Source organism: Phyllobates terribilis, unplaced genomic scaffold, assembly GCF_046119375.1.
Source record: "Phyllobates terribilis strain yellow unplaced genomic scaffold, ASM4611937v1 Scaffold_3__8_contigs__length_932513732, whole genome shotgun sequence".
Lineage (NCBI taxonomy): Eukaryota > Metazoa > Chordata > Amphibia > Anura > Dendrobatidae > Phyllobates > Phyllobates terribilis.
The window spans coordinates 664158317-665245768 of record NW_027362763.1 but is presented as its reverse complement, the minus strand read 5'-3'; the positions used below and the strand labels follow the sequence as shown (position 1 = coordinate 665245768).

The window sequence follows — 1087452 nt, the reverse complement described above, 5'->3', positions numbered from 1 at the left end:
AGAGCAGCATAATGTAGGGTTAGAGGCACTGATTCCAGTAATGTGTCACTTACTGGGCTGCTTAGTGTTGTTTTGATAAAATCATTGATTTGTCAGAAGGTAATTATCACTAGATGACTAGTAAGTTCTATAGGACCCCACCCCCATCACTGATCAGTAGATTTCTGTGTACACTGAGCATGGGCAGAAAGCTGCCAATCAGTGGTGTGGGCGGGGCTATACAGAGCGCAGCATTCAGAGAGCTGCTAGATCTGCAGCAGATAAAACGGTGATTTTCTCAAAATGACAACAAGCAGCTGAAAAAGTGACACATCGCTGGAATCAGGGTAGCTGCCCCTATATTGTGCTGCTCTCAGATGAGGCAGCACAATTAATATTGTGCCAAATTAATTTCCCGTGAACTATCACATGATCTATCACAGGGGTTCATGTGACATGTCACGTGATAAATCAGGTGTGTGTGGGGGGGGGGGCCCGCGCCTTCTAAACTGCCCGGGGCCCTGGCTACTCTTAATCCACCCCTGGGTGTGCATATGTCCATATTTGCGGTCCTTAAAAAACGGACCACATACTGACATTAAAAATGGACATGTGAAGAAGGTCTAAACTAGTTTTTGATCTAATTGATGTGTTTTTGCCTATAATCTTCCTGGATTGGACACAAAATAACAACCACAATGCAATCTGCATGGTCAATATGTTTCCATCACTATTCCAACCAGGGATTAGATTTGGAGTCTCTCAATGGAGACATTGACTGTTATCTGGGCAGAAGCTTCTGATTCCAAATCGATCTATTACATATCTATCTATTATATACTGTATCTATCTATTATCTATCTATTATCTATCTGACGCGCCCCTGGGCCTGCTGTGTCGCGCAGCGTCTCGCGCACGGGGGCTTACCCGGAACCGGATCAGATGAGGGTTGTAGTCTCCGAGTGGCAGGGACCCGGTCCGTGCCCAGGGAGTCAGACTCAGTGTGTGGCAGTCTTGATAGATGTTATTTGAGTGTCGACTACGCCACCCGTTGATTTGCAGCTATGGAGCTGCCGCTGCAGGGCAGACCGCTGAGGCCGGTGTAGAATTGTGCAGCGTGATAGTATAACCCCCAACGGGAGGGGTATGGCCTCAGGGCAGCCGACGTGGAAGATGGGGGTAGCAGGAACCACTCAGAGACGGTGCGGTGTAATTCAGGGTCTTTACTGGTAACAACGATAGACCCTCCCGGAGTACTTGCTAGCGAACGGGGCCTGGTCAGTCCTTGAGCAGATGGGATCTCCCCTGGCCAGGCGGAGTTGTAGGCCTCCCAAACTGACTGTACTCTTCTGGCTACCTTGCTAGAAGCGGATATAAGTAGCCCACGTCCCTGAGTGTACTGTGTGGTGCTCACCGGTATGGCCGGTGACTCGGGGCCTTCTATTGGCTTCCGCTCCACGATGGCGGTGCTGGTCCCACACGTGTGACCGTGCCTTCGGGTTTCTGGGCCTGAGGACCTGAAATCCTCTGCCGGTCGGCTTCTGCTGCTGGGTAGGAGTTAGTCCCCACAGCCTCGGACGCCGGGTCCGGTAAGAAAGCTTCTCAGTCAGGGCGAGCTCTGCAGCTGCCAACCCCTGACTCGTAGTAGTATTGCTCCCACTGAGCTCCAGCTGTTTCTTCCTATGACTGTCTCTTGTCTCTACTCTCCTTGACTCCTAACCCTGCTTCAGCCCCGGGTTTATATAGGGGAAGTTCTTCCCCTCCCAAGACTGGGCAGGAGGTGTGGCATGCACAGGATCCCTGACCAAGAGACCTCCCACCTGCTCTCAGACGTAATATCTCTATTACTGTGGCAACCAGACCCCTGGGGTGTCACATTCCCCCCTAGTGAAATTTAGTACTCCGGGACTAAACATATTTTAGAAAAAACATAACAAGGTATAAACAATAATAGTACAATAAGAAAAACATATAAAGATGGTCACGGCGTGTCCGCAACCGGGTGCAGTTTTGAAAAGCAAGGTGTCCATTTCACCAAAACAGGGAGACGTAACCAGGTAGGAGTCTGTCCTACCCCGAGTCCTTAACAGTCTTTAGTCCGTCCTGGGTTACGCTCCAACTATGTACAAGGATTCCCGGTAAATCCACCAAGGACTCCTACAAATAACTAGAAACACAAAATTATACACAAGCAACAATACACAGGTAAACATAAATAAAACAATTTATACACTTCAAATCCTCCACCGTGCGGGTAACTGGCCTCTAGTGGCCCTAGTGGACCTACGGAGCTGACTGCCTAGCCCTGAACTACAGGGTGTAGGAGCTGTCAAGGGTAAACTGGGCAGCTGTCTACCAGCTCTTTGGCTCACTAGGGATATGGCAGGCTCACTGCAAGCAGAGGGTTGATCCTCCTGGTCTGCGGGTGTGGGGTCTTCTGCCTCCTGGACCGGCTGTTCTTCCAGCTCTACCTGTTGCTCCATAGGTGCTTGGTATGCTGGTTGGAGGAAGGTGAGTACGGGTACCACAACTGCACCATTGACTTGAGTCCAAGACCGAGGGAAGTCCCCGAGCACAGTACTAACCATATCTTCACTTTCCTCTACGGGTCGATGGTCTTCTTGTTCCTCTTCAGGGTTCCTCAGTTGTTCGGGACACTTCTTCAGGTGGTCCCGGGATACAATAGCTGTGGTTTCCCCTCCGTCTTTACTGATGGTACAAACCTTCGGGTTCTCGTGGCTTGAGGGCAGTACGGTGTACGGGTCCTTTTCCCACTGGTCGTCCAACTTGTGGAGCCGTCTCTTCCTCTTCAAGACCTGCTCTCCGGGTACCAGGGGAACAGCGGGAGCATACTGGTTGTAAGTTTTCTCTTGTCTTTCCCTAGCCTGACAGAGACTTCGCTCCACGCTCTCCTGTACTCTCCGGTACTGCTGCTGCCTCTCCGTGTCCCAGTCTGTTTCTGGTGAAGTGTCCTCGGGTGTCAGGACTCCCATTTCCAGGTCAACAGGTAACTTACCAGGTCTTGCCCTCATTAGGTAAGCCGGGGTACAGTTGGTGGAACCTACCGGGATGTGGTTGTATAGGTCCACCAGATCGGGCAACTTCTCAGGCCACAGACTGCGTTCTTCCAGGGGCAACGTTTTTAAAAGATCCATTACCACCTGGTTCATTTTCTCACAAAGTCCATTAGTTTGCGGATGGTAGGGTGTCGTCCTTATCTTCCGGCAGCCATACAGATTGCAGAATTCCTGGAAGACCTCCGCTTCAAAGGCAGGTCCCTGGTCCGTCAGCACTTGATCCGGGTACCCGTGTGGACGGCAAAAGTGCTGCTGGAAGGCTCTAGCTGCTGTTTGAGCCGTTAAGTCCTTGACGGGGACGACAACCAAGAACCGGGAGTAATGATCCACGATGGTTAACGCGTAGACGTAGCCACTTCTGCTTGGGGTCAGTTTTACATGATCCAAGGCTACCATTTCCAACGGTTGCCGGGTGACGATGGACTGCAGGGGAGTCTTCTGGCTGGCACGGTCCTTCCTTCTCAGGTTGCACGGGCCACAGTCTCTGCACCACTTCTCAATGGTTCCCCTCATGCCTACCCAGTGGAATCGCTCGCGCAGCAGGAACTCCAGCTTCTTCCACCCGAAGTGTCCAGCTCCGTCGTGGTATGCCTCCATCACCATGGCTGCGTCTCTTCGTGGCACCACTACTTGCCAGAGTAGTTCATGCGTCCGGGAGTTAACCATTCTGCGGCAGAACTTCCCCTTGTAAAGGAACAGTCGACTCTTCTCTGCCCATAGTTGTTTGGCTTCCTCCGGAGCGTCTGGTTCAAGGCAAGCCTCCGGGCGAGTCAGCATCTCCTTCACCAGTCGGACGGCAGGGTCGCTGTCTTGCGTTTCCGCCCAGTTGTAGTGAGGTAAGGGGTTCAACGTAGCAGCCTGCTTACTCCTTACCCGGTGGGAATACTGGATAGTCCCATGACGGTGGAACGCAGGGAGTTCAACTTCTTCCAGTCCCTCCGGATCTTCTCCTTCGTCCGGCAGGTTGGGCATCCTGGACAGGGCATCCGCGTTGGTATTGGAGCGTCCGGCCCGGTATTTGATTGTGAACTCGTAGTTGGACAGACGGGCCATCCACCTCTGCTCCAGGGCACCGAGTCTTGCCGTGTCCAGGTGTGTCAACGGGTTGTTATCCGTGTACACGGTGAACCGGGAAGAAGCGAGGTAATGCTTAAAGCGCTCGGTGACTGCCCATACTACGGCCAGGAACTCTAGCTTAAATGAGCTGTAATTCTCGGGGTTCCTTTCGGTGGGTCGCAGTTTTCGGCTGGCGTAGGCGATTACTCGTTCCTTCCCCTGCTGGATCTGGGACAGTACGGCTCCTAGCCCGATGTTACTGGCGTCGGTGTAGAGGATAAAGGGCTGGCTATAATCCGGGTACGCCAGGATTTCGTCCCCCATGAGGGCCATCTTCAGCTGGCGGAAGGACTCATCTTCCAGCTCCTCCCATTTGAAGGGCGGCTTCTGGTTCTTGGCCTTCCGGGACTGGCCTATCAGGAGGTCCTGCATAGGTGCTGCCTTTTTGGTGAAACCGGGAATAAACCTTCGGTAGTAGCCTACCAACCCGAGGAACTGCCGCACTTCTTTTACGCTGGAGGGGCTTGGCCATTCCTTAATTGCGGTGATCTTATCAGTGTCGGGAGCCACTCCGTCAGCGCTCACCACGTGTCCCAGGTACTGCACCTTTGGTTTCAGGAGGTGACACTTGGAGGGTTTCACCTTTAGGCCGTAACTCGCCAGAGCTTCGAACACTTCCGCCAGGTGTTTCAGGTGGTCCTCATACGTCTTGGAATATACGATGACATCGTCCAGGTACAACAAGACCGTCTCGAAGTTTCTGTGGCCCAGACAACACTCCATTAGTCGTTGGAAGGTTCCTGGTGCGTTGCAGAGTCCGAACGGCATGCAGGTGAACTCGCTAAGTCCCATCGGGGCGGTGAATGCGGTCTTCTCCTGGTCCGCCTCTGCTACAGGAACCTGCCAGTACCCGCTAGTGAGATCCAAGGTAGAGAAGAAGTTAGCAGATCTTAAAGCAGCCAATGACTCCTCTATCCTTGGTAAGGGGTACGCATCCTTGTGTGTGATACGGTTGATTTTCCGGTAATCTACACACATCCTCATGGTGTTGTCTTTTTTTCTGACTAAGACTAGTGGAGCTGCCCAGGGGCTACAGCTATCCCTGATCACCCCAGCCTCCTTCATGTCTCTAAGCATCCCCTTGGCGTGTTGGTAGTGGGCAGGGGGTACGGGTCGATACCTCTCTTTTATAGGAGGATGGTCTCCCGTGGGGATGTGGTGTTCTACCCCCTTGACTCGCCCGAAGTCTAACGGGTGTTTACTGAACACTCTCTCGTACTCTTGAACCACCCGATAGACTCCTTGTTTCTGGTGTGCGGGAGTGGAGTCAGTACCCAGATGTAGTTGCTGACACCAGTCCTCCATGTTTTTCTTAGAGCCGTTACCTTCCTCCGGGTGAGATGGAGGCAAGGGTTCCACAGATTGTATAGAATTTTGGTTAATGGTATATAATTTAGCTAGCGTGGCATACCGGGGCAGATACACTTCCCTCTCCCCGATATTTATTATGCGAACGGGCACCCTTCCATGGCGTACATCAACCACCCCCCGTGCTGTCAAAATGGTGGGCCTACTGTCCGAGTAAACTGGTTCTACCATTGCCTGGTAATCCCTACCTCTCAGACCAATAGCTGCCCGGCACCAAATCATCATTTCACTTTTTGGGGGCATGGCAATAGGAAAAGGGTCATATATTCTTACGCTACCAATCTCACCGCCGGAGAGTTCCACCTGTTGCCGTCGCATCAGTGCCCGGATCTCTTTCTGGAGCACCCGCTGCTCGCCGGAGCTGGCGTTCTTGGCAACCTGCTGTAAAAGGAAAATCACCTCTGCAAGACAATTTTCAATTACATTAGTTCCTAGAGTTATTTTTGGGTGACTCTCATGTTTGTCAATATCTACAATGATCAGTCCCTGTGCTGCCAGTTCGACTCTACCGATTTTGATGGTCACCTCTTTAAATCCGATCTGTGGCACGGGCTGGCCATTGCTGGCGATGATACTCAAGTCGTCGTCAGGGTAGCGGGTAATATCCGAGTCATTCCAGTACTGCTTAAAGAGCACGTACGGGATGGTGGTGACCTGTGACCCGGTGTCCAGTAGGGCACTCATGGGAATGCCATCCAGTACCACAGGCAAGACTGGACGTCCTCCCACATATCTGTCGCGCCAGTTCGATGGGCCTGGTGATCTTTTTCCTGGGGGTTGGCCCTCTACCCCAGGTTGTGCCCGTTTAAAGAACAGTACCTTGCCATATGTCCGGGTTGATTGCAGCGGCGGCAGATGGGTCGTCCGTCCTCGCTGTATCGGTCACTGGGTCTTCCTCTGGCCGGTGGGGTCCTCCTTGGTCGACGCCACGGGATGTCCTCCGGTCCGGATGCCAGCTGGATCTTCCCTGGGGTGGAAACCTGTAAAGACTGCACAGTTCGGGTTAGCGCAGCAACGCTCTTAGCTAGCTCTTGGACCTGATGGTGTAGATCTGGAGCCGGGTCATTGTCCAAAGCCTGCGCATCAGCTCCCACAGGCCCTGCCGACAAGGGCGCCGCCTCCTGGTGGTAAGTAATAGCTGGGCGCCTGTGGGTCATAACGCCACCCGGTGCCGGTTCTCGGAGCACCCGGATGGCTCTGTCCTTGAACTGTGCAAAGCCCAGATGGGGATCCTGTAAGGCCATCGCCCGCAACTGAGTTCGGTGGGCATTACAATACAGTCCCTCTATAAATTGTTTGGTCAACAGCCTGTCCTCGTTTCCCACTCCATCAGGGTCGGTCTGCTTAATGGCCCTCAGGGCCTCTTGTAGGTTTAGTGCATAGTCCCTTATACTCTCATGCGCTCGCTGCTTGCACCCGTAGAATCTAAGCTTAATCTCGGCTGAGGTGCGGGTATCAAAGGTATCCTTCAGCCGGGTTAGTATCCCTGCGACAGTCTTCCTCCCAGGTGGCCAGGATTTTACTTCCCTTTTGGCTGCCCCGGTTAATTGGGCCACCAGGATGCTCACTTTTTGCTCTTCTGTGAGGGGGTACACCTGGAAGAGGCTATCCAGCTTTTCTCTAAAGTCATGCAGGGTATGTGACTCCCCTGAGTACTGGGGTAGCCAAGCGGCTCCCGGGATATAGGGCATGGTGAAGGGCATAACTGCAGCAGCGGTGGCGCTGGCGGGGGTTGAGGCAGTGAAGTTCTCCTCCGTATCCGACATCTTCCTCCCCCCTAGTGGACCGTGGCCTACCTTGCGATGATCCTGTTCCGTAGGCCGCGGCTCCGCAGTAGATCGTCAGGGTTGAGGACCTTCCGTCGCGCTCCGGTGACGTCGGCGTCTGCTGGGCTCCTTCCAGGACCTTACGCAACGTCCGGACGTGAGGCGGGGCTTCAGTTCTCGCGCGCTTTCGAAGTCCACGCCCCTCTTCTTCCCGCGCGGCGTCCTCAAGATGGCGTCCAATGGCGGGAAAACTCCACGGATGGCGGGAAGAAGGCCGAAGATGGCGCCGGATGGCGGGAAAACTTCGCGGATGGCGGGAAGAAGGCAGAAGATGGCGCCGGATGGCGGGAAACCTCACCACTGGTAAGTTTGAACAGTCTTTGCTTTTCAGGCACGCAGTACCCGGTGGTTGCGGGCACGAAATCCTGCCGACTACGCCAAAGTTGACGCGCCCCTGGGCCTGCTGTGTCGCGCAGCGTCTCGCGCACGGGGGCTTACCCGGAACCGGATCAGATGAGGGTTGTAGTCTCCGAGTGGCGGGGACCCAGTCCGTGCCCAGGGAGTCAGACTCAGTGTGTGGCAGTCTTGATAGATGTTATTTGAGTGTCGACTACGCCACCCGTTGATTTGCAGCTATGGAGCTGCCGCTGCAGGGCAGACCGCTGAGGCCGGTGTAGAATTGTGCAGCGTGATAGTATAACCCCCAACGGGAGGGGTATGGCCTCAGGGCAGCCGACGTGGAAGATGGGGGTAGCAGGAACCACTCAGAGACGGTGCGGTGTAATTCAGGGTCTTTACTGGTAACAACGATAGACCCTCCCGGAGTACTTGCTAGCGAACGGGGCCTGGTCAGTCCTTGAACAGATGGGATCTCCCCTGGCCAGGCGGAGTTGTAGGCCTCCCAAACTGACTGTACTCTTCTGGCTACCTTGCTAGAAGCGGATATAAGTAGCCCACGTCCCTGAGTGTACTGTGTGGTGCTCACCTGTATGGCCGGTGACTCGGGGCCTTCTATTGGCTTCCGCTCCACGATGGCGGTGCTGGTCCCACACGTGTGACCGTGCCTTCGGGTTTCTGGGCCTGAGGACCTGAAATCCCCTGCCGGTCGGCTTCTGCTGCTGGGTAGGAGTTAGTCCCCACAGCCTCGGACGCCGGGTCCGGTAAGAAAGCTTCTCAGTCAGGGCGAGCTCTGCAGCTGCCAGCCCCTGACTCGTAGTAGTATTGCTCCCACTGAGCTCCAGCTGTTTCTTCCTATGACTGTCTCTTGTCTCTACTCTCCTTGACTCCTAACCCTGCTTCAGCCCCGGGTTTATATAGGGGAAGTTCTTCCCCTCCCAAGACTGGGCAGGAGGTGTGGCATGCACAGGATCCCTGACCAAAGGACCTCCCACCTGCTCTCAGACGTAATATCTCTATTACTGTGGCAACCAGACCCCTGGGGTGTCACATATCTATTATATACTGTATCTATCTATTATCTATCTATTATCTATCTATTATATACTGTATCTATCTATTATCTATCTATTATCTATCATCTATCTATCTATCTATCTATTATCTATCTATTATCTATCATCTATCTATCTATTATCAATCTAGTATCTATCTATCTATCTATTATATACTGTATCTATCTATTATCTATCTATTATATACTGTATCTATCTATTATCTATCTATTATCTATCATCTATCTATCTATCTATTATCTATCTATTATCTATCTATTATCTATCTATCTATTATCTATCTATCTATTATCTATCTATTATCTATCTATTATCTATCATCTATCTATTATCTATCTATTATCTATCTATTATCTATCATCTATCTATCTATCTATTATCTATCATCTATCTATCATCTATCTATTATCTATCTATTATCTATCTATCATCTATCATCTATCTATTATCTATCTATTATCTATCTATTATCTATCTATTATCTATCATCTATCTATTATCTATCTATTATCTATCTATTATCTATCTATCTATCTATCTATCTAGCTATTATCTATCTATCATCTATCTATCTATTATCTATCTATCTATTATCTATCTATTATCTATCTATCTATTATCTATTGTCTATCTATTATCTATCTATTATCTATCTATCTATTATCTATCTGTCATCTATCTATCTATCTATCTATTATCTATCTTCCAATGCAGTCCATCCAATGTATTGGTCCTTATCCGGCGCTGCTGGTTGCAGTGATGGAGACGTCCCTTTATCAGTCTGTACACGGCTCTATACGCAATGACTGAGGAGGGTCTTTTCTAGACTCAGCGTCCTATACTGACTCCAGCAGTGCAACTTTCACGGTCGCTCCATTGTTGATCTGTTTCTTGCTGTTTCCTTTTTTTTCTGCATCTTGAAAGCCCCCGAACTATAATTCCGCCAAGTATCCAGCATCGTCTTTAGTATTATTTCTTTACTATTATTTCTTATTACATAGATGAATACAACCATTGATCTTTTGTTCTTTGGTTCCTTTTGGTGGAATTATGAGAATTTTTGACATATATATTATAAAAACTTTTGGTTTCTTTGTTTTTTTTCTCAACCAATTCAGCAGTTTAAGCATTTTTTAGAATCAGAGTCATACAATGTAGATTCCATGGGTAACTGTGAAATCTGTAGCAAACACTCAGAATTTATAATAGTATAAGAAATTTACATCTTTTTAAGTGTTTCCAGGGTAAATTATTGGAGGATGAAGGGAGCAAATGACCCAAAGTCTCCACCAAGCCCTTCACGGGGGATTTCTAGAATAATTACGAGTCTCTGATGCTTGTTTTGAGCAAAACCTAAGATCTCATATACACAGCAGATTCCATATGGTTCTATACTACTGAGCCCTGTGCTTTGTGCCTCCCACCATATGGTGCTATGTGCCGTGCCATATTGCTGGTATATTCTCATCTAAAAGCTTTGCTTCTATGAGAGGGGAACCAACGAGTCCTTCATTACTTTTTCCTCTTGACTTGTCATATTGGAAGATGATTAGCAAAAGATGACTAGTTATGAAAAAAAAGACAAAATATGAATTTTGGATACTCTTTTAGGAGATGTGTATGCTACATGTGTCTATATGTGGCCACCCTGTGGTTGTGATGTGAATTTCTGCCTTTAAGGAATTTACTAGCATTGCCCCTATATAACTTGTATTCTTCACTTGATTTTTTACCTCTGCAGGCATTGTCTTTAATTTTTAGCTGTCTCTGAGCTAGTGAGTAGAGATTAGTTGCTTTCATACACAGCACACACAGGCATTAGGGATTCCTGATCTCCTGTCACTATTTAGTACATATTAGAAGCATAAAGGACACTACGCCGTAGTACTGAACAGTGTAACTGTGGATCCAGCTCTGCAGTGAGATGTGACACCTAACGGAGGGCAGCAGCATGGAGGACATCACACATCTCTTCTGGGCAATGTAGCTGTAAATCCAGCTCTGGTTGAGATAAAATAGGGAGCAGCAGCTTGGAGGACATTATGCAGTAGTATTGAGCAGTGTAACTTTGAATCCAGCTTTGAATTGAATAAAACATTTAATAAAAACAGCAACATGAAATATTTTATACAGCACTGCAAGTCTAGCTATGGGGTGAAATAGAGTTATATGAAAAAGTTTGGGCACCCCTATTAATCTTAAGCTTAATGTTCTATAAAAATTGGTGTTTTTGCAGCAGCTATTTCAGTTTGATCTATGTAATAACTGTTGGACACAGTAATGTTTCTGCCTTGAAATGAGGTTTATTGTACTAACAGAAAATGTGCAATCTGCATTCAAACAAAATTTGACAGGTGCATAAGTATGGGCACCCTTATCCTTTTCTTGTTTTAAATACTCCTACCTACTTTTCACTGACTTACTAAAGCACTTTTTTTGGTTTTGTAACCTCATTGAGCTTTGAACTTTATAGCCAGGTGTATGCAATCATGAGAAAAGCTACTTAAAGTGGCCACTTGCAAGTTGTTCTCCTATTTGAATCTCCTCTGAAGAGTGGCATCATGGGCTCCTCAAAACAACTGTCAAATGATCTTAAAACAAAGATTATTCAACATAGTTGTTCAGGGGAAGGATACAAAAAGCTGTCTCAGAGATTTAACCTGTCAGTTTCCACTGTGAGGAACATAGTAAGGAAATGGAAGAACACAGGGACAGTTCTTGTTAAGGCCAGAAGTGGCAGGTCAAGAAAAACATCAGAAAGGCAGAGAAGAAGAATGGTGAGATCAGTCAAGAACAATCCTCAGACCACCTCCAGAGAGCTGCAGCATCAACTTGCTGCAGATGGTGTCACTGTGCATCGGTCAACTATACAACGCACTTTGCACAAGGAGAAGCTGTATGGGAGAGTGATGCGAAAGAAGCCATTTCTGCAAGCACGCCACAAACAGAGTCGGCTGAGGTATGCAAAAGTACATTTGGAGAAGCCAATTTCTTTTTGGAAGAAGGTCCTGTGGACTGATGAAACCAAGATTGAGTTGTTTGGTCATACAAAAAGGCGTTATGCATGGCGGCAAAAAAACACAGCATTCCAAGAAAAACACTTGCTACCCACAGTAAAATTTGGTGGAGGTTCCATCATGCTTTGGGGCTGTGTGGCCAATGCCGGCACTGGGAATCTTGTTAAAGTTGAGGGACACATGGATTCCACTCAGTATCAGCAGATTCTTGACAATAATGTTCAAGAATCAGTGACAAAGTTGAAGTTACGCAGGGGATGGATCTTTCAGCAAGACAATGATCCAAAACACCGCTACAAATCTACTCAGGCATTCATGCAGAGGAACAATTACAATGTTCTGGAATGGCCATCCCAGTCCCCAGACCTGAATATCATTGAACATCTGTGGGATCATTTGAAGAGGGCTGTCCATGCTCGGCGACCATCAAACTTAACTGAACTGGAATTGTTTTGTAAAGAGGAATGGTCAAAAATACCTTCATCCAGGATCCAGGAACTCATTAAACGCTACAGGAAGCGACTAGAGGCTGTTATTTTTGCAAAAGGAGGATCTACTAAATATTAATGTCACTTTTCTGGTGAGGTGCCCATACTTATGCACCTGTCAAATTTTGTTTGAATGCAGATTGCACATTTTCTGTTAGTACAATAAACCTCATTTCAAGGCAGAAACATTACTGTGTCCAACAGTTATTACATATATCAAACTGAAATAGCTGTTGCAAAAACACCAATTTTTATAAAACATTAAGCTTTAGATTAATAGGGGTGCCCAAACTTTTTCATATAACTGTATAATACTTCCTAGAGCAGCAGCATAACAGAGGACATTATGCAACTGTACTGGGCATTGTAGCTGTAAATCCAACACTGAGGTAAGATAAACACTTAATACAATTATGGAGGACATTATACCACAATACTGAGCAGTGCAGCTGTGAATCCAGCACTAGAGTGTGATAAACATTTATTAAAAAAGCATCATCAGGATCTGTGTGTGTCTCTGTCTTCCTTGTTATTCCATCCTCCTCTCTTCACAATTTTCATGGAAAAACGGTAAACTAATCCTTCAGTTTACTGGCAGCTAGTCTTGCCTTGAACACAATAGGTTGGAAAAGTTTTTCAGAGTCATGAGTTCAAGTGGCGGGGGAGAAGAAGTGACTCATAAATGGAGAAAGAAGCAGATTTCTCTGATAATATATATTAATTTTTTTTCTTTTTTTCCCCTAGACCAGACCTGGGCAAAATGCATTCTCCAGCCCTCTGGCTTTTCCAATCAGACCTGAGGACCAAGACAGCCGAAGGGCTGAAAACACTGGCCACCGGACCACACCATGCCTTACACTGCCTGATATCACCATTGTCTGCATCCTCCATACATTGGGTGGAGGAGAGGACCACCTCCTCCTTACACCAATCAGTCTGTGTGACTGAGACAGTGGAAGCGATGACGTCATCACATCCACTGCATATAGGAGAGGCTGTGTGGGGGCTCAAATTGTAGACAGGAGGCCATGTGGGGGCTCATACTTTATAGAGGGGGACTATGTGAGAGCTCACATTCTATACAGGGGGCTATGTGAAGGTTTCTACTGTATATAGGAGGCTATGTGGGGGCTCATGCGGTATAAGCAGGGGTTTGGTGGGGGATCACTGTATATTGGGGGCTACGCGGGGGGCTCATACTGTAGTATGGTTACTGTTTGAGTACTTGTACTGTATATAGAGAGGCTATATGAAGTCTCCGACTGTAAATAGGGGGAATGTGTGTGGGCTCATACTGTATGTAGGGGTCTGTTTGGAGGCTCATACTGGCCATAGAGGGGCAATATGGGGGCTTATACTGTATATAGAGGGACAGTTTGGGGGCTCATACTGTCCAGAGAGGGGCTATATTGGAGCTTATACTGTACATAGGGGGACTGTTTGGGGATCATACTGTATATAGAGGAGCTATGTGGAGACTCATACTGTATATAGGGGACTTTTGGGGGTTCATACTGAATGTAGGGGGCTGTGTGGGAGCTCATACTCTATATAGTGGCTATGTGTGGATATATACTGATTATAGAAGGTTATGTGGGGGCTCATACTGTTTATAGGAAGGCTGTGTGTGGGCTCATACGGTATATAGGGGGGTGTCAGCATGTTTAATTCTGCACAACAATAAGTGATACAATTAATATTAATATAACATAATAATTATAATTAATATATTTTATAATTAATATTGAGCAGAATTAATTTCAGCCTATTGTTCGGCCTCCACAGCAGTCAAGGCCTCTCATGTGGCCCCTCGGGGAAAATGAATTGCCCACCCCCTGGCCTAGACTATTGATTTATGCAATGTTTATTGAAATGACAGCGAACATTTAAAGAATAACCGTGTTTTTAAAATTTTCGGTAAGCAAGAAAATAAGCTACTTTGTAATATATGTCATTAGAGTATTCGGCGTCCTTCTTCTCCTGGACTGATCTTTCACTCTCAAACTCCTGGGGAAAATCTGTAAAATCTGTATTCAGTGATGACGGATTTTAAATTAGTTAGAGAGGAGATGACGGTTGGTTGCTTTTTAAAATCCTCATGAGAAATGGGAGGAACTAGAGGCAGACAAGGATATTCTGCTGCAAGTTCTCCTCAAAAGTTAAACTTCTCCATATTACTATGGGAGGAACTAGAGGCAGAAATGGGAGGAACTAGAAATGGGAGGAACTAGAGGCAGACAAGGATATTCTGCTGCAAGTTCTCCTCAAAAGTTAAACTTCTCCATATTACTATGGGAGGAACTAGAGGCAGAAATGGGAGGAACTAGAAATGGGAGGAACTAGAGGCAGACAAGGATATTCTGCTGCAAGTTCTCCTCAAAAGTTAAACTTCTCCATATTACTACATGAGCACCAACTGCCATCTCCTATCTCAGTAATGGGAAAAATCTTTACTGAAGACACATTTTACCTGTGAACTGAGTTATATTAGGAAGGAATAATCACACCAGGGGGAGAAATAAAGCAGACTTCTCTGACAAAATATATTACCAAGTTTCTTATTTTCACATGTGCTATCGATTTAGGAAAGGAAAACAAAAATGATGGCTACGCTTTAAAGTTCAGAACCTATTTAGTGTGCCGGCTAGAAGGGTGGATATACTTTCTCACAGTACTAACTCTCTATATTCAGTTGGTTCGCTGCAGATATTTAATACATTTGTGAGACATTTTCAGAGCTTTATAGTCTGACTGATGCCGTCTTTAAACTGTCTAAATATTGAGCGACGAGACACGCGGATGAAATTGCTGCAGTAAAAACATTATTTTCTTCTCAACAGGGAAACAATTAGAGAAATTTGTTCTCCCAATAGACAAAAAAAAAAAAAAATTTATTGTGGCTTCTGCATATTCAAGGAAAAAGCTGATCTAATATTACTTCTCCTGGTCACGACAATGAGAACATTCGATAATAATTTCCTTCCAGGATGAGTTTACACGGGTTTATCTGATGTGGCTCCTGGAGATATCGATACGTATTATGGTGCACTCATAGCTATTAGATTATATATTCAGTAGAGATGACCCCGTCTTTTTTTAAGTTCAGATTCACCCACTTCATTAAGCTTTTCTCCAAAAAAATTCAATTTGAGGCAGATTGATTTCACCACGTATCAAAAGTTTTGGCAAAAGCCTCCAATAGCCCCGAAAAGAAGTTTGTAACACTCGGAGGTCTCCTAGGACTGTATCCAATTACTTTCAAGCTCTTTAGTGTGCAATTTTACTCGTCAGAGAGGAAGAGAACTAGTACTCTATCCGAAAAATCAATATCGACTCTCTAACGAGCCTTGTCACATGACTTAGGATAAAAGCCAAACCCAGAATCTCAATTTGCAGACACTGTGTTTCGGGGTACTGCCCCTCATCAGAGCAAAGTGTGAGATCTGGTTTGGTCGGGTGAGAGGCGCCTGACCGGGATCCAAGGGGTAACGTTTCTCCTTGCGGAGAGTGATATGAAGCCCTTTAATGAAAACATTGCCTTAGTAATGTCAAAGTGACCTCAACATATAAGGCTGTGGGTAAATGGTTAGTAACTAGTGTTGATCGAGCACTGAAATGCTCAAGTGCTCGGTACTCGAATCGAGCCCGTCAGATGCTCAGATGTGCTCAACTCAAGTAGCGAGCATGGAAGTGAATTGCAATCTGGAGCTTTTTTCCGAAGGAAAAATATTCTCTCTCTCTCGAGCATCCGGCTCAGATAATTCAAAAAATCTTCTTACAGGGACCCGAGCACTCGAGCACCACGAGATACTCGGCACTGCTCGGTTCTTGATCAAGTATCGAGCAATGCCGAGGACGCTCACCTATCACTATTAGTAACCGTTCTTCACTGTTTATTCAGTGTTTTATGGCTTCCTTTCTATTTTATTGGCTGTGACGTCTTCTCACTATTCAGATTCACCACAATATGGCTGCTGAATTCCCTGCTTATCGTTTTATACAGGCTATGATAGGCCCTTCTGTTTGGCTGCTCTAGACCATGTGATATGATAGTGGGAAGGCATTATGTTGAAGCTCATATGGTCACTCGTGAGGTCAAGAGAGCATTCTCTGGCAGATGGAATATTTTTGCAATGTGTAAATTGGCAGTGGATATTTTAGGTGATTCATGCAACTATAGTCACAAACACTTTGAATTTGACAAGGTCAGGAAATTGGATCAAATTGATTTGCTGATCTTTAATAAAAGCACCATAAGTAAATGTGTTCTATGGGATTAGAGAACAAGTCCCTATAGTAAGGAACTGCGTTTCTTCTGCCCAGTGGATGTTACCAGTAGCTCAGCCCCACTGAGGTTCATTCTACTTTAGGGAGTGGTTTCATTGCAAACCCTTGAAGATTGATCACTATTTCTAGACCATTTTGCGTCCTTCATCTTTGAAGGACTGTTCTAGGGTCAGAACCATTTCAGTATAAGACTGGTCATGAGTTAGTTAGGGGGGGGGCAGATCAGGCTCAATGATTGGTCAATGTCAAATCATTGTCATGTCAAGTCAATGAAAAATTTAGGAAAATTCAGTGTCGGAGATGGGTCAGTGATAGTGTTTGGTCAATGTGAAGACAATGTAAGGTCAGTATTAGGTTATTCTCTGAGTTCGGGCAACGTTAGTCATGGGTTAGCATCATGACAAAATGGAGTCACAGTTAGAGTCAATGATAGGTCAGTAAGGAGTATCAGTATTGGGTCAACTGCAAGGCCATGGGTCAGTAAGAGTCATGGCAGTCTCAGGGGATTCTCAATGTCAAGTTATTATAAAGATGATCAGGGCCCCTTGGGATGTTGAGGTTGGATCAGCCTCAGTGGTGCATCAAGGTCAATGTAACTTTGATATTAGGTCAAGTTGAATTAGTTTCAGTGGTGGGTCAAGGTCAAGTCAATGTGACTGATTGGTAGGTAGATTTCCAGTAAATGTAGGATTGGTCTTCTTTCGGTGCTACGTCAATCTTATTGTTGGGTCAATTTCATATCATTGTGTTTGCACGTCGTTGGGTCAGTGTGAATGTGACGCCTCTACTCGGAAGCCCTTTGTTTACCCTGGGAGATGGGGGACTCGGAGTCGGGTCCTATGATGGAGAGATGGGGTGCAGCTGTGGCCCGGACCCGCTCCGTGCTCAGGGCCGTCACATTAAAAAGGATGGTGTGGGCTTGTCTGGGCTGAGTGGCTGATTTACGACTACGCCACCTGTGGCACCTGGTGAAGGCCACCAGCGCCACTGCAGTCCGCTGAGGCATGATGTTATGGCGGCTGTCATTGTTACTACTCCCCACAGGCGGAGCAAGGCCTCAGGGCAGAAGGACAGGATGGAGGGGGAGTAGTAGTAGAGGAGAACGGGCGCCGCGTCGTGCGGTGTAGCGCAGAATAAACAGTCCAGAGGCCATAGGGGTGAACTTCCAAGGCTTTACTCACATAGGAGATGGCAGAAGGAAGGCAACTCCCTGCTCCCCGCGGAGTCCTGCGGTCACCAGGGACGGGGTCCGACAACCTCCGAGCAAGTCCAGCGTTCGGTCGGGACCCTGCACCAGAGTGTTCCTGAACTACAGACCGAATCCTTTCCTGTCCGTGTGTGTAGATAGGCCTGGTCTCCCTCTGAACTCCTCTCAGAAAAAGGGCACGGGCGGAAGCTCCGCTCCTTCCGATACCCGGTGGGATCCTCAGGGCCTACCGGGCTTCCCCGACCAGGACATGAGGTAGCAAGGTCGGGTGACGGGGGCCGGTACCCCTCTTGCAGCCGGACTGCCTCTGAATATATCAGCATGGCGAGGAGAGGTGGCGTACACCGCTCCGTCTGCATCCTCCCTGGGATCCATTTGCTGCGGAGCTACACTCTTAAGCTCCGGGCCTTCTTGGTCGTGATCCTTGGCCGGGTTGAGACATTCCTCGTCTGCAACCTTCCCCTTGTCCCAAGGCCAGGGTACAAGGGCTGTGTCCCCATCCCCTGCAGGTCCACACAGGATCCACGCTGAGGGTAGGAGATCACAGTGCATGACAGCCAGTAACCTTGACTCACAAGGACAGTCAAAGAACTAAACTTCAAGGACCAAAAACCAAGATGGCTTTGTATTAAATATGAAATTTACAGTGTCACTAAATTGTGAGTCCTCCACCCTCACCCACTAACTGGTTCCCCTAACTCTTGGTTCCCCCAGTCTCCCTGTAACAAGGAGGGCAGCACCTAGTGCATTATAGTCCCCTCTGGTGGAGAAATGTGGTGTTGGATGTGAAGGAAGGGTCCCGATCATCACACTGTTCTTACCTCAGAGGAGGAACACTACACTCCATTAGAGAAGTGCAGCATCCCTGTGGCGGTCGAACCCTCAGGGGCGCCACATGAACATCAAGTCAACATCAGATGTTTCACGTGTAGGAAAGAGTAGATGAAGCACCACTCCTGCTTGTTAGTTATTGGGTAAAGGGAGCAAATTCAGGGGGAACTGACCCCTGCTCATCCAAAGCTCATGTCATGAAGATGTAGAATGAACAAGTTTTTATTCTGGATACTTTTACCCCAAAACATTTTATTTTTGTTGTTCCTGATATAAAAAACAAAAGTGTCAATTTTGTTTGAAGACGCAGAACCCAGCAAAGATGTGCCAATGATTATGTTCCCTTTGAGGTGAACCTGAAGGCATGGCATGTCCATCTGTGAGTGTTATGGCGTCAGATGTTAGTCATAGTCAAGTTAGGTCAGTGTCAGGGTCTGATCTGTATCAGAGGTGGATCAAAGTAAAGTTAATGTAATGTTGTGATTACGTCATAGTTGGAGTCAAATCATCCTTAGTGGTGAACCAATGTCAAATCAATGAAAAGATCGCGTTAGGTTAACGTCAGGTCAATGCCCGATAATTGGTTGATGTCGCATTAAGTCAAAATCATTAAAGTAAATATAAGGTGAGTATTGGCTTAGTGTAACGTCAGACTTAATGGTTGGTTGATGTCAACCTAATGTGAGGTTGGTGGAAGGTCAGCGTATAATGGATGTTTGGTCAGTGTAAGGGTCAAGTCATCCTCAGATGTTGTGTGTTATTACTATAAGGTGTAATATTAGGCTTATGTCAGAGAGTCTGATTTTTCTCAGTGGTGAAAGTCAAGTCAATGTGCAGAAAGATTGAAAATAGTCCAAAATTGGAGTGGAGCAAGCCTCAGCATTGGGTCAATGTCAAGTCAACATAAAGTCAGTGTTAGGTCATTGTCCGATCCGGCTCAATGGTTGGTTGATATCAAGGTATCGTAATGCTTGTGTTAGGTCAGAGCTGGGAACATGTCAGCTTCAATGGCGGGTAAGAATCAAGTGAATGTCAGGTCTTTAGTCAATGTAAAGTCATCGACAAGGGTTGTCCAATATCAAGTTTAATGTAAAAATGATTTTAGGTGAAGTTAATATTGGAGTCAAATCAACCCCAGAGTAATATTGGTGTTTGGTCAATCCAATTTAAAGTATTTTGGAGAAAAAAAACGTGGATTTCCTCTCTGCTGATGAAATTATGAAGGTCCAGGATCCACAGAACTTTATTAATTGCGGTTTTATTGTCAAAGTGTTTCGTGTCTTCTTACTCAGCACATAACCACAGCGTTTGGTCAGTGTCGGTATAAGTTCAGCCTTAGCGTTGGGTCAATATCGAGGGGCATGAGGGTGGCTGCCTCTGACAGCGCTATAATGGTGCATTACAACTGTAATGCATGTAAGCTAATGTGCATATGTGTGTGTGGAGGTAAAAAGCAAAAAAAAAATAAAACTTTTTATTTTTAAAATTTTAGCAAAAGTCAGGAGACACTTAGGAGGTGAAAGCACAAACTACAATTACATTATTATTTTCTCCAAATTACAATCTTGAACCAGTGGACGGGACTCACAGGCTGGGGAACGAAAAACAGTTGCCTTGCCCTGAGCCCTAGCGACCCATACGCCAGTGCTATGAGCCGGAATAAATGGTCATCGGCACAAAACCAAAAATATACATTATTTTTAAACAGAATGCGTTCCGGCATCTTCACATCTAACATTGAGGATATTTTAATGAAATAAAAATTACACCTAATGAAAAAATCGTCAAGAAAGATCCAAACTGACAATTATCACTGAACACAAGAGAATCATTCTGGATTTACAAATTACAGACATTATCTCCGGATGTTCTCACTGATATCACTGAAGGCGTCTGATTTACTGCCACATTCATAATATCTGACCTTCACATGTAACTAAACACCACCATCATAAGGAATCCTGGCGTCCACCATTTATATAGAAATACAACATATATTTAACTTTTTCCTATTTGCTATTCCCCATTTCACCACTTTAAGACCTGACAATATTTTCTTTTAATTTTTTATATATATTTATATAAATATATATATATATACAGTACAGACCAAAAGTTTGGACACACCTTCTCATTTAAAGATTTTTCTGTATTTTCATGACTATGAAAATTGTACATTCACACTGAAGGCATCAAAACTATGAATTAACACATGTAGAATTATATACTTAACAAAAAAGTGTGAAACCACTGAAAATATGTCTTATATTCTAGGTTCTTCAAAGTAGCCACCTTTTGCTTTGATGACTGCTTTGCACACTCCTGGCATTCTCTTGATGAGCTTCAAGAGGTAGTCACCGGAAATGGTCTTCCAACCATCTTGAAGGAGTTCCCAGAGATGCTTAGCACTTGTTGGCCCTTTTGCCTTCACTCTGCGGTCCAGCTCACCCCAAACCATCTCGATTGGGTTCAGGTCTGGTGACTGTGGAGGCCAGGTCATCTGGCGTAGCACCCCATCACTCTCCCTCTTGGTCAAATAGCCCTTACACAGCCTGGAGGTGTGTTTGGGGTCATTGTCCTGTTGAAAAATAAATGATGGTCCAACTAAACGCAAACCGGATGGAATAGCATGCCGCTGCAAGATGCTGTGGTAGCCATGCTGGTTCAGTATGCCTTCAATTTTCAATAAATCCCCAACAGTGTCACCAGCAAGCCCCCCCCACACCATCACACCTCCTCCTCCATGCTTCACGGTGGGAACCAGGCATGTAGAGTCCATCCGTTCACCTTTTCTGCGTCGCACCAAGACACGGTGGTTGGAACCAAAGATCTCAAATTTGGACTCATCAGACCAAAGCACAGATTTCCACTGGTCTAATGTCCATTCCTTGTGTTCTTTAGCCCAAACAAGTCTCTTCTGCTTGTTGCCTGTCCTTAGCAGTGGTTTCCTAGCAGCTATTTTACCATGAAGGCCTGCTGCACAAAGTCTCCTCTTAACAGTTGTTGTAGAGATGTGTCTGCTGCTAGAACTCTGTGTGGCATTGACCTGGTCTCTAATCTGAGCTGCTGTTAACCTGCGATTTCTGAGGCTGGTGACTCAGATAAACTTATCCTCAGAAGCAGAGGTGACTCTTGGTCTTCCTTTCCTGGGGGGGTCCTCATGTGAGCCAGTTTCTTTGTAGCGCTTGATGATTTTTGCAACTGCACTTGGGGACACTTTCAAAGTTTGCCCAATTTTTCGGACTGACTGACCTTCATTTCATAAAGTAATGATGGCCACTCGTTTTTCTTTACTTAGCTGCTTTTTTCTTGCCGTAATACAAATTCTAACAGTCTATTCAGTAGGACTATCAGCTGTGTATCCACCAGACTTCTGCACAACACAACTGATGGTCCCAACCCCATTTATAAGGCAAGAAATCCCACTTATTAAACCCGACAGGGCACACCTGTGAAGGGAAAACCATTTCCGGTGACTACCTCTTGAAGCTCATCAAGAGAATGCCAAGAGTGTGCAAAGCAGTCATCAAAGCAAAAGGTGGCTACTTTGAAGAACCTAGAATATAAGACATATTTTCAGCTGTTTCACACTTTTTTTGTTAAGTATATAATTCCACATATGGTAATTCATAGTTTTGATGCCTTCAGTGTGAATGTACAATTTTCAAAGTCATGAAAATACAGAAAAATCTTTAAATGAGAAGGTGTGTCCAAACTTTTGGTCTGTACTGTATATAGTTTTGAATGATATTCATTTTACCATATATTGTACTGATATTTTTTTTTATTTTAGAAAATAAATAAAAAAATTCTGAGTGTTGTGTAAAAAGTTGTGTCACTAATTTTTGAGATCCATAACTTTTTTTATGTTTCCGATAATGGAACTGCATGAGGGCCTGATTTTTGCGTGTTGAGCGTTAGTTTTTATTGATAACATTTTTGGGTGCACACAAGATTTTGATTCCTCTTTATTGCAATTTTTTAGGGGGGGAAATGCAATGACTGAAAAAGTGCAATTCTGGTATTTCTATTTTTTTTTTACTTTTCTGTATTTGTGTTTTGCTTTTTTTGTGTTTAACGTTTGGGTTACGTTTTATATTTTGATTGATCGGTCATTTATGCACAGGATGAAACCAGATACGTTTATATTTTTAATTTCTTGATTTTTGAATGGGAAAAACAATTTACAATTTTTACGGGGGACTTGAACCTTCAATTATTTGTTCGCTTATACTATATATTGAAAGACCAAATTGCAGTATGTAGTGTAACTGATGTTCTCCCATGAAGTTCAGCCTACAGCTTGGCTTCACAGAAGGACAAAGATAGCAGCCATCCTGTCCTTCAGCATATTGTCCTCTGGCTGCCGTGGTGGTGAGCCATTAGTTTTCTACAATTGCGTTCTCATACCATGAGTCCTTTTGGCCATGACACATCATAGCTGCCATTAATTAGTAGAAATATTTAGAAATAACAGGTTATTTTCAATATTCATGCTGAACTGCCATTTAATTATTTCCCACTATATTCCAACAGGAATGTTTCTCTTTTCCCTTTTTTGTTGCCCGCATCATTTTCAGGCATGAGTCGTTGATCTCAGCCTTTCCGTCTTCTGATCTGTCAGTTCTTTTGGTGAGGAACCAAATACGGACCAAATACTGATAGTGGGACCATGGCCTAAGGAGCTTGTTGGATCAGCCCTGTGCAGTCCAATAGCTCATCATAATGTACAAGTCCACCTGCTTTGGAGGTAGATGTGGCCCCCTTACTGCTTAGGACCCTGTGTGGCTGCACAAGTTGCACCAATGGCATGTCCAATCGTGGTCAGTGTTTTGGCAAGGTCAGCCACAGTGTAAACTGGGTTTTGGGTCGCATGGCAGCAGATCAGCCTTAGTGTTGGGTCAATGTAAGGTAGGTATTGGATCAATATTGGAGTCAGGTCAGTTTCAGTGTAAAGTCGGTGTTGGGTTAGTGTTAGGGTTGTGGCAGCGATCAGTGTATGGTTTGGTTTGGGTCAGTATTAGGGGTGAGGTTAGCTTCAGTGTGAAGTCAGTGTTTGGTTAGTTTCATTGTTGGGTCAGCCTCAGTGTAAGGTTGGGGTTTGGTCATTGTTAGGGGCGAGTTTAGCTTCAGTGTAAAGTCGTTGTTGGGTTAGTTTCATTGTTGGGTCAGCCTCAGTGTGAGGTAGGGGTTGGGTTAGTGTTAGGGGGTGAGTTTAGCTTCAGTGTAAAGTCGGTGTTGGGTTTGTGTCAGGGTATGGTAAGCCTCAATGTAAGGTGGATGTTGAGTCATTGTGGTGGTTAGCTCAACCACATTTGGTTTAGTATAAGATGAATATTGAGTCAGTGTCGCTGGCAGGTCATCCTTAGTGTTGGGTCAATGCCAAGTCAATGTAAGGGCGGTGTTAGATCAGTGTGGGGATGAGGTCAGTCTCAGTATAAGGTTGGTTTTTGGTCAGCTTTGGGGTGTAAAATTGGTGTTAGGGTGAAGTCAGCCTTTGTGTAAAGTTGTGTTGGGGTCAGTGTTGCAGTCAGGTCAGCATTGGATCAATGCCAAGTCAATGTAAAGTTGCTGTTGAATTAGTGTGAGGGTCAGGTTAGTCTCAGTATATTTCTTAGGCACCAGTCCTGGATCCGAACTTTGCTTCCCTCACCCTGTTCCCTTAGATTTTGCTGTGCTTCACATCAGGCTTTACTGATTGCTCGGCGTGACTCTCTGTGAGCTTCCACCTAATCCTTAAAAGGCTCACCAAGAAACACACCTGCGTCTTGTTAGTAAACACTTCAGTGTTGATAGACTCTGGCTTGCTTTATACACCTTGACCAGCCCGTCTGTCCTGCCTTCAGTTTCCAGAGTCTCGCCTACCAGCCTGTGGTCTCCTGGATGTCTCAAACCTACCTGTGGTTTCCTGCTTTCCGCCTATCGGCCTGCAGCCTCCTGGATGTCTCCTGCCTGCCTGTGGTTTCCAGAATTACGCCTGCCCGTCGGTGATTTCCTGGACTCTTTCCGCTTGTCTGCAGCTTCAGGCATCCAGCCTACTTGCCTTCAATCGCCTGGATATCTCCTGCCTGCCAGCGGCTTCCTGCCTCCTGCCTACCTGCGGTCTCCTGGACATCTCTCACTTGCCTGCGGTTTCCAGCATTCTGACTGCCTGTCTCCAGTTCTCTGGACATCTCTTGTCTACCTGCGGTTTCCAGTACCTCAGCTATCCGCCCAACCTATCTGCTGCACCGATGCATGTGGCCATGTGCCACCCAGACTTTGGGCTTGAAGGATCCAACTCACCCAGTATCGTTGTTGTTGGATCAGTGTAAGGATAAAGTCAGCCTCAATGTAAAGGCTCTCACACACATTAGATAAAAGTCATGTGAACCTGCAGAACCAGATTTTGGTGTGATATGCACACCATTGGGAGGCCAAAATTCACATCTAATGAGTATGGGGGCCTTCCAAGATAAGTTATTAGGGGATATGTGGTTGGAATTCAGTTGCTCGATTCTTTTGTTCGGTGGGAAGATATGCCACCCTAGAAAATTGTGTCAGTGACTTTCTCATGGAACATAAAGGAGCAGTCGACAGGTCCGATTGTTCTTGTTTATAGGGGAGTTGGGAGTGATTGATAGATGTCAGAAGAGCAATTGTGATGGCTATCTATTGTGTATGGAGAGCTTCAGCTGAGTGTTGGGTCAGTGTGAGGGTGTTGGGTCAGCTCCTTTGATCGGTCAATGTCAGGAGTTGATCACAGATATTACTGTGGGTCATGAATAAATTCTCTAACAATCCAGAACCTGGTCAGTCCTGATCATGCTGGATTATGGAATCAGAAACTTGTTACTTTATGTCAGTATTTAAATAAAAAAACTTGAGAATCCAATTGGCCAATGTTGCTGGTGCCGTGGTGTCTGATTGTCAGGGATCACCACAGGGACAACACCGGGGAGGTCACGCAATATTTTGCCGTTGCCGTCATGCTGTCAGTATTTCATCCAGAATCGCGAGCACACGATCCAGATTACTCGCTGCATAGGTATCAGCAAGCGACCAGTGAGCGTATGGCGTCACACCTCTGGGTTCCAATACGTGTTTACGCCCTTCGTACGGTCACTGTCAGCTTCACGATAGCCCGATTATTACTATTATTTGCTGCCACCACCGGCCGAGTTTGAAATATAATACAGGCCTGGCAGGACGCCTGCGTTTTGGTAACGTATATGGCTTCGGGGAAGGGAACGATTACAGGACAAAAGAAACAGAACTATTACATTTTATATTTAATACAAAAGGGAGGCAGTGTTTAAGAAAAATTTATACAAGGATGTTACTAAGGACACATTAAAATACATAAGCAGTTCCACAAATAAAACAGGATAAAAGAAAAAGCTTACATTATAAAGACCGCTGCAACGATTCAATATAGGTGGAGGGGAGACGCTTCGTTTACTGTTATCGAACAGGGTCCTCCGCTATGATAGACATATACTCCCGGACAAAGAACACGGCTTCAGTCTCAACAAACTATTTTATGCTGAAGGGAGAGACCCCCCCTGTGATGATATCACAGGGGCTGGGCTCCACCCTTCAGACTTGTATTAAAAACCTGTTTTTTGGGATAACTCATCGTGCATTGATCCCAGAAGCCCAAAAGTGATATAATATTTTCTATTATGATTTTACCTTCATCTAGAGACCACACATCGCATAGTTGCAGTCTGCTCTATGTAGCATTTTTTCAGCGCTAGAAAAATATCCCTATCATCCCTAGCTGGTCCTACCTCTAAAAATATGGGTCCTGTTATCATTGGAATTATGAAACTTCAGTTAGTCCATATTTCATATCGGAGTCGAAGTGTCCATAAACTTCTTTTTGAAGCTCGGGAAACCAGCTTTCCCAGTTACACGCAAATTATGGCAATCCTGCGTTTTAATCACCCCCTGCATCTTCCAGGGACAAGAGTCTCACATTCTAAGTAGCTTGTAACACTTCTTGGCTGGCATTTGTTTGTGTAAGCTATTTTGGCTGTGGGTGATAATTTACAGGAAGACACTGTAGATTGTCATCTCTGGACTAATACTACAGGAGAGGGCTTGGGAGAAGTGGCTAATATTCTGTTAATATTTTCCTGACATTAATATTTCCCTGACACTGTTAAATAGTGTGAATGAATCATCCGGCACGTCCATCTGTATCGCTGGATTAGAGCTCACGCAGATTCCTACAGATGATTTCATTGACAGTTTCACCAAATGAGTAACGTGCAGATTACGGAGCACGGTTACAGGAAATATTAATATTTTTAATGTAGGATTTCTCTAATTTATGACAATCGGTTGAATTGAAGGTTAATTAACAGATTTTGTATTTACACAGTGTAATCCACCAGCACCGGCAGAGGCTTTCCCCAATATTAATTATTGTAGAAATGAAGGTCATGGCTGGTGCAGCATCTCATCCCGCACACTGCAGGTGTAACAGAAGCATCCCAGCCCATGTAAATGAGAATTATTGTACAAAACGGAGGAGAATTATCAACAGGAATCAGCAGAAATTGCAAAAAAAGTTACAAAACTGACTTGTACAATATTTATTATGTGTTTTAGGTACTTTCTGCACCTTGAGTGACTTAGAAAAGCGAGACGTGGCTTGATGTCTGAAGGGGGGCCACAGCCCCAGATACATACTTTTTTTGTGTAGTACATATCGGGGGCTGTGGCCCCCTCAAGAGCTCAGCATGTTTATCCACCCATCATTCCCACATAAGGTTTTAATTGCAAGCTACACCCCATTCACATGAGGCTGGTTTGGCACATAGAGTGGTAGGACAGTTAGTGGTTAGGGACCAGCCATATTAAAAGGTCACCTTGACGTGGTTGGAGGCTTTTGCACTCTTTGATCAAAAAATGCTTACTAAGTACCTTTATGTTTTTAACATTTTGCACCAGTATTGGAGTTCATGTATTCTTTAGTCGCAGTGTGGTGACGCTTTGTGTATATATTAAGGAACTATTGTTTGCATCAACGTCACAAGGAAGATATAAACAGAACACAAAACAAAGAGGTGATACAATACAGTACAGAGAGGAGCTACACACATACCTACAAGACGTAACAGTTAACACTGCGCAATCTGCTGTCCATTAAAGATATTTCCTTAAAGTACTAAAGCTCTTTCCTTCCGGTAGCTGGGCTTTCAGTGGCAGCTGGGCATCTTTAGAATGCTATTAACCTGCAGGTTAATAGCTTTTGTTCCCATAAAGCATGAGCCTGCAGCTGTTGTATACTCCAATGGAATGCATGTATGCAGTTGGCAAAATGCCGTTGCTCTGTCGCAAAATTGTCATTTAGACTCCATACGGGTGAAAGGATACATGACGGGTCAGGATGTCGCCTGCTACATCTGTCGCCAGACTATTGCATGGGTAACATGCCCATCCACTGATCATTGATCTTTATCAACCTGACCCTAAGAATGAAGCTGCTGCAGAACTGCTTTAGGGTGCTGCACCCCACATGACCGGTGTAGGGACTGGAGCAGGAAGATCCGAAGAGCGAAGAATGAGCGAAGGGAGCGAGCGGAGGACCCAGTAGGGTGCAGTGGCTGGAGGACCGTGATCATAAGCTTTTTTTTTTTTTTTTTTAACCCTTGTTCACCCCTCAGTTTATCATGTTTTGAGGTCTGTAGAGACTTCAGAGTATAATAAATGTCTTTTTTCACAGCAATTTCAAATCGGACCAAATCACATTTGCAGGCCGATTCGAGCGAAGAAATTAGAATTAGAAATTTGCTCATCTCTAGTGCCCTGCTCTCATTGCCAAAAATACAGCGACCCGAGTAAAGTAAATGTGAATAAAGGCTAGCAAACTTTTAATGGGGATTTTTTATTTTTTTAAGTTTTAATGGGTTTGTTCTCTAAATTTACTGGGGTTTTTTTTTTTTCATTTTTTTTAGCTTTTTTATTATTATGTTAAGTGACTCGGGTTATTGTTCTGTTTTTTTTAATTTGCATACAATTACTATAAGGCAAATTCCAAAAATAGCTGATTATCTTATTACAGATGTGTTCCACCGAAAGGAAGATGATATTAGCGTCATAAACTTCTACGTGTAGATTAATGTAACACCAGGTCGGTACAACAGCGCTACGATAGGAAGGCTTTATCCCAGTGTTATGTGTCACTCGAGTCTTTAGTCCCTTAGCGACAGTTTCACGTTTCACAGATGATATTAAAATGTAACAAGACTGCGGGGCGATTTAGGATTTTATTATCTTCTGCAATTAAAAATGTATTAGCTGTGGTATATTTTTGGAATGCTCGGAATATTTCGGTAAAAAATATAAGTTTTTGCACTCAAAATTAGCAGTATGGACTGAGTGGTGAAAAAGTATTCACACCCCATTTTTTTGCATTATTTTAATAACCCCTTTTATTGCATATGTGCCCCACTAAATAGTACCTGTCAGATCAGAATGAGTTGTTATATATATGTATATACTGTATGTATATATATATATATATATTTTTTTTTTTTCTTTATATACAGTTATATGAAAAAGTTTGGGCACCCCTATTAATTTTAAGCTTAATGTTTTATAAAAATTGGTGTTTTTGCAGCAGCTATTTCAGTTTGATATATGTAATAACTGTTGGACACACTAATGTTTCTGCCCTGAAATGAGGTTTATTGTACTAACAGAAAATGTGCAATCTGCATTCAAACAAAATTTGACAGGTGCATAAGTATGGGCACCTCACCAGAAAAGTGACATTAATATTTATAAGATCCTCCTTTTGCCTCTAGTCGCTTCCTGTAGCTTTTAATGAGTTCCTGGATCCTGGATGAAGGGATTTTTGACCATTCCTCTTTACAAAACAATTCCAGTTCAGTTAAGTTTGATGGTCGCCGAGCATGGACAGCCCTCTTCAAATGACCCCACAGATGTTCAATGATATTCAGGTCTGGGGACTGGGATGGCCATTCCAGAACATTGTAATTGTTCCTCTGCATGAATGCCTGAGTAGATTTGGAGCGGTGTTTTGGATCATTGTCTTGCTGAAAGATCCATCCCCTGCGTAACTTCAACTTTATCACTGATTCTTGAACATTATTGTCAAGAATCTGCTGATACTGAGTGGAATCCATGCGTCCCTCAACTTTAACAAGATTCCCGGTGCCGTCATTGGCCACACAGCCCCAAAGCATGATGGAACCTCCACCAAATTTTACTGTGGGTAGCAAGTGTTTTTCTTGGAATGCTGTGTTTTTTTGCCGCCATGCATAACGCCTTTTTGTATGACCAAACAACTCAATCTTGGTTTCATCAGTCCACAGGACCTTCTTCCAAAAAGAAATTGGCTTCTCCAAATGTGCTTTTGCATACCTCAGCCGACTCTGCTTCTTTCGCATCACTCTCCCATACAGCTTCTCCTTGTGCAAAGTGCGTTGTATAGTTGACCGATGCACAGTGACACCATCTGCAGCAAGTTGATGCTGCAGCTCTCTGGAGGTGGTCTGAGGATTGTCCTTGACTGATCTCACCATTCTTCTTCTCTGCCTTTCTGATGTTTTTCTTGACCTGCCACTTCTGGCCTTAACAAGAACTGTCCCTGTGTTCTTCCATTTCCTTACTATGTTCCTCACAGTGGAAACTGACAGGTTAAATCTCTGAGACAGCTTTTTGTATCCTTCCCCTGAACAACTATGTTGAATAATCTTTGTTTTCAGATCATTTGACAGTTGTTTTGAGGAGCCCATGATGCCACTCTTCAGAGGAGATTCAAACAAGAGAACAACTTGCAAGTGGCCACTTTAAGTAGCTTTTCTCATGATTGCATACACCTGGCTATGAAGTTCAAAGCTCAATGAGGTTACAAAACCAAAAAAAGTGCTTTAGTAAGTCAGTAAAAAGTAGGTAGGAGTATTTAAAACAAGAAAATGATACGGGTGCCCATACTTATGCACCTGTCAAATTTTGTTTGAATCCAGATTGTACATTTTCTGTTAGTACAATAAACCTCATTTCAAGGCAGAAACATTACTGTGTCCAACAGTTATTACATAGATCAAACAGAAATAGCTGTTGCAAAAACACCAATTTTAAGAAAACATTAAGCTTAAGATTAATAGGGGTGCCCAAGCTTTTTCATATAACTGTATATATTGCATCTTTCACCAGTTTTGTATCTACTTTTAATTTTCAGCTCTCTCTGAGCTAGTGGATAGAGAATAACTACATGACTGCAATAAAGTCTCCCATAGATTGCACACACAGACATGAGGGATTCCAAATCTTCTGTCTTTATGCAGCACATGTTCAAAGGCAGCAGCAGCAGCACAGAGGACATTAAACAGCAGTACTCAGCAGTGTAGCTGTAAATCACTTACTGGAAAGTAACCAAAACATGGAAAACATTAAACAGCAGTACTGAGCAGCATAGATGTAAATCCAGGATTTTGGTGAGATAAAACACTTACTAGAAAGTAGCCGAAGCATGGAGGAGAATAAACAGCAGTACTGAGCAGCATAGTTATAAATCCAGGATTTTGGCGACATAAAACACTTACTAGAAAATAACCAAAGCATGGAACACATTAAACATTAGTACTGCTCAGTATAGAAGTAAATACAAAATTGTGGTGAAATAAAACACTTACTAGAAAGTAGCTGAAGCATGGAATACATTAAACAGCAGTACTGAGCAGAATAGCTGTAAATACAAGATTGTGGTGAGAAAAAATACTTACTAGAAACTAGCTAAAGCGTAGTAGACATTAAAAAGCAGCACTGAGTAGTGTAACTGTAAATCCAGGAATGTGGTGAGAGAAAACACTTACTTAAAAGTAGTCAAAGCATGGAGGAGAATAAACAGCAGTACTGAGCAGTGTAGCTGTAAATCCGGATTGTGGTGAGATAAAACACTTACTAGAAAGTAGCTATGTAGTTTCTATGTTACTAGAAAGTAGGAAGTAAATCCAGCTCTGGAGTGAGATGAAACATTTAATCAAAATCAGCAGCACTGTATCTGTGTGCTTCTTTTCCTCTGCCTCTCTCTCTCTCTGCTCCATTTTCTCATCTCTACATAGACTTCCATGGACAGCCGTAATCTGATTCCTCAGTGAGCTAGCAGTCTGTTTTGAGCAGGACTGATTTTTAGCAGTTTTTTTAAATGATGAGTTCAGTTCCCCAATATTACCGTCATACACTGACCAAATAATAGTGCAATTTGTACCCAAATAATAATGTCACACAGTTCCGCAATATTACCGCCATACACTGCCCAAATAATATTGCTTTTCACCCTACTAAATAACAGGGATAAATAATACTTAAATAATAGCCTCAAGCAGTGCTCAAACAATACTGCGATACCCTGACCAACATCAGAGAAATAACATTTCTAACTTATAATAGCATCATACAGTACTCTAATAATACCGCCATATTCTGACTAAATGATAAAGCTACAACGTACTTAAGTAATAACTCCATGCAGTGTTCTGAGCACTGCACACGTCCTATACAATTCTAAGATAATGCCGCCATATGGCGCCTGATAACTGTATCTCTAGATGAATCTGCTTTCTAAGACAACCTAATCCTCAGCAAGGCACCTTTTGACTCGTCTTAATGCAAGAAATTAAGATTTCGCAGGAGAAGGTCTGAGAATATTTCCTAATATCCAGTGACTATCTCCGGTGACCACGTGCTCGCGAGTCTGGTTAAGTATGATCTGATGAAGGTTATCCTGGGAGAGATAATTCTGCTGAAGTAATAACACTGACTAAGGGGGGCAATACATCAGAAGAGGAGCTCCGCAGCCCCTCGAAAGTCCTCAGCTCCGGAGAGATCAAACACATCCCGATCCTCACTTCATATCATTGGTGACATCTAATCAGGTTTAATATCTGAGTCTTCGGTGGAGGAGATAACTTCCCTTGATATACAGACCACCGTAAAAATTCCCCCTGTCTATTATGTGGATTTAGAAGTGTTTGCTTTGCTCACGGCGCTCCAGACTCGGGATTAACTGCATATTATTAAATGTCCTATTTATACTGTCACTGGGGTTTATCTACACTATTTAACCCAACATATCCTGCACTGAATATAGAGGGGATGACGCTACTATATTAAGACTTGTATGTGGCAATTTGGAGTATAAGAATATTTCAAATCTTCATTATTTTCCCTCATTGTCCTACCATCCACCAAGAATACAGTCTCAAGGTGGTGGTGGCCATGGCCTTCACCACCTTGAGACTTTGAGAACTTACTACCACCCATCTGTCCTAAGTAGGTTTTCTCTAAATCACCACTTGCAGACACTATTTATATGCTCATTACTAGGATCTTTCTCTCTAAAGAAATCCAGGTCTGCTGAGAAGAGGTGGACATGCATACATGTGGCCCTCTCTTGTGAAGTATGGCTTGGACGTCTTCATAATCGCCATTTATCGCACTGGAGAAGGCATGGAGCATACACCTCCATGGTTTTTGTCCTGTAGCCTTAACTACTCTTAAATGGACTTTATGGTTTCAACAAATTTTGCACAAACCAATGGTACATGCAAATAAAATCAAGTCTGTAATATAACTTATCAGAAAATTCTGCTTCTTTATCCACTTATGAGCCACTTCTTCCTTCCCTCCTACCTTCTAAACTCATCATTCAGTCTGAAAAAAGGTTCAAGACTGATTGTCAGCACAGTGAGAGGGGGAGAGAGGTGTGAGGATTAGAGTGAGAAAACAAGCAGAGGCAGAAACAGAAGAAACAGGCAGAAACAAGCAGAGGCAGAAACAGAAGAAACAGGCAGAAACAGAAGAAACAGGCAGAAACAAGCAGAGGCAGAAACAGAAGAAACAGGCAGAAACAAGCAGAGGCGGAAACAGGCAGATTGTGCTGAAGTTAGTGAGCAATTTATCTCAGCCCAGAGCTGGATTCCCAGCTTTACTGCTCAGTACTGCTGTATAATGTCCTCCATGCTGCTGCTGCTTCTGCACATGTGAAACACAGAGACAGGAGAGCAGGAATCCCTCGTGTGTGTGTGGTGTGTATGGAAGACATTATAGCAGCTAGTCTGCACTCACTAGCTCAGAGAGAACTAAAAATCAGACATAGATCCTGCAGATAGGGAAAATGGTGAAAAATTGAGGATACAAGTCATATAATGGCCAGAAGTAGTGTTATTCCTCATGTACAGACAATTCAGAGAAGTCACCTGAAATGGTAGTTACTTTAATCCAGCCTTGCTGAGCTCCTATTGCTCCACTTTATGGCCATCATGTTGCACCCCAAAGATGTTCTATAGTTTGCCACATTTTTGTGTAATATTTGGGTGATTTAGTGTCTGAGAGAAGATGCTACAAATATTGTGTTTGTACAATATTAATGTATAATATGGCAATGTATGCATGCCTCCAATAAAAGTGTCCCTCCAAGACTAGCTTCCTACACAGTTCTTACTAAAGCAATTGGTAGTATCGCCAGGGTCAAAGTCTTACACATTGTGACATACAGAAGTAGTGCTGTTGCTTCAAAAGCATCCAGCAACTGTTACAAATAACACAAGCACAGGAGACAGGAAGTGTTGTACTCCAGAAGCATCCAACAACTATAGGGGTTAACACAGTCACAGGAGAAGGAGAGTGTTTAGCAGAACGCCAGGGGGATTGTGGGGAAATTGTTATTGTAGTCTGGCTGAAGCCAAAGAGAAAGCTGGTGTGTTATCTGGATCTGACAGAAGGCAACTGAACAGGATTCAGATCAGAAGAGAAACTAAACAGGTCAGACATAACTCCCTGAACTAACAGTGAAGAGTATTATCTGGCAGGAAGATAAAGGCCTGGAAGGAATTGTGTCACAGGGATCATCTCCCTCATCCAACCCTCCCCCCTCCATCTCCATGCAGGATAAAGAATGCTGTGTACTATTGTGTCCTTGTGAAGGAAAAGCTAGTGGTTGTGTATGCATAGAAGTGTGCTGCTACGAGATCTAATCTATGCTGAATTATGCTACTGAAGAGACTGTAATACTGTGAAGAAACTACTGTATTGTTACTGGAGCCGGTTGCTCAAGAAGCTCAGACTGTACTGTAATGAAGATTGTGCTGTAAAATCCCTGAATTGCACTGGCCGTTCTTCAGATTAAATTCTACTGTTAAACTGTTGAAAAAGACTTTTGTCAGATGAGTCTGGTCAGCAATTGAATCTATCGTGTGACTGAGAGAAGCTGCAGCACATGGTCTATGATTGATCACCCTGAGTAACGGTTCCCCTAGGATTCCAAAGAATTCATGGAACCCATCTCGCCCCTATCTGAACCTAGCGGCGTGCGTGTAACAACATCGCAACCATATTAGCACTTTTCTGGGCTGATGTCTCTCTCGTAACCCCATCAAACTCAGAGGGAAAGGACACTTTTCAGGAATGATAGCATGTTCAGTCCACATCTCTTCAGCGGTAATCTGCACAGGGTTCATCAAGTGTTTCCTTCCCTCAGCAAGACTATCCCAGGTAACTATGCAAAAGCGAAACAATTCATTCTGTCCAATCATATCTGGCCCAAATCTTGCTAGACAATACCACAGTGGCGCACTATGCAATGTCTTGTCCCTTTGGCCTCCAGCCCACCAGGTCTTTTGTAATAAGCTAATTTGTCCTTCAGTCTACCAACGTGCCCAATAAGCAGACTATGTCAGCCTCCAACCCATTGACGTTCCTCAAAGTGCAAGCTGCTTTGAGCTCAATAATTACCCTCCATCTTTTCTTTTCTGACCTCCTCACTTCCCGCATTGCAAAGTCACAAATATTCACATTACCCATACAGAATCACTGGGCAGGATCTCACTTCTTACAGTTCCGTAGGGAATATTTATGTAGCGCAGTTTAGCAGCGCCAGCACCTCTCTCCGATCGTCTCTGAGATTATAACCACTTATGGTCCTCACACCGAGCTGCAGGTTTATTGCTGGGATGGTTTAATATCTATTTTTATGCTTTTCTGGAAAGTAACATTTCCCCTTTAGTAAACTTTCCTGAAGACCTCGGAGCATAAAAAACAACTAAAAAGAAGAAACAACTTCATGCTCATCGTCCGCATTCCTACAATCCTTGTACCGTTGTTCTCGCCCTTATTGCTCTTTGATTCAGTCAATTATTCCGCAGCTTATTAAGGAAAGTAATCAGTTTTTCCAACGACTTCGCAATATGGAAAGTAATTCTGCAAACAACAATTTAAATACCGTTCGCCATCTCTATTCAATTGCAAAATATCATCTCCGGTACAGTCGCGTCTCGTCTAAGCGCCGGGCGATTTAGCACCCGAAGAAAATTGTTTTGATTACAAAGTATCTCATGTCAAGTTAACACGTCAGATGTGGGTTTTTTTTTTCCTACAGGACAAATTGGTGACAAAAAGATAGGAATATATACAGTATGTTTTCAACAAACGTTTGTCAGACGGTCCATCTACGTTTGTAAGGTTCAATCAAAGACTTGGGTGCCAAAGAGGCTCGTGCTACGGAATCACTGACATGAAGGTGACCCATTCCAGAGTGATCCTGTTACCATTTTAAAGGATGGTAAGAATCTGAAAAAAAAGGATGTGGTTGTCAGGATCTGTCAGAGTCAAGTAGCTGCTGTAAAGGACCTGGTATTTATCATGCTCACGAAACCCTTTGTCTTCGTTCCAAGCCACCGGCCATCATAAATACTTTTGTGTTATATAATAAATCACATGATTATAGGGGGTCTTGGAGGTGGATAAGCTGAAAGGACAACTTTTTTTTCTGCTGATTGTTTCTTTAAATAATCATGGGCATCCCCCCCCCCCAAAAAAAAAAAATTAAACAATTCAATGTAAGAAACTTTGTAAAATATCAGAGAAACCTGCTTCTTTCTACACTTATGAGCCACTTCTTCTGCACTTGCCTCCCGAACACATTGTTCACTCTGAAAAACTGTTAAAATCTATCTTGGTCAAAACAAGAGAAATCACCACTAGCTAACTGAGGGATCAGATTACAGCTATCAATTGGAGTCTATCAAGAAGGAAGGAAGAGAGACTGAAAGAGAGAAAGGGAAAGATAGACACAGACCCTACTGCTATGTAGTAAGTGTTTCATCTCACACCAGATCTGGATTCACAGCTACGCTGTTCTATGCAGCTGAATAGGCTTCTATGCTCTTTTTCTTTCTAGTGTTTTGCCAGAGCTGAATTCACAGATACACTGCTCAGTAATGCTGTAAAATGCTGTAAAATGTTTCTCATGCTATTGCTCCTCCTGAACATTTGCTACTTAGAGACAGGAGAGGAGGAATCCATTATGTCTGTGTATAATTAGTAGACATCATAGCAGCTAGTCTCCGCCAACTCCACCCGTCGTCTTTGTTCTCTCCAGACCTCAGAGCATAATAAACTTAATATGTAAAAAATAAATCCTCATAATCACCTCACCACTCTCAGGCCCCCTCCGCTCCTCCTCGCCATCTGTCTGGTCCTCATCGCATCTTCTGATCCCCCTACTCACGATGAAAAATCCGAGCAAGTGACGGGATGAAGAAGATGTGACGGGGACTGGACAGGTGACAGTGAGGTGTGGAGAGACCAGAGCGGTGAGCGGTGAGAGTTTTTTTTAACATTTTTAACCTTTTGATGGCCATTTACAGTTCAGCAGCCACCATTTTCTAAATTTTCTTGGAAGCTAATTACAAAAAAAAAAATCAGCATTTTGCAGATTTTTTTTGTAAAATTCAAGTACAGTCATGGCCAAAAGTTTTGAGAATGACACCAAAATGATATTTTCCCATGATCTGCTGGCCTCTGGTTTTTATTAGTGTTTGTCTGATGTTTATATCACATACAGAAATATAATTGCAATCATATTATGAGTAGCAATAGGTTATATTGACAGTTAGAATGAGTTAATGCAGCAAGTCAATATTTGCAGTGTTGCCCCTTCTTCTTCAAGACCTCTGTAATTCTCCCTGGCATGCTCTCAATCAACTTTTGGACCAAATCCTGACTGATAGCAGTCCATTCTTGCATAATCAATGCTTGCATTTTGCCAGAATTTGTTGGTTTTTGTTTGTCCACCCGTCTCTTGATGATTGACCACAAGTTCTCAATGGGATTTAGATCTGGGGAGTTTCCAGGCCATGGACCCAAAATCTCTATGTTTTGTTCCATGAGCCATTCAGTTATCACCCTTGCTTTATGGCAAGGTGCTCCATCATGCTGGAAAAGGCATTGTTGGGCGCCAAACTCCTCTTGGACGGTTGGGAGAAGTTGCTCTTGGAGGACATTCTGGTACCATTCTTTATTCATGGCTGTGTTTTTAGGCAAGACTGTGAGTGAGCCGATTCCCTTGGCTGAGAAGCAACCCCACACATGAATGGTTTCAGGATGCTTTACAGTTGGCATGAGACAAGACTGGTGGTAGCGTTCACCTCTTCTTCTCCGAATAAGCTGTTTTCCAGATGTCTCAAACAATCGAAAAGGGGATTCATCAGAGAAAATGACTTTGCCCCAGTCCTCAGCAGTCCACTCCCTGTACCTTTTGCAGAATATCAGTCGGTCCCTGATGTTTTTTCTGGAGAGAAGTGACTTCTTTGCTGCCCTCCTTGAAACCAGCCCTTGCTCAAAGAGTCTCCGCCTCACAGTGCGTGCAGAAGCACTCACACCAGCCTGCTGCCATTCCTGAGCAAGCTCGGCACTGCTGGTAGTCCGATCCCGCAGCTGAAACAGTTTTAAGATACGGTCCTGGCGCTTGCTGGTTTTTCTTGGGTGCCCTGGAGCCTTTTTGACAACAATGGAAGCTCTCTCCTTGAAGTTCTTGATGATGCGATAGATTGTTGACTGAGGTGCAATCTTTGTAGCTGCGATACTCTTCCCTGTTAGGCCATTTTTGTGTAGTGCAATGATGGCTGCACGTGTTTCTTTAGAGATAACCATGGTTAACTGAAGAGAAACAATGATACCAAGAACCAGCCTCCTTTTAAAGTGTCCAGTGATGTCATTCTTACTTAATCATGACTGATTGATCGCCAGCCCTGTCCTCATCAACACCCACACCTGTGTTAATGGATCAATCACTAAAACGATGTTAGCAGCTCCTTTTAAGGCAGGACTACAATGATGTTGAAATGTGTTTTGGGGGTTAAAGTTCATTTTCTGGGCAAATATTGACTTTGCAAGTACAGTAATTGCTGTTAAGCTGATCACTCTTTGACATTCAGGAGTATATGCAAATTGCCATTCCAAAAAATGAAGCAGTAAACTTTGGAAAAATTACTATTTGTCTCATTCTCAATACTTTTGGCCATGACTGTAGAGCTTGATTCCATTCGAATGTACAGTGGGTACGGAAAGTATTCAGACCCCTTTCAATTTTTCACTGTTTGTTTCATTGCAGCCATTTGGTAAATTCTAAAAAGTTCATTTTTTTTGCTCATTAAAGTCCACTCTGCACCCCATCCTGACTGAAAAAAAAAACAGAAATGTGGAAATTTTTGCAAATTTATTAAAAAAGTAAAACTGAAATATCACATGGGTCTTCTTGGGAATAATGCAACAAATTTTTCACACCTGGATTTGGGGATCCTCTGCCGTTCTTCCTTGCAGATCCTCTCCAGTTCCAGTTTGGGCATCGTTTTACCCTCACCACCCTTCCTCCATCCCTGGTAAGCAACTCGGCAGACACTGTTATATCAATCGGGAGGCCGCTATGTGTACACAGCTCTGTGTTTATAGCTTAGCGTTTCACATGCAATTTGTCTATCTCCGGTTCAGTCTCTGACTCCACCGCTTTTGCACTGTGCCCCCTTTCTATTAAAATTTGAGGCCACTGTGTTTTTACAAAATGGCCATTAATGTATTTATATTAGTCACCCACGACCATGTGAGGTGCATCTGGCCACAGGGCATATTGCAATAGTCAAATGGAGACAATGAACCCACTTTTCTGATATGGTGTTCTTCTTTTTGTATCACTTAGCGCCTGCATTTTACCATACTCTGTTCCCGGTATTAACCCTCATACATGTATATTTCTGTATATTCTGTGTTGCATCCACTTTGTATGCTGTCTTTATAACATTCTTAGTGACATATTCTAATAAAATGAATTTATATATTTCTACCAGTTTATCTGTCTCTTCCTCTGATTTATTTCTATGTTCTTTGGACAGTTAGTGGTTAAAAAAAAGGGGGGGTGTCCACTGCCCATAGTGGGTAAGTGATCCATCCATTTATGCTTATGTTTTTTATGGCTATGCATAGTTGTTTAACCCTTTTTGAGCTAGTACAGCCATAAGTCTTCTTGGGAATGATGCAACAAGTTTTTCACACCTGGATTTGGGGATCCTCGGCCATTCTTCCTTGCAGATACTCTCCAGTTCCGTCAGGTTGGATGGTGAACGTTGGTGGACAGCCATTTTCAGGTCTCTCCAGAGATGCTCAATGGGGTTTAGTTCAGGGCTCTGGCTGGGCCAGTCAAGAATTGTCACAGAGTTGTTCTGAAGCCACTCCTTTGCTATTTTAGCTGTGTGCTTAGGGTCATTGTCTTGTTGGAAGGTGAACCTTCGGCAAAGACTGAGGTCCACAGCACTCTGGAAGAGGTTTTCATCCAGGATATCTCTGTACTTGGCCGCATTCATGTTTCCTTCAATTGCAACCAGTCGTCCTGTCCCTGCAGCTGAAAAACACCCCCATATCATGATGCTGCCACCACCATGTTTCACTGTTGGGATTGTATTGGGCAGGTGATGAGCAGTGCCTGGTTTTCACCACACATACCTCTTAGAATTATCACCAAAAAGTTCTATCTTCCTCTCATCAGACCAGAGAATCTTATTTCTCATAGTCTGGGAGTAGTGTTGAGCAGGCACTAAAATGCTCAGGTGCTTGAAGCTCGGGACGACCTCGTCGTGATACTCGGGTGCTCGACCCGAGCAACGAGCCCAATGTTAGTCTATGGGAGACCCGAGCATTTTTGCGGCGGCACCCCTCTGGCAGTCTTTTAAAAGCCTAACAAGTGCCCGAAACGATAGTGACAGTGCTCAAATGACATGGGGATCGCCCTAGGAAGCATTTATGACCCCAGGTCACTGCTGTCAACAACGTGGTCAGAGGTATTAAGCCACTTTTAAACCAGGGGAGGAGTCCTGAGGAGATAATTTGCATATTCCCAGTGCATTTTGGGGTAAGTGAAGAGTCTCCGCGAGCTCAAAGAACACTGGATTTTGGCTGTTGGAGCTGAAAAGAGGACATCGGTAAACCAGGGGAGGAGTCCTGAGGAGATAATTTGCATATTCCCACTGCATTTTGGGGTAAGTGAAGAGTCTCCGCGAACTCAAAGAACACTGGATTTTGGCTGTTGGAGCTGAAAAGAGGACATCGGTAAACCAGGGGAGGAGTCCTGAGGAGATAATTTGCATATTCCCACTGCATTTTGGGGTAAGTGAAGAGTCTCCGCGAGCTCAAAGAACACTGGATTTTGGCTGTTGGAGCTGAAAAGAGGACATCGGTAAACCAGGGGAGGAGTCCTGAGGAGATAATTTGCATATTCCCACTGCATTTTGGGGTAAGTGAAGAGTCTCCGCGAGCTCAAAGAACACTGGATTTTGGCTGTTGGAGCTGAAAAGAGGACATCGGTAAACCAGGGGAGGAGTCCTGAGGAGATAATTTGCATATTCCCACTGCATTTTGGGGTAAGTGAAGAGTCTCCGCGAGCTCAAAGAACACTGGATTTTGGCTGTTGGAGCTGAAAAGAGGACATCGGTAAACCAGGGGAGGAGTCCTGAGGAGATAATTTGCATATTCCCACTGCATTTTGGGGTAAGTGAAGAGTCTCCGCGAGCTCAAAGAACACTGGATTTTGGCTGTTGGAGCTGAAAAGAGGACATCGGCGCGCGCATTTTGAAGCTTTTTTTTTTTTTTTAAGCTTTTTTCACTGTTTTCAGAACATTAACAGTAAGAACATGGAAGAGTCCAGGAGCCATTTGGTGAGCTGCATATCCTGCTACATGTTCACAGACTTGCCAGTGGAAAAGCCAAACTTCACATGCCAGAAATGCAAGCTTGTGTCCCTGTTGGAGGAAAAGTTGCGAAATCTAGAAGAGAGGTTAACTACCTTGAAAATCATTAAGGAAGGTGAAGAGTTCTTAGACAGAGCAGAATTATCTCTTCATGATTCAGAAAGAGAAGAAATTCGAACTGCACCTGACGAAACAGAGGAATGGAAGCCTGTGACCCACAGAAGCAGGAGGACCGAGAGGCAGTCAGCACCCATACTGCTCAGGAACCAGTACCAGGCTCTCACGCAGGAGAACCATGAAGAAATACAGCAAAATAAGACTTTGCCAGCAATGAATAACCTTGTAAGCCCTCAGAATCCTCCTGGATGGAGAAAGAAGAATGTTGTGAAGAAAAAACGGAGAGTGGTGGTCATGGGGGATTCCCTGTTAAGAGGAACAGAGGCCGCTATCTGCAGACCAGACATAACCTCAAGAGAAATGTGCTGTCTTCCAGGAGCAAAAATTAAAGATGTGTCTGACAGGATATCAAGACTCTTCAGACCTACAGATCACTACCCATTCCTGCTAATACATGTGGGGACAAATGACACCGCAAGAAAGGACCTGGAAACCATCTGCAGTGACTTTGAAGACTTAGGCAAGAAAGTGAAAGAATTGGGAGCGCAGGTGGTCTTCTCATCCATCATCCCAGTGGATGGCCATGGAACAATGAGGTGGAATAAGATTCTACAGGTGAACAACTGGCTACGTCGATGGTGCCGTCAACAAGGATTTGGATTTCTGGATCACGGGATGAATTACCTATACGATGGACTACTTGCTAGAGATGGGGTGCACCTTACGAAGACTGGAAAACATGTATTTGGAAGTCGCCTTGCTGCACTCATCAGGAGAGCTTTAAACTAGAACAATGTGGGAAGGGAAGCAAAAGGCCAGAAAAAGCCATACAGCTGACAAATACTATTGAGATCTCTGCTACTGGAAGTGGAAAGGAAGAACAAAGACAAAACAATTTAAATAATAAAAATATGGGAGGAAGAGAAACCAATCACAAACTAAAATGTTTTTATACAAATGCACAAAGCATGGGCAACAAACAAGGAGAATTGGAACTACTAACGCAGGAAAAGGAATATGATGTTATTGGAATCACTGAAACTTGGTGGGACGATACACATGATTGGAATAAAAGGCTAAAAGGATACAACTTATTTGCAAGAAACAGACTTGATAAACGAGGAGGAGGTGTCGCATTGTATGTTAGAAAAGCGTATATCTGCACAGAGATTGAAGCTTCAGAGACTGGGAGTTCTGTGGAAACTGTTTGGGTAAGAATACAAGGAGAGAACAACGGAAAGGACACCATTGTAGGCATTTACTACAGGCCACCTGGGCAAGCTGAAGATATGGATGAACTCTTTATGTATCAAATGACCAAGTTCTCCAAAAAATATGATGTAGTGGTCATGGGAGATTTCAACTATCCAGACATTTGTTGGGAATCTCTCTCAAGTAAAACTAACAGGTCAAGCAAATTCTTATCCTCTCTTGCTGACAACTTTATCTTCCAAAAGGTAGGGGAGAAAACAAGGGGATCTGCTACTTTGGATCTAATCCTTATAAACAGGGAGGAAATGGTTGAGGAGGTAAAGGTGGCTGGGACGCTAGGAGGCAGCGATCATGTGATTATAGAATTTTGGATAACTAGAGGAGGAAGACATGTGAAGACTCAAACTTCAAGGTTAGATTTTAGAAAGGCAGATTTTAAGAGACTCAGAAAGAGAATAGGAGGGATCCAATGGCTGGATGTCCTTAAGGACAAAAATGTCCAGGAAGGATGGGAAATTTTTAAAAATGAGATTCTCAAAGCACAATCGTTAACAATCCCGAAAAGTAGGAAGAATGGGAAGCATTTAAGGAAACCAGGATGGATGAACACAGAACTTAAACACATGCTAAAAAGAAAGAAAGAAATGTTTATTAAATGGAAAGAGGGAGGCATATCTAAAGAAGATTATAATGCAGTCTGCAGATCCTGCAGGGCACGTATCAGGTTAGCTAAAGCTGACAATGAATTAAGGCTTGCAAGAGATGTCAAAAGCAATAAAAAAGGATTTTGGGGGTATGTCAAAAGTAAAAGAAAAGTCAAAGATGCTATAGGATTTTTACAGGATGAAAATGGAGAAATGGTAAGAGAGGATGTTGAGAAGGCCGAACTTTTTAATTCCTATTTTGCATCTGTTTTCTCTCAGAAAGAAAATGTAACATCAACTGATCTTCACTGTCCTTTTAGAGGAATAGAGGAATCCAAGTTATCTGTAAACAGAAAGATTGTGAGGGAATATTTAGCTAACATAAATGAGTTCAAGTCTCCAGGTCCAGATGAATTACACCCCAGAGTACTGAAGGAGATCATAGAAGAAATTTTAGAACCACTCTCCATAATCTTTGAAAATTCTTGGAGAACAGGAGAAGTCCCAGAAGACTGGAGAAGAGCAAATGTTGTTCCTATCTTCAAAAAGGGGAAGAAGGTGGACCCAGGGAACTATAGGCCGGTGAGTCTGACTTCTATACCAGGAAAGATCTTTGAACAAATTATTAAACAACATGTATGTAAGTACATGGATAAGAATGAAGTGATTAACCAGAGTCAGCATGGGTTTGTAACTAACAAGTCATGTCAGACTAACTTAATTTCCTTCTATGACAGAATCACTGACTGGGTGGATCAGGGAAATGCTGTAGATATAGTATATCTTGACTTCAGCAAAGCATTTGACAAAGTATCTCACACCATCCTTATTGAAAAAATGACCAAGTATGCAATGGACCAGGCAACTGTTAGGTGGATTCATAACTGGCTTAGTGATCGGACTCAAAGGGTGGTTGTAAATGGCTTCACATCCAGCTGGATGAATGTCTCAAGTGGGGTACCACAGGGCTCCGTCCTGGGACCTGTATTGTTCAACATCTTTATCAATGATTTAGATGAAGGAATTGAGGGTAAACTGATTAAATTTGCTGATGACACAAAGCTAGGAGGGATAGCTAATACTAGAGAAGAGAGAGAGAGGATTCAAAAAGACCTAAATAAACTGGAGCAGTGGGCAGCAACCAACAGAATGGTTTTTAACAGGGAAAAATGCAAAGTACTACATCTGGGCAATAAAAATGAAAAAAGCATATACAGAATGGGAGGAATAGAGCTAAGCAACAGTACATGTGAAAAAGACTTAGGTATACTAATAGATCATAGACTGAACATGAGTCAACAGTGTGATGCAGCAGCAAAAAAGGCAAATACAATTCTGGGATGTATTAACAGAAGCATACAGTCTAGATCACGTGAAGTCATTATCGGTCTTTACTCCTCTTTGGTCAGACCTCATCTGGAATACTGTGTACAGTTTTGGGCACCACATTTTAAAAAAGACATAGACAAACTGGAGCAAGTTCAGAGAAGAGCGACCAGAATGGTGACTGGTCTGCAAACCATGTCCTATGAGGAACGGTTGCAGGATTTGGGAATGTTTAGCTTGCAAAAAAGAAGACTGAGAGGAGACTTAATAGCTGTCTACAAATATGTCAAGGGCTGTCACATTGTAGAAGGATCATCTTTATTCTCATTTGCACAAGGAAAGACTAGAAGCAATGGGATGAAACTAAATGGGAGGAGACACAGATTAGATATTAGAAAAAACTTTTTGACAGTTAGGGTGATTAATGAGTGGAACAGGCTGCCACGAGAGGTGGTGAGTTCCCCTTCAATGGACGTCTTCAAACAGAGGCTGGACAGACATCTGTCTGAGATGATTTAGTGAATCCTGCTTTGAGCAGGGGGTTGGACCAGATGACCCAGGAGGTCCCTTCCAACTCTACCATTCTATGATTCTATGATTCTAAGGGCTCACAATAAAAAGTTCAAAAACGAAACTGAAACTGCTTTCCCGTGAAATATGTTAAGGAAGTTCCTTTCCAGGGTAAAGACTTGTATATAAGGTAAAATAAATAACCCCCCAAAAAAATACTCCTCCACACCTTGGGTTATGTTCACAAGTAGCATTTTTTATGCGTTTTTGCACTTTTGTATTGCTTTCAACCGTGACAAATGCATTCACCAGGAAATGTAATTTTAACATTTTACAACCTTATCTGGCCATGTGCTGTGTGACACATGCATACAGTGCTGAAAATACATGGGAACAGCATGGGGAAGACCCCTTGAAACATCTCTGACACCCAGGTCACTGCCTAAAAGTGTGCCCATCAGAAGTCATCCTTGCCGCATCAGAAGATGCAGACTTGCAACTATCCCCATGCAAGTTCTTGTCCCAGGGCAGTGTTCAATTGTACCTCCCCCATTCCTTGCAATACAAGCCCAAATATGCAGCCAACCACCCACCCACCCCCAGGCTGCAATACCATACTGCTTGCTTGCATTTGAAATTGGGCCTTTTAGGCATGTGGAGGCGGAATCTGGCAACCACGTCATGGCTGCGTTGGCGGCCTGGAATCCTTACTCAGTCCCCAGCCGCCGGGCGGCCGGGTGTCCACACTCGGTCCCCAGCCGCCAGAGGGCGGCCGGGTGTCCATACTCGGTCCCCAGCCGCCCCGCGGCCGGGTGTCCACATACGGTCCCCAGCCGCCCCTATTTCTCCTGTCAACTTCCCCCCACACACTTTTCTTAGCCCGACCTGCTTTAGGGCAGCATTGGACGAGCCCACCAGAGAACCAGACTCCTCCGGTGGGCCCTGGCTTCTCCATCAGGGGAGTTGAGAGTGCCAAGGTGAGGAGCATGATAATGATGATAGAAGTTAGCATCTGCTTTGTTTTCTTGGAATGCAAGCGCATGTATGTAGTAGCGGCTAGGCCTGAGGTGGTCAGCGTTTTGGTGCATATCCTACCTCCTCCGAGGATTGCTGGATGTTTTCCTGCTACTATCCCAGTTCTATGACTCCCGTTAAAACAAAGCTTCAGGTGATAAATGATGGATGAGGTAGTGGCAAAGGAGAAAGAGCAGGAGGATCAGGGACCATTCACATCAATATCAGGCCTTAACTAAACCTTTTTTTCCATTTATAGCAACTGGGTCTCCTGTACACTGTTGGCCTAAGCAGTGAATGGAAGGCTTTCCAAAAATTATGAGGAACTGCAATGCCCCTTCAAACAGACGTGGATTACAGCTTACTAAAAACCTTCTACTCATTATTGGGGAGTGGGTCTCCCTTAGTTTTCGCCTCTTCATTGAAAAGCAAAAGCTGACTAAAATTAGGAGGAAATGCAATGCCCGTTGGAAGAGTCGTGGAGGTTAGAGGTAATTAAAAACAACATTTCAATGCCCCTTGGAAGAGCTGTGGAGGTCAGAGTGGCTTAAGAAGACGCTTTTAATGCCCTTTGAAGAGACGTGGAGGTCACAGTAGCTTAACAAGACGGTTTTAATGCCCCTCGGAAAAGACGTGGAGGTCCCAGTAGCTTAACAAGACGGTTTGAATGCCCCTTGGAAGAGACGTGGAGGTCACAGTAGCTTAACGAGACGATTTTAATGCCCCTCAGAAGAGACGTGGAGGTCCTAGTAGCTTAACAAGACGCTTTTAATGCCCCTCAGAAGAGACATGGAGGTCCCAGTAGCTTAACAAGACGCTATTAATGCCCCTCGGAAAAGTGGTGGAGGTCACAGTAGCTTAACAAGACACTTTTAATGCCCCTCAGAAGAGACGTGGAGGTCCCAGTAGCTTAACAAGACGCTTTTAATGCCCCTCAGAAGAGACGTGGAGGTCCCAGTAGCTTAACAAGACGGCTTTGATGCACCTCGGAAAAGTGGTGGAGGTCCCAGTAGCGTAACAAGATGCTTTTAATGCCCTTAAGAAGAGATGTGGAGGTCCCAGTAGCTTAACAAGACGCTTTTAATGCCCCTCGGAAAAGTGGTGGAGGTCCCAGTAGATTAACAAGACACTTTTTATGCCCATCAGAAGAGACGTGGAGGTCCCAGTAGCTTAACAGACGTTTTTAATGCCCCTCAGAAGAGACGTGGAGGTCCCAGTAGCTTAACAAGACGCTTTTAATGCCCCTCGGAAAAGTGGTGGAGGTCCCAGTAGCTTAGCAAGACGCTTTTAATGCCCCTCAGAAGAGACGTGGAGGTCCCAGTAGCTTAACAAGACTCTTTTAATACCCCTCAGAAGAAACGTGGAGGTCCCAGTAGCTTAACAAGACGCTTTTAATGCCCCTCGGAAAAGTGGTGGAGGTCACAGTAGCTTAACAAGACGCTTTTAATGCCCCTCAGAAGAGACGTGGAGGTCCCATTAGCTTAACAAGATGCTTTTAATGCCCCTCAGAAGAGACGTGGAGGTCCCAGTAGCTTTACAAGACGCTTTTAATGCCCCTCGGAAAAGTGGTGGAGGTCCCAGTAGCTTAACAAGACACTTTTTATGCCCCTCAGAAGAGACGTAGAGGTCCCAGTAGCTTAACAAGACGCTTTTAATGCCCCTCAGAAGCGACGTGGAGGTCCCAGTAGCTTAACAAGACGCTTGTAATGCCCCTCGGAAAAGTGGTGGAGGTCCCAGTAGCTTAGCAAGACGCTATTAATGCCCCTCAGAAGAGACGTGGAGGTGCCAATAGCTTAACAAGACGCTTTTAATGCCCCTCAGAAGAGACGTGGAGGTCACAGTAGCTTAACAAGTAAACAATGGTGCAGCGGTCTCAGGGAGCGCCAAAGGAATACTGGACAATTTAATAGATGGCAACCGACTTTTATTCTTCCTCCAATACCACTGCCACAACGCGTTTCAACGGTCTAAGCCATCTTCATCAGGTGACCCTGAATATCAGTTTCTCTGAAATTACCATACACGAGGTGACTTCAACTCAAACAACGGGTGGCTCTGGGTCAATGGCTCAATTGGAAGATACGGAAATTCCAATTGGAGATTCTCCCAGTGAAACATACATTTTAGAATTGGACACCAATACAGATAAAATTGAAAAAAATATAGATCAGAACACTGAAATATGGACACAGGAAATAATAATAAACGAAAAGGAAAATAGTAATATGAAAAACACGGGTGAAAATGAGTATATAGATAGTTTCGCTGGTATTACGGTCGGGGGTCAATTGGAAATTTTACCTGCAATCACAGAGACATCAAATTTAAATATGTATGCACCTCAAAAGGAAAGAAATTCCAATGAAGGTAACTTACCAAAATCTATTATCCAAACAAACCTAAAAGACTCAAAAATCACTCAATTTTTTCGGGTGGCCCCAGGGCGACACCCCAAAAGAAAAAGAGAACAAGAGGGTGTAGAGGCAGTGGAAGAACTAGAAGAAGAGAACCCCACGGCACAGAGCACCAGTCTGAGAAAGACGAAATCAGGTTAAACCCAATAAGCATGATACAAATAGGGAAACCTGATGATCAGGATAGTGGTATATATAACTTATCGAGCTATACACTTACTAATGATGAACGCTCCCTTCTTAGTAAGGGGCTCTCATTTTGTCCCACAGCAGAAATAGATACATTCTCGCTTTACCTTGACTTTAATGAGTTTTTTAGGAAACTCACTGTACAAAGACATTTTTTACTTGAAGAAAAAAATGGTAAAAATGTTAAGAGAAAACCCCCCCATGATGAACAAGAGACAGAAAAGGATAGAACCACAATAGATGAAATGATACATGTAGACATCAAACACCCAAATAAAAAATTTTATCCTCTACACCATAAGGGGTCACATATTGAGGCATTCCAACAATTAATATTAAAGGAAGTAAGATCAATTCCCCGCATGAAAATGAGAGATAATTTGAAAAAAGAAGAGAGAGCAGCCATTGAATCTATAAGAGAAAATAATGATATTATCATTCGTAATGCAGATAAGGGAGGAGGAATTGTCCTTATGGATAGATCTTGGTATGTGGAAGAGGGCATGAGAATATTGAGTGATACGGAATTTTATGAGAAGTTGGAGGATGATCCTAATATCAGTATCTTTATAAAGTATAATCTTCTAATTAAGAAAGCTTATGAAAAGGGAATACTCAATAAAAAAGAAAAGAACTTTTTAGATATTGCACAATATAGAATACCTTTTTTCTATTTTCTGCCCAAACTGCATAAAGATCCAAAAAATCCTCCTGGACGCCCAATAATATCAGGGATCCAATCCATTACAAGTAATCTATCGCATTATGTAGATTTATTTTTGCAGACATATGTTCTGAGATTAACATCATATCTAAAGGACTCGTCACAATTAATTAAAGAATTAAGGGCTCTACCACCCATGGAGGGATGCGTTTTTCTCTCTCTGGATGTAGTGGCCCTCTACAATAATATTTCACATACATTGGGAATAAAGGTCATCAAAGAGGTTTTAACTGGAGACACTAATATGCCTATAGACCAAAGAGAATTCATTCTGAACGCAATAGCGTTCATATTGGAGAACAATGTGTTTTCCTTTGAGGATGGATTATATAAACAGATCAAGGGCTGCGCGATGGGGACGAGATTCGCACCAAGCTATGCTAACCTTTTTATGGGTGCGGTGTAATGCGTCCTCATCGCGCAGCCAGGATCATCCACGAGTGGAGTACTTTTCTATAGGCGCTTTATAGATGATTTATTCATTATATGGCATGGATCAATGGAGGAGGCATTGAGCTTTGCGGACAAACTAAATCACAATGATTGGGGGTTAAAATTCACGGCCACAGCATCATCCACTTCTCTCCAATTCTTGGATCTATGGGGGCAGTTCGACCACCTGGGGAGAATATTCACATCCACGTTTTTTAAACCAGTAGATGTGAATAGCTACCTCAAATTCAACAGTGGACACCTTCCCGGATGGATCAAAAATGTGCCTTATGGGCAGTATTGGAGAGTCAGGAAAAATTGTACTCTGGATTCTGACTTTAAGGTGGAATCCAAGATTCTCAAAAAGAGATTTTTGGAAAAAGGCTATCCAAAAAAACTTTTAAAAGATGCATATAAAAGAACATGCACTCTATCACAGGACTCGTGCTTGGACAGAAGGGAGAATCCGGATAGGGCTTCTGTAAGGACAGAGGAAAAGACAAAGTGGAGTTTAATTACTACATTTTGCCAATCCAGGTCAGTAGTACGGGAGTTATTACAGAAACATTGGTTTATTTTAAAAGGTGACCCCATTCTCTCCAAAAGTATTCCAGAGAAACCACATATTATCTTCAGGAAGAATAGAAGTTTAAAAACCTTGCTTGCTCCCAGCAACACGAATAGAAAAAAGAAAAAAATAAGGGATGTGACGACTAATCCTAACACAGGAGGCTGCTTCACATGCAATACACCTAAATGTATGTGTTGTGGCGTTATAATCAATAATGCAAAAACCTTTAAATCTAATACCACTAATGAGGTTTTCCAGATCAAACAGAGATTAACATGCCAATCCACCTATGTAGTGTACCTGCTGGAATGCCATTGTGGCTTGCAATACATCGGCCGGACAATTCAGACGGCCCATGCCCGATGAAATAAACATAGATCTAATATAAGGGCAGGATATCAATTACATAGTGTCTCCAGACACTATGCAAACCATCACCACAAAGACCCGAGTAAGATGAAAATAACCATTATTGACCACATTGTGGATAATGGACCAGAACGATTGAGTACACTTATAAAGAAAGAAAGTTTTTGGATATACAAAATGGGCACTTTGTACCCTGAGGGTTTGAACCTTACGATTGAAAACACATCAAACCATTAAATCTGAGAAGGTTTAATGTTGTCCCTCTCATATCTTTCCCGGGTTGTCATCAGCCGTTTAATGATGGCTTGCGGGGCTACCTGCACAGGATTAAAGGTATGGTATGACGTAGCATAGCAGGAGATTTGCTTGCCCTTTCGGGCTGGTATTTAGTTCATTTTTCCTATTGTCGTCAGTTACTTAGTTTACTGGAAGCATAGGTTCCGATCATGATAATGGATAGCATTGGGTTTTATGAGTTTTATAATAGTAGTGGGCAATTGTACAAGGTTATTTTCGGCTATTTTATATGAAAGTGTACTGTCTCTTTAAGAAACTTAACTTTTGAATTGGGGGTTGGTAATCGTAGTATAGCATTGTCAGGACACTCTGGTAAGGTTCCCAGGGTGTTTTTAAACATTTATGGGGTTTATAATCGCAGTGGGTAATGGTACAAGGTTATTTACGGCCATTTTATATGAAAGTGTACTGTCTCTTTAAGAAATTCAACTTTTGAATTGGGGGCTGGAAACTGCAGTATAGCATTGTCAGGACACTCTGGTAAGGTTCCCAGGGTGTTTTTAAACATTTATGGGGTTTATAATCGCAGTGGGTAATGGTACAAGGTTATTTTCGGCCATTTTATATGAAAGTGTACTGTCTCTTTAAGAAATTCAACTTTTGAATTGGGGGCTGGAAACTGCAGTATAGCACTGTCAAGACACCCCAAGAAGGTCCCCAGGATGATTTTAATAATTTTTAATAGTTTGTAATAAATATATTTAAAAAAAAAAAATTTTTTTTTAAACACAAATAGGAAGTTTTTACTAAGAACTGTGATTTTAAGAAGAAGAATAAAAGTCGGTTGCCATCTATTAAATTGTCCAGTATTCCTTTGGCGCTCCCTGAGACCGCTGCACCATTGTTTACTTGTGAAATATCTCCATACGGAGCCAAAGCGGCAGGAGCAGCCTGGTCTATTTGGATGTTTGAGGACCTGCGGTTATCCAGCCACCGGGTTAAACTACTGAGGACCTGCGGTGACATAGTATCTGGTCCAGCAGGATCGTGTGACCACTTGAGGAGCACGGAGTTGCGAGGCAAACACCGACAGGACGGTACTACAAATAGAGGTGACCCGGAGCCTCATTAATCACACGCTTAATCTTGGTTGTGTAGACGTACACAACCATCACAGGTGAGTGTACTGGCACTTTTTAAATTAATTAAATTTTGAGTCTACATATGCGCCCTTTCTTTTCTTTTCACAGTAGCTTAACAAGACGCTTTTAATGCCCCTCGGAAAAGTGGTGGAGGTCCAAGTAGCTTAACAAGACGCTTTTAATGCCCCTCAGAAGAGACGTGGAGGTCCCAGTAACTGAACAAGACGCTTTTTATGCCCCTCAGAAGAGACGTGGAGGTCCCAGTAGCTTAACAAGATGCTTTTAATGCCCCTCGGAAAAGTGGTGGAGGTCACAGTAGCTTAACAAGACGCTTTTAATGCCCCTCAGAAGAGTCGTGGAGGTCCCAGTAACTTAACAAGACGCTTTTTATGCCCCTCAGAAGAGACGTGGAGGTCCCAGTAGCTTAACAAGACGGCTTTAATGCACCTCGGAAAAGTGGTGGAGGTCCCAGTAGCGTAACAAGATGCTTTTAATGCCCTTAAGAAGTGACGTGGAGGTCCCAGTAGCTTAACAAGACGCTTTTAATGCCCCTCGGAAAAGTGGTGGAGGTCCCAGTAGCTTAACAAGACACTTTTTATGACCCTCAGAAGAGACGTAGAGGTCCCAGTAGCTTAGCAAGACGCTTTTAATGCCCCTCAGAAGAGACGTGGAGGTCCCAGTAGCTTAACAAGACGCTTGTAATGCCCCTCGGAAAAGTGGTGGAGGTCCCAGTAGCTTAGCAAGACGCTTTTAATGCCCCTCAGAAGAGATGTGGAGGTGCCAATAGCTTAACAAGACGCTTTTAATGCCCCTCAGAAGAGACGTGGAGGTCACAGTAGCTTAACAAGACGCTTTTAATGCCCCTCGGAAAAGTGGTGGTGGTCCAAGTAGCTTAACAAGATGCTTTTAATGCCCCTCAGAAAAGAGGTGGAGGTCCCAGTAGCTTAACAAGACGCTTTTAATGCCCCTCAGAAGAGACGTGGAGGTCCCAGTAACTTAACAAGACGCTTTTTATGCCCCTCAGAAGAGACGTGGAGGTCCCAGTAGCTTAACAAGATGCTTTTAATGCCCCTCGGAAAAGTGGTGGAGGTCACAGTAGCTTAACAAGACGCTTTTAATGCTCCTCAGAAGAGACGTGGAGGTCCCAGTAACTTAACAAGACGCTTTTTATGCCCCTCAGAAGAGACGTGGAGGTCCCAGTAGCTTAACAAGATGCTTTTAATGCCCCTCGGAAAAGTGGTGGAGGTCACAGTAGCTTAACAAGACGCTTTTAATGCTCCTCAGAAGAGACGTGGAGGTCCCAGTAACTTAACAAGACGCTTTTTATGCCCCTCAGAAGAGACGTGGAGGTCCCAGTAGCTTAACAAGATGGCTTTAATGCACCTCGGAAAAGTGGTGGAGGTCCCAGTAGCGTAACAAGATGCTTTTAATGCCCTTAAGAAGAGACGTGGAGGTCCCAGTAGCTTAACAAGACGCTTTTAATGCCCCTCGGAAAAGTGGTGGAGGTCCCAGTAGATTAACAAGACACTTTTTATGCCCATCAGAAGAGACGTGGAGGTCCCAGTAGCTTAACAGACATTTTTAATGCCCCTCGGAAAAGTGGTGGAGGTCCCAGTAGATTAACAAGACACTTTTTATGCCCATCAGAAGAGACGTGGAGGTCCCAGTAGCTTAACAAGACGCTTTTAATGCCCCTCGGAAAAGTGGTGGAGGTCCCAGTAGCTTAGCAAGACGCTTTTAATGCCCCTCAGAAGAGACGTGGAGGTCCCAGTAGCTTAACAAGACGCTTTTAATACCCCTCAGAAGAATCGTGGAGGTCCCAGTAGCTTAACAAGATGCTTTTAATGCCCCTCGGAAAAGTGGTGGCGGTCACAGTAGCTTAACAAGACGCTTTTAATGCCCCTCAGAAGAGACGTGGAGGTCCCAGTAGCTTAACAAGACGCTTTTAATGCCCCTCAGAAGAGACGTGGAGGTCCCAGTAGCTTTACAAGACGCTTTTAATGCCCCTCGGAAAAGTGGTGGAGGTCCCAGTAGCTTAGCAAGACACTTTTTATGCCCCTCAGAAGAGACGTAGAGGTCCCAGTAGCTTAAAAAGACGCTTTTAATGCCCCTCAGAAGAGACGTGGAGGTCCCAGTAGCTTAACAAGACGCTTGTAATGCCCCTCGGAAAAGTGGTGGAGGTCCCAGTAGCTTAGCAAGACGCTTTTAATGCCCCTCAGAAGAGACGTGGAGGTGCCAATAGCTTAACAAGACGCTTTTAATGCCCCTCAGAAGAGACGTGGAGGTCACAGTAGCTTAACAAGACGCTTTTAATGCCCCTCGGAAAAGTGGTGGAGGTCCAAGTAGCTTAACAAGACGCTTTTAATGCCCTTCAGAAGAGAGGTGGAGGTCCCAGTAGCTTAACAAGACGCTTTTAATGCCCCTCGGAAAAGTGGTGGAGGTCCAAGTAGCTTAACAAGACGCTTTTAATGCCCCTCAGAAGAGACGTGGAGGTCCCAGTAACTTAACAAGACGCTTTTTATGCCCCTCAGAAGAGACGTGGAGGTCCCAGTAGCTTAACAAGATGCTTTTAATGCCCCTCGGAAAAGTGGTGGAGGTCACAGTAGCTTAACAAGATGCTTTTAATGCCCCTCGGAAAAGTGGTGGAGGTCGCAGTAGCTTAACAAGACGCTTTTAATGCCCCTCGGAAAAGTGGTGGAGGTCGCAGTAGCTTAACAAGATGCTTTTAATGCCCCTTACAAGAGCCATACAGTACAGCATCTTAAAAACATTATTCCCATTATTGGGGAGTGTGTCTCCCATAGTATTTGCTTATGCCTTCCAAGCAAAAGCTGCCAAAAATTAGGACGGAGGAACTTGCAATGCCCTTACAAGAGCCATGCAGTACAGCATATTACAAACATTATTCCCATTATTGGGTAGTGGGTCTCCCATAGTATTTGGTTATGCCTTCCAAGCAAAAGCTGCCAAAAATTAGGATGGAGGAACTTGCAATACCCCTTACAAGAGCCATGCTGTACAGCATATTACAAACATTATTCCCATGAATGGGGAGTGGGTCTCCCATAGTATTTGCTTATGCCTTCCAATCAAAAGCTGCCAAAAATTAGTACGGAGGAACTTGCAATGCATCTTACAAGAGCCATACAGTACAGCATCTTAAAAATATTATTCCCATTATTGGGGAGTGGGTCTCCCACAGTCTTTGCTTATGCCTTCCAAGCAAAAGCTGACAAAAATAAGGACGGAGGAACTTTCAATAATGGCAACACGGACCACAGTCACCTTGGTGGTATAGTGGTGGTGGAGGCTGAGGATAAGGAGAAGAAAATAAAACAGCCGAAATGAGGAAGCGTATACCCATGTGTGGGTGTGAAGCGGTGCATGGGAATACACCTCCCGAAAAAAGACAGTGGATTTGACTTTATGTTACTCTGCTGTCATTTGGTGGTGATGAGAAGTCTGGCCCAATCCTGCCCTTGTTCATTTTGATAAGGGTCAGCTTGTCAGCATTGTCAGTTGACAGGCGAGTGCGCTTATCAGTTATAATTCCCCCAGCGGCACTAAAAACACGCCCCGATAACACGCTAGCAGCAGGGCAGGCCAGGACCTCCAAGGCGTACAGAGCGAGTTCATTCCAAGTGTCCAGCTTGGATACCCAATAATTAAAAGGCACAGAGGAATCACGGAGGACGCTGGTACGGTCGGCAAGGTACTCCCTCACCATCTTTTGAAACTTTCCACTCCTTGTGAGAGTACCCCGAGCCTCAAGGCCTGTAAGCTGGGCGCGGGTCTCAGAAAACTGTCCCAGAACGTTGACAATGTTCCCCTGCCTCTGCTGGATTCGAGTTGCCTCTCTCTCGCTTGTACGCCTTGGTTGGTCAACGAACTGTGACCTCTGCCGCTAGCGTGCTCAGATGGGAACTTTTTTAAGAGTTCTGCAGCAAGGGCCTTCTGGTACTGCCCCATTTTTGTAGACCTCTCCACTACAGGAATAAGAGAGTGAAAGTTCTCCTTGTAGTGGGGGTCTAAAAGTGTCACCAACCAGTAATGACTGTCACCCAGCATTTTGACAACGCGAGGGTCACGGTTAAGGCAGCTTAACATAAAGTCAGCCATGCGTGCCAGACAGGTACCGGGCAAGACTTCCGGTTCCTCACCAAGATGACAACTGACCTCCTCCTCCTCCTCCTCCTCCTCCCCCCTGTCCTCAGGCCACCCACGCTGAACCAACGGTATGACAGTTGTACAGGTACTACCATCTACAGCGCATGATACAAGCTCCTGTTCTTCCTCCTCCTCCTCCTCCTCCCCCTCATTGTCCCCCAATGCACGTTGGGATGAGATGAGGCTGGGCTGTGTGTAATCGACCGCTACGGCTTCTTGATCCATCTCATCATACTCTGGCTGCAATGCCTCCTCTTTAATTCCCTGCAGAGAACGTTGCAAAAGACAGACAAGTGGAATGCTGACGCTAATGATGGCGTCATCGCCACTCACCATCTGGGTGGACTCCTCAAAGTTTGTCAAGATGGTACAGATGTCAGACATCCAGGTCCACTCCTGAGGTCTTATGTGTGGAGTCTGACCTGAATATCGACAGCCTTGTTGCAGCTGGTACTCCACAACTGCTCTCTTCTGCTCACAAATCCTTTGCAACATGTGGAGGGTAGAGTTCCAAAGTGTGGGGACATCACACACCAGTCGGTGTGACGGAAGCTGCAAACCCTGCTGCAACACAGCAAGGGCGGCGGAAGCTGTAGCCGACTTGCGAAAATGAGCTGACAGGCGGCGTACTTTGACGAGCAGATCTGGCAACTCGGGGTACAATTTAAGAAACCGCTGAACCACGAGGTTAAGCACATGAGCCAGGCATGGTATGTGTGTGATTTCGCCTCGCCTCAGAGCCGCCACCAGGTTACAGCCATTGTCACACACGACCATGCCGGGATGTAGGTTCAGCGGTCTCAGCCACAGATCTGCCTGCTCTTTCACAGCTGTCCACAACTCACAAGCAGTGTGAGGTTTCTCACCTAAGCTTAGGAGTTTCAGCACAGCCTGTTGCCCTCTTGGCGGAGACAGTACTGCATTGCTTTCAGCTTGTAACTGATGTGGTGATATCTGAGATGGAGGCTGATCATGAGGAGGAGGAGGATGATGCGCAGGAGCTGTACACTGTGGGGGCAACTCTGACTGACATAGGGCCCGCAATCCTCGGTGTGGGGAGGATGTGTTCCGTCCCAAGGTCCGACTGGGTCCCGGCTTCCACTATGTTTACCCAGTGTGCCGCCAGGGAGATGTACCGTCCCTGGCCACAAGCACTTGTCCACGTGTCCGTTGTCAGGTGGACTCTCCCAGTAACTGCGTTGTTGAGGGCACGGCAGATGTTTTGGGACACATGTATAGTGCGGAGATGGCACACCGGGCAAAATAGTGTCGGCTGGGGACCGAGTACCGAGGGACGGCCACTGCCATAAGGTTGAGGAAGGATTCCGTCTCCACCAGCCTAAAAGGCAGCATTTCCAATGCAAGCAGTCGTGAAATGTGCGAATTTAGGACTGTGGCCTGTGGGGCGTTAGCTGCGAATTTCCACTTTCGTTCAAAGGTCTGGGATATGGACAATTGAACGCTGCGGTAGGACGTGGACGTGGACGTTGATGCTGTTTCTTGAGAAACTGCCATAACAAGTGAAGACTGAGAGGAAGGGGCATCTTTGCATGCAGTATGGACAGGGGATTGCCTTGCACACACAACAGGGGGTTCTATTGCACGCACAACAGTGGAAGAAGCAGTGGTGACACCCGCTGACACTGGTCGTGGACCCTGGGGTTCGCCTCACAAAGTCAGGTGCTTTGCTGCCATGTGCCTGATCATGCTGATGGTGGTCAGGCTGGTAGTTTTGTCACCCCTGCTGATGCTGGCATGGCAGGTGGTACAAATGGCCTTTTTGGGGTTATCAGCTGAGACTTTAAAAAAATTCCAGACTCTGGAAGACCTACCGCTTGTACTGGCAATGTCCCTCGTGTTGGTGTTACGGGGAACGGTTGCCCGCCTTCTGTCTGCGGCCACCACACTGCTTCTTCCTGCCTGTTGGGGTACTCTGCCTCCCTCACCCTGTGTGCTGCTGGCCTCACTCTGCATGTCCTCCTGCCACGTTGGGTCAGTTACTAGATCATCCACCACCTCCTCCTCTTCCACTTGCGCACCACGATCCTCCTCCTCACTTCCTGGCAATTGTGTCTCGTCATCGTCCTCCTCTTGTGACAAATTGCCAGTGTCGACTTCCTGTGGCCGTGGCTGTTTAAATATTTGGGCATCGCTACATGGGATCTCCTCTTCCACCACTTCAAGCGGAGCAGGCGAGGGGCACAAATCTGGAAATGGACCAGTGAACAGCTCTTCAGGGTGTCCAAGTATGGGATCAGTTGCTGTCTGACGACACTCGGCATGGTGGGAGGAAGGAGCATCAGGGTGAGGAGGAGTATGCGGTTGAGACTCACGGCTACTAAGAGTCGACCGTGTGGAAGACAGGCTGGAGGTAGTGGTGCCCAGGTAACTGGAAGTATTATCTGCTATCCAATTAATAACCTGTTCACACTGATCAGTTCACAATACTGGTGTTGTAGTGTGCTTCCCTAGTAATTCGGTCAAGAAGTGGGAGCGAGAAGATGTGGCTGTTGGTTGTGGCACATTTTCAACTTGGCCACGGCCACGTCCTCTGCACGCACCATCACCAGAACGTCTACTTCCACGTCCCTTACCACGCGCCTTGCCCATTGTAAAGGAAGTAAAATAGCTTACACTCGCACTACCAATGGAAAAAGGGTAATAAAAAGTAGATTAGAACCGTGGAAGAGGAAAACCACAGTTCTGTTTCTCTGGCCTACACCCGACTCTTTTAAACAATCTGAACAATCAGGGAGAAAATATTACTGTTTTTATTTACGTAAAAAATACCAAAACCTGAATAATAGAGATTTCTTACCGTGGAACAGCAAAACCACAGATATAATTTACTGGTGTATGTATACCAGACTTTTTTAAATATATATATTTGCGGCTGAACAGTGAGCGACACACTCAAACTGTTTTTTTTAGATACAAATGGCCCAAAAGTGGATAATACAGAGGTTTGAACCGTGGAACTGCAAAACCACACTTGTATTTCTCGAGCCTACACCAGACTATTTTCAACAGATATATTTGTGTCTGAACAATCAGGAGACACTATTATTTATTTTTTACAGCCAAAAATTGCGAAAAGCAGGATAATACAGAGATTTGACCCGTGGAACTGCAAAACCACACTTGTATTTCTCGGGCCTACACCAGACTATTTTCAACAGATATATTTGTGTCTGAACTATCAGGAGACACTATTTATTTTTTACGGCAAAAAATGCCAAAAGCAGGATAATAGAGATTTTTTACCGTGGAACAGCAAACCACAGTTATAATTTACTGGTGTATACCAGACTTTTTAAAATATATATATATATTTGCGGCTGAACAGTGAGCGACACACTCAAACTGTTTTTTTTAGATACAAATGGCCCAAAAGTGGATAATACAGAGGTTTGAACCGTGGAACTGCAAAACCACACCTCAACAGATATATTTGTGTCTGAAAAATCAGGGAGACACTATTATTTTTTTTTTTACAGCAAAAAATGCCAAGAGCAGGATAATAGAGATTTTTTACCGTGGAACAGCAAAAGCACACTTCTGTCTCTCGGGCCTACACCAAACTATTTTCAACAGATATACTGTATTTGTGTCTGAAAAATCAGGGAGACACTATTATTTTTTTTTTTACGGCAAAAAATGCCAAAAACAGGATAATAGAGATTTTTTACCGTGGAACAGCAAAACCACAGTTATAATTTACTGGTGTATACCAGACTTTTTTAAATATATATACAGTACAGACCAAAAGTTTGGACACACCTTCTCATTTAAAGATTTTTCTGTATTTTCATGACTTTGAAAATTGTACATTCACACTGAAGGCATCAAAACTATGAATTAACACATGTGGAATTATATACTTAACAAAAAAGCGTGAAACAACTGAAAATATGTCTTATATTCTATGTTCTTCAAAGTAGCCACCTTTTGCATTGATGACTGCTTTGCACACTCTTGGCATTCTCTTGATGAGCTTCAAGAGGTAGTCACCGGAAATGGTTTTCTCTTCACAGGTGTGCCCTGTCAGGTTTAATAAGTGGGATTTCTTACCTTATAAATGGGGTTGGGACCATCAGTAGTGTTGTGCAGAAGTCTGGTGGATACACAGCTGATAGTCCTACTGAATAGATTGTTAGAATTTGTATTATGGCAAGAAAAAAGTAAAGAAAAACGAGTGGCCATCATTACTTTAAGAAATGAAGGTCAGTCAGTGCGAAAAATTGGGCAAACTTTGAAAGTGTCCCCAAGTGCAGTTGCAAAAACTATCAAGCGCTACAAAGAAACTGACTCACATGAGGACCGCCCCAGGAAAGGAAGATCAAGAGTCACCTCTGCTTCTGAGGATAAGTTTATCCGAGTCACTAGCCTCAGAAATCGCAGGTTAACAGCAGCTCAGATTAGAGACCAGGTCAATGTCACACAGAGTTCTAGCAGCAGACACATCTCTACAACAACTGTTAAGAGGAGACTTTGTGCAGCAGGCCTTCATGGTAAAATAGCTGCTAGGAAACCACTGCTAAGGACAAGCAACAAGCAGAAGAGACTTATTTGGGCTAAAGAACACAAGGAATGGACATTAGACCAGTGGAAATCTGTGCTTTGGTCTGATGAGTCCAAATTTGAGATCTTTGGTTCCAACCACCGTGTCTTTGTGCGACGCAGAAAAGGTGAACGGATGGACTCTACATGCCTGGTTCCCACCGTGAAGCATGGAGGAGGAGGTGTGATGGTGTGGGGGGGCTTTGCTGGTGACACTGTTGGGGATTTATTCAAAATTGAAGGCATACTGAACCAGCATGGCTACCACAGCATCTTGCAGCGGCATGCTATTCCATCCGGTTTGCATTTAGTTAGACCATCATTTATTTTTCAACAGGACAATGACCCCAAACACACCTCCAGGCTGTGTAAGGGCTATTTGACCAAGTAGGAGAGTGATGGGGGGCTACGCCAGATGACCTGGCCTCCACAGTCACCAGACCTGAACCCAATCGAGATGGTTTGGGGTGAGCTGGACCGCAGAGTGAAGGCAAAAGGGCCAACAAGTGCTAAGCATCTCTGGGAACTCCTTCAAGATTGTTGGAAGACCATTTCCAGTGACTACCTCTTGAAGCTCATCAAGAGAATGCCAAGAGTGTGCAAAGCAGTCATCAAAGCAAAAGGTGGCTACTGTGAAGAACCTAGAATATAAGACATATTGTCAGTTGTTTCACACTTTTTTATTAAGTATATAATTCCACATGTGTTAATTCATAGTTTTGATGCCTTCAGTGTGAATGTACAATTTTCAAAATTCATGAAAATACAGAAAAATCTTTAAATGACAAGGTGTGTCCAAACTTTTGGTCTGTACTGTATTTGCGGCTGAACAGTGAGCGACACACTCAAACTGTTATTTTTAGATACAAATGGCCCATAGAACTGCAAAACCACACTTCTATTTCTGTGGCCTATACCAGACTATTTTCAACAGATATATTTGTATCTGAAAAATCAGAGACGCACTTTTTTTTTCGGGGAGGGGGGGGGGGGGCACCAAAAGTTTAATAAGACGGGTATTTGTACAGTGTGAAGGAGGAAAAAAAAAGAGGATTTTGATGAAGAAAAAAAAAGGATTTTTCCTGGCCCCCGAGACCTGGAGCTAAGTCCAGCAATTTCAGCAACAGGAGCACACAATACTGTAATGCAGCGTTTGCTGGTATAACCACTGTGTCTCCTATACAGCCTGCCTGCCTGGTATCTGGGATGGATATTAGTCCTGAAAAGGACTGTTTGTTTGTTCTGGCAGCCTTTACAGACCCTACACTAACTATTTCGCAGGATATCTCTCCCTAAATCAGCAGCGCTGTCCCTACACTGTCTGATCCGGAGCGACTGTGTCCAAGATGGCGGCGCCCGGTTTTAAATACTCAAGGTGACGCTGTGCGGCCAGCCAATCACTGTAGTGCCCACAAACAACATGGCTGCGGCATTACAGTGACTGGCTGGCAATCCCTGCATGTTCATTGGCTCTGTAAAGAGCGCCAAACATGCATGGCGGAGACCCGAGCTCCCGCCCGAGGAACCCGGAAATGCTCGGTGCTCGCCGAACATCCCGAGTAGCGAGATGCTCGGGCGAGTACCGAGCAGTGTCGAGCATGCTCGCTCAACACTATCTGGGAGTCCTTCATTTGTTTTTGAGCAAACTCTATGCAGGCTTTTATATGTCTTGCACTGAGGAGAGGCTTCCGTCAGGCCACTCTGCCATAAAGGCCCGACTGGTGGAGGGCTGCAGTGATAGTTGACTTGATTGAACTTTCTCCCATCTCCCTACTGCATCTCTGGAGCTCAGCCACAGTGATCTTGGGGCTCTTCTTTACCTCTCTCATCAAGGCTCTTCTCCCATGATTGCTCAGTTTGGCTGGACGGCCAGGTCTAGGAAGACTTCTGGTGGTCCCAAACTTATTCCATTTAAGGATTATGAAGGCCACTGTGCTTTTAGGAACCTTGAGTAATGCAGAAATTATTTTGTAACCTTGGCCAGATCTGAGCCTTGCCACAATTCTGTCTCTGAGCTCCTTGGGTAGTTCCTTTGAGCTTATGATTCTCATTTGGTCTGACATGCACTGTGAGCTGTGAAGACTTATATAGACAGGTGTGTGTGTAGCATCGGCGTTTCTGCCCCCTGCCACCTCCCCGCTCCCCGCGTGGCGTCCTCCTGCGCTCCTCTTCCTGCTGCTGCCGGCGCACGCAGCTTCCCGGCACTGTGCTTAGGGCGCGCGCGCTCCCTCTCTCTTTAAGGGGCCACGCGCGCCGTCCTAAGGAGTCCCCGGCCAATAGCCGAGGATCCTCTCATATATAAGGCACCTCCTCCAAAATGGAGGTGCCCGAGCAAAAGTTGATGCACAGCATACTTACCTCTGCTTCAGCCCTCAGGTCCAGTTGCCAGCCTGACTACTGTTCCAGTCCGCCAGTCTGACTACTCTCCAGCCCGACAGTCTGCCTTCCGTTATACCCGCCAGTCTGTCTATGGGCAAGTCCGCCTGCTTACCAGGAAGCACCTGCCAGTTACCTGCCTGCTACCTGCCGTACCTGCTAGCCCGCTCACCTGGGAGCACTCGCCTGTTACCTGCCTGTTACCTGATAGCCTACCTGGAGGCTCCTGCTGTCACTTGCCGTGACCACCCGCCTGCTAACCTAGAGGCTTCAGCCTGCTTGGCCGCCACTTGCCGTAGCCTACCTGGAGGCTCCTGCTGTCACTCGCCGTGACCTCCTGTCTGTTACCTAGAGACTTCAACCTGCTCTGCCGTCACGTGCCGTGACCTCCTGTCAACTATCCAGAGACTTCTGCCTGCCTGTTGTGTCCATCCGCTATACCGGTCAGTCCCAGTCTGCTGACCCGTGGGAGCCACCTGCTCTCTTACAAGGTCGTCCCCAGAGTAGCACCTGGTCCCTCTGCTCCGTCCCTCCCTGGTCACGGAGTCGTTAGCCGCCGTACGATCAGGGTCGGTCTGAGTTGATACTTAGTCACGCCCCTCTGGGTCCCTCCTTGCACCGCGGCACAGAGGTTCCACCTCCCGGACCCGTAACAGTGTGCCTTTCCAAATCAAGTCCTATCAGTTTAATTAAACACAGCTGGACTCCAATAAAGGAGTAGAACCATCTCAAGGAGGATCACAAGGAAATGGACAGCATGTGACTTAAATATGAGTGTCTGAGCAAAGGGTCTGAATACTTATGACCATGTGATATTTCAGTTTTTCTTTTTAAATAAATTTGCAAAAATTTCTACATTTCTGTTTTTTTCAGTCAAGATGGGGTGCAGAGTGGACTTTAATGAGAAAAAAAATGAATTTTTTAGAATTTACCAAATGGCTGCAATGAAACAAAGAGTGAAAAATGTAAAGGGGTCTGAACACTTTCCGTACCCACTGAACTTACTCATTTCTAATATCGATATCACAGCATCTTGTAAACCACAAACCAAACGTAACATTTCTAAGCTATTACCACCAGATTTCCCTGCTCGATGCGAGTGTCTGTCTGATCTCCTCCTCTGCCTCATTTTGCATGTAGATGGATCCGGTAATATCTGTTAAAATATAATCAGCCCTCTTCATTATCGCTTTACTTATAATCCTTAAAAGCTAAATTGTGCTAACATTAAGGCTCTTGTTCCAAAATCTGTTTCATTGTTACTAAATTCATTGTTATGCATTAGTGCCCGGGCCATGAAGGTGTCGATGTATCTGTGATATCTGTCTTCCATGGAAATGTGCTAATAGGTGCAGAATATAAAGGCAAATCCACACCTCTAGAGGGGGGGGTAAAAAAATATAAAAATATTATGCTCTCATTGCTCCTTCCTGGTGACGCGCCCCCGGTGCAGTGGGGTACTCGGCAGCCGGGCCTATGGATGCTGGTGGGGGATATCACGGTGGCTTGCCCGGTCCATGGCCCAGGGCGGTCAACAAAAAGAAAGGGGTTTGGGGTTTTTATGGGGTTTTGGAATAGTTCACGACGCCACCTGTGGTGCCTTGTAAGGTCTACCAGCGCTGCAACAGTCCTCTGAGGCAGATGTTAGGGCAGCTTATGATGGAACGGCTCCCCACAGGTGGAGCGGGCCTCAGGGCAGCGTGGGGAAATGGATGGTGGTACAGGTGAGAGACGGCCAGGACGGTTCAGGAAGAAATGACAGACACTCATACGGGGGTTCGCTTCGGTATCTTTACTGGTGTAGATGCAGGTATGGTCCAGGGTACTCGGTACGCAGGGTGCACTTCTGGACTCTCCCCAGTGAGCGGGTATAGGGCCTCCTGATCCATTGCATTAACTTGCTAAGCTTCTGACCTGCCTGGAGCTAGGCCTGGCTTAATTACTGTCTCTCTCCCTCTTGCACCTGCTGACCTGGTGGTATGGCCTTCTCTTGGAGATCACACTCCCTGGTCGCTGGGGCCTCCGTGCAGGGCCGGCGTCAGCACCCGGCGCACCCGGGCAAATGCCGGGGCTCTGAGCAGGCAGAGGGGCCCACTGGCGGTCGCGCACCCCGCTGGGCTATGGGCGGAGGAGAGCGGTGTCAGCGCCCGCCCTTCTCCGCCGCTTGCTCAGGGCCCCGGCAGCCCGATACTTACCTCTCCCCGTGCCTCCGCAGATCCGCTGTCTTCCTACTCTGCGCTCCCTGTGACGTCTCAGGTCAGAGGGCGCGGTGACGTCTTTACACCGCGCCCTCCCTTGAGCCGTCACAGGGAGCGCTGAGCGGGACAACGCCGACAACGCTGGAGTTCGGACCCGAGCAGCGGGCAGCGGGCAGCAGGCAGCAGGTGAGGAGAAGGGAGGTGAGTATTTGATTTTTTTTTTTTAATGTATGGAGGCATGGGGCAGTATAAAGAGGGGAGGGGGGGCATCCTGCATGGGGCAGTATAAAGAGGGGAGGGGGGGCATCCTGCTTGGGGCATTATAAAGAGGAGGGGTGACAGCCTGCATGGGGCATTATAAAGAGAGGGGGGGACATCCTGCATGGGGCATTATAAAGAGGAGGGGTGACATCCTGCATGGGGCATTATAAAGAGAGGGGGGGACATCCTGCATGGGGCATTATAAAGAGAGGGGGGGTGACATCCTGCATGGGGCATTATAAAGAGAGGGGGGGACATCCTGCATGGGGCATTATAAAGAGAGGGGGGGTGACATCCTGCATGGGGCATTATAAAGAGAGGGGGGGACATCCTGCATGGGGCATTATAAAGAGAGGGGGGGACATCCTGCATGGGGCATTATAAAGAGGGGGGGAGCATCCTGCATGGGGCATTATAAAGAGAGGGGGGGACATCCTGCATGGGGCATTATAAAGAGAGGGGGGGGCATCCTGCATGGGGCATTATAAAGAGAGGAGGGGACATCCTGCATGGGGCATTATAAAGAGAGGGGGGGCATCCTGCATGGGGCATTATAAAGAGAGGGATGATGACATCCTGCATGGGGCATTATAAAGAGAGGTGGGGACATCCTGCATGGGGCATTATAAAGAGGGGGGGGACATCCTGCATGGGGCATTATAAAGAGAGGGGGGGACATCCTGCATGGGGCATTATAAAGAGGGGGGGGCATCCTGCATGGGGCATTATAAAGAGAGGGGGGGACATCCTGCATGGGGCATTATAAAGAGGGGGGGTGACATCCTGCATAGGGGATTATAAGGAGGGGAACAGCCTGCATGGGGCATTATAAAGGGGGGGGGGCAGCCTGCATAGTGCATTATGTGGGGGGGGGACAGCCTGCATGGAGCATTAAAAGGGGGGGGGCTGTATGGGGCATTATGTGGGGGGTAACAGCCTGCATGGAGCATTATAAGGGGGGGGGGACAGCCTGTATGGGGCATTATGTGGGGGGTAACAGCCTGCATGCAGCATTATTTGGGGGCCAGTATCCTGTATGGAGCATTATAAGGGGACCGGTATCCTGTATGGAGCATTATAAGGGGACCGGTATCCTGTATGGAGCGTTATATGGGGGCCAGTATCCTGTATGGAGTTTTATAAGGGGACCAGTATCCTGTATGGAGCGTTATATGGGGGCCAGTATCCTGTATGGAGCTTTATAAGGGGACCAGTATCCTGTATGGAGCGTTATATGGGGGCCAGTATTCTGTATGGAGCCTTATATGGGGGCCAATATTCCGTATGGAGCCTTATATGGGGGCCAGTATTCCGTATGGAGCCTTATATGGGGGCCAGTATTCCGTATGGAGCCTTATTTGGGGGCCAGTATTCCGTATGGAGCCTTATATGGGGGCCAGTATTCCGTATGGGGCCTTATATGGGGGCCAGTATTCCGTATGGGGCCTTATATGGGGGCCAGTATTCCGTATGGAGCCTTATATGGGGGCCAGTATTCCGTATGGAGCCTTATATGGGGGTCAGTATTCCGCATGGAGCCTTATATGTGGGCCAGTATTCCGTATGGGGCCTTATATGGGGGCCAGTATTCCGTATGGGGCCTTATATGGGGGCCAGTATTCCGTATGGAGCCTTATATGGGGGCCAGTATTCCGTATGGAGCCTTATATGGGGGTCAGTAATCCGCATGGAGCCTTATATGGGGGCCAGTATTCCGTATGGGGCCTTATATGGGGGCCAGTATTCCGTATGGAGCCTTATATGGGGGCCAGTATTCCGTATGGAGCCTTATATGGGGGCCAGTATTCCGTATGGAGCCTTGTATGGGGGCCAGTATTCCGTATGGGGCCTTATATGGTGGCCAGTATTCCGTATGAAGCGTTATATGGGGGCCAGTATTCCGTATGGGGCCTTATATGGGGGCCAGTATTCCGTATGGAGACTTATATGGGGGCCAGTATTCCGTATGGAGCCTTATATGGGGGCCAGTATTCTGTATGGAGCCTTATATTGGGGCCAGTATTCCGTATGGGGCCTTATATGGGGGCCAGTATTCCGTATGAAGCGTTATATGGGGGCCAGTATTCCATATGGAGCCTTATATGGGGGCCAGTATTCTGTGTGGAGCGATTCACCGGTTTCTGAGCTATTGTAGAATTTACAATAGATATCACTCATGTAATGTAAGAAGTGAAATCTTTGCATTGTACTATATATATATATATATATATATATATATATTTCTCCGCCGTATCTCTGCATCATGAATCGTGGTATGTGTTAAAGGGGCCCACTGAGACTCTTTCGCCCGGGGCCCAGAAAAACCTGGAGCCAGCCCTGCCTCCGTGACTCCTAGCCCTGGTACGGTAGTCAGCGTTGGTCGACCTGGGACTTGTAGTGGTCCCTACTGGGTATAAAGGGACCCTGTAGACGTGGACCCGTTGTCCGGTGTATAGTTCGGAGTGAGCCAGGTACGCTCCTCTGCCCCCACGTTGCTTCTTCTCCCCTCTCACCTTCGGCCACACTCGGGGCCCTCACTAGGCTTCAACTCGTGCTGTAGGCCTTGGCTCGCCTAAGCACAGCAGCCAGCATGCTGCGTCTTCACTGGTCTAAGTGCCAGCACACTCTCTGACTACCTAACTCCACCCTCCAGTATATATATCCCTAATGGGGCTCCCTCTGGTGGTCTGAGGTGGTAGGGTGGAGGTGTGTGAATATGTGAGGGCCTATTGTGGAGAAGTCCATCCATGCACCCTACTGGGTTCTGTGGCACCTGTGCGCAGCAGGGCGCCACACTGGTACCTTCCTTCCTCTAAATCCAGTCTTCTCTTCCATCTTCACTATTCAGTTCTTTGGTTCTGACTGCATTGCAATCACCGTCATGAAATGCATTGTCCTACAACGTCATGACGTCACTTGAGGCATAGTCAGTGCCGGAGGCGCCAAGGATTGAAGACGGAAGAGAATACAGGAGCTGGAAAGAGAATGCGAGCCAACAGAGGAGTGGGCATGGAGCTGAGGCTCCAGGACAGTGGAGGGTTGACTAAAGTATAATGTTTTCTTACTTTTTTTTAAATTCCTTCTTGGTCCTAAAAATAATTAAGAAAAAAAAATCGCCAAAAATCGATTCCTTCAGCCTCGTTACACAGCCTCCACATACATGATAAATGATTAAATTGGTTTAAAAAAAAAAAGTTGCAAATTGGTCACGAATATAAAACTTTACATTTTTCCCTCCAACACCTAGCGCTAGTTAAATATTTTTTTTTTTTTTTTTATAGTAATAATCATGTAAAGATCCGAGCCGGTAATTGTCCTCATTTTCCGATTCTGCTGATAACAAACTATATTTTTATTGTCTTTTTTTTTCTTTTTTCGCAATGTGCTAAAATTTGCTAGGAATTGTAAAACGAGTTATTTTTTTTTTTCTTTCTCTCCTGCTCATGTAAGACCCCATCTGTTCTGGAGCAGACTGTGTGTGTGTGAGTAAGTGTATTAAGCCATATATACAGGAAATTCGTAAAGCTGAGTAATAAAAAAGGCTGGAAAGGAATCAGCAGCCTGAGAACTGTCACTTATTATATCAGCTTCTGGCTCCGGCGGCCGCGGGTTCCGGTATTAATGTAACGCAGTGGAGGCATCATCTCAACCACTGTGCATTGATTTACTAACCTGAGGCAACATAGAAATTAAATTGCAGACCCGAGTATGACAATTGAAATTCTAAATTGAAAAGAAGTCGGTGTGCAGCGCGTGACTCCAGCCACCGGGTCAACGACGGCTCCGTTGCCACGAGTAAGACCGTGGGAGTCGACCGGATTTTTAATGAAGCGGTCACCTTTAATCCAGAGGACAATGATCTGCATTTTCTGCATTGCTAGAAAGTCTGACTCAGAAGAGCAATGGAATTTTGTATATTTTTGTCAATATTTCTAGATAGGATTGGGCATGTTGAAACTGAAAAATGCCTGACCTTTTTTTTTATTCTTTGTTTGCACTCCACCATACACTAATGGTGATGATGAACCAAGCAACCAAAATTCAAAGTTTGAACAAATTTGGCCAAGAAATTAAATTCGCATTCTTTTCTGCAAATTGAATGTCCATCATTATGTTCTTAGATCTCTCCAGACCCCACAGAATAATAAATATGTGTTAAAAAAATTATACACGTACCCAACCCTCACCTGTTCCACCTTACAGCCCCAATGTGGTCCAGTTGTCTTCTACACTGTGGTCACTACTGCAGTCTTTACTGGAGTCTACTGATACCCGACAACTTTGCCATCTACTGCACTGCCTAGGTGACAATGTCTTGAAGGTGCAAGAGAGGCCAAAGAATACCTGCTGAAGACCACACCAGAGACTGAAGTAGATAGACGAGGCATGGGTGAGAATTATTATTTTTATTTTTTTTTATTTCTTCCCAGTCCTTTTAATTCCAACAAAATGGGTGCATTTTGCTGGATTTGCACAAATCGAAGAGCAAAAAATTCAGATCTTGACTAGTGGTGAGCGAGCATACTTGCAAGTACTCGGTACTCGCCCGAGCATCTGAGTACTCGAGATGCTCGTAGCTCACTGAGTACTTGCGAGATGCTCGGGCGGATGCTCGGGTCCTCTCTTTAGAGAGCCAATGAGCATGCAGGGATTGCCAGGCAGTCACTGTAATGCCGTAGCCATGTTGGTTGTGGGCATTACAGTGATTGGCTGGCCACACAGCGTCATCAGGTCTATATCTGACCTGGCGCCGCCATGCTCGTCACAGTCACTCTGTAATCAGACAGTGTAGGGAGAGCTGCTGCTGAGCTAGGGAAAGATTTGGTTGTGTATTAGGTAGTGTAGGCTTATGCTGGAGGGACAGCATTGAGCAGACAGCAGATGGTGCTGTGATAACTGTGACAGTTTGTTGACATATACAATATGTATGGAGCTCTTCTCTATAACGTGCTGTATGAGCTCTCAGGTTTTTGTGCAGATAATGGTTGTTTTATGTCTTGAAGATGCTGATGATTCCACTGAAAGCAGAAATCTGCAACAGTTTTGACACAATCAAAGAGTTTCTCTATAACCTGACTCATGAGGACCAGCAGAAGTCAGCCTTCATCTGATGCTGATTCGGGATTGGGTCTCTCATCATTGAGGTTCTATTAAGGCGAGTGGTTACTGATGATGTCACATAACGCTGAGCCTATGATGTCACTAGGAGTAGACATAAAGAAGATCTGGGCAATGGGAGGGCGGATAAACGTATCACAGTCCACACAGTACCCCATTGATGAATGGTGTCTAACCAGTCCTCCATGCGGGGAGTTTATCAGGTTACTCTTGACAGTCATTTGATAGATCCCATCTCATGAGTGCTGCTCCTGTGTAACTGAGTACAGATGTAGCAGAGCTGAGTTCATAAAGTGTCAATATCTATAAATGTCTCCTCGGAAGAATATCCTAAACCTCCAACGTGACAGCTGCATATCACAATTATATACTTTGTTGTTGCTAGATCATCATCACGAATTCATGGACATAATATCTGTGAATAAAACTGCACAATTATGTCGAGTCATTCTCACCGTAGTTATATATGTAGATATGTAATAATTAGTCAAGGGTAAGCACTAAAATGCTCGGGTCGAGCACATTGGAATACTCGGGTGCTCGACCCGAGCAACAAGCCCAATGTAAGTCTATGGGAAACTTGAGCATTTTTCAGGCGGCACCCCCCGGCAGTCTGCAGAGGGCCTAAAAATTGCCCAAATCGATGGGAACCATGCTCAAATGACATGGGGACAGAATGGGGAAGACCCCTGGAAGCATTTCTGACCCCCAGGTCACTGCTATCAACAACGTGGTCAGAGTATTATGCCACTTTTACGGACTCACAATAAAACATACAAAACCAAAATGGATTTTCCTGGGAAATATGCTAAGGAACATCCTTTCCAGGGTAATGACTTGTATATAAAGCAAAATAAATAACCAAAACCCAAAATACTCCTCCACACCTTGGGCTATGTTCACACGTAGAGTTTTTGCACTATTGCATTGCTTTCAACCAAGACAAATGCATTCACAGTGATTTTAACATTTTACAACCTTATCTGGCCATGTGCTGTGTGACACATCATCAGACACATGCATACAGTGCTGAAAAGGCATGGGAACAGCATGGGGAAGACCCCTGGAAGCATCTCTGACTCCCAGGTCACTGCCTAAAATTGTGCCCATCATAAGTGATCCTTGGCGCATGCGAAGATGCCTCCCGCCATGCACCTGTCGTTGCAGACTTGCAACAATCACCGTCCACGTCCTTGTCCCAGTGCAGCGTTCAGTTGTCCCTACCCCATTCCTTGGAATGCAAGCGCAAGTATGCAGCCACCCACCCACCCACAGGCTGCAATACTATACTGCCAAATTTTCACAGCTGCTTGCACTTGAAATGTGGCCTTTTAGGCTCGTGGAGGCGGAAGCTGTCCACAACCTTATGGCGGTGGCGACAGGGTGTCCATACTCGGTTCCCAGCCGCCACTATTTCTCCCGGTATCGTCTCCACCTTCCACAAGCACGGGTCCCACAACATTACCTGTGCCCTCCCCAGTGCACTTAGGTGGGAAGTACTGTCTAATCACAAACACGTGGACAGGTGAATGTGGCCAGGGATGGTACAGAGCCAGTCCACATTAAAAATGCAGCCATAGAGTGTCCGGGAACCTTCCCAAACACATTTCTTAGAATCTTCTGGTGTGCCCAGACTTCTCCATCAGGAGAGTTCATGATAGTGCTAACTTTTCAGCTGCTATGGGGCTCTTGAGCGGGGGAGAAAGGTAAGCGTTCAGACTCAAATCCTCTAGTGGGCCCAATGTTTTTCAGTCTGACACTGCTTCTCAGTGAGAGTTGTATTTCATCACAGCCATATTCTTTAGATCGGTGAAAGGACTGGCATAGAGGGAAACCATATCTACTCTTCCTGTCATTTCTCCATCACCAGGTTCCGCCCATTGTCACACACGACCATGCCTGGCTGTATGTTCAGCGGTGAGAGCCACAGATCAAGCTGCTATGTTACAGCTTTCAACAACTCTGCAGCGCTGGGCGGTTTGCCACCTAAGCATTAAGCATGTTACCTTCAGCACAGCTTGTTGTCGCTTGTCCAAGGCAGTGCTGCAGTTCTTTCAGCTTATGACTGATGTGGTCATTTCGGAGATGGAGGCCGAACTAGAGGAGGAGGTGCAAGAGCTTAACAATGTGATTACATTGAGGTTACATAGGCGAGTCTGATTTTTATACTAAACAAAGATCCTACTGTGTCTTTATTTATTTATTTATTTTTTTACTTAATTTTTTAAGACAAATGCATTCACCGGGAAATGTAATTTTAATATTTTACTACCTTATCTGGCCACGTGGTGTGTGACACATCATCAGACACGTCCTATTTCATTTACAATGGAGGGACTCTGAAAGTCACAAAGCCTATTTTTATAGGGTCATCAGATGGCCCTTACTATTCTTAAAGGGTCAGCAGTCGACCCTCGCTATTGTTAGAGAGCCGTCAGCCGGCTATGCTTTGTTGTTCCCATTATTAACGAGTGGGTCTCCTATACTGTTATTGCGTATGCAGTGACTGCAAGGGCTGCCAAAAATTTGGATGCAACCCAATACCCCTTTGAAGAGACATAAAAGAGGGTCTCATTAAAAAAAATGTTCTCATTATAAAGGAGCGGGTCTCCTATAGTGGTAATTCCCATGCTGTGACTGCAATGGATGCCAAAATTTGTGAAAAACCCCACTAACAATTTAAAGACACATAGAGCAGGGCCACAGTAACGACATGTTCCCATTAGAAAGGAGAGGGTTTGCTATACCGTTAAAGAGTATGCAGTGAAAGCAACGGTTGCCAAAAATTTGGAGGAACTCCAATGCCCCTTGCAAGAGACGTAGATATGTACTGTACTTGATATGGTACATATGGTGGTAATATGGTGATTAAGGATGAGGATGAGGAGAAGGAGGAGGACAAGAGCAAATGCACAAAATCAGGAATCGTATACCCTTGTCTGGGTGTGAAGATAGAGGTGCATTGGAATAGAGTTAGACCTCCCCAAAAAAGACACTGTATTTGAGTTTATGTTACACTGCTATCATTCGGTGGTGTTGAGAAGTCTGGTCTAATCCAGCCCTTTTTCATTTTTATAAGAGTCAGCCTGTCAGCATTTTCAGTTGACAGGCGGCTGTGCCTATCGGCTATAATTTCACCGGCGGCACTAAAAACCCGCTCTGATAAAACGCTAGCGGCACGGCAGGCCAGAACCTCCAAGGCGTAGACAGCCAGGTCATGCCACGTGTCCAGCTTGGATACCCAATAATTATAAGGCACAGAGGAATCACGGAGGACGTTGGTACGGTCGGCAAGGTACTCCCTCACCATCTTCCGAAACTTTGCACTCCTTGGAAGAGTACCCCGTGCCTCAGGGCCTGTGCGATGGGAGGGTCTGAGAAAACTGTCCCAGAACTTTGACAGTGTTCTGCCTCTGCGGGATTGCATTTGTGGCTCCCTCGCCTGTACTCTTTGGTTGTCCAACGAACTGTAATTTCTGCCAGCATTTTCAGATGGGAATTTTCTTAACAATTCCACAACAAGGGTCTTCTTGTACTACACCATTTTATTAGGCCTGTCCTACAAGGGAATAAGAGACATAAAGTTCTCCCTGTAGCGTGGGTATAGAAGCATCACCAACCAGTAATGACTGTCACCCAAAATTTGGACAACACGAGGGTCACGGGAAAGGAGGCGTAACATAAACTCAGCCATGTGTGCCAGACTGCAAAGAGGCCAGACTTTCGTGTCCTCACAAGGAGGACGACTGATCATGCTCTCCTCCTCATCCTCCTCCTCTTACACCTCCTCCCTGTCATCAGGCCATCCACGCTGAACAGATGGTATGATATTTGTGCAGGTAGTACCGTCTATAGCGCAGGAAACAAGCTCCTGTTCTTCCTCCTCCTCCTCTTCCTCATTGTCACCCAATCCACATTGGGATGAGATGAGGCTGGGCTGTGTGTAATCACCCTGTATGGTTCCTTGCTCCATCTCATCATGCTCCGCCTGCAATGCATCCTCTTTAATGGAGAGCAGAGAGTGTTTCAGAAGACAGAGAAGCGGGATGGTGACCCTAATTATGGCGTCATCGCCGCTCAACATCTTGGTGGAGTCCTCAAAGTTTTGGAGGATGGTATAGATGTCTGACATCCATGTCCACTCCTGAGGTCTTATGTGTGGAGTCTGACCTGAATACCGATGGCCTTGTTGATGATGGTAGTCAACAACTGCCCTCTTCTGCTCACAAATCCTTCCCAACATCTGCAATGTAGAGTTCCAACGCGTGGGGACATCTCAGATCAGTCGATGAGCTGGAAGCTGCAAAAATCACGGCAAGGGTGGCGGAAGTTGTAGCTAAATTTATAAAACTGGCACACAGGCGGCGTACTTTGACAAGCAGATCCAGCAGATCCGGGTAGATTTTGAGAAACCACTGAACCACGAGGTTAAGCACATGAGCCAGGCATGGTACGTGTGTGAGCTCGCCTCTCCTCAGAGTCGCCACCAGATTCTGGCCATTGTCACACACGACCATGCCTGGTTGTAGGGTCAGCGGTGTCAGCCACAGATCTGCCTGCTCTTTCAGAGCTGTCCACAACTCTTCAGCGTTGTGTGGTTTGTCAGCTAAGCATATTAGATTCAGCACAGCCTGTTACCGCGTGGCCGAGGCAGTGCTGCAGTGCTTCCAGTTTGCGACGGATGTGGTCATTTCAGAGATGGAGGCTGAAGAGTAGGAGGAGAAGGAGGAGGTACAGGAGCTGTAGACTGATTAACCCAGGGCCTGCAATCCTCGGCGTCGGGAGGACGTGTTCTTACCCAAGGTCTGACTGGGTCCCATCAGCGAGATGTACCATCCCTGCCCATAAGCACTTGTCCACGTGTCCGTGGTTAGGTGGACTTTCCCAGTAACTGCGTTGTTGAGGGCATGTCTAATATTGTTGACACGTGCTCGTGTAATGCGGGGACAGCACACCGGGAGAAATAGTGGCCGCTGGGGACCGAGTACCGAGGGACGGCTGTTGCCATCAGGTTGTGGAAAGCTTCCGTCTCCACGAGCCTAAAAGGCATCATTTGGAACACAAGCATTTGCGAAATGTGTGAATTTAGTAGTGCGGCCTGTGGGGTGTTGGCTGCGTATTTGCACTTACGTTCCAAGCACTGGAGTAGGGACACCTGAACGCTGCGCTGGGACAAGGACGTGGACGTATTTGCTGATGCTGCCACTTGAGAGTGTGCAACGACAGGTGCAGGGTGGGAGGCATCTTGGCATACGCCATGGACAGGGGATTGGCATGCACGCACAAGATTGGAAGAAGCAGTGGTGTCACCCGCAGACACTGTTGCTGGACCCTGGGGTTCGATCCACTTAGTCGGGTGCTTTGCTGCCACGTGCCTGATCATGCTGGTGGTGGTCAGGCTGGTAGTTTTGCCACCCCTGCTGATGCTGGCCTGGCAGGGGGTGCAAATTGCCTTTTTAGGCTTATCTGCACAGTCTTTAAAAAATAACCAGACTCGGAAAGACCTAACAGTTGTACTGGCAACTTCCTTCAATGTTGGCGTTACGAGGAATGGTTTCGAGCCTTGTGTCTGCGGCCACCACACTGCTTCTTCCTGCCTGTTGTAATGCTATGCCTCCCTCCCCCTGTGTGCTGCTGTACTCACTTTGTGTGTCCCCATGCCAGGTTGGATCAGTTACTATATCATCCACCACCTCATCTTCCACTTCCACACCCTGGTCCTCCTCCTGACTTTCTGGCAATTGTGTTTCATCATCATCATCCACCTCTTGCGACAGTAATTGCACTTTACCACTGTCACCTTCGTGTGACCGTGGCTGCTCCAATATTTGGACATCGCTACATGCTATCTCCTCTTGACTTGCTTGAAGGTGGCCGGGCAGGAGGACCAAATCTACAAATGGAAAAGTGAACAGCTCTTCTGAGTGTCCAAGTGTGGAATCAGTCATCTTCGGGCACTCGGTATGGTGGGAGGAAGGAGGATCAGGGTGAGGAATATTCGGTCCAGACTCACGGCTACTGAGACTTGACCGTGTGGAAGACAGGGTGGAGGTGGTGTTGGCTAAGTGACTGGAGGCATTATCTGCTATCCAACCAACAACCTTTTCATACTGCTCTGTGTTCAATAGTGGTGTGCTGCAGTCCCCTAGTAATTGGGACAGGAAAGTCGAGCGACAAGATGTGGGTGTTTGTTGTGGCAAAATTTCACCTTGCCCATGGCCACGTCCTCGGCCTCTGCATGCACCATCACGTCCACTTCCCCGTTCCTTGCCATGCACCTTGCCCATTTTAAATGGAAGACAATATTTTCCACATTCACAAGAAATGGCTGATTTTGGAACGCAGTTTTATGTGATATATTTGACAGAGAACCACGATTTTAAATAGCAGGCCTGTAATTTACAAATATTATTCTACACGGAGACCTAGTGTGAATAGCTTCACCGACACACTGCAACGGAATGAAAATGGAAGAAATGTATGAATTTTGAAGTCTTTTCGGTGATATGTCTGACAGAGAACCATGGCTTTAAATTGTGCGCCTGTAATTTACTAATATTATTCTACACAGAGACCTAGTGTGGATAGCTTCACCGACACACTGCAACGAAATGAAAATGGAAGAAATGTATGATTTTAGAAGTCTTTTCAGTGATATTTCTGACAGAGAACCACGGCTTTAAATGGTAGGCGTGTAATTTACTAATATTATTCTACACGGAGACCTAGTGTGAATAGCTTCACTGACACACTGCAACAGAATGGAAAAGGAGGCCAATATTTTCCACGTTCAGTTCAAATTTCTGGATTTTTATTCTGCAGTGAGAACAAGCAAATGGAGCAGAAAAATGGTGCACTCTGGGTTGCTTTTTAAGCAAATAACCAGGTTTAAGATAAAAAAAAATAATTGCCCTGCACCTGATATCTCGGGCTATGTCTAGAAATATCTGTAATTACTACAGCAGCAGCAGACAGGACGTTCAATAGACCCTCTTGTGCTGTATTATATACTGCAGTCTGCCACATACACTGCCTGCCTGCCTAGCTCTGATATATACAGTATATATACACTGCTCAAAAAAATAAAGGGAACACTTAAACAACAGAATATAACTCCAAGTACATCAAACTTCTGTGAAATCAAACTGTCCACTTAGGAAGCAACACTGATTGACAATCAATTTCACATGCTGTTGTGCAAATGGAATAAACAATAGATGGAAATTATTGGCAATTATCAAGACACCCTCAATAAAGGAGTGGTTCTGCAGGTGGGGAGCACAGACCACATCTCAGTACCAATGCTTTCTGGCTGATGTTTTGGTCACTTTTGAATGTTAGTTGTGCTTTCACACTCGTGGTAGCATGAGACAAATTCTACAACCCACAGAAGTTGATCAGGTAGTGCAGCTCATCCAGGATGGCACATCAATGCGAGCTGTGGCAAGAAGGTTTGCTGTGTCTGTCAGCGTAGTGTCCAGAGGCTGAAGGCGCTACCAGGAGACAGGCCAGCACACCAGGAGACGTGGAGGGGGCCGTAGGAGGGCAACAACCCAGCAGCAGGACCGCTACCTCCGCCTTTGTGCAAGGAGGAACAGGAGGAGCACTGCCAGAGCCCTGAAAAATCACCTCCAGCAGGCCACAAATGTGCATGTGTCTGCACAAACGGTTAGAAACCGACTCCATGAGGGTGGTATGAGGGCTCGACGTCCACAGATGGGGGTTGTGCTCACAGCCCAACACCATGCAGGACGCTTGGCATTTGCCACAGAACACCAGGATCGGCAAAGTAGCCACTGGCGCCCTGTGCTCTTCATAGATGAAAGCAGGTTCACACTGAGCACATGTGACAGACGTGACAAAGTCTGGAGACGCCGTGGAGAGCGATCTGCTGCCTGCAACATCCTTCAGCATGACCGGTTTGGCAGTGGGTCAGTAATGGTGTGGGGTGGCATTTCTTTGGAGGGCCGCACAGCCCTCCATGTGCTCGCCAGAGGTAGCCTGACTGCCATTAGGTACCGAGATGAGATCCTCAGACCCCTTGTGAGACCATATGCTGGTGCGGTTGGCCCTGGGTTCCTCCTAATACAGGACAATGCCAGACCTCATGTGGCTTTAGTGTGTCAGCAGTTCCTGCAAGATGAAGGCATTGAAGCTATGGACTGGCCCACCCGTTCCCCAGACCTGAATCCGATTGAGCACATCTGGGACATCATGTCTCGCTCCATCCACCAACGTCACGTTGCACCACAGACTGTCCAGGAGTTGGCGGATGCTTTAGTCCAGGTCTGGGAGGAGATCCCACAGGAGACCATCCGCAACCTCATCAGGAGCATGCCCAGGCGTTGTAGGGAGGTCATACAGGCACGTGGAGGCCACACACAATACTGAGCCTCATCAGGAGCATGCCCAGGCGTTGAAGGGAGGTCATACAGGCACGTAGAGGCTACACACAATACTGAGACTCATCAGGAGCATGCCCAGGCGTTGAAGGGAGGTCATACAGGCACGTGGAGGCCACACACAATACTCAGCCTCATCAGGAGCATGCCCAGGCGTTGTAGGGAGGTCATACAGGCACGTGGAGGCCACACACAATACTGAGCCTCATCAGGAGCATGCCCAGGCGTTGAAGGGAGGTCATACAGGCACGTGGAGGCCACACACAATACTCAGCCTCATCAGGAGCATGCCCAGGCGTTGTAGGGAGGTCATACAGGCACGTGGAGGCCACACACAATACTCAGCCTCATCAGGAGCATGCCCAGGCGTTGTAGGGAGGTCATACAGGCACGTGGAGGCCACACACAATACTGAGCCTCATTTTGACTTGTTTTAAGGACATTACATCAAAGTTGGATCAGCCTGTAGTGTGTTTTTCCAATTTAATTTTGGGGGTCACTCCAAATCCAGGCCTCCATTGGTTAATAAATGTGATTTCCATTGATGATTTTTGTGTGATTTTGTTGTCAGCACATTCAACTTTGTACAGAACAAAGTATTCAATGAGAATATTTCATTCATTCATTATTATTATTATTATAGCACCATTTATTCCATGGCACTTTACATGTGAAAAAGAGGTATACATACAAGAACAATTACAATAATCTTGAGCACAATGTGACAGCGACTGGTACAGGAGGAGCGAGGACCCTGCCCGCGAGGGCTCACAGTCTACAAGGGATGGGTGAGGATACAGCAGGTGAGGGTAGAGCTGGTTGTGCAGCAGTATGGTGGATCAGTGGTTACTGCAGGTTGTAGGCTTGTCGGAAGAGGTGGGTCTTCAGGTTCCTTTTGAAGGTTTCCACGGTAGGCGAGAGTCTGAGTAGGGGGGAAGCACGGGAGAAATCTTGTATGCGATTGTGGGAGGAGGAGATAAGAGGGGAGTAGAGAAGGAGATCTTGTGAGGATCGTAGATTGCGTGCGGGTATGTAACGGGAGACTAGGTCAGAGATATATGGAGGAGATAGGTTGTGAATGGCTTTGTATGCCATGGTTAGGGTTTTGAACTGGAGTCTCTGAGCAATGGGGAGCAGTGAAGAGATTGACAGAGAGGAGAGGCCGGAGAATAGCGGGGGGACAGGTGGATTAGTCGGGCAGCAGAGTTTAGGATAGATTGGAGGGGTGCAAGAGTGTTGGAAGGGAGGCCACACAGCAGGAGGTTGCAGTAGTCAAGGCGGGAGATGATGAGGGCATGCACTAGTGTTTTTGCAGATTCATGGTTGAGGAATGTGCGGATCCGGGAGATATTTTTGAGTTGGAGTCAGCAGGAAGTGGAAAGGGCTTGGATATGTGATTTGAAGGAGAGTTCAGAGTCCAGGGTTACTCCAAGCCAGTGAGCTTGAGGGACTAGGGAGACTGGACAGCCATTGACATTGATAGATAGGTCAGTTGGGGGGGGTGAATGAGATGGTGGAAAGATGATGAATTCTGTTTTGTCCATGTTAAGTTTTAGAAATCTAGCAGAGAAGAAGGATGAAATAGCAGACAGACATTGCGGGATTTTGGTTAGTAAGAAGGTGATATCGGGTCCAGAGAGGTAGATCTGTGTGTCATCAGCATAGAGGTGATACTGAAAGCTGTGAGACTCTATGAGCTGTCCCAGACCGAAGGTGTAGATGGAGAAGAGCAGGGGTCCTAGAACTGAACCTTGGGGGACACCGACAGATAGGGGGTGAGATGAGGAGGTGGTGTGTGAGTGGGAGACACTGAATGTCCGGTCAGTTAGGTATGAGGAGATCCAGGATAGGGCCAAGTCTGTGATGCCGAGAGATGAGAGAGTTTGTAGTAAGAGGGAATGGTCCACTGTGTCGAAGGCAGATGACAGGTCTAGGAGGAGGAGGACAGAGTAGTGTCGCTTAGATTTGGTGGTTAGTAGGTCATTGGTGACTTTAGTCAGTGCAGTTTCAGTAGAATGGTGCGGTCAGAAACCAGATTGTAGGCGGTCGAAGAGGGAGCAGGAGGAGAGGTGGGAGGACAGTTCAGAATGGACGTGTTGTTCCAGTAGTTTTGAGGCATAGGGGAGAAGTGATATGGGGCGATAGCTAGTCAGAGAGGATGGGTCAAGGGAGGGCTTTTTGAGGATGGGTGTGATTGAGGCATGTTTGAAGCATGAGGGGAAGACACCAGTTGTTAGTAACAGGTTGAAGAGGTGGGCTAGGGCTGGGATGAAGGTAGTGGTAAGGTTTGGGATGAGGTGGGACGGGATTGGGTCAAGTTTACAGGTGGTGAGGTGTGATTTGGAGAGCAAAGAGGAAAGTTGATCTTCCCTAATGGTGGAGAAGGTGGTTTTGGAGGAGGAGGGTTGAGTAGGTGTGCGGGGGGGGGCTGTGGGGGCTTTAGGCAAAAGCTTTGTCTGATGGTGTCAATCTTCTGCTTGAAGAATGAGGCAAAGTCTTCAGATCTAGGATGTGTTATTTGAGTGTTCCCTTTATTTTTTGGAGCAGTATATATATATATATATATATATATATATATATATATATATATATATACAGTACAGACCAAAAGTTTGGACACACCTTCTCATTTAAAGATGTTTCTGTATTTTCATGACTATGAAAATCGTACATTCACACTTTGACAGTACATTCACTACTACCTCTTGAAGCTCATCAAGAGAATGCCAAGAGTGTGCAAAGCAGTCATCAAAGCAAAAGGTGGCTACTTTGAAGAACCTAGAATATAAGACATATTTTCAGCTGTTTCACACTTTTTTGTTAAGTCTATAATTCCACATGTGGTAATTCATAGTTTTGATGCCTTCAGTGTGAATGTACAATTTTCAAAGTCATGAAAATACAGAAAAATCTTTAAATGAGAAGGTGTGTCCAAACTTTTGGTCTGTACTATATATATATAAATATATATATATATATATATATATATATATATATATATGTTGTGGTACACCTATACTATGAACAAGCAAATCTCTCCCTAGCTCAGCAGCAACTCTCCCTACACTGTCTGATTCGGAGTGACTGTGACGAGCACAGAGGTGCCCGGTCTGATATAGACCTGATGACGCTGTGCGGCCAGCCAATCACTGTAATGCCACAACCAACATGGCTGCAGCATTACAGTGCATGGCAGGCAATCCCTGCATGTTCATTGGTCTCTAAAGAGCGCCAAACATGCAGGGAGGGGACCCGAGTTCCCGCCCGAGCAACCCCAGAAATAATCACCGAGCGCTGAGCTCGTCGAGCACAGTGATGCTCGGGTGAGTACCGAGCAGTGGCGAGAGCGTTCGCTCATCACTAGTAATGATTGCATATATGTATGTACGGTACCTACAGTATATGTTGTAAGGTGGCTGGCGGACACATAGTGGATGGAAGATATGTATCACAGAGGTGGTTGTCCTATGTGGTATAAACCTGGAGTAATGCTCTAGTACACATAGTAGTAAAAGGTGTTAATCAGCCATGACAGGGCTGGGTTTTAATTTGAGCAGTTGAAGAGTTGGGAGAGACGGCTGCTCACCAAATCTCCACCCCTGGGTGTGGTTCACATTGTAAAATGGCACTTGTGTGTCTCACACATGGTTTTGTGTAAAGAGGTTACAGATCTCCTGGATTGGGTGCCTTTTGCTAAAGGACTAAGAAGCAGGACGGCAAATCAAGTGTGTGATCCCTCATTATTTTATGGACTGTTTACTTTATGTTACACTTTATGCCAGATAAGGGCTGTACTTAAGTTTACTGTAATGCGGTTTATGAAGAGTGAAACCAGTCGGACTTTAAATAGAAACGGTTCCTGTGATACCTCAGATCGCTCCTAAGTGAGTAGCATTGTGTATGTGCAGGATACGTGCTGTATGCTAATCATGTTATATGTAAACAATGTATGGTTATATTATACAACTACATAAGATATATACATTGTTTATATGTAGGAAAAATTCTATGAAAAAGCAAATGTATCAGGCACATGATAACATATAAAATAAGTATACAAACAAGTTATCATTATAGCCTGTATTGAAAGCCAAGTGCAAAATGAAATCTTATCATGTATCTCTGTATACAGGGAGCTCCCCCTAGTGGTGACTGCAGACAGGATCTTATCATGTATCTCTGTATACAGGGAGCTCCTCCTAATGGTGGCTGCAGACAGAATCTTATCCTGTATCTCTGTATACAGGGAGCTCCCCCTAGTGGTGGCTGCAGACAGGATATTATCATGTATCTCTGTATACAGGGAGCTCCCCCTAGCGGTGGCTGCAGACAGAATCTTATCATGTATCTCTGTATACAGGGAGCTCCCCCTAGCGGTGGCTGCAGACAGAATCTTATCATGTATCTCTGTATACAGGGAGCTCCTCCTAGTGGTGACTGCAGACAGAATCTTATCATGTATCTCTGTATACAGGGAGCTCCCCCTAGCGGTGGCTGCAGACAGAATCTTATCATGTATCTCTGTATACAGCGAGCTCCCCCTAGTGCAGGCTGCAGATAGGATCTTATCATGTACTGTATCGCTGTATACCGGGAGCTCCCCCTAGTGGTGGCTGCAGACAGAATGTTATCATGTATCTCTGTATACAGGGAGCTCCCCCTGGTGGTGGCTGCAGACAGAATCTTTACATTTTATCAATGGGGTAGTCTTGTGTAGAAAACATCTTCTTAATGCCCTTTTGTGCATTTGTGTGTCTCTTTTAGCTTTATAGGACTGGAATTGTCCCATTAATGTTTATTGGGTTTAACCTTGTGTGTTTTCTCCCGAGACAATAGATGACCAGGACTCATTGTCCAAGAAAGCGATTCCCTGAACTCAATAGAGAATGTTTAAAGTCCGAAAGAGTTAAATGAAAAGTTCAGCTCCGCTACTTCAGGATGTCTCAACACTTCCATCCCTAATAAACCATAAGAAATAGAAAATAAATCTTCAAGATTGAAGGAGAGTTCTGCACAAACTTGAGGCTCTCTTAATCAGCTGTCACCGTTTCCATGTTCTGCGCTGTCGCTTGGACGTCTCCAGTCTCTTCACACTTTTCAGAATTATTCTGTAATCAATTTCCTTCAGAAGCAGAATAGAGAGAATTTTATAGAATTTCTCCTCAATGCTTTTATTATTGGAGGAGACGGTGGTTATTTACAGAAGGAACATCCAATAACGCCTGCGTGTATGAGGATTATTGGAGCATGGTAGCATCAGTGCTGCATTATAAGAGCTTAGTGATGGTTTGTCCGGGGGAACTAATATATTATATACAATGTTTCAAGGATAGAATAAAGGCCGCGGTGATGGACAGGGGATATATCAAAGGCCATTTCATTGTTCTGATGCCTCTAATATAAAAAAAAGAATATCTTCTTAAAATTTCCTATTTGTTAAGAGGTCAACTGGTGAGGTGGATTCTCTAAGCTGTATGACATGTTAAGCAGCACGGACCAGAGGCGCTGGTACAGCGGAGCAGAACTTTCTGGATGGCTCGTGGAACAGCAAAGAACAGTACAGCTAGATATGCAGGATGGCTGATGGATAAGTGAAGTAGGAAAAAGTTGTAGCAGTGCCTAATCTGTGGACTACACTGGAACAGCCGAGTAGAAGATGTGGAAGTACCGGAATAGCTGAGATGAGTTGGTTATTTGACTTTGTGGAGATGGTAATATCAGAATAACAAAGATGAGTTCGCTATCAGATACCTTGTTGTAGCTGAGTTGAAAATATGAACAACATAACATCAGAAGTAAAAGGACTAAGCTTTGTATTAATAGCTGGCTGCAGTATGGCAGACTGCAGCAGGTGAATTGATAATTAGACTTCAGTTTTGAGCCGAAGCAAGTGGGTAGTAATGTACAGGCAAACATGATAGCAGAGTACTATGCCACCTCAATACTCGGGATGCAACATGCAGTTGCCTTATCCAAAAGAATTGGATTATTGCACCAGAGCTGCTTGCCAGGTCACAACAGTAACCTGGTATAGATTAGCACAGAGGGAGCAGGCCATTGGAGAAGAGAGCAAAGCCCAGCTCAGGAGCCAGAACAGGTGGGTAAAACTTTAGACCATAGGAGAAGGGAGCAAAGCCACATTGCAGGAGCTGGTACAGTTGAGTAAAATTATAGAACATAGGAGAAGGGAGCAAAGCCCATCACAGGAGCCAAGACAGGTGAATAAAATTATAGGCAATAGGAGAAGGAAGCAAAGCCCATCACAGGAGCTAAGACAGGTGAATAAAATTATAGGCCATAGGAGAAGGAAGCAAAGCCCATCACAGGAGCTAAGACAGGTGAATAAAATTAAAGGCCATAGGAGAAGGAAGCAAAGCCCATCACAGTAGCTGGGATAGGTGAGTAAAACTATAAGCCATAGGAGAAGTGAGCAAAACCCATCACAGGAGCCAAGACAGGTGAATAAAATTATAGGCCATAGGAGAAGGGAGCAAAGCCCATCACAGTAGCTGGGATAGGTGAGTAAAACTATAAGCCATAGGAGAAGTGAGCAAAACCCATCACAGGAGCCAAGACAGGTGAATAAAATTATAGGCCATAGGAGAAGGGAGCAAAGCCCATCACAGTAGCTGGGATAGGTGAGTAAAACTATAAGCCATAAGAGAAGTGAGCAAAACCCATCACAGGAGCCAAGACAGTTGAGTAAAATTATAGAACATAGGAGAAGGGAGCAAAGCCCATCACAGGAGCCAAGACAGGTGAATAAAATTATAAGCCATAGAAGAAGGGAGCAAAGTTCATCACAGTAGCTAGGGATAGGTGAGTAAAACTATAAGCCATAGGTGAAATGAGGAAAACCCATCACAGGAGCCAAGACAGGTGAATAATATAATAGGCCATAGGAGAAGGGAGCAAAGCCCATCACAGTAGCTGGGATAGGTGAGTAAAACTATAAGCCACAAGAGAAGTTAGCAAAACCCATCGCAGGAGCCGGGACAGGTGAGTAAACCTATAGGCCATAGGAGAAGAGAGCAAACCCCTTTGAAGTAGCCGAGACAGATGAGTAAAAGTATAAGCCGTAGGAGAAGGGAGCAAAGCCCATCGCAGGAGCCGGGACAGGTGAGTAAAAGTATAGGCCATAGGAGAGGGGAGCAAAGCCCATCACAGTAGCTGGGACAGGTGAGTAAACCTATAGGTCATAGGAGAAAAGAGCAAAGTCCATCATAGGAGTCGAGACAAGTGAGTTAAAGTATAGGCCATAGAAGAGAGCAAAGCCCATCGCAGGAGCTGGGACAGGTGAGTAAAATTATAGGTCATAGGAGAAGGGAGCAAAGCCCATCACAGGAGCTGGAACAGGTGAGTAAATCTATCACTTTGTGCAAACTGCTCTTTTACAATCCTATATGTTTCCATCGATACCACAAAACCTGTGTAGTCTGATCTGGTTCTTCCCCTAATTCTTTCAAGTAAATAAATTGTAGTTTAGAAAAAAGAAGATGGGTACCTAAATTTTCCCTTTCTCATCAGTTTTTGGCTGTCTTCATCAGCCCTTTAGACTTTTGTGGAACTTGAAAACACCTAAGGAGATGAATTGGAATATAAGTTGATGTGCATGCAGCATATAAGTGCATGTTCAGACTGGCCACTAAACAGACAAAACCAAAGATAAAAACATAAAAAGCATATACCATACATTAAATAAATAAACAGCAATAGTGCATGAAAATAATATAGGGTGCTTAGTTAACATAACTTTGATAAAAAAAAAAATGAAAAAGCCATCCCACCACGTCAAGGTGACCCTATTAGGGACAGTCCCAACCTCTAATATTATAACCTTACCATATGTCAAGTGACATACATGGATTGAGCCCGGATAATAGGCATCCAGGCATAGGGAACTACATGAATGTAATGTCCAGCTCAAAGAAAAGGGAGGCCACTCCTTTATTGGCACAGAATGCAAATAAACTGAAATGAAAACACCTGAAGAGATGAACTGTAATATAAGTTGTTGTGAATGAAGCACCCTATATAGGGTCACCATGACGTGGTGAGATGGCTTGTTCATTTTTTTTATCAAAATTTTGTTAACTAAGAACCCTATATTATTTTCATGCACTATCGCTGTTTATTTACTGCAGGGTATTTCCTTTTTATGTTTTCATATGGAACTTGACTGCCGTTCACCTCCTTGTAGTTGTGTGGTGAGAAGTAATATGGGGTTTGTACCCCTATTCTAATGACTGCAGTCATGGGACTCCTAGAAAAACAGTACAAGGAGAAGGTACAACAGGATATTTTAGGTCTTGGTCAAACATCACTCTGCAAAGCACATAGCACATTAGACCTGGAGAGGCCATGGATAGACCTACTGCCTTTGCAGGCGGTACAACACCACGAAGACCTGAGTACTGCCACTTAAAATAATTTTAATATTCAACTCCTGAAGGTAGACCCATGTGACAGTTTGGAGGTAAGATTTATTTTTTGCTCCATATTTACCCATCGTCAAGGTGACCTCCATGTGGGTCAATCCTTATTTTTCAGTTTCAGGGTCCATTATGAAGTCCTACTATTTCTCTTCTGGTTGGTAGAAGTTGTCTTCAACCTTCGGATTTTAAGTGATTGCAAAAGTTTATCTCCCGCTATGCCATGAGGGGGAGGAGATGTTGGGACATGGTAGGAGTCGTCATTTTGTAAAGTCATAGGTTGAGGAACATTGGTCTACAGCAATGAGACAGTTAATATCACTCAATAGAAGCTGCTCCACAGACTGCTTCTTACAGGAAATACGATATCGGAGGAAGAAGAAGGAAAGAGAATTATTTATGTGCGTTCAGGCGATGGGTGAAAAATCTTGCTCTCATTTTCTGATTGTTATAAGAAGCTCCATCCACATGTCACATCCAATCCGCACTACTACGCACATATAAAACACACAGGAGGCGGCCATGTTCATAGCAGGAAATATATGTTAAAGAGGATTTGTCGTACTTAACAAACACTTCATGTGAGCAAAGCAGAAGATAACAGAACGGAGATGGAAACCAACAACATCACTAAGCTGGGAAATTTCTACAAGCATCATACCGCAATACAGTGCATGCATATGTGGAGAAACATGACGGCATTCAAGGTGTACAGTTATAAAATATCAAGACACTGTGGAAATGTTACAATATTCAAGTTTTTATTCTGCACTTCATTCACAGCAGTAATATTAGTTATATTCTAAGGGCAGTATTATAGTAGTTATATTCATGTACATAGGAGCAGTATTATAGTAGTTATATACATGTACATAGGAGCAGTATTATAGTAGTTATATTCTTGTACATAGGAGCAGCATTATAGTAGTTATATTCTTGTACATAAGAGCAGTATTATAGTAGTTATATACATGTACATAGGAGCAGTATTATAGTAGTTATATTCTTATACATAGGAGCAGTATTATAGTAGTTATATTCTTGTACATAGGGGCAGTATTATAGTAGTTATATTCTTGTACATAGGGGCAGTATTATAGTAGTTATATTCTTGTACATAGGGGGCAGTATTATAGTAATTATATTCTTTTCCATAGGAGCAGTATTATAGTAGTTATATTCTTGTACATAGGAGCAGTATTATAGTAATTATATTCTTTTCCATAGGAGCAGTATTATAGTAGTTATATTCTTGTACATAGGAGCAGTATTATAGTAATTATATTCTTGTACATAGGGGCAGTATTATAGTAGTTATATTTCTGTACATAGGGGGCAGTATTATAGTAGTTATATTCTTGTACATAGTAGCAGTATTATAGTAGTTATATTCTTGTACATAGGGGCAGTATTATAGTAGTTATATTCTTGTACATAGGGGGCAGTATTATAGTAGTTATATTCTTGTACATAGGAGCAGTATTATAGTAGTTATATTCTTGTACATAGGGGCAGTATTATAGTAGTTATATTCTTGTACATAGTAGCAGTATTATAGTAGTTATATTCTTGTACATAGGGGCAGTATTATAGTAGTTATATTCTTGTACATAGGGGGCAGTATTATAGTAGTTATATTCTTGTACATAGGAGTAGTATTATAGTAGTTATATTCTTGTACATAGGGGGCAGTATTATAGTAGTTATATTCCTGTACATACAGTACAGACCAATAGTTTGGACACATCTTGTCATTTAAAGATTTTTCTGTATTTTCATGACTATGAAAATTGTACATTCACACTGAAGGCATCAAAACTATGAATTACCACATGTGGAATTATATACTTAACAAAAAAGTGTGAAACAACTGAAAATATGTCTTATATTCTAGGTTCTTCACAGTAGCCACCTTTTGCTTTGATGACTGCTTTGCACACTCTTGGCATTCTCTTGATGAGCTTCACGAGGTAGTCACCGGAAATGGTCTTCCAACAATCTTGAAGGAGTTCCCAGAGACGCTTAGCACTTGTTGGCCCTTTTGCCTTCACTCTGCGGTCCAGCTCACCCCAAACCATCTCGATTGGGTTCAGGTCTGGTGACTGTGGAGGCCAGGTCATCTGGCGTAGCCCCCAATCACTCTCCTTCTTGGTCAAATAGCCCTTACACAGCCTGGAGGTGTGTTTGGGGTCATTGTCCTGTTGAAAAATAAATCATGGTCCAACTAAACGTAAACTGGATGGAATAGCATGCCGCTGCAAGATGCTGTGGTAGCCATGCTGGTTCAGTATGCCTTCAATTTTGAATAAATCCCCAACAGTGTCACCAGCAAAGCCCCCCCACACCATCACACCTCCTCCTCCATGCTTCACGGTGGGAACCAGGCATGTAGAGTCCATCCGTTCACCTTTTCTGCGTCGCACAAAGACACGGTGGTTGGAACCAAAGATCTCAAATTTGGACTCATCAGACCAAAGCACAGATTTCCACTGGTCTAATGTCCATTCCTTGTGTTCTTTAGCCCAAAAAAGTCTCTTCTGCTTGTTGCCTGTCCTTCGCAGTGGTTTCCTAGCAGCTATTTTACCAAGAAGGCCTGCTGCACAAAGTCTCCTCTTAACAGTTGTTGTAGAGATGTGTCTGCTGCTAGAACTCTGTGTGGCATTGACCTGGTCTCTAATCTGAGCTGCTGTTAACCTGCGATTTCTGAGGCTGGTGACTCGGATAAACTTATCCTCAGAAGCAGAGGTGACTCTTGGTCTTCCTTTCCTGGGGCTGTCCTCATGTGAGCCAGTTTCTTTGTAGCGCTTGATGGTTTTTGCAACTGCACTTGGGGACACATTCAAAGTTTGCCCAATTTTTCGGACTGACTGACCTTCATTTCTTAAAGTAATGATGGCCACTCGTTTTTCTTTACTTAGCTGCTTTTTTCTTGCCATAATACAAATTCTAACAGTCTATTCAGTAGGACTATCAGCTGTGTATCCACCTGACTTCTGCACAACACAACTGATGGTCCCAACCCCATTTATAAGGCAAGAAATCCCACTTATTAAACCTGACAGGGCACACCTGTGAAGTGAAAACCATTTCCGGTGACTACCTCTTGAAGCTCATCAAGAGAATGCCAAGAGTGTGCAAAGCAGTCATCAAAGCAAAAGGTGGCTACTTTGAAGAACCTAGAATATAAGACATATTTTCAGTTGTTTCACACTTTTTTGTTAAGTATATAATTCCACATGTGGTAATTCATAGTTTTGATGCCTTCAGTGTGAATGTACAATTTTCATAGTCATGAAAATACAGAAAAATCTTTAAATGATAAGGTGTGTCCAAACTTTTGGTCTGTACTGTAGGTGGCAGTATTATAGTAGTTATATTCTTGTACATACTGTAGGGGCAGTATTATAGTAGTTATATTCTTGTACATTGGAACAGTATTATAGTAGTTATATTCTTGTACATAGGGGGCAGTATTATAGTAGTTATATTCTTGTACATAGGGGCATTATTATAGTAGTTATATTCTTGTACATAGGTGGCAGTATTATAATAGTTATATTCTTGTAGATAGGGGCAGTATTATAGTAGTTATTGTAACACCCCTGGCAGCGTGCTGGCATGGCTTACCACCTCCCACCACGCTAGACCGCCATCTTACCTATCAGTCCTGGCTGCACACTTTGCTCCAGTACCTGCTGTGTGCATGTCTCTTATCTGATTGCTTAGGGCGGCGACGTGGTTATTGCCTGTTTCTTATAGTTACTGTGTGCACACTCCTAATGCGTCCCCAGCCTATTGCTGTGAGTCACTGGATACTTAAACCCCCTCCACCCAGTAGGAGGTGCCTGAGCAACACTTTCTTTCAGTGTGTTCTGTGCAACTGAGTTGCCAGGTCCTGTCCTGTATCTTGTCTGTTTCCCCCACCCTGGGGACTGAGTAACCAGGCCTGTTACCTGTATCTGTGACTTCTAGTCTGTTCCGCCACCCTGGGGGCTGTATTCCAAGGCCCGTTATCGGTATCTGTGACTTCTAGTCTGTTTCCGCCACCCTGGGGGCTGAGTTCCCAGGCTCGTTCCTGTATCTTGTTCCAGGTTCAGTTCCTGTATGAACTGTGTCCTAGCCCGTTACCTGTTTGTCTCTATGTCCGTACCTGCCCTTTTCCTGCAGTGTCTGAACCTGCACCTAACTCCAACTTGTTGTCACTGTACTTCTGTTTGTGAGTTTTGTGTCCACTCGCTACTTTGATGTAAGTACCTTGTGTGTATCTGGTTCTGCTTGTCCCATTTCCCTGCCTCCATATCTACCTCCTGTGTTCTAACTATCTTCCTGTATTTTCCAGTCTGCTCCATGTGAACAGAGCCCTGTCCTGTCTGCCTGCACCTTCTGCTCTGCGGTTTCACTCTGCTCTGCTTGTCCACCGCACCTGCGGTTTTGCTCTCCTCTGCTTGTCCACCGCACCTGCGGTTTCGCTCTGCTCTATTTGTCCACCGCATATGCGGTTTCGCTCTGCTCTGTTTGTCCACCGCATATGCGGTTTCGCTCTGCTCTGTTTGTCCACCGCATATGCGGTTTCGCTCTGCTCTGCTTGTTCACCGCACCTGCGGTTTCGCTCTGCTCTGCTTGTCCACCGCATCTGCGGTTTCATTCTGCTCTGCTTGTTCACCGCACCTGCGGTTTCGCTCTGCATTGTTTTTTCACCGCACTTGCGGTTTTGCTCTGCTCTGCTTGTCCACTGCACCTGCGGTTTCGCTCTGCTTGTCCACCTCACCTGCGGTTTCGCTCTGCTCTGCTTGTCCACCGCACCTGCGGTTTCGCTCCGCTTTGCTTGTCCACCGCACCTGCGGTTTCGCTCTGCTCTGCTTGTCCACCGCACCTGCGGTTTTGCTTTGCTCTGCTTGTCCACCGCACCTGCGGTTTTGCTCTGCTCTGCTTGTCCACCGCTCCTGCGGTTTCGCTCTGCTCTGCTTGTCCACCGCACCTGCGGTTTCGCTCTGCTCTGCTTGTCCACCGCACCTGCGGTTTTGCTCCACTTTGCTTGTCCACCGCACCTGCGGTTTCGCTCCGCTCTGTTTGTCGACCGCACCTGCGGTTTCGCTCTGCTCTGCTTGTTCACCGCACATGCGGTTTCGCTCTGCTCTGCTTGTCCACCGTACCTGTGGTTTCGCTCTGCTCTGCTTGTCCACTGCACCTGCGGTTTCGTTCTGCTTGTCCACCGCACCTGCGGTTTTGCTCTGGTCTGCTTGTCCACCGCACCTGCGCTTTCGCTTTGCTCGGCGCGGTACTGCTCTGCTAGTCCACCGCATCTGCAGTTTCGCTCTGCTCTGCTTGTCCACCGCATCTGCGGTTTCGCTCTGCTCGTCCACCGCATCTGTGGTTTCACTCTGCTCTGCTTGTTCACCGCACCTGCGGTTTCGCTCTGCTCTGCTTGGCCACCGCATCTACGGTTTCACTCTGCTCTGCTTGTTCACTGCACCAGCGGTTTCGCTCTGCATTGCTTGTTCACAGCACCTGCGGTTTCGCTCTGCTCTGCTTGTCCGCCGCACCTGCGGTTTCGCTCTGCTTGTCAACCGCACATGTGGTTTTGCTCTGCTCTGCTTGTCCACCGCACCTGCGGTTTCGCTCCGTTTGTCCACCGCACCTGCGGTTTCGCTCCGCTCTGCTTGTCCACTGCACCTGCGGTTTCGCTGTGCTCTGCTTGTCCACCGCACCTGCGGTTTCGCTGTGCTCTGCTTGTCCATCGCACCTGCGGTTTCGCTGTGCTCTGCTTGTCCACTGCACCTGCGGTTTCGCTCTGCTCTGCTTGTCCACCGCACCTGCGGTTTTGCTATGCTCTGCTTGTCCACCGCACCTGCGGTTTCGCTCTGCTCGGCGCGGTACTGCTCTGCTAGTCCACCGCATCTGCAGTTTCACTCTCCTCTGCTTGTCCACCGCATCTGCGGTTTCGCTCTGCTCTGCTTGTTCACTGCACCTGCGGTTTCGCTCTGCTCTGCTTGTCCACCGCATCTACGGTTTCACTCTGCTCTGCTTGTTCACCGCACCAGCGGTTTCGCTCTGAATTGCTTGTTCACCGCACCTGCGGTTTCGCTCTGCTCTGCTTGTCCGCCGCACCTGCGGTTTCGCTCTGCTTGTCCACCGCACATGCGGTTTCGCTCTGCTCTGCTTGTCCACCGCACCTGCGGTTTCGCTCCGCTTGTCCACCGCACCAGCGGTTTCACTCTGCTCTGCTTGTCCACCGCACCTGCGGTTTCGATCTGCTCTGCTCCGCTTGTCCTCCGCGCCTGCGGTTCTGCTCTGCAAGTCCATCGCACCCGCGGCTCTGTTCCTGTATCCCAGTCTGTACTGGTCCCTATCCAGCCTGCGTTCCTACCTGCCAGTATCGGCCAGTCTGCATACCAGCCGTGCCTGCCAGCACCCGCCTGTCTGCATACCAGCCATGCCTGCCAGTACCCGCCTGTCTGGATACCAGCCGTGCCTGCCAGTACCCACCCGTCTGCATACCGCATTCCCCGGTGTGGGTCAACAGATGTGACTGGGGTCTGACCTGGAGTAGCACCTGGTCCCTCTGCTCGGTTCCTCCCTGGTTCATGGAGTCGACTGAGCCGCCGTGCGACCTTGGTCGGACCGAGTTGACACTTAGTCACGCCCCTCCAGGCACTCCTCAGTTCATGGTCCAGTGGGATCACTAACCACGCTCACGCCAGTCAGTCCGGGCGTGTGCGTAACAGTTATATTCTTGTACATAGGGGGCAGTATTATAGTAGTTATATTCCTGTACATGGGGCAGTATTATAGTAGTTATATTCTTGTACATAGGGGGCAGTATATTATAACATATATTTCTATAGTATTATAGTAGTTATATTCTTGTACATAGGAGCAGTATTATAGTAGTTATATATTCTTGTACATAGGGGCAGTATTATAGTAGTTATATTCTTGTACATAGGAGCAGTATTATAGTAGTTATATTCTTGTACATAGGGGCAGTATTATAGTAGTTATATTCTTGTACATAGGGGGCAGTATTATAGTAGTTATATTCTTGTACATAGGAGCAGTATTATAGTAGTTATATTCTTGTACATAGGGGCAGTATTATAGTAGTTATATTCTTGTACATAGGAGGCAGTATTATAGTAGTTATATTCTTGTACATAGGAGCAGTATTATAGTAGTTATATTCTTGTACATAGGGGGCAGTATTATAGTAGTTATATTCTTGTACATAGGAGCAGTATTATAGTAGTTATATTCTTGTACATAGGAGGCAGTATTATAGTAGTTATATTCTTGTACATAGGAGCAGTATTATAGTAGTTATATTCTTGTACATAGGAGCAGTATTATAGTAGTTATATTCTTGTACATAGGGGGCAGTATTATAGTAGTTATATTCTTGTACATAGGAGCAGTATTATAGTAGTTATATTCTTGTACATAGGAGCAGTATTATAGTAGTTATATTCTTGTACATAGGAGGCAGTATTATAGTAGTTATATTCTTGTACATAGGAGCAGTATTATAGTAGTTATATTCTTGTACATAGGGGGCAGTATTATAGTAGTTATATTCTTGTACATAGGAGCAGTATTATAGTAGTTATATTCTTGTACATAGGAGGCAGTATTATAGTAGTTATATTCTTGTACATAGGAGCAGTATTATAGTAGTTATATTCTTGTACATAGGGGCAGTATTAGAGTAGTTATATTCTTGTATATAGGAGCATTATTATAGTAGTTCTGTTCTTGTACAAAGGGGCGGTAATATATTAGAAATTGTCTATTATGTAGGAGTAGTATGTCATTATATTTTTATAAAGCAGTGTTAGCGCTACGTATCAGAGTATTTATTCCCGCCATTTATTACTTATTAAAGTCAATTATAAGTTTTGGAGCTATTTATTGTTTTTTTTTAGCATGAGTTTCCTAAATCTTCTGACAGTTTTTGTCTTTGCTATGTTGGATCAGTCACACTATCGGAGTCTTTGCCATCAGACAAGGTGATGACAAATTGTTAAAAATGAATTGTAAAACGTTTGGATGCTTTTAACAATGTGATTTTTTTTTTTTTTCCGGTGTTCTATTGATATGAGTAATGTTCCTTACACCGAAGCAGAGACTAAATTGATGTCTGTAAATGGAACAAAGTTGCATTTCATATTTAACTGTTTCTTTTGAGAATGCAGAAGGCTTCCCTGCCTATCTCTACAGAGTCTGAGCTCTGCTGCATCTGTCTCTTTCCAGTGTATCATTTTCCTTTTTATTTATTATTTATTAGTAATAATAATATTAGTATTTTGGTAGGTCTATTGTTGGATTGCTGTGTACATATATTTTGCATTACTTGTCATTAACTAAGCAGACTATCAGTCCTGTGTCTTGCTTTTTATGGATGCTGCAGAGTTAACAGTCACATTTACAATATTTTTATATTCTGATTGTGTTTTGATTTCTCATTAGTGTTGCCTACAGGTCACCTTATACCCGTAGTGTATACTTGTGATAATACTGCCCATAGTCAAGTCCACATTAGCTACAAGACTCTGGAGGTCTAGTACCTGGGGCGGTGGATTACTGGTGTCAGCGCCAAGATCAAGATTTAAAAGCGAAAAATAAAAAACTAGTAAAAAATGTGTCCGAAAGTATGCAACTCGCAGCGGTGCCAGAGGATCCTGACGATGAGCGGTGCGCATGCCGTAAGGATTTAGCAGTCTGCAGTCACACAGAGTGACTGCAAACTTTTTAGCAGAAGACTGGACAACCCCTTTAAATGTTTAATAGTGCTATTGCTTGCATGCATATAATCAGTACAGTGGTATGGACTGCAGTTTGGTTATGGCTGGTAACAATAACTTCAACTCCCAGTGTTTCTCAACCATTGTTAAAGACATACTGGGAGTTGCAGTTTCAAGCGATACAGTTATATATGCTGAGTGCTGACATTACACTACAAGTAATCACTGTACTATGCTTAGTGTTATATTCATATACTTATGGTAGTTCTGTAGTCATGTACTAATCGTTATTCTTGGGATGTAGTCATGTACTGCTGGTAATTCTGGTGCTGTACTTATATACTGATGGTGGTTCTGGTGATCGAGCTGTGTACTGATGGTGGTTCTAGTAATTGTTAGAACCTTGCTGTTAGGTTTTTTTTCCTTTGCTGGTCACATGACCTTGTTGGCCTATTTTATCCTGCTCCGCCCTTCTGGCTTTGCTGGACTTCATTGTATATCTACTTTCTAGCTAGCCTGTGCTCTGTATCTATCTCTGTTAGTTTGCTTGGTCTACGGACCTCTATGTTCTATCTATTTTGTTTGTTCGTCTGTCTGCTACTATTTCTGTTAGGAGGTGTCCCATATTCCTTCCAGTCCTTAGTACTTGTAGGGATTCCCTCCCCACATCTATAGGTCTTCGTACAGACTAGATTAGGACTTTAGCAGGTCTGATCGCAGGATCAGGTTCCCTGTTACATCGTAGGGATTCAGCTGAGTCCTATAGTAGGGACAGATCTCCTCTCTTTCCTTAGCTTTGGTAGCAGAACATAACAGTAAGTCCAGCCTGCAAATTCTCTAAGGAAAGATTTTTTTTGTTCCATCATGGTGTCGGTTCAGGATTTGGCTAAACACCTGCAGGGACTCTCTCTGGAAGTGGCCGAGCTCCGTCAGCACGTGAGTAACTGTCCTGGAGCATATTTCTTGGAGCCTAAGGTATGTTTGCCGGATTTATTTTTTGGTGAACATCGAGAATTTTTTTCATTTAAAAATGCTTGCTTATTGTATTTTCGTTTGAGACCCAAGTCCTCTGGGGATGAATCCCAGCGCGTAGGGTTCATAATGTCACTTTTGCGCAAAGAGCCTCAGGAGTGGGCCTTTTATTTGCAACCTAGTGATACATGCTTCAGATCAGTGGATAGTTTTTTTTCTGCTTTAGGACTATTATATGATGATCCTGACCGTGTGGCATCAGCTGAGACTGAGTTGAGACGTTTAAAGCAAGGATCAGGTAATGTGGAAAAATATTGTACTCATTTTCGTCGTTGGTCCACTCAAACAGGGTGGAACGATTCTGCTCTGAAAAGTCTATTTCTTGCTGGGCTCAGTGAAAGGGTTAAAGACCTGCTAATTGCTTATCCTACACCTGAGGATTTGCAACAGGCTATGCAATTAGCTATACGGGTGGATAGAAGACTGCGTGCTAGGGTTAATGAGAGCAAATCCTCTGCTATGTCAGTTTCTGGTTATGATAATGTGTGTACTAACAGTGGTGAACCGATGGAGATTGGATCGGTGGCACCTCGCTCTCAAGAAAAAGACCGTCGTTTTTTGGAAGGCTTGTGTTTCTATTGCGGAAAATCTGGTCATTTGATTAAAGGCTGTGAGCTTCGTATGAAGAAAGAAAAAAAAATGGTCAGTCACGCCCGTATTGCCTGTTTAAATTCCAAGGGTATATTTTTAGCTGCTTCCACGATTGCTCAGGAAAAATTAATGGAATTTCGGGTGTTTGTTGATTGCGGGTCTACTCTGAATGTAATTGATGGGGGATTCGTGGAAAAACTCAATTTAAAACCTGAACCTTTATCATCCCCCATTGCTGTGGTTTCTGTGGATGGCTCCCCTTTGAAGAATATTACTCTCAAGGTCAGTGAATTTCCTCTCACTATTAATGGTGTTCACCATGAGAAATTGGATTTGGTAGTGTTGAATAACTTGCCTTCTCCAGTAATATTGGGTTTGCCCTGGTTAAAATTTCACAATCCTGTACTGGATTGGTCTACCAGTGAAATTAAATCCTGGAGCCATAAATGTTATGACAAGTGTTGTAACGGGCGTATTGCAGCTTTGGATAGGGGAGAATTGCCTGTTCCTATTCAGGATTTTTGGAGAGTTTTTTCTGAGAAAGAATCGCAGGTTTTGCCGCCCCATAGAGACTATGATTGCTCTATTGAATTTGTCCCTGGAGCGACTCTTCCTAAAAGTCGTTTATTTAACCTTACTATTCCTGAGAGGAAGGCTTTGGAGGAATACATACAGACAAGTTTGGCCGCCGGTCACATTAGGCCCTCTAAGTCTCCTGTGGCGGTTGGATTTTTTTTTGTAAAAAAAAAGGACGGCGGTTTACGTCCTTGTCTAGATTTTCGTGAGATTAACAAAATTACGGTACGCAATCCTTACCCACTGCCATTGATTCCTGATCTGTTTAACCAGTTATTGGGGGCCAAGTGGTTCTCTAAAATTGACCTTAAGGGGGCATACAATCTGTTGCGCATGAAGGAGGGTGATGAATGGAAGACTGCTTTTAACACTCCTGTGGGTCATTTTGAGAATCTGGTTATGCCTTTTGGTCTTACTAATGCTCCTGCATTTTTTCAGAATCTGATTAATGACATCCTTAGACCTTTGATCGGTAAAAATGTGGTTGTGTATTTGGATGACATTTTGATTTATTCGCCAGATCTGGAGTCTCATTGGCGGAGCGTGCGTGAGGTATTACAGTTATTAATGGACAATTCGCTTTTTGCTAAGCTGGAGAAATGTGAGTTCGCTGTACAGAGAATTAGTTTTTTGGGCTACATTATCTCCAGCAAAGGTTTTGAGATGGATCCGGTTAAGGTTCAGGCTGTGCAGGAATGGCCTAGGCCTATTGGTTTGAAATCGATACAGAGGTTTTTGGGTTTCGCCAATTACTATAGAAAATTCATAAAAAATTTTTCTAGTATTGTCAAACCTCTGACTGATCTCACCAGGAAAGGTGCTGATGCGGTTCAGTGGTCTTCTGAGGCCATTGAAGCTTTTGTGTATCTCAAGGAGAGGTTCACCTCTGCTCCCATCCTTATGCAGCCTGATGTTACTAGGCCGTTTTTGGTTGAGGTTGATGCTTCCTCTGTGGGGGTTGGCGCAGTATTGTCTCAGGATAACGGGGATGGATTACATCCCTGTGCCTTTTTTTCAAAAAAATTTTCGGAGACTGAATTGAATTACGATGTTGGTAATCGGGAATTATTGGCTATTAAACTCGCATTTGAACACTGGCGCCACTTCTTGGAAGGTGCGGAATTTCCCGTTCAGGTTCTTACGGATCATAAAAATCTGATATATCTTGATGCTGCCAAGCGCCTGAATGCCCGTCAGGCTAGGTGGGCACTGTTTTTCTCGCGGTTTAATTTCTCCGTTACTTACATCCCTGGAACTAAGAATGTTAAGGCGGATGCCTTGTCTCGCAGTTTTTCTCCCATAGTCGGTGCTGAGAAAGAGGAAAACATTTTACAAGAAGGTGTTGTGATAGCTGCTTTAGACTCCGTTTTGGAAGATGAGATTCTTAAAGCTCAGGAGAATGCCCCATCTAACACTCCTCATGGGAGGTTGTTTGTGCCTGGGACCTTTAGGAGAGATTTGTTTGTTGAGTGTCACGAATCTCGGTTGGCAGGTCATCCCGGAATCTCTGAGACCAAGAGACTGGTGGGTCGCAGTTTTTGGTGGCCTGGATGGCAGAAGGAAGTCATTAAGTGGGTGCGCCAATGTACTATATGACGCGCCCCCTGGGCCATATTCTTTAGTGGGAATATCCGGAGCCGGATCAGATGGGGGTTGTAGTCTTCCGAGTGGCTGTGACCCGGTCCGTGCCCAGGGTGTCAAACTCAGTTGTATGTGGCAGTCCTACAGATGTTATTAAGTTCTTAATGTCGACTACGCCACCCGTTGTATTGCGGTCACTATGGCCGCCGCTGCAGCAGGGTCCGCTGAGGCTGATGGTGTAGGTGCAGCTTTTGATGGTATAACCCCCAACGGGTGGGGTATAGCCTCAGGGGGTCAGGTGCAGAGGATGGGGGTTGTGGTGGTGCAGCGTAGATGTAAAATGAAGACAGAGTCGGGTTGTGCAGTTTAGGGTATTTACTCACTGCTGATGTTCCGGTCACTCCAGCTTCAAGTGACCACCCGAGCCGTGCTGCGTCCACCAGGTCCTGGATCCAGCCAACCCCCAAACAAGTCCGGAGCGTGACCCTGAGCTCTCCTTCTGTCCTTTCCTCTGGCCGTCCCCACTAGTGATCCACCCAGGTCCAGCTCCCTCGGGCCTTCTGTTGGGAGACCCTTGGCCTTGGGTTCCCTGACCCTCCACGTGGTATGCCTTCGGGGTGGATGTGGTGGGTGGCCGTGGCAGACACTGCCCACGGCCTCCGGTCTCTGGCTAGGGTGTGCTTTTGCCCCCACCAGCTTGGGATCCGGTACCCTTTTGCCAACTCTTCACCCGCTGATGGACTTTGGGTTCTCAGAGTTCCTTTTCTGTTTCCCCCTCTGGGTCTTTCTGGCTTTCTCTTCTCTCTCTCTGGGGCTTCTCTGCTCCTCTTCCTCCGACTTCTCTGCAAAGACTCACAGGCTGACTGACTGTGGCTGACTGACTGACCCTGTTCTTTGATGGTGCCCACCTTATATACACCCTCTATGTGTGAGCTCAGGCAACCAGCACCCAATGAGCTCCTATCTTTACCCAGGCTGCTCCCCCTATCTGCCCCTACACTACTGGGATGTACCACCCCCCTCCCACTCCAGCCAGGAACAGACTCGGTCGTACCTGCACATTTCTAAGTGGGAGTACCGTCGGCCTGCTCCTCGGAAATGGGATGTGTGTAGTGCATGCAGCCTACCGAGCTCAGATCCACACTCCATCCTTACCCGGGAGTGGAATATCACACCTCTGGGTTGAGGTGCAATACCCCTGTAGCAGCCGAATCCTCAGGGTGCTACATTCCCCCCTGGTAAATCACAGCACGTCCTCGGGCTGTAAGACATAAACAACACCAAAACATACAAATTTTTTTCATATCAACAACATCGTATAAACATATAAAATAACATACATTAGCAGCAAAACATTCTTTCTTATAAAACATTCTCGTCGCTTCTGGCTCCTCCTCCGGTCACTGTGCAACGTGTGACCGGGTAAAGTGCGACAGTCTTTGGAACTCGTGGCTTTCCTATAAAACCAGTAGGGGGCGCTTTAGGACGCGCAACTATTTACAAGGGATATGGCCGCTCTCAGTCCTCGGCCAGGTATTTAGGAAAGGGATGACCGCTCTCAGTCCTCGGTCAGTGGGATTTAAGGAAATACGGGTAACAGTTCACACTTGCTGGTCCCAACGGGGACTATATTAGCAACAGTTCACTGTGCCCCTACGGGCAACTATATACAGCTTGTACTCTGCTGTACTTAACGACGGCGTCCTCCTGCTCTTTCTTTGTGGTTACCTCTAACTCTAGTTTCAGACCCGTCCGGGTCCTCTTGTTCTTCCTCCTCACACCGCAGCTCTTCCTCCGTCAGGCGATGTACATGGAGGGCGTAGGGTCCTTTGGCACACTTGTGCCGGGTGAAGGTGACCTCGTCCCCGATGTAAAGGTCACGACCTCTGTGTCCCTCCGGTAGGTGGGACTCAACGTCTCTCCTGGTCACGAAGACGTCGCCTAGGGTGCGGTGGTCTCGGATGAAGCCCCACCCATGCTGCATGTTAAACTTTATCACAGTCCCGGTGGTGCGGGGACTATGCGCTGCACGGGGGTCTCTCCTGGCCCGGCTCTTCTGCTCCGCGCTCCTTATTTGAGCTTGCTGTTCCCGGACCCGCCTCTCTCTCCGCTCCCTCTCAAAGTCCTCGAGCTGTTGGCGGCAGCACTCAGCACGCTCCGCTGCAGCTGCCCGAGTCTCTTGAGTGAACCCCATGAGATCTTCTCCGGTGGGGTCCCACTCAAACTGCGCTTCTGCTAGCGGGGGCGAGATCCTCTTTACGGGCTTTGGAGCCGGGATCAGGGGTTCATCCAGGGGTCTCTCTCTCCGGAGTCGGGGATGGTGGAACTCCGGTGGCCATATAAATGGCTGCCCATCCGGGCACGTGTGCTGGGCGTACAGGTCCTCTCCCAGATGCGGCACTCTTGGTCTTATGGGCGCGGTTGTGTTAGCGCCCGGGTTGCCCGGGCCTTGCGGCCAGGCCTGGGGTATCTGGAAGGTAAAGGGCACCGTAAGGACGGCGGCGCCCTGGGCTACTTGGCCCTGCGACCAGGCCGGGGGCTCCGCGGAGGTAGGGGGCGCTGTTGGTATTGCGGCGCCCGGGGGTACTAGGCCTTGCGACCAGGCTGGTGGTACTTCCTGCTTGGTCACGCTCGGGGTCGAGGCGTATGACGTCACAGGGGTCGCGGCTCCCGTTTGAGGCCTAGTCTGCGGCGGTGACGTTGCAGCGACGGGCACGGCAGGATAGACTTCGGGCTCTGCGACGGGGAGCTGGGGCAGGTACGCGGTTTCCCGGTTTGGGGTATAGACGTCCCCTTTACCTGCCTCCACTCGTTCGGCTCCCTTCTCGGCGCCGTCTCCGGCCTTCAATCCTCCCGCGCCATCCTCAGAGGCGGTCTGTTTCCTCGTCTCGGGTGGCGTGCTCCGCTGACAGGTCTCGGTCTGCTGGGCCATCTCACGGCTCCACTCCGCCAACGTCTCTCGCTGCACCCGGGCCATCCTCCTTGCGAGGCCCCCCAGAGCGGTCTGTGCACACTCCCGGTCTCGGGGGAGCTGTGCTAGGACCTCCACTAGTCCTAGTGGGGTCGTTGTTTCCAGCAGGCTCCTGACCAACGGGTCGGTGCTGCTCTGCTCTCCTACTGTTGTCTCCAGCAGGCTCCTGGCCAACGGGCCGGTGCTGCTCTGCTTTCTCGCCATCTACGGGTAAGCTCCTCCGATATTCTTCTCCAGGCCTCTTGCCTCCGGGTGCGCTCGCTCTAGACTGCTCCAGGCGACACCCATCTTTGTTCTCTCCTTTCGTCTCCTCCCACCTCGAGGGCGGTCCCGGGGCCACTTGGTGACTGTCAGCTCCAGGGGCTGTTCTTTCACGCTGACAGACACCTCTAGCATCACAGTCTCTGTTGGTGGGGGCGGTTTCCACTTTTGGCGCCATTTTCGGTCCTGGCCCACGATGGGAGGTGGCCTCTCGCCACCCTCTGGCACGCCCATAATGGCGTCCGCTCTTCCAAGGCGGGAAACCTTTGGAAATGGTGGGAATCGCTTCCCAGCGGCGGGAAACTCTGCAGATGGCGGGAAAACGCTGTTAATGGCGGACAACCGTCTGGAATCGACCTGTGATGGGGTCCGATGGCGGGGACCCTCCGGAACCGGCAGGAGACTTCTTTTTGAGGTAAACTTGCACTTTTCTTCAGGCACGCAGTACCCGGTTGTTGTGGGCACGTAATCCTGCCGACTACGCCAAAGTTGACGCGCCCCCTGGGCCATATTCTTTAGTGGGAATATCCGGAGCCGGATCAGATGGGGGTTGTAGTCTTCCGAGTGGCTGTGACCCGGTCCGTGCCCAGGGTGTCAAACTCAGTTGTATGTGGCAGTCCTACAGATGTTATTAAGTTCTTAATGTCGACTACGCCACCCGTTGTATTGCGGTCACTATGGCCGCCGCTGCAGCAGGGTCCGCTGAGGCTGATGGTGTAGGTGCAGCTTTTGATGGTATAACCCCCAACGGGTGGGGTATAGCCTCAGGGGGTCAGGTGCAGAGGATGGGGGTTGTGGTGGTGCAGCGTAGATGTAAAATGAAGACAGAGTCGGGTTGTGCAGTTTAGGGTATTTACTCACTGCTGATGTTCCGGTCACTCCAGCTTCAAGTGACCACCCGAGCCGTGCTGCGTCCACCAGGTCCTGGATCCAGCCAACCCCCAAACAAGTCCGGAGCGTGACCCTGAGCTCTCCTTCTGTCCTTTCCTCTGGCCGTCCCCACTAGTGATCCACCCAGGTCCAGCTCCCTCGGGCCTTCTGTTGGGAGACCCTTGGCCTTGGGTTCCCTGACCCTCCACGTGGTATGCCTTCGGGGTGGATGTGGTGGGTGGCCGTGGCAGACACTGCCCACGGCCTCCGGTCTCTGGCTAGGGTGTGCTTTTGCCCCCACCAGCTTGGGATCCGATACCCTTTTGCCAACTCTTCACCCGCTGATGGACTTTGGGTTCTCAGAGTTCCTTTTCTGTTTCCCCCTCTGGGTCTTTCTGGCTTTCTCCTCTCTCTCTCTCTGGGGCTTCTCTGCTCCTCTTCCTCCGACTTCTCTGCAAAGACTCACAGGCTGACTGACTGTGGCTGACTGACTGACCCTGTTCTTTGATGGTGCCCACCTTATATACACCCTCTATGTGTGAGCTCAGGCGACCAGCACCCAATGAGCTCCTATCTTTACCCAGGCTGCTCCCCCTATCTGCCCCTACACTACTGGGATGTACCACCCCCCTCCCACTCCAGCCAGGAACAGACTCGGTCGTACCTGCACATTTCTAAGTGGGAGTACCGTCGGCCTGCTCCTCGGAAATGGGATGTGTGTAGTGCATGCAGCCTACCGAGCTCAGATCCACACTCCATCCTTACCCGGGAGTGGAATATCACACCTCTGGGTTGAGGTGCAATACCCCTGTAGCAGCCGAATCCTCAGGGTGCTACACTATATGTGCTAGATCTAAGTCCTCACATACTCCTGCTGCGGGGTTGCTTTGTCCTTTGGAGGTCCCCAGTGCTCCTTGGACACATTTGGCTATGGACTTTATAACTGACCTTCCCCCCTCTGAGGGTTTTACTGTCATCTGGGTGGTCGTGGACCGTTTTAGCAAGATGTGTCACTTGGTTCCCTTCGTCAAACTGCCCTGCGCTAAAACTCTCGCTAAGACCTTTGTCAAAGAAATTGTCAGACTTCATGGCGTTCCTACTGACATTGTTTCTGATAGGGGTCCTCAGTTCGTGGCTCGTTTTTGGCGTGCCTTTTGTGACAGGTTGGGAATTCATTTGTCGTTTTCGTCCGGATATCATCCTGAATCTAATGGCCAGACAGAAAGGAAAAACCAGGATGTTGAGCAGTTCTTGCGTTGTTTTGTGGCAGACAATCAAGAGGGGTGGTCTGAGTTTCTGCCACTTGCCGAATTTGCTCTGAACAATCATACATCTTCTTCTGCTGGTTGTTCGCCTTTTTTTTGTTGTTCTGGGAGACATCCGTCGTTTGGGTCGTTCTCCAAGTTGGGATCTGCCGTGCCTGAGGAGGAGAATTTTTCCGGTGATTTGGAAAGAGTTTGGACGGATGTGCGTGGTAATCTTCAGGAGGCCAACAGAAAATCTAAAGACTACTTTGATAGGAAACGACAGGAGGTTTTGTTCGCTGTTGGTGACATGGTTTGGTTGTCCTCTAGGAATCTGCGGTTGAGGATTCCTTCTAAGAAATTGGGTCCCAAGTTTGTAGGGCCCTTTAAGGTGCTTCAGGTTGTCAACCAATCTGCTGTTAGGTTGGAGGTTCCTACCTCCTGGAGAATTAATCCGGTCTTTCATGTCTCTCTGTTAAAAAAAGCTGTTGTGTCGGATGGTGACGCCTCTGCCTCTGTTCCTCCGGTGGTGGAGGACGGGGAATATGAAATTTCTCGCATCCTTGACTCTAGACGGTATAGAGGTAGTTTGCAGTATCTTGTGGCCTGGAAAGGTTTCGGACCCGAGGATAACTCTTGGGTGAGGTCAGATGATGTTTCCGCGTCCAGACTTATCAGAGCGTTTCACAGGAGATTTCCTGATAAGCCTGGTCCTAGGGGATCCGGAGGATCCTCTTAGAAGGGGGGGTACTGTTAGAACCTTGCTGTTAGGTTTTTTTTCCTTTGCTGGTCACATGACCTTGTTGGCCTATTTTATCCTGCTCCGCCCTTCTGGCTTTGCTGGACTTCATTGTATATCTACTTTCTAGCTAGCCTGTGCTCTGTATCTATCTCTGTTAGTTTGCTTGGTCTACGGACCTCTATGTTCTATCTATTTTGTTTGTTCGTCTGTCTGCTACTATTTCTGTTAGGAGGTGTCCCATATTCCTTCCAGTCCTTAGTACTTGTAGGGATTCCCTCCCCACATCTATAGGTCTTCGTACAGACTAGATTAGGACTTTAGCAGGTCTGATCGCAGGATCAGGTTCCCTGTTACATCGTAGGGATTCAGCTGAGTCCTATAGTAGGGACAGATCTCCTCTCTTTCCTTAGCTTTGGTAGCAGAACATAACAGTAATGAATTTATGTATTGATGGTAGTCCTGTTCTGATGGTGATTGTGGTGATATGCTCATGTTACGATGGTGGTTCTGTTGTTGCATTCCTGTACTAATGATGATTCTAGTAATGTATTCATGTATTGACAGTGATTCTGATTATGTACTTATGTACTGTTGATGGTTCTGTTGATGTATTCATGTACTTATGATGGTTCTGGTGATGTATTCATGTACTGATGGTGGTTCTAGTAATAAAGTAATGTACTGATGGCCATTCTGGTGATGTAAAAGTGTACAGTACAGACCAAAAGTTTGGACACACCTTGTCATTTAAAGATTTTTCTGTATTTTTATGACTATGAAAATTGTACATTCACACTGAAGGCATCAAAGCTATGAATTAACACATGTGGAATTATATACTTAACAAAAAAGTGTGAAACAACTGAAAATATGTCTTATATTCTAGGTTCTTCAAAGTAGCCACCTTTTGCTTTGATGACTGCTTTGCACACTCTTGGCAACCAATAATGACTGTCACACAAAATTTGGACAACGTGAGGGTCACGGGAAAGGCAGCGTAACATAAACTCAGCCATGTGTGCCAGACTGCAAAGAGGCAAGACTTCCATGTACTCACCAAGAGGATGACTGACCATGCTCTCCTCCTCATCCTCCTCCTCTTCCTCCTCCTCCCTGTCCTCAGGCCATCACGCTGAACAGACCGTATGACAGTTGTGCAGGTAGTACCATCTATAGTGCAGGAAACTAGCTCCTGTTCTTCCTCCTCCTCCTCTTCCTCATTATCACCCAATCCACGTTGGGATGAGATGAGGATGGGCTGTGTGTAATCACCCTGTATGGTTCCTTGCTCCATCTCATCGTGCTCCGCCTACAATGCATCCTCTTTGATTGTGAGCAGAGAGCATTTCAGAAGACAGAGAAGCGGGATGGTGACGCTAATTATGGCGTCATCGCCTCTCACCATCTTGGTGGAGTCCTCAAAGTTTTGGAGGATGGTACAGATGTGTGACATCCATGTCCACTCCTGAGGTCTGAACTGAATACCGACGGCCTTGTTGATGCTGATAGTCAACAATTGCCCTCTTCTGCTCACAAATCCTTCCCAATATCTGCAGTGTAGAGTTCCAACGCGTGGGGACATCACACACCAGTCGGTGAGCCGGAAGCTGCAAATGCTGCTGAAGCATGGCAAGGGCGGCGGAAGCTGTAGGTGACTTTCTAAAATGGGTACACAGGCAGCGTACTTTGAAAAGCAGATCCGGCAGATCCGGGTAGGTTTTGAGAAACCGCTGAACCATGAGGTTAAGCACACGGGCCAGGCATGGTACGTGTGTGAGCTTGCCTCGCCTCAAAGCTGCCACCAGGTTCCGGCCATTGTCACACACGACCATGCCTGGCTGTAGGTTCAGCGGTGTGAGCCACGGATCTGCTTGCTCTTTCAGAGCTGTCCACAACTCTTCAGCATTGTGAGGTTTGTCACCTAAGCATATTAGCTTCAGCACAGCCTGTTGCCACTTGGCCGAGGCAGTGCTGCAGTGCTTCCAGTGTAACATCCCTGGCGGCTAGCTTGCATAGTGCACCACCTCCCACCATGCAAGACCGCAATCTTACCCATCAGTCCAGCCTGCAAACCTTGCTCCAGTTCATGCTGTGTGCATGTCTCTTGTCTGATTGCTTAGGGCGGCGGCCCGGTTACTTCCTGATTATTATAGCTGCAGTGGGCGCACTCCTAATGCATCCCCAGCCTATTTCTGTGAATCACTGGATAGTTAAACCCCCTCCACCCAGAAGGAGGTGCCTGAGCAACACTAACTATCAGTGTGCTCTTTGCCTCTGAGTTGCCAGGTCCTGTTCTGCATCTTGTCTGTTTCTGCCACCCTGGGGGCCGCATACCCAGGCCTGTTACCTGTATCTGTGACTTCTAGTCAGTTTCCGCAACTTTGGGGTCTGTATACCCAGGCCTGTTACCTGTGACTTCTAGTCTTTTTCTGCCTTCCTGGGGGCTGAGTACCCAGGCTCGTTCCTGTATCTCGTTGCAGTGTCAGTTCCTGTCTGAACTGTCTCCTAGCCTGTTACCTGTTTGTCTCTATGTCCGTACCTTCCCTTTTCCTGCAGTGTCTGAACATGCACCTAACTCCAACTCGTTGTCTCTGTACTTCTGTTTGTGAGTTTAGTGTCCACTCGCTACTTCATTGTAAGTACCTTGTGTGTATCTGGTTCTGCTTGTCCCTTTTCCCTTCCTCCGTATCTACCTCCTGTGTTCTAACCATCTTCCTGTATTTTCCAGTCTGTTCCATGTGAACAGAGCCCTGTCCTCTCTGCCTGCACCTTCAGCCCTGTTCTGCTCTGCTTACTCACCGCGCCAGCGGTTTCTCTCTGCTCTGCCTTGCCCACCGCTCCGGCGGTTCCTCTCTGCTCTGCCTTGTCCACCGCACCTGCGGTTTCGCTCTGCTCTGCTTGCTCACCACACCAGCGGTTTCGCTCTGCTCTACCTTGTCCACCGCTCCGGCGGTTCCTCTCTGCTCTGCCTTGTCCACCGCTCTGACGGTTTCGCTCTGCTCTGCCTTGTCCACTGCACCTGCGGTTTCGCTCTGCTCTGCTTGCTCACCGCAGCAGCGGTTCCTCTCTGCTCTGCCTTGTCCACCGCTCCTGTGGTTTCGCTCTGCTCTGCTTGCTCACCGCACCAGCGGTTCCTCTCTGCTCTGCCTTGTCCACCGCTCCGGCGGTTCCTCTCTGCTCTGCCTTGTCCACCGCTCCGGCAGTTTCGCTCTGCTCTGCCTTGTCCACCGCACCTGCGGTTTCGCTCTGCTCTGCTTGCTCACCGCACCAGCGGTTTCGCTCTGCTCTGCCTTGTCCACCGCTCCGGCGGTTCCGCTTTACTCTGCTTGTCTACTGCATCTGCGGCTCTGTTCCTGTATCCCAGTCTGTACTGGACCCAATCCAGCCTGCGTTCCATCCTGCTAGTACCTCCCTGTCTGCACGCCAGCCGTGCCTGCCAGTACCTCCCTGTCTGCACTCCAGCCATGCTTGCCAGTACCCACCTGTCTGCATACCAGCCGTGCTTGCCAGTACCCACCTGTCTGCATACCAGCCGTGCTTGCCAGTACCCACCTGTCGGAATACCAGCCGTGCTTACCAGTACCCACCTGTCTGCATACCAGCCGTGCCTGCCAATACTCACCTGTCTGTATGCCAGCCTAACCTGCCTGTTCCTGCATTCCTTGGTGTGGGTCAACAGCCGTGTCCGGGGTCTGACCTGGAGTAGCACCTGGTCCCTCTGCTCGGTTCCTCCTTGGTGCACGGAGTCGACTGAGCCGCCGTGCGACCTTGGACGGATTGGGTTGATACTTAGTTTCTCCCTCCAGGCACTCCTCGGTTCATGGTACAGTGGGATCACTAATCACGCACACGCCAGTCAGTCCGGGCGTGTGCATAACATCCAGCTTGTGACTGATGTGGTCATTTCGGAAATGGAGGCTGAAGAGGAGGAGGAGCATAAGGTGCAGGAGCTGTAGAACGTGGGGGCAACCCTAATTGGCCTAGGGCCCGCAATCCTCGGCGTTGGGAAGACGTGTTCCATCCCAAGGTCCGACTGGGTCCCGGCTTCCACTACTTTAACCCAGTGTGCCGTTAGCGAGATGTACCGTCCCTGCCCACAAGCACTTGTCCACTCGTCCGTGGTTATGTGGACTTTCCCAGTAACTACATTGTTGAGGGCACGGCTAATGTTGTGGGACACGTGCTTGTGTAATGCGGGGACAGCACACAGGGAGAAATAGTGGCGGCTGGGGACCGAGTATCGAGAGACGGCCGCTGCCATCAGGTTGCAGAAAGCTTCCGTCTCCACGAGCCTAAAAGGCAACATTTCGAGCGCAAGCATTCGCGAAATGTGTCAATTTAGTAGTGTGGCCTGTGGGGCATTAGCTGCGTATTTGCACTTGTGTTCCAAGGACTGGGGTAGGGCAACTGAATGCTGTGCTGGGACAAGGACGTGGAAGTTCTTGCTGATAGTGCTAGTTGAGAGGGTTCAACAACAGGTGCAGGGTGGGAGGCATCTTGGCATGTGCCATGGACAGGGGATTGGCGTGCACACACAACAGCGGAACAAGCAGTGGTATCACCCACAGACACTGTTACTGGACCCTGGGGTTCAGCCCACTTTGTCAGGTCCTTTGCTGCCATGTGCCTGATCATGCTGGTGGTGGTCAGGCCGTTAGTTTTGCTACCCCTGCTGATGCTGGCCTGGCAGGTGGTGCAAATGGCCTTTTTGGGGTTATCTGCAGAGTCTTTAAAAAACAACCGGACTCGCACGACCTAACAGTTGTACTGGCAACTTTTTTTGTGCTGGTTTTTCGGGGAATGGTTGCCTGCCTTCTGTCTGCGGCCACCACACTGCTTCTTCCTGCCTGTTGGGGTGCTCTGCCTCCCTCCCCCTGTGTGCTGCTGTCCTTGCTCTGCATGTCCTCCTGCCAGGTTGGCTCAGTTACTATATCATCCACCACCTCGTCTCCCACTTCCGCACCCTGGTCCTCCTCCTGACTTTCTGGCAATTGTGTCGCATCATCATCCACCTCTTGTGACACTTTCCCACCGTCACCTTCGTGTGACCGTGGCTGCTCAAATATTTGGGCATCTCTACATGCGATCTCCTCTTACCCCGCTTCAAGTGGACCGGGCGAGAGGCCAGAATCTATAAATGGAAAAGTGAACAGCTCTTCAGAGTGTCCAAGTGTGGGATCAGTTGTCTCCGTGCATTCAGCATACTGGGAGGAAGGAGGATCAGGGTGAGGAATATGCGGTCCAGACTCACGGCTACTGAGACTTGACCGTGTGGAAGACAAGGTGGTGGTGGTGGCTAAGTGACTGGAAGCATTATCCGCTATCCAACCAATAACCTTTTCACACTGCTCTGGGTTCAATAGTTGTGTTCTGCGGTCCCCTTTTAATTGGGACAGGAAGGTCTAGCGACAAGAAGTGCGTGTTTGTTGTTGCACAATTTCAGCTAGCCCACGGCCTCGGCCTCGCTCTCTCCATGCACCGTCATCACCATCACGTCCACTTCCCTGTCTCTTGCCACGCGCCTTGCCCATTTTAAATGGAGGACAATATTTCCACGTTCACTACAAATGTCTGGATTTGAACCGCAGTGATATGTGATCCGTGTGACGGAAAACCACAGTTTTAAATAGCTGGCCTGTAGGTTACTATTTTTCACAGCGACCTTGTGTCAATAACTTCACTGACACACTGCAACAAAATTTAAATGGAGGCCAGAAATGGCTGAATTTGGAGCACACTTATATGTGATACTTGTGACGGAAAACCACAGTTTTAAAGAAGTTGTCCGGTACGTTTTTAAAATTGCCCAATGTATTCAGCATGTGGGCATAAGTATATTTGTAAATACCTTGTGTTGCTGATAATGCCTGTGAGCGGCGCTATCGTTGGCCGCTCACAGGCATCATGTGACCCCTCGCTAACATCACGACAAGTGAGGCGTGACTCAGCGCTGAATCCCTGCGGTGGCTGATGGGTTGTGGGCAAGGTTATTCCCCGTGTCACACCCAGCATCCACCGCGCGCTTTCCCAATGAATGGGGAGAGGGAGAGCGCACGGTGGATGCCTGGTGTGGTGCAGTGGAATAACCCCACCCAGAACCCAGCAGCCACCGGTGGAACGTGGAAGAGGGACCCTCGGCTACAGCCTGGACTTGTCGTGACGTCAGCGGATTTCAGCGCCGGCTGCAGCCGGGGGTCACGTGATGCCTGTGAACGGCCAGTGATAGCGCCACTCACAGGCATTAAGGTATTTACAGAGATACTTAAGCCCACATGCTGAATACATTGGGCAACTTAAAAAAAAGTACCAGACAGCCCCTTTAAATAGCTGGCCTGTAGGTTACTATTTTTCACAGCGACCTTGTGTCAATAACTTCACCGACACACTGCAACAAAATTTAAATGGAGGACAATATTTTCCACGTTCACTACAAATTTCTGGATTTTTAACACTGTAATATGGAAAGGTTCTGGCTGTATTCTGCAGTGCCAACAAGCAAATGGAGCAAAAAAATGGTGTTCTCTGGACTGCTTTTTAAGCAAATAACCAGGATTAAGATAAAAAAAAATCTTCCCTGACCCCTGATATCTGGGGCTATGTCTACAAATATCTGTAAGAACAGCAGCAGCAGGAACGCACTATGGACCCTCTTGCACTACATGCACTGCAGTCTGCCACGTACTCTGCCTGCCTGCCTAACTCCTGCTATCACCACTGATTATATGCAGCTGGATTAGTCCTCAGAAGGACTGTTAGTTCAGATGGATATTATAGATAAATGTTGTGGTACACCTATACTAACTATAAACAAGCAAATCTCTCCCTAGCTCAGCAGCAACTCTCCCTACACTGCCTGATTCCGGAGTGACTGTGACGAGCATGGCGGCGCCTGGTCTGATAGAGACCTGATGACGCTGCCAATCACTGTAATGCCACAACCAACATGGCCATGGCATTACAGTGAGTGGCAGGCAATCCCTGCAAGTTCATTGGCTCTCTAAAGAGCGCCAAACATGCAGGGAGGAGACCCGAGTTCCCGCCCGAGCAACCAGGAAATACTCGCCAAGTGCCAAGCTTGTTGAGCACATTGATGCTCGGGCGAGTAGCGAGCAGCGGTGAGCACGTTCGCGCTTCAGTAGTTGTAATCTTTAAATATTAAACTTGATGCTAGATCATTATATGGTAAGTGTGATGGACTGAAAATACTGCTGCCTGAATGCAGTACCGGTATTTTATGTCAGCCAGTCAAGTATCTGAATAAAGCCCCCATCTGCTGTAGACATTAGTATGATCATTCGGCAGCTATGACTATAAAGGTGCACTCGCGTTGCCCAGCGCTCCTATGTTCTCTGTGAGAGAGCCAATGCAAGATATCTCAGCTAGAGGATTATCTCATAAAGAAATCGGAAATCTCGCATCCTTATTACTCCCAAAAATCATCAGTCAACTTTAGTCTAATGTGTACGCGGGCCTAAACTACTATGTAAATGATATCTGCACTCTTGAGGCTTGTGCCCATAATGTATTTTAGACATCTGCGAACCCCTCAAGTTTTTCAGGCAGAACTTTTTTAACTCCTTGGCGTCTTTGGAAACCTGAAACTGTTAAAATAAACACATATATATATATATAATATATAAATTATCATTTTTTAAGTGCTTTTTTCAGGCAGGTTACAGAGCGGATCCACTTGAAAAAGACAACGTGTGCAAATTCCTATAGTCTGACTTACCAGGTATATCCCTGCCGAAGCACCAAATGACAAACTGAGCTCTGCTGTGCTAATAATGTTGTCTGTGCTCTGCTGTGCTAATAATGATATCTGCATGGTTGTGACTGGTTCTGATGGGATCAGAACTTTGTGTTTTTAATATATTTTCTCAATTCTACTGCATTAAAAGTTCCATTCCATGAGACTCGCAGATTCCGGAGACAGATACCACATTGCTGACTGATTATAATCACACATTCCATTTATTTATTCCTCTTGGCTTTTCATTTTCATTATTTTTTTTTTCTATTCTCCTACTTTTCCATAATTTTTGCAAGTCTTTTTTTTTTATTTGCAATTTATACCTTGTAATTGATCATCCAAATCTTCCTGGTGTATGCAACTGAAAATATTTTTCAATTATTTATGTAAGAGTGTGTCAGGGACAATCGTGCTCTTTTTCCTCTCTAATAAAGCGGGTGTGCTTTTGTGTATTAAAAATGTATTTTAAGTACATAGAATAATATGGGCACTAATGTGAACAAATCGATGTTGGTAATGTGAATGATATAATGTGAACAATTTTATAGAATGTTTTTAAATACTAGTTATAAGGAACTCATAATATGTTAATGTATTATATATAGGGAGAGTATAAGGGTAAGGGATTAGGACATAGGTATAGAAATAGGATAAAGCGGTAGATATGGATAAGGAAAGGGAGAGTGCAGAGGAGGGCACAATAGATACAGGAAGTAGATAGGCACAGGAAAGGAACAGTTAAGTGTTAGGGAACAGCCCCAATTTGGGAGGGGAAGGGTTAGTTAAAAAGAGGAATACTTCCTATTTAGTGTTAGATTAAATGAAAAGTGTAGATAGCAGAAGTTCAAGGCCAGAGGGCTGGAGAGAGCACGGAAGATTACGGACAGTGTGGGCAGCATAAGCATGGCTGCAACAAAGCTCAGTGGACCTTCCTGGGCCTACAGCCTGAGCTAGGCATGGAGGAGCTTGCCTTATTCTCACCCCACAAGGGGAAGCCAAATGGAAAACCACATATGGAAGTTGGGACGGGATTCATGGGAGCTGCTGAGACGGCTGGAGTATCCCAGGGACCAGAGATGCCAGCGAGGAGAAGGATAGCTCAGGCTGAAAATACCGTAATGACGACATTAATGTGCTGTAACAACAATTGTACTTGGACTACTCAGTAGTTTGAAAGGAACAAAGTGTCTTGTGTTGACTGTTCGGCTATTCCACGATCAGAGGCAACACGTGATGGCTGCAGCTGAAGAGCGACCACCGAGCGACTGCAGCGTTCTCATTCCATCTGAGCCCCCCAACAGATTGAGAAGGCTGTTTTATAGTTTAAAGACTGAAAGAAGACACAAATCCATCAAGTTCAACCTATAACCTAGAATGTTGGTCCAGAGGAAGCAAAAACTCCATGAGGCAGATGCTAATTGCCACATATTGGGGGGGGGGGATTCTCGATTTTACATATGGCACTCAGACTTGGATCAACTAGAACAATTTCAAGTCACAGAATCTAGTAACAATAAACTGTAATATTATTTTTTTTTTCAAGAAATGCATCTAGGCCCTCCTGGAAAAAAATTTTGTGAATTGACAATTACAACATAACGTGGCAGAGAGTTCCATAGTCTCACTGCTTTTACAGTAAGGAATCCATAATCTCAAAGCTCGAAGACTAAAGAATCCATAATCTTACTTCTTATACAGTAAATAATCCATAATCTTACTGCTCATACAGTTAAAAATCAATAGCCTCACTGCTCACACAGTAAAGAATCCATAATCTCAAAGGTCGAAGACTAAAGAATCCATAATCCCACTGCTTGTACATTAAAGAATTGCTGTCTATGATGCTGTTAAATCTTCTTTCCTCTAGACATAGAAAATGCCTTCTTGTAAGAGTCGCAGACCAAGGTGTAAAAAGATCATTATACAGATCACTGTACTGTCCCTTTATATGTTTGTACATTGTAATAAGACCACCTCTAAGCCTTGGCCTCTCTTCTCTGACCCCAAATTGTTCCCAGTATCTAAGTGTGGCCGCACTAGTGACTTGTATAGAGGAAAACTATGTTCTCGTCATGAGCATCTCTGCCTCTTTCAATGCATCCTGTTATTTTATTGGCCTTGGCAGCAGCTGCCTGACACTGGCCACTAATGTGGAGTTTGCCATTCACCAATATAGTGAAGTCTTTTTCAGTGACAGTTTTGCCCAGTGTTTTACAGTTTAGTACATAATAATTATACATTTTATTTCCTGTGCCCAATTGCATTACCTTACATTTATCTACGTTACACTTTAATCGTCATTTCTAAGCCTAAGCCTCCAGCTTATATAAATTCCTCTGTAATATTAAATCATCCTCCTCTATGTTGATTTCCCTGCAGAATTTTTGATCTGCAAATATTGTAATTCTACTCGGTATTCCCCATGTAAGGTCATTAATAAATATATTAAAACTAAGAGGGCCCAATACTGACCCCTGTAGTAACACACTGTCAACTGTGAGAAAAATCCAAGTGTGTTCCATTAATAACCAACCATAGTTTCCTATCACTGTGCCAATTGTTAACCCAATTACACAGGTTGATGTTGGGTCATGAGGCTATTCTTATTGAGATACTCCAGGATAGCATCTATTAGAAAACTCTCAAAGATGGAGAATTTCTGGTCTCCTTGATCATGTTATTTGACATGGGATTTTCTTGTGTAAATACAGTAGAGATCAAGGTGTTTAGTAGATCGGCCGTTCCCTCAACCTCTTCCATCATTTCTCCCTGATTACTTTTGAGGGGTCCGACACTATCATTTTTGAGCTTCTCACTGTGACACCCCCCCCCACAGTCCAGTAGGGGACACATGTGCGAGAGCGTAGGACTAGCACACCTCAAAGAGTTAAGTACTGGTCTGTTCCAATGCAAAATATACAGAAAACCTCTAATCTAGCAGAATACCGAATCCTCATATGGGGCAAAAGGCGCTTTCGATGTCACTGCTGCCCTCATCCACCTTAAAGCTGCATCATTAAACCCAAGGACTTTGATCTTCGACAGAGGAGTGGAAGAGAATTGGAGGAGGAAAAGTGCAAAGTAAAAGATATTAAAGAGTCCGGGTATTCCAGGACCATGGAAAGCTGGGTGGCCCCCCCATATGGGTTCTGTAATGATGCTCATTAGTGAATGCCCCCGAATAGAAAGCGATCAGACTTCACCGCAGGGAACAACTCAAGAGACCCTTCGCGACTAATCATTTCCCTTATACTGGCATCAATTTTGTCTTCGTTCCCCACCCTCCATGTCCGCCCCCCACCCCCTCTCCTCCAGCGCCTTCCATAGATCTTCCATGTCCTGGACGCAGAAAAGGGGGGACGTTACGCCTTATTCTCCTCCTCTCCCGAAAATCCCGAACCCAAGTGACATGCAAGCCTATGACAAATGTTGAGTGTTGATCTGCGGATTTGGCATGTCAGCCGGTGTCTACACAGGCTTAAGTTTCTATTATTATGCCAAGGATTATCAGGACAGTGCCCGGCCACAGAATTACAGAGCCAATCTGCTTTACCACCGCGCTCGCCCCTTCGTTTTCCACCTAAATTCCTCTTTGCATCCTTTCTCTTTCTCATTTCTGGGTTGGATTTTTCTGTTTTTCGCTCTGGTTCTAGGAGCTGAATGCACCTGGGCGCCGGGATATTTGCAATCCCTGAATTATTGCAAGAGAGAGAGAGAAAGAGAGAAATCCCTCCCAGGCTGCTGGAATCTTTCTTTCTTCTCGCCTTTCCCAAGCTGTGGAAGGCTCTGCCATCTACAGCACTCAGAGGGGATCTGAGCACATCGCTTCTTCTTCTTCTCCAGCCCATCTTTGGCTCGGTGTGTTTGCATCTATCTCTGCTCCATCCAGGGGTGACACTGGCAGAGAACCTCAGTGCCCGCCATGCAGGAGGCATCTCTAAGACCCGTCTGAAGGAACCTCTCTATATTTCTGGTGGTGGTTTCTCCAAAAATCTGGAAGCAAGTGTCTGACGAGCTGTATGCTCCGCAGCTTGGAGTCCTAGGGATTCGCTCACGTTCCTTGCTCTTCGCCGGATCTGCCGTCGTTGCTGCTGGTTTTGCAATTTCTTCCTGATTTTTTTATTTTTTTTTTTCATCTTTTTATTTTTTTTATTTTTATTTTTATTAATTTCGGATTCGAGAACTGGATTGTATAACGGCTGCTGCTCTCCTATAGGATGCATGGCATGTAAATAGCCTGGATTTGCCTCTACACAAGGATATATGTCACTTCTCAAAGGTAAGAAGAGCTTCTTCCCATTCCTACCTGGAGATAAGTGAAGTTTGCATTGTGCATTTCTGCCTTTTTACATGGAGAAGGGGGGGATTCTAGTGGACCCCCTTGTTCCTTGGTGCTCACCTGGAGGGTTTATTGTGCATTGGCAAAAAAGGGTTGTCTTCAGGTTGATACAAGGTTGGGGACAAGGATCCTTAGGATTTGCTCAATGGTAGAGATAAAGGTGAAGACGGTTCTGGCTATTAACCCTCTAATGGCTATAGAGGGGTCTATTGTGAGTGGTACCTGTGGAGGGAGGCAGGAGCTGGCATGTAACCAAAACCAAGCTGTGAGTACATATGGGGGGGGGGGGTCCAATAAAATCTGCTGGAGGTGTCATACCGGAGACCTTAAGATCTGCACATTTAATGAAAGTGCCGTGGTCACTACTCATATATTGCATTATTATACCACCGCTGTGATGGTTTATGTCATATTTCACTTGTTTGATTATTTGTAGATTATTTTAGAATATGCTTTTATGCTTTGTGATCTAATATTGAAGAACAAACCGAAAATAGAAGATTTTTTTTCTTTTCAGTTTTCCTATTTCGGGGATTAATTCCAAAAAAAACCTGCACCTTACCGGATTTACCTTCCGTAGATAGTGACTATTTAACGATGGGCTAGCTGTCCAATGCAAGGGGGGGGGGCTGTAACCTGGAAGGGTTAATGACAGCTGCGCAGGGATCCAGAAAGGGGTTAATCATTTTGGATGCGGCAAAATAAGGGGAAAGTGGGGCAGAGATATTCACAGTCGGGGCAGGGTCCTCAGCTGCTGGAGCCGGCGGGGGTCTCTGGGTAGTTTGTTGGGTTGCAGGAGCTGACTAGTCCTCGCCTGGCTGTCTGATAGGAGGGGAAGAAGGGGGGGAAATGGGGTGCAGAGAGCCAAGAAGGGGATCTACTGATGCTGAATGCTGTAAACAGGTAAAAGAGGGTGGTCAGTGGCTCAAGGCAGAGCGTTCTGGACATTGCAGCCTGCCAGAAGGCAAAATCTACGGAGGATGTACAGCACAGAGAGAGTCACGACCCTTGCAAGATCATATGCACCAACTAACTAATGCATATAATATATATATTTTTGCATTGCATCAGCCCTTCACATTCCTGCACCCGGACATGCTCCGATCCCACACATGCACGCTGCACCCGGACATGCTCCGATCCCACACATGCACGCTGCACCCATGTCTGATCAGTATGCACTGCGCACTCCCTCTCTGTCATCCCTGTACCATTAATGGGACATGTTGGCTGAACTCAGAGATCTCTGCCATCACTGGTGTAAACTGGGAGTTAATGGTTTTATTGGAGCTCAGTGATGGCTGTGTGCAGACAGGAGCTGATTCCTGAAGTGAAGCAGCTGAAACAATGTTGCATTTGTTGCAGTGTCTGAGCCTGTGTGATACAAGTGTGATACTTCTGGATACAATGCTGCTGTCTGTTATTATGATAATAAATGAGGATATTCTAATAAACAGAGTAAAGATTTAATTCCCCCCCCCCCCTCCATTGTCTGGAGCCTCATCTGAAGACCCTAATAATGAGTGCAGCCCCTCACTGAGGAGGGATGAGCTGCTCTGTGCAGACTCCTGGAGTGGAGCATGCTCAGGTGCTGTGCAGGCTGCATTATATTACTATGAAGGGGAATTGGTATTTAAGCAATTGGCCAACATACTCAGGTCCCCATAACACCAGTGTATATGAGGCTTCTAGTTTTTGGATATAATATTGATATACATTGTATCTCGGTTGTTCATATTTCTGCTTTTGGTTAATGTGGGACTACAACCCCCAGCAGATAACAATATTTGCTCTATGATGACCCACCCAAATTCAACAAGTTTGCATTTCCCTGCTGGAGCCATTGCTTGCTTTGGTGGCTGTGCAGCCGTCGTCCTCCCGCCATACATTAGGTCTCGCTTGGATTTGTGTAGCAGGTTATTTGCAGAGATAGCAGCCTGGCAATCACACACCGACACAGTATATATTAATGTTCACCTGATCATCCTCCTCACTGACGCCCCCTAGTGACTTATGTTAGATTGCAGTCTGGGGGGATGAAATGGAAACAAATGTTCAGGAAATGCCGTGGATGGAAGCCGACTGGTTTATACATTTATTAATTGAGATAATAAAATGAGATCAGATCATGATTAAACAAAGATGGCAGGTCATGGGCGTTATTATAGGAAACGGTGCCCACCTCTGCGGGGAGAACAGCCCCCACTCATCTGGGAAGACGTTCCTCCAGATTGTGGATCCCGGCTGTGGGATTCTGGATTATTTGGTCACAAGTTCCAAGGAATCGATTACTCTGATGTAAGGATTGTGCAAGACCCTCCGAGACAGCATCATAAGACCACGAGGGCTGGACTGCTCGGGATAAGGACACACTCATAAAGGATAGATAGATAGATAGATAGATAGATAGATAGATAGATAGATAGATAGATAGATTCCCTCTTCACCTAACAGTCCAGAAGAGGGTGCTGTCATTCTGGGCCCATCTCTGATCTCTTCCAGGACTTTGTTTCCATAGAGGAGGACCAACTCTACCTTCTAGGTGGAGATTGACTTTGCATGCAAAGAGGGGAATGTGACATGCCATGGACTTCTATACCCCCACCTTGTACAGTGACTTGCAAAAGTATTCATCCCCTTGTTCGTTCATGTAAAGAACACGTCTACAACTGTGAACATTTGTGTTCTTTTTTGTGAAGCAAACAACAAATAGGACAAAATAACTGAAAATTTCAATGTGCATAACTATTCACCCCCCTAAAGTCAGTACTTTGTTGAGCCTCATTTTGCGGCAATTACAGCTGCAAGTCGCTTTGGATAAGTCTCTATGATCTTTCCACATCTGGCCATTGAGATTTTTGTCCATTCCTCAAGGTAAAACTGCTCCAGCTCCTTCACGTTAGATGGTTTCCTCTGGTGAACAGCGATCTTCACGTCTGACCACAGAAACTCCATTGAATTAAGGTCTGGGCTATGACTCAGCCTCTCCAGAACATTTACATGTTTCCCCTTAAACCACTCGAGTGTTGCTTTGGCAGTATGCTTTGGGTCATTGTCTTGTTGAAAGGTGAACCTCCGTCCCAGTCTCAAATCACTGACAGACTGAAATAGGTTTTCCTCAAGAATATCCCTGTATTTCGCACGATTCATCTTTCCCTCGACTTAGACTATTTTCCCTGTCCCTGCTGCCGAAAAACATCCCCACAGCATGATGCTTCCACCACCATGTTTCACTGTGGGGATGGTGTTCTTGGGGTGATGAGCTGTGTTGGTTTTGCACCAGACATAGCATTTACCTTGATGGCCAAAAAGTTCAATTTTGGTCTCGTGTGACCACAGCACCTTCCTCCAAACATTTGGGGAGTCGCCCAGCCTTACAATTGTTGTGTGTAAGTGAAGGCTTTTTTCTGCCCACTCTTCCATAAAGGCCACCTCTATGGAGTGTACAGCTTATTGTGGTCATATGGACAGACACTCCAGTCTCTGATTAGGAATTCTGCAGCTCCTTCAGGGTTACTTTTTAATGCCCTCCTTGCCCGGGCTGAGATTTTTGGTGAGCGTCCTCTCTTGTCAGATTTGTTGTGGTTCCATGTTCTTTTCATTCAATGATAATGGAATTGATGGTGCTCCGGGAATCATCAGAGATTGGGAGATTGTTTTTTAACCCAACCCTGACTTGTTCTTCTCAACAACTTTGTCCCTGACTTGTTTGGAGATCTCCTTGATCTTCATGGTGTTGTTTGAAGATCTCCTTGGTCTTCATGGTGGTGTTTGGAGATCTCCTTGGTCTTCATGGTGTTTGGAGATCTCCTTGGTCTTCATGGTATTGTTTGGAGATCTCCTTGGTCTTCTTGTTGTTTTTTGGAGATCTCCTTGGTCTTCATGGTGTTGTTTGGAGATCTCCTTGGTCCTCATGGTGTTTGGTGAGTGGTGTCTCTTGTTAACGGTGGTGAAGTCTCTGTGGCCGTTCAGAAAAGGTAAAGTCTATATAGTGACAGACATGTGACATTAGATTACACACAGGTGGACGCCTTGTCACTAAGCATGAGATTAATGAAGGGAATTGCTTGCACCAGAAATTTTTAGGGGCTTCATAACAAAAGGGGTGAATACATATGCACATGCCAATTGTTATTTAATCCTATAAATTTAATTCATGCCTAGACTTTTCTTTCTTCACTTCACCAAGTTAGACTATTTAGTGCTGATGCATCACACACAATTTGGATTACATAAATATTTACGCACAGGTAATGTAACAAAATAGGTAAAAAGCCAAAAGAGGTGAATACTTTTGCAAGACACTGTATGTTCCCTTATCCCTGCCTCCCTACCCATCATTCCCACAGTCTCTACCCCTATTCCCTACTGTACATGAGCTTTAACAAAACTAATGTGTATTTGGTCCTGCCAATAAAGCTTCTTTGGATTTGAGATAAAAGATAGATGATAATAGATAGATAATCGATAATAGATAATAGATAGATAGATAATAGATAGATAGATAATAGATAGATAATAGATAGATGATGGATAGATAGATAATAGATAGATAATAGATAGATAATAGATAGATAGATAGATAATAGATAGATAATAGATAGATAATAGATAGATAATAGATAGATGATAGATAGATAGATAATAGATAGATAGATAGATAATAGATGATAGATAATAGATAGATAATAGACAGATAATAGATAGATAGATAATAGATAGATGATAGATAATAGATAGATAATAGATAATAGATAGATAATAGATAGATAATAGATAGATAATAGATAGATAGATAGATAATAGATAGATAGATGATAGATAATAGATAGATAATAGATAGATGATAGATAGATAGATAATAGATAGATAGATAGATAATAGATGATAGATAATAGATAGATAATAGACAGATAATAGATAGATAGATAATAGATAGATGATAGATAATAGATAGATAATAGATAATAGATAGATAATAGATAGATAATAGATAGATTGATAGATAATAGATAGATAATAGATAGATAGATAATAGATAGATAATATATAGATCGATAGATAATAGATAGATAATAGATAGATGATAGATAATAGATGATAGATAATAGATAGATAGATAATAGATAGATGATAGATAATAGATAATCAATAATAGATAGATGATAGACAGATAATAGATAGATGATAGATAGATAATAGATAATAGATAGATGATAGATAATAGATAGATGATAGATAATAGATAGATAATAGATAGATGATAGATAATAGATAGATGATAGATAGAGAGATAGATAGATAGATAATAGATAGATAATAGATAGATAATAGATAGATGATAGATGATAGATAGATAATAGATAGATAATAGGTGATAGATAATAGATAGATAATAGATGATAGATAGATAATAGATAGATAATAGATAGATGATAGATAACAGATAGATGATAGATAGATGATAGATAATCAATAATAGATAATACACATATAATAGAGTGATGATAGATAGATAATAGATAGATGATAGATAATAGATAGATTATAGATAATAGATAGATAGATAATTGATAGATGATAGATAGATAATAGATGATAGATAGATAATAGATAGATAATAGATAGATGATAGATGATAGATAGATAATAGATAGATAATTGATAATAGATAGATGATAGATAGATAATAGATAGATAATTGATAATAGATAGATGATAGATAGATAATAGATAGATAATAGATAGATGATAGATGATAGATAGATAATAGATAGATAATAGATGATAGATATCAGTTGGGGTTGATTGATTGTATGACTGATCAATGAATGAGAAGATAGATAGATAGATAGATGGGTGGAGACAGACTGGAGAGAGATAAGGTACAGCGGTGGTCCCATGAAGCCCCTCATTCCTGACCCTCCTGTCTTGTGTCCTTGTATTCCTGACGTGCCGCTTTCTCCAGTAGACGCAGGAGCGGACGCAGACGAGGTCCCTGTGCAGGAACAGTATTGGGGCCCTTTGGAGGCCAATATCTCCTCATCATGCACAGGTCCTCCGCTTTGGAGGTGATGTGGCCCCTGACCTCCTGGGCCCCCGTGCGGCTGCACGAGTTGCACCAATGACATGTCCGCCCCGAGTAGATGACGAGGAGGAGTATCAGTAAATGGATTTGTGGGGAGGAGGAAGGGCTGATGTGTGAAGGACACGGGAGGAGCCATTTCATCATAAATCCTTCTTTCTATTTGTCAGAAACATTTATCTTCATTGAATAATGCTGTAAATTAAGGATCCAACTGAAACTGACATTGTTTCCTTAGTTTCTGCGGCTGAACAGGCTGGTGACATCCAGACTGATTGTAAAGGGATCAGAGATGTGACATATGAGATGGTGGAGGATCACCGCCCAGTATGGCTGCATATAACCAGCAGGGGAATATTACTGGAGGGAGGTGGATAACAATTATATGACACAATGTAACAGATACCGCAATTCAGCAGAGTGCACTATAATGTATCGCATTGTGTAAGACCATGCCGGATATACGATACATGGCAATTCCAATATAGTTTATTGTAGTAATATTACTTGCAATACCATCTTTCACCACAGATTCTAACAGCTTTTTCTTTAGATTCCAATTAAACAGCGCCCCCATCACTAATTGTATTGCTATAGACTGTAATTAAAATATTATTTTAAAATAAATTATAGCAAAATACTTTACTGTTATTGTCAGGAAAACAACACTTGGTCAGACCTTGCAGCTCTCTGGCGCCCCCTTATCCTGCTGGTCAAACACGGTATTGACCGAGGATAAGCACGGGTGCAGCAGCTCTAATTTATGTCGACTATTGCGGCACGTGATGTGACAGGACGTATATATACCATCAGTTCCTTCCAGGAACGTATACATACCTCCGACCAGCCAGCCTCAAACCACAATATCACATAAATACTGGTATACTGCCACCACCGATCGCTTAACAGGTGGATCGGGTAACGTGAATTAGCGGGTGAGGAACGTGTTTGCTCGACATAGGACAAGAAGAACGAAGCTGGTAAATAATAATGATTTACTCCCGAAAGTGGGCAGTGTTTACAAAAGATATACAAGATATTATAAAAGAGACAATTTACATATATGCATAAAACAGTTATTAAAATAAAAGGGATAAGTAATAGCAAAACCTGCTTCACAAGGTGATGGTCTCAGATTCTGTGGGGGGGACGGCTCCCCTGAAATTAGATGTGATTCTTCCACGCAGCGAGGAGGCCATGCGTCTGACGTCCCGGAGAAGAATGACTTAAAATGGCCATTCTGGTTTTTAGTAAAGGGGCCAAAGCCTTAGGAGACACCCATGGTGTTTACCTCACATGGGGGCTCGGCTTTGTGAACCCACCCAGCTGCAGAAGAACTAAAAATCCTTCAGATTTCATATCTTGGTGTGGGGGGGTCCCACATCCAAGATGGAGACATCGTGTTTGCCGTCACCAATATTCATGAGGATGGATATCAAATATGAAATCTCTATGATGCTCAGAAGCTCAGAACCCATTTCCCGGGCTTCCGGTGGTCTCCTAGTCACGAAAACAACACCATCACAATTGGAAAAAGGTGAACATCTCAAAAATGTGGTCCCTGTGTTTGTGACAGTCATGTGAATTATTAAAATCAACATTACATGTTTGTACAGCTAAACAATAGGATTGGAGGGAAAAATCCAGGGTATACCAGTATGCTTGCTCTGGGCTGAGGCTTTATGACGCTCATAAAAATTCCTGATGTGGGGGGAAAGCACTGAGTTCTATGTCTTAGAAATGGACAGGGGGTGGAAATTTAGGACATCTCTCATTTTTAAAACTCGGACAAAAATATATTTTGCCTGACAGTTATTAATTAAAAACACATTGAAAACAGCAACATAAACCCACATGTGAACTTTTAAACATGTCTGTTAGTTATATGTATAATTTAATCCTGATAGTAATCTCAGCTGCTGGGGTCAATGCGTTAGAATCGTAATTATTTGCATTCAGAGTCTGAAATCCAGTTCTAACCAAGTCCTGTTCACACAATTAAATCGAGTCTAGACAATCTACTGTGATACAAACAACCTGCCCCCCCCAGTCTGATACATTCTAACTGCACTGATACATTGTAACAAACTCAGGATGGGAGAGAGATTTGTGCCAAGTGTGTGTTTAGGAGAAATTCTAGACCTTTTGCAAATGCAACAAACCCTCAGCCTTGAGAAAGTTCTAAGATGGCAATAATGTAACCATTCACTGCCAGCAAGCAGAGATCTTGATCTCTTGCAATATTTGATTCCAGAAGATTCTCTCCTACCCCCGCCTTCTGTCATCATTCTGTCTTCTGATTGGCTATTATCACTCTGCTGTCATTTGATTGGCTGTAGGATATTCTCTAAGCTCCTTTTCCTACTTTTACATACTTTATAACAAACTTTTTGCTGTATTCATCTTTCGAGGGACTTGATTGGCTACTGATTGTCCCAGTACACCCCAGTTCTTCCACTACTCTCCTTCTGCTTCTATAATCTTATTTGCTCCTTTCCTTCCTTAAATATACTTTACTCCTGCTCTGATCTAATTGGCTACAGGTTGTCATGCTTCTCCCTAGCTCCTCCCAGTGATCATCCCTGCAATATGATTGGCTATAAAGTGTTTCAACCACACTCCTATTGACAAAGAATACGCCCCTGAGGAGCTCGCTTGCAAAATAAAGCTCATTTGCAGGAAAAGTATAAAAAAAAAAAAATCAGTATTCCTTTGAGTTTTCAGCCTCTTATTCCAGGCTAGCGCTCTGCCATAGTTGTTCACATCCTCCTTTATCTTTAATGTTTTAGTTAATTACAATTCTTCCATTTTTGAAGTTTTTTTCTTGGTTATTATTAGCCGGGCATTGTGCGGGATGTACTCAGCGGAGCGTGCACTAATGTGGGCCAGCACGCAGCATTGTTCTCCGGAATATCACGGGTTCCCATGTGACTCCCGTGTAGCAGCCTCGAAGCTGCATCTCGCCACCTGTCACAACATGGGTCACCGACGCCAGCTCCATCACGGCTATAGATCATTCCAAGAGGATTCAGAAAAAAAATACGTGACGTCCTGAAAATACCAGCAAGATGCAAGAGGCTAAAAATATCTGCACATTGTTCTTGTGGCTGAAGGTCGTTCCCGTAAAGGAAAAGTGTCCGGAAAATATCAAAGCTTCGTAATCATAACTATGGAAAATAAAGAGATTGCAACCCAAAAAGATAAATGTCCAATTGTTAATAAAAGACCCCTTTAAGCTCTGAGATATATTCAGACCCCAGAATATAATAAATGAAAAATAAAAAAATAAAAAATAAAAAAATTACAATCTCTTCACCCCACACCTGTCCTGGTGCTTCAGTTCCCCGCCCTCTCCTCCTCCACTGGCATCATTTTTCTCTATTGTCTTCAATCTTCTTTGTTCTTTCGTGCCTCCCACCCTCATTTGGCCTCATGTAACGTGATGGTAGAACTGGAGGTCTGGTCATCACTGGAGGTGCCAAAGCGTCAAGATGGAGAAGACCCAAGCTGGAGGGAGGAAGCGAGCCAGCGGAGGAGTGGGCGGGTGGCTGCAGCACCAGGACAAGTGAGGGAGCATAGAGTATAATAGTTTTTTAATCCATTTGTAACCCTAAAAAGATTTGAGCAAAATGGCGGCCAGTTAGCCTCCGATTTTCTTGATTCAAGCGAAAATTTGGGTTTAACAAATTTGAAATTTAAAGCAAATTTGATTAAACTCAAATCGATTCATCATTTGCTATTTATCATTCTCGCATTTCTCTGTGCACACGACGCCTATATCTCTCTACATTCCAAGATTCCTAATACGTGAACTAAATGCCACGATTACAGTAAAGACTGACACACTAAGGTAAGAATAGGAAAGTGAATGGGTTTAGGGTTTTCTTGCAAAACCAATTTAATGGAGAGAAAGTGTCTAGGGTGTGCCAGGTATGACAGACAGTCACTCTGGATCCGGCTGTAGAAGGGCACTGTGCTTGGCATTGCAGACGCCTTCTTGATCCTCTCATCTCTGTAGTATAGTTATATCCTTCTTCCTTTAGGGCCCAGCATCGACCTCCACCTTCTGCTGTTGATTGACACACCCTTGCTTGGTAATTAAAAACTCTCAGTTTCTCCAGAGAGTCGCCGGTGATAATTCTATGTACCTCTGTGCAGACTTGGAGTGCTGGCAGTCGGCTAGTCTCGTCTTTGGTGCCCTTGGAGGACAGTTGGTGTTATCTCTCTGGTGTCTGCTCAAGCTAAGTTTATCCCCTTTGTTTGTTTACCTTGTTTTCTTTAGTTTATAGTGGGGCCTGACCAGTGCTCACCCTGTCCCCTCCCTATCTAGTGCCAAGCTCTAGGGACATTCAGAGATTAGGTTCCTGCTCAGCGATAGATGCAGAACCTATATAGGGACGATAGGGTAGGCAGGGTGATATTAGATCTGCCTAGGGGTCTCCACTCCCCCTTTCTCTAGTGTTTGTGTTCCCTTCCTCCTCTTCCCATCGTTGTACACTTATTCCTTCCCTCGTCTTGCATGACAGAAAGCCTTCTCCTTTCCTACTCCGAAGCTGCTATATGTCTATCAAATTAGGTTTTTACTTGCAATTCCCTCCTTGACCATTGGGTGTGCTATTACAAAGCTCAAAGCCCCTTTTCCATGTGTGTAAAGTGCATTACTAATGGTTGAAATGAGTACTGCAACTACATATTTTATAAACCTGATTGTCTCCATTATTTTGATTGAATAAGTCTAAGAAACAATAACATTTTAGTGAAGAAATGGCCAAATTCATAAATAAATCTCGAATTTATAAAAGAAGTCCCAGTCCTTACTGACTTGCTCACTTCTTACCTTTTCTCTAGGAAGGAAAAGGCTTTTAGCGTTTTCCTTTTTCTCCCGCGGTCGGCAATTAGATTATGTATTTCTGGGTGGATAATGTATCATGTTTTATTAATGGGCTGAGAGATAGAACTTGTTGTAGTTGGCGATCTATTGGGATTCTATGAGGGGGCACGACTAACCGTTACCGGCTAACAAGCTTTGATGAATCGCCTGTGTATAGTGCCGTAACTCTGTGTCACCGCAGGAGGAATAGTAACGTGCTGGGCTTATGTTATAGCAGGAAACATTCTGGATGGCACCACACATCGGCCCCGATTCATCTGGATTGGCGCTTTGTACGGCATTCTAAATGGAGCGCGCACGGGAGTAAAGAGGCGCCAAATTCTTGAAGTGTTGGGAATTTGGTGCATCTTTCCGAAGTCTATTTCTTCCGTAATTTACATCATTTTTGCGGTGTAAATTATGATAAATTTGTCAGGCACCCTTGACCAGGTTTCCTCTTTGAGAAACTCTGCCCAATTTTCAAAAAAGTAAGCAGAGTTGGCCGGGACTGGCGTAAAAATGCTGAATTTTTGGCCAACTATGAGTTACGCAAAAAAAAAAAAATTGTCACCTTTTAAATAGTGTTTTATGCCAAAAATTTTTTCGAAATCTGTTTAATGAATGGAGACTAATGTAGGTCTTCCCTCCTCCCAAAAATAGTTGCAATGTGCAAATTTGGAGTAATTTTATGAACGCCTCAAATTTTTGTAACAATTATGTAACAGAACATGGAGACTTTTTGGTACTAAAATGTTGAATAAAAAAAGTAAAGGCAACAATAAAGAGATTTGTTTTCATTTTGCTCAAAATTCATGAACCCCCGTGCTCCATGTTAGAGAATTTGGCACTAAAAACATCAACGAATGCCACAAAACAAAAGAAAAATTACTTTAAAAAATAACACAGAAATGATGAATTGGGCCACAGATGTTTCATTTTATCACCATTTTTTTATACATTTATAAAGGAGAACGCTCTTATTTCTATTCTGAAACAATAAGGCTGTGATCACACCAGGCGTTTTTGCAGTTTTTTTTCACTGCATTTTTTTTTATGCAAAAAAGAACCTGTGTTTTGTAATAACAGTAAAAACCTGTGAGATCTCTGACATCTCCTGCACTATCTTGTTTTTTTCTCCTGATTTTGAGAACTGCAGCTGTTCTGAAATCGGCAGCTTCAATTATTTCAGCATTTTTGCAGCATTTTATAACCCAAAGAAAACAATGAGAAAGTGCAAAAATGCTGCAACAAAATGCAGCAAACAGGATTTTTGCTGTGTTCTTGGTGACTTTATTAAACATGTACTGTACAAAAAACACACGCATAATCCGCACCAAAAATGCTGCAAAAACGCAGCAAAACCTGTATTTTGAATGCAGCGTTTTTACGCAAAGAAAGCAGATTTTGTCAGCAGAAAAACAAACGTGTGTGAACTTAGCCTAATCCTGTACACAGCTAGACAGGTTCCATGAATTCTTTGGAATCCTGGGGGAACCGTTACTCAAGGCGACCATAGACCATGTGCTGCAGCTTCTCTCAGGCACACAGGGGTATTGACCCTCAGGCACAGACACGTAGGTTGTTTCACTTGCTGACCAGACACACTTGACAAGAGTCCTCATAAACGGTAGAACAGTAGCATTTAATAAGAAGCCGCACAGCCAGTGCAAGTTAAGTCTTATGAGCAACAGGCTCCAGTGACAAACAGTACAGTTTCCTTAGCAGCACAGCAGTTCACTATCTTCCCAGTAGTACAGGACAGCACAGTTCTAATGCAAAGGCACATTAATGAACACAGCATTCTTTACAGCACAGTGAGATGGAGGAGGGGGGGTTTGCTGAGGGAGATGATCCCTGTGACACCATTTCTTCCAGTCCTTATCTTTCTGCCTGACAATACTCTGCACTGCTAGTTCAGGAACTCTACCTGACCTGTGCTTAGCTTCACTCCTGACTTGAATCCATTTCACTTGCAGGGGCGCTTCTGTGAGATACAGAACACACACACCACCTTTCTCTTCAGCTCCAGCCAGACAGTAAACAACTTCCCCACAATCCCCCTGGGGCTCTGCTACAAACACTCCTCTTCTCCTGTGACTGTGTTAACTCCTCTAGTTGCTGGATGCTTTTAAAGCACCAGCACTGCTTCTGCATGTCACAGTATCCACTCCTCAGCAGGGGGCGCTGTATGCAGGACTCCTCAGCAGGGGGCGCTGTGCGCAGGACTCCTCAGTAGGGGACGCTGTGTGCAGGACTCCTCAGCTGGGAGCGCTGTGTGCAGGACTCCTCAGCAGGCGGCACTGTGTGCAGGACTGCTCAAGCAGGGGGCGCTGTGTGCAGGACTCCTCAGCAGGCGGCACTGTGTGCAGGACTCCTCAGCTGGGAGCGCTGTGTGCAGGACTTCTCAGCAGGGGGCGCTGTGTGCAGGACTCCTCGGCAGGAGGCGCTGTGTGCAGGACTCCTCGGCAGGGGGCGCTGTGTTCAGGACTCCTCAGCAGGGGGCGCTGTGTGCAGGACTCCTCAGCAGAGGGCGCTGTGTGCAGGACTCCTCAGCAGGGGGCGCTGTGTGCAGGACTCCTCCGCAGAGGGCGCTGTGTGCAGGACTCCTCAGCAGAGGGCGCTGTGTGCAGGACTCCTCAGCAGGGGGCGCTGTGTGCAGGACTCCTCCGCAGAGGGTGCTGTGTGCAGGACTCCTCAGCAGGCAGCGCTGTGTGCAGGACTCCTCAGCAGAGGGCGCTGTGTGCAGGACTCCTCAGCAGGGGGCGCTGTGTACAGGACTCCTCAGCAGGGGGCGCTGTGTGCAGGACTCCTCAGCAGGGGGCGCTGTGTGTAGGACTCCTCAGCAGGGGGCGCTGTGTACAGGACTCCTCAGCAGGGGGCGTTGTGTGCAGGATTCCTGCCTCTGAATGGAACACTGACAGTAAGCAGAGATCTGGAAAATTAAGAGTTGAAACTCAGAGTATATCAGAAATGTACAGAACTTTATTTTTCCAATCTTTAAACATTTTTGTAAACAATACCAGAAAGTTCTGTAACTCTGTCCGAGGTCAGCAGATATCTGCGGTGTCATATACCGTGCATACAGTATATATTTTTCGTTTTCTGGTTATTTCTCTCTATATGTGAGCCCGGTAAATCCATCTCCTGATAAACAATAGAGCAGCTGTCAGACGAGGTTACAGATCAATTGTCAGTGATGAATCGGCTCCGCCAGACAAACGCTGCGATATATCGTTACTTCACATATATGACAATTACGTCTGCACTCAGAGAGATTTATTGGACAAGGATCGGAGTTTTCTTAGAATTTGATGAGTCGGAGCCTTATTTTATACCTTGAGGTGGTAGATTACAAAGCAGATATTTCTTAAGTTCTGTTCACATCTGTGCAGAGACCGGAAGGGCAGAGACCGGAAGCGCAGAGACCGGAGGCGCATAGACCGGAAGCGCAGACACCGGAAGCGCAGAGACCGGAGGTGCAGAGACCGGAAGCGCAGAGACCGGAGGCGCAGAGACCGGAAGCGCAGAGACCGGAAGCGCAGAGACTGGAGGCGCAGAGAGGGGCTCTGAATAAAGGGGCAGAACACATCTGAGTGGACCGTAACCGTGCTTACAGCTATGGGGACACCCAGTAATTATAGAGGGCATAGTGGGCACCTCAGCAGACAACATAGTTATAGGAAAAATGGAAGTGGGTCACCTGATCACCCAAAATCAACACTTGACACTGGGATATGTTGTTTCCATATAGAGAGTCAGAAAAACTGAAAAAAATGAATATATGAAAGGAGATGGAGGAGGGAGATGCAGCTGCAGCTCCTCTCAGTGAGACTCATGCACTCAGAGCACTGCTAGATCTGCAGCAGATAAAACTGACTGTATCAAAGCTGCAGCAAGCAGCTTAGTAAGTGACACATCACTGGAATCAGGTTCTCCGCCCCTACATCATGCTGCTCTTAGATGGTGTAACAAAATCCTGGTGACAGATTCCCTTTTAAAGGCATCATAGGAATTTGGCAAATTGCATTTTAAATTACAAAGTTTAGCTTTCATTTTTATTTTTTTTCTGGATGAAAAATGTGAGATTTCACCTTTGTGCGCAGAAGATGCAGACAATGAACATATTCAGAGTTTTCCCTAATTTGTGTTCATTTTCTACATCGCAAAAAACATAGCCTTGAATTTTGTCTTTAAAAATCAGAGGGATCATCTGCTGCTGCGTCACCGCTGCTACATGCGGATGAATGGAAACATAATGGTATTTTCCTGATTGAATTTTAATGGAAAGCGAATGTGAACTTTCTGCACAGACGCCCACCGCCATTTACATAAGGACAATGGAACGATGCGAGTGGAGTACACGGCGGATCAATACAGCGGGAAGAAGGAGATTCTGACAATTCCTACACAAAGTAGTAGAAAGTTTTTTTTTCTATAACCTGCAACTAATTTACAGGATTTCAACAAATTCAGAGCTTTAATATAAAAAATCCTTCAGAAACATTTCTGTCTCCCCCCAATAGACAGTAAATTCACTGATTATATCTAGTAACGTTTTCACTGTTACATATCATTACCGTCCACTAGAGATCTAATCTGCACAGATTCCAATCTCTTCTCTCCAGATCCCAGAGCATAATAGATATAGGAGGTAATAAAAACATATAATTCTCACCTTATTAATTACTTGTAAAACAAAAACTGCAATGGGGTCCGATCAACAATGTTAATGTCGTCCGATGTGCAGAGGTTCTTTTTATCCACCAAAGCTGTTCTCCTGCACTGCACCTCTAATGGCTGCTCTCTTATTCTGCCCCCTCTGTGGCTTCTTCTCATGTATGACTTCCATAACTGCTTCATTGCTCTGTCCCCCCTTATTGCTACTACCCTGCTCCATATGACTACTCTCCTGCTCTCTCCTCTATGGCTTCTCTCCTGCTCTCTCTTCTATGGCTTCTCTCCTGCTCTCTCTTCTATGGCTTCTCTCCTGCTCTCTCCTCTATGGCTTCTCTCCTGCTCTTTCCTCTGTGACTACTCTCCTTCTCTCTCCTCTAAGGTTTCTCTCCTGCTCTCTCCTTTATGACATCTCTCCTGCTCTCTCCTCTATGACTTCTCTCCTGTTCTCCTCTATGGTTTCTCTCCTCCTCTCTCCTCTATGGCTTCTCTCCTGCTCTCTCTTCTATGGCTTCTCTCCAGCTCTCTCCTCTATGGATTCCCTATCCTCTATGGCTTCTCTCCTGCTCTCTCCTCTATGGCTTCTCTCTTGTTCTCTCCTCTATGGATTCTCTATCCTCTATGGCTACTCTCCTGCTCTCTTCTCTATGGCTTCTCTCCTGCTCTCTTCTCTATGGCTTCTCTCCTGCTCTCTCCTCTATGGCTTCTCTCCTGCTCTCTCCTCTATGGCTTCTCTCCTGCTCTCTCCTCTATGGCTTCTCTCCTGCTCTCTCCTCTATGGCTTCTCTCCTGCTCTCTTCTCTATGGCTTCTCTCCTGCTCTCTCCTCTATGGCTTCTCTCCTGCTCTCTCCTCTATGGCTTCTCTCTTGTTCTCTCCTCTATGGCTTCTCTATCCTTTATGGCTTCTCTCCTGCTCTCTCCTCTATGGCTTCTTTCTTGTTCTCTCCTGTATGGATTCTCTATCCTCTATGGCTTCTCGCCTGCTCTCTCGTCTATGGCTTCTCTCCTGCTCTCTCCTCTATGGCTTCTCTCTTGTTCTCTCCTCTATGGCTTCTCTATCCTCTATGGCTTCTCTCCTGCTCTCTTCTCTATGGCTTCTCTCCTGCTCTCTCCTCTATGGCTTCTCTCCTGCTCTCTCCTCTATGGCTTCTCTCCTGCTCTCTCCTCTATGGCTTCTCTCTTGTTCTCTCCTCTATGGCTTCTCTATCCTCTATGGCTTCTCTCCTGCTCTCTCCTCTATGGCTTCTCTCCTGTTCTCTCCTCTATGGCTTCTCTCCTGCTCTCTCCTCTATGGCTTCTCTCCTGCTCTATCCTCTATAGCTTCTCTCCTGCTCTCTCCTCTATGGCTTCTTTCTTGTTCTCTACTCTATGGATTCTCTATCCTTTATGGCTTCTCGCCTCTTCTCTCGTCTATGGCTTCTCTCCTGCTCTCTCCTCTATGGCTTCTTTCTTGTTCTCTCCTCTATGGCTTCTCTATCCTCTATGGCTTCTCTCCTGCTCTCTCCTCTATGGCTTCTTTCTTGTTCTCTCCTCTATGGATTCTCTATCCTCTATGGCTTCTCTCCTGCTCTCTCCTCTATGGCTTCTCTCCTGCTCTCTCCTCTATGGCTTCTCTCCTGCTCTCTCCTCTATGGCTTCTCTCTTGTTCTCTACTCTATGGCTTCTCTATCCTCTATGGCTTCTCTCCTGCTCTCTTCTCTATGGCTTCTCTCCTGCTCTCTCCCCTATGGCTTCTCTCCTGCTCTTTGCTCTATGACTACTCTCCTGCTCTCTCTTCTATGGTTTCTCTCCTGCTCTCTCCTGTATGACTTCTCTCCTGCTCTCTCATCTACGGTTTCTCTCCTGCTCTCTCCTGTATGGTTTCTATCCTACTCTCTCCTCTATGGCTTCTCTATACTCTATGGCTTCTCTCCTGCTCTCTTCTCTATGGCTTCTCTCCTGCTCTCTCCTGTATGACTTCCCTCCTGCTCTCTCTTCCATGACTTCTCTCCTGCTCTGTACTTTATGGCTTCTCTCCTGTCCTCGTCTATGGCTTCTCTCCTGCCCTCTCCTCTATGGCTTCTCTCCTGCTCTCTCCTCTATGACTTCTCTCCTGCTCTCTCCTCTATGGCTTCTCTCCTCCTCTCTCCTTTATGACTTCTCTCCTGCTCTCTCCTCTATGACTTCTCTCCTGCTCTCTCCTCTATGGCTTCTCTCCTGCTCTCTCCTCTATGGCTTCTCTCCTGCTCTCTCCTCTATGACTTCTCTCCTGCTCTCTCCTCTATGGCTTCTCTCCTCCTCTCTCCTTTATGACTTCTCTCCTGCTCTCTCCTCTATGGCTTCTCTCCTGCTCTCTCCTCTATGGCTTCTCTCCTGCTCTCTCCTCTATGGCTTCTCTCCTGTCTATGGCTTCTCTCCTGTTCTCTCCTCTATGGCTTCTCTCCTGCTCTCTCCTCTGTGACTTCTCTCCTGCTCTCTCCCCTATGGCTTCTCTCCTGTTCTCTCCTCTATGGCTTCTCTCCTGCTCTCTCCTCTATGGCTTCTCTCCTCCTCTCTCCTTTATGACTTCTCTCCTGCTCTCTCCTCTATGACTTCTCTCCTGCTCTCTCCTCTATGGCTTCTCTCCTACTCTCTCCTCTATGGCTTCTCTCCTGCTCTCTCCTCTATGGCTTCTCTCCTGCTCTCTCCTCTATGGTTTCTCTTCTGCTCTCTCCTCTGTGACTTCTCTCCTGCTCTCTCTTCTATGGGTTCTCTCCTGCTCTCTCCTCTATGGCTTCTCTCCTACTCTCTCCTCTATGGCTTCTCTCCTGCTCTCTCCTCTATGGCTTCTCTCCTACTCTCTCCTCTATGGATTCTCTCCTGCTCTCTCCTCTATGGCTTCTCTCCTGCTCTCTCCTCTATGGTTTCTCTTCTACTCTCTCCTCTATGGCTTCTCTTCTGCTCTCTCCTCTGTGACTTCTCTCCTGCTCTCTCCTCTATGGCTTCTCCCCTGCTCTCTCTTCTAGGGCTTCTCTCCTGCTCTCTCCTCTGTGACTACTCCCCTGCTCTCTCTTCTATGGCTTCTCTCCTGCTCTCTCCTCTGTGACTACTCCCCTGCTCTCTCCTCTACGGCTTCTCTCCTGCTCTCTCCTCTATGGCTTCTCTCCTGCTCTCTCCTCTATGCTTTCTCTCCTGCACTCTCCTCTATGGCTTCTCTCCTGCTCTCTCTTCTATGGCTTCTCTCCTGCTCTCTCCTCTATGACTTCTCTCCTGCTCTCTCTTCTATGGCTTCTCTCCTGCTCTCTCCTCTATGGCTTCTCTCCTGCTCTCTCCTCTATGCTTTCTCTCCTGCTCTCTCCTCTACGGCTTCTCTCCTGCTCTCTCCTCTATGGCTTCTCTCCTGCTCTCTCTTCTGTGGCTTCTCTTATGCACTCTCCTCTATGGCTTTTCTCCTGCTCTCTCCTCTATGCTTTCTCTCCTGCTCTCTCCTCTATGGCTTCTCTCCTGCTCTCTCCTCTATGGCTTCTCTCCTGCTCTCTCTTCTATGGCTTCTCTCCTACTCTCACCTCTATGGCTTCTCTCCTGCTCTCTCCTTTATGGCTTCTCTCCTGCTCTCTCTTCTATGGCTTCTCTCCTACTCTCTCCTCTGTGACTTCTCTTCTGCTCTCTTCTCTATGGCTTCTCTCCTGCTCTCTCCCCTATGGCTTCTCTCCTGCTCTTTGCTCTATGACTACTCTCCTGCTCTCTCTTCTATGGTTTCTCTCCTGCTCTCTCCTGTATGACTTCTCTCCTGCTCTCTCATCTATGGTTTCTCTCCTGCTCTCTCCTGTATGGTTTCTCTCCTACTCTCTCCTCTATGGCTTCTCTATACTCTATGGCTTCTCTCCTGCTCTCTTCTCTATGGCTTCTCTCCTGCTCTCTCCCCTATGACTTCTCTCCTGCTCTTTCCTCTCTGACTACTTTCCTGCTCTCTCTTCTTTGGCTTCTCTCCTGCTCTCTCCTGTATGACTTCTCTCCTGCTCTCTCTTCCATGACTTCTCTCCTGCTCTTTACTTTATGGCTTCTCTCCTGTCCTCGTCTATGGCTTCTCTCCTGCCCTCTCCTCTATGGCTTCTCTCCTGCTCTCTCCTTTATGACTTCTCTCCTGCTCTCTCCTCTATGGCTTCTCTCCTCCTCTCTCCTTTATGACTTCTCTCCTGCTCTCTCCTCTTTGACTTCTCTCCTATTCTCCTCTATGGCTTCTCTCCTCCTCTCTCCTCTATGGCTTCTCTCCTCCTCTCTCCTCTATGACTTCTCTCCTGCTCTCTCCCTTCTCTCCTGTTCTCCTCTATGGTTTCTCTCCTCCTCTCTCCTCTATGGCTTCTCTCCTTCTCTCTCCTCTATGGCTTCTCTCCTGCTCTCTTCTGTATGGTTTCTCTCCTCCACTCTCCTCTATGGCTTCTCTCCTCTCTCCTCTATGGCTTCTTTCCTGCTCTCTCCTCTATGGCTACTCTCCTCTTCTCTCGTCTATGGCTTCTCTCCTTCTCTCTCCTCTATGGCTTTTCTCCTGCTCTCTCCTCTATGGTTTCTCTCCTGCTTTTTCCTCTGTGACTACTCTCCTTCTCTCTCCTCTACGGTTTCTCTCCTGCTCTCTCCTATATGACATCTCTCCTGCTCTCTCCTCTATGACTACTCTCCTGTTCTCCTCTATGGTTTCTCTCCTCCTCTCTCCTCTGTGACTTCTCTCCTGCTCTCTCCCCTATGGCTTCTCTCCTGTTCTCTCCTCTATGGCTTCTCTCCTGCTCTCTCCTCTGTGTCTTCTCTCCTGCTCTCTCCTCTATGGCTTCTCTCCTACTCTCTCCTCTATGGCTTCTCTCCTGCTCTCTCCTCTATGGCTTCTCTCCTGCTCTCTCCTCTATGGTTTCTCTCCTGCTCTCTCTTCTGTGACTTCTCTCCTGCTCTCTCCTCTGTGACTACTCCCCTGCTCTCTCTTCTATGGCTTCTCTCCTGCTCTCTCCTCTGTGACTACTCCCCTGCTCTCTCCTCTACGGCTTCTCTCCTGCTCTCTCCTCTATGGCTTCTCTCCTGCTCTCTCCTCTATGCTTTCTCTCCTGCTCTCTCCTCTATGGCTTCTCTCCTGCTCTCTCTTCTATGGCTTCTCTCCTGCTCTCTCCTCTATGACTTCTCTCCTGCTCTCTCTTCTATGGCTTTTGTCCTGCTCTCTCCTCTATGGCTTCTCTCCTGGTCTCTCCTCTATGCTTTCTCTCCTGCTCTCTCCTCTACGGCTTCTCTCCTGCTCTCTCCTCTATGGCTTCTGTCCTGCTCTCTCCTCTATGCTTTCTCTCCTGCTCTCTCCTCTATGGTTTCTCTCCTGCTCTCTCTTCTATGGCTTCTCTTATGCTCTCTCCTCTATGGCTTCTCTCCTGCTCTATCCTCTATGCTTTCTCTCCTGCTCTCTCCTCTATGGCTTCTCTCCTGTTCTCTCCTCTATGGCTTCTCTCCTGCTCTCTTCTCTGTGTCTTCTCTCCTGCTCTCTCCTCTATGGCTTCTCTCCTACTCTCTCCTCTATGGCTTCTCTCCTGCTCTCTCCTCTATGGCTTCTCTCCTGCTCTCTCCTCTATGGTTTCTCTCCTGCTCTCTCTTCTGTGGCTTCTCTCCTGCTCTCTCCTCTGTGACTACTCCCCTGCTCTCTCTTCTATGGCTTCTCTCCTGCTCTCTCCTCTGTAACTACTCCCCTGCTCTCTCCTCTATGGCTTCTCTCCTGCTCTCTCCTCTATGGCTTCTCTCCTGCTCTCTCCTCTATGCTTTCTCTCCTGCTCTCTCCTCTATGGCTTCTCTCCTGCTCTCTCTTCTATGGCTTCTCTCCTGCTCTCTCCTCTATGACTTCTCTCCTGCTCTCTCCTCTATGCTTTCTCTCCTGCTCTCTCCTCTACGGCTTCTCTCCTGCTCTCTCCTCTATGGCTTCTCTCCTGCTCTCTCCTCTATGCTTTCTCTCCTGCTCTCTCCTCTATGGTTTCTCTCCTGCTCTCTCTTCTATGGCTTCTCTTATGCTCTCTCCTCTATGGCTTCTCTCCTGCTCTCTCCTCTATGGTTTCTCTCCTGCTCTCTCCTCTATGGCTTCTCTCCTGCTCTCTCCTCTATGGCTTCTCTCCTGCTCTCTCTTCTATGGCTTCTCTCCTACTCTCACCTCTATGGCTTCTCTCCTGCTCTCTCCTTTATGGCTTCTCTCCTGCTCTCTCTTCTATGGCTTCTCTCCTACTCTCTCCTCTGTGACTTCTCTTCTGCTCTCTTCTCTATGGCTTCTCTCCTGCTCTCTCCCCTATGGCTTCTCTCCTGCTCTTTGCTCTATGACTACTCTCCTGCTCTCTCTTCTATGGTTTCTCTCCTGCTCTCTCCTGTATGACTTCTCTCCTGCTCTGTCATCTATGGTTTCTCTCCTGCTCTCTCCTGTATGGTTTCTCTCCTACTCTCTCCTCTATGGCTTCTCTATACTCTATGGCTTCTCTCCTGCTCTCTTCTCTATGGCTTCTCTCCTGCTCTCTCCCCTATGACTTCTCTCCTGCTCTTTCCTCTCTGACTACTTTCCTGCTCTCTCTTCTTTGGCTTCTCTCCTGCTCTCTCCTGTATGACTTCTCTCCTGCTCTCTCTTCCATGACTTCTCTCCTGCTCTTTACTTTATGGCTTCTCTCCTGTCCTCGTCTATGGCTTCTGTCCTGCCCTCTCCTCTATGGCTTCTCTCCTGCTCTCTCCTTTATGACTTCTCTCCTGCTCTCTCCTCTATGGCTTCTCTCCTCCTCTCTCCTTTATGACTTCTCTCCTGCTCTCTCCTCTATGACTTCTCTCCTATTCTCCTCTATGGCTTCTCTCCTCCTCTCTCCTCTATGGCTTCTCTCCTCCTCTCTCCTCTATGACTTCTCTCCTGCTCTCTCCCTTCTCTCCTGTTCTCCTCTATGGTTTCTCTCCTCCTCTCTCCTCTATGGCTTCTCTCCTTCTCTCTCCTCTATGGCTTCTCTCCTGCTCTCTTCTGTATGGTTTCTCTCCTCCTCTCTCCTCTATGGCTTCTCTCCTCTCTCCTCTATGGCTTCTTTCCTGCTCTCTCCTCTATGGCTACTCTCCTCTTCTCTCGTCTATGGCTTCTCTCCTTCTCTCTCCTCTATGGCTTTTCTCCTGCTCTCTCCTCTATGGTTTCTCTCCTGCTTTTTCCTCTGTGACTACTCTCCTTCTCTCTCCTCTACGGTTTCTCTCCTGCTCTCTCCTTTATGACATCTCTCCTGCTCTCTACTCTATGACTACTCTCCTGTTCTCCTCTATGGTTTCTCTCCTCCTCTCTCCTCTGTGACTTCTCTCCTGCTCTCTCCCCTATGGCTTCTCTCCTGTTCTCTCCTCTATGGCTTCTCTCCTGCTCTCTCCTCTGTGTCTTCTCTCCTGCTCTCTCCTCTATGGCTTCTCTCCTACTCTCTCCTCTATGGCTTCTCTCCTGCTCTCTCCTCTATGGCTTCTCTCCTGCTCTCTCCTCTATGGTTTCTCTCCTGCTCTCTCTTCTGTGACTTCTCTCCTGCTCTCTCCTCTGTGACTACTCCCCTGCTCTCTCTTCTATGGCTTCTCTCCTGCTCTCTCCTCTGTGACTACTCCCCTGCTCTCTCCTCTACGGCTTCTCTCCTGCTCTCTCCTCTATGGCTTCTCTCCTGCTCTCTCCTCTATGCTTTCTCTCCTGCTCTCTCCTCTATGGCTTCTCTCCTGCTCTCTCTTCTATGGCTTCTCTCCTGCTCTCTCCTCTATGACTTCTCTCCTGCTCTCTCTTCTATGGCTTTTCTCCTGCTCTCTCCTCTATGGCTTCTCTCCTGGTCTCTCCTCTATGCTTTCTCTCCTGCTCTCTCCTCTACGGCTTCTCTCCTGCTCTCTCCTCTATGGCTTCTCTCCTGCTCTCTCCTCTATGCTTTCTCTCCTGCTCTCTCCTCTATGGTTTCTCTCCTGCTCTCTCTTCTATGGCTTCTCTTATGCTCTCTCCTCTATGGCTTCTCTCCTGCTCTCTCCTCTATGCTTTCTCTCCTGCTCTCTCCTCTATGGCTTCTCTCCTGTTCTCTCCTCTATGGCTTCTCTCCTGCTCTCTCCTCTGTGTCTTCTCTCCTGCTCTCTCCTCTATGGCTTCTCTCCTACTCTCTCCTCTATGGCTTCTCTCCTGCTCTCTCCTCTATGGCTTCTCTCCTGCTCTCTCCTCTATGGTTTCTCTCCTGCTCTCTCTTCTGTGGCTTCTCTCCTGCTCTCTCCTCTGTGACTACTCCCCTGCTCTCTCTTCTATGGCTTCTCTCCTGCTCTCTCCTCTGTAACTACTCCCCTGCTCTCTCCTCTACGGCTTCTCTCCTGCTCTCTCCTCTATGGCTTCTCTCCTGCTCTCTCCTCTATGCTTTCTCTCCTGCTCTCTCCTCTATGGCTTCTCTCCTGCTCTCTCTTCTATGGCTTCTCTCCTGCTCTCTCCTCTATGACTTCTCTCCTGCTCTCTCCTCTATGCTTTCTCTCCTGCTCTCTCCTCTACGGCTTCTCTCCTGCTCTCTCCTCTATGGCTTCTCTCCTGCTCTCTCCTCTATGCTTTCTCTCCTGCTCTCTCCTCTATGGTTTCTCTCCTGCTCTCTCTTCTATGGCTTCTCTTATGCTCTCTCCTCTATGGCTTCTCTCCTGCTCTCTCCTCTATGCTTTCTCTCCTGCTCTCTCCTCTATGGCTTCTCTCCTGCTCTCTCCTCTATGGCTTCTCTCCTGCTCTCTCTTCTATGGCTTCTCTCCTACTCTCACCTCTATGGCTTCTCTCCTGCTCTCTCCTTTAAGGCTTCTCTCCTGCTCTCTCTTCTATGGCTTCTCTCCTACTCTCTCCTCTGTGACTTCTCTTCTGCTCTCTTCTCTATGGCTTCTCTCCTGCTCTCTCCCCTATGGCTTCTCTCCTGCTCTTTGCTCTATGACTACTCTCCTGCTCTCTCTTCTATGGTTTCTCTCCTGCTCTCTCCTGTATGACTTCTCTCCTGCTCTCTCATCTATGGTTTCTCTCCTGCTCTCTCCTGTATGGTTTCTCTCCTACTCTCTCCTCTATGGCTTCTCTATACTCTATGGCTTCTCTCCTGCTCTCTTCTCTATGGCTTCTCTCCTGCTCTCTCCCCTATGACTTCTCTCCTGCTCTTTCCTCTCTGACTACTTTCCTGCTCTCTCTTCTTTGGCTTCTCTCCTGCTCTCTCCTGTATGACTTCTCTCCTGCTCTCTCTTCCATGACTTCTCTCCTGCTCTTTACTTTATGGCTTCTCTCCTGTCCTCGTCTATGGCTTCTGTCCTGCCCTCTCCTCTATGGCTTCTCTCCTGCTCTCTCCTTTATGACTTCTCTCCTGCTCTCTCCTCTATGACTTCTCTCCTATTCTCCTCTATGGCTTCTCTCCTCCTCTCTCCTCTATGGCTTCTCTCCTCCTCTCTCCTCTATGACTTCTCTCCTGCTCTCTCCCTTCTCTCCTGTTCTCCTCTATGGTTTCTCTCCTCCTCTCTCCTCTATGGCTTCTCTCCTTCTCTCTCCTCTATGGCTTCTCTCCTGCTCTCTTCTGTATGGTTTCTCTCCTCCTCTCTCCTCTATGGCTTCTCTCCTCTCTCCTCTATGGCTTCTTTCCTGCTCTCTCGTCTATGGCTTCTCTCCTTCTCTCTCCTCTATGGCTTTTCTCCTGCTCTCTCCTCTATGGTTTCTCTCCTGCTTTTTCCTCTGTGACTACTCTCCTTCTCTCTCCTCTACGGTTTCTCTCCTGCTCTCTCCTTTATGACATCTCTCCTGCTCTCTCCTCTATGACTTCTCTCCTGTTCTCCTCTATGGTTTCTCTCCTCCTCTCTCCTCTGTGACTTCTCTCCTGCTCTCTCCCATATAGCTTCTCTCCTGTTCTCTCCTCTATGGCTTCTCTCCTGCTCTCTCCTCTGTGACTTCTCTCCTACTCTCTCCTCTATGGCTTCTCTCCTGCTCTCTCCTCTATGGCTTCTCTCCTGCTCTCTCCTCTATGGTTTCTCTCCTGCTCTCTCCTCTGTGACTTCTCTCCTGCTCTCTCTTCTATGGCTTCTCTCCTGCTCTCTCCTCTGTGACTACTCCCCTGCTCTCTCTTCTATGGCTTCTCTCCTGCTCTCTCCTCTATGGCTACTCTCCTGTTCTTTCGTCTATGGCTTCTCTCCTTCTCTCTCCTCTATGGCTTCTCTCCTGCTCTCTCCTCTGTTACTACTCCCCTGCTCTCTCCTCTATGGCTTCTCTCCTGCTCTCTCCTTTATGACTTCTCTCCTGCTCTCTCCTCTATGACTTCTCTCCTGTTCTCCTCTATTGTTTCTCTCCTCCTCTCTCCTTTATGGTTTCTCTCCTCCTCTCTCCTCTATGGCTTCTCTCCTGTCTATGGCTTCTCTCCTGTTCTCTCCTCTATGGCTTCTCTCCTGCTCTCTCCTCGGTGTCTTCTCTCCTGCTCTCTCCCCTATGGCTTCTCTCCTGTTCTCTCCTCTATGGCTTCTCTCCTGCTCTCTCCTCTGTGACTTCTCTCCTGCTCTCTCCTCTATGGCTTCTCTCCTACTCTCTCCTCTATGGCTTCTCTCCTGCTCTCTCCTCTATGGCTTCTCTCCTGCTCTCTCCTCTATGGTTTCTCTTCTGCTCTCTCCTCTGTGACTTCTCTCCTGCTCTCTCTTCTATGGCTTCTCTCCTGCTCTCTCCTCTATGGCTTCTCTCCTACTCTCTCCTCTATGGCTTCTCTCCTGCTCTCTCCTTTATGGCTTCTCTCCTACTATCTCCTCTATGGCTTCTCTCCTGCTCTCTCCTCTATGGCTTCTCTCCTGCTCTCTCCTCTATGGTTTCTCTTCTGCTCTCTCTTCTGTGACTTCTCTCCTGCTCTCTCCTCTATGGCTTCTCTCCTGCTCTCTCCTCTATGGCTTCTCTCCTGTCTATGGCTTCTCTCCTGTTCTCTCCTCTATGGCTTCTCTCCTGCTCTCTCCTCTGTGACTTCTCTCCTGCTCTCTCCCCTATGGCTTCTCCCCTGTTCTCTCCTCTATGGCTTCTCTCCTGCTCTCTCCTCTGTGACTTCTCTCCTGCTCTCTCCTCTATGGCTTCTCTCCTACTCTCTCCTCTATGGCTTCTCTCCTGCTCTCTCCTCTGTGGCTTCTCTCCTGCTCTCTCTTCTGTGACTTCTCTCCTGCTCTCTCTTCTATGGCTTCTCTCCTGCTCTCTCCTCTATGGCTTCTCTCCTCCTCTCTCCGCTATGGCTTCTCTCCTGCTCTCTCCTCTGTGACTTCTCTCCTGCTCTCTCCTCTATGGCTTCTCTCCTGCTCTCTCCTCTATGGCTTCTCTCCTGTCTATGGCTTCTCTCCTGTTCTCTCCTCTATGGCTTCTCTCCTGCTCTCTCCTCTGTGACTTCTCTCCTGCTCTCTCCCCTATGGCTTCTCTCCTGTTCTCTCCTCTATGGCTTCTCTCCTGCTCTCTCCTCTGTGACTTCTCTCCTGCTCTCTCCTCTATGGCTTCTCTCCTACTCTCTCCTCTATGGCTTCTCTCCTGCTCTCTCCTCTGTGGCTTCTCTCCTGCTCTCTCTTCTGTGACTTCTCTCCTGCTCTCTCTTCTATGGCTTCTCTCCTGCTCTCTCCTCTATGGCTTCTCTCCTCCTCTCTCCTCTATGGCTTCTCTCCTGCTCTCTCCTCTATGGCTTTTCTCCTGCTCTCTCCTCTATGGCTTCTCTCCTGCTCTCTCCTCTATGGCTTCTCGCCTGCTCTCTCTTCTATGGCTACTCCCCTGCTCTCTCCTCTACGGCTTCTCTCCTGCTCTCTCCTCTATGCTTTCTCTCCTGCTCTCTCCTCTGTGACTTCTCTCCTGCTCTCTCCTCTACGGCTTCTCTCCTGCTCTCTCCTCTATGCTTTCTCTCCTGCTCTCTCCTCTATGTCTTCTCTCCTACTCTCTCCTCTATGGCTTCTCTCCTGCTCTCTCCTCTATGGCTTCTCTCCTGCTCTCTCCTCTATGGCTTCTCTCCTGCTCTCTCCTCTATGGCTTCTCTCCTACTCTCTCCTCTGTGGCTTCTCTCCTGCTCTCTCTTCTGTGACTTCTCTCCTGCTCTCTCTTCTATGGCTTCTCTCCTGCTCTCTCCTCTATGGCTTCTCTCCTCCTCTCTCCTCTATGGCTTCTCTCCTGCTCTCTCCTCTATGGCTTTTCTCCTGCTCTCTCCTCTATGGCTTCTCTCCTCCTCTCTCCTCTATGCTTTCTCTCCTGCTCTCTCCTCTGTGACTTCTCTCCTGCTCTCTCCTCTACGGCTTCTCTCCTGCTCTCTCCTCTATGCTTTCTCTCCTGTTCTCTCCTCTATGGCTTCTCTCCTGCTCTCTCCTCTGTGACTTCTCTCCTGCTCTCTCCCCTATGGCTTCTCTCCTGTTCTCTCCTCTATGGCTTCTCTCCTACTCTCTCCTCTATGGCTTCTCTCCTGCTCTCTCCTCTGTGGCTTCTCTCCTGCTCTCTCTTCTGTGACTTCTCTCATGCTCTCTCTTCTATGGCTTCTCTCCTGCTCTCTCCTCTATGGCTTCTCTCCTCCTCTCTCCTCTATGGCTTCTCTCCTGCTCTCTCCTCTATGGGTTTTCTCCTGCTCTCTCCTCTATGGCTTCTCTCCTGCTCTCTCCTCTATGGCTTCTCGCCTGCTCTCTCTTCTATGGCTACTCCCCTGCTCTCTCCTCTACGGCTTCTCTCCTGCTCTCTCCTCTATGCTTTCTCTCCTGCTCTCTCCTCTGTGACTTCTCTCCTGCTCTCTCCTCTACGGCTTCTCTCCTGCTCTCTCCTCTGTGACTACTCCCCTGCTCTCTCCTCTATGGCTTCTCTCCTACTCTCTCCTCTGTGGCTTCTCTCCTGCTCTCTCTTCTGTGACTTCTCTCCTGCTCTCTCTTCTATGGCTTCTCTCTTGCTCTCTCCTCTATGGCTTCTCTCCTCCTCTCTCCTCTATGGCTTCTCTCCTGCTCTCTCCTCTATGGCTTTTCTCCTGCTCTCTCCTCTATGGCTTCTCTCCTCCTCTCTCCTCTATGCTTTCTCTCCTGCTCTCTCCTCTGTGACTTCTCTCCTGCTCTCTCCTCTATGCTTTCTCTCCTGCTCTCTCTTCTGTGACTTCTCTCCTGCTCTCTCTTCTCTGGCTTCTCTCCTGCTCTCTCCTCTATGGCTTCTCTCCTCCTCTCTCCTCTGTGACTTCTCTCCTGCTCTCTCCTCTACGGCTTCTCTCCTGCTCTCTCCTCTGTGACTTCTCTCCTGCTCTCTCCTCTACGGCTTCTCTCCTGCTCTCTCCTCTATGCTTTCTCTCCTGCTCTCTCCTCTGTGACTTCTCTCCTGCTCTCTCCTCTATGGCTTCTCTCCTCCTCTCTCCTCTATGCTTTCTCTCCTGCTCTCTCCTCTGTGACTTCTCTCCTGCTCTCTCCTCTATGGCTTCTCTCCTCCTCTCTCCTCTATGGCTTCTCTCCTGCTCTCTCCTCTATGGCTTTTCTCCTGCTCTCTCCTCTATGGTTTCTCTCCTCCTCTCTCCTCTATGCTTTCTCTCCTGCTCTCTCTTCTGTGACTTCTCTCCTGCTCTCTCTTCTATGGCTTCTCTCCTGCTCTCTCCTCTATGGTTTCTCTCCTCCTCTCTCCTCTATGCTTTCTCTCCTGCTCTCTCCTCTATGGCTTCTCTCCTGCTCTCTCCTCTATGGCTTCTCTCCTCCTCTCTCCTCTGTGACTTCTCTCCTGCTCTCTCCTCTGTGACTTCTCTCCTGCTCTCTCCTCTATGCTTTCTCTCCTGCTCTCTCCTCTGTGACTTCTCTCCTGCTCTCTCCTCTACGGCTTCTCTCCTGCTTTCTCCTCTATGCTTTCTCTCCTGCTCTCTCCTCTGTGACTTCTCTCCTGCTCTCTCCTCTATGCTTTCTCTCCTGCTCTCTCTTCTGTGACTTCTCTCCTGCTCTCTCTTCTATGGCTTCTCTCCTGCTCTCTCCTCTATGGCTTTTCTCCTGCTCTCTCCTCTTTGGCTTCTCTCCTCCTCTCTCCTCTATGCTTTCTCTCCTGCTCTCTCTTCTGTGACTTCTCTCCTGCTCTCTCTTCTATGGCTTCTCTCCTGCTCTCTCCTCTATGGCTTCTCTCCTCCTCTCTCCTCTATGCTTTCTCTCCTGCTCTCTCTTCTGTGACTTCTCTCCTGCTCTCTCCTCTATGGCTTCTCTCCTGCTCTCTCCTCTATGGCTTCTCTCCTGCTCTCTCCTCTATGACTTTTCTCCTGCTCTCTCCTCTATGGCTTCTCTCCTCCTCTCTCCTCTGTGACTTCTCTCCTGCTCTCTCCTCTGTGACTTCTCTCCTGCTCTCTCCTCTATGCTTTCTCTCCTGCTCTCTCCTCTGTGACTTCTCTCCTGCTCTCTCCTCTACGGCTTCTCTCCTGCTTTCTCCTCTATGCTTTCTCTCCTGCTCTCTCCTCTGTGACTTCTCTCCTGCTCTCTCCTCTACGGCTTCTCTCCTGCTTTCTCCTCTATGCTTTCTCTCCTGCTCTCTCTTCTGTGACTTCTCTCCTGCTCTCTCTTCTATGGCTTCTCTCCTGCTCTCTCCTCTATGGCTTTTCTCCTGCTCTCTCCTCTTTGGCTTCTCTCCTCCTCTCTCCTCTATGCTTTCTCTCCTGCTCTCTCTTCTGTGACTTCTCTCCTGCTCTCTCTTCTATGGCTTCTCTCCTGCTCTCTCCTCTATGGCTTCTCTCCTCCTCTCTCCTCTATGCTTTCTCTCCTGCTCTCTCTTCTGTGACTTCTCTCCTGCTCTCTCCTCTATGGCTTCTCTCCTGCTCTCTCCTCTATGACTTTTCTCCTGCTCTCTCCTCTATGGCTTCTCTCCTGCTCTCTTCTCTATGGCTTCTCTCCTGCTCTCTCCTCTATGGCTTTTCTCCTGCTCTCTCCTCTATGGCTTCTCTCCTCCTCTCTCCTCTATGCTTTCTCTCCTGCTCTCTCTTCTGTGACTTCTCTCCTGCTCTCTCTTCTATGGCTTCTCTCCTGCTCTCTCCTCTATGGCTTCTCTCCTGCTCTCTTCTCTATGGCTTCTCTCCTGCTCTCTCCTCTATGGCTTTTCTCCTGCTCTCTCCTCTATGGCTTCTCTCCTCCTCTCTCCTCTATGCTTTCTCTCCTGCTCTCTCTTCTGTGACTTCTCTCCTGCTCTCTCCTCTATGGCTTCTCTCCTGCTCTCTCCTCTATGGCTTCTCTCCTGCTCTCTCCTCTATGACTTTTCTCCTGCTCTCTCCTCTATGGCTTCTCTCCTGCTCTCTCCTCTATGCTTTCTCTCCTGCTCTCTCCTCTATGGCTTCTCTCCTCCTCTCTCCTCTGTGACTTCTCTCCTGCTCTTTCCTCTATGGCTTCTCTCCTGCTCTCTCCTCTATGGCTTCTCTCCTCCTCTCTCCTCTATGGCTTCTCTCCTGCTCTCTCCTCTATGGCTTCTCTCCTCCTCTCTCCTCTATGCTTTCTCTCCTGCTCTCTCCTCTATGGCTTCTCTCCTGCTCTCTCCTCTATGCTTTCTCTCCTGCTCTCTCCTCTATGGCTTCTCTCCTCCTCTCTCCTCTGTGACTTCTCTCCTGCTCTTTCCTCTATGGCTTCTCTCCTGCTCTCTCCTCTATGGCTTCTCTCCTCCTCTCTCCTCTATGGCTTCTCTCCTGCTCTCTCCTCTATGGCTTCTCTCCTCCTCTCTCCTCTATGGCTTCTCTCCTGCTCTCTCCCCTATGGCTTTTCTCCTGCTCTCTCCTCTGTGGCTTCTCTCCTGCTCTCTCCTCTGTGACTTCTCTCCTGCTCTCTCCTCTGTGTCTTATCCCTTGCTCTCTACCTCCTATGGATACTCTTCTGCTTCGCACCCCTATAGTTGTGGTTCCTCTGTGCCCCCCCTATGGTTACACTTTTCCTCCGTACCCCTGTATCCTTGGCCCTTTTTCTTGTTTTGAGTTCATGTAACCGGCCCTGATATACAGGAGACGACACAGAGAATCAATCTGAAATTTCACCATCCCGTTCTGCTCTGTGAGTTTTCTCAAAGGTCATTGTCAAGACTGAATGAAGTCTGGGCCTGTGGATTTCTGACGTAGAGGACGATACGAGAGCTGAGGAATCGGCAGGGATTATGATATCTGGAGCGGCTGCGGTGTTTGTGGCCATCAGGCAATTTCTATACAACATAACACTAGAAAAATTGAGTTCTGACCGACCCTACAATACATTTGATGGGTGGTGTTCTGCAAACTGGGCCTGACAAGTGCACAAGGTGTATACTGTGTGCAAAGACTATATACCTCCAGTCAGTATCCGGTCTATCAGGCCTCTATTGCTCCCTGTTATCAGACACTTCAGACTGGTGAAAGCACTAAAAAGTGACAAAAAAATGAATATAAAGGATTGAATAATACTGGGGCACTGTGCTTGCGGTGTGCCGGGATGTTTCTACTGGCGGATGTCATGTTGATAAATGTAGGGCAGACTAAAAATAATACGAGGCTGAATCCGGTGAAGTGGGGGAAGATCTCAAACAGCCACACCAAGAAAGGTTATGATTGACAGAATGCGAAAACAATAAAAATGTTACTTGTATTGAGACTTTGATGACTTTCTACAATGTTTAAAAGGTCCGGTTGTGACTGATGCTGGAATAAAGCAGTAGATGCGCAATGAAAGTGTTTTTCCTCTTCAGATCTTCTTGACTCATCTTCTTTTTTTAATGTTGGAAATGTTGGTTTGCAATAGGAAAGAAAGTTGCAAGTGACATTGCAAACACTGATGATATTAGTTCGACCTTCCTATGGTTTTATCATATTTATTATGGCTTGGTTTTTTCCGTCAATGTTTGATTGCTGTGACCCCCACTGACCGCTAGAACAAAGTGTCAATAATTCTGAGTTGTTTTTGAAGGCAGCCTGATCGGCCATTAACTACAATGATTTGCTTCAGTGGCTTAACGCTAATGGCAGCAGGGCACGTGGCCGCTATGGGGCCCGTAAGTCTGGGGGGCACGGTGCCAATGGCAGCACTGCCCCCCCCCCCCATTCCACCTAGTATCGCACTTTTAACTGTATCGGCATCCTGCATGCCGATGGTGATAAAGTTGAAGCAATGATGGATGAGGGAGCTGATGCTCCCTTCTGCATCATTTCTCCCTCTGCGACTGATATCTCAGCATAACGGGTACGATGACGTCCCTACAATACACTGCTGTGCCGAGCAGTGCAGAGCTGCAGCAAACATACTGAGGAGACCAGAGCAATGGGGGAATGGGGAGAAGTGAATAATTGTTTATTTTTTATGTGGGGACTATTATACTGTTCGGAGGGCTATGTAGGGGCTATTATACTGTTTGGAGAGCTATATGGGGCCATTATACAGTGTGGATGATTGTGTGGGGTCCATTATACTGTGTGGGGGCCATTATACTGTTTGGAGAACTAGTGGGGGCCATTATACAGTGTGGATGATTGTGTGGGGGCCATCATACTGTGTGGAGGCCATTTTACTGTTTGGAGAACTATTGATGGCCATTATACAGTGAGGATGATTGTGTGGGGTCCATCATACTGTGTGGAGGCCATTATACTGTTTGGAGAACTATTTATGGCCATTATACAGTGTGGATGATTGTGTGGGGTCCATCATACTGTGTGGAGGCCATTATACTGTTTGGAGGGCTAGTTGGGGCCATTATACAGTGTGGAGCTTTGTGTGGGGTTCATCATACTGTGTGGGGGCCATTATACCGTTTGGAGGGCTAGTGGGGGCCATTATACAGTGTGGAGCTTTGTGTGGGGTTCATCATACTGTGTGGGGGCCATTATACCATTTGGAGGGCTAGTGGGGGCCATTATACAGTGTGGAGCTTTGTGTGGGGTCCTTCGTAATGTGTGGGGGCCATTATACTGTTTAGAGAACTAGTGGGGGCCATTATACAGTATGGATGATTGTGTGGGAACCATCATATTGTGTGGAGAGCTGTGTTGGGAGTCATAATTGGGGCATCATACTGTGTTGGGGTCACCATACTTTGCTGAGTGGGAACAGTAGGGTCATCATACCGTGCATCTGGAGGGAACTGTGTAGAAATTCACTGTGATGGTATTATACTCTGATGGTCCATTTAGAACTTTTGCTATGGTGCCCCATGATTACTATTATTACTATTTAAGCCCCATATTTGTTTCCAAAAAAGAGTTGACCAACCCACTTGTTTTCTTTTTTCTTTCCTATATTTCCACCATGACTTGGATTTTCCATCAATGTTTGATTGCTGTGACCACCATCGATCCCCAGAGCAATGCATCAGTTCTGCTGATCTCTTTTTTGAAGGCTAGATGATTGACCATCGACCACGATGAGTGGTTCCAAAATCATTTGAGCAGAATTGACACTTGGTTATTCTTTCTTTTCCCGTACTTCCCATAATATCTGATTGCTATGACCCTCAACGATCATAAGTGCAAAGTGTCAGTTCTGCTCAACTATCTTTGGACGCCTCCCAGGGGTTCAGCAGAATTGAAAGTCTTGTGGTCAGTGGGGGTCAAAGCAATCAGATATTGGTGGAAAATCCAAGCGATAGTGGAAATATGGAATATCCATGCCCTGGAACCCTATGAATTTTTGATATATTTGCGATATCACTTACGTCTTTCTTTCCCATTGTCATCCAACATTTGTAACATTGGGATCACATGTGAAAGAAGGTAATGCCGCCATTTCCCTGAGAATTACAGTGTGAAATCTGGACTGAAATGCATTCAATCCTAATAGAAGTGGAATCTGGTATAATCCCCATAGACTGATCCCAGGATTATCTTCTGCAAGACAAAAAGACTGAAGGAGTCTTTATTAGTCCCTTGTAGCCCCCGTGGTGTGTTGTATAGCAGATGCCGGCGCCCCATGGTGCTGGCAGAGTGCAGCCTCCAGCACTCCTGGTGATAGGACTAATACTGATCACAAACTGTAATGAGGTAAACAATGATTGCGGCCGCCCGCCGTAGATTTGATACTTAATGGATACAACAGCTGCAAAGACTAATTCCACATGGTGTCAATTATATGCAAAGTTCATAATATAAAAATACAAAAGTCACAGAAAGATCCAAGAACATCAATATACCCCCCCCCCAAAAAAGAAAAAAATATTGGTGCACACATTAAAGGGATGATCTTTTAGGACTATTGGACAACTAGGATGGGAGTCACCTCCTTTATACCTTCTCTATCACCTATCTATCTATATATACTGTACATGTATATATATATAAATTGTGTTTCTTGTTCCTCCTTTTTGGCTTTCTACATTCCTTCTTGATTTCTGTTTTTTTTCTTGTTTATTCATTTTTCTAGTATATTCTTCTCCATCTTTTTCCATTTTTACTTTCCTTTTAATTTGTATGTCCCATCTTCTTTTCCATCATCTCCTTCGTCTTCTCTCTTTACTTATTCTTTTTCTTTTTAGTTTTTTTCCCTTTCTCCTTTTTCCTTATTTCTTTTATTCCTCATATACTTTTCTCTTTTTTTCTTATATCCTCCCTCACCTCTTTCTTTCTCTCTTTCTTCCTCTCTCTCTCTTTCCTTCCTTTCCTGTTTCCTTATGTTTCTTTTTCCTCCTAATTCATTTTCGTCTTCTCTTCTTTTGTGTTCTCTCTTTTGCTTCTTCTCCCATTTGGTTGTTTCCTAGAATTCTCTTAATTTTTTTTTTTAAGTTCCACTTTATTTTTTCCTTTTCTAATGTATCTTCTTTCTCATTCTCTCTCTTCTTTTCCCTCTTATTTTCATTAATATTTTCCACTTCCGTGTTCTTATTATTCCTCTTCTACTACTCTGTCCTTCTCTTTCTGTTTTCTATTTTTGCTTCTATTTCCTTCCTTTTCTTCATCATTCTTTCTTTCTTTTTTTCCTTTTTCCTTTTTTCCCTTCTTTCTTTCATTCATTTATTCCTTCCATTCTCTGCTCTCCTTCCTTCCATGATTTCTCTCTCTATTTTTCCTTTCTCTCTCCATTCTTCCTTCCACTCTTTCTTCCTCTCTACTTTTCCTTCCATCCTTCCTTCCTCCATTCCTTCTTTCCTCCCTTTAATTTTCCATCCTCACTCTATTTTTCCCTTCCTTCCTCCCTTTCATTCCTTAGTTCCATTCTCTCTGTATTTTCCTTTCTCTCCATTCTTCCTTCCACTCTCTCTTCCTCTCTACTTTTCCTTCCATCCTTCCTTCCTTCTTCCCTCTAATTTTCCACCCTCACTCTATTTTTCTCTTCCTTCCTCCCTTTCATTCCTTAGTTCCATTCTCTCTGTATTTTTCCCTTCCATCCATCCATCCTTCCTTCCTTCCTTCCTTTCTCCATTCCTTCCTTTAACCCTCTAATCTTCCATCCTCACTCTATTTTTACCTTCCTTCCTCAGTTCTATTCTCTCTCTTCTTCCACTCCCTAGTCTTGCTTCCACTCTCTAGTTTTCCTTCCTCTTCCTCTCTTTCTTTCGCTACCATTCTTCTTTCTTTTTCCTTCTTGACAAACATTTTTCATCATTGCTTTGATAAAAGTGATAAAAACGTGGGACAATGAGTACTTTTTATACTTCCTCTTTTCTTCTCCTTTTTTCTTCTTTTTCTTTTTCCATTCCTTCCTTCCTCACTTTTGTTCCCTCCTCTTTCTTCTCTCTTTTTCCACTCTCTGTTCTTCCTTCCACTTTCTCTCCTTCCTTCCTTCCTCCCTACTTTTTCTGCTTCCTCTTTTCTTCTCCTTTTCTCTTCTTCTTTTTCTCCTTTTTCCATTCCTTCCTTCCTCACTTTTGTTCCCTCCTCTTTCTTCTCTCTTTTTCCACTCTCTGTTCTTCCTTCCACTTTCTCTCCTTCCTTCCTCCCTACTTTTTCTGCTTCCTCTTTTCTTCTCCTTTTCTCTTCTTCTTTTTCCATTCCTTCCTTCCTCACTTTTGTTCCTTCCTCTTTCTTCTCTCTTTTTCCACTCTCTGTTCTTCCTTCCACTTTCTCTCCTTCCTTCCTTCCTCCCTACTTTTTCTGCTTCCTCTTTTCTTCTCCTTTTCTCTTCTCCTTTTTCCATTCCTTCCTTCCTCACTTTTGTTCCTTCCTCTTTCTTCTCTCTTTTTCCACTCTCTATTCTTCCTTCCACTTTCTCTCCTTCCTTCCTTCCTCCCTACTTTTTCTGCTTCCTCTTTTCTTCTCCTTTTCTCTTCTTCTTTTTCTCCTTTTTCCATTCCTTCCTTCCTCACTTTTGTTCCCTCCTCTTTCTTCTCTCTTTTTCCACTCTCTATTCTTCCTTCCACTTTCTCTCCTTCCTTCCTTCCTCCCTACTTTTTCTGCTTCCTCTTTTCTTCTCCTTTTCTCTTCTCCTTTTTCCATTCCTTCCTTCCTCACTTTTGTTCCTTCCTCTTTCTTCTCTCTTTTTCCACTCTCTGTTCTTCCTTCCACTTTCTCTCCTTCCTTCCTTCCTCCCTACTTTTTCTGCTTCCTCTTTTCTTCTCCTTTTCTCTTCTTCTTTTTCTCCCTTTCCTCCTTCCTCCTGCCTTTGTCTGCATCATTTTCCCCTTTCTCTTCTTCCATCTACACATAATGAAGTCTCTTATTTGTTCCCCTCGCCTTATAGTCGGAGTAATCTGGGGGCGGATCGCTCGGTCGCCGCAGTGATGATCATACAGGACCTACACATATAGGACAGCGGACACTTGGAGGATTTTGGTGTATATTATATAGCGCCCCCTCTCTGCTCTCCGCCTGTCGCCGTGTCTTACATTCTGCACGGATGTGCGCGCAGACATTGTGTGCAGTGATGTATGCAGCAAACATGACCGCTGTCACTGCAGCAACCTGTGAAGTCTAAGCAGGCGGCTTTGCCGGCGGCGTCTTCTGTCACCGGGAGCAGGACAACCAGCCAGCGCCATTTATTTATATCTAATGTTCTACCGTTCAATCTTAAATTCAACTTTGAGGGATCACGGAGAGGATTTTGGCATGTCGGCCTCCTAAAATCAATACTTCATTTAACTCCCGTGTCTGCGGAGTCGCTTCATCAACAGTTTTTGCAGGTTGTTTATTATGAGGTTTTCAATTGGAAAATCACAAAATATGAAGATTGGACAAAAAATAAAAATAAAAAATAAAAAAAATAGAAATAAAATGATAGAATAATACAGAAATAGTCTTCGGTCTGCTTTATTGTCGGGCCTTGTTGTCCCCGAGTGGGTGGTAGAAGATAGGAGGTGGATGGGAAGGGCTGGAGAAAGCTGGCGATGTGCTCTAATTTCAAGCCTTTTATTGTCTCCTATAAACATTTTATTATTTGGGACGGAGATTTTCATACTGTGTATTTTATGCTACATGTGATAAGCTAGATAATGTCAGGAGCTGTGCTATAATTTTATGTGCATTGGTCACTAATTTCATTAGAATCAGCCCAATATTCAATTGTCTCTGACTTAGTGGTTGGAAACTAGCCTGTATGGTGTCTCCCATACACAGCACACACAGATAGGAGGGATTCCTGCTCTCCTGTCTCTATGTAACACATGGTCAGCAGTACTGAGCAGTGTAGCTGTCAATCCAGCACCAAATGAGATAAACAGCTACTCAAAATCAGCAGCTTTAATAGCTGTATACCCAAGTAAGTGAGCAGTGTTGCTGTGAATCTAGCTCTGGATGATATGAACACTAGCTAGAAGTAGCAGCATAGAGGATATTTTACAGCACACCTGTGGAGTGTAGCTGTGAATCCAGCACTGTGGTGGGAAAAAAAACACTTACTGAAAACGTGAGCTGCATGAATGACATTACATAGTAGTACTGAGCACTGTAGCTGTGAACAAAGCTCTGGGATGAGATAAACATGTCTATGTGTGTCCCCTCCTCTCTCATTCTCTTCCTTCCCTCTTCTATCTTCAACCCTCTACATAGATTTCTATGGGTAGTTGTAATCTGATCTCTCAGTTAGCTGACACTGCCTATTGCTTGAGTAAAAGAGGAAGTGTTGAGTTTAGAAAGCGGAGGTTGAGGGTGTAAAAGAAGTGGCTCATAAGTGGAGAAAGGAACATATTTGTCAGTCTGATAAGAAATGTTGCAAAGTTTCTTACGTTCAGTTGTAGTTTTGAGTTATGTAAACTTTTGCTGAATTGTCAGTGACCATTCAAACAAGCCCCTCGCGGCTCAGGTAATGGGTGGTGAGTTTACATCTGTATAGGAGCCATTGAAAGTGTCAGTTCCCGAGTCCATTGCAGAAAGAAGCGCTATTTCCTCCATCAAAAGGACGGCGAGATCAGGAGAATGTGTCAGACTCCGTCACGTCAGTAGGGTCCAGGTGCCAATAGTATCTTATGGACGAATGGTGAACAATGGATCTATCAGAGTATTTTGGCTTCTGTAATGCAAAGCCACAAAGCAGGTGAGAACAAGCCAGTTTTGGATCATCATAATGAAAAAATTGGGATAAAGTTAAAGTTTCCATCTTAATCCCCCCACCCCCACCTTGTACTGTATATAATAATATCAAATCATTGTTTTATTTATATAGCGCCAACATATTCCGCAGCGCTTTACAATTCAGACAATTTACAGACATTATTATCACTGTCCCCATTGGGGCTCACAATCTAGATTCCCTATCAGTATGTCTTTGGATTGCGGGAGGAAACCCACGCAAACACGGGGAGAACATACAAACTTCTTGCAGATGTTGTCCTTGGTGGGATCACATGTACAGCCTATTGTGTAGCTAGATTCGCAGCAACACTGCTCACTTACTTGGGTATACAGTTGTTAAAGCTGCTGATTTTGAGAAGGTGTTTTATCTCATTTGGTGCTGGATTGACAGCTACACTGCTCAGTACTGCTGACCATGTGTTACATAGAGACAGGAGAGCAGGAATCCCATCATGTCACCTATGATGACACTGTCGGGCCTATAACACTTATTAATTGGTTCTTGTTTAGATCCCAGCTGTTCTCTAGGGGTCAATGTGGCAGAATTCCCTGTGATCAGATTATTCGAGGGAAGCCTTTCTTACCACGTGGATACTGTACCTAAAATGGACAGTTCCTTGAAGGACAAGATCTGAATTAGCATAACCCTTTCATGGATCCCATTATAGAGAATTATCAAGGGGGTGTCTCTTCAGTATCAGTTGGAGCACACGGTGACCATAAAAAGTGTCTCTGGAGTACCCACCAGGGTGACCATAAAGATTGTCTCTCTCTGGAGGACCCACCAGGGTGACCATAAAGATTGTCTCTCTCTAGAGGACCTACCATGGTGACCATAAAGATTGTCTCTTTCTGGAGGACCTACCATGGTGACCATAAAGATTGTCTCTTTCTGGAGGTCCCACCATGGTGACCATAAAGATTGTCTCTCTCTGGAGGACCCACCATGGTGACCATAAAGATTGTCTCTCTCTGGAGGACCCACCATGATGACCATAAAGATTGTCTCTCTCTAGGGACCTACCATGGTGACCATAAAGATTGTTCCTCTCTGGAGGTCCCACCTTGGTGACCATAAAGATTGTCTCTCTCTGGAGGTCCCACCATGGTGACCATAAAGATTGTCTCTCTCTGGAGGACCCACCATGGTGACCATAAAGATTTTCTCTCTCTAGGGACCTACCATGGTGACCATAAAGATTGTCTCTCTCTGGAGGTCCCACCTTGGTGACCATAAAGATTGTCTCTCTCTGGAGGACCCACCATGGTGACCATAAAGATTGTCTTTCTCTGGAGGACCTACCATGGAGACCATAAACATTGTCTCTCTCTGGAGGACCTACCATGGTGATCATAAAGATTGTCTCTCTCTGGAGGACGCACCATGGTGACCATAAATATTGTCTCTCTCTGCAGGACCTACCATGGTGACCATAAAGATTGTCTCTCTCTGGAGGACCCACCATGGTGACCATAAAGATTGTCTCTCTCTGGAGGACCCACCATGGTGACCATAAAAAGTGTCTCTGGAGGACCCACCATGGAGACCATAAAGATTGTCTCTCTCTGGAGGACCTACCATGGAGACCATAAAGATTGTCTCTCTCTGGAGGACCCACCGTGAATATCTCTTACATGGACTAACTACTGAACAGTGCAATACTTAATTTGACCTGTGGTGGCGCTGCTGGGGAATTTAACACTTGCTGATAGATGATCTCTTAAGATCACAGCTGATCTGAGCAATGTGATACCTCGTTATTAGCTCTTAAAAAAAAAACATGGGGGTTATAAAATGGAAAACCCCTTTAAGAGCAGGAAACAAATCAGTATATTCATTATCCTTCTTAATTCATCTTCCTTTTCTAAAGATAAGTTACAAAACGAGCTGCGATTAAGCTACAACTAAAAAATAAATAAATAATAAATCGGAATTAATTTCATCCGTTCGTACAAAGTCGCCACCAAAGACGGAGATTTTGGAAAACCATTGACTTTGTTGCTGATGTAAACGCTCGCCGTCACGAAAACAGTAATTAGCTCGACACAAAAGTCCGACGTCTAAAAATTACACGATTTTTTCACATTTTTTCCCACATGACTGGATACTTCTTTGTGATTTCCTCTTGTACAGTATAATAATAACAATTTTATGTCGAGTGATTATTTCCTTTTTTTTTTTTTTTTCACTTCATTAAAATCTCACCTGCGGCTACGAAGAATTTAACAACGACGAGAAAAAAAAAAAAAAAAAAAAAAAAAAATTTCTCCCGTTAAAATTAAAAAGTTATTATGTGCGAGGAAAGGAGAAAGCGTCTGTGAGCAAATCTAAGAGTAATTGCTACTTGTAAAAGAAAATATAATTACCGCTGGAAAGATTTACCATACTTATGAACACTCGACTGAAAAAGTGCAACAAGCTGGTAATAGAAAAAAAAAGGGAAACCGCTGAAGTTTTCATGGATTTTATCATGTTACAATGTGATACTTGGATCGTGGCACGTGGGGGGGCGATTTACTGCGCAAAAATTCACTGGAAATTGGGCGGAAAGTGCAGCTACATGTCATGGATTAGACTTGAGAATCGATCATTACACTTCTCGTTGTCACTTGACCACCAGGGATGTTACTTTTAGTAAAACCCCCTTTTCTAAATATTTCCCAAACCCTACAAAAAGGGTCAAAAATACTTTTTTTTTAGGTTTTATACCATCCCTGGTGGTCAAGTGATCGGGAGGAATGTAATGATAGCTAGTCAAGTTGTCCAGGTTAATGGAAGACTTAATAGTAACCTCCCTGCTGGGCCAGGGAAGCAAAGCTGTTACTAATAACATCCCTGGTGGTCTAGAGTAGTGAGGAGGGTCATTTATCTCCTCTAGTTTTGAAGTTCAATTAAATAATTCAAGGTGGCTTCCTTAGTGGGTAAGGGAGGAAAAGGTGTTAATAATAACATCCCTGGTGGTCTAGAATATTGAGGAAGGTAATGACAACATTTCTAATTGTTAAGACTAATGACACAATAATAATAATCTGGTTATCCAGGTTATTGAAAAACCTAATGGTAGACTAAGGAACCAAAGCTGTGTATAATAACATCCCTGGTGGTCTAGAGTAGTGAGGAGGGTCATTTATCTCCTCTAGTTTTGAAGTTCAATTAAATAATTCAAGGTGGCTTCCTTAGTGGGTAAGGGAGGAAAAGGTGTTAATAATAACATCCCTGGTGGTCTAGAATATTGAGGAAGGTAATGACAACATCTCTAATTGTTAAGACTAATGACACAAGAATAATAATCTGGTTATCCAGGTTATTGAAAAACCTAATGGTGGACTAAGGAACCAAAGCTGTGTATTATAACATCCCTGGTGGTCTAGAGTAGTGAGGAGGGTCATTTATCTCCTCTAGTTTTGAAGTTCAATTAAATAATTCAAGGTGGCTTCCTTAGTGGGTAAGGGAGGAAAAGGTGTTAATAATAACATCCCTGGTGGTCTAGAATATTGAGGAAGGTAATGACAACATTTCTAATTGTTAAGACTAATGACACAATAATAATAATCTGGTTATCCAGGTTATTGAAAAACCTAATGGTGGACTAAGGAACCAAAGCTGTGTATTATAACATCCCTGGTGGTCTAGAGTAGTGAGGAGGGTCATTTATCTCCTCTAGTTTTGAAGTTCAATTAAATAATTAAAGGTGGCTTCCTTAGTGGGTGAGGGAGGAAATGGTGTTAATAATAACATCCCTGGTGGTCTAGAATATTGAGGAAGGTAATGACAACATCTCTAATTGTTAAGACTAATGACACAAGAATAATAATCTGGTTATCCAGGTTATTGAAAAACCTAATGGTGGACTAAGGAACCAAAGCTGTGTATTATAACATCCCTGGTGGTCTAGAGTAGTGAGGAGGGTCATTTATCTCCTCTAGTTTTGAAGTTCAATTAAATAATTCAAGGTGGCTTCCTTAGTGGGTGAGGGAGGAAAAGGTGTTAATAATAACATCCCTGGTGGTCTAGAATATTGAGGAAGGTAATGACAACATTTCTAATTGTTAAGACTAATGACACAAGAATAATAATCTGGTTATCCAGGTTATTGAAAAACCTAATGGTGGACTAAGGAACCAAAGCTGTGTATAATAACTTCCCTGGTGGTCCTGAGTATTGAGGATGGTAATGACTACATCTCTAGATGTTATAGATAATGAAACAATAATAATATCTCTGGGTTATCCAGGTTATTGAAAGACCTAAGGGTACTCTCCCTGGTGGGCTAAGGAAACAAAGCTGTTTATAATAACATCCCTGGTGGTCTAGAGTAATGGAAAGGCTAATGGTGGCATTCCTAGCTTTTGAGAATTATTAATGACTTAATGGTAATCTTCCTAGGGGGGTGGGCAGGTAAGCAAAGATTTAATGGTTATGTGGCACCCCTGCGGGTCCAGTCGCCACAGAGGTACTGCATGTCAACCAGAGTTGTGGTACCCCACCCTCGGGTAAGGAGGGAGCACTATCCGGGACCCACACACCCACTTCCAACACCACATCACTCCAGTAGGGAAGGGCGAGATTGCTCCCGAGGGAGAGCACAGTTTCTGTCTCTGTCTGGAGGAGGGAACTAGGTAGAGGAGGTGGGTGGAGGAAGTAGTTTTGGGGAGCACACAAGGAAGGACTGAAGGTAGAGGGGACCACGTAGAGTGACAGTTAGTGACGTGGGTCACATGACAGACAATATAAAAAGACAAGTAGAAACATCTAGAAGGGCCCAGTGAGTGAGGACCGTTGAAGTAGGGTCCAGACAGAGGGGCCCAGTAGGAGAGAGAACGAGAGGAGCGAGGGAGTCAGAGAAGGGCTACAGAGACAGAGAAGGGATCCTAGGGGCACGGGAAGTGTGGAGTCCACCCGTGCCCCTTGCATTCACGCCGACCGTAGTCGGGAGAAGGGATCAGGTCGCAGTAGCGGACCGGCCCCAGACTAGTGGAGGACTGCAAGACTCAGCTAGCAAACCGGAGGCTGCGGTATCTCTAAGTGCCGTAGCCAAAACCACACACATTTGCGGAAAAGGTGGCCAAATAGGAACAAGGGGACAGAGAGGATGTCGCCCGACAAGGCCCGCGGCCACTGGCTCGCAGGGCAGGAGGGCGAGAGCCAGCGCAGAGAGACCACCCGGGAAGGTACACAAGAAGGGGGTCCCGATCAAGTGCACCCAAGTTATCTGAGAGTTGGCTGGATCACTTCCCCGGAGCACACAGGACTCGGTGAGCTGTTATAACCTGCTGACAGTTGTAACCTGGAACATTATAAGAACTGTGAGTAAAAACTTGAAGACTGCACCCCGCTGTGTCCTTGACTTAATTGCTGCGTCACCTGCCTTGCACTACACCAACAACTAAGCTGCCTCTTTAACTGCTCTGAGGCCTAGCTCTACCCGTGGAGAGCTGAACCAACTCTGCTGCGTCACCAACGGCCCCAGTGGATCTGCACCGCAGCGGCGGCCACCTAGAGCCGCATACCACGGGTGGCGTCACGAAACTTTATCCCCAAAACTTTATTACCCTCTGTTATTGACCGCTCGGAGCCACAGACTGGGTCACGCCACCATGACTATCCTAAAAGAATCAACCGGCCCGGCGCCGAGTACTCCACGGCCGCGTCAGTAACAATCCTGGTGGTCTAGAGTAGCGAGAAGGTTAATGATAGCATCTCTGTCTAGGTAATGAAGACTTGATGGTAATCTTCCTGGTGAGCTAGGGATGCAATGGCTTTAATACCAACATTCCTGGTGGGCTAGAGTATTTCAGATGTTAATGGTAACTTCTTTGATGGCTTTTAGAGGATGACTCCTCACTTCATAATTGGTGGCACTTGACCTCCGGCACTGGGACCAGTTCAGCAGTTTCTTACCCATAAGGGTCATGTACCACTATTTTCTGGGTAAAAGCTACATAGTTGCAGTCGGACGAGAAGTATCTGCCAAGTGAAACACATATCTCTCTCTTTACGTCTTCTCCTTCCGATTCAGGCACAGTCCAGGTGGTTAGGGGCTGGGAGAGTTGACACTAGGAGGGAATTAATGGCGTCTTAGAGTTTACACAATGGAAGTTCAAAACTATATTAAGGTAGTGGGGTCACAGGACCATTGTGATAGAAGTGCGTGGCCTAATCTCTACTCTGCTCCATCGCTAATCCTCTGTGTAACCAATGGTGGTCTGCAGCCTTGACCAAGAGCCTTTATTCAAAGTGATGGAAGAAACAGATGGTCCATAGACATCAGGTGTTGACCAGTTCAACACTCTGCCAGTGCTACATTGTATCCACAGAAAAACTGAGCCCCATGGATGAGTAGACTGGATTTCATGGGTTCCTCGGTAATGGGACACCCCCACATTGGGGTCATTAATAGAAAAAATTACAAAAATGGAAATTAAATTGACAACATAACCATTAGACAATGTAGTTAAACCAAGTACTTCACACCCTATTGCTAAATCCTACAGTCTTGTGTATATGGCCCCTTAAAGAAGCACTCCTCCTCCTCCTCTTCCTCCTCCTACTCTTCCTGTTACTCTTCATCCTCCTCTTCCTCCTCCTCCTCCTCCCATTAACATTTTTATCCTCTTAATATATTGCAGTCATCACATTATACAGCGCTGTGCACTTACTATTGCTCATTTTGCCTTTCTACCCAGATAATTCTTCTCTTTTCTCTATGTAGAAACTGGAAGTCTATTTTCCCTGCGTGAGTCATCACCTCTTCAACTCCTGACCCAGCTCTTCCCTTTTGCAGTGACTGATAACTCATGCAGGGAAAAGAGGCTTCTACATAGAGCTTAGAAGGATTCAGCTAGGCCATTTATTATCATGTCATCGATCTAACGGAAAAGAGAAGAATTATCTGGTAGAAAGGCAAAATGAGCAATTGTAAGTACACAGGGCTCTATAATGTGATGACTGCAAAATATAAAGAGGATACAATTTTTGATGGGAGGAGAAGGAGTGATTCTTTAAAGAAGAGACCAGTTTGGACCCCCATTTTCACATCCATCCTATTGGCGGAGAGCCTCTTGTTTAGGATCCAGCAGGGGGCAGCTCTTGCTGTGATTGGAGTATAAGAACTCATTTCCCTCCAGAGGAGTAATTCCATAGGATTTGCTCTAGCGCTGCCATGTAATGAATCCCGGCTCTGCTCCGGACTCGGCCAACACTTCACGGCTTCTTGAATCTGATTGTACAGTTCCTGGTGAGATGTTTTGCTACATGTTAAGTTTGCACACCCTGTCCTTGTCGATCGATTTCCCCGGTCCGGCTGTGCCTAGAATAATAACTCTGGTATCGTCACATTGTTTCCTATAGGTGTTGAATATTAAGTCTCGGCCCCTGACAGTGGGAAAACGGGGGGCAGCACAATGCAGTTTTGTCTGGGGATCATTGATATGTACGGTGCGTCTTGCAGCTTCATCTGCAGGATGCGCCTTTAGGTCTCGGTATAGATCTGCGTGAATGAATTACTGAGCAGGTGTCTATGAGATATCAGTCAATGTGCAGAGGCACAGGGGGCTCGCCTGGCAAATCGCAGAATGAGGGGGGGAAGCACAGCGCTGAACTCATAGAGGTGAGGATGCCTGTCAAGTGCACGGTGAAAAATCTGCAATATGAAATTTAACATAAAACGTGAAAAATATTTGACAAGTAAACTGTGGCTTAAAGGACTGTTCACAGCCGCTCGGAGGCTGCTGTCCCTGGTAATGAGACAATCATTGGGGGCTCTCCCTTCCCTGACCCCAGTGATCTGTCGTTATCATACCATCTCTGGTTATTAAATGGAGACGCCCCAGGACCACTGAAAGTCAGAAGAGAATGCCCTTGTCTGCTCCTGACAGCTGTACTGCTTCCCTCTTCATGTCTCGCTGCCTCTTTGGCAGTCAACTCCTTAGTTATATGCAGGTTCCCGACCATATATTCCGACCTCCTTTTCACCATCTTCTCAGTCTCAGGTCTCCCACCTCTTTTCCAAGGGCAAATTTTCCTCCTAAAAATTGCACAGACCTTCAGCACCCAGATCTACAACCCTACGTGGTTAATCCGCACTCCCATTTTCACCATTTTTCCCCTCTGCATGCTCTATCTCTGATTTTCAGTTGTTTGGTGACATACTGGGTAGATAAAATCTTCTATGATGTCTCCCATGCACAGCACGCATAGACGTGAGGGATTCCTGCCCTCCTTTCTCTATATAGAATGTGTTGAAAAACAGCAACAGGCATTGAAGATATTATATAGAGCAGTGTGGCTGTGAATCCAGCACTGGGTTGAGATAAAACACTTACTAGAAGCAGCAGGATGGTTGATTTAATACAGCAGTAGTGGTGGTGTCAATTATAGCTTCGGGGTAAGATAAAACAGCAGCGGCAGCATTGAGAACATTATACGACAGTACTGAACAGTGTACATGTGAATCCAGCTAAATGGGGTTGAGATAAAACATTTACTGAAAAGCAGCAGGATGGTTGATTTAATACAGCAGTAGTGGTGGTGTCAATTATATCTCTGGGGTGAGATAAAACAGCAGCTGCAGCATTAAGGATTTTATACGACAGTACTAAACAGTGTACATGTGAATCCAGCTAAAAGGGTTGAGATAAAACATTTACTAAAAGCAGCAGGATGGATGATTTAATACAGCAGTAGTGGTGGTGTCAATTATAGCTTCGGGGTAAGATAAAACAGCAGCGGCAGCATTGAGAACATTATACGACAGTACTGAACAGTGTACATGTGAATCCAGCACCAATGGGGTTGAGATAAAACATTTACTGAAAATCAGCAGGATGGATGATTTAATACAGCTGTAGTGGTGGTGGTGTCAATTATATCTCTGGGGTGAGATAAAACAGCAGCGGCAGCATTAAGGATTTTATATGACAGTACTGAACAGTGTACATGTGAATCCAGCTCAAAGGTTTGAGACAAAACATTTACTGAAAAGCAGCAGCAGCTGGAAGCTGGATATTATACAGAAGTACTGGACAATGTAGCGCTGAGTACAATTCTGGGGGTGAGATCAAGTGCTTACGAAAAAGCAGCACATAAGACATTATACAGCAGTCCCTGACCTGTGGCTTGGGAGCCACATGTGGCTTGTGGGCCCATGGTGTTTGGTTCGTGGCTGTCTGCCAACTTGATGCATTAGCACCTGGTCTAGCAAACAGCTATGATGAGAAGGTCTCCAGATGGTGATTATTGTGATTAGCCCCTCCAGAATCAGAGCAGATCTGGATGCGCATATACTGGCCTTGGGGGGTGGAGAGATAATTTAAGTATGGTAAGATGGAGAGTGGATGATACTGCCAGATACAGGAGGCGCTTGAAACTGAATGCAATAAAATTGTGGCAATGCTTTGTGCAAATGGGTCTGGATGTGGCTCGCAATACTCTCTATAGCTGAATGTGGCTCGCATGGTAAGAAGAACGTTCGAGCACCACTGTTATACAGCATTACTGAGCAGTGTAGTTGTGAATCCAACTCTGGGTTGAGATAGACCCTTAGAAATAAGCAGTATCATCTATCTCTATGTTTATCACTCTGCTCCCCTGCCCTCTCCATAGACTCCAATAGGCAGCTTTAGTCTGATCCATCATTAAGCTGGCAGTCCGTCTTGTAGATGTTAGCATTCTATCAGGGAGAGTGATGAGTTCAAGAGGCAGGAGAAGAGAAAAAATGTCTCATCAATGGGGGGAAAAAGCAGATTTTTCTGGTATGTTCTATCACACAGGTTCTTTTCCGATACGTTTCACATATAGATATATATTTCGAGCCATTTCAGCCTCTTTACCTGGGAAAAGACTGAAGCCCTGAGGATCACTGCGTCCTGTGTCATCGCACTCACTAATATTTGTTGCTCGTTCCGGCTGAATATTTGCATGTGATGGGTGATAAAACGAATCCCCATGAAAACGTTGCGTCCTCATTGTATCGGCAGCTAAGTCTATTCTTCATGCTGATCGTTATGTGCGATTGTGCAACATCAAATATGCATTATGTCCAATGAGCCCTGTCTGACGGCGTCGGCACGTCCGCCCAGCTCCACATATGTCGTCTCATTAGACTCAGTGTAATCACAAATCATTTTGTCGCCTGAAGAACATTTGTCACCCGCTGGTTGTATCAGTAGAGGCTTCCTGCACAGGCAAGTTACTAATACGCTTTGTCTGTCAATTCCTCATCATTTTCAAGATCACTGCTGACTTTTATGAATGAAAATTCATTGCATATAGATTCAGAGAATGAAAACCCTCCTGGATTAATACAAGCTGTCATATACGGACACGTACATGGATAATGGTTCGTACTTGTACAATCGTATGCGTACATATGCGCATACAGTATATACGACTTTTATACTTGCACAGATGCCCATGGGCACACAGACGAATAAAAGCCTCAATATCAGACAGATATGCTCACGTCAACCCTTGCTACACATTGGCGTTCACGCATCCGCCCAGGCACTTGTGCATTTTAGGTGCGCACGGAAACACTCACACGTGTACAAAACGCGCAAGGTAAACTAAACATATACAAATGTTCATATGGGGGAAAATACCTCTATACATATTTGTACATGTGTGATACATTTGCATAAACTAACTTTTCAAACGCAGTGCTGAAAGTGCACTCCTAAATGCGCCCAAATATAAACACGGCACATTTATGAACAAACATAGAAATGTTCAAATAACCAACGCACAAATACTGAGCTGTTACACACTATCTGTAATGTTTATTCAGTGATGTATAGCATCTCTCCCTTTCTCTATTGCTGAGCTGTGACGTCCTATTACCATCCCGAGTCACCTTATACTGGCTGCCTCATTCCCTGCCTCGGCTTTTATACAGACTATCATAATATCTTCTAATAGGGTAGGCTTCCCCATGTGATCCTTCAGTGGCCGTGTATGTGACTATGTGCATGTATGTATATTGTTGTATGCACCCACATACAGACTGCGCCTTCCTAAACATACAAAGAAATTCATCCAAGAGAAGTCTTGACTTGTTTTTCTAACCTTCCCATGCGACAAACACTCTGCGACCGGCTCTTGTGTCGGCTCCGCATACAGTAATTGTGGATTATTGGATTCCCCTTCCTCCGGGACTTGTTGGACAGCACATTGTGGCTTCATCGCTCATTCTCTCCAGTCAGTAAATACTTTTCAGATTTCTGGAACTGAATTCCGAAAGTGAAACATTTCCCATACATAAACCATTACCTGATACAGTGACCTCTATTCTGGAGCAAGGAGAAAAGGAGAAGAGTAAAGAAAGGAGCAACAATGTATCCTGTGCGCTGCACCGCGTGACCCAGAGAAAGGTCAGAGAGTTACATAGTGGAGGTAGCAAAGTCCTCCCAGCAGCATAGGACATGCCAGGAACATCTGTGGGGGTAAAACTAGAAGCCATAATAGTCTGAAGCATCTTGATTTATTTATATATTTTAGGGTGATTTTCCCTTTACCCCTTTGGCACATATGGACATAACTGTACGTCTGTGTCAGTGTCCACGTGTATGGATAATGCTCAGTGTTATGAAGTCGCCACCTAACTCTAAGGCGAAGTTCCCATGATAAGTTTTTGATGCATTTTTTAACACTGCATATATTCGCTGCCCAAAAAACGCAGTGTCTTACAGTTCCAGGAAAGTGGATGGGATTTATATAAATCTCCTGCCCACCGTGCTTTATGGTATGCAGTGTAAACTGAAAAGGGTGTGTGTTTATAATCTTCAACACGTCAATTTTTCACTTGCGGGTACAATGAGTTTTATTTGCAGGCTTTAACCCATAGAATTGCACTAGATATGATAAATTTGCAGGTAAAAAAATGGATGTATTCAGCACATGACTGTATCAATAAAGTTTTGGTCAAAGCCAAACACCAAGAAGTATCAAACACAAAGCTGCGTTATTTAAAACAGACTGCAGTAGCAAAAATGTGATAAAAATGCATGTAAAAAAAGCCAGTAACTTAATTTACCTAATAGACGCAGAGTATCGCAATATACAGAACAAATCACTGTCTATTGTGAAGGAATACAGCACCAGAACTGCCATTAGTGCATGAATGCATTACCACAACTACTATTAGTACATGCATACATCACCAGGATCACCATCAGTACATGCATGCATCAACAGAACCACCATAAGTACATGAATACATCACCTGAACTACCATCAGTACATGCATACATCACTAGAACCTCCATCAGTACAGAAATATATAATCAGAACCACCATTATTACATGAATACAGCACCAGAACCACCATCAGTACATGAATATATCACCATACCAACTATCAGTAAATGAATACATCACTAGAACCACCATCAGTACTTGAATTCAGCACCAAAACCACCATCAGTACATATAAAAATCATCAATCTTAGTACAGTGATCAATTGCAATGTCACATTAGCACCCACAATATACATTGGTTTCCAATGAACTTACAACTTCCAGTATGTCTTTAACAATCTTAAGAAGATATTAAGAGTTGGTGTAACCAGCCATGATCATCCTGAAGACCATAAAGGAACCACAGCACTGATGAGACGTAGCTAGTATCACAAGTAAATATTTACATCCAGGTAACTTATAGGTGACATATTTTTTGATTAGGGTTGTTCTTCTTATCTTCTCCATTTTGTTCAGACCCCTTAATAACTTTTCATGTCTGCAGCCCGTCTCTGCAGACTTCCCTCTTTTCTGGTCTTCTGCAGCACATCCCAACATGGTGCCCTTAAAAATAACAGCGTGATTTTAATGCTCCTGAATAAAAAATATCTGGCCTTTGTTATGACCTTGAATAAATAATTTCCCCTTGCTGTGCTCCCCTCATAAAATATGACCCCCACACTCTCCCTCTTATGGTATATGACTTCCACACTGTCCTCTCTTATAAAATATTGCCTTCACATCATCCGTCTTTACGAACTATAAGACACCATCATCTCTTATGATCTATAAGAGCCACATTTTATTAACACACCTGTGCATCCCTATAATAATGATCTCCCATTGTGCCTCCCTATAAAAATGCTCCATAGCCTCCCATATGCAGTATGATGGCCAAAACAGTCCCCCATACACAGTATGATGCCCCTACACCCCCCCATACATAGTAGGAAGACTCCCACAGCTCCCAATACACAGTATAATGCCTCCACAGATTCCACATTATGATGCCCCATAGCCCTTTTTACACTGTGTAAGGTCCCTGACAGCTCCATATGCACAGTATGATGGCTCAACAATTTCATACATCGCATAATGCCCCCTAAACTCCCTATATACAATATGATAGCCCCATAGACCCTATTTATAGTATAATACCCTATAGCCCCTTATGCAAAATATGATGTCCCCTACTATATACACTATAATCTTCCCATAATCCCCTATATACAGTATGATGGCTGCACATCTCCCTATATACAGTGTGATAGCCCCCACTGCTCCCCTATACACAGTAAAATGCCCCCATTGCATTTACAGTATGATGGCCCCACAGTACAAACCGCCCATATGATGCTGCCTAATTAAAATAAATTAAAAAAAAAACGTACTGATACTCAAGAAATCCTGTTTCTCCATCCTCCGCAGCCGCAGTCTCCTCTTTCGGCTTTTCTTGCAATTCTTGAGTGGCATGATGCAATGACATCAACGCGTCAACTGACGTCCCCTACATTGCATCAGCCTTCAACAGGGCGCAGGCCGGAAGTAGCCTGTAGCCTGCCAGAGTAAGTGGCCGATCGGGGAGCCGCAGGGCTCTCTACTCTGCCACAGCTGTTAACAGTATTGGCGTCCTGAGACTGCCGACACTGTTAAATGTGCTACAGGCCAATATCGTCTTTGGCTGGACCGGCCCTTCTCCCATGGTGCGGCAAAGTGTCACCTCCTTAGAGTCAGTCCAGACTGCCGACTGAGGAAGATGCTCATCGCACAAGTACCCCTAAGTGGTAACCAACAGCCGGATTTGGTTGGCATGTATTGGTCTAATAATGGACTAGTACAACAAGAAAGTGTTCAAAGAAAGCAAAATTAGGACAAAGGGTATTAAATGGCCTCCTTGTTTGTAGTGTGTGAAGGATACATTTTTTTTTATTAAGGTGCTGTCACTGCAGTACATCTTAGATCAATGAATTCTCAGTTACACTGACTCTGAAGCTCCAGCACCTCCCTATCACTTGAATATTGGCTTATTATTCACAGACTGAATAAATCACTTCCATTTTTAATGTGATTCACTAGTGCAATAGTACAGCGCAATGCAATTTTGGCCTTTTTCTATTCCTATGTGAAATGAGCTGTGCGCAATGACCTACTACCCCTACACCATAAAAACATAAAGCGGCGCTGTATGGCTGGCCCCCATCTTTTATACTGGCTGTGATAGCTAGCCCATGTGATGTTATAGCTGCAGGGAATTATGGGAAAGCCAACGCGGCCAAGTGTTCAGCACTATGTGAAATGGGTATTTTCTTTCTTTCTGATCTTCGAGCATTGAATCACAAATAGTTGGAATTTGCCTGGACTAAACAATTTGACGCGAAGTTGATTCTCAACGGAACTATCCACTCATCCCTGGTTATTTATTTTTGACATTTTTGGCCATGTTCTGCTTTTTGGTGATTCACATTCTCAGCGCATTGAATATTTTTTTCGCCTTTTCCCGCTCGCCTCGCGATGGATATTTACATTTTAATTGCTTCTCCTTTGATACCGCTGATTGATGCGCAGTAAATACCCGCTCCTTACATCTACATATGAGGTTTCGTATGTCGTCCGGCGTTCAGGAAATACATTTGTTTTTGAAAAAAAAAAAAAGAAGAAAATAATTAGCAGAAACTTACATCAACACATACGACCGGCATTAACCTTCAAAACTTCAAGTGTCAGGTGGCAGCCATTTTAATCAGGCGTTGGTGTGATAATCGGAGGATGAAGACGAAGCCTAATGAGACGCCAGAACTCACGTCTTATAATTATCATGTTAATGAATAAATAGCCGCATCATGAAATGATCGCCCGTGTGCAACGTGAGACGTCTTATTATCAGCCTGCTCTTAAAGGGCTACACACAGTAAACTTGGTATTTGAGTTACTTATGGAAGCAGAAATAACATCTTCTGGGCACTAAGGCAAAACCTTTAAGGGACCCATCTACCATGTGGCATTTAAGATACCGGTGTCAACCTATGTGGCCCTTTAGACATCAGGGCCAAGGTCCATTTACTACAGCACATCCCAACTTCCAATAGATCCAGTAAGTCCTTAAAGTGGGTTTTCTCCTTTTTTTCAGCAGCACATTGCTCCTCTGTCTCTCAGCTTCCTGGATACCAGGTGTGGTGCGCTCCTAAAGATATGCAGTTTAGAAGAAACTATGACCTCCTATGAGGTCCATCTTTGGGAGTACCTAGATGGATGTGATGAGAGCCTTCAGGCAGGAGTCTTAGATGGGAATCCTATCAGTGTGGAGTGTGCACACTGTGAGGATCACACTTTGTACTGCAGTCCCAGTGCCATTTGCAAACTTGTGGTTGCGTGCGGACAGTTTTTCCTTTCATTTCTCAATGCCGGAACTGTAAAACAGCAAAATTGTAACAGTGTGTGTTATACACTGTCAGGATCCCCCGTTAGTCTCTCTGCTCTATTATATATCTGGCCCATAAATCCCATTGAGTAACTCCAGAAGACAAAACTGATACATTGTGACATACCCAGTGTACAATGTGAGGGGAATGACAACAAACTGCTCAATTTGGTATTTTTCAATCCCTGCATCATGTAGCGTACGTCATAAAAACCCAATAGTCATTAGAGTGGAGCGAATATTTTAAAATTCAAATTTTGCCCATTCACAATTTTTTTCAAAAAGATTAGATTCTCAGTAGATCAATTTGCCACGTATCAAGAGTACTTCGAAACCTCCAATTGCTCTGAAAAATATGTTTGGCGCATTTCTCTTTCCTTCACGCACTGATCTTCTACACTGCTATGCTGTCACACACTACCTGTGATGTTTATTCAGTGTTTTTTTTTGGCTTTCTATCCTCATCTGTATTGCTTATTATCCAGATTCACCCTACAAAACGGCTGCTGCATTCCTTTCCTTTCCTTTTATACTGGCTATGATAGTTTCTCCTGATTGGCTAGGCTAAACCATGTGATGTGATCTTGCAAGTAGAGTTGAGCGGAGCCGTGGCAGTTTGGGTTCTGGCACTCGACCCGAAAATTTATTCCAAAGTTTTATTCGGGTACCAGAACTGTTACCTGAACTTGAACCAGAACCCAAACTCCTTTGAAAACAATGGGGACCTGCTCTTTTGAACCCCAAATTTTTTTTTCTCTCTCTGCAGTGGACTTCCCCAAGAACTCCGTACATTGCAACGGACATCCTGGGAAAGTCTGTGTTCGGCGTTTAGCACAGGACAATAACTGTCCGGTAAGAACGCTGAACTTCGGGGCGACTCATCCCTATTTTTATTTTTCGCTTGTATACCAGAGCGCTGTACAGGTACAGGCATCATCCTCGCTGTCCCCATCGGGTCTCACATTCTAATTTTCCTGTAAATCTTTGGAGTGTATGAGGGAACTGGAAATTCCAGAGGAAACCCACGTAAACACAGGGAAAATATCTAAACTCCTTGCAGATGTTGTCCTTGGATGGTTTCGAACCCAGGAGCCCAGCGCTGCAATGCTTCAATGTTGTCCCTAAATATAGAGGCGGCAGCCATTTTTTGGTGATTCGCAACTTCTTCAAATTCCCAAAAATTTCACCAAAAAAATCAATTTACACCTCTAATAATAATAGATTTAATCTACATACTGTATAAACCTTGAGTAGATAGATACAGAATATGGACAACCGGAGGTCTCACCAGCCCAAGAATTCCAACCGCTGAACTTTTTCCCTTATAATAAAAATAATTTAAGAATCTATTCGAGAAATATGGATCTGTAATCGGAAATATGAGCGAAATCAGCCCAAAGCCACAAACCTACTTCTTACAGTGGAACAACATTGACAAGTCGAGCGATGCTTATTATTGGCTGAATCTATGGATAATTAAAGGATAATTTTACTCGCAACTTCTATGTAACTGTTTCTCAGATTTCCATGTCCCCCGGTAATAATCCAACGCCATATTGTCAGCAAATATAATCCTATTAGCTCTGAAAGCTGTTAATTAACTCACTGCAGTTCAGTGACACCTATAAAAATCTCCAAGACTCGCTGCGCATCCGCACAGGACCTCAGCTAAAAAAAAAAGTAAGGCAAATTCTACAATTTTACCAAAATTTTATACCTAAAATTAAAGTTAAACCTAGAAATCTGGTACATTTGGTTATGAGTAAAAAGGATTGTTTTCAGTATTTTGGAAGCGAGGGAGATTAAAAAAAATAAATAAATCTATGAAATTAAAAAAAAATGAGCCTTACATATGTTTGTCGATTTTTACATATCTATACTTAAATTTCTCTTTCTTTTTTTTTTTATTAGGTCATCTTTATTTAAAATTAATTAATATTTTGAATTAATTTCTGTATTTTTAATTCATTCATTCTATCATTTGTGGAAAGAAATTAAGTTTCAGGCAGAATTCTCACTTGACAACTCCTTTATTTCGAGGGTTGAAAGTGAAAAAAACTAAATGCAAACTCGCCAAACCATCCTTCTTTCCTGTCCAGGTCCCCCATCAGTCTCTGAGCTTCTTCTTTCATCAGGGAAAGGCATGTGACTTTCTGCAGCCTGTGATTGATTGCAGTGGTCACAAGTCCATCCCACCGGACCATGATGTTCTAGCCACAGTGGTGATGCACTGATTACTGCTGCTGACAGTGTTCAGCTGCAGCGGTCACCATTAGATGAAGATGTTCTGAGTTAGCAGGAAACCTGGGCAGATCCAGGAGATGAGTGATGGGGAATTAGTAGATTAATTATTTGTTCCCCCTAATTTCTGCATCATAAATTTTTACGCAAAATTGATTCTTCGAATACTTTGAAATTCCGTCTTTTATTTATTTTTTTTTTGGAATTTTTTGGGAATTTTTTGATTGTTGTTGTCTTAAATGATATTTATGTTTTTGCATTTATCATCCCTTATCTACCGTTTTCCTTCCCCACCCGCGGGTGACATTTCAAGGCCATGTTTCCGTGTGTAGCGTAAATGTTACATTGTTTCTCTGCAGAAATTCCGCGGATGTCATCTCATGAAAACTCACATCCACTGTTCTATTAAGGCCACGCTCTCATGTGCATAAGCGCTGCTTCTTCTCTCTAAGGCTATGTTCACACATTCTGTTTTTTTTCTGCAGCAAAACCTGATCTCTTGCCAGGAGGTTTATTCAGGATTTTTCTTGCGTTTTTGCTGCGTTTTTTTCACGATCCTGTTGTCTCTTTATACAAGTACATAAAGTGCAGTGAAAAAAAAAAATCGCATTCTGGCTTTGGCACAAAAAACGCTGAAAAACCTGAATTTTTGGTGCATTTTTTCATTTTTTTTTCATCACCCATTACTTCCAATGGGTAAAAAAAATGCTAAAAAAAACGCTGAAAGCAGTGACATGCTCTATTTTGCAAAAAAAAAAACATGCAAAGCACAAAAAACTGAACAAAAAAACCCCAAGATGTGTGAACATAGCCTAAAATGCTACTATGTTTTTTACATGCACTTTTTGGCTTCCCATAGAAGCCAATAGAGAAAAATTAACAACTCCACAGTGTCCTTAGATGCACAATGGATGAGTTTTCATGAAATCACCGCCACTTTGTTTGCACTTTTGAAATGCATTATTCACAATATTCACGTTTCTGTTGCGTTTTTCCCTCCTTTTGGTGTGTTTTTGGTGCAAATTTAAAACAACGTTTCTTAATGCATTTTTTTTAAGTGCAAAAATTTGGGGATTTTGCAACCTAAAAATGCAACTGCATTTTTTTTTTAAATGTGTTTTTTTTTTTCAGTCTCTCAATAAAAGCCTACAATGGGCGTGAGTTTTCTGGAAGTCATCTACGTTGCTTGAATTGTGAAATGGAGCAGATTTTCTGACAAATAAAAAATGCAAAATAAAAAATACTATGTAACAACATAAAAAAAAAAAGTGGAAAACGCAGCAAAAATGCAATAATCAGAGCAGGTTTGCAATTTTTGCGCCTGCAAAAAAGAAGCGACGTAAAAAAAAAAAAAAAAAAATGAGAGGAAAAAAGTGGCTTTTTTTTGGCAATTGGAAAGATGGAGAAATATGTTAATTAATATTAGCTGACACTTAACGGAACATGAGCTGTTCATTGGCTGCAAACAATGATTAGTGCTATATTTTCTAAGCTTGCAATGAAATGTGGCCGGGGAAATTAGAAAAGAAGCAAATAGTTTTCCCCACTGATGTTCAATACAGGAAAACGTCATTGATATCAGGCTTTAATTAATAATAACAAGCAATTATTCAGGAAAGTGCATCCTGGTGGTTGGGAACATGAGGGGAGGGCAGCGAGACATTAGCTAGGAACGACTACAAGTAAACAGTAAAAAAAACAATCAATATCATCAATATCCAGCTCATAAGCAATGGAATCTATTCAACGAGACCACCCCGGTGATAATGATAATAAATACTAATTATATTTACCAGCCAGAAATTTATAGACTGAAATCCACAGTCATCCTGGAATATATCTGTATAAATACTGAAAGTGACTGACACATGGAGCGACATTATCACAACTGTATCAATAGACAAAGAGGAAATCTCTATTAATGCTATTGGGAGATCAATAAAACATATTTATAAAAGCTATACAGATTTCTAACACCTGAAAAACAGAATATTGTAAAAGTAGTATAGTAGTTATATTCTTGTACATAGGTGGCAGTATTATAGTAGTTATATTCTTGTACATAGGGAGCAGTATTATAGTAGTTATATTCTTGTACATAGGAGGCAGTATTATAGTAGTTATATTCATGTACATAGGAGCAGTATTATAGTAGTTATATTCTTGTACATAGGGGCAGTATTATAGTAGTTATATTCTTGTACATAGAGGCAGTATTATAGTAGTTATATTCTTGTACATAGGGGCAGTATTATAGTAGTTATATTCTTGTACATAGGGAGCAGTATTATAGTAGTTATATTCATGTACATAGGGGCAGTATTATAGTAGTTATATTCTTGTACATAGGGGGCAGTATTATAGTAGTTATATTCTTGTACATAGGGGCAGTATTATAGTAGTTATATTCTTGTACATAAGGGGCAGTATTATAGTAGTTATATTCTTGTACATAGGGAGCAGTATTATAGTAGTTATATTCATGTACATAATGTACATAGGAGCAGTATTATAGTAGTTATATTCTTGTACATAGAGGCAGTATTATAGTAGTTATATTCTTGTACATAGGGGCAGTATTATAGTAGTTATATTCTTGTACATAGGGGGCAGTATTATAGTAGTTATATTCATGTACATAGGAGCAGTATTATAGTAGTTATATTCTTGTACATAGGAGCAGTATTATAGTAGTTATATTCTTGTACATAGAGGCAGTATTATAGTAGTTATATTCTTGTACATAGGGGCAGTATTATAGTAGTTATATTCTTGTACATAGGGAGCAGTATTATAGTAGTTATATTCATGTACATAGGGGCAGTATTATAGTAGTTATATTCTTGTACATAGGGGGCAGTATTATAGTAGTTATATTCTTGTACATAGGGAGCAGTATTATAGTAGTTATATTCATGTACATAGGAGCAGTATTATAGTAGTTATATTCTTATACATAGGGACAGTATTATAGTAGTTATATTCTTGTACATAGGAGCAGTATTATAGTAGTTATATTCTAGTACATAGGAGCAGTATTATAGTAGTTATATTCTTGTACATGGGGGCAGTATTATAGTAGTTATATTCTTGTACATAGGAGCAGTATTATAGTAGTTATATTCTTCTACATAGGAGCAGTGTTATAGTAGTTATATTCTTATACATAGGGGACAGTATTATAGTAGTTATATTCTTGTACATAGGAGCAGTATTATAGTAGTTATATTCTTGTACATTGGGGCAGTATTATAGTAGTTATATTCTTGTACATAGGGGACAGTATTATAGTAGTTCTATTCTTGTACATGGGGGCTGTATTATAGTAGTTATATTCTTGTACATAGGGGCAGTATTATAGTAGTTATATTCTTGTACATAGGGGCAGTATTATAGTAGTTATATTCTTGTACATAGGGGCAGTATTATAGTAGTTATATTCTTGTACATAGGAGCAGTATTATAGTAGTTACATTCTTGTATATAGAGGCAGTATTATAGTAGTTATATTCTTGTACATAGGGGCAGTATTATAGTAGTTATATTCTTGTACATAGGGGCAGTATTATAGTAGTTATATTCTTGTACATAGGAGCAGTATTATAGTAGTTATATTCTTGTACATAGGAGCAGTATTATAGTAGTTATATTCTTATACATAGGGACAGTATTATAGTAGTTATATTCTTGTACATAGGAGCAGTATTATAGTAGAATCATAGAATCATAGAATGGCAGAGTTGGAAGGGACCTCCTGGGTCATCTGGTCCAACCCCCTGCTCAAAGCAGGATTCACTAGATCATCTCAGACAGATGTCTGTCCAGCCTCTGTTTGAAGACGTCCATTGAAGGGGAACTCACCACCTCTCGTGGCCGCCTGTTCCACTCATTAATCACCCTAACTGTCAAAAAGTTTTTTCTAATATCTAATCTGTGTCTCCTCCCATTTAGTTTCATCCCGTTGCTTCTAGTCTTTCCCTGTGCAAATGAGAATAAAGATGATCCTTCTACAATGTGACAGCCCTTGACATATTTGTAGACAGCTATTAAGTCTCCTCTCAGTCTTCTTTTTTGCAAGCTAAACATTCCCAAATCCTGCAACCGTTCCTCATAGGACATGGTTTGCAGACCAGTCACCATTCTGGTCGCTCTTCTCTGAACTTGCTCCAGTTTGTCTATGTCTTTTTTAAAATGTGGTGCCCAAAACTGTACACAGTATTCCAGATGAGGTCTGACCAAAGAGGAGTAAAGACCGATAATGACTTCACGTGATCTAGACTGTATGCTTCTGTTAATACATCCCAGAATTGTATTTGCCTTTTTTGCTGCTGCATCACACTGTTGACTCATGTTCAGTCTATGATCTATTAGTATACCTAAGTCTTTTTCACATGTACTGTTGCTTAGCTCTATTCCTCCCATTCTGTATATGCTTTTTTTATTTTTATTGCCCAGATGTAGTACTTTGCATTTTTCCCTGTTAAAAACCATTCTGTTGGTTGCTGCCCACTGCTCCAGTTTATTTAGGTCTTTTTGAATCCTCTCTCTCTCTTCTCTAGTATTAGCTATCCCTCCTAGCTTTGTGTCATCAGCAAATTTAATCAGTTTACCCTCAATTCCTTCATCTAAATCATTGATGAAGATGTTGAACAATACAGGTCCCAGGACAGAGCCCTGTGGTATCCCACTTGAGACATTCATCCAGCTGGATGTGAAGCCATTTACAACCACCCTTTGAGTCCGATCACTAAGCCAGTTATGAATCCACCTAACAGTTGCCTGGTCCATTGCATACTTGGTCATTTTTTCAATAAGGATGGTGTGAGATACTTTGTCAAATGCTTTGCTGAAGTCAAGATATACTATATCTACAGCATTTCCCTGATCCACCCAGTCAGTGATTCTGTCATAGAAGGAAATTAAGTTAGTCTGACATGACTTGTTAGTTACAAACCCATGCTGACTCTGGTTAATCACTTCATTCTTATCCAGGTACTTACATACATGATGTTTAATAATTTGTTCAAAGATCTTTCCTGGTATAGAAGTCAGACTCACCGGCCTATAGTTCCCTGGGTCCACCTTCTTCCCCTTTTTGAAGATAGGAACAACATTTGCTCTTCTCCAGTCTTCTGGGACTTCTCCTGTTCTCCAAGAATTTTCAAAGATTATGGAGAGTGGTTCTAAAATTTCTTCTACGATCTCCTTCAGTACTCTGGGGTGTAATTCATCTGGACCTGGAGACTTGAACTCATTTATGTTAGCTAAATATTCCCTCACAATCTTTCTGTTTACAGATAACTTGGATTCCTCTATTCCTTTAAAAGGACAGTGAAGATCAGTTGATGTTACATTTTCTTTCTGAGAGAAAACAGATGCAAAATAGGAATTAAAAAGTTCGGCCTTCTCAACATCCTCTCTTACCATTTCTCCATTTTCATCCTGTAAAAATCCTATAGCATCTTTGACTTTTCTTTTACTTTTGACATACCCCCAAAATCCTTTTTTATTGCTTTTGACATCTCTTGCAAGCCTTAATTCATTGTCAGCTTTAGCTAACCTGATACGTGCCCTGCAGGATCTGCAGACTGCATTATAATCTTCTTTAGATATGCCTCCCTCTTTCCATTTAATAAACATTTCTTTCTTTCTTTTTAGCATGTGTTTAAGTTCTGTGTTCATCCATCCTGGTTTCCTTAAATGCTTCCCATTCTTTCTACTTTTCGGGATTGTTAACGATTGTGCTTTGAGAATCTCATTTTTAAAAATTTCCCATCCTTCCTAGACATTTTTGTCCTTAAGGACATCCAGCCATTGGATCCCTCCTATTCTCTTTCTGAGTCTCTTAAAATCTGCCTTTCTAAAATCGAACCTTGAAGTTTGAGTCTTCACATGTCTTCCTCCTCTAGTTATCCAAAATTCTATAATAGCATGATCGCTGCCTCCTAGGGTCCCAGCCACCTTTACCTCCTCAACCATTTCCTCCCTGTTTATAAGGATTAGATCCAAAGTAGCAGATCCCCTTGTTTTCTCCCCTACCTTTTGGAAGATAAAGTTGTCAGCAAGAGAGGATAAGAATTTGCTTGACCTGTTAGTTTTACTTGAGAGAGATTCCCAACAAATGTCTGGATAGTTGAAATCTCCCATGACCACTACGTCATATTTTTTGGAGAACTTGGTCATTTGATACATAAAGAGTTCATCCATATCTTCAGCTTGCCCAGGTGGCCTGTAGTAAATGCCTACAATGGTGTCCTTTCCGTTGTTCTCTCCTTGTATTCTTACCCAAACAGTTTCCACAGAACTCCCAGTCTCTGAAGCTTCAATCTCTGTGCAGATATTCGCTTTTCTAACATACAATGTGACACCTCCTCCTCGTTTATCAAGTCTGTTTCTTGCAAATAAGTTGTATCCTTTTAGCCTTTTATTCCAATCATGTGTATCGTCCCACCAAGTTTCAGTGATTCCAATGACATCATATTCCTTTTCCTGCATTAGTAGTTCCAATTCTCCTTGTTTGTTGCCCATGCTTTGTGCATTTGTATAAAAACATTTTAGTTTGTGATTGGTTTCTCTTCCTCCCATATTTTTATCATTTAAATTGTTTTGTCTTTGTTCTTCCTTTCCACTTCCAGTAGCAGAGATCTCAATAGTATTTGTCAGCTGTATGGCTTTTTCTGGCCTTTTGCTTCCCTTCCCACATTGTTCTAGTATAAAGCTCTCCTGATGAGTGTAGCAAGGCGACTTCCAAATACATGTTTTCCAGTCTTCGTAAGGTGCACCCCATCTCTAGCAAGTAGTCCATCGTATAGGTAATTCATTCCGTGATCCAGAAATCCAAATCCTTGTTGACGGCACCATTGACGTAGCCAGTTGTTCACCTGTAGAATCTTATTCCACCTCATTGTTCCATGGCCATCCACTGGGAGGATGGATGAGAAGACCACCTGCGCTCCCAATTCTTTCACTTTCTTGCCTAAGTCTTCAAAGTCACTGCAGATGGTTTCCAGGTCCTTTCTTGCGGTGTCATTTGTCCCCACATGTATTAGCAGGAATGGGTAGTGATCTGTAGGTCTGAAGAGTCTTGATATCCTGTCAGACACATCTTTAATTTTGGTCCAGGAAGACAGCACATTTCTCTTGAGGTTATGTCTGGTCTGCAGATAGCGGCCTCTGTTCCTCTTAACAGGGAATCCCCCATGACCAACACTCTCCGTTTTTTCTTCACAACATTCTTCTTTCTCCATCCAGGAGGATTCTGAGGGCTTACAAGGTTATTCATTGCTGGCAAAGTCTTATTTTGCTGTATTTCTTCATGGTTCTCCTGCGTGAGAGCCTGGTACTGGTTCCTGAGCAGTATGGGTGCTGACTGCCTCTCGATCCTCCTGCTTCTGTGGGTCACAGGCTTCCATTCCTCTGTTTCGTCAGGTGCAGTTCGAATTTCTTCTCTTTCTGAATCATGAAGAGATAATTCTGCTCTGTCTAAGAACTCTTCACCTTCCTTAATGATTTTCAAGGTAGTTAACCTAGTAGTTATATTCTAGTACATAGGAGCAGTATTATAGTAGTTATATTCTTGTACATAGGAGCAGTATTATAGTAGTTATATTCTTGTACATGGGGGCAGTATTATAGTAGTTATATTCTTGTACATAGGAGCAGTATTATAGTAGTTATATTCTTGTACATGGGGGCAGTATTATAGTAGTTATATTCTTGTACATAGGGGCAGTATTATAGTGGTTATATTCTTGTACATAGGAGCAGTATTATAGTAGTTATATTCTTGTACATGGGGGCAGTATTATAGTAGTTATATTCTTGTACATAGGAGCAGTATTATAGTAGTTATATTCTTGTACATGGGGGCAGTATTATAGTAGTTATATTCTTGTACATAGGAGCAGTATTATAGTAGTTATATTCTTCTACATAGGAGCAGTGTTATAGTAGTTATATTCTTGTACATAGGAGCAGTATTATAGTAGTTATATTCTTGTACATGGGGACAGTATTATAGTAGTTATATTCTTGTACATAGGAGCAGTATTATAGTAGTTATATTCTTGTACATTGGGGCAGTATTATAGTAGTTATATTCTTTTACATAGGGGACAGTATTATAGTAGTTATATTCTTGTACATAGGGGACAGTATTATAGTAGTTCTATTCTTGTACATGGGGGCAGTATTATAGTAGTTATATTCTTGTACATAGGGGCAGTATTATAGTACTTATATTCTTGTACATAGGGGCAGTATTATAGTAGTTATATTCTTGTACATAGGGGCAGTATTATAGTAGTTATATTCTTGTACATAGGAGCAGTATTATAGTAGTTATATTCTTGTACATAGGAGCAGTATAATAGTAGTTATATTCTTATACATAGGGGCAGTATTATAGTAGTTATATTCTTGTACATAGGAGCAGTATTATAGTACTTATATTCTTAGACATAGGGGGCAGTATTATAGTAGTTATATTCTAGTACATTGGAGCAGTATTATAGTAGTTATATTCTTGTACATAGGAGCAGTATTATAGTAGTTATATTCTTATACATAGGGGCAGTATTATAGTAGTTATATTCTTGTACATAGGAGTAGTATTATAGTAGTTATATTCTTGTACATAGGAGCAGTATTATAGTAGCTATATTCTTGTATATAGGGTCAGTATTATAGTTGTTATATTCTTGCACATAGGGGGCAGTATTATAGTAGTTATATTCTTGTACATAGGGGGCAGTATTATAGCAGTTATATTCTTGTACATAGGAGCAGTGTTATAGTGGTTATACAGTTATATGAAAAAGTTTGGGCACCCCTATTAATCTTAAGCTTAATGATTTATAAAAATTGATGTTTTTGCAACAGCTATTTCAGTTTGATATATGTAATAACTGTTGGACACAGTAATGTTTCTGCCTTGAAATGAGGTTTATTGTACTAACAGAAACTGTGTAATCTGCATGCAAACAAAATTTGACAGGTGCATAAGTATGGGCACCTCACCAGAAAAGTGACATTAATATTTAGTAGATCCTCCTTTCGCAAAAATAACAGCCTCTAGTCGCTTCCTGTAGCTTTTAATGATTTCCTGGTTCCGGGATGAAGGTATTTTTGACCATTCCTCTTTACAAAACAATTCCAGTTCAATTAAGTTTGATGGTCGCCGAGCATGGACAGCCCTCTTCAAATGATCCCACAGATGTTCAATGATATTCAGGTCTGGGGACTGGGATGGCCATTCCAGAACATTGTAATTGTTCCTCTGCATGAATGCCTGAGTAGATTTGGAGCGGTGTTTTGGATCATTGTCTTGCTGAAAGATCCATCCCCTGCGTAACTTCAACTTTGTCACTGATTCTTGAACATTATTGTCATGAATCTGCTGATTCTGAGTGAAATCCATGCGTCCCTCAACTTTAACAAGATTCCCGGTGCCGGCATTGGCCACACAGCCCCAAAGCATGATGGAACCTCCACCAAATTGTACTGTGGGTAGCAAGCGTTTTTCTTGGAATGCTGTGTTTTTTTGCCGCCATGCATAACGCCTTTTTGTATGACCAAACAACTCAATCTTGGTTTCATCAGTCCACAGGACCTTCTTCCAAAAAGAAATTGGCTTCTCCAAATGTGCTTTTGCATACCTCAGCCGACTCTGTTTGTGGCGTGCTTGCAGAAACGGCTTCTTTCGCATCACTCTCCCATACAGCTTCTCCTTGTTTTGTATAGTTGACCGATGCACAGTGACACCATCTGCAGCAAGTTGATGCTGCAGCTCTCTGGAGGTGCTCTGAGGATTGTCCTTGACTGATCTCACCATTCTTCTTCTCTACCTTTCTGATGTTTTTCTTGGCCTGCCACTTCTGGCCTTAACAAGAACTGTCCCTGTGTTCTTCCATTTCCTTACTATGTTCCTCACAGTGGAAACTGACAGGTTAAGACTCTGAGACAGCTTTTTATATCCTTCCCCTGAACAACTATGTTGAATAATCTTTGTTTTCAGATCTTATGACTAGTGTTGAGCCACCCCCGTAGTGTTCGAGTTCGGTTCGGTTCGTCGAACACCCGTGTGTTCGCCGAACTGTTCGTCGAACTGTTCGTCGAACACCTTCGAACACCGTTAAAACCAATGGCAGGCAAACAAAAACACATAGAAACACATAGAAAACACCTTCAAAGGTGTCCAAAAGCTGACAAACTGCTCAGAAGACACAACTAACACATGGAAAAGTGACAAGTACATATAGTCATGCGAAAAGAAAAGAGGTGGAGGAGTAAAAGGAGGGGGAGACACAGATATAGGCATGTCATGCCCTTCTAAAATCCAAAAAGTGAGAAGCCGAGACGGCCAGTCCGCTCCTGCCCGTGCCACCTCCGTGTCGCCGGGTTTGTGCCAGAGCCGCGGTGAACCCTGACGGCCAGCCCCCCTCTCCCAATACTGGTGCCTGTCCGCTGGTGGGTCGAGAGAGCCCCCCTGTGGTGGAGGCAGCTCTAAGCTTTTTAATTTAAATTGTCCCTCTAATTTGAATGAATACACTTTAAATCCATTTACAAGGATCTATTGGAGGGCAAGTCTCATGCCAGCAGCCGCGTAATTCCAGCTCCAGTAGCGTCCACTAAAGCTGCTGCAGTTAAAAAGCTTTTATAAGGATCGAGCTCGGCTGTCCACCGCAAGGCATCCTAGTGCCAGTCCCAGCCCCTATGCCTTGGGGTGAATCCTGATGCTCTTCACTAAGTATCCCGTGGTCCCGAAGCATTTCCTTTGAAAAAATTAAGTGTCCAAACTACAGGTGGTGTAGCTTGCTTAACAGCCGGGATAATCCGCTGACTAGCAGACACTGCTACTAGGCACAAAGTATTTCCTGGGCTAGATGCAGTTAAAAATTTGTAAGTAGATACTCTCGTTGGATGCTGAGAAAGCATTCCATAGAGTCTCCTGGCACGCCATATATGATTCTCTTAAAAAGCTTGGGGTAGGGGTCTAGGGGACCCTTTTATAGCCAAAATCACGGCCCTGTATCACAATACGTCACCTAGGCTGAAGATAAATGGAACTGTAGCACCGAGGGCTCGGTTGCTACAGACGTATTGCACCTCACCCAGAGGTGTGATATCTCACTCTCAGATAAGGATGGAGTGTGGATCAGGACCCGACACCTGCATGCATTACACCACATTGCCGTGGGGCAGGGCGACCAATATGCCCCTGAGATGGGCACGACAGTCCCTGTCCCTGGCTGGAGTGGGGGGAGGGAACACTGAGGAAGGGGAACCCTGCAGTGCAGGAGCAGGGAGGAAGCAGTTCCTGGGTGCATTGAGAAGGGAGTATAAAAGGTGGGCACCATCTTAGTTCAGTGCAGAGAAGTCTGAGCAGAAGTGGCAGGGAGCAGGGGCTCTGCATGAGCTCTGCTCCGGAGGCGGGCCTAGTAACAGAGGCCCAGGCCTGCAAGAGGGAGAAGGAAGGAAGAGGAGCGGAGAAGGCTCCAGGAACGAGGAATGAAGGGATCCCAGGGGTGCGGACGGGCGAGTCGCCACCGCACGCCCGAATCCACCTGCGTGGAGGGGTCAGGCCAAAGGGGGAGACCGGTCCCCGAACTAGTGGAGGCAGGAAACGACCCTCAGCTAGAAACCGGAGGCTCTGACATTTTATGTGGTGCAGCCCCTTGCTCCACCCGCTAGGAAGGCACCACATAGGGTCAGGGAAACTGGCGCCAAGTTTACCAAGAGGAGGCCCGAGGCAGCCGGACAGAAGTGTTGGTAAGAAAGGCCAGACAAAGGACACACAAAGGGGGTCCTGTGAAGCGCTCCAAAGTTATCTGGGAGTTGTCTGAGCCCCTCACCTGGTGAGCACAGTACGACGTGGGCAGCCGTTACCTGCAGACGTGGTCTGGATAATAAGAACTGTGAGTAAAGGCCCTGAACTGCATCACTGACTCCGTGTCGTTACTGCTGCTGCCCTGCACCATCACCCCCATCCTCCGCATACACTGCCCTGAGGCTATACTCCTCCCGTGGGGAGTTATGCTACGCTCTGCTGCACCCACAACACCAGCCTCAGCGGTCTGCCCTGTAGCGGCGGTTCACTCTGACCGCAATCCACGGGTGGCGTAGTCGGACATTTAAACATCAAAACCACATAAATAGTTCCGCCACTGGTTTGACCGCCCTGAGCCATGGAACCGGATCGCCGCCACGAAGACTACAACCACCAGCATCCACCAAAAAGGGTCCGGCTCCGGGTGTCCCAAGGCCCAGGGGGTGCGTCAGAACATTTTCATCACCTTTCACAATCACCAATGGGACAAGGCAGGGATGTCCTCTGTCCCCTCTCTTATACATCCTAGTGACGGAGCACGTGCTCTCATCAATTCGCCATAACCCCAATATTAGGTGGATTGAGGTGGGAGGCACCGAGTACAAGTGCTCTCTATTTGCTGATGATGTCCTAGTATATATCACTCAATCACATATATCCATCCATGCTGTTATGGCTGAAATAGATCACTTTGTTACATGGTAAAATTTTAAAATCAATGCAGCGAAGTCTGAGGCCCTCGATGTCTCCCTCCCTAAATCCATATAGGATTCCATCCAGTCCAACTTTCCCTTTGCCTGGCCCTCACAGGGTATCAAATACTTAGGAATTCCTATTCATAGAGACCTCTCCCATCTATGTTATCTTAATTTTGGGCCCTTTATTGAACAATTCCATACAGACCACGGTTGGCAAGTTAGAACTGTAAGATTCACTACGTGAACCACTGGTGTTTTGTGGAAAAGCACATGTACACCGCGTTCCAAATTATTATGCAAAAAGTGTTTAGGAGTGATAAGGGAAGAATTTGTTTGTTTGTCAGTTAAACTCATTGATGGTGATGTGTGTCAGGGCTCTTTATATCACTGTAAGCAATTGCAGACACCTGTGCTAATTAGTTTGGCAGGTGTGTCCAATGAAAGGCAAGACTACTTAAGAAGGCTGTCTCACATTATTAAGCAGCCTACATTTTCTGCCAAAATGGGAAAGAAAAAGGATGTGTCGGCTGCTGAGAAGCAACAAATTGTGGAGTGTTTAGGTCAAGGCATGACTACAATCAACATTGTGCGATGATCAGGATGAAGTGTCTTGGCAATCAAGAAGTATGTAGCTGATTCACAGTACACACGTGTGCGTGCTGATAAGGGCAAATTGAGGACTCTTTCCTACAGGCAATTACGTCAGGTTGAAACAGCAGCGGCAAAAAAGCCTTGTCATAGCAGCAGACAAGTTTTTGAAGCTGCTTGTGCCTCCAACGTCCCCCGAACAACAAGATGCAGGGTCCTTCAGAGGTTTGCAGCTGTGCATATGCCATCCTGTCGACCTCCTCTATCCACTTCACACAAGCAGAAACGGCTCCAGTGGGCCAAACATTACATGAAGACTGATTTCAAAACTGTTTTGTTCACGGATGAGTGCCGTGCAGCGCTCGATGGTCCAGATGAATGGAGTGGAGGATGGCTGGTTGATGGACACCCCACGCAAACACGGCTACAGCGCCAACAAGGAGGAGGTGGAGTAATGTTTTGGGCTGGAATCATGGGGAGAGAGATTGTCGGCCCCTTTAGGATCCCTGAAGGCGCTAAAGATGAACTCCATAATGTATGTGGATTTTCTCAAACAGCACTTCCTGCCATGGTTCAAGAAGAAGAACCGTGTATTTCACAGCAAGATCATTTTTCTGCATGATAATGCACCATCTCATGCTGCACATAAAACATCTGCATCTCTGGCTGATATGGGCATAAAAGGGGACAAACTTATGGTGTGACCCCCATGCTCCCCTGACCTCTACCCCATTCAGAACCTTTGGAGCATCATTAAAAGGAGTGTCTATGATGGCGGGAGGCAGTTCACATCTAAGCAACAGCTCTGGGAGGGTATTCTGTCCTCATGCAAAACAATTGAAGCAGAAACCATCCAAAACCTGACAAATTCAATGGACGAGAGAGTTCAGAAGCTCCTTTCGAACAAGGGGTCCTATGTGAAAATGTAACATCACCTAGAATAAAGTTTTGAGTTGAAAACTGTTTGATTTCAGTTTCTAACAACCTGCTAATGCTTATAATTTAAAAAATGACCATTTTTTTGGTCTTTATTAAAATGAAAAGGTTGATCGAAAAGTTTGGGGGATCTAAGAGTGTGGCAACCCAGTAGTCATGATTACTTCGAATTCTGACAATATGAGGGTCATGCTGCAGGTAATGCAGCAAGAAGGCACTTATGTGTCTTGCGCATCTCGGAGCCCCAAAATTATTTTCCGGGCTAGATGCAGCTAAAAATTATTTTTAATTTTAAATCTGGTGAAGCTTATTATAGATGGCCTAATAGGATCAGTGCTGCACACTGCTACAAAGCCCAAATTATTTTCCAGTCAAGATACAGATAAACATGATTAGTAATTTGAAAGCTTAAAACGGTTGGTAGGGTGATTTTAACCAATCATCAAGCTTTTACTCTCCCCAGGATGACACAGGGGTAGAAAAGTCGTTTCGGATCCATGATTTGTTCATCTTTATGAACGTGAGTCTGTCTACATTATCAGTGGAGAGCCGCGTGCGCTTATCTGTCAGCACACCACCAGCAGCGCTGAACACACGTTCAGACAGAACGCTGGCTGCGGGGCATGACAAGATCTCCAAGGCGTAAGTGGCTAGCTCCGGCCATTTATCCAGATTGGAAGCCCAAAAAGAGCAAGGGTCCAGTGACACAGTCGTGGCTTCAATGTTTACTTGGAGATACTCCTGTACCATCGTCTCTAGGCGTTGACTATGTGTCAGACTTCTTGTCTCCTGTGGCCTTGCAAAGGATGGGCTAAAAAAGTGGTGAAATGATTCCGCAAAATTGATGTTACCAGCAGATACTGTGGTTCTGTTACGGTTTGAGTGCTGAACACTTGACGGTCCCACGGTTGGCAAGTTGGAACTGTGAGATTCACTACGTGCACCACTGGTATTTTGTGGAAAAGCACATGTAAGATTCTGCAACAGTCTCTGCTGATACTCCTGCATGCGTGCATCCCTTTCTATGGCAGGAATAATTTCTGCAAATTTACTTTTGTACCGGGGATCTAACAGTGTGGCAACCCAGTAGTCAGGATTATTTCTAATTCTCACAATTCGAGGGTCATGTTGCAGGTAGTGCAGCAAGAAGGCACTCATGTGTGTTGCGCATCCAGGAGCACCAAGTCCCTGTTGTGTTGGTGGCGAGGTAACAATCATGCTTCCTTCCTCTGTCCTCTCCCCCCAACCTCGCACAACAGAAATGTGATCAAGGTCTCCCTCATCTGATGAGTCTTCCATCAGTTCGTCCTCCACTTCTTCCTGGGCTCCTGCACCTTCCTCACTAGTTTGGCTGCTACCATGCGCCCTGGTAAAACCATCTCCCCCACCCTCACATGCCTGCTGCCTTGGTGCTGCCGACCGTCTGGACCTTGCAGATGTTAGCCCTTCCGCATACAACTCCTCCTCCTCTACTTCCTCCACCTCCTCTTGTGCCACCACCTGACTCCGAATTCTGTTTAACATGTGCTCCAGCATGTAAATCACCGGAATAGTCATGCTGATAATGGCATCATCAGCACTAAACATCTTCGTCGCCATTTCAAAACTGTGCAGAAGGGTGCATAGGTCCCTGATCTGAGACCACTCCTCCAGCGTGATTTGCCCCACCTCTGAATCTCGTTGGCCCAGGCTATACGTCAGAACGTATTGCACCAGGGCTTGTCGGTGCTGCCACAGTCGCTGCAACATGTGCAGAGTTGAATTCCACCGGGTAGGCACATCGCATTTTAGCCGGTGAAGTGGCAGGCCCAACGACTTCTGTAGAGATGTAAGTCGCTGAGCTGCGGGATGCGAACGGCGGAAGTGAGCACACAGCGACCGTGCCCTCTGCAGAAGGCCATCTAGTCTGGGATAGTGGGCTAAAAATTGCTGGACAACCAGGTTCAACACGTGAGCCATACAAGGCACGTGTGTGACATTGCCCCGGCGAAGGGCCGCACCCAGGTTTGCAGCATTGTCGCACACGGCCTTCCCTGGTTTCAGGTCCAGTGGAGACAACCATTCATGAAATTGGTTCTCCAGAGCTGACCACAACTCCTCAGCTGTGTGACTCACATTTCCCAGACATTTCAATGTAAAAACCGCCTGATGACGTTGAGCCCTACTGCCAGCATAGTAAGGAGGTGTGCAGGATCCCTTCTGCGCAGTTAGAAAGCTTGTGGCATGACCAGACAGGCTTTGGGTGCAGGTGGAAGACCGAGAGGAGGTTGAGGAGGCAGAAGCAGTGGAGGAACTTTGACATAAAGAGGATTGACGCACAACTCGTGGGGACGGCAAGACTTGGACAGCAGCCCCTTGTCCTGCTGTCACCATAGTTACCCAGTGCCCAGTCAGCGACATGTAACGCCCCTGTCCATGCCTACTCGTCCAAGTGTCTGTGGTGAAATGCACCCTGTCACACACAGAGTTTCTCAAAGAAGCGGTGATGTTGTGTGCGACATGCTGGTGGAGCGCAGGCACACCTTTCTTTGAGAAGTAGTGCCGACTGGGCATCTGGTACTGGGGCACTGCGACGGACATAAGGTCTCGAAAATCCTCTGTGTCCACCAGGCGGAAAGGCAGCATTTCTGTAGCCAAGAGCTTGCAGATGGTGAAATTCAACCTCTTAGCTTTCTCATGGCTAGGAGGAAATGGTCTTTTACTTGTCCACATCTGAGGGACCGAGGGCTGGCTATTGTGCTTAGACGGGGTTGATAAGGGTGTCCCCGGCAAACTGCCGGTCTGTGAGGAAGATGCAGGCGGACATGTTAGGTTGCCTTGATCCAAAGGTGGTGCTATCGATGTCGGACAGCGCTCAAGACCAGCTGGTGTTACCACCTCCAAAGAAAATGATGACCTGCCAATCACGCTGGCTGTTGCGGGTAAAGAGGTGGCAGGTCTGCGCCCCAAAACAGGTGTGACTGCTGTCCCCCCAGTCACAGAGGATGAAGAGGCCGCGGATGCACAAGATATGGCAGACGGTGGTTGGCCCGGCCGGCTAGGCCGCATTGTAGCACACTGAGCTTCCCACTGCAACTTATGCTTCATGTCCATGTGCCGGTTCATGCATGAAGTACTCAAACTATGTATTTTTTGGCCTCTACTTAGCTTTTGCTGACAAATGTTACAGATAACACGAGTTGGGTCATCTTTATCGATCTGAAAAAATGCCCAGGCTATGCAAGGCTTAGCACCCATGCGACCTGAAGAGCCACCACGACTTGTGGTGAGAGGCAGAGTTGTGTTTGAGGATGCAGTTGTTGACGTGCTTCCAGTACTACGTCTCTGTCCAGGAAGGCGCAACCTGACCTCGTCGTCACTAGCATCTTCCTCCACCTCCTCTGCTGACCTCATCTCTTGGCTGACTGTGGGTTGACAGTAAGTGGGATCTCCGACCTCATCATCATCACCCTGTGCGTTATCACACCCGTCGTCCTCAGAGCCAACCTGTTCCTGCCCTGACAAAAAACTAAAGTTGTCGCTCCAATCAGGTATTTGAGTCTTATCATCGTCTTCCTCATTGTCTCCACCAACAGGAGTTACAGTTTGGGAATGAGGGTCTACATTATGGTCAGAACCTTCTGCGTCTGGTCCTGGATCCGACTCATAAAGATTCTGGGCATCAGTGCAGATCATTTCCTCGTCTGGATTCACAGAAGCGCTGGAGTCGACCTCTGATTCCCAGGCTATAGTATGAGTAAACAGCTCTGCAGACTCAACCATCTGTTCTACCTCATACTCAGACGGGCAGCTGGAGATTTGGGAGCTGTGAGGAAGCAAGTGCGATTTGGGTGACACCTTTGAGGACTGGAGTATTTGTGATGTTGAAGTTGATGTGGAGGAGAGCCCACTTAAAGGAGCACTTGATATCCGTTGAAGCACCTGCTGTTTTTGTGCCTCATCTGGAATTTGTAGCGATTGGCGTGGCCGTAAGAAAGGGATCTTATCACATTGTCCGCTAAAAGAAGTAGACATTTTAGTTTGGCTGGAAGATGGTCTTTCTTCTGCAGATGTTACTGTTGCTTTAACACCTACCCCACGGACACAACCTTTTTTCCCCTTCCCAACACGCCTATTCCCCTTTCCACCAGCAGCAGGCCTTTTTCCACTCATTTTGGTGGTTAACTAATTCACAACTCTGGAGTTGTTTGCACAAAAAAACAATGGATGGTAACCGAGCAGAGCTGAGTGGCCAAACTGTGGTATTAGGCCAAAACTATTGGCTGGGTTAGATGCAGAAAAAAATTATTTTGAATTTGCAACCTGATGGAGGTCAGTATAGATGGACTAATAGAGAAAGTCCCACACACTGCTAGAAGCCCAAATATTTTTTCAGAGGTACTGTAGATGCAGATAAAAATTATTTTTAATTTGCAACCTGATGGAGGTCAGTATAGATGGACTAATAGACCAAGTCCCACACACTGCTAGAAGCCCAAATATTTTTTCAGAGCTAGATGCAGAAGAAAAATATTTTTAATTTGCAACCTGATGGAGGTCAGTATAGATGGACTAATAGACCAAGTCCCACACACTGCTAGAAGCCCAAATATTTTTTCAGAGCTAGATGCAGATAAAAATTATTTTTAATTTGCAACCTGATGGAGGTCAGTATAGATGGACTAATAGACCAAGTCCCACACACTGCTAGAAGCCCAAATATTTTTTCAGAGCTAGATGCAGATAAAAATTATTTTTAATTTGCAACCTGATGGAGGTCAGTATAGATGGACTAATAGAACAAGTCCCACACACTGCTAGAAGCCCAAATATTTTTTCAGAGGTACTGTAGATGCAGATAAAAATTATTTTTAATTTGCAACCTGATGGAGGTCAGTATACATGGACTAATAGACCAAGTCCCACACACTGCTAGAAGCCCAAATATTTTTTCAGAGCTAGATGCAGAAAAAAATTATTTTTAATTTGCAACCTGATGGAGGTCAGTATAGATGGACTAATAGACCAAGTCCCACACACTGCTAGAAGCCCAAATAGTTTTTCAGAGCTAGATGCAGAAAAAAATTATTTTTAATTTGCAACCTGATGGAGGTCAGTATAGATGGACTAATAGACCAAGTCCCACACACTGCTAGAAGCCCAAATAGTTTTTCAGAGCTAGATGCAGAAAAAAATTATTTTTAATTTGCAACCTGATGGAGGTCAGTATAGATGGACTAATAGACCAAGTCCCACACACTGCTAGAAGCCCAAATATTTTTTCAGAGCTAGATGCAGAAAAAAATTATTTTTAATTTGCAACCTGATGGAGGTCAGTATAGATGGACTAATAGACCAAGTCCCACACACCGCTAGAAGCCCAACTATTTTTTCAGAGCTAGATGCAGAAAAAAATTATATTCAATTTGCAACCTGATGGAGGTCAGTATAGATGGACTAATAGACCAAGTCCCACACACTGCTAGAAGCCCAAATATTTTTTCAGAGCTAGATGCAGAAAAAAAATATTTTTAATTTGCAACCTGATGGAGGTCAGTATAGATGGACTAATAGACCAAGTCCCACACACTGCTAGAAACCCAAATATTTTTTCAGAGCTAGATGAAGAAAAAAATTATTTTTAATTTGCAACCTGATGGAGGTCAGTATAGATGGACTAATAGACCAAGTCCCACACACTGCTAGAAGCCCAAATATTTTTTCAGAGCTAGATGCAGAAAAAAATTATTTTTAATTTGCAACCTGATGGAGGTCAGTATAGATGGACTAATAGACCAAGTCCCACACACCGCTAGAAGCCCAAATATTTTTTCAGAGCTAGATGCAGAAAAAAATTATTTTTAATTTGCAACCTGATGGAGGTCAGTATAGATGGACTAATAGACCAAGTCCCACACACTGCTAGAAGCCCAAATATTTTTTCAGAGCTAGATGCAGAAAAAAATTATTTTTAATTTGCAACCTGATGGAGGTCAGTATAGATGGACTAATAGACCAAGTCCCACACACCGCTAGAAGCCCAACTATTTTTTCAGAGCTAGATGCAGAAAAAAATTATATTCAATTTGCAACCTGATGGAGGTCAGTATAGATGGACTAATAGACCAAGTCCCACACACTGCTAGAAGCCCAAATATTTTTTCAGAGCTAGATGCAGAAAAAAAATATTTTTAATTTGCAACCTGATGGAGGTCAGTATAGATGGACTAATAGACCAAGTCCCACACACTGCTAGAAACCCAAATATTTTTTCAGAGCTAGATGAAGAAAAAAATTATTTTTAATTTGCAACCTGATGGAGGTCAGTATAGATGGACTAATAGACCAAGTCCCACACACTGCTAGAAGCCCAAATATTTTTTCAGAGCTAGATGCAGAAAAAAATTATTTTTAATTTGCAACCTGATGGAGGTCAGTATAGATGGACTAATAGACCAAGTCCCACACACCGCTAGAAGCCCAAATATTTTTTCAGAGCTAGATGCAGAAAAAAATTATTTTTAATTTGCAACCTGATGGAGGTCAGTATAGATGGACTAATAGACCAAGTCCGACACACTGCTAGAAGCCCAAATATTTTTTCAGAGCTAGATGCAGAAAAAAATTATTTTTAATTTGCAACCTGATGGAGGTCAGTATAGATGGACTAATAGACCAAGTCCCACACACCGCTAGAAGCCCAACTATTTTTTCAGAGCTAGATGCAGAAAAAAATTATATTCAATTTGCAACCTGCTGGAGGTCAGTATAGAAGGACTAATAGAACAAGTCCCACACACTGCTAGAAGCCCAAATATTTTTTCAGAGCTAAATGAAGAAAAAAATTATTTTTAATTTGCAACCTGATGGAGGTCAGTATAGATGGACTAATAGAGAAAGTCCCACACACTGCTAGAAGCCCAAATATTTTTTCAGAGCTAGATGCAGAAAAAAATTATATTCAGTTTGCAACCTGATGGAGGTCAGTATAGATGGACTAATAGAGAAAGACCCACACACTGCTAGAAGCCCAAATATTTTTTCAGAGCTAGATGCAGAAAAAAATTATTTTTAATTTGCAACCTGATGGAGGTCAGTATAGATGGACTAATAGACCAAGTCCCACACACTGCTAGAAGCCCAAATATTTTTTCAGAGCTAGATGCAGAAAAAAATTATTTTTAATTTGCAACCTGATGGAGGTCAGTATAGATGGACTAATAGACCAAGTCCCACACACCGCTAGAAGCCCAACTATTTTTTCAGAGCTAGATGCAGAAAAAAATTATATTCAATTTGCAACCTGATGGAGGTCAGTATAGATGGACTAATAGACCAAGTCCCACACACTGCTAGAAGCCCAAATATTTTTTCAGAGCTAGATGCAGAAAAAAAATATTTTTAATTTGCAACCTGATGGAGGTCAGTATAGATGGACTAATAGACCAAGTCCCACACACTGCTAGAAACCCAAATATTTTTTCAGAGCTAGATGAAGAAAAAAATTATTTTTAATTTGCAACCTGATGGAGGTCAGTATAGATGGACTAATAGACCAAGTCCCACACACTGCTAGAAGCCCAAATATTTTTTCAGAGCTAGATGCAGAAAAAAATTATTTTTAATTTGCAACCTGATGGAGGTCAGTATAGATGGACTAATAGACCAAGTCCCACACACCGCTAGAAGCCCAAATATTTTTTCAGAGCTAGATGCAGAAAAAAATTATTTTTAATTTGCAACCTGATGGAGGTCAGTATAGATGGACTAATAGACCAAGTCCGACACACTGCTAGAAGCCCAAATATTTTTTCAGAGCTAGATGCAGAAAAAAATTATTTTTAATTTGCAACCTGATGGAGGTCAGTATAGATGGACTAATAGACCAAGTCCCACACACCGCTAGAAGCCCAACTATTTTTTCAGAGCTAGATGCAGAAAAAAATTATATTCAATTTGCAACCTGCTGGAGGTCAGTATAGAAGGACTAATAGAACAAGTCCCACACACTGCTAGAAGCCCAAATATTTTTTCAGAGCTAAATGAAGAAAAAAATTATTTTTAATTTGCAACCTGATGGAGGTCAGTATAGATGGACTAATAGAGAAAGTCCCACACACTGCTAGAAGCCCAAATATTTTTTCAGAGCTAGATGCAGAAAAAAATTATATTCAGTTTGCAACCTGATGGAGGTCAGTATAGATGGACTAATAGAATGATGCTATGCCCAAAAGATTTTACTTCACTAGGTGCAGTAAAAAAATTGGTATTCTATACACAGGTGGTATATCTTGCAACACAGATAGGCTACTCCACTGACTAACACACTCTGCAATAGGCCAAAAAGGATTAGCTTTGCTAGATTCAGCCAAATGCTGTGAAAAAAACTTGCACAGCACTGGCACAGATCTGCCTGGCAAAAACTGATAGGAACTGATGTAACCTAGTCCTGAAAAGGACTCCAATTACAATTAGTCTTTACTCCCACAACCTATCTATTTAAGAGCACAGACCTCCCTGATAAAAGTCGTAGGAAATGCTGTAACCTAGTCCTTAAAAGGACTGCAATCACAACTATTCCCTACTCCCAAGCTATCTGTATATTTGTGCGAAAATTGGCTTGAAATGAACAAGGTATAGCGCACACAGCAACAGCGGTGCCGTCTAACACGCAGCTGCAGCAGTGAGAAAATGGTGGCGACGGGGAAAATGGCTTGGTCTTATAGGGCAAGGACATGTGACATACACTGCCAATCACACATGCCCTTGCTTGTGTGAAAAAAAGCACTTCGCTCCGTGTGTGCGCTGCTGATAGGCTGACAGATTGCACCTCCCCACTGCAAATGCGGGAAAGAGAAAAAAAAATGGAGATCTTCATTGTTCCTGCAGAGATCCATCCCCTGCCCCTCCCCCCGCCCCGCTGTACACTCAAACTGCGTATTAACATTAATTTTCATCATTACTGAGAAAAAATCCAGTTATGATTTTGGTGCACGAACAGTTATCGAACATAACCTCGAACAGCCGAATTTTTCTCAAATTGTTCGTGTTCGCCGTCCGGCTCGAACACCGCCCAAAACAGCTCGAATTTGAGATTGGCGAACAGTTCGAGTAGAACAACGCTCATCTCTACTTATGACAGTTGTTTTGAGGAGCCCATGATGCCACTCTTCAGAGGAGATTCAAACAGGAGAACAACTTGCAAGTGGCCACTTTAAGTAGCTTTTCTCATGATTGCAAACACCTGGCTATGAAGTTCAAAGCTCAATGAGGTTACAAAACCAAAAAAAGTGCTTTAGTAAGTCAGTAAAAAGTAGGTAGGAGTATTTAAAACAAGAAAATGATACGGGTGCCCATACTTATGCACCTGTCAAATTTTGTTTGAATCCAGATTGTACATTTTCTGTTAGTACAATAAACCTCATTTCAAGGCAGAAACATTACTGTGTCCAACAGTTATTACATATATCAAACTGAAATAGCTGTTGCAAAAACACCAATTTTTGTAAAACATTAAGCTTAAGATTAATAGGGGTGCCCAAACTTTTTCATATAACTGTATTCTTGTACATAGGGGGCAGTATTATAGTAGTTATATTCTTGTACATTGGACCAGTATTATAGTAGATATATTCTTGTACATAGGAGCAGTATTATAGTAGTTATATTCTTGTACATAGGGGGCAGTATTATAGTAGTTATATTCTTGTACATAGGACCAGTATTATAGTAGTTATATTCTTGTGTATAGGGGCAGTATTATAGTAGTTATATTCTTGTACATAGGAGCAGTATTATAGTAGTTATATTCTTGTGTTTAGGAGCAGTATTATAGTAGTTATATTCTTGTACATAGGAGCAGTATTATAGTAGTTATATTCTTGTACATAGGGGGCAGTATTATAGTAGTTATATTCTTGTACATAGTGGCAGTATTATAGTAGTTATATTCTTGTACATAGGAGCAGTATTATAGTAGTTATATTCTTGTACATAGGGGGCAGTATTATAGTAGTTATATTCTTGTACATAGTGGCAGTATTATAGTAGTTATATTCTTGTACATAGGAGGCAGTAATATAGTAGTCATGTTCTTATACATAGGAGCAGTATTATAGTAGTTATATTCTTGTACATAGGAGCAGTATTATAGTAGTTATATTCTTGTACATAGGGAGCAGTATTATAGTAGTTATATTCTTGTACATAGGGGGAAGTATTATAGTAGTTATATTCTTGTACATAGGAGCAGTATTATAGTAGTTATATTCTTGTACATAAGGAGCAGTATTATAGTAGTTATATTCTTGTACATAGGGGGCAGTATTATAGTAGTTATATTCTTGTACATAGGAGCAGTATTATAGTAGTTATATTCTTGTACATAGGGGGAAGTATTATAGTAGTTATATTCTTGTACATAGGAGCAGTATTATAGTAGTTATATTCTTGTACATAAGGAGCAGTATTATAGTAGTTATATTCTTGTACATAGGGGGCAGTATTATAGTAGTTATATTCTTGTCCATAGGGGCAGTATTATAGTAGTTATATTCTTGTACATAGGGGCAGTATTATAGTAGTTATATTCTTGTACATAGGAGCAGTATTATAGTAGTTATATTCTTGTACATAGGGGGCAGTATTATAGTAGTTATATTCTTGTACATAGGGGGCAGTATTATAGTAGTTATATTCTTGTACATAGGGGGCAGTATTATAGTAGTTATATTCTTGTCCATAGGAGCTGCATTATAGCAGTTATATTCTTGAGTGTCCCGTGTGGTATTATAGTTATTGTAGCCTTGTACATAGAAGATTCTTTTATATTAGTTATATACTGTAGTCTTAACCATTTGAGGCAAAGTTATCGAAGTTCTTTGAAACTTTTTTAATGATCCCGGCAGATGATAGAGGGATGTTAATATCCATATAAGCTATTGTATATAATGTCTTCATTACACAATTCAATGATGATGACTGCGCTATTGATGCTCATGTGAATTTTTCTGAATGAAGGACATTTCTCGTCGATAAGTTGATGATAAGTGCATAAAATGTCTCTGTAATAAAAGTTCTGCATAGCTAACGTCCGCCTAGATCAGTAAGAACAAACTGCTTGAAAGGTTAAGTGGATTTGTTCAGAACTCATAATAGTTCATTCGTTCATCGTCTCCATATGTTCATCTTTTTCTGCCCCAGGACGACTATGGACGATCTGTTAAGAGATGTCGGCGCATTCATCTGCTACCAAACCCTCGTTGTAATACTCAACGTTAGCTTTATGAGGTCATATTTTGTAGAAGGATAATAATAAATGCACTTTATAGTCATCGCTTAGTATCCGGTAGTAGCGGCGTAATAGAGATACAATAACTACAGGTTAAGCTGCTGTAATGATGATGGTGATCAGTGTAATGGTGGCGATGAAGCTCGGAGCAGTAATCAATAATATCACCTGTTGGAGAAGCAGCCGGACGTCTTATGGAGATGGTTTTCCTTCATTTCCCTGGATACTTTCTGCAAGAACTTGGCTGAAAACTTTCTCTGCTCAGATACAAACTGAATCCGTATTGTGTTTTTTATAAATTAACGGAACCCAGAGAATTACAACAGCTTGCAAGAGGATTTGTGCAAATTAAGGAAGGAGAACATGTGAGTATTGCGGCAGTAAAAACATCATTTTATTAAGTACAAATTACATGATAAGACGTATCACAAAACTTCATATAAATCAGATGGGAGGTATAAGGTGCAGGGTGTCTAACCGACCAGGGATACAGCTTAAACGCTGGTTTCAGAGATGTGTGGCAGTGTTTATAAGTCAGTGAAGGTGTTGATAGTACAGCATCATTAAGTAAATCAAGATGTAGAGCCCTCTGATCCAAAGGGTATCCCTGGTGTGCAAGTGGTGGTAAAACAGACGCGCCTCGACGCGCGTTTCATCTGCCTTCTTCAAGAGACGCGTCTTCAAGGCAGACGAAACGCGCGTCGAGGCGCGTCTGTTTTACCACCACTTGCACACCAGGGATCCCCTTTGGATCAGAGGGCTCCACATCTTGATTTACTTTGGTGAGTGGCAGCGCTGGGAGTGGGAGAATAGGGAAGGGAATCTTCCACATGCCCTTGTCCATTTGGCTACAGGGAATTTTCCTGTTAATGATTCTGTACTATCAACGCCCTCACTGACATATAAACACTGCCACACATCTCTGAAACCAGAGTTTATGCTGTATCCCTGGTCTGTTAGACACCCTGCACATTATATCTCCCATCTGATTTATGTGAAGTTTTGTGATATGTCTTATCATGTAATTTGTACTTAATAAAATGTTTTTACTGCCGCAGTACTCACATGTTCTCCTTCCTTTATCTATACAATGTTTGAGTAGGCTACAACCGATCCATGTCCTGGCATCCTTAACCAGGTATCATGGTTCATCTGGTAGACTGAGGTGGCCTTTTTTTTGTTCATAAATTACTTAAAATGCCTGAAAACATTAGAGAAATCGCAGAACATTGCATCAGTCAGTGAAAGCTCCCATGACCTTGGACTCGGCTGTTAATGCTTCTCTATAATGCCAAGAAGCTATCACATCACTTAGCAAAGCAAAAGCCAATCAGGAGGGGAATGCAAAGCCTGTATAAAAGCCAAGGAAGGGAATGCAGCAGCCATACTGTAATGAATCTGGATAGTGAGAGTACGTCGCAGATCACAGCTTAGCCATTGAGAGGGAGAGAAAGACATAAAACACTGAAGAAACTGTCCTGATAGCGTGTGACAGCACAGTAGTGAAGAAGAATATAGACAATATAGATATAATTGACGGAGAAAGATGGGAGTTTCAAAGTTTTTCAGTGCAATTTGAGCTTTCAATTAACAGCGAGTTAATTTTCCCTGCATCAAATTTCTTGCCAAATTCGACAAAGCTGGTTTATTTTAATTTTAAAATCTTTGCCATTCTCTAATAGTTTGATGGACTTGTTACATTGTATCAATCTAGATTAAAACCTGAAAGAATTCACGGCACACTTGTTTTGCATGATTCCAGGTGTCCAAACAATATTGTTGTCCACTACTTTTACATTGACGCCCTTTCCTTAGGATAAGGCAACAATGTATGTTCGGCCGGGGTTCAAGACCCGCCATCCCCCGCCGATCAGATGTTATCGGTGCCCGCCGCGGCGTCCACCGGCCGGAAGTACCCACTTGCGGAGCTTGGCCATCTTGTGCATTTACAGAAAATGTAATAATGATAATGGAAAAGTTGAAATAATAATATAAGGTTTCAAGTCTCCCTGGTCACTTACCCCAAAGTGCTGTTGCCTTGTATGTCAGGAGAGGCTTTTAATGAGTGTCACCATTTGTTAAAGGGAAACACAGGATTTACAAATATTTTTTTTTAAACAGTAACAACTAGAATTTGCAGAAAGTTTTATACACAAGTATTGCTGAGCACTATTGATCTCATCTGTAGCTCCTCCGCGCGCTTCCCATATAGTATACGCTTGCATAAATTCAATAAGAAAGTTTGGTCGGGTATCAGAAACCGAAAATTCCATGTTTCTGCTCATCCCTACTGAGCAGTGTAGCTGTCATTCCAGCACTGGAGTGAAATAAAACACCCACCAGAAATCAGTAGCATAAAATATATTATACAGCAGTCTGGTCAGAAAAAGAGGGAAATGCAGCACTGGACTGAGATAAAACACTTTCTAAGAAGCAGCAGCAGGGATCTGTGAGAGTCCGTGTCCCTCTCTCGCTCTGCCTCTTTTTCCTCCACTTTCCTCCTTTTTTCATAAACTTCAATTGACAGCTGTAATCTGAAGCCTCAGTAAAGTGTTCATAATTTCTTGACCAAATAAACATATCATCCTAAATAGAGATATATAACAAACTTTCTTATATCCACTTGTTCTATACGTTAGTCCAAAGTTCAGTTTGGGTACCTGAACACTCTTACTCATTCTCTTTCCTGCCATTTTCTAATGTTTTATCTAATCCCAGAGCTGAATACACAGTTACCCTGCTCAGTACTCCAATATGTCTTCCTTGCAGCTGCTCCTTTTGAACATGTGTGACTATATACAGTACTATAATGACTCCTATACCCAGCACACAGACATGACGGATTTTCACTCATATATATGAGCGAGAATCCCTCATCTCTGTGCGTGCTGTGTATAGGAGACATCATAGCAGCTCATCTCCACTCGCTACCTCAGAAAGAACTGAAAATGAGAGATTGAGGCTGCAGAAGGGAAAGCTGGTGATATAATGTAAGATACACATCATATAATGGCCAGAAATTGTGTTATTTCTCATGACAGCTTATTCTGAGAAGTCAGCTGAAATGACAGGTATTACGCTGCTCATTCATCTAATTTCTATCTAATTATTATTATTATTTGATAGTTTGGGATATTTTCGGATCACAGAACGCGCGTTAAGGCGTCCATGTCTGATATGAGCCTTGTCGCGTTTTATTGTGTTCCCCATCAGACTCCGTCCAACCTACTTTATTCTGCGGAGATCATTATTTTGCAATCTGTACATGGCATATTTTGTTATTTGATGGTCCGGGGTTTGAAAGCTTTTTGTCCTGCATTGTACATGATTCCCCTAAATGTGATTCTCAGCTGCTTGCTGACCTGCTGCTCCCTTTCATAAATTGTTCTGCTGACTGAATGCTATTTCTGATCCCAAAGTCCAATTAAAGTGATTTTTTTTTTTAAGCCTTACCCCGGCTTAGTGCAGATATTGAGATACAGACGGCTGGCGCAGCGCGGGCTGCTTTCCATTACAAATGACAATTGGTGTGACATTGTAACCTTCAGTGCTGGTTACCGCAATTGTTCACATCCATGAAGTCCCCGGAGACGACGGCTACAATCTCTTCCTTCTTAAGTCCAATGTTCACAATTTACAGAACACGGTCATGTTCACAGACGCATGAAGAATTACCAAGTTACTTTTATTTTTAATCAAAGATTATGAAACAAACAAAAATTAGGAACCAATGAACTCATCAAACATCACCATATTTTAACTTTTTTTGTTTTACATGATTATGCCTTGTTTGATTTCATTTTAATGTTTTGTTGAGCAACAGCGCCACTTCTGTCGTCAGGCTGTTTGTGGCATTGCAGCTCATCCCAATTTTTTTTTTAAAGGGATACCTGCAATATCCGCCACAGCCTGCAACCAAAATTAGCCTTACATAGAGCAAAGTGCAGCTGCGCAGGCGTATCATCCACATCAATCAAGCCGAGGGGACGTCAGGTTTAAGGATTGAGGAGGTGCAAAAAAAGACAGAAGAATGAAAGGTATTTTTTTGGCATCTGCAGGGGAAGTCGTGGGCTTAGATCGATGGACTGCAGTAAGGGAGCAGTTAAAGGTGATGACTTCAGTTTATATTGGGAAAACATGGTGACAAGATTCCCTTTAAAAATGGCGCATAACTTTTATTAAAGGGCCCAAAAAACAAAAATAAACCAAAATATCAAAGCAAAACAGATGCTAACGTTCCCCAATAACGTCCGGTACAAACATCTTGGACTTCATTGGTAGTTTGATCACTTTGCAGGGGGGTTAGGTCACCTTTAGTTTTAGGAGTGTTGGACTTATCATTGGTAGATTAATAGCTTTTTATGGAATTAAGTTACTATTAGTTTTTGTTGTGTTATTTTTGCCAAAAATTATTGGTTTCAAAATCAAAAGTGTCATTTACCAGAAATAATAAAAGCTCCGGCTGGAGAAATAAGGTCAACGGATCCAAAGAGATTTGAGTGAAATGAAGCCACATGACGCCTCTGCGGTGCGGCTCACGTCCTGCGGCAACGCTCAGAAGGCAGCTCATTGTAACGTGCGGCTCCACAATAGTGCAGCCCGTGTTTTTATGCTCCATTTCCATTCATCTTGAGTTATTTTTAGCTATCGGCCACCAAGTCTTCAGATTTCAGAAATACACGGCATATTTTATTCATTGGAAATTTAGCGTTAAGTTCAATTTATTCTTGTGTGCGCTGAGTTTACTTGACGTTAAATCCAGGGAGACACATAAGGAAAAAAATATGCAAATTCCTTCATTAAGTAAATGTTTTTTTTTTCCTCTAATTACATATTTCTAAATGACTTTTTTCTCTCGTGTGTTTCCAGTCATTTCTTGATTTTCCATCCATCACCATTTCTTATATTTATTTTATGTCTCATTTCCTCTCGAAATTAAAGAGATGATTTTTTCTAAAATTAATTTTAATCGTATCAGTTTAATCTTCTCGTATTCCCTTTATATTCATTACTTTGGAGCGTTGTGGTAGACCACCTCCTTCTGGAATTTTTTTTTTTTTCTGGAGTCTAGAGAAACCGATAGGAATTGTGGCAACGCAGTGATCTGTCAGCGCTCGTCAGGATAGGGGATAACGTCTGATCGCTGGGGGATACCAATGAGCAAAGCGATACAAGGCGAACTGAACTCACTTCCTAGAATCTAAACTTTTTGTGATTCCCTTTCACCATTCTAGCAAAACGTTGACCGGAAGTCATATTGGTGTGTTCTAAAATGGCAGGAAAAGAAGAAATAAAAAAGTTTATAATCCCCTCGCCCTCACTTGTCCCGCCAGGCGCTCCACTCCGGCATCTTCGGCACAACCGGCACTGACTAGTAGGGATGAGCAGACCTGTGGAAGTTTGGGTTCTGGTAACCGACCCGAACTTTATTCCAAAGTTTGGTTCAGGAAACAGAACTGTAGCCAGACTTGAACTTGAACCCGAAACTCATTGAAAACAATGAAGACCTGAATTGGGAAGAAAAAAAAAAACTCTCTCTCTCTCTCTCTGCAACAAACTTCCCCCAAAACTCCGAACATTGCAACAAACTTCCATGGAAAGTCCGTGTTCGGCGTTCAGCACTGGACACTAACTGTCCAGTACGAACACCGAACTTTTAAGTTAAGGTTCGCTCATCTCTACTGTCTAGTCATCATGACGTTCATCTAGTCAGCGCGTTAAGACGGAGACGGAATGAAGACCAGTACTGGAGTCTACTGTGCGGCATATACATACTGTATATCTACATTATTTTACATTTTTAATCTACTTTTATTATGCTTCAGACACTGGAAAGATCTTAAAGCAAGATAAGAACATGTTATTACAAGTTAAAAATTCATGGTCGAATTTGAGCTAATATTCTAAAGTTGAGCTATGGCAGATGTGTTCATGATGAGCAGCATTGTTGAGCAAACGTGCTCGAATAACGTGCTATCTGAGCATGCTCGTGTATTATTTGAGTATCTTCGGCGTGCTCTGCTAGTATGTTTGTCTCTCTGCGGCTGTATGTTTTGCTTCAGTATACAGACGCAACACATGTGGGGATTGCCTAACTGTTGCGATACTGGCGTAGTACTGCTGGAATCCAGTGGCCGAAGGAACACGAGCAGGAACAGCAAGCGGTAGAAGAAGTTCTTGGAGTCAGCAAAGGAGTTGTAGGAAACAGTCGGATAGGTGAGAACAGTCTGGGTAAGACAGTCCAGGACCAGGAGACTGGAACTAGACTAAACAGCTAGACACAATACTCAAGCTATGAGTGAGAGATCCATGCAGCTTTAAGTAGGTCCAGAGAGGAAACAAGATAGATTCCACAGGTTCAGAATCTGCCATCTTAGTAAGGGGAAATTGCAGAGCACAGCATCAGCCTCCAGTGGTAAGGAGTGGGATTGCAGCACAATTATTACGGTGAACAATACCAGCCACTAGTGGTCAAACTGTAGAAGGACAACAGGAATCCTGACACTAACAAACAGACAATCCCCGCATGTGTTGCATCTGTCTACCGCCACAAAACATGCAGCTGCAGGGAGACAAACATATTAGCAGAGCACACCGAAGATACTCAAATAACAACGGAGCATGCTCAGATAGCACGTTATCCGACCACGTTCTCTCAACATTAAAGAGCCGTGATCCTATTGTTCAGATCCCAACTAATCTTGAAAAAAAAAGACTCTGAAGTGCCCTGTTTTGGATAGAATGATCTTATGCGCATAGGACGATGACTGCTCATGTCAACCACATGAAGCGATGGTGGTGCATTTTTGTCTTTGGGACTACTAGACATAGCCCATACGGCACTCGCCCATCCCCAGCCTTCTCATAGACGATGCATAGAGCGGTGATGCGCATGCGCGGCCATCACTCCATGCAATTTGGGCAGTTTAAAGTTGGGATTAGTGGGGGGTTAAAGGGTGAATGAAGAGGCTCCAGCAATCACAAAATTCTCATCTATCATTTGGATAGGTGACAACTTACTCAGCTGGGACAACTCATTTATAGCATTTTCTGAGACTGGAAGAAAATGGACTAAACAGAGGAAAAATCCACTGGATAAATCCACTGCTACTTCAATGGTCCACATTGGTCTTGTTGTACTTTGCTGCAGGAATTACGTCCTCGTCTACAAACACATGGTTGACTATTCCAGCCAATCCCTGGTCTCGTTGTGTACATCACTTAAAGGGGTTTTCCATTACTCGGACAACCCCTTGTTAATTATCTTTTTCCTCCACATAAAATAACAACTGCCTGTACTCACCTCTGGTGCCGGCACCGTTCCAGGGTCTTCCAGGGCTCGCATCATGTTGGTATATCCATCAGCGGGTGCTTTGCTCTCACTTTCTTCAGATGTAACTGAAATCCAGAACAAGTCAGAAAGCAGTAGCAACTCTCGCTTTTTCCGGATGTCAGTTTTTGTCCAGAAAAAGAGAGTGAAATGGTCACTGATTGGTGGCTTAGCATGTGAAATAAAAAAGTTGCCAAAAGCCCTGGGAGACCCAACATCGACGTTGGTAGAATGGCGCCGGCACCATAGGTGCTGTTATTATTTTACGTAGGGAAAATTTAGCAAAGAGAAGGAGTTGTCTGAGTAATGGACAAGCCCTTTAAGACAGAGCAAGGTAAACAGAGACCAGAGGGGAGCACCGGAGTGGTGGCTTAAGAGCAGCAGTAGATTTTGTTTATAGGGTATTTTATGTTATTTATTCAATTTTATTTTGACCTCAAAACCCATTTAAAGTTTGGGGGCTAAAAGGAAAAAAGTTGAAAACCTGCAAAAATTCCAAACCTGGGAAAAGTAGCTTCACGGCGGATGGAGACCATCGCTCTACAGTGTAATCAGGGGCATGAAATAGTCTCTTAAAACCGAGGTCTCTTTCACGTCTGCGCAGAGCAGAGTCTTTTATACGTTCTGGGATAACTTCCAGCCGGTGATACGGCCAATATTAAAGTCATAAAAATAATGTCTGCTTCTCCTGCTGATTATCGGTGATGATTGAGTTACAATAACCCTGGAGAACGCTCTGTAATCGTAAAAAGGGCTTATTGCCTCCTGCATTAAGCCCGTGTCACAAAATAAAGTTTTAAAGCCAATAAAGACGACCAACTTTTTTGGATTTGTCCAGTTAAATCGTACCAGCCCTAAACTGAAAGGATACAACTTAAAGGGCAACTCCACATACAAGCGATCCGCTTTGTAAATAATTGGTATCATGGAGGAGTTCCGATCGTTTCTCTATTGTTACATATGTGACGCACATTCCTGAAGAAGAGTGTCCTATGATGGCAACCACTCGTAAGAATGAAACTGATCTGGAAATCAACTGATTGCTACCAAGCTTCTCTAACTCAGGTTGAAGATATTATCTCAGGATGTCCTATCAGGGTTTTTTTTGTCCAGTAGAGACCTCCCCTGAAGAATACTACCATAAGAACCAATCTATAAGAGTCCTCCCGCCCTGGAGGACCATGCTTGTCTTTTAGAGATAAGCAAGACGAGGGGGAAAATCCAAATTGGCTCAATTTTTTTTGCAATTCACCTTGCGCGAATCCAGCATAATAGTAGCCCCTAATTTATTGTAGTATAGAGGACTGGAAAGAAGGTTAAAGAAAATCTTCTACCTACCACAGCTCAGCCTTTCCATGCCTGCCCTGACACCACCATTCCTCCAATAAGGTCTTCTGTCTTCTGTCTGTCTTTGTTCCAGGACTTCCGGCCACTTCTGGTGTCTGGTTCACGAAACCTCATGCCGTCACGTCGAATACGACTATGCCAATGCACTATGCTCCAGAGCTGCACTCATTATTCAGCTAGTTGCTCTTGGAAGCAGTCAGCAATCTTATTGACAGGCAATGCCAAAAGTCCATCGATTACTTTGGGGCAGATACCAAATAAAAATGGAGGTGAATGTTTGCTGCAGAGCCAGGAGCTCAGACAAGGTGAAAGGAAACATCCCTGCTCCTTGAATGCTACGAATGGCCTCAGCAACTAGGACCTTTAATTATTTATATTAAAGCCCATTAACCTCCAAACATCGTTAATTATACTGGACTAATCGAGACAAAAATTTCTCCTAATTGACACAGATGACATCAAATCATTTTGGTGTTTTTGCTTTAATTGCTACTTTCACAATATAAAAATCATCTTGTTACGTATGATAAATATCAGAGGAGCGTCCATTATTCACAGCAATTATTTTCAGAATGTTCTAGATTTCTTGCCAGAACGTTTTCATTAGCGAAAGTTAGAGGACAATATGGCAGAGTGGGAGGCCGTGCCGTCACATCTAAAGCCGGAAAAAGAGAGTAAGTGTTACATGTGATTCTCCGCCGTCATGTATACAGAAGATACCCAGGTTATACCAGCTGTACATATATAATTATATACAGGAGATGCCCAGGTTATACCAGCTGTACATATATAATTATATACAGGAGATGCCCAGGTTATAAGAGCTGTTCATATATAATTATATACAGGAGATGCCCAGGTTATACCAGCTGTACATATATAATTATATACAGGAGATACCCAGGTTATACCAGCTGTACATATATAATTATATACAGGAGATGCCCAGGTTATACGAGCTGTTCATATATAATTATATACAGGAGATGCCCAGGTTATACCAGCTGTACATATATAATTATATACAGGAGATGCCCAGGTTATACCAGCTGTACATATATAATTATATACAGGAGATGCCCAGGTTATACCAGCTGTACATATATAATTATATATAGGAGATGCCCAGGTTATACCAGCTGCACATATATAATTATATACAGGAGATGCCCAGGTTATACCAGCTGTACATGTATAATTATATACAGGAGATGCCCAGGTTATACCAGCTGTACATATATAATTATATACAGGAGATGCCCAGGTTATACCAGCTGTACATATATAATTATATACAGGAGATGCCCAGGTTATACCAGCTGCACATATATAATTATATATAGGAGATGCCCAGGTTATACCAGCTGCACATATATAATTATATACAGGAGATGCCCAGGTTATACCAGCTGTACATATATAATTATATACAGGACATGCCCAGGTTATACCAGCTGTACATGTATAATTATATACAGGAGACTCCCAGGTTATACCAGCTGTATATATATAATTATATACAGGAGACTCCCAGGTTATACCAGCTGTACATATATAATTATATACAGGGGATGTCCAGGTTATACCAGCTGTACATATATAATTATATACAGGAGAAGCCCAGGTTAGACCAGCTGTACATATATAATTATATACAGGAGATGCCCAGGTTATACCAGCTGTACATATATAATTATATACAGGAGATGCCCAGGTTATACCAGCTGTACATATATAATTATATACAGGAGATGCCCAGGTTATACCAGCTGTACATATATAATTATATACAGGAGAAGCCCAGGTTAGACCAGCTGTACATATATAATTATATACAGGAGAAGCCCAGGTTATACCAGCTGTACATATATAATTATATACAGGAACGCCCAGGTTCTAGCAGTTGGTTAGCCGCTCTGTAGTGAGGCGCTGTGGACGTGGTTGGTAGCTGTATGTGCAGAGGACTCGTTCTCACGGAGGATGGTCTCTTGGTCGTCAGCTTTGGAGGCGCAGATTCCTGGCTGGAAACAAACAAGTCGTGTGTGTTCTGCAGCCGGGGAGCAGAGATTAATGAGCCAATGAGTTTGTGTACAGCAGCAATCTGTTAATGCTGCGGAGTCTCCATAAGAGCAAGAACCATGAATAATATAAAATTACTCCGGATTTTTGCCTCCCGCTGATAGAAATGATCCCGCACCTTTACAGTAATGGGGTCCTGGAGGAATTTTAATATATTTTCCACATAAACATAATAGAAAATGAAGGTTAATGCCGACCTCTTGAATCTGTAAGGAGAAGCAATTCTTCTTGGTTATTTTCGTGTCCAGCTGACGGCCCGGTGGTCAGCCCATAATTTCTCTTAATGTGTGAATGGTAATGAGGATCTGGGCTGTCAAACCTCTAGTGCATGAGAGTTACAGCAAAATCCACCAAAATCAACTCCTTTCATCCAGGAGCCATCATCCAGGATGAGCGCGGTTGGTGATTGTCTACTCCCCACCATTTTCAGGACCCTTGGGCTACGTCTCCCCCTCATCTTTGCTAAGTTTGTCTTTCCTCTGGGGGAGGACAGTCTACCAAGTATCCAAGCACCCATCAACAAGAGTTGGTGTCCTTACTATAAACCCTATAGGAGAGATCAAATAAGTACTTTGGTGGACACACTTTCCTCTTTTCCTAGGAAGGTACGACAACGCCTTTGGCCATAAACGAACTTCTTCAGGTCGTCACTTCCCTTTTTTTTGAGGAACAGTTAGGAACAAAGGGGCATCTTGAAATTCCTGGTGCATAATGCAAAATTGGTCAGATTATCCCCATCTACCATGTGCCATGGAGTGGGCTTTTGATCCCCTTAGACACCAGACACCAGTTACGACAGATACAGCTCCACCAGACTATAGCTACTCTCATAGTTGGGGTCATTTTAATAGCAGGTGCAGGTGTTGATGGAGCTATACGTCAGGTTCAGGGTACACTTAGCCTAAATCTCATCTTCTGGACGGGGGCCCCTAAGATGACTCAAATTTGATACATGACATCTAGTTGATGGGGACCCTATTACAGATTGTGGCCCCTTCATCTCACGTTACGGCCCATGGTCATCTTTTCTGAGATGAAGAATGTTTACTTGAGTTCCTTCCCATCTTTCTAATATCTTCTAAAACGCATGAACAAGTTTACTCATTTACGAGAGGAAGAGGAGACGATTATTGGCCGCTCTGGATGTTCCACTTCATAGTAATCTAATACACTCGTCCCTTTCCTAATGCCAAATCCATTTTTCATGACTTAACCGGCTATGGATTTTCTCATTAACGCAATTTTACTTTTAATTTGATGCAGACAGATTCCTTTTATAATGTGCCTTTTTAGCAGCAGTGAATCAAAGCTTCTTCTACGGCGAGGGCATGAATAATACAATGGCTGCGCCGCTACAATTGGTGTCTGGCCTGGCAAATTTAGGACTTTTGAGTCAAATCACTTTCACAACTGTGGGCATCAATAATTACTGAGAAGAACTTTACAGAGGGCAGTAGAGGAACAAAAACAGAGGAAATGGCTTTTTTGGGGGGTTTCAGCTCGGAAGAGTTCACGCTCGGACTCTCTTCCAAGAATGAGAACGTCCTTCGTCTGTAATTCGAGACGATTAGCCCATTGAGTGCATCGTAAATCATGAACTATCAAGGAGTCGTAGGTTCCACTTTCCAGCTATGAAATTGGAATCTTCTCATTTCTTTATGGGTTTGGGGGAGTTCTCATAGTGTTCTTGATATCTCTCGAATATTTAGGTTAATTGGTGCCATTCAGTAGAAATATGGTAATAATGTTTTTGCACATCTAGAGTTACAAGTTGTTGTGCTTTTTCCTCTTGGGTTTGTGACATGTGAAGCTAAGGAGGTTGCTTGCGGTTTAGAAGCAATAAGCTCTGCTATCTGTGCTAGGACGAATGGACCACCAATGTTTGTCAAAAGTTACATAAGCCTAAGCCAATAAAGGAGAACTGAACTTTAGATAAATATAGAAGTGACCGTTCTTGGTAACTTGTAAATTAAACATAAGTCTCACCCATGGAGCTGGCCCTTGAAAATTGTAGATAGTACAACTGTTATAGACTCACCTGGTGAGGTACATTCTCAGGTTGAAGCTATAGGTCAGATCAGGGTGAACAGCATGGACTTCAGGAGATGATGCAACAAAAATGGAAAGCATGTGGATAAGCAAGGACCAAGTCAACAGGGTATTAAAGACAGCAGATGGGCAAGTGAAGCTGGAAGCAGTAGATGTAGCTGAAGGGCTGCTATATATACAGAAATGTACAATAGTTCAATGGTTGACTACAGGAATAGAAGAGATGTATATGCAATCAGGAACTTTCAGCAGTTAAATGGTTAATCTCAGGAATAGTAGAGATGTATATGCAATCAGAAACTTGCAGCAGTTAAATGGTTGATGACAGGAATAGTAGAGATTTATATGCAATCAAGAATGTGCACCAGTTAAATGGTTGACTATAGGAATAGTAGAGATGTTTATGCAATCAAGGACTTGCAGCAGTTAAATGGTTGACCATAGGAATAGTAGAGATGTATATGCAATGAAGAACTTGCAGCAGTTAAATGATTGACCACAGAAATAGTATTGATGTATATACAGTCAGAAACTTGCAGCAGTTAAATGGCTGAACACAGGAATGGTAGAGATGTATATGCAATCAGGACTGTCCGGTACGAACGCCAAACTGCTCATCCCTACCCCTTACACTAAATCCCAACCAATTTTTGGAAATATGATGGGGCCAATGTAAAAAAAACAAAACATCAACAATCATACCAATTTTTGCACAACTGTGGGTCGTCAGAAAACAGACGTAAAGCCAATAAATTCAATCCATTGAGTGTGGCAGGTGGGATGCCCAAGAAAATAATAAGATCGCTTATTTCCTTAAAAACATCTAATTCAGGAACACAAAATGGGAAATGTATCATGAGGGGAATTTTTGAAGTCACTTCCTTTTGCGTCTGCCTTACAAAGTGTCCCAAAATGTGTCAGAGAACTTGTGCAATACGAATTATAAATTCCCCATATCATACCGTAAAATACCACCATATCATGACCAATAAAGAGAGCGGTGGAGGGTTCTAGATGGTGGGGACCATGAGCATTTGTCCTCTTTTGCCCTTCCTATATTCTGGCACTGGGTGCACTTTGGGGTCATGGATGGTCCCAGACAAAAAGTTAACAGCTTTGCTGGATATTGTACCGGTCACAGGTTCTGGTTTTCTTGCCTGCAGAGATTTATTATTGACTTTCATCAGTTCCAGATCCTTGATAAATGCTCTTTTGCGGAGTTGTTATAACTATTCATGCAACGTTTAATAGACTTTTTTAGTAATGGGGGAAACTGTCCTTTAGGGTCAAAATAAAATACTGGAGTGAGAAAAAACGAAAATCTTGACTCTATTCCCTTCTAAGCACCTAAGTAATAGGAATCCGACGGGTAAATACACGAGATCTGCAGAAGTTAATAGCTGCACTGCGCCAATAATAAATCTGGTCCTAAACCATCACGAAACATACGGAGAGCAAATGGATATCACTCACTCCCGACACTTATGATCTTTGCACATATTGTCGCTGCGGCTGACCTGCATACCAATGCTCCTGACCACAGCAAGAAGTCACCTTACTGCCTGCTAGATAAAAAATCACTTCTCTTCTACTTTACTTCTACTATCCAAACTACCACTAAGCTTTGTAGTTTTCTTTTTCGTAGGATTATACCCTTAAATTATCTATACATTAAAAAAAAAACATAAAATATATAAAAATATCCTCCTCCTCCTCCTGGAAACATTGTATCTTAAGTCGGAAGTTATTTTGTATAGTACTATTAAATAGTTGTTAAAAAGTTTAAAAATAAAACTGTATTTTAATAAAAATGTCTACGCTCGGGTGCATGTCTTTTCTAAAAAAAAAAAGATATTTATGATACTTTCTCGCATAAAAAGTCATATGCTATATGAACCACCATGATTCGCAACTTTTAAAACTTTCACCGCCGCTCACACAACTTTTCTCTTTTTTTGCAGAAGGGGGCAACTTGATACTTTTGCTATAATTTAAACCAAAAAAGTGCATAAATGATCGTAAACATCTATGGATGATGTCAAATTACTGTCTGGGACCCCCGCACAGTAAGCAATGCCTCAGATGTATCAAAAGCCATGCGTGAAATGTAGGCGAAGAGCTGGGACCAATGACAGTGGGTTATATTGTAGGGTAGGCTTATTTCACAAACAAAATCCCAAAACATAAATAATATTAAAAAAAAAAGATAGAAAAAGATTATTTAACTAAAAACATATTAAATAAATGGCTACTTGTGTAAAATCTCTTCTTAAAAAAAATAGTAAATAGTAAAATGAGCCCCACTGGTTTCAGGATACGAATGGTAACAACAAATTTAAGATACTGTGCCCGATTCATTAAGACTGGTGCTTTGTACTCCGATCTTAAAGGGGTTGTCTACTTTCTGCAAAGTGTACCCCAAACTGAATAATATATCTAAAATAATAAATTCAGCAGGTAATCACCCTCCCTGGGTCCAGCTGTCACGCCAGGTGTGAGTGTAATACAGGGGGGAAAGGTAAAGGGAGCCCAGACACTAGGGAAAAAGGAAGTGGTGACCTCCTAAACTGGACTAGCGTTGCCCTGTCTTCCCCTGCCGTCCCTTTACAGCCTCCGCAGCAGTCTCCAATCACATGCCTCGCCCTACTATCTCTGGCGTAAGGTTATAGCTGGGGGTGGAAGGAGATGAGCACTAGTCGACCTCCGCTAGCACTCTAAAGACAAAAGGGGAAGACAACACAGGGGGAATAACAACTTAGCTTTAGAAGAAACTCCAACAGGGCACATGGCCTCAAGACTCCAAAGAGGACTTGATGCTACTTCAGCCAAGTTCCAAGTAGGAATGAGTATAACCGGCGACGCTCACCTAGACACACCAGGTATATATACACCCAGGCTAGAGGGAGGTAGTTGGTGGTTCCTAAAGACAACCTCCTATCTAGGAAGCTGTCTGCAATGCCAAACATGGAGATCTCCTACAGGCCACTGCAGGGTGACTGTCTGTCACCTCCGACACACCCGTGACACCAGCACTTGCTGCCTGTCATTACTCAATTCCCAGTGTTTTGGTTGAAGCGGTGACATCTCGTCAACAGCGCACGACAATGCTCTAGCCAGAACGGAGCTCAGCAGCATGTGCTGTTAAACCCAGTACTGCCGTTGAGCTCTGTGATTGGCTCTAATGGTGACACACATTGTTGATATGTCATCACCACTGCAGCCAAACGACTGGCACCGGAGCAGCATCAAGAGACGGCGTTGGAACCAGAGAGGTGCAGATGCAGAATTTGTTATTTTAGGCATTTTACACAGTCCTGAAAGTGGGCAATCCCTTTAACGATGCTGTTTGAGATGTGTTAAATTCATTAAGTAGCGAACATCTTTTAACGAATTAATGTCCAATGGAATAATGGATGCACCAACGCGTTTCGGACTATATGTTGTTAATAAGCCATGATCTGAACTGTGCATCTATGGGATCAATGTTTCCAGTTTTTATGAACATGTTATAATAAAGCTTTGTGGATTTTATCTAGTAGAGCTGTGATTTGGACTTCCATTCTTCTGGTGGACATTACTTGCCCCAGCCAAAAGCAAGGAAACTAAGCTGACTTGGTGAGACATTTTTTTTTCTTTCGGAATTCTCGATGACTACTTAGTTGCATCTAACAATCGGCCAAAAATGTCACTCCAGTAATTGACATCACTCAAACGAAATTTTGATGAGTTTGTTGCTTGGGTTTCGCCGCTCCCTGTTCCTCTCCGGCTCTGCCCAATTTGGCAAATCTGTCCATCAGTAACATAAAAACTCCAAAGTCATTAAATGTTGAGTTGCACAAAATTCTACTGACATTACACGGAGTTTTACGGGCAGAATTCTGGCAGGAACATCTTGATGCCTTGGGCGCAAAGTATCTGAATTTTCCTCCGCTTCAAACATGTATCTAAACGCAGCGAAGAAGAAATGTTTGTAAACCGGGGCGTGATTTGTGGAAGTAATTTTCCGGTTGCGGCGATGTTCATGGTGAAGCTAATATATCATATAGCAGTTACTACAATTGCTAAAATGACGTTATTAAAGCAGCATTTCAGCAAAACTCCGGGCGAAGCGAAAAATAAGAAATAGATTCTGCTCAGTTCTATTATCAGATGAAAATGAAAGAAACCGGGAAAGAATGGAAAGAATGTGAATGCTGCACACAAGAAAGTGGGAGAGATGCTGCAAATACCCGAATATATATTCTCTGTAGTTAGCTTTACATATACAGCTGCATCTCACTAAATTAGAATATCATTGAAAAGTAAATTTATTTCAGTTCTTCAATGCAAAAAGTGAAACTCCTATATTATATAGAGTCATTACACACAGAGGGATCTATTATATAGAGTCATTACACACAGAGTGATCTATTATATAGAGTCATTACACACAGAGGGATCTATTATATAGAGTCATTACACACAGAGGGATCTATTATATAGAGTCATTACACACAGAGGGATCTATTATATAGAGTCATTACACACAGAGGGATCTATTATATAGAGTCATTACACACAGAGGGATCTATTATATAGAGTCATTACACACAGAGGGATCTATTATATAGAGTAATTACACACAGAGGGATCTATTATATAGAGTCATCACACACAGAGGGATCTATTATATAGAGTCATTACACACAGAGGGATCTATTATATAGAGTCATTACACACAGAGGGATCTATTATATATAGTTATTACACACAGAGGGATCTATTATATAGAGTCATTACACATAGAGGGATCTATTATATAGAGTCATCACACAGAGGGATTTATTATATAGAGTCATTACACACAGAGGGATTTATTATATAGAGTCATTACACACAGAGGGATCTATTATATAGAGTCATTACACACAGAGGGATCTATTATATAGAGTCATTACACACAGAGCGATCTATTATATACAGTCATTACACACAGAGGGATCTATTATATAGAGTCATTACACACAGAGGGATCTATTATATAGAGTCATTACACACAGAGGGATCTATTATATAGAGTCATTACACACAGAGGGATCTATTATATAGAGTCATTACACACAGAGGGATCTATTATATAGAGTCATTACACACAGAGGGATCTATTATATAGAGTCATTACACACAGAGGGATCTATTATATAGAGTCATTACACACAGAGTGATCTATTATATAGAGTCATTACACGCAGAGGGATCTATTATATAGAGTCATTACACGCAGAGGGATCTATTATATAGAGTCATTACACACAGAGGGATCTATTATATAGAGTCATTACACACAGAGGGATCTATTATATAGAGTCATTACACACAGAGGGATCTATTATATAGAGTCATTAGACACAGAGGGATCTATTATATAGAGTCATTACACACAGAGTGATCTATTATATAGAGTCATTACACACAGAGAGATCTATTATATAGGGTCATTACACACAGAGTGATCTATTATATAGAGTCATTACACACAGAGTGATCTATTATATAGTGTCATTATACACAGAGTGATCTATTATATAGAGTCATTACACACAGAGTGATCTATTATATAGAGTCATTACACACAGAGAGATCTATTATATAGGGTCATTACACACAGAGTGATCTATTATATAGAGTCATTACACACAGAGTGATCTATTATATAGTGTCATTACACACAGAGTGATCTATTATATAGAGTCATTACACACAGAGTGATCTATTATATAGAGTCATTACACACAGAGGGATCTATTATATAGAGTCATTACACACAGAGGGATCTATTATATAGAGTCATTACACACAGAGGGATCTATTATATAGAGTCATTACACACAGAGGGATCTATTATATAGAGTCATTACACGCAGAGGGATCTATTATATAGAGTCATTACACACAGGGATCTATTATATAGAGTCATTACACACAGAGGGATCTATTATATAGAGTCATTACACACAGAGGGATCTATTATATAGAGTCATTACACACAGAGGGATCTATTATATAGAGACATTACACACAGAGGGATCTATTATATAGAGTCATTACACACAGAGGGATCTATTTCACGTATTTATTTCTGTTAATGATGATGATTATGGCTTACAGCCAATGAAAACACAAAAGTCATTATCTCAGTAAATTAGAGTAATTAACAAAAAAACACCTGAAAATGCTTCCTAAGCATTTAAAACGGTCCCTTAGTCTGTTTCAGTAGGCTCCACAATCATGGGGAAGACTGCTGACTTGACAGATGTCCAGAAAGCAGTCACTGACACGCTGCACAAGGAGGGTAAACCACAATAGGTCATTGCTAAAGAAGCTGGCTGTTCACACAGTGCTGTATCCAAGCAGATTAATGGAAAGTTTAGTGGAAGGAAAAATTGTGGTAGAAAAAGGTGCACAATTCAACCGGGATAACCGCAGCCTGGAAAGGATTGTCAAGAAAAGTCCATTCAAACACTCTACGGAAGAGAGGACTCTGCCCATAAGAGCTTGCATTTTTCCACCAATTAGAGGAAGGAGGGGTTCACATACTTTGGGTTATGAGACCATTTGTGATGATATAATCTCTTATATTGACAGGCTAAGACCGACCACCGGACACCAGACCAACCACACCGTACTTACTTTTTGGGCAGCATAAACCCCGTCATTGGTCGGAGCTCGCAGTGTCAGTTGACTTTGTTGTATCACAGCTTTAATATTACATGGAAACCAGTAAAAAGCCATGTCATCGCTGTGATCTAAATATTGTATGATACCCGGTGGAAGTCTCATTACACATGTACCATGTCCTGCCTGTGTCACATAAATATTACATCTATTATCTCACATCAAACGCCCGGCTCCATCTGCGCGCTATTGATGTCTCCCCGGACGCGCCACCGGATTAAATATATGCAAAGAAGTAAAATGACAAAAAATATGATTTTACTGAATCTATGAAAGCAAATGATTAATTTCCCCTTCATTGATATTAATAATGGGGTAGTCCTAAATAAGAAAGTGCCCCCCCTAGTGGCGGCTGTGAGCCGAGGATTCAGAGCTCTAAAAAAACTGGAGATGAATGAATCGATTTAATGAGAATTGAATTCATAAAAAAAAAAAATCTGATTCTCCAGGCTCCGATTTTTTTTTTGCGTTTCGATTCTCGTAAATATCCGACCACCATTTTTCTGGAATTTTTTTCTTTAGGGTCAAGCAGAGTATAAAAATAATAAGATGTGATACTCGCCTCGCTCTTACCTTACCATCCGGTCATTCACTGTCTCTCTCCTGTCTCCCAGCACTCACTGGAGAGAAAGAGAAAATGAACAGTTCTCTAAAATAAATAATTAACCTGAAAAACATGCATTACACTGTTCTCTTTCCCTGATACAGTAATCTTCCTCACTGCTGTGCTGTCACACACTTATGAGTATACAGATTATTTATTGCTGTGCTGTCACACACTGTCCGTACAGTCACTTCAGTGTTTTATGCCTTTCTTTCCCTATCACTATGGCTAAGCTGTGAGCTGTGACGTCCTCTTACTGTCCAGATTCACCATAAAGTGGTTGCTGCATTCCCTGCTACAGCTTTTATGCAGGCTATTATAGTTTCTCCTGATTTGCTATGCTATATCATGTGAGGTGATATGAGATTTCTCAGACCGATGCAATCTTCTGCAACGGGTAAAACGGTGGTGGCCTATTTAGGTGATTTGTGCAAAAACAAATAGCAAATTTTTTTGAACTTTGCCAAGTTTAGCAAACTCCCCAATATTTGACTTGCATTTGATCGGCTTTGAATCTATTTGCTCGTCTGTACAAAAAAATGCAATAATAACCTTTTAGCGATTATGATAAATTTCATTTAGAAAAGTTTACCCTTCTCATCAATTCTCCTCATCATCCAGCGGCTAAAAACGAGTCCTCGAAAAAGAGACTTGACCCAATGGGAATTTGAATCTGAATTTGGCACAAACAGAATAGATGGAGTTTTTATGCTCTTCTCGGCTTCATTATTGCAGGATATTAGGATTGTGTTATGCACCAGATGGGATCGGCACCGATAATACCCAGCACAACATTTCAGAGAAAACAGGCTTTGAAATCCGCCAGCTTTTGAGCATTGTTTGGCATCGCGTTGTCGAGGCTTCCCCCCCCCGCTTAACAGTTGTTCTTGTTTTCTTAACACGATGATGAACGATCATTAATGTTTCTGCTTTATTCTCAACATCTTTAAATCATTCGCTCGGCTCTTGACTTATTGGAGACTTCATTCACTTCTGTACGTTGGCGTCTGATCGGTAATGGTGGACCACGAATTGTGATGTTTGACGGCAATTTACAGGAACGTCCAGATGAAATGTGAACTAAAATATCTTGAAAAGAGAACATCGTTGATAAAATAAATGTCTTTGTAGCAGTCAAAGATTTATTTTAATACCAGACCCCTGCTGAAGAAGAGAGATTCCTACCTGGACCCGCTCCACCAACATCTGCTTTTGTTACCAGGTGCCCCTTATTGACTCTCCCGATGGTGGGACGGATGGAGGAGATGTGATATCTAATATCACTGCATGTTGCAGGCGCTGTCCAACTAGGGATACTGTTGTGGCTTGGACTTGTGGAACCTTTCAGGCAAGGAGAATGGGTATGTGGTGTCCAGCAGCTGAGAAGGTGTAATCAGCTCCATGTTGTGGCCAATGGGTCAGTACCACACCTTACTTAACCTCCAAGCATACTGCTGGGAGTCGCCAGTTGTTGTTTTTTGGTTACTTAAATATCTTTTGTGATATTTCTGCTGATACTCTGACTCTGTCTGTTCAGTAATCATTCTGGATTAAAGGGGTTGTCCAGTCCAAATCGATAAGTCTGCAGTCAATCTGTGTCACTCTGTTTGGACCAGACAACCCCTTTAACTGATCCACTTTTGACGGATCTCCTGGTATCTGACCCAAGCTATTTCTTTGAACTACGATTCGGCCCCTGGTTCTGTCCCCCCCCAATTACTGACCCAGAAAGTTGGACGACTCTTGCCTCAGGCTCGAATTTACGGCAAGTAGCCACTCCGTGGACTCAACCCAGGGTGCCCCGTTGTACATCCAAATCTCTGTGTAAGAGTTAATGGTTGAAGGCTACACAAAGTTAGCCAAATCTTACTGAGGAGGTCTTGTTGAGCTGAGGACCTTATACTTTATTTTTTGATGAGCTCTATTTTGTCAGTTTTTGAAGCACTTATAGAAATAAATGATGAGACTCGCGAGGCATGGGTGGCTTCTTTCCCGACAGCCCCAAGGGCATCTATTTTCTGGAGAAATTGTTTTGCCAATAGAATGGATTCCCCCCAAAATCACTGTAAACTTGGATCAATCATGGAGTAAATCGAGAGATCTGCTTATAATGAATGTACACGTATTATTATAGACGCTGTCGGTCGTAGCTTTGTGACCACTCCGGGGGTTTAGAGTTGAAAACAAAACACAAAAATACAATCTCTTCGATGTAGAATTCAGCCAAAGACCGAGGGGCGGACAACAAAGGGAGACATATATCCAATATTAATCCACTCCCTGAGAAGTTCTTAAGGATTCTGTTCTGCATGGAGTCGTCCTTCCCTCTGTTATTATTTATCTCTACGCTCTTTGTACATCATTACCTCTTTCATCGTTATGAGCTACAGAAGCATCCAAGGTTTTTTATTTATTTTTTTTGCTTTTGTATTTATTTTATTTTATTTTATTTTATTTTTTTTTTTCTTATTCATGGCAAGACATTTCAGGAAATAAAACGAAGATTATATGAACCCGTCCCCATCAGGACATCAGCCTTATTAAGTGGATGAGAATGACAAATTATTGGGATAACCAAAACTCCCACGACGCCTCCTTGTTCTGCTATAAAGGACACATCGCAGAAGTAAAGTGATGGAAGGAGAATTGGAATAATAAATAATAATAATAATAATAATGATATTAAAAATAAATTCACCAGTAAATGGGAAATTCGAGTTGAAATAAATAAATAAATAAATAAATAAATATAGAATTTTGGGAAATTTGATTTGAAAAAATAATTTTGTGTTACTCTGTTGAGAGATGTTTATGCTGTTTGTGTCTGTGTGTGTTGCCCCCCAGTGGTTGTGATGTGCACTGCAGTCCAGAGTTTTGTTAGCATAATGGGATTATGTATAGAAATGGTATTGTGATTAATGGGAAAAAAATAAGGGTGGACTCATCTGTAATACTCTGAGTATCCACTATAAGAAGAATGAGTGCCTGGAAAAATCAGCTCAGGAGCGAGACCCTTAGATTAAACGGTTAGATTTGTGAGGGGACATACACCACATTATTAATGACTTGTCTTTAGGATTTGTCATTATTACTAGATCGGTGTGAGTTTTTCTTCCCTTGTCCCCATTACTTAGCTATTTGCAGGTCCCAAGGCCACTGGAAGTACACAGACCTAGAACATCACAGCGCCGTACACTGTGTAGTGGCCATTCTTGGGTAATGCAGCTCAACTCCTATTAAAGTGCATGGAAGTTAAGCTGCAGTACAGAGAACGGCCACAACGCAGTGTACGGTGCCGTGGAGTCCTAGCTCCATACTTTTGCAGGACTTGGTAACAGTCAATAGATGGGGTATCGGGTGCTGAACGATCAACGATCTGATATTACCTGTCCTAAAGATAGTAGAAAAGCAAAAGAAATATCTGCTTAGGTCAAAACCCTTGTTTATTTTTTATGATTTCTGTTCAAGGAATAGTATTAATATTATAGCCCTGGGACAACCCCTTTAATGTCCATTGGGAGTTGTAAACATCCATTGTCAGAGCTCCACCTAGTGGAAGCTTCATCAAGCTCAAAGTCATTTATTTCCTGCATTAAGGTCAAATCAAACTACCTACAGTATTATGTATCTCCGAGAATTGTCTGCAAACACAGACATGAGAAATTCCTGCTCTCCTGTCTCTATATGTTCAGAATAATGAAACAAATACCAGGAACATTATAGTAAGTAAATAGCAGGCCATAATAGACCCTAACAGAATGTATAGGCAAAAAGTATATAACAATGCTACTCCTTGATATATGAGGATAAAAGAGAAAAGAATGGAGCTTTTAAAGGCTAAAAACATCTTTATCTATGCAACAGATTAAAATACATTATATACATATACATATATATATATATATATATATATATATATATATATATATATATATATATATATATATATATAAAATTGACAGACAGATAACAAGAACAAAAGGGGGAGTCACTAGCAGAAAGTTTATATACCACTGTGGTGATTAAATTCCCTCACAAAAACAACCTACCAGACATCAAAATTGGACCAGAATTTTTTTTTTTGCTAATTCTTACCCATTCTGCTAAGGGATCCCAGAAAACACACAAAGACATCCCCAACGCGCGTTTCACTTATTGTGTCATTGCTTTCTCAAGAAGAGACTATATAAAAAAAAGATGCCCTGCAGGACATTATAACCCCTTGAATCTAATCACATGGCTACTGGCCAGCCAATGGAATCGGACTGTTGGCACATGCGCAGATCGCTGCGTGCGCCCCTCATCCGTCCTGAGCCATCAAGCTGGCAATGCACATATCGTGGAGGGAAGATACACTGCCAAGGCTTCTGGACATCATGAAGGAGATTATACAGCAGTGCTGAGCAGGGTAGCTGTGAATCCAGCTCTGGAGTGAGATAAAACACTTACTATAAAGTAGATGAACCAGTTGTGCTTGTTTTTCTAACTCTACAAAGACATAGTAATTTGATCCATCAGTGGGGTGGCAGAATCATGAGCAGGATGGATTTTTGCAGTAGTTCAAAGTGATTGATGAGTTGAGATCATTGAGGGAAGGAGAAGAAGTGGCTCATAAGTGGAGAAAGTAGCAGATTTCTCTGATAAGATACATTACAAATCTTCTTATATTCTCTTGTTCTATTGATTTATGCAAAGTCTGATAAAGTGACCGTGTAGATGGAGAAGTGCGGAGTAATGTATGAGTGTACCAACAGAAATGAGGCCGACTCTGTGTGAGACGCTCCCGATCCCTCGTGATCACTATCGTGTTGCCTCATTGCGGATTTCGCACTAAACATGTGATATTTTATCTAATAACAGAAGAATTGAGGATATTAGCGGCGTTCGTTCTCCGCGGCTGAAATGTGCAATCAATACAAATTGCATCTAGTGTCTTGTATTTCAATTTTTACCAGACTGCCGGGCAGGAATCTGTAATCCACCCCTGGAGGTTCCTTATTATCCTTTTCTCAAGGGGTCCTGGTTTCTGCCCATTATATAGAATACATGACCCGGACTCGTGAGGCTGCGGCTGTGCTAATGGTGAGGAGTTAGGTCACATTCGGAGGTGATCAGATGACACCACAAAGAAATAAAGTAAAGCTGTGCCGCCATTTACGGTGAGCTAAAGGAATACTCAAAGTAGTCAATTCTAGTCTGTTGCTCACGGGCAAATGTGTAAAAACCCTTTTAAAAACTCAATTTAAAGGGATCTTTACAGATTATTCAGTATTAAAACAATAAGGTCTATGCCTCACCTCCTCCCCCCCGGGCATCAGCTGCCAGTTCTATCATTCTGCCTGTGTGTCTGAGTATCAGAGCTCAGGTTTCAGAGACCGGAGCAGCAGGGGAGTCGGTAAAGGTGAGTCCTTTTCTTTTTCTTTGTTAGCAATGAGCGTAGGTCATCATAGAGTGTGGGGAGCTTTGGGGGCACATTAACTGTATGTGGAGGTGAACAAACTTTGTGGGGCTAATATACTGTGTGGAGGGTTGTGTGGGGGTCATTAAACTGTGACGAGCTGTGTGGGGGCCTTCATACTGTGTTGGGAGTCACAATGGGCCTTCATACTGTGTTGGGGGTCATGTTGGGCCTGCATACTATGTTGGGGATCATGGTGGGCCTTCATACTGTGTTGGGGGTCATGGTGGGCCTTCATACTGTGTTGGGGGTCATGGTGGGCTTTCATACTGTGTTTGGGATCATGGTGGGCTTTCAAACTGTGTTGGGGATCATGGTGGGCCTTCATACTGTGTTGGAGGTCACTGTAGGCCTTCATACTGTGTTGGGGGTCACTGTGGGCCTTCATACTGTGTTGGGGATCACAGTGGGCCTTCATACTATGTTGGGGGTCACTGTGGGCCTTCATACTGTGTTGGGGGTCACTGTGGGCCTTCATACTGTGTTGGGGGTCACTGTGGGCCTTCATATTGTGTTGGGGGTAACTGTGGGCTTCATACTGTGTTGGGGGTCACTGTGGGCCTTCATACTCTGTTGGGGGTCACTGTGGGCCTTCATACTGTGTTGGGGGTCACTGTGGGCCTTCATACTGTGTTGGAGGTCACTGTGGGCCTTCATACTGTGTTGGGGGTCACTGTGGGCCTTCATACTGTGTTGACGATCACTGTGGGCCTTCATACTGTGTTGGGGTCACTGTAGGCCTTCATACTGTGTTGGGGTCACTGTAGGCCTTCATACTGTGTTGGGGGTCACTGTGGGCCTTCATACTGTGTTGGGGGTCACTGTGGGCCTTCATACTGTGTTGGAGGTCACTGTGGGCCTTCATACTGTGTTGGAGGTCACTGTGGGCTTTCATACTGTGTTGGGGGTCACTGTGGGCCTTCGTACTGTGTTGGGGGTCACTGTAGGCCTTCATACTGTGTTGGGGGTCATGGTGGGCCTTCATACTGTGTTGGGGGTCATGGTGGGCCTTCATACTGTGTTGGGGGTCATGGTGGGCTTTCATACTGTGTTTGGGATCATGGTGGGCTTTCAAACTGTGTTGGGGATCATGGTGGGCCTTCATACTGTGTTGGAGGTCACTGTGGGCCTTCATACTGTGTTGGGGGTCACTGTGGGCCTTCATACTGTGTTGGAGATCACAGTGGGCCTTCATACTATGTTGGGGGTCACTGTGGGCCTTCATACTGTGTTGGGGGTCACTGTGGGCCTTCATACTGTGTTGGGGGTCACTGTGGGCCTTCATACTGTGTTGGGGGTCACTGTGGGCCTTCATACTGTGTTGGGGGTCACTGTGGGCCTTCATACTGTGTTGGGGGTCACTGTGGGCCTTCATACTGTGTTGGGGGTCACTGTGGGCCTTCATACTGTGTTGGAGGTCACTGTGGGCCTTCATACTGTGTTGGGGGTCACTGTGGGCCTTCATACTGTGTTGACGGTCACTGTGGGCCTTCATACTGTGTTGGGGTCACTGTAGGCCTTCATACTGTGTTGGGGTCACTGTAGGCCTTCATACTGTGTTGGGGGTCACTGTGGGCCTTCATACTGTGTTGGGGGTCACTGTGGGCCTTCATACTGTGTTGGAGGTCACTGTGGGCCTTCATACTGTGTTGGAGGTCACTGTGGGCTTTCATACTGTGTTGGGGGTCACTGTGGGCCTTCGTACTGTGTTGGGGGTCACTGTAGGCCTTCATACTGTGTTGGGGGTCATGGTGGGCCTTCATACTGTGTTGGGGGTCACTGTGGGCCTTCATACTATGTTGGGGGTCACTGTGGGCCTTCATACTGTGTTGGGGGTCACTGTGGGCCTTCATACTGTGTTGGGGGAACTGTGGGACATCATTGTGTTGGTTGCACTGTGGGAGCATCATACTTTACGGGGGCATGGAAAAGGTGGATACTGTGGGGGACATTAGACTGAGCATGTGGCGGTTATGGTGGGGGAAATCACTGAGGTGTATTACACTGTGTATTACACTGTTAATACCATACGTTTAGGTGGCCGTGAAAAGTTATTGAAGTGGTGGAGGACTAAGGGTATTCAATAAGAGAAAAATTACTTTTGTAAGTGGCACAATATATGTCCCTCGCTCTTTGGAAAGTTGGGACATAAGTCCTTCCATGATTTTGAAAACCAAAGTCATGAGTTTGAGCAAATATTAGTATAAGTGCTGCGTGTTGGTGCATGTTCACACTGCGACCACCAACAAACAAAACCTAAGATAACAATATGAGCAAATACCCTGTCGTAAGTAAATAATTAGTAATAGTACATGGAAATAACTTATGGGACTTAGTTGACACTATTTTGACTAAAAAAAGGATAAAAGCCGTCGCACCGTGACAAGGGTACATCCCCCCTTTTCTGGACTGTGCATGTGTTTATATAGCTTTCCACGGGCCGGTGTCTGAGCAGTCGGGCCGGGGTCCTACTCTGCCCCATCTATTGAGGCCGGCTGGCAAATAGAAAAATAAATCACTATAGGATCATCCCGATTGGGTAAACCTTGTCACGGTGGGATTGATTTGATGCTTTTTTGGTAGCGGCCCTGTAGACGTTGCACTTTGTATTATTTATATTATCTGGAAGGCGGCTCCTTATGCACATGGGTTAATGACTGACTGCTACTTCTGCACCCCCTCCTCCACAAAGCAGCTGAAACCCTCATCATTTTCCAAAAACTTTCTTAGGTCTCTCCTAGAATACTATCATCCAAGGGGTAATGTTTCTCCTTGCGGAGAGTGACATGTTAAGCATGCCAAGTTGAGGAGACATTTTAAGCCACAATGCTACTCTGGGAAATATACAAATAGTCTCTTCAGAGAGGAAGAGAACTAGAACTCTAGTGCCACCTATAGCATATTTCCCAGAGAAGCATTGCGGCTTAAAAAAGTTTCCTCACCTTGGCATGCTTAACATGTCACTCTCTGCAAGGAGACCGATTTGACGCCTCTCATCCAGCCAAACCAGAACTGACACTTTGCACTGATGAGGGGCAGTACCCCGAAACACAGTGTCTGCAAATTGAGTTTCTGGTTCTGGCTTTTATCCTAAGTCATGTGACAAGGCTCGTTAAAGGGTCACTATTGACTTTTAGGATTGCTACTTCCTGTAGGTGGCGCTAGAGTTCTAGGTCTCTTCCTCCTAGAATACAAAGTATTTATTGGAATCCTTTTCTTAGTTTAATTTTGAAATCTATGTGTCCCTATAATGTCTTCTTCATTACTGATCATTTCCTTTCCTTTTCCTTTTTGGCATTTAAAACTTCAGTCCTGTGTAATATTTTAGCCGAGGACGCCATTAGAATAAGGTCAGGAACCAGTGACATAGAGCTCACAGCTTTGTGCCCTGGAAGCACAATATTTTATTTCCAAAAAGTATATCACTTACCCGTATCACTCCCGGGCCGGCCAGAGCGCGGCCGTAAATCTTACACCAATGCTCCTTCTCTTGTAGGGTGAACATAATATAAAGCTGCCAGTGTTTACAGTCAACTCGCCATAAAAAAATCTACGTGCTGCTGTTCGGAGCATCTATAGACTCTGCTTGTAAAACACCTACGGAGCGTTACTATTCCGTTCCCATCTCTTCATCTTATTGACGAAGTGTCAGCTATACTCTAAGCACATAAACCTATGTAAAGGAGCAGGAGTGACGTCATCTAGAAAAAAGAATGAAACATTTATAGAAAAAAGTACACAACCTTATACAATTTTCTTTACTCAAATAGGATACAAATTTTGTTTTCAATAATTTGTTAATATTCCTTGATAGGGTTTAAAGCTATTTTCATGATACAGAATTTAAAATTCCCAGTGCTGACATAACATTACATGACAAAGTTGTGTCTGCAGCCACCACTAGGGGGAGCTCCCTGTATACAGAGGTACATGATAAGATCCTGACTGCAGCCACCACTAGGGGGAGCTCCCTGTATACAGAGGTACATGATAAGATCCTGACTGCAGCCACCACTAGGGGGAGCTCCCTGTATACATAGATACATGATAATATTCTGTCTGCCGTCACCACTAGGGGGAGCTCCCTGTATACAGAGATACATGATAAGATTCTGTCTGCAGCTACCACTAGGGGGAGCATCGTGTATACAGAGATACATGATAAGATTCTGTCTGCAGCCACCACTAGGGGGAGCTCCCTGTATACATAGATACATGATAAGATTCTGTCTGCCGTCACCACTAAGGGGAGCTCCCTGTATACAGAGATACATGATAAGATTCTGTCTGCAGCTACCACTAGGGGGAGCATCCTGTATACAGAGATACATGATAAGATCCTGACTGCAGCCACCACTAGGGGGAGCTCCCTGTATACATAGATACATGATAAGATTCTGTCTGCCGTCACCACTAGGGGGAGCTCCCTGTATACAGAGATACATGATAAGATTCTGTCGGTGCTACCACTAGGGGGAGCATCGTGTATACAGAGATACATGATAAGATTCTGTCTGCAGCCACCACTAGGGGGAGCATCGTGTATACAGAGATACATGATAAGATTCTGTCTGCAGCCACCACTAGGGGGAGCTCCCTGTATACATAGATACATGATAAGATTCTGTCTGCCGTCACCACTAGGGGGAGCTCCCTGTATACAGAGATACATGATAAGATTCTGTCTGCAGCTACCACTAGGGGGAGCATCCTGTATACAGAGATACATGATAAGATCCTGACTGCAGCCACCACTAGGGGGAGCTCCCTGTATACATAGATACATGATAGGATTCTGTCGGTGCTACCACTAGGGGGAGCATCGTGTATACAGAGATACATGATAAGATTCTGTCTGCAGCCACTTCTAGGGGGAGCTCCCTGTATACATAGATACATGATAAGATTCTGTCTGCCGTCACCACTAGGGGGAGCTCCCTGTATACAGAGATACATGACAAGATTCTGTCTGCAGCTACCACTAGGGGGAGCATCCTGTATACAGAGATACATGATAAGATTCTGTCTGCAGCTACCACTAGGGGGAGCTCCCTGTATACAGAGATACATAATAAGATTCTGTCTGCAGCCACCATTAGGGGGAGCTCCCTGTATATAGAGATACATGATAACATCTTGTCTGCAGCCACCACTAGGGGGAGCTCCCTGTATACAGAGATACATGATAAGATCCTGCCTGCAGCCACCACTAGGGGGAGCTCCCTGTATACAGGGACACATGATAAGATTCTGCCTGCAGCCACCACTAGGGGGAGCTCCCTGTATACAGGGACACATGATAAGATTCTGTCTGCAGCCACCACTAGGGGGAGCTCCCTGTATACAGAGATACAGGATAAGATTCTGTCTGCAGCCACCACTAGGGGGAGCTCCCTGTATACAGAGATACAGGATAAGATTCTGTCTGCAGCCACCACTAGGGGGAGCTCTCTGTATAGAGATACAGGATAAAATCCTGTCTGCAGTCACCACTAGGGGGAGCTCACTGTAAATAGGGAAATTATTATGTATCAGGAAATGAGGAGCTGTTCCTTTACCTTCACCAGTGACTCTGTAGCAGTTGCTTGATTTACATCTCTGGCAGCTTCGCCAATGTGAGTAACTGATAAAATATTCAACATTATAAGCAAAGAATTTTAGAAAATGGGACATTTTTCCAGTATCGCTGGTTATCGGGGAGGTTTCTCTCTCTGTACAAAGAATGACAACCATAAAATGATTTCTTCGTGTTACATTTGAGGCAGATTTTGCTTTCTATGAAAATGGGGGTCACGGTTTATAAAACAACCAGAATGGGCGCAGTATGTAGGAATAGAAACAAGACAAATCCCATGCGCCCCCTACATGCACCCACTGCCTTAAAAGGCCACATTCCTTTAGGATAAAAATGTATAATTCTGGTTTTGAAATTGCTGGAGTCACCATAAAGCTGGGGGGGGGGGGGCATTGACATGACAGTCCCTTGCTGTGAGTTGGCATTCACATCTGCTCATCAGCCTAAAAAAGTTGTGGTCTCCATGTCTGATCAGATTAATACTGTGGGGGGCAGTGCCCCGAGCCCCTGAGGGTCACATATAGTTCAGGCAGGGTGTAAGTGTTCAGGGATGCGATAAAGATACAGAATAACACAAGTCAGCAGATTCCGAGCCGCGATGAGACTCTGTGCTTTCTTCTTCTAGAAGAGTGTAAGATAATTCTGCTGAGCTTTGAGTAAGTTGTAATATTATGTAGTCACTGGATCGTTTATCCTCTACATTATCTACGCTGTACATTATATATTACAATTATGTAATATCGCTGAGGTGTATGTACATGATATGAATAGGAAATACCCCACCTCTTATCCCCTGCTGGTTACAGCTCTCTCTATGTATGTGCAGCTCTATCTGACTCTAGCACAGCGAACAATCCCAGCACAACAGCCGTTATAGCAGCTAGATTTCACTTATTCAATGTGTATGACCAAATTCTCAAATTTTCTTTTTGACATCCATGACAAGTCTTTACCTACCCTAACCTTAGCGCTAACTTTTGAGTGTTGGAATGTTTCTGTTATGGAGAAAAAAAATGTGGTAGAATTGAAGTCTTCCAAAAATTTAGTTTGTTTTCTCTTTTTTTTTTTGCTATTGTCATGATGACACTTTTTTTTTCCCACCATGTAGACATGAAGGTTGCAAGACAGTCCTTGTAAGCCGCAGTAGTGCCACAACCATCATATGACCATCGTCACTGAGGGCCTCTAACTTTCAGTTATTGCAGGCAGAACAAAACCGGTTCATTTTCTTTAATATTTCTGTTACATATTCATTACTTACTGTCCTTCTGCTTTCAGTTGGCAGCTTTCTACTCCATGTATGATTTTAGTCCATGCCCAACTTCCCTGACCCAATAAGGTCAGCACTAGAGATGAATAATTCTGCCAATATTCAATTTGCAAAATTTGCTCAAATTTGGTCAAAAAAATTGGTATGTCTTGAATTTATAAAATTGTTGGTAAAAGCCATTTATTATGCTCCAAAGTCTCTTAAGTGGTTAAGATATAATAAACATTATACACATCTCGACCCTCACCTATCCTCATGCCACAGCTCTCTGCCTGTTCTTCCGTTGACTCGCTTCCTCCCTTTTTGACACCTCTGGCACTCACAAGGCCTCATGCAATGTCAGGATGCCATTTGAGACCTTGTCAGTGCTGGAGTTGCCCAAAAATGAATACAGAATACAGACTGGAGTCAGAGGGAGGAAGCATGCCAGGAGAGGATGATAGAGGAAGCATGCCAGGAGAGGACCGAGGGAGGAGGCATGCCAGGAGAGGACTGAGGGAGGAAGCATGCCAGGAGAGGATGAGGGAGGATGCATGCCAGGAGAGGACCGAGGGAGGAAGCATGCCAGGGGAGGACCGAGGGAGGAAGCATGCCAGGAGAGGACCGAGGGAGGAAGCATGGCAGGAGAGGACCGAGGGAGGAAGCATGCCAGGAGAGGAGCAAGGGAGGAAGCATGCAAGGAGAGGACTGAAGGAGGAAGCATACCAAGAGATGACCAAGGGAGGAGGCATGCCAGGAGATGACCGAGGGAGGAAACATGCCAAGAGTGCATGAGAGTGGAAGCATGCCAGGAGATGACCGAGGGAGGAAGCGTGCCAAAAGAGGATTGAGGGAGGAAGCATGCCAGGAGATGGCTGAGGGTGGAAGCATGCCAAGAGAGGACCGAGGGAGGAAGCATACCAAGAGAGGATGAGGGTGGAAGCATGCCAGGAGATGACCGAGGGAGGAAGCATGTGACTCGCCCCCTGGGCCGTGGGGCACGCGGATCCGGGCGATAGGGGAACGATGGGGGTAGTAGTGGCGGCCAGGTCCCGCGGCTCAGGGTGGTCAGACCAATGGTAGTCTGCTACGTGCTTCAGATAATGTCCGACTACGCCACCCGTGGATTGCGGTTATTAGGAACCGCCGCTGCAAGGCAGTCCGCTGGGGCTGATGATGAATGCAGCTGGGATGGTGTGACTCCCCATGGGAAGAGTGCGGCCCCAGGGCAGTGTAGTGGATGGTGGGAGTGATGGTGGTGAGAGTCCCAGTACCGGTAGTGCTGGAGGCGCGAAGGAGCACACAGACAACAAGTTACAGTCCAGGGTCTTTACTCACAGTTCATTTGTTCCGGGTCACTTCTGTCAGCAGTGACCGTCCGAGCCGTGCTGCGTCCACCAGGTGTGGGGCTCGGTCAACTCCCAGGCAGTTCAGGAGCATGGCACAGGACCCCCTTTAATCCTTTCTCTGGCCTGCCTCACCAGTGACCCACTTTTGTCCAGCTGCCGCAGACTTGTGCGGTTAAACGTGGGCCCCGTCCTCCGCTGTCCTATATGGTGCCTTCCTAGCAGGTTTGATGAGGTGTCCCACCAATAGATGATCACGACGACCGGTCTTTGGCTGAGGGTAGTTTCTCCTCCACCAACTTGGGATTCGGTACCCTTAATCTGCCTGACCCTGCACCCTGGATTCTCGTGGGTTCTTAGGGTCCCTTTCACCTTCTTGTTCCTGAGCCCTTCTGTTTCTCTGTCTCTCCTTCTCTTTCTCTGTTCCTTTCTGTTCCTTTCTCGTGGAGCTGGGATGAGACTTAATCACAGCTCCCTTTCACCTCCTCTCTCTCTCCCTCGGCCTCTCTCTAGGCCCGCTCCTGAGTGGAGCTCCTACAGAGCCTCCACACCCGGTCTTCTCCTCTGACTGAACGAACTTCTCTTCTCTCAGAGCTAAGATGGTGCCCACCTTTTATACCTCCCTCTGACCATGAGCACAGGTGACCAGCAACCAATGGGCTCCTTCCTACGCTCAGGAACCAACCCCTATCTGCCCCTACAGCACTGGGTGTTCCACCCCCCTCCCCACTCCAGGCAGGGACATAGTCGGTCGTGCCTGCACTTCTGTCTAGTGGGAGCACCGTTGAGCTGTCCCTCGGAAATGGGATGTGTGTGCTGTATGCAGCTAACTGAGCCCTGGTCCATACTCCATCCTTACCTGGGAGTGGAATATCACACCTCTGGCCTGAGGTGCAATACCCCTGTAGCGGCCGAACCCTCGGGGCGCTACACATGCAAAGAGAGGACCGATGGAGGAAGCATGTCAGGAGATGACTGAGGGAGGAAGCATGCCAGGAGAGGACCGAGGGAGGAAGCATGCCAGGAGAGGACCAAGGGAGGAAGCATGCCAGGAGAGGACTGAAGGAGGAAGTATGCCAGGAGAGGACCAAGGGAGGAAGCATGCCAGGAGATGACAGCAGGAGGAAGCATGCCAGGAGATGACCAAGGGAGGAAGCATACCAAGAGATGACCAAGGGAGGAAGCATGCCAGGAGATGACCAAGGGAGGAAACATGCCAAGAGTGGATGAGGGTGGAAGCATGCCAGGAGATGACCGAGGGAGGAAGCATGCAAAGAGAGGACCGATGGAGGAAGCATGTCAGGTGATGACTGAGGGAGGAAGCATACCAGGAGAGGATGAGGGATGAAGCATGCCAGGAGAGGATGAGGGAGGAAGCATGCCAAAAGTGGATTGAGGGAGGAAGCATGCCAGGAGATGGCTGAGGGTGGAAGCATGCCAAGAGAGGACCGAGGGAGGAAGCATACCAAGAGAGGATGAGGGTGGAAGCATGCCAGGAGATGACCGAGGGAGGAAGCATGCAAAGAGAGGACCGATGGAGGAAGCATGTCAGGTGATGACTGAGGGAGGAAGCATACCAGGAGAGGATGAGGGATGAAGCATGCCAGGAGAGGATGAGGGAGGAAGCATGTCAGGAGAGGATGAGGGAGGAAGCATACCAGGAGAGGATGAAGGAGGAAGCATACCAGGAGAGGATGAGGGAGGAAGCATGTCAGGAGAGGATGAGGGAGGAAGCATACCAGGAGAGGATGAAGGAGGAAGCATACCAGGAGAGGATGAGGGAGGAAGCATACCAGGAGAGGATGAGGGAGGAAGCATGTCAGGAGAGGATGAGGGAGGAAGCATGCCAAGAGAGGACCGAGGGAGGAAGCATACCAGGAGAGGATGAGTTGAGAAGCATACCAGGAGATGACAGCGGGAGGAAGCATGCCAGGAGATGACCTAGGAAGGAAGCATGCCAAGAGAGGACTGGGTATGGATCTGCTGTGCCAGGACATATGATGATTGAGCCAAATAGATTGTTTTTTGTATGTTTTAACTCCTTTGCAGCCTTAATAAAAATCAAGCAAACTGGGGGACAGCAGGCCAATATTTTGTTTGATTGGAGTGAATAAATGTAATTTTTTTTTGTGCAGCTCCAAGCGAGTCGATTCGCTCATCCTTAGTCCTAAAAGTATGAATTTTCTCAACAAACATCCAGTCCATTTTTTCGCCTCAGCCAGAATCAAACTGGGGGAAAATTTGGGGGTCAAAAATAGACATTTTTGAAAACAATAACCAAAAAACAATTCTGAAATTAGAGAAATGAGAGGTTCCATCTCCCAAACTCGTAGCTAATGCAGTCATTCATCCCTCTCCATTTTCCCCTTTATTCTATGAATAGCCTGTAAATAGCATGTAAATTGCTTTAGGTTCCCCGGCTTGACCGTGGTTCGGAGCCGGATGATGCGGCATAAATAATAACAATGATTAGAATGATGACAATTACCAGATAAGAACAACTCGAGCAGAAAGTGGCTGATTTCATTGCGCCCTTAATGATTAATGATCCCATTTGTTTTCTGTCAAAAGTCTTCAATCACTGGTCACAAACAAAGGGATAATTCTATTGTTCCAGTGTCCGCTCCCATATCCGCAATGTTTCATATCATTAAGGGAAAAACAGATCCAATTTAAGGCCCCATCGGCCCCTTGACTCATCAAAGTGAGCGCCTTCTCCAGTCGACTTCACAGGGAGCCGCTTGTAAGTCGTTTGTACTTATCATCATTAAAATAGTTAAAAGAGCCCAGGAAATCGCTGGACCCAAAACTGTCAAATTAATTTTCTTTTAAGAGTTTCTTGAGGAGTGAAACATAAGTAGAAAGTTGCAAACACTAATTAATAAGAAAATACTGATATTTGTATTGTACTGTACCTAATGCTTACCTTGCCGGCAGCTGAGGGGGGGAGGGGCCAAGGGCGTGATTGACAGGTCTGCGGAACGGCATGTGCATCATAATACAAGAATCTCTCTCATCTCTATCATCCATTTAATTATCTATTTATCTATCTATATATCTATCTATCTGGTAGTGGCTTAACTAGAGATTGATATGCCCCGGTGCAGAATTTGGACCTGGGTCCCCACTTGCATGTTGGTCAGATTTATTGGCCCTTGTAGCATTCTAAATCCTATAAAGACATACGTGTTTGTCCCCCCCATGCAATAATGTTCTCCGTCCTGGCTCCTTCTTGTAATAATCTCTCCCCCAGTAATAATGTCTCCATCCTGGGTCCCATGCTAAAACATTTCCAACCTTCCTGGTATATTGTCCCCCATCCTAGTATAATGTATTCATTCTAGTATAATGTTGTCAACCTGCTATAATGCCCCCATCCTGGCATAATATCTCCATCCTAGTATAATGCCCCCATCCTGGCATAATATCCCCATCCTAGTATAATGTACCCATCCTGGTATAATGTAATGTCCCCCATCCTAGAATAATATCCCCATCCTGGTATAATGTCCCCCATCATAGTATAACATTCCCATCCTGGTATAATGTCCCCATCCTGGTATAATACACCCATGCTGGTACAATGTTCCCCATTCTGGTAAAATATCCCTCATCCTGATATAATGTCTCCCATCCTAGTATTATATCCCCATCCTGGTATTATATCCCCATCCTTGTATTATGTCCCCATCCTGGTATTATCCCCCATCCTGGTATAATATCTCCATCCTGGTATAATGTCCCCCATTCTGGTATAATTTCCCCCATTCTGGTATAATGTCCTCATCCAGACATGATATCCCTAACCTGGTATAATGTCCCCCATCCTGGTATAATATCTCTATCCTGGTATAATGTCCCCCATCCTGGTATAATGTCCCCCATTCTGGTATAATGTCCTCATCCAGACATGATATCCCCAACCTGGTATAATGTCCCCCATTTTAGTATCATTTTTCCCATTCGTGTATAATTCTCTCATTCTGGTATAATGTTCCCATCCTGGTATTATATCCTCATCTTGGTATTATGTCCCTCATTCTGGTAAAATGTCCCCATCCTGGTATAATATCCCCCATCATCGTATAATATCCCCATCCTAGTCTAATGTCCCCATCCTGGTATAATGTCCCCCATCATAGTATAATGTCTTCATCCTGGTATAATGTTCCCCATCATAGTATAATATCCCCATCCTGGTATAATGTCCTCATCCTGGTATAATCGCTCTATAATGGTATACTGTAATGTTCCCCATTCTGGTATAATGTCTCCATCCTGTTATATGTCTCCCATCCTGGTATATATTACTTCCATTCTGCTATAATGTCCGTCATTCTGGTATAATGTCCCCCATTCTAGAATAATGTCCCCCATTCTGGTATATATGTCCCCCATCCTGGTACAATGTCCCCATCCTGGTATAATGTCCCCATCCTGGTATAATATCCCCCATCTTGATATAATGTCCTCCATTCTGGTATAAAGTCCCCCATCCTGGTATAAAGTCCCCCATCCTAATAAAATGTCCCCCATTCTGGTATAATGTAATGTCCCCTATTCTAGAATAATATCCCCATCCTGGTTTAATGTGAGTTATTCTAGGATGTGTTAGGAGCGATTCATGGGCGAGATTTAATATGTTGGAGACCACCTCATTAGCTCTGAACATGGTGGTTTTAGGTTACTTTTTGCAACGTTTCCAATATAACACTCCTGGAAGAAAACAAAATCAAGTGACTGTGATGCAGCCGCTGCTCGTGCACCAGGTGGCGAGGGACAGTTTTACCCTATTGCTGCCCCTTTGCATTCACCCCTGACACCTGACAATATGTTTTTATTATTTTTGTAAAACTCTGTGTAATGCACGCGCCCGGACTGACTAGCGTGAGTGTGTATATGTAGTGATTCCACTGGACCGTACCAGAGAGTGAATGCCTGGAGGGGCGTAACTAAGTATCCACCCGATCCAACCAAGGTCGCACGACGGCATACGACGCCAGTGCACCAAGGAGGAACCGAGCAGAGGGACCAGGTGCTACTCCAGGTCAGACCCCGGACACGGCTATTGACTCACACCGGGGAATACAGGAACAGGCAAGTTAGGCTGGCACACAGACGGGTGGATGCTGGCAAGCACGACTGGTATGCAAACAGGGAGGTACTGACAGGTACGGCAGGTTGGAGCACAGAGTGGAGAGGTCCCAGTACAGACTGGGACTCGGGAACAGAACCGCAAATGCGGTGGACAAACACAGCAGAGTGAGGCCGCCCGTAGCGGTGAGCAAGAGCAGAGCAAGACGAGACCACCTGGAGCGGTGAGCAAAGGGTCAGAGCAGAGCGAGACTGCCGGAGCAGTGAGCAAAGGGTCAGAGCAGAGCGAGACTGCCGGAGCAGTGAGCAAAGGGTCAGAGCAGAGCGAGACTGCCGGAGCAGTGAGCAAAGGGTCAGAGCAGAGCGAGACTGCCGGAGCAGTGAGCAAAGGGTCAGAGCAGAGCGAGACTGCCGGAGCAGTGAGCAAAGGGTCAGAGCAGAGCGAGACTGCCGGAGCAGTGAGCAAAGGGTCAGAGCAGAGCGAGACCGCCTGGAGCGGTGAGCAAAGGGTCAGAGCAGAGCGAGACCGCCTGGAGCGGTGAGCAAAGGCAGAGCAGGCAAGAACCGCTGGAGCGGTGAGCAAGGCAGAGCAGGCAAGAACCGCCGGAGCGGTGAGCAAGGCAGAGCAGGCAAGAACCGCCGGAGCGGTGAACAAGGCAGAGCAGGCAGAAACCGCCGGAGCGGCGAGCAAGGCAGGGCAGAGGGGACAGGGATCTGTTCACACGGAAGACAGGAAGGGAAAGGCAGAACCAGATACCCACAGGGTACTTGCAGTGAAGTAGCGAGTGGACCACAAACTCACAAACGGAAGTACAGTGACAACGAGCAGGAGTTGGGTACGAGTTCAGACTCTGCAGAAAAAGGGAAGATATAGGCGTAGAGAAAAACGGGAAACAGGCTGGAAGATAGTTAGGGCAGGAACAGACACTGGGAAAAGACACAGACAACAGATCTAGGTATGCGGCCCCTAGAGGGCAGAAGGAACAGGCTAAGAGCGTGTTCACACGGGCCTGGAAATACCGCCTCCAGGAAAGGCAGAAAGACTGCTGGCTAGAGTACACAGACAGGACACAGTTCAGACACGGGAACTGATACCGCAAGGCAGGAAACATACACAGGACCTGGCACATCAGTGTCTAGCAGCAACTGACAGAACAAGATGCTCAGGCATGGATTCCAAGGAGGAGCTGGTTTAAATACCAGGTGACAGACAGCAATAGGCTGAGGACGCATTAGGGGTGTGTCTGCAGCAGCTACAAGAAACAGGAAGCTCAGCGGGCGTTGCCCTAAGCAGCCAGAGCAGAGCAAAGCAGACAGTATGGAAAGAAGCCAGAGTGGCAGTCTGGACTGGAAATCAAGTGCGCGCTCTTGCACAGTGGGAGATGGACCACTATGCAAGGACGCCGTCAGGTATGTTACACTCTGCCCATCTTATCAATCAACAGTTTGGTTTTCACTTGAACAGTTCTGTGCTGTAATACCAGGCACAACCACAGGACAATGGTGGCGCTGTTACTTAGAAAAAATAAATAAAAGAAACTGTTTATACAAATCTCATCAAAAATCTTTCCGTTTCTTATATCTTCATGTGTTTGTTACAGCTGCCGTTCTTTATAATGTCGCTACCATTATACATGTGTGCGACCTGATATTTCCTTGGATGGCTTCCCCTCCACACAACATTGCTTAATTGTAGTGCACTTAAGAAAAAGAAAAAAGGATTTTCTAAGCTTCCATCAGAAAGGATAAGACATGGAAAATGCAGTGCAGTCTCCGGAGGTTATTACGCTGTTAGTCATGAAATCTCTCAGCGGGAAGCAGCCGGCCCGAATGTTGTCGAGATTTAGCACTTTTTTATTTTCGTGACTCTTTCTGTACTAATTGCATTTCTGGACTGCTAATTTTTTTCCCATGACTTTTGGCAATGGTTGTGATTCCCCGGATGCAGATTCTCTAGAATAACATGTGATCCATCTCATCTTCTCGCTGGAGAACTGGTCCAATAACAGCTGCTGCTCTGCTCGAAGCAATCCGAATCTGTCCTAGATGACAGGGGTCTGCCCGGATCTGTCCGAGATGACAGGCGTCTAGTGATGGGCGAACACTAAAATACTCGGGTGCTCGGGTCGAGCACATTGGAATATTCGGGTACTCGACCCGAGCAAAGAGCCCAATGTAAGTCTATGGGAAACTCCAGCATTTTTCAGGCGGCTCCCCCCGGCAGTCTGCAGAGGGTCTAAAAATTGCCCAAATCGATGGGAACAGTGCTCAAATGACATTGGAACAGCATGGGGATGACCCCTGGAAGCATTTCTGACTCCCAGGTCACTGCTGTCAACAACGTTGTCAGAGGTATTACGCCACTTTTACAGACTCACAATAAAACAAAAACGAAACCAAAATGGATTTTCCTGGGAAAAATTTCATGGAACATCTTTTCCAGGGTAATGACTTGTATATAAGGCAAAATAAATAACCAAAAACAAAAATACTCCTCCACACCTTGGGCTATGTTCACACTTAGCGTTTTTGATGCGTTTTTGTACTTTTTTATTGCTTTCAACTGTCACAAATGCATTCACCAGGAAATGTCATTTTAACATTTTACAACCTTATCTGGCCAATTGGTATGTGAGATATCATTAGACACATCGTATTTCATTTATGAAGGAGAGACTCTGAAAGTCACAAAGCCTATTTTTATAGGACCATCAGGCAGCCTTTACTATTCTTAAAGGGCCAGCAGTCGGCCCTCACTATTCTTAGAGAGCCATCAGCCGGCTATGTTTTATTGTTCCCATTACTAAAGAGTGGGTCTCCTATACTGTTATTGCGTATGCTGTGAGAAGCAGGGTTGCCCAAAATTTTGACGCACCCCAATACCACTTTGAAAATTTGGACGCACCCTAATACCCATTTGAAGAGACTTAGAGGAGGGCCTCCTGAAAACAATGTTCCATTATTAGGAAGTAGGTCTCCCATTGTGTTTGCCTTGCAGTGAATGCAAGGGTTGCCAAAAAATTGGAGGCACTCCAATGCCCCTTGGAAGAGACGTGGAGGTCAGAGGACCGCCTGAAAACAATGTTCCCATAATTTTAGGAAATGTGTCTCCCATAGTGTTGGCCTATGCAGTGAATGCAAGGGCTGCCAAAAATTGGGAGGCACTCCAATGCCCCTTGGAAGAGACGTGGAGGAAGGCCTCATAAAACATGTTCCCATTAGAAAGGAGCGGGTCTCCTATACTTGTAATGCCCATGCACTAAGTGTATGGGCTGACAAACCTTTACCCCTGGGGGGTATACATGAACATATTGTATAAAAAAATTTTTTTACGGGCATCATAAACACTCTTTAAAAAATTATGTGGGTGTTGCATCACGGACCACAGTCACCCTGGTGATATGGTCATGAAGGATGAGGATGAGGAGAAGGAGGACAAGAGCAAATAGCCAAAATCAGGAAGCATATACACATGTGTGGGTGTGAAGAGGTGCATGGGAATACACCTCCCAAAAAAAGACACTGGATTTGAGTTTATGTTACACTGCTATCATTCGGTGGTGTTGAGAAGTCTGGCCCAATCCAACCCTTGTTCATTTTTATAAGAGTCAGCCTGTCAGCATTTTCAGTTGACAGGCGGATGCGCTTATCAGTTATAATTCCATCAGCGGCACTAAAAACCCGCTCTGATAAAACGCTAGCAGCAGGGCAGGCCAGGACCTCCAAGGCGTAGAGAGCCAGTTCATTCCACGTATCCAGCTTGGATACCCAATAATTATAAGGCACAGAGTAATCACGGAGGATGTTGGTATGGTCGGCAAGGTACTCCCTCAGCATCTTCCCAAATTTTGCACTCCTTGTGAGAGTACCCTACGCCTCAGGGCCTGTGCGATGGGAGGGGCTGAGGAAACTGTCCCAGAACTTTGACAGTGTTCCCCTGCCTCTGCTGAATTGAAGTTGTGTCTCTCTCGCCTGTACTCCTTGGTTGTCCAACGAACTGTGACCTCTGCTGCCAGCCTTTTCAGATGGGAATTTTTTTAATAGTTCCGCAACGAGGGCCTTCTGGTACTGCCCCATTTTTGTAGACCTGTCCGCCTCAGGAATAAGAGATATAAAGTTCTCCTTGTAGCGTGGATCTAGAAGTGTCACCAACCAGTAATGACTGTCACCCAAAATTTTGAGAACGCGAGGGTCATGGGAAAGGCAGCGTAACATAAACTCAGCCATGCGTGCCAGACTACTAACAGGCAAGACTTCCGTGTCCTCAACAAGAGGATGACTAACCATGCTCTCCTCCTCTCTGTCCTCTGGCCATCCACGCTGAACAGACGGTATGACAGTTGTGCAGGTAGTACCGTCTATAGTGCATGAACCAACTCCTGTCCTTCCTCCTCCTCCTCCTCTTCCTCATTGTCACCCAATCCACATTGGGATGAGATGAGACTGGACTGTGTGTAATCACCCTGTATGGTTCCTTGCTCCATCTCATCGTGCTCCACCTGCAATGTGCATCCTCTTTGATTGTGAGCATTTCAGAAGACAGAGAAGCGGGATGGTGATGCTAATTATGGCGACATTGCCGCTCGCCATCTTGGTGGAGTCCTCAAAGTTTTGGAGGATGGTACATATGTCTGACATCCATGTCCAATCCTGAGGTCTTATGTGTGGAGTCTGTACTGAATACCGACGGCCTTGTTGATGCTGGTACTCAACAACTGCCCTCTTCTGCTCACAAATCCTTCCCAACATCTGCATTGTAGAGTTCCAACGCGTGGGGACATCACACACCAGTCTGTGAGCCGGAAGCTGCAAACACTGCTGAAAGACGGCAAGGGCAGCAGAAGTTGTAGGTGACTTTCTAAAATGGGCACACAGGCGGCGTTCTTTAACAAGCAGATCCAGCTGCTCCAGGTAGGATTTGAGAACCGCTGAACCACGAGGTTAAGCACATGGGCTAGGCATGGTACGTGTGTGAGCTCACCTCACCTCAGAGCCGCCACCAGGTTCCGGCCATTGTCACACATGATCATGCCTGGCTGTAGGTTCAGCGGTGTGAGCCACAGATCTGCCTGCTCTTTCAGAGCTGTCCACAACTCTTCAGCATTGTGCGGTTTGTCACCTAGCTTTAGCTATTAGCTTCAGCACAGCCTGTTGCCTCTTGGCCGAGGCATTGTTGCAGTGCCTCCAGCTTGTGACTGATGTGGTCATTTCGGAGATGGAGGCTGAAGAGGAGGTGGAGGTTGAGGAGGATGAGGTGTAGGAGCTGTAGACTATGGGGGCAACCCTGATTGACCTAGGGCCCGCAATCCTTGGTGTCAGGAGGATATGTTCCGTCCCAAGGTCCAACTGGGTCCCGGCTTCCACTATGTTAACCCAGTGTGCCGTCAGCGAGATGTACCATCCCTGCCCACAAGCACTTGTCCACATGCCCGTGGTTAGGTGGACTTTCCCGGTAACTGCGTTGTTGAGGGCACGGCTAATGTTTTGGGACATGTGCTCGTGTAATGAGGGGACGGCACACCGGGAGAAATAGTGGCGGCTGGGGACCGAGTACCGAGGGACGGTCGCCACTATAAGGTTGCGGAATGCTTCCATCTCCACGAGCCTAAAAGGCAACATTTCGAGCGCAAGCAGTCGTGAAATGCGGGAATTTAGTAGTGTGGCCTGTAGGGCGTTGACTGCATATTTGCGCTTGCATTCTAAGGACTGGAGTATGGACAACTGAATGGGACAAGGACGTGGACTTGCTTCCTGATGCTGCTACTTAGAGTGTGCAACGACAGGTGCAGGGCTGGAGGCATCTTCACATGCACCATGGAAAGGGGATTGGCTTGCATGCACAACAGCGGAAGAAGCAATGTTGCCACCCGCAGACACTGTTCCTGGATCCTGGGGTTCGGCCCACAAAGTCGGGTGCTTTGCTGCCATGATCATGCCTGATCATGCTGGTGGTGGTCAGGCTGCTAATTTTGCCACCCCTGCTGATGCTGGCCTGGCAGGTGGTGCAAATGGCCTTTTTGGGGTTATTGGCAGAGTCTTTAAAAAACAACCAGACTCGGGAAGACATAACAGATTCACTGGCAACTTACTTCGTGTTGGTGTTACGGGGAACGGTTGCCTGTCTTCTGTCTGTGGCCACCACACTGCTTCTTCCTGCCTGTTGGGATGCTCTGCCTCCCTTCCCCTGTGTGCTGCTGTCCTCACTCTGCATGTCCTCCTGCCAGGTTGGCTCAGTTACTATATCATCCACCACCTCGTCTTCCACTTCCGCACCCTGGTCCTCCTCCTGACTTTCTGACAATTGTGTCTCATCATCGTCCACCTCTTGTGACACTTTCCCACCGTCGCCTTCGTGTGACTGTGGCTGCTCAAATATTTGGGCATCGCTACATGCGATCTCCTCTTACCCCGCTTCAAGTGGACCGGGCGAGAGGCCCGAATCTTTAAATGGAAAAGTGAACAGCTCTTCAGAGTATCTAAGTGTGGGATCAGTTGTCTCTGGGCACTCGGCATGGTGGGAGGAAGGAGGATGAGGGTGAGGAATATGCAGTCCAGACTCACTGCTACTGAGACTTGACCGTGTGGAAGACAGGGTGGTGGTGGTGGTGGCTAAGTGACTGGAAGCATTTTCTGCTATCCAACCGAAAACCTTTTGACACTGCTCTGTGTTCAATAGTGGTGTGCTGCAGTCCCCTAGGAATTGGGACAGGAAGGTCGAGCAAGATGTCGGTGTTTGTTGTGGCACAATTTCAGCTTGCCCACGGCGTCGGCCTCTGCATGCTCTATCACCATCACGTCCAGTTCCCCGTCCCTTGCCACGCTCCTTGCCCATTTTAAATGGAGGACAATATCTTCCATGCTCACTACAAATGGCTGAATTTGGAGCGAAGTTATATCTAATCCATGCAGGGGCGGACCTACCGCCCGTGCAGCCGGTTCATTGAACGGGGGCCCTCGAGGGAGAGGGGGCCCCTCCAGCTGGGCCGACATCAGGGCATGACTGCCCTGACTCCAGCATGGGGCCCGGCCGGTCAGGGCCCCCTCGGAGCCCCGTTGGGGCCCCCCTCTTGTGCGTCTCCTCATGGGGCCCCCCCGCCGTCACATGACCGGAGATTTCCCTGCGCTCAGCATGGGCCCTTCCGCGTCCTCTGACTGTGACGTCTCAGGTCAGAGGGCGCGGTGATATGTTTACACCGCGCGCGATCTCTCCTAAGTTGTCACAGCGCGTAGACGCGGGCGATGCTGGAGTCCAGATCAGCATCAGGTGAGAAGTGAGGTGAGTATTTGATTTTTTTTTTTTATATATGGGGGCATGGGGCATTATATGGTGGGGGGAGAGTGGGTGTGACATCCTGCATGGGACATTATATGGTGGGGGGAGAGTGGGTGTGACATCCTGCATGGGGCATTATATGGGGGGTGACATCCTGCATGGGGCATTATATGGGGGGGTGACATCCTGCATGGGGCATTATATGGTGGGGGGAGAGTGGGTGTGACATCCTGCATGGAGCATTATATGGGGGGGGTGGTGTGACATCCTGCATGGGGCATTATATGGGGGGGTGACATCCTGCATGGGGCATTATATGGTGGGGGGAGAGTGGGTGTGACATCCTGCATGGGGCATTATATGGGGGGGTGGTGTGACATCCTGCATGGGGCATTATATGGGGGGGTGACATCCTGCATGGGGCATTATATGGTGGGGGGAGAGTGGGTGTGACATCCTGCATGGGGCATTATATGGGGTGGTGGTGTGACATCCTGCATGGGTCATTATATGGGGGGGGGTGACATCCTGCATGGGGCATTATATGGGGGGGTGGTGTGACATCCTGCATGGGGCATTATATGGGGGGGTGACATCCTGCATGGGGCATGTTATGGTGGGGGGAGAGTGGGTGTGACATCCTGCATGGGGCATTATATGGGGGGGTGACATCCTGCATGGGGCATTATATGGGGGGGTGACATCCTGCATGGGGCATTATATGGGGGGAGAGGTGACATCCTGCATGGGGCATTATAAGGGAGGGGGGGTGACATCCTGCATGGGGCATTATATGGGGGGGGGTGTGACATACTGCATGGAGCATTATATGGGGGGGTGACATACTGCATGGGGCATTATAAGAGGGGAAGGGGGAAGTGACGTCCTGCATGGGGCATTATAAGGGATGGGGTGTGACATCCTGCATGGGGCATAAGAGGGGGAGGGGGGACATCCTGCATGGGGCATTATATGGGGGAGGGGGGAATTGACATCCTGCATGGGGGAATTATATGGGGGTGGGGGTGTGTGACATCCTGCATGGGGCATTATAAGAGGGGAAGGGGGGAAGTGACATCCTGCATGGGGCATTATAAGGGAGGGGGGGTGTGACATCCTGCATGGGGCATTATAAGAGGGGGAGGAGGGAATTGACATCCTGCATGGGGCATTATATGGGGGTGGGGGGGAGTGTGACATCCTGCATGGGGCATTATAAGAGGGGAAGGGGGGAAGTGACATCCTGCATGGGGCATTATAAGAGGGGAAGGGGGGAAGTGACATCCTGCATGGGGCATTATAAGGGAGGGGGGGCGTGACATCCTGCATGGGGCATTATAAGGGGGAAACAGCCTGCATGGAGCGTGACATGGGGGGCCAATATTCTGTATGGAGTGTTATATGGGGTTCAGTATTCTGTATGGAGCGTTATATCGGGGACAGTATCCTGTATGGAGCATTATAAGGGGGTCAGTATCCTGTATGGAGCATTATATGGGGACCAGTATCCTGTATGGAGCATTATAAGGGGGTCAGTATCCTGTATGGAGTATTATATGGTGCCCATAATACAGTATGGAGGACTATACTGTCCGGTCTGCACTGTGCGCTGTGAGGATTCGCCGGTTTCTGAGCTATTATAGAATTTACAATAGATATCACTCGTGTAATGGGGCATTATAAGGGGGGTGTCATCCTGCATGGGGCATTATAAGGGGGGAACAGCCTGCATGGAGCGTTATATGGGGGCCAATATTCTGTATGGAGCTTTATATGGGGGTCAGTATTCTGTATGGAGCATTATATGGAGGACAGTATTCTGTATGGAGCGTTATATGGGGGTCAGTATCCTGTATGCAGTGTTATATGGGGACCAGTATCCTGTATGGAGCGTTATATGGGGACCAGTATCCTGTATGCAGTGTTATATGGGGACCAGTATCCTGTATGGAGCGTTATATGGGGGCCAGTATCCTGTATGCAGTGTTATATGGGGACCAGTATCCTGTATGGAGCATTATATGGGGACCAGTATCCTGTATGGAGCGTTATATGGGGACCAGTATCCTGTATGCAGTGTTATATGGGGACCAGTATCCTGTATGTAGCATTATAAGGGGGTCAGTATCCTGTATGGAGCATTATATGGGGCCCATAATACTGTATGGAGGACTATACTGTCCGGTCTGCACTGTGCGCTGTGAGGATTCGCCGGTTCTGAGATATTGTAGAATTTACAATAGATATCGCTCATGTCATGTAGTAAGTGAAATCTTTGCATTGTACTATATATATATATTTCTCTGCGGTATCTGTGCATCATGAATCGTGGAATGTGTTAAAGGGGCCACTGAGACTCTGTCGCCCACAAAAACCTGGAGCCGGCCCTGGGGGTAAGTATAACAAGTTTTATTTTTTTAAAATACAATTAATTAACTAGGAGTGGGGGGAATCAGAGATGCACGGGGGGATGAGAGATGCATGGGGGGGGGGCCTTCATGCCCCCTATGAAGGGCAGGGGGGGGGGCCCAAAAAATTCTTGCACAGGGGCCCACTACAGTCTGTGTCTGCCCCTGAATCCATGTGATGGTGAGGCCACAGTTTTAAATACCTGGCCTGTAGGTAACTATTTTGAAGAGCAAACCAGTGTCGAAAACTTTGCTGACACACGGAAAAAAAATTAGAATGGAGGCCAGAAATTACAGTATTTTCAGTGCAATTGTATGTGATCTGTGTGACGGACAAACCACAGTTTTAAATAGCTGGATTTTTAGCGCTGTATAATGGAAAGGACCTGGCTGTATTCTGCAGTGCCAAGAAGCAAATGGTGTTCTCTGGATTGCTTTTTAAGCAAATAATGAGGATTAAGATCCAAAGAAAAGTATTCCTGGCCCCTGAGACCTGGACCTTTGTATAGAAATATCTAACAGCAGCAGAAGGCAGAATTTGAATGGAGTCTCTTGTGCTATATGCACTGCAGTCTGCTATATACCCTGCCTGCCTGCCTATATACACTGCCTGCCTGATATCTCTGCAGATGGATTAGTCCTCAGTGTAATGTACTTGTTTTCTCCCTACACTACCTAATACGCAACCAAATCTCTCCCTAGCTCAGCAGCAGCTCTCCCTACACTGTCTGAACTGGAGAGACTGTGACGAGCATGGTGGCGCCAGGTCTGATATAGACCTGATGACGCTGTGTGGCCAGCCAATCACTGTAATGCCCACAACAAACATGGCTACAGCATTACAATGAGTGGCAGGCAATCCCTGCTTGATGATTGGCGCTCTAAAGAGCGCCAAACATGCAGGGAGGAGACCCGAGCATCTGCCCGAGCATCTCGCAAGTACTCAGAGAGCTCCGAGCATCTCGAGTACTGAGATGCTCGGGTGAGTACCGAGTACTTGTGAGTATGGTTGCTCATCACTACAGGCATCTGCCCGGATCTGTCCTAGATAGCAGGCGTCTGCCCGGATCTGTCATAGATGGCAGGCGTCTGCCCGGATCTGTCCTAGATGGCAGTGGCAGGTGTCTGCCTGGATCTGTCCTAGATTGCAGGCGTCTGCCCAGATCTGTCCTAGATGACAGGCGCCTGCCCAGATCTGTCCTAGATGATAGGCGTCTGCCCGGATCTGTCTTAGATGATAGGCGTCTGCCCGGATCTGTCCTATATGGCAGTCGTCTGCCCGGATCTGTCCTAGATGGCAGGCGTCTGCCCGGATCTGTCCTAGATGGCAGGCGTCTGCCCGGGTCTGTCCTAGATAGCAGGCATCTGCCCGAATCTGTCCTATATGGCAATCGTCTGCCCGGATCTGTCCTAGATGGCAGGCGTCTGCCCGGATCTGTCCTAGATGGCAGGCGTCTGCCCGGATCTGTCCTAGATGGCAGGCGTCTGCTCGGATCTGTCCTAGATGGCAGGCGTCTGCTCGGATCTGTCCTAGATGGCAGGCGTCTGCTCGGATCTGTCCTAGATTACAGGCGTCTGCCCGGATCTGTCCTAGATGGCAGGCGTCTGCCCGGATCTGTCCTAGATGATAGGCATCTGCCCGGATCTGTCCTAAATGATAGGCATCTGCCCGGATCTGTCCTAGATGGCAGGCGTCTGCCCGGATCTGTCCTAGATGATAGGCGTCTGCCCGGATCTGTCCTAGATGGCAGGCGTCTGCCCGGATCTGTCCTAGATGGCAGGCGTCTGCCCGGATCTGTCCTAGATGGCAGGCGTCTGCCCGGATCTGTCCTAGATGGCAGGCGTCTGTGTAGCACCCTGAGGATTCGGCTGCTACAGGGGTATTACACCTCAAGCCAGAGGTGTGATATTCCACTCCCGGGTAAGGATGGAGTGTGGACCTGAGCTCGGTAGGCTGCATGCACTACACACATCCCATTTCCGAGGAGCAGGCCGACGGTACTCCCACTTAGAAATGTGCAGGTACGACCGAGTCTGTTCCTGGCTGGAGTGGGAGGGGGGTGGTACATCCCAAGTAGTGTAGGGGCAGATAGGGGGAGCAGCCTGGGTAAAGTTAGGAGCTCATTGGGTGCTGGTCACCTGAGCTCACACATAGAGGGAGTATATAAGGTGGGCACCATCAAAGATCAGGGTCAGTCTTTGCAGAGGAGTCAGTCTGCCACAGTCGGTCAGTCTGTCAGAGTAAGAAGCAGAGGTCCAGATGAGCCTGCAGAGAGAGAGAGGAGCAGAGAAGGAAAGACCCAGAGGGGGACAAAGAGAGGACTCTGAGAACCCAAATTCAATCCCCGGGTGAAGAGTCGGCAATAGGGTACCGGATCCCAAACTGGTGGGGGCAAAAGCACACCCTAGCCAGAGACCGGAGGCCGTGGGCAGCGTCTGCCACGGCCACCCACCACATCCACCCCGAAGGCAAACCACGTGGAGGGTCAGGGAACCCAAGGCCAAGGGTCTCCCAACAGAAGGCCCGAGGGAGCTGGACCTAGGTGGATCACTAGTGGGGACGGCCAGAGGAAAGGACAGAAGGAGAGCTCAGGGTCACGCTCCGGACTTGTTTGGGGGTTTGCTGAATCCAGGACCTGGTGGACGCAGCACGGCTCGGGTGGTCACTTGAAGCTGGAGTGACCGGAACATCAGCAGTGAGTAAATACCTTAAACTGCACAACCCGACTCTGTCTTCATTTAACATCTATGCTGCACTACCACAACCCCCATCCTCTGCACCTGACCCCCTGAGGCTATACCCCACCCGTTGGGGGTTATACTACCAAAAGCTGCACCAACACCATCAGCCTCAGCGGACCCTGCTGCAGCGGCGGCCATAGTGACCGCAATACAACGGGTGGCGTAGTCGACATTAAGAACTTAATAACATCTGTAGGACTGCCACATACAACTGAGCTTGACACCCTGGGCACGGACCGGGTCACAGCCACTCGGAAGACTACAACTCCCATCTGATCCGGCTCCGGATATTCCCCTAAAGAATATGGCCCAGGGGGCGCGTCATCTGCACGGATCTGTCCTTGATGGCAGGCGTCTGCCCGGATCTGTCCTAGATGGCAGGCGTCTGCCCGGATCTGTCCTAGATGGCAGGCGTCTGCCCGGATCTCACCTAGATGGCAGGCGTCTGCCCGGATCTGTCCTAGATGGCAGGCGTCTGCCCGGATCTGTCCTAGATGGCAGGCGTCTGCCCGGATCTGTCCTAGATAGCAGGCATCTGCCCGGATCTGTCCTATATGGCAATCGTCTGCCCGGATCTGTCCTAGATGGCAGGCGTCTGCCCGGATCTGTCCTAGATGGCAGGCGTCTGCCCGGATCTGTCCTAGATGGCAGGCGTCTGCTCGGATCTGTCCTAGATTGCAGGCGTCTGCTCGGATCTGTCCTAGATGATAGGCATCTGCCCGGATCTGTCCTAGATTACAGGCGTCTGCCCGGATCTGTCCTAGATGGCAGGCGTCTGCCCGGATCTGTCCTAGATGATAGGCATCTGCCCGGATCTGTCCTAGATGGCAGGCGTCTGCCCGGATCTGTCCTAGATGGCAGGCATCTGCCCGGATCTGTCCTAGATGATAGGCATCTGCCCGGATCTCACCTAGATGGCAGGCGTCCTCCCGGATCTGTCCTTGATGGCAGGCGTCTGCCCGGATCTGTCCTAGATGGCAGGCGTCTGCCCGGATCTGTCCTAGATGGCAGGCGTCTGCCCGGATCTGTCCTAGATGGCAGGCGTCTGCCCGGATATGTCCTAGATGGCAGGCGTCTGCCCGGATATGTCCTAGATGGCAGGCGTCTGCCCGGATATGTCCTAGATGGCAGGCGTCTGCCCGGATATGTCCTAGATGGCAGGCGTCTGCCCGGATCTGTCCTAGATGGCAGGCGTCTGCCCGGATATGTCCTAGATGGCAGGCGTCTGCCCGGATATGTCCTAGATGGCAGGCGTCTGCCCGGATCTGTCCTAGATGGCAGGCGTCTGCCCGGATATGTCCTAGATGGCAGGCGTCTGCCCGGATATGTCCTAGATGGCAGGCGTCTGCCCGGATCTGTCCTAGATGGCAGGCGTCTGCCCGGATCTGTCCTAGATAGCAGGCATCTGCCCGGATCTGTCCTATATGGCAATCGTCTGCCCGGATCTGTCCTAGATGGCAGGCGTCTGCCCGGATCTGTCCTAGATGGCAGGCGTCTGCCCGGATCTGTCCTAGATGGCAGGCGTCTGCTCGGATCTGTCCTAGATTGCAGGCGTCTGCTCGGATCTGTCCTAGATGATAGGCATCTGCCCGGATCTGTCCTAGATTACAGGCGTCTGCCCGGATCTGTCCTAGATGGCAGGCGTCTGCCCGGATCTGTCCTAGATGATAGGCATCTGCCCGGATCTGTCCTAGATGGCAGGCGTCTGCCCGGATCTGTCCTAGATAGCAGGCATCTGCCCGGATCTGTCCTAGATGATAGGCATCTGCCCGGATCTCACCTAGATGGCAGGCGTCCTCCCGGATCTGTCCTTGATGGCAGGCGTCTGCCCGGATCTGTCCTAGATGGCAGGCGTCTGCCCGGATATGTCCTAGATGGCAGGCGTCTGCCCGGATCTGTCCTAGATGGCAGGCGTCTGCCCGGATATGTCCTAGATGGCAGGCGTCTGCCTGGATCTGGCCACTGACTTAGTTTTGCTGCAGAAAGTTTTGAACCTTGGTGAGCCCCTAGTTTGTGGCCATTTACTAAGGCACTGGTGATTCCCGGAAGTAATTTTCCTCCGAATTGCCACAATATAATATAAAATACAATGAAACCTTTAGTAAATGTCAGGAAAAATTGGATTTCCAGATAATTTTTCTAGCTGGCCAATATAAAACTTAGTCTAATTTATGGGGGCTAGGTGTTTTTTTTTTTTGAGAAATTGAACTGTGAATTTCCTTTCATGGATGCGTAACTCCCATATGAGACAATTCAGACCGAGATAGGGAAGAGAATGTCAACATTTCAGCCTTCATTATCCCATATGGATGACATATGGCTCTGTAATAGGACATTTGCACACTGGGAAAAGGCCAGTGAAGCAATTTGTCACAGGTTTGCTCTCAATATTTTTATATTACTTATTATTTGATTGTCAGTTTCGTTGCAGAAGTGATGCCCCTACAGCCAATAGATAGCTCCAATCACAGACCAGACATCTGCTTAAAGGCGACTTGTCACTTGCCATAAATATGTAATTATTTTTACTAGGGGTAAAAGCCGCTGTTCTCCTGAATCCGACGATGTTTTTCTTTTGTTCCTGCCCCTCTCCATTCCTGAGATATGGTCCCTTCTCTCCTGTATGTAAATCTATCCTTTTACCTAAGGGGGCGTGGTTATCAACTTTTCAATGTAGCGATCTTCTTAGGAACCACGCCCACTTTGTAACAAGACTAGATTTATCTATAAAAAAGAAGGAGTCATATCTCAGGAATGGTAAGGCGCAGGAACTAAAAACATACCACGCCGGATTCAAGAGAACAGCGGCATTTACATCAGGTCCAAAAAATTACATATTTACGCAAGTAAAAAGTCCCCTTTAAGGTCTATATCCGGGACACTAAACTCTCTTATGTGGTTTAGTTATATGATTGCTAATGCGATGTCCTTGGAGCAGCTTGGGGGGATTCTCTTACACTCCATAAGGAGACCTGCTGAATATGGATTATGGTAATGCTCCATGGGGAAAAAAATGACTGACCCTATAACGAGCCCTGCAACATGACCAAGGATATTAGCCAAGTCAGACACTCCTATGCAGGCAGCAGTTTGAGGAGTATTTACCCCTCACCTCAACTGGCTTTGGTCGACAGAATGAGATGCAATTGGTGCAACTTTATGGGAGAAGGGCTGACATCTCTTAAGGAGACCAATTAAATGGATGGCTTTAGTTTTCTTTCCTTCCAGGATTGATCTAATTTGCATGTTTTATCCTCGAAGCATAAACATGACACTGCGGTTTAAGTTGCAAATGTGTCCCAAATACATAAAGGACATGCAACATTTTATATCTGATCAGTCTAGACTATTCCAGATCATCCTTATACTCTTGCAGAGTCCTAAACGCAGGCAGGACGTACTAGAGGTCCATGTAAAGGTTTGCCATTTTGGCATAAACCATATAAAAAAACCAGCGTCATTTCTGCAGAATGCTCCGTCATGTGGCAACGTCCGTCATGGTTTCTTTTCAATTCCACTTTTGTCATTGTTACATCCATCAACAGAGTAAAATACCAAGAAAAAAAAAACTTCGGAAACTCTTTTTTTCTGAAATTCAGACCATAGTCCTTCTTCTGCCATGTGAGAACCTAACCCCGGGACTGTAGGGACGGCGTCCTCACCGATGAACCAGTATTATATCTGATGTCTTTAGTTCTGATTCCCTTACATGGTGGTCTGCACAAATACGTCTCATTGTCTAGAAAGTCTATGCCCACCACCCAATTTGCTGGATAGACCCAGACTAGTTACTGGTCTGATGACTTGTATAAAGCCTGTAGACGATCAGAGGTCTCGAAAACCCCTCGATATCATCTCTCAGACTTTGATTTCCCAGTTACTGACAATGTCAGCACACAATGGGGAGAAGGATGATTGCCCTGTGTCTGGTGGTATCGTGAACCACAAAAACAAAGAGTGAGCGGAATGATCAATTCCCACCGAGGAAGAACCGAGGAAAAGCTCAAAGTGCTATCAATTCACAAACCAAATAGATCTCGGCGGGGGATCATTGCACAGTCACACACCAGGTGCCTGCACAGAGGAAAATATGCTTGGGTTGTGCAGATTATGGCTTTTCTCCACCATACCCTGTCTTTTTGCTTTGTATTAAGCAATTTCCCTTCATCATCTTCTATAGTAATTTGTAAGCGGCATGGTTTTCACAATTGGGGCTTCACAACCTGACGCCCAGGTCTCCAGCACTATTACAGCTCTGTGGGTATGGAGAAGCCATGTTCTCCTGTAACTATTGGATTCTCTTACCGTCCAAATGTGTAGCAAAAGAGTAACCCCAAAACTGAGAGTTAAAGGGGTTTGTCCTTTATTGGGAGAACCCCAGTGTAAAAAAAAAATAACATACCCACTTCTGAAACCATTGCCATTCCGGCGATGGTGGCACCAGGTCTCGTCATGCTCGTGGGACATTGTTATGCGACGTGAGCACTTCAGTCAGGTGCTGTTGATGGGCTGCAGCGCTCACACCTCTCCCGGATGTCCAAATTCCATCCGAGGGAAGCAGCATGAGCACCAGGAGACCCCGCACCGACATCCGGGGAATGGTGACCCTGAAAAAGGGGAGTGTATGTTATTTTTATTTTACACTGAGGAACTCAAAATTTAAGAAGGTGTTGTCACAGTAGTGGACAACCCCTTTAAGTACAAGGAAGTTCAACCAGTAAGGGTTTCTTTAAAGAAGTTTTTCATTTTCATACCCCCCATTAAGAAAATAATAGACAGGTTGTCCTCTATATAGGACCCTCAGTGAAGAAAGTGGTTGGAAAGATTGTCTCTCTCTCTGGAGGACCTGACCTGTCCTGCGTTACACAGACAACCTACTCATGTAAATGGGCACTGTGTAATACTTCATAACACCACTGGGTGTGCTGCAGGGAAGCAGAATACTTACTGCTAGGTCTCCTCCCAGATTACAGATGATCATTGCTAGGTCTCCTCCCAGATTACCGATGATCATTGCTAGGTCTCCTCCCAGATTACAGATGATCATTGCTAGGTCTCCTCCCAGATTACAGATGATCATTGCTAGGTCTCCTCCCAGATTACAGATGATCATTGCTAGGTCTCCTCCCAGATTACAGATGATCATTGCTAGGTCTCCTCCCAGATTACAGATGATCATTACTAGATCTCCTCCCAGATTACAGATGATCATTGCTAGGTCTCCTCCCAGATTACAGATGATCATTGCTAGGTCTCCTCCCAGATTACAGATGATCATTGCTAGGTCTCCTCCCAGATTACAGATGATCATTGCTAGGTCTCCTCCCAGATTACAGATGATCATTGCTAGGTCTCCTCCCAGATTACAGATGATCATTGAGGGTCCCAGCAGGAGGACACTTCATGATCAGCTCAAGTTATGGGGAGTTTTCAACCAAGTAGAGATTTTCAAGGCAGAGAACCCTGATAAAATCCAAAATAGAGGCTAATATGCCAATGTGGTGGCTTTAATTACCTAATGATCAGTCGAGAGCAGCAGAAGTGACCACTTTATATTTTAGGAACTTCAATGAACCTTAATTTTTTCTGGTACCCCCACTATATGTTAGGGGGGGTTGTCCCAAGATTGTGAGATATTCCCTACCTATATGATAGGAGAACACTGTCTAATTCCTGGGTGTCTGACCATTGCTGATCCCTCTGATGCCTCTTTAATTCACTTTTGTATAGGTGAGCCACTCTTCATCCAACAAGCATCATCATATCCGCGGCTACTACATCTGGGCATAATTCAATAATACATGTGAATATGTATTCAATATGTTCAGTATTATCTTAGAGGAGAGTCACAGTGTGTAGTTTTTTTTTTTGAGCCCATAAATGTTCACAAACCTCTTTAATTACCTAAATAAATCCATCCTCATAAAGAGAATAGAGGCAGGAGGGAGAGGAGGGAGATGCAGCTGCAGCATCTGTGGCTGTGAGACTGCATGATAGATCTGTATAATTGCATTATATGCACTTTTTCCATTGAAGAAGGGTCTGCAAATAAATAATACCCCACTTTGTCTTGTATTAATGCTGCACATATCATTATGAACCGGCGGGGGACTGATACAGTAAGTCAAACGTCTGTTCCTAAGGTCAAACATCACATAATGGAAATATTGGAGCAATGTGACATCAGTCCTCCTCGGCCTCCACTTTGTCAGATCTGGCTTCAGTGCATTCTTTGAATTTCCGCCAGCTTGGGGGCTCACAGCCGCCATTGGCCCCCGGAATTTAGGGGGAAACCAAGAATAATGGTGCCTTCGTTATAATGGGAATTGTGGAGCAAATCAAGGCGTCTGCCCAGCATCAGGCCTCTGAAGTCTTCTGCTAGGAGGGACTGATCGCCTCTCTACATGGAAGGGATTCATGAAAAGGGGGAACCTGCTGACGAGAGCTTGACCCGGTAATGATGGCGGCCCGCCGACTGCTCCAGAACACATTTCAATCCTAATCAGACGACGCGTGAGATAAAACACACACATGAAAGAGCTCAGCCGTCGACTCGGTAAAGTAGTGGGCAATGAAGTAGACCTACATTAACCCCTTGAAGACTCAACTATTCACTATAATTCACAACATATCTTTATTGCGTCTCCCGTTACGTGAGTTAACAATAAGATAATTTCATCGCACCCCCAAAATTCTTTTCAAGCAGATTCACTTACGGTAAATAAGATTTGGTACGAATCAAAAGTAGCCCCCCCAAAAAAGACATTCATTATGCTCTGAGTTCTCTTCAGACTCCAAAGAAAATTAAATAGATGGTCAAAAAGGGGTTAAAAATAATAAATGATTATTACGCCCCAGACCTGTTCCGCCCCTGCAGTTCCCCGCCTGGTCCTCCACTTTTGCCAAGTCTTTGATCTTCTCATCTTCAGTCTTCTGTCCGGGATCTTCCGTCACTGACTATGTGGTTACGTGGCGCACTATGCACATTAATGATAGCGTGGGTCGGTACGTGTGATTAATTTGTGTCTCTCGCCACGTGACCACAGTCAGCAGAGAAAGATCTTGGACAGACCCAACAGCATTGACTTAACTTGAAGCTCACGGGCCCCAATGCAACAGCTCCAATGGGGCCCCTAATTATTGCAAATCTTTAACAGTAATGGTCTTTTCATACCGGCCATAAGGACTTTTTGGGCCCCTTAGGCCCCAGGGCCCGGGTACGATTGCAACCCCTGCACCTATTGTAGTTACACCCCTGCTCAACAGTATAAAGAATCAGGACAGGCAATGGCAATGCCAAGGACGGCAGTGAGAAGACAATGGCACTTTCTTCTTTTCAGCGCCACAATGGATCAGAGTCTTCTATCATGGCTGTTGTAATGGATCAGAGTCTTCTAGCATGACTGTTGTAATGGATCAGAGTCTTCTCCTATCATGGCTGTTGTAATGGATCAGAGTCTTCTCCTATCATGGCTGGTGTAATGGTTCAGAGTCTTCTCCTATCATGCCTGTTGTAATGGATCAGAGTCTTCTCCTATCATGGCTGTTGTAATGGATCAGAGTCTTCTCCTATCATGGCTGGTGTAATGGATCAGAGTCTTCTCCTATCATGCCTGTTGTAATGGATCAGAGTCTTCTCCTATCATGGCTGTTGTAATGGATCAGAGTCTTCTCCTATCATGGCTGTTGTAATGGATCAGAGTCTTCTCCTATCATGGCTGTTGTAATGGATCAGAGTCTTCTATCGTGGCTGTTATAATGGATCACAGTCTTCTCCTATCATGGCTGTTGTAATGGATCAGCGTCTTCTCCTATCATGGCTGTTGTAATGGATCAGAGTCTTCTCCCATCATGGCTGTTGTAATGGATCAGAGTCTTCTCCCATCATGGCTGTTGTAATGGATCAGAGTCTTCTCCTATAATGGCTGTTGTAATGTATCAGAGTCTTCTCCTATCATGGCTGTTGTAATGGATCAGAGTCTTCTCTTATCATGGCTGTTGTAATGGATCAGAGTCTTCTCCTATCATGGCTGTTATAATGGATCAGAGTCTTCTCCTATCATGGCTGTTGTAATGGATCAGAGTCTTCTATCATGGCTGTTGTAATGGATCAGAGTCTTCTCTCATGGCTGTTATAATGGATCAGAGTCTTCTCCTACATTGGCTGTTGTAATGGATCAGAGTCTTCTCCTATCATGGCTGTTGTAATGGATCAGAGTATTCTCCTATCATGGCTGTTGTAATGGATCAGAGTCTTCTCCTGTCATGGCTGTTGTAATGGATCAGAGTCTTCTATCGTGGCTGTTATAATGGATCACAGTCTTCTCCTATCATTGCTGTTGCAATGGATCAGAGTCTTCTATCGTGGCTGTTATAATGGATCACAGTCTTCTCCTATCATTGCTGTTGCAATGGATCAGAGTCTTCTATCGTGGCTGTTATAATGGATCACAGTCTTCTCCTATCATGGCTGTTGTAATGGATCAGAGTCTTCTCCCATCATGGCTGTTGTAATGGATCAGAGTCTTCTCCTATTATGGCTGTTGTAATGGATCAGAGTCTTCTCCTATAATGGCTGTTGTAATGGATCAGAGTCTTCTCCTATCATGGCTGTTGTAATGGATCAGAGTCTTCTCCTATCATGGCTGTTGTAATGGATTAGAGTCTTCTCCTATCATGGCTGTTGTAATGGATCAGAGTCTTCTCCTATCACAGCTGTTGTAACTGGATGATGACTATGAATCACAGGTGTTTAGTGTTATGTACAGGGAAGCACAGAACAATAGGTTTGGGCCCCTGTCCACCATTCTGTCCACAGTAAGGGAAGGGTAGGGTATGGTCTTACTGACAGTTTCCATAAAAGTATATAACAAACACAAAGCACAGTAAACTCCTCGTGGTTGTTTGTTCTTGGATCTGAGGACCGGCCATTATGATTTACTTCTGGACACGTATCATCTGTTCTGCTTTTATGAAAAAAAACAAACCAAGAACCCTTAAAATAGCTCCACGTCCCACCTCCTATTTGGTGGGAAATAAATCAGGGCGTCCCGGGAGGAGTTATATTATGTAGAACAATGTATCAATTGCTCACAATCTTATCATGTAGCGAAGGAGTCAGCGCATTTCGAAACTTCTGTCATTTGTCACGATGCTCTTCTCTGCTGCAGCCTACATCTCACATTACTTCCGGTTATCCTCAACCGGAATAATGAGAAACGTAGAGATGACCGTCATGTACAACCTCCGCGATAACCAGGGGCCCTCCTTGGGATTGTGGTGGTGTTCCCAATGTTTCGGCCATCCAGAGTATCGGTGATAATTTACCAACTTGGTGCAAACCTCTGCGCCTTTCATGCTTAGTAGACCCCCTTGATGTAATGCATCGTAATAATGTTGCAGGGGCTTACTAATCACAAGAAGAGCTGAAGATGCTGCAGGTAGTAGTGGTTTGCACTGCTCTGTCCCAATGTGGTTACTGGACCAGGGTCCTGCAAATAATTTATTTGCAATTCTAGTGGCGTCCTTATGTGACAAAGAGGCATTTGTGCCCTGTATGAACCCTGTTCAGACTGCAAATGCTATCACTTGCGATAGGGAGGAGCAGACTGAGAGAAACTGTGGGACAGAGTTCTCTCTACTTAGCGTGTTATCTTTATCACAGTGCTGGATTTACAGCTACACTTCTCAGTATTGCTGTATAATGTCCTCCATGCTGCTGCTGCTTTCTAGTAGGTGTTTATCTCATTCAAGAACTACACATCTATGCTGCTCAGTACTGTTGTATAATTTTCTCCATGCTGCTATACTAAGTGTTATATCTCAGCCCGGTGCTGGATTCACATCTAAACTGCTGAATACTGTTATATAATTTCCTCCATATTGCTTTCTAGTAAGTGTTTTATCTCAACCCAGTGCTGGATTCTCTGCTACGCTCCTCAGTATTGCTGTATAATGTCCGGCATGCTGCTGCTGCTTTCTAGTAGGTGTTTATCTCATCCCAAAGCTACACATCTACACTGCTCAGTGCTGTTGTATAATTTCCTCCACATTACTGTCTGGTAAGTGTTTTATCTCAACCCAGTGCTGGATTCACATCTACACTGCTCAGTATTGCTGTATAATTTCCTCCATGCTATTTTCTAGTAAACGTTTTTCTCATCCCTGAGCTAAGTTCACATTTACACTGCTCAGTACTGTTATATAATGTCCTCCATATTGCTTTCTAGTGACTGTTTTATCTCAAGCCAATGCTGGATTCACATCTACACTTCTCAGTACTGCTTTATAATTTCCTTCATGTTGATTTCTAGTAAGTGTTTTATCTCAACCCATTGCTTGATTCACATCTACACTGCTCAGTACTGTTGTATAATTTCTTCCCTGTTGCTTTTTAGTAATGGTTTTATCTCAACTCAGTGCTGGATTCATATCTATACTGTTTAGTACGGTTGTATAGTTCCTTCCATGTTGCTTTCTAGTAAGTGTTTTTTCTCAACCCAGTGCTGGATTCCCTGTTATGCTACTCAGTATTTCTGTATAATGTCTGGCATGCTGCTGCTTTCTAGTAGGTGTTTATCTCATCCCAGAGCTACACATCTACACTACTCAGTATTGTTGTATAATTTCCTCCACATTGCTTTCTGGTAAGTGTTTATCTCAATCCAGTGCTGGATTCACATCTACACTGCTCAGTACAGTTGTATAATTTCTACCAAATTGCTTTCTAGTAAGTGTTTTATCTGAAACCAATGCTGGAATCACATCTACATTGCACAGTACTGTTGTATAATTTCCTCTATGTTGCTTTCTAGTAACCATTTATCTTATCCCAGAGCTGGATTCACATTTATACTGCTCCGTACTGTTATATAATTTCCTCGATGTTGCTTTTTAGTAAGTGTTTTATCTCAACCCAAAGCTGGATTCACATTTACACTGCTCAGGACTGTTGTATAATTTCCTTCATGTTGCTTTCTAATAAGCTTTTTTTATCTCAACCGAGTACTGGATTCACATATACACTGCTCAGTACTGTTGTATAATTTTTTCCTTGTTGCCTTCAAGTAAGTGTTTTATTTAAAACCAGTGCTGGATTCCCTGCTACATGACTCAGTATTGTGGTATAATGTCCTTGGTGCTGCTTTAGAACATGTGCTACATAAAGACAAGAGAGCAGGAGTCCCTCACATCAGTGTGTCATGCAATTGGGAGACATCATAGCCCTTAGTCACAACCCACCAGCTCAGAAACAACTGAAAATTAGTGATAGAGCCTGTAGAAAGGAAAACTTGTGCAAAATGTAGGATACAAGGTTACTTATATATCAGCCAGTGAGGTACCTTTTAATTAATTGTCTTTTGTAATATGTAACAATCCCTGAACACAAAGTATCTGATTCCTTTGTGTAAAGCAGAAGGACGCTATTAACAACCACAAACACTTTGCCGATTTTACACAACCAGTCACCTCCCTCTCCTATTAGAACCAAGAAAAAATGGAAAAATAAATGAATCTGTCAGAATTATTGATTGGAAGATTGGTGGATACGAAATAAATAAAAATACTAACATTTGCTCCCTTTCAATAAAAAAGAATGTGACACTGCTACAAGGTGTCAAACCGAAGGTACAAATCTGTAACAATCGTCTCCTTCCGAGCAGTGAAAGATTGCCTGAAACTATAAACTTCATCTGTAGAACAAGGAGCTGCTTTATGGGAAAATCAATAATTGCCCATTATATTCTCTGATTGTTTTCACGAAAGCGCGGCTTTAACTTTCCAGTCTTGTAATAAAGTCAGAAATAGTTGAAGGATGTTTCAAAACAAGTCATTTCTGTTAATAATGGCCAAAAGCAATATGGAAATGTCGAGGAATCCAACTTTGGTTACACGAAAGGATGAAAGGATACGGAAGCCCTTAATTAAAGGGACTCCACTTCCTAAGTCATCATCATAGGAGGCGGATGTGCAGTACCCTGCCTCGGCCACTAGGAGAATATGGAGCAGTTCACTGACAGCTGATCTGCTGGGGTGACGAGTGTCAGACCCCATCCGATCAGCCATTGATGACTTATCCAATTGATAGGTCATCAATATGAAAAGCAGCGGACAACCACTTTAATAATGTTCAAATGACCTCAACATATCTGGCTGTGGGTAAACAGATGGCAAATTGTTTTCCACCTGCTGTGCTGTCACACACTATCTGTAATGTTTACTCAGTGCTCCGTTGCTTTCTCTTCTCGTTTGTCGGCTGTGACGTCCTCTCCCTATCCAGATTCATCTCATATTGGCATCTGCATTCCTTGCCTGAGCTTTTATACAGGAAATGATAGACTCTTCTGATTGGCTACACTGTAACATGTGATAGCTGCAAAATATTATGGCAAAATCCTACCGGTCTCGAAAAAAGGTTCATGTGATCCTTCTCTGACTGGCACAATCTTCTGCAACGTGTAGAATGGCGCTGGCTATTTTAGGCAATTTGCACAAAGCAAATCACAAATTGTTCCGTTTCACCAGGTTCAGTGAATTTCTAAAAATATGAGAAGTTTGTTTTGTTCATCTCTAATTGTGTATTTTTCCTGTTCCCCTGTCTGACCAGGGGTTTTGACCTTCCTAAAATAGGAGTAAGTCTTAGGAAGAAAGGAGCGAGACCTAATGACGTATCTTTAGACTGTATTGTCTAAGTTTGCGCTATCTTACAAAAGGACAGCTTTTAATAAACTTGCCCCAATGTGCACAATTATGGGATTAAAAGCAAAAGCAAAAATACAAGGTCAGCCTAAAACATGCTTCACCATTACTCCTCCTAAGGGGTCTGGGACTTCATTAAAGGGGTTTACAAAGTTGCCTATCCAGCAGTTAATGTTATAATGTCACTTTTGACATAAGTTCAATTATATCTGCAACTATAGTAACTTTTTTCTCTATTACAAAAGACACAATATACAGAAGTAGTTAAACGACATCCACAGCAAGGAGTATGGATTTTCTCCTTTAGATGTTGCATGCACAGGTCTCTTGTTCATTTTTTTTATTTTTTTTTTTTTTGCACAAAGGATTTTTAGTATATTATTTTGTGGATACTATTGTGACACTTTTCTAAGAAACAAGCTACAGTAATGAAGGTGTCAGGGGCATGACGCCATACACTGTCACCATTACTTATCCATAATAAGAAATCTCATTCTGTCTTCACCAACCTGCTGTGTTTACATCAAACTAGTGATCAAGAAAGGAGAAAAAAAAGACAGAAGTGATAATAATCTGCAAAAACACAATGAACAGCGATTTCATATTCTTTGTACGCCAGGAGGGTTACTCATTGATTCCACTGCTGAGTAATGCATGGTATGTGCACCGTCCATAGAAAAAATAAACTCACTATAATCATACTGCTCCTATATAATACTAATCTTATAATACTGCCCCTGTGTACAAGAATATACAGTAACTACTATAATACTGCTCCTATGTACAAGAATATAACTACTATAATACTGCTCCTATGTACACGAATATAACTACTATAATACTGCCCCTATGTACAAGAATATAACTACTATAATACTGCTCCTATGTACAAGAATATAACTACTATAATACTGCTCCTATGTACAAGAATATAACTACTATAATACTGCCCCCTATGTACAAGAATATAACTACTATAATACTGCTCCTATGTACAAGAATATAACTACTATAATACTGCTCCTATGTACAATAATATAACTACTATAATACTGCTCCTATGTACAAGAATATAACTACTATAATACTGCCCCTATGTACAAGAATATAACTACTATAATACTGCCCCTATGTACAAGAATATAACTACTATAATACTGCCCCTATGTACAAGAATATAACTACTATAATACTGCCCCTATGTACAAGAATATAACTACTATAATACTGCCCCTATGTACAAGAATATATCTACTATAATACTGCCCCTATGTACAAGAATATAACTACTATAATACTGCCCCTATGTACAAGAATATAACTACTATAATACTGCTCCTATGTACAATAATATAACTACTATAATACTGCCCCTATGTACAAGAATATAACTACTATAATACTGCTCCTATGTACAATAATATAACTACTATAATACTGCCCCTATGTACAAGAATATAACTACTATAATACTGCCCCTATGTACAAGAATATAACTACTATAATACTGCCCCCTATGTACAAGAATATATCTACTATAATACTGCCCTCTATGTACAAGAATATATCTACTATAATACTGCTCCTATGTACAAGAATATAACTACTATAATACTGCCCCTATGTACAAGAATATAACTACTATAATACTGCTCCTACGTACAAGAATATAACTACTATAATAATGCCCTCTATGTACAAGAATATAACTACTATAATACTGCTCCTATGTACAAGAATATTACTATTATAATACTGCCCTCTATGTACAAGAATATATCTACTATAATACTGCTCCTATGTACAAGAATATAACTACTATAATACTGCCCCTATGTACAAGAATATAACTACTATAATACTGCTCCTACGTACAAGAATATAACTACTATAATAATGCCCTCTATGTACAAGAATATAACTACTATAATACTGCTCCTATGTACAAGAATATAACTAGGATAATACTGCCCCCTATGTACAAGAATATAACTACTATAAAACTGCCCCCTATGTACAAGAATATAACTATTATAACACTGCTCCTATGTAGAAGTATATAACTAGTATAATACTGCCCCCTGAGTACAAGAATATAACTACTATAATACTGCTCCCTATGTACAAGAATATAACTACTATAATACTGCTCCTATGTACAAGAATATAACTACTATAATACTGCTCCTATGTACAAGAATATAACTACTATAATACTGCTCCTATGTACAAGAATATAACTACTATAATACTGCCCCCTATGTACAAGAATATAACTACTATAATACTGCTCCTATGTACAAGAATATAACTACTATAATACTGCTCCTATGTACAATAATATAACTACTATAATACTGCTCCTATGTACAAGAATATAACTACTATAATACTGCCCCTATGTACAAGAATATAACTACTATAATACTGCCCCTATGTACAAGAATATAACTACTATAATACTGCCCCTATGTACAAGAATATAACTACTATAATACTGCCCCTATGTACAAGAATATAACTACTATAATACTGCCCCTATGTACAAGAATATATCTACTATAATACTGCCCCTATGTACAAGAATATAACTACTATAATACTGCCCCTATGTACAAGAATATAACTACTATAATACTGCTCCTATGTACAATAATATAACTACTATAATACTGCCCCTATGTACAAGAATATAACTACTATAATACTGCTCCTATGTACAATAATATAACTACTATAATACTGCCCATATGTACAAGAATATAACTACTATAATACTGCCCCTATGTACAAGAATATAACTACTATAATACTGCCCCTATGTACAAGAATATAACTACTATAATACTGCCCCCTATGTACAAGAATATATCTACTATAATACTGCCCTCTATGTACAAGAATATATCTACTATAATACTGCTCCTATGTACAAGAATATAACTACTATAATACTGCCCCTATGTACAAGAATATAACTACTATAATACTGCTCCTACGTACAAGAATATAACTACTATAATAATGCCCTCTATGTACAAGAATATAACTACTATAATACTGCTCCTATGTACAAGAATATTACTATTATAATACTGCCCTCTATGTACAAGAATATATCTACTATAATACTGCTCCTATGTACAAGAATATAACTACTATAATACTGCCCCTATGTACAAGAATATAACTACTATAATACTGCTCCTACGTACAAGAATATAACTACTATAATAATGCCCTCTATGTACAAGAATATAACTACTATAATACTGCTCCTATGTACAAGAATATAACTAGGATAATACTGCCCCCTATGTACAAGAATATAACTACTATAAAACTGCCCCCTATGTACAAGAATATAACTATTATAACACTGCTCCTATGTAGAAGTATATAACTAGTATAATACTGCCCCCTGAGTACAAGAATATAACTACTATAATACTGCTCCCTATGTACAAGAATATAACTACTATAATACTGCTCCTATGTACAAGAATATAACTACTATAACACTGCTCCTATGTAAAAGAATATAACTACTATAATACTGCCTCCATGTACAAGAATATAACTACTATAATTCTGCCCCCTATGTACAAGAATATAACTATTATGTAACATACCTGGCGGCGTCCTTGCATAGTGGTCCATCTCCCACTGTGCAAGAGCGCGCACTTGATCTCCTGTCCAGAATGTCTCTCTGGCTTCCCTCCATGCTGTCTGTTTGTGTCTGTTTCTGCTGCTTAAGGGCGGCGCCCGATCACTTCCTGCTTTTTGTACCTGCTGTGGGTCACACCCCTTGTGCGTCCTCAGCCTATTGATGTCTGTCAACTGGTATATAACCCAGCTGCGGCAATCAACCCCTGCCTGAGCATAGTGTTTCATTCAGTGTGTGCTTGCACTCTGAAGGTGCCAGGTCCCGTTCTTTGTCTCCTGCCTTGCGGTATCAGTTCCCGTGTCTGAACTGAGTCCTGTCTATGTCTCCTGCCTTGCGGTATCAGTTCCCGTGTCTGTACTGTGTCCTATCTGTGTACCTTAACCTGCAGTCTGTACTCGTTCCTTGCCTGTTCGTTCCGCCTTCCTGGAGGCTGTATTTCCAGGCCAGTCTGAACACGCTCCTTGCCTGTTCGTCCTGCCTCTCTGGGGGCCGTATTCCCAGACCCGCTCCTGTATCCCGCTGCAGTGTCGGTCTCCTCCGTACACGCAGTTCCAGTCTGAACTCTCTCCTATCTTTTATCTGTTTTTTCTCTATGTCCGTTCCATTCCTTTTTCTGCAGAGTCTGAACTCGTACCTAACTCCTGCTCGTTGTCACTGTACTTCCGTTTGTGAGTTTGTGGTCCACTCGCTACTTCTCTGCAAGTACCCTGTGGGTATCTGGTTCTGCCTTTCCCTTCTAGTCTGTTCCGTGTGAACAGAGCCCTGTTCCCACCGCGTCTGCGGTTTTCGCTTTGCTCAGCTCTGTCCGCCGCGTCTGCGGTTTTCGCTTTGCTCAGCTCTGTCCGCCGCGTCTGCGGTTTTCGCTTTGCTCAGCTCTGTCCGCCGCGTCTGCGGTTTTCGATTTGCTCTGCTCTGTCCGCCGCGTCTGCGGTTTTCGCTTTGCTCTGCTCTGTCCGCCCCGCGTTGGCGGTTTTCGCTTTGCTCAGCTCTGTCCGCCGCGTCTGCGGTTTTCGCTTTGTTCAGCTCTGTCCGCCGCGTCTGCGGTTTTCGCTTTGCTCAGCTCTGTCCGCCGCGTCTGCGGTTTTCGCTTTGCTCAGCTCTGTCCGCCGCGTCTGCGGTTTTCGCTTTGCTCAGCTCTGTCCGCCGCTTCTGCGGTTTTCGCTTTGCTCAGCTCTGTCCGCCGCGTCTGCAGTTTTCGCTTTGCTCAGCTCTGTCCGCCGCGTCTGCGGTTTTCGCTTTGCTCAGCTCTGTCCGCCGCGTCTGCGGTTTTCGCTTTGCTCAGCTCTGTCCGCCGCGTCTGCGGTTTTCGCTTTGCTCAGCTCTGTCCGCCGCGTCTGCGGTTTTCGCTTTGCTCAGCTCTGTCCGCCGCGTCTGCGGTTTTCGCTTTGCTCAGCTCTGTCCGCCGCGTCTGCGGTTTTCGCTTTGCTCAGCTCTGTCCGCCGCGTCTGCGGTTTTCGCTTTGCTCAGCTCTGTCCGCCGCGTCTGCGGTTTTCGCTTTGCTCAGCTCTGTCCGCCGCGTCTGCGGTTTTCGCTTTGCTCAGCTCTGTCCGCCGCGTCTGCGGTTTTCGCTTTGCTCAGCTCTGTCTACCGCGTCTGCGGTTTCGAATTTGTCTCCCAGTCTGTCCTGGACCCTACCCAGCCTGTGCTCTAGTCTGCCTGTTCCTGTATTCCCCGGTGTGGGTCAACAGCCGTGTCCGGAGTCTGACCTGGAGTAGACCCTGGCTCCTCTGCTCGGTTCCTCCCTGGTGCACTGGCGTCGTATGCCGTCGTGCGACCTTGGTCGGATCGGGCAGATACTTAGTTACGCCCCTCCAGGCACTCTCCGGTTCATGGCACAGTGGAATCACTACATAAACACGCACACGCCAGTCAGTCCGGGCGTGTGCATTACATATTATAACACTGATCCTATGTAGAAGTATATAACTACTATAATACTGCCCCCTGAGTACAAGAATATAACTACTATAATACTGCTCCTATGTACAAGAATATAACTACTATAACACTGCTCCTATGTAAAAGAATATAACCACTATAATACTGCCCCTACGTACAAGAATATAACTACTATAATACTGCCCCTATGTACAAGAATATAACTACTATAATACTGCTCCTATGTACAAGAATATAACTAGGATAATACTGCCCCCTATGTACAAGAATATAACTACTATAATACTGCTCCTATGTACAAGAATATAACTAGGATAATACTGCCCTCTATGTACAAGAATATAACTACTATAATACTGCTCCTATGTACAAGAATATAACTAGGATAATACTGCCCTCTATGTTCAAGAATATAACTAGTATAACACTGCTCCTATGTACAAGTATAAAACTAGTATAATACTGCCCCATATGTACAAGAATATAACTATTATAACACTGCTCCTATGTAGAAGTATATAACTAGTATAATACTGCCCCCTGAGTACAAGAATATAACTACTATAATACTGCTCCTATGTACAAGAATATAACTACTATAACACTGCTCCTATGTAAAAGAATATAACTATTATAATACTGCCCCCTATGTACAAGAATATAACTATTATAACACTGATCCTATGTAGAAGTATATAACTAGTATAATACTGCCCGCTGTGTACAAGAATATAACTACTATAACACTGCTCCTATGTACAAGAATATATCTACTATAATACTGCCCCCTATGTACAAGAATATAACCACTATAATACTGCCTCTATGTACAAGAATATAACTACTATAATACTGCCCCTATGATCAAGAATATAACTACTATAATACTGTTCCTATGTACAAGAATATAACTACTATAATACTGTTCCTATGTACAAGAATATAACTACTATAATACTGCCCCCTATGTACAAGAATATAACTACTATAATACTGCTCCTATGTACAAGAATATAACTTCTATAATACTGCCCCCTATGTACAAGAATATAACTACTATAATTCTGCCCCCTATGTACAAGAATATAACTACTATAATACTGCCCCTATGTACAAGAATATAACTACTATAAAACTGCCCATATGATCAAGAATATAACTACTATAATACTGTTCCTATGTACAAGAATATAACTACTATAATACTGTTCCTATGTACAAGAATATAACTACTATAATACTGCCCCCTATGTACAAGAATATAACTACTATAATACTGCTCCTATGTACGAGATATAACTACTATAATACTGCCCTTATGTACAAGAATATAACTACTATAATTCTGCCCCTTATGTACAAGAATATAACTACTATAATACTGCCCCTATGATCAAGAATATAACTACTATAATACTGCCTCTATGTACAAGAATATAGCTACTATAATTCTGCCCCCTATGTACAAGAATATAACTACTATAATACTGCCCCTATGATCAAGAATATAACTACTATAATACTGTTCTTATGTACAAGAATATAACTACTATAATACTGCCCCTATGTACAAGAATATAACTACTATAATACTGCCCCTTATGTGCAAGAATATAACTACTATAATACTGCTCCTATGTACAAAAATATAACTACTATAATACTGCTCCTATGTACAAGATTATAACTAATACAATGCTGCTCCTATGTACAAGAATATAAATAGTATAATACCGCCCCCTATGTACAAGAATATAACTACTATAATATTGCTCCAATGTACAAGAAAATAACTACTATAATACTGCCCCTATGTACAGGAATATAACTACTATAATACTACCCCTATGCATAAGAATGTAACTACTATAGTACTTCTCCTATGTACAAGAATATAACTGCTATAATACTGCCCTCAATGTACAAGAATATAACTAGTACAATACTGCCCCTATGTACAAGAATATAACAACTATAATTCTGCCCTCTATGTACAAGAATATAACTACTATAATACTGCCCCTATGTACAAAAATATAACTACTATAATACTGCCCTCTATGTACAAGAATAAAATTACTATAAAACTGCCCTCTATGTACAAGAATATAACTACTATAATACTGCTCCTATGTGCAGGAATATAACTATTATAATACTGCCCCTATGTACAAGAATATAACTACTATAATACTGCTCCTATGTACAAGAATATAACTACTATAATACTGCCCCCTATGTACAAGAATATAACTACTATAATACTGCCCCCTATGTACAAGAATATAACTACTATAATACTGCTCCTATGTACAATAATATAACTACTATAATACTGCCCCCTATGTACAAGAATATAACTACTATAATACTGCTCCTATACACAAGAATATAACTACTATAATACTGCCACCTATGTATAAGAATATAACTACTATAATACTACCCCTATGTACAAGAATATAACTACTATAATGCTGCTCCTATGTACAACAATATAACGACTATAATATTTCTCCTATGTACAAGAATATAACTACTATAATACTTCTCCTATGTACAAGAATATAGCTACTATAATACTGCCCTTATGTACAAGAATACAACTAGTATAATACTGCCCCCTATGTACAAGAATATAACTACTATAATACTGCTCCTATGTACAAGAATATAGCTACTATAATACTGCCCCTATGTACAAGAATATAACTACTATAATACTGCTCCTATGTACAAGAATATAGCTACTATAATACTGCCCCTATGTACAAGAATATAACTACTATAATACTGCTCCTATGTACAAGAATATAACTACTATAATACTGCCCCTATGTACAAGAATATAACTACTATAATACTGCTCCTATGTACAAGAATATAACTACTATAATACTGCCCCTATGTACAAGAATATAACTACTATAATACTGCTCCTATATACAAGAATATAACTACTATAATACTGCCCCCTGTGTACAAGAATATAACTACTATTATACTACCCCTATGTACAAGAATATAACTACTATAATACTGCTCCTATGTACAAGAATATAACTACTATAATACTGCTCCTATGTACAAGAAAATAACTACTATAATACTGCTCCTATGTACAAGAATATAACTACTATAATACTGCCCCCTATGTATAAGAATATAACTACTATAATACTACCCCTATGTACAAGAATATAACTAATATAATACTGCTCCTATGTACAAGAATATAACTACTATAATACTGCTCCTATGTACTAGAATATGACTACTATATTACTGCCCCTATGTACAAGAATATAACTACTATAATACTGCCCCTATGTACAAGAATATAACTACTATAATACTGCCCCTATGTACAAGAATATAACTACTGTCATACTGCTCCTATGTACAAGAATATAACTACTATAATACTGCCCCTATGTACAAGAATATAACTACTGTCATACTGCTCCTATGTACAAGAATATAACTACTATAATACTACCCCCTGTGTACAAAAATAAAACTACTATAATTCTGCTCCCTATGTACCAGAATAAAACTACTATAATACTGTTCCTTTGTACAAGAATATAACTACTGTATTACTGTTCTTATGTACAAGAAAATAACTACTATAATACTACTCGCTATATACAAGAATATAACTACTATAATACTGTTCCTATGTACAAGAATATAACTACTATAATTCTGTTCCTATGTACAAGAATATAACTACTAAAATACTGTTCCTAGGTACAAGAATATAACTACTATAATACTACTCCCTACATACAAGTATATAACTACTATAATACTGTTCCTATGTAAAAGAATATAACTACTATAATACTACTCCCTATATACAAGAATATAACTACTATAATACTGTTCCTATGTACAAGAGTATAACTACTATAATACTGCCCCTATGTACAAGAATATAACTAGTATAATACTGCCCATATGTACAAGTATATAGCTACTATAATACTGCCCCTATGTACAAGAATATAACTTCTATAATACTGCCCCCTATGTACAAGAATATAACTACTATAATACTGCCCCCTATGTACAAGAATATAACTACTATAATACTGCTCCCTATGTACAAGAATATAACTACTATAATACTGCTACCTATGTACAAGAATATAACTACTATAATACTGCCCCTATGTACAAGAATATAACTACTATAATACTGCTCCCTATGTACAAGAATATAACTACTATAATACTGCTCCCTATGTACAAGAATATAACTACTATAATACTGCCCTCTATGTACAAGAATATAACTACTATAATACTGCCCCTATGTACAAGAATATAACTACTATAATACTGCTCCCTATGTACAAGAATATAACTACTATAATACTGTCCCTATGTACAAGAATATAACTACTAGAATACTGCCCCTATGTACAAGAAAATAACTACTATAATACTGCTCCTGTGTAGTGTTGAGCCACCCCCGTAGTGTTCGAGTTCGGTTCGGTTCGTCGAACACCTTCGAACACCGTTAAAACCAATGGCAGGCAAACAAAAACACATAGAAACACATAGAAAACACCTTCAAAGGTGTCCAAAAGCTGACAAACTGCTCAGAAGACACAACTAACACATGGAAAAGTGACAAGTACATATAGTCATGAGAAAAGAAAAGAGGTGGAGGAGTAAAAGGAGGGGGAGACACAGATATAGGCATGTCATGCCCTTCTAAAATCCAAAAAGTGAGAAGCCGACACGTTCAGTCCGCTCCTGCCCGTGCCTCCTCCGTGTCGCCTGGTTTGTGCCAGAGCCGCGGTGAACCCTGACGGCCAGCCCCCCTCTCCCAATACTGGTGCCTGTCCGCTCGTGGGTCGAGCGAGCCCCCCTGTGGTGGAGGCAGCTCTAAGCTTTTTTATTTAAATTGTCTCTCTAATTTGAATGAATACACTTTAAATCCATTTACAAGGATCTATTGGAGGGCAAGTCTCATGCCAGCAGCCGCGTAATTCCAGCTCCAGTAGCGTCCACTAAAGCTGCTGCAGTTAAAAAGCTTTTATAAGGATCGAGCTCGGCTGTCCACCGCAAGGCATCCTACTGCCAGTCCCAGCCCCTATGCCTTGGGGTGCCTCCTGATGCTCTTCACTAAGTATCCCATGGTCCCGAAGCATTTCCTTTGAAAAAATTAAGTGTCAAAACTACAGGTGGTGTAGCTTGCTTAACAGCCGGGATAATCCGCTCACTAGCAGACCCTGCTACTAGGCACAAAGTATTTCCTGGACTAGATGCAGTTAAAAATTTGTAATTAGATACTCTCGTTGGATGCTGAGAAAGCATTCCATAGAGTCTCCTGGCACGCCATATATGATTCTCTTAAAAAGCTTGGGGTAGGGGTCTAGGGGACCCTTTTATAGCCAAAATCACGGCCCTGTATCACAATACGTCACCTAGGCTGAAGATAAATGGAACTGTAGCACCGAGGGCTCGGTTGCTACAGACGTATTGCACCTCACCCAGAGGTGTGATATCTCACTCTCAGGTAAGGATGTAGTGTGGATCAGGACCCGACACCTGCATGCATTACACCACATTTCCGTGGGGCAGGGCGACCAATATGCCCCTGAGATGGGCACGACAGTCCCTGTCCCTGGCTGGAGTGGGGGGAGGGAACACTGAGGAACGGGAACCCTGTAGTGCAGGAGCAGGGAGGAAGCAGTTCCTGGGTGCATTGAGAAGGGAGTATAAAAGGTGGGCACCATCTTAGTTCAGTGCAGAGAAGTCTGAGCAGAAGTGGCAGGGAGCAGGGGCTCTGCATGAGCTCTGCTCCGGAGGCGGGCCTAGTAACAGAGGCCCAGGCCTGGAAGAGGGAGAAGGAAGGAAGAGGAGCGGAGAAGGCTCCAGGAACGAGGAACGAAGGGATCCCAGGGGTGCGGACGGGCGAGTCGCCACCGCACGCCCGAATCCACCTGCGTGGAGGGGTCAGGCCAAAGGGGGAGACCGGTCCCCGAAACTAGTGGAGGCAGGAAACGACCCTCAGCTAGAAACAGGAGGCTGTGACATTTTATGTGGCGCAGCCCCTCGCTACACCCGCTAGGAAGGCACCACATAGGGTCAGGGAAACTGGCGCCAAGTTTACCAAGAGGAGGCCCGAGGCAGCCGGACAGAAGGGTTGGTAAGAAAGGCCAGACAAAGGACACACAAAGGGGGTCCTGTGAAGCGCTCCAAAGTTATCTGGGAGTTGTCTGAGCCCCTCACCTGGTGAGCACAGTACGACGTGGGCAGCCGTTACCTGCAGACGTGGTCTGGATAATAGGAACTGTGAGTAAAGGCCCTGGACTGCATCACTGACTCCGTGTCGTTACTGCTGCTGCCCTGCACCATCACCCACATCCTCCGCATTCACTGCCCTGAGGCTATACTCCTCCCGTGGGGAGTTATGCTACGCTCTGCTGCACCCACAACACCAGCCTTAGCGGTCTGCCCTGTAGCGGCGGTTCACTCTGACCGCAATCCACGGGTGGCGTAGTCGGACATTTAAACATCAAAACCACATAAATAGTTCCGCCACTGGTTTGACCGCCCTGAGCCACGGAACCGGGTTGCCGCCACGGAGACTACAACCACCAGCATCCACCAAAAAGGGTCCGGCTCCGGGTGTCCCAAGGCCCAGGGGGCGCGTCAGAACATTTTCATCACCTTTCACAATCACCAATGGGACAAGGCAGGGATGTTCTCTGTCCCCTCTCTTATACATCCTAGTGACGGAGCACCTGCTCTCATCAATTCGCCATAACCCCAATATTAGGTGGATTGAGGTGGGAGGCACCGAGTACAAGTGCTCTCTATTTGCTGATGATGTCCTAGTATATATCACTCAATCACATATATCCATCCATGCTGTTATGGCTGAAATAGATCACTTTGTTACATGGTCAAATTTTAAAATCAATGCAGCGAAGTCTGAGGCCCTCGATGTCTCCCTCCCCAAATCCATATAGGATTCCATCCAGTCCAACTTTCCCTTTGCCTGGCCCTCACAGGGTATCAAATACTTAGGAATTCCTATTCATAGAGACCTCTCCCATCTATGTTATCTTAATTTTGGGCCCTTTATTGAACAACTCCATACAGACCACGGTTGGCAAGTTAGAACTGTGAGATTCACTACGTGAACCACTGGTGTTTTGTGGAAAAGCACATGTACACTGTGTTCCAAATTATTATGCAAAAAGTGTTTAGGAGTGATAAGGGAAGAATTTGTTTGTTTGTCAGTTAAACTCATTGTGTGTCAGGGCTCTTTATATCACTGTAAGCAATTGCAGACACCTGTGCTAATTAGTTTGGCAGGTGTGTCCAATGAAAGGCAAGACTACTTAAGAAGGCTGTCTCACATTATTAAGCAGCCTACATTTTCTGCCAAAATGGGAAAGAAAAAGGATGTGTCGGCTGCTGAGAAGCAACAAATTGTGGAGTGTTTAGGTCAAGGCATGACTACAATCAACATTGTGCGATGATCAGGATGAAGTGTCTTGGCAATCAAGAAGTATGTAGCTGATTCACAGTACACACGTGTGCGTGCTGATAAGGGCAAATTGAGGACTCTTTCCTACAGGCAATTATGTCAGGTTAAAAGAGCAGCGGCAAAAAAGCCTTGTCATAGCAGCAGACAAGTTTTTGAAGCTGCTGGTGCCTCCAACGTCCCACCGAACAACAAGATGCAGGGTCCTTCAGAGGTTTGCAGCTGTGCATATGCCATCCTGTCGACCTCCTCTATCCACTTCACACAAGCAGAAACGGCTCCAGTGGGCCAAACATTACATGAAGACTGATTTCAAAACTGTTTTGTTCACGGATGAGTGCCGTGCAGCGCTCGATGGTCCAGATGGATGGAGTGGAGGATGGCTGGTTGATGGACACCCCACGCAAACACGGCTACAGCGCCAACAAGGAGGAGGTGGAGTAATGTTTTGGGCTGGAATCATGGGGAGAGAGATTGTCGGCCCCTTTAGGATCCCTGAAGGCGCTAAAGATGAACTGCATAATGTATGTGGATTTTCTCAAACAGCACTTCCTGCCATGGTTCAAGAAGAAGAACCGTGTATTTCACAGCAAGATCATTTTTTTGCATGATAATGCACCATCTCATGCTGCACATAAAACATCTGCATCTCTGGCTGATATGGGCATAAAAGGGGACAAACTTATGGTGTGACCCCCATGCTCCCCTGACCTCTACCCCATTCAGAACCTCTGGAGCATCATCAAAAGGAGTGTCTATGATGGCGGGAGGCAGTTCACATCTAAGCAACAGCTCTGGGAGGGTATTCTGTCCTCATGCAAAACAATTGAAGCAGAAACCATCCAAAACCTGACAAATTCAATGGACGAGAGAGTTCAGAAGCTCCTTTCGAACAAGGGGTCCTATGTGAAAATGTAACATCATCTAGAATAAAGTTTTGAGTTGAAAACTGTTTGATTTCAGTTTCTAACAACCTGCTAATGCTTATAATTTAAAAAATGACCATTTTTTTGGTCTTTATTAAAATGAAAAGGTTGATCGAAAAGTTTTGGGGATCTAAGAGTGTGGCAACCCAGTAGTCATGATTACTTCGAATTCTGACAATATGAGGGTCATGTTGCAGGTAGTGCAGCAAGAAGGCACTTATGTGTCTTGCGCATCTCGGAGCCCCAAAATTATTTTCCGGGCTAGATGCAGCTAAAAATTATTATTAATTTTAAATCTGGTGGAGCTTAGTATAGATGGCCTAATAGGATCAGTGCTGCACACTGCTACAAAGCCCAAATTATTTTCCAGCCAAGATACAGATAAACATGATTAGTAATTTTAAATCTGGTGGAGCTTATTATAGATGGTGTAAGGCAGCGCTCGTCATCATACTGGGGGTAACTCGCTTCGCTGCGTCAATCAATGCACACGTGCAATGTCTTTACGTTTTTCACACAGTGTTGCAGTTTATTATGGCACTTCATAAACCGCTGTTCACACACAGTTCATCTTAGTCCGCCACCGGCAGGTTTACACACATAAACAATTCATGAGCCAAGTGGCACACCGGCCCACTTGCTCCAGGTTACAGCTTACGGCAAGGTAATAAAGTAGCAATGTTCATATCACAATGTCCATATAGCACCGGGTATTACCTTTGCCGGGTATAGCTGTCTCAGTCCGTTACTCTGCCACCACTGTGGCTCTGCGGCTTCCCAGGTAGGGGTCTCCAGCCGTCGTTCCCTCAAAGGCCACTGACATCCACACAGGATCCAGGCTCTGCCTTCCAGGACTCTTACTCAAGCCGGCTCTCCCTCAAAGGCCACTGACATCCGCACAGGATCCAGGCTCGACCTTTCAGGTACCAGGCTTCACTTCAAAGCCGCTGCCTTCCAAGGCCACTAGCATCCGCACAGGATCTAGTCTTTGCCTTCAGGCTGCCAGGCTTCACGGTATCACGGTATCCCACACACATGGGGAACAGGCCTCACGCCTCTCACACCGAACACACCTGTCTCAAATTAAGCAGGTTTATATATGCTGTGCACAGACAGCCTCATACTGACAGGACCTTGCTGATGTCACAGTCATGTGATCAGTCAGCTGTGTGTATAGGTCCTGTGTGCTGTCCCAGTCATGTATACAGAGCTTTACTGTGCATGCAGGACCTGGGTGATGTCACAGTCATGTGACCAGTCAGATAAAGGGGAAGGTACATGGTCCAGTAAGCACATCCTGGACCATTTACAGTAATGCTAGCAACCTGCTGCATTACATATCCCCCCTCTCTGTTCAAACTTGTGGGGTTGAACACATAATATACACAATAACATTATAACCCCCAGCTCACATATAGACCATGAACTTTACAATTGTGCTACTCAGCCCCTGGAACCTTAGTCAATGACATTAGCCTATTCCTTAGGGACCTACCATTTGTCACTGTCACTGACTTTGTCAGGTCACCTTTCCGGGTCGTAACTTTGTCAGGTCTCCCCCGCTCCCAGCGGTCAATCAAAACCCTGTCAGATCTTCCCCGCTCCCAGCGGTCAATACAGCAGCGCAACTCGCATGCCCCGGTATCTAAGGTCCGGTTCGACTCCGTACTGTCCCGTCCTCTATTGGGTCGTTTGTATGGGCTGCTCAAACCGGAGTTACTGGAGGTCTCACTACCTCTAAACCCACGCCCACTACTCTCAGGACATCCTAAAAGGTCCCTAACTTCAGCTGTAGCTGTTCTGTTATTTAGGCGGCCCTTTCTCTGTCGGGTCTCACTATTTCTAGACGGCTTCCATCTTCTGCTGCTCAGATGATGCTGTCTATCTACTCGCAGTCTAGCGAGATTCAATTGTTCTACCTCCTGCAGGCAGGTCACTCGGTACTCAATCAGCATGCGTATATATTCTAGGCTTTCTTCTGTTCCTACAGCGGAAAAGGACACCATGCCGTCTTTGTCTGGTATCCAGTCCTGTTGATCACGTGGACTGCTTATTTTCACCACACCAGACTTCTTGACCATCATCTGCATGGCTCGACCGCTTCTCCCAATGAGCTTTCTCACCAGAACATGAGGCACCCGGATGACCTCTTCACGCATACTGTGAGCTTTTCTCCTAAGCTCCAGTTGTCTAACGGCTTGTTCCGTCTTCAACCGGAGAAACCGCTTCGTGCGAACACATCGCCAGTGCATGTCACTTAGGATAGCCACCCTCTTCACTGTGACTTTGGTCGTGGACAGGACCACCAGCTGTTTAGTTTCTGAGGTCAAGTAGACCTTACAGGCTCCCACAGCCTTCTTAAACTCTTCATGCACGGACTCACGGGTGCATTCTTCCCTCAAGTCCTCGGGTACTTCTACGAGGCACTTGTACCGAGACGTTTCGGTCTCACCAGTGGTTTCCAGACGATCAACCAGCTCAGGTTTCAGGAACAACTGACTTCCAGCTTCTTCACCCTGGATGCTTCCCCTGAGCTGACTCACAGCTACCCCTTCACAACTTTTCGTCTTGACCACCTCCACTTCACCTTTATCTTCCAACACCATACTTTTAGCTCTCCTCAGGTCCTCCTTCTCAGGGTCTAAGGGAGTAAGTGCAACTTGTTTGCCTTTTCCCTTCTCCAAGGAGACCTCGTTCACCATGTGACACTTTGCTAGGCGACCTTTGAGCTCTAAAACTTCTCCTTCCAGCTCAGTTACTCGCCTCTCAGCGGCCCGTCTCTGAAGCTCTTCCTGCTTCAACTGCTCTTCCAGCAGCAGAGCTCTCTCAGACCTCTCCGTCTCCAATGTGCCCACTCGGCTCTCAATAGCCAGTCTCTCACGCTTCTCTTGCGTCCACTGGGTTTGTAGCAACTCCTTGAGCTCCCTGATCTCGGCTCTTACTTCCACCGAATCATCCAAGCTCGCATCACTCGAGGAGGTATCTGCTTCACACCTCCCCTCACCAGCGGCCAACTCCTGGCCCTGGTCTGTGGATTCTCCGACAGACTCCTCCATCTTTTTCCGCTCAGCTTCCATCTTGCTGACTGTTTCTTTAAGGTACGTCTCCGCCTTCTGGAGAGCATCACAGGACATCTGTAGCTCCTTCACCTGAGCTTCCAGATCTAGGGTCTTTCCCCGGAGACCATCATTCTCCTCACGGGTGTCTTGCAGAGTGGTCTCATCCGCTTGGTGCACTTGCTCTGCACCCACCTTATCCTCCTCTAGTTTCTCCTTCACCTTGAGGAGATCCTCATAATCTCTCTTACTCTGTTGCAGTTCCCTACTGCGTTCACCACACACCTTCTTGGAGTCACACAGCTCCTGGTTGAGCTGTTTGCGCAGTCGTTCTAGGATTTGTTCGCGTCCAGAAACACCATTCTGCCGCGCCTCCTTCTCAAGCTTCAACTGCAAAACCTCTTCCTGGATTTTGCGGCGGTCCTCCTTAATTGCGTAGAACATTTCCTTCCACTGGTTAATTTCCTCGTTGCTTCCCTTTAGATCTCGCTGTAAGTCCTTCACAAGCTGGAGTATTTTCTGCTGTACAGACTCCAGGTTCAGCTGGTCTGAGGACAAGTTCCCCAGGTTTCCACATAATTGCTGCCCATCACTCTGACCCTGCTGGCCGATAGGTTCCAGCTCTTGGTCACGACTGGCCGCCTCCCCTTCCAGGGCTGTCAGATCCTTCTGACTCGGTACCGTACCGGAGGTTGCTACTGGCAACGTCACCTCCTCTTCTACCTCTAATGGAGGATCCACACTTGAAGCAAAGGCACACAGTACTACCCTCTCTTTATTTTTATTTTCAGCCAAGTCTACAGGAGCAACCTTTTTGTGGCCCTTGCGCCGTCTACGAGATGGGGACTCTCTCACCACGTCTAGCCCCTCCTGACTGAACTCACTTTTTACTTTCATAGTGTCACAGTCAGCTACGGGGTCTGTGTCACTACCCATGGTGTTGTGGACTAACAGGTCACCTCCACTTTGACGTCACCCCCTTCTACTGGAGTTACCCCGTTATCAACGGTCACATTGTCATTTTTAGGAGGCACCAACCCACCACCAGTAACAATTTTCAGTTTTCTACACTCCACACTCTTGTGAAAATCCGCCCCTTTTTTAGACTCCGCCCCCTTTTTAACAACCACACCGGCAGGGTAATTTTTACACAAAAAATCTGCAGTAGTCTTAGGACTCAGTTCACAACATCTCTTACCACCTCCCCGGGCACTCTGGGACAACACTGGCGCCCCCGGAGAGTCCATAGAATGGTCCACTGCAGCCATTCCATATGGTGCCCACAGCTCCTGCGGTTCCTGCACCATGTCCAGAAAAAGTTTCCCAAATACCTGCTCCGGTCCCAACCGGTCCTTCAACCGCTCAATAGCTCCAGACAGATCTGCTGCTTTGCTCACAGCCATCGCGGTACACTGTTCACACTAGCACTTCATCGTTCTCCCGGAAAAATTTTCGTGGCCCCACCAAGCCACCGCAAAACCGGATTTGAGTGCGATGAGAATCTTTGCAACCCCGCCGAGTTGCCGCAAGATGCTTTATACTTCGTGAGCCCCGCCGAGCCACAGCAAACCAGGTTTGAGTGCGACGCCAATCTTCGCAACCCCGCCGAGTTGCCGCAAGATGCTTTATCCACACTCGTCGTCCTGTGCCGTTGCCCCTAGCAACCGGGGTTGTCGTTGCCACTAGCAACCGGGCTGCCGTTGCCCGCATTCTCCACCATATGTAAGGCAGCGCTCGTCATCATACTGGGGGTAACTCGCTTCGCTGCGTCAATCAATGCACACGTGCAATGTCTTTACGTTTTTCACACAGTGTTGCAGTTTATTATGGCACTTCATAAACCGCTGTTCACACACAGTTCATCTTAGTCCGCCACCGGCAGGTTTACACACATAAACAATTCATGAGCCAAGTGGCACACCGGCCCACTTGCTCCAGGTTACAGCTTACGGCAAGGTAATAAAGTAGCAATGTTCATATCACAATGTCCATATAGCACCGGGTATTACCTTTGCCGGGTATAGCTGTCTCAGTCCGTTACTCTGCCACCACTGTGGCTCTGCGGCTTCCCAGGTAGGGGTCTCCAGCCGTCGTTCCCTCAAAGGCCACTGACATCCACACAGGATCCAGGCTCTGCCTTCCAGGACTCTTACTCAAGCCGGCTCTCCCTCAAAGGCCACTGACATCCGCACAGGATCCAGGCTCGACCTTTCAGGTACCAGGCTTCACTTCAAAGCCGCTGCCTTCCAAGGCCACTAGCATCCGCACAGGATCTAGTCTTTGCCTTCAGGCTGCCAGGCTTCACGGTATCACGGTATCCCACACACATGGGGAACAGGCCTCACGCCTCTCACACCGAACACACCTGTCTCAAATTAAGCAGGTTTATATATGCTGTGCACAGACAGCCTCATACTGACAGGACCTTGCTGATGTCACAGTCATGTATACAGAGCTTTACTGTGCATGCAGGACCTGGGTGATGTCACAGTCATGTGACCAGTCAGATAAAGGGGAAGGTACATGGTCCAGTAAGCACATCCTGGACCATTTACAGTAATGCTAGCAACCTGCTGCATTACAATGGCCTAATAGAATCAGTGCTGCACACTGCTACAAAGCCCAAATTATTTTCCAGCCAAGATACAGATAAACATGATTAGTAATTTTAAATCTGGTGGAGCTTATTATAGATGGCCTAATAGAATCAGTGCTGCACACTGCTACAAAGCCCAAATTATTTTCCAGCCAAGATACAGATAAACATGATTAGTAATTTGAAAGCTTAAAACGGTTGGTAGGGTGATTTTAACCAATCATCAAGCTTTTACTCTCCCCAGGATGACACAGGGGTAGAAAAGTCGTTTCGGATCCATGATTTGTTCATCTTTATGAACGTGAGTCTGTCTACATTATCAGTGGAGAGCCGCGTGCGCTTATCTGTCAGCACACCACCAGCAGCGCTGAACACACGTTCAGACAGAACGCTGGCTGCGGGGCATGACAAGATCTCCAAGGCGTAAGTGGCTAGCTCCGGCCATTTATCCAGATTGGAAGCCCAAAAAGAGCAAGGGTCCAGTGACACAGTCATGGCTTCAATGTTTACTTGGAGATACTCCTGTACCATCGTCTCTAGGCGTTGACTATGTGTCAGACTTCTTGTCTCCTGTGGCCTTGCAAAGGATGGGCTAAAAAAGTGGTGAAATGATTCCGCAAAATTGATGTTACCAGCAGATACTGTGGTTCTGTTACGGTTTGAGTGCTGAACACTTGACGGTCCCACGGTTGGCAAGTTGGAACTGTGAGATTCACTACGTGCACCACTGGTATTTTGTGGAAAAGCACATGTAAGATTCTGCAACAGTCTCTGCTGATACTCCTGCATGCGTGCATCCCTTTCTATGGCAGGAATAATTTCTGCAAATTTACTTTTGTACCGGGGATCTAACAGTGTGGCAACCCAGTAGTCAGGATTATTTCTAATTCTCACAATTCGAGGGTCATGTTGCAGGTAGTGCAGCAAGAAGGCACTCATGTGTGTTGCGCATCCAGGAGCACCAAGTCCCTGTTGTGTTGGTGGCGAGGTAACAATCATGCTTCCTTCCTCTGTCCTCTCCCCCCAACCTCGCACAACAGAAATGTGATCAAGGTCTCCCTCATCTGATGAGTCTTCCATCAGTTCGTCCTCCACTTCTTCCTGGGCTCCTGCACCTTCCTCACTAGTTTGGCTGCTACCATGCGCCCTGGTAAAACCATCTCCCCCACCCTCACATGCCTGCCGCCTTGGTGCTGCCGACCGTCTGGACCTTGCAGATGTTAGCCCTTCCGCATACAACTCCTCCTCCTCTACTTCCTCCACCTCCTCTTGTGCCACCACCTGACTCCGAATTCTGTTTAACATGTGCTCCAGCATGTAAATCACCGGAATAGTCATGCTGATAATGGCATCGTCAGCACTAAACATCTTCGTCGCCATTTCAAAACTGTGCAGAAGGGTGCATAGGTCCCTGATCTGAGACCACTCCTCCAGCGTGATTTGCCCCACCTCTGGATCTCGTTGGCCCAGGCTATACGTCAGAACGTATTGCACCAGGGCTTGTCGGTGCTGCCACAGTCGCTGCAACATGTGCAGAGTTGAATTCCACCGGGTAGGCACATCGCATTTTAGCCGGTGAAGTGGCAGGCCCAACGACTTCTGTAGAGATGTAAGTCGCTGAGCTGCGGGATGCGAACGGCGAAAGTGAGCACACAGCGACCGTGCCCTCTGCAGAAGGCCATCTAGTCTGGGATAGTGGGCTAAAAATTGCTGGACAACCAGGTTCAACACGTGAGCCATACAAGGCACGTGTGTGACATTGCCCCGGCGAAGGGCCGCACCCAGGTTTGCAGCATTGTCGCACACGGCCTTCCCTGGTTTCAGGTCCAGTGGAGACAACCATTCATGAAATTGGTTCTCCAGAGCTGACCACAACTCCTCAGCTGTGTGACTCACATTTCCCAGACATTTCAAAGTAAAAACCACCTGATGACGTTGAGCCCTACTGCCAGCATAGTAAGGAGGTGTGCAGGATCCCTTCTGCGCAGTTAGAAAGCTTGTGGCATGACCAGACAGGCTTTGGGAGACCGAGAGGAGGTTGAGGAGGCAGAAGCAGTGGAGGAACTTTGACATAAAGAGGATTGACGCACAACTCGTGGGGACGGCAAGACTTGGACAGCAGCCCCTTGTCCTGCTGTCACCATAGTTACCCAGTGCCCAGTCAGCGACATGTAACGCCCCTGTCCATGCCTACTCGTCCAAGTGTCTGTGGTGAAATGCACCCTGTCACACACAGAGTTTCTCAAAGAAGCGGTGATGTTGTGTGCGACATGCTGGTGGAGCGCAGGCACACCTTTCTTTGAGAAGTAGTGCCGACTGGGCATCTGGTACTGGGGCACTGCGACGGACATAAGGTCTCGAAAATCCTCTGTGTCCACCAGGCGGAAAGGCTGCATTTCTGTAGCCAAGAGCTTGCAGATGGTGAAATTCAACCTCTTAGCTTTCTCATGGCTAGGAGGAAATGGTCTTTTACTTGTCCACATCTGAGGGACCGAGGGCTGGCTATTGTGCTTAGACGGGGTTGATAAGGGTGTCCCCGGCAAACTGCCGGTCTGTGAGGAAGATGCAGGCGGACATGTTAGGTTGCCTTGATCCAAAGGTGGTGCTATCGATGTCGGACAGCGCTCAACACCAGCTGGTGTTACCACCTCCAAAGAAAATGATGACCTGCCAATCACGCTGGCTGTTGCGGGTAAAGAGGTGGCAGGTCTGCGCCCCAAAACAGGTGTGGCTGCTGTCCCCCCAGTCACAGAGGATGAAGAGGCCGCGGATGCACAAGATATGGCAGACGGTGGTTGGCCCGGCCGGCTAAGCCGCATTGTAGCACACTGAGCTTCCCACTGCAACTTATGCTTCATGTCCATGTGCCGGTTCATACATGAAGTACTCAAACTATGTATTTTTTGGCCTCTACTTAGCTTTTGCTGACAAATGTTACAGATAACACGAGTTGGGTCATCTTTATCGATCTGAAAAAATGCCCAGGCTATGCAAGGCTTAGCACCCATGCGACCTGAAGAGCCACCACGACTTGTGGTGAGAGGCAGAGTTGTGTTTGAGGATGCAGTTGTTGACGTGCTTCCAGTACTACGTCTCTGTCCAGGAAGGCGCAACCTGACCTCGTCGTCACTAGCATCTTCCTCCACCTCCTCTGCTGACCTCATCTCTTGGCTGACTGTGGGTTGACAGTAAGTGGGATCTCCGACCTCATCATCATCACCCTGTGCGTTATCACACCCGTCGTCCTCAGAGCCAACCTGTTCCTGCCCTGACAAAAAACTAAAGTTGTCGCTCCAATCAGGTATTTGAGTCTTATCATCGTCTTCCTCATTGTCTCCACCAACAGGAGTTACAGTTTGGGAATGAGGGTCTACATTATGGTCAGAACCTTCTGCGTCTGGTCCTGGATCCGACTCATAAAGATTCTGGGCATCAGTGCAGATCATTTCCTCGTCTGGATTCACAGAAGCGCTGGAGTCGACCTCTGATTCCCAGGCTATAGTATGAGTAAACAGCTCTGCAGACTCAACCATCTGTTCTACCTCATACTCAGACGGGCAGCTGGAGATTTGGGAGCTGTGAGGAAGCAAGTGCGATTTGGGTGACACCTTTGAGGACTGGAGTATTTGTGATGTTGAAGTTGATGTGGAGGAGAGCCCACTTAAAGGAGCACTTGATATCCGTTGAAGCACCTGCTGTTTTTGTGCCTCATCTGGAATTTGTAGCGATTGGCGTGGCCGTAAGAAAGGGATCTTATCACATTATCCGCTAAAAGAAGTAGACATTTTAGTTTGGCTGGAAGATGGTCTTTCTTCTGCACCTACCCCACGGACACAACCTTTTTTCCCCTTCCCAACACGCCTATTCCCCTTTCCACCAGCAGCAGGCCTTTTTCCACTCATTTTGGTGGTTAACTAATTCACAACTCTGGAGTTGTTTGCACAAAAAAACAATGGATGGTAACCGAGCGGAGCTGAGTGGCCAAACTGTGGTATTAGGCCAAAACTATTGGCTGGGTTAGATGCAGAAAAAAATTATATTCAATTTGCAACCTGATGGAGGTCAGTATAGATGGACTAATACAACAAGTCCCACACACAGCTAGAAGCCCAAATATTTTTTCAGAGGTACTGTAGATGCAGATACAAATTATTTTTAATTTGCAACCTGATGGAGGTCAGTATAGATGGACTAATAGAGAAAGTCCGACACACTGTTAGAAGCCCAAATATTTTTTCAGAGGTACTGTAGATGCAGACAAAAAATTATTTTGAATTTGCAACCTGATGGAGGTCAGTATAGATGGACTAATAGAACAAGTCCCACACACAGCTACAAGCCCAATATTTTTTCAGAGGTAGATGCAGAAAAGAATTATATTCAGTTTGCAACCTGATGGAGGTCTGTATAGATGGATTAATAGAACAAGTCCCACACACAGCTACAAGCCCAATATTTTTTCAGAGGTAGATGCAGAAAAAAAATATATTCAGTTTGCAACCTGATGGAGGTCAGTATAGATGTTCTAATAGAACAAGTCCCACACACTGCTAGAAGCCCAATATTTTTTCAGAGGTAGATGCAGAAAAAAATATATTCAGTTTGCAACCTGATGGAGGTCAGTATAGATGGACTAATAGAGAAAGACCCACACACTGCTAGAAGGCCAAATATTTTTTCAGAGGTAGATGCAGAAAAAAATTATATTCAGTTTGCAACCTGATGGAGGTCAGTATAGATGGACTAATAGAACAAGTCCGACACACAGCTAGAAGCCCAATATTTTTTCAGAGGTAGATGCAGAAAAAAATATATTCAGTTTGCAACCTGATGGAGGTCAGTATAGATGGACTAATAGAGAAAGTCCCACACACTGCTAGAAGGCCAAATATTTTTTCAGAGCTAGATGCAGAAAAAAATATATTCAGTTTGCAACCTGATGGAGGTCTGTATAGATGGATTAATAGAACAAGGTGCAGTAAAAAAATTGGTATTCTATACACAGGTGGTATGTCTTGCAACACAGATAGGCTACTCCACTGACTAACACACTCTGCAATAGGCCAAAAGGATTAGCTTTGCTAGATTCAGACAAATGCTGTGAAAAAAACTTGCACAGCACTGGCACAGACCTGCCTGGCAAAAACTGATAGGAACTGATGTAACCTAGTCCTGAAAAGGACTGCAATTACAATTAGTCTTTACTCCCACAACCTATCTATTTAAGAGCACAGACCTGCCTGATAAAAGTCGTAGGAAATGCTGTAACCTAGTCCTTAAAAGGACTGCAATCACAACTATTCCCTACTCCCAAGCTATCTGTAGATTTGTGCGAAAATTGGCTTGAAATGAACAAGGTATAGCGCACACAGCAACAGCGGTGCCGTCTAACACGCAGCTGCAGCAGTGAGAAAATGGTGGCGACGGGGAAAATGGCTTGGTCTTATAGGGCAAGGACATGTGACATACACTGCCAATGACACATGCCCTTGCTTGTGTGAAAAAAAGCACTTCGCTCCGTGTGTGCGCTGCTGATAGGCTGACAGACTGCACCTCCCCACTGTAAATGCGGGAAAGAGAAAAAAAAATGGAGATCTTCATTGTTCCTGCAGAGATCCATCCCCTGCCCCTCCCCCCGCCCCGCTGTACACTCAAACTGCGTATTAACATTAATTTTCATCATTACTGAGAAAAAATCCAGTTATGATTTTGGTGCACGAACAGTTATCGAACATAACCTCGAACAGCCGAATTTTTATCAAATTGTTCGTGTTCGCCGAACGGCTCGAACACCGCCCAAAACAGCTCGAATTTGAGATTGGCGAACAATTCGAGTCGAACAACGCTCATCTCTACTCCTGTGTACAAGAATATAACTACTATAAAACTACTCCCTATATACAAGAATATAACTAATATAATACTTTTCCTATGTACAAGAATATAACTACTATTATACTGCCCCTATGTACAAGAATATAACTACTATAATACTGCCCCTATGTACAAGAATATAACTACTATAATACTGCCCCCTATGTACAAGAATATACCTACTATAATACTGCCCCTATGTACAAGAATATAACTACTATAATACTGTTCCTATGTACAAGAATATAACTACTATAATACTTCCCCTATGTACAAGAATATGACTACTATAATACTGCCCCTATGTACAAGAATATAACTACTATAATACTGCCCCCTATGTACAAGAATATAACTACTATAATACTGCTCCTATGTAGTAGAATATGACAACTATAATACTGCCCCTATGTTCAAGAATATAGCTGCTATAATACTGCTCCTATGTACGAGAATATAACTACTATAATACTGCCCCTATGTACAAGAATATAACTACTATAATACTATCCCTATGTACAAGAATATAACTACTATAATACTGCCCCTATGTACAAGAATATAACTACTATAATACTGCCCCTTATGTTCAAGAATATAACTGCTATAATACTGCTCCTATGTACGAGAATATAACTACTATAATATTGCTCCTATCTACAAGAATATAACTACTATAATACTATCCCTATGTACAAGAATATAACTACTATAATACTGCCCCTATGTACAAGAATATAACTACTATAATACTGCCCCCTATGTACAGGAATATAACTACTATAATACTGCTGTTATGTACACGAATATAACTACTATAATACTCTCTGATTGTTTAATACTAAAGTTCATTGATATAGAATAAAGTACGGTAGGTCAGAGACATTTTAGTCGTTTGACTGATATTTGCTTATCTAATATATATAATTGTCTTATCTCGTCTGTCTGTCCTTCTGTCCAGGAAATCCCGCGTTGCTGATTGGTCCTGCCGCGGCCAATCAGCGACGCGGGATTTCAGAACAAAATGGCGTCCGTTAGCGGCTCATCTGCCGCATGAAGGGCAGCGGCGATGCCGCCGGCCGTGACTAATCAGCGATATTGGCGCCAAATTTACACACTCACCCTCACACGCTCACCCTCACACGCACACGCACAGACGCTCACACTCTCACCCTCACACCCTCACCCGCTCACGCTCACACTGTCACCCTCACACGCTCATCCTCACACGCTCACCCTCATGCGCTCACCCGCTCACCCTCACATGCTCACGACCACACGCTCACCCTCACCCGCTCACCCTCACATGCTCACCCCCACACACTCACCCTGTCACGCTCACCCTCATCCTCACACGGTCGCCCTCACATGCTCATCCTCACCCTCAGACGCTCACCCTCACATGCTCACCCTCACCCTCAAACGCTCACCCTCAGACGCTCACCCTCAGACGCTCATCCTCAGACGCTCACCATCAGATGCTCACCCTCAAACTCTCACCCTCACACGCTCCCACGCTCACCCTCACATGCTCCCACGCTCACCCTCACACGCACACTCTCACACCCTCGCCCTCACCCGCACACGCTCACCCTCACACGCTCACCCTCACCCGCTCACCCTCACACGCACACCCTCACACCCTCTCCCTCACACGCACACCCTCACACGGTCACCCGCACATGTTCACACGCTCACACACAAACCTCGACATGCACACACTCACCCTCACACGCACACCCTCACCCGCTCACCCTCACACACTCACATGCTCACCCTCACTCTCACCCTCACACGCTCACCGTCACACGCTCACCCTCACTTGCTCACCCTCACACACTCACCCTTACACCCTCACACGCTCACACTCACCCTCACACGCTCACCCTCACACGCTCACCCTCACTTGCTCACCCTCACACGCTCACCCTCACATGATCACGCTCACCCTCAACCGCTCACCCTCAACCGCTCACCCACTCACCCTCACCCGCTCATGCTCACCCTCACACGCTCACCCTCACACGCTCACCCTCACACTCACCCTCACACGCTCACCCTCACACGCTCACCCTCACACTCACCCTCACACGCTCACATGCTCACACCCTCACACGCTTACCCTCACACCCTCACCCTCCTCACCCTCACACCCTCACACTCTCACCCTCACACACTCCCATGCTCACCCTCACACACTCCCACGCTCACCCTCACATGCTCACCCTCACACGCACACCCGCACACGCTCACACTCACACCCTCACACGCTCATCCTCACACGCTCACCCTCACACGCTCACCCTCACACGTACACCCTCACACACTCACGCTCACCCTCACATGCTCACCTTCACACCCTCACACGGTCACCCTCACATGCTCACACGCTCACCCTCACACGCACACCTCCACACGCACACGCTCATCCTCACACGCACACCGTCACCCGCTCACCCTCACACGCTCACCCTCACATGCTCACCCTCACACGCTCACCCGCTCACACTGTGCTAGCCGGTCAACTCCCTCACACGCTCACCCGCTCACCCTGTGCTAGCCGGTCATCATCCGGCTGCTCACAGCAGAAGTACCCCGACTGGCGGCCTCGCTCCCCGGTCCTCCAAAATTCATTAGGGGCCCCGGGGGGATACATTGAGGGGTTAATTTAAAGTAGTGCACAACCCATTTAAATACTGCTTCGCTGATTAGTCGCGCCCAATCCGCCACATACATATTCTAGAATACCCGATGCATTAGAATCGGGCCACCATCTAGTGTAATATATATAATCATCTTATCCCGTCTGTCTGTCCGTCCAGGAAATCCCGCGTCGCTGATTGGTCCGACCGCGACTAATCAGCGACGCGGGATTTCAGAACAAGATGGCGGCCGTTAATGGCTCATCTGCCGCACGGAGGTCAGTGGTGAAGCAGCCGGGAGATGAGCGGCGCTAGCCGGTCATCTCCCGGCTGCTCGCAGCAGAAGTACCCCGACCGGCGGCCTAGGCGGCGCCGCTCCCCGGTCCTCCCTTCACACTTGCCGTCGGGAGATCAGCGGCCCTAGCCGCTGATCTCCAGATGGTAGCTGCATGGAGGTCAGCGGCGATGCAGCCGGGAGATGACTGGCGCTAGCTGGTCATCTCCTGGCTGCTCGCAGCGGAAGTACCCGCACAGGCAGCGCTGCTCCCCGGTCCTCACTAACACGGTTCGCTGATTGGCGAGTATTGGCGATATTGGTGCCAAATTTTAAAGAGCGCGCGGTGGATGCCGGGTGTGACACGATGGGGGATAACCCCGCCCACAGCCCGTCATTCACCATGGTACGCGGAACAGGAGACCCCTGGCTGCAGCCGCAAATAATCGTTATGTAAGCGGAAGTAAGAGGCGGCTGCAGCCGGGGGAATTACGTGCTGGCTGTGCGTGGTCAGCGATGTTGTCACAAGCAGGATTGACAACATTATGTAATTACAAAATTCATTAGGGGCCCCGGGGGGATACATTGGAGGGTTAATTTAAAGTAGTGCACAACCCATTTAAACACCGCTCTGCTGATTGCGCCCGGTCGGCCGCATACATATTCTAGAATACCCGATGCGTTAGAATCGGGCCACCATCTAGTACCGTATATAATTATAATGTATATTATAATATTTTTCTTTCTGAAGCTTCAATAATTTTTAGAATGATAATGTTATATTTGGTGTTACAGTTTTACACTTCTTTAGTGGACGTCTTTTTCTCCATTTTTTGTGTGTCCCTTTCAGACCCGGAGTTGGAGATATCTGTTTTCCTTGCTAAATCCTCTTTTGGCCGCTGGTAATTTTCGAGCTGTGTTGACCATTGTGATAACCCACTTCAACCATATTGTTCTTGTGATCGCGGGGCTTCAGTTTATCACTGTGTTACACACAGGCGGTTTATCTCCACAACGTTGTACCTTTGGGCAGGATGAGTGGAAACCATGGAAGAAAGTCCAATTTTCCAGGTGACATTGCCAACTTTTGTTTCCTCTAATGGTTATTCATTGATTTAGTTAACAATCCCATTGGTATTTAAAACATCAAAAAATCCCAACATTTTGTTCTGTGTTGGTCTCTTTCCAAAGTTCTTACTGATGGAAGGGTGAAGTAACGTAATTTAAGGATGGCAGAAATTCCTAAGCCATCATTTTCTTTCAGCCGGTCCTTGAAGTTCTTGTGGAGCACATGAATGGGAGTAGGTGGATGTTCTATAGAAATCATCAGCTTCAAACCCAACCTCTAGAACTCTTAAACTATGTTCACACATGTTGAGTTTTTCAACGTTTTTGATTTTTATGCAGATTTTCAGCTGCGTTTTGCAGTACCAGCAAAGTCTATGAGAAACCAGAATTCTCTGTTCACACATCTTGTTTTTTTTGTTGTTGCATATTTTGTGCCTTGGTTGGGTTTTTGGAAAATAGAGCATGTTGTAGCTTCGGCAGAGACGCCGATCCCCTTACCGCCGCGGTCCCGGTCTGGCATCCTCCGGCTCCCCTGCTGCATCTGCCCGGGGTGTACGCACCACGGGCAGTTCCCCGGGCACTGTACTTAGGGAGCGCCCGTGTGCTCGCTCCCTCTTAAAGGGGCCGTGCGTTCCATCCTAAAGAGTCCCCGGCCAATGGCCGGAGGACTGCTCCTATATAAGGCACCTCCTCCAAAATGGAGGTGCCTGTGCAAGGTTGTTGTTTGTGTGCTAACACTCTCCTCAGCCCTCTGGTTCCAGTGGCCGCCAGCCTGCCTATCAGCCGTGCCCGCCAGCCTGTCTATCAGCCGTGCCCGCCAGCCTGTCTATCAGCCGTGCCTGCCAGCCTATCTATCAGCCGTGCCTGCCAGCCTATCTATCAGCCGTGCCCGCCTGCCTGTCTATCAGCCGTGCCTGCCAGCCTATCAGCCATGCCTGCCATCCTGTCTATCAGTCGTGCCCGCCTGCCTGTCTATCAGCCATGCCCGCCAGCCTGCCTATCAGTCGTGCCCGCCGGCCTGTCTATCAGCCGTGCCCTCCTGCCTGTCTATCAGCTGTGCCCGCCAACTTGTCTACCCACATCACCTGCCTGTCTACCAGCCGTGCTCATCTGCTGTGCCTGTCGGATTCGGCCATCAGTCCCGTGGGAGTCGCCTGCTCTCACACAAGGTTGGTCCCAGAGGGGCACCTGGTTCACCTTCCTGGTCCCTCCTTGGCTCACGGAGTTGACTAAGCCACCGTGTGGCCAGGGTCGGTCCGGACTGGCACTTACGTCCCTCTGGTACCTCCTTGCATCTCAGCACAGATGTTCCACCTGGACTCATAACACATGTCACTTCTCTCAGCGTTTTTGCAGTGTTTTTCACCCATTGGAAGTAATTTATTTTTGTGATTCTTGTCTTGGTCACTGAGATGGTTGCTTTGTACTGGGAGAGTTTAATTAAATTAGTGATGTGTACAGTGTAAACATTAGCTGAGCTACTCATGAGATTGAACAGTGAGCTGTGAAATTGAACAATGCCTGAGCATGCAACTGAATGGCAGACCCCATAGTGTGAAAGTAAATAGTGTCATACAAACTCAATGCATTGCCAGTGTGTAAACTATTCCTGAACAATTCACCTCTCCCATTTTGCCAAAACCAGAATGAGATTTTTTTTCACTGAACTTTATGTGCAAAAATGTAAGATTTTCCCCAATTTGGCAAAACTACCGGATGCCACAGAAACCTCCCGGAAAGCAATACTTTATGAATGTTTTGTCATGCCGAGATGGGGCTTGATCCCACTCAGTGCCGAATTGTAGACACACATGAGGAAGGTTGGACGTGTCAGTGGGTATGGCCTATAAAAGAACGTATGACGGATCATGATCCGATAGCATGTTGGAGAAGGAGTTACTGGAGAGAGAAAAGTGAGCTGTATTAAGATCTCCTGACTTAAGGCCAGGTTCCCATGATGCATATGTAGCACCCTGAGGACTCGGCTGCTACAGGGGTATTGCACCTCAAACCAGAGGTGTGGTATTCCACTCCCGGGTAAGGATGGAGTGTGGGACTGAGCTTAGTAGGCTGCATGCACTACATACATCCCATTTCCGGGGGACAGAACTACGGTACTCCCACCAAGTAAATGTGCAGGTACGACAGCGTCTGTCCCTGGCTGGAGTGGGAGGGGGGGTGGAACATCCCAGTAGTGTAGGGGCAGATAGGGGGAGTACTCTGGGTAAAGCTAGGAGCCCATTGGGTGCTGGTCACCTGGGCTCACACATAGAGGGAGTATATAAGGTGGGCACCAACTAGAAATAGGGTCGAGTTCAGCCTGAGGAGAAGCTGAAGGAGAGTTCAGCCAGGAGGGCTGACAAGGAGCTGTGGCTCCGGCTGGGCCCAGCTCCAGGGCCAGGCCTGAAGCAGAGAGGAAGGAAGGCCCAGAGGCATAAGACCAAGAGGGAACCCTGAGATCCCACGAGTGAGCTAAAAAGGGTGAAGGGTTGGCAGAAGAGGGCACCGGATCCCAAGCTGGCGGAGGCAAAAGTAACCCTTAACCAGGAACCGGAGGTCGTGGTCAAGTTTTACCACGACCCTCACCACATCCACCAGGAAGGTACACCAAGAGTAGGGTCAGGAAAGCCAGAGAAGGTTTTACCATAGAAGGCCCAAGGGAACCGGACAAAGGTGGATCCCTGGTGGGGACGGCCAGGAGAAAGAGAGTGAGAGGGAAGCTCAGGACCACGCTCCGGAACTGCCTGGGGGTTAGCCGAGTCCCGCTCCTGGTGGATGCAGCACGGCTCGGGTGGTCACTCAAGGCCAGAGTGACTGAAGGAACACCTGTGAGTAAAAACCCTGAAACTGCATCTCACGTCTCTGACTCTCCTTTCTGCACTATCACTACCCCCATCATCCGCACCAGCTGCCCTGAGGCCATACCCCTCCCGTTGGGGGTTATACCACCATTGCTGCACACATACTACCGGCCTCAGCGGACTGTTCTGCAGCGGCGGCCTTGTGACCGCAAATCAACGGGTGGCGTAGTCGACACAGAAACAACATCTACCAAGACTGCCACACACTTAGTTTGACACCCTGGGCACGGACCGGGTCACCGCCACAGGGACTACTACCCCCATCCAGATCCGGCTCCGGGTATCCCTTGAACATGGCCCAGGGGGCGCGTCAACTTTGGCGTAGTCGGCAGGATAACGTGCCCGCAACTACCGGGTACTGCGTGCCTGAAGAAAAGTTCATATTTACCGTAAGAAGAAGTCTCCCGCCAATTCCGGAGGGTCCCCGCCATCGGACGCCATCACGGGTCGTTTCCCGCTGGTTGCCCGCCATCTGCAGCTTTTTCCCGCCATCCACGGAGTTTCCCGCCACTGGGAGACGATTCCCGCCATCTGAGACGATTTCCCGCCCTGGCAGAGCGGACGCCATTATGGGCGTGCCAGAGGGTGGCAAGAGGCCACCTCCCATCGTGGGCCAGGTCCAGGAATGGCGCCAAAAGCGGAAACCGCCCCCACCAGCAGAGACTGCAATGATTGAGATGTCCGTCAGCGTGGGGGGTCTGCCCCTGGAACTGACAATCACCAAGTTGCCCCAGGACCGCCCTCAGTATGGGCGGATCAAGAACAAAAGAGAGAGGATGGGTGCAGCCTGGAAGAGTCTGGAGAGGTCGCACCCGGAGATGGAGGGAGAGTCAGGCAGCACCGACCCTGTGGTCAGGAGCCTGTTGCAAGCCACCACCCCACAAGACCTGGTGGAGATCCTGGCACAGCTCCCCCGAGACCGGGAGCGTGCACAGACCGCGCTGGAGGGCCTCGCACGGAGGATGGCCCAGGTGCAGCAAGAAACGCTGACTGAGTGGAGTAGGGAGATGGTCCAGCAGGCTGGAACCCGCCAGCGGAGCACGCCACCCGAGACGAGGAGTCTGACCGCCTCTGAGGATGGTGCAGGAGGAATGAAGGCCGGAGACGACGCCGTGGAAGGAGCTGAAGAGATGGAGGCAGGTAAAGGGGACGTCACTACCCCAAACCTAGAAACCGTGAGCCTGCCCCAGCTCCCCGTCGCAGAGCCCAAAATTCCCCCTACCGTGCCCGTCGCTGCACCGCCACCGCTCCAGACTAGGCCTCAAGCAGGAGCCGCGGCCACGCCCCCTGTGACGTCACGCGCCTCAACCCCGAGCGCGGCCAAGCAGGAGACGCCTCCGGCCTGGTCGCAGGGCCGAGTACCCCCGGGCGCCGCAGTTCCAACAGAGCCCTCTACCTCCACCAAGTCACTGGCCTGGTCGCAGGGCCGAGTGCCCCCGGGCGCCGCCGTCTCCACAGTGCCCTTTACCTTTAGAGCGCCACCGGCCTGGTCGCAAGGCCTGGTGAATCCGGGCGCCGCTACTACCATCGCGCCCTCAACCTCCACCGTGCTACCCTTGGGTGAAGACCTGTTCGCCCAGCACACTTGCCCGGATGGGCAGCCCTTTGAGTGGCCACCGGAGTACCTCCATCCCCGACTCCGGAAGGAAAGGCCTCTGTGTGAGCCCCTGATTCCGGCTCCGGCGCCCGCCAAGATCACCTCGCTCCCGTTGGAGGAGGCCCAATTCGAATGGGACCCCACCGGAGAAAACCTCATTGGGTTCACCCACGAGACCCGGGCGGCCGCAGCCCAGCGAGCAGAGTGCTGCCGGCAACAGCTGGAGGTCTTCGACCGGGAACGGCGAGAAAGGCGGGTCCGCGAGGAGCGGCTGCAAGTACAGAGTGCGGAACAGAAAAGCCGGACCAGACGAAACCCCCGTGCAGCCCATGGTCCCCGCGCCACCGGGACCGTAATCAAGTTTCAACTGCAGCACGGTTGGGGTTTTATCCGGGACCACAGAACCCCCGGCGACGTCTTTGTCACCCGCAGGGACGTCGAGAGCCATCTGCCGGAGGGACACAGAGGACGTGATCTGTACCTGGGTGATGAGGTCACCTTCACCCGGCATCAATGTGCCAAAGGTCCATATGCTCTCCATGTGCACAGATTGACTGAGGAGGAGCTGCGGTTTGAGGAAGGTCAAGAGGACCCGGACGGGTTTGAAGATTACCCTCAAGAAGGAGCAGGAGGATGCCGTTAATAAAGTACGGTACAGTGAAGCTGTAAATAGTTACCCGTAAGGGTACAAGAACTGTTACCAGTAAAGTATAGTCCCCGTTGGGACCAGCAAACTGTTACCCGTGTGTCCCTATCCCTTAACAGGCTGAGGACTGTGAACAGCCATTCCTTATCCCCACTGGCCGAGGACTGAGAGCGGCCACCCTGTAAATAGTTGCGCTTCTTAAGGCGCCCCCTACCGGTTTTATAAGGAACTGTTTTTGTACTGTTGCACTTTTACCTGGTCACAAGTGCACAGTGGCCAGAAACTCAAGAACATTTTATATAAAAGAGTTTTATATGGAAAAGTTATATTGAAAATTTTATGCTGCTAGAGTAATAATATGTCTAATGTGCCAAAAGAGTTCCGGTGGCATTTGTCAGATGTTTTATTATGACTAAGGAAAATGTTTTATATGTTGGTGTATGTTTTAAAAAAAAAAAAAAAATTTGTATGTTTTATATTGTTTTGCTTTTTTACAGCCCGAGGACGTGCTGTGATTTACCAGGGGGGAATGTAGCACCCTGAGGACTCGGCTGCTACAGGGGTATTGCACCTCAAACCAGAGGTGTGGTATTCCACTCCCGGGTAAGGATGGAGTGTGGGACTGAGCTTAGTAGGCTGCATGTACTACATACATCCCATTTCCGGGGGACAGAACTACGGTACTCCCACCAAGTAAATGTGCAGGTACGACAGCGTCTGTCCCTGGCTGGAGTGGGAGGGGGGGTGGAACATCCCAGTAGTGTAGGGGCAGATAGGGGGAGTACTCTGGGTAAAGCTAGGAGCCCATTGGGTGCTGATCACCTGGGCTCACACATAGAGGGAGTATATAAGGTGGGCACCAACTAGAAATAGGGTCGAGTTCAGCCTGAGGAGAAGCTGAAGGAGAGTTCAGCCAGGAGGGCTGACAAGGAGCTGTGGCTCCGGCTGGGCCCAGCTCCAGGGCCAGGCCTGAAGCAGAGAGGAAGGAAGGCCCAGAGGCATAAGACCAAGAGGGAACCCTGAGATCCCACGAGTGAGCTAAAAAGGGTGAAGGGTTGGCAGAAGAGGGCACCGGATCCCAAGCTGGCGGAGGCAAAAGTAACCCTTAACCAGGAACCGGAGGTCGTGGTCAAGTTTTGCCACGACCCTCACCACATCCACCAGGAAGGTACACCAAGAGTAGGGTCAGGAAAGCCAGAGAAGGTTTTACCATAGAAGGCCCAAGGGAACCGGACAAAGGTGGATCCCTGGTGGGGACGGCCAGGAGAAAGAGAGTGAGAGGGAAGCTCAGGACCACGCTCCGGAACTGCCTGGGGGTTAGCCGAGTCCCGCACCTGGTGGATGCAGCACGGCTCGGGTGGTCACTCAAGGCCAGAGTGACTGAAGGAACACCTGTGAGTAAAAACCCTGAAACTGCATCTCACGTCTCTGACTCTCCTTTCTGCACTATCACTACCCCCATCATCCGCACCAGCTGCCCTGAGGCCATACCCCTCCCGTTGGGGGTTATACCACCATTGCTGCACACATACTACCGGCCTCAGCGGACTGTTCTGCAGCGGCGGCCTTGTGACCGCAAATCAACGGGTGGCGTAGTCGACACAGAAACAACATCTACCAAGACTGCCACACACTTAGTTTGACACCCTGGGCACGGACCGGGTCACCGCCACAGGGACTACTACCCCCATCCAGATCCGGCTCCGGGTATCCCTTGAACATGGCCCAGGGGGCGCGTCACATACATAGTCCACAATGCCCAGACAGACCTCGGGTCTCCAGACTCAAGCTTACACCATCTAAGACATAAGTCTGCAAGCTGGACCAGTCTACCCATTGTGGTCCATTTACAGTCCATGTCATATGCCTGTCTGAACCTGACCTTACCCTTTACAACTTAGTTTATGGACAGTAAGAGGCTGGCATTCTGTCCTAGTCCAGATCCAAAGAGGAAAATAGGCAAATTTCCCATCCAAAATTTGATTTTATTTTCTTACAAACCTATAAAGCTAATTTCTATGATTTTCATTGGCTGAGCAAAACATTAAAACTGTAATATACCCTACAGACATGCCGTTTCTTTTTTTTCTTTTTTTTCTCTTGCCTTGGGACATATCCCAAGATGAGCGACACAAAATGACCAGCTTTAAAAAAACAACAAAAACATAAATTTGCGATACTCTGTTGGGAGATGTTTATACTGTTTCTGCTTGTATCTATTCGTATCCACCCAGTGGATGTTCTGGGAATTGCAGGCTGTTGCTCATATTTTGTATCAGGATTGTGAAAAATTGCAGTCCTTCAACTAATTTATAGGAAGGTAAGAGTGAACGCACCTGGATGTAGATGCTATAAACTCTGCGCCCCGCAGCAGGTACATGAGGGATGCCAGTTTGGGTATCACATCTTTATGGGACCAATGAATCAATATTGTTAATAAGTTCTGCATTTTGCTCCTTCTTATTGTAGAATGGGCATTGCTCAGTTCAGAAATAGAAGAACATATTAAAGTTTTCACCATTTTTACCAACCGACACATGAACTACGTGGTGGAAACTTTAAAGTGAGGCAAAGCAATGATATGAAATTGAGGTCAATTCATTGTTATTACCCTGAGAACATCGTGATCTGGAAGAAGCAGATGGGCTAAATCCACCATCAGAGACATTTTCTAGAACTTTCTATAATGGGCCATTTGTAAAAAAAAATATGTAACCCAACTACGTGAAAATATACTGCAATTTTGCCAAATCTTCTAACACTCATTCTCCTTAGGAAGATAATAAGGAAGTGGCAGTAATGTCACTCGCTAATTATCTGGATTATACAATGTCACGATGATCCAAACCTAAGAATCTCTCAGCGGTGCCCCAGATATAAAGACCACGTGGTCTGTAGTTAGGGGGGGGAGCGGAGGCAGCAATCACAGCTAGTCGTGGTTACCTCATACCGCCAATATTATAAATGGTGCACAGCGGTGCATCGGGACGAGTTACAGGTTTTGCCTGTAACTCTTTCCCACTGCACCCAATATATGTTTTTTATTCTGTCACTTTTTCTTCCTCTTTTTTTTTTTTTACATTTTATATAAGGATTTATTTTTAGCGGGACGACTTGTAGTTTTAAAGGACACCATTCATTTAACCATAAAATGGACAGAATAATGGAAACAAAAATTGCAACAGCGGTGAAATAGCACAAATGTTGTCACCGTGTATTTTTATGCCTAAATGATTCCAAAAAAAACTTTTGTTGTTTTTCTTTTGAAGACTTTGAATTTTGATACATGATAAAAATAAACTTTTGAAACTTTTATTATAAAAGCGTCTTACTCTGGAACATCTTTTCCACGCCTGCCTAAGACTTTTGCACAATACTGTGTATCCATTCGCAGCGTCCTGTCCTTTACTGATCTGTATCACGGACATGAAACCCATCGACTGATCTGATAAGCCATGGAGTTCCCCATACAGAATCCCTCCAGGAACCTTTGTTGCCTGCAGATCTCATAGGACACTGTACACACAGGATGACCTGCAGATCCAATGTTTCATTCCGGATGGAAAATGCAGGCTATGGCAAGAAAACCTCAGAGCAAATGATGTGTGTTTTGTTTTTTTTGTCTATGTTTTGATGCATTTCTTTCATGCCATTTTGAAGCGAAAGAAAAGAAATGCACCATGTGAATGAGATCATAGGAATCGCATTCATTGCTATTACTGACTGTCTTTTTTCCACATTTGTGCAGAAAATCCATTGCATTTTAACAGTTCAAGCAAAGTGGATCTGATTTTATGAAAACTCTGCCCTCTGTGCGGTTTAAGACGCTGCATTAAAAGATGCCTGGAAAATGCATAAAACGTAGGGATGAGCGGACACGTGGAAGTTCGAGTTTGTTGGGTTCAAGCAAATTTTATTCCAAAGTTTAGTTTGGGTACCAAAACTTGACCCAAACGTGAACGAGAACCTGAACCCAATAGAAATCAATTGGGACCTGAACTTTGGAGCTGGAAATTTTCTCTCTATCTCCTCCCCGGACTCCCAAACTGTAAAACGGAGAAGTCTGTGTTCGGAGTTCAGCATCGGTATGAACCCCGAACCACTCATATTCTAGGGATGAGGAAGTTCGAGTTCTATTACACTTTCCAGACTTTTTTTCAAAGTTTAGTTCGGGTACCAGAACCAAAACCCATTGAAAACAATGGAGACCTGAACTTGGAAACTGGAAAAATTCTCTCTCTTTCCCCGGAACGCCGAACATTGCAACGAACCTCCAGGAGAAGTCCGTGTTCGGCATTTAGCACCGGACACTAATTGTCCGGTACGAACGCCAAACTTTTAACTTCAGGTTCAGTCAACTCTACTCATCTCAAATAAAATGCTCTACATGATAACAATGTGACCAAATCCCATTTTTTTCAACTTTCTTTTGCCTCCAATTAAAAATCTTCTCCGTTTTTGGTGTTAGGCAAAGTTGGGAAAATTTATTAGAGTAAAATTGAATTCTTACAAAAAAAATTCTCCAAAATGTAGATTTTTTTTTGTCATTTGCTTTGCAGGATGTGGGTATTTTCCCCATTATTCAAAATGGGTGAGTGGCAAGAAACGCATAAAAAACGTACAATGATCCCCAAAGCCTGGGAAGCAAGTCCGTCTCTGCTACATCTGGATCTGTGCAGTGGCTACATGCCGTGATTGCAGTCCACAGAATTTTACATCTGATGCTTAAAAAGAACATTGAGTGGAGAGATAATGCCATTTGCTTTGACATTTCACCTGTATAAACAGCGTCGCGTTCCGACCATCAGGGACACAATCTCTCATTTTGTAACTATCCAGAAAGATTTCATTGCAAAAAGTGCAAACAGAGGCGAGCGGTGAGGAACGTGAGCGAAACTAATGTCAGAAAATATCAGAAATATAATTAAGATGCACCTGGACGCCTCCGCCCGCCATTGATTACAACACCGCGGGGTTCACGTATGAAGAGCGCTCCCGGGGATTACACCGCCACAGAGCGCTGCACCCGAGGTGTATTCATAGCAAAGTCTCAGCGAGGAAAAAAATCCAATCTGAAATCTAATTTCAATTTTCTAACCTGAAACTCAGAAGTGTCAGGGATTAACATTAAAGATGTATTAAAGGGGACGGGACGGATTCTCTACAGACTGAGCCATTTGTATGAAATCATGTCATATCTCAACTAGAGGGCGCTGTTGTCCCCTGTGGGCTGGAGGCTAAAAAAAAGAGAGACCGACCCGCCTGACTCCTGAGATACAGTCACTGTGCTTTGTCCTGAAGAAGAAGTGTGAAACTTCTCAAAGCGCGTTGACATATAAACCGCACTTAATCTACATGAGTCTCTGACTTCATCCAGTCTCCCTCCGTCCAGGCAGCGAAGAACTTAACCCATTCTTCTCCAATATTGACATCATGGGATTTTTATTTGCTCCTGCCGATCAGATGATGTAGGACTCCTCCGCCAGACACGTGTGTCCCCTGAAGTGACCAATAAAGGCGAAACACTGTATAGGATTATATAAATGAGTGCCTTATATATACCAGGTCACTCAGAGAGGGGCTGATGATGGGAGTAATGACAGAACAAAACCCCTTTATGATGTCCGTGTACCATGATACACTCTGTATGGCCGGAGGAATATAGCTACCTTTAGTAATATTGCACCAGAACAGTAATGAAGCTTCAGTGTCTTCTGGTCTTTCGCGTCCGCCTTTACTCTGCGTCGCTGCTTCCTGTGCCCTTTGAAACATTCATTATGACATTGTGATGCAAGGATACCACAAGATGTATCGTCTGAGGTCTACTCACCTCAGGAAGCACTGGTGCAGAGGAAGGAAGGTGTGGAAAAGGAAGTCACCTGCCAGGAACACCAGAGGGAGCCATAGTAAACTGACAGAGGACCGGCAGGAAGAAGCAGTACATGGCCAGCACAGTCATGACAGTCTGGTAGGCGTTTCTTGCCTGCAATGGTGACGGGTTTCCACTACACCTGTCTCTTGATCCCTTCTTCCTTCTATCTTTCTCCGCTAACAATATATTACCAGTGTGACAGGGTCACTGGTGTTATATGTGAGGGGAGGTATGTGTCACTATGGCTGCTAGACTGTGTGAACTGAACCTACAGCTTTTCCCCAGCATCTTATATGTTGGAGGGTTTAATCACCATTTTGATGGGAGTGCTTTGGTGTGAATGACATAGAGATCGAGTGGGAAGTCATTCACCCTACCTCCCCTCAGGGTGTGGCTGAGGAATGTTAAATGTTAAGTCACTATCTTTTTTTCTCTATTCTGGTCTGGAGATTGAAGTCTCCAGGCTGTGTGTGGTGAAGCCAGAGAGCAAACACCGAAGCACTGGTGTTTGGTGGGACTTCACTGTGCTACCCAGAGCGGGCGAAGCCTCGCTCTCTTATTGACTCTCTTATAATTTATCTTTTTTTTCCCATTATCCCGGAGAGGACTTGTTTATTTTTGTGGAACGCTGCTGGAGTCTATGCCATATAATAAACTAGCAGGGAGGTAACCCGAAATGTGTGTCCTGTGTCTGCCTCTGTGAGAGCCGAGCAAGTCGCTTTACCACACCAGATACCTTAGGGTTTATTTCCTGTGTTGTGTTCATTCTACTCTCAGGATTGCTCTTTGATACAATGTAACATGTTAGACGTGTGTCCTGTGTCTGCCTCTGTGAGAGCCGAGCAAGTCGCTTTACCACACCAGATACCTTAGGGTTTATTTCCTGTGTTGTGTTCATTCTACTCTCAGGATTGCTCTTTGATACAATGTAACATGTTAGACGTGTGTCCTGTGTCTGCCTCTGTGAGAGCCGAGCAAGTCGCTTTACCACACCAGATACCTGAGGGTTTATTTCCTGTGTTGTGTTCATTCTACTCTCAAGATTGCTCTTTGATTCAATGTAACATGTTAGACGTGTGTCCTGTGTCTGCCTCTGTGAGAGCCGAGCAAGTCGCTTTACCACACCAGATACCTTAGGGTTTATTTCCTGTGTTGTGTTCATTCTACTCTCAGGATTGCTCTTTGATACAATGTAACATGTTACTGTAAATATATTATTCTTTACACCTCGTTTTTTGCCCTTTTTTTTTTCTTTAATTCCGCTCTCGTTTATTCCTCGCAGTATCCGGTCATCGGCGCACAATATATAGAAAGAACCTGCAAAGGACGTAAGTCTAATGGATGATTATTTTCCAGAATAAACTGTCATGACGATCCGTGTTGTCTTTTGCTCTGTGTCACGGAACAGAGAATATCAGATTGTATCTCGGTAGAAGGAAGGGACGTTCTCCTCCAGAATCTTTTCTCTCTGTTCATTTGCCCTTTTGCGAAAATCAGTTTTCATGTTAGAGCGCGCTCATCGCTCTGTCACTACGGGTAGATCATCCTGGCACAAAGGTCAGCCATCATCTTGTTTTATTCTTTCCCCACCGCACTGGAGAAATAGCTATTTGTGCCCCTGACCTTGTCAGATATTGATTTATTGTATGAAGAAGTCATGAATCTGGGGGAGAAAAAAAGAAGTGAATGTTGTTATTTTACCTTGTAATAAACACAGGGATAGAGAAGAGGAATAAATAAGAGGGCGCTCGGCGCGGACACGGATCCCCGCACACCCGCCGCTGCTACAGTCACAGATTCGCATGGTTCAGTCATTGGTCATTCTGTTGTCCATGCGTCTGTGATGGACAGATGGTGCAGAGCTGATATATGGTTGTAGACCCTCTACTGTACAGACTCATAAGGGGGGTGAGAGACAACACAAAAGCCATAAGTGAATCTCCAAAAATTCCTTTCAGGAAGAATTGACTTGGTTCAAATACATTTGCTCCAACTGCAATGTGCACAGATTGATTATGCTCCAAGGTCCTGACAGACCCCATTGGATAAAAAGCGGACAGCTGGGAAGGGGTTAAAAATAATAGGCAATTGCACTCACCTGCTGTATGCCATCATCTATCCTCCCGCCAGGTTTTCAAGTACTGCGGTCTTCTCGTCTCCTGTAATTCAGACATTTTTCTGTGCCAATTTGCCCACTTCTATGGGTATTTCCAACTTGGCAAGTTGTCACCTATCACAGGAACACGGAGACCCCCAGCGATCACAAGAATGGGGCACTGAAATGACCGGGCGGCCGCTCATGATGTACAACCTGGCCATTCATTGTCTGTGGGACCACCAGAGATATTGGAGCGCTGAACTGAATAGTCCCATAGTCGACGGAGTTCACATCAGCAGCCACCGCTCCATTCTAATAGGGAATTTTAAAACAATTTTCATGGGGTCAATGGGGATCGCGGTAGTTGGACCCCACCAATCTACAAGTTATTATGTATAACGTGGATAACCCTTTCAGTTCCCTTTGGCACAGACATAGTGACAATTGAAGACCAACTTTAAAAAAAAATATATGAGAAACTGAGCCCACAGTAAAGAAGGCAGACGCCCACTGTGTTATACAGCAGACGTCTACCTGTAACAACCTGTGCGTGGACTTAATAGGAGACTGAGATTTTCAATATATACTGAAATAGTGTGGTATATAGTATAAGAGATGAAATGTTTGCTACTTCAAGTATCCTAAAAGAAGGTAAAAAAATATAAAAAAAAGTTTTAAAAAATATATAAAAGTTTAAATTGACCATTTAAAAAAAATAAAGAAATAATAGTAATAATAAAAAAAAAAAAATTGTTATCATCATGTCCAAAAGAGTCTGATCTATCGTTATGTCAAATGATTTTAATCGCCCGTTAAATGGCAAAAAGAAAAAAAACAGTTGACAACCAAGAACGGCAGTTTTTCATTCTCTGCATTACCCACAAAAATGTACAATAAACATAGAGAAAAATGTCGTATGTATGCCAAAAATATCAATAAAAATGTGAGCTCTGTGCGCAAAAAAAATAAGACCCCACACTGCTCCATTGATGGAAAAGTTAAAATAAACTATAGGTGGCAGAATATGGTGGCACAAAGAAAAATGTTTGTTTTTACAAAGTTTTTAATTTCTCTTAGCCCACTAAAATACAGGGTGGGCCATTTATATGGATACACCTACATTAAATGGGAATGGTTGGTGATATCAACTTCCTGTTTGTTTCACATTAGTATATGGGAGGGGGAAAACTTTTCCAGATGGGTGGTGACCATGGCGGCCATTTTGAAGTCGTCCATTTTGGATCCAACTTTATTTTTTTCAAGGGGAAGAGGGTCATGTGACACATCAAACCTATTGAGAATTTCACAAGAAAAACAATGGTGTGCTTGGTTTTAACGGAACTTTATTCTTTCATGAGTTTTTTATGAGTTTATGACCACTTATAAAATGTGTTCAAAGTTCTGTCCATTGTGTTGGATTGTCAATGCCGCCCTCTTCTCCCACTCTTGAGACACTGATGGCGACACCGCAGAAGAAATGCTAGCACATTAGATGGTTAAGTCATTGAAAAGTACAACTCGTTCTGCAAACCATGAGCCCTCTTATGGCTATGATGATGGGAAAATAACAAAGTTATGACTTTTAGAAGAAGGGGAGAAAAAAAATGGAAGCTTGAAAAAATGGAAATTTTTCTCTCCTTAAGGGGTTAAATGTGCGCATTCTTGTCTGAAAATAATTTTTTAGCAATTTTTTTTATTAAATATTTGCACAGTTTCACTTCTGCAGCCTTTCCGTATCGCAGTATATAGAGGATTGCAGACGATAATTTGTGGTTTGTCATAAGTCAAAGATGAAGGGAGCAACTCGTTATTTGCTTTTGCCCCTATTTTTTGTTTGTTTAGTTTTTTTTTTTCTCTTTTAAGACTTTCTGTTTTGTGCTAAATTCTTCTCTGTTTTTTTTTTACTTGTTTGCCTGTTTTGTTTTTTTATTTCTATTCGCTTTTTTTAAATCTAAATATTTATTGTTTTTAACTTTTTTTAGAAAGCGGCATAATTTTTGCTCATACGTGCTTCTGTCCCCATCCGAAGGGATTATTTTTGTAGAAAAATGTACACAAATATTGACGTTAGATGCAACATTTTAAGGGATCATGTGACTTTTTCCTCTAAAAAAAAAAGTGCCAATAAAGGAAAAAAGAACATTTTTTTGATTTTGTACCAAATGGACCCGCTTGTACTATTTTGAAAAATTTTTGTCAAAAATTAGAATGCGAACGCCACGAGGCCAAAAAATGTGACTTAAAAAAACCCCTAATAATTATGAATTGAGCCCAACATGTTTGTATGACAATTTCAGCTCTGCCATACATAGGTCTGTACATTTTACGCACCCGCTTTAGTTCCTTTTTCTGAGATGGGAAGAGATGATGGCAAAACTTTTCTTTTCCAAACAAACAAGTTGTCACAGCGATCACAGAACCTTAGAGCGTGACGACCGGCCGGACGCTGTGATCCAATCTGTCGGGATATGTTTGTGAGAATTATTTGTAAGCTTGTAAGGGAAGAGGAAAAGTGGGTAACAAAGACAAATATGATGATATTTCATATAAACTAATATTCAGACATACAAATATGTTTAATTTTAATATTTTACATACTTGCAACACCCTGCCTGACCACACGGAGCGCTGTAGGGAGGAATTATGACTATATGCAGCCCACATTGCACAGCATAATATTCGATAGCTCCACCTAGTGGCCAATAAATGTAGAATATTGTTACAATGTATTCAGCGTCATAAAGCGACAAGTTGTGTTATCAATGTTCTCCCCTTAACCTCTTCACCTCCAAGCTTGTTTTTACCTTCCTGAGCAGGCCAAATTTTACAATTCTGACCACTGTCGCTTTATGCGATATTATTGTATCCCATTGATTCTGAGATTGTTTTTTCTTGACATATCATACTTCATGATAGTGGTAAATTTAGGCCGATATTTTTTTTGCCTTTATTTATAAAAATATCTGAAAATTGCCGAAAAAATGTGAAAATTTTACAATTTTCAAACTTTTAATTTGTATGCCCTTAAACCAGAGAGATATAGCACACAAAATAGTTAATAAACAACATTTCCCACATGTCTACTTTACAGCAGAATCATTTTTTAAATATAATTTATTTTTGTTAGGAAGTTATACAGGTTAAAATTTTATCAGCAATTTCTCATTTTTTCCAACAAAATTTGCAAAATATATATATTTTTTTTAGGGACCACATCACATTTGAAGTGACTTTGAGAGGCCTATATGACAGAAAATATGCAAAAGTGACACCATTCTAAAAACTGCATCCCTAAAAGTGCTCAAAACCACATTAAAAAGGTTTATTAACCCTTTAGGTGCTTCACAGGAGAAAGTGGACCATGCAGTTTGTTATGCAATTTCTCCTGAGTACACAGATGCCCCATATGTGGGGGAAAACTACTATTTGGGCGCATGGCAGGGCTCAGAAGGGAAGGAGCACTGTTTGATTTTTGGAACGCAAAATTGGATTGAATAGATAATAGACACCACGTCGCATTTGGAGAGCTCCTGATGTGTCTAAACAGTGGAAACCCCCACAATTGACCCTATTTTGGAAACTAGACCCCTCAAGGAACTTATCTAGTGGTGTGGTGAGCACCTTGAACCCACAGGTGCCTGCATGATCGCCATGATGTAAATTTACATAATTTTGCGGGAACCCCTTTCCAACCGTTACGTAAACTTACGTCAAATGTCGTAAAGGGGTTAAATAATAATAATTCAGATTACATATATAAATCTCACAAAAAAACAGAACGATAAAATAATTTTCTGCATAATACATCTAAACAATGCAGTCATACGGTTACCAAATAAATTATATTATCGCAATCCTGCTACTGAAGAAAACCCACTTTACCAAGAATAATACTACCAACAATACCAGACAAAAGGATAAATAATACCGCCACAAAATGTCTACATAATACCACTACATAGTGATTAATACCATCAAACAGATCACTAACAAAACACACTGTCCTAAGATCAATATGACCACCATACAGTGACCATATGACGGTTATACACATGAGCTCTGTAGACGGTATTAGTGTATACAGCGCAAGTAAAATAAATGTGCAATCATACAGTAGTAATATTGCCCCCTTACAGTACTAATGCCCCACTTTGTGGGCCCCTGCATTACTAAAGTCCTACCTATATTGCCCCATACTTTAACAATGTCTCCCTATATGGCCCCTATACCTTACCAATGTTCCACAATGTGACCCCTATACACTAACAACGTCCATCTGTGTTGCCCCTATACATTATTAATGTCACACTATGTGACCACCTTACATTAACAATGTCTCGATATGTGGCCAACACACATACATCATTTCGTCCTATGTTACCCTCACAGAATAATATTTCCCCCTTATTCCACTATATAGGCTCCATACGTTACAAATAACATCCCCTATAGAAGTAATACCAGTACTCCAATAATTGTGCCCCACAGTCGTCCTCATCACACTGAAGACTAAAAAAATAAGCACGATCTCTCACCTGTCCCCATTCCCACGACAAACGGCTCCGTATGCCTCCTTCTCCCTGGTAAAGCAATGCAACGGGATGATGTCATTGCGCTGTCTGCATCGGGATGCAACGTCCTCTACAGCTACAGGAATCTGATAGTCCGCTGACCTGTGTAGGTGTCTTGGGGCTCGAAATCAGTGACTCTGCTCCGCAATAGTTTTCAACTGAATATTTGTCTGAGGAAGCTCATCCAGATGAAAAAAAGCTCTGGCCACTAACGGGCTCCCCACCTGTCCGAACCCAGCCGTAGTTACAACCCCTCAGCAGTCCGTGGGCTGTAAAAGATGGAGTGAAAGCCCACCGACACATTGGAAAAAATAAGTAAATCCCAACAGTTTAGACCAACATTTTTTTGTGTCTGATGGTAGCAATCTTGACAATCTCTAACAGATGATCTAGTGTGGAGGAGCAGAAAGATTGAGAATTTTGGATTCCAATAGTTAATATTTTTGTAGAAGGCAGATGGGTCTAGATCGGTGTTTCCCTAACTCCAGTGCTCACGGCCCCCAACAGGTCATGTTGTCAGGATTTCTATCGTGTTGCACAGGTGAGAGAATTCATGATACCTTGACGATACTTCCAGAGGAGTCTGTAGGAGGAAGACAGAGGAGTCTAGAGGAGACAAAGGAGTCTGGAAGAGGGAGACAAAGGAGACTAGAGGAGACAAAGGAGTCTGGAGGAGGTAGACAAAGGAGTCTAGAGGAGACAAAGGAGTCTGGAGGAGGGAGACAAAGGAGTCTAGAGGAGACAAAGGAGTCTGGAGGAGGGAGACAAAGGAGGCGAGAGGAGACAAAGGAGTCTGGAAGAGGGAGACAAAGGAGTCTAGAGGAGACAAAGGAGTCTGGAGGAGGGAGACAAAGGAGTCTAGAGGAGACAAAGGAGTCTGGAGGAGGAAGACAAAGGAGACTAGAGGAGACAAAGGAGTCTGGAGGAGGAAGACAAAGGAGTCTAGAGGAGACAAAGGAGTCTGGAGGAGGAAGACAAAGGAGTCTAGAGGAGACAAAGGAGTCTGGAGGAGGAAGACAAAGGAGTCTAGAGGAGGAAGACAAAGGAGTCTAGAGGAGACAAAGGAGGAAGACAAAGGAGTCTAGAGGAGACAAAGGAGTCTGGAGGAGGAAGACAACGGAGTCTAGAAGAGACAAAGGAGTCTGGAGGAGGAAGACAAAGGAGTCTAGAGGAGACAAAGCAGTCTGGAGGAGGAAGACAAAGGAGTCTGGGGGAGGAAGACAGAGAAGTCTGAAGGAGGAAGACAGAGGATTCTGGAGGAGGCAAAGGAGTTGGAGAACAGCTGTGTCTGGATGAGACAGAGGAGTCTGAAGGAGACAGAGTAGTCAGAAAGGGAACAGAAATGTCTGGAGAAGGATAGAGGAGTCTGGAGGAGGACAGAAGAGTCTGGACGGGGAAGATGGGAATGGAGGGGAGAGAGGAGTATGGAGGAGTACAAAGGAGACTGTGGAGGGAAACAGAGGTCTGAGGAGAGGGAGAGAGGAATCAGTAGGAGACAGATGTGTCTTTAGGAGACAGAGAAGTCGGGAAGGGACAGAGGAGTCTGAACATGGACAGAGGTGACTGGAGGTGATAAAGGAGTGTGCAGGAAGATATAGGAGAATGTAGGAGACAGAGGAGTCTGGAGGTAGAACAGAATACTTAGAAGGGGAACAGAGGAGTCTGGACAAGACAAAGGTCTTGAGGAGGACTGAACATGACAGAGGAGTCTGGAGGGGAATGAGGAGTCTGGTAAAGGATAAAAGACTCTGAAGGGGGACATAGGGATCTGGAGGGGATAGAGGGATCTGGAGGGGATAGAGGGGTCTGGTGGGGACAGAGGAGTATGGATCGTGACACAAAGGAGGTAAGGCAAACAGATAGATAGATGACAGATGAAAATCATAACACAATTATGGAAAGGAAATGTTTGTTGTGTTACTTCTCTCCATCTGACAATGAGATGTTTAATTTTCTGGTAATAACGTTACATCCTCCTGTGGGAAAACAACACCAACTCTTAGATTAATTTGCTAACGTCTTGAGAGTGGTATTTCATCTGCGATTGAGATGATTTCGCTCCATTCTCCTTTCAATACGATAAATCTTCCTCGATTTACAATGATGATGTTCACTGCACAAGAGGGAAAAATCTATCTATAGACTCCAACCCAAATCCACAGCAGGTGACAGGAGCTGGCCAATGTGCTGACAGCCTAACACCTTCTGTGTCTGACAAGCCACTATTATTCTATTACACCAGACCAAATCTAAAACCTCCATCATCCTAACAATGAAAGCAATGCTGCAGCCTGTCTCATACATGACCGTTTATCCACCAATGACACAAGATCGCCAGTATCGCAGATCTGCTCCCCGGCTTCACTCACTACACTGCAGCCCGGTACAAATCAAGTGACGTACAGCCATGAATAAATCAATCACCAGCGATCAGATAGTTCTCATTCCAGCACAATAACTGGAGTTGGAATATCTATTTATAGACTCGCGGTCATTAAATACCAATTATGTCTAAATGGGAAAATATTTGTTTTGGAGCCATATTCTGGTGTTGATAAAATATCATTATTTCCATTACTTGTCATCCATGCATGTAACCCATTGACTATCTGCCTGGCCGGGCGTAGGTTGATATGGTCACGTCATAAGGGTACCTTTTATTTGATGACCCAAGAATTATGTATTATTGGGTAAAGGATACAGTATAATGTGTTATGGAGCAGGACGAGATGCGGACATTGCTGATACATTGTAACAAGAGTCACCCGGGCGTTCACATGATGTATCATGAGTTACCAGACTAGTCCATCATCTATGGCTCCATAGTCCAGTTCTGATGCTCATGTGTTGGCAATTCTGGCTGTGGACAGGGATCTGCCTGGGCATGCTCACAAGAGGGCGACCACAGATGGGGATACCCACCATACACCAGGAACACCCGAATAGACCCAGTGTATACTGGGAACACCACACAAGACCTGCCTTATACTGGGAACAACACACAACATTTGATGTGCACCAGTAACACCCCATAAGACATGTCCATTTACCAGGAATACCCCAAATGGCATATATTATACTGGTAAGACCAACTGTATGCTGAGAACACACCAGAAGACCTGACATATTCCAGAAAACCCACATGACCTGCCATATACAAGGAATACCACACAAGGAGTGCTGTATACCAAACACCACACAAGACTGGTAAAATACCAGAAGAACTGTATGGGAACAATGTATACTGGGAACACCCAACAAGACCCCTGTATACAGGGAATATCCCAGAAGAACTAATGTATACTGAGAACACCCAACAAGACCCCTGTATACATGGAACATCTCAGAAGAACCAATGTATACTGAGAACACCCAACAAGACCTCTGTATACATGGAACATCTCAGAAGAACCATGTATACTGAGAACACCCAACAAGACCTCTGTATACAGGGAGCATCCTAGAAGAACCAATGTATACTGAGAACACCCAACAAGACCTCTGTATACAGGGAACATCCTAGAAGAACCAATGTATGCTGAGAACACCCAACAAGACCCCTGTATACAGGGAACATCCTAGAAGAACCAATGTATACTGAGAACACCCAACAAGACCCCTGTATACAGGGAACATCCCAGAAGAACCAATGTATACTGGGAAAATCCAACAATTCCCCTGTATACAGGGAACATCATAGAAGAACCAATGTATACTGGGAACACCCAACAAGGACCATGTATACAGAGAACATCCCAGAAGATCAAATGTATACTGGGAACAACAAAGAAGACCCTTGTATACAGGGAATATCCTAGAAGAACCAATGTATACTGGGAACACCCAACAAGACCACCATATACAGGGAACATCCCAGAAGACCCAATGTATAATGGGAACACCCAACAAGACCCCTATATACAGGGAACATCCCAGAAGAACCAATGTATACTGAGAACACCCAACAAGACCCCTGTATACAGGGAACATCCCAGAAGAACCAATGTATACTGAGAACACCCAACAAGACCCCTGTATACAGGGAACATCCCAGAAGAACCAATTTATAATGGAAACACCCAACAAGATCTGCCATATACCTGGAACAACCCACAAATCTGGTAGACCAGTTACACCCCAAAAGACTCCTCAATATAACAGTAACACCCCACATGATTACTCTGTATAGTGGGAACATCCCACAAAACCTGCAATATAGAATATATTTTAACTCGTGTTTAAAGGAAACTCACTCATTATATTCTTTGTCAGGCAGAAGAAAAACAGAAGGCGGCGCTCACCACTGATTAAAGCAAAATCAACTGCATTTCTTACCCGTATTCTTAGGATGTAACAGCTTTTTTGCATGTGGTTTCGCCTCCTCCAGGCTGTAATCATTATGAGGACTTTTGTTTTGGATTTCTTAGATTCTTTACATGTATCAATAGCGAGCTGTGTGTTATGTAGGGATTTTATACAGAAATATACAACACCTCCAATAACATGTGACTCATTAGTAGTAACATCAGTGTTTTGTTGTAAGTGGTTTTTATGTTCTTGAACAGTCATGAAACTCTTTTCCCATAATGTGTACTAGAGATCAAAGAATTGATTGAACGCAAAATTAATTCATTTAGAATTTTTAATAATGCCCTAAACTTCGCAAATTCAAATAATTTGCCATTAAGTTTTGTGCGAATAACCAAAAAGGTCCACAGACCTTATACACATCGCAAGATTGCATCAACCACAGAAGACTCGTGTGACCTCAAGTGCAGTTGGATGACATTTCTCATAGTGCCTTGCAGCTATCACATCACATGGTATGGCGCAGCCAATTAGGGAGGACTATGGTAGCCAGTATAAAAGCAGAGGCAGGGAATTCAAAAATATGATAATGTTAAATACCCACGCTTCAACACTACCTCTAATGAATGATGTAAAACATAAATCCGTACCAGCAAGAGAAAAAGAAGCAGGTGGAATGGACACACCTGTCAGTAAGTGTACAAAGATAGAGGCTAAATCTAAAATAGGTCAAACACCACCGCGCTAAAATGATTCTAAAGCGACAAACCGATTGTGCATACAGACAGGATAGAATTGAAAAAAATGAGTGGAATGATAAGAATTATAGGCATATTATATAATGTCCGTCACTGCACCTCAGTGTTGTCACCAATAATAACAATAAAATAGTACAGGCAATAAATAGGGCTGAGAAGTCAGCGAAATTAACAAACGACAACTAACTCAATACAGAACTAGAATAACTAGGAGTCTGGAACACAGAAGAGGCTCAGCAACTATGATGTAAAATATACAGTATAAAGGTAATTAAGATGGCAAAAAATTTATTAAAAAATATAATGAATGTATTATATGAATGCACAAAAATCTGAGAAAAAACGAGCTGCCAGACAACTGTAACAACATATATATATATATACAGTATATATCTCCAGAAAGAGCATAAAAATATCCGGCCAATGTGTAGATAATAAAGTAGTAAATCCCTTGGCGATGAAACAGACGGTATGATTGTGTCCAGCTTCGCCAGTGTGTTTTATCGCCAAGGGATTTAGTACTTAACGATTTATTCCTGGATTCCTTTGGACTTGTATTAGCAGTGGTGAGCGGGATCATATTGCCCGCTCCCTCATGTTATTACACATTATTCTAATATTAAGGTCATTATTCGCTCATCCTGGGCTCTCTGTCTCTTCCAGACTCCTCTATTCCCCTTCCAATTCTTCCCTCCAGATTCCCCTGCTCTTTTCAAGACCCCTTCATCCATCTCCAGACTCCTCTGTCCTCCTCCAGACTCCTTTGTCCTCCACATTCCTCTGTCCTCCTCTAGATTCCTTTGTCCTTCTTCAGAATCCTCTGTCCTCCTCCAGACTCATCTGTACCCTACCGACTCCTCTGTCCCCCTCCCCCTGACTCTTCTGTCCTCCTACAGACTCATCTGTCCTCCTCCAAACCCCTCTGTCCTCGTCCTCCAGATTCCTCTGTACCCTCCAGACCCCTCTGTCATCCTCCTCCAGACTCCTCTGTCCTCCTCCTTCAGTTTTCTCTGTCCTCCTCAAGACTTCTCTGTCCTCCCTCCAGATTCTTCTGCCCTCCTCAAAACTCCTGTGTCCTCGTCCAGATTTCTCTGCCCTCCTCCAGACTTCCCTGTCCTCCCTCCAGATTCTTCTGCGCTCCTCCAGACTCATCTCTCCTTCTCCAGACTCCTCTGACCCCCTCCTCCAGATTTCTCTGTCCTCCCTTCAGACTCCTCTGTCCTTCTCTTTCAGATTTCTCTGTCCTCCTCAAGACTTCTCTGTCCTCCCTCCCTATTCTTCTGCCCTCCTCAAAACTCCTCTGCCCTCCTCCTCCAGATTTCTCTGCCCTCCTCCAGACTCCTCTCTTCTTGACTCCTCTATCATCTTCCAAACTCCTCTATCTCCTGTAGCCAGCCTGATGGAGAGACCCGAGTAGTTGCGAAAACTTGCTATTTGTTACCATCTTATCAATTAGCAATGAAAAGGTATCAACCACTGAGGACTTTCAAACTTTAATAGCTTTTCCAAAAAAATATTATTAAATTGTACTTTAACATTTGGTTCGTGAATCTGTCTCCTCCCCCCAAAAAATATCAATTGCAATCTTAAAAAAAAACAAAAACTTTTATATAAAACATTTGCTTGGAAAATAACTTCTTCCATTATTAAAAATGTATATCAATAAATAGCTAAGTTAAAAAAAAAAAAACTTTTTAAGAAATTTCAGAACACCTTAATGTAAAGATTTAGGAATCTCTGATGAACTTCTTAAACTTCTTTAACCCAATGGCTAAGGGGCTTAACTGTGGATCGTCTGGATCCGCTTTACAGCTTTCTTAGCTTGCCATGACTTTTATTCTTTGACCTTTCTGCAGACTTTGATAGCTTCACATGTAACGTAATGCGGAAAAAATAAGACTTTACATTTGTCAATGACGATTGAAAATATCTTCTTGGTTATTATTATACTTTTTATTTATGGGAGGAAGGGGAAGAAGCGACCTGGAAATGATAATAATCTGATATTTTGTAACGAGACATTAAACAAAAAAAATATATAATTTGTTACTGTCACGCGAGACGTCTTTAATATCTTTCGGAAGTCATCGACGGGAGATTTGTCAGCATTGTCTAAAGGTCAGGCTTGGCAGGATAATTTTTATTTATTTCCCTCGTAGATAATAGATAGCGAGAGAAAGATGACCAAGGTCTAAAATATAATTTAGGTAAATCACAACATCTGTCATATGTCCAGGACAGTAAACGCTCCTTGTATTTAATGGGCTTACTTGGGCTAAGATCCATGCGCTACCAGACCACTAGCGAACATAAATGATAAGACTTATAAATCAATATATTTTATTTACATTTTAGATTTTGAATTAAATTAAATTAGCAAATTTAAAATTAAGCAAATGAATTGAAAAGATATTTTATGTTTTTTTCTAAATTATTTGAATTAAATTATTAATTTGCATTAAGTCATTTAAAAGGATTTATCCACTAGATTGGTAAGATGGGGACATTGGCAGCCCCCCGCTGCAGGACTGTGGTTAAGATGAGTTTGAATGAAGTGGCGGTCGAGTGGTCAAAGTGGTGGTCATAGTCGAAGGCAGTGAGGGCACTTGGCTGTTTCTGCGTCTTGGACTTTGAATGGTGCATCAGGGACAATGATTGGCCATCACTTCATTCAAACTCCATCTGGCTCTGGTCTTGCAATGGAGAGTAACATGTTCTAGAAATAGATGAGGTTTCTCAATCTCCCAGTAATCCTCGATCTTCCAATACCTTTATTAAGGACCCCATACACATTAGACTAAAGTCAGCAAAACCAGTTGATATTGGCATGATCGGCTAGTAGCCTAATATATATTGGAGTCTCTCGACTCTCCCTCGACAGATTATGCTTGGTGAGAGAAGGATCTGGCCTCCTGAATCATTTCGTTCTCCCTTAAGATAAACCAGAATGGAGTCTGGCAGAAGTGACTGGCAAAGCCGAGATCTCCTGTGTTTAGGGAGTCGAGAGCGGCAGCAGTTGGCCAAATGTTGGCTTGGTCATCATTTATCTAGTGGCTATAGGAGCCTTTATCTTCCAATGGTTTTCTAACTTCATGTGATGTTCTTTCTTCCAGATTTTCTCTTTTTTAGAGACACCTTATTAATTCGTGTTCATGGTCCGGTTTTTAGGACCTTTATATTTTTCAGTATTTCTATATCTTTCTTTGGCTCTCTATTGACAGTGACTGTTAGTGGCTATCCATCTTCCAGTATTTCGCTCTCATCCAGTGATTCTATATCCTCCAGATTCTCTATATTGTTCTTTTGTCTTCTATCGTGTATCATTTTCCGGTGATCATCAATCTTTCATTGAGCCTCTGTTTACAGGGAGAATTTATTTTTCAGTAGTTAAACAGAACTGCTACCTCCTACCTCCTGTATATGCGTCTTAAATAGAGATGGGCGAACCCGAACAGTAAAGTTCGGGGTCCGTACCGAACACCTACTGTTCTGTCACGGACCCCGAACACGGACTTCCTCTGGAAGTCTGTGTTACTTTTCGGGTTCCAGTTTTGGTTCGGGTGTCTCCCGCGCTGTTACTTGAGTGATAGCACAGGAAACACAGGCTCTGATCGGTGGTAATAGCATTACCGCGGTCAGAGCACTGTGGCATCATGCTGACAGGTGTCAGCATGATCCCACAGCTGTGACAGTGACCTGCGGTAAAAAGCTTACCGTGGGTCATAGCCGCCGGCTGATGGTACTACTACCATCATCATCCGGCGCCTCCTGCCATAAGAAACAGCGAGCGCAGGCGCCGCTGGATGGGAGCAGTAGTCTCTCACCAGCGGTGCCTGTGCTGAAAGTTAAAAAAAAATGTTAAAATTAATAAAAAAATATTAAAACAAGAATAAAACACATTATACTCACTTACACCTTGTCCCCGATGTTCGTCACCCCTGCAAAAAATAAAAAATAAAAAACACCATATACTCACCTTACACCTAATCCCCGAAGCCCATGATCACCTTTAATAAAGGTAAATAATAAAGCAACCTCATGCTCACCTGTCCGCCGTAGTCTAAATTTTGAGTGTCCTACGATGGTCCCATGAACAGAACGGCCACATTGTAAAATGTGACCGCTCTGTTCATTTGCCGGCAATACACTGAGGCTCAGTGTATTGCCAGCAAATGAGGTCAGTGCATGTGCTGTGAGTATTTTCCCACGCTTGCAATGAGTTGAACTCAGTGGGACACTCAGTTCAACTCATTGCAAGAGGGGGAAAATACTCACCGCACATGCGCTGACCTTATTTCCCGGCGCTGACCTCATTTGCCGGCGCTGAGAGTCAGTGTATTGCCGGCTGCTGAACACTGCGGTCACATTTTGCAATGTGGCCATTCTGTTCAAGGGATCTTCATGGGACCCTCGCTATTTGGACTGCGGAGGACCATCAGCTGGCGCCTATGACCCTTGGTAAGCTTTTTACTGTAGGTCACTGTCACAGCTGTGGGATCGTGTTGACGCCTGTCAACGCACTGACTGCAGTAATGCTATCATCGCCGATCAGAGCCTGTGTTTCCTGCGCTGTCACGCAAATGACAGAGTGGGAAACCAGGTAAATTCAGGTCCCCCATTCACATGAATGGGGTCCGTGTTCGGGTTCGGGGGTCGGGTACTGTTCTGGTACCTGAACCCAAACTTTTAAAAAACTGTTTGGTGTTCGACTCAATTAGCCGAACCCGAACAGTCACGGGTTCTCCCATCACTAGTAAATAATAAAGCTAATTCTTCATCTAATTATTCCTCTTCTACTCATCCATTCCTTATCCTTCTTTTTCCCCCTCTTTTTCCCTTTCATGACTTTATTATATGTCTGTCACCCATTCTTCTTCCCCTTCTTTTCTTATTTCCACTTTCATCTCATTAATTTTAACTTCCTCATCTTTGCTTTCTTCCGTTACTCTTCCTTCTTCTCCTCTTTCTACTTCTCTTTCTTCTTCCCTTTTTAGCCTTTTCTGATTTATTACATCTGTCACCTCTTCTTCTTTTCTTATTTATCCTTCTTCATCTCATTATTTTTCACTTCCTCATCTTTTTGCTCTATTTCTTTCTGCCGTTTTCTTATCTTTCTACTTCTCTTCCTTATTCCTTTTTTACTCTCTCCTACTTCCATTACTTCTCCATCGCCTTTTCTTCTTTTCCTTTCTTCTATTGTTCTCATCTTTCTCCTTCGTCATCCATTGTCATTCGTTTTCACATTCTTCATTGTTTTCTGCTCTTTCCTCTTCTATTTCTCCTCCACCTTTATATTTCTCCACTTATTTTCCTTCTCTTTTCATCTTCTGTTTTTATTACATCATTCACCTCCTTCTTTCCTTTTCTCACCCTACATAATGTGATAGTTTTCTTTAGCCTTGTTGTTTTGTGCTTTATTTCTTTGATTATCATCTAACCATTCACATATAATTTTAAAGAGTAATTAATTTAGCGCCTTCTCTTTTTTTATAGATCTTATAATGTTTTGTGGCTTTTATACTGTATCTTGAATTAATTGTATATTTTAGGCCCATCTATATTTACATATATTTTAGTCTACTACAATCTTCCTTCTCCTCTTCCTTCTTTTCCCCTCTTCTCCAGTGAGTCTATATCCTCCAGACCCTTTTTATTGTCTTCTACCATCCTCATTTATCTTCTATCGTCCTATCATCTTTCTTCCTCTTCTTTCATTCTCTATTTCCAGATATCATCAATCTTTCATTGGTCCTTAGTTTCCAGGGGTAATTAATTTTCAAACCGCACTTGCTACATAATACTCTCTTAAAAAGCAAAGTTAATTCTTCATCTAATCCTTCATCTTCTCCTGATTCTTCTCCATTTCTTTCTTCTTCCATTTCTACCCTTTCCTACTTCTATTTTTCCACCATTTTCAGTTCTTTGTCCCATTTGTCTATTTTTCGTCTTCGTTCTTCTTGGTATTGTTTTTTTCTTTGTTAATCTTTTCCTTTTTTATTCTTCCTTATTTCTTTCTACCTTATTTGTCTTCATTTTCCTTTTTTGTTCTTCTTGATTCTTCTTATTAATTTCCTTGTCGTTGTTCTTCTTTTCTTCTACTTTTTCATTTTCTTCTCCACTTCACTGATGCATGTTCTCTGCTAAAAGATTTACACGCATTTAAATAGTAAAAAGAAAATCAATACCCCCCCATTGTTTTAGTTATGGCGCTATTATCTCTGTTTCTACCCTGATTTAAATAGGTGAAGCATGGTACAATGAGCCTCCATTGCAGCCACACACACAGCTCGGTGATTGATGGCTCATTCTTATCCTTCTGCTATAACATAAACTAAATAAATAGCCCAATTTCAGCCTCTGACCCCTATTTACATTGATAATTTTACAATCGTGTTGTGAAGTTGGAGATAGAATTTCTTATCCAATTTGCACTTTAAATACAACGATAAATTAAAATATCATGGTGCACCTCGGCGATCCCTCACGCGGCCTTGAACGGTTTTATCGGCAGCAGCAGATGGAGGTGGACAGCTCCAGCCTCGAAGGATCTTCATGATTCATTCCATTCTAATCCATTGTCAGGATCAGATAAGCTTTCCGCTCTCGGAGGAGATGTTTTCTGTACCTCCAATATTTCAACCAAATCCAACCGATCGAATGAATGGGAAATTAATGGGGGCAGATCAGAGCTGACTGTAGGACAATCTGCCGGGTGCATCACGGGCTGTCACTCGTTGGTAAGACTTATGGAGGGTCTTGTCCTGACTCTTAACTACGCATACAATGAGCCTGACCTTAGTCAGTAAGAAGTTCACAGATACTACTTGACTTATGTTACAAAGTAAAGTAATGGTGAAAGGTTCCTTGTATGTGGATAAAGGAATATGCCCCATAAATACTCATATGTAGACACTGTTAGAACCTTGCTGTTAGGTTTTTTTTCCTTTGCTGGTCATATGACCTTGTTGGCCTATTTAGTCCTGCTCCGCCCTTCTGGCTTTGCTGGACTTCATTGTATATCTACTTTCTAGCTAGCCTGTGCTCTGTATCTAACTCTGTTAGTTTGCTTGGTCTACGGACCTCTATGTTCTATCTATTTTGTTTGTTCGTCTGTCTGCTACTATTTCTGTTAGGAGGTGTCCCATATTCCTCCCAGTCCTTAGTACTTGTAGGGATTCCCTCCCCACATCTATAGGTCTTCGTACAGACTAGATTAGGACTTTAGCAGGTCTGATCGCAGGATCAGGTTCCCTGTTACATCGTAGGGATTCAGCTGAGTCTCATAGTAGGGACAGATCTCCTCTCTTTCCTTAGCTTTGGTAGCAGAACATAACAGTAAGTCCAGCCAGCAAATTCTCTAAGGAAAGATTTTTCTGTTCCATCATGGTGTCGGTTCAGGATTTGGCTCATCGCCTGCAGGGACTCTCTCTGGAGGTGGCCGAGCTCCGTCAGCACGTGAGTAACTGTCCTGGAGCACATTTCTTGGAGCCTAAGGTATGTTTGCCGGATTTGTTTTTTGGTGAACACCGAGAATTTTTTTCATTTAAAAATGCTTGCTTATTGTATTTTCGTTTGAGACCTAAGTCCTCTGGGGATGAATCCCAGCGCGTAGGGTTCATAATGTCACTTTTGCGCAAAGAGCCTCAGGAGTGGGCCTTTTCTTTGCAACCTAGTGATTCATGCTTCAGATCAGTGGATAGTTTTTTTTCTGCTTTGGGACTATTATATGATGATCCTGACCGTGTCGCATCAGCTGAGACTGAGTTGAGACGTCTAAAACAAGGATCGGGTAATGTGGAAAAATATTGTACACATTTTCGTCGTTGGTCCACTCAAACAGGGTGGAACGATTCTGCTCTGAAAAGTCTATTTCTTGCTGGGCTCAGTGAAAGGGTTAAAGACCTGCTAATTGCTTATCCTACACCTGAAGATTTGCAACAGGCTATGCAATTAGCTATACGGGTGGATAGAAGACTGCGTGCTAGGGTTAATGAGAGCAAATCCTCTGCTATGTCAGTTTCTGGTTATGATAATGTGTGTACTAACAGTGGTGAATCGATGGAGATTGGATCGGTGGCACCTCGCTCTCAAGAAAAAGACCGTCGTTTTTCGCAAGGCTTGTGTTTCTACTGCGGAAAATCTGGTCATTTGATTAAAGGCTGTGAGCTTCGTATGAAGAAAGAAAAAAAAATGGTCAGTCACGCCCGTATTGCCTGTTTAAATTCCAAGGGTATATTTTTAGCTGCTTCCACGATTGCTCAGGAAAAATTAATGGAATTTCGGGTGTTTGTTGATTGCGGGTCTACACTGAATGTAATTGATGGGGGATTCGTGGAAAAACTCAATTTAAAACCTGAACCTTTGTCATCCCCCATTGCTGTGGTTTCTGTGGATGGCTCCCCTTTGAAGAATATTACTCTCAAGGTCAGTGAATTTCCTCTCACTATTAATGGTGTTCACCATGAGAAATTGGATTTGGTAGTGTTGAATAACTTGCCTTCTCCAGTAATATTGGGTTTGCCCTGGTTAAAATTTCACAATCCTGTACTGGATTGGTCTACCAGTGAAATTAAATCCTGGAGCCATAAATGTTATGACAAGTGTTGTAACGGGCGTATTGCAGCTTTGGATAGGGGAGAATTGCCTGTTCCTATTCAGGATTTTTGGAGAGTTTTTTCTGAGAAGGAATCGCAGGTTTTGCCTCCCCATAGAGACTATGATTGTTCTATTGAATTTGTCCCTGGAGCGACTCTTCCTAAGAGTCGTTTATTTAACCTTACTATTCCTGAGAGGAAGGCTTTGGAGGAATACATACAGACAAGCTTGGCCGCCGGTCACATTAGGCCCTCTAAGTCTCCTGTGGCGGTTGGATTTTTTTTTGTAAAAAAAAAGGACGGCGGTTTACGTCCTTGTCTGGATTTTCGTGAGATTAACAAAATTACGGTACGCAATCCTTACCCACTGCCATTGATTCCTGATCTGTTTAACCAGTTATTGGGGGCCAAGTGGTTCTCTAAAATTGACCTTAAGGGGGCATACAATCTGTTGCGCATGAAGGAGGGTGATGAATGGAAGACTGCTTTTAACACTCCTGTGGGTCATTTTGAGAATCTGGTTATGCCTTTTGGTCTCACTAATGCTCCTGCATTTTTTCAGAATCTGATTAATGACATCCTTAGACCTTTGATCGGTAAAAATGTGGTTGTGTATTTGGATGACATTTTGATTTATTCGGCTGACCTGGAGTCTCATTGGCGGAGCGTACGTGAGGTATTACAGTTATTAATGGACAATTCGCTTTTTGCTAAGCTGGAGAAATGTGAGTTCGCTGTACAGAGAATTAGTTTTTTGGGCTACATTATCTCCAGCAAAGGTTTTGAGATGGATCCGGTTAAGGTTCAGGCTGTGCAGGAATGGCCTAGGCCTATTGGTTTGAAATCGATACAGAGGTTTTTGGGTTTCGCCAATTACTATAGAAAGTTCATAAAAAATTTTTCTAGTATTGTCAAACCTCTGACTGATCTCACCAGGAAAGGTGCTGATGCGGTTCAGTGGTCTTCTGAGGCCATTGAAGCTTTTGTGTATCTCAAGGAGAGGTTCACCTCTGCTCCCATCCTTATGCAGCCTGATGTTACTAGGCCGTTTTTGGTTGAGGTTGATGCTTCCTCTGTGGGGGTTGGCGCAGTATTGTCTCAGGATAACGGGGATGGATTACATCCCTGTGCCTTTTTTTCAAAAAAATTTTCGGAGACTGAATTGAATTACGATATTGGTAATCGGGAATTATTGGCTATTAAACTCGCATTTGAACACTGGCGCCACTTCTTGGAAGGTGCGGAATTTCCCGTTCAGGTTCTTACGGATCATAAAAATCTGATATATCTTGATGCTGCCAAGCGCCTGAATGCCCGTCAGGCTAGGTGGGCACTGTTTTTCTCGCGGTTTAATTTCTCCGTTACTTACATCCCTGGTACTAAGAATGTTAAGGCGGATGCCTTGTCTCGCAGTTTTTCTCCCATAGTCGGTGCTGAGAAAGAGGAAAACATTTTACAAGAAGGTGTTGTGATAGCTGCTTTAGACTCCGTTTTGGAAGATGAGATTCTTAAAGCTCAGGAGAATGCCCCATCTAACACTCCTCATGGGAGGTTGTTTGTGCCTGAGACCTTTAGGAGAGATTTGTTTGTTGAGTGTCACGAATCTCGGTTGGCAGGTCATCCCGGAATCTCTGAGACCAAGAGACTGGTGGGTCGCAGTTTTTGGTGGCCTGGATGGCAGAAGGAAGTCATTAAGTGGGTGCGCCAATGTACTATATGTGCTAGATCTAAGTCCTCACATACTCCTGCTGCGGGGTTGCTTTGTCCTTTGGAGGTCCCCAGTGCTCCTTGGACACATTTGGCTATGGACTTTATAACTGACCTTCCCCCCTCTGAGGGTTTTACTGTCATCTGGGTGGTCGTGGACCGCTTTAGCAAGATGTGTCACTTGGTTCCCTTCGTCAAACTGCCCTGCGCTAAAACTCTCGCTAAGGCCTTTGTCAAGGAAATTGTCAGACTTCATGGCGTTCCTACTGACATTGTTTCTGATAGGGGTCCTCAGTTCGTGGCTCGTTTTTGGCGTGCCTTTTGTGACAGGTTGGGAATTCATTTGTCGTTTTCGTCCGGATATCATCCTGAATCTAATGGCCAGACAGAAAGGAAAAACCAGGATGTTGAGCAGTTCTTGCGTTGTTTTGTGGCAGACAATCAAGAGGGGTGGTCTGAGTTTCTGCCACTTGCCGAATTTGCTCTGAACAATCATACATCTTCTTCTGCTGGTTGTTCGCCTTTTTTTTGTTGTTCTGGGAGACATCCGTCGTTTGGGTCGTTCTCCAAGTTGGGATCTGCCGTGCCTGAGGAGGAGAATTTTTCCGGTGATTTGGAAAGAGTTTGGACGGATGTGCGTGGTAATCTTCAGGAGGCCAACAGAAAATCTAAAGACTACTTTGATAGGAAACGACAGGAGGTTTTGTTCGCTGTTGGTGACATGGTTTGGTTGTCCTCTAGGAATCTGCGGTTGAGGATTCCTTCTAAGAAATTGGGTCCCAAGTTTGTAGGGCCCTTTAAGGTGCTTCAGGTTGTCAACCAATCTGCTGTTAGGTTGGAGGTTCCTACCTCCTGGAGAATTAATCCGGTCTTTCATGTCTCTCTGTTAAAAAAAGCTGTTGTGTCGGATGGTGACGCCTCTGCCTCTGTTCCTCCGGTGGTGGAGGACGGGGAATATGAAATTTCTCGCATCCTTGACTCTAGACGGTATAGAGGTAGTTTGCAGTATCTTGTGGCCTGGAAAGGTTTCGGACCCGAGGATAACTCTTGGGTGAGGTCAGATGATGTTTCCGCGTCCAGACTTATCAGAGCATTTCACAGGAGATTTCCTGATAAGCCTGGTCCTAGGGGATCCGGAGGATCCTCTTAGAAGGGGGGGTACTGTTAGAACCTTGCTGTTAGGTTTTTTTTCCTTTGCTGGTCATATGACCTTGTTGGCCTATTTAGTCCTGCTCCGCCCTTCTGGCTTTGCTGGACTTCATTGTATATCTACTTTCTAGCTAGCCTGTGCTCTGTATCTAACTCTGTTAGTTTGCTTGGTCTACGGACCTCTATGTTCTATCTATTTTGTTTGTTCGTCTGTCTGCTACTATTTCTGTTAGGAGGTGTCCCATATTCCTCCCAGTCCTTAGTACTTGTAGGGATTCCCTCCCCACATCTATAGGTCTTCGTACAGACTAGATTAGGACTTTAGCAGGTCTGATCGCAGGATCAGGTTCCCTGTTACATCGTAGGGATTCAGCTGAGTCTCATAGTAGGGACAGATCTCCTCTCTTTCCTTAGCTTTGGTAGCAGAACATAACAGACACATACAACTTTTTAAAAATGTTGATCAAGTAGTCAATGTTCTTCAATGATCCAAAAACTTATAGAAAAACTAATTCAAATATCTCTTCCATAATAACTTTTGCTTTCCATCACCTGTCTTATCTATTGCATTATTTTTGTGTCTTATTGTGTATAAATATGTGATTCTTCACATTTTGTGGTATACTATGCCTGATGAAAAGACCTGCGTAGTCTCAAAAGCTTGCAATTTGTTACCATCTTTTCAGTTAGCCATTAAAAGGTATCAACCACTGAGGACTCTCAAATCTAAATATTTTTCTATCTACTGGCTAACACAGTACAAGAATATATATTTTCCCTATATATTTTTTTCTAAAATTTTAATATGACTTATGTAATGCAACTTATACAATGACTTTATGCAATAGGTACAAAGTGGAGAAGAGATGAGACTTCCAAGTGACCAGTTGGGAAATATAAACGCCATTTTGCTGTAATTGTTGCTTAATATATTTAGTATATGGAAACTAAGGAAGGGTAGTCAAATAATTTGTCACAACTTTGTCTTATTCGGTAAAAATGAAATATGCTAATCTGAAATGCTAAGACGATCGAATTGAGTCTAAACAAATCGATTTGGCTACAAATTTACCCTGCTGAATCTGAAATTTGGGGAATTCGATTTACTTAAATCCAATAAAGTAGTGGCCAAATGGCTGCCATGTTCATGAATTATTTTAGGCTAACAAAATATTTTGCTCACCTTCCATCATTTGCACTTTCCCATCTCAAAAGCCACGAGCAGAGCTCTTTATTCCTTCACTCTGGTCTTCTGTTGTTCCAGTCTTCCAATGCATAAGGTCAATTTTAGGTCTGTGATTGGCCTCACGTGATCATTTTAAGGGGTACAACTAAGCCATGAAGTTGTGAGTTCATTTGGAAGAACAGAAGGCTGGTGTGGAGTAGTGTTGAGCCACCCCCGTAGTGTTTGGGTTCGGTTCGGTTCGTCGAACACCGAGATGTTCCAGGAACTGTTCGTCGAACACCTTAGAACACCGTCGAACACCGTCGAACACCGTTAAAACCAATGGCAGGCAAACAAAAACACATAGAAACACATAGAAAACACCTTCAAAGGTGTCCAAAAGCTGACAAACTGCTCAGAAGACACTCTCTTTAAAAAAGCCGGCCGGCAAATTCAGCAGCGGCATACACCGGTACCCGACAATTTAAACAAGAACGAATAGAGCATCACACATAGATTAGATAGATAGAAACATGTCAGTCACACATATAAGAAGCACAGTGACAGTGTTGGTTACTGTACTTGTCATTTAGTGTAAAGGATTTATTAAAAAAAATATTAGTGTTTTCATGCACCGTCTCATTAAAAAAGCCGGCCGGCAATTCAGCAGCGGTACCCGACAATTTAGAACAGAAAGATAGAGCATCACACATAGATTAGATAGATAGAAACATGTCAGTCACATATATAATAAGTACAGTGACAGTGTTGCTTACTGTACTTGTCATTTAGTGTAAAGGATTTATTTAAAAAAATAATAGTGTTTTCATGCACCGTCTCTTTAAAGAAGCCGGCCGGCAATTCAGCATCTGTACCCGACAGTTTAGAACAGAAAGATAGAGCATCACACATAGATTAGATAGATAGAAACATGTCAGTCACATATATAAGAAGTACAGTGATAGTGTTGATTACTGTACTTGTCATTTAGTGTTAAAATAAAGGATTTATTTTAAAAAAAATTGGCGTGGGGGTTCCCATAATTTTAGGCTCTAGCAGAGGTTAAGCAGACGGCTGGGGCAGATGTTTGAAGCCTGGGAAGGGGGTAATACCCACGGAGCTTCCCAGGCTACTAATATCAGCCCCAGCTGAATATTTTTTTAACTTTGACTATGGGGTTAGTAATGGGGGTGTCTTATAGACGCCTCTCCATTACTAACCTGGGCTTGATGTCAGCTGGCATTATAAGTTGACATCAACCCCAGCCCTATTACCCCACTGCCACCGCTACTGGGCAGTGGGAAGAGCGAGGCTAAGTGCCAGAATTGGCTCATCCTACGGATGTGCCATTTCTGGGGCGGCTGACGGCTGGTGTTTCTAGCCTGGGAGGGGGCCAATATTCATGGCACCCTTCCTGGGCTATTAATATCAGCCCCCAGCTGTCAGCCTAGTCTTTGCTAGCTATTAAAATAGGGGGGACCCCACGTCAATTTTTTGGGGGGTCCCCCATTTTAATAGCTAGTAAAGGCTAGGTATTCAGCTGGGGGCTGATATTAGTAGCCTGGGAAGCTCCGTGGGTATTACCCCCTTCCCAGGCTTCAAACATCTGCCCCAGCCGTCTGCTTAACCTCCGCTAGAGCCTAAAATTATGGGGAACCCCACGCCAATTTTTTTTAAAATAAATCCTTTATTTTAACACTAAATGACAAGTACAGTAATCAACAATATCACTGTACTTCATATATATGTGACTGACATGTTTCTATCTATCTAATCTATGTGTGATTCTCTATTCTTTCGGTTCTAAATTGTCGGGTACCGGTGAATGCCGCTGATGAATTGCCGGCTTTTCATGTTTCACTGTGAGCACTGTTCCCATCGATTTGGGCAATCACTGTAATGCCACAACCACCATGGCTGTGACATTACAGTGAGTGGCAGACAATCCCTGCATGATTGGTGCTCTAAATAGCGCCAGACATGCAGGACACGCTTTTGGTGCACGAACAGTTATCGAACATAACCTCGAACAGCCGGATTTTTTGTAAATCGTTCGGGTTCGTCGAACAACTCGAACACCGCCCAAAACAGCTCGAATTTGAGATTGGCGAACAGTTCTAGTCGAACACCGCTCATCTCTAGTGTGGAGGACCGGTCAGCTGAAGACATGGTGGAAACAGTGTAAGAACAGGTGAGAAAAGGTGAGTATAACTTTTTTTGTTCCTTTTGTTTTTTAACCTCCATCTTCAGGATGATCGGGACAGTTTCTACTGAGGCAAAATGTATTCAGACCAAGTCGAATTGAATCTTAAACCAATTTTGTGAGATTCACTCATCTTTACATGGAGAAGTCTATGGTGACGGACAGCCTGGCATCTGTTGGACATACCGTACATATGATTTTGTGTTGTTTTTTTTTAATGTTAGTGGAACATCTCATACCAAACATCTCAGAACATGTAAAGGAATGACACCTTCAGTAAAGTAGTGTGAAATAATAATAGTATAAATATTCTGTATTTTTTTTACTTTGTTTTTTGGTTCCTACTAAAAAATGTAGCAAAACGATTGTGTTATTATTACTAGTGTTGAGCGATACCTTCCGATATCAGGAAATATCGTATCGGATTGGATCGGGCCGATACCCAAAAAGTATCGGATATCGCCGATTCCGATACCGGAAACCAATGCAAGTCAATGGGACACAAATATCGGAATGAAAATAAACCCTTTCTTTCCTTGTAGGTTAATTCTACATGAAGTAAAACAACTAAGAATAATGTAGAATGACATGAAAAGCCGACAATTCATCAGCGGCATACACCGGTACCCGACAATTTACAACAGAAAGAATAGAGCTTCACACATAGATTAGATAGTTAGAAACATGTCAGTCATATATATATGAAGTACAGTGACAGTGTTGCTTACTGTACTTGTCATTTAGTGTAAAGGATTTATTTAAAAAAATATTAGTGTTTTCGTGCACCGTCTCTTTAAAAAAGCCGGCCGGCAATTCAGCATCTGTACCCGACAATTTATAACAGACAGAATAGAGAATCACACATAGATTAGATAGATAGAAACATGTCAGTCACATATATAAGAAGTACAGTGACAGTGTTGCTTACAGAACTTGTCATTTAGTGTAAAGGATTTATTAAAAAAAATATTAGTGTTTTCGTGCACCGTCTCTTTAAAAAAGCCGGCCGGCAATTCAGCAGCGGTACCCGACAATTTATAACAGAAAGAATAGAGCTTCACACATAGATTAGATAGATAGAAACATGTCAGTCACATATATATGAAGTACAGTGACAGTGTTGCTTACTGTACTTGTCATTTAGTGTAAAGGATTTATTTAAAAAAATAATAGTGTTTTCATGCACCGTCTCTTTAAGAAAGCCGGCCGGCAATTCAGCATCTGTACCCGACAATTTATAACAGACAGAATAGAGCTTCACACATAGATTAGATAGATAGAAACATGTCAGTCACATATATATGAAGTACAGTGACAGTGTTGATTACTGTACTTGTCATTTAGTGTTAAAATAAAGGATTTATTTAAAAAAAAATTGGCGTGGGGTTCCCCTTAATTTTAGGCTCTAGCGGAGGTTAAGCAGACGGCTGGGGCAAATGTTTGAAGCCTGGGAAGGGGGTAATACCCACGGAGCTTCCCAGGCTACTAATATCAGCCCCCAGCTGAATACCTAGCCTTTACTAGCTATTAAAATGGGGGAACCCCCCCAAAAAAATAACGTGGGGTCCCCCCTAATTTAATAGCTAGCACAGGCTAGGCAGACAGCTGGGGGCTGATATTAATAGCCCAGGAAGGGTGCCATGAATATTGGCCCCCTCCCAGGCTAGAAACACCAGCCGTCAGCCGCCCCAGAAATGGCGCATCCATAGGATGCGCCAATTCTGGCACTTAGCCTCGCTCTTCCACGCTGCCCTGGTGCGGTGGCAGGGGGTAATAGGGTTGGGGTTGATGTCAGCTTATAATGCCAGCTGACATCAAGCCCAGGTTAGTAATGGAGAGGCGTCTATAAGACACCCCCATTACTAACCCCATAGTCAAAGTTAAAAGAAAACACAAACACCCAGAATAAAGTCCTTTAATTGAAATAAAGACACAATTCTTTATTGTTCTAAATTAAACCATACTTACCATCACGCCCATTCCAGCTGAAGCCAACGATCTCCTGCAATAAAAGAAAAATAATAAAGCAACCTCATCCTTACCTTTCGATGGTTCCCAGGACAGCTCCAGCTCTGCTACATCGAGATGACAGGCTGGACCGCAGCAGAACGCTGCCATCCAGCCTGTCATCCCGCAGACACTGAGAAGCGCAGGCATGCTTGCGCTCCTCAGTGTCTCTCTGTGACGTCATCCAGATGAGCCGAGTTCATGTCCAATGAACTCAGCTCACCTCATGCACGTCACTGACAGCGTGGGAAAATTCTCCTGCACTCAGCGCTTCAGCGTGAGAATTCTCCCACGCTGTCAGTGACATACATGAGGTGAGGTCATGTCCAATGAACTCAGCTCACCTCATGCACGTCACTGACAGCGTGGGAAAATTCTCACGCTGAAGTGCTGACTGCAGGAGAATTTTCCCACGCTGTCAGTGACGTACATGAGGTGAGCTGAGTTCATTGGACATGACCTCGGCTCATCTGGATGCCGTCACAGCCAGACACTGAGGAGTGAAAGTATGCCTGCGCTTCTCAGTGTCTGCGGGATGACAGGCTGGATGGCAGCGTTCTGCTGCGGTCCAGCCTGTCATCTCGATGTAGCAGAGCTGAAGCTGTCGTGGGAGCCATGGAAAGGTAAGGATGATGTTGCTTTATTATTTTACTTTTATTGCAGGAGATCGTTGGCTTCAGCTGGAATGGGCGTGACGGTAAGTATGGTTTAATTTAGAACAATAAAGAATTGTGTGTTTATTTCAATTAAAGGACTTTTTTCTGGGTGTTGTGTTTTTTTAAATACTTTACTAGAAATTCATGGTGGTCATGTCTAATATTGGCGTGACCCCATGAATTTTGGGCTTAGGGCCAGCTGATAATGCCAAGCTGGCCTTAACCCCTTTATTACCCAGTGAGCCACCGCACCAGGGCCCTGGATGAGTTGGGTACAGCGCCAGAAGATGGCGCTTCTATGAACGCGCCATTTTCTGGGGCGGCTGCGGACTGCAATTTGCAGCGGGGGTGGCCCAGAAAGCTTGGGCCTCCCTGCGCTGCGGATTCCAGCCCCCAGCTGCCTTGTTGTACCTGGCTGGACACAAAAATAGGGCGAAGCCCCACGTATTTTTTTTTAAATTCATGAAATTCATGGAATAATTAAGAAAAAAAGGGCTTCCCTATATTGTTGTGTCCGGCTAGGTACAAATAGGCAGCTGGTGGTTGGGGGCAGCCTGTTCCTGCCTGCTGTACCTGGCTGGACACAAATATAGGGCGAAGCCCCACGTCAATTTTTTTTTAAATAAATCCTTTATTTTAACACTAAATGACATTTGAGGAGTTAATAAAGATGCAGTCCCTAAATTATTATTTATTTTTTAATTAATTTTTCCCAAAACTTTTGACGTGGGCTTCGCCATATTTTTGTATGCCAGCCAGGTACAGCATCCAGCTTCTATGAACGCGCCATTTTCCGGGGCGGCTGCGGACTGCAATTTTCAGCGGGGGGCAGAAAGCTTGGGCCTCCCTGCGCTGCAGATTCCATCCCCCAGCTGCCTAGTTGTACCTGGCTGGACACAAAAATAGGGAGAAGCTTCACGTATTTTTTTTTTTTAATTATTTCATGAAATTCATGAAATAATTAAGAAAAAAAGGGCTTCCCTATATTGTTGTGTCCAACCAGGTACAAATAGGCAGCTGGTGGTTGGGGGCAGCCCGTTCCTGCCTGCTGTACCTGGCTGGACACAAATATAGTGCGAAGCCCCACATCAATTTTTTTAAATTATTTCAGGAAATTCATGAAATAATTAAAAAAAAATTATGTGGGGCTTCGCCCTATATTTGTGTCCAGTCAGGTACAGCAGGCAGGAACGGGCTGCCCCCAACCACCAGCTGCCTATTTGTACCTAGCCGGACACAACAATATAGGGAAGCCCTTTTTTTCTTAATTATTCCATGAATTTCATGAATTAAAAAAAAAAAAACGTGGGACTTCGCCCTATTTTTGTGTCCAGCCAGGTACAACTAGGCAGCTGGGGGATGGAATCTGCAGCGCAGGGAGGCCCAAGCTTTCTGGGCCCCTCCCCCGCTGCAAATTGCAGTCCGCAGCCGCCCCGGAAAATGGCGCGTTCATAGAAGCGCCATCTTCTGGCGCTGTACCCAACTCATCCAGGGCCCTGGTGCGGTGGCTCACTGGGTAATAAAGGGGTTAAGGCCAGCTTGGCATTATCAGCTGGCCCTAAGCCCGAAATTCATGGGGTCACGCCAATATTAGACATGACCACCATGAATTTCTAGTAAAGTATTTAAAAAAAACACAAACACCCAGAAAAAAGTCCTTTAATTGAAATAAACACACAATTCTTTATTGTTCTAAATTAAACCATACTTACCATCACGCCCATTCCAGCTGAAGCCAACGATCTCCTGAAATAAAAGAAAAATAATAAAGCAACCTCATCCTTACCTTTCCATGGTTCCCAGGACAGCTTCAGCTCTGCTACATCGAGATGACAGGCTGGACCGCAGCAGAACGCTGCCATCCAGCCTGTCATCCCGCAGACACTGAGAAGAGCAGGCATACTTCCTCTCCTCAGTGTCTGGCTGTGACGGCATCCAGATGAGCCGACAATGAACTCGGCTCACCTCATGTACGTCACTGACAGCGTGGGAGAATTCTCCTGCACTCAGCGCTTCAGCGTGAGAATTTTCCCACGCTGTCAGTGAGGTGCATGAGGTGAGCTGAGTTCATTGGACATGACCTCGGCTCATCTGGATGACGTCACAGAGAGACACTGAGGAGCGCAAGCATGCCTGCGCTTCTCAGTGTCTGCGGGATGACAGGCTGGATGGCAGCGTTCTGCTGCGGTCCAGCCTGTCATCTCGATGTAGCAGAGCTGAAGCTGTCCTGGGAACCATGGAAAGGTAAGGATGAGGTTGCTTTATTATTTTTCTTTTATTGCAGGAGATCGTTGGCTTCAGCTGGAATGGGCGTGATGGTAAGTATGGTTTAATTTAGAACAATAAAGAATTGTGTCTTTATTTCAATTAAAGGACTTTTTTCTGGGTGTTTGTGTTTTTTTTAAATACTTTACTAGAAATTCATGGCGGTCATGTCTAATATTGGCGTGACCCCATGAATTTCGGGCTTAGGGCCAGCTGATAATGCCAAGCTGGCCTTAACCCCTTTATTACCCAGTGAGCCACCGCACCAGGGCCCTGGATGAGTTGGGTACAGCGCCAGAAGATGGCGCTTCTATGAACGCGCCATTTTCCGGGGCGGCTGCGGACTGCAATTTGCAGCGGGTGGGGCCCAGAAAGCTTGGGTCTCCCTGCGCTGCAGATTCCAGCCCCCAGCTGCCTAGTTGTATCTGGCTGGACACAAAAATAGGGCGAAGCGCCACGTTTTTTTTTTTTTAATTATTTCATGAAATTCATGGAATAATTAAGAAAAAAAGGGCTTCCCTATATTGTTGTGTCCGGCTAGGTACAAATAGGCAGCTGGTGGTTGGGGGCAGCCCGTTCCTGCCTGCTGTACCTGGCTGGACACAAATATAGGGCGAAGCCCCACATAATTTTTTTTTAATTATTTCATGAATTTCATGAAATAATTAAAAAAAAAAAAACGTGGAGCTTCTCCCTATTTTTGTGTCCAGCCAGGTACAACTAGGCAGCTGGGGGCTGGAATCTGCAGCGCAGGGAGGCCCAAGCTTTCTGCCCCCCCCCCCCGCTGAAAATTGCAGTCCGCGGCCGCCCCGGAAAATGGCGCGTTCATAGAAGCTGGATGCTGTACCTGGCTGGCATACAAAAATATGGCGAAGCCCACGTCAAAAGTTTTGGGAAAAATTTATTAAAAAATAAATAATAATTTAGGGACTGCATCTTTATTAAGTCCTCAAATGTCATTTAGTGTTAAAATAAAGGATTTATTTAAAAAAAAAAATGGCGTGGGATCCCCCATAATTTTTGTCTCTAGCGGAGGTTAAGCAGACGGCTGGGGCAGATGTTTGAAGCCTGGGAAGGGGGTAAAACCCACGGAGCTTCCCAGGATACTAATATCAGCCCCCAGCGGAATACCTAGCCTTTACTAGCTATTAAAATGGGGGACCCCCCCAAAAAAAATGACGTGGGGTCCCCCCTATTTTAATAGCTAGCAAAGGCTAGGCAGACAGCTGGGGGCTGATATTAATAGCTCAGGAAGGGTGCCATGAATATTGGCCCCCTCCCAGGGTAGAAACACCAGCCGTCAGCCGCCCCAGAAATGGCGCATCCATAGGATGCGCCAATTCTGGCACTTAGCCTCGCTCTTCCACGCTGCCCTGGTGCGGTGGCAGGGGGTAATAGTGGTGGGGCTCATGTCAGCGCCAGCTGCCATGAAGCCCAGGTTAGTAATGATGGGCGTCTATATGACACCCCCATTACTAACCTACAAAGTGTTAAAAAGAAAAAACACACTACACCCAGAAAAAAATAATTTATTTGAAATAAAACACACCATTTTATTTAATTCTTAGTTTACTAAAAAAAAAAATAGTTACCTGTCCACGTTCCTGCGCTGATCTCCCATGCACAGCTGTCACATCTGGAGATGGTGACAGCTGTGCATGGCTGCTGTAAGCTCACGCTGCCGGGAACACGTCCGCTCCCGGCAGCGGGAGCCACTGACTGAGGTCACCGGAGTGCATTCAGGCAGCGCAGCTCCGGAGACCTCCTTTACGGCAGTGCTGTACCGTGGGAATTTCTCACGATACAGCAGTGCCGTAAAGGAGCTAACCGGAGCAGCGCTGCCTGAACTCCGGTGAACCCTTACGGCCCCGTCATTCTAGCGGCGGCAGCGGTTCAGAGCGGTCACATTCTATGTGGCTGCTCTGAACTGGAGATCTTCGTGGGACACTCGTGGACTGCTACGGAGGGGTAAGGATAAGGTTGTGGTTTATTATTTTATATTTTATTACAGGAGATCGATGGCTTCGGGGAATTAGGTGTCTAGGTGAGTATAGGTGTAGTTTTTTATTTTTTACTTTATTTTAGGTGGCGATCGGCGGGGACAGGTAATGTATGAACTAATTTATTGTAGGCAACCACTGGCCACCAATGACATGTATTTAAAATTTATTGGGGACACAGTAGGGCAATTTAAATAGCAGGATCAGTCTGATGGGAACTACTGCTCCCATCGAGCTGATCCTGCTGGCACGAGTGGACCGGGGACAGACATAGGCCGATGGGAGTAGTAGTGTCACATCGGCCTATGTCTGCCTGCACGCACAGACACCCCGCACACACACCCGCACACACACCCGCACACACACACCCCGCACACACACACACCCCGCACACACACCCGCACACACACCCGCACACACACACCCCGCACACACACACACCCCGCGCACACACACACCCCACACACACACACTCCGCACACACACACACCCCGCACACACACACACCCCGCACACACACACACCCCGCACACACTAATCATGACGGGTCTGGGAGGTGAGGCTGACCTGTGCGGCCGTGGGAAAGTTGATGTGAGTTCATGCAGTCAAGCATGAACTCACATGAACCCTCTGAGGGCAACGCGGCGACTTCAAATGAACAGCTGATCGGCATCACCTGATACCTCAGCTGTTCATTTGAAATAACCGGCGGGAAAGCGCAGCACAGAACGGGAAAGCCGGCGGTGAAGTCTTTTCACTGCCGGCTTCCCCGCCCGGGTCCTTCGCTCCTTGGTGCTGCGCTCCCCGCCCGGTCCTAACTTACGATCGGGATGGGAGGTGGCGAGGGGAGCGGAGGATCGGGGTGGGAGGCTGCGGGGAAGCAGTATGGGGCTGCGTGATTGTTTAAAAGCCGGCGGCTTTTTACCGCGCGCCGGCTTTTAAACAATCAGGAGAATTCTCCCACGCTGGGATGGCATTCTGATGACAAGCTGGATCGCAGCTGAGCGCTGCCATCCAGCTTGTCATCCTTCACAGACACTGCAGAGCGCAGGCATTATGGGAACTTCCGATTCCGGTATTCGATATTATAAAAGTATCGGAATTAAGTATCGGAATTCCGATACAGTGAATATCGGCCGATACCCGATATTTCAGTATCGGAATGCTCAACACTAATTATTACCCAAAAAATCTAATAGAAATTATGAAATTACCGGAGACTGCAGCCTCGTGTGCGCTCATCTGCTCAACGCCTGCCACCGATGCAGCTCGATGATAAGTTCATGTCATCTTCTGGATGGTTGTCATTAGCTGCAGATACTGTACGTCATGGAAGAGAAAATCCATGTCCCAAACTGATCCAAAGGCCAGACATCTCCAGATGCTTCATGGCGAAAATAGATGAAAAAGAGTTTGAGAGATAGATAGATGCAAGAGTAGATAGAGAGTACAGTCATGGCCAAAAGTTTTGAGAATGACACCAAAATTATATTTTCCCATGATCTGCTGGCCTCTGGTTTTTATTAGTGTTTGTCTGATGTTTATATCACATACAGAAATATAATTGCAATCATATTATGAGCACCAATAGGTTATATTGACAGTTAGAATGAGTTAATGCAGCAAGTCAATATTTGCCGTGTTGCCCCTTCTTCTTCAAGACCTCTGTAATTCTCCCTGGCATGCTCTCAATCAACTTTTGGACCAAATCCTGACTGATAGCAGTCCATTCTTGCATAATCAATGCTTGCATTTTGCCAGAATTTGTTGGTTATTGTTTGTCCACCCGTCTCTTGATGATTGACCACAAGTTCTCAATGGGATTAAGATCTGGGGAGTTTCCAGGCCATGGACCGAAAATCTCTATGTTTTGTTCCATGAGCCATTTAGTTATCACCTTTGCTTTATGGCAAGGTGCTCCATCATGCTGGAAAAGGCATTGTTGGGCGCCAAACTGCTCTTGGACGGTTGGGAGAAGTTGCTCTTGGAGGACATTCTGGTACCATTCTTTATTCATGGCTGTGTTTTTAGGCAAGACTGTGAGTGAGCCGATTCCCTTGGCTGCGAAGCAACCCCACACATGAATGGTTTCAGGATGCTTTACAGTTGGCATGAGACAAGACTGGTGGTAGCGCTCACCTCTTCTTCTCCAAATAAGCTGTTTTCCAGATGTCCCAAACAATCGAAAAGGGGATTCATCAGAGAAAATGACTTTGCCCCAGTCCACAGCAGTCCACTCCCTGTACCTTTTGCAGAATATCAGTCGGTCCCTGATGTTTTTTCTGGAGAGAAGTGGCTTCTTTGCTGCCCTCCTTGAAACCAGCCCTTGCTCAAAGAGTCTCCGCCTCACAGTGCATGCAGAAGCACTCACACCAGCCTGCTGCCATTCCGGAGCAAGCTCGGCACTGCTGGTAGTCCAATCCCACAGCTGAAACAGTTTTAAGATACGGTCCTGGCGCTTGCTGGTCTTTCTTGGGCGCCCTGGAGCCTTTTTGACAACAATGGAAGCTCTCTCCTTGAAGTTCTTGATGATGCGATAGATTGTTGACTGAGGTGCAATCTTTGTAGCTGCGATACTCTTCCCTGTTAGGCCATTTTTGTGCAGTTCAATGATGGCTGCACGTGTTTCTTTAGAGATAACCATGGTTAACTGAAGAGAAACAATGATACCAAGAACCAGCCTCCTTTTAAAGTGTCCAGTGATGTCATTCTTACTTAATCATGACTGATTGATCGCCAGCCCTGTCCTCATCAGCACCCACACCTGTGTTAATGGATCAATCACTAAAACGATGTTAGCTGCTCCTTTTAAGGCAGGACTGCAATGATGTTGAAATGTGTTTTGGGGGTTAAAGTTCATTTTCTGGGCAAATATTGACTTTGCAAGTACAGTAATTGCTGTTAAGCTGATCACTCTTTGACATTCAGGAGTATATGCAAATTGCCATTACAAAAAATGAAGCAGTAAACTTTGGAAAAATTACTATTTGTCTCATTCTCAATACTTTTGGCCATGACTGTAGGGTTCAGCCAAACTCCTAACACTGGATTCGCTCAATTCAGGGGGAAAATTGAATTTGCGTCAATGCAAATTGAATCTGTTTGGAAAGGGTTAAAAAAAAGTCCATATTCTGGTGAATCTATTTTTTTTTTTTTTTTTTTACAAAAAATTGATGCAAATTTTAGATGTGAGATAGATAGATAAATAGATGGTTGCATCCTCAGGATGCAGATAAGGTTGAATACAATGGAGGAGCAAGGAGCCATCAGCTCCCTGCTCCACCACTAACTATATGACTTCTGAAATGGAGCAGGCTGATGAAATGCAGTTATATCTTCCTAGTTGCCTTGAGCAGAACTGCCACACTGGCAAGAAGCTTGCTGAATGCTCCTTTAGTTGTTGTAGGAACAGGACTAGAGGAAAACAGAATTGTTTTTACTATTTTATGGCGCAGTGACAAAAGTATTTTATTGTGGGGGGGTCACTAAAGGGGAATTATAATATATAGGGTACTACGGAGATGATACACTATGGGGGCATATCAGATAGGGTGGAGCCACAAATAAGGTTTAGAACTGCTTGGGGGGCACTAAGGGGACAATATACTATATGGGGGTACTATGGAGGCAATATACTATAAGGGGACATCAAACTGTGTTGGTCCACTAATAGGGTATAAAACTGTGTGGGGGCACTGAGGGGGCATTATACTATGTGGGAGTACTACATAGATGATCTACTATGAGGGGTCATCTAACAGTGTGGGGCCACCAATAAGATATAAGACTTTGTGGGGGGCACTGAGAGGATTATACTGTGTGAACACTACTGAAGTATCATGCAATAACGTGGGGTGCAATTTTAAGGGCTGTGTTAAGGGGAGATATTGGGTGTCATTTTATTGTGTGGGGGCATCATACTGTGTGGTGACAGTAAGGGGGTATTGTACTGTGTGGGCACACTGAAGGGTCATCATGCAGTGTGGGGACAGAAAGGGGTCACCATATTGTGTGGGGGGAACTGGAGGTGCTTTGTATTTTATCTTAGCACTAAGAGGGAGTTGCACTGTGTGGGGAAAGTAAGGGGGCATCATACTGTGTGGGGAAAGTAAGGGGGCATCATACTGTGTGGGGAAAGTAAGGGGGCATCATACTGTGTGGGGAAAGTAAGGGGGCATCTTACTGTGTGTGGGGAAATGGAGGTGCTTTGTATTTTATGTTAGCACTAAGAGGGAGTTGCACTGTGTGGGAAAAGTAAGGGGGCATCATACTGTGTGGGGAAAGTAAGGGGGCATCATACTGTGTGGAAAGTAAGGGGGCATCTTACTGTGTGTGGGAATCTAAGCACACATCATAATTTGTGTTCATAACTATCTGGGCACCACTACTGTTTGGGGGGACTAAAGGGATATAAGTACTTTGTGGGGTCATTGTTGTCACTATTTCAGTGTTCCTCTTTATTTTCCAGCTTTTTCTTTTTTTTTAATGTAATGTGACTCGCAGGATAGCGTGAATGGGGGGGGGAGCATTTATGAGTTTGCAATGGGCCCCTGATCTTTACAGCCTGTTTAGATCTTCGGTCTTTTGTCATGATGGCAGCAGGTGAACCTCTGTGCAGTAGTAACATCCCGAGCTGCTGCCAATCACTGAGATCCTACTGGAATGAAAACTTGCTGAGCTGGATCCCTGATGGTTCAGGTAGAGGAGAGCAGTAAAGTTTAATGAGGAGGAATTTCTCTGTAATTATTTTAGACTTTGGTGCTTGACGGTAACTAAATATAATTAGAGAACGACTCTGAGCAGAATCTCCATCTCTGCCGGTCGGAGGCGCCGATGCAGACCACAACCCCTAGAAACCTGCCAGATGTTCGGCAGCACAGTACTGTTATCCCGGCCCGGGCGGCACGGAACGCTCAGACTCCACAGTCATTATGCTAATTCCAGGCATTACTACTGACAACAGTTTTTACAAGGATCATAAACTCGAGGTCGGAGTGATTTGTACCGGAGTCGAGAGTGGAAGTCATTAGAATTTGTTCTTTTTCTGCATCTGGAGAGTCAAGTAGATCAAGAATTCTGATAAAATCAGCCAATTTCCCTAAAAATTGGATATTTCTATAGATTCTGGGGCTGAATGTCTGATAACTGGCTTACAGAGATGTCCTTATGCCAAGTAGTCCTCCCCTCTCTCTGACATCTCTCCCTGGCAGTCATCCAATGTAAGAGATTCCAAAACCTGCTGCAATAAATCTATAAATATAGAGTGAAGTAAAAATGATGGTGTCATAGGCCAGATGACCAGGACAGGAGCTGCCAAGAAGGAGCAGCCTATGAGTGAGGAAGGAAGAGGAGTTCATTGTATAGTAGAAAGTAAGAGAGGAAGTTGTGTCTCCTCTTTTGGAGATTTAGGAAAAGTTGTTATAACTAGACTCTCAGAGATAACTGTGCAAAAAAAAAAGTTAAGAGCCAGGGGTTTCCAAAACTCACTCACTGATCTCATTATTAGTAGAATACGAGTTCAGCAGAGTCAACTCATTATCATTAGAGGGCAGAGCCAATAGAGTCATCTCATTATCAATTGAGTGTGGGGTCAGCAGAGTCATCTCATTATCATTAGAGGGTGGGATGAGCAAAGTCATCTCATTAACATTAGAGGGCGAGGTCAGCAGAGTCATCTCATTATTATTAGAGGGTGTGATCAACAGAGTCATCTCATTATCATTAAAGGGAGGGGTAAGCAGAGTCAACTCATTATCATTAGTGGGCAGGGTCAGTAGAGTCAACTCATTATCATTAGAGGGCGGGTTCAGCTGAGTCATCTCATTATCATTAGAGGGCAGAGTCATCTCATTATCTTTAGTGGGCAGGGTTAGCAAAGTCATCTCATTATCATTAGAGGGCAGGGTCAGCAGAGTCATCTTATTATAATTTGAGGACAGGGTCTGCAGAGTCATCTCATTATCATTAGAGGACAGGGCAAGCAGAGTCATCTCATTATCATTAGAGGACAGAGTCAGCAGAGTCATTTCACTATTATTAGAGGGCAGGATCAGAAAAATGTGGTAGATATAGTATATATCGACTGCAGCAAAGCATTTGATAAAGTATTTCATATTATCCTTTAGTGAATCCTGCACTGAGCAGGACACAATGACCCTAGATGTCACTTCCAACTCTAACATTCTATGATTCGATGATTATCATTGCTGGGAAGGGTCAGCAGAGTCATCTCATTATCGTTAGATGGCAGGTTCAGAAGAGTCATCTCATTATCATTAGAGGGCGGGGTCAGCACAGTCATCTCATTATCATTAGAGGGCGGGGTCATCAGAGTCATCTCATTATCCTTGGATGGCAGGTTCAGAAGAATCATCTCATTATGATTGGTGGGCAAGGTCAACAGAGTCATTTTATTATCAATAAAGGCCGGGGTCAGCAGAGTCATCTCATTATCATTAGAGGGTGGGTTCAGCAGAGTGATCTTACTATCATTAGACGGTGGGGTCAGCAGATTCATCTCATTATCATTAGAGGTTCAGCAGTCATCTCATTCCCATTAGAGGGCGAGGTCAGCAGAGTCATCTTATTATCATTAGAGGGTGGGTTCAGCAAAGTCATCTCATTATCACTAGAGGGCGGGGACAGCAGAGTCATCTCATTAACATTAGAGGACGGGGTCAGCAGAGTCATCTCATTATTATTAAAGGGTGGGGTCAGCAGAGTCTTCTCATTATCATTAGAGGACAAGGTCAACAGAGTAATTTTATTTTCATTAGAGGGTGGAGTCAGCAGAGTAATCTCATTATCATTAGAGGGTGGGTTCAGCAGAGTCATCTCATTATCATTAGAGAGAGGGGTCATCAGAGTCATCTCATTATCATTAGAGGGTGGGTTCAGTAGAGTCATCTCATTATTATTTAAGGGCGGGGTCAGAAGAGTCATCTCATTATCATTAGAGGGTGGGTTCAGCAGAGCCATCTCATTATTATTAGAGGGCAGGGTCAGCAGAGTCATCTCATTATCACTAGAGGGTAGGGTCAGCAGAGTCATCTCATTATCATTAAGGATCAATTTGTATTAAAATAAAAAAAAAATATATTGATTTCTCTTGAATCAGTTTTTTTGTGATTCACTTTTAGAGAGTCTGAAATTCTTTTAGAGAGCCATCCATCCAGCCATAGGCGGATTATAATGAGGGCAATCTGGGCCCGCGGCACCGGGCGGGGTGTCTAATGCCGGATTGCCCTCATTATATGTGCGGGCCGCCGCGGCACATACCGGTAGCAGTGGCGGGAGGGGGGGCCCTGGACCGCTCCCCCAGCAGCAGCCGCCGCTACTTCTTCATCGGCCGGGTCAGCACTGCAGCAGTTAACTTCCCTGTGCTGGCCCGGCCGCGTCACTGCTAGGAGACACATATGTATGTATGTGTGTGTGTGAGTGTGCAGGCAGATATCATTGTGTGATGTCTGTTTATATGTATTTTTGTGCTTCAAATGTGTTTATGCGTGTATGTATATGTCTGTATATGTTTGTCTGTGTGCGTGACTGCATGCGTGACTGCGTGCGGCCTCCCTGCTGTCTCTGGCGGGGGCGCCGTGCGGCCTCCCACTATGTATAGATGGCGCCGTGCTGCCTCCCGCTATGTATAGATGGCGCTGTGCGGCCCCCTGCTGTGTATAGATGGCACCGTGCGGCCCCCTGCTGTGTATAGATGGCGCCGTGCGGCCTCCTGCTGTGTATAGATGGCTACGTGCGGCCTCCTGCTAAGTATAGATGGTGCCGTGCGGCCTCCTGCGGTCTCTGGGGGGCGCCGTGCGGCCTCCCGCTGTGTATACATGGCGCCGTGCGGCCTCCTGCTGTCTCTGGGGGGGCGTCGTGCGGCCTCCCGCTGTGTATAGATGGCGCCGTGCGGCCTCCTGCTGTGTATAGATGGGGCCGTGCGGCCCCCTGCTGTGTATAGATGGCGCTGTGTGGCCTCCTACTGTGTATAGATGGCTACGTGCGGCCTCCTGCTGAGTATAGATGGCGCTGTGCAGCCTCCTGCTGTCTCTGGGGGGGCGCCATGCGGCCTCCCGCTGTGTATAGATGGCTACGTGCGGCCTCCTGCTGAGTATAGATGGCGCCGTGCGGCCTCCTGCTGTCTCTGGGGGGGGCGCCGTGCGGCCTCCCGCTGTGTATAGATGGCGCCGTGCGGCTTCCCACTGTGTATAGATGGCGCCATGCGGCCTCCCGCTGTGTATAGATGGCTACGTGCGGCCTCCCATTGTGTATAGATGGCTACGTGCGGCCTCCCGCTGTGTATAGATGGCTACGTACGGCCTCCCGCTGTGTATAGATGGCTACGTGCGGCCTCCTGCTGTGTATAGATGGCACCGTGCGGCCCCCTGCTGTGTATAGATGGCGCCGTGCGGCCTCCTGCTGTGTATAGACGGCTACGTGCGGCCTCCTGCTAAGTATAGATGGTGCCGTGCGGCCTCCTGCGGTCTCTGGGGGGCGCCGTGCGGCCTCCCGCTGTGTATACATGGCGCCGTGCGGCCTCCTGCTGTCTCTGGGGGGGCGCCGTGCGGCCTCCCGCTGTGTATAGATGGCGCCGTGCAGCCTCCTGCTGTGTATAGATGGGGCCGTGCGGCCCCCTGCTGTGTATAGATGGCGCTGTGTGGCCTCCTACTGTGTATAGATGGCTACGTGCGGCCTCCTGCTGAGTATAGATGGCGCTGTGCGGCCTCCTGCTGTCTCTGGGGGGGCGCCATGCGGCCTCCCGCTGTGTATAGATGGCTACGTGCGGCCTCCTGCTGAGTATAGATGGCGCCGTGCGGCCTCCTGCTGTCTCTGGGGGGGGGCGCCGTGCGGCCTCCCGCTGTGTATAGATGGCGCCGTGCGGCCTCCCACTGTGTATAGATGGCGCCATGCGGCCTCCCGCTGTGTATAGATGGCTACGTGCGGCCTCCCATTGTGTATAGATGGCTACGTGTGGCCTCCCGCTGTGTATAGATGGCTACGTACGGCCTCCCGCTGTGTATAGATGGCTACGTGCGGCCTCCTGCTGTGTATAGATGGCTACGTGTGGCCTCCCGCTGTGTATAGATGGCTACGTGCGGCCTCCCCCCGCTGTGTATAGATGGCTACGTGCGGCCTCCCGTTGTGTATAGATGGCTACGTGCGGCCTCCCGCTGTGTATAGATGGCTACGTGCGGCCTCCCGCTGTGTATAGATGGCTACGTGCGGCCTCCCGCTGTGTATAGATGGCGCCGTGTGGCCTCCTACTGTGTATAGATGGCTACGTGCGGCCTCCTGCTGAGTATAGATGGCGCCGTGCGGCCTCCTGCTGTCTCTGGGGGGGCGCCATGCGGCCTCCCGCTGTGTATAGATGGCTACGTGCGGCCTCCTGCTGAGTATAGATGGCGCCGTGCGGCCTCCTGCTGTCTCTGGGGGGGCGCCGTGCGGCCTCCCGCTGTGTATAGATGGCGCCGTGCGGCCTCCCACTGTGTATAGATGGCGCCATGCGGCCTCCCGCTGTGTATAGATGGCTACGTGCGGCCTCCCGTTGTGTATAGATGGCTACGTGCGGCCTCCCGCTGTGTATATATGGCTATGTGCGGCCTCCCGCTGTGTATAGATGGCTACGTGCGGCCTCCTGCTGTGTATAGATGGCTACGTGTGGCCTCCCGCTGTGTATAGATGGCTACGTGCGGCCTCCCCCCTCTGTGTATAGATGGCTACGTGCGGCCTCCCGTTGTGTATAGATGGCTACGTGCGGCCTCCCGCTGTGTATAGATGGCTACGTGCGGCCTCCCGCTGTGTATAGATGGCTACGTGCGGCCTCCCGCTGTGTATAGATGGCTACGTGCGGCCTCCTGCTGTGTATAGATGGCTACGTGCGGCCTCCCGCTGTGTATAGATGGCTACGTACGGCCTCCCGCTGTGTATAGATGGCATCGTGCAGCCTCCCGCTGTGTATAGATGGCTACGTGTGCTCAATATTGAGTCATACAATTAATGTAAGGCTATGTGCCCACAATACAGAAATGTTCCGGATTTTTTTTGAGCGTTTCTGCATCTCCCTGGCAGAAAAAACGCATGCGGATTGTACATGTGGATTGTACATGCGGATTGTACATGCGGATTGTACATGCGTTTTCCTGCCAGGGACATGCGGATGTGAAGCGTTCTTCACTTGCATTTCCGCATGCGGGTTGACAAGCGCTTTCCAAGCGATTTTAGCATCACTTGGAAAGTGCTTGACAACTTGGTTACACTATATAAATCTATGCAACCAGCATGGATTTATATAGTGTGACTGTGAAAGAATGGTAAAAAATAAAAAATATATACTTACCTTCTGATGGCCTGCCGACGTCAGCGGTCGCGTGACCCGTCACATGACTAAATGACGTCATGGCAGGTCCTTTTCAGACCATCGTGAGCTGCCGGCAAGCCAGGACGTATCAGATAAAGACACCGGGGGCCATCAGAAGGTAAGTATAATATTTATTTTTTATTTTATTCCTTTTTTACAGGTTCTATGGTACCCGGGTCCGGAGGAGAGTCTCCTGTCCTCCAAACCCAGGTACCATCCGCACATTGAAACGCATGGATTCTGCATGTACAGATGCAGTGATGCGTAATCCATGCGTTCTAATGCAAGTCAATGGCGGCGAAAACGCAGCGCTTCCGCAAAATAATTGGTAGTGCTGTGGATTTTTCCACATTGATAATCCGCAGCGGAAATTTCCGCAGCATGTGCACAGCACATGTGGATTATCATTGGGGGACATGGCAGACCTTCTACCAAGCGTTTTTTAAGCGTTTCTGCAGCGGAATTGCCGCTGTGGAAACACTTAAAAAGCACATAGTGGGCACACAGCCTAAAAAAAAATATTATAATTAATATTGTGCCAAATTAATTTAACGTGAACTATCACATGATCTATCACAGGGGATCATGTGACATGTCACGTGATAAATCAGGTGTGTGTGTGTGTGGGGGTGGGCCCGGGGGAGGCCCGCGCCTTCTAAACTGCCCGGGGCCCTTGCTACTCTTAATCCATCCCTGCATCCAGCCCACTACACAGTTCTCCTCTGGTCCTCTTCAGGGATACTTAGGTTTCCTTCTGTGACCTCGAATCCTCTTCCAAATTACTTTCACTTGGTGCTGGAGCGTTGATTCTACGTAAGCCTCAGATATCAGGACGGCCAGCGGCTTAGTCAGTGTTTACAGTGTGACATCATGTATCACATTGTGATTGATAAATGACAAGAAGATCACTGAAGAGGAACAAAAGGTAAGTAAGAACTCTCAAAAATAACAGAAGAGGACCTGAGGAGCAAAGGATAGCTGGCTGCGGCGCTGGGACAGGATTAACGGATAGGAGAGTATTTTTTTTAGCCAGAGCATAACTAGAAACATTTGCTCTGCATCAAATAACTTTCCCGGACAAATTTGAGAGAATCAACAAATTCAAATTCTGGTAGATTTGCTTATCATTAGTTTTAACACTAATACATTCATTTCAAATTCATTTCAGTTACTTAAAAAGTATAATATTTATAAAGACAATACCAGACGGGGGGTGTATCCAAAATAGCCGTCCCCCGAGGAAAAAAATGAAAAAGAATAACAACAATATTTAAAAAATGTAGATATTGATCTTCTTGTGCCTTTCGAGCAGCTAGCGAACTTTTGCATAAGATTTTTTTTTTTATATACATAAACTCTTTGTAGACGTTTGATCTCTGTGTTACTATGATTCACTTAGTGTAATGAATTCCTGGGTGCGGAGGGGTTAAGAATGTTTTTTTTTTTTTTTTTTCCATCAAGTTTCAATCGAGTTTCATAACAAAGGATTAATAATAATAATAACTTCATTTTTACAGCGCCAACATATTCAGCAGAATTTTACATTACAGAGGGGACTTGTACAGCCAATAAAAACAGAGTAACATATAATTCACCAGATACAAGAGGAGTGAGGGTCCGACTGCTCGCCACCTACAATCTATGAATTGCTCTTTATATCCAGCAAAGGAAAATGTAAAAATAAAAAACTTTGCAGATATATAAGGGGAAGAAGGGTTGTAAGGGTGGGGGATGGGGTGGAAGTCCTTCTATTGTAATATAGAACTTAAATTGTATTTGGTGATTGTAATATTAGGTAATGAAAGATACATGACAAGATTCTGTCTGCAGCCACCAGTAGGGAAAGAACCCTGTATACATAGATACATGATAAGATTCTGTCTGCAGTCACCACTAGGGGGAGCTCCCTGTATACAGAGATACATGATAAGATTCTGTCTGCAGTCACCACTAGGGGGAGCTCCCTGTATACAGAGATACATGATAAGATTCTGTCTGCAGTCACCACTAGGGGGAGCTCTCTGTATACAGAGATACATGATAAGATCCTGTCTGCAGTCACCACTAGGGGGAGCTCCCTGTATACAGAGATACATGATAAGATTCTGTCTGCAGTCACCACTAGGGGGAGCTCCCTGTATATAGAGATACATGATAAGATCCTGTCTGCAGTCACCACTAGGGGGAACTCCCTGTATACAGAGATACATGATAAGATTCTGCCTGCAGTCACCACAGGGGGTACCCCTTACTAATTATTTTTGGTTGATTAATGCAAAAATATCACATAAAGCAAGAGGTACAACAATTTCTTCTTTTACCTGGAGCAAATATTTTGTTTCCTAGCCTAGCAGAACTGACAATTCCTGTTTTGAATATGTTTAGCTGAAAGATATATGACTACGTCTGGAAAGCACTGAGAAGTATTAGTAAGGATATTGTTTTCTTTCCTCTCAGCGCTCTCACTCCTTGGGGTGTGAATAATGTAAATATGGAATAAGTTCATCTCAGTAGTTTGGAGACAGCAAGAGTCCTATTTACATGACCTTATACATATATGAAAGTCAGTGAGGCGTTCTCCATTCTCCCAGCACGCTGCTGATCAGGCATGTTTAGACATCCGCTGCTTCATGTACATCCTCATTCAGCAGAAAATAAGTGCACAATTTATCAATTGAATTTGTTATGGATCAGGAAATGCAAAGCAAAAATCTCCTGTGACTAAACGAAGATTGTGTGAAATACAGCATAAACTGAGGAAAACTGGGAAGGAGAATGGAGGCGATGAAGCATAAACCAAGGAAAACTGGGAAGAAGAATAGAAGCGATAAAGCATAAACCAAGGAAAACTGGGAAGAAGAAAGTGAGCGATACAGCATAAACCAAGGAAAACTGGGAAGAAGAAAGTGAGCGATACAGCATAAACCAAGGAAAACTGGGAAGAAGAAAGTGAGCGATACAGCATAAACCAAGGAAAACTGGGAAGAAGAAAGTGAGCGATACAGCATAAACCAAGGAAAACTGGGAAGAAGAAAGTGAGCAATACAGCATAAACCGAGGAAAACTGGGAAGAAGAAAGTGAGCGATACAGCATAAACCGAGGAAAACTGGGAAGAAGAAAGTGAGCGATACAGCATAAACCAAGGAAAACTGGGAAGAAGAAAGTGAGCGATACAGCATAAACCAAGGAAAACTGGAAGAAGAAAGTGAGCGATACAGCATAAACCAAGGAAAACTGGGAAGAAGAATGTAAGCAATGCTGCATAAACCAAGGAAAACTGGGAAGAAGAAAGTGAGCGATACAGCATAAACCGAGGAAAACTGGGAAGAAGAATGGACGCGATAAAGCATAAACCAAGGAAAACTGGGAAGAAGAAAGTGAGCGATACAGCATAAACCAAGGAAAACTGGGAAGAAGAAAGTGAGCGATACAGCATAAACCAAGGAAAACTGGGAGAAGAAAGTGAGCGATACAGCATAAACCAAGGAAAACTGGGAAGAAGAATGTAAGCAATGCAGCATAAACCAAGGAAAACTGGGAAGAAGAAAGTGAGCGATACAGCATAAACCAAGGAAAACTGGGAAGAAGAAAGTGAGCAATACAGCATAAACCAAGGAAAACTGGGAAGAAGAAAGTGAGCGATACAGCATAAACCGAGGAAAACTGGGAAGAAGAATGGAAGCGATACAGCATAAACCAAGGAAAACTGGGAAGAAGAAAGTGAGCGATACAGCATAAACCGAGGAAAACTGGGAAGAAGAAAGTGAGCGATAAAGCATAAACCGAGGAAAACTGGGAAGAACAAAGTGAGCGATACAGCATAAACCAAGGAAAACTGGGAAGAAGAAAGTGGGCGATACAGCATAAACCAAGGAAAACTGGAAGAAGAAAGTGAGCGATACAGCATAAACCAAGGAAAACTGGGAAGAAGAATGTAAGCAATGCAGCATAAACCAAGGAAAACTGGGAAGAAGAAAGTGAGCGATACAGCATAAACCAAGGAAAACTGGGAAGAAGAAAGTGAGCGATACAGCATAAACCAAGGAAAACTGGGAAGAAGAATGGAAGCGATGCAGCATAAATCAAGGAAAACTGTGAAGAAGAAAGTGAATGATACAGCATAAACCAAGGAAAACTGGGAAGAAAAAAGTGAGCGATACAGCATAAACCAAGGAAAACTGGGACGAAGAAAGTGAGCGATACAGCATAAACCAAGGAAAACTGGAAAATAGGACATGTGCGATACAGCATAAACCGAGGAAAAGTGAAAAAAATGTGAGTGATACAGCAGAAAGCGACAAAAAGTGCAAAGAATGTGAGCGATACAGAACAAACCAAGGAAAACTGTGAAGAAGAATATGAACGATACAGCAGAAAAAGAGGAAAATTGAAAAGAAGAATGCGAGTAATACAGTACAAACTAAGGAAAACTGGGGAAAAGAATGTGAGACATACAGCAAAAAATGTGGAAAACTGGTAAGAAGAAAGTGAGCGATACAGCAGAAACCAAGAAAACAGGGAAGAAGAATGTGAGCAATACAGCATAAACCAAGGAAACAGGGAAGAAGAATGTGAGCGATACAGCATAAACCGTTAAAAACTGGAAAGAATGTGTACGATACAGCAGAAAATCAAGAAAACTGGAAAGTAGAACGTGAGCCATACAGCAGAAAACAAAGAAAATTGAGAAGGAAAATGTGTGCAATACAGCAGAAACAAGGAAAACTGGGAAGAAAGTAAGCTGTAAAGCAGAAAACGAGGAGAACTGGAAAATAATTATATAAACAAAAAAACTAATAGCAAGACATACAGTGACTGCTCTACGTTCTCCTGTTAGTAAAATCAGTAAGAGTCCCAAATTTAGTGTCTGCTACTGGAACCCCATAAAAATGGCAGCAGGAGGAACCCAAATACACAGCCTGTTACTGTATATGATTCCCTTTATTATGCTACAGAGCAAACCACAGTGACAGCAAGAAAACTCCAAATACGCTGTTATAAGATCCCCGTTACAGCAACAGCATTAGGAATCCCAAATATAGCGGTTACCAAAACTAGTGACAGTTGAAGGAATCTTAAACACAGTGACGTTGGATCACTATCATGGCTATGAGATCCTTAAATACAGTGCCTGCCGCAGGAATCAAAAACTCCCTGTAACAATGATAAAATACCTTGAGGGGGGGCTGTCTGTAGGAAAATAATGCAACCACTATAACTGAGGTATAGGAACCGTAAGAAACGTAGGTCGGTGCAGTTTAAGCAGTGCACAATCTCCCTGTCTGAACGAGTCCTGGCCACCACCAGATACTCAACCTGCAGAAAAACTTCTCAGATGTGTTACTTGGGGTACAATCAGCATGCATTTCTCACCCATAGGCCATGGCCCCACTATCAGTATTCGGTCAGTATTTTTTCTCAGGAGTGGGTGATAAATGCAGAATTGGTGACTTGTTTCTATTATACCTTGCCTCTGATTGTTCCTCACCTGGTTTTGGCTCCAACTCCTGAGAAAAAATACTGATAGTGGGGCTTTGGCCATACGCTGGAGATCTGTCCTACTTTTGCCTAAGTAGAATAACTTTCTAGCCTACTGCTGCCAACAGCACACCATGTGGTCAGGAGTGGTATTACTAGCAAAACATATGAATTACATGATAAACTGTATGTACAGTACGTTCATCTATACCTTGGCTTTTTAAATCATTTTCTTCAAGTATTTGTCAATTTCTATTCCATTATGTATTCCGCAGATAAATATTGTGTCGATAGTTGCGTTTACTCCAGGTAAAAAAGCTACAGGAGAAAGTTTACTGCGTCGTTTCACCTTCACAAATTATACATCAGACTAACTGGAGCAAGAGCGGCTGAAAAGCCAAATATCACATTGAATGCAGCTCCACATAAGCCCTGAAGGTCTGCGAAATCCTAATTCAACCTTCTCAGCTAATCAATATCAGCCGCGCTCCCGTTGTCATTTTCTCTTAAGGAACAAAAAAAATAGAAAGTTACTTTGTTTTCCAGCCTGCGACATTAGTTCTTACAACTTAAGGCTAATGGGAATGTGGAGCCGAATTTCAGAGGATAAAAAAAGGAGCAAAAGCGAAAATTTACCCGCAATTCAGATTAATGGGGCAAAGCTGACATTTTACACCGAAGTAGTACCTGACCTGTGGGACTGTGCCGGTTCCCTTAACTCATGCCCATTCCCCTTTATATCTCAGCAGCAAGACCCTCAGGACCCTTCCCTTTCTCAGTACATTCAGGAAAAGAAGGGCAACCCCTTCATGACCTTGTGCAATTTTTAGTTTTTCGGCTTGCGTCTTTTCTTCCCCCTTTTCCCAAGACCCATATGGTTTGGGGGGTTTTTTCAGCTGCCATTGCTGTAGCCAGAGACTGAGGGCGACAATTTAGGATTAAGTTTCATAACTAACTCTGAATGCTGGAGGAGGATATCAGCAGTATAACACAGCCAGCGCCTGCTATTTGTGGAGCAGGCTCAGCACCTGAGCATGCTCAATAGTCCGACACAGGACGTGTGACACACATGTATGTCATGCTTCCAGTAGCATTACAAGTGACAAAGATGTGGTGTTTAAGCCCTGGCTTTCTGGACACTGTGGACTGTATGAGCAGCAATATGAATACACCAATACAGTGAGATCCGGTGGTAGAGCAGAGAGCCGCCGACTCCATACTCTACCACTCACTGTACTTTTGACCTACAGCTTTTAAAAACGACAGCATTCTGACGCAACTGCTTGCAGTCACGAGTAGGGGGAGCTCCCTGTATACAGAGATACATGATATGATTCTGTCTGCAGCCAACACTAGGGGGAGCTCCCTGTATACAGATATACATGATAAGATTCTGTCTGCAGCCACCACTAGGGGGAGCTCCCTTTATACAGAGATAAATGATAAGATTCTGTCTGCAGCCACCACCAGGGGGAGCTCCCTGTATACAGAGATACATGATATGATTCTGTCTGCAGCCAACACTAGGGGGAGCTCCCTGTATACAGATATACATGATAAGATTCTGTCTGCAGCCACCACTAGGGGGAGCTCCCTGTATACAGAGATACATGATAAGATCCTGTCTGCAGCCACCACTAGGGGGAGCTCCCTGTATACAGAGATACATGATAAGATTCTGTCTGCAGCGACCACTAGGGGGAGCTCCCTGTATACAGAGATACATGATAAGATCCTGCTGCAGCCACCACTAGGGGGAACTCCCTGTATGCAGCGATACATGATAAGATTCTGTCTGCAGGCACCACTAGGGGGAGCTCCCTGTATACAGAGATACATGATAAGATCCTTTCTGCAGACACCACTAGGGGGAGCTCCCTGTATATAGAGATACATGATAAGATGCTGTCTGCAGCCACCACTAGGTGGAGCTCCCTGTATACAGAGATACATGATAAGATTCTGTCTGCAGGCACCACTAGGGGGAGCTCCCTGTATACAGAGATACATGATAAGATCCTTTCTGCAGACACCACTAGGGGGAGCTCCCTGTATATGGAGATACATGATAAGATGCTGTCTGCAGCCACCACTAGGTGGAGCTCCCTGTATACAGAGATACATGATATGATTCTGTCTGCAGGCACCACTAGGGGGAGCTCCCTGTACACAGAGATACATGATAAGATTCTGTCTGCAGCCACCACTAGGGGGAGCTCCCTGTATACAGAGATATATGACAAGATTCTGTCTACAGCCACCACTAGGGGGAGCTCCCTGTATACAGAGATACATGATAAGATTCTGTCTGCGGCCACCACTAGGGGGAGCTCAATGTATACTATTTTTTATGAATTTGTATCTACAAGCTTCAGTAACGGATACAATTTTGCACAGTATACAATAAAGAAAGTGCCAGCTGCAGACGCTCATGTACGGTATTGTCTTTCTTTTACGTTTACATGAAGATGAAAGATATGATTTCAGGAAAAGGTTTTTGATGTGTTGAATGTTATTCATGTAGATACTTCTATTGCTACAATTTAATGTTCATCTATTTATTAAATACAATATCTCTGGAACGTCACTTCTGATGACCATGTGCTGTCGTCATAGTAACATGACAATATGTCATAAGAGGATAGCAATAACACTGGATACAATGTGTCAGACCTCCAGTGAGATACAATGAGGGTATAACAGATACATAGTAACAGTAATGTCACCATGGTAACAAACGAGGAAGAGAGGGAAAGGAATCATTAATTATGTCATTATAATTAGTCCTGAGAAAATGAAATCAGCGTCGGCCGACCTCCCCAATAATGGCCGGTATTTTCTGCATTTATGTAAAGTGATCAAGACTGACAAGATACATTGTAATCCCCCCGAGGTCAGAGCTAACGGGCATCTAGACACCTTGTACAAGATTAGAAAACCGTCACCGCTCTCATCTATACGCTGTGTCTGCTATTCAAATTACAGAGGCTCAGCTGTAATACCAGACACAACCTAGAGGGCGGCGATCATTTTCTAAAGAAACAAAAATGTATAAGGTTTTTTTTTTATTCAAAATTCTGTGTAATTGGATCTAACAAATCGCATCAAGTCAGAAAACTTTCAGAAAACTTAACATAACTTTTTTTCTTATAACTTATACTATGCCAACCAAATCTGAACCCCACCCTCCCCTCCCTAACATATGATGATAAAATGATGATAACTGTCATTATTTCTGGAGAATCCAATCATCTCCATGAATCTGTAAATTACTGACCAATTAGCGATGGAGATAACCAGGCGGCAGACATCAGAAGATGATGGAATTTGATCGGCTCCATTTACTGCCGCAGCCATAAAGCCGGGACACACTCTGTAAAATATCATTGAAATCCGATGATCGCCATTGATTCAGCGTCTCATTCACTTTATAAGAAGGGTAAATAAATATCTCTTCCCTCTTCAAACTATCGACACGTACAACAAACTGCTCGGTGCCGACCAAAAGCGTTTATTAACTCTTCTGTCATACTGACTGCTTTATATCATCCAAAATCGGCAATATTTTGGGATTCTGCTTTTCAGTCTTTAGAAACATCTAAAAGTCTGTAAAAATCTTAGAACTGAAGTGACAAATGCACGAGACGCAGAAGTTGACCTTGTTTTCTTTCTTATCCTTCGTCTGGGTTATAATAAATGAGTCATTTTTTTTCTTCTTTTAGGGGGGGAACATTAAGCAGATGGAAATGTTTTGTGGAAGTTCATATCAAAATAAAATATATAGATAAAGGTATGTGCCCCCTGCACATCCACCTCCAGGAGCTTTCCTGACTTTCCTTTCAATCTGGAATTGATTTCTGCAAGGTTATTGAGTCATCTGTGGGAACTTTTGAGCATTTGTGGAATCAGACCCTGATGTGAGGAGAGACCGGGCTCACAATCTCCAGTGTTGGATGAGACTGAGATTCGAGCTCTGTGTGGCCGCTCATGTTTCCTCCTGCATGTCTGTATGGGGCTCTGTGCGGCCGCTCATGTTCTCCTCCATGTCTGTATGGGGCTCTGTGCGGCCGCTCATGTTCTCCTCCATGTCTGTATGGGGCTCTGTGCGGCCGCTCATGTTCTCCCTCCATGTCTGTATGGGGCTCTGTGCGGCCGCTCACGTTCTCCTCCATGTCTGTATGGGGCTCTGTGCGGCCGCTCATGTTCTCCTCCATGTCTGTATGGGGCTCTGTGAGGCCGCTCATGTTCCCTCCTCCTTGTCTGTATGGGGCTCTGTGCGGCTGCTCATGTTCTCCTCCATGTCTGTATGGGGCTCTGTGCGGCCGCTCATGTTCTCCTCCATGTCTGTATGGGGCTCTGTGCGGCCGCTCATGTTCCCTCCTCCTTGTCTGTATGGGGCTCTGTGCGGCTGCTCATGTTCTCCTCCATGTCTGTATGGGGCTCTGTGCGGCTGCTCATGTTCTCCTCCATGTCTGTATGGGGCTCTGTGCGGCCGCTCATGTTCCCTCCTCCTTGTCTGTATGGGGCTCTGTGCGGCCGCTCATGTTCTCCTCCATGTCTGTATGGGGCTCTGTGTGACCGCTCATGTTCTCCTCCATGTCTGTATGGGGATCTGTGTGGCCGCTCATGTTCTCCCCCCATGTCTGTATGGACCTTGCGCACTGGACGCAGTCATGGGGGACAGATAAGGGTCTTCCACAAACTGTTCCATAAAGCTGAATCTACAATTGTCCACAATGTCTTGTGCTGAATATTCAGATTTCCCATCACTGGAGCTGAGGATCCACAGTCGCCCCCTGATAACAGTCCAGTGCATTATCCTCCTCCACCATCTGTACAGCGGCACAATGCAGTCAGGGGGTAACGTAGTCCTGGAATCACCAAACCCAGACTCCTCCATCAGACACAGATAGAGAAGTGCGATCCGTCACTGCACAAACACATCTCCTCTAGAGTCCAGTGATGGTGACTTTACACCACTTCATCCGACGCTAAGCATTGTGCTTGGTGATGTACCGCTGCATGTGTAGTAGAAGGCAAAAAGCCATCAGAAGAACTCTTGCAGGATGTGCCAGAGATGAGGAGAGATTGCCATCTGCTGGCCAAACGCAATCAAGTGGAACCAAGTTGTGCTAGAGGAGTTGAAGGGGGAGCAGATTCAGATGCTGGACCTGATCAGGTGACATCCAGGAAGGATTTCCTGGATATAAGAGTCCAGTGCGCCAAGACACAGAGAGATTTGGTGCCAGGCTGTAGAGTGGAGCAGACGTGCTCCAGAGGGACCGTAGAGCCCAGCGTGACAGGCTTCAGCCTGAAGCCTGCATCTCACCAGAGCCGGAAACTGCCTGAGAAGCCCCGGGCACCTTACAGAAGCACGCTGAGCCCTGCACATGTTGGTCAGAGTCAGGACCTGGGCCCCACACAGAGTAAGTGCCCGACATCTGACGCCGCCTGTCAAGAGCCGAGGTCTGGATCCCCTTACCGCAAGCGTGAGAAACTACAGTCAGTGGTAAAGCCGAGAAGAGCTGAGAGAGGTCTTCGACAAGAGAGATGCGCCAGCAACAGTAGATGAATAGCGCAAGAGAAGAGGGCCGTCACTTCCAACTCTCACCTATGGTACCGGGGACAGTTAGGATTAGGATTTCAGGTTGGGAGGGGGCTGGTTGGTGCATGGGAGGCTAAACGGGATCTGGAAGAGACTTGCGGCCTAGTGGGAATAACCAGTGACCCCTGCTAGGGCCATATAAAGAGAACTCACGTGGTGACTCCCACGACTGGGTGCATCACACTTTAGCTCCCGCCTTGTGTCTCTGTGCGTTCCATCCCGGCACCTGTATTACATATGCAGCTGCTCGGCCATGAAGCTCCCGGCGGGGGCGCTGTGTTTGTGCTGATACCAGAGGAGGTCAGTACTCTGCAGTTATGGGGTCAGCAGAGTAGTGGGTACTTTTCTGCCTTCTGCTCCTCAGCACACGGCCCCCGCACTGTAACATTACGGGGTCTTCACTTCGTGGCTGAGTTGCTGCGGTTCCTTCGACTTCTCTATAATATCACTCACAGATGATGGAGGAAGAAATGTCATGGACTGACTTGTTACCCCGGTTGCTCCTATTACTGTGTATAGGAGGCGGACCCCAATACCCTCCTCCATACAGTGGTCTTCAGATGCAGAATTTGACCTCGTTGGTTTCTTATGTTTGTAATGGATGAGTAAATTGTCCTTTCATGGAGTTCATTACACAGATGGGAATATGTTGGAGGAGCAGATGTAGAATGTTTTTTTTTCAGTCCTTTATATGGTAAAACATATGGCGACTAGTGTTGAGCATTCCGATACTGAAATATCGGGTATCGGCCGATATTCACTGTATCGGAATTCCGATACTTAATTCCGATACTTTTATAATATCGAATACCGGAATCGGAAGTTCCCATAATGCCTGCGCTCTGCAGTGTCTCTGAAGGATGACAAGCTGGATGGCAGCGCTCAGCTGCGATCCAGCTTGTCATCAGAATGCCATCCCAGCGTGGGAGAATTCTCCTGATTGTTTAAAAGCCGGCGCGCGGTAAAAAGCCGCCGGCTTTTAAACAATCACGCAGCCCCATACTGCTTCCCCGCAGCCTCCCACCCCGATCCTCCGCTCCCCTCGCCACCTCCCATCCCGATCGTAAATTAGGACCGGGCGGGGAGCGCAGCACCAAGGAGCGAAGGACCCGGGCGGGGAAGCCGGCAGTGAAAAGACTTCACCGCCGGCTTTCCCGTTCTGTGCTGCGCTTTCCCGCCGGTTATTTCAAATGAACAGCTGAGGTATCAGGTGATGCCGATCAGCTGTTCATTTGAAGTAGCCGCGGTGCCCTCAGAGGGTTCATGTGAGTTCATGCTTGACTGCATGAACTCACATCAACTTTCCCACGGCCGCACAGGTCAGCCTCACCTCCCGGACCCGTCATGATTAGTGTGTGCGGGGTGTGTGTGTGTGCGGGGTGTCTGTGCGTGCAGGCAGACATAGGCCGATGTGACACTACTACTCCCATCGGCCTATGTCTGTCCCCGGTCCACTCGTGCCAGCAGGATCAGCTCGATGGGAGCAGTAGTTCCCATCAGCCTGATCCTGCTATTTAAATTGCCCTACTGTGTCCCCAATAAATGTTAAATACATGTCATTGGTGGCCAGTGGTTACCTAAAAGAAATTAGTTCATACATTACCTGTCCCCGCCGATCGCCACCTAAAATAAAGTAAAAAATAAAAAACTACACCTATACTCACCAAGACACCTAATTCCCCGAAGCCATCGATCTCCTGTAATAAAATATAAAATAATAAACCACAACCTTATCCTTACCCCTCCGTAGTAGTCCACGAGTGTCCCACGAAGATCTCCAGTTCAGAGCAGCCACATAGAATGTGACCGCTCTGAACCGCTGCCGCCGCTAGAATGACGGGGCCGTAAGGGTTCACCGGAGTTCAGGCAGCGCTGCTCCGGTTAGCTGCTTTACGGCACTGCTGTATCGTGAGAAATTCCCACGGTACAGCACTGCCGTAAAGGAGGTCTCCGGAGCTGCGTTGCCTGAATGCACTCCGGTGACCTCAGTCAGTGGCTCCCGCTGCCGGGAGCGGACGTGTTCCCGGCAGCGTGAGCTTACAGCAGCCATGCACAGCTGTCACCATCTCCAGATGTGACAGCTGTGCATGGGAGATCAGCGCAGGAACGTGGACAGGTAACTATTTTTTTTTTAGTAAACTAAGAATTAAATAAAATGGTGTTTTATTTCAAATAAATTATTTTTTTCTGGGTGTAGTGTGTTTTTTCTTTTTAACACTTTGTAGGTTAGTAATGGGGGTGTCATATAGACGGCCATCATTACTAACCTGGGCTTCATGGCAGCTGGCGCTGACATGAACCCCACCACTATTACCCCCTGCCACCGCACCAGGGCAGCGTGGAAGAGCGAGGCTAAGTGCCAGAATTGGCGCATCCTATGGATGCGCCATTTCTGGGGCGGCTGACGGCTGGTGTTTCTAGCCTGGGAGGGGGCCAATATTCATGGCACCCTTCCTGAGCTATTAATATCAGCCCCCAGCTGTCTGCCTAGCCTTTGCTAGCTATTAAAATAGAGGGGACCCCACGTCATTTTTTTTTGGGGGGTCCCCCATTTTAATAGCTAGTAAAGGCTAGGTATTCAGCTGGGGGCTGATATTAGTAGCCTGGGAAGCTCCGTGGGTTTTACCCCCTTCCCAGGCTTCAAACATCTGCCCCAGCCGTCTGCTTAACCTCCGCTAGAGACTAAAATTATGGGGGATCCCACGCCATTTTTTTTTTAAATAAATCCTTTATTTTAACACTAAATGACATTTGAGGACTTAATAAAGATGCAGTCCCTAAATTATTATTTATTTTTTAATAAATTTTTCCCAAAACTTTTGACGTGGGCTTCGCCATATTTTTGTATGCCAGCCAGGTACAGCATCCAGCTTCTATGAACGCGCCATTTTCCGGGGCGGCCGCGGACTGCAATTTTCAGCGGGGGGGGGGAGGGCAAAAAGCTTGGGCCTCCCTGCGCTGCAGATTCCATCCCCCAGCTGCCTAGTTGTACCTGGCTGGACACAAAAATAGGGAGAAGCTCCACGTTTTTTTTTTTTTAATTATTTCATGAAATTCATGAAATAATTAAGAAAAAAAGGGCTTCCCTATATTGTTGTGTCCAACCAGGTACAAATAGGCAGCTGGTGGTTGGGGGCAGCCCGTTCCTGCCTGCTGTACCTGGCTGGACACAAATATAGTGTGAAGCCCCACGTCAATTTTTTTTTAATTATTTCAGGAAATTCATGAAATAATTAAAAAAAAAAATGTGTGGCGCTTCGCCCTATTTTTGTGTCCAGCCAGGTACAACTAGGCAGCTGGGGGCTGGAATCTGCAGCGCAGGGAGTCCCAAGCTTTCTGGGTCCCACCCGCTGCAAATTGCAGTCCGCAGCCGCCCCGGAAAATGGCGCGTTCATAGAAGCGCCATCTTCTGGCGCTGTACCCAACTCATCCAGGGCCCTGGTGCGGTGGCTCACTGGGTAATAAAGGGGTTAAGGCCAGGTTGGCATTATCAGCTGGCCCTAAGCCCGAAATTCATGGGGTCACGCCAATATTAGACATGACCGCCATGAATTTCTAGTAAAGTATTTAAAAAAAACACAAACACCCAGAAAAAAGTCCTTTAATTGAAATAAAGACACAATTCTTTATTGTTCTAAATTAAACCATACTTACCATCACACCCATTCCAGCTGAAGCCAACGATCTCCTGCAATAAAAGTAAAATAATAAAGCAACCTCATCCTTACCTTTCCATGGTTCCCAGGACAGCTTCAGCTCTGCTACATCGAGATGACAGGCTGGACCGCAGCAGAACGCTGCCATCCAGCCTGTCATCCCGCGGACACTGAGAAGCGCAGGCATGCTTGCGCTCCTCAGTGTCTTTCTGTGACGTCATCCAGATGAGCCGAGGTCATGTCCAATGAACTCAGCTCACCTCATGCACGTCACTGACAGCGTGGGAAAATTCTCCTGCACTCAGCGCTTCAGCGTGAGAATTCTCCCACGCTGTCAGTGACGTGCATGAGGTGCGCCGAGTTCATGGGACATGACCTCACCTCATGCACGTCACTGACAGCGTGGGAAAATTCTCACGCTGAAGCGCTGAGTGCAGGAGAATTCTCCCACGCTGTCAGTGACGTACATGAGGTGAGCCGAGTTCATTGTCGGCTCATCTGGATGCCGTCACAGCCAGACACTGAGGAGTGGAAGTATGCCTGCGCTTCTCAGTGTCTGCGGGATGACAGGCTGGATGGCAGCGTTCTGCTGCGGTCCAGCCTGTCATCTCGATGTAGCAGAGCTGAAGCTGTCGTGGGAGCCATGGAAAGGTAAGGATGAGGTTGCTTTATTATTTTTCTTTTATTGCAGGAGATCGTTGGCTTCAGCTGGAATGGGCGTGATGGTAAGTATGGTTTAATTTAGAACAATAAAGAATTGTGTGTTTATTTCAATTAAAGGACTTTTTTCTGGGTGTTTGTGTTTTTTTTAAATACTTTACTAGAAATTCATGGTGGTCATGTCTAATATTGGCGTGACCCCATGAATTTCGGGCTTAGGGCCAGCTGATAATGCCAAGCTGGCCTTAACCCCTTTATTACCCAGTGAGCCACCGCATCAGGGCCCTGGATGAGTTGGGTACAGCGCCAGAAGATGGCGCTTCTATGAACGCGCCATTTTCCGGGGCGGCTGCGGACTGCAATTTGCAGCGGGTGGGGCCCAGAAAGCTTGGGCCTCCCTGCGCTGCAGATTCCAGCCCCCAGCTGCCTAGTTGTACCTGGCTGGACACAAAAATAGGGCGAAGCTCCACGTTTTTTTTTTTTTAAATTCATGAAATTCATGGAATAATTCAGAAAAAAAGGGCTTCCCTATATTGTTGAGTCCGGCTAGGTACAAATAGGCTGCTGGTGGTTGGGGGCAGCCCGTTCCTGCCTGCTGTACCTGACTGGACACAAATATAGGGCGAAGCCCCACATCAATTTTTTTAAATTATTTCATGAATTTCCTGAAATGATTTAAAAAAAATTGACGTGGGGCTTCGCACTATATTTGTGTCCAGCCAGGTACAGCAGGCAGGAACGGGCTGCCCCCAACCACCAGCAGCCTATTTGTACCTGGTTGGACACAACAATATAGGGAAGCCCTTTTTTTCTTAATTATTTCATGAATTTCATGAAATAATTAAAAAAAAAAAATACGTGAAGCTTCTCCCTATTTTTGTGTCCAGCCAGGTACAACTAGGCAGCTGGGGGATGGAATCTGCAGCGCAGGGAGGCCCAAGCTTTCTGCCCCCCCCCTCCCCCCGCTGAAAATTGCAGTGCGCAGCCACCCCGGAAAATGGCGCGTTCATAGAAGCTGGATGCTGTACCTGGCTGGCATACAAAAATATGGCGAAGCCCACGTCAAAAGTTTTGGGAAAAATTAATTAAAAAATAAATAATAATTTAGGGACTGCATCTTTATTAACTCCTCAAATGTCATTTAGTGTTAAAATAAAGGACTTATTTTAAAAAAAATTGACGTGGGGCTTCGCCCTATATTTGTGTCCAGCCAGGTACAGCAGGCAGGAACGGGCTGCCCCCAACCACCAGCTGCCTATTTGTACCTGGTTGGACACAACAATATAGGGAAGCCCTTTTTTTCTTAATTATTCCATGAATTTCATGAAATAATTTAAAAAAAAAATGCGTGGGGCTTCGCCCTATTTTTGTGCCCAGCCAGATACAACTAGGCAGCTGGGGGCTGGAATCCGCAGCGCAGGGAGACCCAAGCTTTCTGGGCCACCCCCCGCTACAAATTGCAGTCCGCAGCCGCCCCAGAAAATGGCGCGTTCATAGAAGCGCCATCTTCTGGCGCTGTACCCAACTCATCCAGGGCCCTGGTGCGGTGGCTCACTGGGTAATAAAGGGGTTAAGGCCAGCTTGGCATTATCAGCTGGCCCTAAGCCCAAAATTCATGGGGTCACGCCAATATTAGACATGACCACCATGAATTTCTAGTAAAGTATTTAAAAAAACACAACACCCAGAAAAAAGTCCTTTAATTGAAATAAACACACAATTCTTTATTGTTCTAAATTAAACCATACTTACCACCACGCCCATTCCAGCTGAAGCCAACGATCTCCTGCAATAAAAGTAAAATAATAAAGCAACCTCATCCTTACCTTTCCATGGTTCCCAGGACAGCTTCAGCTCTGCTACATCGAGATGACAGGCTGGACCGCAGCAGAACGCTGCCATCCAGCCTGTCATCCCGCGGACACTGAGAAGCGCAGGCATGCTTCCACTCCTCAGTGTCTGGCTGTGACGGCATCCAGATGAGCCGAGGTCATGTCCAATGAACTCCGCTCACTTCATGTACGTCACTGACAGCGTGGGAAAATTCTCCTGCACTCAGCACTTCAGCGTGAGAATTTTCCCACGCTGTCAGTGACGTGCATGAGGTGAGCTGAGTTCATTGGACATGAACTCGGCTCATCTGGATGACGTCACAGAGAGACACTGAGGAGCGCAAGCATGCCTGCGCTTCTCAGTGTCTGCGGGATGACAGGCTGGATGGCAGCTTTCTGCTGCGGTCCAGCCTGTCATCTCGATGTAGCAGAGCTGGAGCTGTCCTGGGAACCATCGAAAGGTAAGGATGAGGTTGCTTTATTATTTTTCTTTTATTGCAGGAGATCGTTGGCTTCAGCTGGAATGGGCGTGATGGTAAGTATGGTTTAATTTAGAACAATAAAGAATTGTGTCTTTATTTCAATTAAAGGACTTTACTCTGGGTGTTTGTGTTTTCTTTTAACTTTGACTATGGGGTTAGTAATGGGGGTGTCTTATAGACGCCTCTCCATTACTAACCTGGGCTTGATGTCAGCTGGCATTATAAGCTGACATCAACCCCAACCCTATTACCCCCTGCCACCGCACCAGGGCAGCGTGGAAGAGCGAGGCTAAGTGCCAGAATTGGCGCATCCTATGGATGCGCCATTTCTGGGGCGGCTGACGGCTGGTGTTTCTAGCCTGGGAGGGGGCCAATATTCATGGCACCCTTCCTGGGCTATTAATATCAGCCCCCAGCTGTCTGCCTAGCCTGTGCTAGCTATTAAATTAGGGGGGACCCCACGTCATTTTTTTGGGGGGGTCCCCCATTTTAATAGCTAGTAAAGGCTAGGTATTCAGCTGGGGGCTGATATTAGTAGCCTGGGAAGCTCCGTGGGTATTACCCCCTTCCCAGGCTTCAAACATTTGCCCCAGCTGTCTGCTTAACCTCCGCTAGAGCCTAAAATTAAGGGGAACCCCACGCCAATTTTTTTTTAAATAAATCCTTTATTTTAACACTAAATGACAAGTACAGTAATCAACACTGTCACTGTACTTCATATATATGTGACTGACATGTTTCTATCTATCTAATCTATGTGTGATTCTCTATTCCTTCTATTCTAAATTGTCGGGTACAGATGCTGAATTGCCGGCCGGCTTTCTTAAAGAGACGGTGCATGAAAACACTATTATTTTTTTAAATAAATCCTTTACACTAAATGACAAGTTCTGTAAGCAACACTGTCACTGTACTTCTTATATATGTGACTGACATGTTTCTATCTATCTAATCTATGTGTGAAGCTCTATTCTGTCTGTTATAAATTGTCGGGTACAGATGCTGAATTGCCGGCCGGCTTTTTTAAAGAGACGGTGCACGAAAACACTAATATTTTTTTTAATAAATCCTTTACACTAAATGACAAGTACAGTAAGCAACACTGTCACTGTACTTCATATATATGTGACTGACATGTTTCTATCTATCTAATCTATGTGTGAAGCTCTATTCTTTCTGTTGTAAATTGTCGGGTACCGGTGAATGCCGCTGATGAATTGCCGGCTTTTCATGTCATTCTACATTATTCTTAGTTGTTTTACTTCATGTAGAATTAACCTACAAGGAAAGAAAGGGTTTATTTTCATTCCGATATTTGTGTCCCATTGACTTGCATTGGTTTCCGGTATCGGAATCGGCGATATCCGATACTTTTTGGGTATCGGCCCGATCCAATCCGATACGATATTTCCTGATATCGGAAGGTATCGCTCAACACTAATGGCGACATTTCAAAGCGCAATTTTCCATAAAAAGCAAACCCTCATGCAGATGAGTCGAAAGAAAAGTAAAGAAAAATTTTAGAAAAATTGGAGAAAATATTGAAAGCGCAAAAAAACAAAAAAAATGATCTCCTGACAAGGAAGGGGTGAGAACATAAATGGTAAAGTACGGAATAACTCTCGCTATAACCTCCAGTGATTTCTGGAGATATTACTGCAAACTATTACATTATTATTTTGTCGTTTTTGCAAATTCTAGTACAAATCAGAAAGTCCTTGATTTCACTCGCAGATTGATGCCTCCAGGAGCGGATTACTACGACTGTGAGACGACTTCTGCGCTGTGTGGGAAAGAGGTTAATTAGAAAGAATATGTTGTGACAGCAGAAATTCTGAACTGAAGGCGAAGAGAAGAAAATCTTTCATCATCTCTCAACTCATTCAATATGTTTTTTGTAACTTTTGTCACACTGCTAAATCTAAATACAGAAAAGCCCTATTATTGTACCTAGCTAGAGGGGCCCCTAACCAGTAAGGTATAGAGCCCGCAGTAATCCCCTATATTCCAGAATATGAGAACAACACTTAGGAGCTGAGGCTTCCCCCGAGGGGCCGAATCAGAAGAATCGACATTTCATAGCAAGAAAAATATCAATATTAAGTTACTTATGTGATTATACTGCATCATATCAGGAGAGAGAGGTCATCTATGAATTGTCAATATTAGGATCAATGGAGAAATAAAAAGTTTCATCACTCAGTAAGCGATAAAAATGAAAAAACATTTATGAATTGAAATATTATAATGTTATAAACACAAAATGAAAATTCTGTTCTATGTGAAGCAGTGCTATAGCAGTTATGTTCTTGTACACAGGAGCAGTAATATAGTAGTTATATTCTTATACATAGAAGCAGTATTATAGTAGTTATATTCTTGTACATAGGAGCAGTATTATAGTAGTTATATTCTTGTACATAGGTGGCAGTATTATAGTAGTTATATTCTTATACATAGGGATAGTATTATAGTAGTTATATTCTTGTACATAGGAGCAGTATTATAGTAGTTATATTCTTGTACATAGGAGCAGTATTACAGTAGTTATATTCTTGTACATAGGAGCAGTATTATAGTAGTTATATTCTTGTACATAGGGGCAGTATTATAGTAGCTATATTCTTGTACATAGGGGCAGTATTATAGTAGTTATATTCTTGTACATAGGAGCAGTATTATAGTAGTTATATTCTTGTACATAGGGGCAGTATTACAGTAATTATATTCTTGTACATAGGGGCAGTATTATAGTAGTTATATTCTTATACATAGGAGCAGTATTATAGTAGTTATATTCTTGTATATAGGGGCAGTATTATAGTAGTTATATTCTTGTACATAGGGAGCAGTATTATAGTAGTTATATTCTTGCATATAGGAGCAGTATTATAGTAGTTATATTCTTGCACATAGGAGCAGTATTATAGTAGTTATATTATTGTACATAGGGGCAGTATTATAGTAGTTATATTCTTGTACATAGGAGCAGTATTATAGTAGTTATATTCTTGTACATAGGGGGCAGTATTATAGTAGTTATATTCTTGTACATACAAGCAGTATTATAGTAGTTGTATTCTTGTATATAGGAGCAGTATTATAGTAGTTATATTCTTGTACATAGGGAGCAGTATTATAGTAGTTATATTCTTGTACATAGGGGAAGTATTATAGTAGTTAGATTCTTGTACATAGGAGCAGTAATATAGTAGTTATATTCTTGTACATAGGGGGAAGTATTATAGTAGTTATATTCTTGTACATAGGGAGCAGTATTATAGTAGTTATAGTCCTGTACATAGGAGCAGTATTATAGTAGTTATATTCTTGTACATAGGGGGAAGTATTATAGTAGTTATATTCTTGAACATAGGGAGCAGTATTATAGTAGTTATATTCTTGTACATAGGAGGAGTATTATAGTAGTTGTATTCTTGTGCATAGGAGCAGTATTATAGTTGTTATATTCTTGGACATAGGGGCAGTATTATAGTAGCTATGTTCTTATACACAGGAGCAGTATTATAGTAGTTATATTCTTGTACATAGGGGGCAGTATTATAGCAGTTATATTCTTGTACATAGGAGCAGTATTATAGTAGTTATATTCTTGTACATAGGAGCAGTATTATAGTATTATTATTCTTGTACATAGGGACAGTATTATAGTAGTTGTATTCTTGTACATAGGGGGCAGTATTATAGTAGTTTTATTCTTGTACATAGGGGCAGTATTATAGTAGTTATATTCTTGTACATAGGAGCAGTATTATAGTAGTTATATTCTTGTACATAGCGGCAGTATTATAGTAGTTATATTCTTGTACATAGGAGCAGTATTATAGTAGTTATATTCTTGTACATAGGATCAGTATTATAGTAGTTATATTCTTGTACATAGGGGGCAGTATTATAGTAGTTATATTCTTGTACATAGGATCAGTATTATAGTAGTTATATTCTTGTACATAGGATCAGTATTATAGTAGTTATATTCTTGTACATAGGGGGCAGTATTATAGTAGTTATATTCTTGTACATAGGATCAGTATTATAGTAGTTATTTTCTTGTACATAGCGGCAGTATTATAGTAGTTATATTCTTGTACATAGGAGCAGTATTATAGTAGTTATATTCTTGTACATAGGATCAGTATTATAGTAGTTATATTCTTGTACATAGGGGGCAGTATTATAGTAGTTATATTCTTGTACATAGGATCAGTATTATAGTAGTTATATTCTTGTACATAGGGGGCAGTATTATAGTAGTTATATTCTTGTACATAGGAGCAGTATTATAGCAGTTATTTTCTTGTACATAGGAGCAGTATTATAGTAGTTATATTCTTGTACATAGGAGCAGTATTATAGTAATTATATTCTTGTACATAAGACCAGTATTATAGTAGTTATATTCTTGTACATAGGAGGCAGTATTATAGTAGTTATATTCTTGTACATAGGGGCAGTATTATAGTAGTTATATTCTTGTTTATAGGAGCAGTATTATAGTAGTTATATTCTTGTACATAGGAGCAGTATTATAGTAGTTATATTCTTGTACATGAAGGCAGTATTACAGAAGTTTTATTCTTGTACATAGGGGGCCTTATTATAGTAGGTATATTCTTGTACATAGGGGTAATATTAAAAAAGTTATATTCTTATACATAGCGGAAGTATTATAGTAGTTATATTCTTGTATATAGATGCAGTATTATAGTAGTTATATTCTTATACATAAAGGAAATATTATAGTAGTCATATTCTTGTCCATAGGGGGCAGTATTATAGTAGTTATATTCTTGTACATAGGAGCAGTATTATAGTAGTTATATCCTTGCACATACAGGGTAGTATTATTGTAGACATATTCTTGTACATAGAGGGCAGTATTATAGTAGTTATATTTTTATACGTAGGGGCAGTAAAATAGTAGTTGAATTCTTGTACATAGGGGGCAGTATTGTAGTACTTATATTCTTCTACATAGGACCAGTATTATAGTAGTTATATTTATGTACATAGGGGCAGTAATATAGTAGCTATATTGTTGTACATAGGAGCAGTATTATAGTAGTTATATTTATGTACATAGGGGCAGTAATATAGTAGTTATATTCTTGTACTTAGGGGGCAGTATTATAGTAGTTATATTCTTCTACGTAGGAGCAGTATTATAGTACTAATATTTTTGAACATAGCGGCAGTATTATAGTAGTTATATTCTTGTACATAGGAGGAGTATTATAGTAGTTGTATTCTTTTGCATAGGAGCAGTATTATAGTTGTTATATTCTTGGACATAGGGGCAGTATTATAGTAGCTATGTTCTTATACACAGGAGCAGTATTATAGTAGTTATATTCTTGTACATAGGGGGCAGTATTATAGCAGTTATATTCTTGTACATAGGAGCAGTATTATAGTAGTTATATTCTTGTACATAGGAGCAGTATTATAGTATTAATATTCTTCTACATAGGGACAGTATTATAGTAGTTGTATTCTTGTACATAGGGGGCAGTATTATAGTAGTTATATTCTTGTACACAGGAGCAGTATTATAGTAGTTATATTCTTGGACATAGGGGCAGTATTATAGTAGCTATGTTCTTATACACAGGAGCAGTATTATAGTAGTTATATAATTGTACATAGGGGGCAGTATTATAGCAGTTATATTCTTGTACATAGGAGCAGTATTATAGTAGTTATATTCTTGTACATAGGGGGCAGTATTATAGCAGTTATATTCTTGTATATAGGAGCAGTATTATAGTAGTTATATTCTTGTACACAGGAGCAGTATTATAGTATTAATATTCTTGTACATAGGGGCAGTTTTATAGTAGTTATATTCTTGTACATAGCGGCAGTATTATAGTAGTTATATTCTTGTACATAGGAGCAGTATTATAGTAGTTATATTCTTGTACATAGGATCAGTATTATAGTAGTTATATTCTTGTACATAGGGGGCAGTATTATAGTAGTTATATTCTTGTACATAGGATCAGTATTATAGTAGTTATATTCTTGTACATAGGGGGCAGTATTATAGTAGTTATATTCCTGTACATAGGAGCAGTATTATAGCAGTTATATTCTTGTACATAGGAGCAGTATTATAGCAGTTATGTTCTTGTACATAGGAGCAGTATTATAGTAGTTATATTCTTGTACATAGGAGGCAGTATTATAGTAGTTATATTCTTGTACATAGGGGCAGTATTATAGTAGTTATATTCTTATACATGAAGGCAGTATTACAGAAGTTTTATTCTTGTACATAGGGGGCCTTATTATAGTAGGTATATTCTTGTACATAGGGGTAGTATTAAAAAAGTTATATTCTTATACATAGCGGAAGTATTATAGTAGTTATATTCTTGTATATAGATGCAGTATTATAGTAGTTATATTCTTATACATAAAGGAAGTATTATAGTAGTCATATTCTTGTACATAGGGGGCAGTATTATAGTAGTTATATTCTTGAACATAGGAGCAGTATTATAGTAGTTATATCCTTGCACATACAGGGTAGTATTATAGTAGACATATTCTTGTACATAGAGGGCAGTATTATAGTAGTTATATTTTTATACGTAGGGGCAGTATTATAGTAGATATATTCTTGTACATAGGGGCAGTAAAATAGTAGTTGAATTCTTGTACATAGGGGGCAGTATTGTAGTACTTATATTCTTCTACATAGGACCAGTATTATAGTAGTTATATTTATGTACATAGGGGCAGTAATATAGTAGCTATATTGTTGTACATAGGAGCAGTATTATAGTAGTTATATTTATGTACATAGGGGCAGTAATATAGTAGTTATATTCTTGTACTTAGGGGGCAGTATTATAGTAGTTATATTCTTCTACGTAGGAGCAGTATTATAGTACTAATATTCTTGAACATAGCGGCAGTATTATAGTAGTTATATTCTTGTACATAGGAGGAGTATTATAGTAGTTGTATTCTTGTGCATAGGAGCAGTATTATAGTTGTTATATTCTTGGACATAGGGGCAGTATTATAGTAGCTATGTTCTTATACACAGGAGCAGTATTATAGTAGTTATATTCTTGTACATAGGGGGCAGTATTATAGCAGTTATATTCTTGTACATAGGAGCAGTATTATAGTAGTTATATTCTTGTACATGGGAGCAGTATTATAGTATTAATATTCTTGTACATAGGGACAGTATTATAGTAGTTGTATTCTTGTACATAGGGGGCAGTATTATAGTAGTTATATTCTTGTACACAGGAGCAGTATTATAGTAGTTATATTCTTGGACATAGGGGCAGTATTATAGTAGCTATGTTCTTATACACAGGAGCAGTATTATAGTAGTTATATTCTTGTACATAGGGGGCAGTATTATAGCAGTTATATTCTTGTACATAGGAGCAGTATTATAGTAGTTATATTCTTGTACATAGGAGCAGTATTATAGTATTATTATTCTTGTACATAGGGACAGTATTATAGTAGTTGTATTCTTGTACATAGGGGGCAGTATTATAGTAGTTATATTCTTGTACATAGGAGCAGTATTATAGTAGTTATATTCTTGTACATAGCGGCAGTATTATAGTAGTTATATTCTTGTACATAGGAGCAGTATTATAGTAGTTATATTCTTGTACATAGGATCAGTATTATAGTAGTTATATTCTTGTACATAGGGGGCAGTATTATAGTAGTTATATTCTTGTACATAGGATCAGTATTATAGTAGTTATATTCTTGTACATAGGATCAGTATTATAGTAGTTATATTCTTGTACATAGGGGGCAGTATTATAGTAGTTATATTCTTGTACATAGGATCAGTATTATAGTAGTTATTTTCTTGTACATAGCGGCAGTATTATAGTAGTTATATTCTTGTACATAGGAGCAGTATTATAGTAGTTATATTCTTGTACATAGGATCAGTATTATAGTAGTTATATTCTTGTACATAGGGGGCAGTATTATAGTAGTTATATTCTTGTACATAGGATCAGTATTATAGTAGTTATATTCTTGTACATAGGGGGCGGTATTATAGTAGTTATATTCTTGTACATAGGAGCAGTATTATAGCAGTTATTTTCTTGTACATAGGAGCAGTATTATAGTAGTTATATTCTTGTACATAGGAGCAGTATTATAGTAATTATATTCTTGTACATAAGACCAGTATTATAGTAGTTATATTCTTGTACATAGGAGGCAGTATTATAGTAGTTATATTCTTGTACATAGGGGCAGTATTATAGTAGTTATATTCTTGTTTATAGGAGCAGTATTATAGTAGTTATATTCTTGTACATAGGAGCAGTATTATAGTAGTTATATTCTTATACATGAAGGCAGTATTACAGAAGTTTTATTCTTGTACATAGGGGGCCTTATTATAGTAGGTATATTCTTGTACATAGGGGTAGTATTAAAAAAGTTATATTCTTATACATAGCGGAAGTATTATAGTAGTTATATTCTTGTATATAGATGCAGTATTATAGTAGTTATATTCTTATACATAAAGGAAATATTATAGTAGTCATATTCTTGTCCATAGGGGGCAGTATTATAGTAGTTATATTCTTGTACATAGGAGCAGTATTATAGTAGTTATATCCTTGCACATACAGGGTAGTATTATAGTAGACATATTCTTGTACATAGAGGGCAGTATTATAGTAGTTATATTTTTATACGTAGGGGCAGTAAAATAGTAGTTGAATTCTTGTACATAGGGGGCAGTATTGTAGTACTTATATTCTTCTACATAGGACCAGTATTATAGTAGTTATATTTATGTACATAGGGGCAGTAATATAGTAGCTATATTGTTGTACATAGGAGCAGTATTATAGTAGTTATATTTATGTACATAGGGGCAGTAATATAGTAGTTATATTCTTGTACTTAGGGGGCAGTATTATAGTAGTTATATTCTTCTACGTAGGAGCAGTATTATAGTACTAATATTCTTGAACATAGCGGCAGTATTATAGTAGTTATATTCTTGTACATAGGAGGAGTATTATAGTAGTTGTATTCTTTTGCATAGGAGCAGTATTATAGTTGTTATATTCTTGGACATAGGGGCAGTATTATAGTAGCTATGTTCTTATACACAGGAGCAGTATTATAGTAGTTATATTCTTGTACATAGGGGGCAGTATTATAGCAGTTATATTCTTGTACATAGGAGCAGTATTATAGTAGTTATATTCTTGTACATAGGAGCAGTATTATAGTATTAATATTCTTCTACATAGGGACAGTATTATAGTAGTTGTATTCTTGTACATAGGGGGCAGTATTATAGTAGTTATATTCTTGTACACAGGAGCAGTATTATAGTAGTTATATTCTTGGACATAGGGGCAGTATTATAGTAGCTATGTTCTTATACACAGGAGCAGTATTATAGTAGTTATATAATTGTACATAGGGGGCAGTATTATAGCAGTTATATTCTTGTACATAGGAGCAGTATTATAGTAGTTATATTCTTGTACATAAGGGGCAGTATTATAGCAGTTATATTCTTGTATATAGGAGCAGTATTATAGTAGTTATATTCTTGTACACAGGAGCAGTATTATAGTATTAATATTCTTGTACATAGGGGCAGTTTTATAGTAGTTATATTCTTGTACATAGCGGCAGTATTATAGTAGTTATATTCTTGTACATAGGAGCAGTATTATAGTAGTTATATTCTTGTACATAGGATCAGTATTATAGTAGTTATATTCTTGTACATAGGGGGCAGTATTATAGTAGTTATATTCTTGTACATAGGATCAGTATTATAGTAGTTATATTCTTGTACATAGGGGGCAGTATTATAGTAGTTATATTCTTGTACTTAGGGGGCAGTATTATAGTAGTTATATTCTTCTACGTAGGAGCAGTATTATAGTACTAATATTCTTGAACATAGCGGCAGTATTATAGTAGTTATATTCTTGTACATAGGAGGAGTATTATAGTAGTTGTATTCTTTTGCATAGGAGCAGTATTATAGTTGTTATATTCTTGGACATAGGGGCAGTATTATAGTAGCTATGTTCTTATACACAGGAGCAGTATTATAGTAGTTATATTCTTGTACATAGGGGGCAGTATTATAGCAGTTATATTCTTGTACATAGGAGCAGTATTATAGTAGTTATATTCTTGTACATAGGAGCAGTATTATAGTATTAATATTCTTCTACATAGGGACAGTATTATAGTAGTTGTATTCTTGTACATAGGGGGCAGTATTATAGTAGTTATATTCTTGTACACAGGAGCAGTATTATAGTAGTTATATTCTTGTACTTAGGGGGCAGTATTATAGTAGTTATATTCTTCTACGTAGGAGCAGTATTATAGTACTAATATTCTTGAACATAGCGGCAGTATTATAGTAGTTATATTCTTGTACATAGGAGGAGTATTATAGTAGTTGTATTCTTTTGCATAGGAGCAGTATTATAGTTGTTATATTCTTGGACATAGGGGCAGTATTATAGTAGCTATGTTCTTATACACAGGAGCAGTATTATAGTAGTTATATTCTTGTACATAGGGGGCAGTATTATAGCAGTTATATTCTTGTACATAGGAGCAGTATTATAGTAGTTATATTCTTGTACATAGGAGCAGTATTATAGTATTAATATTCTTCTACATAGGGACAGTATTATAGTAGTTGTATTCTTGTACATAGGGGGCAGTATTATAGTAGTTATATTCTTGTACACAGGAGCAGTATTATAGTAGTTATATTCTTGGACATAGGGGCAGTATTATAGTAGCTATGTTCTTATACACAGGAGCAGTATTATAGTAGTTATATAATTGTACATAGGGGGCAGTATTATAGCAGTTATATTCTTGTACATAGGAGCAGTATTATAGTAGTTATATTCTTGTACATAAGGGGCAGTATTATAGCAGTTATATTCTTGTATATAGGAGCAGTATTATAGTAGTTATATTCTTGTACACAGGAGCAGTATTATAGTATTAATATTCTTGTACATAGGGGCAGTTTTATAGTAGTTATATTCTTGTACATAGCGGCAGTATTATAGTAGTTATATTCTTGTACATAGGAGCAGTATTATAGTAGTTATATTCTTGTACATAGGATCAGTATTATAGTAGTTATATTCTTGTACATAGGGGGCAGTATTATAGTAGTTATATTCTTGTACATAGGATCAGTATTATAGTAGTTATATTCTTGTACATAGGGGGCAGTATTATAGTAGTTATATTCTTGTACATAGGAGCAGTATTATAGCAGTTATATTCTTGTACATAGGAGCAGTATTATAGTAGTTATATTCTTGTACATAGGAGCAGTATTATAGTAATTATATTCTTGTACATAAGACCAGTATTATAGTAGCTATATTCTTGTACATAGGAGGCAGTATTATAGTAGTTATATTCTTGTACATAGGGGCAGTATTATAGTAGTTATATTCTTATACATGAAGGCAGTATTACAGAAGTTTTATTCTTGTACATAGGGGGCCTTATTATAGTAGGTATATTCTTGTACATAGGGGTAGTATTAAAAAAGTTATATTCTTATACATAGCGGAAGTATTATAGTAGTTATATTCTTGTATATAGATGCAGTATTATAGTAGTTATATTCTTATACATAAAGGAAGTATTATAGTAGTCATATTCTTGTACATAGGGGGCAGTATTATAGTAGTTATATTCTTGAACATAGGAGCAGTATTATAGTAGTTATATCCTTGCTCATACAGGGTAGTATTATAGTAGACATATTCTTGTACATAGAGGGCAGTATTATAGTAGTTATATTTTTATACGTAGGGGCAGTATTATAGTAGATATATTCTTGTACATAGGGGCAGTAAAATAGTAGTTGAATTCTTGTACATAGGGGGCAGTATTGTAGTACTTATATTCTTCTACATAGGACCAGTATTATAGTAGTTATATTTATGTACATAGGGGCAGTAATATAGTAGCTATATTGTTGTACATAGGAGCAGTATTATAGTAGTTATATTTATGTACATAGGGGCAGTAATATAGTAGTTATATTCTTGTACTTAGGGGGCAGTATTATAGTAGTTATATTCTTCTACGTAGGAGCAGTATTATAGTACTAATATTCTTGAACATAGCGGCAGTATTATAGTAGTTATATTCTTGTACATAGGAGGAGTATTATAGTAGTTGTATTCTTGTGCATAGGAGCAGTATTATAGTTGTTATATTCTTGGACATAGGGGCAGTATTATAGTAGCTATGTTCTTATACACAGGAGCAGTATTATAGTAGTTATATTCTTGTACATAGGGGGCAGTATTATAGCAGTTATATTCTTGTACATAGGAGCAGTATTATAGTAGTTATATTCTTGTACATAGGAGCAGTATTATAGTATTAATATTCTTGTACATAGGGACAGTATTATAGTAGTTGTATTCTTGTACATAGGGGGCAGTATTATAGTAGTTATATTCTTGGACATAGGGGCAGTATTATAGTAGCTATGTTCTTATACACAGGAGCAGTATTATAGTAGTTATATAATTGTACATAGGGTGCAGTATTATAGCAGTTATATTCTTGTACATAGGAGCAGTATTATAGTAGTTATATTCTTGTACATAGGGGGCAGTATTATAGCAGTTATATTCTTGTACATAGGAGCAGTATTATAGTAGTTATATTCTTGTACACAGGAGCAGTATTATAGTATTAATATTCTTGTACATAGGGGCAGTTTTATAGTAGTTATATTGTTGTACATAGGAGCAGTATTATAGTAGTTATATTCTTTTACATACAGGGTAGTATTATAGTAGTTATATTCTTGTACATAGGAGCAGTATTATAGTAGATATATTCTTTTTCATACAGGGTAGTATTATAGTAGTTATTTTCTAGTATATAGGGGGCAGCATTATAATGGTTATATTCTTGTACATAGGGGGCAGTATTATAATGGTTATATTCTTGTACATAGGAGCAGTATTATAGTAGTTATATTCTTGTACATAGGAGCAGTGTTATAGTAGTTATATTCTTGTACATAGGAGCGGTATTATAGTAGTTATATTCTTGTACATAGGGAGCAGTATTATAGTAGTTATATTCTTGTCCATAGAGCAGTATTATAGTAACTATATTCTTGTACATAGGGGGCTGTATTATAGTAGATGCAGTGGGTACAGAAAGTATTGAGACCCCTTTACATTTTTCACTCTTTGTTTCATTGCAGCCATTTGGTAAATTCTAAAAAGTTCATTTTTTTCTCATTAAAGTCCACTCTGCACCCCATCTTGACTGAGAAAAACAGAAATGTAGAAATTTTTGCAAACTTATTAAAAAAGAAAAACTGAAATATCACATGGTCATAAGTATTCAGACCCTTTGCTCAGTACTGAGTAGAAGCCCCCTTTTGAGCTAGTACAGCCATGAGTCTTCTTGGGAATGATGCAACATGTTTTTCACTCCTGGATTTGGGGATCTTCTGCCATTCTTCCTTGCAGATCCTCTCCAGTTCCGTCAGGTTGGATGGTGAACGTTGGTGGACAGCCATTTTCAGGTCTCTCCAGAGATGCTCAATTGGGTTTAGGTCAGGGCTGTGGCGGGGCCAGTCAATAATTGTCACAGAGTTGTTCTGAAGCCACTCCTTTATTATTTTAGCTGTGTACTTAGGGTCATTGTCTTGCTGGAAGGTGAACCTTCGGCCAAGTCTGAGGTCCAGAGCACTGTGGAAGAGGTTTTCATCCAGGATTTCTCTGTACTTGGCCGCATTCATGTTTCCTTCAATTGCAACCAGTCATCCTGTCCCTGCAGCTGAAAAACACCCCCATAGCATGATGCTGCCACCACCATGTTTCACTGTTGGGATTGTATTGGGCAGGTGATGAGCAGTGCCTGGTTTTCTCCACACATACCTCTTAGAATTATCACCAAAAAGTTCTATCTTCGTCTCATCAGACCAGAGAATCTTATTTCTCATAGTCTGGGAGTCCTTCATGTGTTTTTGAGCAAACTCTATGCGGTCTTTCATATGTCTTGCACTGAGGAGAGGCTTCCGTCGGGCCACTCTGCCATAAAAGCCCAACTGGTGGAGGGCTGCAGTGATAGTTGACTTTGTGTAACTTTCTCCCATCTCCCTACTGCATCTCTGGAGCTCAGCCACAGAGATCTTGGGGTTCTTCTTTACCTCTTTCACCAAGGCTCTTCTCCCACGATTGCTCAGTTTGGCTGGACGGCAAGGTCTAGGAAGACTTTTAGTGGTCCCAAACTTCTTCCATTTAAGGAATATAGAGGCCACTGTGCTCTTAGGAACCTTGAGTAAGGCAGAAATTCTTTTGTAACCTTGGCCAGATCTGTGCCTTTCCACAATTCTGTCTCTGAGCTCCTTGGGCAGTTCCTTTGAGCTCATGATTCTCATTTGGTCTGACATGCACTGTGAGCTGTGAGGTCTTATATAGACAGGTGTGTGCCTTTCCAAATCAAGTCCTATCAGTTTAATTAAACACAGCTGGACTCCAATGAAGGAGTAGAACCATCTCAAGGAGGATCACAAGGAAATGGACAGCATGTGACTTAAATATGAGTGTCTGAGCAAAGGGTCTGAATACTTATGACCATGTGATATTTCAGTTTTTCTTTTTTAATAAATTTGCAAAAAATTCTACATTTCTATTTTTTATCAGTCAAGATGGGGTGCAGAGTGTACTTTAATGAGAAAAAAAAGAACTTTTTAGAAATTACCAAGAATATAGTAATTACATTCTTGTACATAGGAGCAGTATTATAGTAGTTATATTCTTGTACATAGGAGCAGTATTATAGTAGTTATATTATTGTACATAGGGGCAGTATTATAGTAGTTATATTTTTGTACATAGGGGGCAGTGTTATAGTAGTTATATTCTTGTACATAGGGGGCAGTATTATAGTAGTTATATTCTTCTGCATAGGGACAGTATTATAGTAGTTATATTCTTGTATATAGGAGCAGTATTATAGTAGTTATATTCTTGTACATAGGGGCAGTATTATAGTAGTTATATTCTTGTACATAGGAGCAGTATTATAGTAGTTTTATTCTTGTACATAGGGGGCAGTATTATAGTAGTTATATTCTTATACATAGGGGGCAGTATTATAGTAGTTATATTCTTGTACATAGGAGCAGTATTATAGTAGTTATATTCTTGTATATAGGAGCAGTATTATAGTAGTTATATTCTTGTATATAGGAGCAGTATTATAGTAGTTATATTCTTGTATATAGGAGCAGTATTATAGTAGTTATATTCTTGTACATAGGGGCAGTATTATAGTAGTTATATTCTTGTACATATGGGGCAGTATTATAGTAGTTATATTCTTGTACATAGGGGCAGTATTATAGTAGTTATATTCTTGTACATAGGGGTCAGTATTATAGTAGTTTTATTCTTGTACATAGGAGGCAGTATTATAGTAGTTATATTCTTGTACAGAGGAGAAGTATTATATTAGTTATATTCCTGCACATAGGAGCAGTATTATAGTAGTTATATTCTTGTACATAGGGGCAGTATTATAGTGGTTATATTCTTGTAAATAGGAGCAGTATTATAGTAGTTATATTCTTGTACATAGGGGCAGTATTATAGTAGTTATATTCTTGTACATACAGTGGTGGCCAAAAGTATTGGCACCCCTGCAATTCTGTCAGATAATATTCAATTTCTTCCTGAAAATGATTGCAATCACAGATTCTTTGGTATTATTATCTTCATTTAATTTGTCTTCAATGAAAAAACACACAAAGAATTGTCCTAAAGCCAAATTGGATACAATTCCACACCAAACCTAAAAAAGGGGGTGGATAAAAGTATTGGCACTGTTTGAAAAATCATGTGATGCTTCTCTAATTCGTGTAATTAACAGCACCTGTAACTTACCTGTGGCACCTAACAGGTGTTGGCAATAACTAAATCACACTTGCAGCCAGTTAACCTGGATTAAAGTTGACTCGACCTCTGTCCTGTGTCCTTGTGTGTACCACATTGAGCATGGAGAAAAGAAAGAGGACCAAAGAACTGTCTGAGGACTTGAGAAACCAAATTGTGAGGAAGCATGAGCAATCTCAAGGCTACAAGTCCATCTCCAAAGACCTGAATGTTCCTGTGTCTTCCGTGCGCAGTGTCATCAAGAAGTGTAAAGCCCATGGCACTGTGGCTAACCTCCCTAGATGTGGACGGAAAGAAAAATTGACGAGAGATTTCAACGCAAGATTGTGCGGATGGTGTATAAAGAACCTCGACTAACATCCAAACAAGTTCAAGCTGCCCTGCAGTCCAAGGATACAACAGTGTCAACCCATACTATCCGTCGGTGTCTGAATGAAAAGGGACTGTATGGTAGGATACCCAGGAAGACCGTACTTCTTACCCCGAGACATAAAAAAGCCAGGCTGGAGTTTGCCAAAACTTACCTGAGAAAGCCTAAAACGTTTTGGAAGAATGTTCTCTGGTCAGATGAGACAAAAGTAGAGCTTTCTGGGAAAAAGCATCAACATAGAGTGTACAGGAAAAAAAAGAGGCATTCAAAGAAAAGAACACGGTCCCTACAGTCAAACATGGCGGAGGTTCCCTGATGTTTTGGGGTTGCTTTGCCGCCTCTGGCACTGGACTGCTTGACCGTGTGCATGGCTTTATGAAGTCTGAAGACTACCAACAAATTTTGCAGCATAATGTAGGGCCCAGTGTGAGAAAGCTGGGTCTCCCTCAGAGGTCATGGGTCTTCCAGCAGGACAATGACCCAAAACACACTTCCAAAAGCACTATAAAATGGTTTTAGAGAAAGCACTGGAGACTTCTAAGGTGGCCAGCAATGAGCCAGACCTGAATCCCATAGAACACCTGTGGAGAGATCTCAAAATGGCAGTTTGGAGAAGGCACCCTTCAAATATCAGGGACCTGGAGCAGTTTGCCAAAGAAGAATGGTCTACAATTACAGCAGAGCATTGTAAGAAACTCATTGATGGTTACCGGAAGCGGTTGTTCGCAGTTATTTTGGCTAAAGGTTGTGCAACCAAGTATTAGGCTGAGGGTGCCAATACTTTTGTCCGGACCTTTTTTGGAATTTTGTGTGAAATGATCAATGATTTGATTTTTGCTTCATTCTCTTTTGTGTTTTTTCCTTGCAAGCAAATTAAATGAAGAGAATAAGACCAAAGAATTCGTGATTGCAATCATTTTCAGGAAGAAACTGAGTATTATCCGACAGAATTGCAGGGGTGCCAATACTTTTGGCCACCACTGTAGGGGCAGTATTATAGTAGTTATATTCTTGTACATAGGGGCAGTATTATAGTAGTTATATTCTTGTACATATTGGCAGTATTATAGTAGTTATATTCTTGTACATAGGAGCATTATTATAGTAGTTATATTCTTGTACATAGGAGCTGTATTATAGTAGTTATATTCTTGTACATAGGGGCAGTATTATAGTAGATATATTCTTGTACATAGGAGCAGTATTATAGTAGTTATATTCTTGCACATAGGAGCAGTATTATAGTAGTTATATTCTTGTACATAGGAGCAGTATTATAGTAGTTATTTTCTTGAACATAGGAGCAGTATTATAGTAGTTATATTCTTGTACATAGGAGCAGTATTATAGTAGTTATATTCTTGTATATAGGAGCAGTATTATAGTAGTTATATTCTTGTATATAGGAGCATTATTATAGTAGTTATATTCTTGTACATAGGAGCAGTATTATAGTAGTTATATTCTTGTACATAGGGGGCAGTATTATTGTAGTTATATTCTTGTACATAGGGAGCAGTATTATAGTAGTTATATTCTTGTACATAGGGGGCAGTATTATAGTAGTTATATTCTTGTACATAGGAGCAGTATTATAGTAGTTATATTCTTGTACATAGGGGGCAGTATTATTGTAGTTATATTCTTGTACATAGGGAGCAGTATTATAGTAGTTATATTCTTGTACATAGGAGCAGTATTATAGTAGTTATATTCTTGTACATAGGAGCAGTATTATAGTAGTTATATTCTTGTACATAGGAGCAGTATTATAGTAGTTATATTCTTGTATATAGGAGCAGTATTATAGTAGTTATATTCTTGTATATAGGAGCATTATTATAGTAGTTATATTCTTGTACATAGGAGCAGTATTATAGTAGTTATATTCTTGTACATAGGGGGCAGTATTATTGTAGTTATATTCTTGTACATAGGGAGCAGTATTATAGTAGTTATATTCTTGTACATAGGGGGCAGTATTATAGTAGTTATATTCTTGTACATAGGGAGCAGTATTATAGTAGTTAGATTCTTGTACATAGGGGGCAGTATTATAGTAGCTATATTCTTGTACATAGGGAGCAGTATTATAGTAGTTATATTCTTGTACATAGGGGGCAGTATTATAGTAGTTATATTCTTGTACATACGGGCAGTATTATAGTAGTTATATTCTTGTACATAGGGGGCAGTATTATAGTAGTTATATTCTTGTACATAGGGGCAGTATTATAGTAGTTATATTCTTGTACATAGGGGCAGTATTATAGTAGTTATATTCTTGTACATAGGGAGCAGTATTATAGTAGTTATATTCTTGTACATAGGGGGCAGTATTATAGTAGTTATATTCTTGTACATAGGAGCAGTATTATAGTAGTTATATTCTTGTACATAGGGGGCAGTATTATTGTAGTTATATTCTTGTACATAGGGAGCAGTATTATAGTAGTTATATTCTTGTACATAGGGGCAGTATTATAGTAGTTATATTCTTGTACATAGGGAGCAGTATTATAGTAGTTATATTCTTGTACATAGGGGGCAGTATTATAGTAGTTATATTCTTGTACATAGGGGCAGTATTATAGTAGATATATTCTTGTACATAGCAGCAGTACTATAGTAGTTATATTCTTGTACATAGTAGCATTATTATAGTAGTTATATTCTTGTACATAGGAGCTGTATTATAGTAGTTATATTCTTGTACATAGGAGCAGTATTATAGTAGTTATATTCTTGTATATAGGAGCAGTATTATAGTAGTTATATTCTTGTACATAGGAGCAGTATTATAGTAGTTATATTCTTGTATATAGGAGCATTATTATAGTAGTTATATTCTTGTACATAGGAGCAGTATTATAGTAGTTATATTCTTGTACATAGGGGGCAGTATTATTGTAGTTATATTCTTGTACATAGGTAGCAGTATTATAGTACTTATATTCTTGTACATGGGGGCAGTATTATAGTAGTTATATTCTTGTACATAGGGGCAGTATTATAGTAGTTATATTCTTGTACATAGGGGCAGTATTATAGTAGTTATATTCTTGTACATAGGAGCTGTATTATAGTAGTTATATTCTTTTACATGGGGGGCAGTATTATAGTAGATATATTCTTGTACATATGAGCTGTATTATAGTAGTTATATTCTTGTACATAGGGACAGTATTATAGTTGTTATATTCTTGTACATACGGGCAGTATTATAGTAGTTATATTCTTGTACATAGGAGCAGTATTATAGTAGATATATTCTTGTACATAGGGGCAGTATAATAATAGTTATATTCTTGTACATAGAGGCAGTATTATAGTTATATTCTTGTACATAAGGGCAGCATTATAGTAGTTATATTCTTGTACATAGGGGCAGTATTATAGTAGTTATATTCTTGTACATAGGAGCAGTATTATAGTAGTTATATTCTTGTACATAGGGGCAGTATTATAGTAGTTATATTCTTGTACATAGAGGCAGTATTATAGTAGTTATATTCTTGTACATAGGGGGCAGTATTATAGTAGTTGTATTCTTGTACATAGAAGCAGTATTATAGTAGTTATATTCTTGTACATAGGAGCTGTATTATAGTAGTTAAATTCTTGTACATAGGGCAGTATAATAGTAGTTATATTCTTGTACATGGGGGGCAGTATTATAGTAGATATATTCTTGTACATAGGAGCTGTATTATAGTAGTTATATTCTTGTACATAGGGACAGTATTATAGTAGTTATATTCTTGTACATAGGGGCAGTATTATAGTAGTTATATTCTTGTACATAGGGGGCAGTGTTATAGTAGTTATTGTTATGTTCTGCTACCAAAGCTAAGGAAAGAGAGGAGATCTGTCCCTACTATAAGACTCAGCTGAATCCCTACGATGTAACAGGGAACCTGATCCTGCGATCAGACCTGCTAAAGTCCTAATCTAGTCTGTACGGAGACCTATAGATTTGGGGAGGGAATCCCTACAAGTACTAAGGACTGGGAGGAATAAGGGACACCTCCTAACAGAAATAGCAGCAGACAGACGAACAAACAAAATAGATAGAACCTAGAGGTCCGTAGACCAAGCAAACTAACAGAGTTAGATACAGAGCACAGGCTAGCTAGAAAGTAGATATACAATGAAGTCCAGCAAAGCCAGAAGGGCGGAGCAGGATTAAATAGGCCAACAAGGTCATGTGACCAGCAAAGGAAAAAAAACCTAACAGCAAGGTTCTAACAGTACCCCCCCTTCTAAGAGGATCCTCCGGATCCCCTAGGACCAGGCTTATCAGGAAATCTCCTGTGAAACGCTCTGATAAGTCTGGACGCGGAAACATCATCTGACCTCACCCAAGAGTTATCCTCGGGTCCGAAACCTTTCCAGGCCACAAGATACTGCAAACTACCTCTATACCGTCTAGAGTCAAGGATGCGAGAAATTTCATATTCCCCGTCCTCCACCACCGGAGGAACAGAGGCAGAGGCGTCACCATCCGACACAACAGCTTTTTTTAACAGAGAGACATGAAAGACCGGATTAATTCTCCAGGAGGTAGGAACCTCCAACCTAACAGCAGATTGGTTGACAACCTGAAGCACCTTAAAGGGCCCTACAAACTTGGGACCCAATTTCTTAGAAGGAATCCTCAACCGCAGATTCCTAGAGGACAACCAAACCATGTCACCAACAGCGAACAAAACCTCCTGTCGTTTCCTATCAAAGTAGTCTTTAGATTTTCTGTTGGCCTCCTGAAGATTACCACGCACATCCGTCCAAACTCTTTCCAAATCACCGGAAAAATTCTCCTCCTCAGGCACGGCAGATCCCAACTTGGAGAACGACCCAAACGACGGATGTCTCCCAGAACAACAAAAAAAAGGCGAACAACCAGCAGAAGAAGATGTATGATTGTTCAGAGCAAATTCGGCAAGTGGCAGAAACTCAGACCACCCCTCTTGATTGTCTGCCACAAAACAACGCAAGAACTGCTCAACATCCTGGTTTTTCCTTTCTGTCTGGCCATTAGATTCAGGATGATATCCGGACGAAAACGACAAATGAATTCCCAACCTGTCACAAAAGGCACGCCAAAAACGAGCCACGAACTGAGGACCCCTATCAGAAACAATGTCAGTAGGAACGCCATGAAGTCTGACAATTTCCTTGACAAAGGCCTTAGCGAGAGTTTTAGCGCAGGGCAGTTTGACGAAGGGAACCAAGTGACACATCTTGCTAAAACGGTCCACGACCACCCAGATGACAGTAAAACCCTCAGAGGGGGGAAGGTCAGTTATAAAGTCCATAGCCAAATGTGTCCAAGGAGCACTGGGGACCTCCAAAGGACAAAGCAACCCCGCAGCAGGAGTATGTGAGGACTTAGATCTAGCACATATAGTACATTGGCGCACCCACTTAATGACTTCCTTCTGCCATCCAGGCCACCAAAAACTGCGACCCACCAGTCTCTTGGTCTCAGAGATTCCGGGATGACCTGCCAACCGAGATTCGTGACACTCAACAAACAAATCTCTCCTAAAGGTCCCAGGCACAAACAACCTCCCATGAGGAGTGTTAGATGGGGCATTCTCCTGAGCTTTAAGAATCTCATCTTCCAAAACGGAGTCTAAAGCAGCTATCACAACACCTTCTTGTAAAATGTTTTCCTCTTTCTCAGCACCGACTATGGGAGAAAAACTGCGAGACAAGGCATCCGCCTTAACATTCTTAGTACCAGGGATGTAAGTAACGGAGAAATTAAACCGCGAGAAAAACAGTGCCCACCTAGCCTGACGGGCATTCAGGCGCTTGGCAGCGTCAAGATATATCAGATTTTTATGATCCGTAAGAACCTGAACGGGAAATTCCGCACCTTCCAAGAAGTGGCGCCAGTGTTCAAATGCGAGTTTAATAGCCAATAATTCCCGATTACCAATATCGTAATTCAATTCAGTCTCCGAAAATTTTTTTGAAAAAAATGCACAGGGATGTAATCCATCCCCGTTATCCTGAGACAATACTGCGCCAACCCCCACAGAGGAAGCATCAACCTCAACCAAAAACGGCTTAGTCACATCAGGCTGCATAAGGATGGGAGCAGAGGTGAACCTCTCCTTGAGATACACAAAAGCTTCAATGGCCTCAGAAGACCACTGAACCGCATCAGCACCTTTCCTGGTGAGATCAGTCAGAGGTTTGACAATACTAGAAAAATTTTTTATGAATTTTCTATAGTAATTGGCGAAACCCAAAAACCTCTGTATTGATTTCAAACCAATAGGCCTAGGCCATTCCTGCACAGCCTGAACCTTAACCGGATCCATCTCAAAACCTTTGCTGGAGATAATGTAGCCCAAAAAACTAATTCTCTGTACAGCGAACTCACATTTCTCCAGCTTAGCAAAAAGCGAATTGTCCATTAATAACTGTAATACCTCACGCACGCTCCGCCAATGAGACTCCAGATCTGGCGAATAAATCAAAATGTCATCCAAATACACAACCACATTTTTACCGATCAAAGGTCTAAGGATGTCATTAATCAGATTCTGAAAAAATGCAGGAGCATTAGTAAGACCAAAAGGCATAACCAGATTCTCAAAATGACCCACAGGAGTGTTAAAAGCAGTCTTCCATTCATCACCCTCCTTCATGCGCAACAGATTGTATGCCCCCTTAAGGTCAATTTTAGAGAACCACTTGGCCCCCAATAACTGGTTAAACAGATCAGGAATCAATGGCAGTGGGTAAGGATTGCGTACCGTAATTTTGTTAATCTCACGAAAATCCAGACAAGGACGTAAACCGCCGTCCTTTTTTTTTACAAAAAAAAATCCAACCGCCACAGGAGACTTAGAGGGCCTAATGTGACCGGCGGCCAAACTTGTCTGTATGTATTCCTCCAAAGCCTTCCTCTCAGGAATAGTAAGGTTAAATAAACGACTTTTAGGAAGAGTCGCTCCAGGGACAAATTCAATAGAACAATCATAGTCTCTATGGGGAGGCAAAACCTGCGATTCTTTCTCAGAAAAAACTCTCCAAAAATCCTGAATAGGAACAGGCAATTCTCCCCTATCCAAAGCTGCAATACGCCCGTTACAACACTTGTCATAACATTTATGGCTCCAGGATTTAATTTCACTGGTAGACCAATCCAGTACAGGATTGTGAAATTTTAACCAGGGCAAACCCAATATTACTGGAGAAGGCAAGTTATTCAACACTACCAAATCCAATTTCTCATGGTGAACACCATTAATAGTGAGAGGAAATTCACTGACCTTGAGAGTAATATTCTTCAAAGGGGAGCCATCCACAGAAACCACAGCAATGGGGGATGATAAAGGTTCAGGTTTTAAATTGAGTTTTTCCACGAATCCCCCATCAATAACATTCAGTGTAGACCCGCAATCAACAAACACCCGAAATTCCATTAATTTTTCCTGAGCAATCGTGGAAGCAGCTAAAAATATACCCTTGGAATTTAAACAGGCAATACGGGCGTGACTGACCATTTTTTTTTCTTTCTTCATACGAAGCTCACAGCCTTTAATCAAATGACCAGATTTTCCACAATAGAAACACAAGCCTTCTGAAAAACGACGGTGTTTTTCTTGAGAGCGAGGTGCCACCGATCCAATCTCCATCGGTTCACCACTGTTAGTACACACATTATCATAACCAGAAACTGACATAGCAGAGGATTTGCTCTCATTAACCCTAGCACGCAGTCTTCTGTCCACCCGTATAGCTAATTGCATAGCCTGTTGCAAATCCTCAGGTGTAGGATAAGCAATTAGCAGGTCTTTAACCTTTTCACTGAGCCCAGCAAGAAATAGACTTTTCAGAGCAGAATCGTTCCACCCTGTTTGAGTGGACCAACGACGAAAATGTGTACAATATTTTTCCATATTACCTGATCCTTGTTTTAAACGTCTCAACTCAGTCTCAGCTGATGCCACATGGTCAGGATCATCATATAATAGTCCTAAAGCAGAAAAAAAACTATCCACTGATCTGAAGCATGTATCACTAGGTTGCAAAGAAAAGGCCCACTCCTGAGGCTCTTTGCGCAAAAGTGACATTATGAACCCTACGCGCTGGGATTCATCCCCAGAGGACTTGGGTCTCAAACGAAAATACAATAAGCAAGCATTTTTAAATGAAAAAAATTCTCGATGTTCACCAAAAAATAAATCCGGCAAACATACCTTAGGCTCCAAGAAATATGCTCCAGGACAGTTACTCACGTGCTGACGGAGCTCGGCCACTTCCAGAGAGAGTCCCTGCAGGTGTTTAGCCAAATCCTGAACCGACACCATGATGGAACAAAAAAAAATCTTTCCTTAGAGAATTTACAGGCTGGACTTACTGTTATGTTCTGCTACCAAAGCTAAGGAAAGAGAGGAGATCTGTCCCTACTATAAGACTCAGCTGAATCCCTACGATGTAACAGGGAACCTGATCCTGCGATCAGACCTGCTAAAGTCCTAATCTAGTCTGTACGGAGACCTATAGATTTGGGGAGGGAATCCCTACAAGTACTAAGGACTGGGAGGAATAAGGGACACCTCCTAACAGAAATAGCAGCAGACAGACGAACAAACAAAATAGATAGAACCTAGAGGTCCGTAGACCAAGCAAACTAACAGAGTTAGATACAGAGCACAGGCTAGCTAGAAAGTAGATATACAATGAAGTCCAGCAAAGCCAGAAGGGCGGAGCAGGATTAAATAGGCCAACAAGGTCATGTGACCAGCAAAGGAAAAAAAACCTAACAGCAAGGTTCTAACAGTTATATTCTTGTACATAGGAGCAGTATTATAGTAGTTATATTCTTGTACATAGGAGCAGTATTATAGTAGTTATATTCTTGTACAAAGGGGCAGTATAATAATAGTTATATTCTTGTACATAGAGGCAGTATTATAGTTATATTCTTGTACATAAGGGCAGCATTATAGTAGTTATATTCTTGTACATAGGGGCAGTATTATAGTAGTTATATTCTTGTACATAGGAGCAGTATTATAGTAGTTATATTCTTGTACATAGGGGCAGTATTATAGTAGTTATATTCTTGTACATAGAGGCAGTATTATAGTAGTTATATTCTTGTACATAGGGGGCAGTATTATAGTAGTTGTATTCTTGTACATAGAAGCAGTATTATAGTAGTTATATTCTTGTACATAGGAGCTGTATTATAGTAGTTAAATTCTTGTACATAGGGGCAGTATAATAGTAGTTATATTCTTGTACATAGAGGCAGTATTATAGTTATATTCTTGTACATAAGGGCAGCATTATAGTAGTTATATTCTTGTACATAGGGGCAGTATAATAGTAGTTATATTCTTGTACATAGAGGCAGTATTATAGTTATATTCTTGTACATAAGGGCAGCATTATAGTAGTTATATTCTTATACATAGAGGCAGTATTATAGTTATATTCTTGTACATAGGAGCAGTATTATAGTATTTATATTCTTGTACATAGGGGTAGTATTATAGTAGTTATATTCTTGTACATAGGGGCAGTATTATGGTAGTTATATTCCTGTACATAGGGGGCAGTATTATAGTAGTTATATTCTTGTACATAGGGGGCAGTATTATAGTAGTTATATTCTTGTACATAGGAGCAGTATTATAGTAGTTATATTCTTGTACATAGGGGCAGTATTATAGTAGTTATATTCTTGTACATAGGAGCAGTATTATAGTAGTTATATTCTTGTATATAGGAGCAGTATTATAGTAGTTATATTCTTGTACACAGGGGGCAGTATTATAGTAGTTATATTCTTTTACATAGGGGGCAGTATAATAGTAGTTATATTCTTGTTTATAGATGGCAGATTTAAGTATTCAATCTAGTATTGCCTAGGTCTTGAGTACATTAGCACCTAAGAAGTGATTTGTTTATACCTGTTGTCTTGAAATGATGGATATTATCACTGTCATTTTTATTTTTTTTAGAGCACCATTGATTCCATGGTACTGAACATGTGAAGAGGAGGCTACATAAAAATACATATATAAATTATAATGATTAAACAGTGACAGACTGGTGCAGAGGGCAAAGGACCCTGTCTTCACTAGCTTACAATCTATAGGGTAACGGAGAAGGAGATGGTAGGTTGGGGGATGGGGTAGCTTAGGTGGTAGTTATGTGGTGTCGGTGTCATTGCAGGCTGTAGGGTCCGTGAAAAAATTAATTTTCACTTTTCACCTTAAGGTTTTAGTTGTGTGAGACAATCTGATGATTTTGAGGCACTGAATAGCAGAAGTTTGGAGTATGGAGTTTGCTTAGGAGAAGTCTTTGAGGTGACCGGGTGAGGAACATATTAGACCAGAGGAAAGACAGGAAATAGTGTGATGTTATTTATTCTGACAGGTAAATCTGGTTGGTGGTGAGTGAGATGGAAAATAAATGATGGGTTTGGTTTTGTGCACATTAAGTTTTGAGAAGGAGGAGAACATGGCTGATAGACACTCTGAAAGTCTGGAAAGCAAAGACCTGACATCTGGACCAGAGTGGTAGATCTGAGTGTCATCTGCGTATAAGTGGTACTGAAAGCTATGGGACTTGTCCCAAGCCAAAGGTATAAATGTAGAATAGAATGGGTCACAAGACAGAGCCTTGAGGGACACCAACAGAGAGAAGGTGGAATAAGGAGGTAGTCTGGGAGTGGGAGACGTTATGTGTGCAGTTAAAAAGGTATGAGGAGGTCAAAGAAAGGGCAAGATTTGTGATGCCGAGGGAAGAGAAGATCTGTTGTAGGAGGAAGTAGTTGACTGTATCGAAGGCAGCGGACAGGTTTAGAAGGAGGCATACAGAGTAATGTAGAAGGCAGAGGAGAGGTCTAGGAAGAGGAGCTCAGAGTAATGTAGAAGGCAGAAGACAGGTCTAGGAAGAGGAGCTCAGAGTAATGTAGAAGGCAGAGGACAGATCTAGGAGGAGCTCAGAGTAATGTAGAAGGCAGAGGACAGGTCTAGGAGGAGGAGCACAGAGTAATGTAGAAGGCAGAGGACAGATCTAGGAGGAGCTCAGAGTAATGTAGAAGGCAGAGGACAGATCTAAGAGGAGGAGCTCAGAGTAATGTAGAAGGCAGAGGACAGATCTAGGAGGAGCTCAGAGTAATGTAGAAGGCAGAGGACAGGTCTAGGAGGAGGAGCACAGAGTAATGTAGAAGGCAGAGGAGAGGTCTAGGAAGAGTAGCTCAGAGTAATGTAGAAGGCAGAGGACAGGTCTAGGAGGAGGAGTACAGAGTAATGTAGAAGGCAGAGGACAGGTCTAGGAGGAGGAGCACAGAGTAATGTAGAAGGCAAGGAACAGGTCTAGGAGGAGGAGCACAGAGTAATGTAGAAGGCAGAAGACAGGTCTAGGAGGAGGAGTACAGAGTAATGTAGAAGGCAGAGGACAGGTCTAGGAGGAGGAGCACAGAGTAATGTAGAAGGCAGAGGAGAGGTCTAGGAGGAGGAGCTCAGAGTAATGTAGAAGGCAGAAGACAGGTCTAGGAGGAGGAGTACAGAGTAATGTAGAAGGCAGAGGACAGGTCTAGGAGGAGGAGCACAGAGTAATGTAGAAGGCAGAGGAGAGGTCTAGGAAGAGGAGCTCAGAGTAATGTAGAAGGCAGAGGACAGATCTAGGAGGAGCACAGAGTAATGTAGAAGGCAGAGGACAGGTCTAGGAGGAGGAGCTCAGAGTAATGTAGAAGGCAGAGGAGAGGTCAAGGAAGAGGAGCTCAGAGTAATGTAGAAGGCAGAAGACAGGTCTAGGAGGAGGAGCTCAGAGTAATGTAGAAGGCAGAAGACAGGTCTAGGAGGAGGAGCACAGAGTAATGTAGAAGGCAAGGAACAGGTCTAGGAGGAGGAGCACAGAGTAATGTAGAAGGCAGAAGACAGGTCTAGGAGGAGGAGCACAGAGTAATGTAGAAGGCAGAGGACAGGTCTAGGAGGAGGAGCACAGAGTAATGTAGAAGGCAGAGGAGAGGTCTAGGAGGAGGAGAACAGAGTAATGTAGAGGGCAGAGGAGAGGTCTAGGAGGAGGAGAACAGAGTAATGTAGAGGGCAGAGGACAGGTCTAGGAAGAGGAGCTCAGAGTTATGTAGAAGGCAGAGGACAGGTCTAGGAAGAGGAGCTCAGAGTTATGTAGAAGGCAGAGGACAGGTCTAGGAAGAGGAGCTCAGAGTTATGTAGAAGGCAGAGGAAATTGTTAAGAAGAAGAGCACAGAGTAATGTAGTAGGCAGAGGACAGGTCTAGGAGGAGGAACAAAGAGTAATGTAGAAGGCAGAGGACTGGTCTAGGAAGAGGAGCATCGGGTAATGTAGAAATCAAAGAAGAGGTCTAGGAAGAGGACAGATCTAGGAGGAGTACAGGGTAATGTAGAAGGGAGAGGACAGGTCTAGGAGGAGGAGCACAGAGTAATGTAGAAGGCAGAGGACTGGTCTAAAAGGAGGAGCTCAGAGTAATGTAGAATGCAGAGGACAGGTCTAGGAGGAGGAGCACAGAGTAATGTAGAAGGCAGAAGACAGGTATAGGAGGAGCACAGAGTAATGCAGAAGGCAGAAGACAGGTATAGGAGGAGCACAGAGTAATGTAGAAGGCAGAAAACAGGCCTAGAAGGAGGAGCACAGAGTAATGAAGAAGGCAGCAGATGGGTATAGAAGGTGGAGCACAGAGTAAGGTAGAAGGCAGAGAACGGGTCTAGGAGGGGGAGGAGCACAGAGGGAGGAGTCCTGAGGAGATAATTTGCATATTCCCACTGCATTTTAGGGTAAGTGAAGAGTCTCCGCGAGCTCAAAGAACACTGGATTTTGGCTGTTGGAGCTGAAAAGAGGACATCGGTAAACCAGGGGAGGAGTCCTGAGGAGATAATTTGCATATTCCCACTGCATTTTGGGGTAAGTGAAGAGTCTCCGCGAGCTCAAAGAACACTGGATTTTGGCTGTTGGAGCTGAAAAGAGGACATCGGTAAACCGCGCGCCGGTAGGCGCGCGCATTTTGAAGCTTTTTTTTTAAGCATTTTTCACTGTTTTCAGAACATTAACAGTAAGAACATGGAAGAGTCCAGGAGCCATTTGGTGAGCTGCATATCCTGCTACATGTTCACAGACTTGCCAGTGGAAAAGCCAAACTTCACATGCCAGAAATGCAAGCTTGTGTCCCTGTTGGAGGAAAAGTTGCGAAATCTAGAAGAGAGGTTAACTACCTTGAAAATCATTAAGGAAGGTGAAGAGTTCTTAGACAGAGCAGAATTATCTCTTCATGATTCAGAAAGAGAAGAAATTCGAACTGCACCTGACGAAACAGAGGAATGGAAGCATGTGACCCAGAGAAGCAGGAGGATCGAGAGGCAGTCAGCACCCATACTGCTCAGGAACCAGTACCAGGCTCTCACGCAGGAGAACCATGAAGAAATACAGCAAAATAAGACTTTGCCAGCAATGAATAACCTTGTAAGCCCTCAGAATCCTCCTGGATGGAGAAAGAAGAATGTTGTGAAGAAAAAACGGAGAGTGGTGGTCATGGGGGATTCCCTGTTAAGAGGAACAGAGGCCGCTATCTGCAGACCAGACATAACCTCAAGAGAAATGTGCTGTCTTCCAGGAGCAAAAATTAAAGATGTGTCTGACAGGATATCAAGACTCTTCAGACCTACAGATCACTACCCATTCCTGCTAATACATGTGGGGACAAATGACACCGCAAGAAAGGACCTGGAAACCATCTGCAGTGACTTTGAAGACTTAGGCAAGAAAGTGAAAGAATTGGGAGCGCAGGTGGTCTTCTCATCCATCCTCCCAGTGGATGGCCATGGAACAATGAGGTGGAATAAGATTCTACAGGTGAACAACTGGCTACGTCGATGGTGCCGTGAACAAGGATTTGGATTTCTGGATCACGGAATGAATTACCTATACGATGGACTACTTGCTAGAGATGGGGTGCACCTTACGAAGACTGGAAAACATGTATTTGGAAGTCGCCTTGCTACACTCATCAGAAGAGCTTTAAACTAGAACAATGTGGGAAGGGAAGCAAAAGGCCAGAAAAAGCCATACAGCTGACAAATACTATTGAGATCTCTGCTACTGGAAGTGGAAAGGAAGAACAAAGACAAAACAATTTAAATGATAAAAATATGGGAGGAAGAGAAACCAATCACAAACTAAAATGTTTTTATACAAATGCACAAAGCATGGGCAACAAACAAGGAGAATTGGAACTACTAATGCAGGAAAAGGAATATGATGTCATTGGAATCACTGAAACTTGGTGGGACGATACACATGATTGGAATAAAAGGCTAAAAGGATACAACTTATTTGCAAGAAACAGACTTGATAAACGAGGAGGAGGTGTCGCATTGTATGTTAGAAAAGCGTATATCTGCACAGAGATTGAAGCTTCAGAGACTGGGAGTTCTGTGGAAACTAGGTAAGAATACAAGGAGAGAACAACGGAAAGGACACCATTGTAGGCATTTACTACAGGCCACCTGGGCAAGCTGAAGATATGGATGAACTCTCTATGTATCAAATGACCAAGTTCTCCAAAAAATATGACGTAGTGGTCATGGGAGATTTCAACTATCCAGACATTTGTTGGGAATCTCTCTCAAGTAAAACTAACAGGTCAAGCAAATTCTTATCCTCTCTTGCTGACAACTTTATCTTCCAAAAGGTAGGGGAGAAAACAAGGGGATCTGCTACTTTGGATCTAATCCTTATAAACAGGGAGGAAATGGTTGAGGAGGTAAAGGTGGCTGGGACCCTAGGAGGCAGCGATCATGCTATTATAGAATTTTGGATAACTAGAGGAGGAAGACATGTGAAGACTCAAACTTCAAGGTTAGATTTTAGAAAGGCAGATTTTAAGAGACTCAGAAAGAGAATAGGAGGGATCCAATGGCTGGATGTCCTTAAGGACAAAAATGTCCAGGAAGGATGGGAAATTTTTAAAAATGAGATTCTCAAAACACAATCGTTAACAATCCCGAAAAGTAGGAAGAATGGGAAGCATTTAAAGAAACCAGGATGGATGAACACAGAACTTAAACACATGCTAAAAAGAAAGAAAGAAATGTTTATTAAATGGAAAGAGGGAGGCATATCTAAAGAAGATTATAATGCAGTCTGCAGATCCTGCAGGGCACGTATCAGGTTAGCTAAAGTTGACAATGAATTAAGGCTTGCAAGAGATGTCAAAAGCAATAAAAAAGGATTTTGGGGGTATGTCAAAAGTAAAAGAAAAGTCAAAGATGCTATAGGATTTTTACAGGATGAAAATGGAGAAATGGTAAGAGAGGATGTTGAGAAGGCCGAACTTTTTAATTCCTATTTTGCATCTGTTTTCTCTCAGAAAGAAAATGTAACATCAACTGATCTTCACTGTCCTTTTAAAGGAATAGAGGAATCCAAGTTATCTGTAAACAGAAAGATTGTGAGGGAATATTTAGCTAACATAAATGAGTTCAAGTCTCCAGGTCCAGATGAATTACACCCCAGAGTACTGAAGGAGATCGTAGAAGAAATTTTAGAACCACTCTCCATAATCTTTGAAAATTCTTGGAGAACAGGAGAAGTCCCAGAAGACTGGAGAAGAGCAAATGTTGTTCCTATCTTCAAAAAGGGGAAGAAGGTGGACCCAGGGAACTATAGGCCGGTGAGTCTGACTTCTATACCAGGAAAGATCTTTGAACAAATTATTAAACAACATGTATGTAAGTACATGGATAAGAATGAAGTGATTAACCAGAGTCAGCATGGGTTTGTAACTAACAAGTCATGTCAGACTAACTTAATTTCCTTCTATGACAGAATCACTGACTGGGTGGATCAGGGAAATGCTGTAGATATAGTATATCTTGACTTCAGCAAAGCATTTGACAAAGTATCTCACACCATCCTTATTGAAAAAATGACCAAGTATGCAATGGACCAGGCAACTGTTAGGTGGATTCATAACTGGCTTAGTGATCGGACTCAAAGGGTGGTTGTAAATGGCTTCACATCCAGCTGGATGAATGTCTCAAGTGGGGTACCACAGGGCTCCGTCCTGGGACCTGTATTGTTCAACATCTTTATCAATGATTTAGATGAAGGAATTGAGGGTAAACTGATTAAATTTGCTGATGACACAAAGCTAGGAGGGATAGCTAATACTAGAGAAGAGAGAGAGAGGATTCAAAAAGACCTAAATAAACTGGAGCAGTGGGCAGCAACCAACAGAATGGTTTTTAACAGGGAAAAATGCAAAGTACTACATCTGGGCAATAAAAATGAAAAAAGCATATACAGAATGGGAGGAATAGAGCTAAGCAACAGTACATGTGAAAAAGACTTAGGTATACTAATAGATCATAGACTGAACATGAGTCAACAGTGTGATGCAGCAGCAAATTCTGGGATGTATTAACAGAAGCATACAGTCTAGATCACGTGAAGTCATTATCGGTCTTTACTCCTCTTTGGTCAGACCTCATCTGGAATACTGTGTACAGTTTTGGGCACCACATTTTAAAAAAGACATAGACAAACTGGAGCAAGTTCAGAGAAGAGCGACCAGAATGGTGACTGGTCTGCAAACCATGTCCTATGAGGCACGGTTACAGGATTTGGGAATGTTTAGCTTGCAAAAAAGAAGACTGAGAGGAGACTTAATAGCTGTCTACAAATATGTCAAGGGCTGTCACATTGTAGAAGGATCATCTTTATTCTCATTTGCACAAGGAAAGACTAGAAGCAATGGGATGAAACTAAATGAGAGGAGACACAGATTAGATATTAGAAAAAACTTTTTGACAGTTAGGGTGATTAATGAGTGGAACAGGCTGCCACGAGAGGTGGTGAGTTCCCCTTCAATGGACGTCTTCAAACAGAGGCTGGACAGACATCTGTCTGAGATGATCTAGTGAATCCTGCTTTGAGCAGGGGGTTGGACCAGATGACCCAGAAGGTCCCTTCCAACTCTACCATTCTATGATTCTATGATTCTATGAGTAATGAAGAAGGCAGATGACAGATTTAAAAGTAGGGACACAGAGTAATGTGAAAGGCATAGAACAGGTCTAAGAGGAGGAGCACAGAGTAACACAGAAGGCAGAGGACAGGTCTAGGAGGAGGCGCTCAGAGTAATGTAGAAGGCAGAGGACAGGTCTAGAAGGAGGAGCTTCCACAGAGTAATGTAAAAGGCAGATATCGGGTTTAGGAGGAGGAGCATAGAGTAATGTAGAAGGCAGGAGACAGGTCTATGAAGGAGGAGCATAGGGTAATGTGAAAAGCAGAGGACAGGTCTAGTAGGAGGACCACAGAGTAATGTAGAAGGCAGAGGATAGGTCTAGGTGGAGGAGCACAAAGTAATGTAGAAAGCAGAGGGCATGTCTAGTAGGAGGACCACAGAGTTATGTAGGAGGCAGAGGACAGGTCTAGGAGGAGCGAAGAGCAATGTAGAAGGCAGAGGACAGGTCTAAGAGGAGGAGGAGCACAGATTAATGTAGAAGGCAGAGGACAGGTCTAGGAGGAGTAGCACAGAGTAATGTAGAAGGCAGAGGACAGGTCTAGGAGGAGGAGCACAGATTAATGTAGAAGGCAGAGGACATGACAAGAAGGAGGAGCACAGAGTAATGTAGAAGGAAGAGGACAGGTCTAGGAGGAGGAGCACAGAGTAATGTAGAAGGCAAAGGACATGACAAGAAGGAGGAGCACAGAGTAATGTAGAAGGCAGAGGACAGGTCTAGTAGGAGCACAGAGTAATGTAGAAGGCAGAAGACAGGTCTAGGAGGAGCGAAGAGCAATGTAGAAGGCAGAGGACAGGTCTAAGAGGAGGAGGAGCACAGATTAATGTAGAAGGCAGAGGACAGGTCTAGGAGGAGGAGCACAGAGTAATGTAGAAGGCAGAGGACAGGTCTAGGAGGTGGGGCACAGGGTAATGTAGAAGGCAGAGGACAGGTCTAGGAGGAGCAGCACAGAATATTGTAGAAGGCGGAGGGCAGGTCTAGGAGGAGGAGCACAGAGTAATGTAGAAGGCAGAGGACAGGTCTAGGAGGAGGAGCACAGAGTAATGTAGAAGGCTGAGGGCAGGTCTAGGAGGAGGAGCACAGATTAATGTAGAAGGCAGAGGACAGGTCTAGGAGGAGGAGCACAGATTAATGTAGAAGGCAGAGGACAGGTCTAGGAGGTGGGGCACAGGGTAATGTAGAAGGCAGAGGACAGGTCTAGGAGGAGCAGCACAGAATATTGTAGAAGGCGGAGGGCAGGTCTAGGAGGAGGAGCACAGAGTAATGTAGAAGGCAATGGACATGACAAGAAGGAGGAGCACAGAGTATTGTAGAAGGCGGAGGGCAGGTCTAGGAGGGCAGGTCTAGGGGAGGAATATAGAATTATATTAGTTAGCTTTGGGGGTTATTAAATCATTTGTAACTTTGGTTATGGCAGTTTCTGTGGACCGCTGGGGACAAAGCTGAATTGAAGGTTGTCGAAAAGTGTTTTGGATGAGAGGTGGTAGGAATGTTTAATGTGGATGTGCTGTTCAAGGGGTTTTGCAGTAAAAGTATTTGGGGTGGTAGCTGGATTTAGAGGATGGGTCAAGCGATGACTTCTTCAGGTAAGATTGTTGCATGTTTGAAAGTGCAAATGAAGACAGTGCTATCCGCTAAATACCTATTAGAATCTGCATTATTAGATTTTATTTGACCTTCAGGGATCCTGACTTTCATAAATCTAAAAAAATAAACAAAAAAAAATGTTTTTTGAACAATGTTAGTAATGTCTTCATTATCTGACATGAGCATTGTATCAATGGAGGAAATATCATTAGTAATATGGAAAATAGAAAATATTCAGGAGAAGTTCATTTTCCAGGTTTTACCTGTTGCTAGAAATACCTGATAAAATCACTTTATCGCTGTGATCTGTCGGCACAGTCAGGAATGAGATGAATATTCATATTGAGTGGATTTGTGCTCATCTCGTGTACCATGAGCAGTAATCAGACACGAGATGGAGAAGTGTGAGGACATTTATTGCACAAATTCTCTTCTTCTCCAATATCGCTTCTCATTATTAAATATACGTATTGGCAAACATGCCTCCGGAGATCTTATTAAAATAATGGACTCCACTTAACAAGGAAAATAGTTTTTCTAGCCATAAGCTATTAAGGAAGAGTAGTTATCTAAAGGGAGAGTTATGACAAGTAGGAATATAGCGGGGAAATGACATTTTATGCTGTTTGTGTATTACCGGAGGTGAGAAAACATTGACACTGATTTTGTGAAATATCTCGCTCTGGATAACTTGTATCATCAAGAGACATTAAATCCATTGCCGTGAAAAAGCCTTCGTATCACATGACATATACCATACTCAAACAGGGGGACTGTTAAAGAGGTAGTCTCAAGATTGGAATAACTTCCCAATCACTGGGGACCCGACCAGTGGTACCTCTACCAATCCTGAGAAGCAGGACTCTTTAGAGCCTTGTGTCAATGGAGCGGAGGTCAATCATGCTGTCACGGGTGTGTCAGGTGTTATAGACAGTCACTCTGGTTCTGGCTGCAGAAGGTCACTGCGTTTGGCATTGCAGACGCCTTCTTAATCCTTCTTACTTTAAGACCCAGGGCGACCTCCCTCCTGCTGTCAATTAACATACCCTTTCAGGGGAGTTAAAAACCCTTGTTTTGCTGCAGTGAACCACCTGCGATATTTCTATGTTCCTTGGCTTTGGCTTGGGGCGCTAGCAGTCGGCTAGCTTCTTCTCTGGTGATCTTTAAGGACAGTTGGCGTTTCCCCTCTGGTGTCTGCTCAAGCTAAGTTATCCACTTTGTTTGTCTTCCTTGTTGCCTTTAGTTTGTAGTGGGGCCTGACCAGTGCTCACCCCTCCACCTCCCTATCTAGGGCCTAGCTCTAGGGATATACAGGGCTTAGGTTTCCCGCTCTGCGATTAGTGTGAAACCAATATAGGGACGGTAGGGTAGGCAGGGTGATATTAGATCTGCCTAGGGGTCTCCACTTCCCTTTTCCCTAGTGTTTGGGCTTCCTTCCACTCTTCCCTTCATGTTGCACTGAGTCTTTCCCACACCTTGCGTGACACAGGCACACTGCCGCTCCTTTCATTCTTAATGGGACTGATGGATATAGTCAAGCGCAGCACTCAGCTGGTCTTCGGCACTGCCATAAGTATGAATGGTGAAACAGGGCACATGTTTGGCCTCCGCTCCATTGACACAGGGCTCCTAAGACTTCAGCTTCTCAGGATTAGTGGAGGTCTCAACGAATTGAATGCCAAGTTATCAGGAAGTTATCCTCTATCCTCTTGATGGGAGATAACTTACAAACTTAAGAATAACCCTTTAAAGCATTCCTGTAATTTCGATGACTTTTAAGAATAATCTGTCCCATGTGTAGAATAACATTCATTCTGGCCATTGTATGACTTATATCTACATTTTTCACTAGTTTTTCCCACTCTGCATTCTTTACATTTAATTTACAATAGCCTCTGAGCTAGTGGGTGAAGACCAGCTGCTATGATTTCTTCCATTCACAGCATACACAGATATGAAGGATTTCCGCTCTCCTGTCTCTGTGTAGAACATGTTTAAAAATATGATGAACCTGCAAGTAATATAAAATTACTCATATAGGTAGGGGAGTACAAAGAAATCATGGGGCCCCAAAGCAGAAGTCCAGAGGACTTAATTGGGCCCCCTACCCCGCCACAAAAAAAATATTTGGAAAGATCACAGAAGAGTATATCCCACAATTTTGCAGCCCTTACAGAGTAATTTTTCCCCTATTGAAGTCCCTTAGTGTTCCCATGCACTAAACTATCCTTTTCATGGCCCCTATAAAGTATGATGCCAACAAATGTGCCCCCAAACACAGTAAGATACCCCGACAGTACCCTCCTCATGCTTCTACAGTACCCCCCACAAAGTATGATACCTCCACAATGACCCCAACACAGTATGATGGCTCCCATAGTCAACCACACCCAGTATGAAAGCCCCAACACAGACCTTTACTCAATATGATGGCCACCACACAGCCCTCCATACAGTATAATGGCTCTCCATACTGTATAACGGCCCTCCATACAGTATAGCGGTCTCTACACTATCGTCCACACTGTAAAATAGCCCCCACACAACCATCCACACAGTATAATGGACCCCACACAACTCTGCGTACAGTATAATGGACCCCACACAGTCTTCCAAACAGTATAATTGGCCACTACATAGTCCTCCAAATAGTATGATGGCCTCCCAAGTATCATGATGGCCCCCACACAGTACTCCAAATAGTATGATGGTCCCACAAATAGCCCTAAAAATAGTACGACGTTCCCCACAAAGTACTTATTAATTAAAATAAATCACTCACCTTTCCCTGTTCCCCTGCTGCTCTCGTCTCTGCAGCATGCGGTTTGCACTGCTCGGCGCAGTGGTCGCGATGTAATGATGTCATCATGCCCGCTGCGCTAAGACGTTAAACCAACAGGAAGAATGATGGAGGAGGGAGCATCACCTGACGGCTCCCTCCTCCATCATTGTTTTCAACTATATCTGCATCCAGGAAGCAGATAGAGTTGAAAGTTGGACAGGGGGACACAGTGTCGATGCTGACACCGGGCCCCCCCAGACTCATGGGCTCCATAGCGGCCACGTGGTCTTCCACTATTAGCGGTACGTCACTGCATATAGGACAAAGTGGGTATGAAAGTAACACAAATACGATAACCACTTAGGAATCAATGTAACATTTATAATTTAATTATGTATATAGCATAAACAATTAATAAAACATGTGGGAACAGCAGGACATTCATGAGAAAAGGGCATCAGATAAGAGGGCAGGTATCAATAACAAGTGTCTAGTCTTTAGTCTTTAAGGAATAGAGGATATACATTGAGAGCAATGACCTATCATGCCATATACATAAACATTATATATAGCAAAGCATATAATGACAAACAAAGATAAATTTACAACATCTCATTTTAAATAAGACCTCATGTTGGTAAGTTACCGGAGTCAAAGCAGTCCTATCAATGTAAACATAACATCTGATAAATTATACTGACCTAGGGCCTCCTGTGACTCCAGCTCAGGTTTCGCCTTAGGTTCCTCAAGGACTAAGAGGTCTTATTTAACATGAGATGTTGTAACTTTATCTTTGTTTGTCATTATATGCTTTGCTATATATAATGTTTATGTATATTGCATTATAGGTCATCATCGCTCTCAATGTATAACTTCCATTCATTAAAGAATAAACACTTGCTATATATATTTACCCTCTTACCTTATCTGATGCCCTCTTCTCATGAATTTCTTGTTTTATGAATTTTTTATGCTATATACATAATAAAATTATATATTTTACATCTATTCCTAAGTGGTTATTCTATTTCTGTAGGTTTCACACAGATATATTACATCAGTACTGAGCAGTATAACTGTGAATCCAGCTCTGGCTGAGATAAAACACTTTCTAGGAACAGAAACGGAGAGTAGGACATTATACGGCAGCAGTGAGCTGTGTATCTTTGAATCTAGCACTAGAGTGAGATAAATCCTTTACTATAATGTAACAGCATTGAGTACATTGCACAGCACTACTGATCTGTGTAGCTGTGAATCCAGCACACAGCTTTTAAAGCAGTAACATTGAGGAGAAAATACATTTGTGCATAAAAGAAAGTGGCAGCATTGGTCTTTCTGCCTCTGCCTCTCTTTTACTGTACTTCTCCCCTCCCCTCTCTATAAACTTCAGTAAGCAGCTGTAATCGCATCCCTCAGTGAGCTCATAGTCCATTTCTTCCTGAGTAAGATAGATTTCAGCATTATTTTAGTCTAAATGATAAGTTTAGGATGCGGCAGGTTGGAATAAGAGGCTCATAAGTGGAGAAAGAGAAAAGATTTCAATGATAAGATGTAGTGCTAAATTTCTTATATTCACATGTACTATTTATTTCTATAAAGTTTTTTCCACTGAGTGTTTTGTGCACATTTAGTTCCCCCTTTCCCTCTTTGTTCGCTTTATAGATGAATTTGTAGTAGAAAGAAAGTTGTGAGGACTTGTGCAGGAGGTATGAGACATATGATTTCTGAGGCGAGGTAAAGGAGCTGGAATAACAATAAGCGCAATAGGGTTTTATCCGAGTTACCAAAGGCAATGGTACTCACCTGGTGTGGTTGTGGTCACACCACTAAAAAGGCTCAAGGCTGCTGCAGACCCACAACTGAAAAACAACTGAAATAAAATGATAGGGTTAATTCTGCGCCGTCGGTAGATGAAGAATGGAGGATAAGAGCGGTATCCAGGAACGCGGTTTATTTTCCAACGCGTTTCGCAGTTACAAACTTCTTCATCAGGCCAAACTACGGTATACTTCGAAACGCGTTATCAAATAAACCGCATTCCTAGATACCGCTCTTATCCGCCATCTGTCACGGGTGTGTGAGAGGTGACAGACAGTCGCAAGAGATCTCTACGTTTGGCATTACAGACATCTTCTTAGAAGCTGGCTGTCTCTAGGACACAGCGGCTAACTCCCTCTGGCTAATTAGCTCCCTGGCCTAGGTGTATAAATACCTGGTATGTCTGAGAGGGAGGTGTCGGCGATATTCATTACTACTTGTGATGCTTTAGCAAGAGCAGTACTTCGTCCTCTCTGGAGCTTGAGGCCGTGTGCGCGTTTGTTTGGAGTTGTCTAAAGCTAAGCTATTCCCTCCTGTTTGTCTACCCTTGCTGTCTATAGAGTTTAGTGGAGATCGACTAGTGCTCATCTCCTTCCATATCTTGCCTTAGCTATACACCAGGGAAAGTCAGGGCGAGGCACGCATGCGGCGATTGGTGAAGAGTCAATATAGGGACGGTAGTTGAGACAGAGTGACACTTGACCAGACTAGGAGGTCTCCACTTCCCCCTTTCCCTAGTGTCTGGGCTCCCTTTCCCTCTTCCCTCTGTGTTGCATCAACAGGAGATGCAGGATTAACCCTATCATTCCTTTTCAGATGATTTCTTAGGCGGCACAGCCTCTTTTGTGAGCTAGATTTTAGTTTTATCTGTTCTAGAGGTTGTAGATTAAGCAGGATACACAGAGAACAGAAAGAAAAGAGTGCACAGGGGAAGACTTTTGGGGAGAGAATACTAGGAAGGCAATAATCTCCAACCCTAACGGACTGGTCTTTGAAATTCAGGAGGAGAAGGCACCTGAAATCTAGTTCAGAAAACCACCAATGTGCATGAGGCTGTAATAGCAGGAAAACAAACCTAGATAGAGTGGAGGGACGGTTCACAGTCTGGGCGCACAGAGTCTTCAGATGTAAATTGGTGATTGCATGCTGTAGTGATATGTCAAGAATTTAGGAGATGGAAATACCACTTTAAGGACAGCTCTGTATCCTTCTAAAGGATAATGGCTACATTGTATCTCTTCGGGAAAACTGATACAAATGTATCTTCCTGTAACATCGTGTGACGGCTCCTGATAATCTCTGTTTTTATGGGATGGAAAGGGGAAAATAAGCGGGAAAGGAAAATGACAGCCGCGTTCAACACCTGTATAACTGAATTTACCTGTTAAGCGGAGGTGTCTGAGCAGAGAAATGATTAATGGTCTCACACATGCGGAAATAGCCTAGTAATAGGAAGCCGCGATATTCATACACTGTACACGGATGTATCATTAAGTGGCACCATATCCTTATCTAAAGAACCAAAGTCTGCAGCTTAAAGGTATATGACAGCGACAGCAAATCTAGATAATTCATCCTATACAATTTTCCAATATACCTTTTGTAACAATGTTTCAAGCTGTCAATAGGAACCTTCATTGTTTGCTTTCAGTAGATACAAATGTGTCCTTGTTCATGTTAAGGTCACACAGGTGAACTGCTGGAGATGAGTGAATCGATTTGATGGAAATCGAATTAATGTAGAATTTTATAACACATTGTAACAATTTCTGATTTGATTTGCACAATTTGCCCCAAAAAACATGGAGGTCTCCATTTTACACATGGCAGAAGATTGCATCAACGTCTGACATGATCTTAGACACAACCAATGGGATTCCACATATTGATTTGTAGCTATCTAATCATAAGTTGAAGCACAGACAAACAAGAGGGCTTATCAGAGCCTGTATAAAAGCCAAGGCAGAGAATGCAGCAGCTAATTTTAGGGTGATTTAGAATAGTGTGAGGATGTCACAGCTCACAGTCAGCAAACGAGCTAGAGAAATAGGAATAGAAAGCCATAAACCAATGGACAAGTAAACAATAATTTGTTGTACAACTACAGCAGTGAAGAATATGAGAGTAGTAGTCTACGAATTAGGGCTCGTTCACACGACCATGATTTCGGTCCGAGTGCTGTCCGTGGAAAAAAATGAACCGGTATGTGAAACATGCACTAGTTTCTTCTGCAAATCGAATGAGACTCACCCATTCAAGTCTATGGGTGCATAAAAATAATCGGATGCAATACAGAGCCACAATATAGCATCTGTTTTTACAGATACATTGCAATTCTGTAACACAGGAAACTGTAAATGGTCTTGTAAATTATTAATAGCTGCTGCTATAAAAAAAAAATGGATTGTACATGGATGACAAGTGAGAAAAAAAAATGTCCCACTTTTCTGTATGAAACTCTGAATGATTTTTTTTATATGCTTATGTGAACTTACTCAAATACGTATTCAATTAACATAATTGACAAGGGGAAGAGAAAGAAAGGAGAAGTGCCAGCATCAGCGTCAGTGATATGAAGTCGTTGAAATCTGTTTTGCTGCATTTGAACATTTAGACATTATTTTCTTCATACTTAATGCACTAGAAAGCAGCAGCAAGCCCAAGAATAAAAAAAATCTGAAATCACTGTTAGTGAGAGACAGAGTGCTTGCTTTTCACAAGCAGCTGTACTGAGATTTTTCATTTCTTATGCAATAATTTTTTTGTGAAAAGGGAACTAATTGCTTTTTTTAAAAATACAAAATAAAATTCCTCAAAATCCAGACAATTAAATGTGACTATCTACCTTACAAAATGTGCATGTCACAAAATCTCTTTTTACTAGTCATTTTTTACATCTGTACGCACCACACACCGATACAGCGCCCCGTTGCCAGTCCAATTTGACAACAGTAAACGCCACTTGTATACTCTGCATCTTGCTGCCACATTTTGCTTTCTGTAGGTGTACCTACACATCTATCATTTCTTATTATGTCCTTTTTGGCAAGGGTAGAATAAGTGCTATTGAAAAGATCATCAAGATCTGTGTTGTACAAAATGTACCGTAAAAGGAAAAGTAGCAATGGCAATGGAAAGGGCAGTGTATGAAAAAAAAAGAAACATACTAAGAATGTTGGCGAAACATCACCATCATCACTGGCTCTAACCGTCCGGGCAGTAAAAGCACCAAGCTCAGGCTGCAATTGGTCTCCAAAACTTTTCTAAACCTGCTTAAAGGAAATGGTTCAGGTAAAGAAAAACTCCTTCAAAAACTGCCCAAAACAGGATTTTCCTAAAATCCGGCTGGCCACCGTGGAGCTGTTGTTTCTTTGTCTTCCCACTTCTCTGTCTACCTCACTAATTCTAACACTGAGAATAACTGAGCGGAGGAGAAGTCATGTCACCATGGAGCTTGTAATCTCTATTAGTCTAATTCACTGTTTGTCGATCATCCTTGCAGCCAAGGCGCAGCCCAGATCATCATATCACCAATTTATTAGATTTTCGTTGAGGGAATGTGGAGATACACGAGAGCTGAAACAAACAACAGATGGTGAGGACGGCCGAGCGTTGTAAGAACTGGCAAACACGATGGGGATTTACGTCTTCACCCACAAGCCGAGCCAAAGAGTCTCTGGACAGAGAGCGAGGGAGAGTAGATATTTGTCGTCTCTTATAGAGAACAGTCAGAGCAGATGGCACTGGTACACAATACCCGTATAACAAACAGCTGTTTCCTTTCTGGAGTGAACAGCGCTGAAGTTATTGTCCCTGGATCCAAAAAATCATTATATCCATCGACAATTCATTCTGCCATCTCGGGAGGTTTTATTTTTTCTCTAAGCTTAATGTAGAAATGTTGGTGCCCATAATGGAAGCAAATAGTTAATCAATGATGTAGTGGAGCTCAAAGCTCAATATGTCATCTAAATACTGTACTAAAGCACTTTATTTATGTGAACGCAGCCTTAGCTGTCGCACGAGTACGTAAAGAATCACTTTATTTCTGGGCATTATATGACTTGTATTCTGCGATTTTGACCAGTTTTCCCCTCTGTAGGGTTTCTGTAGCATCTGCGTCTCTGCCTCCTGCCGGGCAGAGACGCCGCTCCCCTCACCGCCGCGGTCCAGGTCCAACATCCTCCCACTGCCCTGCTGTTGTGGCGCGTAGCTTCCCGGGCTCTGTGCTTAGGGCACGCTTGCGCTCCCTCCCTCTTAAAGGGGCCAAGCGCGTCGTCCTATAGAGTTCCCGGCCAAAGTCCGGAGGACTGCCCCTATATAAGGCACCTCCTCCAAAATGGGGGTGCCTGTGCCAGGTTGTTGTTCTGTGTGCTAACACTTGCTTCAGCCCTCAGGTCCCACGGCCTGTCAGTCCTGCTCGCCAGTCTGTCTACAGTCCAGTCCGCCAGCCTGTCTATAGGTCTGCACGCCAGCCTGCTTACCTGGAAGCACCTGCCAGTTACCGGCCGTGTCCGCCAGCCTGCCTACCTGGAGCACCTACCTGTTACCTGTCGTGCCCGCCAGCCTGCCTACCCAGAGCACCCATCTGGCTATCTGCCTAACCTGCCTGATTATCTACCCGGACCACCCGTCAGTCTTCCTACCATGCTCATCCGCTGTACCGATCAGTTCCTGCCTTCTGACCCGTGGGAGTCACCTGCTCTCACACAAGGTCGGTCCCAGAGTGGCACCTGGTCCCCCTGCTCGGTCCCTCCCTGGTTTACGGAGTCGATTGAGCCGCCGTGCGACCTTGGTCAGGCACTTAGTCACGCCCCTCTGGTCCCTCCTTGCACCGAAGTACAGAGGTTCCACCCCCAGGACTCGTAACAGTTTCTCTTTAATTTTCAGTTGTCTCTGAGCTGGTGGATAGAGAAAATCTGCTATGATGCAGACAGACATAATAGATTTCTACTCTCTTGTCTCTAAGTAGCACATGTTCAGAAGCAGCAGCAGCATGGAGGATATTATACAGCAGTACTGAGCAGTGTAGTTGTGAATCCAGCTTTGGGTTGATATGAAACTTCATAGACTTCAATGAGCAGCAGTAATGTGACCCCTCAGTGATCTTGCAGTTTGTTGTGTCTTGAGTAGGATGGATTTTATGGGTTTTTCAGACCAAATGGTGAATTCAGTAGGTGGGGAAGGGTCTCATAAGTGGAGCAAAAAGCCAAATGATATGATAAATTATATTACAAATTTTTTTATATTCTCTTGTACTATTGATTTATGCAAAGTTTGTTGAAATGATAGCGACCATTTCAATTTGCATGAAATGTCACATATGTTATTTTATTCTAGTAGTCAAAGAGTACTGCTGGGTGCCACCGGTGCCAATGTGTCCCTATACCTTGACCTGGGTATGTAGATGCAGTGCTACCATGAGCAAACCTTTGCTCTGAGTTATGGAAATCCTATTTATGAGAAAATAAAGCACAGGAAGGCAACATAAAGTTTTTAAAAAATTATAAAAAATGTTCTACACTCATTTGATGCAAATTGAATTAAGGGTCAAATTTTAGGAAATTTGATGGGCCTGGCAAGTTCGAATAACTTGAGATTAGCTTTGTGTAAATTCCTAAAAAAAAAGAAGCCCATAGGCATCTAACACAAAGTAGAAGACTATATGACCTCAAGCGCAACCTCATGGGCTTCCCCGTAAAGCCTTCCAGCTGTCACTTCACGCGGTATAGCACATCTAATCAGAAAAGACTATTATAGCCTGTTTTAAAGCCGAGGCAGGGAATGAAGCAGCTATTTCACAGTGCATCTGGACAGTGAGAAGGCATCACAGTTTAAAAGGAATCTGTCGCCACATTTGAGCAATCTAATCTATTAATATTACAGGTTATAGACTTGTCAACTTGCCGACATCTCCGCAGTAGCAAAGTGAAGCCAATTTCCATAGAAAGGAGATGCAATGCGCAGGCGCAAGATTTCCGAACGAGCCCCCAACATCACAGGGACAGATTGATGCTGTGGGAGGTGATTCATGGGATAATAAAGTGAGGAGGAGGAGTTATCTTCTGGCCAGCATCCGCCCCATAGCCTGGAAGAGGTCATTTACATAATCGGATAAAAGTGGATTTCTCAAAAACAAGGCATCTGATATGAGGCATACGGTGTCACTCTGTTCAGCAGTCTATAACCTGTATGCCCATAGAAATAGGTTAATCAGCGTGAAAATTGCTCAGTCCAGTCCTGGAAGACCTCAGAGGGTTATACTTGTTTTTTTTCAGGACAATTGGAGACTTTGCATTTGTTGAGAATCTCGGCAAATCGATTCTTTGTGTATAGAATTTTTTTGCGAAAAATTTGCCAAAATCTGACGAATTCAAATTTCACACATTTTTCTTATCTCTAGTGGATACATGTATGTTACAATATACAGTTTATAACATATCGTGCCAATGAACATAACTCTGCTCAGGGACGTGACTTTAGCGGGCGGAATGGTTGGAATTGGACTTGGATTTTGTAACTTTTTTGATGACTACAATGATTTCTGCTGAACATATGAGAATGCCATAAACGATCAGTGATGGTTCTTTACTTATCTCAGGGTCCAGAAGCTTCATGTTACGTTTCTGTCCCTCCAAGAGTCAATCAGAACAAGCTCAGCCTATGAGCAACTTATTATACTGCTATAGCCTGAAGACATAAGTAGAATTAAGAATGCAGCTCTGGATAAGGTATATTATTATTCCACATCAGTAAAAGACAGATTTATTCAACATTGTATCCAAAAAAAAATTACAGAAGCTTTGAGTGATCATTGAAACCTTTTTTTTTAGCTTTCCTTTTTTACCTATTTTATTTTTCTCGTGTTTTTGTCTTCCAACATCTACAAATTTGTTTTACGGCCTCCCGAACTTCAGGAAAATGTAGCAAGACAATTCCAAATTATTTATGAAATCCTTTGAACATTGAGAAAGACAATGTTGCGCAGAGAGCCTTGCGGGCGGTCTACCGGTGTGTACGATGTATCGGGTAGAAACATTCTGTTCTTACATGACGTGACCTTAGGGGATGGAGTTCTCCCAGAAATTTAATGATCTTATTCCACAGTTTTGGTTTGGGATATTTCACATCTTAAAATATCAACAGATAGAAATAAAAAGTGCAAAAAAATGAAAAAAAAAAATCTTCCAACATGACGTTACTCCAACGATGGGGTGTGGGCAAAAATATACTGACGTGGCAAAACTGGCAAAGCTGCCAGAGGGGTCGTAATAAATTATCTTAATCAGCCATATATGTGAGCAGAATTTATGTAAATCTCAGACACATATATTGGCTTTGTTATTAAATTACGATATAGGCACCATATACATTGCTCCCCCCCCCCCCCCAATAACTGCTACTCGTGGAAAGTTTTCTTGTGCTGCAATTAAAGAATTTTTATTTTTTTTTACATGAAAGTAAAATTAGCCCCAAAAATTACATCCTCCCTGCTACTCCATCACCACTTCTTTGCTGCTCCCCGCGATGCAGCTGCAGCGGTAACGTTTCGTCAACAGCAAGTGAGCACTGCGGCCAATCACTGGGCTTAGACTTTGAGCCACTTGCTGCAGGCAATCACTACACTGGGCTGTCACGGTGACATCATAGCAGTACCCAAATCAACAAGGACACAGCAGAGAGGTGACGTTTCAGCGACAAGGGGTAGTAAATGAGAATTTTGTAAATCGATCCTTTGCAGTAAGAAAGTTTAAAAATGGAAAACAACTGAAGCAGTCTAATAATCAAGGTAACACTTTGATAAAAAAAAAATGCCCTCCGTGCCTGACTGGAAAAACATTACTAGAAAATACTTTCCCCTTTAAATAAAGCTCAGGAGTGACCACCACAGTGGGCGGCCATATTGGTTGTTTTATCGGTATTCACAGAAATAGTTAAGCGCAAGAAAAGGCTGATTAGAAATTAGAACAACTTGACAAATTCAATTTTTATTTTTTTATGGAATTCCCCGTTAATTTCTGACCTCTAATGCCATTGAATTAATTATTTCCAGTAACTGCTTGTCCTTGAGTTGTCCTCCAATGCCAAGAGGCTTCCGACATAATTGGTTTTCGATACTGAGCGTTGTGTGAGATCCCAACAACCAAGAGCCATCAAGAAGGTGGAAAAGGCCAAGGAGAGAGATTCTTTCTTTTTTGGTTTTCTCCGATTGTTTGGTTCCTTGTACGAGACCAGGACAGGGAATGTATATGACAAAACGACTCACTGGTTCCTGAGAACCGGGAAAGATGATGAAAGAAATTATTCTAGAAGTAAATGTCAAAATAACAACTATTAATCCGTCTCAACAAACTCTTCAACCAGAACTTCCTTCCAGGTGCGTAGACAGCACAAGTCCTATGGGAATATGATTACAACCTGGAATTGCAATGACTCAGAAGCTTCAGAATCTTATTACATATTGTATTCTTCTGTTAAAAATATTTGTTTGAGGCTACAGACCCAGGGGCGAAACATAAAAATCCCATACGGCTGTAGGGTCCCCACCTGTTTGGAGCCAGTTATAGTAGTGACATCTAATGTAGCAGAGGCTCCAGGGTCCAGGGTTCGGTGGCTTCCTTTGCCCCTCCCCCCTTACTCTTTTCCCTCTTCATTTACAACTTAATGGGGTCGTCCACTACTTTCACATTGATGCCCTCTCCGTAGGAGAGGGCATCAATGTTTGATCGGCCGCGCATGCGGCACCTCCGCCGATCATCTGCTATCGGTGCCGGCCGGAAGTCCTTACCTGCGGTGCTTGGCCATCAAGTTGTAGTGGCCGGCGCTTGTTACTGCACATCCGCCTCCCATTCAATTGAATGGGAAGCGGATGTGCAGTACCCCGCGGCGGCCACTACAGATGGTCGGCCCCGATAACAGTTGATCGTTGGGGATGCCACGTGTGGGACCCCGGTTGATCCTACATTGATGCCCTCGCCTACGGATAGGGCATCAATGTGAAAGTAGTGGACACCTCCTTTAATATTGAGGAAGCCTCCTGATTACGTCATCGGGTCACAAGAGAAAGTTAGACATTTCTTCAAAACTTTCGTCCAATCATTTTACTACTAAAATGAGTCTTCCTAAAACCATGCTAAAATGAATGATACCATATATGCAATCCAGGCTTGAAAAAAGGTTAAGAAGCCCAAATTCTACTTCAGGGACCAAGGTCCCACCTGACCATCTATCTTAGCCACATAAATAGGAACTCTCCACTAAAATCTATGAACATTTTGGAGGCAATCAAGGAAGGAAATTGTTTAGACTTGTGTATAGACATATTTTTCATGTCGGGACAGAATCACGAAATGTCATTGAGAAAGGATGGGTGAATGATGGAAGCCCCGGAACGCATACCACATTTGTTGTCTCTATAATTTTCAGAAGAAATACCAAAAGTAAGAAAAAAAATAAAGGAACATATGGCGAATAAACTAAGATTTGTTCTACTGTAGCTGGTAGATCACCATTTCTACTATTATAGATCCTATTTTCCATTGGTATCACGGAAGTTTCCCTTTCTTAGATCTCCTCTTATCTCGTTAACTGCACATTTAGCATCTCCGATTCCCACACTACCTCCTCATCCCACCTTCTTTCTGTTGGTATCCCTCCAGACTCTGTCCTGGGGCCTCACCTCTTCTCCATCTATACCTTTGGCCTGGGATAACTCAAAGTCCCATGGCTTCCAGTACCACGTATACGCTGATGACACTCAGATCTACTACCACTGTGGCCCAGACGTCATCTCTCTGAAACTGAGTCCTTACGATGTAACCTGAAAACCCATTTTTTCACAAAACCTAAAACCAGCAATGACCCCGATGCCAACTCACTATCACCGAAGCTATACCAACCCCTCAACCTCCTCCTTCTTCTCGTCACGCTTCCTAAAGCTCAATGTGGACAAAACCAAACTCATGATCTTTCCATCATCTCTCTCAACCCCCGCTATCCAATCTATCTATAGCACTAAATGACACGTTCCCCTTTATCAGTGTCAGCAGTAAATCGGGAGTAGATACCACCTAAAACTCCCCCAAATTCCTTAAAACAGTAGGTTGAACTTGATGGACTTTTAAGTTTTTGGCCCTATCAATCATGTTCATCACATCATTGAGTGATGTTTTATTTCCCTGATTGGATTGGAAAACGTTAATGACCAGGCCAATTTTTACAATTCTGACCACTGTCACTTTATGAGGTAATTTAACGGATCCCCCTGATTATGAGATTTTTTTTTCGTGACATATTGTACTTCATGATTGTGGTAAAATTTCTTCGATACCACTTGTGTTTATGTCTTAAAAAAATGGAAATTTGGCGAAAATTTTGAAAATTTTGCAATTTTCAAAATTAGAATTTTTATGCCCTTAAATCAGAGAGATATGTCACACAAAATAGTTAAGAAAATAACATTTCCCATATGTCTACTTTACATCAACACAATTTTGTAACCAAATTTTTTTTTATTAGGGTTTAAAGTTGACCAGCGATTTCTAAATTTTCCAACAAAATTTGCAAAAACATTTTTTTAGGGACCACATCACATTTGAAGTCACTTTGAGGGGTCTTTATGACAGAAAATACCCAAAAGTAGCACCATTCTAAAAACTGCACCCCTCAAGGTGCTCAAAACCACATTCAAGAAGTTTATTAACCCTTCAGGTACTTCACAGGAATTTTTGAAATATGGAATAAAAAAATTAACATTTAACATTTTTCACAAAAATGTTACTTTAAACCCAATTTTTTTTTATTTTCGCAGGGGTAACAGGAAAAAATGGACCTCAAAATGTGTTGTGCAATTTCCCCTGAGCACACAGATACCCCATATGTGGGGAAAAGCCACTGTTTGGGCGCACGGCAGGGTTCGGAAGGGAAGGAGCTCCATTTGACTTTTTGAATGTAAAATTTGTTTGAATAATTAGCGGACGCCATGTTGCGTTTGGAGAGCTCCTGATGTGCCTAAACAGTGGAAACTCCTCACAAGTGACACCATTTTTATATAGATGTGTGATGAGCACCTTGAACCCCCAGATGCTTCACAAAAGTTTAGAACATTGAGGCGTAAAAAAAAATTTTTTCACATTTTTCCCACAAAACTGTTTTTCAGCCCCAAATTTTGCATTTTCATAAGGGTAACAGGAGAAATTGCATCATGCAACTTGTAGTGCAATCTGTCTTGAGTAAGCCGATACTCCATATATGGGGGAAAATCACTGCTTGGGCATACGGCAGGGTTTGGAATGGAAGGATCGCCATTTGACTTTTTGAATGTAAAATTTGCTTGAATAATTAGCGGATGGGCCCCTGATGTGCCTAAACAGTGGAAACCCCCCACAAGTGACACCATTTTGGAAACTAGACCCCTCAGGGAACTTATCTAGATGTGTGGTGAGCACCCTGAACCCCCAAGTCCTTTACAGAAGTTTATAACATGGAACCGTGAAAATAAAAAAATCAAACTTTTTCCACAAAAATCATGTTTTTGCTCTAATTTTTTATTTTCACTAGGGTAAGAGGAGAAAATGGACCCCAAAAACTTTTGTGCAATTTCTCCTGAGTACGCCAATACCCCATATGTGGGGAAAATAGTGTTTGGGCGCATGACAGAGTTCAGAAGGTAAGGAGCACTGTGTGACTTTTTGAACGCAAAATTGGCTGGAATCAAGAGCGGACGCCATGTCGTGTTTGGAGAGCCCCTGATGTGCCTAAATAGTGGAAACCCCCCATTTTGGAAACTACACGCCTCAAGGATTTTATCAAAGGGTATAGTGAACATTTTGAACCCAGAGGTACAACACAGAATTTGATAACATTAGGTCATCATATTGAATAAGTTGTCATTAGTCTTGAGCGCAAGTGCTCGCTACTTGAGTTTGCATCAGGTACTCAGGTATGCACCATGTATCACAGGTGCTCGAGTGACATGCTCGAGTCCCCGCCCGCATGTTTCACGGTTGTTAGACACCCGAAAAAAAACATGCGGGGATCACTCGTGCATGGCAGGCAATCCCCGCGAGGTTTTTTTTGGCCGCGAAGCATATGGGGCAGAGACTCGAGCATGTCAATTGAGCACCCGCAATACTCAGTGCATACCCGAGCACCCGATGCAAATTCAAGTAGCGAGCACTTGCGCTCAACACTAGTCGCCATATCGTCATCTTTTTTTTTTTTACTTTTGAAAAAACCCTAACCCCAACCCTAACCCTAGCCCAACCCTAACCCTAGCCCAACCCCAACCCTAACCCTAGCCCAACCCTAACCCTAACCCCAGCCCCAACCCTAACCCTAGCCCAACCCTAACCCAAGCCCAACCCTAGCCCAACCCTAACCCTAGCCCAACCCTAACCCCAACCCTAGCCCAACCCTAACCCCAACCCTAGCCCAATCGTAGACGAATCCTAACCCTAGCCCAACCCTAACCCCAACCCTAACCCTAGCATAACTCTAACCCTAACCCTTGAGTTTATTTTTTACGCCATTCCTCGTGCGGTATAAGTGATTAGACGACTTTATTCTTCGGGTCGGTGCGACTACAGAGATACCAGAATCATATCGGGTTTTTATGATTGACAGCTGTCACACACCAAAAGACACATTTTTTGGTAAAATCTAGTTTTTACATCGCCAGATTTTGAGAGCTATAATTTTTCCATATTTTGGCAGACAGAGCCATGTGACGGCTCGTTTTTTGCGGGTTGATTTGACGTTTTTATTGGTGCCATTTTCAGGCATGTGACATTTTTTGATCGCTTTTCTATTCTGATTTTTGGGAGGCAGAATAAACAAAAACCAACAATTCAGGAATTGTTTTTTTTTTATATTTTTTTATTCTGTTCCGCGTGTGGTAAAATTGATAAGGTATCTTTATTGTTTGGGTCAGTACATTTACAGCGGTACCACATTTATATTGTTTTTCTATGTTTTGGCGCTTTTACACAATAACAGTTATTTTATAGAAAAAAATATTCTTTTACATCGCTTTATTCTGAGAGCTATAACTTTTTTATTATTCGGCTGATGGAGCTGTATGGTGGCTTGTTTTTTGCGAGACAAGTTGACGTTTTCAGCAGTACCATTTTTATTTATATTTGTCTTTTTGATTGCGTGTTATTCTATTTTTTGTTTGGTGGTATGATGATAAAGCATTGTTTTTTGCTTCGTTTTTTTTTTTTTTTTTTACCGTGTTCACTAAAGGGGTTAACTAGTGAGACAGTTTTATAGGTCAGGTCGTTCCGGACGTGGTGATACCAAATATGTGTACTTTTATTGTTTTTTTTTTCATAATAATATTTATTGATGGGTACATTCTATTTTTATTTTTGGTGGATTATTTTTAAAAAAAAATTTTTATATATTTTTACAAAGTTTTTTTTTTTCTTTTCATTCTTTAACACTTTTTTTTACTTTTATTCTTTGTCCCACTGTGGGACTTTCACTTTTTTTATTCTGATCGCCTGTATAGCATAGGGATGGAGCATCACCCCTGTTCTATACAGGCTGTCAGCACTACAGATGCAGAAGACACTTTGGTCATGCACTGTGCATGACCAAAGTATCTTCCTGCTGTCTGGTGACCCGGATCTTGTCATGACGACATCGGGTCGTCATGGCAACATCCGGGAAGCTGAGTCAGAAAGCACTGGATGACGGCAGGAGAGGTGAGTATCGCGATCACCTCCTCTTGCCACCACAATGCTGCGATCGACTTCTTAAGTCCCAGTGCGCAGGTACGTATTAGTACGTCTTGGCCTTTTAAGGGGTTAAATATGCCACATGTCAATTATTTTAGCATTTTCGCAGCTTTTTATCACCATAGAAAGCAATGAAAAAGTGCAAAAACACTGGGAAAAAAAACACAACTCTGCATTTTTGTTGCCTTTTTGGTGAATAAACCTAACTTTATTAAACATGTTCTGTAGACAAATGATCTGACATATAATCTGCACCAAAAAATGCATAAAAAAGCAGCAAAAATTCACCAAAACCTGCTTTTTGAAGGCAACTTCTTTACTACCAAGAGAGCAGGTTTTACCTGCAGAAAGAAACGCTGCAAAAGCACATCGTGTGAACATAGCTTAAGGCTGTTTATTTTGTTTTGCACCAATTTCTTCCTTTACCTTGCACTTATTCTACTGTAAAGTCTATCGTCTTCTTGTTCGTCTGTTTTTTTTTTTCCTCTTTTCACCATTGTGGATATGGTTTTTGCAAACTGACGTCAGGAGATGATTAATTATTTGCAACTTTTTAAAAAGTTGCCACATTCTTGTGCATTTGTATTCTATTCCTGAGTAATTTTTTAGAATCCCAGAAATTTTTAACTAAATGTTAGAGTTCCACGCAACATTTTATGGGACCATATTACTTTTTGCTCTATAAAGATTCAAAAAAGGTTAAAGACAAAAATAAACAGCATTTTTGATTTTTCGCACAATGCATGAACCCATGGGCACCATTTTGGAGCCATTTGATGCTAACAATGACAACGAATACCACTTGTAATGTTCACCGACCCAGCGCTGGAATATCTGGGAACATTTTGACTTCAGATATTATTCTCTGCTCTGACATTTACAGAATAAAGATTTCACTTCTAGAATTGGTTTGCAAAGAAATTTTATTTTACAGTTGATATGATTAATATTTCTTGCACCATTTGACTGAACATTAGCCTATAATACAAAGCGACCCCCGTGTTCTGTGTCTCCTATGAGGCTCATAGTGATTCCTCGTCGTTCCTTCCTCCAGCTGGGAAAGGTCAGCGTTATATCATTGTTTGCAGCTGCAGAAATCTCTGTACTTTCCTGATTCTCATAGCCTCTATTTTAAAAAAAAACACGTCGTCTACGTATCAAAGCCAGCAATTGTATTCAATGGAACTTGTGTCTTATTATATCTCATCCAGTTTGCTGATATAAGTCATTGATATGGATTTAACTCTACAAGCTGAATGTCCTCTATTTTGGGGTCATTTTACCCAATATTATATTATATCATATTATTTATTTGTGTATTTTCGATTGAACCTCTATTTGTGATATTTTCTCAGCTCACTTCATTTCTCCACAAAAGCAGGAAACTTTAGGTTCCTAATGCACAATTTATTGCTGGTCCTCCGCAGGTACCAGGGTTAGGTTGCTGCTAAATTTGCACCCGTTTTTTCAAATGAATTAATCAATATTGATCCATTTTTAATGACAATATTCAGCTCATCAAAGATCTCAAGCAGATTGAATCCAATTGAATGCACTCAAAAAGATTCTCATTTCCCAAAGAGATACATCATTCTTTAAGACTGTGTCCAAAACAAGGAAGCACGAATACTGTCTTCACCTTTTCTGATAGGTTTACTTTGCCTTCCATTACATACATTACTTGAAAAAAAAGGCTATCAGGGAAAGCAGGGGATGAAAAACCAATATGGCAATGTTTTGGCCACACGGAGCTTTTATTGGTGATTTGTGGTAAATTTCTTGATATATGTGGAGACAAAGATGGAGCTCTTGCGTTTCTGACTTTCGGAGGTAGTCCAACACAAGTGTATGTGTCCCAGTTGTATACAGAGATCTGTGTCTCAAGCTTCAGAGACCAAGAGACGTCTATTAACTAAGAAATTCCAAACAGAATTTCCAAACATACATTCAATATTTTTGATATTTAGTGACAATGCAACCTTAGTCACTCCAACGTTTTCTTCATTGACCTCTTGTTATTGTTACATTCATGTCTTTGCTCACTCCCTCTGTTTCTGCTTCTGTCACTGGGTGGCCCCTCACTGTCATTAAGGGTGCTGCTGAGTGAGTTGATATTCTGGGATTAGTGGTGCCATTCCTACCTCTAATTGTCAGTTATACGTTCTCTTACTTTGGATAACTCCTGTTTATCTGCCACTATTCAGCTAGTTTGATTCCTTTTTTCTCACCTAGACCTATGTTTTGACTATTCTGCTGCTCGATCACTCAATTTCTGACCTACTGGTATTGTCTTGACCATCTGACCATCCTCTAACAGCCCACTTCACCAGCCAGCAGCCACTCCATTGACTCAACCCAGGAGCCCCCATGTCTATATCCCTGCAAAGAGATTAAAAGGTGAAAGCCAAAGAATCCCTGGGGATCTGGTAGAAGAAGTGGCTAGTGCAAAATCTGTTCATGGAAGTCCTATTAAGAGCTGCCAAGCTACCATGTACAGAGCTTCTTGACACTTCTGGTATGACAAATGGCAACAAAATGCATCACATTAATTATTCCTATTTTAATGTAGCAGTGTACTGCGACTGTGTGTCTGACTATAGATGACAGAATATTAGCAAACTGAACAACTATAGAGTGAAACTATTCTAGCTCAAAAATTTGGTCACCTAAGACAGTGTTTTTGGTTATACAGACTTGATGGTAACCTACTGAGCCACCATTTGTCATCATAGTCTAAACTCTACGTCACTTAATGTCTCGAGTGACATCATTAGATCCAGATCATACCATGGACCCACCAGGAAAGTGGGTTTTCTTTAAGTCTCCAGGAATTTGGCAGATTAAATTCTCATAAAGTTTGGACCTTTGCATTATTGATTACTGTGTTGCCCATGGTAAACTTAGCTACAATCCCCTTCTAAGCCATTATGGGTTAATATTGACCTAATTCGCCCCAGTTGTGGATTATTTGCTTCATTGGGTCCAAATATTAAAATATTATTAAAATTGAAATCAATAATTTTAGTTTTCTATATTTTGGTCTAAAACCCTAACCAATGGCGGATAAAGACATCAGGCGTCTATTATGCATGAACAGTCTATGGCCCCTTGTTCTCCAATAACTCGTCATCAATCCTGTTATGTCTCCAAACAATCTGAAAATGTGAACCGTGAAAGTAAATTAACTCTATCCCTTACATACAATATGATAGACAGGGCAGCATGGTGGCTTAGTGGTTAGCACGTGGTGGCTCAGTGGTTAGCACTGTTGCTTTGCAACTCTAGTATCTTCAGTTCAAATCCCACCAAGGATAATATCTGCAAGCGTTCGTATGTTCTCTCCGTGTGTCCGTGGGTTTCCTCCGGGTTCTCCGGTCTCCTCCCACACTCCAAAAACTGATAGGGAATTTAGCTTGTAAATTCCAACAGGGACAGTGATGATGATTATATACACCACTGCAGAGTATGATAGTGCTATATAAGTAAGCATAATAATTAGTGATGAGTGAGCATGCTCGTTACTCGAGATTTACGAGCATGCTCGGGTATTTTCCGAGTATCTTTGGCTATGTTTGTGTCACTCTGTGTGCATGATTTGCGACTGTTTGACAGCTTTAAGACATGTGAGGAGTGCCTGTTTGTTAGGCATTCCTCACATGTATTAAAGCTGTCAAACAGTCGCAAATCATGCGCACGGCAAAGTCATGATATTTTGAAGCCTCATCATCATCATAGAAGGACCAAAGATGCCAGAACATGTCGAGAGGGGAAGACTGTAAGAAGGGGGCAAACCGGCGTAATGAGGGGCAGCGAGGCTGCACAGGTGAGGGTCAGGTGAGTATAGTTATTATTATTTCTTTTTTTTTACTCCACGTTCTTTACGCTCTGAAGTCTGGAGAGATCTCAGAACTTAATAAGACACTTTAAATTCTTGAGATGACAATTTAATTTCCCGGCAAAATTCAAGCAGATCCATGAATTGAATTTCGACAGATTTGCCCGTTACTTATACCTCTTACCTCTGTACAGTTCTAAAGACTAGTTGTGCCGCCTTGACCCAAAAATTACAACCTATCCCTGGAACCATCCCATAAATCTATCAAATATATATGATATTTTGCCCCATAAAAGCCAGGAAAGGCAAAAATATAACAATGAGGCGAGATTGAAACTCTGCGTGCATCCTCCCATTCTCCGAGAAACGCTCCAGCTCCAGGCACAGGGAGATTAAATGATTTAGTAAAGGTCACACAGAGCTTGTTCTCATCCTGTCTCCAATGTCACAAGCACAGGTCTTCTTCTCCCCGTGTAATGTCATTAAGATTAGGACAGACGGGGGCTGCGGTTCAGTGTAGGACATGTCTGCGGATGCCCCCCGCGTTCATGGCAGCGCCTGAGATGGAGCTTAGTGATCAGATTGTGGATGGATAATCCTGTTGTGGCGATCTAACACGTTATCTGACTAATTAGGACATGGAAGATTTAAATACAGGAGTAAAATATCAAAATAATTAAAAGAATAATAAAAATGACGGCTATTACTATTAATTATTGCACGTACATTCTGCACGGCTGCACAGAAGACATGGACCATTTATGGTGCACTTCATCTGCTAATTGATCAGCTCTTTTTGAAACTTATACATTTCGTTAATATTTTAATTTAAAGTGATTTTGGCTTACACCAAAACAGAATTATGTAAAAAAAAAAGGCTATGTATGTTCTGCTAAAGTATATAAAGAAACCGATGCAGCCGGACTGGGAGCGCTGCTCTGCAAGCAACCAGTGAATAAGGGAATCAGGAATCACATTACTGCTATAGACTATACTTATCATTTAGAGGCTCGTAGTGATCACATTTCGGTCAAATTATGTTTGTAGTTACAACATCGAACTTGAAGATCAGATACATCTGTTGAATTGTACGATACTGATATACAGTCACAACAGCCTGCACCTGCACCGGCACAACTGATACAATTTGTAAGGAGAAGTTGATTAGTTTTGTTTATTTTGTGTTCTCCTCTTAACATCATTTTCAATTCTACATATAGAATTAATCTAAATAATAAGTTTATCTGGTTGGAAATAAATTATATTATTGATCCTGTGTTGCATTCAATAATATCCTCTAGAGCTGCACTCACTATTCTGCTGGTGCAGTCACTGTGTACATACATTACATTACAGATCCTGAGTTACATCCTGTATTATACTCCAGAGCTGCACTCACTATTCTGCTGGTGCAGTCACTGTGTACATACATTACATTACTGATCCTGAGTTACATCCAGTATAATACTCCAGAGCTGCACTCACTATTCTGCTGGTGCAGTCACTGTGTACATACATTACATTACTGAACCTGAGTTACATCCAGTATAATACTCCAGAGCTGCACTCACTATTCTGCTGGTGCAGTCACTGTCTACATACATTACATTACTGATCCTGAGTTTCCTCCTGTATTATACACCAGAGCTGCACTCACTATTCTGCTGGTGCAGTCACTGTGTACATACATTACATTACTGATCATGAGTTACATCCTGTATTATACTCCAGAGCAGCGCTCACTATTCTGCTGGTGCAGTCACTGTGTACATACATTACATTACTGATCCTGAGTTACATCCTGTATTATACTCCAGAGCTGCACTCACTATTCTGCTGGTGCAGTCACTGTGTACATACATTACATTACTGATCCTGAGTTACCTCCTGTATTATACCCCAGAGCTGCACTCACTATTCTGCTGGTGTAGTCACTGTGTACATACAGTACGTTACATTACTGATCCTGAGTTACATCCTGTATTATACTCCAGAGCTGCACTCACTATTCTGCTGGTGCAGTCACTGTGTACATACAGTACGTTACATTACTGATCCTGGGTTACATCCTGTATTATACTCCAGAGCTGCACTCACTATTCTGCTGGTGCTGTCACTTTGTACATACATTACATTACTGTTCCTGTACTGATCCTGAATTACATCCTGTATTATACTCCAGAGCTGCACTCACTATTCTGCTGGTGCAGTCAATGTGTACATACATTACATTACTGACTCTGTACTGATCCTGAGTTACATCCTGTATTATACTCCAGAGCTGCATTCACTATTCTGCTGGTGCAGTCACTGTGTACATACATTACATTACTGATCCTGAATGACCTCAGAGTCCTGTATTATACACCAGAGCTGCACTCACTATTCTGCTGGTGCAGTCACTGTGTACATACATTACATTACTGATCCTGAGTTACATCCTGTATTATACTCCAGAGCTGCACTCACTATTCTGCTGGTGCAGTCAATGTGTACATACATTACATTACTGATCCTGAGTTACCTCCTGTATTATACTCCAGAGCTGCACTCACTATTCTGCTGGCGCCATCACTGTGTACATACATTACATTACTGATCCTGAATTGCATCCTGTATTATACTCCAGAGCTGCACTCACTATTCTGCTGATGCAGTCACTGTGTACATACATTACATTACTGATCATGAGTTACATCCTGTATTATACTCCAGAGCTGCGCTCACTATTCTGCTGGTGCAGTCACTGTGTACATACATTACATTACTGATCATGAGTTACATCCTGTATTATACTCCAGAGCTGCGCTCACTATTCTGCTGGTGCAGTCACTGTGTACATACATGACATTACTGATCCTGAGTTACATCCTGTATTATACTCCAGAGCTGCACTCACTATTCTGCTGGTGCAGTCACTGTGTACATACATTACATTACTGATCCTGAGTTACCTCGTGTATTATACTCCAGAGCTGCACTCACTATTCTGCTGGTGTAGTCACTGTGTAAATACAGTACGTTACATTACTGATCCAGAGTTACATCCTGTATTATACTCCAGAGCTGCACTCACTATTCTGCTGGTGCAGTCACTGTGTACATACATTACATTACTGATCATCATGAGTTACATCCTGTATTATACTCCAGAGCTGCACTCACCATTCTGCTGGTGCAGTCACTGTGTACATACATTACATTACTGATCCTGGGTTACATCCTGTATTATACTCCAGAGCTGCACTCACTATTCTGCTGGTGCAGTCACTGTGTACATACATTACATTACTGATCCTGAGTTACACCCTGTATTATACTCCAGAGCTGCACTCACTATTCTGCTGGTGCAGTCACTGTGTACATACATTACATTACTGATCCTGAGTTACATCCTGTATTATACTCCAGAGCTGCACTCACTATTCTGCTGGTGCCATCACTGTGTACATACATTACATTACTGATCCTGAGTTACATCCTGTATTATACTCCAGAGCTGCACTCACTATTCTGCTGGTGCAGTCACTGTGTACATACATTACATTACTGATCCTGAGTTACATCCTGTATTATACTCCAGAGCTGCACTTACTATTCTGCTGGTGCAGTCACTGTGTACATACATTACATTACTGATCCTGAGTTACATCCTGTATTATACTACAGAGCTGCACTCACTATTCTGCTGGTGCAGTCACTGTGTACATACATTACATTACTGATCCTGAGTTGCATCCTGTATTATACTCCAGAGCTGCACTCACTATTCTGCTGGTGCAGTCACTGTGTACATACATTACATTACTGATCCTGAGTTACATCCTGTATTATGCTCCAGAGCTGCACTCACTATTCTGCTGGTGCAGTCACTGTGTATATACATTACATTACTGATCCTGAGTTACATCCTGTATTATACTCCAGAGCTGCACTCACTATTCTGCTGGTGCAGTCACTGTGTACATACATTACACTTCTGATCCTGAGTTACATCCTGTATTATACTCCAGAGCTGCACTCACTATTCTGCTGGTGCAGTCACTGTGTACATACATTACATCACTGATCCTGAGTTACATCCTGTATTATACTCCAGAGCTGCACTCACTATTCTGCTGGTGCAGTCACTGTGTACATACATTACATTACTGATCCTGAGTTACCTCCTGTATTATACTCCAGAGCTGCACTCACTATTCTGCTGGTGCAGTCACTGTGTACATACATTACAGTACTGATCCTGAGTTACATCCTGTATTATACTCCAGAGCTGCACTCACTATTCTGCTGGTGCAATCACTGTGTACATACATTACATTACTGATCCTGAGTTACATCCTGTATTATACTCCAGAGCTGCACTCACTATTCTGCTGGTGCAGTCACTGTGTACATACATTACATTACTGATCCTGAGTTGCATCCTGTATTATACTCCAGAGCTGCACTCACTATTCTGCTGGTGCAGTCACTGTGTACATACATTACATTACTGATCCTGAGTTACATCGTGTATTATACTCCAGAGCTGCACTCACTATTCTGCTGGTGCCATCACTGTGTACATACATTACATTACTTATCCTGAGTTACATCCTGTATTATACTCCAGAGCTGCACTCACTATTCTGCTGGTGCAGTCACTGTGTACATACATTACATTACTGATCCTGAGTTGCATCCTGTATTATACTCCAGAGCTGCACTCACTATTCTGCTGGTGCAGTCACTGTGTACATACATTACATTACTGATCCTGAGTTACATCCTGTATTATACTCCAGAGCTGCACTTACTATTCTGCTGGTGCAGTCACTGTGTACATACATTACATTACTGATCCTGAGTTACATCTTGTATTATACTCCAGAGCTGCACTCACTATTCTGCTGGTGCAGTCACTGTGTACATAGATTACATTACTGATCCTGAGTTACCTCCTGTATTATACTCCAGAGCTGCACTCTCTATTCTGCTGGTGCAGACACTGTGTACATACATTACATTACTGATCCTGAGTTACACCCTGTATTATACTCCAGAGCTGCACTCACTATTCTGCTGGTGCAGTCACTGTGTACATACATTACATTACTGATCCTGAGTTACATCCTGTATTATACTCCAGAGCTGCACTCACTATTCTGCTGGTGCAGACACTGTGTACATACATTACATCACTGATCCTGAGTTACATCCTGTATTATACTCCAGAGCTGCACTCCCTATTCTGCTGGTGCAGTCACTGTGTACATACATTACATTACTGATCCTGAGTTACCTCCTGTATTATACTCCAGAGCTGCACTCACTATTCTGCTGGTGCAGTCACTGTGTACATACATTACAGTACTGATCCTGAGTTACATCCTGTATTATACTCCAGAGCTGCACTCACTATTCTGCTGGTGCAATCATTGTGTACATACATTACATTACTGATCCTGAGTTACATCCTGTATTATACTCCAGAGCTGCACTCACTATTCTGCTGGTGCAGTCACTGTGTACATACATTACGTTACTGATCCTGAGTTGCATCCTGTATTATACTCCAGAGCTGCACTCACTATTCTGCTGGTGCAGTCACTGTGTACATACATTACATTACTGATCCTGAGTTACATCGTGTATTATACTCCAGAGCTGCACTCACTATTCTGCTGGTGCCATCACTGTGTACATACATTACATTACTGATCCTGAGTTACATCCTGTATTATACTCCAGAGCTGCACTTACTATTCTGCTGGTGCAGTCACTGTGTACATACATTACATTACTGATCCTGAGTTACATCCTGTATTATACTCCAGAGCTGCACTCACTATTCTGCTGGTGCAGTCAATGTGTACATAGATTACATTACTGATCCTGAGTTACCTCCTGTATTATACTCCAGAGCTGCACTCACTATTCTGCTGGCGCCATCACTGTGTACATACATTACATTACTGATCCTGAATTGCATCCTGTATTATACTCCAGAGCTGCACTCACTATTCTGCTGATGCAGTCACTGTGTACATACATTACATTACTGATCATGAGTTACATCCTGTATTATACTCCAGAGCTGCGCTCACTATTCTGCTGGTGCAGTCACTGTGTACATACATTACATTACTGATCATGAGTTACATCCTGTATTATACTCCAGAGCTGCACTCACTATTCTGCTGGTGCAGTCACTGTGTACATACATTACATTACTGATCCTGAGTTACCTCGTGTATTATACTCCAGAGCTGCACTCACTATTCTGCTGGTGTAGTCACTGTGTAAATACAGTACGTTACATTACTGATCCAGAGTTAAATCCTGTATTATACTCCAGAGCTGCACTCACTATTCTGCTGGTGCAGTCACTGTGTACATACAGTACGTTACATTACTCATCCTGGGTTACATCCTGTATTATACTCCAGAGCTGCACTCACTATTCTGCTGGTGCAGTCACTGTGTACATACATTACATTACTGATCATCATGAGTTACATCCTGTATTATACTCCAGAGCTGCACTCACCATTCTGCTGGTGCAGTCACTGTGTACATACATTACATTACTGATCCTGGGTTACATCCTGTATTATACTCCAGAGCTGCACTCACTATTCTGCTGGTGCAGTCACTGTGTACATACATTACATTACTGATCCTGAGTTACACCCTGTATTATACTCCAGAGCTGCACTCACTATTCTGCTGGTGCAGTCACTGTGTACATACATTACATTATTGATCCTGAGTTACATCCTGTATTATACTCCAGAGCTGCACTCACTATTCTGCTGGTGCCATCACTGTGTACATACATTACATTACTGATCCTGAGTTACATCCTGTATTATACTCCAGAGCTGCACTCACTATTCTGCTGGTGCAGTCACTGTGTACATACATTACATTACTGATCCTGAGTTACATCCTGTATTATACTACAGAGCTGCACTCACTATTCTGCTGGTGCAGTCACTGTGTACATACATTACATTACTGATCCTGAGTTGCATCCTGTATTATACTCCAGAGCTGCACTCACTATTCTGCTGGTGCAGTCACTGTGTACATACATTACATTACTGATCCTGAGTTACATCCTGTATTATACTCCAGAGCTGGACTCACTATTCTGCTGGTGCAGTCACTGTGTATATACATTACATTACTGATCCTGAGTTACATCCTGTATTATACTCCAGAGCTGGACTCACTATTCTGCTGGTGCAGTCACTGTGTACATACATTACATTACTGATCCTGAGTTGCATCCTGTATTATACTCCAGAGCTGCACTCACTATTCTGCTGGTGCAGTCACTGTGTACATACATTACATTACTGATCCTGAGTTACATCCTGTATTATACTACAGAGCTGCACTCACTATTCTGCTGGTGCAGTCACTGTGTACATACATTACATTACTGATCCTGAGTTGCATCCTGTATTATACTCCAGAGCTGCACTCACTATTCTGCTGGTGCAGTCACTGTGTACATACATTACATTACTGATCCTGAGTTACATCCTGTATTATACTCCAGAGCTGGACTCACTATTCTGCTGGTGCAGTCACTGTGTATATACATTACATTACTGATCCTGAGTTACATCCTGTATTATACTCCAGAGCTGGACTCACTATTCTGCTGGTGCAGTCACTGTGTACATACATTACATTACTGATCCTGAGTTGCATCCTGTATTATACTCCAGAGCTGCACTCACTATTCTGCTGGTGCCATCACTGTGTACATACATTACATTACTGATCCTGAGTTACATCCTGTATTATACTCCAGAGCTGCACTCACTATTCTGCTGGTGCAGTCACTGTGTACATACATTACATTACTGATCCTGAGTTACATCCTGTATTATACTACAGAGCTGCACTCACTATTCTGCTGGTGCAGTCACTGTGTACATACATTACATTACTGATCCTGAGTTACATCCTGTATTATACTCCAGAGCTGCACTCACTATTCTGCTGGTGCAGTCACTGTGTACATACATTACATTACTGATCCTGAGTTACATCCTGTATTATACTACAGAGCTGCACTCACTATTCTGCTGGTGCAGTCACTGTGTACATACATTACATTACTGATCCTGAGTTGCATCCTGTATTATACTCCAGAGCTGCACTCACTATTCTGCTGGTGCAGTCACTGTGTACATACATTACATTACTGATCCTGAGTTACATCCTGTATTATACTCCAGAGCTGGACTCACTATTCTGCTGGTGCAGTCACTGTGTATATACATTACATTACTGATCCTGAGTTACATCCTGTATTATACTCCAGAGCTGGACTCACTATTCTGCTGGTGCAGTCACTGTGTACATACATTACATTACTGATCCTGAGTTGCATCCTGTATTATACTCCAGAGCTGCACTCACTATTCTGCTGGTGCAGTCACTGTGTACATACATTACATTACTGATCCTGAGTTACATCCTGTATTATACTCCAGAGCTGCACTCACTATTCTGCTGGTGCAGTCACTGTGTACATACATTACATTACTTATCCTGAGTTACATCCTGTATTATACTCCAGAGCTGCACTCACTATTCTGCTGGTGCAGTCACTGTGTACATACATTACATTACTGATCCTGAGTTACATCCTGTATTATACTCCAGAGCTGCACTCACTATTCTGCTGGTGCAGTCACTGTGTACATACATTACATTACTGATCCTGAGTTACATCCTGTATTATACTCCAAAGCTGCACTCACTATTCTGCTGGTGCAGTCAATGTGTACATAGATTACATTACTGATCCTGAGTTACCTCCTGTATTATACTCCAGAGCTGCACTCTCTATTCTGCTGGTGCATACACTGTGTACATACATTACATTACTGATCCTGAGTTACACCCTGTATTATACTCCAGAGCTGCACTCACTATTCTGCTGGTGCAGTCACTGTGTACATACATTACATTACTGATCCTGAGTTACATCCTGCATTATACTCCAGAGCTGCACTCACTATTCTGCTGGTGCAGTCACTGTGTACATTCATTACATTACTGATCCTGAGTTACATCCTGTATTATACTCCAGAGCTGCACTCACTATTCTGCTGGTGCAGTCACTGTGTACATACATTACATTACTGATCCTGAGTTACATCCTGTATTATACTCCAGAGCTGCACTCTCTATTCTGCTGATGCAGTCACTGTGTACATACATTACATTACTGATCCTGAGTTACATCCTGTATTATACCCCAGAGCTGCACTCACTATTCTGCTGGTGCAGTCACTGTGTACATACATTACATTACTAATCCTGAGTTACATCCAGTATTATACTCCAGAGCTGCACTCACTATTCTGCTGGTGCAGTCACTGTGTACATACATTACATTACTGATCCTGAGTTATATCCTGTATTATACTCCAGAGCTGCACTCACTATTCTGCTGGTGCAGTCACTGTGTACATACATTACATTACTGATCCTGAGTTACATCCTGTATTATACTCCAGAGCTGGACTCACTAGTCTGCTGGTGCAGTCACTGTGTACATACATTACATTACTGATTCTGAGTTACCTCCTGTATTATACTCCAGAGCTGCACTCACTATTCTGCTGGTGCAGTCACTGTGTACATACATTACATTACTGATCCCTGAGTTACCTCCTGTATTATACCCCAGAGCTGCACTCACTATTCTGCTGCTTCAGCCTTTGTATACATATAATCGGTGCCACCTGTGCAGGTAAGCGGGGCCATTTCTTCCTCCAAAACAGGTGGATTTGTGCATTACGATGAGCTAATGGACTGCAGTTGATTTCAGCTCTGGAGCACACCATGTGATGAAGCTTAAGATCTTTAAAACACAAGTAAAATAAGTGCCTTGAGATCCTTTAACCTATATTTTTTTTGGAAAACCAATTTTACCTTTATTTTTCCTTTTCTAATTTGCTCCGTTTTGTTTCTCCTCGCAGGTGATCAGTTCAGCCGGGAGACAACGTGAGCTCTTAGGGCGCAGACCATGATCTCTGAAATTCTGGAGAGCACGCCTCATTAAAGCAAGGGTGAGTCATCAAACCCGTCCGTATCCATTGTAAATAATAGAGGACTTCACGCCGAACCTCATAAACGTCTAATAAATGAAAACAGAGTCTCTTGTGGCGTAAGTAATGCGTGCGTCGCAATCCATAACCTCGCGGAACGCCGCCATTAATCTCAGAATATAATTTATCTGGATTGAATGAATCTGCAGCAGTAATTTATAAGAAATATCTACAGAATTACACTTCAGAACCCGCCTGATACAAATGACTGTGAATCCGGGGGAAAAACAATGCTACACATATTAATAATGTGCTTTCCGCGGCACCAGCCTGACATTGAGAATGCATGTGTTTAATACGAGTCGGCGCTGTTCACTGTCTGCAGAGAATTTATTTATCTGCATGGAGATTTTTCTTGTTCATTAGAATAAATGAGCCAATTGCAACATTATGATCATGACGTATATTACCGAAGACCTAATTATTAAGCGAAGACTATCTATGAGGAACGTTATGTCATCCTCACATTTGAGAGTTGGGGTGGAGAGGAGTATTTCGATATTGCTTTATGTTGTTTTTTTTTTTATTTGCTTTATTTATATTTATTGACATTATTTATAAATTATCGGAAGTCGTCTGGGATTTCGACCTCCGATCACATCCAGAGCTGCATGCGTAATTCATTTTTCTTGCTACATTTAAAGAGAGTTGTCGAACTACATCTTTATTTTAAAAGTTGGTTCACGGTGGTCTGAAAACAGAGAAGAAAGAAAGAAAGTTCAAATTGTACAAAAAATTTCAGATTCAAAAGAAACCACTCTTTTTTTTTTTTTTGCAAATTTGTTTCTGGCAAGTCCAGCAAAATGGCAGCCGGTAATTCCTGTCCTGCCACCCCCAAACCTCTGATGGTTCTTCTATTCTCCTTCTTCAGTCTCTTGTATCTTGGGCCTTCCATTCATTACACCCAAGTCTTCATGTGACTGCATTTTGCCCCGCGTGATGGTATGAGTCCCGGTGAACAGAAAACTCTGGCCGGAGGAAAGATATAGAGGATAAAAGATACTAAATAGAAGGCTACTACTAAGAGCAGCTGTAGCTCAGAAAAAAAAGAGATTTGCCACAACCAAATTTCAGTAGGGGGTTAAACTCACTAGAGATGGTTGTACACACTTTTATTAAGTATAAAATCAAATGGTAATAACATCACGCATTTCGAGGAGTACACCTGAAGAAGAAACTGAAGGCTTCGAAACGCGTCGTCTTTTTACCATTTGATTTTACACTTAATAAAAGTATTTGTAACCGTCTCTTAATGAGTTTAACTAATAAAAAAATATTCACAACCATCTGTAGAAAGTTTAACCTCTTACTGCAATTTGGTTGCGGCACCAGAATACCAATTTTCTTCCCAGCTATATTGTCTATGTAGCGTCGGCGTCTCTGCCTCCTGCCCAGCAGAGACGGTGATCCCCATACCGCCGTGGCCCGGTGTTCTCCACTCCGCTTCCTACTCCCGCTGTGCTGGCCTGGGGTGGGCGCACCATGCGCAGATCCCCGGGCACTGTGCTTAGGGCGCGCGCACCCTCCCTGCTTCTTAAAGAGGCCGCGCGCCATCCTAAAATGTCCCCAGCCAATGGCCGGAGGACACCTGTTATTTAAGGCACCTCCCCCAAGATGGAGGTGCCTGTGCAATGTTGTAGTTTGTGTGCTAACACTCTCTCCAGCCCTCAGGTCCCAGCCGTGCTCGTCAGCCAGCCTACCAGCCGTTCTTATCTGCCTGCCCATCAGGCGTTTGCTTCAGCTGTCAGGCCCGTGGGAGTCGCTGCTCTCACCCAGGGCCGGTCCCAGAGCGGCATCTGGTCCACCTTCCCGGTCCCTCCTTGGTTCACGGAGTCGACTAAGACACCGTGTAGCCAGGGTCAGTCCAGATAGGCACTTAGTCACGCCCCTCTGGTCCCTCCTAGTACCACAGCACAGTGGTTCCACCATCCGGACCCATAACAGTCTATCAGCAGATGCTTTGTGTTCCTTGCCCTCTGTTTTCTTCCTTGGATCAGACTCCTATCCTTTGCAGATCTGCCGGCTTCAGATAGCTTCATACAAGCCCCTCTAGTTAATGCAACGTCCTCAAGTGAGTCATCACCTTACTCACCTCCCCTCTGTTACACCAGGTGATGCCCCATGTGCGAGGGCAATCCTTTTTTCTTTTGTTTTGCTCAAAAAACAGGTAATAGAAGTTTGAAGAACCAGTCAGAGGATTGGCAGTGCCAGGACAAGCGCTGAAATGACCAAGGGGAGACAAAACAATAATTTTTATTCCCTTCAATTAACATCAGATTTATTTGATACATGTAGAATCTCCCACCTAAATTAAGCGAATCTGCCAAAATCAACTTTCAGGAGATTTGCTCAACTCTACTTCTCACCTACCAGACCACTCCTTTTCCTTAGTGCATGGATTCCTCATTTCATCTTTTAGCATTATATGACCACTGCAGCCAATCATGTGCTGTCTGAGCCAGAATATACAATCCCTCTCTCTCTTTTGGCTCCGAAGGCCGGTGAGTACGGCAAGCACCGCTGTGGCCAATGATTAGTTACTGTGGACATTTGATGTTCCCTCATGTAAAAGGAAGCGAGGAGACTGACGGGGAACACAGGTAACCGCACCAAGGAGCAGCAGGGATCCAATGATTGCGTATGTATTTTTTTTCTGATCACCATGGACCCATTTTTTATTTTAGATAGATGGAAACCCACTAGAAGGCTGCAAAATTGTAACCTTCTCCCTCTTTATGCTTGTTTAGGGTCACAAACCTTTCCTACCTAGAGCAAATGAATAAAAAATAAGATACATGTCGCCTGTCTTATTAGTAACAGCCGGCGGTTGGGTTTTGACTCTTGTTCCCAGTTTCAGCAATATTTAATACTGCCCCTCCCTGGATAGTCACTTACCAAGACATGCCGATGTCAAATTCACGATGACCTGAGAATGTTCCCATATCCAGAATGTGCTTTCTGCAAGACGTCTCCTATTTTGCCGCTTGCTCCTTTTGCCGCCTGCATACATTAATTCAGAACGCATTGGTAACTTTTGAGGAATCGTGATGATTTCTTCTTACCTTAATCCCAAAAGGCCTATGCATATTACACAGCTCCGCTCTCTGAAATAGTATTAAATTGTATTTCCTATTGCTTCACCGGCACAACACGGCTCATGACTAAAATAATATTCTGCCGGTTTAGGCAATAAGCAGCGGAGATGGTAAATCCTGGGATTATTTTTCTGAAATAACGTCTGTATCCCGGAATGGTGCACACGCCACTGATGGAGAAAATAGATGGAAACATAACCAGACCATGTGTATCACACAGATGCAGGGGGAAGGGCTCGGAAGGTTATATTCGCAACATTGTTGCCATTTTTCTTAAAGGGACCTCATCGTCAAACTTTTGTTTTCGGATATTTTTTCCAGATCTTCTTTTGAGAGTAATATAATAAATAATTATTATTTTTTTCATTCATTTACATTGTGATCCTTCCAAAATGTATTTTTAATTTCTGAACACATCCTCATCAGTATTCAGTGGGGCCGGGAATATGTAACTTAGTAACTCATGGGACCTTTCATTATCACCGTCTAATTTGATTGACTGAACAAGTCCACAAGGCTAGCCTCTCCTTTAGGCCATGGCCCCACTATCAGTATCCGGTCAGTATTTTTTCTCAGGAGTGGGTGATCAATGCAGAATTGGTGACTTGTTTCTATTATACCTTGTCTCTGATTGTTCCTCACCTGGTTTTGGCTCCCACTCCTGAGAAAAAATACTGACCGAATACTGATAGTGGGGCCGTGGCCTTAGGGATCGAGGACACCCAACTGTGTGTGGACCGCTGATTCGAAACCCCTGATTTACACTTTTGGGGGGGGGGGGGGTTAAGTCACTTTCTTTTTCATCCTGTTGTATTACTTTTTGTTTTTGGTGTCGAATTCATCAAAAGAGAAACATGTGAATTATGAATTTGGAACAAAGTTAAAAAAATAGGTTTTCTTCCTGTCTCGTCTTTGGTGCCAAAAGTCCCATGTTAGTGCTAAAAAAATTGCAAAAAATAATGAGCCAAAAATACAGGCAAACGCAAAACAAAAATACAGATGGGGAGGAGAGGGGTGGAACTGGAGTGAAGTTGCAGCAAATTTTGTGACATTTTAAAAATTAATGAATCAGACTAAAACATCTGGAATTCTTGGACTCCGGAAAACAGAATAAAAAAAAGGGGGCAAGCACATATAAAACAGACTTCAAATACAATACTGAATTGGATGCAAATAAAAAAGAGTCCTTGAAACTTTTTTAATGTTCACTTTGTTCTACTGTAACTGGTAAATGGGGTTTTAAAGTCATGGGGAAATGGGGAAAAGTATGCAAATCATCTCTCCTGCAGAAGAAATAAAACTCTAGCACCTCCTATAGGTGACTACCCTGAAAGACGATGTCTGATTCTTGATTAGGGTTGAGCGAGTATGTTCTGTCCGAGTATGCTCGGGCCGAGCTCCGAGTATTTACAACTGCTCGGTGATCTGGTTGAATCGCTCCCGTGTGCATGATTTGCAACTGTTTGACAGCTTTAGTACATGTGAGGAATGTGTAAGAAATAGACATGTAATAAAGCTGTCAAACAGTTGCAAATCATGCACACGGGAGCGATTCAACCATATCACCCGAGCAGCTGTAAATACTCGGAGCTCGGCCCGAGCATACTCGGAACAGAACATACTCGCTCAACACTAGTCTTGATACATGACTATCAGTAAGATTAGATATATCCAGCTATGTACAGCTGTTTCGGAGAGTTCTTGCTCCTTGTCTGAAGGAATCAGACATTGTCACATAGGGGACGTAACTATAGGTGGAATTAGAGAGAATTTTCTTTTTCTTGGTGACATAATTTGCATTTTTATTCATAATATTGGCCCCATAACTTGCTATAGGCTCATGCCCCCCCCCACATACCTATTAGGGATTTTTCCCTTCCAATCGATTTGAAATGTGGGTAGGATCAATCTCCGCTTTTCTGTCCTTTCACAAAGATACTGGGAGACTCAGCGCTTCACCTACTGGACCAGGAACTCCTATTGCAGGAAGATGTTTCCCCCCAACTAATCGTACGAGACCTCTGCAGTCTGCACCAAAAGAAGCGCTAACGAGCACCAACTAAATACGCCAGTGCTATTACCGATTATAGATGAACCTATACACTCTGAATACAGTGCCCCCTACCTACCCATGTGCCTCATGTCAGAGAAAGGGAGCTCTCCCTAGAGGTGGCTGTAGACAAGATCTTATCATGTATCTCTGTATACAGGGAGCTCCCCCTACTGGTGGCTGCAGACAGGATCTTATCATGTATCTCTGTATACAGGGAGCTCCACCTAGTGGTGGCTGCAGACAGAATCTTATCATGTAACTCTATATACAGGGAGCTCCCTCTAGTGGTGGCTGCAGACAGCATCTTATCATGTATCTCTGTATAGAAGAAGCTCCCCCTACTGGTGGCTGCAGACAGGATCTTATCATGTATCTCTGTATACAGGGAGCTCCCCCTAGTGGTGGCTGCAGACAGCATCTTATCATGTATCTCTGTATAGAAGAAGCTCCCCCTACTGGTGGCTGCAGACAGGATCTTATCATGTATCTCTGTATACAGAGAGCTCCCCCTAGTGGTGGCTGCAGACATAATATCATGTATCTCTGTATACAGGGAGATCCCCCTAGTGGTGACTGCAGACAGAATTGTATCTCTGTATACAGGGATCTCCCCCTAGTGGTGACTGCAGACAGAATTGTATCTCTGTATACAGGGAGCTCCCCCTAGTGGTGACTGCAGACAGAATCTTATCATGTATCTCTGTACACAGGGAGCTCCCCCTAGTGGTGGCTGCAGACAGAATCTTATCATGTATCTCTGTATAGAAGAAGCTCCCCCTACTGGTGGCAGCAGACAGGATCTTATCATGTATCTCTGTATACAGGGAGCTCCCCCTAGTGGTGGCTGCAGACATAATATCATGTATCTCTGTATACAGGGAGCTCTCCCTAGTGGTGGCTGCAGACAGAATCTTATCATGTATCTCTGTATACAGGGTGCTCCCCCTAGTGGTGACTGCAGACATAATCTTACCATGCATCTCTGTATACAGGTAGCTCCTCCTAGTGGTGGCTGCAAACAGGATATTATCATGTATCTCTGTATACAGGGAGCTCCCCCTAGTGGTGGCTGCAGACAGGATCTTATCATGTATCTCTCTATACAGGGAGCTCCCCCTAGTGGTGTTTGCAGACAGAATGTTATCATGCATCTCTGTATACAGGGAGCTCCCCCTAGTGGTGGCTGCAGACAGAATCTTATCATGTATCTCTGTATAGAAGAAGCTCCCCCTACTGGTGGCAGCAGACAGGATCTTATCATGTATCTCTGTATACAGGGAGCTCCCCCTAGTGGTGGCTGCAGACAGGATCTTATCATGTATCTCTGTATACAGGGAGCTCCCCCTATTGGTGGCTGCAGACAGGATCTTATCATGTATCTCTGTATACAGGGAGCTCCCCCTAGTGGTGGCTGCAGATGGCATCTTATCATGTATCTATGTATACAGGGAGCTCCCCCTAGTGGTGACTGCAGACAGAATTGTATCTCTGTATACAGGGAGTCATCCTAGTGGTGGCTGCAGACAGGGTCTTATCATGTATCTCTGTATACAGGGAGCCCCCCCTAGTGGTGGCTGCAGACAGAATCTTATCATGTATCTCTATATACAGGGAGCTCCCCCTAGAGGTGGCTGCAGACAGAATCTTATCATGTATCTCTGTATACAGGGAGCTCCCCCTAGTGGTGGCTGCAGACAGAATCTTATCATGTATCTCTGTATACAGGGAGCTCCCCCTAGAGGTGGCTGCAGACAGAATCTTATCATGTATCTCTGTATACAGGGAGCTCCCCCTAGTGGTGGCTGCAGACAGGATCTTATCATGTATCTCTGTATAGTGGGAGCTCCACCTAGTGGTGGCTGCAGACAGAATCTTATCATGTAACTCTATATACAGGGAGCTCCCTCTAGTGGTGGCTGCAGACAGCATCTTATCATGTATCTCTGTATAGAAGAAGCTCCCCCTACTGGTGGCTGCAGACAGGATCTTATCATGTATCTCTGTATACAGAGAGCTCCCCCTAGTGGTGGCTGCAGACATAATATCATGTATCTCTGTATACAGGGAGCTCCCCCTAGTGGTGACTGCAGACAGAATTGTATCTCTGTATACAGGGATCTCCCCCTAGTGGTGACTGCAGACAGAATTGTATCTCTGTATACAGGGAGCTCCCCCTAGTGGTGACTGCAGACAGAATCTTATCATGTATCTCTGTATACAGGGAGCTCCCCCTAGTGGTGGCTGCAGACAGAATCTTATCATGTATCTCTGTATAGAAGAAGCTCCCCCTACTGGTGGCAGCAGACAGGATCTTATCATGTATCTCTGTATACAGGGAGCTCCCCCTAGTGGTGGCTGCAGACATAATATCAGGTATCTCTCTATACAGGGAGCTCTCCCTAGTGGTGGCTGCAGACAGAATCTTATCATGTAACTCTATATACAGGGAGCTCCCCCTAGTGGTGGCTGCGGACAGAATCTTATCATGTATCTCTGTATACAGGGTGCTCCCCCTAGTGGTGACTGCAGACATAATCTTACCATGCATCTCTGTATACAGGTAGCTCCTCCTAGTGTGGCTGCAAACAGGATATTATCATGTATCTCTGTATACAGGGAGCTCCCCCTAGTGGTGGCTGCAGACAGGATCTTATCATGTATCTCTCTATACAGGGAGCTCCCCCTAGTGGTGGTTGCAGACAGAATCTTATCATGTATCTCTGTATACAGGGAGCTCCCCCTAGTGGTGGCTGCAGACAGAATCTTATCATGTATCTCTGTATAGAAGAAGCTCCCCCAACTGGTGGCAGCAGACAGGATCTTATCATGTATCTCTGTATACAGGGAGCTCCCCCTAGTGGTGGCTGCAGACAGAATCTTATCATGTAACTCTATATACAGGGAGCTCCCCCTAGTGGTGGCTGCGGACAGAATCTTATCATGTATCTCTGTATACAGGGTGCTCCCCCTAGTGGTGACTGCAGACATAATCTTACCATGTATCTCTGTATACAGGTAGCTCCTCCTAGTGGTGGCTGCAAACAGGATATTATCATGTATCTCTGTATACAGGGAGCTCCCCCTAGTGGTGGCTGCGGACAGAATCTTATCATGTATCTCTGTATACAGGGAGCTCCCCCTAGTAGTGACTGCAGACATAATGTTATCATGTATCTCTGTATACAGGGAGCTCCCCCTAGTGGTGGCTGCGGACAGGATCTTATCATGTATCTCTCTATACAGGGAGCTCCCCCTAGTGGTGGTTGCAGACAGAATCTTATCATGTATCTCTGTATACAGGGAGCTCCCCCTAGTGGTGGCTGCAGACAGAATCTTATCATGTATCTCTGTATAGAAGAAGCTCCCCCAACTGGTGGCAGCAGACAGGATCTTATCATGTATCTCTGTATACAGGGAGCTCCCCCTAGTGGTGGCTGCAGACAGAATCTTATCATGTAACTCTATATACAGGGAGCTCCCCCTAGTGGTGGCTGCGGACAGAATCTTATCATGTATCTCTGTATACAGGGTGCTCCCCCTAGTGGTGACTGCAGACATAATCTTACCATGTATCTCTGTATACAGGTAGCTCCTCCTAGTGGTGGCTGCAAACAGGATATTATCATGTATCTCTGTATACAGGGAGCTCCCCCTAGTGGTGGCTGCGGACAGAATCTTATCATGTATCTCTGTATACAGGGAGCTCCCCCTAGTAGTGACTGCAGACATAATGTTATCATGTATCTCTGTATACAGGGAGCTCCCCCTAGTGGTGGCTGCAAACAGGATATTATCATGTATCTCTGTATACAGGGAGCTCCCCCTAGTGGTGGCTGCGGACAGAATCTTATCATGTATCTCTGTATACAGGGAGCTCCCCCTAGTGGTTACTGCAGACAGAATCTTATCATATATCTCTGTATACAGGGAGCTCCTCCTAATGGTGGCTGTAGACATAATCTTATCACATATCTCTGTATACAGGGAGCTCCCCCTAGTGGTGGCTGCTGATAGACAGATATTAATTTTTTTCCTTAAAGGGAATCTGACACCTAAAAAAATGCTATTAGCCTGCAGATATTGCTTTAATCTACAGGTTTATAGCATTTTGGACCTGCCCGGCTCCTGCACTTAGAGCCCTGCTGTAGGGAGGAAATTAACTTCATTTGTAACAGCAGCATCCTGCCTCCAGTCATAGGAGCGGCACCGGCGCAGGTTCAGTCACCGCTCTGTGAATATGGAAAGTGGCGGCTGTAACCACGCCCCCGGCATGAACCGCACAGCCGGCCCTAATGCTGATCTGCTGTCAGTCAGTGCTGAATGCTACCAGGAGGAATAATGTTAATTTCTTCCCAACCTCAGGGTTCTAAATGCAGGAGCCGGGCAGGTCCTAAACGCTATTAACCTGTAGATTAGCCCCATATCTGCAGGTTGATAGCATTTTTTCAGATGACGGTTCCCCTTTAACCGTGACTTTATAAGCAAATCTATATTATGGAATTCATTACAAGATAATTTGAACCTCACAAAGTTGTGCAACTAAAGACTTATTTTCTGGGGTTTTTTTTTTGCAGTTTGACAGCATATGAATGAATATTTAGATTTTACTACAATCCAAAAAATATAAAAAAATATATATATATTTTTGAAAAATTATTTTGCGAAAAATGCACGCGCCCTCATCAATGGCCCCTGGGTAAAGTCCTCTGTCCTCTGTGGTTGGCGAAGATAAATCTTACTATTGATCTAGATCTGATGTTGTTTCTCAAGAGTCTTCCCTAATAGTTTAATCTGAGATACAAAGAGGTATATGTGCCGCTAATCCTGCGCCGTCTTTCCTTTCTTTTCATGAAGTTTCGCGACTTGTCTTTGATGCTTTGGTTTCTTGGCAACAGAAGTTGGAGGAGATTTATAGAAAATTCCTTTCAGTCCTTTCTGTCTTTTACTTCAAAACATTGGTGAATAAATTATGGACCTGCAAGAAGAAGAAGAAGAAAAAGCAGGAGAAGGTCAGATGGTTCCAGCGTTGAGTCCCTGGTGGCACTGGCACAAAACTAAATCGTGTCGATGACAAAATCCCGGTATAGAGAATTCTTCATTATTTTTCGGCATACCTCCCATCTCCACTTCTGGAAAAAAAGGACAAATGTCCCGGTCTCTTGGTAGAGTTGGAGAATCTTCCTGGTGTCACTGAAGCCTTCTGAGATGCTGAACCTTCCTGGGAAGCCATGTTTCTGGAGCGTTCCTTGTAATTTGGGATGCTCCATTGTAAGATAGAGCCCTGGTGCCCAAAAGCACATTCGGTGGGTGGGGGATGGAAGAGGAGGAGGTACGAAAAGAAGAGGTGATGAAAATTGAATCCTATAAATTTTCTCAATTTTGGATTTGCATTGAATTTATTCAATATGATTTGAATGTATTTTATTATGCTCTGGGGTCTCTCTAGGTCCGCACAGCTCCTTCTCGTTCCGGTCTTATCTTCATTCACCGGTCTCCAATAGAGATGGGTGAATAAATTCGAGTGGAATTGAACTCTACTCATATTTTTACAAAAAAGCCGCCTTCTCAAAAATGCAGATTTTGGGTCATTCGCTTCCGCGTAGATTTATCAGAAAGGTGCTTGTGGAAAGCCAGACGCTTCGGTTGGAGGAGAAGTGATTGTAGGGCATGGGTTGTTTTTTAATTCTCGGGTCATTTTCCATACCTACGTGTGCATACCTGGACACAAAGGGGGGAAATTATTATTATGAGTGAACTGAAAAGTTTGGCATTTGTACAGGACAGTTAATTTTCCGGTGCTAAACGCCAAACATGGACTTTCCCCGGAAGTTCGTTGCAATGTTTGGAGTTCCGTTGGAGAGAGAGAGAGAAAGAGAGAATATTTTCCGGTTCAAAAGTCCGGGTCCCCATAGTTTTTAATTGGGTTCAAGTTTGGGTTCAATTCTGGTACCCAAAACGAACTTTGCAATCAAGTTCGGTTCGGGTACCAGAACCCAAACTTCTTCGAGTCCACTCATCCCTAATTATGAGGACACTTTAAAGTCATGTTTCCTTGTAACCCTTTATTCATTATTTACACCAAATGTATCAAAGTATCTCACATTTGGTAAATTTGGCGCATCTTATGATAAAACTCTTCTGCCTAGAAATGTTACTCCAATATTTAAGATACAGGAATGAGCTCGTGACATTCTTGCCTCTTTTTAAAAAAGGTATCAATTCATAAATCCGGGTAAGACCTCATTGACACAGATAACCACATTGACTTTTGGAAAGTGTCAAAAGAAGCATAAAATTTCAAAAAGTCACAGATGTTTCCCCAAACTCTCATCCAAACTATTCAGGTGATATGAAGGAGCGTTGACGTCTTCGCTGTGACATATAGAAAATTGCTGCGGTGATTTGGTTTGACGGGACGGTAATCAGGCTGAACCTTCACTTCTGGGCATTGAGCTATTTATTGTAGGACATGATGGGATATCAGGAGATGGGAGGATTTCCTCCTCCGTCCTATTCTTTGGAGATATCTGGGCACCAACTAAAGTGACTTCAGATCTTCTCGGTACTTTTTGAATCTGATACAGACTGGAGAGGAATTATTCTGCCGGCGATTCTGACACATTTTATCCACCCCCTGAAAAAAATTGGATGTCTATAAATTTCCATTTATTTTTTTTTTTTCATTGTCGTTGATATCTTTTTTTTTTTTTTTGCAAAAATAAAAAAAAGTTACATATCTGGAAGAGATAAGAGAACACCGGCGTGGGTTGAAAGGAGAATGTCACTTTTTTGGCAGGAACAGATTGAGACTTTGTGTTCTCTTGAATCAGACACGATCCCTCGGGTAATTTCCGTGGATAAACACAAGCAATCCAGCGCATTATACAAAACACGATCTGTTACTTTTTTTTTATATTTCTATTTTTTTTTGCCTTTTTTTTGATGATGCTGGACTGGAAGCGTTTTATTGTATTATTTATAACAACTTTGACTCATATAATACTGGGAACTATTCCTAATAGGCTGCGGTCGGATTTCTGGGAAGTTTTGTGAGACAGAAATCTTTTTTGCGTTTTTGAAGTTAGACTTTTTTTCATACAATATTAAAATACTTCTTGACAGTTCCTTTAGGAAAGTTTCCAGTTGAATCCAGCGGCGGGGTAACATTTGTTTTAGACGCATTTCCATATATAGTTTTTGTAGGGTTTCTTTGTCACTGAATGAGAACAAGCTTTTTTATATGATATAATAATAATAATAATATGATTATTGATAAGGATTCTTTTCAGTGTTCTAAAAACCCGAATGTTTTAAAGGGAAGCGATCATTAGAAAAAGACTCATTGTTTTAATCGGATTTTTGTGTTACATGTTGGCAATATTTTTTCATACTATGATCTTTAAGGCAACATTTTTAATCTTGCAATTTTCATATTGGCCACTAGGGATGCACTTCTTATTCTTTCAGGAAGAATTTACAGTAGTTTCTTTATCATCAGAGGCAAGATTACAATGATAAGTAACAGCTCACTTCCTCCTATTCAATGACTGATAAATGAACAGATCAGACAAAATTAAAATTTTCCTCTTTGGCTTTGATTTTCCCCAAACTGGGAAGTTATTCTCCATAAATTAATGTCTCTTGTTATGTGCTGTGGGGTCTATAAAGAGACCCCAGAACATAATGAAGGTAAGATGTAAAAAATAAAAAAAAAATACTCATACGGGCCGCTCCCCTCTCCGTCCTCCCCCGCTGCTCCCGCACTCCGCACCTTCATCATGTCGCAACGCTTCTCCGGCACTGCGTTTCCTCTACACCACGGCGTTTAGAGTCTAAAAAAAAGCCCTGGTGGCCAAAAAAAAAAAATCCCCAAAAGTTCTAATTTTTATTTTTGCTAAAGATTTTGATATTGAAAAAAGATTAAAAAAAATCCAAAAATTAAAAAAATATATATTTAACACGCGCACAATTTAAACAACAGATAATTTTTTCGTAATTTTTTTTTCTCCTTTCATACTTTTTCATACTATGAAAAGAACATCAAGCTCAAAAAAGGCTACAAAGAGCAAAATATTCTGAAAAATAATGCAACTTTTTGTATTTCGTGAGGTCTCCATTATTGTGAAAACTGTGTTCCAAGGGCGTATGTATCATTGAAGAAATATAGGCAGCTACTAATGGGCCCTTGGAGAGAGAGGGGGCCCACACTTTAAATGGGTGGTAAAAATTTGGGTTAGGTTCTGATCTCCTCCGCAGAAGTTTGGGTTAGGCAATAGACAGTTGACCAAAGGATCACGGGAAGTAGATGAGGGTCAGACAAGGATTGGAACTCCTATGTCAGGTTTTGATGGGGCATTAAACTTCTCCAGCACCAAAACTTCTCCAATTTTTGGGGGTTTCTGATGCGAAGAATGGTATTCAGTAATGCCCAAACTCCACCGGAAATCTTGTGGGCTCCATTGGAAGTCAACAAGATCCATGAGGATTTGATGAGAACCATTTGAGATCAGAAGTGTGATGGCAAAATGATGACTAACGCAAGAACCTCAATCTTCAGAGGCGATCCTGCGGAGCCCACCTGCCCTTAGTGCAAGCGATCGCGGGGTGCCCATGAGATGCAATGGTGGCTGAGGATATTCTGAAGGCCTCCACCTCTACCATGACCCTACTGCTATGAAGCCCAGCCACTGGCCAATAATTGTACAATAGACCTGCATTATTGCAATATCACAATGTATCATTCAGGCAATTAACTTATTTTAGACTCAAGCCCCCTATAGAGAAAGTAAAGATAAAAGATACATAATATAGAAAAAATAGAAAATAATAAACATAAAAAGTAAAAAAAAAAATAAATAAAAAAAAAATAATAATATTAATATATATATATAAAAGTAAAAAATAGAAAAATAGAAAATGAAATAAAAAATAAAAGTATAAATCTTGCTCTCCTCTTTTCCCAAAAATATATAAAAATGAACATATTCGGAACCGCTTTGTGCTAAAGTCATCAAACTACTGAAATATTACAATATTTTACAATAAATCGCTGTCTTTTTGTCATTTTGGATACCCCCCCGAAATGGAAATAAAGATATAAAAAAAAGTACTATGGTCAATGTAATTGAAGTATCGATAAAAATTACAGCTCATCCCAGAAAAAAGAAGTCATTCATACGTCCATACAAAGCTATTAAGAAAAGAACACAAAAAAATTATAGTGAAATTTTATTTACACATTATTATTTTTTTTAAATACTAAGCAAAAAAAAAAAATTGGCAAAAAATTAGTTTTTTTTTTCGTTGGTATCCAGTTGATTTTTTTTTTTATTTTTTTTTCGCTACATTATTTATTAAAGTGAAATGTGTCATTCCAAACTACAACTTGTCCTGAAATAATCAAATTCTTATATGACTATGTGGATTAAAAAAAAAAAATGATGGAGCTTGGAAAAAAAAAAAAAAAGAGGAAAAACAAAAGGGCAAAAATAAAAAAAGGCCACGGCGCGCGTTGGGGTTATAGGGATTGCACAGGGAGGATAAAAAAAAATACATGACCTTTTCATCCAAATAAGTGTCTGGGTGGTGTACGATATTGCATTTTAGCCCCATCCCATTCCCTTTTACGAAATTAAAGCTGCAATACCAAAGGTAACCTGTTCACATGGGATGGCGCTGGTTTTGGAAGAAAGCCGCCATGTTTTTCTAATCCTGCTCTAATCTTTTATACCTGCTATACAAGGTAAAGAAACAGAAAAGTTTGATTCTCTTGCAGCCAAAATGGGCAACATTAGAAAAAAAAACAGAAGAAGAAAACCATTTTTCCTTTTTTGTTATTTTTGCATAGAGCGGCTCCTCCGCAGGTGACTATAACCGGTGACATTATTATATTCTTACTTCAAATTCAGACAGACGTTAATTATCTAATTACTCAGCGCTGATCTGAATCTCCATCTACTACAATGTAATAATAGGTGCTGGCGGGATCGTCAACGCTCGGCGGTTTTTCACTTTTGTCAGGAATGTTTATCATTGTCCCATTCATTCCTGTCCTTTTGTCGGGGTGTGAATGGCAGACGCGGGTATGATTAGTGAAGGGTTGGCTTTGATGAACAATGGTCCTACAGAAACGTCTGCTACTAACGATGAAACGCGCCAAAGTCGGAGATGTACAATGTGCTAACGAGTCGTGCGGAGCAGGTGATAAAAGTATCGTTCATCCCTCCAATGGCGGATCATAGATGGGACATGAAAACCTGGATGGAGATTAGAGGGATCTAATTTTATTTTCTGGACTCACCAGCACCACCCTTGTCTATTGGTCATGTCAGGTAATGCAGCTCGGTCACATTCATGTGGATAACAGACAGAGGCTATAAGAATTTTTGACCTCTGTCTGTTAATGGGGGATATGGGAAAATTAAAGAGGAGCTTTGATGTCGAAAGTGGGCAATTTTTTTGCTTATTTTATTCCTCAAAAAATCCCCCTTAGTAAAGTCCAAAAAATTAACAGTAAATATAAAGGCTCAGATCTTTGCAACCAAATGACAAAAAAAAACAAAACAAAAAAAAAAACTGAACTGAATTCTCAGGGGAGCAAAGGAATAAAATAAAAGCAAAGACTGGACACTTTTGACCGGGCGACAGCTCGTCTTTGACGTTCATGCTCAGAACTTTTCCCCATGCACTTAGGCTTAGGATGATTTGCACATAGAGGGCCAATAGTTCATCTTTTTCTACAAGTTTTCTGGCATCAAAAAGTTACACATTTAGCACAAACAGTGTTTGTGGGAAAATGTTGCCACTTTTGGCTTCAACATTTTTCTAAATTTTACCAAACCTCAATTGAGCTGTAGGTTCAAGATTGAACTATGGAACACCGGTCTTGATAAATCCCCACCTCCAGTGTTTTTTTTTATGCATTTTTTGGAATTAATGTTTTTTCAACTTCAGTCTTTCACTTAGAATTGGTCTTCTGTCCAGGATCTTCCAGCATTGACAAGGGCAAGCAATAATATGGTGTTGGGCATTGCTTGTCATTCATGTGTGGGGTACTTGATATGTTATAGTGAACACCAGAAAAATCCAAACAGAAGGCCCAAAATGAGAAGAATGGAAGGTATTGGATGAGAAGAGTAAAAGACTGGAGATGAGATGAAAAGAGTGGAAGACCGGAGATGAAATGAGAAGAATGGAAGCCCAGAGATGAGATGAAAAGACTGGAAGACATGAGATGAGAAGAGTTAAAGACTGGAGATGAAATGAGAAGAGTGGAAGACCGGAGATGAAATGAGAAGAATGGAAGCCCAGAGATGAGATGAAAAGACTGGAAGACATGAGATGAGAAGAGTTAAAGACTGGAGATGAAATGAGAAGAGTGGAAGACCGGAGATATGAAGCAAGCAAGGAACTGGACAGAGGACTGGAGATGAGAATAGTAGAAGACAGGAGATAAAATGAAAAGAGTGGAAGACTTGAGATCAGAAGCAAGTGGAGTACTGGATATAAGAAGAGTGGAAGATTGGAGATGAAATATGAAGAGTGGAAAACTGGAGATGAGATGAGAAGAGTGGAAGACTGGAGATAAGAAGCAAGCAAGGGACTGGACAGAGGACTGGAGATGAGAAGAGTAGAAGACAGGAGATAAAATGAAAAGAGTGGAAGACTGCAGATAATAAAGAAGACGAGTGTAGTGAGCTGGCAGGCTCTGGCTGTTCTGTGATTATTGATATAGAGTCTGTTACAGAAGTGATTACACAGGATGATGTTGCCACCCTGTGGCCAGAGGTTGCACCTGCGCAGGGTGTGATGACAGAGAAAAAGACTGAGCCTCCTGTGTCCCGCCCTAGAGAGTCACGTGACCAAAGTGGGAAGCAGGAAAAAGCGCGCGAAGAGTCTGCTGTGGTCTGTGAAAAGAGCCAGGACGGTGTGCAGGCCCTCGTGTGTGGCGCAGGAGAGACTCTCAACGTGATTTCTTCTATCTGACACCATATCCTCGGAGCCTTCCCCAGCTCCTGCACTGCTGAAGGATTCATCTGTTACACTCCCTGCTACTGGAGTGTGGACTACATAAGGGGACCCACCAGAGCTTCTATCCAGATCAGAGAGACTGTAAGCGGGACCTCTGGCGAGAGGCCGAAGTATCCCTTCCTTTCTTTCCGCGAATTCTGCTGTTCCTGTTTTTTTTTTCCGGCTGGGACGCCCTCCTGCAAAGACAGACAGGCCTGCGACGGGGGACACATCCTTCTGGAGTAAAGAACTGGTAACGTGTGAGTAGGGACAGTGAGGGTCAGCTTATCAGTACACGTTATTACTGTGCATATTTACGGTTGTCATTTATTGTTTTTCTTTGCTGTGTTAAAAATGTATACGAGTAAAGATACGGTTATCAAGATAGAGTCTGTGTGTGGGGATCTTGCTGGGCCAGATCATAGATACCAATGCGCGGCCTTGCCCGCGGTCACTTCATCTGGCGTAGTCGGCAGGATCTGTGACCAACAGGATTCCCACCCAGGCCACGTGTACAGTCAGAAAGCCCCGCCGGTTTCTATTGTGAATCAGGTCAGGAAATTTGGCGGACGAAACTACCCTGTACCAGAGTGGGCGGAACAAGTCCGGATACTGGGGGAAATGTATAATATTGACCCTAAGACCTTGGCAGAAATGGCGGTACTGACGCTAGAGGGGGAGGCATGGACGACAGTCAGACTGGAGACGGTCAGGGGCCAGCGTACAGTAGATGATTTGGTGCGGGTGCTGGAGAACACCTATGGGCCGACCACATACCAGGGAACACTGCGACACATGTTCTTTAGACGGACGCAGCTTGAATGGGAGGATATTCCCCAATATGCGAACGCCCTTCAGGTACTCCTTGAACAAGCCTGTGGAAAAGGGGAACAACTAGCTGGTATGGCTTCTCGTGACCTGGTACTGAGAGACCAATTTGTAATAAGACTGAGAGACCAGTATCTTAACCGCACGTTACAGGACTTGATCCGGATGATGCCGGCTCTTACTTTTGCTGAAGTCAAACAGGAAGCCATAGAACGTTCAAGGGGAACCATCATGGATGTGGGGATTCAAGGTGCTGCGTGCAGATCCATATCTGACATTAAAAATCCGAACAGTGACACGGAAGACCTGAAACAGATGGTAGCAGACTTACAGAGACAGATATTACAGTTAACATTAGACCGACAGGGAGACCAGCTAAGACAGCCTAGTCGTCCCGTGGGACGGTGTTGGTCATGCGGTGATCCTCGCCATAGGGCAAATCGTTGTCCTCAACACTTCCCTCCGCAACAACCTCCGTCGCACCAACGAACAAACCCTCAGTCACCCCAGCGAAGGGAATTTCGATCAGACCAGCGAATGGAACCCCAGCCATATCCACAAGCAGAGCTACCACGCCGGGCCTCACCACAATGGCCGCCGTTAAACTAGACACCCCTGCAGCTGAGGCTCGCGCAGCAGGGGAGGCCAAGGAGAGGGGTGTGGAAAAACAGAGCCGATGGCGGAGTGCTCTTGCCTCGAATAGCCCGACACTTGAAGTTGTCCTGGAAGGAATTGCCGTACAGGGACTGATGGACACCGGGTCACAAGTGACCACGATCTCTGAACAGTTTTACGAAAATTACCTCAAACCAAGAACTGCTCGTGACCCAGACACCGCCATTAAGATTATTGCGGCTAATAATCTACCCATTCCAGTGACCGGAGTTGCTTGGATGGACACAAAGGCCTGCAGACAGGACTTAGGGAAACGAGGGATCGTCATCGTCAAGGAAGGTTTCGGCTCCAAAACCCCAGTGATAGTTGGAATGAACATCTTGAAAGACCTAGATCTTATGCTGTTGACAAGAAAAGGACCCAAATACTGGCAGAAAGTCACCAAACATAAGCCGACTCGTCTGGCGTTCCAGCGCGTAATCCGGACCGTTGGACTTCAACAGATGGCAGAGGAACAACTACCCCTAGCCGCCATTACGGTGCCACGCCGTACCCGGATTACTTTGCCCGCTGAAAAAGAGACAGTCATTTCCTTACCCCTTAACACCCACCGACAACTTGAGGGGGTTGAAGTGTTGATCGAGCCGAGGACCCCAAGTGGGGGTAAGCTAAACCCACTAGTTGCTCGCACTCTAGCCGTCGTGAGGAACGGGAGAGTCCCTGTCAGGCTAAACAACACCGCAGACGTAGGCCTAGCCCTTGAAGCCGGCACTCAACTTGCCCGGGTATATGCTCTACCCACGGAAGTGAATCCCATTGGGCCCCTAGAATTCACCCCGTCTACAGAAGGCGACTGGACGGTAACCGTCTCAGCCATAAACGCTCAAGTAGACGATGAAGACATTGGGCGAAAACTACGGGAAAAAGTGCAGCTAGACACATCTCAGTACGCCAAACAAGAAGTGTCTCAAACGGAGGAACTCCTGCGGGAACACCAAGACTCCTTTGTAAAGCATGACACCGACTTTGGGTGTACCACCAGTATCCAGCACGAGATACCCACGGGCGATAACCCCCCTATCCGCGAGAGGTACCGGCAGATACCACCTCAGCAATACCAGGAGGTGAAAAGCCTGTTAGAATCTATGCTACACGCCGGAGTGGTACGTGAAAGCCAGAGCCCGTGGGCTGCACCCGTGGTGATAGTCAAAAAGAAAGATGGTTCCCTAAGGTTTTGCGTGGACTACCGTAGGCTGAACGCTTGCACTATCCGGGACTCATATCCACTTCCTTGGATCGAAGAGTCACTGACCGCCCTGAAGAAGGCCAAATATTTTTCGTCCCTAGACCTGGCAAGTGGATATTGGCAGGTTCCAATGAGTGAGAAGGACAGGGAAAAGACCGCCTTCATCCTTCCCATGGGCCTGTATGAGTTCGACCGGATGCCGTTCGGCTTGAATAACGCACCGGGGACCTTTCAGAGACTAATGGAAAGCTGTCTGGGGGACTTCAACTTTGAGTTTATGCTGATATACCTTGACGACATCGTGGTATACTCCGCCACCTTTGAAGATCATCTTCACAAGCTTGGCCAAGTGTTCCAGCGCTTGAGGCAACACGGCTTGAAGTTGAAGCCCAACAAGTGCCGTCTGTTCCAGCAGGAAATCGACTACTTGGGTCACCGGATCTCGGCCGAAGGCGTCCAGCCCTCTCCGGAGAAGATAGCAGCCGTTCAAGAGTGGCTGCAGCCAACTACCGTCAAAGAAGTCCGGGCTTTTCTGGGGCTAGCAGGCTACTACCGTCGGTTTGTCAAGGACTTTGCTCGACTTGCTGAACCACTGCATGAGGTTCTCCGAGGGACCGCGAACAGCCCCAGAGGACGACGCATCAGTTGGGGGCCTGACCGAGAAAAATCCTTTCAGGCACTTAAGGCTGCTCTAACATCACCCCCTGTTCTGGCATATGCAGACTACACATTACCGTTTCAGTTGCACACCGACGCCAGCCTTCAAGGTCTAGGGGCGGTCCTCTCTCAAGTTCAAGATAATAAAGAACGCGTGATAGCCTATGCCAGTAGGTCTCTCCGTGACACCGAAAAGAATCCCGTCAACTACAGCTCCTTCCGCTTGGAACTCTTGGCTCTGACTTGGGCTATGACGGAGAAATTTGCCGGCTATCTGACAGGAGCGGAGGTGCTGGTCATGACGGACAACAATCCTCTTGCCCACCTAGAGAATGCTAAACTAGGGGCAATGGAACAGCGCTGGATGGCCAGACTCTCTAGATTCCAGTACAAAATTAAATACAGAGCGGGGAACGAGAATCAGAATGCTGACAGCCTGTCTAGAGTGACATCATCCCCGCCAGTGGGGGACCGGGATGAAGAGTTGGAGGAAGATGAGATGCCTGACTTTTCCCGGCTCGCAAAGCAAATAGAAGATAGCTGCCAGTATGCGATAGGAGGGTTTGAAGCCGTAGTGGGATCTCCCCTGTCCCAGCAAGAATGGGCCAAGCTTCAAGATCGAGATCCCGAGCACGTCTTACTGAAACAGTATGTGAATAAACAAGAGAAACCGCCCTCCGAAGTGAGAGCCAGACTATCGACCGGAGCCTTGGCTCTGCTTGCCCAGTGGGATTGGCTGATCGTGAAAGATGGAGTCCTGTGTCGCAGGGCCCTTTTATCCCATATGCTGGAGGAGTGTTTGCAGATTGTCGTCCCGGTGCAGTTGGCCCATGAGATGGTGGGCGAAGCTCACAGGAGGAACGGCCACTTCGGCATAGACAAGACCCTCCGGTGGACCCAGCAGTTCATTTTTTGTCCGGGGCTCCGTAAGTTGGTTGAAAACATCTGTCAAGCATGCCGTACCTGTGAATTCCACAAGTCCGCGGAGCAGCGTGCCCCCGTCCAGACTATTAAGACGTCGAGGCCCCTCGAGCTGTTGATGGTGGACTATCTGTTGATCGGAACGGCGAATAGTGGCTACCAGTACTTTCTGGTGATGGTGGACCACTTCACGAAATTCGCTGTCGCTGCTGCTACCAAGGATCAGACTGCTGAATCAGCTGCACAGGCTATCTGTCAGCAATTCGATCGGGTCTACGGGTGTCCGGAGCGGCTACATTCTGATCAGAGGGCTTGTTTCGAAGGGCGAGTCATTGAAGAACTCCAACGGATGTATGGAATCAAGAAGTTCCGGACCACCCCTTACCATCCACAAGGGAATGGCGCGTGTGAACGCTTTAACCGGACCCTCTTACAACTGATCCGGACTTTGGCTGAAGACAAAAAGCCCGACTGGCCTCGATTCCTCCCGGAACTGCTGTGGGCCTATAATAATCAGGTCCATTCCATCACCGGATACACCCCATACACCCTTCTCTTTGGCCGTCCAGGGAAAGACATCCATGAGTTGCAACTGTCTAGCTCCGAAGAAGATACCTGTGGTACCTATCCTTCCTGGCTACAAACACACCGCCAGAGAATGGAGACTGTCTACCGGCTAGTAGGCCGACAAATTCAGGATCAAGTGCACGCTGACCCACTTCCGGTACAAGAAGACCCACTGAATGTAGGTCAACTGGTCCTAGTCCGAATAAAGAAGCCGTAAGGGAAACTCCGGCCCAAGTGGGAGACCGAAGTCTATCGAGTAATTGGACAGCCGTACCCCGGTGGCCCCGTCTATCGAGTGCAGGGCGAAGACAGCGGCAGCATCCGAACTTTGCACCGTAATATGTTGCACCCCTGCCGTTCCCAGCCTGACTCCCCTACTGTGATACCTAGAGACATGGATATCACTAATACTGTCGGAGACACTGATCCCGGGGATGTAGAGACTGAATGCATGCCTACCCCTGTCCGTCCGACTGACGCACTTGAACCGATTACCTCCTCTACTGACATGTCGACTGGGAAAGAGAGTGGGGTGACTGATAGGAGAGAGGGGATCCAACCCGTTAGGCGGACAACGAGGACCACTGCAGGGGTACCTCCAGGACAGTCCTACAGAGACCAATATGTGTGGCCCTCTTCCCAGCCGCCCCCTGTCACATCCACAGCCATCGCCGCCCTGGAGCCGATCGTTGACAGGGACTGCCAACCTTTGAGTGGGGGGGCGTGTAGTGAGCTGGCAGGCTCTGGCTGTTCTGTGATCATTGAAATAGAGCCTGTTACAGAAGTGATTACGCAGGATGATGTTGCCACCCTGTGGCCAGAGGTTGCACCTGCGCAGGGTGTGATGACAGAGAAAAAGACTGAGCCTCCTGTGTCCCGCCCTAGAGAGTCACGTGACCAAAGTGGGAAGCAGGAAAAAGTGCGCGAAGAGTCTGCTGTGATCTGTGAAAAGAGCCAGGACGGTGTGCAGGCCCTCGTGTGTGGCGCAGGAGAGACTCTCAACGTGATTTCTTCTATCTGACACCATATCCTCGGAGCCTTCCCCAGCTTCTGCACTGCTGAAGGATTCAGCTGTTACACTCCCTGCTACTGGAGTGTGGACTACATAAGGGGACCCACCAGAGCTTCTATCCAGATCAGAGAGACTGTAAGCGGGACCTCTGGCGAGAGGCCGAAGTATCCCTTCCTTTCTTTCCGCGAATTCTGCTGTTCCTGTTTTTTTTTTCCGGCTGGGACGCCTTCCTGCAAAGACAGACAGGCCTGCGACGGGGGACACATCCTTCTGGAGTAAAGGACTGGTAACGTGTGAGTAGGGACAGTGAGGGTCAGCTTATCAGCACACGTTATTACTGTGCATATTTACGGTTGTCATTTATTGTTTTTCTTTGCTGTGTTAAAAATGTATACGAGTAAAGATACGGTTATCAAGATAGAGTCTGTGTGTGGGGATCTTGCTGGGCCAGATCATAGATACCAATGCGCGGCCTTGCCCGCGGTCACTTCACGAGGACTGGAGATGAGAAGAGTGGAAGACAGGAAATGAGAAGAGTGGAAGACTAGAGATCAGAAGCAAGTGGAGAACGGGATATAAGAAAAGTGGAAGATTGGAGATGAAATATGAAGAGTGGAAAACTGGAGATGAGATGAGAAGAGTAGAAGACTGAAGATAAGAAGCAAGCAAGGGACTGGACAGAGGACTGGAGATGAGAAGACGTAGAAGACTGGAGATGGAATGAGAAGAGTGGAAGACCAAAGATTAGAACAAAGCAGAGTACTGGATATGAGAAGAGTGGAAGACAGGAAATGAGAAAAGTGGAAGACTGGAGATGAGAAGAGTGGAAGAGTAGAGATCAGAAGCAAGTGGAGGACTGGATATGAGAAGAGTGGAATATTGGAGATGAAATATGTGCATTATTGGAGATGAGATGAGAAGAGTGGACAGCGGAGAAGAAAAGAGTGGAATACTGGAAATTAGAAGCAAGAAGAGGACGGGAGATGGATGAGAAGAGTGGAGGACTGGAGATTAGATGAGTAGAGTGGACTACCAGAGATGGAAATCAAGTGGAGAATTAGACAAGAGATAAGAAGAGAAGAAGACTGAAGATGAGATGAGAAGAGTGAAAGCAGGACTGAGTGGGGAGTTTCAGCAGCAGGACAGGGTAGGCGTTGTACAGATAAGTTAATTATTTTTAACTTCTCCCTGGCCCTATAAATAATCCCACAAAAAGGTGGCAGGATTCCCACTATTTGGCTGGATTTGTGCAAATCGAGCCCCGAAAAATTTGCAGTGAATTCTGTTTGCTCTGAATTAATTCGCTCATCCCAGTTACAATCCCTGTATAATCCCCACATTTGCATCTTTCACCAGCCCATAGAATAAAATCTATTAATTCTCCTTTGATTTCATTAAAAGTAACTCTCAAAACTAATGGTCGTCAAATCGCAATCGGATCAAAAGTATAAAAATGTTCTCCTCTCCACCCCTTGGGTAGACATTCGTTTGCATTGCTCAATTTTCGCCATCTCATTGCAGGGTGGATTCCACTTGAGGACAGAATTGCTTTTAATGAAGGGTAGAAGTATTACAGATGAGACGAGACTTTATGCTGCCATGACAACTGCCACCTTTAATATTCGGTGCACATATGAGGAGGCGCAGTGTGCAGAATAATGTATATATATATATATAGATTAATATATCCTTCATTCACATATATATGTTCATTGACCGAGACAGAGAAATCCACCGATTCTCCACCGGAGAGCCATCTTTGTTGCAAGCTTTTCTCAGCACTCATTAAAACAGAAGAGGCTGCTCCCCCCGAGCCGCGGTCTGCGCACAGTGCTTGTCTGCAAGCTGGATAATAAGTTTTCGATAACAATCGACATACCTGAGACCTTTCTGCCTGGTAAATGAATTTGTGAAGAGCTGTAAATGGTCAAGATGCAGTAAACCCATCCTGAATGCCAATGTCTTAACCGCTCCAATCCCGGAACCGTTCTATGGAGGCGGCTGCGTCTTCATGTATTCCGAAGTAGGATGAAACAAATTCTAACCATTGTCATTTATCCACATTACAGAGGGATGGAGAACGGCACAGGTTTTCTTAATTATGTTATGGAGGAGCGAAATCTGAAATGATCCAATAATTTGGATTTTTTTTAATAAATTCTAAGAGCAGCTAAAGATAAAGTAAATCTGTAGCTAGAGTACATCTCTGTATAGGGAGAAGCATGTACCTCTGCACAGTGGCGTAACTAGAGTCTGATGGGTCCAGGTACTAAATTTGGACGTTTCACCCCCCCCCCCCACATGCATGTTGGTCAGATGTATAGGCCCTTGTAGCATTCTGAATCCTATAAGAACATATGTGTTGCGCTCCCATCCCCATTATGTGGTAATGTCCCCAACCTGGGCCCCTTTCTGGTATATATATCCCCTATCCTGGTATATATGTCCCCCATCCTATGCTGCTTCCTGGTATATATGTTCCCCATCCTGGTATATGTCACTTGTCCTGGGCCTCTTCCTGGTATATATGTCTTCCATCTTGGGCCTATTCTGGTATATATATATCCCCCATCCTGGTATATATGTCCCCCATCCTGTGCCCATCCCGGTATATATGTCCCCCATCCTGTACCCATCCTGGTATATACGTCCCCCATCCTGTCCCCTTCTAGTTAAATATGTCCTCCATCCTGTGCCAATCCTGGTATATATGTCCACCATCCTGTGCCCATCCTGGTATATATGTCCCCCATCCTGTGCCCATCCTGGTATATATGTCTTCCATCCTGGGCCGATTCTGGTATATATGCCCCCATCGTGGGCCCATTCTGGTATATATGTCCCCCTTCCTGTTCTCATACTGGTATACATATCTCCCATCCTGTGCCCATCCTGGTATATCCTGTTCCCATCCTGGTATATATGTCCCCCATCCTGTGCCCATCCTGGTATATATGTCCCCCAACCTGTGCTCATCCTGGTATATATGTCCTCCATCCTGTGCCCATCCAAGTATATATGTCTTCCATCCTGGGCCCATTCTGGTATATATGCCCCCATCGTGGGCCCATTCTGGTATATATGCCCCCCATCCTTTGACCATCCTGGTATATATGTCCCCCATCCTGGTATATACGTCCCCCATCCTGTGCCCGTCCTGGTATATATGTCTTCCATCCTGGGCCCATCCTGATATATATGTCTTCCATCCTGGGCCCATCCTGGTATATATGTCCCCCATCTTGTGCCCATCCTGGTATATACATCCTTCATCCTGTGCCCACCCTGGTATATATATTCCCCATCCTAGTATATATGTCCCCCATCTTGTGCCCATCCTGGTATATATGTCTTCCTTCCTGGGCCCATTCTGATGTATATGCCCCCCATCCTGGGCCCATTTTGATATATATGTGTCCATCCTGTTATATGCGTCCCCCATCCTGTGTCCATCCTGGTATATATGTTTTCCATCCTAGGCCCATTCTGGTATACATATCCCCCATCCTGGGCCCATTTTTGGTATGTATGCCCCCATACTGTGCCCATCCTGTTATATACGTCCCCCATCCTGTGCCCATCCTGGTATATATGTCTTCCATCCTGGGCCCATTCTGGTATATATATGCCCCCCATCCTGGGCCCATTCTGGTATATATGCTCCCCATCCTGTGCCCATCCTGGTATATATGTCCCCCATCCTGCACCCATCCTGGTATATATGTCCCGCATCCTATGCCCATCCTGGCATATATGTCTGCCATCCTGGGCCCATCCTGATATATATGTCTTCCATCCTGCGCCCATCCTGGTATATACGTCCCCCATCCTTGGCCCATCCTGGTATATATGTCCCCATCCCTTGCCCATCCTGGAATATATGTCCCCCATCCTGTGTAAAATCCTGGTATATATGTCCCCCATCCTGTGCCCATCCTGGTATATACGTCCCCCATCCTGGGTCCATCCTGGTATATATGTCCCCCATCCCTTGCCCATTCTGGAATAGATGTCCCCCATCCTGTGCCAATCCTGGTATATATGTGCCCCATCCTGTGCCAATCCTGGTATATATGTCCCCCATCCTGGTGTATGTCTTCTATCCTGGGGCCATCCTGGTATATATGTTCCCCATTTTATGCCCATCCTGGTATATATGTCCCCCATCACTTGCCCATCCTGGAATATATGTCCCCAAATCCTGTGCCCATCCTGGTATATATGTCCCCCATCCTGTGCCCATCCTGGTATATATGTCTTCCTTCCTGGGCCCATTCTGGTGTATATGCCCCCCATCCTGGGCCCATTTTGATATATATGTGTCCATCCTGTTATATGCATCCCCCATCCTTTGTCCATCCTGGTATATATGTTTTCCATCCTAGGCCCATTCTGGTATACATGTCCCCCATCCTGGGCCCATTTTTGGTATGTATGCCCCCATACTGTGCCCATCCTGTTTCTCCCATCCTGTGCCCATCTTGGTTTATATGTCTTCCATCCTGGGCCCATTCTGGTATATATATGCCCCCCATCCTGGGCCCATTCTGGTATATATGCTCCCCATCCTGTGCCCATCCTGGTATATATGTCTATATATGTCCCCCATCCTGCACCCATCCTGGTATATATGTCCCCCATCCTGTGCCCATCCTGGTATATATGTCTGCCATCCTGGGCCCATCCGGATATATATGTCTTCCATCCTGCGCCCATCCTGGTATATACGTCCCCCATCCTGGGCCCATCCTGGTATATATGTCCCCATCCCTTGCCCATCCTGATATATATGTCTTCCATCCTGGGCCAATCCTGGTATATATGTCCCCCATCCTGTGCACATCCTGGTGTATATGTCCCCCATCCTGTGCCCATCCTGGTATATATGTCCCCCATCCTGTGCCCATCCTGGTATATATGTCCCCCATCCTGTGTCCATCCTGGTATATATGTCCCCCATCATGTGCCCATCCTGGTATATATGTCTCCTATCCTGTGCCCATCCTGGTATATATGTCCCCCATCCTGTGCCCATCCTGGTATATATGTCCCCCATCCTGTGCCCATCCTGGTATATATGTCCCCCATCCTGTGTCCATCCTGGTATATATGTCCCCCATCCTGTGCACATCCTGGTGTATATGTCCCCCATCCTGTGCCCATCCTGGTATATATGTCCCCCATCCTGTGCCCATCCTGGTATATATGTCCCCCATCCTGTGTCCATCCTGGTATATATGTCCCCCATCATGTGCCCATCCTGGTATATATGTCTCCCATCCTTGGCCCATCCTGGTATATATGTCACCCATGCTGTGCCCATCCTGGTATATATGTCCCCCATCCTGTGTCCATCCTGGTATATATGTCCCCCATCCTGTGCCCATCCTGGTATATATGTCCCCCATCCTGTGCCCATCCTGGTATATATGTCCCCCATCCTGTGTCCATCCTGGTATATATGTCCCCCATCATGTGCCCATCCTGGTATATATGTCACCCATGCTGTGCCCATCCTGGTATATATGTCCCCCATCCTGTGCCCATCCTGGTATATATATCCACCATCCTGTGCCCATCCTGGTATATGTGTCCACCATCCTGTGCCCACCCTGGTATATATATTCCCAATCCTGGTATATATGTCCCCCATCTTGTGCCCATCCTGGTATATATGTCTTCCTTCCTGGGCCCATTGTGGTGTATATGCCCCCCATCCTGGGCCCATTTTGATATATATGTGTCCATCCTGTTATATGCGTCCTCCATCCTGTGTCCATCCTGGTATACATGTTTTCCATCCTAGGCCCATTCTGGTATACATATCCCCCATCCTGGGCCCATTTTTGGTATGTATGCCCCCATACTGTGCCCATCCTGTTATATACGTCCCACATCCTGTGCCCATCCAGGTACATATGTCTTCCATCCTGGGCCCATTCTGGTATATATATGCCCCCCATCCTGGGCCCATTCTGGTATATATGCTCCCCATCCTGTGCCCATCTTGGTATATATGTCCCCCATCCTGCACCCATCCTGGTATATATGTCCCCCATCCTGTGCCCATCCTGGTATATATGTCTGCCATCCTGGGCCCATCCTGATATATATGTCTTCCATCCTGCGCCCATCCTGGTATATACGTCCCCCATCCTGGGCCCATCCTGGTATATATGTCCCCATCCCTTGCCCATCCTGGAATATATGTCCCCCATCCTGTGCCAATCCTGGTATATATGTCCCCCATCCTGTGCCCATCCTGGTATATATGTCCCCCATCCTGGGCCCATCCTGGTATATATGTTCCCCATCCCTTGGCCATCCTGGAATATATGTGCCCCATCATGTGCCCATCCTGGTATATATGTCTCCCATCCTGTGCCCATCCTGGTATATATGTCACCCATGCTGTGCCCATCCAGGTATATATGTCCCCCATCCTGTGGCCATCCTGGTATATATGTCCCCCATCCTGTGCCCATCCTGGTATATGTGTCCACCATCCTGTGCCCACCCTGGTATATATATTCCCAATCCTGGTATATGCCCCCCATCTTGTGCCCATCCTGGTATATATGTCTTCCTTCCTGGGCCCATTGTGGTGTATATGCCCCCCATCCTGGGCCCATTTTGATATATATGTGTCCATCCTGTTATATGCGTCCTCCATCCTGTGTCCATCCTGGTATACATGTTTTCCATCCTAGGCCCATTCTGGTATACATATCCCCCATCCTGAGCCCATTTTTGGTATGTATGCCCCCATACTGTGCCCATCCTGTTATATACGTCCCACATCCTGTGCCCATCCAGGTACATATGTCTTCCATCCTGGGCCCATTCTGGTATATATATGCCCCCCATCCTGGGCCCATTCTGGTATATATGCTCCCCATCCTGTGCCCATCTTGGTATATATGTCCCCCATCCTGCACCCATCCTGGTATATATGTCCCCCATCCTGTGCCCATCCTGGTATATATGTCTGCCATCCTGGGCCCATCCTGATATATATGTCTTCCATCCTGCGCCCATCCTGGTATATACGTCCCCCATCCTGGGCCCATCCTGGTATATATGTCCCCATCCCTTGCCCATCCTGGAATATATGTCCCCCATCCTGTGCCAATCCTGGTATATATGTCCCCCATCCTGTGCCCATCCTGGTATATACGTCCCCCATCCTGTGCCAATCCTGGTATATATGTCCCCCATCCTGTGCCCATCCTGGTATATACGTCCCCCATCCTGGGCCCATCCTGGTATATATGTCCCCCATCCCTTGCCCATCCTGGAATATATGTCCCCCATCATGTGCCCATCCTGGTATATATGTCTCCCATCCTGTGCCCATCCTGGTATATATGTCACCCATGCTGTGCCCATCCAGGTATATATGTCCCCCATCCTGTGTCCATCCTGGTATATATGTCCCCCATCCTGTGCCCATCCTGGTATATATGTCCCCCATCCTGTGCCCATCCTGGTATATATGTCCCCCATCCTGTGTCCATCCTGGTATATATGTTCCCCATCATGTGCCCATCCTGGTGTACATGTCTTCCATCCTGTGCCAATCCTGGTATATATGTCCACCATCCTGTGCCCATCCTGGTATATATGTTCCCCATTCTGGGCCCATCCTGATATATATGTCCCCCATTCTGTGCACATCCTGGTATATATGTCCCCCATCCTGTGCCCATCCTGGTATCTATGTCCCCCATCCTGTGCCCATCCTGGTATATATGTCCCTCATCCTGGTATATATGTCTTCCATCCTGTGCCCATCCTGGTATATGTGTCTTCCATCCTGGGCCCATCCTGATATATATGTCTTCTATCCTTAGCCCATTCTGGGATATATGTCCCCCAACCTGGGCCCATTTTCTCCAAAATTCTGATATTTTCACAAATAAATGCAAAACATATTGACCTAAATCTACCACTAACATAAAGTACAATATGTCATGAAAAAACAGTCTCAGAATCACCGGGATACTTTGAAGCGTTCCAGAGTTATTACCAAATAAAGTTACACTGGTAGAAAAACTGTAGAGGAACAAAAGTGCACAAGACCATCGGGCGATAACCTTTTGGGCACAAAGAAAAGTAAAAGGAAGGTGCTCACCTGAGCAGGTTGGATGCAGGTACAACTCCTATGACCACCTGAAGATATCAGCTGCTGCTGCCTCGTGGCTGGAGATCATCTCCTCCAGGATAGGTGACCAATTAGGACAATAACACAATATCAGGCTCCACTGCTGTAAGGAAGAGTGAAGATGAGTTGAATGGATTTTATTTCCACAACGCGTTTCAAAGCTGGACTAGCGTCTTTTTCAAAGGAAAAAAACAGTTGTATCAATTGTTTTTTTCACTTGGACAAGACGCTAGTCCAGCTTTGAAACGCGTTGTAGTATAGAAAACATTAAACTCCTCTTGGTCCTAAGCATTCTTCTTTACGGTAGTGCAGCCTGGTATTGTGTCATAAAGTGACACTGGTCAGATTTAAAAAATTTGGCCTGGTAATTAAGGTCAAAATTGGTTCAGTCACTAAGAGGTTAATGATCTTTTTTCTACATCAACCAAAATGTTCCTTAAAGTACAACTCAAGTTTCAAATATCTTTTGATGTTAAAGTTCCTGTTTGTTAGTTTTGGAGGGGTCCGACTCCTGAAACCTCCACCAATTGCCTAAGTAAAGAGGCCAAAGCACTCAGCTTATCGGTGAGGGCCGGCAGAGGGGATTACGGATCCATGGATTGTCTATTGCGTCTGTCCATCACTCTGTTTGCTCTTAAGGCTAAGATGATTGATTTTGTCCATTAGTTTGAGTGATGAGTGGGGGAGGGTCACAGGCATCAGAACCCCAATAACCAACACTATTAAACAGGTGCTATAAAAACATCTAGAAAATATTTTGACATCCCTTAATGACCAGTGAAAATATGAATGCCACGTCATTAATGATGCTTGGAGGCCAAAATATTAGTTGCAAGTTGTGGCTTCTTCATAGATTATCCCGGCACGATCCTAACATGTCTCGGTATCCCCTTCAGCCTAAGCTCCAGCAGCTTCAAGCATCAATCAGGAGTGTTCAACTCCGGGCACAGTTCACACTGAACAGGCTGCAGCTACTACAAGGTTATCTGCAGCTCCAACACACAGACTTCTCAGCTTTCCTAGCTGACCCATGCAGTCTACATTCAGAGAGAGACCCCGACACATCTCTCAGCTACAGCTCACATCTTGGCTGGTCACTCACCAGCTCCAACACATTCAATCTCTGCTTCATCCAGCAGACTGACCACAGGCCCTAGTCCAAGGAAAAAGTTAGTCAGGTGCATCTAATCAAGACCTGCAGTGCTAGGATTTAACCCAGTCCTACCTGGCTTTGCTACACAGAATGCTTCCTATTGCTATGGGTTGTAGAGTACAGCGACTTGTGTAGGCTAAGGGAATATTTTGCTGGTTGTTTAGAAGATGCAGCAGCACCTACAAAAGTTCAGCAGTCTGGTTGACTAAGTGGTGGGATCCCTTTAAGAGTAAAGTAATATTGTACTGCTAAATAAATCAGTAGAAAAATGAGTGTCCCAAGGTATTACTTGTATTATTATTGAGTATTATTATTATTTTTTTATATTTTTACTGCTCAAATTGAAAAAAGAAAATAAAGATGTGGAAATCTTCCCCACCGTAGACCTCATTTGTATTTGCTTGTGTAGTTAATAAGATAGGGAGCGTGCAAAATTGCTTCTTGATACACAAACTGCAGCGATTTCCCGTCAGGTATCTGTGCGCAGCCCTGATTATCCTAACTTGGCTGCGCCCATGACCGATGAATATAAAAACATCTGTCTGCTAAATTATCAGGGAATCGGCACAGAGGGCGCACACTGTGTGGCTCCAGGTCCTAATTTCCCGGCACTGCTGTTGTGAATGATAAGCTGGGGACTTTTTACAGTCGACTATTTCAACCAAAGTGCTTGATACAAAGACAAAAAAAAAAAAAGACAAAGGGAAAGCCCGCAGCAGTTCCGGCATCTCTGACAAACAGACAATAAAGCTGCACAGTAATCGGCATTATATCAAGTAGTTTAAAGATATTTTTCCAAAAACAAACTTTATTTTTTCTTCTTTTTCTTTCTTTTTTTTTTTTCTCTCTATAAAGTTAATTCTTTGGATGTTTATTGGATACGAGTTTGGTTTTATTACTTTGTAATGCACTAATACAATGTATCACTGAAATAGAAAAAGTCAACACGAAACCGCTCTCTAGATGCCATTACTAATGAATCAGTTCAGTACTGCCCCATATAGAAAAAAACATCTATAAAACTAACTCCTAGGCACAACAGAGTAAGTATTTTCATACTGCTTCAGGTGTACAAGAAATTACTACAACAATAATTACTATAATACTGCCACCTATGAACAAGAATATAACTATTATAATACTGCTCCTATGTACAAGAATATAACTACTATAATACTGCCCCCTATGAACAAGAATATAACTACTATAATACTGCTCCTATGTACAAGAATATAACTACTATAATACTGCCCCCTATGAACAAGAATATAACTACTATAATACTGCTCCTATGTACAAGAATATAACTACTATAATACTGCCCCCTATGAACAAGAATATAATTACTATAATACTGCCCCCTGTGTACAAGAATATAACTACTATAATACTGCTAATATGTACAAGAATATAACTACTTAACTGCCCCCTATGTGCAAGAATATAACTACTATAATACTGCCCCTATGTACAAGAATATAACTACTATAATATTTCCGCTATGTACAAGAATATAACTACTACAATACTGCTCCTATATACAAGAATATAACTACTATAATAGTGCCCATATGTACAAGAATATAACTACTATAATACTATCCCCTATGTACAAGAATATAACTTCTATAATACTGCCCCTATGTACAAGAATATAACTACTATAATACTGCCCCCTATGTACATGAATATAACTACTATAATACTGCTCCTATGTACAAGAATATAACTACTATAATACTGACCCTATATACAAGAATAAAACTGCTATAATAGTGCCCCTATGTACAAGAATATAACTACTATAATACTATCCCCTATGTACAAGAATATAAGTACCATAATACTGCGTCCTATGTACAAGAATATAACTACTATAATACTGTCCCTAATGTACAAGAATATAACTACTATAATACTGCTCCTATGTACAAGAATATAACTACTAAAATACTGCTCCTATGTACAAGAATATAACTACTATAATACTGCCCCTATGTACAAGAATATAACTACTATAATACTGCCCCCTATGTACAAGAATATAACTACTATAATACTACTCCTATGTACAAGAATATAACTACTATAATACTACCCCCTATGTACAAGAATAGAACTACTATAATACTGCCTCCTATGTTCAAGAATATAACTACTATAATACTGTCCCCTATGTACAAGAATATTACTTCTATAATACTGCCTCCTATGTTCTAGGATATAACTGCTATAATACTGCCCCCTAAGTATAAGAATATAACTACTATAATACTGCTCCTATGTACAAAAATATTACTACTATAATACTGCCCCTTATGTACAAGAATATAATTACTATAATACTGCTCCTATGTACAAGAATATAACTACTATAATACTGCCCCTATGTACAAAAATATCACTACTATAATATTGCCCCCTATGTACAAGAATATAACTACTAAAATACTGCCTCCTATGTACAAGAATATAACTACTATAATACTGCCCCCTATGTACAAGAATATAACTACTATAATACTGCTCCTATGTACAAGAATATAACTACTATAATACTGCCCCTATGTACAAGAATATAACTACTATAATACTGCCCCCTATGTACAAGAATATAACTACTGTAATACTGCTCCTATGTACAAGAATATAACTACTATAATACTGCCCCTTTGTACAAGAATATAACTACTATAATACTGCCCCCTATGTACAAGAATATAACTACTATAATACTGCCCCCTATGTACAAGAATATAACTACTATAATACTGCTCCTATGTACAAGAATATAACTACTATAATACTGCCCCTATGTACAAGAATATATCTACTATAATACTGCTCCTATGTACAAGAATATAACTACTATAATACTACCCCCTATGTACAAGAATATAACTACTATAATACTGCCTCCTATGTTCAAGAATATAACTACTATAATAATGCCCCCTATGTACAAGAATATAACTTCTATAATACTGCCTCCTATGTTCCAGAATATAACTACTATAATACTGCCCCCTATGTACAAGAATATAACTACTATAATACTGCCCCTTATGTACAAGAATATAACTACAATAATACTACCCCTATGTACAAAAATATAACTACTATAATACTGCTCCTATGTACAAGAATATAACTACTATAATACTGCCCCTATGTACAAAAATATAACTACTATGATACTGCCTCCATGTACAAGAATATTACTACTATAATACTGCCTCCTATGTTCACGAATATAACTACTATAATACTGCCCCCTATGTACAAGAATATAACTACTATAATACTGCCCCCTATGTACAAGAATATAACTACTATATTACTGCCCCTATGTACAAAAATATAACTACTATAATACTGCCCCCTATGTACAAGAATATAACTACTATAATATTTCCGCTATGTACAAGAATATAACTACTATAATACTCCTATATACAAGAATATAACTACTATAATACTGCCCCCATGTACAAGAATATAACTACTATAATACTGTTCCTATGTACAAGAATATAACTACTATAATACTGCTCCTATGTACAAGAATATAACTACTATAATACTATCCCCTATGTACAAGAATAAAACTACTATAATACAGCCCCTATGTACAAGAATATAACTACTATAATACTGCCCCCTATGTACAAGAATATAACTACTATAATACTGCCCCCTATGTACAAGAATATAACTGCTATAATACTGACCCTATATACAAGAATATATAACTACTATAATACTGCTCCTATGTACAAGAATATAACTACTATAATACTGCCCCCTATGTACAAGAATATAACTACTATAATACTGCCCCCTATGTACAAGAATATAACTACTATAATAATGCTCCTATGTACAAGAATATAACTACTATAATACTGCTCCTATGTACAAGAATATAACTACTATAATACTGCCCCTATGTACAAGAATATAACTACTATAATACTGCTCCTATGTACAAGAAAATAACTACTATAATAGTGCCCCTATGTACAAGAACATAACTACTATAATACTATCCCCTATGTACAAGAATATAACTACTATAATACTGCGTCCTATGTACAAGAATATAACTACTATAATACTGTCCCCTATGTACAAGAATATAACTACTATAATACTGCCCCTATGTACAAAAATGTAACTACTATGATACTGCCTCTATGTACAAGAATATTACTACTATAATACTGCCTCCTATGTTCACGAATATAACTACTATAATACTGCCCCCTATGTACAAGAATATAACTACTATAATACTGCCCCCTATGTACAAGAATATAACTACTATATTACTGCCCCTATGTACAAGAATATAACTACTATAATATTTCCGCTATGTACAAGAATATAACTACTACAATACTGCTCCTATATACAAGAATATAACTACTATAATACTGCCCCCATGTACAAGAATATAACTACTATAATACTGTTCCTATGTACAAGAATATAACTACTATAATACTGCTCCTATGTACAAGAATATAACTGCTATAATACTATCCCCTATGTACAAGAATAAAACTACTATAATACAGCCCCTATGTACAAGAATATAACTACTATAATACTGCCCCTATGTACAAGAATATAACTACCATAATACTATCCCCTATGTACAAGAATATAACTACTATAATACTGCGTCCTATGTACAAGAATATAACTACTATAATACTGCTCCCTATGTACAAGAATATAACTACTATAATACTGCTCTTATGTACAAGAATATAACTACTATAATACTGACCCTATATACAAGAATATAACTACTATAATAGTGCCCCTATGTACAAGAATATAACTACTATAATACTATCCCCTATGTACAAGAATATAACTACTATAATACTGTCCCCTATGTACAAGAATATAACTACTATAATACTGCTCCCTATGTACAAGAATATAACTACTATAATACTGCTCCTTTGTACAAGAATATAACTACTATAATACTGCCCTCTATGTACAAGAATATAACTATTATAATACTGCTCCTATGTACAAGAATATAACTACTATAATACTGCCCCATATGTACAAGAATATAACTACTATAATACTGCTCCTATGTACAAGAATATAGCTACTATAATACTGCCCCTATGTACAAGAATATAACTACTATAATACTGCCCCCTATGTACAAGAATGTAACTACTATAATACTGCTCCTATGTAGAAGAATATAACTACTATAATACTGCTCCTATGTACCAGAATATAACTACTATCATACTGCCCCCTATGTACAAGAATATAACTACTATAATATTGCTCCTATGGACAAGAATATAATTACTATAATACTGCTCCTATGTACAAGAATATAGCTACTATAATACTGCTTCTATGTACAAGAATATAACTACTATAATACTGCGCCTATGTACAAGAATATAACTACTATAATACTGCCCCCTATGTACAAGAATATAACTACTATAATACTGCCCCCTATGAACAGGAATATAACTACTATAATACTGCTCCTATGTACAAGAATATAACTACTATAATACTGCCCCCTATGAACAAGAATATAACTACTATAATACTGCTCCTATGTACAAGAATATAACTACTATAATACTGCCCCCTATGAACAAGAATATAATTACTATAATACTGCCCCATGTGTACAAGAATATAACTACTATAATACTGCTAATATGTACAAGAATATAACTACTTAACTGCCCCCTATGTGCAAGAATATAACTACTATAATACTGCCCCTATGTACAAGAATATAACTACTATAATATTTCCGCTATGTACAAGAATATAACTACTACAATACTGCTCCTATATACAAGAATATAACTACTATAATAGTGCCCATATGTACAAGAATATAACTACTATAATACTATCCCCTATGTACAAGAATATAACTTCTATAATACTGCCCCTATGTACAAGAATATAACTACTATAATACTGCCCCCTATGTACATGAATATAACTACTATAATACTGCTCCTATTTACAAGAATATAACTACTATAATACTGACCCTATATACAAGAATATAACTGCTATAATAGTGCCCCTATGTACAAGAATATAACTACTATAATACTATCCCCTATGTACAAGAATATAAGTACCATAATACTGCGTCCTATGTACAAGAATATAACTACTATAATACTGTCCCTAATGTACAAGAATATAACTACTATAATACTGCTCCTATGTACAAGAATATAACTACTATAATACTGCTCCTATGTACAAGAATATAACTACTATAATACTGCCCCTATGTACAAGTATATAACTACTATAATACTGCCCCCTATGTACAAGAATATAACTACTATAATGCTACTCCTATGTACAAGAATATAACTACTATAATACTACCCCCTATGTACAAGAATATAACTACTATAATACTGCCTCCTATGTTCAAGAATATAACTACTATAATACTGTCCCCTATGTACAAGAATATAACTTCTATAATACTGCCTCCTATGTTCTAGGATATAACTGCTATAATACTGCCCCCTATGTATAAGAATATAACTACTATAATACTGCTCCTATGTACAAAAATATTACTACTATAATACTGCCCCTTATGTACAAGAATATAATTACTATAATACTGCTCCTATGTACAAGAATATAACTACTATAATACTGCCCCTATGTACAAAAATATAACTACTATAATATTGCCCCCTATGTACAAGAATATAACTACTAAAATACTGCCTCCTATGTACAAGAATATAACTACTATAATACTGCCCCCTATGTACAAGAATATAACTACTATAATACTGCTCCTATGTACAAGAATATAACTACTATAATACTGCCCCTATGTACAAGAATATAACTACTATAATACTGCCCCCTATGTACAAGAATATAACTACTATAATACTGCTCCTATGTACAAGAATATAACTACTATAATACTGCCCCTTTGTACAAGAATATAACTACTATAATACTGCCCCCTATGTACAAGAATATAACTACTATAATACTGCCCGCTATGTACAAGAATATAACTACTATAATACTGCTCCTATGTACAAGAATATAACTACTATAATACTGCCCCTATGTACAAGAATATATCTACTATAATACTGCTCCTATGTACAAGAATATAACTACTATAATACTACCCCCTATGTACAAGAATATAACTACTATAATACTGCCTCCTATGTTCAAGAATATAACTACTATAATAATGCCCCCTATGTACAAGAATATAACTTCTATAATACTGCCTCCTATGTTCCAGAATATAACTACTATAATACTGCCCCCTATGTACAAGAATATAACTACTATAATACTGCCCCTTATGTACAAGAATATAACTACAATAATACTGCCCCTATGTACAAAAATATAACTACTATAATACTGCTCCTATGTACAAGAATATAACTACTATAATACTGCCCCTATGTACAAAAATATAACTACTATGATACTGCCTCCATGTACAAGAATATTACTACTATAATACTGCCTCCTATGTTCACGAATATAACTACTATAATACTGCCCCCTATGTACAAGAATATAAGTACTATAATACTGCCCCCTATGTACAAGAATATAACTACTATATTACTGCCCCTATGTACAAAAATATAACTACTATAATACTGCCCCCTATGTACAAGAATATAACTACTATAATATTTCCGCTATGTACAAGAATATAACTACTATAATACTGCTCCTATATACAAGAATATAACTACTATAATACTGCCCCCATGTACAAGAATATAACTACTATAATACTGTTCCTATGTACAAGAATATAACTACTATAATACTGCTCCTATGTACAAGAATATAACTACTATAATACTATCCCCTATGTACAAGAATAAAACTACTATAATACAGCCGCTATGTACAAGAATATAACTACTATAATACTGCCCCCTATGTACAAGAATATAACTACTATAATACTGCCCCCTATGTACAAGAATATAACTACTATAATACTGACCCTATATACAAGAATATATAACTACTATAATACTGCTCCTATGTACAAGAATATAACTACTATAATACTGCCCCCTATGTACAAGAATATAACTACTATAATACTGCCCCCTATGTACAAGAATATAACTACTATAATACTGCTCCTATGTACAAGAATATAACTACTATAATACTGCTCCTATGTACAAGAATATAACTACTATAATACTGCCCCTATGTACAAGAATATAACTACTATAATACTGCTCCTATGTACAAGAAAATAACTACTATAATAGTGCCCCTATGTACAAGAACATAACTACTATAATACTATCCCCTATGTACAAGAATATAACTACTATAATACTGCGTCCTATGTACAAGAATATAACTACTATAATACTGTCCCCTATGTACAAGAATATAACTACTATAATACTGCCCCTATGTACAAAAATATAACTACTATGATACTGCCTCCATGTACAAGAATATTACTACTATAATACTGCCTCCTATGTTCACGAATATAACTACTATAATACTGCCCCCTATGTACAAGAATATAACTACTATAATACTGCCCCCTATGTACAAGAATATAACTACTATATTACTGCCCCTATGTACAAGAATATAACTACTATAATATTTCCGCTATGTACAAGAATATAACTACTACAATACTGCTCCTATATACAAGAATATAACTACTATAATACTGCCCCCATGTACAAGAATATAACTACTATAATACTGTTCCTATGTACAAGAATATAACTACTATAATACTGCTCCTATGTACAAGAATATAACTGCTATAATACTATCCCCTATGTACAAGAATAAAACTACTATAATACAGCCCCTATGTACAAGAATATAACTACTATAATACTGCCCCTATGTACAAGAATATAACTACAATAATACTATCCCCTATGTACAAGAATATAACTACTATAATACTGCGTCCTATGTACAAGAATATAACTACTATAATACTGCTCCCTATGTACAAGAATATAACTACTATAATACTGCTCTTATGTACAAGAATATAACTACTATAATACTGACCCTATATACAAGAATATAACTACTATAATAGTGCCCCTATGTACAAGAATATAACTACTATAATACTATCCCCTATGTACAAGAATATAACTACTATAATACTGTCCCCTATGTACAAGAATATAACTACTATAATACTGCTCCCTATGTACAAGAATATAACTACTATAATACTGCTCCTTTGTACAAGAATATAACTACTATAATACTGCCCCCTATGTACAAGAATATAACTACTATAATGCTGCTCCTTTGTACAAGAATATAACTACTATAATACTGCCCCCTATGTACAAGAATATAACTACTATAATACTGCTCCTTTGTACAAGAATATAACTACTATAATACTGCCCCCTATGTACAAAAATATAACTACTATAATGCTGCTCCTTTGTACAAGAATATAACTACTATAATACTGCCCCCTATGTACAAGAATATAACTATTATAATACTGCTCCTATGTACAAGAATATAACTACTATAATATTGCCCCATGTACAAGATTATAACTACTATAATACTGTCCCCTATATACAAGAATATAACTACTATAATGCTGTCCCCTATATACAAGAATATAACTACTATAATACTATCCCCTATGTACAAGAATATAACTATTATAAAACTGCTCCTATGTACAAGAATATAACTACTATAATACTGCCCCTATGTACAAGATTATAACTACTATAATACTGTCCCCTATATGTAAGAATATAACTACTATAATGCTGTCCCCTATATACAAGAATATAACTACTATAATATTGCCCCCTATGTACAAGAATATAACTACTATAATACTGCCCCTATGTACAAGACTATAACTATTATAATACTGCCCCCTATATACAAGAATATAACTACTATAATACTGCCCCTATGTACAAGAATATAACTACTATAATACTGCTCCTATGTACATGAATATAACTACTATAATACTGCCCCTATGTACAAGAATATAACTACTATAATACTGCTCCTATGTACAATAATATAACTACTATAATACTGTCCCCTATATACAAGAATATAGCTACTATAATACTGCCCCTATGTACAAGAATATAACTACTATAATACTGCCCCCTATGTACAAGAATATAACTACTATAATACTGCTCCTATGTACAAGAATATAACTACTATAATACTGCCCCCTATGTACAAGAATATAACTACTATAATACTGCCCACTATGTACAAGAATATAACTACTATAATACTGCCCCTTATGTACAAGAATATAACTACTATAATACTGTCCCTATGTACAAGAATATAACTACTATAATACTGCCACTATGTACAAGAGTATAACTACTATAATACTGCCCCCTATGTACTAGAATATAACTACTATAATATTGCCCCTATGTACAAGAATATAACTACTATAATACTGCCCCTATGTACAAAAATATACCTACTATAATACTGCCCCCTTATGTACAAGAATATAACTACTATAATACTGCTCCTATGTACAAGAATATAACTACTATAATACTGCTCCCTATGTACAAGAATATATCTACTATAATACTGCCCCTATGTACAAGAATATAACTACTATTATACTGCTCCTATGTACAAGAATATATCTACTATAATACTGCCCCTTATGTACAAGAATATAACCACTATTATACTGCTCCCTATGTACAAGAATATATCTACTATAATACTGCCCCTTATGTACAAGAATATAACTACTATTATACTGCTCCCTATGTACAAGAATATATCTACTATAATACTGCCCCTATGTACAAGAATATAACTACTATAATACTGCTCCTATGTACAAGAATATAACTACTATAATACTGCCCCTCTGTACAAGAATGTAACTACTATAATACTGCCCCTCTGTACAAGAATATAACTACTATAATACTGCTCCTATGTACAAGAATATAACTACTATAATACTGCTCCTATGTACAAGAATATAACTACTATAATACTGCTCCTATGTACAAGAATATAACTACTATAATGCTGCTCCTATGTACAAGAATATAACTACTATAATATTGCTCCCTATGTACAAGAAAATAACTACTATAATACTGCTCCTATGTACAAGAATATAACTACTATAATACTGCTCCTATGTACAAGAATATAACTACTATAATGCTGCTCCTATGTACAAGAATATAACTACTATAATACTGCTCCCTATGTACAAGAATATAACTACTATAATACTGCCCCCTATGTACAAGAATATAACTACTATAATACTGCCCCTATGTACAAGAATATAACTACTATAATACTACCCCTATGTACAAGAATATAACTACTATAATACTGCCCCTATGTACAAAAATATACCTACTATTAATACTGCCCCCTTATGTACAAGAATATAACTACTATAATACTGCTCCTATGTACAAGAATATAACTACTATAATACTGCCCCCTATGTACAAGAATATAACTACTATAATACTGCACCCTATGTACAAGAATATAACTACTATAATACTGCTCCTATGTACAAGAATATAACTACTATAATACTGCTTCTATGTACAAGAATATAACTACTATAATACTACCCCTATGTACAAGAATATAACTACTATAATACTGCCCCTATGAACAAAAATATACCTACTATTAATACTGCCCCCTTATGTACAAGAATATAACTACTATAATACTGCTCCTATGTACAAGAATATAACTACTATAATACTGCCCCCTATGTACAAGAATATAACTACTATAATACTGCACCCTATGTACAAGAATATAACTACTATAATACTGCTCCTATGTACAAGAATATAACTACTATAATACTGCCCCTATGTACAAGAATATAACTACTATAATACTGCCCGTATGTACAAGAATATAACTACTATAATACTGCCCCTATGTACAAGAATATAACTGCTATAATACTGCTCCTATGTACAAGAATATAACTACTATAATACTGCCCCCTATGTACAAGAATATAACTACTATAATACTGCACCCTATGTACAAGAATATAACTACTATAATACTGCTCCTATGTACAAGAATATAACTACTATAATACTGCCCCTATGTACAAGAATATAACTACTATAATACTGCCCTCTATGTACAAGAATATAACTACTATAATACTGCTCATGTAGAAGAATATAACTACTATAATACTGCCCCTATGTACTAGAATATAACTACTATAATACTGCCCCTATGTACTAGAATATAACTACTATAATACTGCCCCCTATGTACAAGAATATAACTACTATAATACTGCCTCCTATGTACAAGAATATAACTACTATAATACTGCTCCCTATGTACAAGAAAATAACTACTATAATACTGCCCCCTATGTACAAGAATATAACTACTATGATACTGCCCCTATGTACAAGAATATAACTACTATAATACTGCTCCTATGTACATGAATATAACTACTATAATACTGCCCCTATGTACATGAATATAACTACTATAATACTGCTCCTATGTACAAGAATATAACTACTATAATACTGCTCCTATGTACAAGAATATAACTACTATAATGCTGCTCCTATGTACAAGAATATAACTACTATAATACTGCTCCCTATGTACAAGAAAATAACTACTATAATACTGCTCCTATGTACAAGAATATAACTACTATAATACTTCCCCTATGTACAAGAATATAACTACTATAATACTGCTCCTATGTACAAGAATATAACTACTATAATACTGCCCCCTATGTACAAGAATATAACTACTATAATACTGCCCCTATGTACAAAAATATACCTACTATTAATACTGCCCCCTTATGTACAAGAATATAACTACTATAATACTGCTCCTATGTACAAGAATATAACTACTATAATACTGCTCCTATGTACAGGAATATAACTACTATAATACTGCCCCTATGTACAAAAATATACCTACTATTAATACTGCCCCCTTATGTACAAGAATATAACTACTATAATACTGCTCCTATGTACAAGAATATAACTACTATAATACTGCCCCCTATGTACAAGAATATAACTACTATAATACTGCTCCCTATGTACAAGAATATAACTACTATAATACTGCCCCCTATGTACAAGAATATAACTACTATAATACTGCTCCTATGTACAAGAATATAACTACTATAATACTGCTCCTATGTACAAGAATATAACTACTATAATACTGCCCCCTATGTACAAGAATATAACTACTATAATACTGCTCCCTATGTACAAGAATATAACTACTATAATACTGCTCCTATGTACAAGAATATAACTACTATAATACTGCTCCTATGTACAAGAATATAACTACTATAATACTGTTAGGCATCAGGCGTTTGCTGGATCTGAAATGGGTTCAGAACCATCAGGGGATTATGTGGTCTTCCATTCAAGTGCAGCCAGGGGAGATGCTGCTCAGCATCTTCATCGGTCCCAATGCCTAGCTGGTGCACAAGATGTACAGGTTATTGCTTGGGTCTTTGTTCCTAGTAACATGAAGGATAGGTCGCGGAGGGAAACAGGGCTGCTACAGCCTAAGTTCATGATTCTCTGCACTGAGCATGCCCGTGACATAGCAGACCGTGATTGGTGGTTTGGGAGTCAGCTGATCCGGTGACCTGGCACCGCCTGATTGGTCGCGGGTGACGTCACCAATAGTGCGACGGTGGGCAGGGCTTAATCTTTAAAAAGCCCGCCCACAAACATGGCGGTGGCTCTGATCATTGAGCAGTGATGGTGTTGTGTGGACTGTTATGCCAAGTTTTTAACACTAAGGTTCGGATACGGCTTTAAAGAAGGCAACCCTTTGCGATATAACGTAATTTTATTTATAATAGTTGATTTAAAAGGTAAAATACATAATTAAAGGAATAGTATGATATGATGATATTGCATACACTTTTGTATATGTTATAATACAAAGGTTAAGTACATATATATATATATATATATATATATATATATATATATATATATATATATATATATATATATATACTCACTTCGTCACCAAGGAGCTTTTAAACATCATCCGTCTGGAACATCAGAGAAGCAATTTCACCAAGACAGAGAGACCCCTGGAAGTCTTCACCACACTGCATGGGCAGGTACATACAACACCACACATCAGTGCAGGTATAACTTATGGCTTCTTCATCTAAGAGTTTATGAGCATCATCTGTCTAATTGACAGAGAACCCCTGAGAAGTCTACACAGGAAAGCTTCTGTCTGTATCATGATTCCAGTGACTTTTATAAGGCTTAGACAATGGAAGCATAAAACTGGTTAATGTTTATAAGTATGATTCGTCGATAATACAGAATTGGCCAGGTTCTGTAATCTCGAGAAGTTTACCTATAAACATTGTTTTAGACAATAGATCTGTGTATTTCTTATGGAACATAATGGTAAGTGTACACACATTATCTGAATCAGTATTTTGGTTACAATAACACTATTTGTCAAAGCAAATATAATACTGGTCACTTGTGTACAAATCAGGATAATGAATCTTTGAAACACACAACTTCATAGACCATAGAACAATTAACATTGTCTTACTGCATTCACACCTAGCAAACACTTTGTGGATAGCATGCATCAAGGACAATTCATGTGAAAGAACTACTTTATCAGTATCAGAGTATATCAATGATATTACACTGCAGTATATTGCAATATATTCCACACTTGGTCTAATGACCACACTTTATCAAAGCATATAAACAATATGTTACAATATGTAGGCTATAAGATATCCATATTTTTATTAGCAATACAGTGGACGCTTGGTTGTTTGGGCTCCACGTGTGCTTTAGCTTGATTCAGGCAGGTTTAGCGGGGGATAGGCAGCCTTAGATGGAGGGAGGCAGGTAGCTTCGTCTGACAGTCTGGCTCTGACAAAGGGGTCGCCATACACCACGAGCAGTCTGCAGACGCCGTGTTCCCGGTACCACCTGTAAGCCTCGTGGAGAGATACTCCTCAGTCCAGTAGCACGCCGGCTGGGAGCCCTTATACGCCGGTGTGTATCACACACGCATCCTAGCGCCTACTGTGTAGTCCCTGTGCTGTAACAGGACTACAGATACATTATTTATCGCACATCTCTCGTGCAGTTAACGGAGATAGTGCGAATCCCTATTCCCGTTCCGGTGTGCAGTAACACGGAGGGGATTGTTATTTAAGTTGGCTGTTTTACCTTCTCACCCGGAAGGTGTTCGGCCGCAGTCCACCAGGCTGCATCGCGGACCCCGGGTTCGGTTGCTTTCCATTATTTAATAAAGTTGTTTGCAACCGTCCCCCTAACAGTATCAGAGCCCCAGGATCTTGCCGAACATGGCTGACAACCAGCAACTGCAGCGCTATATACAGCAGCTTGAGGCCAGATTTAGGACTCTGGAACAAGCTGCCCCGGTCGCTGATATCACTGCAGTAGTTACCCAGGCAGCTTCTCAAGCGGCCAATCTGGTTAACACGGCCGCGGTGAATGCTGCGGCAGCTGCAATTGCCCCATTACCCCGTTTTGCTCTCCCTGAAAAATTTTCTGGGCACAGCAAATCCTGCAGAGGTTTTATTAATCTATGCTCCATTCAGTTGGAGATGATGGAGGCACGGTTCCCCTCCGAAAGGGCCAAAGTGGGTTATGTCATCTCGTTACTCTCCCACAGGGCCCTGGAGTGGGCTACTCCTCTGTGGGAGCGGAATGACCCGGTAGTGGTTAATGCGGGTCTCTTTCTTAATGCCCTAAAGAGTGTATTCCTAAATCCTCAGGTCACGCATGATACGGCTCTTAAGCTTCTTGCGTTGGTCCAGGGTTCGGCCACCGCCAGCCACTATGCCATCCAGTTCAGAACCTTAGCGGCTGAACTGGATTGGTCTGAGCAGTCGCTAATCCCGGTGTTTGGGAGGGGGCTGGCTGGGCATATTAAAGATGCTCTAGCTACCAGAGAGATCCCAACCTCTCTGGAAGAGTTAATCACTCTTGCTAACCGAATAGATCTGCGTCATGCAGAACGCAAGTTAGAGCTGGAGGTTTCCAGACCTCGGTTTCGGTTGGCACCTTCATTCTCTAGACCTATCTCCAAACCCGCGGCTTCCGACCCGGAGTCTGAGGCTATGGATAAGTCCCAGACTAAGTCTAAGTCCCCTCATTTCCGACCTGCACATCTCTTGGAGTACCCCGTTAATAAGGATTCCAAGCGGTCAGGAAACGAAGGTGTCTAACCATCGTTGGATTGGGTGTGTTAGATTCAGGGGTTTCTTCCTCCAAATTATTGTATGAGGTGACGTTGTCCTTCGGAACAACCATGGTTACTGCCAGGGCGTGGGTGGATTCTGGTGCCGATGGCAATTTTTTGTCATCAACATTTGCCCAGAGGCATGCCATTCCTATGGAGTTACTGCCAAAACCAATGAACATTAGGGTGGTCAACGGTTCACTGCTGGACACACAAATCACTCACCAGTCAGTCCCTCTCACCATGTCGTTTCCTCAGGGTCACCGGGAGGTTATCTCCTTCCTTATTATCCCTGGGGGATTAGATGAGGTGCTATTGGGTCTTCCATGGCTACGTCGTCACACTCCACACATTGATTGGAATACGGGAAGAATTTCTTCCTGGGGTGAGAATTGTGTCTCTCAATGTATGGTTACAGCCGCCCGGAGGGTAGTCTCAGAGCCTTCTACCGACTTGTCCGCTCTGCCTTTGCAATATCAGAGTTTTGCGGACGTCTTTTCCAAAAAGGCTGCAGAGACTTTACCTCCACACCGACCGTATGACTGCCCTATTGACCTGGTTCACGGTACTGAGCCTCCTCGCGGTAGGGTTTACCCCCTGTCTGTCCCCGAGACCCAGGCCATGTCAGATTATATCAAAGAGAACCTGACCCGGGGGTTTATCAGAATATCGGTCTCTCCTGCTGGAGCGGGGTTTTTCTTCGTCCAGAAGAAAGAGGGTAATTTACGTCCCTGCATTGATTACAGAGGACTAAATGCCATCACAATCAAAAATAAATACCCTCTGCCCCTTATTTCTGAACTATTTGACAGGTTGCGAGGGGCTAACATCTTCACTAAATTGGACCTGCGAGGGGCATATAATCTTGTGCGAATCCGTGAAGGTGACGAGTGGAAAACAGCCTTTAACACTCGTGATGGTCATTACGAGTATCTCGTCATGCCTTTCGGGTTATGCCATGCCCCTGCTGTTTTTCAAGATTTTGTCAATGATATCTTTCGGGATTTGCTGCTATCATCCATGGTAGTCTATCTTGATGATATCCTTATTTTTTCCCCGGACCTCTCCACACAAGAGAGAGGATGTTCGCAGAGTTTTTGAACGATTGCATGCAAATTCTCTGTATTGTAAACTGGAGAAGTGTCAGTTCGAACGAGAGTCCCTACCTTTACTGGGCTACATCATATCCAGTAAGGGATTGGCCATGGACCCACAAAAGTTGGTGGCGGTACAGAACTGGCAGGAGCCCCATTCCCTTAAAGCGGTACAACGCTTCATAGGCTTTATCAACTACTACCAGCAGTTCATACCACATTTTTCCACACTGGTGGCTCCTTTGGCCGCTTTAACCAGGAAAGGTGCCTATCCCAAGAATTGGTCTAAGGAGACATCCAAGGCATTCCGAGAGATTAAATCCTATTTTTCTAGAGCTCCCATTCTCCGTCGCCCGGATGTGGACAAGCCATTCTTCCTGGAGGTCGACGCTCCCTCTGTCGGAGCAGGAGCGGTTCTCTCTCAAAAGAATGAACAGAGTCGGACAAGACCATGTTTTTTCTTCTCCAAGACCTTCTCTCCAGCAGAGAAGAATTATACGATTGGTGACAAAGAATTACTTGCTATTAAGATGGTTTTTTCGGAATGGAGGTACCTCTTGGAGGGAGCTAAACATCCTTTTGTGGTATATTCCGATCATAAAAATCTTTCGTACATACAGACGGTGCAGCGTCTAAATCCGAGGCAGGCCAGGTGGTCTCTTTTCTTTTCCCGATTCAATTTTTCCATTCACTTTTTAAAAGGGGAAAAGAACCCCCGGGCGGACGCTTTGTCCCGGTCCATGGATACGGCTGAGGACGATGACGAGCCCAGGCTTATTGTTCCTCCGGAGTGTATGCGGACGGTGGCTCCAGTGTCCCTGAACCAGGTTCCCCCCGGGAGGACGTTCATTCCTCCTAATTTACAAAATGAGGTGCTCTCCCCTATAACTACTATAATACTGCCCCCTATGTACAAGAATATAACTACTATAATACTGCTCCTATGTACAAAAATATAACTACTATAACACTGCTCCTATGTACAAGAATATAACTACTATAATACTGCTCCTCTGTGCAAGAATATAACTACTATAATACTGCTCCTATGTACAAGAATATAACTACTATAATACTGCCCCTATGTACAAGAATAAAGCTACTATAATACTGCTCCTATGTACAAGAATATAACTACTATAATACTGCCCCTATGTACAAGAATATAACTACTATAATACTGCTCCTATGTACAAGAATATAACTACTATAATACTGCCCCCTATGTACAAGAGCATAACTACTGTAATACTGCCCCCTATGTACAAGAGCATAACTACTGTAATACTGCCCCCTATGTACAAGAGCATAACTACTGTAATACTGCTCCTATGTACAAGAATATATCTACTATAATACTGCCCCCTATGTGCAAGAATATAACTACTATAATACTGCCCCTTATGTACAAGAATATAACTACTATAATACTGCCCCCTATGTACAAGAGCATAACTACTGTAATACTGCCCCCTATGTACAAGAATATAACTACTATAATACTGCCCCCTATGTGCAAGAATATAACTACTGTAATACTGGCCCTTATGTACAAGAATATAATTACTATAATACTGCCCCTATGTACAAGAATATAACTACTATAATACTGCTCCTATGTACAAGAATATAACTACTATAATACTGCTCCTATGTACAAGAATATAACTACTATAATACTGCCCCCTATGTACAAGAGCATAACTACTGTAATACTGCTCCTATGTACAAGAATATATCTACTATAATACTGCCCCCTATGTACAAGAATATAACTACTATAATACTGCCCCTATGTACAAGAATATAACTACTATAATACTGCCCCCTATGTGCAAGAATATAACTACTATAATACTGCCCCTTATGTACAAGAATATAACTACTATAATACTGCCCCCTATGTACAAGAGCATAACTACTATAATACTGCCCCCTATGTACAAGAATATAACTACTAAAATACTGCCCCCTATGTGCAAGAATATAACTACTATAATACTGCCCCTTATGTACAAGAATATAACTACTATAATACTGCCCATATGTACAAGAATATAACTACTATAATACTGCTCCTATGTACAAGAATATAACTACTATAATACTGCTCCTATGTACAAGAATATAACTACTATAATGCTGCCCCCTATGTACAAGAATATAACTACTATAATACTGCTCCTATGTACAAGAATATAACTACTATAATACTGCCCCTATGTACAAGAATATAACTACTATAATACTGCCCATATGTACAAGAATAAAACTACTATAATACTGCTCCTATGTACAAGAATATAACTACTATAATACTGCTCCTATGTACAAGAATATAACTACTATAATACTGCCCCCTATGTACAAGAATATAACTACTATAATACTGCTCCTATGTACAAGAATATAACTACTATAATACTGCCCCTATGTACAAGAGCATAACTACTGTAATACTGCTCCTATGTACAAGAATATATCTACTATAATACTGCCCCTATGTACAAGAATATAACTACTATAATACTGCTCCCTATGTACAAGAATATAACTACTATAATACTGCCCCCTATGTGCAAGAATATAACTACTATAATACTGCCCCCTATGTACAAGAATATAACTACTATAATACTGCTCCCTATGTACAAGAATAAAACTACTATAATACTGCCCCCTATGTGCAAGAATATAACTACTATAATACTGCTCCCTATGTACAAGAATATAACTACTATAATACTGCACCTATGTACAAGAATATAACTACTATAATACTGCCCCCTATGTGTAAGAATATAACTACTATAATACTGCCCCCTATGTACAAGAATATATCTACTATAATACTGCCCCTATGTACAAGTATATAACTACTATAATACTGCTCCCTATGTACAAGAATATAACTACTATAATACTGCCCCCTATGTGCAAGAATATAACTACTATAATACTGCCCCCTATGTACAAGAATATAACTACTATAATACTGCACCTATGTACAAGAATATAACTACTATAATACTGCCCCCTATGTGTAAGAATATAACTACTATAATACTGCCCCCTATGTACAAGAATATAACTACTATAATACTGCCCCCTATGTGCAAGAATATAACTACTATAATACTGCCCCTTATGTACAAGAATATAACTACTATAATACTGCCCCCTATGTACAAGAGCATAACTACTGTAATACTGCCCCCTATGTACAAGAATATAACTACTATAATACTGCCCCCTATGTGCAAGAATATAACTACTATAATACTGCCCCTTATGTACAAGAATATAACTACTATAATACTGCCCATATGTACAAGAATATAACTACTATAATACTGCTCCTATGTACAAGAATATAACTACTATAATACTGCCCCCTATGTACAAGAATATAACTACTATAATACTGCTCCTATGTACAAGAATATAACTACTATAATACTGCTCCCTATGTACAAGAATATAACTACTATAATACTGCTCCTATGTACAAGAATATAACTACTATAATACTGCCCCTTATGTACAAGAATATAACTACTATAATACTGCCCCTATGTACAAGAATATAACTACTATAATACTGCCCATATGTACAAGAATATAACTACTATAATACTGCTCCTATGTACAAGAATATAACTACTATAATACTGCTCCTATGTACAAGAATATAACTACTATAATACTGCCCCCTATGTACAAGAATATAACTACTATAATACTGCTCCTATGTACAAGAATATAACTACTATAATACTGCCCCTATGTACAAGAGCATAACTACTGTAATACTGCTCCTATGTACAAGAATATATCTACTATAATACTGCCCCTATGTACAAGTATATAACTACTATAATACTGCTCCCTATGTACAAGAATATAACTACTATAATACTGCCCCCTATGTGCAAGAATATAACTACTATAATACTGCCCCCTATGTACAAGAATATAACTACTATAATACTGCTCCCTATGTACAAGAATATAACTACTATAATACTGCCCCCTATGTGCAAGAATATAACTACTATAATACTGCTCCCTATGTACAAGAATATAACTACTATAATACTGCACCTATGTACAAGAATATAACTACTATAATACTGCCCCCTATGTGTAAGAATATAACTACTATAATACTGCCCCCTATGTACAAGAATATAACTACTATAATACTGCCCCCTATGTGCAAGAATATAACTACTATAATACTGCCCCCTATGTACAAGAATATAACTACTATAATACTGCCCCCTATGTGCAAGAATATAACTACTATAATACTGCTCCCTATGTACAAGAATAAAACTACTATAATACTGCCCCCTATGTGCAAGAATATAACTACTATAATACTGCTCCCTATGTACAAGAATATAACTACTATAATACTGCACCTATGTACAAGAATATAACTACTATAATACTGCCCCCTATGTGTAAGAATATAACTACTATAATACTGCCCCCTATGTACAAGAATATATCTACTATAATACTGCCCCTATGTACAAGTATATAACTACTATAATACTGCTCCCTATGTACAAGAATATAACTACTATAATACTGCCCCCTATGTGCAAGAATATAACTACTATAATACTGCCCCCTATGTACAAGAATATAACTACTATAATACTGCACCTATGTACAAGAATATAACTACTATAATACTGCCCCCTATGTGTAAGAATATAACTACTATAATACTGCCCCCTATGTACAAGAATATAACTACTATAATACTGCCCCCTATGTGCAAGAATATAACTACTATAATACTGCCCCTTATGTACAAGAATATAACTACTATAATACTGCCCCCTATGTACAAGAGCATAACTACTGTAATACTGCCCCCTATGTACAAGAATATAACTACTATAATACTGCCCCCTATGTGCAAGAATATAACTACTATAATACTGCCCCTTATGTACAAGAATATAACTACTATAATACTGCCCATATGTACAAGAATATAACTACTATAATACTGCTCCTATGTACAAGAATATAACTACTATAATACTGCCCCCTATGTACAAGAATATAACTACTATAATACTGCTCCTATGTACAAGAATATAACTACTATAATACTGCTCCCTATGTACAAGAATATAACTACTATAATACTGCTCCTATGTACAAGAATATAACTACTATAATACTGCCCCTTATGTACAAGAATATAACTACTATAATACTGCCCCTATGTACAAGAATATAACTACTATAATACTGCCCATATGTACAAGAATATAACTACTATAATACTGCTCCTATGTACAAGAATATAACTACTATAATACTGCTCCTATGTACAAGAATATAACTACTATAATACTGCCCCCTATGTACAAGAATATAACTACTATAATACTGCTCCTATGTACAAGAATATAACTACTATAATACTGCCCCTATGTACAAGAGCATAACTACTGTAATACTGCTCCTATGTACAAGAATATATCTACTATAATACTGCCCCTATGTACAAGTATATAACTACTATAATACTGCTCCCTATGTACAAGAATATAACTACTATAATACTGCCCCCTATGTGCAAGAATATAACTACTATAATACTGCCCCCTATGTACAAGAATATAACTACTATAATACTGCTCCCTATGTACAAGAATATAACTACTATAATACTGCCCCCTATGTGCAAGAATATAACTACTATAATACTGCTCCCTATGTACAAGAATATAACTACTATAATACTGCACCTATGTACAAGAATATAACTACTATAATACTGCCCCCTATGTGTAAGAATATAACTACTATAATACTGCCCCCTATGTACAAGAATATAACTACTATAATACTGCCCCCTATGTGCAAGAATATAACTACTATAATACTGCCCCCTATGTACAAGAATATAACTACTATAATACTGCCCCCTATGTGCAAGAATATAACTACTATAATACTGCTCCCTATGTACAAGAATATAACTACTATAATACTGCACCTATGTACAAGAATATTACTACTATAATACTGCCCCCTATGTGTAAGAATATAACTACTATAATACTGCCCCCTATGTACAAGAATATAACTACTATAATACTGCCCCCTATGTGCAAGAATATAACTACTATAATACTGCCCCTTATGTACAAGAATATAACTACTATAATACTGCTCCTATGTACAAGAATATAACTACTATAATACTGCCCCTATGTACAAGAATATAACTACTATAATACTGCCCCCTATGTGCAAGAATATAACTACTATAATACTGCCCCCTATGTGCAAGAATATAACTACTATAATACTGCTCCTATGTACAAGAATATAACTACTATAATACTGCCCCCTATGTGCAAGAATATAACTACTATAATACTGCCCCCTATGTGCAAGAATATAACTACTATAATACTGCTCCTATGTACAAGAATATAACTACTATAATACTGCCCCCTATGTGCAAGAATATAACTACTATAATACTGCTTGTATGTACAAGAATATAACTACTATAATACTTTGCTCCTTATACAATACAGTTACGGTACATATTAAAGTTTTGTGTGTGTGTGTGTGGGGGGGTTATATCATAATTATCAAATCCCTTTATCACATTAACAAGGTTTCTTTGTCATGTCTCTCCTCTCTTTTTCCAGTCCATCCTCTCTGTAGAATTACTGAACATATGGAATCAGTTCTCAGGGTTCATTAAACAGAATAACCACTGATATAATCATAACCAGACTTTTTATCTTTTATCCAATATTAGGTTCTCGATGTTATTCATTTTTAATGGATATTTTTTATTTTTTTTTTATATCTTATGGAGTGGGATCGATCTGCTGAGCTTAGGTTATATGGAGACCACACAGTAATTAAGATGAATCTGAATATTCTGGATATTTCACCTCCTTTTGACTGTTTGATGGAATTCCTGTAGATTTACGGCTCTCGCGTTCCTTGCTTGTACGTTACCTTACCACGGCTGCGTTCTACGAGAGGCAGAGAATCTGTTTGGCTTATTGATGCAACATCATCAATTTTATTGTACAAGCTTCAGGTTTTCAGCCAAAACACTTTCAAACCCTCCGAGGCTCATTTCTGGCAGATTATCCACAGTAATTGTCAATAATGATGCAAAGACATTTCTAAGAATCTACTGTACGTGTGACATGGTTAAACCTTAATGCACAACATAATTTGGCTCTTACTGACCAGTCTCCTTAGTGATATTGAGACAAATAACAAAATCAAACTAATGAGACTTTTTTTTAAGCTAGGGAACCAATTCTTTTACATATTTGAATTCCTATTTTTATTGAAAACAAAACAAAGCATAGAACATTATTCTGTTGCTGCTATTATTCATTGATATACTATGTAATAAGGGACAGCACTATATATAACAAGAGAGAATGTTATTTTATAAGGGATGGTCCTATATGCTGTATAATAAGAAGGGATGCTATATAATATGGGACAGTGCTATACATAACAGAAGGCAATGCTATGTATTAAAGGACAGCACTATGCATAACTAGAAGAAATTCTATGTAATAAGGGACAGCATTATACAGTATATAATAAAAGGGAACACTGTGTAATAATGGACAGAGCTATATATAACAAGAGGGGATGCTATGAAAGAAAGTACAGCGCTGTACATAACAAAAAGGGATACTATGTAATAAGGGACAGCACTATACATAACAAGAGAGATTACAATGTTATAAGGGATGGCATTATATATAACTAGAGGGGATGATATGTAATAAAGGACAGTGGTATACATAAGAGGAAATGTTATACAATAAGTGCTGTCATGGCTCGGTTCTGGGACTTGATCCGGTGACCTCTTGCCATGTGGTTGGTTTGCTTTTCAGCTGAGCCACAGCCTGTTTGTTCTCTGTCCAACTGCTGACGGTTCTGTTTTCTTTTCTTTCCTTTCTTTGGTTTTCTTCTATTCAGGTGTCTCTCATTTCCCTATTTGATTCTGTCCTATCACATCTTGGGAGGGACTATATATACTCACCTTGCACCTGCCTTATTTGCTTGTATATATTTCAAGGTTGATGGTGTTTGGAGTTCCAGCTCCTCAGTTAGGGATTATTTTGTTTTAGTAATCTCAGTTGCTTTCCTATGGTTTGTTTGTATGTCTTCCTCCCTAGCACCCTTTCCCATCTCCTTCGTTTTGGTTCTCAGAGGTTTCCACGTCTTCCTTTTGTTTTTTGGTTCTGCCTATTTTTCTCCTTCTTTCCTGTGTCACTGTGTGAACACGTTCATAGCCCTGTACCTCATACTTAGTTTTATGTGGATTTCTTTCTATAATTATTGCTTTGGTGTTAGACGTTGTCTATAGTGAGGGTACTGTTAAGAACATTCAGGGTCAGTCAACGTTGAGTGGGAGGACATTTCGTAATCTTATGGTGCCAAGATTGTCAAGCAGGGACAAATCAGGGTCAGATCAGGGACTTTCCTAGTCTGAACAGGGACCTACTGAGTATTGCTTCTCACCTGGTCTGTATGTTACCTGTGTGAGTGTGTAGGCTAAGTCATAACAAGTGCTTTATATAACAAGAATAAATGCTATGTAATTAGCGACAGCGCTATATAAAACAAAAGGGAATATTGTGTAATAAGGGACAGAGCTATGCATAACTAAAGGGGATGCTATAAAATAACGTGCCTATGAGTAAGGAAATTAATGTCCAAAACGCATAAGGTGTTACATGCCTTATACTCTGATTTTAACTCCATGTATTTTAAATGATGTTCTAAATAAAGTTGGATTTTTTATCTATCTGGTGCTGGATCACAAACGTCCCCATTTTTTCTATAAAATAATGTTCAATGCTGTACATAATAAAAGAGATGCTATATAACAATGGACTACACTATACATGACCAGAGAAAATGCTATGTAATAAGGGACAGCACTATATATAACAAGAGGGAATGTTGTATGACAAGGGACAGTGCTATTCATAACTAGAGGGGATGCTATAAAATAAAGTACCATGCTGTACATAACAAAAGGGGATGCTGTGTAATAAGGGACAGCACTATACATAGCAAGAGGGGTTACTATGTAATAAGGGATGGCGCTATACATAACAATAGGAAATGCTTTGTAATAAGGGATGACACTATTTATACCAAGAAAAGACGGTATATAATAAAAGGCAGGGTTATACATTACAAGAGGGTATGCTATGTGATAAGGGACAGTGTTATACATAAGAAGGAACATTATGTAATAAGGGACAGCCCTATACATAACAAAGGAGGGCAATATGTACTAAAGGACGATGCTAGATATAATAAAGGTTTCGTGTCCTCTTTTCTGTACGCAGTGGTCTTCTGCCTCTCCGACGCTGACCAAAGTGTTGCACTTTGTGTCTCCATTGTAGTTATTGATTGGTGGCAGCGGTCACATGTCCTTCTGGACCCAGCAGGAAATAGAGAACTGCTCTTTGTAATTTATTTTATATCTAGTCACACATATGTCCACTACAGTTGATCTGTGACAACAGCATGAACCAGAGCACGATTGCTATAACCAATGATTGGTTGCAGAGGTCACATTGTCACACTAGACTGAACAGGAAGTACAGAAACAAGGGAGATGCAAAAGGGTTAGAACTGGAGCGGTAGAGGATCTTTTGGATTAGTATAACTTATTTTATTATTTCACACCATTCTGAAACTTTTTATCTTTTTCTATTTTTCGGAGTCTGGATAACAGGTTTATAAGTGACCAAAAACGGTATAAAAACAAACACTGTCCCATGCCTCAAAAAACACAAATTTCAGTGCCCCAAATGATCAGATTTTACTTAAATGTGCTGATATTTCACAGCAGACGATCACAGTTTACAGTTAAAGGCGTGAAAGGAGCAGCTCTTCTTCCCCCCCTCGCAGCAGGAAGTCCAAGTACAAACCCGAGAATCTTTCATGTTTTACATTTTGTATAACACTGAATCGCGGTGGATTTAATTAGACTTTTATTTTATCTTTTTAAACTGATGAAGAGAAAAAAAAAGTCTCTTTAATGTTTAAATAAAAAAAGAAAATCTCTGCATAATGTAATAAGCTTTATTTATGCATGAAGTTCTATTTATATTGAAAGTTTTATTTATTCATCAACTTCTATTTATGTATAAACTTATATTTATTTCTAATATAAAGCCATAAATAATAGTAAACATATGTTTCTATGGGCAGCGTGGACTGTGCCTTGTAGTTCTGCGGACTCTGGTATTAACCTGACCAGGGACAATGTCTACATGGACACCTCCTTAAAGGCAATGTATGGAATTAGGGTAGCCATTATTTTTAAGGCAACAGTGCCACGCATGTTCATTGGTTGTATCTGGTATTACAGTTTAGATGTATTCACTTTATTAGTGATAAGTGGTGGTAATGCTAACCTCAGCCCTTGGGAAAAAAATAGGGAAAAATGTTTTTCTTAGAGATGAGCAAAGATGCCAAAATGTGATTGGGGCACATTCATTCAAGTCCAGTAGACAGATTTCATTTGGTCCAAATAAATCCTATTACTATGAAGGAGGGTAAGGGGTTAAAAAATAATAATAATAAAAAAAAAAAATTACACACCCTTCCTTACCTGTCCCCCGATCTTCTCTTCTTCTGTCGCTCCATTTCGGCACCGAGACACCAGACTGGCATCGAGCGATACAAGAACAGAACACCAAGAAACTTCACCTGCAGAAGTGGTAGATGGATGTGTCTTATTTTATTCCTTTCCCGGCAACTAAAATAATCAACCAAAATGACACCTGAGTAGCCGTGATTTTGCTGGATTTGTGCCAAGTAGATCCCCAAAATTTTGGGTTCCGATGAATCTACAGTTTTTTAACAAATTCTAATTCTTGAACTAATTAATTTGTAACAAATCAAATTATCTATTTCCAACTTTATGACCTCCCCTTAAAACAATAACATAGGGATCTGTGAACATCCCGGTAGATACATGTGTGTGTATATATATTTTTTAATTTATATATATATATATATATATGTATATTTATATATATATATATATATACAGTACAGACCAAAAGTTTGGACACACATTCTCATTTAAAGATTTTTCAGTATTTTCATGACTTTGAAAATTGTACATTCACACTGAAGGCATCAAAACTATGAATTACCACATGTGGAATTATATACTTAACAAAAAAGTGTGAAACAACTGAAAATATGTCTTATATTCTAGGTTCTTCAAAGTAGCCACCTTTTGCTTTGATGACTGCTTTGCACACTCTTGGCATTTTCTTGATGAGCTTCAAGAGGTAGTCACCGGAAATGGTCTTCCAACAATCTTGAAGGAGTTCCCAGAGATGCTTAGCACTTGTTGGCCCTTTTGCCTTCACTCTGCGGTCCAGCTCACCACAAACCATATCGATTGGGTTCAGGTCTGGTGACTGTGGAGGCCAGGTCATCTGGCGTAGCACCCCATCACTCTCCTTCTTGGTCAAATAGCCCTTACACAGCCTGGAGGTGTGTTTGGGGTCATTGTCCTGTTGAAAAATAAATGATGGTCCAACTAAACGCAAACCGGATGGAATAGCATGCCGCTGCAAGATGCTGTGGTAGCCATGCTGGTTCAGTATGCCTTCAATTTTGAATAAATTCCCAACAGTGTCACCAGCAAAGCCCCCCCACACCATCACACCTCCTCCTCCATGCTTCACGGTGGGAACCAGGCATGTAGAGTCCATCCGTTCACCTTTTCTGCGTCGCACAAAGACACGGTGGTTGGAACCAAAGATCTCAAATTTGGACTCATCAGACCAAAGCACAGATTTCCACTGGTCTAATGTCCATTCCTTGTGTTCTTTGGCCCAAACAAGTCTCTTCTGCTTGTTGCCTGTCCTTAGCAGTGGTTTCCTAGCAGCTATTTTACCATGAAGGCCTGCTGCACAAAGTCTCCTCTTAACAGTTGTTGAAGAGATGTGTCTGCTGCTAGAACTCTGTGTGGCATTGACCTGGTCTCTAATCTGAGCTGCTGTTAACCTGCGATTTCTGAGGCTGGTGACTCGGATAAACTTATCCTCAGAAGCAAAGGTGACTCTTGGTCTTCCTTTCCTGGGGCAGTCCTCATGTGAGCCAGTTTCTTTGTAGCGCTTGATGGTTTTTGCTACTGCACTTGGGGACACTTTCAAAGTTTTCCCAATTTTTCGCACTGACTGACCTTCATTTCTTAAAGTAATGATGGCCACTCGTTTTTCTTTACTTAGCTGCTTTTTTCTTGCCATAATACAAATTCTAACAGTCTATTCAGTAGGACTATCAGCTGTGTATCCAGCTGACTTCTGCACAACACAACTGATGGTCCAAACCCCATTTATAAGGCAAGAAATCCCACTTATTAAACCTTGACAGGGCACACCTGTGAAGTGAAGACCATTTCTGGTGACTACCTCTTGAAGCTCATGAAGAGAATGCCAAGAGTGTGCAAAGCCGTCATCAAAGCAAAAGGTGGCTACTTTGAAGAACCTAGAATATAAGACATATTTTCAGTTGTTTCACACTTTTTTGTTAAGTATATAATTCCACATGTGTTAATTCATAGTTTTGATGCCTTCAGTGTGAATGTACAATGTTCAAAGTCATGAAAATACAGAAAAATCTTTAAATGAGAAGGTGTGTCCAAACTTTTGGGCTGTACTGTATATATATATATATAAGTTCTTTATCCCACTAAGGAAAGATAACTCAGTTGCAGACATTTTTACAGTATTGGAGAATAAGTAATAGAGTTTCAAAAAAAGAAAAAAGTATTTAAAGGGTTAAAATAGTAATATAAGTTAAAAAAAAAAATGTACTAAGTGACAGCGGCTGCAGATTTCTTCTTCTTTTTACACTCATTGGTTTATCTATTAATATCTATACTATCGCTTTAATTGGAGACTTACTGAGCGAATTATCTGAATAATATTCCAGGTTCTGTCGTCACGAAGGAAGATTTCATTGCAGATGGAGTCACAGATGTCCCCAGTGTTTATTTAGGTTATCATGGATTTATAAGAATAAAAGTGAAAAATAAATCTGCAAGTGTTAAGGTTTCTGTAAATGATTAACAATCCCTGTAATCCCTGCACGATTTTTGCCTGGAGGCCATTGTGGCTGTTGCGCTGGGCTCTCTGTTGTTTGGGCGCTGGACTTTGTGAGCTGAATGATAAAAAAAACAGATGCAAATAAATGTTACCTTTTATTTCCTAAATAAGTAGCCACCCAGCTGCCTCGTATACAGCGAAACATAGAAATAGAAATAAAATAAGTGCTTGTTATTACCCCAAACTCTTGGCTGGTGAGGCCTCGATGGTGGTTGCGCCCACAGGATGACGTCGGTGTCCATCTGCCTCTTGTGAACACTGTGGGAATCAATAGACTGTAAAGGAAGCAATGAGGAACTCTAGTGTTTCCACTGAGCAATAATAATATAATGGGAGTGATTTTACGCTCGGCCGCTCATTATCTCTGCGCTTTCCGCGCTGCCCCGGACACAGATCACTTCTATACACCGACATCATCTACCTGTAATTGGGTAATTAGAAAATCAATTGAATGGAAGCAACAGCTCTTATTAGAGGTGAGACCTAGAGAGCGGTGACCCGAGAATGGAGAGAGCTAACAGCAGTCCCATGTAACAGCAGCTCATAACCCAGAGTTATATCCCTCCTGCGCTGAGATATTCCTGGGTCTACCATCATGTCCAGCGCAGAGGCTTCAATCTGCAGGTGACCTCGTCGTAAACTCACAGAGCCGAGAACTTATAAATGACCCGCACATTTATCACCTCTATGAGGATTCTTTGTTACAATTTTCCCCTTGTCGGAGTTGCAGTAATTAGATTCTCTATAAAATAGAGTCCAGATAACTTTGTTATCCAAGTGGGCGCCACCTTGAATTCACCACATTTCCAGCTTGGACTAATTTACGTCAGGTCTTTGGACTCATTCTTGTTTCCATTATACTCCAAAACTGTGGACTTTCACAGAGCGTAAGACTGTGTTCACATGTTAACTTTTTGCTGCTTTTTTTTTCTGCAGCAAAGAAACACTGCAAAAACGCAACGTGTGAACATAGCCATAGCTTTGATAGTGTTCCATCTACTTTTACTTTCTCTCCGCGTTGGTGTTTGTTCACACTGGTCATTTATAATTTCTGTTTATCATTTCAGTTTTTCTTCTATATATCGTTGTCTTTGTCCAATATGAAGACCTCTTCAGTTTCTTTTGGATATACATGTGGGATTTCAACCCCAGACAACTTCTTTACCGTTCCTGAATTAATATTTTTCAGAGGACCTGCCGGTGATTTTCTCTTTTTTTTTTTGCAGCTCGTTCACTTTACTATAGATTTATTTGCGTCTCTGAAGATAATTATTCCTTACACCGAAGTTTATAAATGGAAAGCAAAATTGTATCTCAGCGAATCTGACAATGAGATAAATGAAGTCTCTCGGAAAACCTTCTGGATTCTTTATAGGAATTATGATCTGAATGTTGATCATTTTGTTGATTAATGTATTTATTACCTTCCGCACATAAGTATCGTTCTCTGGAATGATTTGTTCTCCTCATATTATTCTTAATAATGTCATTGATCACTTCTATTATAATATGTACACGCAGAGACAAATGAAGAAGAATCTGATGAGGACAAACCACAGAATTCCATCATCTACTTCTAATGTGCGGCTGTTTGTTATTCGACAGATCACGGGGACGTCTTCTAACCCGCAAAAATGATGAGAAAGGAGGATCATCAATCCTCAATGTCTCAGTCTTCCCAAGTGACCCCTTTTCTGCTAAATCTTAGAAAAACATTTCTAGCAAAAAATATGGCTACAATGATCGATCTTCCCTCGTCTACCTCCTTTCCTACAATCTCGGGTATTGTAACTGGTTTAGACTTTTCTATTCTTCCTTATATTTTCTTTGAACTTGAGATATTTCGAGATGAGTGGCACATGATAAAGTTGCACAACATAAGCACTTTGAAAACGGAATGTGTACATGTGTCAGGCATTGTTTATGCTATATGTGTCTGTGTGATAATGTATCAAATCTGCACTGATGGAAATAGGAATCGGCAAAGTTTATGGAAAGAGAAGAGTAAACAATCCCTTGATTCGGGCTTGTGAGATACTTTCCCTCCATTTCCCGGTTAGCCACTGACTGGCAACCGATTGTTGGCTGAAAATGTTAGGACACGTTGTTGGCACGAATGTGGTCAGAGCCATGTAGAAGTGCCCAGGAGAAGAGAAATCAAAAAGAAGGAGCCATGGTTAGTGGCATACCACGCTGCCACAATGGGGCCCATGAGTCGGGGGGCCCCGGCTCTGGTGCCACCGCCTCTCCCCCCCCTCCTAGTCCAGCATTGCACTTTCAACTGCATCTGCATCATTGATGCAGATACAGTTCAAAGTAATTTCACCAAATCTGCAAGTCACATATAAGCAACGTGTGCACCAGACTTCAGGATTCTCATTCATTTTCCTGGAATCAGGAAACCTTTCAGACTTCGTGACAAATCTGCACTGAAAAAAAAAACAAAAACGCAGCAAACAAGCACGTGTAGCCTTAAAGTTGGCAGCTGATACATTTTTAGGTTGTATCAGTGTCACGGCTGTGTCAGGTTTGACAGACAGTAATTCTGGATCCGGCTGTAGAAGGTCGCTGCGCTTGGCCTTGCAGACACCTTCTTGATCCTTTCATCATCCCTCCCTCTCTAGGACCCAGCGGTGATCTCCACCTTCTGCTGCTAATTGACACACCCTTGCTGGATCTTTAAATACACTCAGTTTCTCCAGAGAGTTGCTGGTGATAGAGTTATAGAGTTAATTCCTCTGTTCACATCTGGAATTCTAGCAGTCGGCTACATTCTTCTTGGAGTTCTTTTGTGGATTGTAGTCCTTATCTCTCTGGTGTCTTCTCAAACTAAGTGTATCCCCTTATCTGTTATCCCTGGTTTGTCCTTAGTTGCAGTGGGGGCTGACTAGTGCTCACCCCTCCTTACCTAGAGCCTAGCTCTAGGGTCAGTCAGGGATTAGGTATCCTGCTTGGTGATAGGTGCGGAACCTATTTAGGGACGATAGGGGAGTCAGGGTGTTGTTAGACCTGCTTAGGGGTCTCCACTCCCCCTTTCCCTAGTTGCTTTTCCCTTCATCATATTCTGGGTTCTTCCTATGCCTAGCATGACAATTAGGCAGGTAAAAGTCAAAAGTGATTATCAAGACTGTTAGAACCTTGCTCTTAGGTTTTTTCCTTTGCTGGTCACATGACCTTGTTGGCCTATTTAATCCTGCTCCACCCTTCTGGCTTTGCTGGACTTCATTGTATAACTAGTTTCTAGCTAGCCTGTGCTCTGTATCTAACTCTGTTAGTTTGCTTGGTCTTCGGACCTCTATGTTCTATATATTTTGTTTGTTCGTCTGTCTGCTACTATTTCTGTTAGGAGGTGTCCCATTTTCCTCCCAGTCCTTAGTACTTGTAGGGATTCCTTCCCCACATCTATAGGTCTCCGTACAGACTAGCTTAGGACTTTAGCAGGTCTGATCGCAGGATCAGGTCCCCTGTTACATCGTAGGGATTAAGCTGAGTTCTATCGTAGGGACAGATCTCCTCTCTTTCCTTAGCTCTGGTAGCAGAACATAACAAAGACATTGCAAAGGTCCATACTAGGAATTCAGAAACCTGAAGGTCATGAAACATCCACACAGCACAATACTCTAAGGTTTGACTTGTAAAAACAGATATCGGTGGTCACTAACGAGTTAAACACCAACACTAGAAATCTTCAGACATTATCTACGTACAGCAAACAATATAAGTATTTACAAGCAAACTCCAATTTTGCCTGCGTAAACCTCGCTCCGCGTGTTCCATTTGCTGCCCAGAGAACAACCGTTTCCGCTCCACTACCTCTAAATTAGATTTACATCTGACCCTTGTCCTAAAAACAGTCGTGTATGGAAAAGTGGCGAGCAAAAAGGGAGAGCAAAGAGGCTTGAAATAAGGTCCAGGACAAAGCAAACTTCATACTAGGAAATTGTTTTTTTTTTTTTTCGAGAGGCCTCACGTTCAGAGATGGGGGAGTTGATGCAGATTTTTGGTGGGAACATGTGAAACAACTTGCAGAACAATTCATGTCTCGTGAGAAGCCGCCGATCACTGGTTGTAGATTGCGAAATCCGTGAACATGTTCCCCTAATAGCTACATTTACACTTCTATAATCCTCAGATCAGTGCACACAAGGGCGTAGAAATAACTAGTTACAATCGCACCCGGGCCCTGGAGACTATGGGGCCCCAAAGGTCCCTTTGCCCTACATGACTATTACTAGTAAAGACCTGTGTTAGTTAGGGGCCCCATTGGAGATTTTGCATTGGGGCCCACAATCTTCAAGTTACGCCACTGAGTGCACACATCATATTTTACACTCTTGCTAAGAAGACGTGTTTTCTCCTTTTCTGGAACACTTTCCCTCATTCCATCTGGTATTTCTGCTTTAGAGAGTACTGATTTCCCTTGTGGAGATGATCAGCTGGTGTAGGGAAACAAGTAGACCCAGCAATGCTCCCTGGGAAAATGGAATGCAAATTAGCTCTTCTTCAAGGGTGGAATGCTAGCTCTCTAGTGCCACCTATTGGAGGATAATCTGATTCCCCTTGTGGAGATGACTAGCTGGCATAGGGAAACTAGTAGACCCAGCAATGCTCCCTGGGAAAATGGAATGCAAATTAGCTCTTCTTCAAAGGTGGAATTGTAGCTCTCTAGTGCCACCTATTGGAGGATAATCTGATTCCCCTTGTGGAGATGACTAGCTGGCATAGGGAAACTAGTAGACCCAGGAATGCTCCCTGGGAAAATGGAATGCAAATTAGCTCTTCTTCAGGGGTAGAATGCTAGCTCTCTAGTGCCACCTATTGGAGGATAAACTGATTCCCCTTGTGGAGATAACTAGCTGGCATAGGGAAACTAGTAGACCCAGCAATGCTCCCTGGGAAAATGGAATGCAAATTAGCTCTTCTTCAGGGGCGGAATGCTAGCTCTCTAGTGCCACCTATTGGAGGATAATCTGATTTCCCTTGTGGAGATGACTAGCTGGCATAGGGAAACTAGTAGACCCAGCAATGCTCCCTGGGAAAATGGAATGCAAATTAGCTCTTCTTCAAAGGTGGAATTGTAGCTCTCTAGTGCCACCTATTGGAGGATAATCTGATTCCCCTTGTGGAGATGACTAGCTGGCATAGGGAAACTAGTAGACCCAGGAATGCTCCCTGGGAAAATGGAATGCAAATTAACTCTTCTTCAGGGGTAGAATGCTAGCTCTCTAGTGCCACCTATTGGAGGATAAACTGATTCCCCTTGTGGAGATAACTAGCTGGCATAGGGAAACTAGTAGACCCAGCAATGCTCCCTGGGAAAATGGAATGCAAATTAGCTCTTCTTCAGGGGCGGAATGCTAGCTCTCTAGTGCCACCTATTGGAGGATAATCTGATCCCCTTGTGGAGATGACTAGCTGGCATAGGGAAACTAGTAGACCCAGCAATGCTCCCTGGGAAAATGGAATGCAAATTAGCTCTTCTTCAGGGGTGGAATGCTAGCTCTCTAGTGCCACCTATTGTAAAATATTATCCTATCAGTCAATGCCCTTTCAAAATATGTATAATATTTAGCCAAACTAAAGTCTCAAACAAAAGGAAAAGAGCTCCATCTGTAGACCGCTGTTTTGGGATAAATCTAGAGTAGGACACAGGTTGGTTGACTGCACGAGTGTCAGGCTTCTGGATTCGAACCCTTGGCTCTAGTTTTCTGTAGTCGGCGTCTCTTTCCGCTGAACCACAGCAGATACACCTTTTCTTTGGGTGTTTTAGATCTGTTATCTTTGTTTCTGTCAGTTTTGGGTAACAGGTGATTTTCATTTACTTTGTTTGTTTGGCCTATCACCTTTTGGGTGCAGCTTTAAATATCTTTCTCTACTGGTGTTTCCTGTTGGTTATATACTTTGTTGGTTTCATTCACTTTCCTGTAGTTTGTGTTGGTTGCAGTTGTTTTGTATGTGATTCCTTTATTCCTTAGGGAACCGCTACTCTAGCGATCCTAGAAGCTGCTAAGGAGATTGGGGGTAAGCCGCCATTGAGTGGGGGCACCATTGCGTTACCTTAGGGTGCCAACCTCCGTGGTCAGGCAGGCACAGATCATCGTCAGAGAAGGGCTTTTTCCTAGTGTGAACAGGGACCTGTCTGGTTCAGGTGGTTTCCTTCCTGGTTTGTACGATACCTTTGTGAATGTGCTTTCCCAGTCATACAGTAACATTGAGTCGTCCTTGAGGGAGGTCTATTACTCCCTAGTTTACTTTAGCTTCTATAAATCCCTATAAGTTACCAATATTCACCCGTTCTATCCCCTGACAATCCAGCTCTGCTACTCTGGCATTTCCGGCTAGACTTTCTTTAATTTCCTACAATGACTATGTGCCATATACTGTGGAAGCAGCATCCAATCACTTGCCCTTAGCACTGATTCCTGTGGCTACAACACAATACTTTTGTGAATGTTACGTAGATATAATAAATCATCCCACAAGGAAGTAAATAAAACATCAGATATGATTGGTAGAAATGGAGCCAGGTGTAAACTATTTCATTTTTTTAAGACATTTATTTTTAAAATACCTAAAATTCCATTAAATAATATTTTTATTTCTGACTGCTGCCACCACTAGATGGAGCTGAGGAGCTTACTCCATACTGTAAGTACCAAAGCTCCCTCTAGTGGTGGCTAAAGGCAGATAGAATTTTCATATAAGTCTTTTGGTATGCTCTGTATTTAAAAATCTGCAGTCTGATCAGCAGCCATATATATTGTGAGATGATCAGCACAGAACTTGGTGTTAACGGGAGAAATGTCCTTTTTTTTTTTTTTAAACAAAGTAAAATATATGACTGTCCAGGAAGCGCCGGTAGTAAATGTCAGATTTTATTCCTCATTTAGATATATAAAATCTACGAGATGGAAATGTTCTTTATAACAGATATATCTGTTCTCTAACAAAATTGTCAGGTTGACCCCGCAGACCACCAGAAGATGTCGGCTCACTTTGTTAAGCTGCTGCTAATGTCGGCTCATTTACACCTTCCTACATATAAAGGTATCATAACCTTCCCTGCAAAGAACTCAGCAATTTTTTTTTTTCAGTAAATTACAGAGAATGACTGTCATTAGAAATACGGACGCCTCCACCGGCGAAACTCCTGCAGATAAATATAGGAGAACTTCCAAAAAGACGGTCAAGTCTGGTCTTCCGACTGCAGAATGGTGTAAAGCCTCCAGAGAAGCCTAAAAGGCAAATAATGGTGAAAGTAATAATGTAACAACTTAATAAAATGGAATCACCCCTTAAGAGGTTATTTTTTTTCTCTTTTTTCATTTAGTCTTTTAACAACTTGTCTTATTTTTGGTGGGGCGAAATGCATCTGAAAAAACGGTTAGTGTGAACTTAGCTATCAGGTTTTGCAGCGTTTTTTGTGAAAAAAAAGCAAGTACAGCAGTATGTGAAAGTCATTTATTTTTGTGATTTACCATCATGTCTTGGTCACTGAGATGGTAGTTTAGATTAGGACAGTTTAATTAAATTAGTGATGTGTAGGGAGTAAACATTGGCTGAGCTAGGTGTGAGATTGAACAATACCTGTGGCCCAGGGAGGTGTAAAACTGAACAATCTCTGAGCAACTCAATGGCAAACCATAGTGTGAAAGTAAATAGTGTCCTATGAACTCAATACACTGCCGGTGTCTAAACTATTCCTGAAAAATTCACCTCCCCCCACTGTTACATTTGAAATTCTGGTGAATATGGCTTCACATATGTCTTGCATTGGTGACCTGTGTTCATGCTTCTGTGGTGGACTTTGGGATCCTGAAAAACGCACCAAACAATGCACCTGTTTTTGACGCATCTTCTTTCCTGCCAAGAGATCAGGTTTCGCTGCAGAACAATGCTCAAAAAATGGCTAATGTGAACAAAGCCAAAATGTATCTTTTTATTGGCCATTCAGCCATTGTTTTGTTTTTTTGTTTGTTTTGCTATTGTGATGTGATTTTTCACCTTGTGGTTTTGATTGATTCAATATTATGAGACTTTTAAATCACTTTTATAGTTTTATTCTAACGTCTTCGTTTATTTTTTTCATTGAGCGCTGTAAGTAAAGTCATTCTTTTATAATAGCGACCATTATGAATCTGCTTGTTTTATAGTTATTTTTTTTCTTTTTTTTTTCTTTCATAATTATTTTTGTGATTTCTTTTTGTTCCATTTATTTACTTCTAAACATTCTTTATTTTTTTATCCATTTTTTACAATATTTATTATTCCTGAAAGCAGACATGCAATTTTTTTTTTTCGTCTGTCAGGCCCAATAGGCTCTTGTACATAACGTCTCTGGAGCCCCTGGTTGCCCATACAACTCATTAGCACCCCACAATCCTGCTCCCGTGGAATCGTTACGCTGAATGTCCTGTGTAAATTCCCACTGTGGTATAAAGACGTATAGCGTAATCAAGTCCCGACAAAGTATTTCTTGTCCAGTAAGTAATGAAATTAATGATGTAAAGATTTTAAATTAATACATAAGTGAAAGTGATTTATGGCGCCTGTCACTTTAATTATAGGTTTGGTGGAATGATGCTCGGAGATTAGGAGTGTTCCCCGTTTGCTGCAGAAGTTCGACACGTTGTACCGGAGTAAATAATTCATGTCTTCTGGAATCCGCTGATAAATTAAACATTTCTTTCATGACTAAGTAACGTAGTTTATAGCGTTATGTTAATAGCCGGGCTCAGAGGGCGCATAAAGCCACCGAGGATCTGCAGGGATTAATTCATCTGACCTTACATGTCGCATATTAAAGATTTGCATTTTCTACCCATCGTGCGCCAGCTGCATCTGCACAGAGAGGCCGAGAGATGTGCAGAGGATCAGCGCAGGGTTAATAACAGGCGACACATATAGTATATACAGTATACAGGTTCATCTCACAAAATTAGAATATCATCAAAAAGTTAATTTATTTCAGTTCTTCAATCCAAAAGGGAAGCTCCTATATTATATAGAGTCATTACACACAGAGGGATCTATTATATAGAGTCATTACACACAGAGGGATCTATTATATAGAGTCATTACACACAGAGGGATCTATGATATAGAGTCATTACACACAGAGGGATCTATTATATAGAGTCATTACACACAGAGGGATCTATTATATAGAGTCATTACACGCAGAGGGATCTATTATATAGAGTCATTAGACACAGAGGGATCTATTATATAGAGTCATTACACACAGAGGGATCTATTATATAGAGTCATTACACACAGAGTGATCTATTATATAGAGTCATTATACACAGAGGCATCTATTATATAGAGTCATTACACACAGAGGGATCTATGATATAGAGTCATTACACACAGAGGGATCTATTATATAGTCATTACACACAGAGGGATCTATGATATAGAGTCATTACACACAGAGGGATCTATTATATAGAGTCATTACACACAGAGGGATCTATGATATGGAGTCATTACACACAGAGGGATCTATTATATAGAGTCGTTACACACAGAGGGATCTATTATATAGAGTCATTACACACAGAGGGATCTATTATATAGAGTCATTACACACAGAGGGATCTATTATATAGAGTCAATACACACAGAGGGATCTATTATATTGAGTCATTACACGCAGAGCGATCTATTATATATAGTCATTACACACAGAGGGATCTATTATATAGAGTCATTACACACAGAGTGATCTATTTCACGTGATTATTTCTGTTAATGTTGATGATTATGGCTTACAGCCAATGAAAACACAAAAGTCATTATCTCAGTAAATTAGAATTAATTAACAAAAAACACCTGCAAAGACTTCCGAAGCGTTTAAAAAAGGTCCCTTAGTCTGTTTCAGTAGGCTCCACAATCATGGGGAAGACTGCTGACTTGACAGATGTCCAGAAGGCAGTCATTGACACACTCCACAAGGAGGGTAAGCCACAAAAGGTCATAGCTAAAGAAGCTGACTGTTCACAGAGTGCTGTATCCAAGCATATTAATGGAAAGTTGAGTGGAAGGAAAAACTGTGGTAGGAAAAGGTGCAGAAGCAACCGGGATAACCGCAGCCTGGAAAGGATTGTTAAGAAAAGGCCATTCAAAAATTTGGGGGAGATTCACAAGGAGTGGACTGCTGCTGGAGTCATTGCTTCAAGAGCCACCACACACAGACGTATCCAGGACATGGGCTGCAAGTGTCACATTCCTTGTGTCAGACCACTCATGACCAATAGACAACGCCAGAAGCGTCTTACCTGGGCCAAGGAGAAGAAGACCTGGACTGTTCTCAGTGGTCCAAGGTGTTGTTTTCAGATGAAAGTAAATTTTGCATTTCATTTGGAAATCAAGGTCCCAGAGTCTGGAGGAAGAGTGGAGAGGCCACAATCCAAGCTGCCGGAGGTCTAGTGTGAAGTCTCCACAATCAGTGATGGTTTGGGGGCCATGTCATCTGCTGGTGGAGGTCCACTGTGTTTTATCAAGACCAAAGTCAGCGCCGCCGTCTACCAGGACATTTTAGAGCCCTTCATGCTTCCCTCTGCCGACAAGCTTTATGGAGATGGAAATGTCATTCTCCAGCAGGACTTGGCCCACACGGCCAAAAGTACCAATACCTGGTTTACACACAACAGGATCACTGTGCTTGATTGGCAGCAAACTCGCCTGACCTTAACCCCATAGAGAATCTATTATAGAGAATCTATGGGGTATTGTCAAGAGGAAGATGAGAGACCCCAGACCCAACAATGCAGACGAGCTGAAGGTGGCTATCAAAGCCACCTGGGCTTCCATAACCCCTGAGCAGGACCACAGGCTGATCCCTCCATGTCACAGGCTGATCCCTCCATGCCACAGGCTGATCCAACTTTGATGTAATGTCCTTAAAACAAGTCAAAATGAAGCTGAGTATTGTGTGTGGCCTCCACGTGCCTGTATGACCTCCCTACAACGCCTGGGCATGCTCCTGATGAGGCTCAGTATTGTGTGTGGCCTCCACCTGCCTGTATGACCTCCCTACAATGCCTGGCCATGCTCCTGATGAGGCTCAGTATTGTGTGTGGTCTCCACGTGTCTGTATGACCTCCTTACAACGCCAGGGCATGCTCCTGATGAGGATGAGTATTGTGTGTGGCCTCCACATGCCTGTATGACCTCCCTACAACGCCTGGGCATGCTCCTGATGAGGCTGAGTATTGTGTGCGGCCTCCACGTACCTATATGACCTCCCTACAACGCCTGGGCATGCTCCTGATGAGGCTGAGTATTGTGTGTGGCCTCCACGTGCCTGTATGACCTCCCTACAACGCCTGGGCATGCTCCTGATGAGGCTGAGTATTGTGTGTGGCCTCCACGTGCCTGTATGACCTCCCTACAACGCCTGGGCATGCTCCTGATGAGGTTGCGGATGGTCTCCTGTGGGATCTCCTCCCAGACCTGGACTAAAGCATCCGCCAACTCCTGGACAGTCTGTTGTGCAACGTGACGTTGGTGGACGGAGCGAGACATGATGTCCCAGATGTGCTCAATCGGATTCCGGTCTGGGGAACGGGCGGGCCAGTCCATAGCTTCAATGCCTTCATCTTGCAGGAACTGCTGACACACTCCAGCCACATGAGGTCTGGCATTGTTCTGCATCAGGAGGAACCCAGGGCCAACCGCACCAGCATATGGTCTCACAAGGGGTCTGAGGATCTCATCTCGGTACCTAATGGCAGTCAGGCTACCTCTGGCGAGCACATGGAGGGCTGTGCGGCCCTCCAAAGAAATGCCACCCCACACCATTACTGACCCACTGCCAAACCTGTCATGCTGAAGGATGTTGCAGCCAGCAGATCACTCTCCACAGTGTCTCCAGACTCTGTCACGTCTGTCACATGTGCTCAGTGTGAACCTGCTTTCATCTGTGAAGAGCACAGGGCGCCAGTGGCGACTTTGCCAATCCTGGTATTCTGTGGCAAATGCCAAGCGTCCTGCACGGTGTTGAGCTGTGAGCACAACCCCCATCTGTGGACGTCGGGCCCTCATACCACCCTCATGGAGTCGGTTTCTAACTGTTTGTGCAGACACATGCACATTTGTGGCCTGTTGGAGGTCATTTTGCAGGGCTCTGGCAGTACTCCTCCTGTTCCTCCTTGCACAAAGGAGGAGGTAACCATCCAGCAACTGGGTTGTTGCCCTCCTATGGCTCCATCCACATCTCCTGATATATGCTCCATGCTCTGGACACTGTGCTGACAGACACAGCTACCCTTCTTGCCACAGCTCGCACTGATGTGCCATCCTGGATGAGCTGCACTACCTGAGCAACTTCTGTGGGTTGTACTGTAGACACCACCTCATGCTACTGTACCTATAGGGGTGAGAGCAATGGCAAAATGAAAAAATGACCAAAACAACAGCCAAAAAGGATGAGAACAGAGAAATGGTCTGTGGTCACCACCTGCAGAACCTCTCCTTTATACGAGGTATCTGCTTATTGCCGATCATTTCTACCAGTTGTTTGTTCCATTTGCACAACAGCAGGAGACATTGATTCACAATCAGTGTCGCTTCATAACTGGACAGGAAGATTTCACAGAAGTGTTATTGACTTGGAGTTACATTGTGTTGTTTAAGTGTTCCCTTTATTTTTTTGAGAAGTGTATAATTATGCAGTGGGTACGGAAAGTATTCAGACCCCTTTACATTTTTCACTCTTTGTTTCGTTGCAGCCATTTGGTAAATTCTAAAAAGTTCATTTTTGTTCTCATTAAAGTCCACTCTGCACCCCATCTGGACTGAAAAAAACAGAAATGTAGAAATTTTTGCAAATTTATTAAAAAAGAAAAACTGAAATATCACATGGTCATAAGTATTCAGACTCATTGCTCAGACACTCATATTTTAGTCACATGCTGTCCATTTCCTTGTGATCCTCCTTGAGATGGTTCTACTCCTTCATTGGAGTCCAGCTGTGTTTAATTAAACTGATAGGAAAGGCACACACCTCTCTATATAAGACCTCACAGCTCACAGTGCATGTCAGACCAAATGAGAATCATGAGCTCAAAGGAACTGCCCAAGAAGCTCAGAGACAGAATTGTGGCAAGGCACAGATCTGGCCAAGGTTACAAAAGAATTTCTGCATTACTCAAGGTTCCTAAGAGCACAGTGGCCTCCATAATCCTTAAATGGAAGAAGTTTGGGACCATCAGAAGCCTTCCTAGACCTGGCCGTCCTGCCAAACTGAGCAATCGTGGGAGAAGAGCCTTGGTGAGAGAAGTAAAGAAGAGCCCCAAGATCACTGTGGCTGAGCTCCAGAGATGCAGTAGGGAGATGGGAGAAAGTTCCACAAAGTCAGCTATCACTGCAGCCCTCCACCAGTCAGGCCTTTATGGCAGAGTGGCCCGACAGAAGCCTCTCCTCAGTGCAAGATATATGAAAGCCCGCATAGAGTTTACTCAAAAACACATGAAGGACTCCCAGACTATGAGAAATAAGATTCTCTGGTCTGATGAGACGAAAATAGAACTTTTTGGTGATAATTCTAAGCGGTATGTGTGGAGAAAACAAGCCACTGCTCATCACCTGCCCAATACAATCCCAACAGTGAAACATGGTGGTGGCAGCATCATGCTATGGGGGTGTTTTTCAGCTGCAGGGATAGGACAACTCAAAAGGGAGCTTCTACTCAATACTGAGCAAAGGATCTGGATACTGATGACCATATGATGTTTACATTTTTCTTTTTTAATAAATTTGCAAAAATTTCTACATTTCTGTTTTTTTTAAGTCAAGATGGGGTGCAGAGTGTACTTTAATGAGAAAAAAATGAACTTTTTAGAATTTACCAAATGGCTGCAATGGAACAAACAGTGAAAAATTTAAAGGGGGTCTGAATACTTTTTGCACCCGCTGTATATGTACAGCTGGTTTAACCTGGGCATCTCCTGTATATAATCATATATGTACATCTGATATAACCTGGGCATCTCCTGCGTATAATTATATATGTACAGCTGGTATAACCTGGGCATCTCCTGTATCTAATTATATATGTACAGCTGGTATAACCTGGACTTCTCCTATATATAAATATATATGTACAGCTGGAATAATCTGGGTATCTTCTCTATATAATTATATATGTACAACTGGTATAACCTGGGCATCTCCTGTATATAATTATATAAATACAGCTGGTATAACCTGGGCATCTCCTGTATATAATTATATAAGTACAGCTGGTATAACCTGGGCATCTCCTGTATTTAATTATATATGTACAGCTGGTATAACCTGCGCATCTCCTGTATATAATTCTATATGTATAGTCGGTATAACCTGGGCATCTCCTGTATATAATTATATATGTACAGCTGGTATAACTTGGGCATCTCCTGTATATAATTATATATGTACAGCTGGTAAAACTTGGGCATCTCCTGTATATAATTATATGTGTACAGCTGGTATAACCTGGGCATCTCCTGTATATAATTATAAATGTGCAGCTGGTATAACGTGAGCTTCTCCTGTATATAATTATATATGTACAGACGGTATAATCTGGGCATCTCCTGTATATATTTATATATGTACAGCTGGTATAACCAGAGCATCTTCTCTATATAATTATATATGTACAGCTGGTATAACCTGGGCATCTCCTGTATATAATTATATATGTACAGCCGGTATAACCTGGGCATCTCCTGTATATAATTATATATGTACAGCTGGTATAACCTGGACTTCTCCTGTATATAATTATATATGTACAGCTGGTATAACCTGTGTATCTCCTGTATATAATTATATATGTACAGCTGTTATAACCTGGGCATCTCCTGCATATAATTATATATGTACAGCTGTTATAACCTGGGAATCTCCTGTATATAATTATACATGTACAGCTGGTATAACTTGTGTATCTCCTGTATATAATTATATATGTACAGCTGGTATAACCTGGGCTTCTCCTGTATATAATTATATATGTACAGCTGGTATAACCTGGGCATCTCCTGCATATAATTATATATGTACAGCTGGTATAACCTGGGCATCTCCTGTATATAATTATATATGTACAGCTGGTATAACCTGGGCATCTCCTGTATATAATTATATATGTACAGCTGGTATAACCTGGGCATCTCCTGTATATAATTATATATGTACAGCTGGTATAACCTGGGCTTCTCCTGTATATAATTATATATGTACTGCTGGTATAACGTGGGCTTCTCCTGTATATATTTCTATATGTACAGCTGGTATAACCTGGGTATCTCCTGTATATAATTATATATGTTCAGCTGTTATAACCTGGGAATCTCCTGTATATAATTATATATGTACAGCTGGTATAACCGGGGCATCTCCTGTATATAATTATATATGTACAGCTGGTATAACCTGGGCATCTCCTGTATATAATTATATATGTACAGCTGGTATAACCTGGGCTTCTCCTGTATATAATTATACATGTACAGGTGGTATAACCTGGGCATCTCCTGTATATAATTATATATGTACAGCTGGTATAACCTGGACATCTCCTTTATATAATTATATATGTACAGCTTGTATAACCTGGGCTTCTCCTGTATATAATTATATATGTACAGCTGGTATAACCTGGGCTTCTCCTGTATATAATTATATATGTACAGCTGGTATAACCTGTGTATCTCCTGTATATAATTATATATGTACAGCTGGTATAACCTGGGCTTCTCCTGTATATAATTATACATGTACAGGTGGTATAACCTGGGCATCTCCTGTATATAATTATATATGTACAGCTGGTATAACCTGGACTTCTCCTGTATATAATTATATATGTACAGCTGGTATAACCTGTGTATCTCCTGTATATAATTATATATGTACAGCTGTTATAACCTGGGCATCTCCTGCATATAATTATATATGTACAGCTGTTATAACCTGGGAATCTCCTGTATATAATTATACATGTACAGCTGGTATAACTTGTGTATCTCCTGTATATAATTATATATGTACAGCTGGTATAACCTGGGCTTCTCCTGTATATAATTATATATGTACAGCTGGTATAACCTGGGCATCTCCTGCATATAATTATATATGTACAGCTGGTATAACCTGGGCATCTCCTGTATATAATTATATATGTACAGCTGGTATAACCTGGGCATCTCCTGTATATAATTATATATGTACAGCTGGTATAACCTGGGCATCTCCTGTATATAATTATATATGTACAGCTGGTATAACCTGGGCTTCTCCTGTATATAATTATATATGTACTGCTGGTATAACGTGGGCTTCTCCTGTATATATTTCTATATGTACAGCTGGTATAACCTGGGTATCGCCTGTATATAATTATATATGTACAGCTGTTATAACCTGGGAATCTCCTGTATATAATTATATATGTACAGCTGGTATAACCGGGGCATCTCCTGTATATAATTATATATGTACAGCTGGTATAACCTGGGCATCTCCTGTATATAATTATATATGTACAGCTGGTATAACCTGGGCTTCTCCTGTATATAATTATACATGTACAGGTGGTATAACCTGGGCATCTCCTGTATATAATTATATATGTACAGCTGGTATAACCTGGACATCTCCTTTATATAATTATATATGTACAGCTTGTATAACCTGGGCTTCTCTTGTATATAATTATATATGTACAGCTGGTATAACCTGGGCTTCTCCTGTATATAATTATACATGTACAGGTGGTATAACCTGGGCTTCTCCTGTATATAATTATCCATGTACAGCTGGTATAACCTGGGCATCTCCTGTATATAATTATATATGTACAGCTGGTATAACCTGGGTATCTCCTGTATATAATTATATATGTACAGCTGGTATAACCTGGGCTTCTCCTGTATATAATTATACATGTACAGGTGGTATAACCTGGTCATCTCCTGTATATAATTATATATGTACAGCTGGTATAACCTGGGAATGTCCTGTATATAATTATATATGTACAGCTGGTATAACCTGGGCATCTCCTGTATATAATTATATATGTACAGCTGGTATAACCTGGGTATCTCCTGTATATAATTATATATGTACAGCTGGTATAACCTGGGCTTCTCCTGTATATAATTATACATGTACAGGTGGTATAACTAGGTCATCTCCTGTATATTATTATATATGTACAGCTGGTATAACCTGGGAATGTCCTGTATATAATTATATATGTACAGCTGGTATAACCTGGGCATCTCCTGTATATAATTATATATGTACAGCTGATATAACCTGGGCATCTCCTGTAAATAATTATATATGTACAGCTGGTATAACCTGGGTATCTCCTGTATATAATTATATATGTACAGCTGGTATAACCTGGGTTTCTCCTGTATATAATTATACATGTACAGGCGGTATAACCTGGTCATCTCCTGTATATAATTATATATGTACAGCTGGTATAACCTGGGAATGTCCTGTATATAATTATACATGTACAGGTGGTATAACCTGGACATCTCCTTTATATAATTATATATGTACAGCTGGTATAACCTGGGCTTCTCCTGTATATAATTATATATGTACAGCTGGTATAACCTGGTCATCTCCTGTATATAATTATATATGTACAGCTGGTATAACCTGGACATCTCCTTTATATAATTATATATGTACAGCTTGTATAACCTGGGCTTCTCCTGTATATAATTATATATGTACAGCTGGTATAACCTGGGCTTCTCCTGTATATAATTATACATGTACAGGTGGTATAACCTGGGCTTCTCCTGTATATAATTATACATGTACAGGTGGTATAACCTGGCCATCTCCTGTATATAATTATGTATGTACAGCTGGTATAACCTGGGTATTTCCTGTATATAATTATATATGTACAGCTGGTATAACCTGGGCTTCTCCTGTATATAATTATACATGTACAGATGGTATAACCTGGTCATCTCCTGTATATAATTATATATGTACAGCTGGTATAACCTGGGAATGCCCTGTATATAATTATATATGTACAGCTGGTATAACCTGGTCATCTCCTGTATATAATTATATATGTACAGGTGGTATAACCTGGTCATCTCCTGTATATAATTATATATGTACAGGTGGTATAACCTGGGCTTCTCCTGTATATAATTATACATGTACAGGTGGTATAACCTGGCCATCTCCTGTATATAATTATGTATGTACAGCTGGTATAACCTGGGTATTTCCTGTATATAATTATATATGTACAGCTGGTATAACCTGGGCTTCTCCTGTATATAATTATACATGTACAGGTGGTATAACCTGGTCATCTCCTGTATATAATTATATATGTACAGCTGGTATAACCTGGGAATGTCCTGTATATAATTATGTATGTACAGCTGGTATAACCTGGGCATCTCCTGTATATAATTATATATGTACAGGTGGTATAACCTGGGTATCTCCTGTATATAATTATATATGTACAGCTCGTATAACCTGGGCTTCTCCTGTATATAATTATACATGTACAGGTGGTATAACCAGGTCATCTCCTGTATATAATTATATATGTACAGCTGGTATAACCTGGGAATGTCCTGTATATAATTATATATGTACAGCTGGTATAACCTGGGCATCTCCTGTATATAATTATATATGTACAGCTGATATAACCTGGGCATCTCCTGTAAATAATTATATATGTACAGCTGGTATAACCTGGGTATCTCCTGTATATAATTATATATGTACAGCTGGTATAACCTGGGTTTCTCCTGTATATAATTATCCATGTACAGGCGGTATAACCTGGTCATCTCCTGTATATAATTATATATGTACAGCTGGTATAACCTGGGAATGTCCTGTATATAATTATACATGTACAGGTGGTATAACCTGGACATCTCCTTTATATAATTATATATGTACAGCTGGTATAACCTGGGCTTCTCCTGTATATAATTATATATGTACAGCTGGTATAACCTGGTCATCTCCTGTATATAATTATATATGTACAGCTGGTATAACCTGGACATCTCCTTTATATAATTATATATGTACAGCTTGTATAACCTGGGCTTCTCCTGTATATAATTATATATGTACAGCTGGTATAACCTGGGCTTCTCCTGTATATAATTATACATGTACAGGTGGTATAACCTGGGCTTCTCCTGTATATAATTATACATGTACAGGTGGTATAACCTGGCCATCTCCTGTAAATAATTATGTATGTACTGCTGGTATAACCTGGGTATTTCCTGTATATAATTATATATGTACAGCTGGTATAACCTGGGCTTCTCCTGTATATAATTATACATGTACAGGTGGTATAACCTGGTCATCTCCTGTATATAATTATATATGTACAGCTGGTATAACCTGGGAATGTCCTGTATATAATTATATATGTACAGCTGGTATAACCTGGTCATCTCCTGTATATAATTATATATGTGTAGCTGTTATGACCTGGGCATCTCCTGTATATAATTATATATGTACAGCTGGTATAACCTGGGCTTCTCCAGTATATAATTATACATGTACAGGTGGTATAACCTGATCATCTCCTGTATATAATTATATATGTACAGGTGGTAAAACCTGGGAATATCCTGTATATAATTATATATGTACAGCTGGTATAACCTGGGCATCTCCTGTATATAATTATATATGTACAGCTGATATAACCTGGGCATCTCCTGTATATAATTATATATGTACAGCTGGTATAACCTGGGTATCTCCTGTATATAATTATATATGTACAGCTGGTATAACCTGGGCTTCTCCTGTATATACTTACACATGTACAGGTGGTATAACCTGGTCATCTCCTGTATATAATTGTATATGTACAGCTGGTATAACCTGGGAATGTCCTGTATATAATTATACATGTACAGGTGGTATAACCTGGACATCTGCTTTATATAATTATATATGTACAGCTGGTATAACCTGGGCTTCTCCTGTATATAATTATATATGTACAGCTGGTATAACCTGGGCTTCTCCTGTATATAATTATATATGTACAGCTGGTATAACCTGGGTATCTCCTGTATATAATTATATATGTACAGCTGGTATAACCTGGGCTTCTCCTGTATATACTTACACATGTACAGGTGGTATAACCTGGTCATCTCCTGTATATAATTGTATATGTACAGCTGGTATAACCCGGTCATCTCCTGTATATAATTATATATGTATAGCTGTTATGACCTGGGCATCTCCTGTATATAATTATATATGTACAGCTGGTATAACCTGGGCTTCTCCAGTATATAATTATACATGTACAGGTGGTATAACCTGATCATCTCCTGTATATAATTATATATGTACAGGTGGTAAAACCTGGGAATATCCTGTATATAATTATATATGTACAGCTGGTATAACCTGGGCATCTCCTGTATATAATTATATATGTACAGCTGATATAACCTGGGCATCTCCTGTATATAATTATATATGTACAGCTGGTATAACCTGGGTATCTCCTGTATATAATTATATATGTACAGCTGGTATAACCTGGGCTTCTCCTGTATATACTTACACATGTACAGGTGGTATAACCTGGTCATCTCCTGTATATAATTGTATATGTACAGCTGGTATAACCTGGGAATGTCCTGTATATAATTATACATGTACAGGTGGTATAACCTGGACATCTCCTTTATATAATTATATATGTACAGCTGGTATAACCTGGGCTTCTCCTGTATATAATTATATATGTACAGCTGGTATAACCTGGGCTTCTCCTGTATATAATTATATATGTACAGCTGGTATAACCTGGGTATCTCCTGTATATAATTATATATGTACAGCTGGTATAACCTGGGCTTCTCCTGTATATACTTACACATGTACAGGTGGTATAACCTGGTCATCTCCTGTATATAATTGTATATGTACAGCTGGTATAACCTGGGAATGTCCTGTATATAATTATACATGTACAGGTGGTATAACCTGGACATCTCCTTTATATAATTATATATGTACAGCTGGTATAACCTGGGCTTCTCCTGTATATAATTATATATGTACAGCTGGTATAACCTGGGCTTCTCCTGTATATAATTATATATGTACAGCTGGTATAACCTGGGTATCTCCTGTATATAATTATATATGTACAGCTGGTATAACCTGGGCTTCTCCTGTATATACTTACACATGTACAGGTGGTATAACCTGGTCATCTCCTGTATATAATTGTATATGTACAGCTGGTATAACCTGGGAATGTCCTGTATATAATTATACATGTACAGGTGGTATAACCTGGACATCTCCTTTATATAATTATATATGTACAGCTGGTATAACCTGGGAATGTCCTGTATATAATTATATACAGTACAGACCAAAAGTTTGTACACACCTTCTCATTTAAAGATTTTTCTGTATTTTCATGACTTTGAAAATTGTACATTCACACTGAAGGCATCAAAACTATGAATTACCACATGTGGAATTATATACTTAACAAAAAAGTGTGAAACAACTGAAAATATATCTTATATTCTAGGTTCTTCACAGTAGCCACCTTTTGCTTTGATGACTGCTTTGCACACTCTTGGCATTCTCTTGATGAGCTTCAAGAGGTAGTCACCGGAAATGGTCTTCCAACAATCTTGAAGGAGTTCCCAGAGATGCTTAGCACTTGTTGGCCCTTTTGCCTTCACTCTGCGGTCCAGCTCACCCCAAACCATCTCGATTGGGTTCAGGTCTGGTGACTGTGGAGGCCAGGTCATCTGGCGTAGCCCCCCATCACTCTCCTTCTTGGTCAAATAGCCCTTACACAGCCTGGAGGTGTTTGGGGTCATTGTCCTGTTGAAAAATAAATGATGGTCCAACTAAACGCAAACCGGATGGAATAGCATGCCGCTGCAAGATGCTGTGGTAGCCATGCTGGTTCAGTATGCCTTCAATTTTGAATAAATCCCCAACAGTGTCACCAGCAAAGCCCCCCCACACCATCACACCTCCTCCTCCATGCTTCACGGTGGGAACCAGGCATGTAGAGTCCATCCGTTCACCTTTTCTGCGTCGCACAAAGACACGGTGGTTGGAACCAAAGATCTCAAATTTGGACTCATCAGACCAAAGCACAGATTTCCACTGGTCTAATGTCCATTCCTTGTGTTCTTTAGCACAAACAAGTCTCTTCTGCTTGTTGCCTGTCCTTAGCAGTGGTTTCCTAGCAGCTATTTTACCATGAAGGCCTGCTGCACAAAGTCTCCTCTTAACAGTTGTTGTAGAGATGTGTCTGCTGCTAGAACTCTGTGTGGCATTGACCTGGTCTCTAATCTGAGCTGCTGTTAACCTGCGATTTCTGAGGCTGGTGACTCGGATAAACTTATCCTCAGAAGCAGAGGTGACTCTTGGTCTTCCTTTCCTGGGGCGGTCCTCATGTGAGCCAGTTTCTTTGTAGCGCTTGATGGTTTTTGCAACTGCACTTGGGGACACTTTCAAAGTTTTCCCAATTTTTCGCACTAACTGACCTTCATTTCTTAAAGTACTGATGGCCACTCGTTTTTCTTTACTTAGCTGCTTTTTTCTTGCCATAATACAAATTCTAACAGTCTATTCAGTAGGACTATCAGCTGTGTATCCACCTGACTTCTGCACAACACAACTGATGGTCCCAACCCCATTTATAAGGCAAGAAATCCCACTTATTAAACCTGACAGGGCACACCTGTGAAGGGAAAACCATTTCCGGTGACTACCTCTTGAAGCTCATCAAGAGAATGCCAAGAGTGTGGAAAGCAGTCATCAAAGCAAAAGGTGGCTACTTTGAAGAACCTAGAATATAAGACATATTTTCAGTTGTTTCACACTTTTTTGTTAAGTATATAATTCCACATGTGGTAATTCATAGTTTTGATGCCTTCAGTGTGAATGTACAATTCTCATAGTCATGAAAATACAGAAAAATCTTTAAATGAGAAGGTGTGTCCAAACTTTTGGTCTGTACTGTATGTACAGCTGGTATAACCTGGGCATCTCCTCTATATAACTATATATGTACAGGTGGTATAACCTGGGCATCTCCAGTATATAATTATACATGTACAGGTGGTATAACCTGGGCATGTCCTGTATATAATTATATATGTACAGATGGTATAACCTGGGCATCTCCTGTATATAATTATATATGTACAGCTGGTATAACCTGGGCATCTCCTGTATATAATTATATATGTACAGCTGGTATAACCTGATCATCTCCTGTATATAATTATATATGTACAGCTGGTATAACCTGGGCATCTCCTGTATATAATTATATATGTACAGCTGGTATAACCTGGGCATCTCCTGTATATAATTATATATGCACAGCTGGTACAACCTGGGCATCTCCTGTATATAATTATATATGTACAGCTGGTATAACCTGGGCATCTCCTGCATATAATTGTATATGTACAGCTGGTATAACCTGGGTATCTCCTGTATATAATTATATATGTACAGCTGGTATAACCTGGGCATCTCCTGTATATAATTATATATGTATAGCTGGTATAACCTGGGCATCTCCTGTATATAATTATATATGTACAGCTGGTACAACCTGGGCATCTCCTGTATATAATTATATATGTACAGCTGTTATAACCTGGGCATCTCCTGCATATAATTATATATGTATAGCTGGTATAACCTGGGTATCTCCTGTATATAATTATATATGTACAGCTGGTATAACCTGGGCCTCTCCTGTATATAATTATATATGTATAGCTGGTATAACCCGGGCATCTCCTGTATATAATTATATATGTACAGCTGGTATAACCTGGGCATCTCCTGTATATAATTATATATGTACAGCTGGTATAACCTGGGCATCTCCTGTATATAATTATATATGTACAGCTGGTATAACCTGATCATCTCCTGTATATAATTATATATGTACAGCTGATATAACCTGGGCATCTCTTGTATATAATTATATATGTACAGCTGGTATAACCTGGGCATCTCCTGTATATAATTATATATGTACAGCTGGTATAACCTGGGCATCTCCTGTATATAATTATATATGTACAGCTGGTATAACCTGATCATCTCCTGTATATAATTATATATGTACAGCTGATATAACCTGGGCATCTCTTGTATATAATTATATATGTACAGCTGGTATAACCTGGGCATCTCCTGTATATAATTATATATGTACAGCTGGTATAACCTGGTCATCTCCTGTATATAATTATATATGTACAGCTGATATAACCTGGGCATCTCTTGTATATAATTATATATGTACAGCTGGTATAACCTGGGCATCTCCTGTATATAATTATATATGTACAGCTGGTATAACCTGGGCATCTCTTGTATATAATTATATATGTACAGCTGGTATAACCTGGTCATCTCCTGTATATAATTATATATGTACAGCTGATATAACCTGGGCATCTCTTGTATATAATTATATATGTACAGCTGGTATAACCTGGGCATCTCCTGTATATAATTATATATGTACAGCTGGTATAACCTGGTCATCTCCTGTATATAATTATATATGTACAGCTGGTATAACCTGGGCATCTCCTGTATATAATTTTATATGTACAGCTGGTATAACCTGGTCATCTCCTGTATATAATTATATATGTACAGCTGATATAACCTGGGCATCTCTTGTATATAATTATATATGTACAGCTGGTATAACCTGGGCATCTCTTGTATATAATTATATATGTACAGCTGGTATAACCTGGTCATCTCCTGTATATAATTATATATGTACAGCTGGTATAACCTGGGCATCTCTTGTATATAATTATATATGTACAGCTGGTATAACCTGGGCATCTCCTGTATATAATTATATATGTCCAGCTGGTATAACCTGGGCATCTCTTGTATATAATTATATATGTACAGATGGTATAACCTGGGCATCTCTTGTATATAATTATATATGTACAGCTGGTATAACCTGGGCATCTCCTGTATATAATTATAAATGTACAGCTGGTATAACCTGGGTATCTCCAGTATATAATTATATATGTACAGCTGGTATAACCTGGGCATCTCCTGTATATAATTCTATATGTACAGCTGGTATAACCTGGGCATCTCCTGTATATAATTATATATGTACAGCTGGTACAACCTGGGCATCTCCTGTATATAATTATATATGTACAGCTGTTATAACCTGGGCATCTCCTGCATATAATTATATATGTACAGCTGGTATAACCTGGGTATCTCCTGTATATAATTATATATGTACAGCTGGTATAACCTGGGCCTCTCCTGTATATAATTATATATGTATAGCTGGTATAACCCGGGCATCTCCTGTATATAATTATATATGTACAGCTGGTATAACCTGGGCATCTCCTGTATATAATTATATATGTACAGCTGGTATAACCTGGGCATCTCCTGTATATAATTATATATGTACAGCTGGTATAACCTGGTCATCTCCTGTATATAATTATATATGTACAGCTGATATAACCTGGGCATCTCTTGTATATAATTATATATGTACAGCTGGTATAACCTGGGCATCTCCTGTATATAATTATATATGTACAGCTGGTATAACCTGGGCATCTCTTGTATATAATTATATATGTACAGCTGGTATAACCTGGTCATCTCCTGTATATAATTATATATGTACAGCTGATATAACCTGGGCATCTCTTGTATATAATTATATATGTACAGCTGGTATAACCTGGGCATCTCCTGTATATAATTATATATGTACAGCTGGTATAACCTGGGCATCTCTTGTATATAATTATATATGTACAGCTGGTATAACCTGGTCATCTCCTGTATATAATTATATATGTACAGCTGATATAACCTGGGCATCTCTTGTATATAATTATATATGTACAGCTGGTATAACCTGGGCATCTCCTGTATATAATTATATATGTACAGCTGGTATAACCTGGTCATCTCCTGTATATAATTATATATGTACAGCTGGTATAACCTGGGCATCTCCTGTATATAATTTTATATGTACAGCTGGTATAACCTGGTCATCTCCTGTATATAATTATATATGTACAGCTGATATAACCTGGGCATCTCTTGTATATAATTATATATGTACAGCTGGTATAACCTGGTCATCTCCTGTATATAATTATATATGTACAGCTGGTATAACCTGGGCATCTCTTGTATATAATTATATATGTACAGCTGGTATAACCTGGTCATCTCCTGTATATAATTATATATGTACAGCTGGTATAACCTGGGCATCTCTTGTATATAATTATATATGTACAGCTGGTATAACCTGGGCATCTCCTGTATATAATTATATATGTCCAGCTGGTATAACCTGGGCATCTCTTGTATATAATTATATATGTACAGATGGTATAACCTGAGCATCTCTTGTATATAATTATATATGTACAGCTGGTATAACCTGGGCATCTCCTGTATATAATTATAAATGTACAGCTGGTATAACCTGGGTATCTCCAGTATATAATTATATATGTACAGCTGGTATAACCTGGGCATCTCCTGTATATAATTCTATATGTACAGCTGGTATAACCTGGGCATCTCCTGTATATAATTATATATGTACAGCTGGTATAACCTGGGCATCTCCAGTATATAATTATATATGTACAGCTGGTATAACCTGGGCATCTCCTGCATATAATTCTATATGTACAGCTGGTATAACCTGGGTATCTCCAGTATATAATTATATATGTACAGCTGGTATAACCTGGGCATCTCTTGTATATAATTATATATGTACAGCTGGTATAACCTTGGCATCTCCTGTATATAATTATATATGTACAGCTGGTATAACCTGGGTATCTTCAGTATATAATTATATATGTACAGCTGGTATAACCTGGGCATCTCCTGTATTTAATTATATATGTACAGCTGGTATAACCTGGGTATCTCCAGTATATAATTATATATGTACAGCTGGTATAACCTGGGCATCTCCTGTATATAATTATATATGTACAGCTGGTATAACCTGGTCATCTCCTGTATATAATTATATATGTACAGCTGGTATAACCTGGGCATCTCCTGTATATAATTATATATGTACAGCTGGTATAACCTGGTCATCTCCTGTATATAATTATATATGTACAGCTGATATAACCTGGGCATCTCTTGTATATAATTATATATGTACAGCTGGTATAACCTGGGCATCTCTTGTATATAAATATATATGTACAGCTGGTATAACCTGGTCATCTCCTGTATATAATTATATATGTACAGCTGGTATAACCTGGGCATCTCTTATATATAATTCTATATGTACAGCTGGTATAACCTGGGCATCTCCTGTATATAATTATATATGTCCAGCTGGTATAACCTGGGCATCTCTTGTATATAATTATATATGTACAGCTGGTATAACCTGGGCATCTCTTGTATATAATTATATATGTACAGCTGGTATAACCTGGACATCCCCTGTATATAATTATATATGTACAGATGGTATAACCTGGGCATCTCTTGTATATAATTATATATGTACAGCTGGTATAACCTGGGCATCTCCTGTATATAATTATAAATGTACAGCTGGTATAACCTGGGTATCTCCAGTATATAATTATATATGTACAGCTGGTATAACCTGGGCATCTCCTGTATATAATTCTATATGTACAGCTGGTATAACCTGGGCATCTCCTGTATATAATTATATATGTACAGCTGGTATAACCTGGGTATCTCCAGTATATAATTATATATGTACAGCTGGTATAACCTGGGCATCTCCTGCATATAATTCTATATGTACAGCTGGTATAACCTGGGTATCTCCAGTATATAATTATATATGTACAGCTGGTATAACCTGGGCATCTCCTGTATATAATTATATATGTACAGCTGGTATAACCTGGGTATCTTCAGTATATAATTATATATGTACAGCTGGTATAACCTGGGCATCTCCTGTATTTAATTATATATGTACAGCTGGTATAACCTGGGTATCTCCAGTATATAATTATATATGTACAGCTGGTATAACCTGGGCATCTCCTGTATATAATTATATCTGTACAGCCGGTATAACCTGGGCATCTCCTGTATATAATTATATATGTACAGCTGGTATAACCTGGGCATCTCCTGTATATAATTATATATGTACAGCTGGTATAACCTGGGCATCTCCTGTATATAATTATATATGTACAGCTGGTATAACCTGGGCATCTCCTGTATATAATTATATATGTACAGCTGGTATAACCTGGGCATCTCCTGTATATAATTCTATATGTACAGCTGGTATTAGTTGTAGATCTTTATGCAGACTGTGGATGAAGCATTGTATCGGTATCTATATAACCGCACGTCCCAGTAATTAGTTACTTTAGTAGTTAAGGACATTTTCGTATATAACAGAAGCTTAGAATTAAGTCTGCTTCAAGTACAGGTCAGACGCTGAGCTCTCAGGTTAATTAAATGACTGAAGAGGATTATGCTACTTGTGTAATAATGTGAAATTAGATATTAATCCCAGCCATCGGCCTCAAAATATATGTTTCACTTTATCACAATGAGTTTGACGAAGCGAATACGTCTTGATAGGACTGACAATCGCTGATTTTTACTCTCCGAACAGGAGAAGGAGCCGGAAGAAATCGTACCATTAAGGAGAGATCTCTATGGTTCTGTACCTCATAAATGTTTCCCCTGCAGCGCACCTTGTGGCCAGACAGGGCATTGCAAGTAGCATTTTTTTGAATTGCATATTGTAAATCATTATTCTTTCTTCAAACTATCTGGATACAGGAACAATAAAACAAAAAAAATAATAGAAATTATGCAACAACAAAAAAAAACAATAATTACAGACTAATTTTCCATTTTACCCCCCCAGAATGCCTTTATTTCATGATTTTGCTGTAAGTTTTGCAATGTTATGGTCTGGTTCCAATAGTAACGTTGCATCGGAGCTGTGATATCGCGGGTTTGCGAGGGTGGGAAGGTGACTCATTTCCATTTGGCTACAAATGATATAATTTTAAAGTATGCAATGTTCTTGCTTTCCCAATCTGGGTTTATCATTTATAATCAGTACGTAACCTGCGGTCGGCTCAAACATCGTTACATCGTTAAAATTATGGTTTATTCATAAGTCAACAATGTATTCTAGATTGAGAACGAAAAAAAAAGATGAGACCGAGGCGCGTCGGAATCCTTTCTACGCTGAATCTGCCTTAAAAATGTTTCTAAAGAGCGGCTGAAGGAAATGACATCCGTGATCATATGATTACAATGTGTCCGAGATGATGATGTGTCAGCACTAAGGGTCAACCGTGCCACAGATGTGACGGCCAGAAAAGTAGCTGCTGGCGCTAGAGATGGAGATGCGCATATGGGGAAAGCTTTACGGTATTCCCAAGATTGAAAGTTATGGATAGGGGATAACTAACTGACCCTCGAAGGGTGTGACCACTGGGATCTACAGGGATCCTTGAAGGGTATGGAGTCGCAGATGCCCAACTTCTCGCTCCATTTACTGTATATGATTCTGCCAGAAATAACTGTGCACTGTAGATGGCTACTGTAGACACTGAATGGAGTGAGAGGTCCAGCACGAACACCTCCTCTCTATTAAAAAAGGGGGCTCTGCATAGCTCTGATCTCAGACTTGCTGAATATTTGATAACTATTAACGTTCAATACTTGGAATTTTCCTTTAAAGGATTCGTGTCCTCCGTTGCAATTACTGCTTTCTTGTAATTATTTATCTCACCCCAGAGCTGGATTTACAGCTACTCTGCTTTGTACCGCCATATAATGTCCTATACACTACTGTTATCTCTGAACAAATGCTACACAAAAAAAAAGCCGGAACCTCTTTTCTCTTCTCTTTTGCAAGCTAAACATTCCCAAACCTTCTAACCGTTCCTCATAGGACATTGTTTCCAGACCGGTCACCATCCTGGTCGCTCTTCTCTGAACTTGCTCCAGTTTCTTCATGTTTCTTTTAAGATGTGGTGCCCAGAACTGGACACAGTATTCCAGATGAGGTCTGACCAAAGAAGAGCAGAGGGGGATAGTTATTTCACGTGATCTAGAGTCTATGCTTCTCTTAATAGATCCCAGAACTGTGTTTACCTTTTTTGCTGCTGCATCACACTGTTGACTCATGTGCAGCCTGTGATCTATTAGTATACCTAAGTCTTTTTTCACACGTGCTGTTGCTTGGCCCTATTCCTCCTATTCTGTATATGCTTTTTTCATTTTTCTTGCCCAGATGTAGGACTTTGCATTTCTCCTTGTATTTACCTGAAGTTATAGGCACTATGTCAGTTATGCAACTTATTAGTATACTTAAGGTATGCAAGTTACATAAGCTAGCCAGCTGCTCAGTTTATTTGTCTAGCCAGCCTGCTTCCCGATCACAGATGTAGTATAGACTAGTGTCTCAAGGACACCGCTCTCTCCTGGTTCTTCTCCTACCTCTCTGACTGCTTCTTCTCTGTATCCTTTGGTGGCTCTTCTTCCCCTCATCTTCCACTTACTGTAGGGGTTCCTCAGGGTTCAGTTCTAGGTCCCCTCCTCTCTAGTTGAAAAAACATCAGTAGATTCAGTTTTCAGCACCATCTCTATGCTGATGATACCCAATTATACAGTGGGTACGGAAAGTATTCAGACCCCTTTACATTTTTCACTCTTTGTTTCATTGCAGCCATTTGGTAAATTCTAAAAAGTTCATTTTTTTCTCATTAAAGTACACTCTGCACCCCATCTTGACTGAAAAAAAAACAGAAATGTAGACATTTTTGCAAATTTATTAAAAAAGAAAAACTGAAATATCACATGGTCATAAGTATTCAGACCCTTTGCTCAGTATTGAGTAGATGCACCCTTGTGAGCTAGTACAGCCATGAGTCTTCTTGGGAATGATGTAACAAGTTTTCACACCTGGATTTGGGGATCCTCTGCCATTCTTCCTTGCAGATCCTCTCCAGTTCCATCAGGTTGGATGGTGAACGTTGGTGGACAGCCATTTTCAGGTCTCTCCAGAGATGCTCAATTGGGTTTAGGTCAGGGCTCTGGCTGGGCCAGTCAAGAATGGTCACAGAGTTGTTCTGAAGCCACTCCTTTGTTATTTTAGCTGTGTGCTTAGGGTCATTGTCTTGTTGGAAGGTGAACCTTCAGCCAAGTCTGAGGTCCAGAGCACTCTGGAAGAGGTTTTCATCTAGGATATCTCTGTACTTGACCGCATTCATGTTTTCTTCAATTGCAACCAGTCGTCCTGTCCCTGCAGCTGAAAAACACCCCCATAGCATGATGCTGCCACCACCATGTTTCACTGTTGGGATTGTATTGGGCAGGTGATGAGCAGTGGCTTGTTTTCTCCACACATACCGCTTAGAATTATCACCAAAAAGTTCTATTTTCGTCTCATCAGACCAGAGAATCTTATTTCTCATAGTCTGGGAGTCCTTCATGTGTTTTTGAGCAAAGTCTATGCGGGCTTTCATATGTCTTGCATTGAGGAGAGGCTTCCGTCGGGCCACTCTGCCATAAAGGCCCGACTGGTGGAGGGCTGCAGTGATAGTTGACTTTGTGGAACTCTCTCCCATTTCCCTACTGCATCTCTGGAGCTCAGCCACAGTGATCTTGGGGTTCGTCTTTACCTCTCTCACCAAGGCTCTTCTCCCATGATTGCTCAGTTTGGCAGGACGGCCAGGTCTAGGAAGACTTCTGGTGGTCCCAAACATCTTCCATTTAAGGATTATGGAGGCTACTGTGCTCTTAGGAACCTTGAGTAATGTAGAAATTCTTTTGTAACCTTGGCCAGATCTGTGCCTTGCCACAATTCTGTCTCTGAGCTCCTTGGGAAGTTCCTTTGAGCTCATGATTCTCATTTGGTCTGACATGCACTGTGAGCTGTGAGGTCTTACATAGACAGCTGTGTGCCTTTCCAAATCAAGTCCTATCAGTTTAATTAAACACAGCTGGACTCCAATGAAGGAGTAGAACCATCTCAAGGAGGATCACAAGGAAATGGACAGCATGTGACTTAAATATGAGTGTCTGAGCAATGGGTGTGAAGACTTATGACCATGTGATATTTCAGTTTTTCTTTTTTAACAAATTTGCAAAAATTTCTACATTTCTGTTTTTTTTCAGTCCAGATGGGGACAGAGTGGACTTTAATGAGAAAAAAATGAACTTTTTAGAATTTACCAAATGGCTGCAATGAAACAAAGAGTGAAAGTGCGCTTTTTGCAAGGTTCCATCTGAATCCCTCTAAAATGGGACTTAGACAGGCCTCAGAGAAATCTCCAACATGTTTTTTTTTATGAATGTGTCTGTTTGTTCAGCCAGGTAGAGAAACATAGTCTGCTACACATCTTTGCCCATCGGAACTAAGGGACATGTTCATAAAAACTTCACAAACGGAGAATATTTGACCTCTGTTTGTGTCACTGCAGTCTATGGCCACATCGGGGGTTAGGCTGAATCCCATATGATTCCTGTTTTTAGAGGAATTCAGACAAAACTCCCCAAAATGCACTGAAAAAAAGCTCCATCTAAACAGGGCTTAAGTTAAACTGGATCAATTTTGATGTGCTCCCGGACAAGCCCCCAACATATTTACATCCAGTACTTCATATGTAAAAAATGGCGAAGGTCATTTGCAAAAATCATGGATTTGATAATGAAAAAAAAGAAGATACCAGAAGAAATATTTTCAGATTTTATTACAGATATTTATTGTGTAGCTAAAGAAGGAACTCTCCTAACTACAGAAATACGGCTTCATATAGCTTTATAGAAATGGCTCTGGCTTTGTTTTAGGGGAAACTGTAGCTGAATGTATCAGAAAAGATATTTGTATTTAGAAAGAGTCATTACTATTGTTGTAGGAAAATATCATCTATTGTGAACGAGATTTTTCAAGGTGAAAAGCTCCGAAAGCCGAAACCGTGATTTGCTGAATTTATACTTCGCTGCCTGACATATGTAGGGAGGTGAAACATAAAACGGCACAAAAGAAAACTCAGTTTAGGTTGGTTTTGCAGGAACAAAGTTAGTTTTTCTAATGTGCACTAACCCTGACAATAATTATATTTTATCTCTTCTTATAACATGGAGTTGTAGCACATACAATATGGAAGGGGAGGGGGGGGGGGACATTGCAGGCATTATCAGGGCTGTATCTAAGAGTACTCAGTCCCTACCTACCTGCCGTCCCTACAATAAAAGGGTTTCCATAATAATATTAGTACATCGCGTTCTAAATTATTACACAAATGTTATTTTCTCAAAGCTATTTTCTCAAAGCTTCTCAGTAGGGTTGTGGTCAGGGGAGGGTGGTGGCCGCCCCTTGGTTTTCTCTTCTTTTATCTCCATAGCAGCCGATGGCTCGGAGGTCTCTTTGTAGCATGTGATGGGACATTGTCAGCATGGAGATGATTTTGCTACGGACGTCGCAGTTCTTCTTTTTGTACCATGGAAGAAAGTGGTCAGTAAGAAACACAATATACTTTGCCGAGATCATTTTCACACATTCTGGGACCCTATAGGGTCTAGCTGCTCTTTCTCCATGAATCCTGCCCAAAACCTGACTCTGCCGTCTCCTTGCTGACGTCACAACCTTGTTGGGACATGGTGTCCATGCATCTAGATGATCCAGCGTTGCACGGCATCATCAGTAAACATGGCTGTTTTATACTGAGTCTTCATGTCTGTCTAGGCCTCTGCTTCCATTTCTGCTTTTGAGCGTTATTTAAGGGAGGCTGAATAGTAGAGTTATGCAGAAAACTGCTTCCTCCAAAGGATAATACACCTTGAAGTTCGCAGGACTCCAGAGGCTCCAGCAGCTTCAAAAACCTTTCTGCTGCTTTGTAATGGGACTTAACAGCTGTTCCCTTAATCCGATAAATTTATCTGGTAGAATCCTTCCTCATCATGCCTTTATCTGCATGAACCTTCCTCATTCTGCCTTTATCGGCACAAACCCATTTGTGCTCCATATCAGCCACAATTCTTTTCACAGTACGATGATCGCGCTTACGCTTTCATGAAATATCTAATATTTTCATAACTTGTCCGTGGCTTTGCACTATGTGACGCTTTTTGACAGCAGAGATCCTTTTTCTTTCCCATATTGCTTGAAACCTGCCTTAATACTGTGGAATATCCTTCTTAAGATTTCCTTTAATTGGGCACCTGCCAACAAATTGTCACAGGTGTCTAAGATTGATGTCAGTGATCCAAAAACCCTGTGACAAAAAAAGTCCAAAAAAATTACATCTTTATAACCCTTAAATCTAATTTGCATAATAATTTGGAATGTGGTGTAATAATATAATCAGTAAGTAGAATTCCTTTAGTCCAAATGCCATTTGCAGCTCCATTATGAGTCATGGTGCCCTTTCCACAGATCTTTGGCTGATAGTCGCAAGGAGAACCCTATCCTCATCACTTTCAGCTTTCTTCTTCAATAATTGTTTTCTATGCATCAGCTAAAAAAAATAATAATAAGAAGAAGTAAGTTCCTAATGCAATCTTTAGAGCTCAGGTGGCCCATTTTTGCAATAGTTGCACCATTTCTTGTCCAGGTGCCCTTTCCTCCTTTCCTTTGCTCTACACAGTTTAGCTTTTCTACTGGAATCTATTGACCTGAGCTGTGTTTATATGGGGCTGGGGCTGACTAACTACGTATTCCCATAGACAAGCCAGCCTCCTTCTTCAATGTATAGACAGAAAAAGGCCCTATTCTATTAAAAAAAGCAGTCAGTCAGCCCCCTTTACTCACTTCTCCAGTCACTTGATGGCACAGGGAAAACTGTCTTGTAGTAAGAACTCTAAGAAAATGGTGCCGAAACCTAGGATGAAGTAGGAATCAGTGGACGGAGGAAACTGAGCTGATAAAACTAAACTCGCAAGTTTTGTAACTTATTCCTTGAAGATCTAATTTTCTATATTTTTGCTTAACCTTTTAATTTAGATAAACTAAGTTTTCAAGATTGTAACTTGGGGAATTTAAATGCAGGAACTGCACCGTTACCAGAAGTCACGCGTCACAAGAAGCAGATGATTGACAGGCGGCGTATTGGTATTTCTGCTGCTCATTCAAATCGCATTTTAAATTTATGTCTTTCCCGTTAATCAAGTTTTCAGGCCAAGATAATAAATCACTCAATTAAAATTTTGATTTTGCATTATGTTGCCAGCAACAATCGAAGCCGCGGCGTTTTATCTCCCGGCGAAACGCTGCTTAATGGGTGTATTTATTCAGATGCTAATTTATATTATGACAATATGGAGCAGCACCGCGTAAAACGGAAAGACTCGGAGTATCACGATCCTTCGTGCTACCAGGAAAGTTTATTCTGAGAGGGCTGGGTCAGCTTTTAATTACAGCACCAATCTGCGGCAAGGTTTGGACTAATTGCTAAACATTTTCCTTTGGGAAATGTAAGTTTTATTTTCCCGTTAGTTGTTTAATTAATCTTTTGCTCTTTGATGTTTCGCTTATAATTGAAAACTCACATCAGTGAGAGATAAATGCGATTCATTTAAATGGATATGACTGTAATCTGTAAGATGCTGTTTCCATAGGACCCGGAGCCTCACCTGAGCTAGATCAATGCTGAACTCTGGTTAATATGCTCAAGGGAAGGAAAATGGGCCAGGACGTCATTGTCTGAGCGGCGGAGGCTCGCGCTGCTGCCAGCCGAGCTTTATCTTCTTTCATGTGTAGAGAGGAAATTAAAACTAAAAGTTCGGCGATAAGCTAATCATTATTCCAAGGAACGCCAAGAAGGACGCGTGCATTTTTTGGAGATGGTCTTTATATTTCCAAACTCAATGTTAGAGAGTGGAGAAGAGATTAGCATAACAATTCAAAGGGAATCAATTTTTTTGTGGAATTTTAAGAATTTGCCGAATTTGGCAAATTTGGACGCAAATCATCTAAATTACTTGCCATCATTATTTTACATATTGCAAATGATTGTATCAACCAGGGAAGGCTCACATGGCCCATAATGCTTTGCCACAAACAGATCATGTGATATAGCACGACCAATCAAGAGCGACTACCATAGCCTGTAAAAAAAAGCTGAGGCAGGGAATGCAGCAGCCTTTATAGAGTGAATCTGGATAGTGAGGGGACGTCATAGCACAGAATACTGATAACGAAAGCCATAAACCACTGAAGAAACTATACAGATAGTGTGTGAAAGCTCAGCAGTGACAAAGATTAGTGTGTGAGTAACAGCCTAAAGATGCACAAACCCAAACTTGAAATTTCAGGGTTCATACCCGGTGCTAAACTCTGAACACGGACTTTAACCGGAAGTCTGTTTCAATGTTCGGAATTCTGGGGGGAAGTACGGGAGGAGGGAGAGAGAGAAATAGAGGGTCCTTATTGATTTCAACTATTAAATTTCTACGGGTCCGCTCATCCCTAGTTGCCACCAGTTAACCACCGATTACTCCTATCCGGATGTATCAAGGTCACTACTAAGCTAGTGTTTGCATTAAAGAGCTCAAAAGGGGGTGACTATAGTCCTAGGAGACCTCGGAGCACCATACATGACTATTCAGAGCAATGAATTGAACACTTTGCAGATTTTTGGGTTTTGAATCGAATATTTTGGAAATACTCAGCGAATTCGAATTTCCAAAGATTTCCAAAGACTGGAGGATTTTAACAAAATGATTGTCTCAATAATGATTGTTAATTTCCGATCATCAGCTCAGACTTAAATTCTTAGGATGTTCTGTTCTTCTCTAGAAAAAAGTTGCACCTGGTTAGAGATGAGTGAATCGATTTGTAGAAAACTGAATTTGTGCAAAATTTAAAAAAAAATCTATTTTTTTGGTGATTCGATTTGCCCGAATCCAGCAAAATGGAGAGCTGGACAACAGGAAAAGATAATAATGACCTGTCCTAGGCCTAGCCCTCACCCGTACATCCAGTGCAGCTCTCTGCATGGTAGTCCTGGCTTCGTTTCAGGTCTCACGGCCTTTGATCTTAAGATCTTCTGGTCTCTAGTCTTTGGGTCTTCTGACGCCGACTAGGCCCCTTGTAGGATCATCAGGCCTTAGTCAGTGAATTGAGGTCTAGTCAGTGACAGAAGAGGAAAAATCTTGGGACCAGTAGACCGGTGAATGAAAGATTGACAATGAAGACTGGGGGGCTGAGCGGCGAGCCAATGCTGCAGAACAGGTGAGGGGCAGACAAAAGACAGGTGACTATTATCTTTTATTGCTTCTTAAAGGGAATAATATGTCAGGATTTTGCTATTTAATCTAAGAGCAGCATGATGCAGAGGCAGAGAGCCTGATTCCAGGGATGTGTCACTTGCTCTGCAGCTTGCTGTATTTTTTAATATAATCAATGTTTTATCAGCAGGAGATTATAACTGCAGGACTAGGTGTCATGTGCCTGACAGTCCAGCTAATCTGTGTAACCCCGCCCTCACCTCTGATTGGCCGCTTGCTGACACTGTACACAGGAAGCGACCAATCAGGAGTTTGGGCGGGATTATGCCCAGCTCAGCATTCTGAGCAATGCTACATCTACAAAAGAGAAAACAGGGATTCTATCAAAACTGCAGCAAGCAGCCCAATAAGTGGTACATTGCTGGAATCAGACTCTCTGCCCCTACATCATGCTGTTTACAGCAAAAACCTGCTGACGCATTCTCTTTAAACTCTTTTTTCCCTTTTGGGGTCTGGAAGGATCACAGAGGATAATAAGTATCTTTTGCGGACACTTTTTATTTGTGATTAATCGATTTGGTTCAAATAGAATTTTTTTACCCGAATTGAACCCCAAACTATTTTTTCTAAATGTTCTCATCTCATCTCACAGGTGAATACGCTGATCTGGAGACGGGCTACAGAATTATCTTTCCATATATTTTATTAAGAACTCCAATCTCTGACAATACAAATTGAATACAATACCCCAACATGCTAACAAAACTCTTGTCAGACGGCAATTGCACGATCGCAACATTAAGAGACACACATAGTATAAACATCTCCTATCAGAGTGACATTATTTTTCTTATAATCTTATCGTCATGGGCCTCACATATTAGGAAATAATGGGGTAAGAAAAAAAGTTCAGACTAGAGATATTGAGACTCTTCTCTATCATGGCTCAGCCATCGTCTATGACTCCAGGGCTTCTGCCTGTTGGAGTCTGTGGTGGTCTGGACTTCTCCTTTAAGTATATTTATTAACCACCCAAATCCAAAGCTGCCATCAGCAGACAGTTCTGTATCATTGCTAGTTCTCATCAGGACGGTTCTGATCGGACTTTTTCACCTTGTCTTCGATGACATCACCGTGTATGATGTCATAGACATGGCCGCCCTTGTGGATTGTTACACGCTGCCTGAATTCCTTGGAGTTCTCTATCTGTTGCTGTAAGTTCTTTAGTGTTTTTTCCGCTCATTTCCACTGATTATAATTGCTGAATATTCAGCGACTCTGAGCTTAATAGGTCGGCGTCGGATGGATGGAAACCAAACAGCGTCGGTGACTCTGGAGTAAATCAGAGCAAAATAGAATGCTTGTAATTTAACAAGAAGTAATTAGTTTCATTATCCGGCACATATGTATCCTCTGATGTTCAGTAACTCCGCCAGAACCTTTATCTTGATGACTGGGACGTAGCGAACAGTGATCTGACCGAGCAGCACGAGCCGGCTGGGGATGACAAGTAGGACGAGCCTCGGGGGCAACTGTACAGAAGTATTAACCCAGGAAAGATACAATGTCCGCTCAGGATTGTTCTCTTATAGATCCAATTGATACAATATATTTAAGAGGGTTACCTAACACTGTTATTTTTTACATATTCTGTTCCCCATAGAGACTCGCTCATTCTCACCTATCCAACTAGTCTACAGTGCGGTTCGGACCCCAGTATTTTTCTGAAACGCCGCAGTGTTACAGACTTAAATATATATGGCTGGACTCCTGCAGCGACTGTCTGATACATGTATCATCGGGCATCATGTATCATCTCTCAGCTTTACTTTAAGACTCTCTCCACTTTTGTGAGTTTTGATGGTTACTGACTGTGTGGTGTCTGTAGCCTGTGTGGTGTCTGCAGCCTGTGTGGTGTCTGTAGCCTGTGTGGTGTCTGCAGCCTGTGTGGTGTCTGCAGCCTGTGTGGTGTCTGCAGCCTGTGTGGTGTCTGTAGCCTGTGTGGCGTCTGCAGCCTGTGTGGTGTCTGCAGCCTGTGTGGTGTCTGTAGCCTGTGTAGTGTCTGCAGCCTGTGTGGTGTCTGTAGCCTGTGTGGTGTCTGCAGCCTGTGTGGTGTCTGTAGCCTGTGTGGTGTCTGCAGCCTGTGTGGTGTCTGTAGCCTGTGTGGTGTCTGCAGCCTGTGTGGTGTCTGCAGCCTGTGTAGTGTCTGCAGCCTGTGTGGTGTCTGCAGCCTGTGTGGTGTCTGCAGCCTGTGTGGTGTCTGTAGCCTGTGTGGTGTCTGCAGCCTGTGTGGTGTCTGCAGCCTGTGTGGTGTCTGTAGCCTGTGTAGTGTCTGCAGCCTGTGTAATGTCTGCAGCCTGTGTGGTGTCTGCAGCCTGTGTGGTGTCTGCAGCCTGTGTGGTGTCTGCAGCCTGTGTGGTGTCTGTAGCCTGTGTAGTGTCTGTAGCCTGTGTGGTGTCAGTGACGCGCCCCTGGGCCTTCTGTGTCGTGCGGCATCGCGCGCACGGGGGCTTACCCGGAGCCGGATCAGATGGGGGTAGTAGTCTCGTGGCGGTGACCCGGTCCGTGCCCAGGGAGTCAAACTAAGTGGCGAGTCTATTAGCAGTAGATGTTAGAATGTATGTCGACTACGCCACCCGTTGATTTGCGGTCACAAGGCCGCCGCTGCAAAACAGTCCGCTGAGGCCGGTGGTATGGGTGCAGCAGGGATGGTATAACCCCCAACGGGAGGGGTATGGCCTCAGGGCAGCAGGAGTAGATGATGGAAGTTGTCATGGTGCGGTAAGGAGGCACAGAGTCGTGGGATGCAGTTTCAGGGTTTTTACTCACTGATGTTGCTTTAGTCACTCTGGCCTTGAGTGACCACCCGAGCCGTGCTGCGTCCACCAGGTGCGGGGCTCGGCTAACCCCCAGGCAGTTCCGGAGCGTGGTCCTGAGCTCCCCTCTCTCTCTCTCTTTCTGCTGGCCGTCCCCACCAGGGATCCACCTTTGTCCAGTTCCCTTGGGCCTTCTGATGGCAAAACCTTCTCTGGCTTTCCTGACACTACTCTTGGTGTACCTTCCTGGTGGATGTGGTGAGGGTCGTGGCAAAGCTTGCCCACGACCTCCGGTTCCTGGCTAAGGGTTACTTTTGCCTCCGCCAGCTTGGGATCCGGTGCCCTTTTCTGCCAACCCTTCACCCTTTTTGGTCTGATTCTGGGATCTTAGGGTTCCCTCTGGCTCTGCCTCTCTGGGTCCTTCTTCCTCCTCTTTCTTCATGCTTGGCCCTGGAGCTGGGCCCAGCTGGAGCCACAGCTCCCTGTCAGCCCTCCTGGCTGAGCTCCTCTGCTCTGCTTCTCCTCAGGCTGAACTTGACTAAAAAGACCCTGTCTCTAGATGGTGCCCACCTTATATACTCCCTCTATGTGTGAGCCCAGGTGACCAGCACCCAATGGGCTCCTAGCTTTACCCAGAGTACTCCCCCTATCTGCCCCTACACTACTGGGATGTTCCACCCCCCTCCCACTCCAGCCAGGGACAGACACTGTCGTACCTGCACATTTACTTGGTGGGAGTACCGTAGTTCTGTCCCCCGGAAATGGGATGTATGTAGTGCATGCAGCCTACTGAGCTCAGTCCCACACTCCATCCTTACCCGGGAGTGGAATACCACACCTCTGGAGTGAGGTGCAATACCCCTGTAGCAGCCGAGTCCTCAGGGTGCTACATCAGCAGCCTGTGTGGTGTCTGCAGCCTGTGTGGTGTCTCCAGCCTGTGTAGTGTCTGCAGCCTCTGTGGTGTCTGCAGCCTGTGTGGTGTCTGCAGCCTGTGTGGTGTCTGTAGCCTGTGTAGTATCTGCAGCCTGTGTGGTGTCTGCAGCCTGTGTGGTGTCTGTAGCCTGTGTGGTGTCTGCAGCCTGTGTGGTGTCTGTAGCCTGTGTAGTGTCTGCAGCCTGTGTGGTGTCTGTAGCCTGTGTAGTGTCTGCAGCCTGTGTAGTGTCTGTAGCCTGTGTAGTGTCTGCAGCCTGTGTAGTGTCTGCAGCCTGTGTGGTGTCTGCAGCCTGTGTGGTGTCTGCAGCCTGTGTGGTGTCTGCAGTCTGTGTGGTGTCTGCAGTCTGTGTGGTGTCTGTAGCCTGTGTGGTGTCTGCAGCCTGTGTGGTGTCTGCAGCCTGTGTGGTGTCTGCAGTCTGTGTGGTGTCTGTAGCCTGTGTGGTGTCTGCAGCCTGTGTAGTGTCTGCAGCCTGTGTAGTGTCTGCAGCCTGTGTGGTGTCTGAAGCCTGTGTGGTGTCTGCAGCCTGTGTGGTGTCTGCAGCCTGTGTGGTGTCTGCAGTCTGTGTGGTGTCTGCAGTCTGTGAAGTGACTGTAGCCTGTGTGGTGTCTGCAGCCTGTGTGGTGTCTGCAGCCTGTGTGGTGTCTGCAGTCTGTGTGGTGTCTGCAGCCTGTGTGGTGTCTGTAGCCTGTGTGGTGTCTGCAGCCTGTGTGGTGTCTGCAGCCTGTGTAGTGTCTGCAGCCTGTGTGGTGTCTGTAGCCTGTGTGGTGTCTGCAGCCTGTGTAGTGTCTGCAGCCTGTGTGGTGTCTGCAGCCTGTGTAGTGTCTGTAGCCCGTGTGGTGTCTGCAGCCTGTGTAGTGTCTGCAGCCTGTGTAGTGTCTGCAGCCTGTGTGGTGTCTGCAGCCTGTGTGGTGTCTGCAGCCTGTGTGGTGTCTGTAGCCTGTGTAGTGTCTGTAGACTGTGTAGTGTCTGTAGCCTGTGTAGTGTCTGTAGCCTGTGTGGTGTCTGCAGCCTGTGTGGTGTCTGTAGCCTGTGTAGTGTCTGTAGACTGTGTAGTGTCTGCAGCCTGCGTGGTGTCCGCAGCCTGCGTGGTGTCTGTAGCCTGTGTGGTGTCTGCAGCCTGTGTGGTGTCTGTAGCCTGTGTAGTGTCTGCAGCCTGTGTGGTGTCTGCAGCCTGTGTGGTGTCTGCAGCCTGTGTAGTGTCTGTAGCCTGTGTAGTGTCTGTAGCCTGTGTAGTGTCTGCAGCCTGTGTGGTGTCTGCAGCCTGTGTGGTGTCTGCAGCCTGTGTAGTGTCTGTAGCCTGTGTAGTGTCTGTAGCCTGTGTAGTGTCTGTAGCCTGTGTAGTGTCCGCAGCCTGCGTGGTGTCCGCAGCCTGCGTGGTGTCTGTAGCCTGTGTGGTGTCTGCAGCCTGTGTAGTGTCTGCAGCCTGTGTGGTGTCTGCAGCCTGTGTAGTGTCTGCAGCCTGTGTGGTGCCTGCAGCCTGTGTGGTGTCTGTAACCTGTGTGGTGTCTGCAGCCTGTGTGGTGTCTGCAGCCTGTGTGGTGTCTGCAGCCTGTGTGGTGTCTGCAGCCCGTGTGGTGTCTGCAGCCTGTGTAGTGTCTGCAGCCTGTGTGGTGCTTGCAGCCTGTGTGGTGCCTGCAGCCTGGTGTCTGTAGCCTGTATGGTGTCTGTAGCCTGTGTGGTGTCTGTAGCCTGTGTGGTGTCTGCAGCCTTTGTGGTGTGTGCAGCCTGTGTGGTGTCTGCAGCCTGTGTGGTGTCTGTAGCCTGTGTGGTGTCTGCAGCCTGTGTGGTGTCTGTAGCCTGTGTGGTATCTGCAGCCTGTGTGGTGTCTGTAGCCTGTGTGGTATCTGCAGCCTGTGTGGTGTCTGCAGCCTGTGTAGTGCCTGCCGCCTGTGTAGTGCCTGCCGCCTGTGTAGTATCTGCAACCTGTGTGGTGTCTGCAGCCTGTGTGGTGTCTGCAGCCTGTGTGGTGTCTGCAGCCTGTGTGGTGTCTGCAGCCTGTGTATTGTCTGCAGCCTGTGTAGTTTCTGCAGCCTGTGTAGTGTCTGCAGCCTGTGTAGTGTCTGCAGCCTGTGTATTGTCTGCAGCCTGTGTAGTGTCTGCAGCCTTTGTAGTGTCTGCAGCCTCTGTAGTGCCTGCAGCCTGTGTATTGTCTGCAGCCTGTGTAGTGTCTGCTGCCTCTGTAGTGTCTGCAGCCTGTGTAGTGCCTGCAGCCTGTGTAGTGTCTGCAGCCTGTGTGGTGTCTGCAGCCTGTGTGGTGTCTGCAGCCTGTGTGGTGTCTGCAGCCTGTGTAGTGTCTGCAGCCTGTGTGGTGTCTGCAGCCTGTGTGGTGTCTGCAGCCTGTGTGGTGTCTGCAGCCTGTGTGGTGTCTGCAGCCTGTGTGGTGTCTGCATCCTGTGTGGTGTCTGCAGCCTGTGTGGTGTCTTTAGCCTGTGTAGTGTCTGCAGCCTGTGTAGTGTCTGCATCCTGTGTGGTGTCTGCAGCCTGTGTGGTGTCTGCAGCCTGTGTAGTGTCTGCAGCCTGTGTAGTGTCTGCAGCCTGTGTAGTGTCTGTAGCCTGTGTAGTGTCTGTAGCCTGTGTAGTGTCTGCATCCTGTGGGGTGTCTGCAGCCTGTGTAGTGTCTGTAGCCTGTGTAGTGTCTGTAGCCTGTGTGGTGTCTGCAGCCTGTGTGGTGTCGGTAACCTGTGTGGTGTCTGCAGCCTGTGTGGTGTCTGCAGCCTGTGTGGTGTCTGTAGCCTGTGTAGTGTCTGCAGCCTGTGTAGTGTCTGCATCCTGTGTGGTGTCTGCAGCCTGTGTAGTGTCTGCAGCCTGTGTAGTGTCTGCAGCCTGTGTAGTGTCTGCAGCCTGTGTAGTGTCTGCAGCCTGTGTAGTGTCTGCAGCCTGTGTAGTGTCTGTGATGCGCCCCCTGGGCCGTGTGTGTAGGGGAATACCTGGAGCCAGACCTCTGTGCAATGCTGGGGGTTGTAGTCTCCGTGGCGGCGACCCCGTCCCGTGCCCAGGGCGGTCAAACCTAAGGGATAGTCTATATGTTGTATGTTGAATGTCCGACTACGCCACCCGTGGATTGCAGTCACTGGGAACCGCCGCTGAGGGGCAGACCGCTGAGGCTGGTGTTGTGTGCGCAGCAGAGGGTAGTATAATTCCCCACGGGAGGAGTATAGCCTCAGGGCACTGAGTGCAGATGGTTGGGGTGATGGTGCGCGGGAGCAACAGTAACGACTCAGAGTCCAGTGATGCAGTCCAGGGTCTTTACTCACAGTTTTACACTCCAAGCCACTTCTGCGCAGGTAATGGCTGCCCACGTCGTACTGTGCTCACCAGGTGAGGGGCTCGGCCAACTCCCAGATATCTTTGGAATGCTTTTCAGGACCCCCTTCGTGTGTCCTTTCTCTGGCCTGTCATACCCCACAAGTGACCACGTTTCTGTCCAGCTGCCTTGGCGGGCAAACGTATGTTCCGTTTCCCTGGGTCCTATTTGGTGCCTTCCTAACGGGTATAATGAGGGGCCGTGCATGTGCAATGCCACGGCCTCCGGTTAGTAGCTGAGGGTAGTTGCTCTCCTCCACTAGATGAGGGATCCGATTCCCTTTCTTGGCCTGACCCCCCTACTCTGGTAGCAGCGGGTGTGCGGTGGCAGCTGGCCGGTCCGCACCCCTGGGGTCCCTTCACTCCACTCCTGGAGCCTTTCCTGCTCTCCTTCTTCTCCTCCAGGCTCAGGCCTCCTTACTAGGCCCGCCTCTGGAGCAGAGCTCATGCAGAGCCCCCGCTCCCTGTCACTTCTCCTCAGACTGACCACCGAACCTAAGATGGCTCCTCCCTTTTATATGCTCCTACTCGGTGCACCCAGGATCTACTCTCCCCACCCACACACTACCGGGTTCCCCCTTTCTAGGTGTTCCCTCCCCCCACTCCAGCTAGGGATCAGGGACAGTTGTGCTCACTCTTGTGAGCATTGTCGCCCTGTCCCCCGGAAATGTGGTGTAATGCATGTGGGTGTTAGGGTCCTGAGCCATACTCCATCCTTACCTGAGAGTGAGATATCACACCTCTGGGTGAGATGCAATACCTCTGTAGCAACCGAACCCTGGGGGCGCTACATTCCCCCCTGGTAAATCACAGCACGTCCGCGGGCTGGAACAGAGTAACAGACAATTCTACAGACATGCAACAATTTTTTTTTTTTTAGAATGCGTTCACATATAAAACTATCAACAATGAATTCTTTTCCCTTTATGGGAGACTTGTTTTCTTTTTCCACATTATACCACTTCCTTCGCATACACAAACACTTCTTATGCATATAAAACATCCTTTCCAGTAGAAAATATATAAAACATCATCAGCAGCATAACAACGGCGAAGTCTCTTCTCAACAGGTCACAGTTCATTCCGCGACCAGGTGTCCATTCTTTTAAGGTGTAAACTTTCAAACATTTAACAGGAGGGACCCGTCCGTAAACCCTCAACGTAGGCCCTGGGCGTGGCTGCAGAGCATTTGTGATCCTGCTGTTGGACCCCCGTCTTCCGCCACGCCAAACGGGTTTTTGTTCTGAGATCGGTTGTTGTAAATTCTTATAAAACCAATAGGGGGCACTTTAAGAAGTTCAACTATTTACAAGGGTTGGCTGCTCCCAGTCCTCAGCCGGATAGTTCAAATAGACGGACCCTTTTCGGTTAGCTTTAACAAACAGGCACTAATCCCCAACCGGGGTGAACTTTTTATCAACTTTTTTCATTTTTCTTCTTACCCTGACGGGTAACTATTTACAGTTCAAGCTATTTTCTTTAATAGCGGTGTCCCCCTGGTGGACGTTCCTCCTCCTCATACTCTTCAGATCTGTCCGGGTCCTCTAGGTAGTAGTGTTCAGGGTAGTGTTCTTCCTCTACCCGCTGGACATTGAGGGCGTACCACCCCCGCAGGCCTCTGTGTCTGGTGTAGGACACCCGATCCCTCGGGAACAGATCCCGTTTCGGGTTACCCGCGGGCAGGCGACTCTCCACATCCCTTCTATTAACAAAAAGGTCTGTGTCGGTTGTCGGGTCCCGAATGAACCCCCACCCCTTCTCCTGGTGCAACCTGACCACGATCCCGGTAACGGTGGGACCGCGTGCAGCCTGGGGGTCTCGGCGGGTCCAGGTCTTTTCTTCCGCGCTCCGGGCCTGCAGCTGTTCCTGCCTCTGGCGCCGCGCCTGCCCCTCTCTTTCCAGCTGCACCGACTCCCGGCGGCAGAACTCTCGCCTGCGGGCTGCGTCCACCCTTGTCTCCTGAGAGAACCCAATCAGGTCCTCCCCAGTCTGGTCCCACTCAAACTGGACCTCTTCATCCGGGAGCTGGAGGACGGTGTTTGGCTGTGAAGCTGGAGTGAGCGGAGGAAGTGGGACTAAGGCCTCAGCGGACGGATCCCTCCGATGGCAAGGGGGAACCCATCCGCGCAGAAGGGAAAGCGGCTCCCCATCAGGGCCGGTGATCTGGCTGTACAGGTCCGTGCCCAGGGGTGGTAACATTGGGACCAGGGGCGCCAGTTGATGGAAGGCACCTGGGGGCATCAGACCTTGCAACCAGGCCTGGAGCGGGCCGCTCCCGGCCGCACCCGGGTTCAAGGGGCATGGCGTGGGGCGTGGTCCGGTGGCTGCGCTCGGAGCTTGGGGCCTAGGTGTAGGCAGCAGGAGCAGGGAAGGTGCAGCGACTCCCGGGACTATCTGCTCCGCGACGGGTTCCAGGGGCAGGCTAATGGCTTCAGAGCTTGTGGCAGGGGTGTCCCCCTTACTTGCTTCCTTAGCAGCATCGCTCTCGGCCTCCGGCCGTCTTTCTCCGTCCTCGGGGGCAGGCACGCTGCCTGCTGGTGGCAGTGCCACATGCTGCCGGGTCGCGACCCGCCGGTCCATGTCCTCTCGCAATCCCGCGATAGCCTCCCGTTGCGCCCGGACCATCCGCCGGTCCAGATCCTCCAGCGCAGCTCGGAGGAATTCAGGGTCCTCTCCGGGGAGCTGGGCCATCAGCTCCGCGAGGCTGTACAGAGCTGCTTCGGCCTGCATTAGGCCTCTTGTACGGGTACTGGGGCTGGTGCTGCTCGCCATCTCCGGGTGTGGTCTGCCAAGACTGATCCAAACCACACCCTGCCCCTCCGTTTTCTTTCCCCTCTGCCCCTGTTGGGGGTGGTCCTGTGGCAACCCGCTGGCAATCACTTTCAGGGGCCGCCCCCCCACGTTGATGGACATCTCTATAGCCGCACTTATGGCTGTTGGGGGTGGGCGCCTTCTTTGGCGCCATTCTGGGACCTGGCCCAAAATGGGAGGTGGCTTCTTGTTGTCTTTTGGCGCGCACATAATGGCGTCCGTTCTGGTGGGGCGGGCGCCACATCCACCACAGTCTCTTTTCAGGCACGCTGTACCCGGTGGTTGCAGGCACGAAATCCTGCCGACTACGCCAAAGTTGACTCACCCCCTGGGCCGTGTGTGTAGGGGAATACCCGGAGCCGGGCCTCTGTGAAATGCTGGGGGTTGTAGACTCCGTGGCGGTGACCCGGTCCCGTGCCCAGGGCAGTCAAACCAAAGGGATAGTCTATATGTTGAATGTCCGACTACGCCACCCGTGGATTGCGTTCACTGGGAACCGCCGCTGCAGGGCAGACCACTGAGGCTGGTGTTGTGTGCGCAGCAGAGGGTAGTATAACTCCCCACTGGAGGAGAATAGCATCAGTGCAGTGAGTGCAGATGATGGGGGTGATGGTACACAGGAGCAACAGTAATGACTCAGAGTCCAGTGATGCAGTCCAGGGTCTTTACTCACAGTTTTACACTCCAAGCCACTTCTGCGCAGGTAATGGTTGCCCACGTCGTACTGTGCTCACCAGGTGAGGGGCTCGGCCAACTCCCAGGTATCTTTGGAATGCTTTTCAGGACCCCCTTCGTGTGTCCTTTCACTGGCCTGTCATACCCCACAAGTGATCACGTTTCTGTCCAGCTGCCTTGGGCCTTGGCGGGCAAACGTATGTTCCGTTTCCCTGGGTCCTATGTGGTGCCTTCCTAACGGTTATAGTGAGGGGCCATGCACGTGCAATGCCACGGCCTCCGGTTACTAGCTGAGGGTAGTTTCTCTCCTCCACTAGATGAGGGATCCGGTTCCCTTTCTTGGCCTGATCCCCCTACTCTGGTAGCGGCGGGTGTACGGTGGCGACTGGCCGGTCCGCACGCCTGGGGTCCCTTCACTCCACTCCTGGAGCCTTTCCTGCTCTCCTACTTCTCCTACAGGCTCAGGCCTCCTTACTAGGCCCGCCTCTGGAGCAGAGCTCATGCAGAGCCCCCGCTCCCTGTCACTTCTCCTCAGACTGACCACCGAACCTAAGATGGCTTCTCCCTTTTATATGCTCCTACTCAGTGCACCCAGGATCTACTCTCTCCACCCACACACTACCGGGTTCCCCCTTTCTAGGTGTTCCCTCCCCCCACTCCAGCCAGGGATCAGGGACAGTTGTGTTCACTCTTGGGAGCATTGTCGCCCTGTCCCCCGGAAATGTGGTGTAATGCATGTGGGTGTTAGGATCCTGAGCCATACTCCATCCTTACCTGAGAGTGAGATATCACACCTCTGGGTGAGATGCAATATCTTGTAGCAACCGAACCCTTGGGGCGCTGCATCTGCAGTCTGTGTAGTGTCTGCAGCCTGTGTAGTGTCTGCAGCCTGTGTAGTGTCTGTAGCCTGTGTAGTGTCTGTAGCCTGTGTGGTGTCTGCAGCCTGTGTGGTGTCTGCGGCCTGTGTAGTGTCTGCGGCCTGTGTAGTGTCTGCAGCCTGTGTGGTGTCTGTAGCCTGTGTGGTGTCTGCAGCCTGTGTGGTGTCTGCAGCCTGTGTGGTGTCTGTAGCCTGTGTGGTGTCTGCAGCCTGTGTAGTGTCTGCAGCCTGTGTGGTGTCTGTAGCCTGTGTGGTGTCTGCAGCCTGTGTGGTGTCTGCGGCCTGTGTAGTGTCTGCAGCCTGTGTAGTGTCTGCGGCCTGTGTAGTGTCTGCAGCCTGTGTAGTGCCTGCAGCCTGTGTAGTGTCTGTAGCCTGTGTAGTGTCTGTAGCCTGTGTGGTGTCTGTAGCCTGTGTGGTGTCTGTAGCCTGTGTGGTGTCTGCAGCCTGTGTGGTGCCTGCAGCCTGTGTGGTGTCTGCAGCCTGTGTAGTGCCTACAGCCTGTGTAGTGTCTGCAGCCTGTGTGGTGTCTGCAGCCTGTGTAGTGTCTGCAGCCTGTGTGGTGTCTGCAGCCTGTGTAGTGTCTGCAGCCTGTGTAGTGTCTGCAGCCTGTGTGGTGTCTGCAGCCTGTGTGGTGTCTGCAGCCTGTGTGGTGCCTGCAGCCTGTGTGGTGTCTGCAGCCTGCGTGGTGTCCGCAGCCTGCGTGGTGTCCGTAGCCTGCGTGGTGTCCGCAGCCTGCGTGGTGTCCGCAGCCTGCGTGGTGTCTGCAGCCTGTGTAGTGTCTGTAGCCTGTGTGGTGTCTGCAGTCTGTATAGTGTCTGCAGTCTGTGTAGTGTCTGCAGTCTGTGTAGTGTCTGCAGCCTGTGTGGTGTCTGCAGCCTGTGTGGTGTCTGCAGCCTGTGTAGTGTCTGCAGCCTGTGTGGTGTATGCAGCCTGTGTGGTGTCTGCAGCCTGTGTAGTGTCTGTAGCCTGTGTAGTGTCTGCAGCCTGTGTAGTGTCTGCAGCCTGTGTGGTGTCTGTAGCCTGTGTGGTGTCTGCAGCCTGTGTAGTGTCTGCAGCCTGTGTGGTGTCTGTAGCCTGTGTAGTGTCTGCAGCCTGTGTGGTGTCTGCAGCCTGTGTGGTGTCTGCAGCCTGTGTAGTGTCTGCAGCCTGTGTAGTGTCTGTAGCCTGTGTAGTGTCTGCAGCCTGTGTAGTGTCTGCAGCCTGTGTGGTGTCTGCAGCCTGTGTAGTGTCTGCAGCCTGTGTGGTGTCTGTAGCCTGTGTAGTGTCTGTAGCCTGTGTGGTGTCTGCAGCCTGTGTGGTGTCTGCAGCCTGTGTGGTGTCTGCAGCCTGTGTAGTGTCTGTAGCCTGTGTGGTGTCTGCAGCCTGTGTAGTGTCTGCAGCCTGTGTAGTGTCTGCAGCCTGTGTAGTGTCTGCAGCCTGTGTGGTGTCTGTAGACTGTGTGGTGTCTGTAGCTTGTGTGGTGTCTGCAGCCTGTGTGGTGCCTGCAGCCTGTGTGGTGTCTGCAGCCTGTATGGTGTCTGCAGCCTGTGTGGTGTCTGCAGCCTGTGTGGTGTCTGTAGCCTGTGTGGTGTCTGTAGCCTGTGTGGTGTCTGCAGCCTGTGTGGTGTCTGCAGCCTGTGTGGTGTCTGCAGCCTGTGTGGTGTCTGCAGCCTGTGTGGTGTCTGTAGCCTGTGTAGTGTCTGCAGCCTGTGTGGTGTCTACAGCCTATGTAGTGTCTGCAGCCTGTGTGGTGTCTGCAGCCTGTGTGGTGTCTGTAGCCTGTGTGGTGTCTGCAGCCTGTGTGGTGTCTGCAGCCTGTGTGGTGTCTGCAGCCTGTGTAGTGTCTGCAGCCTGTGTGGTGTCTGCAGCCTCTGTGGTGTCTGTAGCCTGTGTAGTGTCTGCAGCCTGTGTAGTGTCTGCAGCCTGTGTGGTGTCTGCAGCCTGTGTGGTGTCTGTAGCCTGTGTGGTGTCTGCAGCCTGTGTGGTGTCTGCAGCCTGTGTGGTGTCTGCAGCCTGTGTGGTGTCTGCAGCCTGTGTGGTGTCTGTAGCCTGTGTGGTGTCTGTAGCCTGTGTGGTGTCTGCAGTCTGTGTGGTGTCTGCAGCCTGTGTAGTGTCTGTAGCCTGTGTGGTGTCTGCAGCCTGTGTGGTGTCTGCAGCCTGTGTGGTGTCTGTGACGCGCCCCTTGGCCTGCTGTGTCGTGCGGCATCGCGCGCACGGGGACTTACCCGGAGCCGGATCAGATAGGGGTAGTAGTCTCGTGGCGGTGACCCGGTCCGTGCCCAGGGAGTCAAACTGAGGGGCTGTATATTAGCAGTAGATGTAGGACGACTACGCCACCCGTTGAATGCAGCTATGGAGCTGCCGCTGCAGGGCAGACCGCTGAGGCCGGTGGTAGGATAGTGCAGCGTAGATGGTATAACCCCCAACGGGAGGGGTATGGCCTCAGGGCAGCCGACGTGGATGATGGGGGTAGCAGGAACCACTCAGAGACGATGCGGTGTAGTTCAGGGTCTTTACTGGTGACAAAGATAGACCCTCCCGGAGTACTGGCTAGCGGTCGGGGCCTGGTCAGTCCTTGAGCAGATGGGATTCCCCTTGGCCAGGCGGAGTTGTAGGCCTCCCCAACTAATTGTACTCTTCTGGCTTCCTTGCTAGAGGCGGGTAAAGGTAGCCCACGTCCCTGAGTGTACCGTGTGGTGCTCACCCGTATGGCCGGTGACTCGCGGCCTTCTAGTGGCTTCCGCTCCACGACGGCGGTGCTGGTCCCACGCGTGTGACCGTGCCTTCGGGTTTCTTGGCCAGAGGACCTGAAATCCCCTGCCGGGCGGTTTCTGCTGCTGGGTCTGGGTTAATCCCCACAGCCTCGGACTCCGGGTCCGGTGGTAACTCTTCAATCAGGGCGAGCTCTTCAGCTGCCAGCCCCTGATTCCTTTTTGCACTGCTCCCACAGAGCTCCTGATCTCTCTTTTCTATAGCTGCTTCTCTTCTTCTCAACTCTTCTTCTCCCTAACCCTGCCTCAGCCCCAGCTTTATATAGGGGAAGTTCTTCCCCTCCCAGGACTGGGCAGGAGGTGTGGCATGCATAGGATTCCTAACCAAGAGACCTCCCACCTGCTCTAAGACATAACATTGCTATTACTGTGGAGACCAGACCCCTGGGGTGCCACATTCCCCCCTAGTGAAAGTTAGTACTCCGGGACTAAACATATTTTTGTAACATAACAAATTACAAACAGAAACAACGCAATAAAGAAAAACATTAGGATGGTCACGGCGTGTCCGCAACCGGGTGTAACTTTTGAGGAAAACAAGGGTGTCCATTTCACCAACACAGGGAGACGTAACCAGGTAGGGGTCTGTCCTGCCCCGAGTCCTTAACAGTCTTTCAGTCCGTCCTGGGTTACGCTCCAACTATATACACAAAGGATTCCCGGTAAATCCACCAAAGACTCCTATAAATAACTAGAAACACATAATTTTACACAAGCAACAATAACAGGTAAACATTAATAAAATAACTTGAACATTTAGATCCTCCACCGTATGGGCAGCTGGCCTCTAGTGACCCTAGTGGACCTACGGAGCTGGCTGACTGGTCCTGAGCTACAGGGTATAGGAGCTGTCAAGGGTAAACTGGGCAGCCGTCTACGGACTCTTTGGCTCACTAGGGGTATGGCAGGCTCACTATAAGCAGAGGGTTGATTCTCCTGGTCTGCTTGTGTGGGGTCTTCTGCCTCCTGGACCGGCTGTTCTTCCAGCTCCACCTGTGTCTCCGTAGGTCCTTGGGATGCTGGTTGGAGGAACGTGAGGACGGGTACCACAACAGCACCATTGACTTGAGTCCAAGACCGAGGGAAGTCTCCGAGCACAGTACTAACCATATCTTCCCTTTCCTCTACGGGTCGAGGGTCTTCTTGTTCCTCTTCAGGGTTCCGTAGCTGTTCAGGACACTTCTTCAGGTGATCCCGGGATACAATGGCTGTGGTTTCCCCTCCGTCTTTACTGATTGTACAGATCTTTGGGTTGGCGTGGCTTGAGGGCAGTACGGTGTACGGGTCCTTCTCCCACTGGTCGTCCAACTTGTGGAGCCGTCTTTTCCTCTTCAAGACCTGCTCTCCGGGCACCAGGGGAACAGCGGGAGCATACTGGTTGTAAGTTTTCTCTTGTCTTTCCCTAGCTTGACAGAGACTTCGCTCCATGCTCTCCTGTACTTTCCGGTACTGCTGCTGCCTCTCTGTGTCCCAGTCTGCTTCTGGTGAAGTGTCCTCGGGTGTCAGGACTCCCATCTCCAGATCAACAGGAAGCTTACCAGGTCTTGCCCTCATTAGGTAAGCCGGGGTACAGTTGGTGGAACCTACAGGGATGTGGTTGTATAGGTCCACCAGGTCGGGCAGCTTTTCAGGCCACAGACTACGTTCTTCCAGGGGCAATGTTTTCAGAAGATCAATCACCACCTGGTTCATTTTCTCACAAAGTCCATTAGTTTGCGGGTGATAGGGTGTTGTTCTAATCTTCCGGCAGCCATACAGGGTGCAGAACTCCTGGAAGACTTCCGCTTCAAAGGCAGGCCCCTGGTCCGTCAGCACCTGCTCCGGGTATCCGTGCGGACGGCAGAAGTGCTTCTGGAAGGCTCTAGCTGCTGTTTGAGCCGTTAAGTCCTTGACGGGGACGACAACCAAGAACCGGGAGTAGTGATCCACGATGGTTAACGCGTAGACGTAGCCACTTCTGCTTGGGGTCAGCTTTACATGATCCAAGGCTACCAGTTCCAACGGCTGTCTGGTGATGATGGACCGCAGGGGAGTCTTCTGGCTGGCACGGTCCCTCCTTCTTAAGTTGCATGGGCCACAGTCTCTGCACCACCTCTCGATGGTTCCTCTCATGCCTACCCAATGGAACCGCCCGCGCAGCAGAAACTCCAGCTTCTTCCATCCGAAATGCCCAGCTCCGTCGTGGTATGCCTCCATCACCATAGCTGCGTCTCTTCTTGGCACCACTACTTGCCAGATTAGTTCATGCGTCTGGGAGTTAACCATTCTGCGGCACAACTTTCCCTTATAAAGGAACAGTCGACTCTTCTCAGCCCACAGTTGCTTGGTTTCCTCCAGAGCGTCTGGGTCAAGGCGTGCATCTGGCCGAGCCAGCATCTCCTTTACCAGACGGACGGCAGGGTCACTGTCTTGCGTCTCCACCCAGTTGTAATGAGGTAAGGGATTGAACGTAGCGGTTTGCTTACTTCTTACACGGTGGGAATACTGGATAGTCCCATGACGGTGGAACGCGGGGAGCTCAACTTCTTCCAGTTCTTCTGAATCTTCCCCTACGTCTGGTAGGTTTGGCATCCTGGACAGGGCGTCTGCGTTGGTATTGGAGCGTCCTGCCCGGTATTTGATTGTAAACTCATAGTTGGACAAGCGGGCCATCCATCTCTGCTCTAGGGCACCGAGTCTTGCAGTGTCCAGGTGTGTCAACGGGTTGTTATCCGTGTACACGGTGAACTGGGAAGCAGCGAGGTAGTGCTTAAAGCGTTCGGTGACTGCCCACACCACTGCCAGGAACTCTAGCTTAAATGAGCTGTAATTCTCAGGGTTTCTTTCGGTGGGTCGCAGTTTTCGGCTGGCGTAAGCAATTACCCGTTCCTTCCCTTGCTGGATCTGGGACAGTACGGCTCCTAGCCCGATGTTACTGGCGTCGGTGTAGAGGATAAAGGGCTGGCTATAATCAGGGTACGCCAGGATTTCATCCCCCGTGAGGGCCATCTTCAGCTGGCGGAAGGACTCTTCTTCCAGCTTCTCCCATCTGAAGGGTGGCTTCTGGTTCTTGGCCTTCCTGGACTGGCCTATCAGGAGGTCCTGCATAGGAGCTGCCTTTTTGGTGAAACCGGGAATGAACCTTCGGTAGTAGCCTACCAACCCGAGGAACTGCCTCACTTCCTTTACGCTGGAGGGGCTTGGCCATTCCTTAATTGCGGTGATCTTATCAGGGTCGGGAGCCACTCCGTCAGCACTCACCACGTGTCCCAGGTACTGCACCTTTGGCTTCAGGAGGTGACACTTGGAAGGTTTCACCTTTAGGCCGTAACTTGCCAGAGCTTCAAACACTTCCGCCAGGTGCTTCAGGTGGTCCTCGTAGGTCCTGGAGTAGACGATGACATCGTCCAGGTATAACAGGACCGTCTCAAAGTTCCGGTGTCCCAGACAGCACTCCATCAATCGCTGGAAGGTTCCTGGTGCGTTGCAGAGTCCAAACGGCATGCAGGTAAACTCGCTAAGTCCCATCGGGGTGGTGAATGCGGTCTTCTCCCGATCCGCCTCTGCTACAGGAACCTGCCAGTACCCGCTAGTGAGATCCAAGGTGGAGAAGAAGTTAGCAGATTTTAAAGCAGCCAAAGACTCCTCTATTCTTGGTAAGGGGTACGCATCTTTGTGTGTGATACGGTTAATTTTCCGGTAATCTACACACATTCTCATGGTGTTGTCTTTCTTTTTGACCAAGACTAGTGGAGCTGCCCAGGGGCTACAGCTATCCCTGATTACCCCAGCCTCCTTCATGTCTCTAAGCATCCCCTTGGCGAGTTGGTAGTGTGCAGGGGGTACGGGCCGATACCTCTCTTTTATGGGAGGATGGTCTCCCGTGGGGATGTGGTGTTCTACCCCCTTGACTCGCCCGAAGTCTAACGGGTGTTTACTAAACACTCTCTCGTACTCTTGAACCACCCGGTAGACTCCCTGTTTCTGGTGGGAGGGAGTGGAGTCAGTACCCAAATGTAGTTGCTGACACCAATCCTCCATTATTTTCGTAGAGCCGTTACCTTCCTCCGGGTGAGATGGAGGCAAGGGTTCCACAGACTGTATAGAATTTTGGTTGATAGTATATAATTTGGCTAGCGTAGCATACCGGGGCAGGTATACTTCCCTTTTCCCAATATTTATTATGCGAACGGGTACCCTCCCATGGCGTACATCAACTACCCCCCATGCTGTCAAAATGGTGGGCCTACTGTCTGAGTAGACTGGTTCTACCATGGCCTGGTAATCTCTACCTCTCAGACCAATAGCTGCCCGGCACCAAATCATCATTTCACTTTTCGGGGGCATGGCAATAGGGAAAGGGTCACACATTCTTACGCTACCAATCTCACCACCGGAGAGTTCCACTTGTTGCCGTCGCATCAGTGCCCGGATCTCTTTCTGGAGCACTCGCTGCTGGCCGGAGCTGGCGTTCTTGGCAACCTGCTGTAAAATGAAAATCACCTCTGCAAGACAATTTTCAATCACATTAGTTCCTAGAGTTATCTTTGGGTGACTCTCGCGCTTGTCAATGTCCACAATGATCAGTCCCTGTGCTGCCAGTTCGACTCTACCGATTTTAATGGTCATCTCTTTGAATCCGATCTGTGGCACGGGTTGACCATTGCTGGCGATGATACTCAAGTCGTCGTCAGGGTAGCGGGTTATATCCGAGTCATTCCAGTACTGCTTGAAGAGCACGTACGGGATGGTGGTGACCTGTGACCCGGTGTCCAGTAGGGCACTCATAGGGATGCCATCCAGTACCACAGGCAAGACTGGACGTCCTCCCACATATTTCTCGCGCCAGCTCGATGGGCCTGGTGATCTTTTTCCTGGGGGTTGGCCCTCTACCCCAGGTTGTGCCAGTTTAAAGGACAGTACCTTGCCATATGTCCGGGTTGATTGCAGCGGCGGCAGATGGGTTGTCCGTCCTCGTTGTATCGGTCGCTGGGTCTTCCTCTGGCCGGTGGGGTCCTCCTTGGTCGACGCCACGGGATGTCCTCCGGTCCGGATGCCAGCTGGATCTTCCCTGGAGTGGAAACCTGTAAAGACTGCACAGTTCGGGTTAGCGCAGCAACGCTTTTAGCTAGCTCTTGGACCTGATGGTGCAGGTCTGGAGCCGGGTCATTGTTCAAAGCCTGCGCATCAGCCCCCACAGGCCCTGCCGACAAGGGCGCCGCCTCCTGGTGGTAAGTGATATCTGGGCGCCTGTGGGTCACAACGCCACCCGGTGCCGGTTCTCGGAGCACCCGGATGGCTCTGTCCTTGAACTGTGCAAAGTCCAGATGAGGATCCTGTAAGGCTATGGCCCGCAACTGGGTTCGGTGGACATTGCAATATAGTCCCTCTATAAATTGTTCGGTCAACAGCCTGTCCTCGTTTCCCACGCTGTCGGGGTCGGTCTGCTTAATGGCTCTCAGGGCCTCTTGTAGGTTTAGTGCATAGTCCCTTATACTCTCATGTGCTCGCTGCTTGCACCCATAGAATTTAAGCTTAATCTCGGCTGAGGTGCGGGTGTCAAAGGCGTCCCTCAGCCGGGTTAGTATCCCTGCGACAGTCCTCCTCCCAGGTGGCCAGGACTTTACCTCCCTTTGGGCTGCCCCGGTTAGTTGGGCCACCAGGATGCTCACTTTTTGCTCTTCTGTGAGGGGGTACACCTGGAAGAGGCTATCCAGCTTTTCTCTAAAGTCATTCAGGGTATGTGACTCCCCTGAGTATTGGGGTAGCCAGGCTGCTCCCGGGATATAGGGCATGGTAAAAGGCATGACTGCAGCAGCGCTGGCGCTGGCGGGGGTTGAGGCAGTGAAGCTCTCCTCCGTATCCGACATCTTTCTCCCCCCCTAGTGGACCGTGGCCTACCTTGCGATGATCCTCTTCCGTAGGCCGCGGCTCCGCAGTGGATCGTCAGGGTTGAGGACCTTCCGTCGCGCTCCTGTGACGTCAGCGTCTGCTGGGCTCCTTCCAGGACCTTACGCGACGTCTGGACGTGAGGCGGGGCTTCAGTTCTCGCGCGCTTTCGGAGTCCACGCCCCTCTTCTCCCCGCGCGGCGTCTTCAAGATGGCGTCCAACGGCGGGAAAACTCCACGGAAGGCGGGAAGAAGGCAGAAGATGGCGCCGGATGGCGGGAAAACTTCGCGGATGGCGGGAAGAAGGTAGAAGATGGCGCCGGGTGGCGGGAAACCTCCACGGATGGCGGGAATCTTCACTACTGGTAAGTTTGAACAGTCTTTTTCAGGCACGCAGTACCCGGTGGTTGCGGGCACGTAATCCTGCCGACTACGCCAAAAGTTGACGCGCCCCTGGGCCTGCTGTGTCGTGCGGCATCGCAAGCACGGGGGCTTACCCGGAGCCGGATCAGATAGGGGTAGTAGTCTCGTGGCGGTGACCCGGTCCGTGCCCAGGGAGTCAAACTGAGGGGCTGTATATTAGCAGTAGATGTAGGACGACTACGCCACCCGTTGAATGCAGCTATGGAGCTGCCGCTGCAGGGCAGACCGCTGAGGCCGGTGGTAGGATAGTGCAGCGTAGATGGTATAACCCCCAACGGGAGGGGTATGGCCTCAGGGCAGCCGACGTGGATGATGGGGGTAGCAGGAACCACTCAGAGACGATGCGGTGTAGTTCAGGGTCTTTACTGGTGACAAAGATAGACCCTCCCGGAGTACTGGCTAGCGGTCGGGGCCTGGTCAGTCCTTGAGCAGATGGGATTCCCCTTGGCCAGGCGGAGTTGTAGGCCTCCCCAACTAATTGTACTCTTCTGGCTTCCTTGCTAGAGGCGGGTAAAGGTAGCCCACGTCCCTGAGTGTACCGTGTGGTGCTCACCCGTATGGCCGGTGACTCGGGGCCTTCTAGTGGCTTCCGCTCCACGACGGCGGTGCTGGTCCCACGCGTGTGACCGTGCCTTCGGGTTTCTTGGCCAGAGGACCTGAAATCCCCTGCCGGGCGGTTTCTGCTGCTGGGTCTGGGTTAATCCCCACAGCCTCGGACTCCGGGTCCGGTGGTAACTCTTCAATCAGGGCGAGCTCTTCAGCTGCCAGCCCCTGATTCCTTTTTGCACTGCTCCCACAGAGCTCCTGATCTCTCTTTCCTATAGCTGCTTCTCTTCTTCTCAACTCTTCTTCTCCCTAACCCTGCCTCAGCCCAAGCTTTATATAGGGGAAGTTCTTCCCCTCCCAGGACTGGGCAGGAGGTGTGGCATGCATAGGATTCCTGACCAAGAGACCTCCCACCTGCTCTCAGACATAACATTGCTATTACTGTGGAGACAAGACCCCTGGGGTGCCACATCTGCAGCCTGTGTGGTGTCTGCAGCCTGTGTGGTGTCTGCAGCCTGTGTGGTGTCTGCAGCCTGTGTTGTGTCTGCAGCCTGTGTAGTGTCAGCAGCCTGTGTGGTGTCTGTAGACTGTGTGGTGTCTGCAGCCTGTGTAGTGTCTGCAGCCTTTGTGGTGTGTGCAGCCTGTGTGGTGTCTGCAGCCTGTGTGGTGTCTGCAGCCTGTGTGGTGTCTGCAGCCTGTGTAGTGTCAGCAGCTTGTGTAGTGTCTGTAGCCTGTGTGGTGTCTGCAGCCTGTGTGGTGTCTGCAGCCTGTGTGGTGTCTGCAGCCTGTGTAGTGTCTGCAGCTTGTGTGGTATGTGCAGACTGTCTACTGTCTGCTGCCTGTCTAGTGCCTGCAGCACAGAAACACTGAGGTGGTTTACAGGAAGTGGGGGCAGGTCTTTGCATCTTTATAGGAAGTGGGGGCAGGTCTTTATCTTTTTTTACAGGAAGTGGGGGCAGGTCTTTAAATTTCTACAGGAAATGGGGGCAGGTCTTTATCTTTCTACAGGAAGTGGGGGCAGGTCTTTATCTTTCTATAGGAAATGGAGGCTGGTTTTTATCTTTCTACAGGAAGTGGGGGCAGGTCTTTATCTTTTTACTGAAGTGGGGGCAAGTCTTTATCTTTCTACAGGCAGTGGGAGAGGGTCTTTATCTTTCTACAGGAAGTGGAAGAGGGTTTTTCGCTCTCTACAGGAAGTTGGGGAGGTCTTTATCTTTCTACGAGAAATGGAAGAGTGTCTGTTTCATTACATAGCAAGTGGGGTGAGACTTTGTTTCTCTGCAGGAAATGGGAGTGAGTTTTTGTTTCTACAGTAAGTGAGCACAGGTCTTTGTCTCTACAGGAAATGGTGGTGGTTCTTTATCTCTCTACAGTAGATGGGGCGTTTTTTAGTCTTTACAGGAAGTGGGGGCAAGGCTTTTTCTTTGCAGGAAGTGGGAGCTGATGTGTCTTTCTGTAAGAAATGGGGGTGGGTCCTTGTTTCTGCAGGAAGTGAAGGTCGATCTGTCTCTTTAAATGAAATGGGCAGGACTTCATCACTTTAGAGGAAGTGCACAAGGGTCCTTGTTTTGTCTCATCAGGAAGTGGGACTTGATCTCTACAAGAAGTGGAGTCAAGTGTTTTTCTCTCTACAGGAAATGGAGGCAGGTCTTTGTCTCTCTATAGGAAGTGAGGATGTCTCTTTGTGTCTCTACAGAGTGGAGGTCTTTGTCTCCACAGTAGATTGGAGTAGGTTTTTGTCTCTACAGGAGGAGGTGGAAGGTCTTTATCTATCTACAAAAAGTAGAGGTGAGTCTCTGTCTTTACAGGAAGTGGGAGCCTGTGTGTGTCACAATATAAGAAATGGGGGTGGGTCTTCATCTCTCTGCAGGAAGTGGAGCTGCATCTTTGTCTCTTTAAAGGAAATAGGGACAGGACTTCATCCCTTTACAGGAAGTGGGCAAGTGTTTCTCTACAGGAAGTGGGGCAGGTCTTTTTCTCTCCACAGACAAATGGGGGAGCGTCTATGTCTCTTTCTTGAGGAAGTGAGGACATACAAGAAGTTGATCATTGCCAGATGCCACCACTGAATTACTTTCGCCCTTACATGGGTAAATCGTAGCTATATACACTTTTCTTCTTTACATGCACATCCGCATTCGGTGGAAAGAACTAAGGGCAGCTTTTCCCATCTTACATAATCTTCTTAACTAAGATTTATGTCTGAGATGGTTTCCTAATGGTCAGGAGGTGACGCTTGTAGCAGAGGAAATGATTCATTTTTAACTTTACAAGATGAAGGAAAAAATACAATTGGTGGAAGGTGAATATTACATGTTTCCTACAAAATGTTGACTTGATAATCAGCCCCAGAGGGCTCGAAATAAGAATATTATTTTTTATTATATTTTTTTCTTATGGGTTAGAGACTTCTTAAAATACTTTGATGCTTAAATAGTTATTTCTAATATCCTCTAGGGAAGACATTTCCAACCTACAGCCCTACATCTGTTGTTAAACTACAACTGCCATCATGTCTAGACCAAGAGAAAAGAAATGATCCAACATCCCAATATTAAAAAAATTGCAAAATCTATATTCAAAGTGATCAGATACAAGGAAAGGGGGAAGGAAGAACAATACACACATGTAAACAATGGGCACACGTGCAGGGATCAACTACTGAAATTTAGCCCATAGTAGTGCAAGCACAATGTTAGTGTAAATAGAGGAAGTGCCGCTTATAATCTAATATTGCACAACCCATATGGCCTAAGTCATTATCCGTATCATGTCAGTACAGAAATCATAATAAGAAAACAATAAAATATAAGCAACAAAGAAGTATACCTTAATAAATAAAGGCAGAGGAAAGGCAGTAGAATCTCTGTGTGACCGTGCATCTACCCCGACGCGCGTTTCAGCACAAGCTTTGTCAAGGGGCAGTGAATGGTGGGGGAGGTGAGTTTAAAAAGAGGCCACGGACCAATGATGCCTCAGCGTCCACAGGAAGTGACAGATGCAGCGCCATGGTAACCAGAATGCCTGCCGGCTTTGGCCCAATGATGCCACAGCATCCACCGGAAGTGACGCGTGTGGCGCCATGGTAACCAGAATGCCCGGTGGCGTTGCCATCATGTGCCGAGTTACGTCAGGGCCACATGGATCATGTGACCCAACGTCAGTCAGCACAGTAAGATGCCGAGGGCCGGTGGGCGTGCAGGGACCATGGCACGCATGTGTACAGGCTTGGCTACTTGCATCAGAGGAGATGTACTCAGCGTAACCTTATAATACTATGTCCTTGTCGTCATATGTCAATAAGTTTTCTCATACCAAATATATACACTGCTCAAAAAAATTTAAGGGAACACTTAAACAACAGAATATAACTCCAAGTAAATCAAACTTCTGTGAAATCAAACTGTCCACTTAGGAAGCGACACTGATTGACCATCAATTTCACATGCTGTTGTGCAAATGGAATAGACAATAGATGGAAATTATTGGCAATTATCAAGACACCCTCAATAAAGGAGTGGTTCTGCAGGTGGGCACCACAGACCACATCTCAGTACCAATGCTTTCTGGCTGATGTTTTGGTCACTTTTGAATGTTGGTTGTGCTTTCACACTCATGGTAGCATGAGACGGACTCTACAACCCACAGAAGTTGCTCAGGTAGTGCAGCTCATCCAGGATGGCACATTAATTTGAGCTGTGGCAAGAAGGTTTGCTATGTCTGTCAGCGTAGTGTCCAGAGGCTGGAGGCGATACCAGGAGACAGGCCAGTACACCAGGAGACGTGGAGGGGGCCGTAGGATGGCAACAACCCAGCAGCAGGACCGCTACCTCCGCCTTTGTGCAAGGAGGAACAGGAGGAGCACTGCCAGAGCCCTGCAAAATGACCTCCAGCAGGCCACAAATGTGCATGTGTCTGCACAAACGGTTAGAAACCTACTCCATGAGGGTGGTATGAGGGCCTGACGTCCACAGATGGGGGTTGCGCTCACAGCCCCACACTGTGCAGGACGCTTGGCATTTGCCACAGAACACCAGGATTGGCCAAGTCGCCACTGGTGCCCAGTGCTCTTCACAGATGAAAGCAGGTTCACACTGAGCACATGTGACAGACGTGACAGAGTCTGGAGACTCCGTGGAGAGCGATCTGCTGCCTGCAACATCCTGCAGCATGACAGGTTTGGCAGTGGGTCAGTAATGGTGTGGGGTGGCATCTCTTTGGAGGGCCGCACAGCCCTCCATGTGCTCGCCAGAGGTAGCCTGACTGCCATTAGGTACCGAGATGAGATCCTCAGACCCCTTGTGAGACCATATGCTGGTGCGGTTGGCCCTGGGTTCCTCCTAATGCAGGACAATGCCAAACCTCATGTGGCTGGAGTGTGTCAGCAGTTCCTGCAAGATGAAGGCATTGAAGCTATGGACTGGCCGCCCGTTCCCCAGACCTGAATCCGATTGAGCACATCTGGGACATCATGTCTCGCTCCATCCACCAACGTCACGTTGCACCACAGACTGTCCAGGAGTTGGCGGATGCTTTAGTCCAGGTCTGGGAGGAGATCCCACAGGAGACCATCCGCAACCTCATCAGGAGCATGCCCAGGCGTTGTAGGGAGGTCATACAGGTACGTGGAGGCCACACACAATACTGAGCCTCATCAGGAGCATGCCCAGGCGTTATAGGGAGGTCATACAGGCACGTGGAGGCCACACACAATACTCTGCCTCATCAGGAGCATGCCCAGGCGTTGTAGGGAGGTCATACAGGCACGTGGAGGCCACACACAATACTCAGCCTCATCAGGAGCATGCCCAGGTGTTGTAGGGAGGTCATACAGGCACGTGGAGGCCACACACAATACTCAGCCTCATCAGGAGCATGCCCAGGCGTTGTAGGGAGGTCATACAGGCACGTGGAGGCCACACACAATACTGAGCCTCATCAGGAGCATGCCCAGGCGTTGTAGGGAGGTCATACAGGCACGTGGAGGCCACACACAATACTCAGCCTCATCAGGAGCATGCCCAGGCGTTGTAGGGAGGTCATACAGGCACGTGGAGGCCACACACAATACTCAGCCTCATCAGGAGCATGCCCAGGCATTGTAGGGAGGTCATACAGGCACGTGGAGGCCACACACAATACTCAGCCTCATCAGGAGCATGCCCAGGCGTTGTAGGGAGGTCATACAGGCACGTGGAGGCCACACACAATACTCAGCCTCATCAGGAGCATGCCCAGGCGTTGTAGGGAGGTCATACAGGCACGTGGAGGCCACACACAATACTCAGCCTCATCAGGAGCATGCCCAGGCGTTGTAGGGAGGTCATACAGGCACGTGGAGGCCGCACACAATACTCAGCCTCATCAGGAGCATGCCGAGGCGTTGTAGGGAGGTCATACAGGCACGTGGAGGCCACACACAATACTCAGCTTCATCAGGAGCATGCCCAGGCGTTGTAGGGAGGTCATACAGGCACGTGGAGGCCACTCACAATACTCAGCCTCATCAGGAGCATGCCCAGGCGTTGTAGGGAGGTCATACAGGCACGTGGAGGCCACACACAATACTGAGCCTCATCAGGAGCATGCCCAGGCGTTGTAGGGAGGTCATACAGGCACGTGGAGGCCACATACAATACTTTGCCTCATTGTGACTTGTTTTAAGGACACTACATCAAAGTTGGATCAGCCTGTAGTGTGTTTTTCCACTTTAATTTTGGGGGGGACTCCAAATCCAGGCCTCCATTGGTTAATAAATGTGATTTCCATTGATGATTTTTGTGTGATTTTGTTGTCAGCACGTTCACCTTTGTACAGAACAAAGTATTCAATGAGAAGATTTCATTCATTCAGATCTAGGATGTGTTATTTCAGTGTTCCCTTTATTTTTTTGAGCAGTGTATATTCCTAATACACATGAATGAAAGTGAGAACACAGAATGTCAGACGCATCATATACATATAGCAAGAGTAAAATAAACAAAAATGTATATGATTAACAAGTCCACAGCAACGGCGGTGACCCAGACACACCAAAAGCATATAACATAAATTACAAGTGCACGTCTGGTGTATATAAAGTATTTACAGGATTTTAACGTCACATATATCTCTATGAGGAGTCCATGTCCCAGCCGGAAGATGTGGACTACATGTATCATATCACACATATAAGACACATAATGCCATAAATAACCATATTCTTGTTATATCTCACAGAGCATATATCAGTAAAATTGGATGAATAAAAAGTCATATGATACAGTCCTGAGTGTGGTGGATATGTGCTCCCCTCAGCAGCCCTGACGTTCCCCTGGGTCACCTGTACATTCAGTGCCGCTCATCACAATAACAAAGAATAGGATTAATCGTCTGACGCAGCGCAGGTGGAACGTGAGCGCCGCTCCTTCTCCTGTAATTATATTTATGATATAAGATAGAAATGTTGGAGTAACGAGCAGCAGATTGTTTGTCTGACACACAGAATAAATAACGACATGTGAACAATGACACAACATGTGTCTGCTGTCAGGAACGACAATACCCGTCTGCAGAATCCCACCCGCCGAGAAGGAATATCCGGATGAATCACTGAAACTTCATATTGTGTCATAATAATCACAACATTTATCATTAGATAGATAGATAGATAGACAGATAGATAATAGATAGATAATAGATAGATAGATAGATAATAGATAGATGATAGATAGATAATAGATAGATAGATAGATAGATAGACAGATAGATAATAGATAGATGATAGATAGATAATAGATAGATAGATGATAGATAGATAGATAGATAATAGATAGATAGATGATAGATAATAGATAGATAGATAATAGATAATAGATACATATATAATAGATAGATAGATATAGATAGATAATAGATAATAGATTATAGATAATAGATAGACAATAGATAGATAGATAGATAATAGATAGATAATAGATAGATAATAGATAGATAGATGATAGATAGACAGATAGATAATAGATAGATAATAGATAGATAATAGATAGATTATAGATAATAGATAGATGATAGATAATAGATAGATGATAGATAGATAATAGATAGATAGATAGATAGATAGATAATAGATAGATAGATGATAGATAATAGATAGATGATAGATAGATAGATAGATAAATAGATAATAGATACATATATAATAGATAGATAGATATAGATAGATAATAGATAATAGATAGATTATAGATAATAGATAGACAATAGATAGATAGATAATAGATAGATGATAGATAATAGATAGATAATATATAGATAATAGATAGATGATAGATAATAGATAGATGATAGATAATAGATAGATAATAGATAGATGATAGATAATAGATAGATAATACATAGATGATAGATAATAGATAGATAATAGATAGATAATTGATAATAGATAGATGATAGATAGATGATAGATAATAGATAGATGATAGATAGATGATAGATAAATGATAGATAATAGATAGATAATAGATAATATATAGATGATAGATAGATAATAGATAGATAATAGATAGATAATAGATAATATATAGATGATAGATAGATAATAGATAGATGATAGATAGATGATAGATCATAGATAATTGATTCATTTGTGTATATAATGCTGGTGATGCTTCTACATTGTTTCTTTCTTTTTCTTTATTTATCTATTTCAGATGTACTGTATCTCTCTAGCTAATTATTTTTGATCTAACTACCTGATACTCTTTCTTTCTTTCTTTCTTTCTTCCTTCTTTCCTTCTTTCCTTCTTTCCTTCTTTCTTTCTTTCTTTCTTTCTTTCTTTTTTTCTTTTGTTTCTTTTCTCCATCCTTTGCTGTATGTCCCCTGCCTCCCTGTGATCTCTCAGGATTCTTTATCATTCTGATTCCAAACTTCTTTCTTTACAAAACTTTTCTCGAGTTTCTTCCACACCGCGGCAGGCGGTCTCCAGAGAAGAGTCTGTGAACGCGGGAGACCTCGCTCTACGCGGAGCGGCTTCTCTATCTTATTTCCTGCCAATATTCCTTGTGATTTCTTTCTTTTGCAAATGAGATTAACTGCAGAGCGGCGAGCGGGATAAATATCCCTAATCCGGGACATCGCACAACACGCCGTCTCTGGACACTTTACGCATCCGAGCTGGTAGAAAACAAAAAAACCCGGCAGCGCAGCTCGGAGCGGTGACTTAGTTTCTGGTGCCGGTAATTTTTCTCGGTTGTCAGATCCTTTGCAGCCACTGATAGCGCGGCCCGGACTGATCCGTCCTCAGATTGTTCCCAGGTCTCTGCTGAATCTGATAACCTGTGAAGTGAAGCAGCTTAACTTCGCTGTGCCGAGATGAAGGGTCCCCGCGCTCGCCTGTGACACCGCGTGACACACTTTTATATTATATTGAAGACTTCTTGGCTTACTGAGATAAAGGGGATTCAACATCGGGTAATGGCGCTCACACCAGAGAGCAGAGGTGTATCCAGGTTTTCTTGCACCTGGGGCAAAAATTCAGTTTGGTGCCCCCCAAGCACATTAGCGATTTGCACACTTAGTCCCGTGTCGACGAGCTGCTCTCCCTAATTGTCTCAATGTTCAGTGAAAAACTGCGAGAAGCAGAAGAGAAGCTCGATGTCACGTCACCGTAAATATGAAAATCGCATATGAGTGAAGTATCCATGTGATGACTGCTGGAGCCAGCCAAGCAGAGCTGAATCCTGACAGTGAGGATATTACACGCTGTTAGGATCGGCTGCAGGGCGTCATTTTATAATTAAAGGGCTCGTCCAGGTTTGAGATGAAAGTCTGCAGTCACTCTATGTCACTTAATGCTTCTGGATTCTCACAGCGCCTTCACTGCACACATTTAGGATTCTCCCATGGCAGCAGCAAGAGTGGTCAGTCATGTCAGCACAAGTATGTGATTTGTATACTTCTGGCCACATTCCGACTAGACGTGTCCGGCCTCGCTCAATTCATTGTCATTGAGTGAGTCCATGCATGTCTAGTTGGCATGTGACCGCATGTATGCAAATCGCCGGCACCAGAGAATCCTGACAGCTTGCAGTGCGCTGCGAGAAGTCAGAAGTCTGCAGTCACATAGAATGACTGAAGACTCATCACAAACTAGAACAACCCCTTTAATGCTCCTAATATAAATAAAAATATTAGAATTAGTTATTAACGCAAAACAACATTTACATCCAGGTACCTGATAGCTGACGCTTCTGATTGGAGTCGTTCTCTTTCTTTCCTTCTTCATCTTGTCCAGACCCCATGATGACTTTTCTCATCCACAGCCGTCTCTGCAGACTTCCGTCTTCTCCGATCTTGTGCAGCACATCCCAACATGCATACATTTTTACCTTCACTACTCATACTGTGTCTGCACCCATCCCTCCACTCACCATACTGTGTCTGCTCTCTTCCCCCAGTCGATCCCCTTACTGTGTCCGCATACATTTCCCTTTTTTGCTCCCCATATTGCATATACACCCATCGTCCCCATTCTAGGTCCACACCACTCCCCCCGCTCATCATACTGTGTTTGCACTCATCCCTCTCATACCTTCCCCCCTTGCTTCTAATACTGTGTCCGCACCCACCCCCCACTCATCATACTGCGTCCGCACCCACCCCCCACTCATCATACTGTGTCCGCACCCACCCCTCCACTCATCATACTGTATCTACACTCATCCTCCCATACTGTTTTCTCATACATTACCCCATCTCCCCCCTTGCTCCTCATACTGTGCCTTGAAATTTGTCCTACTCCCCATATTGTGTTTGGACCGGTCCCTTCCTTGCTCACCAAACTTGTGATCCCAAATCTTCCTCACTCCCGTTACACTAAATCTCTCCCACCCTTATCCCCACACTAAATTTCTCCTCACACTAAATCTCTTCGCACACTAAACCTCCCCTCCGTTACACTAAATCTTTGGTGTCTTCAGCTCCACAGGCGCACTTACCACCAATGCGCACCTCTGCAGCGCTGGTGAATGACGTCAGCAGCGTGATCACATGACCTGATCACACTGCTGATGTCATCCTGACCCAGTGGTCAGAGCTTGAATTGTACTCGCCTCTGACAGACAGGAGTACAATTGGTCACTGGGAGCTGGCGTGTATTAGGCGGCCAGACAGCGCCTCCCTGCCGGCTGCGCCCAGGGTAGATGTCCCGCCTGCTCCTCCCTAGATACACCTCTGCCCGAGAGATACATTGTGACTCCAGTTTGCAGCCATTTTTATAGCTGGATGATCCATTTTAAGAGTCCCTGATATAAAGCTGATTGCAAGGGATTGGTACCCAATGACAAACTTGAACGGTTATTTATAAAAGGGGGCAATGTCCGATGTGGATCTGATTTTAATTCATGCAGCCTGTGCACATGATACGGAATTTTACTTGCATAATTCTCACTGATGCAGAAAGCAACAGCGGAAATCACCTGCCGCAGATTCTAGAAATGCACCTTGTCCATCAAGTCTGCACCCTGATCTGTCTGCAATGTGACGCGCCCCCTGGGCCGTGGGGTACCCGGAGCCGGGCCTGTAGATGCTGGGGGTTGTAGTCACCGTGGCGGCGACCCGGTCCATGACCCAGTGCGGTCAAACCAAGGGGGTAGTCTATGTGTACAAATGTTAATGTCCGACTACGCCACCTGTGGAATGCGGTTATTGGTAACCGCCGCTGCGGAGCAGTCCGCTGAAGCTGGTGGTATGTGCAGCAAGGTGATGTGACTCCCCATAGGAGGAGTGTAGCTTCAGGGCAGCGCGACTGGATGATGGTGGTGATTGTGCAGGGCGTTCTAGTGCTGTGAGTGCTGGCGCCGCAAGGAACACAGAGACAAGATAGTGCAGTCCCAGGGTCTTTACTCACTGTTGTTGTAGTTCAGATTACAGGTACCAGAGCAATCTTCCCCCGTTGTGCTGTGCGTACTCAGTGAGGGGTTCCGTCCACCCTCAGGTATTTCCAGAGCACTTATCAGGACCCCGTTCTGTGTACCTTCCTCTGGCCTCTTCCTGCACCTCAAACCCAGCGCCACTTCTATCTGGTACCCTCGGGCCTTGGCGGGTGACGTTTGTTCCGTCCCCTGGGTCCTATGTGGCTACCTTCTTAGTGCGGCTGGTGTGGACTTGTGGCTACAGCACTTGAAACACTGCAGCCTCCGGTTCCTAGTTAAGCATTTGCTGTTTCTCCACTAGTTGAGGGACCCGGTTCCTTGTTCTGGCCTGACCCCTCTACCTCCTGGTAGCAACGGGCGTACGGGTGGCCTTCTGCACGGCCCGTACCCCTAGGGTCCCTTCTCTCCTTATTCCTGGAGCCGTCCTGCTCCCTCTCCTCTCTCTCAGGCTCAGGCCTCCTGACTTGGCCCGCCTGTGGAGCAGAGCTCATACAGAGCCTCTGCTCCCTGACTTCTCCTCAGTCTGTCTGACTGGAACTCCACACTGATCTAAGATGGTTCCTTGTTTTTATAGCTCCTACACATGTGCTCCCAGGATCTACGTCCTCCACCCCATCCACTACATAGTTCCCCCTCTCTAGGTGGTTCCTCCCCACTCCAGCCAGGGACCAGGGACTGTGCTCTCCCATAGGAGCAATCTCGCCCTGTCCCCCGGAAATGTGGTGTAGTGAATGCAGGTGTTAGGGTCCTGAGCCATACTCCTTCCTTACCTGAGAGTGAGATACCACAACTCTGGGTGAGATGCAATACCTCTGTGGCGACCGAACCCTCAGGGGCGCCACAAATGCACTGAGTGAAATTTACATAAATATGGAAAGTATTTTGGTGCCGTTTTTGTAGGTTAATTTTGCACCACCATTAAGCCCTGATCCCATCAAATACTGCAGTGATAGCTCTGCTGATTTGCTGTTAACTCTCTGGTGTTTCTCACTTTATGTGGTCTACACTATAGAAATCGACATCCTGACAGCTCAGATTGGGAATAAAATGGTTGTAATTGCCATTTGTGACTGCTGCTCCTTCCATGCAGCTTGTCTGATTCATCTATTTTTCCAGTGTATTTCAAAGCAATCCACATTGGGAGAAGAATAGGAAGAGAGTTCTCAAAAATGAATGAAGCTTCCAAGTTCATGAATGCTTATAAAACACATATTTTATCATTCCAGCAGGTGACAGCAAAGCAAGGGTTTACCTTGAAGCTCCTGAGACCTGCCCCTGCTTACTAAAAGCAAAGGTTTACCTTGAAGCTCCTGAGCCTCGCCTCTGCTTACTAAAAGCAAAGGTTTACCTTGAAGCTCCTGAGACCCGCCCCTGCTTACTAAAAGCAAAGGTTTACCTTGAAGCTCCTGAGACCTGCCCCTGCTTACTAAAAGCAAAGGTTTACCCTGAAGCTCCTGAGACCTGCCCCTGCTTACTTAAAGCAAAGGTTTACCTTGAAGCTCCTGAGACCCGCCCCTGCTTACTAAAAGCAAAGGTTTACCTTGAAGCTCCTGAGACTCGCCCCTGCTTACTAAAAGCAAAGGTTTACCTTGAAGCTTCTGGGCCCTGCCCCTGCTTACTGTAAGCAAAGGTTTGCCTTGAAGCTCCTGAGCCCCACTCCTGCTTTCTATAAGAAAAGGTTTGCCTTGAAGCTTCTGAGACCTGCCCCCCTTTACCATTAGTAAACATTTACTTTGAAGCTCCTGAGCCGCCCCCGCTTACTGTAAGCAAACTTTTAACTTGAAGTACCTTTAATCCGCCCCCGCTTACTGTATGCAATATATTACACCTGCTGGGAAACGTTTACTGCCAAACCAAATGAAATGTGCAGAGAATGATGGGATACAGCAGTAAATATTACAATCTATAGCGACCACTAATGACGCCATCTGGAGTAATCGCTGAGATCACTCTTCTGTGAACACATATTTGGATTTAGAGTGATTTAACAAGATGAGAAAAAACATGGCTGCTTTCAGCCAAAACCAGCTCCAGACCTGTCTACTGGTTGTGCTATTCACCTTATGCAATGCTAGCTATGACCCATGAACAGGTGTTTTGTAGGAAATCAGCCATGTTTTTCTTAAATTGGACTACCCCTTTAAGTCTTAAATTTTAAATACTGAACAGTTTTGCTTGGGATATCTCCAAATCAATATACGTGCACTAAAACCTGTGGAAAGGCAATAACTACAATGAAGATTCTCATGAGACAGAGGCCGCATGGCACATGATGTCCCTTTATTCCCGCCCATGCGGAGCCGCCCTGATGGATTGAATGGGCACCATCTGCTATTTTCATTGTTTTGCATGCAGCTAAATATTTGGGATGAGAGAAGCCCCGATGATACTCTAGGGCGCCAACATTATAAGAAGGGGTTGTCCTTACCCCCCCCATGAATCCTGCATTTATTGCAGAGATATTTGATTCTCCATTTTTTTGCGAGTCTGAGTTTAATCCTGTGATTTTTCTTTCAGCTGCAGACAAAACGGGTAACGCTCCCCTGTGGAAAGATTAAGTCGAATCCAATAAAAAAATATATATATATGAGACAGGATTTTCTCCCCTCTCCTCGGCTCGTTCATATTAGTATGCAAATTATTCACCCATTTCTACTGAAGAAAACTTGAAAGCGCGGCAGAAAATAGATGGAATTGAAGTTGGTAACGAGACAGAGTCTGTCCGACATTAAGTATTCCCTCACAGTCCAAATTATAAAGTCATTTAATATGTTATATTCTTCAATAGAAATGAGCCGCCGCCTCTACACCCGGCTGCAGATGCCACAATAGATACTTTAACATATAAGGTTTTATGCTATATTTTATTGTGACTTTAAAACTAGACATTAATCAGGTATTTTTCTAATTTTTATGCATATTTTAAGCAAGATACATAGTTACATATAAGTTATGTATAATGGATACATTTAGATACATAGTGACATATAATAAAGTTATATATACATAGTTACATATAATAAAGTTACATATAGATACAGTTACATGTAACTTGTGTATAATGGATACATTTAGATACTTAGTTTTATGATAGTTACATATAATAAAGTTACATACAGATACATAGTTATATGTAAGTTGTGTATAACGGATACATTTAGATACTTAGTTTTATAATAGTTACATATAATAAAGTTACATATAGATACTTAGCTACATGTAAGTTATGTATAATGGATACATTTAGATACTTAGTTTTATGATAGTTACATATAATAAAGTTACATACAGATACATAGTTACATGTAAGTTATGTATAATGGATACATTTAGATACATAGTTACATATAATAAAGTTACATATAGATACAGTTACATGTAACTTGTGTATAACGGATACATTTAGATACTTAGTTTTATGATAGTTACATATAATAAAGTTATATATAGATACATAGTTACATATAATAAAGTTACATACAGATACATAGTTATATGTAAGTTGTGTATAACGGATACATTTAGATACTTAGTTTTATAATAGTTACATATAATAAAGTTACATATAGACACTTAGCTACATGTAAGTTATGTACAGTACAGACCACAAGTTTGGACACACCTTCTCATTTAAAGATTTTTCTGTATTTTCATGACTATGAAAATTGTACATTCACACTGAAGGCATCAAAACTATGAATTACCACATGTGGAATTATAGACTTAACAAAAAAGTGTGAAACAACTGAAAATATGTCTTATATTCTAGGTTCTTCAAAGTAGCCACCTTTGGCTTTGATGACTGCTTTGCACACTCTTGGCATTCTCTTGATGAGCTTCAAGAGGTAGTCACCGAAAATGGTCTTCCAACAATCTTGAAGGAGATCCCAGAGATGCTTAGCACTTGTTGGCCCTTTTGCCTTCACTCTGCGGTCCAGCTCACCCCAAACCATCTCGGTTGGGTTCAGGTCTGGTGACTGTGGAGGCCAGGTCATCTGACGTAGCACCCCATAACTCTCCTTCTTGGTCAAATAGCCCTTACACAGCCTGGGGGTGTGTTTGGGGTCATTGTCCTGTTGAAAAATAAATGATGGTCGAACTAAACGCAAACCGGATGGAATAGCATGCCGCTGCAAGATGCTGTGGTAGCCATGCTGGTTCAGTATGCCTTCAATTTTGAATAAATCCCCAACAGTGTCACCAGCAAAGCACCCCCACACCATCACACCTCCTCCTCCATGCTTCATGGTGGGAACCAGGCATGTAGAGTCCATCCGTTCACCTTTTCTGCGTCGCACAAAGACACTGTGGTTGGAACCAGAGATCTCAAATTTGGACTCATCAGACCAAAGCACAGATTTCCACTGGTCTAATGTCCATTCCTTGTGTTCTTTATCCCAAACAAGTCTCTTCTGCTTGTTGCCTGTCCTTAGCAGTGGTTTCCTAGCAGCTACCATATTATACCATGAAGGCCTGCTGCACAAAGTCTCCTCTTAACAGTTGTTGTAGAGATGTGTCTGCTGCTAGAACTCTGTGTGGCATTGACCTGATCTCTAATCTGAGCTGCTGTTAACCTGCGATTTCTAAGGCTGGTGACTCGGATAAACTTATCCTCAGAAGCAGAGGTGACTCTTGGTCTTCCTTTCCTGGGGCGGTCCTCATGTGAGCCAGTTTCTTTGTAGCGCTTGATGGTTTTTGCAACTGCACTTGGGGAGACTTTCAAAGTTTTCCCAATTTTTCGGACTGACTGACCTTCATTTCTTACAGTAATGATGGCCACTCGATTTTCTTTACTTAGCTGCTTTTTTCTTGCCATAATACAAATTCTAACAGTCTATTCAGTAGGACTATCAGCTGTGTATCCACCTGACTTCTGCACAACACAACTGATGGTCCTAACCCCATTTATAAGGCAAGAAATCCCACTTATTAAACCTGACAGGGCACACCTGTGAAGTGAAGACCATTTCCGGTGACTACCTCTTGAAGCTCATCAAGAGAATGCCAAGAGTGTGCAAAGCAGTCATCAAAGCAAAAGGTGGCTACTGTGAAGAACCTAGAATATAAGACATATTTTCAGTTGTTTCACACTTTTTTGTTAAGTCTATAATTCCACCTGTGGTAATTCATAGTTTTGATGCCTTCAGTGTGAATGTACAATTTTCATAGTCATGAAAATACAGAAAAATCTTTAAATGAGAAAGTGTGTCCAAACTTTTGGTCTGTACTGTATAATGGATACATTTAGATACTTAGTTTTATGATAGTTACATATAATAAAGTTACATACAGATACATAGTTACATGTAAGTTATGTATAATGGATACATTTAGATACATAGTTACATATAATGAAGTTACATACAGATACATAGTTACATGTAAGTTATGTATAATGGATACATTTAGATACTTAGTTTTATAATAGTTACATATAATAAAGTTATATATAGATACATAGTTACACATTGTATAATAATTATTTGCACAATTTCATGCCGTATACTATAAGTGCTTGGCATGATTTTGGGCAGATGAGCCCCTTAGAGTCCTGGAGGATACAGGTTCTGACTCTACAATGGACCCCAAGAGTCCAGCACAAGACCACCCTATTTAGAGTTGACTTTTCGACCAATCACTTTAATATTAATTTTTTCTTTATAAATGATGGTATAATGAACAAATAACTATGACTAGAGATGAACAAATATCCTGAAATAAGATTCTAACAGATTTGCTCATTTTCGACAGGGAGATTTGATTCAGTTGTAATGAATTGATAAGGAGAAGAAGGGAATAAAAAAATACATTATCCTCCCCTTTCCTTGCCTGTTCATAAGCCGTCCACTCAACCTTCTCTGCTTGTTCCGCTTCTTCTGTTTTGCTCCATTTCAAAGCTTTCATTCTGAGTCCTAAGTCACATCTATTGTATACCGGGGTGTGCTGCCATATTTTGCTTTCTGTGCGTCTTGTTATGTTCTTTTTGGGGAGGGTTGAATAACTGGTGTTGAAAAGATTGTCAAAACTTAATAAAAGTTTTACATGGTAAATTAATAAATGGCAGTGGAAGGGAAAGTTAGTGTAAAAGAGAAAAAAGCAAACCATGGCTAAAATGTGAGAGCCACTAACAGCAGAAAGAGCACCTCCCCCACTACTGGAACCAGCTGGACAGTAGTATTTCCCAACTCAATTTTCAATTGGCCTCCTTTGCCTCTGGCAAGTGCATTGGTGGATAGGAATGAGAGGGTGTTATGGAATATATAGCACATCAACCATCTCAGTCACAGCAGGATGATGTTACCTCTGACAGTGACACTGTCAGCGTGAATCAGTGTTTGGCACATAGCAGCGTGATTCCAAATAAAAAGATTTGACCATCTTTATCCAACATTAATATTGCTAAGTATTCACAGTAGCCCACAGATCTTGTTACCTGTGAGGTCCTCACCACATATCCCGTAGGTTATTTCGTTAGAGCAAACAAGCGATTTTATACATTAACTACTTGTGTAACATCCAACTAATTAAAATGTCAGACAATCAGTATGTAATTCTCTATGTAGTGACATTTTGAAAAAGGCATTGCAAAGTCAGCAGCGGCATGGAGGTTGTGCAGGAATTGGGAGTCAGCTTGTCAGACAGACACAGCCGGACTTCCCATAGAGAAGGCAGCGATGATTTATTACCATCTCTGCCTTCCTGATGTCTGTACAGTGGTGGCCAAAAGTATTGGCACCCATGCAATTCTATCAGATAATACTCAGTTTCTTCCTGAAAATGATTGCAATCACAAATTCTTTGGTCTTATTATCTTCATTTAATTTGCCTGGAAGGAAAAAACACAAAAGAGAATGAAGCAAAAATCAAATCATTGATCATTTCACACAAAACTCCAAAAAAGGGCCGGACAAAAGTATTGGCACCCTCAGCCTAATACTTGGTTGCACAACCTTTAGCCAAAATAACTGCGAACAACCGCTTCCGGTAACCATCAATGAGTTTCTTACAATGCTCTGCTGGAATTGTAGACCATTCTTCTTTGGCAAACTGCTCCAGGTCCCTGATATTTGAAGGATGCCTTCTCCAAACTGCCATTTTGAGATCTCTCCACAGGTGTTCTATGGGATTCAGGTCTGGACTCAATGCTGGCCACCTTAGAAGTCTTCAGCGCTTTCTCTCAAACCATTTTATAGTGCTTTTGGAAGTGTGTTTTGGGTCATTGTCCTGCTGGAAGACCCATGACCTCTGAGGGAGACCCAGCTTTCTCACACTGGGCCCTACATTATGCTGCAAAATTTGTTGGTAGTCTTCAGACTTCATAATGCCATGAACACGGTCAAGCAGTCCAGTGCCAGAGGCAGCAAAGCAACCCCAAAACATCAGGGAACCTCCGCCATGTTTGACTGTAGGGACCGTGTTCTTTTCTTTGAATGCCTCTTTTTTTTTCCTGTACACTCTATGTTGATGCTTTTTCCCAAAAAAACTCTACTTTTATCTCATCTGAACAGAGAACATTCTTCCAAAACGTTTTAGGCTTTCTCAGGTAAGTTTTGGCAAACTCCAGCCTGGCTTTTTTATGTCTCGGTGTAAGAAGTGGGGTCTTCCTGGGTATCCTACCATACAGTCCCTTTTCATTCAGACGCCGACGGATAGTACAGGTTGACACTGTTGTACCCTTGGACTGCAGGGCAGCTTGAACTTGTTTGGATGTTAGTCGAGGTTCTTTATCCACCATCCGCACAATCTTGCGTTGAAATCTCTCGTCAATTTTTCTTTTCTGTCCACATCTAGGGAGGTTAGCCACAGTGCCATGGGCTTTAAATTTCTTGATGACACTGCGCACGGAAGACACAGGAACATTCAGGTCTTTGGAGATGGACTTGTAGCCTTGAGATTGCTCATGCTTCCTCACAGTTTGGTTTCTCAAGTCCTCAGACAGTTCTTTGGTCTTCTTTCTTTTCTCCATGCTCAATGTGGTGCACACAAGGACACAGGACAGAGGTCGAGTCAACTTTAATCCATGTTAACTGGCTGCAAGTGTGATTTACTTATTGCCAACACCTGTTAGCTGCCACAGGTAAGTTACAGGTGCTGTTAATTACACCAATTAGAGAAGCATCACATGATTTTTCAAAGGGTGCCGATACTTATGTCCACCCCCTTTTTTAGGCTTGGTGTGGAATTATATCCAATTTGGCTTTAGGACTATTCTTTTTGTGTTTTTTCATTGAAGACAAATTAAATGAAGATAATAATACCAAAGAATTTGTGATTGCAATCATTTTCAGGAAGAAATTGAGTATTATCTGACAGAATTGCAGGGGTGCCAATACTTTGGGCCACCACTGTATATACAGTTTTGCATATTGCTGTCAGAATTCCTGTTGTCCTTGTACAGGTTGACCGCTAGTAACTGCTATTGTTCACCTTAATAATTGTGCTGCAATCCCACTCCTTACCACTGGAGGCTGCTGTTGTGTTCTGCAATTGCCCTTTACTACGATGGCGGATTCTTAACCCTTGGGATCCATCTTGTTTCCTATTTGGGCCTACTTAAAGTCACGTGGATCTCTCACTCATTGCTTGTGTATTGTGTCTAGCTGCTAGCCTAGTTCAGTCTCCAGCTCTGAACATTCTTACCCAGACTGTTCTCACCTATCTATGGATTGTTCCCTGCAACTCCTTTGCTGAACTCCAAGAACTTCTACTATCGCTGGCTGTTCCTGCTCGTGTTCCTTCGGCCACTGGTTTCCAGCTGTACTACGCCAGTATAGTACTAATTGTACACAGTTGAGGAAGAGCTGTTAACATTCTATTGCATATCATTAGCTATTAAATAAGATGTGTCCTACAGACTGGAGTATATACATTTTTGTATATATATATTTTTGTATTGTTCTTGATTCTTAGAAATAACCCGCTGTAATCTCACTTCTGGAAGGTTTGTGTTTTGCAAAGGAAATGGCAGCACTTATCGTACAGGGACATTGCTGAATAGCGGCCACACGGCGTGAGCGTCACTTGACTTGTGTTTACCTCATTGTCACTGTAGGTGAGCGGTGATTTTGTAAATTACAGTCTTTAGAGATTAATAGTTTAACAGCCATTAAATGGACAAAAATAACTCTAATTAAAGAGAAAGGAGCAAAAGATGAAAAGAAGGCTTCCGAGGGTGAATGTAAACTTCCGAGAAAGCCGAAGGGAAGACACCACTGAGCTATTTCCAGTGACCTGAGTAACATGAGATGACAGCAGGCGTCGCCTATCATAGGAATAGCGGGAACAACCTGCCAATGGCTGAGTAATTTAATAGTGGGAAAGCATTTACTGATCTGTCACAGTTAAGCTCCACGCACACAGCAGAGTCTATATTCCAGGGGAGAGTGTTGTGAGCATGCTCCGTGAGCTGTACAGAGGTCATCTTGCTGGGAGGGAGAGGAGGTGGGCTGAGATACCACTTATTATATTCCAGGGGAGAGTGTTGTGCTCTGTGAGCTGTACAGAGATCATCTTGCTGGGAGGCAGAGGAGGTGGGCTGAGATACCACTTATTATATTCCAGGGGAGAGTGTTGTGCTCTGTGAGCTGTACAGAGGTCATCTTGCTGGGAGGGAGAGGAGGTGGGCTGAGATACCACTTATTATATTCCAGGGGAGAGTGTTGTGCTCTGTGAGCTGTACAGAGATCATCTTGCTGGGAGGCAGAGGAGGTGGGCTGAGATACCACTTATTATATTCCAGGGGAGAGTGTTGTGCTCTGTGAGCTGTACAGAGGTCATCTTGCTGGGAGGGAGAGGAGGTGGGCTGAGATACCACTTATTATATTCCAGGGGAGAGTGTTGTGCTCTGTGAGCTGTACAGAGATCATCTTGCTGGGAGGGAGAGGAGGTGGGCTGAGATACCACTTATTATATTCCAGGGGAGAGTGTTGTGCTCTGTGAGCTGTACAGAGATCATCTTGCTGGGAGGCAGAGGAGGTGGGCTGAGATACCACTTATTATATTCCAGGGGAGAGTGTTGTGCTCTGTGAGCTGTACAGAGGTCATCTTGCTGGGAGTGAGAGGAGGTGGGCTGAGATACCACTTATTATATTCCAGGGGAGAGTGTTGTGCTCTGTGAGCTGTACAGAGATCATCTTGCTGGGAGGGAGAGGAGGTGGGCTGAGATACCACTTATTATATTCCAGGGGAGAGTGTTGTGCTCTGTGAGCTGTACAGAGATCATCTTGCTGGGAGGCAGAGGAGGTGGGCTGAGATACCACTTATTATATTCCAGGGGAGAGTGTTGTGCTCTGTGAGCTGTACAGAGGTCATCTTGCTGGGAGGGAGAGGAGGTGGGCTGAGATACCACTTATTATATTCCAGGGGAGAGTGTTGTGCTCTGTGAGCTGTACAGAGATCATCTTGCTGGAAGGGAGAGGAGGTGGGCTGAAATACCTCTTATTATATTCCATGAAAGAGTGTTGTGGACATTCACTGTGATGAGTGCACAAGTCAATATGCATATGGGGGAGTAGGTGAGCTGTGACATCAACTAATTCCTTCGATAGGAGAGCTTTGTGGCCACAATGCATAGAGGTCATTATGCATGGAGGGGAAGGAGAAGAGCCATGACATCACCTATTATTTTCTATATGAGAGTGTGGTGTGGTCTTTGTGCATAGAGAGGGAGGCAGTGAGCTGCATCCATCACCTATGAGAATAGTGGGCATGCTCTGTGATCTATGCATAGGTTACTGTGCAGGGGGTAGGTGGAGGTGAATTGTAACATCGCCTAATATCTTCTTTGGGAGAGTGTTGTGAGCATGCTCTGCGACCTGTTTAAATGTAATAGTTCGGGGAGGGGGAGGAGGTGAGCTGTGACATCACCAATTGGGAATGATTGATCCTGTGTTATCGCTGTATAAGTGATTCCTGTCTATGATAATAATGACACGATTGCGAAGAAGAGATCTCGACAGAACACAAAGTTTCCTCCTAAAATGAGGCTCAGCGGTCAGATGTGAAAACTGCAAGATTTCAGGATGATTTGAACATAGATAGAGATAAAAGAGTTAAAAAAAAAAGCTAAATTTTTTTTTAACAATGCATTTAACAATAAAAAAAAACAACATGATTTAACCGATGATTTTCTGCTGGTGCGATGTTATATCTGTCAGTTCTAATCAATTGAAACATGATTGCCATTAACTATTATCAGTCATTACAATAATTAGTATCAATCGACATCATCAATTATGATGCTCATCATCACTGACAATGAAAATGATTCATAATCTCATCTCATCATCATCATCATTACAATTAAATCAATCGATCAATCAATCTCTGCATTGGTTGCATTAACCAATATCCTCTAACCTTATTAATGTATCGTCTAACGCCTTAATGATCGGTGAGAGGGAACAGTTGTTCCCGGTGTCCTTGATGCACAAAAGAAAAACATTGAAAAATAATCCACGCCTTGTTCTACCGCAAAATCCTTTGTAATCTCTCCCCATTCGCTACATATTTGCATTGGAAATGTATCTTATGGAGATCCCTGAGCTTAATTTCTCCAAGATTTCCAGTTTCTCTTGTCCAACGTGTCCACTTGTCCAAGAACCATTTGCCACTGTTCATCCTCCTCCCCTTATTTGTTGAGGCAGAGGAGTAGAGACGGCGGACACAAGGTGGGATTCAATGAATGCTACCACCCATTATCCTGCTAGATGCAAAAGACAACATGTCTGCAGGTGACAAGACCCAGGGGGTTACTGAAGGCATCATCCTTAGAGGTTTATGGAGTGAAGCTATTGCCGATCTGAGCTGTGAGCTGTTACGGTGGAACACCAAACTGGGATAGCACCTCGTTAAAAGACTGTGGACTCTGTGGACTTCTATGGTCAGTGGTGATTCTCGAGACTCCATGGCCATTTCAGAGCCCCCCCCCCCCCCCGCCGAGATTACAGAGAATTTTTAAACTCACATCGGTTACATTTCATTTCTGCCTTTTTGCTCCATTATGGGACTAAATTTACGACAGTACTAAAATTTCTTCGAAAAGTATCCAATGTTTCCATCATTGACCCCCAGAATTTTTTCTTCAAATGAAAATTTGAATAGGCTCAGGATCTGAGGATGCTGACACATAATGTTGAGGTGGGTGCTGTATGCTATGGAAAGAGATAGCCTTGGTAAGTAAGATCCATGGTGGCACGTAGGGTTGGAAAGAGTCATTTAGAATGCCACCTGACCAACCGGCCACAACAGTGGCGTAACTAGAATCCGATGGGCCCTGATGCAAAAATTGTACCTGGGCCCCCACCTGCATGTTGGTCAGATGTATGGGCCCTTGTACTATTCTAGATCCTATAAAGGCATGTGTTTGCTTCCCCCATGTAATAATGTCTCTTGTCCTGGCTGTTTCCTATAATTATATCCCCCATCTTGGCCCCCATCTTGTAATATTGTCTCTCATCCTAGGCCCCTTCCTGGTATAATGTCCCCCATGCTTTCCCCCTTTCATGTTATAATATCCCCTATCCTGAGCCTCTTTCCTGTTATAATGTTGCCCATCCTGGGCCCCTTCCTGATATAATGTCCTCCTTACAGGTATAATGTCTCCCATTATGGGCCTGTTCCTAGTATAATGTCCTCCTACTGAGCCCCTTCCAATAATAATTCCCCCCATCCTGGGGGTTGTTTTCTAGTATAGTGACCCCTATCCTGGGCCCCTTCCTGGCATAATGTCCTCCACCCTGGTTCCCTTCCTTGTATAATGCTCCCCATCCTGAGCCTCTTCCTGTTATAATGTTCTAGTATAATGTTCTGCCACTCTTCCTCCTTTCCCACGTTGTGCGGCATTTTCTTCTGTTACTGACAGCCGACTTCAGTGCATGGGCAGCACATGACGTCACTATCATGCACTGTTCATGACTGGCACGCCAGCATAAGCTGCTGATCTCTGATTGGCCGGCTTCGTGTATTGCAGTGCAGGGAGCCCGTTGGTCCCTGCACAACAATACACTTCAGCTGAATTAGGTTCTGGCACCGGCGGGCCCCCCTCCTCCGGCTAAATCCCAGTCACACCCTCTGCGACTGCAACCGATTCACCTCGGGCCTCAAAGAGAGGCTGAGCAGGATTTACTGCAGCTGTTTTAGTGTTTGCAGGATTTACTGCAGCTGTTTTAGTGTAAGCAGGATTTACTGCAGCTGTTTTAGTGTTAGCAGGATTTACTGCAACTGTTTTAGTGTTTGCAGGATTTACTGCAGCTGTTTTAGTGTAAGCAGGATTTACTCCAGCTGTTTTAGTGTTAGCAGGATTTACCGCAGCTGTTTTAGTGTTAGCAGGATTTACTGCAGCTGTTTTAGTGTTAGCAGGATTTACTGCAGCTGTTTTAGTGTTAGCAGGATTTGCTGCAGCTGTTTTAGTGTTAGCAGGACTTACCGCAGCTGTTTTAGTGTTAGCAGGATTTACTGCAGCTGTTTTAGTGTTAGCAGGATTTACTGCAACTGTTTTAGTGTTTGCAGGATTTACTGCAGCTGTTTTAGTGTAAGCAGGATTTACTGCAGCTGTTTTAGTGTTAGCAGGGTTTACCGCAGCTGTTTTAGTGTAAGCAGGATTTACTGCAGCTGTTTTAGTGTTAGCAGGATTTACCGCAGCTGTTTTAGTGTTAGCAGGATTTACTGCAGCTGTTTTAGTGTTAGCAGGATTTACTGCAGCTGTTTTAGTGTTAGCAGGATTTGCTGCAGCTGTTTTAGTGTTAGCAGGACTTACCGCAGCTGTTTTAGTGTTAGCAGGATTTACTGCAGCTGTTTTAGTGTTAGCAGGATTTACTGCAGCTGTTTTAGTGTTAGCAGGATTTACTGCAGCTGTTTTAGTGTTAGCAGGATTTGCTGCAGCTGTTTTAGTGTAAGCAGGATTTACTGCAGCTGTTTTAGTGTTAGCAGGATTTACTGCAACTGTTTTAGTGTTTGCAGGATTTACTGCAGCTGTTTTAGTGTAAGCAGGATTTACTGCAGCTGTTTTAGTGTTAGCAGGATTTACTGCAGCTGTTTTAGTGTTAGCAGGATTTGCTGCAGCTGTTTTAGTGTTAGCAGGACTTACCGCAGCTGTTTTAGTGTTAGCAGGATTTACTGCAGCTGTTTTAGTGTTAGCAGGATTTACTGCAACTGTTTTAGTGTTTGCAGGATTTACTGCAGCTGTTTTAGTGTAAGCAGGATTTACTGCAGCTGTTTTAGTGTTAGCAGGGTTTACCGCAGCTGTTTTAGTGTAAGCAGGATTTACTGCAGCTGTTTTAGTGTTAGCAGGATTTACCGCAGCTGTTTTAGTGTTAGCAGGATTTACTGCAGCTGTTTTAGTGTTAGCAGGATTTACTGCAGCTGTTTTAGTGTTAGCAGGATTTGCTGCAGCTGTTTTAGTGTTAGCAGGACTTACCGCAGCTGTTTTAGTGTTAGCAGGATTTACTGCAGCTGTTTTAGTGTTAGCAGGATTTACTGCAGCTGTTTTAGTGTTAGCAGGATTTACTGCAGCTGTTTTAGTGTTAGCAGGATTTGCTGCAGCTGTTTTAGTGTTAGCAGGACTTACCGCAGCTGTTTTAGTGTTAGCAGGATTTACTGCAGCTGTTTTAGTGTTAGCAGGATTTACCGCAGCTGTTTTATTGTTAGCAGGATTTACTGCAGCTGTTTTAGTGTTAGCAGGATTTACTGCAGCTGTTTTAGTGTTAGCAGGATTTGCTGCAGCTGTTTTAGTGTTAGCAGGACTTACCGCAGCTGTTTTAGTGTTAGCAGGATTTACTGCAGCTGTTTTAGTGTTTGCAGGATTTACCGCAGTTGTTTTAGTGTTAGCAGGATTTACTGCAGCTGTTTTAGTGTTTGCAGGATTTACCGCAGTTGTTTTAGTGTTAGCAGGGTTTACCGCAGCTGTTTTAGTGTTTGCAGGATTTACCGCAGCTGTTTTAGTGTTAGCAGGATTTACCGCAGCTGTTTTAGTGTTTGTTTGCAGGATTTACCGCAGCTGTTTTAGTGTTAGCAGGATTTACTGCAGCTGTTTTAGTGTTTGCAGGATTTACTGCAGCTGTTTTAGTGTTTGCAGGATTTACCGCAGCTGTTTTAGTGTTTGCAGGATTTACCGCAGCTGTTTTAGTGTTAGCAGGATTTACTGCAGCTGTTTTAGTGTTAGCAGGATTTACTGCAGCTGTTTTAGTGTTAGCAGGATTTACCGCAGCTGTTTTAGTGTTTGCAGGATTTACTGCAGCTGTTTTAGTGTTTGCAGGATTTACTGCAGCTGTTTTAGTGTTTGCAGGATTTACTGCAGCTGTTTTAGTGTTAGCTGGATTTACTGCAGCTGTTTTAGTGTTTGCAGGATTTACCGCAGCTGTTTTAGTGTTTGCAGGATTTACCGCAGCTGTTTTAGTGTTTGCAGGATTTACCGCAGCTGTTTTAGTGTTAGCAGGATTTACCGCAGCTGTTTTAGTGTTAGCAGGATTTACTGCAGCTGTTTTAGTGTTTGCAGGATTTACTGCAGCTGTTTTAGTGTTTGTCTATTCACAAGTATAAGATTAACTGCCAAACATTGCACTTGATCGAGAGTCTGTGACTGATACAATTGTGTTCCACATTCAGTAACTGCCTCATTTTTGTTTCAAAAAATCTCTGTGACTTTCTAACAGGGATACTAGTGGAGGGAATAGGGATCTGTACCACTTTCTTTTAAGATGGTGATTGTCATTGCTCAGCACAGAGTATTTGTTATATCTCAGTTTGATGATGTAAATCCTTGAAGTCTCTGATCACGAAGAGCAGTTCCTAAGTTGCGGTGGTGCAACAGAACAGAGGAGAGAAATGTATAGAAGATGCCAAAATTAATTTGCAATGCTGGATGAAGCAGAACTGTATCTGCGATGAGCGGTGTAGCAGATCATACCTGTAAAGCAGCATAATGGCTACCATATTGTGACAGTGTTGGAACCAACAGAAAATCAGAGTTTTATAGTGGAGCTTGATGTAGCAGTGCTGGAACAATGGAATAACGGAGTAAGAGAAAGGAGGAACAACATTAAGCAGCGAAAGGATGCAAACTAACAACTTGAATACTCCAGAAGGATGGTCTCACTGAATTGCATCAGGTTGCCGCAGCATCCTGATGCACAGAAACATGGCTGGGCCTAGCCAACAGAAATGGGTGCCCGGCCTGGAATAAAGAAATCAAAGTTCCAATTTTGGTGATTAAGAAGAAATGTCAATATGAAGTGACATTGAGAACTGATGCTGAGAAGTGCATTGGTAACTTATAAAGGCAGATTTGTAGACCGTGAGCCCTCGCAGGCAAGGTCCTCTCTTCTTCTGTAAAAGTCGGTGACTTCTATTGTTTAAGATTATTGTAATTGTTTTTATTATATATACCCCTTTTCACATGTAAAGCGCCATGGAATAAATGACGCTATAATAATAATTAATAATAATTTTAATATTGTGGAAATCAGACTTAAAATGATCAAATAACAAACTGGATATGAGGAACCGTATTAGCCCGATACAAGATGTGAAAGTGATTTGGAGAAAAAAAACTCAGGAAAAACACCAAAGACTCAGATTCAAAAAACTCAAAAGTTTAAGATACTTTTATGAACATTTTTTCTCACTCCCAGTGACCTGTTGTTATCTATAGAGAAAACCACGACCAGACCAAAGGAGAACTTAAGTATATTGATCACCAACGATTGACTTGCAGGAGAATTCAATACTACAACTCTCAGCGTGCTGCGAAACCCAACGGCTATCGAAACAAGCAAAACCCTTCCAATGGACGTCTGCTGTGCTGCTTTGTACCTTGCTCCCAAATCCTGACTCTGCTCATCAGCCTCAGATCATCCTGAACTCATCAATGATCGTCTTTGAAGATCTATCAAAGTCTTCCAGTCTACAGATAACCAGCATAGACCTTTCTTTCCAAAAAAAAAATAATCATCCCCTGAGGACATAATGGATTGAAGAGTGGATGATGATCTTAGCAGGCGACCTGTGGGTAGCGATGAGTTCATTTGTGAAAATTGTATCACCTGTGGCCATCAATAATGTTGAGAATTTGACTTTTAAAGGGTTATATTACCCCTCCAAAAAAAAATCATTTGGAGGGTAATATAGACTTCATATAGGAATGAACCTATGCACGACTGTCATGGAAAATATTGATTAATAGATTATTGGTGCAATAATGCCCCCAAAAGACCTTTTTGACCACAAATGTCAAATTATGTTACTAGTTAAGACCCTGCACTCACTGGAGGACTCTTCACTCCTCTGGCCGGTCACGCTGACTCTGATGGTCATTATACCTTACTGTGCAAAGAATTCATGGAGGGAATGATGCAGAATTTGAGAGTCACATTTGCACTAAAATTGGCAACTTTTTACTTCTCTTGTTATATATGAACAGTGGAGGATATTAGGCATTATGTTGCATTTATTCCAGTTTCTAGCCATTGGTGAGCAAAATATGTAAAATATAATTAGGATGCTTGGACCTCGTGAAAAGAGTAAAAATTTTTGAAAACTGGAAACAATTATGAGGCTATACAACTTTGTGACGCTGAAGTTACGGATTTATTCACAGATAAGCAAATCGCTTCGAAGTCTATCAAATTCACATGAAAATTTCACAAAAAAATATTCTGATTTGCCAAAATGTAAACTTTTTTTGCCATTCGATTAACACAAAACCCAACAAGAATGAGGGGTTTGCTGGGTTCAAAATTGACGGGAAGGGTTTAAAAAGTGTAACAAAATTAGCATTGGCTTCTCCACGGCCCTCATCTTGACACAGCTTCCCATCCGATCCCGTCTGATCTGCACTCCGTGGGTCATCTTGGGTCTTTGTTGCCTCCAGCATCCACTTTACCTTGAAACATCTTGTGCTGACATCAAGTAAAGCCTAATCCAGTCTAGGCTTCATATTGCGTCATGATGTGCATCGTTGGTGCCGAAGACTAGATAGAACCCATAGAGAGAAGAAAACCAGTGGCCTGTGAAAAACGGGCCAGCATGTCCAAGCCTGGGGCTGCATGGTCAAGTTGATGGTCGGGCAGAGGTGAGTATTGTTTCTTTACTTTTTCACCTGACATTTATTATACTCTGGGGTGTGAAGAGAATATGAATCGAATTTACTGGCCAAAATCAAATGTCTTTCAGATTCACTCATCATTGGTGTCCACTCTCCGCCTTTACCCTTCCCATTGATAACTCCAGTTTCTTATGCTCCAAATTTAATACATTATTGGTCTCATCACAAACTCTGGACGACCACATATAGATACATATGTTATAAACATCTCTTGATGAGTATCAGAAAAACATGTTTTGTTACAAAACTGGTGATTTTGTGTCCCACATCTTGGGACATGTAGAGCCAAGAGGAAAGACTTGGAGGGAGACATCTGTACTCCCCATTGTTGGCTTCTCCATCTCCCAGGCTGATAAGTTCTGCATGATTGCCCAACCACCATCTCTAGTTGCAAAGGTCTTCTCGCCAATGACTCTCAAATTAGATGTTGGCTGAAAACCTGGAAGAAGTCCCATCGGGCGTCAAGCCAAAAATTGACAGAGCAATATTATTTTCTGTCTGAGCCTTCAAACAATTGTCACAGCATTATTTGTGCACATCAGTAGAGCGTTTACCACACATGAAGGCTTCAATCCCAATAATTTACTCTAATGTACAATTGCTCGCAGAAGCAAAAGGCCACAACTAATGTGATTGTATAAGACGAGTGTTACGCTCCACTGACTGGCAATAAAGTGACCCCAGGGTTTTATTATAGAGGAGACAGTCTGAGTGGTAAAAGCTTAAACCAGTCCCGCTCCCGAAACTAGAAGGTCCCACATTAGAGCTGGCGGTGACGACTTCTGATGATGACTGGAGCAAATTGTCCATTTTCCCTCTGGATTTTCTTACCATACATCCTGCATGTTGGGCTCTCCGGAGGGTCTCGTGCATGTGATTTGGAGGTTTTTGATGTAAATATGTACGTCTCTTCACACATTGCTAAGAAAGTGTTTGTCAGATAACTAGGGATTAAGTTGTGGCTCCAGTGCTCTCCGCAGGTCCCATTAGCAGACTCACTCGAGTCATCTACCCTTGTGACAGCTCTGACCCTCCATGGCCGGCTTGCACACCTCCGTATAACACCTCCGTATAACACCTGTACAGAAACACTTTATGGGGTCTGCTGCTTTGTAGAGAGAAGGAAGATCTGGGGCTTATTACTGGAAGAGCGGCTTCTGGGTCATACTTCTCCATACCTGCCAAAAATACCAAATAGGTATCTTTCCTGGGGGCCGGTGGAGCGGGGGTCACAGGCCTCTTAGGAAGCTGATGGCGGCAGAAGTGGAGCAGTGCTGAGTGCTGCAGGACCGGGGTGAGAGAAGGAGGTGCCCCAGCTGCGGGTAGTTGCAGTAGTGGTCAAGAGGGATTGCTGGAAGCAGGGTCCCTCCCTCAGGAACCCAGCGGTGTCAGCAGAAACGGTGAGATGCTGCAGGGCCGGTGTCGGCAGTCAGGCAGGGCGGCGTGTATTGCTTTTTCGGCGGCCACAGCTAGCTTCCTGAAACCATGATGCACAGTGAAATGGCCGCCCGAGCCGGCGCATGCGCAAACTGTGATCACGGCGGCCATCTTCCTAAAGCCGTGGGTCAACACCGGCCCCACAGCATCTCACCACTTCTGCTGCTGCCGTCAAGTTCCTGAAGGAGGGAGGGACTCTACTTTCTGCGATCCCGCTCCACCATCATCACAACTCCCCGGTAAGCTACGTTTGGACCATAAAACGCACCCCCCATTTTCCTCCCAAATTTGGGGGGAAAACAAATGCTCCGTATGGTCCAGTAGATGCGTTCTGTAGCTTTGATCGCGACCCGGATATACATGTGAATAGTAACTGGGCAAGGAAAAAAAATAGTACTACCTTACCGCTGACCACTCTGGTCGCCCTGATGCCCGCTGTCTGCCATACGCTCTTCTTCTTTTCACTGTCGCACATCGCATCTTCACTGTAGGTCAGGACTTCCTGCCACGTCCAGGCCTCGGAGTCACTGCACATCATAAGGATGACAAAATGATTGTCAGTGAGCTCCGGCCAGAAATGAGGTGCGGGACAGTGGAAAGAAGAGAACCGGATAGCAGCCAAAGAGGTCCGCAGTGAGGCATTTTTATTTTTTTTTTGAACCATACGTAAGTCGGATGTTCATAAGTTGAGGACTGCCTGTACTTTACGAAGATTACAAATCCAATATCCAAGTTTAGGAACTTTAAATAAGTAGGGGCTTCCCAAAATTCTAACACAGAGTTGAAAGTTTGTTGTTAGAACCCTCCTGTTTGTTTTTTCCATCTTGTGTTTTGCGGTCACATGACCATCTGCCTTTATATTCTAGCTCCGCCCTTTTGGCTGTGCTGGACTTCAGTGTTTGACTGTTTCTCTAGCCAGGTGCTTCTGTGCCTTTCTCTGTCAGTTCGCTTGGTCCTCTGGGACCTCTAGTACTTTTTGTCAGTTTATCTTTTTGTGTTCTGCAACTACTTCTATGTTTAGGAGGTGTCCCATTTTTGTCCCAGTCCTTAGTTCTTTTAGGGACCCCTCCCTTTACGCTATAGGTCTTCGTTCAGACTAGCCGAGGACTAAGGCGGGTCTGTTCGCTAGGAACAGGCAGCCCACTACATCGTAGGGATTCAGCTTAGTCTTACTGTAGGAACAGCCTTCCTAATCTTTCCTTAGTTCATGTTGCAGATCATAACATTTGTCACTTACAAGTTTTAAGGTGCAATAGACTATTGTGCAAAAGTACATCATCAGTATCCGGTGACCACCCGTCTCCTCCATCACTTCTTCTCGTCACTTGTATACAGGTTATGAAGGAGCTCGGCAGGTGGTTGTTCCAAACATCTTGGAGAACTGACCCCAGATCTTCTGTGTATGAGGCTTGTGTGGATCCTTTTGTCTCTTCATGTGATCCCAGACAGATGGGATGATGTGAGATCAGGGCTCCAGATCATCACCCCCAGGACTCCTCGCTCTTAACCCCTTCACGACACATGGCTCTCAGCCACACACACACATTACTTCTTTCTGCAGCCTCTATGTATAACTGTACTGCTCCTGGGCTATCTAGTGGCCACCGTAACATTGCCACATATTTCAAGTAGCTTTTCACTCATCCATTGCAAAGTACAATATAAAGTACAGAGGAAAGGACATAATGGGAAAGCAATTCACAAATGGCACAGCAGGGGTGGGACAAGTCCCTTCTGGGCATGTTGGCTTAAATATATGGTAATAGGGAGGGTTAGTAAGGGTATATGGTGTACATTTGCCCCAATACACTGGTGCCCAATTGAAAGGCACTGAAGAAGTCTTAAAAATGCATCTCCAGTCCCTGCCATAATAAGGGGGTTGCCAAAGGTGTCCATATGACCCCATTACACCGATACCCAACTTGTGGAAAGTTTCTCCCAACATGTTCTAACAGCCACTGGATAAGTTGGAGAGAAACTGGTGGAAGATCAGGGTTGTATTACATCTTTTGGACGGAGGAGCAATTAGGAAAATCCGTCTACCCTATTTGCACAATACACCCAAATACGCACAGAAAACTTTCTTTAGCCTGTATAAAAAAATGTAATTAATAATTTAAGGAAAGAAATGAAAAAAAATATATATATTAAAAAAGGAAAAAGTTGACTTTGTGCAAAAATGAATAGTCAGATAAAAGGCCACTAAAAAGTTTCAGAATTTAATTAATTGGACCCGAAGAGGAGAAAACAACTCTAGGACGGTGTAATCCAGTTCAATAGAAAATAATGAGGTGATAGCGGAGAGCTGATTGTTGGAGTCTGTGACCCACATGTAAAATATATGGAAACATGGCTGAGCCTTCCATAAAAGAAGCATTTTCTGCTGTGATTCGTCATCGGCACTTCCATCTTTTCCTGGTTGATGAGCGATAAACTTACAATACCACCTCTGACCACAGGGTGTGCTGTGGATATAAATTGCATCTATGAGGGACAGAGATCAGGAAGGATTTTCAGGCATAAACAGTATATGTCTTTACTATGTCATTTAGTTCATTAGTTTTGGAGCAATTTCATCATTTTCAGTGCACTTTCCTGACTTCCGCTAAACTTTACATTGTTTTCTTAAGCAGTTTAAGGTTCTGTCAGTGAAAGTTGCCTGGCTTTGCTCTGCCAGATGTTTTTAGGCACACTTATGACATGCAACTTTATAAAAAGTCACCAAACTTTGGGGAAAGTCCAGTCCAATAACCGGGTGAGGAAGGTGACTCCTAAATTAACATTAGCTTCGTGTTTGAAAGAAATTCATTATTTTATATGAAGTTTCATTATTAGTGATGGGCGAGCATTAAAATGCTCGGGTGCTCGTTGCTTGGGTCGAGCACATTGGAATACTCGGGTGCTCGACCCGAGCAACGAGCCCAATGTAAGTCTATGGAAACTCGAGCATTTTTCAGGTTGTTGATGCTGGTAGTCAACAACTGCCCTCTTCTGCTCACAAATCCTTCTCAACACCTGCAGTGTAGAGTTCCAACGTGTGGGGACATCACATACCAGTCTGTGAGCCGGAAGCTGCAAACACTGCTGAAACTCCGCAAGGGCGGCGGAAGCTGTAGGTGACTTTCTAAAATGGGCACACAGGCAGCGTATTTTGACAAGCTGATCCAGCATCTCCGGGTAGGTTTTGAGAAACCACTGAAACACGAGGTTAAGCACATGGGCCAGGCATGGTATTTGTTTGAGCTCGCCTCGCCTCAGAGATGCTACCAGCTTCTGGCCATTGTCACACATGACGATGCCTGGCTGTAGGTTCAGCGGTGTCAGCCACAGATCTGCCTGCTCTTTCAGAGCTGTCCACAACTCTTCAGCAATGTGTGGTTTGTCACCTAAGCATATTAGCTTCAGCACAGCCTGTTGCTGCTTGGTCGAGGCAGTGCTGCAGTGCTTCCAGCTTGCGACTGATGTGGTCATTTCAGAGATGGATGCTGAAGAGGAGGAGGAGGTACAGGAGTTGTAGAATGTGGGGGCCACCCTGATTGACCCAGTGCCCGCAATCCTCGGGCTCAGGAGGACGTGTTCCTTCCCACTATGTTAACCCCTTTAAAGCCCAAGACGTATTAATACGTATCTGCGCCCTGGGCTTTAAGAGCCTGATAAGTAATAGTACGTCTTTGCGATTGCGCCCGCACACAGGCTGTGCGGGTGAGATCGCCGTCGGGTGTCAGACACCCGGTACTATGTGCAGGGAGCGGTCCCGCACCGCTCTCGGTACATTAACCCCCGCAATGCTGCGATCAAAGTCGATCACAGCATTGCAGTGACAAGGGGAGGTGATTGCAATACTCACCTCCTCTTCTGGCCTCCAGTGCTGTCTGCCGCAGCTTCCCAGATGTTGTCAGACAGCAGTAAGATATTTTGGTCATGCACAGTGCATGACCAAACTATCTTCTCCCTGTGCAGTGCTGACAGCCTGCATAGCACAGGGATGGTGCTCCATCCCTATGCTACACAGGCGATCAGAATAAAAAACGTGAAAGTCCCATACTGGGACAAAGTAAAAAAAAAAAAAAAATAGTAAAAATATATAAAAAAAAAAAATCCACCAAAAAGAAAAATATAATGTACCCATCAATAAATATTATTATTATTATGAAAAAAAAACAAAAACAATAAAAGTACACATATTTGGTATCGCCGCGTCTGGAACGACCAGACCTATAAAACTGTCCCACTAGTTAACCCCTTCAGTGAACACGGTAAAAATAAAAAATAAAAAAGAAGCAAAAAACAATGCTTTATCATCATATCGCCAAACAAAAAATGGAATAACACGTGATCAAAATGGCAAATATAAATAAAAATAGTACTGCTGAAAACATAATCTCGTCCCACAAAAAACAAGCCGCCATACAGCTCCATCAGCCGAAAAATATAAAAGTTATAGCTCTCAGAAGAAAGCGATGCAAAAAAATATTTTTTTCTATAAAATTGCTTTTATTATGTAAAAGCGGCAAAACATAGAAAAACGATATAAATGTGGTACCGCTGTAAACGTACTGACCCGAAGAATAAAGCTGCCTTATCAATTTTACCACACGTGGAGCAGAATAAAAAAATAATAAAAAAAAACAATTCCTGAATTGTTGGTTTTTGTTTATTCTGCCTCCCAAAAATCGGAATAGAAAGCGATCAAAAAATGTCACGTGCCTGAAAATGGCACCAATAAAAACGTCAACTCATCCCGCATAAAAAACAAGCCGTGACATGACTCTGTCTGCTAAAATATGGAAAAATTAAAGCTCTCAAAATATGGCGATGTAAAAACTAGATTTTACAAAAAAATGCGTCTTTTAGTGTGTGACAGCTGTCAATCATAAAAACCCGATATGATTCTGGTATCTCTGTTGTCGCACCGACCCGAATAATAAAGTCGTCTAATCACTTATACCGCATGAGAAACGGCGTAAAAAATAAACTCTCGGGTTAGGGTTGTGCTAGGGTTAGGGTTAGGGTTGGGGTTAGGGTTGGGCTAGGGCTAGGGTTGGGATTTTTTTCAAAAGTAAAAAAAAAAGATGATGATATGTCAACTAGTGTTGAGTGCAAGTGCTCGCTACTTGAGTTTGCATCGGGTGCTCGGGTATGCATTGTGTATCGCGGGTGCTCGAGTCTCTGCCCCATATGCTTCGCGCCCAAAAAAGCCTTGCGGGGATTGCCTGCCATGCACGAGCAATCCCCGCATGTTTTTTCTTGGGTGTCTAATAACCATGAAACTTGTGGGCAGGGACTCGAGCATGTCACTTGAGCACCCATGATACATGGTGCATACCTGAGTACCCGATGCAAACTCAAGTAGCGAGCACTTGCGCTCAAGACTAATGACAACTTACTCAGTATGATGACCTAATGTTATCAAATTCTGTGTCGTACCTCTGGGTTCAAAATGTTCACTATACGCCTTGATAAAATCCTTGAGGGGTGTAGTTTCCAAAATGAGGTCACTTGTGGGGGGTTTCCACTATTTAGGCACATCAGGGGCTCTCCAAACGCGACATGGCGTCCGCTCTCGATTCCAGACAATTTTGCGCTCAAAAAGTCACACAGTGCTCCTTCCCTTCTGAACTCTGCTGTGCGCCCAAACACTGTATTTTCGCCACATCCCACATATGGGGTATTGGCGTACTCAGGAGAAATTGCACAAAAGTTTTTGGGGTCCATTTTCTCCTCTTACCCTTGTGAAAATAAAAAAATTGGGGCTAAAACATCATTTTTATGGAAAAAGTTTGATTCTTTTATTTTCACGGCTCCATGTTATAAACTTCTGTAAAGGACTTGGGGGTTCAGGGTGCTCTAAACACATCTAGATAAGTTCCCGTGGTCTAGTTTCCAAAATGGTGTCACTTGTGGGGAGTATCCACTGTTTAGGCACATCAGGGGCACATCCGCTAATTATTCAAGCAAATTTTACATTCAAAAAGTCAAATGGTGCTCCTTCCCTTCCGAACCCTGCCGTATGCCCAAGCAGTGGTTTTCCCCCTTATATGGGGTATCTTCTTACTTAGGAGAAATTGCACTACAAATTGAATGGTGCAACTTCTCCTGTTACCCTTATGAAAATGCAAAATTGGGGGCTTATAAAACATTTTTGCAGGAAAAATGTGAACATTTTATTTTTACTGCTCAATGTTCTAAACTTCTGTGAAGCACCTGGGGGTTCAAGGTGCTCACCACACATCTATATAAGTACCCTGAGGGGGTCTAGTTTCCAAAATGGTGTCACTTGTGGGTGGTTTCCACTGTTTAGGCACATCAGGGGCTCTCCAAATGCAACATGGCGTCCGCTAACTATTCAAGCAAATTTTACAATCAAGGAGTCAAATGGCTCGTCTTTCCTTCCGAACCCTGCCGTGCACCCAAACAGTGGTTTTCCCCCCACATATGGGGTATCTGCTTACTCAGGAAAAATTGCAAAACAATCTGCATGGTGCAATTTCTCCTGTTACCCTTATGAAAATGCAAAATTGGGGGCTGAAAAACATTTTTGCGGGAAAAATGTGAACATTTTATTTTTTCTGCTCAATGTTATAAACTTCTGTGAAGCACCTGGGGGTTCAAGGTGCTCACCACACATCTATATAAGTTCCCTGAGGGGTCTAGTTTCCAAAATGGTGTCACTTGTGGGGGGTTTCCACTGTTTAGGCATATCAGGGGCTCTCCAAACGCAACATGGCGTCTGCTAATTATTCAAGCAAATTTTACAATCAAAAAATCAAATGGCGCTCCTTCCCTTCCAAACCCTGCCGTGCGCCGAAGCAGTGGTTTTCCCCCACATATGGGGTATCTGCTTGCTCAGGAGAAATTGCAAAACAATCTGCATGGTGCAATTTCTCCTGTTACCCTTATGAAAATGCAAAAGTGGGGGTTGAAAAACATTTTTGTGGGAAAAATATGAAAATTGTATTTTTACGGCTTAATGTTATAAACTTCTGTGAAGCACCTGAGGGTTCAAGGTGCTCACCACACATCTAGATAAGTTCCCTGAGGGGTCTAGTTTCCAAAATGGTGTCACTTGTGGGTGGTTTCCACTGTTTAGGCACATCAGGGGCTCCCCAAATGCAACATGGCGTCCGCTAATTATTCAAGCAAATTTTACATTCAAAAAGTCAAATGGCGCTCCTTCCCTTCCGAACACTGCCGTGCGCCCAAACAGTGTTTTTTCCCCACATATGGGGTATCTGCATGCCCAGGGGAAATTGCACAACAAATTTTGGCGTCTATTTTTTCCTGTTACCCCTGCGAAAATAAAAAAAATTGGGTCTAAAGTAACATTTTTGTGAAAAAAGTTAAATGTTCATTTTTTTCTTCCACATTCCAAAAATTCCTGTGAAGCACCTGAAGGGTTAATGAAGTTCTTGAATGTGGTTTTGAGCACCTTGATGGGTGCAGTTTTTAGAATGGTGTCACTTTGGGGTATTTTCTGTCATAAAGACCCCTCAAAGTCACTTCAAATGTGATGTGGTCCCTAAAAAAATGGTTTTGTAAATTTTGTTGGAAAAATGAGAAATCGCTGGTCAACTTTTAACTCTTATAGCTCCCTAATAAAAAAAAAATTTTGGTTCCAAAATTGTGCTGATGTAAAGTAGACATGTGGGAAATGTTATTTATTAACTATTTTGTGTGACATATCTCTCTGATTTAAGGGCATAAAAATTCAAATTTTAAAAATTGCAAAATTTTCAAAATTTCGCCAAATTTCCATTTTTTCACAAATAAATGCAAGTGATATCGAAGAAATGTTACCACTATCATGAAGTACAATATGTCATGAAAAAACATTCTCAGAATCAGGGTGATCCGTTGAAGCGCTCCAGAGTAATTACCTCATAAAGTGACAGTGGTCACAATTGTAAAAATTGGCCTGGTCATTAACGTGCAAACCACCTTGGGTTGTAAAGGGGTTAACCCAGTGTGCCGTCAGCGAGATGTACCGTCCCTGCCCACAAGCACTTGTCCACGTGTCCTTGGTTGGTGGACTTTCCCAGTAACTGTGTTGTTGAGGGCACGGCTAATGTTGTGGGACATGTGCTTGTGTAATGCGGGGACGGCACACCGGGAGTAATAGTAGCGGCTAGGGACCGAGTACCGAGGGACGGCCGCCGCCATCACGTTGCGGAATGCTTCCATCTCCACGAGCCTAAAAGGCAACATTTCGAGCGCAAGCAGTTGTGAAATGTGGAAATTTAGTAGTGTGGCCTGTGGAGCGTTGGCTGCGTATTTGCGCTTGCGTTCCAAGGACTGGGATAGGGACAACTGAACACTGCGCTGGGACAAGGACGTGGACGTGCTTGCTAGTGGTGCTAGTTGAGAGTGTGCAACGACAGGTGCATGGCAGGAGGCATCTTCGCATGCACCATGGACAGGGGATTGGCTTGCATGCACAACAGCGGAAGAAGCAATGGTGCCACCCGTAGACACTGTTCCTGGACCCTGGGGTTCGGCCCACAAAGTCGGGTGCTTTGCTGCCATGTGCCTGATCATGCTGGTGGTGGTCAGGCCGTTAGTTTTGCTACCCCTGCTGATGATGGCCTGGCAGGTGGTGCTATGCCTCCCTCCCCCTGTGTGCTGCTGTCTTTGTTCTGTATGTCCCCCTGCCAGGTTGGGTCAGGTACTATATCATCCACCACCTCGTCTTCCACTTCTGCACCCTGGTCCTCCTCCTGACTTTCTGGCACTTGTGTCTCATCATCGTCCACCTCTTGTGACACTTTCCCACCGTCACCTTCGTGTGATCGTGGCTACTCAAATATTTGAGCATCGCTACATGCGATCTCCTCTTCCCTCGCTTCAAGTGGACTGGGCAAGTGACCTGAATCTATAAATGGAAAAGTGAACAGCTCTTCAGAGTGTCCAAGTGTGGAATCAGTTGTCTCCGGGCACTCGGCATGGTGGGAGGAAGGAGGATCAGGGTGAGGAATATGCGGTCCAGACTTACCGCTACTGAGACTTGACCGTGTGGAAGACAGGGTGGTGGTGGTGGTGGCTAAGTGACTGGAAGCATTATCTGCTATCCAACCAATAACCTTTTCACACTGCTCTGTGTTCAATAGTGGTGTTCTGCGGTCCCCTATTAATTGGGACAGGAAAGTCGAGCAAGAAGATGTGGGTGTTTGTTGTGGTACAATTCAGCTAGCCCTCGGCCTCGTCCTCTGCATGCACCATCATCACCATCACGTCCACTTCCCCGTCTCTTGCCATGCGTCTTGCCCATATTAAATGGAGGACAATATTTTCCACGTTCACTACAAATGGCTGGATTTGAACCGCAGTGATATGTGATACGTGTGACGAAAAACCACAGTTTTAAATAGCTGGCCTGTAGGTAAGTATTTTTAACAGCGACCTCGTGTCAATAACTTCACTGACACTGGAACAAAATTTCAATGGAGGCCAGAAATGGCAGTATTTTCTGCGCACTTATATGTGATCCTTGGAAAAATGTAAAAAATGTATTTAAAATATAAAAATCTTTATATTATGAGTATTGATGAGCGCGCATGATCGCTACTGCTCGGTGCTCGCCGAGTATTTTTGGGTTGCTCGACGGGAGCTCGGGTCCCCTCCCTTTATGTTTGGTGCTCTTTAGAGAGCCAATCAACATGTAGGGATTGCCTGCCACTCACTGTAATGTCGTAGCCATGTTGGTTGTGGGCATTACAGTGATTGGCTGGCCGCACAGTGTCATCAGGTCTATATCAGACCTGGTGCCGCCATGCTCGTCACAATCTACCCCAGAATCAGACAGAGTAGGGAGAAGTGCTGCTGAGTCAGGGACAGAATTTGCGGTGTAATAGTTACATATAGGTAGTGGTACTCCAGGAGTATGTATATATCCATCTGAACTTACAGTCCTTCTGAGGACTAATCCAGCTGCATTTATTCAGTGGTTATAGCAGGAGTTAGGCAGGGTATGTGGCAAACTGCAGTGCATATAATGCATAAGGGTCCATTGAACACCCTGTCTGCTCCTGCTGTTACAGATATCCGTAGACATAGCCCCAGATATCAGGGGCAAGGAATCTTTTTTTTTTAACTTAATCCTGATTATTTGCTTAAAATGCAATCCAGAGTACACCATTTTACTGCTCCATTTGTTTGTTAGCAGAATACAGCCAGATTAAGGGCTGCCAAAAATTAGGACGCACTCCAATACACACTTAAAGAAGCGTAAAAAAAAAAAAAATAAATAAAAACACAGTAGGATCTTTCTTTAGTATAAAAACCAGACTCGCCAATGTAACCTCAAAATAATCACATTGTTCTGCTCCTGAACCTCCTCCTGTTCAGCCTCCATCTCCGAAATGACCACATCAGTCACAAGCTGGAAGCACTGCAGCACTGCCTTGGCCAAGTGGCAACAGGCTTTGCTGAAGATAACATGCTTAATGCTTAGGTGACAAACCACCCAGCGCTGCAGAGTTGTTGAAAGCTGTAACAATTCAGGCAGATCTGTGGCTCTCACCGCTGAACATACAGCCATGCATGATTGTGTGTGACAATGTCTGGAACCTGGTGGTGGAGAAATGACAGGGACCAAGTCCGACCTTGGGAAGGAACACGTCCTCCTGACACCGAGGATTGCGGGCACTGGGTCAATCAGGGTTGCCCTCACATTCTACAGCTTCTGTACCTCCTCCTCCTCTTCAGCATCCATCTCCAAAATGACCACATCAGTCGCAAGCTGGAAGCACTGCAGCACTGCCTCAGCCAAGCGGCAACAGGCTGTGCTGAAGCTAATATGCTTAGGTGACAAACCACACATTGCTGAAGAGTTGTGGACAGCTCTGAAAGAGCAGGCAGATCTGTGGCTCACACCGCTGAACCTACAGCCAGGCATGGCCGTGTGTGACAATGGGCGGAACCTGGTGGTGGAGAAATGACAGCCGGAGTAGATGCGATTTCCCTCTATGCCAGTCCTTTTACCGAGCTAAAGAATATGGCTGTGGTGAAATACAGATGTCACCAAGAAGCAGTGTCAGACTGAAAAACATTGGGCCCACCAGTGGATTTGATTCTGAGGGCTCACCTTTCTCCTCCGCTCAAGAGTCCCATAGCTGCAAAGTTTGCGGTATGAACTCTCCTGATGGAGAAGCCAGTCCAGTTCTCTGGTGGGCCTGTCCAACCCTGCTGAGAATCAGACCTGGCTAAGAAAAGTGTGTCGGAAGGTTCCTGGACAGTCTATGGCTGCTTTTTTTTTTACTGAAGACTGGCTCCAGCAATCTATAAGATTGCAATCTATAAGATCCCTTCACTGGCTCCTAATTGCCCAGCGTATCCCGTTCAAACTACTAACACTGACATACAAAGCCATCCATAACTTTTCTCCTCCGTACATCTCTAAACTAATCTCTCCCGATATATTCCCTTACGTAATCTCCGGTCTAACATGCTGGAGAAACTGCACCTACTGCCACTCAGTGTCTTCAGCTCCTTTGTGAGAAACTAATGTATTTGGGCAGCCGTTCAGTCTACCAAATAGAATTCCTGAGAAGGAAATTGTGGATGGCTTCGCTACTGGTACTGGGGGCAGTGCTAATACCATGGCGTCGTACCATAGTTCACTGGAAATATTCCAAGATGGTTGGAGCCAAGCTGATTCCCACAGAAAAGTACCAGCAGCAAGCTAAGGAGATTGTGGCCTCTATCATCATGAATAATTTGCTCGTTGACTAGGAGACCGAATACTGGTGCTGTCTACCTTGTGAATATTGTGTTGAAGCTTGATTGACCCAGGGCCCACAATCCTATGCATCGGGAAGATGTGTTCCATCCCAGGGTCGCACTTGGTCCCGGCTTCCACAATATTAACCCAGTGAAATGCATCAGTGAGCTGTACTTTCCCTGGCCACATTCTCTTGTTCACGTGTTTGTGGTTAGGCGGTCCTTCCCACTAACTGCGCTGGGTATGGGTAATGTTCTGGGACCCGTTCTTGTGTAAGGCGGGGACTACACGAGGAGAAATAGTACCTGAAATACTGCAGCCTCCGGTTTCCTAGTTGAGGCTTAAAGAACTCTGCTAGTTTAGGTACCGGTCCCCTCTGTGCGACCTGACCCCTTCACCTCCTGGCAGATGCGGCGTACGGATGGCCTCCAGCACTACCTATACCCCTGGGGTCTCTTCCACGTTCCTGGAGCCTTTCTCCTGCTCCTCTCCTCCTCAGTCTGTCCTGGGCCTCTCTGGCTAGGCCCTCCTCCTGAGCAAAGCTCCTACAGAGCTCCTGCTCCTATCATTGTCCTCCTCTGACTGAACTTCTCTCGCACCCAAGATGGCTTCCCTCTTTATACTATTCCTAACAAGTACTCCCCTGATTTACTTCCTCCACCCACACCCACTACATGGTTCCCCCTACTTTGGTTCCCCCCACTCCAGCCAGGGACAGGGCTCAGCAGAGAAGCGATGCATCTTGCCCCTCCTGCTGGTCTGGAGTAGTGTAGTGTTGGATGCAGGTGTTAGGGTCCCAGGCAGTACTCCTTCCTTACCTGAGAGTGAGATACCACACCTCTGGGTGAGATGCAGTACCTCTGTGGCGACTGAACCCACAGGGGCGCCACACTTCCGCCTCCACGAGCCTAAAAGGCAAAATTTCTAGTGCATGCAGTCCAGAAATGTGGCAGTTTAGTATTGCGGCCTGTGGGTGAGTGGGTGGCTGGCTGCATACTTGCGCTTGCATTTCAAGTACTGGGGTAGGGACAACTGAACGCTTCGCTGGGACAAGGACGTGGACGGTGATTGCTGCAAGTCTGCAACGACAGATGCAGGGCGGGAGGCATCTTCACATGCGCCATGGACAGGGGATTGGCGTGCACACACAGCAACGGAAGAGGCAGTGGTGTCACTCGCTGATACTGTTTCTGGACCTTGGCGTTCGGCCCAGCTAGTCGGGTGCTTTGCTGTCATGTGCCTGCGCATGCTGGTGGTGGTCAGGCTGGTAGTTTTGGTGCTCTTGCTGATGCTGGCCTGGCAGATGTTGCAAATGGCCTTTTTGAGGTTATCTGAACAGTCTTAAAAAAGAACCAGACTCTGGAAGACCTAACAGTTGTACTGGCAACTTCCGTCGTGTTGGTGTTCCGGGAAACAGTTGTCCGCCTTTTGTCTGTAGCCACCACACTGATTGTTCTTGCCTGTTGTGGTGCTACGCCTCCCTACCCCTGTGTGCTGGTGTCCTTGCTCTGCATGTCTCCTTGCCAGGTTGGGTCAGTGACTTCATCGTCCACCGCTTCGTCTTCCACTTCCACTCCCTGGTCCTCCTCCTGACTTTCTGTCCATTGTGTCTCATCGTCATCCACCTTTTGCGACACTAATTGCACTTTCCCACCATCACATTCGGGTGACCGTGGCTGCCCAAATTGCTACATTTGATCTTCTGTTGCCCTGCTTGAAGCTGACCGGGTGAGAGGCCCGAATCTATAAATGGAAAAGTGAACAGCTCTTGGGGTAACCATGGACTCTAATCTCTCCTTAAAACCACATATCCAAGCTCTTTCCACATCCGAGCGGACCGAGTGAGAGGCCAGAATCTATAAATGGAAAAGTGAACATCTCTTTGGAGTGTCCAAGTGTGGGATCAGTTGCCTCAGGGCACTTGGAATGGTGGGAGGAAGGAGAATCAGGGTGAGGAAGATGCCGACTCCAAGTAAAAAAAACTCCTGGATCCGCACATTCCTCAACCACGAATCTACAAAAACACTAGTGCATGCCCTCATCATCTCCTGTCTCGACTACTGCAACCTCCTGCTCTGTGGCCTCCCTTCTAACACTCTCTCACCCTCCAATCCATCCTAAACTCTGCTGCCCGACTAATCCACCTGTCCCCCCGCTATTTCCCGGCCTCTCCTCTCTGTCAATCCCTTCACTGGCTCCCCATTGCCCAGAGACTCCAGTTCAAAACCCTAACCATGGCATACAAAGCCATCCACAACCTGTCTCCCCCATACATCTGTGACCTAGTCTCCCGGTACATACCTGCACGCAACCTCCGATCCTCACAAGATCTCCTTCTCTACTCCCCTCTTATCTCCTCTTCCCACAATCCCATACAAGATTTCTCCCGTGCATCCCCCCTACTCTGGAACTCTCTACCCCAACATTTCTGACTCTCACCTACTGTTGAAACCTTTAAAAAGAGCCTGAAGACCCACCTCTTCCGACAAGCCTACAACCTGCAGTAACCCTTGCTCCACCATACCGCTGCACGATCCGCTCTATTCTCACCTACTGTATCCTCACCCATCCCTTGTAGACTGAGCCCTCACGGGCAGGGTCTTCGCTCCTCCTGGACCAGTCGCTGTCACATTTTTGTTCAAGATTATTGTAATTGTTTTTGCGAGGTATACCCCATTTTCACATGTAAAGCGCCATGGAATATATGGCGCGAAAGTAATAATAATAATGTGGTTATTAATAATGTCCCCTAGAAATTGGGACAGGAAGGTAGTTTGACGTGACGTGGGTGTTTATTGTTCTCCTTCAGCATGCACAGTTTCATCTTGCCCACGGCCTCTGCGTGCACTATCACTATCACCATCGCCAAAACATTCAATTCACGTCCCTTGCCACACACCTTGCCCATTTTAAATGGAGTTTAATATTTGTCACGTTGCCAAAAATGTCTGTATTATTACAGCAGTAATATAGGATCACGTCTGATGACCACAGTTTTAGGCAGTGACCTGGGAGTCAGAGATGCTTTCAGGGGGCTCCCCATGCTGTTTCCATGTCACTTGAGCACTGTTTCCATCGATTTGGGCAATTTTTAGGCCCTCTGCAGACCGCCGGGGGGAGCCCCCTGAAAAATGCTTGAGTTTGCTCCGGTCGAGCACTCGAGCAGTCCAATTTGTTTGACTTGAGCAACGAGTACTCGAGCATTTTAGTGCTCGCTTATCACTAGTAAACATCAGCACAAGCACTGTGCCCCCACCGGGAGCTTCATGGCCGTACATCACCAAGCACAATGCCGAGCGCCGGATGGAGTGGTGTAAAGTCGCCATTACTGGACTCTGGAGGAGACGTGCTCTGTGCAGTGTCGGATCGCACTTCTCCACCTGCGTCTGATGGAGGAGTCTGGGTTTGCTGATTCCAGGAGGACGTTACCCCCTGACTGCATTGTGCCACTGTAAAGATGGTGGAGGAGAATAATGCCCTGGGCTGTTATCAGGGGGCGGCTGCGGACCCTTAGCTCCAGTGATGGGAAATTTTCATTTTCAGCACAAGATATTGTAGCTTCAGCTTTGTGGGAACAGTTTGCGGAAGACCCTTATCTGTCCCCCATGACTGTGCCCAGTGCACAAGGTCCTTACAGACATGGGGGGAGAACATGAGCGGCCGCACAGAGCCCCATACAGACATGGAGGAGAACATGAGCGGCCGCACAGAGTCCCATACAGACATGGAGGAGAACATGAGCGGCCACACAGAGCCCCATACAGACATGGAGGGAGAACATGAGCGGCCGCACAGAGCCCCATACAGACATGGAGGAGAACATGAGCGGCCACACAGAGCCCCATACAGACATGGAGGAGAACATGAGCGGCCGCACAGAGCCCCATACAGACATGGAGGAGAACATGAGCGGCCGTACAGAGCCCCATACAGACATGGAGGAGAACATGAGCGGCCGCACAGAGCCCCATACAGACATGGAGGAGAACATGAGCGGCCGCACAGAGCCCCATACAGACATGCAGGAGAACATGAGCGGCCGCACAGAGCCCCATACAGACATGGAGGAGAACATGAGCGGCCGCACAGAGCCCCATACAGACATGGAGGAGAACATGAGCGGCCGCACAGAACCCCATACAGACATGGAGGAGAACATGAGCGGCCGCACAGAGCCCCATACAGACATGGAGGAGAACATGAGCGGCCGCACAGAACCCCATACAGACATGGAGGAGAACATGAGCGGCCGCACAGAACCCCATACAGACATGGAGGAGAAGATGAGCGGCCGCACAGAGCCCCATACAGACATGGAGGAGAACATGAGCGGCCGCACAGAGCCCCATACAGACATGGAGGAGAACATGAGCGGCCGCACAGAGCCCCATACAGACATGGAGGAGAACATGAGCGGCCGCACAGAACCCCATACAGACATGGAGGAGAACATGAGCGGCCGCACAGAGCCCCATACAGACATGGAGGGAGAACATGAGCGGCCGCACAGAGCCCCATACAGACATGGAGGAGAGAACATGAGCGGCCGCACAGAGCCCCATACAGACATGGAGGAGAACATGAGCGACCGCACAGAGCCCCATACAGACATGGAGGAGAACATGAGCGGCTGCACAGAGCCCCATACAGACATGGAGGAGAACATGAGCGGCCGCACAGAGCCCCATACAGACATGGAGGAGAACATGAGCGACCGCACAGAGCCCCATACAGACATGGAGGAGAACATGAGCGGCTGCACAGAGCCCCATACAGACATGGAGGAGAACATGAGCGGCTGCACAGAGCCCCATACAGACATGGAGGAGAACATGAGCGGCTGCACAGAGCCCCATACAGACATGGAGGAGAACATGAGCGGCTGCACAGAGCCCCATACAGACATGGAGGAGAACATGAGCGGCTGCACAGAGCCCCATACAGACATGGAGGAGAACATGAGCGGCTGCACAGAGCCCCATACAGACATGGAGGAGAACATGAGCGGCTGCACAGAGCCCCATACAGACATGGAGGAGAACATGAGCGGCCACACAGAGCCCCATACAGACATGGAGGAGAACATGAGCGGCTGCACAGAGCCCCATACAGACATGGAGGAGAACATGAGCGGCTGCACAGAGCCCCATACAGACATGGAGGAGAACATGAGCGGCTGCACAGAGCCCCATACAGACATGGAGGAGAACATGAGCGGCTGCACAGAGCCCCATACAGACATGGAGGGAGAACATGAGCGGCTGCACAGAGCCCCATACAGACATGGAGGGGAACATGAGCGGCCGCACAGAGCCCCATACAGACATGGAGGAGAACATGAGCGGCCGCACAGAGCCCCATACAGACATGGAGGAGAACATGAGCGGCCGCACAGAGCCCCATACAGACATGGAGGGAGAACATGAGCGGCTGCACAGAGCCCCATACAGACATGGAGGAGAACATGAGCGGCCGCACAGAGCCCAGAACTCAACCCCATCCAACAATGGAGATTGTGAGCCTGGATTTCCCCCAACATCAGGGTCTGACCTCGCAAATGATCTCTAGCTGAAGGGGAAGAATCCCTATTAACGCCTCCAGACAGATACATTTTACCAGTATGATATCATTAGAAAAAGTAACCTTGGCCTTTAATTCCATTAAATGGAAATGACACAGAGAGATCAGAGCTGCGGTCCAGGCGGCTTGCGATGTATTGCTGCTCCCTAATTAGAGTGAAGGGTGCGGACGCTGATCACAGAGAGGTCATCTCTGCTTCTCTATAGAACAATGGCGGATATTGTGTCGGAGTCCTGCGGGGGGTCTGTGCTGATCACAGGAGGGTTTTGTGCATTGAACAGAACAGTAGTGAAGCAAGTCATAGAGGGAACACAGAAAAGCTGGGATTTAGAGATGACTTTGAACCTGCGGAGCAAGAAATCACGGTCTAAGTTACAATCTGCTTAGTGCTTAAAGAGGTAGTGTCATAGTTGGATGTGTTGGCATACAATCCGCCAGCCAGAAGGAGGGCACAGCCATTACCATACTACAGCTATAGGGTTTGGAAAAGAGCCCATGACCATTAATCCCCAGACTTGTGGACAAACATATTGGTTTAACTAGGACTTACGGACACCAATGAAGGGGCTTCCGTCAGGACTCCCCACTCTGTGTGAGTGACGTCTACAGTGGCACTTGCTTTGCATTTAATTAATTCAAGGTGACTCTAATGGACCCTAAATTTGCCCTAAACAAAAACATTCATTATTTTGCGTGGTCTCTCGACCCCAAAACACACTAAATGGATAGGATTGAGTAGGTGTTAAAAAAACAATAAAAATTCATACTCACCTTGCCCATCATGTGTCCCTGCCACCGTGGCTCCATGATAGTCCTCTGCTGGCTTCCTAGGCTTCCACTCTTCTCCAGCGGTGGTCTCCAGAACATGAATCATATAAGCCAGCATCGAAAGCTTCAGCAAAATATGGAGAGGAAACCCGGTTCCCGAAAGAGAACTGCGGGAGCGACACGTGAGGGGCAAGGCGAATATTTGTTTTGCTTGATAACCCCTTCTTGAACCATATAAATACAGCAAAATGATGGACTGCAAGGCCATCATTTTGCTGAATTTGCGCAAATTCAAATTCCTTAAAAATGAGCATTCACTAGAATCTAAGAATTTTGAGTAATTATAATTCACTAATTCAATTAGTTTAAAATCAAACTTCTCCCCCTTAGTATCAAGCTTCATTACTTTTCTGGGACAATATCCCTTTTAAAGAAATCCCCTTTAAAAATTAAAATACGTGAGCTCCTCTAGGCTCTTTTTCCATTGTGTTTTGTATGGATTTGTAACATTTAAGGATTTGTGCTCATATGCTCTGGGCTTGTTCTACATTGTATCAGATTGTGAGTGATTCCGTATTACTTTGTCAAGCTCCGCCCTTTTATGCTATTTTGTCATTTGCGCATAGTAATATGATAACTATGCTCCACCCATAGTGAATAATGATTGCAGATGATTCATCACAGGACGTAATTCAGAGTAGGAATTGATAAAATGGATCGGTAGTGTCCTACAAGTGGGCCACCGATGGAAATGTCACACGATGAAGGTTTCCTTGAACATGTGCAGTTTTTTTCCCAGACAGGTTTTTTTTTATTCTACCTTCTAAAATAATAAGGAATAAAATTAAAAAAAAAATTCAGAATTTTATAAGTCTCCTTCTGTTTTGAGTCTACAGCTCTTCTGCAAATCTATGTCTCCCGTTAGTTACAGACATTGTTGGGTTGGCGTTCTTTGGATCCATCGGTGATGATTCCCACCCTTCCTCGCTATACATTGTAATTAGAGAATATCGAATCCACCAAGTTTCAAATTGTGGAAATCACAAATTTTCTGGTGAAATTCGATTTGCATCTAAATTATTTTACGTGAATTGAATGTTCCTTCTTATGCTCCCGGGTCACTCCAGATCCGAGAATATAAGAAACGTAGGGTGTAAATAAAAAGATAGATAATACCCACCTCGACGCTTACTTGTCCTCACCGTCCAGACTCTTCTTTCTACCTTCACCAGTCTCGCGACATCCTCTTCAGCCGGCAGCATCCAGAGCCGAGGAGACCTCTGACGTGACGGTGCACATCATGATGTTACAACGTTACCCCTTTTTTACCGCCCGAGACCTTGTCAACGACTCGAAGATGAATACAACAAGATGACCAGGATGGGGACATAACTACAACAAGGTGACCAGGATAGAGATATTGCTACAAGATGACCAGGATAGAGACATTGCTACAACAAGGTGATCAGGATAAAGATATTGCTACAACAAGGTGACCACGATGGGGAAATTGCTACAACAAGTTGACCAGGATGAGGACATTACTACAACAAGGTGACCAGGACAGAGACATTACTACAACAAGGTGACCAGGATGGCGACATTACTACAACAAGGCGACCAGGAAGGGGACATTACTGCAACAAGGTTACCAGGATAGAGACATTGCTACGATAAGTGACCATTATGGGAACATTACTACAACAAGGTGACCAGGATAGAGACATTACTACAACAAGGTGACTAGGATGGGGACATTACTACAATAAGGTGACCAGGATGGGGACATTACTACAACAAGGTGACCAGGATAGAGACATTGCTACAACAAGGTAACCAGGATGGGGACATTATTACAACAAGGTGACCAGGCTAGAGACATTGCTACAACAAGGTGACCAGGATGGGGACATTATTACAACAAGGTGACCAGGCTAGAGACATTGCTACAACAAGGTGACCAGTATGGGCACACAATGCAGCTCAGTCCTCACAGAGTGTTTCCCCCCCCCCATGTATGGGCTAGTGTATCAGGCACTAATGACTCACAGATAAAGAGAGAAGAAAAGACTGAAAACAACATCACAGATTAATACCGGAGAGATGATGGCACTTACTGCTGTTATACGGGGGAATCTAACACTTCCTACAACTATTATCTATTATCTATCCATATACAGTTGAAACCAGAAGTTTCCATCCACTATATATAAAAGACACATCTCCATGTTCTTCTCAGTATCTGACATGAAATCAGAATAAACCTTTCCCGTTTTAGGACAATTAGGATTTTACCATCATTTTTAATATTTGCCAAATGCCAGAATAATGAGACAGAGAATGTATTAAGGCATTTTTATTACTTACTGCAAAGTCAGAAGTTTCCATCCAGTTCATTAGTATTTGGTGCCATTGCCCTTAACCTGAATGACTTGGGTGAGACGTTTGGGATATCCTTCCACAAGCTTCTCACAATAGTTGGTCGGAATTTGGGCTGATTCCTGCTGACAAAACTGGTGTAACTGATCCAGGTTTGTAGGTCGTCTTGCTCGGCGCTCGCAGCCTTTTCAGCTTTGCCCATAAATTTTCAATAGGATTGAGATCAGGGCTTTGTGATGGCCGCTCCAAAACATTGATTTTGCTATCCTTAAGCCACTTTGTTACCATTTTGGCAGTATGCTTCGGGTCAGTGTCCATTTGGAAGACCCATTTCCACCCAAGCTTTAACTTCCTGGCTGATGTCTTGAGATGTTGCTTCAGTATTGCCACATAATCTTCTTTTCTCATGACGTCATCTATTTTGTGAAGTGCACCCGTCTCTCCTGCAGCAAAACAACCCCACAACATGATGCTGCCACCCCCGTGTTTCACAGTTGGGATGGTGTTCTTAGGCTTCCAAGTTTCTCCCTTTTTCCTCCAAACGTAATGATGATCATTATGCCCAAAAAGTTCAATTTTAGTTTCAACAGACAACAGGACATGTCTACAAAAATTAATATTTTTGTTCCTGTGTGCATTTGGAAACATATATCTGGCTTTTTTCTGTTTCTTTTGGAGTAATGTCTTCTTCTTGGCAGAGTCGCCTTTCAGCCCATGTTTATATAATACTCCTTTCACTGTGGATATTGATACAATCTTACCAGCTTCCGTCATCATCTTCACAAGGTCTTTTGCTTTTGTCCTTGGGTTGATATGCACATGTCAGACCAAATCACATTCATCTCTGGGACACAGAACCCATCTCCTTTCAGAGGGTTATGATGGCTGGACATTCCCATCTTGTCTGTACTTGCGTATAATTGTTTGTACAGATGAATGAGGCACCTTCAGGGATCCAGAAATTGTACCCAAGGATGAGCCAGACTTGTGCAAGTCCACAATTCTCTTCCTGATATTGTGGCTGATTTCTTTAGACTTTCCCATGATGCTGCACAAAGAAGCGGTGTGTTTCAGGTGTGCATTAAAATACATCCACAGGTGTGTCTCTAATTAACTCAGATGTTGCCAAAAAACCTTCCAAACACATGACATCATCATATGGGCCGTCCGGAATTCTTTAAAGGCATAGTAATCTTACTGTATGTAAACTTTGGGCTTTGCAGTAAGTAATAAAAATGCCTTAAAACATTCTCTCTCTCATTATTCTGGCATTTGGTAAATATGAAAAATGATGGTAAAATCCTAATTGTCCTAAAACGGGAAAGGTTTATTCTGATTTCATGTCAGATATTGAGAAAAACCTGCAGATGTGTCTTTATATATAGTGGATGGAAACTTCTGGTTTCAACAGTATCTAGCTATCATCTATTATTTATCTATCAATATATCTATTATCTATTATCTATCATCTATCTATTATTTATCTATTATATATCATCTATCTATTATCTATCTATTATCTATCTATTATCTATTATCCATCATTATTTATCTATCATCTATTATCTATTTATCTATCATCTATTTATTCTATCTATCTATCTATCTATCTATCTATCTATATATCTATCTATCTATCTATCATCTATCTATTATCTATCTATTATCTATCTATCTATCTATCTATTATCTATCTATCATTATTTATCTATCTATCTATTATCTATTTATCTATCATCTACATATTTATCTATCATCTATCTATTCTATCATTATTTATCTATCTATGTTTGGGAAATGGTGTCAGCAGGAGATCTATCAGGTAGCGCATTCGAGGACCTGGGTGCAGCACAAGAGAAATCCATGAGAAAAACAATAGAAACCGCGGCAGTCATTAAGTACAAGGCTTCCTCGGGATCATTATTACTGAAGTGAAGGCTTCGGCCATGAGCTCTTTTTTTTGTTGTTATTCTGTTGGGAGCGCGGAGGATTCGTGGTGGTTATTACCCACCATTTAGCGTGTACTTAATGCTCAGGTAATTGCTGTTTTCCATCTATTTTGCCTTTTGAAGAGGACGCTGAACAATATCACACAACGAGGGGGAGTCAGATTTAATGTCTGAGTTTAAGATAGACTTATGGTAATAAAAAAAAAAAAGCAGCTGCAAATCCTGGCAGCAGCGGGCATGCGGGGCGCGACAATGTCAGAGGTTGTCAACAAGGCCAAAAACCCCGAAACAAAAGGCACCTGACGGGAGAGTGAAAATCAGACCGCGGGCGACGGAAAAGGGAAATTCAGCCGGCGCCATTATCAGAGCTTATCCACAGCGCATTACCAGCTTAATGTGATGCCAAGAGCAGCGCCAAGGACTTACAGGAGCGACGTTCCTGCTCCGGGCACTCGCTGGGCACGGAAGTCTGAATTACTGCAGAAAGTTTTAGTTTCTCATTAAAAACTATCAAAATAAGACGGTATCAGCGGAGAGATCATTAAAGAGAGTTTCCGAGTCCTTATGGGCAATTACTCTAAAAATAATCTCTCTTCCCGACTTCAAATTACGAGGTTTTCCCACCTCCCCAACCGCGCAATACCGTATCTAAATATATGCCGCCATACTGTGCTCAAGTAATACCAACATGCAGTTAGCAAACAATAGCCCCCCCCGAAAAAAAGTACAGTAATCTAATAACAGTGCCATCAATTAGCAAATAGCTCTGTAACAGTGCCACATATTATCTAAAAATATGCCGCCATACAGCGCTCAAATAATACCGACATATAGCACCAAGATAACAGCTCCATACACAAAGAGGAGTGTGATAAATTGGCCAAATAACATTTTAAGCAGCAGTGCTGCACAATACCAAAATCTACACCGCCATACAGCTCTCAAATAATACCAACATAAAGCGACCAATTAACAGATTTCTACATAAAGAATAGTAATCTAATAAGTGTGAGATAAATTGGCCAAATAACTCCCGAAGCAGCAGTGCTACACAATATCTAAATGTATACCGTCATACAGTATAATAGCAACATATAGTGACCACATAACAGCTCTATAAAGTATAGTAATGTAATACTCATAGTCAGAGTATAGTAATTTTATAACAGTATCATGAATTTCCCAAATAGCGGTGTAGTAGCAGCACCGTGCTTTATATAAATCTACACCGCCATGCAGTGCTGAAATAATACAACATATAGTGACCATATAACAGCTCTATACATAAAGTATAGTAATGCAATAACAGTGCCATGAATTGCCCAAATAGTTCTGTAGTAGCAGTGCCATCCATACATCATATAAATCTATATCGCCATGTAGTGCTCAAATACCAGCAACATACAGTGGAGAAAATAAGTATTTGATACGCTGCCGATTTTGCAAGTTTTCCGGCCTACAAAGGATGGAGAGGTCTGTAATTTGTATCGTAGGTCACTTCACCTGTGAGAGATAGAATTTAATAATAAATCCAAAAAATCACATTGTAGGATTTTTAAATAATTAAATTGCATTTTATTGCATAAAGTAAGTATTTGATCACCGACCAACCAGCAAGAATTCTGCCTCTCACAGACCTGTTAGTTTTTCTTTAAGAAGCCCTCCTACTCTGCACTCATTACCTCTAGTAATTGCACCTGTTTGAACTTGTTACCTGTATAAAAGACACCTGTCCACACAATCAATCAATCACACTCCAACCTCTCCACCATGGCCAAGACCAAAGAGCTGTCTAAGGACACCAAGGACAAAATTGTAGACCTACATAAGGCAGAGATGAGCTACAGGACAATAGGCAAGCAGCTTGGTGAGAAGGTAACAACTGTTGGCACTAGTATATAGAACATGGAAGAAACACAAGATGACTGTCAATCTTCCTCGGTCTGAGGCTCAATGCAGGATCTTGCCTCGTGGGGTAAGGATGATTCTGAGGATGGTCAGGAATCAGCCCAGAACTACCCGGGAGGACCTGGTCAGTGACCAGAAGAGAGCTGGGGCCACAGTCTCAAACATTACCATTAGTAATACACTGCACCGTCATGGAGTAAAATCCTGCAGGGCACGCAAGGTCCCCCTGCTCACACCTGCATATGTCCAGGCCCCTTTTCAAGTTCACTAATGACCATCTGGATGATCCAGAGGAGGCATGGGAGAAGGTCATGTGGTCAGATGAGACCAAAATAGAACTTTTTGATGTCAACTCCACTCACCGTGTTTGGAGGAAGAAGAAGGGTGAGTACAACCCCAAGAACACCATCCCAACCGTGAAGCATGGTGGGGGATACATCATACTTTGAGGGTGCTTTTCTGCAAAGGGGACACAACGACTGCACAGTATTGAAGGGAGGATGGATAGGGTCATGTATTGCAAGATTTTGGTCAATAACCGCCTTCCCTCAGTAAGAGTATTGAAGATGATCCATGGCTGGTTCTTCCAGCATGACAATGACCCGAAACACACAGCCAGGGCAACTAAGGAGTGACTCTGTAAGAAGCATTTCAAGGTCCTGGAGTGGCCCAGACAGTCTCCAGACCTGGACCAAATAGAAAATCTTTGGAGGGAGCTGAATGTTAGAACCCTCCTGTTAGTTTTTTCTATCTTGTGTTTTGCGGTCACGTGACCATCTGCCTATATATTTCAGCTCCGCCCTTCTGGCTTTGCTGGACTTCAGTGTTGTTTGACCGTCTTGCTAGCCTGGTGCTTCGGTGCCTATCTCTGTCAGTTCGCTTGGTCCTCTGGGACCTCTAGTACTTTTTGTCAGTTTGTCTTTTGTGTTCTACAACAACTTCTGTTTAGGAGGTGCCCCATTTTTGTCCCAGTCCTTAGTTCTTTTAGGGACCCCTCCCTTAATTCTATAGGTCTTCGTTCAGACTAGCCGAGGACGAAGGCAGGTCTGTTCACTAGGAACAGGCAGCCCGCTACATCGTAGGGATTCAGCTTAGTCTTACTGTAGGGACAGCTTTCCCCTATCTTTCCTTAGTTCTTGTTGCAGATCATAACAGTAAGTCCAGCCCAAAAAAACTTAAAGGAAAGAAATTCGGGGATCAGTATGGTTTCCATCTCGGAGTTGGTTCAACACTTGCAGGGATTGTCTCTGGAGGTGGCCGAGCTCCAGCAACACGTGAGTAGATGTTCTGGAGCGCATTTTGTCGAACCCAAGGTAGGACTGCCTGATGTTTTTTTGTGGTAAACAGCAAGATTTTTTTTCCTTTAAAAATGCTTGTTTGTTATATTTTCGTTTGAGACCAAGATCCTCTGGGAATGAATTACAGCGCATTGGTTTTATTATGTCACTTTTGCGCAATGAACCACAAGGGTGGGCCTTTTCTCTCCAGCCTAATGATCCGTGTTTGGGGTCTGTTGAGGAATTTTTTTCTGCTATGGGGCTATTATATGACGATCCTGATCGAATCTCATCTGCTGAATCAGAACTTAGACGTTTGAATCAGGGGTCAGATGATGTTGAAAATTATTGCACACACTTCAGGAGATGGGCCTCAGAAGTTCAACGGAATGATCCTGCGCTGAGATGTTTATTTCTTGCTGGTCTGAGTGAAAGGGTTAAGGATTTGCTAATTGCATTCCCTGCACCTAAGACACTGCAGGAGGCTATCCAGTTAGCTGTTCGTGTGGACAGGAGACTGAGGTCCAGGGTGAATGATGTAAAAACTCCTGTAACGTCAGGTCCTAATTCCCAGAAAATCTGCTCTGACAACGGAGAACTAATGGAGGTGGGGGCAATGTCACTCCGCTCTCAGGAAAGAGACCGGAGATTCGCCAAGGGTTTGTGTCTTTATTGTGGTAAAGCTGACCATTTGATTAAGTATTGTGAGCGTCGTTTAAGTAAAGAGAAAAAAAAGGTCAGTTACGCCCGTATAGCTTGTTTACGCTCTGCAGGAGTATTCCTTTCTGAGTGTACTACTCTGCAGGGAGATTTGATTGAATTTCAGGTATTTGTGGATTGTGGTTCAACACTTAATGTGATTGATAAAGGTGTTTTGGAAAAACTTAAATTGAAATCCAAACCTTTGTCATCACCTATTTCTGTGGTTGCAATTGATAACACTCCTTTGAAATGTATTACTCACAAGACTGCTGCATTTCCTCTCACTATCAATGGAGGTCACCAAGAAATTTTCGACTTGGTTGTTTTGGATAATTTGCCTTCTCCAGTTGTTCTAGGTTTGCCTTGGTTAAAACTGCACAATCCTTTATTGGACTGGTCTACTAATGTGATTAAGTCTTGGAGTCCGAAGTGCTTTGATAAATGTTGTAATGGTGGCATTGCGGCTGTGGTAAAAGGGGAATTACCGGTACCTATTCAAGATTTTTGGAGGGTTTTTTCGGAGGAGGAGTCACAAGTTTTGCCTCCTCATAGGGATTATGATTGCGCCATTGAGTTTGTTCCTGGAGTGACTCTTCCCAAAAGTTGCTTGTTTAATCTGACTATCCCTGAGAGAAAGGCCTTGGAGGAGTACATAGAGACTAACCTGGCTGCTGGTCACATTAGACCTTCTAAGTCGCCTGTGGCAGTTGGATTCTTCTTTGTTAAAAAAAAGGACGGCGGTTTACGTCCATGTCTGGATTTTCGTGAAATTAATAAGATTACCGTACGCAATTCCTACCCATTGCCGTTAATTCCTGACTTGTTTAACCAGTTAGTGGGGGCCAAGTGGTTCTCCAAAATTGATCTCCGGGGGGCATACAATTTGTTACGTGTGAAGGAGGGTGATGAATGGAAAACTGCTTTTAACACTCCAGTAGGTCATTTTGAGAATCTGGTGATGCCTTTTGGTCTTACCAATGCACCCACGTTTTTTCAGAACCTTATTAATGACATCCTGAGACCTTTGATCGGTAAGAATGTGGTTGTGTATTTGGATGACATTTTGATTTATTCATCAGATCTAGAGTCCCATTGGCAGAGTGTTCGTGAAGTTTTGCAGTTATTGAGTGATAATTCACTCTTTGCTAAACTGGAGAAATGTGAGTTCGCTGGGCAGAAAATTAGTTTTTTGGGCTACATTGTCTCCAGCGAGGGCTTTGAGATGGACCCGGTGAAGGTTCAGGCTGTGCAGGAATGGCCTAGGCCTATTGGTTTGAAATCGATACAGAGATTTTTGGGTTTTGCCAATTATTACAGGAAATTCATTAAGAATTTTTCTGTAATTGTTAAACCTCTGACCGATCTCACCAGGAAAGGTGCGAATATGGTCCAGTGGACTACTGAGGCCATTGAAGCGTTTGAGTATCTCAAGGAGAGGTTCAGCTCTGCCCCCATCCTTATGCAGCCTGATGAGACCAAGCCTTTTTTGGTCAAGGTCGATGCTTCATCGGTGGGGGTCGGAGCTGTTTTGCCTCAGGAGAACAAGGGTGGAGTACATCCTTGTGCCTTCTCTTTGAGGAAATTTTCAGAAACCGAACTGAATTATGATGTTGGAAATCGGGAGTTGCTGGCTATTAAACTCGCGTTTGAACATTGGCGTCATTTTTTGGAAGGCGCTAGATTTCCTATTCAGGTTTTCACAGATCATAAGAATTTGATCTATCTGGATGCTGCCAAGCGCTTGAATGCCCGTCCAGCTAAGTGGGCACTTTTTTTTTCTCGGTTTCATTTTTCTGTTACCTATATCCCTGGTACTAAGAATGTTAAAGCCGATGCTTTATCTCGCAGTTTCTCTCCTACGGTCGGTGCCGAGGAGGAGGAGAGCATTTTACAGAAAGGACTTGTGGTGGCGGCTTTGGACTTCGATTTGGAGAATGGGATTCTGAAAGCTCAAGATGAGGCTCCATCTAACACTCCCCATGGGAGGTTGTTCGTGCCTAGAGCCTTTAGGAGAGATTTGTTTGTGGAGTGTCATGAGTCTCGGTTGGCAGGTCATCCAGGAATTTCGGAGACTAAGAGACTTATCAGTCGCAGTTTTTGGTGGCCTGGATGGCAGAAGGAAGTCATCAAGTGGGTGCATCAATGTACTGTGGGTGCTAGGTCAAAGGCTTCACATGCTCCTGCTGTGGGGTTGCTTTGCCCTCTGGAGGTTCCTAGTGCACCTTGGACGCATCTCACAATTGATTTTATTACTGATCTTCCTGTGTCCGAGGGTTTTACTGTCATCTGGGTGGTCGTGGACCGTTTTAGTAAGATGTGTCATTTGGTTCCATTCATTAAGTTGCCCTGCGCCAAGACTCTCGCTAAGGCATTTGTTAAGGAGATTGTCAAGCTCCATGGCGTTCCCACGGATATTGTTTCTGATAGAGGACCTCAGTTTGTGGGTCGCTTTTGGCATGCTTTTTGTGACAGGTTGGGAGTCCATTTGTCATTTTCGTCTGGTTATCATCCTGAGTCTAATGGACAGACAGAAAGAAAGAACCACGATGTTGAACAGTTTTTACGTTGTTTTGTGGCTGACAATCAAGAGGTGTTGTCTGAGTTTCTGCCTCTCGCAGAATTTGCTCTTAACAATCATACATCCTCCTCTGCTGGGTGTTCTCCTTTTTTTTGTTGTACTGGGAGACATCCGTTTTTTGGTTCGTTCTCCAAATTGGGGTCGGCGGTGCCGGAGAAAGAGAATTTTTCCGGTGATTTGGAGAGAGTTTGGACTGATGTACGTTGTAACCTTCAAGAGGCTAACAAGAAATCCAAGAAGTATTTTGACAGGAAACGTAAAGAGGTTTTGTTTACTGTGGGTGACATGGTTTGGTTGTCCTCGAAGAACCTGCGGTTGAGGATTCCCTCTAAAAAACTGGGTCCTAAGTTTGTGGGTCCATTTAAAGTGCTTCAGGTTGTTAACCCGTCTGCGGTTAGGTTGGATATCCCTACTTCCTGGAAGATTAATCTGTGTTTCATGTTTCCTTGTTGAAAAAGGCTGATGTGTCAGATAGGGACGCCACTGTCACAGTTCCTCCTGTGGTGGAAGACGGCGAATTTGAGATTTCTCGTATCTTGAATTCTAGATGGCATAGAGGGAGATTACAGTATCTTGTCTCCTGGAAGGGTTTCGGTCCCGTAGATAACTCCTGGGTAAGGACGAATGATGTCTCTGCTCCTAGGCTTGTTAAAGCTTTCCACAGGAGGTTTACGGATAGGCCTGGGCCTGGAGGATCCGGAGGATCCTCATAAAAGAGGGGGTAATGTTAGAACCCTCCTGTTAGTTTTTGCTATCTTGTGTTTTGCGGTCACGTGACCATCTGCCTTTATATTCCAGCTCTGACCTTCTGGCTTTGCTGGACTTCAGTGTTGTTTGACTGTCTCTCTAGCCTGGTGCTTCGGTGCCTATCTCTGTCAGTTCGCTTGGTCCTTTGGGACCTCTAGTACTTTTTGTCAGTTTGTCTTTTGTGTTCTACAACAACTTCTGTTTAGGAGGTGCCCCATTTTTGTCCCAGTCCTTAGTTCTTTTAGGGACCCCTCCCTTAATTCTATAGGTCTTCGTTCAGACTAGCCAAGGATGAAGGCGGGTCTGTTCCCTAGGAACAGGCAGCCCGCTACATTGTAGGGATTCAGCTTAGTCTTACTGTAGGGACAGCTTTCCCCTATCTTTCCTTAGAACTTGTTGCAGATCATAACACTGAAACTCAATGTTACCCAGCGACACCCCCGAAACATGAAAGATCTGGAGAAGATTTGTATGGAGGAGGGGGCCAAAATCCCTGCGGCAGTGTGTGCAAACCTGGTCAAGAACTACAGGAAACGTCTGACCTCTGTAATTTTAACAAAGGTTTCTGGACCAAATATTAAGTTCTGTTTTTCTATTGTATCAAATACTTGGTAATTGACCTTTCTCCGGCCACAAGCTTCGCTTCCATTAGCGCTAAGTAGATTTTAGTGGTAATTTCCTTCCAGCCATGACAGATCTAAACAAGACGATCATTTATTACCATGCGATAAGTGCTCCATGATGGTGGGGCGCACTCTCAGCGACGCGCTCGTTAACTATTTATTATCTGTGGCTATAGCATTAGGCTGACAGCATTTATTACCTGTCATTGACAGCGGCTTGTCCTGGAGCTCGGGATGGTTCTGGTGAGTTGTGGTGTATTATACTGGGTGCACTGGTCTGACGCTCTCTTATACTGGTTTATAGAACGTATATTCCAGCTCGTGGGTGGAGGGATCGGCGATCACGTATTGGTTTATAGAATAAATATATTCAGGTTCATCTACAAAATAACAGAATGAGTTTGTCTATTATTATTATTGAGCTCTTTATTATACTTGTTAGAGCTGCAGTTTGTGCTCCAGAGCTGGGCTTCTCTGGGAGCATTAGATATACTTGGATTAGTGCGCTCCATGGTATATATATCCTCAAGCTCCTGTATTCCATATGCACCAGGTCCTGGGTGTGACTGTTACCATCTCACCCCCTAAAGTTACACCCCCCACGAGGACAACGATGGAGCAAAGTCCACCTGAGCGCCTTGATGCATTCTGGGCAAAGTTTTCCATCAGTCAAACCTTATTTTATCTTGGTTGCTTCCATATATTTATTGTATCCAACATTGTCAGGGAAATATTAATGTCAGGAAAATGTTTTTCCATATCTGCCTGACATAGATGTTCACCCCCCTCCCTTATTCCCCTTCTGCTCAGCACAAAAGCTCCAATTAGCACAGTCATGAGGGAGGCCTTACACAAACAATGTCAGCCAAGAACTGTACAAGCTAACTAAAATGCAAATGTATTTCCTCTTAACCCAGACCTGAGATAGATTGACACCTTCTCCCAGGCCAGAGTTTGGAGGAAAGAGGAAATGGTTCGTTAAGTTCAAAGGCACTCACAAACAATTCCCGGCCACCAGCCGTAGCCAGGCTGACTCTGAAATGAAATATGAAATATTGTGAGTTCCATACGTCTGACAGTAACGGGACCCATATGTTTAGTGACCAAATCGGCCTAGGAATGTATATGTAGTTTTCCAGGGCTGTAAGCAAAATCAGGAGGCTGTAACACAAAAACACCAGAATAGCAGACTGCAACTATGCTATATATGGTCTCTACGTGAAGGTAAAATCATAATAGAAAATATATTATTACTTTTGGGCTTCTGGGATTGATGCGCGATGAGTTATCCCAAAAGCCAGGTTTTTAATACAAATCTGAAGGGTGGAGCCCAGCCCCTGTGATGTCATCACAGGGGGTCTCTCCATTCAGCATAAAATAGTTTGTTGAGGCTGAAGCAGTGTTCTTTGCCCAGGAGTATATGTCTATCATAATGGAGGACCCTGTTCGATAACAGTAAACGGAGCTTCTCCCCTCCACCTATATTAAATTGTCTCAGCGATCGTATAGTGTAAGTTATCTTCTTTTATCCAGTTTTTTTTATGTAACTGCTTGGGTAATTTTAATGTCTCCTGTGTAACATCCTTGTATATATTTTTTCTTAAACACTGCCTCCTTTTTGGATTAAATATAAAATTTAATAGTCGTGTTTCTTTTGTTCTGTAATCGTTCCCTTCCCCGAAGCCATACCCGCTTCCAAAACGCAGGAGTTCGGCCAGGCCTGTACTATAATTCAAACTCGGCCGGTGGCGACAGAGAATATTAATAATTGGGCTATCGTGAAGCTGACAGTGACCGTACGGAGGGCGTTAAACACGGATTCCCGGCTTTGGAACCCAGGGTGTTAAGCCATACGCTCACTGGTCGCTTGCCGATACCTATGTAGGGAGTAGTCTGGATCGCGTGCTCGTGATTCCGGATGAAATACTGACAGCGTGACGGCACGGTGAGATATCGCGTGATCTCCCCAGTGTCGTCCCTCTGTGTGTGTTGGAATCTCTAACAAACATTATAACTGGACAGAAGGTTCTGCCACTTTCTAATTTACTTTTTGCTTCAGCTCTTCATCATTTTCAGGATCTGTGCTTGCTGTCAGCGAATGAGAGGCAGAAAACCCTTTACTGTGATAGTTCAAATGAGCAGATAAAAAAAATGTAATTTCCCCAAATTCGATTTTTCTGCAATTCACTTTGTACACTGAATTATATAGGACCGGGGAAGGGTTAAAAAAATAAAATAAAGGATATTTAATCCCGTTCTCACCTTTCCTGTCACACAGTCCAGCTCCGGTCCAGTAGTTTTCATCCGGTTCGATGCGGTGTCTCCCTCTGGTTCCTGAATAGGTCCCTCATCATCATGATGTAGGACAGACTATGAACCAGACAGGAGCAGTCCTGGGACATCCTCAATCATCTAGGGACGACATTATATCTATCAGGACATCAGGATCTATTCAGCACCAGAGATTTAAAGAGATGGAGGAAGACCCTAAACCAGACAGGAGCAGAAATTGCATTGGGCAGGAGAAGACCACCAGACCGGAGCAAGGAACATGCATATTCTGGTATCTGAGGACCCTAAACCAGACAGAAGTAGAGATTGCATTGGGCAGGAGAAGACCACCAGACCGGAGCGAGGTACCTGCATGTTCTGGGATCTGTGGACCCTTTACCAGACAGAATTAGAGATTGCATTGGGCAGGAGAAGACCACTAGACTGGAGCGAGGTACCTGCATGTTCTGGGATCTGAGGACCCTAAACCAGATAGAAGCAGAAATTGCATTGGGCAGGAGAAGACCACCAGACCGGAGCAAGGAACCTGCATATTCTGGGATCTGAGGACCCTATACCAGACAGAATTAGAGATTACATTGGGCAGGAGAAGACCACCAGACTGGAGCGAGGAACCTGTATGTTCTGGGATCTGAAAACCCTAAATGAGACAGAAGCAGAGATTGCATTGGGCAGGAGATAACCACCAGACTGGAGCGAGGAACCTGTATGTTCTGCGATCTGAAGACCTTCGAGCATAAAAATGCACATTTGGTTAAAACCAAAACAGTGGATGTAAATCAAATCTCCAGGCCGAAATGATGCGAATCTGCCTACAAGAAATTTCAGCAAATTCTTAATAGCTCTCAGCAAAGAAGTGGATACAATGTATCAATGTGGAGAATGCACAGCAGCTGCAGCAATCTCTCTGCTGGTTTGCTACAATGTATTAGTCTGGCGTTCACATTGGTAGACTGATACATTGTATCTCGGACAGGATTGCTGCCTCTGAATGTCAACTGGAAGATTCTCAATCACTGCCAGAAAGCAAATACTGTGAGAATGATAAAGAACAAATGCACAAAGTCTATTAGAAAGTTGCAGAACTTTCCATCTCTGCAGAGATTACTCATTAACGGCTAGAGCGCGTTCTTCGGACATTATTCAGTAGCGCTATTCTTGAAGTCAAATATTAGAGATATCTTTGCTGTGATGGTTTTACTGTAAGTGGAAGTCATGAGACTCGTGTGAGCCGAATAATGATAAGTAGCAAGTGACTGCAGGGTTACTTGTTACTTATCTTTTCAGTCGTACTAAAGCAAGACTCCAAGACACCAGCCAACAAGTTCACATCCGTCCATGTAGAATACTCTCTATGTTATATTTTTTTTCTTTTATTGTTACAAAGTATTGAAAAATAAAGTTGTAGCTGATGCGAGCAACCGCTCCTTATCTCTAGATGCAAGCTTTCAAGTTCGGCTGGGAAGTTTGATTTGTAAATTGTCCTGAGATTTCTCCAGATCTCAGAGTATAATAAACGAATGAAGGAGTCAAAAAATAAAAAACGCTCACCTGTCTGGGTGTTGCAGCGCTCTAACCCGGTCCTCAGCCTGCTCGCTTTTCCCTTCCGGATCTGGTCTTCTCTTCCATCTCCACAGTTTGGCAACACTGGCATTGACCGGCAACATCATGGCGTCACTTGAGACTTAATAAATACCCAAAGCGCTGAAGAGTGAAGATGGAAGAGAAAATGGGATCTTGGAGGAAGGAAGTGATCCAATTGAGGATCGGGGCGGAGAGCCGCGGCGCCGTGGTATGCGATGAGTGAAGAAAGTATAAATCTTTTCTTTTTTAACACCTTCAATGCCATACAAAGAAACAACCAAACTTGCAGCGATAACGCCGCTTTGTTTACTTGTTTCAAGTGTGAAAGTTTGCAAAATGTTTCCGGTTCTGGTGAATCCAATTTTTTTTTCTTTTTAGGAAATTCAAAGTGCATTTGAATCATCTGCGATTCTAACACATTCTATAAAAGATAACCAATAAAGTCGAAGCGTCCGGACAATATATCTGAAATTCCTACTTTCTTACATTTCATCACAGTAAGCAAAGCAAAGAGAAAAAAAGTGAAAACTCTTTTTTTCTTTTTTTTGAGATGGAAACAGCGTCTAAAAATAATGTTCCTCGCCTCGTAGAATATATTAATTAGTAATCAGCTTTGCGGTATACACCATGTCATGCATATTCAGTGCAGCACTATACATATCTGTGCAGAGAGGAAACATAATATGCATCTGTGATCTTTTAAAATTCCCTTAAGGCAGCGGGGACCATGGGGGGAATGACAAGAATTACAGCGTACTTCTCCTCTGGAGAGTAAACAGCATAAATTACACCGGGGACATGTTACAATGTCTCAGTATCATCACTATAATGAGCAGTTCTGGCCCAGTTCTTTGTGTGCTACGATTTCCCTAGCCATTGGATATCAACTATCCAGACCTTGTTTATGCGTATTTTTATGCACTTGACTTCATGTTTCTAAAATAATTACCCAGAACTCTTTTAAGAACTAATATTTACAACAATGTATAAAAAAAAACATAATATTACAAATGTATCAAGAAGTCATTGCATTACTTATATCTACCACTAGGTGTCACTCTACAGATTTAAGCGTGTGTTGTTTGAAAGGTTCTTCTTACTAAGTGTTGATCATAGACCTGTTACTGCTCAATAGCACGCAATCTGGCCACGTGTGGTATTACAAGTAAATCTTTCTGCTAATGATTTTTAATAAATTATTTTTAGTAATTGATACTTTAGTATCTGTGATATAGATGCAAGACCCAGATCCACATGAGCCAAGCATAAATCACGAAGGGAATTTTTCGGAAACCGGCCTAATTCTCCATTTACTCAACCCTTCCTCAGCAACTTATCAGAATTTACTTAACACAGATAAGTACAATTCTGTTTAAATATCTTACAAATAGGGTTAGGGATTCCAACACACACAGAGGGACGACACCGGGGAGATCACGCGATATCTCACCGTGCCGTCACGCTGTCAGTATTTCATCCGGAATCACGAGCACGCGATCCAGACTACTCGCTACGTAGGTATTGGCAAGCGACCAGTGAGCGTATGGCGTAACACCCCTGGGTTCCAAAGCCTGGAATCCGTGTTTAAAGCCCTCCGTACGGTCACTGTCAGCTTCACGATAGCCCAATTATTAATATTCTCTGTCACCACCGGCCAAGTTTGAATTATAATACAGGCCTGGCCGAACGCTGGGTGTGCAGCCCGGCACCTGGAGCAGCTTGAAAGTGTGGAGTTTCTAGCTGTCACGTGAAACAGCGTGGAACAGTGTTGCAAGATATGTAGACAGGTACATTGGTGAAACAGAAGCACCATCAAACAGCAGAGCTAAGTTGGCAGACAGGTATAGCAGATCCGAGAGTGCAGAAGACTTTGTGAGGAGGTGCCTATAATCTGCACATATGGTACCCAGCATTCTGCATGAACATTAAGGTGATATTCAGCTGGAATTAAGAGAGGTAACAGGTACATTTACTCCTTTTTTGGCAGTTTAGTGATGATTTTCTTCCTATGGATGGGGTGGAATTGTTGGGTTTGATATGGGAACCCAAAAAAGGATGGCGCATACTGCTGAAAAGTATGTGATCTACAAAAAATGTCAAATATTCAAAAGGGCATGACCCATATTCGAACATGGAGCTAAGCAAATGCTGTTTTTTAAAAGTTGTATGGAATCTGTTGTGGAAAAAGTGTGAAACGTCTCAGTATTTTTTCTCATTTGCGAAATTAAAAAATAAAGGTCTATGACATCAAAAGACTTTGCTGAGGCTGAATCGTTTCATGTAATTCTGCATCTGCGAATAGTCGGGAAACTTTTTTTTTCGTCTAAAAAGTTGAAAAGGCGCCAAGTTTATAAACACCTTGTAACAAATGAGATGCAAGTCTCACCTACTGCTCTCTTCACTGTTACTCGCATCTTATATAAATGTGGGCCACTGTGTATAAATAATGTATAGTTTGCCACTTCTTTTAGTCATTTTATATGTGTGATTACTCACATTTTATAACTTTTTTTTTTTTGTTTTTAATACTTAAAAAATAAACTTTAAAGGAAATTTGTGAATTTTGGTTGAGATCTGTGATGTAAAGTCACCACGTAAAACAAATCAGTGGGTAAAATAAAAAAAAATACTAAAAAAAGTGCATAAAAGAAAAAAAATCTTTAAAGCAAAATCCATCGGTCGGTCACACAGAGAAACTGATGTAAGTAAACATTTTTTTCTTCTATTTTAGTCTTCTTTCTGGGAACAGTTTCCTTTGATTATTGACTCTGAAAGAAACATTGTGACATAAATCTCTTCTTCAAGATTCTGAAGAGAATGAAAAATAAAATCGTTTTCGCTGGGTTTTCTGGATTACCATCGAGTGGTGATGAAACCTGTGAGATATAGAGGACTCGGCTCACAAATAATCCCGGAGCTGCCGCACCGTACAGGACTATTTACTTTTTATATTTCATTTTTCTGAGAATCTTCACTACTTCAAGGTTTTATTAGTTTTTTATTTGTCTTATTTGCTGATTACAGAGACATCCGTGATGATATAGAGTGGGATGTAGTCATAGAGATGGAGAAATACAGGAAAGGAGGAAGGGTGGGGTAGAAGAGAGGTAGGGAAGAGAGGGAAGAGTGGAGGAAGGAAGTGAAAAGGAAAGTGAGGAAGAGGGGAGGGATGGAGAGAGGGTGGAAGGTAGGAAGGAAGGTAGGGAGGTTGGGAGGAGTGAGGGAGAGAGAACGAAAGGAAGAAAGAAAGAGAGAGAAAGGAAAGAAAAAGGGAGGGCAGGATGGAGTGAGGAAGGGAAGAAGGAAGGGATGTGTGGAAAAGTGAAGATAGAAGGGAAGAAGAAAGGATGGAGTAAGGAAGGAAAGTGTGGAAAAGTGAAGATAGAAGAAAGGAAGGGAGGGAAAAAAGGAAAGAAGGAAGAAAGAATGGAAAACAGGAAGGGAAAAAGGAGAGAAAGAAGAAGGGAAGGAAGGAGGGAGGGAGGAATGGAAATAGGAAGGGAAGTGAGGAAAAGGAGGGATGGTTAGAGGGTGGGTGGGAGGTAGGAAGGAAGGTAGGGGGGTAGGTAGGAGTGAGGGAGAAAGAAAAAAAGACAGAAAGAAAGGAAGGAAGGAAGGAAGGAAGGAAGGAAGGAATAAGGGAGCGCAGGCGGGATTGTGGAAGGTAAGAAGGAAGGGAGGTGTGGAAAAGGCAAGATAGAAGGGAGGAAGCTAGGAAAAAAAGAAAGAAGGAAAAAAGAAAGAAAAAGAAAGGAAAGCAGGAAGGAAATAAGGAGAGAAAGAAGAAGGGCAGGAAGGAGGGAGGGAGGAATGGAAAAAGGAAGGGAAGTGTGGAAAAGTGAAGATAGAAGGGAGGAAGGAAGGAAAAAAGGAAGGATGAAAGGGAGGGAGAGAGAAAGGAAGGGAGGAAGGAAGGAAATAAGGGAGGAAGAAAATAAGGAATAAGTGAAAGGAGGGAGGGAGGATGGGAAGAAGGAAGGGGAGTGTGAAAAAGGGAAGATGGAAGGGAGGAAGTAAGTGACAGAGGAAGGAATGAAAGAAAGAGAGAAAAAAGAAAGAGAGAAAAAAGGAATAAAGGGGGAGAATGATGTGAAGATTGAACAAAGGGAAACAGAGGGAGGAAATATGGAAGAAAGGATGACATAATGGAATGTAGGGAGGAAGGAAGCAATAACCTGATATATGATGCATATAATATAATCATTATCTCAGACTACATTTTATTACTTCTCCCACAGGAAGGACAATAACAAACGTTTTCACAAACTGAATTATGAATGCTGCTCTGGATGTGGAACGTTTGTGAGACTTGATGTAGCTACAACACAAGATATGAGGCAGAATTCTGTTCAATGGTGAATCTTACCTTTAAATTAGCCACAAAATGGAGCTTTTTCCTGAGCTAACGGCGTCTGCCTTTTATGTTAATATCACAGCAGAGCATTAGTGGATGTTTAAGGCAGTCAGATAGTAAATGTAGAGAGAGGCCGGAGGCGACGCGGAGAGCGCGGTAATTGTGATGTGAAACAAGCGGCAGCAGATTTTATTCAAATGTCCCAAACTCAGGCGCAGCGTCGCCTCGCGTCGTCGTCTGCTGCAGATTCCTCGTCTGCTGTGTGAACGAGGGACTTCAAAGCTCGTATTTCTGCTGCTCTCAGCAGACTCTTCTGTTAATTTATGACGGAGACTCAACACTCACTTTTTTTTTTTAATTCCAAGAAGCTTAAATATTACAAGACGTGAATCCTCCATTATTATAACGTCAATCCATCATCTAACAGGAACGATCACATCAACCTCATTACACTCAGCGTCCGTCATCAGCGTGAACCCAACAGTCACAGAGACAGGGACCGGTGACATGATGGGGCTGAGATAGGTCAGGACCAGGGACCTCATAGAGACAGGGACCGGTGACATGATGGGGCAGAGATAGGTCAGGACCGGGGACCTCATAGAGACAGGGACCGGTGACATGATGGGGCAGAGATAGGTCAGGACCGGGGACCTCATAGAGACAGGGACCGGTGACATGATGGGGCAGAGATAGGTCAGGACCGGGGACCTCATAGAGACAGGGACCGGTGACATAATGGGGCAGAGATAGGTCAGGGACTGGTGACATGATGGGGCAGAGATAGGTCAGGACCGGTGACATGATGGGGCAGAGATAGGTCAGGACCGGGGACCTCATAGAGACAGGGACCGGTGACATGATGGGGCAGAGATAGGTCAGGACCGGGGACCTCATAGAGACAGGGACCGGTGACATAATGGGGCAGAGATAGGTCAGGGACTGGTGACATGATGGGGCAGAGATAGGTCAGGACCGGGGACCTCATAGAGACAGGGACCGGTGACATAATGGGGCAGAGATAGGTCAGGGACTGGTGACATGATGGGGCAGAGATAGGTCAGGACCGGTGACATGATGGGGCAGAGATAGGTCAGGACCGGGGACCTCATAGAGACAGGGACCGGTGACATGATGGGGCAGAGATAGGTCAGGGACTGGTGACATGATGGGGCAGAGATAGGTCAGGACCGGGGACCTCATAGAGACAGGGACCGGTGACATAATGGGGCAGAGATAGGTCAGGGACTGGTGACATGATGGGGCAGAGATAGGTCAGGACCGGGGACCTCATAGAGACAGGGACCGGTGACATAATGGGGCAGAGATAGGTCAGGGACTGGTGACATGATGGGGCAGAGATAGGTCAGGACCGGTGACATGATGGGGCAGAGATAGGTCAGGACCGGGGACCTCATAGAGACAGGGACCGGTGACATGATGGGGCAGAGATAGGTCAGGAACAGGGACCTCATAGAGACAGGGACTGGTGACATGATGGGGCTGAGATAGGTCAGGACTGGGGACCTCATAGAGACAGAGACCGGTGACATGATGGGGCAGAGATAGGTCAGGAAAGGGGACCTCATAGAGACAGGGACCGGTGACATGAAGGGGCAGAGATAGGTTAGGACCGGGGACCTCATAGAGACAGGGACTGGTGACATGATGGGGCTGAGATAGGTCAGGACTGGGGACCTCATAGAGACTGGGATCAGTGACATGATGGGGCAGAGATAGGTCAGGGACCAGTGACCTCATAGAGACAGGGATCAGTGACATGATGGGGCAGAGATAGGTCAGGGACCAGTGACCTCATAGAGACAGGGATCAGTGACATGATGGGACAGAGATAGGTCAGTCACCAGTGACCTCATAGGGACAGGATTGTTGACCTCATTGGGACAGAGAATGGTGACCTCATAGGAGCAGGGATTGGTGACCTCATAGGGTCAGGGACCAGTAACCTCATAAGAGCATGGATCTGAGACTTCATAGGGGCAGGGATTGTTGACCTCATAGGGGCAGGGATTGTTGACCTCATGGGGGCAGGGATTGATGACCTCATAGGGGCAGGGATTGGTGACTTCATAGGGACAGGATTGTTGACCTCATTGGGACAGAGAATGGTGACCTCATAGGAGCAGGGACCAGTAACCTCATAAGAGCATGGATCTGAGACCTCATAGGGGCAGGGATTGTTGACCTCATAGGGGCAGGGATTGTTGACCTCATGGGGGCAGGGATTGGTGACCTCATAGGGGCAGGGATTGGTGACTTCATAGGGACAGGATTGTTGACCTCATTGGGACAGAGAATGGTGACCTCATAGGAGCAGGGATTGGTGACCTCATAGGAGCAGGGATTGGTGACCTCATAGGAGCAGGGATTGGTGACCTGATAGGGGCAGCATTGCTGAATCTCCTAGGTGCCCCATAAACAATGAATGGAGTGGAGATCGAGCATGCACACCACCGCTCCTTTCAGACAGGGATCTGCAGAGCCTAGTTCCAAGAGCCTTGTTCCCCCAGTAGTCAGACCCCCAGAGGCCAAAAAATTACCCACTATCCTATGGGCTATATTACTACATGCATGTATTTAAGGCTAAAAATAATATTAGCAGTTTGATTTGACTTATCATGTTGGCTTTTACATGTTGTTTCCCGGCACATTGCTGTCTGCAGATTGAGATAACTTAGAATCCATCAGTGAGCTCATTCTGATGAGAAATGTGCATCGCTTTTCTCTGTCTTTCTTCTTCTCTCAGCTGATTTATGACCAAAGACCATAACAATCTTGAGCTGAACTTTGATGTGGTCATATATCAGCTGAGATATATAGATAAAAGATCTACAAACTCCCCATTAGAACGAGCTCACTGACAGATTCTAAGTCATCTCATTCTACAGCCAGCAATGTGCAGGAAAACACAAAGCCTGTAGAAGCCAAAAGTAAAAGTGATTTCAAGTCTTTGCCTCTATGGAATCGTAGATGTCGTCTTAAAGTTTTCCACTGCAGAAAGGGACAAGTAGAGGTGGACAATACACAAAATCTGTAATTGTTCCAGACCTACGAATGTGTCCTTCCTCACGTCTTCTCTTGACTGGACATAATCCAAGATGACTGTCGTGATCTTTAAAAAAACATGATTTTGGGACACTCTGTCAGATGTGTGTGCTACATGTGCCTGTATGTGGCCACCTAGTGGTTGCGATGTGAATTGCAACTTGTTGAGGCTTTTGTCACAAAAATGTATGAATTGGCATAGAGAGGAAATGAGTCTGATGTGCCCCCTGGGCCGTGTGGGGAACCCGGAACCGGGCCTTTTGTGGGATGCTGGGGGTTGTAGTCTCCGCGTGGCGGTGACCCGGTCCATCGCTCAGGGTGGTCAAACCAAATGGCAGTCTATAAGCTGAATGTCCGACTATGCCACCCGTGGATTGCGGTCAGTGTGAACCGCCGCTGCGGGGCAGACCGCTGAGGCTGGTGTTGTGGGTGCAGCTGAGGGTAGTATAACTCCCCACGGGAACAGTATAGCCTCAGGGCAGTAAATGGGGATGTTGGTGGTGATGGTGCGCGGGAGCAGCAGTAACCACACAGAGTCTGTCATGCAAGTCAGGGTCTTTACTGTTGGTGGTATTAAAGGACCCTTCCGGAATACAGGTTAACAATGGAGGCCTGTTCAGTCTGAGAGCAACTGGGAAATCCCGCTGGTCAGGGGGAGTTTGTAGGCCTACCGTGCTGACTTCACTCTTTCTTGGTTATCCCGCTGTAGTGTAGTGGTAGCCTACGTCTCTGTGTGTACCGTGTTGTTCTCACCCGTATGACTGGCGACTCGGGCCTTCCGTACCTCTCACCCCTTCAGGGCAGTAGTGGTCCCTCTCGTGTGGCTGAGCCTCCGGGCTTCCTTGGGCCAAAGGACTTGAAGTCCCCTGTGTGGTGGTTTTCTGCTGCTGGGCTTATAACCCTCACAGCCTCGGACTCCAGTGTCCGGCTTTACAAGTCTCTAGCCAGGGTGAGCTCTTCTAGCTCGCCTCCTGGCCTCGTGTTCCTCCTTTGCCTACAGGGACTCCTCAGCCTGCTGCTGACCTGTCCCTATGCAACTTGTCTGGAACCTGTCTCTGGCTGGACTCTGACTGTTCTCTGGCTGGTCTCGACTCCCTAACCCCGCCCCAGATCCAGTTTATAAAGGGCAGGTTTCTCCCCTCCCTGGATTGAGACAGGAGGTGCTGCATGCTAATTGTCCCCAACCAGGGAACCTCCCACCTGCTCTCAGACATGAGATTGCTGCCACTGTGGCAACCAGACCTCGGGGTGCCACATTCCCCCCTAGTGAAATTTAGTACTCCAGGACTAAACACATTTTTAGGAAACACAAATACAGGGTAAAAGCAATAACATAAACATATATACAAGTACATTTTGTCCTTAAGGTCACGGCGCTTCCGTGACCGGGTGTCCATGTCACCCAACAAGGTGAAGTTTTCCACTGTGTGGGGACCTGTCCTTATAAACCCCAAGTTCCTGGCCTTGGGCGTGGCGGCAAGGTAAAAGCTAACTACTTTGGACCACAAGGAGGCCACGCCGGACAGGTTTTTCTTCCGTGGCCATCTTCGAAAGAGGGCACCAGGTGCAACTATCTACAAGACAGTTCCGGTTATTCAGCTTCCATAACCTGTTAGTCCATTGACTAGAAAGACTAGAAAAACATTATTAATAACCAGGTAACAAACATAAAACATTTGCAATATACAGGTAGATATATACTTTGCATTTAGATTCTCCAGCGAGCGGGCATTAGACCTTTAGTGCTCCTGGTGGACCTACGTAACCCACTGTCTGGTGGTACTCTATTTGGATCCCCTGTTTACACCCCCTGTGCACTGGGTGTGCTAGTGGCTGCACTAGAGGTGTTTTCAGATGTTAAGGGTAGGCTGGGCAGCTTTCTGCGTACTCTTTGACTCACCACGGGCATGGCAGGTTCACTACTAGCAGAGGGTTGATTCTCCTGAGCTGCTGGTATGGACTCTTCTGCCTCCGGGGCCACTGGCTCTTCCAACACTACTTGCTCTTCTGCAGGCGCTTGAGGGGCTGGCTGGAGAAAGGTAAGGACGGGTACCACTATAGCGTTCTTGATTTGTGTCCAGGACCGGGGAAAGTCTCCGAGCACTGTACTGACCATTTCTTCCCTTTCCTCTGCGGGTTGAGGGCTATCTTGGTCTTCATCAGCGCTTTGCAGCTGCTCGGGACACTTCTTCAGGTGGTCTCTAGAGACAGTAGCTGTGGTCTCTCCTCCATCCTTACTGATAACACACACTTTTGGGTTCTCATGGCTTGACGGCAGTACGGTGTACGGGTCTTTCTCCCAACTTGTGGAGCCGTCTCTTCCTCTTCAAGACCTGCTCTTCAGGTTCCAGGGGAGCAGCTGGAGCATGCTGGTTGTAATCCCTCTCTTGCCTTGGTTTGAGACAGACTTCTCTCCACGCTCTCCTGTACTTTCCGGTACCGCTGCTGTCGTTCGGTGTCCCAGTCTGCTTCTGGTGAGGTGTCCTCGGGTGTCAGGACTCTCATCTCCAGGTCAATTGGCAGCTTACCAGGTCTTGCCCTCATTAGGTAAGCCGGGGTGCAGTTGGTAGAACCCACTGGGATATGGTTATACAAGTCCACCAGATCCGGCAGTTTCTCAGGCCACAGGCTGTGTTCCTCCAGGGGCAACGTCTTGAGCAGGTCTATTACTACCTGAATCATTTTCTCACACATCCCCTTGGTTTGGGGGTGGTAAGGCGTTGTCCTTATCTTCTTGCAGCCATACAGGTTGCAGAATTCCTGGAAGACTTCAGCCTCGAACGCTGGACCTTGATCAGTCAACACTTGCTCTGGATACCCGTGTGGGCGGCAGAAATGCTGCTGAAAGGCTCTGGCGGCCGTCTGAGCTGTTAAGTCTTTGACAGGGACCACCACCAGGAACCGGGAGTAGTGATCTACGATTGTGAGGGCGTAGACGTATCCCGATCTGCTTGGAGCCAGCTTTACGTGGTCCAGGGCCACCAGCTCAAGGGGCTGCTTTGTGATGATGGGCTGCAGCGGAGTCTTGTGGCTGGCGCGGTCCTTCCTCCTTAGGTTGCATGGGCCACAGTCTCTGCACCATCTCTCTATAGCCCCTCTCATGCCTACCCAGAAGAACCGCTCACACAACAGGAACTCCAGCTTCTTCCATCCAAAGCGCCCTGCTCTGTTATGGTATGCTTCTAGGACCATAGCCGCATCCCGCCTTGGGACCACTACCTGCCAGATCAGCTCGTGCGTTCGAGAGTTGACGGTCCTGCGGCACAGCCTCCCCTCATAGAGAAACAGCTTGCTCCTCTCCTTCCACAGCTGTTTGGCCTCTTCCGGCGCATCCGGATCAAGGTGGGCATCAGCCTGGGTCAGCATCTCTTCTACCAGGCGGACTGCGGGGTCACTATCTTGTGTCTCTGCCCAGCCGTGGTGGGGTAAGGGATTGAACATAGCAGTGGCAGAGCACCTCTCCTTTACGCAGTGGGAACACTGGGTGACCCCATGACGGTGGAATGCAGGGAGCTCAATTTCTTCCAGTTCCTCTGGATCCTCTCCCTCGTCCTGCAGGTGAGGCATTCTGGAAAATGCATCTGCGTTGGCATTTGCGCGCCCTGTCCGGTATTTGATGGTAAATTCATAATTGGACAGCCGGGCCATCCATCTCTGCTCTAGGGCACCAAGTCTTGCAGTGTCCAGGTGTGTCAATGGGTTTTTGTCCGTGTACACAGTGAACTTAGAAGAAGCCAGGTAATGCTTGAAGCGTTCGGTGACTGCCCACACCACTGCCAGGAACTCTAGCTTGAAGGAGCTATAATTCTCGGGGTTTCTCTCTGTGGGTCTCAGCTTTCTGCTAGCATAAGCAATTACCCGTTCTCTGCCCTGCTGGATCTGGGACAGTACGGCTCCTAGCCCCACGTTACTGGCGTCGGTGTGGAGGATAAAAGGCTGGCCGTAATCAGGGTAGGCCAGGATCTCATCCTCCGTGAGGGCCATCTTCAGCTGGCGGAAAGACTCCTCCTCCAGCTTGTCCCACTTAAAGGGCGGCTTCTGACTTCTAGTCTTTGACTGACCTAACAGGAGGTCCTGCATAGGGGCTGCCATTTTGGTGAATCCGGAGATGAATCTTCGGTAGTAGCCTACCAACCCGAGGAACTGCCGCACTTCCTTTATGCTGGAGGGTCTTGGCCAGTACTTAATCACCGTGATCTTGTCAGGGTCTGGGGCTACTCCGTCAGCACTCACCACGTGTCCTAGGTACTGTACTTTTGGCTTCAGTAGATGACACTTGGAGGGTTTCACCTTTAGGCCGAAGCCTGCCAGGGCATCGAACACCTCTGCCAGGTGCTTTAGATGGTCCTCATAGGTCTTGGAATATACGATGACATCGTCCAGGTAGAGTAGGACCGTCTCGAAATTTCTGTGCCCCAGACAGCACTCCATCATTGTCTGGAAGGTCCCTGGTGCGTTGCAGAGTCCAAACGGCATACAGTTGAATTCACTGAGACCCATCGGGGTGGTGAAGGTGGTCTTCTCCTTGTCCGACTCTGCTACAGGAGCCTGCCAGTACCCGCTAGTGAGATCCAAAGTAGAGAAGAAGTAAGCAGATTTTAATGCAGCCAAAGACTCCTCTATCCTAGGCAACGGGTACGCATCTTTGTGTGTTATTCTGTTGATCTTTCTATAATCTACACACATCCTCATCGTGCCATCCTTCTTTTTTACAAGAACTAGAGGAGCTGCCCATGGGCTACAGCTATCCCTGATCACCCCAGCCTCCTTCATCTCTCGTAACATACCCTTGGCATTCTGATAGTGTGCAGGGGGTACAGGCCGGTATCTCTCTTTCATGGGTGGATGGTCTCCTGTGGGGATTTGGTGTTCTACCCCCTTTACTTGCCCAAAGTCTAGCGGGTGCTTACTAAAGACTCTTTCGTACTCCTGAACCACCCAGTAGACTCCCTGTTTTTGGTGTGAGGGAGTGGAGTCGGTGCCCACATGCAGTTTCTGACACCAGTCCTCCATTTGTTTCTTGGAGCCGTTACCCTCCTCTGGTTGAGATGGAGGCAAGGGTTCCACGGCCTTTACAGAGTTTTGGTTAATGATGAACAATTTGGCTAGAGTGGCATGCCGGGGCAAGTGTACTTCACTTTCCCCAATATTTAGGATGCGGACTGGTACCCTCCCATGGCGGACATCAACCACCCCCCGTGCTGTCAAAATGGTGGGCCTACTGTCTGAGTAAACGGGTTCTACCATGGCTTGGTAGTCTCTTCCTCTCAACCCGATTGCAGTCCGGCACCAGATCATCATTTCACTTTTTGGGGGCATGGCGATAGGGAACGGGTCACTCATCCTAACGCTACCAATCTCACCATCAGACAGTTCTACCTGTTGCCGCTTCATCAGGGCTTTTATCTCCTTTTACTTCCTTCCCGGTAGCCAGCTGGATCTTTCCTGAAGAGGATACCTGCAACGACTGCACAGTCCTGGTTAGTGCGGCAACGCTTTTAGTCAGTTCATGGACCTGATGATGCAGGTCTGTAGACGGGGTACTATTCTGTGCTTTGGCTCCTGCAGATTCTGTAGACTCGGGCGCCGCCTCTTGGTGATAAGTAATAGCAGGGCGCCTGGAGGCCGCAACGCCACCGGGTGCGGGTTCTTGGAGTACCCGGATGGCTCTGTCCTTAAACTGTGCAAAGTCTAACCCAGGGTTCTGCAGGGCCATCAGGCGTAACTGGGTTCGGTGGGCGCTGGACAGCAGACCCTCAATGAATTGTTCAGTCAGCAGTTCATCTGCATTCCTCACACTGTCAGGGTCTGCCTGCTTGATGGCTCTCAGGGTCTCTTGCAAATTCAAAGCATAGTCTCTGATACTGTCTTGGGCCCGCTGCTTGCACCCATAAAATCTCATTTTGATCTCTGCTGAGGTGCGGGTATCAAAAGTGTCCTTTAGATGGGATAAAATCTCCTTCACGGTCCCCTTGTCCCTGACTGACCAGGACTTTACTTCTCGTTGGGCCGCGCCGGTTAACTGGCCTATCAGTATGGTCACTTTTTGTTCCTCCGTCAGGGGGTACACCTTGAATAGGCTATATAGTCTCTCTTTAAAGTCGCTCATGGTATGTGACTCCCCTGAGTACTGGGGCAACCAGGCCGCTCCGGGGATATAAGGCATCGTGAACGGCATTACTGCGGCAGCGGCCGCGCTGGCGGTGACAGTTCCCTCTGCTTCCGTCATCCTCTTCCCCCCTAGTCAACCGTGGCCTACCTTCCGTTGCTTTTCTTCTGTAGGCCGCGGCTCCGCAGGCGATCGTCGGGGTTGAGGACCTGGCATCTGACTCGCCCCCTGGGCCGTGGGGCACTCGGATCCGGGCAATAGGGGGAACGATGGGAGTAGTAGTGGCAACCCGGTTTCGTGGCTCATGGTGGTCAGGCCAGTGGTAGTCCGTTTTGTGCTGTTGGTTTTGTCCAACTTCGCCACCCGTGGATTTACGGTCATCAAGAACCGCCGCTGCAGGGCAGACCGCTGGGGCTGATGATATATGCAGCTGGGATGGTGTGACTCCCCACGGGAAGAGTGCGGCCCCAGGGCAGTGTAGTGGATGGTGGGAGTGATGGTAGTGAGAGTCCCGGTGCTGATAGTGCTGGAGGAGCAAGGAGCACACAGACAACAAGTTGCAGTCCAGGGTCTTTACTAAAACAGGTAAACTGACCCATAAACAGTCCCGGCTAGGAGGGGACCTGGATGTCTGAGAGCAACGGGGAAATTGGCCCTGGTCAGGGTGAGGGTGTAGGCCTACCGTGCTTTCTGTGCTTCTTCTGGCTATCTCCTCGTTATAGGGTAGCAGCCCACATTTCCGAGCTTTCCGTGTATTCTCGCTTGTATGGCCTGCGACGTGGGTTCCTTTCTGCTCCCAGCCTTGTACGGCTTTACTGGTCCCTTCGGTTGTGGCAGGGCCTCCAGGCTTCTTAGGCCAAGGAATATACAGTCCCTTGCGGACTGGTTCTCTGCTGGGGGATGTGGAATCCTCCCAGCCTCAGACACCAAAGTCTGGTAAAGTAAGTCTTTTATCTGCCAAGACAGGCTTGCTTCGCCTCTTGTCTCTGGCTTGTGGCTCTCCTCCTGCCACACTTCCTCTTAGGTGCAATACAACTGTCTGTCCCTGCTCTGCTCTGGGACAAGTCTCAGTCCTGAGACAGGCCTTCAAGTTCTCTCTAACCCTGCCCCCAGTACCAGCTTTTATAGGGGCAGCCAGCTCCCCCTACTGGCCTGAGACAGGAGGCATTGCATGCTAATGTTCCCCTGACTAGAGATCCTCCCCCTTGCTCTCAGACACAGCTTTATTACATTTTGTGGCATCCAGGCCAGGGTGACACATTCCCCCCTAGTGAAATTTAGTACTCCGGGACTAAACAGTAAACAAAGACAATATGCATAACCATAAAACAATAACAGACAGACGACGCACAGATTGAGTTCTTAAGGTCACAGTGTGGCCTGTGACCGGGTGTCCATATCACCAGCACAACGGGGAGCCTTAACCAGGTGGGGGTCTGTCCTACCCCAAGTCCTTTACAGTCTTAGTTCATTCCTGGGTTAGGCTCCGAACGCAGTCCATACAAGGTCCCGGTTATTAAAAGTCCATAACCTTCGAGTCTGTACGGCAACTGTAAGGAACTGAAACACACAATTACTAATCTCGCATGTAACTTGGCAAACAATTCAACATTTGGCAACAGGGTCATTTACAATTTTAATACACTCTATATTCTCCAGCGAGTGGGTATCTGCCCCTTTGTGCTCCTGGTTGACCTCCTTAACCCACTGTCTGGTGGTGGACCAACCTGGCTTTCCCCACTAGCGTTAGGGGTGCAGCTACCAGCTGGGTGTACAGGTAGGGCAGGCAGCTGTCTGCGGGTTCTTTGGCTTACCGCAGGCATGGCAGGCTCACTGTCAGCAGAGGATTGACTCTCCTGGGCTGCTGGTACAGGCTCTTCTGCCTCTGGAACCGCTTGCTCCTCTTCACCTTCCGGCTCTGGTGTTGGTTGTTGAGGTGCCGGTTGCAGGAAATGCAGGACAGGTACCACTATGGCATCATTTATGCGAGCCCAGGACTGAGGGAACTCTCCGAGAACGGTGCTGATCATTTCTTCCTTGTCCTCTGCGGGTTCAAGGTCACTCTGATCCTCTTCTGCACTACGGAGTTGCTCGGGGGACCTTTTGAGGTGGTCTCTGGAGACGACACTAGTGGTTTCTCCTCCGTCCTTGGTGATTACGCACACCTTTGGGTTGTCGTGGTCAGACTGCAGTACGGTGTAGGGTTCCCTTTCCCACTGGTCGTCCAACTTATGCAGTCTTCTCTTCCGCTTCAGGACCTGCTCACCAGGTTCTAGGGGACCAGCAGGGGCGTGTTGGTTGAAGAGTTTTTCTTGCCTCTCTCTCGCCTGGGCCAGGCTCTTCTCCACACTCTCCTGTACCTTCTTGTACTGCAGTTGCCTTTCCGTATCCCAGTCCGCATCTGGGGAGGTGTCCTCAGGTATTAGGACTCCCATCTCCAGGTCTACGGGCAGCTTACCTGGTCTGGCTCGCATCAGGTAAGCCGGGGTGCAGTTTGTAGCATTCACCGGGATATTGTTGTATAGGTCTATCAGGTCCGGCAGTTTTTCTGGCCACAGGCTGCGTTCTTCCAGGGGCAACGTCTTCAGGAGATCAATGACTATATTGTTCATTTTCTCACACATCCCGTTGGTTTGGGGGTGGTAAGGCGTTGTCCGAATCTTCTTACAGCCATAGAGGTTGCAGAACTCCTGGAAGATTTCAGCCTCGAACGCTGGACCCTGGTCTGTCTGGACCTGTTCCGGATACCCGTGTGGACGACAGAAGTATTGCTGGAAGGCTCTAGCCGCTGTTTGGGCTGTCAAGTCTTTTACCGGGACCACCACTAGAAAATGGGAATAGTGGTCCACGATTGTCAGGGCATAGATGTATCCTGACCGGCTTGGAGCCAATTTGACATGGTCCAGAGCTACCAGCTCAAGAGGCTGCGTGGTGACGATGGGCCTCAAGGGTGTCTTCTGGCTGGTGCGGTCCTTCCTCCTCAGGTGACAAGGGCCACAGTCTCTGCACCACTTTTCTACAGCTCCTCTCATGCCGACCCAAAAGAACCTTCCTCTTAGCAGGAACTCCAGTTTCTTCCAACCGAAGTGCCCCGCTCTGTCATGGTAAGCCCCCAGGACCATAGCTGCATCCCGCCTTGGAACCACGACTTGCCAGGTCAGCTCGTGTGTCCGGTGGTTGACAATCCTTCTGCACAACTTGCCTTCGTAGAGGAACAGCTTGCTCTTCTCTTTCCATAGCTGCTTGGCTTCCTCTGGAGCATCCGGATCTATGCGGGCATCTTCCTGGGTCAGCAGATCTTTCACCAGGCGGATGGCAGGGTCACTATCTTGGGTCTCGGCCCAGCTGTGGTGAGGTAGGAGATTTATAATCACGGTTGTTAGATCCTCCTCCTTCACGCGGTGGGAGTATTGAGCGGCTCCATACCGGTGAAACGCGGGGAGTTCTACCTCCTCCAGCTCTTCAGGGTCTTCGTCACCTTCAGGTAAGTGAGGCATTCTTGATAGGGCGTCCGCGTTGGCATTGGTTTTGCCTGCCCGGTACTTGATCACGAAGTCATAGTTGGAGAGACGGGCCATCCACCGCTGTTCCAGGGCACCCAGTCTTGCATTGTCCAGGTGTGTCAACGGGTTGTTGTCCGTGTACACGGTGAACTTTGCGGAGGCCAGGTAATGCTTGAAGCGTTCTGTCACGGCCCACACCACTGCCAAGAATTCTAGCTTGAAGGAGCTGTAATTCTCCAGGTTCCTCTCGGTGGGTCTCAGCTTCCGGCTGGCGTACGCGATCACCCTTTCTCTGCCCTGTTGGTTTTGGGACAGTACGGCTCCCAGTCCCACATTACTGGCGTCTGTGTGAAGGATAAAAGGCTGGCCATAATCAGGGTAGGCCAGGATCTCATCCCCCGTGAGGGCCATCTTTAGCTGGCGGAAGGACTCCTCTTCCGGTCTATCCCACTTGAAGGGTGGCTTTTGACTTCTGGACTTAGACTGTCCGATCAGGAGGTCCTGCATAGGAGCTGCCATCTTGGTGAACCCGGGGATGAACCTTCGGTAGTAGCCTACCAACCCGAGAAACTGTCTCACCTCTTTGATGTTCGAGGGGCTTGGCCAGCTCTTGATTGCCGTGACCTTGTCAGGGTCGGGGGCCACTCCTTCCGCGCTTACCACGTGCCCCAGGTACTGGACCTTTGGTTTCAGCAGGTGACACTTCGATGGTTTCACCTTCAGGCCATAGCCTGCCAGGGCTTCGAACACCTCAGCCAGGTGTTTGAGATGGTCCTCCTAGGTCTTCGAATAGACGATCACGTCGTCCAGGTAAAGGAGGACCGTCTCGAAGTTTCGGTGCCCTAGACAGCATTCCATCAGCCGCTGGAAGGTCCCGGGTGCGTTGCAGAGCCCGAAAGGCATACAGTTGAATTCACTCAGTCCCATCGGGGTGGTGAAGGCGGTCTTCTCCTTGTCAGCCTCTGCCACAGGAACCTGCCAGTACCCACTAGTAAGGTCCAAAGTAGAAAAGAAGTTAGCTGATTTTAGTGCGGCTAAAGACTCCTCTATTCTAGGCAGCGGATATGCGTCTTTGTGGGTGATACGGTTGATTTGTCTATAGTCCACGCACATTCTCATGGTGCCGTCTTTCTTTTTCACCAGAACCAAGGGGGCTGCCCAGGGGCTACAGCTGTCTCTAATGACCCCAGCTTCTTTCATTTCTCTTAGCATGCTCTTTGCGTTCTGATAATGTGCAGGGGGTATAGGTCAGTGTCTTTCTTTTATCGGTGGGTGGCTCCCTGTGGGGATGTGGTGTTCTATCCCCTTTACTCTGCCGAAGTCTAGCGGGTGCTTACTAAAGACTCTCTCGTACTCCTGTACCACCCGGTAGACTCCTTGTTTTTGGTGCAGGGGAGTGGAGTCAGCACCCACATGGAGTTTCTGGCACCAGTCCTCCTTTTGTTTCTGGGAGCCATTACCCTCCGCCTGAGGAGATGGAGGCAAGGGTTCCACGGCCCTGATAGCTTTGTGTTCGACAACAAACAGTTTGGCGAGTGTAGCGTACCTGGGTAAGTGTACTTCTCTCTCCCCAATGTTGAGAATGCGGACGGGCACCCTCCCATGACGGACATCAACCACCCCCCGGACTGTCAAAATGGTGGGCCTGCTGTCTGAGTACACGGGTTCTACCATGACTTGGTAGTCTCTACCTCTCAACCCGATTGCAGTCCGACACCAGATCATCATTTCACTTTTGGGAGGCATGGAGATGGGGAATGGGTCACTCAGTCTTACGCTACTGATCTCACCACCAGACAGTTCTACCTGCTGCCGTCTCATCAGGGCTTTTATCTCCTTGTTGAGGACTCTCTGTTGGCTGGAACTAGCATTCACCGCCACCTGTTGTAGAATTACATTTACCTCTGAAAGACAATTTTCAATCACGTTAGTACCCACAGTTATTTTAGGGTGACTTTCACGACGGTCAATGTCCACAATAATTACTCCCTGTGCCGGCAGTTCAACTTTACCAATTTTAATGGTCATCTCCTTGAACCCCATCTGCGGCACGGGTAAGCCATTACTGGCGATGATGCTCAAGTTACTGTCTGGATACCGTGTGATATCAGCATCAGTCCAATACTGCTTAAAAAGTACATAAGGGATAGTGGTTACTTGTGACCCAGTATCCAGCAAGGCGCTCATGGGGATACCGTCCAGCACCACGGGTAAAACCGGGCGCCCCCCAACGTACTTATCACGCCAATTATAAGGGCCTGGTGATCTTATGCCTGGGGGTTGGCCCTCTGCCCCAGGTTGGACCCGTTTAAATTACAGTACCTGGAAATGTGTCCGGGCTGGTTGCATCGACGGCAAATGGGCTGTCCTTCCTCTGCGTAGCGGTCTGTTGGCCTCCCTCGGAACGACGGGATCCTCCTCTGTCGATGCCACGGGACATCCTCTGGACTTGAAGCCAGCTCGATGGGTCTTGCCGGGTCCACTTGCAACGCCTGGACGGTCCTGGTCAACGCCGCGACGCTCCTGGTCAGCTCCTGGACTTGGTGGTGCAGGTCTTTCGACGGGGCTTGGTTCAGGGCCTGTGCATCAGCCCCCATGGGGTCCATAGAGGAGGGCGCCGCCTCCTGGTGGTAGGTGAGAGCAGGGCGCCGGGGGTTTATAGCGCCACTGGTTGCAGATTCACGGAGCACCCTTATGGCCCTGTCCTTAAATTGGGCAAAGGTCAGGTCGGGGTTCTGAAAGAACATGAGGCGCAGTTGGGCCCTGTGGGCGCTGGACAGCAGACCCTCTATGAATTGTTCTGTTAGCAGCTTATCCGTTTCCTGCACACTGCCAGGGTCAGTTTGTTGAATAGCCCTCAAGGCTTCCTGCAGATTTAGGGCATAGTCTCTGATGCTGTCCTGTGCCCGCTGCTTACATCCATAGAACCTCATTTTAATCTCAGCGGAGGTACGTGTGTCAAAGGTACCCCGCAGCCGGGCCAGAATACCCTTCAAAGTCCTTTTCTCCTCAGTGGGCCATGATTTTACCTCCCTTTGGGCTGCGCCAGTTAACTGCCCTGTTAGTATGCTGACCTTCTGTTCCTCTGTCAGGGGGTAAACATGGAACAAACTGTACAGCCTTTCCTTAAAGTCAGTTAGGGCATGGGGCTCCCCTGAGTATTTGGGCAGCCAGGCCGCTCCAGGGATGTAGGGCAGGGAAAAGGGCATCAACGCTGCTGCAGCTGCGTTGGTGGTAGTGGGCGCCTCTGTGTCTGACATCTTCCTCCCCCCTAGTTAAGCGTGGCCTACCTTCCGACGATCCTCTTCTGTAGGCCGCGGCTCCGCTGCTGCTGCTATGGACGAGGACCTGGCGTCGCGTCCTGATGACCTCAGCGTCGCTCTCTCTCCCTTCCAGGACCTTGCGCAGCGTCGGTGCGTGGGGCGGAGCTTCGGATCTCGCGCGGTTTTGACGTCCACGCCCCTCTTATTCCCGCGCGGCATCCTGAAGATGGCGTCCGATGGCAGGAAGCAGCTGCGGATGGCGGGAAGACGGCAGAAGACGGCGGGAAACGGTCCAAGATGGCGTCTGATGGCGGGAATCTGCTCCGGATGGCGGGAAACGACTCCGGACGGCGGGAAACTTCGCCACAGGTAAGTTACAAAAGTCTTTTTCAGGCACGCAGTACCCGGTGGTTGCGGGCACGAAATCCTGCCGACTACGCCAAAGCTGACTCGCCCCCTGGGCCGTGGGGCACTCGGATCCGGGCAATAGGGGGAACGATGGGAGTAGTAGTGGCAACCCGGTTCCGTGGCTCAGGGTGGTCAGGCCAGTGGTAGTCCGTTTTGTGCTGTTGGTTTTGTCCGACTACGCCACCCGTGGATTTGCGGTCATTAAGAACCGCCGCTGCAGGGCAGACCGCTGGGGCTGATGATATATGCAGCTGGGATGGTGTGACTCCCCACGGGAAGAGTGCGGCCCCAGGGCAGTGTAGTGGATGGTGGGAGTGATGGTAGTGAGAGTCCCGGTGCTGATAGTGCTGGAGGAGCAAGGAGCACACAGACAACAAGTTGCAGTCCAGGGTCTTTACTAAAACAGGTAAACTGACCCATAAACAGTCCCGGCTAGGAGGGGACCTGGATGTCTGAGAGCAACGGGGAAATTGGCCCTGGTCAGGGTGAGGGTGTAGGCCTACCGTGCTTTCTGCGCTCCTTCTGGCTATCTCCTCGTTATATTGTAACAGCCCACGTTTCCGAGCTTTCCGTGTATTCTCGCCTGTATGGCCTGCGACATGGGTTCCTTTCTGCTCCCAGCCTTGTACGGCTTTACTGGTCCCTTCGGTTGTGGCAGGGCCTCCAGGCTTCTTAGGCCAAGGAATATACAGTCCCTTGCGGACTGGTTCTCTGCTGGGGGATGTGGAATCCTCCCAGCCTCAGACACCAAAGTCTGGTAAAGTAAGTCTTTTATCTGCCAAGACAGGCTTGCTTCGCCTCTTGTCTCTGGCTTGTGGCTCTCCTCCTGCCACACTTCCTCTTAGGTGCAATACAACTGTCTGTCCCTGCTCTGCTCTGGGACAAGTCTCAGTCCTGAGACAGGCCTTCAAGTTCTCTCTAACCCTGCCCCCAGTACCAGCTTTTATAGGGGCAGCCAGCTCCCCCTACTGGCCTGAGACAGGAGGCATTGCATGCTAATGTTCCCCTGACTAGAGAACCTCCCCCTTGCTCTCAGACACAGCTTTATTACATTTTGTGGCATCCAGGCCAGGGTGACACACATCCAGTTCTCGCGCGCTTTCGTCGTCCACGCCCCTCTTCTTCCAGCGCGGCGTCGCGAAGATGGCGCCCGATAGAGGGAAAATGGCTGCGGATGGCGGGAAACTCCACCAAGGTAAGTTTTACAGTCTTTCCTCAGGCACGCAGTACCCGTTGGTGGCGGGCACGAAATCCTGCCGACTACACCAAAGTTGACGCGCCCCCTGGGCCGTGTGGGGAACCCAAAACCGGGCCTTTTGTGGGATGCTGGGGGTTGTAGTCTCCACGTGGCGGTGACCCGGTCCGTGGCTCAGGGTGGTCAAACCAAATGGCAGTCTATAAGCTGAATGTCCGACTACGCCACCCGTGGATTGCGGTCAGAGTGAACCGCCGCTGCAGGGCAGACCCACAGGTGCAGCTGAGCGTAGTATATCGTCAGGGCAGTAAATGGGGATGTTGGTGGAGATGGTGTGCAGGAGCAGCAGTAACCACACGGAGTCTGTCATGCAAGTCAGGGTCTTTACTGCTGGTGGTGTTAAAGGACCCTTCCGGAATACCGGTTAACAATGGAGGCCTGGTCAGTCTGAGAGCAACTGGGAAATCCCGCTGGTCAGGGGGAGTTTGTAGGCCTACCGTGCTGACTCCACTCTTTCTTGGCTATCCTGCTGTAGTGTAGTGGTAGCCCACGTCTCTGAGTGTACCGTGTTGTTCTCACCCGTATGACTGGCGACTCGGGCCTTCCGTGCTTCTCACCCCTCCAGGGCAGTAGTAGTCCCTCTCGTGTGGCTGAGCCTCCGGGCTTCCTTGGACCAAAGGACTTGAAGTCCCCTGCGTGGTGGTTTTCTGCTGCTGGGCTTATAACCCTCACAGCCTCGGACTCCAGTGTCCGGCTTTACAAGTCTCTAGCCAGGGTGAGCTCTCCTATCTCCCCTCCTGGCCTCGTGTTCCTCCTTTGCCTACAGGGACTCCTCAGCCTGCTGCTGACCTGTCCCTATGCAACTTGTCTGGAACCTGTCTCTGGCTGGACTCTGACTGTTCTCTGGCTGGTCTCGACTCCCTAACCCCGCCCCAGATCCAATTTATAAAGGGCAGGTTTCTCCCCTCCCTGGATTGAGACAGGAGGTGCTGCATGCTTATTGTCCCCAACCAGGGAACCTCCCACCTGCTCTCAGACATGACATTGCTGCCACTGTGGCGACCAGACCTGGGGTGCAACTAGTCCTTGATGACAAAATTTGCAGAAAGATAAAGGAGGAGATATGTGTAGCCACCGGATCCTCAGAACTTAATAGTAAGGAGAATGGAACCAACCAAGGCTCCATAGTTGGGTCTGCTCTTTTCAGGAGACCTAGAGAAGACACATGGTCTGCCTCTATGGTCAGATGCCCTGGGCTCAGAGACTTCGGGTCACAAGTTTTATGTAATGAATTTTAGGTTGGACTTGGACAAATCTTTAATTCCAAACAGGGAACACTTAATTTTTACATATTGTCGCCTCCACTTATTACAGAAGCCAAAGAGAAAAAAGGAGAAAATTCTTGCCCAATTATTACCATCACGCGTTTCATGAACTGTAACGAGACTTAAATTGGAAGATAATTGCCATGAAATCTCCGCCGGTAAAGATGTGGTCAGGTTAACCCTTGTACAATGAGGTGGAAGCCTCCGCAGCTCTGCTCACAGCACGAAACCTCAAAGCACCGACGCGCGTCACGCCGAGAATTCACATCACCGGGGAAAGAAAAAAAAACTCTCTATTTTTTTAAATGCTTTTTTTTTTGCTTTGCTTTTTTGTAGCTGTCACTGAGTTTTCTTCTTCAATAGAAGGATCTGAGGCGACACGATCCCCAGGTATTCGCCCACAGCTGTAGGTAATGTAGGAATATAACATTTACTGTCGGAGGAATTCTTACACATTACAGATGTATTGTGCTCCGACTTCACAAGACGACAGAAGCGCAAACTCTTAGTAAACGCTCCTTTATGTATGTGGAAGAGGAAAAAGAGAGAGAAAAGGCTGGAAAATCTCCGTATTTATATTCTGCAACCGTTATCAAGGCCATTGTATCCTTCCTGGCTACCTGTGCTAATATAAGAGATAAGAGAAGAAGACAGAGGGATAGATAGATAGATAGATAGATAGATAGATAGATAGATAGATAGATAGATAGATAGATAGATAGATAGATAGATAATAGATAGATAGATAGATGATAGATAGAGAGATAGATAGATAGATAGATAGATAATAGATAGATAATAGATAGATGATAGATAAATAATTAATGGATAGATAATAAATAGATAGATAGATAGATAGATAATAGATAGATGATAGATAGATAATAGATAGATAGATAATAGATAGATAATAGATGATAGATAGATAATAGATAGATGATAGATAGATAATAGATAATAGATAGATAATAGATAGATAATAGATAGATAGATAGATAATAGATAGATAATAGATGATAGATAGATGATAGATAGATAGATAATAGATAGATGATAGATAGATAGATAGACAATAGATAATAGATAGATAGATAATAGATAGATAATAGATGGATGATAGATAGATAATAGATAGATAATAGATAGATAATAGATGGATGATAGATAACAGAAAGATGATAGATAATAGATAGATAATAGATAGATAGATAATAGATAGATAATAGATAGATAGATAATAGATAGATAGATAATAGATAGATAATAGATAGATAATAGATAGATGATAGATAGATAGATAATAGATAGATAATAGATAGATAGATAGATAGATAGATAATAGATAGATGATAGATAGATAATAGATAGATAATAGATAGATAATAGATAGATAATAGATAATAGATAGATGATAGATAATAGATAGATAATAGATGATAGATGGATATTAGAGCGATGATTAATAGCTATAGATGTGATACACGTTGTTACTGATTCATCGCGATGTTTCGCTTCCCCATATGATATTTTGATAATAAATAAATCTCAGAACAATTTATCTGTGGATGTTTCTTTGTGTTTTTCTCTCTCGATCTTTCATGGTGACTGTACAGAAGCATAATGTACAGATAATGTAAGAGGAAGGACTCGAGCGTCTTCTCCCGTTGTGTCATTAGTGGAGATCGCTGATGTTTTTTTGGCCATTTTTTGTTTACAAATAACTAGACTTGAGTAGAAAGAAGAGGCGCTGAGGAGGCCGGGGCGGAGGCCGGGGCGGAGGCGGAGGTGCAGAGAGCTCGGGTCCGGCCACCACGGACACCCCATCAGGGTCCTGGAAAGCTTTTTTGCCGAACTCAATTAGTAGAGAATTGGTCAGATGTTTATAGTCAAAAATTTGCAAAGTGTTGGGAAAAGAAAAAGTGACCATAAAGGCTGTGGACACATGCGGGGACTTACTGACTGTATTTTGGAAGTAAAAATATTTTTTATTATTGGATTTAAATAAAAAAAACTTGCACCGTTATTCTTTTACAGATTTTTTGTTTCCCTGCACATTACTGACTGAAGATTGAGTGAACTAATTGTCAGTCAGTGAGCTTGCTGTGATGGGGCATTAATAACACTTCTATGCATCTGTTCTGAACTCCTCTGTGCTGATTTATGATCTCAAATCAGGTAAAAGTGAATTGCACTTTGTAGCTATGGGAAAGGAAGTAGAGATTTATATACTCTCTCATTAGCAGCAGCTCACTGACATATTCTCAGTTAACTCATTCTGCAGCCAGTGATGTGCTGGGAAACAAAGACTTAAGCAATAAGTAAGTGCTGATCCTTAACTACTTAGACAAGTAGGGGCGATCTATTACCTTTTGTGTAAGGAAGAATTCATTTACAATACAACGCTTTACCGGAGGCGAATATTAATGTGGCGCACAGATTAGCGGCACGTCTGCTCCAATGTTTTTCAGTTGGCATCTTTGACTTTGGTATTTTTTCCAAAAAGCATAAAGTTCTAGGTTTTACTTTTTTTGAGAACTTTTTGCAACAATATTTCTCCGCTTTACCAAACATTGCACCAAAATCTGCAACTGCTTCCAGTTGAGAAAGTTCCTGTTGCTTTGTGCACGCGTAGCATTTTTTGATGCATTTTCGCAGCAGTTTTCCCACTCGGAAATGCTGCGAAAATGCATCAAAAAACGATCTACCAGCTATAGCAATGTAATCCCGATGTGCTGTGCACATGATACGGAAATTTTCCGCTTAAAATTAGCATTGCGGAAAAAAACGCAGCATGACCATTGAGAGGGTGTTTCCTCTCGCGAATTCGCGCCCATTGACTTGAATTGAACTGCAGCAAAACCGCAGATATAGAAACTATACCTGCGGATTTGCTGAGTTTCAATTAAAGCAAATAAGTGCGAATTTGCAGCGGAAACGCAGTGCGGGTGGTACCCGGGTCGGGAGAGGTGGACTACTGCTCCTCTCATCCGACCAACGATAACAACGAGAGCGGCGCTGCTGGGAGGAGCAGTAGTCTCCACACCCTAACCGGCGTGCCACTGTAAAAAAAAGAAAAAAGAAGTAAACATAAAAAAAAAAAACCCTTACACTTACCTGTCCGGTGCCCACCGGTGTCCTCCTGGTCCCCAGCAATCCTCTCCTCCCGGCGGCCAGAGGTACACTGCTGGGAGCGCGCTCGCTCTCTGCACTGTACTGAGCTACCAGGACCTGCGGTCACGTGAGCGATCAGCTGATCGCTCACGTGACCTCACCGTGGGAACATTCTCAAGAATGTTCCCACGGTGGTGAGCTCACCGGGGATGATCAACTGATCTTCAGCTGATGAACTCCAGTGACCCCCTGCAGCAGCAGTGTACACTGACAGGAATGATTTTACACTCCTGTCAGTGTACATTGCTGTCCTCTACAGCAGTGACATCAGTGATTGCTGATGTCACTGCTGTAGAAGTGACCCGGATCGCCGAGGGACAATCATTGGCGATAATTGTGGACTGCGTCGTGACGCAAGAGAATTTGACATGCTGCGGTCCTGAAAGACGCGCCACATGTCAGTGTCCGTGGGTGATCCGCAGCCTCTGATGCACACATAGTGGTCATAAGATTTCTAGAGATCCCATCCACTATGCTGTAACATCTGGAGGCTGCAGGTTTGACGCAGTATAAACATACAGCTTCAAACCTGCAGCGGCTCCTGACTGTGGCCACGTACCCAAACTCACGCACAGAATGTCAATTTCTGTTGCGGACACACTAGACCGAATGAAGTGTCATTATATACGGTGGATTCACATGTAAAGACAACAAAAGTGCGGAATTAGCACACAGCATTTTGGATGCAGCAAAAATGCGCTGCGTCCAAAGCGCGGCTGAGTGATGTTCGTGGGGACCTAGTGGCTAACAAATCAGCTGTCAGCTGTTAATTATAGCCAGGGACCATGTTTGCAAATGGCACCTTCCCAGGCTAAAGATAGCAGCTTACAGCAGCTGCATAAATTACATTAATTATTTGAAATACAACAGACACATTCTTTAATCATTTAAATTAACCAATACACTCACCCCAGTTCTGACGGTAATCCAAGGGTTTAAGCAATGTCCCAGCAAATAACTTTATTTAGCTCCTAAAAGCATTCATTGATGTACAAAAACGCTTTAAAAACGTGGCAAAATTGCGGCAAAACCTCGCGTTTTTTCCGCAACGTTTTTTCCTGGTTAGGAGATGCAGAAACGCTCTGGAAATTTCTGCTTCAAATCCTGAACGTGCTCACATAGCCTTATAAAGTTTTTTTTTACGCGATAGTAATTTTTATTACAGCTTTCTAAGTTTACTGTGCATATCTTAATATATATATTATTTTTTATCTATTTTTTTTTAACGGTGTGCACACAGCATTATTTGTTGGGTTTTTTTTTGGTGTCACTTTCATCCTTATCAAAAGTTGTTGAAGTTCCTTCTCTTTTCTTTTCTTGCTTCTCAATAGAACTTCAGGACACACATTAAAAAAGACCGCTGATGAGCGTTACATTGTGCCGGTTTATACTTTACTGACTTGTATATAAAGGAGTCTGCGATAAAGCAGGAACCTTCAACGAACTCAAGTTGGGAGAAATCACTTTGACCTTTTCAGATGCATAAAGTTCCAAAATTCATGAAGTTACGTCAAAGACTTACAAGAATTGTATTTCTTCTCCGGGTTTTATGTGATTAAAGTTGAAAGGGTTTATTTCAGGAGTTCAGCGGGGCTGAGCTGCAGTACCAGATATTGCCACCATAAAAGGAATGGCGCTGCACCTGGTGAACAATGAAACAGATGAAAAATGAATAATTTCTGCCACAAAATTGTAGCAAATTACGACAGAAATGTATCCAGAGCTTTATGGAATAACATGTTTTGCAGTGGTGCATGGCAAGCTGAAAGATGCTCCAAATTCATGAAGAGGAGTACATCTAAAAGCTAATCTGTCACCAGGTTTTATGCATGTTGTAGGGGCAGAGACACTGATTCCAGAAATGTGTCACTTACTTTACTGGGTGCAGCAGTTTTGATAAAATCCATTTTTTTCTGCAGCAGATCTAGCAGTTCTCTGAATGCTGAGCCCTGTATAAATTCACCCACACCACTGATTGACAGCTTACTGCGTGCACTGTGCATAGACAGAAATTTGCTAATCAGTGGTGGGGGCTGAGTTGGACTACCTAGCGACAGGATTATTAGTTCTCTAGTGATAATCTCCTGCTAATAAAACAAGGATTTCATGAAAACTACAGCAAGCAGCCCAGTAAGTGACACAACGCTGGAATCAGAGTCTCAGCCCCTACATCATGCTGCTCTTAGATTAGATGGCAAAAAACTGGTGACAGATTCCCTTTAGGGTATTTTTTGCATATTACTCTAGCGCACGCTTCATCAAGTCTAATCTCCATACTGCCGTTTCTGATTAATTGGGGCCATTTTGTCAATTCCTCAAGTTTTTCAAGGTCTCTGTTTGTTTTCAGGAAATTAGAGGATTTTTTTCATTCACTGACAGCAAGCAGAGACCTTAAAAGATGTTAAAGGGGTTGTCCACTTCTCGGACAACCCTTTCTCACTCCCTATGTTTCCCCCTTTTAAAATAACAACACTTATACTCTCCTCCGGTTTCAGTGCTGTTCCAGCAGTGTCGGTGTTGTCTCTCCCGGGGATCGTGTAACAGTGTAAAGTCAAGCGAACTCTGCAACCAATCACCGGCCGCTTCACTCTCCTCACCTTCGGACAAATCGCTGCTCTCTCTTCCTCCAGATGTAGGTAATATGTCCGAAGGCGGAGAGAGTGAATTGGCCACAGAGACAGTACCGACCACGCTGGAATGGCATCGACGACACCGGAAGTGAGTATAAGTGTTATTTTAAAAGGGGGAAACATACGGATTGAGAAGGGGTTGTCCGAGTAGTGAACAACCCCCTTAAGTAATTGAAGCACAGAGTCTAGTTGAAAAGTTTAGAACTGGTCACAATTCAGCTATTAGGATTTTTTTGACCTTTGGCGTAAATTACGAGTTCACGCGAAAGATGAATTCAGATTATGCATTTTGATTATAATTGCTCCATGAAATGTATAAAATGATTAGTGCTGGGAAAATGTCTCAATATTAAAGCCTTCTTGTTTTCTCTCATTGCAGGTATCTTTTTCTGGATTTACAATGGAAAAAATCCTCTGCAGTCTTCTGGTGTTTGGAATGGCAGTAGTGGTCAACTCATGTCCAAAATACTGTGTCTGTCAAAACCTGTCAGAATCTCTAGGAACGTTGTGTCCTTCCAAAGGCTTACTCTTTGTACCTGTAGACATCGATCGAAGGACAGTTGAACTTCGTCTCGGGGGTAATTTTATCATAAGCATTAACCGGCAAGACTTTGCCAACATGACAGGTCTTGTTGATCTCACGTTATCTAGAAATACCATCAGTTACATTCAGCCGTATTCCTTTGTGGATCTCGAGAGTCTTCGATCTCTGCATTTGGATACCAACAGGTTGACCAACTTAGGAGATGACATATTTCGAGGACTCATCAATCTCCAACACTTGATCATGAATAATAACCAGCTCAATAGTATCGCAGACGATGCTTTCGAAGATCTTCTGCAAACTCTGGAAGACCTGGATCTTTCTTACAATAATCTTAAAACGATTCCTTGGGATGCCATACGGAGGATGATCAACTTGCATCAGCTCAGTTTGGACCACAATCTTATATATTACATCACGGAGGGAACGTTTCAGGACCTCAATAAGTTGGCCAGGCTTGACTTAACTTCTAACAGGCTACAAAAACTACCTCCAGATCCAATCTTTGCGAGGTCTCAGACGTCCATGATCTCTGCGACACCTTTTCTGCCCCCTTTGTCCTTAAGTTTCGGTGGTAATCCACTTCATTGTAATTGTGAACTGCTGTGGTTGAGGAGGCTCGATAGGGAAGATGATATGGAGACTTGTGCATCGCCTGCCGCTTTGAAAGGAAGGTACTTCTGGTATGTTCGAGAAGAGGAATTTATTTGTGAACCGCCATTAATTACCCAACATACCCAGAAGCTGCTCGTTTTGGAAGGTCAAACTGCTTCCCTAAAATGTAAAGCAGTTGGGGATCCTGCACCGGTAATCCACTGGGTCGCCCCAGATGGACGCCTGATTGGAAATTCCTCCAGGACAACGGTCTATGATAATGGCACCTTAGATATTTTAATAACCACATCCAAGGATTATGGGACCTTCACTTGTATTGCGGCTAATGCAGCCGGAGAGTTAACGGCAGCAGTCGAATTATCGATCGTTCAGTTGCCACATCTCAGCAACGGCACGGGCCGCGCCGCTCCACCAAAATCAAGGCTTTCCGACATCACCAGCTCTAGCAAAACTACCCGAGGGGAGGTCAAGACCCAACCGGAGAGGGCTGTTGTAGTGTCAGAGGTGACAACTACTTCTGCGCTAGTTAAGTGGTCAGTGAGCAAGTCTGCTCCCAAAGTTAAAATGTACCAACTTCAATACAATTGCTCAGATGATGAAGTTCTGATCTACAGGTAAAGTACAACTTTTAATATTCGTACAAAAAAAGGTAAAAACGTTCACCAGAAAATAAAAATACAGAAAATTTACATTTGCCATTTCTATTGTAAAAAAAAAAAATCTTGCATTTCCATAAGAAGACTCCAAGGTAAGAAGAACTGATATTTTCTCCAAAAATATGTTTGCACTTTTTTTTTTTTATCATTTTTTTCCATATTCTACTTTTATTATGAGGTTGAAAAATATGTATAAAATACGTGCAAAAAATGTGGTGTAACATCTATGGCGTTTATCCGACTGTACCGTATAGGAATGGTTTTACTAGTGGATTATTTAATTTATTTATTATTTTATAATAATTATTAGCCCTTTTTTCTAAGAAAATCATCTACAAACGGTGGGAAATGTGGGCCGAGGTCATAACTAGTCACAGAGAAACCTTTTGGGTTCTTACTTTACAATGAGCCAAAAAGAAGAAAAAACAATGTTATAGGGGTTCTCCAAGATGTCTGCAGATCTGACCTCTAGGACCCCTCATAATCAGCACAATAAAGGGGTCATAAGGTTCCCAAGAACATGACATCCCCTACATTTACACAAGAGCTTTGTGTTTGGATTTCAGACCTCTATTAAGCTTCGAAGAACTCCTTTAATTTGAAAAACTAATTAGTGAGTTAATTATTAATTACCAAATTATCCCCAATAATGACAAGATAAAAAGATTTCATTCTTAGATACATTGAAATGAAACAAAATTATAAATATTGCAAAAATTGTTTTTATTATTATAAAATTGTAGATGAACAAATTAGGAATGTTCTATGCCTGAATAGAAAGCAAGTCAGTAGTAAAAGATAGAGGAGGAGATTTACTGAGCGAGACCCTCGAAAGTCCTGGATTAATGTGTACGTGGCTTGTATTCCATTTACTGTGTTTTTTAGAGGTGTTCAAAAATGAGAAAAGATGTGATTTCACTTTAAAGAGATACAACACTTTAAGGTGCCGTTTTTATTATTTTTTATCTTTTTACTTAATTATTTTGTGAGCAAAGTTTCTTTCTCCTTTGCAATAAATTTCTTTGATTTTGTCCCTTATCCCGACCTTTTCTATATTTTTTTGTTGATCAAAGTAATTGTGGTTTGTTTCTCCAGATGTTTGTAGACAGATTTGAAATAGTTTTCAAAAGTTTAAAAAAACTTTTTAAAAAGTCAAAAAATGTTTACTACTCCACTAACTGGGTGACAAAGATGACTTTGCTAGAAGGGGTGGTTTGTTTATCTAGATGTTAGTTGAGAGATTTTTAAAAGTTTTAAAAACTTTTCTAAACTTCAAAAAATGTTTACTACTCCACTATTTAGGTGGCAAAGATGACTTGGCTAGAAAAGATTCCTATCTTAACATTTGTCTCGTGTTTGAAAAAAAATGTATTCTTTAAAACTCTTGGGATCTACAAGTTTTAATTGACACCACTGTTTGGGCGGCATTTGTGCTTGTATTCTACTGAGGGGAGGAACTTTGGCAACTACTGCTGCTCTTTATGAGCATGGCAGCGGAGGTTGAAACAGTTAGAATGACTAAGATATGACAAATTATTCAAGAAGTTTATTCTTGGAATTTCATCTTAAATTCTTCCTCCCATTTTTGCTTACTTTGTAGAAAAAAAAATGCAGAAAATGTCAGCAAGTTGATGGTGACATCTAAGACACATAATACAGATTCTCCCACTTAATACAATAAGAATTACAATGTTTTCACACCTAGTTAGGGTTTTCATTCCCACCCTCAGTGTATATAACATCTTTCCGGTATCCGCTCTGCTGTATCATCCCCGAGTCCAATCTCCATTATAATCAGATTGGCAGACGCGTTTCACACCAATTTAAATTCCATTTAATACATAATTTAAATCCTAATTTACTCATCACCAACAGATTCCCTGACTGTAAATATTATATAACCTTCCTTTCTTTCAAAGTGAGAGCCGAGTACAATTTCTTTTTCTCTTAATGTCTGGGGAAGTCAATTAAAATTAACTGTTTCAATCAAATATATTGAGCATTAGCATATGTCAAATCTGTATCCTTGGCTGCAAAGACTTTCATAGAAAATAGAATAAGAAAATAAATCCTAACTGTACTTGCACAATATAAAGACACCTCATTTACCCCAAGCCAGAAAAAGTAACCATAGGGTATATAATTAATATATGTTACATTGTCTTCAACCACTTTGAATTTCCACAATTGAAGTTATTGATGATTTTATTTGTAATACCATGCCTGGCCACGTGGTGTGCTGTCACAAACATGAGCAGCACAGATTACAAAGAACCTTCATTTAGATGTGGATAGTGCAACACTCTACAGTGACACTCAGTGGTAGGAATGTATAGTTCATTCATCTATATACAATAAAACAGCAACACGGAGATCAAATTTGAACTCAGAAAGCAAAAATGTTACAAATTTGAGTACCAACGTAACGCAGGCCCATTCCTACCATACGATGCAACAGAAAAGTACTGTATTTTCTCCTACAATTCCTATGTAATACAACTTGAATTGGAGCATGTCATAGTTTTTCTTTCCTGGATCTCATATGAATTGTGAGAAATAAGCCTCCAGAGAAAGCACAATATGGGTCTGTTGAAGTCCATGGACTATGCATTACTGATCCGCTTTACAGCCGTACCGTAAAGTTCTTGCTAGCCTGGAAGCTCTTAATAAGTTTTTCGTGGACATTTTTTTGCACAAGCCATTCCATCTAGTAGCTCCCAGAGGAACCCTGGTCTTCATTCTTTAACTGTTGTACAGGGATCCAAACTTTCACAGGGCACCTTGGGTTGGGTCCATTGAGTGGCTGCTGGCTGGGGAAGCAGGTTGGCAGAGAGGGTCATATAAGCCATTTAAAAACCAAAGAGATCGGAATTGTTAGGGAAAGGCAAAAGTCAAAGAGAATTCGAGGTCATCAATTGAATTAAACATAGGATTAGGGCAGAAGAAGTGTAGGGGCAGAACCAGGGTCAGGCATATCCTATAACTGGCAAGTAGAAGGATGGAAATAGGGGTTTAAATAGTGGGACTTAATGAGATGACCATGTTCAGGAATTAACCTCCCCAAGCTTTCTATAGGGACAACATCACAACGAACTTGTGGTGCTTCTTAGTGAAAGAAGTAGAAGGAGACGGAGTGAGCACAGACATGAATGTAACACATATGCATGAGGTTTTTAAGGAATTAAAGTTTTTTGGAGAAAACTAGAGTGCACAAGGACAACGTACAATGCTACACAGATGTGGACCTTGACAAGTCTCAATATCCCGATACTTCTAGGCAGTAGTGGTAGCCACTAAGCCCCAATGCTGCCCAATTACTCTGAGCTCTTCCACCTCCAGTCTTTACAATTCCAGATACGAGAGGGTAAAAAGATGGCGAATTCTTAACAGAGTCCAAGTCAGTGCAGGTTCTTCCGACGCTGGGTTGTTAATGATCTCATTTATCTTGTTGCGTAAGTTCTCCGAAAGGAAGATGCATAAATACATCAAAGTCCTTACTTCTAAACAGCCAACTTTTCCCGGCGTGAACTTTACCATATGTATTTTTTTTTTTTTTTTTTTTTTTTTAATCTTCACTTGTCTAAAACTTTTTGCAGTAAAATTATAGAGTGATTTATTATTCTATTGTAAAATGACAAAATGATAATTACTAGTATTATTTTCTGTTCTTTTTTTTATTTTTAGAATTTCAGAATTAGCATAAAGTGCCGTAGTTGATACACAGGCCGCAGAGACGGGCGCAAACACTCATTTCAACATCAATCAAATTGTAGCACAGGAAACAGAAAGAATTTCAATAACTTTATAAAGAGGGGTGCACAAAGAAAACCCCAAATTTTATAAAGTGAAATTCATTTAGTAATTAATTTGTGAAGCCCACCTTACAGAGATTCCAGCCCATCACCATAGGTAAAGACGTTACTTCTACATAAATTCAAGTTTCACAAATGCGCCATTTACCAATTTTTGGGGATTGTGCAAAATGACACAAGATTAAAAAATTACCATAAAACAATTCAAACTTCATTTTTTCCACATAGTATCACAATGCTTCATAAAACACTATGTGTCCTATGGTGCTTTGATGGCTTCTTCTGGCTCCTTCTTCTTGAAGAACAGAAAAAAACGGAGCCAGAGGGAGCCAACGTAGAACCAGGCGGGGAGCAGAAGACAAATGAGTGGCAAGATGAGTATTATTAATTTTTTTTTAACTCCTTTCCCGGCCCTGTTGCATAGATATGTCTAGGTTTGGACAAATTGGTTAGTATATTTCAATGAGTAGCTCGGTGATGTACACATACAGCACACGGGCGCCAACCATGTAGTAATCACATGCTGTCTGTTTACAAATATGGGGGTGTGAATTCACCCTAAAGGGTTCTCCAGGCGTATGATATTGATGATGGATATTTGGCACCCCTACAATCAGCACCTCTGCCGGTGGCCAGATGTAAACATTGATCTGAACTGAACTGTACAGCTCTATTCCATGTGTAGCAGCCGCTGACAAGTACTGCAGATCAGCTCCTATTTCCTGAATCATGGGGGTGCCCGGTTTCTGATTTTATGGAATAGGAGCTGATCTTCAGTACATGTCAGCAACTGCTACACATTGAACAGAGCTGCACGGCTCAGCTCTATCTTTACATCCGGCCACCACCGGAGCGGCTTGTAACTTGTGAGGAGCTGGCCACTTACTAAAGACTTTTCCTGCATGGAGCACCCATTTTCGTCAACATTATTATTGTGTTTTATTAGAGATTTGCTGGCTGTGTTTCAATAATGCTCTGCTTGCTCGTCAGTGTATGTGTGCTAATTTTACTTGTAAAGTGTCCAGCACTCCACTAATCTCATCAGTATCTCAGGAGCCTGTAACCATTGTTCTAAAAGCGAATAAGCCAATTGTGTGAGTATTGATTGTAGACACAGTGGATCCATCACCACAGGAGGTCTTACATGCAGTCTCAGGTGAAGGCCCTTGGAATATTCTTTATTGTTTCAGCTAAAGTTAATCCTTAAGGGGCAGGGTGTCATCACTTCTGACCTTTGAGGGGGCTGGCCCCAGGGAGGAAAAGGACACATGTTTTATTGAGGAGTTTGTGGAAGGATGCCAAAGGAATAGGATGGAGACTGAGGACTTGGAAGGATAGATGGATAAGCATGTTACCGTTGTGGGATCTGTCGTTTGTATTTAAACTTTCTTAAAGGATTGTTGCTACTGAATACCTGTGTTTCCATTGTTTTATCAGTCGTCTGGAGGATCGTGGACTGTGGCTACAGACTATACTGGCTGGAGATATGAAATCTGTAGGCCTACCAAAAGTTGGGAGACAGTGAGTATGGCCTGATACAAAGTCAGTGGAACTACTGATCCCGGGTTGGTAACTTAAGGACTGAGATAACTGTATTTTTATTCATTTACTTGGAATTGCTTTATTACCATGGATGTGATTAATAAAATATTGTTACATTGTTAACCTGCCTAGGTGATTACTTACAACTCACAACCTCAGATCTTCACATAACTGATCAAGGGGATGCTGGATATAATAGGATCAACACCAATATGACATTGATGACCTATAGAGGTCATCGATATAACTTGTCCAGGAACCCCTTTCATAGTCTGCACAAGACCTGCATACCTAAAATGGTAAAAAAAAAGTTGGTTAAAAAGGTGGGGATAGTCTTTACTTCAGCGTGTGGCAAAATGCTGACTGATTAGCCTTTATTTTGGATTATTTTTTTCTTACTTTTTTGAGTTTCAGAGTTACATGTAGCAAGTGGCAATATTGATATTTCCTGCTTTTATCACCACCAGAGAAGCATAAACTGGTGACTTGTTTTGACAACGCTTGTATGTAAAATAAGAAGAAGCCGCCGTCTCCAAGTCTCGACTACCGTAATATCATACATTAAAAATGTTCCAGATTCTAAGTTTCTCTAGGGCTTGTTATCACTTTCCTGCATCCTCCAGCGATCGTCTTCAGTTCCCGTCCATATCTCCCGTCTCATTGGTTACTGAGCTGTATTAATAAGATGGCTCAAGCTGGTTCCAAACGGTGCGCGGAGTAAGCGGCGGAAACATTTAATAAGATTGTTAGGATAGCAGATAATATCCAATGAATCCCGATTATTTTCATCGTCTTCACATGAACGGGCGGCGTATTCAGACGTGCACTTATTTTTTTTTCTCATAAAATAAACTTTCAATTTCAAAACAAGTTATCTGCGCTCGAACTTCTCTGATATCTCCAGATGGAGTAAATGAGAAATGAACTTGTTGGGACTCTGGAGAGTAGAAAAATGTCACAGGAGTTTTCAACTATTCTCTTTATATTAATCAACAATTTACTCAAGTGAAAGAAAACAGTGGAAAAATCTTCATGAGAAGAGATGGGCAAATTTATTACAGCGGAATTAAATTCTACATCAATTTTACAAAATTTCGTAATTTCCAAAACAAGGACTTTTTTGTAATTTACTTCGCACAAATTCAGCAACATTGTATCCAGCTGCGGGCGCCATTATGCTGAGCCATAGAGGGCCGGCAAATGATTAAAAAAAACTAAGCTAATTCATCACCTCTCTGGCTACCCCACTCTTTACTGTCCATCGTCTAGTCCTTAGGGCTTCTTCTTTCCCCATCGAGTGCCACATTTTCAGTGTCTTCCCTCTAGAACGGGACTTTTGGCCACAACCAGGCCTTGGATTGGAGGTTACTCCGCGTCATAAAGTCGTGATGTCACAAGACCGGAAGTCCTGTTCTAGGGTGAAGACACCAAAAATGTGGAACACGATGGTGAAAAGAAGAGGCCCTGTGGACCGGAGAGCGAGCAGTGAGGACCAGGGTATCCTGAGAAGTGAGCAGTCAGGACCAGGGCATCCGGAGAGGTGGAGAGTCAGGACCAGGGTATCCGCATAGGTGAGGGTTCAGGAGGACCAGGGAATCCGGAGAGGTGAGCGGTTAGGACCAGGGCATCGAGAGAGGTGAGCGGTCAGTACTAGAACATGCGGAGAGGTGAGGGGTCAGGACCAGGGCATCCAGAGAGGTGAGCGGTCAGGACCAGGGCATCCAGAGAGCTGAGCGGTCAGGATCAGAGCATGAATATACAGTATCCATCAGGGGCCGGAGGTCTGATTCTTCTCTACAAGGTAAAGATCAACTATTCCTTCTAAGACATTCTAAACCTAATCTCTCTGCCACCTCATGGTGGTCCAATTCATAGAACATAGGTCCTGATTCATTTTCATTTGCGTTTTTTTTTTTAAGTCATTTTTTTGGGGTTGTCATATTAGTTGATGTTTTGGGCACCAAATTCATCAAATAGTGGATGCGATCAATTAAGTCAAGATGGGCTTTCTTCTTGTCTTGAATTGTTACTATCTCCCTGTCTTATGTGATATATTAATAAAGAAGATACTTCTTGGTACAGTGGATGCTGTAGTCGCTCTCTCCACCTTTCAATTGCTTTTGTGACATTTGGTGCCAAAAGTTGCAAAAATTGAGTCAAAATTTTGGCATACCAAATAAACACCAGGTGGAACTGAAGTGAGGTTGTGCCAAAATTTTATGACATTTTAAAAAGTCGAAATTGATGAATTAGGCTAAATAATCTAGAATTGCTACATTTTGCCCGCAAAGCATAAAACAAACAACCAAACAAAGAAAAAACAGGTGAGTACCGCATTTTACTGACCATAAAACACACCCCAAATTGCGGGGAGAAAAATAAGGAAAAAATTGATTTCACGGTAGTGGTCTTCAGGAAAATGGCCTGAAGTCCACCACTGGGAAATCAATGGGCAAAGCAGGGACTCTGCTCCTGCCTCTCTGCCGACATCTCGTTGAAGCCCAGGGCCCACAGCCTCGCCCCACCAGGACAACTCCTCCTCCCAGCCCGGAGTCCGCAGCATCACCCTACTCTTGCCGCCGCCGGCTTGCTTCAGCACCGACCCTGCCTCTTGTGACCCCGCTCCACCACCGCCACTTACCCCTGGTAAGCTCCTTCTTCTTCTCAATTTTTGATGAAAAAGAGTGCGTCTTATAGTCCGAAAAATACGGTATGTATAAAATAGATTTTAAAAAATTGCAAACAGAAAAATGATCTGGGTGAAAACAAAAAAAAGGCACAAAACTAGACAAAAAATAAGTGCAAAGGCGATGATGAATCGGGGCCATAAGAGGAGACTGAAACCCCTTGGTGGAGTTGATTCTATTCTAGTGGTTGTCTCTTGTTAATTGGGTAAAATTGCAAAATTCAGATGTGCAATATGTAAAAAAGTGATCAACTTATCAGCTCATCGCAGATTCTGGATCCAGTAAGTCACTTTACATGGGGTTCACGGTAATAAATCCCACCTGGTTCGGAGGTAATGAGGGAAGTAATTAGTTAGCCAAGTTATCTGGCATTCCAAAGAAAAAAATAAAAACTCTCACCCTTATTTAGAGAAATGATTAAAATCCATCATCGTCATGTCAGGAAAGGGTTTAAAAATGCAAAACAGGTGACGCACTTTGAACCATTAAGGTGTTTAATCACAGCTGATTAGGAACCGGCGGTGATTCAAAACGCGTCACTTGCTAGGCATTTTTTCCCTGACGTGATGATGATGGATTTTAATAATTTCTCTATAAAGGTGTGATTTTTTTCTTCTTCTTGGAAATGTTAGAAAAAAATATAACTAATAACTTTGCAATGTATCTGTTATAAAAAATCCTCTCTGTTCTCAAACACGGAGAGATTAATTCCAAAGTTTACTTCTCTTTTCCCAGGTGACTGGCCACCTTTGCAGTGTGTCAGAGGCGGTCAGTTTAACAGACGAGGCGCTCGTGGTTACAAGTTCTTTGCTTTAGAGCACTGAAGCTTCCCATGATTCGGCAGCTGATGTTACAGAGAGAAGCTGCCTCTACCTGCAGGTGGGAGAGAGCACAGATCGGACCAGCAGTGCAGCTCTGCTGCTCCGTGCTGCCAGAGCGATCAGAAAACTGGGAGGAAGAAGAGCACTGTGCTCCCGAATTAAGAACAAGAGACAACCCTTGTGAAGATCTGAGGTTGTGAGTTGTAATAACCATCTAGGCAAGTTAACGATGTAACAATATTTTATTCCTTACATCCATGGTTTTATAACAATTCTAGGTAAAATGCCCAAAACACAATGCTTTCAGTCCAGAAGTTCCCAACCTGGGATCAGTAGTCCCACTGTCCCCATATGAGGCGATACTCACTGTCTCCCAACTTTTGGTTGCCCACAGATTTCATATCTCCCACCAGTATAGTCTGTAGCCACAGTCCACGCTTCTCCAGATGACAGATAACACAACCAACTCTTATGTATCGAGCAACAATAATCCTTAAGAAAGTTAATAAAATAGATATGACAGATCCCACAATTGTAGCACGTGTGTCCAGCCCATCCGGAAACTGATTTCCACACTTCATAGGCCATTCATCCATGGCTCCAGGTCCTCAGCCTAGATCCTATCCCTTCGACGATATTCCACCAACTACCTGACTAAACATGTGTCTTCTTTTCCTCCCTCCCCTTAAACATTTGCTTTTAGCTGAAAGAATCAAGAATGTTCCAGCAGTCCTTCACCTAGGACAGCATGTGAGACCCCCTATGGTGACAGCTCTGTTGGGTCTACTATCCCCAGTCACACAATGGGACTAGTGGCTGTTTGTTACTGTCACTGAATGGAAGCATTGATTCCTGAGGCTGAACTGATGAGCAAACAAATCACTAATAAAACACAGCAAGCAAATCACTAATAAAACACAATAATAAGATTGATGGAACCAGTGCTCCGTGCTGGAAAAAGTCTGTATCCCTTAGAGCCGTGGACTCCACTCTATCTGCATTCGTCCCATAATCTTTAGTTGGTGATCAGCTCCTCACAACCCTTATGTTTAGTCATCTTATTGTTGTCATTAATGATGGATTGGTGGTGCTGAAAATCATTAACAGACCCATAAGTATATTAGCAGAGGAAGAGACCGGTCCTGTTTGGCTCCATTCCTATTACAGTATCAGACAAAAACTGCACTTTTTGCAAATGAATTGCAAATTATGTACAGTTTACAAGAAACAAACCCCAGACCCCTCTGTTCTGGATGGAGAAACCTGCCACCATAATGGAGGTCCTGTTTTACTTTTTGCTATGAGGCTCCTTTTTATATTATAATGCAATATAACTTTATAATATAAAGGAGGTTTTTATCTTCATCATCTTATGTCACCCTATCTGCACCTCAGGCACCAAACAATTAATGTAAGGTAAATAGTAGACAGGGTGAGGTGGGAGGAGGGGGATGCAGCTGAAGGTTCTCCCATTCTTTCTCTGCTTCTCTCAGGTTGCATGCTGTGAGAGGGGAAGAGACATGTGATGAAGATCAGACAATGTGCATTTAAGAAGAGAAGGAAAAAAGACTCCAAATCTGGAGGTTACGCACAATGTCACAGGCTGTTTTACATCAAAGACATCTGGTGGCTCTGGGGGAGATGTAGAGAACCAACAGGAACTTCTGCGTAGGAATTCTGCTTCTTCTTATGTGCCTATATGTTATTCCATCCTACATTGACCCTACTAGGGCGACATATGGCAGGTGGTCCAAGGGTTTTACGTGTGTCCAGAGCCACCAGATGGGAAGCAATGATTTAGATATTGGTGGTGGTCATATATAGATATGCTCCAATCTGTCAAAATTCAAATTTATGAAATTGTGCAGATTTTACAAGGAAATTTGATTTTCAGCGAAGATATCCTCAGGACATTAAATGCTCCTTATAATGCTCCAGGATCTCCTCCAAGCTTAGAGAATAATTAATGTAGGATGTAAAAAAAAAAATTCATGATTCCTCCGCTCAGTGAGTGATTGCTATGCTGTCCTATGGTAACTGGGTCATGCTGAGTGTTTTGATAGACAGCTCGGCTGTCCAATCTGTGACTGGGAGGTGCGGGACTTTCTCCAGGTGTTTTCTGTTCTGGAAATTGCCCAAGCTGTTTAACTGAGCTGTCTGCCCCTGATCCCTACCAGACGTAGTTTGTGCTTCCTGGTTATTGTTTGCCTTATTCTGTTGTTCTGAGTGCTGAACTTCTGCTGTCTGACCCTTTGGACCATGTTCTGACTTATCCATTTGTCTTGTCCTTTTGCTTTGATCCGCTATCTCCAGATATTTTGACCCCGGACCGTGACTTGACTTACTCCTTTTTCTTTTCCCTTGGTTATCTACATGCTCTCTTGGTATTGACCTCGGGATGTCTGACTTCCCTGACTCACGGTCTGTCCGTGAGTAGCGACTTGCGTCACACCAGTTACCTGTCCCTCCGCCTCCGCGGCCTGCTGTCAGGTCCTACACATCTCTTCTATTTCCCTTCCCTGTTGTGCGGATTCTCTTTGACCTCTTCACTTCAGGCCAAGACCTCCGGCACAAGCAGACATTGTGTGTTACAATATAGTGTCATCACACAAGAAGTCCTGGCCTGGAGTGAAGAGGCTGGAGAGAATATGACGCGCCCCCTGGGACATATTTCCTTTTTGAGGGGAATACCCGGCACCGGATCAGATGGGGGGTTGTAGTCTCCGAGCGGCTGTGACCCGGTCCCGTGCCCAGGGCGTCAAGCTCAGTGTTATGTGGCAGCTTTACAGATGTTACTAAAGTTCTTTTGTGTCGACTACGCCACCCGTTGTGATGCGGTCACTGTGGCCGCCGCTGCAGCAGGGTCCGCTGAGGCTGATGGTGGATGCGCAGCTTGGTGGGATAACCCCCAACGGGAGGGGTATAGCCTCAGAGGGGACAGGCGCAGAGGATGGGGGTTGTGGTGGTGCGGTGCAGCCGGCAATGAAGACAGACTCGGGTTGTGCAGTTAAGGGTGTTTACTTACTGCAGATGTTGTACTGGTCACTCCAGCTGCTAGTGACCACCCGAGCCGTGCTGCGTCCACCAGGTCCTGGATCCAGCCAACCCCCAAACAAGTCCGGAGCGTGGCCCTGAGCTCTCCCTCTGTCCTTTCTTCAGCCGTCCCCACCAGTGATTCACCTAGGTCCAGCTCCCTCGGGCCTTCTGTTGGGACACCCTTGGCCCTGGGTTCCCTGACCCTTCATGTGGTTTGCCTTCAGGGTGAATGTGGTGGGTGACCGTGGCAAACGCTGCCCACGATCTCCGGTCTCTGGCTGGGGATTGTTTTTGCCCCCACCAGCTTGGGTTCCGGTACCCTGATGCTGACTCCTCACCCGGTGTTCTAATTTGGGTTCTTGGGTCCCTTCAGTCTTCCCCCTCTGGGTCTTTCTCTGCTCCACTCTCTCTCTCTCCAGGGCTGCTGTTTCCTGCTCTCTGCATCTGACTTGTCCTCTGCAGCTGACTTGTCCTCTGCGTCTGACCCTGATTCTAGTTGGTGCCCACCTTATATATCCCTCTATGTGTGAGCTCAGGTGACCAGCACCCAATGAGCTCCTATCACTACCCAGACTGCTCCCCCTATCTGCCCCTACACTACATGGGATGTACCACCCCCCTCCCACTCCAGCCAGGAACAGGCTCGGTTGTACCTGCACATTTCTAAGTGGGAGTACCGTCGGCCTGCTCCTCTGAAATGGGATGTATGTAGTGCATGCAGTCTATCTGAGCTCAGTTCCACACTCCTTCCTTACCCGGGAGTGGAATATCACACCTCTGGGTTGAGGTGCAATACCCCTGTAGCAGCCGAATCCTCAGGGTGCTACATTCCCCCCTGGTAAATCACAGCACGTCCTCGGGCTGTAAAGACATAAAACACCAAAACATACAATTTTTTTTCATATAAACATATAAAACATATAAAACATTATATATATAAAACTTTTTTATATAAACATTCTCGTAGACTTCTCTTGTCTCTGGTTCCTCCTCCGGACACTGTGCAACGTGTGTCCGGGAAAAGTGCGACAGTCTCTTAGAAAAACTGGTTTTCCTATAAAACCGGTAGAGGGCGCTTTAGGAAGCGCAACTATATACAGGGAAAGTTGGCCGCTCTCAGTCCTCGGCCAGGTAGAGGAAAGGGAATGGCTGCTCACAGTCCTCAGCCTGTAGGATGAAGGGGTTAACGGGTAAACAGTTCACTGGTCCCAACGGGGACTATATTAGCAACAACAGTTTCAGTTTCTTTATACCCCGATCGGGTAACTATTTACAGCACCTGCTCTGCCGCACTCAACGGCGTCTTCCTCCTGCTCTTTGCTTGTAGCTGGTTGTAGCTTCAGACCCGTCCGGGTCCTCTTGCTCCTCCTCCTCGCACTGCAACTCCTCCTCCGTCAAGCGGTGTACGTGGAGGGCGTAAGGTCCTTTGGCACACTTGTGCCGGGTGAAAGTGACCTCGTCTCCGACGTAGAGGTCACGACCTCTGTGCCCCTCCGGCAGATGGGACTCCACGTCTCTGCGCGTGACAAAGACGTCGCCGGGGGTGTTGTTGTCTCGAATGAAGCCCCACCCGTGCTGCTGGTTGAACTTTATCACCGTCCCGATGGTGCGGGGACAGTGCGCTGCACGGGGGTTCCTCCTAGTCCGGCTCTTCTGCTCCGCGCTCCGGATTTGGGCCTGTTGTTCTCTGACCCGCCTCTCCTCCCGTTCTCGGGCAAACTCTGCTAGCTGCTGACGACAGCACTCAGTACGCTCAGCGGCGACTGCCCGAGTTTCTCCGGTGAACCCCATCAAATCTTCTCCCGTGGGGTCCCACTCGAATTGGGCTTCTTCTAAAGGAGGCGAGACCCGAGTCACGGGCTTCGGAGCCGGGATCAGGGGCTCACACAAGGGCCCTAGTCTTTGTTGCCGCTCCAGCTCATGGTATCCTTCGGGCCAGATGAAGGGTCGCCCGTCAGGCCATGTGAGCTGGCTGAAGAGGTCCTCCCCCAGGTGTGGCACCCTTGGTATTACGGGCGCGGGCGCGGTGGTGGTGGCGCCCGGGTTGCCCAGGCCTTGCGGCCAGGCCTGGGGCACCTGGAAGGTGAAGGGCACCGTTAGGACGGCGGCGCCCTGGGCTACCTGGCCTTGCGGCCAGGCCGGAGGCTCCGCGGAGGTAGGGGGCGCTGTTGGTGATGCGGCGCCCGGGGGTACTAGGCCTTGCGACCAGGCTGGTGGTAATTCCTGCTTTGTCACGCTCTGGGTCGAGGCGCGTGACGTCACAGGGGTCGCTGCGGCGGCTTCCGGTCGGGGCCTAGTCCATAGCGGTGACATGGCGGCTACGGGCACAGCAGGGGGACTTTCGGGCTCTGCGACGGGGAGCTGGGGCAGGTGGGCGGTTTCTCGGCTTGGGGTATAGGCGTCCCCTTTACCTGCCTCCATGCGTTCGGCTCCCTCCTCGGCGCCGTCTCCGGCCTTGGGTCCTCCCGCGCCATCCTCAGAGGCGGTCTCCTTCCTCATCTCGGCTGGCGTGCTCCGGGTCTTGGTTTGCTGGGCCATCTCCCGGCTCCACTCCGCCAATGTCTCTCGCTGTACCCGGGCCATCCTCCGTGCGAGGCCCTCCAGGGCAGTTTGTGCACACTCCCGGTCTCGGGGGAGCTGTGCAAGGACCTCCACTAGGCCTAGTGGGGTCGTGGTGTCCAGCAGGCTCCTGACCAACGGGTCGGTGCTGCTCTGCTCTTCTTCCAGCAGGCTCCTGGCCAGCGGGCCGGTGCTGCTCTGCTCTCTGGACATCTCCGGGTGAGCTTCTCTGCTACTCCTCTCCAGACTTCTTGCCTCCGGGTGCGCTCGCTCCAGACTGCTCCAGGCGACACCCATCTTTTCTCTTCTCTTTCGTCTCCTCCCACCTCGAGGGCGGTCCCGGGGCAACTCGGTGACTGTCAGCTCCAGGGGTAGTTCTTTCACGCTGACAGACACCTCCAGCATCACAGTCTCTGTTGGTGGGGGCGGTTTCCACTTTTGGCGCCATTTTCTGTCCCGGCCCACGATGGGAGGCGGCCTCCTGCCCTCCTTTGGCACGCCCATAATGGCGTCCGCTGCTCTTCCAAGGCGGGAAATCTGCGGTTTTGGCGGGAAGCGTCGCCCAGTGGCGGGAAACTCTGCAGATGGCGGGAACAAGCTGGAAATGGCGGACAATCGGCGGGAAACGACTGGTGATGGAGTCCGATGGCGTGGACCCTCCGGAACCGGCGGGAGACTTCTTTCTGAGGTAAACTTGCACTTTTCTTCAGGCACGCAGTACCCGGTTGTTGTGGGCACGTAATCCTGCCGACTACGCCAAAGTTGACGCGCCCCCTGGGACATATTTCCTTTTTGAGGGGAATACCCGGCACCGGATCAGATGGGGGGTTGTAGTCTCCGAGCGGCTGTGACCCGGTCCCGTGCCCAGGGCGTCAAGCTCAGTGTTATGTGGCAGCTTTACAGATGTTACTAAAGTTCTTTTGTGTCGACTACGCCACCCGTTGTGATGCGGTCACTGTGGCCGCCGCTGCAGCAGGGTCCGCTGAGGCTGATGGTGGATGCGCAGCTTGGTGGGATAACCCCCAACGGGAGGGGTATAGCCTCAGAGGGGACAGGCGCAGAGGATGGGGGTTGTGGTGGTGCGGTGCAGCCGGCAATGAAGACAGACTCGGGTTGTGCAGTTAAGGGTGTTTACTTACTGCAGATGTTGTACTGGTCACTCCAGCTGCTAGTGACCACCCGAGCCGTGCTGCGTCCACCAGGTCCTGGATCCAGCCAACCCCCAAACAAGTCCGGAGCGTGGCCCTGAGCTCTCCCTCTGTCCTTTCTTCAGCCGTCCCCACCAGTGATTCACCTAGGTCCAGCTCCCTCGGGCCTTCTGTTGGGACACCCTTGGCCCTGGATTCCCTGACCCTTCATGTGGTTTGCCTTCAGGGTGAATGTGGTGGGTGACCGTGGCAAACGCTGCCCACGATCTCCGGTCTCTGGCTGGGGATTGTTTTTGCCCCCACCAGCTTGGGTTCCGGTACCCTGATGCTGACTCCTCACCCGGTGTTCTAATTTGGGTTCTTGGGTCCCTTCAGTCTTCCCCCTCTGGGTCTTTCTCTGCTCCACTCTCTCTCTCTCCAGGGCTGCTGTTTCCTGCTCTCTGCATCTGACTTGTCCTCTGCAGCTGACTTGTCCTCTGCGTCTGACCCTGATTCTAGTTGGTGCCCACCTTATATATCCCTCTATGTGTGAGCTCAGGTGACCAGCACCCAATGAGCTCCTATCACTACCCAGACTGCTCCCCCTATCTGCCCCTACACTACATGGGATGTACCACCCCCCTCCCACTCCAGCCAGGAACAGGCTCGGTTGTACCTGCACATTTCTAAGTGGGAGTACCGTCGGCCTGCTCCTCTGAAATGGGATGTATGTAGTGCATGCAGTCTATCTGAGCTCAGTTCCACACTCCTTCCTTACCCGGGAGTGGAATATCACACCTCTGGGTTGAGGTGCAATACCCCTGTAGCAGCCGAATCCTCAGGGTGCTACAAATACACACAAAAAGGGAAGAGTAAGGGTATGTGCACATGGTCAGTAGCCGCTGCGGGTTTGAAGCTACATGTTATGCAGCGTCAAACCCGCCGTGTCCAGATGTTACAGCATAGTGGATGGGATTTCTAAAAATCCCATGCCCACTATGCGTCTGCGGCTATGAAACTGACATGCGGCATGTCTTTCCAGACCGCAGCATGTCAATTTCTCCGGCGGGTCCATATGCAGGCTTTCCCCATACACCCAACCTCTACGAGGAAAGTCCGCGGGTGGATAAAAACAATTGTGCCGTTCATTGGAATAAAATGAGCAGAAGCCGCCGGCGGCTATCCTGCTGTGTCGGGGCTGCAGGTGGCTGCAGAAAGTGTACACATACCCCAAGAGAAGAAGTGTGGAGGACCGGACGATGGACTGTGGGATCGGAGGGTAAGGTGAGTTTTATTCTAATTATTCTTTAACCATTTGCCTGGCCCTCGGGCTGCAGCTGTCTGCTATTTTTGTGAATTTGCAGGAGTGAATTACAATTCTGGAGAATATGAATTTTTGGAACGTTCAAGGAGGAGGATACATTCCTAATCCTCATCTCTAGTCAGTTGCAATAAGTGACGGTATTCTCCATTTTGCCTCTCACCATGTACAAGGTACGGGGGGTTGTGTGGTGCCATAATCAGCTTCTATGTGCAGCTTCTGTATCTCATGTGTAAGGGGCATAAAAAGTCTCTCCCATTGACTGTGGATTAAACTTCCCGTAATAGAGTGTATTGATTGGCCAACCTCGCTCTGATTAAGTTTCAGACTTTGCTTGTTACCGATGAAGTGCGGAGGATCCGACGGGGGGGGGGGGGGGGGGTTAGTAGGCTGCATCATTTGGGAATTGATCTCAGAACTTTAATTTCTGTGCTTGTTAAATGTTGTTATAAGGTTTTCATCCCCCCCCCCCCCCCCCCGCTGCCCGGACCGAAGGAAAGAAGAAAAAAAAAACAAAGTAAATGAGAATCCAACAATGAGCGTCGCGGCCTAATCCTCCACGTTCAGATGTTGTTAGCTCATTGATTGAGCGAAGGTTTAAGCTTTAAGTGTACGGATTGCAGAAGAAGAAAATGCCTTTTATCTCTAATCCAGGGACACTAATCAGAAAAGTGTGAATTGTAGGAAACAGATTTTCATTTACATACCCCACAAGACACTTAAGGGGAAGCAAAAAGATCCGTAGATGGAGAATGGAGTCTCGCCTAATGTAATCCACCTTCACAGGGAAGTGTTTGTGCCGCAGTGGCTGCCTCCCTTTTTATATGCTCTGTAAGGTGCATGTACGGTACATAACGGTAGGGAAGGTTACTCTACTTTGTATCCCTCTATACCCAAACTATAGAGTTACAAAGTAATAGCGTCCAGGTTCTGCTGTTGGAGGATCTATTACAATTGGCTACTCATTCATTAACGGTGGCCAGAAATTGGGGGTCCCAAGAACCTGAACTTTTCTTTTACAAAGGGAGATAATATCTTCAATACTTTTCTGTAGAAAATAAAAGCTAAAAACAACTTATTATTAAAGAGCTGATTGGCAACCAAATAATTACCCCGAAACATTTCATTGTGGAGAACTTGTCCAGTTAAAGTGCTCGTTATTTTCGTAGAAGTAAAACTTTTAATGCACCTGAGCAGTCTGCTATAGCCAAGAACTGTCCCAATTTTCATGCTTTGGGAAGTGCTATCCACTCTTTTTCAGTGACTGGTTTCTAGTCGTCAGCAGTCTTCCAGCACTATTAGTGCTGGAGCTTTCTTTCCCTTACTTCTCATAATGCATTGCATGTGCAATTGTCCACTGATACGCTTGCCACTTACTGAAGCCCATCTCTCTCCGTTGTGCCTTTACACAGTTTGACAGAGAGGAGAGCAGGTTCAGAGAAAAAAACTAATACCCACTTACTATAGAGAAACAATGTATCTCTGTCACTTCTTGGAGAGAGACTAAGACCCACGTCCCTTCCCATAGAGATTCAAAGACCTACAACATCTCCCTATAGAGAGTCAAAGACCCACATTCACTTCCTGTAGAGAGTCGAAAAACAACCTCACTTCCTGTAGAGAATCAAAGACACACACCCACTTCCTGTACAAAGTCAAAACACACACCCACTTCCTGTACAGAGTCAAAGACACACCTCCACTTCCTGTAGATAGTCAAAGACCCACACCCACTTCCTGTACGGAGTCAAAGACACACCTCCACTTCTTGTAGATAGTCAAAGACCCACACCCACTTCCTGTATGGAGTCAAAGACACACCTCCACTTCCTGTAGATAGTCAAAGATCCACACCCATTTCTTGTACAGAGTCAAAGACACACCTCCACTTCCTGTAGATAATCAAAGACCCACACCCGCTTCCTGTACGGAGTCAAACACTCACCTCCACTTTCTTTATAGAGTTAAGTATCAACCCCACTTCCTGTAGAGAATTCAATACCAACTTTTACTTCCTGTAGAGAGTTAAAGACCCACCACAACTCTCTGTAGAGAGTCAAAGACTAACTCCAGTTCCTGTAGAGAGTCAAAGACCCACTCTGACTTCCTGTTAAAAGTGAAAGACCCACTCCACTTCCAGTAAAGAGTCAAAAAAACTCTACTTCCTTTAGAGAGTCAGAAACAAAATCCACTTCCTTTAGAGAGTCAAAAACCCACTTTCTGTAGAGAATCAAAGACCCACTCCACTTCCTGCATAGAGTCAAAGACTCGTACTCACTTTTTATAATCCATCTTGGCCTCTTTATTGCTAAAGATAGATTACAATTGACCAAGAGTAAGTAGACAGCAAGATCGACAGAAGGAAGACCCCTAGTGGCTGGCATTTTAAAAGGGATTTTTCAGCTTTAGCTGCATCCCACTGATTTAAGGGGAGATGGAAGTGATAGTAAGTCGGAAGTGCCATAAAATTGTAGTAAGAACAATTGGAACTTGTTATAAACTGGTAAAGGTGGTAAAAAAAATGGTGTGATCTGTAGAACAGGAATATTTCAGATAAGTCGATTGAAACAATTATCAGATAAATATTTATCATTCATAATATAATTACTTTTATTTCTCATTTTCTCTTCCATAAGATATAAACCAGCGAGTGGGAACACCTGAAAATAGAACCTAAAAAAATGATATAAATAAAAGGAGCAGAATATTTCAAGTCAGTTTTTCTTCAAGATTAGATATTGATTGTGTCGTCTCCGGGTCTATACTGGAAACTGTTATCAGGAATGTTACAATGTATGAAATAGAAGTGCTAGAAAAAGATGAATCATAGAGCAAAGCATGGTGGAAGGCCAGACATGCCCCTAAGATAGCTGATCGCCAAGATATGGGGAAGAAAATGCTTTCATCGTAGTGATAAGTTTTACACCGGGTTCCAGTTCACACCACAATCATTTTTTTTAACACTTTTACTTGAGTCTCCATTTTTTTTTAACACAGCATGTTTTGGAATTACAGTATTTTTTAGGGTTATTAATATTAAATGCAATACATACTTTATTGCCCATTGCAGTTTTTTATACTCCACCTGCCTGCAGTCACCACTAGGGGGAGGTTATGAGCTTATTGAATACTGTAATACTCAATAATACTGTGCAGCTCAATGGATAGACAGTAATCTCTTGAGCGCTCTCTAGTGGTGGCTACAGGTAGTTACGTTTTTATCATTTAACTTTTCATCTACGGGGGGAATTCAGAGCTTTGTATAAGAAGAGAATGCAGCTCAGGAATAATGTCTGCTCCCATAATCATATCGAAAAAAAATCCACGATCACAAAATAAAAGTAGATTAGAAAAAAAAACAAAACATTAGAATCCATTCTCCATTAATAAAAAAGATATGGAGATACTTTCCCTTTAAGAGGGAAGTGACTGGAAAACAGTAGAATCCGTAGATCTGCAATTTCTGACAATCCCTTAAAGTTCCGTTAAGATTTGTTTTATTTGTTGTCGTTGTTACATTGTTGCAGTTAAATAGCGTATTATACATGTTCCCGGGGATGAGGACGGGGCCTGATGGTAAAGGAGCGCTTATTTGTATTCCTCCTTCCATAATCGCTGATTCTCCTCCCAGTGGTTCAGAAGAATGTGCGGCGTCGCAGGTGTGCGGATCGTCTCCGCAGGTTGTTTGTGTTTCATTACCCTTTCCGTATAGGCTTCATGATTCATTAAGTCACATAAGGGAACCTGCAAAGCTGTTTGCAAACTTCTTTTGTTTTCTTACTCGTTACTTTAAGAGTGGAGCGAACACTATTGTTACAAATGTTACAAATGCTGGAAACAAACAAAGAACTTGTCACAGTTGTAAGAAAGCGCCGCGATCACCAACACAAAGAGGGTGACCGATCCGTACAACCCACTGGTGATCACTGGGGATCTGACTAATTTATGGGGCAGCACGGTGGCTCAGTGGTTGGCACTGTATGGTGGCTCAGTGGTTAGCACTGTACGGTGGCTCAGTGGTTAGCACTGTACGGTGGCTCAGTGGTTAGCACTGTACAGTGGCTCAGTGGTTAGCACTGTATGGTGGATCAGTGGTTAGCACTGCATGGTGGCTTAGTGGTTAGCACTGTACGTTGGCTCAGTAGTTAGCACTGTGCGGTGGCACAGACGTTAGCACTGCACGGTGGCTCAGTGGTTAGCACTGTGCGGTGGCTCAGTGGTTAGCACTGCACGGTGGCTCAGTGGTTAGCACTGTATGGGGGCTCAGTGGTTAGCACTGCACAGTGACTCAGTGGTTAGCACTGTACGGTGGCTCAGTGGTTAGCACTGCACGGTGGCTCTGTGGTTAGCACTGCACGGTGGCTCAGTGGTCAGTACTGTACGGTAACTGAGTGGTTAGCACTGTACGGTAACTCAGTGGTTAGCACTGCACGGTGGCTCAGTGGTTAGCACTGTACGGGGGCTCAGTGGTTATCACTCTACGGTGGCTCAGTGGTTGGCACTGTATGGTGGCTCAGTGGTTAGCACTGTACGGTGGCTCAGTGGTTAGCACTGCACGGTGGCTCAGTGGTTAGTACTGTACGATAACTCAGTGGTTAGCACTGTACGGTGGCTCAGTGGTTAGCATGGTTGCTTTGCAGCGCTGAGGTCCTGGGTTCAAATCCCACCAAGGACAACATCTGCAAGGAGTTTGTATGTTCTCCCCGTCTTTCGTGGGTTTCCTCCGGGTTCTCCGGTTTCCTCCCACATTCCTAAGACTGATAGGGAGATTGTGAGCCCCAATGGGGGCAGTGATGATATTGTCTTTAAAGCGGTGTAGAATTAACGGCGCAATATAAGTGAGTAAAATAAATAAATATCAGACTGGAGAAATGTGTTAAGACATTCAGACATCTGTGAAAATCAGACTGCAATGCACGGACTTGCTGCAGGTCTCCTGACCCAAACTACGCAACCTCATACATGCCTGAGTCCAGGTCAGGAGACCCATGGACAGTCGGTGCATTCCTGTCCAAGCACGGACCAAGTTCATAGACATCTGAGTGAGCCCTTTAAGGCTGTGTTCACATGCAGCAGACCTGCGCCACTGTCGCCCTTTCCACTTTTTCCAGCACAATCGCTCAGACTTGCTGCTGTTTCACCTGTGCAGCAGCAGCCACATTATGATCGGCTGCTCGATTTTGCAGGTCATTTCCTGAAGATTGTGCAAGAAAACAGTGGAAAGGCGACAGCGGTGCCGGTCTTCTGCGGTTTAAATCAACAATACGACCACTGCGTGTGAACGCAGCCTTAGTTCTGCTCAGCGGCTCTTCTTTTTTTTTTTGCATTCGACGAATCGATTCTAAACTGATTGAATTCATTTTACTATCTCCCCCAAAACTTGTGGACTCGGGTCAAATCCAAATTTCGGTCGACTTGCTTCACATAAGTCGAGCTGGCTGCCATTTTGCAGGATTTTTTAAAGACTTGGAAAGTAGTTAAAAAATAAAAATATATATATACTTACCTCACCCTGGCCATCACCTGTCCAGCCACACGACCCGTCTCCGCTGGAATTTGAAGAGCGGCTCTACCAAATCAAATTTCAGCAGGTTGACTCCTCACCAGCGTCTATCGGGCAGTGAACCTCTCCTTCCCCCCCCTCTGACATCCAAAGATCACCAAAGAAGCAGACACCAAAAGGATCGATGTGTTGCGCCAAATTTTCCTGCCAAGTGGCAAAAAAAAATCATCTGTAACGTTCCCTTACTGTATTTGGTGGAAACGAGGAATCAGAGGCGGACGCCTTCATGTCAGGTTTTTGGAATTCCAAGTTGTCTTCTTAAGAAGCTGCTGGTGATGGGATAGACACACTCTGTTAACTTACAGCTTCTTGTTTCCACCGGGGAGGACATATAAATCCTTGTCGCCGTGCAGCAGCTTCGCATTAATTTGTCTAACGCTTTTGAAATATTTGCGATTCCGTAATTTAATAAAAGCCGAGTCCTGTAGCCGACTGATAGGAGAGCTCGCATCCAGGAAAGATGCCTGTGGCTGCAAATTTGTTACCGAAAAATTACAAAAAACTCTTATTTTGCAAAAAAAAAAAGTTGGAAGGTTTGATATAACCCAGAATATAAAGTAAGTCCAAAATAATAAATATTGCAACGTCTGAGGTCAATGGATTCTCCTTCTCCTGTTCTCGTCTGGTCAGAACCTCCATTGCAGATTCCATAATATTTGTCAGAACTTATAGCACAGTCCGAGTTTTTCCTTTTTTGTTGTATTTTGTAACTCTAAAATGTATGTAAATAAAAATTATGCTTGGACATGTGTCTCAAGATGGAGATTTTCATGTTGTTCTATATTATTGTTTGATTTCTGTTTTGCTTTTCTTACTATCGGGATCTGCTTTGTTTGACATGTCTGCTTGCAGAGCTGAAAGTTCAGAGCCCAGTGGATGTTCCTCATCACTCCTTAAGCTCCAGCCTCCGTGTCTTTTGTTTCTATACCTGGAGATGTTTAGTTTGTTTAACTTGTTTGATTTTGTTTGGCTTCTTTCATTTTGCAGACCTCGCTGTCACGTCTGCTTGTGCAGCTGCAAGGTCAGAGCTCAGTGGATGTTCCTCATCACTCCTTATGCTCCAGCCTCCATGTCTTTTGTTTCTTTACCTAGAGATTTTTAGGTTATATTACTTAATTATTTGGTTTTGTTTGGCTTCTTTCATTTTGCAGACCTCGCTGTCACGTCTGCTTGTGCAGCTGCAAGGTCAGAGCTCAGTGGATGTTCCTCATCACCCCTTATGCTCCAGCCTCCATGTCTTTTGTTTCTTTACCTGGAGATGTTTAGTTTGTTTAACTTGTTTGGATTTGTTTGGCTGCTTTCATTTTGCAGACCTCGCTGTCACATCTGCTTGTGCACCTGCAAGGTCAGAACTCAGTGAATGTTCCTCATCACTCCTTATGCTCCAGCCTCCGTGTCTTTTGTTTCTTTACCTGGAGATTTTTAGGTTGTTTTCCTTAATTATTTGGTTTTCTTTGGCTTCTTTCATTTTGCAGACGTCTCTGTCACGTCTGCTTGTGCACCTGCAAGGTCAGAGCTCAGTTGATGTTCCCTTCTCCACTCTGATTGTTGTTGTCTGGATATATGTGTCCTTGCACTTGGAGATATTCAGATTGCAGAGTGTAATAATTTTATTTCTATTTTGCTACTTATTTTTTCAAGATATGCTTTGTCTTTCATATTCATATTCTCAGTTTTCCAGCCTTTGTGTCTGTTTCTTTTTTACCTAGAAACATTCAAGATGTTGTATTCAATTCTTTGATTTACATTTTGCTTCTTTTATTTGATAGATCTGCTTTCTCTGACATATCTGCTTATGTAGCTACAAGATTAGAGATCAGTTTGGGTTCCTCACCCTGGTTCCACTGTTCTAGCCTGTGCAATATGTCTCTTTCCTTGGAACATTCAGGAAACTATGTAATTATTTAATTTCTGCTTTGCTATTTTTATTTCCTAAATTTGCTTTCACTGACATGTCAGCTCGTGTAGCCACAATAACTGAGCTCAGCGATTGCTTCCTTTCCTACTCCCGATGTTTTACACTATGTGGACTTTCAGGTTGCTATATGTAATTGTTTGTTGTATTCTGCACTGCTACTTTTATTTTTCCGACCTGTTTTCACGGATGTCTGCTTGTGCAGCTTCAAGTTTAGAGCTTAGTGGGCATTCCCGGGCCTACACTCAATGTTTTAGCCTTTGCATTTGTGTCTAATTCCCCTCTCTGTCATATTGCTTGCTAGCTGTGATTTCTGTAAAAAAAAACATTGAAGTATTCTGAAGGATGTATAACTTGCTGTACCCAAACAATACTGACCTCAGATGCCTCTATAAAGCTTAGGATAGCGTCAGCAACAAGAAGTGGAAAAAATGCTGCACTGTGGGGTTTTTTGTAGTCTGTAACCATGAAGCCCGCTTTGTTCCATCGTATCTTCTTCTCATTCTGGGTCTTCCAGTGGGCACCGCCACTGTTGAGTAGGCTTCCCACTATCACAAGGGGTGCGACACACGTCCGTTGTGCCTCACTGGTCTTCTACAAGAATACATGTGTGACGAAATGGACCCCTTTTATATACAACATAGGATGATTTCTTATTTATCCGGACAATTTGGTATTTTGTGGCGAACTCGTAATATGCCACTTATGGGTTAAGTTCTTACAATCTAGCTTGACACTATTTTGTATACCCATTGTTTCTAGAGTCTTGCTGATGTTGGTGATGTTAACCTAGGTAATGCAATAATCTCTCTTCTGTAAGGTCAGGGGAATTTAATCCTGTTAGAATGCCATTGTATTACCATGTGGATTGTTGACTCTATGTAAATTGCCTCAGCCACCATTGTTCTAATGTCATAACTTGCAAACCGAATGTCTCCTACTAGCATTCCATTGTAGGACTATATCAATCAGTATGTGGCTCTCCCTTGCCTGGACTGCAATGCGACCAAAAATGGTTATATGGGACTAGAGATCCAGCCAATGAAAAGACAGTTTTATTCCACCAATCGTGAAGTCCCCGGTATCCTGCAGTGAGGGCTGAGGGTATATCAGGAGGACTGTTCAGTTGACCAGGAGATTTTTGTCTACTGCCCTCAGCCTAGGGATGTCGGTCCCGACTGCAGGTGAGCTAGCTTGAAGACAGGCAGCTAATTTAGGATCTTCGGAATCGAATGGGAGAACAACGACCGCCTAGGACGCAACCCAGGTTGGGACATTTCGGTCACCTGGTTACAGACTTTGCCGTGCTGTCTCAGTTCCAAACTCTGGCATTATTTCTTTCTGGGCGGGTGCTTTCCAAAAGAAGGGGACCACTGGTTTGGAGTAAATAGTCCTGGAAGATCTGAGATACGAAGAATCTAAAACCCTGGTGAGCCAGCGGAAGGGTGAGACTCTGTTGCCTGTTACAATTTGTGCTGTGCTGGTTATGTGTTATATGCTGTTAGTTGTTGGGGATCCAATAAAGCCTTAATATTGTGATTCCCTCAGCCTGTGTTGTCTCAGTAGTGTTTCGCCCACGGTTGAGGAGTTCGGGCGTTCAGTTGGGGATGAGCCCTGGCCCACGTTGTCTTTCTAAAGGCGGCTGGGCCAGCAGACGAGAGCACCCACTGTCCCCGTGTCCTTACAACATGGGGTACAGCACACATCATTCACGGGCAACATGATCCACGTAACAGCATGAAGCTAAGTCAACACAAGAAGAAAGAAGAGGAACTGATTGGCAGACCGACGATGAGTGTTAGAGGTAGAGGTGAGATAGGAATAGGAAGGGCCGAGGATAGGCGAGTATTTTTTTTAACCATTTGATTGTTTCGATCGACACCAATTTTATTCCCCAAAAATTGAGCTAATCTGCCCACATTGAATTTCAGGAGATTCACTGTGAACATCTCTAGTAAATCTTATTTCCGTGGAAGAGGAATATATGAGCTTTATAGGAGCGACATTGGTTGTTTTTCCTTCTGTAAGTACTCGCGCTGTCCTGATGGGCAGATACATACCTTCAGCACAACAGTCAGCACCGCAGGACGGAGTAACATTGAGCAATCATCATGTGTCACCCATTGTTCGGTCTTCTGAGCGCTGAGCGGCAGCAGAGCGGGATTATTAGTGTAATCAGAGGGCTGCGTGTCATACATCACTGTCATTTTTCGACTAAATAACCTCAGATCTTTGAGAAAACTCAGGGTATTTTTTTTTTTATTATTCCATCCATAAAGTGATTGAAAATTCTTGATGCAGAGAAACGTCTGAGTCTTCACAAGGAGCCGCAGAGAAGAGATGTGTCTGTTCATCCGAGAGTTGTGGAGTTTTGGGCGATGGTAAACCGTACATGGAGGAGGGGTGGGGGATCGGCTAAAGGGATCCCGTCGCTAGGATTCGGTCAGACAACTAAAAACTTTCTTAGAAGGAAATTTTTCCAATCTGGGAGTCCATTTCTACCACAGATTAATTAGTTGAGAAGATTGATTTAGAGTAACACGGTCTAGCGTCCACGCCAGTATCTCACGGCCACCGGACAGGAGCCCAGCGAAACAGTCTCCCACCAGCTAGCGAGTAAGTGATGTCATGAGCGCGTCACTCCACAACGATGACATCACACAAGTCAGAAGAGGCGTCAGGGATTCCAGAAGTTAGGAGGCGGTTCGTAGGGCTCCCATCCAGTAGCCATGGACTACTGATGTTACCACTGGTCCTGCAAATTTACTTAGTCTTCTCTACAATGAACTCTTCATACCGCTGCTACCGAATACTGTCCCAACTCTTTGCTCCATCGGATGGTCAATGTAGGAGAGTTTCTACGACAATTTAGTGCATCTGACGCGCCCCCTGGGCCAGTGTTGTTTGGGGGATACCCGGAGCCGGATCAGATGGGGGTTGTAGTCTCCGAGTGGCGGTGACCCGGTCCGTGCCCAGGGTGTCAAGCTCAGTGTGTGGCAGTCCTTTTAGATATTACTAGATGTTCTTTTATGTCGACTACGCCACCCGTTGATTTGCAGTCACTACGGCCGCCGCTGCAGCAGGGTCCGCTGAGGCTGGTGGTGTGTGTGCAGCTCAGGTAGTATAACCCCCAACGGGAGGGGTATAGCCTCAGGGGGTCAGGTGTAGAGGATGGTGGTTGTGGAGGTGCAGTGAGGATGGTAATGAGACTCAGAGTCGGGCTGTGCAGTTCAGGGTCTTTACTTACTGCTGTTATGCTGGTCACTCCGGCCTTGAGTGACCGCCCGAGCCGTGCTGCGTCCACCAGGTCCTGGACTCGGCCAACTCCCAAGTAATTCTGGAGCGTGATCCTGAGCTCCCTTTCTGACGTGTCCTTCTCTCTGGCCTTCCCCACCAGGGATCCACCTAAGTCCGGCTCCCTCGGGCCTCTTGTTGGTAAAACCCTTGTCTCTGGGTTCCCTGACCCTATTCTTGGTTTGCCTTCCGGGTGGATTTAGTGGGTGGTCGTGGCAGATCCTGCCCACGACCTCCGGTCTCTGGCTGAGGATTAGTGCCCTCCACCAGCTTGGGATCCGGTACCCTTGTGCCAACTCTTCACCCGCTGATCTAATCTTGGGTTCTTGGAGTTCTCTCTTCTCCCCCTCTGGGTCCTTCTTTTCTCCTCTCTCTCACTCTCTTGGCCTTGGAGCTGCTCTTCTCCTCTGCTCTCTTCCTCTGACTCACTCTGCCAAAGACTGACAGACTGACTGACCTCTACAAAAGACCCTGTTCTAAGATGGTTCCCACCTTATATACTCCCTCTATGTGTGAGCTCAGGTGACCAGCACCCAATGAGCTCCTAGCATTACCCAGACTGCTCCCCCTATCTGCCCCTACACTACTGGGATGTTCCACCCCCCTCCCACTCCAGCCAGGGACAGACACTGTCGTACCTGCACATTTCTCTAGTGGGAGTACCATTGATCTGTCCCCCGGAAATGGGATGTGTGTAGTGCATGCAGCCTTCTGAGCTCAGTTCCACACTCCATCCTTACCCGGGAGTGGAATATCACACCTCTGGCTTGAGGTGTAATACCCCTGTAGCAGCCGAATCCTCAGGGTGCTACATTCCCCCCTGGTAAATCACAGCACGTCCTCGGGCTGTAAGAGAATAAACATCCAAACATACAATTTTTTTCATAAACATAAACATAGAAAACATCATATAGATATCATCAGCAATAAACTTTTCATAAATAACATTCTTGTAAACATTCCTGTCTCTGGTTCCTCCGGTCACGGTGCAACTTGTGACCGGGTAAAGTGCGACAGTCTTTTCTTGAAAAACTCGGCTTTCCTATAAAACCAGTAGGGGGCGCTTTAGGAAGCGCAACTATATACAAAGGGGAAGTGGCCGCTCTCAGTCCTCGGCCAGGTATTAGGAACTAGGGACACACGGGCATCAGTTCACACTTTGTCCCAACGGGGAACATATTTTAAATAAGTAACAGTTCTTGGTACCCCGACGGGCAACTTTATACAGTCTCTCTCTACCGTACTTCAACGACGGCGTCCTCCTGCTCTTTCTTGTTGGTTGGTTTCAGTTTCAGACCCGTCCGGGTCCTCTTGCTCCTCCTCACACCGCAGCTCCTCCTCCGTCAGGCGATGCACATGGAGGGCGTAGGGTCCTTTGGCACACTTGTGCCGGGTGAAGGTGACCTCGTCCCCTACATACAGGTCACGACCTCTGTGTCCCTCCGGCAGATGGCTTTCTACGTCTCTGCGTGTGACAAAGACGTCGCCGGGGGTATGATGGTCTCTAATGAAGCCCCACCCATGCTGCATGTTGAATTTTATCACAGTCCCGGTGGAAGGGGGACCATGAGCTGCACGGGGATTCCTCCTGGTCCGGCTCTTCTGCTCCGCGCTTCTTATCTGCATCTGCTGTTCCCGGACCCGCCTCTCTCTCCGCTCCTTCTCGAAGACCTCGAGCTGCTGGCGGCAGCACTCTGCACGCTCCGCTGCGGCCGCCCGAGTCTCCTGAGTGAACCCCATGAGGTCTCCTCCGGTGGGGTCCCACTCAAACTGTGCCTCCTCCAGCGGGGGTGAGGTCCTCTTTACAGGCTTCGGAGCCGGAATCAGGGGCTCGCACATGGGCCTTGTTCTCTGGAGTTCCAGCTGAATGTACTCCTGGGGCCATATGAAGGGCTGCCCATCCGGGCACGTATGCTGGGCAAATAGATCTTCACCCAGGTGCGGCACTCTAGATGTTGAGGGCGCGTTGATGGTAGCGGCGCCCGGATTAACCAGGCCTTGCGACCAGGCCTGTGGCTCCCTAAAGGCAAAGGGCACCGTAAGAACGGTGGCGCCCTGGGTTATTCGGCCCTGCGACCAGGCCGGTGGCTCCGCGGAGGTAGGGGGCGCTGTTGGAATTGCGGCGCCCGGGTGTACTAGGCCTTGCGACCAGGCCGGTGGTATTTCCTGCTTGGCCACGCTCGAGGTCGAGGCGTGTGACATCACAGGGGTCGCGGCCGCGGTTTCCGGTTGAGGCCTAGTCGGCGGCGGTGACGATGCAGCGACGGGCACGGCAGGGGGAATTTCGGGCTCTGCGACGGGGAGCTGGGGCAGGCACGCGGTTTCCCGGCTTGGGGTAGAGACGTCCCCTTTACCTGCCTCCATTCGTTCAGCTCCCTTCTCGGCGCCGTCTCCGGCCTTGAGTCCTCCTGCACCATCCTCAGAGGCGGTCTGTCTCCTCGTCTCGGGTGGCGTGCTCCGCTGTCGGGTTTCGGTCTGCTGGGCCATCTCTCGGCTCCACTCCGCCAACGTCTCTCGCTGCACCCGGGCCATCCTCCGTGCGAGGCTCTCCAGCGCAGTCTGTGCACACTCCCGGTCTCGGGGGAGCTGTGCCAGGACCTCCACTAAGCCTAGTGGGGTCGTTGCTTGCAGCAGGCTCCTGACCACTGGGTCGGTGCTGCCTGACTCTCCCTCCATCTCCGGGTAGGCTTTCTCTGGACTCCTCTCCAGACTTCTTGTCTCCGGGTGCGCTCTCTCCAGACTGCTCCAGGCGACACCCATCTTTGCTCTCTTGTTCTGTCTCCACCCACATTGAGGGTGGTCCCGGGGCAACTTCAGTTCCAGGGGCAGTTCTCTTACGCTGATGGACACTTCCAGCATCACAGTCTCTGTTGGTGGGCGCGGTTTCCGCTTTTGGCGCCATTCTTCGACCTGGCCCACGATGGGAGGTGGCCTCTTGCCACCCTCTGGCACGCCCATAATGGCGTCCGCTCTTCCAAGGCGGGAAATCTTTGGAAATGGCGGGAAAAAGCTGCAAATGGCGGACAACCGGCGGGAAACGACCTGCGATGGGGCCCGTTGGCGGGGACCCTCCGGAACCGGCGGGAGACTTCTTTTTAAGGTAACGGTGAACTTTTCTTCAGGCACGCAGTACCCGGTTGTTGCGGGCACGTAATCCTGCCGACTACGTCAAAGTTGACGCGCCCCCTGGGCCAGTGTTGTTTGGGGGATACCCGGAGCCGGATCAGATGGGGGTTGTAGTCTCCGAGTGGCGGTGACCCGGTCCGTGCCCAGGGTGTCAAGCTCAGTGTGTGGCAGTCCTTTTAGATGTTACTAGATGTTCTTTTATGTCGACTACGCCACCCGTTGATTTGCGGTCACTATGGCCGCCGCTGCAGCAGGGTCCGCTGAGGCTGGTGGTGTGTGTGCAGCTCAGGTAGTATAACCCCCAACGGGAGGGGTATAGCCTCAGGGGGTCAGGTGTAGAGGATGGTGGTTGTGGAGGTGCAGTGAGGATGGTAATGAGACTCAGAGTCGGGCTGTGCAGTTCAGGGTCTTTACTTACTGCTGTTGTTCTGGTCACTCCGGCCTTGAGTGACCGCCCGAGCCGTGCTGCGTCCACCAGGTCCTGGACTCGGCCAACTCCCAAGTAATTTTGGAGCGTGATCCTGAGCTCCCTTTCTGACGTGTCCTTCTCTCTGGCCTTCCCCACCAGGGATCCACCTAAGTCCGGCTCCCTCGGGCCTCTTGTTGGTAAAACCCTTGTCTCTGGGTTCCCTGACCCTATTCTTGGTTTGCCTTCCGGGTGGATTTAGTGGGTGGTCGTGGCAGATCCTGCCCACGACCTCCGGTCTCTGGCTGAGGATTAGTGCCCTCCACCAGCTTGGGATCCGGTACCCTTGTGCCAACTCTTCACCCGCTGATCTAATCTTGGGTTCTTGGAGTTCTCTCTTCTCCCCCTCTGGGTCCTTCTTTTCTCCTCTCTCTCACTCTCTTGGCCTTGGAGCTGCTCTTCTCCTCTGCTCTCTTCCTCTGACTCACTCTGCCAAAGACTGACAGACTTACTGACCTCTACAAAAGGCCCTGTTCTAAGATGGTTCCCACCTTATATACTCCCTCTATGTGTGAGCTCAGGTGACCAGCACCCAATGAGCTCCTAGCATTACCCAGACTGCTCCCCCTATCTGCCCCTACACTACTGGGATGTTCCACCCCCCTCCCACTCCAGCCAGGGACAGACACTGTCGTACCTGCACATTTCTCTAGTGGGAGTACCATTGATCTGTCCCCCGGAAATGGGATGTGTGTAGTGCATGCAGCCTTCTGAGCTCAGTTCCACACTCCATCCTTACCCGGGAGTGGAATATCACACCTCTGGCTTGAGGTGTAATACCCCTGTAGCAGCCGAATCCTCAGGGTGCTACACATCTTTTGGAGAATTTTTCTGTGGATTCATATCACATTTCATACCCCACTGTGTGACACCAAAGGTGTATGGCGGTACAAATGGGTTTAAAAGGGTTCTGTCTCCTGATAAAATAAGGACATCCGTGTGATACCGTAATAGCATTTATATTAATGGGTGCAATGACATCTTCTTAACAGTTCCCCAAATTGGCGGCTAAATATAATGTACTTCCGGATCCTGTGAAGCCACATGGCATAACACGTGATTAATTTCAGCCAATCAGCAGCTCTAAGAAGGATCATGTCCATATTTGGCCACAATCCTGATTTTTCTGGGACAATCCTGAGTGATAGACTGCAAAAATGGCTGTGGGTTATTACAACCGTTCCCCCAAAAAATGGGTATTTAGGGCATTTTCAGGGATTCCTGGGAAGGGACTTAAATGTCCCAAATTTTGCATTCTAAGTCTGTGCACATTTTACAGTTTTGTCGCGTTTTTGTCTCGTTTTTTCTGTGCAGTCTCGTCACAGATCCTGAATTCCTAGTACCAGCAAAGTGAAGTTTTTGTTCCATCTGCACCATCGCCGCAGCTCCTCGATCCTCCGGTCTCCTGTTCTTCCTCGCTCCTTCGGTCTCCTGTTCTTCCTCGTTCCTCCGGTTTCCTGTTCTTCCTCGCTCCTCCGGTCTCCTGTTCTTCCTCGATCCTCCGGTCTCCTGTTCTTTCTCGCTCCTCCAGTCTCCTGTTCTTCCTCGCTCCTCCGGTCTCCTGTTCTTCCTCGCTCCTCCGGTCTCCTGTTCTTCCTCGCTCCTCCGGTCTCCTGTTCTTCCTCGCTCCTCTGGTCTCCTGTTCTTCCTCGTTCCTCCGGTTTCCTGTTCTTCCTCGCTCCTCCGGTCTCCTGTTCTTCCTCGATCCTCCGGTCTCCTATTCTTTCTCGCTCCTCCGGTCTCCTGTTCTTCCTCTCTCCTCCGGTCTCCTGTTCTTCCTCGATCCTCCGGTCTCCTGTTCTTCCTCGCTCCTCCGGTCTCCTGTTCTTCCTCGCTCCTCCGTTCTGCTGTTCTTCCTCGATCCTCCGGTCTCCTGTTCTTCCTCGCTCCTCCGGTCTCCTGTTCTTCCTAGCTCCGTCATGAGATTCCTGAAGTCTAGTGCACTCGTTGCTTATTTGTCTCTTGCAGATTTAAATCTCCAGAGTGTCCATTCTTTCAGCGCTCTTGCTGCAAATTTCATCCATACTAATGAATGGGGAAAACAATAATGCTTCAAAAATGCATGAATTTTATGGTGCATTTTTTTGCTGCCAACACATCAGTATTTAAAGAAAAGTTGCAGCAGATTTTTCTGTTGCAAATACTGAATATGTGTAAAAACCCCAAGGGTCTATGCACAGAAAAATCTGCTGCAAATCTGCTGCAAATCCTGATGTGTTGGCAGGAAAAACGCAGCATAAAATTCATGCATTTTTGAAGCGTTATTGATACATTTTCCTGACTCATCATTATCAGTGAAATCTGCAGCAAAAACGATTAAAGAATTGACGCTGGAGATTTAAATCCGCTGCAAATCTGCAAGACACAAATAAGCAACGTGCGCACGAGACGTCAAGATTCTCATTTACTTTGCTGGTACTAGGAAATCCTTCAGGATTTGTGACAAGACTGCGCAGAAAAAATGAGACAAAACTGTAACGTGTGCACAGACTCTAAGGCTATGTTCACACACATTGTGTCTTTTTCTGCAGCTAAATCTTCTGCAAATCTGCTGACAACTTTTCTCTGGCAGGAAAACAGCTGCATCAAAAATCAGGTTTTCCTGTATTTTTTAATGCGTTTTTGATGCTTTTTTGCAGCATTTTTTTCACGGTCCTTCTGTCTCTATTTAGGCATGTACACAAAGTGCTATGAAAAAAAAGAATCCCATTCTATTTTACCATAAAAAATGCTGAAAAAACGCAGGTGCATTTTTTGCTGAGTTTTTGGTGCGTATCGGCAGCGGTTCTTTTCACCACCCATTACTTCCTATGGGTGAAAAAACGCTGCAAAAATGCTGAAAGAGGTGACACGCTCTATTTTCCAAATACGCAAGCAAGGCAGAAAATCCGCAGCAAACAAAAACCAACATGTGTGAACAGAGAATTCTGGTTTCTCATAGACTTTGCTGGTACTGCTAGACGCAGCTGAAAATTTGCAAAAAAACCTGCTGCAAAATACGCAACAAAACACAACGTGTGTGAACATAGCCTAAATGTTAGCACGAATGCTCGTCGCTGGAAATGAGAAAAATTGTATTTTCAAAATTCACCAGAAAACTTTGTTTTTTGGATTCGATTTGCACAAATCCTGCAAGATGAGGACAAGAAAAGGAAAGGATAAAAATAAAAAAAAATAAAATTAAAAAAAATTTTCACGCACTTTTTTTTCTATGTGTTTTTGTTCCTTCTGCACCATCGCCGCAGCTCCTCACTCCTCTGGTCTCCTGTTCTTCCTCGATCCTCCGGTCTCCTGTTCTTCCTCGCTCCTCCGGTCTCCTGTTCTTCCTCGATCCTCCGGTCTCCTGTTCTTCCTCGCTCCTCCGACCTCCTGTTCTTCCCCGATCCTCCGGCCTCCTGTTCTTCCTCTCTCATCCGGTCTCCTGTTCTTCCTTGATCCTCCGGTCTCCTGTTCTTCCTCGATCCCCCGGTCTCCTGTTCTTCCTCGCTCCTCCGGTCTCCTGTTCTTCCTTGATCCTCCGGTCTCCTGTTCTTCCTCGATCCTCCGGTCTCCTGTTCTTCCTCGATCCTCCGGTCTCCTGTTCTTCCTCGCTCCTCCGGTCTCCTGTTCTTCCTCGCTCCTCTGGTCTCCTGTTCTTCCTCGATCCTCCGGTCTCCTGTTCTTCCTCGATCCTCCGGTCTCCTGTTCTTCCTCGCTCCTCCGGTCTCCTGTTCTTCCTCGCTCCTCTGGTCTCCTGTTCTTCTTCGATCCTCCGGTCTCCTGTTCTTCCTCGATCCTCCGGTCTCCTGTTCTTCCTCGATCCTCCGGTCTCCTGTTCTTCCTCGATCCTCCTGTCTCCTGTTCTTCCTCGCTCCTCTGGTCTCCTGTTCTTCCTCGATCCTCCGGTCTCCTGTTCTTCCTCGCTCCTCCGGTCTCCTGTTCTTCCTCGCTCTGTCATGGCGTTGATGTCAGTTTGAGCCTGTAATTTGGTGGTGAGGAAAGGGGAGTACAAGGTTTTTAATTTCTTGAGGAAATCTGTCCGAATCAAATTTCAAGAAACTTTCTACATCGCTATTTGTCACATGATCTTTTTTCAGAGCCGTTGATTGGCCGCTTCTTTTCTGGCCTTTTAAAGTTTTATCATAGGGCCATTGTGTAAAATCCCCATCGGCATCAATGTTCACATCCACCCTATACCGCAAATGTTCTGCGTGTGAACATAACAAGGATGGACATTGATGGGATTGGTGGTTTTGAAACACACAAAATCTCCATGACAAACCTGAACTATGAAAGCAAATACAGTAAGTGTTGTCATAGGGATATAATAGCAGAAAAACTTTGTTCTTCAAGTGTCCAGACTCCATCTGAGATACAAGCTATTATACCAGAGCTGCCCGCTTTTCTATCATGTCCGTTGTAGTAAATATTAGAATTCTCTATATAAAATATTTCTCTGTTCCTCCTGGGAATGTATGAATACATTGAGAGATGGGTGTTGCCCGTTGTGGGCGTGTCCCTACACACCCTGACATTGTCCAATCGGTGTAAGGACACGCCCTTCTGACAAGGTGAATGGTAGGACTATTTGTACAAAGTTTTTGGAGGAGTTTTTGGAGAAGAAACTGAGCGGAAATTCTCCTCCTCCAAATCTCAAAACTCCTCAAAAACTTGACGACACAGATTCCGCGTGCACATACTGCACCCTAACACTCAAGTCCTCAATTTCTTCATACATTTCCAGGAGGAATAAAAGAGGAACAAATCAGATATATGGCATAAAAATGACCCCAGAGTTTTTATTTAGTAGGAGTTGTAGGTTTTCATAAAATAGACCTTAATGGGTGTCCTTTCCCATTATCAGACCTTTTGTGAAGTTCTCGGAAGTTAAACATGTAGAAACCGTCTATAGAAATCCTCCCGCTCTTCAAATTACTCCTTGAGAACATTGAATTGAACATCAAACCGAAAATGTTTGGAACGAGCAGAAAAAAAAAATAAAATCACCGGCTCGGTGAAATTAAGTCCGAGCGTCTGGAGCGTTAACCTTTAAATGTGCATCTGTCACAAGTATCCGGCGGGCTCCGCGGCGCTCGCACCTCCACCGGCGGGAGAGTCGTTTTGTCTGTTTGACGTGCTGTGTTATTCATTGGGAAAACTGCTGGCGAGGAGATATTGTCAGGGAGGAGAGGCTCTTATAAATCAGACGTGTGAAGGATGAAAAGACCCTTCATTGCCGCGAGTCACTTGACAATAGCGGCGCGCGTGCAATCACTTTCCATATATACAAGACTTATTCAGGCATTAAATAAGAAAATAGCCAGTGTAAGTGGATTTAAACATACAGCCCATAGCGGAGCGCAGCTCCGGCGGAGGAGTTAATGCAGTAATGTGCCGCTTCTCCGACACTGGAGAAGATTTTCTCTAACAGGAGAGCAACAATCACATTCAGATCAGGACAGAGGGTTTTATTACTGGTGCGAAATAAAGAAAAGTCTTAACTGACAACACTTCCTGTCCTGGGTCCATGGGGACATGGTGCAAATCCTAATTACACTCTGCCATTTTGTCCTCACGCCTCGCCGCCGCTGCCAATTTCCATTTTTGCATTTTCGTTTTTCGTCTCCTTCTTGCAAGAGCCGTAACAATTTCCATTGACATACTGTCTCCATATGAGGACTTGACTATTGCTGGATGAGTTGTTGTTCTGAATGGCGCCAGGAAAAATAAAAAAATGGTGCCTGATGAAGAAACCTGAGCTGTAGCGAAGAGCGGAACAGGCAAAATTCTAATTTGCGCGGAAGTCTATTGCAATGTTTGGAGTTCTGGGGGAAGCCTATTGCAATGTTTGGAGTTCTGGGGGAAGTCTGTTGCAATGCTCGGTGTTCAGGGGACGTCTGTTTCAATGTTCAGAGTTCCGAGGTAAACCTGTTGCAATGTTTGGAGTTCTGAGGGAAGTCCGATGCATTGTTTGAAGTTTCCGGGGAAAGTCTGTTGCAATGTTTGGAGTCCTGGGGAAGTTCGTTGCAATGTTTGGAGTGTCGGGGGAAGTCCGTTGCAATGTTTGAAGTTTCCAGAAGAAGTCTGTTGCAATATTTGGAGTTCTGGGGGAAGTCTATTGCAATGTTTGGAGTTCTGGGGAAAGTCTGTTGCAATGCTCGGTGTTCAGGGGAAGTCTGTTGCAATGTTCAGAGTTCCGGGATAAACCTGTTGCAATGTTTGGAGTTCTGGGAGTAGTCCGATGCAATGTTTGAAGTTTCCGGGAAAAGTCTGTTGCAATGTTTGGAGTCCTGGGGAAGTTCGTTGCAATGTTTGGAGTTCCTGGGGAAGTCCGTTGCAATGTTTGCAGTTTCCAGAAGAAGTCTGTTGCAATATTTGGAGTTCTGGGGGAAGTCCGATGCAATGTTTGGAGTTTCCGGGGAAAGTCTGTTGCAATGTTTGGAGTCCTAGGGCAATCCGTTGCAATGTTTCGAGTTCCGGGGGAAGCCTGTTGCAATGTTTGGAGTTCTGAGGGAAGTCCATTGCAATGTTTGGACTTCCGACTGAAGTCCGTTGCAATGTTTGGAGTGAATATTTTCCAGCTCAAAAGTTCTGGTCCCCATTGCATTCAGTGGGGTTTGGGATCTGGTTCAAGTTCGGGTCAGGTAACAGAACCTGAACTTCCACGGGTCCACTCAACCCTACTCATGGACAGAAGTCGCAGGTTAGAGGAAACACAGGTCCAGAGATGAAACATAACAGAGGAAGTTAGGCAGGGAGCAGCGGGGGCGGCTCAAGAAGTGAGCAGTGAAATATGTTTTTTTTAACCTCTTGCCAAACCTCTTCTGTTTAGCAAGATGGCGGACACATATGAATTTGCACGGAGCGAAGTACAAGCAAATCCATATCTTATAGCATGTGGACTTCTGTAAAATTCATTTCGTCCATCTCTAGAGGAGACACCAGAGCTGCTACTTTTTATATCTTTCCAATTGGCATTAAAGGGTATCAAGCAATGAAGACTCTCAATTTTAATAATTTTAAATGACAAAATTCAATTTACCATAAAATTTACTGAAAAATGGGGAAAAGTTCCAAGTGGAATAAAATGGTAAAAAATTGTAATTCCACCACGAGTATTGGGAATTTTATTTTTACGCCATTGGATATATGGTCATAATAATCTAACATCATGATTCTCTAGATCAGGACGACTACGGAGATGAAAAACTTGCTCAGATTTTTTTTTTATTTACTTAAAAGAAATCAGAAGTTTGTAAGAAAAAAAATTCTTGTATGTGTCTCCATTTTCTGAGACCGGTAACGTTTTTATTTTTCCGCCTCGGGAGCTGAGTGACCGCTTGATTTCTGTGCCATGAGTGATGTTTTGATATTTGGGATACAATTTGGAACAGCCTTTGATATTTTGATTGTTTTTTATTTTATTTATTTAGGGAGGTGACCGAACAAACTAAATTTTGCTGTTTGATTTTTTTATTAGTCCATTCGGAACTACTGATCAGTTAATTAATTTTATATTTTAATAGACTGGAATTCTACACACGAGGTAAAACCAAATATGTATATTTTTTATTTTTATTCTACTTTTGTAGGGGAAGTTTGAGTGTTTTTTATATATATATATATATATATATATATATATATATATATACAGTACAGACCAAAAGTTTGGACACACCTTCTCATTTAAAGACTTTTCTGTATTTTCATGACTATGAAAATTGTACATTCACACTGAAGGCATCAAAACTATGAATTACCACATGTGGAATTATATACTTAACAAAAAAGTGTGAAACAACTGAAAATATGTCTTATATTCTAGGTTCTTCAAAGTAGCCACCTTTTGCTTTGATGACTGCTTTGCACACTCTTGGCATTCTCTTGATGAGCTTCAAGAGGTAGTCACCGGAAATGGTTTTCACTTCACAGGTGTGCCCTGTCAGGTATAATAAGTGGGATTTCTTGCCTTATAAATGGGGTTGGGACCATCAGTTGTGTTGTGCAGAAGTCTGGTGGATACACAGCTGATAGTCCTACTGAACAGACTGTTAGAATTTGTATTATGGCAAGAAAAAAGCAGCTAAGTAAAGAAAAACGAGTGGCCATCATTACATTAAGAAATGAAGGTCAGTCAGTCCGAAAAATTGGGCAAACTTTGAAAGTGTCCCCAAGTGCAGTTGCAAAAACCATCAAGCGCTGCAAAGAAACTGGTTCACATGAGGACTGCCCCAGGAAAGGAAGACCAAGAGTCACCTCTGCTTCTGAGGATAAGTTTATCCGAGTCACCAGCCTCAGAAATCGCAGGTTAACAGCAGCTCAGATTAGAGACCAGGTCAATGCCACACAGAGTTCTAGCAGCAGACACATCTCTACAGCAACTGTTAAGAGGAGACTTTGTGCAGCAGGCCTTCATGGTAAAATAGCTGCTAGGAAACCACTGCTAAGGACAGGCAACAAGCAGAAGAGACTTGTTTGGGCTAAAGAACACAAGGAATGGACATTAGACCAGTGGAAATCTGTGCTTTGGTCTGATGAGTCCAAATTTGAGATCTTTGGTTCCAACCACCGTGTCTTTGTGCGACGCAGAAACGGTGAACGGATGGATTCTACATGCCTGGTTCCCACCGTGAAGCATGGAGGAGGAGGTGTGATGGTGTGGGGGGGCTTTGCTGGTGACACTGTTGTGGATTTATTCAAAATTGAAGGCATACTGAACCAGCATGGCTACCACAGCATCTTGCAGCGGCATGCTATTCCATCTGGTTTGCTTTAGTTGGACCATCATTTATTTTTCAACAGGACAATGACCCCAAACACACCCCCAGGCTGTGTAAGGGCTATTTGAGCAAGAAGGAGAGTGATGGGGTGCTACGCCAGATGACCTGGCCTCCACAGTCACCAGACCTGAACCCAATCGAGATGGTTTGGGGTGAGCTGGACCGCAGAGTGAAGGCAAAAGGGCCAACATGTGCTAAGCATCTCTGGGAACTCCTTCAAGATTGTTGGAAGACCATTTCCGGTGACTACCTCTTGAAGCTCATCAAGAGAATGCCAAGAGTGTGCAAAGCCGTCATCAAAGCAAAAGGTGGCTACTTTGAAGAACCTAGAATATAAGACATATTTTCAGTTGTTTCACACTTTTTTGTTAAGTATATAATTCGACATGTGTTAGTTCATAGTTTTGATGCCTTCAGTGTGAATGTACAATTTTCATAGTCATGAAAATACAGAAAAATATTTAAATGAGAAGGTGTGTCCAAACTTTTGGTCTGTACTATATATATATATATTTTTTTTTTTTACTTTTCCTCACATTTTTTACTTTATTTCCCTGTAGGGGACTTGAACCTTTAATCATTTGATATCTTATACTACAGTGGGTACTGAAAGTATTCAGACCCCTTTAAATTTTTCACTCTTTGTTTCATTGCAGCCATTTGGTAAATTCTAAAAAGTTCATTTTTTTCTCATTAAAGTCCACTCTGCACCCCATCTTGACTGAAAAAAAAAACAGAAATGTAGACATTTTTGCAAATTTATTAAAAAAGAAAAACTGAAATATCACATGGTCATAAGTATTCAGACCCTTTGCTCAGACACTCATATTTAAGTCACATGCTGTCCATTTCCTTGTGATCCTCCTTGAGATAGTTCTACTCCTTCATTGGAGTCCAGCTGTGTTTAATTAAACTGATAGGACCTGATTTGGAAAGGCACACACCTGTCTATATAAGACCTCACAGCTCACAGTGCATGTCAGACCAAATGAGAATCATGAGCTCAAAGGAACTGCCCAAGGAGCTCAGAGACAGAATTGTGGCAAGGCACAGATCTGGTCAAGGTTACAAAATAATTTCTGCATTACTCAAGGTTCCTAAGAGCACAGTGGCCTCCATAATCCTTAAATGGAAGAAGTTTGGGACCACCAGAAGTCTTCCTAGACCTGACCGCCCAGCCAAACTGAGCAATCGTGGGAGAAGAGCCTTGGTGAAAGAGATAAAGAAGAACCCCAAGATCACTGTGGCTGAGCTCCAGAGATGCAGTAGGGAGATGGGAGAAAGTTCCACAAAGTCAACTATCACTGCAGCCCTCCACCAGTCGGGCCTTTATGGCAGAGTGGCCCGACGGAAGCCTCTCCTCAGTGCAAGACATGTGAAAGCCCACATAGAGTTTGCTCAAAAACACATGAAGGACTCCCAGACTATGAGAAATAAGATTCTCTGGTCTGATGAGACAAAGATAAAACTTTTTGGTGATAATTCTAAGCGGTGTGTGTGGAGAAAACCAGGCACTGCTCATCACCTGCCCAATACAATCCCAACAATGAAACATGGTGGTGGCAGCATCATGCTATGGGGGTGTTTTTCAGCTGCAGGGACAGGACGACTGGTTGCAATTGAAGGAAACATGAATAAGGCCAAGTACAGAGATATCTTGGATGAAAACCTCTTCCAGAGTGCTCTGGACCTCAGACTTGGCTGAAGGTTCGCCTTCCAACAAGACAATGACCCTAAGCACACAGCTAAAATAACAAAGGAGTGGCTTCAGAACAAGTCTGTGACCATTCTTGACTGGCCCAGCCAGAGCCCTGACCTAAACCCAATTGAGCATCTCTGGAGAGACATGAAAATGGCTGTCCACCAACGTTCACCATCCAACCTGACGGAGCTGGAGAGGATCTGCAAGGAAGAATGGCAGAGGATCCCCAAATCCAGGGGTGAAAAACTTGTTGCATCATTCCCAAGAAGACTCATGGCTGTACTAGCTCAAAAGGGGGCTTCTACTCAATACTGAGCAAAGGGTCTGAATACTTATGACCATGTGATATTTCAGTTTTTCTTTTTTAATAAATTTGCAAAAATTTCTACATTTCTGTTTTTTTTTCAGTTAAGATGGGGTGCAGAGTGGACTTTAATGAGAAAAAAATGAACTTTTTAGAATTTACCAAATGGCTGCAATGAAACAAAGAGTGAAAAATTTAAAGGGGTCTGAATACTTTCCGTACCCACTGTATATAGTGGAGAACTGAAGAAAAAAGAAGTTCTTTTCATGTTGCCAAATTCTGAGAAAAATACATTTAACATTTTTCAGTTAACTTGCTACATTATAGCTTATTTTTTTGTGGTAAAAGCTGAAAAAAATCATTGGTCCTATTTTTGTTCACATATGACTTTTTGATCACTTTTTATTCCATTTTTTATAGCAGGGATTAATAAATAAAACAGCAATTCTGGCAATGTTTAATTCTTTTTTATTCACAATACAGAATAAATAAAGATACAATTTCATAGTAAAGTTTGGTACAATTACGCTGAGCCAATTTCTGCATTTTTTTTTTTATGTTTTATGACTTTTGCACAAGAAAATAACTTTTATTTCTGCATCTTATTCTGAGAGCCAGAACTTTTTGTACATTTTTTGGTGCAAATGAAATCTAACCACATGCAATGTAGATCAATGCAACAAAATTACCAAGTGCATGAAAATTCATCCAAAAAAAATCACTTGTACCAGCATCGCATTTGGTTATACTTTGTGATTATATTATTGGCTCACTTCACACCATGCCGGTTCACGAGGTCGCACTTATTTGCTTGAGTCACAAGTCCAATATTTTAATTCTAAGTGTTTTTTTTACTTTATCTTTTATGAATTAATACATATTTTTTGTATTGAATTAAATCCTGGTTTTTGACTCCACTTTTGATATGACACTGATAATAATAATATAATATTATTCAGAGATTTCAGGGAGCGGGAGAATTGGACGGAGGAATGACAGGTGAAGTGTAATGTGGGTGGCTCATAGGCACTTGGGCAAAAAGTTAAAAAAATTCACAATTATGTACTAAATGGTAAAAAACTGGGTACAACTGTGACTAAAAAAAGACTTGGGTGTATGGACAGGAAACTAGGGTTTAGTGATCAATGCCAGGCAGCTGCTGCCAAGGCAAATACAAATATGTTATGTATCGAAAAAGGCTAGAGAGAGTATTGCCACTATACAAGTCACCGGTCAGGCCATGGCTGGATTGCTGTATACAGTACTGGGCACCTGTGTATAAGGAGGACAAAGCAGGACAATTGTGGGTGCAGAGAAGAGCGACCAAGGTCAGGGATGGGTTGCAGAAGACGGGTTACCAAAGTTTGGGTTATTCAATTTGAAGAAGATCGGTATAAGGACGATCATATTACAATGTGGTAATGTATGAATGGACAGTGCCACCAATGCCTTCTCTGAGACAACTTTTTGTTTTTTTGCCTCCTGTCCCATCAAGCTTCACAGATGTACAGATGTAGCAAGCGCTAAATGGCGGCTTGTTTTGCGCTTTGGCGCCCTTTATTAATTGTGTAACTTGGCTGTTACAATGTAAAATTTAAGGGTTGTACCATAATTGGACTTTGACCACTGGGACCTCCACTAATCCCAGGAACAGGTCTCTGCCCACTGTGGTCTCATAGACAATGAATTTGGCGGAGGAGCGCATGCTCGACTGCTGCACCATTCAGATGGGAGATCTTAGGATCTGTGGGGGTCCTAAATATCGAGCCCCAGCAATTAGTAAGGCATTCCCTGTCCTTTCCATGAAGGATGACTTACAATCTCAGTGCAAACCCAATGGAAGCCGGTATAGCACAGCCGCAATACCGGAGTTTGCTATTGTGTAATGAACAGTCGTTTGGTGATTGCTACATTGTATTCCCCATCTTAGCGCACTGAGACGACCGCGGTGTCACCATAGCCTCCGTATAGCTGAGATGTGCTGCAGAGCTGCACTCATTGTGCAGCTGGTAGTGATAGAAGGATTTATCATTATTAGTGTTGAGCCACCCCCGTAGTGTTCGAGTTCGGTTCGGTTCGTCGAACACCCGTGTGTTCGCCGAACTGTTCGTCGAACTGTTCGTCGAACACCTTCGAACACCGTTAAAACCAATGGCAGGCAAACAAAAACACATAGAAACACATAGAAAACACCTTCAAAGGTGTCCAAAAGCTGACAAACTGCTCAGAAGACATAACTAACACATGGAAAAGTGACAAGTACATATAGTCATGAGAAAAGAAAAGAGGTGGAGGAGTAAAAGGAGGGGGAGACACAGATATAGGCATGTCATGCCCTTCTAAAATCCAAAAAGTGAGAAGCCGACACGGCCAGTCCGCTCCTGCCCGTGCCACCTCCGTGTCGCCGGGTTTGTGCCAGAGCCGCGGTGAACCCTGATGGCCAGCCCCCCTCTCCCAATACTGGTGCCTGTCCGCTGGTGGGTCGAGCGAGCCCCCCTGTGGTGGAGGCAGCTCTAAGCTTTTTAATTTAAATTGTCTCTCTAATTTGAATGAATACACTTTAAATCCATTTACAAGGATCTATTGGAGGGCAAGTCTCATGCCAGCAGCCGCGTAATTCCAGCTCCAGTAGCGTCCACTAAAGCTGCTGCAGTTAAAAAGCTTTTATAAGGATCGAGCTCGGCTGTCCACCGCAAGGCATCCTACTGCCAGTCCCAGCCCCTATGCCTTGGGGTGCCTCCTGATGCTCTTCACTGAGTATCCCGTGGTCCCGAAGCATTTCCTTTGAAAAAATTAAGTGTCCAAACTACAGGTGGTGTAGCTTGCTTAACAGCCGGGATAATCCGCTGACTAGCAGACACTGCTACTAGGCACAAAGTATTTCCTGGGCTAGATGCAGTTAAAAATTTGTAATTAGATACTCTCGTTGGATGCTGAGAAAGCATTCCATAGAGTCTCCTGGCACGCCATATATGATTCTCTTAAAAAGCTTGGGGTAGGGGTCTAGGGGACCCTTTTATAGCCAAAATCACGGCCCTGTATCGCAATACGTCACCTAGGCTGAAGATAAATGGAACTGTAGCACCCTGAGGGCTCGGTTGCTACAGAGGTATTGCACCTCACCCAGAGGTGTGATATCTCACTCTCAGGTAAGGATGTAGTGTGGATCAGGACCCGACACCTGCATGCATTACACCACATTGCCGTGGGGCAGGGCGACCAATATGCCCCTGAGATGGGCACGACAGTCCCTGTCCCTGGCTGGAGTGGGGGGAGGGAACACTGAGGAAGGGGAACCTTGTAGTGCAGGAGCAGGGAGGAAGCAGTTCCTGGGTGCATTGAGAAGGGAGTATAAAAGGTGGGCACCATCTTAGTTCAGTGCAGAGAAGTCTGAGCAGAAGTGGCAGGGAGCAGGGGCTCTGCATGAGCTCTGCTCCGGAGGCGGGCCTAGTAACAGAGGCCCAGGCCTGGAAGAGGGAGAAGGAAGGAAGAGGAGCGGAGAAGGCTCCAGGAACGAGGAAAGAAGGGATCCCAGGGGTGCGGACGGGCGAGTCGCCACCGCACGCCCGAATCCACCTGCGTGGAGGGGTCAGGCCAAAGGGGGAGACCGGTCCCCGAAACTAGTGGAGGCAGGAAATGACCCTCAGCTAGAAACAGGAGGCTGTGACATTTTATGTGGCGCAGCCCCTCGCTACACCTGCTAGGAAGGCACCACATAGGGTCAGGGAAACTGGCGCCAAGTTTACCAAGAGGAGGCCCGAGGCAGCCGGACAGAAGGGTTGGTAAGAAAGGCCAGACAAAGGACACACAAAGGGGGTCCTGTGAAGCGCTCCAAAGTTATCTGGGAGTTGTCTGAGCCCCTCACCTGGTGAGCACAGTACGACGTGGGCAGCAATTACCTGCAGACGTGGTCTGGATAATAAGAACTGTGAGTAAAGGCCCTGGACTGCATCATTGACTCCGTGTCGTTACTGCTGCTGCCCTGCACCATCACCCCCATCCTCCGCATACACTGCCCTGAGGCTATACTCCTCCCGTGGGGAGTTATGCTACGCTCTGCTGCACCCACAACACCAGCCTCAGCGGTCTGCCCTGGAGCGGCGGTTCACTCTGACCGCAATCCACGGGTGGCATAGTCGGACATTTAAACATCAAAACCACATAAATAGTTCCGCCACTGGTTTGACCGCCCTGAGCCACGGAACCGGGTCGCCGCCACGGAGACTACAACCACCAGCATCCACCAAAAAGGGTCCGGCTCCGGGTGTCCCAAGGCCCAGGGGGCGCGTCAGAACATTTTCATCACCTTTCACAATCACCAATGGGACAAGGCAGGGATGTCCTCTGTCCCCTCTCTTATACATCCTAGTGACGGAGCACCTGCTCTCATCAATTCGCCATAACCCCAATATTAGGTGGATTGAGGTGGGAGGCACCGAGTACAAGTGCTCTCTATTTGCTGATGATTTCCTAGTATATATCACTCAATCACATATATCCATCCCTGCTGTTATGGCTGAAATAGATCACTTTGTTACATGGTAAAATTTTAAAATCAATGCAGCGAAGTCTGAGGCCCTCGATGTCTCCCTCCCCAAATCCATATAGGATTCCATCCAGTCCAACTTTCCCTTTGCCTGGCCCTCACAGGGTATCAAATACTTAGGAATTCCTATTCATAGAGACCTCTCCCATCTATGTTATCTTAATTTTGGGCCCTTTATTGAACAATTCCATACAGACCACGGTTGGCAAGTTAGAACTGTAAGATTCACTACGTGAACCACTGGTGTTTTGTGGAAAAGCACATGTACACCGCGTTCCAAATTATTATGCAAAAAGTGTTTAGGAGTGATAAGGGAAGAATTTGTTTGTTTGTCAGTTAAACTCATTGATGGTGATGTGTGTCAGGGCTCTTTATATCACTGTAAGCAATTGCAGACACCTGTGCTAATTAGTTTGGCAGGTGTGTCCAATGAAAGGCAAGACTACTTAAGAAGGCTCTCTCACATTATTAAGCAGCCTACATTTTCTGCCAAAATGGGAAAGAAAAAGGATGTGTCGGCTGCTGAGAAGCAACAAATTGTGGAGTGTTTAGGTCAAGGCATGACTACAATCAACATTGTGCGATGATCAGGATGAAGTGTCTTGGCAATCAAGAAGTATGTAGCTGATTCACAGTACACACGTGTGCGTGCTGATAAGGGCAAATTGAGGACTCTTTCCTACAGGCAGTTACGTCAGGTTGAAAGAGCAGCGGCAAAAAAGCCTTGTCATAGCAGCAGACAAGTTTTTGAAGCTGCTGGTGCCTCCAACGTCCCCCGAACAACAAGATGCAGGGTCCTTCAGAGGTTTGCAGCTGTGCATACGCCATCCTGTCGACCTCCTCTATCCACTTCACACAAGCAGAAACGGCTCCAGTGGGCCAAACATTACATGAAGACTGATTTCAAAACTGTTTTGTTCACGGATGAGTGCCGTGCAGCGCTCGATGGTCCAGATGGATGGAGTGGAGGATGGCTGGTTGATGGACACCCCACGCAAACACGGCTACAGCGCCAACAAGGAGGAGGTGGAGTAATGTTTTGGGCTGGAATCATGGGGAGAGAGATTGTCGGCCCCTTTAGGATCCCTGAAGGCGCTAAAGATGAACTCCATAATGTATGTGGATTTTCTCAAACAGCACTTCCTGCCATGGTTCAAGAAGAAGAACCGTGTATTTCACAGCAAGATCATTTTTTTGCATGATAATGCACCATCTCATGCTGCACATAAAACATCTGCATCTCTGGCTGATATGGGCATAAAAGGGGACAAACTTATGGTGTGACCCCCATGCTCCCCTGACCTCTACCCCATTCAGAACCTTTGGAGCATCATTAAAAGGAGTGTCTATGATGGCGGGAGGCAGTTCACATCTAAGCAACAGCTCTGGGAGGGTATTCTGTCCTCATGCAAAACAATTGAAGCAGAAACCATCCAAAACCTGACAAATTCAATGGATGAGAGAGTTCAGAAGCTCCTTTCGAACAAGGGGTCCTATGTGAAAATGTAACATCACCTAGAATAAAGTTTTGAGTTGAAAACTGTTTGATTTCAGTTTCTAACAACCTGCTAATGCTTATAATTTCAAAAATGACCATTTTTTTGGTCTTTATTAAAATGAAAAGGTTGATCGAAAAGTTTGGGGGATCTAAGAGTGTGGCAACCCAGTAGTCATGATTACTTCGAATTCTGACAATATGAGGGTCATGCTGCAGGTAGTGCAGCAAGAAGGCACTTATGTGTCTTGCGCATCTCGGAGCCCCAAAATTATTTTCCGGGCTAGATGCAGCTAAAAATTATTATTAATTTTAAATCTGGTGAAGCTTTAGTATAGATGGCCTAATAGGATCAGTGCTGCACACTGCTACAAAGCCCAAATTATTTTCCAGTCAAGATACAGATAAACATGATTAGTAATTTTAAATCTGGTGGAGCTTATTATAGATGGCCTAATAGAATCAGTGCTGCACACTGCTACAAAGCCCAAATTATTTTCCAGTCAAGATACAGATAAACATGATTAATAATTTTAAATCTGGTGGAGCTTATTATAGATGGCCTAATAGGATCAGTGCTGCACACTGCTACAAAGCCCAAATTATTTTCCAGCCAAGATACAGATAAACATGATTAGTAATTTGAAAGCTTAAAACGGTTGGTAGGGTGATTTTAACCAATCATCAAGCTTTTACTCTCCCCAGGATGACACAGGGGTAGAAAAGTCGTTTCGGATCCATGATTTGTTCATCTTAATGAACGTGAGTCTGTCTACATTATCAGTGGAGAGCCGCGTGCGCTTATCTGTCAGCACACCACCAGCAGCGCTGAACACACGTTCAGACAGAACGCTGGCTGCGGGGCATGACAAGATCTCCAAGGCGTAAGTGGCTAGCTCCGGCCATTTATCCAGATTGGAAGCCCAAAAAGAGCAAGGGTCCAGTGACACAGACATGGCTTCAATGTTTGCTTGGAGATACTCCTGTACCATCGTCTCTAGGCGTTGACTATGTGTCAGACTTCTTGTCTCCTGTGGCCTTGCAAAGGATGGGCTAAAAAAGTGGTGAAATGATTCCGCAAAATTGATGTTACCAGCAGATACTGTGGTTCTGTTACGGTTTGAGTGCTGAACACTTGACGGTCCCACGGTTGCAAGTTGGAACTGTGAGATTCACTACGTGCACCACTGGTATTTTGTGGAAAAGCACATGTAAGATTCTGCAACAGTCTCTGCTGATACTCCTGCATGCGTGCATCCCTTTCTATGGCAGGAATAATTTCTGCAAATTTACTTTTGTACCGGGGATCTAACAGTGTGGCAACCCAGTAGTCAGGATTATTTCTAATTCTCACAATTCGAGGGTCATGTTGCAGGTAGTGCAGCAAGAAGGCACTCATGTGTGTTGCGCATCCAGGAGCACCAAGTCCCTGTTGTGTTGGTGGCGAGGTAACAATCATGCTTCCTTCCTCTGTCCTCTCCCCCCAACCTCGCACAACAGAAATGTGATCAAGGTCTCCCTCATCTGATGAGTCTTCCATCAGTTCGTCCTCCACTTCTTCCTGGGCTCCTGCACCTTCCTCACTAGTTTGGCTGCTACCATGCGCCCTGGTAAAACCATCTCCCCCACCCTCACATGCCTGCCGCCTTGGTGCTGCCGACCGTCTGGACCTTGCAGATGTTAGCCCTTCCGCATACAACTCCTCCTCCTCTACTTCCTCCACCTCCTCTTGTGCCACCACCTGACTCCGAATTCTGTTTAACATGTGCTCCAGCATGTAAATCACCGGAATAGTCATGCTGATAATGGCATCGTCAGCACTAAACATCTTCGTCGCCATTTCAAAACTGTGCAGAAGGGTGCATAGGTCCCTGATCTGAGACCACTCCTCCAGCGTGATTTGCCCCACCTCTGGATCTCGTTGGCCCAGGCTATACGTCAGAACGTATTGCACCAGGGCTTGTCGGTGCTGCCACAGTCGCTGCAACATGTGCAGAGTTGAATTCCACCGGGTAGGCACATCGCATTTTAGCCGGTGAAGTGGCAGGCCCAACGACTTCTGTAGAGATGTAAGTCGCTGAGCTGCGGGATGCGAACGGCGGAAGTGAGCACACAGCGACCGTGCCCTCTGCAGAAGGCCATCTAGTCTGGGATAGTGGGCTAAAAATTGCTGGACAACCAGGTTCAACACGTGAGCCATACAAGGCACGTGTGTGACATTGCCCCGGCGAAGGGCCGCACCCAGGTTTGCAGCATTGTCGCACACGGCCTTCCCTGGTTTCAGGTCCAGTGGAGACAACCATTCATGAAATTGGTTCTCCAGAGCTGACCACAACTCCTCAGCTGTGTGACTCACATTTCCCAGACATTTCAATGTAAAAACCGCCTGATGACGTTGAGCCCTACTGCCAGCATAGTAAGGAGGTGTGCAGGATCCCTTCTGCGCAGTTAGAAAGCTTGTGGCATGACCAGACAGGCTTTGGGTGCAGGTGGAAGACCGAGAGGAGGTTGAGGAGGCAGAAGCAGTGGAGGAACTTTGACATAAAGAGGATTGACGCACAACTCGTGGGGTCGGCAAGACTTGGACAGCAGCCCCTTGTCCTGCTGTCACCATAGTTACCCAGTGCCCAGTCAGCGACATGTAACGCCCCTGTCCATGCCTACTCGTCCAAGTGTCTGTGGTGAAATGCACCCTGTCACACACAGAGTTTCTCAAAGAAGCGGTGATGTTGTGTGCGACATGCTGGTGGAGCGCAAGCACACCTTTCTTTGAGAAGTAGTGCCGACTGGGCATCTGGTACTGGGGCACTGCGACGGACATAAGGTCTCGAAAATCCTCTGTGTCCACCAGGCGGAAAGGCAGCATTTCTGTAGCCAAGAGCTTGCAGATGGTGAAATTCAACCTCTTAGCTTTCTCATGGCTAGGAGGAAATGGTCTTTTACTTGTCCACATCTGAGGGACCGAGGGCTGGCTATTGTGCTTAGACGGGGTTGATAAGGGTGTCCCCGGCAAACTGCCGGTCTGTGAGGAAGATGCAGGCGGACATGTTAGGTTGCCTTGATCCAAAGGTGGTGCTATCGATGTCGGACAGCGCTCAACACCAGCTGGTGTTACCACCTCCAAAGAAAATGATGACCTGCCAATCACGCTGGCTGTTGCGGGTAAAGAGGTGGCAGGTCTGCGTCCCAAAACAGGTGTGACTGCTGTCCCCCCAGTCACAGAGGATGAAGAGGCCGCGGATGCACAAGATATGGCAGACGGTGGTTGGCCCGGCCGGCTAGGCCGCATTGTAGCACACTGAGCTTCCCACTGCAACTTATGCTTCATGTCCATGTGCCGGTTCATGCATGAAGTACTCAAACTATGTATTTTTTGGCCTCTACTTAGCTTTTGCTGACAAATGTTACAGATAACACGAGTTGGGTCATCTTTATCGATCTGAAAAAATGCCCAGGCTATGCAAGGCTTAGCACCCATGCGACCTGAAGAGCCACCACGACTTGTGGTGAGAGGCAGAGTTGTGTTTGAGGATGCAGTTGTTGACGTGCTTCCAGTACTACGTCTCTGTCCAGGAAGGCGCAACCTGACCTCGTCGTCACTAGCATCTTCCTCCACCTCCTCTGCTGACCTCATCTCTTGGCTGACTGTGGGTTGACAGTAAGTGGGATCTCCAACCTCATCATCATCACCCTGTGCGTTATCACACCCGTCGTCCTCAGAGCCAACCTGTTCCTGCCCTGACAAAAAACTAAAGATGTCGCTCCAATCAGGTATTTGAGTCTTATCATCGTCTTCCTCATTGTCTCCACCAACAGGAGTTACAGTTTGGGAATGAGGGTCTACATTATGGTCAGAACCTTCTGTGTCTGGTCCTGGATCCGACTCATAAAGATTCTGGGCATCAGTGCAGATCATTTCCTCGTCTGGATTCACAGAAGCGCTGGAGTCGACCTCTGATTCCCAGGCTATAGTATGAGTAAACAGCTCTGCAGACTCAACCATCTGTTCTACCTCATACTCAGACGGGCAGCTGGAGATTTGGGAGCTGTGAGGAAGCAAGTGCGATTGGGGTGACACCTTTGAGGACTGGAGTATTTGTGATGTTGAAGTTGATGTGGAGGAGAGCCCACTTAAAGGAGCACTTGATATCCGTTGAAGCACCTGCTGTTTTTGTGCCTCATCTGGAATTTGTAGCGATTGGCGTGGCCGTAAGAAAGGGATCTTATCACATTGTCCGCTAAAAGAAGTAGACATTTTAGTTTGGCTGGAAGATGGTCTTTCTTCTGCAGATGTTACTGTTGCTTTAACACCTACCCCATGGACACAACCTTTTTTCCCCTTCCCAACACGCCTATTCCCCTTTCCACCAGCAGCAGGCCTTTTTCCACTCATTTTGGTGGTTAACTAATTAACAACTCTGGAGTTGTTTGCACAAAAAAACAATGGATGGGAACCGAGCAGAGCTGAGTGGCCAAACTGTGGTATTAGGCCAAAACTATTGGCTGGGTTAGATGCAGAAAAAAATTATTTTCAATTTGCAACCTGATGGAGGTCAGTATAGATGGACTAATAGAGAAAGTCCCACACACTGCTAGAAGGCCAAATATTTTTTCAGAGCTAGATGCAGATAAAAATTATTTTTAATTTGCAACCTGATGGAGGTCAGTATAGATGGACTAATAGAGAAAGTCCCACACACTGCTAGAAGGCCAAATATTTTTTCAGAGGTAGATGCAGAAAAAAATATATTCAGTTTGCAACCTGATGGAGGTCTGTATAGATGGATTAATAGAGCAAGTCCCACACAGAGCTAGAAGCCCAATATTTTTTCAGAGGTAGATGCAGAAAAAAATATATTCAGTTTGCAACTTGATGGAGGTCAGTATAGATGGACTAATACAACAAGTCCCACACACAGCTAGAAGCCCAATATTTTTTCAGAGGTAGATGCAGAAAAAAATATATTCAGTTTGCAACCTGATGGAGGTCAGTATAGATGGACTAATACAACAAGTCCCACATACAGCTAGAAGCCCAATATTTTTTCAGAGGTAGATGCAGAAAAAAATATATTCAGTTTGCAACCTGATGGAGGTCTGTATAGATGGATTAATAGAACAAGTCCCACACACAGCTAGAAGCCCAATATTTTTTCAGAGGTAGATGAAGAAAAAAATATATGCAGTTTGCAACCTGATGAAGGTCAGTATAGATGGACTAATAGAACAAGTCCCACACACAGCTAGAAGCCCAATATTTTTTCAGAGGTAGATGAAGAAAAAAATATATGCAGTTTGCAACCTGATGGAGGTCAGTATAGATGGACTAATAGAGAAAGTCCCACACACTGCTAGAAGGCCAAATATTTTTTCAGAGCTAGATGCAGAAAAAAATTATATTCAATTTGCAACCTGATGGAGGTCAGTATAGATGGACTAATAGAGAAAGTCCCACACACAGCTAGAAGCCCAATATTTTTTCAGAGGTAGATGCAGAAAAAAATATATTCAGTTTGCAACCTGATGGAGGTCTGTATAGATGGATTAATAGAACAAGTCCCACACAGAGCTAGAAGCCCAATATTTTTTCAGAGGTAGATGCAGAAAAAAATATATTCAGTTTGCAACCTGATGGAGGTCTGTATAGATGGATTAATAGAACAAGTCCCACACACAGCTAGAAGCCCAATATTTTTTCAGAGGTAGATGAAGAAAAAAATATATGCAGTTTGCAACCTGATGGAGGTCAGTATAGATGGACTAATAGAACAAGTCCCACACACAGCTAGAAGCCCAATATTTTTTCAGAGGTAGATGAAGAAAAAAATATATGCAGTTTGCAACCTGATGGAGGTCAGTATAGATGGACTAATAGAGAAAGTCCCACACACTGCTAGAAGGCCAAATATTTTTTCAGAGCTAGATGCAGAAAAAAATTATATTCAATTTGCAACCTGATGGAGGTCAGTATAGATGGACTAATAGAATGATGCTATGCCCAAAAGATTTTACTTCACTAGGTGCAGTAAAGAAATTGGTATTCTATACACAGGTGGTATATCTTGCAACACAGATAGGCTACTCCACTGACTAACACACTCTGCAATAGGCCAAAAAGGATTAGCTTTGCTAGATTCAGCCAAATGCTGTGAACAAAAACTTGCACAGCACTGGCACAGACCTGCCTGGCAAAAACTGATAGGAACTGATGTAACCTAGTCCTGAAAAGGACTCCAATTACAATTAGTCTTTACTCCCACAATCTATCTATTTAAGAGCACAGACCTGCCTGATAAAAGTCATAGGAAATGCTGTAACCTAGTCCTTAAAAGGACTGCAATCACAACTATTCCCTACTCCCAAGCTATCTGTAGATTTGTGCGAAAATTGGCTTGAAATTAACAAGGTATAGCGCACACAGCAACAGCGGTGCCGTCTAACACGCAGCTGCAGCAGTGAGAAAATGGTGGCGACGAGGAAAATGGCTTGGTCTTATAGGGCAAGGACATGTGACATACACTGCCAATGACACATGCCCTTGCTTGTGTGAAAAAAGCACTTCGCTCCGTGTGTGCGCTGCTGATAGGCTGACAGATTGCACCTCCCCACTGCAAATGCGGGAAAGAGAAAAAAAAATGTAGATCTTCATTGTTCCTGCAGAGATCCATCCCCTGCCCCTCCCCCCACCCCGCTGTACACTCAAACTGCGTATTAACATTAATTTTCATCATTACTGAGAAAAAATCCAGTTATGATTTTGGTGCACGAACAGTTATCGAACATAACCTCGAACAGCCGAATTTTTCTCAAATTGTTCGTGTTCGCCGAACGGCTCGAACACCGCCCAAAACAGCTCGAATTTGAGATTGGCGAACAGTTCGAGTAGAACAACGCTCATCTCTAATCATTATCTCCGCTGTGGAGCCTTTGTCTCTATGGAGGCTTTACGGTTATTTTTACAGATGAAGAACTCGCAAAATTCATTATTTTTCACATCCACGTAACACAAAGTACAATGAAACTGATTTTAAAGAACCAAATAAAGGAATTAAAGGTTGAGGTGAGAATTCAGGGCCGGGAGCATCAGGGACGGCCATGTTTACTGACGATCAGATTCTAAGCTTGTTTACAAATGTGGCTCGGGTGCTCGCTGAGTATCTTCAGCGTGCTCGGGTGTTATCTTTGAGTCACTCCGTGCTCATGATGTGCGACTGTTTGACAGCTTTACATGTGACGAATGCCTAAGAAATAGGCATTCCTCACATGTATTAAAGCTGTCAAACAGTCGCAAATCATGCACACAGCGCGACTATAACATAACACCCGAGCATGCTGAAGATACTTGGGAAACAACTGAGCATGCTTGTAAATCTCAAGTAACGAGCATGCTCGCTCATCACTGCAAAGGACCATTGAAATACATTTAAAAATGTGCTCTCCATTCTATAACATTTTTAGATTTTAATATATAGAACACTTTTTTGTTTTTTTTCCGATAAAGGGGCCAGTATTTGGATTGATAGTGGCATTCTTTATATCTATTTATTTATTTTTTACCTGTGTATTGTTATTTTATTTATTCATAGAAGACCCTTGGTTGGTGAGGGAGGGAGGAATTTCAATATTCACATATCTTTATCTTATTTCCACTGTAACTAGGGCTCTTGTGTTAGCCCCAGTTACAGGGGAGATGTAGCCTCCTGGAGCTGTTTTGTTCCCCCTATGACCCAGCAGCTCCTGATTCCTCCTTATATACAACGATCACATGATCGCTGTGCATGGAAGATGAAGCTCCATCAACTCTTCCCATTACTGTGGCCACAGCGATGGTAATAAACCGTCCCTGCCTTCTTTGTGGGGTCTTCAGTTGTCTACCCGCCATCATATAGCTTTGCTCCTTTGTAAGAACATTTTAGAACATCACTGCAAAGTAGAAGCGGAACCGTCCGAACTGTCAAAGTCTATGGATGATGCGGAAGAAGTTGACGATCCATTGGAATGATAAATAATAAACTGTATTTGGCCTTTTATTACTTATTAAATTGTTGCAGTTTCGAGATGGATGTTGAACAGATGTAAGAGACGGACGCACAGATGTCACACGGATGAAAAATATCATCCACTTTTTCTGGATCAAAAACAGATGATTTTTCCGAACGCTCATCAGACATTTGATGGATCTCTGGATAAAAAGCTGATCAGCTGCAATCTGTATGGAATCTGGAAAGTAGGGTCAATTGTCACCAGTCAGAGATGACTGGAGGTGTCCTGATGATAGCCATGAGTGATTAGGTGCTGGACCTAAGTGCTGGGGTCCATACAATTGATAACTGTGACCTGGTTACCAGGCGGAGCGAGCATGTCCCTCTACAGTAAGGGAGGGTTAACAAGGTTTTGTTAGAAGATTCCAATTCCAAATACCGGTAATTAAATATATATTTTAGACATGAAGATGCTGGTGTGCTTACTTTGAAAAAGGTCATGAATACAATGTATTCATTCTCCACCTACGCAACCTCACTGATAGCTGCAGATTATACTGACTTGTGTGAGATCTCAGCAAGAGCTGGCAATCAACTGAGGAGTAGTCATTCAGGCTAGGTAGGTGGCGATTCAGCAGCATCAATTAAGCTAGGTTGGGGGAGATTGAGCAGCAGGGAGGAGGGACACTGAGGGCCTTTCAATCAAGCTTGATTGGGGAAGATTCAGCAGCAGGGAGGAGGAACATCGAGAATCTGTCAATCAGGCTAGGTGGGTAAAAATTCAGCAGCATGTGGCAACATACTTAGGAGCTGTCAATCACTCAGGGAAGATGGAGATTCAGCAGCAGGGAGGAGGCACACTGAGGGCCTGTCAATCAAGCTTGATTGGGTAAGGAACAGCAGCAGGGAGGAGGGACAATACGAAGCTGTCAATCGGGCTAGGTGGATGAAAATTCAGCAGCATGTGGCAATGTAGTTAGGAGCTGTCAATCACTCAGGGAAGGTGGATATTCAGCAGCAGGGAGGAGGGACAATGAGAAGCTGTCAATCAAGCTTGATTGGGGAAGATTCAGCAGCAGAGAGGAGGGACATTGAGAAGCTGTCAATCAGGCTAGGTGGGTGAAAATTCAACAGCTGGGTGTATACCTACTTAGTAGCTGTCAATCACTCAGGGAAGGTGGCGATTCAGTAGCAGGGAGGAGTGGCACTGAGGAGCTGTCAATCAAGCTAGGTGTATGGAGATTATATTTAAACCTTCATAAAGGATGATACAGTTATTCTGACAAGGATTTTTAAATCTGCTGAAATATTTACTTTAGGGTTAAGACTGCTTCGATCTAAATCGATGCCAAAGCTCCACATCACCTGCATAGACATAGGATTAAGCCAGTAGATTCTAGCTACCTGCAGCCATCACTAGGGGGAGCTCAGAAGTTTACTGTATACAGGTTATACAAGTTCATGGCTCCCTCTAGTGGTGGCTAGAAAAAACTTTATATTTCATAGTATTTAATACAAAAAAATGTAAGTTTCAAGACAAAAGTACAAACGGTGAGAGTCTGACCTCTGGGACCCCCACTGTTGCTTATTCCTATGTTGCCTATTCCATGAGCACGGTCAGGCTTTCTCTCTGATAGAACCTGGATCCTCTGTTCTGGGATCCATTCCCTATGACACTGGTTAATTAAACTGTGATGTAGCTGAGCTGTAATTCTCCATATTGCTCTATCGACTCACAAATCTGCGACTTACTCAAAACTGTACATTTGATTTAAGAATTAATAAACCAATGTCTTCAGTTTTACAAGAAGAGGATTCGGCTTTGTGTAACCCGACGCATTTCGACATGTCTAATTTATCTTTTAATATCCAAAATAGCGTTGCAAAAATATCTGACTTGCAAACAAACATAATGTTCTCATTCCCCCTCTACAAGGCAGAAAACATCGAGGTTTTGGTGATTTTTTTTTTCTAAATCTGTTTTCAAAATCATAGAAAAAGCAAACGAAGGAGAATGCGTTTCTTATTCATAAAGCGTATATTATTCTGCGACGCTCTCCATCATTCCCGGCGATCAATTATTAAGAAGAGTATTAGACTGGAAGAAGCCGGCACTAAGTTAAATAATTATTTGTTTAGATTCTGTTCTTCTCGAAAAGCGGAGAATCAAATCCACCCGATTATAAGAAAAATTATCTGAAATCAGCAGTTCTCAAGTTATTGGCAACTTTTACCAGGTTAAATAATATTTGTACTTAATTTTTTTTTTTTTGTATCGTTATTTTTTTAGGTTTATTAGGATATTTGCTCATACATCAATTAATTTTAAACATAAAAGTTTGCAAAAAAAAAACTTTTTGGGGGTTGTGTTTTCGCCATTTTCTGAGACCCGCCGTAACGTTTTAATTTTTCGTAAGATGGAACTGGGTAATGACTTATTTGTAGCGAGCATGACAACTTTTTTATTGATACTGTTTTTGGATAGATATGATGTTTTGAGCGCTTGTTACAGCATTTTTTTGGGGAATTGCAGTGACCATAAAAACGTAATTTTTGGCGTTGATTTTTTTTTTTTATTTACGGTGTTTACCGATCTAGTTGATTATTTTTGTAGTTTGATAGATCGGACTTTTATGAATGCAGCGATACCACACGTGTGTATTTTTAAAACATTTTAATGGGGCAAATGGGGTGATTTGAACCTTTATTTAAATTTTTTTAAATTTTTTTTATTTTTTTATTTTATATTCACTGTATTTATTAATCCCCTTAAGGGACTTGAAACTGTGATTGTCTTATATAGCTTTTGCTATATAAAGCGATACCACAGCATCACTGCATATAACAAAAATCACGGTGTCCTATGAATCCCGGCCACAGGCAGAGTTTCAATGGAGCTCCTAAATGACAAGCATGGGGGGTCTTCTACTGACCCCTTGCTGTCATAGAAACCTATTGGCGACCTGGAATCACGTCACCGGTGTGTCGCAATGGGCCCGTTGAATGACGCGCCCCCATTGTTGCTGTCAATGCTCTAGTATGGTGATTTTCAGGGAACTGTCCTCTGTGCAGAACCTTCTGTTATTACCCCCTAATAGTTGACCATATAGTGCCCAAAAACACTGCCTGATACGTATTATTAATACAACTTTCCAAAAATATAGGAATAAAATGTGGGATCAGAGGTGGAAACTCAAGGCAACTGATCCATTAGGGCTACAACCTAGATCCAACCCTTGGTCCATCCATGGCAATGGAGGATTGTCACATCATAGTCAATGAGGTCTATGAGGATTCATTGGGATTCAGTCGAAAACTAATTTGTTAAATTAGAATTTGTGCCTCTTAAGAAAGGAAGCCATGATGATACTAGTGTGACCGGATCCTCGTAATACGTTACGAGTAGAAAACTATTGGGTTGCATGGCTTAATCCTTAAATTCAGGTTTCTCGTTCAGTCCCTTTTCCCCCCATGTATCATATTCGGACCCTCGCCGTGCCGTCTCCCATTACTGATGGGTGACAGAAGGGCTGGTGGTGAAGGGCTCACTGATACCAACATGTTCCCCCGTGACTGTGCCCAGTACACAAGGACCAGAGATGAGCGGATCAGGCAAAATTAGAGCCAGTTCATGAGGATTTTACAGGAAAATTTGAATCACGGAGAAGTTGTTCTCCATATATTTAATGCTCCTATACTTTGGGGTTTCTCCAGACCTTAGAGCAGAATAGACATAAGATGTAAAAAATTTAATAAATACTTATACTCACATATCTGGCTGCTCCCACTACTCCTTGCCATCTATCCGTCCTCCACACCTACATGACGCTGAATCTCTGGCCCGGCCTTGAGGAAACACCAGGAAGAAGATGCGGAGGCACAGAAGATCAGATGGCAGGAAGCAGTGAGTGGCGACCGAAGTGGTGAACAGCCAGCTAAAAGTTGAAAATTGAAAAGAAAAACATACTTTTATGCTGACATTTCTGGTTGTCCCTGCTGCTCCCTGCTCACTGTCCAGTTGTCACGGGTGTATCAGGTTTGACAGACAGTCATTACTGGATCTGGCTGTAGAAGGTTGCTGCGCTTGGCCTTGTAGACACCTTCTTGATCCTTTCATCATTCCTCCCTCTCTAGGACTCTAGAACCCAGCTGTGATCTCCACCTTCTGCTGCTAATTAACACTCCCTTGCTGGATCTTTAAATACACTCAGTTGCTCCAGAAAATCGCGATGATAGAGCATATTCCTCTGTTCAGGTCTGGAGTTTTAGCAGTCGGCTAGATTCTCCTTGGAGTTCCTTTGTGGATATTAGTCATGATCTCTCAGGTGTCTTCTCAAAGCTAAGTGTATCCCCTTGTCTGTTTCACTTGTTCATCTATAGTTGCAGTGGGTCTGACTAGTGCTCATCCCTACCCCTACCTACCTAGGGCCTAACTCTAGGGTCAGCCAGGGCTAAGGTATCCTGACCGGCTATAGGTGCAGAACCTATTTAGGGACGATATGGGAGTCAGGGTGTTGTTAGATCTGCCTAGGGGTCTCCACTCTCCCTTTCCCTAGTTATTGGGCTTCCCCCCTTTTCCCATCGTCGTACTCTGGGTCCTTCCCATACCTAGCATGACACCAGTCCTCCATTCATCAGTCATGTCGCATCTCCAGCGAGTGTTCCTTCTAGTCTGGGACTTACAGCAATGAGCAGGCACCAGAACATGTGCAGTGAACTCCAGGGCTAGCTTGCAACCAGATTCTCTGATCTAGAGTGGATGTGGCGCCCCTGCTTGTTCAGTCGCCACAGAGGTACTGCATCTCACCCAGAGGTGTGATATCCCACTCTCAGATTAGGATGGAGTACTGCCCGGGACCCTAACACCTGCATCCAACACTACACTACTCCAGACCAGTAGGAAGGGCAAGATGCGTTGCTCCTCTGCTGTGCCCTGACCCTGGCTGGAGTGGGGGAAACAAAAAAGGGGGAACCATGTAGTGGGTGTGGGTGGAGGAAGTAGAACAGGGGAGCACTTCAGCAGCGGTATAAAAGAGGGAAGCCATCTTGGGTGTGGAGCGGACAGTCTGAGGAGAGAGTGTAAGGCGCAGGAGCTCTGCTCTGGAGGAGCGGGCCTGAGTGAGAGAGGCCTAGGAGGTGAGACTGACTGAAGAGAGGAGAAGAGCAGGAAGGAAGGATCCAGAAGGAACGAGGGGATCCTAGGGGTACGGGAAGTGCTGGAGGCCACTCGTACGCCCGAATCTACCAGGACGTGGAGGGATCAGGCCGCAGAGGGGACCGGCCCCCTAACTAGTGAGAATTGCAATATTCAGCTAGAAACCGGAGGCTTCTGTACTTTTAGGTTGCAGTTGCCACAGCCACAATGACTTCGCTGGAAAGGTGGCCACAGTGGGTCCAGGGGACTGCAGGTCGCCCGACGAGATCCGAGGCTACCGGCTCGGGACACTGATTGTGAGGCACAGGGCAAGAGGGTGAGAGCCAGCGCAGGAAGATGACTGAGAAAGGCACACAGAAGGGGGTCCCGTTATGTGCTCCTGAATTATCCGAGGGATTGCTGAACCCCTTCCTTGGTGAACACAGGACGACGTGGGAGGTTATAATCTGGAAAGTGTAACCTGAGGAAATTAACAACTGTGAGTAAACCCTGAAGACTGCACTCCACTGTCTCTGTGATTTATTGTTGCACCATCATCCCCCTGCACCACACTGCACAGCAACATCTACCTCATACAACATCTACACTGCCCTGTAGCTAAGCTCTGCCTGTGGAGAGCTGAACCAACTCTGCTGCATCACCATCAGCTCCAGAGGATCAGCTCCGCAGCGGCGGCTCCACATAGCCGCATACCACAGGTGGCGTCATGAACATTAAATACAAAAACTATAAATTCCCCCTTTTATTAACTGCCCTGGGTCATGGACCGGGTCACCGCCACTGTGACATCTCCTCTAGCAACGACTGGCCCGGCTACCGAGTACCCCACGGCCCAGGGCGCGCGTCATGGATACCAGGCGAGATAAGCGCAACGGAGGCGAAAAGGTTCCAAGATTGCACAGGAAAGTCCAGAGAGGTTAGCGGAGAGGTGTTTTTTTTTCTTTTTAACTTTTTGCCAGCACTCTACTTTTCAGCAAGATGACGGAGGCAGCCTTTTTTAGGAATTTGTAAAGTGTGCATTATAAAAATTCCATATTAACCAGAATGCAAATTTTGGGAAAATTCGAGAAGAATTAAATTCCACTCCAATAAATTTTCCTATCTCAAAAAAGTATCATAAATATTTGGATATAGATCTAAAATAAAAATGCTCTGGGGAATTCGGTGGAAGAACGTGACTCGTCACACGGACCTCAACCCCATCCATGGGGATGAATGAGTATCGAGATTGAGAGCTCGACCTCTTCCCCAACATCAGGGTCCGATCCAACAAATGCTCTTCTGGATAAAGAGGCAAAAATTCCCACAGTCAAGCCGTTATATCTACAGAGGGAACGACTACTTATTGTCTATGGATGTAGATGGAGGACAGAGAAGCCCCTGGAGGTGGATGTGGGGGGCACATACTTTTCTCCATATTAATGTCTATGGATGTAGATGAGGACAGAGAAGCCCCTGGAGGTGGATGTGGGGGCACATACTTTTCTCTGTATTATTGTCTATGGATATAGATGGAGGACAGATAAGCCCCCGGGGGTGGATGTGGGGTGCACATACTTTTCTCCATATTAATGTCTATGGATGTAGATGAGGACAGAGAAGCCCCCGGAGGTGGATGTGGGGGGCACATACTTTTCTCCATATTAATGTCTATGGATGTAGATGAGGACAGAGAAGCCCCTGGAGGTGGATGTGGGGGGGCACATACTTTCCTCCATATTAATATCTATGGATGTAGATGGAGGACAGAGAAGCCCCCGGAGGTGGATGTGGGGGGCACATACTTTTCTCTGTATTAATGTCTGTGGATGTAGATGAGGAAATAGAAGCCCCTGGAGGTGGATATGGGGGGCACATACTTTTCTCCATATTAATGTCTACGGATGTAGATGAGGACAGAGAAGCCCCCGGAGGTGGATGTGGGGGGGGGGGGTACATACTTTTTTCTATATTAATGTCTATGGATGTAGATGAGGACAGAGAAGCCCCCGGAGGTGGATGTGGGGGGCATATACTTCCCTCCATAGTAATGTCTATGGATGTAGATGAGGACAGAGAAGCCCCCGGAGGTGGATGTGGGGGCACATACTTTCCTCCATTTTAATGTCTATGGATATAGATGAGGACAGAGAAGCCCCCGAAGGTGGATGTGGGGGGCACATACTTTCCTCCATATTAATGTCTATGGATGTAGATGAGGACATAGAAGACCCCGGAGGTGGATGTGGGGGGGCACAGACTTTTCTCCATATTAATGTCTATGGATGTAGATGAGCACAGAGAAGCCCCTGGAGGTGGATGTGGGGGGGCACAGACTTTTCTCCATATTAATGTCTATAGATGTAGATGAGGACAGAGAAGCCCCTGGAGGTGGATGTGGGGGGCACATACTTTTCTCTGTATTATTGTCTATGGATATAGATGGAGGACAGATAAGCCCCCGGGGGTGGATGTGGGGGGCACATACTCTTCTCCATATTAATGTCTATAGATGTAGATGAGGACAGAGAAGCCCCTGGAGGTGGATGTGGGGGGGGCACATACTTTCCTCCATATTAATATCTATGGATGTAGATGGAGGACAGAGAAGCCCCCGGAGGTGGATGTGGGGGGCACATACTTTTCTCCATATTAATGTCTATGGATGTAGATGAGGACAGAGAAGCCCCCGGAGGTGGATGTGGGGGGGGGGGGGTACATACTTTTTTCTATATTAATGTCTATGGATGTAGATGAGGACAGAGAAGCCCCCGGAGTTGGATGTGGGGGGCACATACCTTTCTCCATATTAATGTCTATGGATGTAGATGAGGACAGAGAAGCCCCCGGAGTTGGATGTGGGGGGCACATACCTTTCTCCATATTAATGTCTATGGATGTAGATGAGGACAGAGAAGCCCCTGGAGGTGGATGTGGGGGGCACATACTTTCCTCCATATTAATGTCTATGGATATAGATGAGGACAGAGAAGCCCCCGAAGGTGGATGTGGGGGGCACATACTTTTCTCCATATTAATGTCTATGGATGTAGATGGAGGACAGAGAAGCCCCTGGAGATGGATGTGGGGGGCGCATAGTTTTTTCCATATCAATGTCTATAGCTGTAGATGGAGGACAGAGAAGCCCCTGGAGGTGGATGTGGGGGGCACATACTTTTCTCCATATTAATGTCTATGGATGTAGATGGAGGACAGAGAAGCCCCTGGAGGTGGATGTGGGGGGCACAAACTTTTCTCCATATTAATGTCTATGGATGTAGATGGAGGACAGAGAAGCCCCTGGAGGTGGATGTGGGGGGCACATACTTTTCTCCATATTAATGTCTATGGATGTAGATGGAGGACAGAGAAGCCCCTGGAGGTGGATGTGGGGGGCACAAACTTTTCTCCATATTAATGTCTATGGATGTAGATGGAGGACAGAGAAGCCCCTGGAGGTGGATGTGGGGGGCACATACCTTTCTCCATATTAATGTCTATGGATGTAGATGAGGACAGAGAAGCCCCTGGAGGTGGATGTGGGGGGCACATAGTTTTCTCCATATTAATGTCTATGGATATAGATGAGGACAGAGAAGCCCCTGGAGGTTAATGTGGGGGGCACATACTTTCCTCCATATTAATGTCTATGGATGTAGATGAGGACAGAGAAGCACCCGGAGGTGGATGTGGGGGGCACATACTTTTCTCCATATTAATGTCTATGGATGTAGATGGAGGACAGAGAAGCCCCTGGAGGTGGATATGGGGGGCACATACTTTTCTCCATATTAATGTCTATGGATGTAGATGAGGACAGAGAAGCCCCTGGAGGTGGATGTGGGGGACACATACTTTTCTCTGTATTATTGTCTAAGGATGAAGATGGAGGACACATAAGCCCCCGGCGGTGGATATGGGGGGCACATACTTTTCTCCATATTAATGTCTATGGATGTAGATGAGGACAGAGAAGCCCCTGGAGGTGGATGTGGGGGGCACATACCTTTCTCCATATTAATGTCTATGGTTGTAGATGGACAGAGAAGCCCCTGGAGGTGGATGTGGGGGGCACATACTTTTCTCCACATTAGTGTCTATGGATGTAGATGGAGGACAGAGAAGCCCCTGGAGGTGGATGTGGGGGGCGCATAGTTTTTTCCATATTAATGTGTATAGCTGTAGATGGAGGACAGAGAAGCCCCCGGAGGTGGATGTGGGGGGCACATACTTTTCTCCATGTTAATGTCTATAGATGTAAATGGAGGACTGAGAAGCCCCTGGAGGGGGATGTGGGGGCACAAACTTTTCTCCATACTAATGTCTATGGATGTAGATGGAGGACAGAGAAGCCCCTGGAGGTGGATATGGGGGGCACATACTTTTCTCCATATTAATGTCTATGGATGTAGATGAGGACAGAGAAGCCCCTGGAGGTGGATGTGGGGGGCACATACTTTTCTCCATATTAATGTCTATGGACGTAGATGAGGACAGAGAACCCCCCGGAGGTGGATGTGGGGGGGGGGGGGCACATACCTTTCTCCATATTAATGTCTATGGATGTAGATGAGGACAGAGAAGCCCCCAGAGGTGGATGTGGGGGGCACATACTTTTCTCCATATTAATGTCTATGGATGTAGATGAGGACAGATAAGCCCCTGGAGGTGGTTGTGGGGGGGGGGCACATACTTTCCTCCATATTAATATCTATGGATGTAGATGAGGACAGAGAAGCCCCTGGAGGTGGATGTGGGGGGCACATACTTTTCTCTGTATTATTGTCTATGGATATAGATGGAGGACAGATTAGCCCCCGGGGGTGGATGTGGGGGGCACATACTTTTCTCCATATTAATGTCTATAGATGTAGATGAGGACAGAGAAGCCCCTGGAGGTGGATGTGGGGGGCACATACCTTTCTCCATATTAATGTGTATGGTTGTAGATGGACAGAGAAGCCCCTGGAGGTGGATGTGGGGGGCACATACTTTTCTCCATATTAATGTCTATGGATGTAGATGGAGGACAGAGAAGCCCCTGGAGATGGATGTGGGGGGCGCATAGTTTTTTCCATATTAATGTCTATAGCTGTAGATGGAGGACAGAGAAGCCCCTGGAGGTGGATGTGGGGGGCACATACTTTTCTCCATATTAATGTCTATGGATGTAGATGGAGGACAGAGAAGCCCCTGGAGGTGTATGTGGGGGGCACAAACTTTTCTCCATATTAATGTCTATGGATGTAGATGGAGGACAGAGAAGCCCCTGGAGGTGGATGTGGTGGGCACATACTTTTCTCCATATTAATGTCTATGGATGTAGATGGAGGACAGAGAAGCCCCTGGAGGTGGATGTGGGGGGCACAAACTTTTCTCCATATTAATGTCTATGGATGTAGATGGAGGACAGAGAAGCCCCCGGAGGTGGATGTGGGGGGCACATACTTTTCTCCATATTAATGTCTATGGATGTAGATGAGGACAGAGAAGCCCCTGGAGGTGGATGTGGGGGGCACATACTTTTCTCCATATTAATGTCTATGGATGTAGATGAGGACAGAGAAGCCCCCGGAGGTGGATGTGGGGGGCACATACCTTTCTCCATATTAATGTCTATGGATGTAGATGAGGACAGAGAAGCCCATGGAGGTGGATGTGTGGGGGACACACACTTTTTTCCATATTGTGTTTGTCTTCGACACATCTACTACAGGAAATGGATACAGAATATTCGAGATCTATCAAATCCCCCCACGATTGTTAATAATCCCTATAAAAAAATAAAAAAAATGAAAATCATTCAGACCGGGAAACGTTTTCATCTCTTCATTTCCCATATCGCTGTTCTTGTTTTTTTCTCGCTTTCTCACTGATTTCTTGCCGGTGACTTTAATGTGTAATTATCTTTGTATTTTTTTCGGGGCCAACAGTAAATGTAGGGAACGCCATCAGTGCGGCCGTATAATCACATAAAAGTTTCCTCCACCGCTAATCCCCTTTCTAGCGCGGCTTTGCATTAATACGACGTCCTGTTATTAGGCTCCTTTGTGAGACTTTCTCATCTTTCTGATGTGTATTTTTATCGCCTTCCAATCCGGTTCTGAATATGAATGTAAAACAAAAGTAACAGAAAGGAAGAAGAGGAAGAAATAGATTAGAATGTCTAATGATTGAAAACGTTAGTAGAAATGTCCCGTCCCGTCCGTGTCTAACATTCCTATTAGTGAATGTCTTAGGTTCTGTAATGAGATTTACACATGGTGTAAAGACTTTATTACTTGTCTCTTGCTACTTTATAGCTACTTTATCCCGGTTTGACTCTCCAGTGAGCCGAAGGGCTCCTTGTTGTCCCTATGTCATCGAGTCCACATAATACGGCAGTGCCAGTGCCAACGCTCTGACAAATATGCTCCAATAACCCAAAAACCAATCACCCCCTGCAACAACCAGAAAATACACTGTGTGCAGGGCTAGGACAAGGTATTTTGATGCCCTAGGTAGATGAAGCCAGCGACACCCCCCACCCAATATCCATTGATGAACCCTCAGCCCCCAATGCATTCCCTCTAAGATGGGTCAGTTATCAAGCTCTGAACTTCCACTAGAATCGTTACCATTTTCACCAGAAAATACCAGCAAAAGTAAAAAAGCCACGTACTTTAAGGCTGAGGCTCAAGAGGGAGTGCAATTTCAAAGTTAGATATAGAATCATTCATCGTTTGACAATTTACACAACACAAATGATAAATAGTGATATTCATCCCTGGCGTCATATATTTTTACATAAGAATGGTCATAGAAACTAATATAACTTAATTAAATGGAGGCTGTTTGGTTTCAATTAAGGTGTTAAGAATTTGACGGATACCCTAGTTGAAACTAAACTGGCTCTGCTATAGATAATGGAATACATATTGCATCCTTCATGCAACAAATACAGTTTGCAACAAAACTGATAGTGGTTCTGGTGCCATATTCTTGTACGGATAGTGGTTCTGGTGGCGTATTCATGTACTGGTGGTGGTTCTGGTGTCAAATTCCTGCACTCATGGTAATTCTGGTAACGTATTCGATGGTTTTTCTAGTGCTCTATTCATGTACTACTAATGGCTCTGGTGATGTATTCATGTATTGATGAAGGTTATGATGCTATATTCATCACCAGAACGATCATGAATGCATGAATACGAAAACAAAATCATCATTAAAACATAAATAGAACACCAGAGCCGTCAATAGTACATACATATGATGCCAGAAGTATCATTTGTAAATAAATAGGTCACTAGAACCACCATCAGTACATGAATACATCACAAGAACTACAATCAGTACATGACTTCATCACCAAGTTTAGTAAAGCAATCAATTGTAATGTAATCATCAAAAATAGAAAATGCCTAATAATTCTGCACACAGTGTACATTAATGGCACAGCTGCAAAGTATCCAATCATCACAGGGGGACTCTGATAATTAGCAAAACTTGCCTGGAGTTTTATTTTAGGTGTAGCTAATACTCACTACAACTCCCCTCTACCACAGCTTAATCTATTGGCACAGTGATACAATGTTTCCATGTAGAGATGAGCAAAGCTCTTTAAATCAAATCAGTCTACTTTCTGGTCACCAGCGCTGTCTTCACTGAGCCAGCTTCAACAAGTTCCCGGGTCTGGTATCGTTGACATCTTTTGCGCTGACTAGGCAATAACTTCATGACTTTACACAACTTCATAACATTGCAGCCTAGTCAGTGTAGGATACATAGAAGATGCCAGGCACTGGGAGACAGCAAAGATGACCCAACGAAGACCGCATTGGTGACCAGACCAAAGAAGACAACCAGACCGGAACTGGGCTGCTCGACAGGACAAGTGAGGGCTGCTGAGTGTCATTTTTTATGTTTTTTTTACAATTTTGTTATGCTCCGGGGGTCTGGCGAAATCTCAGGGCACAATAATGTGCAATGTTTGATTTGCAACAATAAATTCAGTGCAAATTGAATTTCCTGTCCAAGTTCGAGGGAAGTGCCAAATTCGAGTTTCAGCGGATTCACCCATCACCGGTCCATTGTCATTAGAAGTCACTGCAAAAATTAAGGGGCTGATCCTTTTTCTTGTGCTGGAAGATTTGCTACAGAAGGAAAGACACAAAACATCTTGGAAATGTCCTTCTGGTCTTCTGCTACGATACGTCCTCAGGGCAGGTAGCCACAAGGATTCAGAAGAAACAATGTAAGTGTCACCTTCATTTAGAAGGAATTTCCATGATAAAATTGGGGACTGGAGACTCTAAGATGGAATGACTTGTGCGGACTCCCAGATGTCCGAATTGTATGGAACTATTATCTTAATATTAGATGTATTTATTTCGAGGTCACTTTAAATGATACAATTAAATATTTGGGGGTAATCGCGGTTCTTAGTGCTGATCTCAGTTTTCTGGCCCATGTTCCGCCATCACAGCGGTCTCAGATCCACGCCCCGCTCCAATACTGAAGACGCAGCAGACGAGTGATGACTGAGCCGGTGATTGATGCTTCCCATTATGAAACACACACAGGCGATTCCTTCCAGGCTCCCAGTAATGTTCTTCTGTAAGTCTTGCCAAAGCTTTGTCATCCTGCGTTACCGATCGGTCTCCTCCTCTCACATGATTTTTAGTGTAAACAACATTTGGCAAAGTTATAATAAAAAAATCAAAAGAAAAATAAATAAATAAGAAAAAAAGTTTTTTTTGTATTTTATATTTCTTTATATCACTTTAATTTTTATAGTTTCATAGTTTATTAGGTTGAAGGTAGACTCAAGTCCATCGAGTTCAACCTATGACCTAACATACTGATCCAGAAGAAGGGAAAAAACAGACACTAATGGCGTCATATTTCCATATTAGGGAATTAAATTAATTCCTGACTTTACATACGGCAATCAGACGGGTTCCCTGGATAAACGTCCATCACAGAATCCAGTGACGATAACCTGTAATATTATATTTATCAGGAAAGGCGTACTGGCCTCCATGTATTTTTGCAGTGAACCAACCATTACAACATCATGTGGCAGATAGCTCCACAGTCTGACTGCTCGTACCTTAAAGAATCCATAGTCTCACTGCTCGTACCGTAAAGAATCCATAGTCTCACTGCTCGTACCGTAAAGAATCCATAGTCTCACTGCTCGTACCGTAAAGAATCCATAGTCTCACTGCTCGTACCGTAAAGAATCCATAGTCTCACTGCACGTACCGTAAAGAATCCATAGTCTCACTGCTCGTACCGTAAAGAATCCATAGTCTCACTGCTCGTACCTGTAACGGGTCTGGGAGGCAGAACCTCTGAGCTACTATACAAGGGGGCGGTCCTTGTAAGGGAGCGGGTGGCGACCAGGGAAGACGGGCAGGCAGTCACAGCAGGTGACCGGGACAGTCTCTGAGTGAACGGGCTGGAGGTCACGGCAAGTGACCGGGGCAGTCTCTGGATGAACGGGCAGGAGATCACGGCAAGTGACCGGGGCAGTCTCTGGATGAACGGGCAGGAGGTCACGGCAAGTGACCGGGGCAGTCTCTGGGTAAAGGGTAGGTACGACCTGTGATGGCAGAGCCTCCAGGTAGGCTAGCAGGCAGATGGTTGATGTGTGCTCCCAGGTGAGCAAGCGAGAGTCTCTGGAATGGCAGGTGGTCACAGCACGTGACGGCGGAGCCTCCAGGTAGGCTAGCAGGCAGGTAACAGGTGTGCGCTCCCAGGTGAGCGGGCAGGAGTCTCTGAAAAGGCAGATGGTCACAGCACGTGACGGCGGAGCCTCCAGGTAGGCTAGCAGGCAGGTAACAGGTGTGCGCTCCCAGGTGAGCGGGCAAGCTGGTCCATAGACAGACTGACAGGAGTTGGAGGGCAGACCGTCGGACCTCAGGCTAGCAGGCAGGTAGCAGAGGAGCGCTCCCAGGTGAGCGGGCAAGCTGGTCCTTAGACAGACTGACAGGAGTCGGTAGGCAGACCGTCGGACCTCAGGCCAGCAGGCAGGTAAGCAGAATATCAGGCAGGAATCAGACAGCAAACTGGCAGGAATCTGGCAGGTAACTGGCAACGGGACCTGAGGGCTGAAGTAGAGTAGTGAACAGTGCAACAACATTGCTCGGGCACCTCCATTTTTCCCTAAGCACAGTGGCCGGGAAGGAGCGCGCGCTGCCAGCAGAGCGGGAGGAGGACGCCGGGCTCGGAGCAGAGGGGTGAGGGGAACAGCGTCCCTGCCTAGCAGAGGGCAGGGACGCCGGCGCTACAGTACCCCCCCCCCTTAGGCCCCCCCTTTTTTAGGCCAGAGAGAAATTTAGCTAGGATGAGAGGGGCATGGATGTTCTCCCGGGGCTCCCACGTTCTCTCTTCAGGACCAAACCCCTTCCAATCTACTAGAAAAAAGGTCTTCCCTCTTACCCTTTTGGTGGCCAGAATGTTCTCTACCTCAAATTCGTTTTCAGCGGAAACCGGAGCAGGAGGCGTACCTGTAGACTTGGAAAAAGAGTTAAGTACCACAGGTTTGAGGAGAGATACATGGAAGGAGTTAGGGATCCGCAAGTTGGCCGGGAGTTTCAATTTATAGGCCACCGGGTTGATCTGACTGATGACCTCCAGAGGACCGATGAACCGAGGCCCTAACTTATAGGAAGGAATCTTGAGCCGGACATACTTGGACGAGAGCCAGACCTTATCCCCTGGACGGAATTGAGGAGGATCCAGGCGTTTTTTGTCAGCGTGTCTTTTCATACGCTCAGATGACAGAAGGAGTGCGGATCGGGTACTCTCTCATATGGAGGAAAATTTGTTAACAAGAGATTCCGCAGCCGGATTGTCCACCAAGGTGGAGACGGGAAATGGGATCCGAGGATGCTGACCGAAGACAACAAAAAACGGGGATTTGGAGGAAGATTCGCTCTCGTGATTGTTGTAAGAAAATTCGGCCCATGGCAGGAGATCCACCCAGTCTGAATGGTGGGCATTAACGAAGTGCCAGAGGTAACTGGTCAGGTTCTGATTGATCCGCTCCACTTGACCATTAGACTGTGGGTGGTAAGCGGAGGAGAAGTCCAGGGTGACGTCTAGCAGTTTACAAGTGGCTCTCCAGAAGCGTGAAGTGAACTGTACCCCACGATCCGACACGATGTGGAGGGGCAGGCCATGAAGACGGAAGATGTGGCGGATAAAGTCTTTAGCCAGCTCGGGTGCAGACGGGAGGCCTGGCAGGGGAACGAAATGAGCCATCTTGGAAAAGCGGTCAGCGACCACCCAAATGACCGTACAACCGGCAGAGACGGGGAGATCAGTTATAAAGTCCATTGCTATATGCTGCCAGGGGGCAGCAGGTACTGGGAGCGGAAGGAGGCGACCGGCTGGCAGATGTCTCGGAACCTTGTTGCGGGCGCAGGACACACAGGCAGAAACAAAGTCTATTACGTCCTTGTGCAGGGTAGGCCACCAGTAGTGCCGGGTAATAAGCTGGAGGGTCTTTTTCTGACCAGCGTGGCCAGCTAGTTTAGACGAGTGACCCCAGTGTAGGATCCTCTCCCGATCAGGTACTGATACGAACGTCTTACCGGGAGGGAGACGATTTAGACTCACGGGAGCCACCTGCATTACTCTGGCGGGATCGATGATGTGTTTCGGTTCCTCCTCGAGATCAGACACCAGAAAGGATAGGGACAAGGCGTCCGCCTTGATGTTTTTGTCAGCCGGGCGAAAATGAAGAATAAAATCAAAGCGAGCAAAAAACAAGGACCACCGAGCTTGGCGCGGGTTAAGTCTCTGGGCATGCTGGAGGTAAGCCAAGTTCTTGTGGTCAGTGTAAATTATTACCGGGTGAAGAGCCCCTTCGAGCAGGTAATGCCACTCCTCCAATGCCAGCTTGATGGCCAATAACTCTCTATCTCCTATGGAATATTTGCGCTCAGAAGAGGAGAAGAGTTTGGAGAAGAAGCCACAAGTTACCATTCTCCCGGAAGATGATTTTTGGGTAAGTACCGCTCCGGCTCCAGAGGAGGAGGCGTCAACCTCCAGGAAGAACTGCTTGTTGCCATCTGGGCGATGCAGCACCGGGGCGGAAGAGAAGGCCTGTTTTAAGGAAAGAAAGGCCTCCTCTGCTTCGGGCGGCCACTCTCTGGGATTAGTGCCCTTACGGGTGAGCGCGGAAATTGGGGCAGTCCGGGAAGAGAAGTGCGGAATGAAGAGGCGGTAGTAGTTGGCGAAGCCCAGGAACCGCTGAATGGCCTTCAACCCCTCCGGTCGGGGCCATTTCTCGATGGCAGACAGTTTCTCTGGATCCATTCGAAGGCCGGTCTGAGAAATAATGTAGCCCAAAAACGGAAGCGAGGTCTGCTCAAAGAGGCACTTCTCATATTTAGCGAAGAGGTGATTCTGCCTGAGCCTGAGCAGGACCTGACGAACGTCTCTCCGGTGAGTCTGGAGATCCGGAGAGAAGACCAAGATGTCGTCCAGGTATACCACTACGCAGGAGTAGAGAAGGTCCCGGAAGATGTCATTGACCAACTCTTGAAAGATGGCAGGAGCGTTACAGAGACCAAAGGGCATTACCAGATATTCATAGTGGCCGTCCCGGGTGTTGAATGCAGTCTTCCATTCATCCCCTTGACGGATACGGACCAGGTTGTACGCCCCACGGAGGTCCAGTTTTGTGAAGATTCTAGCCCCCCTCAGACGATCAAATAATTCTGGAATGAGCGGAAGGGGGTACTTATTCTTCACCGTGATCTGGTTAAGGCCTCTATAGTCTATACAGGGATGGAGAGAGCCGTCCTTCTTTTTTACGAAAAAGAAGCCTGCTCCCGCCGGGGAGGTAGATTTCCGGATGAATCCCCTGGCCAAATTCTCCTCAATATATTCGGACATCGACCGGGTCTCAGCAGCGGACAATGGGTAAATACGCCCACGGGGAGGCGTAGTACCGGGTAACAGGTCGATAGGACAGTCGTATGGTCTATGAGGGGGTAATGTCTCTGCCTCCTTTTTATTAAAGACATCAGCAAATGACCAATAGGGAATCGGAAGTCCAGGTAGATTAGTTGGGGTAGGAGAAGGACGGGCGGGATGAACAGGAACCAAACAAGTCTTATGACAGTCCTGTCCCCAGCGAAGGACTTCTCCGGTCTGCCAGTCAAGCAGGGGTGCATGTCTCTGGAGCCAAGGTAGACCTAGCAAGAGGGCGTGAGAGAGTCCAGGCAGAACATGAAAGGAGATACTCTCAGAATGCAGCATTCCCACCTGCAGAGTTACGGATTCGGTGATGAGTTGGATGGGACGTGGTAAGAGGCCCCCATCCATAGCAGCGACAGATAATGGTATAGCCAGAGGTTTGGTGGGAATGCGGTATTTTTCTACCAGGGCCTGTGAAATAAGATTCCCGGCCGCTCCAGAGTCAAGTTGGGCTAGTTCGAAATAACGATTCTCCCCGCAGATAATTGAGACTGACAGCAGCAGAGATGGAGAGGATTTATTCTTGTCTAGGTCGACCTCTCTGAGCGAACCTAGACACAGGCGTTTCCCGACCTCTCCGGACAGGTACGGATCCGGTGCTCCTTACTGCCACAGTAGAAGCAGCTCCCCTCGGCACGGCGTAAGTCCTGACGGGTTTTGACCATCTTGGTCTGGTCGACCTGCATAGGCTCAGGAGAGTGTACCTGGGGAGAAACGGAGGGAGTGACGGATTTCTGAAAAGTAGGAGCTAGACGTGGAAACCTCCTCTCACGGGTGACTTCTTTGGCACGCTCCTGGAACCGTAGGTCAATCCGGGTGGCAAGAGTTATTAGGTCATCGAGAGTGGTAGGAATGTCTCGACTGGCAAGTTCATCTTTAATACGGCCGGACAGACCCTCCCAGAAGACAGATACCAGAGCGTCGTTATCCCAGGCCAGCTCCGAGGCAAGGGTACGGAACCGTATGGCATATTGGCCCACGGTGAGACTTCCCTGACGGAGGCGTAGTAGAGATGATGCGGATGAGGTCTTCCGTCCAGGTTCGTCGAAGACTTTCCGGAAAGCCGTGAGAAAGGCAGGCAAGTCGGACACCAGGGGGTCTCCTCTCTCCCATAGAGGATTTAGCCAGGCCAGGGCCTCCCCGGTGAGATGGGACATGATGAAGGCAATTTTGGCCCGGTCGGAGTTAAACTGGTGGGACAGGAGTTCAAAGTGCAGGGTGCACTGATTTATAAAGCCCCGAGCCTGAGCGGAGTCGCCTCCGAAGCGAGGAGGTGCGGAAAGCCGGGGTCCGGGGTAGGATACCATAGTATTAGTGGGCAGCGGAGCTGCCGGATTGCGAGTCATGGCTCTAGCGGTGGTTGCTGGTGGAGCAGTCAGAGTGTCCAGGCGAGTATTGACATTCCGCAGGTGACCCAGGATGGACTCCTGTTGGGACCTCTGACGGGACAGTTCATGACACAGGTCCGAGAGTGAGGGAGCTTGGGTGCCACCGGGTTCCATGGCCCGAGCAAACTGTAACGGGTCTGGGAGGCGGAACCTCTGAGCTACTATACAAGGGGGCGGTCCTTGTAAGGGAGCGGGTGGCGACCAGGGAAGACGGGCAGGCAGTCACAGCAGGTGACCGGGACAGTCTCTGAGTGAACGGGCTGGAGGTCACGGCAAGTGACCGGGGCAGTCTCTGGATGAACGGGCAGGAGATCACGGCAAGTGACCGGGGCAGTCTCTGGATGAACGGGCAGGAGGTCACGGCAAGTGACCGGGGCAGTCTCTGGGTAAAGGGTAGGTAGGACCTGTGATGGCAGAGCCTCCAGGTAGGCTAGCAGGCAGATGGTTGATGTGTGCTCCCAGGTGAGCAAGCGAGAGTCTCTGGAATGGCAGGTGGTCACAGCACGTGACGGCGGAGCCTCCAGGTAGGCTAGCAGGCAGGTAACAGGTGTGCGCTCCCAGGTGAGCGGGCAGGAGTCTCTGGAATGGCAGGTGGTCACAGCACGTGACGGCGGAGCCTCCAGGTAGGCTAGCAGGCAGGTAACAGGTGTGCGCTCCCAGGTGAGCGGGCAGGAGTCTCTGGAATGGCAGGTGGTCACAGCACGTGACGGCGGAGCCTCCAGGTAGGCTAGCAGGCAGGTAACAGGTGTGCGCTCCCAGGTGAGCGGGCAAGCTGGTCCATAGACAGACTGACAGGAGTTGGAGGGCAGACCGTCGGACCTCAGGCTAGCAGGCAGGTAGCAGAGGAGTGCTCCCAGGTGAGCGGGCAAGCTGGTCCTTAGACAGACTGACAGGAGTCGGTAGGCAGACCGTCGGACCTCAGGCTAGCAGGCAGGTAAGCAGAATATCAGGCAGGAATCAGACAGCAAACTGGCAGGAATCTGGCAGGTAACTGGCAACGGGACCTGAGGGCTGAAGCAGAGTAGTGAACAGTGCAACAACATTGCTCGGGCACCTCCATTTTGGAGGAGGTGCCTTATATATTGTGAAGTCCTCCGGCCATTGGCCGGGGACTCCTTAGGACGGCGCGCGCGGCCCCTTTAAGAGGGAGGGAGCGCGCGCGCGCGTGCCCTAAGCACAGTGGCCGGGAAGGAGCGCGCGCTGCCAGCAGAGCGGGAGGAGGACGCCGGGCTCGGAGCAGAGGGGTGAGGGGAACAGCGTCCCTGCCTAGCAGAGGGCAGGGGCGCCGGCGCTACAGTACCGTAAAGAATCCATAGTCTCACTGCTCGTACCGTAAAGAATCCATAGTCTCACTGCTCATACCGTAAAGAATCCATAGTCTCACTGCTCGTACCGTAAAGAATACATAGTCTCACTGCTCGTACCGTAAAGAATCCATAGTCTCACTGCTCGTACCGTAAAGAATCCATAGTCTCACTGCTCGTACCGTAAAGAATCCATAGTCTCACTGCTCGTACCGTAAAGAATCCATAGTCTCACTGCTCGTACCATAAAGAATCCATAGTCTCACTGCTCTTACAGTAAAGAATCTATGTCTGTGATTATGATTAAACCTTCTTTCCACCAGACATAGAAGATGCCCCCTTTTCAGCTTCACAGGCCTAAGTGTAAAAAGATCATTATACAGATATCTGTACTGTCCCCTCATATATATGGACATTGTAATAAGATCTCCCCTAAGCCATCATTTTTCCCAACTGATTAACCCCTTGTCTGATAACTCATCCTCTGCAGTCACCCATTCCAGGCACCCGCTCTAGTTCAGCTAGATCCCTCTTATACACTGGAGACCAAAACTGTACTCAGTAGCTAAGTGTGGCCTCTCTAGTGACTTGTATAGAGGCAAAACTATGTCCTTGTCATCAGCATCTCTGCCTCTTTTAATGTATCCCATTATTTTATTGGCCTTGGCAGCAGCTTCCTGACACTGATCACTAAAGTGGAATTTGCAGTCCACCTGTACGCCCAAGTCTCTTTCACTGACATTTTTACCCAGTGTTTTATAATTTAGTACATAATTATACATTTTATTTCCTCTGTCCAAGTACATAACCTTATATTTATCCACATTACACTAGCTTAAATAAATCATACTGTAACAATAAATGATACTCCTCTGTGTTGATTACCCTGCAGAGTTGAGTATCATCTGCAAATATTGAAATTCTACTCAGTATGTCCCTAAAAGGTCATTAACAACTATATTAAAAAGAAGAGTGCCCAATACTGACCCCTGTGGTATTTTGGGTCAACTGAATCCTTTTATATACAACGGAATGACACATCATCAGTTCCCTCTTTATTAAAGTGGCAAGACTGATGTTATATACTGATGTATATAACTTTCAGCCTTTATTAAAACCATTTATATGAAGATATAATCTCTCCATTTAAAAGTTGCCTAATACGTTGAGTTACAAACATTGATCTCATCCTAAAATGTAGCTGAAATTAAACATCCAAAGCTGTATTCACCTCTGATGGATGCCATCACAGGCATTTTTTTCTTATGCGAATGCAATTATGTTTGATTAAAATTTGTTTGTTTGTTTTTGTGATAGGCTTTCATTGTAAATGTTGACACATTTGTCTTCTACATCCTCTATGTATCTTCTAAAATTATTTTTGACCACTTCAAAGATCAATCAATTGGTTATGAATTAACTTAGATGTTGGTTCAGGAGAAGAGAGATAAGTTCTCTTTAGTAGCAATAGATGAATTGGTTTGAGGAGAATTGAATACACCTTAAAATATTGAAAAAAATTGTATCCTCCAGATGCCATTTTGCTAAATTCATAAACAGTCGGCAAAAGGTGTGAACATTTTACAATTTATTCCTCCATCCAGCACCCACAGGCCTCTTCTTTACATCTCCAAGACATGCAAAATATTCTTCCTCCATCTTCACCCTTCTGGCATTGAGGAAGCCTCTGAGGGTACCACAACATACTTTGTGACATTAGAGGCCAAAAGTGCTAATGCACAATGAAGACGGAGGAAGATGATGTTGAGTATTGAAGAGAAGTAACGAAGAAGGCTAGACGGGGGGGCTGTAGTGGTAGGACAGATAAGAGACAAGGTGAGGAGTATTTTTTTTTTTTCATGTTTATGATGCTCTTGAGTCTCTTGGGAAATCCCAAAGAATAATAAGGCACGTTTGGTTCTCATCAAACAAATTTAATGAGAGTTTAATTTATTGACTAAATTGCTCAATTTGAATTTTGGCAGATTTGCTCATCAGTATTCTTTAGCCTGTAGACTTAGTACATTTTAGCAAATTGTCTGACAACTCATTCTTTTGTACGCCGATGGGAAACCATCTTTCTTGGTCACTGAGCTCGTGAATACATATATAAAGAATCCCAGCTACGCTCCTAATAATTATCAATATTATACATGATTGTTTCAGATGATAAAACACCAGTGGGATCAAAAGTGGTAACCAAAATTGGCCCCAATTGTCCTGCAAAAGACAACTCCATTTTAGGTGACTTTGAGACCTCCGCTAGGGTCAATTTCCAACTTTTTTTTTATCTTTAAAGTGCACAATTTCTTTAGAAGTGCGGGGGTCTACTAAATATTTTCCGAAGAAACCCTAATTTCATGTTATTAATCTTTTATATGTCACAAGCTTTAAATTGCCATTCCAGTTTCCAAACATGATCACCTTTCCTCTCGATTAGGTGACAATTCTTAGATGTATATGGGACTGCTGGGATCCTCACCAATTGCCAGGTAGGGGAAGCTTGATGCCACATTTTTCCCTGATGACGATGAGGAATTCCATGCAGCAACTGGTTGCTCCATCCTTTGCCTACGGTGCTGACGGCGATCAACGATTGAATTTGCGGTGAATTTGCGTAAGCGGCTGTTTGCTCCAGTCAATACTTCTAGGACGTGGCCCCAGTTATTGGAAACTGGACCTTTACAATTACAATCTATACCACTTGTGTACCACACATGACTCTTTTTCAACCCTGTGGAAGGTACATGCACATGACAGCCCACATGCTTCCTTAAAGCTATAAATGCACAAGTTTAATTTAAAAAAAATAGTACGACCTGATCTACCAGAAATGACCGAGAAACCATTAATATTCATCTCGAAGATGGATTCCCCATATACAGTACAGACCAAAAGTTTGGACACACCTTCTCATTTAAAGATTTTTCTGTATTTTCATGACTATGAAAATTGTACATTCACACTGAAGGCATCAAAACTATGAATTAACACATGTGGAATTATATACTTAACAAAAAAGTGTGAAACAACTGAAAATATGTCTTATATTCTAGGGTCTTCACAGTAGCCACCTTTTGCTTTGATGACTGCTTTGCACACTCTTGGCATTCTCTTGATGAGCTTCAAGAGGTAGTCACCGGAAATGGTTTTCCCTTCACAGGTGTGCCCTGTCAGGTTTAATAAGTGGGATTTCTTGCCTTATAAATGGGGTTGGGACCATCAGTTGTGTTGTGCAGAAGTCTGGTGGATACACAGCTGATAGTCCTACTGAATAGACTGTTAGAATTTGTATTATGGAAAGAAAAAAGCAGCTAAGTAAAGAAAATCGAGTGGCCATCATTACTTTAAGAAATGAAGGTCAGTCAGTGCGAAAAATTGGGAAAACGTTGAAAGTGTCCCCAAGTGCAGTTGCAAAAACCATCAAGCGCTACAAAGAAACTGGCTCACATGAGGACCGCCCCAGGAAAGGAAGACCATGAGTCACCTCTGCTTCTGAGGATAAGTTTATCCGAGTCACGAGCCTCAGAAATCGCACGTCAACAGCAGCTCAGATTAGAGACCAGGTCAATGCCACACAGAGTTCTAGCAGAAGACACATCTCTACAACAACTGTTAAGAGGAGACTTTGTGCAGCAGGCCTTCATGGTAAAATAGCTGCTAGGAAACCACTGCTAAGGACAGGCAACAAGCAGAAGAGACTTGTTTGGGCTAAAGAACACAAGGAATGGACATTAGACCAGTGGAAATCTGTGCTTTGGTCTGATGAGTCCAAATTTGAGATCTTTGGTTCCAACCACTGTTTCTTTGTGCAACGCAGAAAAGGTGAACGGATGGACTCTACATGCCTGGTTCCCACCGTGAAGCATGGAGGAGGAGGTGTGATGGTGTGGGGGTGCTTTACTGGTGACACTGTTGGGGATTTATTCAAAATTGAAGGCATACTGAACCAGCATGGCTACCACAGCATCTTTCAGCGGCATGCTATTCCATCCGGTTTGCGTTTAGTTGGACCATCATTTATTTTTCAACAGGACAATGACCCCAAACACACCTCCAGGCTGTGTAAGGGCTATTTGACCAAGAAGGAGAGTGATGGGGTGCTACGCCAGATGACCTGGCCTCCACAGTCACCAGACCTGAACCCAATCGAGATGGTTTGGGGTGAGCTGGACCGCAGAGTGAAGGCAAAAGGGCCAACAAGTGCTAAGCATCTCTGGGAACTCCTTCAAGATTGTTGGAAGACCATTTCCGGTGACTACCTCTTGAAGTTCATCAAGAGAATGCCAAGAGTGTGCAAAGCAGTCATCAAAGCAAAAGGTGGCTACTTTGAAGACCCTAGAATATAAGACATATTTTCAGTTGTTTCACATTTTTTTGTTAAGTATATAATTCCACATGTGGTAATTCATAGTTTTGATGCCTTCAGTGTGAATGTACAATTTTCGTTGCCATGAAAATACAGAAAAATCTTTAAATGAGAAGGTGTGTCCAAACTTTTGGTCTGTACTGTACATAACATTCCCCTATGTTCCCCGTATACATAAACATCAGATGATGTTTCCATTATTTGGGAACATCATCACTATATCAGATATTGCTTATATTGAAAGCAGTCAGATAGGGCAGATCCCAGGGTCTCTCGTCCCCCCATCTCACAACTCTCCATCTCTTTCCATAACTCCCATAGTCTTCAATGGAAATAGCTGAATGCAAGAGCAGCCACCAATAAAACCATTGGTGCTCGCTGAGGCTCGTGTCAGCGGAATTCGATCCAGGTTATAGAATGTAAAATGTTGTTTTTCTTCTTATAATGGTCTCAGTATTTTCATATATGATCTTGGTTGATAGATAATGTGATAAATATATAATCAAGAAAACCTTTTACGAAAAAATGATGCTCTCTAAACCTCAAGACATCCATCCAAAGTGGCCGCCACTAGGTGTTTTCATTCTGTCTCAAGTCCTGCCTGTTGTCAGTTGTAATCCATCTCTACCAGCAAAGAAGGTTTGTGGGAATATAGGAAATAAGAGCGGATCCTTGTCGCTAGAGGAAGTAGAGGTGGGGCTTTGTTTCTACAGGAAGTAGGGCGGGGCTTTGTCTCTACAGGAAGTACTGGTGGGGCCTTGTCTTTACCGGAAGTACTGGTGGGGCCTTGCCTCTACAGGAAGTAGGGGCAGGGCTTTGTCTCTACAGGAAGCAAGGGCAGGGTTTTGTCTACAGGAAGTAGGGGCAGGGCTTTTTCCCTACAGGAAGTAGGGGTGGGGCTTTTTCTCTACAGGAAGTAGGGGCAGGGTTTTGTGTCTACAACAAGTAGGGGTGGGGGGTTGTCGCTACAAGAATTAGGGGCAGGGTTTTGTCTCTACAGGAAGAGTGGGGCTTTGTCTGTACAGTAAGTAGGGGTGGGAATTTGGTTGTCTACAGGAAGGGGGGTGGAGATTTGTCTCTAGAGGAAATGGAGTGGATTTTGTCTCTCTATAGAAATTGGGGTGAGACTTTTTCTCTACAGGATGTAGGAATGGTCTACGTCTCTCGAAAGGAAGTAGAGATGGGTTTTTGCCTTGCTACAAGAAATAGGGGCAGCTCTTTATCTCTACAGGAAGCATCAGTGTCTCTACAAAAAGTGGGATTCTTTCTTTTTAAGAAGCAGTTTCTCACATCAAAGGAAATGTGGGCAGGTCTATTTATTTATGCAAAAAGTCAGGGCAGGTTTTCTATAGCAAAGGTGGGTCTTCTTCTCTTTACTGGAAGTGGGGGCAGGTCTCTGTTTCTCTATGGGAAGTGGGGGAAGGTTTCTGTTTATCTACAGGAAGTGGGGACACGTCTCTGTTTCTCTACAGGAAGTGGGGGCACGTCTCTGTTTCTCTACAGGAAGTGGGGGCACGTCTCTGTTTCTCTACAGGAAGTGGGGGCACGTCTCTGTTTCTCTACAGGAAGTGGGGGCACATCTCTGTTTCTCTACAGGAAGTGGGGGCACGTCTCTGTTTCTCTACAGAAAGTGGGGGCACGTCTCTGTTTCTCTACAGGAAGTGGGGGCACGTCTCTGTTTCTCTACAGGAAGTGGGGAGGGTCTTTGTTTCTACAGGAAGTGGGAGCGGGTCTCTGTCTCTTTTCAGGACATGGGAGAGAGTATTTTTTTTCTCTTTAGGAAGTATGGGTGGATCTTTGTCTCCCTACAGGAAGTCAGGAAGTTTTTATCCTTGTATAGGAAATAGGGGCAGATCTTTCTTGCTGCTCAAACTGGAATGATAGAGAAGTGAGCATTCAGGTCACTTTAGGCAAGCCAATGCAAGAGGGCAAAAATGACGGCATGCTGGAAAGTGGGAGGGAAAGAAGTTCCAGCACCTATCATGCTAGCAGAATGCAGATGAAGGGAAATCTCCCACTAAAAAACTGTGGGTGGCAAGTTATGGCAGGCGAATCATAATAGACTGGTATTTGTATCCCTTTTAGTCATAATAGTGTCAGTGACCTATTTAGTAGTATAGTGCAGTACTCATGAAAGTTTGGTTAGAATGTGCCATCACTTACTGGAAGGTTGGAGACCAATCTATTAAATAAAGTCTTTCCCTACATTTTTTCCTCTCCTTTTTTTTTTTACCACAAATGATTTCAATTACAATTGAACTTGTTTCCTCTTTTCAACTTTTCTTTGCCAGTAAATCAATTCTCTGGTGTCTTCTCCAGTCACTTCACAGAGCGTTTTATCCCCTCTCTGCTCTCGCAATAATCCTCTGCAGCTGCTCCTCTAGGCTCTTACAAAGGTGGATACTGGGGAATCAATAAATCTATCAGTCTCCCTGATAAACAATGAGATTTATGGGGCCACATTTATGTCTCTGGCGTCATTATAATTAAATATGTCACTTTCCTAAGTCTCTGCTGTTTGGTTACAGAGAAAGTAGGAAAGAAACAAACTTACTTCTATATTGACAAATAAATCACATTATAATTAATCGGGACCCAAAATGAGGAGGAAAGGGGCTATGTTAAAAAACGGAGCCTCTGTGTGACCCGCCATGCTAAAACTCCTTTGTGCATGGTATCACGTATCTTTCATATCCCCCAAAGACTTACTGATCTTATCTCAACTTTTTAAAGTGCTTATAAAAACAAACAACTTTGCAATGTATCTTTTATTAAAAATCTTCTTTGTTCTCAAAAATGGAGGGGTTTAAAATTCTAGAGTTTACTGCTCATTGCCAGGGTTAACCGGCCACTTCTGCAGATTATTACAGGTGGCCGGTCTCCTGGGCAATGAGCCGCACCACGTGCAGGATCTACGCTTTAAAGCGTGCAAGTACCGTTCTGAATCTGGCAAGATCCGGGGCGGCATCAATGTCCGGCGCTTCTTCGATGCTTCAGAGGTAAAGCATCTTCTGTTTGCAGCTTGGGAGAGTTCGGGTCGGCGATGTTACCGTCACTTACTGACTCCAGAAATCTTACCCCAGTTCCTGGATGAAGAAGCTTTTCTGGGGAGGTGCGTGGAGGTGCACGCCACGGAGAAGATGTGCTAAATTCATTAATTGGCGTGCATCTTTTAATGAATTCGGGGGCATCTTAATCCACCATGCACCTTCATTATGATTGGCATGTACAACGTCGGTCTTAATGAATCAGCCCTGAAATGTTTTGCAGACGAGTCCTTCCAATTTAGGTGTAAACAGAGCAGATGACAGATGGGACGTGTTGTGGGAGACGTGGCACTTGTCACAGTCGCCCTCGGTTTGCATAGGAAAATGCCGAACTATTATTCTTGAATACTGAAGCATGAGATAAGTTCTGGTCTTTAAGCTTGTGAAACAAAGCCATTAATCACCGCGAGCTCCGGGATATGCTCCGCGGGCTCCATGGCATATGCCTCTGTCAATATCTGACAGTCTCACTTTACCCTTGAATCCCAAAGGATGGCACTGCGGAGAGTCGTGAATCTGTCTGGGTCTGGAGGAGGGTACAATCGGCCTTGTTTGATGGCAGCGGAGCGTACGCTGCACAAAGACACACTCCACCTGCGCAGAGTATCTGTGTGTGATGATGGGCTAGTGCCAGGCTCACTGAAAAATGGAAAAGACAAATCTGCGAGAGCTAGAGATTTCTATAGAGGCCCCTAAATATCACGTCATGTGGAGCCCTCCTATAATCCCATGCAGCACTCCATCTCCAGGAATGAACTTTAATTTTGCTCGTACGGAGTCTCCCAGTGGCTGAATAGAATTCCAGAACTAGTAAAAACTGACACTTGAGCTAGTACTTTAAATATCACTTAAGTGAGTAGAAAGTTGTCTGACAATGGGAGGGTTGCAAAGCAACTTTCTACAAATGATATTTTCACTCACTAAGCTCCGGCCATACAGTGATATGTAGAATATGATGTGCGTCTGATAATATCGCAGATCGGCAATTTACATAATCCCCTTATGAAGAACGCAGCTCACGTTTCATTTCTTGGAAAACATAATCCCTCTACGTTTACCGGGATGCGATGATTCGCTGACCGCGCTTTACTTGGATTTATATAAAAAAAAAAACATCACATCCATTGTCTGGTCCTGGAATGGTCCTATAATCATTGGCTCATGCTACTATGTATCATATCATCCACCTTGGCTTTAAAAAAAAGCAAAAATGTAGAAAATAAATAGATAAATTTTTCTAACTTAGATCGCTGTGTGTGCGGCAGCTGTAATTAACAACCCAATCCATAGACTGTAAACACGGGCAGGTTTTGATACCGTGAAAAGCGGTGCAAATACAGGACAGACGGCATGCAAGCAAATTTATTGTGACTCCATAACTAGGCTGTGAGTGTGAGGCTCTTGAGACACAGTTTCTGTGGATCTCTGTATTAACCAGTACTCGCACGAAGAGATTTCATCAGATAGCTTAACTCGACTGCAGGTGGATCTCTGTATTAACCAGTACTCGCACGAAGAGATTTCATCAGATAGCTTAACTCGACTGCAGCGGCACACATGAAGATTCAAGAAGAAGGTTTATGTTCAAGTTGAATGGCAAAACCTTAAAGGGAATCTACACCTTTTCACATCATTTCATGTTCAGTTGCTGATGAATTAGTAATAATATGTATAGAGCACTAAAAGCTTCAACTTCCTTGACAGCTTAAAAAAAAAACTTTCTCTGAAAAAAAAGTAAAAAAATGCTGCATGCACTAGTAAAGATGAGCGAATTGGTTCAAAGTGAATTAAATTCACATTTAGATTTTACAAATAAATTTTAGGAGACCCCAAAACATAATAAGACAAATTCAATTCACATCAAGTAACATAAATGAATTTATTGAACAATTTTGAGCAAATTACCAAATTCAAGTTTTGGCAGATTTGCTCATGGATATGCACTAATATTACTGTGCAAAAATATTGGTGCAAAGTACCGCAACCGTGCCGTACTATGCGGAACCGTCTCCTCCTTCTACCGGGTGCCTCATGTTTTACAGTATTTTTGGCTAGAAACTGTTGGGAAAGTGTTAGAAATGTTGTGCTTCCAAATCTTTGGAGCAATTTCAGAATTGTGCACAAGTGAAACATAATAAAACTGAGAATTTATATTTTATGCGATGCGTAAATGTTGTGTTGGAGTCGACACATTGAGAAGAACAAGGACGCTCCGAGCATATGCTCAAAACTCAAAACAGTCGGATTCTAGTATTTGTCGAACTAGCAAATGGACGTTCCTGTCACAGATGGTTTTCAATTGTAGATTATAAATTGGAAGCGCAGGAGGGCAGCTCCGGATAGTAACAAGCATAACTGGCAATGTTTCAACACGTGCTGCAGACATCGTTGCGCTCCGGTCGAATTTCAGACTGCAGGTTTGGGGCGTTTATAGAGGCAAAAATTAGCATTTATACTCATCATCAGTAGAAAACTTTCCACATGCACAGGGAGAGTGAACAAGGCAAAAAACTTTTTATGGTTTGGGGGATTTTACATCAAAATTCTTTACAGTTGCAATGTTTGGATTGGTAAAATTGTTATTGGCCTGGATGTGATGGATTTATACTGGAAATCGTACTGAAGATGATTGCTGTGTCAATAATAAAAACAAAAAATGGAAAAAAAAATCTCAGTGAAGTTCTTTAAAGTGGCTTTCCAGACTGAACATAAATTTCTACAAACACCCAATGTGAACGCAGAAGTTAAATGTTAAGATTGTGTAATATGCACACTGTAGTGATTCCCCTCTATCACCAGCTCGAGCTGTTGACTCGTCACTTGACTGCAAGAATGTAAATTGCACGCTGTCAGCTTCGTGCCGTCTAGCAACTTTTCTAGTTCTCTTAATGTGATAGAAGAGAGTCGTGACTGTGTGCATGTTGCACATTGTTAGGATTTTGCAAATTGACAGTCACATAGAAAGATTGCAGAAATTTATATTCAGCCCAAATATGGACTGTAAACCGCTTCTGCCCGCTAAGGCAGTGAGTAGCTGGGTAACATAAGCACTCTGCACATGTGTAGGCTAAGTTAACCTTAAAGGGGTTGTCCACTACTTGGACAACCCCTTCTCAATCCCTATGTTTACCCGCATTAAAATAATAAAACTTATACTCACCTCCTGTGTTACAGCAGCGTCACCACCGGCTCTCCTGGGGCTCACGTGACTGGCTTTACTCTTCCATCCTTAGGACAAATCAGACATCTGGAGAAAGTGAGAGCTGTGGCTGCTCCCTCACTTCCTCCGGATGTCACCCTCATCCAAATTTGTGTAGAGACAAAGACACACCCCATATCCTGTAGAGAGTCTCTCCCCCCACTTACTAGCAAAAAAAAAAACATCCTTTCCATTTACTGTTGATTCAAAGTCCCACCCCCACTTCCTATTGATACAAAGAACCTCCCCAAATTCCTGTAGAGAGACAAAGACTCACCCCCACTTTATGTAGAGAGACAAAGAACCACCCCCACTTCCAAGATAGAGACAAAGACACACCCCACTTCCTGTAGAGAGTCCCTCACCCATTTACTGCTAAAAAATAAACATACTCTCAACTTCCTGTTGAGTCAAAGTCCCACCCCCACTTACTGTTGATACAAAGACCCTCCTCCAAATCTTGTAGAGAGACAAAAACCCACCCACCACTTCCTGTAGAGAGACAAAGAACCACCCCCACTTCCTAGATAGAGACAAAGACACTCCCCACTTCCTGTAGAGAGACAAAGACCCACCCACACTTTCTGTTTATTCAAAGACCGGTCCCCACTTCCTGTAGAGACAAGGACTCTCCCAACTTCCATTAGAGAAACAAAGAACCCTCCCACATCCTAGAGAGAGACAACGACCCACCCCAACTTCCTGTAGAGAGACAAAGAACCACCACCACTTCCTAGTGAGAGACAAAGACACAAACCCACTTCCTGTAGAGACAAGGACCCTTTCCGCTTCCTGTAGAGAGAGAAATATCCCCCACTTCCTGTAGAAACAGAGACTCACTCCCACTTCCTGATGATTCAAAAACCCATCCCCAATTCCTGTAGAAAGACAAAGACCCACCCCCACTTTCTGTTTATTTAAAGACCGGTCCTCACTTCCTGTAGAGACAAGGACTCTTCCAACTTCCATTAGAGAAACAAAGAACCCTCCCACTTCCTAGAGAGAGACAAAGACCCACCCCCACTTCCTGTAGAGAGACAAAGAACCACCCCCACTCTCTAGTGAGAGACAAAGACACAAACCCACTTCCTGTAGAGACAATGACCCTTTCCGCTTTCTGTAGAGAGAGAAAGATCCCCCACTTCCTGTAGAAACAGAGACTCACTCCCACTTCCTGATGATTCAAAAACCCATCCTCACTTCCTGTAGAGAGACAAAGACCCTCCCACACTTCCTATAGAGAAAAATGTAAGGATGTGGACATGCTGCCCACATTTGCCTCTGAAGAAACAAGTTTACTGTTTGTACTGTGAAATATTATATATACTGTTATGGGATGAGGTATAATGTAAATTGTGATATGCGTTAGTAATGTGTGAAGTTTGACTATATGGATAGTTAGATGTAATGTTTGGGACTAGCCCAGAGTGAGAGAGTCTGATTTGCAAGGAAAGTTCAATTTCCTGTCAGAGAGACAGATTGGGCCTGGAGTGTATAGTGTTTGGACCAAAAGGTCCAAGGTGAGCAGTGCCGACTTCTGGGGTGACTCTAAATGAGAGGAGACCGAAGAGAAGGGATAGTGAGATCCGGACCATTAGTGCCTAAGAGACAGAGTGACCTTCTGGAGACGGGTCCTAGTGACGCGCCCCCTGGGCCGTGTGCGAGGGAATACCCGGAGCCGGGTCTCAAAGGTAATGCTGGGGGTTTGTAGTCTCCATGGCGGCGACCCGGTCCCATGGCTCAGGGTGGTCAAACCAGTGGCGGATCTGTTTATTTGGTTTTTGTAATGTTTAAATGTCCGACTACGCCACCCGTGGATTGCGGTCACTGGGAACCGCCGCTGCGGGGCAGACCGCTGAGGCTGATGTTGTGTGCACAGCAGAGGGTAGTATAACTCCCCACGGGAGGAGTATAGCCTCAGGGCAGTGAGTGCAGATGGTGGGGGTGATGGTGCGAGGGAGCAACAGTAGTAATGACTCAGAGTCCAGTGATGCAGTCCAGGGTCTTTACTCACAGTTTTACTCTCCAAGCCACTTCTGCAGGTAATGGCTGCCCACGTCGTACTGTGCTCACCAAGTGAGGGGCTCGGCCAACTCCCAGGTACCTTTGGAATGCTTTTCAGGACCCCCTTCGTGTGTCCTTTCTCTGGCCTGTCGTACCCCACAATTGACCACGTTTCTGTCCAGCTGCCTTGGGCCTTGGCGGGCAAACGTATGTTCAGTTTCCCTGGGTCCTATATGGTGCCTTCCTAACGGGTGTAGTGAGGGGCCGTGCACGTACAATGCCACGGCCTCCGGTTAATAGCTGAGGGTAGTTGCTCTCCTCCACTAGATGAGGGATCCGGTTCCCTTTCTTGGCCTGCCCCCTGTACTCTGGTAGTGGCGGGCGTGCGGTGGCGGCTGGCCGGTCCGCACACCTGGGGTCCCTTCACTCCACTCCTGGAGCCTCCTCCGTTCCTCTCCTTTCCTTTCTTCTCCTCCTTTCTTCTCCTCCAGGCCCAGGCCTTAAGACTTGGCCTGCCTGCAGAGAAGTGTTACAACTCTCCTGTTAGTTTTTTTTTAGTTTGCTGGTCACATGACCATTTTGCCTATTTAATCCGGCTCCGCCCTCCTGGCTTTGCTGGACTTCATTTGTATTTACTACTGTTGAGCTAGCTTGTAACTCTATTGCCGTTCCCTGTTAGTTTTTGCTAGGTCTTCTGACCTCTTCGCTTTTTGTTGTGTGTTTGTCTTTGACTGCTTCTATTTCTGCTAGGAGGTGTCCAACTAAATCCCAGTCCTTAGATCTTGTAGGGATCCCTCCCCCACATCTATAGGTCTGCGTTCAGACTAGCCGAGGACTTTAGCGGGTCTGATCGCAGGATCAGGTTCCCCGTTACATCGTAGGGATCTAGCTTAGTTCTATTGTAGGGACAGATCTCCTGCCTTTCCTTAGTCTCTGTAGCAGATCATAACAGTAAGTCCAGCCAAGTAAAAAAAAAAAAAAAAAAAACATTTTCTAAGGAAAGACCTCCAGTTTTCCATCATGGTCTCGGTGCAAGATTTGGCTCAACACTTGCAGGGACTCTCTCTGGAGGTGACCAAGCTCCAACAACACGTGAGTAGCTGTTCTGGAGCGCATTTTGTTGAACCTAAGGTACGTCTGCCTGATCTATTTTTTGGCGAACAACAAGATTTTTTTTCTTTTAAAAATGCTTGTTTATTGTATTTTCGTTTGAGACCCGGATCCTCTGGTGATGAATCACAGCGCATAGGGTTCATAATGTCACTTTTGCGCAAAGATCCTCAGGGATGGGCCTTCTCTCTCCAACCTAGTGATCCGTGCTTTAGATCAGTGGATAGTTTTTTTTCTGCTTTGGGTTTGTTGTACGATGATCCTGATCGTGTCTCATCTGCTGAGTCTGAATTCAGACGTTTGAGGCAGGGATCAGGTAATGTGGAAAAATATTGTTCTCACTTCCGTCGGTGGTCTGCCCAGGTGGGGTGGAACGATTCTGCTTTGAAAAGCTTGTTTCTTGCAGGGCTATGTGAAAGGGTAAAGGATTTATTGATTGCTTATCCCACACCTGGAAACTTGCAGGAGGCAATGCAATTAGCTATACGGGTGGACAGGAGACTGCGTGAAAGGGTTAATGAGAGCAAATCCTCTGCTATGTCAGCTTCGAGTCCTGAGAGGTTCTGTGCTGACAATGGAGAGCCGATGGAGATTGGGGCGATGGCACCCCGCTCTCAGGAAAAAGACCGCCGACTTTCTGAAGGCTTGTGTTTCTATTGCGGAAATTCTGGTCATTTTATTAAAAGCTGTGTGCTTCGTATGAAGAAAGAAAAAAAAATGGTCAGTCATGCCCGTATTGCCTGTTTAAATTCTAAGGGAGTATTCCTATCTGCCACTACTGCTGCTCAGGATGAATTAATTGAATTTCGGGTATTTGTGGATTGTGGATCTACTCTGAATGTGATTGATGGGGGATTCTTGGAAAAACTTAAATTAGAACCTACAACGTTGTCATCCCCTATTGCTGTGGTTTCTGTTGATGGCTCTCCCTTGAAGAGTGTTACTCACAAGGTCTGTGAATTTCCCCTCACTATTAATGGTATTCATCAAGAGAATTTGGATTTGGTGGTATTGGATAATTTGCCTTCTCCAGTAATATTGGGGTTACCCTGGTTGAAATTGCACAATCCTGTGCTGGATTGGTCTACCAATGAAATTAAGTCCTGGAGTCCTAAGTGTTATGACAAGTGTTGTAACGGGCGCATTGCTGCTGTGGATAGAGGGGAATTGCCTGTACCTATTCAGGATTTTTGGAGAGTTTTTTCTGAGGAGGAGTCGCAGGTTTTGCCTCCCCATAGAGACTATGATTGTATCATTGAATTTGTCCCTGGAGCGACTCTTCCTAAGAGTCGTTTATTTAATCTTACTATTCCTGAGAGAAAGGCTTTGGAGGAATACATACAGACAAGCTTGGCCGCCGGTCACATTAGGCCTTCCAAGTCTCCTGTGGCTGTTGGTTTTTTTTTTGTAAAAAAAAAAAGATGGCGGTTTACGTCCTTGTCTGGACTTTCGTGAGATTAATAAAATTACTGTACGCAATCCTTACCCACTGCCATTGATTCCCGATTTATTTAACCAGTTAGTGGGGGCCAAGTGGTTCTCTAAAATTGATCTCCGGGGGGCATACAATTTGTTGCGCATGAAAGAGGGGTGGTCTGAGTTTCTGCCACTTGCTGAATTTGCTCTTAACAACCATACATCCTCTTCTGCTGGGTGTTCGCCTTTTTTTTGTTTTTCTGGGAGACATCCGTCTTTTGGGTCATTTTCCAAATTGGTTTCGGCTGTGCCTGAGGAGGAGAGTTTTTCCGGTGATTTGGAGAGAGTTTGGACGGATGTGCGTGGTAATCTTCAGGAGGCTAACAAAAAAATCTAAGAGGTACTTTGATAGGAAACGGCAAGAGGTTTTGTTTGCTGTTGGTGACATGGTTTGGTTGTCCTCTAAGAATCTGCGATTGAGGATTCCTTCTAAAAAATTGGGTCCCAAGTTCGTAGGGCCCTTTAAGGTACTTCAGATAGTTAACCAATCTGCTGTTAGGCTGGAGGTTCCTACGTCCTGGAGGATTAATCCGGTGTTTCATGTTTCTCTGTTGAAAAAAGCTGATGTGTTGGATGGTGACGCCTCTGCCACTGTTCCTCCGGTGGTGGAGGACGGGGAATATGAAATTTCCCGCATCCTAAATTCTAGACGGTATAGAGGGAGTTTGCAGTATCTCGTCGCTTGGAAGGGTTTCGGACCTGAGGATAACTCATGGGTGAGGGCGGATGATGTTTCTGCCCCCAGACTTGTCCAAGCGTTTCACAGGAGGTTTCCTGGTAAGCCTGGGCCTAGGGGATCCGGAGGATCCTCTTAGAAGAGGGGGTACTGTTACAACTCTCCTGTTAGGTTTTTTTTTAGTTTGCTGGTCACATGACCATTTTGCCTATTTAATCCGGCTCCGCCCTCCTGGCTTTGCTGTACTTCATTTGTATTTACTACTGTTGAGCTAGCTTGTAACTCTATTGCCGTTCCCTGTTAGTTTTTGCTAGGTCCCCTGACCTCTTCGCTTTTTGTTGTGTGTTTGTCTTTGACTGCTTCTATTTCTGCTAGGAGGTGTCCAACTAAATCCCAGTCCTTAGATCTTGTAGGGATCCCTCCCCCACATCTATAGGTCTGCGTTCAGACTAGCCGAGGACTTTAGCGGGTCTGATCGCAGGATCAGGTTCCCCGTTACATCGTAGGGATCTAGTTTAGTTCTATTGTAGGGACAGATCTCCTGCCTTTCATTAGTCTCTTAAGCAGATCATAACAAGAAGAGCCCATGCAGAGCCTCTGCTGCCAGCCTCCTTCTCTCTCTGCTCTCTCCCACTTTCTACTCCCCTGACTCTAAGATGGTGCCCACCATATATACTCCTCTATACAGTGCATCGAGATCTACTCTTCCCACCCACACACTTCCGGGTTCCCCCTTCCTAGGTGTTCCCTCCCCCCCACTCCATCCAGGGACAGGGGCAGTTGTGCTCACACCCGGGAGCATTGTCGCCCTGTCCCCCGGAAATGTGGTGTAGTGCATGTGGGTGTTAGGGTCCTGAGCCACACCCCATCCTTACCTGGAAGTGAGATATCACACCTCTGGGTGAGATGCAATACCTCTGTAGCAACCAAACCCTCGGGGCGCTACATTCCCCCCTGGTAAATCACAGCACGTCCGCGGGCTGGAACAGAGCAAAAGACAATTGATTTCAAGACATGCAGAATTAAAGTTTTTTTTTTTTTAAACGTTACTTGTCATAAAACTTTTCTCTTTTCAAAAATATTATAACACTTTCTTCACATACATAAGACATTTTAAAACTCTTTTCATAAACACATCCGTCACATATAAAACATTTTCCTTCATAAACATTCTTTTAAGTAGAAAAATATGAAACATTATCGGCAACAGTTCAACGGCGAAGTCTCTTTAATAGGCCACAGTCCTTGCCGCGGCCAGGTGGCCATGTCACCCAACAAGGTGCAATTTTACTAAGTGCAAACTTTCAATCACCTTCAGGTATCTTTTGAGGTAGGTGTGTATAAAACCAATAGGGGGCACTTTAAGAAGTGCAACTATTTACAAAATTTGGCTGCTCCCAGTCCTCAGCCGGATAGAAAAGGGTTGGCTGCTCCCAGTCCTCAGCCGGATAGAAAAGGGTTGGCTGCTCCCAGTCCTCAGCCAGATAGTAAAGGGTTGGCTGCTCCCAGTCCTCAGCCGGATAGTTCATAGACCCTTTTCGGGTAACTTTAACAAACTTTTTATAATCCGCAAACGGGCGTGACTTGAAACTCTTTCACCCTGATGGGTAACTATGTACAGTTCCTGCTGTTGTTCTTTAGTAGCAGTCTCCCTCTAGTGGCGGTGTCCCCCTCGTGGACGTTCCTGCTCCTCGTACTCTTCAGACCCGTCCAGGTCCTCTGTGTAGCAGGGTTCAGGGTAGTGCTGTTCCTCTACCCGCTGAACGTTGAGGGCGTACCACCCCCGCAGGCCTTGGTGTCGGGTGTATGACACCTGATCCCCTGGGAACACATTCCGTTTCGGGTGACCCTCGGGCAGGCGACTCTCCACATCCCCCCGGTCAACAAAGACGTCTGTGTCGGTTGTCGGGTCCCGAATGAACCCCCACCCCTTCTCCTGGTGGAACCTGACCACGATCCTGGTACCTTGGGACCGCGTGCAGCCTGGGGGTCTCGGCGGGTCCGGGTCTTTTCCTCCGCGCTCCGGGCTTGCAGCTGTTCTTGTCTCTGGCGCCGCGCCTGCTTCTCCTTCTCCAACTGTGCAATCTCCCGGCGGCAGAATTCCCGCCTGCGACCTGCATCCGCTCGCGTCTCTTGCGAGAACCCCATCAAGTCCTCCCCGGTCTGGTCCCAATCTATTTGGACCTCTTCATCTGGGAGCTGGGGGATGGTGACTGGCTGCGGAGCGGGCAGGAGCGGAGGAAGTGGGGCTTTGGTCCCCGCGGACAGGTCCCTCCGATGGCAAGGGTGATCCCATCCGCGTAGCAGGGGGACCGGTTCTCCCTCAGGACCGGCAATTTGACTGTATAAGTCGGTCCCCAGGGGTGGTAGTGTTGGGCCCGGGGGCGCTCGTTGTTGGAAGGCGCCTGAGGGCATCAGGCCTTGCGACCGGGCCTGGAGCGGGCCGCTTCCGGCCGCACCCGGGATCAAGGGGCACGGCGTGGGACATAGTCTGGCGGCTGCGCTTGGGGCTTTGGGGCTAGGTGCTGGCGGCGGGAGCGGAGGAGGTGCAGTGACTTCCGGGGCGATCGGCTCCGCAACGGGGTCCAGGGGCAGGTTAGTGGCGTCCGGGCTGGTATCTGGGGCATCCCCCTTACCTGCTCCCTTTGCAGCGCTGCTCTCAGAATCCGGTGGTCCTCCTCTGTCCTCAGGGGCAGGCACGCTGTCGGGTGCTTGCAGAGCCACTTGCTGCCGGGCCGCGACCCGCCGGCCCATCTCTTCTTTCCACCCCGCGATGACTTCCCGCTGCGCCTGGACCATCCTCCGGTCCAAATCCTCCAGTCCAGCCTGGAGGAATTCAGGGTCCTCTCTGGGGAGCTGGGCCATCAGCTCCGTGAGATTGCACGGAGCCGCTTCTGCCTGCAGCAGGCCACTCATGAGGGTACCGGGTCTGGCGCTCCTCGCCATCTCCGGGTGTGGTCCACCAAGACTGATCCAAACCACACCCTGCCCTTCGGTTTTCTTTCTTTTCCGCCCCTGTTGGGGGTGGTCCCAGGGAAATCTGCTGACAATCAATCTCAGGGGCAGCCCCCCCACATTGACGGACATCTCTACAGCCGCACTCATGGCTGTTGGGGGCGGGCTCCGTCTTTGGCGCCATTCTGGGACCTGGCCCACGATGGGAGGTAGCTTCCTGTTGTCTTTTGGCGCGCACATAATGGCGTCCTTTCTTTTGGGACGGGCGCCACATTCAATACAGTTAAACAGTCTCTAGGCACACAATACCCGATGATAACGGGTTGGTTTCGATCCTGCCGACTACGCCAAAGTTGACGCGCCACCTGGGCCATGTGCGAGGGAATACCCGGAGCCGGGTCTCTGTGTAATGCTGGGGGTTTGTAGTCTCCGTGGCAGCGACCCGGTCCCATGGCTCAGGGTGGTGAAACCAGTGGCGGATCTGTTTATTTGGTTTTTGTAATGTTTAAATGTCCGACTACGCCACCCGTGGATTGCGGTCACTGAGAACCGCCGCTGCGGGGCAGACCGCTGAGGCTGATGTTGTGTGTGCAGCAGAGGGTAGTATAACTCCCCACGGGAGGAGTATAGCCTCAGGGCAGTGAGTGCAGATGGTGGGGGTGATGGTGCACGGGAGCAACAGTAATGACTCCAGTGTCCAGTGATGCAGTCCAGGGTCTTTACTCACAGTTTTACACTCCAAGCCACTTCTGCGGGTAATAGCTGCCCACGTCGTGCTGTGCTCACCAGGTGAGGGGCTCGGCCAACTACCTTTGGAATGCTTTTCAGGACCCCCTTTGTGTGTCCTTTCTCTGGCCTGTCGTATCCCACAATTGACGTTTCTGTCCTGCTGCTTCGGGCCTTGGCGGGCAAATGTATGTTCCGTTTCCCTGGGTCCTATATGGTGCCTTCCTATCGGGTGTAGTGAGGGGCCATAACACGTGCAATGCCACGGCCTCTGGTTACTAGCTGAGGGTAGTTGCTCTCCTCCACTAGATGAGGGATCCGGTTCCCTTTCTTGGCCTGACCCCCCTACACTGGTAGCGGCGGGCGTGCGGTGGCGGCTGGCCGGTCCGCACCCCTGGGGTCCCTTCACTCCACTCCTGGAGCCTCCTCCATTCCTCTCCTTTCCTTTCTTCTCCTCCAGGTCCAGGCCTTAAGACTTGGCCTGCCTGCGGATCAGAGCCCATGCAGAGCCTCTGCTCCCAGCCTCCTTCTCTCTCTGCTCTCTCTCACTTTCTACTCCTCTGACTCTAAGATGGTGCCCACCATATATACTCCTCTATACAGTGCACCCGGGATCTACTCTGCCCACCCACACACTACCGGGTTCCCCCTTTCTAGGTGTTCCGTCCCCCCACTCCAGTCGGGGACAGGGGCAGTTGTGCTCACACCCGGGAGCATTGTCGCCCTGTCCCCCGGAAATGTGGTGTTGTGCATGTGGGTGTTAGGGTCCTGAGCCACACTCCATCCTTACCTGGAAGTGAGATATCACACCTCTGGGTGAGATGCAATACCTCTGTAGCAACCGAACCCTGGGGGCGCTAAACTAGGAGAGGATGTTTAGCTATGAGAGGTAATAATGCTGGAGGGTAACAGGCCTAGACAGGACTGAGCACGTGAGACAAGTGTCCTGAGCAAGAATTCCAGAGTATACAACTAAGATCCAGATCTATGTATTGAACACTTAACCGTCTGGATAAGGAAGAGATACCAGTTAAATATTAAAAGGTATATATTTTATTTAAACAATTTTAAAAAACAATTAAAAAGACAGGGCAACAACCTCTATAATGGAGAGACACATACAAAAGCTGGAAGGGAAAATTAACCCCCCCCCCGAAATTAGGCCAAGAAAGAGGCACTTGTTGAATATGAAATGTACTTATATTATACTGAATACACATATATGTAATGTACTAATTCACAAGTGCAATAGATCATGCATATAATAATGACATAGACTAAAAAATTCCGTATCCTTAAATATGTTCAGAATACAATCTAGAATGCCAAAGCCTAACGTGCCAGTGCTTAAAATAACTATGGTAATCATACCAGTAATAAAGAACTATGTTATCATACAAAAAAGACCTATAAATGAGGGTAAGCTGCAGATAAATAAATCAGATTTTCAAGGTAAAGTTACCTAATAAATCAGCTACCACCCCACACATAGTGTCCTCCCCACCCTGACACTGTTTCACCAACGCTTCTTCCGGGGAAGACACAAGGTACTCTCCACTTCCTGTAGAGTGACCACTTCCTAGATAGAAACATAAATACACCCCACTTCCTGTAGAGACAAGGACCCTCCCCACTTCCTGTAGAGAGACAAAGACCCTTCCCACTTCCTGTAGAGAGACCAAAACCCACCCCCACTTCCTGTAAAGACAAGGACCCTCCCCACTTTGTGTAGAGAGACAAAGACCCTCCCCACTTCCTGTAGAGACAAGGACCCTCCCCCAACTTCCTGTAGAGAGACAAAGACCCTTCCCACTTCCTATAGAGAGACAAACACCCACCCCCAATTCCTGTAGAGACAAAGACTGTCCCCCCACTTCCTGTAGAGACAAGGACGCTCCCCCCACTTCCTGTAGAGAGACAAAGACCCACCCCCCACTTCCTGTAGAAAGACAAAGACCCACCCCCACTTCCTATAAAGAGAAACACCTACCACCACTTTCAATAGAAGTAAATGAAGAGCAATAACGGGGTAATGCTTGCTGCCAGGGGTGGATACCATCAAGTCAGGATGCTTTGACTAGGAAACTTTGCTACATGACTAGTTGAATTTTTACCCTGGGTTTATGGAAACTCAGCTAAGCCCCTAAGCTATAAAATACTTCACCCAGCGCCAGTAACCGACCACAATTGAATTCAGCTACAGACATTGCCGGAGCGCGGATAGATAAGTTTATTATTATTACTTCTTACTATCTGATTTCAGACTGTGCACAGAACACTGGATAAGAATTAAGATGTTTGCTCTCCCGCCGAGGATCATGGCTACGAGCTGACTGATCACAATAGATGTCTATAGCACTAAGTGGCCCTATTCTAGAACATACATATTGACATTCATAATTGAACAGTCCACGGGGGAACGACGAGAGCTGCAGCCCATTATCATATCTCTGTGAGTCTTCCTTCGCACAGGATGAATTTGCACTTGAAGAGTCAGCGCCTTCAGCGAGCTTTTGGGTGCTGCAAACATGAATAAGTGAGCGGAGCACCGGCGTCCCGGGTGACACTGCAGTAAAACAGTCTCACTTGTCTGGAAGATCATTTATGCTGAAGTGTAATTCAGTTTGTAAAGGGCACAGCAACAAATAGCAAGTTACAATAGCCAGATCAGTCATATTAATAACTCCACTAATGACCTTCTCGCTGCAGATTAGTCGACGGACGCTGCAGGAGGCGATCGTTCAACCTATTTTCCGCAGGAAATTAAATCTAATACACAACATTATTATTAGTTGCTAAATGTGCTGCAACATCACGCACCGGACGTTCCAAATGGGAATCCATCAAGGAAGAAAATACAGGGGGAATAAGCCGGTCCTTGAGTTGTCTCCCTGATTGAAACATGCTGGTAATATTCAGGAAAGGTAGAGAACTTAAGGGTATCTGTCAGTACAAAATGACTATTCAAACCAAGCACAGGCGCTCGGTGCACCATTGGCGTGGTGCACCATTGGCGTGGCCGAGCTGTTAATTTCCCCGTCCCAACATCTAGTTTTACATCAATCTCTACCTCTTGTAAAGTCAGAGCTGTCAATCAGTGAAGATGAGAGTGGAGACACATGCAAAACAAGTAAATGGGAAGGTGTGAAGAAATGTTTGGCAGCGCCAAGGGTGCACAAAGTGCCTGTGCTTGGTTTGAACAGTCATTTTGCACTGACAGACACCCTTTAATCCCTTCACGACATATGACGTACATGTACGTCATATGTTGGCTTTCTTACTTTGATGCGGGCTCACATGTTGAGCCCACATCTTTCCCATCAGATGATGGCTGATTTTATCAGCCATTATGTGCCTTTACCAGCCGTGGGTGCAGCGGAGCGCTATTCGCAGCTGTTAACCTGTTAACTGTTGCTGATAATCTCTTCCAGTGGAATTTAACATGCATCGGCATGGGGGTGCATTATTCTACACTCCCATCGGCGCACTTGTGACGTGATCGCAGAGTGCTGATGGGTTGCCAAGAGAGCTGTTAGACAGCTGTGACACATGCAGGGATTGCCTGTTTGACAGTCAATCCCTGCATGTGTCACAGCAGTCTAACTGCCACAGCCGTGACACTTGCAGCCGCGGCGACAGTAAAAGAAATGCCGAGCACGCCAAAATACTCGGCGAGCACCCGAGTGTGCTCGTCGACAGGGTTAATGATACATACTCGCTCAACACTAACAAAAAGATATCAGGGCATAATAACCTATTAATTCTATCGACCCATCCGCTATCTATCATCTATTTATTATCTATCAATATATTATTATCTATCTATTATCTATCATCTATATATTATTTATTTATCTGTATATTGTCTATCTATTATCTATCTCTATTAACAGAAGCATAGAGTCTAGATCACGTGACATAATTATCCCCCTCTACTCCTCCATGGTCAGACCTCATCTGGAATACTGTGTCCAGTTCTGGGCGTTACATTTTAAAAAAGTCATTGAAAACTGGAGCAAGTTCAGAGAAGATCTACCAGGATGGTGAGCGGACTGCAAACTATGTCTTACGAGGAACAGTTAAAGGATCTGGGAATGTTTAGCTTGCATTAAAGAATGCTAAGAGGAGATTTAATAGCTGTCTACGAATATCTTAAGGGATGTTACATAGTAGAGGGATCAGCTTTATTCTCATTTGCACAAAGAAAGATGAGAAGCAATGGGATGAAACTAAAAGGGAGAAGATACAGATTAGATATTAGAAGTCACTTTTTGACTGTGAGGGTGATCAATGAGTGGAACAGGCGGCCACAAGAGGTGGTGAGGTCTCCTTCAATGGAAGTCTTCAAACAAAGGCTGGACAGACATCTGTCTGAGATACTTAGTGACTCCTGCATTGAGCCGGGGGTTGGACACAATGACCCCGAAGGTCCCCTCCAACGAGAACATTCTAGGATTCTAGGATTCTATTATTTACACACTTGGTCAAAATTGTTGGTACCCCTCGTTTAATGAAAGAAAAACCCACAATGGTCACAGAAATAACTTGAATCTGACAAAAGTAATAATAAATTAATCTATGGAACTGAACAAATGAAAGTCAGACATTGCTTTTCAGCTCTTCTTCCACAGAATTTAAAAAAAAATTAAACTCATGAAATAGGCCTGGACAGAAATGATGGTACCCCTGAAAATAATGTGACAAAAGGGACATGTTAAATCAAGTTGTGTCCACTAGTGATGAGCGAGCAATAATATGCTCGAGTGCTCGTTGCTCGGGTAGAGCAAATTGGAATACTCGGGTGCTCGACCCGAGCAATAAGCCCAATGTAAGCCTATTGGAAACTCGAGCATTTTTCAGGCGGCTCCCCCCGGCGGTCTGCAGAGGGCCTAAAAATTGCCCAAATTGATGGGAACAGTGCTCAAATGACATGGGAACAGCATGGGGAAGACCCCTGGAAGCATTTCTGACTCACAGGTCACAGCTATCTACAACGTTGTCAGAGTATTACGCCACTTTTACGAACTCACAATAAAACATACAAAAACAAATCCAAAATGGATTTTCCTGGGAAATATGTTAAGGAACATCCTTTCCAGGGTAATGACTTGTATATAAGGCAAAATAAATAACCAAAAACAAAAATACTCCTCCACACCTTGGGCTATGTTCACACGTAGCGTTTTTGATGCGTTTTTGCACTTTTGCATTGCTTTCAACCAAGACAAATGCATTCACCAGGAAATGTCATTTTAACATTTTACAATCTTATCTGGCCATGTGCTGTGTGGCACATGCATACAGTTCTGAAAAGGCATGGGGAAGACCCCTGGAAGCATCTCTGACTCCCAGGTCACTGCCTAAAAGTGTGCCCATCATAAGTGATCCTTGGCGCATGCGAAGATGCCTCCCGCCATGCACCTGTCATTGCAGACTCGCAACAATCACCGTCCACGGCCTTGTCCCACTGCAGCGTTCAGTTGTCTCTACCCCATTCCTTGGAATGCAAGCGCAAGTATGCAGCCAGCCACCCACCCACCCACAGGCCACAACACTAAACTGACAGATTTCTTGACAGCTCTTTGCACTTGAAATGTGGCCTTTTAAGCTCGTGGAGGCGGAAGCTTTTCACAACCTCATGCCGGCGGCAGCCAGGTGTCCATACTCGGTCCCCAGCCGCCACTATATTTCCTGGTATCGCCTCCGCCTTCCACAAGCACGGGTCCCACAACATTACCCGTGCCCTCCCCAGTGCACTTACTGGGAAGGACCGCCTAACCACAAACACGTGGACAGGTGAATGTGGCCAGGGGCGGTACGGAGCAAGTCCACAACTTTTTCTGCCAAGAGATGTATTTAGCTCGGTGAAAGGACTGGCATAGAGGGAAACCCTATCAACCCTGCGTGTCATTTCTCCCAGGAAGTCCTCTAAAGCTGCTTGCACTTGAAATGTGGCCTGAACATTACTGCTGGTACTTTTCTGTGGGAATTTGCTTGCCTCCTACCAGCCTGGAATATTTCCAGCAAACTATGGTACAACGCCATGGTATTAGTACTGCCCCCAGTACCAGTAGTGAAGCCATCCCCAATTTCCACTCAGGGGGACTGAGTGGCTGCCCAAACACATTTTCTCACAAAGGTGCTGAAGACAGAGTGGCAGTAGGTGCAAGTTTCTCCAGCCTGTTAGATATTAGAGGGTGAACGGCAGCACATTGGATCAGTGGTTAGCACTAAAGCCTTGCAGCGCTGGGATCCTGGGTTCAAATCCCAGCAAGGACAACATCCCAACAAGGACTTTGTATGTTCTCCCCATGTTTGTGTGTGCTTCCTCCTCAGTAAAAAAGCAGCCATAGAGTGTCCGGGAACCTTCCCACACACTTTTCTTAGCCAGGACTGCTTCTCGGCAGGGTTGGACGGTCCCACCACAGAATCCTCTGGTGTGCCTTGGCTACTACCTCAGGAGAATTCATGATAGCGCTAACTTTGCAGCTGCTATGGGGCTCTTGAGCGGAGGAGAAAGGTTAGCCACCAGAATCAAATCCTCTGGTGGGCCCAATGTTTTTCAATCTGAAACAGCTTCTCAGTGGGAGTTGTATTTCACCACAGCCATATTCTTTAGCTCGGTGAAAGGACTGGCATAGAGGGAACCATATCTACCCCGGCTGTCATTTCTCCGTCACCAGGTTCCGCCCATTGTCACACACGACCATGCCTGGCTGTATGTTCAGCGGTGAGAGACACAGATCAGGATGCTGTGTTACAGCTTTCAACAACTCTGCAGCGCTGGGTGGTTTGTCAATTAAGCATTAAGCATGTTATCTTCAGCACAGCCTGTTGCCGCTTGGCCAAGGCAGTGCTTTCCGCTTGTGACTGATGTGGTCATATCGGAGATGGAGGAGGAGGTGCATGAGCTGAACAATGTGATTACATTGAGGTTACATTGGTGACGCTGTTTTTTATACTAAAGAAATATCCTATTGTTTTGTTTTTTTTACGTTATTTTTTAAGACAAATGCATTCAACGGGAAATGTCATTTTAACATTTTACAACCTTATCTGGCAATGTGGTGTGTGACACATCATCAGACACATCCATTTTTATTTATGATGGAAGGACTCTGAAAGTCATAAAGCCTATTTTTATAGGGACATCAGACAGCCCTTACTATTCTTAAAAGGCCAGCAGTCGGCCCTCGCTATTGCTAGAGAGCCATCAGCCGGCTATGCTTTGTTGTTCCCATTATTAACAAGTGGGTCTCCTATACTGTTATTGCGTATCCAGTGACTGAAAGGGCTGCCAAAAATTTGGACGCAACCCAATACCCCTTTGAGGAGACATAGAGGAGGGTCTCAGTAAAAAAAATGTTCCCATTTTAAAGGAGCGGGTCTCCTTTAGTGGTAATGCCCATGCTGGGACTGCAAGGGCTGCCAAAATTTGGGAAAACCCCCACTAGGAATTTAAAGACACATAGAGTAGGGCCACAGTAACAAGGTACGACATGTTCCCATTAGAAAGGAGAGGGTCTGCTCTACAGTTATAGGGTATGCAGTGAGTCCAACGGCTGACCAATTTTAGGAAAAACACCACTGAGAATTTAAAGACACATAGAGCAGGGCCACAGTAATGACAAATTCCCATTAGAAAGGAGAGGGTCTCCCATAGTGGTGGCCTATGCAGTGAATGCAAGGGCTGCCAAAAATTTGGAGGCACTTCAATGACCCTTGGAAGAGACGTGAAGGAGGGCTTCATCAAAAAATGTTCCCATTAGAAAGGAGCGGGCCTCCTATGCTTGTAATGCCCATGCACTAAGTGTATGGGCTGACAAACATTTACCTCTGGGGGGTATACATGAACATACTGTATAAATTATTTTTTTTACGGGAATCATAAACACCCTTTAAAAAAATTATGTGGGTGTTGCATCACGGACCACGGTCACCCTGGTGATATGGCAGTGGAGGATGAGGAGAAGGCGGAGGACAAGAGCAAATAGCCAAAATCAGGAAGCGTATACCCATGTGTGGGTGTGAAAAGGTGCATGGGAATACACCTCCCAAGAAAAGAAAATGGATTTGAGTTTATATTACGCTGCTATCATTCGGTGGTGTTGAGAAGTCTGGCCCAATCCAGCCCTTGTTCATTTTTATAAGAGTCAGCCTGTCAGCATTTTCAGTTGACAGGCGGATGCGCTTATCAATTATATTATCAAGGGCCTTCTGGTACTGCCCCATTTTTGTACACCTGTCTGCCTCAGGAATAAGAGATAGAAAGTTCTCCTTGTAGCGTGAGTCTAGAAGTGTCACCAACCAGTAATGACTGTCACCCAAAATTTTGAGAACACGAGGGTCATGGGAAAGGCAGCGTAACATAAACTCAGCCATGCGTGCCAGACTACTAACAGGCAAGACTTCCGTGTCCTCAACAAGAGGATGACTGACCATGCTCTCCTCCTCCTCCTCCTCCCCTCCTCTCTGTCCTCTGGCCATCCACGCTGAACAGACTGTATGACAGCTGTGCAGGTAGTACAGTCTATAGTGCATGAAACTAGCTCCTGTCCTTCCTCCTCCTCCTCTTCCTCATTGTCACCCAATCCACGTTTGGATGAGATGAGGCTTGGCTGTGTGTAATCACCCTGTATGGTTCCTTGCTCCATCTCATCGTGCTCCGCCTGCAATGCATCCTCTTTGATTGTGAGCAGAGAGTGTTTCAGAAGACAGAGAAGCAGGATGGTGACGCTAATAATGGCGTCATCGCTGCTCACCATCTTGGTGAAGTCCTCAAAGTTTTGGAGGATGGTAAATATGTCTGACATCCATGTCCACTTCTGAGGTCTTATGTGTGGAGTCTAAACTGAATACCAACAGCCTTGTTGATGCAGGTACTCAACAACTGCCCTCTTCTGCTCACAAATCTTTCCCAACATCTGCAGTGTAGAGTTCCAACGTGTGGGGACATCACATACCAGTCTGTGAGCCGGAAGCTGCAAACGCTTCTGAAGCACTGAAAGGGCAGCGGAAGCTGTAGCTGACTTTCTAAAATGGGCACACAGGCGGCGTACTTTAACAAGCAGATCCGGCAGCTCCGGGTAGGATTTGAGAAACCGCTGAACCACGAGGTTAAGCACATGGGCCAGGCATGGTACGTTTGTGAGCTCGCCTCGCCTCAGAGCCGCCACCAGGTTCCGGCCATTGTCACACACCATGCCTGGCTGTAGGTTCAGCGGTGTGAGTCACAGATCTGCCTGCTCTTTCAGAGCTGTACACAACTCTTTAGCATTGTGCAGTTTGTCATCTAAGCATATTAGCTTCAGCACAGCCTGTTGCCGCTTCTTAGCCGAGGCAGTGCTGCAGTGCTTCCAGCTTGTGACTGATGTGGTAATTTCGGAGATGGAGGCTGAAGAGGAGGAGGAGGCTGAGGAGGATGAGGTGCAGGAGCTGTAGACCGTGGGGGCAACTCTGATTGACCCAGGGCCCGCAATCCTTGGCGTCGGGAGGACGTGTTTCGTCCCAAGGTCCAACTGGGTCCCGGTTTCTACTGTGTTAACCCAGTGTGCCATCAGCGAGATGTACTGTCCCTGCCCATAAGCACTTGTCCACGTGTCCGTGGTTAGGTGGACTTTACCTGTAAATGCGTTGTTGAGAGCACAGCTAATGTTTTGGGACACGTACTTGTGTAATGCGGGGACAGCATACCAGGAGACATAGTGGCGGGTGGGGACCGAGTACCGAGGGACGGCCGCTGCCATCAGGTTGCGGAATGCTTCCATCTCCACGAGCCTAAAAGGCAACATTTCGAGCGCAAGCAGTCATGAAATGTGAGAATTTAGTAGTGTGGCCTGTGGGGTGTTGGCTGCATATTTGCGCTTGCGTTCCATGGACTGGGATATGGACATCTGAACGCTGCACTGGGACAAGGACATAGACGTGCTTCCTGATGCTGCTACTTGAGAATGTGCAACAACAGGTGCAGGGTAGGAGGCGTCTTCGCATGCACCATGGACAGGGGATTGGCTTGCATGCACAACAGCGGAAGAAGCAATGGTGCCACCTGCAGACACTGTTCTTGGACCCTGGGGTTCGCCCCACAAAGTCGGGTGCTTTGCTGCTATGTGCCTGATCATGCTGGTGGTGGTCAGGCTGGTCGTTTTGCCACCCCTGCTGATGCTGGCCTGGCAGGTGGTGCAAATGGCTTTTTTGGGGTTATCGACAGAGTCTTTAAAAAACAACCAGACTCGGGAAGACCTAACAGTTGGACTGGCAACTTCCTTCGTGTTGGTGTTACGGGGAACAGTTGCCTGCCTTCTGTCTGCAGCCACCACACTGCTTCTTCCTGCCTGTAGGGGTGCTCTGCCTCCCTCCCCCTGTGTGCTGCTGTCCTCGCTCTGCATGTCCTCCTGCTAGTTTGGGTCAGTTACTATATCATCCACCACCTCGTCTTACACTTCCGCACCCTGGTCCTCCTCCTGACTTTCTGGCAATTCTGTCTCATCGTCGTCCACCTTTTGTGACACTTTCACACCATCGCCTTCGTGTGACCGTGGCTGCTCAAATATTTGGGCATCGCTACACGCGATCTCCTCTTGCCCCGCTTCAAGTGGTGCAGGGTGTAGATGTGGTCGGTGGTGCGGTGGTTCGGCATGAACCCTGCTTGGCTTTTGCTGAGGAATTTGTGTTGGGTGAGGAAGGTGAGGATCCTCTTGCTCGGGACGCAGTTGAAGAGTTTCCCCAGGTTACTGCTGGCACATATTCCCCGGTAGTTTGCTGGGTCGTACTTGTCCCCGTTTTTGTGTCTCGAGGTTATGAATCCTTGGTTCCAGTTTTTGGGAAAGTGTCCAGCCTGCAGTATAATATTGAATAGTTCTGCTATTGCAGCCTGGATGTCTGGCGGTCTCTGTTTTTTATTTCAGGCCGTTCTTAGGGTCTTCCTTATAGCTTTACATTCCTTGTCAAACCAACTGTTGGGATTTTGCTTCCTCAGCCTCTTGTTGCTCTGTCTTTTCAGGTCGGACATTTCTGCCATGGCATAGAGTATGTCGTTAAGGTCCCTTACTGCTAGGTCTACTCCTTCCGGGTTAAGTTCATAAACGTTATTATGGAAGCGTTGGAACTTATCCTTGATCTCTGGCCTGATGATGGCATCTGTATATTTTGGGGCCGACATCTTGGACCATTTGAAGGATGGAGGAAAGCTAAAGAGGGCGATGTGCTTTGGAGTTTGTGAGGGTGATTTGTTTATGGATTTTATGTATAGGAGCAGTTGTTTTGGGTCTGACAGATATGTTTGTGGGGTGACTATAAAGGCGTCAATCCTTGTAGGGTCCATATCTGTGATTATCTATCTATTCTTTATCTATTATCTATCTATTATCTATCTGTCATCTATTATCTATCTATTAATTATTTATGTATCATCTATCTATTATCTATTATCTATCTATCTATTATCTATCTAGCTATCATCTATCTATTTATCTATTATTTATCTATTATCTATCATCTATTATCTATCTATCATCTATTATCTATCTATTATCTATTATCTATCTATCTATTATCTATTAGCTATCTATTATCTATTATCTATCTAGCTATCATCTATCTATTTATCTATTATCTATCTATCTATTATCTATCTATTATCTATTATCTATCTATCTATTATCTATTAGCTATCTATTATCTATTATCTATCTATCTATTATCTATCTATCTATCTATGTGATGCACCCCCTGGGCCATGGGGTACTCGGCACCCGGGCCTCTGTGGATGCCGGTGGGGGATATCACGGTGGCTGGCCTGGTCCGTAACCCAGGGCGGTCAGTAAAAAGGGGGATTTCTATTTATACAGGATTTTTGGAAAGTTCGTGACGCCACCTGTGGTATGCGGCTAAGGGGAACCGCCGCTGCGGAGCAGTCTTCTGGAGCTGATGTTACGGCAGCAGGGATGGTGTGGCTCTCCACAGGTAGAGCTTAGCTCCAGGGCAGTGTAGGGGCAGATGGTGGATGCGGGGGAAAGACGGCAGGACGGTCCCGGAGGAAAAACGGACACTCACACAGGGGTAAGCTTCAGTACCTTTACTGGTGATGTTGCAGGCACGGTCCAGGGTACTCCGGATGAAGGGCGCACTTTTGGACTCTTCCCAGTGAGCGGGTATAGGGCCTCCTGATCCGTGGCTTTACTCGCTAAGCTTCTGACCTGCCTGGAACTAGGCCTAGCTTGGTTACTGTCTCTCTCTCCCTTGCACCTGCTGACCTGGTTGTAGGGCTTTCTCCTGGAGATCACTCTCCCTGGACGCTGGGCCTCCGTGACTCCTAGCCCTGGTACTGTAGTCAGCGTTTGGTGAACCTGGGACCTGTAGTCCTTCAGGGGTTCCGGTGATTCCTACTGGGTGTAAAGGGTCCCTGTAGGAGCAGACCCGGTGTCCGGTATATATATCGGGGTGAGCCTGGTATGCTCCTCTGCCCCCTCGCTACTTCTTCCTTCTCCTCTCGCCTTCGGCCACACTAGGCTTCAGTGCGTGCTGTAGGCCTCAACTTGCCTCACACAGCAGCCTGCGTGCTGCTCTCTCACTGAGCACACTAAACTCTAAACTAGAACTCCAACTAACTGAGCTGCCTGGCTCCACCCTCCCTTTATATATCCCTAACGGGCTCCCTCTGCTGGTCTGAGGTGGTAGGGTAGAGGTGTGTGAATGTGTGAGGGCCTCTTGTGGAGAAGTCCATCCATGCACCCTTCTGGGTTGTGTGGCACCAATGCGCAGCAGGGCGCCACATATGTGCTTGAGAAAGACTGTGTTGTGAGCTCAAAACGTTGCACCACTTGGTGCTGGATGAAAGTCCACAATTTTTCCTTGAACTGGAGTGCTGCCTGATTTTTTTCCATTTCTATATTTTGCGTTGGACAACCGCATTACTCAGGAAGTATTGCACCCAAAATCTGCTTAAGGTTGTGCTGCTATCTGTCTTTTTTATTTATCTGTCTATTATCTATCTATTATCCATTATTTATCTATCATCTATTATCTATTATCTACCTGTTATATATTATCTATCTATTATCTATAATCTATTCTCTATCTATCTATCTATTTATTATCTATCTATTATCTGTTATCTACCTATCTCTCTATTGATCTATCTATTATCTATTATCGGTTATATATTATCTATCTATTATCTATCTATTATCTATTATCGGTTATGTATCATCTATTATCTATCGATCTATCTATCATCTATCTATTTATCTAATATCTATCTATTATCTATCTATTATATATTATCTATATATTATCTATCTATTATATATTATCTATATATTATCTATCTATTATATATGGATCTATCTATTATCGATCTATCTATTATCGATCTATCTATCTATCTATCTATCTCTGTATCTGGATATTTATCCCTTTAATATTTACATTCCATCTAAATCATACAATGAAACTAAATAAAAATCATAATAAATGCCTTCTACCTTACAATGAGCAGAATAATTCGAGGACTTCAGCAGAGATCTACCTTTGTGCAGAAGCATAAATCTTTTCACCGGAGGCTCGGTGCACCGTGTTACTTCCGTGCCGCTGCCTCCACATTTCCAGCGCTCGACACACAGATGTCAGGCTTTGCAAATACACGTCTTTTGCAGAAGTCAAAAGATGAAACTAAAAAAAAAAAAAAATGTTACAAAAAGAAAAAGAGAAAAAAAAAAAAAACGTTGTTAATTGTTTTCTTTCAAAATGTTTAATAAAAATGTAAAAAATTGTTTGAAATTGTCGAGCGCTCGGCGGAAGCTTCTGTTTTTCTGAGTAAAACCCCCCCCTTGAATCCCAACTAATTTCTGACACCGCAAAAAGCTTCCGAGAATTTTAAGCAGCCAATTTAAATGATAGCGTTGGCTTATTCATAAGCCGCAGCTTTGTACGGTGTGAATCTTTTATTGCCATATGCATTATTTGTATAAATCATGCAGCGTCACGGAAAATAGGCTTGAAATAAAAGAAATGTTCAAAAAAAAAAAAAAACGTCTTCCATAATTTACAGGGGAGAAAGAATTTCCTTGGGAAAACTTTAAAAAAAAAAAAAAAGGAAAGAAATGGAAAAGATTTAAAAAGAGGATTTTTTTCCTTCAACTTTTTTCATTTTTTGTTTTCCATTTCTGAATCTCCAGCTGGAAAATATCAGCGGTGATTTATAAATCTACGAAAGGAAAATTGGATTAAATTATTAAAAGGTTGGAAAATCATAGATTGTACTTTATAGCTCCCCTGGTGACGGCCGGACTGCGAGTGGCGAGAGGAAGGAATAATCTGCGCTATTTGTACAAGTAAAAGCATTTCTGAGCGACAACGCAGAGTAAATACAATCCCCATAAAATATTCACTGCCGATCATTGCAGGAATCGCAAAGTCTTGAAGGAAGGATGCACTATTCTGAGGAATACATTGTACTGGAAAATTAGCAACAATGCTCTCAGTAATGTAATGAATATACACAGTGACTGCACCAGCAGAATAGGGAGTGCAGCTCTGGAGTATAATACAGGATGTAACTCAGGATCAGTAATGTAATGCATGTACACAGTGAATGCACCAGCAGAATAGTGAGTGCAGCTCTGGAGTATAATACAGGATGTAACTCAGGATCAGTAATGTAATGTATGTACACAGTGACTGCACCAGCAGAATAGTGAGTGCAGCTCTGGAGTATAATACAGGATGTAACTCAGGATCAGTAATGTAATGTATGTACACAGTGACTGCACCAGCAGAATAGTGAGTGCAGCTCTGGAGTATAATACAGGATGTAACTCAGGATCAGTAATGTAATGTATGTACACAGTGACTGCACCAGCAGAATAGTGAGTGCAGCTCTGGGATATAATACAGGATGTAACTTAGGATCAGTAATGTAATGTATGTACACAGTGACTGCACCAGCAGAATAGTGAGTGCAGCTCTGGAGTATAATACAGGAGGTAACTCAGGATCAGTAATGTAATGTATGTACACAGTGACTGCATCAGCAGAATAGTGAGTGCAGCTCTGGAGTATAATACAGGATGTAACTCAGGATCTGTAATGTAATGTATGTACACAGTGACTGCACCAGCAGAATAGTGAGTGCAGCTCTGGAGTATAATACAGGAGGTAACTCAGAATCAGTAATGTAATGTATGTACACAGTGACTGCACCAGCCGAATAGTGAGTGCGGCTCTGGAGTATAATAAAGGATGTAACTCAGGATCAGTAATGTAATGTATGTACACAGTGACTGCACCAGCAGAATAGTGAGTGCAGCTCTGGAGTATAATACAGGAGGTAACTCAGGATCAGTAATGTAATGTATGTACACAGTGACTGCACCAGCAGAATAGTGAGTGCAGCTCTGGAGTATAATACAGGATGTAACTCAGGATCAGTAATGTAATGTATGTACACAGTGACTGCATCAGCAGAATAGTGAGTGCAGCTCTGGAGTATAATACAGGATGTAACTCAGGATCAGTAATGTAATGTATGTACACAGTGACTGCACCAGCAGAATAGCGAGTGCAGCTCTGGAGTATAATACAGGATGTAACTCAGGATCAGTAATGTAATGTATGTACACAGTGACTGCACCAGCAGAAAAGTGAGAGCAGCTCTGGAGTATAATACAGGATGTAACTCAGGATCAGTAATGTAATGTCTGTTCACAGTGACTGCACCAGCAGAATAGTGAGTGCAGCTCTGGAGTATAATACAGGATGTAACTCAGGATCAGTAATGTAATATATGTACACAGTGACTGCACCAGCAGAATAGTGAGTGCAGCTCTGGAGTATAATACAGGATGTAACTCAGGATCAGTAATGTAATGTATGTACACAGTGTCTGCACCAGCAGAATAGTGAATGCAGCTCTGGAGTATAATACAGGATGTAACTCAGGATCAGTAATATAATGTATGTACACAGTGACAGCACCAGCAGAATAGTGAGCGCAGCTCTGGAGTATAATACAGGATGTAACTCAGGAACAGTAATGTAATGTATGTACACAGTGACTGCACCAGCAGAATAGTGAGTGCAGCTCTGGAGTATAATGCAGGATATAACTCAGGATCAGTAATGTAATGTATGTACACAGTGACTGCACCAGCAGAATAGTGAGTGCCGCTCTGGAGTATAATACAGGATGTAACTCAGGGTCAGTAATGTAATGTATATACACAGTGACTGCACCAGCAGAACAGTGAGTGCAGCTCTGGAGTATAATGCAGGATATAACTCAGGATCAGTAATGTAATGTATGTACACAGTGACTGCACCAGCAGAATAGTGAGTGCAGCTCTGGAGTATAATACAGGATGTAACTCAGGATCAGTAATGTAATGTATGTACACAGTGACCACACCAGCAGAATAGTGAGTGCAGCTCTGGAGGATAAAACAGGTTGTAGATCAGGATCAGTAATGTAATGTATGTACACAGTGACTGCACCAGCAGAATAGTGAGCGCAGCTCTGGAGTATAATACAGGATGTAACTCAGGATCAGTAATGTAATGCATGTACACAGTGACTGCACCAGCAGAATAGTGAGTGCAGCTCTGGAGTATAATACAGGATGTAACTCAGGAACAGTAATGTAATGTATGTACACAGTGGCTGCACCAGCAGAATAGTGAATGCAGCTCTGGAGTATAATACAGGATGTAACTCAGGATCAGTAATGTAATGTATGTACACAGTGACTGCACCAGCAGAATAGTGAGTGCAGCTCTGGAGTATAATAGAGGATGTAACTCAGGATCAGTAATGTAATGTATGTACACAGTGACTGCACCAGCAGAATAGTGAGTGCAGCTCTGGAATATAATACAGGATGTAACTCAGGATCAGTAATGAAATGCATGTACACAGTGACTGCACCAGCAGAATAGTGAGTGCAGCTCTGGAGTATAATACAGGATGTAACTCAGGATCAGTAATGTAATGTATGTACACAGTGGCTGCACCAGCAGAATAGTGAATGCAGCTCTGGAGTATAATACAGGATGTAACTCAGGATCAGTAATGTAATGTATGTACACAGTGACTGCACCAGCAGAATAGTGAGTGCAGCTCTGGAGTATAATAGAGGATGTAACTCAGGATCAGTACTGTAATGTATGTACACAGTGACTGCACCAGCAGAATAGTGAGTGCAGCTCTGGAGTATAATACAGGATGTAACTCAGGATCAGTAATGTAATGCATGTACACAGTGACTGCACCAGCAGAATAGTGAGTGCAGCTCTGGAGTATAATACAGGATGTAACTCAGGATCAGTAATGTAATGTATGTACACAGTGACTGCACCAGCAGAATAGTGAGTGCAGCTCTGGGGTATAATACAGGATGTAACTTAGGATCAGTAATGTAATGTATGCACACAGTGACTGCCCCAGCAGAATAGTGAGTGCAGCTCTGGAGTATAATACATGATGTAACTCAGGATCAGTAATGTAATGTATGTACACAGTGACTGCACCAGCAGAATAGTGAGTGCAGCTCTGGAGTATAATACAGGATTTAACTCAGGATCAGTAATGTATGTACACAGTGACTGCACCAGCAGAATAGTGAGTGCAGCTCTGGAGTATAATACAGGATGTAACTCAGGATCAGTAATGTAATGTATGTACACAGTGACTGCACCAGCAGAATAGTGAGTGCAGCTCTGTGGTATAATACAGGATGTAACTTAGGATCAGTAATGTAATGTGTGTACACAGTGACTGCACCAGCAGAATAGTGAGTGCGGCTCTGGAGTATAATACAGGATGCAACTCAGGATCAGTAATGTAATGTGTGTACACAGTGACTGCACCAGCAGAATAGTAAGTGCAGCTCTGGAGTATAATACAGGAGGTAACTCAGGATCAGTAATGTAATGTATGTACACAGTGACTGCATCAGCAGAATAGTGAGTGCAGCTCTGGAGTATAATACAGGATATAACTCAGGATCAGTAATGTAATGTATGTACACAGTGACTGCACCAGCAGAATAGTGAGTGCAGCTCTGGAGTATAATACAGGATGTAACTCAGGATCAGTAATGTAATGTATGTACACAGTGACTGCACCAGCAGAATAGTGAGTGCAGCTCTGGAATATAATACAGGATGTAACTCAGGATCAGTAATGTAATGCATGTACACAGTGACTGCACCAGCAGAATAGTGAGTGCAGCTCTGGAGTATAATACAGGATGTAACTCAGGATCAGTAATGTAATGTATGTACACAGTGACTGCACCAGCAGAAAAGTGAGAGCAGCTCTGGAGTATAATACAGGATGTAACTCAGGATCAGTAATGTAATGTCTGTTCACAGTGACTGCACCAGCAGAATAGTGAGTGCAGCTCTGGAGTATAATACAGGATGTAACTCAGGATCAGTAATGTAATATATGTACACAGTGACTGCACCAGCAGAATAGTGAGTGCAGCTCTGGAGTATAATACAGGATGTAACTCAGGATCAGTAATGTAATGTATGTACACAGTGTCTGCACCAGCAGAATAGTGAATGCAGCTCTGGAGTATAATACAGGATGTAACTCAGGATCAGTAATGTAATGTTTGTACACAGTGACTCCACCAGCAGAATAGTGAGTGCAGCTCTGGAGTATAATACAGGATGTAACTCAGGATCAGTAATGTAATATATGTACACAGTGTCTGCACCAGCAGAATAGTGAATGCAGCTCTGGAGTATAATACAGGATGTAACTCAGGATCAGTAATGTAATGTATGTACACAGTGACTGCACCAGCAGAATAGTGAGTGCAGCTCTGGAGTATAATACAGGATGTAACTCAGGATCAGTAATGTAATGTATGTACACAGTGACTGCACCAGCAGAATAGTGAGTGCAGCTCTGGGGTATAATACAGGATGTAACTTAGGATCAGTAATGTAATGTATGTACACAGTGACTGCACCAGCAGAATAGTGAGTGCAGCTCTGGAGTATAATACAGGAGGTAACTCAGGATCAGTAATGTAATGTATGTACACAGTGACTGCATCAGCAGAATAGTGAGTGCAGCTCTGGAGTATAATACAGGATGAAACTCAGGATCTGTAATGTAATGTATGTACACAGTGACTGCACCAGCAGAATAGTGAGTGCAGCTCTGGAGTATAATACAGGAGGTAACTCAGAATCAGTAATGTAATGTATGTACACAGTGACTGCACCAGCCGAATAGTGAGTGCGGCTCTGGAGTATAATAAAGGATGTAACTCAGGATCAGTAATGTAATGTATGTACACAGTGACTGCACCAGCAGAATAGTGAGTGCAGCTCTGGAGTATAATACAGGAGGTAACTCAGGATCAGTAATGTAATGTATGTACACAGTGACTGCACCAGCAGAATAGTGAGTGCAGCTCTGGAGTATAATACAGGATGTAACTCAGGATCAGTAATGTAATGTATGTACACAGTGACTGCATCAGCAGAATAGTGAGTGCAGCTCTGGAGTATAATACAGGATGTAACTCAGGATCAGTAATGTAATGTATGAACACAGTGACTGCACCAGCAGAATAGCGAGTGCAGCTCTGGAGTATAATACAGGATGTAACTCAGGATCAGTAATGTAATGTATGTACACAGTGACTGCACCAGCAGAAAAGTGAGAGCAGCTCTGGAGTATAATACAGGATGTAACTCAGGATCAGTAATGTAATGTCTGTTCACAGTGACTGCACCAGCAGAATAGTGAGTGCAGCTCTGGAGTATAATACAGGATGTAACTCAGGATCAGTAATGTAATATATGTACACAGTGACTGCACCAGCAGAATAGTGAGTGCAGCTCTGGAGTATAATACAGGATGTAACTCAGGATCAGTAATGTAATGTATGTACACAGTGTCTGCACCAGCAGAATAGTGAATGCAGCTCTGGAGTATAATACAGGATGTAACTCAGGATCAGTAATATAATGTATGTACACAGTGACAGCACCAGCAGAATAGTGAGCGCAGCTCTGGAGTATAATACAGGATGTAACTCAGGAACAGTAATGTAATGTATGTACACAGTGACTGCACCAGCAGAATAGTGAGTGCAGCTCTGGAGTATAATGCAGGATATAACTCAGGATCAGTAATGTAATGTATGTACACAGTGACTGCACCAGCAGAATAGTGAGTGCCGCTCTGGAGTATAATACAGGATGTAACTCAGGGTCAGTAATGTAATGTATATACACAGTGACTGCACCAGCAGAACAGTGAGTGCAGCTCTGGAGTATAATGCAGGATATAACTCAGGATCAGTAATGTAATGTATGTACACAGTGACTGCACCAGCAGAATAGTGAGTGCAGCTCTGGAGTATAATACAGGATGTAACTCAGGATCAGTAATGTAATGTATGTACACAGTGACCACACCAGCAGAATAGTGAGTGCAGCTCTGGAGGATAAAACAGGATGTAGATCAGGATCAGTAATGTAATGTATGTACACAGTGACTGCACCAGCAGAATAGTGAGCGCAGCTCTGGAGTATAATACAGGATGTAACTCAGGATCAGTAATGTAATGCATGTACACAGTGACTGCACCAGCAGAATAGTGAGTGCAGCTCTGGAGTATAATACAGGATGTAACTCAGGAACAGTAATGTAATGTATGTACACAGTGGCTGCACCAGCAGAATAGTGAATGCAGCTCTGGAGTATAATACAGGATGTAACTCAGGATCAGTAATGTAATGTATGTACACAGTGACTGCACCAGCAGAATAGTGAGTGCAGCTCTGGAGTATAATAGAGGATGTAACTCAGGATCAGTAATGTAATGTATGTACACAGTGACTGCACCAGCAGAATAGTGAGTGCAGCTCTGGAGTATAATACAGGATGTAACTCAGGATCAGTAATGTAATGTATGTACACAGTGGCTGCACCAGCAGAATAGTGAATGCAGCTCTGGAGTATAATACAGGATGTAACTCAGGATCAGTAATGTAATGTATGTACACAGTGACTGCACCAGCAGAATAGTGAGTGCAGCTCTGGAGTATAATAGAGGATGTAACTCAGGATCAGTACTGTAATGTATGTACACAGTGACTGCACCAGCAGAATAGTGAGTGCAGCTCTGGAGTATAATACAGGATGTAACTCAGGATCAGTAATGTAATGCATGTACACAGTGACTGCACCAGCAGAATAGTGAGTGCAGCTCTGGAGTATAATACAGGATGTAACTCAGGATCAGTAATGTAATGTATGTACACAGTGACTGCACCAGCAGAATAGTGAGTGCAGCTCTGGGGTATAATACAGGATGTAACTTAGGATCAGTAATGTAATGTATGCACACAGTGACTGCCCCAGCAGAATAGTGAGTGCAGCTCTGGAGTATAATACATGATGTAACTCAGGATCAGTAATGTAATGTATGTACACAGTGACTGCACCAGCACAATAGTGAGTGCAGCTCTGGAGTATAATACAGGATTTAACTCAGGATCAGTAATGTATGTACACAGTGACTGCACCAGCAGAATAGTGAGTGCAGCTCTGGAGTATAATACAGGATGTAACTCAGGATCAGTAATGTAATGTATGTACACAGTGACTGCACCAGCAGAATAGTGAGTGCAGCTCTGTGGTATAATACAGGATGTAACTTAGGATCAGTAATGTAATGTGTGTACACAGTGACTGCACCAGCAGAATAGTGAGTGCGGCTCTGGAGTATAATACAGGATGCAACTCAGGATCAGTAATGTAATGTATGTACACAGTGACTGCACCAGCAGAATAGTAAGTGCAGCTCTGGAGTATAATACAGGAGGTAACTCAGGATCAGTAATGTAATGTATGTACACAGTGACTGCATCAGCAGAATAGTGAGTGCAGCTCTGGAGTATAATACAGGATGTAACTCAGGATCAGTAATGTAATGTATGTACACAGTGACTGCACCAGCAGAATAGTGAGTGCAGCTCTGGAGTATAATACAGGATGTAACTCAGGATCAGTAATGTAATGTATGTACACAGTGACTGCACCAGCAGAATACTGAGTGCAGCTCTGGAATATAATACAGGATGTAACTCAGGATCAGTAATGTAATGCATGTACACAGTGACTGCACCAGCAGAATAGTGAGTGCAGCTCTGGAGTATAATACAGGATGTAACTCAGGATCAGTAATGTAATGTATGTACACAGTGACTGCACCAGCAGAATACTGAGTGCAGCTCTGGAGTATAATACAGGATGTAACTCAGGATCAGTAATGTAATGTATGTACACAGTGACTGCACCAGCAGAATAGTGAGTGCAGCTCTGGAGTATAATACAGGATGTAACTCAGGATCAGTAATGTAATGTATGTACACAGTGACTGCACCAGCAGAATAGTGAGTGCAGCTCTGGAGTATAATACAGGATGTAACTCAGGATCAGTAATGTAATGTATGTACACAGTGGCTGCACCAGCAGAATAGTGAGTGCAGCTCTGGAGTATAATGCAGAATGTAACTCAGGATCAGTAATGTAATGTATGTACACAGTGACTGCACCAGCAGAATAGTGAGTGCAGCTCTGGAGTATAATACAGGATGTAACTCAGGATCAGTAATGTAATGTATGTACACAGTGACTGCACCAGCAGAATAGTGAGTGCAGCTCTGGAGTATAATACAGGAAGTAACTCAGGATCAGTAATGTAATGTATGTATACAGTGACTGCACCAGCAGAATAGTGAGTGCAGCTCTGGGGTATAATACAGGATGTAACTTAGGATCAGTAATGTAATGTATGTACACAGTGACTGCACAAGCAGAATAGTGAGTGCAGCTCTGGAGTATAATACAGGATGTAACTCAGGATCAGTAATGTAATGTATGTACACAGTGACTGCATCAGCAGAATAGTGAGTGCAGCTCTGGAGTATAATACAGGATGTAACTCAGGATCAGTAATGTAATGTATGTACACAGTGACTGCACCAGCAGAATAGCGAGTGCAGCTCTGGAGTATAATACAGGATGTAACTCAGGATCAGTAATGTAATGTCTGTTCACAGTGACTGCACCAGCAGAATAGTGAGTGCAGCTGTGGAGTATAATACAGGATGTAACTCAGGATCAGTAATGTAATATATGTACACAGTGGCTGCACCAGCAGAATAGTGAGTGCAGCTCTGGAGTATAATACAGGATGTAACTCAGGATCAGTAATGTAATGTATGTACACAGTGACTGCACCAGCAGAATAGTGAGTGCAGCTCTGGAGTATAATACAGGGTGTAACTCAGGATCAGTAATGTAATGTATGTACACAGTGACTGCACCAGCAGAATAGTGAGTGCAGCTCTGGAGTATAATACAGGATGTAACTCAGGATCAGTAATGTAATGTATGTACACAGTGTCTGCACCAGCAGAATAGTGAATGCAGCTCTGGAGTATAATACAGGATGTAACTCAGGAACAGTAATGTAATGTATGTACACAGTGACTGCACCAGCAGAATAGTGAGTGCAGCTCTGGAGTATAATGCAGGATATAACTCAGGATCAGTAATGTAATGTATGTACACAGTGACTGCACCAGCAGAATAGTGAGTGCCGCTCTGGAGTATAATACAGGATGTAACTCAGGGTCAGTAATGTAATGTATATACACAGTGACTGCACCAGCAGAACAGTGAGTGCAGCTCTGGAGTATAATGCAGGATATAACTCAGGATCAGTAATGTAATGTATGTACACAGTGACTGCACCAGCAGAATAGTGAGTGCAGCTCTGGAGTATAATACAGGATGTAACTCAGGATCAGTAATGTAATGTATGTACACAGTGACCACACCAGCAGAATAGTGAGTGCAGCTCTGGAGGATAAAACAGGATGTAGATCAGGATCAGTAATGTAATGTATGTACACAGTGACTGCACCAGCAGAATAGTCAGCGCAGCTCTGGAGTATAATACAGGATGTAACTCAGGATCAGTAATGTAATGCATGTACACAGTGACTGCACCAGCAGAATAGTGAGTGCAGCTCTGGAGTATAATACAGGATGTAACTCAGGAACAGTAATGTAATGTATGTACACAGTGGCTGCACCAGCAGAATAGTGAATGCAGCTCTGGAGTATAATACAGGATGTAACTCAGGATCAGTCATGTAATGTATGTACACAGTGACTGCACCAGCAGAATAGTGAGTGCAGCTCTGGAGTATAATAGAGGATGTAACTCAGGATCAGTAATGTAATGTATGTACACAGTGACTGCACCAGCAGAATAGTGAGTGCAGCTCTGGAATATAATACAGGATGTAACTCAGGATCAGTAATGTAATGCATGTACACAGTGACTGCACCAGCAGAATAGTGAGTGCAGCTCTGGAGTATAATACAGGATGTAACTCAGGATCAGTAATGTAATGTATGTACACAGTGGCTGCACCAGCAGAATAGTGAATGCAGCTCTGGAGTATAATACAGGATGTAACTCAGGATCAGTAATGTAATGTATGTACACAGTGACTGCACCAGCAGAATAGTGAGTGCAGCTCTGGAGTATAATACAGGATGTAACTCAGGATCAGTAATGTAATGCATGTACACAGTGACTGCACCAGCAGAATAGTGAGTGCAGCTCTGGAGTATAATACAGGATGTAACTCAGGATCAGTAATGTAATGTATGTACACAGTGACTGCACCAGCAGAATAGTGAGTGCAGCTCTGGGGTATAATACAGGATGTAACTTAGGATCAGTAATGTAATGTATGCACACAGTGACTGCCCCAGCAGAATAGTGAGTGCAGCTCTGGAGTATAATACATGATGTAACTCAGGATCAGTAATGTAATGTATGTACACAGTGACTGCACCAGCAGAATAGTGAGTGCAGCTCTGGAGTATAATACAGGATTTAACTCAGGATCAGTAATGTATGTACACAGTGACTGCACCAGCAGAATAGTGAGTGCAGCTCTGGAGTATAATACAGGATGTAACTCAGGATCAGTAATGTAATGTATGTACACAGTGACTGCACCAGCAGAATAGTGAGTGCAGCTCTGGAGTATAATACAGGATGTAACTCAGGATCAGTAATGTAATGTATGTACACAGTGACTGCACCAGCAGAATAGTGAGTGCAGCTCTGTGGTATAATACAGGATGTAACTCAGGATCAGTAATGTAATGTATGTACACAGTGACTGCACCAGCAGAATAGTGAGTGCAGCTCTGGAGTATAATACAGGATGTAACTCAGGATCAGTAATGTAATGTAGGTACACAGTGACTGCACCAGCAGAATAGTGAGTGCAGCTCTGGAATATAATACAGGATGTAACTCAGGATCAGTAATGTAATGCATGTACACAGTGACTGCACCAGCAGAATAGTGAGTGCAGCTCTGGAGTATAATACAGGATGTAACTCAGGATCAGTAATGTAATGTATGTACACAGTGACTGCACCAGCAGAATACTGAGTGCAGCTCTGGAGTATAATACAGGATGTAACTCAGGATCAGTAATGTAATGTATGTACACAGTGACTGCACCAGCAGAATAGTGAGTGCAGCTCTGGAGTATAATACAGGATGTAACTCAGGATCAGTAATGTAATGTATGTACACAGTGACTGCACCAGCAGAATAGTGAGTGCAGCTCTGGAGTATAATACAGGATGTAACTCAGGATCAGTAATGTAATGTATGTACACAGTGGCTGCACCAGCAGAATAGTGAGTGCAGCTCTGGAGTATAATGCAGAATGTAACTCAGGATCAGTAATGTAATGTATGTACACAGTGACTGCACCAGCAGAATAGTGAGTGCAGCTCTGGAGTATAATACAGGATGTAACTCAGGATCAGTAATGTAATGTATGTACACAGTGACTGCACCAGCAGAATAGTGAGTGCAGCTCTGGAGTATAATACAGGATGTAACTCAGGATCAGTAATGTAATGTATGTATACAGTGACTGCACCAGCAGAATAGTGAGTGCAGCTCTGGGGTATAATACAGGATGTAACTTAGGATCAGTAATGTAATGTATGTACACAGTGACTGCACAAGCAGAATAGTGAGTGCAGCTCTGGAGTATAATACAGGATGTAACTCAGGATCAGTAATGTAATGTATGTACACAGTGACTGCATCAGCAGAATAGTGAGTGCAGCTCTGAAGTATAATACAGGATGTAACTCAGGATCAGTAATGTAATGTATGTACACAGTGACTGCACCAGCAGAATAGCGAGTGCAGCTCTGGAGTATAATACAGGATGTAACTCAGGATCAGTAATGTAATGTATGTACACAGTGACTGCACCAGCAGAATAGTGAGTGCAGCTCTGGAGTATAATACAGGATGTAACTCAGGATCAGTAATGTAATGTCTGTTCACAGTGACTGCACCAGCAGAATAGTGAGTGCAGCTCTGGAGTATAATACAGGATGTAACTCAGGATCAGTAATGTAATGTATGTACACAGTGACTGCACCAGCAGAATAGTGAGTGCAGCTCTGGAGTATAATACAGGATGTAACTCAGGATCAGTAATGTAATGTCTGTTCACAGTGACTGCACCAGCAGAATAGTGAGTGCAGCTGTGGAGTATAATACAGGATGTAACTCAGGATCAGTAATGTAATATATGTACACAGTGACTGCACCAGCAGAATAGTGAGTGCAGCTCTGGAGTATAATACAGGATGTAACTCAGGATCAGTAATGTAATGTATGTACACAGTGTCTGCACCAGCAGAATAGTGAATGCAGCTCTGGAGTATAATACAGGATGTAACTCAGGATCAGTAATGTAATGTATGTACACAGTGACTCCACCAGCAGAATAGTGAGTGCAGCTCTGGAGTATAATACAGGATGTAACTCGGGATCAGTAATGTAATATATGTACACAGTGTCTGCACCAGCAGAATAGTGAATGCAGCTCTGGAGTATAATACAGGATGTAACTCAGGATCAGTAATGTAATGTATGTACACAGTGACTGCACCAGCAGAATAGTGAGTGCAGCTCTGGAGTATAATACAGGATGTAACTCAGGATCAGTAATGTAATGTATGTACACAGTGACTGCATCAGCAGAATAGTGAGTGCAGCTCTGGAGTATAATACAGGATGTAACTCAGGATCAGTAATGTAATGTATGTACACAGTGACTGCACCAGCAGAATAGCGAGTGCAGCTCTGGAGTATAATACAGGATGTAACTCAGGATCAGTAATGTAATGTATGTACACAGTGACTGCACCAGCAGAAAAGTGAGAGCAGCTCTGGAGTATAATACAGGATGTAACTCAGGATCAGTAATGTAATGTCTGTTCACAGTGACTGCACCAGCAGAATAGTGAGTGCAGCTCTGGAGTATAATACAGGATGTAACTCAGGATCAGTAATGTAATATATGTACACAGTGACTGCACCAGCAGAATAGTGAGTGCAGCTCTGGAGTATAATACAGGATGTAACTCAGGATCAGTAATGTAATGTATGTACACAGTGTCTGCACCAGCAGAATAGTGAATGCAGCTCTGGAGTATAATACAGGATGTAACTCAGGATCAGTAATGTAATGTTTGTACACAGTGACTCCACCAGCAGAATAGTGAGTGCAGCTCTGGAGTATAATACAGGATGTAACTCAGGATCAGTAATGTAATATATGTACACAGTGTCTGCACCAGCAGAATAGTGAATGCAGCTCTGGAGTATAATACAGGATGTAACTCAGGATCAGTAATGTAATGTATGTACACAGTGACTGCACCAGCAGAATAGTGAGTGCAGCTCTGGAGTATAATACAGGATGTAACTCAGGATCACTAATGTAATGTATGTACACAGTGACTGCACTAGCAGAATAGTGAGTGCAGCTCTGGAGTATAGTACAGGATGTAACTCAGGATCAGTAATGTAATGTATGTACACAGTGACAGCACCAGCCGAATAGTGAGTTTAGCTCTGGAGGATAATACAGGATGTAGCTCAGGATCAGTAATGTAATGTATGTACCCAGTGACCGCACCAGCAGAATAGTGAGTGCAGCTCTGGAGTATAATACAGGATGTAACTCAGGATCAGTAATGTAATGTATGTACACATTGACTACACCAGCAGAATAGTGAGTGCAGCTCTGGAGTATAATACAGGATGTAACTCAGGATCAGTAATATAATGTATGTACACAGTGACAGCACCAGCAGAATAGTGAGCGCAGCTCTGGAGTATAATACAGGATGTAACTCAGGAACAGTAATGTAATGTATGTACACAGTGACTGCACCAGCAGAATAGTGAGTGCAGCTCTGGAGTATAATGCAGGATATAACTCAGGATCAGTAATGTAATGTATGTACACAGTGACTGCACCAGCAGAATAGTGAGTGCCGCTCTGGAGTATAATACAGGATGTAACTCAGGGTCAGTAATGTAATGTATATACACAGTGACTGCACCAGCAGAACAGTGAGTGCAGCTCTGGAGTATAATGCAGGATATAACTCAGGATCAGTAATGTAATGTATGTACACAGTGACTGCACCAGCAGAATAGTGAGTGCAGCTCTGGAGTATATTACAGGATGTAACTCAGGATCAGTAATGTAATGTATGTACACAGTGACCGCACCAGCCGAATAGTGAGTGCAGCTCTGGAGTATAATAAAGGATGTAACTCAGGATCAGTAATGTAATGTATGTACACAGTGACTGCACCAGCAGAATAGTGAGTGCAGCTCTGGAGTATAATACAGGATGTAACTCAGGAACAGTAATGTAATGTATGTACACAGTGGCTGCACCAGCAGAATAGTGAGTGCAGCTCTGGAGGATAAAACAGGATGTAGATCAGGATCAGTAATGTAATGTATGTACACAGTGACTGCACCAGCAGAATAGTGAGTGCAGCTCTGGAGGATAAAACAGGATGTAGATCAGGATCAGTAATGTAATGTATGTACACAGTGACTGCACCAGCAGAATAGTGAGCGCAGCTCTGGAGTATAATACAGGATGTAACTCAGGATCAGTAATGTAATGCCTGTACACAGTGACTGCACCAGCAGAATAGTGAGTGCAGCTCTGGAGTATAATACAGGATGTAACTCAGGAACAGTAATGTAATGTATGTACACAGTGGCTGCACCAGCAGAATAGTGAATGCAGCTCTGGAGTATAATACAGGATGTAACTCAGGATCAGTAATGTAATGTATGTACACAGTGACTGCACCAGCAGAATAGTGAGTGCAGCTCTGGAGTATAATAGAGGATGTAACTCAGGATCAGTAATGTAATGTATGTACACAGTGACTGCACCAGCAGAATAGTGAGTGCAGCTCTGGAATATAATACAGGATGTAACTCAGGATCAGTAATGTAATGCATGTACACAGTGACTGCACCAGCAGAATAGTGAGTGCAGCTCTGAAGTATAATACAGGATGTAACTCAGGATCAGTAATGTAATGTATGTACACAGTGGCTGCACCAGCAGAATAGTGAATGCAGCTCTGGAGTATAATACAGGATGTAACTCAGGATCAGTAATGTAATGTATGTACACAGTGACTGCACCAGCAGAATAGTGAGTGCAGCTCTGGAGTATAATAGAGGATGTAACTCAGGATCAGTACTGTAATGTATGTACACAGTGACTGCACCAGCAGAATAGTGAGTGCAGCTCTGGAGTATAATACAGGAGGTAACTCAGGATCAGTAATGTAATGTATGTACACAGTGACTGCACCAGCAGAATAGTGAGTGCAGCTCTGGAGTATAATACAGGATGTAACTCAGGATCAGTAATGTAATGTATGTACACAGTGACTGCACCAGCAGAATAGTGAGTGCAGCTCTGGGGTATAATACAGGATGTAACTTAGGATCAGTAATGTAATGTATGTACAAAGTGACTGCCCCAGCAGAATAGTGAGTGCAGCTCTGGAGTATAATACATGATGTAACTCAGGATCAGTAATGTAATGTATGTACACAGTGACTGCACCAGCAGAATAGTGAGTGCAGCTCTGGAGTATAATACAGGATTTAACTCAGGATCAGTAATGTATGTACACAGTGACTGCACCAGCAGAATAGTGAGTGCAGCTCTGGAGTATAATACAGGATGTAACTCAGGATCAGTAATGTAATGTATGTACACAGTGACTGCACCAGCAGAATAGTGAGTGCAGCTCTGTGGTATAATACAGGATGTAACTTAGGATCAGTAATGTAATGTATGTACACAGTGACTGCACCAGCAGAATAGTGAGTGCGGCTCTGGAGTATAATACAGGATGCAACTCAGGATCAGTAATGTAATGTATGTACACAGTGACTGCACCAGCAGAATAGTAAGTGCAGCTCTGGAGTATAATACAGGAGGTAACTCAGGATCATTAATGTAATGTATGTACACAGTGACTGCATCAGCAGAATAGTGAGTGCAGCTCTGGAGTATAATACAGGATGTAACTCAGGATCAGTAATGTAATGTATGTACGCAGTCACTGCACCAGCAGAATAGTGAGTGCAGCTCTGGAGTATAATACAGGATGTAACTCAGGATCAGTAATGTAATGTATGTACACAGTGACTGCACCAGCAGAATAGTGAGTGCAGCTCTGGAGTATAATACAGGATGTAACTCAGGATCAGTAATGTAATGTATGTACACAGTGACTGCACCAGCAGAATAGTGAGTGCAGCTCTGGAATATAATACAGGATGTAACTCAGGATCAGTAATGTAATGCATGTACACAGTGACTGCACCAGCAGAATAGTGAGTGCAGCTCTGGAGTATAATACAGGATGTAACTCAGGATCAGTAATGTAATGTATGTACACAGTGACTGCACCAGCAGAATACTGAGTGCAGCTCTGGAGTATAATACAGGATGTAACTCAGGATCAGTAATGTAATGTATGTACACAGTGACTGCACAAGCAGAATAGTGAGTGCAGCTCTGGAGTATAATACAGGATGTAACTCAGGATCAGTAATGTAATGTATGTACACAGTGACTGCATCAGCAGAATAGTGAGTGCAGCTCTGGAGTATAATACAGGATGTAACTCAGGATCAGTAATGTAATGTATGTACACAGTGACTGCACCAGCAGAATAGCGAGTGCAGCTCTGGAGTATAATACAGGATGTAACTCAGGATCAGTAATGTAATGTATGTACACAGTGACTGCACCAGCAGAATAGTGAGTGCAGCTCTGGAGTATAATACAGGATGTAACTCAGGATCAGTAATGTAATGTCTGTTCACAGTGACTGCACCAGCAGAATAGTGAGTGCAGCTCTGGAGTATAATACAGGATGTAACTCAGGATCAGTAATGTAATGTATGTACACAGTGACTGCACCAGCAGAATAGTGAGTGCAGCTCTGGAGTATAATACAGGATGTAACTCAGGATCAGTAATGTAATGTATGTACACAGTGACTGCACCAGCAGAATAGTGAGTGCAGCTCTGGAGTATAATACAGGATGTAACTCAGGATCAGTAATGTAATATATGTACACAGTGACTGCACCAGCAGAATAGTGAGTGCAGCTCTGGAGTATAATACAGGATGTAACTCAGGATCAGTAATGTAACGTATGTACACAGTGTCTGCACCAGCAGAATAGTGAATGCAGCTCTGGAGTATAATACAGGATGTAACTCAGGATCAGTAATGTAATGTATGTACACAGTAACTCCACCAGCAGAATAGTGAGTGCAGCTCTGGAGTATAATACAGGATGTAACTCAGGATCAGTAATGTAATATATGTACACAGTGTCTGCACCAGCAGAATAGTGAATGCAGCTCTGGAGTATAATACAGGATGTAACTCAGGATCAGTAATGTAATGTATGTACACAGTGACTGCACCAGCAGAATAGTGAATGCAGCTCTGGAGTATAATACAGGATATAACTCAGGATCAGTAAAGTAATGTATGTACACAGTGACTGCACCAGCAGAATAGTGAGTGCCGCTCTGGAGTATAATACAGGATGTAACTCAGAGTCAGTAATGTAATGTATATACACAGTGACTGCACCAGCAGAACAGTGAGTGCAGCTCTGGAGTATAATGCAGGATATAACTCAGGATCAGTAATGTAATGTATGTACACAGTGACTGCACCAGCAGAATAGTGAGTGCAGCTCTGGAGTATAATACAGGATGTAACTCAGGATCAGTAATGTAATGTATGTACACAGTGACTGCACCAGCAGAATAGTGAGTGCAGCTCTGGAGTATAATACAGGATGTAACTCAGGAACAGTAATGTAATGTATGTACACAGTGACTGCACCAGCAGAATAGTGAGTGCAGCTCTGGAGTATAATAAAGGATGTAACCCAGGATCAGTAATGTAATGCATGTACACAGTGACTGCACCAGCAGAATAGTGAGTGCAGCTCTGGAGTATAATACAGGAGGTAACTCAGGATCAGTAATGTAATGTATGTACACAGCGACTGCACCAGCAGAATAGTGAGTGCAGCTCTGGGGTATAATACAGGATGTAACTTAGGATCAGTAATGTAATGTATGTACACAGTGACTGCACAAGCAGAATAGTGAGTGCAGCTCTGGAGTATAATACAGGATGTAACTCAGGATCAGTAATGTAATGTATGTACACAGTGACTGCATCAGCAGAATAGTGAGTGCAGCTCTGGAGTATAATACAGGATGTAACTCAGGATCAGTAATGTAATGTATGTACACAGTGACTGCACCAGCAGAATAGCGAGTGCAGCTCTGGAGTATAATACAGGATGTAACTCAGGATCAGTAATGTAATGTATGTACACAGTGACTGCACCAGCAGAATAGTGAGTGCAGCTCTGGAGTATAATACAGGATGTAACTCAGGATCAGTAATGTAATGTCTGTTCACAGTGACTGCACCAGCAGAATAGTGAGTGCAGCTCTGGAGTATAATACAGGATGTAACTCAGGATCAGTAATGTAATGTATGTACGCAGTGACTGCACCAGCAGAATAGTGAGTGCAGCTCTGGAGTATAATACAGGATGTAACTCAGGATCAGTAATGTAATGTCTGTTCACAGTGACTGCACCAGCAGAATAGTGAGTGCAGCTCTGGAGTATAATACAGGATGTAACTCAGGATCAGTAATGTAATGTATGTACACAGTGTCTGCACCAGCAGAATAGTGAATGCAGCTCTGGAGTATAATACAGGATGTAACTCAGGATCAGTAATGTAATGTATGTACACAGTGACTCCACCAGCAGAATAGTGAGTGCAGCTCTGGAGTATAATACAGGATGTAACTCAGGATCAGTAATGTAATATATGTACACAGTGTCTGCACCAGCAGAATAGTGAATACAGCTCTGGAGTATAATACAGGATGTAACTCAGGATCAGTAATGTAATGTATGTACACAGTGACTGCACCAGCAGAATAGTGAATGCAGCTCTGGAGTATAATACAGGATATAACTCAGGATCAGTAATGTAATGTATGTACACAGTGACTGCACCAGCAGAATAGTGAGTGCCGCTCTGGAGTATAATACAGGATGTAACTCAGGGTCAGTAATGTAATGTATATACACAGTGACTGCACCAGCAGAACAGTGAGTGCAGCTCTGGAGTATAATGCAGGATATAACTCAGGATCAGTAATGTAATGTATGTACACAGTGACTGCACCAGCAGAATAGTGAGTGCAGCTCTGGAGTATAATACAGGATGTAACTCAGGAACAGTAATGTAATGTATGTACACAGTGACTGCACCAGCAGAATAGTGAGTGCAGCTCTGGAGTATAATACAGGATGTAACTCAGGATCAGTAATGTAATGTATGTACACAGTGACTGCACCAGCAGAATAGTGAGTGCAGCTCTGGAGTATAATACAGGATGTAACTCAGGATCAGTAATGTAATGTATGTACACAGTGACTGCACCAGCAGAATAGTGAGTGCAGCTCTGGAGTATAATACAGGATGTAACTCAGGAACAGTAATGTAATGTATGTACACAGTGACTGCACCAGCAGAATAGTGAGTGCAGCTCTGGAGTATAATACAGGATGTAACCCAGGATCAGTAATGTAATGCATGTACACAGTGACTGCACCAGCACAATAGTGAGTGCAGCTCTGGAGTATAATACAGGAGGTAACTCAGGATCAGCAATGTAATGTATGTACACAGTGACTGCACCAGCAGAATAGTGAGTGCCGCTCTGTGGAATAATACATGATGTAACTCAGGATCAGTAATGTCATGTATGTACACAGAGACTGCACCAGCAGAATTGTGAGTGCAGCTCTGTAGAATAATACAGGATATAACTCAGGATCAGTAATGTAATGTATGTACACAGTGACTGCACCAGCAGAATTGTGAGTGCAGCTCTGGAGGATAATACAGGATGTAACTCAGGATCAGTAATGTAATGTATGTGCACAGTGACTATACCAGCAGTATATTGAGTGCAGCTCTGGAGTATAATACAGGATGTAACTCAGGATCAGTAATGTAATGTACGTACACAGTGACTGCACCAGCAGAATAGTGAGTGCAGCTCTGGAGTATAATACAGGATGTAACTCAGGATGAGTAATGTAATGTATGTACACAGTGACTCCACCAGCAGAATAGTGAGTGCAGCTCTGGGATATAATATAGGAGGTAACTCAGGATCAGTAATGTAATGTATGTACACAGTGACTGCACCCGCAGAATAATGAGTGCAGCTCTGTAGAATAATACAGGATGTAACTCAGGAACAGTAATGTAATGTGTGTACACAGTGACTGCACCAGCAGAATAGTGAGTGCAGCTCTGGAGTATAATACAGGATTTAACTCAGGATCAGTAATGCAATGTATGTACACAGTGACTGCACCAACAGAATAGTGAATGCTGCTCTGGATTATAATACAGCTTGTAACTCAGGATCAGTAATGTAATGTATGTACACAGTGACTGCACCAGCAGAATAGTGAGTGCAGCTCTGGAGTATAATACAGGATGTAATTCAGGATCAGTAATGTAATGTGTGTACACAGTGACTGCACCAGCAGAATAGTGAATGCAGCTGTGGAGTATAATACAGGATGTAACTCAGGATCAGTAATGTAATGTATGTACACAGTGACTGTACCAGCAGAATAGTGAGTGCAGCTCTGGAGTATAATACAGGATGAATCCCAGGATCAGTAATGTAATGTATGTACACAGTGACTGCACCAGCAGAATAGTGAGTGCAGCTCTGGAGTATAATACAGGATGTAACTCAGGATCAGTAATGTAATGTATGTACACAGTGACTGCACCAGCAGAATAGTGAGTGCAGCTCTGGAGTATAATACAGGATGTAACTCAGGATAAGTAATGTAATGTATGTACACAGTGACTGCACCAGCAGAATAGTGAGTGCAGCTCTGGAGTATAATACAGGATGTAACTCAGGATCAGTACAGGATCAGTAATGTAATGTATGTACACCTTGACTGCACCAGCAGAATAGTGAATGCAGCTCTGGAGTATAATACAGGATGTAACTCAGGATCAGTAATGTAATGTAAGTACACAGTGACTGCACCAGCAGAATAGTGAGTGCAGCTCTGGAGTATAATACAGGATGTAACTCAGGATCAGTAATGTAATGTATGTACACAGTGACTGCACCAGCATAATAGTGAGTGCAGCTCTGGAGTATAATACAGGATGTAACCCAGGATCAGTAATGTAATGTATGTACACAGTGACTGCACCAGCAGAATAGTGAGTGCCGCTCTGGAGTATAATACAGGATGTAACTCAGGATCAGTAATGTAATGTATGTACACAGTGACTGCACCAGCAGAATAGTGAGTGCCTCTCTGGAGTATAATACAGGACGTAACTCAGGATCAGTAATGTAATGTATGTACACAGTGACTGCACCAGCAGAATAGTGAGTGCCTCTCTGGAGTATAATACAGGATGTAACTCAGGATCAGTAATGTAATGTATGTACACAGTGACTGCACCAGCAGAATAGTGAGTGCCTCTCTGGAGTATAATACAGGAGGTAACTTAGGATCAGTAATGTAATGTATGTACACAGTGACTGCACCCGCAGAATAGTGAGTGCAGCTCTGGAGAATAATACAGGATGTAACTCAGGATCAGTAATGTAATGTATGTACACAGTGACTGCACCAGCAGAATAGTGAGTGCAGCTCTGGAGTATAATACAGGATGTAACTCAGGATCAGTAATGTAATGTATGTACACAGTGACTCCACCAGCAGAATAGTGAGTGCCGCTCTGGAGTATAATGCAAGATGTAACTCAGGATCAGTAATGTAATGTATGTACACAGTGACTGCACCAGCAGAATAGTGAGTGCAGCTCTAGGGTATAATAGAGGATGTAACTCAAGATCAGCACAGGATCAGTAATGTAATGTATGTACACAGTGACTGCACCAGCAGAATAGTGAGTGCAGCTCTGGAGTATAATACAGGATGTAACCCAGGATCAGTAATGTAATGTATGTACACAGTGACTGCACCAGCAGAATAGTGAGTGCAGCTCTGGAGTATAATACAAGATGTAACTCAGGATCAGTAATGTAATGTATGTACACAGTGACTGCACCAGCAGAATAGTGAGTGCAGCTCTGGAGTATAATACAGGATGTAACCCAGGATCAGTAATGTAATGTATGTACACAGTGACTGCACCAGCAGAATAGTGAGTGCAGCTCTGGAGTATAATACAGGATGTAACCCAGGATCAGTAATGTAATGTATGTACACAGTGACTGCACCAGCAGAATAGTGAGTGCAGCTCTGGAGTATAATACAGGATGTAACTCAGGATCAGTAATGTAATGTATGTACACAGTGACTGCACCAGCAGAATAGTGAGTGCAGCTCTGGAGTATAATACAGCATGTAACTCAGGATCAGTAATGTAATGTATGTACACAGTGACTGCACCAGCAGAATAGTGAGTGCAGCTCTGAAGTATAATACAGGATGTAACTCAGGATCTGTAATGTAATGTATGTACACAGTGACTGCACCAGCAGAATAGTGAGTGCAGCTCTGGAATATAATATAGGATGTAACTCAGGATCAGTAATGTAATGTATGTACACGGTGACTCCACCAGCAGAATAGTGAGTGCAGCTCTGGAGTATAATACAGGATGTAACTCAGGATCAGTAATGTAATGTATGTACACAGTGACTGCACCAGCAGAATAGTGAGTGCAGCTCTGGAATATAATACAGGATGTAACTCAGGATCAGTAATGTAATGCATGTACACAGTTACTGCACCAGCAGAATAGTGAGTGCAGCTCTGGAGTATAATACAGGATGTAACTCAGGATCAGTAATGTAATGTATGTGCACAGTGACTGCACCAGCAGAATAGTGAGTGCAGCTCTGGAATATAATACAGGATGTAACTCAGGATCAGTAATGTAATGCATGTACACAGTTACTGCACTAGCAGAATAGTGAGTGCAGCTCTGGAGTATAATACATGATGTAACTCAGGATCAGTAATGTAATGTATGTACACAGTGACTGCACCAGCAGAATAGTGAGTGCAGCTCTGGAGTATAATGCAAGATGTAACTCAGGATCAGTAATGTAATGTATGTACCCAGTGACTTCAACAGCAGAATAGTGAGTGCAGCTCTGGAGTATAATGCAAGATGTAACTCAGGATCAGTAATGTAATGTATGTACACAGTGACTGCACCAGCAGAATAGTGAGTGCAGCTCTGGAGTATAATACAGGATGTAACTCAGGATCAGTAATGTAATGTATGTACACAGTGACTGCTCCAGCAGAATAGTGAGTGCAGCTCTGGAGTATAATACAGGATGTAACTCAGGATCAGTAATGTAATGTATGTACACAGTGACTGCACCAGCAGAATAGTGAGTGCAGCTCTGGAATATAATACAGGATGTAACTCAGGATCAGTAATGTAATGCATGTACACAGTGACTGCACCAGCAGAATAGTGAGTGCAGCTCTGGAGTATAATACAGGATGTAACTCAGGATCAGTAATGTAATGTATGTACACAGTGACTGCTCCAGCAGAATAGTGAGTGCAGCTCTGGAGTATAATACAGGATGTAATTCAGGATCAGTACAACATCATTAATGTAATGCATGTACACAGTGACTGAGTGCAGCTCTGGAGTATAATACAGGATGTAACTCAGGATCAGTAATGTAATGTATGTACACAGTAACTGTACCAGCAGAATAGTGAGTGCACCTCTGGAGTATAATACAGGATGTAACTCAGGATCAGTAATGTAATGTATGTACACAGTGACTGCACCAGCAGAATAGTGAGTGCAGCTCTGGAGTATAATACAGGATGTAACTCAGGATCAGTAATGTAATGTACAGTATGTACACAGTGACTGCACCAGCAGAATAGTGAGTGCAGCTCTGGAGTATAATACAGGATGTAACTCAGGATCTGTAATGTAATGTATGTACACAGTGACTGCTCCAGCAGAATAGTGAGTGCAGCTCTGGAGTATAATACAGGATGTAATTCAGGATCAGTACAACATCATTAGTGTAATGTATGTACACAGTGACTGCACCAGCAGAATAGTAAATGCAGCTCTGGAGTATAATACAGGATGTAATTCAGGATCAGTACAGGAACAGTAATGTAATGTATGTACAAAGTGACAGCACCAGCAGAATAGTGAGTGCAGCTCTGGAGTATAATACAGGATGTAACCCAGGATCAGTAATGTAATGTATGTACACAGTGACTGCACCAGCAGAATAGTGAGTGCAGCTCTGGAGTATAATACAGGATGTAACTCAGGATCAGTAATGTAATGTATGTACACAGTGACTGCACCAGCAGAATAGTGAGTGCAGCTCTGGAGTATAATACAGGATGTAACTCAGGATCAGTAATGTAATGTATGTACACAGTGACTGCACCAGCAGAATAGTGTGTTCAGCTCTGGAGTATAATACAGGATGTAACTCAGGATCATTAATGTAATGTATGTACACAGTGACTGCACCAGCAGCATAGTGAGTGCAGCTCTGGAGTATAATACAGGATGTAACTCAGGATCAGTAATGTAATGTATGTACACAGTGACTGCACCAGCAGAATAGTGAGTGCAGCTCTGGAGTATAATACAGGATGTAACTCAGGATCATTAATGTAATGTATGTATATAGTGACTGCACCAGCAGAATAGTGAGTGCAGCTCTGGAGTATAATACAGGATGTAACTCAGGATTAGTAATGTAATGTATGTACACAGTGACTGCACCAGCAGAATAGTGAGTGCAGCTCTGGAGTATAATACAGGATGTAACCCAGGATCAGTAATGTAATGTATGTACACAGTGACTGCACCAGCAGAATAGTGAGTGCAGCTCTGGAGTATAATACAGGATGTAACTCAGGATCAGTAATGTAATGTATGTACACAGTGACTGCACCAGCAGAATAGTGAGTGCAGCTCTGGAGTATAATACAGGATGTAACTCAGGATCAGTAATGTAATGTATGTACACATTGACTGCACCAGCAGAATAGTGAGTGCAGCTCTAGGGGATAATACAGGAGGTAACTCAGGTTCAGCACAGGATCAGTAATGTAATGTATGTACACAGTGACTGCACCAGCAGAATAGTGAGTGCAGCTCTGGAGTATAATACAGGATGTACCTCAGGATCAGTAATGTAATGTATGTACACAGTGACTGCACCAGCAGAATAGTGAGTGCATCTCTGGAGTATAATACAGGATGTAACTCAGGATCAGTAATGTAATGTATGTACACAGTGACTGCACCAGCAGAATAGTGAGTGCAGCTCTGGAGTATAATACAGGATGTAACTCAGGATCAGTAATGTAATGTATGTACACAGTGACTGCACCAGCAGAATAGTGAGTGCAGCTCTGGAGTATAATACAGGATGTAACTCAGGATCAGTAATGTAATGTATGTACACAGTGACTGCACCAGCAGAATAGTGAGTGCAGCTCTGGAGTATAATACAGGATGTAACTCAGGATCAGTAATGTAATGTATGTACACAGTGACTGCACCAGCAGAATAGTGAGTGCAGCTCTGGAGTATAATACAGGATGTAACTCAGGATCAGTAATGAAATGTATGTACACAGTGACTGCACCAGCAGAATAGTGAGTGCAGCTCTGGAGTATAATACAGGATGTAACTCAGGATCAGTAATGTAATGTATGTACACAGTGACTGCACCAGCAGAATAGTGAGTGCAGCTCTGGAGTATAATACAGGATGTAACTCAGGATCAGTAATGTAATGTATGTACACAGTGACTGCACCAGCAGAATAGTAAGTGCAGCTCTGGAATATAATACAGGATGTAACTCAGGATCAGTAATGTAATGCATGTACACAGTGACTGCACCAGCAGAATAGTGAGTGCTGCTCTGGAGTATAATACAGGATGTAACTCAGGATCAGTAATGTAATATATGTACACAGTGACTGCACCAGCAGAATAGTGAGTGCAGCTCTGGAGTATAATACAGGATGTAACTCAGGATCAGTAATGTAATGTATGTACACAGTGACTGCACCAGCAGAATAGTGAGTGCAGCTCTGGAGTATAATACAGGATGTAACTCAGGATCAGTAATGTAATGTATGTACACAGTGACCGCACCAGCCGAATAGTGAGTGCAGCTCTGGAGGATAATACAGGATGTAACTCAGGGTCAGTAATGTAATGTATGTACACAGTGACTGCACCAGCAGAATAGTGAGTGCAGCTCTGGAGTATAATGCAGGATATAACTCAGGATCAGTAATGTAATATATGTACACAGTAACTGCACCAGCAGAATAGTGAGTGCAGCTCTGGAGTATAATAGAGGATGTAACTCAGGATCAGTAATGTAATGTATGTACACAGTGACCGCACCAGCCGAATAGTGAGTGCAGCTCTGGAGTATAATACATGATGTAACTCAGTATCAGTAATGTAATGTATGTACACAGTGACTGCACCAGTAGAATAGTGAATCCAGCTCTGGAGTATAATACAGGATGTAACTCAGGATCAGTAATGTAATGTATGTGCACAGTGACTGCACCAGCAGAATAGTGAGAGCAGCTCTGGACTATAATACAGGATGTAACTCAGGATCAGTACAGGGTCAGTAATGTAATGTATGTACACAGTGACTGCACCAGCAGAATAGTGAGTGCAGCTCTGGAGTATAATACAGGATGTAATTCAGGATCAGTACAGGAATAGTAATGTAATGTATGTACACAGTGACAGCACCAGCAGAATAGTGAGTGCAGCTCTGGAGTATAATACAAGATGTACATTAGGATCAGTAATGTAATGTATGTACACAGTGACTGCACCAGCAGAATAGTGAGTGCAGCTCTGGAGTATAATACTGGATGTAACTCAGGATCAGTACAGGGTCAGTAATGTAATGTATGTACACAGTGACTGCACCAGCAGAATAGTGAGTGCAGCTCTGGAATATAATATAGGATGTAACTCAGGATCAGTAATGTAATGTATGTACACAGTGACTGCACCAGCAGAATAGTGAGTGCAGCTCTGGAGTATAATACAATATGTACCTCATGATCAGTAATGTAATGTATGTACACAGTGACAGCACCAGCAGAATAGTGAGTGCAGCTCTAGGGTATAATACAGGATGTAACTCAGGATCAGTAATTAATGTATATACACAGTGACTGCACCAGCAGAATAGTGAGAGCAGCTCTGGAGTATAATACAGGATGTAACTCAGGATCAGTACAGGGTCAGTAATGTAATGTATGTACACAGTGACTGCACCAGCAGAATAGTGAGTGCAGCTCTGGAGTATAATACAGGATGTAATTCAGGATCAGTACAGGAATAGTAATGTAATGTATGTACACAGTGACAGCACCAGCAGAATAGTGAGTGCAGCTCTGGAGTATAATACAAGATGTACATTAGGATCAGTAATGTAATGTATGTACACAGTGACTGCACCAGCAGAATAGTGAGTGCAGCTCTGGAGTATAATACTGGATGTAACTCAGGATCAGTACAGGGTCAGTAATGTAATGTATGTACACAGTGACTGCACCAGCAGAATAGTGAGTGCAGCTCTGGAATATAATATAGGATGTAACTCAGGATCAGTAATGTAATGTATGTACACAGTGACTGCACCAGCAGAATAGTGAGTGCAGCTCTGGAGTATAATACAATATGTACCTCATGATCAGTAATGTAATGTATGTACACAGTGACTTCACCAGCAGAATAGTGAGTGCAGCTCTGGGGTATAATACAGGAGGTAACTCAGGATCAGTAATGTAATGTATGTACACAGTGACTGCACCAGCAGAATAGTGAGTGCAGCTCTGTAGAATAATACAGGATGTAATTCAGGATCAGTAATGTAATGTGTGTGTGCACAGTGACTGCACCAGCAGAATAGTGAATGCAGCTCTGGAGTATAATACAGGATGTAACTCAGGATCAGTACAGGGTCAGTAATGTAATGTATTGTATGTACACAGTGACTGCACCAGCAGAATAGTGAGTGCAGCTCTGGAGTATAATACAGGATGTAAGTCAGGATCAGTAATGTCTGTACACAGTGACTGCACCAGCAGAATAGTGAGTGCAGCTCTGGAGTATAATACAGGATGTAACTCAGGATCAGTAATGTAATGTATGTACACAGTGACTGCACCAGCAGAATAGTAAGTGCAGCTCTGGAATATAATACAGGATGTAACTCAGGATCAGTAATGTAATGCATGTACACAGTGACTGCACCAGCAGAATAGTGAGTGCAGCTCTGGAGTATAATACAGAATGTAACTCAGGATCAGTAATGTCATGTATGTACACAGTGACTGCACCAGCACAATAGTGAGTGCAGCTCTGGAGTATAATACAGGATGTAACTCAGGATCAGTAATGTAATGTATGTACACAGTGACCGCACCAGCCGAATAGTGAGTGCAGCTCTGGAGTATAATACAGGATGTAACTCAGGATCAGTAATGTAATGTATGTACACAGTGACTGCACCAGTAGAATAGTGAATCCAGCTCTGGAGTATAATACAGGATGTAACTCAGGATCAGTAATGTAATGTATGTGCACAGTGACTGCACCAGCAGAATAGTGAGAGCAGCTCTGGAGTATAATACAGGATGTAACTCAGGATCAGTACAGGGTCAGTAATGTAATGTATGTACACAGTGACTGCACCAGCAGAATAGTGAGTGCAGCTCTGGAGTATAATACAGGATGTAATTCAGGATCAGTACAGGAATAGTAATGTAATGTATGTACACAGTGACAGCACCAGCAGAATAGTGAGTGCAGCTCTGGAGTATAATACAAGATGTACCTTAGGATCAGTAATGTAATGTATGTACACAGTGACTACACCAGCAGAATAGTGAGTGCAGCTCTGGAGTATAATACTGGATGTAACTCAGGATCAGTACAGGGTCAGTAATGTAATGTATGTACACAGTGACTGCACCAGCAGAATAGTGAGTGCAGCTCTGGAATATAATATAGGATGTAACTCAGGATCAGTAATGTAATGTATGTACACAGTGACTGCACCAGCAGAATAGTGAGTGCAGCTCTGGAGTATAATACAGGATGTAACTCAGGATCAGTAATGTAATGTATGTACACAGTGACTGCACCAGCAGAATAGTGAGTGCAGCTCTGTAGAATAATACAGGATGTAACTCAGGATCAGTAATGTCATGTATGTACACAGTGACTGCACCAGCAGAATAGTGAGTGCAGCTCTAGGGTATAATACAGGATGTAACTCAGGATCAGTAATTAATGTATATACACAGTGACTGCACCAGCAGAATAGTGAGTGCAGCTCTGTAGAATAATACAGGATGTAACTCAGGATGAGTAATGTAATGTATGTACACAGTGACTTCACCAGCAGAATAGTGAGTGCAGCTCTGGGGTATAATACAGGAGGTAACTCAGGATCAGTAATGTAATGTATGTACACAGTGACTGCACCAGCAGAATAGTGAGTGCAGCTCTGTAGAATAATACAGGATGTAACTCAGGATCAGTAATGTAATGTGTGTGTGCACAGTGACTGCACCAGCAGAATAGTGAATGCAGCTCTGGAGTATAATACAGGATGTAACTCAGGATCAGTACAGGGTCAGTAATGTAATGTATTGTATGTACACAGTGACTGCACCAGCAGAATAGTGAGTGCAGCTCTGGAGTATAATACAGGATGTAAGTCAGGATCAGTAATGTCTGTACACAGTGACTGCACCAGCAGAATAGTGAGTGCAGCTCTGGAGTATAATACAGGATGTAAGTCAGGATCAGTAATGTCTGTACACAGTGACTGCACCAGCAGAATAGTGAGTGCAGCTCTGGAGTATAATACAGGATGTAACTCAGGATCAGTAATGTAATGTATGTACACAGTGACTGCACCAGCAGAATAGTGAGTGCAGCTCTGGAGTATAATACAGGATGTAACTCAGGATCAGTAATGTAATGTATGTACACAGTGACTGCACCAGCAGAATAGTGAGAGCAGCTCTGGAGTATAATACAGGATGTAACTCAGGATCAGTAATGTAATGTATGTACACAGTGACTCCACCAGCAGCATACTGGGTGCAGCTCTGATCAGCTGCTAGTCAGTGTGGTGATTGCGGGTGTGGTGGCTGCAGATCCTGCTGTGAGCTCCTGATCTCTGAGAACCAACACCTCTCCACCTGGGGACCTGCTCTCTCTCTTTCCCGGATGGAGAGCTGGTTTCTGGGATGAGTGAAGGAGCCAAGTCCCAGGCTTCTGCTTCCTGAACCAGGCCGGCGGGGGGCAGAAGAAACCAGCAACCGGCCTGCACATCAGAGGACTCGGGGGTGAGACGCTCCACCAGGAGTCGCAGCAATGTGGCTCCTACTCCTCCCGGGATTGTGGAGACCCCTAGAAGCCGCAAGGCTTCCAGCATGGAGGTGAAGCCTGACAGCGGCGTGCATGATGGCGCTCCTTCCGGAGGAAAGCGGAGTGCTCACGGAGGTGAGGCCGACCTCCCTGAGGGGGAATGGGCGCTGCAGGGACCCCGGGAGTCTGTGTCCACCTATGCCTCCCGGGTCATGATCCGCCTCCGTGAGTATGAAGATGCCAGTAAGCTCATCAGGAGGCTCCGGGAGGAGCTGCGCTGCACAAGCGCCAAAGCTGCGGGGGCCTCCAAACCAAGGAAGGCCAAGCTCCAAGCCGAGGTAAAAAGACTGAGCAGTGAAATTCAACGCCTGGAACTTAGGAAAGCTGACATCAGGGAGCAGAGTGGTCATTTCAAAGAAAAACTTATAAATGAAGACCGCTACAGAGAAATGGCTGATACCAGAGAACAAAGGCAGATGGGGCTGCAGCCTGAGAGCCAGGTGGATGATGAGAGTGATCATGACCAGCAGGAAGCCCCACCTGGCAGCGTGCAAAGTCACCCGCAGGCCACGTGCAGCGAGCTCCCTGCAGGACAGGCGACAGTGACATCCGGTCACAGTTCTGCCGGCTCTGGGGAGGACAGTGACAGCAGCGGCCAGGGAGGGGCGCTAATGGCGGAGATTAAGCTCCTGGAGTCCCCAGTGTGCCTCCAAAACTTCCATCTTGGTGACGATCTACCAGAAGAGGCACCTGGGGGCCACAAAAAGGCAAAGAAGACCAAGCCAAAGCTGCAGGAGGCGGTAAGATACGTATATGCCCCCCTCCCTGTACCCCCTGAGTCGGCGGCAGGCTCGGCTCGCTGTATAAGCCCCGTTGCCCAGCCCAGCCCGGGTTCTGCTGTGGATCCGGTGCAAAGGCGCGGGGAGATTGCACAGCGCGGTAGTGAGGCGCAGAGCTCCGTCTCTGCTTGTAGTAGCGGGGACGTAGCAGGAGGTGCATCAGCCGAGAGGCTGGACAGTGAGGGCGGCCCGGCGGCGGGCGTTCCGTCAGGCCACGATGCTGTGGTGCGCTCCTCAGTGGGAGGGGGGAGCGACCCGGTGTCGGGTGCAGCTCCGGTAGCCTCGGCACCTCTGAATGCTGTTGCCGCTGATCACTTAGTTGAGAAGCGGCGGCAGTGTGAGGGGGCTGTCGGGGCTGAGCGTTCCGGTCCTCCCACGAAAGTGCTATTTTGTGTTGGCGTCGCTGGTCCAGAAGATCCTGATGCTAAAGATCAGCGGCGCCTAACAGCATCTAAAGATCAGCGGCACATTATTCCGAATGCCAAACAGCGGAAATTACCGACCAATGATGTGGAGGGCACACATAAGACCGGGGGTGAGGTCGCCTCCAGTTCTATGGAGGTGACTGAGCCCCTTGTGCCTGATGCGAAGGTCAAAATGTCATCCACCATTGTTACTGGTCCAGCAGGAATGAATGTGGTGGTGGGGGTGAATGAGGCTAATTCATTGTCTAGTGGTGTGGTTGCTGGTTTGGTGGAGGGTGAGATGGAGGTGGGTAATGGTGATGCTGTTGGGGCTGATGTGGTCACTGGTCCGGTTGCCCCCCTGGGGGTGGCAACACCTGTCCAGAGTTATGCCAGTGTCACCTCCGGGGCAAATAGGGCATCCTCCTCGTCTCCGGGCTTTGGGGACGGCATGTTGCAACGGCGCCTTCTGGAGGCTCTAAAGAAGGGGGAGAGATCACTAATGGTAGAGGGTCGAGAGGTTGATCTATCCTTCTGGATAGAGAGGCATGGCCTCGGGGCCTTCCGAGAGCAAAAAGGGGGGGATACAGTGTGGTCCCTCCCAACAGCCGGGCCAGGCAGTGTGCGTAGGAATGTGGTCCGTCTTCGGTGGAGGGGCAGTGATGCATGTCCTCCAAGGTCTAAAGTTGTGGAGCTCCTGCTGAGGATGGGCTTCAAGGCGATTGACATCTACACCTTGATACATCCCTATTCCACGCCTGAGTTTGATGTCAGCTTTGTTCGGCCGGAGGGGCTTGAGCTCTTCTGGGCGAATTATGAGCTGGCAAAAAATGAGCCCGGCTGGCGAGACTTTGCCGTTCAGGCAGTGTCTCGCCAAAACCAGATCAAGAAAGTGACCGTGATGACTCGTAACGAGTCGCTTTCTTGCTATGACATCATGACGTGGCTTGGTCGGTATGGAGAGGTGGTGGAGATGCCAAAGAAAAACCGCAACGAGTTTGGTATCTGGTCAGGGGCCTGGACGTTTATGGTAAAACTTAAGCGTTCAGGTGGTACGGTTGCCCACATTCCATCGTCTGCCTTCCTGGGTAGGGATCGTATCCTGGTCTTCTACCAGGGGCAACCGAAGCTCTGTCACAGGTGCGGCGACCCCACACACTTCAGTGCAAACTGCACCGTGCAGAAATGCGCATTGTGTGGGGGTGTCGGCCATCTTGCTGCCTCATGTGTGGAGATTAGGTGCCACCTGTGTGGTGAGTTAGGTCACCCATTCAGCCGTTGTCCTCGCTCCTTCGCTAATGCAGTCGAGACCCCGGTGGGAGAAAGCCGTGAGGCCGATTCTGCTGGGGAGGGGACTAGCAGGGGTGGGGGAGCCGAGGGGCCAGGGAAGAAAAGCAATAAAAAGACGCCTGCCCAGCTGAGGCGTCTAGACAAGCGCAGACAGGAGAGGGAGCGGGGCGAGCCCCAGACTACCAGGGCAGCCCCTGTCCTGGATGCCAGTGTTGCTGCTGAGGCCCCGAGGGATGATGAGTTGGATGAGGAGGTCAGGAGGATCCACAGGGAGGAAACTGCCTCTGCTTCAGAATCCTCCCATTATGAAAGTATGGATGAGGATAATAAGCGGTGGCTAGAGCACAAGCGTAAGCTCGGCACCAAAAAGAAGAAAAAGAAGGGAGATAAAACATCTTCTCCCGCTCTGACCAAGGTACCTAAGGAAGGTAAAACCGACTCCCCTCTGGTTGGTCTTTCTAACCGGTTCCAAGCCCTTGATAACATCTCTTCCTCTGAAGAGGAGGCTGAGGGTGAGGTTCCGGCTTTGGCGGAGCTTACAGGGGGCGCCGAGTCTCCTTCTCCTGGGGATGCAGGGTCCTTGGGGGGAGGGACTGGCCCAGAGTCCGGAGACGAGGACGAGAAAAGAAGGAAAAATGTGGGAATGGACACAACTGTGTCATTAAAGAGGGGGAAGGATTCCTCCTCTGAGGCAGAGGGTAAGGGGAGTGGGAAGAAAGCCATCTAACTCAATCACCAATGATGGCGGTACCCACTCCGTTGACGCTGGCGTCCATTAATGTCGCCAGCATTAAGTCAAATATGGCTAGATTTGCGGCCTTTGATTTTCTCAGCCGGGTTGAAGCTGACATTTTCTTTTTTCAAGAGACCAGGCTGCCAAATATAGCAGAGGTGTTTATAGCTAAGAGGGAGTGGAGACTCGGGCCCTCCTATTGGTCTCTTGCGGCCGAGCCGTATAGCGGAGTGGCGGTCCTTTTTACCGCACCGGTAGAATGCCGACGGGTTATTGAGTTAGAAATGGGGAGGTGCCTGATATTTGATGTCCTCATGAAGGGACAAGAGCTCCGGCTCATTAACATCTATGGTCCCCAATCTAAGTGGGACCGGAAGTGTCTCTTTACGAGGATCAAGCCCTACCTTTTTACGAGTCGGCAGGTCGTCTTTGGAGGGGACTTCAACACTGTCACGAGGCCCCAGGATAGAGGAGGTTCCAGAGACAAGCTGACTTATGATAGCGTCGCCCTTAATAGTATAGCTAGTGAGGCTCGCCTGGTGGATGTCCACATCCGGCACACCGCAGGCCACGAGGGGTTCACCTATCATAGAGGTAACTGTAGGTCCAGGATAGACAGGTTTTATTTAAAGGAGGAAGCCGTCTCTTCAGCAGTATCTGTTGTTGAGGTGGAGTTCTCCGATCACTGTATGATTTTGTTTTCCCTGAATGTTACAGAGACCCCCCGGATGGGAAGAGGCTTTTGGAGGCTCAATTCGTCTCTCTTGGAAGAAGCGGAGATAAGACAGTCCTTTGAGGATTTTCTTCAGAGCCAGGTACCCTTACTGGATCTTTGTAGTAGTAAGTCAGAGTGGTGGGAGATGTTCAAGAAAAGGGTGGCGAGATTCTTCCGCCAGCTCTCGAGCCTCAGGAGCCTGGACAGGTACCGCCTGTATCAGGGCCTGAGGAGGAAACTCGAGCATCTTGTCTCAACTGGAGGTAGCCGCGAGGAGATCTCCAGAGTGAAATCTTTGCTAATGAGGTGTCAGTATGATAGACACGCATCTTTGGTTTTTGAGAGGGATTACGGGAAGTACTGCTCGCCCGACCCTTACAGAAACTGCAAGATGTCAGTGAATAGTAAAGTTGTTACAGGACTGGTTGACACTGCGGGGTCCCTGAAAAGATCCAGATCAGGGATCCTGGAGGTCGTCAGATCCTTCTACTCGCACCTCTTGGGGAAGAGGGATCTGGATTGGGATGAGATGTCGGCTTTTCTGGCTGAAGCCGTCCCCGAACCAGGGGTAGACCCCTCTCTTGCCGTTTTGACAGAGATGATCAGGGAAGAGGAAGTTAAGTTGGCGATTGAAGGGCTTGCCCTGAAGAAATCTCCCGGTCCGGATGGCTTAACATCTGAATTCTATAAGACCTTTAAGGACGCCTTGGTTCCCCTCTTGACTGAGGTATTCAATGAGTGTCTTTCCTCGGGCACTCTGCCAAAGTCAATGAGGAGGTCTGCCCTGATCATCTTGTCAAAGGGTAAGGACTCATCTTGCATTGAGAATTGGCGTCCCATAGCGCTTCTCAATGCAGACAGGAAGGTTTTGGCAAAGGTGCTGTTTAATCGGCTGGTGAAATTTGCACCCCAGCTCCTTTCGGGGGCCCAGCATTGCTCTGGTCCGGGCCGCAGTAAAATTAGTGCTGTACTCTGTGTCCGAGAGGCGGTGGAGCAGGGTAGGGCTGGCCACTGGAAGGGGTACATGCTGTCATTGGACCAGGCAAAAGCGTTTGATCGGGTTAATCATGAGTACCTCTGGTCTGTCCTTCTGAGGTATGGCCTGCGGGGGGGTTCGTTGATTGGCTTAAGACCTTGTACGCTGGGGCAGAGAGTTTCCCGCTTGTGAACGTTTGGATTGGCAGCTCTTTTGAGGTTGGGTGTGGTGTTCGCCAGGGTTGTCCCTTGAGCCCGCTACTGTACGTGTTTGCGATTGACCCACTTCTTAGGAGGATGGAGCGTGGACCGTTGGCTGGGATCGGGATGGACCGGGCAGTACCGGAAGCCACTCTGAGAGTGGTGGCGTATGCCGATGACATCACCGTTTTTGTTTCCTCTGATGGGGAGGCAGAATGGCTGATGTCAGAGGTAAATCGCTACTCGGAGGCATCCGGGTCTAAGATCAACCGGGATAAGTGTGAGAGTCTCTGGCTGGGAGGAGGAGATCCTGGTTTTGATCTCCCGGACACCCTTCCAGGACCCAGAGTCTCTGCAAAAGTTCTTGGCATCGAATTTGGCCAGGGGGATTACCCCAAACAAAATTGGGACAGCAGGCTAGAGATCGCCACTCAGAAGGTGAACCAATGGAAGGGTTGGTCTTTGACCCTAAGGGAAAGGGTAAACCTGATCAAAACTTACCTGCTCCCTTTGCTGATCTATCTGGGCAGTGTGTGCATCTTGCCGGAGCCTCTCTGGACTCGGGTCTACAGTTTGTTCTTCCAACTGTTATGGGGGAATAGACTGAACCTGGTCAAGAGGGAGGTTACTTACCGTACGAGGAGACTAGGAGGGTTGGGTATGGTCAACCCTGTGGTATTCCTTGTGAATACCTTCATTAAGATCAATATTGCAAACCTCTGGAAAGAGAGGGCTCCTCCATGGGTATTCTCCTGTAAGGGATGGTTTCAGCCTTTCTTCCAGGAATGGGAGACAGGAGGGCAAGTGAAGGATCTCCGCACACCGCATGGACATCTCCCGGCTTACGCTACCGTGGTTCTGAAGGTAATTCGCCGGTGGGGTCTGGGAATGTGGGAGGTCAGGACTCTGCCAAGGAAGCTCCTTGACAAAAGGGTTCTATTGACCCATTTTCAGAGGCCTCTGGCGCTCAGGGATTGCCCAAGTCGGGATCTTGGGGTGGGTCTGCATCTTTTGAATTCTATCAGGATCCCCTCGAAGGTTTGGGACTTGGCTTGGCGCTGCTTCCATGGGAAACTGTGTGTGAGGGACAATCTGAAGTGTAGGAGCTCTGAGCACAGGAACTGTCCTCGGGAGCATTGTGGTACCATGCTTGAAAGCATGGACCACTTCCTGCTTCATTGTCCCTTTAACACAGAGGTGTACAACAGGGTGGGCGCCTCCATTGGCTGGCCCCGGCTGGCCGGTCTCTCTTATGCGGAATGGGCCTATGGAGCATTCGGGGACCTGGGTGGTCGGGACCGCTGCACCTTATTTCTAGTTAGCGCAGTGGTTAGGTATCACACGTGGAACGCACGGTGCTTAGTATCGACGCAACGGAAAATCCTCCCAGTGGACGATGTGTTTAGGACCATACTCGGTGACCTGGTGAAGGTGCGTTCTCTGGAGTATGAGAGACTGGGTACACGGAGGGCCGCTCTCCTCTGGAGGGGCTTTTCTTTTAGTGTGCCCTAGTCTGGTCGTCTCCTCTCCTGGTGGTGGGCTGCTGCTGACACCATAGATTTTTGTTTTTGATCAGTAGACAGCGATGTAGGGCTGCAGGCGCCGAACTTGGGCTTTGTCAGTTGTGGTTATTGTATTGTTTGTTATTCTATTGTTTGTTTCTGTATATATTGTATACATGGGTTTGGGTGTAGGTGTTAGGTTGGGTGGTGGGAAAAGGGGGGAGGTGGGTTCATCTTGTGGGACACTGGTTATTTGGGTGAAAAACTGGCACTGCCTGATCTGGCCTATGGACGTTGGACATGGACTGAGGCATGAGACGCAGGACCAGCTCTCAGGTCAGTGCCGGGGAGGGACTGGTGGGCTCGAGTGTGGGGGGTTTTGTTTTGTCTTGTATATATTTGTATAGTTAGCATTTATTTTATTTTATTTTATTTATATATATAAAAAAAATGTATATATAAGTTTGTATATAATTTGTCGGTTATTGTTTATTATATTGTTATTTGTTTGGTAACCGAACCAGATGTCACAGTGTAGGTAATTATTATTGTGTATATATGTATAATATGTGTGTGAGGAGAGAGGGAGCGGCTGCACCAGTTCATTACATTGTTTATTTTCTGATTATTAATTTCATTATGTTTCAGTTATTATTATTGTTATGTTTTTAATTTTTATAATAAAAGATCTACAGGATGTAACTCAGGATCAGTAATGTAATGTATGTACACAGTGACTGCACCAGCAGAATAGTGAGTGCAGCTCTGGGGTATAATACAGGATGTAACTCAGGATCAGTAATGTAATGTATGTACACAGTGACTGCACCAGCAGAATAGTGAGTGCAGCTCTGGGGTATAATACAGGATGTAACTCAGGATCAGTAATGTAATGTGTGTACACAGTGACTGCACCAGCAGAATAGTGAGTGCAGCTCTGGAGTATAATACAGGATGTAACTCAGGATCAGTAATGTAATGTGTGTACACAGTGACTGCACCAGCAGAATAGTGAGTGCAGCTCTGGAGTATAATACATGATGTAACTCAGGATCAGTAATGTAATGTATGTACACAGTGACTGCACCAGCAGAATAGTGAGTGCAGCTCTGGAGTATAATACAGGATGTAACTCAGGATCAGTAATGTAATGTATGTACACAGTGACTGCACCAGCAGAATAGTGAGTGCAGCTCTGGAGTATAATACAGGATGTAACTCAGGATCAGTAATGTAATGTGTGTACACAGTGACTGCACCAGCAGAATAGTGAGTGCAGCTCTGGAGTATAATACATGATGTAACTCAGGATCAGTAATGTAATGTATGTACACAGTGACTGCACCAGCAGAATAGTGAGTGCAGCTCTGGAGTATAATACAGGATGTAACTCAGGATCAGTAATGTAATGTATGTACACAGTGACTGCACCAGCAGAATAGTGAGTGCAGCTCTGGAGTATAATACAGGATGTAACTCAGGATCAGTAATGTAATGTATGTACACAGTGACTGCACCAGCAGAATAGTGAGTGCAGCTCTGGAGTATAATACAGGATGTAACTCAGGATCAGTAATGTAATGTATGTACACAGTGACTGCACCAGCAGAATAGTGAGTGCAGCTCTGGAGTATAATACAGGATGTAACTCAGGATCAGTAATGTAATGTATGTACACAGTGACTGCACCAGCAGAATAGTGAGTGCCGCTCTGGAGTATAATACAGGATGTATCTCAGGATCAGTAATGTAATGTATGTACACAGTGACTGCACCAGCAGAATAGTGAGTGCAGCTCTGGAGTATAATACAGGATGTAACTCAGGATCAGTAATGTAATGTATGTACACAGTGACTGCACCAGCAGAATAGTGAGTGCAGCTCTGGAGTATAATACAGGATGTAACTCAGGATCAGTAATGTAATGTATGTACACAGTGACTGCACCAGCAGAATAGTGAGTGCAGCTCTGGAGTATAATACAGGATGTAACTCAGGATCAGTAATGTAATGTATGTACACAGTGACTGCACCAGCAGAATAGTGAGTGCAGCTCTGGAGTATAATACAGGATGTATCTCAGGATCAGTAATGTAATGTATGTACACAGTGACTGCACCAGCAGAATAGTGAGTGCAGCTCTGGAGTATAATACAGGATGTAACTCAGGATCAGTAATGTAATGTATGTACACAGTGACTGCACCAGCAGAATAGTGAGTGCAGCTCTGGAGTATAATACAGTATGTAACTCAGGATCAGTAATGTAATGTATGTACACAGTGACTGCACCAGCAGAATAGTGAGTGCAGCTCTGGAGTATAATACAGGATATAACTCAGAACCAGTAATGTAATGTATGTACACAGTGACTGCACAAGCAGAATAGTGAGTGCAGCTCTGGAGTATAATACAGGATGTAACTCATGATCAGTAATGTAATGTATGTACACAGTGACTGCACCAGCAGAATAGTGAGTGCAGCTCTGGGGTATAATACAGGAATTAACTCAGGATCAGTAATGTAATGTATGTACACAGTGACTGCACCAGCAGAATAGTGAGTGCAGCTCTGGAGTATAATACAGGATGTAACTCAGGATCAGTAATGTAATGTATGTACAGAGTGACTGCACCACCAGAATAGTGAGTGCAGCTCTGGAGTATAATACAAGATGTAACTCAGGATCAGTAATGTAATGTATGTACACAGTGACTGCACCAGCAGAATAGTGAGTGCAGCTCTGGAGTATAATACAGGAGGTAACTCAGGATCAGTAATGTAATGTATGTACACAGTGACTGCACCAGCAGAATAGTGAGTGCAGCTCTGGAGTATAATACAGGATGTAACTCAGGATCAGTAATGTAATGTATGTACAGAGTGACTGCACCACCAGAATAGTGAGTGCAGCTCTGGAGTATAATACAGGATGTAACTCAGGATCAGTAATGTAATATATGTACACAGTGACTGCACCAGCAGAATAGTGAGTGCAGCTCTGGAGTATAATACAGGAGGTAACTCAGGATCAGTAATGTAATGTATGTACACAGTGACTGCACCAGCAGAATAGTGAGCGCAGCTCTGGAGTATAATACAGGATGTAACTCAGGATCAGTAATGTAATGTATGTACACAGTGACTGCACCAGCAGAATAGTGAGTGCAGCTCTGGAGTATAATACAGGATGTAACTCAGGATCAGTAATGTAATGTATGTACACAGTGACTGCACCAGCAGAATAGTGAGTGCAGCTCTGGAGTATAATACAGGATGTAACTCAGGATCAGTAATGTAATGTATGTACACAGTGAGTGCACCAGCAGAATAGTGAGTGCAGCTCTGGAGTATAATACAGGATGTAACTCAGGATCAGTAATGTAATGTATGTACACAGTGACTGCACCAGCAGAATAGTGAGTGCAGCTCTGGAGTATAATACAGTATGTAACTCAGGATCAGTAATGTAATGTAGGTATACAGTGACTGCACCAGCAGAATAGTGAGTGCAGCTCTGGAGTATAATACAGGATATAACTCAGGACCAGTAATGTAATGTATGTACACAGTGACTGCACCAGCAGAATAGTGAGTGCAGCTCTGGAGTATAATACAGGATGTAACTCAGGATCAGTAATGTAATGTATGTACACAGTGACTGCACCAGCAGAATAGTGAGTGCAGCTCTGGAGTATAATACAGGATGTAACTCAGGATCAGTAATGTAATGTATGTACACAGTAACTGCACCAGCAGAATAGTGAGTGCAGCTCTGGAGTATAATACAGGATGTAACTCAGGATCAGTAATGTAATGTATGTAAACAGTGACTGCACCAGCAGAATAGTGAGTGCAGCTCTGGAGTATAATACAGGATGTAACTCAGGATCAGTAATGTAATGTATGTACACAGTGACTGCACCAGCAGAATAGTGAGTGCAGCTCTGGAGTATAATACAGGATGTAACTCAGGATCAGTAATGTAATGTATGTACACAGTGAGTGCACCAGCAGAATAGTGAGTGCAGCTCTGGAGTATAATACAGGATGTAACTCAGGATCAGTAATGTAATGTATGTACACAGTGACTGCACCAGCAGAATAGTGAGTGCAGCTCTGGAGTATAATACAGGATGTAACTCAGGATCAGTAATGTAATGTATGTACACAGTGACTGCACCAGCAGAATAGTGAGTGCAGCTCTGGAGTATAATACAGGATATAACTCAGGACCAGTAATGTAATGTATGTACACAGTGACTGCACCAGCAGAATAGTGAGTGCAGCTCTGGAGTATAATACAGGATGTAACTCAGGATCAGTAATGTAATGTATGTACACAGTGACTGCACCAGCAGAATAGTGAGTGCAGCTCTGGAGTATAATACAGGATGTAACTCAGGATCAGTAATGTAATGTATGTACACAGTGACTGCACCAGCAGAATAGTGAGTGCAGCTCTGGAGTATAATACAGTATGTAACTCAGGATCAGTAATGTAATGTATGTACACAGTGACTGCACCAGCAGAATAGTGAGTGCAGCTCTGGAGTATAATACAGGATATAACTCAGGACCAGTAATGTAATGTATGTACACAGTGACTGCACCAGCAGAATAGTGAGTGCAGCTCTGGAGTATAATACAGGATGTAACTCAGGATCAGTAATGTAATGTATGTACACAGTGACTGCACCAGCAGAATAGTGAGTGCAGCTCTGGAGTATAATACAGGATGTAACTCAGGATCAGTAATGTAATGTATGTACACAGTGACTGCACCAGCAGAATAGTGAGTGCAGCTCTGGAGTATAATACAGGATGTAACTCAGGATCAGTAATGTAATGTGTGTACACAGTGACTGCACCAGCAGAATAGTGAGTGCAGCTCTGGAGTATAATACAGGATGTAACTCAGGATCAGTAATGTAATGTGTGTACACAGTGACTGCACCAGCAGAATAGTGAGTGCAGCTCTGGAGTATAATACATGATGTAACTCAGGATCAGTAATGTAATGTATGTACACAGTGACTGCACCAGCAGAATAGTGAGTGCAGCTCTGGAGTATAATACAGGATGTAACTCAGGATCAGTAATGTAATGTATGTACACAGTGACTGCACCAGCAGAATAGTGAGTGCAGCTCTGGAGTATAATACAGGATGTAACTCAGGATCAGTAATGTAATGTGTGTACACAGTGACTGCACCAGCAGAATAGTGAGTGCAGCTCTGGAGTATAATATATGATGTAACTCAGGATCAGTAATGTAATGTATGTACACAGTGACTGCACCAGCAGAATAGTGAGTGCAGCTCTGGAGTATAATACAGGATGTAACTCAGGATCAGTAATGTAATGTATGTACACAGTGACTGCACCAGCAGAATAGTGAGTGCAGCTCTGGAGTATAATACAGGATGTAACTCAGGATCAGTAATGTAATGTATGTACACAGTGACTGCACCAGCAGAATAGTGAGTGCAGCTCTGGAGTATAATACAGGATGTAACTCAGGATCAGTAATGTAATGTATGTACACAGTGACTGCACCAGCAGAATAGTGAGTGCAGCTCTGGAGTATAATACAGGATGTAACTCAGGATCAGTAATGTAATGTATGTACACAGTGACTGCACCAGCAGAATAGTGAGTGCCGCTCTGGAGTATAATACAGGATGTATCTCAGGATCAGTAATGTAATGTATGTACACAGTGACTGCACCAGCAGAATAGTGAGTGCAGCTCTGGAGTATAATACAGGATGTAACTCAGGATCAGTAATGTAATGTATGTACACAGTGACTGCACCAGCAGAATAGTGAGTGCAGCTCTGGAGTATAATACAGGATGTAACTCAGGATCAGTAATGTAATGTATGTACACAGTGACTGCACCAGCAGAATAGTGAGTGCAGCTCTGGAGTATAATACAGGATGTAACTCAGGATCAGTAATGTAATGTATGTACACAGTGACTGCACCAGCAGAATAGTGAGTGCAGCTCTGGAGTATAATACAGGATGTATCTCAGGATCAGTAATGTAATGTATGTACACAGTGACTGCACCAGCAGAATAGTGAGTGCAGCTCTGGAGTATAATACAGGATGTAACTCAGGATCAGTAATGTAATGTATGTACACAGTGACTGCACCAGCAGAATAGTGAGTGCAGCTCTGGAGTATAATACAGTATGTAACTCAGGATCAGTAATGTAATGTATGTACACAGTGACTGCACCAGCAGAATAGTGAGTGCAGCTCTGGAGTATAATACAGGATATAACTCAGAACCAGTAATGTAATGTATGTACACAGTGACTGCACAAGCAGAATAGTGAGTGCAGCTCTGGAGTATAATACAGGATGTAACTCATGATCAGTATTGTAATGTATGTACACAGTGACTGCACCAGCAGAATAGTGAGTGCAGCTCTGGGGTATAATACAGGAATTAACTCAGGATCAGTAATGTAATGTATGTACACAGTGACTGCACCAGCAGAATAGTGAGTGCAGCTCTGGAGTATAATACAGGATGTAACTCAGGATCAGTAATGTAATGTATGTACAGAGTGACTGCACCACCAGAATAGTGAGTGCAGCTCTGGAGTATAATACAAGATGTAACTCAGGATCAGTAATGTAATGTATGTACACAGTGACTGCACCAGCAGAATAGTGAGTGCAGCTCTGGAGTATAATACAGGAGGTAACTCAGGATCAGTAATGTAATGTATGTACACAGTGACTGCACCAGCAGAATAGTGAGTGCAGCTCTGGAGTATAATACAGGATGTAACTCAGGATCAGTAATGTAATGTATGTACAGAGTGACTGCACCACCAGAATAGTGAGTGCAGCTCTGGAGTATAATACAGGATGTAACTCAGGATCAGTAATGTAATATATGTACACAGTGACTGCACCAGCAGAATAGTGAGTGCAGCTCTGGAGTATAATACAGGAGGTAACTCAGGATCAGTAATGTAATGTATGTACACAGTGACTGCACCAGCAGAATAGTGAGTGCAGCTCTGGAGTATAATACAGGATGTAACTCAGGATCAGTAATGTAATGTATGTACACAGTGACTGCACCAGCAGAATAGTGAGTGCAGCTCTGGAGTATAATACAGGATGTAACTCAGGATCAGTAATGTAATGTATGTACACAGTGACTGCACCAGCAGAATAGTGAGTGCAGCTCTGGAGTATAATACAGGATGTAACTCAGGATCAGTAATGTAATGTATGTACACAGTGAGTGCACCAGCAGAATAGTGAGTGCAGCTCTGGAGTATAATACAGGATGTAACTCAGGATCAGTAATGTAATGTATGTACACAGTGACTGCACCAGCAGAATAGTGAGTGCAGCTCTGGAGTATAATACAGTATGTAACTCAGGATCAGTAATGTAATGTAGGTATACAGTGACTGCACCAGCAGAATAGTGAGTGCAGCTCTGGAGTATAATACAGGATATAACTCAGGACCAGTAATGTAATGTATGTACACAGTGACTGCACCAGCAGAATAGTGAGTGCAGCTCTGGAGTATAATTCAGGATGTAACTCAGGATCAGTAATGTAATGTATGTACACAGTGACTGCACCAGCAGAATAGTGAGTGCAGCTCTGGAGTATAATACAGGATGTAACTCAGGATCAGTAATGTAATGTATGTACACAGTAACTGCACCAGCAGAATAGTGAGTGCAGCTCTGGAGTATAATACAGGATGTAACTCAGGATCAGTAATGTAATGTATGTACACAGTGACTGCACCAGCAGAATAGTGAGTGCAGCTCTGGAGTATAATACAGGATGTAACTCAGGATCAGTAATGTAATGTATGTACACAGTGACTGCACCAGCAGAATAGTGAGTGCAGCTCTGGAGTATAATACAGGATGTAACTCAGGATCAGTAATGTAATGTATGTACACAGTGACTGCACCAGCAGAATACTGAGTGCAGCTCTGGAGTATAATACAGGAATTAACTCAGGATCAGTAATGTAATGTATGTACACAGTGACTGCACCAGCAGAATAGTGAGTGCAGCTCTGGAGTATAATACAGGATGTAACTCAGGATCAGTAATGTAATGTATGTACAGAGTGACTGCACCACCAGAATAGTGAGTGCAGCTCTGGAGTATAATACAAGATGTAACTCAGGATCAGTAATGTAATGTATGTACACAGTGACTGCACCAGCAGAATAGTGAGTGCAGCTCTGGAGTATAATACAGGAGGTAACTCAGGATCAGTAATGTAATGTATGTACACAGTGACTGCACCAGCAGAATAGTGAGTGCAGCTCTGGAGTATAATACAGGATGTAACTCAGGATCAGTAATGTAATGTATGTACAGAGTGACTGCACCACCAGAATAGTGAGTGCAGCTCTGGAGTATAATACAGGATGTAACTCAGGATCAGTAATGTAATATATGTACACAGTGACTGCACCAGCAGAATAGTGAGTGCAGCTCTGGAGTATAATACAGGAGGTAACTCAGGATCAGTAATGTAATGTAGGTACACAGTGACTGCACCAGCAGAATAGTGAGTGCAGCTCTGGAGTATAATACAGGATGTAACTCAGGATCAGTAATGTAATGTATGTACACAGTGACTGCACCAGCAGAATAGTGAGTGCAGCTCTGGAGTATAATACAGGATGTAACTCAGGATCAGTAATGTAATGTATGTACACAGTGACTGCACCAGCAGAATAGTGAGTGCAGCTCTGGAGTATAATACAGGATGTAACTCAGGATCAGTAATGTAATGTATGTACACAGTGAGTGCACCAGCAGAATAGTGAGTGCAGCTCTGGAGTATAATACAGGATGTAACTCAGGATCAGTAATGTAATGTATGTACACAGTGACTGCACCAGCAGAATAGTGAGTGCAGCTCTGGAGTATAATACAGTATGTAACTCAGGATCAGTAATGTAATGTAGGTATACAGTGACTGCACCAGCAGAATAGTGAGTGCAGCTCTGGAGTATAATACAGGATATAACTCAGGACCAGTAATGTAATGTATGTACACAGTGACTGCACCAGCAGAATAGTGAGTGCAGCTCTGGAGTATAATTCAGGATGTAACTCAGGATCAGTAATGTAATGTATGTACACAGTGACTGCACCAGCAGAATAGTGAGTGCAGCTCTGGAGTATAATACAGGATGTAACTCAGGATCAGTAATGTAATGTATGTACACAGTGACTGCACCAGCAGAATAGTGAGTGCAGCTCTGGAGTATAATACAGGATGTAACTCAGGATCAGTAATGTAATGTATGTACACAGTGACTGCACCAGCAGAATAGTGAGTGCAGCTCTGGAGTATAATACAGGATGTAACTCAGGATCAGTAATGTAATGTATGTACACAGTGACTGCACCAGCAGAATACTGAGTGCAGCTCTGGAGTATAATACAGGATGTAACTCAGGATCAGTAATGTAATGTATGTACACAGTGACTGCACCAGCAGAATAGTGAGTGCAGCTCTGGAGTATAATACAGGATATAACTCAGGACCAGTAATGTAATGTATGTACACAGTGACTGCACCAGCAGAATAGTGAGTGCAGCTCTGGAGTATAATACAGGATGTAACTCAGGATCAGTAATGTAATGTATGTACACAGTGACTGCACCAGCAGAATAGTGAGTGCAGCTCTGGAGTATAATACAGTATGTAACTCAGGATCAGTAATGTAATGTATGTACACAGTGACTGCACCAGCAGAATAGTGAGTGCAGCTCTGGAGTATAATACAGGATATAACTCAGGACCAGTAATGTAATGTATGTACACAGTGACTGCACCAGCAGAATAGTGAGTGCAGCTCTGGAGTATAATACAGGATGTAACTCAGGATCAGTAATGTAATGTATGTACACAGTGACTGCACCAGCAGAATAGTGAGTGCAGCTCTGGAGTATAATACAGGATGTAACTCAGGATCAGTAATGTAATGTATGTACACAGTGACTGCACCAGCAGAATAGTGAGTGCAGCTCTGGAGTATAATACAGGATGTAACTCAGGATCAGTAATGTAATGTATGTACACAGTGACTGCACCAGCAGAATAGTGAGTGCAGCTCTGGAGTATAATACAGGATGTAACTCAGGATCAGTAATGTAATGTATGTACACAGTGACTGCACCAGCAGAATAGTGAGTGCAGCTCTGGAGTATAATACAGGATGTAACTCAGGATCAGTAATGTAATGTATGTACACAGTGACTGCACCAGCAGAATAGTGAGTGCAGCTCTGGAGTATAATACAGGATGTAACTCAGGATCTGTAATGTAATGTATGTACACAGTGACTGCACCAGCAGAATAGTGAGTGCAGCTCTGGAGTATAATACAGGATGTAACTCAGGATCAGTAATGTAATGTATGTACACAGTGACTGCACCAGCAGAATAGTGAGTGCAGCTCTGGAGTATAATACAGGATGTAACTCAGGATCAGTAATGTAATGTATGTACACAGTGAGTGCACCAGCAGAATAGTGAGTGCAGCTCTGGAGTATAATACAGGATGTAACTCAGGATCAGTAATGTAATGTATGTACACAGTGACTCCACCAGCAGAATAGTGAGTGCAGCTCTGGAGTATAATACAGGATGTATCTCAGGATCAGTAATGTAATGTATGTACACAGTGACTGCACCAGCAGAATAGTGAGTGCAGCTCTGGAGTATAATACAGGATGTAACTCAGGATCAGTAATGTAATGTATGTACACAGTGACTGCACCAGCAGAATAGTGAGTGCAGCTCTGGAGTATAATACAGTATGTAACTCAGGATCAGTAATGTAATGTATGTACACAGTGACTGCACCAGCAGAATACTGAGTGCAGCTCTGGAGTATAATACAGGATATAACTCAGGACCAGTAATGTAAAGTATGTACACAGTGACTGCATAAGCAGAATAGTGAGTGCAGCTCTGGAGTATAATACAGGATGTAACTCATGATCAGTAATGTAATGTATGTACACAGTGACTGCACCAGCAGAATAGTGAGTGCAGCTCTGGGGTATAATACAGGAGGTAACTCAGGATCAGTAATGTAATGTATGTACACAGTGACTGCACCAGCAGAATAGTGAGTGCAGCTCTGGAGTATAATACAGGATGTAACTCAGGATCAGTAAAGTAATGTATGTACAGAGTGACTGCACCACCAGAATAGTGAGTGCAGCTCTGGAGTATAATACAGGATGTAACTCAGGATCAGTAATGTAATGTATGTACACAGTGACTGCACCAGCAGAATAGTGAGTGCAGCTCTGGAGTATAATACAGGAGGTAACTCAGGATCAGTAATGTAATGTATGTACACAGTGACTGCACCAGCAGAATAGTGAGTGCAGCTCTGGAGTATAATACAGGAGGTAACTCAGGATCAGTAATGTAATGTATGTACACAGTGACTGCACCAGCAGAATAGTGAGTGCAGCTCTGGAGTATAATACAGGATGTAACTCAGGATCAGTAATGTAATGTATGTACACAGTGACTCCACCAGCAGAATAGTGAGTGCAGCTCTGGAGTATAATACAGGATGTATCTCAGGATCAGTAATGTAATGTATGTACACAGTGACTGCACCAGCAGAATAGTGAGTGCAGCTCTGGAGTATAATACAGGATGTAACTCAGGATCAGTAATGTAATGTATGTACACAGTGACTGCACCAGCAGAATAGTGAGTGCAGCTCTGGAGTATAATACAGGATATAACTCAGGACCAGTAATGTAATGTATGTACACAGTGACTGCACCAGCAGAATAGTGAGTGCAGCTCTGGAGTATAATACAGGATGTAACTCAGGATCAGTAATGTAATGTATGTACACAGTGACTGCACCAGCAGAATAGTGAGTGCAGCTCTGGAGTATAATACAGGATGTAACTCAGGATCAGTAATGTAATGTATGTACACAGTGACTGCACCAGCAGAATAGTGAGTGCAGCTCTGGAGTATAATACAGTATGTAACTCAGGCAGTAATGTAATGTATGTACACAGTGACTGCACCAGCAGAATAGTGAGTGCAGCTCTGGAGTATAATACAGGATATAACTCAGGACCAGTAATGTAATGTATGTACACAGTGACTGCACCAGCAGAATAGTGAGTGCAGCTCTGGAGTATAATACAGGATGTAACTCAGGATCAGTAATGTAATGTATGTACACAGTGACTGCACCAGCAGAATAGTGAGTGCAGCTCTGGAGTATAATACAGGATGTAACTCAGGATCAGTAATGTAAAGTATGTACACAGTGACTGCACCAGCAGAATAGTGAGTGCAGCTCTGGAGTATAATACAGGATGTAACTCAGGATCAGTAATGTAATGTATGTACACAGTGACTGCACCAGCAGAATAGTGAGTGCAGCTCTGGAGTATAATACAGGATGTAACTCAGGATCAGTAATGTAATGTATGTACACAGTGACTGCACCAGCAGAATAGTTAGTGCAGCTCTGGAGTATAATACAGGATGTAACTCAGGATCAGTAATGTAATGTATGTACACAGTGACTGCACCAGCAGAATAGTGAGTGCAGCTCTGGAGTATAATACAGGATGTAACTCAGGATCAGTAATGTAATGTATGTACACAGTGACTGCACCAGCAGAATAGTGAGTGCAGCTCTGGAGTATAATACAGGATGTAACTCAGGATCAGTAATGTAATGTATGTACACAGTGACTGCACCAGCAGAATAGTGAGTGCAGCTCTGGAGTATAATACAGGATGTAACTCAGGATCTGTAATGTAATGTATGTACACAGTGACTGCACCAGCAGAATAGTGAGTGCAGCTCTGGAGTATAATACAGGATGTAACTCAGGATCAGTAATGTAATGTATGTACACAGTGACTGCACCAGCAGAATAGTGAGTGCAGCTCTGGAGTATAATACAGGATGTAACTCAGGATCAGTAATGTAATGTATGTACACAGTGAGTGCACCAGCAGAATAGTGAGTGCAGCTCTGGAGTATAATACAGGATGTAACTCAGGATCAGTAATGTAATGTATGTACACAGTGACTCCACCAGCAGAATAGTGAGTGCAGCTCTGGAGTATAATACAGGATGTATCTCAGGATCAGTAATGTAATGTATGTACACAGTGACTGCACCAGCAGAATAGTGAGTGCAGCTCTGGAGTATAATACAGGCTGTAACTCAGGATCAGTAATGTAATGTATGTACACAGTGACTGCACCAGCAGAATAGTGAGTGCAGCTCTGGAGTATAATACAGTATGTAACTCAGGATCAGTAATGTAATGTATGTACACAGTGACTGCACCAGCAGAATACTAAGTGCAGCTCTGTAGTATAATACAGGATATAACTCAGGACCAGTAATGTAATGTATGTACACAGTGACTGCATAAGCAGAATAGTGAGTGCAGCTCTGGAGTATAATACAGGATGTAACTCATGATCAGTAATGTAATGTATGTACACAGTGACTGCACCAGCAGAATAGTGAGTGCAGCTCTGGGGTATAATACAGGAGGTAACTCAGGATCAGTAATGTAATGTATGTACACAGTGACTGCACCAGCAGAATAGTGAGTGCAGCTCTGGAGTATAATACAGGATGTAACTCAGGATCAGTAATGTAATGTATGTACAGAGTGACTGCACCACCAGAATAGTGAGTTCAGCTCTGGAGTATAATACAGGATGTAACTCAGGATCAGTAATGTAATGTATGTACACAGTGACTGCACCAGCAGAATAGTGAGTGCAGCTCTGGAGTATAATACAGGAGGTAACTCAGGATCAGTAATGTAATGTATGTACACAGTGACTGCACCAGCAGAATAGTGAGTGCAGCTCTGGAGTATAATACAGGATGTATCTGAGGATCAGTAATGTAATGTATGTACACAGTGACTGCACCAGCAGAATAGTGAGTGCAGCTCTGGAGTATAATACAGGATGTAACTCAGGATCAGTAATGTAATGTATGTACACAGTGACTGCACCAGCAGAATAGTGAGTGCAGCTCTGGAGTATAATACAGTATGTAACTCAGGACCAGTAATGTAATGTATGTACACAGTGACTGCACAGGCAGAATAGTGAGTGCAGCTCTGGAGTATAATACAGGATGTAACTCATGATCAGTAATGTAATGTATGTACACAGTGACTGCACCAGCAGAATAGTGAGTGCAGCTCTGGGGTATAATACAGGAATTAACTCAGGATCAGTAATGTAATGTATGTACAGAGTGACTGCACCACCAGAATAGTGAGTGCAGCTCTGGAGTATAATACAGGATGTAACTCAGGATCAGTAATGTAATGTATGTACACAGTGACTGCACCAGCAGAATAGTGAGTGCAGCTCTGGGGTATAATACAGGATGTAACTCAGGATCAGTAATGTAATGTATGTACAGAGTGACTGCACCACCAGAATAGTGAGTGCAGCTCTGGAGTATAATACAAGATGTAACTCAGGATCAGTAATGTAATGTATGTACACAGTGACTGCACCAGCAGAATAGTGAGTGCAGCTCTGGAGTATAATACAGGAGGTAACTCAGGATCAGTAATGTAATGTATGTACACAGTGACTGCACCAGCAGAATAGTGAGTGCAGCTCTGGAGTATAATACAGGATGTAACTCAGGATCAGTAATGTAATGTATGTACAGAGTGACTGCACCACCAGAATAGTGAGTGCAGCTCTGGAGTATAATACAGGATGTAACTCAGGATCAGTATTGTAATATATGTACACAGTGACTGCACCAGCAGAATAGTGAGTGCAGCTCTGGAGTATAATACAGGAGGTAACCAGGATCAGTAATGTAATGTATGTACACAGTGACTGCACCAGCAGAATAGTGAGTGCAGCTCTGGAGTATAATACAGGATGTAACTCAGGATCAGTAATGTAATGTATGTACACAGTGACTGCACCAGCAGAATAGTGAGTGCAGCTCTGGAGTATAATACAGGATGTAACTCAGGATCAGTAATGTAATGTATGTACACAGTGACTGCACCAGCAGAATAGTGAGTGCAGCTCTGGAGTATAATACAGGATGTAACTCCGGATCAGTAATGTAATGTATGTACACAGTGAGTGCACCAGCAGAATAGTGAGTGCAGCTCTGGAGTATAAAACAGGATGTAACTCAGGATCAGTAATGTAATGTATGTACACAGTGACTGCACCAGCAGAATAGTGAGTGCAGCTCTGGAGTATAATACAGTATGTAACTCAGGATCAGTAATGTAATGTATGTACACAGTGACTGCACCAGCAGAATAGTGAGTGCAGCTCTGGAGTATAATACAGGATGTAACTCAGGATCAGTAATGTAATGTATGTACAGAGTGACTGCACCACCAGAATAGTGAGTGCAGCTCTGGAGTATAATACAGGATGTAACTCAGGATCAGTATTGTAATATATGTACACAGTGACTGCACCAGCAGAATAGTGAGTGCAGCTCTGGAATATAATACAGGAGGTAACCAGGATCAGTAATGTAATGTATGTACACAGTGACTGCACCAGCAGAATAGTGAGTGCAGCTCTGGAGTATAATACAGGATGTAACTCAGGATCAGTAATGTAATGTATGTACACAGTGACTGCACCAGCAGAATAGTGAGTGCAGCTCTGGAGTATAATACAGGATGTAACTCAGGATCAGTAATGTAATGTATGTACACAGTGACTGCACCAGCAGAATAGTGAGTGCAGCTCTGGAGTATAATACAGGATGTAACTCAGGATCAGTCATGTAATGTATGTACACAGTGACTGCACCAGCAGAATAGTGAGTGCAGCTCTGGAGTATAATACAGGATATAACTCAGGATCAGTAATGTAATGTATGTACACAGTGACTGCACCAGCAGAATAGTGAGTGCAGCTCTGGAGTATAATACAGGATGTAACTCAGGATCAGTAATGTAATGTATGTACACAGTGACTGCACCTGCACCAGCAGAATAGTGAGTGCAGCTCTGGAGTATAATACAGGATGTAACTCAGGATCAGTAATGTAATGTATGTACACAGTGACTGCACCAGCAGAATAGTGAGTGCAGCTCTGGAGTATAATACAGGAGGTAACTCAGGATCAGTAATGTAATGTATGTACACAGTGACTGCACCAGCAGAATAGTGAGTGCAGCTCTGGAGTATAATACAGGAGGTAACTCAGGATCAGTAATGTAATGTATGTACACAGTGACTGCACCAGCAGAATAGTGAGTGCAGCTCTGGAGTATAATACAGGATGTAACTCAGGATCAGTAATGTAATGTATGTACACAGTGACTCCACCAGCAGAATAGTGAGTGCAGCTCTGGAGTATAATACAGTATGTAACTCAGGATCAGTAATGTAATGTATGTACACAGTGACTGCACCAGCAGAATACTGAGTGCAGCTCTGGAGTATAATACAGGATATAACTCAGGACCAGTAATGTAATGTATGTACACAGTGACTGCACAAGCAGAATAGTGAGTGCAGCTCTGGGGTATAATACAGGAGGTAACTCAGGATCAGTAATGTAATGTATGTACACAGTGACTGCACCAGCAGAATAGTGAGTGCAGCTCTGGAGTATAATACAGGATGTAACTCAGGATCAGTAATGTAATGTATGTACAGAGTGACTGCACCACCAGAATAGTGAGTGCAGCTCTGGAGTATAATACAAGATGTAACTCAGGATCAGTAATGTAATGTATGTACACAGTGACTGCACCAGCAGAATAGTGAGTGCAGCTCTGGAGTATAATACAGGATGTAACTCAGGATCAGTAATGTAATGTATGTACAGAGTGACTGCACCAGCAGAATAGTGAGTGCAGCTCTGGAGTATAATACAGGATGTAACTCAGGATCAGTAATGTAATGTATGTACACAGTGAGTGCACCAGCAGAATAGTGAGTGCAGCTCTGGAGTATAATACAGGATGTAACTCAGGATCAGTAATGTAATGTATGTACACAGTGACTGCACCAGCAGAATAGTGAGTGCAGCTCTGGAGTATAATACAGGATGTAACTCAGGATCAGTAATGTAATGTATGTACACAGTGACTGCACCAGCAGAATAGTGAGTGCAGCTCTGGAGTATAATACAGTATGTAACTCAGGACCAGTAATGTAATGTATGTACACAGTGACTGCACAGGCAGAATAGTGAGTGCAGCTCTGGAGTATAATACAGGATGTAACTCATGATCAGTAATGTAATGTATGTACACAGTGACTGCACCAGCAGAATAGTGAGTGCAGCTCTGGGGTATAATACAGGAATTAACTCAGGATCAGTAATGTAATGTATGTACACAGTGACTGCACCAGCAGAATAGTGAGTGCAGCTCTGGAGTATAATACAGGATGTAACTCAGGATCAGTAATGTAATGTATGTACAGAGTGACTGCACCACCAGAATAGTGAGTGCAGCTCTGGAGTATAATACAAGATGTAACTCAGGATCAGTAATGTAATGTATGTACACAGTGACTGCACCAGCAGAATAGTGAGTGCAGCTCTGGAGTATAATACAGGATGTAACTCAGGATCAGTAATGTAATGTATGTACAGAGTGACTGCACCACCAGAATAGTGAGTGCAGCTCTGGAGTATAATACAGGATGTAACTCAGGATCAGTATTGTAATATATGTACACAGTGACTGCACCAGCAGAATAGTGAGTGCAGCTCTGGAGTATAATACAGGAGGTAACCAGGATCAGTAATGTAATGTATGTACACAGTGACTGCACCAGCAGAATAGTGAGTGCAGCTCTGGAGTATAATACAGGATGTAACTCAGGATCAGTAATGTAATGTATGTACACAGTGACTGCACCAGCAGAATAGTGAGTGCAGCTCTGGAGTATAATACAGGATGTAACTCAGGATCAGTAATGTAATGTATGTACACAGTGACTGCACCAGCAGAATAGTGAGTGCAGCTCTGGAGTATAATACAGGATGTAACTCCGGATCAGTAATGTAATGTATGTACACAGTGAGTGCACCAGCAGAATAGTGAGTGCAGCTCTGGAGTATAATACAGGATGTAACTCAGGATCAGTAATGTAATGTATGTACACAGTGAGTGCACCAGCAGAATAGTGAGTGCAGCTCTGGAGTATAATACAGTATGTAACTCAGGATCAGTAATGTAATGTATGTACACAGTGACTGCACCAGCAGAATAGTGAGTGCAGCTCTGGAGTATAATACAGGATGTAACTCAGGATCAGTAATGTAATGTATGTACACAGTGACTGCACCAGCAGAATAGTGAGTGCAGCTCTGGAGTATAATACAGGATGTAACTCAGGATCAGTAATGTAATGTATGTACACAGTAACTGCACCAGCAGAATAGTGAGTGCAGCTCTGGAGTATAATACAGGATGTAACTCAGCATCAGTAATGTAATGTATGTACACAGTGACTGCACCAGCAGAATAGTGAGTGCAGCTCTGGAGTATAATACAGGATGTAACTCAGGATCAGTAATGTAATGTATGTACACAGTGACTGCACCAGCAGAATAGTGAGTGCAGCTCTGGAGTATAATACAGGATGTAACTCAGGATCAGTAATGTAATGTATGTACACAGTGACTGCACCAGCAGAATAGTGAGTGCAGCTCTGGAGTATAATACAGGATGTAACTCAGGATCAGTAATGTAATGTATGTACACAGTGACTGCACCAGCAGAATAGTGAGTGCAGCTCTGGAGTATAATACAGGATATAACTCAGGACCAGTAATGTAATGTATGTACACAGTGACTGCACCAGCAGAATAGTGAGTGCAGCTCTGGAGTATAATACAGGATGTAACTCAGGATCAGTAATGTAATGTATGTACACAGTGACTGCACCAGCAGAATAGTGAGTGCAGCTCTGGAGTATAATACAGGATGTAACTCAGGATCAGTAATGTAATGTATGTACACAGTGACTGCACCAGCAGAATAGTGAGTGCAGCTCTGGAGTATAATACAGTATGTAACTCAGGATCAGTAATGTAATGTATGTACACAGTGACTGCACCAGCAGAATAGTGAGTGCAGCTCTGGAGTATAATACAGGATGTAACTCAGGAACAGTAATGTAATGTATGTACACAGTGACTGCACCAGCAGAATAGTGAGTGCAGCTCTGGAGTATAATACAGGATATAACTCAGGATCAGTAATGTAATGTATGTACACAGTGACTGCACCAGCAGAATAGTGAGTGCAGCTCTGGAGTATAATACAGGATGTAACTCAGGATCAGTAATGTAATGTATGTACACAGTGACTGCACCAGCAGAATAGTGAGTGCAGCTCTGGAGTATAATACAGGATGTAACTCAGGATCAGTCATGTAATGTATGTACACAGTGAGTGCACCAGCAGAATAGTGAGTGCAGCTCTGGAGTATAATACAGGATGTAACTCAGGATCAGTAATGTAATGTATGTACACAGTGACTGCACCAGCAGAATAGTGAGTGCAGCTCTGGAGTATAATACAGGATGTAACTCAGGATCAGTAATGTAATGTATGTACACAGTGACTGCACCAGCAGAATAGTGAGTGCAGCTCTGGAGTATAATACAGGATGTAACTCAGGATCAGTCATGTAATGTATGTACACAGTGACTGCACCAGCAGAATAGTGAGTGCAGCTCTGGAGTATAATACAGGATGTAACTCAGGATCAGTAATGTAATGTATGTACACAGTGACTGCACCAGCAGAATAGTGAGTGCAGCTCTGGAGTATAATACAGGATGTAACTCAGGATCAGTCATGTAATGTATGTACACAGTGACTGCACCAGCAGAATAGTGAGTGCAGCTCTGGAGTATAATACAGGATGTAACTCAGGATCAGTAATGTAATGTATGTACACAGTGACTGCACCAGCAGAATAGTGAGTGCAGCTCTGGAGTATAATACAGTATGTAACTCAGGATCAGTAATGTAATGTATGTACACAGTGACTGCACCAGCAGAATAGTGAGTGCAGCTCTGGAGTATAATACAGGATATAACTCAGGATCAGTAATGTAATGTATGTACACAGTGACTGCACCAGCAGAATAGTGAGTGCAGCTCTGGAGTATAATACAGGATGTAACTCAGGATCAGTAATGTAATGTATGTACACAGTGACTGCACCAGCAGAATAGTGAGTGCAGCTCTGGAGTATAATACAGGATGTAACTCAGGATCAGTAATGTAATGTATGTACACAGTGAGTGCACCAGCAGAATAGTGAGTGCAGCTCTGGAGTATAATACAGGATGTAACTCAGGATCAGTAATGTAATGTATGTACACAGTGACTGCACCAGCAGAATAGTGAGTGCAGCTCTGGAGTATAATACAGGATGTAACTCCGGATCAGTAATGTAATGTATGTACACAGTGACTGCACCAGCAGAATAGTGAGTGCAGCTCTGGAGTATAATACAGGATGTAACTCAGGATCAGTAATGTAATGTATGTACACAGTGACTGCACCAGCAGAATAGTGAGTGCAGCTCTGGAGTATAATACAGGAGGTAACTCAGGATCAGTAATGTAATGTATGTACACAGTGACTGCACCAGCAGAATAGTGAGTGCAGCTCCGGAGTATAATACAGGATGTAACTCAGGATCAGTAATGTAATGTATGTACACAGTGACTGCACCAGCAGAATAGTGAGTGCAGCTCTGGAGTATAATACAGTATGTAACTCAGGATCAGTAATGTAATGTATGTACACAGTGACTGCACCAGCAGAATACTGAGTGCAGCTCTGGAGTATAATACAGGATATAACTCAGGACCAGTAATGTAATGTATGTACACAGTGACTGCATAAGCAGAATAGTGAGTGCAGCTCTGGAGTATAATACAGGATGTAACTCATGATCAGTAATGTAATGTATGTACACAGTGACTGCACCAGCAGAATAGTGAGTGCAGCTCTGGGGTATAATACAGGAGGTAACTCAGGACCAGTAATGTAATGTATGTACAGAGTGACTGCACCACCAGAATAGTGAGTGCAGCTCTGGGTATAATACAGGATGTAACTCAGGATCAGTAATGTAATGTATGTACACAGTGACTGCACCAGCAGAATAGTGAGTGCAGCTCTGGAGTATAATACAGGATGTAACTCAGGACCAGTAATGTAATGTATGTACAGAGTGACTGCACCACCAGAATAGTGAGTGCAGCTCTGGGTATAATACAGGATGTAACTCAGGATCAGTAATGTAATGTATGTACACAGTGACTGCACCAGCAGAAAGTGAGTGCAGCTCTGGAGTATAATACAGGAAGTAACTCAGGATCAGTAATGTAATGTATGTACACAGTGACTGCACCAGCAGAATAGTGAGTGCAGCTCTGGAGTATAATACAGGAAGTAACTCAGGATCAGTAATGTAATGTATGTACACAGTGACTGCACCAGCAGAATAGTGAGTGCAGCTCTGGAGTATAATACAGGATGTAACTCAGGATCAGTAATGTAATGTATGTACAGAGTGACTGCACCACCAGAATAGTGAGTGCAGCTCTGGAGTATAATACAGGATGTAACTCAGGATCAGTAATGTAATGTATGTACACAGTGACTGCACCAGCAGAATAGTGAGTGCAGCTCTGGAGTATAATACAGGATGTAACTCAGGATCAGTAATGTAATGTATATACACAGTGACTGCACCAGCAGAATAGTGAGTGCAGCTCTGGAGTATAATACAGGATGTAACTCAGGATCAGTAATGTAATGTATGTACACAGTGACTGCACCAGCAGAATAGTGAGTGCAGCTCTGGAGTATAATACAGGATGTAACTCAGGATCAGTAATGTAATGTATGTACACAGTGAGTGCACCAGCAGAATAGTGAGTGCAGCTCTGGGGTATAATACAGGATGTAACTCAGGATCAGTAATGTAATGTATGTACACAGTGACTCCACCAGCAGAATAGTGAGTGCAGCTCTGGAGTATAATACAGGATGTATCTCAGGATCAGTAATGTAATGTATGTACACAGTGACTGCACCAGCAGAATAGTGAGTGCAGCTCTGGAGTATAATACAGGATGTAACTCAGGATCAGTAATGTAATGTATGTACACAGTGACTGCACCAGCAGAATAGTGAGTGCAGCTCTGGAGTATAATACAGTATGTAACTCAGGATCAGTAATGTAATGTATGTACACAGTGACTGCACCAGCAGAATAGTGAGTGCAGCTCTGGAGTATAATACAGGATATAACTCAGAACCAGTAATGTAATGTATGTACACAGTGACTGCACAAGCAGAATAGTGAGTGCAGCTCTGGAGTATAATACAGGATGTAACTCATGATCAGTAATGTAATGTATGTACACAGTGACTGCACCAGCAGAATAGTGAGTGCAGCTCTGGGGTATAATACAGGAGGTAACTCAGGATCAGTAATGTAATGTATGTACACAGTGACTGCACCAGCAGAATAGTGAGTGCAGCTCTGGAGTATAATACAGGATGTAACTCAGGATCAGTAATGTAATGTATATACACAGTGACTGCACCAGCAGAATAGTGAGTGCAGCTCTGGAGTATAATACAGGGTGTAACTCAGGATCAGTAATGTAATGTATGTACAGAGTGACTGCACCACCAGAATAGTGAGTGCAGCTCTGGAGTATAATACAGGATGTAACTCAGGATCAGTAATGTAATATATGTACTCAGTGACTGCACCAGCAGAATAGTGAGTGCAGCTCTGGAGTATAATACAGGAGGTAACTCAGGATCAGTAATGTAATGTATGTACACAGTGACTGCACCAGCAGAATAGTGAGTGCAGCTCTGGAGTATAATACAAGATGTAACTCAGGATCAGTAATGTAATGTATGTACACAGTGACTGCACCAGCAGAATAGTGAGTGCAGCTCTGGAGTATAATACAGGAGGTAACTCAGGATCAGTAATGTAATGTATGTACACAGTGACTGCACCAGCAGAATAGTGAGTGCAGCTCTGGAGTATAATACAGGGTGTAACTCAGGATCAGTAATGTAATGTATGTACAGAGTGACTGCACCAGCAGAATAGTGAGTGCAGCTCTGGAGTATAATACAGGATGTAACTCAGGATCAGTAATGTAATATATGTACTCAGTGACTGCACCAGCAGAATAGTGAGTGCAGCTCTGGAGTATAATACAGGAGGTAACTCAGGATCAGTAATGTAATGTATGTACACAGTGACTGCACCAGCAGAATAGTGAGTGCAGCTCTGGAGTATAATACAGGATGTAACTCAGGATCAGTAATGTAATGTATGTACACAGTGACTGCACCAGCAGAATAGTGAGTGCAGCTCTGGAGTATAATACAGGAGGTAACTCAGGATCAGTAATGTAATGTATGTACACAGTGACTGCACCAGCAGAATAGTGAGCGCAGCTCTGGAGTATAATACAGGATGTAACTCAGGATCAGTAATGTAATGTATGTACACAGTGACTGCACCAGCAGAATAGTGAGTGCAGCTCTGGAGTATAATACAGGATGTAACTCAGGATCAGTAATGTATGTACACAGTGACTGCACCAGCAGAATAGTGAGTGCAGCTCTGGAGTATAATACAGGATGTAACTCAGGATCAGTAATGTAATGTATGTACACAGTGACTGCACCAGCAGAATAGTGAGTGCAGCTCTGGAGTATAATACAGGATGTAACTCAGGATCAGTAATGTAATGTATGTACACAGTGACTGCACCAGCAGAATAGTGAGTGCAGCTCTGGAGTATAATACAGGATGTAACTCAGGATCAGTAATGTAATGTATGTACACAGTGACTGCACCAGCAGAATAGTGAGTGCAGCTCTGGAGTATAATACAGGATATAACTCAGAACCAGTAATGTAATGTATGTACACAGTGACTGCACAAGCAGAATAGTGAGTGCAGCTCTGGAGTATAATACAGGATGTAACTCATGATCAGTAATGTAATGTATGTACACAGTGACTGCACCAGCAGAATAGTGAGTGCAGCTCTGGGGTATAATACAGGAGGTAACTCAGGATCAGTAATGTAATGTATGTACACAGTGACTGCACCAGCAGAATAGTGAGTGCAGCTCTGGAGTATAATACAGGATGTAACTCAGGATCAGTAATGTAATGTATGTACACAGTGACTGCACCAGCAGAATAGTGAGTGCAGCTCTGGAGTATAATACAGGATGTAACTCAGGATCAGTAATGTAATGTATGTGCACAGTGACTGCACCAGCAGAATAGTGAGTGCAGCTCTGGGGTATAATACAGGAGGTAACTCAGGATCAGTAATGTAATGTATGTACACAGTGACTGCACCAGCAGAATAGTGAGTGCAGCTCTGGAGTATAATACAGGATGTAACTCAGGATCAGTAATGTAATGTATGTACACAGTGACTGCACCAGCAGAATAGTGAGTGCAGCTCTGGAGTATAATACAGGATATAACTCAGAACCAGTAATGTAATGTATGTACACAGTGACTGCACAAGCAGAATAGTGAGTGCAGCTCTGGAGTATAATACAGGATGTAACTCATGATCAGTAATGTAATGTATGTACACAGTGACTGCACCAGCAGAATAGTGAGTGCAGCTCTGGGGTATAATACAGGAGGTAACTCAGGATCAGTAATGTAATGTATGTACACAGTGACTGCACCAGCAGAATAGTGAGTGTAGCTCTGGAGTATAATACAGGATGTAACTCAGGATCAGTAATGTAATGTATATACACAGTGACTGCACCAGCAGAATAGTGAGTGCAGCTCTGGAGTATAATACAGGGTGTAACTCAGGATCAGTAATGTAATGTATGTACAGAGTGACTGCACCACCAGAATAGTGAGTGCAGCTCTGGAGTATGATACAGGATGTAACTCAGGATCAGTAATGTAATATATGTACTCAGTGACTGCACCAGCAGAATAGTGAGTGCAGCTCTGGAGTATAATACAGGAGGTAACTCAGGATCAGTAATGTAATGTATGTACACAGTGACTGCACCAGCAGAATAGTGAGTGCAGCTCTGGAGTATAATACAAGATGTAACTCAGGATCAGTAATGTAATGTATGTACACAGTGACTGCACCAGCAGAATAGTGAGTGCAGCTCTGGAGTATAATACAGGAGGTAACTCAGGATCAGTAATGTAATGTATGTACACAGTGACTGCACCAGCAGAATAGTGAGTGCAGCTCTGGAGTATAATACAGGAGGTAACTCAGGATCAGTAATGTAATGTATGTACACAGTGACTGCACCAGCAGAATAGTGAGTGCAGCTCTGGAGTATAATACAGGATGTAACTCAGGATCAGTAATGTAATGTATGTACACAGTGACTGCACCAGCAGAATAGTGAGTGCAGCTCTGGAGTATAATACAGGAGGTAACTCAGGATCAGTAATGTAATGTATGTACACAGTGACTGCACCAGCAGAATAGTGAGCGCAGCTCTGGAGTATAATACAGGATGTAACTCAGGATCAGTAATGTAATGTATGTACACAGTGACTGCACCAGCAGAATAGTGAGTGCAGCTCTGGAGTATAATACAGGATGTAACTCAGGATCAGTAATGTAATGTATGTACACAGTGACTGCACCAGCAGAATAGTGAGTGCAGCTCTGGAGTATAATACAGGATGTAACTCAGGATCAGTAATGTAATGTATGTACACAGTGACTGCACCAGCAGAATAGTGAGTGCAGCTCTGGAGTATAATACAGGATGTAACTCAGGATCAGTAATGTAATGTATGTACACAGTGACTGCACCAGCAGAATAGTGAGTGCAGCTCTGGAGTATAATACAGGATGTAACTCAGGATCAGTAATGTAATGTATGTACACAGTGACTGCACCAGCAGAATAGTGAGTGCAGCTCTGGAGTATAATACAGGATGTAACTCAGGATCAGTAATGTAATGTATGTACACAGTGACTGCACCAGCAGAATAGTGAGTGCAGCTCTGGAGTATAATACAGGATATAACTCAGAACCAGTAATGTAATGTATGTACACAGTGACTGCACAAGCAGAATAGTGAGTGCAGCTCTGGAGTATAATACAGGATGTAACTCATGATCAGTAATGTAATGTATGTACACAGTGACTGCACCAGCAGAATAGTGAGTGCAGCTCTGGGGTATAATACAGGAGGTAACTCAGGATCAGTAATGTAATGTATGTACACAGTGACTGCACCAGCAGAATAGTGAGTGCAGCTCTGGAGTATAATACAGGATGTAACTCAGGATCAGTAATGTAATGTATGTACACAGTGACTGCACCAGCAGAATAGTGAGTGCAGCTCTGGAGTATAATACAGGATGTAACTCAGGATCAGTAATGTAATGTATGTGCACAGTGACTGCACCAGCAGAATAGTGAGTGCAGCTCTGGGGTATAATACAGGAGGTAACTCAGGATCAGTAATGTAATGTATGTACACAGTGACTGCACCAGCAGAATAGTGAGTGCAGCTCTGGAGTATAATACAGGATGTAACTCAGGATCAGTAATGTAATGTATGTACACAGTGACTGCACCAGCAGAATAGTGAGTGCAGCTCTGGAGTATAATACAGGATATAACTCAGAACCAGTAATGTAATGTATGTACACAGTGACTGCACAAGCAGAATAGTGAGTGCAGCTCTGGAGTATAATACAGGATGTAACTCATGATCAGTAATGTAATGTATGTACACAGTGACTGCACCAGCAGAATAGTGAGTGCAGCTCTGGGGTATAATACAGGAGGTAACTCAGGATCAGTAATGTAATGTATGTACACAGTGACTGCACCAGCAGAATAGTGAGTGCAGCTCTGGAGTATAATACAGGATGTAACTCAGGATCAGTAATGTAATGTATATACACAGTGACTGCACCAGCAGAATAGTGAGTGCAGCTCTGGAGTATAATACAGGGTGTAACTCAGGATCAGTAATGTAATGTATGTACAGAGTGACTGCACCACCAGAATAGTGAGTGCAGCTCTGGAGTATAATACAGGATGTAACTCAGGATCAGTAATGTAATATATGTACTCAGTGACTGCACCAGCAGAATAGTGAGTGCAGCTCTGGAGTATAATACAGGAGGTAACTCAGGATCAGTAATGTAATGTATGTACACAGTGACTGCACCAGCAGAATAGTGAGTGCAGCTCTGGAGTATAATACAAGATGTAACTCAGGATCAGTAATGTAATGTATGTACACAGTGACTGCACCAGCAGAATAGTGAGTGCAGCTCTGGAGTATAATACAGGAGGTAACTCAGGATCAGTAATGTAATGTATGTACACAGTGACTGCACCAGCAGAATAGTGAGTGCAGCTCTGGAGTATAATACAGGAGGTAACTCAGGATCAGTAATGTAATGTATGTACACAGTGACTGCACCAGCAGAATAGTGAGTGCAGCTCTGGAGTATAATACAGGATGTAACTCAGGATCAGTAATGTAATGTATGTACACAGTGACTGCACCAGCAGAATAGTGAGTGCAGCTCTGGAGTATAATACAGGAGGTAACTCAGGATCAGTAATGTAATGTATGTACACAGTGACTGCACCAGCAGAATAGTGAGCGCAGCTCTGGAGTATAATACAGGATGTAACTCAGGATCAGTAATGTAATGTATGTACACAGTGACTGCACCAGCAGAATAGTGAGTGCAGCTCTGGAGTATAATACAGGATGTAACTCAGGATCAGTAATGTAATGTATGTACACAGTGACTGCACCAGCAGAATAGTGAGTGCAGCTCTGGAGTATAATACAGGATGTAACTCAGGATCAGTAATGTAATGTATGTACACAGTGACTGCACCAGCAGAATAGTGAGTGCAGCTCTGGAGTATAATACAGGATGTAACTCAGGATCAGTAATGTAATGTATGTACACAGTGACTGCACCAGCAGAATAGTGAGTGCAGCTCTGGAGTATAATACAGGATGTAACTCAGGATCAGTAATGTAATGTATGTACACAGTGACTGCACCAGCAGAATAGTGAGTGCAGCTCTGGAGTATAATACAGGATATAACTCAGAACCAGTAATGTAATGTATGTACACAGTGACTGCACCAGCAGAATAGTGAGTGCAGCTCTGGGGTATAATACAGGAGGTAACTCAGGATCAGTAATGTAATGTATGTACACAGTGACTGCACCAGCAGAATAGTGAGTGCAGCTCTGGAGTATAATACAGGAGGTAACTCAGGATCAGTAATGTAATGTATGTACACAGTGACTGCACCAGCAGAATAGTGAGTGCAGCTCTGGAGTATAATACAGGGTGTAACTCAGGATCAGTAATGTAATGTATGTACAGAGTGACTGCACCACCAGAATAGTGAGTGCAGCTCTGGAGTATAATACAGGATGTAACTCAGGATCAGTAATGTAATATATGTACACAGTGACTGCACCAGCAGAATAGTGAGTGCAGCTCTGGAGTATAATACAGGAGGTAACTCAGGATCAGTAATGTAATGTATGTACACAGTGACTGCACCAGCAGAATAGTGAGTGCAGCTCTGGAGTATAATACAGGATGTAACTCAGGATCAGTAATGTAATGTATGTACACAGTGACTGCACCAGCAGAATAGTGAGTGCAGCTCTGGAGTATAATACAGGATGTAACTCAGGATCAGTAATGTAATGTATGTACACAGTGACTGCACCAGCAGAATAGTGAGTGCAGCTCTGGAGTATAATACAGGATGTAACTCAGGATCAGTAATTTAATGTATGTACACAGTGAGTGCACCAGCAGAATAGTGAGTGCAGCTCTGGAGTATAATACAGGATGTAACTCAGGATCAGTAATGTAATGTATGTACACAGTGACTCCACCAGCAGAATAGTGAGTGCAGCTCTGGAGTATAATACAAGATGTAACTCAGGATCAGTAATGTAATGTATGTACACAGTGACTGCACCAGCAGAATAGTGAGTGCAGCTCTGGAGTATAATACAGGATGTAACTCAGGATCAGTAATGTAATGTATGTACACAGTGACTGCACCAGCAGAATAGTGAGTGCAGCTCTGGAGTATAATACAGGATGTAACTCAGGATCAGTAATGTAATGTATGTACACAGTGACTGCACCAGCAGAATAGTGAGTGCAGCTCTGGAGTATAATACAGTATGTAACTCAGGATCAGTAATGTAATGTATGTACACAGTGACTGCACCAGCAGAATAGTGAGTGCAGCTCTGGAGTATAATACAGGATATAACTCAGAACCAGTAATGTAATGTATGTACACAGTGACTGCACCAGCAGAATAGTGAGTACAGCTCTGGAGTATAATACAGGAGGTAACTCAGGATCAGTAATGTAATGTATGTACACAGTGACTGCACCAGCAGAATAGTGAGTGCAGCTCTGGAGTATAATACAGGATGTAACTCAGGATCAGTAATGTAATGTATGTACACAGTGACTGCACCAGCAGAATAGTGAGTGCAGCTCTGGAGTATAATACAGGATGTAACTCAGGATCAGTAATGTAATGTATGTACACAGTGACTGCACCAGCAGAATAGTGAGTGCAGCTCTGGAGTATAATACAGGATGTAACTCAGGATCAGTAATTTAATGTATGTACACAGTGAGTGCACCAGCAGAATAGTGAGTGCAGCTCTGGAGTATAATACAGGATGTAACTCAGGATCAGTAATGTAATGTATGTACACAGTGACTCCACCAGCAGAATAGTGAGTGCAGCTCTGGAGTATAATACAAGATGTAACTCAGGATCAGTAATGTAATGTATGTACACAGTGACTGCACCAGCAGAATAGTGAGTGCAGCTCTGGAGTATAATACAGGATGTAACTCAGGATCAGTAATGTAATGTATGTACACAGTGACTGCACCAGCAGAATAGTGAGTGCAGCTCTGGAGTATAATACAGGATGTAACTCAGGATCAGTAATGTAATGTATGTACACAGTGACTGCACCAGCAGAATAGTGAGTGCAGCTCTGGAGTATAATACAGTATGTAACTCAGGATCAGTAATGTAATGTATGTACACAGTGACTGCACCAGCAGAATAGTGAGTGCAGCTCTGGAGTATAATACAGGATATAACTCAGAACCAGTAATGTAATGTATGTACACAGTGACTGCACCAGCAGAATAGTGAGTACAGCTCTGGAGTATAATACAGGAGGTAACTCAGGATCAGTAATGTAATGTATGTACACAGTGACTGCACCAGCAGAATAGTGAGTGCAGCTCTGGAGTATAATACAGGATGTAACTCAGGATCAGTAATGTAATGTATGTACACAGTGACTGCACCAGCAGAATAGTGAGTGCAGCTCTGGAGTATAATACAGTATGTAACTCAGGATCAGTAATGTAATGTATGTACACAGTGACTGCACCAGCAGAATAGTGAGTGCAGCTCTGGAGTATAATACAGGATATAACTCAGAACCAGTAATGTAATGTATGTACACAGTGACTGCACCAGCAGAATAGTGAGTACAGCTCTGGAGTATAATACAGGATGTAACTCATGATCAGTAATGTAATGTATGTACACAATGACTGCACCAGCAGAATAGTGAGTGCAGCTCTGGAGTATAATACAGGAGGTAACTCATGATCAGTAATGTAATGTATGTACACAATGACTGCACCAGCAGAATAGTGAGTGCAGCTCTGGAGTATAATACAGGAGGTAACTCATGATCAGTAATGTAATGTATGTACACAGTGACTGCACCAGCAGAATAGTGAGTGCAGCTCTGGAGTATAATACAGGATGTAACTCAGGATCAGTAATGTAATGTATGTACACAGTGACTGCACAAGCAGAATAGTTAATGCAGCTCTGGAGTATAATACAGGATGTAACTCAGGATCAGTAATGTAATGTGTGTACACAGTGACTGCACCAGCAGAATAGTGAGTGCAGCTCTAGAGTATAATACAGGATGTAACTCATGATCAGTAATGTAATGTATGTACACAATGACTGCACCAGCAGAATAGTGAGTGCAGCTCTGGAGTATAATACAGGAGGTAACTCAGGATCAGTAATGTAATGTATGTACACAGTGACTGCACCAGCAGAATAGTGAGTGCAGCTCTGGAGTATAATACAGGATGTAACTCAGGATCAGTAATGTAATGTATGTACACAGTGACTGCACCAGCAGAATAGTGAGTGCAGCTCTGGAGTATAATACAGGATGTAACTCAGGATCAGTAATTTAATGTATGTACACAGTGAGTGCACCAGCAGAATAGTGAGTGCAGCTCTGGAGTATAATACAGGATGTAACTCAGGATCAGTAATGTAATGTATGTACACAGTGACTCCACCAGCAGAATAGTGAGTGCAGCTCTGGAGTATAATACAAGATGTAACTCAGGATCAGTAATGTAATGTATGTACACAGTGACTGCACCAGCAGAATAGTGAGTGCAGCTCTGGAGTATAATACAGGATGTAACTCAGGATCAGTAATGTAATGTATGTACACAGTGACTGCACCAGCAGAATAGTGAGTGCAGCTCTGGAGTATAATACAGGATGTAACTCAGGATCAGTAATGTAATGTATGTACACAGTGACTGCACCAGCAGAATAGTGAGTGCAGCTCTGGAGTATAATACAGTATGTAACTCAGGATCAGTAATGTAATGTATGTACACAGTGACTGCACCAGCAGAATAGTGAGTGCAGCTCTGGAGTATAATACAGGATATAACTCAGAACCAGTAATGTAATGTATGTACACAGTGACTGCACCAGCAGAATAGTGAGTACAGCTCTGGAGTATAATACAGGAGGTAACTCAGGATCAGTAATGTAATGTATGTACACAGTGACTGCACCAGCAGAATAGTGAGTGCAGCTCTGGAGTATAATACAGGATGTAACTCAGGATCAGTAATGTAATGTATGTACACAGTGACTGCACCAGCAGAATAGTGAGTGCAGCTCTGGAGTATAATACAGTATGTAACTCAGGATCAGTAATGTAATGTATGTACACAGTGACTGCACCAGCAGAATAGTGAGTGCAGCTCTGGAGTATAATACAGGATATAACTCAGAACCAGTAATGTAATGTATGTACACAGTGACTGCACCAGCAGAATAGTGAGTACAGCTCTGGAGTATAATACAGGATGTAACTCATGATCAGTAATGTAATGTATGTACACAATGACTGCACCAGCAGAATAGTGAGTGCAGCTCTGGAGTATAATACAGGAGGTAACTCATGATCAGTAATGTAATGTATGTACACAATGACTGCACCAGCAGAATAGTGAGTGCAGCTCTGGAGTATAATACAGGAGGTAACTCATGATCAGTAATGTAATGTATGTACACAGTGACTGCACCAGCAGAATAGTGAGTGCAGCTCTGGAGTATAATACAGGATGTAACTCAGGATCAGTAATGTAATGTATGTACACAGTGACTGCACAAGCAGAATAGTTAATGCAGCTCTGGAGTATAATACAGGATGTAACTCAGGATCAGTAATGTAATGTGTGTACACAGTGACTGCACCAGCAGAATAGTGAGTGCAGCTCTAGAGTATAATACAGGATGTAACTCATGATCAGTAATGTAATGTATGTACACAATGACTGCACCAGCAGAATAGTGAGTGCAGCTCTGGAGTATAATACAGGAGGTAACTCAGGATCAGTAATGTAATGTATGTACACAATGACTGCCTCTATTAGCTATCTATCATCTATCTATTATCTATCATCTATCTATTATCTATCATCTATCTGTTATCTATCTATCATCTATCTATCATCTATCTATTATCTATTTATTATCTATCATCTATCTATTATCTATCTATTATCTATCTATCATCTATCTATCATCTATTATCTATCTATTATCTATCTATTATCTGTCATCTATCTATCTATTATCTATCTTTTATCTATCTATTATCTATCTTTTATCTATCTATTATCTATCTATTATCTATCTATCTATTATTTATCTATCATCTATCTACTATATATTATCTATTATCTATATATCTATATATCAGTAATAAAGATAAGCAGCACTCCAATAGTTACCAAACAATTGGACTTTATTATCCCATGTGGTGACGTTTCAGTTCACGTGAACCTTTCTCAAGCAGTGAATCAAGTGCAAATCTTTGTGCAATCTCTGTTACTCATAGCTGAGATGTATTTTAGTGTAACGTCATGACCATTCTTCCTTTCTTCCAATCTTCCTCTCTCTTCCTCTCTCTTCCTCTCTCTTCCTCTCCCTTCCTCTCTCTTCCTCTCTCTTCCTCTCTCTTCCTCTCTCTTCCTTTCTCCCTTTCTTCCTCCCCGTAGGCGGGGGGGATGGGTGGGGGATCGGCTGCTTTTCGGCGGAGGGATGGGTGGGGGATCGGCAGCTTTTCGGCGGAGGGATGGGTGGGGGATCGGCAGCTTTTCGGCGGAGGGATGGGTGGAGGATCGGCAGCTTTTCGACGGGGGGATCAGCAGCTTTTCAGCGGAGGGATGGGTGGGGAATCGGCAGCTTTTCGGCGGGGGGATCGGCTGCTTTTCAGCGGAGGGATGGGTGGGGGATCGGCAGCTTTTCGGCGGAGGGATGGGTGGAGGATCGGCAGCTTTTCGACGGGGGGATCGGCTGCTTTTCAGCGGAGGTATGGGTGGGGGATCGGCAGCTTTTCGGCGGGGGGATCGGCAGCTTTTCAGCGGAGGGATGGGTGGGGGATTGGCAGCTTTTCGGCGGGGGGATCGGCTGCTTTTCAGCGGAGGGATGGGTGGGGGATCGGCAGCTTTTCGACGGGGGGATCGGCTGCTTTTCAGCGGAGGGATGGGTGGGGGATCGGCAGCTTTTCGGCGGGGGGGATGGGTGTGGGATCGGCAGCCTTTTCGACGGGGGGATCGGCTGCTTTTCAGCGGAGGGATGGGTGGGGGATCGGCAGCTTTTCGACGGGGGGATCGGCTGCTTTTCAGCGGAGGGATGGGTGGGGGATCGGCAGCTTTTCGGCGGGGGGGGATGGGTGTGGGATCGGCAGCCTTTTCTGTACACAACAAATGTGTCAAAGTTTTCATTAGTAATGACAAATGAACAGCCGGCGGGAGCGTGTGTGACAGGGGAGCCGGATTCGAGGCCGTTATTAGATTCACAGCATCAACAAAGCTGAGAAAATGTTGTTGCGAATGGAAGAAGCGTTAGAAGGATTATTGTAAATGTCAGCAGGATTATCAAGGCATATACGAGGGGGGCACTCTGCCACATTAACCCCTTTACCTTTTTCCTGCCCACCAATGATTAACAGCCTTCTATCACTGTCACTAAAGCCACCAAGGGACAAGTTATAATTTTGTTTTTGGTGGAACCAATGTTACAGAGGCGCAGGAACGACCATGTCAGACTTTCATGGCTGAGACTCGTTTGTCTCCATCCAGGCGTTGAAGGAGGTGAAGCTACTGAAACAGCAGAGAGCGTCTGAGCTGCTCTATCTATGATTAATATACAAATGAAGAGGAGAGAACAGCGTGACTCAGACACTCTCGACACTTTCCATCTCCGTAATTCCAAGACAAAGTCATTTTTGCTTTATCCATGAAAGGCTGATGTGTGAATAGATCTGGTGCGCGAAGCAAGTTTGCATTTAAAGAGTTCGCTGAATATTTTGGTTATTTCCCCTAAACAGCACGAATACATTGTCCCTCGTTTGACATGATGCTTTCCACAGCAAAAAAGGTCAATTGTTTAGCGGTACTCTCATAGTTACATAGTTACATAGTTACATAGTTTATAAGGCCGAAAAAAGACAAGCGTCCATCCAGTTCAGCCTATTTCTTGTGCACTGCAGCTATTCCGCAGCGTTGATCCAGGGGAAGGCAAAAAAAAACCCATGCGGTATAGGCCAATTTACATCATTGAGGAAAAATTCACTTCCTGACTCCAATCTGGCAGTCAGAGTAAATCCCTGGATTAATTAACTATCACTAAGTATAAGATGTAATTTTATTGTTCTCAAGAAAGGCGTCCATAAAGACACAAAGTCCAGAGATCCAAAGAACCTGCTTGAAAAATCCAATATATGCAAAATAGACAAATCCCAGGTGATTTACTCTGCCAAAAAACATCAGTGACAACGTTTCGACCTGTAATAGGGTCTTTATCAAGTACACTTTCCCCATTCCGGAAGAAATGCTGACAGACAACAATAGCAGCTCAAGTAGATTTTGTTAACTGTGAGGCAATGAGTTTGATTGTTACAGACTCTTTATAAAAAGTAGCAGAGGTAGATGGTTGGTTTTCAACAAAGAGCTAACTATGGTGACACTTTGCTTAGACTTTAAACAGTCTGCTGTCAAACACTTCAGCTGCACTTCCTTCACAAAGATACAATCTCTTTGTATCCTTCACAATGAAGCACATTTTCCCCACAAAATGTATTTATACACACAACACCAATCCCTGACATCATACATGTGGCAATTGCACTTTCATGTACTGTATCTATGTATGTACATGTATGTATGTATTTATCTATAACACAATTGTATGTAGGTACTGCAATCAACTGTGCTACACTGAGATCTTATAGAGCACAGCTGATTATTGACAGCCGCAGTCCATAAAGATTGCACGCAGACCGGTGTGTGGCTGTGCACTGTAGCAGCTCCTCAATAGAAATTAGTTATGCACATTACAAAAAGTCACTATGCAAACCAGATACAATTGATTAATTTCCAAGAAGAATAACAGAGGACATTGCAATACAAAGAAGATGCTTCAGAATATCTCACTAGTACAATGGACGTGTCAGAAGAGAAGAGGGATCCTTCTTTAAATCTAGTGTCTCACAGTTGACTGCTCTTATTTCTTTTCGTCCAGTCCAGACTGCTATGACAACTTCTCCTGACAACTACTCTCCTGACAACTACCTGGCATGTCACTTCCACAGACATTTCCATCCTATATGTAAACCCAATCTAATCTCCAGACCTTAATAGGTTCAGATGTCTAATTAATTCTAGACCCTAGATGAGACCCCTTAATTAACCCCTTAGCCCCCAGGCCATTTTCTGTTTCTTCGCTTTCGTTTTTTGCTCCCCTTCCTCCCAGAGCCATAACTTTTTTATTTTTCCATCAATATGGCCATGTGAGGGCTTATTTTTTGCAGGACAAGCTGTACTTTTGAACGACACCATTGGTTTTACCATATCTTGTACTGGAAAATGGGAAAAAAATTCCAATTGCGGTGAAATTGCAAAAAAGCGCAATTCCTCAGTTGTTTTTTGGTGTTTACTAAATGCTAAAACTGACCTGTCATTCTTATTCTCCAGGTCATTACGAGTTCGTAGACACCAAACATGTATAGGTTCTTTTTTATTTAATTGTTGAAAAAAAATCCAAAATTTGTTTAAAAAAAAAAATGTCGCCATTTTCCGAGACCTGTAGCGTCTCCATTTTTGGGGATCTGGGGCCGGATGAGGGCTTATTTTTTTTAATGCAAAGGTGGTGTTTTTATTGATACCTATTTATGGTAGATCCGATGTTTTGATCGCCCGTTATTGCATTTTATTGCAATGTTGCGGCCACCAAAAAAAACACGCAATTCTGGCGTTTTGATTTTTTTTCATGTTACGCCGTTTACCGATCGGATTAATTCTTTTTATATATTGATAAATCAGGCGATTCTGAACGCGGTGATACCAAATATGTGTATATTTGATTTTTTTTTATTGTTTTTATTTTGAATGGGACGAAAGGGGGGGGGGGGCGATTTAAACTTTTATATTAAAAAATAATAAAAAAATAATAATAAAAAAAATGTTTTCAAAAATATTAAAAAAATGTAAAAAAAAAATGTTTTTAATATTTTTCAAAACATTTTTTTTTTTTTTTTACTTTTTACTTCAATAAGTCTGCGATCATCAGATCTCCTGTGTGTAGCAGAAATACTCACTTGCTATGAGCGCTGACCACTGGGAGGCGCTCATAGCATCCTGGCAATGACAACTGGAGAGGTCTCCTACAGACTCCGGGTTGTCTTGCCAACCATCAGCGACCTGCAGTTATGTGACATGGGGGGCCGATGGGCCCTTCTGCCACGGCCATGTTAAATGCTGCTGTCAGAGATTGACAGCGGCATTTAACATGTTAACATCCGCGGATGGATCATGATTCATGGTTAGGGGCACATGACAGCTGATCAGATCAGCTTTGGTCAACGGGCCCCCTCCCGCATGGGCCTGGTCATGGCCGCACCCTCTGCTATCCATTTGGACTAATAAAATGTCACTTTTAGGTGGGTAATGCTTGATATCCACAAAAGGAATTCAGCAGCTCTCTCCTCCTCTCTCACAGGAGAAAGTCTCAGCACCATATCATCAATCAGTAGATGAATGATTATTAATATTATAATTACTTCCGGTCTAGTGATCGTTTTCACTAAAACGCTGATTAGCTCTTAATATTTAAGAAACACTTCCGTTCTAAGAAAGGAATTGAATAATCAAGATTTACAGAAACTAAGATAAGATACATTGTCACACTGGATCCACGGCATATTCTATTTTCTTTCCGTTCCGAGGTCGGGGGAGGGGTGTTTGTTCTGGCGAGAGAGTTTGACCTTCAGTATGAAATTTCATCTCGCCGCTCCATCCCAGATCTGCTGTAATATTCAGGCGCCGTCAGAGGTGTCAAACAAATTTAAAGAATCTATAAGTGGGGGATAAATTGAGTAAATGACGGCAGGCATTGTCCATAGTATCTCTGCCTCATCAGTGTCATAGTGCCTTGTGAGAGTCTTCGGATAGTGTAAGGAAGGCTGAGATAAGAGGTCACTGAGTTAAAGGAAAAAAAAGTTTCTGTGACCTAGTTAAGCATTGAAATTAACATGAAATATTCCTCCCCGAAAAAGTACTCAGACCCAGGAATAAAATAATATTAAATTATTATTATTATTATTATTATTAATTTTATATCATTAATGAAACATTTCATTATTTATTTAACCAGATGAAAAACATTAATAGGGTTAACTTGTAATTCCACCCCTGGCCACTAGGTGCGCTGTTTTCAAGCAACAAAAATCACAAAACAATTCCGAGTGTAAGAGTTGACACTTTAAGAAAACTATTTTTATACACTCCATTTATTAAAATTACTAGAGAGCTCGGTCCGCTCTCATGACCAGAGTGAAGAGCGATTTTAAAGAGTGTTTTGCCTCTTTGCATAAATGGACTCTGTGTAATACCTCATTTCCCCTGCGGTGGTGCTGCAGAGGAACGGCCGCAGATTACTGCTCTTCTCTGAGGGTTCAAACATGGGGGCACTTTGTCAGAAGATATTTCTAATAGGTAGTAATGGTCGACAGGTAAGATTACCCATCAGTAAATTATCTCCTCATAGTGGTAGTCAGGGACGCTTCTAGGTTTATTGATATTGGGAAAGGTAATGGACTTTAAGCAAATTTTGCATTAATCGATGGTACAAAAAAAATTAAATATATCTTATCAGAGAAATCATTTTTTTACTTCTTTTCTCAGCCAATTCTTCACGTCATCTCCTGACCTCACCTTCCAAAAAATAGCTTATATTATATTATTATATTTGCTCAAGATAAGACTAACTACCAGCACATTCAGTTGTTAGATTAGATCTCCTATTATTCTCTATGGAAATGGGAGGTGAAAAGAAGAAGGAAAAACAGATTGATGAAAAAGGCAGAGGGAGACACAGAAAGATCATGCTGAGGGAGACACAGAAAGATCATACTGAGGGAGACACCGAAAGATCATGCTGAGGGAGACGCAGAAAGATCATGCTGAGGGAGACGCAGAAAGATCATGCTGAGGGAGACGCAGAAAGATCATGCTGAGGGAGACGCAGAAAGATCACGCTGAGGGAGACACAGAAAGATCACGCTGAGGGAGACACAGAAAGATCACGCTGAGGGAGACACAGAAAGATCACGCTGAGGGAGACACAGAAAGATCACGCTGAGGGAGACACAGAAAGATCACGCTGAGGGAGACACAGAAAGATCACGCTGAGGGAGACACAGAAAGATCACGCTGAGGGAGACACAGAAAGATCACGCTGAGGGAGACACAGAAAGATCACCCTGAGGGAGACACAGAAAGATCACGCTGAGGGAGACACAGAAAGATCACGCTGAGGGAGACACAGAAAGATCACGCTGAGGGAGACACAGAAAGATCACGCTGAGGGAGACACAGAAAGATCACGCTGAGGGAGACACAGAAAGATCATGCTGAGCTTTCTAAAAAGTCTTTATCTCACTCCAGTGCTGGATGCACATCTACACTAGTCAGTACTGCTGTTTAATTTCCTTTATACGTTGCTGTTGCTGATTTTGTCTGAATGCTAATGAATGAAGAGGGGGAATCTGCCTCTGTGTGCAGTGTTGTGTATGGAAGACATGATAGCTGCTAGTCTCCTCTCACTAGCTTAGAGTCAATTGCAAATTAGGAGATGGAGATGGAACTTGCAGATGCAAGTCATACATTGCTTAAAAATAGTATTAATTCTCATGTGCACACACAATGAAGCTTATACTCAAAAGTTACTTGAAAGTCAGAAGTCCAGCAAAGTTTAAAAAACTTTTACATTGTGCAGTGCTCAGGAGGAGGTTATATTATGGCATTTTATTTTATTGACACTGAACTTTCTTCCTGCATTAAACATTAAGTCTTTAAACTTTATATTACGCGAAACCTCGCCCAGCAGAGGGCGCAATGGAGGAATAAAAAAAATATATCTAATTTGTAATATGTAACATAAGTTTGTGGCCGTGATGTAAAAAAATACAAAGTATAAAAAAGTCTATATAGCAAAACTCACACATGTTTGCGCTTGTTGTTTTTCATCACGTCTTATACTTTTTAAGTTGATACAAGTTGTTCAGTTGTTATCAGACTAAAGAAGAAACCTGGAGCGTCAATGCTTGGCCGGCATCGATCATCAGCCTTACGTGACCCAGAGATCTGCATTCTGCAGTAGAAGCATGAAGAAGATGTCTTACCTCTACATGTCTTGTAGTAATTAGCAAAGTAAGAGCCAGGGAGTCTCAAGGGACATGGAAATGTTCTCCCTGCTGCAAGCCCCCAGGAATATTGAAAATCAGACTTCGATGCGGCTGCTCATTAGCTTGGAGTTCAATTAAGTTAAAGGAAAATGCAACAGTTGTTTCTACAGAAGTAAGAAAAAAATTAAGTGCCTCCCAGGGATCAAGAGATAGTAACATTCCACATGAAGGGCTGGGTGAAGAAACATGGCAGTATAATGTACTCAGAAGTAATACATAAAACAAAGCCAAAAAAGCGAATCTAGGTTTTCCTACACCCAGAGCAAAAATTCACTTTGGTGTCTTCTTATAGCATTAAAACATTTAAGTAGTCGCCATGTGACCACTCATATGCGATTTGCACACTTACAGTCACATGCTGACAATTTTCTCTTCCCGATTCTTTCGATGTAAACTTTTAAGTGAAAATCTTCAGCATTATTGAGAGATCTAAGGAGAGAAGCTAATCAGCACATGGCGGAAGTATGAAAATCGTATATTGTTTGTTAAGTGACTGCTGGAACAATATTTTTTTAACATAGACATGTATCATGTTATCTGACAAGTTATGGATTTCTACATGTGTATCAGATTACAACCAATATCAGTACATGAATACATCAACAGAACCACCATTAGTACATGAATACATCACAAAACGCATCATCAGTACACGAGTACAGCAATAGAACTACCATCAGTATAGTAAAAAAGCACTAAAACCATCATCAGTAAATTAATACATTACCAGAAGCATCATCAGTACATGAGTACAGCACCAGAACCACTATCAGTACAGGAACCCAGCAACAAAACCATCATCAGTACATGAATACATCACAAGGTCCACCATCAGTAAATGAATACGTCACCAGAACCATTAACAGCACCAAAACCACCATCAGTACATAAATACATTGCCATAACCATTAACAATACATAAATACATCACCAAAACCACCATCAGTACATGAATACTTCACCATACTTAATACAATAGTTAATTGCAATGTCAGGTCAGCTCCATATATAATTGCATCACATGAACCTACAACTCCTAGTATTTCCTTAACAATGATAAGAAGATGCCTTTTACTTGTTCTCAAAGTCGGTTGTCAGTTTAAGAACTGATTTGGAGAACAGCCGAATCCCACTCCCAGGGGCTGGAGGAGGGGGGGGGGACAAAAATGACGACCTATGTGAGACACCTTGGACTGCAGCAAAAAGCTGCGCTTGGGGCGAATTCCACCCTTAAATCCCTGTTTCCTGATTTCGCTCCTTTCCAAAAAAAATAAAATCAGATGCACTAACAGCAGCTTGCTGACTGTTTCTAATTAGTAACAGTAGATATTTCATCTTATCTGTCTCATAAGTTACCCATTTAGTGCTTTGCTTCCGGAGTGTCTGACACATAACACATAGTGGTGGGGATACTAGGACTTTTGTATTGGGGGGTCCTACAGTTTCAGGTTAAGCTTGAAATCCGTTCATTCTCCATTAATCCAGATAAACATTCAAACAACAAACTCAGCTCTGTTACATCTGGATATATGACTGTCTATAGTATATTAGGTAGGAAGTTGTAGACTTCTATACCCCCTCTAGTGGACAGATCTGATCACTGCGTGTGTAAACAGCAGCAATGTTTCTGGTTTTGTGAGACATCTAGATAAGATATGATGAAACTTCTCCAGAAAACCCCTTTTTAAGAAGATTTTCATTGTCAGATTTCAAGTCCCAGCAGCATGTTACAATGCAATCTGGGCAGCCGCAGGTTTTGTTGATTTCTTGGCTTGGATCCCATGATGCACCTGTCTGGGCTCCGGCTTTTTATTGTAAGGCTATCCCTCTGATTGCATTGACTCCGAGACTCGGATTTCAGTCTATAATACACTGCGACCCCTCGGAGAAAAAATCGGATGCAGCAAAATAATGCAGAAATAATTTAACCTTTTCTTTCTAAACTAATTGGCGCGTGCCGTTGTGGGACACAGAACCCCGTGTTGTAGGGAGCGTCACGTTATTTCTGCAGGATATGCATTAAATCCCAGCTCCAGAAATCAATACCGTGCACTCCACCAGCGGCCGACGAGATATAATTGTTCTGTTCTCTATTCTTGGAACTTAACACACAACCTTCATTTCTATCCTGCTCCATTTATTTGATCTGCTTCACCCGGGGGGGGGGGGGGGCGAGGCAGGAACCTGTCCAGAGTCTGTCCTCAATTATACTCTCTACAGAAAGGATTTCTCCATGGAAAAGATATTCTCAGCCACAGGAGACAGGGGAGCTGAGTGTGCTGCATGCACTGAGGGTGTACTGCAGGGAGACAGGGGAGCTGCGTGTGCTGCATGCACTGAGGGTATACTGCAGGGAGACAGGGGAGCTGTGTGTGCTGCATGCACTGAGGGTGTACTGCAGGGAGACAGGGGAGCTGCGTGTGCTGCATGCACTGAGGGTATACTGCAGGGAGACAGGGGAGCTGAGTGTGCTGCATGCACTGAGGGTGTACTGCAGGGAGACAGGGGAGCTGAGTGTGCTGCATGCACTGAGGGTATACTGCAGGGAGACAGGGGAGCTGTGTGTGCTGCATGCACTGAGGGTGTACTGCAGGGAGACAGGGGAGCTGCGTGTGCTGCATGCACTGAGGGTATACTGCAGGGAGACAGGGGAGCTGTGTGTGCTGCATGCACTGAGGGTGTACTGCAGGGAGACAGGGGAGCTGCGTGTGCTGCATGCACTGAGGGTATACTGCAGGGAGACAGGGGAGCTGCGTGTGCTGCATGCACTGAGGGTATACTGCAGGGAGACAGGGGAGCTGCGTGTGCTGCATGCACTGAGGGTGTACTGCAGGGAGACAGGGGAGCTGAGTGTGCTGCATGCACTGAGGGTATACTGCAGGGAGACAGGGGAGCTGCGTGTGCTGCATGCACTGAGGGTGTACTGCAGGGAGACAGGGGAGCTGAGTGTGCTGCATGCACTGAGGGTATACTGCAGGGAGACAGGGGAGCTGAGTGTGCTGCATGCACTGAGGGTATACTGCAGGGAGACAGGGGAGCTGAGTGTGCTGCATGCACTGAGGGTATACTGCAGGGAGACAGGGGAGCTGCGTGTGCTGCATGTACTGAGGGTGTACTGCAGGGAGACAGGGGAGCTGAGTGTGCTGCATGCACTGAGGGTGTACTGCAGGGAGACAGGGGAGCTGAGTGTGCCGCATGCACTGAGGGTGTACTGCAGGGAGACAGGGGAGCTGTGTGTGCTGCATGCACTGAGGGTATACTGCAGGGAGACAGGGGAGCTGCGTGTGCTGCATGCACTGAGGGTGTACTGCAGGGAGACAGGGGAGCTGAGTGTGCAGCATGCACTGAGGGTATACTGCAGGGAGACAGGGGAGCTGAGTGTGCTGCATGCACTGAGGGTATACTGCAGGGAGACAGGGGAGCTGCGTGTGCTGCATGCACTGAGGGTATACTGCAGGGAGACAGGGGAGCTGCGTGTGCTGCATGCACTGAGGGTGTACTGCAGGGAGACAGGGGAGCTGCGTGTGCCGCATGCACTGAGGGTATACTGCAGGGAGACAGGGGAGCTGCGTGTGCTGCATGCACTGAGGGTATACTGCAGGGAGACAGGGGAGCTGCGTGTGCTGCATGCACTGAGGGTGTACTGCAGGGAGACAGGGGAGCTGAGTGTGCTGCATGCACTGAGGGTATACTGCAGGGAGACAGGGGAGCTGCGTGTGCTGCATGCACTGAGGGTGTACTGCAGGGAGACAGGGGAGCTGAGTGTGCTGCATGCACTGAGGGTGTACTGCAGGGAGACAGGGGAGCTGAGTGTGCTGCATGCACTGAGGGTGTACTGCAGGGAGACAGGGGAGCTGAGTGTGCTGCATGCACTGAGGGTATACTGCAGGGAGACAGGGGAGCTGAGTGTGCTGCATGCACTGAGGGTATACTGCAGGGAGACAGGGGAGCTGCGTGTGCTGCATGTACTGAGGGTGTACTGCAGGGAGACAGGGGAGCTGAGTGTGCTGCATGCACTGAGGGTGTACTGCAGGGAGACAGGGGAGCTGAGTGTGCCGCATGCACTGAGGGTGTACTGCAGGGAGACAGGGGAGCTGTGTGTGCTGCATGCACTGAGGGTATACTGCAGAGAGACAGGGGAGCTGCGTGTGCTGCATGCACTGAGGGTGTACTGCAGGGAGACAGGGGAGCTGAGTGTGCAGCATGCACTGAGGGTATACTGCAGGGAGACAGGGGAGCTGAGTGTGCTGCATGCACTGAGGGTATACTGCAGGGAGACAGGGGAGCTGCGTGTGCTGCATGCACTGAGGGTATACTGCAGGGAGACAGGGGAGCTGCGTGTGCTGCATGCACTGAGGGTGTACTGCAGGGAGACAGGGGAGCTGCGTGTGCCGCATGCACTGAGGGTATACTGCAGGGAGACAGGGGAGCTGCGTGTGCTGCATGCACTGAGGGTGTACTGCAGGGAGACAGGGGAGCTGCGTGTGCTGCATGCACTGAGGGTGTACTGCAGGGAGACAGGGGAGCTGAGTGTGCTGCATGCACTGAGGGTATACTGCAGGGAGACAGGGGAGCTGCGTGTGCTGCATGCACTGAGGGTGTACTGCAGGGAGACAGGGGAGCTGAGTGTGCTGCATGCACTGAGGGTGTACTGCAGGGAGACAGGGGAGCTGAGTGTGCTGCATGCACTGAGGGTTTACTGCAGGGAGACAGGGGAGCTGAGTGTGCAGCATGCACTGAGGGTATACTGCAGGGAGACAGGGGAGCTGAGTGTGCTGCATGCACTGAGGGTATACTGCAGGGAGACAGGGGAGCTGCGTGTGCTGCATGTACTGAGGGTGTACTGCAGGGAGTCAGGGGAGCTGAGTGTGCTGCATGCACTGAGGGTGTACTGCAGGGAGACAGGGGAGCTGAGTGTGCCGCATGCACTGAGGGTGTACTGCAGGGAGACAGGGGAGCTGAGTGTGCTGCATGCACTGAGGGTATACTGCAGGGAGACAGGGGAGCTGTGTGTGCCGCATGCACTGAGGGTATACTGCAGGGAGACAGGGGAGCTGTGTGTGCTGCATGCACTGAGGGTATACTGCAGGGAGACAGGGGAGCTGCGTGTGCCGCATGCACTGAGGGTATACTGCAGGGAGACAGGGGAGCTGTGTGTGCTGCATGCACTGAGGGTATACTGCAGGGAGACAGGGGAGCTGCGTGTGCTGCATGCACTGAGGGTGTACTGCAGGGAGACAGGGGAGCTGAGTGTGCTGCATGCACTGAGGGTATACTGCAGGGAGACAGGGGAGCTGCGTGTGCTGCATGCACTGAGGGTATACTGCAGGGAGACAGGGGAGCTGTGTGTGCCGCATGCACTGAGGGTATACTGCAGGGAGACAGGGGAGCTGCGTGTGCTGCATGCACTGAGGGTGTACTGCAGGGAGACAGGGGAGCTGTGTGTGCCGCATGCACTGAGGGTATACTGCAGGGAGACAGGGGAGCTGTGTGTGCTGCATGCACTGAGGGTGTACTGCAGGGAGACAGGGGAGCTGAGTGTGCCGCATGCACTGAGGGTATACTGCAGGGAGACAGGGGAGCTGCGTGTGCTGCATGTACTGAAGGTGTACTGCAGGGAGACAGGGGAGCTGTGTGTGCTGCATGCACTGAGGGTGTACTGCAGGGAGACAGGGGAGCTGAGTGTGCTGCATGCACTGAGGGTATACTGCAGGGAGACAGGGGAGCTGCGTGTGCTGCATGCACTGAGGGTGTACTGTAGGGAGACAGGGGAGCTGAGTGTGCTGCATGCACTGAGGGTATACTGCAGGGAGACAGGGGAGCTGCGTGTGCTGCATGCACTGAGGGTGTACTGCAGGGAGACAGGGGAGCTGAGTGTGCCGCATGCACTGAGGGTGTACTGCAGGGAGACAGGGGAGCTGAGTGTGCCGCATGCACTGAGGGTGTACTGCAGGGAGACAGGGGAGCTGCGTGTGCTGCATGCACTGAGGGTGTACTGCAGGGAGACAGGGGAGCTGAGTGTGCTGCATGCACTGAAGGTGTACTGCAGGGAGACAGGGGAGCTGAGTGTGCTGCATGCACTGAGGGTTTACTGCAGGGAGACAGGGGAGCTGCGTGTGATGCATGCACTGAGGGTGTACTGCAGGGAGACAGGGGAGCTGAGTGTGCTGCATGCACTGAGGGTATACTGCAGGGAGACAGGGGAGCTGTGTGTGCTGCATGCACTGAGGGTGTACTACAGGGAGACAGGGGAGCTGTGTGTGCCGCATGCACTGAGGGTTTACTGCAGGGAGACAGGGGAGCTGTGTGTGCTGCATGCACTGAGGGTATACTGCAGGGAGACAGGGGAGCTGCGTGTGCTGCATGCACTGAGGGTTTACTGCAGAGAGACAGGGGAGCTGCGTGTGCTGCATGCACTGAGGGTATACTGCAGGGAGACAGGGGAGCTGCGTGTGCTGCATGCACTGAGGGTGTACTGCAGGGAGACAGGGGAGCTGAGTGTGCTGCATGCACTGAGGGTATACTGCAGGGAGACAGGGGAGCTGAGTGTGCTGCATGCACTGAGGGTATACTGCAGGGAGACAGGGGAGCTGCGTGTGCTGCATGTACTGAGGGTGTACTGCAGGGAGACAGGGGAGCTGCGTGTGCTGCATGCACTGAGGGTGTACTGCAGGGAGACAGGGGAGCTGAGTGTGCTGCATGCACTGAGGGTATACTGCAGGGAGACAGGGGAGCTGTGTGTGCCGCATGCACTGAGGGTATACTGCAGGGAGACAGGGGAGCTGTGTGTGCTGCATGCACTGAGGGTATACTGCAGGGAGACAGGGGAGCTGCGTGTGCTGCATGCACTGAGGGTGTACTGCAGGGAGACAGGGGAGCTGAGTGTGCTGCATGCACTGAGGGTATACTGCAGGGAGACAGGGGAGCTGCGTGTGCTGCATGCACTGAGGGTATACTGCAGGGAGACAGGGGAGCTGTGTGTGCCGCATGCACTGAGGGTATACTGCAGGGAGACAGGGGAGCTGCGTGTGCTGCATGCACTGAGGGTGTACTGCAGGGAGACAGGGGAGCTGTGTGTGCCGCATGCACTGAGGGTATACTGCAGGGAGACAGGGGAGCTGTGTGTGCTGCATGCACTGAGGGTGTACTGCAGGGAGACAGGGGAGCTGAGTGTGCCGCATGCACTGAGGGTATACTGCAGGGAGACAGGGGAGCTGCGTGTGCTGCATGTACTGAAGGTGTACTGCAGGGAGACAGGGGAGCTGTGTGTGCTGCATGCACTGAGGGTGTACTGCAGGGAGACAGGGGAGCTGCGTGTGCTGCATGCACTGAGGGTATACTGCAGGGAGACAGGGGAGCTGCGTGTGCTGCATGCACTGAGGGTGTACTGTAGGGAGACAGGGGAGCTGAGTGTGCTGCATGCACTGAGGGTATACTGCAGGGAGACAGGGGAGCTGCGTGTGCTGCATGCACTGAGGGTGTACTGCAGGGAGACAGGGGAGCTGAGTGTGCCGCATGCACTGAGGGTGTACTGCAGGGAGACAGGGGAGCTGAGTGTGCCGCATGCACTGAGGGTGTACTGCAGGGAGACAGGGGAGCTGCGTGTGCTGCATGCACTGAGGGTGTACTGCAGGGAGACAGGGGAGCTGTGTGTGCTGCATGCACTGAGGGTGTACTGCAGGGAGACAGGGGAGCTGTGTGTGCTGCATTGTCACGGGTGTGTTGCCACGAAGATCGTCACGAGTACACAGCCTGACTTCTCGCAGCTGACTTGTTGGTGCTTTGTGTTTCTCGGCAGTGAGGGAGTTAATTCTCTCTCTCTCTCTGGGCTAGATGAGGTCCAGCCTCGCCCAGCTGCAATCAATACTTCTGTAGTGAGACTCCTTCATATACCTGCTGGTCTGTTTGGGAGGTGTCGGTGAAAGCATTTCATTCAGACTGACAGAGCGGATCGTGGTGTTTGGAGTTGCTGAGATAAGTGTATTTGGAAGTGTTTTTTCCCTTTCCTCGCTTTATCATTTATCTCCTTTCCCGTTGGTTTTCCCTCTGTTGTAGTTGAGAAGTTGTTTGTATGCAAGGTGGTTTTGGTTTTTCCCTTGTACTGTCTCGTTCGTCTAAATACTGTGTTTGGGCATATTATTTCTTGTTCCCTTTGGTTGTGATCGGGGTCCTTCTCAGGACTAGATTACTGAGGTGCAGGGATCTTCAGGAGGTAGGGGTTACGCTGGCGGCCTGGACCTCTGTACCTTTAACAGTACCTCCAGGTTGAGGGATTAGTCAGGGCCCCAGCTTAGGGTCAGCTTAGGCCCCCTACCTCCAGTATACAGAGACAGCGTGACATTTTCACCGACCCACTTAGTTTTTCTCCAGCTACTATGGATCCAGTAGCCGGTCTAGCTCGGCAATTGCAGAGTTTGTCCATGGAGCTGGCGGACGTTAGGTCCAAGGTTTGGCATCCTCAGGAGCAAGCCGGACCAGAACCTAAAGTAGCTCTCCCTGATAGGTTCACTGGGGGGCGGGACAAGTTTTTTGTTTTCCGGGAGGCATGTAAATTGTACTTTCGGCTGCGGCCTCGGTCATCGGGGAGTGAAGAACAAAGGGTGGGAATTGTCATCTCGCTCCTACAAGGGGACCCACAATCTTGGGCGTTCTCTCTTCCCCCGGGTTCCCCGGCTCTCCAGTCAGTGGATAGGTTTTTCGCTGCCCTGGGACTCGTATATGATGACCCAGATCGGATCTCCCTTGCTGAGTCTAAGTTACGTAGGATCCAGCAGGGAGATCGTCCGGCGGAGGAATTCTGTTCGGAGTTCCGTAGGTGGGCCACGGACACCCAGTGGAATGACCCGGCTCTTAGGAGCCAGTTTTGTCATGGTTTATCCGACAAATTACAGGATGTGTTGGCACAGTATGACTCTCCCGTGTCTCTGGAAGCCGCTATGGCCCTCGCTATTCGCGTGGACAGACGGCTTCGGGAGAGGTGCGGGATAACTCTACCCCCTGTGATGACTCCACCTCCTACAAGGTCCCCTCATATGGTGGTTCCCCTGGTCAGTCCAGAGGAGCCTATGCAATTAGGAGGGACATCATTTCGGGGGAGGGGACCGGTGGTGCGCCATAAGGCAGGAAGGTGTTTCTTCTGCGGCAGAAAGGGACATTTTATTGGGGGGTGTCCATCCCGTCCCTTGCAGAGTGAAGAGTCGTCGGAAAACTGTTGATCCCAGGTTGTGTGGTGGACGGCAATCTGGGAGTAGGTATTTCGTCCCTAGGTTCGTCTCAGTTTCTCGTACCGGCGGAGGTGGTGGTGGGTACGAGAACTGAGAGGATATCTGTTCTTCTGGATAGTGGGGCCGGGGCTAATCTGGTTGATGCTCGGTTTGCCCGGGTTCAAGGTATGCGGTTGAGTGAGCTGGCTAAACCCATCCCCATATTCTCGATCGATGCCAGGCCTCTCGGGCAGGGAAGTTTTTTGCAAGTTGTGCATGACGTAAAACTTCAAGTGGGGGCAATACATAAAGAACTGTTGTCTTGCTACGTGTTGGAGGGTCTTCCCACTCCTATTGTGTTGGGCCTTCCTTGGTTAGCTAAGCATAACCCGGTTATTAATTGGCAAACCAGGGAGATAAGCCAATGGAGTAAATTCTGTAATAAAAACTGCATGAACACGGTCATTGGTGCGGTTACTCCTTGGGTCTTACCTCCATTTCTGGCGGACTTTGAGGATGTATTCTCGGAGAAAGGGTGTCAGGAACTACCTCCTCATCGCGTGTATGACTGTTCTGTAAAACTGCTCCCTGAGGCCAAGTTACCTAAAGCTAGGTTGTATAACCTTTCTGGTCCTGAGAGGCAGGCTATGAAGGATTATATCTCAGAAAGTCTGGCTAAGGGGCATATTAGACCTTCATCTTCACCGGTGGCTGCGGGGTTCTTCTTTGTTAAGAAGAAAGATGGAGGCCTACGCCCTTGCCTGGATTTCCGTGAACTTAATCGGATTACGGTCCAAGATCCGTATCCGCTCCCACTTATTCCCGATCTCTTTAATCAGATCGTGGGCGCCAAATGGTTTTCTAAGTTGGATCTCAGGGGGGCGTACAATCTGATTAGGATGAAGGAGGGGGATGAGTGGAAGACGGCGTTTAACACTCCGGAGGGGCATTATGAGAACCTTGTCATGCCATTCGGTCTGACTAATGCCCCGGCGGTGTTCCAACACTTTGTTAATGACATTTTTCGCCGCTTGGTGGGACAGTTTGTTGTCATATATCTGGATGATATCCTAATTTACTCGCCGGATCTGGTGTCTCATCAGGAGCACGTTAGGCAGGTGTTACAGATCTTGCGGGATAATAAACTGTATGCCAAGTGGGAAAAGTGTGTGTTCGCCGTACAGGAACTCCAGTTTTTAGGCTTCCTGGTTTCAGCGTCCGGTTTTCGTATGGACCCTGGGAAAGTGCGGGCAGTTCTTGAGTGGGATCGGCCAGAGAATCTTAAGGCACTACAACGTTTCCTGGGGTTTGCTAATTATTACCGAAAGTTCATTCGTAATTTCTCGTCCATGGTTAAGCCTCTCACTGACATGACTAAAAAGGGGACGGATTTTTCTAGGTGGTCTGACAAGGCTTGTCAAGCATTCTCCTCTTTGAAAAAATGTTTTGCCTCGGCGCCCATACTCATTCAACCTGATGCGTCTCAGCCATTCATTGTAGAGGTAGACGCTTCCGAGGTAGGGGTGGGAGCAGTATTGTCACAGGGTTCGTCCCCTGGTAAGTGGCATCCGTGCGCCTTTTTCTCTAAAAAATTGTCGTCCGCTGAGAGGAATTACGATGTTGGCAATAGGGAACTCTTGGCCATTAAGTTAGCTTTTGAGGAGTGGCGCCATTTTCTGGAGGGGGCAGTTCATCCGGTCACCGTCATCACCGATCACAAGAACCTGCTATATCTGGAGTCCGCGAAACGTCTGAATCCCAGACAAGCTAGGTGGTCATTGTTTTTTACCAGGTTTAATTTTGTCGTTACATATCGTCCTGGGTCAAAAAATGTAAAGGCGGATGCCTTATCTCGTAGTTTCCCGGGGGCCGGGAATACGGACGACCCGATTCCTATCCTTCAGGAGGGGGTGGTGGTTTCGGCAGTATGCTCTGAGCTGGAGGAGGAGGTATTGGAGGCTCAGGGGGACGCCCCTGTTGGACCTCCAGGGAGATTGTTTGTTCCAGATCAGTTGCGACAAAAGGTGATCGAGGCACACCATAACTCAGTTTTTGCAGGACACCCGGGGAGTAAAGCAACTGTGGATCTCCTCTCGCGTCGGTTTTGGTGGCCTAATTTACATAAGGAGGTGGTAACTTTTGTCGCGTCCTGTGGGGTTTGTGCGCGCTCTAAGACCTCACATACCCGTCCGTCTGGGGCCCTCTTACCTTTGAAGATCCCGGAGCGTCCTTGGACTCATCTGTCTATGGACTTTATTACGGACCTCCCTCCGTCTTCGGGTAAAACGGTCATACTCGTTGTAGTGGACAGGTTCAGCAAGATGGCACATTTTATTGCTCTTCCGGCTCTCCCTAATGCTAAAACTCTTGCGCAGGTGTTCATTGGGGAGATTGTGAGGCTTCACGGGGTACCCTCCGAGGTGGTGTCTGATCGGGGGTCTCAGTTTGTGTCTAAGTTCTGGAAGGCATTTTGTGCACGGCGGGGGATGCAGTTGTCATTCTCATCGGCTTTTCATCCTCAGACCAATGGTCAGACGGAACGTATGAACCAGAGCTTGGAGACATATCTCTGGTGTTTTGTGTCAGAGAACCAGGAGGACTGGGCTTCTTTCTTACCTCTGGCAGAGTTTGCTCTTAATAATAGGCGGAGCGAGTCCACTGGTAAGTCCCCGTTTTTTGGGGCATATGGTTTTCACCACCAGTTTTGTACTTTCAGTAGAGGGGGCTCTTCGGGGGTTCCTGAGGAGGAACGATTTTCCTCATCACTCGCTTCAGTATGGAGAGGGGTGCTGAAGAATCTGAATACTATGGGGAACCGATACAAACGTATGGCTGATAGGAGGAGAGTGTCTGGTCCGGACCTAAGTGTGAACGATCGGGTATGGTTGTCTACCAGGAATATAAAACTTAAGGTTCCCTCCTGGAAACTGGGTCCCAGGTTCATCGGGCCGTACAGAATCAGTTCTATTATTAATCCGGTGGCATTCCGTCTTGACCTCCCCCCTACGTTTAAAATTCACAACGTGTTTCACAGATCATTGCTTAAGAGGTATGTGGCGCCGGTGGTACCGTCACTTTTACCTCCCCCTCCAGTGGTTGTCAATGGTAACTTGGAGTTCCAGGTATCGAGGGTCATTGATTCACGCTTTAATCGCCGGTCCCTTCAGTACCTGGTTCATTGGAAGGGGTATGGTCCTGAGGAGAGGATGTGGGTTCCTGCGTCGGATATTAACGCAGACCGATTAGTTCGGGCCTTCCACACGACTCACCCGGATAAACCTGGCCCTGAGGGTCCGGAGGCCCCTCGTAGAAGGGGGGGTACTGTCACGGGTGTGTTGCCACGAAGATCGTCACGATTACACAGCCTGACTTCTCGCAGCTGACTTGTTGGTGCTTTGTGTTTCTCGGCAGTGAGGGAGTTAATTCTCTCTCTCTCTCTGGGCTAGATGAGGTCCAGCCTCTCCCAGCTGCAATCAATACTTCTGTAGTGAGACTCCTTCAAATGCCTGCTGGTCTGTTTGGGAGGTGTCGGTGAAAGCTTTTCATTCAGACTGACAGAGCGGATCGTGGTGTTTGGAGTTGCTGAGATAAGTGTATTTGGAAGTGTTTTTTCCCTTCCTCGCTTTATCATTTATCTCCTTTCCCGTTGGTTTTCCCTCTGTTGTAGTTGAGAAGTTGTTTGTATGCAAGGTGGTTTTGGTTTTTCCCTTGTACTGTCTCGTTCGTCTAAATACTGTGTTTGGGCATATTATTTCTTGTTCCCTTTGGTTGTGATCGGGGTCCTTCTCAGGACTAGATTACTGAGGTGCAGGGATCTTCAGGAGGTAGGGGTTACGCTGGCGGCCTGGACCTCTGTACCTTTAACAGTACCTCCAGGTTGAGGGATTAGTCAGGGCCCCAGCTTAGGGTCAGCTTAGGCCCCCTACCTCCAGTATACAGAGACAGCGTGACATGCATGCACTGAGGGTATACTGCAGGGAGACAGGGGAGCTGAGTGTGCTGCATGCACTGAGGGTGTACTGCAGGGAGACAGGGGAGCTGAGTGTGCCGCATGCACTGAGGGTGTACTGCAGGGAGACAGGGGAGCTGCGTGTGCTGCATGCACTGAGGGTATACTGCAGGGAGACAGGGGAGCTGAGTGTGCTGCATGCACTGAGGGTGTACTGCAGGGAGACAGGGGAGCTGCGTGTGCTGCATGCACTGAGGGTGTACTGCAGGGAGACAGGGGAGCTGAGTGTGCTGCATGCACTGAGGGTGTACTGCAGGGAGACAGGGGAGCTGAGTGTGCTGCATGCACTGAGGGTGTACTGCAGGGAGACAGGGGAGCTGCGTGTGCTGCATGCACTGAGGGTATACTGCAGGGAGACAGGGGAGCTGAGTGTGCTGCATGCACTGAGGGTGTACTGCAGGGAGACAGGGGAGCTGCGTGTGCTGCATGCACTGAGGGTGTACTGCAGGGAGACAGGGGAGCTGCGTGTGCCACATGCACTGAGGGTGTACTGCAGGGAGACAGGGGAGCTGCGTGTGCTGCATGCACTGAGGGTATACTGCAGGGAGACAGGGGAGCTGAGTGTGCTGCATGCACTGAGGGTGTACTGCAGGGAGACAGGGGAGCTGCGTGTGCTGCATGCACTGAGGGTGTACTGCAGGGAGACAGGGGAGCTGAGTGTGCCGTATGCACTGAGGGTATACTGCAGGGAGACAGGAGAGCTGAGTGTGCCGCATGCACTGAGGGTATACTGCAGGGAGACAGGGGAGCTGAGTGTGCTGCATGCACTGAGGGTGTACTGCAGGGAGACAGGGGAGCTGTGTGTGCTGCATGCACTGAGGGTATACTGCAGGGAGACAGGGGAGCTGCGTGTGCTGCATGCACTGAGGGTATACTGCAGGGAGACAGGGGAGCTGAGTGTGCTGCATGCACTGAGGGTATACTGCAGGGAGACAGGGGAGCTGAGTGTGCTGCATGCACTGAGGGTATACTGCAGGGAGACAGGGGAGCTGTGTGTGCCGCATGCACTGAGGGTATACTGCAGGGAGACAGGGGAGCTGTGTGTGCTGCATGCACTGAGGGTATACTGCAGGGAGACAGGGGAGCTGAGTGTGCTGCATGCACTGAGGGTATACTGCAGGGAGACAGGGGAGCTGTGTGTGCCGCATGCACTGAGGGTATACTGCAGGGAGACAGGGGAGCTGCGTGTGCTGCATGCACTGAGGGTGTACTGCAGGGAGACAGGGGAGCTGAGTGTGCTGCATGCACTGAGGGTGTACTGCAGGGAGACAGGGGAGCTGTGTGTGCTGCATGCACTGAGGGTGTACTGCAGGGAGACAGGGGAGCTGAGTGTGCTGCATGCACTGAGGGTATACTGCAGGGAGACAGGGGAGCTGAGTGTGCTGCATGCACTGAGGGTATACTGCAGGGAGACAGGGGAGCTGAGTGTGCTGCATGCACTGAGGGTATACTGCAGGGAGACAGGGGAGCTGTCTGTGCTGCATGCACTGAGGGTATACTGCCGGGAGACAAGGGAGCTGCGTGTGCCGCATGCACTGAGGGTATACTGCAGGGAGACAGGGGAGCTGAGTGTGCTGCATGCACTGAGGGTATACTGCAGGGAGACAGGGGAGCTGTGTGTGCCGCATGCACTGAGGGTATACTGCAGGGAGACAGGGGAGCTGAGTGTGCTGCATGCACTGAGGGTATACTGCCGGGAGACAAGGGAGCTGCGTGTGCCGCATGCACTGAGGGTATACTGCAGGGAGACAGGGGAGCTGAGTGTGCTGCATGCACTGAGGGTATACTGCAGGGAGACAGGGGAGCTGTGTGTGCTGCATGCGCTGAGGGTGTACTGCAGGGAGACAGGGGAGCTGTGTGTGCTGCATGCACTGAGGGTATACTGCAGGGAGACAGGGGAGCTGAGTGTGCTGCATGCGCTGAGGGTGTACTGCAGGGAGACAGGGGAGCTGTGTGTGCTGCATGCACTGAGGGTATACTGCAGGGAGACAGGGGAGCTGTGTGTGCTGCATGCACTGAGGGTGTACTGCAGGGAGACAGGGGAGCTGTGTGTGCTGCATGCACTGAGGGTGTACTGCAGGGAGACAGGGGAGCTGTGTGTGCTGCATGCACTGAGGGTATACTGCAGGGAGCCAGGGGAGCTGTGTGTGCTGCATGCACTGAGGGTATACTGCAGGGAGACAGGAGAGCTGTGTGTGCTGCATGCACTGAGGGTATACTGCAGGGAGACAGGGGAGCTGTGTGTGCTGCATGCACTGAGGGTGTACTGCAGGGTGACAGAGGAGCTGTGTGTGCCGCATGCACTGAGGGTATACTGCAGGGAGACAGGGGAGCTGCGTGTGCTGCATGCACTGAGGGTGTACTGCAGGGTGACAGGGGAGCTTTGTGTGCCGCATGCACTAAGGGTATACTACAGGGAGACAGGGGAGCTGTGTGTGCCACATGCACTGAGGGTGTACTGCAGGGAGACAGGGGAGCTGCGTGTGCTGCATGCACTGAGGGTATACTGCAGGGATACAGGGGAGCTGCCTGTGCTGCATGCACTGAGGGTATACTGCAGGGAGACAGGGGAGCTGCGTGTGCCGCATGCACTGAGGGTGTACTGCAGGGAGACAGGGGAGCTGCGTGTGCCGCATGCACAGAGGGTATACTGCAGGGAGACAGGGGAGCTGCCTGTGCCGCATGCACTGATGGTATACTGCAGGAGGACAGGGGAGCTGCGTGTGCTGCATGCACTGAGGGTGTACTGCAGGGAGACAGGGGAGCTGCGTGTGCTGCATGTGACGCGCCCCCTGGGCCTGTGCTGTGCAGGGGCATACCCGGAGCCGGATCGCTGGGGATTGTAGTTCTCCGTGGCGGTGACCCGGTCCGTGCCCAGGGTGGTCAAACCAGTGGCAGTCTATTGGTGTTATAATAAGTGTCCGACTACGCCACCCGTGGATTGCGGTCAGTGGGGACCGCCGCTGCGCTGCAGACCGCTGAGGCTGGTGTTGTATGCGCAGCCAAGTATGGGATAACTCCCCACGGGAGAAGTATTGTCTCAGGGCAGTTAATGTGGATGATGGTGGTAATGGTGTGAGCGTCCCAGTACTAATGGTGCTGGTGCGGCGATGAAACACAGAGACGTGTGGTTGCAGTTTCCAATGCTTTACTCACAGCTCTTTACTGGTCCTAGTCACCTCGGTACCGGCGGTGACTGCCCAAGCCGTGCTGCGTCCACCAGGCTAGGGGCTCGACCAACTCCCAGGCAATTCCAGAGCGTGGCACAGGACTCCCTTCCTTTCCTTTCTCTGGCCGTCCCCACCAGTGACCCACCTTTGTCCAGCTTCCTCGGGCCTTCTGTTGGCGAAACCTCTCTCCGGTTTCCCTGACCCTATGTGGTATGCTTTCCTGGTGGATGTAGTGAGGGGTCGCACCAAGATGTGGTCACAACCTCCGGTCTTTGGCTGAGGAATTTATTGCCTCCACCAATTTGGGTTCCGGTACCCTGCTCTGCCAACCCTTCACCCTGTATCTCCTGGGCATATGGGGTTCCTTCTGTCCTCGTGTCTCTGGGCCTTTCTCTGTGTTCCTGTTCCTTGCTTCCTTTCTTACTGTCCTTTCTGTTCCAGTTCTCCTTTCTCTCTCTCAGGCTCCAGCCTCCTGACGAGGCCTGCCTGCGGAGCAGAGCCCATGCAGGGGCTCTGCTTCCTGTCTTCTCCTCTCACTCTTAGCTTCTTCTCTGCACTGCACTGACTACTGTCCTAAGATGGTGCCCACCTTATATACAGTACAGACCAAAAGTTTGGACACACCTTCTCATTTAAAGATTTTTCTGTATTTTCATGACTATGAAAATTGTACATTCACACTGAAGGCAACAAAACTATGAATTACCACATGTGGAATTATATACTTAACAAAAAAGTGTGAAACAACTGAAAATATGTCTTATATTCTAGGTTCTTCAAAGTAGCCACCTTTTGCTTTGATGACTGCTTTGCACACTCTTGGCATTCTCTTGATGAGCTTCAAGTGGTAGTCACCGGAAATGGTTTTCACTTCACAGGTGTGCCCTGTCAGGTTTAATAAGTGGGATTTCTTGCCTTATAAATGGGGTTGGGACCATCAGTTGTGTTGTCCAGAAGTCTGGTGGATACACAGCTGATAGTCCTACTGAATAGACTGTTAGAATTTGTATTATGGCAAGAAAAAAGCAGCTAAGTAAAGAAAAACGAGTGGCCATCAGTACTTTAAGAATTGAAGGTCAGTCAGTCTGAAAAATTGGGAAAACTTTGAAAGTGTCCCCAAGTGTAGTTGCAAAAACCATCAAGCGCTACAAAGAAACTGGCTCACATGAGGAACGCCCCAGGAAAGGAAGACCAAGAGTCACCTCTGCTTCTGAGGATAAGTTTATCCGAGTCACCAGCCTCAGAAATCGCAGGTTAACAGCAGCTCAGATCAGAGACCAGGTCAATGCCACACAGAGTTCTAGCAACAGACACATCTCTTCAACAACTGTTAAGAGGAGACTTTGTGCAGCAGGCCTTCATGGTAAAATAGCTGCTAGGAAACCACTGCTAAGGACAGGCAACAAGCAGAAGAGACTTGTTGGGGCTAAAGAACACAAGGAATGGACATTAGACCAGTGGAAATCTGTGCTTTGGTCTGATGAGTCCAAATTTGAGATCTTTGGTTCCAACCACCGTGTCTTTGTGCGACGCAGAAAAGGTAAACGGATGGATTCTACATGCCTGGTTCCCACCGTGAAGCATGGAGGAGGAGGTGTGATGGTGTGGGGATGCTTTGCTGGTGACACTGTTGGGGATTTATTCAAAATTGAAGGCATACTGAACCAGCATGGCTACCACAGCATCTTGCAGCGGCATGCTATTCCATCCGGTTTGCGTTTAGTTGGACCATCATTTATTTTTCAACAGGACAATGACCCCAAACACACCTCCAGGCTGTGTAAGGGCTATTTGACCAAGAAGGAGAGTGATGGGGTGCTACGCCAGATGACCTGGCCTCCACAGTCACCAGACCTGAACCCAATCGAGATGGTTTGGGGTGAGCTGGACCGCAGAGTGAAAGCAAAAGGGCCAACAAGTGCTAAGCATCTCTGGGAACTCCTTCAAGATTGTTGGAAGACCATTTCCGGTGACTACCTCTTGAAGCTCATCAAGAGAATGCCAAGAGTGTGCAAAGCAGTCATCAAAGCAAAAGGTGGCTATTTTGAAGAACCTAGAATATAAGACATATTTTCAGTTGTTTCACACTTTTTTGTTAAGTATATAATTCCACATGTGTTAATTCATAGTTTTGATGCCTTTAGTGTGAATGTACAATTTTCATAGTCATGAAAATACAGAAAAATCTTTAAATGAGAAGGTGTGTCCAAACTTTTGGTCTGTACTGTACCTCCTTCTAACACCCGAGCCCAGGTGACTAGCAACCAATGGGCTCCTACCTATGCCCAGAGACCCACCCCTATCTGCTCCTACACCACTGGGTTTTCCTCCCCCTCCCCACTCCAGCCAGGAACAGATACTGTCGTGCCTGCACTTCTGTCTAGTGGGAGCACCGTTGAGCTGTCCCTCGGAAATGCGGTGTCTGTGGTGCATGCAGCTTACTGAGTCTTGGTCCACACTCCATCCTTACCTGGGAGTGGAATATCACACCTCTGGTTTGAAGTGCAATACCCCTGAAGCAGCCGAGCCCTCGGGGTGCTACATTCCCCCCTGGTAAATCACAGCACGTCCTCGGGCTGGACGAGAACAAAACAATTTGAAAACATACAAATTTTTAGAATGCATTCGCATATAAGACATTTAACCAAAAACTCATCCCTTTATGGGAGGTACTCTTTTCTTTCCAACGTTACTGGTATAAACATTATAAGACTTTCTTCACACACACATAAAATACCATAAACTCTTTTAGCAGCATATGAAACTTTTTCAGTATAAGACATTCTTAAAGTAAAACATTTTTTTTTTTTTTTTTTTTCCAAAAACACATTCTTGAGTTCTGGCCGTGGTGCGACTTGCGACCAGGTGTTCTTTCTTCTTAGGGGAATGGCTGCTCTCAGTCCCCAGCCAGATTAGGAAAAAGGGATGGCTGTTCTCAGTCCCCAGCCAGTTAAGGGATATAGGGGGTAACTTCTACACAGTTCTATATCAGTCCCAGCGGGGACCACACTCCACTCAGTAACAGTTTCTATACCCTTACGGGTAACTATATACAGTTCCATTTACCGTTCACTGGTAACGGTGTCCTCCTGATGCTTCCTCCTTGTACTCTTCAGACCCGTCCGGGCCCTCAGGGTAGTCCATGTCTGGGCGATACCGCAGTTCCTCCTCTGTTAGACGGTTGACGTGGAGGGCGTACAGTCCTTTTGCGCCTGGGGAGTTCAGGCCTTGCGACCGGGCCTGGAGAGGGCCGCCGTTGATGACGCCCGGGGTCAGAGGGTGCGACTTTGGGCCTGGGCACGGGCTGGTGGTGGCGGTGCCCAGGGCTGGAGGGCTCGGCTGCAGGGCTTGTTGCGGGGTCTGGAGCAGGTCGGTGTCTGCAGCGCCCGGGATCGGCGGCTCCACCAGGGGGCCCGGGAGCAGGCTGACGCTGGCAGCATCCGGGACAGGGAGACTCCTCTTACCTGCTCCCGCGACCGCTCCTGCATCACGCGTCTTCTCCTGGCGCAGGTCGGGGCCCGTGACGGCTGGGGCACTGCCGATGCTGGGCAGCTTAGTCTGCTGCCGGTCCGCCATCTCGCTCTCCGTTCCTGGTGTCCTCCTCCCCCCTGGTGGACCGTGGCCTACCTTGCGTTGATCTTCCTCCATAGGCCGCGGCTCTGCAGTCGATTGTCGGGGTTGAGGACCTTGCGTCGCGCTCCTGTGACGTCAGCGTCGCTCCCTCTCCCTTCCAGGACCTTACGCAGCGTCGGTGCGTGGGGCGGAGCTTCAGATCTCGCGCGCTTTCGGCGTCCACGCCCCTCTTCTTCCCGCGCGGCGTCCCGAAGATGGCGCCCGATGGCGGGAAAACGACTGCGGATGGCGGGAAGACGGCGGGAAACGACCCAAGATGGCGTCCGAAGGCGGGAAACGGTCCAAGATGGCGTCTGATGGCGGGAATCGGCTCCGGATGGCGGGAAACGACTCCGGACGGCGGGAAACTTCAGGAAATGGCGGGAGACTTCTTTTCCACATACATGTAAAATTTTCTTCAGGCACGCAATACCCGTTTGTGGCGGGTTGGTCTCGATCCTGCCGACTACGCCAAAGTTGACGCGCCCCCTGGGCCTGTGCTGTGCAGGGGGATACCCGGAGCCGGATCGCTGGGGGTTGTAGTCCTCCGTGGCGGTGACCCGGTCCGTGCCCTGGGCGGTCAAACCAGTGGCAGTCTATTGGTGTTATAATAAGTGTCCGACTACGCCACCCGTGGATTGCGGTCAGTGGGGACCGCCGCTGCGCTGCAGACCGCTGAGGCTGGTGTTGTATGCGCAGCCAAGTATGGGATAACTCCCCACGGGAGAAGTATTGTCTCAGGGCAGTTAATGTGGATGATGGTGGTAATGGTGTGAGCGTCCCAGTACTAATGGTGCTGGTGCGGCGATGAAACACAGAGACGTGTGGTTGCAGTTTCCAATGCTTTACTCACAGCTCTTTACTGGTCCTAGTCACCTCGGTACCGGCGGTGACTGCCCAAGCCGTGCTGCGTCCACCAGGCAAGGGGCTCGACCAACTCCCAGGCAATTCCAGAGCGTGGCACAGGACTCCCTTCCTTTCCTTTCTCTGGCCGTCCCCACCAGTGACCCACCTTTGTCCAGCTTCCTCGGGCCTTCTATTGGCGAAACCTCTCTCCGGTTTCCCTGACCCTATGTGGTATGCTTTCCTGGTGGATGTAGTGAGGGGTCGCACCAAGATGTGGTCACAACCTCCGGTTTTGGCTGAGGATTAGCCGCCTCCACCAATTTGGGTTCCGGTACCCTGCTCTGCCAACCCTTCACCCGTTATCTCGTGGGTTCTTAGGGTTCCTTCTTCACTCGTGTCTCTGGACCTTTCTCTGTGTTCCTTGCTTCCTTTCTCCTCTGTTCCTTTCTTCCTTTCTTACTGTCCTTTCTGTTCATTCTCCTTTCTCTCTCTCTCAGGCTCCAGCCTCCTGACAAGGCCTGCCTGCGGAGCAGAGCCCATGCAGGGGCTCTGCTTCCTGTCTTCTCCTCTCACTCTTGACTTCTTCTCTGCACTGCACACTGTTCTAAGATGGTGCCCACCTTATATACCTCCTTCTAACACCCGAGCCCAGGTGACTAGCAACCAATGGGCTCCTACCTATGCCCAGAGACCCACCCCTATCTGCTCCTACACCACTGGGTTTTCCTCCCCCTCCCCACTCCAGCCAGGAACAAATGCTGTCGTGCCTGCACTCTGTCTAGTGGGAGCACCGTTGAGCTGTCCCTCGAAAATGGGGTGTGTGTGGTGAATGCAGCTTACTGAGTCCTGGTCCACACTCCATCCTTACCCGGGAGTGGAATATCACACCTCTGGTTTGAGGTGCAATACCCCTGTAGCAGCCGAGCCCTCGGGGTGCTACACATGCACTGAGGGTATACTGCAGGGAGACAGGGGAGCTGTGTGTGCCACATGCACTGAGGGTGTACTGCAGGGTGACAGAGGAGCTGCGTGTGCTGCATGCACTGAGGGTATACTGCAGGGAGACAGGAGAGCTGTGTGTGCTGCATGCACTGAGGGTATACTGCAGGGAGACAGGGGAGCTGTGTGTGCTGCATGCACTGAGGGTATACTGCAGGGAGACAGGGGAGCTGAGTGTGCCGCATGCACTGAGGGTATACTGCAGGGAGACAGGAGAGCTGTGTGTGCTGCATGCACTGAGGGTATACTGCAGGGAGACAGGGGAGCTGTGTGTGCTGCATGCACTGAGGGTGTACTGCAGGGTGACAGAGGAGCTGTGTGTGCTGCATGAACTGAGGGTATACTGCATGGAGACAGGGGAGCTGCGTGTGCTGCATGCACTGAGGGTATACTGCAGGGAGACAGGGGAGCTGTGTGTGCTGCATGCACTGAGGGTATACTGCAGGGAGACAGGGGAGCTGTGTGTGCTGCATGCACTGAGGGTATACTGCAGGGAGACAGGGGAGCTGCGTGTGCTGCATGCACTGAGGGTATACTGCAGGGAGACAGGGGAGCTGTGTGTGCTGCATGCACTGAGGGTATACTGCAGGGAGACAGGGGAGCTGCGTGTGCTGTATGCACTGAGGGTGTACTGCAGGGAGACAGGGGAGCTGTGTGTGCTGCATGCACTGAGGGTGTACTGCAGGGTGACAGGGGAGCTGCGTGTGCCGCATGCACTGAGGGTGTACTGCAGGGAGACAGGGGAGCTGTGTGTGCCGCATGCACTGAGGGTATACTACAGGGAGACAGGGGAGCTGCGTGTGCTGCATGCACTGAGGGTATACTGCAGGGAGACAGGGGAGCTGTGTGTGCCGCATGCACTGAGGGTATACTGCAGGGAGACAGGGGAGCTGTGTGTGCTGCATGCACTGAGGGTGTACTGCAGGGAGACAGGGGAGCTGCGTGTGCTGCATGCACTGAGGGTATACTACAGGGAGACAGGGGAGCTGTGTGTGCCGCATGCACTGAGGGTGTACTGCAGGGTGACAGGGGAGTTGCATGTGTCGCATGCACTGAGGATTTACTGCAGGGAGACAGGGGAGCTGCGTGTGCCACATGCACTGAGGGTATACTGCAGGGAGACAGGGGAGCTGCGTGTGCCACATGCACTGAGGGTATACTGCAGGGAGACAGGGGAGCTGCGTGTGCTGCATGCACTGAGGGTATACTGCAGGGAGACAGGGGAGCTGTGTGTGCCGCATGCACTGAGGTTATACTGCAGGGAGACAGGGGAGCTGTGTGTGCTGCATGCACTGAGGGTATACTGCAGGAGGACAGGGGAGCTGTGTGTGCTGCATGCACTGAGGGTGTACTGTAGGGAGACAGGGGAGCTGTGTGTGCTGCATGCACTGAGGGTGTACTGCAGGTAGACAGGGGAGCTGCGTGTGCCACATGCACTGAGGGTATACTGCAGGGTGACAGGGGAGCTGTGTGTGCCGCATGCACTAAGGGTATACTGCAGGGAGACAGGGGAGCTACGTGTGCCACATGCACTGAGGGTGTACTGCAGGGTGACAGAGGAGCTGCGTGTGCTGCATGCACTGAGGGTATACTGCAGGGAGACAGGGGAGCTGTGTGTGCTGCATGCACTGAGGGTATACTGCAGGGAGACAGGGGAGCTGAATGTGCCGCATGCACTGAGGGTATACTGCAGGGAGACAGGAGAGCTGTGTGTGCTGCATGCACTGAGGGTATACTGCAGGGTGACAGGAGAGCTGTGTGTGCTGCATGCACTGAGGGTATACTGCAGGGAGACAGGGGAGCTGCGTGTGCTGCATGCACTGAGGGTATACTGCAGGGAGACAGGGGAGCTGTGTGTGCTGCATGCACTGAGGGTATACTGCAGGGAGACAGGGGAGCTGTGTGTGCTGCATGCACTGAGGGTATACTGCAGGGAGACAGGGGAGCTGCGTGTGCTGCATGCACTGAGGGTATACTGCAGGGAGACAGGGGAGCTGTGTGTGCTGCATGCACTGAGGGTGTACTGCAGGGAGACAGGGGAGCTGCGTGTGCTGTATGCACTGAGGGTGTACTGCAGGGAGACAGGGGAGCTGTGTGTGCTGCATGCACTGAGGGTGTACTGCAGGGTGACAGGGGAGCTGCGTGTGCCGCATGCACTGAGGGTGTACTGCAGGGAGACAGGGGAGCTGTGTGTGCCGCATGCACTGAGGGTATACTACAGGGAGACAGGGGAGCTGCGTGTGCTGCATGCACTGAGGGTATACTGCAGGGAGACAGGGGAGCTGTGTGTGCCGCATGCACTGAGGGTATACTGCAGGGAGACAGGGGAGCTGTGTGTGCTGCATGCACTGAGGGTGTACTGCAGGGTGACAGGGGAGCTGCGTGTGCCACATGCACTGAGGGTTTACTGCAGGGAGACAGGGGAGCTGCGTGTGATGCATGCACTGAGGGTGTACTGCAGGGAGACAGGGGAGCTGCGTGTGCCACATGCACTGAGGGTTTACTGCAGGGAGACAGGGGAGCTGCGTGTGATGCATGCACTGAGGGTATACTGCAGGGAGACAGGGGAGCTGAGTGTGCTGCATGCACTGAGGGTATACTGCAGGGAGACAGGGGAGCTGCGTGTGCTGCATGCACTGAGGGTATACTACAGGGAGACAGGGGAGCTGTGTGTGCCGCATGCACTGAGGGTGTACTGCAGGGTGACAGGGGAGTTGCATGTGTCGCATGCACTGAGGATTTACTGCAGGGAGACAGGGGAGCTGCGTGTGCCACATGCACTGAGGGTATACTGCAGGGAGACAGGGGAGCTGCGTGTGCCACATGCACTGAGGGTATACTGCAGGGAGACAGGGGAGCTGCGTGTGCTGCATGCACTGAGGGTATACTGCAGGAGGACAGGGGAGCTGTGTGTGCTGCATGCACTGAGGGTATACTGCAGGGAGACAGGGGAGCTGTGTGTGCTGCATGCACTGAGGGTGTACTGCAGGTAGACAGGGGAGCTGCGTGTGCCACATGCACTGAGGGTATACTGCAGGGTGACAGGGGAGCTGTGTGTGCCGCATGCACTAAGGGTATACTGCAGGGAGACAGGGGAGCTACGTGTGCCACATGCACTGAGGGTATACTGTAGGGAGACAGGGGAGCTGTGTGTGCTGCATGCACTGAGGGTGTACTGCAGGTAGACAGGGGAGCTGCGTGTGCCACATGCACTGAGGGTATACTGCAGGGTGACAGGGGAGCTGTGTGTGCCGCATGCACTAAGGGTATACTGCAGGGAGACAGGGGAGCTACGTGTGCCACATGCACTGAGGGTATACTGCAGGTAGACAGGGGAGCTGTGTGTGCTGCATGCACTGAGGGTATACTGCAGGGAGACAGGGGAGCTGTGTGTGCCGCATGCACTGAGGGTGTACTGCAGGGAGACAGGGGAGCTGTGTGTGCCGCATGCACTGAGGGTGTACTGCAGGGAGACAGGGGAGCTGCGTGTGCCGCATGCACTGAGGGTGTACTGCAGGGAGACAGGGGAGCTGCGTGTGCCGCATGCACTGAGGGTATACTGCAGGGAGACAGGGGAGCTGCGTGTGCCGCATGCACTGAGGGTATACTGCAGGGTGACAGGGGAGCTGCGTGTGCCGCATGCACTGAGGGTATACTACAGGGAGACAGGGGAGCTGTGTGTGCTGCATGCACTGAGGGTATACTGCAGGGAGACAGGGGAGCTGAGTGTGCCGCACGCACTGAGGGTATACTGCAGGGAGACAGAGAAGCTGCGTGTGCTGCATGTACTGAGGGTGTACTGCAGGGAGACAGGGGAGCTGAGTGTGCTGCATGCACTGAGGGTGTACTGCAGGGAAACAGGGGAGCTGTGTGTGCTGCATGCACTGAGGGTATACTGCAGGGAGACAGGGGAGCTGAGTGTGCTGCATGCACTGAGGGTGTACTGCAGGGAGACAGGGGAGCTGTGTGTGCTGCATGCACTGAGGGTGTACTGCAGGGAGACAGGGGAGCTGTGTGTGCCGCATGCAATGAGGGTATACTGCAGGGAGACAGGGGAGCTGTGTGTGCTGCATGCACTGAGGGTATACTGCAGGGAGACAGGGGAGCTGTGTGTGCCGCATGCACTGAGGGTGTACTGCAGGGAGACAGGGGAGCTGTGTGTGCTGCATGCACTGAGGGTATACTGCAGGGAGACAGGGGAGCTGAGTGTGCTGCATGCACTGAGGGTATACTGCAGGGAGACAGGGGAGCTGTGTGTGCCGCATGCACTGAGGGTGTACTGCAGGGAGACAGGGGAGCTGAGTGTGCCGCATGCACTGAGGGTATACTGCAGGGAGACAGAGAAGCTGCGTGTGCCGCATGCACTGAGGGTATACTGCAGGGAGACAGGGGAGCTGTGTGTGCTGCATGCACTGAGGGTGTACTGCAGGGAGACAGGGGAGCTGTGTGTGCCGCATGCACTGAGGTTATACTGCAGGGAGACAGGGGAGCTGCGTGTGCTGCATGCACTGAGGGTATACTGCAGGGAGACAGGGGAGCTGTGTGTGCCGCATGCACTGAGGGTATACTGCAGGGAGACAGAGGAGCTGTGTGTGCTGCATGCACTGAGGGTATACTGCAGGGAGACAGGGGAGCTGTGTGTGCCGCATGCACTGAGGGTGTACTGCAGGGAGACAGGGGAGCTGCGTGTGCCGCATGCACTGAGGGTATACTGCAGGGAGACAGAGAAGCTGCGTGTGCCGTATGCACTGAGGGTATACTGCAGGGAGACAGGGGAGCTGAGTGTGCTGCATGCACTGAGGGTGTACTGCAGGGAGCCAGGGGAGCTGTGTGTGCCGCATGCACTGAGGGTATACTGCAGGGAGACAGGGGAGCTGTGTGTGCCGCATGCACTGAGGGTATACTGCAGGGAGAAAGGAGAGCTGCGTGTGCCGCATGCACTGAGGGTGTACAGCAGGAGACCTTGTGTGATATATACATGATATCTATTGCTTCATGTTCATCCAGAAACGCAATGTGCAGTCAGGGAGCAGTAATAAATGAGTGGTAATAAATGGTTGCACATGCAATTGGAAGAGTGTTTCCAGTGGGGTACTACAAACCTCTGGCCACAGAGTTGTTCAACATTTTTATAAATGATCAAGATAAGGAAACTGAAGGTAAACTAATCAAATCTGCAGAGGATGCAATGCTAGGAGGGATAGATAACACTAGAGAAGACAGGAAGGATTCAGAAGGATCTAGATAAGCTTGAACAATGGGCAGCAAGTAATAGAATGAGATTTAACAGGGAGAAATGCAAGATTCTACATCTGGGCAAGAAAAAATAATGGGAGGAATAGAACTAAGCAACAGCACGTGTGAAAAAGACTTGGGTATATTAATAGATCACAGACTGCACATGAGTCAACAGTGTGATGCAGCAGCAAAAAAAGGCAATACAGTTCTGGGATGTATTAACAGAAGCATAGAGTCTAAATCATTTGAAGTAGTTAATCCCCCTCTACTCCTCCATGGTCAGACCTCATCTGGAATACTGTGTCCAGTTCTGGGTATCACATCTTAAAAAAGATATTGAAAACCTGGAGCAAGTTCAGAGAAGAGCTACCAGGATGGTGAGCAGTCTGCAAACTATGTCCTATGAGGAACGGTTACAGGATTTGGGAATGTTTAGCTGCAAAAGAGAAGACTAAGACGAGACTTAATAGCTGTCTACAAATATCTGAAGGGCTGAAACTGAAAAGGAGAAGATACAGATTAGATATTAGAAAAAACTTTTTGACAGTGAGGTGATCAATGAGTGGAACAGGCGGCCACGAGAGGTGGTGAGTTCTCCTTCAATGGAAGTCTTAACACAGAGGCTGGACAGACATCTGTCTGAGATGGTTTAGTGACTCCTGCATTGAGCTGGGGGTTGGACCAGATGACCCAGGAGGTCCCTTCCAACTTTAACATTCTATCATTCTATCTATCTATCTGTTATCTATTGATTATCTATCATCTATCTATTATCTATTATCTATCTATTATCTATCATCTATATATTATCTATCTATCTATCTATTATCTATCTATATATTATCTATTATGTATCTATCTCTCTATCCTATGATCTCTTCTTCATTTCATTTCTGGATTTTCCGGCCTCGCAGTCTGTGAATGTGTAATGGAGACTGTCACTTGTATGTATTGTATCGTCCTCGGTGAGGAAACATCGCCTTTCCTGAACAGATTACACAAGATTTGTAGAAATCTCTTTAATAAATAATCACTGAAGCTCCGAACAGAAGGTTGAGGGAAGGGATTATAGAGATATCTGGAAACACCGGAATCCATTCATCACACTCCACGCATCTCAGAGATGAAAACATCTTTTATTTTCTTCTCGTTTGTTCTGTATCATATCGAAACCTCAATATTCTGGTTGAGAATATTCTGCGTTCTACTTTGTTTCATTGCTGGATGATGGCGTTCATTCTGCCCTTGTCAGGGCTGGGCTATATGGTGGGCACCATGGCGAGTGCCCGTAGCCTCCACCACCATTTCTCCTGTCTGGGATGGATCAAGCCCTTTGTCCTGATCCATCTCAGACAGGAGAGATGGTGACGGAGGCTACGGGCACTCGTCACTAGTAGCCACCTCTGTGTAGCCAACCTAAATAATTTGGGCATTAAGTGATCCAGGCCTCACTTCCCTCCAAAATATATATATTTTTTTGCTATAAATTAAATTTTTGTTCAAATATTAGTTAAGTGAAACATTTTTAATAATTATTCAACCTTTTCTCTCTCTGAAAAGATGCAAAAAAAAGATAAAAGACACAGGAGAGCATGTTTGATTTGCCACAAAATTTAACACCCAAAATTTGGCACACTACAACAACAGCGAATAAAAAAATGTGACCTTTAAAAAAATGTGAAGTGGGTCTTAAATGTTGACAAGAATCCTAAAAAAAAGCCATAATTTTTGCCGTCCTGAGGGACCACTGTAATCTGCAGTAAACAAGCTGGGAGGGGCTCAAGAAAAGGTAGATAAGAGCAACAAACTCCCTTTGTCATTGTGGGCTCACTGATGGGTCCTCAGTTAACTCATTCTGCAGCCAGCAATAGACAATGCAACACAGGGGCTACTGAAGCTAAGCGGTGCAAAATGATTAGTGAAACCCAACTGCAAAAATGCTCACAATCAGGTACCATCGCTTTGGTCTCTGCACCGCTGCCAGCAAAGGCGTTGGAGGTGCATATGTACGATGCATTGGCCACCTAGGTAGGATTATAGGCAGCACTTGGAGAGTCCAAGCGGATTGCTGCAGCATTTCTACATGTATGTAAGACTTTCTAGGAGGGGGCACAAACTGGGAAATGCAGTCAATGGCTGCCCATACAAGAACCATGTAAAGGTAGCATGATGCCCTTTGGATTGAAGGATCAAAGCAGTGTAGCCCATCCGCATCCAACTTTAATATGATATTAAAGAAGTGAGATGTGAGATGTAAAACTCATATATATGGAATGCATTAAAAATGAATTAATGAATAAAGTCACAAAGCCGCCATGTACTCATCTACTCCTGAAAAAATCAACTGTCCACCAACTGTCCACCAAGGGTGTGAAGAGTGAGACTCGAGGCTTGTTGATGATATTTGTGGCAGCTGCATTCTAAAAGGCCCTGATGAGACCGTCACTTTAAGATCTTGGATTTAATATTTATTACTATTTATCGAACTAATAATAGCAAAGTGTGAAGTGCAAAGTGCGAAATGTAAAGAGTGAAGAGTAAAGTATAAAAAGAGAAGTGTAAATTGTGAAGTGTAAAGCGTGAAGTGTAAAGTATAAAGAGAGAAGTGTAAAGAGTGTGAAGAGTGTGAAGTGTTAAGGGTAAAAAGAGAAGTGTAAAGAGTGAAGTGTAAAGTGTAAAGTATAAAGAGAGAAGTGTGAAGAGTGTGAAGTGTAAAGAGTGAAGGGTAAAAAGAGAAGTGTAAAGCGTAAAGAGTGAAGTGTAAAGAGTGAAGTGTAAAGAGTGAAGTGTGAAGAGTGAAGTGTGAAGAGTGTGAAGAGTGTGAAGTGTTAAGGGTAAAAAGAGAAGTGTAAAGAGTGAAGCGTGAAGTGTAAAGTATAAAGAGAGAAGTGTGAAGAGTGTGAAGTGTAAAGAGTGAAGGGTAAAAAGAGAAGTGTAAAGCGTAAAGAGAGAAGTGTAAAGAGTGAAGTGTAAAGAGTGAAGTGTAAAGTGTGAAGTGTAAAGTATAAAGAGAGAAGTGTTAAGTGTAAAGTGAAGTGTAAAGAGTGAAGTGTGAAGAGTGTGAAGTGTAAAGTGTGAAGCGTAAAGTATAAAGAGAGAAGTGTAAAGAGTGAAGTGTAAAGAGTGAAGAGTGAAGTGTAAACACTAGTGAACTGTAAAGAGTGAAGTGTGAAGAGTGTGAAGTGTAAAGTGTGAAGCGTAAAGTATAAAGAGAGAAGTGTAAAGAGTGAAGTGTAAAGAGTGAAGAGTGAAGTGTAAACACTAGTGAACTGTAAAGAGTGAAGTGTGAAGAGTGTTAAGTGTAAAGCGTGAAATGTAAAGTATAAAGAGAGAAGTGTAAAGAGTGAAGTGTGAAGAGTGTGAAGTGTAAAGTGTGAAGAGTGATGTGTGAAGAGTGAAGTGTGAAGAGTGTGAAGGGTAAAGTGTAAAGTGTGAAGCGTAAAGTATAAAGAGAGAAGTGTAAAGAGTGAAGAGTGAAGTATAAAGAGAGAAGTGTAAAGTGTAAAGAGTGAGGTGTAAAGAGAAGTGTGAAGAGTGTGAAGTGTAAAGAGTGAAGTGTAAAGTGTAAAGAGTGAAGAGTGAAGTGTAAAGAGTGAAGTGTAAAGAGTGAAGAGTGAAGAGTAAAGCGTGAAGCATAAAGTATAAAGAGAGAAGTGTAAAGAGTGAAGTGTGAAGAGTGTGAAGGGTAAAGTGTGAAGTGTAAAGTGTGAAGAGTAAAGTATAAAGAGAGAAGTGTGAAGAGTGAAGAGTGAAGAGTAAAGCGTGAAGCATAAAGTATAAAGAGAGAAGTGTGAAGAGTGTGAAGTGTAAAGAGTAAAGTATGAAATGTAAAGTGCAGCCATTGGTGACTTTCTCTACATATCTGATACTGTAGTTATATGTTTCTGCCTGGTGTGTGGAGCTGCCGTGTGCCGTCCGGAGCTAGATTGACATTATACGAGGATTATTTTTACATTTTTGCACTAATTTTCTCCCAAGATAAATTCTCCAATTTGGTGATTTCTGTTTATAATTTCCAGATCATTCTCTGATTATAAATGTATAAAAAATATCTCCGGCTTTCAAAAATAATTATTTCAATTAAATATTTTAATAAAACAAAGCAATAAATTCATTAATATAAAAAAGAACAAAAAATTAGTTATTTAGTGGATGAATGAATAAACAATGAAACGTGTAAAAAATGAATGAGTGAATGAACTTTGTAAAGAAAGGCAATAAAATAAAACCATTGAATGAATGATGAAATTTATAAAAAAAAAATGAATGATAATGAAAACCAATAAGTGAATGAATGAATGAATAAAAAATGACACATAACTAATTGATGTAATGAATTAATATAATAAAGAAAATAGAATAAATGAATGAAATATGTATAAAATAAATGATGGAATGCATGAAAAAAATTATAAATTAGTTTTGTAATTTGTAATTGTAGATTAAATGATGGAATGTATAAAAACTTAAATGAATGAAGCTATAAATAAATGAAATAAAGGACTAACAAATAAATGAATGATGGAAATGTATAAAAATGAATGGAAGAGAGAACTAATGAATGAATGAATGAATTACTAATTAAACAATAAATGAATGAGAAATAGGATAAATAAATGAACGATTATAAGATGTAAAGAACAAATGAGTGCAAGTGAATGAATGATAGAATGCATAAAATGAAGTGAATGAAAATCAATAAATAAATGAATTATTGAATGAATAAAAAATGACACATGAATAATTTACTGAATGAATATAAGAAAGAAAGTAGACAAAATGATTTAATTAGTGATTAAAAAATGATGGCATGCATAAAAAATAGTAGATTAATGTCTTAAAACATGAATGAATGAATTAAGCTATATATATAAATAAAGAATCAACAAATTAATGAATAATGGAATGTCTGAAAATGAATGGGATAGAGAATTAATGAATGAGAGAACTAATTAGTGAATTACTAATTAAACAACAAATATATGAAAGATAGGAAAATGAGTGAATCATTAGTAGATGTAAATAACAAATGAATGAATGATTGAATTAAACAATCTGATAAATGACAGAAACAACAGAAGAATGAATGAATGAATGAAACAAATACATGAATGAATAATAGAGTAAATGGAATAATGGACAATGCAATTGAAAATTATGAGTTAATGAATCAATCAAATATAAGAATGATGGAGTAAATGAATTATTGAAAGAGAAAAAATCTAACAAAAGAATGGATACATTTATGAATCAATTAGATAATTAAGACAAATAAATGAAGTAGGAAAAAATAGAAGTAAGGCGAGTGCAATTTATGATTAAAATGAATGAATGAATTAATTAGTTAATGTAAGATACAATGGAAAAATAATAAATGAATGAGGTAACCAGAGAAGAATTAAAGGGGAATTAACAAAGGAAGGAAACTTTTTGCTGGAAATGTAAATCTTTGTGGAATATTGGATTGTCTACAAGAAAACAATTCCTGAATTGTACGGACGCTGTTAGATATGATATTCGTAGATACGTAACTACTGTTTATCCTCAGAAATGTGAACGTTGAATATTTTTTTCACAACTGCACAATTTAATGAATGTGTTTGTCATTCTCTTTGTTGTTTTTTATTCAAGGATGATCCCTGCTTCGAACAAAGCCTTTGTGGTGAACAACCTGGTGTCGGGGACGGCGTACGACCTGTGTGTCTTGGCCATTTGGGATGACACGGCAACAACTCTAACAGCCACCAACATCGTGGGATGTTCTCAGTTCTTCACCCAAGAGGACTATCAGCAGTGCCAGTCCATGCACAGCCAGTTCTTGGGGGGAACAATGATTCTAGTTATTGGCGGCATCATAGTTGCTACATTGCTGGTCTTCATTGTTATCTTAATGGTAAGATATAAAATTTGCAACAATTCCCAGGGCAAGATGGCCAATGTCAGCGATGTCTATTCCCAAACTAATGGCGGAAATTCAGTGCAGAATGGCTTGCCACCACAAGTCAACCCAAAAGTGGTGGTGAGGAATGAACTAATGGAATTCAGATGTGGCTCAGTTCACAGTAGTGTCTCATCCTCTTCTAGTTCGGTGAATAGTCCGGAGGGTGATGACTATAGTCTACAGAGTAACCAAAGCACTCTGTCCAATAAATGGAGATCCGTCTCCAGGTCTAAACATAACATTGATAGACTTATGGGAGCGTTTGCCTCCCTGGAGCTGAGGTGTCAAAAAAAGGAGGATACTATAGACTCCAGGACTTCTACCACAGCCCACCAGTCAGACAAAGAGCCTTTGTTGGGCAACCAAGAGTCCAAAGTCCGTAGTCTCCTTATGTTACCTCTGGAGGGGAAAGCAAAACGTAGTCATTCTTTTGACATGGGGGACTTTGCCGCAACTCAGTGTTGTAGTTACCCAAGAAAGATCACAAATATTTGGACTAGGAGAAGCCTCTCAGTTAATGGGATGCTTTTACAATATGATGATAGTGAACTTACAGGGAACACAACTAGAAGCACCTACGACAGCTCAGAATGGGTAATGGAAAGCACAGTGTAAATACGGTTCTTCTTCTTTATTGGCAAGCTTGCTGTTTCCTACGGCAAGTATAGCATACAAGAAAATAACCTATGAATTGAGTAGGTCTCTGACATCAGAGATGGGCAACACCAAAAGCCTCAGCAATCATTGCCACGACAAAAGTCGAGACAATTGTGTTAAGCCCCGGCAGTGGTGGACTGTTCCCGAAGAAGCACGTGGTATAATCTAAGTGCTCCTTACCGTAGAAACCCAAGAAAAAGACGTCTGAAGAAGGAATTATCATTCCTGTCTTTAAGTTCAAACCTATGATGAAGATCCACAGAGGCATCGGTGATGTGACGATGACGCCAACCAACCATCCAAAAAAACAACACCATTTGTGGTCAACCTCAAATTTTTCTTTCCTTAATTTTCCTTTTAATGTTTTTATTTCATTTTCTTTATTTTCCCTGTTTGTTTATTTGTTTGTTTGTTTTTTTTTACTTTACTGTTGTCGTCGTATTATTTTCTAGTTCATTCCGATCTGCTTAATAAAGGGAAAGCGTTAACCAAATAATATAGTTTCAGACAAATAAAACAAAAAAATTATGTAGATCATTCACATATATATATATATATATATATATATATATATATATATATATTTTTTTTTTTTTAATTCCAGCAGCGTTTCTGTTTGTTAGACATTTCAAGAAAAGGCAAAAAAAAAACTAAATTTTGTGATGTATTTAATTTTCGAAATTTAAAAAAAAAACAACTAAAAATTAGAATTGAATTTGTAAATTTATCGGGAAGGTTTAAGTAGAGGAGTTTTTCGTATTTTACAAGTGTGATCATTTTATGGGGTGGAGGGAAAGAGGATGGACAAACTTTAGAAACTCTGTTGTTGCTGATAACTATGACTAAACTACGGTCTTGGCTCAAGAGTCGGGAAAGGTATTTTTTTTATTATTTAAGAAATTATATTTTCAAAAAAAAAACGAACCATATATTTACTCTTTTCTGGCTCTGGAGACCCCAAAATATGGAAAAATGGCCGCCGTTATAGAAACACTTTAGCAACAGCTGAAAGTCCAAAGCTTGTCCATCCATAAAACAATGAGTGAAGCCTTGTCATCCCCCTGAGGGTACTGGCTAACAAAATATATAGTGCTCAGAATTTAATAAGATATGACAAGATAAAAATTGTCATTCCAGATGTCAGCAACACAGTCAAGCGTATCGTCCGGGAGTAGCAGGATTTCCTTGACGGCTTGCACTTCCTAGTTAAAAAATACCTGGAGAGTACCAACGTTTTACGAAGGACTAAAATGGATTTTTGAGTCGTCCACCACCATTCTCATTAATGACTTTCTTGTGACTGAAAGGGGGAGAGAAAAAAAAAAAAAAGTACTGTCAGCCATCATGGACTTGGTTAGCTCTGTTTTCATTTTGTTTCTACGATTTCTCCGGTCATTGGCATTTTTGTACAGAAAAAAAAAACAAACAAAAAAAACTAACAAGGTGAATATAATGTATAATGTTTTTTTTTTTTATATATATATATCACAAAAGGAAAAAAAAAAAAGAAACGAGAGCTATATTGTGAGCCGGCGGTGTACTTCTCTTGTATGGTTATGTTTCCTACTTGGAATTTTAGAATGTGGAAAAAGAAAACATTTTTGCTACAAATTGTACAGTAAAAAAAAAAATTATAATAATTCTGCAATGAAATCTGGGCTATTTTACTTACATAGAAGTTTTATTATTTTTGGAATACTTGGAAAAATACAGGGAAAAGGGTCACGTAGTAGGACTTCCGGCTCATGTATGGGATAGGATCCCATAGAAATAGTCATACCTGCCAACGTTGGTAGGATGTAAGCATCACTAATGACCACTACTCTTAGTCATACCTGCCAACGTTGCATCACTAATGGCCACTACTCTTTGGAACTCGCCCCTCCACTTTTGTTTTTGCCCCGTACTCCTCCTATTCCACACCACCCCTAATGTATGATTGAATGGAGGTCCATCTAATGACGTAGGATCCTGGCACCGGGCACAAGAAAGGAGGTTTTCAGGAGGTTTAGCCACACTTTGGAAGATTTTCCAAGTCTTCTGGGAGTCCGGGAGATTTTTCCATTTTTCCGGGAGCCTCGAAAAGACTTGGCCATGGTGCAAAGAGTTCATGAGTGACTTAGAAACAGTTGAATGGAGACGCAGAAGGAAATGTTGACGTCTAATAAAAAAGAGCAAAGGTATTCCAAATCACTCAGTATAATGTTAATCATTCACTGTTGTGTCAGCAATTCATTCACATATGCCATTTACATATTACATGGTTTTTAGGGTGCAGTTTATTGGACAGTAATTAAAAAATAATAATGATTAAAAAAGATTGTTGTAGGATTCTAAAAAAATTTTTTATGAAAAAAAAAAACATCGCCACACCGGTCTGCAGGAAGTTTATGGTATTGCAGCAGAGCCTCTTTGAATTAAATGGAGCTGAGCTGCAAAGCTATACAATCCCCGGACAGAGGTGGCGCTATTTTTGGGCTATGTTTTTTTTTTTTTTTTTTTTTTGTTCCTGTTTAGTGTTTTTTTTTGGAGTTTTTAAAAATCTAATAAAGAATTCTTTTTTTTTTTTTTTTTATTTCTAATAGTTTTTCATTGAATTTTTATGTTTTTTAAAAAAGCACAAAACAGAATACATGCAAAATATTAGGGAAGAAGGGAAAAGAGTAGGGAGGGAGGTCGGGACGATAACAAATTTGAATGAGAACGTAAAGAAGGGGAAGGATGGAATGCAAGGTAAAGGAAAAAAGAGGGAATTAATAGATACCAAAAAAAAGTCATTTTTCATTTTAAATTTTGGGCAATTTTTACATCAAAATGACAGGTTCATCTTAGCACTCAACAAGATGTAATGTAACGTTCACAATATGATATGACTAGAGATGAGCAAACTCAAACTTCAAAGTTCGGAGTTCGTACCGGACAGTTAGTGTCCGGTGCTAAAATCCGAACACAGACTTCTCCCGGAAGTCCATCGCAATGTTCGGAGTTCCGGGAGAAGTCCGGGAGGAGAGAAAGAATTTTCCAGCTCAAAAGATCGGATCTCCATTGTTTTCAATGTGGTTTGGATTCTGGTTTAAGTTCGGGTACAGTTCTGGTACCCGAAACCGAGCTTTGGAATAAAGTTTGGGTTGGGTACCATAACCCGAACTTCCATGGATCCACTCATCCCTAGATATGACTAAACACAAGTGAAACAAGTTTTCATGAAAACTGGAGAGATATTATTAATCTTATAATGAGGTTAATAAGGGGGAGGGAGGTTATTTAGAGGAACTTGGATTAGATAGGACCGCATTGACCCAAGGTTCCCATCGTGTAATAAGTTGGGAAATAGTTGTTTGTGGTAGCACGGCTTAAAGAATTCTTTTTGATCTACAGAATTGGAATGTAATAGTTAGTGAATCATTTCATCAAATTACCAGCTTCACACTCAGATAAAAGACCCCGCTAATCCCCCCAAAAAAATACCTCTGTAGAAGAGAAGAGCAAATCTTTGAGGTGGATCAAATTTGTTTGAAACGTATAGAAAAAAAAATCAGATTCTTAAAAATGTCTGCCGACAAAAGGCCAGCTTGCAAGAATTATATTCTAAGGGGTAGAAAAAAAAGGAATACTCACCCAGCCATCGCCAGTCTTCGTTGGTCCTGTCACGGGTGTAGTCCTCTTTGGCATCTCCAATGTAGCAGGAGAGCAGGAGGCAACGACAATGCCGGCACAAGAAGACAACGAAGATGGTTCATTGAAGACCACATCGGTGACTGGACCAAAGGAGAGGACAAGGATAGAGTAGGGGTGAGGACCACCCATGTCCTCTGGGGTCTGCAGAAATCTCACAGCATAATAATATACAATACCTTGAAAAATTATTCATTCCCGTGACCTTTTCCACATAATTTTCACTTTACAACCACAAACTTAAATATGTTTTATTCTGATTTTATGTGATAACAAGTAACAAGTATTTATAAAGGAAATGATACCGAGTTTTCTAAATATTTGAAAAATATAAAACTGAAAATTGTGAGGTGTATTTGTATTTAGCCACCTCAGTCAGTGCTTTGTAGGACCACCTCTCGCTGCAATTACTGCTGCAAGTCTTTAGGGGTCTGTCTCTCGCACCTTTCGCTGCAGTCTTTTTGGTTTGCACATCTAGAGGTGACATTTTTGCCCCTTCTTCTTTGCACACTCGCTCTCGCTCAGTGAGATCGGATGGAGACATCTGTGATCAGTAATTTTCACATCTTGTCACAGATACTCTGGGATTTGGGTCTGGACTGTGAGTGCTCCGTTCACACACAGGAATATGCTCTGATCCCCTTTATTGTGGCTCGAGCAGGATGTTTAGGGTTGTTGTCCTGCTGGAAGGTGAACCTACACCCCAGTCTCAAGTATTTGGCAACCTCTTACAGGATTGCCCAGTATTTAACTCCATCTATCTTCCCATCAACTCTGACCAGATTCCCTGCTGAAGAAAAGCCTCAACACAGCACAATGCTGCCTCCACCATGTGTGATGGTGGGCATGGTGTTTTCAGAGTCATGTGCAGTGTTAGTTTTCCACCACACATTTTGCATTTAGCCCAAAAAGTTCTCTTTTGGTCTCATCTGACCAGAGCTCCTTCTTCCACATGCTCACTGTGTCCCTACATGGCTTTTTGCAAACTGCAAACAGGGCTTCTTGTGGCTGCTTTGAAGATAGGCTTTCTTCTTTGCAATCTTCTATAAAGGTCCGAGAATGTGGAGAATATAACTAATAGTTGTCAAATGGACAAATTCTCCCACCTGAGCTGTGGATCTCTGCAGCTCCTCCTCAGTGACCATGGGTCTCTTGGTGGTGGCTTCTCTAATTAGTGCTCTCCTTGCTTGGGATGTCAGGTTAGGTGGACGGCCATGTCTTTCTAGGTCTGCAGTTGTGCCATACTCCTTCCATTTTTCGATGATGGATTGAACACTGCTCTGTGATATGTTCAGAGCTCGGGCTATTTTTTTTTTTATAACCTAACCCTACTTTACTCTTCTCTACAACTTTATCCCTGACTTGTCTGGTGGGCTCCTTGGTTTCCATGATGCTGTTTGGTGCCTAATGTTCTCACACAAACCTCTGAGGCCATCACAGAACAGCTGTAGTTATACTGAGAACAAATCACACCCAGGTGGACACAAAGTACTAATTATGTGACTTCTGGAGGCGATTGGTAACTCAATATTTTATTTAGGGCTATCAGACTATATTGGGCTGAAGACAAATGCACCTCAAATTTTTCACATTTATGTCTTTAAAAATAATTAGAAAACCATGTATCATTTCTTTTACACATCACAAATACTTGGTATAACAGAAAATCTCACATTTAGGTTTATGGGTGTAACGTGAACAAAATGTGGAAAACTTGATGGGGTGTAAATACTTTTTCAAGACACTGTATATTCGATTCAAATACATTTCATGCAACTCGAATTTCCTGCCCAAATTTGAGTGAATCTGATTAATTTGATATTCTGCCGATTCATTCATAAACTTCTCCATAACCATTCCAGGATAGAACCTATAGAGTCCAGTCCTGAGGACTCCAAATGCAATACATTTAAAGGGGCTGTCTACTTTTGGGAATGATTAATATTATTATTTACTTATATTCATGTATTTGGGGTTAAAAATATTTTTTGCAATTGTGTTTCATGAAAAAAAAAAAAAAAAAATCACCATTTTTGCTTTTATAGGGTCCTTATTTTACTGCACATTTAACTTTGATGTGGTCTGTGGCCATTCATCAGCTCAGAAACAAAAAAAAATAGATAAAAGTTACAAACTTTATCATTTAGTCTGAATAAGCTCACTAACGGATTCTTAGTTAACTCCTTCTGCAGCCCAAAAGTGAGACTGTTATAAGCAAATGGTTCAACATTTTTAATGAAACCCAATTGCAAAAGTTATTTTTAAGCCCCAAATGCATACATTTAAGCAAAAAAAAAAAAAAGTCTCTCAAGGTGGACGACCTCTTTAAGGTATTGTCCCAATCATTACTGGACTTAAAGTGGCGCCATCTATTGAAGCCATGACTGCCGGATGTACTAGGGACCCCCCCATCCAACATTTGTCTTCTGCTGGTCACATGATGCCGGTCCGTGCGTTCCCTTCTGTGGAACTGTGTAATAAGTTCTATGATATTTTTCTCATCACTTCTAAGCACTTTATACTTAAAATCCACAAAAACTCTATAAAATAATTAAAAAAAAAAAAAAAGAAAAATTTAATCTCTGGAGCATCAATCTGACATAACTGCAAAAAAAAAAAAAAGAGTTTATTTTTCTTTGTAATTTTTTTTTTTTTTTTTTTTTTTTAGAAATCGAATATGAGATAATGTTCACAATTATATTTTGGGGTTTTGTACTAAAAAAAAATAAAAAAATGAAGATATAGAATATATTAAAAAAAAAATATATCATGCTTTTTTTTATCTACTTGACAACCTCCAACCTGAACACCCCAAAAACTGAAATAAAAGTGTCAGCTTCTCACGTGTGTACGGAATTATTATTTATCAACACTTTTCTAATTGTTGCAACTTTTTTTTTAATTCCTGGATTTTAACATTTTGCTTTTCAGGAAATCTTCTTTTATTCTAATCTGTTGCGAAATGCATGGGAATATATTGGAGGGGGAAAAAAAAGAACTTATAAATGGCTGAAACATAATGATACTTTCTATTATTGATGATTTAATAATGTGTCAAATTCCATCCTGAACTTGTGGTTTCTTCCCAAAAGATTTTTTTTGGAAGTTATTTATATATATATATATTTTTTATTATTATTATTATTATTATTAGGCAAAAAAAAAAACATTTAAATGAGCAATGTGACCCTATTAATTCATTAATGTGACTTTAAAGGTTTATGCACATGTTCACTATTTTCAGCAGAAAAATCTGCTTCAAATCTGCTGCAAATACTGATGTTTTGTCAAGAAAAACACGGCATAAAGTACATGCACTTTTTATGCAATTTTTAACATTTTATGCATTTATGTGTTTTTGATGCATTGTTCCCATTTTTTAACATGGCTGAAATCTGCAGCGAAAACCGAAAAGAATTGATAAAAAATAAGCAACGTGTGCATGAGACCTCAGGTGTCTCATTTACTTTGCTGGTACTACAAAACTGCACAGAAAAAAAGCATCAAAAACCGTAAAGCTTTAAAGGGACTGTGCACACGTTGCATTCTTGTCGCATTTTTTTTCTGCACTGTTTTATCGCAAAACCTGAAGGATTTCCTAGTAGCAATAAAGTAAATTTGTCACCAGGTTTTTGACTCGTAATCTGAGCGATAATGTAGGGGCAGAGGCCCTGATACTGGAGATGTGTCACTTACTTGGCTGCTTGCTGTAGTTTTGATAAAATCTTTAAAATAAAAGTTTTATCAGCAGGAGTTTATCACTCGAGGACTAGTAACCTGCTGCCAGGTCTCCCTCCATATTCATAAGCTCTGTATAACCCCGATCCCACCACTGATTGAGAGCTTTCTGCCTATGCACAGTGTACACAGGAAGCTGCCAATCAGTGGTGTGGGCGGGGTTATACAGGGAACTGTTAGATCTGCAGCACAGTAAACAGGGATTTTTATCAAAACTGCAGCAAGCAGCCCAGTAAGTGACACATGGCTGGAATCAGAGTCTCTGTCCCGATATCATGCTGTTGTAGAAGAATGATGAAAGGTGTCAGTAATTCCGCGCTCCTCCGTTAAATTAGATTATACGGGATCCAGTCCTTTTGTGATAGATTTATTCCTTTGACTGGATCCCGCACAATCTAATTTAATGGAGGAGCGCGGAATTACTGACACCTATCATCATTCTTCTACATTGCTAACCACCAAGGTTCGGTGTCTCCAGCAGTAATAAAAAGTAATAATGAAAGAATTGTTTTATTTGGCACAAAATCAAATCAAATAAAAATACTTACAATTGAAACCAGGAGTTTCCATCCACTATATATAAAGACACATCTGCAGGTTCTTCTCAATATCTGACATGAAATCAGAATAAACCTTTCCCGTTTTAGGACAATTAGGATTTTACCATAATGTTTAATATTTGCCAAATGCCAGAATAATGAGAGAGAGAGAAGGTTTAAGGCATTTTTATTACTTACTGCAAAGTCAGAAGTTTCCATCCATTTCATTAGTATTTGGTGCCATTGTCCTTACACTGAATGACTTGGGTCAGGTGTTTGGGATCTCCTTCCACAAGCTTCTCACTATAGTTGGTTGGAATTTGGGCTGATTCCTCCTGACAGATCTGGTGTAACTGATCCAGGTTTGTAGGTTGTCTTGCTCGGCGCTCGCAGCCTTTTCAGCTTTGCCCATAAATTTTCAATAGGATTTAGATCAGGGCTTTGTGATGGCCGCTCCAAAACATTGACTTTGTTATCGTTAAGCCACTTTGTTACCATTTTGGCAGTATGCTTTGGGTCATTGTCCATTTGGAAGACCCATTTCTGCCCGAGCTGTAACTTCCTGGCTGATGTCTTGAGATGTTGCTTCAGTATTGCCACATAATCTTCTTTTCTCATGATGCCATCTATTTTGTGAAGTGCACCAGTCCCTCCTGCAGCAAAAAAAAAACCTACAACATGATGCTGACACCCCCATGTTTCACAGTTGGGATGGTGTTTTTAGGCTTCCAAGCTTCTCCCTTTTTCCTCCAAACGTAACAATGGTCATTATGTTCAAAAAAGTTAAATTTTAGTTTCATTAGACCACAGGACATGTCTATAAAATTAAGGTCTTTGTTCCTGTGTGCATTTGCAAACATTAATTTAACTTTTTTATGTTTCTTTTGGAGTAATGGCTTCTTCCTGGCAGAGTCGCCTTTCAGCCCATGTTGATACAGTACTCGTTTCACTGTGGATATTGACACAATCTTACCAGCTTCTGCCATCATCTTCACAAGGTCTTTTGCTTTTGTCCTTGGGTTGAGATGCACATGTCAGACCAAAGCACTTTGATCTCTGGGACACAGAACCCATCTCCTTCCTGAGCGGTATGATGGCTGGACATTCCCATCTTGTCTGTACTTGCGTATAATTCTTTGTACAGATTAATGAGGCACCTTCATTGATCCAGAAATTGTACCCAAGGATGATCCAGACTTGTGCAAGTCCACAATTCTCTTCCTGATATCCTGGCTGATTTCTTTAGACTTTCCCATGATGCTACACAAAGAAGCAGTGTGTTTCAGGTGTGCATTAATAAACATCCACAGGTGTGTCTCTAATTAGCTCAGATGTTGCCAAAAAACCTTCCAAACACCTGACATCATCATAGGGGCAGTCCGGAATTGTTTAAAGGCATAGTAATCTTAGTGTATGTAAACTTTTGACTTTGCAGTAAGTAATAAAAATGCATTAAAACATTCTCTCTCTCATTATTCTGGCATTTGGCAAATATTAAACATTATGGTAATCCTAATTGACCTAAAACGGGAAAGATTTATTCTGATTTCATGTCAGATAGTGAGAAAAACATGCAGATGTGTCTTTTTATATAGTGGATGGAAACTTCTGATTTCAACTGTACATTAAAATGCACTTAACAAAAAATAAAAAAGTTGTTGCTGGATAAATGTATAACACTAAAGCAAACAGGTGGGAAGCAGTAATAAGAGGATGCGAGCTCCCGGCACATTGCGGAGGGAGGTGACATTACAATGGCAGGTAAGTCTCAGCACATTCACTCCTGTTCAAAAATACTGAAAAGGATCCAAGAACGAACTCAGGGTGATATCAAAAAGATGAGACTGAAACAAAAACCTACAGAACACAACTGTTATATAAAGCAAATGTGACACAATGCGGATGCCACCAGTGAGGAGCGTAATTCTACTTTGTCACTTAAAGGGTTGGTTCCAAAACACAAATCAATTTTAATCCTAAATCCCTATCTATTTAATGCAATAATCCAATCTATTTTTCAAATATACTTTAATTAAAAATTCCCTATTCTTCTCTAATTAATCTAACTGCTTTGATTCTACTACTTCCTCTTTGATGACACTTTGTTTAAGAATTCCCAGTGCATGCTGATCATCAGGGGGCAAAGGCTATGGTCACTGCGGCAGTCTTTGCCCTTTCAGTGCCATCCGTTTCAGGGGCTGGACTAATTCCCTGCTCTGTTGAGCATGCGTCGGTTGGCCATTCCGGCGTATGCTTAATAGATTCTGGCCGCTGTGCAATGTGCACAATGACAGTGCGCTTTCCCCAACTCTGATCAGAAGTAACAAGCCAGCAACAGAGCGCATTGTCAGTGCACACTGCAATAAGATTACCCGGTGTTACAGAGACCAGCGCCGCCAACGCAAGTTATGTCTCACGCACCAGCATTCTCAAATGAAGCAGAAAAAAAAGTAGTTAGTGTAGTGAGGGAAGAATAGGGGCATTTTAGCTAAAAGTGTAGTAGAAAATGAGAATGAAAATTAGTTTGTTTTTCGGACCACCCCTTTATCTCAAATTTAGCCAGAAAAGTTGCATTGTCTCCGGAGTATAATATACAATTCATGGGATCATTTTTTTTTCATTAACATTCACCTGTCCCCAGCCCTCGCCTTGTCCTTGCAGCTCACCACTTGGTAATTCCTGATCTTCATTTGCAAGCTGCCGTCTTCTTCATACTACAGTAATTATTTATTGTGCTAATTTATTCAATAGCACCATCATATACTGCAGCGCTTTACCGACATCGGAAACCGGAGACCTAAAGGAAACCCAAGCAAACATTGGGAGAACAATCTCTGCCCAGATGTTGTCCTTGGGGGGATTTACATCCAGGGCTCCAGTACTAACCACTGAGCCACCGTGCTGCCCATGGATCCAGTGCTATGGATTCTTGGATCCTTAATGCCTCTGATACCCTTGTGGCTTTATGACATGGCCAGTGGGAGCAAGAGACAGTGATGACCCAACAGGACCCAACGGAGACCCAACAGGACCCAACATCAAGAAAGCCGGCAAATTGTGAATGAAGACGGGAAGGGAATGGCCAAGCATGACTCTGTGTAGTCAAGGTGAGGCCTGGGAAATAGGATTTTATTATATAATTTTGAACACTTCCTGGCCCTTCTTTTGAATCTGATCGCCATTTTCTGGTTCATGCAAAATGAAATCACAAAAAAAATTCAGATTCAGGTGAATTAATTTTTTTTTTTGTCAAATGTGAGATGAATTCGATTAGTCTCAATGTGATACCACCTGCTGGATGGGAAAATGCTCCTATTGCCTTTCCCATCTGTGCTTAAAATTTATTATTTTGGAAGTTGATCGGCCCCTGGTCCTAATTTAAAAGGGGGTAAACCTGTCACGCTAGAGGATGGTTCTGGTCATAGTGGTAACAGAGCAGCAATAAAGTCTTTCGAGAAAACCAAAGAAAAGGAGTCCCGCAACATTGTCAAGACAGTTCTAATCGGTGGAAGAGAGAACAGTGACATATCAGCTGGGTAAAAAACAGGAACATCGGATCAGAGGATCACCAAAACGGTCAAAAAGGTCAGATATAAAGGACAAGTCAGAAAGGTCCAAGAAAGGTCACGCTGGTGTAGGAACATAATCTAGTGTGGGTAAAGAAGGGTCAAGAGTCAAGATGCCGCGGGGTAAGAACTAAAATCACTCGGAAACACCTAGTTGTCATTATTTTATCATTTATGCAGATATCCTTCCTCATATTCCGTGTGGTGAGATGGGGCAGCATGCTACCATTAATGCATCACCCAAAATCCTGGTAAGTTGTGCCCCATGCCAGCTGATTGTCTCCATAGAAGATCTAAAATGGGATGAGGGAACCGGTTCAATTTTCCTGAATTTTTTTGTGATTCACTTTGTGAAAATTAAGAAAAATGTTGACCACCAGCCCACCCGACCACTCCGTCACTTTATTAATTTGCAGAGAGCTGGAAAAAGGGTGAAAAAAAAAATTATTAATATCTTGCAGCTCATCTTTTCTGAAGCCGCATCCTCCATCTATTCACCATTCAGCTCCCTGTAGACTCTACTCTTCTTCTTCTTCTGCACCGTGTCCTCTTCCTCCATCTTCCCAAAGTGCTGGGGCTTCTGACACCGAGTAGCTTTTGACGTCACGATGCACATCAGAGCCGCAGACGAAGCACATCATGATATGGTGACATCATGATGTTGGCACCAGAAGACCAGGACCAAAGAGACAAGAGGTGGATGAGTGCCAAGGAAAGAAGTGGCCAGTGGGACTCCATGGAGGTTGGTGACATCATGATGTTGGCACCAGAAGACCAGGAACAAAGAGACAAGAGGTGGATGAGTGCCAAGGAAAGAAGTGGCCGGTGGGACTCCATGGAGGTTGGTGACATCATGATGTTGGCACCAGAAGACCAGGAACAAAGAGACAAGAGGTGGATGAGTGCCAAGGAAAGAAGTGGCCGGTGGGACTCCATGGAGGTTGGTGACATCATGATGTTGGCACCAGAAGACCAGGAACAAAGAGACAAGAGGTGGATGAGTGCCAAGGAAAGAAGTGGCCGGTGGGACTCCATGGAGGTTGTGATGTCAGAGTCCTACACAAAAACTCTGGAAAGTGAGGATGGAGAGAGAGGACAACGTGCGCGGTGCGTAAGGAAAGATGCTGGAGGGGCTGTGCTGTGGAGCGGACCGGAGGCTGTTGGTGGGACAGGTGATTGAACTATTTTTTTTTTCACCCTACATTTATTATTCTTTGAGGTCTGGAGAAACCTCAGAACAAAATAAGGAACATTCGATTTGCATCGATTCATTTTGATGCCAATTAAATTTTTCCTGGCTAAATTCAAGCGACATAATGCCGAATTCGATTCTCAGCAGTTTTGCTCATTACTGGTCTCTACGGGAAATGATTTGACGTCTTGACCAAGGAAAATATGTAAAATAGAACATTCTAAGCAGCAAGTGAAATTTTAAAATTTAAATACTTTTACCTCGTTGTATCTATCACACTTCTGCAGGTTCCAATGCTGTTTACAAAGATAATTGAAAAACTACTGACTCAGAACTATGAGAAACTAATGGATTTCCAACAGTTAATTATCATTTCACACGTTTCTGTGTTACATAAAATTCTCTCTTGTTGCTGATTCACATATTTGCAGATTTTTTTTTATGTAAAACTTCTCCTCCACATGGTCCCTATCATCTTTCTTGTTATATTAATAGTATTTAATATTCAGGTTGTTATAAAGATAAGAAGAATAGATAGATTGGTGAGCACAGGCTGGTATTACTTTACCTGATTGATTAAGAAGGAGTTGATCAAGTAATGGACAATATCTTTAAGGATGGCTACATCTGCATATGAGATTGAAGATAGAAATAGATTTTATTGCAGATAGAGAGATGATAAATAAGTAAATATGAAAAGAAAGAAAGAAAAGAAAGGAAGAAACATGTCACAGAAAGGTAGTATTGATAAATTAAATAGATAACTCGAAACAGAGAGAGAGAGCACTGTTCAAAAGTCTTAGGCAGGAAAAAATGTTGCAGAGTAAGGATACTTCAAAAAATAGAAATTTTAATAGATTATTTTGTATCAACTAACAAAATGCAAAATGAATGAATAAAAGAAAAATGTAAATCCCATCAGTATTTGGTGACCGCTTGTCTCCTTCATCAATTCTTCTAGGTCACTTGCACAATATCAGAGATTTTGTTGGAATATAGATGAGTGTGTGAATAATTCTACCAAACAGGGGATAATGATTATTCTTTTCATACGTTAGATGAAACAAGTCATCGATAGAGAACCAGCTGTGTAGGAGGCTTAAAACTGGAACAGATGCATTCTGCTACAAAGATGAGGAGTTTCTAGTGACAGGTCATGCACCATTGTGAGACTAAGCGCAACAACAAGACACAAGGCATTTATACTGCATCAGCGAGGTCTCTCCCAAGGAAAGATTTCACAGCAGACTGGGGTCTTAAGATGTGCTGTTCAAGCTCTTCTGAAGAAGCACCAAGAATTGGACAACATTGAGGACAGTATATGCATAGGTTGACCAAGGAAACTTAGTGCAGAAGATGAAGGACACAGCATGATTATTTTTCTTCGAAATCAGAAGCTATCTGTTACAGATCCGGGTGGTGGAACCTCTGTGCTGCGGTGCAAGGAGGGACCAGAGGGGCGTAACTAGGTATCATCTCGGACCGACCAAGGTCGTACGGCGGCTCAATCGACTCCGTGACCAGGGAGGGACCAAGCAGAGGGACCAGGTGCTACTCTGGGGACCAAATTTGTATGAGAGCAGGTGACTCCCACGGGTCAGAAGGCAGGGACTGACTGGTACAGCAGATAAGCACGGCAGGCAGGCTGACGGGTGATCCAGGTAGATGGACAGGCAGGCACGGCAGGTAACAAGCAGGAGCCTCCAGGTAGGCTGGCTAGTAGGCACGGCAGGTAACAGGCAGGAGCCTCCAAGTAGGCTGGCTAATAGGCACGGCAGGTAACGGGCAGGTGCTTCCAGGTAAGCAGGCGGGTTGGGCCCATAGACAGACTGGCGGGCTGGACCGTAGGCAGGCTGTCGGGCTGGAGAGTAGACAAGCTGGCGGACAGGACTAGTAGTCAGGCTGGCAGGCAGGACTGGTAGTCAGGCTGGCGGACAGGACTGATAGTCAGGCTGGCGGGCAGGACTGGTAGTCAGGCTGGCGGGCAGGACTGGTAGTCAGACTGGCAGGCAGGCAGGACTTGTAGTCAGGCTTAGCAGCGGGACCTGAGGGCTGAAGCAGAGTTTAACACACAAAGCTACAACCTTGCACAGGCACCTTCATATTGGAGGAGGTGCCTTTTATAGGGGAAGTCCTACTGCCATTGGCCGGGGACTTTTTAGGACGGTGCGCGCGGCCCCTTTAAGAGGGAGGGAGCGCGCCCTAAGCACAGAGTCGGGAAGGCTGCGTGCACCAGCAGCAGCTGCAGGGAGGCCGGAAGATGCCGGAGCAGGTAAGGGGGACGGCGTCTCTGCCGGGCAGGAGGCAGAGACGCCGATGCTACAGTACCCCCCCTTTATGCCCCCTCTTTTTCAGGCCAGCAAGAAATTTTTTAAGGAGAAGCGGGGCGTGAATGTTCTCCCTGGATTCCCAAGTTCTCTCCTCTGGGCAAAACCCCTTCCAATACACTAGAAAAAAATGTTTTCCTGTTACCCTCTTGGTGGCCAGAATGTTCTCTACCTCGTAGATGTCCTTAGCGGAGACTGGAGCTGGGGAGGTACCTGGATTGTCAGAAAAAGAATTAAGCACAACTGGTTTGAGGAGAGATACGTTGAAGGAGTTGGGAATCCGTAAGGTGGCCGGGAGTTTTAACTTGTAGGCTACTGGGTTGATTTGCTTGAGGACTTCAAATGGGCCGATGAACCGTGGACCCAACTTATAGGAGGGTATTTTGAGACAAACATGTTTGGAGGAGAGCCAAACCTTGTCTCCCGGACGGAATTGAGGTGGATCCAGACGTCTCTTATCGGCATGCTTCTTCATCCGCTCGGAGGATTGAAGAAGTCTGGATCTAGTGTCTTCCCAAAAAGTGGAAAATTCGCTGACCAGAGACTCCGCGGCAGGGTTGTCCACTGAAGCAGAAACGGGAAGCGGAATCCGGGGATGTTGACCATAGACCACAAAGAACGGGGACTTGGAAGAAGATTCGCTCTCATGGTTGTTGTAGGAGAACTCGGCCCATAGTAGGAGCTCCACCCAATCGGTATGGTGAGCGTTGACGAAGTGCCGGAGGTAGCTGGTAAGGATCTGGTTGATACTTTCCACTTGACCATTGGACTGCGGATGGTAAGCAGAGGATAAATCCAGGGTGACATCCAGCAGCTTACACGTAGCTCTCCAGAAGCGCGAAGTGAACTGGACCCCTCGATCAGACACTATGTGGAGGGGCAGGCCGTGGAGATGAAAGATGTGATGGATGAAGTCCTTAGCCAGCAGAGATGCAGACGGGAGACAAGGCAAAGGGATGAAGTGGACCATTTTAGAAAAGCGGTCAGCGACCATCCAAATGATCGTACAACCAGCAGAAACAGGGAGATCAGTAATAAAGTCCATAGCAATGTGTTGCCACGGGGCAGCAGGTACGGGAAGAGGCAGGAGACGGCCAGCTGGAAGATGTCTGGGAGCCTTATTGTGGGCACAGGAAGAACAGGCCGTGATGTAGTCTACCACATCCTGGTGCAGGGTAGGCCACCAGTAATGCCGAGTAATGAGCAGGAAGGTCTTCTTCTGGCCAGCATGGCCGGCTAGTTTGGATGAATGACCCCAGTGAAGAACCTTCTTACGATCCGGAACCGTTACAAACGTCTTACCGGGTGGGAGACGAGACAGATCCAAGGGGGCTACATTCATCACTTTGGAGGGAACGATGATATGCATAGGCTCCTCCTCTTGATCGGAAGACAGAAAGGATCGGGACAAGGCGTCTGCTTTAACGTTTTTGTCCGCTGGGCGGTAATGTAGGGTAAAGTTGAAGCGGGCGAAGAACAAAGACCACCGGGCCTGACGCGGATTGAGTCTTTGGGCGTTCTGAAGATAAGCCAAGTTTTTGTGGTCAGTATAGATGACCACCAGGTGCAGAGTCCCCTCGAGCAGGTAACGCCACTCCTCCAGCGCCAATTTGATGGCTAGCAGTTCTCGGTCTCCTATGGAGTAGTTGTGCTCAGACGAGGAGAAAAGCTTGGAGAAGAAGCCGCAGGTTACCATTCTCCCGGATGGAGATTTCTGGGTGAGCACCGCTCCGGCTCCGGAAGATGAAGCATCGACCTCCAGAAAGAACTGTTTGTTGTTATCCGGATGGTGCAGCACAGGGGCAGAAGAAAAGGCTTGTTTTAAGGAGAGGAAGGCCTCCTCCGCTTCGGACGGCCATTCCTTAGGATTAGCTCCCTTTCGGGTGAGCGCAGAGATGGGAGTAGTCCGGGAAGAGAAATGTGGGATGAAGAGACGGTAATAGTTGGCAAAGCCCAGGAATCGCTGAATCGCCTTCAACCCCTCCGGACGGGGCCACTTTAAGACGGCAGAGACCTTCTATAGCCCAGGAACGGAAGAGAGGACTGCTTGAAGAGGCATTTCTCAAATTTTGCATATAGGTGATTCTGCCTGAGCCTAATCAGGACCTGACGAACATCCCTCCGGTGTGAGGGAAGATCTGGAGAGAAGACCAAGATGTCGTCCAGGTACACCTCCACGCAAGAATATAAGAGGTCACGGAAGATGTCATTAACTAATTCTTGGAAGACGGCGGGAGCATTACAGAGACTGAAGGGCATTACACGGTATTTATAGTGACCATCCCGGGTATTGAATGCCGTCTTCCACTCGTCTCCTTGGCAGATCCGGACCAAGTTATACGCCCCCCGAAGATCGAGCTTGGTGAAAATCTTCGCGCCTTTAAGGCGGTCGAACAGCTCAGAGATGAGCGGCAGGGGATATTTGTTTTTGAGGGTGATTTGGTTGAGTCCCCTATAATCGATACATGGACGGAGTGAACCGTCTTTCTTTTTAACAAAGAAGAATCCGGCTCCAGCCAGGGAGGAAGATTTCCGGATGAATCCCCTAGCCAGATTTTCTTCGATGTACTCCGACATGGCCTGGGTTTCGGCCAACGACAACCGGTAAAAACGCCCATGGGGTGGAGTGGCACCGGGTATCAGATTGATAGGGCAATCATATGGCCTATGAGGTGGCAGAGTCTCTGCCTCCTTTTTGTCAAAGACATCAGCATAGGACCAGTAGGGTGCCGGTAGACCGGGTAAATTAGTCGGAGTAGATGGAGGTCGAGCCGGGAGAACCAGAACCAGGCAGGTCTCATGGAAATCCTGCCCCCAACGGAGCACCTCACCGGATTGCCAATTCAGAACGGGTTCATGTTTCTGTAGCCAGGGTAGACCTAGCAAAAGGGGGTGAGAGAGTCCGGAAAGCACATGGAAGGAAATCCTCTCTGAGTGCAGCATTCCCACCTGCAGGGTTACGGGCTCTGTGCCGAGCAAGATGGTCACCGGAAGGAGTCTTCCATCCACGGAAGTGACTGCCAATGGTTCAGCCAGAGGTTTGGTAGGAATCTGATACTTCTCTACAAGGGACTGGGATATGAGATTCCCAGTGGCTCCGGAATCCAGATGTGCGGTTTCAAAGATGTGGTTCTTTCCACAGGAAATAGAGACGGACAAAGTCAAGAACGGAGAGGATTTACTTTTGCCTAGGACGACCTCTCCGAGTGGTCCTAGACACTGGAGTTTCCCGGCTTCACCGGGCAGGAACGAATCAGGTGCTCCTTACTACCACAGTACCACAGTGAAAACAGCTACCCTCAGCTCAGCATGTCTCTTGGCGAGATTTGACCATCTTTGTCTGGTCGATCTGCATAGGTTCGGGCGAGCGTGCCCGGGAAGTTGCAGGTTGGGAAGCAGGTTTCAGGAAAACAGGAACAAGATGAGGAAATCTTCTCTCCCGGGTAGACTCCTTAGCACGTTCTAGGAAACGGATGTCAATCCGGGTAGCTAGTGACACCAGGTCAACCAGGGTGGTAGGAATGTCCCGGCCGGCTAACTCGTCCTTAATCCGACCGGGAAGACCCTCCCAGAAGGTGGACACCAGGGCCTCATTGCCCCAAGCAAGCTCTGAAGCGAGGGTACGGAACTGTATGGCATACTGGCCCACTGTGAGACTCCCTTGGCGGAGACGGAGCAAAGAGGAGGCAGTGGAAATCCTTCGTCCGGGCTCGTCGAAGACCCTCCGGAAAGTAGTAAGGAAAGCCTGAAGATCGGACACCAGGGGATCCCCTCTCTCCCATAAGGGGTTTAGCCATGCCAATGCTTCTCCGGAGAGGTGAGACATGATGAACGCCACCTTGGCCCGGTCGGAGGGAAAATGATGTGCCAGAAGTTCAAAGTGCAACGTGCACTGATTCAGAAAGCCCCGACATAGGACGGGGTCACCTCCAAAACGAGGAGGTGCAGAAAGCCGGGGTCCTAGGCTGGATGCTGTGGTATTGGTAGGCAGTGGCGCTACCAGAGCGGGTGTCGCTCGACTTGAGGCGGACACAGGTGGAACAGACAGCGTGTCCAGGCGAGAGTTGACAGACCGCAGGTAGGTCAGGATGGTTTCCTGTTGGGATCTCTGACGAGAAACCTCCTGGTACAGGTCAGCAAGCGAAGGGGCCTGGGGGCCACCGGGTTCCATGGCCCATGAAAACTGTTACGGATCCGGGTGGTGGAACCTCTGTGCTGCGGTGCAAGGAGGGACCAGAGTGGCGTAACTAGGTATTAACTCGGACCGACCAAGGTCGTATGGCGGCTCAATTGACTCCGTGACCAGGGAGGGACCGAGCAGAGGGACCAGGTGCTACTCTGGGGACCGACCTTGTATGAGAGAAGGTGACTCCCACGGGTCAGAAGGCAGGGACTGACCGTTACAGCAGATGAGCATGGCAAGCAGGCTGACGGGTGATCCAGGTAGACGGACAGGCAGGCACGACAGGTAACAAGCAGGAGCCTCCAGGTAGGCTGGCTAGTAGGCATGGCAGGTAACAGGCAGGAGCCTCCAGGTAGCCTGGCTAATAGGCACGGCAGGTAACGGGCAGGTACTTCCAGGTAAGCAGGCGGGTTGGGCCCATAGACAGACTGGCGGGCTTGACCGTAGGCAGACTGTAGGGCTGGAGAGTAGACAAGCTGGCGGGCAGGACTGGTAGTCAGGCTGGCGGGCAGGACTGGTAGTCAGGGTGGCGGGCAGGACTGGTAGTCAGGCTGGCGTGCAGGACTGGTAGTCAGGCTGGTGGGCAGGACTGGTAGTCAGGCTGGTGAGCAGGACTGGTAGTCAGACTGGCAGGTAGGCAGGACTTGTAGTCAGGCTTAGCAACGGGACTTGAGGGCTGAAGCAGAGTTTAACACACAAAGCTACAACCTTGCACGGGCACCTCCATATTGGAGGAGGTGCCTTTTATAGGGGAAGTCCTACGGCCATTGGCCGGGGACTTTTTAGGATGGCGCACGCGGCCCCTTTAAGAAGGAGGTAGCGCGCGCCCTAAGCACAGTGCCTGGGAAGCTGCGTGCACCAGCAGCAGCTGCAGGGAGGCCGGAAGAAGCCGGAGCAGGACTGCGGCGGTAACGGGGACGGCGTCTCTACCAGGCAAGAGGCAGAGACACCAATGCTACTCTATCCAGCAGTGCCATCAACTCAGAACTGACAGCAACCAGTGGGACCAGCTACACCTATCTACTGTTTGGAGAAGTCTGTCCAGAAGTAATTTTCATGGAAGAATTGTGACCAAAAACCCCTAACCTTCTACATAGAAACAAGGTCAAGGGACTCCACTATGCAAGAAAACATAGAAACTGGGGTGCAGAGAAATGTCAGTAGGTCTCTGGACTGATGAGTAAAATGAGAAATTTATTTGTTCATAAAGAGCTGTAGAACGGCACAATAATGATGGTCCGCAGGAGCAGTGGAGCATGGTGGAGGGTCTGGCAATTTTGGGTCTACATTTCATCAGATGATGTTGGGGATTTGATCAGGATTAATGGTGTCCTCAATACTGAGAATTCCCAGCAGACACTTATCCATCATGTAATATCATCAGTGAGGGTTCTGATTGGCTCCAAATTTATTCTGCAGCTGGACAACCCCCAACATCCAGCCCATGTCATTAGGAATGAGCAGTCCGGGGAGAGATGATCTGGACCCACAGAGCCTTAATCTCACATCATCTGGTCTACAAAGAAGAAAAAGCAGGACCTGCACACCTTTAGTATTAAATTAATGCACAAATACAGGTGCACAATATGTTGCCAATATACAGTGACATACATACACGATGCATCAGCACTCTGCGATTAATGAATATATGAACTACAATAATGCTGTAAATGTTAAAAATGTTCAGATGAGGCCTGGTTTGGCATATGGAGAGGTAGCACATTAGTGATAGGGACCATCCATATTTAGGTCACCTTGACATGGTTGGAGGCTTTTGTGCTGTTTGATCTAACTTACATTTTTAAAGTTTACATCAATATTGGAGTTCATGTATTCATACACGCAGTGTGCTGACGCATCACTATTTATATGTTTTCATTATACCGTCTGTGTGGGATCACATGAGAAACGCAGGATCTGCACAAGCCTCACACACAGAAGATCTGGGGTAAGATCTCCAAAATGCTTAGCACAACCTCCTGCCAAGATCTTCCTTAACCTGTGTACAAGTGATGAGAAGAAGTGATGGAGGAGACAGGCGGTCACCAGATACTGATGATGGAGGTGACGGGCATTCACCAGATACTGATGATGGAGGCTACGGGCGGTCACCAGATACTGATGATAAAGGTGATAGGCGGTCACCAGATACTGATGATGGAGACAATGGGGGATCACCTGATACTGATGGGATTTACATTTCAATTTTCTTTATTCACATTGCATTTTGTTAATTTGTAAGAGGGTGAACTGAATGGTCATGCGCCTCTCTCCTTTTATGAAGATAACTGTTGTGAGTGTTTCATATTGTATATTTCTGATGTGTCAGACGCAAGGTTAGTATAGGGCAGGTTTAGATAGTGTATTAGTCTAGGAATGGGATAGTGCAGCTGTGGGTACTATAGGATAAGAAAGTATTTAGTTACAGGTTAGGAAATAGTTCATAGGTTTAGAAGTTGCTCCAGTGTGGGAGGAGCAGGGTCAGTGAACAACTGGGACACTTACTGATTACAGGCAGTCACAGTGAGAGAGTGAGAGCAGTAGTTGGAGGTCCAGAGAGCACCAGGAGCAGTGGCTGTCCAGCAGCATGGGAACGTCAGCCAAAAACTCTTAAGCAGACATTCCTGGAACATTCGGGGCCTACGGTCCACAGGAGGCACAGAGAAGTGTGTCTCAAAATCTTTCCAAGAAGGGAAGTTGGATGGGGAATCGCATAGGGGAGTTGGTATGGGACTCTTAAAGCTGTGGAGCGTCTTGGAAACTGGAAGATGTTAGAGCTGGAAGGGATAGCTCAGGAGAAGCGAACCATGAACATCAAAACCTGCTGTGGAATGGACTTTGAACATGGAAAAGTTTGTGCCCAATACTGCGTGTTTCATTATGTTGAATTTGAACACTTAAGTAAAGTTCTTTTTTATAAAACGGAGTGGTAGTCGCCAAATGTGTGCTGCGGTTCCTAAAGTGAAAGAACTGAAGAAAGCGGAGATCTGCGACCAAACCGTGAGTGTTACACACCACACGCACAGCACAGGAGAAATGGGACATTATTCTTATGTAGGGAGCCAGGGTGTAGGAACACAGCAGTCCCTCGCCACAACTACCACCCTGAGCCCCTCACAAATTCATAAAAATAAACTATTATCACTTTTGTTGCTGGAAGCTTCTTAATGTGAAGCATTTTTTCCACATCTGCTTAAAACTCTTGCACAATAATCTTGTATACACTAAGACACATGCACGGCTAGCTAGATGTTAAATAGATAGATTGATAGATTTTTTACATAGATGATAGATAATCTATTTATGCACCTGCATATCCATCCATCCATCCATCCATCCCTCTATTCCTCTCTTTCCCTGATTTCTTGCTTCGGGTGCATCATCCATTCCCCTCGGCCTGAGAACATCACTCCCATCATTACTGCAATATTTACAGAAAGACTTTGATGCAGCAAAAAAAAAATCTGCTATTTATGTCAAATGCAAAAAAAAATAAACGATCAGCAGAGAATAATCAGCATTTAGCGGCTTTCATCTTCACGCCATTTGCATAGCAATCAACTTCTGAAACAAATTATTTAAGGAACGCCAATATCAGAATAAATAATTACAGACGTTCATTTTAGTAAAAGATAAACAAAAAAAAAAAAAAAGAAAATAAATTATTGAAGCTTAAAAAAACAAATTGTACCCCACGGTGATACAGAGTCATTCTTAAAGGGCTGAACACACAGTCGAGATGTCATATTTCCACATTTTTGTCAACTTTTGATCAATTTAATTAGTTTTAAATGAAAACACTCAAAAAGACCTTTTTGTCTTTGTTTGAAGTTTCCTACAGTTTTGTGTACACAGCTCCCATGCAGAACTATATGTATCCGTGATGATAGTATACAAACCCTGTGCAGTCTTTTCATGTGTTACTCCGCTGCAATTATCTGCTTCTCTGTTACATTTATGCCAGGTTCAAACTATGCAGAGTTTGTTTGTAGTAAGTAACCATGGAGGTGCCTAGGTCCCAATACAGAAAGCGATTGGCTGCAGCGGTCATATGAAAGATGGACATGATGCAATTGTTGCAAGAACAGCAGAGACCACCAGAGCAGCATCCCCATTATTTTATTTTATTAACACATTGCCAGCTCGCAGCCATTACTTTCAAATCCTCTTTAATCCCTTTAAAGGATATATATATTTTTTTACTTTAAAAAATATATATCCAAATAAAATAATTTTTGCTGTTACATTTTAGTAAAAAAATGTTGCACTTTGGCTTTCATATACTTTTTTTTTCCTCCCGTATTTCTGGCTGCAGAATGAGTTAACTTAAAACCCATCAGTGAGCTCATTTTAATAGGGAGTTTGTAACTCTTTTGTCTTTCATTTTCAGAACTCCTATTTTCTGATTCACGATCCCAGGCCACGTCAAAAGTTGAGATGAAATTTTATGTGGTCGGAAATCAGATCAGGAGTTCATAAAAAGACAGATAAAGAAGTCTGTCTGAACCAGCTCAATGGTGGACTCTCAGTTAACTCATTCTGCAGTCAACAATTCGCAGAGAAATAAAGAGCCTGTAAAAGCCAAATGTTCCAAATTGTTTTTTATAAAAGTATTGCAAAAAAATATTTTTAGCCCAAAACACATACATTTATGTAACAAAAAAAAAAAGGCCTTAAAAGCAACCACATCTTAAAGGTCAAGTTATTTAATGAATTTTAATGATTCATTGTCCGTCCTTACAATAAAAATAACTTACATTTAGTTTATATTTTCTTTTAGCAGAAAGTGTGTGAAAAAGAAAACTCCAGAAAGAACTGACACTGTGTGTGATGCTTCCTATATGGTTAAAAGGGGCGGAGCATGACACAATGTCATGCTCCGCCCCCATCCCAGCTATAACACAATGTATCGGTTTTGCACAGTGTTTTGTAATTCTGTATCGGATGAACTGTGTTACATTTATGAGTCTTTTCTATGACTTTCTGGAGACTTCCATTCCCACTGCTTCTTCCGTCCTCCTGAGTCTCTTTAGCTTTCACACCATATTTATGGCATTTTTCGATACCTCCGGGGGAGTTCTCCTTTGACCTCCGTCTCACACTTTGCACGGCCTGATATTGCTCATGGACTAGAATTGACTTGGCAGGTTAGCTGGAAACAAGTTATCAAAAAGGAGGAAAAAGGCGACTTCCAGGCGTGATGGCTGATGGGATGTGACACCAGTCTGCTTCACCCTCTTCATACACTCTGACATATAGAAGATGTCAAGGACAACAACATTCTGCATAACCAAGTCCTTACATAACACGAGTCGAGGAACATGAGGATACAACACAGCAAAACATCACAGGGGGCTCACAAGGTGAAGAGATCTGGACATATAAGCTCACAATCCAAGCAAGCCTGACCCATATGATGCGCCCCCTGGGCCGTGGGGTACCCGGTGCCGGGCCGGTGGATGCTGGGGAATGTCACAGTGGCGGTGACCCGGTCCGTGACCCAGGGCGGTCAATATAAGGGGTTATGGATAGGGGATTTATAGTGTTTTTATAGAGTTTGTGACGCCACCTGTGGAATGCGGCTAAAGGGAACCGCCGCTGCGGAGCAGTCCTCTGGAGCTGATGTTACGGCAGCAGGGATGGTGTGGCTCTCCACAGGAAGAGCTAGCTCCAGGGCAGTGTGGATATTGCAGGTTGTGCTGGGCGTGGTAGTGCAGGGGTTGATGGCGCAGCAAGAAACACAGAGACAAGGAAGTGCAGTCCCAGGGTCTTTACTCACAGTTAATGCAGTCCAGATTACAGGCGCCAAAGTAATCTCCCTCGTCGTGCTGTGCTTACTCAGTAAGCGGTTCAGTCCACCCCCAGATAGCTCCGGAGTACTTAGCAGGACCCCCTTCTGTGTCCTCTCCCTGGCCTTTTCCCTGCACCTCACACCTAGTATCTCCAATCCGGTACCCGCGGGCCTTGGTGGGCGACACTGTTCCGTCCTCTGTGTCCTATATGGCTATCTTCTCGGTGAGACTGGCGTGGACTTGTGGCTACAGAACATAAAGTACTGCAGCCTCCGGTTTCTAGCTGAGACTTGCAATCTTCTACTAGTTGAGGGACCGGTTCCCTTTGTGTGGCCTGACCCCTCCACCACCGGGCAGATGCGGGCGTACGGGTGGCCTTCTGCACGGCCCGTACCCCTAGGGTCCTTTCTTCTGTTCCTGGAGCCTCTCTGTTCCCTCTCCTCTCTTCTCTCCTTCCTCTCAGACTTGGGCCTCACTGGCTAGGCCCGCCTCTGGGGCAGAGCTCCTGCAGAGACTCTGCTCCTTTCACCTTCCTCCTCTGACTAATCTGTCTTTCTAAGATAGGTTCCCAATTTTATATCTTCCTCTCCTGTGCTCCCCTGAGCTGCTTCCTCCACCCACACCGACAACATGGTTCCCCCCTCTCTGGGTTCCCCCCACTCCAGCCAAGGGAAGGGCTCAGCAAGGAGCAGAGGCATCTTGCCCCTCCTGCTGGCCTGGAGTGGTGTGTTGGATGCAGGTGTTAGGGTCCTGAGCTGTACTCCTTCCTTACCTGAGAGTGAGATACCACATCTCTAGCTGAGATGCAATACCTCTGTGGCGACCGAACCCTCAGGGGCGCCACACATACATGCTTACAACCAGGGGTGGACACAAACAGGAGAGGCCCCGGAGCAGTCCACTAGCTCAGCAGAATGCACAATTCCACCGCATTGGAGGCGGTTGTGGTCCCTTCCTCTAGGGCCCATGTACAACTATAATATATAGTTCACTACAGCCTCTAATCAAAAAGAGCCCCGTCCATATGGGCCAACAATCTAGAGGAGCTATTCTCATAGGAGTTTACCCTGCCTACAAGAGCCTCCCACCTATGTAAGCTCCATTCCTGCATGTTTGCAAACCTAAAAGGTAATTAACTGTTCTATAACTTTTCAGAATAAGCAGATGTGTGCTTATATAAGGACTAACACTATTTCCGGCTCTTATATGCCTTGCATCCTGCATTCACACTATTTTTTCCCCTTTACAGGCTCTAAGTCTAATAATCTCTTGTCTCTGAGCTAGTGAGTAAAGACTAGTCTATACGATGTCTTCCATAAACAGCACACACAGACATGAGAGATTCCTGCTCTTTATTTCTTGGCTTGCACAAAGAGCGATGCAACAACAGAATGGAAGAAAGCAGTGTAGATGTGAATCCAGCTCTGCTGTAAGTTAGAGGGCTTGTGATAAAGATCAGTACACTCTTTCTATGTCTCCTTCTGACTGTTTTCTCAGTCTGCTTCTCACTCTTTTCACTCTCCCTGCGCTCTATGTGGAGTATAATAGGAGATGTAACTGGACACCACGGGCAGCTGGTAGTCCGTCTTGTGTAAGATGGAGTTGAGCTATTTTTTTTTTAGAATGGATGATGAGTTTAGCAAGCAGTGTAGATGTGAATCCAGCTCTGATGTAAGTTAGAGGACTTTTGATAAAGCTCAGCTGTGTTTCCTTCTGAGCTATTTTTTTTCAGAATGGATGATGAGTTCAGAAGGGAGAATGGAGAGGAAGAAGTGAATGATAAGAGTAGAATGAATCAGAATCTAATGATATGATACAAAGTTTCTTATATTTGCTAGTACTAATGATTTATCCAATAGTACAGTAGTACAGCTCTCTTTTAAAGAGTTTTGGCTTTTGGAGCTTCGATCTAAAGGAGCTTTCAACATGTGACAATGCAATGCGACAAGGGTTTGTTCCCGGGATCCCCTCTTACAGATGCATTCTGGGTATGACTACTGACCACTTTGCTGGCTAATAACGTCCCATAATGTTAAAATCCCAATGATCTAATCTTCTTTTTTTTCTCTTGAAATCTGCATTCAGGTGGAAGGATGCACATCCCATACAGATTAGATGGCTGCTCAGTTTTTCCAAAATATATGGGTTTTATTGGCAATTATCTAATCTGCACGGCCACCTTAGATTTAAGGAAACAGAGCCGCTGCAAACTTACAAACTCTTCTACCATAGATTGTAAGCTCATGTGTTCAGCTTTTACAGATATGATTTGATGGTCAGAGCTTGTTTTTTTTATATGGACTTCCTGCATGGACATAGAGACAATTGCCTTCAGCCACCACTAGGGGGAGCTCAGGGACATATGGCTTATCATTTCATCATAGAGTTCAATGCATAAATACATAGGAATCTCCCGAGCGCCCCCTAGTGGTGACCAGTATATTACCACTTAAAGGTTGCTGTTTTTTTCCCCTAAATACATTAATCAGTCAAATTCATCAGATTCTCTCAAATTTGACTGTCAAACAAGATTCGCTAGTAATAAAGTCGCTGCAAATCGGATCTGCCAGTAAGAAGTTAAAAAGTGACCGCTCCATTTCCCTTCATGAGACTAATGGAGATATCTTTATGTCAGTCCCATAATAGTGAATAGAGCATTAGTCACACATTAGCACTAACACTGAATTCATACAAGGGAGTTTGGGACCCCCCAAGTTCTGCAACACAGCAACTCCCATTCCCTTTAATAGAAGCTGAGCTGCAGTACCTGAGATTGGCCACTATATAGTGTATGACGCTGTGGTATTTTCGGCAGAGTGAGTCTACGGTGTCGGACCTCTACCAATCTAATATTAAGGGAATCCTGCCCCCAAAGTAACCTTCAATCTTACTCATAAGACCCTGGAATATTAAAATCTAAAGGTTAATAATTATCTTCTGAAATTAAAAAATACAATGTGACCTTTTATAAGTCTAGTAAACAACATAAAAATAAAAAAGAAAAGCGATAATTTAATAAAAAAAAAAATACAAAACAAAATGTAAAAAGTAAAAAAAAAATAAACTAATCAAACCTAAATAAAGAAATAAATAAATCCCCTTCTTGCATTTGAAGTTGAGAATATAAAAGTCATAAGTTGCATTTTGTATGTATAATTTATTTATACCGCTCTAAGCGCGCTCGGCGCTTCTGAAAAATTACAATTCGCAGACAAGCAATTAGAGCCCAAACTTGACACTAATAAATTTCCCACGACTGTACATTCCTCAGCCGCTAATACACATAAAACAAGCGGAGTGTTTCTACATCTCCGAACCAAAGGCGAAATCAAACGTTATATATGGAGGATACACGTAATTATCTTCCAACAAACTCCGGCAATTCTTGGAAGTTCAATCTACAATTTTCTTTTTTTTTTTTAAGAAAGAAATATTTTTTATTGCAGTGAAAAGAAATCGGACGAATTTGCTAAAATGATCAATAGCAATGCTACTTTGAATATGATACATTTTTTTTTATTCCCAAAAAATCTCCAGATCACTCCAGACCTCCATATTGTGACTCTTGAAATATTCCCCCCCCCCTCCACACTCATATTACTGGATAATGGAAGCCTAAAATCTAAGCATTTTACAATTTATATTTTTATCACCACCACAGGGTGGCCATATAAAGACACATATCATAGACATCTCCCGACAGAGCATCACAATTATTTTTTTTTCCAAAATGGCTCTTCTTCTATCCCTCATTTCAGTAAACATTGCATCAAGAGAAGAAGTAAGAAGAAAACATGTAAGGTCATGCACTGCTAACACGCTAAGATCAGCTGCTTGCACCAGAACAGGATGCAGCGCTGGAGCAGAGGGAAGAAAGGGGAGTAGAATCGTTTATTTTTTTATGTGTGAAATGTGATGGGGCCATATATACCAGGATGAGGGGCCATATATACCAGGATAAGGGACCATATATACCAGGATGAGAGACCATATATACCAGGATGAGGAGCCATATATACCAGGGTGGGGAGCCATATACACCAGGATGAGGGGCCATATATACCAGGGTGGGGAGCCATATACACCAGGATGAGGGGCCATATATACCAGGGTGGGGAGCCATATACACAAGGATGGAGATGGGGGGGCATGTATACCAGGATGGGGGATCATATATACCAGGATAGGGATGAGGGGGCCATGTATACCATGATGGGGATGAGAGGGCCCATGTATACCAGGATGGGGATGGGGGGACCATGTATACCAGGATTGGGGGACCATGTATACCAGGAGGGGGGGCCATATATACCAGGATGGGGAAGGGCGGCCATGTATACCAGGATGTGGGGGTAGTGTATACCAGGATGGGAGGGGCCAAGTATACCTGGATGGGAAAGAGAGGGCCAGGTATACTTAGGCTAATTTTTTGCATTATTTGCATAATTTACATTTTGGCATTATACAACACAACCACAGGGTGACCACACATAGAAGTATACCACATTGACGTCTCTCAACAGAGTATCACAAAATCATGTCATTTTTGGATGTATAAAGGTGAAAAGGATGGGTAATTAAAGACTAATTTGAAGCATAGTGCCACTTACATGATTCCTGAACTGTCCATCACTAGAAGAAAAAAGCTGAGTACACAATAGCATTGATCATTTTATGAAGGTTTCCATGGGTCAGAGGATAGATTATTGTTAATTATTTCCTTAGGCTGCGTTGGAGAGGGAAAAATGCGCTCATGGCCACTTCTCCTATCTGTTATAGAGGGTCACGTGTGATTCCAATCCTCAAAGTGGAGAAGAAACTGGCACTTATTTTAAATCTATCCAAAAGGAGTGGCGTAGTAACATTGTCTCTTTTAACTGATATCAAGGTCAGTTTTTTTTATATGAATATAGGTCCAAAATTCTGGTCTGTGTTTCTTTTTATGATTTATAGAACCAAATCTCCAAGAGAGACAAAGTTTAATGATAAAATTCAAACTGCTTGCTTTCACCACTAGGGGGAGCTCCCTGTATACAGAGACACATGATATGATTCCGTCTGCAGCCACCACTAGGGGGAGCTCCCTGTATACAGAGATATATGATAAGATTCTTTCTGCAGTCACAACTAAGGGGAGCTCCCTGCATACAGAGATACATGATACGATTCTGTCTGCAGTCACCACTAGGGGGAGCTCCCTGTATACAGAGATACCCGATAAGATCTTGTCTGCAGCCACCACTAGGGGGAGCTCCCTGTATACAGAGATACATGATAAGATTCTGTCGACAGCCACCACTAGGCGGAGCTCCCTGTATACAGAGATACATAATAAGATCCTGTCTACAGTCACCACTAGGGGGATCTCCCTGTATACAGAGATACATGATGAGATTCTGTCTGCAGCCACCACTAGGGGGAGCTCCCTGAATACAGAGATACATGATAAGATTCTGTCTGCAGCCACCACTAGGGGGAGCTCCCTGTATACAGAGATACATGATAAGATTCTGTCTACAGCCACCACTAGGAGGAGCTCCCTGTATACAGACACACATGATATGATTCCGTCTGCAGCCACCACTAGGGGGAGCTCCCTGCATACAGAGATACATGATAAGATTCTGTCTGCAGTCACCACAAGGGGGAGCTCCCTGTATACAGAGATACATGATAAGATCCTGTCTGCAGCCACCACTAGGGGGAGCTCCCTGAATACAGAGATACATGATAAAATTCTGTCTGCAGCCACCACTAGGGGGAGCTCCCTGTATACAGAGATACATGAAAACATTCTGTCTACAGCCACCACTAGGAGGAGCTCCCTGTATACAGAGACACATGATATGATTCCGTCTGCAGCCACCACTAGGGGGAGCTCCCTGCATACAGAGATACATGATAAGATTCTGTCTGCAGTCACCACTAGGGGGAGCTCCCTGTATACAGAGATACATGATAAGATTCTGTCTACAGCCACGACTAGGCGGAGCTCCCTGTATACAGAGCTACATGATAACATCCTGTCTGCAGCCACCACTAGGGGGAGCTCCCTGTATACAGAGATACATGATAAGATCCTGTCTGCAGCCACCACTAGGGGGAGCTCCCTGTATACAGAGATGCATGATAAGATTCTGTGTCTGCAGCCACCATTAGAGGGAGCTCCCTGTATACAGAGATACTTGATAAGATTCTGTGTCTGCAGCCACCACTAGGGGGAGCTCCCTGTATACAGAGATACATAATAATATTCTCTCTGCAGTCACCACCAGGGGGGGCTCCCTGTATATAGAGATACATGATAAGATTCTGTCTGCAGCCACCAGTAGGGGGAGCTCCCTGTATACAGAGATACATGATAAGATCCTGTCTGCAGTCACCACTAGGTGGAGCTCCCTGTATACAGAGACACATGATATGATTCTGTCTGCAGCCACCACTAGGGGGAGTTCCCTGTATACAGAGACACATGATATGATTCCGTCTGCAGCCACCACTAGGGGGAGCTCCCTGTATACAGAGATATATGATAAGATTCTTTCTGCAGTCACAACTAAGGGGAGCTCCCTGCATACAGAGATACATGATAAGATTCTGTCTGCAGTCACCACTAGGGGGAGCTCCCTGTATACAGAGATACCCGATAAGATCCTGTCTGCAGCCACCACTAGGGGGAGCTCCCTGTATACAGAGATACATGATAAGATTCTGTCGACAGCCACCACTAGGCGGAGCTCCCTGTATACAGAGATACATAATAAGATCCTGTCTACAGTCACCACTAGGGGGATCTCCCTGTATACAGAGATACATGATGAGATTCTGTCTGCAGCCACCACTAGGGGGAGCTCCCTGAATACAGAGATACATGATAAGATTCTGTCTGCAGCCACCACTAGGGGGAGCTCCCTGTATACAGAGATACATGATAAGATTCTGTCTACAGCCACCACTAGGAGGAGCTCCCTGTATACAGACACACATGATATGATTCCGTCTGCAGCCACCACTAGGGGGAGCTCCCTGCATACACAGATACATGATAAGATTCTGTCTGCAGTCACCACTAGGGGGAGCTCCCTGTATACAGAGATACATGATAAGATCCTGTCTGCAGCCACCACTAGGGGGAGCTCCCTGAATACAGAGATACATGATAAGATCCTGTCTGCAGCCACCACTAGGGGGAGCTCCCTGTAAACAGAGATACATGATAAGATTCTGTCTGCAGCCACCATTAGAGGGAGCTCCCTGTATACAGAGATACTTGATAAGATTCTGTGTCTGCAGCCACCACTAGGGGGAGCTCCCTGTATACAGAGAACATGATAAGATTCTGTCTGCAGCCACCACTAGGGGGCGCTCCCTGTTAACAGAGATACATGATAAGATCTTGTCTGCATCCACCACTATGGGGATCTCCCTGTATACAGAGATACATGATAAGATCCTGTCTACAGCCACCACGATGGGGAGCTCCCTGTATACAGAGATACATGATAAGATTCTGTCTGCAGCCACCACTAGGGGGAGCTCCCTGTATACAGAGATACATGATAAGATTCTGTCTGCAGCCACCACTAGGGGGAGCTCCCTGTATACAGTGATACATGATAAGATCCTGTCTGCAGCCACTACTAGGTGGAGCTCCCTGTATACAGAGATACATAATAAGATCCTGTCTGCAGCCACCACTAGGGGGAGCTCCCTGTATACAGAGATGCATGATAAGATTCTGTGTCTGCAGCCACCATTAGAGGGAGCTCCCTGTATACAGAGATACTTGATAAGATTCTGTGTCTGCAGCCACCACTAGGGGGAGCTCCCTGTATACAGAGATACATGATAAGATCCTGTCTGCAGTCACCACTAGGTGGAGCTCCCTGTATACAGAGATACATGATAAGATCCTGTCTGCAGCCACCACTAGGGGGAGCTCCCTGTATACAGAGATACTTAATAAGATCCTGTGTCTGCAGCCACCACTAGGGGGAGCTCCCTGTATACAGAGATACATAATAATATTCTGTCTGCAGTCACCACTAGGGGGAGCTCCCTGTATACAGAGATACATGATAAGATTCTGTCTGCAGCCACCACTAGGGGGAGCTCCCTGTATACAGAGATACATGATAAGATCCTGTCTGCAGTCACCACTAGGGGGAGCTCCCTGTATACAGAGCTACATGATAAGACCCTGTCTGCAGCCACCACTAGGGGGAGCTCCCTGTATACAGAGGTACATGATAAGATCCTGTCTGGAGTCACCACTAGGTGGAGCTCCATGTATACAGAGATACATGATAAGATCCTGTCTGCAGCCTCCACTAGGGGGAGCTCCCTGTATACAGAGATACATGATAAAATCCTGTCTGCAGCCACCACTAGGGGGAGCTCCCTGTATACAGAGATACATGATAAGATTCTGTCTGCAGCCACCACTAGGGGGAGCTCCCTGTATACAGAGGTACATGATAAGATCCTGTCTGCAGCCACCACTAGGGGGAGCTCCCTGTATACAGAGGTACATGATAAGATCCTGTCTGCAGTCACCACTAGGGGGAGCTCCCTGTATACAGAGATACATGATAAGATTCTGTCTGCAGCCTCCACTAGGGGGAGCTCCCAGTATACAGAGACACACGATAAGATTCTGTCTACAGCCACCACTAGGGGTAGCTCCCTGTATACATAGATACATGATAAGACCCTGTCTGTAGCCACCACTAGGGGGAGCTCCCTGTATACATAGATACATGATAAGATCCTGTCTGCAGCCACCACTAGGAGGAGCTCCCTGTATACAGAGATACATGATAAGATCCTGTCAGCAGCCACCACTAGGGGGAGCTCCCTGTATACAGAGATACATGATAAGATTGTGTCTGCAGTTACCACTAGTGGGAGCTCCCTGTATACACAGATACATGATAAGATCCTGTCTGCAGTCACCACTAGGAGGAGCTCCCTGTATACACAGATACATGATAAGATCCTGTCTGCAGTCACCACTAGGGGGAGCTCCCTGTATACAGAGATACATGATAAGATCCTGTCTGCAGTTACCACTAGGGGGAGCTCCCTGTATACACAGATACATGATAAGATCCTGTCTGCAGCCACCACTAGGGGGAGCTCCCTGTATACAGAGATACATGATAAGATTCTGTCTGCAGTCACCACTAGGGGGAGCTCCCTGTATACAGAGATACATGATAAGATCCTATCTGCAGCCACCACTAGGGGGAGCTCCCTGTATACAGAGACACATGATAAGATTCTGTCTGCAGCCACCACTAGGGGGAGCTCCCTGTATATAGAGATACATGATAAGATTCTGTGTCTGCAGCCACCACTAGGGGGAGCTCCTTGTATACAGAGATACATGATAGGATTCTGTCTGCAGTCACCACTAGGGGGAGCTCCCTGTATACAGAGGTACATGAGAAGATCCTGTCTGCAGTCACCACTAGGGGGAGCTCCCTGTATACAGAGATACATGATAAGATTCTGTCTGCAGCCTCCACTAGGGGGAGCTCCCAGTATACAGAGACACATGATAAGATTCTGTCTACAGCCACCACTAGGGGGAGCTCCCTGTATACATAGATACATGATAAGACCCTGTCTGCAGCCAGCACTAGGAGGAGCTCCCTGTATACAGAGATACATGATAAGACCCTGTCTGCAGCCACCACTAGGAGGAGCTCCCTGTATACAGAGATACATGATAAGACCCTGTCTGCAGCCACCACTAGGAGGAGCTTCCTGTATACAGAGATACATGATAAGATTCTGTCTACAGCCACCACTAGGAGGAGCTCCCTATATACAGAGATACATGACAAGATTCTGTCTGTAGCCACCACTAGGGGGAGCTCCCTGTATACAGAGATACATGATAAGATCCTATCTGCAGCCACCACTAGGGGGAGCTCCCTGTATACAGAGATACATGATAAGATTCTGTCTGCAGCCACCACTAGGGGGAGCTCCCTGTATATAGAGATACATGATAAGATTCTGTGTCTGCAGCCACCACTAGGGGGAGCTCCTTGTATACAGAGATACATGATAAGATTCTGTCTGCAGCGACCACTAGGGGGAGCTCCCTGTATACAGAGATACATGATAAGATTCTGTCTGCAGTCACCACTAGGGGGAGCTCCCTGTATACAGAGATACATGATAAGATTCTGTGTCTGCAGCCACCACAAATGATGCTCCAACTTTTACATCCAAAAATAATGAATACAATTTTTTTCATAAACGGTGGGCCCTTTCCTTTGAGATTAGAATGATTCGCTTATCTGCAGGTTATTTTGTTCCTTACCTCCGTCGTTTGGTTAAATAACTTGGACTGTCATACGCTCTTTATAGACTCTTAAGTGGAGGACGTCTCCATCCGCGAAGACTGCAATTAATTCCTGACAACCGACGCACAGAAAGCTAAATTGACGTTAATATGGATTAGCGCTTGACATGCAGGTTGGCGTTAGCAGGTGACCCCGCGTCCTTATTCAGCAATCACTTGTATATTCCTAAATATAATCAATCCTTGTGGGGTCATTGCCCTCTCGGAGGTCTCCGCGGGGCACATATCGGTACATCGCCCTGGTTTATTTGACCTCTATTAGCCGCTGTGGAGTCAAAGCCAAGAAAAGGCAAAAAGTAGCAAGAAATCTACAAGGACGGTAATGTTCTATGTCTCCTAACCAATGCCGGATCGAACACGTGTGTCGTGCCGTACGGCAATATCACCGCTCAGACAAAGTACCGCAATAGCTAGATAAAGAAATTAAAGGGGCTGTCCAGATTTCGAGAAGAGCGAATCTGATGACATTCGCATTGAGAAAATTTAGTCGGGAGATTTAATACATATTGAATTTATTTAATGTGAATCGAATATGGGTTATCATTCTCTGAGGTCTGTCAAGACCCCCTAAAACTTAATAAATGTGGGTTATTCTCCCTTAAGAGCAAAGCTCTAATCGCTGCTGTTAACCTTTAGCTACCATGAGCTCCCCGCAACACGATGGCAGGGAGCAGATGGTTTATCATGAAGTCTGCTGAAGGCCCTCGTGATTGCCATCTTACCCCTCCTTTAAAACTCAGTCCAAGACTCATAGGAGAACACAATTACACTATAGACTGCTGTACAGTAGTACGGTATAAGTGATTGAACTGTCACAGGTTTGTCCATAAAGGCGAACTAAAAATTAATGTAACAATGAAAAAAAAAAAAAAATGTATTGTTACTTTCAGTTTTAAAAAAATATAATAAAATATAATAAAATAAAATAAAATAAATAAATAAAATAAAATAAATAAATTAATTAATAAATAAATATAATAAAATATAATAAAATAAAATAAATAAATAAAATAAATTAATTAATTAATAAATAAATAAAATAAAATATAATAAAAATGTGGAATTCTGGAAATCACAGCATGGAGCCGTTACTGATCTGCAAATAGTGAAAAATTGGAAACAAAATTATAACAATCTCCGGATTTCTTCTGTCCAGAGTCTGATCCTTGTGCAGAAATCCCGGCACCTCCGACCTCGGCTGCTGTCACTGAGGCTATTAATGGTCGTCTGAGGAAGGATCAGTCCCCTTTTACCACTTTCAAAAATGAATAAATAACATAATGAAAAAAAATATATCTATATATATAATCGTCTTATCCCGTCTGTCTGTCTTTCTGTCTGTCTGTCTGTCTTTCTGTCTGTCTGTCTGTCCTGGAAATCCCGCGTCGCTCATTGGTCCGGCAGCGGCCAATCAGCGCCGCGGGATTTCTGAAAAAAGATGGCGGCCGTTAGCGGCTCATCTGCGGGACGGAGATGCAGCCGGGAGATGACCGGCGCGAGGCGCTCATCTCCCGGCCGGTAGCAGCAGAAGGACCTCGACCACCGGCGCCGCTGACCTCCATGCGGCTAGGGTGTGAAGGGAGGACCGGGGAGCGGCGCTGCGGGTCGGGATACTTCTGCTGTGAGCGGCCGCTCATATCCCGGCCGGTAGCAACAGAAGGACCTCGACCGCCAGAGCCATCTGCGGGACGGAGATGCAGCCGGGACATGACCGGCGCGAGACGCTCATCTCCCGGCTTCTCGCAGCGGAAGTAGCCGCACAGGCAGCGGTGCTGAGATCCATGCGGCTAGGGTGTAAAGGGAGGAGCGGGGAGCGGCGCTGCGGGTCGGGATACTTCTGCTGCGAGTAGTCGCTCATCTCCCGGCTTCTCGCAGCGGAAGTAGCCGCACAGGCAGCTGCGCTCCCCGGTCCTCACCAATACGATTCCGCTCCCCGGTCCTCACCAATACGATTCGCTGATTGGTCGCGGTCTCCGGCCGCGACCAATCAGTGATCTTGGCGCAAAAGTTTAACACCGCTGTGCTGATTGGTCGCGGCCGCTGCCCGCGATCAATCACCGATTTGGGCGCCACATTTAAATAGCGGCCGCGACCAATCACCGATCATGGCGCCACATTTAAACACTGCTGTGCTGATTGGTCGCGGACGCTGCCCGCGACCAATCAGCGATCTTGCCAACACATTTAAACACTGCTGTGCTGATTGGTCGCGGATGCTGCCTGCGACCAATCAGCGATTTTGGCGCCAAATTTAAACAACACTCTGCTGATTGGTTGCGGCCGCCAGCCGACCGCGACCAATCAGCGAGATTGGCGCCAAATTTAAACAACGCTCTGATCTCCCGACGGCAAGTTTGAGCGGAGGACCGAGGAGCGGCGCCGCCGGTCGGGATGCTTCTGCTGCGAGCAGCCGCTCATCTCCCAGCTGCTCGCAGTGGAAGTACCCGCACAGGTAGCGCCGCTCCCCGGTCCTCACTAATACGACGCTGATTGGTTGCGGCCGCCGGCCACGACCAATCAGCGATATGGGCGGCAAATTTAAACCCCGCTCTGCTGATTGGTCGCGGTTACCGGTCGTGAATAATCAGCATTATTGGCTCCAAATTTAAACACCGCTCTGCTGATTGGTCGCGGCCGTGACCAATCACCATTATTGGCGCCAAATTTAAATACCGCTCTGCTGATTGGTCGCGACCGCCGGCCGCAACCAATCAGCATTATTGGCGCCAAATTTAAACCCCGCTCTGCTGATTAGTCGCAACCGCCGTCCGTGACCAATCTGCGATATAGGCGCCAAATTTTAACACCGCTTTGCTGATTGGTCACAGTTGCCGGCCTCGACCAATCAGTGATTTTGGCGCCAAATTTAAACACCGCTCTGCTGATTGCGCCCGGTCGGCGGCATACATATTCTAGAATACCCGATGCATTAGAATTGGGCCACCATCTAGTATATATATATATATTTGCTATTCTCATGCCCGTTACAAGTCCAGTCTATCAAAAATAAAATTGTGTAAATCGTGCGTTAAATGGTGAAAAGCAGCAGAATCCCATGTTATTTGGTCCCTAAATTCAATATAACCATAAAGCAGATATAAAAAAAATCTTTCCAAGTCACATTTACCACACTATTGACGGCGTAATATGAAAACATAAAAAAAACAATGGTAGCATTGGGTTATTTTTACCATTTCACTACACTTGGATTTTTTTTTTCCATTTTTCAAGAGATTGAACAATAAATAAACGGTGTCTTTCAAAACTACAACTTGTCCCACATAAAATAAGCCTCATCCAGGTATCGACGAAATAAAAACTTATGGGTTTTTAGAAGAAAGGGGGAGGAAAAGACAAAAGTACAAAAATGAAAAATGTCCAGGTTCTTACATTGTTATAAGAAAATGATACATATACTGAGGTGGCTCCTGCTGTCGCTTGTATATTTGTGCAGCTATTCCTCGGTCCTTCGCACGACTTGCTCCCTCCGGTCAGCGATTCTGCCTGCCGTCAGCGCTTACTAGGCCAAATCTGCTAACCCACTCAATGGTCGGGCATATTTGGCAATTGCACAGATCCCCCATCCCCCTAAGTGACCCCCAGTGAGCTTTGAGTAACTTGCATATGTGTGTACCATGGAGTCAGTGTGCATAACATACAGTGTGTGTTCATCATAGTTTGTGCGTGTGTAGCATAGAATTTGTTTAAAGTACGGTGTGCGTGAAACATGTAGTGTGTGCGTAACATGGCGTCTATGTGTAACGCACATTGTGTTTAGCATGGAGTATGTGTGTAACCTGCAGTGTATGTAATATATGTTGTGTGTAGCATGAAGTATGTGGAACATGCAATATGTGTAGCATTCAGTGTTTGTTAAGTACAGTGTGTGTGTATGGTGTGTGTAGGTGTAGCATGGAAAGTGTGCATCGTGCAGTGTGTGTTTTTTTTACCAGTGAGTGTGTGTGCAACATGCAGTATGTGTAGCATTCAATATGTGATAAGTATAATGTGTGTGTTAATAATATTCAATGTTTGCCAAGTACAGTGTGTGTGTATGGTGTGTGTAGGTGTAGCATGGAGAGTGTGCATCATGCAGTGTTTGTATGGTATGTGTAGGTGTAGCATGGAGAGTGTGCATCATGCAGTGTGTGTATGGTGTGTGTAGGTGTAGCATGGAGAGTGTGCATCATGCAGTGTGTGTATGGTGTGTGTAGGTGTAGCATGGAAAGTGTGCATCGTGCAGTGTGTGTTTTTTTTTTCTACCAGTGAGTGTGTGTGCAACATGCAGTATGTGTAGCATTCAATATGTGATAAGTATAATATGTGTGTGTTAATAATATTCAGTGTTTGCCAAGTACAGTGTGTGTGTATGGTGTGTGTGTAGGTGTAGCATGGAGAGTGTGCATCATGCAGTGTGTGTATGGTGTGTGTAGGTGTAGCATGGAAAGTGTGCATCGTGCAGTGTGTGGTTTTTTTTATCAGTGAGTGTGTGTGCAACATGCAGTATGTGTAGCATTCAATATATGATAAGTATAATATGTGTGTGTGCATGTGTAGCATGGAGAGTGTGTGTAATGCAATGTGGTTTTGTAGCAGAAGGGGTGTGTAACATCCACTGTGTGTATAGTCTCTGTAGCAGATGGTGTGTTAAATACATTCTGCATATATCTGTAGCATGGAGTGTGTGTGTGCAACGTACAGTGTGTGTAACATACATTGTGTGTAGCATGGAGTGTGTGTGATATACAGTGTATGTGTGTGTGTGATATACAGTGTATTTGAGTGTGTGTAGCATGGTGTGTGTGTAATGTGCAGTGTACGTGTGGCTTCCATTATACTGTTATGAATGCCGGCAGCGCAGACGAGCCTTTGTAGGTATAAATATGTTGCCAATCACCCAACAAACTAGCAAAATGCTCATTTATCAGGTGATTGAGTCCTTTATGCCAGAGCAAAAATTATCATTTTTCGACAGCACATCTCCCGATGTTAAAAGGAACTGTGCTGCCGAGAACGTGATACTATTAGTGATGATCATTCTCTGCCCATTATTCTTCGTCAGTTTGTGTAAAGAGGCCGGGAAACAAACGCCAAAAGATTTCAATATTGTCCATATGAGCTCCTTTAATGGTCAGAAAACGTCGTAAATGCACCTAAGTGTTTCTGTGTGACGCCACAATGTGTTTTCATTCAGGGTCGCACTTTAAATTTTTCCCTGGGCCCCACTTTGTCTAAAACCGACCGGGCACAACATCATGATGGTGGATGAGTCCTAGGAGTTTGATCATCACCATTGACTGGAGCTCATGTGATGCCTTGATATTGTGTAATTCACAAAATGAATCCAACAAAATGTTGGCCGGCTACCATTGTGGCCACTGAAATGGTGGATTTGCTGATTTTGAGCGAATCTGAACTTTTTTTTAGGTTTAAATTAATTTGCTCATCTCTATCCAGGACTTGTATATGGATAAGTTAAACTTAGGGTGGGTCAGAATTACCAGATCTGTAGGGGTCCAGCACACAGTATCCCCAGCGATCTGATATTACCAGGCCCCATGGCCACTGGAAATATAGTGTACGGAGACAGAGCATCGCAGCTCCATACATAACACAAGTACAGAGGGGAGAGGGTCCTGCCCTCGTTGGCTTACAGTCTACAAGATAATGGGGAAGGAGACAATTGGTTGGGGAGTTGCAGCAGCTCCAGTGATGATGAGGCGGCAGTTACGATGGTGGTGAGGCGGCAGCGGTCTTTGTAGGCTGTAAGCTTCCTTGAAGAGATGCGTTTTCAAGTTTCGTCTGAAAGTTCCGAATGTGGTGGATAATTGGACGTGTTGGGACACAGAATTCCAGGCGATGGAGGACACTTGGGAGAAGTCTTGGAGGCGATTGGGTGAGGAACGTATGATGGTGGAGGAGAGAAGAAGGTCTTTGGAGGAGCGGAGGTCGCCTATTGGAAGATATCGGAAGATTAGTTCGGAGATCTACGGAGGAGAGAGGTTATGGATGGCTTTGTAGGTCAATGTTTGAACTGGATGCATTCGGGAATTGGGAGCCAATGAAAGGATTTGCAGAGAGGAGAAGCAGAGGAGAAAGAAGGAGAGAGGTGGATTAGTCGGGCAGCAGAGTTAAGGACAGACTGGAGAGGTGCAAAGTGAGAGCAGGTAGACCACAGAGGTGGATGTTGCAGTAGTCAAGGTGGAAGATGATGAGGGCACTAATATTTTAGTAGATTCAGAGTTGAGGAAAGGACGAGTTCTGGAAATGTTTTTGAGTTGAAGCGGTTTGGTTAGTGTGGAGCGGTTTGGTTCGGCTCCATAAACTTAGTACTCCCAGATTCCTTAGGACTTGGTCATGAGGGGTATTACCCTATCCAATCAATGTTTTAGTCATAGATAAGCCTTTAAGTTAATTATGCTCTTTTTTCCAGTGGCGCCCTAAGTGAAGGCCTACTTAGCCTCAATCTTTGCACTTCCTGTAGATGCGCGATACTCCTGTCATGTGATTTGGGCAGATATCTCCGAGATTACGCTCATAATCTGTTAATTATGTAATCTTCTTAAAGCACAAAGTCAGATAATTACAATAAAATATTTATCTACCTCAGAAAATAATCACTGTATAATCTAGTGTACAGGAGCATCTCACTAAATTAGAATATCATCAAAAAGTTAATTTATTTCAGTTCTTCAATACAAAAAGTGAAACTCCTATATTATATAGAGTCACTACACACAGAGGGATCTATTATATAGTCATTACACACAGAGTGATCTATTATATAGAGTCATTACACACAGAGAGATCTATTATATAGAGTCATTACACACAGAGGGATCTATTATATAGAGTCATTACACACAGAGAGATCTATTATATAGAGTCATTACACACAGAGGGAGCTATTATATAGAGTCATTACACACAGAGGGATCTATTATATAGAGTCATTACACACAGAGGGATCTATTATATAGAGTCATTACACACAGAGGGATCTATTATATAGAGTCATTACACAGAGGGATCTATTATATAGAGTCATTACACACAGAGCGATCTATTATATAGAGTCATTACACGCAGAGTGATCTATTATATAGACTCATTACACACAGAGGGATCTATTCTATAGAGTCATTACACACAGAGGGATCTATTATATAGAGTCATTACACACAGAGTGATCTATTATAGAGTCATTACACACAGAGGGATCTATTATATAGAGTCATTACACACAGAGGGATCTATTATATAGAGTCATTACACACAGAGGGATCTATTATATAGAGTCATTACACAGAGGGATCTATTATATAGAGTCATTACACACAGAGCGATCTATTATATAGAGTCATTACACGCAGAGTGATCTATTATATAGACTCATTACACACAGAGGGATCTATTCTATAGAGTCATTACACACAGAGGGATCTATTATATAGAGTCATTACACACAGAGGGATCTATTATAGAGTCATTACACACAGAGGGATCTATTATATAGAGTCATTACACACAGAGGGATCTATTATATAGAGTCATTACACGCAGAGGGATCTATTATATAGAGTCATTACACACAGAGGGATCTATTATATAGAGTCATTACACACAGAGGGATCTATTATATAGAGTCATTACACGCAGAGGGATCTATTATATAGAGTCATTACACACAGAAGGATCTATTATATAGAGTCATTACACACAGAGCGATGTATTATATAGAGTCATTACACACAGAGCGATCTATTATATAGAGTCATTACACACAAAGGGATCTATTATATAGAGTCATAACACACAGAGGGATCTATTATATATAGTCATTACACACAGAGGGATCTATTATATAGAGTCATTACACACAGAGTGATCTATTATATAGAGTCATTACACACAGAGGGATCTATTATATAGAGTCATTACACACAGAGGGATCTATTATATAGAGTCATTACACACAGAGCGATCTATTATATAGAGTCATAACACACAGAGGGATCTGTTATATATAGTCATTACACACAGAGGGATCTATTATATAGAGTCATTACACACAGAGCGATCTATTATATAGAGTCATTACACACAGAGCGATCTATTATATAGAGTCATTACACACAGAGCGATCTATTATATAGAGTCATAACACACAGAGGGATCTGTTATATATAGTCATTACACACAGAGGGATCTATTATATAGAGTCATTACACACAGAGCGATCTATTATATAGAGTCATTACACACGGAGGGATCTATTATATAGAGTCATTACACACGGAGGGATCTATTATATAGAGTCATTACACACAGAGGGATCTATTATATAGAGTCATTACACACGGAGGGATCTATTATATTGAGTCGTTACACACAGAGGGATCTATTATATAGAGTCATTACACACAGAGGGATCTATTATATAGAGTCATTACACACAGAGGGATCTATTATATAGAGTCATTACACACAGAGTGATCTATTATATAGAGTCATTACACACAGAGCGATCTATTATATAGAGTCATTACACACAGAGGGATCTATTATATAGAGTCATTACACACAGAGTGATCTATTATATAGAGTCATTACACACAGAGCGATCTATTATATAGAGTCATTACACACAGAGGGATCTATTATATAGAGTCATTACACACAGAGGGATCTATTATATAGAGTCGTTACACACAGAGTGATCTATTATATAGATCCATTACACACAGAGGGATCTATTATATAGAGTCGTTACACACAGAGGGATCTATTATATAGAGTCATTACACACAGAGGGATCTATTATATAGAGTCATTACACACAGAGGGATCTATTATATAGAGTCGTTACACACAGAGGGATCTATTATATAGAGTCATTACACACAGAGGGATCTATTATAGAGAGTCATTACACACAGAGGGATCTATTATATAGAGTCATTACACACAGAGGGATCTATTATATAGAGTCATTACACACAGAGGGATCTATTATATAGAGTCATTACACGCAGAGGGATCTATTATATAGAGTCATTACACACAGAGGGATCTATTATATAGAGTCATTACACACAGAGCGATGTATTATATAGAGTCATTACACACAGAGCGATCTATTATATAGAGTCATAACACACAGAGGGATCTATTATATATAGTCATTACACACAGAGGGATCTATTATATAGAGTCATTACACACAGAGTGATCTATTATATAGAGTCATTACACACAGAGGGATCTATTATATAGAGTCATTACACACAGAGCGATCTATTATATAGAGTCATTACACACAGAGCGATCTATTATATAGAGTAATTACACACAGAGCGATCTATTATATAGAGTCATAACACACAGAGGGATCTGTTATATAGAGTCATTACACACAGAGGGATCTATTATATAGAGTCATTACACACAGAGGGATCTATTATATAGAGTCATTACACACAGAGCGATCTATTATATAGAGTCATTACACACGGAGGGATCTAATATATAGAGTCATTACACACGGAGGGATCTATTATATAGAGTCATTACACGCAGAGGGATCTATTATATAGAGTCATTACACACGGAGGGATCTATTATATAGAGTCGTTACACACAGAGGGATCTATTATATAGAGTCATTACACACAGAGGGATCTATTATATAGAGTCATTACACACAGAGGGATCTATTATATAGAGTCATTACACACAGAGGGATCTATTATATAGAGTCATTACACACAGAGCGATCTATTATATAGAGTCATTACACACAGAGGGATCTATTATATAGAGTCATTACACACAGAGGGATCTATTATATAGAGTCGTTACACACAGAGTGATCTATTATATAGATCCATTACACACAGAGGGATCTATTATATAGAGTCGTTACACACAGAGGGATCTATTATATAGAGTCATTACACACAGAGGGATCTATTATATAGAGTCATTACACACAGAGGGATCTATTATATAGAGTCGTTACACACAGAGGGATCTATTATATAGAGTCATTACACACAGAGGGATCTATTATATAGAGTCATTACACACAGAGGGATCTATTATATAGAGTCATTACACACAGAGGGATCTATTATATAGAGTCATTACACACAGAGCGATCTATTATATAGAGTCATTACACACAGAGCGATCTATTATATAGAGTCATAACACACAGAGGGATCTATTATATAGAGTCATTACACACAGAGGGATCTATTATATAGAGTCATTACACACAGAGTGATCTATTATATAGAGTCATTACACACAGAGTGATCTATTATATAGAGTCATTACACACAGAGGGATCTATTATATAGAGTCATTACACACAGAGGGATCTATTATATAGAGTCATTACACACAGAGGGATCTATTATATAGAGTCATTACACACAGAGGGATCTATTATATAGAGTCATTACACACAGAGGGATCTATTATATAGAGTCATTACACACAGAGGGATCTATTATATAGAGTCATTACACACAGAGGGATCTATTATATAGAGTCATTACACACAGAGCGATCTATTATATAGAGTCATTACACACAGAGGGATCTATTATATAGAGTCATTACAGACAGAGCGATCTATTATATAGAGTCGTTACACACAGAGGGATCTATTATATAGAGTTGTTACACACAGAGTGATCTATTATATAGATCCATTACACACAGAGGGATCTATTATATAGAGTCGTTACACACAGAGGGATCTATTATATAGAATCATTACACACAGAGTGATCTATTATACAGTGTAATTACACACAGAGGGATCTATTATATAGAGTCGTCACACACAGAGGGATCTATTATATAGAGTCATTACAAACAGAGGGATCTATTATATAGAGTCATTACACACAGAGGGATCTATTATATAGAGTCATTACACACAGAGGGATCTATTATATAGAGTCATTACACACAGAGGGATCTATTATATAGAGTCATTACACACAGAGGGATCTATTATATAGAATCATTACACACAGAGGGATCTATTATATAGAGTCATTACACACAGAGGGATCTATTATATAGAGTCATTACACACAGAGTGATCTATTATATAGAGTCATTACACACAGAGTGATCTATTATATAGAGTCATTACACACAGAGTGATCTATTATATAGAGTCATTACACACAGAGGGATCTATTATATAGAGTCATTACACACAGAGCGATCTATTATATAGAGTCATTACACACAGAGGGATCTATTATATAGAGTCATTACACACAGAGGGATCTATTATATAGAGTCATTACACACAGAGGGATCTATTATATAGAGTCATTACACACAGAGGGATCTATTATATAGAGTCATTACACACAGAGGGATCTATTATATAGAGTCATTACACACAGAGGGATCTATTATATAGAGTTATTACACACAGAGCGATCTATTATATAGAGTCATTACACACAGAGGGATCTATTATATAGAGTCATTACAGACAGAGCGATCTATTATATAGAGTCGTTACACACAGAGGGATCTATTATATAGAGTCATTACACACAGAGTGATCTATTATATAGATCCATTACACACAGAGGGATCTATTATATAGAGTCGTTACACACAGAGGGATCTATTATATAGAGTCATTACACACAGAGGGATCTATTATATAGAGTCGTTACACACAGAGGGATCTATTATATAGAGTCATTACACACAGAGGGATCTATTATATAGAGTCATTACACACAGAGGGATCTATTTTATAGAGTCATTACAGACAGAGGGATCTATTATATAGAGTCATTACACACAGAGGTATCTATTATATAGATTCATTACACAGAGGGATCTATTATATAGAGTCATTACACACAGAGCGATCTATTATATAGGGTCATTACACACAGAGGGATCTATTATATAGTGTCATTACACACAGAGGGATCTATTATATAGTGTCATTACACACAGGGATCTATTATATAGAGTCATTACACACAGAGGGATCTATTATATAGAGACATTACACACAGAGGGATCTATTATATAGTGTCATTACACACAGGGATCTATTATATAGAGTCATTACACACAGAGGGATCTATTATATAGTGTCATTACACACAGGGATCTATTATATAGAGTCATTACACACAGAGGGATCTATTATATAGAGACATTACACACAGAGGGATCTATTATATAGTGTCATTACACACAGGGATCTATTATATAGAGTCATTACACACAGAGGGATCTATTATATAGTGTCATTACACACAGGGATCTATTATATAGAGTCATTACACACAGAGCGATCTATTATATAGAGACATTACACACAGAGGGATCTATTATATAGAGTCATTACACACAGAGGGATCTATTATATAGAGTCATTACACACAGAGGGATCTATTATATAGAGTCATTACACACAGAGGGATCTATTATATAGAGTCATTACACACAGAGGGATCTATTATATAGGGTCATTACACACAGAGGGATCTATTATATAGAGTCATTACACACAGAGCGATCTATTATATAGAGACATTACACACAGAGGGATCTATTATATAGAGTCATTACACACAGAAGGATCTATTATATAGAGTCATTACACACAGAGGGATCTATTATATAGAGTCATTACACACAGAGGGATCTATTATATAGAGTCATTACACACAGAGGGATCTATTATATAGAGTCATTACACACAGAGGGATCTATTATATAGGGTCATTACACACAGAGGGATCTATTATATAGAGTCATTACACACAGAGCGATCTATTATATAGAGACATTACACACAGAGGGATCTATTATATAGGGTCATTACACACAGAGGGATCTATTATATAGTCATTACACACAGAGGGATCTGTTATATAGAGTCATTACACACAGAGGGATCTATTATATAGACTTATTACACACAGAGGGATCTATTATATAGAGTCATTACACACAGAAGGATCTATTATATAGAGTCATTACACACAGAGGGATCTATTATATAGAGTCATTACACACAGAAGGATCTATTATATAGAGTCATTACACACAGAGTGATCTATTTCACGTGATTATTTCTGTTAATGTTGATGATTATGGCTTACAGCCAATGAAAACACAAAAGTCATTATCTCAGTAAATTAAAATAATTAACAAAAAACACCTGCAAAGGCATCCTAAGCGTTTAAAAAGGTCCCTTAATCTGTTTCAGTAGGCTCCACAATCATGGGGAAGACTGCATAGTTGACAAATGTCCAGAAGGCAGTCACTGACACACTCCACAAGGTCCCAGAGTCTGGAGGAAGAGTGGAGAGGCCACAATCCAAGCTGCTGGAGGTCTAGTGTGAAGGCTCCACAATCAGTGATGGTTTGGGAGCCATGTCATCTGCTGGTGGAGGTCCACTGTGTTTTATCAAGACCAAAGTCAGCGCAGCCGTCTACCAGGACATTGTAGAGCCCTTCATGCTTCCCTCTGCCGACAAGCTTTTTGGAGATGGAAAAAAAACTCTCCAGCAGGACTTGTGTTACACGCACGCCGCTAGGTTCAGATAGGGGCGAGACAGGTTCCATGAATTCTTTGGAATCCTGGGGGAACCGTTACTCAGGGCGACCATAGACCATGTGCTGCAGCTTCTCATGCTGCACATAACACATCTGCATCTCTGGCTGATATGGGCATAAAAGGGGACAAACTTATGGTGTGGCCCCCATGCTCCCCTGACCTCTACCCCATTCAGAACCTTTGGAGCATCATTAAAAGGAGTGTCTATGATGGCGGGAGGCAGTTCACATCTAAGCAACAGCTCTGGGAGAGTATTCTGTCCTCATGCAAAACAATTGAAGCAGAAACCATCCAAAACCTGACAAATTCAATGGACGAGAGCGTTCAGAAGCTCCTTTCGAACAAGGGGTCCTATGTGAAAATGTAACATCACCTAGAATAAAGTTTTGAGTTGAAAACTGTTTGATTTCAGTGTGTAATAACCTGCTAATGCTTATAATTTCACAAATGACTATTTTTTTGTTCTTTATTAAAATGAAAAGGTTGAAAACTCTGCTGTGCATAATAATTTGGAACATGCATTTTGAGTGCAGTTTGAGTTTTTGATTTTTTTTTTACAATATCCTGTTATCATAGGCAGTTTATACAAAAACCTTTCAATTGTACTCGAATAGTTATCTGACTGGAAAATTACAATGACTGCAATTCATATAGGTAATTTGGGAAAATCTGAGAAAATATTATTTGCATAATAATTTGGAACACAGTGTAATGTATAATCTAGTGTATCACCTGGTGCATCAGCTTCAATATCAGTTAGAGAATCAGAAAGTATATCAGGTATTGTATCAGCTATTGTATAATCTAGTGTATCCACTAGCATATCAGATACAGCATCAGATACAGCATCAGCTAGTGCATTATCTAATGAATTAGTTACATAGGCACTAAGAGTGTATTATGAGTGTGAGGAACGGCACCGGCAGGATCACACAGTATCCCACCGCTGCCACCAATTTGTCAGGGATTCCACCCACACACAGTCAGGAACGACACCGGGGAGATCACGCAATATCTCACCGTGCCGTCACGCTGTCCGTATTTCGTCCGGAGTCGCGAGCGTGCGACCCAGACTACTCTCTACGTAGGTATCGGTAAGCGACCAGTGGGCGTATGGCGCAAAACCCTGGAATCCGGGTTTAACGCCCTCCGTACGGTCACTGTCAGCTTCACAATAGCCCAATTATTAATACTCTCTGCCACCACCGGCCGAGTTTGGAATATAATACAGGCCTGGCCGGACGCCTGCGTTTTGGTAGCGTATATGGCTTCGGGGAAGGGAACGATTACAGAACAAAAGAAACAGAACTATTAAATTTTATATTTAATCCAAAAGGGAGGCAGTGTTTAGGAAAAATATATACAAGGATGGTACAAAGAAGACACTAAAATACATAGGCAGATACATAAAATAAACAGGGTAAAAAAAGAAGATAACTTACTTACACTATACGATCGCGGAGACGATGCAATATAGGTGGAGGAGGGGCTCTCCAGATTATGTTGTTATTGAACAGGACCCATTGCTTATAATTCTTATTCCCCCTGACAATGAGTGCTCCTGTCTTCTCCATAGATTCTTTTATACCTAAGGGGAGATCTGGCCACACGCCCCTTGTGGTGACATCATGTGGGCTGGTCTCCAGCCTGTACATTTTTATTAAAAATGCTAACTTCTGCAATAACTCATCGCTCGTTGATCGCAGAAGCTTGTAAACTACGCCATTTTTTCCCTTATGATTTTATCGTTATTTAGATATCACACATCACATAGCTGCAGTCTGCTATTCTGGTGTTTTTGCACTGCAGCTCCCTGATTTTGGTTACAGCCCTGGAAAACTACCTATACCTTCCTGGGCTGATTTGGTCACTACACATATGGGTCCCGTTACTGTCGGACCTATGGAACTCACAAGATTTCATATTTCATATCGGAGTCAGTGCGTCTAGAAATTTTCCTTTGAGGCTTGGGAAGCAGCTTCAACAGTTACACGCAAATTAGTGCAAGCCTGTGTTTTAATTACCTCTTGCGTCTTTCAGAGACAAGATGCTTGCTTCCTAATGAAGTTATAACACTTCTTGGCTGGCCTTGTTTGCATAAACTATTTACCAGGCGTGGGCTAATTGGGGCTTTTGTGCTAAGCAGAAGGGGAATAAGGGAGGGGGGTGAACATTTATGTCAGGCAGATATGGAAGAACATTTTCCTGATATTAATATGTTCCTGACATCTCCCCCTCTTTGAGGTGGCATAAGGGGTGATTTACAGATCGCCCCTTTAGCCCACCTCCTGGCCCACCCTTCCTGCTGATCCGACAAGCCGCAGATCCACTTGCCCACCAACCTGAGGGTCCAGCTTTCCGATCACCCTGACCGGTTTGGGATACATTTTCTCCACACGTCTGACAGGCTATGGGTACCTTCCTCCTATTCTCCTGACAGACAGGGGGACACACTTTCCCGTTACCTCACCCGGTTTTGTGGCCAACTTTTTTACCTGTCATCATCTTTACCTTGGGAGCTGTGCTCTCTAGGGGGGAGCTTTGACCGGCCATGTCACAGTCCGTCGTGACACTTGTCGTCGGCATGGGACCACTTTCCCTATGATCCCCGTGTTTCTCTCCATCCTTCCACTTCACCTCTGGAGCCATGCTAGTCATGGGGCAGCTACCACCGACCATGTCACCATCTGGTGTGACACTGGTCACCTGCATGGGACGACCTGCTTCCTGGTGTCCGTGCCTGCTCCCCTTGCCCCTAGCACTTATACTGGCTCGCTTTAGGGGATCCTCAGCAGCATCACCCCGCGGGGTGAGGTGGCTGAGTTCCCCTTTACCACAACACACACTTTTATTAGACATCACATTCACATTTTTGACAGTGGCATTACATGACATATCAGATCTGGGAGGGTTGTCAGGAATGTATCGGGCAACCAATCATCCCAGATCAGTTCCCAATAGCACATTAGTGGGGAGATTCTCCGACACCCCCACTTCCCTTAACCCCCTCCCCGCACCCCAGTCCAGGAAAACTCGGGCCATCGGTATGGGACGGTGGACACCCCAAAACCCGGTGACAGTCAGAGTCTTCCCAGGAATGAGTTCCTCTGGTAACACAAACTCAGGGCGGATCAGGGTGCGTTCTTCCCCAGTGTCCTTAAGGCCGACAGTGACTGTGTTTCCCATTGTAACGGGTTGTAAGTTCTCCCGGGCCCGGCCAACCGCCCAACCCACAAAAAGAATGGCTGCAGTAGGCCCTGGGGCCTCAGGTGTGGGGTTCATCTTCTGCCTGTCCGGGCAGACAAGGCTGATGTGACCCGTTTGGTCACAAGTTTAACACTTACGGGAGTCAAATGCAGTCCAGGTGCTGGAAGATGGGGCAGGACCCGCTGAGGGACGGCTGGCTGGAACACTGGGGGTGGTCGTCGGCTTACCCCCTTTCCAGCTAGCGGCGGCTGACTTCCGCACCTCTGGTGTGCAGTTGGCCTCATAGGTGTCCGCAATATGGGCTGCCTTGGAGGCTTCCTTCGGCTCCCGGTCAAGCACAAACTGCCTCACTTCCACTGGGCAAAGATGAAAAAACTGGTCCTTCACCGTCAGATCCTTCAGGTCCTCGAAGGTGGTGACTGACAGTCCTTGGATCCACTGCTCAAAGTTGGTTCTGAGCCCGTCTACCACATCACTGTAGGTGTCATGTGGTCCACGTTGGAGGGCTCTGAACTTTTTCTGGTAAACCTCCGGAGTCAGCTGGTACTTTTTTATCAGGGCCTGCTTGACGGCCTCATAGTCTCCATCTTGTTCTCGAGGGATGGAAGCAAACACCTCCAAGGCTTTTCCTCGGAGCCCTGGAGTTAAGTACCTTGCCCACTGGTCTGTGGGCAGCTGATACTTCCTGCAGGCCTTTTCAAAGCCTCGCAGGAATGTGTCCAAGTCCCCATCCTTTTCCATCACAGGGAAGTGCTTAGGACGGGGTTTAAAGCAGCTGGCACTGTTGGACTCACGGGTCTGCATAGAGGGTGACTCCTTCTGAATCCGGGCTAGCTCCAGCTGATGTTGTCGGTCAGCTTGGGCCTGGCGCTCCTCTCGGTCAGCTTGGGCTTGTCACTCAGCTCTCTCAGCCTCTCGTTCCTGGAATTTCAGGATCAGCTGCAGTCGTCCGTCATGATCATCTGCGGCGAGCTGCTCCAAGGCCATCTGCAGGTGGGGGTCCACACTACCCTGGCTGCGGGTATGGCTGGCAATCACAGGTCGGACCCCTGCAGCAGCGCCATCTGGGCCTTTGCTGGCCGCCCCATCATCAGGGCTCTGCTGTCGGACAGGCTCTGCATCACCTTGCAACAGTTCAGCAATCATTTGGGCCTTGTTTTTGCCCGTGGGGTCAATCTGCCTCAACTCACAGAGGGCAGTGATAGTGGTCTTCGACTGCTGGTGATACCAGGGCTCTCTACGTGTAGCCATTATTGCCAAATAAAAGATAGGACAGAAAAACAAGAGAAGGGGAAGGGATGCAACTGCTACATATACAGTAATGTCCCAGATAAAAAAAATATTAAAACACTGAGTCTGATTTCTTAAAACTCTGCACAGAATTCTCGCAAGAACCGTGCAAGTTTTCAGTGACAGGAATGATTGCTCAATCCAGCCACTGATGTTCTGTAATATCCCACCGCTGCCACCAATTTGTCAGGAACGGCATCGGCAGGATCACACAGTATCCCACCGCTGCCACCAATTTGTCAGGGATTCCACCCACACACAGTCAGGAACGACACCGGGGAGATCACGCAATATCTCACCGTGCCGTCACGCTGTCCGTATTTCATCCGGAGTCGCGAGCGCGCGACCCAGACTACTCTCTACGTAGGTATCGGTAAGCGACCAGTGGGCGTATGGCGCAACACCCTAGGTTCCACAGACTGGAATCCGTGTTTAACGTCCTCCGTACGGTCACTGTCAGCTTCACGATAGCCCAATTATTAATACTCTCTGCCACCATCGGCAGAGTTTGAAATATAATACAGGCCTGGCCGGACGCCTGCGTTTTGGTAGCGTATATGGCTTCGGGGAAGGGAACGATTACAGAACAAAAGAAACAGAACTATTAAATTTTATATTTAATCCAAAAGGGAGGCAGTGTTTAGGAAAAATATATACAAGGATGGTACAAAGGAGACACTAAAATACATAGGCAGTTACATAAAATAAACAGGGTAAAAAAAGAAGATAACTTACTTACACTATACGATCGCGAAGATGATGCAATATAGGTGGAGGAGGGGCTCTCCAGATTATGCTGTTATTGTACAGGACCCGTTGCTTATAATTCTTATTTCCCCCTGGCAATGAGTGCTCCTGTCTTCTCCATAGATTCTTTTATACCTAAGGGGAGATCTGGCCACAAGCCCCTTGTGGTGACATCATGTGGGCCGGTCTCCAGCCTGTACATTTTTATTAAAAACGCTAACTTCTGCGATAACTCATCGCTCGTTGATCGCAGAAGCTTGTAAACTACGCCATTTTTTCCCTTATGATTTTATCGTTATTTAGATATCACACATCACATAGCTGCAGTCTGCTATTCTGGTGTTTTTGCACTGCAGCTCCCTGATTTTGGTTACAGCCCTGGAAAACTACCTATACCTTCCTGGGCTGATTTGGTCACTACACATATGGGTCCCGTTACTGTCGGACCTATGGAACTCACAAGATTTCATATTTCATATCGGAGTCAGTGCGTCTAGAAATTTTCCTTTGAGGCTTGGGAAGCAGCTTCAACAGTTACACGCAAATTAGTGCAAGCCTGCGTTTTAATTACCTCCTGCGTCTTTCAGAGACAAGATGCTTGCTTCCTAATGAAGTTATAACACTCCTTGGCTGGCCTTGTTTGCATAAACTATTTACCAGACGTGGGCTAATTGGTGCTTTTGTGCTGAGCAGAAGGGGAATAAGGGAAGGGGGTGAACATTTATGTCAGGCAGATATGGAAGAACATTTTCCTGATATTAATATGTTCCTGACAATGAGTAATCCAGCCATTGTACCAGTCATTGTATCAGCTAGAGCAGGCTCTCTAATCTTTCTTACCTCGAGAGCCACATTTAGCTCTCGGAGATGGTCTCGAGCCATATCCAGCGCTCTTTCCCCAGTTGTGACACCCAGTGTCCTCCATTACCTGTATAATGACAGCCAAATCTTCCCCACACTGAGACCTTGTGCCCTATGCCTTAAAGGCAGTGCACTTCCATCCAGCAGATCCCACAATCCTCACATTCGGTATTCTTCTATCATCTACAACCCCTGGCAAAAATTATGGAATCACCGGGCTCGGAGGATGTTCATTCAGTTGTTTAATGTTGTTGAAAAAAAGCAGATCACAGACATGGCACAAAACTAAAGTAATTTCAAATGGCAACTTTAGGGCTTTAAGAAACACTAAAAGAAATCAAGATTAAAAATGTGGTACTCGGTAAGGGTAATTTTTTTCAGACCAAGCAGAGGGAAAAAAATATGGAATCAGGCAGTGTAGGGAGAGGTGCTGCTGCCGAGCTAGGGAGAGATTCGCTTGTTTCTAGTTAGTGTAGGTATACCAAACTATATCAGAGACACATATCCATCTCAACAAACAGTCCTTCTGAGGACTAATCCATCTGCAGAGATATCAGGCAGGCAGTGTATATAGGCAGGCAGTTAGAGTATATAGGCAGGCAGGCAGTGTATATAGGCAAGCAGGCAGTGTATATAGCACAAGAGGCTCCATTCCAGTTCTGCCTTCTGCTGCTGTTAGATATTTCTAGAAATAGGCCCAGGTCTCAGGGGCAAGGAATAATTTTTTTTTGGGATCTTAATAATCATTATTTGCTTAAAAAATGAGACAAATGGATTCTGGAGGTGCTCCCGTGGAATAAAGAGTAACCAAAAAATTGTTGAATCTTCCAAATGTGGTGCAATCACATGGAGGATATTCCACCAGGGATTAATATTTGTAGGTTTACTAAAAAATCATAAAACGGTGAATACACCTAAGGGAAATGGATGTACAAAAAAGGGAAGGGAGAACGGAGTCTTTAAAAAGGATCACACAACGCGTTTCTGCTCATAGAGCCTTCATCAGGTGCTTAAAAAACAATCCAGAGAACACAGTTTTTCTGCCCCATTTGCTTCTTGGCACTGCAGAATACAGCCAGGTCCTTTCCATATTACAGCGCTAAAAATCCAGCTATTTAAAACTGTGGTTTCTCCGTCACACGGATCACAACTTATCCCACACTTGGACACTCCGAAAAGTGCATGGGCATTACAAATATAGGAGACCCGCTCCTTTCTAATGGGAACATTTTTTATGAGGCCCTGTATGTCTCTTCCAATGGGCATTGGAGTGCCTCCCAATTTTTGGCATCCCTTGCATTCACTGCATAGGCCAACACTATGGGAGACTCTCTCCTTTCTAATGGGAATTTGTCATTACTGTGGCCCTGCTCTATGTGTCTTTAAATTCTTAGTGGGATTTTTCCTAAAATTAGTCAGCCGTGGGACTCACTCCATACCCTATAACTGTATAGCAGACTCTCTCCTTTCTAATGGGAACATGTTGTACTCGTTACTGTGGCCCTGCTCTACGTGTCTTTAAATTGTTAGTGGGGTATTTCCTAAATTTTGTTAGCCGTTGGACTCACTGCATACCCTATAACTGTATAGCAGACCCTCTCCTTTCTAATGGGAACATGGCGTACCTTGTTACTGTGGCCCTGCTCTATGTGTCTTTAAATTGTTAGTGGGGTTTTTACTAAACTTGGTCAGCCGTTGGAATCACTGCATACCCTATAACTGTATAGCACACCCGCTCCTTTGTAATGGAAACATGTCATTACTGTGGCCCTGCTCTGTGTGTCTTTAACTTCTTAGTGGGGTTTTTCCCAAATTTTGGTCAGCTCTTGCAGTCACAGCATGAGCATTACCACTATAGGAGACCCGCTCCTTTATAATGGGAACATTTTTTTTACTGAGACCCTCCTCTATCTCTCTTCAAAGGGGTATTGGGTTGCGTCCGAATTTTTGGCAGCTCTTGCAGTCACTGGATACGCAATAACAGTATAGGAGACCCACTTGTTAATAAAGGGAACAACAAAGCATAGCCGGCTGATGGCTCTCTAACAATAGCGAGGGCCGACTGCTGGCCTTTTAAGAATAGTAAGGGCCGCCTGATGGCCCTATAAAAATAGGCTTTGTGAATTTCAGAGTCCCTCCATCATGAATGAAACAGGATGTGTCTGATGATGTGTCACACACCACATAGCCGGATAAGGTTCTAAAATGTTAAAATGACATTTCCCGGTGAATGCATTTGTCTTAACAAAATAACGTTAAAAAACAAACAAACAGTAGGATCTTTCTTTAATATAAAAAACAGAGTCGCCAATGTAACCTCAATGTAATCACATTGTTCAGCTCCTGCACCTCCTCCTCCATCTCTGAAATGACCACATCAGTCACAAGCTGACAGCACTGCAGCACTGCCTTGGCCAAGCGGCAACAGGCTGTGCTGAAGATAGCATGCTTAATGCTTAGGTGACAAAACGCCCAGCGCTGCAGAGTTGTTGAAAGCTGTAACACAGCAGCCTGATCTGTGTCTCTCACCGCTGAACATACAGCCAGGCATGGTCATGTGTGACAATGGGCGGAACCTGGTGACGGAGAAATGACAGCCGGAGTAGATACGGTTTCCCTCTATGCCAGTCCTTTCACCGAGCTAAAAATATGGCTTTGGTGAAATACAACTCCTACTGAGAAGCAGTTTCAGATTGAAAAACATTGGGCCCACCAGAGGATTTGATTCTGAGGGATAACCTTTCTCCCCTGCTCAAGATCCCCATAGCAGCTGCAAAGTTAGCGCTATCATGAACTCTCCTGATGTAGAAGTCAAGGCACACCAGAGGATTCTCTGGTGGGACCGTCGAACCCTGCCGAGAAGCAGTCCTGGCTAGGAAAAGTGAGTGGGAAGGTTCCCGGACACTCTATGGCTGCTTTTTTAATGTGGATCGGACTTGCTTATGCATGTTATTTCTTATACCACATTGCAGATCAAGCCATTGCACAACTCTGTAGTCATGAAATTAAATGCGCAAAGAAAGATGTTTGTGTGTCAAAGCATCACCGACTAGTGCGAGTTGATGTTGGATGGGCTGCCATTGCTTCTGCAACAAGCTGCATTAGAGGACTTCCTGGGAGACATGACACCCAGAGTAGATGCGGTTTCCCTCTATGCCAGTCCTTTCAACGAGCTAAAGAATATGGCTGTGGTGAAATACAACTGAGCAAATAAAGCTGTGGACTGGCTTCGTACGGTCCCTGGCCACATTCACTTGACCATGTGTTTGTGGGTAGGCGGTCCTTACCAGTAAGTGTACTGGGGAGGGCACGGGTAATGTTGTGGGACCCGTGCTTGTGGAAGGCAGAGACGATACCGGGAGAAATAGTGGCAGCTGGGGACCTAGTATGGACACCCGGCCGCCGCCGGCATGAGGTTATGAAAAGCTTCCGCCTTCATGAGTCTAAAAGGCCACATTTCAAGAGAAAGCAGCTTTAGAGGACTTCCTGGGAGAAATGACAGCTGGGTAGATAAGGTTTCCCAAGTCCTTTCACCAAGCTAAAGAATGTGGCTGTAGTGAAAGGCCAAATTTCAAGTGCAAGCAGCTGTCAAAAATTTGGCAGTATAGTATTGCAGCCTGTGGGAGGGTGGGTGGCTGGCTGCATATGACGCGCCCCCTGGGCCGTGGTGTAATCGGTAGCCGGGCCGGTCGGTGCTGGGGGTGTCACGGTAGCAGTGACCCGGTCCGTGACCCAGGGCGGTCAATTAATGGGAAAGGTAGAAGGGGAATAAAGTTTTTATTTATAATGTTTGTGATGCCACCTGTGCAGCAGTATGGAGCCTCCGCTGTGGTGCAGATCCTCTGGAGCTGATGGTGACGCAGCAGAGTTGGTTCAGCTCTCCACAGGCAGAGCTTAGCTCCAGGGCAGCATGTAGTGATACTATAGGGTAGATGTGGTTGGTGCGGTGTAATGCAGGTGATGGCGCAGATAACGACCAGTCCACAGCTTAATGGCGGTTTCCTCTTATCTTTACTTGTGGTTGTTAAGCAGACTGGGGCACGGGTACTAGCTGGTAGTAGAGGTCCGGGCGGCATGGGAGCAAGCTGGGGATCCACCTCGCCAGGTGTTGTTGTAGGCCTTCCCTCTGCGCTAATCTCTTTGGCCCTGCTGCTTGTAGCTGTGCTGTGGCCCTCGTCCCTGAGTAAAACGTCTGTTCCTCACCCATATGGCAGGCAGCTCGGGCCTTCTTGGAGTGTCGCTCCCACGTGGCGGTGCTGGGCCCTATCGTGCTGCTGTGATGCCGGGCATCTGATGGGGCCAGGAGACCTGCAGTCTCCTGCCCTCCGGTTTCTGCTGCTGGGCCTTCAGTGCCCCACAACCTCGGACTCCAGTGTCCTGTTCTTCTGCGCTTCCCTCTGGGGTGAGCTGGCTTACAGCTCCACTCCCCAGGTCCTTCCTCGTTGCTGTCCTCTCTTCAACTCCTCTCAACTCACTCTAACTAACCCCGCCTCCAGATTCCAGTTGCTAAGGGGAGGAGCTCCCCTTGCTGGTCTGGAGCCAGGAAAGTGTTGTATGCTGGTAAACCTGATTAGGGGACGCCTTCTTGCTTCCAGGCATGGCATCACCCCTTGTGAGGGAGGCAATGCACCTGTAGCAACCGGACCCCTGGGGTGCCACATTCCCCCCTATTTAAATTCAGTACTCCTGGACTGAGGATACCTTTTAGCTTCCGGTGAGGCCGCTTGGAGAAAGGTCAGGACAGGTACCACGATTGCTCGGTTCACCTGCATCCAAGACCGGGGAAATTCTCCAAGGATTGTTTGGACCATTTCTTCCACCTTTCCTGTGTGCTGGGGGTTGTCTTGGTCTTCTTCTTTGTTTTTCAATTGATCAGGGCATATCTTCAAGTGGTCTCTTGAGACTGCCGCTGAAATTCCCCCTCCATCTTTACTGATGAGGCACACCTTGGTGTTATCGAAATTTGAAGGTAAGACGGTGTATGGCTCAACCTCTCACTGGTCATCTAATTTGTGGACTTGTCTTTTCCTTTTGAGTACCTGTTCTCCAGGTGACAAGGGAACTGCAGGTGCGTGCTGATTATAAGTTCTTTCCTGCCTCTGTCTCGCCTGGGACAAACTTCTTTCCACACATTCTTGTACCTTGCGGTATTGTTGCTGCCGCTCCATATCCCAGTCTGCATCTCGTGATGTGGTCTCAGGTGTTAAAACTCCCATGTCTAAGTCAATGGGTAACTTGCCAGGTCTTGCCCTCATCAGGTAGGCGGGTGTACAGTTGGTGGAGTTCACCGGAATGTGGTTATATAGGTCCACCAAATCTGATAACTTCTCTGGCCACAGGTTACATTCTTCAAGGGGCAACGTCTTCAACAGGTCCATTACCACCTGGTTCATCTTCTCGCACAACCCTTTGGTCTGGGGATGATACGGCGTCGTCCTTATTTTCTTGCAGCTGTACAAGTTACAGAATTCTTGAAACACTTCTGCTTCAAAGGGTGGACCTTGGTCGGTAAGCACTCGTTCAGGTTAACTGTGCGGGTGACAAAAGTGTTATTGAAACACTTTGGCTGCCGTCTGAGATGTCTGATCTTTCACTGGCACTACTACCAAGAATCGGGAGTAGTGGTCTACAATGGTGAGAGCGTAGACATAGCCTGACTGGCTTGGAGCTAGCTTCACGTGGTCCAAGGCTACCAGTTCAAGTGGTTGTTTGGTGAGTATGGGCTGCAGGGGAGCCCTCTGGCTATCACGGTCTTTCCGTCTCAGGTTGCATGGGTCACATTCTCGACACCATCTCTCAATTGCTTTCCTCATGCCAGCCCAGTAGAATCGCTCAAGTATCCAAATTCTTCCACCCGAAGTGTCCTGCTCCATCGTGGTACGCTTCTAAGACCATTGGCGTAGCCCATCTCAGGACTACCACCTGCCAGAACAGTTTGTGTGTCCAGGAGTTGATGCTTCTTCGACACAGCTTTCCCTCATAGATTCGTAGATGAACAGCTTACCCTTCTCCTTCCACAACTGTTGGGTCTCCGGTGGGGCATCTGGATCAGGGTGCGAGTCAGCTTGTGTCAGCAACTACTTGACTAGGTGGACAGCTGGGTCACTATCCTGTGTCTCTACCCATCCATGGTGGGGCAATGGGTTAAACGTGGCCTCTCTGTTGGCGGAGCACTTGTTCCTCACACAGTGGGAGCACTGGGTCACCCCGTGACGATGGAAAGCGGGTATCTCTATCTCCTCCAGCTCTTCCGGGTCTTCTCCCCCATCTGGCAAGTTGGGCATCCTGGACAGCACATCAGCATTAGTGTTTTTATGCCCCGTCCGATACTTGATGGTAAACTCGTAGTTGGACAGTCGAGCCATCCATCGTTGTTCTAGGTCACCAAGCTTCGCAGTCTCCAGGTGCGTCAGCGGGTTGTTGTCCGTGAAGACTGTAAAACTGGAGGAGGCGAGGTAGTGTTTGAAGCGCTCTGTTACAGCCCAGACTATGGCTAAAAACTCCAACTTGAAGGAACTATAGTTGTCGGGGTTCCTTTCCGTGGGCCAGAGCTTCCTGCTGGCGTAGGCAATCACTCTCTCTCTGCCTTGCTGTACATGGTACAGCACCGCTCCCAATCCCACGTTGCTGGCATCCGTATGGAGTGTAAAGGGTTGGCCATAGTCGGGGTAGGCCAGGACTTAGTTTCCCGTAAGAGCCACTTTCAGTCGAGTGAAGAATTCTTCTTCTCTTTTACTCCACTTGAATGGAGGATTCGGGTTCTTAGCCTTCTTGGACTGGCCCACTAGGAGGTCCTGCATGGGTGCCGCTATCTTGGTGAAACCCTTGATGAATCTCCTGTAGTAGCCTACCAGCCCAGGGAACTGCCGCACTTCTTTGATAGTGGAGGGTCTTGGCGAATTCTTGATCAAGGTGACTTTTTCTGGGTCTAATGCTACACCTTTGGCGCTTACCACATGATCTAGGTACCGCACCTTGGGCTTCAACAGGTGTCACTTGGACGGCTTTACCTTCAGGCCAAAACCAGATAGGGCTTCGAACACCTCGGCCAGGTGCTCCAGGTGGTCTTCATATGTCTTTGAGTAGACAATTACATCATCTAGGTACAGCAGGACAGTTTCAAAGTTTTTGTGTCCTAGGCCCGAATGACATGCAGTTGATCTCGCTGAGGCCCATTGGAGTTGTAAACACGGTCTTTTCTCTGTCCGCCTCTGCCACAGTAACCTGCCAGTACCCACTTGTGAGATCCAAAGTGGAGAAATAGTTAGCGGATCTCAGTGCTGCTAATGATTCCTCAATTCTGGGTAATGGGTAGGCGTCCTTATGTGTAATGCGGTTAATCTGCCTGTAATCAACACGCATCCTCATTGTACCATCTTTCTTTCTAACGAGAACTAATGGAGCTGCCCAGGGGCTACAACTATCTCTGATCACCCCAGCTTCCTTCATCTCCCGTAACATTCCTTTGGCACATTGATAGTGAGCTGGGGGTACAGACTGGTACCTCTCTTTAATGGGTGGATGATCTCCTGTGGGGATATGATGTTGGACCCCTTTTACCAGCCCAAAGTCTAGTGGGTGTTTGCTAAAGACTCGCTCATATTCTTGGACCACCCGGTACACTCCATCCTTTTGGTGCAAAGGGGTGGAGTCAGTGCCCCTTGGAGCCATTATCCCCCGCCGGTTTGGACGGAGGCAAGGGTTCCACTGGCTTTATTGCATTGTTACTGACAGTGAATAGCTTAGCAAGGGTAGCATACCAGGGTAAATGGACCTCTTTCTCCCCACAATTCAGGATGCGTATCGGTACTCTCCCCTTGCGGACATCGACTACACCCCTGTTTGTCAAGATGGTGGGCCTTCTATCAGAGTACACGGTGTCATGAAAACAACACCCACTCTTGGGTCAGACCTTGCAGCTCTCTGGCGCCCCCTTATCCTGCTGGTCAAACACGGTATTGACCGAGGATAAGCACGGGTGCAGCTGCTCTAATTTATGTCGACTATTGTGGCACGTGATGTGACAGGACGTATATATACCACCAGTTCCTTCCAGGAACGTATATATACCTCCGTCCAGCCACCCTCAAACCACAATATCACATAAATACTGGTATACTGCCACCACCGATCGCTTAACAGGTGGATCGGGTACCTGGTAGGTAACGTGAATTAGCGGGTGAGGAACGTGTTTGCTCGACATAGGACAAGAAGAAAGAAACTGGTAAATAATTAATGATTTACTCCCAAAAGGTGGGCAGTGTTTACAAAATATATACAAGATATTATAAAGGAGACAATTTACATGTATGCATCAACAGTTATTAAAATAAAAGGGATAAGTAATAGCAAAACCTGCTTCACAAGGTGATGGTCTCAGATTCTGTGGGAGGGACGGCTCCCCGGAAATTAGAGGTGATTCTTCTTACGCCGCGTGATGTGCGTGCGTTCGACGTCCCTGAGAAGAATGACCTGAAAATGGCCGATTTGCTTTTTAGTAAGCAGCCAAAACTCTGGGGAACACCCCTTATTTACCTTACAAGGGGGGCTCGGCTTTGCGAGCCCACCCAGCTGCAGAAGACCTAAAAGATCCTTCAGATTCCATATCTTGGTGTGGGGGGGTCCCACATCCAAGAGGGAGACATCATCTTGACCGTCACCAATATTCATGAAGATAGATATTAAATATGAAACCTCTATGACGCTCAGAAGCTCAGAATCCATTATCTCAGTTCCCGGTCATTCCTCAGTTATGCAAGTTATCCTATTGTAATGGGAAAAAGGTAAGCATTCAAAAAACGTGGTTCCGATGTTTCTGTCAGACCTGTGCGTGATTAAAATTGGCATAAAACGTTTGTACAATTAAACAATGGGATTTTTTGGAGGGATTTTCCGGTTTGTTCCAGTGCTTGCCCTGGACTGAGGTTTTATGGCGGGTCCTAAAAATTCCTGGTTTGGGGAAAAGCAAAAGTGAGTTCTATGTCTTCACTTACAAACAGATAGGGGGTGGGTTTTTTTTTTTTCTTTTTTTAAAACATCTCTCATTTTTTAAAACTCGGGCAAAAATACCTTTTGCCTGACACCTCCCCCTTTTTGACTGCGCTATGGAGGTAGGACCTTCTGGTACTCCTCCAAGCGTATGTCTGGAGGCTCCCCTCGCCGGGACAACCCATCGGCATTGCCATGCTCGCTGCCCCTGCGGTGTTGAACGGTAAAGTCGTACTGCTGGAGGGTGAGGCTCCAGCGTAACAACCTTCCGTTGGCACCTGACATGGTGTGCAGCCAACTCAGGGGGTTGTGGTCAGTCACGACAGTGAAGGGGCGCCCGTACAAGTAAGGCTGTAAGCGGTTGAGGGCCCATACAATGGCCAGGCACTCCTTCTCTATGGTGGAATAGGCCACTTCCCTCGGCAGCAGTTTCCGGCTTAGGTACAACACGGGGTGTTCTTGGTTCCCCGAGTCGACCTGGCTGAGTACAGCACCGAGGCCAAATTCACTGGCGTCGGTCTGTACTAAGAGTGGCCGTGTGCCGTCGACCGCCTTTAGTACAGGAGAGCTGCTCAGGGCAGTCTTCAAAGCCCTAAAGGCCACCTCGCATTCATCCGTCCATTTGACGGAATGGGGTAGGCTCTTCCTGGTGAGGTCTGTCAAGGGCTTCGCAAGGCTACTATAGTCCTGCACAAAGCGTCTATAGTACCCTGCGGTGCCCAAGAAGGACTGCACCTGCTTCTTGGTCCTGGGGGTGGGCCAGGACACGATAGCGTCCACCTTCCCAGGCTCTGGCTTCAGAGTACCCCCACCTACCCGGTGCCCCAGGTAGTGGACCTCGTTCATGCCCATCTGGCACTTTCCCGGCTTGATGGTCAAGCCCGCCTGGTGAATGCGCCCGAGCACCTGCTGCAGATGCTCGAGGTGATCCTCCCAGGTGGGACTGAAGATGGCAATGTCATCCAGGTACGCTACTGCGTACCTCTCCAGTCCCTGGAGCAGGTGGTTGACCATTCGCTGGAACGTGGCAGGGGCATTTTTCATGCCGAAGGGCATGACCGTGGATTCATACAATCCGAAGGGGGTGATAAAGGCGGACTTGTCCTGAGCCCCGGGGCTCAAGGGAATCTGCCAATATCCCCGACTCAAATCCATAATGGAGAGATAGCTCGCGCTGGCTAACCGCTCCAGCAGCTCCTCAATGCATGGCATTGGTTGTGCGTCAGAGGCGGTGATAGCGTTGAGCCCCCTGTAGTCCACACAGAACCGGGTGGTCCGGTCCTTCTTAGGCACCAGGACTACAGGTGAGGCCCACGCGCTCTTGGACCGCTTAATCACCCCCAACTGCAGCATCTCCTCGACCTCCTGGCGCATGACATGCTGCACCTCGTCGGAGATTCGATAGGCTGTCCGCCGGAGTGGGGCATGATTCCCGGTGTCCACTTCATGGACCGCCACTTCAGTCCTGCCAGGCAGGTTGGTGAACACTGCTTGGAAGGGTTTCAGCACTGCTTGCATCTGAGACCTCTGGTCTGCGGATAGCAAGTCGCTTAGCTCTACATCCTCTAGGGACCCGCTGGCCTTCGCTTGGGCGAGCATGTCCAAGAGGGGGTCATCCTCCCCATCCTCGGGCAGGTTGCAGACCGGTAGGACGCAGGTTCCACGTTCTTGATGAGCCTTCATCATATTAACGTGAAACGCCTTCCGCCTACCCCGCTCGTGGTCAAGGGTGATCACGTAGGTGACCGGGTTGAGCTGTTGGTGAATGACGTACGGGCCTTCCCAGGCCGCCTGAAGCTTGTCCTTTGGTACGGGGACCAGCACCCACACCTTCTGACCCACCTGGTAGGTCCGTTCTCGGGCGTTCTGGTCGTACCAATGCTTCTGGTCAGCCTGGGCTTGCGCCATGTTGTCATGCACCAACTGCGTCAAGGTCTGCATCTTGTCACGGAAGCGCATGACATACTCCACGATGGACACTCCTGGGGAGCTCGGCTCTTCTTCCCAGAATTCCCTTATCAACCCAAGGGGTCCTCGGACACGCCTGCCATACAGGAGCTCAAAGGGGGAGAACCCCGTCGAGGCCTGTGGAACCTCTCTGTAAGCAAATAGCAGGTGTGGGAGGTAACGCTCCCAGTCGCGACCCTGGGTCTCAACCAGCATTTTTAACATCTGTTTGAGGGTACCGTTGAATCGCTCACACAAACCATTGGTCTGTGGGTGATACGCACTCGATACCAGATGCTGCACCTGCATTTTCTTACATAGGGCCTCCATTAAGCGTGACATGAACTGAGTCCCCTGGTCGGTAAGCATCTCCCTGGGAAATCCTACTCGCGAAAAGATGGCCAAGAGGGCGTCCGCCACCTTATCCGCCCTAATTGAGGACAGGGCTACTGCCTCCGGATACCGGGTAGCATAGTCTACCACGGTAAGGATGAATCGTTTTCCAGAGCTGCTGGGTATGGCCAGTGGTCCCACAATGTCCACAGCAATCCTCTGGAAAGGCTCCTCTATCACTGGCAAAGAGATCAGGGGGGCTTTGGGGGCCGGCCCTGACTTTCCCACTCTTTGACACGTGGTACAGGATCGACAGTAGTTCACCACATCTGTCCTCATTTTGGGCCAATAAAAGTGATGAGACAGCCGGGCCTTGGTTTTGCTGACCCCCAAGTGTCCAGCGAGTGGAATTTCATGGGCGATCCGCAACAACTCATCCCTGAATGGGTAGGGGACGACCAGCTGTCTTTCCCTCAGCCACTCCTGTTGGGGTGTACAGGGAACTGTCTCCCGGTACAACCTCCCTTGGTCCCAGAATACCCTCTCCTTATCCGACTCGGAGGTGGGTTTCTCCGCGAGGCTCCTTAACGTCTCCAGGCTAGCATCTGAGTGCAGAGCTGCCTGAAACTCCTGGCTGGAGGAAGCCAGAAGTGAGGTTAAGGCCACGTCCTCACTGGGACCCTCTGGGACCGGCTCTGGGTCCATACCTGATCCTGTTATTCCTCTGTCCGAGGAGGGTCCAGAAGGCAGGGCGTTACTTGCATTCTGGGCACTCTGACTGCGGGTAACAGCGGCTATATAGGCCGTCTCCCCGGGGAATAACACCGTCTCATTAGCCTGAGAGGCCATGAGAACTACTTCTCCATCATCCTCCATTACCTCAGGCACAGTGCTACGTATGCGGCAGCTACCATCAGCCAGGTCACCTTCTGTTGTGACACTGGTCACTGGCACAGCACCACCTGCTTCATGGTCCTCGTGCCTCTCCCCATTACCCTTGGCACTGACATTTGCTCCTGCTAGGGGATCCTCAGCAACATCACCCCGCAGAGTGACATGGCTGAGTTCTCCTGCACCTTCCAATACAACAACATCATCATCATCATCATCATCATCATCATCATCATCATCATCACCATCATCATGTAAAGCATTGACATTCACATTATTAGCATTAACCTTACCAACCGTATCAGATCGGGGAGGGGTGTCAGGGACATAATAAGCAAACATCCTCCCCAAATCAGTTCCCAACAAAACATTTGCAGGTAGGTTTTTGGATACTCCCACTTCCTTCACCCCACTCCCCGCACCCCAATCAATAAAAACCCGGGCCATGGGCAAGGGGCATCGGACGCCCCCAATCCCAGTGACAGTCAGGGTCTTTCCTGGAATAAGCGCTTCAGGGGACACCAGTTCGGGTCGGATGAGGGTTCGTTCGGCCCCAGTGTCCTTGAGGCCTACAGTGAGAGTGTCCCCCACCCTGACAGACTGAAAGTTTTCACAGGCCCTCCCAACCGGCCCACCCACCAAAAGAACTGAAGCATTAGGCCCTGGGGCCTTGGATGGGGGGTTCTTCCTCTGCTTCTCTGGGCAAGTGGCGCTGAGATGACCAGTCTGGTTGCAGGAATAACACCTGCGGGCATCGGATGCAGGCAGGGCCTTGGCAACGGGAAAAAGGCCTCCGGAAGGTCGGCTGGCAGGGGCAGGGATGGTGGTTGATGGCTTACCCCCTTTCCAGCTGGCGACGACCAGCTTCCGCACCTCTGGTCTCCGGTTGGCCTCGTAGGTGTCTGCGATCTGCGCTGCTTTATTGGCATCAGGTGGCTCCCGATCCATCACGAACTGCCGTACCTCAGTCGGACACAGATGCAGGAACTGGTCTTTCACCATCAGGTCCTTTAGCTGCTCAAAGGTGGTCGCTGACAGTCCTTGGATCCACTGCTCAAAGTTGATTCTGAGCCCGTCTACCACATCACGGTAGGTGTCCTGTGGTCCACGTTGGAGGGTTCTGAATTTTTTCCGGTAAACCTCCGGAGTTAGCTGGTACTTTTTTATCAGGGCCTGCTTGACGGCCTCATAGTCTCCATCCTGCTCTTGAGGGAGGGAAGTAAACACCTCCAAAGCTTTTCCTCTGAGCCCTGGAGTCAAATATCTTGCCCATTGGTCCATGGGCAGCTGATACTGCCTGCAGGCCTTTTCAAAGCCTCGCAGAAATGTGTCCAAGTCCCCATCCTTTTCCATCACAGGGAAGTGCTCAGGACGAGGTTTAAAGCAGCTGGCACTGTTGGACTCACGGGTCTGCGTAGAGGGCGACTCCTTCTGAATCCGGGCTAGCTCCAGCTGGTGTTGTCGGTCAGCTTGTCGCTCAGCAGCCTCTCGGTCAGCTTGGGCTTGTCGCTCAGCCCGCTCCTGGAATTTCAGGATCAGCTCCAGTCGTCCATCATGATTGTCTGTGGCGAGCTCCTCCAAGGCCATCTGCAGGTGGGGGTCCACACTACCCTGGTTGCGGGTATGGCTGGCAATCACCGGTTGGACCCCGGCAGCAACACCATCCGGGCCCTGGCTGGCCGCCCCCTCATCAGGGCTCTGCTGTCGGACGGGCTCTGCAGCATCTTGTAACAGTTCAGAAATCATTTGTTCTTTGCTTTTGCCGTGGGGGTCAATGCCTTTGGTTATACATATTCCAGTAAGAGTGTCCTTTTTCTGCTGGTGATACCAGGACTCCCCAACTACGACCATGATCACCAAAATAAAAATAGAAAAGAAAAAGCGAAGAAGGGTAGGGGTAACTGCTACACATACAGTATTGTCTCAGATCTAATAAACACTGAGTTCGATCTTCAAAACTTTTGTGCAAGTTTTTAGTGAGAGGAATGATTGCTCAAACCAGATCACTAATGTCCTATGATCCCACCGCTGCCACCAATTTGTCATGAAAACAACACCCACTCTTGGGTCAGACCTTGCAGCTCTCTGGCGCCCCCTTATCCTGCTGGTCAAACACGGTATTGACCGAGGATAAGCACGGGTGCAGCTGCTCTAATTTATGTCGACTATTGTGGCACGTGATGTGACAGGACGTATATATACCATCAGTTCCTTCCAGGAACGTATATATACCTCCGACCAGCCACCCTCAAACCACAATATCACATAAATACTGGTATACTGCCACCACCGATCGCTTAACAGGTGGATCGGGTACCTGGTAGGTAACGTGAATTAGCGGGTGAGGAACGTGTTTGCTCGACATAGGACAAGAAGAAAGAAACTGGTAAATAATTAATGATTTACTCCCAAAAGGGGGGCAGTGTTTACAAAATATATACAAGATATTATAAAGGAGACAATTTACATGCATGCATAAACAGTTATTAAAATAAAAGGGATAAGTAATAGCAAAACCTGCTTCACAAGGTGATGGTCTCAGATTCTGTGGGGGGGACGGCTCCCCGGAAATTAGAGGTGATTCTTCTTACGCCGCGTGATGTGCGTGCGTTCGACGTCCCTGAGAAGAATGACCTGAAAATGGCCGATTTGCTTTTTAGTAAGCAGCCAAAACTCTGGGGAACACCCCTTATTTACCTTACAAGGGGGGCTCGGCTTTGCGAGCCCACCCAGCTGCAGAAGACCTAAAAGATCCTTCAGATTCCATATCTTGGTGTGGGGGGGTCCCACATCCAAGAGGGAGACATCATCTTGACCGTCACCAATATTCATGAAGATAGATATTAAATATGAAACCTCTATGACGCTCAGAAGCTCAGAATCCATTATCTCAGTTCCCGGTCATTCCTCAGTTATGCAAGTTATACTATTGTAATGGGAAAAAGGTAAGCATTCAAAAAACGTGGTTCCGATGTTTCTGTCAGACCTGTGCGTGATTAAAATTGGCATAAAACGTTTGTACAATTAAACAATGGGATTTTTTGGAGGGATTTTCCGGTTTGTTCCAGTGCTTGCCCTGGACTGAGGTTTTATGGCGGGTCCTAAAAATTCCTGGGCCTGATAATCTTGACCCCTGAGACCTATTGCTGCCCGACACCAGATTAACATTTCACTCCTAGGGGGCATTGCAATGGGGAATGGGTCACTCATTCTGACACTGCAAACTTCTCCACCAGACAGCTCTACCTGTTGTCTTTTCATCAGGCCTCTGATCCCCTTCCGCAGAACTCGCTGCTGACTGGAACTGGCAGTCTCTGCGACCTGCTGCAACAAAAGAATAATTTCCCCAAGACAATTCTCTATCACATTGGTGCCTATAGTTATCATAGGATGACTTTCTCGGCGATCAATATCAACAATCATCATTCCTTGTAATGGCAGTTCTACTTGGCCAACCTTTATGGTCACCTCTTTATACCCCACCTGAGGCAAAGGCTGACCATTGCTGGCATAGATGTTACGATGTTCATCTGGATGGCGGGTAATGTCTGAATCAGTCCAGTATTGTTTATAAAGGATATATGGCATTGTTGTCACCTGGAAACCAGTGTCCAGTAACGCGTTCATCGGGATGCCATCAAGCACGACAGGTAGGACCGGTCGTCCTCCCACGTACCTGTCTCGGCAGCTTTGTGGGCCTGGTCGCTTTACTCCTGGGGGTTGACCCTCTGCCCCAGGGGTTGCTCGTTTAAATCACAGAATCTTACGAGGTGCCCCGGCTTTTGACAGGGGCGGCAGATGGGTTGTCCGTTCTGGTCGTAGCGATCGCTGTTTCTCCCTCTGGTTGGTGGAATTCTTCTCTGTCGTCGCCACGGGACGTCATCTGGACTGGAAGCCAGCTGGATCTTTTCCTTTGGAGACACTTGCATGACCTGCATGGTTTTGGTTAACGTAGCCAAACTTTTGGTCAGCTCCTGGAACTGAAGGCGCAGGTCGGCAGACGGGTCATTATCTAGGGTCTGCGCGTCAGCCTCCACAGGTGCTGGGGAAAAGGACGCCACCTCCTGGTGGTAAGTGATAGCTGGGCGCTGGAGGGGTGCAGTGCCGCCTGGGGTTGGTTCTCGTAGCACCTGGATGGCTCGGTCTTTAAATTGCGCAAAGTCCAGATCAGGGTTTTGCACCGCCATAATGCGCAGCTGTGTCCGGTGGGCGTTAGACAGGAGCCCCTCAATAAACTGCTCTGTTAGCAATCTGTCCTCGTCTCGCACACTGTCGGGGTCTTCCTGTTTAATGGCCCGCAGCGCATCCTGCAGGTTTAGAGCATAGTCCCGCACACTGTCTTGCACCCTTTGTTTGCACCCGTAGAACTTAATTTCAATCTCTGCTGCTGTGCGGGTGTCAAAGGTATCCTTTTTCCGGGCCAGTATTTCCTTAACAGTGCCTTTGTCTCTGCCCGGCCAGGACTTCACCTCTCTTTGGGCTGCACCGATTAGCTGGTCTATTAGGATGCTGACTTTTTGCTCCTCAGACAGGGGGTACACTTTAAACAAACTGCGCAGTCTCTCCTCAAAGTCGTTCAGGGTGTGCGACTCCCCTGAGTACTGGGGCAACCATGCCGCCCCTGGTATATATGGCATTGATAACGGCATTACAGTGGCGGCGGCCGCGCCCGTGGCTGAATCCTCTCCCAGATTGGACATCTTCCTCCCCTCTAGTGAACCTCAGCCAGGTCCTGGGTTTCTGCTGACGTACCAGTATGCTGCTCTGCCGGCAAGAGGGATCACTTACCCGGTGGTTCCGGATCGGGGCCTCCTGCTTCCCCTCCGCTGATGGCAAATGATGTGATGACACAGTTCAGCAAAGTCTATGGCACACAGGACCCGGTTATACCGGGCTTCGTTAATCCTGTTCGTGACGCCAAGTTGACGCGTCCCCTGGGCCGTGGGGTATTCGGTAGCCGGGCTGGTCGCTGCTGGCGGTGTCACGGTAGCAGTGACCGGGTCCGTGACCCAGGGCTTTCAATTAAAAGGGAAAAGTAAAAGGGGAATGAAGTTTTTATATATATTGTTCGTGATGCCACCTATGGAGCCGCCGCTGCGGTGCAGATCCTCTGGACGCAGCAGAGTTGATTCAGCTCTCCACAGGCAGAGCTTAGCTCCAGGGCAGGATATAGTGATGCTGTGAGGTAGATGTTGTTGTTGCGGTGTAATGCAGGTGATGGCGCAGATAATGACCAGTCCACAGCTTAATGGCAGTTTCCTCTTATCTTTACTTGTGGTTGTTAAGCAGACTGGGGCACGGGTACTAGCTGGTAGTGGAGGTCCGGGCGGCCGGGAAGCAAGTTTGGAATCCACCTTGCTAGGTGGAGTTGTAGGCCTTCCCTTTGCGCTAATCTCTTTGGCCCTGCTGCTTGTAGCTATGCTGCGGCCCTTGTCTCTGAGTAAAACGTCTGTTCCTTACCCGTATGGTAGGCAGCTCGGGCCTTCTTGGAGTGTCGCTCCCACGTGGCGGTGCTGGGCCCTATCGTGCTGCTGAGCCTTCGGGCATCTGATGGGGCCAGGAGATCTGCAGTCTCCTGCCCTCCGGTTTCTGCTGCTGGGCCTTCAGTGCCCCACAACCTCGGACTCTGGTGTCCGGGTCTTCTGCGCTTCCCTCTGGGGTGAGCTGACTCACAGCTCCACTCCCCAGGTCTTTCCTCGTCGCTGTCCTGTATTCAACTCCTCTCAACTCACTATCACTAACTCCGCCTCCAGATCCCAGTTATCAAGGGGAGGAGCTCCCCCTGCTGGTCTGGAGCCAGGAAAGTGTTGTATGCTGGTATACCTGATTAGGGGACCCCTCCTTGCTTCCAGGCATGGCATCACCCCTTGTGAGGGAGGCAATGCCACTGTGGCAACCGGACCCCTGGGGTGCCACACATACTTGCTCTTGCATTCCAAGGAATTGGGTAGGGACAACTGAACGCTGCACTGGGACAAGAACGTGGACGGTGATTGCTGCAAGTCTGCAACGACAGTTGCATGGCGGGAGGCATCTTCGCATGCGCCAAGGATCATTTCTGATGGGCACACTTTTAGGCAGTGACCTGGGTGTCAAAGATGCTTCCAGGGGTCTTCCCCATGCTGTTCCCATGTCTTTTCAGCACTGTATGCATGTGTCTGATGATGTGTCACACACCACATGGCCAGATAAGGTTCTAAAATGTTAAAATGACATTTCCCAGTGAATGCATTTGTCTTGGTTGAAAGCAATGCAAAAGTGCAAAAACGCATCAAAAATGCTACGTGTGAACATAGCCCAAAATGTGGAGGAGTACTTTTGTTTTTGGTTATTTATTTTGCCTTATATACAAGTCATTACCCTGGAAAGGATGTTCCTTAACATATTTCACAGGAAAATCCATTTTGGTTTAGTTTTGGTATGTTTTATTGTGAGTCCGTAAAAGTGGCGTAAACTCTGACCATGTTGCTGACAGCAGTGACCTGGGAGTCAGAGATGTCTCCAGGGGTCTTCCCCATGCTGTCCCCATGTCATTTGAGCACTGTTCCCATCGATTTGGGCAATTTTTAGGCCTCTGCTGCAGACCGCTGGGGGGAGGCACCTGAAAAATGCTCGAGTTTCCCATAGACTTACATTGGGCTAGAGCACCTGAGTATTCCAATGTGCTCGACCCGAGCAACGAGTACCCGAGCATTTTGGTGCTTGCTCATCACTACAGCTGACATAATGGGACAAGTGACAAGAGAGAACAATGGCTTAATTGAGGCCCCTGAGACACTGATGAGAGTAATTGTATGATTGCTTTACCTCAGGGGTCCTCAAACTACGGCCCGCGGGCCACATGCGGCCCGCGGAGGACTTTTATCCGGCCCGCCGGGCTATGGGCGGAGGAGAGGGGAGCGGTGCCATTGCCCGCCCTTCCCCCCGCTTGCTCAGGTCCCCGGCAGCCGGATACTTACCTCTCCCCATGCCTCTGCAGATCTGCTGTCTTCCTGCTCTGCGCTTCCTGTGACGTCTCAGGTCAGAGGGTGCGGTGACGTCTTTACACCACGCCCTCCCGAGTGCCGTCACAGGCAGCGCAGAGCGGGACGACGCTGCCGCGACGCTGGAGTCCAGACCAGAGTAGAGCAGCGGCAGCGGCAGCAAGTGAGAAGTGAAGTGAGTATTGGGTTTTATTTTTTTTTTAATGTATGGAGGCATAGGTCATTATATGGGGGGGTGACATCCTGCAAGGGGTATAATATGGGGGGGGGTGACATCCTGCATGGGGCATGATATGGGGGTGACATCCGGCATGGGGCATTATATGGGGGGGTGACATGCTGCATGTGGCATTATATGGGGGTGGTGACATGCTGCATGGGGCATTATATGGGGGTGGTGACATGCTGCATGTGGCATTATATGGGGGTGGTGACATGCTGCATGGGGCATTATAAAGACAGGGGAGTGATATCCTGCATGGGGCATTATATGGGGGGGTGGCATGCTGCATGGGGCATTATATGGGGGAGTGACATGTTGCATGGAGCATAATATGGGGGGAGTGACATGCTGCATAGGGCATTAAAAAGACAGGGGAGTGATATCCTGCATGGGGCATTATATGGGGGGGTGACATGCTGCATGGGGCATTATATGGGGGGGTGACATGCTGCATGGGGCATAATATGGGGCGGTGACATGCTGCATGGGGCATTATATGGGGGGAGTGACATGCTGCAAGGGGCATTATAAAGACAGGGGAGTGATATCCTGCATGGGGCATTATATGGGGGGGGTGACATGCTGCATGGGGCATTATATGGGGGGGTGACATGCTGCATGGGGCATAATATGGGGGGGTGACATGCTGCATGGTGCATTATATGGGGGGGGGTGACATGTTGCATGGGGCATTATATGGAGGGTGGCATCCAGCATGGGGCATTATAAGGGGTGGAACAGCCTGCATATGGCATTATAAGGGGGAAACAGTCTGCCTATTGGGAACATTTACCTGCCCATTGAGGACATTTACCTGCCCATTGGGGACATTTACCTGCCCATTGGGGACATTTACCTGCCTATTGGGAACCTATGCTGCCTATTGCGGATATTTACCTGCCTATTGAGGATATTTACCTGCCTATTGGGGACATTTACCTGCCTATTGGGGACATTTACCTGCCTATTGGGGACATTTACCTGCCTATTGGGGATATTTACCTGCCTATTGGGGACATTTACCTGCCTATTGGGGATATTTACCTGCCTATTGGGGACATTTACATGCCTATTGAGGACCTATGCTGCCTATTGAGGACCTATGCTGCCTATTGGGGACATTTACCTGCCTAGTGGGGACCTATGCTGCCTATTGGGGACATTTACCTGCCTAGTGGGGACCTATGCTGCCTATTGGGGACATTTACCTGCCTATTGGGGACATTTACCTGCCTATTGGGGATATTTACCTGCCTATTGGGGACATTTACATGCCTATTGAGGACCTATGCTGCCTATTGAGGACCTATGCTGCCTATTGGGGACATTTACCTGCCTATTGAGGACCGATGCTGCCTATTAGGGACATTTACCTGCCTATTGGGGATATTTACCTGCCTATTGGGGACATTTACCTGCCTATTGGGGATATTTACCTGCCTATTGGGGACATTTACCTGCCTATTGGGGATATTTATCTGCCTATTGGGGACATTTACCTGCCTATTGAGGACCTATGCTGCCTATTGGGGACATTTACATGCCTATTGAGGACCTATGCTGCCTATTGGGGACATTTACATGCCTATTGAGGACCTATGCTGCCTATTGAGGACCTATGCTGCCTATTGGGGACATTTACCTGCCTATTGAGGACCGATGCTGCCTATTGGGGACATTTACCTGCCTAGTGGGGACCTATGCTGCCTATTGGGGACATTTACCTGCCTATTGGGGACATTTACCTGCCTATTGGGGATATTTACCTGCCTATTGGGGACATTTAGATGCCTATTGAGGACCTATGCTGCCTATTGGGGACATTTACCTGCCTATTGAGGACCGATGCTGCCTATTGGGGACATTTACCTGCCTATTGGGGATATTTACCTGCCTATTGGGGACATTTACCTGCCTATTGGGGATATTTACCTGCCTATTGGGGACATTTACATGCCTATTCAGGACCTATGCTGCCTATTGAGGACCTATGCTGCCTATTGGGGACATTTACCTGCCTATTGAGGACCAATGCTGCCTATTGGGGACATTTACCTGCCTAGTGGGGACCTATGCTGCCTATTGGGGACATTTACCTGCCTATTGGGGACATTTACCTGCCTATTGGGGACATTTACCTGCCTATTGGGGATATTTACCTGCCTATTGGGGACATTTACCTGCCTATTGGGGATATTTACCTGCCTATTGGGGACATTTACCTGCCTATTGGGGACATTTACCTGCCTATTGAGGACCTATGCTGCCTATTGGGGACATTTACCTGCCTATTGGGGACATTTACCTGCCTATTGAGGACCTATGCTGCCTATTGGGGACATTTACCTGCCTATTGAGGACCAATGCTGCCTATTGGGGACATTTACCTGCCTAGTGGGGACCTATGCTGCCTATTGGGGACATTTACCTGCCTATTGGGGACATTTACCTGCCTATTGGGGACATTTACCTGCCTATTGGGGATATTTACCTGCCTATTGGGGACATTTACATGCCTATTGAGGACCTATGCTGCCTATTGAGGATCTATGCTGCCTATTGGGGACATTTACCTGCCTATTGGGGATATTTACCTGCCTATTGGGGACATTTACCTGCCTATTGGGGATATTTACCTGCCTATTGGGGACATTTACATGCCTATTGAGGACCGATGCTGCCTATTAGGGACATTTACCTGCCTATTGGGGATATTTACCTGCCTATTGGGGACATTTACCTGCCTATTGGGGATATTTACCTGCCTATTGGGGACATTTACATGCCTATTGAGGACCTATGCTGCCTATTGAGGACCTATGCTGCCTATTGGGGACATTTACCTGCCTATTGAGGACCAATGCTGCCTATTGGGGACATTTACCTGCCTAGTGGGGACCTATGCTGCCTATTGGGGACATTTACCTGCCTATTGGGGACCTATGCTGCCTATTGGGGACATTTACCTGCCTATTGGGGACATTTACCTGCCTATTGGGGATATTTACCTGCCTATTGGGGACATTTACATGCCTATTGAGGACCTATGCTGCCTATTGAGGACCTATGCTGCCTATTGGGGACATTTACCTGCCTATTGAGGACCGATGCTGCCTATTGGGGACATTTACCTGCCTAGTGGGGACCTATGCTGCCTATTGGGGACATTTACCTGCCTATTGGGGACATTTACCTGCCTATTGAGGACCTATGCTGTCTATTGGGGACATTTACCTGCCTATTGAGGACCTATGCTGTCTATTGGGGACATTTACCTGCCTATTGAGGACCTATGCTGTCTATTGGGGACATTTACCTGCCTATTGAGGACCTATGCTGTCTATTGGGGACATTTACCTATTGAAATACCGGTTGATTTAACTTTACTTGTTCTTCATTTTAAATATTGTATTTGTTCCTGTATTGTTTTTTTTACTACAAAATAAGATTATGTGCAATGTGCATAGGAATTTGTTCATAGTTTTTTTAAAAAACTATATTCCGGCCCTCCAATGGTCTGAGGGACCGTGAACTGGCCCCCTGTTTAAAAAGTTTGAGGACCCCTGCTTTACCTTTACAAATCTCATGTCTGCCCTTATGTATATGATGCGCCCCTGGGCCTGTGTCGCGCTGCGTTGCGCACGCGGGAGCTTACCCGGAGCCGGATCTCTTGAGGGTTGTAGTCTCGTGGCGGTGACCCGGTCCGTGCCCAGGGAGTCAAACTGAGCGGCGATGTAACAGCGGTAGATGTAGGACGACTACGCCACCCGTTGAATGCAGCTATGGAGCTGCCGCTGCAGGACAGTCCGCTGAGGCCGGTGGATGGATGGTGCAGCGTAGATGGTATAACCCCCAACGGGAGGGGTATGGCCTCAGGGCAGCAGATGTGGATGATGGGGGTAGCAGGAACCACTCAGAGACGGTGCGGTGTAATTCAGGGTCTTTACTGGTAACAACGATAGACCCTCCCGGAGTACTTGCTAGTGAACGGGGCCTGGTCAGTCCTTGAGCAGATGGGATCTCCCCTGGCCAGGCAGAGTTGTAGGCCTCCCAAACTGACTGTACTCTTCTGGCTACCTTGCTAGAAGCGGATATAAGTAGCCCACGTCCCTGAGTGTACCGTGTGGTGCTCACCCGTATGGCCGGTGACTCGGGGCCTTCTAATGGCTTCCGCTCCACGATGGCGGTGCAGGTCCCACGCGTGTGACCGTGCCTTCGGGTTTCTGGGCCTGAGGACCTGAAATCCCCTGCCGGTCGGCTTCTGCTGCTGGGTAAGAGTTAGTCCCCACAGCCTCGGACGCCGGGTCCGGTAAGAAAGCTTCTCAGTCAGGGCGAGCTCTGCAGCTGCCAGCCCCTGACTCGTAGTAGTATTGCTCCCACTGAGCTTCTGCTGTTTCTTCCTGTGACTGTTTCTTGTCTCTACTCTCCTTGACTGACTAACCCTGCCTCAGCCCAGGGTTTATACAGGGGAAGTTCTTCCCCTCCCAAGACTGGGCAGGAGGTGTGGCATGCACAGGATCCCTGACCAAAGGACCTCCCACCTGCTCTCAGACATAATATCTCTATCACTGTGGCAACCAGACCCCTGGGGTGTCACATTCCCCCCTAGTGAAATTTAGTACTCCGGGACTAAACATATTTTAGAAAAACATAACAAGATATAACAATAACAATACAATAAAGAAACACATAAAGGTGGTCACGGCATGTCCGTAACCGGGTGCAGTCTTTGAAGAAAGCAAGGTGTCCATTTCACCAAAACAAGGAGACGTAACCAGGTAGGGGTCTGTCCTACCCCGAGTCCTTAACAGTCTCTAGTCCATCCTGGGTTACGCTCCAACTATGTACAAGGATTCCCGGTAAATCCACCAAGGATTCCTAAAAATAACTGGAAACACAAAATTATACACAAGCAACAATACACAGATAAACATAAATAAAACAATTTATACACTTCAAATCCTCCAGCGTGCGGGTAACTGGCCCCTAGTGGCCCTAGTGGACCTACGGAGCTGACTGTCTGGCCCTGAACTACAGGGTGTAGGAGCTGTCAAGGGTAAACTGGGCAGCTGTCTACCGGCTCTTTGTCTCACTAGGGGTACGGCAGGCTCACTATAAGCAGAGGGTTGATCCTCCTGTTCTGCTTGTGTGGAGTCTTCTGCCTCCTGGACCGGCTGCTCTTCCAGCTCTACCTGTTGCTCCGTAGGTGCTTGGGATGCTGGTTGGAGGAAGGTGAGTACGGGTACCACAACTGCACCATTGACTTGAGTCCAAGACCGAGGGAAGTCCCCGAGCACAGTACTAACCATATCTTCCCTTTCCTCTACGGGTCGATGGTCTTCTTGTTCCTCTTCAGGGTTCCTCAGTTGTTCGGGACACTTCTTCAGGTGGTCCCGGGATACAATGGCTGTAGTTTCCCCTCCGTCTTTACTGATGGTACAAACCTTCGGGTTCTCGTGGCTTGAGGGCAGTACGGTGTACGGGTCCTTCTCCCACTGGTCGTCCAACTTGTGGAGCCGTCTCTTCCTCTTCAAGACCTGCTCTCCGGGTACCAGGGGAACAGCGGGAGCATACTGGTTGTAAGTTTTCTCTTGTCTTTCCCTAGCCTGACAGAGACTTCGCTCCACGCTCTCCTGTACTCTCCGGTACTGCTGCTGCCTCTCTGTGTCCCAGTCTGCTTCTGGTGAAGTGTCCTCGGGTGTCAGGACTCCCATTTCCAGGTCAACAGGTAACTTACCAGGTCTTGCCCTCATTAGGTAAGCCGGGGTACAGTTGGTGGAACCTACCGGGATGTGGTTGTATAGGTCCACCAGATCGGGCAGCTTCTCAGGCCACAGACTGCGTTCTTCCAGGGGCAACGTTTTCAGAAGATCCATTACCACCTGGTTCATTTTCTCACAAAGTCCATTAGTTTGCGGATGATAGGGTGTCGTCCTTATCTTCCGGCAGCCATACAGAGTGCAGAATTCTTGGAAGACCTCCGCTTCAAAGGCAGGTCCCTGGTCTGTCAACACTTGGTCCGGGTACCCGTGTGGACGGCAGAAATGCTGCTGGAAGGCTCTCGCTGCTGTTCGAGCTGTTAAGTCCTTGACGGGGACGACAACCAAGAACCGGGAGTAGTGATCCACGATGGTTAGTGCGTAGACGTAGCCACTTCTGCTTGGGGTCAGTTTTACATGATCCAAGGCTACCAGTTCCAACGGCTGCCGGGTGACGATGGACTGCAGGGGAGTCTTCTGGCTGGCACGATCCTTCCTTCTTAGGTTGCACGGGCTACAGTCTCTGCACCACTTCTCAATGGTTCCCCTCATGCCTACCCAGTGGAATCGCTCGCGCAGCAGGAACTCCAGCTTCTTCCACCCGAAGTGTCCAGCTCCGTCGTGGTATGCCTCCATCACCATGGCTGCGTCTCTTCGTGGCACCACTACTTGCCAGAGTAGTTCATGCGTCCGGGAGTTAACCATTCTGCGGCACAACTTCCCCTTGTAAAGGAACAGTCGACTCCTCTCCGCCCATAGTTGTTTGGCTTCCTCCGGAGCGTCTGGTTCAAGGCAAGCCTCCGGGCGAGTCAGCATCTCCTTCACCAGTCGGACGGCAGGGTCGCTGTCTTGCGTTTCCGCCCAGTTGTAGTGAGGTAAGGGGTTCAACGTAGCAGCCTGCTTACTCCTTACCCGGTGGGAGTACTGGATAGTCCCATGACGGTGGAACGCAGGGAGTTCAACTTCTTCCAGTCCCTCCGGATCTTCTCCTTCGTCCGGCAGGTTGGGCATCCTGGACAGGGCGTCCGCGTTGGTATTGGAGCGTCCGGCCCGGTATTTGATTGTGAACTCGTAGTTGGACAGACGGGCCATCCACCTCTGCTCCAGGGCACCGAGTCTTGCCGTGTCCAGGTGTGTCAACGGGTTGTTATCCGTGTACACGGTGAACCGGGAAGAAGCGAGGTAATGCTTAAAGCGCTCGGTGACTGCCCATACTATGGCCAGGAACTCTAGCTTAAATGAGCTGTAATTCTCGGGATTCCTTTCGGTGGGTCGCAGCTTTCGGCTGGCGTAGGCGATTACTCGTTCCTTCGCCTGCTGGATCTGGGACAGTACGGCTCCTAGCCCGATGTTACTGGCGTCGGTGTAGAGGATAAAGGGCTGGCTATAATCCGGGTACGCCAGGATTTCGTCCCCCGTGAGGGCCATCTTCAGCTGGCGGAAGGACTCTTCTTCCAGCTCCTCCCATTTGAAGGGCGGCTTCTGGTTCTTGGCCTTCCGGGACTGGCCTATCAGGAGGTCCTGCATAGGTGCTGCCTTTTTGGTGAAACCGGGAATAAACCTTCGGTAGTAGCCTACCAACCCGAGGAACTGCCGCACTTCTTTTACGCTGGAGGGGCTTGGCCATTCCTTAATTGCGGTGATCTTATCAGGGTCGGGAGCCACTCCGTCAGCGCTCACCACGTGTCCCAGGTACTGCACCTTTGGCTTCAGGAGGTGACACTTGGAGGGTTTCACCTTTAGGCCGTAACTCGCCAGAGCTTCGAACACTTCCGCCAGGTGTTTCAGGTGGTCCTCATACGTCTTGGAATATACGATGACATCGTCCAGGTACAACAGGACCGTCTCGAAGTTTCTGTGGCCCAGACAACACTCCATTAGTCGTTGGAAGGTTCCTGGTGCGTTGCAGAGTCCGAACGGCATGCAGGTGAACTCGCTAAGTCCCATCGGGGTGGTGAATGCGGTCTTCTCCCGGTCCGCCTCTGCTACAGGAACCTGCCAGTACCCGCTAGTGAGATCCAAGGTAGAGAAGAAGTTAGCAGATCTTAAAGCAGCCAATGACTCCTCTATCCTTGGTAAGGGGTACGCATCCTTGTGTGTGATACGGTTGATTTTCCGGTAATCTACACACATCCTCATGGTGTTGTCTTTTTTTCTGACTAAGACTAGTGGAGCTGCCCAGGGGCTACAGCTATCCCTGATCACCCCAGCCTCCTTCATGTCTCTAAGCATCCCCTTGGCATGTTGGTAGTGTGCAGGGGGTACGGGTCGATACCTCTCTTTTATGGGAGGATGGTCTCCCGTGGGGATGTGGTGTTCTACCCCCTTGACTCGCCCGAAGTTTAACGGGTGTTTACTAAACACTCTCTCGTACTCTTGAACCACCCGATAGACTCCCTGTTTCTGATGTGAGGGAGTGGAGTCAGTACCCAAATGTAGTTGCTGACACCAGTCCTCCTTGTTTTTCTTAGAGCCGTTACCTTCCTCCGGGTGAGATGGAGGCAAGGGTTCCACAGATTGTATAGAATTTTGGTTAATGGTATATAATTTGGCTAGCGTGGCATACCGGGGCAGGTACACTTCCCTCTCCCCGATATTTATTATGCGAACGGGCACCCTCCCATGGCGTACATTAACCACCCCCCGTGCTGTCAAGATGGTGGGCCTACTGTCTGAGTAAACTGGTTCTACCATTGCCTGGTAATCTCTACCTCTCAGACCAATAGCTGCCCGGCACCAAATCATCATTTCACTTTTTGGGGGCATGGCAATAGGAAAAGGGTCACACATTCTTACGCTACCAATCTCACCGCCGGAGAGTTCCACCTGTTGCCGTCGCATCAGTGCCCGGATCTCTTTCTGGAGCACCCGCTGCTCGCCGGAGCTGGCGTTCTTGGCAACCTGCTGTAAAAGGAAAATCACCTCTGCAAGACAATTTTCAATTACATTAGTTCCTAGAGTTATTTTTGGGTGACTCTCATGTTTGTCAATATCTACAATGATCAGTCCCTGTGCTGCCAGTTCGACTCTACCGATTTTGATGGTCACCTCTTTAAATCCGATCTGTGGCACGGGCTGGCCATTGCTGGCGATGATACTCAAGTCGTCGTCAGGGTAGCGGGTAATATCCGAGTCATTCCAGTACTGCTTAAAGAGCACGTACGGGATGGTGGTGACCTGTGACCCGGTGTCTAGTAGGGCACTCATGGGAATGCCATCCAGTACCACAGGCAAGACTGGACGTCCTCCCACATATCTGTCGCGCCAGTTCGATGGGCCTGGTGATCTTTTTCCTGGGGGTTGGCCCTCTACCCCAGGTTGTGCCCGTTTAAAGAACAGTACCTTGCCATATGTCCGGGTTGATTGCAGCGGCGGCAGATGGGTCGTCCGTCTTCGCTGTATCGGTCACTGGGTCTTCCTCTGGCCGGTGGGGTCCTCCTTGGTCGACGCCACGGGATGTCCTCCGGTCCGGATGCCAGCTGGATCTTCCCTGGGGTGGAAGCCTGTAAAGACTGCACAGTTCGGGTTAGCGCAGCAACGCTCTTAGCTAGCTCTTGGACCTGATGGTGTAGGTCTGGAGCCGGGTCATTGTCCAAAGCCTGCGCATCAGCTCCCACAGGCCCTGCCGACAAGGGCGCCGCCTCCTGGTGGTAAGTGATAGCTGGGCGCCTGTGGGTCACAACGCCACCCGGTGCCGGTTCTCGGAGCACCCGGATGGCTCTGTCCTTGAACTGTGCAAAGCCCAGATGGGGATCCTGTAAGGCCATTGCCCGCAACTGGGTTCGGTGGGTATTACAATACAGTCCCTCTATAAACTGTTCGGTCAACAGCCTGTCCTCGTTTCCCACTCCATCAGGGTCGGTCTGCTTAATGGCCCTCAGGGCCTCTTGTAGGTTTAGTGCATAGTCCCTTATACTCTCATGCGCTCGCTGCTTGCACCCGTAGAATCTAAGCTTAATCTCGGCTGAGGTGCGGGTATCAAAGGTGTCCTTCAGCCGGGTTAGTATCCCTGCGACAGTCTTCCTCCCAGGTGGCCAGGATTTTACTTCCCTTTTGGCTGCCCCGGTTAGTTGGGCCACCAGGATGCTCACTTTTTGCTCTTCTGTGAGGGGGTACACCTGGAAGAGGCTATCCAGCTTTTCTCTAAAGTCATGCAGGGTATGTGACTCCCCTGAGTACTGGGGTAGCCAAGCTGCTCCCGGGATATAGGGCATGGTGAAGGGCATAACTGCAGCAGCGGTAGCGCTGGCGGGGGTTGAGGCAGTGAAGCTCTCCTCCGTATCCGACATCTTCCTCCCCCCTAGTGGACCGTGGCCTACCTTGCGATGATCCTCTTCCGTAGGCCGCGGCTCCGCAGTGGATCGTCAGGGTTGAGGACCTTCCGTCGCGCTCCTGTGACGTCGGCGTCTGCTGGGCTCCTTCCAGGACCTTACGCAACGTCCGGACGTGAGGCGGGGCTTCAGTTCTCGCGCGCTTTCGGCGTCCACGCCCCTCTTCTTCCCGCGCGGCGTCCTCAAGATGGCGTCCAATGGCGGGAAAACTCCACGGATGGCGGGAAGAAGGCAGAAGATGGCGCCGGATGGCGGGAAACTTCACCGATGGCAGGAAGAAGGCTGAAGATGGCGCCGGATGGCGGGAATCTTCACCACAGGTAAGTTTGAAAAGTCTCTTTTTCAGGCACGCAGTACCCGGTGGCCGCGGGCACGAAATCCTGCCGACTACGCCAAAGTTGATGCGCCCCTGGGCCTGTGTCACGCTGCGTTGCGCACGCGGGAGCTTACCCGGAGCCGGATCTCTTGAGGGTTGTAGTCTCGTGGCGGTGACCCGGTCCGTGCCCAGGGAGTCAAACTGAGCGGCGATGTAACAGCGGTAGATGTAGGACGACTACGCCACCCGTTGAATGCAGCTATGGAGCTGCCGCTGCAGGACAGTCCGCTGAGGCCGGTGGATGGATGGTGCAGCGTAGATGGTATAACCCCCAACGGGAGGGGTATGGCCTCAGGGCAGCAGATGTGGATGATGGGGGTAGCAGGAACCACTCAGAGACGGTGCGGTGTAATTCAGGGTCTTTACTGGTAACAACGATAGACCCTCCCGGAGTACTTGCTAGTGAACGGGGCCTGGTCAGTCCTTGAGCAGATGGGATCTCCCCTGGCCAGGCGGAGTTGTAGGCCTCCCAAACTGACTGTACTCTTCTGGCTACCTTGCTAGAAGCGGATATAAGTAGCCCACGTCCCTGAGTGTACCGTGTGGTGCTCACCCGTATGGCCGGTGACTCGGGGCCTTCTAATGGCTTCCGCTCCACGATGGCGGTGCAGGTCCCACGCGTGTGACCGTGCCTTCGGGTTTCTGGGCCTGAGGACCTGAAATCCCCTGCCGGTCGGCTTCTGCTGCTGGGTAAGAGTTAGTCCCCACAGCCTCGGACGCCGGGTCCGGTAAGAAAGCTTCTCAGTCAGGGCGAGCTCTGCAGCTGCCAGCCCCTGACTCGTAGTAGTATTGCTCCCACTGAGCTTCTGCTGTTTCTTCCTGTGACTGTTTCTTGTCTCTACTCTCCTTGACTGACTAACCCTGCCTCAGCCCAGGGTTTATACAGGGGAAGTTCTTCCCCTCCCAAGACTGGGCAGGAGGTGTGGCATGCACAGGATCCCTGACCAAAGGACCTCCCACCTGCTCTCAGACATAATATCTCTATCACTGTGGCAACCAGACCCCTGGGGTGTCACATATACATAAGATCCAGCCTGCACGTCTTCCTCTGCTTACTGTCACTGAATGGAAACATTGATTCATCAAACGCTGCATTCCATTGTGTCCCTTTCTGCAAGCTTCGGTGCACATTGCAAGCACCACTGTTATTTACCATTATCCCATGAAGAACCACCAGAATAGAGAATGTGAAACGCGTCGGGACTTGGTTCTTATGCCGTATACAGATAAGTGGATACCTTTTTATCAATGTCATTGTACACCAATTGTAACCTTAATGACATTGCATCCTATGAAGAGCTGTTTCTGTATGAATATGATGTGCTAAAAGGGTTTAGGATTAGTCCCCACCTTTGGATTCTCAATTTGAGAATGTTTTAGGAGTGCTATATCTTTAGTATCTTTAGATATTGCTGGTTTTCATAGTTTGCATATAGTTATGTTTGCTATAGTGGCACTATTGGGGCATCAATTAAAGTGTATTTTTGTTGAGTGCTCAATTTAGAAATAGGGTTTTATAGGGACCAATATGGTCAGCCACTGTTGAGCGGGGGTGCCGTATTATTACATACTAGGAAGCCAACCTCCGCTGACAGGTAGGGGAAAAAATAGGGTTCTATTTAGGGACTTTTGAGTATACTGATTACCCCTTTAAACTTTAGTTGAGATCTATGTATGTTTACTTATGTTGTCAAATTATTCAGCATTTTAACGATTATACAGTGGGTACAGAAAGTATTCAGACCCCTTTATATTTTTCACTCTTTGTTTCATTGCAGGCATTTGGTAAATTCTAAAAAGTTCATTTTTTTCTCATTAAAGTACACTCTGCACCCCATTTTGCCTGAAAAAAACAGAAATATAGAAGTATTCAGACCCTTTGCTCAGACACTCATATTTAAGTCACATGCTGTCCATTTCCTTGCGATCCTCCTTGAGATGGTTCTACTCCTTCATTGGAGTCCAGCTGTGTTTAATTAAACCGATAGGACTTGATTTGGAAAGGCACATGACGCGCCCCCTGGGCCATGTTCTGTAGCGTTGCGCACGCGGGAAATACCCGGAGCCGGATCTGTTGGGGGTGGTAGTCCTCGTGGCGGTGACCCGGTCCGTGCCCAGGGTGTCAAACTAAGTGGCGATGTTTTTAGTGGCAGATGTGATATTGTTCGACTACGCCACCCGTTGAATGCGGTTACGAAACCGCCGCTGCAGGGCAGACCGCTGAGGCCGGTGGTACAGTTGTGCAGCGTGGGTAGTATAACCCCCAACGGGAGGGGTATGGCCTCAGGGCAGCGGACGTGGATGATGGGGATGGTAGAATTGCACGCAGGCACCAGGAACCACTCAGAGACGGTGCGGTGTAGTTCAGGGTCTTTACTGGTGACAAAGATAGACCCTCCCGGGAGTACTGGCTAGCGGTCGGGGCCTGGTCAGTCCGTGAGCAGACAGGATCTCCCCTGGCCAGGCGGAGTTGTAGGCCTCCCCAACTAACTGTACTCTTCTTGGCTACCTTGCTAGAAGCGGGTAAAAGTAGCCCACGTCCCTGAGTGTACCGTGTGGTGCTCACCTGTATGGCCGGTGACTCGGGGCCTTCTGGTAGCCTCCGCTCCACGACGGCAGTGCTGGTCCCTTGCGTGTGACCGTGCCTTCGGGTTTCTTGGCCAGAGGACCTGAAATCCCCTGCCGGTCGGTTTCTGCTGCTGGGTATGGAACAGTCCCCACAGCCTCGGACTCCGTGTCCGGTGAGATCTCTTCAGTCAAGGCGAGCTATCTAGCTTCCAGCCTCTGGCACTCACTCCTGCTCCTACAGAGCTCTTGTTGTCACTTTCCCTGCAACTGCTCCACACCAGACCAGACTGTGTCTCTGTCTCTGTCTGTGTTCTATCCTAACCCCACCTCAGCCCCAGTTTATATAGGGGAAGTACTTCCCCTCCCAGGACTGGGCAGGAGGTGTGGCATGCTTAGGATTCCTGACCAGGAGACCTCCCACCTGCTCACAGACGTAATATTGCTATTACTGTGGTAACCAGAACCCTGGGGTGCCACATTCCCCCCTAGTAAAATTTAGTACTCCGGGACTAAACATATTTTTTTTGAAAACATAACAGGGTATAAACAGGAACAATACAATAAGGAAAAACATGTTAAAGTGGTCACGGCGTGTCCGCAACCGGGTGCAATTTTTGAAGCAACAGGGTGTCCATTTCACCAAAGAACAGGGAGCCGTAACCAGGTAGGGGTCTGTCCTGCCCCGAGTCTTTAACAGTCTTTAGTCCGTTCCTGGGTTACGCTCCAAACATATATACAATAGAGTTATAGTAAATCCACAAAAGATACCTATAAAATAACTGGAAAAACATAATTATTTACAAGCAACAGTAAACAGGGAAATATTAATAAAACAGTCTAAACACTTTAGATCCTCCAACGTACGGGCAACTGGCCTCTAGTGGTTCTAGTAGACCTACGGAGCTCACTAACTGGTCCTGCACTTCAGGGTGTAGGAGCTGTTAAAGGTAAGCTGGGCAGCTGTCTACGGACTCTTTGGCTCACTAGGGGCACGGCAGGCTCACTATAAGCAGAGGGTTGATCCTCCTGTTCTGCTTGTGTGGGGTCTTCTGCCTCCTGGACCGGCTGCTCTTCCAGCTCTACCTGTTTTTCCGTAGGCACTTGGGATGCTGGCTGGAGGAAGGTGAGGACGGGTACCACAACAGCGCCATTTACCTGTGTCCAAGACCGAGGGAAGTCTCCGAGTACAGTACTGACCATCTCTTCCCTTTCCTCTGTGGGTCGAGGGTTTTCTTGATCTTCTTCAGGGTTTCGTAGCTGCTCAGGACACTTCTTCAGGTGATCTCGGGAGACAATGGCTGTGGTTTCTTCTCCATCCTTACTGATTGTGCAGACTTTCGGGTTTTCATGGCTTGATGGCAGTACGGTGTACGGGTCCTTCTCCCACTGGTCGTCCAACTTGTGGAGCCGTCTTTTCCTCTTCAAGACCTGCTCTCCAGGTACCAGGGGAACAGCGGGAGCATACTGGTTGTAAGTCTTCTCCTGTCTTTCTCTTGCTTGACGGAGACTTCGCTCAACGCTCTCCTGTACTTTCCGGTACTGCTGCTGCCTCTCTGTGTACCAGTCTGCTTCTGGTGAAGTGTCCTCGGGTGTCAGGACTCCCATATCCAGATCAACAGGCAGCTTACCAGGTCTTGCTCTCATTAGGTAAGCCGGGGTACAGTTGGTAGAACCTACAGGGATGTGGTTGTATAGGTCCACCAGATCAGGCAGTTTCTCAGGCCACAGACTGCGTTCTTCCAGGGGCAATGTTTTCAGAAGGTCTATCACCACCTGGTTCACCTTCTCGCAAAGTCCATTGGTTTGCGGATGATAGGGTGTTGTTCTTATCTTCCGGCAGCCATACAGGGTGCAGAACTCCTGGAAGACTTCCGCTTCAAAGGCAGGTCCTTGGTCCGTCAGCACCTGCTCTGGGTATCCGTGTGGACGGAAGAAGTGCTGCTGGAAGGCTCTAGCTGCTGTTTGAGCCGTTAAGTCCTTGACGGGGACTACAACCAAGAACCGGGAATAGTGATCCACGATGGTCAACGCATAGACGTAGCCACTTCTGCTGGGGGTCAGTTTTACATGGTCCAAGGCTACCAGTTCCAACGGCTGCCTGGTGACGATGGACTGCAGGGGAGTCTTCTGGCTGGCACGGTCCTTCCTTCTTAGGTTGCATGGGCCACAGTCTCTGCACCACCTCTCGATGGTTCCTCTCATGCCTACCCAGTGGAACCGCCCGCGCAGCAGGAACTCCAGCTTCTTCCATCCGAAGTGCCCAGCTCCGTCGTGGTATGCCTCCAGTACCATAGCCGCGTCTCTTCTTGGCACCACTACTTGCCAGATCAGTTCATGCGTCCGGGAGTTAACCATTCTGCGGCACAACTTCCCCTTGTAAAGGAACAGTCGACTCTTCTCAGCCCACAGTTGCTTGGTCTCCTCCGGAGCGTCTGGGTCAAGGCGGGCATCTGGCTGAGTCAGCATGTCCTTCACTAGTCGGACGGCGGGGTCACTGTCTTGCGTTTCCGCCCAGTTGTAATGAGGTAAGGGGTTGAACGTAGCGGATTGCTTACCCCTTACACGGTGGGAATACTGGGTAGTTCCATGACGGTGAAACGCGGGGAGTTCAACTTCTTCCAGTTCCTCTGGATCTTCCCCTACGTCCGGTAGGTTTGGCATTCTGGACAAGGCATCCGCGTTGGTATTGGAGCGTCCTGCCCGGTATTTGAAAGTAGCCCACGTCCCTGAGTGTACCGTGTGGTGCTCACCCGTATGGCCGGTGACTCGGGGCCTTCTGGTAGCCTCCGCTCCACGACGGCAGTGCTGGTCCCTTGCGTGTGACCGTGCCTTTGGGTTTCTTGGCCAGAGGACCTGAAATACCCTGCCGGTCGGTTTCTGCTGCTGGGTATGGAACAGTCCCCACAGCCTCGGACTCCGTGTCCGGTGAGATCTCTTCAGTCAAGGCGAGCTATCTAGCTTCCAGCCTCTGACACTCACTCCTGCTCCTACAGAGCTCTTGTTGTCACTTTCCCTGCAACTGCTCCACACCAGACCAGACTGTGTCTCTGTCTCTGTCTGTGTTCTATCCTAACCCCACCTCAGCCCCAGTTTATATAGGGGAAGTACTTCCCCTCCCAGGACTGGGCAGGAGGTGTGGCATGCTTAGGATTCCTGACCAGGAGACCTCCCACCTGCTCACAGACGTAATATTGCTATTACTGTTGTAACCAGAACCCTGGGGTGCCACACACACACCTGTCTATATAAGACCTCACAGCTCACAGTGCACGTCAGACCAAATGAGAATCAAGGGCTCAAAGGAACTGCCAAAGGAGCTCAGAGACAGAATTGTGGCAAGGCACAGATCTGGCCAAGGTTACAAAAGAATTTCTGCATTACTCAATGTTTCTAAGAGCTCAGTGGCCTCCATAATCCTTAAATGGAAGAAGTTTGGGACCACCAGAAGTCTTCCTAGACCTGACCGTCCGGCCAAACTGAGCAATCGTGGGAGAAGAGCCTTGGTGAGAGAGGTAATGAAGAACCCCAAGTGTTAGAACCTTGCTGTTAGGTTTTTTTTCCTTTGCTGGTCACATGACCTTGTTGGCCTATTTAATCCTGCTCCGCCCTTCTGGCTTTGCTGGACTTCATTGTATATCTACTTTCTAGCTAGCCTGTGCTCTGTATCTAACTCTGTTAGTTTGCTTGGTCTACGGACCTCTAGGTTCTATCTATTTTGTTTGTTCGTCTGTCTGCTACTATTTCTGTTAGGAGGTGTCCCATATTCCTCCCAGTCCTTAGTACTTGTAGGGATTCCCTCCTGGAGAATTAATCCGGTCTTTCATGTCTCTCTGTTAAAAAAAGCTGTTGTGTCGGATGGTGACGCCTCTGCCTCTGTTCCTCCGGTGGTGGAGGACGGGGAATATGAAATTTCTCGCATCCTTGACTCTAGACGGTATAGAGGTAGTTTGCAGTATCTTGTGGCCTGGAAAGGTTTCGGACCCGAGGATAACTCTTGGGTGAGGTCAGATGATGTTTCCGCGTCCAGACTTATCAGAGCGTTTCACAGGAGATTTCCTGATAAGCCTGGTCCTAGGGGATCCGGAGGATCCTCTTAGAAGGGGGGGTACTGTTAGAACCTTGCTGTTAGGTTTTTTTTCCTTTGCTGGTCACATGACCTTGTTGGCCTATTTAATCCTGCTCCGCCCTTCTGGCTTTGCTGGACTTCATTGTATATCTACTTTCTAGCTAGCCTGTGCTCTGTATCTAACTCTGTTAGTTTGCTTGGTCTACGGACCTCTAGGTTCTATCTATTTTGTTTGTTCGTCTGTCTGCTACTATTTCTGTTAGGAGGTGTCCCATATTCCTCCCAGTCCTTAGTACTTGTAGGGATTCCCTCCCCAAATCTATAGGTCTCCGTACAGACTAGATTAGGACTTTAGCAGGTCTGATCGCAGGATCAGGTTCCCTGTTACATCGTAGGGATTCAGCTGAGTCTTATAGTAGGGACAGATCTCCTCTCTTTCCTTAGCTTTGGTAGCAGAACATAACACCAAGATCATTGTGGCTGAGCTCCAGAGATGCAGTAGGGAGATGGGAGAAAGTTCCACAAAGTCAACTATCACTGCAGCCCTTCACCAGTCGGGCCTTTATGGCAGAGTGGCCCGACAGAAGCCTCTCCTCAGTGAAAGACATATGAAAGCCCGCATAGAGTTTGCTCAAAAACACATGAAGGACTCCCAGACTATGATAAATAAGATTCTCTTGTCTGATGAGACGAAGATAGAACTTTTTGGTGATAATTCAAAGTGGTATGTGTGGAGAAAACCAGGCACTGCTCATCACCTGCCCAATACAATCCCAACAGTGAAACATGGTGGTGGCAGCATCATGCTATGGGGGTGTTTTTCAGCTGCAGGGACAGGACGACTGGTTGCAATTGAAGGAAACATGAATGCGGCTAAGTACAGAGATATCCTGGATGAACACCTCTTCCAGAGTGCTCTGGACCTCAGACTTAGCCGAAGGTTCACCTTCCAGCAAGGCAATGACCCTAAGCACACAGCTAAAATAATAAAGGAGTGGCTTCAGAACAACTCTGTGACCATTCTTGACTGGCCCAGCCAGAGCCCTGACCTAAACCCAATTGAGCACCTCTGGAGAGACCTGAAAATGTCTGTCCACCAACGTTCACCGTCCAACCCGACGGAACTGGAGAGGATCTGCAAGGAAGAATGGCAGAGGATCCCCAAATCCAGGTGTGAAAAACTTGTTACATCATTCCCAAGAAGACTCATGGCTGTACTAGCTCAAAAGGGGGCTTCTCATCAATACTGAGCAAAGGGTCTGAATATTTATCACTATGTGATATTTTAGTTTTTCTTTTTTAATAAATTTGCAAAAATTTCTACATTTCTGTTTTTTTCAGTCAAGATGGGGTGCAGAGTGGACTTTAATGAGAAAAAAAAGAACTTTTTAGAATTTACCAAATGGCTCCAATGAAACAAAAAGTGAAAAATGTCTTGGGGTCTGAATACTTTCTGTACCCACTGTATAAGTAAAGAATATTTTTAGAGGTTTTTTCTCTCTGGCTATGGCTGAGTTGTTGCTATCAGTCATCATCAGACTGTGGACCATGCAGGTGACTCGCCCCCTGGGCCGTGGGGCACTCGAGACCGGACTTCAGGGCAATGCTGGGAGCAGTAGTGACGACCCAGTCCCGTGGCTCAGGGTGGTCAGACCAGTGGTAGTCTATGATGTGCTGTAGGTAATGTTCGACTACTCCACCCGTGGATTGCGGTCAGGGAGGACCGCCGCTGCAAGGCAGACCGCTGAGGCTGGTGTTGGGGATGCAGCAGGGATTAGTATGACTCCCCACGGGAGGAGTGTAGCCTCAGGGCAGGTAATAGGATGCTGGGGGTGATGGTGCAGGCGCAGCAGTAACCACACAGAGTCCAATAATGCAGTCCAGGGTCTTTTACTGATCTTATCACAGACCCACCAGGAGTACAGGGTAGGAATGGACCTGGGTGTCTGAGGGCATTCGGGCGAGCTCCGCTGGTCAGGGTGAGTGGGTAGGCCTACCGTTCTCTCTCTCTGCCCTTGCTGACTATCTCCCCCTTTAGTGGTATGATAGCCCACGTCCCTGAGCTTGCCGTGTACTACGCCTGTATGGCTTGCGACTCGGGCCTTAGGTACCTGTAGCTTCTCCGTGCTGTACCGGTCCCTCTGTGTGGCGGAGCCTCCAGGCTTCTTAGGCCAAGGGACCTAAAATCCCTCGCAGGTAGATGATCTGCTGCAGGACTTGCAATCCTGACAGCCTCGGACCCCACTGTCCGGTATGCAGTTTCCTCTCTGCCAGGACCGGCTCTCGTCGCCTCTGTCCCTGGCTTTCTGCGCCTCCTTTGCCTTCTGGACTCCTCAGCTGCGGCTGACCTGTCCCTCTCTTCTGGGAACCCTTCTGGATACTTCAGAAGTGGGTCCTGGTCTCTCTAACCCTGCCCTCAGTACCAGTTTTTATAGGGGCAGCCTGCTCCCCCTACTGGCCTGGGACAGGAGGTGCGGCATACAAATGGTCCATGACCAGAGAACCTCCCTCCTGCTCTCAGACACAGCCTTACAAGTTTGTGGCATCCAGGCCTGGGGTGACACACAGGAACCGCAGTATTGGTGTGAATAAGTCAGTATCACAAATAAACATTTACATCCAGGTACCTGATAGATGACGTTGTCCAGACGCCATGATGACTTTATACATCCACAGCTCATCTATTCTGACCCCCATATTCTCCAGTCTTCTGCAGCACATCCCCACTCAATTCCCTTAAAAATAACTGTGTCATTATAATGCTCCTTAATAAATAATATCTGCCCTACGCTGAGCCACTGAATAAATGATTGCTCCTCATTGTGTTCCCTGCACAAAATATGACCCTCACACTGTCCCTCTTATGCTTCATGTCCTCCATACTGACCTCTCCTTTCCAGACTGGGCCCCCTCTTCACACTGTCCTCTCACACTGTACCCCCCTATACTGCCCGGTCTCTATACTGTGACCCCTCATCACACTTCCCTCCCTCGGCATACTGTCCCCTCCTTGCTGTGGCCTCATACTGTCCCTTCATGCTGTGGCATCCCCAACCCCCCCCCCCCACACACACATTACCCAGTCTCTGATCTGTGTCCCATCACATTTTTCTTATCCCATACTGTATTCTCACACTATTTCCCTCAATGGTCTCCTGACACATCCTCCCACTCCACATACTATTTCCACATTCATACCCCACTCGCTCCCCAAACTGTGTCCAATCCCATCCCCCCTTACTCCCCATACTATGTCCATACCCATCCACTTGCTCACCATACTGTCCTCAAATTTACCCCCTTGCTCCCCAAACTGTCCTCAAATTTACCCCCTTGCTCCCCATACTGTCCTCAAATTTCTCCCCCCCCTCACACTCCATACTGAGTCCGCACCCATCCGCCCTCGCTCCCCATACTGTGTTCACACCTATTCCCCCCTCACACCTTATACTGTGTCCACACCCATCTGCCCTGCACCCTCTCTGATCTGGCTGTCAGCACGATAGTTGACTCAGAATGGCCGACTCACATTACCGGGGGTAGCAAAATGATGCCGCCGGGGATATATCTCTTACCGCCGCATTAGGCAGCCAGATGGAGTCCCCAAGTCAGCTGCGCCCAGGGCAAATGCCCTGCCTGCTCCGCCTATATACCCTCCTGGTTACACAACTATGCAGCTACCAGGATTGAATGGCACATATTGAGGGTGTCAAAGCCCATCAAAGTTTTGTGGCCCCTGTCATAGTAGAACATTTAGTGATGGTTCCCGATTAGTGATGGGTGAGCACTAAAATGCTCGGGTGCTCGCTGCTTGGGTCGGGCAAATTGGAATACTCGGGTGCTAGATCTGAGCAACGAGCCCAATGTAAGTCTATGGGAAACTCGAGCATTTTTCAGGCGGCTCCCCCCGGCAGTCTGCAGAGGGCCTAAAAATTGCCCAAATCGATGGGAACAGTGCTCAAATGACATGGGAACAGCATTGGGAAGACCCCTGGAAGTATTTCTGACTCCCAGATCACTGCTATCAACAACGTTGTCAGAGTATTATGCCACTTTTATGGACTCACAATAAAACATACAAAAATGAAACCAAAATGGATTTTCCTGGGAAATATGTTAAGGAACATCCTTTCCAGGATAATGACTTGTATATAAAGCAAAATAAATCACCAAAACCAAAAATACTCCTCCACACCTTGGGCTATGTTCACATGTAGTGTTTTTAATGCGTTTTTGCAATTTTGCATTGCTTTCAACCAAGACAAATGCATTCACCAGGAAATTTCATTTTAACATTTTACAACCTTATCTGGCCATGTGGTGTGTGACACATCATCAGACACATGCATAGAGTGCTGAAAAGTCATGGGAACAGCATGGGGAAGACCTCTGGAAGCATCTCTGATTCCCAGGTCACTGCCTAAAAGTGTGCCCATCGTAAGTGATCCTTGGCGCATGCGAAGATGCCTCCCGCCATGCACCTGTCGTTGCAGACATGCAACAATCACCGTCCACGTCCTTGTCCCACTGCAGCGTTCAGTTGTCCCTACCCCATTCCTTGGAATGCAAGCGCAAGTATGCAGCCAGCCACCCACCCACAGGCTGCAATACTATACTGCCAAATTTTTGACAGCTGATTGTGACGCGCCCCTGGGCCTACTTAGTGTAGCGTTGCGCACGCGGGGACTACCCGGAGCCGGGCCTGTTGGGGGTAGTAGTTTCGTGGCGGTGACCCGGTCCGTGCCCAGGGAGTCAAACTGTGTGGCTGAGTATTAGCAGTAGATGTTGGACGACTACGCCACCCGTTGAATGCAGCTATGGAGCTGCCGCTGCAGGGCAGACCGCTGAGGCCGGTGGTACGATTGTGCAGCGTAGATGGTATAACCCCCAACGGGAGGGGTATGGCCTCAGGGCAGCCGACGTGGATGATGGGGGTAGCAGGAACCACTCAGAGACGATGCGGTGTAGTTCAGGGTCTTTACTGGTGATAAAGATAGACCCTCCCGGAGTACTGGCTAGCGATCGGGGCCTGGTCAGTCTTTGAGCAGATGGGATCCCCCTTGGCCAGGCGGAGTTGTAGGCCTCCCCAACTAATTGTACTCTTCTGGCTTCCTTACTAGAGGCGGGTAAAGGTAGCCCACGTCCCTGAGTGTACCGTGTGGTGCTCACCCGTATGGCCGGTGACTCGGGGCCTTCTAGTGGCTTCCGCTTCACGACGGCGGTGCTGGTCCCATGCGTGTGACCGTGCCTTCGGGTTTCTTGGCCAGATGACCTGAAATCCCCTGCCGGGCGGTTTCTGCTGCTGGGTCTGGGTTAATCCCCACAGCCTCGGACTCCGGGTCCGGTGGTAACTCTTCAATCAGGGCGAGCTCTTCAGCTGCCAGCCCCTGATTCCTTTTAGCACTGCTCCCACTGAGCTCCTGATCTTTCTTTCCTAAGCTGCTCCTCTTCTTCTCAACTCACTAACCCTGCCTCAGCCCCAGTTTTATATAGGGGAAGTTCTTCCCCTCCCAGGACTGGGCAGGAGGTGTGGCATGCATAGGATTCCTGACCAAGAGACCTCCCACCTGCTCTCAGACGTAATATCTCTATTACTGTGGCAACCAGACCCCTGGGGTGTCACAATTGCACTTGAAGTAAGGCCTTTTAGGCTCGTGGAGGCGGAAGCTTTTCACAACCTCATGCCGGCGGCAGCCGGGTGTCCATACTCGGTCCCCAGCTGTCACTATATTTCCCGGTATCGCCTCCGCCTTCCACAAGCACAGGTCCCACAACATTACCCATGCCCTCCCCAGTGCACTTACTAGGAAGGACCGCCTAGCCACAAACACGTGGACAGGTGAATGTGGCCAGGGACAGTACAGAGACAGTCCACAACTTTTTTTGCTGACAGTTGTATTTAGCTCGGTGAAAGGACTGGCATAGAGGGAAACCCTATCTACCCTGCATGTCATTTCTCACAGGAAGCTGCTTTCACGGTGTTCTCTCCGTCTTCTACAAGCGCGGGTCCCTGAACATTACTGCTGGTACTTTTCTGTGGGAATTTGCTTGCCTCCTACCAGCCTGGAATATTTCCAGCAAACTATGGCACGACGCCATGGTATTAGCACTGCCCCCAGTACCAGTAGCGAAGCCATCCCCAATTTCCTTCTCAGGAATTTTATTTGGTAGACTGAGTGGCTGCCCAAATATATTTTCTCACAAAGGAGCTGAAGATAGAGTGGCAGTAGGTGCAAGTTTCTCCAGCCTGTTAGATATTAGAGGGTGAACGGCAGCACATTGGATCATTGGTTAGCACTGAAGCCTTGCAGCGCTGGGATCCTGGGTTCAAATCCCAGCAAGGACAACATCTGCAAGGACTTTGTATGTTCTCCCTGTGTTTGCGTGTGTTTCCTCCTCAGTAAAAAAGCAGCCATAGAGTGTCCGGGAACCTTCCCACACACTTTTCTTAGCCAAGACTGCTTCTTGGCAGGGTTGGACGGTCCCACCAGAGAATCCTCTGGTGTGCCTTGGCCTCTACATCAGGAGAGTTCATGATAGCGCTAACTTTGCAGCTGCTATGGGGCTCGTGATCGGGGGAGAAAGGTGAGCCTTCAGAATCAAATGCTCTGGTGAGCACAATGTTTTTCAATCTGAAACAGCTTCTCAGTGGGAGTTGTATTTCACCACAGCCCTCGGTGAAAGGACTTGCATAGAGGGAAACGGTATCTACCCCGGCTGTCATTTCTCTGTCACCAGGTTCCGCCCATTGTCACACACGACCATGCCTGGCTGTATGTTCAGCGGTGAGAGCCACAGATCAGGCTGCTGTGTTACAGCTTTCAACAAATCTGCAGCGCTGGGCGGTTTGTCAATTAAGCATTAAGCATGTTATCTTCAGCACAGCCTGTTGCCGCTTGGCCAAGGCAGTGCTGCAGTGCTGTCAGCTTGTGACTGATGTGGTCATTTCAGAGATGGAGGAGGAGGTGCAGGAGCTGAACAATGTGATTACATTGAGGTTAAATTGGTGAAGCTGTTTTTTATACTAAAGAAAGATCCTATTGTTTTATTTTTTTACGTTTTTTTTTTTAATACAAATGCATTCACCGGGAAATGGCATTTTAACATTTTAAAACCTTATCTGGCAATGTGGTGTGTGACACATCATCAGACACATCCTGTTTTATTTATGATGAAGGGACTCTTAAATATCCTATGCAAGGAGGTGGGCACTGCTATAGAATAGTGAACAAAACGGGGTGCTACAGTAACCTGATATAATTGTATAATGTAGTTTGGAAGAAAAAAGACTCAGGATATACAATCGTGCACACCCAATATTAGAAAAATGAAAAAATCTTTATTACATGATTACACACTGACAACACAAGAAAAAATAAAAACATTTAAAAACAGACAAGGCATAACAATATTCATGGGGGAAGAACAATAATAGTGTTCCAAAGCAATAAATCCCCCCTTAGGCCACAGGTATGATATACATCAATTTTAATATCTCATAATACAATAATGGTTTTTAACCAAGCTATGTCACCCTAGTGAAGGGTAGCACAGCACCACTAGACCAAACATAGGTAATGAACCAGGCATTCCCAAATAATCAGACTATACATCATAATAGATTGAGGAATGAAGGAATGAGTGGGAGTGATAACCTGCTAGCACTAGGGGCCCATATAGTATTAGCATTTACCAGAAAGTGTCATCCCACGTAAGGTACGACATTGAATCATGAATTAAATCATGTATGGCAAAACGGGCACTCCTGAGTAGTCAAGGGATAAATCAAAAATAAAAAATTGACATAGTTACCTGTTGGCACCAGAGACCCTACGCGTTACGCTGCTAGACCGCAGCTTCGTCAGGGGTATGTTGTCAGTGAACACATGTGTACATTAAATAATCTATCCAATTTAGTGTGATTCCCTTCAGGTGAGTATAGATGCCCTCAGATAATCTCTCCAGCATCGTGGCAAGTCGGACGGTAACTTCCTATTTCCACAGCGTACCGCCCACGTGCTGTGATGTGACGCAACCGGAACTGGACAAGACGTCATATCCGGTCGGCGAACCGCCGCCCCTTCCTATCTCTCCTGCGTTCCACCCAGACGCTATGGTGGAACGCAACCGGAACTAGGTAAAAGATCATATCCGGTTTTGGAAACCGCCCCCTCAGGGATCAAGAGGGATGCAGTCCCCTAGGATAGCCACAATAGGAAAGAAGCTGGCATTCCCGGGGAAGATAGAACGCAAAGAACATGTATACCCCCGGAAGTAGGGCGTCCGCTACAAAAAATTACCGGTACAAAGAAAAGAGGGCTGGCCCTGATCAAGGAAAGTGCCTGGCCAGGCCAAAGAGCAAGATGAAAAATATGAATGGAGTCAGAAAGTCACCAAATGTGCATAAAAGTGTGACCAATAATGACAATACAAACATAAACATAAACATAAAAGACTTACCAGACAAACCAACTATAGACAAACATAGAACAAACAACAATCATGTACAAATTGTGGACCATTACAAAGATGGCTAATGAAGCCAAGCAGCAACATATATGGATATACGTACAATTATAAATAAGGACCTGGCATTTGAGATGATAAGAATGTTGGGGATTAACTTGTTATGGGATGGAGGAGATGCACAAGCCAGCCACACGAGAAGAGATGGAAGGATAAAAAGGATAAAAAGGAAAAAGGTTGAACCAGAGAGCCCTCAATCTAAGGCGGGATTCCAATAGCAAGGATACCATGGGAGTTTAAGCCGAGTAACCAGTAAATGAAAAGTCCTCATTTATACCCCTAGGGGCCACTGTATCAAGAACAAAGATCCACCTAGATTCAGATCTCAATAGATCCTTGGTGTGATCTGAATTACGTGAATTGGGCCTCATCTTCTGGAGGCCCATGACTCGCAGTTTATTGGGGCTACCAAAGTGGCATTGGAAGAAGTGCAGAGCCACCGAAGAGATGGCTTTGCCCTTCTTCAAATCCTGTTCAGCAAGATGGATGTTGGAAACATGTTGCTGTACCCGTCTACGGAGTTCCTGCGACGTTTGACCAACATAAACCTTCAGACAAGGACAGGTCAATGCATATACAACATTGGTGGACCTACAATTGATAAAGTCCCTCAAAGGGTATTGATGGTTGTCAGTCGGATTAGTGAAAGTTTTACCAGAAGAGAAAAATGGACAAGCAGAACAATCGCCACAAGGGAATGAGCCCTTAAATTTACTACCGCCCGAGGTACTACAACTGGGGCGTGTATAGTGACTATGCATAAGTTTATCCCTTAAATTTGGGGCGCGTCTAGCCGTCAACAACGGTCTCTCTGGTAAAATACTAGAAAGACGACTATCCGTCTTAAGTATATTCCAATGTTTCCGAAATAGACTACCCACTTCATTCCATTGATTGTTAAACCTGGTGATAAATCTAATCTGTGTATCCTCCATATTGACACGTGATTGTAGCAACATCTCCGGTGGTTTGACCAAAACCTTCTGGTGAGCCTTGGAAATTACCGCTTTAGGATATCCGCGTTCCCGAAAACGTGAGGTTAAATTGCTGGCCTCGGTTTTGTAATCCTCCTGTGTTGTACAGTTCCTTTTGGCCCTTGAAAATTGTCCCACCGGTATGCTGTCTCTCAAGTTTCTAGGATGAAAACTTTGGTAGTGTAAGAGACTGTTTGTGGCAGTCGATTTCCTATGTAATTTGGACACAAGTGAGCCACCCACTTTCCTGATCTCCAGATCCAGGAAGTTAACTGCAGAGGAAGATACACAATGGGTAAGATGGATGTTAAAATCATTAACGTTCAGCCTATCAATGAAAGTAAGTGCCTCGGCTTCCGTGCCCGTCCAGATAATCAAGATATCATCTATGAAACGTAGCCACTTGAAGACCCCCCGATTGTATGCCTGTGAGGGGTACACGTGTGTGTCCTCCCACCAACCCAGAAAAAGGTTGGCAAAGGAGGACGCACACCGTGCCCCCATGGCAGTCCCAGAGATTTGTCGATAGAAGATATGATCAAACACAAAATAATTGTGGGTAAGAATGAAGTTCAAGAGGTCCACAATGAAAGAGTCATGTAAACGATTACCTCCACTTGTAGCATTCAGAAAATAGAGGACTGCCGCTATGCCATCTTTGTGGGCTATATTTGAATATAGCGATTCAACATCAACAGTGATGAATAAGAACTGGTCAGGTAAGCAAAGAGAGTTGAGAGTCCGTATCAGATGAGATGAATCTCTGAGATAAGAGGGTAAACTGGTAACGAGGGGCTGTAAGAAAAAATCTATGTAAATACATGCCTTTTCACAAATGCTTCCTATGCCTGACACAATAGGTCGACCCGGTGGACATTCCAAATTTTTGTGGACTTTGGGCAAGACATAGAAAGTGGGTATGGTAGGTTTCCTCACTATCATAAATTCCCTCTCTTGTTTATTAATGGTTCCCATAGAAAAAGCCTTCAAAAGTAGTCGTTCAAGCTTAACCGAGAAGACCTGTGTGGGGTCTGAGGGAAGTCTCAAATAAAATCTGGTGTTATTGAGCTGTCTATGTACTTCAGCAGTGTACATGCCACGAGGCCATAAAACAATATTTCCCCCTTTGTCTGCTTCCTTTATCAGGAATTCCTGGTTTTTCTGCAGGCAAAGGAGGGCACGCCTCTCCATCATGGTTAAATTTTGATGAGATATATTATTGACAGGTAATCTCCTGATCTCATCTTTCATAACCTCAAAAAATGTAGAAACTGCTGGAACCAAAGACAGGGATGGTAGAATATTAGAAGGTAATCGATGCGGAAACTTTTTCCTACCTTGGTATGACTGGTTGTCCTCTAGGAGTTCAAGTAAGTCACGGAAGACCTGTTTATCAGTAGGGGGACTCTTAAAGTCATAAAGCCTATTTTTATAGGGCCATCAGACAGCCCTTACTATTCTTAAAAGGCCAGCCGTCGGCCCTCGCTATTATTAGAGAGCCATCAGCCGGCTATGCTTTGTAGTTCCCATTATTAACAAGTGGGTCTCCTATACTGTTATTGCGTATCCAGTGACTGTAAGGGCTGCCAAAAATTTTGACGCAACCCAATACCCCTTTGAAGAGACATAGAGAAGGGTCTCAGTAAAAAAAATGTTCCCATTATGAAGGAGCGGGTCTCCTATAGTGGTAATGCCCATGCTGTGACTGCAAGGGCTGCCAAAATTTGGGAAAAACCCTACTAAGAATTTAAAGACACAGAGCAGGGCCACAGTAACGACAAATTCCCATTAGAAAGGAGAGGGTCTGCTATACAGTTATAGGGTATGCAGTGAGTCCAATGGCTGACCAAATTTAGGAAAAACCCCACTAAGAATTTAAAGACACATAGAGCAGGGCCACAGTAACGACAAATTCCCATTAGAAAGGAGAGAGTCTCCCATAGTGTTGGCCTATGCAGTGAATGCAAGGGCTGCCAAAAATATGGAGGCACTTCAATGCACCTTGGAAGAGAAGTGGAGGAGGGCCTCATAAAAAAATGTTCCCATTAGAAAGGAGCGGGCCTCCTATACTTGTAATGCCCATGCACTAAGTGTATGGACTCACAAACATTTACCCCTGGGGGGTATACATGAACATGCTGTATAAAACATTTTTTTTTACGGCCATCATAAACACCCTTTAAAAAAATTAGGTGGGTGTTGCATCATGGACCACGGTCACCCTGGTGATATGGTAGTGGAGGATGAGGAGAAGGAGGAGGACAAGAGCAAATAGCCAAAATCAGGAAGCGTATACCCATGTGTGGGTGTGAAGAGGTGCATGGGAATACACCTCCCAAGAAAAGACACTGCATTGGAGTTTATGTTACGCTGCTATCATTCGGTGGTGTTGAGAAGTCTGGCCCAATCCAGCCCTTGTTCATTTTTATAAGAGTCAGCCTGTCAGCATTTTCAGTTGACAGGCGGATGCGCTTATCAGTTACAATTCCACTAGCGGCACTAAAAACCCGCTCTGATAAAACGCTGTCGGCGGCCGGGCAGGCCAGGATCTCCAAGGCGTAGAGAGCCAGTTCATTCCACGTATCCAGCTTGGATACCCAATAATTATAAGGCACAGAGAAATCACGGAGGACGTTGGTACGGTCGGCAAGGTACTCCCTCAGCATCTTCCCAAACTTTGCACTCCTTGTCAGAGTACCCCGCGCCTGTCCCTGATGGGAGGGTCTGAGAAAACTCTCCCAGAACTTTGACAGTGTTCCCCTGCCTCTGCTGGATTGAAGTTGTGTCTCTCTCGCCTGTACTCCTTGGTTGTCCAACGAACTGTGACCTCTGCCGTCAGCGTTTTCAGATGGGAATTTTTTTAATAGATCCGCAACAAGGGCCTTCTGGTACAGCCCCATTTTTGTAGACCTGTCCGCCTCAGGAATAAGAGATATAAAGTTCTCCTTGTAGCATGGGTCTAGAAGTGTCACCAACCGGTAATGACTGTCACCCAAAATTTTGAGAACGCGAGGGTCATGAGAAAGGCAGCTTAACATAAACTCGGCAACGCGTGCCAGACTACTAACAGGCAAGACTTCCGTGTCCTCACCAAGAGGATGACTAACCATGCTCTCCTCCTCCTCCTCCTCTCTGTCCTCTGGCCATCCACGCTGAACAGACGGTATGACAGCTGTGCAGGTAGTACCGTCTATAGTACATGAAACTAGCTCCTGTCCTTCCTCCTCCTCCTTTTCCTCATTGTCACCAAATCCACATTGGGATGAGATGAGGCTTGACTGTGTGTAATCACCCTGTATGGTTCCTTGCTCCATCTCATCGTGCTCCGCCTGCAATGCATCCTCTTTGATTGTGAGCAAAGAGCATTTCAGAAGACAGAGAAGTGGGATAATGACGCTAATTATGGCGTCATCGCCACTCACCATCTTGGTGGAGTCCTCAAAGTTTTGGAGGATGGTACATCTGTCTGACATCCATGTTCACTCCTGAGGTCTTATTTGTGGAGTCTGAACTGAATACTGACGGCCTTGTTGATGCTGGTACTCAACAACTACCTTCTTCTGCTCACAAATCCTTCCCAACATCTGCAGTGTAGAGTTCCAACGCGTGGGGACATCACATACAAGTCTGTGAGCCGGAAGCTGCAAATGCTGCTGAAACACGGCAAGGGCGGCGTAAGCTGTAGCTGACTTTCTAAAATGGGCACACAGGCGGCGTACTTTAACAAGCAGATCCGGCAGCTCCGGGTAAGATTTGAGAAACCGCTGAACCACGAGGTTAAGCACATGGGCCAGGCATGGTACATGTGTGAGCTCGCCTCGCCTCAGAGCCGCCACCAGGTTCCGGCCATTGTCACACATGACCATGCCTGGCTGTAGGTTCAGTGGTGTGAGCCACAGATCTGCCTGCTCTTTCAGAGCTGTCCACAACTCTTGAGCATTGTGCAGTTTTTCACCTAAGCATATTAGCTTCAGCACAGCCTGTTGCCGCTTGGCCAAGGCAGTGCTGCAGTGCTTCCAGCTTGTGACTGATGTGGTCATTTCGGATATGGAGGCTGAAGAGGAGGAGGAGGCTGAGGAGGATGAGGTTCAGGAGCAGTAGACCGTGGGGGCAACCCTGATTGACCTAGGGTCCGCAATCCTTGGCGTAGGGAGGACGTGTTCCGTCCCAAGGTCCGACTGGGTCCCGGCTTCCACTATGTTAACCCAATGTGCCGTCCATGAGATGTACCGTCCTTGCCCACAAGCACTTGTCCACGTGTCTGTGGTTAGGTGGACTTTCCAGGTAACTGCGTTGTTGAGAGCAGGGCTAATATTTTGGGATACGTGCTTGTGTAATGCGGGGACGGCACACCGGGTGAAATAGTGGCGACTGGGGACCGAGTACCAAGGGACAGCCACCGCCATCAGGTTGCGGAATGCTTCCGTCTCCACGAGCCTAAAAGGCAACATTTTGAACTGCAAACCAGTGTCAAAAACTTTGCTGACACAATGAAATTTTTTTTTAATGAAGGCCAGAAATGGCAGTATTTTCTGACAACGTATATGTGATCCGTGGGACGGAGAAAACACAGTTTTAAATAGCTGGATTTTTAGCGCTGTAATATGGAAAGGACCTGGCTGTATTCTGCAGTGCCAACAAGCGAATGGCACAGAAACAAACGGTGTTCTATTAATTGCTTTTTAAGCAAATAATGAGGATTAAGATGCAAAAAAGAGTATTCCTGGCCCCTGAGACCTGGGCCTTTGTCTAGAAATATCTAACAGCAGCAGAAGGCAGAATTGGAATGGAGCCTCTTGTGCTATATACACTGCAGTCTGCTATATACCCTGCCTGCCTATATACACTGCCTGCCTGCCTATATACACTGCCTGCCTGCCTATATACACTGCCTGCCTGATATCTCTGCAGATGGATTAGTCCTCAGAAGGACTGTTTGTTAAGATGGATATGTGTAATGTATGGTTTTTCTCCCTACACTACCTAATACACAAGCAAATCTCTCCCTAGCTAAGCAGCAGCACCTCTCCCTACACTGTCTGACCCGGAGTGACTGTGACGAGCATGGCGGCGCCTGGTCTGATATACACCTGATGACGCTGTGCGGCCAGCCAATCACTGTAATGCCACAACCAACATGGCTACGGCATTACAGTGCATGGCAGGCAATCCCTGCATGTTCATTGGCTCTCTAAAGAGCGCCAAACATGCAGGGAGGGGACCCGAGTTCCCATCCGAGCAACCCGGAAATACTCGGCGAGCTCCGAGCACCATGATGCTCGGGCGAGTACCGAGTAGTGGCGAGCGCATTCGCTCATCACTATTCCCGATGGAATTAGTTCTTGGGAACAGGTTCCAATGGAACCCAATGAAATGTCACAATTACTAACTTATTCCATATCTAAATAATGCAATTGTCTACATCTAACAAAAAACCCACAAAATATATAAAGTACTAAAAAATGTAAAACCTAAAGTTTCAGCACAAGAACTAAACTAAAGTTGTTACTGGTCAACTCTTGGTTGCTCTCCCGTCCAGGAGGCTCGTTAGGCATTCATGTCCTGCTCTTCGCTGCCATTTTCACCATCTCCCCGTTGCCCACCTGTCACATTTCATGATATCATTTATGACTCTGCCGCTGACAGGATGGGATCATTTAAGTACAGGGAGAGCGATTTTATTGTACATGTTTTATTTTAAAGTGAATTTCTTTAGCAGCCGACACTTTGAGGCTTTGATTTATTCCTTTGCGAAGCTTTCGCCTGGACTGCAGTTTTGGAAATATGTGTAAAATTTCATTTATTTTAGTATCTTTTTTTATATTTCCAGAACTTTCTTATGTAGTTCGCTACTATCTTCTTTATACTGTTAAAAGCAGTGTATGTACTATAGATACATCTCACTTTTTTTAATCAGTGTCTGTTATCGTGAACTAACCGGAGAAGTATTTTCCCCCTTGTTCTAACTTCACACTGAAAGCTGTGCGGACCACCATAGTCCGCAGAATGGGTCCTAATAAAGAGCTCAGTCACTTTAACCAGGACATTGCCTTTAAGTCCCCGTACACATTGGGCTGAGCTCATTGATATTGGCCGACATAAGGATCACGAGGAGACACATTTTGCCACATCCTCTTATCCACTAAGCAGAATAATCCCTGCCAGAGATGCGATGGCAGAGGCTTACTCCACTGTCCCCATAGAGAACACATGAACGTACTCTACGGCCAAACTGAGTGTTTATATCTACGGAGGGGTCCGAAGAAATCGGTGACAGCCAAATGCCCGTTTATCTAAGGGGTATGGGCACCCTTAGGGTACAACCATTCCAAAAATAGTCAGTGCATCAGATTCCTTTACAGCTAGTCACCATTAAATGGGTTGTCCAGGACTTTAACATTGATTGGCTGTCATTAGGATTGGTCATCAATGTCTGATCTGTAGGAGTGTGACATCCGCACCCCCGCTGGTCACCTGTTCCCAGGGTCTGCCGCCGCAGGAACTGCTCAGTTACGGAAATGCACATCAACAGAATAGTGGCCGCAACTGGGTACTGCACATCCACCCCCTATTGATTTGAATAGAGGCGGATCTGCAGTACCCGACCGCGGCCACTATACAGTCACCCGTGCGGTACAGTTCCATAAATGAGCCGACACCGGGGACGGTTGACCGGGAGGGGTGCCGGATGCTGCATCCCCACCAATCAGACAATGATGACCTATACTAAGGATAGCCCATCAATGTTAAAGCCCTGGACAATGCACTCGCATTGGGAAATATAGACTTTAAAGTCAACAACTCTACAGTAACGTGAGGACTGAGAGGGGACCGGACAGGAGAGCAAATTAACATGCAAAAGCCTGACATTACCCTGCTCAATGCCAATCAGCAGCTAGGGTGGAGTAAAGCCTACACCATTAACATTGTGGAGAGAACTTCTGGAAAGGAATAATTCTCATTCCGGAAGCATCAACTGAAACATTTTCTGATAAAAGATGAAACATTTGGGATTGTTCTTCATTCTTTTGATCCAAGTAAAGAAATTCTTTATTCTTAATTCTTCATAGTACAATTTACTATTTTTCCTTAAAAAGGAACCACGGCCAAGGTGAGGAGGCTGAGCCCGACCACCACTGAGCAACACAAAGCAGTACAAGGTGTTCAGTGCTCAGAGACACGGCCGAGGTGAGGAGGCTGAGCCCGACCACCACTGAGCAAGACACAGAAGTACAAGGTGTTCAGAGCTCAGAGACACGGCCGAGGTGAGGAGGCTGAGCTCGACCACCACTGAGCAAGACACAGAAGTACAAGGTGCTCAGAGACACAGCCGAGGTGAGGAGACTGAGCCCGACCACCACTGAGCAAGACACAGAAGTACAAGGGGTTCAGAGACACCGCCGAGGTGAGGAGGCCGAGCCCGACCACCACTGAGCAAGATTCAGAAGTACAAGGTGTTCAGTGCTCAGAGACACGGCCGAGGTGAGGAGGCTGTGCCCGACCACCACTGAGCAAGACACAGAAGTACAAGGTGTTCAGTGCCCAGAGACATGGCCGAGGTGAGGAGGCTGAGCCCGACCACCACTGATCAAGACACAGAAGTACAAGGTGTTCAGTGCCCAGAGACATGGCCGAGGTGAGGAGGCCGAGCTCGACCACCACTGAGCAAGACACAGAAGTACAAGGTGTTCAGTGTTCAGAGACACGGCCGAGGTGAGGAGGCTGAGCCCGATCACCACTGAGCAAGACACAGAAGTACAAGGTGCTCAGTGCTCAGAGACACGGCCGAGGTGAGGAGGCTGAGCCCGACCACCACTGAGCAAGACACAGAAGTACAAGGTGTTCAGTGCCCAGAGACATGGCCGAGGTGAGGAGGCTGAGCTCGACCACCACTGAGCAAGACACAGAAATACAAGGTGTTCAGTGCCCAGAGACATGGCCGAGGTGAGGAGGCTGAGCCCGACCACCACTGAGCAAGACACAGAAGTACAAGGGGTTCAGAGACACCGCCGAGGTGAGGAGGCCGAGCCCGACCACCACTGAGCAAGATTCAGAAGTACAAGGTGTTCAGTGCTCAGAGACACGGCCGAGGTGAGGAGGCTGTGCCCGACCACCACTGAGCAAGACACAGAAGTACAAGGTGTTCAGTGCCCAGAGACATGGCCGAGGTGAGGAGGCCGAGCCCGACCACCACTGAACAAGACAAAGAAGTACAAGGTGTTCAGTGTTCAGAGACACGGCCGAGGTGAGGAGGCTGAGCCCGACCACCACTGATCAAGACACAGAAGTACAAGGTGTTCAGTGCCCAGAGACATGGCCGAGGTGAGGAGGCCGAGCTCGACCACCACTGAGCAAGACACAGAAGTACAAGGTGTTCAGTGTTCAGAGACACGGCCGAGGTGAGGAGGCTGAGCCCGATCACCACTGAGCAAGACACAGAAGTACAAGGTGCTCAGTGCTCAGAGACACGGCCGAGGTGAGGAGGCTGAGCCCGACCACCACTGAGCAAGACACAGAAGTACAAGGTGTTCAGTGCCCAGAGACATGGCCGAGGTGAGGAGGCTGAGCTCGACCACCACTGAGCAAGACACAGAAATACAAGGTGTTCAGTGCCCAGAGACATGGCCGAGGTGAGGAGGCTGAGCCCGACCACCACTGAGCAAGACACAGAAGTACAAGGTGTTCAGTGCCCAGAGACATGGCCGAGGTGAGGAGGCTGAGCCCGACCACCACTGAGCAAGACACAGAAGTACAAGGGGTTCAGTGCTCAGAGACACGGCCGAGGTGAGTAGGCTGAGCTCGACCACCACTGAGCAAGACACAGAAGTACAAGGTGTTCAGTGCCCAGAGACACGGCTGAGGTGAGGAGGCTGAGCCCGACCACCACTGAGCAAGACACAGAAGTACAAGGTGTTCAGTGCTCAAAGACAATGCCGAGGTGAGGAGGCCGAGCTCGACCACCACTGAGCAAGACACAGAAGTACAAGGTGTTCAGTGTTCAGAGACACGGCCGAGGTGAGGAGGCTGAGCCCGACCACCACTGAGCAAGACACAGAAGTACAAGGTGCTCAGTGCTCAGAGACACGGCCGAGGTGAGGAGGCTGAGCTCGACCACCACTGAGCAAGACACAGAAGTACAAGGTGTGCAGTGCTCAGAGACACGGTTGAGGTGAGGAGGCTGAGCCCGACCACCACTGAGCAAGACACAGAAGTACAAGGTGTTCAGTGCTCAGAGACACGGCCGAGGTGAGGAGGCTGAGCTCGACCACCACTGAGCAAGACACAGAAGTACAAGGTGTTCAGTGTTCAGAGACACCGCCGAGGTGAGGAGGCAGAGCCCGACCACCACTGAGCAAGACACAGAAGTACAAGGTGATCAGTGCTCAGAGACACAGCCGAGGTGAGGAGGCTGAGCCCGACCACCACTGAGCAAGACACAGAAGTACAAGGTGCTCAGTGCTCAGAGACACGGCCGAGGTGAGGAGGCTGAGCCCGACCACCACTGAGCAAGACACAGAAGTACAAGGTGTTCAGTGTTCAGAGACACAGCCGAGGTGAGGAGGCTGAGCCCGACCACCACTGAGCAAGACACAGAAGTACAAGGTGCTCAGTGCTCAGAGACACGGCCGAGGTGAGGAGGCTGAGCCCGACCACCACTGAGCAAGACACAGAAGTACAAGGTGTTCAGTGCCCAGAGACATGGCCGAGGTGAGGAGGCTGAGCTCGACCACCACTGAGCAAGACACAGAAGTACAAGGTGTTCAGTGCCCAGAGACACGGCCGAGGTCAGGAGGCTGAGCCCGACCACCACTGAGCAAGACACAGAAGTACAAGGTGCTCAGTGCTCAGAGACACGGCCGAGGTGAGGAGGCTGAGCCCGACCACCACTGAGCAAGACACAGAAGTACAAGGTGTTCAGTGCTCAGAGACAATGCCGAGGTGAGGAGGCTGAGCCCGACCACCACTGAGCAAGACACAGAAGTACAAGGTGTGCAGTGCTCAGAGACAATGCCGAGGTGAGGAGGCTGAGCCCGACCACCACTGATCAAGACACAGAAGTACAAGGTGTTCAGTGCCCAGAGACATGGCCGAGGTGAGGAGGCCGAGCTCGACCACCACTGAGCAAGATACAGAAGTACAAGGTGTTCAGTGTTCAGAGACACGGCCGAGGTGAGGAGGCTGAGCCCGATCACCACTGAGCAAGACACAGAAGTACAAGGTGCTCAGTGCTCAGAGACACGGCCGAGGTGAGGAGGCTGAGCCCGACCACCACTGAGCAAGACACAGAAGTACAAGGTGTTCAGTGCCCAGAGACATGGCCGAGGTGAGGAGGCTGAGCTCGACCACCACTGAGCAAGACACAGAAGTACAAGGTGTTCAGTGCCCAGAGACATGGCCGAGGTGAGGAGGCCGAGCACGACCACCACTGAGCAAGACACAGAAGTACAAGGTGTTCAGTGCTCAGAGACACGGCCGAGGTAAGGAGGCTGAGCCCGACCACCACTGAGCAAGACACAGAAGTACAAGGTGTTCAGTGCTCAGAGACACGGCCGAGGTGAGGAGGCCGAGCCCGACCACCACTGAGCAAGACACAGAAGTACAAGGTGCTCAGTGCTCAGAGACACGGCTGAGGTGAGGAGGCTGAGCCCGACCACCACTGAGCAAGACACAGAAGTACAAGGGGTTCAGTGCTCAGAGACACGGCCGAGGTGAGGAGGCTGAGCTCGACCACCACTGAGCAAGACACAGAAGTACAAGGTGTTCAGTGCCCAGAGACATGGCCGAGGTGAGGAGGCCGAGCTCGACCACCACTGAGCAAGACACAGAAGTACAAGGTGTTCAGTGTTCAGAGACACGGCCGAGGTGAGGAGGCTGAGCCCGACCACCACTGAGCAAGACACAGAAGTACAAGGTGCTCAGTGCTCAGAGACACGGCCGAGGTGAGGAGGCTGAGCTCGACCACCACTGAGCAAGACACAGAAGTACAAGGTGTGCAGTGCTCAGAGACACGGCTGAGGTGAGGAGGCTGAGCCCGACCACCACTGAGCAAGACACAGAAGTACAAGGTGTTCAGTGCTCAGAGACACGGCCGAGGTGAGGAGGCTGAGCCCGACCACCACTGAGCAAGACACAGAAGTACAAGGTGTTCAGTGCCCAGAGACATGGCCGAGGTGAGGAGGCTGAGCTCGACCACCACTGAGCAAGACACAGAAGTACAAGGTGTTCAGTGTTCAGAGACACCGCTGAGGTGAGGAGGCAGAGCCCGACCACCACTGAGCAAGACACAGAAGTACAAGGGGTTCAGTGCTCAGAGACACGGCCGAGGTCAGGAGGCTGAGCCCGACCACCACTGAGCAAGACACAGAAGTACAAGGTGCTCAGTGCTCAGAGACACGGCCGAGGTGAGGAGGCTGAGCCCGACCACCACTGAGCAAGACACAGAAGTACAAGGTGTTCAGTGCTCAGAGACAATGCCGAGGTGAGGAGGCTGAGCCCGACCACCACTGAGCAAGACACAGAAGTACAAGGTGTTCAGTGCTCAGAGACAATGCCGATGTGAGGAGGCTGAGCCCGACCACCACTGAGCAAGACACAGAAGTACAAGGGGTTCAGTGCTCAGAGACACGGCCGAGGTGAGGAGGCTGAGCTCGACCACCACTGAGCAAGACACAGAAGTACAAGGTGTTCAGTGCCCAGAGACATGGCCGAGGTGAGGAGGCCGAGCTCGACCACCACTGAGCAAGACACAGAAGTACAAGGTGTTCAGTGTTCAGAGACACAGCCGAGGTGAGGAGGCTGAGCTCGACCACCACTGAGCAAGACACAGAAGTACAAGGTGTTCAGTGCCCAGAGACACGGCCGAGGTGAGGAGGCTGAGCCCGACCACCACTGAGCAAGACACAGAAGTACAAGGTGCTCAGTGCTCAGAGACACGGCCGAGGTGAGGAGGCTGAGCTCGACCACCACTGAGCAAGACACAGAAGTACAAGGTGTGCAGTGCTCAGAGACACGGCTGAGGTGAGGAGGCTGAGCCCGACCACCACTGAGCAAGACACAGAAGTACAAGGTGTTCAGTGCTCAGAGACATGGCCGAGGTGAGGAGGCTGAGCCCGACCACCACTGAGCAAGACACAGAAGTACAAGGTGTTCAGTGTTCAGAGACACCGCCGAGGTGAGGAGGCTGAGCCCGACCACCACTGAGCAAGACACAGAAGTACAAGGGGTTCGGTGCTCAGAGACACGGCCGAGGTCAGGAGGCTGAGCCCCAGACCAAGGAAGATTGAGAGTCATCTTGTGTTTCTTCCATTTTCTAATAATTGCGCCAACAGTTGTTACCTTCTCACCAAGCTGCTTGCTATTGTCCTGTAGCCCATCCCAGCCTTGTGCAGGTCTACAATTTTGTCCCTGTTGTCCTTATACAGCTCTCTGATTTTGGCCATGGTGGAGAGGTTGGAGTGTGATTGAGTGTGTGGACAGGTGTCTTTTATACTGGTAACGAGTTCAAACAGGTGCAATTAACACAGGTAATGAGTGCAGAGTAGAAGGGCTTCTTAAAGAAAAACTAACAGGTCTGTGAGAGCTGGTTGGTCGGTGATCAAATACTTATTTCATGCAATAAAATGCTAATCAATTATGGAAAAATCAAACAATGTGATTTTCTGTTTTTTTCTTTTTAGATTCTGTCTGTCACAGGTGAAGTGACCTGCGATAAAAATTACAGACCTCTCCATTCTTTGTAGGTGGGAAAACCTGCAAAATCGTCAGCGTATCAAATATTTATTTTCCCCACTGTATTACTATTTTTCAGAAATGAATTTTGTACATTGAGTTGTTTGCTTCTTATTCTCACTGTAACAGATGGAAAGATACAACTTAGATGGGCAGTTTACGTTTTTTCATTTAGTTACATAATAACTCTGCCCACAGAGAAATTCTCCGAAGATAAATCCAGATTGTGATTTTCTTACATATTCAAGTTTTTTAACCTGTTAGACTGGTGACACTGGAGATGATCAGTAATAAAATTATCATTGAAAATACTAATTGCCTAATAATTGTTGTGACAGAGTCACTGGTATGATATATGAAGGGAGGTATGTGTCGCACAGGTTGCTAGCCTGTGTGAACTGAAACCAATAAACTTTCTGCCACCATGTTATATGCTGGGGGTTAACTCTTTTAAAGGGCGTGGTTTTATGGGAATGACATAGAGATGGGAGGGAGATCATTCCCCATATCTCCACCTCAGGGTGTGGCTGAGCAATGTTTAAATGTTCAGTCCTGTTTTTTTTTTTCCTCTGTTGAGCTTGGAGTGGCAAAGACTCCACACTAGAATGCCACAGCTCAGAAAGGAGCTGAAAGCTGGGACTACAAGCTTTGTGGGCGAACCCCACACAGCTGTGGACTGTGCTATCCTATATATTTTGCTTTGTTGTTTTGCCAGTAAGGCTGTGTTTATTTTTGCTGGAGCTGCAGGGCTTTATGCCGTATAATAAAGCCTGCAGAGAAAACACGGTTCCTGAGTCTACTTCCGAAAGCCACCGAGTGAGGCGTCTTGTGCACAAAGTGTATAAAGAAACATTAATTCTAGGGGAGAATATCTCCGAACATGAAGAACCTGATACAGTCTGTTCAGCAGTGAACGAAGGTCATGCAGAGTAGCAACGAGGAGCTGCGAAGTCAGCCGGGTCAATGAGTGTTTCATCATCACAATCTATAGATGGCACATGCGCTGAGTTCAGTTTCAGGTGATTTTCTACATTTTATGGGCCATGGTTAGTTATTTTCGGTAAGTGAGTGGGTGACGGTCTCATGCAAAGAGTGGCCTGAGAAATGCCTTCTGTTCTCACCATTGTGACTGTGAAATGCGTCTCTAAGCCCTGGAGTAATCCTCGCACTTCTATTAATATTCCCACCATCGCATGATGTGGATGAAGCAAATCATATAATTGTCTTATGCAAATGTGTTAATTAAACTTTCAAACAGAATAGGAAACTGTTTGGAGAAACTTTATGTGTACTAAGGTCGGTCCCGTCCCATGTTGACTTCTTCAGGCCAATGATATCATCGGGGGACGATCAGTCGCCACTTGGTCATGGGGGGTGTTAGCAGGAAACTTTGAAGCAGAGATGTTCCTTTGACTCTTGGTCTCAGCTGCTGATGATGATTGACGGGAAGGTGAAAATCTGAAGATGCCGCGAGTGTTTCATGGAAAAATGTTCCTCGCAGAACAAAGTTCAGTGATCACTTATTCATAAACCTCTGCGGTTACAGACTAATGTCAGATGCTAACTAGGACTCCAACCTCGGAATGAGATGAGATACCCATGATGGAAAGTTCGGCTTTGTTTTAGGAGTTCTTCTTCAGAAAAAAAAAGTGTTAGAAAAACAATCTGTAGTTCTTTTGAATATTTTTTTTTTTCTGAAGAGAAAATACCTGGTGAAAAAACAAAAAAAACAAAGCATGTCACTTCATTGAAGCGGATCTTGATAGTAGAATCCACTCAAAACTATTCATTTGTCCAAGCAAAAGTCTGCAAAAAAAAAACCTTCAGGAAAATGAAGCTTCAAAACTTCTTCAAAATTGCATCAGAAAATGCTTGGGAGAAAAAGATAAATGAATCCAAAAGAAAGCTTTTCTTGAACCAGTTTCTGCTTGAATAATTCACCCTTTTTGAATGTCTCAAAAAAGTCCATGTGGACCTAGCCTAAAAAATGTATGATGTGGCTGCAAGGGCACGGGAATCAGAAAGATATGTCCTTTTTAAAGGGGTTATCCACTACTTTGAGGATAGGGCATCAATATATGATCGGCTGGGGTCCCGCGCGCGGCACCCCCTGCCGATCAGCTGTTATTGGTGCCGGCACCAATGTATCATGAAAAAAGTGACGCCATGAAGACCTGCCTTAAAAAAAAAACGTGATTTTGCAACACTATCGGGAGTTGTTTAGAGTTTAGAGACTCTTCCTACTACAAACGCGTCCTTCTTTACTTCTCCACTTAATGGACGTATTTAAAGATGTGTGGTGCAAGGATAACCAGCTTTGAGAGACTAACATGATCTTGTGGTACTCTGTCGGGAGTTGCTTAGCTAGAGGTGATAGGATCTAGACACTTGATACTTCAGACCTTTTATATTGGCTCTACACCTGCAAAAAGAAGTCACAAAAGATTGACCAGCTTTAAAAAAAAACAACTACATTTTAGTATTCATTGCTCTGTACATCTCTCTAGTCAGATGTCCCTGAGATATGAACTCCCAACCTGTATCATTGGAGGAAGCAGACAAAAAGGTATGAGCCACAGGCTGCAGGGTCAAGCATGGGAGTTTTCTATATTTGATAGTGCACTGTATTCTTCTTCTTTACAGACACATTGTACTGGTACATGGAGTTACAGTGGGTACGGAAAGTATTCAGACCCCTTTAAATGTTTCACTCTTTGTTTCATTGCAGCCATTTGGTAAATTCTAAAAAGTTCATTTTTTTCTCATTAAAGTCCACTCTGCCCCCATCTTGACTGAAAAAAACAGAAATGTAGAAATTTTTGCAAATTTATTAAAAAAGAAAAACTGAAATATCACCTGGTCATAAGTATTCAGACCCTTTGCTCAGTATTGAGTAGAAGCCCCCTTTTGAGCTAGTACAGCCATGAGTCTTCTTGGGAATGATGCAACAAGTTTTTCACACCTGGAATTGTCGATCCTCTGCCATTCTTCCTTGCAGATCCTCTCCAGCTCCGTCAGGTTGGATGGTGAACGTTGGTGGACAGCCATTTTCAGGTCTCTCCAGAGATGCTCAATTGGGTTTAGGTCAGGGCTCTGGCTGGGCCAGTCAGGAATGGTCACAGAGTTGTTCTGAAGCCTGTAGCATCGGCGTCTCTGCTCCCTGCTAGGCAGAGACGCTGTCCCTCTCACCTCCCCGCTCCCCGCACGGCGTCCTCCTGTGCTCCTCTTCCTGCTGCGGCCGGTGCACGCAGCTTCCCCGGCACTGCACTTAGGGCGCGCGTGCGCTCCCTCTCTCTTAAAGGGGCCGCGCGCACTGTCCTAAGGAGTCCCCGGCCAATTCCCGGAGGACCTCCCATATATAAGGCACCTCCTCCAAAATGGAGGTGCCCGAGCAATAGTTGTTGCACAAGTATTCTTACCTCTGCTTCAGCCCTCAGGTCCAGTTGCCAGCCTGACTACTGTTCCAGTCCGCCAGCCTGACTACTCTCCAGCCCGCCAGTCTGTCTTCCGTTCTACCCGCCAGTCTGTCTATGGGCAAGCCCGCCTGCTTACCAGGAAGCACCTGCCAGTTACCTGCCTGCTACCTGCCGAGCCTGCTAGCCTGCTCACCTGGGAGCACTCGCCTGTTACTTGCCTGTTACCTACTAGCCTACCTGGAGGCTCTGCCGTCACTTGCCGTGACCACCTGATGGCCTACTTGGAGGCTCCTGCCGTCATTTGCCATGACCACCTGATAGTCTACCTGTCTGCTAACCTAGAGACTTCAGCCTGCTCTGCCGTCACGTGCCGTGACCACCTGTCAGCTAACCCAGAGACTTCAACCTGCTTGCTGTGCCCTTCCCCTATACCGGTCAGTCCCAGTCATCTGACCCGTGGGAGCCACCTGCTCTCTTACAAGGTCGTCCCCAGAGTAGCATCTGGTCCCTCTGCTCGGTCCCTCCCTGGTCACGGAGTCGTTAGCCGCCATACGACCAGGGTCGGTCTGAGTTGATACTTAGTTACGCCCCTCTGGGTCCCTCCTTGCACCACGGCACAGAGGTTCCACCACCCGGATCCATAGCAAAGCCACTCCTTTGCTATTTTAGCTGTGTGTTTAGGGTCATTGTCTTGTTGGAAGGTGAACCTTCGGCCAAGTCTGGGGTCCAGAGCACTCTGGAAGAGGTTTTCATTCAGGATATCTTTGTACTTGACCGCATTCATGTTTCCTTCAATTGCAACCAGTCATCCTGTCCCTGCAGCTGAAAAACACCCCCATAGAATGATGTTGCCACCACCATGTTTCACTGTTGGGATTGTATTGGGCAGGTGATGAGCAGTGCCTGGTTTTCTCCACACATACCGCTTAGAATTATCACCAAAAAGTTCTATCTTCATCTCATCAGACCAGAGAATCTTATTTCTCATAGTCTGGGAGTCCTTCATGTGTTTTTGAGCAAACTCTATGCGGGATTTCAAATATCTTGCACTGAGGAGAGGCTTCTGTCAGGCCCCTCTGCCATAAAGGCCTGACTGGTGGAGGTCTGCAGTGATAGTTGACTTTGTGGAACTTTCTCCCATCTCCCTACTGCATCTCTGCATGATCTTGGGGTTCTTCTTTACTTCTCTCACCAAGGCTCTTCTCCCACGATTGCTCAGTTTGGCTGGACGGCCAGGTCTAAGAAGACTTCTGGTGGTCCCAAACTTCTTCCATTTAAGGATTATGGAGGCCACTGTGCTCTTAGGAACCTTGAGTAATGCAGAAATTCTTTTGTAACCTTGGCCAGATCTGTGCCTTGCCACAATTCTGTCTCTGAGCTCCTTGGGCAGTTCCTTTGAGCTCATGATTCTCATTTGGTCTGACATGCACTGTGAGCTGTGAGGTCTTATATAGACAGGTGTGTGCCTTTCCAAATCAAGTCCTATCAGTTTAATTAAACACAGCTGGACTCCAATGAAGGAGTAGAACCATCTCAAGGAGGCTCACGAGGAAATGGACAGCATGTGACTAAAATATGAGTGTCTGAGCAAAGGGTCTAAATACTTATGACCATGCGATATTTCAGTTTTTCTTTTTTAATAAATTTGCAAAAATTTCTACATTTCTGTTTTTTTTCAGTCAAGATGGGGTGCAGAGTGGACTTTAATGGGAAAAAAATGAACTTTTTAGAATTTACCAAATGGCTGCAATGAAACAAAGAGTGAAACATTTAAAGGGGTCTGAATACTTTCCTCCCTGTATATCTCTTTATGCCGTTGCATTTCTATGTCCCTGTGTTCTAGAAGTAAAATAAAAGTAAGAGACTTTTTCTCCTATGAAATTACTAAAAAAATAATGAAAAACAATTACAATAATGACACTTTACAAAAATAATAATAATTACTAATCAGCATATACCAGACATATTTGATATCCCAGTAATTGTACCAACCCGTACAATACAGTGAACAGATTATTTACAATGATTGCAGAATGGTGTGAACAAACGTAGCAATTGTTCTTTTATCTGTTAAACCGAGTAAAAAAAAAATGATAAAAAAATGTAATGCTGAGGCCGTGTTCACGTGTAGGGTAAATGCAAAATTTTTTCTGTTGCTTTTTTTTCTGCATGTTTTCTGAAGGTAATCCTTATTTTATATGTTTTGGTGCAGATTTGAAGCGGCATTTAATGCCTTTAATACTACAGAAAAATATTGGATTCTGCACTGAAAAACAAAACTGCGTTTTGTTTTTTTTCATGTGTTTTTTTTTTCAGGTTCACCATAGAGGTCTATAGAGGAAAAAAAAAATGTATGAAAACCGCTCAGTTCAACGCCAACTTTAGACGTACGGTAGGCGGTGTTTTCATGAAATCACGTCCGCTTTGCTTTGACAGTCAAGGCTGCGTTAACATGTAGCGTAAATGCTGCGTTTTTTCAGCTACTTGTTTTTTTTTTTGCAGAAATTCTGTTGCGTTTACCTGTCGGATGTGATTTCATGAAAACTTATCCCCCTGTGCTTTTAAAAGCACTGCTGAGGGGCAAACGCCCGAAACACGTTTCTGCAAATGGAGCATCTGGTTTGGCTTTTTATCTTATTCTTATAAAGGGTCGATACCGGCTTTCAGGATTGCTGCGCCAAAAGTTGATACTAGAGTTTAATCAATACCTCTTTCTCTCTGCATAACACTGGGATGATAAACATATTTAGGTATAGTTGAGTCGCTTGTTCTTGTTTCCATATCTGAGGTTTTTTTTTTTTTTTTATATAATTCTGCCATAAAGATCATTTCTGGCCAGACGTCTCTAAACAGTAGATGGGTGTAGCTGGTCCCGCTGGTTGTGGTCAGTTCTGAGCTGATGGCACTGCTGGATTTCTAATGATTTCAAAGGGAAGTAACACGATAAGTCTTTCATCTGCTGCACAAAGATTTCCTTGACCGACCACTGCGGCTGTGGTCCTCAACATTGTCTATTTCTTGGTGCTTCACAAGACCTTGAACAGCACATTGTGATAGAGGCAATGGGCGGTCACCAGATATTGATGATGGAAGTGATGGGCGGTCACCAGATACTGATGATGGAGGTGACGGGCGGTCACCAGATACCGATGATGGAGGTGACGGGCGGTCACCAGATACTGATGATGGAGGTGACGGGCGGTCACCAGATACTGATGATGGAGGCGACGGGCGGTCACTAGATTCTAATGATAGAGGTGATGGGCAGTCACAATACAGTGGTCGCCAAAAGTATTGGCACCCCTGCAATTCTGTCAGATAATACTCAGTTTCTTCCTGAAAATGATTGCAATCACAAATTCTTTGGCATTATTATCTTCATTTAATTTGTCTGCAATGAAAAAACACAAAAAGAATTGTCCTAAAGCCAAATTGGATATAATTCCACACCAAACCTAAAAAAGGGGGTGGACAAAAGTATTGGCACTGTTTGAAAAATCCTGTGATGCTTCTCTAATTGGTGTAATTAACAGCACCTGTAACTTACCTGTGGCACCTAACAGGTGTTGGCAATAACTAAATCACACTTGCAGCCAGTTAACATGGATTAAAGTTGACTCAACCTCTGTCCTGTGTCCTTGTGTGACCACATTGAGCATGGAGAAAAGAAAGAAGACCAAAGAACTGTCTGAGGACTTGAGAAACCAAATTGTGAGGAAGCATGAGCAATTTCAAGGCTACAAGTCCATCTCCAAAGACCTGAATGTTCCTGTGTCTTCCGTGCGCAGTGTCATCAAGAAGTGTAAAGCCCATGGCACTGTGGCTAACCTCCCTAGATGTGGACGGAAAAGAAAAACTGACGAGAGATTTCAACGCAAGATTGTGCGGATGGTGGATAAAGAACCTCGACTAACATCCAAACAAGTTCAAGCTGCCCTGCAGTCCGAGGGTACAACAGTGTCAACCCGTACTATCCGTCGGCGTCTGAATGAAAAGGGACTGTATAGTAGGATACCCAGGAAGACCCCACTTCTTACCCCGAGACATAAAAAAGCCAGGCTGGAGTTTGCCAAAACTTACCTGAGAAAGCCTAAAACGTTTTGGAAGAATGTTCTCTGGTCAGATGAGACTAAAGTAGATGGGAAAAAGCATCAACATAGAGTGTACAGGAAAAAAAAAGAGGCAATCAAAGAAAAGAACACGGTCCCTACAGTCAAACATGGCGGAGGTTCCCTGATGTTTTGGGGTTGCTTTGCTGCCTCTGGCACTGGACTGCTTGACCGTGTGCATGGCATTATGAAGTCTGAAGACTACCAACAAATTTTGCAGCATAATGTAGGGCCCAGTGTGAGAAAGCTGGGTCTCCCTCAGAGGTCATGGGTCTTCTAGCAGGACAATGACCCAAAACACACTTCCAAAAGCACTATAAAATGGTTTTAGAGAAAGCACTGGAGACTTCCAAGGTGGCCAGCAATGAGTCCAGACCGGAATCCCATAGAACACCTGTGGAGAGATCTCAAAATGGCAGTTTGGAGAAGGCACCCGTCAAATATCAGGGACCTGGAGCAGTTTGCCAAAGAAAAATGGTCTACAATTCCAGCAGAGCATTGTAAGAAACTCATTGATGGTTACCGGAAGCGGTTGTTCGCAGTTATTTTGGCTAAAGGTTGTGCAACCAAGTATTAGGCTGAGGGTGCCAATACTTTTGTCCGGCCCATTTTTGGAGTTTTGTGTGAAATGATCAATGATTTGATTTTTGCTTCATTCTCTTTTGTGTTTTTTCCTTGCAAGCAAATTAAATGAAGAAAATAATAACAAAGAATTTGTGATTGCAATCATTTTCAGGAAGAAACTGAGTACTATCTGACAGAATTGCAGGGGTGCCAATACTTTTGGCCAGCACTGTATACTGATGATGGAAGAAACGGGCTGTCACCAGATACTGATGATAAAGACGACAGGCGGTCACCAGATACTGATGATGGAAGTGATGGGCAGTCACCAGATACTGATGATGGAGGTGATGGGCAGTCACCAGATACTGATGATGGAGGTGATGGGCAGTCACCAGATACTGATGATGGAGGTGACAGGCGGTCACCAGATACTAATGATAGAAATGATGGGCGGTCACCAGATTCTGATGATGAAGGCGACGGGCGGTCACCAGATACTAATGATGTAGGCACCGGCGGTCACCACATACTGATGATGGAGGTGACAGGCGGTCACCAGATACTGATGATGGAGGTGATGGGCGGTTACCAGATACTGATGATGGAGGTGACGGGCGGTCACCATATACTGATGATGGAGGTGACGGGCGGTCACCAGATACTGATGATGGAGGTGACAGGCGGTCACCAGATTCTGATGATGAAGGTAATGGGTGGTTACCAGATACTAATGATGGAGGCACCAGCGGTCACCAGATACTAATGATGGAGACGATGGGTGGTCACCAGATACTAATGATGGAGGCACCGGCGGTCACCAGATACTAATGATGCAGACGATGGGTGGTCACCAGATACTAATGATGGAGGCACCGGCGGTCACCAGATACTAATGATGGAGACGATGGGTGGTCACCAGATGCTAATGATGGAGGCACCGGCGGTCACCAGATACTAATGATGGAGACGATGGGTGGTCACCAAGTACTAATGATGGAGGCACCGGCGGTCACCAGATACTAATGATAGAGACGATGAGTGGTCACCAGATGCTAATGATGGAGACACCGGCGGTCACCAGATACTAATGATGCCGACGATGGGTGGTCACCAGATACTAATGATGGAGGCACCGGCGGTCACCAGATACTAATGATGCCGACGATGGGTGGTCACCAGATACTAATGATGGAGGCACCGGCGGTCACCAGATACTAATGATGGAGACGATGGGTGGTCACCAGATGCTAATGATGGAGGCACCGGCGGTCACCAGATACTAATGATGGAGACGATGGGTGGTCACCAGGTACTAATGATGGAGGCACCGGCGGTCACCAGATACTAATGATGGAGACGATGAGTGGTCACCAGATGCTAATGATGGAAGCACCGGCGGTCACCAGATACTAATGATGGAGACGATGGGTGGTCACCAAGTACTAATGATGGAGGCACCGGCGGTCACCAGATACTAATGATGGAGACGATGAGTGGTCACCAGATGCTAATGATGGAGACACCGGCGGTCACCAGATACTAATGATGCCGACGATGGGTGGTCACCAGATACTAATGATGGAGGCACCGGCGGTCACCAGATACTAATGATGGAGACGATGGGTGGTCACCAGATGCTAATGATGGAGGCACCGGCGGTCACCAGATACTAATGATGGAGACGATGGGTGGTCACCAGGTACTAATGATGGAGGCACCGGCGGTCACCAGATACTAATGATGGAGACGATGAGTGGTCACCAGATGCTAATGATGGAGACACCGGCGGTCACCAGATACTAATGATGCCGACGATGGGTGGTCACCAGATACTAATGATGGAGGCACCGGCGGTCACCAGATACTAATGATGGAGACAATGGGTGGTCACCAGATGCTAATGATGGAGGCACCGGCGGTCACCAGATACTAATGATGGAGACGATGGGTGGTCACCAGATACTAATGATGGAGGCACCGGCGGTCACCAGATACTAATGATGCCGACGATGGGTGGTCACCAGATACTAATGATGGAGGCACCGGCGGTCACCAGATACTAATGATGGAGACGATGGGTGGTCACCAGATGCTAATGATGGAGGCACCGGCGGTCACCAGATACTAATGATGGAGACGATGGGTGGTCACCAGGTACTAATGATGGAGGCACCGGCGGTCACCAGATACTAATGATGGAGACGATGAGTGGTCACCAGATGCTAATGATGGAAGCACCGGCGGTCACCAGATACTAATGATGGAGACGATGGGTGGTCACCAGATACTAATGATGGAGGCACCGGCGGTCACCAGATACTAATGATGGAGACAATGGGTGGTCACCAGATGCTAATGATGGAGGCACCGGCGGTCACCAGATACTAATGATGGAGACGATGGGTGGTCACCAGATGCTAATGATGGAGGCACCGGCGGTCACCAGATACTAATGATGGAGACGATGGGTGGTCACCAGATGCTAATGATGGAGGCACCGGCGGTCACCAGATACTAATGATGGAGACGATGGGTGGTCACCAAGTACTAATGATGGAGGCACCGGCGGTCACCAGATACTAATGATAGAGACGATGAGTGGTCACCAGATGCTAATGATGGAGACACCGGCGGTCACCAGATACTAGTGATGCCGACGATGGGTGGTCACCAGATACTAATGATGGAGGCACCGGCGGTCACCAGATACTAATGATGCCGACGATGGGTGGTCACCAGATACTAATGATGGAGGCACCGGCGGTCACCAGATACTAATGATGGAGACGATGGGTGGTCACCAGATGCTAATGATGGAGGCACCGGCGGTCACCAGATACTAATGATGCAGACGATGGGTGGTCACCAGATACTAATGATGGAGGCACCGGCGGTCACCAGATACTAATGATGGAGACGATGGGTGGTCACCAGATGCTAATGATGGAGGCACCGGCGGTCACCAGATACTAATGATGGAGACGATGGGTGGTCACCAAGTACTAATGATGGAGGCACCGGCGGTCACCAGATACTAATGATAGAGACGATGAGTGGTCACCAGATGCTAATGATGGAGACACCGGCGGTCACCAGATACTAATGATGCCGACGATGGGTGGTCACCAGATACTAATGATGGAGGCACCGGCGGTCACCAGATACTAATGATGCCGACGATGGGTGGTCACCAGATACTAATGATGGAGGCACCGGCGGTCACCAGATACTAATGATGGAGACGATGGGTGGTCACCAGATGCTAATGATGGAGGCACCGGCGGTCACCAGATACTAATGATGGAGACGATGGGTGGTCACCAGGTACTAATGATGGAGGCACCGGCGGTCACCAGATACTAATGATGGAGACGATGAGTGGTCACCAGATGCTAATGATGGAAGCACCGGCGGTCACCAGATACTAATGATGGAGACGATGGGTGGTCACCAAGTACTAATGATGGAGGCACCGGCGGTCACCAGATACTAATGATGGAGACGATGAGTGGTCACCAGATGCTAATGATGGAGACACCGGCGGTCACCAGATACTAATGATGCCGACGATGGGTGGTCACCAGATACTAATGATGGAGGCACCGGCGGTCACCAGATACTAATGATGGAGACGATGGGTGGTCACCAGATGCTAATGATGGAGGCACCGGCGGTCACCAGATACTAATGATGGAGACGATGGGTGGTCACCAGGTACTAATGATGGAGGCACCGGCGGTCACCAGATACTAATGATGGAGATGATGAGTGGTCACCAGATGCTAATGATGGAAGCACTGGCGGTCACTAGATTCTGATGGGATTTAGATTTCTCTTTTGTTCATTCACTTTGGAATTTGATATTTAATAAAAAATGAACTATTTGCCCTTCTAATTGTTAAAGCATTTTTCCACAGCTGCCTAAAACATTTGCACAATACTGTACAACATAAGATTCAATTCAAAAAATAATATCTATCGTGATACATTGGTTTTTATAACAAAGCAGGAAAGTTTTGCCCCAACTTCTTTTCTCTCTGTTGCTTTAGAAAAGTTGACGCGCCCCTTGGGCCATGTTGGGCAGCGTTGCGCATGCGGGGAATACCCGGAGCCGGATCTGATAGGGGTAGTAGTCCTCGTGGCGGTGACCCGGTCCGTGACCAGGGTGTCAAACCAAGTGGCAGAACTTAGAATAAGATGTTATAGAGTTCGACTACGCCACCCGTTGAATGCGGTTATGAAACCGCCGCTGCAGGGCAGACCGCTGAGGCCGGTGGTACGGTTGTGCAGTGTGGATAGTATAACCCCCAACGGGAGGGGTATGGCCTCAGGGCAGCGGACGTGGATGATGGGGATAGCAGAATTGCACGCGGGCACCAGGAACCACTCAGAGACGGTGCGGTGTAGTTCAGGGTCTTTACTGGTGGCAAAGGTAGACCCTCCCGGGAGTACTGGCTAGCGATCGGGGCCTGGTCAGTCTGTGTGCAGATAGGATCTCCCCTGGCCAGGCGGAGTTGTAGGCCTCCCCAACTATTGTACTCTTCCTGGCTACCTTGCTAGAAGCGGGTAGAAGTAGCCCACGTCCCTGAGTGTACCGTGTGGTGCTCACCCGTATGGCCGGTGACTCGGGGCCTTCTGGTAGCCTCCGCTCCACGCCGGCGGTGCTGGTCCCCTTGCGTGTGACCGTGCCTTCGGGTTTCTTGGCCAGAGGACCTGAAATCCCCTGCCGGTCGGTTTCTGCTGCTGGGTATGGATCAGTCCCCACAGCCTCGGACTCCGTGTCCGGTGAGATCTCTTCAGTCAGGATGAGCTCTACAGCTTCCAGTCTCTGACCCCTTTTATCACTGCTCCCACAGAGCTCCTGATCTTGCTCTCCCTGTATCTGCTCCACTCCAGACCAGACTGTGTCTCTGTCTGGGACTCCTCTTCTTCCTTTCTAACCCTGCCTCAGCCCCCAGTTCTTTATAGGGGAAGTTCTTCCCCTCCCAGGACTGGGAAGGAGGTGTGGCATGCTTAGGGCACCTGACCAGGAGACCTCCCACCTGCTCTCAGACGTAATATTGCTATTACTGTGGTAACCAGACCCCTGGGGTTCCACACAGGGGTCCTCAAACTTTTTAAACAGAGGGCCAGTTCACGGTCCCTCAGACCATTGGAGGGCCGGAATATAGTTTTTTAAAAAAACTATGAACAAATTCCTATGCACACTGCACATAATCTTATTTTGAAGTAAAAAAACAATACAGGAACAAATACAATATTTAAAATGAAGAACAAGTAAAGTTAAATCAACCGGTATTTCAATAGGTAGGTAACTGTACCCAATAGGCAGCATAGGTCCTCAATAGGCAGGTAAATGTCCCCAATAGGCAGCATAGGTCCTCAATAGGCAGCATAGGTCCCCAATAGGCAGCATAGGTCCCCACTAGGCAGGTAAATGTCTCCAATAGGCAGCATAGGTCCCCAATAGGCAGCATAGGTCCCCACTAGGCAGGTAAATGTCCCCAATAGGCAGCATAGGTCCTCAATAGGCAGCATCGGTCCTCAATAGGCAGCATAGGTCCTCAATAGGCAGCATAGGTCCTCAATAGGCAGGTAAATGTCCCCAATAGGCAGGTAAATATCCCCAATAGGCAGGTAAATGTCCCCAATAGGCAGGTAAATGTCCCCAATAGGCAGGTAAATGTCCCCAATAGGCAGCATAGGTCCTCAATAGGCAGCATAGGTCCTCAATAGGCATGTAAATGTCCCCAATAGGCAGGTAAATATCCCCAATAGGCAGGTAAATGTCCCCAATAGGCAGGTAACTGTACCCAATAGGCAGCATAGGTCCTCAATAGGCAGGTAAATGTCCCCAATAGGCAGCATAGGTCCTCAATAGGCAGGTAAATGTCCCCAATAGGCAGCATAGGTCCTCAATAGGCAGCATAGGTCCCCAATAGGCAGGTAAATGTCCCCAATAGGCAGCATAGGTCCCCAATAGGCAGCATAGGTCCTCAATGGGCAGGCAAATGTCCCCAACAGGCAGCATAGGTCCCCAATAGGCAGGTAAATGTCCCCAATAGGCAGCATAGGTCCGAAATAGGCAGGTAAATGTCCCCAATAGGCAGCATAGGTCCCCAATAGGCAGGTAAATGTCCCCAATAGGCAGCATAGGTCCTCAATAGGTAGGTAAATGTCCCCAATAGGCAGCATAGGTCCTCAATAGGCAGCATAGGTCCCCAATAGGCAGGTAAATGTCCCCAATAGGCAGCATAGGTCCCCAATAGGCAGCATAGGTCCTCAATGGGCAGGTAAATGTCCCCAATAGGCAGCATAGGTCCCCAATAGGCAGGTAAATGTCCCCAATAGGCAGCATAGGTCCCCAATAGGCAGGTAAATGTCCCCAATAGGCAGCATAGGTCCTCAATGGGCAGGTAAATGTCCCCAATAGGCAGGTAAATGTCCCCAATAGGCAGCATAGGTCCTCAATGGGCAGGTAAATGTCCCCAATAGGCAGCATAGGTCCTCAATAGGCAGGTAAATGTCCCCAATAGGCAGCATAGGTCCGCAATAGGCAGGTAAATGTCCCCAATAGGCAGCATAGGTCCTCAATAGGCAGGTAAATGTCCCCAATAGGCAGCATAGGTCCCCAATAGGCAGGTAAATGTCCCCAATAGGCAGCATAGGTCCTCAATGGGGATGTAAATGTCCCCAATAGGCAGCATAGGTCCTCAATGTGGAGGTAAATGTCCCCAATAGGCAGCATAGGTCCTCAATAGGCAGGCTGTTTCCCCCTTATAATGCCCTATGCAGGCTGTTCCACCCCTTATAATGCCCCATGCTGGATGCCACCCTCCATATAATGCCCCATGCAACATGTCACCCCCCCCCCATATAATGCACCATGCAGCATGTCACCCCCCCATATTATGCCCCATGCAGCATGTCACCCCCCCCATATAATGCCCCATGCAGCATGTCACCCCCCCCATATAATGCCCCATGCAGGATATCACTCCCCTGTCTTTATAATGCCCCATGCAGGATGTCACCCCCCATATAATGCCCCATTCAGGATGTCACCCCCCCATATAATGCCCCATGCAGGATGTCACCCCCCATATAATGCCCCATGCAGCATGTCACCCCCCCATATAATGCCCCATGCAGGATATCACTCCCCTGTCGTTATAATGCCCCATGCAGGATATCACTCCCCTGTCGTTATAATGCCCCATGCAGGATATCACTCCCCTGTCTTTATAATGCCCCATGCAGCATGTCACCCCCCCATATTATGCCCCATGCAGGATGTCACCCCCCCATATTATGCCCCATGCAGGATGTCACCCCTCATATAATGCCCCATGCAGCATGTCACCCCCCCATAGAATGCCCCATTCAGGATGTCACCCCCCATATAATGCCCCATGCAGCATGTCACTCCCCCATATAATGCCCCATGCAGGATGTCACCCCCCCCATATTATGCCCCATGCAGGATGTCACCCCCCATATTATGCCCCATGCAGAATGTCACCCCCCCATATAATGCCCCATGCAGGATGTCACCCCCCATATAATGCCCCATGCAGCATGTCACCCCCCATAGAATGCCCCATTCAGGATGTCACCCCCCCATATAATGCCCCATGCAGGATATCACCCCCTCTCTTTATAATGCCCCATGCAGCATGTCACTCCCCATATAATGCCCCATGCAGGATGTCCCCCCCCCATATTATGCCCCATGCAGGATGTCACCCCCCCATATAATGCCCCATGCAGCATGTCACCCCCCATAGAATGCCCCATTCAGGATGTCACCCCCCATATAATGCCCCATGCAGGATATCACTCCTTTGTTGTTATAATGTCCCATGCAGGATATCACCCCCCTTTCTTTATAATGCCCCATGCAGCATGTCACTCCCCCATAGAATGCCCCATTCAGGATGTCACCCCCCCCCCATATAATGCCCCATGAAGGATATCACTCCCCTGTCGTTATAATGCACCATACAGGATATCACCCCCCTCTCTTTATAATGCCCCATGCAGCATGTCACTCCCCCATATAATGCCCCATGCAGGATGTCACCCCCCCATATAATGCCCCATGCAGGATGTCACCCCCCCTTATTATGTCCCATGCAGGATGTCACCCCCCCACCCATATTATGCCCCATGCAGGATGTGACCCCTAATATTATGCCCCATGCAGCATGTCACCCCCCCATATAATGCCCCATGCAGGATGTCACCCCCCCATATTATGTCCCATGCAGGATGTCACCCCCCCATATAATGCCCCATGCAGCATGTCACCCCCCATAGAATGCCCCATTCAGGATGTCACCCCCCATATAATGCCCCATGCAGGATATCACTCCTTTGTTGTTATAATGCCCCATGCAGGATATCACCCCCCTTTCTTTATAATGCCCCATGCAGCATGTCACTCCCCCATAGAATGCCCCATTCAGGATGTCACCCCCCCCCCCATATAATGCCCCATGCAGGATATCACTCCCCTGTCGTTATAATGCACCATACAGGATATCACCCCCCTCTCTTTATAATGCCCCATGCAGCATGTCACTCCCCCATATAATGCCCCATGCAGGATGTCACCCCCCCATATAATGCCCCATGCAGGATGTCACCCCCCCTTATTATGTCCCATGCAGGATGTCACCCCCCCACCCATATTATGCCCCATGCAGGATGTGACCCCTAATATTATGCCCCATGCAGCATGTCACCCCCCCATATAATGCCCCATGCAGGATGTCACCCCCCCATATTATGTCCCATGCAGGATGTCACCCCCCCATATTATGCCCCATGCAGAATGTGACCCCTAATATTATGCCCCATGCAGGATGTGATCCCCAATATTATGCCCCATGCAGCATGTCACCCCCCCATATTATGCCCCATGCAGGATGTCACCGGCCCATATTATGCCCCATGCAGGATGTGACCCCTAATATTATGCCCCATGCAAGATGTGACCCCTAATATTATGCCCCATGCAGGATGTGACCCCTAATATTATGCCCCATGCGGCATGTCACCCCCCCATATAATGCCCCATGCAGGATGTCACCCCCCCATATTATGCCCCATGCAGCATGTCACCCCCCCCATATAATGCCCCATGCAGGATGTCACCCCCCCATTTTATGTCCCATGCAGGATGTCACCCCCCCATATTATGTCCCATGCAGGATGTGACCCCTAATATTATGCCCCATTCAGGATGTGATCCCCAATATTATGCCCCATGCAGCATGTCACCCCCCCATATTATGCCCCATGCAGGATGTCACCCGCCCATATTATGCCCCATGCAGGATGTGACCCCTAATATTATGCCCCATGCAGGATGTGACCTCTAATATTATGCCCCATGCCTCCATACATTAAAAAAAAAAAAAAAAAATACTCACCTCACTTCTCACCTGCTGCCGCTGCTCGGGTCCGGACTCCAGCGTCGCCGGCATCTTCCCGCTCTGCGCTGTGACGGCTCAGGGGAGGGCGCGGTGGAAAGACGTGCCCTCTGACCTGAGACCTCACAGGGAGCGCAGAGCAGGAAGACAGCGGATCTGCGGAGGCACGGGGAGAGGTAAGTATCCAGCTGCCGGGGCCCTGAGCAAGCGGAGGAGAAGGGCGGGCGCTGACACCGCTCTCCTCCGCCCACAGCCTGGTGGGCCAGATAAAAATCCTCCGCGGGACGCATGTGGCCCGTGGGCCGTAGTTTGGGGACCCCTGCTTTAGAACATCGGGCAGCACTTTCCACCTTCCCGTCCTTGGCAGCCGCACATCAGTATCATGAATTATAAATGTGGTGTGATGTTGACATTCAGAAACTCGAAGCTGATTTGTGTCTTGGCCACTTTTGATGGCATAAAAACATAATTTTCCCTTCTGCTCCATCTCCATGAAACCTGATTGTGTCGTGACGACGTTGCAGTGAGGCGTGAGGCCATTTATGAGGTTCTGGAGAGATTTCCAAACCAGTATAAACCTCACACTTGAGTGATCCTGAGGACAAGAGTATGAAACTCAATGAGGCCAAGAGTGGAGGACATAGAGGAGGAGCAGAGACTTCTGTGTAGAGTTATCTCAGCCGTGAAGTCATAGACTATAATCTCCACCAGCTTCTCATCCATTATAAAGCTGCCGGGAATCATTTCCTACTTTACAGGGACTAAGAAATTCAATAGCGGCGGCTGTAAACCTTTATGTCCGATGTCAAACAAATGCTTTGTGGCGTTACTTTATTTCTCCGGGAGTTCATCGCTTTATGGTGAGGGATAAAACAATTGTGAAATCCAAAAAGCGTTACATCCGACATGAAAGTATATAAAAAGCGTGAACTCAACGGTGAGGATTATATAGATGAGGAGCCAAGGACTGGACGTAGCTCTGAGGACAAGTATCATTCTCCACTATTCAGGCATAGCAGGGATGAAAATGTCTGAGATTCTATCGCTGTTACATTGGTTATGATACGTTAGAATTAATTCGACCTCCAGGTGTAAAATAAATTATAGGCCGGTAAATGTGACCTCTACTGTGGGTAAAATCCTGGAGGGTTTCCTAAGAGATGCCATCCTGGAGTATCTCAATAAGAATAACCTGTTGACCCAACATCAACATGGTTTTACGAGATATCGTTCCTGTCAAATCTGATCAGCTTCAGTGATTTTGCAAAGGCGTTTGATACGGTGCCACACAAAATGTTGATACAGTGGTGGCCAAAAGTATTGGCACCCCTGCAATTCTGTCAGATAATACTAAGTTTCTTCCTGAAAATGATTGCAATCACAAATTCTTTGGTATTATTATCTTCATTTAATTTGTCTTCAATGAAAAAACACAAAAAGAATTGTCCTAAAGCCAAATTGGATATAATTCCACACCAAACCTAAAAAAGGGGGTGGACAAAAGTATTGACACTGTTTGAAAAATCCTGTGATGCTTCTCTAATTCGTGTAATTAACAGCACCTGTAACTTACCTGTGGCACCTAACAGGTGTTGGCAATAACTAAATCACACTTGCAGCCAGTTAACATGGATTAAAGTTGACTCGACCTCTGTCCTGTGTCCTTGTGTGTACCACATTGAGCATGGAGAAAAGAAAGAAGACCAAAGAACTGTCTGAGGACTTGAGAAACCAAATTGTGAGGAAGCATGAGCAATCTCAAGGCTGCAAGTCCATCTCCAAAGACCTGAATGTTCCTGTGTCTTCCGTGCGCAGTGTCATCAAGAAGTGTAAAGCCCATGGCACTGTGGCTAACCTTCCTAGATGTGGACGGAAAATAAAAATTGACGAGAGATTTCAACGCAAGATTGTGCAGATGGTGGATAAAGAACCTCGACTAACATCCAAACAAGTTCAAGCTGCCCTGCAGTCCAAGGGTACAACAGTGTCAACCCGTACTATCCGTCGGCATCTGAATGAAAAGGGACTGTATGGTAGGATACCCAGGAAGACCCCACTTCTTACCCCGAGACATAAAAAAGCCAGGCTGGAGTTTGCCAAAGCTTACCTGAGAAAGCCTAAAACGTTTTGGAAGAATGTTCTCTGGTCAGATGAGACAAAAGTAGAGGCATTCAAAGAAAAGAACACGGTCCCTACAGTCAAACATGGCGGAGGATCCCTGATGTTTTGGGGTTGCTTTGCTGCCTCTGGCACTGGACTGCTTGACCGTGTTCATGGCATTATGAAGTCTGAAGACTACCAACAAATTTTGCAGCATAATGTAGGGCCCAGTGTGAGAAAGCTGGGTCTCCCTCAGAGGTCATGGGTCTTCCAGCAGGACAATGACCCAAAACACACTTCCAAAAGCACTATAAAATGGTTTTAGAGAAAGCACTGGAGACTTCTAAGGTGGCCAGCAATGAGTCCAGACCTGAATCCCATAGAACACCTGTGGAGAGATCTCAAAATGGCAGTTTGGAGAAGGCACCCTTCAAATATCAGGGACCTGGAGCAGTTTGCCAAAGAAGAATGGTCTACAATTCCAGCAGAGCATTGTAAGAAACTCATTGATGGTTACCGGAAGCGGTTGTTCGCATTAATTTTGGCTAAAGATTGTGCAACGAAGCATTAGGCTGAGGGTGCCAATACTTTTGTCTGGCCAATTTTTGGAGTTTTGTGAGAAATGATCAATGATTTGATTTTTGCTTCATTCTCTTTTGTGTTTTTTCCTTGCAAGTAAATTAAATGAAGAGAATAAGACCAAAGAATTTGTGATTGCAATCATTTTCAGGAAGAAACTGAGTATTATCTGACAGAATTGCAGGGGTGCCAATACTTTTGGCCACCACTGTATATAAAATGAGAAAAATGGGTCTAGTGAAAAATATATGCAACTGGATTAACCACTATGGAAAAATGCAAGAGCGCAATAGGGTCTTATCCAATTAATAAATGTTATATAAAAGTATTAAAAACTGCTCACCTAGTAGGGTTGCGTGGGACACAACACCTATAAAGCCTGGACTCCAAATGCTGCAGCTTCCTATGGATATGTCAGAGATAGATACTGGGAAAGGAAGTTGTTTCTGCGCTCTCTGGAGTCACGACAAACCATTAGTATGGATAAAAATGTAGGTTTATTGTCGACAATAAATCTACATTTTTATCTATACTAATAGTTTGTCGTGACTCCAGAGAGCGCAGAAACAACTTCCTTTCCCAGTATCTCTCTCTGGATTAACCACAGATTGCACACTCAGATTGGTCACAATTAACAGTGGAATATCACATGGATCAGTATTGGGCCCTCTTCTTTTTAAGAATTCATGACCTTGTAGGGGGCATACTGAGTAAAACTACATTATTTGCATATGATGCTAAATTCTGCAGGGTAATAAACACAGAGGAGGATAATTTAATATTGCAGGATGATTAATGTAGGCTGGAGGCTTGGGCTGAGAAATGGCAAGTTTAATGTAGATAAATGTAAGGTCATGCACCTGGACCATAAAATGTATAATTATGTATTAAATTGTAAAACACTGGGTAAAACTGTCATTGTAAAAGACTTGGATGTATGGGTGGACGGCAAACTCCACTTTAGTGACCAGTGTCAGGCAGCTGCTGCCAAGCCAAATAAAATAATGGGATGCATTAAAAGAGGCATAGATGCTGATGAGGAGAAGATAATTTTCCCTCTATACAAGTCACTAGTGCGACCACACTTAGAATACTGTGTACAGTTCTGGTCTCCGGCGTATAAGAAGGACATAGCTGAACTAGAGCAGAGAAGAGCGACCAAGGTTATTAAGGAAATGGATGATTGCAGAACATGGGTTATTTAACTTGAGGTTATTTAGTTTGGAAAATAGAAGGCTTAAGGCCAATCCTATTACAATTAACAAATACAGTATATGAGGGCAGAGTACAGAGATCTTTTTAATTATATATTTACACCTAGGTCTACGAGGGAGACAAGGGGGCATCCTCTATGTCTAGAGGAAAGAAGGTTTAATCATAATTAGTGTTGAGCGATACCTTCCGATATCAGGAAATATCGGATCGGATTGGATCGGGCCGATACCCAAAAAATATCGGATATCGCCGATTCCGATACCGGAAACCAATGCAAGTCAATGGGACACAAATATCGGAATGAAAATAAACCCTTTCTTTCCTTGTAGGTTAATTCTACATGAAGGAAAACAACTAAGAATAATGTAGAATGTATTACATGAAAAGCCGGCAATTCATCAGCGGCATACACCGGTACCCGACAATTTACAACAGAAAGAATAGAGCTTCACACATAGATTAGATAGATAGAAACATGTCAGTCACATATATATGAAGTACAGTGATAGTGTTGATTACTGTACTTGTCATTTAGTGTTAAAATAAAGGATTTATTAAAAAAAAAATTGGCGTGGGGTTCCCCGTAATTTTAGTCTCTAGCGGAGGTTAAGCAGACGGCTGGGGCAGATGTTTGAAGCCTGGGAAGGGGGTAATACCCACGGAGCTTCCCAGACTACTAATATCAGCCCCCAGCTGAATACCTAGCCTTTACTAGCTATTAAAATGGGGAACCCCCCCAAAAAATGACGTGGGGTCCCCCCTATTTTAATAGCTAGCAAAGGCTAGGCAGACAGCTGGGGGCTGATATTAATAGCCCAGGAAGGGAGCCATGAATATTGGCCCCCTCCCAGGCTAGAAACACCAGCCGTCAGCCGCCCCAGAAATGGCGCATTCATAGGATGCGCCAATTCTGGCACTTAGCCTTGCTCTTCCCACTGCCCTGTAGCGGTGGCAGTGGGGTAATAGGGCTGGGGTTGATGTCAGCTTATAACGCCAGCTGACATCAAGCCCAGGTCAGTAATGGAGAGGCGTCTATAAGACACCCCCATTACTAACCCCATAGTAAAAGTTTAAAAAAAACACAAACACCCAGAATAAAGTCCTTTAATTGAAATAAACACACAATTCTTTGTTGTTCTAAATTAAACCATACTTACCATCACGCCCATTCCAGCTGAAGCCAAAGATCTCCTGCAATAAAAGTAAAATAATAAAGCAACCTCATCCTTACCTTTCCATGGTTCCCAGGACAGCTTCAGCTCTGCTACATCGAGATGACAGGCTGGATCGCAGCAGAAAGCTGCCATCCAGCCTGTCATCCCGCAGACACTGAGAAGCGCAGGCATGCTTGTGCTCCTCAGTGTCAGGCTGTGATGGCATCTAGATGAGCCGACAATGAACTCAGCTCACCTCATGCACGTCACTGACAGCGTGGGAGAATTCTCCTGCGCATGCGGTGAGCGTGAGAGACTCGGCTCATCTGGATGCCGTCACAGCCTGACACTGAGGAGCGCAAGCATGCCTGCGCTTCTCAGTGTCTGCGGGATGACAGGCTGGATGGCAGCGTTCTGCTGCGGTCCAGCCTGTCATCTCGATGTAGCAGAGCTGAAGCTGTCGTGGGAACCATGGAAAGGTAAGGATGAGGTTGCTTTATTATTTTTCTTTTATTGCAGGAGATCGTTGGCTTCAGCTGGAATGGGCGTGGCGGTAAGTATGGTTTAATTTAGAACATTAAAGAATTGTGTGTTTATTTCAATTAAAGGACTTTTTTCTGGGTGTTGTGTTTTTTTTAAATACTTTAATAGAAATTCATGGCGGTCATGTCTAATATTGGCGTGACCCCATGAATTTCGGGCTTAGGGCCAGCTGATAATGCCAAGCTGGCCCTAACCCCTTTATTAACCAGTGAGCCACCGCACCAGGGCCCTGGATGAGTTGGGTACAGCGCCAGAAGATGGCGCTTCTATGAACGCTCCATTTTCCGGGGCGGCTGCGGACTGCAATTTGCAGCGGGGGGGGGCAGAAAGCTTGGGCCTCCCTGCGCTGCGGATTCCAGCCCCCAGCTGCCTAGTTGTACCTGGCTGGACACAAAAATAGGGCGAAGCCACACGTATTTTTTTTTTTTTAATTATTTCATGAAATTCATGAAATAATTAAGAAAAAAAGGGCTTCCCTATATTGTTGTGTCCGGCCAGGTACAAATAGGCAGCTGGTGGTTGGGGGCAGCCCGTTCCTGCCTGCTGTACCTGGCTGGACACAAATATAGGGCGAGCATCGTGAGCGGAGCCGCGGCCTACAGAAGAGGATCGCCGGAAGGTAGGCCAGGGTTAACTAGGGGGGAGGAAGATGTCGGACGCGGAGGGACCCTCTACCACCAGCGTAGCCGCTGCAGCTGTGATGCCGTTTTCCATGCCCTATATCCCCGGAGCGGCCTGGCTGCCCCAGTATGCCGGCGAGTCGCATACCTTGGGCGACTTTAAAGAAAGACTGTATAGCCTGTTCAAGGTTTATCCCCTGACAGAAGAACAGAAGGTAAGCATACTGATAGGGCAGTTAACTGGTGCGGCCCAGCGGGAGGTAAAGTCTTGGACAGCTGAGGAGAAAAGGACTGTAAGGGGGGTTCTGACCCGTCTACGGGACACCTTTGATACCCGTACCTCAGCAGAAATCAAAATGCGGTTCTATGGATGTAAGCAGCGAGCTCAAGATAGCATCCGAGATTATGCCCTAAATTTACAGGAAGCCTTGGGGGCAATTAAGCAAGCTGACCCTGGCAGCGTGCAGGATACAGATAAACTGTTGACTGATCAGTTCATAGAAGGTCTGCTGTCCAGCGCCCACAGAACCCAGCTGCGCCTCATGGCCCTACAGAACCCCGATTTGACTTTTGCACAGTTCAAAGATAGGGCCATCCGGGTGCTCCGAGAACCCGCACCAGGTGGCGCTGTAGTTTCCCGGCGCCCTGCCATCACTTACCACCAGGGGGCAGCGCCCTACCCTGCAGACCTTGTGGGGGCTGATGCGCAGGCCCTAACTCCATCCCCGCCTGCAAACCTGCACCATCAGGTCCAAGAACTAACAAAGAGTGTTGCTGCATTGACCAGGACCGTACAGTCGTTACAGATGGACCCGTCAGGACCAATCAAGCTGGCTTCCAGTCCGGAGGATGTCCCGTGGCGTCGACGGAGGAGGATCCCGTCGTTCAGAGGGAGGCCCGCCGATCGTTACACTGAGGATGGACAGCCGATTTGCCGCCGTTGCAGCCAGCCGGGACACGTAGCCAGGTACTGTACTTTAAATGGGTCCGACCTGGGGCAGAGGGCCAACCCCCAGGCATAAGGTCATCAGGCCCGTCTAATTGGCATGATAAGTACATAGGGGGACGCCCGGTTTTACCCGTAGTGCTGGACGGTATCCCCATGAGTGCACTGCTGGACACCGGGTCCCAAGTGACTACCATCCTCTATGTACTTTTCAAGCAGTACTGGAGTGACACTGATATCACCCGTTATCCAGACGATGACTTGAGCATCATCGCCAGCAATGGTCAACCCGTGCCGCAGGTGGGGTTCAGAGAGATGACCATTAAGATTGGTAAAGTTGAACTGCCGGCACAGGGAGTGATCATTGTGGACATTGACCGTCGAGAAAGTCACCCTAAAATAACCTTGGGTACTAACGTGATTGAAAATTGTCTTTCAGAAGTAATTGTAATTTTGCAGCAGGTGGCGATGAATGCAAGCTCCAGCCAACAGAGGGTCCTCCAGAAAGAGATAAGAGCCCTGATGAGACGGCAACAGGTAGAACTGTCTGGTGGTGAGATCGGTAGCGTGAGGATGAGCGACCCGTTCCCCATTTCCATGCCTCCCAAAAGTGAAATGATGATCTGGTGTCGGACTGCAATCGGGTTGAGAGGTAGAGACTACCAAGCCATGGTAGAACCCATGTACTCAGACAGCAGGCCCACCATTTTGACAGCCCGGGGGGTGGTTGATGTCCGCCATGGAAGGGTGCCCGTCCGGATCTTAAACATTCGGGAAAGGGAAGTATACTTGCCCCGGTACGCTACACTAGCCAAATTGTATACTGTCGAACACAATGCTGTCAGGGCCGTGGAACCCTTGCCTCCATCTCCCCAGGCGGAGGGTAATGGCTCCCAGAAACACAAGGAGGACTGGTGCCAGAAACTCCACGTGGGTGCTGACTCCACTCCCTTGCACCAAAAACAAGGAGTCTACCGGGTGGTTCAGGAGTACGAGAGAATCTTTAGTAAGCACCCGCTAGACTTCGGCAGAGTGAAAGGGGTAGAACACCACATCCCCACGGGGAGCCACCCACCAATAAAAGAGAGACATAGACCTGTACCCCCTGCACATTATCAGAACGCAAAGGGCATGCTGAGAGAAATGAAAGAAGCTGGGGTCATTAGAGATAGCTGTAACCCCTGGGCAGCTCCCTTAGTTTTGGTAAAAAAGAAAGACGGTACCATGAGAATGTGCGTGGACTATAGAAAGGTCAATCGTATCACCCATAAAGACGCGTACCCGTTACCTAGGATAGAGGAGTCTTTAGCCGCACTAAAATCAGCTAACTTCTTCTCTACTTTGGACCTTACTAGCGGGTACTGGCAGGTTCCTGTGGCAGAGGCTGACAAGGAGAAGACCACCTTCACCACCCGATGGGATTAAGTGAATTCACCTGTATGCCCTTCGGGCTCTGCAATGCACCTGGGACCTTCCAGATGCTGATGGAATGCTGTCTAGGGCACCGAAACTTTGAGACGGTCCTACTTTACTTAGACGACGTGATTGTATATTCGAAGACCTACGAGGACCATCTAAAACACCTGGCAGAGGTGTTCGAAGCCCTGGCAGGCTATGGCCTGAAGGTGAAGCCCTCAAAGTGTCACCTGTTGAAAATGAAGGTACAGTACCTGGGGCACGTGGTGAGTGCTGAGGGAGTAGCCCCCGACCCCGACAAGGTCACAGCCATCAAGAGCTGGCCAAGCCCCTCTAACATCAGAGAAGTGAGGCAATTCCACGGGTTGGTAGGCTACTACTGAAGGTTCATCCCCGGGTTCACAAAGATGGCAGCTCCAATGCAGGACCTCCTGATAGGTCAGTCTAAATCCAGAAGTCACAAGCCACCCTTCAAGTGGGACAAGTTGGAAGAGGATTCCTTCCGCCAGCTGAAAATGGCCCTCATGGGGGATGAAGTTCTGGCCTACCCTGATTATGGCCAGCCTTTTATCCTCCACACAGACGCCAGTAATTTGGGGCTGGGAACCAAAGTTCCTGCTGAGAGAGCCGTTCTACTGGGTCGGTATGAGAGGGGCCATAGAGAAGTGGTGCAGGGACTGCGGCCCATGTGACCTCAGAAGGAAGGACGGTACCAGCCAGAAGACACCCTTGAGGCCCATCGTCACCAGGCAGCCTCTTAAGCTGGTAGCTCTGGACCATGTGAAGTTGGCTCCAAGCCGGTCGGGCTACGTCTATGCCCTGACAATAGTGGACCACTATTCCTGGTTCCTGGTGGTGGTTCCCGTTAAAGAGTTGACAGCCCAAACAGCGGCCAGAGCCTTCCAACAACACTTCTGCCGTCCACACGGGTATCCGGAACAGGTCTTGACGGATCAAGGTCCAGCGTTTGAGGCTGAAATCTTCGAGGAGTTCTGCAACCTCTACGGCTGTAAGAAGATTCGGACAACGCCTTACCACGCGCAAACCAACGGGCTGTGTGAGAAAATGAATAATATCGTCATTGATCTCCTCAAAACGTTGCCCCTGGAGAAACACAGCCTGTGGCCGGAAAAACTGCCGGAGCTGATAGACTTATACAACCATATCCCGGTGAATGCTACAAATTGCACCCCGGCTTACCTGATGCAAGCAAGACCAGGTAAGCTGCCTATGGACCTGGAGATGGGAGTCCTGACACCCGAGGACACCTCCCCAGATGCGGACTGGGATACGGAACGGCGGCTACAGTACAAGAAGGTACAGGAGAGTGTGGAGAGGAGTCTGGCTCAAGCGAGAGAAAAGCAAGAGAGGCTCTTCAACCAACACGCCCCTGCTGGTCCCCTGGAACCTGGCAAGCAGGTCCTGAAGCGGAAGAGAAAGCTTCACAAGCTAGATGACCAGTGGGAGAGAGACCCGTACACAGTACTGCAGTCCGACCACAACAACCCGAAGGTATTTGTAATTACCAAGGATGGAGGAGAAACCACTAGCACTGTCTCCAGAGACCACCTAAAACGGTGCCCCGAGCAACTGCAGAGTCCAAGTGAAGATCAAGATGACCTTGAGCCCGCAGTGGACAAGGGAGAAATGGTCAGCACCGTTCTCGGAGAGTTCCCCCGGACCTGGACTCGGATAAACGATGCAATAGTGGTACCCGTTCTACACTTCCTTCAACCTACCCAGCAGGAGCCTACAGGAGAGCAGGAAGAACAAGAGGAACAAGCAGCCCCGGAGGCAGAAGAACCCATGCCAGCAGCCCAGGAGAGTCAACCCTCTGCTGACAGTGAGCCTGCCATGCCTGCGGTAAGCCAAAGGACCCGCAGACAGCTGCCTGCATTGCCTGTAAACCCAGCTAGTAGCTGTACCCTAAATGGTAGTGGGGAAAGCCAGGTTAGACCACCACCAGACAGTGGGTTACGCAGGTCAACCCGGAGCACTAGGGGTCAAATACCAGCTCGCTGGAAGATCTAAATGCTGTATATTGCAAATGTTTTATACTTGTTACCTGGTTATTAATACTGTTTTCCCAGTTTTCCTAGATACAATGGACTGACAGGTCATGGACGCTGAATGGCCGGAATTGTCTTGTAGATAGTTGCACTTGGTGCCATCTTGCGAAGATGGCCACGGAAGAAAAACCTGTCCGGCGTGGCCTCCTTGTGGTCCAAAGTAGTTAGCTTTTACCTTGCCGCCACGCCCAAGGCCAGGAACTTGGGGTTTATAGGGACAGGTCCCCACGCGTGGGAAAACTTCACCTTGTTGGGTGACATGGACACCCGGTCACGGAAGCGCCGTGGCCTTAAGGACAAAATGTATCTGTATATATGTTATGTTATAATTTACAGTATACCCTGTATTTGTGTTTCCTGTTTAGTCCGGAGTACTAAATTTTACTAGGGGGGAATGTGTCACCCCAGGTCTGGATGCCACAAATATTAAAGGCTGTGTCTGAGAGCAGGAAGGAGGTTCCCTGGTTAGGGACAATTAGCATACAGCACCTCCTGTCCCAGGCCAGTAGGGGGAGCAGGCTGCCCCTATAAAAGCTGGAACTGGGGGCAGGGTTAGGGAGAATTGGACGACCTAGCTCAGGACTGAGACTAGTCCCAGAGAAGGAGGGACAGTTCAGCTGTAGCTGAGGAGTCCGTAAGGCAGAGGAGAAGCTGCAAACCAGGGACAGAGGCGACGAGAGCCGGTCCTGGAAGAGAACCAATCTAACCGGACATTGGGGTCCGAGGCTGTCAGGGTTATAAGCCCAGCAGCAGAGAACCAACCTGCAAGGGATTTCAGGTTCCTTGGCCTAAGAAGCCTGGAGGCTCCGCCACACAGAGGGACCGGTACAGCGAGGAGAAAGCAAAAGGTACCTAAGGCCCGAGTCGCAAGCCATACAGGCGAGAAGTACATGGCCAGCTCAGGGACGTGGGCTATTACACCACGAAGAGGGGGATAGTCAGAAAGAGCGTAGAGAGAACGGTAGGCCTACACACTCACCCTGACCAGTGGGGCTCGCCCGAATGCTCTCAGACACCCAGGCCCATTCCTAACCGGTACTACTGTTGGGTCATTAGTACTAACTGCAATAAAGACCCTGGACTGTTTGAAGCGGATTCTGAACTCTTATTATAGCGGCCTGCACCATCACCCCCAGTATCCACCTACACTGCCCTGAGGCTACACTCTTCCCGTGGGGAGTTATCCTACCCCTGTGCTGCACACCAACACCAGCCTCAGCAGTCTGCCTTGCAGCGGCGGTCATCCCTGACCGCAATCCATGGGTGGCGTAGTTGGACATTCACAAAACACTAATAAATAGACTGCCACCATTTGGTCTGACCACCCTGAGCCACGGGATCGCGTTGCCACTAGTACCCCCAGCATCGTACAGAAGCCCGGTTCCGGGTACCCCACGGCCCAGGGGGCGAGTCAGTTGATTATCTACTAAAATTCAAAACAGCTCTGGACGCCTTTCTTGATAAATATAATATTACGGGTTACGGGCATTCGAATCTGTGATAGGGCGTTGATTCAGGGAACTCGTCTGATTGCTGTATGGAGTCAGGAAGGAATTTTTCCCCTAATATGGAGCAATTAGTGTCTGCTCCATGGGGTTTTTGCTTCCGCTGTATCAACATGTTAGCCTATAGGTTGAACTCGATGGACTTAAGTCTACCTTCAGCCTTATAAACTATGAAGCCCTAAGCTCTTCACTAAAGGCCACATTAGACTAATGTCAGCTGAACTTCCAGATATCAACCGGTTCGGCAAACAATCTAATATTTACGGGGGGCACCAGACAATTTATAGTGGGAGAGGATGTCGATCGGGCATGTAAGATTTTGGACTGCTGATCACATTGTTCTCCTGGGGATAAGTCGCCGGCCAACGTTGGGAAGTGGCTCTCGTAGAGAACGCAGGAGCGCTCATGGTGCTGCTGCGTATGGGAGAGTCGGGGTTGAGATGGCTGTTTGCCGAACAATACGTGGATGCATCCTTCAGCCATCTAATACGTATAGGGACTAGTGATGAGCGAGCATGCTCGTTACTCGAGATTTACGAGCATGCTCAGGTGCTCACCGAGTATCTTCAGCGTGCTCGGGTGTTATGTTTGAGTCACTCCTTCCTCATGATTTGCGACTGTTTGACAGCTTTAATGCATGTGAGGAATGTCTGTTTCATAGGCATTTCTCACATGTATTAAAGCTGTCAAACAGTAGCAAATCACGAGCAAGGAGTGACTGAAACATAACACCCAAGCACGCTGAAGATACTCGGCGAGCACCTGAGCATGCTCTGCCGAAAGGGTTAACAGGACGTACTCGCTCATCACTGATAGGGACCTTTTAATCTACAGGTTGAAATGAGCAGATCTGTCAAAAATTTGAGTTTGCCAAATCTCAAGGGATTTTCCTGAGAAATTATGCTTTGCAAATTGAATGTTCCTTATTGCGCTCCGGGGTCTGGAGAACCAACAGATCACAAGGGATCACATGTCCGTTATTTCAGTAAAATCGTGGGATACATGTTCAAAATGCCATAATGGGACTTACCTCTGACCACACTCTCCATTTTTGGGGGGGTTTTATGCGTTGTTTTTTATTGATTTTCTTCTGTTTTTTGTGTCTATGTAATTAAGAAAATTCTATTTATTGTGGATAAGGAATTTTTTTTTTTTTTAGAGTTTTGATTTTGGTGAGTTATTCACAGGTTCATAGTTCGTCCTGCCCTTTATATTTGTAGCCTGAGAGGGCCAAGTCTGGTATTAGATTTAGGGTCTCATTGGAGAAAAGTCGCCTTGTCATGGCTGGTGGGCTCTCATGAATTGGCCAGTTTGTGCACTCAGCCCCTTCATGTTATAAGTATGTTTCATACAGCAGTCACGCGGTGCAATCGTCGTATAATCAATGCTTCCGTGCACTTCAGCGCTTACAGAGGCTGCTGTATCCTATGCTTTGCGTCTGTCCGTCCGTCCATTGTTCTCAGACGTCTTTGGTCGCTCAGCTGTAATTTTCTTCAAAATAATTTACCTTCTGCGTCTCAGCGAAGAGTGGGAAGAAGACGTCTAAACATTTCCAAACAGAAAAAAGTGAATAATTTAACTCCGCAGTAAAACATACAGTCCGGTGAATTATTAACTAAACATCACTTCTCAGCCACCGCATCTCGCTGATAGAACGACGTCTCAGACACTCTGTCACCGGCTCTGACTTTGTCACATGAATATTGCAGTGATCGGAAGAGTCGACTCATCAGAGTCCTGCTGCTTCACTGGCTGCAATCCCGAGACTCGGATATTCCTGCAATATACACGTATGTAACACAGAGCAAGAGATGCCGTCCATTGGATAATGCTACACTTTACATATAAAATGTGTCTACAAAGAGGCACAGCGTACATACATTACATTACTGACCTTATACTGACCTCCTGTATTATACTCCAGAGCTGCACTCACTATTCTGCTGGTGCAGTCACTGTGTACATACATTACATTACTGACCTTATACTGACCTCCTGTATTATACTCCAGAGCTGCACTCACTATTCTGCTGGTGCAGTCACTGTGTACATACATTACATTACTGATCCTGAGTTACATCCTGTATTATACTCCAGAGCTGCACTCACTATTCTGCTGGTGCAGTCACTGTGTACATACATTACATTACTGATCCTGAGTTACATCCTGTATTATACTCCAGAGCTGCACTCACTATTCTGCTGGTGCAGTCACTGTGTACATGCATTACATTACTGATCCTGAGTTACCTCCTGTATTATACTCCAGAGCTGCACTCACTATTCTGCTAGTGCAGTCACTGTGTACATACATTACATTACTGATCCTGAGTTACATCCTGTATTATACTCCAGAGCTGCACTCACTATTCTGCTGGTGCAGTCACTGTGTACATACATTACATTACTGATCCTGAGTTACATCCTGTATTATACTCCAGAGCTGCACTCACTATTCTGCTGGTGCAGTCACTGTGTACATACATTACATTACTGACCTTATACTGACCTCCTGTATTATACTCCAGAGCTGCACTCACTATTCTGCTGGTGCAGTCACTGTGTACATACATTACATTACTGATCCTGAGTTACATCCTGTATTATACTCCAGAGCTGCACTCACTATTCTGCTGGTGCAGTCACTGTGTACATACATTACATTACTGATCCTGAGTTACATCCTGTATTATACTCCAGAGCTGCACTCACTATTCTGCTGGTGCAGTCACTGTGTACATGCATTACATTACTGATCCTGAGTTACCTCCTGTATTATACTCCAGAGCTGCACTCACTATTCTGCTAGTGCAGTCACTGTGTACATACATTACATTACTGATCCTGAGTTACATCCTGTATTATACTCCAGAGCTGCACTCACTATTCTGCTGGTGCAGTCACTGTGTACATACATTACATTACTGATCCTGAGTTACATCCTGTATTATACTCCAGAGCTGCACTCACTATTCTGCTGGTGCAGTCACTGTGTACATACATTACATTACTGATCCTGAGTTACCTCCTGTATTATACTCCAGAGCTGCACTCACTATTCTGCTAGTGCAGTCACTGTGTACATACATTACATTACTGATCCTGAGTTACATCCTGTATTATACTCCAGAGCTGCACTCACTATTCTGCTGGTGCAGTCACTGTGTACATACATTACATTACTGATCCTGAGTTACATCCTGTATTATACTCCAGAGCTGCACTCACTATTCTGCTGGTGCAGTCACTGTGTACATACATTACATTACTGATCCTGAGTTACATCCTGTATTATACTCCAGAGCAGCACTCACTATTCTGCTGGTGCAGTCACTGTGTACATACATTACATTACTGATCCTGAGTTACATCCTGTATTATACTCCAGAGCTGCACTCACTATTCTGCTAGTGCAGTCACTGTGTACATACATTACATTACTGATCCTGAGTTACATCCTGTATTATACTCCAGAGCTGCACTCACTATTCTGCTGGTGCAGTCACTGTGTACATACATTACATTACTGACCTTATACTGACCTCCTGTATTATACTTCAGAGCTGCACTCACTATTCTGCTGGTGCAGTCACTGTGTACATACATTACATTACTGATCCTGAGTTACATCCTGTATTATACTCCAGAGCAGCACTCACTATTCTGCTGGTGCAGTCACTGTGTACATACATTACATTACTGATCCTGAGTTACCTCCTGTATTATACTCCAGAGCTGCACTCACTATTCTGCTGGTGCAGTCACTGTGTACATACATTACATTACTGATCCTGAGTTACATCCTGTATTATACTCCAGAGCTGCACTCACTATTCTGCTGGTGCAGTCACTGTGTACATACATTACATTACTGATCCTGAGTTACATCCTGTATTATACCCCAGAGCTGCACTCACTATTCTGCTGGTGCAGTCACTGTGTACATACATTACATTACTGATCCTGAGTTACATCCTGTATTATACTCCAGAGCTGCACTCACTATTCTGCTGGTGCAGTCACTGTGTACATACATTACATTACTGATCCTGGGTTACATCCTGTATTATACTCCAGAGCTGCACTCACTATTCTGCTGGTGCAGTCACTGTGTACATACATTACATTACTGATCCTGGGTTACATCCTGTATTATACTCCATGGCTGCGCTCACTATGCTGCTGGAGCAGTCACTGTGTATATACATTACGTTACTGATCCTGAGTTACATCCTGTATTATACTCCAGAGCTGCGCTCACTATTCTGCTGGTGTCGTCACTGTGTACATACATTACATTACTGATCCTGAGTTACCTCCTGTATTATACTCCAGAGCTGCACTCACTATTCTGCTGGTGCAGTCAATGTGTACATACATTACATTACTGATCCTGAGTTACATCCTGTATTATACTCCAGAGCTGCACTCACTATTCTGCTGGTGCAGTCACTGTGTACATACATTACATGACTTATCCCTGCCGTTCATCACCTTCCTTGTCTCTCTTCCGTCTTCGTTGAGCTTTTTCTTCTTTAGATAAGTCTAAAATAAAAGAAGATTTCTATCAAGTAAATGTTTCTATACGTGGAAGCTTTTTCTTGCCCTGTTATTCTTTCTTTTCCTAGAGGTGAATATCATCCAGTTCACATGTCCATTCATTGACTCTTCATGCGCCGCAGTCTGTGTAATCCTGGCTTCTTTTCTTCCATGACTCTTCGTCTCCCCTCCTTGTGTTGTTGATGTGTTCTCTTTAAGAGTGGAAACTTTCTTTCTCCCCACACATCTGGGACCTTTCTGAAGGATTTGCACAATATTGCGTTGACATTTCATGTGTAATTTTGTAGATCTACTAAGTGTGAAACTTTGATTTCTTCTAATTATGCAAATCAAAATTGAACCAGAATCTAAAAATGATAAACATTGACATTTTTAAAAAGTTTTTTTATCTTCATAAAAAAAAGAAAAAAGAAACCTCCAAACAGCGAAGAACAGAAGCCTCCAGACATCAATATCACAAACTATTCCCATCATTTATTGGAAAACAGATGTTATCTGAGTGCAGAGAAAAGTTATCTGCTATTGATATTTTATAACCACACAATTCAGCGCTGGGGCCAGAACATGGCAGAACAGGGGCCCGAACATGGCAGAGCGGGGGCCCGAACATGGCAGAGCGGGAGCCAGAACATGGCAGAGCAGGGGCCAGAACATGACAGAGCAGGGGCCAGAACATGGCAGAGCGGGGGCCAGAACATGGCAGAGCAGGGGCCAGAACATGACAGAGCGGGGGCCAGAACATGACAGAACAGGGGCCCGAACATGGCAGAGCGGGGGCCCGAACATGGCAGAGCGGGGGCCAGAACATGGCAGAGCAGGGGCCAGAACATGGAAGAGCAGGGGAGGGAATATTACAGAGCAGGGGCCAGAACATGGAAGAGCAGGGGAGGGAATATTACAGAGCAGGGGCCAGAACATGGCAGAGCAGGGGCCAGAACATGGAAGAGCAGGGGAGGGAATATTACAGAGCAGGGGCCAGAACATGACAGAGCGGGGGCCAGAACATGACAGAGCGGGGGCCAGAACATAGCAGAGCAGGGGCCAGAACATGACAGAGCGGGGGCCAGAACATGGCAGAGCAGGGGCCAGAACATGGCAGAGCGGGGGCCAGAACATGACAGAGCGGGGGCCAGAACATGACAGAGCGGGGGCCAGAACATAGCAGAGCAGGGGCCAGAACATGACAGAGCGGGGGCCAGAACATGGCAGAGCAGGGGCCAGAACATGGCAGAGCGGGGGCCAGAACATGGCAGAGCAGGGGAGGGAATATTGCAGAGCAGGGGCCAGAACATGGCAGAGCAGGGGCCGGAACACGGCAGAGCAGGGGCCGGAACACGGCAGAGCAGGGGCCGGAACACGGCAGAGCAGGAGTGGGAATATTGCAGAGCAGCGGCCAGAACATGGCAGAGCAGGGGCCGGAACACGGCAGAGCAGGGGCCGGAACACGGCAGAGCAGGGGCCGGAACACGGCAGAGCAGGAGTGGGAATATTGCACAGGATGGGCCAGAACATGGTGAGAATATTGCAGATAAGGACAGGAACATTGCAGACTAGGCGACGAAGCATGGCAGAGCAAGGGAAGGAAAACTGCAGAGCAGGGAGGGAACAATGTAGAACAGAGGATGGCACATGGCAGAGAAGATGCTGAAACATTGCAGACCGGGCGAGGGGATATTGCCGAGCAGGGGCCAGAACATTGCAGAGTAGGGTGGGAGCAATGTAGAGCAGCAGAGGGCTCATTGCAAAGTTGTGGCCGAAACACTGCAGTGCAGATGTAGGGACATTGTACAGCAGAGTGAGAACAGGGTGGAAACATTGCAGGGAAGTGGTGTGAACATTGCAGATCAGAGGCAGGTATATTGCAGAGAATATGGAAGGAAAATTGCAGATCAGAATAGTCACATTGCACGGCGGGACGTAAAAATTGCAAAGCAGGGCAGGAACATGCCAGATCAGAGTGGTCACTTTGGCAGGGCAGGAACATTGCAGGAAAGTGGTGGGAACATTGCAGAGCAGAGATGGGTATATTGCAGAGAACATGGATGTACATTACACAGCAGGACGTAAAGATTGCAGAAGAGGGGCAGGAACATTATAGATCAAAGTAGTAACATTGTAGTAGACACATACAGGTGCATCTCACTAAATTAGAATATCATCAAAAAGTGAATTTATTTCAGTTCTTCAATACAAAAAGTGAAGCTCCTATATTATATAGAGTCATTACACACAGAGTGATCTATGTCACGTGTTTATTTCTGTTAATGTTGATGATTGTGGCTTACAGCCAATGAAAACACAAAAGTCATTATCTCAGTAAATTAGAATAATTAACAAAAAACACCTGCAAAGGCTTCCTAAGCTTTTAAAAAGGTCCCTTAGTCTGTTTCAGTAGGCTCCACAATCATGGGGAAGACTGCTGACTTGACAGATGTCCAGAAGGCAGTCATTGACACACTCCACATGGAGAGTAAGCCACAAAAGGTCATTGCTGAAGAAGCTGGCTGGTCACACAGTGCTGTATCCAAGCATATTAATGGAAAGTTGAGTGGAAGGAAAAAGTGTGGTAGAAAAAGGTGCAGAAGCAACCGGGATAACCGCAGCCTGGAAAGGATTGTTAAGAAAAGGCCATTCAAAAATTTGGGGGAGATTCACAATGTTACAGGTCCGGGTGGTGGAACCTCTGTGCCACGGTGCAAGGAGGGACCCAGAGGGGCGTGACTAAGTATCCACCCGAACCGACCCTGGTCGGACGGCGGCAAACGACACCGTAACCAGGGAGGGACCGAGCAGAGGGACCAGGTGCTACTCTGGGGACGACCTTGTAAGAGAGCAGGTGGCTCTCACAGGTCAGACAGTAGGGACTGACCGGTATAGCGGATGGACACAACAGGTAGGCAGCAGTCTCTGGGTAGGTGACGGGTGGTCATTGTACGTGACGGAAGAAGTCTCTTGGCAAGCGGGTAGGTGGTCACGGCAAGTGACAGCAAGCAGGCTGTAGTCTCTAGGCTGACAGGCAGGTGGTCACGGCATGTGACGGCAGAACCTCCAGGTAGGCTAGCAGGTAACAGACGGGTAGCAGACGTGCGCTCCCAGGTGAGCAGGTTTAGCAGGCACGACAGGTAGCAAGCAGGTAACTGGCAGGTGCTTCCTGGAACGAAGGTGGGCTTGCCCATAGACAGACTGGCGGAAGACCGGAGGCAGACCGTCGGGCAGGAGGGAAGAGAAGCTGGCAGACAGGACTGGTAGTCAAGCTGGCAATGGAACATGAGGGCTGAAGCAGAGGTAAGTATTCTGTGCAACAACTTTGCTCGGGCACCTCAATTTTGGAGGAGGTGCCTTATATATGGGAGGTCCTCCGGCTATTGGCCGGGGACTCCTTAGGACAGTGCGCGTGGTCCCTTTAAGAGAGGGGGAGCGCGCGCGCCCTAAGCACAGTGCTGGGGAAGGAGCGCGCACCAGCAGCAGCGGGGAGAGGAGCGCTGGAGGACGCCGCGCCAGGAGCGGGAAGGTGAGAGGGATGGCGTCTCTGCCTAGCAGGAAGCAGAGACGCCGATGCTACACACAAGGAGTGGACTGCTGCTGAAGTCATTGCTTCAAGAGCCACCACACACAGACGTATCCAGGACATGGGCTACAAGTGTCACATTCCTTGTGTCAGACCACTCATGACCAATAGACAACGCCAGAAGCGTCTTCCGTGGGCCAAGGAGAAGAAGACCTGGACTGTTCTCAGTGGTCCAAGGTGTTGTTTTCAGATGAAAGTAAATTTTACATTTCATTTGGAGATCAAGGTCCCAGAGTCTGGAGGAAGAGTGGAGAGGCCACAATCCAAGCTGCCGGAGGTCTAGCGTGAAGTCTCCACAATCAGTGATGGTTTGGGGGCCATGTCATCTGCTGGTGTAGGTCCACTGTGTTTTATCAAGACCAAAGTCAGCGCCGCCGTCTACCAGGACATTTTACAGCACTTCATGCCTCCATCTGCCGACAAGCTTTATGGAGATGGAAATGTCATTCTCCAGCAGGACTTGGCCCCTGTCCACACGGCCAAAAGTACCAATACCTGGTTTACACACAACAGGATCACTGTGCTTGATTGGCAGCAAACTCGTCTGACCTTAACCCCATAGAGAATCTATTATAGAGAATCTATGGGGTATTGTCAAGAGGAAGATGAGAGACCCCAGACCCAACAATGCAGATGAGCTGAAGGCGGCTATCAAAGCCACCTGGGCTTCCATAACCCCTCAGCATCCACAGGCTGATCCCTGCATGCCACAGGCTGATCCCTCCATGCCACAGGCTGATCACTCCATGCCACAGGCTGATCCCTCCATGCCACAGGCTGATCCCTCCATGCCACAGGCTGATCCCTCCATGCCACAGGCTGATCGCCTCCATGCCACAGGCTGATCCCTCCATGCCACAGGCTGATCCCTCCATGCCACAGGCTGATCCCTCCATGCCACAGGCTGATCCCTCCATGCCACAGGCTGATCCCTCCATGCCACAGGCTGATCGCCTCCATGCCACATTGCCGCATTGATGCAGTAATTGATGCAAAAGGAGCCGACCAAGTACTGAGGCATTTACTGAACAGACATTTCAGTAGGATAACATCTCGGATTATAAAATAATTTTTCAAGCTGTTGTTATAAAGTATTCTAATTTACTGAGATAATGACTTTTGTGTTTTCATTGGCTGTAAGCCATAATCATCAACATTAACAGAAATAATCACGTGAAATAGATCACTCTGTGTGTAATGACTCTATATAATAGATCCCTCTGTGTGTAATGACTCTATATAATAGATCCCTCTGTGTGTAATGACTCTATGTAATAGATCCCTCTGTGTGTAATGACTCTATATAATAGATCCCTCTGTGTGTAATGACTCTATATAATAGATCCCTCTGTGTGTAATGACTCTATATAATAGATCCCTCTGTGTGTAATGACTCTATATAATAGATCCCTCTGTGTGTAATGACTCTATATAATAGATCCCTCTGTGTGTAATGACTCTATATAATAGATCCCTCTGTGTGTAATGACTCTATATAATAGATCCCTCTGTGTGTAATGACTCTATATAATAGATCCCTCTTTGTGTAATGACTCTACATAATAGATCCCTCTGTGTGTAATGACTCTATATAATAGATCCCTCTGTGTGTAATGACTCTATATAATAGATCCCTCTGTGTGTAATGACTCTATATAATAGATCCCTCTGTGTGTAATGACTCTATATAATAGATCCCTCTGTGTGTAATGACTCTATATAATAGATCCCTCTGTGTGTAATGACTATATAATAGATCCCTCTGCGTGTAATGACTCTATATAATAGATCCCTCTGCGTGTAATGACTCTATATAATAGATCCCTCTGTGTGTAATGACTCTATATAATAGATCACTCTGTGTGTAATGACTCTTTATAATAGATCCCTCTGTGTGTAATGACTCTATATAATAGATCCCTCTGCGTGTAATGACTCTGTATAATAGATCCCTCTGTGTGTAATGACTCTATATAATAGATCCCTCTGTGTGTAATGACTCTGTATAATAGATCCCTCTGTGTGTAATGACTCTGTATAATAGATCCCTCTGTGTGTAATGACTCTATATAATAGATCCCTCTGTGTGTAATGACTCTATATAATAGATCCCTCTGTGTGTAATGACTCTATATAATAGATCAGTCTGTGTGTAATTGTAGCACCCCGAGGGCTCGGCTGCTACAGGGGTATTGCACCTCGAACCAGAGGTGTGGTATTCCACTCCCGGGTAAGGATGGAGTGTGGACTGGAACTCTGTTAGCTGCATGCACCACATACATCCCATTTCCGGGGGACAGATCAACGGTACTCCCACCAGATAGATGTGCAGGTACGACAGCGTCTGTCCCTGGCTGGAGTGGGGAGGGGGGGAGGAATATCCCAGTGGTGCAGGAGCAGAGAGGGGAGGGACTCTGGGCATAGGAAGGAGCCCATTGGTGGCTAGTCACCTGGGCTCGGGTGTCAGAGGGAGTATAAAAAGGTGGGCACCATCTTAGGAGTGGTGGAGTGCAGTCAGACAGAAGAAGAGGAGAAGAGTAGTGACAGGGAGCAGCAGCCCTGTCTGGGTGCTGCTCCTGAAGGGAGCAAGAGAGAGAAAGACAAGAGGAAAGGAACAAGGAAGGAATGGAACCTGGAGAAAGGCCCAGAGACATGAAGGAAGAGGGAACCCGAACACGCTAGGAGTCAGCGGGTGAAGGGTTGGCAGATCAGGGTACCGGATCCCGAACTGGTGGAGGCCACTTATCCTCAGCCAGGAACCGGAGGTCGTGGCCACGTCTTGGCGCGACCACTCACTACACTCACCACGAAGGCACGCCACATAGGGTCAGGGAAACCGGAGATAGGTTTCGCCACCAGAAGGCCCGAGGAAGCTGGACATGGGTGGGTCCCTAGTGGGGACGGCCAGAGAAAGGAACGGAGAAAGGAGTTCAAGGTCACACTCTGGAACTGCCTGGGGGTTGGTCGAGCCCCGTACCTGGTGGACGCAGCACGGCTCGGGTCGTCATCACCTGCAGGACTGACACTGATAACATCTGTGAGTAAAGCATTGAAAACTGCAATCAGTCTCTGTGTTCCATCGCACTACCAGCACTAAAGGTACCGGGACGCCCTTTCTATCACTCCCTTCACCCGCACCAGCTGCCCTGAGGCCATACCTCTCCCGTTGGGGGTTATACCACCATTGCTGCACACATACCACCGGCCTCAGCGGACTGTTCTGCAGCGGCGGCCTTGCGACCGCAAATCAACGGGTGGCGTAGTCGACACTTAAACAACATCTACAAAGACTGCCACACACTTAGTTTGACCACCCTGGGCACGGACCGGGTCCCCGCCACTCGGAGACTACTACCCCCATCGGATCCGGCTCCGGGTATTCCCCCGCGCACACGTGCGCCGCACTACAGCACTGGCCCAGGGGGCGCATCATAATGACTCTATATAATAAATCCCTGTGTGTAATGACTCTATATAATAGATCACTCTGTGTGTAATGACTCTATATAATAGATCCCTCTGTGTGTAATGACTCTATATAGGAGTTTCACTTTTTGTATTGAAGAACTGAAATAAATGAACTTTTTGATGATATTCTAATTTAGTGAGATGCAGCTGTATAGGCTCTCAGTAGGTAGGGGGGCTCTGACTGTTTCCCGTAATGCAGCTACAAGCTTTCAATAGATTGCATAGAAGTAACGGCGCCAACGAGGTACAATGTACAATTACCGATGTCTTTTTAGAAAGTCATAAAGGGGCCCTCTATAATTAGTTAATTGGGGGCCCATGTACTGTTCTTGCAAGAAGGCGCTGTTTGAAGCAGAGCTGTGTACTCGGAGTCTTATGGAAGTAGATAAAGTCCCCACGTTTCCATTGTCCTGAGCACCATCTTAGCACCACAAGAGACTTCATGGGTTGTTCCCATGTTATATAACAGATAAGAATGAATGAAGAATCTGTGGCTGTGCTGTCTCCCCCATGTGGCTGTCAGCAGCAGTACCCTCCACAGTGGGTGGTCCGAGAGCCCACCCTTCATTCTCAGGAACAGAGGTGAAACCTTCTCCAATCGTACACTTGGCGGCATACCCTACCAGTGTGCTATGATTATGTTATATGGGAATACCCCTTTAAATATGGGAAGAATAGCGCCCATTAAATGCCCTTTGTGCTGCACATTTATACTTAGTAAACTTGTGTCCACATTTTGGCCATACCATGATGCCAAGCCTCGGCGACCAGGGTAAAATTCAGGGGCAGGAATTGGATTTTAGACAGGGTTGGACTAGCTGAAAAGGGGTTGGTAAAGGATAGAAACCCCGACCTACCATCGGTAAGTAATGTATCGGATAGCCCTCTAAGAGCAGGTCACTAAATCCTTCGGGGGGCATTATGGGATGCATTCCGTCGATCACATCCCGTGGTTTTCTGAGCCTTCTCCTTATTAGACCAGATGGGAGCGATGGGCGACAATGAGCCGCTTGTTTGGATTGTTTTGGTAACAATGATGATTATTAGTGATAATTACAGATCGTGTTTTTACATAAAGATACAATTAACATATTTTTCCCAAAGTCGATGACTCCGCCGCGCTCCACAAGCGAAAGATAACCACAAAAAAAAATTGTGTAAGATGAAGAAATTCTTTAATTAGTGAGTTAACTCTTTAGACAGAAGGTGCAAGACCTTCCCGGGGGCACGTCAAGAACAACTCGTAAGTGACAGCCCGCCCCTTCATCTGTCATAAGAAGTTTCTAAAGACAAAGGAAAAGTTGGAAACTGAGGACTACAGTTTGCAAATAAGGAAAGAGAACAAGTAATCTTCTCCAAACCTTGACTACAGGAAAAGACCTCCATTTCAGGATTTTAGCTCCAGGTCTGTGCAAAGTAGGAAACTCTTCAAGCCAAACAGACTTTTACTTTGCACTGATGAGGGGGGGCGAACCTCGAAACAGCTGTCTCCAAATTTTTTTTGTTTTTGATGAAGATTCTAGCTTGGCTTTGTATCCTAAGTCATGTGACAAGGCTTTTTAACCCCTTCGCATTTCATTACATCATGGAGAGGATGCGATTGTACGGAGCGGGCTCAGGAGCTGAGCCTGCTCCACATAAGGCAGATAGGAGCTGACAGCTGGAATCTGTCTCTGACAGCATCAGTCGGAGCGAGCTCTGATTAATGCTGATAACCCGTTAAAGTGGCACTAAAGTCATGTGATCCTGCTTGAGAGTCTGTTATAGACCCTCAACCTCCCTCGATACCATTCTGGGGTGTCAATGGGCTTCCATGTCAGGAGGGTTTCATAGAGACTACTCAACACTATATACTGCAATATAGAAAAAAGATCAAAAGTTAAAATCTCCTATGGGGACTGATAAAAAAAAAAAAAGTAATCAAAAAAAAATTTTTTAATCACCTTCCTTTTCTCGAGTTTAAAATAAAAAGTAACATAGTCATGTTTTGTATCACTGCATCCATAAAAGTCTGATCTATCAAAATACTAAATTGTTTAACCTGTACAGGGCGTCTATAAAGAAAATGTAATGCTAAAAGTGTCATGTTATTATCAGAGCGCAACAAAAAGTGCAATAAAAAGCAATCAATCATTTTTTGTTTGTAAAATTCATAATTACACCACTGAAAGAAAAAGAAAAACTACGTTTGCTATCAATGTAACGAAACCTGGAGAATCACGTGATCGGGTCATTTTTACTGCAGAATTAACACCATGGAAGCAAAACTCATAGGAGGAAGGTGAAACTCCATTGTTTCAGAATTTTTCCTCATTTTGGATATTTTCCAATTTCTTATTACAGTCCTGAAAGGTCCCTCATATCTGCGGCCTCGCCAGGACTTCTTATGACTGGAAGGCCCGGTGTGACGTCATACAGAGACACGGCCGAGGTGAGGAGGCTGAGCCCGACCACCACTGAGCAAGACACAGAAGTACAAGGGGTTCAGTGCTCAGAGACACGGCCGAGGTGAGGAGGCTGAGCCCGACCACCACTGAGCAAGACACAGAAGTACAAGGGGTTCAGTGCTCAGAGACACAGCAGAGATGAGGAGCTGAGCCCGACCACCACTGAGCAAGACACAGAAGTACAAGGGGTTCAGTGCTCAGAGACACGGCCGAGGTGAGGAGGCTGAGCCCGACCACCACTGAGCAAGACACAGAAGTACAAGGGGTTCAGTGCTCAGAGACACAGCAGAGATGAGGAGGCTGAGCCCGACCACCACTGAGCAAGACACAGAAGTACAAGGGGTTCAGTGCTCAGAGACACGGCCGAGGTGAGGAGGCTGAGCCCGACCACCACTGAGCAAGACACAGAAGTACAAGGTGTTCAGAGACATGGCCGAGGTGAGGAGGCTGAGCCCGACCACCACTGAGCAAGACACAGAAGTACAAGGTGTTCAGTGCTCAGAGACACGGCCGAGGTGAGGAGGCTGAGCCCGACCACCACTGAGCAAGACACAGAAGTACAAGGTGTTCAGAGACATGGCCGAGGTGAGGAGGCTGAGCCCGACCACCACTGAGCAAGACACAGAAGTACAAGGGGTTCAGAGACAAGGCCGAGGTGAGGAGGCCGAGCCCGACCACCACTGAGCAAGACACAGAAGTACAAGGGTTCAGAGACAAGGCCGAGGTGAGGAGGCCGAGCACGACCACCACTGAGCAAGACACAGAAGTACAAGGGGTTCAGAGACAAGGCCGAGGTGAGGAAGCCGAGCACGACCACCACTGAGCAAGACACAGAAGTACAAGGTGTTCAGAGACACGGCCGAGGTGAGGAGGCCGAGCCCGACCACCACTGAGCAAGACACAGAAGTACAAGGGGTTCAGAGACAAGGCCGAGGTGAGGAGGCCGAGCACGACCACCACTGGGCAAGACACAGAAGTACAAGGTGTTCAGTGCACAGAGACACGGCCGAGGTGAGGAGGCTGAGCCCGACCACCACTGAGCAAGACACAGAAGTACAAGGTGTTCAGTGCTCAGAGACACGGCCGAGGTGAGGAGGCTGAGCCCGACCACCACTGAGCAAGACACAGAAGTACAAGGTGATCAGTGCTCAGAGACACGGCCGAGGTGAGGAGGCTGAGCCCGACCACCACTGAGCAAGACACAAAACTACAAGGTGTTCAGTGCTCAGAGACACGGCCGAGGTGAGGAGGCTGAGCCCGACCACCACTGAGCAAGACACAGAAGTACAAGGTGATCAGTGCTCAGAGACACGGCCGAGGTGAGGAGGCTGAGCCCGACCACCACTGAGTAAGACACAGAAGTACAAGGTGTTCAGAGACACGGCCGAGGTGAAGAGGCTGAGCCCGATCACCACTGAGCAAGACACAGAAGTACAAGATGCTCAGAGCTCAGAGACACGGCCGAGGTGAGGAGGCTGAGCCCGACCACCACTGAGCAAGACACAGAAGTACAAGGTGTTCAGAGACACGGCCGAGGTGAAGAGGCTGAGCCCGACCACCACTGAGCAAGACACAGAAGTACAAGGTGTTCAGAGACATGGCCGAGGTGAGAAGGCCGAGCCCGACCACCACTGAGCAAGACACAGAAGTACAAGGTGTTCAGAGACACGGCCGAGGTGAAGAGGCTGAGCCCGACCACCACTGAGCAAGACACAGAAGTACAAGGTGTTCAGAGACACGGCCGAGGTGAAGAGGCTGAGCCCGACCACCACTGAGCAAGACACAGAAGTACAAGGTGTTCAGAGACACGGCCGAGGTGAGGAGGACGAGCCCGACCACCACTGAGCAAGACACAGAAGTACAAGGTGTTCAGTGCTCAGAGACACTGCCGTGGTGAGGAGGCTGAGCCCGACCTCCACTGAGCAAAACACAGAAGTACAAGGTGTTCAGTGCTCAGAGACACAGCCGAGGTGAGGAGGCTGAGCCCGACCACCACTGAGCAAGACACAGAAGTACAAGGTGCTCAGAGACACGGCCGAGGTGAGGAGGCTGAGCCCGACCACCACTGAGCAAGACACATAAGTACAATGTGTTCAGTGCTGAGAGACACGGCCGAGGTGAGGAGGCTGAGCCCGACCACCACTGAGCAAGACACAGAAGTACAAGGTGTTCAGTGCTCAGAAACACGGCCGAGGTGAGAAGGCTGAGCCCGACCACCACTGAGCAAGACACAGAAGTACAAGGTGTTCAGTGCTCAGAGACAATGCCGAGGTGAGGAGGCTGAACCCGACCACCACTGAGCAAGACACAGAAGTACAAGATGCTCAGAGCTCAGAGCCATGGCCGAGGTGAAGAGGCTGAGCCCGACCACCACTGAGCAAGACACAGAAGTACAAGGGGTTCAGAGCTCAGAGACACGGCCGAGGTGAAGAGGCTGAGCCCGACCACCACTGAGCAAGACACAGAAGTACAAGGTGTTCAGAGACACGGCCGAGGTGAAGAGGCTGAGCCCGACCACCACTGAGCAAGACACAGAAGTACAAGGTGTTCAGAGACATGGCCGAGGTGAGGAGGCCGAGCCCGACCACCACTGAGCAAGACACAGAAGTACAAGGTGCTCAGTGCTCAGAGACACGGCCGAGGTGAGGAGGCTGAGCCCGACCACCACTGAGCAAGACACAGAAGTACAAGGTGTTCAGTGCTCAGAGACACGACTGAGGTGAGGAGGCTGAGCCCGACCACCACTGAGCAAGAAACAGAAGTACAAAGTGCTCAGTGCTCAGAGACACGGCCGAGGTGAGGAGGCTGAGCCCGACCACCACTGAGCAAGACACAGAAGTACAAGGAGTTCAGTGCTCAGAGTTACGGCCGAGGTGAGGAGGCTGAGCCCGACCACCACTGAGCAAGACACAGAAGTACAAGGTGTTCAGTGCTCAGAGACACGGCCGAGGTGAGGAGGCTGAGCCCGACCACCACTGAGCAAGACACAGAAGTACAAGATGCTCAGAGCTCAGAGACATGGCCGAGGTGAAGAGGCTGAGCCCGACCACCACTGAGCAAGACACAGAAGTACAAGGGGTTCAGAGCTCAGAGACACGGCCGAGGTGAAGAGGCTGAGCCCGACCACCACAGAGCAAGACACAGAAGTACAAGGTGTTCAGAGACACGGCCGAGGTGAGGAGGCCGAGCCCAACCACCACTGAGCAAGACACAGAAGTACAAGGTGTTCAATGCTCAGAGACACAGCCGAGGTGAGGAGGCTGAGCCCGACCACCACTGAGCAAGACACAGAAGTACAAGGTGCTCAGAGACACGGCCGAGGTGAGGAGGCTGAGCCCGACCACCACTGAGCAAGACACATAAGTACAATGTGTTCAGTGCTCAGAGACACCGACGAGGTGAGGAGGCTGAGCCCGACCACCACTGAGCAAGACACAGAAGTACAAGGTGTTCAGTGCTCAGAGACACGACTGAGGTGAGGAGGCTGAGCCCGACCACCACTGAGAAAGAGACAGAAGTACAAGGAGTTCAGTGCTCAGAGACACCGCCGAGGTGAGAAGGCTGAGCCCGACCACCACTGAGCAAGACACAGAAGTACAAGGTGTTCAGTGCTCAGAGACACAGCTGAAGTGAGGAGGCTGAGCCCGACCACCACTGATCAAGACACAGAAGTACAAGGTGCTCAGTGCTCAGAGACACCGACGAGGTGAGGAGGCTGAGCCCGACCACCACTTAGCAAGACACAGAAGTACAAGGTGCTCAGTGCTCAGAGACACGACTGAGGTGAGGAGGCTGAGCCCGACCACCACTGAGCAAGACACAGAAGTACAAGGTGTTCAGTGCTCAGAGACACGGCCGAGGTGAGGAGGCTGAGCCCGACCACCACTGAGCAAGACACAGAAGTACAAGGTGTTCAGTGCTCAGAGTTACGGCCGAGGTGAGGAGGCTGAGCCCGACCACCACTGAGCAAGACACAGAAGTACAAGGTGTTCAGAGACACGGCCGAGGTGAGGAGGCCGAGCCCGACCACCACTGAGCAAGACACAGAAGTACAAGGTGTTCAATGCTCAGAGACACCGCCGTGGTGAGGAGGCTGAGCCCGACCTCCACTGAGCAAAACACAGAAGTACAAGGTGTTCAGTGCTCAGAGACACGGCTGAGGTGAGGAGGCTGAGCCCGACCACCACTGAGCAAGACACAGAAGTACAAGGTGTTCAGTGCTCAGAGACACGACTGAGGTGAGGAGGCTGATCCCGACCACCACTGAGAAAGAGACAGAAGTACAAGGAGTTCAGTGCTCAGAGACACGGCCGAGGTGAGGAGGCTGAGCCCGACCACCACTGAGCAAGACACAGAAGTACAAGGAGTTCAGTGCTCAGAGACACGGCCGAGGTGAGGAGGCTGAGCCTGACCACCACTGATCAAGACACAGAAGTACAAGGAGTTCAGTGCTCAGAGTTACGGCCGAGGTGAGGAGACCGAGCCCGACCACCACTGATCAAGACACAGAAGTACAAGGTGATCAGTGCACAGAGACACGGCCGAGGTGAGGAGGCTGAGCCCGACCACCACTGAGCAAGACACAGAAGTACAAGGTGCTCAGAGCTCAGAGACATGGCCGAGGTGAAGAGGCTGAGCCCGACCACCACTGAGCAAGACACAGAAGTACAAGGTGCTCAGAGCTCAGAGACACAGCCGAGGTGAAGAGGCTGAGCCCGACCACCACTGAGCAAGACACAGAAGTACAAGGTGTTCAGAGACACGGCCGAGGTGAAGAGGCTGAGCCCGACCACCACTGAGCAAGACACAGAAGTACAAGGTGTTCAATGCTCAGAGACACGGCCGAGGTGAGGAGGCTGAGCCCGACCTCCACTGAGCAAGACACAGAAGTACAAGGTGTTCAGTGCTCATAGACACGGCCGAGGTGAGGAGGCTGAGCCCGACCACCACTGAGCAAGACACAGAAGTACAAGGTGTTCAGTGCTCAGAGACAATGCCGAGGTGAGGAGGCCGAGCCCGACCACCACTGAGCAAGACACAGAAGTACAAGGTGTTCAGTGCTCAGAGACACGACTGAGGTGAGGAGGCTGAGCCCGACCACCACTGAGAAAGAGACAGAAGTACAAGGAGTTCAGTGCTCAGAGACACCGCCGAGGTGAGAAGGCTGAGCCCGACCACCACTGAGCAAGACACAGAAGTACAAGGTGTTCAGTGCTCGGAGACACGGCCGAGGTGAGGAGGCTGAGCCCGACCACCACTGAGCAAGACAGAGAAGTACAAGGTGTTCAGTGCTCATAGACACGGCCGAGGTGAGGAGGCTGAGCCCGACCACCACTGAACAAGACACAGAAGTACAAGGTGTTCAGTGCTCAGAGACACGGCCGAGGTGAGTTGGCTGAGCTCGACCACCACTGAGCAAGACACAGAAGTACAAGGTGTTCAGAGACACGGCTGAGGTGAGGAGGCTGAGCCCGACCACCACTGAGCAAGACACAGAAGTACAAAGTGTTCAGTGCTCAGAGACACCGCCGAGGTGAGGAGGCCGAGCCCGACCACCACTGAACAAGACATATAAGTACAAGGTGTTCAGTGCTCAGAGACTCGGCTGAGGTGAGGAGGCTGAGCCCGACCACCACTGAGCAAGACACAGAAGTACAAGGTGTTCAGTGCTCAGAGACACGGCTGAGGTGAGGAGGCTGAGCCCGACCACCACTGAGCAAGACACAGAAGTACAAGGTGCTCAGTGCTTAGAGACACATCCGAGGTGAGGAGGCTGAGCCCGACCACCACTGAGCAAGACACAGAAGTACAAGGTGCTCAGTGCTCAGAGACACAGCAGAGGTGAGGAGGCTGAGCCCGACCACCACTGAGCAAGACACAGAAGTACAATGTGTTCAGAGACAGGGCCGAGGTGAGGAGGCTGAGCCCGACCACCACTGAGCAAGACACAGAAGTACAAGGTGTTCAGTGCTCAGAGACACGACTGAGGTGAGGAGGCTGAGCCCGACCACCACTGAGCAAGACACAGAAGTACAAGGTGTTCAGTGTTCAGAGACACGGCTGAGGTGAGGAGGCTGAGCCCGACCACCACTGAGCAAGACACAGAAATACAAGGTGGTCAGTGCTCAGTGACACGGCTGAGGTGAGGAGGCTGAGCCCGACCACCACTGAGCAAGACACAGAAGTACAAAGTGTTCAGTGCTCAGAGACACATCCGAGGTGAGGAGGCTGAGCCCGACCACCACTGAACAAGACACAGAAGTACAAGGTGTTCAGTGCTCAGAGACACGACCGAGGTGAGGAGGCTGAGCCCGACCACCACTGAGCAAGACACAGAAATACAAGGTGGTCAGTGCTCAGAGACACGGCTGAGGCGAGGAGGCTGAGCCCGACCACCACTGAGCAAGACACAGAAGTACAAGGTGCTCAGAGCTCAAAGACATGGCCGAGGTGAAGAGGCTGAGCCCGACCACCACTGAGCAAGACACAGAAGTACAAGGTGCTCAGAGCTCAAAGACATGGCCGAGGTGAAGAGGCTGAGTCCGACCACCACTGAGCAAGACACAGAAGTACAAAGTGTTCAGTGCTCAGAGACACATCTGAGGTGAGGAGGCTGAGCCCGACCTCCTCTGAGCAAAACACAGAAGTACAAGGTGTTCAGTGCTCAGAGACACGGCCGAGGTGAGGAGGCTGAGCCCGACCACCACTGAGCAAGACACAGAAGTACAAGGTGATCAGTGCTCAGAGACATGGCCGAGGTGAGGAGGCTGAGCCCGACCACCACTGAGCAAGACACAGAAGTACAAGGTGATCAGTGCTCAGAGACACGGCCGAGGTGAGGAGGCTGAGCCCGACCACCACTGAGCAAGACACAGAAGTACAAGGTGATCAGTGCTCAGAGACATGGCCGAGGTGAGGAGGCTGAGCCCGACCACCACTGAGCAAGACACAGAAGTACAAGGTGATCAGTGCTCAGAGACACGGCCGAGGTGAGGAGGCTGAGCCCGACCACCACTGAGCAAGACACAGAAGTACAAGGTGCTCAGAGTTCAAAGACATGGCCGAGGTGAAGAGGCTGAGCCCGACCACCACTGAGCAAGACACAGAAGTACAAGGTGATCAGAGACACGGCCGAGGTGAGAAGGCTGAGCCCGACCACCACTGAGAAAGACACAGAAGTACAAGGTGTTCAGTGCTCAGAGACGCGGCCGAGGTGAGGAGGCCGAGCCCGACCACCACTGAGCAAGACACAGAAGTACAAGGTGTTCAGTGCTCAGAGACACGGACGAGGTGAGGAGGCTGAGCCCGACCTCCTCTGAGCAAAACACAGAAGTACAAGGTGTTCAGTGCTCAGAGACACGGCCGAGGTGAGGAGGCTGAGCCCGACCACCACTGAGCAAGACACAGAAGTACAAGGTGATCAGTGCTCAGAGACATGGCCGAGGTGAGGAGGCTGAGCCCGACCACCACTGAGCAAGACACAGAAGTACAAGGTGATCAGTGCTCAGAGACACGGCCGAGGTGAGGAGGCTGAGCCCGACCACCACTGAGCAAGACACAGAAGTACAAGGTGATCAGTGCTCAGAGACATGGCCGAGGTGAGGAGGCTGAGCCCGACCACCACTGAGCAAGACACAGAAGTACAAGGTGATCAGTGCTCAGAGACACGGCCGAGGTGAGGAGGCTGAGCCCGACCACCACTGAGCAAGACACAGAAGTACAAGGTGCTCAGAGTTCAAAGACATGGCCGAGGTGAAGAGGCTGAGCCCGACCACCACTGAGCAAGACACAGAAGTACAAGGTGATCAGTGCTCAGAGACACATCCGAGGTGAGGAGGCTGAGCCCGACCACCACTGAGCAAGACACAGAAGTACAAGGTGCTCAGTGCTCAGAGACACAGCAGAGGTGAGGAGGCTGAGCCTGACCACCACTGATCAAGACACAGAAGTACAAGGAGTTCAGTGCTCAGAGTTACGGCCGAGGTGAGGAGGCTGAGCTCGACCACCACTGAGCAAGACACAGAAGTACAAGGTGTTCAGAGCTCAGAGACACGGCCGAGGTGAAGAGGCTGGGCCCGACCACCACTGAGCAAGACACAGAAGTGCAAGGTGTTCAGAGACATGGCCGAGGTGAAGAGGCTGAGCCCGACCACCACTGAGCAAGACACAGAAGTACAAGGTGTTCAGAGACACGGCCGAGGTGAGGAGGCCGAGCCCGACCACCACTGAGCTAGAAACAGAAGTACAAGGTGTTCAATGCTCAGAGACACCGCCGAGGTGAGGAGGCTGAGCCCGACCTCCACTGAGCAAGACACAGAAGTACAAGGTGTTCAGTGCTCAGAGACACGGCCGAGGTGAGGAGGCCGAGCCCGACCACCACTAAGCAGGACACAGAAGTACAAGGTGTTCAGTGCTCAGAGACACGGCTGAGGTGAGGAGGCTGAGCCCGACCACCACTGAGCAAGACACAGAAGTACAAAGTGTTCTGTGCTCAGAGATACGACCGAGGTGAGGAGGCTGAGCCCGACCACCACTGAGCAAGACACAGAAGTACAAAGTGTTCAGTGCTCAGAGACACGGCCGAGGTGAGGAGGATGAGCCCGACCACCACTGAGCAAGACACAGAAGTACAAGGTGTTCAGAGCTCAGAGACACGGCCGAGGTGAGGAGGCTGAGCCCGACCACCATTGAACAAGACACAGAAGTACAAAGTGTTCAGTGCTCAGAGACACGGCCGAGGTGAGGAGGCTGAGCCCGACCACCACTGAGCAAGACCCAGAAGTACAAGGTGTTCAGAGCTCAGAGACACGGCCGAGGTGAGGAGGCTGAGCCCGACCACCACTGAACAAGACACAGAAGTACAAAGTGTTCAATGCTCAGAGACACGACCGAGGTGAGGAGGCTGAGCCCGACCACCACTGAGCAAGACACAGAAGTACAAAGTGTTCAATGCTCAGAGACACGGCCGAGGTGAGGAGGCTGAGCCCGACCACCACTGAGCAAGACACAGAAGTACAAGGTGTTCAGAGCTCAGAGACACGGCCGAGGTGAGGAGGCTGAGCCCGACCACCACTGAACAAGACACAGAAGTACAAAGTGTTCAGTGCTCAGAGACACGGCCGAGGTGAAGAGGCTGAGCCCGACCACCACTGAGCAAGACACAGAAGTACAAGGCGTTCAATGCTCAGAGACACGGCCGAGGTGAGGAGGATGAGCCCGACCACCACTGAGCAAGACACAGAAGTACAAGGTGTTCAGTGCTCAGAAACAAGGCCGAGGTGAGGAGGCTGAGCTCGACCACCACTGAGCAAGACACAGAAGTACAAGGGGTTCAGTGCTCAGAGACACGGCTGAGGTGACGAGGCTGAGCCCGACCACCACTGAGCAAGACACAGAAGTACAAGGGGTTCAGTGCTCAGAGACACGGCTGAGGTGAGGAGGCTGAGCCCGATGACCACTGAGCAAGACACAGAAGTACAAAGTGTTCAGTGCTCAGAGACACGGCCAAGGTGAGGAGGCTGAGCCCGACCACCACTGAGCAAGACACAGAAGTACAAGGTGTTCAGAGACACGGCTGAGGTGAGGAGGCTGAGCCCGACCACCACTGGGCAAGACACAGAAGTACAACGTGTTCAGTGCTCAGAGACACGGCCAAGGTGAGGAGGCTGAGCCCGACCACCACTGCGCAAGACACAGAAGTACAAGGTGTTCAGAGACACGGCTGAGGTGAGGAGGCTGAGCCCGACCACCACTGGGCAAGACACAGAAGTACAAGGTGTTCAGTGCTCAGAGACACGACTGAGGTGAGGAGGCTGAGCCCGACCACCACTGAGCAAGACACAGAAGTACAAAGTGTTCAGTGCTCAGAGACACGGCCGAGGTGAGGAGGCTGAGCCCGACCACCACTGAGCAAGACACAGAAGTACAAGGTGTTCAGTGCTCAGAGACACGGCCGAGGTGAGGAGGCTGAGCCCGACCACCACTGAGCAAGACACAGAAGTACAAGGTGATCAGTGCTCAGAGACACGGCTGAGGTGAGGAGGCTGAGCCAGACCACCACTGAGCAAGACACAGAAGTGCAAGGAGTTCAGTGCTCAGAGACACGACCGAGGTGAGGAGGCTGAGCCCGACCACCACTGAGCAAGACACAGAAGTACAAGGTGTTCAGTGCTCAGAGACACGGCTGAGGTGAGGAGGCTGAGCCCGACCACCACTGAGCAAGACACAGAAGTACAAGGTGATCAGTGCTCAGAGACACGGCCGAGGTGAGGAGGCTGAGCCAGACCACCACTGAGCAAGACACAGAAGTACAAGGAGTTCAGTGCTCAGAGACACGACCGAGGTGAGGAGGCTGAGCCCGACCACCACTGAACAAGACACAGAAGTACAAAGTGTTCAATGCTCAGAGACACGACCGAGGTGAGGAGGCTGAGCCCGTCCACCACTGAGCAAGACACAGAAGTACAAGGTGTTCAGTGCTCAGAGACACAGCCGAGGTGAGGAGGGTGAGCCCGACCACCACTGAACAAGACACAGAAGTACAAAGTGTTCAGTGCTCAGAGACACGGCCGAGGTGAAGAGGCTGAGCCCGACCACCACTGAGCAAGACACAGAAGTACAAGGCGTTCAATGCTCAGAGACAGGGCCGAGGTGAGGAGGCTGAGCCCGACCACCACTGAGCAAGACACAGAAGTACAAGGTGATCAGTGCTCAGAGACACGGCCGAGGTGAGGAGGCTGAGCCAGACCACCACTGAGCAAGACACAGAAGTACAAGGAGTTCAGTGCTCAGAGACACGACCGAGGTGAGGAGGCTGAGCCCGACCACCACTGAACAAGACACAGAAGTACAAAGTGTTCAATGCTCAGAGACACGACCGAGGTGAGGAGGCTGAGCCCGTCCACCACTGAGCAAGACACAGAAGTACAAGGTGTTCAGAGCTCAGAGACACGGCCGAGGTGAGGAGGGTGAGCCCGACCACCACTGAACAAGACACAGAAGTACAAAGTGTTCAGTGCTCAGAGACACGGCCGAGGTGAAGAGGCTGAGCCCGACCACCACTGAGCAAGACACAGAAGTACAAGGCGTTCAATGCTCAGAGACAGGGCCGAGGTGAGGAGGCTGAGCCCGACCACCACTGAGCAAGACACAGAAGTACAAGGTGTTCAGTGCTCAGAGACAAGGCCGAGGTGAGGAGGCTGAGCCCGACCACCACTGAGCAAGACACAGAAGTACAAAGTGTTCAGTGCTCAGAGACACGGCCAAGGTGAGGAGGCTGAGCCCGACCACCACTGAGCAAGACACAGAAGTACAAGGTGTTCAGAGACACGGCTGAGGTGAGGAGGCTGAGCCCGACCACCACTGGGCAAGACATAGAAGTACAAGGTGTTCAGTGCTCAGAGACACGGCCAAGGTGAGGAGGCTGAGCCCGACCACCACTGAGCAAGACACAGAAGTACAAGGTGTTCAGAGACACGGCTGAGGTGAGGAGGCTGAGCCCGACCACCACTGGGCAAGACACAGAAGTACAAGGTGTTCAGTGCTCAGAGACATGACCGAGGTGAGGAGGCTGAGCCCGACCACCACTGAGCAAGACACAGAAGTACAAGGTGTTCAGTGCTCAGAGACACGGCCGAGGTGAGGAGGCTGAGCCCGACCACCACTGAGAAAGACACAGAAGTACAAGGTGTTCAGAGCTCAGAGACACGGCCGAGGTGAGGAGGCCGAGCCCGACCACCACTGAGCAAGACACAGAAGTAGAAGGTGTTCAGTGCTCATAGACACGGACGAGGTGAGGAGGCTGAGCCCGACCACCACTGAGAAAGAGACAGAAGTACAAGGAGTTCAGTGCTCAGAGACACGGACGAGGTGAGGAGGCCGAGCCCGACCACCACTGAGATAGAGACGGAAGTACAAGGTGTTCAGTGCTCAGAGACACGGCTGAGGTGAGGAGGCCGAGCCTGACCACCACTGAGAAAGAGACAGAAGTACAAGGTCTTTAGTGCTCAGAGACACGGCCGAGGTGAGGAGGCTGAGCCCGACCACCACTGAGCAAGACACAGAAGTACAAGGTGTTCAGTGCTCAGAGACACGGCCGAGGTGAGGAGGCCGAGCACGACCACCACTGAGCAAGACACAGAAGTACAAGGTGTTCAGTGCTCAGAAACACCGCCGAGGTGAGGAGGCTGAGCCCGACCACCACTGAGCAAGACACAGAAGTACAAGGTGTTCAGTGCTCAGAGACACGGCCGAGGTGAGGAGGCTGAGCCCGACCACCACTGAGCAAGACACAGAAGTACAAGGTGTTCAGTGCTCAGAGACATGGCCGAGGTGAGGAGGCTGAGCCCGACCACCACTGAGCAAGACACAGAAGTACAAGGTGTTCAGTGCTCAGAGACACGGCCGAGGTGAGGAGGCTGAGCCCGACCACCACTGAGCAAGACACAGAAGTACAAGGTGTTCAGTGCTCAGAGACATGGCCGAGGTGAGGAGGCTGAGCCCGACCACCACTGAGCAAGACACAGAAGTACAAGGTGTTCAGTGCTCAGAGACAAGGCCGAGCTGAGGAGGCTAAGCCCGACCACCACTGAGCAAGACACAGAAGTACAAGGTGTTCAGTGCTCAGAGACACGGCCGAGGTGAGGAGGCTGAGCCCGACCACCACTGAGCAAGACACAGAAGTACAAGGTGTTCAGTGCTCAGAGACACGGCCGAGGTGAGGAGGCTGAGCCCGACCACCACTGAGCAAGACACAGAAGTACAAGGTGTTCAGTGCTCAGAGACACAGCCGAGGTGAGGAGGCCGAGCCCGACCACCACTGAGCAAGACACAGAAGTACAAGGTGTTCAGTGCTCAGAGACACAGCCGAGGTGAGAAGGCTGAGCCCGACCACCATTGAGAAAGACACAGAAGTACAAGGTGTTCAGTGCTCAGAGACACGGCCGAGGTGAGGAGGCTGAGCCCGACCACCACTGAGCAAGACACAGAAGCACAAGGTGTTCAGTGCTCAGAGACACAGCCGAGGTGAGAAGGCTGAGCCCGACCACCACTGAGCAAGACACAGAAGCACAAGGTGTTCAGAGACACGGCCGAGGTGAGAAGGCTGAGCCCGACCACCACTGAGAAAGACACAGAAGTACAAGGTGTTCAGTGCTCAGAGACACGGCCGAGGTGAGGAGGCCGAGCCCGACCACCACTGAGCAAGACACAGAAGCACAAGGTGTTCAGAGACACGGCCGAGGTGAGGAGGCTGAGCCCGACCACCACTGAGCAAGACACAGAAGTACAAGTTGTTCAGTGCTCAGAGACACGGCCAAGGTGAGGAGGCTGAGCCCGACCTCCACTGAGGAAGACACAGAAGTACAAAGTGTTCAGTGCTCAGAGACTCGGCTGAGGTGAGGAGGCTGAGCCCGACCACCACTGAGCAAGACACAGAAGTACAAAGTGTTCAGTGCTCAGAGACACGGCCGAGGTGAGGAGGCTGAGCTCGACCACCACTGAACAAGACACAGAAGTACAAGGTGTTCAGTGCTCAGAAACATGGCTGAGGTGAGGAGGCTGAGCCCGACCACCACTGAGCAAGACACAGAAGTACAAGGTGTTCATTGCTCAGAGACACGGCTGAGGTGAGGAGGCTGAGCCCGACCACCACTGAGCAAGACACAGAAGTACAAGGTGTTCAGAGCTCAGAGACACGGCCGAGGTGAGGAGGCTGAGCCCGACCACCACTGAGCAAGACACAGAAGTACAAGGTGTTCAGTGCTCAGAGACACGGCCGAGCTGAGGAGGCTGAGCCCGACCACCACTGAGCAAGACACAGAAGTACAAGGTGTTCAGTGCTCAGAGACACAGCCGAGGTGAGGAGGCTGAGCCCGACCACCACTGAGTAAGACACAGAAGTACAAGGTGTTCAGTGCTCAGAGACATGGCCAAGGTGAGGAGGCTGAGCCCGACCACCACTGAGCAAGACACAGAAGTACAAGGTGTTCAGAGACACGGCCGAGGTGAGGAGGCTGAGCCCGACCACCACTGAGGAAGACACAGAAGCACAAGGTGTTCAGTGCTCAGAGACATGGCCAAGGTGAGGAGGCTGAGCCCGACCACCACTGAGCAAGACACAAAAGTACAAGGTGTTCAATGCTCAGAGACAAGGCCGAGGTGAGGAGGCTGAGCCCGACCACCACTGAGCAAGACCCAGAAGTACAAAGTGTTCAGTGCTCAGAGACACGGCCGAGGTGAGGAGGCTGAGCCCGACCACCACTGAACAAGACACAGAAGTACAAGGTGATCAGTGCTCAGAGACACAGCCGAGGTGAGGAGGCTGAGCCCGACCACCACTGAGAAAGACACAGAAGTACATGGTGTTCAGTGCTCAGAGACATGGCCGAGGTGAGGAGGCTGAGCCCGACCACCACTGAGCAAGACACAGAAGTACAAGGTGTTCAATGCTCAGAGACAAGGCCGAGGTGAGGAGGCTGAGCCCGACCACCACTGAGCAAGACCCAGAAGTACAAAGCGTTCAGTGCTCAGAGACATGGCCGAGGTGAGGAGGCTGAGCCCGACCACCACTGAACAAGACACAGAAGTACAAGGTGATCAGTGCTCAGAGACACAGACGAGGTGAGGAGGCCGAGCCCGACCACCACTGAGCAAGACCCAGAAGTACAAAGTGTTCAGTGCTCAGAGACACGGCCGAGGTGAGGAGGCTGAGCCTGACCACCACTGAGAAAGACACAGAAGTACATGGTGTTCAGTGCTCAGAGACATGGCCGAGGTGAGGAGGCTGAGCCCGACCACCACTGAGCAAGACCCAGAAGTACAAAGTGTTCAGTGCTCAGAGACATGGCCGAGGTGAGGAGGCTGAGCCCGACCACCACTGAACAAGATACAGAAGTACAAGGTGATCAGTGCTCAGAGACACCGCCGAGGTGAGGAGGCTGAGCCCGACCACCACTGAGCAAGACACAGAAGTACAAGGTGTTCAGTGCTCAGAGACACAGCCGAGGTGAGGAGGCTGAGCCCGACTACCACTGAGCAAGACACAGAAGTACAAGGTGTTCAGAGACACGGCCAAGGTGAGGAGGCTAAGCCCGACCACCACTGAGCAAGACACAGAAGTACAAAGTGTTCAATGCTCAGAGACACGGCCGAGAAGAGGAGGCTGAGCCCGACCACCACAGAGCAAGACACAGAATTACAAGGTGTTCAGTGCTCAGAAACATGGCTGAGGTGAGGAGGCTGAGCCCGACCACCACTGAGCAAGACACAGAAGTACAAGGTTTTCAGTGCTCAGAGACACGGCTGAGCTGAGGAGGCTGAACCCGACCACCACTGAGCAAGACACAGAAGTACAAGGTGTTCAGGGCTCAGAGACACCGCCGAGGTGAGGAGGCTGAGCCCGACCACCACTGAGCAAGACACAGAAGTACAAGGTGCTCAGTGCTCAGAGACACGGCCGAGGTGAGGAGGCTGAGCCCGACCACCACTGAGCAAGACACAGAAATACAAGGTGTTCAGAGACACGGCCGAGGTGAGGAGGCTGAGCCCGACCACCACTGAGCAAGACACAGAAGTACAAGGTGTTCAGTGCTCAGAGACACGGCTGAGCTGAGGAGGCTGAACCCGACCACCACTGAGCAAGACACAGAAGTACAAGGTGTTCAGTGCTCAGAGACACGGCCGAGGTGAGGAGGCTGAGCCCGACCACCACTGAGCAAGACACAGAAGTACAAGGTGTTCAGTGCTCAGAGACACGGCTGAGGTGAGGAGGCTGAGCCCGACCACCACTGAGCAAGACACAGAAATACAAGGTGTTCAGAGACATGATACTTTACCTTTGTGTATTGAGTCTTTATATGAAGACATGTTATGATCTCCCTTATACATTGGTATCCGCCTGTAATATTGGGTCTATACTGTGTATACTACATTATTGTATTTATTACTATTTGGACTTCATTGCATTTGTTCATTGACTCCCTCTCATGTGTATCACGTTGTCTCCATTTCACGCTTATCAGCTATGTTTGTTTATCTTTTGTCTTGCACCTTTTATGAATTTCTAATCTGTTCTTTAATAAAGTTCAGTTTTATTCGTATATTTTGCATGCCTTGCACTCATTTTTATAGGTTTTGCAGAGGAAGTTGTATTACACCAGTAGATAACTTGTTGTTTTTTTTAGTGTTTTCCTCAGATATGTAAAGATGTAAATTTCTACCATTAGCTATAAATAGTCGCTGTCAATGAGAAATTATTGAGATGTTTTTAAAACAATAATTAGAGGATTCCAGAACATTCCGGTGGCAGGTGCCGGGAGATCATCTGTCAGACACCACTTATATCTAAAGCTGAGATGTAATCAAGATTAAATGACAGGAATACATTTGTGTAACAGTTCACTACCTCGCTGGGGATTTACAGCAAAAAAATATATAAAAATCCGAAAATACGTCGTGATCCCCCTTTTGTGAACACATAATATCATTCCCTCCTCCAGCTTTTCTAGTTTAATTTCCACCATTGCTGAGGGCAGAAAACAATAAATAAAATCCAGATTCCGTCAATATCAGATTTCATCAAGTTTCGCTGCTTTGCGGAAATCACTTTCTTCTCTTCCTCCTTCGCCTAAATTAAAAAATGTGTAATGTACGGAAGGTAGAGCTGTCGATATTCACTAGGAAATTACCTTTTTCTTGCTGGACATACAATAGTTTACTTATATCTCATATGAAAGGTTTGTTACAATTGTATCCAATGTAGACACTGATCAGCCAGATAAACAGAGTACATACAGATAACTGTTACTTACATTGATGTATTGTGACTAATGTTGAGCGATACCTTCCGATATCGGGAAATATCGGATCGGATTGGATCGGACCGATACCGAAAAAGTATCGGATATCGCCGATTCCGATACCGGAAACCAATGCAAGTCAATGGGACATAAATATCGGAATTAAATTAAACCCTTTCTTTCCTTGTAGGTTAATTCTACATGAAGGAAAACAACTAAGAATAATGTAGAATGTATTGGGGGAGGTGGGGGAGACAATAAAGGCATAGAGGTTTAGCCCAGTCAAATGGAATAGCAGGAATTACTATTTTTTTAAGATGTTCTGAGTTACGGAAATATTAACTATGTTAAGTATTTTTATATTTTGTCAGATATTTATGTTTCACTACTTCCATGCTCTTCACCTTCTTTTTTACTTCTCCCACACTTTCTCCTTCATCATCCTCAGCATCTTTTTCATCCACTTCTTCTTCACCTTCTTCTTCTTCACCTTCTTCGTATTATTCTTTTTTTTACATTCTTCATATTCTACTTCTTCATCTTCTTCATATTCTTCTTCTTCATCACATTCTTATTTGTGACAGGCATTCCTGTAGTTGTTATCTATAAAAGGTTGGACATTACACCTTTCGTTCTGCCCGTCACAAAAGATTCACAACAGGATTTGTCCGCGTTCAGTTTGGCCTGCAGCAGCAGGTCTTTTCCAGGGGCACCACGAGGAGGAACGGACTCACTCCCATACACTGCTTAGTCATCTTCTGCTTATAATTTAGATATTATCTTTTGCTCTGATTTTTAGTCTTATGCTTAATGTTTTTCCGCTTTTTGTTCTGCAGCTTCTTGTATTTCAGCTTCTTGGTTTTCTGTCTCTTGTTCTTCTGTATCTTGGTGCTTGTCTTCTCTTCTTTGTCCTCTTGGTCAACTTCTTCAGGGTCATCTTCTTGGTCTTCTTCAGGGTGGTCTTCAGGGTGGTCGTCTTCCGGGTCCTCGTCTTCGGGGTCCTCGTCTTCTTTGGGTTGGTCTTCTGGGTCCTCGTCTTCGGGGTCCTCGTCTTCTTCGGGGTGGTCTTCAGGGTCCTCGTCTTCTTCGGGGTGGTCTTCAGGGTCCTCATCTTCTTCGGGGTGGTCTTCAGGGTGCTCGTCTTCAGGGTCCTCGTCTTCTTCGGGGTGGTCTTCAGGGTCCTCGTCTTCAGGGTCGTCGTCTTCGGGGTCCTCGTCTTCTTCGGGTTGGTCTTCAGGGTCCTCGTCTTCAGGGTCCTCGTCAGGGAGATCCAGAGTGATTACCAAGAACCATTTCAAAAAGCTTGAACTTGGAAATGTAGCAGAAAGTACAAGAAGGCTGAGGAACTACCGAGGACCAGCTGACGGTACTGGAACCCGGATGGGTAGCAGAAGGTACAAGAGCCAATGGAACTACCGAGGACCAGCTGATGTTACTGAAACTCGGTTACTAAGCAGGAGGTACCTGTGCCAGAAAGCACTACCAAGGACCAGCAGACGTTGGTGAAACTTGGATACCGAGAAGGAGGCACCTAATCCAAAGGCACTGCCGAGAACCAGCTGACGGTACTGGAACCCGGATGGGTAGCAGAAGGTACCCATGTAAAAAAAAGTTCAAGGCCGCGAGCCGGCCGCAGTTACCAAAACCCACAGTCCTACAGGGGGTGCTTGTGACGCGCCCCTGGGCCTGTGTCGCGCTGCGTTGCGCATGCGGGAGCCTACCCGGAGCCGGATCAGTAGAGGGTTGTAGTCTCGTGGCGGTGACCCGGTCCGTGCCCAGGGAGTCAAACTAGACGGCAGTCTATTAGTAGTAAATAGTTGATGACTACGCCACCCGTTGAGTGCAGCCAGGGAGCTGCTGCTGCAGGGCAGACCGCTGAGGCCGGTGGTAGGATTGTGCAGCGTGATAGTATAACCCCCAACGGGAGGGGTATGGCCTCAGGGCAGCCGACGTGGATGATGGGGGTAGCAGGAACCACTCAGAGACGGTACGGTGTAGTTCAGGGTCTTTACTGGTAACAACGATAGACCCTCCCGGAGTACTTGCTAGCAAACGGGGCCTGGTCAGTCTTTGAGCAGATGGGATCTCCCCTGGCCAGGCGTAGTTGTAGGCCTCACAAACTGACTGTACTCTTCTGGCTACCTTGCTAGAAGCTGATGTAAGTAGCCCACGTCCCTGAGTGTACCGTGTGGTGCTCACCCGTATGGCCGGTGACTCGGGGCCTTCTAATGGCTTCCGCTCCACGATGGCGGTGCTGGTCCCACGCGTGTGACCGTGCCTTCGGGCTTCTGGGCCAGAGGACCTGAAATCCCCTGCCTGACGGATTCTGCTGCTGGGTAGAAGTTAGTCCCCACAGCCTCGGACTCCGGGTCCGGTAAAGAATCTTCTTAGTCAGGGCGAGCGCTGCAGCTGCCAGCCCCTGACTCCTTGGAACTCTGCTGTTTCCTATGCTGCTTCTTGTCTCCACTCTCCTTGTCTGACTCACCCTGCCTCAGCCCCGGGTTTATACAGGGGAAGTTCTTCCCCTCCCCAGACTGGGCAGGAAGTGTGGCATGCACAGGATCCCTGACCAAAGGACCTCCCACCTGCTCTCAGACATAACATTACATTACTGTGGAAAACCAGACCCCTGGGGTGCCACATTCCCCCCTAGTGAAATTTAGTACTCCGGGACTAAACACATTTAGAAAAACATAACAAAGTATAACAATAACAACACAATAAGAAAAACACATAAGATGGTTACGGCGTGTCCGCAACCGGGTGCAGTCTTTGAAGAAAAGCAAAGGTGTCCATTTCACCAACACAGGGAGACGTAACCAGGTAGGGGTCTGTCCTACCCCGAGTCCTTAACAGTCTCTAGTCCATCCTGGGTTACGCTCCAACTATATACAAGGATTCCCGGTAAATCCACCAAGGTTTCCTAAAAACAACTGGAAACACAAAATTATTCACAAGCAACAATACACAGAAAAACATAAATAAAACAATTTATACACTTTAAATTCTCCAGCGTGCGGGTAACTGGCCTCTAGTGGCCCGAGTGGACCTACGGAGCTGACTGTCTGGCCCTGAACTACAGGGTGTAGGAGCTGTCAAGGGTAAACTGGGCAGCTGTCTACCGGCTCTTTGTCTCACTAGGGGTACGGCAGGCTCACTATAAGCAGAGGGTTGATTCTCCTGTTCTGCTTGTGTGGAGTCTTCTGCCTCCTGGACCGGCTGTTCTTCCAGCTTTACCCGTTGCTCCGTAGGTTCTTGGGATGATGGTTGGAGGAAGGTGAGTACGGGTACCACAACTGCACCATTGACTTGAGTCCAAGACCGAGGGAAGTCCCCGAGCACGGTACTAACCATATCTTCCCTTTCTCCCACGGGTCGATGGTCTTCTTGTTCCTCTTCAGGGTTCCTCAGTTGTTCGGGACACTTCTTCAGGTGGTCCCGGGATACAATGGCTGTGGTTTCCCCTCCGTCTTTACTGATGGTACAGACCTTCGGGTTCTCGTGGCTTGAGGGCAGTACGGTGTACGGGTCCTCCTCCCACTGGTCATCCAACTTGTGGAGCCGTCTTTTCCTCTTCAAGACCTGCTCTCCGGGTACCAGGGGAACAGCGGGAGCATACTGGTTGTAAGTCTTCTCTTGTCTTTCCCTAGCCTGACAGAGACTTCGCTCCACGCTCTCTTGTACTCTCCGGTACTGCTGCTGCCTCTCTGTGTCCCAGTCTGTTTCTGGTGAAGTGTCCTCAGGTGTCAGGACTCCCATTTCCAGGTCAACAGGTAACTTACCAGGTCTCGCCCTCATTAGGTAAGCCGGGGTACAGTTGGTGGAACCTACCGGGATGTGGTTGTATAGGTCCACCAGATCGGGCAACTTCTCAGGCCACAGACTGCGTTCTTCCAGGGGCAATGTTTTTAGCAGATCCATTACCACCTGGTTCATTTTTTCACAAAGTCCATTAGTTTGCGGATGGTAGGGTGTCGTCCTTATCTTCCGGCAGCCATACAGATTGCAGAATTCCTGGAAGACCTCCGCTTCAAAGGCAGGTCCCTGGTCCGTCAGCACTTGGTCCGGGTACCCGTGTGGACGGCAGAAGTGCTGCTGGAAGGCTCTAGCTGCTGTTTGAGCCGTTAAGTCCTTGACGGGGACGACAACCAAGAACCGGGAGTAATGATCCACGATGGTTAACGCGTAGACGTAGCCACTTCTGCTTGGGGTCAGTTTTACATGATCCAAGGCTACCAGTTCCAACGGTTGCCGGGTGACGATGGACTGCAGGGGAGTCTTCTGGCTGGCCCGGTCCTTCCTTCTCAGATTGCACGGGCCACAGTCTCTGCACCACTTCTCGATGGTTCCCCTCATGCCTACCCAGTGGAACCGCTCGCGCAGCAGGAACTCCAGCTTTTTCCACCCGAAGTGTCCAGCTCCGTCGTGGTATGCCTCCATCACCATGGCTGCGTCTCTTCGTGGCACCACTACTTGCCAGAGTAGTTCATGCGTCCGGGAGTTGACCATTCTGCGGCACAACTTCCCCTTGTAAAGGAATAGTCGACTCTTCTCCGCCCATAGTTGTTTGGCTTCCTCCGGAGCGTCTGGTTCAAGTCGAGCCTCCGGCCGAGTCAGCATCTCCTTCACCAGTCGGACGGCAGGGTCGCTGTCTTGCGTTTCCGCCCAGTTGTAGTGGGGTAAGGGGTTCAACGTAGCAGCCTGTTTACCCCTTACCCGGTGGGAATACTGGATAGTCCCATGACGGTGGAACGCAGGGAGTTCAACTTCTTCCAGTCCCTCCGGATCTTCTCCTTCGTCCGGCAGGTTGGGCATCCTGGACAGGGCATCCGCGTTAGTATTGGAGCGTCCTGCCCGGTATTTGATTGTGAACTCGTAGTTGGACAGACGGGCCATCCACCTCTGCTCCAGGGCACCGAGTCTTGCCGTGTCCAGGTGTATCAACGGGTTGTTATCCGTGTATACGGTGAACCGGGAAGAAGCGAGGTAATGCCTAAAGCGCTCGGTGACTGCCCATACCACGGCCAGGAACTCTAGCTTAAATGAGCTGTAATTCTCGGGGTTCCTTTCGGTGGGTCGCAGTTTTCGGCTGGCATAGGAGATCACTCGTTCTCTCCCCTGCTGAATCTGGGATAGTACGGCTCCTAGCCCGATGTTACTGGCGTCGGTGTAGAGGATGAAGGGCTGGCTATAGTCTGGGTACGCCAAGATTTCATCCCCCGTGAGGGCCATCTTCAGCTGGCGGAAGGACTCTTCTTCTAGCTTTTCCCATTTGAAGGGCGGCTTCTGGTTCTTGGCCTTCCGGGACTGGCCTATCAGGAGGTCCTGCATAGGCGCTGCCTTTTTGGTGAAACCGGGAATAAACCTTCGGTAGTAGCCTACCAACCCTAGGAACTGCCGCACTTCTTTTACGCTGGAGGGGCTTGGCCATCCCTTAATTGCGGTGATCTTATCGGGGTCGGGAGCCACTCCGTCAGCGCTCACCACGTGTCCCAGGTATTGCACCTTTGGTTTCAGGAGGTGACACTTGGAGGGTTTCACCTTTAGGCCGTAACTCGCCAGAGCTTCGAACACCTCCGCCAGGTGTTTCAGGTGGTCCTCATAAGTTTTGGAGTATACGATGACATCGTCCAGGTACAACAGGACCGTCTCGAAGTTTCTGTGGCCCAGACAGCACTCCATTAATCGTTGGAAGGTTCCTGGGGCGTTGCAGAGTCCGAACGGCATGCAGGTGAACTCGCTAAGTCCCATTGGGGTGGTGAATGCGGTCTTCTCCCGGTCCGCCTCTGCTACAGGAACCTGCCAGTACCCGCTAGTGAGATCCAAGGTAGAGAAGAAGTTAGCAGATCTTAAAGCAGCCAATGACTCCTCTATCCTTGGTAAGGGGTACGCATCCTTGTGTGTGATACGGTTGATTTTCCGGTAATCTACACACATCCTCATGGTGTTGTCTTTCTTTTTGACTAAAACTAGTGGGGCTGCCCAGGGGCTACAGCTATCCCGGATTACCCCAGCCTCCTTCATGTCTCTAAGCATCCCCTTGGCGTGTTGGTAATGTGCAGGGGGTACGGGTCTATACCTCTCTTTTATGGGAGGATGATCTCCCGTGGGGATGCGGTGTTCTACCCCCTTGACTCGCCCGAAGTCTAACGGGTGTTTACTAAACACTCTCTCATACTCTTGAACCACCCGATAGACTCCTTGTTTCTGATGTGAGGGAGTGGAATCAGTACCCAAATGTAGTTGCTGACACCAGTCCTCCATGTCTTTCTTAGAGCCGTTACCTTCCTCCGGGTGAGATGGAGGCAAGGGTTCCACAGATTGTATAGAATTTTGATTAGTGGTATATAATTTGGCTAGCGTGGCATACCGGGGCAGGTACACTTCCCTCTCCCCGATATTTATTATGCGAATGGGCACCCTCCCATGGCGTACATTGACCACCCCCCGTGCTGTCAAAATGGTGGGCCTACTGTCTGAGTAAACTGGTTCTACCATTGCCTGGTAATCTCTTCCTCTCAGACCAATAGCTGCCCGGCACCAAATCATCATTTCACTTTTTGGGGGCATGGCAATAGGAAAAGGGTCACACATTCTTACGCTACCAATCTCACCGCCGGAGAGTTCCACTTGTTGCCGTTGCATCAGTGCCCGGATCTCTTTCTGGAGCACCCGCTGCTCGCCGGAGCTGGCGTTCTTGGCAACCTGCTGTAAAAGGAAAATCACCTCTGCAAGACAATTTTCAATTACGTTAGTTCCTAGAGTTATTTTTGGGTGACTCTCATGTTTATCAATATCTACAATGATCAGTCCCTGTGCGGCCAGTTCGACTCTACCGATTTTGAGGGCCACCTCCTTAAATCCGATCTGTGGCACGGGCTGGCCATTGCTGGCGATGATACTCAAGTCGTCGTCAGGGTAGTGGGTAATATCCGAGTCATTCCAGTACTGCTTGAAGAGCACGTACGGGATGGTGGTGACCTGTGACCCGGTATCCAGTAGGGCACTCATGGGAATGCCATCCAGTACCACAGGCAAGACTGGACGTCCTCCCACATATCTGTCGCGCCAGTTCGATGGGCCTGGTGATCTTTTTCCTGGGGGTTGGCCCTCTACCCCAGGTTGTGCCCGTTTAAAGAACAGTACCTTTCCATATGTCCGGGTTGATTGCAGCGGCGGCAGATGGGTCGTCCGTCCTCGCTGTATCGGTCACTGGGTCTTCCTCTGGCCGGTGGGGTCCTCCTTGGTCGACGCCACGGGATGTCCTCCGGTCCGGATGCCAGCTGGATCTTCCCTGGGGTGGAAACCTGTAAAGACTGCACAGTTCGGGTTAGCGCAGCAACGCTCTTAGCTAGCTCTTGGACCTGATGGTGTAGGTCTGGAGCCGGGTCATTGTCCAAAGCCTGCGCATCAGCTCCCACAGGCCCTGCTGACAAGGGTGCCGCCTCCTGGTAGTAAGTGGTAGTGGGGCGTCTGTGGGTCACAACGCCACCTGGTGCCGGTTCTCGGAGCACCCGGATGGCTCTGTCCTTGAACTGTGCAAAGTCCAGATGGGGATCCTGTAAGGCCATTGCCCGCAACTGGGTTCGGTGGGCATTGCAATATAAACCCTCTATAAATTGTTCAGTCAACAGCCTGTCCTCGTTTCCCACCCCATCAGGGTCGGTCTGCTTTATGGCCCTCAGGGCCTCTTGTAGGTTTAGTGCATAGTCCCTTATACTCTCATGCGCTCGCTGCTTGCACCCGTAGAATCTAAGCTTAATCTCGGCTGAGGTGCGGGTATCAAAGGTGTCCTTCAGCCGGGTTAGTATCCCTGCGACAGTCTTCCTCCCAGGTGGCCAGGATTTTACTTCCCTTTTGGCTGCCCCGGTTAGTTGGGCCACCAGGATGCTCACTTTTTGCTCTTCTGTGAGGGGGTACACCTGGAAGAGGCTATCCAGCTTTTCTCTAAAGTCATGCAGGGTATGTGACTCCCCTGAGTACTGGGGTAGCCAAGCTGCTCCCGGGATATAGGGCATGGTGAAGGGCATAACTGCAGCAGCGGTAGCGCTGGCGGGGGTTGGGGCAGTGAAGCTCTCCTCCGTATCCGACATCTTCCTCCCCCCTAGTGGACCGTGGCCTACCTTGCGATGATCCTCTTCCGTAGGCCGCGGCTCCGCAGTGGATCGTCAGGGTTGAGGACCTTCCGTCGCGCTCCTGTGACGTCGGCGTCTGCTGGGCTCCTTTCAGGACCTTACGCAACGTCCGGACGTGAGGCGGGGCTTCAGTTCTCGCGCGCTTTCGGAGTCCACGCCCCTCTTCTTCCCGCGCGGCGTCCCCAAGATGGCGTCCAACGGCGGGAAAACTCCACGGATGGCGGGAAGAAGGCCGAAGATGGCGCCGGATGGCGGGAAACTTCACCGATGGCGGGAAGAAGGTAGAAGATGGCGCCGGATGGCGGGAAACCTCCACGGATAGCGGGAATCTTCACCACTGGTAAGTTTGAACAGTCTTTGCTTTTCAGGCACGCAGTACCCGGTGGTTGCGGGCACGAAATCCTGCCGACTACGCCAAAGTTGACGCGCCCCTGGGCCTGTGTCGCGCTGCGTTGCGCATGCGGGAGCCTACCCGGAGCCGGATCAGTAGAGGGTTGTAGTCTCGTGGCGGTGACCCGGTCCGTGCCCAGGGAGTCAAACTAGACGGCAGTCTATTAGTAGTAAATAGTTGATGACTACGCCACCCGTTGAGTGCAGCCAGGGAGCTGCTGCTGCAGGGCAGACCGCTGAGGCCGGTGGTAGGATTGTGCAGCGTGATAGTATAACCCCCAACGGGAGGGGTATGGCCTCAGGGCAGCCGACGTGGATGATGGGGGTAGCAGGAACCACTCAGAGACGGTACGGTGTAGTTCAGGGTCTTTACTGGTAACAACGATAGACCCTCCCGGAGTACTTGCTAGCAAACGGGGCCTGGTCAGTCTTTGAGCAGATGGGATCTCCCCTGGCCAGGCGTAGTTGTAGGCCTCACAAACTGACTGTACTCTTCTGGCTACCTTGCTAGAAGCTGATGTAAGTAGCCCACGTCCCTGAGTGTACCGTGTGGTGCTCACCCGTATGGCCGGTGACTCGGGGCCTTCTAATGGCTTCCGCTCCACGATGGCGGTGCTGGTCCCACGCGTGTGACCGTGCCTTCGGGCTTCTGGGCCAGAGGACCTGAAATCCCCTGCCTGACGGATTCTGCTGCTGGGTAGAAGTTAGTCCCCACAGCCTCGGACTCCGGGTCCGGTAAAGAATCTTCTTAGTCAGGGCGAGCGCTGCAGCTGCCAGCCCCTGACTCCTTGGAACTCTGCTGTTTCCTATGCTGCTTCTTGTCTCCACTCTCCTTGTCTGACTCACCCTGCCTCAGCCCCGGGTTTATACAGGGGAAGTTCTTCCCCTCCCCAGACTGGGCAGGAAGTGTGGCATGCACAGGATCCCTGACCAAAGGACCTCCCACCTGCTCTCAGACATAACATTACATTACTGTGGAAAACCAGACCCCTGGGGTGCCACACTTGTCCTATTGGCACTATGGAACCAGCCTTCATTGCCAGATCCCGCAGCCCACATAGGAGTCACCTAAACTGCAGGCACCATAGAGTCGGCTAACCCGACCGCAACACGACAGGACAACGCATTGGAGGCAAAGTGACGTTGACACTACCCGGAAACAGCTGGCGTGCTGGAACCAGGCTGGGCAGGAGGGAGTACCCGTGCCAAAGTCACTGCCGAGAACCAGCTGACGGTACTGGAACCCGGATGGGTAGCAGAAGGTACAAGAGCCAATGGAACTGCCGAGAACCAGCTGGCGGTGCTGGAGCCCAGGGTAAATACTAAAAACGGAGGAGCCAGAGGTGTATTTGGAGGAGGTTTTAAATCCGTAGTACAGTGGATGTGGACAAAGCAGGAGAATTTGCCGGACACACAGCTGGGGATCAGCTGACGTTACTGAACCCCAATAACACTGGAGCAAGCGTTGACTGTGCAGACGGCACTTCTGAGCAGCAACTAGCGGTATTGGAGCCCAGGGTAAATACTAAAAACGGAGGAGCCAGAGGTGTATTTGGAGGAGGTTTTAAATCCGTAGTACAGTGGATGTGGACAAAGCAGGAGAATTTGCCGGACACACAGCTGGGGATCAGCTGACGTTACTGAACCCCAATAACACGGCAGCAAGTGTTGACTGTGCAGACGGCACTTCTGAGCGCCAACTGGCGGTGTTGGAGCCCAGGGATAAGAATGAAAACAGAGGAGCCAGAGGTGTAATTGGAGCAACTTTAAAATGTGTAGTACAGTGGATGTGGACAAAGCAGGAGAAATTGCCGTCCGCACAGCAGGGGAACAGCTGACGTTACTGAACCCCAATAACACCGCAGCAAGTGTTGACTGTGCAGACGGCACTTCCGAGCGCCAACTGGCGGTGTTGGAGCTCAGGGATTACAGTTCAGGTGGTAGAAACATGAACAGAACAGGAGACCTGGATACTGTTGCCAACCAATTATTTATTCTGGAAGAGGACTGGCAAATTCATGAGAGATCCAGGCCTTGTTCATTTTGAGAAAAGTAAGCCGGTCAACGTTATCGGAGGATAGTCGCATGCGACGGTCTGTTAGTACACCACCTGCGGCACTAAAGACGCGTTCCGATAATACACTAGCAGCAGGGCAAGCTAGCACCTCCAATGCATACTGACTAAGCTCTGGCCATGTATCCAGCTTACAGACCCAAAACTTGAAGGGAGAAGAGCCGTCTGGGAGTACACTAAGAGGGCAAGACATGTAGTCTGTCACCATCTGACGGAAACGTTGCCTCCTGCTGACTGGAGCCGTCTGTGATGGTGTAGACATTTGTGGCGGCGGGGACACAAAACTTTGCCACATTTCGGCCATACTGGTCTTGCCTTGTGCTGAGGCGCTGCTTCTGCTCCCTCTTTGTGCAGAGCTTCCCCCACTGCCTCGACGCACTGAGCTGCTTTGTAAAGCACTAGCAGCACTGCTCTCGGTTGGAATGGAGAACATGATGGAATGCACCAGTGCGTCTTGGTACTCCCGCATTTTACGCTCCCGGTTCAACGGTGTTATGAGGCTTTGTAAGTTGTCCCGGTAGCGAGGATCTAGGAGGGTGGACACCCAATAATCAGCCGTGTTGAGAATGTGGGCGATGCGGCGGTCGTTTCTCAGGCACTGCAGCATGAAATCAACCATGTGCTGCAGACTGCCAACTGGCCAAGAAACGCTGTCCCCTGCTTGAGGCGTGATCTCTGCCTGCTCTGCATCACCCCACCCTCGCTCTAGATACTGACTACTAGAGCATTGTGTACCTCCCTCCTCTGGACAGATGTCTTCCTCATCCATTGACTCCTCCTCATCCTCCTCACAAAGTGTTCCCTGCCTAGGCCTTTGTGAGGAACCACGTTGCGCAGACTGTAGAGAAGCAGATGGCATTTGTGACTCCTCATCCTCCACCTCTTCCAAAACCTCGTCCCTTAGTGCTTGCAGTGTTTTTTCAAGCAGGCAGATAAGGGGGATAGTCATGCTGACTAGTGCATCATCTGCACTCGCCATCCGTGTGGAATAATCGAAGGCACGCAAAACGTTGCAAATGTCCTTCATAGAGGCCCACTCAGTGGTGGTGAAGTGTGAACGGCGCGCACTGCGACTTGTTTGCGCCTGCTGCAGCTGGTACTCCATTACTGCTGCCTGCTGCTCACACAACCTCTCCAACATATGTAACGTTGAATTCCACCTGGTGGGTAGGTCACATATGATGCGATGTTCCGGAAGACGTAATCGGCGCTGCAGAGCTGCAATGCGTGATCTTGCATTGCTGGAACGCCGCAAGTGAGCGCACTCTATGCGGACCTTGTGAAGCAGTGCATCAAGATCCGGATAGTCCCTCAAAAAACTCTACACGACCAAGTTGAGCACATGTGCCAGACATGGGATGTGAGTGAGGTTGCCTAGGCCCAGAGCTGTCACCAGATTTCGGCCATTGTCACACACTACCATGCCTGGCTGGAGATTCGCTGGCACAAACCACACGTCGCTCTGCTGCTTGATGGCATTCCAGAGCTCCTGCGCTGTGTGGCTTCGATTCCCCAAAGAAATTAATTTTAATACGGCCTGTTGATGTTTGTCCACGGCTGTGCTCATATTGGTCACCATAACAGGTAACCGTTCACGGGTCGATGTGGAGGTAGACCGTGACGGCTCCTGCAGCGCTGATTCAGAGGAACTGGAGTATGAGGAGGAGTCAATGTGTACAGACTGGATTCCTGCAATCCTTGGAGTTGGCAGAACACGTACAGCGCCACTCTCAAGATCTGTACCCGGCTCCACAACATTTACCCAATGGGCAGTGAGGGAAAGGTATCGTCCCTGTCCATGCTTACTGGTCCACGCATCAGTGGTCAGGTGGACCTTGCTACTGACGGCGTTTTGTAGCGCATGTTTAATTTTTCCCTCCACATGATGTTGCAGGGCAGGGACGGCTTGCCTGCTGAAATAAAAGCGGCTGGGCACGTTGTATTGTGGGACTGCCAATGCCATAAAGTTACGGAATGTGTCAGTCTCCACCAGCCTGAATGATAGCATTTCAAGGGCCAGTAGTTTAGCAATGCCAGCATTCAGAGCCTGTGCTCGGGGGTGGTTTGCCGAGTATGGGCGCCTTTTCTCCCATGCCTGTGCTAACGATGGCTGTAGACTGGCCTGGGAGTGTGAGGATGACTGGGAAAGTGGTGCTGTGGGTGGAATTACACTGTGTCTCTGTACAACAGTGCCAGAGATTCTTCCATGGCGATCCTGTGAGGAAGCCGAACCAGCTGTGTGTGAGCTGGAGGAAGAGGCTACAACATGAGCTGAAGAGGTGGTAGGTGGCGCTGTAGGTTGGCCTAGGTCTTCAGTGTGTTTTTGTAACTCCACCACGTGCTTGGTCCGCACATGTTTCCACATATTTGTGGTATTGAGGTTGCTGACACTTTTCCCTCTTTTCACCTTCTGATTACACAGCTTGCATTTGACAAAGCAAATGTCATCTGCAACTGTGTCAAAAAAGGACCAGGCACTGCAAGTCTTGGGAGCGCCCGCTTTGGATTTTGGAAGAGCCATGCTCCTAATGGGTGCCGAAGTGGAGGCTACAGGTAACCAAGTCTGCCCCCTCCCTCTCCCTCCTTTTTGGGCCGTTCGGGGAATCTCTTCCTCAGAGCTGCTCCCACCACCTTCCTGTCCCTCACGCCATGATGGGTCAAGGACCTCATCATCTACACCACCCTCTTCAAACAACTGCTTCTCCTGGGTAGTCTCGACAGCACAGTACACACCAGAAAGTGGCACCTGAGTCTCATCATCAGATGCGTGCTGAGGTGTGCTGCTGACCATAGGCACTGGCCCACCCGCCTCTTCAGATTCAGAGAGACAAAACGGTTGCGCATCACTGCATACTACCTCTTCTTCAAATTCTAGAATTCTGCTTGGCTGGCCCCCTCTTTCCAAGCCAAGAGATTCAGAGAACAGAAGTAGAGATGGCTCCTGTCCAGGGCTCTCTGACTGCCTGGGCAATTTGGCAGGTGGTGAAGAGACAGATGGGTGCTTTTCAGTGCTCAGGACCTGAGAGGATCTGGAACTAATTGAAGTCGATGCGTTAGCTGCCATCCATCTGACAACGGCTTCAATTTGGTCCTCGCGCAGCAGTGGGGTACGGCTAGCTCCTACAAAGCTGCGCATAAAGGACTGTTCCCTGGTAAAACTGGGGGATGCTGAGTCACTGGTGCCCGCAGCAGGCACAGAATCCCCACGTCCTCTCCCTGCAGGCACAGAATCCTCACGTCCTCTCCCTGCAGAAACTCCACGCCCACGCCCACGACCACATGCCTTACTCCCTGCCTTCTTCATCTTGGTAGACTGATAAAGATAGGCAGAAAAGTACTAAGGGCTTAGTGTGCTTATTCCTGAACAGCTGCTAACAGGTATAAGAAACACTAATTTTCTAAAGTGTGGACTAGACTTTAATATGAGCTAATGTGGCCTACACAACTGTAAAGTGGAGTGTTTGGTGAACTTTATTTAGGTTTTTTTTTGTCACAAAAAGACACTGGATGTGCCTAAAGATGTAATACCGATAGTATCACAAACTTTTTGTAGCTATTACAATGTAGGAAGGTAACCTACAATGCAATAGATGAGGCTGCAAAAAATAGGCTAATACTAATCTGGCTGGGGCTGCAGGGCCCAATGCTGCAGAAAGGCTCCTCTATCTACTCCTATATAGTGTGTTTGGAACCAATTTAGCTGAATACGGATGGAACCACCACACTAATAGGAGAAATCAGGAAAAATTATGAATTGGCAATAAAGGACAATGTATGAGGCAGTGACACACACTGAGTGCACTACAACCAGACGGGGTTGAAGCACACACTACAGGGTGAGCTGCACTCACACACACAGACCTTGCAGACAGCGGTGAACAGTACAGAGAACTGTGCACTAGCACTGCAAGGCACAGCGATTTATAAAGTAGCTTGGGTAAAGCAGAATAGACCAAATAGGTAGCTAAAACTGTCCCTCAGAACAACAGCGTCCTATCCCTAACTGAATTCACAGCAGAGTGAGCTCAAAATGGCGGCGGCGGCTTTTATAGTGCATCATGACATCATTTCAGCAGCCAATCACAGCCATGCCATTAGTTAAGATGCCTACATGCCTAACAGGATGTGCCCACACTTCTTAGGATCCTCATTGGCTGAATAAAATGAAAATGGCTCATTGCATTATGGGAACTTCCGATTCCGGTATACGATATTGCAAAAGTATCGGAATTAAATATCGGAATTCCGATACCACGAATATCGGCCGATACCCGATATTTCAGTATCGGAATGCTCAACACTAATTGTGACATCAGGTGGGGAAACAGGAAGAAAAGGGTTGGCGAGATTAGATACAAGTGAAAAGTTAAGCAACTTTCCAAGTAGTTTTCATTATTTTTTTTCTACCATTGTGCTGCTGATGTGTGTCCCTGTCCTTTATGCAGCTGAATGCTTCTGCAAAAGTGTTAAAAATCTGTCAGAACTCCTACTCCAACTTCTGACTCATTTCTGCTCTTTTGTGGCAGTTTTAGGGATATCAGGAGGGAAGGAGAGAAGGGTATGTACAGAATTACACTGTGGAGAAAGCATGCACTGTCTTAGGGAGGGCGCATAAAAAGGCTGTAAATAAGGAGAGAATGACTGAAGCGGAAATATTTTTACATTTTGGAGCTGTGCTGATATATGAACACACAGACCTCACATCCGGCCTATATTACTGGGAGAGACACACAGACCTCACATCCAGCCTATATTACTGGGAGAGACACACAGACCTCACATCCAGCCTATATTACTTGGAGAGACACACAGACATCACACCCAGCCTATATTACTGGAAGAGACACACAGACCTCACATCCAGCCTATATTACTGGGAGAGACGCACAGACCTCACATCCAGCCTATATTACTTGGAGAGACACACAGACATCACATCCAGCCTATATTACTGGGAGAGACGCATAGAGCTCACATCCAGCCTATATTACTGCTGGAGACAGACAGACCTCACATCCAGCCTATATTATTGGGAGAGACACACAGACCTCACATCCAGCCTATATTACTGGGAGAGACACACAGACCTCACATCCAGCCTATATTACTGGGAGAAACACACAGAGACCTCACATCCAGCCTATATTACTGTAATAGACACACAGACCTCACATCAATCCTATATTACTGGGAGAGACACACAGAGCTGACATCCAGCCTATATTACTGGGAGAGACACACAGATCTCACATCCAGCCTATATTAACTGGAGAGACACACAGATCTCACATCCAGCCTATATTACTGGGAGAGACACCCAGAGCTCACCTCCAGCCGATATTACTGGTAGAGACACACAGACCTCACATCCAGCCTATATTACTGGGAGAGACACACAGACCTCACATCCAGCTTATATTACTGGGAGAGACACACAGACCTCACATCCAGCCTATATTACTGGGAGAGACGCATAGAGCTCACATCCAGCCTATATTACTGCTGGAGACAGACAGACCTCACATCCAGCCTATATTATTGGGAGAGACACACAGACCTCACATCCAGCCTATATTACTGGGAGAGACACACAAATCTCACATCCAGCCTATATTACTGAAAGAGACACACAGACCTCACATCCAGCCTATATTACTGGGAGAAACACACAGAGACCTCACATCCAGCCTATATTACTGTAATAGACACACAGACCTCACATCAATCCTATATTACTGGGAGAGACACACAGAGCTGACATCCAGCCTATATTACTGGGAGAGAGACACACAGATCTCACATCCAGCCTACATTACCGGGGGAGACACACAGATCTCACATCCAGTCTATATTATTGGGAGAGACACACAAACCTCACATCCAGCCTATATTACTGGGAGAGACACAGATCTCACATCCAGCCTATATTACTGGGAGAGACACATAGACCTCACATCCCACATGCACAGGAATTGAGGGTCTTAAGATGAGCGCTCAGGGTTAAAGTAATCGGTCAACTAGAGGGGCAGGCAATTGGTGAATGCAGTTAGATATAATTGGTGATGCAAGCAGATAAATTAGCATAACACAGATGCACATTTCTAATAACAATTAAACAAGTAGGAAGCAAATTTTATTAAAAAATAACTGTGGCTGGATTTATCTGTATGACTGGTCGAGCATTTTTTATTTTTTTTGCAATTGGACTTGACTGGTTCTGTTTAATGATCAATCAAACTAATTTTAGGTGCAATACATGGAAAGATTGACAGGGTTCGCTTGCAATGAGTAAGAGAGACATTGTTGTGCATAGGTGCTGCATACAAACAACGGGGCGTGATGTCTCCAATTAGAAGTACTTGAAGAACTGCTTCATTTTTAGTTAAACAAAAAAATATTGTTTGTTAAGGTGAATTAAATTTGTAAACCATTTTCCGCATCAGCCGCCGCGGCCTGGACACGCAGCGAGCCCCGGTGCACCGTCTCGGACAGCTCCACGGCTCAGCATTAGGGGGAATTACTGCAGAATATGGCTTCTCTATCATCTGCTTTGCAATGAATTACCCTTTCCTTCTTCTGCTCTAAACACAGGAAAATGATGATAAATTACCGACGCCGCGCCTGCTCCAAAAAACCCGCTGCTCACTCACAAGATGTAAAGTTCTGTCTAATGAGGGCCGAGACCTCAATGTCCTGAATGCTGTCAAATACTTTATCTCAATAAGGAAAATTCTTCAACTTCTGGCAATTAATGAAGAGATAAAATGTGGGGATCGACAATCCGAGACCTTGTATTGGATACAGCAAATATGAGGGCGATAGAGAAAGTAATAACGCGTGGTAAGTAACAGTAAGAAGATAGTGAGATGGATACAATGTTACCAACCTCTCCACATCCAGACAGAGAGGGAGGCTGCACACAGCGCTTCATGCTCGATAGAGGAGTGCCCTCATATACAGGGGCTATATACCAATATACAGGGGCTATGTACCAATATATAGAGGGCTACAGGACTCCCAAATACTTATATACTTATATACTGTTTATCCATTCCTCTTACAGGTAAGTGACCCAACTTTCCCGTCCTGACTTCCATGCAGACTTCTCTATACCTCTCTGCTCCTATTTACTAATGGTATGTTCTTCAAGTTACACCAGCTACCCCCGCACTTTCATTTATGACCTTGTTTACTTAGCCTTTGAGTATTCAGCATCTGGTTCAGCCTTAATCAGCTGATCAAGATGAGCACAGACCACTCCCCTCTGGTTCACAGCTGAATGCATTCTGTTACAAATATATTGTGAGCCAGGAGTCTGTGTCAGACTTTAGTCTGTGTCCATCACCTTAAGTGTGTCCATTGCTGAAGTGTGAGAAGCATGAATTAATCCTGAATTGAACCTGAAGGGAACTGGATACTAAGTCACAGTAAACAATGTTTGTGTTTGTTTTCACTCTCACCCTCTTAATCCTTCACCTTTTCCAACCACCCCTAATCCCTACACCTAGTAAGGAACTCGTCATCTCTCCCTCCATTCTCCCCACCCATCTCACCTCCTCCTCAGAGCTATTCCTCAACATACAATCCTTTGTTTCCAAACACATACAGCCACCTCATGCCCTCTCCTGCTCCCACCTACTAACGCTTTCTCTGCTCCTCCTCACTGCTGGCGACATCTCTCCACATCCCGGCCCTCCTCACCACATCCCTACGATCACTTCCACCTCCTACCCACGATCTATCCCAAACTCTCGTAACCCTTCTAACCTTATACCCATCCGCCCAGCCCCCGCTTACCCAGTCCCTCTAACAGGAGCTCTCTGGAACGCTCGCTCTGTCTGCAATAAACTTTCCTACATTCACGATCTCTTCATCACTAGCAAGCTTTCCTTCCTCGGCATCACTGAAACCTGGCTCACCCCCTCCGACACGGCCTCTCCTGCAGCACTTTCGTATGGCGGATTTCATCTCTCCCATACCCCCCGCCCCACCGGCAAGCATGGTGGAGGAATAGGTTTCCTCCTCTCAGATAACTGCTCCTTCACCCATATCCCACTGCCGCCCTCAATTACTCTCCCCTCTTTTGAAGTGCACTGCGTGCGCATCTACTCCCACTCCAACCTCCAACTGGCTGTCATCTACCGCCCCCCAGGATCAACCACCACTTTCTTTGACCACTTCACCACTTGGCTACTTCATTTCCTCTCCGTTGACATCCCCACTATCCTCATGGGCGACTTTAACATCCTCATTGACACTTCCCTCTCAGCTGCATCTAAGCTTCTATCCCTCACTTCATCCTTTGGTCTTACCCAGTGGTCTTCCACACCCACCCACAAAGATGGCCACACACTGGACCTCATCTTCACCCGCCTCTGTTCCCTATCTAACCTCTCTAACTCACCTCTCCCTCTCTCTGACCACAACCTACTTACATTCTCTACCCTCTCCTCTCCAGGGCAACAATTACCACTCCACAAACTTGCATACCCTCGCAGAAATCTTAAATACCTTGACCTACACTCACTCTCTGAATCCCTCCTCCCTCTTACAGACATTATTTCCTTACATGATGCAGATGTTGCTGCCACTTTATACAACACCACAACAGCTGCAGCTCTCAATTCGGTCACTCCCCCTCACACATTCCAAGGCTCGCACAATCAACAGACAACCCTGGCACACCAGCCTAAATAAAGAACTGTGACGGGCCTCCAGGTTTGCTGAGCGTAGATGGAAAAGGTCCCACTCCAATGAGCACTTCATCGCATTCAAGCAGTCCCTCATTACCTTCAAGTCCACACTCACTGCAGCAAAACAAACATTCTTCGCATCTCTCATATCCTCCCTGTCTCACAACCCCAAACAACTATTCAACACCTTCAATTCTCTCCTCCGTCCGCCAGTGCCTCCTCCATCTCCTCTTATTTCAGCGGAAGACTTTGCCTCATTATTCAAGCAGAAGATTGACACCATCAGACAAAGCTTTTGCCAAAAGCCCCCACAGCCCCTCCCCACACCTACTCAACCCTCTTCCTCCAAAACCACCTTCTCCACCATTTCTGAAGATCAACTTTCCTCTTTACTCTGCAAATCACACCTCACCACCTGTAAACTTGACCCAATCCTGTCCCACCTCATCCCAAACCTTACCACTATCTTCATCCCACCCCTAGCCCACCTCTTCAACCTGTCACTAACAACTGGTGTCTTCCCCTCATTCTTCAAACACGCCTCAATCACACCCATCCTCAAAAAGCCCTCCCTTGACCCATCCTCTCTGTCTAGCTATCGCCCCATATTACTTCTCCCCTATGCCTCAAAACTACTGGAACAACACGTCCATTCTGAGTTGTCCTCCCACCTCTCCTCCTGCTCCCTCTTCGACTGCCTACAATCTGGTTTCTGACCGCACCATTCTACTGAAACTGCACTGACTAAAGTCACCAACGACCTACTATCCGCGAAATCTAAGCGACCTACTCTGTCCTCCTCCTCCTAGACCTGTCATCTGCCTTCGACACAGTGGACCATTCCCTCTTACTACAAACTCTGTCATCTCTCGGCATCACAGACTTGGCCCTATCCTGGATCTCCTCATACCTAACAGACAGGACATTCAGTGTCTCCCACTCACACACCACCTCCTCATCTCACCCCCTATCTGTCAGTGTCCCCCAAGGTTCAGTTCTAGGACCCCTGCTCTTCTCCATCTACACCTTTGGCCTGGGACAGCTCATAGAGTCTCACGGCTTTCATTATCACCTCTATGCTGATGACACACAGATCTACCTCTCTGGACCAGATATCAACTGCTTACTAACCAAAATCCCACAATGTCTGTCCACTATTTCATCCTTCTTCTCTGCTAGATTTCTAAAACTTAACATGGACAAAACAGAATTCATCATCTTTCCACCCTCTCATTCACCACCCCCAACTGACCTATCTATCAATGTCAATGGCTGCCCACTCTCCCCAGTCCCTCAAGCTCGCTGGCTTGGGGAAACCCTGGACTCGGAACTCTCCTTCAAACCACATATCCAAGCCCTTTCCACTTCCTGTCGACTCCAACCCAAAAATATCTCCCAGATCCGCACATTTCTCAACCATGAATCTGCAAAAACACTAGTACACGCCCTCATCATCTCCTGCCTTGACTACTGCAACCTCCTGCTCTGTGGCCTCCCTTCCAACACTCTCGCACCCCTCCAATCCATCCTAAACTCTGCTGCCCGACTAATCCACCTGTCCACCCGCTATTCCCCGGCCTCTCCTCTCTGTCAATCTCTTCACTGGCTCCCCATTGCCCAGAGACTCCAGTTCAAAACCCAAAGAAGGCACACAAAGCCATTCACAACCTGTCCCCCCCCATATATCTCTGACCTAGTCTCCCGTTACATACCCGCACGCAACCTCCGATCCTCACAAGATCTCTTTCTCTATTCCCCTCTTATCTCCTCTTCCCACAATCGAAAACAAGATTTCTCCCGTGCTTCCCCCCTACTCTCGAACTCTCTACCCCAACACATTAGACTCTCGTCGACCGTGGAAACCTTCAAAAGGAGCCTGAAGACCTACCTCTTCCGACAAGCCTACAACCTGCAGTAACCACCGCTACACGACCAGCTCTACCCTCACCTACTGTATCCTGACCCATCCCTTGTAGATTGTGAGCCCTCACGGGCAGGGTCCTCGCTCCTCCTGTACCAGTCGCTGTCACATTGTGTTCAAGATTATTGTAATTGTTCTTGTATGTATACCCCTTTTTCACATGTAAAGTGCCATGGAATAAATGGCGCTATAATAATAATAAATAATAATACTAATAATACAGGGGGCTACAGGACTCCCACATACTTATATACAGGGGGCTACAGGACTCCCAAATACTCATATACAGGGGGCTATAGGACTCCCAAATACTCATATACAGGGGGCTACAGGACTCCCAAATACTCATATACAGGGGGCTACAGGACTCCCAAATACTCATATACAGGGAGCTACAGGACTCCCAAATACTCATATAAAGGGGGCAACAGGACTCCCAAATACTTCTATACAGGGAGCTACAGGACTCCCAAATACTCATATACAGGGGGCTACAGGACTCCCAAATACTCATATACAGGGAGCTACAGGACTCCCAAATACTCATATACAGGGGGCTACAGGACTCCCAAATACTCATATACAAGGGGCTACAGGACTCCAAAATGCTCATATAAAGGGGGCTACAGGACTTCCAAATACGCATATACAGGGGGCTACAGGACTCCCAAATACTCATATACAGGGGGCTGCAGGACTCCCAAACACTTATATACAGGGAGCTAAAGGACTCCCAAATACTCATATACAGGGGCTACAGGACTCACAAATACTCATATACAGGGGGATACAGGACTCTCAAATACTCATATACAGGGGGCTACAAGACTCCCAAATACTCATATACAGGGGGCTACAGGACTCCCAAATACTCATATACAGGGGGCTACAGGACTCCCAAATACTCATATACAGGGAGCTACAGGACTCCCAAATACTCATATACAGGGGGCTGCAGGACTCCCAAATACTTATATACAGGGGGCTACAGGACTCCCAAATACTCATATATATACAGGGGGCTACAGGACTCCCAAATACTCATATACAGGGGGCTACAGGACTCCCAAATACTCATATACAGGGGGCTACAGGACTCCCAAATACTCATATACAGGGAGCTACAGGACTCCCAAATACTTATATACAGGGGGCTACAGGACTCCCAAATACTCATATACAGGGGGCTACAGGACTCCCAAATACTCATATACAGGGGGCTACAGGACTCCCAAATACTCATATACAGGGGGCTACAGGATTCCCAAATACTCATATACAGGGAGCTACAGGACTCCCAAATACTTATATACAGGGGGCTACAGGACTCCCAAATACTCATATACAGGGGGCTACAGGACTCCTAAATACTCATATACAAGGGGCTACAGGACTCCCAAATACTCATATACAGGGGGCTACAGGACTCCTAAATACTCATATACAAGGGGCTACAGGACTCCCAAATACTCATATACAGGGGGCTGCAGGACTCCTAAATACTCATATACAAGGGGCTACAGGACTCCCAAATACTCATATACAAGGGGCTACAGGACTCCCAAATACTCATATACACACAGATACAGGGAACTAGAGGATTCTCAGATACTAATATATCCATATACAGGAGGCTAGAGGACTCCCAAATATTCATAAATGTAGCTTAGGATTTTACTCACTTACTGTAGCTGCGGTGGCGGCTCTGAGGTGAGGCGAGCTCACACTCGTACCATGCCCTTCCCATGTGCTTAACCTCATGGTTCAGCGGTTTCTCAAATCCTACCCGGAGCTGCCGGATCTGCTGGTTAACCCCTTTACCCCAGAGGGTGGTCTGCACGTTAATGACCAGGCCAATTTTTACAATTCTGACCACTGTCAATTTATGAGGTAATAACTCTGGAACGCTTCAACGGATCCCCCTGATTCTGAGAATATTTTTTCGTGACATATTGTACTTCATGATTGTGGTAAAATTTCTTCGATATCACTTGCGTTTATTTGTGAAAAAAATGGAAATTTGGCGAAAATTTTGAAAATTTTGCAATTTTCAAACTTTGAATTTTCATGCCCTTAAATCAGAGAGATATGTCACACAAAATAGTTAATAAATAACATTTCCCACATGTCTACTTTACATCAGCACAATTTTGAAACCAAAATGTTTTTTTGTTAGGGAGCTATAAGGGTTAAAATTGACCAGCGATTTCTAATTTTTACAACAATATTTACAAAACCATTTTTTTAGAGACCACATCACATTTGAAGTCACTTTGAGGGGTCTATATGACAGAAAATACCCAAAAGTGACACCATTCTACAAACTGCACCCCGCAAGGTGCTCAAAACCACATTCAAGAAGTCTATTAACCCTTCACGTGTTTCACACCAATTTTTCACTAAAATTTTATTTTAGACCCCAATTTTTTATTTTTACGAGGGTACCAGGAGAAATTGGACCCCAAAAGTAGTTGTGCAATTTCTCCTCAGCATGCTGATACCTCATATGTAGAGGAAAGCCATTGTTTGGGCGCACGGCAGGGCTCGGAAGGGAAGGAGCGCCATTTGACGTTTTCAATGCAAAACTCGCTGGAATTCACAGCGGACCCCATGTTGCGTTTGGAGAGCCCCTGATGTGCCTAAACAGTGGAAACCCCCCACAAGTGACCCCATTTTGGGAACTAGATCCCTTAAGGAACTTATTTAGATGTGTGGTGAGCACTTTGAACCCCCAAGTATTTTGAAAAGGTTTATGACATAGAGCCATGAAAAAAAAAATCATTTTTTTCCACAAAAACAATCTTTTTGCCACAATATTTTTATTTTTACGAGGGTACCAGGAGAAATTGGACCCCAAAAGTTGTTGTGCAATTTCTCCTGAGTACCCTGATACCTCATATGTGGGGGAAAGCCATTGTTTGGGCACACGGCAGGGCTCGGAAGGGAAGGAGCGCCATTTGACAATTTCAATACCAAACTCGCTGATATTGACAGCGGACACCATGTCGTGTATGGAGAGCCCCTGATGTGCCTAAACAGTGGAAACCCCCCACAAGTGACCCCATTTTGGAAATTAGACCCCTTAAGGAACTTATGTAGATGTGTGGTGAACACTTTGAACCCCCAGGTGCCTCACAGAAAATTATAATGTTGACTTGTGAAAATAAAAAAACAAACATTTTTTCCACAAAAATGTTAAAAAAAATATTTTCACAAGGGTAACAGGGGAAAGTGGACTTCAAAATCTGTTGTCCAGTTTCTCCTGAGTACGCTGGTACCCCATGTGTTGGAGTGACGCTTTTCAATGCAGACTTTGATGGAATGGTCTGTGGGCGTCATGTCAAGTTCTCAGAGCCCCTGATGTGCCTAAACAGTGGAAATGCCCAACAAGTGCCCCCTTTTTGGAAGTGGTAGCTGATTTTTGAATGTTATAATGTAGTGTCATACGACAGCTGTGTAGTGTTCGTTAGGTTGTCATATGTCAGAAATTAATTTAGTAGTCCATGGAAGTATGGTACTTTTTGAAGCATTCTTTCATGCACAGGCCAGGTTTGTCGGGGCAGGTGTCACATTGGTAAATGGTGTCCTTACGTATTCCCCTTTTATAACACACTCTGCACCTCTTTTGTGACTTATCTTTTTTTGCGACTTGAGGGATCTCCCCTGGGAAATTCTGGCCTGGTACAATTCTCGGTCCTTCAGTTCCAGAAGTAGTGGGACCCGCTTCATCACCGCTGCCAAATATCAGGGCCTTGATAATTGTCTCCTGGAAGTGAAGGCACGACGTAGAAGTCTGGTCTGCACATTGTGACAGAAGGAAAGCGTTGTGCATTGCCATCTGTACAAGGTGCACCGCCAACTTCTTATACCATACCTTGGCCTTTCTCAAAGCACTGTACGGCTGGAGGACTTGATTAGAGAGATCAACTCCCCCCATGTACTTGTTGTACCCCACTATACAGTCGGGTTTGCCAACCTGTGTAGTGGAACCTCGTACAGTGCTGAGGGTGCTGCCATCACCATGTATGGTGGTCAAGAGAAGGACATCCCTCTTGTCCTTGTACTTGACCACCAGCAGGTGGTCGCTACATTGGGCTCTGCTCTCACCCCTTCTGAGCAGCTGCCCAATTAGCGTCTTTGGGAGGCCTTTCTGATTTTTGCGGACAGTACCGCAGGCTGCGGTACGTCGCGCAGAGAGGGTTTTGAAGAGAGGGACACTGGTATAAAAGTTATCCACGTACAGGTGATAACCTTTATCCAGCAGTGGGTGCCCCAAGTCCCACACAATTTTCCCACTCACTCCAAGAACAGGGGGGCATTCAGGGGGATCAATCCGGGAGTCCTTCCCTTCATAAACTCTAAACTTGTGAGTGTACCCTGAGGTACTCTCCCACAGTTTATACAGCTTGATTCCGTGCCTGGCCCGCTTACTGGGCAGGTACTGCCGGAATCCAAGCCACCCCTTAAAAGCAATAAAGGACTCATCCACACAGATGTCCCTTTGGGGCACGTACACTTCAGCAAACTTGTTGTTGAAGTGTTCGATGACCGGCCGAACTTTGAAAAGACGATCAAAGTTCGGGTCATCACATGCAGGATACCTTGCATTATCGTTGTAATGCAAGAACTTGTAGATGGCCTCAAAACGTTTCCGGATCATCACCATTCGGAACACTGGAGTGTTATACAAAACGTCAACACTCCAGTATTGCCGAATCTCTGCTTTTTTCAGGATCCCCATATGAAGGACCAGGCCCCAAAACTTCATCATTTCTTCTGCATCTACAGGAGACCAGTTAGAAAATGATGAAGAGGGGTTTTGTTCCAAAAACTGATGAGCGTACAAATTAGTTTGGCCCACCATGAGGTTTATAAAATCCTCAGAGAAAAAGACTTTGAAAAAGTCTATTTCTGTGAGGCCGGTGGTGTCAAACTTGATTCCTGATTCCGTCACAAAATCAGGAATCAGTGGCTCATATTTTCGGGGGGCGAGGTCCATATGGGGTCAGTAGTGGGGGGCGCTGGTTCGTCTTCTCTCCTGGGACGACTGCGGGGCAGTCCAGCAGCACCTGAGGAGGAAGAAGAGGAGGAAGAAGAGGAGGAGGAAGAAGAGGACGATGAGGCGTCGGAAAAATAAAGAAATGTGGGATCCTCGCCCTCACTGTCAGTGTCAGTGTCGGAGGCAAGAATAGCGTATGCCTCCTCCGCTGAATAGCGAGTTTGGGATGAGCGGGACATTTTTTTTTTTTATTTATGTAGTGTGTGTGTCAGTACTTTATTTAGAGTGTGTATGTGTCAGTGTGCTTAGTGTGAACTTTTTTTCTGAAAAAAAGGGAAAAAGGGACTACTGCATGTGGCGCAAACAGCGAGCACGAGTGTGGATCGGTGAACTTTGTCACCGATCAACGCTCGGCAGCTGCTGGATGTGTGCACGGATGTGTGGGAAGTGGGAAGAGGGGAATTGGGGTGGATGAGGGGAGATCAGAGATGACTTACCAAAGTCTTCTCTGTTCTTCTTCCAGCAGCAGGCTCTGAAGCAGGATCAGCAGCAGGACCGACGCAGAAGACCCAGGAGCAGGAGACGGCGCCCAGGGCAAGAGACGGCGCCCGGGGCAGGAGACGGCGTCCGGAGCAGGAGACGGCGCCCGGGGCAGGAGACGGCGCCCGGGGCAGGAGACGGCGTCTGGAGCAGGAGATGGCGCCCGGGACAGGAGACGGCGCCCGGGGCAGGAGACGGCGTCCGGGGCAGGAGACGGCACCCGGAGCAGGAACTGGAGCCTGGAGCAGGAACTGGAGCCTGGAGCAGGAGACCAGATCCAAGAGAATTAACAAAAAAAATCCTGAAAAGCAGCGAGCACGGACGTTGATCAGTGACGTAGTCACTGGTCAGCGCTCGGTCACTGCAGGATGCACGAAAAAAAAAATGGTGGGAAGGGGGGTAAAAAGAGGGGGGAGGGGAGAGGGGGGGATTGAGTGGATGAGGGGAGAACAGAGATGGACTTACCAAAGTCTTCTCTGTTCTTCAGCATGATCAGCAGCAGGATCAGCAGCAGGCTCTGGAGCAGGAACCACAGCAGGTCAGGACGCTGGAGCAGAAGATCCAGGATCAGCAGCAGCAGCGACTGGAACAGGTGAGAAGATGGTATTGTGGTGTCACAGAAGATTCTGTGGCACTACAAGGCCCAGCAACAGACAGATCAGATGTGACCGCTCTGTAGAAATCCTCACCAAGTGTGAGGGTCTGCAGGGCGGTCACAGGGGGGTGATAGGATGGTGACAGGTGGAGGTCACCACCCAGTCACCTCCCGGTCAGGTAATCTTATTGGAGAGATCGATGATGACATCGATAGCTCCTATCAGAGTTCCTGAATACAGGTGACCGGGCGGTCACAGGGAGGAGTCACCTCCCTGTGACCCCCTGTGGTGCATGCTGTACCCCAGACATCTGATTGGTGCAATCAATGTCACGAATCAGACATGGCTGGGGCAGAGCACGCACCACAGGGGGTCACAGGGAGGTGACACCTCCCTGTGACCGCCCGGTCACCTGTAGTCAGGAACTCTGATAGGAGCTATCGATGTCATCATCGATCGCTCCAATCAGAACAGTCTGGGGGCTTTCATCACATTGCAGGGGGTCATGGGGCGGTCCCGCTATGATCGGTGCGATCGATATGATCGGCGATCGCACCGATCATAGCGCTTTGGGGTCAGGGCTGGGGTCTCCTAGCAACAGGCTAGGATCAGTGCTCTTAGGACCACCGATCCTAGGCTGCCATCACTGTTTCCGGCAATCTTGACTAGGCCTGCCTGTGGAGCAGAGCTCGTACAGAGCCTCTGCTCCTTTCACTTATCCTCACCACTACTCACTAACCAACTAACCACTGAACCAAAATGGTTCCTTACTTTTATACCTCCTACTCCAGCGCTCCCAGGATCTATGTCCTCCACCCATCCGCTACCTGGTTCCCCCTCTCTAGGTGGTTCCTCTCTACTCCAGCCAGGGATCAGGGACAGTTGTGCTCTCCCTTAGGAGCATTGTCGCTGTAACATACCTGGCGGCGTCCTTGCATTGTGGTCCATCTCCCACTGTGCAAGAGCGTGCACTTGATTTCCAGTCCAGACTGCCACTCTGGCTTCTTTCCATACTGTCTGCTTTGCTCTGCTCTGGCTGCTTAGGGCGATGCCCGCTGAACTTCCTGTTTCTTGTAGCTGCTGCAGACACACCCCTAATGCGTCCTCAGCCTATTGCTGTCTGTCACCTGGTATTTAAACCAGCTCCTCCTTGGAATCCATGCCTGAGCATCTTGTTCTGTCAGTTGGCTTCTAGTCACTGATGTGCCAGGTCCTGTCTATGTTTCCTGCCTTACGGTATCAGTTCCCGTGTCTGAACTGTGTCCTGTCTGTGTACTCTAGCCAGCTGTCTTTCTGCCTTTCCTGGAGGCTGTATTTCCAGGCCCGTGTGAACACCCTCTTAGCCTGCTCCTTCTGCCCTCTAGGGGCCGCATACCTAGATCTGTTGTCTGTGTCTTTTCCCAGTGTCTGTTCCTGCCCTAACTATCTTCCAGCCTGTTTCCCGTCTCTCTCTACACCCATATCTTCCCTTTTTCTGCAGAGTCTGAACTCGTACCTAACTCCTGCTCGTTGTCACTGTACTTCCGTATGTGAGTTTGTGGTCCACTCGCTACTTCACTGTAAGTACCCTGTGGGTATCTGGTTCTGCCTTTCCCTTCCTGTCTGTTCCGTGTGAACAGAGCCCTGTCCCCTCTGCCCTGCCTTGCTCGCCGCTTCGGCGGTTTCTGCCTGCTCTGCCTTGTTCCCCGCTCCGGCGGTTCTTGCCTGCTCTGCCTTGCTCACTGCTCCGGCGGTTCTTGCCTGCTCTGCCTTGCTCACCGCTCCAACGGTTCTTGCCTGCTCTGCCTTTGCTCACTGCTCCGGCAGTCTCGCTCTGCTCTGACCCTTTGCTCACTGCTCCGGCAGTCTCGCTCTGCTCTGACCCTTTGCTCACTGCTCCGGCAGTCTCGCTCTGCTCTGACCCTTTGCTCACTGCTCCGGCAGTCTCGCCCTGCTCTGACCCTTTGCTCACTGCTCCGGCAGTCTCGCCCTGCTCTGACCCTTTGCTCACTGCTCCTGCAGTCTTGCCCTGCTCCACTCTTGCTCACCACTCCAGGCGGTCTCGTCTTGCTCTGCTCTTGCTCGCCGCTCACTCTGCTGTGTTTGTCCACCGCATCTGCGGTTCTGTTCCTGAGTCCCAGTCTGTACTGGGACCTATCCACTCTGTGCTCCAACCTGTCGTACCTGCCAGTACCTCCCTGCCTGCATACCAGTCGTGCTTACCAGCATCCACCTGCCTGCACACCGGCCGTACCTGTCAGTACCTCCCTGTTTGCATACCAGTCGTGCTTGCCAGCATCCACCCGTCTGTGTGCCAGCCTAACCTGCCTGTTCCTGTATTCCCCGGTGTGGGTCAACAGCCGTGTCCGGGGTCTGACCTGGAGTAGCACCTGGTCCCTCTGCTCGGTTCCTCCTTGGTTCACTGGCGTCGTATGCCGTCGTGCGACCTTGGTCGGATTGGGTGGATACTTAGTTACGCCCCTCCAGGCATTCACTCTCCGGTACGGTCCAGTGGAATCACTACATATACACGCACACACCAGTCAGTCCGTGCATGTGCATTACAGTCGCCCTGTCCCCCGGAAATGTGGTGTAGTGGATGTAGTGTTAGGGTCCTGAGCCACACTCCTTCCTTACCTGAGAGTGAGATACCACACCTCTGGATGAGGTGCAATACCTCTGTGGCGACCAAACCCTCAGGGGCGCCACACAGTTATCAAAGCAAAAGGTGGCTACTTTGAAGAACCTAGAATATAAGACATATTTTCAGCTGTTTCACACTTTTTTGTTAAGTGTGTGAATGTACAATTTTCATAGTCATGAAAATACTGAAAAATCTTTAAATGAGAAGGTGTGTCCAAACTTTTGGTCTGTACTGTATAAACACCCCCCCCCCATCGCTTGTTTTTATAGTCATTTTTGAACAGACTATAGCCCTGTAAATTAACTGCCCAGTCATGGGTCTCATCCAGCCATGTCTCAGATATCCCCACCATGTCATAATTATTTTCCAACAAAATTAATTCTAATTCCTCCATTTTGTTGGTGAGGCTTCTGGCATTAGTGTACATGCATTTTATGTAGCTCTCTGTACCTCTATTCCTTCTTACTATATTGACTTTTCTAACCCCACCCCCAATTTCTTTATTTGTGCCCAGGTCACTATCTGCACTATCTTCCCCACCTATAATATGAATACCCTCCCCCACAATCCCTAGTTTAAACACTCCTCCAACCTTCTAGCCATTTTCTCCCCCAGCACAGCTGCACCCTCCCCGTTGAGGTGCAGCCCATCCCTAGCGTACAACCTGTAGCCAACTGAGAAGTCGGCCCAGTTCTCCTGGAACCCAAATCCCTCCTTCCTGCACCAAATCCTGAGCCACTTATTTATCTCCCTAATCTCCCGTTGACTCTCTGGCGTGGCACATGGTACAGGCAGTATTTCAGAGAATACTACCTTGGAGGTCCTTGCTTTAAGCTTGCAGCCTAATTCCCTGAAATCATCTTTAAGGACCTTCCACCTACCTCTAACTTTGTCATTTGTGCCAATGTGCACCATGACCATTGGGTCCTCACCAGCCCCTCTCAGTAATCTGTCAACCCGATCAGCGTTGTGCCGGACTCGAGCGCCAGGTAGGCAGCACACTGTTCGACGATCCCTGACTTTGTGACAGATTGCCCTATCTGTTCCCTGCCTGGCCTGCCCTGCTCTCCTATTTCCCTCCTTACTGGTGCTGACATGCCTTGCTGCAGCAGTGCTACCCCTGTACCGTCACCCCCCTCATCTGCCAACTTTGCAAAATTATTGGGGTGTGCCAGATTATGACTAGCCTCCCTGGCAGTCTTCCCTCTACCCCCCCCCCTTCTAATTGTCACCCAGCTAGCTGCCTCACTGTCCTGCAGCTCCCTACTACCACCCTCCCCCACATCTACCCCAGTGAGCAGCAGACTCCTTTCCATATTGTCAATGGATCTCAGTGTTGCCAGCTGCTCATTTAGATCCAGTACCTGGGCTTCCAAACACACGACGTGCACACATCTCACACAGCAGTATGCACCCACGACCGGCTGTTCAAGGATTGCATACATGTGGCAAGATGTACACTGGATAGCATTGTCAATAATGGAGCTCATTTCCTAATGGAGATTGCACTAGACAGAAATGTTAAGTAAAAAGAAATGTAAAGAATTACTAAAATACAGACAGCAATTCAGTACAAATTCCTCCCTTAAAAAACTTCATGAATCCAAATTCACTGAATCACAAGTCACACACTTACTTCCGTTTGCACTTACACTCCGGTCACACTCAGCTCGTTCACACTCACTAAGGAAGAAGATTTAAAGAGTCCCCCCCCCCCCTTTAGCAGCAATAAAACCTACAGCTCAATGCACTTCCAAAGGACCATTGACACACTCCACAAGGAGGGTAAGCAACAAAAGGTCATTGCTAAAGAAGCTGGCTGTTCACAGAGTGCTGTATCCAAGCATATTAATGGAAAGTTGAGTGGAAGGAAAAAGTGTGGTAGGAAAAGGTGCACAAGTAACCGGGATAACCGCAGCCTGGAAAGGATTGTAAAGAAAAGTCCATTCAAACATTTGGGGGAGATTCACAAGGAGTGGACGGCTGCTGGAGTCATTGCTTCAAGAGCCACCACACACAGACGTATCCAGGACATGGGCTACAAGTGTCGCATTCCTTGTGTCAAGCCACTCATGACCAATAGACAACGCCAGAAGCGTCTTACCTGGGCCAAGGAGAGAAAGATCTGGACTGTTCTCAGTGGTCCAAGGTGTTGTTTTCAGATGAAAGTAAATTTTGCATTTCATTTGGAAATCAAGGTCCCAGAGTCTGGAGGAAGAGTGGAGGGGCCACAAGCCAAGCTGCTGGAGGTCTAGTGTGAAGTCTCCACAATCAGTAATGGTGTGGGGTGCCTTGTAGTGTTGAGCGAGCACTAAAATGCACGGGTGCTCGAAGCTCAGCCCGAGCTCGCCGTGATACTCGGGTGCTCGACCCGAGCAATGAGCCCAATGTTAGTCTATGGGAGACCCGAGCATTCTTGCGGCGGCACCCCCGGCAGTCTTTTAAAAGCCTAACAAGTGCCCAAAACGATAGTGACAGTGCTCAAATGACATGGGGACAGCATGGGGATCGCCCCAGGAAACATTTCTGACCCCCAGGTCACTGCTGTCAACAACGTGGTCAGAGGTATTAAGCCACTTTTATGGGCTCACAATAAAACGTTCAAAAACTAAACTGAAACTGCTTTCCTGTGAAATATGTTAAGGAAGTTCCTTTCCAGGGTAAAGACTTGTGTATAAGGTAAAATAAATAACCAAAAAAAAAATACTCCTCCACACCTTGGGCTATGTCCACAAGTAGCATTTTTTATGCGTTTTTGCACTTTTGTATTGCTTTCAACCGTGACAAATGCATTCACCGGGAAATGTCATTTTAACATTTTACAACCTTATCTGGCCATGTGCTGTGTGACACATGCATACAATGCTGAAAAGACATGGGAACAGCATGGGGAAGACCCCTGGAAGCATCTCTGACATCCAGTTCACTGCCTAAAAGTGTTCCCATCAGAAGTCATCCTTGCCGCATCAGAAGAAGCAGAGTTGCAACTATCCCCGTGCAAGTTCATGTCCCAGGGCACTGTTCAATTGTACCTCCCCCATTCCTTGTAATGCAAGCGTAAATATGCAGCCAACCACCCACCCACCCCCAGGCTGCAATACCATACTGCTAGCTTGCTTGCACTTGAAATTGGGCCTTTTAGGCATGTGGAGGCGGAATCTGGCCACCACGTCATGGCTGCGTTGGCGGCCTGGAATCCATACTCAGTCCCCAGCCACCCGGCGGCCGGGTGTCCACACACGGTCCCTAGCCGCCTGGGGGCAGCCGGGTGTCCATAAACGGTCCCCAGCCGCCCCTATTTCTCCTTGGAACTTCCCCCCACACACTTTTCTTAGCCTGGCCTGCTTTAGGGCAGCATTGGACGAGCCCACCAGAGACCAAGACTCCTCCGGTGGTCCCTGGCTTCTCCATCAGGGGAGTTGAGAGTGCCAAGGTGAGGACCATGATGACGATGATACAAGTTAGCATCTGCTTTGTTTTCTTGGAATGCAAGCGTAAGTGTGCAGCCTGCCACCCACCCACCCCCAGGCTGCAATACCATACTGCTTGCTTGCACTTGAAATAGGGCCTTTTAGGCATGTGGAGGCGGAATCTGGCCACCACGTCATCGCTGTGTTGGCGGCCTGAAATCCATACTCAGTCCCCAGCCGCCAGGCGGCCGGGTGTCCACACTCGGTCCCCAGCCGCCCCGCGGCTGAGTGTCCACACACGGTCCCCAGCTGCCTGGGGGCAGCCGGGTGTCCATAAACGGTCCCCAGCCGCCCCTATTTCTCCTTGGAACTTCCCCCCACACACTTTTCTTAGCCCGGCCTGCTTTAGGGAAGCATTGGACGAGCCCACCAGAGAACAAGACTCCTCCGGTGGTCCCTGGCTTCTCCATCAGGGGAGTTGAGAGTGCCAAGGTGAGGAGCATGATGAGGATGATAGAAGTTAGCATCTGCTTTGTTTTCAAGGAATGCAAGCGCATGTATGTAGTAGCGGCTAGGCCTGAGGTGGTCAGCGTTTTGGCGCATATCCTACCTCCTCCGAGGATTACTGGATGTTTTCCTGCTACTATCCAAGTTCTATGACTCCCGTTAAAACAAAGCTTCAGGTGATGAATGATGGATGAGGTGGTGGCAAAGGAGAAAGTGCAGGAGGAACAGGGACCATTCACATCAATATCAGGCTAGTCAACCACATATGTCTTGTAGGATATGTTTCTGTAACAAAAGGAGAGGTTCGGCTACACAGTTATAGGGCATACAGTGAATGCAATGCCTACCAAAAATTTTGAGGCATTTCAATGCCTCTTGGAAATGACATGGAGGTCAGAGGGCCTTAGCTAAACCATTTTTTCCATTTATAGCAACTGGGTCTCCTGTGCACTGTTAGCCTAAGCAGTGAATGGAAGGCTTTCCAAAAATGATGAGGAACTGCAATGCCCCTTGAAACAGACGTGGATTACAGCGTACTAAAAAACCTTCTACCCATTATTGGGGAGTGGGTCTCCCTTAGTTTTCGCCTTTGCATTGAAAAGCAAAAGCTGACTAAAATTAGGAGGAAATGCAATGCCCGTTGGAAGAGTCGTGGAGATTAGAGGTAATTAAAAACAACATTTCAATGCCTCTTGGAAGAGCTGTGGAGTTCAGAGTGGATAAAGAAGACGCTTTTAATGCCTCTTTGAAGAGACGTGGAGGTCTCAGTAGCTTAACAAGACGGTTTTAATGCCCCTTGGAAGAGCTGTGGAGTTCAGAGTGGTTTAACAAGACGGTGTTAATGCCCCTTGGAAGAGACGTGGAGGTCACGGTAGCTTAACAAGACGGTTTTAATGCCCCTTGGTAGAGTGGTGGAGGTCGCAGTGGAATAAAAAGACAATATCAATGCCCCGTGGAAGAGACGTGGAGGTCACAGTAGCTTAACAAGACGGTTTTAATGCCCCTTGGAAGAGTGGTGGAGGTCGCAGTGGAATAAAAAGACAATATCAATGCCCCGTAGAAGAGACATGGAGGTCACAGTAGCTTAACAAGACGGTTTTAATGCCCCTTGGAAGAGTGGTGGAGGTCGCAGTGGAATAAAAAGACAATATCAATGCCACTTGGAAGAGACGTGGAGGTCACAGTAGCTTAACAAGACGGCTTCAATGCCCCCTGGAAGAGTGGTGGAGATCGCAGTGGAATAAAAATGCAGTCTGCAGATCCTGTAGGGCACGTATCAGGTTAGCTAAAGCTGACAATGAATTAAGGCTTGCAAGAGATGTCAAAAGCAATAAAAAAGGATTTTGGGGGTATGTCAAAAGTAAAAGAAAAGTCAAAGATGCTATAGGATTTTTACAGGATGAAAATGGAGAAATGGTAAGAGAGGATGTTGAGAAGGCCGAACTTTTTAATTCCTATTTTGCATCTGTTTTCTCTCAGAAAGAAAATGTAACATCAACTGATCTTCACTGTCCTTTTAAAGGAATAGAGGAATCCAAGTTATCAGTAAACAGAAAGATTGTGAGGGAATATTTAGCTAACATAAATGAGTTCAAGTCTCCAGGTCCAGATGAATTACACCCCAGAGTACTGAAGGAGATTGTAGAAGAAATTTTAGAACCACTCTCCATAATCTTTGAAAATTCTTGGAGAACAGGAGAAGTCCCAGAAGACTGGAGAAGAGCAAATGTTGTTCCTATCTTCAAAAAGGGGAAGAAGGTGGACCCAGGGAACTATAGGCCGGTGAGTCTGACTTCTATACCAGGAAAGATCTTTGAACAAATTATTAAACAACATGTATGTAAGTACATGGATAAGAATGAAGTGATTAACCAGAGTCAGCATGGGTTTGTAACTAACAAGTCATGTCAGACTAACTTAATTTCCTTCTATGACAGAATCACTGACTGGGTGGATCAGGGAAATGCTGTAGATATAGTATATCTTGACTTCAGCAAAGCATTTGACAAAGTATCTCACATCATCCTTATTGAAAAAATGACCAAGTATGCAATGGACCAGGCAACTGTTAGGTGGATTCATAACTGGCTTAGTGATCGGACTCAAAGGGTGGTTGTAAATGGCTTCACATCCAGCTGGATGAATGTCTCAAGTGGGGTACCACAGGGCTCCGTCCTGGGACCTGTATTGTTCAACATCTTTATCAATGATTTAGATGAAGGAATTGAGGGTAAACTGATTAAATTTGCTGATGACACAAAGCTAGGAGGGATAGCTAATACTAGAGAAGAGAGAGAGAGGATTCAAAAAGACCTAAATAAACTGGAGCAGTGGGCAGCAACCAACAGAATGGTTTTTAACAGGGAAAAATGCAAAGTACTACATCTGGGCAATAAAAATGAAAAAAGCATATACAGAATGGGAGGAATAGAGCTAAGCAACAGTACATGTGAAAAAGACTTAGGTATACTAATAGATCATAGACTGAACATGAGTCAACAGTGTGATGCAGCAGCAAAAAAGGCAAATACAATTCTGGGATGTATTAACAGAAGCATACAGTCTAGATCACGTGAAGTCATTATCGGTCTTTACTCCTCTTTGGTCAGACCTCATCTGGAATACTGTGTACAGTTTTGGGCACCACATTTTAAAAAAGACATCGACAAACTGGAGCAAGTTCAGAGAAGAGCGACCAGAATGGTGACTGGTCTGCAAACCATGTCCTATGAGGAACGGTTGCAGGATTTGGGAATGTTTAGCTTGCAAAAAAGAAGACTGAGAGGAGACTTAATAGCTGTCTACAAATATGTCAAGGGCTGTCACATTGTAGAAGGATCATCTTTATTCTCATTTGCACAAGGAAACACTAGAAGCAATGGGATGAAACTAAATGGGAGGAGACACAGATTAGATATTAGAAAAAACTTTTTGACAGTTAGGGTGATTAATGAGTGGAACAGGCTGCCACGAGAGGTGGTGAATTCCCCTTCAATGGACGTCTTCAAACAGAGGCTGGACAGACATCTGTCTGAGATGATCTAGTGAATCCTGCTTTGAGCAGGGGGTTGGACCAGATGACCCAGGAGGTCCCTTCCAACTCTACCATTCTATGATTCTATGAAAAAGACAATACCAATGCCCCGTGGAAGAGACATGGAGGTCACAGTAGCTTAACAAGACGGTTTTAATGCCCCTTGGAGGAGCAGTGGAGGTTGCAGTGGAATAGAAAGACAATATCAATGCCCCGTGGAAGAGATGTGGAGGTCACAGTAGCTTAACAAGACGGTTTTAATGCCCCTTGGAAGAGACGTGGAGGTCACAGTAGCTTAACAAGACGGTTTTAATGCCCCTTGGAAGAGCTGTGGAGTTCAGAGTGGTTTAACAAGACGGTTTTAATGCCCCTTGGAAGAGACGTGGAGGTCACAGTAGCTTAACAAGACGGTTTTAATGCCCCTTATAAGAGCCATACAGTACAGCATCTTAAGAACATTATTCCCATTATTGGGGAGTGGGTCTCCCATAGTATTTGCTTATGCCTTCCAAGCAAAAGCTTCTAAAAATTAGGATGGAGCAACTTGCAATGCCCCTTACAAGAGCCATGCAGTACAGCATATTACAAACATTAGTCCCATTATTGGGGAGTGGGTCTCCCATAGTATTTGCTTATGCCTTCCAAGCACAAGCTTCCAAAAATTAGAACGGAGCAACTTGCAATGCCTCTTACAAGAGCCATGCAGTACAGCATATTACAAACATTAGTCCCATTATTGGGGAGTGGGTCTCCCATAGTATTTACTTATGCCTTCCAAGCAAAAGCTTCCAAAAATTAGGATGGAGCAACTTGCAGTGCCCCTTACAAGAGCCATGCAGTAAAGCATATTACAAACATTATTCCCATTATTGGGGAGTGGGTCTCCCATAGTATTTGCTTATGCCTTACAAGCAAAAGCTTCCAAAAATTATGAGGAAATGCAATGCCCGATCGAAGAGTCGTGGAGGTCCCAGTAGCTTAACAAGACGCTTTTAATGCCCCTCAGAAGAGACGTGGAGGTCAGAGTGGTATAACAAGACGCTTTTAATGCCCCTCAGAAGAGACGTGGAGGTAAGAGTGGTATAACAAGACGCGTTTAATGCCCCTCAGAAGAGACGTGGAGGTCAGAGTGGTATAACAAGACGGTTTTAATGCCCCTTGAAAGAGACGTGGAGGTCAGAGTGGTATAACAAGATGCTTTTAATGCCCCTCAGAAGAGACGTGGAGGTCAGACTGGTATAACAAGACAGTTTTAATGCCCCTTGGAAGAGACGTGAAGGTCAGAGTGGTATAACAAGACGCTTTTAATGCCCCTCAGAAGAGACGTGGAGGTCAGAGTGGTATAACAAGACGCTTTTAATGCCCCTCAGAAGAGACGTGGAGGTCAGAGTGGTATAACAAGATGGTTTTAATGCCCTTCAGAAGAGACGTGGAGGTCAGAGTGGTATAACAAGACGCTTTTAATGCCCCTTGGAAGAGACGTGAAGGTCAGAGTGGTATAACAAGATGCTTTTAATGCCCCTCAGAAGAGAAGTGGAGGTCAGAGTGGTATAACAAGACGGTTTTAATGCCCCTTGAAAGAGACGTGGAGGTCAGAGTGGTATAACAAGATGCTTTTAATGCCCCTCAGAAGAGACGTGGAGGTCAGACTGGTATAACAAGACAGTTTTAATGCCCCTTGGAAGAGACGTGAAGGTCAGAGTGGTATAACAAGACGCTTTTAATGCCCCTCAGAAGAGACGTGGAGGTCAGAGTGGTATAACAAGACGGTTTTAATGCCCATTGGAAGAGCCATACAGTACAGCATCTTAAAAATATTATTCCCATTATTGGGGAGTGGGTCTCCCACAGTCTTTGCTTATGTCTTCCAAGCAAAAGCTGACAAATATCAGGATGGAGGAATTTTCAATAATGGCAACACGGACCACGGTCACCCTGGTGGTATAGTGGTGGTGGAGGCTGAGGATAAGGAGAAGAACATAAAACAGCCGAAATGAGGAAGCGCATATCCATGTGTGGGTGTGAAGCGGTGCATGTGAATACACCTCCCGAAATAACACAGTGGATTTGACTTTATGTTACTCTGCTGTCATTTGGTGGTGATGAGAAGTCTGGCCCAATCCAGCCCTTGTTCATTTTGATAAGGGTCAGCTTGTCAGCATTGTCAGTTGACAGGCGAGTGCGCTTATCAGTTATAATTCCCCCAGCGGCACTAAAAACACGCTCCGAAAACACGCTAGCGGCAGGGAAGGCCAGGACCTCCAAGGCATACAGAGCGAGTTCATTCCAAGTGTCCAGCTTGGATACCCAATAATTAAAAGGCACAGAGGAATCACGGAGGACGCTGGTACGGTCGACAAGGTACTCCCTCACCATCTTTTGAAACTTTCGACTCCTTGTAAGAGTACTCCGCGCCTCAGGGTCTGTCCGAAGGGAGGGTCTGAGAAAACTGTCCCAGAACGTTGACAGTGTTCCCCTGCCTCTGCTGGATTGGAGTTGCGTCTCTCTCGCATGTACGCCTTGGTTGGGCAACGAACTGTGACCTCTGCCTCTAGCGTGTTCAGATGGGAATTTTTTTAACAGTTCTGCAGCAAGGGCCTTCTGGTACTGCCCCATTTTTGTAGACCTCTCCACCTCAGGAATAAGAGAGTGAAAGTTCTCCTTGTAGCAGGGGTCTACAAGTGTCACCAACCAGTAATGACTGTCGCCCAACATTTTGACAACGCGAGGGTCATGGTTAAGGCAGCGTAACATAAAGTCAGCCATGCGTGCCAGACTGGTAACGGGCAAGACATCCGTGTCCTCACCAAGATGACGATTGACCATGCTCTCCTCCTCCTCCTCCTCCCCCCTATCCTCAGGCCACCCACGCTGAACCAACGGTATGACAGTTGTACAGGTACTACCGTCTACAGCGCATGATACCAGCTCCTGTTCTTCCTCCTCCTCCTCCTCTCTCTCATTGTCCCCCAATGCACGTTGGGATGAGATGAGGCTGGGCTGTGTGTAATCGCCCGCTATGGCTTCTTGATCCATCTCATCATACTCTGGCTGCAATGCCTCCTCTTTAATTCTCTGCAGAGAGCGCTGCAAAAGACAGACAAGTGGGATGCTGACAC

General features: G+C 45.3%; 1 protein-coding gene across 1 annotated transcript; it reads left to right on the top strand.

Annotated features, from left to right (window-relative positions):
- Nucleotides 1-117760: 117760 nt before the first annotated feature.
- Nucleotides 117761-876104, top strand: LRFN2 (leucine rich repeat and fibronectin type III domain containing 2). The gene is made up of 4 exons (XM_073671733.1): nt 117761-118694; nt 434114-434203; nt 649555-650948; nt 872114-876104. Exons 3-4 carry the CDS (start codon nt 649576-649578, stop codon nt 873036-873038), a joined length of 2298 nt encoding a protein of 765 aa, XP_073527834.1. The 5' UTR covers nt 117761-118694; nt 434114-434203; nt 649555-649575; the 3' UTR covers nt 873039-876104.
- Nucleotides 876105-1087452: the final 211348 nt, after the last annotated feature.

Excerpts from the sequence above, each read along its gene's own strand:
- LRFN2 (XM_073671733.1), top strand. The coding sequence starts at position 649,576 with ATGGAAAAAATCCTCTGCAGTCTTCTGGTGTTTGGAATGGCAGTAGTG. Across the intron at positions 650,949-872,113 it reads GATGAAGTTCTGATCTACAG|GATGATCCCTGCTTCGAACA; the intron begins GTAAAGTACAAC and ends TTTTTATTCAAG.